The 1055450-nt window shown below is 41.6% G+C and overlaps 1 protein-coding gene and 2 long non-coding RNA genes across 21 annotated transcripts; all 3 read left to right on the forward strand.

The window, feature by feature from the left end:
- The first annotated feature begins 131681 nt into the window (after nucleotides 1-131681).
- ADGRL3 (adhesion G protein-coupled receptor L3) lies at nucleotides 131682-621094 on the forward strand. 19 transcript variants are annotated; one of them, XM_033059570.1, is made up of 28 exons: nucleotides 131682-132508; nucleotides 220306-220372; nucleotides 307172-307414; nucleotides 359190-359210; nucleotides 359956-360169; nucleotides 412698-412807; nucleotides 447147-447161; nucleotides 448938-449738; nucleotides 479126-479206; nucleotides 517050-517355; nucleotides 519038-519141; nucleotides 528036-528221; nucleotides 530898-530936; nucleotides 543199-543382; nucleotides 544200-544322; nucleotides 546425-546633; nucleotides 547314-547490; nucleotides 556268-556477; nucleotides 557005-557225; nucleotides 564000-564066; nucleotides 565465-565556; nucleotides 578307-578333; nucleotides 581708-581876; nucleotides 584588-584713; nucleotides 587344-587440; nucleotides 602863-602991; nucleotides 606419-606436; nucleotides 608504-611374. In XM_033059570.1, exons 3-28 carry the CDS (start codon nucleotides 307360-307362, stop codon nucleotides 609307-609309), a joined length of 4587 nt encoding a protein of 1528 aa, XP_032915461.1. In that variant the 5' UTR covers nucleotides 131682-132508; nucleotides 220306-220372; nucleotides 307172-307359; the 3' UTR covers nucleotides 609310-611374. The 19 variants fall into 19 exon arrangements, with proteins under 19 accessions (XP_032915461.1, XP_032915462.1, XP_032915473.1 ...); XM_033059571.1 differs by having other exon boundaries at nucleotides 547317-547490; XM_033059582.2 differs by having other exon boundaries at nucleotides 606419-606470; nucleotides 608504-608666.
- Nucleotides 621095-957911: 336817 nt separating this feature from the next.
- On the forward strand, nucleotides 957912-977425 carry LOC116997075. Its single transcript, XR_004418069.1, has 3 exons — nucleotides 957912-957995; nucleotides 959804-959981; nucleotides 977318-977425. It is a non-coding gene; the product is annotated as an uncharacterized LOC116997075 (long non-coding RNA).
- A 24383-nt stretch (nucleotides 977426-1001808) lies between these two features.
- Nucleotides 1001809-1015424, forward strand: LOC116997076. The gene is made up of 3 exons (XR_004418070.1): nucleotides 1001809-1002026; nucleotides 1014444-1014619; nucleotides 1015235-1015424. It is a non-coding gene; the product is annotated as an uncharacterized LOC116997076 (long non-coding RNA).
- Nucleotides 1015425-1055450: the final 40026 nt, after the last annotated feature.

Below are 1055450 nucleotides of genomic sequence, written 5' to 3' on the forward strand. Positions count from 1 at the left end.
ACACTACTTACAAAGAGGCTGTGTAATGAACGCATTTCCTGTGGTACCAAAATTAGGGTCACTCATTTGATAAGAAGGTCTGTTAAGGACTGTATGTCTCTGTATGATGACAGTTCAGTTCTGTGGGAAGCTAGAAAAGCACAAAACTGCTGCTAAGAGTAGCTCTGACAGGAATAGGTAAGTGTGGGTTGAAGCAATCATGATTCATGATTAACTTATGGGAGCTAATCAAAAATCCTGTGGGCAATCCCTGGCCCCCTACTGTCTTCAAAGCCTCTCACAGCAGTCTCTCAGTATGAAGAAGGGTATTACATAAAGATGGAGAATGATTTTTAAGGGACCTGAATGAGAATCTGATGGAATGGGCTCCTGTGCAACCCTGTGGCTGGCAGTACTGTCACCTTTTCCATGACATATGCCTGTGATGTTGGCTTGCTTGGTGAGCCTGCTTCAGCAGGTTAGGATACGCTTTCAGACACAAAGCCAGATCTGAATAAAAAATCAGAATTATTAGGACTCATCAAAAAAACCTTACCTTGGCACGCCTAAAAGCAGAGAGATGCTGGGTGTCCTGTCCTTGCCCTCCCACTTCCCTCCTCCCCTGCTGCAGTCAGATGCGTGTGAAGAGTAGATATGGTCAGACAGAGAGGCTCCATGTGGGCCACAGTGGGAGATGCTCTTGGACTGGGCAATATTAAGGTGATACAGCAGGAAACAGGAACTGCAGCTTTAATTTAATCATAACCCATATATTTTCCTTTGAAACATGAGAATCTGATAATACTCAGTGCTTGCTGAGCTTCCCAGTTTGGCCACAGAGCACACAAGGTTTATGTGAATCACTGTCAGAGGGCAAGTTTAAATTGTGATAAGTAGCCTATATGTAAAAGCAGTATTTCTGCATCAAGTAATAAGGCTATGTTTCCTGGGAAAGGAGTGGTTGAAATCCATCCCTTGTCACACACTATCACGAACAATAAATGTAATTTTAAATCCATTAAAATGCTGCCAAATACATTAAACAAAAATATACAGAGGATTTATTCAGCAGAAGATTTACAGATTTCCTTCGTAGTACATCATTATCGGAACTCTCAATTTGAAAATAAAAATTGTCAAGCCATCACTGAAACACAGTAAAAGCTGTGACAGAAATAGACAATAACTACTAAGTTTTTTTAAAAATAAAACTCTCAGCAAACCCACTCTACACACAATTATCACCTCTGTGGACTACCAAGGAAACAGTAAAGTACTGAAGGATATCAAAGAGAAGTCTGGTATCCAGCATAGTTAGCATCAGCACTTTCCAATTTTTAAGTGTACTATTGAAAAGCAGATTGTTGTGCATTTAATGATGGGATCCTGAAGAGCTAACCTCCAAAATAGATAAAATCTCAGCTAAAAGATGATCATTTGTCGTGACATTGCTGTGGTTTGGATCTGGACCCCTCACTGGGCTCCTGACCGGTCAGCCTCACACTTATTAGCTTCCTTGGTTAAGCTGAGACAAAGACAAGAAATAGTTTTGTCACGGTCTGCAGGTAATTATTAAACAGGAGATTTGTGATATATAGCTTTTGGTAAGCCTTTCCTACTTACAAGTTTACCAGGCTGATGTGTTTAGATTCCAGGAAGTCAGTCCTACACCTTGCTTTGATTTGAGAAAAACATAGTGCCATCTTTCCCTCCCACATCTTTTATGACCACTCCATGTGATTATTTCCTGGTAGACACAAGATTACACTGCAATATTGACACCCACAAGTAAATTCTAAGGCTATCACATCCTGATTGTCTAGTAATTTAAGCACATGGTTTTTCACCTCCCATATTTTGCAGATTCTCCAGATTTATAAATTGACCCTCAAAAGACATCAGACAGGCACTGAGCCCACAGAAGTGATTCTATATGTGGTTGATCTGAAACCCATCTATAATATCTATACTGTTCCATCATATTTCCTTAGTGCTGTTTCTTCATCATGCCTGTCCACTTTCTGAAGATAGAAGGAGCGTAGGATCATTCACTTTAACATAGCTCCTTCTTTGCACCACGTGAGCGCTCTTTCCCAAGAAGCCCACTTCCTGCCTTACTCACTAGCTTTAGATCCACTTGCAACAAAAGTATGCCTCACTTTCCTTCCCAGAAGATGGTCCCTTATCACATCTTTGCCATTTTAATTTTAACGTGCTACACCAGGCACCTGTTTATAAAGAAATTCTTGTGCTGGTCCCTTGCAGGAAGGTATGTGCTGTTAGCATCTCACTTCACAAGGCTTCTGCTTGGATGAAGGTCATTTAGTCCATTATTCTTCACGTTAATTACATGTCCACTCTTGATAAGATTTCACTGACCGCAGATGTAAAAGATAACAGAGAAAGTAGCCAATGTTCCATTCAAAATGAGTTTGCAGTTTCACACTTGGAAGCAAAGAGATCTGAATAGGTGGCTTATTAACAGATCAGGAGGAGTCTTAATGAACTCCTATGGCTGAGAGATGAAGCAAGACCATCCCAGATTAAAAGGAACACTTTATACAGAGAGAAAACTTAACCCTTTAAATGACTTAGCAGGGACCATGATTCTGTGCCTTTTGAAATCTTCGTGAAATCTGCAAGTCCTAAAATATCTCTGTGGGGTCCTCTTCTCAGGTTTGTACCCAAAAGTAGGAGGGACTGATTATCAGAATACATCCTAGCATAAGAACACTACTTTTACTTTATGGAGGGGTATGGGGGCAGTTTCACTGCAAAACTTCAGAGGAACTTGATACTTGCACATCATGGTACATCTTGAAGATCAACAGTGAAATAGAGACACCAATAGAGAGCTTTTCTAGTAAATGACTGACCAGAGTGAAAGAGAGGGAAGGGACTGGTGTTGGGTCAGAATCTCCTCAAGAAGGATTTGAATGTGAGGGTCTTCATCCTGGAATCTGATGAAGGGAATATTGAATTGTCTCCACTGAATCCAGTGTTGGGGATCTGCAGTTTTGAAGTCGGTGACTAAACCTGCATTGGCTTACACAAAACCTAGCAAAAAATTGGAGGGCTTGTGACATAAAATTGAATAGAATTACTGCAGTGTAACAAGTTCATTGTGGTTTAGATTAACACATTAGTTTAATGCATTTTAGATAGCATTTGCTGGTGGCAAAGGAGGCTGCTCCAGTCAGTTCCTGTAGCTCTGCTGATGTCATTAAGATGCAGTAATTCATTTGTCTATCATCATGTTAAGCTTTTCCCAGCTGCTGGTGCACCCTGGATTATGATCAGTTCTGTATCATTAGATGGCAAAAACTGACCTTCTGTTTGGTTGCACCTTTATTCAGCTTTGCAAAATGCTATTTGGTCACTTAACACCATGCCTTGTAATACTATCCTTAAACTGTGGTATTCTATAGAATGATTTGAGCTGATGCCCTGAATGTCCTTAATTGGTCTGATTTTTTATTCTTGCTGGATCTGTACTCCATCCATTTTCCTTTGTATTTCACACTGCTACACTTACAATATTATTATTTATTAACCCTATTTTACAGATGATGAAGAAGTGAACTTGATGAAGTGATATAATGAGTGAGACTATGAAGGACCCTGCAAACTCACTCCTGCCTTAAAAAGGAAAACTGCAGTAGGTATGGTAACAGAATCAGACGCTCTCAAGCACAAACACCACTTGTTTGTGGTATTACTCCCTTTTGCAAAGGAAAATCCCAAAAGCTTGAAGTAATTTTTGCAGTACAAACATAATTTGGCTTCATTTGCACGTTGTTGTCCTTTTGAAATCCTGGCAACCAGAGATAGGTGTCCTGGTTTGGCTATGGACATCTGGTCACCCTCAAATGGAGCCAGTAATGCTAATTAATTCTAGGAGTACACAATGCCTTGTTCTGTACTGTCATAATTCACTGAAGGCAGTGAAAGCTATACCCCTCCCTGTGAGGTTGCAAGCAAGCACGTGATTGGAATATTATTTTATCTGTATTCCATGTTCTTCATTAGCCCTCATTCACCCCAAAAGAAAGTTCAATTGCTCATACTTGGGAAAAACAGCAGGTTAATTTAACTTGCTGAATAGACTTTTAACCACTAGGAAAGCTTAATATTTTCTGAAAACACCACCAGTTTTTTTTATTGCATATTAACTGTCAAACTGCTTAAATAAACAACTACCTTGTCTTCACTTATCTTCCAAAATCTCACAACCAAAAAAAATCCAAGCCAGTACCTTTCAGTTCCAGTAAGGTTTAGCTGTTCAATAGCCTTTAGTGCCTTTGAAAATACCCTGTTTAATGGAAGAAATGTTGTAATATGAGGGGCTACAAATACTTCACATCTGCAGAAAAAGATAGTAATTTAAGAGTCCCGATTGCTTTACTTTAAGAATCTGGGGGCTAAGTGACATTTTCAGTACAAGTACCAATTATCTATGTATTCAGATTCTTCCATCACTGGATTTATCTCCATTCCAGATTGTTGCATAACATGCTTTTAAGAAAAAAATTCAGCCAGTGGAACCCAAAGCTGGATGGCAAGACATGGCTTAGTGAAAATATTATTTCAGTGACAAAAGTGATATACCAGATTTGGTGGGGTGGATGTGATGACAACAGAGGGTACTCAATAAAAACTTCTACAGACTTAATTCATATGCACACCAGATCATATCTTTAAAGCAAATTTACTGGCCTTCTACATTTTCCTGTTGGGTATTGCCAGATATTGCGATGGAAGCAGCAAGGGAAGGTTGAGTAATAACTCAACAGTAATTTCCCTAGTGCCTGTAAATAACAAACATTGTTAGCAAATGAGTGATGGAGGTCAATGGGCCATGGAGTCATTAGATGGTTTAATGATATGCTGCAGGTTATCTCAGGGCATGGTGCTCTAATGACATTCTCGGCCTTCCCTGCAGCAAATAACCTCTGCAACCCGAGATAAGCAGTTGCATTGCACAATACAGTGCAATATCAAATGAACCCAGCAAGAAAATTTCTCTTCTGTTTGACATTTAATGTGCAAGTATCCGTCAAAATCTGTCCTGGGAAGAGAGCTGTCCTACTTAAATCTGTTTTTGCTAACTGAGAAGCTATTAAAGGGCAGAACCCAAAAGTCCTCAGACCTGTGCCTTGCCTTATGGATAGAAGGGTAATAGTTGGAGAAGAATGCCTAGCAGGGAGCCTCTTGCCTTGCTTTCCTGGCTGTTGCTTGGTCTTTGCAAAGGCATAGCCCAGTGGGTAAAAGTATAAACAATAAGGTCTGGTTTGTACAGGAGTCAAACATAATAGCAGACCAAGTAATGTAGGTCTTTGAATTTATGAGAACTTCTGGGTCACTTGTCAATGGGGAGTTTAGACATACAATGGTAATTCAAGCTATCTTGATTTGACATCAGCATAAAAGGGTAAAGAAACTTCAGTGCTGCCCCAGGGCTTAAAGAAACCCAAAACTAGGTGCCAGGTAGTGAAATACTGATTTTTTCAGCCTGACTATACCATCAGTAGCACCATACTGTGTACACAGACATCACTTAGCTTAAATCAGCCGACCACTTTCAGCATTTTCTCTTTGTTACCCGTCCTGTGCCAGTACAGAGAAGTGGCTGTTCAGACCCTCAATTACTGAGAGTGGTATGAGACAAAACTACAGATGTTGAGACCATGTTAAACAAAGGCATGCATGACATTTTGTCAAAGAAAGGGTAGGGCATCACAGACTTGGAGTTTCCCAGAAGAGACATTATAAATGAAACAAAAAATATTCACCTGAGTTTTTCCATTATAAGGAGTTTAAGTGTAGACAGTATGTCTATAATTTAATTGATTTGAAGTTTAATAATTAATTATTTCATTTTAAAAAATGTTTATTAAGCATGAAAAAGTTTGTGATTTAAAAGAAAAAAAATGCAGCAGAAAAACTGTCTGACACCACAAGGGCAATGAGTAGTAGAGGCTGGAGAAGCACTTTGAGAGTTCCAGGAATCCCTTTCTCTTGCAAAGGCTACTTAGCAAGGTCATGAGTTGGGAGCCACTTTCTTGACTTGTTACTCTGTTATGACTTGCTAGTGTGTCAGCTTTTAATCTGGTGATCACTTAATGTATGATTGCACTGGTATGAGTTCCTGCCTATTATCTCTGCCTCACCACCCAAAAGTATTAGGTATATATAGCAAGGACACTTAATAAGCTGAAGTAGTTGTTACCACCCTATATTTACAACCTCTTAAGACAAGACTAGAATTGTAAACATGAATACGATTGTGTCAAAGTCTTAAAATGAAGAAGCAGTATTCTGATTATGAAATAGTCTTTGTTCAGAACATAAAGGTACTGTGAAATCTCCTGAGCTCAGATTACTGGGAGAGCCAAAGAGTGGCATTTTCTACAGCAGTACCCTCTGTTACCATCACAATGATGAACAATTATTTGAGAAATAATGGACAAAGTTGTAACACAGGTCATCAAGTTTTGATAAATCTTATGTTAGAACATTGCTGGGAACACCCATATACAATTTGCCTGACTTTCTGGGAGGAGGAATTGGGAAAGGAATGTGCACACACAACATTTTAAACTCACAGAGCTGGTGAGAGGACAAAACTTGAAGTGAAATTCATCATAAACTGTGGAGCAGATTTGTGCATTTAACAGGCTTCTAAATGGGCAGGACTTCCAAAGGGATCAATGGCTTCCCACTTAGAATAATTGAACCGCTCCCCTTTGGGAAGTGATTCCTTTCTCAAAGATCTCACTTGATACCTTTGATTGCAAGCCTTTGAAAATGTCTTGAATACAGAAGTAAAACTTAGCATGCTTTTTTTTTAATGGCACCACAAAGCCTTTGTAAGACTTTGGCTTCCTCAGTCACACTTCACTGACACCAATCAACATGTACAAAAGTTATCAGAGGACAACAGACAGAGGATATGGACTGACAGTACAATCACCCAAGTCTTGTTTTCACAGGCTGACAGGCTGCAGAGCTGAAGTCAGGCATCTGAAAGCTAAAAAGTCATATAACCTCCTTACAGGGCAAAACAAGGTCTTGAGAACTGTAGTTGACAAACATAACTAGCTTTTTCTACTCTGTTTCTTAGCTATTCTGACGTTTTAGAATGCAGCACCCAGGGGCACTCAATTCACCTCTGAAAATCAGAGACCTCCAAGCCACAAAGCACCTTTCCAGAGTCCATTTTCAAATGTACCACCAACTGGGGACATCATGAAAGTCCTGGGGTCTTGGGTCTTGAAGGATTAATCCAATTACTTGAAAAACATCTGGGAGCAGGTGAGAATGTCACTTCTAAAATAAAACATGCAACAAATTTGTGGTTATACACTGCCTATCTCTCACAAATGAGATTTCATTCTACTAAAACTAATGAGAGCTAGCAAAAACTTGGTGTCAACAAAACATTAAGGTACTGCAAGCAGGTTGCCAGCACATAACATAAGGGCTTAGGGCCAGATAGTCTGCAAGCATTAGACTACTTGCCATGGGAAGTGGAGCTTCCATGTCAGAATACGAGCAGGGAAGACACTTAGACACACCAATCAAAACACTTAGATCTCAGACCCAGGAGCAGCCTGCTGCTCCAAGACTGTCTTTGCACTGTGATATGCATAGACACCACCAAGCTCCCCTTCACCTCTCCTCTGATAGACCTTTACTCTGACCTGTTTTTCTGTACAGATAATATAAATCTTTCAGAGGCTTCCAGAGCCATGCCAGACCTCCACAGAGTGGAGGTGGCCCTGACAGTGCTGCTCATTTAACGCTCCTGAAAAGTCAGGGCAATCTACACCCACAGTATACCACAGCAGAAGATACTGATCCACATCCAGTGTACTCTACAGAAGAGTGCAAGTGGGTGTTTATTACTTTAAGAACCAGTGCACAGCCCTAATTGTGTGGAACAGTCTTAAATGAAGTTCAAACCCTAGTCTTCACCCAACTATCCAGCCCCAGGAATGAAAGGCAAAGAGAAGTTTGACAGGAGGGCTTGACAAAACCCACAAGTTTATCATTATCATGGTGCCTCCCTACAAAGTTGAAGGTTAGCATATCTACAGACCCCTGGTTTATTCCACTATATTACCTTGAAGTACAGTAGTTTCACGAATACAAGCCGCATGGAGTATAAGCCGCACTTCCGGTGTGTTGACAATGTTGCTGTCTTTGTCAATAAAAAAGCCGCACCCGAATATTAACCGCACTTTCGTTCATAGCGAGGATCCGTGCGCAGCTTTCACAAATTTGCCAATTAGTAACAGGATCGCAACATAGCGGGGTTTACTGGCTCGGGGCGGGGTCAGGCAGGCTCGGCCCGCTCATGGCTGCTGACAGGGCCAGGTGGCCCAGCTCGGCGCTACGGCTCGGCGGGGCCACTCGGGGCCGGCCGGGCGGTGCTGCTGCTGCCGCTGCCGCCAGGCTCGCTCGCCCCCCCCTCCCTTCTGCACCGCCGCCACCGCGTTTGCTTGCCCTGGCCGGCACTGCAGGGCCCCGCACCGCCGGGCTCCCCCACGCTGCTGGCCCCGGTTCTGCTGGGCTTCCCCGCACCGCCGGGCTCCCCTGCCCTGTTAGCCCCGGTTCTGCTGGGCTTCCCCGCACCGCCGGGCTCCCCTGCACTGTTAGCCCCGGTTCTGCTGGGCTCCCCTGCACTGCTAGCCCCGATTTTGCTGGGCTTCCCCGCGCAGCCAGGCAGCCCCGCACCGCCAGGCTTCCCGCTTCTGCCATGCTGCCCTGCGCAGCCGGGCTCCCCTGCACTGCTGGCCCCGGTTCTGCTGGGCTCCCCTGCACTGCTATCCCCAGTTCTGCTGGGCTCCTCCGCCCTGCTGACCCGGGCTCTGCCACCCGCCCCCCGCACTGCTGGCCCCGCCTCTGCCAGGCTTTCCCACCTCTGCCAGGCTTTCCCACCTCTGCCAGGCTTTCCCACCTCTGCCGGGGCTGGTTGGGCTCCAGCTTGGCTTGGGGCTGCCGTGGGCTCTCACTTCCATATTGGCAGCTTTTAGAATATTGTTAATGTCTTAGCCACCCCGGAGTACTAGCCGCACTTCCGGGTTTCCACCAAAATTTTGGTGAAAATGGTGCGGCTCGTATTTGTGAAATTACTGTACCTGTTTTTAAGTGCTAGAAGTTCCCTCTTGCCTCCCTCCCCTATCTTCCTATTAGCTAAGGATGAGGCACCAAGTGCAAGACTTGCTTCAGAAAGGCAGATTCACAGTGTGTGCTGTGGGATTTGGCACTTCCCAGGACACAAAGTGAAATCCATTGAAATAGCCACAGCTTAGTAAGAACAGAAACAAAAGGGTTTTGTTTCTGGATGATGATAGCTGTCACTGTGAATGGAAAGGAGGACAACTGAGTATTAATGACACACATACATGAGACAGTAAACAGCATAGTGACAACCATAGATGTTTCTTTTAGTTTGGATGGGATTGGCTACAATAATTTACTGACCTGAACTTACTCTTTTTTTTTTTTCTTTTTCTTTTTTTTTTTTTTTTAAACTTTCTTAGCTGCAGGGCTTAATTAACTGGGATTTTATTTGGGGCAGGGGGGAAGAGGGAGGTGGAGGAGGAATATGAGGAGTTGTCTTAAAAGGGAGTAATTCCCTTTAAAATCTGTGTTACTCTACAGCAATCACTCACATAATTATGTACCATACATTCCGGTGTAACTCAACCTTTGGTCTGCTCTACACGGGGGAAATTAACCAGCAGAGCTGTTCTGTAATAACTTCCATTATTGCTATTTTGGTATAATTTAACTATTCTGGAATAACTCCCCAGTGCAGACATTCAGCTCCAGAATAAAAGCAATTTTATTCCAGAATAATTACTCTGCTTCCAGGAGGGAATAATCATTCTAGAATAAAGTCACTTTTATTTCAGAATCAAATATGCAGGGAGTTACTTGGGCATAGCTCCCCAACAAAGTTATTGTGGCGCCGGTTAATTTTCTCATGTATGCAGAAATGTTAGTAGCCTTCTGCAAAGATGTGTCTTGTTACATTTATCTGTGTTTATATGCTAATCTACATAAAATTAAGCACTAAGATCAAGTGGAGAATGTGTTAAGCTATGTGTATTTTCTTTTTTACCTTGTCTCACACACAGACAGTTCAAGATTTTGTAATAAACACATATCTCATCTGAAGAAAAGAAAGAATGCTTGAATACTTTCCTCTGCATAAATTGTATGATATGTCAGCGCAATCTGAAGTTTATTTCCAACAGTTTGCAAAAATAGTCAAACAAAAAGCAAGTATACATGCACACACAAAACTATTTTGAATTTCAAAATTGACTTGGTAAACATGCAAAATGACTGCAAAGGCAACTTTAAAGCAATTTAATGGCACAGATCCTCCTGGAAGCTGTGCTAAGGCACATGGAGGATGGGGAGGTGATTTGAGACACCCAGCCAAGGGCAAGTCCTGCCTGACCAACCCCACAGCCTCTGTGATGGAGTGACTCCATCTGTGGACAAGGGAAGAACTATGGATGTCATCCCTCAGGACTTCTGTAAGGCCTTTGATACTCTTTTGCATGACACCCTCCTCTCTAAATTGCAGATATATATTTTTTTCATGTTTTGATGGATAAGGAACTGGATAGATGTTTGCATCTGAACAGCAGTCAACACCTCAGTGTGAAGAGGGAGATCAGTAATGAAGGCTGTCCTTCAGGGGTCTGTACTAGTCTCTGTATTGTTTCATATCTTAATATCTGTTTAATAACTTGATATCTGATTGTAGTTCTGACTACAAATGGTCAGCAGAAGTTTGGAGACACTTCCCTACCTGGCTAGCCAGAGACTTCCTCTGAACCACTTTGATGTCAAAAGAAATGTTCTCATCGCATCTCAGTCAGATCCTAACTTCGGGACAAGATGCAAATTAATAAGCATTTCATAAGAATTTTTCAGTTCCCCTAGTTTCAGTTATGGGAAACTGCACATAAAAGCAAAAAAACAAGCAACAATTTTACTTAACCTTTAACAATTTTTTGTTAATAAATTCAAAAATTAAATACAAAAAAAGAGAAAAACTATAGGACATCTCTTATGTATAAACAATGCTGTGTTGTTTCAATTCAGATCAGAAAGTGAAGTTGGTAAACTGGTATTTATTTGAGGTTAGGAATGTTCTTTCACAGTTATTCTGCTGTCTGTGAAAATCATCTATTTTGAGCAGGATCCTGACAGTTTCTGAGCTTCTTCTGTCAGGCATTCAGCACCTGTCAGAAGCAAACTCTTAGGTACTTCTTTTTAATACACAAATTTATATATACTCTATGTTAAGGGAGTTGACAGATAGACAGACTGGTATGTATTTTGAAGAAACAGCAAATTGTTCTTCCACAGTGTAGTTGTAGGCTGCTTTCATGGTCATTAAAGCCTATTTTAACTTTATCCAATAATTTTCTTCCATTTGTGTTGGAAAGTCTTAGACTGAAAATTATACCAATCATGCTGAAAACGCATAAAAAAATCTTCTACAAAGTCTGAGAAAGGATATTTGGGATTATTCTGGATTTATGGTAATAAATTTTGCCTGGATTTTAAGCATCTATTACTTCACATTTTAACTTCAGTTACTTCACATTTTCAGTACCATCACCTTGGGATGAAGTGGCTGTATTCAGAAAGCAGGGTTTATACTTAAATTAATTTAGATGTTGAATTGGATTAGTCTGGAATCTTTTGAAGGAGTTGCTAATGATTTCAGGGGCAAAATTTCCAGCTGTATTTATAATGCCCACCTTGTTTTTAAGTTTGTCAAGACACAGAGTACACTGCTGTCACGAGACAATCTGAGTTGATTTGAAGCACAATCAGCTCTTGGTCTCCACATCTAATCTAGGGCCTGTCTTCTGTACATCTGTCATTCTATAATTGAATCAAAGTCCGTCTCAAAATGTCCCACCTGGAAAACATGAGATATTAAGTTGATAAAAAAAACAACACTTTACAACATACAGAGGCTTCCTCTGGATAACCAGCAGAGTTACAGGAGTATGGAAAAATGTATGCATGTGAATATTTAAAACTATTTACATTCTAATCTATTTCATTCTGAATTGTTTTCATTTGACAGATGGTGGGAATTTTGCAAACACTGTTTGAACCAGCTCTTTCTGGATATACATTTTGGTGAGAGTAGACTTACAAAATGATCTTTATGACATTACTTTGCTCTCTCAGAAATAACTTTCTGAAAGTTAAAAATGGAAAGCTAACTTACCAATTTAAAAAAAAAAAAAAACCAAACCAAACATAACTAATAAAGCAATATGATGGGCACTCCCTTGTCCAACTGTATTTTCTGTTTTCCATAATGCAGCCTGACACTGGCACACTTGTTCTGGTTTTAGTTCCATCATTCAAAAATAATCCATTTCTTTCAACTTTTGATTATTTTCATTTTGCTTGGGAATTTTGCATGCCCAAGTGAGAATAGGGGGTTTTATCCCAGATTTAAGAGCCAGCTTGAAAAAATATCACTCTTACTGCAATTATTTTACTTTCAAGCTGAAGCAGCATTCTTCATAAACGATTATTTTTACAAAGCTGGGTATTAGTTTGCTATATCAGTGAGAAAAGGTAGCAAATATGCATGTATTGAGTATGTGCTCTTCACAAAGAGAAAATATAAATTTTTAGGGCAAAATTAGTGAATAATCTAAGGCCTGATAAGGGATTTAGGGCTCTTTTCTAGACATACGGTTGGTAACAGCCCACTCTGAACAGTGATCCTGCCATCTGCAAATGCAGTCCTGCACTCATACCTGCTAAAAAGCACAACAATTTCATATTCCCTCTCTTTCAGTAGCTTGCCTGAGATATTCCTGGGCATTTCCAAAGATAACAGAATTGCTGCATTTACAATGCACACTGATTGTGATCCTGGAGTTTAGTGAAGTGGTAGAGCAGACACACATATTCTCCCGGTGTTTTCTGGCTAGAAACATGTTCCTGTGTTTCATCCTTTCACGTTCAGTGCTTTGTGGAATATCTGATTTGCTGTGTGAGAGCACAACCTTTACAGGAAATCCCAGAAGTCAGATTTATGGATTATAATGCAATTACCATTTGACTGGCATTTCTACATGACCAGAGCCAAGCCAGAGCTCTGCTGATTTGGCAAGTTGATGGAATGCCAGCAATACCAGCCCACGTGCCTACATTTCTCCTTCCAAATGGCCAAAAATTTCAGCCAGAAGTAAAACCTGGCTATGTCATTTAGAAACATCTGAATGTTCCATATCTAAAATTCATGATTTTGTATTATTTAACAACTCTTCTTCTAAGTCACCATCATTCTTGAAAGCTTTGAGTCAAGTCATGAAAATATGTATGGTGAAGTAAGGAAAAAACAACTGGATTTTGAAAAAAAGGAGAAAAAAATTACTGACCTCCAGAGAGGAAAGATAAATCCAGCTCTATTCAGATTATGTAAGAGTGCTCCTTTTCATCTTTATCACACTAAGATCTCAAACTTAACTCACTCAGTTGTAGGTCACTGTCATATGTTCATAGTGCCTATGAATACATGTGGTTGAAGTCTGGGGGTAGTAGTATTTAACCAGCAAATAACTGCCTGATTTCTCTCAAAGTTTCCCCCAAACACCTGGCAAGGCATATGAGGTATACTGCTGGCTGATATGGAAGAGCTTATCCAAATGTTCTCTCCAAAAGAGGCAGCACCATCCTTGCTCCAATCTATACCTGCCTCTGAAAGCTCTCAGAAGCATAAAAGCACAATAGGAGTTTAAAAGGGGTCCTAAACTTAGGACAAATCATAATTTCTTCAACCTCACCTCCACAGCCCATTTGGATATGTTACAGGTTGAAGAATGGAAGAGACTGGTCTAGTTTGACTCTGCTCACTGTGGACATTTTTCCCTTATACTTTGGAAAGTATTTACAAGCAGGAAATTCAGCGGCTGGCTGGAGCTGCATTATCACAGCAGTGGGAAATTCAGTGGGTATCATCAGATTTCTGTGAACTAACGTCAGGCTTCCTGAACTGCTGCTTATTTGTGCCCTGTGGAAATGCAGACAATATTGCCATGGTATCTCTGAGGTAAATCACAGAACAAAACCTGCTGATGATTTCCTGTTTCATACACCCTATATGCCACCCTGTTGCCAGTGATTTCATAAAAGAGATGCCACAACCCATCCTGATCCACTGGACTCCTGATTTATACTTCTTTACAAGGCACCCTCTGTCACCATCTACCTGCCTTACCCTACTATGCATGCATGATTTCAATTTAAAAAAAGAAAAAAAGAAAAAGAAAAAGAAAAAGAAAAAGAAAAAGAAAAAGAAAAAGAAAAAGAAAAAGAAAAAGAAAAAGAAAAAGAAAAAGAAAAAGAAAAAGAAAAAGAAAAAGAAAAAGAAAAAGAAAAAATATGTTCCACTTTTAAAGGCACTCTGTATGTCTACATTTGCAGGCAGCTTGCCTCTTAAAAATTTGCACTTAAGCACACCTAAAAAAATGGGGACCTTACTGGGGAGAATATTAATTTTAGATATTCTGGTCTTATGTAGTTAAAACCTAGATGTCCCAGACTGTGGAAAAACCACCCCCCAAATTGTCCATTTCTCTATCTAGCAAAAGGACTTAACTTTTGCAGATTGTCACACATTCAATGCACCTGCCTTTGCTTCACATCCTGACTACCCTGGTGAAATTAAAATGCATATTTCCTTTCCTCTTGACGCCTCTCCCCCTGTGACAATTTGTCGTACTAGCTGAAGGAGCAGGCTGTGCAACAGAGAGTGACACAGAATAATGTGTCATGTCAAATATATTAAGCATTTTAAGGCATCACAGACCTGGAGGATTTCACATAAAAAGAAACAATTGTTTGAATCCTTAAAAAATGTTATAAAAACCACAGGGAATTTTATATTTATACCTGAGCTTTAATAGTGCCTGTGATTTCTGTTTAAGGTGGAGGTATGTGCAGAGTTATGCCTGTAATGCTAAGATTGCCATTGCCATCAGCTTTTTAACAGCACTGTTTTGAAATGCCAGACTTAACGTTGTGTGCTTTGGGGTATTATCACTATTTATTTCCCCATGGACATTGATGACAGCAGCAGGGTTGAGCCAAAAGGTGTCAGTTAGTTCTGGTGATCACCTCTACAAAGTGACAGTGAAGAAGGATTTTCTTTGCTTTAGCTTTGTAGGCTCCCTGATTCTGTTGTGATGCTGGATGGTTGCTGAACACACTCAGTGCTGGGGGCTGCTGTACAATGTGGCTTTCAAAAGCTCAACCACCTAGAGGCTTTTAACCCAAATTCACGTGGAAGCAGGAAGGTCAAAGGCCTTGTGGTGTGCTAGTAAGTTACATGGATAGGACAGAAACCTCCCACAATATCTTCCTCTTTCTTTTTGCCAGGAAATTTATTCCCAGAATCCACTAACAACAGCACCAGTTTTAATTAGAGTAACTAGGAGACAAAGCCACATTCTTACCCTTTACATTTCTTTTTGATTGGTTTTTATATTAGTGAATCTACTGCCCTGATGAAGACTCATTTTTATTGTGCGATGAAACCCCAAAGCTTGCCACAAAAACACTGCCTAATCATGAGAAAGAGAACCACCAGGAAGAAGGAGGTGAGGAGAAGCTCCAGTGAAGCTGCAGAAATCCAGTGGTTGTTTGGGTATAAAAGTTAATTGATGTTTGAGAGAAAAGAGGATTTGTTAAATTTAGCATTATTAAGGCAGTTCATCTGGAATTGTGTAACAGCCTAGCTGAGATGAGAAAGAACAATTCTGTTTATAATATGTGAGTCCCCAAATTTCCTGCACGACCAGAAAGAATACCAGCTTTGAGAGGTAAGTCTTTTACATTAAACCAAAGCCTTTATAAAAGTCCGGGGACTCTACATTTACACAAGACATTACTATAAAGAGGGAGAGTTTGCAGCACTCATAATTTATCATTAGTTTCTCAAGGACTTCTGAGGAGTCATACAGAAAATACTACTAGATGTCCTTGACTGAAGTTTAGAAGAAAAAAAATAAAGTGGTGTCAGCCTGCAGAAAAGAGATACATCAGTCTCAACATGTTGGAAACAAAGCTCAGTGCTCAGGGACTAGACTACCAGATCACAAATCACACGTGAAAGTAAAACTGAGAGGGCATGAGAAGCCTTAAAAATTCATACTGGACTAGAGTAAAGAGCATGAGAGATTTTTTTTTGCTTCCTGCATTGATCACAAAGAAAAGTAGCATCCAATCTTGAGACAGAGCTGAAAACACATCTTAAAAAAAGAAAAGGTTGTTGTTTCTGTCAAATATGGAAGAGGGTGAAAATATGATAAAATGTACTGTAGAAGGACAGGAATCCACATTAAAAAATCAGACAAAAGCTAAAATAATTGTAAATCTGAAAACAATAAAGATATGGTGATTTTCCAGTATATATGCAAATGCCAGAGGGAAAAGTCCTAAAATAAATATTTTCAGCATGAATAAAGTTTTGGAATGAGGAAAAAAGAGACAATGAAGAACACAGTAAGATTATGTGCATATAAGTGTGCTGAAGATAATATAGGATCCATGACCCAATATTGTCTGATGTGTGTATGTTTCATAAAGATCCTGCAATGTTCTCCCAGCAGCTGGAGTGAAACCTAAGTGTGAAGTCTTTCAGGTGCTTCTGCTGGAGATTTGGCTTCTTTGTACAAGCAGCACTCTGAAGAAGGGAAATACTTTAGGAAGAATGAGAAATGCCTTCAGTTTCCTCCAATACAGTGCTCAAGGGAGATGGAGAGCAAGGGTGCGTTTCCTCTAGCCCAGTCTCTGCTTGCTCAAAAATAAGTGTCCAGGTTGAAACAAAATGGATTCATCCACAGTCAGTCCTAGGGAAATACATAAATTAATCTCTGAAGAGAGGCACCTACCAAGCTGCCAACAAAGTCCTAGAGGACATTTCAGGTTGTGTTTATAATATGAAGATGAGATCATGAAGATGATGATCACAAAGATGAGCTGGGATCAATCTCATGAAGAGTTTTGAAGGTTCAAATCTCATATAGGTAGCCAAAGTATCAAAAGCATTGGCAGCGATTGCTGACCAGAGCAGTATGGTACTGAACCCCACAAGTTTCTTCAGATACACCCAAGTGATTATTGCATGAAAAATATTTCTGTACTAGTTTTTACTGTAAGAGGTAAGTGCAAAATAATGCCCCCACTAAGGGCTTGAAAGATTTTGATTTGAGCCAGTAGCTGTTAGATCTCCAACATGTTTTCTGTGCTCTAGAATAAGTGAAGCAACACATGAGGCTCCTTAGTTATCATGCACAATGAACAAGCAGAGCAAATTCAGCATTAAACGTGAGAAAGCTCAAACACACCAAGACTTGGCAGTGAATACTCTTGGCACAAATGAAATTTTAACTTGTCCCTTTGGAATATCATGCAATACCACTGTCATTTCAACAAGAGCACTTGAATACCTTTGGCCCAGATGAAACCAAATCACTTTGGTAAAGACACCATGGTTTATTTCCCTGTCTTCCACTGGCATCAGCAAAGAGAAATTATCTTGCATGGCTGCTCTAATTATGCATGCCCACACCATGAAACTTCCCTGTCTTTTAAGTAGTCTAGTTTAATTCATTGGAACATGTAAACTAATAATTTACTTGTAATGCCTTGAAAAATTCACCCTGTGCCCAGAGAATAAGTCTTGTCAGCTTGCAGTGGTTTCACTGTGGTTTTATAACCCCAGCACTTTGTTCTTTGTTAAGAACAGAACTCAGCTGCATGATGCCATGAGCAAGGGCCTCCGAAGTCTAGAGCAAAGTTTCTGTGCTTAGAATCCATTGCAATGTGCCCTCCCCAAGCTTAATATGAAAGAGTGTATTTTCTATAAGTCTTTTGCTGCTGCTACCTGTCCATGCCATGTCTTCATTTAATAGCTGTGGCTTCCACTAAGTTTATTTACTTGTACCTGAAGCTTTGAATGAAGGGCCGTTTACATTTAATTACTGTACAATGCAGCTTGAATAGTAAATGTATGTCTGCTAATTGGTAGCTCCTTCTCAATGAGGCTTTTTATCCATGCCTGTCCCCTCAGGTGCTCTGGGTAACTTCTTTATTAGGATTGCTGATTCAAAGAGAAAGGGTACAGGAAATTCAGATCTGGTACTGTGCAATGCAGCCCAGCAAATATGACCCACATCAGACTTCCAGGGAGGTGTGTTCAAAGGGGAATAAACAACTGTGCTGACGACAGAAGCACACGGATTGCACGTCTGAGGCTAGGCTGCCACTGCCTACCCATCCTTTACAAAAAAACTTTGTTTAAAATAGGTGTGAGTGAATTAATCAGGTCAACTGAAAACTGAAGGAGATAGTCATAAGTTCAGCACTCCAGAAGCATTCTCAAGGGAGTACTCTCCAACAGAAGAAACATCAGTGTGAACATCGCCACTAAGGTGAGAAACAATGAGACACTGTAAACAAAATTTTGGAATTTAGAAAAATTCTCAACCACAGATTGCAGTGTTCAATAAACACAACCATCATGGTTTTACCCAGGAAGCAACTGCTGTTTTCCACTCCTTCCTGGGATGGAGCCCTCTCAGACTTTTCTCTACTTCCTGGAGGTGTGGCCTGTGTACGCTGGGCTTTAGACTGTTCAGGAATAAACAATAATCTAACCAATAGTTTTGGAAGAGAGAAGATCAGCACTGCTTGGACAGCAGATAATTAATAATTTAGGGCCCATGCATATGGCCAAGTTTTTTCCCAAAGTGAAATGATCTTGCTGAAACAGAAATAAGCATTATGCATTGTTCAAATGGGAACTCAACATCTGAAGATAAAGTCTTTGCTGCAACAAGTCTGGGGAATTGTTTGGGTAGAAGCAGTGGCTACTGAGTGATGTTTCAGGAAATGATACAGCACCCAGAGACTTGGATGAAACTTTTCATATAAAGTGCTAAAGAGATGGGCTGTGCAGCAGCAGAAGCAGGCTATTTAGTATGCCTGTCGCTGCTACAGGACTCAAAATGTTTTCCCTTTGGGAAAACAAAAGCAAAAACAAACAAAAAATATGTTTCTGGACATGTCACACAGACAAGCAAGTGTACATGGGTTATTCTGAAGTTATGCACTGAATGCTTCATAGGAATACTTTAGGAAAATCAGAAGTTCAAATACAAACCTTACAACAATTTCCAGATGACTGAAGCTATTGTTTCATTTAGAAAGTCTATTATAAATTCCTTGTGTTATTCCAATAGATGTAAAATCAGCATTGTGCTATGCACTACATTAGAGATTATTCAAAGGCAATTGTCCAAAGTTATTTGGAGGATTGGCATAAATTGCCCTCTTAAAGAAAAGGGAAAAGCTTGCTCTTTGTGTCATAATATAAGAAGCAGCCTGGAAATTGCGTCCTTATAATGCGATCACAAGCTCCAAATATATACCATTGTATCCTTGAAGTTTTGGAATCTACTTCCTTTACTCTGGAAGTACATAGAGATTTATGTAGCATCCTTACTTGTACTGAGTACAACATGAAATATTTCTGGTTTGCTAGAGCAACTGATAAACAATACCAAGCTTCCATTTGTATATCAGGATTTTCAGCCTTCTATGCTCATGTACAGAAAATTATTACTGCATAAGGATTTAACCAGAAAACATTTTCAAGCAAAAGCCAGCATACATTCTTGCCAGAGATCAAGATTGGTCAGAAACACATTCACAGTTTATTTTACTATCCTTTCTAAACTTTCTGCAAGTCAGATGAATTGCCAGGCAGGTTTCTGTTGTTCTTTTTAAAAAAGCTGTTCTTCAAAAGCCCTCTTTTTGCTTTGTAGTTTCAGTGGAGATAAAACAACTGTGCACATCTGTGCTTTTCTAGTCACTGTATTTATTTGTTTTGTTCTTGCATTTCTTCCTTATTCTTTGCATATCTGCCTGAATTCTGATAAAAATTGCTGTGCTCAAACAAACTCTTCCTGTCTCCTTGTCTTTCTGTGTTTATCCTTTTCATATGACCTTGGCATATTTTCTTCTCTGTTGTCATTCCTAAATATTGTTTTCTCTTTCAGGTTCAAGTTTTTTGACTTCTTTGCCACCATCATCACTTTTATGATTCTTATTTTAAAGCCCATCATAAAAATCTTTGTTTTCTGTTTTATATCTCTGTCTTCCCTTTCCTTCTTGTAGCAACACTGACTGTTTTCTCAGGAAGCTGTTAGGTGTCATTTATTTTCCCTTTGTTTCCCCTACACTATAGCTTTAGATAACAGAGAATATGTAACAAAATATACATTGTTTTGGAACAACTACATACAATTGAATTAAAAATACAACACAAAAATGAGGGGAAATAGATTCTAGTGAACTACAAGACAAAGGGCAGATGCTGTTTGCTTGTTTTTATATTGGGCCTTACTGAGATCTAACTTTGGAGGTCTAGCCTTATAGACAGGAGGCTTTGCAGCATGCAGCCCTTAGATCTCAGCATTTTAGAGGTCCTGCTGTCACCTTTTCCTCCATCTACTCTGGTTTCCACCCTCTGGGTTCTGAGCTGCAGTTATCGCTCAGCCTTTCATTTTACACTGAATATGATAAGTAAAGGATTTCTGACATCAACAAAGCACAGTCACAATAAATAACAGGCATTGTCCATTTGGTCAGAAGACACCAGAAGTTTTTTAATTCATTCTTTCCAGTGGCAAACGCCTTACCATAATGCACAGTCATCCCCAGAACACATCCTTATCAGAAAGTTGAGTTCTAAGAGGACACCTTTTCTTTTGTTGCCAGTGATCATGACTGGATAAATGGAACAGAATTTTTCAGATGAGTATTCAGTATTTGCAAGGGTGTCTTTGATTGTTTTCTACCATGAATTTTTTTGGATACCAATCATCAGAAATGGTGACAAATGGATAGTCAGATTGGAAGGAGAAGGCATGTTACATGAGGTGGGATTTGCTTTGTTTTTGGTTTTTTTAATTGTTATTTTCAACAACCAGATGAACTTAAATTGGACCTAGAGCTCAAACTGTCACTTGCCCTCCATTAAGATCCTATTGTCCAAGTGGATCCACTGGAGAGGATAAAAAAAGGCAGTTGAACAGCACAACCCAAAGTCAGCATCATGTAAAACACTCTAAGTGCCAGTGCTTGAAGAGTAAACATTAAGCAAGATTTTTAAAAGAGCATTAATTCATTAATATTTTCTGTAGTCTAACTGAATACTTTCTAGTAATCAACAGATTAAACATTACATTTTATAAACTGCTTCACTTCCTGAATGAATCATTACATGAAATCATGCAAGCTAGTGCACTTCATAAGCTCTTAATCTCTCACTTTCATGGTATTATGCAGTGATTGTTTAATGTAAAAAAGAGAACATCCTTGTTTAGAAAGCCTGTACCCATTCCCCAACTGCTGTACATCACTCAGCATTAGCTATCCAGGATAACTGCCCAAGCCATTACAAGAGAAGATCTGTTTCCAGTTTCTTCTATCTGGTCAAAAGAGTTTTATAGGCTTTGCTGTATAAAGTGGGAAAAATAAAAAAAAGCAAACCCAAAAATAGGCTTTGCTGTATAAAGTGGGAAAAATAAAAAAAAAGCAAACCCAAAACAAAAAAAAAAAAAAAAAAAATTAATGGAAAATATCCTTTAATGTAGAGCAATACCTTTCTGAAAAGCAGACATCATGATGGGTATGTAACTTTGCTGGGCAACAAAAGTTTAATATTCATCTGCATCTCCTGCACTCTGTGGGATCCTGTACACACTTCACAGACATCTGATTCTCTCAAGTTTTAGGTATACTTCCCCATGTGAATCTCTGGGATGCTCACACAGATTTCCTCACCAGGTTTAGTTGTGACAAGGTAAGTGCCCTATTCCAACAAATCCATCTTCACTTTCCACGTATTGTTATCCCCTTCTGATTTAGTCCTCTCCAGAGTCCTAGGTTTCTTACTTTTTTTCCCCATGGTGATTGGAATTTCCTGGCACAGGAATTTCAATTGCTGTATTCTCCGTTGCCTTGAAGGCCTTAGTTGAGGGGTAAAAGCTCACTGTATACACTGGAAGACTCTTTTACTTCAGTTGAGCTGTACTGCTTTGTGCCAGCTGAGGACCTGACCTATCTTTAAGAAGTGTAAGTTGACAGGAGGCACTCTTTTAACAAAAAAATAATAAAATTGTTTGCTACCTTTCTGTACGCTGATAAGTTCTTTCATTTCTGCAACTGACACCTAAACATCCAAATTCAACACCCAGAGATAACATAGGCAGTGATACTAAAAGACTTTATGTACTCCAAGTAGTCCCCTGGCATAAATCTTTGAAGGCTCAGAGCCCTAACAAATACAACTGATGTACATGTATTGGTTCATAAATTCTGTTTATTACATCTTTGGCTGCCCTCTATTTGTTTTCCATACTCTCCTCTGCATGCTGAAAAAGATGTTCCCCTACAGCTTGTGCCTGCTCTGGTCCATTTTTTGCTGTAACAAACCAAAATACCAGAACAGGTTTAGTAGCAGTGATTTTTTGAGTTTTGTCTTTGCAGTGACAACAAACACATCCTAATGAATAGTCAAGTAAGCAGACATAAATAATTAACAGTTTTCTTATTATTTTTAGAACATGCTAATTCTGGCTGGATCCTGGCATATAGAACAAGGGAATGCTTTGTAAAATCCCCTGTTGTATTACAGAAATGTTACAGAAATGTTACAATTTTTTTTCTTCTTGCTCAACTTTCAGATTCTTATTCCTCTTGAAGAGCAAGACAACAAAGTCAACCTTTCTCACAGGAGAATTTTAACCAATGGTTCATTAGCCATTCAGCTTCAATTTAAAACTAAATTGCTTTCTAAAATATTTTTGTATATTTCTTGAATTTCCTGGATGAGTTTTTCCTTTAAAAGAAAGCAGAATTATTTAATTGCTTTCCAGGTTCTTGTAATTTATTTTTTTTTATATGATCTTACTTGCGATAGTAACTGGCAAGCAATCCCGTCTCAATAAATCAAAAAGTATAGCTGGGTGCCAAAAGAAAACTGACTTGCAATGAGTTTCTCCTATTGAAACCACATGATTTTAACTGATATTGACATGCAGTACATTATATCTTGGTCGAGAAAATTTAGTTAATATTGAATCACACACAACAAAAATGAAAAATAAAAAATTAGAGGTCCCAATGCTCTGGAGGTGACAATTTTTGTACCTTCATACATTGTAACAATTACCCAAAGGGATACATTTGAAGGCAGCGAGCAAGACACACGATATTTAGTAGTGCTGGACTCTGACCGCCTGTCGCGATTTTCTTTTCGAACCGCTGCGCATCGTTCATTCAGGAACGCTTTATAGACTTTGTTAAATAAGAGATGGTTGAATACATGACATCATCGGTGCTAACCCCAGCGGACAAAAGAGGCCCATTTACATGAGAAAGGTGGCTTTTCTGCGGCGGGAAGGGAGGGAGGGTCAGGGGTTCACCCTCTGTTCGCAGGCTGGGGACAGCGCTGGGCTCACCCTGCCCCGCAGCGCGGGGCTCGCATCAGCACAAAGCGCTGCTGACCACAAAAACACCATTATCCCCTAATCGCGCTTGTGCTGTCTGTGACTTTCGCGTGGCACTGGGAGCTCGTTTCATGTTCAATGGCTCTCTGAGAGAAGAACAAACCAGTCTGCCTCTCCTTTGTGCGGGTTTGTTCGGCGAGGGCAGCGGACCAAGAGCAGGGGAAGTTGTTTGGTGGCTGCTGCTGTCAGCAAGTCTCCCCCACACACTCACTGACTGCGTTTGACCTCTCTGGGGGGAAAACGCCACGCAGGTGCTGGGCAGGAATTAAAAGATGAGTCTTTGGACCACAAGAGTTCCTCAAAATGCCGCAAAGCCCCCAAATTAATCTCAATACGTTGTTTCCTGCAGCTCAAGAGGTCCCTAGTATGCATGACCACATTAACAGCCCCCATTCATTTTGACAATTAAAACATATCAGAAATCTAGCTTTCCTTGAGCATGCTGTTCATAATACAGAATTTTTGGCTCATACAACAGCTTTAGGGAAAAAAACCCCAAACACTAGAGTTTTGCTTTTGTTTTGAGAAAAGAGGTAATGGTCTGAGATTGCAGTGTTCTGGATGTCTGGACATATTTTTACATCACACAACACACTCTTAGTTTCAGGGAGAAAGTGGGAAGTGTGCTTTTCCTCATCATGACTTGTGAGACTATCAGGAAGAGGAGTGCTTTTGGAGATGCTCTGCAGGCTTAGGGAGTATTCCCTCATTATATTCCTTGATCGTGGAAGTAAGCAAAATGAACCACCCCACTCCCTTTCAGCAACATCAGTGTGATTGATTCAGTATTGCACAAGGTATACTAAAAGGACTCAGAGAAATTGCAAAGACGTTTTTCTATAGGCTTTTTCTAGAAAGTGAAATAGCTTATAGGAAGGACTATAGATCCTCATGAAATGATAGACAAATCTAGTGCTATTTCTTTAAACAGATGTTGAATGGACAGGACTCTTTTAAAGTTCAAATCAGGTGGCTCTGAACCATCAAAAGACTAATCTTTTTTTCCTGCTTACTCTCACATGCTGGAAATGTCTGTCTTATTTGCCAACAAAATGTCACAGACCTTACCTAACATTTTTAATAGATAGCTGACAGCAGAGTATCCCAGAAATTGCTGCATCAGTAAAGTACTCTGAAAGGGACACTGTAATCTTAAACCAACAAAGGCTGTGTCTAAATTAAGGCCCACAGTAACATTCCACTCTAGTGTCTCAATGAAATTACATCAGCAATTCCTCCCCATGCACAAAAATCCCAAATGTGCCACAAAATCCCCTTGCTTCACCACTGCACCTGAGGTGACCCTGCCACAACAAACCAGCACATGTTATGGTTGCTGGAATCATAAGCAGCAGACAGACTGTTTCACAGAGCAGGATATTTATATACCCAATGTGTTCGACAGGCTGCTCAAAAGAGCAGATGAGCACAGCATTCAAAAAACACTGGGTGTGTTTGTGTGATAAGCCTGTGTATGTAGCCAACTCAAAACACTGTTCTCTTGAACTCAGACAGTTTCCAGTATCAATTTATCTACTTATTTATTTATTTATTTTGGTGACTATTTGACATTCCTTCTTAAGCTTAGAAAATTAAACCTCCTGCTTCATCATTCAACTCCCTCCCTGCCATATGGTTGCTCTGATTCATCCCAGCCATCAGCTGGTACGGTGCACAGTTCAGGGATGTTTTAAGTTTTACCATATTTAAGGGCAGGAGGATTTATATGTTGCTCATCTTTTTGATATTCTGGACTTTGATGTGCCAACTAACAACACTCATCACTGTCTGAATTAATGATATTCTTTTTTCTTTCAGACAACCAGTCAAGCCAGGAGATGGGAAGGCAAAAAAGTATTTCAATTCCAATTCTCCTATGCCCAGCACTGTGAAACCTGTAAATGTAATGCAGTGTACTTTCTCTGTTGCAAATTTAGCCCAATTCCCTCACAGCAAGTGCAGATACATTAAGAAAAAAATAGACCACATTGTGTACAAGTGATTTAAGCTGCAACTGCTGGGCTTTGGTGTTATATTTATTCCCTGAAAGGTTTATCCAAGTGTGTTTGAAATGTAGAAAATTGATGACATTAGACAGCATTATACACTGGCCTGCTCTTTAAGTACCAACAAATCACTCAAGCAAATAGCTCTACAGAGGGAAACGCAGGCAGGAAAAGCATTTTTATGAAGGCACAAGACAGGACATTCCCACTATGGAGCCTATTCCCACACTTTCTCTATTCCTCAGAGACAAGAAGTCACTTGTCTTCCAAGCCTCTAATCTGAGAGCCCGGAACCAGTGCTGCCACCAAGGCCATCACCAATATCCTGAAATAAACAGTAACTAACGGATAGACCCACCTTTGTACCCACAGCTGCTTCAGATAAAGGTTGAGCACATCTGCCAGCCACAAAATACACAAAAAATCAAAAACCAGTTTACCCAACCCATTACAACAACATCAAGTCGACCATATTGGGCTTTTTCTCAGTCACTAAACAAACCACAGAGGAGAAAGAGTAAGATGGATCAGAATCGAACAAATAAGTGCAACCACTGGAAAAACAATGTATATTTTCACTCTATTTAAAAGCATAGGCCACAGGCAGCTTTATCCAGTTTAATGAATTGTTTTCATGTTCAGAAATGTTTGCAAAGGAAAGAGTGTAATTTCTGATGATTAAAATCTGTTTGAATGGTGTGACGGATAAACACTGTGTAACATTTACACAGTACGTTTTACACAGATTTGAGCATTTTAAAGATTGGTGCTTGGATTAGATGATCTTCAGAGGTCCTTCCAACCTTAACTATTTTGTGATCTTGTGACTTGCATGAGTTAAATTACATCTTTTATAATTGACTCTAAAAGAGTATTTCTAAGCCAGGCAAGATTTGAACCAGAAGGAGGTTTGCTTTTTGGTGTTTTTTTAATTACTGGTATGGTCAAAAAAGATAAGCTTTCAAGTATACAGGCTCTTCTTCAAGCTTGAAAGAAAAGCAAAGGTCTTTGGAGTTCATGGAGGCTGAGAACAACAACTTTGAATTTGTTAATCACTAGATCATTTGAGAGAAAATGCAGCAGATACCTCAAAAACACCTGCAACAAAACAGATGATAAGATATGTATCTCCTGTGAGAAAAGGAGAGAGGTTATTGATTATCAATTGAACTTGTGAGAATTAGCAGTCACAGGAACAAGAAGTGCTATGACATGTGCTATAAATGTAGTATTTCTCTAATCAATTCTTTATTTCCAACAGTATTATGAGTTTTAGTTTCCAGGTACTTATTTTGAAGCATTTCTCAGGTTTTCCTTGAAGATAAGAACCGAACTGGCAAAAATTAAGTAAAAGGTTTGTAAGAAATATTCTTTCTCAGATCTTTGAGTATGTCTGTTTTCTACCAACTATTCACTTATTCTGGTGTTGGTTGGTTGGTTGGTTGGTTGGTTGGTTGGTTGGTTGGTTGGTTGGTTGGTTGTTTACACACATGAAATTTCCTTGTGGATGTTCAATGTGCTTGCTAAAATATATTACACATGGGATATGTAAGCTCCAGGTCTTGTAATGATCCAGTGGAGGACAAGGCATTGTAAGGGTGGAGATGTGTGGGCAGTGCTTACACGTGATGATCATGTGTTATGAATCTGTTTATATGTATTTGTGCATCATAGTGCTGCTGTAGTGTTCAGTAAAGATCCACACTGGGGGCTGGAGGGCTGTTGAGGAGATGGAGACTTATATTGCATTTGTGATGGACTTCAGGGAAAGACTCCAGAAGATAAAGGTGTCAATTTATATAATCTGATGTACGCCATAAGTATAAGCAGCAGCATGATGGAATAGACATTTAAAATATCTTTTCAAGGTGTCTCATTGCAAAATTCTCTGCATGAGGCAGCTGTGCCTTCACTGTCAGATATGGAAAGTGAAGTTATGTGTGAAAATGAAAAGAAGTTGGCTGGTTTGGATTTCGGAGGATCACTCTCCATGTTGTACATACTCAGGGCAGCCTTGGAGGCTTCCATGATGTGTGGTGTTGGTATGTGAACAGGTAACACGTGTCAAAACTAGGCTGGTCCTGCTGAAGTTGGCTTAGTTTGTGTGGTTTATGAAGGAAGTCTTCTCTGTCCTGCAGGCAGGAGATGCACTACCTCCTTCAAGTTCCATCACCCTCTTCAATGTGGTCTTTATGGATCAAGACTTTATACATCTTTGTCTGTTGGTTTAATCACAATGTATGGACTGTGTTTTAAGCACTGCTAAGGGTGGTCTTCAGAAAGAGACACCGCATTTTTATGCTGGACATTTAAATGGCCATTCTTATCCTAAAGTAGTCATTCTAGCAGCCCCATGGGGATTTTGGCTGAGCTTGTCAAACAGGCTCCTTCTTTAGACTATGGAGGCATTTCCCTGCAGAGGCAGACCATGGCATTTTGTGTAAGGCAGGTGGGAAGAACCATTTGAAGATATCCATGGTACTCCCCTAGTTGCCTGTAGTTAATACAAAGAACCAATTTTCTTATCGAACATTTCCTTTCCAGCCAGCTTCTTCACAAAATAAATGAAATGTTGTTCCTTCACAGGTGAGATTTACAGGTGTCTTTTCCCAACCCATTGGCATGAAAATGTTTAATGGTGGTATTCCTACAAGCACCAAGGAATTTCACCAGAAAAGGCAATTCTTCAATAATTTCTGCTTTAAAAAAATAAACAAAAAAACCTCTCAACTCTCAAGGGTCCACCAGAAGGAGGACTGAGGGAAAAATTGACACCAAAAAAAATGCAGGAGTAAATTCCTTCAGCTCAGCAGTTCCTATAGTTCCAGAAGAGTGAATGTTTCCACCACAGATCTTGGATGAATTGGGCAATCCATCCACAAATATTTACTAAAGATGTGTGAGCTGGCACTGGTGTTTGGGAGTCAGTCTCTATCCAGATGGTCTTGCTTTAATCACTGGACCAGGGCTGTTGAATTTCTCTTAGTTTACAGCAGCTAGAGTCAAAATAGGACAATAAAAGTTTCCTGCTCATTTTTACATCTTGCAGCCTTGGCTCAACTATTCCTGTTTTAGCAGCTTCCCAGCCAAGGACTTCCTCTTCTCTTGGGACACAGTGAAAGGAATGGGCAGCTAAGCACAAGCAGCTCCATCACCACACTGTTATCCATGACAGATTATGGCAGTTTTATTCCTACAACATACTGGCACCACACGCTGTCTAGCTCTGCCCTGTTGTCCTGTCTGTACAATCTGACTGACTGAAGCATTGCTTCAGTCACTGCTGAAAGCAATGCCTGTTTTGGCCATCCAGGTTTTCTGCAGGTTCAGACAGTATGCCTAAACTACATGTTTTAGATTTGCTGGATAAAATAAGATATAAAACAGACTGTTTTGCTTTCAAGGGAAGGTGAGCTGAAGAAAGACATGTAACATTAGGAACTGCAAGGCTTCTGAAGGCTTAGGCTTAGGCAAAGTTACAGTTTATATCAATCCATTTCAGCAGATCATAATTTCTTTCCAATTACCATTTTTTTTTTTAAAAACCTGAGATGTTCTGAAGATAACAATGCCAAAAGTAACCTCATTCAACCTAATCTGCATCAAACGTTTCCTAAATACTGCTGGTCACAAAAAAATGTTGCCAGTTTGTCTCACTATCAGTGATCAAACTGCCAACATAGCAAGGCACTTTAGTTCATTAACAGTGAATATGATACTAATAAGTACCTCAGGCAATTAAGCCAAGCACTGCATTGTATTAGGGTACTTGGTGCACTTTGGACAGCCTGGTGAATATGTATGTATTTCATGCAGCCCATGCAGCAGTGCCAATGACCCCAGACTGAAAACCAGCTATATCTTTAGTGCTTCTTTTTTTTTTTTTTTTTTTTTACTACAAAATCCTGTCAGGTCTGTGCAAAAATCTGCTGAACACAAGCAAAAAAAGTAGGTGGGTGCTAATAAGACCAGCTTGAAAACTTGTTAATATAAAATCCCAGAAGTTTCTTATTAAGAATTTAGAAGTATTCTCAAAGCTAGCACCAGCTGCCAGTGCTGCTATGCCATAATTGTTAGATGCTATGGTAACAGACAATGTGAAAAAACACTGAGGTTTACAACACTTTACTTCATTTGACCATTACATTTACTTTAAGTACTTTAAATGTTGTAGATTAAAGCTCTGATGAATTCAAAATCTGAAAAAAGCTTAGCTAAAACATCCGTGTTTCACTCAGTTAATACAGAAATGAAGCATACACTGCCAGTGTGCATTATCTGTTAGTCACTCTCATCCCCTTTTCCTCTAACCCAAACTTTTTTATAGCTTCAAAGAAACCTCACTAGAAGTTTTGATAAGTGACTGTGAAAGAAGACATGATTTCAAGATTAAGTCAAACAGTTCACAGAGGACCTGAGAACTATCCTGTCACTCTTCTATTAGCAAAAAATAATAAATAAATTGGAAAAGTTAAAAAAAAAAACCAACTAAACAAAATTTCACACATTCTTCCCTAGGTACATCGTTAGTAACACTTGTGTGACAAGTAAGGATTGCACATGTCTCAGATGTTCTATATGAGGCAAATTACAGGTCAAATAATTATTGAACACCTCACCTTTAGTATCTGAAATTAACCCCATCATCCCTCTACCTCTGCTGTCTAAAGAAAGGCTCTGTTAATTCAGTGTTAACAAAACAAGAGGAACTAGGAGAGCTGGTATCCAAACTCAAACAGGACTGAATAAACCTATTAGCAAGCTACAATTTAAAATTAGATAAATGTGAAGTGATATGGAGTGCAAGAAAAAGCCTAATTATTTTTCACACACAGCTGGGATTTAAATTACCTAGAGATCTAAATTACCTAGAGTATTTCAGGAACAGATCTAGCACTTATCGTTGGCAGGCTGGCGTGCTGCTGAGATTTTCAGAACAAGAAAGTGATTGGGCAAAATTATAAAAATTGCAAGGATTGATAAAAGAAATATTGGAACAGACTAGAATTTTTATGATTTGGTGATACTTTTTTCCACCCTCAATACTGGGCACAGGGTAGTCTGTCTCAAATCCAAACTCCCGTGTGCCACAGATGGTAAAGTTTTGCATGGACAGCGGATAAGAGAGTGGAAGACAGATTAAATATTGAGAACAATAAAACAACCAGGGCTATTAATTAAAAAGGAAGAATATAAGAATGGTCACCCAAATACTGAATAGTTTAGGGGAAAGAGTTCTGGTACTCCTCCATAGCCAGTCCCAGCCCCGTAACACAATTACAAGAGACGAGTTGATTAAATTGACAGGCAGAAAATGTGAAATGAACAGAAGGGAAAGTGTTTTAAAGTAGCATGGAATTCAATGTCAGAGGGAAATTGTTGAGGAAAAGAATTTAACAGGATTTTAAGAGGGTTGAGTTATTTATATTGACAAGTAAAACTTTTATGCCTACATCAAGTTAAGTCAAGAGTGTAAGGGAATTTAACCCTTCAGACAGTAGGAAGGTGTGAGTAGGGGCTTGCAGAGAGGCATCAGGAGGCATGAAGCCAAGGGGAATTCTCCTTCCTTGGAACTTCAGAGATGGAAGAGTGCCTATTAGGGCAACCTTCACATTTACGGTATTTGGTGAGGAAAGGAGAGAAGAGGGCACACTGGCAATTGATTGTGTATATAAGATCCATGTGAGTTCTTCCTAAAAACCACCAAAACTCTAGCAATATTTAATACACATGCACCAAAATGCACAGGACATGGGGTGCTTGCTCTGCAGAAGCTGGACAACTGCTCACTGCAGTGCTATCCCTCCCTGTTCCTTCTCAAGGAATGATCATGTGTGCTCAGCTAAAGCACTACTATAGTGCTCTACTACACACTGTGAAGACTAGACACCTAGATGATCTTCTTTTTAAATGTTCTGCAGCTTTTTCAGATCACAAAACAGTGAGAAAATATAATGAAAGTATTGCACAGTGTCTCACATTCCCTTAATCCAAATGAAGCTACAATGAACAGATGTGCAACGTTATTACACAAATCATATGATTACTTATTTGAATGGACACTTTTAATAAGGAAGTATTCACAAGGAAGCAACATTATTGCCGCTAGAAAGTATGTGACTTATTGAATTGTCGGTGTTTGCATATTTTTTTAAACCAGCTGAAACTAAGTGCATTACCAAAGCTTAGAAATCCTACCAGGCAGTGTGGGACTGCACCATTAGCTTGCCTAAATACCTTAGTACTGTGTTGTTTTGGTTCTCAAGAGTTATTTAAATGTCTAATTCCCAGTGACACCGTTAGGATCAAAAGGTGCCAGGTGTCCTGTAGTGCAAGGATAATATTGTCAAGCCCAACAGGGAAGCTCACAGCATATCCCATCTTCCATATCAGATGCATCTCAAATTGTTGTTTGTATTTCTCATATTGCTGTGAACTTAGGTATGGATTTAACTCCTGGTGAAATCAGCAAGGCCTAAACTCAGACCTCAGGTTAAACACATACAAATGGATGCTAAATGAGATGAGAGTATTGAGTTAGGATGTTGGTGACATTACAGAGGGATAAAACCTAGGCAGTACCAACCAGCAGCTTTGTGGGTTTTCATTTGCGTTTCCAAATTGTTTGATGCACTGTCAAAATGTTCCTCTTAAGAGCTCTGGAGAAGCATATTTCCCTGCTTTTTCAAGAGATTGCTTTCATCAGTTCCTGCAGAGTTTCTCTAACTAAATCAGTGCCTCATTTTAATACATTTGACACAATAATGCTCTGCAGCTGCACACAGAAGGCACGGATAAACAGAGCAGTAAATTAACAGGCCTCTGAAAACTTCCCAGCTAAAATTCTTGTCAGATTTTCTCAGTTACCAAAAAAAAAATAAATTTAAAAAATCTCCAAAACCCTAATAAAACATCCAGCACTGCTTTATCTTGCATTTCAAATTCAGATAGAAACAGGTCTTGCTTTTTCATCCATTCTGACTTTCTGAAAGGCATTTCATTGATATTTAACTCCTTGATATACATTTAAAGGGAAAGTTAACAAGACTTGGAACATTTGTGAACGACAGGGAAACAGCCCTGGTATAATGCTTGTCTTTGCACCTACTTGCTGACTACTCAAAAAAAGAATTGCAGTATGTTAAACAATTAGAAACCACCTTCAGGTAAGACATGAGCCTGTGCCAAGGTCGAAGTTCTGACTCAGGTAATATCCTTGTATTTAAATATCTTCTTTTATATCACTTGAAGTATTATATTTATGGCCTCAACCCATCCACTGCCTTGGTTATGCTGTTAAATATTTCCCAAGCTACTTCCCAGTAAGGTCTGACTTCTAAGTCTGAAGTTCATCAGGGTGACAAGTGCTGTGGCAATCTGTAGTATCATAAGAACCTAATTTTTCTTAAATTTGGTTAAGAAATTGTGTGAGAAAACTTTTTTCCTATTTAAATAGCTTTTAAACTAAATGGAAACTTGCACTAATTATATTTTTAATCAAAGCCATCAGGTTTATGGCAAAAGACTCAAATACATCAGTTGCAACTGGCTGTGAAAGCAAAAATACATTGCTTTTGGTAGAGACTTTTGCAGAGGAAGAACATTACTTCCTAGCTATGTTCTAAATTTGCTCCTGATCTAATAAGGAAAGTACAAAAGAAATAAAAGTTTAGTTGTTGATTATGCACATGTGGTTGCCTCACTAGGAGGAGGAATAACCTGGGAGATGCATGTCAGATTCCTTTATGCACAAAGAAACTTTGCCACTCTTGCAGAAAGGCTGCAGCACTTAATGCAACGTGCTAAATGAAATTTTATGCCCAGAAGATTCAGCTAACTTCTGAGCAATATACTCTCAGCAATATTTAAAACTCACTCTGAAAGTCTGCAGCTGGCAGCTATTTTCCACTCACCAAATGTATTTCCCTTTTCCACATTTGAGGTAACTTTTTGCTTGCCTCTCTACTCTGGTAGGTTCACAGTATATGAAATCTCTCCTCCTTTCCTTTCCTGATTTTTTCCTCCTGCTCCTCCTCCAGTGTTAGAAAAACACCTGCAGCTACCCACTGACAACCTTCTCTGCCTTTCCTCTGGGGGATAACTCTTGCTTGACAGCCTTTTTTTCCCAGGTACTGCTTGAGTTCAGGAACCTGTGCAATGCACTGGAAAACAGATATAGGGCAATGTCTGTGACACTATAATATGGAGGAATCATGTTTTTACAGAGCCAGTGCTACTGTGGTTCTTGCTCCTTTAGGGTATGGTTTCATTCCTGTCTACATTGGTAATTTGTCTTCTGCTATAGAATAGAAGTTTATGAGGGCACAATGATAACAGTTCTCTATCCTTCCATGCATATAAAATCTCAATTTTCTTCCACTGTTCAGAGAGGAAAATGTGCGCCCCATGAGATTTGGGGATGAATGCTAACCAGTCCCTAAAATCCATAACTACCTGTCCTACCTGTCCTGGCAGAGTCACTTTATGCCTTTATTCTGCAAAAGCAGGTAAACAGGGATTTGGGATCTGCCAGATAAGAGTTCAAAAAGTGACACCCTAGCTTCTTTGCGTGAATATTAAACTTCTCATGAGACAATAGCGAAGAATGGGGATTCATCTTAATGTTCTTGCTCAAAGGCTCAACTGCAGACACTGTCCAGTAACCCAGCAACTGATGCATGTCAGAGATGCCAACACATTTCTGCCAAGCAGAATGCCCTGATGCATTCACTTGTTAATCAGGATATCCAAGCACTCCATGTATAGCCTGAGCATGTTTATACTCTTTAGGTTGAAAGATGTTAGGTGAATGTGCAAGATTTGTGATGACAGTAGCATTATGCCTTTAAAAATTCCTGTTTAAGTTTTCCATTTTCCAGGGAAATGGGTTCATGCAAATAAATGGGTTGTAAGGCTGGGATTTTCAGAAGCACTTAGCATTGGCCTGTATCAGCTCTCTGAATTCCAGAGGGAGTCTGCTCCTCACATCAGTGCCAGCAGATGCTCACAGCACTTTGAAAGACCCCACATACAGACACATTTATTCAAATTTATTGTGCAAAGTTAAACTGAAGGTGCACATAGCAGAAGCACAATTGGGACCAGCTTCTTTACAGAATATAGTCCTTGTCTGCAGAAATCAATTATCTTTAATAATAATTGTTAGTGCTACTGGAGTACCTAGATCCCTTTCTGACACAACATCCTACAGATTCTGCCTGAGCCATTATTAAAGATAAAGATATAACTCCTGGCTTCAGTGGCTCTGAAACTGGACCCAGAAAAAAGACAGTGCATGACTCCAAAACAGACAAAGCCTGCTGGAAACAAATCTGTCAAACTCAACACCTGCTGGCTCCTGTTCACTGAGCCAAGCTAAAGCAGGGCTCTGGTGCAACTACCTGAGGGAATGAATAAAGATGTAAGCACGTGGCAGTGTATCTATATGAATCTTTGGTCACTGTTTTTTTGTGCAGAAGTACAGAATTATTGCATGCTGTCGTCACAGGAATATGAGGAAACAACTCTGCACTCATCACAAGACATTACAAATAGTAGTCTGCATATTCCTAAGATGTCGTTGGCCACTTGTATTAGAATGCCTTTATTTCTTGATTAATTTTTCTTTTTATTTTATCTAAGAAAATTTTCTTCATTAGAGACCACATACAGACCATGCAGTATTTGAACATACAAAAGAAATTGGTCCGGCTCATTAGAAACTCATTCACTAAAAACACCACCTAAACAGTCTCAGAGCAAGAGAATACCTGTAAATTCTCCCCTATGTGCAGAGATGTTTAGTCTTTTCAAACCTTAGTATGAAAATTCTAATCTTTAACTACTTCTCCCTGTCCTCCTTCAATTAAAAAAAAAAAAAAAACCAATCTGAGTAAGATAGATGCTAAAATGGAAGTCTGAGTGTGTGTATAAAAGAAAAAGAAAGAAATACAAATCTGACCTTGGGGAATTCTCAGCAGAAAGGTTAGCTATGAAAATCCAAGCTTAGAGAAGCCAGTTTCTTGCTATATCCCCCATCTCCAGGAAAACACACTTGCAGTTTCATGTTCCACATTCTGGTGGAACAGTTGGACCTTTGGCCCAACTACAGAAATGTGTTTGAGCTCTCCTTTTGTCAAAGCAAGTTTGGAAATGTTCCCATTTTCACTTCCGTCCAGTAGCAGGGGATTGTCAAGAAGTGAGGGAATCTCAGAGATCCCCACAAGAGTCCCCAGTCAACACCTACAGGTGTCCCGGTCCAGCTGAATCACTGGTGCAGTTTTTGTCCTACATCCTTATTGCAGTTTCTATGTCCCACATGCTCGCCTCTTCCCAGCTGCCTGTGTGGCACATCCCACACCCCTGATGGAGCACAGCCAGAACAAGGTAACTGCAGCAGACACCGGCGCTGCTGCACTGCTATTTCCAGCCCTTACATTGTACCAATCAAGCTCTTCTTTGAGAGAAGCAGTCCTTATTAATTTGGTGACATGTGCACATAAAAGTTCTGGATTCCTAAACAACTCCCCCAGTGCCTCCCCCACAAGCTGAATAATAACCATCTGGTGGAGCAATTTTTAAAAAGTACAGAGATGCCAGAATTTTTTTGGCAAGGTTTTAATCAAATTGAAGAAGGCAAACCCACAAACAACAGACTCCTTCACTCCACAAGCCTGATCCATCCACAGACATTATCACTCCTGTGCTTTGGAGGAGTCTGGTGTCCTCTGGGGGAAAAAAACACCATAGTGTGTAATTGTTTTGTTAAAAATCATACTGGGGAGGAGAATAAATTCCCCAGATTCTTGTGTTTCTGGAATTTATCAGCTCCCTTTTCTTGATAATGAAAACGTCTCAATCTTTTGCATGCTTTGTGTCTGTGTGAAACTGTAATTGCCAAATACTCTCCAAGTTTTATTTCAGTTTTGATTTTCTGTAGTGCACTTGCTGTGCAAAGTTTTATCCAGTGAGTTTCTGGGTGAATATCAACTGTTCAGATTTGGAATTGGGATGTTTAACATGCAAAATCCTTCTTTGACAGAGTTTCTTTCACATGCCTATGAGAAAAAGCATCATTCTGATGCAGCTTGGACCCTGCTCTAGCAGTTGGGAAAGATGCAGTGACTCTACAGAATGTACACTGATATTAAGGCTTTACACTTTAAAAATGCCCTTTGAACAGCTCACATGTGGACTGTTCTGACGCCTTTCCCAGGTAGGGAATTTTATGTAGTCACAGTTGCAAAGATTTTCATATGCTACTAAAACAACTTTGAGAAAGAAAATTGTAGCATGCTTTGGAGTTTCTAAGCCCTCCAGAGCTGCTCCTACACTTACACAGGCAAGTGTCTGGGGTTTCCTTCTGCTGTAACTTGCTCTAGAGCTGGAATGGGAATGCTGTGTTCCTTTATCTGAATGACAGCACCCGTTTTCACTGTAACATCAGTGCCCTGAGGCTCCTGCCTGGAAACTGGCTCCACCCAAGAGCTGGAGGTGGGTTGTGCTCATGCAGAGGCAAAAGGGTTCCTCCACACCAGGAACAATTCTCCTCTAGTGTGGACTGGGGGTTGGAGCAGTCATCCATCTTCACTTAAACTCCTCTCTCTCCAGCCAATATTTACACTGCCTCTGCTGAATGATGCCATGCAGGCAGCTGGATGAAAGCAATGGCTAGTCTTTAGTAATTGGCAGCATTTCAACAAATACAACTGCTAGGAAAGATGTTGTGCTTGGCTGGAAGGTCAAGCCCCTGCTATCTCTTTTTCTTGATTATCAGATTGCCAGAGTTTGCATTTCTGGGATTTTAATCTCTTCCTTACTCAAGGGAAACGGTATTTCATTTAAGATAGAGGCCCTTCTTCAACACCTCTTCCACAGCAGGGTGTTGATTTCAATACCACATGTCAGAAATAATCAATCTGGTTTTATTTCAAGGTTAACTAGAGGAATTTTATTGCTTTTGAGTAGAGAATTAATGTTACAGAGCAGAAATAGCATATCCACTCAAAGCAGAAGTGCTTTGGCCTCTGGAGTTAATGGAGAGTCCTTAGCAATCTGTGACAGATATTGCTAATCTTTTGCCTAAAATTAAAAGAATGCAGAAATAATTTCACATCTAAATCAGCAAAAGGGGTGGGCCCCTTTTTCCTTTTTTGGGAGATGTTTGCTCTGAGTGACTCGATTCAAAACCTCTCTTAATATTTAATTTATATTAAAAAATTTGTGAGTAATTATGAAGTGTTTTCAGCAAGCCCAATGAGTTGGCTCCTGATCTTATTTCCCTCATAGAGTAGTTTAATAAAACTCTATTTGTACAGGCTGGAGCACAACTCTGATTTTGTACTCCTGCAGTTCAGTCTGAATCACTGCAAAATCCCATCCACCTTGTTCGTGCCTAGGTACAGTGGCTGCATTTGTGAGAGTGAAAGCAGAGAAACTTTTGTTTCAATGCTTTATCTGAAACCCAGACAGAAAAACCACCTGCAATTTGTATTTTGTAAGTGCCACTACTTCCCATTTCTGCCTCCACAATCACATCAGCACGGTGTCAGAAGGGAAGATTTTTTCCAGTAATGGGCCATCTGACAGACTTATCAGGAAACTCCAAGCACATCGTTAACATTTTCTACCAGAGAAGCCTTGACAGTGTCTGTGCTCATTCATCTTTTTCCTTCACCCCACACCCAATTCATCACACCAAATACTCATTCTACTGTGCTGCTAAGCTCCTGATGAAAAACAGGGACAGCCCAGGCTGCTTCAAGAAAATGTCTTGTTGAATGAAGAAAAGGATGCTTTGTTTGAGGAGCTAACAAGTGAGGGAACATTCCAGACACTCTGAAAGAAGTTACCAGTCCTTGGTTATGCAAGCTGAGAGCATCCCAGTGAAATCAAAAAAGATCATCCTTGTCATCTGTTGTTGACATGCCTGACAAAGTGATACCTATATTTTCACAAACATCTAATGTGACAGAGATTTTTGGAGAGAGATTTACTGGCACTGATCACAGAACAGGGTAGGAGACTTGTAATATTACAAATTTTCCTACTCCTTTCCCGTTATACAGCTGTACTTTCAATGTTAAGTGGAGCCAAGTGCTACTAAGGGAGCATCTGCCTTGCTAGATGTAACAGCCCCAAGTGGTTGATAGGCTTTTGCATTGTATTGTTCACACCTGTGTTTGCTTACTGTAAGTGATGAGGATAAAAACCTAGCAGATATTACAGTAATTTCACGACCATAAGGCGCACCGGACTATAAGGCGCACGCCCCGGGAGTCAGCAAAATTCGCAACGTTTTAGATCATATAAGGCGCACCGGACTATAAGGAGCACTTTTTTCTTTGCAGTGAGGATCCGTCCCCAGCTTCCCCCCGCGGTTGCTGGACGAGGCTCCGCCTCAACCCGGCAGCCATTGGCCCCCAGGCCCGCCTGTACCCGGCGGGGCTGGGCTATGCCTGCTGCTGCTCAGCCCCGCCTCCCCTGGGCCGGGGTATGCCCACCGCAGCTCTGTGCTGGCTCCCTGGGGCCGGGCTACGCCTGCCGGGGCGCTGTGGGCCACCGGGCCCGCCTGTACCCGGCAGGAGGGGCACCGCGGGCCCCCAGGCCCCACTCCACCCAGCAGCCGTGGCTCCACGGCCCTGCCTCCACCCGGTAGCCGCGGCCCTGCTGGCTCCCCCTGCGGCTCATGGCTCACACTTCTGGGTTGGCAAATTACCAAACTTTCGCCCATATATAAGGCACACCGGACTATAAGGCGCACTTCCGGGTTCAGGTGAAAATTTCAGTCAAAAGGGTGCGCCTTATAGTTGTGAAATTACTGTAAGTGTATAAGGTGAAGAGGGGGAGGGAGGGGGAAAGGTGTTTCTTTAGAAGATTTTTTTTTTTTTAATTACACTAATTTCACGATTATAAGCTGCACCATTTTGACTAAAATTTTGATCCCACCCCGGAAATGCAGCTTACACTCGGGAGTGGCTAATATATGGAAAAGGTACTGAAATTTCCAAACCCAGAAATGGAAGTCGAGGTGCCGAGCCAAGCACCTGCCAGTAAAACCCGGGACTGCGTGACTGTTACAAATTGGCTACTCTGTTGTGCGGTGGATGCAGGCAGGCTCCGTGCCGGCAGCGTGGGGGGAGAGGCGAGGGACTCCCACCTGCCAGCCTCGTGGCCCAGGGGAGAGGCGGGGGGCTCCGTGCCCGCCTCCCACCGGCGCCGTGGGAGCGGGAGGCTCTGTGCCTGCCTGCCGCCACAGGAGTGGGAGCGGGCGGGGTGGCTCTGTGCCACCGCAGCAGCGCCGAGCTGGGCCACCCGGCCCCGTTGGCAGCCCCGAGCAGGCCGAGCCCGCCTGGCCCCAAGCCGAGCCAGCAAACCCCGCGATCCCGTGATTCTATTACCAATTGGCAACTTTGTTGCATGTTGCTCGCTGCAAACGACAGTGTGGCTTATAATCAGGTTCGGCTTATATATGGACAAAGACAAAGGTTGCTGACACTCGGAGCTGCAGCTTATAATCAGGTTCAGCTTGTAATCGTGAAATTACTGTAAATATTTTTAGAGGAAGTGCTGAAGAACTAGATATACATGTGACAAAACATTTTGGGACTTGGTTCAAGTAATGTCTGACAATTATTTAAAAGATTCAGCTTAACTTTATAATTTATTTTTTTATTTAACTACTACTAGAAGTAGTAGTAGTAGTAGTAGTGGTCATAGTATTAATAGTATTTCAGTCTTTTGGTTTGTTCTTGTTCTGCTTTGGTTTGAAGTCAGTTGTAGCTTTTTCTTAGTCTAATACCAAACTAGACATTCTCAATGTAAGTAGTGCAGTCAAAATGCTTGTAGAGAAAGCAGAAAAACCCACTTTCCTTCCTGCAGTGATATCTTCCTCCTCTTCACAGCCAGTCATAGACTGAAAAGAACTTGTGTCCTAGAAAAGATGAAAGAATTTTATGTGTGCCATAATATTAATCATCCTTCCAATATTATAATGACATTTGGAGAAATTCCTGTAACCCTGGATAACTTCTAAATGAGTATGTTATTTTTCTTAATAAGAGTTTTCAAAAAACATCATTCAGCCATTATGAAAAAACTGAACACCTTTGTGTGCCATGAATTTTGTCTGCTGCAAATATGTTGAGTTTTATTGACTGATAGACTACATGATTGAAAAATGTAATTCTTTGCATAAGAAAACTTTAGGGTTCGGGGCCCCTATTTGGAGCTTGAGCTGTAGTGCTAATAAAAGAGAACTTTATGGAAGAATTTCCTCTTTGGCTTTATGGAATCAGCAGAGACCAAGGGCCCCAGCCTGTTATGGTGGCTGGCATAATTTCCATGACAAAACAAAAGTTTCAAGCACTCCCTCAGAAACTGGCTGAACCCCTGAGCTTAATTAACAAAGTAATTGATCTCTGGTTCACATCGAAGAACTGTGGTATGGTAGAGATGCAGCACGGTACAGATGACGTTTAAATCAGGTTTCCTAAATATGCACATTTAGTGTACTTAATTGACTGTAAAATAATTATTCTGTGCTGTATAATTATGTTGTGGCAGAGACCGAGGCTTCTAAACATCTCAAAGGCAAATGTTTACAGGCCCAGAATTAAGACATTATTCTCTCCTAAAATATACAGCAAAACAACAAGAGTGGTTTATCTCCACAATGAGGTCTTTGCATTAGACTTGAGGCTATATTTAAGATCCTCTTGTTGTTTTCTTCCTCTAATTTTCTACCCTTCCTCATGCTATTTTAGTTAAGCAATACAGATGTAAATAGACTTCAAACCATGGGTAGCAATGAGAATTAAAATCCCTATATGACATAAGTGGCTTCAGCTAGAGCAGAATAGCTAAATCTACTCAAGTGAGAATTTCAGGTGTCAAAGAAATAAGCATCTCCTTCAGTTGGGTGTTGAAGGTGGATGATGGGACAATATCTCTTTGAATGCTGATCTGTGAACAGACTAATCTTAAAGACAAAAATTTGTTTTCCTCCTTTTTGAGAATTTTAGCTTAACCCTGGCTGGGGGAGTATGTTGCAGCATGAGAGTGTTCTCCCCTGAGGGAATAAAATCAGCTGGGAGAACAGAGCACAGTTATATTTCAGAAAAAAAATAAAATTAAGTACCAACTAGAAATCTGACTTTCACAGCTCTCCCCCTCGTCTAGCACTGCTGTTTATTTTCAAAAGTATCCTCAACACAAAGCAGTATTTCTTCACAAAGGTTCATCAGGTCTTGTAGCCTCTACCTGAATGCTTAGGGAGAAGCACATTGTGTGGAACAGTCATATTTTCAACTTCCTTTCCAGAAACAACAGGCACTAAGTCTTTGCAGCTGGAAATCTTTCACTGCCTCCAACAGTGTTTCCCAGCAGTCACATTTATATGGACCACATCATTCTTACTCCTGAAAGTTTTTTGGTGTGATGTGCAAGAAAGACCCACCTTGTAACTAATGAACTTTGTGTTCTGCCCATCAGGAGACAGTAAATTTGTGGACTTAGGGCTGCCTCTGCTTATGATGGGTATAGAGGAACCTGCATGATATCATCACGTTAAGAGGCGAAAATCAGTGGATGGAGCAGTAGGAACTACAGATGAGGCTATGTTCTAGGTTAGCATTATTATGTTATGAACATAGAGCCTTGAGGCAGAGAAAGCATTTGCCCCTTTTCCAGGGAGCTAGATGTAGAAGTGTTGAAACTCTTTAAAACCACTTAGTAACAGAAAAATCTGGAACTCCCCTAACAACAAGTTGAGAGATCTGCAAAATTAGCGACCTTTCTGAATAGACAAGGATTGACATAGTAGAGAAAAAAACTGATTTATTATTTTGATTAATAATAAATCCTGTTGCCCTTTCAGGAGACATCTTTAGTTCCTAATATTTATCACATATCTTAGATAATAGAATACCCCAAATGTAGCCCATTAGCTTTAAACACTGGAGGACATCAGCAGAACAGGCTTTTGTATGTGTAGAAAAAAAAGGGAGACAGATTTGATAAATTATTGGTCATGGAGAATTTGAGCAGCCCATCTTCTCCATTCTCAAATGCAATAAATTTTTTAAGATCACAGTGTATGTCAAATGGAGTTCATAAAGTGGAAAATAACACTATTTACTTTTATCAAATAAAATAATGTCAAAATTTATGGCTTTGCATCTCAGAAATCTGTCTGAATACTACTGTTATTTTGTGTAACACTTTAGCAACCCAAGCTAATAGAGCTATAAACTAAGTTGTGCCAGCAGAAGTTCCTACTAAAATAAATTTTAAAATCTTAAATTCATAAACTGAAGGAATGCTCCAAGTTTTTGACTGCTACGTAAGGGGAAATGTAAGCTTATAATTTGCAAAGATGGGAATGCCATCTAAAGTCAGCTGAGAAACTTGACCTATGTCTTGACCATCATACACCTTGAAATAAGATGTAATTTTTTTAATCATCTCAACATGCAGATAACAGCATGTAAAGGTACTGAAAATGGTCATGATCCAGTTTTGCCAACATGGTATTTAATTGCACAGTGTCAGATGTATTTCTTTAATATTGATACAGAAATGACTAGAATAGTAACATGTATTGCATCCCTGTTTCAACTCTACTGAGAGAAATTGGGCCTATGAGTTCCAACTAAAATGGTTATTAATATTGTGATTATTTAGACAGTCATCTTGATCCACCACAAATCTGTGCTTTTTTCCATTCTCCCCAGTGTAAAGAGATCACAATTGCCTGTCTCGAATATTCTTAGGATTATGAATTCCCACTGTGGCCAAGTGTGTCAAGCAAAGATCACCTCAAATTATGGGACAGATGTGGTGGATATCTGAGACCACCAAAGCTGCCTCCCCTGCTCTCCCTCCTTTCCCCAAATATGCCCCCATGGATTCCTGGAACTCTTACTGTAAGTTTGGTCATCTGATGGGAGTGTGAGATAAGATAAAAAGTGGTACTATTGTCTGAGTGTTATCCCAGACCTAGGAGGAGGTAAACAAAGCTAGAGGAACACCAGTAATGTATACAGAGAATTCTCAAGGAAAGACATCTCAGCAACTGTGCTGAAATCAGCTAATTCCAGGAGAACACAACTCATTGAATAAGTACAAGAAACCCACAGACTCAAAAGAAGAAAAAGGCTGAGATTAACTAACATTAGAAGCAAGGGAATAATTTAAACAATAAGATAAGAGAATTGTGTAGCCAATGAGGATTAATTCCTCTGCTAATATAAAAATTGTGAAGTTTCCAATGACCTTGGGACCCACAACACCTCTGAGGTCTGGAAATGGACACATCTACTGCAGGTATGTTTTGGAATGAGGCTTGGATGCTCTTGTAGGAACTGTGAAATAACTCCCTTATAGTAGGGCCAATGTACAGTGGTGGCACTTACCTTCTGCATCTGTCCACAGATCCCCTTGCTGCTTTGATTGGAAGAATTCAGCTTGAATACAATACAGGTTCATCTAGTTAAAAATCTGATGTGTAGAATTAACACCTATGTCATTCTGATTTCCCTTGATAGATGCAGCAGCTTGGTAAAACATCAGTAGAAGTCTCAGTTAAAAATTTGTGCCCTATAACAGAAGGATAACTTAAAAATACAGTCATCCATACTTGTGAGGAGTTCAACTAAAAAGATAGTCAATGTTCTTTGATGTTTCTTCTATAAAGTAAAGCATTGAGCAGCTGGAAATCCTTAAAGGGCTAAATGGTACTTGGCTGGGCTTTTTCCTACCTGACTCTCTGTATCTCGCATTTCTTTCCTTAAGTCTATAGTCAGAGCATTTACCCATTAAGTGAGCAAAAAGCACCAGGCTGGGTTCTGTGACCTGCCCTTCCCTCCAGTAATGTAAATTGAACTGCTGCAAGCCCAGAAATGAAACACCACTTGGCCAAGAGGCAACAGAAGGGAGACAACGCAACTTGAATGAATGCAACAACTTTCAGAACAGAGCCTCCAGGAGCAATAGCTTCCCTTGATGTTAAACATGAACCAAAGCCAAGTTAGGAAACACGTTGGATTTTTTTTCCCTTCCTCTTAAAACAGTTTGGACTGAGGCCCACTTTCTTTTTCCGTGCTCTAGCTAGGAATTCTCAGTTAGCATTCCTGCTAGAGGAAATATAATACCTGTACTTCCTACTGCTGAAGAGTCTGGGCAGAGAGGAGCCACAAGCTCAACCCCCACATAAACACACAAATTCATCTTTACACTCCCTCTCTAATTTGAGTGGTAATCAGCGTGGGTAGTTACCATCTGATAATTATCTGGCACTGAGATGTTGTTAGCCAGATTTCTCCCATTTCAAGACGCTTTGTAGAGTTGCGTGATGACAGGAGAAGGATGAGAGCCAATCGTGAGCCCAGAGTGCACAACATTCCCTCTAAAAGGAGTCTGACACGTAGCGGCAACGCAACAGGGTGCGGAATCTCAAGTGTGAGCAAATGAGGCTGGGTCCAGAAAATATGGGCCTGTGTGATCAAACAGCTTACACATTACACCAAACAGATTGCTGCCATTAATATTTATACACGGAAACTTGAGATCTGTGACTCAAGCAAGGACAACAAGTTTATAATAAATCATTGCGCTGTTTATAGTTCTGCAAAAGAAAAGTAAATGAAATGTCTCCTTTCCACGCACTATCTTTGACAATAATTATACTAAAGAATTAACATCCTACAAGCCTTTGTAAACTAATGCCATGCAATAAGGACTCTTCTGTTTTATGTTGGGATTAAAATTCAGCTTTCTGTGGTAAACCTTCTCAGCAGCACTTGAGACTGAGACAGGGGAAGACTCAAAGCCTAATTTGTCAGACTATAATCATGAGAAGAAATTTAAGATGCAGAGAGTTGTTAGCTTGACCTGTCCATACACTGTCATAATGTGCTTCACGCCCTTGCTTCTGTTACTAACAGCAATGTTTAATATAATTTCTTCTTTCTCAAAACCAAAGCCATCCATGCTGAAATTAAAATGGTTTTTTGCCCTGTGAAAGTCCTGGCACAATACAGGAACAGAAAAATGTTGTCACAGGGATATATAACCCCTCTTGCTCAGCTGATGCTTGTCCTCATCCACACAGCTCACCAACACACCTAAGGAGCAAACATTTCTTTCTTTTTTGTAAGTCCAGGCTGTTCTCATCTGTATCTCACAAAATGTAAAACTGTATCTCTTCATCTTATTAGTATATTGCAGGAAATTATTTTTGCAATTATCAGATGTTTCAGATTCAGTCTGACATTTAATCAACTACAAACACAGCTTATTGCTTGATGTGTTCAAGTGCCATGAACATTATCCCTTAAATAGAACATGTTTTGTTTTATGGTTTAATTAGTTACTGCTAAAAGACATTATGTTATTGCATTCATGCCTGTCTACATTTTCTATTTGCTGTAATTGGCAGATAAAATACAGGTATAGAGTATTAGCAGGAATCAAGTTTATATAGTTTCATGCATTCTAAAAATTTGCAAATAAAAATGTTTTTCAGGATAACGAAAGGCTATATGAACAGAATAAATTTTTAGAAGAAATTATCAGGCTCTTGATGTTATCTTAGAGTACAAAGGTGGAGGCAAAACAAAGACCATTTTGGTGTTTTGATTTTTTTTTAAGTCTCTCAAGGCAGCTATTCAGAAGTACAATGTATTGGCACCCACTTCATTTCTCAAATTCCTATGAAGATGTGTGAAAGGGAGATACTCTGCTCGTGTTTCAATGATGGAACACAGTAGGTGGGATTCTCTGCAGTGTTTTTCTGGTTCTATCTAAATCTGCTCTAGCCAGCTTCAGGAGAGGGGTCAGGCTTCAATAATCTTGTCCATCAAAGTGGATGTATGTTTGCTGCTATTTCAGCAGTGTGTATAGCTGCAATTGCATGGTCACACTCACCAGGCATGGTAAAGCTGGGAATGCAAACACTGATCTTCTCTCCTTATGCTAGAGGAGAGAAAATTCCTCTTCCATTTCAATAGTTCCTACATGTTTTGGAACACTAATCTTAGAAAAATTAAGATTTTAGTTAAATAATTGATTGATCGTCTGTCATCTCATGTTTGCTCAGGTGTGCTTACAATGGGAAAAGACGAAACTGGTAAGCAGGCCTGAAGAAGCATGAACAATCGCAACCAGAAACCCATTCTTTGAAAAATTGGAATATCCCCAGAAATCATTTGTATTGTCATTAATAGAAAAAGGTCGAAAGTTTAAGGCGAGGAAGACTCGCCTTACTTCCTCCTTTTAGGACCCCTCCCCACAAAAACGACCCCAGACTTAATTCAAGAAGCCAACCATACATGCTTAATAGCCATTCAAGCTAATTACCATAGGAAGCAGGGGATGGGAGGGGCTGGTATTATGAATATGTAATTATTTAAACCTTTTGTCAATAAATAGACTCTGTGACCACCTGTAATTTCGCAGTGCGTATTAGGGGGCTACCCCACGCTGCTGCCCAGAGCTGAATAAACATTCCCTTTCTAACTTTAAATTGTTAGAGAGTCTTTTGTCCATACAGTTGAGTATCGGTACTAGACCAATACTCATATTTTGGTAAATCAGTTTAAATATAATTGCGGCTTAGCCCAGCTGGTCAAAGTGGAGCACAGGCTTGTTCTGCTTGGCTCTGTTGCCCTCTGTGCTGCAGCCACAGGGGAATCCGTGGTCTCTTTGCCATCCTTGCAGAAGGCAGGTTAAAATAAACTGGCTTTCAGTAAACTAAATTCATATAATGGTGACCCACATCTCCACTGGAAAATCTGGACATAATGAAACTCAGAGATAGAGGAAAACTAGTTCTGGATGGGCCTCTTTGAGAATTGCTATCCCTAGAAACTATTATAACCGGAAGAGCTTTCTGGAATACAACAGAATGGTGGATGCCTGAAATTTGCTGCAACTGCAGTGCATTAATAATGTTTAGGATATCAATTCAGCAAACATGCATTGAGACTTGAAGGATGTAGATGTATTCTTCATCACTAAAGTCTGAAAATACAGCTGGGCAAATTCTTTTCAGAAGATAAAATGCTCAAAAATGTGATTTCATGAATTTTTGGGCTGAAGTTGACAAAATGTTTTGAGGAAAAAATTGTAGGCTGTAACATCAAAGTACTTCAATGTTTTCTAAAGTAGAGTTTTCTACTTTTTACTTGGGAGTGCTGTTCATAATTCAAAATAGGAAAAAAAATCAACAGTCTGAAGCCCTAGGAGAACTCATTTACTTTAAAGCTTGCTAACATGTTATGAATACACTCCACTCTTTCCTTTTGGATTTTTTGGTTTAATAAAAGTTTGTTTTCTATCTGCCCAAACCAACACTTTCTTTTTGATTTTGTCACCACCACCACATTATTTCCCTCTCTGTTCTCGTTTTTCATTCATTTCCATGGTCTCCATGCTGCAGCCAGGACACAGTAGAGTTTCAAAGCCTATCAAGTCACATATGGAAGTCAAATATGCTAATGCTAACATTAACAACTTTAAGATATTTGCAGGTAGGATTAAAATGCAGCAATTTCTGACAGGGGAAAAAAAGGCTGATCAATCCCCACAGCCATGCTGAGACCATGAGCTTTCTTTAGGGGATTTTGCTCAGCAATACTTCCTTGCACAGGCAGGCTGGAGACAGTCCTTGCACTGATTTCCTCTCTGTCCCTTTCCTTCCCCAGCTTCCTCCCAGCTCATATCGCAGCTCATGTCTGGCTGCAGCAGCTGCCTTCTTCTAAGGCTACATTTGTCACTCTGCCCACCTGTTGGACTTGCTTCTGTAGCCACAACTGAGTTATTAATTAGAGTCATCTGGGGAGGCACAACTCATCACTGCTCCCTGTTCTGGGAATTCACTGGAGAATAACATCCGTAGCCAGACCTTCCAGAACATGCACGGTACTTGAACGGTACTCCTGGAACACATTTTTGTCTCCCACAGGCATGCTGCTGACCTTCAAAATCTAGATTATTTATCTCATTTCAGACTAGTTCTGCATGTCATCGATTTTGCTGTGTAGGAGAATTCTCTTTGACCTATCATTGTAGCTCTGAAGTAGGAAATACCTTTTTTCCCTTCCAAAAAGGAAAAAGTCAGATGGGAATGTTTGAGAGCCTAATGAAATAATTAAAACAATCTTTAAATAGATACATTTTACTACTCTGCAAACAGAAAAAGAGAATGAAAAGCAATGAAGAATACATTAATTGGAATATTCTAATTTGAAATATATTACTCTTGCAGATGTTGACAACCATATTGTAGACAAAATTAGCCAATTTATTATCCACATTATAATAATCAAGGATTACAAGGTTAAGGGTGGGAAATCCCTTACAATCTCTGTTGTGTTTCAGGGTATATTTGTTTCTATTTTTTAAATCTGAGAACTAAAATGTACTGAGCTCATTAAATCCTGCTAAATAAACTGTATATGGATAAAGGGGATGTGCTAGACAATAAGAAACCCTTGTATCTCTTTCCTGGGCTTTCAGGCCTTTCATACAACTCTCCTAATTTGTGTTTAATGAAAAAATCTGTGCAAGATCAATGTCCTGCATAGGAAACAATGCCATGGAAAGTACTTATGTTCCTGAAGCAAATGCATTTCTTTCTCCTATCATTGGCATATTTTTTTTTTCTGTAATGAATTAATACTTATGTTGTGTAATTTATTTAGCAGCACACCATAAATTCAAAGCTTTCATTGTCTGACATGACTCAAATTTACAGGAGCATCTATTAGACACCCAGCCATAGAAAGGGGTTTCAGTGAGGCAGATCTGGGGATCTTTGCAGAAGATCCTCAGAGGTTCTACCACAATTGTGACTGGAAATTCCTAAGCCCCAAATTGACCACACCTTCTCTACTTCACCACACAAGAAGTCTCTTGAGTCTCAACAGCCACATGGCCACAGCAGGCTTATTCTTTTATGCATCTTGTTTGGAAAACAACTTTATAAGCAAAATCTTACTTGTGCAGCTGTTCAGATACCAGGTATCTGAAACTCTGAATGTCACTGCAGGCAATGGCCCATGAATATATAGAGAACCCCTTTCTGCCTTCTTGCTTTCAATTTTCTTTGATACTATATAGAGTAAATTTCATCAATACCCTCAGAAAGTCCCAATAAAACATTTCCAGTCTAGTGTCATTCACACAACTTCACCAAAGGCTTCTTCTGCTGATTAACTAGTTTATCACTTAAACCAGTCATTTAATAGTCCACAAAAGTCTGTAATAAAATGCTCTTCTGGCAATTATTGTAATTAGGCATACCTGTCATTTTAAATCTGATTCTGCATGCATCTCTAGAGATTTAATAATTCAAGGTAGATCACCAAGTAGCTGGTTGAGTTAATTATTTGAATAATCTACAATTCAGACACCTAATATTATGCCTACATATTCCCATGTGTGCCTGCATTTTCTGCTCGCGTCTGCAGAAGTTTGGCAATGCTAAAGGGAAGCTTTGCTGTGGGTTGTAACAGTACAAGATAATGGCATTGTTAATCCATTGCTGCTGCGGATTCTTCTGTCCCCAGATGAAATGGGTTGGCATGAAGACTCATGTGGATCTGGGCAGTCAGACCAAGACACAAAATCAAGAGTTGAGACACTTAAGCTACATAAAGTTGAACAAATTAGTTTAATCTCTACTTGTCACTTCTAGAGCTGTGTGGTGGTTTGACCCTAGCTGGATGCCAGGTGCCCACCAAAGCTGCTCTTTCACTCTCTCTCTTCCAATAGATGGAGGAAGAAAAACTTTTTAAAAGCTCATGGGTCAGGAAAAGGGAGACCTGGGGGAAATCTTCTGACAGCTTCCCAGAGAACCTATCCCTGTAGCCCTGCCCTACCACTGCAAAAATCTTACCAAGCAAACCAATAAATAGTGAAAATTAAAGGAACCTGTGTCTTAGTTGCAAGTCCTAAGTATAAAACTAAGATCCCTTCACATTTCAAGCAAGAATTTTTCAGTCTAGTGGTAGAAACTGGAATTAAAATGTGCTCAGAAGTGTATGAGCAACTACCTAAAGCATTTGAAGGCGCTCAGCGAGACCATCATTATAACTCTTATTTAATGGTCTCAATTCTAATACTTCCTTTTAGGGAGGAGAACTGATGGTCTATACCAGTTAACCTAACAAACCACTTAGTCTGCTGAAGGAAGAAACAACCCAAATGCCCACAAAGTCTACTTTTTTTCTGAGAAAACATGGATGAGGGAATAGCACTTAGAGATGAAGGGCATGAAGGACACAGAGATTTTTGGATGTTACAAATCAGAAATATGCTGCCCTGGCAGACCTGGCACAGGCTCTGCTGTGACTCAACTACTGCTACAGTTGAGGAATGTCAAAAACACTGAAAGATATTGGTAGTCTCACTTGAAAACTTCAGTGTCCTTCCTCTTCCTCATTCTTCTTCCTCCTCTTACTTGTAGGAGATTCAGACCTGCCCTTCCTTCCAGGAAGGGATCATCGAGATCAGGAACAGGCAAGGCACCCCTGAACTGTAATGAGAAGCTTTGTGCAGAAGGTCCAAGATAGCAGTGAATTAATTCCTTGAAATAAAGGGGCAAAATAAGAATGCAAATCTATTCAAGAAATGAAAACAATGGCTCTCATGACCTCTATTGAGGACGAAGAAGACAGCTGACCTGTGATCTGTAAATTCTAGAGGTTGCTGCTTACCCTTAATCTTCTCTTTCTTTAAGAATTTCCAAAATAAGATATAAAAGAAGGCTGCAGCTTTCTCCCACATAATAAAGGTAGTAAAACATGATGTTCATAAAGGTCACCATGCCTTAGCAGAGAAGGAGGGATGGATTTCTATTACTGGATTTCTCCTCTTCTGTCTGCTTTTGTATGAATCACATACTGACGTAATTTGAACTTAGAGGACACTTGATATAAAGATAAAACATTTGTTTACCCCACTGTGCTTGCAGACTACACTAACAGAGGTACTGCTATTTACAGAGAGGTGGGTGATGCAATCCACCTCTGCAGATTCCAGGAAGTGCTCAGGAACTTTGAAGGGGTTGGGAGCATCATTAGACTCTCCCCTCCTTTGCATCTCTTGGGGTTGGGAGCAAAGAATATCTCTGCCACAGCCTGGTGTTCAGTTTTCCTCATCTGCACCAACAGGGAGGGGAAAGGCTAACCTGGGAAACTGCAGAGGGTTCATCCCATCCTCAGATCGTTTACATGTGTCCTTTGCAATGTGGCTAATCCTTGAGAAAGCAAGTGCCTGTAAGAACCCAGCCCTTCCTCACTACAGAGTAAAAAGACCGTCTTTTAAGTTACCATATGTGAAGCTGTATTTTTTAACAAGTGTCTAGCATACAATTTTTCCAAGTGGTGATGTGCAGCAGGTAGTTCATTAAGATGTATCTTCAACTAATTGAGTGTTTTTCACTTACAGTATCATTTGGCCAAAAGCCAAAGGAGAACTTACGAGGTAAGGTACATGTCATGTTCAGCACATCCCAAATCCTGCAATACACCCACAGAACTATGGATTAAAGAGGCTGATATGAGTTTGGGAGATGGCCTCAAACTGAATAGTGATTATCTGCATTTTCATTGCCCCCTGATGCACTCCTGAGGCTGCACTCACGTGGCTCCAATCAAAGGAAGTCTCTGCTAGTGTAAATTTATTTTGTGTTGATGGTAGTAGATAAGAATAATACACATAGCACCTTTGATTGAAACCATATGTTAAATATGGATCCTATTTTCATAAAAATGTACATCTCTAAGGAGAAATATGAACAGTGAAGATATTGTTTAGCACAAAAAAGACTGGAGAAATTATGGATGCCACCATATAAACGGTAGTTCAGGCAAGTTCACTGAGCCTGAAATGTTGCAGCAGTCTAAGTTTAACCCTTGACCCCAGGAAGGCGCATTCTTTATAGTTACTGTATATCCATGAAAAATTGAGTTTCTTTGGAAAGGGTGACTGGCTTCTTGTTGCGTCTTTATGTTTTCTTTCCCATAGAGAAAAGGAAATAAAGACTCCCATGTTAAAATTTTGAAATCAGCCAGGAAGGGTCTGGTCTGATCCTACCGAGGCAAATAGAATTCTTGCATCAGATTTCTGGAAAGGCTCAGAACTGCCTCTGCACTAGAGGGTTTAGAAAACACTGTCCTGCTGTTTGCAGTCATGCCCTTACAAAATAATTACCTATATTTTATGTTCTACAAGTTGTTTCACAGCCTTTGAAAATCATCAGGAATTTACCATTAGAAAAGCCTGAGTTTCATTTTCTGAAATGGGAAAGAAACCTTCTAAAATATAATACGTCTAAATTAATATTTCAAATTTCTATTTGTCTGAGTATTCAACTGATAGATGGTCAGGCTTACAAAGTCAAACATTTATTTGCATGTGTCTGCACAGCTAAATCCCATCAAGCCAGCTTTTCAGGGTCCTTGCTCAAAGAGCTCAAGGCTTTTTCCTGATTCCAGGAAAGGTGACTCTCAAACAGGGCCCAATGCATTTCTATTTTCCATAACTAAGGCCTTCAAATTGACAGCCTAATGTATTTGCAAACAAAGATTCCATCGTTCTTTCACAGCACTTGCTAAGGTAGCTCTAGTCCCTGTATAAGAACATAACGTTCAATAACATTCTTTACAGTATAAATTTTGAGGTATGGAAAAACTCGTGAAGTATAAAACCTGTTCCTTTGTTTCTGGTCAAGCACAAAATACCTTTTATGTATTCCCACTTTCTCTGTGTGTCAGGCTATTCTTTGCTTCCAGCTTTCCCTTCAAAATTATGCATGCAATTCCCAAATAATGTGGCAGAAAAGTGTTGGCTCAATGGGAATCAATGAGCAAGGAAAATATAGCAGTATCAATAGGAGCAAAAGGTCTGATGGGAAAAAATGATGGGTCTGTTTCTCAAAATGCCAAAAGGGAAATCAATGGCACAGTTAAAAGAACACTGAGGGACTAGTGCAGAGGAACTAGGCTAGTCTTTGACAACTTATTTTTTGCCATCTTGTTCCCCCCCACCCTCCAGAAAATAAACAACATGATCTATTTTAAGTGTCCTTTGGGCAACTAAATACTCCACTGTTCCCAAATGAGGGATGTGATCATCTGAAGCAGTTCTGTTGCTAAGAAACTTGCTAACATTAAAGCCAGGACAATGTATTAATCAGTCTCCTGCATTAGTTAAGGCAACCTCCCAGTGTCCTGTGCCTTCTGTGCTCTTGTGAATTGGCTGGAGGTTGAAGTTAATAAACTGATTCCATGCTCTGCAGTGTTTGCAAACAGCAAAGTAAACATTTCACTTTATCACAAGCTCCCAAAAACAGGGCTGGATGGGTCAGTGAAGAGAAGCTTTGGCTCCTTGCAATACGAAGTTCATGAAAGTGGACAGTATTGAAAAATACTCAATAGTTATTTCAGGGATCTTACATAAACAATCCTGCTTAACTTCAGTGTTCTTTGCTCATCTGTAGCTAGAGAGAGCTTCATGTAGTTCATTGAATCACCTATTTTTATAGAGAATGTAACTTTTTAAACCACAGTATTGAATTTCAGAAATACTGAAAATGCATATCATGGGCTGTATAAAAAGTTTACTGAAAGGTAATACAATTTCCCCATATAGCACTGATTACTGTGGCACAAGTTCAATGAGTTAAATGATGCATGCTTGAAGAAGTGGCAGCTGATTTTTCCAGAGAATAAGTAGGATAGTAGGCTTTTAAGACTGGAGAGTTCACTTGTGTAAGTCCATAACTGAAGAAAAGCACTGGGGGTTAGTAACCTGAACCCAGGACTGGTCACCAGGAGTGCTTGGTAAAGGTATATTTGCACAAATTTTACAATTTTTTCTCTTAGGTGGGGGTGGGAGATAATAAAGGCATTGTGAACAAAAAAGCATTGAGAGTAATGCATTTCAGTCCACATAGATTTGTCCAAGAGAACAGTGATGTTCTTGAATTGACTGAAATTTGGACCCATTTCCAATTATTTCCTGTTAGTAAGGTATTGTATTTCTCTGAGACTGATACACACTGACCTCTACTCCTGCCTCAACATATGGTGTCCTTTTTCCATAGAAACTAAATAGCAGCAGAATACCTTGTGATTGATCTCCTTTGAATGTTAACAAGCAAAGAACATGCCATTAATAAAATCCAAAGTATGAAAATCTATCTGTCATCAGTATGATGAATCTAGCCCATAATTCCACAAATCAAATCCCTCTGTGAAAGCAATGGCTGTTCACAGATCAATTTGTGGATTCAAAGTAAATCAAAAATGAACTGCCCAGAAGCTAAACATTGAGTCCATCTAATTTAAAAAAGATTCTGGTTGCTAGGTCAGATTATTCACACAGAGTTACTGTATGGCTTATTTATACCTATAGCTGCAGATTGGAGTCACCATTTTAAACACTCTTTCCAACCAAAAGTGGGTACTTGATAAAGCTGTGGAAATGAGCCATCACATAAGGAGTGAGCTGAATATAGACATTTGTTGTACTCCCAAGTGACGATGGCTGATTTTTTATTTTGTTTTTACAGATGAAGACATTGGAAATATTGACCGACTTGCTGGGTAATAAAGAGTCCTTTAACCTCTAAGCTGATCACAAATATTCAATCATATTTCACCCTTCTTCTGCTTTATTTATGTGTGAACATGAAGAATGAAATCCAGGAGATGCAAAGGTGGATCTTGTTTTCTGATGGTTTTTTCTATTCACCCCAGGAAGAATTTGGGTTCCCAGGCAGCTATATAGAGGCTGCCTAAATAGTGCAGGAAGAAAAGTATAAAACGGAAAGCAGAAGAAAGCCTTTACAACTTTGCTGAATTAGTTTTTGGAAACAGTGTCCTGGGTTTATTTCAGAAACTCTTTCATATAAAACATGGAATAATTTCCATGAGGACAGACAATACTTGCACCCTTGCCACCTGAGTGCTATGCCTGCTATGCCACCCTGTCTGTTTCCTCTCCTGCTACAGCCAGTCCCTGGGACATGAATTCCCTTCTTCTAGAGGGAAATTTTCAACAGCTCAGCCACTCCAGCTCAAATAGCCTCTTGCCAAGTGATTAGGGAAGTTTCCAAAGGGACAGCTCTCCTCCACTCTTTGCTGCATATCTTTGTTGACAGCTCTAACCTCTACACTGTTACAGAAATTATGAACTCAATGTCCAGCTTTTGAAGGAAAAAGACTGAGGTCAGTATCTTATCCTAAGCATGGGATAGTTTTCCTTCTTTCTACCTTTGCAGATGCACCTGATAAAAAAGTATTTTCCTGTCAATCCCCTCTCTAGAGTGTTCGGTATTACATGGTGTAAGCATTCCTTATCTATGCTGCATAGTCCCAGCCAAGCCATGGCTCTCCTTAGTGTGCTTGCAATAGCCAGGGCACCCTGTAGATCATCTCACATGGTTCCAGCTGAACTGTATCAAAATCCTGCCCACTCATTGTGGTGATTAACCCCAGGGTATTTGCCGAACTTCACAATGCCTCTGGCACTTTTGAGCATGAAGAGCCTTTGGCTGGGAGGAAAGAGCTGGCAGAAGGACAGGAAACAGCACTCTGCCTTCTCTATTTAATCCTCACCATATTTTGTTCACTTTTGTCTGCAGAAACCACTTAATTCAATATGGATACACAGCTAACAGCAATAAGGAATCAGACTCATATTTACAGAGCAGGCACCAGTAGAACTGAACACTTACATAACTCCATGAGGTTTTCACATCAGTCTGTGCTTGCCAGAAACAAAGAGCAGGATAATCTCCAAAATGGAAAGCCAGTGTCCAGTTCAACCATTAAAATCTGGCAGAAAAAGCAGAAAAGTTTGTACTGGTAAAAACCAGCTGCTAGAGAAAAGAGGAATAAGACAGAGGAAAGGAGAGCTGAGTCCTCAGAAGCAGCTTTTCATGTGTCCAGCAAAATAAAAAAAACATTCAGGAAAAGCTTTTTCTATCAATAGTAAACAACAAACACAGATGATCAGGGAAATGCAGGAATTGATAGAGAAAAGAAGTGGGTATGAAGACAATCACCTTGTAGATGCAACACTAACCTCGTGTCAGTCTGGGAATACAAGGTACAGCCTTAGCAAACCACCAGTGAAAATGAAGCCAGGCCTGCACAAGCTGTGAAGACAAACAAAATCTTCTGCAGTCATATAAAGCAGTAATCTTGCTGAGTGAGCACTGTAGGCTTTGAAAGACAGAGCAAGCATACAGAACCAGAAATCTCAGTGACTTCCTTACATCCATGCTCACCAGGGAGATGGGAGGAAGCTGAAATTATTCTGCTGCATGTAAGCAGGGGAGGAGAAAAATAACTAGCAAGGAAGGTACTGGAAGAATCAGAAAGTAATTAGACTAGTCAAAAAAAAACTCCAGATAGCTTCAGGATTTGACAAAATGGGACCTTTTCAATATTTTCATTTATGCTAGCTAGGGACTAGAGAGAAATTAATCAGACCTCCCCCGTTTTAACATGTTAACAAGGGAGGAACCATGAAAATACAGCCCTTTACAAAAAAATTCACAAGTGTTTACAAGGGAAATTATTAGCTGACTTTATTCTTTATTAACAAGATACAAATTAACTTTCCTTTTAGAAAGTTTTGTTAATAAGTAAATAATATCTCATCAAAATAAGCTTCAAAAGAAAAGACATTTTGTGTCCAAATTAAGTTCAGGTCCTTTTCCCTCAACTGTTTGGCTGCTGTTGTTTCAGAAACCTGGTCTTTAACAACCAACCCTCCTTTCAGCTGGAGACTGCAATGGAGTCACAAATCCACAATGAGAACACCAAATTGTTGCTACAAAAACAAAAGCCATGACGCAGATTCAATATCAGCAGTTTTCCAAGATTCAGAAGAGGGCAAGAAAATCTGTAGAAGTGCCAAATCTTACTTGAAATCATGTCCTTCATAAACAAGTATATGAAACAATGGAAGATAACACTGTCACTGTTAATTGAAGACACTTGGATATTTTAATCTTGAGGCCCCACTAAAATGCATTAACTGCCATGAAACATGACACAGCCCTGGTTTGTCTTTTTGTGGGAGAACATGAATACCATCAAACTTGTGCTTGAGTGCTACAACAGAAATGTGCTTTGCATATTGGATTTTAGGTAGATATTTTCTCTGACACACTGATGACATTTTTCTGCACTTACATGGCAATACGTGAGACTTTACCGTAAACTTTAGTTCCTGCCAACATATGGCTTTATATTAATATCACATATTTCACTTAAAATGCATCTATGAGGACCAATCAGAAAATATGAACCAAGCACGCCCTGATGGAAAATAAGGATAGACACAATCTTTATTTTTTTTTCAAAATATCTCACTTGCCTTTTAGTTAAACCACATTTTCACTAGGACTGACTTCTTTTTTGTTTGTTACTAGCAAAACTGCCTGTATGAATTAATGCAAAATAGAATTTGAACATCACAAATAACATGGCTCTGTGTTCTTTCAGTCACCAAAGATAGCAACTGACACTTTTCAATAAAGTTGTTTTTAACTGCCGCACAAAACCTTGTGGCTTAGTTCTGTCGTTCTGTGTGACTTCTTTCACCTAAGTGGGTTTATGTGATGTGCAAAAACAAATGTATAAATCCAAAAGAAGGAAAAAAGCACTTGGGCAGACGTGGAGCAGCAAGCATCACAATGTCTGCTCTGATGGACCACAGAATGGTCAGAAACAGGGTGATGTAGAGCTACATCCCACCAAAACAGCACTTTTACCCAGGAATTAAGACAGGTTGAGGAACTTTCCCTGCAAACTTTAAGGAATATTGGAGTGAAACAAATCTTTGTTTCATAGCAGATTGGTTGTGGAGCTGGAAAGACACTGTGAATGTTCACTTTTTCAATACTGATGCTCCTACCACTCCCAGGATATCCTTCAACCTCTTCATAACAATGGAAGAGTGTGTATAGATTTACCTTCAGAAAAACCTTGTTGCCATAAGTAGGTCCCTGAGAAAAATAGTTTATCAGCTCTTCTGCTCCTGTTTAAATATTTAAAGGTTTTTAGGTGTTTCAGTAAGATTGTAGTGAGCATGACTGATGATTTTCATAGGTATCTTAGCTGCTCTCCACACTGCAGTGGTATCTGTACTGCCAGATGCTAATGGCCACTTGGGTTGGAACTTATCCTTATCAGTAAATGGTCCAATCAAAGCAATAAGTTATTATCATTCTTGTTGCTGTTGTTATTACTATTATCATTACAATTATTGTGATGATTACCATCATCATCATGGTTATCATTATTATGCTTATCAAAAGAAACTGAGAAGCTGTTAAAAATGTTAGTCTAATTAACCTGAGGAAAATTTTATTTTCTGAAATTGTTGGAATTCTTTACCACTTTAAGTATGGGGTAAAACCCTCCCAATTTAAAGGCACATTTTGTAATTGTGCAAATATGGTGGCCAATTTGGCCAACCAGGCCATTGGTGAGTAGTCCAGGAATGTTTACCATTTAGCATCTTATTAATCTTATTAATCTTATTAAACATCTTATTAATGTTTAGCAATTTAGCATCTTATTACAGAAAAAAAATACTGAAAAATGCACACAGAGTGGAAAACTTTATTCCATGCACTATGACCACTACTCATCTTGCTTTTCTGAGAGTTTGGGGCTCTTTTTGTTTGTTTGTTTGGCTTTTTTGTGGTTTTTGTTTGTTTGTTTGTTTGTTGTTTTTTGTTTTGTTTTATTTTGTTTTAACCAGTAGCCCTCAAATCACAGAACCACAAAATCATTAGGTTTGGAAGGGACCTCTGGACACCATCCATTCCAACCCCCTTGCCAAGAAGGGATTAGCCTTAAAGCAGGTGACACAGGAATGCATCCAGGTGGGTTTTAAATGTCTCCAGAGAAAAAGACTCCATGACCTCCCTGGGCAGCCATTCCAGTGCTCTGCCATCCTCAATATAAAGCAATTCTTCCTCGTGTTGAGCCAGAACTTGTTGGGGTTTAGTTTTTGGCTACTGCTCCTTGTTCTGTCACTGGGCACCGCTGGAAAGAGTCTGGCATTATCCTCTTGGCACCCAACTTGAAGATATTTCAATGTATTGATGAGAAAATCTATTAATTGATGGTTTAGCTAGTACCTTAGATTTACTGACGTCAAGTCTTAATTCACTAAACCAAATGGTTGTTTACTAGTTTTGCAACATCCCTGGCTATATGCATAAAGTATATATTTTTTCCTCCCCCATGGCTACTTGAAGAGTAAGCAACTTGACAAGATTGGGAAAGCAGAAAATCTATCAGAAACTTGAGTCTGCCTAGTCAGAAGTGACAAAACAGCCATGCTCTCAGTCTTTTGAGAGTATTTCTCCATTACAGCTGTGCTGACAGGATCCCATAAGAGCAAGCGTCAGATCTATGGGAGATGCAAAATCAACCAATAGATATATGGAGAGAAAACAGCACATGGAAATGTGGTGAAACATTATAACTATTAAATAAAAGGCCTATGCAATCCATTTTAACATTTAATCTGCAGAAGGGTATTCAGCTGTACTAATTTCTCCCAAAGCTTTGCATTTAAGTGTATGTGTTTAACATTAAGTCAGACTTTCCAATGCCAAAAGCAAAAATTGACATGGTTTCCAGATGTAGATTTTAGTAGATCATGTCTCAGATAATTAAGGGCTGTCAGATCTGAGTGGGTTAGTAATTGAAGCTGTATAGTACACAATTTATTGTCAAACAATACCAGACCTTCAGTGAAAAGCAGAAATCACATCTCTCTAACACAGGCTTTTCATTCTGGGAATAAGCTTGAAGGTATGGATTGAAAACATCAGATTTTCCTTCCAAATGGAAAAGTTAAAACAAACAAAAAGCAGTTCCCTGGAACATTCTTTATATGTGCTGTGTTATTTGTCTCCCAACATTACCATGTTTGCTTCTTGTTTTATTCTGGAAAACATGTACAAATTACGCAGTTTCCCTAACCTACTCTATTTAGTCAGAGAGGCAGACCTGAACATCAACTGTTTGTATTCAGCTCACTGCTGCTCAAAATAGTTTATAGTTGAGAATAAACTGAACCATCAGAAATAGGATCTCAATCCTTTGAAATGTCAGCAGATCAAGTTCACTGCACAAGCAGGAGCTGAATTTTCAATCCAGAAGGCTGCATCATTGTCAAAAGCTCAAGATTATTTAGGTGAGCTGATTTACTAACATGGCAACTAACGAGATTTGTGCTCCAAAGTTTGATTTATACTTTGGATTCATCTTGTCAGACCGGTTGTAAATAATATCTGTTAAGAGCAACATTTTACATGGTCCATTTTCAGTTTGCTCAGATTGCTGAGAAGCCCACAGTAAGTCATCTCAAGCATCAGACTCAAACCCTGCTTTGTCCTGGGCTACCATGTAGGAAAGCTGAAAGAATACTTGCAAATGGAATGCTAGGGGCTGGCAAGAACCTGACCCAGTATCTTCAACGGCTAAACAGGTCTCCTCGTTCAGGATATCCCTGTTTTTATCTTCACTAGTTGGACAGGACCATGGAGGGAAAGAACCAGACCAGTGGCTGATCACTGTTAGCATTAATTCACTGAAACCAAGGGCAAGATGGTCCTTGACTACCATGAAGGTTTAGCAGGTCTTTGGTTTTAACCTAAGGGAGAGAATAAAATACACAAAGACTTCTCCCAGTCTGCCCCCCCCAAAAAACAAAAAAACAAAAAACAAGAAACAAGGGCGACTTGGGCAACTTTGACACATCAGTGCTGAAGATAAATCAGAGAGCAGAGAACACAGAAAAGCAAAAAAGGGCTCTCTTGCTTTCCAAATCCTGTCAGGCAGCTTCACAAAGTTTTTCTTTAACAGCATTCACACCTTTAATCTTTTATTGTTGACTAAATCTGAATATCACAATGAGAAAAAAAAAAGAGAACAAAGAAGTGTTGAATAATCTTTTCATTTTTTTCTTTTATATTCTAACTTTAAAAGTTGTTGGGAATATTAATGAATGAATAAAATAGAAACACATTTTAGAAAGAAGGCAGTGTGTTCGCACTAAGGTTTTGAAGTACAAGTTGCAGTTCAGGTACATTACATGAACTTCCAGTAATGATCTACAGACAGCTTCCCACAGGGAAATCAGTGCCACCTATAACAAAGCCAGTTGGCTACATACTGTTCTGTCTTCAACATGCTTGAAGTCCATCAGAGCACAAACAGAAAATGCAGCAAGGACAGACAAAATTCTGGAAAGAGCAGCATTTTGAAAGGCCGCATGTCTCACTCAGAACATGTCCCCTTTCCTTTCGGGTCCAGCGGACAACTGGGTAAAGCACAGGGAGTGTCTGTGCTGCATTTTCACACCTGCACTAGACTCAAGTTTCCATAAAGAGACGTCACATGTCTTTGGACTGGTGGCTTCATTTCAACAGTGGCAAGGACAGGTCATGTATGCAGCTGCTGGATGCTGCCAAGCTGCAGCAACCCATGACAGGAGGAGCTGTGTAACCTCTAAAGTCTGGCCCCATGTAATTAAAAGCAGAGCTGGGGCTCAGCTTCCCAACATCTGCTCTGCAGCAACCCCACACCCCAAAACAGCTTCCCTAGCAGAGCTCAAATCCTTAGCACAAAGGAGTCATTGAAAAGCAAACCATTTTAATCTGTGGCATAGAAAGAGTTTCTGTAGCCAAGCTGAAAACTCTTGCTCTTTAGTATTGATTGAATGGTCATTTGTTATAATGATGGCTAAAACAGTCAAGCAGATGCTACAAATATTACTGTTTTGATTTATAAATGTAGAAAACTTTGTCTGCTTACCACAGAAAAATGCAAAACTTCACATCCTCTGTTCTCCAAACACAGTTGTCCAAGTAAATTTTCTGGGGTATTTTTCCTTTTGCTTTACATGTTTTAATAACAGAATATTTCACAGACCAATTGCAAATTTGTTAAGGCTAATGATGTGGTGCTATGTGTCTACCTCAGATCTTCACCTCCAGTGCAAGGGAAGATAAACCAAGATAACTCAGCAGGCTTGCTAACTTACCATGTCAACAGGGAATGTTTATCCTGCACATGCAGGATCAGTTTTACCTCAAGAGGTTTGGCACAGAAGAGCTGATAAATTCACAGCATGCATTCAAAAGCTGCTTTCAGCAAAACATTTCCACTTTTATTCTGGCGATGCTCTGGCTGAAGAAATCTCCACAAAGTGAAAGAGGAGACTGGGCCAGGAAGTACAGATTAAAGAGAAATCATAGCTGAATTGTGCTTGATTTTTCAGCTGCATCAGATATCAAGGGCTTGCTCGTTGCACAGTGGAAGGAGGCAAATGAATATGGCGATAACATGGACAAGGTCTGGACAACAGTAACAAGGATGACTATAGCAAATAAAAGGGAGCAGTACAAATACAAGTAAGCAAATTAGCATATGGAAGGTAAAAGCACCATTTCATCATTCCACACCGACAAAATTACCCCAGAAAATTGAATGTAGAGCTCTAATTGATGCAATTGAGAGAGACAGTGAAGCTAATCTGAGTACTTAATGACTATGATGGGAGCATCACAATGTAATTGAAATGTACTTTTTTGTCACAATGTATCATCACACCACCTCTGTTCCTCTGGAACAAATACATTTATTTGAATAGAAGCACGTAGATCCCCAAATCTCTTTGTTTCATGACAAAACCTGCATGCCATCTCCCCTGTCAAGGAGCTGCAGTTTTGGATACCTGTGGTTGTAGCATAATGTTTATCTCGGGATCCATTTCATATCTGCGCCTCTGCACAGCCAAACTCATGAATTTAGATAGTTTGTTAACTTAACTGGTCCAGAGAGGGGGGCTATGGGGGCCTGTCCTGCAAGGGCATAATACTTCTTCCCCAATGCAGCCCCCTCTTGTATTAAAAAACTACCTTATTTGAGACATTTGACGCCAAACCTCCTCAGTGAAGAGGGAAACTGATTTTTCCTTTTGCATCATTTAAACACTTCATCTATCATTTTCATCATGTGTAAAATGAAAACAATACTAGTCTTCTTCCCAAAGGCATTATTAGACTCGGCTCACTAGTTTCCTCTAAGAGATTCCCCAGATTATAGTAGAAAAATTTGTTGCTGTTGCTGCTGTTGTTGTTGTTATTGTTATTATTATTATTATTATTATTATTATTATTGTTGTTGTTGTTGTTGTTGTTGTTGTTGTTTCTTCACCACTATCAAGACATTGCATGCAGTCATAAGACAGCAAAAAAGTAAGGACGAAACCATACACTTTTCTTTGGTATTTTTTACTTTTCATTGATATATGTTCTATAACTGGTCCTGTCTCTGTGTAACAACGTGCCTGCTGCTCCAGTTCTGTGACATGTTACATTAGTAATGAAGAGATGTGGTTGAAAATACCTTGTTTCTTGCCATATTTTTCAATGGAATTTCTCCCCTCTCTCTTATAACAACTTGCTAAAGATTGCTATTACTCCCCTTGGGGGAAATAAGAAAGAAAAAGCAAATCCTTCCCTTTTTCATTTTCTTTCTTTTTCTTTTTCTTTTTCTTTTTCTTTTTCTTTTTCTTTTTCTTTTTCTTTTTCTTTTTCTTTTTCTTTTTCTTTTTCTTTTTCTTTTTCTTTTTTTTCCTTTTTCTTTCCAAGAGAAATGGTAAGATTTTTCAAAGGATGTTAAGACATTCCTGAATAATTTCTGACAAAGTGCTTCTTTTACTATTAACTTGCCATTGAAAAAAAAAAAAATTCTCTAAAGAGGACTCTTAAACAGATAAATTGAAGAAGCAGACAAAAATGTTTAACCTGTTTTGCTGATGTGGTACTATTAAAATCAGCAACATGTGTTTTTAATGCAGTGTGCTATTATTAAACCCATACATGTATTGCAAGTAATTTCTGTTGATCAACGGTTGATAAGGTTTTGTATGTAAAATTAGGAGGAAAAGTAAAAGTTAAGGATGAGAACCTCCTCAAGATGTGTACTGCAGCCATTCCCAACTAAAAAACGATGTTGAAATAAGGGTTTCCAGCAGAATATGGGCATCAGTAAACAGAAACAACCTATTTCCATGGAAACAGCTCATCTAAAACGTGGACAAAGAAAGCATGTGAGTGCTTACCTGACTATCTGTCATCTTTAACATGAAGTTGGCAAGGTGATGTGTCCTCTCATGGAATCTGGCTGGCTCCCTGGAGAAGAATTGTGGTGCCCAGCTGAGGGCAAGCCATGGCACATGGTACGTTTGGGACAGTGGAGTGATATCTCTATCCCAGTATCCTAGGCCCATGGAGGGTGGGGAATTCAGCTGCTTTTGTAAAAGGTATGAAGCACTAGCAATATGGCTTTGTACTATCCCTGTGATTCAGGACAGGAAAACATGATTGAAATATGTACTAATCACTGCAAATCAGCTGGATGACTTGCCTTAACAATTTTATCCAATGAACAGAGAAAGATGCAAGTGTATTTATCACAGTTTAAATGCTACTGGCACCCGGAGTGAAGATCACCAGCGTGTTTGAATGAAACCTTTCTTATTAGCACTTATTTCCTCCTCAACTGGAACTTTTCTGCAGAGCTAGAGGAAACATAGAGCAAATATAATTCATATTGCAAATGTGAATACATGCTGTGTTAGAGGGGGAAGAATGCACTTCTCCCAGTGTTTAGACTAATCTTCAGTTTGTAAGAGGTTTTATAGGAAGTTTGCAAGAGCTGGTTGCCAGCAGAACCAGCTTGGCAAGGGAGGCAGGCCTAGCTGGGAAAGCCCTGTGGGGATCCTGGTGAAAATGAGCTCACATTTGGCCAAGTGAGCAGTCTTTGAGAACAGCATTTTGCATACATGTGGCAATGTTTCTGTTTTTTATTACCTAACAAAAGCATTCGGAGCGAATATGAGCTGCTCTCTGCATGCACAAGCAGCTAGCTGGCAGGCCGGCCGAGCATTCGCACCTTCTGAGGGCCGTACTGAGTGAACCATCGTCTTCCTTTATTCACTGCTTAATAAAACGCACACAAAGTGCTCCGCTTGGACTCCTGCAATGGTTGAGAACTCTGGCTAAGCAACTTTGGGGGAGCACTGTGATGATTTAGGGGCTGTTACAGGCCCAGAAATCTCAGAAGTCCCCGCTGTTTCTCTCCCGATCTGCTAAGTGCAGGCCTGCAGCCACCTCATAATAAGGCAGCAGGACGTGAGAATCTCCATCCTCTTTAAAAGCAGAAAATACCAGGAATGCCCAACATGTGGCCTCAAGACCACAAACTGCAGGATTTAAGAATGTACTCTGTCATTATTTAACTTCTTGTGGATTACTGAGATTGCCAGGTGTACAGGACATCAGCTTGCCGTAGCCTTTGTACTTAAAAGACTTTATTTCCCATTTCTGTGCCGGAGGTACTCGAACATGACTTAATTTTTGAGATTCATTGTGGATCACTATGCTCTTGATTATGTAATTTGTCAAGATGTACTACTTAAGGAAAAGCAGGTGCTCAGCACAGATACATCAGAGTTTAGCAGCCAGATTCCCAAGGCATGCACCTATTTTGCATCAGCTGAAGGCGGAAAACAAAACAAAACAAAACAAAACAAAAAACCTTCCATTTTTGGGTCTCGTTTGCAGTGTCCAAGCCAGTTTTTTGCAGCTGATTTGTTTTCAGTGTCCAAGCTGCAGATGAGGTCTGTGTGGGGAGAATAAGAAGAGAGGGATGCTTCCCATGGGAGGTGCTCTGGGAAAGAGGTTATTGTAGGTGCTGAATGCTCTGTGTGTGACCACTTTAGGCTGTTGGGATTTTATTGTTCCTCATGATGCTCTAAGCACCAACAACCTTGATTAGCTACATTTATGTTTTCAGTGCTGCATCCTTTTCTTGTAACAGCGAAGGCCAGAAAGACAAAGAAACGGATCCCATCTGCTTTCCAGCATGTGACAACACCTGGCCATGCTGGGGCTCAGAAAGGGATGGAGAATAGGTATATTTGGAGGTTATTTTCATAACTTACCCCAGGCTTTCACACACTGGCTGACCAAACAAGCTGCTTGTGCAAACAGGCTTTCACACATTTCCAAGAACTCTCCATATATGTGTAAGCATTATCTCCATTTGGCTAAGAGTGTAATTCTGCGGCACTCGGAGACTAAATGTGCAGTCCAAAGCATTAGTGGCCGTTATTACTATTTGTTTTCATATTGTATCACCTTCAATGAAAACCCATTCTTAAGTCAGTTCCGTAGTCACTGTACAGTTACAAAACTAAATGACAGCTCATGCACAAATGAGCTCAAAATCCAAGTAACAGCATGTTTTAACAATAAATGTATTCAGAACTTCTGTCTTTCCTAGTTAGCCAGGAAATGAGGCTTTTTTTGCCTCTGTCAAAGGCCTGGCAGGAGTCATCCTTCATTTGGATTCATCCATAACAAACAACTCCCCCTGACACTGACCACAGAGAGTACAGCAAAAGAAATGAACCTGGCTGCCACATTTAAAGTTACTTTGGGGTGCAGAGAAGCATCAGCCTGCCATGCTCAGCACTGCTGGGGATGGTTTTTCAAGCTCTAAACCTTGAGCTGTCACAGGCTTACCTCTGCTTTAACCTGTCCAGTCATGATGAGGATAGGGCAGGGAAAGGAAAAGAAAATAAATGTAGTGTCTGAAAAAAGCACTGTTTTTTTTCCAGAAAAAAAACCCCAGTAAAATTCTTAATGTTACTAGTTTATATTAGCACAGGCAGGATGATCTCTAAACATATGTGTGCATTGCGCCAAAAAGAGAGACAAAAAAGAAATCCTAGGTGGCCTTGAAATTACAGAGCGTGTGCTGCAGGAGCTTTTAAATTCCTGTGCAAAATACTTCACATCCTGAACAAAACCATATCTAAAAATAGGCTCATAAAAGATATGTGATGGCATTGCTCTGTGTGAGTTCATGTGCATTGAACAAACATGAGAATAACCAAGCAAACTGTAGGTTTCATGCAAGATGCTCACAGTCATTTACTTTTTGTGACTGATCCAAGTTCCACTCTTCTCCTGAAAGAGAAAACATTGATAGATCCCAGAGCAAAGGAATTGTTTCAAGATAGTAAATTGAATCCAACCATGAAAATAAGATGGAATACCTAATTTCCAAAGTTGTAGACACACCTAATTAGAGCTCTTAGCTGCAGACTCTAGAGATTCTAAATGAATGGGAATGACATATTACTAGAAGTAAAATAATACAAGCAGGAAGGCATGGCGTAATTTAGTTATAACAGATTATGTGAAGCTATGTAAAGATTATACCAACAGTTAAGTGATCTGAAACTCCACCAGTGCAACCAGAAATATTTAAGCACACTGCTGTCCTCCCAAGCACTGTAAAATGGCAGTGTTGCTGAATAATAGCACAACTTCCCATATGTAAACCAGCTGCTTTGCACAAATGTTTTAACGTGCTCATGATCAATACTTTGCTGTGGTATGACAAGCTTTCAGTGTCTGACAAATGAGAGCTGCAGACTTGCAATGCTACCAACCAGTGCAATGAAATATTTTCAGATCTTGAATGGGCTTTTGTTTAATTTATTGAGAGCACTGTAAATTGTGAGGAGCTGTCAACAGTAACACTCTACTTATGGATCTGATATGAGCTCTCTTGCAGCTGGCTTTGGTACAGGACTGAGACCTGGTTCTTGTGAATGCAAGCAGAGGCTGTTTATGACTTAAAGTGTACATAAAACACTGGGCAAAGGAGACAAAGAAAAAATTCATAACCTTTTGATATTTTGATAATTTCAGAGGACTGCTATAGGAGAGACACCTACAATGATTGCCTTGTGAGACCTCCATCCTACTTTCCCTCATCTGCTATACATGAAATAAAGGCAGTAAACAACTGCCAGGATGATCACAATAACGTTTCAAGGTGTAGATAACAATGCAAAGAAAGGCTAGCCTGAAGTCTGCCTGAAATAAATGTCCAACAAAAAAAATATGGGGTAGCCCCTGATTTCTTCTGAAAGACAACTAATGCTCATAGTGGATGATGTCACAGAAAGAAATTAAGAGGAAAAAAATTTGCAAAGAAGGAAGAGGAAAGTAAATAGATGTGGCCTTAGTCCGTCTTAGAGGGATGACCTAAATATCAAGTAAATTAAACTGTAGCTAAAGTCTAAAGGAGAAATTATGAACTGACCTATAATTAATAGACTAATATCTTTTAAAGGGAACAGACCAAATAATCATCTAGTGCTCTGAGGAGGACAGGATTCTGAGATTTTTGACATCCACCTTTTTTTAATAAAGACCTAAAGCTGACTATTTGAAAATGCTACATGAGAGAAAATGCTGAAAAGGCTTTTCTGAGCACAAGAAAATGGACAAAAAATAAGGAAGATAAAATAGTTGAAATTTTGTCTGCTTCACAAATATAGTTAAAAAATAAAGACAGTATTACAGAATGTAGCATGAAATGCTTTTCAAAATGAAAACATTTGGCTTTAACAACATTAAAATTATAAAATTTACAATTATAAGGAGTTTTTTCCCTCTCAGAGAACATGTGTGAAGTGAGCTTATTTGCACAGCATTTGGGGTTTTTGATAGTAAATTTTCCTATGAAGAAAGGTACTACTCATATTCTTCTAGGCTCACCTTTATCCCATGTAGGTCAGACTAACCAATTCTGCCCAGAGCTCACATTTTCCAGCTGTGCAAAGGCAGACTTTAAAAAAGAAATCTGGTCAGGTCAGAAGAGCATCAAGGGATGAAGAATTTATTGTATTTTCACCATTACACTGAAAGATAATGAACCAAATGCTTAAGAAGCAGTCCAGGAAACCAAATGGATCAAAAAAAGACTGACCAAAACAGGGAAAAATTGTATCCAACTCCTGCAGGCTTTTCAAGAAGAAAGTTGCTAACCAAAGGACAGTGAAGCACTAGACCAGGCTGCCCAGAAAAGAAAGGTTATGCCATGATGAGGCAAGGAATAGAGCCCTAGGATGGTGTAAAATTTCTGGTGAGTGTGAGTTTGTGGTTCATTGACTTTTACCCCCTCTGTTAAATAACCCACAGACAAAGTTGTGGAGGTGACTTTTGGATGTGACGGCTGTTGAATGCCCAGAGCAAGCTGATGCAGCAGGTGACAGGAAGCAGGGTCAAGAATTACACCATGGAAAGCCAGGTCATGTAAGGACCCATTTTGTAAACAGGATATCTCAGGAAGAGGTATTGCAGCAGCAAAGCTAAAAAAAGCTAACCTGTTTTACTTTGCACATAAACAAATGATACTGCACCTACATGGGACAGTAAGACAGGGTTTTTTTACTCCTAATTCTTTTTTATGAGATTACTGTTACATACCCAACAGTGCACCTCACCTGCACAGGATTTTCTGTAGATTTGGAAGACTATATCCCTTTTAAAAGCTTTTTTTTTGCATTCAGCCATTCTTCCAAGTTGCTTAATGCAAGAAGAGAGTAACCAAACCAACCAACCAACCAACCACCCCAAAAAAAAAGTGAAATGCAAAAATTGCATTTGCATAATGGAGAATTTAGAGCAGTGATCGTTGTCTCTGGTTTTGACCCATGCTATAATTAATTACAGTGTAAAATGTGTTCCAAAATAATTGCAATCAGGTTAGAAAATGTCAGTTGCTCACCTGTGCATTCCAAAGAAGTATCTGGGTTGCGTTTTTAAAGTTACATGAGAACAAACTCAGCTAGAAACTTTTGCAATTCAAAATATTTAGCTGAATGACAAGAAAACTAATCCTTGGTTTATTATTAGACACGATAAAAGATTTCTGAACATCCTAGATGTTCATATTTTTCTTTTGCTTTTTAATGCAGTGCTACACTGAAAAATGACTTTGTCAAAAAACATAGCTGAATCTTTTGAAAGTGGGAAGTGTTTGTTGAAACACAAAATGCCTCAAAGAGGTCTAATGTTTGGAGATGTGTGCTCTGCTCTTTTTCTTTTCCATTCTCTTTGAGGCTGGCATCAAGTCTGATGTCCAAAAAATTGAGGTGCTCAGAACCATTAGCTTCCCCTGAAACACCAAAGAAAGAGAAGTTGGCTCTGTCCTTGGTGCAAAACCATTTAAAACCAGAGGCTTATTTCAGACCTTGACATAAGTTTTGTTTCTCCCATTAACTCCAAAGCATGAACAAAGCAGTCTGAGAGTGCAGTGGATGCTTCTGGTGTATATACTACTGATTAAACACACTGCAAAACAGCCAAAGCACTTCTGATTTTCACCACGTAGGTTCCTGATCCTCTCCTGCCAACCAAGACACCAGAAGTCACACATGACCAGCAGATTTGTTGAACTCGTGGCTGGTACCTCAGTGGAGTTTTGCTGACAATGACATTAATTTCCTGAAGGCCAGACTTTAACCATGGGACCAGCTGCACCCATGCCTAGTGAGATGTGGGTGGCAATTGCCTCCCTTTCAAATTCTGGAAGTCAGATCAAGGAATTTAAAGGCAGGGTTGTGGAGGAAAGCACAGGGTATTCCTGATTTTATGTGGAGGAAACCAGCATCCTAGAACATGCCAGTGATTGCATTCACAAGGTAATTAGAGACAGTCTGTTAGACTTGTTGGAAATTCATTACTCATGTTGATGTGTGAAAAGGAACAAACAAATTATTCACTGGGACCAGACTGCTATCAAGGGAAGCAGCTGAGGGAAAGGAATCCTTTCACTTGTAAAGGGAGCACTCGTGATGCAGGATTACTAAGACACAGGAAACATAGTCCTCCAGAATGCTATTTTGACAGATCAAATTTTTGGAATGAAATCACATGCTAAGTGGCATGCTTAAGCAGATGCTGGGTGAAATCAAATTAGGGCTAGATTTCAATGATACTTTGAAATTATTTTAGTGGTTCTTATGGATTAGAAAATGTAATTTTACAGGACAATATTGCGCATAATCAAAATGCAGTCATAAAGAAAAAGGTCAGGATATTACTGAGAAATGGTCTTTTATTTTTGCAGTAGTTAGTGAAGAAGACTGAAAACAGTAAAACTAAGCATCTTTCCCAAAGCACGGGCTACTATGTTCCCTCAATTTGAAATCAGCAAAGTTAAGAGAATTTATTCAAACCACCAGGAGCTGTATACCTCTTCTCCTTCTGTGTATATTTCTGCTGATACAGCTGTGGAATTTTCATGCTACTATCTTAAATATTTTCCTGATTTCATTTTATTAGGGAGAAGAGAAATTGCATTTCATCACATTTTTTACTGAACAGTGAGATGATGAATGTATTTGTCTTCACTTTATTAATTTTGAATAATTAATGCCCCCCAAACTGGAAGTTTTCTCATGTTACAAATCCACTTTATAGGTGCTTCAGTCAGAGCAGCTCTGATTTGCAGGGACACAGCAGGAAGAACAGCAAAATATAGGATGGATCCTTGTTCAATCCCTTTTCTGTATTTGTGCTCATGTACCCTAAATTTCAGCTGGCATCTCACAGATCATATTTACACACTGAGGAGAAAAAGGCATATCCTCTCCTGAGGAAGTCCTAGGAATCAATCCATGATGGGAAAAATCCAGGCAGTGGTACATTCTATGGGGTTCAAACTGGCCTGAGAGAGACAGTCCATCTTCCACTGGCAGAAGGAATGGCTTTCACAGCTTGATAGTGAAAGAAAGGTCACAAACCAAAAATGCTGGTAAAAATGAATTCTGAACTTTCAGAAATTATTAATCTAGATGGGTTCTACTCAGTTCCCCCAAGTAGTAGCAAAACATCTCATTCAGTAATACAATATATTTCATTTTGATAATAGCTGAACTATATAATTCATTAGCAAAATTATATGCTGGATACATGTAATGAAGGAGGTGTGTAAATTCAATATTATCATGCATATTTTATTATGCCATGCAAGCTGAAACAAACAGAACTGGAAAAGTAGAAAGAAAATGCATTCACATTACTGAAATGAAACATTCATGCCTTTTCAAAAACAAACAAGAAAATAGAAATGGTTCATTTAAACATCTTCCTGTCAAAAAAAAAAAAAACCCAAAAAACCCTCCTAAAATTGACATCCTCCCCTGAAATGTTTTGATTTTAAAAACTGTTATTCTCTGCTGAGGAAAAAGTGTTCTGCTAAAAAATATCTGCCTGCTCTCATTGCCAGATACAAGCAATGGAGCATTGATTATACTGTCTTTGAAAATGGAGATCAGTCCTGATGGCAATGACATGTTCCCAGCTTCTCCTCTCCGATTTGGAGATGCAGGCTGAGATGGTAGTGATGTCCTTGTGAGAGGTGACTCTTAAAATGGTACATCTGGACTGGTCAGGCTGAATACCCAGCAGGTCCTTTGCAAATGACACAAGAAGGGATCTGTGCATAATGCAAAGGTAAATTAAAATGACTGCAGGTGTTAGCATTTTAACCACTCTGAAACTACCTGGTACTGGTGAGGAGAATCACATCCACTCCAAAATATATTGCTTCCAAGTTATGGAAAGGTCATTTTCTGTTTCCTGACTTGAAAGCACCTTGCACACTAAGAAAAAGTGATAAAGACATCTATGTTTTCATGTGATACTTGTTCCACCTGCTACACACCTGAAAATAATCTTCCCCAGCCTATACCAGCCTGAGTTCCACCTCCCCTTGGTTCATTAACGTCAGATGATAACTATATATTATCAAACATCCAGCCTGACTGTCTGAGAGAAAAAGTTGCTTTGCTCCTCCTGAGAGCTCTTCTCCCAAATTCACCCAGAGAAACAAATTCAACTGAATAAAAATAAGTAGGAGTGTATCTGACAGCTATTTGTAAGAGCTCCATAAATTCACTTATTTCCCATCACTTAGTGCACTTCAGGAACAGTAAAGATGAATGTGCTTTCCTCCCCATCTGAGGGGGCTTGCAGCTATAATTAAGAGGGTATTATTGCTGAAGTCTAATTACTTTCTTTAAAGTGTGCTGATAAAAGCAGATGAGGAATTGTTTTAAAGCTTGGTTCCACCATGGGTTCTTTTATCCATGCTGAAACCAGTCACCAAATAAATAAAATCTGAGAACAAATTTCACATGATTGCATTTTTACCACTCTTCCTAGCAAGAAATGTAATGAGAGGGAGGACCAGTTGGCAGAATTTTAGGTGGATTTTTTGTGCAATTGAAGTTTACATCTTGGTAATTTTGGTACATTTTTTTTCCTACTCAAAGAGCCTTTTCATTTCAGCAAGAGTGGTTAATTTCTTAACATCTGAGTTAATTTCTTGCTAATACTCATCGGATTACTGCTCTCTTTTTATTGTATACAGGTCTGATAAGACAGTGAGCAGTTTGGGATGAGAGCAGTGCCTCTCCTCACTGCCCTGTAGGAGATGAAGGCTCTACCCTCTAAGGTTTCCAGACACAATCAGAGTATCATTTCCAAAGCCATTTCCAAAGCAATTGCCATCCAGTTGGAGGGGATTCTGTGTGTTCGTTTGTCATTGTTCTCAGACAAGCCCACGGAGTGTACTGTAGTTTACCTAATTTTTTACCTTCTCTTTTTTTTCCTAATGAAATGTTTCTTTGACCTTTAAACACTAGTGAAAGCAGATGACAGTGGTGCACAAAATGCTTGTCTTAATTGTTTTGAGTGATGTGACTTCATTATGAAACTTCTTTCAGAAGCTTAATTACTCCCAGTGCTGCATTAACAGCAAGGGCAAGGTATCAGATGAGACAACGAAGGGAGCTCAGTGGTTTTGATCTTATTTTCTGAAATGGGACGATCTCATGCTCTCACCGTTTATTAATACAGATCATTTCCTCCCATTTCTCACAATTGAATTGAGTCGCTGTTTGCATGCTGATGTGGCAAATAAGTGGGGAGCTGCGTTCGTCACTGCCTGATAATGGATGAGAGCTGCTTGTTCAGAGACAGGCAGTTCCTCTGGAGGCCCCACGATTTGCCAGAATATATTACATTTTTCCAAGATTATTGCACAGCAGATGATTAATATTGCATGCTCAAATGGCCTTTTCAAGGACTGAGCAGGGAGTGCGGGGGGACTGAGGGAAAGCCTCAGAAGACTAATTTCCTATCTGTACATTGTGATAGAAATGCATAATTGCAAACAGTGCCTTGTAACTCACCAGTATAAAAGGGGAAAGCCACCGAGCAATGTGTAGCCAGAGGAAATATGTCTTCAGCTGACAAAATCAGCAGAGCCCTGTTGAAATCAATGTGGCTCCACTGGTTTGCATCAGTAAAGAATCTTGCCCAAAATGATTACGAGGGAGCTGCAGGGCACCTATGGTAATAGGTGAAGCAGTGGTTTTAGCAGGATGAAGAAATGTAGTCCTTAAATCAAGGACAGCTTCTGGTGTGGGCTCTGTAGGATTATGCAGCTGGAAGAAGAATGCCTAGAAAAGTTAGGTGGTATCTGCTCTGTGGTAACAAAGGAGTGTGCTGCATCTCAGTCTGAGTGGGAGGGTGAGGAAGACCTGCTAGCCCTTTGCTATGGGAGGTTTGTATGGACCGGATGAAGTGCTTCCAATGGTTTAGGGTGGCTATGAAATGTGTCAAAGACGTACATAAGACTACATTGGCTTTTGTAGTCAGCAAAGAGCTCTGCAAAGTCCCTAGCACATGGATCTAATACTAGTGGAAATGCTTTAACAGAGTTGAGTGGTATAAGTGAGAAAAGGTAGTATAAAGTATTTCTCAGCTCTTGCCTCTCTGATGTAGCTTGGGTCGTGTTTTGGCAGCATTGGAGAGCAAAGCCTTGTGTAAATGCCCTTCACATGACTTAACTGGGTTTGGGTGGATCTTGGGAGGGCTCTGTGATTTTTATGGTTAAAGCAGCATCAGTGTGGCTTCTAGCTTTCAGGCACAAAAGCTTGAACCAAATTCAGCTGCAAGCTTAAATAATGTGAGAAAATGTCTAAAATTATTCACCTTTCCCTTCTTTAGCCTTTGCAGGAGCACTTCTGGCAAGCTGCATGTGTCATGACTCAAAATCCTGGGAGCACATCCAAACTGGAAATGCTTCCCTCTCCTTTCACTCACGTGTCCTCCCAGCTGTGTTCACTGCAGGCAGCTTGTGCTATTCCTGACATGCCCAAGTTTGTGATGCCACCTTGTTTTGGCCACTGCTTTCTGTGTGTATTTGGCTCTTATTTCTTCCACTCCCTCACCATTCCAAGAGAGGTCCCCTTTAGGATGATACTGCCAATGTTTTCCTACCCGTCAGAGGGAGAAAGAGGGTCTGGGGGGGAGTTGTGCTGGGGGACTCCTGGGTCTGTTACAGGTGCAAAGGCTGTATACCATGTTTGCTATCCTGAAGAGATCAGCCAAAACACACACTTAATATATAGACTGGATGTACTTAGATTGTGTCCTTACCAATTTCCTCCCAGCCAGATAGGGTCTGATAGCATCTATTCAGCATCGTTTATGCTTCACCTATGATGCCGGCTCTGAGCTGAAAGTAAGGCCACAGAAAGCAGTTCAGCTCTCATACTTCTTGCTTCTGGATTCTCAGGGAAGGGTTGAAAAAAGTCTGAGTTCACTCTATGTGCAAGCCTATTCTTGCTGGAGCTTTAGTTTGTCCAATTGTGCACCAATTGTACACTAAGTGTATTTCTACATGGATCTGCCTAAATATGATTCATATCCCCTCCGGCTTCATCAAAGCATGTTGCCTAAAGCAAAAAAAGTTGCTCAAAATTTTTGTTAAAAAAACTTGTCAACCTCACTATGTTTGTGAGGAGACTTTCTGAGAGGGTTGGTTTTGGTTTACATTTTTTCCTTAACTAAAGATTCACTTTTTAGTCCTGTGGGTCCAATTCTGCCATAGAACTATTGGTCTGAAAATACAGTTTTTTATATTTGATGCTTAGATTAATAATTTGTTTATTGTCCCAGGAAGGATGCTGAAACTTGAAATACTACCAAAAAGACCTGAGAAGAAACCAATTGCAGCATGTCATGAGTGAAGAAATCTGTGTAGCCTGGGCCCTTTGGCTTCCTGATAGTGTTTTTCTATAGTTAAGTTTGAAGGGAATCTTTGTTACCCTTTTAAAAATCCCCACACATAAACTGATCACTCTGAGACTGTTGTGTTGCATCAGGGGTAGGATGGTAATCTGGGAGAAATGGTTTATTTCCTTGCCATTAATTATCTGGTAAATATTTAGTAACAGTGAACATTTTCAATAGCAGTTAGGTGGGTGAATGAGGGTAGAAAAGGTCATGGCCCAGGTGATTTATCTGCAGAAAATAATTCAGCTGCTTCATAAAACCACTTCTACATCTGGTCCTTTGATTGCCAAACTATTAATTCTTTCTAATGCATCAGATAAATTCTTATGTGAAGAAACAAAATAAAGAGCTGCTACAGTAGAGCAGAAGGCAGATAATTTAAACATGGAAAAGCTGCGATGTCATGGGAGATGTACATAAGCATCCCTTTGTTCCTTTGTCCTTTCCTGGCTGTGGGAACAAGCCAAGCCTTAATAGCAAATGTGTTAATTCAGTTCCTAAGTCAGCTATTTGAGAAGAGGTTTTGCACCGTTGTGTGGCTGACCCACAGGACAAATTCAAAGAGATATTACAATTAAGGGGGAGGGGGACCACAACACAATTTCCACGGTGGGTCTGTTCTACGCAGATCAATAAAGAGGCTTCATCAGTGTCAGCCCACTGGCAGTATGGCATCTGACCCATGCTACAAACTGCTTGTGAGCAGTGCACATTCCTTGATGCTGTATTTACATAGCTTAATGGAGTTTTAAAAGGTCAAAATCCAAGCAGTGTACACTTTGTAGCATTAACTACATAACACAATTGTGCTGCTGGAGTTTTTTATTTTTCTTTGTTTTTAACTGTGGGGTCTTCTGAGATGAGAACCATCCCTTTTAAAATTTATGAGTTGTAACGGGGACAACAGACCCTGCAACTGATCTGACAGGAATGCTTTTAAATCTCTGTCTTCCTTTGTTTGCAGAGGAGGTAGGTGTAAATGCAGTAAATGTTCATCATTCCAGTATTAATGAAGTTAAATAACACTTTTTTCAGAGCTACAGGACATCAGGGAAAGGAATAGTGCTGATGGATAATTAAAGAGTGAAGTTTGATTGTTGGTACCCTTAAGCAACCCCTATTTTATGTTGGTTATGTTGGTAGATGACCAAAACATTTTCTGACTTGTTTTGCACCACATCTTGGGCCCATAAGACCTTTACCAAGCCCCCAGGCTGTTTACCTCTGACAGGAAAGCCTCAAGCTGGTCAATCACCAGAGGACAGAGCCACACATATTGAGTTACAGTATAAAGGCATCAATTACTTTAAAGAGCAGGTGTGCAGTGTGCTGTGTTTACTCTGTCTGATCAGAGTGTCCTAGAGCTGAGTACACATTGTATGTTAAACCCCAACTATGGGATGTCTTGACCTGTACAAATGACCATGTCCAGCATGGAGGGCACTGCATACAGCAGAATCAAACTAAGCTCTGTCAAGACGTTTCTATCCACCTTTCCCTGGGCCTAAAATATTTGGTGTATGAGCTAGTAATGAATCAGCAGCTCACACAGATAAGACATTAGCTCATATTTGCTCTTGCCAATAATCATTAGCCCTGTAATTGATTTCCTTCAGTACAGTCTAGGCATAGACTAAGCTGTCAGCTCAGAGAAGTCTGCCATGAAGCTCCTACAGCAAGTCAGACAGACCCCTGAATTATCCCAGCAGGTCTGATAAGGAGATACAGTGATGGAGAGGACTTTCTGTGCCATTTATTCCTTTTCCAATCATCCTCTACCCTCATGGATTCCTGCCACACTCATAGCACAGCATTCATATAAGGTGCTGGTTTTCTCTGCTGAGTTATTTTCCAAGTAGAAATTAAAATCTGTGCATTTATTACCAGTTTCTTGTCACTTGTTGCTTGCTGTTAGAAAAACAATTATCTGAGGGATTTGAGTTGTTTATATCTGGTCTCTTAGGTCACTGACAAGTGAGGGTTCATTTCAGCTCTAGGGTTTTGATTGCGTTACTTTGGTAACTGGGAAAAAAAGGCTGCTTTGTCCTTCTTCAAGAAATAGAGGCTGGCTCCCCAATTCAGGCTTTTGACAAACTGTCCAGGATTTTTATGGAGGGTATCCTACAACCCTTGCAACTTTGTAATGGCTCTGATGCATAAAATATGTTCCTAAGTGCTTTTTCCTCAGGGAGAAACTGCTGGGAATAGTCAGGAGTATAAACTGGTTTTGCAAAAAGCCTCAAGTGATTGCATGAGCATAACTACCCTGCTAAATCTCACCATGCTCCTGCAGAGGTGTGTGGCTTCCCAGCAGAGCTCATTGTGTGTTTGCTGTGTCAGGGCTCAGCCACACGACCCAGATGATGCAGTTTATGAAGATAACTGTGAGCCAGCTCATGGTATGACCTCTGCTGTAGTTCCTTCCTCCTCTTCCCCTTTTTATCTCCTGTTGACAAGGTGATATATTTTTTGCCAAACGTGGCTAAATGGTGTTCAGTGAAACAGGCAGGTCATGCTTCCGCTGAAACAGCTATGCTGACTTTTCAACCAAGACTGGAAGGCACCTACTCCTGCTGGGTGCAGCTCTATTCTAATTCTTCCTTCCCCGAATCAGGATAAAACACTTCATATCAGTAAGACCACACAGGTGGTGCTAATGCCAAGAACCCTTCAATGCCTCTACTCTGCAAGCCACACCAGGGAACAGGAATGTCACTTCAAAAACATTTTCTTCTGCTGTCAAGCTGCTGGAGCTTCAAAGCAGTGTCTTGCTGCCTGTACTTTCATGCAGTTGGATGCCTGTGTTTTTAGAGTTTATACATCAATGTTTGTTTCAGGCAGTCTGCAATAGCTCATTCCACACAGGGCAAAACCCTTTAAAAAATATAAGACCTTTAGTTGCACTGGCTTAATTCTGTTAAAAACAATTCTTACGAGACAAGATAAGAGATCATTAGTTCTCCGGGTTCACGAGATGGCAGGAATTAAAAGAAGTTGCTCTGCTGCCCTGTGAACTAGTGTACACAGAGAACTAGAGAGGGGCAAGGGTAAGAAATGGGCTTTTCTGAGTTGTTCTCAGGGAAGAATTATTTTCTACATACAAAATAGAAAATATCTTTCTCTTGGTACTTCTGGAAATGACTAATGGAATGAATTAATGTAATGAAGGGCAAGAGAGAAGTGAAACACGTGTTCTCAAATCTCCTCTCAGCAACTTCTTGGAGACCATAAAATGCTGAAACTCCAGACCCTCTTAATGCCAACTTCAGCTTCAAAACCACTCCTGTTTTGACACCTAAAATGTCAGGTTCCTGCCATCATCTTGCTGTGTTTGTGCCCTGCCATTGTGTCTGGGAGAGATGGCACATTTCCTTCTGAAGGCTGCATTTAATCTGTTTTCTAAAGGTATGTTTTTTAGCCATTAACCTCTACTCTCTAATCAGAACTCTTCAGAAAGAGCCTTATTTTTTAATCAATGTTTTGCTCCAAGGACAGGAGGACTTTAAATTGTGAATTTATGCTGTTCCTAGATGTCTCCATGCCATCTCCCCTGAAACTAAAGTAGTGGGTCTGAGTCATCCTTGAAGTATTCCTGTTTTATGCTGAAATCAGTTGGATACACAGGATAAAAATGCAGTAATGCAGCAGTGAATCATCTCAGTGAAAACTTGGGTTTTGTAGCATCCCCTTCTGCAATGCTCCATGGAATACATGGCTGATTAAACTATGGGTGCTATTGCAGCCTCAAATTAGTTTTCAGAACTGCATGAGGGATAACTTCCTCCTGATTTTCTTGGGACAGCAAGGAAGCAGAAGAGAGTAAAGGTTCAATATTGTCCTTATTTATTTTTCATATTTTCCTTTTGATTCATTATCTGAGACACTGGATGTTTCCCTGAGAGCTATGATTCTTTGATGGGTCTATTCAATATTGTCATTGATTTGTTTAGGCTGAGAGATCTGAGCTTACAATATCTAATGTTGCAATGAAGTTCTCGCAGGCTCAGAGAATTTGTAAAATAGAAATCCCTCCTCCTGTTAAAGAAATTCTGCCTTCTTTGGAAGAAATGACAGGAACATCTTAATGGGTTTTTCTTTTTTCTTCTTTTTTTTTTTTTTTTTTTTTGTAAGTACCTTATTTTTATCAATGCCTATTGAAAACTGTGCAATGATTTCATCTTATGAATATTGTTTTTTCTGGTCTGCAGAGGTGAAGGGAATGATCAGGATCTATAACATTAACAGAAGGTATTAAAAACATGGAAGGTGGTAAGAAGGGCTCAGTGTAACTACTAGCATTATACAAAAATGAATAATGTGCAGCTTAATAGTTCTGACGTTGTTTTTATTTGCCTTATCTATGGAAGATACAGCAATTCTCAGCCTTGCCAGCTGCTCCTCTCATCTACCCCAACTCGCTGCTATTTGTCCTCTTGGCTTCAGTCTCCATCCCCAACCTTTCCCAAAATATCCTGACTTCCAGTAAAATGGGGGAAAGGAAAAAGGAGAAAAAAATACCAAAACCAGCCTAAAAAAGTCCCCAAAGTTTGGGGAAATATTAGAGTTACCTGTGCTCGCAACATTCAGAGACAGAAGCTGACTAAGGATCTTATGTACAAAGTGTGCTCACTCAAAGATACTCACGTGTCCAGTCCAGGAAGAACATTGATTTAAGTCTCTGCCTCTGAAGAACAAAGATGATGAAAAATTCAATGCAAAATGGTTGGCAAATGTAGCCAAATATCACTTGATGAATCACCAGTGTAATCCACCAGTATCACAAGCCTCTAGCAAAAGTGACAGCAGATAGTTTATCCCCAGTGGCACAAAAATTATGGATGTGGTATTCATAACATCTCTGACTAAGTAGTCTTGAGACCAGTCAATATGGAAAAAAATATGAGCAGTCCCTTGTTAAATCTCTGCACTAAATATTTATTTATTAGCCTGACAAAATGGATCACACAGTGTGCATAGATGGCACAGAGCATACTGTCCTTGCTGTTCAGCTTGAGGGAGACACACGAAGGTTACTTGGGTTAGCAGCCAGGTCAAGCAATCAGCCATGGAGCTGGGAACAACAACATTATGTGCTGTCAGACCAAATCTAACCTGCTAAAAATACAAGCAGGGCAGACTGTGATCTTGCCCACTAGTTCAGTGCCTCTATTGCTGCTGAGACACTACTGAAATGCTTTATCTCATTGAAAATTTGTTTTTTTCAAAAATATAAACAGAACCCAATCCTGTAGAGGATAACAAGTTCTAAAAGAAATCCAGTTATTATATTGGGAAATGTTAAGAAACCTTAGTTGCAATAGCACAGAGTGAAGATTTCTATGCCAAGCTGCAGATACCACCAGTGACAACAGTCAATGTGTTCCCTAAAATTTTATACCGTATTTTTTAGCAGAAAATGCACAAATATATTCCTTCTCTCTAAGTAACAGAAAGAAATTATTTTAAGGGTCAATATGATTTGAGGTTTTTTGGTTTTGTTTGTGGTTTATTTCCTTGAGGAGGCCTATTTGAATAATACTTATGATGGGGTTTTGTTTTAATGCATATATTAAACTCTTTAGACCTGAGAATACCTCTGAAGTCTTCAGTTTCAATTTGGCCATCTTCATGTCTGTGTTGAGGGAGGAACATAATTGTGAAAACAGGCTTTGCAAAACCTCTCAGTCTTGGTTTTTTGCCCAGTGATACACTAGAGGACTTGGCTATATGAATGTGTATGTTCTGGAACATCAGAGATGAAGAGAAATGGAAATCAGCACTGCATTTTTCCTTCCCTTCAAAACCACTGCCATAATGTGATCTCCATTTGCTGTCATGCCAGTCAGTGTGCGTAGGATGTGTCTAGCCTACTTCAGGTCTGAAGAAGGCGTCATACACAGGAGCTATCAAGGCTCAGCTCCTCGGATTTGCAGGGAATTGAATTTGATGGATCAGTAATCTCACCTGCTTTTGCAATCCCATTTGCTTTTGCCTCACTAGAAGCATCAATGAGCTAAAATGTCCCTGACCTGTCAACTGTGGAGTCACCTCTGTGGCTGGCATAGATGGACTAGATGGCATAGATGAAGGCTGCTGGGGTAGTTTTTTGGTGTTTTCTTCCTGTCTCACTAGAGTGTTTGGAAAATTTCCCACAGAACTATCCAACAGAAAACTGCTATTTTCATGTGGATTTATCCTTTGCATCCTGAGCCAATATTCACATATTTGTGTGTGGATGGTAGGGGATGTTGCTTTTAAGACAAGAAGAAAAAGCAGTGGATGGACAGACAGAGTTTTAAGATTTTTTTTTTCCCAATAGGAAAGAAATAATCTTTATTTTGGTTATATTTTCTTTGAAAAACACCTCACACTTTCTAAACTCAAAAAGTTCCTTTCTGTAATTTTTTGGCCTCCTTATACCTTAAGTTTACCAGCATACTGAAGGATAGAGACTTTCAAGTGTTTGAAAGCTGAGACTACTTTTCAGTGAAGTCACCAGGAGCTTCATGACTAATTTTAGTAGGGAGGGGGAAGGTGAGCATTCCTTGCCACCTGACAACAAGACAGGAAGCTGAATACCTCCACAATTGCTCATCTGCTGACAATTCAAGAGTATTTTGCTGTCTTTAAATAAATAACATAAAAGGTCGCCTCTAGACTTGCCTCTCAAAATGGGAGGAAAGTTGCAAAAAGTTTCCATGGCTGCTCTCCTTTTACTTTTTTCTTTTTTTGCTTGGAAAAACTATCCACTGCTTTCTTGTTTGTTCTCCATCCTGTGCCACTTCTGTCCTCATCCTTCACTCACATACCTGTGTATGAATAAAGGTCTTTGGTCCTTTGTGATCCAGCTCTTTAAACCACAGAAGTGCTGACTGGAAAGGACCTCTTGAGGTTACCCAGTCTAACCTCTCACTCACTTTCTCCTCAAACAACATTTGTCTAAGAACCTTAGAAGCATCAATCTTCTTTACCAAGTGACAGCATCTTATTAAATATCTAGGTTATCTGCAGCTTTGTCACCCTTGCTGTTGAAAGCTTATTCCTCTTCTTCATCTCCTCTACTTTCCTGTGGCTGTGGCAGGTTGCCAAACCTTTCAGCAGGACACTTCTACATTTTGTTTTTCCCTCTGTTCCTTTCTCCTCCCACTGAGTTGTCCAACTCCCTGTAAATTTGAAAGTCTTACTATCCCTTCTCTCCTTTTAAAGTTAATATGGCTCTGTTGGGCACACTTGGAAGAAGACAATAATCAGATACCACAGACAATGGAAGTGCTTTTGTTTGCAGTGCTGGATCACTCTACAATAAAAAATCATTATCCCCTGAGTCATTCGATATGTGTTGAGTAACATACACCAAGATAGCAACTGAAGTGCCCGATGACTATGGCCAGAAAAAGAGGGTGAGAAATATTGCCTGTTCTTTCTACCCATCTCAGATCACAGGACAGCCACACTATGAGTTTTTTCTGGCTTGAAATGCCTGCCTCTTCCCTCTGCTGAGGCAGACAGAGCCAGGGAGAACAGACTGCGGCATGTGGGAAGCAGAAGGGCATGGGAAAAATGCACTTGCTGCAGCTGCTGCTGAGTTATTGATGGTGGACAAGTGCTGTTGAAGCACATAGGACAGACATGGAGAAAGGTGGAAAGGGGAAAGGTGTGCTGAGAAGGAGAAAAAGCCCAAAGCAAAAGGAACTGTGGGGGTCTCCTCTGCCAGGGAGCTGTGGTGCTGCTGGGCTTCCAGGCAGAGCATGATGGCTAAGACAGCAGCAGAAACATTCATTAAAATGACTGTTTAAGCTTTTTGGACAATTAGTCCGATAATTACACCACTTATTTATTATAATAGCCTCCAGTTAATGGATGCTCTGCAAGGGAGTTAATGTCTCAAAATTATTTTAGAAGTACCCTGAATATGCCATATTTTTAAATAATAATGCAAAACGTCTCTGTAGGGTGTTTAAATAAGTTGTAGATTGCGGTGTCAGGGCACCCTGCTACCCAGACATGCTGACCACTGCTCCAAAGCCACATTTGCTCCTCAGAAAGTCGAACACTCATTAAGGAAAAATCTCTTGCTATGGGACTGCGAGCAGGACCCCAAAGCTGCCGTGTGCACTACCAGAGCAGGGATGCTCTGCCGCTCTGTAGCAAGCTCTGTACACTCATCAAGGCCCTGCTCTTGCTTTGATTCCATCAAAAGCAGGATAATACCCTGCCTGCCTCAGCCTTGGCTTCGTTTGTGCCCTGCCTCTTTGTCAGACAGAGATGGTGCCTTTGCCTACAGGCTGTGGCAGGCCTATTTATGATCTGCTCAGCACAGCCTGTCAGAGGCAGTTAAGATACCTCCACCTAAGCAAATGCTACTTGCTATTGCCTTGTTATAAAACAAAGGTCGTTTGAACTGAAAATACCTCTGTTCCTAACCAGAGTGGGGGAGAGTTCTGTCTAGCTGGCTGCTGAAGCAGCACGGGAGCCATGGCAGTGGGGAAGGGAGCAGAAGCTGGAAGCTAACACAGCTATTGCCAGAGCACAGATGATGTTGACTGAGTTTGCATGGATAAAACAGGCAGCCTCTCCAACCCTCGGTCTAGGTTTCAGCTGGCTGATCTAAGGCTCCATGTGGAGCAGCACAGCTGTGTGACCTTGTCTGATTTCACTAATTGCCATTAAGACATTATAAAGTCTATGAGCTAAATGGTATGTAAGATGAGAGAAAAAGATAGCAGGTCCAAGGATTCAAAGAGGAAATACAGCCTTGATAAAGGCATAAAACTCTAAGGAAAAAGCATGGAAGAAAATGGCAATTGGGTAATGTCAAGCATCAGCTTTCTCTTATGCAGCAACACAATCATTCCCCTACCCACCGTGCTGGAAGGGATGTAGCAGATTCCCTGTTGGGATGGTGAATGTGTCCCTAACAGGAGACACATTCACTCCATGCTGAACAGCCAGAAGCATGGCTACCTCAGGACTTGCTTCATCCCCCTACTCCAGTGCCCTGACTGCTCTGGTTTCATTTTGCAATCAAATTAAGCCCCATTTCCAGCTGCTGCTTCATGCTGACACAGCAGAGAGAAAGGAGTGGTCCAGTAGTGGTTGTTTAATGGCATACCACTCTTTTCAGATACCCACAGCCTCAGCATGGTGAATGTAAAATTCCTCTGCCCCAGGCAGGACTGGAACCTGGATCTGTGAATCCTCACTCCAACAGCTACAGAAGTACTCAACCCTTGCTTCCCAGACAACAAGTGATTTGCACTGATTTGCATGGAGTAAATCAGCTGTACACCAAAAGCTGCAATATTTAATACCTCCATTAACTGCCTTTACACCTTTACATCAAAGGGGCAGGATGGAGCCTACCTTTATGCATGCCTTGGTTTTGTGACACTGTGCTATATTTTTAAAGAAGGACAAGATGTTCTGTTCTGCAAAATAGCACCTACTGAACGATATGAACTAGCCAGGTACTTAAAATTATAATGGTGGCTAACTTCTAATGGACTGAAAACTGCGTAAACCTGGAAAATCCCATAAAATGAAGATAATTATGCCTTCTGTATCAGGCATTTTTTGAACGTGAACAGTGTGTGTTCAGGAAGAATGAAGATTCACTGAAGCTACAGGGGAAATAATGGCAACTAGTATTCATGGGGCTGTAACAAAATATTGTTTACAGATCTCCACTGGTTGTGAAATTATCTCTAGTGAAGAAACTGGATGTAGTCTAAAGCAAAGATTGAAGGAGCATAAAACATGTAATATCGTAGTTACAAGGCACATAAAATCTTATTGGATCTGTGATAAATATTTGTGCCTGAGCAATTTTACACTTTACAAACTGCTTTCCCTGGAGGGTGGCTAAAGAATACAAGGACACCCTATTTATCAGTTTCAAAATCAAGGGGCTACCACCCTATGATGAGGGCACAATATACCTGTTTTCAAAAGTGTCCAATTAATTTACTTTTGTATTGAAAATACTCTCTTTTATTATAAAAGCTGTTTTCAACAGATAGGGGAATCATCTCTTGGGCTGCATTAATAAAGGAAGAAGATGTCCCTAAAGTGATGCTGGTTTGGAATTGAAACCATATATTAAACTCCCCATGGAGGATGGAGTCCACAATGCAGAGTTAAATGGAACAACATCTGGATTTTTTCTGTGGGACTTGGAAGAGGCTGTGCTGTACATTTAAAAGGGTTTAGCAAAAAATGCAGGCATGTACTTTGTGAAATTTGTGGATGGGGAAGGAGGGCATTTGAAGATGAAGATAAGATTCCCTAAGTTGCAATGAAATGTTTTCTGTGATCTTGTATTTTACAATCCGTAAGGACCTCACATGGACAACTTTGTTTTTTCCTTTTGATTTGGCCTTTTATACATTTACACTGATAATTCCTTAGGCATTTTTCTGTTCTGTTTTGTTTCCTCATTGATTGTTCCTGGGTGTAGCCTTTTTCCCCTTGGGAAGAATTCATCAACTTTTTCCATGCATGGAAGGAATTTAAAATGCTAAAACTGAAATAAAACTTCTCTGTAGATTACTTTCTATTTCCCCACATCACTTTTTGTTCAAATCTCAAGGTTGCTCCTAGCTCAATTCTCTAAAGGAAGAGCTTACCTTAACCTTTTCTTAATAGCATCTTATTTGTCAACTTCCTTTTTAGTCACTAACCAGTGAGGAGGTTTATTTCTTGCTCTTGAAAACAAGTATTTCCATCATTCCTCACAGAGGTCAAATAGTCTCAGGATGTGGTTTGGTGCTCTCGTTGAGTCATCCGTGTGTTTTCTGAATAACTGATTTGGACAAAGCAGAAAAGGGTGCCAAGTCACCACAATTATACTGAGGAGAGCTAACACCTCTGAGTCTGGTGCAAATCTCTGTGCTGCTGAACAGCTGACTGACAGCATGTAAAAGATGATTTAAAATTGTGTCCACCATTGTGCAGATTTGGCATAGGGCTTGTGCTGTGTGATACAAGGAAATATTAGTAGTGCCTCTCTGAACAAAAGAAGCCTTTTATCTATCTTTTTGGGCAGCGGGGGGTAATATTTTAAGAAACTGTGGTATCTGCACTGTTTCATGCTGGATGGGGACTGAAACAGCAATATTAGAGGAAAGGTGCTTCTGTCTCAGAAGCAAAGTCTCAAGGTAATGATCAGCATCTAAATATCTACCAAAATGGGGGCAGTGGAAAGAGGAAGAGGCAGGCTGCCATGGATCACTTGCAGAGCAGTTCCATATAATGTATTTGTATATGCATGTACACTTGCTTGCACCCCTGGAGCTGTTTTGGGGGTTAGAGCAGAATATTTTTTATTAGGGAGTAAGTGCCACCACACATATATTCTGCCTCACATAATTCTGAAACTGGGCAATGCAGCAAGAGGATTTAAGTAACCCAGCCCTAACCAAATTGATCAAAAGCAGATGGCTTTGACTAGGTTGCTTTTCAGAGTCATGGGTGAGCACTGGGCAGTTTTACCCATCTGCTGCTGTTGGGTGATTTGGACAGTGAATGTGTTTGGAGAGCTAAATGCCAGGGTAGGAAGCTCAGTGCCACACAGCTGTAAATAACTTCACAGTATTCCATATGATTAAACATCTTTAACTGGTTGATCACTTCCCATTAGTTATCTGGCTAGGACTGAGATTAAATTAAGGTCTTACAACCTACTGGGACAGCTCTCATAACTACACAAGCTTACAAGCAATTTGGCTACCAGGCCACTCTAAGCAGCTCATGGAGGAAGAGAGTTAAAGTAAATTATCAGCCCTCTCACCCATTTAATTTCTGGAATGGTGACTTAGACAAACAAATGTGTCTGTAAGTAAAGCTGAAACTCTGGATTGAATGATCAGACCTGCAGCACATCAAATGTTTTTATTTTTGTGTGATGCATTATATCCCTGATATTTTTCATTTCTTTACCTGTATTGACACACCACTGGGGAAAGCCCTTGCCTCTAGCTGCTCCAGATGCACATTTAAATTAACAATTTTTCTGCTATCTTCATAATCAGAAAAAAAGGAGCCAGAAAGATAAACAGGAGATGTCTAATCACATCTAACAACAGTCATCACTCTATCTTTCCCGATCTCTAGTAGCCTGAGGAAACAGCAACTGCATTTTGCATCATGTCCTGAAAGTCATCACCACAAAGTGATGCAAAATGCTGGCAAGCCTATTCCCTGCAAGCAACCACAGTTCAGGCTGAAAGTCCCTGAAAAGTGTAAGGAAGCAGTTCTTTCCTGCATCCCAGTTATCAGAAGGCTGGTATCACCTCTCCAAGGTTTAACTTGTGCCTCTATTTGTGCTTTGTCACGAGTCTATATTTCTTGCAGAGAAAAGCATCAAAATCTGAATTCCCCATATTGCCATGTTTATTAATTCCATTCATTTTTTGTAAAGCAGGAAATATTAAAGTATAAGCTCAAAGAAAAATGTGATTTTTTCAGTTTGAATGTGTGCTTTTAGTTAAAATCAGGCTGCTAGACCCACCTTGCATCTGTACAAAATGCTCTCCTTAATGTATTTGATGCGGTGTTTTCTGTGCATTGTCTTCAGCAGGAGAAGGCTGTGTTTTTGCAGGGTGCAAAACCAGTTTGCTCTTTTGATTTGTAGTGGGGAGACAGATGTGTATCAATCCATTCTTCAGCTACTAAAGTCAGTATTCTGAACCAGCTGGGACAGTGATTAGTCAGGGCTAAATCCTGGGTCCATACCTGAGCTCCAGTGCAGTCAGTAAAGCAGTGCAGATTGCTGTTGAGTGGGGGGCTGATGCCTACTCCTTAAACTGTGCAAAACCTAAAGCTGGAATTTAGGAGGGAGGGGTTGGGTTTCTTGGTCTTGCATCCTTGCTCAACTCACATCTCTAAGGCATCACTGGGGACCAGTTCTGGCAGCTATTTGAATTCTTGGAGGGTGGGCTGCTTGCCATCCTCCCAGTATTTCCCAGTGTGGAAAGCAAGGAAAGTGTCTGACAAATATGGGTTGAAACAAGGATGCTATCTGACCAGCTGCTGGAGCAATGCTCTTGCTCACTGTGTGTGCAGCTCCAGCAAATATTGCCCTCCTGCGTGTTTGAGCACAGGAATTCTATAGCTCATGCACACCCTAGCCACCTTGTAGGCAGCCAAGAGGTCGCCCATGCGAGCATTCTTCATGATGTCTGGGCAAGCCAGAGTGAAGGCATGGGGTCCAAGAGGGGCACATTTGTTCAATCCACCAAGCTCTGATGTTGTGGAGCTGGCAAAAGCTGCTGCTCAGGAAGGCATTACTGAAGAGACAATATAACGTTGCCTTCCCCCAGGCTGACAGGCAAAATGCCCCTTAGGGTTGCATCTCCTTGCTGAGACTGTTACAGAGGCTCATCAGAATCATACAGCTAAACTAAAGTCTGGCTAAACTTTTATTGCTTCTTCTACTCATGCTCTTTCCTAAAGTTTTATTGAAGGGAAGGGCAAATAAAAAAAAATGTTAATGTACAGTAAACTATTGAATTGTGTCTGTTGCTATCATGATCCCATGTGTAGGTCATCATTCTGTTTTGTTAGCACTTTTCTGGGAAATTACTTTGATGAATTTAGCTTTGTGGGCACTGTTTTATAGACAATCTGATTGGACATCTTGTCCTGAGCATTTCTCTTTCCTGGACAGGAGAAAAGAGCAATATGGGAACACAGCAAGAAGACATGTTGGAAGCAAGGAATGGAGATTTCTTCGCTGTAGGATATGATAGATGTTTTCACCCATAATCATTAAGTAGAATATGGGCATTTTCCTTCGTGCCTTACAAAATAAAAGAGGGATGTTTTCATCCATGTTACCAGTAAGAATAAAGGAAGAGATGATCAGAGCCACCAACTTTTGAGAACACCTACAACAAGTATGCTGGGAAGACAGAAAACCTGTCACAAAGTTTCATGTAACAGAGACAAGCCATGCTTAATCAAAGCTGACACAAAATCAAGACTTTTCAAGGCATACCTGCAGTAAAAGATAAGTATTCAGACACTGTCAGTCTCTGCAAACATCTCCTGGTGCCACCAGGTTAAAAAAAAAAAGATCCTCATCAGTTATACATGATTTTCCTTTCATTGTATATGTCACCAAACCAGCCTTTTTCAAAACCTGGCTGCAGAAATTTCTGAGGTAGTGAACTACCCAGACCTTTGGTTCCACAATCTCATCTCCAGGGAAAAGCCACATGGAGGTGCAGCCTGGGAGAAACAAGCTCAAGAAGAGGTGAGATACCAAAGTACAATTTAATAAGACAGACAAAGTCAAATTTTTTCTTTCTTCTCTGAAAGGAAATCAGAATTTCTTAATATTAACCCCAATAGATTTCTACTGCACCACAAAAAAATTAACAAGAAAATAATGTGTCCATGGTTTAGAATTATTCACGATTATTTCATGATTATGAACTGCACCTGATTATAAGCTGCACTTTCGGGTGTCGGCAACGTTTCGTTCTTTGTCCATACATAAGCCACATCGGATTATAAGCCGCACTTTTGTTCACAGAGAGGATCTGTGCACAACAAAGTAACGAATTAGTAATGGAATCTCCTGATCGCGGGGTTTACTGACTTGGCTCGGGGCCAGCTGGGCGGCGCTGCCGCCACTGCAGCTGCTTGGCAGGGCCAGCCGCCAGGCTCGCTGCCTGCACCGCCGCCACCAGGCTCGCCCCAGCCCAGTGCTGCCCTGGGCTGCTGGCAGGAGCCCGCTCCCCCGCCGCACAACAGAATAACCAATTTGAAGCAATCATGTGATCATGTGTTTTACTGGCAGGTGCTCAATTCGCGAGCTCGGCTTGGCCCACGGCTCACACTTCCAGGTTGGCAAATTTCCCGAACTTTGTTTATATATTGGCCACTCTGGAGTGTAAGCCACACTTCCGGGTTGGGACCAACATTTTAGTCAAAAGAATGCGGCTTATAATCATGAAATTACTGTATTTTGAGGAGAAAGGCAGGCCTTGGTGTCCAGAGAGTAATCAGGGAACTCATCTAAAGACTGAAGACCGTAAATATAAGCAGTGGTAGGTTGTGGGGCAGAGGTAAAATAACCACTAAAAACCTTTATTCTTTTTGGTCAAACTGCTTCTGAAGACACATCCTGAGTGCCTTGGTGCTGCTCATTGCTAGCTTGAAATAAACCGATTGACAGCCACTTTTGGCATAATAAAGTACATGTATTGTTCAAAACGCTTATTTTAAAATACTCTATTTAATGATTTTTTCACATGCCACATGCTGGGTAATAACAGGAGAGGGCTCAATTGTTTTTAAAAACAAATAAATGGACAAAAAAAAAAATCCCTTTTGGCTATGAAAAGAGCAGTTTGTGAGACTGCCATAAATGCAACTATGTTTTAGCTCTGTGCTCCCAGACCACTTAGTGCTTTCTCCAAACTGATATGTAGCCAGTGCTGCTTCAGTCAAGATGTTTGTTGGACACCACATCTTTCCTTTAATGACATGGTGGGGACAGTGTCTTTAGTGGTTATTTCACATGTCTGTAGGCTTACTCAGTTTAAGCACATTCTCATTAGGGAATTCTTAAATTTTCCAAAGCTATGTGCAGAAGACAGACTTCTCGGCAATATAAAATAAGAAAATACTTTCTGTTTCTTTCTATTTCTTCTGCTGGTTCATTACTGTCTTGTTTTCCAAAGAAACTGTGTGTCTGCTATCTTCTCCTGCCTTGGGTCTCACATATAGGACTGTCCTGCTGGCAACAGGTTTTGGCAGCTGCTACCAAAGAAGAGTTCAAATCAGTTTTGCATTTTCCTTTGGGAAAAAAAAAATAGAGGAGTTATTTTCTTTTTTTTTTTTGTCCACAGTTAATTCTGCAGAATTGGATGGTACAATGAAGGTGTCCAAGTCCAGCTGAATATTGGTTGCCTGTACCTGAGAGTGATGACCCACCTCAGTCACTGGGCTCCTTGAACACCTTTTGGTTTTAATAACTCACTGACCAGGCTCTCAAAGTGATCTTGTTCTTTGAAAAAAGACTTGATAAGCTTTCAGCACAATAAAGTGAAAAAGCAAATGATGCTTTTGATACTTCTTTAGAGGCTTCACTTCCTTTCTGTCAAAGTATTTGTTTCTCAAAACAAATTTAAAGATAGTATAATGTGTAATTTGTGTGATTCACAAATTCACATTTTGTAATTATTTTGACAAAAGCCTGAGATGCTGGATATGTGGATGTGCTGAAGAGCATTAGGTTAGCTTCTTTCCTAATATTCAAATGTTAGGTCTCTCATGTGTTTCTTGGGAAAAGAAGCATTTTGGTGGGCATCCTTTGAGAAAACAGATCTCTTTCCTGTTTATGTGCTGGAATGGGAAAGTTGGTAATTTCTTTGTAGACACAGCCCAAATGACCTGTGATTCTGTCATGCAGTCTCTGCTGATGGCTTAATTTTAGACCCAGCATCTAAGACAGATTTAAAGTTTGTTCTTTTTTCTTTTTTTTTAATATCATTTACTGTAAATAGCTGCACAACACTTAACCCTTGAGTAACAATGACCAATGCATTTCTTCCTCCTTAGATATTTTACCATGCCTTTTTTTGCTACAAAGAAGTTGTTTGTGCCATTTTACTCCCCCGGGCCAGATGTCTATCTTTCTTCATGTTCTGAAAACAATATATGATCAAAGCAATTTCAGAAGTAATGCAGAAATTTATTACATACTTGCTTTTAAACAAAGATTTCTAAATGTGATTTAGAAATAGAACCTAGAATAAAGATTTCTAAACAGCAATGCCTCTGCTAATGTGAAGTATTGTTCCACGACTGCCTACCCAAGAGGAGATCTACAGACTGATAAACAAGTTCTAGTGTGGGCTAGATGTTCTTTCTGTCTTATCCACCTTTTTCTGCAGAGGAAATTGTGCTCTCAGGATGACACAACAATAGGTTGGGGAAATGTTATCTTCATTCCTATGGTAAGGAAAATCTCATAGTAGGAAGTAGGTATCAGTAATTTTTGCCACACAGCAGTTGGAAGCCATCATTGCAGGACTGCATTCTTTACTGGTCTTTAACTTGACCTAACACTATCTGTACATGGCTTTCTAAGCTGTGATGTAGTTATTAAACTACACTTCAAGTCCCACTCTTTGCTGTCTCCATTGATAAACTTGCACCTCTATCCCACACTGTATGAACAGGCTTGAACTTGTCTGTAGAATTGCAGCAAAATTCTGTAGGGTATTCCCTGGAGTCTCATAAGCTGGCTCTGTTTTAGCAGTGTATCTTTCAGATGAGAGTATGGGGTCTGTGATCCACAGCCTTGCCCTCAGCTGGCTTCTAGACTTCCCCCCACCCCCAGCAGAGAGCTTACTGAAGCCACAGGCTGTCAGGCTCAATTATTTGCACAGCATCTTAATAGGACTTGCAGTTTTCCTAAAAAAAAAAAAAACAACAACACACCACCAACAACAAAAAAAATGCCACTAGGGTCAATTGTCCTTTCTTTAAAATTGGTTTTATGGAATTCATCTCTCCCTGGGAGATTTGAGGCACTCCTGGAAGTACTGCATAATCAACTCATGTCTTCTCTGGGGACTACACTGCTATGAAATCAAATAATGTTGTAATCTCAATGTGAAAACCAACTTCAGTCAGCACCTTTGATCTCAAAGGTTTGAGAGTGTCACTGAAAGAATTACTTTGAGCTTGATAGTCTTCCAATCAAATTGCAGCAAGTATTGACTATGATCTCTCCCAAACCTGCAACCCAAGCAAGAAAGGGCCTGGGCAGGTCTTAATGAGAGGCTGCCAAAAAAAGACTCACATGACATGAGAGAGGTATTTTAGGAGCTATTGCTCTCCCCAAGGGCTTTCCATAGTTGTAGCACTGCAGTGTGGTTTAGTAAGTGCAGAGCTAAAGGGATTACTGGTTGCACTGCTGAATGTAACTATGGTCCAGATCCTTTGTGCCCTACAGCTGTCCTGTGGCCTTATTTAGAGGAGATAACTGGCAACTTTTCACTCAAAACAAGACTTTCTGTGTAAAATGGGCTTTCATTGGAAAGACATCATTCTTGTTTCCCTGTTTTTTTGGGAAGAGATCTTACAGAAAAACAAGATGGGGGGAAATGCACTTTTTTATTGCTTTGGTCAGTCTTTTCTGTTTTCAGTTTCATTTTTCATTGGTAACAAAGAAGGCTGTTTTCACTGGCATTTTTTAAGATGAAAAACATTCCTGTGAAAAATAATTGGTGTTTTTCAACTGCCTCCATATGAGAAAGCTATAAACTCTAATCCTGCAGCTGGGGCTATTAACCCATACTTCTGTACCCTAGCAAAGCTGTACTGAAATCAATGGAGCAAAGCACGATTGGCAGCAAGAATGGTTATAAGATCAGTGGCCAATTAGGCAAAAAAGACAGCTCAAGACTGTTATGATAGTGGGAGCTAAAGCATTATCTTCTTAGGTAACAGAGATAAATCACTGAAAACAAATCCACATGGCTTTATAGAAAGGCACCAAATAAGAGTTCTACAATATTGTAGTGGATCAGCTGGGGGAAAATGTCTTTTTCACAATGTTTTGCAGTAGTTTCTAAAATTATTATATCTAGAGAACAGAAATACACCATAGCTTTTTGTACTCAATATTGGGGTGAGGAAAATATTTGGTTTTCATCTCTACCAGTTTTACTGCATACAGTAATTGCATCTTGGTCTGTACCAAGGGACACATTCAGCCTGCCTTGCCAACTCACTTCCACTGAAGTTATGGGAAGTTTTATTTGATTATCATGCCAGATAGAGGAGAACATTTTCATGCAATGCCTGTGTTTCAGCCGCTTCCTTTTAAGTATTCCTTTGCAAGTGGTTAATGATAATGATAATTTGATAATTTCTTTATGATTATACTTTCCTGTAGGAAGAAAGGCTAGGAGGTCATGCAGTTTATCTGTGTTCTCTTTCTCTCCAAAATTTCTGGACCTTTTTGACCGCTCTTAAGCAAATCTGACAGGTGGCAGAATTTTAATTTCATACAGGGCTTGTGGAAGGAGGTAACTGGTCTCACTGGAAATGGCTTAATAAAGGTGATTTGGGGATGAGCTGACCCTTAGTCAGTCACCACAGGCACAGTCATGGCACAGGAGGGAGCCACCAAAAACAACCTGCATGTGTGAAAGCCTCTTGTGTTTTCTTGGTTACTAAAGCCAGAGTGCTCTCAGATGCAGAAGGATTAGACAAGGCTTTGGCAGCCTCATGACCACAGACATTACAGCAGATGCTGACAGGATGCAGGAAACCATTTTGCAGCGAGTTTTGGTGCTGTCTTGGGTTACAGTTGAAAGAGTGAATACTTTCCATGCACAGAGGAAAAAAAAAAAAAAAAGAGGAAAAAAAAGAGGTCAAGTTATGGAGCTTAGAAAGTGATCAGTAATTCATTAGTGGAGCTCTAAGTGTTATTAGCTCTGAAGAAGTCGTGATCTACCCACAGATAGTCTGCAAGTACAAAGAGATGAAATACACCAGATAATTTATCTGTTGTATGGGAATTGCTTTGTTCTAGGCATTATTTTTTGCTGTATAATTTCTTTCTCTATAATTTACTTTCCCTTTCATATTGTTTCTTTATTTTTAAGATCACTCTGTATTTGTCTTTTATTTCCTCATTTAATTATGTGCATAAAAAGAATAAAATACTGAAATGTTTAAACAACTCATTAAAACCTACTTGTAATCCTCTGTCTGGGACAAAAACTGCTGCTGTGTTCAATAGCCCAGAATACTGTAGCTTTATCAATCTTCTAAAAATCCTGTAAATCACTACCGTGGGCCGTCTCCAGTTTCTTGTAAATCAAGTAAATCGCAAACTGGATCTCTCAAGGAGATTGTCCAGGCACGTTTAACTGTCTGCACAGCTTCTGTCTTCATCCACTCCTGTGGTACAAAGCCTTTACTCCATAATCGCTACTACACACTCAGCCTGGAGTTCCACTGAATTATTGGAAGGTGAGAGTGAGGCTTTCAGAGACAGGATTTTCATGCTTATAAATTTTATTGGTGTCATCTTGTTCACAAGATATATGTAGGCCTCCTACAATATCTGTGACATCCATATCCTGCCTTATAATCACACTGTGCCACAGCCATCACAATGATTAAAGAGATTACTTTTTTTTCCCCTTGTGTGGCGAGATTAGGGAAGTTCAGTTAAATGGGAGAAGAGCGATGAAGGAGCGCAGTTCTATATCATGATCAGCTCCAGGGAGGGGCCTTTAGAAGAAGCCTCCCTGTGCCCCTGAGGACTCAAGGGAGGGAGAGTGGCCATCTGCCTCCCACACCCCTTCTGGGACAGCTTAGGACTGGGTCCTGATTTTGAAGAAGATTTTGTCCTGCAAAAAAGCCTGCAGCATGACTGCCAAACCCGCCAGACAGACTAGACACGGCCATGAGGTGACAAGGGACAAATCCGACGGTGGCTCTGGGAGGGGCAGGATGGGGAATGTGTCCAGGAGGGAGGCTCCAGGAATACCCACCTCTCTCCATCCCCCTGCACCCATCAGCCATCTCAGCCCCTCCCACCTCAGTGATACTCTCATTTTACTCTCGAGACCCACAGGATTTTTTCTGCTGCTCCTGTTTCTACCCACCCTCCTGCCCCTGCCCTGGTTCTCCTCTTCAGTGTGTCCTTTTCACTTTAGGCAGTGGTTTTAATTGCATCATTTGAGTCTCCACTGTGGTTGTAGTAGAGACAATAATAGCCTCTGTGTATATTCTGTCTATAATTATTAAAATAGGATCTGGGACTGACTCTGACTTTATAAAGAGAGCAGGGTGGATGTGAAGGGGCAGAGCTGCAGGGTCAGAACTGCATCTTATGGAAGTCCCAGTGGCCCCCAGTGAGCCCATGGTTCTTCTGTGTCCCTTCCTCTGAAAGTGAGTCTTGAATACATGGATTACTGTGAGTCTTTTGGTCTGCTGTCCCACAGTAACTATTTGTGAGGATAAGCTTTTGACTCAAAAATCACTCAGTTTAAGTTTTGTACACACCACAGCTTACAGACCCAAAATGAAACACTGCAATGTTTGTGGTTAAATCGGACTGGAAAATGAGGAAAGTATTTGTGATTGTCCCTGCCTAATTTCAAGATTACCAGGGCACTAAAGATGTCTTAAAGATCAGAGAGAAAATTCTGAATTGGAAATGTCAATTTGTCCTTAATGTGTCCTGGTTTTCCCAGGCACAGTATGTCTCCCATTAACATGTGGTTGATGGAACAGATGGACTGCAATGCTTGAGCAGGGACATGGGTTACAGGGAGGCTCTGAGACTTTGACTTCCACTTAAAACTGTTGGCATTGTTTTAGTGCTACCTCTTAGCTGTCTAGTTGTAAAGGGCACTGAGTCTTTGTAATAATGCCATGTCCTAAACTGCTGGACAAAGGGCACTCACTACCATGTGGTCTTAGCACTTTGGAAAACGCTGTAGCTCTCACAGAGACACAATGAGCCATCAACTGGTTTTATTGAAAGGTCGCAGCAGATGAGGATGTCTGAAATCACAATTCTCAATATTCCTGCCTCAGTTTTCTCTTCTGCAGACCTGGACTGGTAACAGCTTCCCATCTAGCAGGGATGCTGCAGAGAATAATTATAAAGATACGAGACAATTTCAAGCATTATTTTTATTTTAAGTAGCACTGTTTATATCATAAAAACCTGGGAAGAGTTTAAGTGGCTCCCTTAAAACGTAACATCTTGCATTCACTTTTAAGGTAGATCACCTTTATCATCTTACCCTTGTCCCTGGTGTTACCAGGAAGGTTACAGCTGTGCTTTTCAAAAGCAAATTTCAGAGATCTATTGTCAGCTACAGCTTGGAAAGGAATTTGACAGGGAAGAGAGGGACCCTTCTCCCCCATCCATCCTTTTTTTCCGAGTTTCCCAGCTAGTTTTTCTGCCTAAATTCTATTACATCCCCTGAAAAGAGAGAATAGGCTGTATTTTGCATACTTCTGCTAATGAGGATAGCAGAAATACTTAAAGCTACCCCCAGAGGCGTGGAAACAGAATCTGAGCAGCAGCTGTTCCTGGAGTCTCTCCCTTTCCTGCTAGTTGAGAACTCGAGAACAGTTTCCTTTACCCGTGTGTCTGCTGGTAGCGGGCAATTTTCTCTCTGCTCCCCAGAAATGTTCGGGCAAACTTCCCTTTGAATTTAAAGGAAGGTGTTTTAACGTGTGCTTTTAGGCTTGGCAGTGAGGCCAAGTTTGGACTCTGATGATTTCCAGAGGCTCGGAGGCATTGTCCAGCAGAGGGAGCAAAGGGAGCACTGTGGACACCAGGCTGGCAGAGGCTCGCAGAGAGGTTTCCCCAGCACAGGCAATCCTTAAGTGCTTCCCCCCAGTCCCACCAGTGGGTCAGCGTGGGTTTGTGTGCCACTGAGCCATGCACAAGCAATCCGCAGGAAGAAAACATAGCTAGGATAGCCAGGTCCTGCCAAGGAAGCCAGACAGGCAGAGCATCAGCTGCTGGTGTCCAGGGTTTTAAAATAGTTTCTCGATACTTGCTTCTTTAAATCCTATATAATAATTTATTTAAATAATATAAAACAATTCACATCTATTATTTCGACTAATTATCAGGCAATTAGTGTGTAGCAATTAATAATATGTAATTATTAATATAATAATGAATATAAATAGGATTTAGTCATAATTACCCTTTGACAAATTTGGGGGAGATTCCCATGGTTGGCATTCAATTTTCTCTCAATAGTAAGTATTGTGAAAGGCTTCTTGAGGAACTAGGACATGCTTAATTCTGCTGCTAAGGACCATTTCTACTCTCTGGTATTTAGCCCTGTGAACTGGCCCAGGGATGAGCTGTACCCAGGCCTCAGTGTGGCTTGGGAACGGGAAGCTTTTCTGCTTGGAGGTTGGGTTTCCTCACTCGAGGTGGGATTGGTGCTGATAGCTGGCACTGCTCAGGCTAAAATAGACAAGCCCAAAATGCAGCAGAAGGTAAAATCTCAGTGTTGGAAGACAACACGTCAATCTTCTGGTTACAATTAGTGCATACCTGCCTTTCACCATCTTAGTTATGACTGCCTCATTCCATGGAGTGCTTATTTTCTAATTAGTTTGTAAAAGGTTATAAAAGCCATTAGATGCATATTCAGAATATTACTTCATGTGTTTACTAAACAGGAACATTAAAGACAGGATCACATTTTCCTGTAGAGCAATCTGGCCACATCAATACAAATCCCCTTGTGCTACTGTAATACCAAATCCATTAGTGCTCTTGTATTTAGGTAAATGTCTGACTTCAACATGACATTTTTTTGCCTTTTTCTTTTTTTGAGAGTTGGCTAAATAAAGACCATACTTCTCCATAAAATATGTATGTCACAGTGAACTGAAAAACGATGCATCTTATTCAAAGACACAGAATGAGCCAAATATTTTTTGTTTCTGCATCATTTTCATGGCTTTAATTTTTTTTTAAATTTACCATAAAGAACATTCATGCCAAAAGTTTAGACTTTCATTTATTTGAAGCAGCAAGGAAGGAATATTTTTTAAGTTTCTCAAATTGCCCCTTTTTCTCTGAGTGACAGAAAAAGAGAAAAGGTTCAATTAAAAATCACACCCATAACAAATATAGAACATAAGTTTAAAACACAGCATTAGGTTAAAGTATCTTTGGCTCAGTTTCCAGGCAGCAAACTCTGCTCTGATTTGCTCCTCTCTAATTTCAGAGTGATCTGTTTGTTACTAATTTGTTTTATTTCAGTGTAAGTGTGTATACAAGGTGCAAGGCAGTGGACCAGAATAATTATAGAAGAGCATATGGGGAAGCTAGCCTATGCTTGTGTTTGTGTCCAACAACAATAATCGAGGAGCATTTCATATATGAGGCATGCTTATAAAGCAAGTTACACAGGCTGAATCAACTTTTGAAATCAATAGGAACAGAGCATAGAAAAAAATCCATGCTATTTCAATTCCAACAATTACCAGAGAGTTAACCAGACTCAGAAAAATGTTATCAGGATTGACACATTTCCAAAATGTATTCTGATTTTAGCTAAGCCTTATCTTCTGACAGAGAAATGTTTTGTTGGATATGTTCCAGCTTGTTCTTCATGTTATTAGGTTTTTAATTCTTGCTTTTTCTGATACAATGCTATTTTTTTGTGTGTGCTGCGGTAATTTGAATAGAAGCAGGAGTGTGCTATTCTTCTGGCAGTCATACTCCCTTCAGTGGCTCTCTTTTAAGTAACAAGACATCGCAGCAGAGAGAACTAAAAGGCTACACACAGGCACCTCAGGTGGCTCTGATGATTGAGTGGTGGCTAACAACGGGTAGCTTATTGTGATGGCTCGGCCGCCACCATCGCACCGAGGCTGAAAGCGAACACACGAGTGCGTTTAGAATTCCCTAAAGATGTATTCCCTTTGATCCGCAAGGGATCGCTTTGGCTCTTACAGAAGTATCTGGCAGACAACACCTTTGTTCCCATGAATGACAGTGGGGCTGCTTTTCCGTTTTCCTTCTCTCCCGACGCTTTTATTTGCAGCCCTTTCAAGCCTGAGTCGTCGCAAGTATGATATTGTGTGAGCACCCTTGACTCCTTCAGCTATGGCATTTTGCATGTTTAAAACCTCCACAGAGCTACCACCTAGCAAATAAACAGTTATTAATAACACTGTAAAATTGGGTTGTAAAACACCCCAATATCATGATAGTACAGTAATTTCATGACTATAACACCCTTTTGACTAAAATTTTGATCGCAACCTGGAAGTGCGCCTTATAATCCAGTGCGCCTTAGATACGGACAAAGTTCAGAAGTTTGCCAACCCGGAAGTGCGAGCTGCGAGCTGAGCCGTGAGGGGCGGTGGCTGCGGGGAGCGCCGAGCTGCGAGGAGGGGCAGCCCCGTGGGAGCACCGAGCTGTGGCCGTGCGGTGGTAGCCAAGAGCCCCAAGCCGCAGCCGCGCAGTGGGAGCCAGGAGCCGGGAGCCACAGCCGCGCGGCCGGGAGCCCCGAGCCGCAAGCCGTGCCAGCCAGTGCCGGGGGCGGGCGGGAGTGCCAGGGTCACGGCACGAGGAGGGTGCCTGGGGCTGCGTTTAAAGGCTACGCCAATCTGTGAAAAATGTTTGCAAATTGAGCACCTGCCAGTAAACCCCGTGATCGTGCAATTCTGTTACTAATTCTTTACTTTGTTGTGTGTGGATCCTCGCTGCAAAAAAAAAAGTGTGCCTTATATGCCGGAGCGCCTTATATATGGACAGTTCGGAAATTTGCCGACACCCGGAAGTGCGCCTTATAATCCGGTGCGCGTTATAGTCGTGAAATTGCTGTAATCAGAGCAGCAGCCATTAGCTCAGCCCCGGGTCTGAAGATGTGTGATGATCCTCTAGAAACTTCTCTTCATCCATGGCATATGCACAAAATATTATTATTCAGGGCACATCACATTACATGCACAGTGGAACCCTATCCTTATCATTCACAGGAGTTGGCCATTTCTCCTGTGCTGCATGTGTTTTGCTGCCCTGAGGTTCCAGTTGTGTCTGGTATACCACAGATGCAGCAGAGAAAAGCCAAATTTGCAACAGGGAGCTTTTTGCTACACTCAAAACACAAACTAGAGGCCTAATTAAGCGCCATCAGCTCCCCACTTCTTCCAGGAGATGTTGGGCCTTAAGCAGAAATAAGCAGTGTTGCATGGAGTCTAATGGCAGATATTTGCTACCTGCACAATTAGAAAACCCTTGGATCCTGAAAACAGCTTTGTGAAAATGCAGTTTCAAGCCTCATTTTTTTGCCATGCGACTGCTGAGTCCTTCCTACCATACTAACACATAGTACAAATATGTGTGCTGAAATAAACTGAAGGCCACAACTGAAAATAAAAGATATGGAGTTACTGAGTGATGAGAACTGCCTCTTGGAATGTACATACTAAGTATTGGAAGCAGCTTGAATCCTTAAAATTTAAAAAAAAAACCCAAACCAAAAAAACAACATCCAAAAAACCACCACCCACCCACACAGAACAAACCAGAAAACAAACAAGCAAACAAAAACCCTAAAAACATAAAAGAAGCAAATCATGTAGTTAGGTTTTGGCTGACACTGAGGTGTTTACACACAAATTCTTTGCACAAGGTTAGAAAAAAAATAAGGAAATTATAGGTAGGAGGAGGAAAAACAGTGCAGTCAAGGGGAAAAGGTGTAAAATCTCAGTTCCCTTATGGATTCCTTCTGGAATCATGGAAGCAAGCTGTCCTGGTGTATATCCTTTGTAGTGGCAGACGTACAGGAGAGCCAGGGAAGCGAGCACTGCCACAGCTCCTCTGTGCACTCATCTCTCCCAGGAAAAGCCTCTCAGTCCTGGTGCCCCACAAGGTAAACAGCCCCTGCAGCACTGCTGGGACCGAAGCTCACAGCTCCTCTCTCTGTGAGCTGATACAATTCTTCCTTGTTAAGCACAAAAACGTTCAAAGCCATGATTTCAAGCCTGACTGTGACCCCCTATGAAAACAGGTCAGGCAATTAACTCATCATGAAAAACATTCCTTTTTTCCCCCTCCCTCCCTTATCTCATTCTATATCTATTTTAACTTTATGGGGGGATTAGATACCAACACGCCTTGTGTTGATTCCTTGTGTCATGGACTCAATGAATCCTTCATTTTCCCCTTTTCCACTTCATCCAAGCTCCATAAAATGCTCAGGAAGCATTACTTTAACAGTGTGATGACAGTTTAATTAGATCAAGACTGCAGCAGAAGGGGGAGTATCAGGATTGAAGGCAGCTGTGGGTAAGAATCAGGATGTTTGCAGCTCAGCCTTCTTCCAGCCCACCTAAGAAAGGGCAGCTCAGGGGCAGCTGCTGATACTTACATCTGCTTTTCCCTCAGGTACTGTGTCCCATCCAAGGGCCAGTGGCTGATCTATAGGATTGGGTTACAGTGTCTGTTGGGTGTTTTAATTTGGTTTCCATTTCTGAAGCTTACAATACCAGGGTTTGTGCTCAATGTTATCTGAATGAGCAGTGAAGAATAATAATGCAGCTACATGGAAGGCACAATCCTGATGTCACTGAAATCCATGGTAAAATTCCCATTGACTGAAAGAAAGGCAAGCCTTCTTCCTCAGGAAAAAAAAGTAGGAAGCCTTAAATTAGGAGGGATCTAGAAGAAAGTTTATTCAGGTATGAACAAAGTGCCTTTCCCCACAAAGTCCATGGCTATTTGACTTGGAGTCTCAACCTTTCACGTGAGAGGCATGCACTGTAGATGTTTTACAGCTCTATAGAGCATGATGGAGACAAATGGACCTAGGTGCTATAAAGCAATATCAGGGAGTAAAGTTTAGGTACTTTGACTCCCACTTTTCCACACATCTCAGATTTTAATGTGTTTTTCAGCGTTGATTTTTGTACAAAGGTACACTAGTTTCAATATGCACACTCAGGATTCCCAGGTGGAAGACATTTTATTGACCTTTTGACGATATCTCTTTTACAAAGGCTACTTTAGAACTGGCAATCTACTTTAATAGAATATGCATTTGGCTATCCTATGTTCTATTCACTATTAGGTATCATTTGGTTAAATGCATTTATTTTGCAGTATTCTCCATTCTTTTGTATTTCTTTTCTAGCATTTTGATATATGCATAGATAAAGCTTTTCTAAAAGAGTTTGAATCTGATGAAAAATCACAGACATAATATCACCCTTTTTCTCATGTCACCTGCAACGCAAATCATCCTCATTGCTACGTACTATCTTCTAGAATAGATATTAGATCAAATCTTGCTATAACTCTTGCATTAGTGAGGAAATACAATACAGGCAAACTCTTTCTTACCTTTAGTATTTTCAGTCTTCTATATTTAGGTTTCCTTTTACCTTAGTGTCACGTGCCTGACCTTTAATGCAACAAATCTCAGTGCACCATCATCAAGCAGAGAAGTGTTATGCATCCTGTATTCCAGATGGACAACTAAGGCTTGCTTAAGGTCACACTGTGGAAGGACTTAACTCCAAGTCCTTCACACACCAGAGAACTACCTCCAGCAGCAGACCCATCTAACACTTCAATTTGCTGCTGTCCAGGCCCTGCCTGACACTTACACAGCCTGTGTCCAGGACATCATCTGGAAAATGCACAACTCAGTGCCTGGGGTCCCCCTACCCTCCCCACTAAACATACTAGCCACTTAGCCAGATAGCATAAAAAATTCAGATTATTATTTCTGGTGCAAGTTGGAGGTTTTTTTTCAACTGGGACCTGCTGGATTTTCATGTATTTATTAGGTTTATATGGCAATATTTTGGTAGCAGGGAATCTGCAGAGGTGGTTTCTGTGAGAAGATATCAGGAGCTGTCCCCATGACAGAAAATTCCAGATTCCTCCAAGAATGCTGACCAAAGCAGAGCTCATCAGTGGGCTTGGAGAAATTAATTTTGTCAGAATCTGTTGTGCCCCTCACAGTGATTGCTAAGTGGTCTCCCTGTCTTTAACTCAACCCACAAGATTTTTGTCCTATTTTGTCCCCTCTGTCTAACTGAGGAAGCTGAGTGATAGAGCAGCCTGGTGGACATCTGGCAGCCACCCAAGGTCAGCCCACCACAATATAATTATCATTGCAACCTACCTTGATGAGACCACTGACATTACTCCACAGAGGTTCTGTGGGTATCTGGGCCAACACATGTCCTCTTCTTTGCAAAGATGAAGTTAATTGAATTAACTCTTGTATGCCACATTAATGCTGCTAGAATTGAAAGGAGGATATGCCCTGTTGAGCTTGTGTGATTTGTGTCTCAATGTGGAGCTGGTTTGTGCCTTAATGCAGAGCACTTGTTTTTATGATATTTCCTAGTAAAAGAAGTAATTTTATCTTTAACAGCATCTAGTTTTAAAAATCCAATAAACAAGGCAGAAAGTAGAGAATTAAAGTATGTTACCTATATGAGTGCTCTGAAGACACTGAACATCAAGGAGTTTGCCTTTGTCACCTCTCTGCCACTGCAAGTCACCCAAATAAGGTTTACTGTAACTGAGCTAATGAGAAATCTGCAACTCTGAAAGAACAGCTTTCTATCTTTAGGCTTCAGCTATGCTTTTCTTTTGTCTGTGTAGCCTATTTATGGAATGCTGCTGCTGAACTTGAATGCAAACCAGAAGAGCGTTCCTGCCTAAATTGTCTATAAATACCTCCTGGAGGAGCTTAGGGGGTTTTACTCTCCGTATTTCTGTGAAGTCCTCACTGTGCTGCTTTGCTCAAGTATTTGTTTATTCCTCATTCAACATTCATTGTCTGTCTTCAAAAAGTGACCTCCTGAAATGTATACCCCATGTCTATGAGGCTGCTCTTTTTATATAACCCTGAGAACACTGAGGATGTACGGGCCTCCGTGGGACAGGAATATACAGAAATCTGTGCGTGAAAATTGCCATCATGGGTGCACCGAGGCGCAGATACACATACTGAATGTTCAGGAAACTAACAAAGAAAAGGATTCAGTGGAAATAATGCTATAATCTACCATTTTAGATTAGACTGTTTGCATGCCCCATATGCCCATGAGGCATCCAGAATAGGATGCAAATGATGACAGTAAAGAAAATGCAGAGCAAAAGTGTTAGAGGACAATTTGTACCTAGGAAAATTTTCTTCATTAATTAGGCACAGGCTCATGCCCTCAGGCAGAAAGCTTTAAAGTATTTTTCAAATCCTGTGGGTTTGTCTAGGTGAGGGGTTTTTTTTTGTTCGTTTATTTGGTTGGTTGGGTTTTTTTGTTTTTACTTTTTTTGTTTGCCATCCTCTGTAACCATCTCAGCCTCTTCTTGCTGAGGTATCATATGTCAAAAAGTTGTATAGGCTGGTCACTCAACAAACATGTAGTTTCTTTTAAGAGGTTTGACTTACCTGTTCTTCTGACACTGAATCCCTTTGGAGCTTGAGCTGGAGGTAGGAAGGAGTGCACTCCTCTATAAAATTAAGCACTTTGACTTCCTTTTGCATCCTTCCCTATGGCTCGAAGAAGAAAGGGACAAGGATAGAGTTCAAGACATCCTGCACAGTTCAATCCAGGCTGCACAGGGCATTATAATTGTTTTATAATTTTCTCTTCCTTGTGATTAGGTTTTATGACATTAGTCAACTTTCCTGTATGAAGAACTCCTTGTGATGGGATTGTGGCCATTTTTTGGGTTGCAGTCCTCACCAGCCTCCAGCAACCCTGAGGGTGTCACACCCCTTGGACACCCAGGACTTGAAGCACTGTCCTCATCATAGCTTAGCAGCCAAATTACAGAGAGCATTATCCCAGTCCTGGGACAAATCCCCAGATATTGGCTTTGGAAAATGCACATGAAAGTGCAAAATTATATTTACGCCTATGCAAATGTATGTGCTTTTCCAAGGGGCTTTGAAATAATTAAAAACAAACTCTAAATAGGCCAAAAGCAAAACAAATTTGCTTTTAAGTTTAAAAAAATAAGAGAAGGAAACTGCAGCCTACACAGAGCCTCATTTGACACTGGAAATATGAACATTGGCCACAATTTTGATAGCAGAAGGGTAGCATACTTAAATTTGCTTGGGTAACCAAACAGAAAATTTCTAAACTTCAGTAGAAAATTGCAAGTTAAATATATTGCATTTAAATTTAAATTGTCAGCTAGAAGCCTTATTCACACAATTCGCTGTTTTAATCTATTGTAAGTCAGTCAGTTGAAAAACATAGTTACCACATGTCTTTTCTGTAGGAATTTATGGCATTTTGAATTTGGGGTGAGGGATTTCACCTAAAAATGAGAAATACTTTGCAAAACAAAATTTGGAATTATTGGAGTGTACAAAAATTTGATATTTTGTTTTGGTAATATGTGATATGTGTATCAATTATCACTTTTACATTTGTTTAATGTTCCATAATATAAAATACTTTTCCAGAAAGGCTGCATTCCAGTGAAGGTGAAGCAAAATAGCATTTTGTCAAGCCAGGACGGTACTTGGATTTATGCAGCTTAAAGAAAACCCTGAATAATCAGAAATCAGACCCAAAAATGAAATGCTGGCTTTATAAAAAATGAATGGGCCATATGCAATCCAGAAAACAATTCACTCAGTTTTACAGGGACAAAAATGTTCACTTATAAAATTGTGCAAGAAGCTAAACAGGCTGACATCACCATCTCTTGGGTAATATTACACTACAGGTTTGTCTGGTTTGGTTTTTTTGTTGTTTTTGGTTGGATTGGTTGTTTTTTTATTCCTTATCCTATACAGCTCAAGTCCTGCAAGTACTAATGCTTTGTGAATACTCTTGTTGATGTGGCACTTGATTCTTTGAGGCTGTAAGTGGGTGGGGAAGGGTGAGTGTATGTGGTGTGCGATAGCCCCACTAATAAATCCAAATCAAAAGCCTAGAAGACTTTTGCACAATATTTAAGCAAAACACTGAGTCTTCTGGTTGACAGTTGACTGAAGCTTTTTTAGTCTTCCCATCATAATTGCCAATTTCTGGTAATGAAATAAACTATTGTATTTCTTCTTGTTTGTGTCTAGAACTCATTGTGTGTGAATTTTGGAGTAGGCTTCAGAACTGGAGGACAAAGAAAGCAGCAACAGTAAACAGACATGAAAGGCTGGGATAAAATTGGGGTACTCAAAATCGCATTGCTCCCTGTGATGACAGGATCCTAGCTGTTTAGCTGCTTTCTGTTGCCATTTAAATTAGCAGTAAAAGTCAGTTTGTCCTTTAGATTGGAGGAGCATGGCCAGTGCCCTCAGGCCCTAGCACAGGTCATGTATTGAAATGCTTAGACAGGCTCAGGTTGCCAGCTCAAGGCCAAGGAAATAAAATTCCTGTCTCAAAACACATCTCTCAGGCATTTTGTTGCTACAAACTTGTTTGTTTGTCTGAACTGCTTTGTGTCTAAGCAGGAGGGAGGACAAAACCTTTTGGCAAAGAGAAATGGAGAAATGTATGAGGGTGTGTGGAGAAATGTATCAGGAACATTTCTTTGAGTTTTCAGAGCAGGTAGAACCTCAAAGTCAGATGTGAACTGTAGTCTCACACATCTGTGCATTCTTCTTCCTCATGTCTTTTCCCCTTGGCCCAGGCTCACTTTTCAAAGAGTTAGGGCTGGTTCATTCAGCTGCTAAGGTTCTGTGCTGAAGTTGGCCAGAGTGTGCAGATATTAATCCAACTGCCTGGTTTCTGCAATTCAATATACAATTGAATGTGCATAATCTGAGCAGTACGATTGATTTAACATCAGTGTGGGAATTTTAGCTTTCAGTTTTCATGAATTATGTGTTTGAATTTTGAACTTTAATGCTGTACTAATGTAGACATTTGCATTTAATGACATATCAGTGAAGCTGAATAGGCCTGCCACCTCCTAAACCCTTAAAAGTTTCAGCTCTGTGAAAACCTCTTGCTGAAAATATGAACAACAGCTGGTAGATTGCCTGAATGAAATGCTCCAGTCTTGATCATGAAAAGAGAAGAAACACAGCATCAACAAGATCTCATGAATCTTTTGACATAGTTTTATGACCATTGTCTTACTATATCATGCCCCTTGTATCTAGAGGCTAATAAAACTTAAATAAAGCCAAATGATTTAATATTCATATTGAAACATAACTATGGAAAAATGTAGGACAGAATAACCAAAGAGATGAGATGAACATAATTTTTATCCCAGATTCTTTAAGTGTTTGTGATTTTTTTAATGTATCAACCAAATTATGTAGATAAATCTGAAGGAAGATGTCAGAAATATCCAAAGTGATCTTGCACTGACAAGAGCACCAAGAAGCACTTTTGCCAAGGTACTTTGGTAATCAGCTCCCAGTGACTTCAGCAGCAACAACAAAGTTAGTTGAGGATGTGGGAATAAATTCCTGGAATTGTCAGTATGGTCATATATTCTGACCTCTATGGAGGCATTGAAACAATGGAATAATTTATTGTTTCGTTCAGTGTGTTTTAAATCTGGCAATTCTTAATTTCAAGAGATTTAAAAATATTTAGCTGAAAGAAAAAAATAGTAATTTTAATAATATATAATCATGATTTGATACCTGATCACAATTGTTTTTGAAAAAGATTAGTTCATTGTGTTGTTAGGAATTCTGCTTGCCATTAATTTTTGGTCTAAACATTTCTGGCTTTATCTCAAACTGCTCTAGTCTTGTCTTTAAAAAGTCAATATCAACATTTTTTTTAAAAAGAATTAGTAGAATGTCCCATCTTTAAAACTGACCTTTTAAAAAAATAATTTTGTATTCAGCTAAAATTTAAAAACTCTTTTCCACATGAAAGTATCTTGCAAAGTTCAAAAATACATTGACTCTAGTTCTATGTTTTTGACAAGCTTTTATAGTAAGTTATCTTATTGCATGCATAAATTAGTTGCTTTTTAGCCTCATAACCACCTGGAACATGCAAGACTTTCACAACAGAGACAGAGATATAAATGAGTAATATGGAAAAAGAAAAATACAACTCTCAAAGGAATATCAAACCTTCCAGCTTGAAGGTTAAATACAGGCATTAAAAGGAATCCAATTAAATTGAAAACAAGGGTGTACTAAAATTGCCCAACTGTAATAAATTCATTATGTATGGATAAAGGAAAACATAATAATTCATAATAAATACATGTGGTTCTTAAGTACAATTGTTTCTAAAAGTAATTAGAGTAGATCATTCTTTGTTCTAGACCCACGTTCTTAGTAGTCTGATGGGTTTAGCAGTGCAGAAGCACTAGTACTGCTTGGGGAGATGGGAAATGTGCAAGAGCAATAATGTGCAATGGGAAAACAATCTCATATAAAATTTAAGTCTTCTGTATAAAAACCAGAAATAAAAGAAGGAATCGGATGATTTTCATTGTTAAACTTCAAAGACTATACCTTGGATTTCTGTGATTTTTTGCCTGGTTTAAATGATAATTCCAGTAATTTCACGATTATAAGCCACACCTGATTATGAGCCACACTTCCGGGTGTCGGCAACTTTTCGTTCTTTGTCCATACATAAGCCGCACCTGATTATAAGCCGCACATTACAATACAGAGTGTGATAAAAGGTATCTATTCTATCACCATATGTTGAGGGTGGGGGCAGTGATCCTTATCTCCGTGGGAGATATTCTGCTAATGGGCCATCCATTGAAACCAGGCAGGGCATTGTTCTTTATCTTTTCACAACCAATCCTTCCTCCAGCGAGTCATTTTCTGCTAATGGCCCATTGAGTCCCACTGTGTGACTGATAAAATTACTGCATCCCATTGGAAGTTGCTCCAGCCAGGGGGAAGAGTCCAACATTTCTTACCAAGATAAAAACAGAGGTTTTGGGACACTAAGGGAGCCCCTTTCTCCACTGGACTCCAGAGGAAAACCGGATTTCTCCACATCACCACTGGACCTCTGGAGGGAAACTGCACCTTGTACAGGAGCACTGCTCCAGCTGAATCACATCTGTCACTGCAGGAGGATGCAGCCACCATTGAATGGGACTGCTACCAACACCTTGCCTGACAGGGTGTCAGGTTGTACTCTGACTTTGTCAGGGTTTGGAGTTTGTTTCTTTGTAGTACTGTATTTCTATTTTCATTTCCCTAGAAAAGAACTGTTATTCCTAATTCTCATATCTTTGCCTGAAAGCCCCTTGATTTCAAAATTCTAATAATTTGGAGGGAGGAGGTTTACATTCTCCATTTCAAAGAGAAGGTCCTGCCTTTCTCAGCAGACACCTGTCCTCCAAACTAAAACAGCAACTTTTCATTCTTTGTCCATACATAAGCCGCACCTGATTATAAGCTGCACTTCGGGTTCGGACCAAAATTTTAGTCAAAATGGTGCGGCTTATAATCCTGAAATTACTGTAGTTGCTAGCTTTTAGCTCCCCTCTTGTATGAGCATGGATAACTGGAATTAGATTATCCAAAAATGCTATCTCCCTGTTTCAGCCTCTATACAACCAAATTTCAGCTTATTCCTGACAATTCCCCTCAACAGGAAGGAAAGGAAGAAGGAGTCCTTTTGTTCCAGATAAAGTCAGGCTCATGTTTGGGTTTCAGCTGCATAGTCCAAACTCCAGTAAGAGCCATGGTCAAGCATAAGATTCATAAGGCTGATAAGGCTCAGAGCTGCCTGTGGAAATGCATATGTTAATGTAAATTAATGTTTTTAAAGTACAAGACAAAGGACTGATTGAATGACCAGTGCCATGTTTCCTATCCTTGCTCCAGTTTCAAGAGCTATTTTTCTCTATGTTGGGAAGAATTTGGGTGCTGTTGGTTAAGAACAATACAGCATGAGAAAGCAAAAATCCAGGATAAACGGAAAAATAAACCAAATAAAAAGCCGAAATGGCAGTGAACTTGCAGACCAGGAGAGCTACTGACAATGACAGCAACCTGTAGATTTTTCACCAAAAGAATTCAGTTTGCTGGGAATAATGCATGAAGGATTTGTATGTAGGCAGTGTCAGAGGGCAGGCTTACACAGTGATTTGGATTGCATGAAGAAGCTGATTCATTAAGGTCCAATGCATTCTTAAGGAGAAAATCTAGAACGAGTGCCATTATTTAAAAGTACATTTCTCACTTACTGAGTCAAGATTCCCAGGAGCTGTGAAAGGCAATCATGCGGTTCTCAAGTGATTGGAAATGTCATTATAATGTAAAATGCAGAAAACTTAATCCCCATAACTTTTTCCACAGCTTTTTTCCTTCCTGGACAGATGTTCCTTGTCAGCCTCTTAAAAAATACATGGACCATAATACAGGCTCACCGTGGTCACTGTGAAGTGGTGTTAGTCTAAGTATTAGTTGAAGGAAAGAACAGGAACAGGAAAAGTTTCACTCTACATAAAATATGTGTCTTTTGGCCAGTTGAGCAGATAGGTATTGTAAAACCCAGGAAATTAGGCAAAACCCCCTATTCTTGTGTAGATGGTATAGATGTTAAAAAGCCACGTTTCACAGAATTTGAAATAAAGGGTTAAGACAGGCTGTGGGACACATGGGGCTCTGAATCCCAGTGGCAAGACCTCAAAAATCCTTTGATGTTCATTTTAAGGGACAGCCTGAAGAGCAAGGAAGATAACAGGCTTCAGGTATGTTGCAAAACATGTAGAATCATAGAATTATTTGAGTTGGAGGAGACCATAAAGAACATCTAGTTCCAATCTAGTTCCGCTGTATCCTTGAGATTTTAATCTGCTGCGCACAATCACTTTCCAAAGGTTGTCTCAAGAGTGGAGTTTGGCATGATGAAATGCATTGTTTTTGCTGTAGAACTGGTACTATGAAATTGTGCTTGTTTGTACTGGTCATCATATTTTTGAAAAATACTCAGAGTTGGATTTTCTCAATTCCCATTTAGGCCAGTTCAGCCTGCCTTCAGAAAGGAAAACAGGCCAAAAATTGGTGTCACATAGGTGCCCCCTTATAATTCTTACAAATCTGAGGTCATAGTGATAATCTTTCATTAATTTTTCCATTTAGCATTCTTATAGTCTACTACATGTCTGCCTGACCACTCCTATCAGGTAAATGCTTGCTTCATTTTGAAAATAGCAAATTAAATATGACTTGACCCCGAACTGGCCACATTGTTTTTCTTGCCAGGCCGATTTTATGACTCCCACCAAAATGCAAAGGAATAGGTCTGTACAATCAGGACTATGAATTACTAAATGCAACATGAATTTTCTCTCTGGTAAACGAAACATCATTACCATTGGTAGACTAAGTCAAATAAATTGCAATCCCTCTCATTCTTAGAGTGCAGGAATTGACATTACAGAAAACAACCGTACTTTAATCTCTTTCTTTTTGGAAAGCTCAGGAGCGGGAGGCATGGATAATTAATTTCCCTTACTGAGAAATTGTGGCTCCTTCTAAATGCTGTGCCACTTTTGGGCAAGTTCAGAGGAGTGGGAAAATTTACAGGATTACCTGAGGATAAGAATCTATTTGCACCAAGGAAAAGTGTTGTAATGCCTACAAGCAGAAGTTGTGCTGCATAAAACAAGCCAGAGAGTCTTAAAATCTCTGAGGCTGAACCAGAACTTGTCAAAGTCTCTGCTACCACCTATGCAATGGCTTCCCACACCGTGTGAAGCTCTGCTCTGTAATATCTGGGGTGTTCCAGCAACCATCAGCAAAATTAGAATCATCTAATTCCTGCCGGACTACATAATAAATTTGCATAGCATAGGATAGAATAAAAGTATATATAAATATAATATACAATAAAAATATAAATCCTGCAAGATATAATTCCTATACTAACCTAAGCTCTTCCCCTTGCCATCATGGCAAAGCTGATTTCTCCCATCCAGAATGAATCATCTCTGTTGCATGCCTGTGACAATAAGATCTCTCCAAAGGGGAAAGAAAAAAGAAAAAAAAAAACCAAAAGGAGTCCCTGGAAGAACAAAACAAGTTGAAACCTGAATTGCCAACTTAGGGTATGATCAGATAGTGATTTTTTGACTGCCATGGGAATGGAGCAAGAATTGGGACTACGTATACACCTCAACCTGAATAAACCATATAGATATGGAATGACACATTTTAAAAAGTGATTGATTGAAAAATGGTAAAACAAGTAGATATTATCCCAGATATTTTCACAAGGTAAATATACTTCTTTACAGTAGCCCCCCATGGAAATGTATTGTCTCAAGTTTGCTAATACAGGTATGTTTATGGATGCTTTTACAGTGTTTTGTTCCTTTAGGTGTGTTTATTTTGATGAAGTAATCTTTCATTGCCAGGCTTACTCTTGGCTTATTTTTCTATTTATTTATTTTTTAAAAGTTCTAGTCTTTGACTTAGAACAGTCTGAAGGTGCTTCCGTTCCTTCTCCCCCTAAATAATTTATCCACAGGAAACTGAAGCTTCACACAAGTCTACTCATGAGTCTGGGTAAATTCCATGAACAGAGACAACAAAATGCAGACGCAAAACTCAAGTGCAAGCTAAAGAACAAGCAGAAGATGGTTCAGTTCTCAGGAAAATCCAGTTGTTTTGTCCATCCACCATACATACAATTTGCCCACAGGCAACAGTGTAAGAGTTATATTGCAGAACTACAGCATGGAACAACCAGAATATAAGGAAATGGGTAATGGATCCTCTCGTCACTCCAGCATCTTCCCCACTGAAATATGGGTAGGGCAGGCACAAAGAGGTGCTTCATCAGGGGGCTCTCACAGATGCTGCAGGGGGCATTGCTACACCTGGTGTGGGGGGCTTGGCATTTGACGACTCTTAAAGTAGTTCTTGTCTTTGAGTGTGCCCCAGAGCTTTTGCACATGTGCATGAGTCACCAGCAGCCCCACTGTTCTGTGGCTCTGAGTCCCCATTCTAATGTCAAGTGCCATGAAAAAGGATTTCCTTTCTCTGTTTCAAAACTTGCCTTGGCTGGTTTCATATGATGCCTTCTAGTTCTCAGATTGGAAGAGACAGGAAACATCAATTCCTGCTCCTGCTGTCCATGCCTTCTGGTGACTTTATGGTCCAAAGGCACACCAGAAAAACAAAAATATGATCCTTGCTAGGATGCTTTTTGTTACTTGCAGCTACAGTATAAGATCTGTACATACAGAGCAGTTTATGGCAGCTGGGAAGGATTTTCATGGCTAAGGAGGATATGTGGTGATCCCAGCTGAACCGAAAGGCAATGGGTCTTGCACACCAATCATTTACATGCCCTCTTTTCCTCCCAGAATCAAAATGCACAAATTCACCCAAGCAGGATTTTAATTTCCCAGAATTATCTTCATGTGTGCATCTGATATAGCTAAATCCTTAGACTTTGCTGCTTTTCTAGCTGAGCAGGTGATTCAAGGGTTTTGACACAGCCATTCTCAGTTCGGGATTTAATGACTTACAGCAAGGAGCTGAAGCAAAATGCCACACTGCATAACTGATTTAAACTCAGCTCTGACAGTTTGCACAAGCCAAGGATCCATCCCCAAAGAAGGTGGTTGCTAAATTCATATTTTTCTAAGAGCAGTCACAAAGTATTTATAAGTTGTCCAAGAGCCTGAAAGCAAATGTGAGGGAGCCTCTCTTTTCCTGGACCTCTACCCCATGCCAGGGAAAGCAATTCTGCCTTAGCTTGCAAAAAGCTCAAAGAAAAAAAAATCACTGCTTTCAGTAAGTGGGAAGGTTGACTATCCCATGCTGTTGGGGGATGGATGGGAAGAGTTTGGCAGTTAAAAGACTATCAAAGAAACAAAATCACTTCACCTTTTTTTTTGTTTTTAATTAAACTTCATTATAGTTTAAATATATGGATAGCTCATAATACATGTATTTTAAACACAGTTTAGATTTTAACAAATAATTTAATATCTTGGAACAATAGCAAGATTAGTGCTCTGACAGTTTGAGCTGGGTATGGCAGTGAGGTTAAAACAAGCTTGTGTACATTAGCACGTGCCCCTTTCCACTTGCCTTTCCTAAGGCTCCTGTGTGGGTGACTGGTGACTGGAGTTGAACCCCTACAGAGGTAGGTGTTTGTTTTTTGTCATTTTTCCACCACTACAGCTGCTTTACCTGTTTTTTCTAAGTGTCAGGTTTGGACTCTATATTTAAGCAAGTAAGTTATCAATAGAAAAGAGGATTGTCTAGGCAAATTTTTCCCTAGTCATGAAAAAGTGGGTTTTTCGGATTTTCTGTTCCAACATGCCAACAAGTTTCTCAAAGCACAGCTGCCTTCCAGATTCTTCAAGTACACGATGAAACGCCAAGAATTTGGCATTCACCAACCAAAATCAGAAGAGGATGATGAGAAGTAAAACAAATTCCTCACAGGGGAAGTGGAGGAGCAGGCATTGATCTATTCTCTGGTGACAAGATCTGAGGGAATAACGCGGCAAAGGAGGTTTAGGTTGGATATTAGGAAAAGGTTCTTCATCCAGAGCATGGTTGGATACTGGAACAGGCACCCCAGGGAACTGATCACAACACCAAACCTGACTGAGTTCAAGAAATATTTGCACAAAATTCTCAGGCGTGACCCTTGGAGGTCGCTGTGCAGTGCCAGGAGCTGGACTTTGGTGATCCTCATAGGTCCCTTCCAATTTGGGCTATTCTATTATTCAATGATTCTGTGAAATGTTACAAACATCTTTCCCCCACCACTCTCTCCTGCAAGACAAAGAAGTTTCTGGCAGCTTCTCAGAGAAGCCGCTCCTGTACCCCTCTGCTATGGGAATTGTGCCCTGCAAACCCAACACAGCCTCACACCCAGCATTCCTGCAAACATTTACCCTTCAACAACAGCCCGCAGGCTGCCACTGTGTATTTGCAGTAGTCTACAAATACTTTTTGTTGTGAATAATGTAAAAATCATTGCCTATTGTGCTTCAGCTTCTTTAGCTCCTTCTGAAAATAGAACATGCACTGAAGTAGTGCAACATTGTGCTTCAAATCTGGGTTTTGTTTGGTTTTTAGGTTTGTTGTTGTTGGGGGGGGGGGAGGTTGTGTGTTTTGTTGGGGTTTTCTTTCCCCTGCTATTTTTCATCCCGTTTGAATGATCTGATGGTGAAACATCTGTCACTTTATAGCAACCTTTTTCACCAGCATTGCTGCTCTTAGGCACTTGAAATGAAATGTCTTTTTCTCAGCAGAAGGCTGGGTTGTGGTTACTGGCTGATGTACAGGAATTGTTCCACCTGCCTGTGAGAGACAGCTCTTTCTGTGCCATGACAGACCCACTGCCTAGGAGCTTGTGACTCCAAGGTGATAAAATAAAAATATTACATCAACCTGAAAGTGCAGGGCAAGTCCAAATGGGCTGAGTGCAATACAGTTCAAACTGAGATGTATTTTTCTCTGTGTGTATTGTATCAGTTTATATTATAGAGGTTTCGGCAAGTTTTTGCTTTTTATGGTAGGGCATGAATTTACTTAAAGGAACAGGAAGGAGAAAAAACGTTTTAAGGAAGAGTCCTGGGAACTAAGAAATGCATGTATTAATATTAGATACATACATATGAAAATCACTGGTTCTGGATGACCTCAAGGTATTATGGTGATTTGCCTCCCACCTTCGCACCCAAGCAATACAAAAGGGGAAAAAAAAAGCTAATGCTGTATTTTTTTCCTGAAGAATCCTTGAAAAATACATTTTGTTTGATAAACTAAAATAATCTTTCTAACAGGGACAAAACAGGTAATGACTGACTAGACAGTTTCTTTAAAAAAACATAATAAAATATCAATTTTCCAATGAGAGGTGTTTCAAGAAAAAAATTCGGCCCGATTTTCTACTATAGCAATTGCAATCAAAAACTGAGAAACAACCAGGGAGTGACCAATATATTAGTGAAAGGTGAATATGGGATTCATTTTCAGAAGGAAAACAAAAGTAAGAGATGGTTCTGCTTCACAGAAAAATCCTTAAAATAATGAAAGAGCCAGTGCCAACAGAGTTCTCTCTGGACACATAAAGGTAAAAGAAATGCAGCATCTCTGGCACATCTCATACAGAATAAATACAAATGGACATTATATATATATAAACAGAATCACATCAGAGAAAGTATTAGTCTAGATTGTATTAATGAACTTTGCCAACAACCCACACAGTAAAACATGTTTGCATTAAGCGTTTCTTGAATTTTTTCCAGTAGGAAACAAATCAGTAACAATCAGCCTGTTGATACGTATTTCACCCAGGAACATAAGACACAAATTTGTTAATAAATTATTCACCAGCTTTGCTCTCAAGTGTATTGAGAGCTGGCAAGATGTCCATGGCCCAGGGTAGTGCTAAATAACTGCACATAAAACACAGAGGCACTGTCAGGTAGCGTAACACAGAGATTACTGGCAGGTCTTGACTTAGCCAACATCCTCATTAATGATACTAAAGCGTAAGTAAACAGAAACATAATGAAATCTGTTGGTGGCTGGAAGGAACTGCATGCCACTGTCAAAGAAAGTGAAATATTACAGAAGGAGTGGAAAGCCTGGGTGTCAAATAAAAACTCACTACATCAAATGAATAAAAATATTCCTTTCATACTTGAGAAGAAGCACAGTCATGTCTCAGATTAATTTTCCATCCTTCACTCTGTTTTCCCCAGCTGATGAGCTGCTTCTTAGGGAGAGTGGCAGAGAGCAAAAGGTGATTTTTGGTGCTGCATGGTGAGTTGCATTTTTTGTGTTACAGAGAGGGAGCAGCTCTTCTGACATAACCTACAGCACTGGGGATTGGTTATACTACCAGTATTTTTTAAAATGCATAAAATTGTTACTCTAAATGTTTAGAGTTGAGGGGGGCTAATAATACCAAAGGTAATTTCATCAATCCATAAACTTGAAAATATCTATCTTAAGGTGGTAAATTAGCAAATGGGACCTTATTTGCTCTGGCTACCTCACAAACTGTACTGAGAAGGATGTTGTTGCTGAGGCCTCAAAGTGCTGTTTTGCCTGCTGTTTTCATTAGAAGCCATTCATGTTTTATTTAGATGGCTTCAATCAATGTGTATCTCTGTTTTATTTTTCAGTTAATCCCTGCCAGTGCAATCAGCCTTGTCTGCAAATTGTTCTACATTGTCTGTAAGTGAATGCCTTCCAGTACTGTAAATCTTGTGTAGTTAATCGTTCTTAGAGAATAGGGGACTATTTTTTGATAGTGGGACAATCATTTATGTGACAATTTGTTGTGTTTATTTTGAATACAAAATTCATATCACACTGTTGGTTTTGGCATTTCTACCTTTTGGTGCTTCACATGTCCTATTAGGGCTAGCATAGAGGGAAAAACACCTGCTCTGATTCTTTAAAAGTAGACTGGGGTCAAATGGGAATGGTGATCACTTTAGCTGGACAAAGTTACTCCAGTAAGGGAAGGTGCCTATATATGTTAGTAGTTGAAGACAGAACACAAGTTGTAGGAATTAATGGCTGTTCTTGATGTGGATGAAGCCCCTAAAAACTGTGTGTCAGGACCTGTGTTGTTCCCCATGTTTACAAGCAGTCTAAAAAAGGACCAACTGTTAAAATAAAAAGATCCCAATAAAACAAAATAGTTAGTCAAGGTAGTGAAAACAAGGGCTGACCAAAGATTTACCAAGTTATTTTTGAAGGTGGAGAGGCTAGGTAATAAAGTGGCAGGTGAAATCCACTGGAAACAGATTTAGAGTAATGCACCTTGGAAAAAGCAATCCAAGACTCAAGTGAACAACATGAGTTCTAAGCTGGCTGGAACTTTCAGGAGCAAGACCATGAAAACACCAGCTTAATCCTGGAAAACGCTGAGTAAAATCATAGGAGGTTTTACAAAGCAGATAGAGAACAGAAAATACTTTTAAACCCCAGAGCAACCACAAAGTCCATCCCCATTTTGAACACTGTGTGCTACTCTGGCTCCTGCAAACAAAATATGATGAAAAATTCAGAGGAGAATGACAAAGGTGACAAAAGCTCTGAGGCAGCTTCCTCTTGATAAATGAGCAAATGGTTTAAGACTCTTGCTATGGTCAGACTTGAGAGGAGATGGTAGTCAGAGTCACAGTGCTAGATGGAGGCAGACAGAGAAGAAACCCATGGGGTGGTGGGCTGCAGCTTCACCTGGCTTTACTAGGGCTGTTTTTATGGGTGTTCAACATCTAAATGGCCTCAAGTGAGAAACAGCATCAGATTGTGCAGCACAAGTCCAGGAAGCATTTCTAACTGTGAAAAAAATACCTTCCACATATAATTGAGAAAGTTCCTGAAATTAAAACAGATGAAAGAGTTCATGGGGAAAAATACCACAAATGCTTGTGCTGTTGTTGCAATGTGTGCTTAGTGGGACAGCTGGAGCACGTGTGTGGTGGCAGGGTGTGTGCATAAGCTGTTTATACCCTGAACATGAACCATATGCTGCCTTTAAATCTTCCCCAACTAAGCAGCCACATCTCCCTGATCAGACCTTATCTTTAAAACTATGACCGACTTCTGGGACTTTCTTCTGTGCTTGCTTCCTGCTTCTGTGAACCTGAACACGGCTCTTGGGAAGCATTGTGGATTGACAGCTTCAGCAACTACAAAAAATAAGACATGATAATCGCTGTCAGAGAAGGACTGGAAAGAGAAACTGAGAGCTTAATTACGGCTGCAAAGAAATGGGCTCTTTGTACAAGCAATGATAAAATGAAGATAGAGGGAAGGAAGTACAGAGCATAAGAATTGCAGTCAGCTTTTGGAGAATATTAGCAGTTCAGTTTATTATCACAACAATACAGCTAGCGATTTTTAAAAGGTGAAACCTAAAAGGCTGTCAAATTGGGCAAACCAGGTATTTTGCAAGAGCCACAAAATACAAGTGGCTTTGTCACAATCGGAAAGTAATAGGGGATTTGTTGCAATCTTAGTCCAAGAAATACTGATGCATAAAAATCCCCTTGAGACTCTTTTTTGGCTGCTAATGGCCATAAGGCATATGCTAGGAGATCCAGCACGGTGGCCTTACAAAGGAAGGGGACTGTATAATTGTGTACACTGCTTGTCCACTTTTAGAAAATACCAGACTGAGACTGCAGCATAATACAAACACATGACTAGCAATGACAGAAAGCATAATTATAATTATTTTAAAAATTATTGGGAAAACTAATATAAATATAATAGTAACAAATAAATTAAAATAAATATAAACCAAATATAAACCAATATTGTGCGTAGCACAAACATAAGCCATGCACCTTCCCAAAACCAAATATAAAACATGATAACAGCATCCAAAACTCATCGATAGCTGGACTTGAATTGGATCCCCTGAAAACCTAGCTGGTACGACAGAAAAACAGAGACAGCAGCAGTAACAGTGCCCTCTAGATATTGCTAACACATCTGTAGAAATACATACTCCTGATTAGCATTTATATACTACAGATAAAAACCTGGCTGGTTTTGATGAACATGGAGGTGTAGATGTCTGCCACACAATGAGATCCAGCTTGATGAAGTGGCTGGTCTCTCCTTGCCCAATATTCTTTGTACAGGAAAACTATGCATGAAGGTCAGCTAGGTATAGATATGGTCTGAAGAGGTGAAATGCAGGTTTCTGCCTTGGCCACTCCATACCCTTCAGCTTTTATGTGAAGGATCAGCTTTGCAGCCTGAATGGGCTATTTTGCTTCAGTCTCTGTTTAGCAAAGAGGCAAATGTGGATCCCCACTGGAAGGGCTATATCTTACTGCCCTTCCTGAATAAAACAACAGCTTTATTTCTTCAGGGATGACCCTTCTCTTTCAACACATGTGTTAAAGTAAATATGCTTGTATTCAGAGGTGTAAATGACACCCAGGAATTTGTAAGAGGAAGATGCTCAAGGTCAGCAAAAGAAAAGGCAGCAGTCTGCAGGTGTTTGGTCACAGAGCCAAGCAACAGAATCTCCACCTGTATGTCAGTCCTTGGAAGGACACCAAGGAGCATGCAACCCCACTGTCTTGAACCCTCCAATCTAGAGGACAGCCACATTAAAGAAAAAAAAATCACCTCAACTAGCTCATCAATAAGGTCAGCAGTCCTAACAGGAATCCTTAGTCCAAGACAGTAAATACAGAAGCACCTGAGTGTGGACAGCTAGTATTTAATAAAGCCAACAAGGCAATGAATGTAACTAATTAAAAGTAAATAAAAATATATAAACAAAAGACAAAAAACAGGGTGAACCCAAACAAAACCAAACAATAAACCCTATAAAATAAGGAAGAAACCAACCAAAATATCCGTCAACAAAAACCAAAACAACAAAAAATGCACACATCACAGTGCTGTCATATTTTGACTTGAAAGAGAGCAATGTGGGGCCAGTGATGTTACACTGCCCTTAGACTGATCACAAATTTCACAGGGAGAGATGATTCCTCCCTTCTTTGTACACAAAGGCTTCTCCAACATGTAAATGACAAGCAGTTTTATGGGCACTGTTAAAAAAGGCCATTCTATGTCAGTGCTCAAAAAAGCAGAAGGCAGGTAACTTATAGCCTGGATTTAAATTTATTATGGGCATCCTGGATTGACCACCACAAAGCAGGAATTTTGCTGTTTGCAGTATATTTGATGGTGTTCTCCACTGCCACATCCAGGCCATCTAGTGCCCAGAAAATGTCACAAACAAGCATGTGGCATCAGGTAAGCAACAGTGCAAAAAACAGCTGTACTGCAGTTTCCTCCTTGTGCAGATCATTTGAACAAGCTGAAACTGAGTAAGATGTATCTGAGAAAAAGGGTATACTAGATAACACAAGTAACTGGGAGCTCTCATATTCTAATAATGTTAATGGTATTTAGGGGCTTAGCTGTGCTCTGTGAAAGAGTCTGGTGATCCAGGACACATCAATTTGCCAGTCAATTTACAGGGCCCTGGCATTGGATACAAATCTCTGAAATATATTGAGGGTCACATCTGAAAAGCAATTCCAATGCTTGAACCTTATTCCCCACCTACTGCTCTAAGCATCTCTCCAGCATAATGATATTCATATTTTCCAAATCACTATGCTGCCCTCATCTTGGCTCACCGAGAAGCTGTTGTGTATACTAATTGGTGTGGTATGTCCTATACATTAGGGTGTCTGGCTTAATTTGGAAATCTTCTTAAAATTCATACTTGAATTATTGATTGTACAGCTTAGACAATGAAATGAGATGGGGTGGATTTTAGAGTTATGAATAATAAACTCCTGCTCAAAAAGCTACCAAGTGATGAGTTCATGTTTAAAGAGATGCCCCCATCACACATTTTACACATGCTAATATCAGGCTACCTACAGTCCTCGACATATGTTTGTTATTTTTCTTTATAGCCATGCAAAAGTAGGGATTAGTGTGTAGGGGATTTTAGAACACAATTCCCACTGGTCTCTGCTGAGATTATGCACCTGAAAACCTCTTTTGAAATCTGCTCCAGATATTGATTGCTGTCCGATTTCCATTTGGCTGAATAGGTGAGGTCCCTGACCCCCTTTTCTTGTGTGCTGGTTGGTAACATTTTATAGTCCATCCTGTTATCCTTCATGAAAGACATTAGGTACATCTTGCTCTCTCCTCTTTTTCTTTCAGAATTTGTCTCAGCAAGACCTTTCTTCTACAGCCCTAATAAGCACAAAACTAATTGGATACATCTGCAGCCATACTTAGGAACGTTCAAGACTACCTGGCACTGTCACCCTTTTTGCACTGTTATGGTATCGGTACCTTGGTAATGGACTACTCAGCATTTTACACAGCCCTCAGGTGGGAGTCCACTGGCCCTTTCTGCATTTCAGTCACCTTTTCCTGTTGGGTGTCTCTGCTGGTACATTTTGGTGTTTTGTTTGCTTTCTCTTCAGCTGCCAGGCACTGTGCTAACTATCTGAAGATTAGATTGCCCATTTGTCTTGGATCATTTTCCTGTGACTCAATCAGAGGAAGCATTAAAAGATTTATAAAATGAATGTGTGAAACAAGGATGTGCCAATCAACTGTACAGTAGGGGGTAAAAAAAGCCATTATTTCAGTGACTGCTGCTATGTGTTAAAAGAAAACTGAACTTAATAAAAAATCATTCTACTGATTTCTGAAACGGAGTCCAGGAGGCAAAAAGGTCATGTAGAAGACCAAAAAGATCAATTGCATGTCTCTGCACAACCACCCATTTCTTAAAGCTCTGATTTTCAGTATAATCCTTTTGTCTATGTTTTGACCCATTCTTATTTGATTTATGTTTTTTATTCATTAAATTGTATGCATGAGGTATCCGCTCAAGACTTAACCTTATGCATGTTTCACTGAAGGAATTTTCTGTTGTATTTGATACAAACCACTATACCTAAATTTATTATTTGAAATCTTCAAAATCAGTCTTTGTATTATTGATTTCTTTCTTTTTGAAACCTGATTTACCCCTAGCAATAGCATTTAGTTTTAAAAATAATTAGGATTGCTTTACCACTGCAGCATAACCTCAAGTAAGAAAGTTAATTTCCTATTCAGTTAAGAATTTTTCCATTAATACCATGAATACTAAATTTATACTATGGCAGTCAAAGTCCTCTGAGAATACCTTCAAAACACCAATTTCTCAGATGTGATAATTTCCTACTTTTGTTTCCCAAATGGCTTTAAATCCTCCCACAGTGTTGCAACAAGAGTGGTATTTTCCCTTGTTTTTTTTCTCTCTAATCCTGCTTGCCCAGAGATAGGTGTGATAAGTGTTTACAGATGATAACAGCATTACAGGATGGATGATTAATAGTACTGCAAAAGTACTGTGCCCAGCAGTCCCCAGGGCCAATACAACATTTCTCCCAGTGGCTCAAATTTCTCTTCAGCCCAGCAAGCAATGTGAACTGGAACCTTGCCTTCTGGACATCAGTATCATTCATCCTTCGTGGTAACACTGTGAGGAATGCTAGTGGTGATTTGCCACTCTTCCTCATGAGTGGGACATGTTGGTTTCTTGCAGTCCCCAAAGGCCCCATGATCCTGGCTGGTGGAGTTATGCTAAGTTGCAGCATGCAATGCATGTCTTCAAGTGCCCTATCGATGGACTAAGGTCAGTCCCTTTGTTTCATAAGGAGTATGGGCACCAAATATCTGTGTGTTGTTGGGTTGTCTGTTTCAAACAACATCTGATTCTCCTGAATACTGCAAGAGTAAATCAAACAAGCCTCCCAGAAATTACTGTCCACCTTTCTTCTCCTTCTCAACCAAGCCATTGCTTTTGCTGTTTATTGGGGCTTTTTCCCTGGTTTCCCTGAACTTTTCTGACTTTCACTAGCAGCTGCAACCAACAAACCCCTTTGCTTCCAAATTTTCTGTCAGTTCCAGGGAAACCTCTCTGATGGCACAGCTTATTTACTTTGCTATTTCTGCTTCCTGTTGTTTCAGCAATAACTGTGTGGAAGAGCATTTAATTGCTCTTCCCATTTAGCCTGGCTGAAGCATGCTCAGCACAACCATCTGCTTCAACATGACTTCTACATCAAAGTCCCACCCCTGCTCTACAACAGCCTAATTTATCCACACATAAAAAGAGCCTGTATTTGAAAATAGAATCAGAGCTAGCTCTGAGAATTCATGGGTACAAATTAATGGAAAAAAAAAAAAAAGCAACACAAGTCACAAGTTCTTTAAAGTGAAATTCCAGTGACAATTTTTATTTTCTCCCACATTACGTATGTACTATAACAACAAAGACAGGTCATGCTTTCCAAACAGTTGAAATAACTTGGAATTGTAGAGGAAGTCTGTATTGTTAGGTTTCGATTAAGCTAAATTATTAATGATTTTTTGTCTAATTGCCTTATTACTTTGACTACTTTGACAGAGAGATTCAAGTCAACAGTTCAGATAGCTTTTATGTATGGCCATTTTGCAATCCATGTCTAAGCTACCAGTCAACAAGTCACCACCAGTCTTCCACAGTAGGTTTGCACAGCCTTCCCAGTTGAACTAAATACTACATATTTCAGTGTAACACTCTATCTTGAGCATCTATGCCGGAAGTCTTTCCATGTCCCTACTGCCTCCGCTTCAGGAAGCACTGAAACAGCACTGACACCCCCTGAAAGAGTAGGAATACCAAAAGAAAATCAGGCATATTTATGTTTGTCATGGTTTACCTCAGCCATCAAAAAAGCTCCATGCAAAAGCTCACTCACTCCCCCATCAGTGAGATTGGTGAGAGAATTGGAACAGCAAAAGCTAGAAAACCCGTGGGTTGAGATAAAGACAGTTTAATAGGAAAAAGCAAAAGCAGCGCACTCAGGCAAAGCAAAACAAGGAATTAATTCAGTGCTTCCCAGGGGCTGGAACATGTTCAGCCATCTCCAAGCGAGCAGGGCCCCAACTGCACACTTAAGTTAAGAAAAACACCATCACTCCAAATGTCCCCATTTCCTCCTTCTTCTCCCCTCTTTATGCAGGGAGCATGATGCCACATGGTCTGGAATATCTCTTTGGTCAGTTTGGGTGACCTGGCCTGGCTGTGTCTCCTCAAACCTCCTGTGTATCCCCAGCCTCCCTGCCACTGTGGTAGTACAGCAGAAGAGGCCTTGGCTCTGTGCAAGCCCTGCTCAGCAATAACAAAAACATCTTTAGATTATCATCGCTGTGTTCAGCACAAATCCAAAACACAGCCCAATAATAGCCTCTATGCACAAAATTAACTCTACCCCAGCTGAAACCAGCCCACTGTTATGGAGAGACTGAGAACCCATCCTCTGCTGCACAAGGCATTGGACACAAACAGGGTGCAAGGAAATATGTTAGCTAAAAGTTAGGGACCAGACATCCCACGGCACTTTCTCTCCCTTAGGCTTTTTTGTTGGTGCTATGGTACTGCAAACCTACCATGGTTGGCCAGTGTGCTATGGCTTAAACTATCCCTTAAGTGGAAATCTTTTTTTTTGACAGCCCATGTTTTCAAAGTTAAATCATTATTAGTTGCATTTTTTATGTAATATGGGAGGGGGCCTTTTGTTATTTTTTGAGGTTATTCTTGCACCTAGAAAAACGGTATCAAAATGAAGATACATATTAGGAGGAAGAGACTGAAAAAGAGTAAATGTGAGCCTTGATACTGATTTCTGCTTTTTAATTACTCCTTATTTTGGAATTTTGCTTGAACCCATTGCAAGCAATCCCACTGAAGTTCGTGCCTAAAAATGAGTGTGGGAAAATTCAACATGAAAAACATGAGGTGCTTCCCTGGCAGGGAGGAATCTTATGGTGTTTTCCTAATCCAGGACTGCAGGGGAGATGGTAGGGGAGAAGGAAACACAGAAGGTGGAATCTGTCAAGGTCTAATTCAGTGTTACTATCTATCTATCTATCTATCTATCTATCTAGCTAGCTAGCTAGCTATCTGCTCAAATTGCTGGGATTTTATCATGAAAATGTGGGTTTATCAGAGATAAGCTGAGTTTTGCTAGATCTATAGCAGGAAGTCAGTGGTGTTTATTTGTATCACTTCACGGCATTTGTTTTTAAAAATTCATGTAGTTTTGTCATGACAATACTTCAGATTGGGAAAGAAAAGGTGAAAACCAAGCATATTACTTGATCATGAAGTAAAGAAAACATATGTTTTGTGTAGGACAACTGGTAACAGTCCTGGAAATGGAAATGTGTATCCATGAATTGGTCCAAATGACATGCACCTCTGAGAATAAGGTAATTCATTACAGAATGTAATGGCTCAGTGACAGTTCTTTATGGAAGTTAATGGAAATATGAGAGAAACAGAGAAATCAAATAGGACATATTTTCAGAAAAAGAAGAAAGAAAAAAAAGGAGAAAAGAATCATAAACACAGTCAATTACAATTCAGTAAACCCACTTTTAAACCATCGCAAAATAATGAAATTATCGTTAAAGCTCCACATCTACCTGAGCAATAATGGAATAATAAGCAACAAATGATGCAGACACCACGGTGCCAGGGTGGTATGTGCGACAAATCCTCCCGAAGTAAATTGATTGGGAACTCAAAATCCTGGGTGAGAAGATTCAAATAATACAACTTGAAACTGAGATTTTTTTTTTTTTTTTGGAAGAAAGTATTCTGGGAACCACTCTAAGGTTGCAATTTGGTTCTGTTACAGGTTTCCTGACGCAAAACACCACACTGAATTTCAAGGCCTAAAGGCTGTCTGCCTCCAAGTAAAAAATATCTGAATGCTGGGGTGATGGATATGGAAAAGAATAGGAGTAGATTATAGAGTCTTACAAAATGATAGAGCAGCACAACAAATCAATGCGCTTTGGGGTTGCTGGCGAAGGTAAGTTATATCCTCCGACTGCACAGAATAACTGCTCTTTATGTAATCACACCTGGGATATGTCATTAAATTGCAATACCTCATTACCCGTCCTCACACAACATGGAAGAGTTTCAGGGAATTCAGATCTGAAAAAGAAAAATGATCACACTCCTGGAAAGAGTGATACACAAGGACAGATTAAGTAGCTTAAATGTATAGCTTATCTAATCGATAATTAAGCAAGGGGAGGATAATGGCTTAAAAATATGTAAGAGAAGGATAATTATTTTGCATGATGCATGGTCCCAGTTCAGCACAGTGCTAAAACACATGTGCAGATCCATCAGCTCTGCAAAACACCAACGTACGTGATTTCAGTGGAGCTTGAGCACATACCTAAATTTAGGCATGCATTGAAGTACTTTGATTAATTTGGGCCATAATCACAAGTAATAGTATGAAATTAAGAAATGCAAAAATGTAGGCTGAACAGCAGGAAAATCTTCCAAATGCTGAGATATATGAGACTGGGGAGTAATCACTCAAGGGAATTGGTGGAAACCTTATCCCTGGACACATTTCAAGTTTTGCTGGACAAAGTACTGGGAAAATATCCTTTGGGGAATAATCTTGCTGTTGCCTCTGGAGAAAACTGCACAACCTACTGCAACTACTCTGTGTCTAAGTTTTTCTGGGCTGACTCACACCATTAAGCCCAAGACATGATTTTAAAAAGCACCAACAGCGCAACAGGCTGGTGGCATTCTGAAGCTCTTCCTTGCCTCCCCCTACAATTTATTGAGCTTTTTCCATCTTCATTATACGCAGTGCTATGAGACAGGGAAAAAAAAACCCACATCACCACACTTTTAGCTTAGTGGTTTTTTATCTTTTCTTTACTCACTGACTAAACTTTGATTTCATTCCCACCCCTGCATTAAAACAGAGCTTAAAGATATAGAGGAAATCTAATTTCAACTTGTAGGGCTTTGTTTCATTCCCAGAGCATATGTGGTGAATGGTGAATATCATCAGAGATGTAATTGTATCTTGAAGGATCTCATATCTCATATCTCTGAGCATCCTAGCAGAAGCAGTATTAAAGATTTGGTGATTTTGCTAGTTCGGTTTGGGGACTTTTGGGGGGTGGGGCTGTTTGTTTGGCAGGGTTTGTGGAGGACTTTTTGGTTGTTGTTTTGCTTGTTTGTTTTTTATTTTTCCCCTCTATGCAGACCCTGGAAGAAAGGTTGTTACAAAAAGGACTTTCCCAAAGATGGAGCAGTAGATTCTCCACGGGTTTTCTCCAATGAGGATAATAATTTTGGTGAACCAAATGCAAGGTCCAAAGCACAACAGCTTTTTAATTGCTTTGAAATCTATTTTTTCTTAAATCAAATGATTGTAGAAGACTGTGCATCACTCACTTAGACGTGTGGGGCTATTCTGCAGCCATGTAGGAGAGGTGTTCTCTAACATGACTTTGCAGAGATCTACTGGAAATGGAAATGTTTGAGACAGATCTGTTAAAAATGGTATATTTCCCTTCCCTGACCACAATCAATATTCGTCCTTTATTTTTGCAGAGTCAGTGAATGGGCCCTGATTTTATTATTGGGAAAACAGCACTTATATTTATTGGTACTAATTTTCCACAACACATCAATGCATCCAGAATAGCAGTTCTTAACCTTAAATACACATTTCTGTGCCTGTCTAACTAGCAACTCAGCTAGGAACATGTGTGAGCATCTTCCAGAGCTAACAAACAAGGTTATTTTAATTCCCTTATGCCCTTTAAAAGGATGGCCTTGCAAGGTCTCCATCATCAAGGATACTTAGGAGCTTGTTAAGGCAAAAGCTGAGCAGGATAATAAACTCAGTAGATCTTCCATTGGGTTGGACCAGGAGGCCTCATTTGGGCCCTTCCAGCTCTCTTGGCGACAGCTGGGAGTGCAGCAGCAACTCCCCAAGCAGTTCTGGTCACTGGGATAAAGTGTGGTGTGTTGCACGTGCCAGCACTCAGGCAACTAGAAAACTACAATTCTCTGCAATCTACTTTTTTGTTTTGTTGTTAAAAGAGTTTAGGTCCTTCCCTCAAAAACCAAAAGCAAACAATTTGGTTTGTGAGAGAAGTGTTTAGCATGTTTCAGCCAAGCACCATTATTTCCAGAGGTCCCATTGAAGCATTTCAGATTACAAAAGTTAATGCAAAGGCAGGCTTCTTGCCTTCTTTCCTGGAGGTTCCTGACTCTCAGGAGAGGAGGGGATTCATGTTTCCCACCTGCTGGGGGTGCCAGGGCAAGGATGGAGTGTCTTGCTCGCCCCAGCTGATGCTAGGCTGCCCAGAGCCCCATCTGTGTGCTGGGCATCCTTGACCAGGAGGTGGGGTCCGATGGGCTGCTTGGTTGTGGACAGCATGCTGAGAGGCCAATCGTGAGCTGGGGAATCTCGTGGGGAACGGTCTGTGCTGGAAACACAGGCTGCAGCTGGCTTCCTGGGAGGGCAGCAGTGGGCACAGCACCCAACCTGGGGTGAGGGAACCGCACAGGTGATGGATCGGTGCCGCAAAGGCAGGCTGCAATTGGCTGCTCGGATGGGGACAAAATTTCAAGCGGCCAATCGGGACGTGGGAGATCCAGTGTGGAGTGGGTCCGTGCCCTGTGTGGAGGCTGCGATTGGCAGAGTGTCCAGGCGGGCGGTGCGGGATCCCTTCGGGAGGGGGCTGCGGGACAGGTGCTGGCGGGCGGCTGCGGGGCAGTGCGGGCTCGGGGGCGGCGGTGCGGTGCGGTGCCGGCCGGCTGCTAGGTGGAGCCCGCGTCCGCGCAACCCAGATCCGGGCCCTCGGCGCTCCCCCGCCCCTCGGCTCGCCGCCCGCCCGGCTCCGTGCGGCCGCCGCCGGGCAGGGCAGCAGCGCCGCGCCGCCCGCCGCCGCCTCCTCCCCGGGCCCCGTTGCCCGCTCCTGGCCCGGCCCTGCGGGGGACGCGAGTGTCGCGGGTCGCGCTGCCGGGGCGCGCTGCCCGTGTGCGGAGCGTGTGCGCCGTGCCGAGCCGTGCCGAGCCGGCCATGCGGCCCCCCCCGCGCCCGCTGAGCACCGCGCGGGGCGCGCCCGCCCAGCCGCCCCCTCCGCGCCCGCGGAGCCGCCCCCTCCGCCCGCCCGCCCGCGCCGAGCCGCGCCGCGCCGGGGCTGGCGGTCTCCGCAGCGGGAGGAGGAGGAGGAAGAGGAGGAAGGATCCAGGGTGTCTGCGGAGCGCGGGGGGCTGAGGACCACCCGCCTCCCTCTGCGCGGGCGCCTTTGTGTCCCCCAGCCCCGGCGGAGCGAGGGGCCGCGGGCAGGGGAGCGGATGCGAAGAGCGGCTGGTGCTGGAGGGGAGAGAAAGGGGGATGGTGGAAGATTTCTCTCCTTTTTATTTTTTTTTTTTTTGGTGGTCTCTTCGGCAGCGGCTGTTCTTCCCCAGCAGCAGCGGCAGCGGCAGCGGCGGCAGCAGCGGCAGCAGCAGCACAGGCAATGACTCTGCCGCATCTGAATCGCCTGGCCGGTGGTGCCGGCTCCGGAGACATCACCTTGCTCTGAAGTTGCCCACCTGGAGGAGGTAAATCGGAGCGGGGCTTTCGTCCGGAGGGGTCGGCGACAGCGGGGAAGAGAAGAGAGCGATCGCCTCCCCCATCCCCACACACCCTCGTCCTCCGGGAGGAAAGCTTGTGTAGCAGAAGAACACGGCAGAAAAGGAAAGACTTTTACTTCTTTCTATTTTTTTCCCTTTTTTTTTTCCCTTTTTTTTTTTTTTTTAAATTTTTCCTTGCTTGAGTGACGTTCCGGTCTTCTCGTCCGCCCCCCTTTTCCTCTTGGCCGGGGGCTTTGGTACTGTGCAGCCAGGTCTGCTTCCTACTCCCACCCCTGGTTTTAATGGCTGGATTGTGGCAGCAGCTCCCTGCTGCAGGTTGTTGAGGATCTGATGGGGACCCGCATCTCGGGAGCCGGCGGTGACTAAAGGTAAGTAACCAGCGGATGGATGCTCAGCAGCCCTTGCCTGGCCCTCGGCTGCTCCCTTGCCCGCTTCCATCGGGCTGAAGGGTGCCGGCCGCCCTGGACGCGCGCTGCGATTGAATTATGCTATAATAAGGATAGTTTGTCTTCAGGGGGGCTGGATCTTCCAGGTAACGGGGGAGCATCTCTGGGTCTGCATGCTGGGAAACAGTGGAGACAAGGGGTGTGCATCATGTTTGGAAATGCCTCGCAGGCTCCAGCATCGCTGGGCTGTGGATAGCCAGGGTGGCAAAGCCAGTGAGGAGATGGAACGGACCTGGCAGATCTTGTTCTTGCTCTCTCTGGGTGTTTTTTCTGTGAAAGGCTCCACGTTTGGACCGGGGGGTTTGCTGGTGTTACACTGAGGAATTCGTGAGTTTCATTATGTTTCCTCAATCTCCCCCCTTCCCCCGTCTTCGTGCCCGCTCCTTCGTGGATCTGCGTTGCTGTTTAATCGCTGAAGGGTGCCTCGAGAGGCAATTGCTTTCTTGGATATCAGGGGGCATGAGTGGGGGGATGCTGCCGAATCGGGGGTGTGTGTTGGGGGCTGCCTATGGGAGGATGTGAGGGGGTGTTAGGGTAGGGGTCTGAATCCAGCAGCCCCGGGTTACAGGTATGCGCCGGGAGCTTCGCCTTCCCGTGCAGCCGGAGAGAAGCTTACGGTGTAGGCAGGGATGTGCAGAGCTGCTGGGAGCCTGCGTTTGCTGGGTTTTGTCAGTATAGGACTGGCGTTTGTTTTGGGTAGGGGCCGATATGTATAGCTGAAAGACGGAAATCGCATTTTTAATACCTCTTTCCTTTTCACCCTCTGTTTATTTGCTCCCTTAATTATTTATTTGTGTTCCCCTTGCAATCATCTTTTGACCGCGTAACTTGGAAGTACGGTTGTGAGGCTGATGGATCCTCCCTGCCATCAGCCAGAGAGCAGCCCTGTTTCCCAGTTTGAGGAGCCTTCCTCTCAGCTGGTGCTAATGAAGATGTAGCTACACTACCCCAGAGATGTGCCCTGGGTATTTGGGGGATTGCCTTCAAGGACTGAGTTTGATCAGTCGGACTTGTCCAGGGAAGTAACGCTGGCCTCCCATACATTTTGTTGGGTTTTTCCCCTCACCCTTTCCCCTGAAGACAGGCAGATGTATAGTTTTGCTTGAGGAAGGAAAGGAGCCTCTCTTTCTCTCCCTTTTGTGATAGGCGTGAGATTCTTCTCTGCGGTAGTTAAAACAACTCGTATTTTGGCCAACAGCAGTGTATTGTTTCTGCTTGTCAACTGTAGAGTTCATTATCGTTTTAGCCAAAACAACCCATGTCTGTTGTATTTACTTTCCTGTTTAGATGACTCCTTAGGAGTTATTGCCATTTCCACTCTACAGTTCTGGTTCCAGGCAGCCAGCTGCTTAGAGGGAGGCTGAGATGCAAAGGAAAGGGCAAAAATGCCATCTGTTTCTTGATATAAGGCAGAGAGGTAGTCCGCCGGCTGCAGTTTCTCTCTGCATTATAGCACTGATTATTCCAGAGTGTAGGAACAAAATTTTCAAAGCTGACCAAAAAGAAATCTTCCCTGGAGTTGAAAAGAAATAAATTCCATTTTCATTGTGGAATGCTGCCTCTTAAAGAGCGCAGCCAATGCTGCCTGCTTGGTATTGAGTAGTAGCATGTGCTTTGTAGAGCTCATTTATCATCATTTCCAGGGGTCTGCAATACGAACAGGCTTCTACTGTGCATTCATTAGGAAAAATTCTTCATGGAGTTTTTCATGGGAGTAAACCAGGTGTTACAGGTTAAAATGGGCTGCTGTCAAAGAGTCTGCAGTCGTCACTTTAGATCCATGCCAATGTTGGGTGACAAAGTTCAGGTTAGGGCTCCATGGTAATGCGATATTTTTTTTTTCTAAAGAGTAAACTGCTCTGAAAGAAGAGGAGTCAGTCCCCCTTGTTGTGGTCGAGGCTGCTCCTGTTCCTGCTCTTTAAGAGTACTTTAAGAGTACTTTTTCCTTATTTAGGGCTTGATTTACTATAAAGCGACTGTTGTCTTGTTACCTCCTAGCAAAAAAATAAAGTGGATACAAATCTCTGGTGTGTTTATTTCCAAAAGGACTGAAGTTTTTATAAAGCTAGTCTTGACCTGTGAGTTCCGTACAATTTCTGTTGTTGAATAAATATATATTTTCCCTTTTCTTCTTGGGATGGTTTAGGAGAAGGTACGTTTAGTTTTGCATTGAATTCCAGAGCAAGATAAATGACAATGTAGATTGATGATAGTGCAAACATTGAGTGCTGCTTTGTGGGGCAGTGAGATTTTAATGGTATTTATTGAGTTGAGCCTACCCAGTCCTCACGGAGATGCTTTTTTGTGACAAAAGTGGGAGCTGGTGTTTCAGTTTCTTGGTGACCTCCGGAGATGAAGTAGTTTATGTCTTAGCCTAGGATATTTGAATTTGTCCCTGAGCCCCGCTGGGTCCATCCCTCCACCCCCCTCCTTTGTTTACTTGGCTGTGCATCCCACAGGTTGGGATGCCATGGGGACCACGTCCTTCCTCCCAGTCGGGGGTGATGTGGCAGAGGTGCTCAACTTGCCTATCCGAGTGTTAATTGAAGAAAAGGCTTTTTTCCTCCTGAAACAGAAAGTAAATTGCTCTGTGCCTGCTGGTGCAAACACGAAGCCCATGCTCTTTGCTGGCTGGGAGGGAAGTGCAAGCAGGTTTGTAGGTGAAAATGCAGGCATGCACATCCAGCCAGCTGACTGATGAACTGGGTGTCTCAGCCCAGCGCGGCAGGGCTGTTAGAAAAATAAATAAATAAATATTTGGAGGCAGGTAGAGCGAATTATCAGCCAGGACTGAACAGGAATATGCGTGACCTTTTAGCTTTGGGCAGCACTCAGCTGGAGGGCCTGATGCTGCCGTCAGGGTTTTTCACATTCAGAGCATGAGTGGATGCATCATCAACACGTTTATTCATGCACACGGGGGAGGGAAGTCTTTGTCAATGGAGAAGTCCTAGGAATGGGTGATTTATTAATAATTTTAATTCTAATAGTGTTGGGACTGGTATAGATTGACTAGAAGCAATTTCATGCGTGACACAGTATAAAGGATGGGTTAAAGATTGATGGAAGAGATGGAATTCAGGGAGCAAGAATGGATCAGGGAAACAGGGAAAAGCTAAAGCATGGAGGATAAGCAAAAGGATTTCTATCCTTTAATTAAGTTCCTTTTTTTTTTTTTTTTTTCCCTGTTGTAATTAAGTTACTTGGTGGTTGTGGAAACAACCAAATGCTGCAATTGGAGTGATTTTAATAAAAATTTTTATTCCTTAGAGACATCATGAGAGGTTTGTAAGAACCACTCAAAAAAATTTTTGTTTTTTGGAGTAGTGATCATCTGAGAGATAGACATTAGAATGTTGATGGGTTGCTGAGGACAATATTGAAACATCAGGACAGCCCTGCAAAATAAAGAAGGTTTTGTCTGTGCCTTCTGATGGGCTGCTTATTGGGGTAGTATGTACTGGTGAGCAATGACATTATGGATAGATGTTTATAGGCACCCATTTCTTCCCTGCTGGTCCTTTTCTCATTCAATAGATGCCCTCCTGCTGGGATGGGAATATGAAAAATGTACCATGATGCCAAATTCTGAGTGTACATCCACACTTCAGTCTCTTCTATGTCTTTAGGCAGTGCTTTCAGCTGCAGGATGGAGAGCTAGAAATTGTCATTTGCAGGAGTTCAGTATGCACGGGTGTATTTGTAGGAATGTCCCAGTAAGGCAGTGTGACATGCTGGCCACTGACTGCCTCATCTCCTGGGGTCATGCCTGCCTTGAATTATGCCAAACGTTTGTAACGATCCACACGAGCACTTAATGTCAGGGTCTTTAATCCCTGCTTGGGATGCATGTGAATGTGTCCTGTTTCTGTAGGTGTTGAGATGCTACAGCATTCCCTGATCTCATCCTAGTGCCTACTGGCATTGGAAGCTCCCAGAGCAAGCTGATGAAGTAGAAAAAGAACTTTGCTTTAAAGCATCTACTTTTAATTCTTGCCTACTTTAATGGCAAGGAAACCACCTCCTCCTCAAATCTGTGATGTGATTCTATCTAGGACGTTATCTCATTGCCTGTTTTTGGCCTCCAGGTTTGCAGTGTAATGCTTGCTTTACGTTCCTCACTAGATAATCTCTACAGTGCAGTCTGAAATTCTTGGCTGCAAGCTAAGTGTTCATTTTCAAGACAACTTCTCTAAGGACACCTTGACACTACAGCTTTTACTTCAGCAGTCTTTCCAGAGAGCCTTCTGCTTTTGCCTGTAAGGCAGATGTTTTTACCAGTCATTGCACCAAGCATCTGTAACTATAGCAAGGTAGCTAGTCTTTTCAGGCAATGAAAACATAATTTTAGTAGTGTTCTGGACCACAATTTTACTTACTAAATGGTGCTCAGTGTGGGATTTTTTCAGCCTGCTATACACCTTGTTTTCCTCTGGCTGAGTCTTTTTTTCCTTCTTTTTTGAACTTTTCATCTCTACTTCTTCAGGCCCACTTCCATCTGAGGGAGGTACTGCTGCTTCTGTGATGGGAGCTCCCACTGTAGTCAATGGAGCACTTCTGTTGGCTTCCCTGTGACAGAAGAGGCTCGAGAATCTCACATGTGGTATCTTCTGAAAAGAAGCTTCAAAATCTCAGATGTAGTATCTTTCCAAAAACATTCCCCTGCTTCAGCATCAAGTTTCTAGTAACTGTTTTGTAATATCTTTGCCAGAGGTGGCATTTCAGGCCGAACAAAGCAATGAACACAGAGGAGGAGTAGAAATCTGTGTACACTTCTAAAATGTGTTCGTGAAAACACATTAAATTAAAATCCAAAGTCCAAAATTAAAATCAAGACACTTTTGTTACGGCTTGACAGCTTTCAGTTGCAAGGGTCATGAAGTAGACATCATTCTGAAGAAAGCAAAGAGGAGTTTGGCAACCGTCCCAGTTAGGCAGTATGAAGTTGTAGATTTCGTTTAAATGCCTAAGAGTAATAAACTTTGACAGAGCATCCATTGGTGCTCACTCTGCCAGGATTTTTGAAAATTATTTTTTTAAAGCATGTTAGTCAACACGTGAGTAATTACACAGGAATTATTTCAGAGGCCTGTAGCACAACTCCGATTCATTACAGTGGGTACCTGTCAGGGAACAGTTTTGAAATATTATGCACAGTGTTTTGAGTAGTTTGGATTATAGCTTTGCTACTATTAATTGTAAGAGCTTTACTGATTTGATTGCAGTTGCATTGATTTATATCAGGTAAAGTCATTGATTTTTGAACTTTGGAACGGAGCTATGCATTTCTGAAACTTAGAGCTAAGTGTCATAAATGCAAAGGACCCACAGGAGTGTTTTCTTCTAGCGATGCAGAGTTAAAATGAAGTGAAATAGGACTCTGTGCTTTTGTAGAAGTGGTGCTTAAAATTTAGCTATGAATTGCCCTACTGCAAAGTCCTGCTCAAAGGTGCCAGCATTGCACAGCACTGATCTCAGAGGAGGTCTGGTCTGAACCTGGCCCCTTTGGATAAGACTCATGGTGGTTTTATACCAATGGCAAGTAATTTGTTTGTAACAGTCACTGTGTACAATATGTATGTTTATATATATATGTACAATATATACGTTTTTATAGTAAGTCCCTTTCCCACTCCCCTGGAACCAAGAATCTACTTATAGAGGTGAGGCCACTGCATCAATGAACACTGTTTAAAGTTTGGGGAATAGGAACACTCTGACTAATGCAGTCTTAGAGCATCTGTTTATTATGTGCAGGCACATATATAGACATATAAATACCATGATTTGGGGAACAGACACAGTACTGATTTTTTTGTCAAACTTGGGGAAGTGAAAAAGAATTTTAGCTTTAGGTGGAATCTGAGAATTGCACCCATACCCAAAACATATCTACCCATATGTGTATGTCTGTGTGTGTGCATACATGGGTTTTGTTTGTGGAATGATGGTGCTGATGCATGGAGTTGTTTGTTTTATTTTTTTAATTGTCTTGCTGGAAAGACTCTCCTTACTTATTTTCTGGTTGTTTTTTGGTAGGCGCAGTAATGGGCAATAACTTATGCATGGGCCTGCAATTGTAAAATTTTAACTGAGTTACTTGGTTAGTAGTCCAACACCAAAATAGAAAACCACATTTTCAGAAGCGTTGAGCACATGTTTTATCAGAGTCAGTGCTGGTCTGTGCTTATTTGTTGTAGCAGGCTTTTTCTATTCCGAAGTTGCTGATCCCAAGCCTGCCTTAATGAGATTTTTTTTCATTGCCCTCACAGTGAGGAAGAGAAGCTTCACTGTGTTGCAGAAGTGCTGTTTGCAGTGTGCTTGGGGATTTTCCTTCAAGCAAGGAGTAAGGGGTGTGCTAGCTACAGGTATGCTGCCTAGGTTTGGGCAGGCTTAGGTTAGATGGAGATTTTAGCTCGGAAGAGCCCAGCACTGGGAGCTGCTGAGCTGTTACCTATTTGTTTTCAGTGATAAAGCTGGTGTGTTGTGTTGGAGGACACCAGGAGGCAAGGGAAGCCCTAAGAAGACGAGGCGCCCCTGTTCTGTTTGATGGGTGGGTCTGTGTTTAGCAGCCCTGCAGAGGCGCTGCCCTGCCTTGCTCTTCAGTGTCGAAAACCAAGCCTTGGCTGAAGCCCGTGAGAATAGGGGAGGGACCCAAGCCCAGTTTTTGATGTTCTGCATGGGTGGGTACCTTGAATACTCCAATGCATTCCAGTGACAGCTGACCCTGTAAGGAGATTTTCAATAGCTCTCCGGATTTTTTCTCTTTTTTTTCCCCTTCCTTCCCCCACCTCCTCAATTTTATTTTATTTTATTTTTGTTTTTTTTCTGTTCCAAAGACCCAAAGACTGCTGGAGGAAAGAAAAAAAAAAGCACCTCTTGTAGCTGTTTTTTTAATACATTTCACTGATGGAGACAGTTGAGAATTTCAGGGATCATGTTAGCTCCTTTTCTTGTGCTTTGCCTTTGCATGTGTTACTGACTGAAACGCTGTGATTTCAAAATGGTACAAATTCCCACCACTCACTTCAAAGGGCACAAGTTTTTGTTGTTTGGGTGTTTTTGTTTCAGCAAGATGTATGTTGCATTTTTTTTTTACCCATGTGTGCTCTGTAATACGAATCCTTACTTACCAATTTCGTTGCTGTGTTCTTTAGCATTTTTGGTTTGGATCTGTTTGCTTTTGCTTTTGTTTTTTTTTGTCTCCCTCCTTTTTTTTTTCCCCTGCATTTACAAAAGACTTTGGGATTCTATCCTGAATGCTTTTTTAATATGAAGTTTATCTGGAGGTACACAGTACTGGTCTGTAATCCTGTAGTTGATGGCTTATCCGGAGTATCCAGAGAACAGCCGTTCTTGTTTCCAGCACACCACAGATTAGTCTATATTGGACATTGTGTCTCAGCTAAAGCTTGTTGGAACTGTGTGTATAATCTAAAATGTCATTCCTTTGGATTTTGGATATTGCAATCACAGGCTGTAATAGTTTTAAAATTTGATGTATATATCCCGCTTCCTTCCGAGGGAAAATAAGATGTGACTACTGCACTTGCAATTCCCACAGCACAGACTTCTTCAAGAAAATGTCATTTTGGATTATCTTTAATGGATGCAGGTGTGTGGAATGTCTGTGTGTCTTTTTTTTTTTTTAAGAGGACAGTGATGTTACAATTGCTGCTTTATTTGGTACAACTCCAAAATGACATATACCTCCTTGAGTAAAATTCTTCCTGATAGGTATTTGAAATATAGCAATTATGCTGCACAGAGGGATAACTTGTGGCCTTCTGACAAGGGATCCACAATTACAATCGTAATGCACTTTATAGATCTCCTTAAGTAGGTCACCAATTTGCAATGAGTCTTTCTAAAATCTGTGCCAGGCCTTTTGGTTGCAGGAGTGGGGAGCCTTGTTCTGTACAACATGACTGATATTCAGAAGGAAGGTTGAAATCACAGAATCACAGGATGGATTAGGTTGGAAGTGACCACACTGGGTCATCTGATCTAACATCTCTACTGATGCAGGATCATCTTAGAGCACATTGCACAGGTTTGCACCCAGACTGTCCTTGAGTATCTCCAGTCAGGGAGAATCGCAGTCTTTCCTGGGCACTCTGTTCCACTGCTTGGTCACCTGCCCAGTAAAAAAAGTTGTTCCTCATGTTCATGTGGAGCTTCCAGTGCCTCAGTTTGTGCCTGTTGCCTCTTGTCCTTTTGCTTGTCACTGCTGAGAAGAGCCTGGGAACATCCTCTTGACACCTCCCTTCAGGTGCTCACAGACATTGGCAAGGTCCCCTCAGTCTTCTCTGCTCAAGGCTGAGCAGGCCCAGCTCTCTTAGCCTGTTTCTTGTATCTCAGTAAGAGAAACAGAATTGTGGAATCATGGAGTGGTTTGGGTTGGAAGGGGCCTTAAAGATCATCTCGTTCCAAACCCCTGCCAGGGGCAGGGATACCTCCCAGCTGGACCAGGCTGGTCAATGCCTCATCCAGCCTGGCCTTGAGCACTCATTGCCTGGGCATCCACAGCCTCTGGGCCATCTGTGCCTGTGCCCCACCACCCTCACAGTAAAGAATTTCTTCCCTGAATGCTCCAATCCCTTAATGCTCTAGGCTCCTCATCATCTTTGTCACCGTCCACTGGACTCGCTCCAGGAGCTCCGTGCCTCTCGTCCCGAGGAGCCCAGAACTGGACACAGCGTTCCAGGCGAGGCCTCACCAGGGCTGGGCAGAGGGGCAGGATCATCTCCCTGGACCTGCTGTCAGTGCTCTTCCCAATTCCCCCCAGGATCCCATGGGCCTGCTTGGCCTCAAGACATGGACAACTGGCTGGCTCATGGACAGCTTGTTGCCCACCAGGACCTCCACGTCCTTCTCCAATGGAGCCGCTTCCCAGCAGGTCAGGCCCAGCCTGTGCTGGTGTGTGGGGTTATTCCACCCCAGGTACATGGCCCTGTATTTGCCTTTGCTGGCTTTCAGATGATTTCAGCTGAAGGGCTGCACATCCCTCTGGGGAATCGGCCGCTCCTCCCAGCCTTGTGTCATCAGTGAACTCGCTGAGGAGGCATCTGCCCCTTTGTCCAAGTCACTGATTAACCAGCCCTGGTATTGAACCATGGGGGACAGCGCCAGTGACAGGCTCCAGATGAACCCTGTGCAGGGATTGCCACCCTCTGGGACCTGCTGTTCTGCCAGTTCCCAATCCACAGCACTGTCCTCTCATCCTTTCCATGCTTGCTGTGAGGATGTTGTGATAATGTCTGAAGCCTTGCTGAAGTCGAGGTAGGCAATATCCAGTGCAACAAGGGAATGATACCTATGTAAGTATCCTTGTTTTGGTGAGAAATGCAGGCACACATCACTGAACACATGAGGATATTCCCAACTGAGCAGCCCTGTGTTTGCAGTGGAGCTGAGACCTTGGGTGAAACTCAAGGTGTTTGAAACATGTAGAAAGATGTTTGCCAATACACCCAAACAGTTGTTTATGCCAGCCTAAACTAAGCTGCTGTTTTCCTGTTCAGGGGGAGAATCTGCACCTTGACAATGTCTGCAGGGGTGTTTTTGATAGGGAAAATGGGATATGGTGAGGAATATATCTCAGAGCTGCCTCACTGTTTGTCTTAAGATTTGGGAGCAGCAGATGGGGGATTGTCTTCTCCAATGCCTTTATGCTTGGTTGCTCCCTCATCCTGAGCAAGCACAGGGCAGCCCAGCATAACCTGTGAGCCAGGCTGCAGGGGTGAGGATGCCAGCTTTTGTTTGACCCTTTTCAAACTGCAGGCTTGAGCACAGCAAGGGTCCACGGTTATCCCAAGTTCACGTAAATTGGGGGCAAAGCCTATTTCAGCAGTCGTCATTGTGGTAAAGCTGATTACTTAAATGCATAAATAAGTAATTATTAATAAACGGAGTAACAGACAAGTTAGCGAAGAATACCATTTAAGTCTGGGCTGCAGTAAGAGAGATGTGTTTTGCAGTAGTAGTAATGTAATGCTGGATATTGAGCTGGTTCCTCTTACTACTACAATGAAATAAAGGGCAAAGTGTATTTTGGCCTAAGGGTGCCAAGTCCACTCCCAATTTCTAGCTCAAAATAGGTCTGTGCTGTATTGCAGTAGGAACTATAGTGAAACATCACGCAGATAATCACGTTTTGGTGGGTTTTTTTTCCATGTAAGTCAGTTTTCCTTTTGTACCATAGACATTTGTGTGGGTGGTTGCTTGTTGACCACAAAGATGTGGGTTTTATTTCTTTCATTTATGTGCTCTATTGAATCAGCAGAGTTATGCAGTTTTGTCTGTCGCACTTGGGTGGGATGCTGCAGTGATTTAATTGAAAATGAAAGAGAGATGTCTTCATTTTAGGGAAAACCGTGGCTAAGTGGTGAGAGTAAGCAGGTCTAGCCATTACCAGAAGCCCTAATTAGAAGAAATCCCATGTACGGTTGACCTTGACTATTGAGACAACCCTCAAAGAAGAAAGTGCGCTAAAAATTAGTATGCTGCCAGTGCTGCACTTTTATTATTTGACGTTATTAAGCAAACTCGGTGTGTATTTCTTTTTTGAAGCGTTTGATTAAATGTGTGATCTTATCTTGGTGAAATGGCCTGCTGGGCTGCAGACAGTGGTGTTCAGAAATGAAATTTGTTTAGAGCCTCTGAACAGACATTTATTCAATGAGACCTTTCTTGAATAATAGATGTGACAGTGAGACAGCTGTGCAACGTGTTATGGGGTTGGGCTTTTTATTTTTTTGGTATAGGGTTTTGTAATGTGATTGGGGGGAGAAGATAACACAAGAGCACAGGCGTGAGAATAGGATGTAGGGAAATTATCATACGTTGCAGAGTCAGGCCCTAGTTCTGCTGAGAATTATTTTCAGATCAAGATTTACACACTTCAGGACTTCCCTGTTGGCATATGGTTTGCCATATCAAGTGATACACACATATATATCTAGCTCTCTATCAATAATCTTACGCTTTAGCTAGAGCTTTTAGATGCCTAAATTTTGTAGAAGTGAAAAAAAACCTAAAAACAACCAAAACCCTCAAATCCAAATCCCCAAATGGGCATTTGACTCCTGTGGTCAGTGCTGTTGTAGCTGATGGTAGTTGACTCCTGTGATCAATGCTGATGCCCTTAAGCAGTCCTGTGTTTTATGATAGTTCCAAATCAGTGATACTAAAGAAGCTCCTTTCACCACAGGGTATTTATCCTCTTATAGGAGAAAATGTGAAATGTGGGTAAATATTCTTGTCTTAGTTGTTTTTGTCATCAGTGTGCTGGTTGTGGCTGGGCTACAGTTAATTTCTTCACAGTAATTGTTATGGGGCTGTGTTTGGGGTTTGTGCTGGAACCGGTGTCAGTAATTCAGGGGTATTTTGGTCACTGCTGAGCAGCTCTTGCACAGCATCCAGGCCTCTTCTGCTTCTCACCCCATCCCACCAGTGAGGAGGTTGTGGGTTCATGAGGAGCTGGGAGGGGAATACAGCCAGGACAGCTGATCCCAGCTGACCCAAGGGACATTTCATCCCATATGGCATCATGCTCAGCATTTAGAGCTGGGGGAAGGTGAAGGAAGTGGAAGACAATTGGAGTGGTGATTTTTGTCCTCCCAAGTAGCCTCTGTGTGCGATGGAGCCCTGCTTACCTGTGGTGTGGCAGAACACCTTGCTGCCCATGGGAAGTAGTGAATAAATTCCTTGTTTTGCTCTGCTTTCCTGCACAGCTTTTGCTTTACTTATTAAACTGCCCTTATCTCAACCCATGAGTGTTCTCACCTCTAGTGTGATTCTCTCCTCCATTCTGTTGTGGGAAGCAAGTGAGCAGCTGTGTGGGGCTTCATTGCCAGCTGGGGTTAAACCATGGCAATTAAAAGCATAGTGCTTTTCTGCTGGGCACAGCTACTGTGGAACCCTTCACCAGGGAAAAAAAATATTCCACAGGAGCTTCCAATTTTGGAATGTTATTGGACATACAGTTGTATATATCTTGTTTTTCCAACAAAACAGTTGACTTCATTGTAGTTTTCCATTCACAATTCACAGGGATAAAAATTCATTGAATGTGTGAACTGCACAGATTTTTCACTTGACACACAACTACATGACTTGCTTTTCCCAATATGAAGCTGAGGACATGAGACCTGGAAGTATATTATTTTAGACTTTCTTTTTCAGTAGTGGGCTGTGGTGATCTTTGAGGGCTAGATGTGTGAGTTTTCCGAGTGATCTAGCCTTCCCCTGCAAAAGAAGGGGGAATTCCACTTCTAAAGGAAAGGAGCCCCAGAGTGCCTCTGCTGCAAAACTGTGTTTTGATCATTCCCCATCCGCCCCACTGCTTCCCTGCATTGTACAGCAGCTGTCTTTACATCAGGTTAGATGGTGATTAAGTGATTCCTTAATGCTTAAGGAGGTAAACCCAAAACCTTTCCTTACAGGAGGAGCTGAGAGAAGATATGAGCTCTGTACCTTAATGATATCTTGAGGTGCCAGCTTAGTGTTTGATGCTCCAGTTTCTCACCTTCCCTGGGATTTGGTTAAGGGAATTGTTTTTCCTGGGAGCTGGACAGCTCTCAGGACTTTCTAATAACTTACAATTATGCATATTCTTTTCTCTCCTAGGGCACAGCTAACCCCACCAGCTCCCAGTGCAAACTTGTGAGGCTGGGTGTGAAGTACAGGAATTCATGTATCTGTGAGCCCTGCCATGATGTTTGCCTGAGCTTCAGGAAAAATTTCTCCTTGCAAAGTGGTTTGTGTGTATGGTACACTAAGGAGGAATATGACCTGTAAGCATGTAGCTGACCATCATATTTTAAGGGGCTCTTCCATACATCTGCAGCTGGATATGAGTTGTCTTTTTAGCAGAGACTGCAAGCCCAGAGTCATGTGTCAAACACCAGCAAACATGATCCTTTTTGAGCATCCTAGATGGTGTTCTCAGGGCTGGCTTGGTGGTGAGGGTGGTGAAACTGTCTGCCATGAAATCACCATCCTGGCATGGTGGTGGACAAAGAGGAAGGGTAAGGGCAAGGAGAGCCAGGTTTATAACCATTTTATTGGCTGTACAAGGATAACAGGTGTTCTTGGTTGTGGTTGGAACTCAGTGAGGTGCTCAGACAGGCCTTATTTCGTCTGGGTCCCTGCATGGAAGCTAGGTTATAATCCGGACTTTAAAAAAACCCAAACATTGAAAACTTGTCATTTATGGAGGTGGAATTTACATATGAAAGCACAACCTGCTGGAAAAGTAATGGTCCTAATATGTTCTCCTTAAGCTAGAAGTCAGACAGGAAAAGGAAGATGGAAAATTCACTGGACTGAATTCTACTTGACATCTGCTCTTCTATAGAACTAACTTGGTCCTTGTAACTCCATATATATCTACTCCTGAGCTGAGTCTGATAATTTATTTCTGAATTGGGAATGACATCTTGTTGTAATATTTAAAATTTTTTGTTCTTTTTTTTGTGGAAGTGCTGCAGAGCTATAGCTTTTCCCCTGATTTTGAACTTTGAGTGGGACTCAAAAATGAGCCAAAAAATCCACCACTGATAAATTTCTCAGGTGGCTATTTAAAAAAGGGAGGTGCCATTCTTTACTAGCATTTGGTTACTCCTAAAGCTAAGCTATTTTTAAAAATGAAAGTGGCTTGCCTCATGTCCTGGGTGTGGTGGTTGGGTTGGTGCACATTGTGAAAGCACCAGTGATGTCCCATCCTGAGAGATGCCGTGGCCCTTGGCCAAGGTGCATGGGAACAGGAGGTATTTTATAGTCCATTTTCCCTGTCTGGAAGTCACCTGTGCAGACCTTGAAGACTTTGAACAGTTGTGTGAACTTTGAGGCTGAAGGTCCCAGATGTGTCAGCACTCTCTGGCAAAAACTGATGCCGGGCAAATGCCATAAGGAAGGGAACGTTCCTCCAGGGAACCTCCTTTGCCAGATGTTACAAAACCCCTATGAGAAGGGGATAGTGCCCATGTTGGAGGCAGCACGAGGTGTCCAGCTGCAGTGCATACTAATTATTGCTCTTGGCAAAATTTCTTGCTTTCTACTCCTGTTGAATTTTTGCCTAATTTTGCCTAACACGGCTAATTTGTGTTAGGGAGTCAGGGACTAATGACAGCCATACAGTTAAACCCGTGTGTGTATATGCAATAATAAGGTTCAAAGGTTGCTGTGTAATTATGTTAAGTTTCCAGCCTCCTTGCTAATTTTCTGTTGATTGAGGGAGAAAGGAACATCCTTTTGTGTCCTGACAAGTTTCTTCCCTTCCAACAAAGCAGGGACTGATTCCTGGCTACTCCAGCTTTTTTCTAGCTGGATTCTGATTCCATTTTCTTTAGTTTCTCCACTTTCATTTCCAGACTCATTATATCAGGCATTAAGGGTATGTAAAGATGATCAATGTGTATCTACTGGTGCTGTTGTAACACAGAGCAATTATTTAAATTAATCAAGAGGACATCATTCATGAACAGGAGGGGATAAAATAATAGCAGGAGCAACACTTTGTTTAATGCAGGGCTGTGGTCTCGGTATCAAAATTTCAGCTGCTGGCAAGATACTTCATCATCTGGGAAGACCTGCTGGGAACCACAAATAAATCATGTTGTGAAATCTTGATGTAGCCTTGCAATGTTTGCCCTTTGGTGTTCAGCTCTAGGTGCTGGTGTCACATCATGGCAAAAATGGTATCAGCATGTGCGGATGGAGGAGGATGAGCAGACAACGTTGTGGCTGCCTCCATATCTGGGTGCTGTGAAGAGATTATGAAGGGATGGATGGGGCAATTTTTTTTTTTTCTCCTTCCCTTTTGAGTTTTCCCGCCACCTTGCTGATCGGTTCTCATCTTTTTTACATTTTAGGATATCAGACCAATGAAAAATGTTATTTCTGCTTTTTCTATTGGTATGATTTTGTTGTGCTTGTCTCTATGCTGTTCTTGTCAGGTAAACGTATGGTAAAGAAACAGTTTCTGTTTTTAAATTGAGAAGAAACTGTCTTTCCCTTATTAAATTGGCCAGTGCACTGAAATCTTCAGAGTGATATGGAAATGTCCCTTAGTTTGCATGCTTGGATGAGGGCCAGATGAGGTTTTCTTGTGTGGGCTTGCTTTGTTTGTTTTCCTCAAAAACTCTGTGTTGATTCAGGCCAGTTGCTGCTGATACAGTCTTTGGATATAGTGTTTGTAGCTAATTAAAAATAGCCTCTAATTGAGAGCTGAATGTTGTGGACTTGAATTTTCCTGCACATTAGTCATGTAAGAGGTTGCCTGGAAAAGTAAAGGGTGAATCAGCTTGAGGAGGCTTGCAAATATCTGTTTCATTCAGCGTGGAGACACATTTGAAAAGTAATCTAGTGGTGACTCAGTATTGCTAAAATACGGGGGAAATTAAAGTTTCTTTTAAAAGTACAATGTCTCGTCAGTTTATTTTACTGATACTTGATAACTTAGAGGGTATTATGCACCTTTAAGTATTGTATGTTTATTGTAATGTTATGATTAACAGGACTGTTGCCTGCAGGACCAGGCAGCAGAAGTATTGAGTTCAGTTGTACAAGTCTGACAGAGTGTAATCTCCTTGTGCTCCATGATTCGTCTGCTGAAATTCCTTCAGTCCCTGTGCTGACCTTTATCATTTTGTGTCCTTTCTCTTTGGACAGCTCTAAGTATGTCACTGATTAAAAATGATACTCAAACACTCCAGTGGGAAGTTGCATGTATACAGCAACTTCACCAAAATCATGATGTGCCAAAGCCTGTGAATTTTGGAGATACCTTAGGAATTTCTGCTCTTCCAGAAATAATACCTATTATACTCAGGATATAAAAGGAATAAAGATAAAAAGCTTTTTTTTCAAATTTTTTTTTTTCACTATTGCTTTATGTAGAAATAGTGGTTGGTGCTTGGATTTTGTGTATATTTTGCCTGTGTGTATTTTTATAATGATGTAGCTTAGCTTTTCCTTACAACTGACCTTGGCTCCAAATTTCTTGAGCTTCTGCTGGCTGCTTTTTGATGAGAATGGCACTCTTGCAACTTTGCCTTTTTCTCTTCCTGAACAAAATTATTTGAGCTGGTCAAGTCTCTAGAAAAACATCCCAGTGAGCAGCCTGCCTTGCTCTCGTGGTACCCATCCAGACACTGAGCTGGGCTGAGCTGCAGCTGGGGAGCGTCCACTGGGACGTGTTTGGTGGCTGGTCAGCTGGTCACTGCTGTAGGCAGTGAATAAGTTTGGTGTGGTTAACTGGCTCATTAGCAAGCTTTTATTGCAGTGCTGAAGTGTGGTGGACAGGAAGCGGGCATTGTTCCCGCTTGTTTGAATAGCTAATTGGTATTTTTATAATTTTATTCTTTTATTCTGCATCCCACTTTTGCCATGGGATTAGTGTGTCTGGCTTTTGTGGTCTTTTGATTTTGGGTGGTTTTTTTGGAGTGGGCTTTTGTGTGGGTTTGTTTGTTTGGGATTTTTCATTGTTTTTTGTGAAATTTTTGTGGGTTTTTTTTGTTTTTTAAAAGCAGAAAGATGAGGTAGGTTTTGTTTATCTCGAACAACTGAGTTGTCTGTATGCAAGCTAATCATTTAAACTGACCTTCTGTCTAATGGAAAGAGGCAGGCACTTTTGAGACATGATTCCTTTCGTTCTCATGTAGACCTTTAAAATATGTCAGATGAATCGCATCCTAAAAAGATTATTTCTCTTCACTGACTGTAAAGGGAGCCTAAGGTGCCAAACGTAGATAGAGACATTTACATTGCAGATACCTTAAGATGGAGGAGGTGAATCCCACCTGAGGAAATTACTCTCCTTGGCTTGCAGTGCATCTCCAATTCAAATGTGAATCCATGTGATAAGCTGGTACCTGGCAGAGCAAAGCTGATCCATCAGGAAGTGCATGGAGAGGAATTGAAATGGCCCCTGATCTTCACAGAGCTTGTGCCCAGGAGGAGCTCTCACTTCAGCTGATATAAAACATGTACAGTAATTTCACGACTATAAGGCGCACCCTTTTGACTAAAATTTTCCCTCGAACCCGGAAGTGCGCCTTATGGTCCGGTGCGCCTTATCTGATGTACAAAGCGGCGAAATTTGCCAAACCGGAAGTGTGAGCTGAGAGCCGTGGGGGGAGCCGGAAGTGCCACAGCAGCCGGCTGGGGGCGGGCCCGGAGGCCCGCGGCACTGCCCCTGCCGGGTGGAGGCGGGCCAGGGGGCCCGAGGCACCGCCCCTCTCCGGTCCAGGCAATCCCGGGGAGCCATGGCTGCCACGTGAATGCAGGCTAGGGGGTGCGCGGCATCCCCGCTCCTGGGTCCAGGCAGTACCGGGGAGCCATGGCTGCCGCGTGAAGGCGGGCTGGGGGGCCGCAGCACCCCCGCTCCTGGGTCCAGGCAGTCCCGGGGCCCCATGGCTGCCACGTGAATGTGGGCTAGGGGGGCCGCGGCGCCCCCCTTCCCGGGTGGAAGTAGTCCCGGGAGCCCACGGCTGCCGGATGAATGTGGGCTAGGGAGCCCGCGGCAGCCCCGCTCCTGGGTCCAGGCAGTGCCGGGGGCCCATGGCTGCCGGGTCCAGGGTGGCTCGGTGGCTCGCGGCACCGCCCCTACCGGGTGGAGGCGGGCCCGGGGGCCAATGGCTGCCGGGCTGAGGTGGGGCCTCCCTCGGCTAGCAATCACACGGGGTGAGCTGGAGGCGGGGCCTCGCTGCAAAAAAAAGTGCGCCTTATAGACCGGTGCGCCTTATCTGATCTACAAAGTTGTGAATTTTGCCGAATCCGGGGGGGTGCGCCTTATAGTCCGGTGCGCCTTATAGTCGTGAAATTACTGTACCTTAAATACCACAAAAATAATTGCAAGTGTGATTGCATACAAGTGATTCCTCCTGTTAGCTCCTGTGCAGTCCTGCATGTTATGAGTGGGACTCCCAGCATGGGCTTTTGTACCTCCGTGACTTTTTTCCTCAAGAACATGGAGTAACATGCAAACCTGAGCAATTACACCTCTGCTCTCAGTTTTTCTTTCAAGGACTGAAAACATAAAAGTCTGTGAAGATGGTGAAAAGGCAGATGCTGGGAGATGTGTCTGCTTTGACTCGTGTGGGGAGGCATCCCTTGGGTAGGTGCCCTGGAATGCTGAGCCAGTTGGTGGGAGAGGAGCTTCCCAGAATGCAGCCCTAAGCTCCTGGTTCCAGGCAAATTAATGATTTATATAACAAAGCTGTGTCCTATGAATAAGGTATACATAGATCCTGCTAGTCTCTTCAAGACTCAGGGAAAACAAAAAGGTTTTATTTTCCTACCCTCCTTTCTTGATTCCCTGAGAACTGCAGTTTGGACAGATGTTCCAGTGCAAGTTTTGACTGCTTCCTCTCCACCCCCAAATCAACCCTCTTCATTTTCCATCTGTTTCTGTGGCTGTATGGGCAACCAGACTGGGAAATGAAGCTCTAATTTTATAAATCTCTCTTGAATTTCTAATCTTGCTAGGCTGTTTTCACCTGGGATCAGCTTCCTGACTGGTTTACAGCTAATTTTTGTGTGGCTGCTTAGTAGTAGCAGAAGCTGTGGGATAGTGCAGAGCTGCTCAAAATGTGTATGATGTTTCCTCTACAGTGTTGGAGTCTCTATCAATCTTCCTTTTTCCTGTCTTAGGGGAGCTGAAGGTCACCCCCAGTGTGTTGGTTAAGTCTCCTGCCCTATGGAACGCTGAGCATTGCATCTGTGTGTATTACACAAGTATGTGGGAGTAGGGATGTGTACATATATACACATGCATCTGTACTTAATGCCTTCTTTGCCCCAGTCTTCAATATCAGGGCCAGTTATGCTCAGGATACCCATCTCCCAGAGTCAGAATTGGTGATGGGTAGATGAGTGAAGTCCCATAATCCATGAGGAAATGATTAGTGACCTGCTCTGCCAGTTAGGCACTCACAAGTCTGTGGGCCCTGGTGGGATCCTCTGTCAGGTGTTTGGGAGGTGAAACCTCTGTCAGAGGTTTGGGAGGATCCATTCTGCTGGATGATGATTTAGGGGATGCAGTGGCTGTGCTGGGTGGATGGTTGGACTTGATGATCTTAAAGGTCTCTTCCAGCTTTGATTCTGTGATTATCTAAATGTGTTTATGTGTTTGTGTATGCTTAGCAAGGTGTGTTCTGTTCTCTTTCTTCCTGCTGTTTTTAATATACTCCAGTGAAAACTAACAGAATCAAACCTCAACATCATGCAAATTAATTTTAAAATTTGTACAGAACTTTGGAGAAAGAGAGGTGTGAGAGCAAACTGCATCTTGCATCTCTAAGGCAGAGCTTTATATGCATGGCACATGCCTGAATCCATCAATATTGCAGATATGTAGCACTAAATTCACTCACCCTGTTTCTAATTACTTGGTGCTGGTTTCTTCTCCACACTGTTCTAATCTTTTAAGCAGGTGACCGAAGCCTTGAACACCCCTGACTTGTGAACTGGATAGAGATGGGGATTTTAGGATTGTACTGTAGCAATCTCCCAGTGGTGGCAAAGTTTTTTTGTATTTTTTTTAGCAACTGGTAAATTCCTGTAGTGCCACTGGATGATTTTGCCCTCCTTAGGGCAGATTTTACCTCTCCTAAGGGGAGATTTCTTTTCCTTTAGTCTTGATGGAAAATGGTGTATGTTGCTTTTTCTAATAGAGGAGAGCTGATCAAAGTATTTAAATACAGAATAACAACTAGTGATGGAGCATTTAAAACTTCTGTTGTTCTGAATAAGTTTTAATGAACAATGAAAACAGAGCAGATGTTGCTCGGTGTTTACTTCAGTGTAGCTTAAAAATAATTTGTGCTTTATGGTAATAATTGTCAGATCTAATTAAAAAATTGGAGGAAAGCAATATGGAGTTAGATCCAATGAATGATTTTGTATGACTCGTTAACTCGAAAAAAAAAAAAAGGGAGAATATTGCTTGAAAGTTTTAGCCACTGTAGCTGGAAATGAGCAATTCTTATTCAGGGGGTTGGGAATTTTCTGTTCAGAGTTACTTGGTAACCCTTGAACTCGGTGCTTTTGCCTCAAGTCATTGATTATAAAGTATTTTCATGCCTTCTATAGTGTTCTGAAAGTATGTGTGTGTTTCATGACACTTTTTATGTTGTGTTTGTGCTGTTTACAGCATAGTCCTGTTATTTTGCTCCAGTTGCTGGGGATTTATCAGTTCATCAAACACTGTGCTTACTTTCAAGTCAGCATTGTACCCTAACTCCACTGACCAAGTGAAGTGCTTTTGCACAGACCTCTTCCCAAAGTTTTCTTGAGGTCACAATGACACATGTGATCCATTTTGAATAAAATTAATTAACATTAAAAAAAAAAAGATTTGGAGCAGTTTGAAGGCTGTAGATCTGTAAGGCTCCTAAATGTGAGTTCAAAATCTGTTACTCTTCCAGGAAACACTTGCTGACAGAGCCAGGGTTGAAGAGATTTAAACATGATACTTAATTATATCTTAGTTGAATCTTATTTTCAGTGATTTTCCTAATATTTGCGAATTTGAACTCCGAACAAATCCTTTTACTGGAGAAAACTGTGTTTCTGGTTAGTGCTTGCCATACACTAGAGGCTCCGCTCAGTGCAACTTAGCATCTGCCTCTGTAAGAATTGATTGAGCCTGAATGGCATTGAGGTGTTGCATTATGAGCAGCCTTTCCTACTGAAGGACACACTTGAATAGACAAGTCCAAGCACCGACTCCTTTCTGAATACTGTTTTGTATTTCTGCAAATCTGCTCCTCTCTTGTTGTGAAAATCTCAAATACTATTTTAATGTAGGCTTGTGTTCCCACTGGTTTTACAGCAGCTGTGTTCATGAAGATGCTCAAGCTTCTGTAGTGTCATGTTAGGTGGGAGGTTTTTATTATTACATCTTTAAAGATTGTCTTTTGTTTGTTTGTTTTTTAAAGCATGTAAACTTGAAGCTCTATTAGTAAAAATGGTCCATGGGGATTGGTTGGCATAATGTATATGAAAGACAGTGTAGCAAAGAAGCAGCTTGTTTACAGAACAATGAAAAGTTACAGGAAGCACTTCAGTAACTGCATCTGCACTTCAATAGTTGTATCTTGGCAAGATACCAGTTTTGATTTCTATATCGGTAAACTAGTATTTAGATGGCTTTTCCTACAGGTGGCTTTTTTAAAGCTGAAATTCTGAGAATGTGCAGTGTCTAAGATTCTTTCTGCTTGAATGCCTTGAATATTTTTAATTTTTAGCTTTTATAGCCACAACTATTCTTGTGAATAGCGTTTAGCAGTGTTTGGGAATGGCATGTATGCTTGCTCTTTTCTTGCAGTAATTTATTTCTGTATTTTCACTTCTTTGTTTAAAAACAAATTCTTAAAAGGGGTATGATAATTACCAGTTATTAACCTTCATTTGCCATTAGTTGTGTTGAAAGCTGGCATCAAAAATGCTGTGAGTGTTAAGAAGTGTTTTAATTAGGTCATTAGATCCTATGTGATTTAGTGATAGCCCAGGGAGAAATGATAACAGGAAGAGGTGTAAACGGGCAGAGCCTTAATTCAACAAAGCATTTATACAGATGCACTAATAGGGCTTAAATCTTCCCTTTTAGCTGCGCATTGGCTTTGCTGGGTTTGAGCCTAAAACCAGATTTTCACCTCAGATGGGGAGGGCTCAGCATCTTGGCAGAAGTTGCTCAGTTTTGGCTCCGTGGGTACCATTTCTCTGTTAGTTGGATGTGGTGCCACACATTGGGAACATCTGCCTCAGAACTTCTCCTCTACTGTGGTTTCTTCTTTGGGAGTGTTTTTGATCTGTTGTGAAGAAAAAAAAAGGAAAAAAAAAAAAAAAACCCCAAAAAACAAGTATTAAATTATTAAGTTTACCTCAAACTGGAAAATGACATCTTGTTTCTCATTTGCCTTGAGCGTCAATGGATACTTTTCACTGTGGCAACATATATATATGTATTTGTATAAATATAATTTTCTGTGCTTGGATGTAAAAATGTTTCCTAAAGAGCCCATTGCCTGCCTGGATTTTTATGTCTTCCCAGTAAATGGCTTATAGAAGGATATACTGGGTTGATTTCAGAAGTAAAATAAATTTGAGATTTATTTAGGGGAATTTTTTTGGCCTGCTTTACTAAAAAGGGGAAAAATCCAACATAGTAATTTTGAAGAGATGTTTAGTAGTCACAAGCTGTCATATTCTCTGCAATTGGATTCTAACCTTTTTTTGCTTAGAGCACAATCAATAAGATTAATATTTTATCACATATTCCTTTGCTACCTTTAAAAAGTGATTTGCCAGGAGAGAAAGCTTATTTAATGGTTGCACAGGTCAGTGTCCTCTATGCCATGCCCTGGTAACTTTTGAACCTGCTGCTGAATTTGATTACCAGAGGAGGAGAGGTCTCAAATTTTTTTCTTTGAATTCTGTGTGGGTTGGTGCCTGGTTTTTCATAACCTCAGGTTTTGTTTGCTTTTTACAAGTGGAGGCTAGTGAGACCTGAACCTCAAATGATGTATTGAGACAGTGCTTATAACACCTTCAGAGGGGCTGCAGTCTATTTATACCATCTGCAGCCTGGCTTTAATTGATGGGGTTTTGTACCTTTTTAGGTGAACATAAATTATGTGAACACTTTACAGTCCAAAGTAATAAAAAATCTGAATTGTCACCATTTCTTCCTAATCGTATCACAAGGCAGATTCCCAAGTAAAGTATGCACATAAATTTTTAGCCCATTGAAATATGCATATATAATTTAATTTGCATACATTAAATTCTTAGTTTCATTAATGATTTAAGATTCTTTTGCAGTCGGAAGACTCTGTCACATTTTTTTCTTGATTGAATTGCCTATTCTATTCAAATAAGACTTGGTAATATTGCTTGTGCATTACAGAATGATATTGGTAACTTTGTTAGACCTTTTATCAACGTGATTAATTTATAGCTGGCTGCGGTATATTATTAGCTAAAGATACATTACACTGTAAGACTTCACCAGAGTGGAAATTTTAAAGTGCAGGTAAGATGGCAATTGTAGGGCATGTAGCTGAGAAGGTGAAAGAAGGGAGGAAACCTTGGCATCTTACATCAAAAGAGCATTTTTATATTAACATTGTTAAAAAAGCAGTAAACTTGATTTGTGGTTTCCTTATAAATACAAATATTAACTTGTATAAAAAATTCGAAGAGCTCTTTTTTTTTTTTTCTATTGAGCTCCAGCAACATAAATGCAGCCTATTTTAAATAAATTTTGAGCAGCAGCATGCTAAATGAGTGAAAAACCTTATTTTGCTGCTTTCCCAGTGCTGCCTTGGAAGTTGCTGTTGCTCATGGGCTTTTTCTTTTACTGGAATTATTTCTTTCTTTTAGAGGGTTGCAGGACTATTGCCCCACTAAGACATGGTAACTTCTGTTTGTTTTCTTTGAGGTGACTTCCCATTCCTCTTTACCAATAGGCATTCTTCTGGCACTTAGTAAACATGGCTTTCAAAAGATCGCTCTGTAGGAGACTGCTGTTGAGATGCCATTGGGTTGCACCTTCTCTTCATCTCTTCAAAACATCCATTTTCTTCTGATTTCCTCAGAAATTGGAGTAGTCTGTCAGGTTCTAATGTCCCCATAATCCTAACTCTCAGCAAAGCTACTTTGTGGAGCACCTGTACCACGGTTTCTAAGCACAAAAGAAACGAATCAAAGAAGCATCCAGCAAGCAGAGTCTGGAAAGCAGCAGCTCAGTTCGTGGAGAGAGTGAAGCTGCTGTGCAGGAGGGTTCTCCCAGGAGGAATTGATGGATATCCCTTAAAGAAAAAACAAGGACTGGGGACAAGATGTAAAGCAGCAGGTAGGAATGAGTGGGTTGAGGAGCCCTGTGTGTTAGGTTCAGGCATGTATAGACTTTTTTTGGTGGGAATTTATGATCTCAGTGTTTGTTTTATGGGGTGATGCCTCCTACTTTTTATCCTTTTTCCCTGCCTACTATGTGTGCTGAAATGGGAAGTAAATCTGGACTGTTCTGTCCAAGACATTGTTAATTAATATGTTAATGGGTTATAGTTGTCCATGACATCCCTGATCTTGTAGGTTCGTGTGTTAGCTGTAGAGGAGAGTGGTCCCATGAAGCTTAAGTGGGACTTCTTAGGTATTTGAATGTACACATGTAGATATTTGTGCTTGCCTTGGTTTGACAGTGGAATGTTGCTGTTGGCTGGTCTTGGGTTTCTGAGGTGCTCTAGGTTGCAGAGAAGGGAGGATTAAAGAGGTGTAAGAAAAAGTGGACAGTTACTGAGAACAGAGAAGTCACACAGTGCTTAAAGTTTTCCTTTTCATCGAACATTAGATATTCCCTAAGAATGTACTGACACTTGCTCTTGAGTACTCCCAGTTTGCACTTTGATATTAATTGAACCAAGGACTAAAATTCCTGCTTTGTTGATTGATTTTTTGAAAAAATTTTAAACTGATTAATGTTTTCATTTGAATAGCACTGCTGACTCTGCAGAAGATGTGATCTTTTAATTAGCAGATGTCAGGATTAGCATTAGTGTTGAGCTGTAATTAGCATTTGTACGCATAGTAAAAGACCCAGGCTCAGTTTGGCAGCAAGGAGAATGAAATTATAGGTAGTGGTGTAACTTGGCACTTGCCTGCATATCTGTAATAGGTTTTTTTGGAAAAGTGAAACCCACAAGTATCATGATCAAAGCATGAAGTCTAGCAGACTGTTCGCTGATAAAAAATGCATATAAATTATTGGTGTTGTTCCGTTAGCTAAATCATAAATTTTGTTGGCCTAACAGAATTTACCATATCTAATTGTCACACACTGATGCTCTTAAATTGAAGGCTGCAAAGTGCTAATAGTTTCTTGGCTAAACTGCTGCAGTAGTGTGCGTGGATGTGGACGTCTCTGGGAATGGTATTTGGAGTAGAAGAGACCTAACTGAAGGAGGTGCCATTTGGGGCTCTTAGAGTCCCACTTCAGCTTAATTTAACAAATGAAGGTGCATTGACTTTGTTTGCAGAAGTGAGGGTTTATGTGGAGGAGTTGTATGTGAATGTAGGAGGAAGCAGGACACAGTGTGTTTATCACAGGTCAGAAGGACCCAGGTACAGGAAGTAATGAAATCTGGATGTCTCCTAGGAACAAGATCTTTCCCTTCCTCCTGATGAAAAACAAGCATCACTCCAAGTTCATGGAAAGAGAACATCACTGGCTAATACAAGACTTAAAAGCTGGTTGCTGATTATTGTGGGAAAATTTATTCAGTAGCAATCTATGCAAAGGAAAAAATAATCCTTTTTAATCCTGCTAAGGTAATTGAAGACAATGGTGATTTCTGTGACCATTAGTCAAACAAGCAGACAAAACTCAGTAGTTCTGCTTTTTGGTACACCAAAGGAAACTAAAAGCTATCTAATTATAGGTATTACAGGAATGGAGGTAACACAAGTCAGTGGTACTTGGGGGAGAAAAGGAACCTTCTGTACAGCACGTCTGTGATAATGGTCATAGTGTTAGGATATAGAATGCGTTTGCAGTGCTCCCATGGCTGGGTAGGAGAGCAGGATTCTATTCCTGCCTTGTGTGTGTGCGTCATTCTTTCTGGTTTTGGTCTCCTTATTGCATCTAAACCCCAGTAAAATGCAGTTAATGATTCTGATGACCTTTGTCAAGGTGCTCTGAAATTCACCTCTGACAAGTGCTGTTTTAGGATGATGAGTTATATCTGGTGGCCACTTCCTTGTGGTTTTAAACTCTGTGGAGTTTAACAAGACAAAGACAAATGTTATGCAAGTTAAACTATGAAATGATGCTTTAAAAATTAAAATCTTTTGAGAGGAAACATAGAAATGAGCCGTATTAGTATTTGTTTTCTCTCCTACTTTACGTCTGAAATTTACAGGTAACAAAAAATTCAAATGCTTAAAGCAGATGACAGGCTGTTCTCCTCCTGCACTTCCACCAGGGAGAAGCAAGAAGGATTTTGCTGTCATCTTGCATAATAATAATGTTTATAAGCATAACCACCCCCTGTACAAAAAAACTCCTCTTACTTCCAAGCCCCTGCTTGGATCTCTGGAAACAGCCATGAATGATCCTAGGCACTTAGCATATGCTGGTTTGTGTAGGTTTGTATGGCTGCATTTGAACTATCCTCCAGTGCTTTATTTCTGAAAGGAAAAAGAAATGCCATCAAAAATGAATGTTTTTCAAGGAGTGGACTTTTGAGGAAAGAACCTGGTGCATATGTAGCAGGGTAAACCTGCAATGGACATTCCATAAATAAGCGTTAAGACCAGTGGTGTGTCTGATTTGTCAAATGAAGAGGTTGCATATCTCACCTTCCTGCTGAATAAATACAGCTCATAGTGGAGGCTAATACTATCATCATAATATAATTGAAATTTTATTATTCCAATGTTCAATTCAATAAAACTAACCACAGTAGTGGTGTTATCGATTTAAACTCAGTTAAAAGCAGTTCACATATTCAGTTCAAAATATTTCTGATGAATATCAGCCCTGGTAATATGATTTCCTTCATTCAGTAGCAGAAGTTTTTATCAACCTGAAAGATCAGATAAAATTTTAAGAAACAATTTGATTTTTGCACCATTGGCCTAACCAAACGGACTCCTTAACAGCGAGAGCTCCTAATTTTTTTTTGGTCTCTGCATTTTTGATACATCCTCAGTTTTAGTGTAATAAAAAAAAAAGATTATTTAATGGCACTTGTTCAGAGGAGGGTCCTTCTGTGCTGGAAGCAGCCACTGCTAGTTGTAGGCGTGATCATTTGTCATGTAAATGTATGGCTCCGACCTCTTCTGCACCAGAGGAGAGAGTCTGCAGTAATTACTTGGGTTTTTCCTAGTGTAATTAGTGAGTAATCTGCTGTGACATCTAAGTACAACATATGTAGTCAGCCTGTGAGTAAATATGTTGTTTAGTGAATTTTAAAGCCATGTCACCCTTTTTAAAGTGGCATTGCAGGAAAGCTCTTTGCAGACACTGGCTCTCAGGGCTATTTGTTCATGGATCTTTCTGCTGTTTCCAAAGAGGGGCAATGGAGCTGGGGAAGAGTTGGAGTACAAGTCTGAACAGGAGTGTCTGAGGGAGCTGGGGTTGTTCAATATGGACACAAGGAGGCTCAGGAGGAGAGCTTATCACTCTCTATGACAGGAGGGTGTAGCCTGGTGGGGTTCAGGTCTTTTCTCACAAGTGACAGGACAAGAGGAAATGGCCTCAAGTTGCAGCAGTGGCAGTTCAGATTGGATATTAGGGAAAAAAAATCTTCATCGAAAGGATTACCAAGCACTGAAATATGCAACCTTGAGAAGTAGTGAAGTCACCATCCCTGAAAGTATTTAAAAGATGTGTAGTTGTGTTTAGGAACATGGTTTTGTAGTGGACTTGGCAGTGCTGGGTTGTATTTGATCTCAGAGATCTTTTCCAACCTAAACAATTCTGTGGTTCTAAGAGGTCACTGAAACATAAAGATGCGAGAGCGCAGATGATTTCACGTGAGGGGAGATGAAAATATATAGGATTGGCATTTGCTTCTTGCTTGTGACAGGATCAATACTTCAGTCCTAAGGCCAGCAATGCCCTTCTTTTTCCTTCCTGCTCTCTTCTTCTGTTCTTTCCTGCTTTAAATCCACTTTTAAGAGGATCTCGCAGTGGTTAATGCTTTGAGAATTTAGATCTTGCAGTAAGTGTACGGGTTTGTTACTTGTCTCTGACTTTACAGTCAGAACACTATCAACTGTGTACTATCACTGTGTTTCCTACAGCAGTGAGAGAGTCTTAGAAAAAATCTCTAAGTTTCTTTCTTGCCCCCTTGCTTTTTAGAGCTGTGTTCAACTCTTTCCATTTTGTATGTAACTTTGCCAAGAAATATCAAGTTGTATACTCTCCTTTTGTTCGTGCTTGCCCAAACCGCAATACTTGTTCTGTCCTTACACACATCTCCCTGCTTTGTGGCAGGTGCTTTACAAAACCTCGTGTGGTAGGAGCAAGCCAGCTGTATGCAACCTGCTGAGCTGACCTCAGATCCTTGCTTTGTTTGAGAGACTGCTTTGTCACTCTGAACCTGAGGTGTAAGACACATTCTATGTTGCTTCTAAATGTGATGGCAAGGAAATCATTGATAGCTGAAAGCATGTGAAAAAACTTTGCTTTAGTTAGAGTCTTTGCATTTCACTAAACTTAACTTTTCCTGTTTGGCATGTTCATAGAGATGCAAACCAGTTCCTTCTATCAGCAGCACATTTAATTGATTTCAGATTGGGGAAAAAAATAAAGCTGGAACTTGCAGTGAGCGTTATTCCTGTTTGCAATGTCCTGAATACTTCGATTTGTTACACCACTCCAATGAAAAGGAAGGTTGTGTGTGTAAACAAATAATAGTATTCTTGGTAAGGCCAGAATTTCTAGTTTATTACATGGTATTAGAAATTGTTGCATTATTTTTTCACTCAAGAACTGTTAAAAAAACAACTAGGAAACTTTTGTGGCACCCATTGAAGCAAATTAAGCACACATTTGTGTTTAAATACATGTGCAGAGTCTTAGTGAAATACCTGGTTCCACAGGGAGTCTTTGAAGATGCATCACAAGCAAATGCCAAAACTGGCTCCAGCACCAATCCCAAGAGCATTTGCAGAGGCCAGCCCAGCTCCGTTGCCCAAAGGTGTCCCTTAGCTCAGTCCCTGAGACTTCAGTTCCAGCATGGGTACAAAATAGTGCTGAGACTGTCCCTTACCCAGGGAAACTTCTCGCCCTTGTAAGAAGTCCTTCTGTCCCTGGCATTCCTGCTTCCAGAGAGTTTGACCCCTTCTTGTAGTTGGACTTCCTGCCCTCTGTGCCAGGTCATTTCTCAGTCACAAATCACCACTGCTGAGTTGTCACAATTAGAATTTTACACGTGTGTCTTCTCCTCACTCCTCATTTGTAAGAAATTCAGGAACAATCAAATGGTTTCAAACAGCCTCTGGCAATGCTGCTGGTGGTACTTCACCCATGCAGCATCCTTCCAAAATCTCTTGCAGAGATTTAGATGAATTGAATGTATGTTCATGGCTGTGCTCAAATGTTGCACAGTTGCTGAATTTCATGGAGCTCCATCCAGTTGTCACAGTTCTGAGTTTTTAGGAGGATTTTTTGTTTTGAGTTTGAGATTTTAAAAAGTGGAGCTGATGTGCTTGTGAATCTTTTTACACAGTTGTGCAATGATCCTGCTTGGTAAAAGCATTAACAGCTGGGACTCATTGAAACAGTAACAGCACAAATCCAAATGGACCATTTGAGGTTGCGCTGAGGGGAAACACTGCTCCTGAAGTAACAGCACACCCTGAAACTTTGAGTTATTTCAGTGTCCCATCAATTTAGTCTTGTTTATTAATGTGGGTGTGTAGAAGTCTGTTTTCCTTGAGTGAATGAGGGTGGTGAAACTGTGCAATGTGCCAGGAGCAAAGATCTGGAGGAGTGGTACCATGGTCTTCTGTCCTCCTGCAAACCCAGGGATGAAACTGAAGCAGAAGTGAGCCCTGCAAAAAGAAGCCTGTGTAGTGGTGTGAGAACTGTTTGCTTGAGAGGTGATCAGTGTTATAGATAATACACAATCAGCATACAGAGGAATTAGTGTATCTGACCAGATGAGCTAAGGTTGGGCTCTCTGAGTGGATAAAAAGGTTGTACTTACATAAATTTCATGTGTATAGCTGTGCTGATTTGGCTGCTTTCACCTTCTGGGGCTCAGTTATTTTAGCAGGGGGCGAGGAGAAGCTCTGCTCGTGGCGTGGAAATTCATTACCTTGAGAAAATATCGCCACCCTAGCGGTGCTGGCTGGGTTATTTGAGGAGGAATGCTGACCTTTGCCGTGTTTCGTGCGCTGGGCCCTGGCAGGAGCAGTCAGCTGGAGGGGTGCTGCTGCTCTGCCCTGCCAGGCAAGGCTGGAGGGCTCTTATCTCCTTCCTTCCGCCTCAATAACAGCACTTGTCATCTCGCCGCACATGTGGATTTTACACAGCTCAGCGTGCTTTCCAGCAGACACCAACATATTAATTATAATGCTGTAAAAATTAATTGAAACACAGCATAATCTCTGTTAAGTAAGGTCACTGAAATTGTCTTAAAATAGACTGCTCAAGAAATAAGATGAAATCTCTCTACAGAGAAGCTTAGCAGATTTCCTGTGCCAGTCCTCTTGAGATGCTTCTTATTGCCTTTAAAGTGCATTCAGTATTTCTGTGTTTTCCCTGAGAGTCCCTGCCAGCTTTCCTATCCTCCTTACCTCTGTTAACCTGTTCATAGTGTTTTGGCCTCCTTTGCCCAGATTGTGGGGTAGGGACCAAGCACTGACAGGTGGTGTCTTTGAGAAGACATGGGCCTATGGAAGATGTGGATGGAGATGCAGTCTGGTGATTCTTTGCTTCCTATTACAGTTCTAATACCTGGGCTGATCCTGCAGAGCAGAGCTGGCACAAAACATTTGGTTGTTAGTGTGTACTCAGTGCCTTCAAAGTTGGTTCAGCAAAGTAGGTAGGAGGATGAAATTCTACCAGCTTCCCAATGGCCCAAGTCCAACTGGTTTATGGCTTTTAGGAATGGCAGCTGTCTCTCTTTTATCCCACTGGAAGCCAGCTAGTACTAAATGTGGTTAGATTTGGAAATAAAATGCATGTTTACTCTCGAGATTTTTCTTTTTTCATTGAATTGGCCATTGGAAATAGATGACCCATAACTTCAGTGTCACAGTGGGATGCCAACTAGAATTTTAGTTAGGGATGCTGCCAGTGATGTCAGTGCATCAAGAAATTCAGGCAGCCATGTGGTGTGATAAGCCTTTACATTCAGAGGCCTTGTAAATGGGAACTCTGACAGTTTGCAATTTCTGATGACATCTGATACATTTTATTTTATTTTAAGGTAAACTTCTGTCTGGAAAGGTAAAATTACCACCTGCAGTCAGAGAAGGATCTAACTGGACCAAACAAGCTTCCTGACACGTAACAGTGTGACCTTTTTCCAGCTCTGGTTTTCTCTTTTGGTTTTGTAAAGTCCTTTTCTCTGACTGCACATCAATGACCTCCAGAAATAGTAACCTTCAAGTGGAGAGAAAAAAAAAAAGAAAGAAAAGAAATGAGAGCTTTAGGTGAGCAAGATGAGAGCACATGTGGTGGAGCTGCTGTGTTGTCTGGATGCTGTGATGTGCTGAGCATTTCAGCCCTGTGCTCCAAAGACAAGTCCTTCTACAACTGCTTCTTTTTTTTTAAAGTCTTTCCTGTTGACAAAATCTCGGGGAGGAAATAGGTGTGTGTGAATCCAGCTGTCTTAAAGCTGGTAGAAAGAGGTTGCTTGGACATCACAACCAGGTGAGAAGAGAGGCTGTGGGGTTTTGGTGGGGAGAGGAGGGAGCTCAGAACAGAAGCAGCCTGCAGTGCCTTTCAAATATTTGTTTTGGTTTCAATAAAAATCGTGTGTTTTTGGAAGGAGCCTCCAGAGAGAGGATTGGAGCATTGTGTGTGAGTGTTTAATTCATTCATATGATAGAGCTTTGAGGGAAAAAAAATGGATGACACTTAATGATTTTCTGTGATTTTGAATGATATAAGTATAACTTTATGTAGTGTGAACTCGAGGCTGTCATGGTCTGTGAACTCATGCAGCAGTGGAGAAGGGAATATGTTGCAAACTGCAGCGATTAATTCTAGCAGTTTGTTTGTTAGGCTTTGTGGAGGCATGCCTTGCCATGTAGAAGTTGAAATAAGTCATTGCAGTGAAAATCTGAAAATCAGACAGCAACCTTCTCTTAGATTTGACTTCACACAAGGCATCTGAACTGCATTATAACCATATTTTTAAAATTTGTGGCTAAACTTTGCAAGAAAAGAGCAATCAGACTTCATGTTGTGATGACAAAGGGTGGATCCGATGTCAGAGTGATTAGAGGCTCAGGCTATCCCCAGCAATTGCCATACTGTAAATATTCAGTCCTCCTTACCCTGAAGCCAGCAGCCTATAACCCTTTTAGAGAAGAGATGCGATGAGGTTGTGAGCCAGCAGACCCATTTGGAAATGTATTCTTCCTGGACTGTTGGGTGTTACAGCACTAAAAATAAATTAAAAGGCACCATCACAGGATATTATTACTAGCTTATGATACAACTTAACTGCTGATAGACAGTCTATTATACCAATTCCTTCTGGCTGCTGACAGCTCACCAGGTGCTTGGAAATGTCAGCTCCTGCCCCAGGATATTTGGAGAGGTTATGGTTTAATTTTCAGGTTGTCCATGCTTTCTGTGGGTGGAGAGTAGCGTGGAGTTGGCCCCAGGAGTCATGCATGCAGCTTTTGTTTTTCAGTGTTGTTTAGCCTGTTACCTGAACAGTGCTCTTGCAGATCTCTTTGTTCTGTCAGACTTGTGGGTTTTGGTGTGTTTTCACCTCCTATGCTGGTAGTCACTCTTTTTTTGTTTGCTGTATTGAAACCATCTCAATTAGTTCATATTGCTGCCACTTTTTTTTTTTTTCCCTCTGCTTAAGAAGGGACCTACTCAGCCTTCCTGGTATGTTTGGTAACTGTATAATTAGAAATCTAAAAATAATGTACGGAAAGCAGCAGTTTCACAGGAGGTGTCCCAGTTTGGCAACACTGGGCTCTGAGTCACACTTGCTTCACTTGAGAGCTGGTTGAAGACAGCAGTGAGTATTGGGCACTGCCTTTCTGAGCAGCCAGGCTTTGCCAATGTGTGGTGCAGCACAGCTGAGGTCTGGCCATCCAGCCCAAGTACTGATAGTGCCAGAGTGTGGTGGGTGGAGATATATTGCACTCTCTGTTTATTTAGAATGTGTTATGATGCTGACCAAAACCCTGCCTAGTGCTCTGAGTATCTGGGTGCCAGGAGCAGTGATACAAGTAAGAGTGAATGTCCCCATCTTTGACAGCAGATCTCAGCTCTATCAGCAGGAATGCTTTTGTTCTTAAAGACAGTACTACAAGCAGTATCCAATTTTCTTTTAATTATTATTTTTTTGCTTCCTTCCATGCAGTGACAAAGCTATAATTTTTTCCTTCTCTCATGCTGGCTTTTATTATTTATTGGTAGCATGTTAATTCTCAGAATCTGAACTCCAGTTGGGACTCTATTAATGTTGATTCTTTACAGACCCACCATAAGAGAGGTGGTGTCTGGAATACTGAGGCAGCCTGTTTTATACCCTCTCTTTATACTTTGATTATGTGCTGTTCTGGGACAGAGTTTGAATGAAGGAAATTGCAAATTTCATACTATGCTGTTGCACCAGGTGAAAACTCTCTTGTTTCCAATTTATCATCATTTTTATCATGTGTCTTCCAGTGTACACTCTTTTTCATCAGCCCTATCACTTAGATTTGTGTGGTCCCAGGAGAATCTTAGCACATTGACTGCTTCACCTTGTACCTGTCTGGGAAACTTTTAACTGTGGATCTTGAAAATGATGGCATCCAAACATAAGCAGAATGACTCCCAAACTTCTTGTCTTTAGGCATTTATTACTTTGTGAATCACTCACCTGGTCTTTCTGGGGGCTGCTTTGTGACTTTCAAGCACTGAACACCTGAAATGCCATTGGGGTGCCAGGAAGTCAGGACTGACTGCACAGAAAGCTCACAGGGATTAACTTAGTTTTTTATTCCCTTCCTTCTCACTTTAATCTTCTTTTAGTAACCAAATTCAGTGAACTGCCGAGCTGCTTAAAGGTCTGCCTTGTTCTGATCAGTTTCTTTCAAACTTTATTTTGTCTCTTAGGTGAAATAGGGATTAAATTTACAGCATGGTTTGTGAGCCATGCTTAGTTCAAATTACAGTAAATCATTAAATGTGCTGCCATTGGCTTTAGAGGGGAAGCAAATGGAGCCCAGTACTGGCACCATTAAACTTCCAGGAAATGGTGAATACCAAAAATAAATAAAAATGCATGAGAAGCAGACTTTGGTTGAAAAATTCTAACCTCCATTGCAAGCGCTTTTTAGAACCTCTGAGACTGGTTTGCTGTCTTTGGAAGGAACATGACTTTATCTGGTCTTGGCTAAGCTTTAGGGAAGAAAAGGGGGGCTGCTGTGCTAAGTGCAGGTGCAGGGCTGGGCACTCTGGATCATGGCACACAGCCAAACACTGGCATCTCTAGTCCTGTGATGGTTTACCTTCAGTAAGTTGTAGAAGTTTGAATTTATTCTCATTGAGTTTAGAAAGAGGATATAATTATCTTGGGGATGGAGGAAAAGATGTGCATGTAGATTTGTTTATCTGGGTTGCTGTGGGTCATTTATTCATTGCTGGAGCACAGTGTGGCTCTTACACATATTTATTTACTTGCTAATGAAAAAGCTACAGAATTTGGGAGGAAGGTCTGGAAATACTGATTTGGTATCTGAATGCCTTCCATATTCATGCTGTTTGCAGGCAGATATTTCTTTATATCCTGTTTTAAAATTCTAATCTTCGATGCTGTAGATGAGCTGTGGGATGGTGGCTGACATTTCAGCTCATTTCTTATCATTTTAGTTTTAATCAGCAGCTAGTGCTCAACTTTTATATAAACACCAGTAAATCAACTTCACTAGTCTCATTGAGTGGTAATGAGGATTGTGATTTTATTATTTGTAGCATGAAATTTTGACATAGTAAACTAATTTCTCAAGAATTCTTATCAAGAGTTACACACAGGAACATTCACATGTATCCAGGGTCGTGTCTGCAATTGGCTGGAATCAAATACTTTTGCCACCCAGGTTATAGGTGAGGGACTGACCTCACAGAATTCAGTGAGATTTTTATGAGTGCAGTCTCTGGCCTCCGATGTCACCAAGCTCCTTAGAAGAGAGGAGAACTTCAAAAGGAGGACTGTGCTGTATCAGAGCTCTCATTAAATTACTAAACCTTGTCCTTCTTACCCTGTTTTCCAGATTGATTTTTAACTAATCTTTTAACAGCACACAAAATCTGCAGGCCACCTGCAAGAAGGGGGTCGATTGCCATTTAATAATATTTTCTCAACAGAGATACAAAAGAAATGCCCTGCAGAGTTAATCACAAATATCCATTGAGAATAAACATGCAAAATGTTACATCAACAGAGTTCCTACGTATGCAGCGCTCCAAGCTCTGCTGCTATTAATAATATGTTGAGAAGGCATGGGTGTGGAAAGGAATGAAGATGTTATATGCATATATATATTTATATGTACCCACCAACTGTATAACCTACATGCTAGACTTTACATAGCACTGTATCAGTTTCATCCTACTGCTGCCTGCAGGACTTCCCTGGACTTAATTACATGCTGGAAGATCTTTTCGGCGGCAAACGGTAGATACATTATTAAAAAGAAGAGCTTGGCAATGGCACAAGCTACATTCAGGAGTGCTAACTGTAAAATGCTGGATGATGACTTGTTTTTGTCAAGATTGTTTGCCACATGTGCACCCCAAACCGCCCTAGCTGCAGGTGGAAATTTAGTTAGGTTATCAGAGGGAGGATGGTTGTGTAGCCACCTGAAATTTATTTAGATAATAAACAGTTCCAGTACAGAAAATAATCCTTAAAAGCTGAGTCCTGGGGATTTCTTCTGAAGAGAACTTGCTTTTGCCCCTAGGAGCAAACCAATTTGCTTTAGAGTGCTGGTGAGCAAGCTGCCTGCTAAAGAGCAGTGCTGTGAATCACTGCAAAGAGTAGAACCCTGAAAAAAATTACATTTTTACAAATCAGAGCTGGGTTACTTGTGTTACATAGGTTACTTGTATTATTTGGGTTGCTTTTGGCACTACAGAGCTTCTTTGGCCCCATCCTCTCCCTCCCTATTTTATTTTCTATCAAACAAGACTCCTGCCTATGGAGGAGACAAAATTCACAGCAATGAAAGCACACCTCTTGGTTCACACATGGTCTACTGGGCTTTTTTTCCCCTTTACAGTTTTATAAGCAACCATGAAGGAGCTCAGCTCTAGGTGTATCCTATATAGAGCTCTGGGCATGTCTGCTTTACAGACAGGTGCAGCTCTGGCAGTCTCACGGGGCTGCAGCCAGTCCTAATTGATTTTTGGGTGCTTTTACTGCTGAGACGAATTACCTGTGTTCCACTCCTCTGATGGGAGGGAAAGTTTTGTGATTAGCAGCTTTTAATGCTATGCTGCACTGGAGTCAGCTCAGATCCCAGTGTGGGGCATTGGAGCTGGTGTTTGGCTTCCAGGCAGGAGAGGAGGACTATTGAAATCATCCTTCTGCCTGCCCTGCACTCCTGGCTGACCATGTTTTCCCCCCATTGTTCGGCATTCATCAAAGCATAGTGCTTGGGGAAGGGGTTTGCTGTGCTCTGCAGGAGCCTCTTGCAGCGCTCACTTCAACGGGGAGGAGCAGCAGTGTCCCACTCTGGCTCAGCATGGGAGGATGCTTGGGCTACATCTACCTGGGTGTGAGGGTGGACCTTTACTTGGCACCTTAGTGCCTGTACTTGATGCAGATTAAATATATATATATATATGTATATGACTTTATGCACTCATCTGTGTACTCCTATACTCATATGTACACATACATCTATACACACATATACTCAGAAGTACATATACCTTCCACTTCCTCAGCTTGGGGTGATAAAATAACTCTTTCCATCCCTGGGTATGTGCATTGCCTATATATGTTTGCAAAAGCAGCAAGAGCAGGACAGTTCTCTCTTCCAGAGACACAGTCCTTCCTGTAGGAACCCCAAATTTACCTATTTACTTTGCAGGTCTCAGGGTGCTGACTTAAGATGGTATCACTTTCTGGGCAATTTGAAATGCAAATATTAGTCAGAAATTTGTAGTGTATGCTTCTGGGCAGGAGACAGGATGCCAAAACCAACATTTATCCATTAAAATCAATCTTAATTACAACAGAGCTAAGTATTCTGATCTGACCACAAGATTAACTTTGAGTTTCCTTTTTTTAATTTTATTTATTTTTTGCCTGCTCATGTCTTTCTAATGAGCCACATTCATACTTACTTATTTAAAAAAAACAAAAAACTGATTTCTGATTTTTGTGGGGGGAAGGGATTTAGTTTTGCTCAAAGTGGAAATGCAGAAATCCTCCCTCCCTTCCTCCCTTCCTCTTGCTGCAGTTCTATCCTCTCCTTTCTTTTTGTTCAGAAATAATAGTTTTTTCAGAGCTCTCTGCCTGCTTTGAAAGGCTGTATGTACCAGCTTGACTAGATTCCTCGTGTAATCACCACAGATGTCATACACCACCTTTCTCCTCCCTGGGTCTGAGGCTATGGTGGTTTTAATGGGTTTAAAGACAACTTTGGCATTAATAACAGCAATATTCATTTATTTCTATTGCTTCTGACAGGTTATGCAGATGTCGCAGTTATTGTAACATTGTGCACTTCAGATGTACTTTGATAATTTTACAAGATGTGTTTTGCCTAATTATTTCATCCCTGTTTAATTCAGGTTGTCCTTGACGTCAGGGCAGCGCCAGGCACATGTGACATGGATTCCCAGGGAGGGATTTAAATTCCTGGACTTGCTGGGGCTTGCAGAAGTAGCTCCTTGCCTCAGACATCAACCAGCAGCATCTCTGCTGTCTGTGCCCTGGCCAGGTCAGGGGTCCTTGGCTTCTGCTCCACTTCAGCTCTTGCTGGCCTTGGTTGGGTGGTGGCTCTGGCTTTCCCTGGAAGCCACGGGTGACCCCAGGCAATGCTGCTCCAGCCCCCTCCCCACACTCCTGAGGTGAATCTTCAGCTTGTAATGCTGGAGGGTTTCCCTTGAAAGGGCTTGACAAAGGGAAAATATTGTTGACAGACTGAAAAAGTGGCTGTTCTTAGAGATATAATACATTAACTGCAGTCAACAGTTGGGCTGTGTTGCTTTTATTGCATTAGTTGGGTTTTTCTTATTCTAGCAAGCACAGTGGGGTTAAAATTAATGAAATTCCTCAATTTCAGTTTCCTTAAATTCCTGTGGCTTTGTTGTTGTTTTTATTTATTTATTTAGTGTTTATTGTTTGTGTTTTAAATTAGAGCAAAGGATTTATTTAAAATGGCTGCACAAAAAGCAAAGAGTAGAAAATGAAATTAAAATGTAATGGAGGCAGAAATTAACAAATTAATTTTAATGAAAGAAAAAAGTGGACTTCTCTTTTTTGTTGTTATTATTTTAAGAGCATCATCTTTTAAATGTTGCAAGTGGAAATAGGCAAAAAAATATTAAAAATCCCCCAACTCTCTCCTTTTTGCCATTGCTGCTGATGCACCCAGCTGTTCTCACAGCAAGTTTTTCTGCAGGAGTAAAGTCAGCGTGGAAAGTCTCAACATGGGGCACCGCTGTTTTTGTTGTTCCCCAGCACACCTCCTGCATACAAACAAGACTTGGAGCTCTGTGGTAATTTCAGGGCTGGGGAACAAAGTAATTGCAGCCAGGAAATTATTTTCTAATTGTAGTGAACTTGCAGAGGAGACATGATCTCCAAGGCAGCTCCTCCTATGAGCTTTCTGTAAACCCCCGTTCATGTGTTTGGCCACCTTTTGGGGTAGCATTGGTGCCACAGGGAGGAGGAGCCTTTCCAAAGCTCCATCCTGGCAAGGTTGTTTGACAAAAGAGCACAGAAAATCACTTAGGCTGCTCAGTCATGCTGATGTTGCCCTGAAAAAGAGGTTGGTGCATGCCTTTGATTCCAAGCAGTCAAATAATAATTACATGTGAGGGATTAAGTTTGGAAATTTAGGTGTTTTGCTCATTCTGCATCAAAACATTAACAAAGAGTTGAAGGAGATCCTAGGTTGGAACCCAGTGAATCTCTAACAAGGTTTTGGGGTAATTGGTGTCTTGATTACAAATGAAGTCTGTGCTCTGCTATCTGGTTGGTAGGCTGTGCTTCTTAAGTTGCTCTTGAGATGAAGGTGTTATGTGCAGAAACATTGTTCTACAAGGAAGGAAAATTGTCCCAATCATACTTACTGAGTTTGTTGCTTTTTTGGTCAACCTGAAGCACCATGTGTCTTTTTTAAAAGGCTGAAATTACTCAGAATAACTGGATTTGTAGTTTTGAAAGTCAGTTGTAAAGTAATTTTGTGATCATTTTGCTGACTGAGACAGCAGCATTTTATATTTCTGCTCCTTTTGTCCCTTAAGACCTTCATAAAATGAGATCTTCTACCTCATGAACCCGTCAAAATGACTGCATTCTAAAGTAAATATGAAGGCATCAGTGAACATAATTTTCTTTGAGTTCAGTCCTGGTCTAATGGCTTTGACAGAACATTCAGTTAATTTTGCTCTAGGCTTCTGCTGCAATCTATCCTAAGGAAATTACTGAGGATGATCAGATTTCTTTGTTTGTGAGAGGTGAATGCTGCTGAGTTGCCCGCTTGCTGGTGCGGCCACGAGCTGGGGTTGCCTTTCCAGAGAGTGTGCCCAGGAGCAGGGATGCACAGATGGAGAGTTCCTCCATGGGAGGGATACCTGGTGTCCTCCACCCAGGCTGGCACTGCAGGTGGCTTTAGTAGGGCATTGGCTCTCTAAATGTGCTTTCACTGGTCTGCAGTAGGGCCAACGCCTCAGAGACCTCCTCTAGTAGTTGTGGGGCTGATCCCTGCTTGCCCTGCCAAAAATGTACTCATCCTTCCTGTTCCCAGCTGACAGGCACAGCACGGTGCTTTCCCTGCATTTAAATGCCCCTGGGTGAAAGTCAGGCATTGACCATTAAGCCACTTGGGCTAGCCATTTTTACTGGCCCAGAGGCTCGCCTGTTGCATGGTGGAAAGTCATTGCATTCTGTACACCAGCAGTGCTTTGCATGGGCCAGCAGAGAAGCTGATGGGGAGCTCTTGGCTCAAAAATTTTGTACACCTCACAGTTAGGTGTTTTGGATATAAATGTTGGCAAATGGATGGCTTGTTTGCCATCTTGTAATTAATCCACAGGGCCTTGCCCTGAGTAGCATTTGTGTGTTCTTGGGTGGTGGTCCAGCTGTTTGAAGTTTACTGTTTCCTTCAGAAAAATGTCTTAAAACAGAGAAGAAATAGGGAGAAAGTCACTTGTCTTTGTAAAGGAAAAAATGGACCGAAAGTGTGTGCACACAAGAAGCAAGAAAAGTTGAATATCACAGAGTCACAGAATGGTTTGGTTTAAAGATCATTTAGTTCCACTTCCCTGCCATGGGCAGGGACACCTTCGAGGAGACCAGATTAATCAGAGCCCCATCCAGCCTTGAACACTTCCAGGGATGGGCATCTACCACTTCTCTGGGCAACCTGTGACAGTGCCTCACTACCCTCACAGTAAAGAATTTTTTCCTAATATCTAATCTTGAAGCCAGTCCAGTACCTACCCTTTTAAAAATCTGCTTCATGTAGTGGAAGGGAAGCAAGAAATAAAGCATTATCCCTTGCTAACTGGGAGTAAGGCTCTTTTCAAAAAATCCTGACTGAGGCAAATTCTCCTCCTCCTTTTTACTTTAACACAGCAAAACACACAGCCTTTTCTCTCTTCCCAAATTGGTCCTCCTGCATGAGCCCTGATCTCGTGGAGTACCGAGCATAAATACATAAAAATGTTCTGTGTTGGTAGTTTTGAAAACAGTGTGTTTAGAATCAAAAAGAATATTCTGAACAAATTGGTACAGGGACTGTGCTCTGAAACTACTGCACTCTTGCATTCTAAAAGCAGTAATTTTGGACTTCAAGTCTCAATTTGCTCTTAAAAGAAAAAGGCTGTTTAACCTTAAAAGGAATAAAATAGAGCACAAGTTTACTACCTAGCTTTTAATATCTTTGCAGAAGACATATGTTTTGCAATAATGCCAGTGTTTTTAAGTTTTGTTTTATCATAAAATAGGCTTTTTGAGTAAATTGTTTAATCAGAAATGTTGGCAGTAAAACACAGTTTTCATTTTCTCCAAAATAGCTTCGGTTGTTGTTTTTTTACACAGAATATTTATGGAAAATCTTCCTATTTTATGTTTTCTGGGGAGAGAAGTTTATATCTGGTTCAGTAAACTACTTCATGCTTTTGCTACTGATATCACTGCATTTTTAAATGTTAGACTTAAAAATCTGCAGTCATTCCTTGGAGGAGGCATCTTTCCCATTGCACTAAGCCGAAGGAGGACAGGCACAAATCCCGACTATGCCATTCCCAAGTTTACTCAAGGGTGATGCTCCTGGGTGCTGGTCTGAGCCAGCTGAGCTTTTCTGGGCTGTTGACTTTATTCATCTCCCTGCATATCCACAGGGCAAGCATTTAGCCAGGAATTCGTCCCATTTTAGAGACAGAAAAAGCCCTCCACCGCCTACCCCTTCCCCTCGGAATTTACTGCAGCAATCCGTGTTGGTTTGCATCACAATCGCCCAACCAGTTCTCCGGGAGCCCAGAGACTTTATCTCAGGAGTTACTGAGATATTAATTTGTTGCTGCAGCCCGTTGTTAGGCAGGGTTTGCAGACAGTCCTGAAAGTTGGGAAACACTCAGTAGACGCCCTATGCTGATTTCCAGCCCTCCCTGTAGAATCACAGACTGAGCCATTTAGGATGTGCTGCCCAGCCAGGTATTTAAATCCTCTTAGTCAAAGACAACATCCCCCAATTAAACACTACCTGTTGTGGTGAATTCTTGCATAGGTATCTTTCTTTTTCATCTCCAAAAACCCCCCAGCCTCTTCTGAAATCACTGTTTCCTTCTGTGAAAGAAGATGTTTCAGTGGGAGTACTTGCTGGTTTCTGTGTTGATGAGACCAAGTGAAGAAACCTCGGAATATGCCAGTGAAAAAATTAGCAGAAATTATGAATTTAGATATTTTGCTTAGTGTCTTAGTGAGCTTCTTAAAACTTTCTGCTGATTCAGTTTTGCACTTATGTTTGTCAAAATCAGTAATGCAAAGAAAAGCATTGCTAGAAAAAGAGAAAGTGTGGGTTTTTCCTTGATTTTTTTTATTATTTGTTATTATTATTTTTTCCGTCTCTCCTTTTTTTTTTCCTTTTTATCCATTACAGGATAGGAACTAAAATGACCTGTAATTCATGAAGTTTAAAAAATCTCCTTTAAATAACATGAAAGTTTAATTGTTCGTTGCCCTTGGGGAGTATTTTTCAAGGTCTGTGGCTAATTCTTGTTGATTTCAGGATGAAATAGGAGCCTAAACACCTTTTAAAATTCTTTCTGGTAGCACTTAGGGCACTTTATAAGCTAGTGGGATTTCTGTGCTTATATCAATGAAGGACTTAGGAAAATCATATTTAGCATTTTTAGAGGCAGACCCACCAGTGGAAGCTTTGGGAATTTGTTTTTCTAAGTTGCTTATGTGCTGCTGATAGTCTGAAATGTTTGCAGGTTTCCTATGTATGACTTAAAGTCCACTTCCTTTGGCCCAGGATCATTTTTCACTGCCTTTTCTGTTTCATAGTAGAAACCATGGAGGCCCTTCATGTTCCTGAAAGTAAGGCAATGCACCATAAACTGTGCTTCCCTGAAGTGATATAGAAATCTTAATTGCAAAGACTGAGGAGAAGAAAAGCATTCTTCAGTTAATACAGCATGTATTATCACTCTGTAGGCAAGCAGGCAGATCAATTCTTATCTGACTTTCAAAAAAAATTCACACTCAGAGGGATCCAAGGCTCTTCTGCAGGGCTGGTTGCATCCTACTTGCTGGAAGGGCTAAACCTGCCTCCAGCTTGGCTACTGCTCGCTGTCCATGTCGAGGTACATGTTTGTAAAACCTTGAATGGAGAAAAATCTTTGATTTCAGAAACTGTGATCTTGACATGCATTTTTTCCATCCCTTTTAAAAAATAGTTTTGGTTTGTGGTGTGTTTTTTTGTTTGGGTTTTGTTTGATTGGTTGGGTGGTTGGTTTTTTTTTTTTTTAATTTTTTGTTTGCACAAACCCATACATTTGGGGTAGGAGCAGCTGTAAATCTCATAGCAATGGGTTTTAGAGGGGTTTCCTTGGAGAAACGCTGGAGGAATTTTCAAAAGGCACGATGGAGCCTCATAGCAGGAATGTTTTCTGCCGAGGAGTTACATGGGGTGGGAATAACTCTTCCCTAAAACAATCCTCATCTATCCTTTGCTGTCTGCTTTCTGCCAGCTTCCATTGCTGTTGATGGGGTCCAGCCAGAAAAACCATTAAAGATAGGCTGGATGGGAGATGAGTCTTTTGAAAATCTGCCTTGATGTTAGAACAGTCAAAAAAATACGACTGAGTATGTGCTGTAAGTAAATAGCGGTACAGAGCATGACTACCATTTTCCATTTCCATTAATCTTCCATTGGAGTTCACTGGGCTAGCTTAAGCCTAGGTTTTTACTTGGAATCACAGCCTCAGTGTGGCAACAATTTTAAACTTGCTAGAAGGTTCTGAGTGCCTGTAAAAATATTTCTGAAGCATTGCTTTCCTGGGATAGAGGTGTATAGATGAGATACTGCCCTTGGCTTCATGTGGTGTATCCAGAGGGGGTCTGAAATTTCCTGATGGTTTGCGATTAAAAGTAATCTATAATAATAAATGCTGGAACAAGCTGAAATAAAAAGTTAAAAAAAATCAACCTAGGGAGCCTGTTTTGGTTCTAGGAGTATTTAAACAATCGTTAGACCTTAAATATTGGAATTAAGGGTTTGTTTTCTGAAAACTGCTGCCAGCTAGCATGCTTTGGGATGCTGTAGAAAAGCTGAGGGATTCACCTGCTAAATTTAGCTCTTCTCCACTCAAAAATCTTTTTTTTTGCTTCCTTCTGAAAGCATTTGTGAGCAGATTTTCCTACCTTAAAATACAGGGTGGTATAGAAGATGTAACATAACCCTCCTAAACAAACATACACACTTATCCCCCCTCTCACCAGCTTTATTTACAGAGATCCTCCAGACCTCTCCAAGCCCCTGCACGAGGTTTCTTCAAAGGGGAAAACTTTCAGAGACTTAAATACTCACTTTGAAACGGTTGTAAAGATTGCAGCTCTGGAGCAAAGCCTAGCTTTTGCAGGAGTCTGTTGGCCAGGTGTGAGAATCCATGGGCTGCTGGCCAGAATCAACCCCATACATCAGGTCTGCGGGCCAGTGTAAACCCAATAAAGCATCTTTGAGGTCTTGCAGCTTTGAAGTTTGGGGAAGGAGTCTTGCCAGCCCCAAAGAACGAGGCTCTGAAGTTGGAAGCAACCACAATTAGTTTAGGAAGGATTTGCTGGCTTGATGTTTCTCTGTGTGATGCTGCAAGCATCTCTGCAAAGAGGCTGTTTGCTGCTGCACTGGGAGTCCTGATTTCTCTCATAACTATTCCCAAGTCTCAAGCAGTTGTTTGATGAGCAATTTTTTATAGCACTTCTGGTTTATATTCCAGACTGTCTGGTGGTATCAATCTTGATTTTCTATGAAATAATCAATTGATAGTATAAATGTGTTTTTAAGTAGCAGAATGCTGTTGAGTTTAATGTGAAAATGAAGCCATATTGGCAGAGGCTAAATTACATGCTGGATTTAGAAAACAGAGCGGATGCTCTGTTCCATCACACTGGATGTTCCAGTGTGAATTGATCCCAGGCTGGTGTGAATTCCTGAGGGTGATTATTTAATTTATTGCTAAGGTGGGTGAAGAGTTCATGTCATCTGTTTTGCCCTGGGATCCAAGGATAATGTGTCCCTCAGGAACTGGCTTCTTTTTTTCCTACTGTAAAGCTCTCCATCTGAGCATGGACCCAAGATTTTTCCTGAACTGGGATAGGTTTGATTTTAGCTGAGTTCAGCGTCTTGTCTCTGAAAGTATCAGCCAGCTTTCTACAGCAGGGAGAATTCTGAACCAGTCTGTTAGTTTTGATGTACTAGTACCTTGCCTGTAGCAGCAAGAGCTTTACTGAGTGAGGTTGCTCTTGTCCTTTCCAAAGATTTTTCTGGTTGTCATTAGTCTGTCTGGGTGAATGCAGGAGTTTGTGGGCTTGGCAGATCCCCAGCTGTGCTTCCTGCTCCATTTGGAGACAGACATGCGTGGACCAAAGTGGCTTTTCATTTTTGCTCTTCAACTTTCGTGGCACTCTACTCCCCAAGTGCTGATACAGTAAATCTTTGCTTAGGTCTGTAGTTTTCTAAACTTAGGTGTGATGCATCATCAGGATGGTGCTAAAGTAATCTGTAAAAAGATGCTTGCTGTGCAGGTAAGCATTTCTTATTTGTCTTCACTATCAAATGAAGTGCAATATTTTCATACATTTTGTATTTATCCAGCTATCTTGGTGCATAAGTGATGCAATTCAACTTGTGCTTTTCCTTACTAAGAAGTAATACAGATCTTCGTTTTAAATACAGTCCTCTTTTGTGAGTAATTTGAGGATCAGTTGGTCCTGTTCTCGTTACTGTCTAGTTTACTGTAAAGAGATCTGGACATCTGAATTTTGGCATCTGTCAAGTTTGAAGCTGCTTCACTTTCACATAGTAGATGATGATGGTTCTGTCAGACAAACCCTGTTAAAACTTGTTCATTGCTCAAAATGGAAACATGAACAGCTGCTAGTTGCTTGTCTGTGTCTTGGCTAATTTTTAGAGATGGGTTTGTTCTCATTTAGTAGCAGTTGTATGATAGCTGTCAAAATGTCTGATTATTTATAATTTATAATAACAATTATTTATTAATTTTACTTCAGTGTTTAATTCATGTTTCTAAGTGGCCTGACTTTGCTCATGAAGTGTCAACTGAATAACTTGCAACTGATGAGGAAGTGCTATTACTCTGAAATAAAAATTGAGCATCTCTGGATATAGGAAGCATGTTTTATTGTCTGCTTGTACATTTTTACCCTCTTTGCTGTCACAGCTGATCACCTCACCAATTTTTGGCATGAAATTCTTCCTCTTCTGTTGTCTTAAAGGTGTGGAGGTGGGGCAAGGTGATACCTCGAGTCATGTAGGTGCCCTGGCTCGCATCCCATTTGGCTGTGCTCCTGAGCCATGGAAATTGTGTCTGTGGCTGTAACATTAGTGTGAGGTGGTGCTGGTGGTGGCGAGTGATACAAGAGCCCTCCATGATTTATAGAAAAATTACTTGGGCTGGGTGAGCAGAAATTGAGGTCTCATTCCCCTCCCAAGGCTTGGGGTATCATGAGAAAAAACATGAAGGTAAAAGAGTCTCTTGGTCTGCCCTTCCTCAAGGGCTAATAAAAGACTTAAAAATACTGCCACCTTCTTGTCAATGGCTCAGTCCCCTGGGTTTTCTAGGAAGCTTTTTGCAGGTGCCAGAAAGTGATGCTCATATCCCTGAGCCTCTCCCCTTCAAGACACCTAGTCATAGTTGTCTGTGTGTGAAAAAGTTCTTGGAGAATTTTATCCCCCAGTTAAATGTTCTACCTGGTGGATCTGATGATTTTTAATTTTTTTTTTTAAATTCCACCCATTTACTAATACTAAAAAAAAAAAGTGAGACGGGAGTTTCCTGGTAACATGATGGTTTTTTGTTTGTATTGCTCGTGAAAGTAAGTGAAAAGCCACTAAAACAGGACTCAAGTCTACTTGTAGGATGGAGGTCCTCTTTTGATATCTTCACACAGCCTTGTAGTAAAATAATTTTATGTTTTCCTTTAGATATTTTTGTTCCTACATGTGGACAAGATGAATAGGTCATTAATATTTCAGCAGCCCTCACAGTCTCTGAGAAAAAGAGCAAATTATGGAGATGTTGGAGGGAAACTCTATGATCTGCATCATGCTGAACTGTTGAGCAGAACCTCCCAGAAAAGCTTGTTGATAACCTCCTCCCTTTGCTGGGAAAACAGCTTTGCTCATATTTAGGGTATGTTCCACAAGCATAGGGAGGAGGTGAGGGGCAGAGAGAGCTTGTTCCCTGGGCCACTCATCTTAATAGCAGACTCATGGTGCTGTGTGGGTAAGCAATCTTGGTAAAGGAGGATCAAAGGAACAGGATTTTAAGGTCATTGTTACTGTACCAGCTCCAAGCAGCAGCCTTGGCACTGAACAAGGACTTCTGTTTTCAGGGCCACCTGGGAAATAACACTGTATTGTTTTCCCATCCTAGTGTGGCAGAGCTAGTGGGTACTGGTAGTGGCTTAAAGAAACCCTTTCCTGCTTTGGACATCAGAAGGGTTTGTGGAATTTCTCATTTTACTCGATTACTCCAGCCTGTGGTTTGAAAGGAGTTTGTATCTGTTGAACATAATTGTAATTCCCTAAATTTTAAGCTCGGATAACTAAGGCTGAGTTATAAAAGTCTGCTTTTTAATATCTTAAGCAGAAATAATTTGTATCTGCAGAGAAAATAGTCTAGAAATGCAGATATTTAGGTGAGATACAAGTGAAATAATGATTGTACTGTGCTGGGCGATTTATCTAAATGCTTTTTACCTTGGATCTGTGCATGAACTGACACCCCTATGGGCTCCAAGCTGACCTTTTTGGTGGGTGCTTGAGATGACATGCAGGGAAGGAATGTTCACTTGATCATTTTGAAGTTTTAGAGTCCCAACTGTGCATACCTGATAAGAATCTTGAAAATCTAAGAAGCACTAAGCAATGCATTTGTACTAGATGAGTGACTTTAAACATTCCCTTTTTAAGGCAAAATTATTTCCAGAATTTATCTTCTTGACCTGCTGTGTAACTACAACACATAGTTCTAAATATAACGTTTTTGTAAATGACCATTCCTGTTGCCAGTAATAGGTCTTATGCAGTGCATTGCCACGACACCTGACTTGCTAGAAGTGCAAGTTTTTATTAATGGGCAGATAAAGTTGCTGTTGCATTGCATCCTGTGGTCATTGCTTCCTAGAGTATAAATACACATAATAATGTTGTTTAACGTGACACATACTGTTTCACCATATTGACATTTCCATTCTAATGCACTATACCTGTCTGATGAGGCTACCTTTAATGTGCACCATGAGCATAAAAAGCATCATCAGAAAAGAAAAACAACCCACTTGAAGAAATGATAGCTCCTTTAGTATTGTATTACTTCTGGGAAAGTTTTATGTGTGAACAAATGTTGCAGTTTTTCAGAGCGTGCTCCAAACCTCAGAATGTGTTGTGCAACCAGGGTAATAAAATGGTGATTGGGCCATGGGAAAGGTGCTGTGTCTCCCAGAGGGAAAATTGCTCCTTCTTACTCATTTAGCCTATGGCTGTTCTGAAGGAGATGGAGTCACAGAGTACTGCAGTTGAATTATGCACAGCCCCCACTTAGATGACTCTCCATCTTTATTAAATTGAGTGGAATATCTTCTATGTGAAATATGGAGGGAAGAGAGGGAAAGTGTCTAGAGATGCCAGGGGAATAGAGTTAGAAAGGACCAGGGGGCTTGGGGAATAGGACTTCTAACACAAAGAAGTGCAGTAGAGTCTATTGTTTTCATCAGGGAGCAGAGCTCATTTTGTTGTTTTTATTTTGCTGTAAAATTTCAGAAGAGAGAGTGGAAAACCAGTGAGATTTTCCTTTTTTAGTATTCCTGAAGACTGCTGGGAGAGTTCAAATTTGCAACACAAAATTTAAGAGACTCCTATTGCATAAGGTAAAAATACCATCCTTAGATATGTTGGAGAAATAAAATCATATGCCAGGGTATTCCTTCATTCTGAGCATCTCTTTCCCTCTCTGCTTGTGCACTGCAGTACCAGGATCAACTGAAGCTTCATTTTGCCCAAATCTTTCACATCTTCCTATGGAGCTCCAACAAAATAAATTCATAAGTTTTTTGAGTTCTTTTTTTTTCCTTTTTTTTGTCCCCAGACAAGTGGTGCTTGTGCTTTGGCAAGAGTAAATAAGAAGTGACATGGTTGGCAGGAGCGACTCTGAATTGGCCCTTGTCTCCCATTGTGTCCTTTGCCAATTAAAGGTCATTCACAGGGCACAGCAGTGGGGACACAGGGGCTAAGCCTATTGTCCACACATTAATGTTCACTGAGATCAGAAGCAGCTGAAAAATTCGGGGGCTAAACCCAGTTTTTGTATGCTGGCAGGGTGATACTGGGAAAAGAGGCACATGAGCATTCCTGCCCAAGGATGCACAGCTGTCACCAGCACCCAACTCTGCTTGATTTTTTTTTCCCCAAGCTACTGCTGTCTCTGTTACCTTCCTCTGTGTCTTGGTGGTGGGATGCTCTTTGGGGCAGGCACTCCAGCTTCTCATTGGTGTCACTGTGCACATGGGATGTTGAAGGTGCTGACATGTAAGAGCAGACCCACTTCCCAAGAGCATGTGGCTCCGCTGCTTTCTTCCTATACAACATTTCTTTGGAGGAGGTCAGGCTTTGAAGGCAGTCATGGTTTGAAGGCTGTCACACACTTGTTGGATGACCTGTTATGGTCTCTGTTTTTTGATGTGGCAGAACCAAGTGGGGAGATTTTTTGCTCCAGCATGTTGAGATCTCTACTTTGTTGTGGTAGATGGCAAGAGCTTAAAAGGGTGGTGTGGAGCGAGTGATGCCCTGTGCAAAAAATCAGTAATAAACAGAGAATTTTGAGCTAGCAGGACCAGTTCTGTTTGGGGGCATCTTCTCCCATGTTTCAGTGGTTTATTTTCTGTCAGGTTCTTGTATTATCAGTATTTCTGGTGTGCTAATTGACCATTCTGGCAATTTTAAGAAGCAAATAGTAAAAACTTTTTTTCTCCACTGCCTTTTTGGAGGCTTAATACATTAAGAGAGCAGAAGTGAGCAGCTAAAATACAGTCACTGCCATGCCATATATCTTTGTCCATAAATTACCATTGGTGAAAGCAAAAGGCTAAAGTGGGGACAAGGAGGGATGATAGGTCTGGGACTGGATTTAGGAGTTTTCTTAAACAGAATGGAATTAGGTAGCAGGTTTCCCTTTGTGCAGGCAGGATGGGTTCACTCTGACTGTGGTGCTTCCATGGGTTAATGGCAGGCTCAGGTGTGATCGTTTGAATTTGTAGCTGTGACAGAAGTAATGGTGTAAATGTGCCAAGGCAGCAGGATTAATCACAGGTGTTAAACCGTATTTCAGGAGACGTCACTACTCAGCAAACATACATCTCCAGCCTCTTCAGGCCTGCATTGTTTTGTAGGGGCTTTATTTCATGTTGGGCATGACAATTTGATAGCAGATTTTCTTCACCTTATGTTCTCTAGGCAACTTCTCAATGTGGCTGTCATATCTTGGTATCTTTTTTACCTTGAATTACATGGTTTAATTTTTTTTTAAATTCTGGTGCTACTCCTGGAATTTGAATATTTAGTATTGGTTTTGCCATTCATTACAAGAAAACCTTTCAGCAATTATACTTAGCACCCAGTGTCAGGAAAGGTGCACTGAAGTCTTTAGAAAGATATGCTGAGGAATCCCTCTTGTTCTCTGAGTACTGCCCAGGGGACTGAGGGAGGCCAGGAACTGAAGATGCTCTTTAGCCTTTTAGGTTTCTGCTGCATTTTTATTATTGCCTAAGCAGTGTTTCCTTGGAGAGACAGGATGAGCTGATGAGGCACCTGTAAAAATTAATGTCAGGGCGACTTTTTCTTCCAGGTCTGAGTAGCATCCCAAGGTGAAAGCCTGGTTCCTTTGAAAGGATTGCCAAATTTGCATTGACTGGAGGCAGTCAGGGTAGCACAAGCAGGTTTTATTGCACTGCTTGCAGCTACAGCATTATAGCATTTGGCAAAGGAGACACCACAGGTACTATTGACTTTGGCTGCTGCAGTAGGAAGTGCATGGTTTAATAAAATGAATGCCTAAATGCAAGGAAAGATAACCAGTGTCATCATCCTGTGCAGGAGTCCTGGATGTTATCCCTGTGTGTGTCATGGCCAGGGTTTTGGCAGAGCTCATCCAGTGGGCTGTGGAGCCTGCAGGAGGTTAAACCCTTGTCCAGCCTCTCAGCTGATGGTCCCAAATGTGAGGAGAGAGCAGAGCTGGATCTGTCCCTCAGTGGGTGTTGGTCCCTCCTCCCCTTGCCCAGGAGTACCTTCCTTCTGATTTATGGTGCCAGCCTTTGGTTTCAGCATCAGCATTGCTCCTGTCTGCTGTCTTAATTTCTCATGCCTGACAACCTTCACGGGTGAGCTGGCTTTCCACTCCTTGATCCAGAACACTTCTCAGTTTATTGCTCACACAACAGAGTCTTTTAATTGAATTTATATTTGTTTGGATAGCACTTGTCAGTGTGGCATGAATCTTCATCAGGTTCAATTGTCTTTCACCGAGCTCACAGTAATCCCCACAGTAAGTGCTCCAAAACTGGAATGCTTGTTCCCCCTTGAGGGGAAAGGAAGCTGCTTTGGAGCACGGCTGTCTTTTTCCAATGCCCATCCCATGCTCTTGTGCCATACTGGGGACTATTAATAAGGTTATGATGCTTCATGGTTTTTTTTTTTTAATTCAAATTGAATATTTATTTAAGATAATTGTAACTGTGCTTATTTTTAATACTGGTGAAGAAGTACAGTCTTTTTAATACTGGTGAAAAGACATGCCAAGGTATCATGATGGAAACCCTGAGAGAAATGAGGTCAGATTCTTCCCCTTTGCACATTGGAGGACCAAAGTCTCCTGTGGAATAAGCAGCTCCCCTTTTGCAGAGTCTGGGTTGAAAGGCCCTAAGACCTTGAGAATTACTGACACAGGAAACAGGGTAACAGTACTGGAAAAGGGATAAAAGAAACAGCACCGTAGTAATTCAGTTAACAATATGTTCGACAGCATGCATTCATAACTCTTCCTACTTGGGGACACAATTTGCTTGCTGTATTATGCCAGTAGAGATAACCCCTAATTCCTTTCGTATCCTGTTTTTGAATCATTTTGTTAAACAAAGGCCTTTGAGTCCTCCTTTGTTGCTGAGAACAAATGATGAGATTTTGGGGACTGTAGCTACTTTTGTTATTCACAAATTCCAGAGCCTTTCAAAATTCTTCATCGTTCACATTCTGGGCTTCACCACACAATCATTCATTATGTCAGCAGCTGCCCGGGGAGTCTCACTTCAGCTCATTCAGCCAAATAATAAGCACTGGGACGACTGCTTCTGCATTAAAATAATAATAAAATAATAAATAGAGGTTCTTGCATGTGAAAGACGATGTGACTGTCTTCTGCTTTTTGACACATCCCTGTGTAGAAGTCAGTGATTGGTTTTGCCCAGCATCTGTTTTGGAATGAACCTGGCCATTCAGGAGCTTTTGTTTTTTGTTTGACCAGACACTTCAGTTCTACCCAATTGTTTGGTGCTTTTTAAATATATTTTGTTTCTCAGGTACCTCTTCTGTCTTCCATTCATTTGACAGGAGGATTTGGGATGATCACTTGCCATGCCTTTGCATATATGTATTAGCATATATGTGAATAGCTGTGGAGATAACACAGCCCAGCAAGCACAAAGTGGTTTTTCATGGTATGGAAGCAGGATTGCAAATGAGTGACCAGCACATTGAATGTGTATCTTTTAGTGCAACTGTTTTATTTTTTCAAGTGAGTGCATCCAAGAACCTAATAATAATATTAGTGTGAGGCTTCATTCTTTCTCTTTAGTTAGGATAAGGAATGTAATTTTCAGAGTGAGGCAGGATTATTTGTTCCATCTCCTGTGCAAACAGGGCTAGCTGGCTTCCAGTGCAGTATGCAAATATCAGCATCCCATCCTGCAAGGTATCCGTGCTGCAATCTGCCTGGTAGCAGGCTAATCCAGGATGGCTTTATCCAGATGTCGTTCTTTCCCAAAATCTGAAGTGATACACCCTGCCTGTGCCGTTGCCTCATTCATCTGAGTGAAATTTGCATGCTGATTCAGCTGAGCAAAGGGAAGCCGCCTTATGGCTTTTCAGGGATGTATAGCTTTCCATACATCAGACAGGCTGTGCATGACGTTGCCACCTTTTGCTGAACTCTTCCTGCCTACACAGATAAACACATGCAACTGAAACCCACTGTTGATTGTGTGGAAGCAGTTCTGTCTGTTTGAGGAAGTAATTTGGGTGTTTATGGGAGATGGGTAGAGAAAAAAACAAGCTAGTTCATTTTTATTCCTTTTTTTTTTTTTTTTTTTTCTTAAGTGAGCATGAGAACTCTATGGAAGTGGACAAATGTTCCCAAAGGCTGGTGTTAGCCACTTGTTAAGGCAGGGTCTGGAAAGGTTTGGTGAAGATTTTCTCTCTGAGCATGAATACCCTGTCTGGACACAGGTTTCTTGTCCTGTCCAGCTGGCCTCACTCCTTTTCCTACATACACTGGGCAACAAAATAATAGAAAGGGAGAAGAAAAGCATTTAAATTGTATTTGTAGCTGTTGTTCTTCTTGGTGAAGCATGCAGGGCTTGTATTTTCAAATGACATAATTTGTTTTCAAATCAGTCCAGCAACAGGAGCACCTTGTACCCTACCGTTTCCTTTGTGCCTTGGAGATGGGGGCATTGCTTTTCCAGCTTGAAGCTGACAGTCTCCACTGTTGCTCACCTCAGCTGTGGTGTGACCACTCCACATCTATGGTCAAGCACTTTTTTGTCTATTTTGTTTTATTTTTACCTCTTTCTATGTTGGTTTTTTTGTTTGTTTGTTGGGTTTTTTTTTATTTTTTGAGTAATGGGAAATGTCCTCAGCTGTTGCACCTTTGGTGAAGACTGTGTTTTCTCCTTGAAGAGCTGCTAGCTCAGGTGAACCCCCCTTGTAGCTGGGTATTCTGTGGCAACACAACTGGCAGTTATTTACATATTGCATGTTTTGTTGGCCTTTTTTTGGAGTTGGTGTTGATGTGATCTTCCTAACCTCTTGTGCAACTCTAAACCCAAACAACAGGCCTTGTGAGCCACATTCCTAACTTGATATGTAGCAAAGTGCCTTATCCTCCCTCTTTCCACACCCCTATGCCCCAGTTTGGCTCCCAGCCTTATTCCTGCTGTTTCTGCACCTCCCTGCTTCAGTCTCTGCAGAGGATGCTCAGCCTACGCCTTTGCATACCTGACACATCTCAAAAGGGCACTGTTCTCATGAATTTCAGGTGGCCTTCACCACAGCCTCCACGTCCAACAGCTTCAGCCTGATTATTTGTAAAGTAGCTCTTAGTGACTCCCTGTCTGCTCCATCTCTTACTCATTTCTCTGCCCAGTCTTAACTTTTAGAGTGTTTGTCTACTCTCCTCGGGTTCATACAGTGAGGTTGGAAAAGCCCCTTTTTTCCCCTGATGTTTGCCTGGAGGAGAGCTGGAGAGGTGGTGTGAGTGATGGTTCTTCTTGGGGGAAGTCAATGCTGGGCTTCACCAGTGGAGAGAGGCAAAGGGCTCTTCTAGCAGGTCTTTCAGGCAGCATTTGTGAACCTACATAAAAAATCCTCTCTTACCTTCCCCAGAATACCCAAGGCGCATTGTAAAGTGAGATGGGCTGCAGTCTTCATGGCCAAATTTAAATGTCTTGCACTAGAGCTAGATATGCTCAATAAAGAAAGACATTTAAAAAAAATAAAAATAGATTCTCATGGAGGTAGTTCCTTTGCAGAATTTAAGTGGCTGGAAAGCTGCCTGGGAGAAAAGAACCTGGGATACTGGGAGACAGCAGCTGAACATGAGCCAGCAGTACCCAGGTGGCCAAGAAGGCCAATGGTATCCTGGCCTGGATCAGCAATGGTGTGGCCAGCAGGAACAGGGCAGTCCTCCTCTTCTGAGCACTGGTGAGGCTGCACCTTGAGTGCTGTGCCCAGTTTTGGGTCCCTCACTAAAGAAAGTCACTGAAATGCTGAAGCATGTCCAGAGAAGGGCAGCAGAACTGGGAAAGGGTCTGGAGCATGAGTCTAATGAGGAGCAGCTGAGGGAGCTGGGAGTGTTTAGTCTGGAGGAGACCAAGGGGGATCTTATTGCTCTCTAAAATTACCTGAAAGGAGGTTGTATAAAGGTAGGGGTCTGTCTTTTCTCCCAGGTAACATGTGACAGGACAAGAGGAAATGACCAGAGGAGGTTTAGATTGCACATTAGGAAAATTTTGTTCTCTGCGAGGGTGGTCAGTAACCGGAGTGGGCTGCCCAGGGAAGCAGTGGAATCTACGTCTCTGTAAATTTGAAAACTGTGTCTGTGTGGCACTTAGGGACATGGTTTAGGGCTGACTGTGGTGGTTCTGGGTTAATGGTTGGACTCGATTTTAGAGAGCTTTTCCATCCTTAAGATTCTATGATTTCCCACTCCTTTTTTTTCTTTTCCTAGGTTACTATGAGCTTCCTAAAAAATTGAAGCGATGCCTGTCTGTTCCATAGCTTCCTAGACCTTTCCCAGCACCCTGGTGCAGTTTCAGAGCTCTGTCAGCAGAGTCTGCATGCTAAGGTGTGTTCTGTCTCCCTTTTCAAAGTCGGGAATGCAGCCTGGACATGAAGGGTGAGGTCTGATGCCCTTCATCTATTTTACTAAGTTGAGCTGCTGGGGCCCTCTTTGCAAAATTAAACAGAAGTCTGAGAACAAACATAATTGTGTCTTTATGCAATAGCTACACAAGTTATGCAGAGGCTGTGAGGACAAGCATCATTTCTGCTGGCCTGCCCTCTTGGCAAGCACTTTGCTTTTTGTACATGCTTTTGGACACTTCTGTCTGGGTCAAGATGAATCACTCCCTGAATTCCCCTGACTATATTTACTCAATCTCTGCTGACTATAAAAGGAGCCTGGTAAGTATTTAGGCTGCCATGGCTCCATTTTAGCCACCAGCCTTTGGACAGCTGAATCTTTTGTTTAAGACTCGTTAGCCTGGAAACTGCTGGGAAATGATGGTCTGAATGCCAGGAACCCCTGCAGCTGTGCCACCCCAGGAGGAGGAGAGGCAGGTAGGCATGGGGCTGCAGCCTCTCCCATCCCTCCAGCATTTAACTGGGCCCAGTGGGAAGCTCCTCCTCCCAAAATTTGGTTTCCCTTGGGCAAACCTACCTGTCCATCAGGGCTATGCCTGCCGGTCAGCTAAGTGGGATTCTCCATTCACCCTGTAAGGGTCCCTGCTGTGGCATTCTGAGCAGCTATTGGTCCTTGAGGGGGTCTGGGGCTACAAAGATGTATTGTGTAAGACTGGCAATGTATCAAATTGCAACAACTTTCCCATGAATTAAACTTACTATGAGTGTGGGAGCAAACAGTTTATCTTACAGTCTTGTTACTAGAATGGCTATGCCATAAGCATTCCAGAGATACACTCTTTAGAGATACATAAAGAAGACTGTGTAAAAATCCATGTCTATTTGGTTGCAGTGTGATGCAACAGCTAGGCTTTCAGTGCCAGCAGTCCATGAGCTGTTGGAGAAATGGTTGAACACGGGGCAGGGTGGCAAGGAGCTGTTGGTAGCACATTCTCTGGGCTTCCTGCACTCCAGCATCCCATTTGTCTGATGAAGGCAGCAGCTGTTGCTGCTGTACACAGATGTGCCAGAGTCCTCCAGGAAGGGAAGAGCTGCCACTCTGTCTTAGGAGCAGCTGCTCTTAAATGGTTATTTTCCTCTGTGATTTCCCCCAGCTCTGAATCTCACTGATATCTCCTCATATGCTGCATGCCTCTTCCAGCTCTCAGAGTATTTCTTGCATGTCAGGGAGGCATTTCTACTTTCTTCTTTTTGTGAAGAGGTAAGAGCTAAAGGCCTTGCTCTTACTTTTGGAATCCTCTCTCCAGTGTATCCAGATTAATTTGTCTGTGGTGTGCTGGTTGACCCATGAAACCTGGTATGCTCCTCTCTTCCCCTAAACAGCCCCTCCAAACTCAAACTCTGGTATCTCCAGATCTCCAGTATCTGATGCATTTTGATTATTTCAAGCTGTGAGTTTTCATGTTATTCAGGGAAAATTCCTTTCAGACTTGTATTTTGCTCTTTACTTGCCCAAATCAATACTTGTTTTCCCTGTTACCTGCCTTGTGTCTAGATAGCAGCAGAGTTAAAAAGTATCGGTTTGACTTTTTGACTTTTGCAATTTGTTCATATGAACTTTGATCCTTGTTTTGCTTTCCTGCATCTGCTTTTTACACTGGATTTATATGTGCCACGCCTGAGAAACTTTACCATAGTGTAGGTGTGGATTGAGCTTTCCCATATTTCTGCTTCTTCACTCTTAAGAAATCCTTTTTGTTAGCACAACTGGTGGTCTTTGCTGCCTTGTTTCATTCAGGAAGGAAAGGCACGCCTCTATTAGTGTCTTTGCTAATCCAGGCATCTCGGATATAATTTTCTTTTGACTGAGCACTATTTTGAGATCCCACCTCCTGTACCATGATCTAGAAACTGCCTGGCAGGAGTTGTGCTTTCAGGTGGCAACCCCCTAATTTTGTGGGGCCTGCACCTTTACTATGTTCACATTAAGTACCTGAGCTCACTCTTTTTTATCAGTGTTTTTACAGGTACTGGTCCTTGCTCCAGTATCCTTCACACATCCTTCTGCTGACCATAAGCTTATCTTTCCAGGTGAAAGTTTTTTCTTTTTTTTTTCAGATAGGAAGTAATTTTCTGGAGAAAAAGTCCTTATTTTTTAAATAAGATGTCTGGGGGAATGATAATTGATTCCAATTCTCTAAAATGTCATCATGGTCTTTTATTGTTGCAGATTCACCAAATACTTTAATGTGCATAATCATCTTTCAGTAATCAAAATGAGTCATTATTTGTGTTCATGTATTTTAAACACCAAAAAAAACCAAGTTTGCCTTTTTGCATCCTGTAACTCTGTTGGACTCCTGTGCAAGTTTGAGAGCCTGAAGAGATCAACCTTCTTATTTCACTGTCAACTGTTTGCATTCAAGCATTTGTTTATTTTTTTAAGCAAGGGTCAAAACTGAACTAAAACCTTGAGCAAACTTTTTTTCTTTGACCAGAGTGTATAAGCTTTGGCCATAAATCACCAGGAAGGCATTTTAGTTCAACTTTCTGTCTCAGTTTTCCTCAATGGAACACAATGATAGAGATTTTAGTTTTGTCAGTACTCTTGATTTGACCACATTCCTGCTGATTTGTTGATAGTCACCAGTGAGAATGTCCTCAGAATCAGTGCTGGATGACCCTTTGCTGAGACCTGGCTTCTTAGACTGCTCTTAACCTGTTGGTTTGAGTTGTTTCAAAAGCTGTGTGTGATCTCTGTGAGCTGCAGGTACCATGAAAAGATGCTATGTGTCTGGAAAAAAGCCTTTTCTGAAAATGGTCTATATGCATTTGACAAAATGAGAAAATAGCACTGTGGTGGTGGTCTTAAATCAGGCTAATGAGAGAGGAAGTAAAATTTAAACATCTAGATTTCAAAGGAGCAAACTCACCCCACTCTTGCAGTCCAGAGCACTTAACATCTTTCCATTTAACCTGCAGACCTGTGGGATCATATTTATTTAATCTGCTGACATCCAGGGAGAGATGAACTGACAGGGACTCTGTGATCTTAAGCTTTGCAATCAGTCCTGTCTCCTGCCCGAAAGAGATGCTGGAGGCACATCCCCTCTCCTGGTGGCTGCTTGGGTTGTGAGACTTTCTGGCATCTCTCACACCGAGGAGGAGCTGCCATGTTTTGCCATATCTGTGCCATCCCCTGCCTCTTGCTGCCATGTTTTGCCGTATCTGTGCCATCCCCTGCCTCTTGCTGCCATGTTTTGCCGTATCTGTGCCATCCTCTGCCTCTTGCCTGATGGTCTAGGTCTGATTTTTTCTCCCCCAGTCTCAGTGAAGTCAGTTTGATGCTAGTGGAAGGCTCAGTCAGAGCTTAGCAGCCCCTGGTTTATCATCCATAATACTTAGAATAATATGACAGCAAGGGCAAGGATGAGAGCACTGGAAGAGCTGCTCAATCCAAGTGTGCATCTGGGTCAGGATGTGACCCCCCCTGCGCACAGCAGTATGTAGGACACACACCCTGCCTGTCAATAACCAAACTGGTTTTGTGTCCTGACTTTAATAATATACTTCTCTGATGGGTGGTTGCTCCAAATGCTCCCTGTTGGTCTGCATTCCTAGTGAAGGCTATGTCTGGAATCACCCCCTACCCTTTCAAGCTACTGATGGTCCTTTTACTTCTGATTGCAGCATTAAGCTAGAGAGAAATAATTTTGCAAATCCTGTGCAACGCCACTAGCACGTCTTTAGTATTACCAGGCAAGGTGTATTTTTAGTTGTGATAAGCTTTCTAAATGCAGACAAAACAAGCAGCAAATTCTTCCTTTCAGCTATAACAGTATTTTTATTTGTGTGACTTTGTGCATGTCAGGAGAAATAGAATTTCCTTTTCTTTTGCTTACACCACTTAGTGCAGAAAAGATGGGAATACATAGTGCAGTTTAATGCAGATGTCAAAAACTACTATAGAGGAATAAAGTGGTCACAAAAGAACAATATACGAGGTCTTTGGAATAGGAGTGTGTTTGAAAGGAAACCGGCACAGGATAAATTCCTCAGTATAAATCCTTTCTAGGTTACTAAACTTGCAGTTTGTGGCTTTGTTTAGTATCAGATTGCCTTCATCTTATGGGCTCCTGCAACTGGAGTTTATCAGGATTGAGTGACATGAAAGTGTTTGCATATTCAAAAATTAGTCTTTTTGAGACTTCCCTGTGGGACTTTTAACTATGCTTAGTCTGCTTATCCATTCAAATCCACCGCTACAGTGTTTTAAAGTCATAACTGCATCTGAATTTCACCATGAAATAAAATATTGTAAGTGAGGACACATGTTAGCAATCAACACAAGGTCTTTCAAATGAGCCCTTGTCCTGCAGGATGGGAGGCTGTTTCCAGGGAAGCATTGACAGACCCTTGATCAGTTGAAGCCCGGGGCACTGAAATCCATCAGTAGGCACAGAGGTTAACGCAGAACAGGTTTTGGAGGTGCTCAGTGCTTCTCAGAGATGGACCAGATTGTTTCTGTGTCTCAGCCATAGCTGGCTGTGCTTCATCAGGCTAGCTGTAAATCACGTCATGGGGAAGGTGCAGAGGTAACAGCAAGAAGAAGAATCTGCTTGAATTGTGCGTGTGGAGCAATCACAGCTTTTTCGCAATCTCCATGTGCCCCCGAGTGCTGACATTTTGACTGGCAGTAAATTTTTCATGTAGAAACAGGGCTTCTGTTGGATTGTTTGTCTTATCTCAGTCCTTTATGTTTTCATGCAAGCTTTGGCCAGTCTGTAGGATCGCTGATTGAATTTCTTCAATTAACAGAGACTTTCATGTTACAGAAATGAAAACTCGAATTTTTAAAATTTATTGCCGGATAGCTAAAATGGCCAACTGTGGATGAACTTTTCAGAAGATAAGAAGCAATTGAAGTTGAGTGTCATGGTTGTGATTTTCCAGCAGACTGGAGATCTTGTGGGTCACACTTGTTAGATGTACAACTTTTTTTTTTAATATAAGATTTTATTTTTAAAGGGTAAGTGTACGGCATTTAAAAAAAAATTTCTGATTGCAAATGTTGTGCTCACTGAAAGTAGTTGTTTTTGAAGCAAGAAAGTAGATGACTAAAGATGCTTATTATAGTAAAGAGAGAAAAATCCAAATATTGGCTCCATTACAATACAAGGGAGAAACCCTGGAAAAAGTGCTACACCATAACACTAAATGCTGCAGCATGGAGGAGCTGAAAATAAAGGCGCAGGAATATCTTCAGTAAAAGCTGGTGTAGTTGGCTGAGGTTAAAAAAGTATGAACACATCCTCTGTTACTTGTGAGGGCAGAGGGCAGCTTGTAAAAATAGCAGGTAGATTTCTCATTTAATATTTTAATGAATTCTGTGATTTGTAAAGCCCTAGGCCATGTTTATATATATATATGCACACATATATTTATTGAATTGAAATTATTTTTTCTTCTAAGTGACTGTGAAATTCCTTAATTCATTTGGCATGCCTTGGCCACTACAACAGCAGAAGAATAAGAGAGACCTCTGATCCTGGTGTGTGCACATTATACTCTACTGTGTAGCAGCCTGCATTTCCTAGCAGTACTCTTATCTTCTTCTCCTTTAAAGCAATACAATTTAACTTTGCAGGCCCTGTCGTCCAGCAGTAATTTTCTGTCACTGCAGGATACCAATCCCGTGTTTGCAGCTCAGATGTATTTTAGCACTTCACCCTGTTAGAACACATCATTGTTTGAGGGCTTATGTAGATGAGGGATCTGTAAGCTGAGTCTCTTAAAACTGAACTCACTGTCTTGTTTCAAACATTCAGCACTATCTTTTACCATAGTTACTTCATTTTGGTCCTTGTCTTATATTTGCTTTTTGACAAACTGAAGAATAGGCAGAAGGAAAAATCACCCAAAACCACCCTCTGACATCTCCTTATTTTTAATTCCTGGTGTTAGTTCTGTCTTATAGGTAGGTTTGCATGGGATTATTTCATATAGCTTTCCCTAGATCATTGTTATATTTCTTTATCCATTCATGACCAAATTAGGTTTGATTTTATGTTTAATTTATTAAGACTAAGGGGAAAAAGGTTGTAGAAAACACAAAAAGGACTCCAGAACTGTTAAAGGTGGGAAAAAAAGAGTTTTGCAATTAGGAGGACTTAATTGGCTTAAAGAACATAAGAAGAAAACATGAAATGAGAGAGTGAAGAGAAAACAGTAGAATCTTACACAGAAAATTGAAATGCTCCATGTGCATAACCTACTGCTTTTTGTGTATGGATGTGGGAAGTCAACTCAGTAGAACTGCTGACTTTTGAAGGATTGGAATTTCACCTGCTCTAGCTGTGAGTTTCACTTGGTTTTTTATTTTCTGTGTTAGGCTTGAATATAGACTGGTGGAGAAGTTTGAAAACTTGTGCTTCCTTGCTGCACTGCAGCTTATTACAACACAGTGGTATTTGATGACTTTGTAAGCAATTTCGTGGTTGCTAAATTCACTTTTCCTGTGATTCAATGTGATTTTTAGATTACCCATTTTCAAATTTATCTTCCTTTTGAAAGGACACACTGTATTACTATTCTTTGAGCCCTGTGGAAATTGTAAAATAGGTTCCATAAATAATAGATGAGTAAAAAAAAAATCATTAAAAAAAGTTAAGAATTCCTGATCTCTACAAGATTAAGCTCTCTATCCTTGCACACTTGAAAAAAAGCCACCCTAAGATACAGTAACTTTTCAGTGCAAACAGAGTCCCACACTTGTTCCTAATTCTCAGTTTCTCCCTACAAAAAAACTCACTTTTTTTGTTCACCTCTAAACCTCCTGCTTCCAAACTGACTTGTCAAGTTCTACATGTGCCCAGACATTGCAGATTTTCCCACCCAGAAGGTGCCTGTGGAGATTTGGGAGCACCTGTGCAAGGCTCCACATTTGTTTTTGCCCCACTCCCTCTTTCCCTTGCCAGTGTCAATGGTGCTGAATCCCAGCATCCTCCTGTGTGCAACTAGGCACTGGGAGCTGGACAAGCAGAGAGAAAACTACTTTTGGTGCAGGTTTTCCCTAAGTGGAAGCTGTTTTCCTGAGGGCTGGTACTGTGTGTCCTAAAATGGGCCCTGACCTTTTCTTTGCTGCAGAGCTGGATCAAGCCTTGGTTCCTCTTTGAATGCTCTATAGAGCTGGTGATCCGGTAATGTACATGACAGGAGCGTAACTGGGAAAGGAATCCCTTCTCAAGCACCTTTTTCTTTCTTTGACTATTTTTAGGATATGTTGTATTTCCTTACCTCCTTGGTGTTTTTTTTTTTTTCTTCTCTCAAAGGTGTCAAGGGCCAGAGGCATACAGCAATGCTTGGCAGCATGGGGTTTTCAGGGAACAACATCACTAACTGTTCCCTGTTTGCAAAGGTGCTGGTGGTGTGGGGTCAGAGCTGAAAGTTGTGATTCCTGGCATAGGTGGAGATGGAAAACATTTTGCTGCTGGAGACTGAGGCACCTGCAGCAGGAAGGTCTGTCATTACCTGGCTCAGAGAATTTTGATTAGGAAAGAAGGGATCAAAGGAAGAGCTATATGAGCAAGTTGTCTTTTATTTTTTTAATGTGAAATCTCATTGACTGAAATAAATTTGGGGTGGAGAAACCAAATAGTAATTTTAATGGTGCAGCAAAATGTTAATGATGAAGTATAGTTCCTTGGGCTCTTTTTCACCATAGCCTGTGCCTTTAAAGCTGTGGACTTTAGGAGGCAGAGATTGTAGCATCTATCTGTTCAGGCTTTTATTTGACATGGTTGGGTAGGCTATTGAGTTCTTACTCCCTGCCTTTAGCTTAGCTGTGTACTATATGTTCTCCACAATACCTCAAGCTGAAAATTGATCTCTGGTCAATACTGTGTGATGATTCGAACCACTCCCGTAATCAGCACCGCTCGTTGAATGAAATTCGTCGTGGGAGGCCTGATTATTGTCTGCACCAAGACTAACCCTACTGAAAGGGCTATCAGGCTGTCTGAATTTGGACACTTTGGACAACTGCCATCAGGAGTTATCTGTGCTTCCAGAAAGGGCTAAATTGAGCAGAGATGAAGTGCTGGTGTTCATTGATTTCCTTTTTCTAAAAAAACCCAGCTTTTTTCCTTTTTGTCTTGCACTCCTTCTGACTAGGTAGAGCAGAGGCAGCTTTAGCTACATGTTCTAGGTGTTGAGATAGCATTGCTGCAGTGGTGATGCATCTTTTTTGACCCCATGTCAAATTGTCTACAGCACACATTTCAGGGAGCTTTTTAAGGAAAAACCTTTTGTCAAAATACTGTGTCATGTAAAACAGCCCCGTGGTCCTCTTGGCTATATGCTGTGGACAAAGTACAAAAAAAAATGCCACAGATGAGGCTGAGCACTTACCAGTTGTGTATCAGCCTCAATACAGAAGTTCTTGATCTACTGGAACAGCAAAGAGGAACTGCAGCCTTCAAGTAAGTGCCTGGTGAAAGGGATTCACCATGCCATTAGGTTATTTCTTGGTATTCTCTTGTTTTATATGATGAAGCTTTCTGGGACTGTATAAGCAGAAGGGACATACTATACCAGCACAATGAAGAGCTTAGTAGCAGGTAATAATATTTAGACACTTGATACTTGCCTAGATAATTCTTTTTGTTTCTCCAATGCTGGTGTTCAGCGGTACAGAAGGTACAGAAGGTGGGTCGGATTTTTTCTCCCCTTTCTAGTATAGAAAATTTCAGCAGTGCTGGTGTGACTGTTTCATTCTCCAGGAGCACATGCCACTGATCTTTATTAAAACTGTATTCAAATTAGCAATAACGAATTAAGTGCAAATACCATGACTGCCTTTACTTCACAGAATATTTTTAAATCTAGTGTGGATTAGGGTATGCCAGGCTTTAATCATGGAAAACCAAAGGGTGAAACTACACCACTGCACACTGTTGCCTGCCTACTCAAAGAGCTTTATGCAGTAACACTGCATGGCCCAGGCTTGCTAATAGCACAGTTTGTCTTCCCAGTGACAACTCCTCTGCCTCTGACATGAGGACCTGGACTGAAATCTTAATCTCACTGCAAAGCTCTCATTGATGGGTATGGACTTTGCTTCAGCTCTGTTTGATGGAGCGCTGTGGAAGCTTTAAAAGCATTCAGGCCAAAGTCTCTTCACCAGGGGCGCTGTGCCTGTTTGTCACCAGATAACCCTGTGTCTTTTAATAGAGTTAAAGCTTCGTGGGCAGGCTTTGCCCTTGTTTAATGCCATGGCATTGTTCCCATTGGCTTCAAAAGGAGGAGGCACTTAGACTGGGGCTCTCAAAGGCCCTTAGGACCCTAAGTCCCATTCATTTCCTGATTTCAGTGGGACTTAGAGTTCTAAATCCCTTTGTGAATCCAAGCCATAATGCTCTACTGTCTAGGCACAAGTATTAACAAGAGTTCTCTCTTTATCCTCTTAGCATGGTAAGCCTGGAAAGTGGAGCTCCGTGTTATCTTCCCTCTCCTCCTGAAATAGGCTGAGAATATGTGTAGCTGTTTAAATATGGAAGTTATCTTCTTCTTTGAGTCTGGGTTATCATCTCCTCCAGAACTATAAAAACAAACCTGTCTGGATGACCGAGCTCCTTTTTGAGCTGACACTCTGCAGGGTGGCTGTTGGGGTGAAGAGTGGGTAACATGAGTGAAGTATCATCATTGCTTTAACCCCTTTCTGTCCTTCTCTCAACTAGCTTGGTTCCTTGGGGTGTGCACGAAAATCATCTATGTGGCAAACCCTTTCCATACTGCTAACCTCAAAGAAAAGCCCTGTGCCGTAGTATCCACAAGCACTTGGTACATAGGATCTGTGGGGAAGCTAGGTACTCACTAGTAGGGCCATAAAAAGCAAACCTTCAGTAAGAAACCTTCATAGAGCCTCTCACAGCCACTCTTTCAATGCCAAATGAGTTTTTTGCTTCTGCTTGCTCATTTCTAAATCTATTGATAATGAACCTAGTGTTCAGCTGATGCAAATTGGCTTAGTGCCATCAAAATCAGGTCACTACCTACGTTGATTTAAGTTGTCTGAGGAGCTGATACAGGCTCTCTGGTTCTTCTGGTGTTAGAGCTTTCCCTCTGTAGCCATCTTCTTCCATTCAAGAGCAATGTGAGTCTAGAAATGATTTTGAGTAAAAGAAAAAGCTGTACAATCTGTTATGTCAAAAGTAAATAATGTATGGGCTTACAGAGGATCTAATGTTTAGCTGTTGGCATATATTCTTGATAGATTAGGAATCCTTATCCCATTAATGGGTCATCTCTTAGCCTCTGTGATAAATAGCTGGGATTGACAGAGAAGGAAAATTATGAGATATATTCTCTGTGCTATGATGACCCTAAGAAACAAGGAAAAATGCTTTCACCAAAGTGTGTAAAACACCCAGTTGATCTACAGTTAGTGCAGGGAGCTGCTACAGAGGTGCCACTCAAATCCTACTGTTTACAGTAAAGCATGTTTGTAGTAGGTAAGGCTATAACTTAACTGATTCTCAGTCTATTTTCAAGTCCCTGAAATATAAGGACTCACCATCTTCCACTGCTCCAGAGAGGAATGAGATATTATTAGTTGTGCAAGTTAATGGGAATAGAGAACATAGCATGCTCTTGCATTTAGGGACCAGGGGTAACAATGCTGCTAGGCTTAATTCTGCTCCTCCCCTAGTGAGCCATCCTGCTGAGCGAGGATGAGCTTTTCCAGGGAGCACTGCAATGTTGAGTTTTTCTCCTGTTGTGGATCATTGTGGTTTTAGTGGCTTGTGCCACAGTTTTCTCTGAAAATTGGGCCTTTCCTGCTTTTAGGTAATTTTGCTACAAATGAGTGAGTCCCAAGTGTAGCACAGAATTTTGTAACTGGAGAGATCTTGATTAGTGAGGTTGTCACAAGATTTTACATCCCTCAAGGGATGTGTGTGCCTCCACAGCTGGTATCTTCACTGTGTCTCGTATCAGTTGGGTCTGCAGATCCTGAGAGAGGTTCAGAGCCCAGCTCTGAAACAGTCAATTTTTCACAGGGTGTTCAGAGGGATTTTCCTGCTGAATTCCCAACTCATGGTAGCAAGAGAGTGGCATTCCAGGAGAATGCACGAAGAACCTAAGCACAGCATTTAGCAGTGCTGGCCCAGACATCAGAGTGGGGAGGGCTGGCCTTGCAGTGGATGCCAGACTGCAATTCAGGTGACCTGTGCTTGCACACCATTGATTTTTCATCTGACCTTGCACAAGGGGCATAACCTTTTCCTGCCCTGGTTGGTCATCTGCACCACAGGGACAGTGCCACTGCCTCTTTCATGGTCTTTGTCCTCAGACCTATTGAATATATATTGTTCAGGGCAGAAGGGGTTTACGTGTGTGCAGTACTTAGCGGGCTGGAGCTTAGGACTCCACTGGGATTTTTGGGTACTCTGGTAGTAGTGAAATAATGAATGATAGCTCGTGTGCTGCGTTCCTCCCACTTCATCACTATTGCCATCCTGACCCTTTCCTGCCTGTAAAGTTCCCATATTGGCTTTGAAATGGTCTCCCATGACTGTCAGTCTCTGCAACAATTGATGGGTGATGTGTAACTTGCTCCACCAATGGGCATTTTGCATTTTTACTTTATTACTGGCTGCAGGTACGTCGATTTGGGAACAGTCCCAGTCTGTAAACTCATTATTTACTGGAGCAGTGTTAAAAATTTAATGGAGTAGCAAAAATCCTGGAATGCCCTTGAGAAATTCGAGGTGTTATCCCACCATCAAGAGCCATTGTTGAAGCTTCCACAAACTTTGTTGCATCCTGGCTTGAACAGATACACTGGAACAAAATGTCAAAATGTTTACTTGAAGTTTGCAATTAGACTTGCTGGGGAATGGGGTTATAGAACATATTAGACAGAGTGGCTCTTAAATAATCATCTTAAAAGCAAATTCATCTGGTTCTCAGAACTGCTTTCTCTAAAATTGCCAGTTGCCATGACCAACAGGGCTCCAGTGACTCTCAGGAATGTATCATTTGTAAATGTGATTGGAGATTAATTAAACAGTTTCATCATCTAGTGGAATAGCTAGAATACATGCTTGATTTGTGGGAAGTTGGCAGTAAAAGGAATGTACATGTTTCCAGTGGCCAGAGGTGCTTCTGTGCCTTGTGGAGGCAGCATGTTGACCTTTCTTGCTAGTTTGGCAAATTCCTCAGCTCTTCATGACTTTGGTGAGGCAAGAGCAGGGCATGGCTGGGTATTGCCTGGGGTATCAAGGCCTTCCACTCAGGACAGGAAGACGGGTCATGGTCCCTTCCAAGAGAAAACCAAAAATTATATCCTTATCTTTTGTGGTTTCCCTGGGTGGCATTTTATCTGATAACAAGGGACTCAGAGATATCTATTTAATCCCAGGGTCTAAAGGAAGAAGCTTTTATTTTCTGAATTAGCATAAAAGGAAAAAAGTAATAAGATGCCTTCTGCATGTCATGTTTGACTTTCACTGGCAGCTTCTGCTTCTCCAACTGTTGGTTGCTAAAACGTGTGTTTGTTGTGGGTGGAAAGCAGGGTAGTAAACATGATCCTCTCCAAACATCAAGCAAATTTGGTGTCTCCCCCCACTCCCTATTTTGAATCACAAATTTTTCTTTAACCCCTTGTAAATAATTTGAAAATCCATGTTGTATGCCTGTGAAGGATAAGTGTAACCATAAGATCTTATGAGCTTAAGCTTAAAATCTTCATGTTTCATACTCTGAATGGTACTTTACCATATACCTTCCTTAATTTTATTTTTAAAGTAGATATTCTTATTCTGCCTTCTCCTGGAATTAACAATGTCTTTGTCATTAATGATCAAGGTAATTCCAATAAGAAAAAAAAATCACATGGATTTTTACAATGGTTTCAATTCATGCTTGCTTTCTTCTTTTCACCCTGCCCCGTGGAAATGATTATAAATGTACGAGAAAATGTATGGTTATGCAGGTCAGGTTATCCTTTAACAATGATTTTAATGTCTTGAATCTTACTCTAATTCCCATGTGTCAGAATTTCAGAGGCTCAAATTTACTGATCCTAATGTCACTTCATTTTCTGACCACGGGAAGCAGCTGTAGCCTTCAAAGGACAGGAGTGGAGAGGGGTCTGTAAGCACAGGAGAAATCAGCCAGGATGCTCTGTGCATGTTCAGTGTGCAGAGTGTGTGCTGTGACAGGCAAAGGCGCTGAATGTAGCTCCACACCAAAAACCAGCCATTCTTGGTGCATCCTTGCTGATACACTCCTCATTTTGGCTGTCCTGTTGTCCCTGGAGCACGAAGCACCTGCGTGTGGCCACGCGATGTGTTCTGTGCTGTGCCACCCTCAGCTGCTCCCTCACATTCCTGAATGCTGGCTGAAGCATTTCCTTGTGCCAGTGCCTCAAGGAGGCTTCTAGCAAGGTGCTGATCATTTCATGGTGTCCCTTCTTGGGCAAGCACATGAGGTAACCAGACCCCTTCCAGATCTGTTAGAAATCCTGTAGGAAAAAAGGTGGCATTTCCATCCTTGGTGGAAAATTGTGTGAGATCATCTGGTGTAGCAGATGAACATCGCTTTCCTGATCTCAGTTCTTACCTTAACTTCTTTTTATTAAGATCTGAATACAAAAAACAGCTTAGATGGTTATAAGATGTTACTGTGCAGTTTATTTCTCCTAACCTACTAGAGTGTATCCTTGCCCAAGGCAATACAACATGCTGTCGGATTGTCAGAGTAGAGTCGTACCAAACATGAAAGAGGAAGAAAAAAGAAAATCTCTTCATTTTTTCTGTCCTTAAATGTAGCAAGATGGCAAAGAAATCCAGTGTAAACCTTTAGGCAGTCTATGCCTTTATTGCAGCTCTTGAAAATAATCCAGTAAACAAGCAAACAAGCATAATTTGGAGTGAATGGTGAAATACTGTGTTTCTCTTTAGTCAGCTCTCTGCAGCCTTCAAAGATAGGTTAAGTATCTGGCAGAAGGAGGGTTTGTGTGTAGTCAAAGGGCTATGCTTTATCCTAAAAATGACCTGATTGCCTAATTATTATTTTTTCCCAACAAACTGTAGTTGTAAATATCACCTAAATATGGACGGGAAGGGTTGATATCTGTTTTTACATTGCCTGCTTTGTGTTTTCCCTCTCTGCTTCAAAGATTTGTTGTTTGTGGCTTTGTGTTTTCCTCCTACAAGCAAAGAAAAAACCCCAAACCAAATCATTTTGTCAGAGATAGGAAAATCTCAGGGTCAAATTGGAGACTTGGCAGTAGAATATCTAAAATATTTTCCAATTTAATTTTGTAGAATGGTACCTATCAATCAGCAATATATCCTTTTAAGAAAGCATTATGTTTCCTAGTCCTAAGATCATTGTGTGTCAGTTGTTCTGTATATACATACATACACACACATGTTTATATATATCTGTATGCATCTATATGTGTGTGTGTATACATATATATTCACTAGGAAATTTAAGTAAATTGGGGAAAGTAGTCGTGTCTCCTCTTCCCTGAAACTGTTCCCTCTCAGCAAGGTTAACCTGCTCTGTAGGAGGGTAAATCCTTTCTGAAACACTTCCTAACAGCCAAGTGTCCAAGTACTTGAAGAAAACCTGGAATCAGTGGTCTGTGGGCACCTCAACCCTGTCCCTTAGTAATTCCACATTGCTATGTAACTAAACATCCTGAACCCCATCCCACTGGTGTAAGAAGGGACAATGGATATATAGTGAGTCCCTTCACAGTATTTTGTATTCCCTTGGCTGTTGGCCTCATATTTTATTACCTGCAAAGTATTGAAGTGCTGAAGACGCAGTTGTTAACATAACTTTGACTCCTTTGTGCTGTTTGTTTCAAATGTGTCACTGTGCTCCAGAAGCAGTGATGAGTTTTTTTTCTCCTGACTATCGAAAAATATCTGTCTGTCTGTCTATCTGTGTATTTACTTGGGTGGCTGCGGATGGGGAAGTCAAGGTTGGAGAGCTCTGCCCACTGACTTCAGGTTTGAGGTCAGACTTGCCCTCATAGAGAGGATGTGTTGTACTCTGTTTATCTGAAGCATGAACTCCCCTGACTTCAGTCGTGGGTTTATATGTGATAAACTTTTGCAGTGTAAATCCTTGGTTCTTACTTGAGTTTTCCTTTATCTTTCTGGAAGTTCAACTCTTACTTCACCTTCTCAGATTTACTCCTGTTGGATGGGGGGTGCCCAAAAGAGAAGAGGATGCTGCTGGTGACTGGGAAGGCATATGGATGCTTTGAGCACCTTCTGCCTCAAGACAACTCAGGTCTTCACAGAAGACTCTTGGAAATGTGTACGTTAAGTAGAAAGGAGCAGTGGAGAGGGCCATTCAGGAGGAAGGAGAAAAGGCATCTGGCAGCATGAGAAATAGCCAGCATCATTCATATGGGAGCATCCAGTTCAGAAAAGCCAGAGTCATGAATCAATTCCCTTTGCTAGGGTCTGCAGCAGAGAAGTGGGTAGGTTTCCACTTAAGTAGTCCTGTGGACTTGGACTGTGATGATCCTTGTGGGTCCCATCCTACTCAGTGATGGTGTGATTCTTTGAAGTGCTGCTGAGTGCCCAGTGCCTCCCAGCACTTTCCTGCTCTCATCTCTCTGGGTGCTGCCAGCTCTGCCTGCTGGGCTCTGAATGCCTCCCAGCCCTGCCATATTCTGCTGAATGTGCTTTTTCCTTGCACAGCTGCGTTCATTTTCCTGCAGTGGAGTCCCTTGTGAGGCTCCCTGCCTCAGGAATTCGTTCATCAGCCTGCAGGATTCAAAAATAGCATCCAACCTTCTGCAGGGACTCCCTGGCTGGAGTAAACAGAGCAGCCCTGTGCTATGACTCCACACACTTCAGAGGCCAAGCATCTCCTCTGGGCAATTTGCTCTTATTTACCTGTGGAAAAGAAGTAAATGGCACTTGGGGTTCTTGATTTCTCCAAAGCATTAAGCTGCCATTGGCTGACTTCCACAGCTGAGGAAGGAAGGGAAGCCTGGCTGAGCAGTGCCTGCTGACCTTGCCATGGTGACTCTCCTGGGGAAGGAAGGCATCTTTGGTTCCAGATGCAGACTGGCTCCACACAGCTTGCTGGGGCTCTGTTGCTGCCTCCCAGTCGAGTTGAGAAGTTACGTGAGTCCAATTTCCCCGCAGAGGAGTGCAGTGCTGCTGCCTCCCTGTGCCAGTTCTTCCTCCCCAGGAAATGAAATGGCTAAAAGGCATAAAAAGTTTGTGTGGACTCTGGAAGCAAGCCTGTGTTTTGGGGTCCCATTGCTTTCTCTCTGTTATGCCTTGCTGGTATTTATGGGATTTTTTTCTTTGTGAAGGACCTGGAAAGTCTGTTCAGTCCTCCCTCTTAAATATGTGTTCCCAGTCTTGTCTCATTTCTAGACTAGGGCATAATGTAGCTATCAAAGCCCTCCCCTTGGGCTCACCATGCAGTGTAGCATATTTTTGGCCTTAAGCAAGGGAAACAGATGATAAGCTGAAGCTAGTTATCCTTGTGTTCAAAGTACCAGAGTGGGGCCAGCAATCCCTGCTGCTGTGGATATGGACCTTCTGTGGACACCTCACCTTCCATTATTCTGTGCCCTGTGCCAGCTGCTTCTTTCCAAGGCACTGCAACATCCTAGGAAGTTACTCTGCAGGGGGAATGATCAATGTAGAGTCCTGCCTCCACATGTCCTTGTGAAGCAAAGTGGTAAATGTCCATTTCTTGTAGTGGTGAGAGATGACATTTTTCTCCTCACTGCTTGTATGTACATAGTTTTTGGGTTTTCTTTAGTTTTGATAGCAGGAGGAATGCTGACTGATAGATACAGATCCCTATCCTAGAAATGGCTTTCATGCAAGGACTTCTACTCTTGATTGCAGAGGGTCCTGAGCAGCACTGCTTGGTGAGAATGCTTAGGTATGGTGCAGGTCAGAAGAGGAAATAGGAGAAAAAAGGAGCATTGCTATGTAATATCTGCAAATCAATTCTGTTTTCTCTTTTGAGGATTCAGCCAAGTTGCCTGCCTTCAGCTTCTGTTCCCAGCAAAATCTAGAAATGAAGCCACTGTGCTAGCCAGAAGGAACGTAGCTGTGGGAGGAGCACCAGGCATACCCAGCAGCATTGTTCCTTGTGCCTCACAACTGCCTCTTGATGTTTGGAGTTCCTGGAAAGCTGTCTGTGCTGCTACTCCTTGCTGAGTACTCCTTTACTTGCAGGATGCATGCAAAATCCTACTGTGGCAACTATAATGAGCACAGGGCATTACTTGGGAGGTTTCCTGTCTGCTGTCAAAAATGCCAAACCTCTTGGTTGTCCTCAAAGACCTGGAAGCCTTGAAGCACTTTCAGACTTCTGTTGAAGGAAATTCTGTGTAAGAAATATCACAAAGACAACTTCAGAGCAGTATGGCTCTGATTGCAGTACAAGGCTATCAGATGGTTTCTCTAACCTTTTGATTAATTTTACCCTTTCTCTGAAAACGGGGGCCTGTGCCTCGCCTGCCCTCTATCCAGTCACTAGTTCAAGTCCCACAGGAAATACCAGCAGCATTAGTGCTTTCAGAAAAGCAGGAGTGTCCTTTGGCTTGTCACAGTTCAAGGGAATGCAGTTGTCTTTTCTACGATATCAAGTGCTTGATTTTGTGATCCAACCTCCTATCTTAACCCTCTGGATTGGGAACCCGCTTGGACATAGGTTTATATGCTACAATATATGAAAGACAGACATTTGACAGACGTCAGAGACTGTGGTTCTCATGTTGCAGTGATGCTAAATTCTCTACCTTCCCTTTTAAAATGTAGCTTCTGTTTTACTCGTTCCTGATGATGTGAGATGTACCAACTTCTTTCTGGGTCATATCCCTTGGAGTAGTCAGAAATGTTCAAGACAATTACAATTATTTACTCTCCAAAGTGCTGTGATTAAAAGAGAAAGCTGACTTGTAAGCATCTTTGAGGATAAGTCCTCTGTTATTTGGGGAAAAAAAAGAGGAGCTGCTAAAATACTCCAAAAGATCTTTGTAAAATGTTTCATTTATTTGCCTCCCCCCCGCTTCTTCTCTATTTAGATGGATAGAATAGTATTTTATGAGCTATGTTAACTAAATCTTAGCTGAGATGTTACTCCAAGGTAGGGACTGCTATGAAACGGAGATGAACCACACCAGGATTTTATTGCAGAGTGTGCAGAGCTGCTGCTGATCTGGAGCACTTACAGCTTGCCAGTGCTTGGGTGGTGACTGTTGGCTCGCCAGGGTGCAGGACTCAAGTCAGGCTGAAGGATGGAGATACTCAGGAATTGGAGGGCTGCAGACCTGCTGAACAGGACCACAAATCATGCATTAACTTCCATTTGCACAGTGCTCTGAAGATGATAAATGCTACCTAAATGTTCACTTGAGCCTCAGTATGAATTAAATCCAATACAAACATGGTTTGGGTATTATTTTCAAAACATTGCAGCTGGACAAAGAGTTTTCCTAGTGGTTTTCTAGTCTTGTTTATTTAAATATTTATGAAAAGTATGGGGAAAAGATTTAATTGAGAAAGAAATCTTGCAGTATTCGACTGAAATATTTTCACAGCACCAGATCCTGCAGATTCCTTTGCTTTTGTGGCTACAGTAAAACGTGTATGATGATACTGAGAAGGACAGTCAGAGTTAAATGTAGCTCTCCCCTGACCCTTCAAATTTTGTAACAGAAGTTACCTCTTTGTGGAGCAGGACACAGGCTGACCAGCAGTGACTGCTGCACTCACTGTGGCTGGAGCAGTGAGCTGGAATCCTTTGGCTGGTGTTACACAGAAATCCAGAGCAGCTGAGCCATCAGTCCTTTCCAGCCTGGAAATGGGAGAAGCTGGGCTGGGATTCCAGGGAATGCTGCCCAAAGCTAGGCTTTAAAACACAGCCATGCAAATCTCAGATGTGCTAAAACCCCAGTGGCTCCTGTGGATGTTCAAAGCCGTCTTGGGAGTCTCAGCCACTTTATCCAGGTGACTGAAGGCTTTAGGACCAATTTTGGAAACCTCAGCTGGTATTTCTGGGATGATCAAGGCCTGATATACAAGGCCTTGCATGTAAGATCTTATATAAAGTCTTAGCAAGTGATAAAAATATATAAGGAAGTTTGTTGAGATTTTTTCCCCTCACTTCCCAGTAAACCTTGCTGGGTGAGACAGTCCCTCTCAGTTTAATGTCTTTGTGCTCTTCATCCTCCTACTGTGCTGTGCAGAATCTCAGCCTTTAACATTTTTCACCTTGTTGGATTCACTGTGTCTATTAGTACAGCGGATGAGTCATCCGGCATATTTAAGTGCAAACCTTGGGAGAAGATAACTCTAAAATTGCCTTTTCCAGTGGAATCTGATAAGCTGATTACATATGCAAAAAAGGATACGTATATCAGGCAAAGCCAATATATGACTTGGTAGCGAAGACCAGTCGGAAATACAAAATATATGTAACGATGAATTTAAACACTGTACTAAATCACAGCTGTGCTGTTTTATTAGACATTCCTTCCTCAACTATGAAAGCTTTAGCTATCATATAAATCTGTCTCTTAATAGTTAGCAGTTACAGTTCTTTATAATTTATTTATCGGATACTGCTCAGCAAAAATGCACCTTCCTGTCAGCTTCCTTTATATACTACATTTTGTTCAATGCTGCAAGCCAGAATTTTTTGCTATACTCTCTCTGCTGGTGCCACGTGAATGACTGAAGTACAGTCCAGAAGTTGTGAAGATAGGTCTTACAAGAAGTTCTTGGTGCTGCTGGCACTAAGCAAGGGCTTGAGATGAGCTTCTGCAAGCAACTTCTCACATTTATACTGAAGGACCATCCCCTCCTTAGGGTTTGCTTAGCACTGGGACCTCTTAGGGCAGTTGAGAATGAGCATGAAAAATGTACCTCAGCCATCAGGGGTTGCTGGTATCCCAGTTCAGACCAGTTGATACCATTTTTATCACCCTGGTGGGATGTGCTTTAGTGGAGTCTTGTTCCAGATGTAGGAATAGGTGTGAATGTCTCTGATAAGTGTTCAAGGAGATCCCAGCCTGCTAATAAATTGCAATTTGAGGATGTTGAACATGAGTTGTGATGCTGGTCGGGTGTGTGTGCAGACTGCCTTTCAGTGTGGTTCTCACCTTAGCTGTCTTGGTTCCCCCCAGCCATCTGGTGTGAAGCAGCCACTGACATCTGGGAGCTGCCATGGGTTTGTCCATCCTTCTTTTCTTTTAGGTCATTAGTGTCTCACCAGCACTTCCAGTCAATCTAGAGAGTGGTATTCAATCCTCTTCTACCAAGTGTTTTTTAATTTTTCTGCCCAGGGTATTTACTGGTAAATCTAATACTGGATGAAAGCATACTGCCTCTCAATATTCTCCTAACACTTTTTTTTGTTCTTCATACTGTTCAAACAATTCTAATGTTCTGTTGTCATTCACTTGATGTTTTTTCAACTACTATTCTTGCTCTGGGAAAATGTTTTGGATGCTGTGTCTCTGTTTATGCTTTCAATGAAGAAGCACCAGCAGGAATGGAATTTCTCTGTGAGGTTCAGCAGAGAGCAAATTCAGAAGACACATTTCTGTGTGGTGTTCAGCTGCTGAGGCTTTTTGACAAAATGACCTCTGTAATGGTTTGTACAAATAGAAGGGAAATTTAAAGCACTTCTTTGTTCTAATTACTGGAGGTCTGCCTTCTTAATTTTAGAAGTAAGATCTTCTCTTCCATGTTAAGGAAATTCTGAGTGGTACTCATCATATTAAGAGTTGATTATTCCTTTAATATATTTAAAAATAAACCAACTGTGAATAAAACTGTGGTAACCTTTGAGACTTCCATGTGCAGAATGCCCTTAAAAGATCACCAAGAAAAGTGCACTTTTTCTTAAAGGCTTTATTTATTTATATTTTTTAATTTCAGAAAGGATTAAAAATTTATGTGGCTTGTGGAAAACATATCAGCCAAAACCAACATGCTTAGAAGGTAGTCAGGTTTTTACTATTTGCTTCAGCTGAAGCAGTTTTCTAGAAGCAGAAAATGTCTGTAATGTGGGCTTGGAATGGGTAAAAAACTCCCACCTTGGTGCTTTTGTTATCAAGTGTCATCACACAGAAGTTTTGACTTGCTCGAAACCAGTGTCTCTGCCAGTTCCTGCAACAGGTTTTTTTCACAGCCATCCCATTCAGTATCGCTGTCATTTAAATAAGTAATTTAGCTCCTTAAAAAAGCATATGATTACCTGGAATACTTTCCTGCATTTTTAATTTGCTTTTACTCGTGTCAGACTACTGATGACATTGCAAAATGAAATGAATATTTGATTGCAGAGTTTATAGCAAATGCAGGTCTAATTGTTTAAGCCAGTCATGTTTACATATCTCGTGCCATCAAATTTCTTTTGGAAAAATACAGCAAGACCCCAGTCTAGCAAGGACCCTTAACCACATCCTTGGTTTTCATCCATACTAGTTTTATGGAGGCTGCTGGGACTTCTCAGTTATTTGAATCTGAGAAGGGGCTGGCTTGTTTTTCCCTGTGCAGGAGTAATGCTGAGGTTTACACCCTGTGTTAGGGGTGGTGTGGCAGCATGAGCTGGTGGGTCCTGGTATCTCAGAGCATGTGTAGAGTTAAGCTCATACTTAAACTGTGCAGCTGATTGCTTTGCTTAGTGAAATGCACCCATCAGCTGGATGAGCAGTGCTACTCAGAGCATCCATCTTGTCTGAGATTCAAGGAGAGGCCAGGAAAGCGGCGGCTTTGCTGTTTGGTCAGGCGTGGCAAACACAAGTGGCAGCTTGGCAGCAGTAGGACTCTTCTGTCACGGATATTTAAGCAAGTTATTAAAAAACTTACTCTTGTCCTTTCTGTGAAAAATTGTGGTGCGTAGTTGAGAGATGATTTGTTTATGCTGGCTAACTGCAAACAAATACTTTATCGTTTGTCTATTAAAAAAAATTAGGATGGAACCAAGCAAGGAAATTTAGAAAGTAAAAAAAAATAAAAATAGAAACAAGCTGTTGAAAAGCAGTGAAGTTCTCAAACATACAGAGAAAATGTGTGTGTTGGTGAAAGTTGGTTCTGTGCTACCCCCTGGAAAGTGAACAACGATTGAAATACATTTATCTGCTCAAAAGGGAAACCCAAAATTGATTTGATTATTAGTTACCCCTTCTGTATCACAGCATGAAACTCAAGGCATTTGTTCTGAATTTTTTGTGGGAACGGAGGATTACCGAAATTGCTTGCCTGGCATTTAGCAGGTAGCAGCACAGCCCCTGGTTTAATTGAGAGCTCTGTATGGTAGGGTGATGCTTCACCTGCGTGCCATGGGGTGACATATGTGAACACCAGGCCCGAGTGTCTAAACCTTCATTAAAACTGTGATGCAGGAGGACTCCTGAGGATTGTTAGGGGATTGAGGGTGTGGGGCAGATACTGTTGGAGGCACACCATTAAAGGTATGAGCACCCCACGCCACAAAAGTTTCCTGCACACCTAGAGCAGCTCTTATTCCGCTTTGGCTTGGGATGTATCTGACACTTGATCCTGGAGCTGCCAGGAGCCAGGATCTGTCTGCTTGTAATCTGTTCCACTTTCTGGTGCAAAGAAGAAAATACTTCTAATGTGAAATCCATTTTAAAACACACATTAAAAAAAAAAAAATAAAGCCCCTACAGCTGTTTGAAAGCTGTTCGGAAGTATGGCATATTAGAAATAGTCCCAGCTGAAATGGATTAGCAGGCAGAGTTCAAGTGAGGAGGTCAAATTTGTAAACTGAATGCAATTTATCTTGTGGCACTGCAGTTTATCACATGGTTGATGGAATAAAGAAATGCCACACACATGCACATATTCACACCTAATAATTTATGAAAACTGGAAAAGGTCTTAAAAGACATTAAAAGGCTTCTGATGACATCATGCTATCTGAGGTAATAAAACAAAGATGGTTTAAGTCAGTTCCAAAGCAACTGTAGCCAGAGATGTCTTTATATGCCAGTCTTTATGTATCTTTCATGTCTCAGGAAAAGGTGATTGAATCCTAATATTGCATAATAACTGTGTGAGGAGACACTGGTTAAGATTTTTCCTCTCATGGATTTCTTCATGCTACATTTAATTTATTTACTTTACATTTATAGAGATTCTTTAATGTCCAGATTAGCTGCATTTACAAGTCTTTAAAACTTGTGGGATGGTTTGCCCTGTAGAAAATCAAAACAAGACTTTCAAGGTGTGACTGTGTAGTTTCCTTGGAGCCCCTCTTTTTGGGAAAATCTTAATTTCTGCTTCACAAGGAGCAGGAGCCTTTCTTTCCTTCCTTTTTAAAATTTTCATCATGATCTGAAAGGTTTCTCATTGAATTTGTGTAGCAGATTCTTGGGTAGTTGATTTCATGAGGGTGACTGTACAGGACCCTCTGCTTTTCTGGTGTCTTCAGGTCCTGCTGGTGCAGAATTTCCAAGGCCCATGCTTTGCCAACGCTGCAGAGTTGGTGATCTTCACTGTTTTGTTCACATGTGATATTTTCCCTGACAGGATGCACAGCTCATGGAAGGAGCTTGCAGGTGAAAATCTGATCATCTTGGGACTTTTAGATTGGACTGTGTTGTCTTGAGACAATGCAGCCTGTTAATGATCTTTGGTCTTGGCTATGAGTATCATATAAGGTTGTGCCTGTGTGTTCATTGTGTTCTGATGTGGAAAGGTGTTCTGTCCTTCAGAAGAGGTTCACTAATGTCACCAAAACAGAAAAGGTGATGGGCCTCCTTTTGGAGGAGGACTGTGACTGCTAAGCCATTTGGAATTAAAAAAGGTCAGGATAATTCTGCATTTTAGTCACATTTAGTACTAAGTTTAATGATAAGGACATTTTTTCAAAGACACTTCAGGTGGTGTAAGCTCCAGGGAAAGATGTTAGTGTCACATTAATAATAATTATTTAGAAGTGTGACAAACTCATCTTGAGCAGCCTCTATTAGACGCAATTTCGGAATGAAATTCAAAGTAGAAGGTAATTTCTAGATGCAATTAAAAACTTGTCAGAGTGGAGAAGCAGCCACTTTCTGTCTCATTTTGATGGTAAGCACTGTAATGAAGTGGCTCAACCTGGCATTTTCCTGCCTGCAGCTTGATCATGGACAATCCTAGTGCAGTATCTGATGCAGCTGCATTTCTAATGCATTAAACTCTCAATGTTCTAAGAGGCAAAATACCCCAGACTTTTTTTCTATGATAATTTTCTTTTAAGGTCTTTTTTTTAAAGCAAGTCCCTGAAGCATCAGTACCCCTTATTCCAATTAGAATCATTTCAAGATGTGATCCCTGCGGAATACTATGGAGCTGGTATGTTTGCAGCTTTTCCTTATCCTCACATGCCAGATGCTAGAGGGATAGTAACTGGGGCATGCAGCCCTCCTTCCAGCATGCCTTTCCAGGCTGCATATTTCTGAACTCCTCTTTTGCTTTTGCCTGCTTATCTTTTATATTATTAAGGAATTTGATGTGTGCAGAAAAGCTTCAACCACAGCCTTGGGGCTTCTCTGGTTTTAGACCAAAGCCATCATGTTTTGCTGTTTATATATCCCCATTCACCACTTCCACTCCAATCTCCTTCTAGCCCAGACAGTCCCTGTAATTCGGCCATGGATGGACTTTTTAATTTTGATCATCTAGCCCGGAGGATGAATGGCCTTGTTCCCCAGTCCAGTTTTGCCACCTGCATATCTTAGAGCCGTATTTCAAGTTAACAAACTTTGGTGAATGGCATTAATGCAAGACTGTGATGGGCTTAAAATATCCATTGTATACTAGTGTCTGTGTTTTTATCTTGACACTTCTCACAAGCAGGACATTTAATAGACAATTTATGAGTATTTTGTCTTGATTTCTCACCAGACTGGCTTTTTCAAAGGAGCTGGTGGTGACTAAGCAGAGAGAGGTCATGTTAAATTGGAATTATTAAACTTGATGTCCCTCAAACCCTCAGCACCACTGACCATGCTTAGATCATGTCTTAGTTCACATATAGTGTGTGACCTGCAGTGGTACCCATATAGGACCATCCCTTTCTGGTGTATTTCCATGCTCTAGGATGCCCTTGGGCTGCAAATTGTGGCAGAGCTTCATGAGTGCCCTCTCAGTGTCAGCTGCGGCTGACAGCAATACAAAAATCAATTTAGCGTGGAAAAAAAGGAAACCAGTATGTCCTAAGTTTGGATGCTGGTGTCTGCTGAGATTTTTGATTTGTGTGTGTTGTTTTGGTAGATTGGAAGAGTTCTAAGTTTGTGCAGTGCTAGGCATTTTATGGCATATTTAAATGTCTATAACATAATTCGCTTTACCATCAGAAGGCATAAATGTCAGCCTATTGACACATTATAAAGACACAAATGGAATGTAGCCTGGCAGACTGGTGCTGGTTTTGAGGTTTAATAGTACATCTGTATCATTTATCCCAGCGGGAAATAACACAGGATGTTGCCTTGTAATTTTTTACTACTGTATAATAAAATGTAACCACAATAAATGGTGTCTAAGCAAGTAATGCAGCAGATTCTGGATGTTGTCCAGTGTGCCTTTACCACTTAGGTTAGTTTTACCCCACTACAAATTTAGGCAAGATGAGATTTAGACTGGAAACAAATGGAATGTTTATCTCTTTAATATGTTACATACATATCTATAGAGACCTTTCTGTGCATTCCAGCGCTTAATTGGATGGCGTTAACAGTGTATTCCTCTTTAAATCACTCCCATCCTAAGTTGAACTGTCCTTGAAAGGGTCTGTTCTGCGTTTCTGCACTTTAAGAATGTCTTTGCAGGTTGATTGCTTTCCCAAATGTCCTCTCTGTGATGCAGTGTTATGTGCAAGTGGACTTTTGATAAGAACTCCAGTGGTGACCTTTCATGGAAGTGTTATTGGACTCAAGCAAATTGAGAGGGGATTTTGTGTGTTTGTGTTGGCTGGATTTACCTTGTGGTACAAACCCTGCTCAATGTTAATGGGGCATCTCACACACTTTTCAGCATCCTGGAAGGTGCTGTGTCCTGCCTGGTGCCAGTCCTTTCCTACCTTCAGTGCCTGGGCTGCTGCACTGCTGCAGGCTGGGATTTTTTGTATTTTAATTAAAGCCATGAGAAGTCTGAGAAAGAAGTCAGCACCCAGCTAGGCACTTCTGCAGGGGCCTGATAATGCAGAAGGGCTCTCTGGTTGCTTTGTAACATCTGTCCTGTAATGTTCCAAGTGAAGAAAAATATGAAAACATTATTCTGTGCATATGAGAGTGCTGCACATTTGTAAAAAGACAATTAACATAGAAATGAGGGAAGCTTTTGATTCATCAAGTAGATTCAACAGACTGTGTCATTTCCTTGATTTTCATTTTAATTAGGATTAATCAGTTTTATCTCCTAAGGTCTTTGCAGAGAATTTACACGAAACAGAAGATTTTGGTCAGCAGTGTGCCAGTGTAATAGCCCCTACTTGAAGAAATCCAGCTGTGGCACGTATAACCAGGATTAGATTTGGCAGGGCTCCAGGCTCCCCTCTTCTCTCTCGTTAAATGCCTTGCTGTTGCAGGGAGCTCTCTGGATCTTCCAATACCAGATCCTGGGTTTCACATAGCTGCCTGGTTGCTTGCTTCAAAAACCACTTGGAACCAGTATGTTGCTTGGAAAAATATGTCTTTGGGATGCCAGCTTGAAATAATGGCTGCTCGCTGCTTCAAAGACAGGCTCAAAAAGTCTCACTTAACCCCAGCACCCATTGGTCCTGACAGCTGAGAGCTTGAGCCAGCTGAGACAAAATGAAGCTGACTTTTTTCTCCTCAATCTCAATATATTTAACAGAAGCATTCAGATACCTCAGAAGTGTAGAGTGAGGGAAAGGAGACAGCTAGTTCTGTAGGAAGGAGAGCAGCAAGTCAGTGGCCTCGTAGGGGAAGCAGCAAGGTTTGAGTGTGTGTTCTGCATCTTGCACAGAGGCAGCATGATTCCAACATGCCCTAGGTGAGTGTTGCTGTCTTGGTGTTGGGCTATGTTCTCTTTCTTCTTCTTCTTTATTATTTTTTTTTCATATTTTTAGAAGTCTCTTATCCCACCAAGAAAAAAAGGAATCTTTGAAAACAGTTATGAAAACAAATGAAATCTTTTTGGTTTAGTTATTAGACGTATTTCTGAGTGGATAAATTTTATCATGGAAATTAGAATAATTTGCAAACACGAGGAGAATTTTATTATGGTTGTTTTTCAGTACCTAAAATAAATATCTTGCTACAAAAACTTCCATATTACGTGCAAGTGAAAATTCACTTCCAGTTTATTTCTTTACTGGAGAAGACAGTTGTTCCAAAATACGTGAAATGTAAATGTTTTCCTATTAATTGTAGGAGAACAATAATTCATCTTTTTGGGTCCTACAGCAGTAAATATGAAGTGTAGGCTTTAAGCATCTTGTACACTCAACAGATTTGAAAGCCGTTGAGTGTATGAACAAGAAGAAAATGGAGACAGAAGGCAAAAAACGCTGAAGGGAAAATCCTACTGAAAGCTCACAAAGCATTTTCGAGCTTACAGAAATGACCTGCTCCGTTCCTGTTACACAGAAGTGTTAAAATGAGAGCAGGCGACCCCTTTCCCCCAAATCATTCATCTGTTATGTCTGCAATGTATTTAGACTGAATCCTTTCCCAGATGCTGCGGATCTGTCGGTTCCAGGGGAAATTAATGGGATTTTACCATTTGCTTTGAGGAAAAGAGGACTGGACTTTCTCCTGCTGTCTTTGGCAGGAAGGAGCAAGGAGCTTTCCTGTCTGCTCTCTTTAAATATTGCGTCTTTTTAAGCTTTTTTTTTTTTTTTTTTTTTTTCAGATAGCCTAATTTGTGTTACTGCAATATACCATGTTGGAAAATTACAGAGGTTAATGTACAGCACTATGATACACAACCATAATGGTAGACTCTAATGTTTTTTAAATGGTAAACCAAAGGCATTTGTAATACGAGTTGTAGTGAATTGCCTGCACTTCTTGCCAGAGATTAGTTTAGCATTGCTTTTAATATTTTATGCACTGAAGTTGTTTGCAAAGACTAAAAGCTTCACTCACTTTGCACACTTGTGCTTTGTTCTGTCCCTGTACAAAGCACAACAGAACCACTCTCTTGCTGATGAATTTTATGTGAAGAAGTTCTATCAAATGACAGTTATACTACATTGGATAGATTTTTCTAGTAATCAGTGAAGACTACATCAGATTTATGGTGTCATAACTGAGCCAGGTAGTTAGAAATCTAACCTTTTGTAATATCACAGGTCACATATTAATGTTTTAAATATCTAAACCACACATGAATGACGTAGGACATTTTTACTTTAAATGTTACTGTAGAGATTTGACAGTACATAATCCCATTAAAACAGAAGAGTGCAAGATGAAATGGTCCATTTGCAATTATAATTATGCATATTGAGATTGACCATTCTTTAAAAAATTGGAAGTGCAAGGTTGAGAAGGGTGCTTGAGCAATCACTCTTTGTTGAGAGCATTGATGGAAGAATAAAAAATTTGAGGGAGATTGATTTGTCAGTAATCTGCATGAAAAAGTATGGGAAGCATTTCTTTGAAATGTGTAGGGGAGGTAACCCTTTCACTGTCATGGTTAGCTTTGCTTGGAGACCCACCACAAAAAGACATGATCAAAACCAGAGCTGCAAGTAACACAGAACTACTTCACCTGCTCTTGACACGTGATAAATAGTTTTAGTTGATCAGCTTAGTACTGGAGAGTCAGCATGTCCTCATGAGTACTCCAGCGGAGGTGGGTTTTGTTCTAGCTCTGTCAGGGGCCTGCTTTTTGACCTTGAGCAAAAAATTTTTGTCTCCTTGCCTTTCTTTCTGCTATTTCTTGATTGCCTTGTCTTTGTGGAGGATGAGCTCTTCAGGAGAGAGATTTCTTTGCATTGTGTTCTGTGAACAATGAAGTCTGAGCCTCGCGAAAGCCTCTAGGGGCATCTCTAAAAGAAATTATAATTGTTAGCTTTAATCACTTTCATCAAAAGAGCTTGGTAATGGAGGGTGTCAGTGTGGAGGATTTGGAGAAATCTATAGGGTGCCTGTTAATTAAGTCACCGTGGGTGAAAGTTGCTGATTGGGTTTCCTTGGGCTGATGCAGAGATGCTGATGCCTGGGAGCAAGGCAGTGCTGCTCTATATGAGTTTTCGTCCCCAAAAACACGACTCTGACGCTGGGTGCTTACTCCTCTGCGTCTGCAGAGCCAGAAATGAGGTGCTTGGTACGTTTTAGCAAGCGAGGCTTTTTCAGAAGCCTCCTACTGGTTGCCTAGAACTTCATGTGCATTTTTGTGGGTCCCTCTGTTGTGAGCATTTGCAGCAGAAATTGGGCTGCTTGGCTTTTTGGAGCGAAGACAGATCCTTGAGGGTGAGCCATCCCATCTTGATGTATTCTCCTCCTAGCTTTTGCTGTTGCCAAATAAAGTGTTTATTGTTGCTCTTCTTATTAGCAGCTCCTGGTTTGTGATGGAGGTGCATGCCAGTTTTCAGATTAATTACCCTTCTTGTGGCATCTTGTGATGCAGAGCAATGTACCCTTGTCCTCTTTGGGTGGATGCATTACTCACCATAGCAGAAGATTTAGGAATATTTAGCCACATGAACACCAGCAGCCATGTTAGTAAAAGTAGGCTATATTGAAGTATCTCCATTATTCATTTAGCAGTAAACTTGTCAGGTAGAGCTCCAGAGTAATATGGGATGAAGCAAGGGAGAGAAGTGATTTTCCTCTCCTTATCATCCTGAGTGAGACCACTTTCCAAATTGTCCAGGCAGAGTATGACCAGAGGAGAACTGGGGAAGAAGCAGCAGATGCTTTCTGAGGAGCACTGTACGTTTGAGGGCAAGCAGATTAGTCAAGTGATGTGGAGAGCAGTAAAAGAGGATCAAAACAAGGTTTCCTTGCATAAAGGGCAGGAGTTCTGCTGCTCTGAGTATTAGTAGGAGTCAGAGATAAAGCAATGTCTCTTTCTTTAGTGTGTTTATTCTCTGTTTTAGGGCTAATGCCAAATCCCTGTAGTTCCTGCAACGTACCACTGCTAGTAAGTGTCAACTCTCTAACAAGTATTTTGCAAGATCTTTGCTCTTGCAGGAATCCCTGAATGGTTCCCTTCCTATTTTAATAAGAACAAGAATTCCCCAATCTGCATTTGAAATCTGCATAGAAATAACATATGGCAGAGGCCAACTCAAGGTTACACATTTGGCATTTGGGAAGGGAAGGCAAGAAAAAATTTACCAGTCAGTACACTCACATTATGATAAAATAAAGGTGAGCTGGGAGAAGAGTATGTGCTGAATCCTAAAATGACACAGAAGAGCCATAAACCACAGTATGTTGTGCTATCTCTAGTCCTTTATGCTTCAAGCAGAAGTAAAATGTGGGGTATCATAAATGTAACAAAGATCTTGTTTTAATTTTATTTTAAAAGCCGTTGCAAAGCAGTGGGGTAACAAACATTAACTTCTTCAAACCAGGCAAACTACAATTTCTTTGCTCTGTACTGCTCCCATCAAATCAGAATTATTCTCCAAAAGCTTCTTGGAAGTAGGTAAAGGTTTTGCTATAAAGCACAAGTAGAGCAGTCTAAACAAATGGCATTTTTCCTAGAAATAAAGTATATGGATGCCCTTATGAGGTGTTGCCTGGTCTGCTCTACACTTGTAAAAGTGGTTTTTCCTACTGAAACTGTATATATTTGGTCAAAATCCAAGGCTGAAAATGGGTATAGTCTGTACATCTAGGGACTTTTTCATTTGTACAGTGAGGAATAATAGCTGGCCTTACCCTGAGTTTGCCTGTAAATTTCTTAGATGATCCAAAGCCTGTTTATTGCTTACAGAGGCAATTTTGCTGACAGGCAAGCTGGAATAGTTCTCTTTTTCTTCCAGAGCATCCATACTTGCCTATTATAGAGAAATCACTCAAAAAGCAGCATGCATGCTGGACTTTCAAGCCTTGTTTTAAGTTTTAATTTACTTGTCTGACTTCCAAGGTTACTGAATGCAAGCAATTGCTTCTTCAGTACATAAATAAGATGAATTATGCGTTAGGGACCAGTGCCTCGGCCTCGTTCTTCTCATGCTCTCTGGGGAGGATCTACTGAGGAGTGCTTAGAGCTGGGGTGCAACTTCTTTTTTTTTTGCCACTGAAAATTAAAGTAAGACCATTCTGGATTAGCTCAGATGTGAAACCAGAGCCCCAGGAGCATTTTTTTTGCCTGAAACTTTCAAAGGTGTAGGGTGGTCCAGGGTATGGAACCATGGCAGCAGAGTGAAAGCTGTGCTACAGCCCTGGTTGGGAAAGGCTTGGAGACTCACTGCTGTTGCTGGAACAATTGGCCCCAGTTTAACACTGGATCCTTTTTTAATCAGCCTTTAAAGTTTTTTCATTTCAATACACTTCTTTCAAATAACATGACCTGTGTTCTCCCCTACAGGTTGTAGAAAATAAGCTGGGTTTTTACTTGACGTGGGAAGCAAAATTCAGGCAGGAAGACTCATTGCTGTTTCCCTTGCATGGGTTTTTAATTATATTTTCTAATTGTTTCACTGGGATGGGATGAGGTCCTGGGGTCGTGTGCCATCCAGCTTGACTCTGACAAGACTGATTCTCACTGAAGTTTCATCTGTAGCAATCCCAACTGTGAGGAGCAATTTTTCATGTGTAATTAATCTTGATAAAACCAACACTTCCGGGAGGCTGACCTGGATCCATCCATTTCATTGTTTTGTCAATTAATGTTCTATTTAGCATCTAACACTGTAATTAGGAAGAAAATACTGAAGATGTAAAGGGACAGAGAAATTTTAAGTTGTAGCTTCTGAGGAAAAGGAATTACTGTCATTGCAATCATAATTTATTTTAACTTCTTTTCAAACTAAATGTTTTTTATTCTGGTGCATTGACCTCTAAAAACCTCTGATAAATTGTCTGGTTTAGCAGTAGTGTCTCCAGATTACACTGGATCCTGTTGTGGGAAGAGGTACTCACGTACCTGCCTTTGTGTTTGGTATCTACTTGAATCTCTAAAGGTTTTTTTAATTATTGGCAGTGATACTGTCCTCTGATTTTTCCTCTTACAACTGTTTTATATGTGCTACTACTGTCTTCCCATGCAGAAATCTACTTCATAGATATTAAAAGTTCCTACTTTTAAAAAAACAGTTCTGTTGACCAAAATCAGTTGTTCATTGCTCTGTCTTCTGGTAAATGCATAGCAGAAAGTTCATGAGTGCCTGATAGATCCTCAGAGGCAAGTATAAATATTTTTTAATTGTTTTCTTTTTCTCTTTGTTTCCAGAAATGTTGAATACATTACTCTGCAAAAAATAGCGTGTGGATTTCTCACACCTGAAGAACAAGAGAAGGTAATTACTGGACCATTCAGTTGAGGCTCATTTGTTTGCTGTGCTAAAATATTTAGACCTGATCACCTTGCATGAGCCTCCAGCACTGTGTCTGCATATGGGTTTTGTGTATTTTCAGTTATGCAGGTGCAGTTGTTTCTTGAGAATATCCCTTTATGTAAAGGGAACAGGGGAACAAAAGCAGCAGAGCATGAAAATGCTGAAGCAAATGGTAGGGAAGAGCATACCGTGAATATTTTCAGTACATGTAGAAGTGAAAAGGGTAAAAGAGGGTAAAAAAAATATCAAGGCTTGTATGTGCCAATGGGAAAAGGGCTGCAGACTTCGCTGTGTTTGCAAGACTGCCTGGTGGAGCCTGGCAGCCTGCTGGGCAAGTGTCGGAGGAGGCTCAGTGATCATCAGCCCTACAGCAGCCTCCTCATGTTTCAGTGACCCAGTAGCTTGTGGGATGGTGCACCCTGCTCCAGAGGTTGTGAGCTCCTCTGCTGCCTTCAAGTCTACCTCTTGCAATCGAGTTTCTTGATCCTCCTGGGTCGTGACATTTTGTTGGTGCAACGCAGCTCGGCAGGGCTGTGGCTCAGTTGCTGGTGTTAAACAAAATGCTGTTCATCAAACTTTCATGAGACACTTTGCCAGGGGCTGCATCTTGAAAGAGTAGGCTCCAAAAAGCAGTGAGCAGAGCTGTGCTGCTCCATACTGCTGCCATCTCCTGTATTTTGTTCTACCTTCTTTACAAGGCTGAGAGGTGAGCACACCTACAGGACCTCGACTGGTTTTGCACTCTTTCCTCCCTGGAGGAAAAATTGGACAAGGCAGGCATGGCCATGTTGAACAACGGTGGTCCTGCTTCAGCTGGTGCATCCCTTCAGCTGTATGGATCCAGAAGAGGGACCAGGAACTCACCTCTGTCTTAAAGTCTGTGTCAGGCATGATTATTGCTGGGGTTAAGCTGAGCAACCTACATGAGCTAAGCCTTTCAGTAAGTTTTTGTAGTAATTAATATAAGGGCTTTGAAGTAAGAAAATGTGTCAGTAGATACTAGTATGAAGAACAAAATGAATATATAATGTGAAGGTCTTTAAATCTGAGTATAGCAAACCAAGCCTGATGAGACTTTAAAACATGGATATTTTAAAGAGAGAGACACGGCAGATGTTGCTGTGGTCAGGAAACTTTCTGTATGAACACATGACGTGTTTTTACGAGACACTTCTTTCATTGCTTGGTTTTGAAAAATGCATGTGAGTGACATCTTGTGTTCACTACATCTGCAGTGCCATACTGCTGATAATTAGCACGTGCATTTTAGAGGCAGTATGAGGCCGAGATGACAAACACAGACAATAGGGTGGAACAATTCTGCTTTCTCCATGTATCAGCATTATCATATTCTGAAAGTCCATCTTTCCACCCTACATGATGCCGTGGAGAGGCTACCTGGAACAGAAACTGGACAGAATTAAAGGAATACAGTAGGTATTTATTAAAAGGCTTCTAAAGGATGCACCTTGGGCTGTACAAGAGCCTGGCCAAGGCTACACCAAAGATGGACCCAAGGGGGATGACCGCTCACAGGTCTTCACACTTTTATAAGTTTTGATCCACTTAGTTATTGGGGTTAATTGCCCATTTACAGCTTCAGGTTATGAAGCCCCATCCTTCCAGATTGTTTCACTGTTGTTTACACTTTTAGGCCCAAAGCTGCAACAATGTCCTTGTTTCTCAGGCTGGAAAAGGACTGTTTTGGCTAACTAAGCTGTGAAGAGAACTTACTAACACTTCATATGAAGTTCAGAGTTACACACTTAAGGCAGTACAGAATCTGAAAAATATGAAAGCTAAACTTAAGGCATCATACAAATGGAAGTGTCATCTCAAGAAACGTGTTGAAAAACACTTCAAGGGCCTAAATTTGCAACTTGTGTGGAATCTTGTGTATTTTTCTTCTGATGGTCTCTGCATGCATCAATTTAATGCAAAATTATGACAGCAGAGAAAAAAAAGCAGACAGAAGAAGCTCTTGGAGCAAATAAATGCTTGGTCAAAGTGCATTAAACTTTTGGAGAATCACATTGTCCTGTATTTGGGGTCAAATCCTTCCATGTGCTAAGAAATGGAATTCATTTTGTTGAATACTTCCATTTGGATTTGTGGTGTCATTTAAAACTCTGTAATGCTTTCTGTCACCATCACCAGCTCATTTCTCTGCTGTGGGACTGTCCTGTTTGGGCACTTGATGTGTATGGGAAATATAGGATAGCTTTACTGGAGTCAGACAGTTCAATGCTCTAAGTCTTTTTATCCATGTCAAAAAGAAAGGTTGAAAAATGGGATTTCTTTAAAATAATGGTTTTCCCAAGGGGAATAATGGTGCAGATTACAGTATGCCATGAAGTGTTGGCAAAGAGGAAGACTGCCTTGCGGTTAGGTTTCACTGGTATTTCACTGCTTTTTTATAAGAAGGTGAAATATTACTCTAAGTTATCTGTGCAATTTAAAATTATGTCTACAAGTTCAGTTTTTGTTTATTTATGCTTTTGGGACAGTTTTGAAGAGATTTTTGAAAAAAAGCAGTATTTCTTTTTGCAACTAAGAGATTAAAAACATGCCCACATTCATCATGGCTACGTGCTTTCTGAGGCCTTGAATCACAGCTACCCGCACTATTGCAATATGGCTCAAACGTAGGAATTATTCCCACTGGGTTTCTTGAAAGCTATAGGTGTTGTTTTAAAGTTTCACATAAGCAATATTGTAAGTAGGTAAGGCTATATATGCAGCAAAAAAATGGCCACTCACGTTGTTATATTTGATCTCCTCTTCTGTGAGGTCAGGTAGTCGCATGCAATTTTTTTTCATCCCGTGAACAGGATCCCACAGAGTCATTTAACTCTGTCAGGTGTGTGAGCAGAACAACCACGAGCTCTTTTATTCCTCCAGACTGCAGCAGCGTCTTTTTATGTGGTGCTGCATGGCACTTGTTTGCAGTGGCTGGACTAGGGACCTGTTTCATTGCAGAAGACACAGTAGCTGCTCTGCGCATGAGCCAGCCCCTAGAAAAGGCTTTGCCCCATCTTCGTTAGGAGGCAGTGACCTTGATGAGGATGTTCACCTCCCTGCAATGGGGGCTGTTTGCAGATAGAGTGGATTTCAAGCTGTGCTGCTGTTAGCATCAGGGAACAGGGTCCAAAGCTGCAGGAATTGAGACTGTACTTTTATTTCCTGTGTGGACAGACTGAAGGAAGAAATCCCAAGGCTCAAGGGCATGAGAAGCACTCTCTTCTTTTGTTCTCGGTGTCTTTTTTTTTTTTTTTTAACTGGCTGGCCATGACATTAAGATTTCTAATTAATTTAGAAACCACAGGCAGTTGAAGAGAGTGAGCAATGTAATAACTGGGCCATGGGGCAGAGTAAAAGCACATCAATTATTCAGGCAGTCGCTGCTGCTTATTCCCTTCCCAAAGCTGGGCTGGCTGTCAGCGTGTGTCAGTGATGCTGCTAATGCCCTTCAGAATTTACATGCATAAATAGTGGCCTTTTAAAATCTGCATGAGGATAACTTCAGTATTTTCAACAATAGCTTCCAGCAGCATGCTCTGTCTAGCGGGCACCAGGGGCTCCAACCACTGTTTTGGGTGTCTTGTTCAAAACTGGGATTTTGGCAGGTGCATCCCCCAAAAGCCTCTGCTGTGGAGAAGTTGCTCCTCAAAGAGGTTGAGGGGCAGCCTGAGCCACACAAAGAAAGAAACAGTCCTACTTTAAAATGCAGGTGGTGTCTGAGAGTGATCTCTCTGGGCCAGCGAGTCCAGCATCTCTTACAATGCATCATCCCCTGCTTCTATTACTGTGATGTCTCCAAAGCACACTCTGTGAAGATGCCTTGGATGCCCCTGGGGCTGGACCCAGTACAGTTCCTCTACAGGTGGAGGAGCAGGAAGCATCCTTCTCCTCCTCACTGCTCTGGCTATTGCAGGTCCTGCACTTTGAATGAGCAGTTGGAAAGTCTGAAATAGAAGAAGCTTCTCTCACTGCCAAGAACTGTATTCACATGACTGGCCGTGACTGTCTTAAATGGGTGCACCTCATAGTTTCATGTTTGGAACGCCACAGGGAGCAGCAGTGATTCCTGCATTGAGCCAGTAAGAGGAGTGAAAACTGGGAGACATGTTGAATTTTTCTGCAATGGACTACAGGTGGATGACAAAGCCTTATTTTTCTGTCTGGTCGGCATGGTTATTCCTGCTGCTGGAAGCAGCCACCTTGATTTTAAAAAGTTAACTAATTTGTGAAGGCAATGAAATAAAATGAGCCTCACTAATTACGTGTTGTACTGGCAAAATGACCAGCTTGGGTTTGGAAAATGCTGGCTGTAATTAATGGTGAAAGGCTTTTTCTCTCATCTGTGTAGCCATTATGAATCACTTCTCCCCATGGAAACTTTTAAATCTGTCTCACTGGGGAGCCTGAGGAGGAACAGGTAAAATGGATTTGCCTTAATAGCTGCAGTTGTAACTTAAACACTTGAAATGATATTAAGCATCTCTCTCCATTAGCATTTCATGTTGATCCTGATGATATACCAGCCGAGGCTAAGACAGGATCAACGTTCATTAGATGGAAGAAACTAAACTCTGTAGACAAATGCTTTGGCTAAATGGGGCCTTCATTGCACTGAGAACAAGAATGCAATTAGCTGAAATGTTTGTTTACAAAATCTAATTCCTGGGGAGTATCTTCTCAGATTGCTGCTTACATCTCTTGGGCTGGTTTTGTTGCCAAGGCTTGCAGGTTGACGGATTTTGCAAGGCTTGGTTATAGTATGCATATAACAGATGTTTCATACTTTGCATGGTAAAGCTGAACCCAGGTGAAGAGCAGGGGCTAAGCTGCAGGTGTGCCAGAGTTTATTTGTGCATTCCTCACATTTATTTTACAGTTTGCGGTTAAGTGCAATTAATAATAATTATTAGATGTTCGAGATATTAAACAGTGTAAGCTGAAGAGAAGCTGGAAATTGTGCAGTGCTGAGTTCTGTTACTGCTGTCCTCCCGTCCCCCACCTGGAACTTAGCCCAGGGGAATCACCAATAGGTTCCAGCTGGGTGAGGATATATCTCTGCCAGGACAACTGCATGAAGAGCCTTGTCCTAGCTGGTTGACAAACACGAACACCCTCAGAAGGTGATTTTGCCCATCCACAATGCAAATTGTGCTCTGGAAATGCTGCTTCTGTTTGGGTTACAGAAATGGCCAATGGGAAACATAACTGCTGCTGTCCAGATATTAGAGCAGATTTTGTCACTGCCTAGTGTTTGCGGAGTGGGAAGGATCAGGCATTTTGAACCTGTGCTGATACCAACAAAACAACTTTGTACTGATTGTGAGTGTGCCATAGAACATTGCACTGTATGTTTGGATATGGTGTGGCAGTATTTGTTGGGGTTAGTTTTGTTGCTTTTTTTTTCAGTCCTTGTGGTGGCTTTGCTTTCCTTGCAGTTTTTTCTAGTGGCTGAAGAGTGTCTGCACTTATCCATGGATGTTACTGGGCAAGTAAGCATTTCCTGGACATATTTCCATCATGTATCTGGTGAAACAGTTACCAGAATAATACCTTTTCTTCCCCATTTGCTGAATGCAGGGTATTAATAAAATAGTCAGTGTAATCTGTTTTGAGATGGCTTAAATAGCCATGTTAAATGATGGGGAACAGACTAATGAAGGCCATCCTGTTGATAGATAAGGGCTACAATTTACCAAGCCTGCAGTAATTGAAGTAAAACAAAGTTGCTTTTGGCTGATGTGCAGAGTGCTAGGTGATGCACAGGTGTGTGTGTGTGTGTGTGTTGTACTGAACACAACAACAGAGCAAGGAGGTGAGCTCTGGAGATCTGTGGGAGTTCAGGATGGGATGGGACTGCTGCAGAGGCTCCTAAGTGGTTGCAAGAAGTAAAGTCTCAAAGTCTTTCAGATGTCTTAGATGTGACTTGATAATCAGCTCATTGCAGTGTTCTGGCTCCTGCTGCCTCCTCCCATGCTAAGGATGCTCTCCAGCAGTTCTTCTCCTTCAGGCAGTGAAAAGGGAATGGTAGGAGTCAGTGCTGGGGTTTGCTCCTTGAAAAGCACTGCTGAGGAGATCCCTTGGGAGTCTGTGCTAATACAGCATTTAAACCACTGCTTTTTCAGTGTCAGCACTGGAAATGACGAATGCTTCCCTTAATTTGAGAGAAGTGTGCCTGATATTACATGCTTATATATGCCTGAAAGTCTATTCTCAAGACAGTACATGGGCCTATCTCCTATGAAAGCTAATTGCACTATTAGGGGGAGATATCCTGCTAACTTAATAAGATACATTTATTTGTGTCTTAGAGGATATTTTTCTGAGGTGGAAGAAATCCTGAGTGATGCTAAATTTTATTTGAAGCGTATTGTTCTTCGCTGTCCCTTCCTCTCTCCCCATGTCAAAACTGTTCTGGAAATTGAAAATATTTTCTAAGTTCAAGGCACACCAATCTAATTGAAGGCAGGCAGCACTTATGAGAGCTGAAGGGGAATTCATCATGCAGATGACTTGAGGCTGATTTTTTTTCCTATGGAAGGAAAGAACTCAGAGGAAAGCAGGAATGCCAACAGGGCTGTATACATTAAAGGTACAGAAAACTCAGGTGAACAGAAAGAGCTATGGCCAAGGTGTCTCCCTTTGCCCCTGCTCTGATGTGACTTTAGCTCTACCACAGATGCTGTCAGGAATCTGGGGCAGATCAAGAGTTTTATTGCCTGGACCTGCTTTGGGGTGGAGGACAGGACTTGGGTCCTGGGTGACTGCATCTACCCCCTCCCCAAAAATTCCTTCCTCTTGGCATCCCACAATGCAGATCATCTTTGTCTTTTCTGCATTCCACAGGCAGTTAAAGTGTTAGGAGCTGGGCATTGATATTTTATACCAGCTTGATTTGAGCTTAAGTCTAACTTCGACAGAAGTTTAAAGAGCTCTCTCCCCTCCCTCTCACTCAAAGCACACTGGAGAGTCTAAATGCACTGTATTTGGCTTGGAGACATTCCCCTGTGGTTTATTGCTTTGCTTTTATTGATGGGCTGTGTTTGCTTTCACACAAACTGATTCATTTGGACACAATGATTTGTTTCGCAGAAGTTGTTTGCTTAGGGATGAAGGCTGAATTAAGGGGGTTTTATGGGGTAGAAACTTTTTATTTCCACAAACTTTCTCAGATCTCAGTTCCACTCCCTGCAAAGCTTGTACAGACTGAGATAAAGTGGCCCTTTGCCAAACTGGGAAGATGCAATGTGCCAAGTAGCTGTAGGGAGAGCAGGAGGATATGTTAAATTACAGAGAGCTCTTGAAAATTTTAGAATGTCCTGCAGGAGCAAAACGATGGACCTTGAAAAAAAAGGTAAGATGATCTGATTCTGCTTTTTAATTTCCAAAACTAAGAACAAAATTGGAACAATCAATCCAGTTTTATTAAAATATGAAGATATGCTAAGTACAGCATTAGATATGTATTTTTTCACTATAAATACACCCCCAAGGAATCATTCTATTTTTAAAATGAACTTGGTATTATGATAATGTAAAAGAAATCTATAATTTATAATTCCAGTTGGAGGTGAGGAAATTTAACATGTCAGTTTTTCTCTTCATTGCTCCAGCAGTCAAGACCAACAGGCCATTCCTTCACCTTTGCTGTCAATCATTTAGATGGAACAATTATGGATTTGGTTAAAATATATTTATATCAAAAGAGAAAATGCAGCAGAAGAAGATGCAACATTCTAATTTAAAAAAACCCTGAAAAACCCCTCATCAGTGAGAGTACATTTGGTCCTACATTGTATGAGCTTCATGGCCAAAACTCCTTAACTATTACTCTGGTCCTTCTGAAGGTGCTGTATGGACTGAATTGAGAAATGGATCTCCAGTCTCTGTGTGTTGGAAAAAGAGTTGGTGACAGTTGACAGTCACTTCCTGTATTCACTGCCTGGCAATTCTTTGGGAAAAAAAATAAAAAAAAAGGAGGTGAAAGATCTATATTGGTATTTAGGTCTTCATTGTGCAGATCCACTCATGTATGCTGGAAAAAAAAAAGTGTATTCTGGTTGGCTTGAGACCTTTATTAATTTTAAGCATTAGTTTTGGAGTTTTGAGCCTTAAGGTCTCCAGTGCAGTGCTTCTTTAGCACTCAATTTAGAGGGGACATAATTGCATTGACCTCTGGTCTGCCAATACTAAATATTCAGTGTGCTCCACAGTAATTCCACAGACCTGAAACTGGAAAATCAGATTCCTTATTGAGATGCATAAATAGAGTTGCAAGTCTTGTAATTTTGTATTAAAGCAGCAGCATTTCTTTGGGGTAAGTTTATTATTACAAAATATACATGGCCAGACTTAAATACAGTTAACCTAATATGATCAGACTGATTTGGAGCAGAGGTAGGTCAACACTAAGTGCTTTTGAAAATCTCATCCCAGCTCTCTAGAGATTAGGGCTGTGAGTGCAGAGCCTCAGCCTAAGTCATGCTGAAGAGGCAGAAGGAATGTTTCTCAATAGAGAGAGGCTTCATTTGGACAGCAGAAGCATGAAGCAGACTCGAGTAAGAAAGATCTGCAACAAGATGGAATAATATCCAGCTGTGCCCAAGGCACAAGGCTTGGAAGTTAACCCACATGGGTGCATCTGTGAGTCTCTGCTGCTGGCAAAGTGTGTATATGGGCAGCCTCCCTGTTTTTGGGTGGGTAGGGGCATCCTCTCCTCTCATGTTTTGGTTAGTACTGCTGCAAGAAGGGAGTACAGATGAAAAACCTGAGGCTACTGGCCCCAGTTTTCTCTTTGGTTTTACTTTTTTTAAAAAAAAACCCAAAACCCTACATTCTCACAAAACTAGTGTCCTTGGGATTTGTAGCACTTGCTGGAATCATGGAAACTTATTTTGGTGTAATATATTAATTTAAATGCCTAAAAGTTAACTGCACTTTTCGGCATTGAGTGAGTTGAGTCTTGCTGTTGCATGTGGGAAAAAGCTTGAGGGCTCTCCTCTTGCATCTCTGTGAATGGTGCATGGGACTGATTTAGAGAATGAGTCAAAAATACAAGGTGTACTGAGGCCATGGAAGGAATGTGTACACCCTTTGTGTGCATGACTTCCCACTGAAATAAGTGGAGTTGTGATTTTTTAAAGTGAGCCCGAGTTTGGCCCCTGGATCACGAGGGTATGATGAGAGGTTTGACCAGATCTAAGTCATGCAGTATCAGTCGATGAGATGACTCACTGTGATACCTCATCCTCAGATATTACTCATTGCTAGTGCTTCATTCTGCACATGTCCAGCTGCTGCAGGTGCTTCTCCCATCAGCTGTGGTGTCCTGACATCAGATGAGTGCAGTCTGCAGGTGCCTTGTCTCCTCTGTTTCTCTTTTTTCTTGGACCACATAGCTACAATTTTAAGAACAATTTCTGCTATTAAAAAAAATAATAACATAGCATAAGCAGTAAGTTTTAGCCTTTCAACTGCAACAACACAATGCCTTTTGTAAAAGCACGCAGCTGCTTTATGTATAACATGTGCGTGACTTAAACCTCAAGGGTTGCTTTCCATGATCAACCATTTTATACAGGAACACACTGAATAAGTGGGTCTAACCCTTTGAGAATGACTTCTGCATGTCCTTATTACATGGAGCTTGCAAAAGACTGGAAAGACATTTTGTCAGCATCAGTGTGTCCCTGGGCTAGGCCTGACACCAAATAAAAGAAAAACCTGCAAATGCTCAAGGCAGAGGATAGAAAGAAGCAGCAGGTTGAGTAAACAGATGGGGTGGGCCAACATTAAAAGCAGGATGGTTATGGTAAGTATAATGTGCAGAAGTCACAGTACATCAGCTGGCTAATCAGTGCTGAATGATTTGTAGGCATCTCAGCAGAGGTGAGTTTTAAGGAGTTTTGAAGGAGAGCCGTGTCATGGCTCTGCAGATTTGTACTCTTCTCCTGCAAGAAAGAGGGACTCTGTGAAAAGCATGAAGGTTATTACTTCACTGCTGCTTTTCTGCATATGTTCTTCTTTTTCTACATTATTTTTCTTTTTTTTTTTCAATTCTTTTTTTTCCTCCACATTTGCTACAGAGTCTCTCTAATGAGCCGGGGTGGTTGTTGGCCCAGATGCTGCACTGTAAATGCTATTTTTTAAACCAGCTGAGAATCTGGCCTGATATTTAGCAGTCACTTAGTACTTTCATCTTCAAAGTACTGTGCAAACATTAATTAATTCTGCTGGGGAGCATACAAGAAGGTGCTGCTGGAATAGTTATGCTAACTGCAGAGCCACAAGAGATGGCAAGGACAGTGTTGCTGGGCTTGGGAGGTCTGTGCTTACATACATAATTCAGCAGAGCACAGCACAACAGGTGCTTTCATGGTGGAAAAAATCCCTTTTAGGTACCTGGTTTTTCCATTGAGTGGATGCTTGGTGTTTTCAGTGGAGGAATGTTGCTGCTGCCTTGCTTGGGTAAATGGGCAGCCTGGGGTTTCTGTTTGCACATCTACCCCTGCAGGTGGTTTCAAGCCTGCAGAGACAGTAACTGGGCAGCCAGGCAGATGCTCTGTGGATGCTCAGTGCTGAGGCTTGGGGGCTGTGCAGAAGTCAGGGCTGCAGTTGCATGCTTTTCACCTGGAAAATGAATAAAACACTTGTAGCACATGCAGATTTGGAGGTGCACAGTGCTTTGCTCTACACTGGCAGCTCTTTGTGTGTGGAAAACCATTTTGCGTATGGGGATGTTGTTGTGAGCAGGAGTGAAGAAGCTCAGCAGAGCTGCAGAAGTGATTGTGGGAGAACCTGCCATCTTCTCTTCAGGGCAGCATCAGCAGCCTTTGGCATGGGCTGCAGTAACCTGTCCTGGAGAGGATGAGGAGTGCTCACCCATCCCCTGCCACTGGCTCTGCATGGGCAGGGCAGCAGCAGCAGCAGCAGCATTTAAAGCTGGCGCAATCACCAGCATCTCCCAGCTGCACACCTAACACACTCTGGCACAAGGCAAATAACACTGCCTGTGCCTTGAGACTTGCCTGGAGCACCAGGAGTGAAAACACAACTCCAGACACCGAATCCACTCAACCAGGCATTATATTAAAAGGAGCTTTTTAAAGATTGTGCCTACTGATGCCGAATTAATAGCAGAGAACCACATGAACCTTACATGACTTGATTCATGCTGGATTCAGTCCACAGGCATCTAGGTGTGAGAAGATGTGTAATTTTTTGGTGTGATGGGGGTAAGTCAGAGTGGGAACACTGGTGGAACAGAAGGGGAAGGCAGAGAGATGCTTGATGCCAGAAAATAATATGGCTGGAAAGATGTTTTCCTCATTGGATGTCTATTGGGGATTGGATGTGAATGTGGGCTTTGGTCTGAAAGCTGAAGGCAAGAGATGTCTTCATACAGGTCTTTGAGCAGAGGACAGATTCAGGTTGATAGGTGGGGAGCTAGGTTTTAATTTGGCTTTGCTGACCTTGCTCAGATGAGCAGGTGATGGTGAAGCTTTAAATTTCTCACACGACCCATTTAATAGCGCTTACTGCCATGGTGATTTTTGGAAGCTGTGGAAATATATTTAGAAAAAGTGTATTTCTTTTAGCCTTGCCAAAATGGGTAGATTAAATGTTCCTGATGGCAGGTTTACATTCTCTGAGATCCTACAGAGAGTTTTCTGAATTTATTGTTCATGTTGGTGAGTTAAGGAGCCAAGGAAAGAGAGATCACCATGACTGAGACACTTGCTTTTCCAGTGTGCACAGTCTGTGCATTTAAGATAGTAAAATTATATCTAGAACTGCGCAGTTTTAATTTCCCGCTCTTCCTAAGATTTCAATAGATTAACATGCTCAGAAATATTTCTTTTTAATCTCAAGATATTACCATGCCTAAGTTTGCATGAAAGGCAAGGCTGGATGTCTTGAGGCTTGAAAACTATAATCAAAGATGTTTATATGGATTTTTAGTGTTCCATCATATCTTACTGTCTTGGGAGTGGAAAAATAAACTTAATGAACCTAGATCAGACAGATTTGTGATGAAGTCCCAAAGAAGAGAGAGGGCTTGCAAGTAGCTGTGATTTTGCTGTGTGATTTTAATTTTATGGGCCCCTGTTGTTCAACGTTTTCTTCAGAGTAACTAAGAGTTGCATTAAATATTAAACAAACGGTGTGATGATTCATAAAGAGGGTCATGAGCTCCATATGTGAGTTAGAAATTTAATCTCCAGCTGGTTTCACTATAATCCATGTCATATGTCCAGGATCAGAGAACTCCAGTGTCTTCGAATAATTAGTTAGTGATCAAAACAGAAAAAAAAATCCATTGAAACAATTTTCTCTTAGAAAAAGCTGTTTCTTCAAAACAAAATTGCTTGTTAAAGCTTGTTAATTTTAATGGGGTTTTCTTTTGAGCAGAAGTAAGACAAAAATAATTTGGAAGATGCCAGAATGTCTTCTTGATAGTTGCAGAATTGATAATAGTTTTTTGTGTTCAATGTCTTGTATTTGGAGTTGCAACTCTTACTCTGTTTTAATAGGAAAAGAGGAAAGTTAGACTTTTTATTTTCATCAAATGTAACTTATTTTAATTAATCTAAAATAACTTTCTGTCTAGAATGCTGTTTCACCAGAAAGGAAAACTTGATTAGCTTTTTTCTGGTATGTGTATATAATTTTAATACTAGTTCAGGTGTGGAACAAAGAATTAAAATCTCCAAGTCTTTTATTTGGATTAGGAAATTAATTTTTTTCCCTGCTTCCCCCTGGAGCCCTGGAAAAATACCTGTCAGCCTTTCATTGCGGAGACAAATATGCTGAGGTTTTCCCTAGGCCTTGCTGAGATTGCATCCTCCTTTGCATGACAATTATGAAGGGATGCTGGGGAATACCAAATGAGTGAGGATACCAAACTTGCTCATCCTTCATAGGAGCCATGTGTGCACACAGGCACACAAGACCAGCGCACATCCACAGTTTCCCAAGAGGTTTTTCTATGCTCCAGGTTTCAGCCTGCACACAGAGTTTGTGTATTGCCTCAGTTGCATCTTCCCTTTGAGCTGCAAAAGGTGTTTTTGGGGGGCATTTGGAGGGGATTGTGTTGAATCTAGGGTTACTTCACGTGTGGTACTGCAGCTTGGCTCTAAGGAGTGTTGCTGCTGCATTTAGCTCAGCTCATGGAGTCAGTCACGGCACATGCTTGAATGTGAAAGCAGGCATATAGATGCACACAGAATTTGAGTTTTAATGCCTATAGTGTCTGTAGAGCTCTGAAAGCACAGCTAGGCTTGGTCTCCTAGGGAAGAGGGCTGTGTTTCTTTGTGTGTGGCTTGGGTCTTCCCTCTTTGTTCAGAAAGAAGTAGGGTGTGCTGTTTCCTTCCCTGTGCCAGGAGGGCAGGATCTGGAAGTTACAGGAGAGCTCATGGAATGGGGTCTGTGGAGTTTCTGGTCCAGTCTCCCATTCAGAGCAGGACAATTGTCTGCATGACACCAGTTTGATGGTGGCTTTGTACAACTGTTATTTTTAAACATCTCCAAGGCTGGAGGTAGTGCTACCTGCCAAAACCCAGGGAATTTAATGCTTATTTTTTAATCCTTCTCCTCTTTTACTGGGAGAAATGTGTAGGCACGAACAAATTTAAGGTAAGAAAAAATAAATTAGATTTAAAAAATAAAAAGATGGCATCTACTTAAATGTGTTAAAAGCATGCAACGGGGAAGCATGCATACGATTACGCAAGCAGGAGTTTGGTATCTAATTGTAAATTAGATAGACAGCTGCAGGGTATCAATAGACATATGGCAGGAATGTAAATAGTTTGCTCGCACTTTAGTGACATCCTGGAAAGCTGTGTGTAAACTTTCTGAAGTGAAGAGAGAAAATACGATTTCCTGGAAAAGAGGGTTTTCGAGAGAAATAATTGCTAATAAATAATCTGTGTCCCTCTGGAAGGCGAAAGTTTTATTTTGGCACTCGCTGAAAAAGCAGCCTCTAATCAGACTGCATTTTCCTGTTTGGCTGATGAGCACCAAGCAAGCCGAGGGAGGTGCCAGTTCCATTGTGTGGTTGGAGCCATCATAGATCAGAGCAGCTCCTCCGTGGTACCTGCCTGCTGATTTCAGCATGACCTCCTGGCAGATGCCTTGTGCCTGTCAGGATTTAGGGAAGATGACAAAGAGGAGGGTAAACAGTTGAGTGATTTGAGAGAGGGTGTCAGATTCCAGCATGTAAATCTGTATGTTGGTGGCCAACACTCCTAGGTCTTCCACCGAACAGGATGCAAGATTTGCCTGCATGCCAGCTGTAGGAGTTTCTGCTGCTTATAGCCACCTTTAAAATAATATCCTGCTGGAGTGGAATACTGTGAGGCACTAATTTTGGATTATTTTACAAGCCAGCAAAGCTATCTGAATGTTTAACGCTCTTTTGTTAATAGCTGGCCATCACATGTTTTGCTTTATATTAGGTGATACTATTGAGGCCATAAAAATTCCCAGTGTAATGATAGCTAAGGTTGATTCTCATATTATCTAAAAGATATAGCAAGAGTAAGCCTGGAATAGCTTGCTTGATTTCTGGATGAGTGTCTAGTGACTTCTTAAGTAATTCTTGTAAAGTTTGCAGTGGGCCAAACTCTGGTGCTTTTGAGGTCAACAGTAGCTACTCCAGTTTACTTTGTTGAGTTCGTGCATCTGCCTTGGGGATGGATTTCAGTCCCATAGCTTGTTAATTGTAATTTTAGTTAAAGGCCAGACTTATTTAGGAACGAACTTCAATATTTTTTTTAAATAAGTCAGTTTCTGAAGGATGCGAAAAAGCTTTTATGGAGTGGAAGCAGTAAAAGGAGAGCAAGGAAAATCAAAGAAATACGGACATCAGTAATGTTTCAAAAGTGCATTTCACAAGGGAGTCTTCCTTAACTATCCATCAAAGATGACATGACAGAAAATTTAGTTATTAATCAATGCTGCTATATCTCTGTTGGGTTCAAGAACGCTTTTTAGAAATGAAGATTAACATCTGGTTCAGTCTACAAAGAATTTTTAGAATTGTAAAACTTTAAGTAACCATAAATTACCTAAAGTGTGTGGAGGATTAATATGGAAAAAAAAAACAAAAAACCCCACTTCCAAGCATTGTTCCTTAAGAAGTGAGCTTAGCCTGTGTAGTCATAAGAGTTATGTCATTGGTATATCCTTACCAAATAATTGCAAACATATAGCACAAATCAGTCCCTAGAATCAGTGGACACACAAATACTCTATAGGGAGTTTTATTACAGCAGAGCTTGAGAATTGCAAAACCAATTTTCCACAGAAAAATTGCTTTCATATGATCTGAGTGCCGTGATTTGGTTTATTTGAAACACTGTAAGTCAAGCTGTTTGCTGGTGTTCTTAGCAGGCCTCCGTAATTATGCATTTTTTTACAAAGGTCTAATTTAGAATAGAAATTGTTCCCACTGTTTGTAAATAAGAAACTGGAATATTTCTTACGTATGTGTATGTGTGTGTGTTTAAGTGGATAATTTTCCACTCTTGATGTAGGAAGGCATAGCAACAGACATTGCTTTCCAAAAGTCACTCTGAAACATGAGGTGTGAGCTCCATTCTTCTCCTTCATTGCAGCACATTTCTGATTTGGTTTGCAGCAAGCAGAAGACCTCACAGTCAGCCCATGGCCATAATGCTATGGATATTCTCTTCCCATTACTGGACTTTGGTATTTCAGTACCTTCCCACTGCTTTGTCAAAGCACTTCTGTATTCACTTTGAAAATTATGTTCCTGTTAGCTGTGGTGGCATTTTGGCATTTTAGTGGCAGGTCACTGGCATTTTGGTGAGTCTGCAAGCTCAGTTCTGCTCCAGATGAGTCTAGAGAACAATATGATGAAGATCTTTTCACATCCATGTTGGAAATAATTTGCTATGAAGAGGTGCCTGGTAGCATTAGATGGCTTTCTGACTGTCAAAACCTTGGTGTATTTTAGTGCTGAGTACTGGCAGCTGGGCCAGGACTGTAAGTGGATAAAATGTCTTTTCTTCTTCTGGAAAGACTGGTCAGTATTTTTGTTGGTGAGTTTCTGTAGTAAGGCTAGGTTGAACTTCCTATAGGTAAAAGATGCCTGATGCTTTCTTTCAGCCTTACAAAGCCATGAATAACTTCTTTTCTAGTGTGTGGTTTTGCACTTACATGGCTAAATCGAGTGCAGTGGATGCTGAATCAGGCCCTCAAAGAATGCTTATGAGTGAATTCCTAAAATACTTTAACCTATTTTTCATTAGCAACAGATAGATAGAGAATTATTTCTTTGTATCCTCTGTGAGCTTCCCTGTAGTGGGACTTGCCTGTATTCCCAGTCTCTTGTTTTCCATCAGCATGGATGTTTGGGTCTTCTCATCTTCCATCCGTAGCTTCCTTCTCTTCAAATCTGTCTCCTCCTTGGTCCCAGGTGTAAGTAATGGCAACTCTGTGAAAAAATGAAGGTTCAGTTTGGGTAAATGTGTTGCTGATTATTCCTTGCCCCTTTTAAAGCCCTCTTAGGTGTTTTCTCGTGCTTCAGCAAATATGTGGTCATTGTAATCTTCTTCTGGCCTTCTTTCTCTGTCTTTCTAGTCGGAGTCCATTTCAGCCATGCCTGGGAGCACTGTGCCACCCCAGGGACCTGTAGACCCCATGTTCCAGTGGGAGAATTCACTGACCCCAGTAAGGAAGGTTCTCACTGGTGATGGGGTGAGATATCACTGGTGGGAGATGCCCATTTCTGCCTCAACTCCAGCCCTGTCCAGTTAGGGCTGCTCTAAGGCGTGTGAGCTGCACCTGTTTTCCAGTGGAAAGGTAGAAAGGGAAGAGGATTTGGCTGCTGCAGAAAATGTCAGGTTTTTTTCAGGGGAGAATGGGAAAAAGCAAAAAAGGAAGGGCACTTGTAGTGCAGATGATGCAGAAGAATCTAACAGTGCTAAAACCTGCAAGTTTGGTCACTCTCCCTGAGCTGGGTGGTCCTTCCCAACTGCTCCATGACTTTTCCACCTCTGGGTGCTTTCCAGCTGTGTGACTTCCACTGGTAGATGAGCAAAGAAGTTTTATCCAGGGAAAATGGACTAGAGGAGAAAATGGAATATTTCAATCCTTTCAGAAGGACTGTAGTGGACCAACTGGTGGAAAAGTTAGCTTTGACTTGTTTTCACTGTCTTTGAAATAATGTAGGTTTCCTGGGGGAGATTTTGGTTTTGTGTAATGCTTTGTCTTCTTGGAGTTCTGATGAAATGTCAAAATGTGTGGATCTTCTCCAACCTGCTTCGTTTTGCCCTTCTGTAAAAAAAACAAAGTAGGGAAAAAAGCAAAGTCAGAAGCTTCATCTTGCTTTTTTGAAGATGGGAAGCATAATTTCTAGTGAGATTTAAGGGTGTAAAACCTTTACATAAGAGTTTAGCATTCAGAAACTCCTGTTATTCTTGCTATCTTGCTATCAGAGTAATACACTAACCTGCTGAGAGAGAGGGGGAAAAAAATTAGAAAACATCTTCATCAACACCCCAATATGTAACTGCAGTGCCAGCTCCTGCTGGCTGGTTGTCTTGATTAACATTTTCTGGATTGGTATAACTGAAGTTTGCATTTAAATTGCATGCTTACTAATGTACATTTTTATTTTCCATTGTCTTGGCTTGACAGAGGCTTCACCCTCTGGGCTTGCTGTGTTTCACTCTCTGACATTTTGAGGGAAGCTCAAAAGTCTTTCCCATACTTGTTCTCCATTTTTAAATGAAAATATTACACCCTGAAGTTGAGCAGCTCAGTTTTCTTTAATGCAATATGCAGTTTGCACTCAGATCACTGGCTCCTGATATAATTTATACATGAATCATGAATTATGTTTGGATTCTCAGGAAGCAAAAATAAATTGGATAGAGCCACATCCAATTATGTAATGAATTCCTCACGGTAAAATTTACAGCAGGGATGTTTGCAAAGTGGAACACTGATAAAAAATTTCCAACAGATTTGCTGCAGTATCTCCTGATAAAAACAAACCTCTGTCCATTTTAGACATAGGAGAGCCATTTTGATTCACACAATGAAATATTTAAAGGTGGGATTATTTTTCATTGTAGCTTAAGTGCCAGTGCACAGAACAAGGAAGAAAAGAAATACTTGGTGCAGTCTCACCAAAGAAAAAGTTCTTTCCCAACATGTTGTAAAGAACCTGCTTCATAACTCTTTTTTATGTCTCTAAAAGCACTTTCTGTGCTGCATCTAACAGATTATAGTTTGAGGAGCTATTTCCTGACCCTCAGCTTGACTTTTTTTAAACTCACTGCTGAACCTTGCCTTCCTGGGCAAAATACACCTCATGAGCTTTTGTAAGGTGAGCAACAAACCAGTGGCACTGGGAGTAGCATTGGTAATTTCACCTCTGTTTGTGGCATTGATTTCTTTTAAAGGCTTTTTGTTTGTATTTCTTCCACATGTTTCCAACTGTGCCTTGACCTGTTGCTTTTGATTCATTTTTCACTCAATACTCAAGTAGCCCAGACTTGGGTCATGTTGTGAAAGTGTTTTCCTGAGAAGGACTTCTTCATTCTTTCCACTGAGATGTTCTTCTTTAAAATTCATGGCTTCTAGAGGCTGCATATCCATCTCAGCTGAATGGTGAAGAGGTGGATACATCCATCGTGTTTGTGTTAAACAACTCTCCTCTTGGTGCTGCAGCTTGAATTAGAAAATTTTCATGACAGTGACCAAAACTTCTACCATGTAGACATCAAGAGCTATTAAGAGCTATTATTTTTCGATTTGGCTTTCCTATTACAGCAAGTATTTGTGCTACTTTGCACCAAAAAACTCCCCTGCCTGTGTGGTAGGGAGCTGGCTTTTGTGTGGAAATCAGGATAGTCACAATCCAAGAGCTTTTAAAGTAGAATATCTTAGCAACTCCCAAGGCTTAATAACCATTTAATTGATAACTGTACCTATTGGATTGACTACATGAAGTGTTGAAGCACACCTTTACAAGGGAAGAAAGAGCCTGGGACCTGGGCTTCTCATTCCTGCAGGTTTTCAGGTGGCTTTAATTTTCTGAAAGTTTTAAGGGTACTGTCTTGGCCTGCTCTCAAACTGATGATGGGAGGTTTGCCATCATCTTCAACAGGCTGAGGATTTCCCTGAAGAGGATTAAAGGGGATGTGTTCCCTGATAGAGTTCAAGGTCAGAAAGAGAAAGAAAATGCCCTTTTTCTTACACAAAAGCAGCCTTAAACTCTAATTTCTGCTCCCCACATGGCTGTCTAGAAAGGTGGGGGAGACATGGCTGGGGCAGCCTCAGAGGGGCTTCCTAACCAGAGAGCGTGGTGTAAGCAGTCATTTGGCTGACCACAGTCTGTGGTTTGCCTCAAGGGCTGTTGTAGTGGGAGTGCTGCCAAACCAAAAGGCACGTCTTCTGATGGGCTCTTCCAATACCCAGATGGAATTATTCCATTCCCTTGGTGATGAGACAAGTCCAGTGTTTCCCCTCTGATCAGCAGGTTTGGCAGTGCTGTTGTTCAGTGTATACCCAGTGCTGATCCTACTGAGTTCTGCACCAAGTGCATTCCAGTTGTGCAGCTCAGAGCAGAGCTGGCAGCAGTTGGATGCTTGTACTCACAGCTCTGCTCCAGCTAGAAGCTTGGGGGAAAGTGTCCCAAGCGAATGCTTTTTCGGACATCAAAAGCCATAACAAAGTCAAGATGAACTATAAAGTTCCTGAGAGTTTATAGCTTTTCCTATAGTCTTAGCTAAGCAAAACTTGATTTTTTTTTTCCAAGTGCAAATTCAAGCTGAGACAATAATTAGCATCGTGTTTGTTTGTTTCTCACCTTGAAGGAAAAAAGGTCAAATATAGTCAGCCTGAGAACTATTTTGCCTTTCCCCCTTGAAGCATTTAATTAGATTTCTCATGTAATGTAAAAAAGAGATAGTAGAGAGCTTGCTGAAATGACTTATCCATTTAAGACTTCTTTTTTTTCCCTCTCTTTTTTCTTGCTGGCTTCATAGACCAATTTATAATTTTTCTGAAGAATTGACAGGTTTAAACACCTAAACCTTCTTGCAGAGAATAGGCAGGGTTGTTTTTTTTTCATTTTTAGAAGGGAGGGCCGTAAATCAACACAATGTACAAATAAAACTACTTCTGTATAAGGCAGTAAGAGGCACTTTAAAAGATGCCCAGAATGAATGTTCTACAACTTGTACCTCTTTCCTCCCCCCACCACCCCTCTGGAATACATATATAAATGCTAGATGCATAACTATTTGAAAACAGACTAATTATTTCTTGGGGTTTTTCCCAGTATTTTTTCACCTGTCCCTCCTGGTTTTATTTGACTTTTCTCTCTCTCTTTTTTTTTTTTTTTTTCATTTTTTTCTTTTCTTCTCTCCCTGAGAACAGGATTGCTAGATATCTGGAACTGTCCATATTAGGTTGTGAGTTTGGTTCAGTGGTTTTCGTGATGTGATGCAATTGCAGGGAGGAGAGAGGTTTTTTGGATTGCTGGGTTACAGATCAGGGTTGCTGTGTGTCACAACAGTTGAAAAACCCCGAAACACTCTTCTTTCCCCTTTTGTCATGTCCTGATTCATTGGACAGCTGGAAGGATGCTTCCCTTTTCTTTCCTGCAGTGCAATGTTGCCTCATGCCTGCAACAGGGACAGCCACTGATTTTCTTTAAAATCCCAATATAACTCCTTTCTATGCCCACCCACAGGACTGAGCAACCCTGTGGGTATTTTTTACCTATGCAGATACTCATTCACTATTGGAGGTGTGCATTAAAGTGCAGATAGATATAACCCCCCCAGAATAAGTCAAAACAGCAGACTGGATTTGCAGTATTACCTGTGTCATGGTATTAAAGCTGAAATTTTCCTGAAACTTCTTTCCCCTGTCTGCTGTCCCATCCATTTTATCTCCCAGAAAGCTGAACTTTGTAACCACTTCTAATCCAGGTCTTTTTGCTGTCATAACTTTAACTAGTAATGCAAAGCCCCAGAGGGGATTAGCCAACTTGAACATTTCAAATTTTAAACTTCAGTAAGTCTTGAGTTATAAGTAGGGAGAAAAAGCCTTTCTCAGTCAGTTTCAAATCAACTTACTATCTTCCCCACCATGCCTTCCTCTCCTGCTCCTACAGTAAAACTACATTTTTTTGGTGCAAGTAGAATGAAAACCATTAAAGGGAAAAACTGTGCTCATCCTTCCTCAGCATGGAGAGGTGGCAGAGCCTGGAAAATGCCAGAACACACAGATTTTTCAGTTTCTCCTATGTGGAGAAATGCATCTGTGAAATCCACCCCAAACCAACATTTTGCAGGCACTAATTGCACCTTACTTTTAGATTGGACACCTAAACCTGCTGACTATAAAGAGGGAAGAGTTACAAGTTTCAGGTTTTAAATAATGAATTTAATCATAGAAGTTAGATTAAATCATCTAGATTTAATATCTAGAAACCACTCTCCAAAGGGGATATCGTTTTGCAGGGTTATCAGGAGCTAACAGATCTCCCCATTTGTACCAAGATCTACTTGGTGGCAAGTCAGTAAAACAAACAAAAAAATTTTAATGTTTTCATTTTGATTTGAATACCTGTGTCACATCTGTGGATGCAGAAACATGTAGAACTGCTTGACTCTTTCCCAAAACCTTCCTCAAAAATGCAGCAGTTCCTGGTGTCAGAAATTAAGACACGTACCTCAGCAAATGCCCATAGGCTGGAGTTTGCAAAAATGAAGAGAGAAAGGCAGATTTACTGTCACACCTGGAAAGAAAAAAAAAAAAAAATGGAAAGTGGAGAAGACAATTATAGGATTACTGCAGTCAAAATAGTTGTATGGAGTGGTTTTTTTTTTTTGTTGAATTCTTTATGTTTTTTTCAGTGGTGGAAATAGATATGTTTCTGCACAGCACATTTGTATTCATACTGCTTAGACACACCATTAAAATAGCAATTCAAAAGTCAATATTATATTTAAATGTCAGACAGTTAAGATTTCAGTTATTTCTTAGCAGAAGGGCTCCAACTGAGAGCATACCAGCACACATAGTCTTGTAGGTGGAAATAGCCTGTAATGGACAATTATGAACCAAATAGGCAGAGCTATGTGGTGTCTATTTTATTTGTTTTTTTCAGAATTATTCCACATTTCAAAAACAACAAGAAGAAAACCCATTAATGGGTAACTGATTGCCATAAGCAATTGTGTGTTTGGTACATTAATTTGTTGGGATCTTGTAAAAGGTGACTGTTTGGCTGGTTGTGCTTTAATTTTCAATGAACTTCAGTGACTTACCAGGTTGATGATGAGGAAAAATCTGTCTGGACAGGGTAAAAAGTAGGTAGAGGAAGAGCTGGGTGATGAAGTCTCATTTGACTTGGTTGTGGAATAAAGCACATGTTCATTACAGCAGCCCCTCACCTGGCTTTGATCCAGGTTTGTTTCTATTGCATCTTGTTCCAAGTGAGGGAATTAGGGAGTCCCACTTGAGTAGGTGCAAATTATTTTAGTTGACAAGTCTCCGTTTCTTTAGGAGTTTTGCATATTCAGGATGCATTTTATTTATTCTAGAGGAAAACAGGGTGTCCAGCACTTTCTTGACTATATGTTAAAAAGGAGGGGGCAGGGGCAAGGAGGGTAAGGAACAGTCTTTAGCCATCCTTGGTTGTCAGTTCAAATTAAAATGTGGAAATTACAGTGCGAACAAAGAGCCAGATTCAAATGTGGCATATAGTTAGAGGCACAGCCATAATTCGCTTATGATATATTAAAAAACAGAAACACCTCAAGCTGAATTAGGTAGAGTTGATTGCCATTCCCTCCTGCATAAATGCCATTAGATGCCTAAAGTTACAAATTGCTTTAATAACTTTCACAACTGATTGGTAATCACCCTGCAGTTAATGAAATAGGGAAAACACCTCTCGCTAAATTCATTGTCTTCATTTCCTCCAGCATAATTTACAAGGTGTAGAGATAATTCTCAACAGATCCCAAGCTGGAAAGGTCATCTGTTAAGTTTTACTTAAAATCACATTTGTATCTTCCTCTTTCAGTGCACATAACTCTATATCCAAGCCAGCTTTTCCATGCCCTGTTGTCCAGTGCAGCTTTTTGCAATGCACTCCAGCATTTGGCTGCTTGTTGGTCCCAAGGAGATCTTTGCATCTCAGTGGAAGTGGTGCTGAAGGCAAGTTTGCCAGAGCTGTTCTTGCTGTGTGTCCGTCCAGGCAGTTGGGGAATCGCGCTGTAAAGCCCCACAGCAGCGCACTTAAAGCCTTATAAAACCATGTGAGCTGAAGAATTGCGGTTCAGGATAGACTGGTTTGATGCAGTTGAGGGTTTTTTGTGTCCTCCCAAAGTAGTAAGAGTTACAATAATTGGTCTCTGGAAAAGTCCCATAAAATTGTGTTGTCGTTTAAGGATAAAATTAGTGGCTGCCAGTTAATGATGCAGGAATTATATACATGGCACCGAGCTGAGTGCAACATTTTACCTCTTGCTAGATTTCAGAGACATTAATGTCCCTTAACAAACATCTGAAGGTAATTTCAAAAGGTGGGGGTGATTACAGAAAAGAGCACAGCGGTGTTTTATAGTTGAGATTGCCTATCTATTAGACAGCTCTGACAGAGCGTGTAATTAATTTTTTAAGTGTTTATATTAAAGAATAAATAACTAGTAATACATATGGCACATTATAAGTGTTTCAAGTGTGCTGTAGTTGGGCTAGATGTTAAGTTATGGCTTTGTTGTGGTTTTTAGCAGAATCAGCATAAGTAAAATTGGCCATTTAGGGTCAGGTTTTCTCAAGTGCATTTAGCACACACTTAAGAGCATAACTACAGTGGCCTTGTTCTGGAAAAGTCTTCACATCTAGGCTGTGTATCAGCAAAATTCAAGAGTGTGGTGGTGGTTTCTGCCATCCTTGCTGTCCTCAAAAATAAGTCAGCTGATTTCTCTAGCAGTCTCTGCTGACGGTATCTAAATGTGTTCTGTGTGCTTTTGAAACTTTGGTCCTTAGCTTTTTATATGATCTATAATTTTATATGCAGTGCATCTAAAGAAGAATATGTATGATTCATATACACATACAGGAACAACACAGAGGGATCATTTTAATATAAATCCCAGTGCTGTTTGTTATGTTCTGAAATATTGCATAGAATAATTCAAATATTTATAGATGGTAGTTCAGCTTGTGCTTTGCTTGCAGCATTTGCCTTTTTTCATGTCTCAGTTGAACTGTTCTTCCTTCCTTCCTTTGCAATGTAAACATTGCCCGTGCCCAGCACAGTCCTTCTGCTTCTTCCTCTGGAAACTCAAACATGATAAAGCACCCCTTGGATTCTGGGTCCCATTTTCTGCCCTGGTCACTGGAGCTGTGCCAAGGAGCAGAGCTCCATGTCATTGCCACGTGCTCCATAAGGAATGGAGGATTTTGCTCTGCTTTCTGTGGAGTGCTCCTTTTTGGGCTCCTAAGGCAGAGGAGTTTGTGTAATGGCTCCGTGTATATAGAGGAAGTTATGACTGTGCTAGATGTGAAGTGATGATTAGAAGGGTATTAACATCTGCATTTTCATGCTGACCACACACAGTGTCTTGGCTTGGCAGTCCCACCCTGGGGGGCTCCTTCTGAGCAGCTTCTTTGCACTGTTATAAAAAGGGGTTTTCTGCCTTACCAGGAAAGCCCCAAGGTGCCCCAAGAACCCCTTAGGTTTGAGATGTTCCTGGAAAGAAGGTTTAAAATAATTACCCTTACAGATTTGCATCTGTCATCAGCACTGGTGGATAATTAATCTGTATGTATGAAGTTGCATGTTTAGGAAGTTGCACATTTTGCATGTTTCTCCTCCTGCTCATGCTTTAATTCTTCACTGCCTGGCTGGGAGACAGAGAAGCAGTAAAGTCTCAACTTTGAGAAGTGTGATATAATATTAAAATGGTCTAGTTTCCATTGAACAGATGATGGTAAGAAGTTATTTTAATGGGTTTGTTGAGAATTGTGCTTTCAAAGACTCTTTAAATTATTGCAGATGGTGCTGCTGGGATATGTATGGGAAACAGCCATTTTAATTAGGAAGATACACTTGGAAATGAAAAATCATTTTTTAAATGCAATTTCCTTTGTGAGTGTTTTACTGACCACTTGAATTTATTTACCACACAGACCTAGTGATAAAATAGGTATTTATGGGTTGGTTTTTAATTAGAAATAATGGCTGGTAGAATTGAAGTGATTAATCATCTTATCCATATAGACTGTGGTAGCCCTAGTGAAAGACAGTTGTATTGACAGTTTAGAGAGTGATCTAATGGCATTTTGTCCTTAAACAACATCACCACCAATGCAGTCACCTTTTGGTGTGAAAGAGGAGAAAACAGGTTGTCCTACTTTAGTGAACATTTCATGGGGATGACTGAAGAAATACTTGACAAAGCTGGGGTTTTGGCCTTCTGGGTGTCACTGGCATCCAAATAAGAGTAATTAAAAGAGTAATCCAGTGATGTGGCTTTATTTTTGCATGCAAATGGTGCTTGGAGGGAGTGGACCAGGGATGACAAATTTATAGAGAGAGTGCTCATGACAGCAGGCTTGCTGCTGAAACATGCAAGTGAGTATTGTTTCAGGAAGGATCAGAGATTTTCAATCAGCCTTTTCTTTCTTGGTTGAGAAGCATGGGGACACAAATGACAAGAAACCCAACTTAACAGCTTTAATGGCCTCAGCAGAAAGAGGGTAAGAGTTTGGGGAGCGTAGCACAAGGAGAGTTTTGCATGTAATGCCAGTTAGCTTTATTGAGTCATACATTTCCTTTACCCTCTCTGCCCAAGGAGGTTTCTGCTCCGTATTTCAAAATGCAGTGTGTCAGAAACAAGAGCCAGCGTGGGGTGCGGTGTATATTTTAGCATGGAAGAAAAGACAGGCGGTGCATATAATTTTTTGGAAGTAATAAAGTGTCATGGAAAGTGCATGAAATGAATGTGTTTTTATGTACTCATTTTAGAAATCAAGTTAGGGATAATATTTGCCTTTTTGTTAAAGGGTCTTTGCAGAAGTCTGCATCCACATATGAGCTGTGTGACTGCTGCTACCTGTTTTTCACTCTGAAGTTATGCTAATTATCTTTGCCACAATCAAGGCACTTTCTCCCTTTTCAGTATCCATAGGAACCCTTTGGGGATGAAAAAGCCTGACATTTTGATTCCCAGCTTTTGTTTCCCTAATCAAAAATAAAGGTATAATGGACAAGAAGAAGCAATTTCATTTAGTCCTCTCATCACAGCAGGTTTTATTATTCGCCTGAATCTTGCTGCATTTTATTAAATTATACTTCTGTTTGAGTTTGCAGCATCGCTTTTCAAGGAGAGCCCACTGCAACCCATTTTGTAATAATATGTGTTTTCTTATAAGCTTAGTGTTTGCCAAGTGAGCTTGAAATTTCTCCCTGGTCTGCCTAATCTCTGAGTTTGGTGCAGAAACCAAATCACTGCCTTCCTTGTTTGCTGCCCCTGCCCCATCCTGCAGATTGGAGCCTGTCCTTGCTAATGTAGGCAAAACAGAGGAGGACTACATCACATTGCTGGCTGATTTTCTTAACAAAACAGGCTTTGCAAAAGCTGCTTAAATTCAATTTGCATTTGTAAAATAAAAACACAGCACAGTGTCGTCCGCTGGGAGATTTTTCATGCTATGCAGGTATATTTTCAGAAGTGGTAATCAAATATTCTGGTGCCGTACACACACGGTTTCTGGTTTAGCTGTGGTCCTTTTGTTTTGTTTGGGATGAAAGTGAATGACTGTTGTTGCTTTCCCATTGAAGAAATCCATTCACAGGACAACAGAAATGTAAGCTGCCTCTGAAATGCTGTTTATAGACTTGAAAACCGGTTGAAAGGCAGTTTTGTCATCTCTAAACCTTCACATGGTGCTTCATGTGTATGGCCAAAGCCCCTTCATCTCCGAGGGAGACCTGTGGTAGCTGATGCTGAGCCCAGGCAAGTGTGAGAGAGCTGCACCATCACTGGTGAGATGAAAAGACATTTGCTCTGTATTTGTCATTTTACTGCCTGCTCGTCAGAGCAGACCTGCTTTGTGAATAGCAAAGGTTCCAGGCATCAGGGGGAACATACAAAAACTGGTGGGATAATTCAGTAGACTTGAAAAAAAGTCTCTGGGTCCATATAAGGTACAACTTGATGCCTGTGATGCTGGTAAGGTATTATATATTAAAGTGTAAGTCATATTTATGCACTTACTTTTGTTCTACCTGATGTTGTCTGTGTCTGCCTGTAATATTTTCCTGCTGATTGTAGGTTGAGAATTTAATTTATCCTCACAGAAGCCTTCTCAGGAAGATGTTGCGAACACTTCTTTTCTGCAAAGGGGCTTCTCTTAAACAAGACATCTTGCATAGTCATTTGGACTAAGAGACCCCTCTTTTCCAAATGTGCAGGGTTTCTCCTCTCTTTCCCCACGGCACTCTGAACCCAGTGTGTAGGTGGTCACTGATTTGTGTGTGGGTGAAGGGCAGGTTTTGGTCTCTCCTAGCTGCTCCTGTAGCCACGCAGGAGTGAGTGGCCTCACAAGCCTTTTCTTTTCAAAGGTCTTTTAAAAAATCTGCGATCAAGGCTTAATTTATGCATTAGGCAGAGACCCTTTTTGATAGTTTACAGCCAGCATGTATGAAGTAAGTATGGCTTTCATTAAAGAGGAGACATGTATTTTAGCTCAGCTAAAATGGGGAAATGTGGGCCATAAAGACAATATTGTAATAGAGTCTCCCTTTTTAATACCAAACTGTGTGCTGCACTTCCGAAAAACCTGGAGTTCCGGGGGCTGAGCTGATCAGAGCTCAGCATGCTTTTTTTTCCCTTGCCTTATAACCCTTGTTAACTTTTCAACTTGTCAAGTACATGGTGGTTTATGAAATTTTAAAGCTAACAGTATGCTGCGTGGGGATGTCAGCGATACGCTAGACTTTTGAGTGCATCCTGAGATGAATAAATCATGAAGTCACAGAAAGTTGCAATTAAAGAAACTAAACCTTGATGCTTGAAATATTAGACCTGGGTTTGTGTGACTTTAAACAATAATCACAGCTGGAAGAAGTCCACACTTGAATTGCAGATCTGCAATAGGAAAAAGAAAAAAGGTGTCTGTGAAATATGTGTCTCTTACAGGGCATCAGACTGATATTTACTGACCTTAAGTGGAATTATTATTGAAGAAGTCAATTCCCTTCAGCTCAAACAGGTAGATATGATCCTACCTCAATGGAAATAGAAATTGCCTAGCCTGGTTTCCTCCTGGTCCTGCTTCTTTATAAATTAAGATAATCCTTCGTTTGATGTTCAGTCGGTGACCTTCCTGTATTTTGCAGAGTCTCTGTAAAGATGCTGCAGGTTATATTCATTTTTGCTAGAATCCACTATGGCTTTAGCTGCTACGCTGTGACTGTGGGTCAGGCAAGGGTTGCATTAACATTTCATCCCATCTCTAGCTCCCCAGTTGCCTTTGAGATATTTCTGATTTTCCACACTTGAGATGAGCAGCTGATGTGTCTCCTACTTGCACTGCTTCTTATTTTAGCTTTTCCCTTAAAAAAGAGTGGGGGGAAAAAAAAAGTCATTATGGCTGTGTGCTTCAAGAGGGTCTTCGTGGGAATCATGCATTGTCCGTCAGTAGGGACACCCGGTGAGTCACGTCTTGGACTCCACATCCATGAGTAATCTCTCTGACTTCAGCAGGATTACCCAGGTGTTTAAAATAAAACTGTGTTGTAGAGGTCTGTGGGATTATAGGACCAGAAAGATTGGTTGTGTGGCTAGTCACTGAGATTCTCTTTTATTTTCTCATTTTATGAGTTTGAAAAGTCAATAAAAAGTAATGCAAAACACATGCATGATTAAGGCAGGGGCTTTGCTGCTGCTGTGCCGGGAAGTTCACAGTTAGGGTTGCTGGAGGAACTCTCTCATGGTTTTTCTTCCTTACCATGTTTTCACTATAAAAATGCATATTATGTGTCCCCATATATGGTCTGATAGCACCCCAGTTAAGGCAATTTTTAACTAAAATCAAATCTGTTTGATCAGTCTGGTTCAGGTGGATGCACTGCTTGGCCTTGGTTTCGTGTGGTTTTGTTTTTCTCTCCTCAGTTGTTTCTTGGTATCACCCTTATTGCTGTGGTTTCCAAATAGCTTCCAGCGGTGCACATCTGTACACGCTCTTTCATCTGCTCCCCAGGGAAAGACGGCTGTGGAGTCGAGTGTTTTGGTTGAAAAGGTTTACATAACCATGCACATGCTTATGTGGGTAATGTATATGAATGTGCTCTGCTAGAAAAGGGAAGTAAGTGCAAAATAACCCTTACACCCCAGACCAAAGGTTTGCCCCCCCTGAGCAGCTGCCAACAAACCCCTGCCCTGTCAGTGAGCAAACCTGACCCAACTGCAAATTTACACCCCCCCACCACTCTGAGCTGGGTCATCCCTATGGCCATAAGGGCACTGAGGGCCTCTGCAGTAACAGCAAAGTATATAGAGCTTGACTGGAACATTAAAAAAAAAAAAAAATTTGCAGGCTGAAAAAGGTTAAAAATCACCGTGTGACCTGTGTGTATATAGAGTCCCAAATGTATTCATCCTGAAGTCCTCTCTCCTTCCGGGTTGTCCTATGTTTCTGACTGCCCTTGCGCTGCTGTGAATGTCCTGCCACCATCCCTCCCCTTCACAGGCTAACAGGGTCCATTTGTAAGAGTTTTTACGGGAAACATTAATATGGGGAAAAGGTAGTTGGAAACAAAACCACTAAGTATATGGATTTCATCTTAATTTCTGAAAATTGATTTTCGATTTTAGTTTCCCTCCTGTGAAACATTTTTGAAATTATAGGAGTATTAACCTGCTAGCAGAACTTATTTCAGTGAAAATGGTATTTTTCTCATAGCTGGAAGCTTATGCAACTACAGGATAATGTAGAACTCACACATGTATAGTTTTTGATTTAAAAAAGAAAAGCTGTGGAAACCTATTGTTAAGATTGGAGGATACTGGTGACATGAGATGTATGTACGTCTTAAATGGATGTCAGCTGGAAACAAAGAAGAAACTTTTGTTTTTATTGTTTCCAATCAACAGTGCAGTGGCAAACATAGAATCTGTGGTAGGAATGTAGGAATAGTTCTCTTTCACACACAGCACATGTAGGAGAGGGAGTGGAGGGCCGAGATTCACATCTCTTCTTCCATGGTGTTTTACTTCCATTGATAGTGTGCCTGAACTGGTTTCACTGAGATGTTCCTTAAAGTGGAATAATTTGAGTTTGCAGTCATTCTGTCCCTGTTTACCCCTCCTCTCCCTGGCTCTTCAGTAATTGCATCCTGGTTTGCATTAATTCGGCACGCTAATTGTTAGAGTTAGGAAATAAGAGGCTTGCCAAGATGCAGAAGAATTAAAGTGATTGCCCTTTTGTCTGCAGAAACAGTGGAAGCTAATAATTATTACTCTTATATTTTTGTTGTGAAAACTTCTCTCTCCCGCTCTCAGTTTCCCAGACCTGTGTTTTTCCTTTGACAAAAAGCGATCTGATTTGATGTACATAGGCAGTACTTCAGAATCCATCACTCACAGCCACAGCCTTCCCAGCCTACTGTATATTAATAAGCAGATGTGTCATCCTGGCAGACTGCTCAATAATAGATCTTTTTAAGAACTGCTTTTCCTCTCTGTAGTTCAGGTACTCCAGAACTAGAATTTAAGCACTGCTTTCATTTTATATAGAGATATCAGGAGATACTCAGCTTAATGTAGAGTTGTATATTTGCATTTGCAGAACATTTTGTCTTCCTTTATTCTCTTCGCAGACACAAGGCTTGGAATGCCAAATAGCTCATCAAGATATACAGTGTGCAGAGAGGAAATAATCTCAATGTCTAACTGTCTGTGGGTTTTTTTTCCTTTTTTTTTTTTTTCTCCTTTCCCTAAATTACTTCCTTACATTGCTTTCAACGGAGTCTGAGGAAGTACATAAAACCAGTTTTCCTCTCCCTGGGATGCTTGCTCCCTGAGGATGTGGGGATGTTGTCCTTACTGAGGCAGCACTTTGGTCTCCTGGACTCACTCCTGCAAACATCCCTGTGACTTTGCTTTGCTGTCCTGCAAGCTCCTTGTCAAGTTTCTTCTGTCCATGCTGGTCAGAACTCTGTAGATTTTGATGAAAGCCAGAAACCTCCCTGTTTTCTATTAATTTGGGCTCCTCCTGCCTTCTGTGGAAAATGAACAGGGCAGGAGGTGAGCCAGCTGGGAGAGAGCAAGGATATAAAACTGTCTTGGAGGAGAGCTGCTAGGAATGCCAACCAGCTCTCCTCAAGTTTTTCCCCGGGATTCTCAATGATTTTAAGGGAAATCAGGCTTTCTAGAACTCTTGCAAGACTGCTATATAGAGATAGCCAGGAGCAAATTGAAGTAACACATAAGGCATATGCTGACGACCACAAAGGTGCTGTAAAACAAACAGCAGGGCATGTTATTGTTATTATTCAAATATTATCCGGTTCCTGTAACATCTGGGAAGGCCAGATATGGATCAGAAGCAGATGTGCTCTGTGCTTTATGACTGCAGAGCAGAGGGACTCTGCCCCAGAGCCCCCTCGTTGTAAGGTGTCATAGATGGGGTGTAGGGAGGCTGTGGGCCAGGGATCTACATCAGTGATTACATGTCAGCCTCAGCATGCCGGAAAGCAGAGTCTGCTTAAAAACCCACCAAATAAATTCAAATGGGGATGCATGTATTGATTTTAGTGACACTCACAAGGCCGGGAGTGGTTTTTTTGACCCTCTAAAAACAGGTGTGGAGCCTGTCTTTGGCATTGCAGCAAGGGGAAGGGTTTAGGGAAAGACCAGGGAGAGTTTTCCAGCAATGAGTGTGTCTCTTCTCTGCATGCCGGTGTAAGAGAAGATGTGTTTGTTTGGTTTTCAAGTATACAAGTTCAGGGGAAAAGGTGCCCTGGCAGAGTTGAAGTACTTGGTAGCAGAAGAGGTGATGTTCAAATTGGAGGTAAGCCATGAAAAAAGCCTGGAGCTAAAAGCACAGCGTTTATTCTGGATGTGTGAAGCAGAGGTAACCACAAAAGAAAAACATGGAAGTGGGATGTGGTCAAAGCAGCAAGGTGCAGAAAGGATCTTCATGGCAGCATTTTGAAAGAAAACAAATGTGTCAGGATGATTTTCTGCAAGGCCACAGGAGAGGATTTTGCAGTAACCAAAACGTGAGTCCTTGGAAAGGAAGGGATAAAACATTCTGTGGAGCTGTGAACTCCACAACAACCCCCTTCTTGGGTACAGCAAGGAAAATGTGTGTGTGTAAAGCACAGCCTTAGGAATCCAGGTGCACCCTGGCTTTTGGTGAGCTTAAATAACCTGCTGGGACCATGCTTAAAGCAGAATTACAGCAGAGCGTAAGCAGGACCACAGTGAGGAGGCCAGCAGTGTCCCTGGGGAGTGGAAGGGAGAAGATAAAATGGGAGCAGGAAGAAGCAGGGAGGGGAAGAAAATGTCACCTTGGCTGCTTCTTGCATACTGATAAATGTCTTTGTAATAAAACCTTCCTGGAAGCAGGGAGAGCTGCACAGCCAGGCTTCCCAGCACAGAACAGCATCACTTGGAGCTCCAGGGAGCCTGGTTTTCTGAGTTGGGTTATGGCACTCAAGCTCATTTTAACATAAGACTTTGTGTGCAGTGTGTCATAGTTCCTGGTCTGTTTAATCCTGGTGTTTTTGTTTTCTGGTAAACACTAGCTTTTAATTTATTTGCTTCTACTGATTAGTTACCCATCCACTTTTAAGTTGTGTCCAACAGCTGAATTTTACCTGGCTTTCCCTGGCAGCAGTTTGATTGGCACCTCTTCTTCTGCCCAGTTGCCAATGTCCACAAATCATAAAAAAATCTGATTTATATTTCTGCCCTTCTTTCAAATATGATTGAAAAGAACCCCTGGATTCAGAGGCACAGGGGAGAGAGTGAAGGCAATTAAAAGAGACCCAAAAAAAAATGGTTGTGTTGCTCTCACTTCCTTAGGAAACATGCAAAAAACGATTGCACTCTAAAATGTGGGGTAGCTGAGAAAAAGTGCTTTTTACTTTAAACAAACTTCACTGTTGCTGTGGGGTGGGCTGGATTTTGTGGATTTTCTTTTGAGATGATTGTCCCCCCCCCCCCCCCCCCAAATTTGATTTAAATCTGGTGAAACTTCTGCTGAACCTTCAAGGCAATGAATTTGCTTATGCAGTCGTCATATTTGTAATTTGATGGATTTTAAAGCCAAAGGAGTGCTGCCTGCCTTCTGCAAGTCAAAGGAAGCTCGCTTGCAGTTGCAAGGGAGGAGTGCGGAGCACCTGGCTTGGTGCAGAGCTTTGGCGGTGGAAAGACTCCTTAAAAATTCCTAATTGATTCTAAAAATTAAGCCATTATGTAAATGTTTGTAATTCTGAGCTGCTCTGAGAAGCTTCATTAGTAGGAATACAAGAGCAGGAATTAATTTTATTTATGTATAATGAAGAGCGGGTGGGTCCGGAGGAAAGGCTGCAAAGAGGAGGACGGAAAAGGATGCTTGTTCCCTTTTACCAGCTCTGTTCATGAAGTGCCATTCCACAGGGATTAGCTTCCTATTTGTTTTTATTTTACAGGGGGGATATCTGTGAATATATGGCATGAGATTACACTTTTATTGTCTGCCATGAATCCCTCGTAAGGGTAGGACAATCTGGAAATGTGCAGCCAGTGTTGCATTATAGGGAAGCATTATGGGTCTCTGTCTCTACCAGTAATGACCAATTAATGATGACTGAGATAAGCAAATGACAAATCAGGGCTACTTAGACTTTAACTCATCATTTCCTGACCACCCATGGACAAAGAGGGCAATATTAGTATAGTTTTATTTAATGGGTATTTCAGATGAGTATGGGACTCACTTCACGGTCTGGCAGGGGTCTGCCTGGAAATTTTGCTTCCAGCCTGTGTGATACCTTTATGAAATCACATAACTGGAAGAAAATCCCAGATCTGTGTGGCTGGAAGAAGTTTGTTCAGTTGCAGCTGGAATAAGCTGGTAGGATTTTCATGAGGGCTTGGAATAAGCTTTGATGTTGATGCACTTCAGGTGAAATTTCGGGTTTACTACTTCTTGTGCCGAATTTGCTGTGCAAAATGAGCCACATTGCATCATGTATGCACTCTCACAGAGTGGAGTTCACCACTGTAAACCTCCAGAAGTTTTGCTGGGCCAACTCAGTGAGGAAAACAAAGAAATAGTCAAGGTGGTGACAAAAGAGGTGTACCCTCTTGTCTGCTGGACATCAGATTTTCAAACCAATAGTGAAATAAGAAATGCTTATTTAATTCAGTAATTAAGCTGAGAAACAGGAACTTAAAATCTTGGCTCCACTTGAAGGTGGGAGTACTTGATAATTTATGTGTTCCTAAGACATACATTGTACTCCCTACATTGAGTTTTATTGGTTTCACTGGGCACCTGGTCTTGTCTCAAAGCTGAATGTTTAATGACTGGTACTAATAAAAAATATTAACCAATCAGGATGGCAGAGAAGGCTTGGGATGAGCAAAGGAGGCAGAGAAATCTTAAAAGAGTGAAGACAGCTGTGTGGGATTGGGCAGGCAGTGCCATTGGCAATGAGGGCAGAAGGGTGGAGAGCTCCACATACGATGCCACCAAAACCAGTTGCCTTGTCCAGTAGTGAGACATGCCCCAACCAGCACTTGTGGGTGAGACCTTCGGCAGCAAAAACACAAGTGAGGGGGAATATGCAGCACCTCGGAATGCTTTTCTGGCTGCTGGGACTGGACTGTTGACAGCCCAGATACAGAAGTTGTACTACCAGGCATATTTCCTAACCTGCTGCTGTTTTACTTCTGTTGACAGCAATGGTTGCTGCCACTGGGAGCCTTCAGCATCCTCAAGCAGAATGTGTCCTTTGTTTTGGAAAAAAAAAAAAAAATCCTGCTTTTATTGCTTCATCCTGCAAAGCCTCACACAATCTGACAGTGTGATCCCTACAGGTTTTATATGGGCTCCCTTTGCCAGGGCTTAGAGGGAGAGTGGTGTTATTAATGAGCTCTTCTGTGTGCCTAGTGGGCAGAAGGGTAGGAAAGAATAGGGGAATTGCCCAGGCATCAAATGCAAATGCTTTGTAATAACAAAAAGGAACAGACAGGGGAGCCCTTGTAAATACATTTAGAAGAGGCTGCAGAGGTGATACAGATGCAGGTTTATCTGTGGCGTTGGGAGGGGAGGACAATTAGGTGTTTCCATGCATGCCCCTCACTGCTGCTTTCATTCCTGCATCCCGGGTCTCCAAGCACCACTCGAACCTGCACGTAGGTCCTCAAGAAAAGAAAGAAAGTGACAGTGACCAAGAAGTTGTTTTGCTTTGGTGCCAGCTTCAGGGAAACAGTGGGGAAATTTCACTACTCATCAGTGCTGAATTTGGGCTCCCAACCCTGCCTTGTTAGTCGGGATTGAGGCAGTATGGCTCTCAGCTGTGGCCTCAGCTGTGCCTGGGGAGGAGGTATTTAGATATTGTTCTCTTAGGTGGCTCATATGTTTGTAAGTGCTGGAGGGGATTCTGTTTTGTAATGGCTTGTTGGAGTGCTCCTGCTTGGTCACGTCGAGAGGAGGCTGCAGAAGGTGATGGTAGGTGAGTCAGGGGTTTAGTGGTTGATAATTCTTATCAGCAAAAAGAGGAATGGGCTTCTTCAGGGCTGGTTTTGTGAGGTCTTGGAGGCTTTCTCGACCAACAGAAGTGGGATTTAGGTCAAATTAAAATGATGTGTTTGCAGTAAGGCACTGAGTCCATGTCCACTGGCTGCATCTCTTGAGTGGTGTGCAGTGGTTCTCTCATCCTCTTCACTCCTTGATGCTGTTACTTCGTTTTCTTTTGCCTAAAACACAGGTAATGCCTTACACAGTGGCTTAATGTTTGTCTCAGGTCTTCAACCCAAAATGAGGCTGTGCTCAAACTTAAAATGCTTTTAAATGTGAGTTAATAGCTCTTAAAATGAGCGTTCCTGGTGGTGGCAACATTTCCCAGCCAGAAGCGAAAGATGAAGCCGGTGTTATTTGAAGCCTCATATTATTGCACTATGAAAGGGTTTATGGTGTTCTGGTTGCTCGGGGAAAAGCAGAGGCAGGACACAAATAGGCAGTGGGGAGCTCTGTGTGTCTCCGAAGCCCTGCCTTCATTATTATGCAGCGCAAGTGGCTGTTGGCACAAGAACAAATTCCACTGTAAATTATGTGTGATTTACATGAGAAGCTCATTAATTCTCTAACACCGGATTTAGATGGTTTCATTTGTAAAGGGTGTCATTTTAAACACCGCTCAAACATATTTCCTTCTATCTGCTGACTCAGAGTGTGTGCTGGGAGATGATAAACAATAAAGTGTGTATGTGTTGGTAAATACATGCACACAGACACACATTAGAAAATGGAATCAATTAGAAGGTATGCTTTGTGTTTAGCAGTGCTGCCTGTGATGCAGAGTTTCACTACCTATTTTATGATTTTGCCTGTGTATTGTGGACCTTTCAGGAATTTTTTGTTTTGCATTTATTGGTGCAGAGGTAAGCCTTTTGATTTTTAGTATTAAGCTTGTATCTTAATATTTTTTCTGTGCTACTGGGGCCCTTATTTTAAGGGCTTCCCTTTCCTGGACAAGCCTCTGCTCTGGCTTTGGGAGCAGCAAGACTCAGCATGAATGAACAGTATAGTTCTGTGGCATAAGCAATAAGTAGAGTGTCTTTTTTTTCTTTTTTGTGACGTGTTCCTGGATTTTCTCAGTTCTGCCATAACTCAGAAGTTTGGCAAAAATAATAGGAGTTTAAAAAAAAAAAAAATCCCTCAGTGGAATTACTTTTTTACTGGGAGCTCTGCCTCTTGTTCCAGGACAGACGGAGCTGATAGGCACACTAGAAGTGTCTGTGGTTGCAGCTCATATGTTGAGGCAATGTAGTCCATAGTTTCATTTAATGTTGCTTTTGCATTAAGCAGCATGACCCTTCTGCATTAGCTGAAAGAATTATGCGCTCATTTTCAGATTGCACTTATTGTTTTAATCCAGCATCTGGAGCTATGTGTTCTCTGATATAGGGCTGATGTCGAAATTTGGATGATGGTGTAAGTGTTTTATCATACATTCACGTGCTGTTCGGGTTTAAGTTGCAGTTTATAATTATTTTAAATGGGCAGTTGCTCCTTAGAAAATCTTAAGCTTGACGCAAACAATAAATGCAGGACAAGCTGCCAGACTCACCTTTGAAGTCTCTCTGGCCTAAGGAAACTGTTCCTTGACATCTCATTACTTTCCTTCTCTTATTAGAAACAAATGTGGATTTCCTACACGTAGATTAAATATGGCCTGAATTAAGAAAGCTGAGTTAGGCAGCAGCAAAAGAGGAGAAATTATGCCATGCTCTGCTGCGGTTTTGTTTATCAGGACGTAAGTCTGAATTTATTATTTTTTATGACTTGTAAGTTAGTGCAAGGAAAGAAAAAGGAGCAGTCATTTTTTTCCTACGACAATCAGTCTACTGTTTCATACGCATTTAAACAATTTTGCCACAGGGAAAAGAAAAACATGCCCGTCTTAAGTAACCTAAACATCCATGGTGGTTGTTTTTCTGCACGTAGCAAGGCTTTCCTTGCTCAGGGAGAATTTTTTTTCTGCTATGTGGAGAAAGTGATTTTGACTCACAAGGTATGGGGAAATGTAGGCAGGGCTTCAGTGGAGGAGGGAAATCCTGTAGCTCTTATGCTTGTGAATGGCACGTATCAGACCTTCCCTGACCTTTTTTTTTTTTTTGGGCCCCAAGCTGAAGTTTTATGTCATGACCTGTCTGCGCTGCTTGCTAGGAGTGGCTAAACATGTTTTTGAAAATAAGAATACTGACAATTTTTTTTTCTCCAGCAGAACTGCTTGCAATCAAGCTCCTTATCTAATTTATTAGAGGCAAAATTGGGTGGTGAAGAGAAGGACCAAACCAAGAAACATTGTGCTATTTTCATTTGTCTTCAACCACTTCTCACAGAAATAGCACAGGAGCATTTTGTTTAATGCTGCAAGAGTTGCAAAAGTGGTGACTGTGCTTTGCCCTTCTCCCCACACATACTCAGTATTGAACTGGAGATGCGTTGGGAAGGAGGTGGGATGAGATATACATGGTTATGGGTTACAGACAGAAATCCTATACCCAAAGCCAGCACATGGCAGAATGGGTCACTCTGCAGGTGCTGCCACCCTGCATAATCTGTATTTATATGCTACTGAGTGTAAAACCTGTGTTGGCTTGATGGGTTTTTTCTGTAGTGCTTTTCTTTTGAAAATCCAGTGCTTCTGCAGGCATAGGATAGGTTCTTCCTAGCTTGGTGTTGCTTTAACTTGGCTAGACTTTAGGTCTGGAAAAGCATGTTGAAACCCATGCCATGGGTATTTTTTCTGAAGGAACATGTTTAGGTCAGTTCTGTTTGAACTGTCCTGAAATATTTTACCCTCAGAGGGTATTTGTGTTTTCAGCCAGCTGTTCCCTTATAGACTGAGAAGGAGGCCTGTGCCTGGTATAAATCTGTGCGAGTAATATTGAAAAAAAAAACCAAAAAAACAACTGGGAAGAGTGCCAGATGACACCAGCTGTTAATGGCACTCATTAAACATCACGTTCTAACACAATGTTATTTTCCAGTGTAGACCAGCCCTCAATGAACTCTCCCTTTCCTTTCCCCAAAACCCATCATGCAATATACTACCTTTAGTGGAATATTTTAATCGTAAATTTTCATAAAAAGTTTTTTTGTAGTTTAAAATGTAAGCAGAACCCCTAGTGCTTATTTATTTATGAAGCTGAAGGTGAGAGCCTCTTGGTTGTAAAGAGTTTCCATCTTGAAAAATATACAGCTGTAGGTAGGCAAGATGGACAAAAGATGGGAGAAAACGATTATCTTTATTTGACAGGTCTACTGAAGCAGAAAGGGAAAATAAAGAATCCCTCGTTTTATAGATCTGCAAGTCTAAAGTGTAATCCCATTTGGAGAAACACAGAATACAGGAGTGAAACTTACCTTATTTCTCTAAGGGAAAACTCCAAGAACATTTTTTAGCTTATGTTCCTGGTACATAAGAGGCCAGGTCAAGTATTTCCAAAAATGAAGTGAAACATTCTGCCAGCAAACTAATCTGTTTGTGTATATATTCATACACACAGACATATATATAAATAAAATAAGAGAAGTTTAATCACATCTCTTCTATATGTGGATGTTTGGGTTTGGTTTCTGCGTGGTACTGTCCATACCAAGCATGTATGTAGGTCATTTTGTTTCCAATCAAAGCACTGAAGAAAATCGGTAGTTAATGCTATGCAAAGTGGAATGAAGCAAACATGTCACCTGTAATATGACAAGGTATTAACTTCTTAAGTCAGAAGAATTTAGCTGGACAAGCTGGAGTTTTAATCTGACTCCTGACTGCTGTGTCAAATAAATTTCAGCTAAGCGCGGCAAATGTTTATAATTAATTTCAGAGTGACTTAATTTTTGCACATTAAGCAAATTGGTATCTTGTTTTAGGCTCTGAAGCAGGGAGGCAACTCAGCGTGAGTCTGTGTGTGATTTATTTAACAAGAGACCAGCTTAGGGACTCTGAAGTTGTGCTTGAAGTTGAGCTGGTGCCCAGCATTCACACACTGTGGCATTATCTCTTAAATGACAGCTTCATGGTGAGGCAACCTCAGAAGTTCTACAATTCAGAAATTCACAGATGAAACTCAAAGTTTATGAGCCTGTCTCTTTTCGTTTTGTGGTGGTTTGGGGCTGGCATAACTCTGATGACATCAGGCACTTAAGGAGTGACAGTGCTGTAATAAAGACCTGGAGACTAATGGTGTTTGCAGTACCATTTCTCATCCAGTCTTTGTCTGCTGCTAAAAGCTCCCTGGTTGATTCTGCTCCCCCTTTTCACAGTTGAACACACATCACCTGACCAACAACAGTTTCTGCCTTTCGTGCCCAGGATCCCAAGCAGGGCCCAAACCTAGGTCAGCTCAGTTTCTGAGGTCAGACAAAATCTGGTTTGTGGCTGTGGGCAGGAGGCCTAACAGTGGTAATGTTAATTCACAAAATGAACGATGAGTTGTTTTAAAGGCCAGGGGGTGCAGCACAGGACAGAAACTGCTGTCCTTTCAGTGATACTGTGTACAGTTCGGTATAACTTGTTTATTGCCTTATCTTGATTCATCTTCATTGAACTGTGACCACTGGAGGCCACCTTCTTGCTGGACCCTCTCCTGCAGTTCCTGTCTGGTCCGCCCACACAGACCAGGTTAATGTTTTATTTCTGAGTTAATGTGTATCTTTAATATTGTTTCTCTTAGGGGCTTTCCCAGTGAATTATCCAGAACCTGTGTTTGTCTTTAAAGCCTGGTCCCCCTGAAGTTGAGAGTATGGTTTATGGAGGAGACATGCTCTTAAAATGCTATAAGTAGTGTTTCATCCCATCTCTTCCCTCCTCCCATGCTTTAAAATATTTAAGAATCCCTAAATAGGCATTTTTTAAATCAAAGCATTAAGAAACACAAGTGTGGTGCAGAATTATGAGCCAGATGTTGATCCTGGTAACTCAGGTATGCCATTCCCTCACACCCACTCAGCTTTCCTTGTGGCATTTCCCTAAAGAGAACCCTGGGGCTGGATGCAAGCTGGGATCAATCCCCAGCCTGTGGCATCTGTTTGCTGAGGGTTGGAGTTGCTTATTGAGCTGAAGTTGTGTGAACTGAGAAACGGAGACAACGTGATGTTGGGAGCGAGCCTGGATCTTAGGAACACATTGCTTAAGTGACCAGAAACTAAGCTGCTGTCTGTGTGCCAAACCAAAGTTAAAAACCATGTGGGTTTCAGAACTGTTTTTTTTTTTTTTTTTTAAAAAAAAAACCCCACTTGTTAAAGAATAAGCTGCATTCAGTGATTGATTGCTTGTTGCTCTTGCCCAGCTATTTGTACTCTCAGCTTTGACTTATGTCATACACCTGAGGCCTTGCATTATAGGGAGCATGGTATGCACAGCAGAGTGTGGAAAATTTGGCTAAAGTATTGATGTTTTGAAGTGCTGAATTGAGGGATATTTCTGGAGGAAGTAGTGCTGCTGTGCTTTGCTGGATCAGACTAAAAGATAGGAGGGATTTGCTCATAGCAGTTCTTCCCCCTGCCTTTTTTAAAGTTTGGCTTGGGACTCTGTCTGGGGTGCCTTTGAATGTTGCATTAAGAATTTAGGTCTCAGCTGCAGGTAGGTGCTGTTCCATGTCTGTAGCTTGTAGAGAAAAAAATAAGGAATTGAAGGAAAAAATGTTTTGAATTTTTTTTCGACCTGATAGGTGGTAGAGTGCAAAAGGGGAAGGCTTTCCGTGGGGAGCGGAGGAGGAAGATGCTGGGTGTGGAAGAGGGCTGTGCTTTTATATTTCCAAGATCCCAACTTACTTTCTATGAAAAGAGAGAGGATGGTGGGGGCAGGCATAATTCTGGGACATCTGGCCCCAGTGAAGCTCTTGGTGGTGATTAGGTCCATCTTGAGATCAGCCTTTCTAGCCAACACGTAATTACGGAGGTTTTGTTCCTACTTTGAATGGTTAACATATGACACGTCTATACATTGTTTTTCTTGCAGCTCGTTTTTCCCCTCTCGAGTGATTTGCAGGATTTACACACTTGGTTTGTGTTGATGGTGCCTCTCCTGACAGTTCTTTGTACGGAAAGGTTAAGGCAGCTCGTGGGCTCGTGAAGACAGGAGTATTATGCTTGAGCCTGGCGTTAGTCATGCTTAGCTGCTCGCATACTAATTTGGCACTAAATCATGGCTTATTTTTTTAACTAGATGCCACCATTTTAGGCAACTGCTTGTGCAACTTACAGTCAGGCTGATGAACCAGTGAAAAATGATGGCACTGCACAGCTTCTCTTTTCCACATATGCCCTTTCTCCAAATGTGGTAGGAGGACTGGAAAATACAGACAAGTGAACAGAAAATGCAAATTGGCTTCATATTGTTACTGGAGCAAGTGGCTTTCTATAGGAGGAAATCTGAAAAATGTAGAATATGCTACTAAAGTTTGCATGAGAAGTTCTGCGTCTCCTTACAAGAAGTGAAGGTAATACTCTCCTGGCAAAGGTGATTGTGAGGAGTTATGTTGCAGTTGGATTTCTCTTGATACTGAAACTGGATTTAAAAGGTAATAAACATTATAACACTTGTTTTCTCTTTTTGTCTTTGGAAGATGATCAGGCAGTGCAGAGGACAGCATCAGAACTAATGGAGGTTTTAGCTGTCTCTTGGGCTCAAGCCTTCTTCAGGGAGAAGGTTTTTCATCTTTGTAGGGAGATGGGATCATTGGATTTCTCATCTGCAGCTGTCTAGGTACTGTCTCATACCTAAGGGGAGTTGCTGGATTGTTTTTTCTTTGTATTATTTTGTCATGAGTGTGGTTATTGGTCTGAATTTGGTGGAGCTGAAATTCATTGACAGGGCAAACAGTGAGCAAACATTCAGGGCATCTCCTGGCCGACAGTTTGATGAAAGAAGTGGGCAGGACTGTGTTTATGAGCCATTACTCTTTAGCTATTTTCATGAGCATAATAAAAGGTTTCTTTGATTTTTCATATTTGCCTTTGCTGCTTGTTACGCCTAAGGAGCCCAATCAAGTATAAGAAAAAAATAATTGCTTATCAAAATCTGCTACTACAGCTGAGGAGTTAAACCGTGGACCTTGGTTGTCAATTTGCTGTGTGGTTTTCTTCAGTGTTTCTCTTTTTTTACCCTTTCCATAGCTCAGCCTTACATGTGCATGGCTAGGATACCCTTAGTCAGTTTATGGTATCCAGAACAACAATATGTTACTTACGAGGTGGGTTTTTTTGTTTTTTTTTTAAATAAGATTAGTTAAAGATATAAGTAGAGCAAATAACAGTCTCATTTATGACCATCTTGGGATATCCCCTCCCCTTCTCAGCTTTTCTGCAGTGACAGATGGAAGAAAATATCTTTCCAATTTTAAGAGTTAGTTACAACTGTGCACAAGGACGGGCACCACGTGGACCACAGTGGGAAGTAGTTTTGATTTCTTAAGTGTGCATCATGTTCCAGTCAGCTTCAGAAGAGACCCCCCTGATTGATATTTTTAATGAGCTAGGTGAGTGTGTTAAAACTACTTGCCTATCTGCCTACAAACCCTGAGGGTAGAGAGCTAAATCACTGTGAAGCATTAGAAGTGGAATAGGTTATCTAACTAGGTGCCTTTTCTCTGGTGTAAATGGTATTCATGCATCTGCCTATCACTTTTTTCTTTTTAATTTCTCTATTTTCTTATAAAGCAGCGTGAATGACTATGCTCCCATCAGCAGCCTTGATTAACTCTTGTCTAGCTGACAGCCTGAAAACAATATAGCAGGCACAATTTCCTTGAGGGTTTGAACCACTGAAAAAAATTCAGTCTCCTTTTTTTTTCTACCCTAAAGATATTCAAAGGGGAGCATATGTGGAAGAATAAGTGTTTGTGTGCATAGGGATATGTTTGTTGTATGGGCCAGTGAATGCTTGGGTTGACCTGGAACCTGAAGGAATACCTGTGAATAGGGTACTTTATAATGAAAATAAATAGAAAGCCTTTGGTAGCAGAACTTAATGGAATTAAGGAAAATATTGGATTCTGGGTGCTGTTTCAAAGTCGTTTTCATCAGAATGTAAGTGGCATAATCAATATGTAGCTCTTTGGCTGTTACCTCTTCAGATTTAGCTGAAATCACATTAAATGGAATAGATTTTATTTGTGGCTCGGGCAGTAGGGTTATATTTAACTGAACTCTCTGGAAGTCAGCTATTTGGGAGCTACCAGCTCTTCAGAAAGTGATGCTGTCTGTAGCTGTACCCAAACAGATCATGATATCATTCTTTTGTCATTACTGATGCGGGTTCTGCTTTATCAACACCAACTAAACACAAAAAGTTCTGGTGGTGTGTGTCCTGTTTGCTCTTCCTAATTTGCCCGTTGATTTCTTTCCTCATCTAGTCCCAGGTGAGCATTGTTATGCCTTTCCTATTCCAAGGCATCTTTACCAGAAACAAATCTCCTGCCATTGATTCGAAAACCTCTGCTGCAAACAAAATTGCGGGCCAGAGTTTTGGGAAGGTGAGGGTCTGGGCTAAGTTTGCAGCTGTGTGGTACATCTGTAACCATGAGAGGTGTCAGTAGGAACAGTCCTATTTACCACTCCTGAAAATGACCTGTATTGCTTTTAAGTTCAATATTCATACAGTCAATCTGCAATAAAATCTACAGGTAGGAGGACAACAATAATTATTTCTATTAACTACCAAAAAAATACTAATAGATTCTTTTGAAAAGCCTTGAAGCCAGTATTTCCAATTGCAAAACACTGTAAGAAATTATTTTTGTGTCTTGCAAAGAAACCACCATACCACACAAACAGAATCCAAATGAAAAACTGTCTTGTGTTCTGGAGATGCTGTCATGAGAAAGGCCTCCTATGTAGCATCTGTTCACACTTCCCACATATTGTGTAAATATATCCACTTCAAGTATTTAATCTTCCCAGAAGTTATGCTTGCCTTTCTTCTCCAAACAAGAAAGCTGGAATCCTCTCCCTCCTTACAAAACCCACCTGTAGCTTGGCAAACTACCAGATTAAGGTTGTTTGGGTTAGGTTTTTTTTTCTTTTTTTGATAATGCTCCAATTTTAAATTTTGCATAAAAGCTGTAAATGCTTCTGGAGTTATAACTGATCTCATTTGCCCCTTTCCCCCATTCCCTAGGAACATTCCTAATAAGTTACTCAGTCTCTCTTCTGAACAGGGAGATATTTCAGCCATAAATAAGGCAACACTTGAAATCGTAAATAATGTTTGGACAGCTTGTGCTGAGGGCTTTCCAAAGGGAAGGAATGATTTTGTCGTGGCAGTGTATCGTGGGGCTGTCTGGTGTCATGTTTGGAAGCTGATGGCTGTTCCTTGTGCAGAGTGCCTCCAAGTATCTGGCAGCTGGGTTGTGACTCCTGAAAAATTGGCTTGTGAGATAGCAAAGCAAATCGCACTGATGTGAAGAAGGTAGGGGGAGAGCTGAAGCCACCAAATAGTCACTGGTGCTAAGAAATTCCATGCTAAGGCTGAAACTGCAGCTTTATCTCATGACTTGGTGGGGAGAAAAAAAAAGGCAGGAACATATGTCAATGACAGATTGCCAACCTTAGCATTTAATTCCGGGCATTTTGTGGGTTTATAGGATTTGCTGACAAAAAGATGAGGGGGAAGGGTTGGATGGGATGTAATTTCCTGAGTGTTTTTCTTGAAGAGAAAAAAAAATCTCAACCCATCTTCTTTTATTTGAATATATTGGAAACAGCCTGAACAGTCGTAGTTTTTCATTAGAGTAAATACCTTTGAGTTATGACACTTTTTCTCCTTTAAAAGCAGTTTCCAAAGCATTGGAAAAGTATGCATAATTAAATGCTTTCCTTATTTGAACTTCATTGGGAGGCAGTCTCTCCCTTTCTTCGTTTGACACCTCTGTGCTGTGCAGACTCATGGTCTGTTGAAATGTGCGTGTTCACAAAGATGTGAAGAGCCCCAGTCTGCCTGTTCCACAAAGATGTATAATGAGCAATGTTTTGAACACTTCTGAGGAGCAAGACAGTGAGGATATTAAAAACTGTGCCCTGTATTGCACCAAGTGTTTATTTAACAGACACCGAGTAGCCACAGTGTACAAAAGTTCTGTGTGCTCTCTTGCTTTGGCTCTTTGTGGCTAAATCTCTATCTACCCATGAAATGTCCTTGATCTGAAAGCCTCTGACCTGCTTTTGGCATGGGCCCTTGACAGGGAACCATTTTAAGTCCTGCTGAACTTTTGGGAGTTTCATTTGGATACTCTGAATAAGATATATTGAGTGGACAAGCTGCAGGAAGTTATTAAAACTTTGCAGGAAAACCATGAAGCAATTGGAATATAAGTTATTTCTTTTTAATTTTTTCTACCATGTTTTTCCTCTCCAGACAAATTCCTGGAGGAAGGAGGTGGGGATTAGAGGGCTTTTTTTCCTTTGGAGGTATGACCTGCTTCTCTCTTGAACAAGAAATAGCTTGGGAAAAGGAGAATGCTGTGCTGATGAAGGGCTTGAAGCATTTTCAGAAAAGGCTTTTGGCTATTTTAAAGGTCTTTTAATATTCACAAAGACCCTGTTTAAGTGTTCATCAATCTGCTGCTGTTTTTCTCATTGAGCTGGAGAGCATGTAGACTACTTTCAGAGTTGGGTGCCAGTTTGCAAAGTGCTAGGTTGCAATTTTTTCCCTTTTTGTATCAGCGTCTGGGGAGAAGTCAAAGGCCTTATCTTTTGGCTGTGGATTCTCTCAGTATCTACTTCAGTGAACTTGAGGTTCCTTGGCACTACAGAAGGAATATATGTAATAGTTTTCCTTGCTTCTTTTTTTTTCTGTTGCTAATGTAAATTTTTGCAGATTGGAAAACCTCTACTCTGATTATGGTGAGGTCTTCCTAACCTGAGCAAATTTGCTACTGCAAGATGTATGTGGTTCTGGGTTGGTTGATGAACCTTGTAAACCCCATGGGTGACACTTCCTTTGGAAATTAAAATACACTTTGGATCTCTTTGTGTTCTGAGTTTTCAGAGCTGATGAACTGCTCTAACAAAATTATGTTCTCCTTGAGTTATTTGTTCATTTCAGGGTTCATGAAATCTAACAGGTGGACAGGCTGGTCGGCAGTACTTGCAAAGCTCATGAGCTTGTCTTTGCTGGTTGAGAGACTTGAAAGTCCCCAGCAAAGTGTGGATGTCCATAATGATCTTGACTGATCTGCCATGAAAGGCTTGGGGGAGTTAAAAAAATTCTCTGGTAAACCAAAAGATCATATAACCATGCACAGCATGTCATTTCTTGCAGTATTCTCTTAGGATCTTAACATGCTGAAATGCCATCCCTGTCAGGCTCAGGAGGGTTGCAAAGCCTGTGGGGATGGCAAGTGGTGTTTCTCATCCTGCTCTGGGGCTCTGTGCATTTATGTCCTTCTCAGCTCCATTTCATTTGGTTTTGCCAGCAAAGAGTTTTTTGTTCTCAGTAGTCTTCTGTACTGCAGATTGAGTGACTTAAACTTGGACTTTGACAAAATGCATCTCTCTGAGCAGGTAGAAACTCTGAATTAACAAAGTTGTCTCTTCTCTGTGTAACAAGTTTGAGCATCACATATGTCAGCACAGACCGTGCTGCTGGTTAATCCAGCTTCATGGCATACATATGAGTAGAGAAGAGAGAAATGTGTGGCTTAGTATTGTTTGTTGGACTTGAAGAAAGGCAGTGAGGAAATATTTGCTTGCTTAGTCCTGTGGCAAACCCATGATGAGAAGTTGAGAGCACTGTCCTACTTGGCCCATGTAGGCAGGGCAGTTTGTAGGGTGATTGTACCTGAGTGCAGTAAATATCAAAAGGGAAGCTCTCTTTCAGCCTTTTCTGAAGGGTGCTTGTTTTAAAGTCCTGTAGTTCTAAAGACCAGGACTACAATCCCTCTTCCCCTGCCTGAGGCAATGACAAGGTAGTATTTTAAATAGGTCTCCAATGCACAGGCTGGTGCTACCTGGACTGCCAGGACCCAGAGATTAAAGCATCTCCAAACTTGGTTCTCTTTCGGAATATAATGGTTCCTGTGTTCTTTCTGGAGAAACATCTGCCTGATTGTAATCTTTTGCCAAAGATTGTAATTAGCAAATGCCCCATTTTGACCATCAAGGACTGAGTCCAGCCCCTTGCAGTGGAATTCTTTCCCTAAGAGAGACTTACTGGGTTGTCTGGCTTATGTGCGTGCACACACACATATGGATGTGCATACCTTCTACACAGCAATTTGTTGTAAATTGCTGCCAGCTTTTGAACTTAGAGGGGAGGATGGAAAAAAGAAAACCAGAACAGCAGAGGGAAAAGCCCACCCTACCTTTCAAGTATCTCTGGTTCTCTTAACAAAACCTGCGTGCTTGCAGGGCCCATTTGGCATTAATGCAGCCTTGACTAATATTTTTGCAGCTGGATTGATGCTAATGATGACGGTTAGTTTTGGAAAGACCTCCATGCAGGACTCTGTGTTGCGTAATTTCAAGTCCCTAGATTGCTTGAGTGTGCATGTGGAGGCTATGGCTTAATTGCTCTCCCATCCTGGTGCACCGGGCTAGGCATCCACTGCAGGTGGTGTTTGAAGACAATGGAAGCCTGGGATGACTGTATGAATCAGGAGATAACAGATGCCTAAAAGTATCTTGTCGTTTCTCCTTGATGGTCTTGGGGCTGAAATGTGTGGTGTTCCCAGTTAAACAAAAAGATGAGAGCATGCCTACAAGTGTGAGGGAAGTCCAGGAGAGCTAGTAATTTTTATTTGGCAGCATTTAAAACTGATGGATAAAACCTAACCAACCTGCTGTAGTTATAAAGTGCTTCATGGCAGCAGAATTGGTGTGTTGGATACCCTGGGAAGCAGGACTGCAGTGGTCTGTGTCGTGGTTCGGTGCTCTTGAAGCCCAGGGCACCCAGGTGTATGTGGTAGGGCTGGAGCTGCACGAGGAAGATGAAGAGTGTAATAGTTCCTCCTGAATGCTGTTCATCTGCTTAGTGTGCAGCTGATAATTCAGCCTTGATCTAAGTGTTCATATTTAATCATAAAATTAATTTCTTGGTGAAACAGCAAACCAGGTATTTTCCTCTTGCTTTTTTTTTCTTCCTGTTGTTTCTCTGCAATGACACCAGCTCATACCAGGTCGTAGTAGTGTTTCTTTGTAGAAAGAAACAAGGAGATTGGGAAAGAAGAGCTGTTTGGCTTGTTCTCCATCTCTTGCATGTCCTGACTTTGGTTTTGTTGTATGTTACATAGAGGGTTGTGACTTCAAGTTTGCCCCTGAGCCCTGGAAGTGCTGTACATCCCACCTGAACTATCTGCCTTAAAGGTATTTCCTCTTATGGGTGTTCTGTCTGCCTTTATTTTAGGTTCTGTTTCCTTTAAACTCTTCTAGAGTTGAGGATTGCACAGATAATATTTCATGGAATTTTTTTTATTTGAGGGAATAATGTAAATGTATGCAAGCAGGATGTTATTGTGCAAGAACTGTGATGTGTTTGTGTAAGGTGGGAGGGCTTGATTTATAACACTGAATATTTAATGGGAATAAGTCTGAGTGTCTGAGATCTCTGCTTCTTTGTGTGAGTTGGCAGATAGAAGCGTGGCAGGTCAGGTTTTTTTTGTATGCACCTTGTGGATTTTCATATGCTGGTGTTTTACATCATTATGTCAATTTAGTGAGGCAAAAGGAAATGTTTTTATTTTGGGTTTTGAAATCATGGGGAAATTACTACCCTATTTGCCTGTCCCTGTGTTCTTCCCATTAGTTCCTGAAGGCAGCCCCAGCCCTTGTGCCTGCAGAGCAGTGTGCTCCACTGGAGTTCCAGCTCCGGGATATTGCTCGCTGGCAGCAGCAGTACACATGCAGGCTGGGGAGGTAGCTGGAGTAGCCAGTAGGATAAACTACAAAGTGGAAAATATTTTTAAAATGTAGAAGGTAGCTGTAAACTATGCATGGGAAGACTGATATTTATTATTCACTTTAAACCTAAAGCTGTGTCTGCAAAATCAACATGCTTCTGATGTACAAAAAATCCCCACTGTTCCCAAACCCAAGCAGGGAATGTGAGGGAACATTCAGGTGCCCAGCAGAGGGACTGCTCAGGCAGTGCCAGATTGGCTTTATTCATGCCCCATTCTTGATGCTGGCATCTAAGGGATGAAAGGCAAATGCATCTTTGAATTGTCATTTTGGGGGCAGGAAAATAATACCACAAAGGAAAACTTGGAAGTTTCTGGTTTATGAAAAATTAAATCAATGGTTTGTGGTTCTGTCCCCCCTGAATTGAATTCAAGACCAGGTAAACAAGTAAAATGTTGATAATGGCTAAGTTATTGCTTCTGAATGTAGAAAAGAATTATTATAGAAGCACAGTTAGTTATGAAAGACCACATGGTGATTGGTAAGCCTTTGGAACATTAGAGTAATGTACTCTATCTAAATAGATAGATGCTTTGCCTGGGCTAATTTTTCCAAGGATGAATTGATGACATACAATCAGGAGGTGTCAGAAGAGAAAGCATCCAGCCTTGAATGGCAAAACTCAATTGTTTTAGACACAATTGATAGTGGCCAGTATTGGACTTGCACTAATGGTTGCTGAAAGTGTTAGATTGGCTTTTTTTTTGTCAGATCTCAGATTTGGCCTGACAGCAGCAAGCATTTTCTATCAAAGCAGTGGTTTCTTCCCCCCTCTCCCCCCCGCCTCTGCTTCCCGGTTCTTTTTTAGTCATTTGACAATAATTTACTACTTTGCTTAGCTTTTTAGTCAGTTGTCTCCCACTCCGGAAAGCCAGGTTTCTTAAGTGCTTCTATGATGCCAAGTTAATTGCCCGAAAATAAGTGCTTGAAGATGTATCAAGTATTGTCTCATCAGCATTCAGCATCCCTGCCAGAGCATGGGAGGGGGAAGGAAGGCAAAGCCAGGAAGGTTTGAAGAAAAGAGATGGGGGGAACAAAGGAAAGTGCAGCTGTCCTGCAAATGGCCCTGAGCTGACCAGGCAGGAAAGGTCCCCCTGGATGTGCTGAATCCCTGCTGTACTTGCAGGTGGTCCAGTGAAATGTCATCAGTACTGCAGTGTGGATACAGGTGGGATTGATCTCCCCAGCCCCCAAATGAGAGGGAGGACTGTGCTTTTGGGTGGCCCCAGGCTTGACTCTTCCAAAGGCCAAGTTGAGGCATGCCCCTGTCTATTCGGTGTTACCACTGCCTCATTTTCTCTGCCTCGGCATAGAGCAGCAAGGGAGGAAAAATGGCATTCCTGGCTTGTCATTATGGTGAGGATGATTTCTAGATTAATGAGCAGTCTCAGAGGTATGCCTAAAATGCAAAGATACAAAAGAGTGTTGGTGCAAGTTAGAAGTATGGAGAGCAGAGGAGAAATCACAGCTGGTGCCTGTGAGTCCACTTTGCTGCTGGTATGTAATGCAGTTACCCCAAGACTGGATAAAGCACAGCACCTTTTCTTTTTTAATGGGTAGAATGGGGAGAAAAAGAAAAGGAAAAAAGATATAGCTACTGCAATGAACCAGGTTCATTTGAGGCAGGGCAGGAAGGATTTTATTGGATAAAGTACCAAGCAACCCCATTTAAGTTTGCAAGGGACTTTGAAGGAGCTGTGGGGATGAGGAGTGAAGACAAATGCCTGACCAACATGAGTGAGGGTCGACTGAAGTGCAAGTTTAGTGCTGCTGAAATCCCCAATGCCTCTACTGTGGGTAAGCCTGTGCCTCCCTGATAGAGCACAAAAATGTTGGGTTACCTGACTGCTCAGCCCTGCTTGTCACCTGGAGTTGTGTTCCCCAGATGTGGGGAGAGGAAGGGGACTGCGACCCTCTCCAGACTTGCCAGCATTGCCTGGGCTTTGCTTTATCCTCCTTTGCCAAATACAGCCAGAGCTGCTCCCTGGGATTTAACAAATCCTCTACTATTTCAGGGCTTGAGGGTATTGGCAGTGCTCTTGATCCCTCCTGCCCCATTCTTCCTCTGACTGCTTATGCTTGACCGCATTGGACTCTGCATCCCAAGAGATTTCTTGCAGTCCTCTCTTTCTGGGACACTCTGGGCGGATTTACTCTAATGGCACCCACATTTTTGCCAACCCACTTACCTGACCTCAGTGAGTTTCAATACCTTTCTGCTCTCCTTTAATCTGGGAGAGCAGCCCTGCTCTGGAGAGGGGACAGGCTTTTATTCTGGCTTGTGCGTCGTCAGCGGATTTGTTAACTAAGCTTTGTATGTAAAATGTTTAGTAAGTGTGATGTCAGCGCTTCAGAGAACTGCCTGACTTTCACATCCCCCTGGCAGGGCCTGCAGTCAGAAATACTTGTTCTTGCACTAGAAAATTTGATGGAGGTGTGTGAATATATGTGTAGTCTGTATTAGTCACACACATTATTTGCAAGCCTTTTCTATCTTTCAGGCCTCATCTTGAGATCAGAGATGTTGCAGTCCTTTACTTGATTAGGCAGGACTGAAAGTAAATGATTGCAGTTGAAAAGCACTCTGAAAATTGCTTAATATTGCTTTAATAAGGGCTCTCCATCTATATTTGTGCCTTTTGTCAGATGTGTAACCCTCGATTAATGCCTCGGTCTTTCTTTACCAGTCACCTATGAACGCTACCCCATTTGTCGCCTGTGCTTCTGAAGGACCTTTTGCTGCAGTGTCTGTGCAGCCCTTCCATATCTCATTCACCAAGCAGGTTGGGGCTGGCAATAACCAGGAAAGCAGTGTAATGAGCCAGAGAGAGCCCAGCATGCCTGGTGCGTAGATTCAGCTGCATCCTCGGTGATAAATTCTCATGTACACCTTGCTCGGTGCTCACACAGTAATGTCAGCTCAATAACAGCCCTTCAGGATGCCAAGGTGGATTTTACATGTATAATGAATGAGAATTTTATTGTTGTTTCTAGCAGCAAAGAAGTTTAGTGATAGTCCAGTCCTCAGCCTTGTGAGGAGCAGAAATGATGAAAGAAATGTTGTGGCATTCCTCAGCACACACTTGATCCATCAATCACCCAGACAAAGCATGCACTCCTAAACCATTAAAGTGTGACATCTTCTTCAGACTTTTGAGTTTACTGACTTTAAAGCAGCAAGTCAATTAGGAAACCAAACCTAGGCTGGAAGGAGAAGAAAAAACACTATTAAAATACTAACTTGACATGCTTAGGTTTGTTTGATAGGCTAACAGACTGCTAATATTTAATTTTAAAAACCTGGATGCTGTCCAAAGCAAACTTATGAATAGTATAAGTCATATTAAAGCAAACTTTCATTAAGCACCAGCTTTCTCATAATTAGTTTCAGCAGAATGATACAGTTTCAGAGAAACTATGGCATTTCTTTATTTAGGTAACAGAGCTTTCTGCTAAAGGTTATTTCCAGAGGGTTACTCATCCTGTGGTGTGATGAATTAAAGGGGGATGGAAAAATCCAGAAGAAAACCTGGGCCAGGAGTTGTGCTCAACTTCAAGGGGGCGGGGGAAGTGTGTTGGAGGGAGCTCTCTGTTGGAAATGCCATTCTTAGTTACCCACTCAAGGACTGGGCAGGAAGAAAAGTACAAAGAAGTGCAGCATGCAGTGGTTCTGAAATGAGGTTGTCTGTGTAAATGGCAGACCAAGGTAGTCAAATGAATGTACTGGAAATAAAGATTTGACTGATGTGTGAGATGCTTGCACCCTGTCCTGCTGCGTTGCTGTGACTGAAGTGGATCATGTGTGTCCCTGCCACTGAAAGTCAAAAAGTATTGTTCCCGGAGATTTTGGACTGGTGTAGGATTTATGCTTTTTCCTTTCCTTTCATTAACTCTATTAAGTTAATTGCTTATGAGGGAGGAACATGCATAAAAATATCCAAAGGGAGCTAAGAGCCCAAATTCTTTTGCTCAAGCTGTCCTTGATTCCTTAAATAGATATACACATGTGCAAAAATACAAAATGCATCCCAATATAATTAGATAGACATTATGATGTGTAATTAGTGACTCTTTTTATTACTATTATTATTGTAGAGCTTTTGTATTTTCACAGTAGTTCCAGTATTTGACCTAGTAAAACCTCTGCAATGATCAGGAGTAAGGGAGGATTTTTTATTTTTACTCTTTCGCATGTGTTTGTTTTCAATGTCCATGCCTTAGAAACCTTAATGTGCATGTGTGACAAGTGTTTATATTTCCTGGATGAGGGGGATGAGCTGTGGGAGATAAAGGCATCAGCAAGAAGTGCTGAAGGTGGCCCTCAACACAAGTCCTGCAGCTGCTCCTCAGAGGCATGGGAGTTCATGTTCTTGACAGCTTCCCCTCCAAGGTCTTCAGATTGGCTCTTAATTGGCAGGCTCATTAGCAGGCTCGCTAACAGGAGGGAGAATGAGCCAAATTTGTATTCTGTCAGCGCTTGCTGTGAGGAGTCAGTAATCAAACAGCTTTTTTACAATGTCCTTTTTGGTACCTACTTCTAATGGCTCAGGTTTGTAGGTCTGCTATAAACCCCAATAAATATAACAGCCATTAATAACTGATTGACCAAAGGGATTTATGTAATCATGGGATTACAGCTGCTAATTCCTTCCTGCAGTCATGTTTCTGCATTTCATTGATCGGGGAACTGGCTGTAACACTGATTTAAACTAATGGCATGACAATGTAAGGGTGGCTTTAATGCCACTTGGATGCCAGAAGGTTGCTTGGGTGGGGAGAGATGCTTAGGCTGGTCTTACAGAACTAGAAGAGGGAGGTGGGAAATGACTGTGTGTCATGGAGGGCAGTTCTTCCAGGAATTGCAGCCAACTCACTCAGTGGTCATCTTGGAGGAGGTGGCCATGTGAGGCTGGAGTAAGCTGCCTCCTGCTCCCAAGCTGTTCCCATGACTGTCCTGCATGTTTCCCCACTGTATGTCACAAGCTGACCACCTCATTAGGCTGTGTATCTGTGTCCTTCCCCTAACTGGTGTACAGTGGTGGGACTGACTAACACCAGCTACAGCTCTTCCATGTATTTGAGACTCATGTTCTTAAAACCCTCTCAAGTCTCTTCCAGAAATTACTGAGTGTTTCCTCCAAGGGCACATTTGAGTGTCTTTCCTAACTGTCGAGGTTTCTTGTCTGAAATTTGACCCAAATTTTTGCCTTGAAAACATTTTTTTTCCTACATGTTACTGAAATGAATGCAGGTGGCAGGAAGGTTTGGCTTGCTGAGCACAGGATGCTCCTGAAGTAGTGAGGCAGAAATACTTCAGGTTGAAGAGGTGCTGTGGATAGGGATAGCCTGATGGAGATAGGCATTGTAAGGCAGCTTTTACCGGGCTGGCTTGTTGCTATCTGCTAAAAAGCTGAAACTTGAGGTAAAGCAATGAAACCTGAACCTATGAAAATGTGTGTCAGCTCATCAGTGCTTTTAAGTAGGCTGTGGGAAGTGCCTCTAATGAACCATCTCTTTTCCATCTTAAAGTAAATGAAATTAAGCTGAATAGAAAGCATCAGATGGCAGTGGTAGACAGTCAGTGTTTGTAATGTGAAATGTGCTCTCGATTCCCAAGGCAGAGGATGCAGGTGGTGCCACGTGTGCGATGCCTTTGAACACCAAATGCGCCAGCTACATCTGAAAGGTATCAAACCCAAAATCTGAGCAGCGGTGAGCGGTTATCAACTCTGTCAGGCAAAATCCTCTGTGAAAAGTGGCTGCTGGTAAAAAAACAGACAATATGCAGAGATGAAATGCTTTTCATCTGTGTTTCTGAACTGGATGTTTCCCCCCAAGCTTAAATTATTTTCTGTCTTTTTTTTCCCCCTTTTTCTCTGTCTCAGAAAAGCAACACTGACAGCTGCATAGTTACTGAATATGAAGAAAACAAATAAAAAGTAGAAGTGAGCTTGCTAGGTTGATGCCCTTGCTCTCTTGTGTAGTGGAGCACAGAGGAGAGCTTTTTATAAAGGCTGTGGATGATTTTCTGCTGCACCCTTGCATCCGACAGCGGAAACAATTCTCAAGGGTAGCAGAAGTCTTTGCTGTCCTGCTCTGGGAACAATAGCCCTGTTGTGCTGTTTTGGTAGGCTTCAAGAAATGAGGCCTTTCTAAGAACAGGGATTTTTGGACAAGCTGTTGCCATTTCTACTTCCACCCTGTTCCTGGACAATTGTCTCTTCTCTATTTGGGGTTGGTGCATGGGTGGGCACAGCCATGGGAAAGCTGTCCTTCTGCCAAGGGAATCTCACTTTGTTTTCTTAACAGCTCCATGTGTTTCTGCCCTCCTAGAGCTTAGTTGATATAAAAACTAATACTACAACTTTGTGTGCCTAATAATTTTTTTTTTATTTGCCAGCAGCTCAGAACGGAGTGTTATGATTTAAATGTTGTATCTGGGCTCTCTTTCAGGGGACAGCATGAATGAGCAGCAGATGCTGGATTAATGTCTTGTCCTAATCTCCTTTTATTTGCAAATATCCAGTTTCTTGCAGATGGCTCTGAACAACAAAAAGCATACACAGCCTGCCTCTGGGGAAAATTAGGTTGTTTGTGGCCACTGCTGTCTGTGCTATAATCCCTGCTGGCAATTTCTTCTTTTGTCACCGGAGTGAGGGTTCAGTGGCACTTTGAAGGCACGGCGCAGTGAGGTGGTATTGGAAGCAGCATCCCTTTAGGTTCTGAAACAGAGAGGTGGAAAGAGAAAGAACTTTCTCTTTTTAGAAAGCAGGTGGTTGCATTTGTTTCTTCTCATCACCCTTTCATCAGTGTCACAGGAAGGGGCTCAGGACAACCAGCTAATGTGAGCTTCTCTCCTTGTAGCAGGAGATGTCTTCCTGTGGCCATGGGCTGATTCTGGAGCTAGTTTCAAGACATCTCCATCTCTGCTGTCCCTAAGTTTAGCTGATGTGCAGCAAGGCAGTGCTCATTTCTGAATTTACTCTCATCTTGTCAGAGTTTCTTTTGACAAAAGAGATCAAATTTGATGTGATGAATTAAGGGCAGGGCTGGGCAGTAACTGCTCTTATGAAAGGGGGAGGAAAAAGCTGCTTATCAGGAGATAATTAATCATGAAAATCAAATGATCAGATTAATCGTTGTGACCTGGCTGTGTATCAAATTACTGACAAGAGAAAAATGCAAGAACCTTCCATTAAAAAACAGGTGGCCCAGCAGAAGAAATGAGCCTGAGGTACAAGGTGGTAGTGTAAGATTTGTCACCACTAACTATACAGCAAGGAGATTGACATTTACAGTACAATGTCACATTTTTAGCCCAAAGTGGAATGCTTTTTGATGCTAAGAAGGCAGGAAATTGCAGAAGATAATTAGCTTCCAAAGATCTATCACTAAGGTACCTGAAGTAGCTTGCTGGATGCTTCCTAGGTAATCTAGGAACCACCCTGAGGTTTTTTATTTCTTCTTTTATTTAACATGAATTTTTGTGGGATTGTGTTGTGTGGGTTATAAAGATCTCTTCTCTTTTTATCTCTGGTGGTGCTGGCTGGGTTGCCAGCTCTGCCAGCAAGCCAGTCCCAGGGGCATTGTAGCTCTTGGACCAACACAGGAGGGTGAGCTCTGAGCAGAAAATGGCAGTGGCTGCAGACAGTTCAGGAGAGAATCTGATGTCTTTGCCTTCAGAGCTGATAAAGCCCCTCACACTTTTGGTTGGTGGCTGCATGCCTGTCAGGACTGGTAGCTCCATTAAAAGCAGTTAAAAATGAGGTTTCTCTATCACTTAAACACTTTTAAAGGTGGGGTTAGTTAGGAAGATTGATTCTGTATCAGTTTAAAGCATATTGAAAGTCTGTGAAGTACAAACATACTAGTACTGTGAATTGTAATTATAATTGTAGCGTGAGACCTACTTTTCATCAAGTCTATCATGGCAGCAATAGCAGTGAAGTTGTGGTGGAACAAGACTCCCTTGTCACGATTTCTGGCACTTGAGTCAGGCTGATTAAGCATCCTGCAGGTATGCAGACATGTGTTAGTTGCACCTCTGACAGAAATGTCTGTGCCTTGAGGCTCCTGCATTTTTGGAAGTATGGCGTTTGTCTTCTTTAAAGCCTAGAAATTGAAACAAGTTATGTGTGGAGTTTTTTTTTTTCACTTTGAAAGCTGACAAAATCACTCCAATATATAGGCGCTGTTCTAAATCCTCTGCCATCACTGGATACTCTGCCAGATCTGACTAGTAAATAAGACAGGTCTGACTGCAGACAAAAAGTTGTCTTTTAATATGATGCTTTCTTTTAATGTAGCCTTTGCTCCATTTTCCCCCATCTTATCTTTGTTGAATTTTTTTTTTCTGTAATTTAATTGAAATTTGCAGCAAAATTTTTTGGCTGCAATCTGTAAGAAAGAAACTCAGCCAGATGTGTTCTCACAGGTACTTTTCTGGCTAGAGGGTGTGTCTGAGTGTCCAGTGAGCATCTTTGTCTAGGCTGGGCGCTCTGGCTTTTAGGGCAGGAAGGCTGTTTGGTTAAATCTTAAAAAAAAAAATTAAAAATTGCTGTTTCCAGATGGCAAGTAAGACATGTCCAGGATTTGTGCTATGACATTTTGTTCTTTCTTAACTGCTTCCTTATGTTGCTGCTTTTTGATCCTCTCATCTTTTCGTGGCACACTGCTGCAGGTGGCTTGGCCCAGGTGTAGCATCTCAGACAGATGACTTAAGGATCCTCTTGAAATAAATGTTTTTTTGCAGTGTTGAACAGGCTGTACTTCTTAAAAGTGGGTTAAGTGAATTTGAAATATCTCCTACACTTACTGTGTCTCTGAATTCAGGATGTTGAAGGAGGATTTGCAGGTGAATGTCCTCTTTGGAAGGGGATTTATTGTTTTTTTGGTTTGTTTATGGGACATTTTGTAGATTTGGACAATGGTAGTGAATCCCCAGGGGAAAAAGAGCTGCAGTACAGTTTTGAACGGGCATCACTGTTTTGCTATTAGCTCCTGCTGGTTTGGAGTGCTGAGACACATCCCTAGGGAGGAAAAATATCACAAGCCATGTTGTGGCATGTTGTCTGAGCCGAAGAAAATAGTTGGGTTTTGGAAATCTGTGCATGCTCCTGCTGCAGGGTGGGGTCCAGTACCTCACAGATGTCCAGCTGATGGCCTTCATGAGGATTTTGGGTGGTTTGGGGAGCAGAGGAGACTTACCTTGTCCCCAAGCCAACTGGGGTGGTGGCAGAAGGGATTAGTCCCTAGATGAGCAGTAACAGTCTGCTGCAGGAGCAGTCATGGGCTGCAGCCAAATGACCACTGTTCCTTGAGCATCATTTCTGTTCCTTGCTGGCTGAGGAAGTGTATCTGGAAGGAATTGCTACAGACAAACTCTTGCCACTGTGGTGTAATCCCAGGGCTTTTCTGGCATTCCTGCTGGGGGGTGCATGCTCTTACTGACCAATGCTTAGTAAAAGTGCCTTTGCTCTGGTTTCTTGTAGGGTTTTGGGGTTTTGTTTTTTTTTTTTTTTCTCCCTTGGAGCAAACTGCCACTGTCTAATAATTCTGAGGCTGATACATCTGTAGTTTGGTACAACAGATCAAGGCAGTGCTGCCAGCTCTAAGAATAATGCTGTCTCCAAAGCACATGGAGGAGGATTAAATGGTTTTCCAGCAACCTGCTGCCATCTGTGCAAACCGTTTCCTAAAATACGCTGGTAAATGCCTGTGGGAAGAGCTGCGAGTCTGGTTGTGTTTGCAAACCAGTGGATTAGTCACACGTCCTGTCGGCAAGGTTAGCCAGCGTCAGAGCCTGGGGGAAAGGCAGCAGTCAGAGAGGGCAGGTACAGAGCCAGGTGTGCGGAGTAACAAAGATTCCTTGGAGGTGGGGGAGAAGGAGAGGTGGAAGTTTTGAATCCTTGCTCAGCAGAGGTGTCTCCCAGAGCATCGGTGTCATTAAGCAGATTGGCATTTTTGAGCTGGACAGTGATGGTGGTGTTATCAGATGATTTCTGAAGAGGTGAGAGGCTGCTCTTTCTGAAGATTAACTTTGAGCCAGATTCTGCAGCTTTTGCCTGCATTGAGCAGCTTGATTTTCTGATTCCTGTGGGTTTTGGGGAGAGCTATTGAGTGATAAACTCAGATCAGTTTGAATATTGGTGGAATAATCTAGTTTTATTACCCCAAGTGATATACTGAAACTCTGTAATTAAAAGGGAGAGAGGGATCTTCAAAGCTTCCTGCTTTTCATGTTGCTATCTCGCCTGAGAAATGTATCTTTCTGGGAGAAGCTTTCCCACTGAAGTGTGCCTCTCTGCAGAAGGAAAAACAAATACCGATTCTGACATAAACTCTGTTCTTCCTTCAGGCCTGTGAGATAGCAGCATAAAATGTGACATTTAACATCAGCCTTTTCTAAAGGCTTCTAGATAATTGTGAAGGATTCTTTTGTTCAGACCAGTCACTTTTCACAGATCCTCTGAAAAAACTCCGGAGGCGAATATCAAAAGCAGAAACTTTCCACTCTGATCTGGAAAGCATGGCATTAAGAGGTCTGTTTTTAGCATTTGTCTTACCTTAAAACTGATAAGGCTTTCGACATCTTGCTCTTGCTGGAAACTGGCGGGTTCATGACCATGAATTCAAAGCTGCTCTACTGATGCTAGTCATACTTGAAATGAGTCCATACTTGTGAAGAGCCCAGTCATGAAAATGATCCATTATTCTGATGACCTGTGCTTGCATGAGGGCAGGATTAGTCACTGCAGTTTATTTGGTGTCCTGCCATCAGCTGGTTTATGTGGAGATCAGGAGCTCTTTGAGGTTGAAGATTCTGGCTACTTGGTGTTATACCACCTAGGGCACTGGGGCCCAGAGCCAGGATTGAAATCTTCATTCAACTAGAATTATTCCAGGGTAAGCATTTTGGTTTGCAACCAGAAAACCCAAATATAAAAGTAAGTTCTTTCAGTCACAGTCAGCAAGGTCTCTCTTGATGGTCCCAAGTACTTTTCTGAAGGATCAGGAAGTCAGTTTGAGGCTTATAAGCAAACTAGAGCATACTCTTCTTTGGAAAAGTGGCATTAAACCAAATACAAGCTTTAGCATGTCAGGGAGGCTGGACAAGGACATGTCACAGATGAGTTACAGAGGCTCCCAAATCCCTGCTCCTTGCCTTGCCCCTCCCATTCTGTATAACTTGTCATCACCAAGCAGGGTAGGAATAAAGCTCTACTTTTGGTGGGATATGTCAAGAACTTCAATTGGATGTGAAGCTTTACTTATGGAGCTCGAACATGCTTGTGGATTTGGGATTTTGTGCCCTCTCTCTTCCCTTGGAGAGCTCTGATTTGCTGCTCTGAATGCTTTCTGTGAACATCAGGACTTAAGACTGTTCAAAATCATCCATTTACATCTGACTTCAACTTGAAGTTATAAAAACTCCACTGGCACTGTGAGAGAAAAAAAAAGCAGATTATCCCAAGTCACAACCATTCTTGGGGTGGTGCTGACACTTCCCTGAACTTTCCTTGGGGACTTGAGCCGAATTTCAGATTTGTGGTGAAACCTAAATGCAGGTCAGCACGATGCTGCCTCAGACATGGTAACAAAACCCCTTGCTTGTTATTTATAATCTTTTAATTTGTATTCTGGCCTGTCAGGCTCTCTGGGGACTGAAATAATGGTGACTGTAACTCAGCTCCCAACAATGGCCCATTTCCAGCAGGGTTGCTCTCTTCTGTAGCTATTGAGCCCACATTAAACAATCCTGTTGAACTGTCTTTCCCCCTTTCAGAGGGGCCTTACAACATGGCTCAAACACAGTTCTTTTAACAACCTGACCAGCACAAGCAGGAAGAAATTTGGTACAGTTGTACTTCTACCTGGAAAGTTCCCAAAGCTGAGGCTCTGGCAGCACTGACCTTCCTCTCTTGCTCTACATACCATTTTGCTGAAATCGATAGGCTCTTGGCACAGTGTGTGTTGTGAAGGGCTTAAAAATGGAACAGAGATATTGGAAAGTAATCTGAACAAGGAGCAAACTCAAAGCGAGATGTCTGTGGAGTAAGAGGAGCTGTAATCTAGTGGATTAGTTGATAGCCAGTGATTTCCTCTGTTGTCTGCCACCAGTCCCTTAACTTTTTCTGTGTTTCCACCTTCAAAACCATTGTGTTCCTTGGTGCCTTGTTTTAGAATATGCAATTAATGGGGAATTATTTTCCTGGCTTGGATTTGGCTATTACTGGCTTTTATAGCTGGGAGAGAGTAGGGTTTTTTTTTTTTTTGTTTTAGTCTCTAGCACATGACAATTTTTATTTTTCCAAGCTGCTTCTCTCTGGGTTTGTGTAGCCTGGCCTTTAGGCAGTCTGTAAGCATTGGTATTATTCCTACCCTTCTTTGTACGCAAGAATTTGTTGTTATAACTCTTACATATATTTGGACAGAACGCTGACAAGGAATCCTTTCCTTCTTCTCTCATTATTGTTAGGTTTAAAACGGTCCTTGTGCCAGGAGCATGTCTGAGGATGGGCAGTGCTGGGGTCCTGCTCCTCTGGCTCTTATCCCTGTCCTTCCTACACATAATCTTGTATTGTCTGGAGGTTTGTTGGTTGGCTCCTTGTTTGTTTTTTGGTTTTTTTTGTTTGTTTGGGGTTTTTTTGGTTGTTTTTTTCCCCCCTCATCTTTGGTGTTGGAACTTCAGTGCTGTAATGCAGGTGCTTTGTCCCCTGGTTGCCCAGAGCTACTTTTGCTGTGGTTACTTGAAGTAACCTTAATGTTACTTTTTAAGTTTTTTGTTTTTGTTTTGGTTTTGTATTTTATTTATTTTTTTCTTTTTACAAATAATAAAGTGGTATGGTTGTTATTTAGATCTGTGGGACTTTTTATGCTTGTGAAATGATAATATTTTTACAAAGCACTTTCGTTAGTAGCAATATATATAGACTGAAACTGACTGATGGTCAGATGAACAAGAGCTGTCTGCTGCTCTTTTAGGTAACTTAAACAAGCTAGGAAAGGGAACTGGTTTGAGATTTTGCATCACCCTTGCTGATTGCAGTTCTTGATTCAGAAATGTAAAGTGTGCTTTCTCACAAAGGCTGTACCTGCAGTTATTTGTCTCATTCATGGCCAGGTCACTGCGATAACCTGTGCTGGCACCCTGTGGTTTGTGGCACACATTTGCTGTTGTCCTGCAGGAGCAGGTTGGAAAAGATCTCACCAGGGAGCAATTGAGGTCCTGCTTACCATGGAATTAGGTGTGTGTACAGGCTCACCGAGGAATATGATGTTGTGTTTCAGAGCAGGGAATTTGGGACAGGTGAAATTCTAATGCTGGGTTTATGAGTGAGTTGCTGTCACAGGCAGCATTGCTCTTCTGCTTGCAGACCATTTCTGTTTTGGACTGATTTCCAGAGTTTTCCTTCAATCACAGTAGAAGCAATTTGGTCTCTGGAAATAGGGCTTTTTATGTTAAAAATTATTATTCTAATTAAGGAGACCTATGATGTCCAAGATCATGTTTTGTGTTTGCAGCTTAGTTCCTCATTTATTAATATCCATGAGTACTTCTCTGTTTTGGCTGAGTGCAGTTTGAATGAGACCATAGCACAGCACTTGAAAATGATGAAGGAATGTCTGCTAAGGCTAAATTCTTGTCTAAGGCAGTTTTGTGGTACTTGGGTGTACTGACTGTTTTGGCCTTAAGCACAGCTTCATGAGGTGGAGGGGGGAAAAAAAAGGCAACATTCTGGTAAGAGGAGGTATCTCCCCTTTCCACACTTGAAAAACCTAAAGGATAAAAAAATAATCCAGTCAGTCCTTTAGGGGTATGTGTGAGTATTTTTTCCTCCCTTAAAAAATATAAATCCCAATTTTTCAGGCAAAGGACAGTAATATTAGAGAGCAATGGTCTGCAAAACAAGCAAGTCAAATGCATTAGGGGATGGCAGCACTGTGGAAGAAAGCACAGAGAATCAAGATAACATAGGCAGCATTTGCCCTACTTCTATTTTTAATTTTTTTTTTATTTTGGCTCAGTGTCAAGCATGGAGGTTCCAGCTCTTGGAACCTGCCTTCTGATACTGCAAATTTTTTTGTGTTCTGTCCAATGTTCATGCTTCTTTGTGCACATGTTACAAGAAGGTGAGTGGAGGTATTGCAGCAAGCAAGAAAAGTACAGTAGTTTCACGATTATAAGCTGCACCATTTTGACAAAAATTTTGGTCTGAACCTGGAAGTGCAACTTGCAATCAGGTGTGGCTTATATACGGACAAAGAACAAAAAGTTACTGGTTTAGTTTGGAGGACAGGTGTCTGCTGAGAAAGACAGGAGCCTCTCTTTGAAATGGAGAATGTAAACCTCCTCCCTCCAAATTATTATAATTTTGAAGTCAAGGGGCTCTCAGGCAAAGATATGGGAATTGGAATAACAGCTCTTTACTAGGGAAATTAAAATAGAAATACAGCACTACAAAGAAACAAACTCCAAACCCTGACAAAGTCAGAGTACAACCTGACACCCCGTCAGGCAGGGTGTTGGTAGCAGTCCCATTCAATGGGGGCTGCATCCTCCTGCAGTGACAGATGTGATTCAGTTGAAGCAGTGCTCCTGCAGAAGGTGCAGTTTCCCTCTGGAGGTCCAGTGGTGATGTGGAGAAATCCGGTTTTCCTCTGGAGTCCAGTGGAGAAAGGGACTCCCTTAGTGTCCCAAAACCTCTGTTTTTATCTTGGTAAGAAATGTTGGGCTCTTCCCCCTGGCTGGAGCAACTTCCAATGGGATGCAGTAATTTTATCAGTCCCACAGTGGGACTCAATGGGCCATTAGCAGAAAATGACTCTCTGGAGGAAGGATGGGTTGTGAAAAGATAAAGAACAATGCCCTGCCTGGTTTCAATGGATGGCCCATTAGCAGAATATCTCCCACGGAGATAAGGATCACTGCCCTCACCCTCAACAGATGGTGATAGAATAGATACCTTTTATCACATTCTGTATTGTAACCCCATACAGTTGCCAACACCTGGACATGCAGCTTATAATCAGGTGTGGCTTATGAAATTACTGTAATTAAATCTGCCCTTGCATTTGTTACTGTGGTGTTTCTCCATTAAAGGCAGTCTGTGTTGGCTTCCTTTAAACCTATATTAAAGTAAGAGGAACTTAAAACAAGATGCAGGCTTGCATGCACGCTGTTTACTGTCGGTCAGCAAACCCCAGGGAGAGGTGTTTCATCATCTACTGGCTGGGAATTTAACACCAACACATGCCTCCCCTGCGGAGATAAAGCCCTTGTGAACAGTTACTTCATTATCATAGTCCCTGTTTTGCTCCCAAGTTCTTTCCTTCAGAGAATCACCTATTTAATGAACCGCTTGGAGGGCCTTGGGAGGATCAGGCATGTTTTGGGCAGTGTGGGCTGGCAGCCAGGAGGGGAGAACAGGGTGTGTGTGCCACCCTTTCCACCCTGAAGGGAGCTCCTGCAGGAGGTGAGCTGTTGTTCCCCACCTCTGTCAGGAGCAGCACTGGTGGCACCATGGGATGGCACCTTTTGGTTGCCTGCTCTTTCTGCCGCCTTGCAGGTGGATGAGATTTGCGTGCTGGGGAGAGTAAGCATGGCCTTTTACGCAGCAAAAAAAAAAAGAAAAATGTTTGTGTACCTGACTTGCATAGCAGGGGTGTCTGGCAGCTGACTGTTTTGGGTGATCTTTTGATGTGTATATTCAGAATGGCTGTGGAACTGTGAAGAAGGGACAGTGACTGACCTGAATTTTGTTAAAAAAGCCCAAATAAAACAGACAGGTGGGTGAGACTTCATCAGGTGTCGGAAGAAATAGATGATAGACTGGCAAATGTTTTTTTTATCTTTTAAACTGTACAACTCTTGTTCCCCTGAATGTGGTTTAAAATTGTTTTCCCCTTCCACTGTAAATTAGAAACTCTTCCAAGGAGGGGAGCAGTCATTTCGGCATTGCACTAAGTGCCAGGACACATTGGTACTTACATAAAGAATGACTGTTTCATCTTTTTTCCTTTTTGTGTGTGTGTCTACCTACCTGTCTGATGTATCTTTTTTTGGCATCCTCCTACCTGTCTGACTTAATGAAGGCTGTTTCTACAGAGACAGTCTTTTTGTTGCACTGTCTTCTACAGCCATGGACTGGGTAAAAGTTGATAACTCTTTAACAGCAGCTGGGGAAAAGTAGTGGGTGGATGTCCTGTGCTGAAGAGAAGCCTCTTTGCATAGAGTCAGGGGATCAGGTTGGAAAATACATATGGAATGGAGTTCAGCCATAAGCCTAGCACTTCCAAGTCCACCACTAAATCGTGTCCTGAAGAGCCACATCTACACATCTTTTTAAACACCTCAAGGAATGGTGGCTCCTTTACTTCCCTCGGCAGTCTATTCTAATGCTCAGTGAAGAAATTTTTTTCAAATATCCAGTCTAAAACTCCCCTGATGCAACTAGGCCATTTCCTGTCATCTATCATTCCTTACCTGGGAGGAGAGACCAACCCCCATCTGGCTACAACCTCCTTTCAGGGAGTTGTAGAGAGTAGCAAGGTCTCTCCTCAGCCTCCTTTTCCCTAGGCTAAACATTCCCTCAACTGCTCCTCATAGGAATTACCCTCCAGACCCTTCATCAGCTCTGTTGCCCTTCTCTGGACAGCACCTCAATGTCTTTCTTGCAGTGAGAGGCCCAGAACTGAACACAGGATTTGAGGAGTGGCCTCACCAGTGCCCAGTGCAGAGGAACAATCCCTGCCCTGCTCCTGCTGGCAGCACTATTGCTGACCCAGGCCAGGATGCCACTGGCCTTCTTGGTCACCTGGGCACAGCTGGCTCATGTTCAGCTGCTGTTGACCAGAATCTCACCGGTCCTTTCCCCCAGCCTCTAGTGCTACACTGGGCTGTTGAGACTCAAGTGCAGTACCTGGCACTTGCTCTTCATACAGCTGGCCTTGTCCCATCAATTCAGCTTGTCTAAATGGCAGCTATGTTGGTAGCCAATCTGAGGGAAATGCTACCAGCTCCCTCCCCCTTTGCCAACCTACTCTATCATTTGAGATTTCTGTTGTTACATTGTTGTGTTGAACCTGCCTTCCAGGAAAAAGGAATAGTTGACTTCTCCCTCCTACCATAGACCAAATGTCTGTGATTTCACTATTGAAGTCCATCCAGTGCTCAGGTGAAGCTGATTCCCTACAGCTTTGTGTTGGGTGAAGGTGACTTCATTTTTTCTTTCCTCCAAACATTGTGATAAGTTTTGGGCTTTGTGCCCATCTGAATTCTCACTTGAACTTCCACCTTTAGCTTGTGAGACTGCAGATTTATACTCCAATAGCTACTCCTTGACAGGGAGTGTTGCTTACAGGATGCAAACTCCAGAAGCAGATTTAATGTTGGAAAGGATTTTCTAAATTATTCTTACTTCCAAGAACCACGTGGGTATATAATGCTTTTCCTAGTCCACAGGAAATGAACTCCAGGTTGACCCAAAGGACCTCTCAATGGGAGCTTAGTCTCTGTGAAACATTGATGAAAAGTAAATAGTTTCTCTGAGTTTTTTGTTTTCTTATCATAGAATGCATATCCTAATCCCTGTTTTGAAAGAGGGAGTGTTTTTGTGGCGTGTCTTCAAGTGCTCCAAACTTCCCCTTTGTTTGAATGCAGAAAAAGAAGCTTCCCTTGATGTAGCAGCACTTTTTTGCTCTTACAGCTGTGCAGCACTGGAACATCCAGCTTGGTCTGGTTGTCTACCTGAGTGTGCAAATATGCACAGAGCCTGCATAGCTGCTGAGAGGGCCTTTAATTCATCTCTTTTTCAGCTGCTGTAATCTCTTAATTCTTCTGCTTTTGTAGTTTTGCCTGATGTTTGGTATTTCAGGTCAAGAACCTTGCCTTTTAATCAGGGCTGCAAATCACCTGGTACTTTTTGAGAACTGTGCAATAGGGATTTGCTGTCAACCACTCAAAGTTGTAAAAAAAGTTAAATTCTTACCAGAACAAAGGGTGATCACCTTATGATGAATAAACTCGCAGGCAGTTAACATAGTAACTAAATGTCTCCAGACATCTGTCCTCTCCCTTCTGCCAGCTCTCCATATGGCACAGAGTTTGTAGGCAGAGAGTAAAAAGGCAATCCCCCATGAAATGTGTTGCTGTATTTCATGAGACCATTCCCTACTCAGCCACTGCCATGATCCAGCCCTCAAACTGGCCCCTGTTCACACAGAATGTGGTGGTGCTTCATGAACAAAGCTCTGCAGGGCTTCAGAGTCCAGGAGGTACCTGCTGTCACAGCAGTGTCAAATGCTCTGCTAAAGATAAAACCAGTTCTGGGGGAGATTTTGCCACTCGTGGATGACAATTAGGGTCTTTTGGGTACACATGCTGGTTTTGACTGGGATAGAATTAATTTTCTTTGCAGTTGCTGGTATGGGTTTGTCCTGGAGACAGTGTGGATAATTCAGGGATATTTTTTGGTCGGTGCTGAGCGGCACTTGCACACAACACTGAGGCCTCTTCTGCCTCTCATCCCGCCCTGGCAATGATGAGGCTGAGGGGGGACACAGCCAGCACAGCTGACTCCAGTGATCCAAAGGATATTTCATCCCATATTGCTTCCTGCCCAGCATGTAGTGTTGGGGGAGAAGGAAGGGGAGACACTTTGAGAGTCAGAGTGTTTGTGTTCCCAGGTAACCATTGTGCATGATGGTGTCCTGCTTACCTGGGTATGGCTGAACAGGTGTCTACCCATGGGAAGCAGGGAATGAATTCCTTGTTTTGCTTTACTTATGTGCACAGCTTTTGTTTTGCCTGTTAAAGGGTCTTTATCTCAACCCGTGAGTTTTCTTACTTTTACTCTTCCAATTCTCTCCCCCTTTCCACTTGGGAAAAAGTGAATGAGGAGCTTGGTTGTTGCCTAGGATTAAACCATGACACTAGAAGACACCTGCCCTTATGCAGAGGGGGCACTGGGGATGTTTATTAAGGAATTTTCTTTGAAGCTTTTGAGTTTAGCCAGGTGTTCCAAAGACTGATGTGGAATGTACTGTGCCTTGAACCCACTGTCTCTTCATGAAGACTAAAGGTTTTGAAAGTTGGTTTTGCATTAGATAGCAGGAAGGATTTTTTTTTTTTTTTTTTAAATAGAACTAATTAAGAAAGAACATTGGTAGGTGCTGAGATGGAAATTGAGGGAGAAGAGATAAATAAAAGCTTGTTTGTTTATTTTTAGTTATTAACATAGAAGGTGTCTCTGATGTACTCTTGCTTGGATGGCTTGTGCATAATTTCCTTAGGGGATGATTGCAAAAAGAAGTTAGAATCCATTTGGATCCATGTTGCTGACTTGCTGTTGCAACAAACTTGAGAGTTCTTGTGTGTGTGACTTTCTTCTCTCATTTCCTTAGTTCCTGAGCAGCAAAGAGATTGCCAGATTGTCTGATAAATAGTTCCAGGAGAACCTGGTCAGAGGGATTTTGTGAGGATTAGGGACTGGGATATAAACATCTGCTGCTTTTGTGAATTGACTTCATCACCCTCTTGTGGCAGCAAGTTCCCTGACTTTGGTAGGACAGGGGAAATTTCTTCAAGATGTTTTGATTTACTGCTTTGTAACACTGCTGGGTGACCCTTGATCCCATCTGGAGGAACCCAGGCTACCCAAATCACTTTGCACACTGTGACTGATCCCCTTGCTCTAGGAGAGTTATCCAAGTGATGTGTTTCTGTCACATGCAGGATGTAGGGATGCAGGATATCTCTAACTGGTTTGGTTTTGGTGAGCCAAGTTTTGTAGAAGTGAGGAGGCTTCTCTTGTTACCATGGAACGTGTGTCCCCTTTTGAGATTTTAAAAGTGCTTGTTAAATTAATCCCAACTAGTACAAGGGGTGCTGAGGGAGACTTAGTGGGCAGCACTCTGTTTGTGGCCCTAAGCAATGTGTTGATTTTACACTGACTTCTACAATATGAAAAGAAAGGATTGAAATGTTGATAAGGAAATTAAAGCTCCTGGGGGATGAGGTGGAGGAAACACAAGGAAACACAGGATTTGAATTAGGGGCAAGAAAAGGGAAAAAAATGACTGCTGACCCAAACTTTCTGTAGGTCCAAGTGTCTGAAGTCCTTTCATACGTCTTTGAATAGGTCAGCAATATCATAGGTCAAAATCCAAAAGATTGCTTTATTCAGCTCTAAGGGGGAAGTATTTGAATCATGAGACTTTGAGCACAGGTCATTAGTGCAGAGAGGGGATAAAATAAATCGTGGGAGTCATTAACACAACAGTGATTAAAATATATCATAGTGGTGCCATAATTGGTACCTCGGCTGAGTGAGAAGTGAAGTACTCCAAGCTAGTTGTATTAAGTGTTCATTTCTGAGAGGCTGACAAAGATTTATGGCTTCTTTTCTGTAAGTCCCATTTAGTCTCTGTAGCACTACATCTTTTACTGATGCACATAAGAAACAGTTACTGTTAATGACTGGACCATTTCTCTGAAGGGTATGTTTAAAATCTGATTATTCTAGAGGAGAGAGGGAAGCATTGTAGACTTTGGGCCAGCTTTTGCTAAGGCTGTGTTGTTTTTAGAGTACAGTAATTTCACGACCATAAGGCGCACTGGACTATAAGGTGCAGCCCCCAGGAGGCGGCAAAATTCACAACTTTGTAGATCATATAAGGCACACTGGACTATAAGGCGCACTTTTTTTTTGCAGTGAGGCTCCGCCCCCAGCTCCCCCTGCGCGGTTTCTGGCTGAGGCACTGCCGGCTCCCCCCACGGCTCACACTTCCGGGGTGGCACATGTCGCAACTTTGTCTATCATATAAGGCACACCGGACTATAAGGCGCACTTCTGGGTTCTGGGGAAAATTTTAGTCAAAAGGGTGCGCCTTATAGTCATGAAATTACTGTACTTCTGTAGGTGCTGCTTGACTATTTAAATGCAGTCTGTCCTCTTCACTTGCAGAAGGACAGCAGCCATGTTCTCCCCACACTTTTTGGCCTGCTGGGGCATTTTGGGGCTCTGTGATGGCTTTGAGGCGTTTAGTCTTAGATGAAGAATCTTCTGCAAACCTTTATTCCTGTCTGCCTGGCCTAAAAGCTGTGTTAGCAATTTAATGGCCTCTTGGTCGAGGTAATGGGCCCTGGACTGGGGTCTGAAAGCAACATCAGGGAGCATCTGCTCTGCTGGGTCTGTGAGAGCCTCAGCATTGGGGTCACCCTGGGGGCTGAGCAGCAACGTGTGGGGGGAGCATGGCTCCTTGAGGGTCCTCAGAGCAAAGCCCTGGGGTCAGGAGTGGCTGCAGGGGTGAGGGACCCTGGTGGTGGAGGCTGTGGGGTTGGACCCACGCCACCTGGGGATGGTGTGCAACCCCAAAGAGAAGGTCCCGACTTCATGTTCCTGGACTTCTGGGGAAAAAAAAAAGTTAAAATGGAAAATTTATATGAAAAACCATATCTACGTAAAAGCTGTGTGTGTGCAACTTGCATATATTTTTTCAGAAGGAGCAGTGTGTTTTATCTGTCAGTACTTGCTGCTGCTGTGGTCTTTGAACTTGTAATCTTCCTAAACATCTCCTGACCCTCCAAGCTGTCTAGCTGGTATTTATTGTTTTACCGATGTGTTTATCCCCCAGTTTTTCTTCTAATCCTGCCCTGGTTTTCACCCTGAGACCAGGGGAGCAGTGGGGGGAGGGAGAGGAAGGCAAGTGTGTCCCCAGAAGCCTTTCACCTGTCTGGGGAGGAAGACAGGGACATATGAGTCTCCAGTGGCTGACAAGCTTATCCATCTCTGATGCACAATAAAGTAAGGCCAGGCATTAATTTTGCCTGGTTTTGTCCCCACTTAGTGGTGTGCTTTGTCTGCACTGCTGTGTGCTCAGCAGGAGCAGCTCCCTGTCAGACAGTGTCAGGTAGCCTTACTGAGTTGTCTGAGTTTGTCCTAGCTGAATCTTCACCCTGGTAATTAAAAAAAAAAGCAGAATAATTTGAAAAACACTTTTTTGTTCTTGTGTTTGGCAAACCTTTAATGCTACCTAGGATCCTTGTAATTGTCTGATTTTTGACTGCAGGTTTTTGGGGAGTATTAATTAGGATTTGCAGTCTCCAGTTTTACATTTTACAAAGTGATGGAAATGTTTCAGAAGGTGAAGGAGGAAGCATGGAAGTATAGCTGTACAGAATCGATAGGTTCACAGTGCTGCTCATTTGGTTAGTGGCTTCCCAATATTGCCCCTGAACAGTATTGATTTAATTTTCTCACTGTGGATACAGCATAGCTTTGCTGTACACCACAGAGACACGAGTTTCATGTTTTCATTTCATAGTGATTTTCATGCAGGCTGCCTTTGAAATTGCTGGCCTTACAGACAATTATTGGCTTTGTGAAGATGAGCTCTGGCTTTGCTGCTTGTTGCTGCAATTGTTTCTGTCCTGCCTCTGATAACCATGTGGTGGTGTTCCTGAGCATTCCTCTTTGTCCTTTTTCTTAATATAGGAAAACCTTTTCAGACACTCAATAGTTAAGAAGATAAAGGAATGGATTTTAAGGGTTGAAGCTTGCTCCATTTCACAAGAACTTTTCTGATTTAAATCACAGTGAGAAAATGTAGAGCGACTGAAGGGCTATGAGGACTGCTAAGTCCTGGTTTAGTCTTAAGTGCGGTCTGCAGGTATTCTCTGAAATTATGTATGTGACAATGATTTCATTGGGAAGAGTGAACCAGCCTGACTGACATTTTTCACTTAAACTGGATAAAACCCTGCTGCTGACTGGAAGATTAGTATTCAAAAATGAATCAAAGGTGCTGACTGTTTCTGCAAGGAAAGGTGGCATAATGCTGTGGGAGAGGGAGGCACAAGGAAGTCCTGTGGATCAAAAAGTGCTATGCTAACCATTTCAGGATTCACTCTTTTTTTCTATGTATTTTTTTCTTTTTTTGAAAGACAGCCTTGAGCTTTACTCCCAATTATTCCTGACACGAGCTTTGTAGCTATAGTGTTTGCTTGGCCAGTGGTGCCACACATGGTAGGGAAGACTCTGATGCTGCCTCTCTAGTACCAGTCATTTGTGGATGAGACTAGCAAGGCCCAGATTAGGTCAGAGAAAGATCAGTGAAAGAACACTCCAGTCTGGCACTTCACTTGTCTGAAAGCTAAATACTGGTGAATATATTTCAAGGCAGGTAGGAAAGTAAAGTATGTAGAGGGAGCTGAAATGCGAGAGTCTTACAGAGAAAAGTGCTTGAGTTAATTGTGTGGCACTGGAGTTTGGCAATGCTGCAACATGCTCCGCTCCTTGATTCTCTTCCCTGGTGCCTTTTTGCACGAGGAATGCTGAAACTGGTGGGGAAGACCAAAGAGGATGTTGCATTCATCCTTACTGCTGGTACCTGTGAGTTTGCCACCAGGCAGCAGCCCCACTGTTCTGGTGTAATTGTGGCTGACTTCTAATTCATTATAGAGAACTCTAGGGAGGCCTGTGTCCTCAGCTGTTCTCCACCTATTAGTTCCTCTCAGTCTTTCCTTATAGTAATGGAAGGCTTGAATTCATGGCAGTTCTTCTAAGGGAAAAGTCAGTGGGTTTGGGGCTGAGCCCTGTGGGGTGGAGGTGTCTAAAAGGTGGAGCATATGCAGGCTTGAAGTACATTTGGTAGCAAGGAGTAGTTGACCTAAAAATGTGTGTGGATTTTGCACTGGAGGAGGATGGGGAAGAAGGGGCTTGGCCTTTTGCTGAGGGAAGCACAGCAGAAAAGGTGAAGCCATCAGGGATGTGGAGAGCTTTCCAGCAGCATGGTGGTTCCTCCTGGTTCTCCTCTCAACTCATAGAAGGCTGCCCGGTGGTCTGACCATTTTATGCAACAGTGATCTGAGTCATCACACTGCACGTATCTTCTCCTCTGAGTAGAGGGGAAAATTGCTTTCAGTTATTGGCAATTTTGAGGAGGGGAAAAAAGATCCAGGGATACATTTTCTCCAGCAAATTGACTTTCTTAATCAAAATCATGTATCAGAGAATATTTCAACACAATTGAAATCTTCTGTTAAGAGCACCTTAGTTTCTTAAAATGAAGTGCCTTGGATTGAAACATTATCAGAAAAAGTAATTTCTAACTGGGAATTACTAATTTCTAATAAGAAAACCTAATTTTTGAAAAATGTTGAAATTGATGATTATTTTCAGGAAAATATAAAATTCAGAAAGTCATTTGGATCAGAAATGCTCAGGTAAGAACAAATCTCTATCTTTTGTCTTCTGAAGGGAGAACTTACACAATTTTAATTCTCAAGGAGGAGATAAGGGTGACTTTGTCATGATTTCTCTGATATATGCAGGTTGATTGAGAAGTCCTGACATACCCAGTCATGTAAGCTAGGGACCTGTGCTGCCTCAGAGTGAAATTCAGTTCTGCTGCTGAGTAACCCAGCAAGATTTCCTTGTCTCTGAGTTTATTAACTCCTCCTTCAGATGTTGGGACTTGCAAAGAACTCAGGCCTATAAAACCACCTGATTTTCTTGTGTTTGGAGTGGACTGTGTCAGTCTCAATATTGGAGTTTTTTAAAAACAAGGGCATTTGTAGAAGGGGGAGGAAACTCCTGGAAGTTTCCCCAACCTGATTAACATGAAAAGGCATTTTTGTTTCCTGCAGTCAGTGTAACTGTGGCACTCAACAAGACTCAACCTCTGACTAGCAGAGCTCTTTGCCAAACATTGCTTTTTCCCTCTAGCTGTGACTGAAGCTGTGACAAGGTGCTTGTTTGGGTCATCTGTCCCCCCGCTTCACTCTGCCAACCTGAGCCCCACATCAGCGGGTTTAATTCCTACTGTAGGAGGAAGAAATAATGCATGAACTCTGATAAATCTCTGATAGCAAGCTGTCCTGTTTGGTCTCGCCTGTTCTCTCACCCTAAGGCTATCTACAGCCTGAAATCTATTGGCATGCAGTGCTTTGGCTTTTTACGTGCAGATTCTGAAGCATTTGATGCTAAATTGTTCCTGGTGATCGCATCCAATTTAGGAGTGCTATTTCTGTTTTCTTCCATAATGAGACAGCCCTGGCTGGGACCTTGGTCTGTGGGCTTGTGTATGATGCACTGCTGAACTGTGCTGGCTGTGTTGGCACTGCCAGTGAGCTTTGGGCAAAGGCAGTGTTGGATTGTGTGGTCACAAGGGACACTGATGCCAGGGAGCAACCTACCCCTTCCTGCTCTCAGAAAACACACTCAAGTCTTCCCTCGTTATTTCTGTAACAGTATAGACAAAGCTCAAATGGAAAAATGTTATTTTGGGGGAAGTTAATTTCAGATATTGAGCTTTTTCCTGGATAGTAAGTTTGGATTAACAGAAAGCCTTGATCTTTCTCTCTTCTGAAATACAGATCTCTTTCAATTCAGGCACTGCCTCTTTGAGGTCCCTTTGCTTTGGAAATGAAACTGATGTAAATGCAAGGTAAGCAATGAATGAAAGGATCTTAATGTTAGATTTTTAGCCATCAGTTGGCTCTCTTACATTTGATAGATTTTCCCATCACAGGCAATCTGTGTTCTTGCTTGCTCAGATCCACACTGGTGCCAAGTGCTAAACAATGACACTATCTATCTTTCTGCACAATTTGCCAATTTTGGTTACTTTTGAAGCCCAGTGTTTCTGCTTTAGCCTTGTGAATCTCCCTTATAGGGAGAACAAAATGAACAGAAGAGTGATTTCTTTAGCAAAATATTTAGGGTTGATGTTGCTGTCATTTATCCCCTTGTTTTATAAGCTGCAGTGCTTAGTCCATTTACAGTAAAATAAGTCGAAGTAAAGATGTAGTAAAGAGTTGTTGTTTGTTGTTTACAGTGAATTGCCTTTCAGATAATCAAATGAAGTATTTTATTGCAGTTTCACTTCCAGCTATGACCTTAAATAACAAAGGTTTTACTTGCTGCTTACTAGGCTTAGGGTGGTGTTTCCAAAAGCTCTCTCTTGGCTGTACATCTTCCTTCAACAATCAGCAGGATTTTACCAGTGACCTCAGATGAGCTAGTGTTGGAGCAGCAGTGCTTCTGAGACCTCCTCCTGCAGAGGAGTGAGAAATGGGGTCTTTCTTCCACAGGGAACATTTCAGGAGTTACCAAAATTCTCCCTCTTTCTCCCAAATTCATGTTGCCTATCAAACATTAGCTACATTTTGGCATTTACAGAGTCCTCTGCAAAATATTGCAAGAGACAGGCCCATGCATCAGATTAATTATCCTACCTTCTAGTTGCCAGAGGTGCTTAATTTCTTCTTTGGAATTGAATGTGACTCCTGCAATTACATGTTTCTCTTCAACTGAGACATCTCAATTTTTGTCTAGGTGAAAGCAAGGCATTAAGAGCAAAATCAGAAGTGGACTTGCATACCACAAATAAAGGTGGTACTGCAAGTTTTACAGCTGTTATCCTCAGGTGTCTGGAAATGAGGTTATTTGCTGTTTCCTTATAAATAATGGAAGATGAATAATTAAGCTCATTGCAGAGTTCCTAGTGGTACAGCCAGTCTGGCTGTGTTAGATGGTATTTGATTTTGCCACATAGCTGTGACTGAGTTAAATGTTTGCAATCCTTTCTTGATTATTCTAAATTCAATGCATACTTCAAAATGTAAAATCGTATAGAAGTTTGTTGCTTCAGTTAGACAAATTATAAATGAGAGCATTGTTATTCAATGCAGTCCCTCTTGTCCTGCAGTAGTTTAGCTAAAAGAGAAGTTGCTTTCCCATGACTTCAGTGGGAGTCAGGTAGGACTGCGAAGTTTCCCCTCAAGCTTAACTGGGGGGAAAAGGTATTGAAGAATTTTTTGGGTTTAATTTGGGGTTTCCCCATTTTCATTCTTTACATGACACTGCATCATCTTCTGGGACTTCAGATAACCTTCTGTGGTAAAGCCTGCTTTCAGTGTTCTGGTACACCTCTCAGTGGTTGTTACTATATAATAGGTCATTAACAAATGTGTCTGAGGCTTACAGAGGCAGGCACATGTTATATTGGCAAATTTTGCAACAGGTGCATTTTCTCTTGAGGTGGCTGCTACTGATCCTCAGCTATGAGGCATGAAAAGAGGAGAGGATGAGTGTCTGGTAGTCCTTACTCAGCGCCCAAGACAATTCACTTAAAAAGCACGTTTGTCCTGATTGTCCTCACAATTAATTTCTGCTAGAAAGCACTCAAGGAATTAATTAATTTTAGCCTTTCACTCATCCAAGTATTTTGAAAACTTGATAGTACTCATTAAAAAAGCACACATACTTAACTGGAGTAAGATTTTCTTCTGCAAAACTTGGTTTTCTTTTGCAAAAAGCAAGTATTTGGCTTTTAAAAATACCTTTTGCAAGAGTTAAGGTGCTAGTTACTTTGGAGAAGAGCTGGTTACCACGTCCATTGTAATGATGCCAAGTTGGGATGTGAGAGTGGAGGCTTCAGCTGGAAGCTCCTGGTGAAATTCCATCCAGGTTTAAATTTCTGTTTAGTTAAGATCCCTCTTGTAGTTTCAGCTGGAAATATCTGGCCTTTGTTTCACTTCAGAAGGGAAGAGAGTGCGTGTGATCTGTATTATATAAATATTTTATCCATGCAGAGCTTCTCATATAAAATGTTTTCTTTGTAGTACCAAGAGAAGTGTTGACTCTCAGCTGTAGTGCAGTGGCCCTTTCAGATTTGAAGTCGCTGTTGTGTGTAGTGATGTGATCCTCCTCATTAGGAAGAAGATCAAAAAAAAGTTGCAGCCTTTCAGCTTGTGTTGGATGGGTATTTTCCTTAGGGATTGGACTGGGTGCAGTTCTGAAGGCCTGCTTCTGTAGGGGTTAAGGAGATGTTGAGTATTTGACTGGTTACCAAAGTCAGCTGGAAATGGTCCACTTATTGGCTGAAGCTGGATTTCAGAGTTGAAGGGCACACCTGAAAATCCCCAGCCCCTCTCTCTACAGCTTTGTTCTCTGCAAAAGAGTGTTTTCATGCCATTTTCTGTTGATTGGATAATATGAGGGAGGAAGGGGTAAGGAAGAAGAAAGCTATGTTTCACTGTGAGAAGGCCCAAGACCTTTTATACCAGGTATTGGGTGAGATAGTGACCTCTCTTAGTAGACTATAAGTAATAACAAAAGTATCTGTGCAGAAAATGAGTGCAATAATTAAATCTCTTTCTTTTTATTTTCCCCTCCAAAGATCAAAGAGGTTTGACTCTTGATTAATGCGCAACAGAATTCATTAACATGGTAAAATGTGGAAAAACAGGCTTTTGGTTATTACTACATGGACATTTGCTTTAGGGAACTATAAATACTTTTTGTTCAGTAATTTGGCCTATTGCTTTTGCTGTTGTTTCTGTGTATGCAAGTCACTCGAGAATACCACACCTAGAAATTTAGATGCAACCTTTATTCTTCTGTATGCTTTTTTTTTTTTTAATGATGCAGAATGCTGCTTCTGTGTTCCTTTCTTGCTTTCCCAGGCAGTGTATGCAGGGCTTTGCTTCGCTTGCCCGCTCTTTTTATACCACATCAAGTGCTGTTTATTTTTCTCCTAGCAACCTACTGGGCTGCTCTTTGTCTCTAGGTCTAAAAAGAAGATTTTTCTTCTTTTCTTTTCTTTTTTTTTTTTTTTTTTCCTTGTAGGTATGAATGTTTAAGGTTGACTGCTTGTGTTGAAAAATGTGACAAAATTTCTCCCCTCGTAATGCTCATTTTTGAGGTGGTCCCAAAAGAATAAATTTTAGCTAAGATTTTTTCCAACACAGCAAGGTCAGGAGTTTTTCATAGATTTTACTTCAACCCAGAGTCTTTTAATTTGCATAATTTGCTTGAATAATGTAGCCCTTCTAATATTTTCCAAGCCACTTACACTTAACTAATCACTTACACTTATCTTCAGCATAAACCTCATTGATTTTATTTCTCATTGAAAACATCAGTAGTAGCAAATACAATCCTATTGGCTCACAGTCTATTAGAAATAAAATTATATTAAATATCTTGTGGGGTGTGAAGAGGTTAAATCAAGGAGAGTCATCTGAGAAAGTCATCCTGGTGTGCAAAACATAAATCTGGTTTATATTTAAACTGTGTCACCCACCAGCTAAAAATAGCAATGATCATTAAAAGCCAATTTGCTGCTAAACATTAATAGACATTTATTACATCATAACAGATCTGAAAGACAATTAAACTTATCTTTTTCCTAGATAACTCTCATTTAATAATGTGTTACTCACCTGGCTTTTGCCATTAATCTCATTTACTAGCGGTTTTTGTTCCACTTCATGTTGTGCATGTGTGGATGGAGTTGTGTGTAAGGTGGTTTCTTGTTTTTACTCTTTCAAGAGCAGTACATTTTTAATAGGAAAAGCCATTATCCCTCCTTAGACTGCCTGTTGACTTCCTAATCAGCAAAAAAAGTGAAGGAAACTTATACTTTCTTAGAGCAAAACAAGTAATATCTGCTGCCATCCATTTGAGAGGAGAATACCGAGCAGGAGCGGGATAAAAAATGCACTGGATGAACATTTTACACATAGGAAATATCTCACAGCTTTTTTGCTGTTTTCATTGCAATTCCTCAATCAGGTGGTACCTTTTACCTGTTTTTATTGCTGCATACAGTCTCATTTGTGAGTGGTGACTGGAGCTGGAGCCAGTCAAAGGCTGAGGAAACCCTGTACTGCTTCCTATGAGAAATGCAGTCATGATCCTGGTATTTTTGGTTCATGTGTTGCTATCTGTCAGGTCTCTTGAAACAAGCCATCAAAGGAGGGGCAGGCTTTGTGCTTCAGCTCAGCAGTGCTCAATTCTCTGTAGCTCTGTTGATGTCTTTAACTGTGCTCTTTAACCTTCCTAGCCAAAGGACTGTGGGGCCAGCTGGGCTGTGAAGGAGAGTGCCCCAGGGTGGACACAAGTCAACCCTTTCCTTTTCTGAATTGCAGGGCTCAAAAAAAGTGGTCCGTTGTCATCTTTGTAAGTAAGAAACTTCTGTGACATAATGCTGCTTTTGGGGGAGCAAACAGCTGTTCCTGGCTGATGCACAGAAAGGAGGCCACTAACATTAGCTTTGGGCTGCCTCCTGATGGATTCAGACAAAAGAGAAATGGCTCCTCCCTGCATTCCCCTGCACACCTCAGCAAGAAATCCCATCCTTTTAGTGAAGGTAAATGTCACTAAACTCTTTATGTATATCTGTAGCTGCTGGTGAGTCTGGAGCAATGCAAGTTAAAGAGGTCCTTTCCTGCCAGGATGAGGGAAGGAAGGAAATTAAAGGTGTTATGAAGGAGACAGTGCAGGAAGGGAGAGATAGGAAGGGTGAATGAATATAGAAAAGTATTTTAAAGGCTGCATCCAGAGGCATTTAGGAGTAGTCCTTCTTGGGTCCCAATATCAGACTTTGCTTCCTCTGTTTGAACTCCCATGGAATTTTGTCACATCCTTTGGCTGATTTTCTCCTTGGAGGCTGTCACTTCCTCGTGTTAAAACAGGACCCGGTGCAGGATCTGTGTTGTCACAATTGCAGCTGTGGTAAGGCTCTTGAAGAAATGGGGCCAGGATGTGTGGGAGAGGTGATGCCTCAAAATATAAGCTGAGTTTATGGTAGCAAAGGGAAATTAAAGTTACTCTGACCCTGGTGATAAGCTTGTCTGCATTTTCAGTGCACGCACCACACATGTTTTATTTGTCACAGAAGAGTTGCCGAAGGCTCTGTGGAATGCAAATAAGCATTGCGAGAGTATTGTCAAACCCAGACTTTCAACATCCTGAATCATTCACAGGAAAGGAAAAAAGATTTGATTAAAAGTCATGTGAATTTCAAATCAAGTATGTTGAATTATGTTTATTTACCACTGGTTTACAAAGCCTCTGAGCTGTATTTGGGTCCTATTTTTAAGCTTCTCTCTGCAAGGAGAAATTTACTTGAAAAGAAAACTGAAATTTTTATTATTGCAAAGAGCTGCCACATCTTGAGTTTTGCAGTGAAATCATAACTGTTGGCAATACTGTGAAGAGAGCTTGCCTATGCATTATTTTCCCTCTATAAAGATGTGTTATCAACTAAAACATTTGAGGAAGATGGGTGTATTGTGTAAGTATAATAAATTTTTGAGAAAGATCTTAACGCCTCCCTGAAATTTTTCAGAACGTTGTTGCAATAATTGCAGTATACAGTGATGACAGGACTGTTCGAGGTGGTCAGAAGTTTATATTGCTGTGCAGCTTGTGTAAAGAGCTGCATAGCTTTTCCCAATACTTACAGGTTTGTTTTTTGGCTTTTTTTTCCCCCTGATGGGTTTGGAGTGGAAGGACTGACATGCTTCTTGCCAGCTGTGATCTGCTCTAGCAGGTGGTGCTTAACCAGTGAGAGTACCAAGTTTTTTGTAATCAGTTTTCAGAAAGCCCGTTGATCTCGGGTGGTAATGCAATACAAACATTTGCATATTTTACCACATCCTCACATGATACTCTGCACCTTTTGAAATTTTGCATGTGTTATCATATATTTGCACACATGCAGGGACCTTGTGAATGGTGTACTTTCCTCTTAAATCTGTGATGAAGTATATTGCCAAGGGTAACCAGCAGGCACTTAAAGGAAGTCTGGAACATTCAGTAGCTGTGATATTCAGATGTACAATTCAGTACATTCTTTCTAAGCTTCTAGACCTAACTTTTCTCTCTGTTCCTTTTCCCCATCCTTCCATGTGTAGTCACAAGATGTGTGAATGGCTTCACTATTAGTAGAATTATAGTTTTCTTCTGAAATTGCTTTGATTCTGGATTGAATGGAAAAGCCAAAAAGCGGCTGATAGCTCAAGTTCCCCTTTTGACCTCTGGAACAGCACAAAAGCCTCTATTTCACCTACACAGGGGAAAAAAACCCTCAAGAACTGCTATATTCAGCTGGTCTGTATTCGGGTGTGCTTTCATCAAAGGCTTGATTAATCTGAAATGAATTAACTCAGTTAACACTTGAGAGTTATTTTGCAGCAAATCCCGAAGAACATCTAAAGAGCTCTTTGTCACTTTGAATTATAGCCTAAACAGGTGGTTGATGAGCCTGGTTTGAGCTGAGAGTGGCTCCTTGCTGCCCTGGCTGCTCCCCTCAGGGAAGTGTAAGTAGCACTACAGTGATGCCAGAGAATCCAGGATAAATACAATCTTATTAAACCTTGTTGTCATTGTTGCGTGTTTTTGAGGTTTTCAAATTACTTTCCAGAATGCTGCATCGGCTATAAGGGAGGAAAATAACAAGCAGAATGGTCTTAGGTTCTCAAACAATATAGATGAAATGAATATTAATGTACAGGAATGGCAATTAAGTGCAATAGAGGTACAAGTGCTCATTTTAAATCTGTCTTAGAAAAAGTGACTTAGAAATACTGTGTCATTTTGCACTACTGGGTGAGAGAGTTGAAGCATTTTGTTCAGAGTTCACAGCCTCAGCAGCGGTGTGGGAGCAGAAGCAGGGTCTGCACTACAGAAAGAGGATGGAGGTGTGAGCAGTTTCAGCCATAAGCTGGTGAGTCCTGTCACCCTAAGAAGGCTCGCTGTCTCTCTCACAGAGGTTTCTCACATCTGGCAGACTTAAAACTTGAAATTAAGAGCTAAAAGCTGTGGACAACTCTCATTATTGTGAGAAACAAAAATGGTTTTTTTCTGAGCTCAGTGAGAACTCTGGCTTCATAAGTGTTTGTGGTATAGGATGAAAATTCTCCTGGGCTGAATGCAGACAGAGATAAAAGTTTACAGACAACTCCGTCTGTCTCAGAAACACGTTCCTGACTTCTTAGAAATGCACATGGAGAAATCTGTCCATCAGTCACCATGTAGCAGTAACTTCAGTGGGTGGCTGTGAGTGAAAGTGCATGTGGAAATGCCAGGAGTGCAGCCTGCTCCTGCCCTGCTCCCCCTGTGTTATGCAGCTGGTAATGCTTGCGTGACCTTTCACATGGCAGGTTCTGGTGCTGCCACCACAAAGTGACCGGGGAGCCACATCCTGAGTACCTGACAGTGAAAATGAATTGAAATAGGATGAAGGTGGAAAGAGACTGGAGGAGCAAAACCTTTCCTTTTTAGTAATGTTGCAAAAAATAAACAAAAAAGTGTTTTGCAATCAACTTACGGCCAAATGTATCGCAGAAATTTTTGTGTAACCGTTTGTAATGAAAGTGGAAATACAGCTCATTCTCTTACTTAAAGAAATTTTCTAACATTAAATTGCTGTTAATTTAATTTTGCAGAGATTGTATATTTTATTTTTTTCTTAGTGGGTTATTTCTCTTCCCTCTCTTAGCAAAATTCTGAATATGCTGCCTGAAATAAATTATCTCAAGTAACAGATGCTGAGAAGGGGGAATTACACCCATGGTTCCAGCTTGGACCATCAGGTTCAAGGAGTTTAATTACTTCTAAACTTTTCACCTCATAAATAGTGAATTTCATCAATATTTGTTTGAAACATCACACTTATTTCCTATTTATTGCATGACTTTTGCCAAAGGGGGAGAATAAGTGCTGGAGTATTTTCTATCAAGAAATATAAATCAATCCTTGTATCCTTGATTTGTTTAAGCTAGTTTTGCTATGCACATTTCCAGGGGTGGGGAGGAAATTGCTACAAGTGAAACTGGATAAGAAAACCCCAGTGTTTCTGTCTGGCTCTTGCTAATGGGTGTCTTTGTAAGATGCTCTCTCCCCTCTCCTGGCTGTCTAGAAAATGCTGGATACCTGAAGCAGCTTTTGCCATGGGAAGGGTACTGTACAGCTTTGTGCAGGTGCAAATGCTTGTGTTTGGAAGAAGGCAGTAATTAAATGGAGTTCTGACAGGTTTGGCTTGCGCTGCTCTGAATTCTGCCTTGAATTCAGCCTATCTGTTCGCTCACCACATGAACTGGTTTCCTTTTCATTTTCACCCTCCCTGTAGACTGCCGACAGATGAGCTCAGAAAATGCTCCATGTGCTGCTTGACATCAACTGCTGAAGAACAGACTTGGGTAGATGTTGAGTTTGTCAGTGTATCTATAATGCTCTTTTATGAGCAACGCCTTGATGAATACTTCACTGCTCATCTCTTACTACGAGGCCTTAGTTTTATTTATTTAGCTTTCTCCTATTCTCTCAGTAGCACTTTGAGCTGGATTTTTGGGAACTGCCAGCACGCAGTTCTGCTCTGGGTGATGCAGCAGATCAGACTGTGAAGGTGTCAGGGGCAGCCCTTTGGGCATTAAGGTCAGTAAGCAGAAAAACTTTCTCTTAAATCAATGCAGGCTGCATCATCTTTGTGGTTAAAGTCCAAACCCTTCAAGTGAAGCCCTTAAATTTTTCACTATGATAGTGTATCCCTTTCTTGCATCAATAAATGTAACACTATGCACCAAACAGCTCACAGACAGTGAGCTGTTTTCTCTAGTTTCTCTCTTTGGCTGTACTTTAGCTGGAGGTAATCCAACGATGAAGTGAATTTTATTTTGCAGGCCTCTTTCTGTGTTTTACAATGCTGCTTGTGGGGGTTGAGTGACCATTAAGAAAAAGGGTTGTTCCACTCATTTCCTATGTAGCTGTTTTCCTGCAGATATCCAGTTCACAAACACACTGTGATTATTTGATTACATGAAATACAAACCCACCCAGAATTTTTTGCAGCATTCCAATGTATTTGGTTAATGTGGTGGTGCCCTGTGTTGTTAAACACAGCTGGAATGTCTCCAGACACATTGTGTATTGGTCATACTTGTGTGGTGAGCTTAAGCTGAAGGAGTTGAAGGCTTTGCAGAAGCAAGTTTAAGGGTTTAAGGGCAAGGTGGTGCCAGCCAGGGTGTGCAGACACCACCTGACAGGCCATGACTCTGACATGTTCTCTTCTGGCAGGAAGGACAGTAGGGCAGAGAATATTTGGTCAGATTTACAACTGGAGTAAATGGGGCATAATGATGAGCTGTTGTCTCTTTTGCACAGGAGCTTTGTGACTCAATAATGTACTTTCCAGGAGGATAAAATGTTTATTTGTGGCTCTGGTGGTTCCAAGACATTAGTTCTCAAAAATTAGTGTTTGGACTTTGCAGAGGACATGTGAATGCTTTGCTCGATCAGCCTCAGCCCATGAGTTGATAGGAAAAAAAAAATCCTAGAATCCTATCATGCAGGAATGTATAGACAGATAAAAAAAAAAAAAAAGTTTAAAGGGCTCTGTAAGTATTTTGCTGACAATCATCCCTTCTCTGCGATAGAGAGCCTAATTAATTTGTGGCTTCTTCAGTTGTACCCAAAACCCTTTTACTGCACCATAATGCTATCTCTTCCTAACAGGCTTAGATTATTCAGAAGTGATTCAGTTAAAACAAATAAAAATTGTAAAACAAACCTTTACTCCTTCACTGTGCTTCCCTGAGCTTTTGCTTCAGGGAAGTGTACCTGTGCTTGGACAGCTTTCACCCATTTCTGTATGCCTTTTCAAATCTTGTAGCTCAAAAAGCTTCTCACTTTTGAAACTTTACAGAGGGTGCTATAGAAAAAGCATGCATAAGTAATAGCAGTGCTGTAGTTTGATGTGTACTGGTAGCCTACTAAAATATAAATGGAAAACTTGATCACTGTTTAGAATGTACAATTTAAAATATTTATGAGGCTCCTTCTGTTTGAAAAACAGACTTTGAATATTATCAATGACCATTTTGATTAGTCTCAGCTCAAGCAAAGTTTTAATATCAGGGATATCCATAAAGAAGCCACTTGACTGCAGATTGACCTTGGATTTTTTACTAACCCCACAGACAGAGATGAGAAAAAAACTATAGAAACTAAATGCTACATTTGAGTGAACAAATTGCAGGGACAGTCTGGGGAGGAGAGTCAAGTGAGAGAATAAAATCTTGGCAGTGCAAGATATATTTATTAAAAAAATGAAGCTTCTTTATAGACTCTGGTTCTGAACAATATGGGGCTTTATTTAGTTGATCAGTAAAGATAGGAAGCAAAACAAAGGGCACTTTGTCATGCCAGACTTTCAGAAATATACCCACATCACAATGGCATGCAGCACAGTTTTTTCATACAGCTTTTTGGCTCAGACTTGGTTTTGGGTAAGAACAAAAGTTGGCAAAAACAGCTTCTGTGCTCAGAGAAGAATAACTTCTGTTGATCGGGGGTTTTTGGAGAGATTTTTAATTGGACCAGTACTGTGAAGACTGCAGAGTCTAAGGAGTTCAAAACAGATATGTAAAGTACTTTTCAATTCCTCATATTTCCTCATCATTTCGAAGTCAGTGGGGAGCTAAGTTTCAAACTGCTGCCGTGGCTTAACTCTGTATAGTTGTTTTTTTCCTGCCAAGTTTGAGTCACCGTGGCCATCTAGCCCCTTCTGGAGAGATTAAAATGATGGAAAGCTGGAATAGGTTCTCCGGCTAAATGAGCGAATGTTTCTGTTCAAGCATGGATTCAGATTTCCCCGCGCTTTCCTGCGAGCGCGTGGGATGGACAAGACCATTATTTTTAATTCCACAATAAATAACTGCAGAGCTCGACTAGCAGTGAGTAGCTGGCAGTGACTAGAAAGTAGCTGGTTATAGGATAAGAGTGACTTTGGGCTCGGCTTAGGTTCAGAGCCTGGTCCAGATTCAGTGATTGAAAGCCATACAGGTCGCCTCAAACAAAGAGGCTTTTTGGCACATCATCAGTGGAAATGCTCCCGAACTATGTTACTAATCCCACTGCCTGGCCTGGTATCTTGCCGTTAGCATCCACATGGGAGGCATGACAGAAATGCAAAAGGGAGGGAAATGTCTTAGCTTTTTTGTTCAAAACTGCTGTCTGGGGCCCTCTTTTGAGAGAGGAAGCAGAGCACTGGTTATCCACCAACTGGTAACTGGTTCTCTGCACAAGTTTGAATTCCTATTTTATGTAGGAATGTGCATGCATCTGAAGGGCCAGTGAGTGGAGAAGACACATTTGCCTTTACAGCTGCTGGCAGCAAAGAAACACAGCAAGACTTGATTGAAAACACCTATCTTACTGTTTCACTAACTGCAGTTTTTTCTTCCTTTCTCATTTGTAGGTCTCAGACTCTGGATACTGGCTGTGGGATTTTTTTTATTATTATTTTTGGTTGTTTTTTTCCCCCCTTTTTGGATGTGAATTGAAGGCCAACAAGAGTTGAAGTGTTGGAAGCAAGTGCAGGAGGACGCTCACCTTTTTATTTGAACCCTTGTTTGCTGGGATATTTTCAAGCTCTCCTTCACAGTCATGTGGTCATCACAGCTGCTGTTCTTCACAATGCTCTTAACACCGTTTTCCCATGGTGAGTGAGAGATGGTGTAAATTTGCCTGTGGGAAGGGAAGGAGAAGAGAAAATAGCAAGGATTTTGTCTGTCTTTTCCTAATGGCGTGGGTTTTTTTACAGGATGTTGATGTCTCTCCTTGCTTGCACCTCAAGTCTTTGAAATTCCCAGGTTACATTATGACTTAACTACTGAAACAATGAACTCTGGTGACACTAAAGGTTTATTTTTCTGAATTTAGCTGCTACATTAGACAGACTTTTTTGGGGGAAGAATGGATTTATTACCAATCAAATCAGAATAGGGTAATGAGAAATAAAGGCAAATAAACCTCCCTTCTTCCTGAAGTAAACTTACTCCCAATTGTCTCTACCTCCTCTCCTGCAGCAGTACAGGGGCACAAGGAATGGGAGCTGTGTTCAGTTCATCCCATCTTGTTTCTACTGCTCCTTCCTCCTCAGAGGAAGGAACCCTGACATTGTTCCCCTGCTCCAGAGTGGGTTTCTCCCATGGGGTCCTGCCAGCAAACCTGCTCCAGCATGGGCTTCTCTCTCCACAGAGCCACAGCAGGGCTGGAGGGGCACACTGCTCAGCCTGCCAGGGCTGCAGGGAATTCTCAGCTATGGCATGTGGAGGACCTCCTGCCCCTCTTCCTTCACTGACCTTATCTCCAGAGCTGTTTGTCTCACAAAGCATCAGCTTTGTCCCCTTTCTTGGATGTGTTATTCCAGAGGCACTGCTACAGCCCCTGATGGACTCAGCCTTGGCCAGTGATGATCTGTCCTGGAGCCAGCTGGCATTGGCTCTGGCAGACAGAGGGAAAGCTTCAAGCAGCCTCTCACAGAAGCCACCCCTATAACCAACTCCCCCCTCCCCAAAACCTGGCTATGCAAACCCAGTACAGAGCTGTAGCAGAAAAATTTGAACTCTTTTATTAGCCAGGAAACTCTTTAAGTGAAATGTGACACATGTAATTCTTTGAAATAAGATTTTGAGGCCTGTTGGGTTCTTTTGATATGAGAAACCCAAGCATGTGCTCTGGAAATAAGCTGCCAGGTTTCACAAGTGCTGGAGGCTTCAGGAGCTCCTGTTAGCAGTGATGGTTACTAAATGCCCAGGGCAGAGCTTTGGAAAATCTGGCTGCCTGATTTTTCTGATGCTTAAATGGAAGGTGAACTCTGTCAAGGATCTCATTTTAATTAAAGGCCAGTGGAAGCATGTCTGTAAATTACATGTAGCCTGTGAGCCCCTACTTTTAAAATATTCATCAGGCTTTTTGAGATTTACCAACTGATCCTCTGTGCTAAGACACTGGAGCAAAATTTTACAGAAAAGATGATTAAAAAAAATTAATTGGCTGAGCACATCTATAGAGCACAACCTGTCTTCTTATGTAACACCTCTGGGGAAAAAGGCTATCTGTTCTATTGTTCTTAAAGCAAGACTCCTCCTCACTGACTTGAAAATTAGAATGAGTGTTTAAACTGAGTTGACCAATTAGGGTGCAATGAAAGAGCTATTCAGAAAGGTGCTCTCCAATTCTCTCCAGGGAAGTTAAATGCTAAATGTTTTGTAAATCTTTAAAATTAAGTAGCATTAACAGTGAAAGCAATTATTAGTTTAAACGTGCCTCTGGCAGTCTTGTTTAAGATTCTCTGTGCCACTGTAGCTGGAAAAGTCCTGCCTGATAGTCCCAGTAAATGAAAATGCCACAAGTGTCCTAGGAGCCCTATCATTCTACAGATGAGCAAATGCCAGAGGTGCAGGAACTACGCCTGGAAATTTTTTTACCTTTTCTACTGCTCTCCAGACTAAATGTACAGGATGTTTATTGTTGTGGTTGTGGCAGTAGGTCATGGTAAATTTGACCATCATGTATCTGCTCAACATCCATATTGTCTCATCAGTGGCTAGTGGAAGTGTGATAGCCATCTTGCAACAAGGGGGAGAGAGAGCACCCTTGCTCTGAGCCAGAGAACTTAGTTTGGTTTTCCTTGTCCTGATCTCTGAATGTCCAGGATGCAGCCTCCATCTCAGGGCTGTGATATGCTGTTTAAACACATGCCACAACCTCACCTTCCTTATAAAAATAACCTGGTTAAACTCTGCTTTTTATTTTTTTTAATATATTTTCCCTTTTAGTAATCCTTTTTCACTATATGCAGAAAGTATTCAGAATTTATGCTTAACGGGAATCAAGCATTAGAGTTCCTCTTTCATGATCTGGAATGACTCCTGTCCTGTAGTGATTGCTGGAGATGATATGAGCTGGTTTTTCAGATTGACCTTACTACATCTCATTCCCTTTTTGAGTTCCTCGACACAGCCTCTTCATCTGTAGTGGTAGCACATTACAGACAGGTTTCTTAGACCTGTGATCTCATAAATTGGAGAGTGGTGGTGGTAGTTTGAGGTTTTGGGATTTTTTTTGAGGGGACTTGGGGGTTTTTTGGGTTTTTTGTTTGGTTGGTTTTGTTTTTTGTTTTTTTTTTTTTTTTTTTATGGAGTCAAAGGGTGTATACTTCAGTGATCTGCAAAATGAAAAGTAATCTTCCAGAATACAGCCCTGGTACAATGTCATCTTGTTGATGAGCTGTAGAAATCATAAAAGGGGAAAAGGTCACGAGTCCGTGCATTTCCTCTGTGATGATGTTCATTTGCTGTATCTGAAATGCACAGGCTCAGCACTGTCTAGTTTTACTCAGACTGCTTTGAATCATAGCTCACCAAAAATTAAGCCATGTGAAATACTTGAGATAATAATAGATTTGTGTAGTGGCTGCTTTCTTGACTGTTACTCGACTTGAATGGAAAATATCTTAAAACTTATGGCACAACCTGGAGCAGCGTAGAATCCCCACAAAGGCTGTCCCCTCTCCTAAGCTACAGCAAAGCCTGTAAATCCATTTGTTGCCTAAAACTAAACCTGTTATTACAAAATCAGAGTGACACAAGATAGACTGAAATAATACCAAGGAATAAAAAAAAACAATGAAAGCAAAACCTTTTTCATCCTTTGCAAGCACTCTGCTAAGGGCACAGGACTTTTGTACCCCTGCCTTCTTTTTGCCCCTCTTTGGAAGCTTCTCCCAAAGCATCTGAAGGTCTGGACCCTGGGAAAGTGCTCCTTGGTTTGTATTTCACCCCCACGTACACCTGAGCAAACTGATCCTCTTTCCCTGTAGCAGGTGGATTTCTAGGAGGCGTTTTCTGGAATGAGCAGCTGTTCTCTTCCTCAGCCTTCCTCCCCTTGACCCCAAACAAAGCAGATTTCTCTTCACCCAGAAACACACGCTGTCAAAAGTTCACTTGAAATGAGATAGACGTGACAGGCAGCGGCTCAGTTTGCAAGCCTGGAGAGATGTACACCTGCTCTGTCACATTGCTGTCATGCTCATGTGTGGCTCAGAGCTGAGATTTAAGACTTCCAGATTGGTGGACAGAAATAATAATAGAAATAAAGAGATTCAGAGCTGCATGCTGTTAGGAGCAGGATAGGAAGGATACTGCAGTGATCACTGTGGGGTGAAATTCTGCATGTCTCCAAACAAGTAACTTATTTTAGACTCTGGAAGAGAGCTGAAGGCCTGTTGTCTGCAAAGATCTTTATCATCCCATCCGATTGGTTTATTGTTATTTATTTGCAAATTATTTTTAAAGGATTGTTCTGCATGTCTAATTATATATGATGGGCAACAAAGAATGAGTTAATTGTTGTTACTCTATTTCTTTTAATAATCTGAAAGGGAACAACTACTTATTTCTCCAATTAAGTAATAATCCAAATTGCCCACTTTCTATTGGAGTTTGTTACAAATGCAATAAAATCGACAGGTGTGGCTGTTTACCTGTTTTTTCTGCTGCTAAGCTCTTGCCTTGCACTTGGGACATGAGAGTGAGCTGTCAGCATCCTGGATCCTGCTTGGGCAAAGTTCTGGGGTTTGGTTCCTCCTGGTCTTTCAGCTGCTTGGGGTTGTTTTGTATATGTTTTGACTCTTAATGGGTTGCACAGTTCTCCCCTGATGATCCATGGGATGGGTCAGTCATTGCTGTGATTGCTTAAATTCCTCAATACTTTCCTTGCTATACAATGTGATTCTTGGGTTAGAAAACCACACACTTGGCCAAAACTAAGCAAAACTGAAATCAGAGCAAGTTTAAAACAATAATGTAACCAAAACTTGACTGAAATTACAGGACAAACAGTAGCTATCTGTGTCATGGTTTAAACCCAACTAGCAACTAAGCACCACACAGATGCTTGCTTACTTCCCTTCAGCCTCATATATGAAAGTGATTCTGTATTTTCACACTAAATCCAAAACACAGCTCTGTACCAACTTCTAAGAAAAAAATGGACTCTATCCCAGCCAAAACCAGGACAATCAGACATGGCAGCTAGGACAGGCTAGGCAAAAGTTATCTGATCCTAGGGAAAGTTGCAAGTGCAGCAAAGTTTCTTAAATAACTTTGGGGATTAGAGCTAAATTTAAGTTAAAATAGGTTGTAGTTCAGACAAAGACTGTAGAGTCCTGGAGCCTGGTATTGTCATGAAGCTTAAGGCCTAATACTGGTACTTGACAGCACCAAACTGGCAGGACTACAGATGCTGCTGGCCCAGTTCTAAACTTAAAAAAACTGGTTGCCTCCAAGAATTTATTTATGTAGTCTTGTGGCATAGCTGTAAAGTGACCTTCCTGCATTTAGGGACAGATGCCATTTTGTCTCTCCATATGAGAATTAGTTCGAGAGTGGCTGAACTAATTTATCATTTGCAGAGTAGGAAATGAAATTTGAAGTCCTTTCAAGTCATTGCAGCTGCAAGGAAGAGAGCCCTGTCTGCTGTCCTGTTCCTGCCCTCGGAGCTTCTGCTCCATCTTTGCATTGCTTCTGGGAGACAGCCGTGGCAAGGGCTTGTGAAAAGATGGCACTCCAAGGTCAGGCTGATCTCTCTAGGCATTAACAGGTCCAGATGCCGAGCTAGTTTCTGTGGGAACAGTGGAAATATTTATTACTGAACAGCACTGGTAGTTGCCTGGTGACAATGATTCCGTTAAAGCAAGCAGCATTATCTGTCTTGGGGGAATATATGATGCTAGCAGGCTGGTCTTTGGTGACAGAGTGCTGCTTAATGTGAGCTGAACATTTGCCTCACTACTATTTTAATACAGTGAAAATACTGTCACTGCTTAAAATACATACTGTGTTTCTTTTATACTTGTACGAGTGTTATGTTAGCTAGTGAATGGTGGATAATTGCCTTTTACTACAATACTCTTTATACAGTCACAATGAAATACAAGATACATGTTTTATTAGTTGTGAAATAGCTAAGTTGACTTCCAGGCTTCTGCCTAACTTCAGTCTTTTAAAGATTAATCATCCTTGAAATATTTATAATGTTTGCTATTCTTGGCAATTTGTATTACCTGCAGCCGTGCCACCTTTTCCATAGTGGAACAAGTGATCGAGGAAGGCTTTTCCTGATAAAAGTGGGTGGCTGTTCTCTGTATAAGCTACAAGGCTTTCATTAGCAGCATTGCACTAAAATTGAGAGTATTAAGTTCCCCATCTGATGACAGATCAATCTATAAGCTGATAGAGGGTGAAATTCAACCTTTTTAAGACTATCCACTATTTAATTCTTGTTTAAGCCCATTATGCAGTGCAGAGGTCTGTGTGTGAACCCACTTCTTTCACATCTAAATTTCACAGTAAATAAGGAGGGAGATTTTAAGTGGTTTTTTTCATAATGTGTGTTTTTTTTCTTCGATTTTTGGCAAGTGTGTCTGCTCATAGAATCTTCCTGCTATAGGGAGGAAGCAAGACCTTTTCTCCCAGAGTCTGTATCAGGGCTAGGGCTATTTAATGTCTTCATCAGTGTCACAGACAAAGAGATCAAGTGCATCCTCAGCAAGTTTTTTCTTGACACCAAGCTGTGTGATGTGTTGACATGCCTGAAGGATGGAATGCCATCCTGAGGGATCTGAACACAGCCAAGAGAAGGGGCCAGGGGAAGATTGTGATGTTCCACAAAGCCAAAGAAAGTCTTTTTATTGTGTGGGTGGTGAGGCACTGAACAGGTTGCCCAGAGAAGCTGTGGATATCCATCCCTAGAAGTGCTCAAGGTCAGGTTGGGTGAGGCTCTGAGTAACCTGGTCTGGTGGGAGGTGTCCCTGTCCATGGCAGGGGGGTTGGAACTGGATGATCTTTAGTGCCTTCCCATCCTAAACGTTCAATGGTTTTTAGCGTGTGTGGTGTACAGCAGCAGGGCATGGGGGTTTCTTTCTGGACTGCAGCAACAAAAAATGTCCTTGCTCTCACATCAGCAGGAGTGGGTAAGCTCTGTTACCTTTCATGCCTGCAATATCTGATGCTTCTGTCATTTGTAGCAATTTCTTGACAAGACTGATTTCTGTTCTCTAGTGACCAACTCTGAGCTCTGATTTTTTCAAGTGTTAGCCAAACCATAAGATGTGACAGCATGTGAATTACAGTGTAGTAATTCCCACCCAGCACATTCAGACACAAAGATGAAGGCCAAATGGCCTCTGTGCAGTCAACTGTGAATTATGGTGCCATAATTTAATTCCTATTATATTTTACTGTGATTGTAAAAATGTTTTTATTAGTGAACTTCGTAAAGAAAAGTCACTTTTTAAAAAACAGAATTGAAAAGTGCGGCGCTGAGCTTCTCACAAAGTGGTGTAAATAGCTTTATGCAATAAGGAGTTCTGTTAAATCCTGAAAAATTGTGTTTGTGTAGTTAATAACCCTAGGTAATGAATAGGTGTCATGGTGCAGACATCTGCTGTCTAAAACGCTGACCTAACTCCAAGTATTCATTTTGTATCAGCTGCCGGGCAGTTGCTAAGTAGGATGATTAGGTTTCTTTGTTTCTGACCTAGTCTTGATGTGATCTGGAAACCTTAGCTTGCAGCCAGTCCCTTGAGCCTTCCAATCTTCTCCCAGTTCAGGCTATACAAATAATGTCTGGTGCATTTGGGTTTGGTCTGAGCAAGGGCTGAGCAAATAGACAAGGATGTTTGGTGGCAGCAGTTTGGAGGAGCATCAGAAAGAGATCAGGCTGATGTGTTGTGGAAAAAAAAAAGCCAACCTGAAAACAGCTTGGGTGGTACTGGAGAGGAAAAACAAAAGGTCCATGACTGCCTTAAAAGTCTTTCTTAATTTTCCTATTCCTTTGTCTTCCTAAACACATTTATAATTTTTTTTTCTAAATTGAACAGAAAAGTCAAAGCTCATACAGTTAAGGGCGCTTAAAGGTTACCAGGCTAAAACCTTCTTCCCAATGAATTGTATTTAAAGAATTAAGAGCAGCCATGTGCTTGAAATGACAGGATCTCTAGGGTATTGCCTGGCTTTCTCCTGGGATTCAGGAGGATGTTGAAATTATCCAACCATGCTGATCCAGGTCTGTCTGTTTTGTAGAAGTTTCATGGCTAGCAAGTACTGTTAGGTAGTCCTATTCCTAACTAGTCCTTGTCATAGCTAAGCACAGAATAAAGCATGGGATTGCTGTTAAAAATGGGTACTTTCAAGGCAGTTACTCTCTAAATAAGTTTTGCTTGTGTTCTCAGCAATTTACAGCTCATCAGGATATTGATGGGGCCAAAGCTGTTTCACTTCTGATGGATATATGGGTATTAAGAATAGCATCTCAATGAAAAACCACAGTAGTTTTCCATGTAAGTGATGCAATTACTGTGGTTTGACATTAGATGCAAATGCTTGAGGAAAACAAACCAAAAAAGCAAACCAAAAAACCCCTAAACAAACAAAACAAAAAAAAGAAAAAAGCTTACCTGGCTTTTCCAATTAAACATGAGAATGATCTCTCTATACATCCTTTTGGAGTTAGTAGTCCTAAGGAACCAGGACTGAAACATGTTGTGTGTCACAGCTGACTAATGTGGGTACAGGCATCCCTCAGCCAATACCCACAGGTACCACGAAGCTGCAGGAATATTTTCACATCTGCAGCTTTCTACACATGAGAAGACACCTTGTCCTTGATCTTCCTTGGATATGCAAGATACTCCCAAAGGACTGTTGTTTGGGACAAACTGAGGTTGAATGAGGCTAGTGCAGTAAAAAAAGAGCAGTAGAAGTGAGCAGCTTCCCTTTCCTTATCCTCATGAATAGGGGAGATAACTGCCCACCCATTCCCTATTTGTTTTTACCTATTGCATCATTATCTTAATTTGGCTAATTGCTGATTCCTGTCTACTTTGTTAATGCTAAGCTTCCAGATAAAGCTCTTTTTCAGGAGAACAACAGGAGGCTGCCAGGGATTGGAGAGATCCTGACGTTCTGGGCTGATTAAAAGGGGTGTTTGGTGGGTGAGGCTGTGCATCCATTCTTCCAATGAATGGAGAAGTGCAGGACCAAAGGACATCTTTACGGACAAAGCAGCTGCATAATGCTAGGGCAGAGACATCCTTTCCAGCAGGTGGAAGCCATGGCCAGGTTCTGTAAGTGCAAAAGCTTACTGTGCCCATCCTTTCCATGCAGCTGGAACACCTCTTTTCTGGATGTGAAAATTTGTGAGATTGCCCACAAATGGGTTGTTGTGTCTCTTTTCTTTTTCTACTAGCTTCAGGTAAGTTTAAACCATTGGATAGGAAAAAAAAATCACTTCTGAGAGTTTTTTGGCCCTAGTTCTCTCATACATTTAAGCTGGGCATGTTGAAGTACTCTAGGCTAAAATGAGGAAATAATGATAGTGAGGGAATGAATTATGGCCACCTGCATTCTTGCACCTCCTCCTTAGTTGCTGCTGACCTGCTCCCATGGGATCTAGGCAGAACTGCTGTCTTCCTGTTTGGGAAAGCACCCTTTGCCCAGCAAAACCAGCAAGAAGCAGCTCTTTATTGCCAATGAAACTGCTGATTCCCCAGAAGATATCTCTAACATCCATTTTATCAGCTCCACTCATGTTAAATGAATCTTAGAGCCATCTGATGTTTATTACCCCATGGCATATTCACTGTTGTTCAGTTGTTTCCTTTATTGATCATGGGGTTTTTTTTGAATTGGATATGTTTGGTGATGTGGTTTTTTTATGTGAATTTGGAAGACATTTCCTGCTGCTCAGTGAGCATCTCATCTGGGAAAGATGCTGTGGTATGGGAAAAAAATTAAAAGCATGTCAGAGACTTCAGTAGATTTTTCTCACTTGGAATTTCCCTGATTTCATCAAACAGTTTTGTGCTGGGCAGCCTCCCTGGAATATCCCTCCCAGTGCCTGGCAGGATGATCCCTGTTCTGTCATGGTTCTTCTCCAAGCTGTGGGATATGCTATGGGTTTTTAGCCAACACCACACAGATGCTGCAATCTGCCCATTGTAGCAAGTGTGGGCTTGGGCTGGTGGGTTTTAGTTACAGTGCAGTACCGCATGCATCCCATAAACTCAAGGAATTACAATCACAGCACCATATACTTCTGTGTATTCCCTTGTGCTTTGCTATGTTGGGCTGCTTTCTGCAGTGCTTGGTAGTGGTGGGTGCCTTGTTACACATCCTGAGGTGTAAGTTTGTTTCCTGTAAGACTCACAGGTGCTAAAAATCCTTCTCAAGACAGTCTGTGACTTAGAATGGGCACAGGAAGAGGTGAGGACTAGAAATATGTAATTTTGTTACTGTCACTCCCTGCTATACCATAATCTGTGGAAACTGAGATGCCTGATGGGTTTTGGAAGCTCAGTCAAATTGTCACCTCTTCTTCAGTCTCCAGAATGTGGAGCCATAAATAAATATAGCATTTTAATACTGAGTTCATTTAATCACAGAATCTGAGTCACTTAGGTTGGAAGAGACCTTCAAGATCATTGAGTCCAACACATGCCCTAAATATTTCTGGGGTCTGATCCAAATCCCATGGCAAGTTGGTGATTCCATGTAAATGCACTCTGAATCTGGTTTGCTCAGCCCAGAGGGGTTACTTTGGGGAAAGCTGGAGTGTAACATGGAGGAGAAGGTATCCTGGGCTAATCTCTAAATCTTAGTGCTTGCAGTGAGCTCACTACATTGTGGGCTGCTCCTCTGTCCTAAGACTTACAACATTGTGTTTGGTACTTATTCTTTGGGTAGACCATTCCCCTTCAAGCTCTTCTAGGAACAATTAGAAGTTCATTAGTGCTGCTGATACAAAAGAGAATTTGTTTTAGTTTTTTTCCCCCTCTACAGCTGTTGTTGCTGAAGATCTGTCTCCAACTTTTAATTCGCAGTGTCTTGTTTCTATTACTGAAATGCTGGAGGCTGCAGAAAGGGCTGGTTTAGTATCAGGGGAGCAGATGACAAAAAGGAGACTGGCTTTGGTATGCCAGTCTCATGCAGCACTTCTCTCTGCAGTGGGATGGGGGGGGAGTTGAGCCTGTTGGCTTGTGAGCAAGGCAGTGTGGCTAGCTGTGCTGCTTGTGTCAGGCTGGAGTCCAGCTGGGAGCTTAGTGCCCTTCCAGCCGAGGGTGTGGATGAGCAAACCCATGTGGCAGTGTCTCTGCAGTCAAGGAAAAACCACGGTGCTCCACAAAGCCAGGGGCTGGTACTAACCCTGCCAACTGCTGCTTGCTGTGCATTTGTCCAGAGGCGTCTTCTTCCTCTAATGTGTCCTCTCCTCTGCTGGAGCAAGGCAGTCAGCAGGTGTTCCTGGGAAGAGGTATTCCTCCACTCTGAAAGACAGACTCCTGCCCAAGTCCTATTTGTCACCTCAAACTGTATTTTGCCAGCATCACTGCTCAGTTCTGTGTACATGTAATTGGTAGTATGTTTTCAAGGGAGAATGTTTACTAGTAAGAGTTGTTGGAAAATGTAGATCACCTGATTTTATTTTTATGTGTTTATATGCATATGAGAATGTATATGTGCTTTAAATGTAATTTTTGTGCTTTATACATAAATATACCCATAGAGAGCTGGTCTATCTAAACTTGGAATAATGCAAGGAGCGTTTGACATCCCTTCATGTCTTTGTGGTGACTTGAAATCCAACCTGTCATCACAATTGTAATCTTATAGGCATGTGCAATTAAAAATCTTACCATTAGGTATTGCTCTGGGGGAATTCTGAGGACTAAAAAAAAATCTAATAATGTTTAGTTGTTTTCCTTAATTTGATTGGGGGGGAAAAAATGGCCTCTTGGCCAAATGCCAAATACATAATGAATTCCTATCACCAGCAGACACCTTAGAGCTTGTGAGCCCTAGTCACGAAAATGCTTGGAAGTCATGTGTTACAGAATCAGACAACCATTAAAAAAAAAAAAAAATCAAAAAAACTCCAGCTTGCTTACCTTTATAAAAAAATGAGTCTGGGCCTAAATTTTGAGAGTTCTTACTTATAAGAAGCTGTTTTGGTGTGTCTTCAACAGTGCCGCCTCTCCAGACACAGAGCAGTTGTTGTGAAGCACTGCAAGCACGTCCTTGCTTCCTGACAGCTACAGTCCTTGTTTCAGGTTGCGTACCTGAATTCACAGGAGCCTAAGATTAAAGAGCTGGAAGACAATAAGATGGAGGAGATGAGGCACAAAATGGATGAACCTATAGTCTCTGTGCAGTGTCCTTGGGGATCTTAATTACAAACAGGATCGGGAATGCTGTTTAGTAGAAACCCAAATGGCTTAGACTGTTTGCTCTCCGCTGTGATTTGTGGCACTGGTGCCAGAATCTTCCTAGTGGGTCCCAGAAGCTTGGACTGCTCTATTTTGATATCTGGATTGATGTGGATTCCCACTTTGTCCTGTGCATTCTGCCCTGGTGCTGCTGGCTGTTCCCCCTTCACCTATATAATATATGAGCTCTTTTTGCCTTGCTCTCACTAGGATGTTGAATTGTGGTCTTTCTCCTCTAAACAGCCAGCAGTTCTTGCAAAGCATAGTAACTTAATTATTTAGGGCCTGCACTGATTAGCCTCACATCTTGAGGCTATGCAGACTCTCAGCTGTGGAACATCTGGTGACAGCCCTGCTTCTCAGAGCCCTAGCCCTTGCACAAATACAGTGCCTTTCTTTTTTGGATAGTAAATATATGACAGATGTGAAATTCTCCAGCTCTTGGGGGAGTGCTTACATGTTGAATTTCATTATCCTTTGTTGGCCAGTTGGCAAAATGCAATCAAGAATAGCTTTTGAGGAGAGCTGGTGTATCCAATATCGCTCTGGAACGCTATTATGGTGAGAAGCTTAGGGCACAGAAAAGTTGATACAAGAAGATGAGATCAGTCTCTCTAGCACTCACAAAAATGCAGCAAATTAAAAAGAATAAACTTGGAAGTCAAAGGTAGCTGTGGGGTATGAACCTCTCTGAGAGTTAGACTCACAACCAGGGGCCAAGTCCATTTTAATATGTTTCACTGCAGTGTATGATTTTTATTTTTGTTTTATTTATAATTTTTCTTTTTGGTAGTTTGCACTGGGATATGGCAATCTGAGTATCTTGTGGAAGTGGTAGCTGCAGAGCTGTCAAATGTGCCTTAGTTTTTATAGATCCCTTCATTGGTGGTTATGTAATAATAATGCTTACACCTCTAGAGCATTATGTGTGAGGCCAAATACGCATGTGAAATGATTAGTAACCAGATATACTACCTGGAAAGCAATAGAAATAGCAGCTAAAGCTGTGGCAAAGAGCTAAATAGAGATGAAAAAATAATGGTAATGAAAGGTATTTTTCCTGGGGAAGCCTGGGTGAATGTTTGTTCATAAAGCAGAAAACCTGACTTTGACAATATTAAAAAAAAAAAATCTATTTTGACACAGTTTGCTGTGATTCCTTTGGCAAGTCCTCATGGCTTCGTGCATGTGGTGCTTTCTCTTAGATGGGCTCCTTGTCTGAAGAGCAGAGATGCCACCCCTGGCAAAATGAAGTCCATAAATGCAGGGTCTTCAGTTCTTGAGCAGAGAGGTTGATTGAGCTCTGCTTTTATTGGATTGAAGGGCTGAGAGCAAAGTCTGAGAGAAAACCATGCCAAGAAACTGAGAAAGCTCTTTAGTTCCTGACAGTAAAATGATGCTATTGCATAGTTGAGAGAGTGATGGGATTTTCTTATTATAAAGATCCTGTAATAAGTTCATAACATTATTTTTCCTTCCCTCACCTTCATTTCCTTTCCTGCTTCCCAAACAAGGAGTGAAGAGCTCACCACCTCATCTTCCCACTTAAAATACCAACCCAACAGATCATTTTGTCTGGGGAAAATTGTCACTGTTCCTCAGAGACTGTCTCCAGGGTAACTTTGTTTGCAACATCCTCGAGGGGATGCTGCTCTTCAGATGTTCTTCTGGGAAACAAAGCTTTTGCCTCATGCCCTCAAATTCAGGCATTATAATCCTTTGAATGTATCTGAGCACTCACTTGAACCCTGCAGAATGACAGGACTGTCATGCCAAAGTAGGGCAGGACTGAATAGGTGTCAACAGGATGTCTTGCTAGCAAATGTAGCTACTTATGTATTGAAATAGATGCTCAGTGAAGCAAGATACTGGCTTGAACACAGAGGTATCTGGTTTAAAAGCACTCTTTGTTTCAAGAGCTGTGCTGTTCAGACCAGTTCCTCTCTTCGTATTGTTCCTTGCTGAGTATTAATTGATGGCCCGTTAACTAATTGACTCCCTTTCAAATAGAGAACTGTAGTAAATAATTTATTTCTTGACTTAAAAATTCTGTGATGGCTGGGCTTGTTGGTGTGGCACTTGCAATCTATCTGTTTAGCAGGAAGAAAGGGACATAAGAAAGGATCTTAACTCTTTTCCTGCAACTTCAGTGTGCATCATACATTACTGACATCAGGAAACTCTGCCTGGCATGCCTGTGTCCAGTGCAGAAAGACATAAGTCAACAAATTTATCAATCCCTGTGCTTGCAGAAAGCAGTTGAGATTTCTGTTGTGGTCTTTGAGTAAGTTACTAGTCAAATAATCTTTATCATTCTGAAAAGACACCTGGTTTCATGGGCAGAAGAAGTAAGTGAGACAGATTTATATTTTAGGTTCTTTCTTTCATTGTAAAAGGTAGTGTGGGGTGTCTCCAATGGCAGACTCTTCACTTTCATGAAACTTGGAGAAATTGAATTGTTTATGCTCTCTGTCATTTTTGCCAGATGGGATTCCAAATGGAACAACAGGCTAAAAGTGGTTTGGGGGATACTGAGCAGCAGACATGATCTACAAGATTGATCTACGTGATCTCATATTAGCTCCAATACTCTTGGAGAACAAAACAAACAAAAACCATCCCTTCTGGTACACAGTTGGTTTGTCACTGCCTGCTGCTTCCTTGTGTAGATGGCATCTGCTGGGCCAACTTTGCCTGCATTAGCAAGGAGGAGGACTCTAGGGGCCGCAGCCCTCTGTGACCTTGCATGGCAGAAGTCAGTAGTGAGGGAAATGTGGACTGTCCATGCAACCAGGCAAATTCTGCCTGGTTCTGTCTTGTACAGCCCTGTACTTGACATGTCCATCACAGCCTGAGCTGTGTTCGTCTTAGCTGCTGGTTGCATGTAATCTGTCACCAGCATCTGTGGCTGAGAGGAGCAGGGATGCTGTGGGAGCCTTTTCATAGAGGTGGGGGTCTCTGAGGCAAATGCTACGGCATCCTCACAATTATATAATAATAATGTTGAAATAAAGCCCTGTAGGGTGCTATTACAGATGGGGCTTCATTTTCACAAAGTTTCTAGATTCGACACCACTTTCCTTAATTTGCCACCTTTTTTCCAAACAGAATATCCAAATGGTCCTTAAATTACACTGTGAGTGAAGAGCTTTATAGTAACCACACAGAGTAACATGTTTAAATGAAAGCACAGTGTTGTTTCAGTCTGGGGTTTCAGATTTACCTTTCAAATGCTTTTAGTCTTTGTACTGCAAATTTGACAGATGCCTTTTATTGGTAGAAGACTTTTCATCTACCTGACCTAAAGGACACAGCGTTTATTTGCATTTAGGCAGGAGTTTGCAGCACAGTGAATTAGCAGTAAGCCGATACTTTAGTTCTTGTGTTTTCTTTGAGACTGCCTTTGTATTCTTTTGGATCATAACTTAAGTGCCTTAAATTTCACATGTGTAGAATGTATCAATGCTGATTTGCAATGCAGATCTGTGGTCTGCTGTGTACCTTCTGGATATGCTAGGTACTATTATTGTTTGTATCCTGTACTATTTTTTTTCTTCCACCTTTAATTCTGCTGCTAGTACAAGTTTAAATGTGCAAAGGCTATAATGAAAAAAAGGGAAATACTAGAATCCAAGTGTCCTTGGCATGGTGAATCTGACTAGATATCCCACAGTGCTGAGGTGCTCTAACTTTATCACAATTGTACTCTAAAGTGTTAAGAACCAGTGACAGCTTGCTGGATAATTGTGGAATATCTCACACAACATCTTGCCAGGCTGGGTAGTTTCTAGTACGTTTCATTTTTCATTTCATTTAATCTTCCTAGTGCCAATGTCTATTCTGATCAGTCAGGTTGCCTACTCTGTTTGCTTTGTCGTGGTGAATTTCAGAATTGTGGTTACAGCTACAGCGTCTCCCAAAGGTTACTTAGCTGCAGGAGGGAAACCAAGAATTGCCACAGCACTGCTGTAAGTCTACCCCTGGGGATGCTGCACAGCATCAGCAGGAATGGGCACTGCCCTGTCCAGTGGATGAGGATTGATTTCTGAACACATCAGGGGGTGCTTCATGTGGGATCCTTCTTGGTCACCAGGTGCTTTCTCCTGGGTCAGTCTCCAGGTAGTGGAGAAGGCAAAGAACAGCAACTGCAAAACTCTCATGCCTTGGCAATTTCTCTCCCTTTTCACCTGGCGTCAGAGGATTTATTTTTTCGTTGATTAATCCATTTATTTTCGAAATGGACTACCTACTTGTTCTGGCTGGGCTTGGATGATGATAAATTGAGGAGGCAGTCATTTTCAAAATAGCATTCTACTGGCGTCATTCCTTGCTCTAGGTGATACTTTTTGCCTGGTGAATTGAGTGGTGTCTAAATAGGAGCAACAGCTGGTCTCTGTGTGCATCACTAGAGATGGGAGAGGCATATGGTACAGGAGATACCCTTTCCCAAGGAACTGAGATAAAATTTGTTAAACCTGACCTTGTTCACAGCATCCTAGGGCTTGCTAAGGTCTCAGCTATTCCTTGCTCTTTTTCCACCTCTGGGGAGAATGTTCTTTGGGTATATCCAAGAAAATAATCCAGGAAAAATATTTAAGTAAATCCTTCTCTTGAAGGCTTTTATTAAGTATTTCCCTAGCTTTGGATCAGATAATTTAATAGTAAGCAGGGTTGCGGTCAGTAAAGTGTATGTTCACAGATCCCTGTTGAGATGCAAATAGTTACTGCAACTTGATGTTAGAGACACTATGAAAACACTGGAACCTTCCACCCAAGGAATAATACACTTAACTCATGATTTTAATTTTAAAAAAAAGGTAATTTAAAATCCCCTCTGTTTTAAGGTTTGACATTTTTCCTACTGCAGAGTGATTTTTGTCATCAGAGCCAGCTGTTCTCTGAGTTTTGGTGGAGACATTCAATATGTGCTTGTTAAGAAAAGTCTTTGTCATAGTGAGGGCTCCTGGAAACCTCTTACCTTTCATTTGCCCTCGGTGGATGGAAAAAAGCAAATGCACATGAAAATTGGAGCTTTAGTGTTTGATGGCCAGGCCAGATTTTGAGCAATATAAGAAGAAAATGTAATTTCAGTCATTTTGGGATGGGAGATCAATTTTCTACCTAAAATGGGACATTTCTAGCTAGAGGAAAACTGTTGAGTCAAACCAGCTCGAATAAAATTGTATTTAATTGTAGGTCCAAATGAAATGAATTTTTTTTTTTCCTTTTAGGATTTGTTTTTTTGGTTTTTTGTTTTATAAAATAATGTTTTAGCCTAATTTTCTTCTGGATTATTTCAAAGTAAGCTTGCAGAAGGTACTTAATGACTTCAGGACTGCTTTTGGGTGACTAGAGTATTTAAATGAAAAAAAACCCCAATAAATTACTGTGCTGGGCAGCAAAAAAAATCATCTCCTGCATCACTGAATTAAGAATCGAGTTATATCTTGAGATATTTTGTGGCTTGCCTTGTGATATGTAGTGGTTTTCTTAAAAGACCCATGATATAGAAATAAGTGATTACCTCAGACTGTCAACTTGTGTTTAAAGAAAAACAAAACCTGTACTACCCTCAAATTTAGTGCAGGGAACCTTTTGATGATGTGATTTAAAGTTAGTGCCTCTAAGACAAGTAAGAATTTTACTTTTATGACTACAAACGTGTGTTCTATGAAGTTCTCTCTGTTGTTTTTGGTTTCCTGTTTTGCTTCTTGTGAGGTTCACACTACTCATTAACTGAATAACAATGAGGGTTTCATGGGAAGGGTTGTGGTCCCTGGAGAGAGACTTCCTTGGAGGCACTGCCTGCATCTTTTTTAACCTGAGTTATGTTGAGTAATGATTTAGGCTATAAAGGACGAGTGAGGTTGATAACGAATGCGGTTAAGAGGTAGGAAAAATCTTCCTCACAGAGCTGGCTTGACTGGGCTGTTGTGTGCAAAATCCTTAAGCCTTCAGTCATTTTTCATGCTCCTTGTCTTTTCCTGCATTGCTGTCTTCTTATTCTTCTGTAAGCCCCTTTGCCTCTTGCTGGCTTCTCACTCTTGGTGTTCCTTGAAGAAACGTGGCAGAAACGTGGGTGAGGTCAAGAAGCTGAAATGACCAGGAAAAGTGATGAGCTTTGAAGGAGATTACAAGATTTTGAAAGACATTAAAATGACATGAAATTGCCTGCCTTAGGAGGGTGAGGCAAATGATTTCAAATTTAGGACTGTGCTGTTGTGGGCAGCACTCAAGGAATGCATTCAGATGATTTGACCTCATGGGGTAGTTTAGTAAACGAACACCTCCACCTGCTAATGTTTGATGCCATTTATTGTTGTCAGTGTATGGCAGGTTTTGGGGACCTAGAGCAAAAACAAGCAGAACATATGATTGTAGGGCAACTCATTCATCAGCTCTAGTTACACACTAGGAGACAATAAATAGGTTAAATAGATTATAACTGGGCAGTAGATAGGATCAAATATACCTGAGGAGCAGACAGTAATGTCTGTTTTGGGTTTGTTTTGTTTTGACTTTTTTTTTTTTTTTTACTTACTACACAGTTTAATTTTCAGTCTTGACTGCTTAGGCTGGTATGTGCAGGAGGACAGGTTTTACAAGCACAACAGCAAGCATGCAGACCCCTCATCTTCGTGGGTTTTGCATTTTATGAGGTGGTTTGCCCAGACTTCACTTCTGAATGTTCTTCTACGCCTACTGTGAGACAAACTTGGCCAGAGTGACTTAGCCAGAAGAATGGATGGGAGTGCAGGAGAAGATCCTGAAGGCTTTCATGGTCTGCAGGGTATGATCAATATTCTCCACTGTCCCTGGGCACCAAATGCATTCTTCCACGATACACCAGATGTAGCTTTGGGTGACTTGTACTGTCTTGTAAAGTGACAGCCCCTGGCATGTAAGCAGCACATGTAAGCTGTAGACTTAAGAGACAGAAAAAAAAATCAAATCTGAATAATAATATCCTTTTTCTTTTTAAACGTACTATTTCCCCCAAATTCTGTTGTACAGTTGGCTGTAAACTACATTTGTTTCAGCACGAATCTGGATGTAGAATTGTGTTGGTGTTATTAGCTTCCTCTGTCTTGAAATATCAGTATTTATTGTAGCTCAAAAACAGTGGGACAGTCAGATGCTATCAGAAGACTCATGGAAAAATGCAGGTTTTTAATGCTAACCAGCTTGTTGGACAAAATGTTATGGAAGCACCTTGTACATCAGCATCAAAGGAAAGATGTCAGAAAGGCAAAGAAGTGCACCCTGTGTGCATTTGTCAACATAGATGTCTCTAGAAGTCTATTATTAATTAGGAAAGTGTTCTACTACTAATTATGAAAATTAGCAGGAGACTGATTTCAGTTACTCTTGTTTGTTCTCATTAACACTTTAACATAATGTGCACTTTAGTCAAATAAAGAATGGAACCTTTTTGGTGCCTTTTGAGAGTGCCTCAAAAAGGACCTTGATTTATACTTTACTTTTTAGCCTAATTAAAACTGATGATTAAAACATGCAAGTCCCTTAAGATGACTGTGCCAAACTGATTTTTTTAATAAGCTGAATAATGTTTAATGTTCAGGGTAAAACTGTCTGAAAATAGAATTACAGCATCTCATTATGTTTTGTATTTAAACGTAAGTAATTAACATCAACGCCACCACTGATTGTGGTTATTATTGTGGAAGGTCATACACAGTTACTGAAATCACATATGAATGACTGCTCAGAAGCACACATGGCTTGCATCTCCTAATACCAAGTAACAGCGTGGCTGCCCTTGTCTCACTGTTTTCCCAGGACCCCATCAGGCCTATGTGCCTGCAGTTTTGGGGAGATGCAGTCACTGTGTGTGGAGAAGGGCCCAACTGAGCTTTACCTCTGTGGGGTCAGCTAGTGATGGGAACAGAGGAACTGTGACAGCAGACATCTGATGTGACATATTGTGATTTGAGTGACTGGACGTTGTGCTCTTCCAGGGTAATTGCCAGACTGAAGCCGCCCTTACACACTGATTTGGGTCTTGATGTATTCTTGATGAGAATTATTTTCCACCTCTCATTTTGGAAATTTCAAATTTGTTGCTGCTGTATGAAGATGCAGCATTGCTTATGTCAGTCTGCATTTATTGGTTTTGCTGCTCCCACATCAAGCACAGAGAGGTTTACCCTGCCTGAACCAGACTCACCTCCTCTTCTGCACACTCACTTGGGCTTTACTGTGTAACCAGAGTGCTCAGAAGAGCAGAGGACAGTCAGGAGAAGCTGAAATCAGATGAAGGGATCTGACTGTGTGCTGATCTTTGATCTCCGTGATGGCATTTTTTGCAGCATTTCTTGGGGCTGCACAGGAGGCTTACCAGATGTGTGGCACCCAGGGGGATGTGTGCTTAGGGAGGGCAGGAAGCAAACAGGCCATCATACACACTTTCCTCCTTGTTGGTGTCATGGCATGCTGCAGAAATCTGCAGAAATGAGCCCTTGGCAGTGTGTTCCCAGCCTGTGGCTTCTGTACAGGGTGAAAATGTATTTTAAAATGCTGCCCTTGCACTCCAGCTTTTTATGCACTGCTGTTGTATTATGTGAGATGAAGGGCTCTGTTTGGCTGTTAGACTTACAGTGCATAATTTGATTTTGCTTACTGATTTAGACAAGACAGATCACATGACTTTTGGATACAAAAAACCTTGCACACCTCAGTCCTTTGAGGTGCTATAAAGCATCCTTTGCCAGAAGCAGAGTAGTCTCATTGCTAGATTACTTTTATGGGAGCTCTGGGCAGCTGGAGTCTCACGGTCCTCCTCAAACTCTGAGGATTACAGCCATTATTCCAAATTTTCAAGGTATTGCTCTGGGTCGCATTATCTACATGTGATGAGGGAAGTGGATATAATTTGTGCTTGGGGAAGCAGAGACAAATATTAGCTCTGTTGCCATTTTATAAAAGCTGTTACAAACCATCACTTGCACGAAACATGAGCACACAGAGCCGTAATGTCAAAATGCGTGGTGGACTGTAGGAAGGCTGGGTGTCCGCAGCACCTCCCGTGATGTGACAGGGTCTGTATTTAACCTGATGAACAAGAACAGTGCTTTACCCTTGTCAAATTACGTTGAGAATTCACTAGGGGAATGAAACCTTAACCTTTCTTGCTGCATTGCATGGGGGTGTGTGAAGGATTTTAAATAATGAGTCCTGCTGAAAATAGTTCCCTTGTATAAACAGAATATAAATGCTCTGAGTGCATGGCTGGTCTAGTCTTTTAGGCTGCTTTTGCTTGTCTGCCTGCTCTGAGAACTGTCTTCAGCTCCGTATATTCTTTACTTGGAGAAATTGCTTGTTTTTTCATTCTTGAGCAGGAGGGATCAGATCCCCTCTATTTTGAGGACAGCAAAATTCTGTGCAGGGTCTTACATTGCCTTTGCCATGGCACTGTCCAAACATTTGGCAATGTTTCAGGGACTCGGTGGGAGTCAGATGCACACTTTGCTCAGGAAATGAACTGTGATGAGAGGAGCCCTTCCTCCTGTTTGATTGTACTAGACCTTCTCTAGATCTCAGGTGGATGGTGTGGCCAGGCTGTTCTGAGGAAGGCAAACCTCCACAACAGGCTGGTTGTGCCCAGTTAACTTAGAGGATACAGTCATTGGTTTGTCCTAAGCGCATTGCCTTACCTAGATGCTGGCAGGTCGTTGTTGCTGAAGCCCATGGGAGGATATCAGTTTGTATGTGGATGATCACATCTTAGTCTTTGTGCCTTTTTCAATTTGCTATCAGAACTGTAATCTCAGGGCTGGAGATACTTGGGTTTTACTCCAACCCTGTGTATGACCAGCAGTATGAGGAGCAGCCCCGCTTTGCTGTGCTCTGCCTGGGTGAGCTGTGCCCTGCAGCTGTTGATTGACAGCTGTTCTGAGACCTCGGTGTGACAATTGACACTACATTGAGTGGCACTGAACCTAAATGCCCAGAGGAGATGGGGAAAGATGATCTGGAGAGCAACTGGTCGCCTGGGTCGTGTCCCTTGGGCTTGGCTGGCAGCCCTCCAGCCAAGGGACTCTCTCTGATGAAGGGGGGGACCTGTCACCCTTTGGAGGGGACCTGTCACCCTTTGGGTTTGCCAGCAAAATTCCCTCTCTCTCCCTGGGACACAGCTCCTGCTGTCTTCTGTGTTGGCACACCTGCTAATGGGCTCTTTAAAGGTCTTGGGTCATTGTTTGAATTGCTGGTGCTGTTCTGTGAGGAGGATGGAGTAGGTGATACCACAAAACGAATGAAGGCACTAATGTGAGAGTGATTTTTTTTTTTTTAAGAGATGTAACCTGAATGTTTTCACACTTCACTGCCTTGAAAAATAGAAGATTTTAGCCTTCTGTGTTTAATAGTTTGCAATGAAATGTAGGCGTGGGTATCAAATGAAACAGAATTTCTAAATTTGAATTGTTTAAATTATTGTCCTTGAAACAAATTATGTTTTCACTCTGCTTTATATTTATAATAAAAATGTAATCCCTTGTACATTTATCTGAAAGTGTAATAGCCTTTTGTTTCTGCTACTCAAGATTTCCTTCAGGGGGAAAATAGGTGTTTATTCTGCAAAGGCTTTTGCAGTTGCTTACAGTTTAGTTACTCCTTTGTACAGCAAACCTTGGATTAGCTCAAAGCGCTTGGCTTCATTGTTTGGCACTTTGGGACATGGAGGCACTCTGAATAGGTCTAAGTAGGGGTTTGTATGCACGGTGAATGTTGGGAAGCCTGCATTCCTGGGAAGCAGCTTCCAAAACCTGCAGTTTATTTTAGCTTTGCAGTGCATCCACCCTGGCTGCTCCTCTCTTGACTGTCACAGGAATGGTGAGAGATAATGGAAGGAGAGTTAAAATGCATCTTTTTGGTACTCTCTGGCTCTGCTTCCTTAACATACTGTGTGGATCTTTTGTCTTTAATACCTGGGTCAGATCCCTGGAGGCAACTCATCAGTAGGTGGGCTCTGACCTCATCCTAAGGACCAGGGATACTGGACATTTGATGCTCTCCAAGAGTTGGAGAGGTGTTAGTTGTTGGGAGGTCTTGGATGGTGCAAGATGACCTGGGAGACAGAGAAGTTCAATTCTGAAAGTGCAGAAAATGCCTCCTATTCTAAAAATCTGCTGTGTACTTTGGACTACAATTAGTGCAGTGCTCATAACTGAAGAAGCAATTATTGCATGAGAGATTTTTCCTTTCCTGTTTTGAAGAAAGCTAATGATTTAATTTTCTTTTCACTCTTCCTATATATGGCAGATAAATAATTTAGTTGTTTTGCTTCCTTATTGGAGGAAGTACCTGCTTTAGAAAAAATTAGATGTGCTTTTACATTTAATTTTCCTAGTAAAAGGAATGTGAAAGGAATTTCACTGAGTCAATGAAAAATAGCTCTATTACAATAGCTACTAAAGGTGGATCTTAAAATTTATTTTTTAATGGAGTCATGAAAAGCATTGGCGATATTAACAGCGTGCTTAGGTCTCTTTCTCTCTTTTTTTTAATTAAAAATAAATCTTCTGGTTCCATTTATGTTAATGCACTTAGTAAATAATTTGGTAAAGAAAGAGCTGCAGGGATGAGGCTTGGAGTTAAGAACCAGAAGGGGAATGCAGTGGACTTGGGCTGTATTGTTTCCAAAAGACTTTTCTAAATGTTAGAAGCTCACGGTCCTTTAAGCAGATCTGCCCACTCAAGGTCACCACAAACCCTCTGTGCCAGGAGTTAAATGTGCCGTGGATGCACTGAGATTGTCTTGACATTTTGAGTGAGACACATGAGGATGCTCTCCACGTTCACAACAGTTGCTTCTTCTCATCAGTCTCTTAGCTGGCTTTCTCTTTCTTCCTGCATTTTGGTAGAGATTCTTATTTCCTCCTGCTTTATATGTCACTGAAACATTTCTTTCTTGTTACCTACTCCCCTCCTCTTTCCAGCTGCCTTTTGTGCAAAAACCCCTGGATAGTTTTCTTTTTTTCTCTCTACCTTTTCCGTCACTTTCTTTCCTTGTCTCCAGGGTGACCCCTTGCCCTCAAATGCTTGAACTGTGGCTCTTTTGTCTCAAGATATGTCAGGAATTAAGTTCTCTGGGACATTCATCTGTGTCACCTTTATTTGCTTGGGAAGGAGCAGGGGATGTTTATGGCAATGCAGCTGTAGTGATAGTAATGTGAAAAGAACAGCTCTGCCTTTGCTGAAACTTTGTCTTTTTTATAGTTTTGATGAAACAGCCAGGACTGGGGGGGGATGCTGAAGGTCATTAAAAAAAAACATGCAATGGTGTTCCTTGCATCCCTGCCTAACAAGATCTGATCCTATTGGCATTATATCATTGACAGGATGCTGGAGTGCCATACTAATGTCAAAAGCATTGAGATAAATGACAGCTCCATTAATTGGGTAGACATTTGGGCTCAACTTGGTAGCGTACCATATTTTATAGGTGTGCTTGGGGCAGGGGAAGGGGTAGCGTGCTGAAAACTTCCTGGGCTCGGGTATTTACTGCTGGCTATGTTAATGTGAGTGCCAGCACCGCTCTGTGTGTGGAGCTTGCACTGCTGGAGAGGGAGTTTAGGGATGCTGGGCACATCGCCTGGAAGGAGGCAGGCTCTCTGCATATATCAGGTTTTTTCAGCTGCAGTCCCTTAGCACAAGGGGGGCTGTACACAGGCAATACACGCTGCCTACTGATCAGGCACACAACTCCTGCCCGGGAGGGCGTTTTTAGGGAGCTACAACTAGATCCAGAAAAGTAATTAGGCACTTCATCTGACACTGAAATCTGTGGGAAGATAGGAAGTGAGATGTTAGAACTTGGGTAGTTTTGTGGATATCTATTTGTTGTTCAACGTAGCATAATATTTAAAAAATACTGTCTCTAAACTGTGCATTGGTTTGGGTTTTGCTGTGACACTTTGTTGTAGCACAGGTACATGCAGATATTTTCTTCAAGCTCAATAGTCAATCACTGACAGAGGTGGTGGCTTTGCCTCCAGAGGTAGCAAGGAAGAAAATGAATCCTTTGCATCCATTGCTCAGCTTTAAACAGACTGCAGAATCTGGTTGCTCAGGAATCTGTGAAACAGAAATGCTCTTTTTGATGGTTTACCTGCTCTGACATTACCTTTCTGGTGACAAAAATATTGCTATATTTATACCTCAAAAATTCCTCTTAGTAAATGATAACTAAGAAACTTGGTTATTTATCTTCTGTACTGGAGAAAACATGGCTTAGTAAATTTTTTTTGTACGTGGATAATTAGTTACACTTGTGCAGCTCAAGTAAATGCCATCAAATTGCACAGCAACAACTGTGCTTTATTTGGCCAAAGAGCTATTACTTACAATAACATGCAAAAAAGAAAAGGAAAAAAAAATATCCTGGGCTGGTTTTCACATTACAGGCTCATTTTGGGGGGGGGGGACTGGCAGTGAGGCATTGTTTTCTGTTCTCATTTTGTGAAAGAGCCCTGGAAACCTGTGGTCTTTGTGTATATATGCCATGCACATTTAATAAGCAAATTACAGAGACAATAAAATTGGAGCCCTGACATGCCTTTTCCTTCTCCTTACTTCATTTTTTTTAAACAAACAAACCCAAGCTGCTTGTCAGAGTTGAATCACACTTACAGGCTTCTGGTGCAGCCATTGCATGAAATTGGTTAAATAATTGAAATTGCAGCTGGCTCTGGAGACATGCAGGTTTTGGAGATAATGACATTAAGGGGACCTTTGTGGCTTATCTACCTTTCCTCAAGTGGCAGCCAGGATACACATTTTAACTAATATTTGTGCTTCAGGTAATTTTACATGCCGAGTGGGTCTTGATTAAAGTTTGAGATCCCTTTGCTTTTATTATTTCATGGTGCTGATTAGTTAACAGGTTGTTGTTAATAAAAACAGGAGTTATTGGTTGTTCTGCCCTATGCCAGCTGAGCAATCTGGACTTAGCCCCAGGTCAAGTGCAAAGCAGTGAGGGCATTGCAAAAGTATGAGGCAAAGCTTGCAGTAGTGGGTGATCTCATTTCCCAGATGAGATTGAAACTTTCTCCCTGCGGAAGGTGGGAGACTCTGCAGGGGAGTCGGCTCAAACTGAATGCTTTAGCACAGCTGGCATTGGAGATTCACAGTAGTCTCAGAGCTGGAGGGGATGTGGCTGAGCCAAAAGGGAGGTAACCAGCAGGAATATGAAGCCATGCATTTATTAACAACATCTTTAATGTGATGCTCATCACATGAGTAGTGCTGTCTGTATCTTCAAAACTGTCATAAAAGCAATAATGGCTGTGGGGGGAGTTTATCAGTGGTAACAATAATAACCCAGGACTCAAGTTTTCAAGGCGTGATTGGGTGCGCTGCAGTTGCCACTCTCAGGGTGCAACTCCCAAGTCACAGCCCACTGTGACCCCAAAGGTCACCTGCAGAAACTGGTCTTCAGGTACTCTCCATCAGCTCTACTTTTGCTCCCTTCCTGTTTTAAAAACAACAGAAGTTGTTACTGTGGCTGTCATAAATCCAGCTGTTGTGTGATGATCACCATGGCTCTGATAACTTGTGCTCCCCAAATTTCAGCCTTTTGAATGGTGATTTTTATGGTGGACCCTATCTCACAACTCTCCAACTACGCAAGGCCCCAAAATAATATTAAACTATTTGACATGGGGGGGAAAAAAAAACAAAAAACAAGAGAATAAAGTTCTGCAAGATCTCCTGGTAATGCTGTCTTTTCTCCATATGGTTCTGATAGAGAACAACCAGGTAGACGCTTGCATTTCAGATTTTCTCCAAGTCAGTGTTTGACAGGAGCTGGAAAGGAAGTTGGTTTTTTTTATTTTTTTTTTCAGATGTCTTGAACGTCAGGAACATGGGGTAAAAATGGCAGTGGTAATTTTAGCTCAGAGGAAAATGGTTTTGATGGTTTTGTAGCTGTAATGGCTTCACCTGAGACCAGATTTTTGTTTTGTTGCAGTTGTTGTCAGAGGTTACACTCACCAGAAACAGAAATTGGATTCTGTCTTTCCGTGCCTCAGCTGAGTTCTAAAATGTATGATTTGTGGCAAGATTTTGCCGTAGGCAGTTGGATTTTTTTTTTCCCTGATGTTCTCTAAAAAATTGAAATTTATGACAAACATGGCTGTTTTTCTTACACATCTCCTATTTTTCATCTTTAACATTCATTAGAGATGGTTTGTTCCATAAAATCCTAATCCTACAGGAACTCAGTAGAGTGTGGCTGTGTGCATCATGGTGACAGTGCAGATTCCCTATCTGCTAAGAAAAGCCAGAGGCTGTTTTAATCATGCCAAAATAATTTTGAGGGGAAAACAGAGGAAAATTTTCCCATCCTGACTGAAATGTTAGTGTCTCCAAAATAATCAGTGTATAATTTGGGAGTGGGGAAAAGGGCATGAGAATTCCTCAGTGAAAATACTGGATTTCCAGTATTTGGAAGCACTGTATTTTAATTTGAACTTTTTTCCAAAGTTGATAAAAAACCAAGCATCTGAAAATTAAAAAGCACTCAGGATTAGTTTAATCTCTTTATTTAAAAGATGCTTAAATCAGGCATTCTGACAATTCAAAGTTTTTGTTTTGCATGCATTTTTCTTTTTCCAAAAAGACTTCTCAGAATTTCCCTTCTTCTCATGAACAGATTTAGTTTTGACAGATTACCATTTTCTGATGAAAGAACAAGTTTTTTTTCAGAACATTCTCAGCCAGTGCTTCTGGGTGCTGTACATACCAAAGAACATCAACCTGACAAGCATAATTTCTTAATCCACCTGTGTGTCAAGTAAAGCATTAAAGCAGGTACATGTTATGCTAGAATAAAATTGTAGATTTTATAGTTTTTGGTATTACTAAGTAACAATGTGACTTAAACCACAGAGCTTTAGATTTAAACTAAATGTAAAGACAGGTAGGTTTTGTGCTTTTTTTGGACTGAGACAAATTATGCAATCTGGTTGAACAGTAGCACACTTTTTTTTTTTTTTGTTAGTGTGTTATGTGGCATGGAAGGCACATGCTTCATGCATAATTAACAAATTATTTTGTGGTGGAAGCATTTGTGCACATGGCAGGCCTTGGACCATGCACACTCATGCTGCTATTTTTTCCTGCCTTTTCCCCTCCCATCCAGAAAGAGCTAGAACACATCACAAAGATGACACCACTAGTTAGGTGGGTCTAGAGCTCTTGCAGGTGAGGATAGCAGGCACACATCCAGTTGCAGTAATCCATAGGTCTCTGGTTGGCTGCTGGAACCAGGGCTTAGCCGCTGCTATGTGAAAATACAATGGAAAGCTGATTTCTCCAGCCCTTGGTAACCGAGTCCTCTTCTGGTGGGCACTTCAAAGCCAGGCAGCAGTGGCTGTCCTAGGAAAAGTGGTGCTCCTGCAGCTGATGGTGCTTTCAGCTCCTGCTGGGCTCTCCAGCTGTTCAAGGTGGTCTCTGACAGCTGCCTGTGACTTCTTGTGAGCCTTGGGGTAGCCCTGTGTGCCACTGGGCCTGGGGAGCAGCAGCACACATACAGATGTTCACTTCTCACTTCAGCAGAAATGTGACAGGCTTTTATCACCATCTCTACATCTTTGAAATCTCACTGTAAAATGGCGAGCATGCAGAAACACAAAAAAACCCGAACAATTGTTTTTTGTGGGTTTTTTTTTTTTTTTAACACTTGTTACTTCTCTTTGCCTTGGCACACAATAACCCTGTTCTGTAAATTTGTACAGTTTTGTTCCACAAGATCCTGTGCACCCTTCCAAATCTTGCTGGACTCAGCAGTGCATCAGCAGTTCACTGGCCTGAAATATCTGTGGGAGAGCTGCTAAAGCTCTGGTTGGCTTCTTCTTGGAGACAGTTTTAGCCCCTGAGTCACTTTGTCCTCACCCTCACATAGCTTCTGGGTGCTTGTCCTGCAGACAAGCAGTGAGGTGTTCATGTAAACTTCATTGCCTGAATGGAGATATAGGCAGAAGTGCTCTGATAATTTGGGATGCCTGGACTAGGAAATGCAGTCCAAGACCAGGCTGGAAGGAGGTAGCATTTCTCTTGCTTTTTGTTTTTTCTTTCGTGATTTTTTAAATATCTGTATTTTCATTCCCTGCACTAAATTTCAGAGATGATATTTATTATTTTTTTTAGAAAGCACATATTTTTCAGTGCCCTAAAATACAATTGTATAGAAATTTCAAGCAGCCTGAAACCTAGAATTCCCATTTTCTTTCTGATAAGGTATAGGAAGAAAGAGTAATGAAATAACCAGTTATTTATTATTTTCAGCTGTATGCTGATGTACATCACTTGATTTCAGCAACTTCTGCTAAGCAAAGTGACTCTTCAGAGGTTTCTTTGGCTTACTTGTTTGTGAGTGAAAATAATTGTCTCAGAGATTTTCTTCCTCTGATGGCTCTGAATTGACTTTATTTGATTTTTTTTTTTTTAGCTACTTTCTGAAATTGTTATTGTGACTGTCTAGGCTGCCATTGTATTTCGTACAGGTCTTTATTTTCAATGTGTATATATATTTCTATAAATATTTGAAACACTTATAAAATGGCATTATACAGCTGTGCCACTTTGTAAGCATCTTTCCCTTCTTATGGTAGGCAAATCTTGCATGGCAGTGTAATGCAATATCTTGTTAGTTTTATGCAACCTACAGATTTGATTAAAATGTGGTGGGAAAGTGCCTGTAGTATGTATGAGGAAGTGAGAGCAAACCTGTCCTGAATCACTGTGTGGATCTCACATGAGGATTGCTGGGAGAAGCTGTAAAAGCTAAGTGATGTGTATTAATAGAACCGTGCTAAAGATCACGGGAAAGTGTTTTATTATATTCCAGAAATATTGTATCTCTTTTTATTTTTTTAATGGTAATTTGAAGTGGCAAGAAGAAAATGAAGTCTGGAAATTAATTTGACTGTTGCAGTGTAACTTTGCTGAGAGCTTACGGTAGGGCCCTTAGCACAATTAATTCTTCTTATGCAGTGACAGAGCTGCTTGACAGCTGCACCATCTGGCTGGGTGTGGGATAGATGGGATTTTATCAATATTTATCTTTTAATTAACCCCTACAGTGCTGGTCCACATACAAGAGGAAGGGGCTTAGAGGTGGTTGGTTACTGCAAGATTGGAAGCAGGTTGTGGACTGGGAAAGATATTTTGGTGACTGGGAAGCAGAGCAAGAGCCCTCTTTCATGGGGATTGGCTCTTCTTTTGTGGTGGGGTATTTTGAGATCTGAATACAAACTTTGGATTAATTGGGCATTGACCATTGCCCCCACCTGTGGGAACTGGAAGATGGTAGCTTAGCAAAGGGTAACATACAGAGCATACTGGATTCCTGTGTGTTGTCTAGTCTGGGCTGAGCTGAAGCTGCAGCTTATTCTGTGCTGATAGGGTTTCTCTCTTTTGTAATTATTCTTATCAAAGAGTTAGAAAGTTAATTATTAGTGAAGTCTCTTTTCCTTGACTTAAGGGGCAGTGACATGGTGGGATGCAGAAATAAATACAGGCCTGTACATAACATTATACAAGTCATGTTCCTGTTCCAGCAAGATTAGCTATGCCACAGCAGAGTCTCAGGATACCCTGAAACTGAGGTCTTCAGCCCGCCCCTGTTCCCAGTGATTCTGGGTGGATGACAGGCCAGGCTGTGCTCCTGTGATTGTACTTGGCTTTGGTGTGTTGGTATTGAAGAGCTGTTTGTTCTGGTTGAATCATGAGGTATTAGTGATAGCAGCAGATAATGTGTGTAGGGTTTCCATTGAATGTTTTCTTTAGTGATTTTTAGCTTTGGTTGGAGGATTGGCATGTGAGATGTGTTCTCTGCTGTCATTACTACCTCCCTTCAGGGCTGTCATTGAACTCATCAGGAGTTTTAACACTGAGTTCAGGGAAGGTGTGGTAGGCCTGTGGAATCTTTGCAAATCTATCTTTTAGGAAATAGCTTTACATGGATGTAATGATATCTTACTTAATAGAACAGTAAGGTGCAGGGGAGAAAACAACAGCACATGTATTTCTCCATTTTTTTTCCTGCAGAATAGATGGGTAAAAGGTCAGCTTGGGTTAATTAGCTCTAATTTTCCCTTCTTTCTCACAATTATTCATTTTTGTTCAGGAGATGATAGGAGACACCTTACTCTTTCTTCTGTTCCAAGCAGGGAGAACATCCCTAGGGAAATTATTACTGGGTCAGGCTGAAGACTTGCTGACCCAGTGTCTTGTCTCCTGCAGTAATTACCAACAGATGGGGTGAAGGGAAGAGTAGTATGAGAACAATGGCACATCTGTGATCTTCTGATGTAAAGACTTTCTAATCTGGAGATAACATCTGGACTGTCAGGTTAAAGCTACTGACAAACCTTGTGCTATGGGAATTTTTCTACTTCTTTTTCAATATCTGGCTTCTACACCATCCTGCTACACCGAGTTCCCAAAGACACCATAAGTTGTGTGCAAAAATACATCACAGTGCTCATTTTTGAACCTTGTACCTGCAAGTAATTTATTGACTTCCTTCATTTGTGGTGCTAGGAGGAGTACTGAATAATTATTTCCTATTACCTTCCTCATACTATTACCAATGCTAGGTATGTCAAACCTCTCTCTCACGTCTTTTCCAAGTTGAGCTTGCTGCTTAATAATGGGGCCATTTTTAATGGGACCATATGACCACTGATTAAATGCTTGGGCTCATTTCCATGATTCAGAAAGCCCCCTGAGATGGCAGATGGGTGGGAACAAGGTGCTTGCATCCTGCTGTAGCAGCAGTGAAGCAGCCAGAGGTGCTGACAGCATTGCCAAACTAGGGCTTGTAGGGAAGGTGCAGCAGCAAAGTATTGGGTTTTGGCTAAAGTTCCATGTTAGTCCTTGAACCAAAGGTCATGCTGATTCTTCTGACCTACTCCTTGTGGACCTGGCCCATAATCTCTTCAGCCCATGGTTTTACAGAGTGAGGACAGGAACACTGATCTGTCTTTCATTGCATAGCAGGCAGAACGACCTGAGATGTGCCCTAACACTGTGGGAACTAAGCCAGCATAAGTGTATAAAATAGCCTTGACTGGGGACTGCATTCATCCTCAGACTCTAGTTAAGATCCTTACAAAGCCCTATCAGCATACATGGTGGAAGTAAGTCAAGATAACAAGGTCAATAACCAGAGAAATTGAAAACACCGAACAACAACCACGCTCTGGCGTTTGTTTTGAGGGAACTAAAACAAGGCATAATCTGGAAAAACTGAAGCAGTCGGTATAGTTACAAATACGTATTTTCTAATCTCTTTTAGACCTTGCTTCTCTTCATCCTGTTAGTGTTGGTGATAAATGACAGCAGGATCATTGAACCTGAGTACTGCTATGAATGGAGTTGATGTAATTTGCCACTGTGTTTTTCTGAATTTTTTTTTTCTTTCTGTATAATTTCTTTTCCTCCTTGACTTGTCTACTTCCCTCTGCCTTACCTACCTGTCTCTTTTGGATTGAGAGCCACAGGAGCATCTTGGAGCAAATGTTGAAAGCCTGTACTGATCACTTAAGGAATTCTCAACAACTCTAAGAGGGAGGAAAAAGGTCTTTGGCCCCTTTCTGACTGGTGGTTGTAACTGCTTTGTTTTGAGACACACATGAGTATAACTCTGCTTCAGCATCCTGTGTTGCTGGGGTACCATTCAAAGGGGCTACCACCCCTGCAAAGTCCCTATGCCATGTGATGGGGGATGTGCTGCAGAGCAGGAGTGTTTGAGGGTCTGGTCTCTTCATCAGTGGCATTCCAGGTAAAGATTTGGGGGAAATGGATTTACTAACACAAAAGATACATTTGTTTTCTCCTCTGTCCCCTTCTTCATGCTTTGTGTTTCTTGTATCCCTTTTTCTCTTTGTTTCTCAAGAAATCTCCATAGCAACCTCCCTCTAGGAGGAGGAAAGGAGCCAGGCTAACAGGCAGACTGTGAAGATGGCCTGGGTGTGTGATGGAGCAGCAGCTTTACCTTTACTAATTCTGTTCCTGAAGTAACTGTTTGGTTTGGGCTGTTATCGAGAAAAAGAAGCATGAAGTGTGGTGGTGCCAGGGAGATCCAAAAGGGGCAAGAATTACATCCATGCAGGTTTGAAGAGACCTCTGGAATCTCTAGTCCAACTTCCTGCTCAAAGCAGAACTGTACATCAGGTGAGAGTGTGATAAAAAGAAGAAAAAGAACACCACTCTCACCAACCTAAACTGAAGAGCTGTATGCAAGATCTCAAAAGCACAAAAACCCTTTAATTTTGAACAAAATTCTCTTCCAGGAACAGGATGATAGAGAAAGGAGGATGTGAGTTTGTGCACAGATCAATGTGGGGGATAAAGATAAGAAAAGTACCATAAAATTTACTTCCCAGCTTTTGGGAGAACAGTTCCACTGGGGGTAGGACTGGGAAGCTGTTGCTGGAAACAGTGCCCAAGGCTGCCTGGGGTTTGGGAGTGACCTTGCCCAGGGCAGGGTTGCTCCTGTTGCCCAGAGTCAAAGTTTGTGACTCCTTTGGAGAGGTGACAATTTTGACTCCAGCACATAATTTCTGGGGACATTAAAGGCTCCCTAGCACTGAAGCCCCATGCATGCAGGTTAGCAGGAGGGAGGGTGGAGAGACAGCTGACTGCAACACCCAGTGAAGGGCTGATAACCTCATGCAGAAGGAGACCTGGGCTGTGGGAACCCAGAGTGCAGGATGTGGGGACCTACTTACCCTGTGTGTGTGGTGCTAGAGGAGGCTGCCAAACATTTCACTGCCGTATTTTACAGCTATGCTGTGAGTCAACAGCCTGTTCAGTTTGCTCTGGATTGCCAGGCCAGCTGCTGTATAATCCCAGCCATGCTGATAAGTGGAAAGTACAAGCCTAGAGGAATATGACCAAGCTTTGGTGAGATACAGTGCAATCATTCTGTGCCTTGCAGGCAAATGCAAGTGTGTTGTGATACCGAGCCCATGCAAATGGAGAGGTTTTTGCCTGGAGGTTCATGCAGCTGACACACAGCAATACCACTTGTGGCAGGGCATGGGTCTAATTCCAGGACAACCCTGGAGCAGGGGGGCAGAGCAGATATCTGGGCCCTGTCCAGTATTTGAATGCAATGTGAGAATGCAACTAAAGGATATGAGTGTCTACAGGGCAATGTAAGGATAAAAATAAAAAGAAACCTCTTGTCTCAGCCTTGTCTCTTGCTCCTTCCATCCATACAATGCCTGTGTGGCTTCTGAAGGATAAAGCACTGCTGGTGGAGAAATCATGATATCCCTTGGAACTGCCCCATCCTTGGTGTGTGGCTGAAAGCAGTAAGAAAGCCTTTCAGCAAACTGAGGAGTTGATCTAGTCCAAGGCCATTAAGGAGGATGCAGAAAAGGAGCTGTTATTGTTGCCAAGGAGAAAATACAGCCACTTAACTTGTGACAAAAACAACCATGTCTCTGGGTTATGCCAAACTGACCTGGATGAGTCCCTCAGCTTCCTGACTTCAGGAAGTATTGTGGTGTATCAGAATGTCCTCATGTGTATAGTGGAAGGACTTTCAGATGATGGCATTCATACAGCAGGAGCACAAAGATGCTGCTGAAAATGATCATGGGAAGGGCAAGACCAAGGTCTGTGCATTCCTTGAGGTGGGATGATGGAGAGTATGGGCAGGCTTACCCAACAGAGCCAAGTTCTCCATCACTGATAGCCTCCAGCGTCCTCATTTCCTGCCTACTGTCTCTCTGCTCTGGTACCCTTCCTGAAAAAATTAAGGGGGCGGAAAGGAAACAAAACCCAAAAGCCTGCCCAAGTTGTGGGATTCAACTAAGCTTTTTTGTTGGGCTGGAATGAAAGGTTTCCTGTAGGTTCTCTTTGTTTATTTATTTTGCATAGCTGTTTTAAATTGCATTTAAAGAAATATAAATAATACAAAAAAAAAATCTTTGTAAGGAATTTATTTTGTTTGGAAGATATTTCAATGGGACAGTGTTGGCTGTGTGTTTAAAAATGAGAAGGAGAGAATATTGTTTGAATGTTGCTTTCCATTCTGGTGTGCCTTACATATGGCTTTGTTCAGTGTGAATCTGGATAAATAACACATTTGATTAAAACAACTGCCACAAACTCTTGCCTGTGGCTTTGAAGTTCAGTAAAATTGCAGCACCTCTTTGTTTAATTTTACTAATAAATACAGTTTAATTTTAGAAACATGTTTGTTTTGTCATGTCCTTGCTTGGCACAAGAAACATAGAAATAAATCAAACTCTCAGTATTTACCAGCTTCACCACTCTTTGCATGCATGTGTTGAACAGGGATGGTGATGCAGTGAACATTCACACAAATGAGAATTGCTCTATAACCTAAGGGTCCTGGACAAAAGCCATGTTAGAGGGCGGTGAGGCAAGGATAATTTCCAGGACTGTCTCCATGTGCGACAGATTCATCAACAGGCATCAGTCAGAATAATTTTATATTTGATTGTGTTTTCTTGTTGCTACTGGTGAATAAGGACAGAAGCAGAAAAGGCTGCTCATAAAATGGCTCATGTCTGTCAGCTGAGGCTTTGGAAGCCGTTTCCTGTACTGCTCTAAAGGTGGGGCTTTTTCTACAAAATGTCCTGTCTCTAAAGAGTGCTACCCTAGTCTGGAAGCGCCTCTGCTGGGTGTTTTCTGACTCTGTCAGGCTTTGTGTCTGCTCGGACAGCTTCTTGCATAGCTCTGTGGCTGGTCTTCAAATTCATCACTGAGAGAGAGATATGCTTGGGTGGTGACAAGGCAGGGAAGACTGATGTGATGTTTTCCCCTCATGGATGTGTTGTGTTCAGGGATCTCTCAACACTGCTCAAGTTTTCCTGTCTCCCTTGGTGTCAGAGCAAAGACTAAGGCCGAGGTGGTTTCTAAGTTTGACTCATGTTGGGTGTCCCCTGCAAGGCATGTGCTAGAATCCCTGTGTGAGAAAGAAAGAGGAGGGGATGAGCACCTTGCCTTCAGGTAGGGAGCAGGACAGTGTGTGAAAAATCAGTTCAAAGTTGGTGTGACAAGGGTGCATTACAGGCAGGTTTTTAGGAGCTGATCTTCCACTTTTTGCATGGCTTATTTGTTTAATTCTAGTCAGCTCAGTGAATTAAACTTTTTCGCTTCACCTCACTTAACTTCTGTGTGCAGAGAGGCCGAAGCAATTGATATGACTTTTGCTTTTTGCAACTGTTATTTTCTCAGGCGTGTTTTTGATTACCGTTGTCTCTGTTGCAGTTGTTTGTTCTTCTGCAAAAAGGGTGCAAAGCACTCATACTCCGTATGTATTTTATTCCTTTGTTCTCACATACATCAGTTTGAAAACCAAAAAAAAGAGGAAATCGAGAGAAGCAAGGTTTCCTTCCTTGTAGACTGTTCTCCTCAAGGGATGGATTCTCATCCATCTCTTAAAAGATATTAAAACTAGAGAAGCAATGTGTTACTTTAGATTTTCCCTGGAAGTGACTTATTTAGACATTACAGGAGAGTTGTCATTGAGCAACTGAAAAAGCAGTGATGCTTGTGATACTGCATCTCTGCCATTTCTGTGCTTGGCTTTTGACAGAAAGCCTGGCTTGCCCAAGGTGTGATAATATTCTGGCAGGGCACACATGCGCTGTTGCACCTGTATGATGTAGATCTGCAAGCCAACAGTGTGGTGGTGTTTCACCAAAGAAACTATAACCCAAAATCATTTTTTCCTCCTAATTTCTGGCTGTAGCAGTAAACAATCACTTTGGATTTGATTTGTGTAACAATATTATGATGTGTCCATGTTACTACAGGCTTCTTCTGAAGCCTCACAGAGTAGCATTTGAGGTGTTTGTTATCTGCAGCCTGTGTATGGAGGCAGTGTGGGGGGGTGATTGGCGTGCTGTCTTCTCCCTGTCTGCTGGTATTAGTATTCATATCAAAGAAAGCTGTTTGGTTCCCTTTCTCCTGGGCAACTGCAGGAGTCAATCACTGCTCCCTGATGTGAATGGCAACAAAGAGAAACTGTTCATTGATTCACAGCAAAAGAGCCCAAGTGGGTGCTTTGATTTCAGAGAAACTCTGCCCTGCAAGGGATCTGCAAGGTTAGACTGCCAGTGTTTTTGCAGATTTTGTCCAAATTGTGACTCCCAAAGTGTTTTGGCAATAGAGTAAAAGACAAGCAGGCAGACCTCATGGATAATTTTGAATTAATAACTATGGCTTATATGTGCCAGTGTAAGACCTATGATTCCACTGTGAGAGTCAGACCATAATTAAATATCTAACTCTGTAGTGGGGCTATGCTGGTGGTAAATGGGGTATTGACTTTTGGCTCGTATTTTGACTAAAACTACAAACACAATGTAAGGACTTCAGCAAATTCCAATGCCTAAGGTGGTAATGTATTCTGTAAATCAATAATATATTAGTAATAAAAATGACCAAAGCATGCATCCATTAGGAATTCATAATAGAAATTTGTTTAGGTTATATAGTGTATGTATTGATTGCTGCTATTTAAAGATGAAGTATGTCTTTGAAGCAGAGAGCTTATATATGTAGCTGTCTACATTTTAAATTCATTTATTTTTAATATGAAGATGGACTTGATAACATGGGGAAATACGTATGAATAGAAGTCAGTATTTTATATTGCAAAACATTATGGGAATATAAGTGTGCTGAGAAGCCACAAGGAGATGTCTGATGTTTCTGAAACCTGAATCTTGGACTTCAGCAAAATAATAAGCAATATATGTGGCAGCCACTGTTTGCAGCTCCAGGCTTCCAGGTAGCTTAAGTTTTTCTTGGCTTTGTGCCTTAACATTGAATTGCTCACCTGTCCATTTTGTGGTAGAGTGTATAATGTAACCTGATGTGACACAGGAGTACTGTGTGTAGGTCCTGCTTTGCCTGAGTGGCAGGGACAGATCTGGGGTGCTGCCAGCAGAGCACAGACCTTGCTGCTCTGCAGTGCTGCTGGCTCTCTGCAGCTCCCACAGCTGGCACCAGGGGCTGCACTGCCAGGGGGGACTCACAGGACAGTGCCAGGGTTGGCAGCACCTGCAGCACCCTGACTGGGAAGTGGGATTTAAGGAACGATGCCCCTGACCCATTCCTGTAACATCACACCAGGCCCTTACGTGTCTCTGATGCTAATTTGATATTGTGGAGTGTATGCTAGCTAATAACACTGAGAGGCCAGTTAACATCCTTTACAGAATTGCACTGATATATTAGATAGCCATAGTAGAAGGCTAAATAAAATAAAATAAAAAAAACACTCAAGACAGACAAACCTATTAAACGCATAGTGCCATACCTACACTTTCATCCATCCTTCTAAACTTACTCTGGCTGATTAGTCCAGGTCCAGTGCATCTGCATTGCTACCTTCTGTAATGACGAAGGATGGAGAAAATGATTCACATGCCATAGCTGCAGCCTTTGTCTCACTGCAGCAAGTAAAAACTGTTTTAGATTACACAGATTATGGTTCATTATGAAAACAAAGCAAGCCTCTGACTGAAAATCCCATCTGTTGGTTTGCATTAAGCAATTCCCTTCCTCCTCCTTGCCATTTTTTATTTCTGGGCATTCAAAGAAACTGTCCTGAACCATTTTTTTTTCCTCTTTGCAACCTTTAAAAGCAGTATACAAACCTTCTCTTTGTGGATAAGCTTAGCAGCTCTGCATAAAACTGGATAAAAGCTTACTGGAGGTATTGGCCTGTTGGTTTGGGTGTTTTGTTTTGGGGTTTGTTGTTGTTGAATTTTTTTAGCCTGGGGTATCTCTTTTTTTTTTTTTTTTTTTTTAACTGTAAGTTAATAAATGCAGTGGGTTTAATGCAACTTTCTCCCAAATCTACATCGATTATTAAAATACAAAGAAACTGCTATGATGAACAAGCCAGACTACACATTAGAGATCTCACCCAGTAATTTGTGAATCATGCATTGGTGTGTTCCAGAAAAATACTCAGTCGTTGTTATGGGACTTCAGCTGATAAGGAACAAAACATATATATATATATATAAAAATACATATGTAAGTAAACTGTTCCATGGTAAATTGCTCACATGGTTAAAAATACTGACCTTATTTCTATCTCCACGTATCAGACCTCAGCTTCTAGATCTTGAATCTTGCTTGCCTTTTTCTACTAGATTAAAGAGAAATACCTTCCCTTGGTAGTTACTTGCAGACTAAAATAGTCTTTTAGACTACTTAAACAAACTAAGTAATTTTGGTGGCTCACTTATTAAACTGGCTTTCCAGGCTCTACTTGATTTTTTTTTTCCTTTATTTTTTAGGTTCTTTTGCAAACCTTTTCAAAGTTTCTGAAAAACCCTCTGAAGTGTAGGCAGCACAATGTGTACATATTCCAGGAATGGTCTCATTAACACCATATGCAGGGCAATTTCATCTTCCCACTTGTACTTATTATTCACCTCCTCATACTCGCAGAGATCGTGTTTGCCCTTTGAGCTGCTGCGTGTGGTTCCAGTTGTTATCAGTTATGGAAACAATCTTGTTTCAGAGTGACTGCTTGCAGGGCTGTGGTCTCACATAATGAGCACTTCTGGTGTTCTTACATGGACTTGTATTTGTCTGTGTTCAAGCGTGGTCTGCTCAGACAGTGTGTAGATCAATCTGCAAAACCAGCAAGGTCCGTGTCATTACCTGACATTTCATCCGTTCTTGCGCTGACTGCAGATTTGCCAAGCTCCGAGTTTATTTTCTCTCAGATCTCCGAGAGGTGTGTTGAATGATTTTGGACTGATGAGGTTCTTGCTGAACTTCCAGAAACGCTTCGGTTGAGATGGCACTTCCACATTTACACTATTTTGAGAACCAACAGCTAATGCATTTTTCCTGTGTGCAACTGGACTTATGTTCCGTTTTCAAGCCTTTTTGGTTGTTGTTGTTTTTTATTTTTTTAAAGCTTATTAGTAGCAATGTGCCAGTGCCTGAAATCAAACTAAAAAAAACAGCAAGGGGGTTCCTAGGAGAGTTGTGGGTTTCTTACAAACTGCCATTCTTCAAAAATACTGGGTCTTTTGTTGTTCCTATCTTTCCAAATATCTGCTGGAACAGAAAGCATCTCTATCACTGTGAATGATAAATAATTCTGTTTGTCTCTTTCTAAATACAGATTGGAGAGAGTTATTGAATATTTGTAGGGCAGTTAAGTTTGTGCTTGATAGCTTGTTGTCTTTGACCCACAAACCTTACTGGTTTAAAAATACTGATGCTTCTTTAAAGATTCTGCAAGTGTAATTTTTCTTAGTTTAATGGTCTTGAGTTATTTCATTTGTATTTTGAGCTTTTAGCGCTGCATGTTTGTGTTTCCAAACTGTAATTTGTACTTGCTAACTACACTGTCGCATTTTATTTTAAATTTTTTTTTTCCAAGTGAGAGTAGACTGTTGAACAAAAGAAGCCATTTCTCATAATTGCAGAGTTGAGGATTTTGTCATCTGGAAACAGACTTCGCAGTTTACTGTCTGCGTTTTAAATCTTAAATCTTCTTTTGTGTTTAATTTTGTGTTAAATATTTTAACCTTTGAGGGCCTGTCATGGGTAAAACCCTCAAATATTTGTGTTACCAGTCAACACTGTGATCTTTTTTTACTTACCAAATAAAACTGCTTTGTGTTTTTTTTTTCTTGTAGACATTTGTGTGGTTTTTGATGGTGATGGTTTTGTTTGGTTTTGGGGAGTCATTTTTTGTTTGTCTGTGGATTTGGTTTGGGGTTTTGTTTGTTTGGGGTTTTTTGTTGTTTTTTTATTTATTTTTTGTGGGTTTTTTGTGGTTTTTGTTTTTTTGGGTTTTTTGTTGTTGTTGTTTTTGTGTCTGTGATCAACACAGTACATCAAAAAGATTGGCTCAACAATAAACTTGCTCAGTTGACCTTTTGTATTTTGCCCAGATTGTTACCCTTTGAAAAACTGATTTTTTTTTTAAACCCTACACAGTTTGAGGAGCTTTATTACAGAGAAATGGGGTGCATTAGAACGACTGTAAGTAGAAAAATCTATTTTATTTTATGAAGGTTTTTCCTTGTGCTCCAAAAGTTCCCTTGTAGGGGCAGTGGCAGCAGAATTATTTCCTCAAATATGAAAAGGGAGCACAATATGATAGAAATATGTAACAATTTTATTCTTAGAAAATTCTAAATGTGAAGTATAAATAACTCTAGAAGAACAATGCTTGAAACAGGTACAAAAGGAAATGGATATTGTGGAGAGAAGAAAAAAGTGCTTGAAATGGATCCTTTGTTAGATAAAAGTCTGTTTCTATTTAGAAAGTGCACTTAAATGTACTGCAACATAATTGCATTAGAAGTTTAGTTAATAATCTCCCAAAAAGTTTGCTGGAAACATTTCCCTAATACTTTTCTAGTTTCTGGTTTTTTAACTTGAAAGAATCCTTCAAAACCCTTTAAGGGCAAGCAGCACAGGGGATTTACCAAGTGCCAAGCAAGTGCTTGGTTTTCTAAGAGCCCTTTCTGTGCCCTTCTGCCTGAGCATCCTCTGGTGTCACAGCAGTGCTGAGGCTTGAAAAGTCCTGCTCTCTCTGACACCTTATTTATAGGGGAAGGAGGAATGGACTCTTTCATCAGGTTATTTTGTCGAAAATATTTCTTTGCCTTTGGGCCCACTATCTGCCTCTGATTAGGCTGGGCAAATATATCCTGGTTTTTGCTGCCACAGAGATCTGCAAAAGATTTACTTCTTTCATCTACCTCTTGAAGGAGGACAATTTGAAACAAGTCTAGTGATTGTGTTAAAAAAAAAAAAAAGGATAAAAAAGAAAGAGTCTTCCATCCATCACAGTTGTTTGCAGTGGTTTTCTCCTGAAGCAACTTAGATAAATTTTTTTCAGCCATATTTTCATCGAACTGGTGAGCATTGTGCCCTCAAGTGCAGTATCTGCACCTCTTTGTTACTCATGCTGCATGACTATCTTTTTGTGTGCCACTGTAGCTCCTGTTCCTAATCTGCATGCATTTCTTCTTCTCTTTAAAGTGCCCTGTGGGGCACAGACCCTCATTTTGTTCAGTTGTGCACATGGGTGTCTGCAGAGGAGCCCTACAGTCTCCCATAGAACAAGTAATGGATCTTGATATCCAATCCATGCTGCAGGGACTTTCATAAAGCAAGGCTGCCTTTTAACCAGTATGAGGTTGTTTTTTTTGTTTTGATTGTTTTGTTTTGGTTGTGGTGTGGGTTTTTTTGGGTTTTTTTTTTGTTTGTTTGTTTTTTTGTTTTCCTCTTTTCCTGAGGACAATGTCTCTGTGACTACTCACACTTGTTATTGCTGCTTTTTAAAATGCTTTTTAGGCTATTATTAACTGCTTTGAGGGCTGGAGTGGAAAATGAATAGAAACTTGCTATTCTGGGTATCCTGGGACACCTCTACAGCTGGTAGGGTGTGGGAGGGCAGGATTCAGAGTGTTTTATTTCAGATAAAAATGTAGTAAGTGAGTTTGGCCACACTGTTGTGTCCTGGCTGCTCTGGATCTGCAGTGGCAGTCCAGGTGGTACCATGGGGCATCACTTCCCTTCTACAAAACCCAGAAGCTCTCAGCTTCACATGGCTTTTCTGGGAGCAGTTGATACATCCAGAGCATTTCTGGGAGCCTACAGCTGAACATTATTTCACATATTTTAAAAACTATTTTTTTTGTGACTCACCTTGAGATGGAGGCAGTATTGTGTGCATGTAAGTATAATATCAACACACACCCATATCTACTTATATCGTGTTTCTGGAGCAATATTTGCCCAGGTTATGTTAGGTGTGCTTATTAACAAAGCACAGTTCTTGTTCTGAGCAGGTGGGCACAATAAGAAACTTTATCACTCAAGGTTATAGTTGTGTTTCCTATAATGTGAACCATTTTCTGGAGGTAATTCATTAGTTTTATAGTTTTGCTATTTTCTGCTGAGGAGAAAGGGATACTACAGGCAAAAAAAAAGCGAATTCCTTGAAAATCTGCTTTTGTTTCAGGTGTATTTCCACCTGGAGCAAGTGTGCATGTTTCATTTTATTCCCCAAATTTAATTCTCCTACTGTTCTTTATTTTTAAGATTGAGGGGAAGTAAATAAAGTTGGCCACTGTTTAGATGAATGTAAATGCTTCTGAAAAGCTCTTTGAAGCTGCTAATAACTTCAAGGTGAAAATCTTGATATTTTGAGGTCAAAGGAGGAGGGGGAGTAAACGTCATAGAGTTTGGGGAGTCATGATTCAGAGGACTGAAAAGAACGGCTTGGCACAGCCTACTTGCATTTCTCGTTAGTGTATCAGCAAAAAAGGGTCTTGGATCTTGCCCTGCTGTTCCTGGCATGGAGTTCACACATGGCATGCTATGGAAAACCTCATCCAGCAGCTGGGCACTGGGTTATCATTGTGGATTACCCACAGGTAATCTACAGTAAGAAGCACCCATTGGTTTCTAAAAATCAGTGACCTTTAAGGTGTGTTCAGTAGAGGATCCCAAATGTATTTTTGCCATGTAGAAAACTATGCTTGCCATTTTGCCTGTTTCATATGTATCATGCTTTTCTAGAAGTTTAAGAAGTGCATATGCATAAAAAATATAAAGGAATGCAATTCTGGGAAGTCAGGATCTTAAGGTAGTCTCAGAATTTTTCATAAAACTTTCACAGTTACGGCCAGTGGAAAGAACAAATTCCCTGGTGCTATTTATGGCAGAGACTCAAAGGAGCTGTGATGGCTAAAACAAAAAGAAAAATCAGTTATTAACAATCTATGATTTAGCCATATTACTTCCTTAAGATGGCTAGTCTTTGAGGTCTGGGTAACTTCTTGTAAAATGAACACTAAAGGTGACATTTTTGGCCTTTGATGTAAAGCAATTGGTTTAAATGGTAAATATTTGGGGCGCCTGACTTTTCTGCAGATATTTGTGTGACAGGCTCTAATAATTTGGCAGAAATTCTCTTTTGCCTGCTTGTCTTTTTCTCTGGACAGTTCTCCACATTTCACATAGTTCTCCTTTCCAGGCTGTATGAACTTAAAAATAGATTTACTGCTCTGATAAACAAGTCTGTAAACAGCACAAAGTAATCTTCACTCTGCTGTTCATCATTTCTGTAATAATGCAGATATTTCTACAGGAGCTTTAATGTTCCCCTTCAGAGGCTTTTCAGGGCACTGTAAATCAAAATTAAACTTTAACTTTGTAGAGGTATTACTTGGTAGGAATCTATTATTTGCAGCTCTTCAGCAAAGCTCCAAATACATCCAACCTGTCTAATTTTCGACAGCCTTAAAATAATTGCTGAACCTGCTGAGTTCACTGGGTCTTACCTGGCTTTTCTTGTTTTTTTGGGGTCAGTTAGTTACTTTGGTGTGGTTTTATGTTTGGGGTTCCTTCTCTTCCCCCCATTTTTTTTTCTCCTATGATGAGAAGTCTAATTAGGGCTGTGTTTCATCTTCAGTGGCAGACTATCCCCAGCTTTTGAGAATGCATTTGTGTCTTGGTCTCCTCCAGTTATCCTCATCATGCTTCCTGTAGCCCAGGGCTGCCACCTCCCAGTTCACAGTGCTACAAGATGCAGAAGAACACTTGGGAAATATCCATCTAGGCCACTACTAAGTTCTACTGAAGCCCATTCCAATGGCAAACGTAAGCCAGCGCTGCTGGTAACAGGAAAGCTATTCTAGCTTTGTGTTATTTTAGAAAGGGTAGGAATTTAACTTAGTATTTTAAATGGAAACAAAAACAAACTGTAATTTTAAATGAACTTATGATATAATATGGAATCTGAAAACTATGAACAGATTATTTTTATTTAATGTTCTTAGGCTAAACCCTTGATGCTCATTTATCTGACTGCTTCCATGATTATACCTGTTATGGTGGTTTATAAAAGTTTTTATATGAGATTAAAAAATTAACCTTACTAATGGCTACAATTAAAACCTACACTGGAGTAATTTGAAATGGGACAAATTCTGTTATTACTCAAATCATACTCTCTTCACCACATTAATTTGTGCTGTATTAAATTTGAGATACCAAGGTTGTTCTGCAATGTCAAAGCTTCTCTTATTTTGAGGGGTTTTTTTTGAGGGGGTGCTTTTGCGACAGCTGAGTGCCTATTGTAACAATAATAACTTTGAGTTCGGTAAGAAATAAGTGGCATGTTTTTCCTTACTAAGGACTCCACTGAAATTGATGATGTATGGATTTGTAAAAAGAACTGGCCCCTGTGGCTCAGAACCTAATGCTTCCTTTATTGAGACTACAAATGTCTCAATGTTATGGACCAGGATATAAAAGTCAGATATTTTAATAATGTCACTGTTAGACTGGAGGGCAAATTTATCATAAGGGTTGATTATAGAAATTGAGCACCACAGTGCAGGGCTTTAAACTTTTTTTTTTTTGAACTTCAAACTTTTTCCCTGTCTGTGCACAGATTTCCTACACTTGAAAGGTAATTCACATAGAGGAAACATGTACATTTAAAGAACATTTGTATCTAACTATCTGATGTGCCATTCATTACAAATTAGATGATCCACTGCAAAGGAAAAGATACTTGGGAATAGCTTTTGTCCTGTGATGGGGCCTAAATATTAATGTACTTGCATTCAACATCCCCTTGGAGGCCACATTTTATTTGTCTGTTGTTCTCAACTTCTTGCTTCTGCTTTAATTAAATTCATTAAAGTGACATTTAGCTCAGGCTGGGACTGTGCTTCTGACCTCTGATTTGAAGGTAGGTTGTCATGTATTTTTGAAAAGCACTCTAAATTCAGCCTCCCTTCCTTCTAAAAATCTTTTGTTTTTTTCCTATGACCTGAGCTAACCTTTTCTGAGCTGATTCAACTCTATCAGCCCAGCAGAAACCCCCCCTTTCCTTTCTCCCCCCGCTGGTTTGGTTTCTTGGTGAATTATTGAGTTGACCTACTCCATGAAGGGGCACAGCAAGCACAGAACTTGATGCATATCCAGCAGCAGAGCCATGGCTGGAGATATGGGGGTTTGTCTTAGGGAGGAAGCCAGGATCCCTTTTCCTTTCAACAGCACTCTCCTGGCAGGTGGGCTTACCCTAGAGCACTGCCTCTTGAGCAGCTTGGAGAGTGGTGACCCTTGGTGATGCCTTGCTCCAGTGCAGAGATCAGCTTCAGAGGCATTCACCTGTCCATAAGGGGGAAGTAGGTGAGTGAAGCCTTGTTGAAAGGTAGGTTCTGAGAGTTTCCCATCACTCACCAATGAGGCAGCGGCCCATGAGTCCTAGGGAGACTGTAGAATGGAGAATCAGAAAGGAAGCACAGTATTTCTGCTGCACTGCTTCTTCCCACAGTCCTGATTTGAGTCTCCCTGGCTCAGTCTGTCCTTCACACAGTGGCTCAGTCACCTATCAACCTCCCCCATTCAGAGCTACTATCTTGATTCTGTGGGTTTGTTCTTTAATCACTTAATTTTCTTCTCTCCCAGGGCTTTGCAATGACCAATTTCCCTTATGAACGCTCCTCCCTCAGTGCAATTGCATCCACTTCACTGTTGTTCTCTTTTTCTGGTGATCTTCCACAACACACTTTGCCCACTGTCTCTGAGTTTCTTTTCTCTTCTCTAGGAAGCTACTGAGAGATTCTAAGAAAATCTACTGCTTCTTACTCATAAGGAAAGTTTCTCCGTTTGAGTGTAAGGGTTTGTGAATGTAAGGGGAGAGAATAAGGATATTTATTGGCTGAACGTGGCAAAGAGATGAGGAATGTTGGTGGTTTGAAGAGTGAGCAGTAGAATTACCCCAGGACGTAGCTGCTGGCACTTAATCCTCTGGCTGCTGTCCCTGGGCTTTTTAGGCATCCAGAGCGGGGTGGAAAGGGCCAGCTGTTTGTCCATCACTGTTTTGAGATCTTGGGTGCCTAGAAATGTGGAAGGAGATCTGACATGGAAATAAAAGGTGCTTTGAGGCTTGCTTCAGAGATGTTCAGTTTAAGACTTGGCTAGGTTTTGGAGTTTTTTGTGCCCCCGTTAGTATCCATAGTTGTGTCACCTTGGAAAATTCACTGATTGTGTTTGAATTTTGGCAATCCCTACAGAAAATCCTCTCTGTGTTTGCTACAACCTTCTGTGTATCCTTATAATTGTGGGGGAGGGCATCAGTTATAAACTTAAAGATGAAGATCTACTATTTTCACTCATGGAAGCTTGGAGCAAATCCCCAGCAGATGCCCCTTGTGTGTTGTAATGGAGATGGAGTAAGCAACTGATGGAACCATAAGGTAGTTGACCTCAACCGCCACATAAACAGCACGGGGAAGTATATGAGGATTTTCTGGTTTTTAAACTTTTCTTGGTTGCTTTGGCTGGGGTGTTGCCCAACCTTCTGCTTCTCTACTGTCTTTTTATTTTTGTGTGCTCCATCCCACCGTGTTAAAAGATGCTCTTTCAGTTTGTGAAGTCTGTTCATAGCTGCCTGTTTGGTCACCTTCACCGTGATCCCCCTTACCCAGCGAAGCAAAGTTGCAAATTGCTTTTGATATCATCTATAAAATAGAGCCCATCTTGGAGGATGTGGGTATTTGATTCATAGGGGGAAACCAAAGTTGAAACCACATGCTTCACTTTCTGAGGATACATCCAATTCTCTTCTTCCTTTCTGAGGCAGATTTTAGAGCACTTAATGGGGGAGATAAGATAATGTTCCCATTTTGATAGATGAGACAGCAATCAGCTGAGGCACACCGGGGAGAGCTGGGAGTGGGGACCAGGAATGTCCAGCCTTGTACTACTGATGGCTTCAGCTCTTCAGCCATTTCTTCCCTGGGGGAGCTGGATATGGATGCTGCAGGCATTTCCTGCAATGTCTTGGCACCAGCCTTTGTCTGTAGGATGCACCTTTAACCCCACTGCAGGCTGAGAGTAGAAGAAAGGCTTTTCCACCCTGTCCCTCTAGAAAAGACAAAGTTGTTTTGGTTTGGATTGATTTTTTTTTTTTTAATTGTCAGCGTCTGTAGAGAAACTGGGAGGAAAAAATGGTATTTCCATATTTGTATATTAATCATACGATTTCAGAGAACTTTGGACCAACCAAGCTATTTTAAGCTTGCCAGAACTTTGTTGATATTTGTGAAAATAGTGGGAAATGGGAGTATTGGATGCTTGAGAAATGTTTGCTGTCACCATCGTTAACTCAAGCTTTTGCTTGCTGCTAATATTGTTCTTGAGATCAGAGGCCAGACATAATTTGGATTAAGGAAAAGAGAGAGAAGAAATACTGAGCAACGTCTGCATGCTGCAAACAAATGCTCTAAGGAGACTTTATATCCTAATAGGGAAAAGTAGGGCCTGGTTTAGAAAAGCACTTCAGAATGTGGAGTGAGCCCTACAAAGCTCATTGACTGAAAGGGATTTCCATTCCTACCCACACCTTGAGAATAAGAGGAGGGGGAGATTTTTTATTATTACTTTATGATTTTTTTTCTCCACAGAACCAAGGTGAACTGTGGGAGTATTAAATACTGCAAAATTACAAACACAGAAGCATTCTTCCAAATTACTAGGAAACCTCTTCCCCCAGCATGCTCTGTTTGCACTTGGGAACAGTAAGTCAGATACTTAGCTGGGCAGACCAAATCATATACAGAGCTTGTGAAAATAATTATCTCTACAATTCCAGCTTTTGTTTCACGGCCTTTAAATATGCACTGAAATTTCACTCTGAAAATTCTGAGCCAGAACATGATTTTGCTGGGAAAATTGCATATAAAATCTAATTAAAAGCATCAACCCACACTTTTCTTTTAAAAGTACATCTACTACCATCATGCCTCTAAATGTAACAGAGCTCAACAAGTCTCTAGCAGCCAAGGAGACACGTAATTTAAAGGCTATTTCAGCATTTGATTAAGCACACAGTGATAACTACAAGCCCGTGCCCTGCAGGCATGACAAGAGGCAATTATGTTCTGAGGTCAAAAGCGAGGGGGAGAAAAAGCACAAGATTTTGATGACTTACTTAATTTTCCAGCTCCTGAAATTAGCAGAGACAAAGGAGTTCTAAATCGCCCAGATAAAATCCTGTCATTATCTGTTGCCTTTTCACCCTCTGCTCTCACTTTGCCCTGCAGAAGCTCAGGAGGATTATTTTCCACCAAATGGCTGCACTTAAAAAACTCGAATTGGCACACATTTAAACGTAAAAGAATTTGAAAAACACTCTCTTTAAGTTCTCTATTTAGATGGCTGTCTGCACATAGGATCCTGGAAAAAGACACCTGTTTTTCAAAGTAGTGAGCAGCCATCAGCTCCTCTTGACTTCAAGCCAACAATTAGGTCACTTATTTAGGAGATTAAATAAGGAGCTCAATGAGAGACTGCGAAGATAGGGAGCTGCTCAAAGAAGAGAGAAGTGTATTAATGAATTAATACAATCGTGCTGTGTATTTCACAGATAGGCTTTGATGTATCTTGTTTCACAGCAAAAAGCAAAACGTCTTTGCTCCTTACAGGAAAACCAGTAAAAATGATTAAGTAAGATTATCATATAGGGACACAACAACAAAAAATGTGTTTACAAGGAGATAAACAGCCAGGCTCTAATCTCCCTTTGCAGTATTTATTGCAGATACTGGAGAAGGAAAAAAAAGCCATGCAGAGCGAGTGATTTGGTGGACAATGGCAGGATGGAAAACGTGTGCCTATTGCTTTAGGAGAAAGCACGATAGGAGAGCATGCTGTATTACAGTATTCAGATGCTTCTAGTTTTTCCAGGGTGTTAAATTTTTTATGCTTTTTATCCAGAAAATAAATGTAAATGTTGACTGTGTGATACCACAGGGAGGTGTCTGTAAGTGAAAGCTGTCCTTCTTACAGCAAGCAGTCAAGTGGTTATGTGAAAGGCAAAAAGATGATTTCCAGGAACTTCAAAGCTGAATCTAGAAATGTTTGCATCTGTCCAGAGATTCTTTACTGGAGAGTAGGGCATGACCTGCTGTTTTGGGGAAGGGGTGTTTTGGGGGCATCTGTGAAACTGATATGCATGCAATTTTAGTAGATCAGTGCTGTAGAGTCTCATGTACAGGAGACAGAACCAGGATACCAGAAATGTGTTCTCATTTGACATAGAGAAATCTCTTTAATGGTTTTGTAACTTGCTGTTAGTAATTCTTAATGCCTTATTTCCAGCATAGCACAAGAGTTAAGGTTAGCTGCATTTGTACAGTATTGCTGTTTGACAAATACACCACGTTTGTACGAGTGAATTCTCAGGCATTTAATTTTTGTGATTTTAAGCAGGGTTTTTCTCAGCTGTCACAAGTTTAATGTCTTTCTTCGACATAGAACAATTACTGAAAAAACCCCTAAACCACAGGAATTAAGAGCAAAAATATACTTTCTGAATCATGTTGCTCAGAAGTTTTGTATTCTGTAGTGGGAATTGAAAAAAAGTAAAGTAGTACTAGCAACTCTCTTTGCCCTTTGTACAGCCTGTGTTAACCTTCCAGGGAAAAAGATCCAAATTGCCCAAAGACTGGGCCAAACCATAGCTCCAAGCAGCTAATACTGCCTGTAAACCTCATTTTGTCATTTTTTTGGCAGTTAACAGGAGTCATCTAAGCACATGGCAGGAGGAGGGAGGGCCCTTGGCCTCAGCATTCTGCCAAAAGCTGCTAGAAACCTTCTGCCTCCCATGTCACCAATCTGCTCAGGTTTAGCACAGAATAGGCTTGAGAGGAGAGCTCGCCACAGCTCTTCTCCAAAATCAGAATCCTGGCATCAGAAGTTTTTTGGTCAGCACTGGCCTTCTGCCACAGAGTCCAGTGTTTGACAGAGCAGGGCCTGCTGCAGGCTTCTGTGGACAGATCCCTGTAAGCAAACTTAATACCTCTTGAAGCTGTTTGTAGGGCAGGCTGAAATTGCTGGGCTCTGCTGACTCTGCCTTTCTGGCTGACTTATGTCTTCTATCAGATGTTGTCTCTAATATTGTCCCATCCTTCCTCCACTCACCTTGACCGATGGTATCAAGCCAAGGGTAAGAATGAGGCAATGTTCCTTAGAGGTCCATGCCTGTCCTGCTAATTTTCCTCCTCTTGTAACAGGAGAAGTTGGTGGCAGTGAGAATGTATTGCATTACACAAATGCATGGTGCAATATGAGCCCAGGGCAAAAGTGTTTCTCCAATCCCGGGGAAGGAGGACATCTCAAGTGATCCAAACCCTAAAGCTGTGCTAATTGTGCAAGCTATTATTCAAGAATAAGCAAATGCCTGTCTTGGGAGTTTGGCAATTTGTCCAGGGAGGGTCTGATATCAAAGCAATCCCTGCAGATGTACTGGAATCGGAATCTGAGAATCTGCCCAGTGATACATAAGTGAGACAGCTGACAATAATAGAAGGATTCATGGAAGTCAATGTGTCGGATTGCTGCCAGACAGACAGGGCAGCCTTGGTATGGTCAAAATGGTATTCTGAGAAATGTCAATATACTCTTATTTTCCATAAGCAAACTTGGTGTGTGTGTACTGTGGGGAAGTTTTACAGAACAAACCAGCAGAACATTGGATGGGATTTTTGGTTTAGGGGAAGGGTATTTTGGGGTTCTTATAATGGGGCCAGGAGGAAGGGGAGCTGTTGAAAGATGCCTGGTATCAGATGGGCCATGGATCTACTGGAGGCTTAAACCTCTGTCACCATCACATAGAGACAGGCTTGGGCTGAGTTTTGTGGTTGGAAGTGTACAGATGTAGCTGGGAGGGCCCATCATCCCTATACCTGGGAACCTTTTTGGTGTGGGTGAGTTTCCATTCTTGTGGAATAAAGGAGGGAAGGAGTTGGCTTTTATTTCAACTTGTGACTGGTGTACTAGCCTGGGAAACAAGTATTTGGTTCCTAGCATCACCATGGATTTCCCATGAGATTTTCTGGAAGCTGCAAAACCCTTCTGTGGCGGAGCTGAGAAAGACAATGTGTAGCTACTTCATGTGGATATTTGGGGATTAATATATTCACGTTCGTCAAGCTGTTTAAGATCTTTGGATCAAAGAAGCTGTAAAAATGGGAAATACAATTGCTTGTTGTCAAGTGACATTGTTTACTAATACTTTAGGGCTTTGTTTTCAAGGCATCTCAAAGTGTGTTTCTTTTTTTTCTTTTGCACACTGTAGCCTGGATTTCTTTTAAAACAGGTAAGATTTCTGAGAGCTCTTTAATTTCACAAGTATTTGCCAGCTATTTGACTGTCTAGGCAGATCCAATGCAAAGCTGAGTCTGAACTTAAATCATCTGGTGTCCCATAAATTGGCCATTCCATGGAAAGTATCACTGCAGGGCCCAAACTTTGGGATGTTTGCCAGAACCTGCAGGCTATCCCCTGGCATGCTGCAGGCTACAGCAAAAGCCTGCATTAGGCTCACTAGGATCACTTTTTCTGAGGGCTAAGAGAAGGACCAGGAGCAATACAGATGTTATTACATCTGCTGTAGGACAGGTGCAATCTTGCTGAGCAGGTGGGATGCCGGTGCTTGGATTGCTTGTTCTCATAAAATTTTCTTTGTTTGTTCAAGTACAATGCAGGACTGTAATTTTATATATGAAAACCAACTAGTTTTTCACCTGGTAAGTAGAAATAATAACAATGCCATGGTTACTATTTTCTTGTTTCAATGAGGGATTTCTAAAGCCCTATATGAAAGGGATCTATAGCTTGTTTTTAAAATGAGAAAATCGAGTCACTGAGTGGAGAAGTGATTTCTCTGGGCAGCCAACAAGCCAGTGACCGAACCCTGTTTCTGCAGATCTTATCTGAATGGTACCAAAACTGTCTCAGCGCAGCATACGGCTAAAAGCTGCTGCTGAACGTGATCCCGCTTTTAATTTTAGCCTCAGTGAGGAAAGTCAGTGTTGACTGTGTTTCTGTGTTAATCCTTGCAGCTTTCAGCCGTGCCCCAGTGCCCATGGCTGTGGTCCGAAGGGAGCTGTCCTGCGAGAGTTACCCCATCGAGCTGCGCTGCCCGGGAACAGATGTTATCATGATTGAAAGTGCCAACTACGGCAGGACTGATGATAAAATCTGTGACTCTGATCCTGCTCAGATGGAGAATATCCGCTGTTATCTGCCAGATGCCTATAAGATTATGACTCAAAGGTATAGTATTTAATATTCTTTGTTTACTGACTGTCGGTTTTTTAATCCAGAGTGTACACACCGGTTTGTGTGTGTGTTTGCATGAGAAAATGCAGGTGCTTAGTCTGGGTGTATGTGCACTGAATTACAGCTATCATTGCTAAACTGTGGGTTTCACCAAGTTGTTTTAGCATCACACAATATAAATAACATTTCCTGTAAGTACTGCTCATCAGTCATCTTGATTCCCACTGCGTCCCGGTTCTCCCTCTGAAATACCTAAATATCCAGGCTCTTAATGAATGTGGAAGTGAAATCTTTTTCAAAATGCATATTCACTAGTTTTTGTGCTGTGTTCAAACAAAGGCCAGTAATCTCCTTGAAACAATCAATATTTTGTGTTCAGAATAACAGTTACAGTTTTCAAAGCACAGAGTTGTCTGCATCCTTCCTTGTGTTGCCAGGCTTAGTTTTAGGCAGGATCTGAATTTCCAGTCAAGCACTGGTATTCTCATTGATGAATTGCTAAATTTCTGTATGATAACTGTAGCTGTTAAGTGTGGCTGCTGCATTTGGAAATGGTAACTGAGAATACAGTCAGACGTGTAGACAGGCTCCTGTCTGGCTTGCAGTTTATTCCAACCTAGAGGTGTCTTGGTTATGAAAAGCCTCTTAAATGTTGCTGATTTTTTAAGGATATTTTCTGGCACAAGCAGTGTTGTGGGAAGGATTCATAAGTCACAGCTCTCAATGTGTAATTGAATTCGGTAATACATTCCTAATACATGAATAATTATTTAGTGCATTTGACTGTTAATTAGTAATAGAGATTAGTATTTCAAGGTATTAATAATGTCATTGGCATAGGCAAAGTGTTGCTAATTGATGTCATGACAACAGTGTTTGGGTCCTAACAGTGACCTCATAGCTTAAAGCAGTACAGGATTTTAATGGAGTGTCTTGCTGTTGTTTGCTGTGAAATGCTTTGCACTAAAATGGACTGGTGTGAACAACATGAGTTTCAGCTGTGTTTCACATGCTAACTGCTATTTTTGACTTCGCTTGAGAAACTGCTCCATGTTGAATATTTAGGTCTCAAAATGTTGAGAAGTCTCGTGAGAAACGTTCCCTCTGCTGCATGTGGCACCTCTAAGACCATTCTTTAAGTTGGATTTCCTTGCCTAGCTGGTTGAAGTCTTGTTTATAGGGTTGTGCCAGCCGACATTTTTGAGAGAAGTGGGAGGGGTAACAACATGCCATCAGCCAGTCCCTTGGATTTGGTGTGGTTTTAGTGGAATTACTGTAATTCTCCTGTTCAGGTTGTTAGTGGCTTCAAGCAGAAACCCTTAATCCTCTGCATATTGGCAGAATAAAGCCATGTCATCTCCTTTGTGGCCCGTTACAGAGTACAAAGTATTAATATTTTTAGATATAGATGCATTAGTGTCCTCCAGACAGCAACTCCTGAGCCAAATGCAGAGCTCTGCAACCTTCTGGTCAGTACCTACATGTAGCAAGTCTGCAATAAACATTGGCCCTTGGGTCAGGGAGGGCATATGATCATCTTCTGTGCCCGTGGCGCTGCAGTGAAAACTTCTGGTGATTACTCACCTCCAGGTATCATCAGTGCAGGCTCAAATGGCTTAGCAGAGACTTAGCAGGGAAGCTCATCTCTGGGTCAAAGTATCTCTGTTCTTCCATTTGGGCAGAAAGTGGTGCTGGAGAAGATGGACACTGAAGGGAGGGAAAGGTGTGCAGTCCTGTTATTGGGCACTATTGAGTTTCTTGGAAATAAATACAGCCTGATGTAAAAAGACAGGTAAAAAAGGGGAAAATATTCTACTTTGCATTTTTGTCAGACTCATTTCTTTTTTTAAGTCTCCATTAATTCAAAGAGTTGAAACAATTTAAAAATAAAGCCATTAAAATGAAATATGTTCTTAAGATGCAAACCAGTCTGTCAGCTCACAGCTCTGAGTACACTTTGCAGCTGAGGCTCTGAAAAAAGTGGTTTTGTGACAGCATAGTAGTTGTGGCGCTATGGCATTTTCTTCTGAAAACCTCTACCTGCAAAATTAATCAATTTAGCAGTATTTGGGTGGGTTTGCAGATTAATGCAGTCTCTAACACAGTGAGCTTGTCTTTGCTAATGCTGCAGGGTGGGGGAGCAGCTACTGAGAACTGAAGATTGTCGTGACAGTGAAACCTACGTGGTAATTGAAGCTGTGCATGGAAAGAAAAGTGCTATGTGCAGTGTGTGCTTATTATGCATTGATTAATTATTGCATTCATAAATACACAGTCCCCTTGTAGGCTCTATAATAAGTTGTCTCACTACTGGCAGATTTTAATCAGCAACACTGCACAGCCAACTCGGACACGTTCCAGCGTGGCTGTGGGGAGGGAGAGAGGGAAAGATGGGAAGGAAAGTGTGTGTGAGACAGAGGTGGTGTTAGTGTGTGAGCTCAGGCTGTGAGTGAGCAGATTTATGGTAGAGATTAGTGATTGCTCCCCCAGCCCACCCCCACTGAAAAAAACCTGGAAAAAAATAACCAAAAACCAACAGCCTGAGCTGACATGTTCCTTTCTTCTGTATGCCTATATAAATTAATTTTTGCAGATGACTATGTAGGTTATTTTGAAAGGGAAAAGCATAAATCTTATGGTGTGTTTGTGGAGCCCCCTAAGCAGAGGGAACACAAGGAGTTCTTGCTGCAAGTATTGCCCTGAAACTCTGTACAATCTTGGGAGCATTGCTTGAAGTAAAAACATCTTGTAGGGAGCTATTTTATAGGACATTCAATCTCTGAGGCCTATTTTAGTTAGTGTTTTTTTTTTCTTTTTTTTTTTTTTTAATTTTACCTGCTCCTCCTTCAAACATCTGAGCAGCTGTTGTCCGTAACAGCTCAGAAAGTGTGCTTTATGAACTGAAGTTTTTCTGATGTGATTAGAAAAAAAATGTATTTTGTAGCATGTTTGCTTTGGAGAAGCATCTTTGGAAGGCCTGTAACAAGTAATTAAATTCTAACCATGCCCATTGTAAATTGTGTGCACTGTACCATGGGAGACTTTGCTATGTCCTCCCTTGAGCGAGTGTGCCACAAAATTAACATATCATCCATTCCAACAGCCAGGGTTCTCTGTGAACAATAGGGAAAAGTGGCCTCCTATTCTGACAAGAGTTGCCTTTGTTTTTATAGTGTTAACACAGTTTAGTATATCAAAAACACCCTAAAGAAAAAGGGGAAAGAAAATAACTTCTGGTGTGCTCTCTTGAATTTCCTGTTGATGCTTCCCACCAAGGAAGCATCCTGGGTTGAAAGCAAGGGAAAGAAGAAGAGGGCATCAGGCTTTTGCATGTATGTTCACAGAACTTAGTGCTGTCAATACCACCTTTGCATTTGACTTTGAAGTTTGGAACATTCTTTTCTGTAGACTTTAACCTCAAGTGTTAAAAAGGGCGAGGGGGAGAGGGAAGTCCAAGTAGGAAGAGTAGAAAGGAGCTGATGTGTAGGTACACATACACAGAGCACTTTTATTTTTTGCCCTTAAGGCAAGAGCAAGGCATTCCTTTTGCTTTTTGGATCCTCATCTACCCCAACCATCATCTGCTGCTCTTAATCTGGAGGAAGGAAAGGAGGGATGGAATAATGAGGCAAAATGACAAAACCAGCAGGCAGAGCAGAAGAGACGGGAGAAATGTTCACAGGTCTCAGCAGTTGTTCTCAGGATCAAAGCAAAATTCTTTCTGCCCTAGAAGATGTGGAAGGCTCTTGCTGGGGAGCTCTCATCTCTCTCAACAACACAGAGAGCCCAGTTTGCAAAGTAGGCAGTGTTTGCCTTTTGCCACAGCAGAGCCATGCAGAGCTCTTGTATGCTGTGCTTACCGCTTCTGGCTTGGGGATGAGGGCTGCTGAAAGCTGCTCAGCTATCTCCTCTCTCCTCCCCTGAAGGGAGGCACAGCTGGGAGGTACTAGAAGTCCTGCTGGGCCTGCAGTAGCTTAGCTGAGCTAATTTCCTTAAAGTTTGAGTCTGATCTGCATGGCTTGTCCCTGTGGTTTCAGTGTTGACATCACTGATGAAGACTGCAGGTCAAGACTTAAAGGGAAAAAAAATAGAAAAAGTGCAAGACTGCAGGAATGTAAGACTGTGGTCAACTGCTCTCAGATTTGCCTTTAGTTTCATCAGAGTGCCTAATCTTTTTATGTGAGAAGGGGCACTCACAATTCTCTTGGTGGTTGGAGGGATGGCAGCAGGCACTTTGCATAGCGTAGGGGAGAATAAATAAATTGAATGAAGCAGCTTGCATTACACTGCAAAGATTTTTCATCTCCTGAAGGGCTGTGTTTTGCTAATGTTTTTGGTTGATGACCTGAAAAATGCGGGAGTCTGAAATGAAGGCCATTATTATTGTAATAATATTGCATCTCATGGTGAGCTGTTATTGATGTTATCATCTCCTGCAATTTTCAAGACACTTCTCAAATGTCAGTGATCTGCGCTTGCATTGGGAAATAAAGAGGCAGGATTACCTGTATTTTACAGATAGGATCATTCATGTTGGTCATTCATAAAATGGCCACTGGTTTTGAACAGACTAGTCTTGGGATGTTCTTGTGGAGTCTCTTATATGTAGTGGCTTGTTGCAGTGAGGAGGGTGCAGAGGACAAGGAGAGCTGCAGACCTGGAGGCTCTGCACTGACAAGGCCATCAGCAGGACTGAAGGAGATGGCTTCAGCTGAACTGCAGTGCAGTTGTGTCAGCCTCTACAAAATTAATGACATATTTCTTAGAAAACAGTCCCCTGCTTAGATGCTGTCATCACCTCTGACTCAGATACTTAATGCCCTATTTGGTAGGAACCCCCCACCATCCTCCTCTGCATCCTGAGCACATTTTGCTAAGACTGCCAAGATACTACTCATTTTTCTAAATTTGTTACCACACAGATGGCTTGAGAAGTACATTTCTGAAGGACTGAGATACTGCAATGGGAAGCTAGGCTTTCTGGGAAGCCTCAGTCTGGCGCTTTGAGATCTCCACGTGAAAAGCATCAATACGGAAAAATACTAATGTTGCAGTTAAACAGTTTTGTAACCAATAGAAATCAGTGGGGAATACTGAAACTCACGTTCCCTGGACTCTGATTTTAAAGGTTAGAAAAGAAGCCTCACCACTTGGTTAAATTATCTATTTTCTCACCATGTGGAAAGATTTTAAAATGAAGGGAATTCTGTTAATCTCACCTGAGCCTTGACCCTGGGACAAGGACACACATGCTATATTACTAAGACAGGGAAAAAAATGAAAAATGACCAAACAACAGCAGTTAGTCCTAGTGGGGTTTTGTGGGCTGTTGAATCACTTTAAAATAGGTTGCTACTTCCCAGCCTACGCAGTCTTAATTTATCCTACCTCTTCCTTTCCTGAAAATGATGTCAGAGTAAATTCTTAAAGCGACAGTCCCTTGGAATTGCCCTGGTACCTTAGGAATCATGGTTTGCTAGCTCAGATATCTTAGATGATTGCAGCTGCCATGGTAACACATGAGGAGGAGGCAGTAGCTTCTGAAGGTAATTAGGTTCCAAACCATGGAAGGCTCCGTAGATCAAAAATAGTGCTTTAGGCCTCCCTGGGTATCAACTGGTAGCTGTGGCCAGCTATAAAACACCACACTTAAAATAAATAAATAAATAAATGGTTGTATTGTGCTGTGGCTGTTGGGTTTTGGTTGCTGTTAGCGTGTGACTGCAGAGCATTGCCATTTGGGAAAATCCAGACTTGAGCTGAGAAAGCAACATGCAACCAAGCAACCCCTGGTGCAAAGAGAAAGGTTTCCTTGATGTGGGCATGCTAGTGGAATTCATCTTTGCAGTTCTCTCTAAGTTTCAGTTTTTCCAGGTATTTTCTTATCTTTTGCTTTTCCTTCTCCCCTCACCCTGACCTTAACTGACAAAGAGAAGACACAGGATAATCTCATGGGGAAGTCATATCTTGAAGTAGCCTCAGACTCTCTGAACACATGATGTGCTGAAAACCATGCAGGAAAAATCCAGGTTTATTACTGCATCCATTACTTCACTAGTGTGAAAGTGGGCACCTCCAGCCTGTCAGAGGGAAGGATCTGGCCAGCCCTTGGCAGCCTTTCACATGGACCTTTTGCCAGTGGGAGAAGACCTATGTGAAACATATCCCTGTCATCTGTTTTTGTTCTGAGTGCTTGAGGCTTGTTGAGAGCAGCAGCTCAATTGTTAATGTGGGAGGAAGGGTAGAGCAAGGATGGATGTGTTGCTGGCAGCAGAGTCCTAAAACCACAAGAAGGACGCTCAGAGAAGATGCAGTTTTGGACTCTTGGGTGTTGTTCTCTGCTTTTGTGAAACAGGTTTTGTACCATGCAAATTATTCAAAGTGCCCAAAGAGCAAAGTTTAAAGCCAGGCATCTGCATGCTTCCTGTGGCACCTCCTGTCCATTACCTAAACAGCTGAATGATAAACATCAAAGATGCTTTTGCTCAGTGTTCCTGCATCTTCCATCTACCTGAATGTGGCAGTCATATGAGGCTGTTGCAGGCATTGCCCTTCAGATGCTTGGTCTTCTTGTCACAAGGCTTAAATCTAAGCAAAGCATTGCAAGATAGTTTGTAAGATAGTCTATAATTTGTTCAGGCTAAGTGGACTTATACTATCTTAAGATAACAAAGCAAAAATTCCTTTTGATTAGAAGGATGTGTGCACACTCCTTCTCTGGTTGGTTTTCTGGTTAGAAATAATGTCTGAAGGGCTGTGAGGTAAGATGGCTTTGAAGTAATGCATGTATATCACTTTCTTTTGCTTCTTTCTTCCTTCATGTACAAAAGAGCTCAGTTAGTCTGTGCCTGAGGTCGAAATTGGGTTTATACACAGGGGATTGTCTATTCTCTAGGACATTTCAAAGCTTTCATTCAGCACATTTTTGACTGCATCGTTTGTAGAATCTTTGGAGCTTGAACTCCATATTCCGTTCCAAGATGTGTAAAACCAGCACTGGCTTATACCACACCCTCTGTGTGTGTATGCCTGGGATTTCTGTGCCTCTCTGCAGGGCTGGAAGCACTCCCTGCAGACCTCCCTCACCTTTGCACGCTTGCCATTTGACATCCACAACGTGGCTCTGCATTTTGTGTGATCACTCTGCTGGTACCAAAGGCAAACAGGCAAAAGATGTCCACTAGACATAAACCATTTGTTTGCCAACATCAAAAATACGGACTGACACAGGCAGTGTTCCTGGCTGATCAGTCCTTAAGTTTAGGTGTGCATTTTGTTAGAAGGATAAACTGAAGTTTATTTCAACCTCTTTGGGAAATAGAGGTTGAAATAGAGGAAGGAATGACAGTTACTGGAAGCGGTGACCCAAGAACAGGTTTTGCTGCCCATTGTAATTCAGCAGAAGGATTTTATGTATCAGTAAGTGGAGTGCATAAGAAATGCCAGGCCACATTTGTGATGTAAAGAAAGGGCAGGATATGGAATTTGATTAGAGCCATCTTCTATGCATTATGTATAAGATAATACATTGGTGTCAGTTATATTGAGTAGAAGCCTTAATTCAGCTTGAGTCCTGCTGACATCGTAAACTGGGAGACAGGGAGTGGTTTATGGGCAGTAGTGGAGTCTCCAGACTGAATTATGGCCTCAGCATTCAGTCTGTTACTGAGAGTTGCAGTTGGTAGCAGGCAGTATATTACATGCTTTTACCCAGAGTAGGGCTGGTGACAAGGAAGGGAAAAACTTTATCACAGAGACACTGTGAGAAATGGAGGACTGAGTTATGGGCAAGACAACAACAGAGAACTATAAAACTAATGCAAGAGGAGAAGGGAGGATTTCTAGCTGGCCAGGAGGAAAGATGCCAGGATGGGAATAGAGTTTCCCCATGCAGTCACTACTTTGCCCCTTTGCCCAGTCCTTGCCTCCTTCAGGGCAGGGTGTGGCATCCCACAGTGGACAGGGACGATCTCTGCCACTCCCATGCCTTTTTTTGTTCTTGATCCTTCATAGTTAGACATGGCCTTTCACCCCAATGCCCAAGATTTTTAATATCCTTTCTAGATTTTCAACCATAATTGTAATTGTGTATTTTTGCTGTCTGTATAAGTAGTCAAATCCTTTCTGAGTCTCATTAAGCCCCTGGTTATGGTGATTTCTAGGAGTTCTAAGTCCAGCAGGATAGTAACTTACTGTGTCAAAAATTAATGTTAGGTCTTAATTTCATTGTCATCCTTCCTCACTGTGGAGACAGAGGCATCCAAGCTACCTTTGCCATTTCTGTTCCTTAGCTTGTATTCATTTGTCATATGGCTTCTAACCTTTCTGTTCTCCAAGGGAGAACGTGATCATCTTTCAAATATTTCTCCTTATGGGAGTTGGTATGGATTTTTGTTATGAGTGTGTGAAGGTTCTTCTTGTTCTCCCTGAATACCCTTCATTTTTAAGCAAACCCAAAAGGACAGAAGAGGGAGGGAAAAAAATGTGATAAATATGAGAGTTTGAGGTAATTTCTCTCTGTAAAGCCTGCTTCCACTCTTCCTTTTCCCAAGTGGCTTTGAAACACACAGAATGTCCCTTTTGACTCAAGAGTATTACACCCACACAAATACAATTGCGTCCTTCCCCAAAAGGCCTGCTCTGCTCCTGATAAATTATTAGTTGTCTTACTTGCTTGGAACAGATTGTTCCACTTAAATGATTACAGTGGTGCCAGCTAGTACTGATGGAGAGGAAATTCTGGTCCTTGATTCTAGCAAATGTGTGGAGTAAAATACCAGTGTCCATTAGGTTGGTGGGAGCAAGGTTAATTCTGGGAAAAGTACAATACTTGTTACAGGTTTTCAGGATCTTAGTCATACACAGTGGAGCACTGTAACCTTGCCACAGATGTTGGTGGGCTGGGAGTGTACTCAAGTTGGTATCTCAAGTGATTTTCCCATGGGTCATGGAAAATTTCACATGGAAATGCAGGTCAGTCATCATCATCACTGGTATTTCAGAGAGCAAAGAAGACATCTTTAAAAATACCCAAGCCTGCCAGCGTCAGAAGTGCATTTCAACACCCTTTTTAATTATTGGCAAGGTTACTGACAGCTCAAGACAGGCATCTAATAGCCAGGACACCTTAAAAAAAACCCAAACCCCTTAACGATGCATACACACAAAGAATATAGGTCACCTTCAGTGCAGTGGATTAGTCGGAGCTCTGGAAAATCAATTGTGTTTGATTAGCTGCACTTGTAGCTAGATGGAAAGAGTTAAAGCCAGGCACCAAACAATGCAGGGCAATGCCTGTTGTGGTGGGCTGCAATCCAGAGAGCACTTTGGTGCCTGAGTAGCCGTGCATGTGACAAGAGTGTCTGAAGCCAGCATGGAGGTAGAAGCCTTCCAGGAAATCTCTGCAGAGAGAGAGGTCTCTCCTCATTTTTGTGGCCTGGATGGCATCCAGGTGGTAAAAGCACCCAGTGATTCACCTCACCAAATCACTGGAAGTCAAGGGGACCTAAGGACAACTCACCCACCACCTACTTTGCTGCAAAGCACATGGGTTGGGGAGGCAAGCATCATAATCACTATTTCCCTGTGTCTGCTGATTTTGAGGGGGAAGTCTTCTATGCCCAGAGCTGACTGAAGGGAAACTAAAGTAGTAAACACTTGAAAATTATTCAAAACCCAAAAGTACTCCATAAAATAAAGGGAGGGAAAGAAGATGGAGGTTTTGTTGTATAGTGCTTAAAAGGCACTTTGTTGCATCAGCTAACAGATTCAATGCCAGCTTGACACAGTGTGCCCCAAAGATATTTTTTTTATCAGGAAACTTTGGTTTGGAGTAGAAACCTCCTATACATAAAAAGTATCCTTCAGAATGACCCGTGTATTTGTGCTAGTACTGACAATAGATGAAATAAATTCCTTTATTCCTTTCTCCATAGCTTAAATTTTAGTGGTCTAAAAACACTTAAAAGCACCCATTGCAGCTAGGAGCCTGACTCCCACTGAACTGGCAAGAGTCCTGAGGTCTCAATGTCCAGAAATTTCTTTTCAAAATGGAAGTTTACTCTTAAATTGCTCTAGTGCCTTTTAATATTTTGCTCAGGATCTAATTTGGATCTTAAGTATACCAATTTGGAAACAGCCTGCCTGACATCAAGCTATGAGTTTTTAAACTCGTATGGTTTAATAAGATTAACTTGCTGCAGTTCTGATACAGTCTTCAGTGAAAGCTTATTCAAATTAAGAATCAGTCAGAGGGGAAGTAGCCTCAAGCATAAAGTAGGAGTGAGGTGGTGCCAAAAATCAGGGCTCCAAGAGGCTTTGTTGTCTCAGCCTTCGCTGAGAGCAGAAACCTTAACTTCCAAATTAATGCACTAAGAGAGGATGGGGGAAAAAAAAGCATAATTAAGAGATTAAAACCCAATATTCCCTTCTTCAGCTGTCATCTTTGGAGATGTACACAAATATGCACCCATTGAAATGGATACATAGTTCAATTTTTTTTGGTTTTGAGATTCCAGAATATGTATTAAAATATGTGGGAACTCTCTTACACGTCTGCTTGAATTATGGAGAATAATTCACAAAGTACAGCAGAGCCACTAAAATGAATGAATAAATAAGTGAATTTGAAGAGTATACCTGCCAAATCTGTGTTTTGGGGCTCTTCTGCATAAAATAATTAATTCATGTATTTTAATCATGTTAGTTTCTTCCAGTGTTTCCTTGCATTCCAGCAGCAGAGCACCCCGCCATGAATTTAATTTCCTCAGTGTTGGTACGGGAAATCCTGATTGTGTAACCTCTTTTAACCCAAGGTTATATATTAATCCCCTTCCTCCCAGGGGGACACCCTTAAGTTTGGCAAATAGTGTGTGGTTTCCAAATGTGCACCATATTGATAACATGTATATGGAATCAGGACCCTTCTGGTTCTGATTTGAATTCTGAGCATGTTGAGCATTTTTTCTTCTTCCATGAAGAAGAAAACTCTCAGCAGAGCTTCCATGCATAATTCCATTCCCCTGTTTCAGCAGGAATAATGCAGCTGTGAAAGAGGAATGTGAAATCAAGAGTATATCACTTTTTGAATATCACAAATTTTATTAGGGGCCTTACAGGAAGGAGGAAATCTATAGGACAGATTGGTCACAGTCCAGTGTTGCTCAGCAAGAAGAGAAACAAAGCTGCAGTGCCTGTGGTGCTAATTTAAAGTTGTGTTTAGCATTGGCTACAGGAATGGCTGAAGGACTTAGCTGTGAGTATGAGGCCCTGAAGTAAACACTGGGTAATTTTGAAATCCCTGTGCTGTGAGAGGAGCCATCATCAATTGTTGGTGGTCCACAGGAGAGCTTAACTAGAACAAAATTCTACAAAAATGTATTGCCCACACAGGAAAATAATTGAGACACTGAGATTTGCAGAGTGTTTTTGTAAGGGTGATGAAAATGTGCCTGTCTTGTGTTCTGTGGCATTTAAAAATACACTGAAAATAAAGGTGGTGGCCTGCTGGAGTTGGTTGCCATGTGGCATAGTTTGGTGGTCTTTATCTCAGTAAAGCTATTGCAACAATGGTTAACTTGTAAAATAAAGAGTAGCCGGAACATTTTCTTTCTGGAGAAGTGTACAAAATCCAGTTTGGTTACATGAAGTATTTCTCTCTGCTTCCTTCCCTCTCCCAGATGGCTATTGGCAAAATAGACAGGATACAGTATGATGTTTTAAGTATATGCATTTCTTTAATGTGCAACACTTGGCATGTTTGTATATACATCTAGAGTGACTGCATATATGTAGAGGGGGATGTACATATGAGAAAGTACAGCAACATGTGCACAGAAAAATAGCAAATGACAGCCTTTTTTAGAGACAGCACAATTCTTGCCTTGCACATGCACAAAGACCTGATTTAATATCTAGAAGAAAGCAGAAGCAACACACAGTCTCTTCAGAGCTAATACCAGCAGCAACATCCACAAGACCCCAAAGGTATTGCAGCAGACTAGCAAATCTAAATTGTATTATGATGTAGATGTTGGTCATTTGGATTTCTTCAAAACTGCAAAGAAAGCAAGCAAGTTGTGCTGCCCTGGATATCTGTTAAGTCCATGTTTCTGTTCCATGCATAATGCTGAAAAATTGTGGTGTTAATACCCCACACAGATGTCATGACTTTCAGCTTGGCACCTCCAAGCTTTTACGACTGCTAATCAATGAACTCACACTGTGAGTGTATATCCCACTTTTGCCCACTGTGTGTAAGACCATAGTAGGCATTGGGGTCCAAGGGAGCTGGCTTCATAACATGCCCAAGAATTTAGCTTTTGACTTCCAGCTGCTTAAATTTTTTCCTTCTTTCCCAAGCTTTTAATTTCATTATCATGTAATTATCATCTCCTTATCTCATTATTAGGCAGCAGAGATGGTTGTAACTCTTGCTTTAATACTTTTCATCTTCTCCTGGCTTTACTTTCTGCTGGACTTTTTCTTTCTTCCTACATGCTTCTCAGTGTCCTTTTGCCTACAGGTAATCACTGTTTTCTCTGTGAAAACTATGATATTTTTGCTTATTTCTAAGTAATCCTTATGTCTTTTTTAAAAAAATGTGGTTACAGGGCTGCTTATTAGGCTGTGTGGAGGTGTAGGTCCTGTACTGCCCTGGACTGGAGTGTCCTGATTTGGAGGCGCTCAGGATCTGCTGTGTTCCAATCAGCCTTTGTTGGGGCTGCACCAGCAAGTGCCTCCCATGGGGATAGCACCCCCAGGGAGGGCAGTTCCCATTTGCAGTGTTTTCCTACTGCCAGCATTTTGTGGGGAAGCAGGTGGGTGGGCAGCAAGCCCTTTGCTTGTCCTCTTTGGGCGCTGAAGAGGCAATCTGTGTTTTGCTGGGATTTCTTTGATGTTGCAGTCAGCCGGTACAGAATTAAGGTAATATTTTCCAGTGCTTTTGTTCTGTGACTGTGTGCAGCCCCTTCAATCTTCCCAGCTCCTAATGAGGTGAGTCCCCTGACTCTTGCTGGTCTGTGCATGTGGCCGTGCCAGCGCTAGCAGATCAATCTGTGTTTGTATTCCCGGCCCTGAACTGTGCTCTGAGATGGCAGCATCCCTGAGTGGGGAGACTTCTGCTGCCATTTCAGCTCAGCTTTGGGTAAGTGATCATGCTTTGCTGAGGCTCTGAGTAACCTGAGATGGTGTGCAAGGCAACGTGAGCAGCAGAGCAGGGTGAAAAGTACAGGACTGCGTGCACAGGAAGCAGCCCCAGATTTGTTTGGAGCCTGGGTGTGATCAATGATGTTTCTAACAGTGTTTTGGAGCGCAAAGAACCTGATTCTGGAGGGTCTGGGGTAATGCAAAGCACTGCTGAGATTTAGTAGCTCAGTTCAACTGAGAACATTTCCTGAATCACGGTGGTCATCTTCGCAAGCAAATGTTAGCAGGATCCAGGCTATCACTTTTGCAAGTCCCCTGCTGCAGCTTTCAGGAGGCCACAGAAAGGGCAGAGAAGGAAGAGGAATGTGCTGGGATGGAGGGAAGATGAGGAGCGCTTTATACTGAAATCTTAATTCGAGGAATTGGCTTTCTCTGTCATGTAGTAAATTCATTAGTCATGTAGAGTGAGGAAGTTGATTTATGGCTATTAACTATATTGAATTGACAAAAGTAGCTTCTTGAAATTTAGTAGCCAAAATTAGGGACTCTCAGGCATTAACAGATTAGACTGCTTGAAACAATTTAATTATTTATCCTGTGCAAATGGGATAGGTTATTTCCAGAGTGATGCCGGTACTGCTTTAGACATATTTTAGTGTACTTGTGATTAAAGGTCTGTTTGTAAATCCTGATAATTGACTATTGGCACAGAGTGGTGGAGGAAAGGAAGGACCTTGGCTGAGACATAATAATTTTTAATTTTGGGGATTTAATGGGAAAAAAAAAAAAGAGAAAAGAGAAAAAAAAGATACCAGTCTGGTTTGAGCCGATACTCTCTTCTTCTGTCTTCTTCTGCTTCCCAGCATCTCTTCATACAGGAGTTAAAGAAACAAAAAGGGAGGCTATTAATAGCACAGTATGTCTGTGTTAAAATACAGTATTATTCATATATACTGCTATTTTTATTGCTGTACTAGGCAGCATCAGGTGAGGTCCTATCATGATAGCATCTGCATAGACATCATTCCCCACCTGGAGACCTTAAAATATCTGTGTACGTTTTTTTTTTTTTTGGTGAGTGATCATGGCATGCAGTCGTATCATCTCCAAAGGAAATGACTGTGCTGTAAGTGGCTCGTCCTTAAGTGCTATCCTACCCAGAAAGAGAAGGAAATAATTAAGATGACATGAATTATGTAGAACAGACTTGAATAAAGAGTGACAGAAGGGCTGGCTTTGACAGCTGGATGTTAAATGAAATTTGTTTCTGTTGTTATAGATGCATAGCCTGTTTTTAAATGTATAATTTATTTAGATTTATTTAAGGGGTAGAGGAAAGAAACAAGAAATCCCTGATGCGGAGAATTGAAATAATGAGTTGTTATACAAACATAAATAGTCATTACAAAATACTTTATTGGTCTATTTTTGCTGTATTTATAAGGGCATTTTAAGACTCCTTGAGTCTGCATTTTACATGCATGCAAATACATGCTACATTTTACCCAGCAATCCTTACTGCGTGCTTAATTGAGTTGATCGCAAAAAGACGTGAATACTCCTGACTGCTTCAGCTTGGCTCTGGGGAGAGAATGAATTTTTCATCTTTTCCAAAAGAGAGTTTATCCTGAATGGCTGTATCTCAGGCTGTGTTTTGTTACTCATATCTCTGAGAAGGCTGTAGGTGTGGGAAGGCTTTCAACTCTAAGCTACAGGAACTTAAGATGTGCAGTTGAAACATGTACAGAGAAGTACTTAATTGGGGGTGTGTAGGGGAAAAGGGCTGTTTCCCTCAAAAAAAGCTTTCAGATGGTTGGCTGGGGTAGAACTGATCCTTTGGTTAGGATGGTGTAATGCTTTCTTGCTGTGTCCAGCAACACTGCTGGCTAAGGATTTATAGAGGGAAATTATTTCTTCTGGATTTGTTAGACCGGGTCACATAGGAACTCATTTGCTATTTACTCATGACTTTTCCACTTATTCTATATGCAAATATATGCTATTACAATAATTTTTAATTTTTGTCAAGACCTATTTTTTCAAGATTCAAAGTCTTCAGCAGGCCATACTTATTATAGGGAGATTAAGCTGAAGGAGTGCTTAGGACTCACTAGTCCTGAAGCAGGCATTTACAGTAAAACTTGCTTTCAGAGGAAATTCTTGCCTCCTCATCTCTGATTATTGCTGTCCTGTTCCACCACATATAAAATTATGTATTTTTGTTTGTTTTGTGTTTTGTTTTGGTTTCTTTTTTGGGACCCTGGTATTGCCTTAGAGTTTTTGGGCACGCTTGGGGAAAGTAGCAGAGGAGGTTTCTTTTCTCCTAACCAACAGCCTTTCCAGCTCTGTGCATTTGCTTTTTGCTTTTCTCAGTGTGAACACCACCTGGGGTTTTTAAGATTTCTATATCTGCTAAGTGTAGAAAGTGATCTCTTTCTGCCTGTCCATGGCATTGCTTTTCCTGTAGGTTGTTTGGAATCAATTGATGCCACTGATCTTTCTACTTCTGCTGCTCCCATTTATTGTAGATATATTTGATGCTTTTGGTTGCTGCTGACAGCAGGATTCTCTGATAATCTGTATCTCTGGATGATTGCTTAATTGCCTCTATGACAGCCCCAGTAATATGGTCAGGAATTTGTCACTTTGGTCTTGAAAATCATACAATGTGCAGTTTGCTCACGGGTGTTTTATGGCACTCACGGAGAACTCAGAACTGAGTCTCTTTCTTTTCTACTTTTTGGATAGATTCCCAAAACTGCCTCTGAGATTGCTCTTGCATGGTGAAGTGGAGCTAGTCTGAAGTTTGGGAGGCACACAGGCAGCAGCTCTGGGGGACAGTTTTGACATGGCCAAAAGCTCTGATTCCCTCTCCCATGCGAACACACCATTTGGAGATTCAGCAGGAGGAGGGAGGGCAGCTTCCCACACCCTTCACTCCTCATCCCAGTTCCACCCAGAAACGTGCAATGTGTGGGTCAGTGAATAATTCTCATTCTTTGTTGCCCTAAAATGAAAACTAGAGACCTTTTCAGGTCAAGAATTAAGTTGCAGTAAGAGTAATTCATTGTAACAGAGTTGGGTACCTCAGTTGCTTGCACTGGGTGACAGAACAAATGAGAATTTCAGCAGGGCAGCAGGAGCAGAGTTGTATGGTCAAAGCCTCTGGCATTTCTTATGTTCCTACATTTTTTTCCTGTGTGCTTTTTCAGAAAGAACCTGAAGAAAACAGATTTTCTCTCAGTTGAGGTGTGCTGTAGCTGCTGTTTTCTGAAACAAGAAGAAATGCCATTCAAAAAGTCCTTTCTATGATTAAAAAGTTGATTACCTCTTTCTGTGTCTGGATCTATACCTTGCTTTAGAGGATTGATTGATGTGCGAATACAGTGTGAGAATTATTCTTTAATCATTGTTTTCCTGATTTTGTTATTCTTTGATGAAAACTGTTCTTTCAGCTTGTCAGGAGATAAATGCTACCTTGAGATCACAGCCCTGTGGGCAATTCCCACAGGACTCAAGGGAAGACTGGGTTTCTAGTCATAAAATGCAGAGATTTTGTTCCCCAGTGCCCTTTTTCCACAAGTCAGTGAGTTCATTTGGGAGAATCTTGGATCCTTCCTGTGCCAGAGATGATGACTTTGTACTAAGTGACCACAAAGTGGGGCATCAGTGGCATTGACAGCAGCTGCTCACGAGTGGCACAGTGCAAGGAGAACCTCTCCCTTCACTGGAGACCCTTGGCTGGGCCCAGTGGCTTAATTAAGGCAGCAGGAGAGTTTGGGCATCCTCATGGAAGGAAGGTTCCTGGGACCAAACTGGACAGGAAAACTGGGTGTGACAGGAATCTGCTGCATTTTATGTGAAACTGTAACTCATCCCTTTACTTTATCATTTCCAGACACAAGGCTTTTTCCCTTACGATATGGCAAGTATTGAATAAAGTGAGGACGGGGCAATTCCTCCTCTGCAAGCCATTTTAATGTGTGCTTTGGATCAATAGAAAGAATGAAATGCTTGTCAATGCAGAAATTCTGGGAAGAATGTATTGGGAGGACTGACACCATAGATACTAGATGAATAAATTGCCTTTTGGCTTCTGGAGACCCTGTGACTCAATGAACATAATAATAAAAAAAATGTACTACCAGGTTCCATTCAGATTACTAAGAATACCTTTAGTGTGCTAAATCAGTGTTTAGATCAGTGTTGCGAGCAGGGAGAAATCCCCTGGTTAGCTGTTTGAAACTATTACTGCCAATAACTGCTTTTTCTGCTCTATTTTCTGCTTAGATGTTGCTTGATGGGGAAATGGGTGCTATAGATTTATTTTAGCATTAATTTATATAGGAGAGGTTACTTGTGAACAGTAAAGAAAATTCTGTTTCTGAATAAATACTAGGAAATTGGATGTTTGTGGCATTCTTGTGTATTAAAATGCATTGTTACATCAATAGATGCCAAAGAAACATATTGGATAATCTGTGAAGTTGACATGATATCCTTTTTACTACTATTTAGAAGGTAATGGGGAAGAATGACAGTGTCTGTCTCAGTAGAGTCTTAATTGTTGTGATTTTTCTGCACATAAAGGCTTGCATCTGTGTTACATAGCTCTTTGGTCTGTCAAGTAACTTTTGCCTCTTAGAGAAATTTTGATTCAAAGAAGATACTGTAAGCACCTTTGAGAGAGAAAAAATGTGCATAAAAGCCTGATGAACAACTACATCATCTTGTACAGTGATGCATGGTTTGGTTTTGTTGTTTTGGAAGGTTTTTTTGGAGGTGAGGGAATTGCTGGAGGTGCTACCTTCTATGTTGTGTACTAGCAAACTGAATTCAGAGAATGATGAGAGACCCAAGGCGTGTAGCAGGCACAGCTTGGAAGCAAACAAGTTTGGTTATTACAAAAGTGGGGGATAGCAAGGATGGGAGGCTGAGAGAGATTTCTAGGAAAGTATTTTAGAAAGGAGCTTGGAGAGGTGATCTGGGGAAGTCTTGTGGGTGGAGGCAGAAGCGCTCACTGTTAAGGATGCAAACCTTGATGTGGATCCTCAGGCATCTAACTCAGTGATACTCTGTGTCCTCTGGGGCATGGAAGAAAATGGAGGCTGTCCCTTACTTCTATCACATCCCAAATTAGATTGTGCCCATGAGGGAGCGGTAATTTAATTAACTCAGAGAACCTCAGCATCGCCGAGACACTGGAGTGGCTTCGCAAGCATCCCCATGACTTCACTGTGCATTCGTTATCCCGGCCCGCTCTCCTGTCACGCCTCCCGCTTTCCAGTTGATAAGAGCCTCTGCCTTTCCATTTGGTCGATTAAATGCTGTAAATTCTGCAATGAGGGGCGAAGCATTAAATTTCTCAAGCGTGTCTGTGCATCTTATCGTGGAGCCGATTCCATGTTGCTAACAGTATTTGATTCATACTGAAGGAAAATTGATGACCTGAATCCTCCTCACATAAGAGCTTCATTGTTAACGTCTCTTGTTCTCAGCCACCTCCCCATTTTTTTTTATGCTTTCCCATTCAATTTATCAACCATGCTTTCAGTAATCAAAGGCTAGAAAATGGCTTTCATTCTCGAGCAGCATATTCTGTGTCATTTTATCAAGATGCGGAGCTCCTAATTCTCTGAAGAAAAGCTAAAGAAGTGGGAGCTGTAGCTTATCACTGTCTCCCATGTCACGTTAACAGAGGATTGCAGCCAAGGTGACAACAGAGCATTCCCAGTAAAAGAAAGCTCCCTCACATGCTCGAGGAGCCGTGGGTAAAATAACCTTTCTCATTGCATCAGTGTTCACTGCCACAACGCACAGCCTCAGCTCTGGCGCGTGGTAAACTGCTCGGGGAGCAGGCTTTGAAATACCTGACCTGGGAGATGCAGAAGGGCTGTGTGTGGATTTAAAAGAATAAGGAATATCTAGGGAGTTGTAGATGAAAGAAAATAGGCAATTAAAACTGGTCAGGCAGCATCAACACGAGTTCAAATAACTTGCTGCTTTACAGAGGGCAGAATCTCAGATGGATTTTGTAGCCTGAGTTTGTGGTCAGGCTGCTCTCACCATTACTACTTTCTATGTTTTGTTCATGCTTTTAAGATTAAGTCTACCTCTTTTCTATTGCATAATACACCTGGTATTAGTCCCCTGTTTATGGAGACTCAGAAATGGGTTAAGTGGATTTAGGAAAACGCAGGAGTAGTTAAGGATGCAGTTAGCTGTGGGATGGACCCACACATAATTTTACTGTGTGTTCAAGAAGTGTCTCTAAGGCTTTTTTGATGTTGTTCTGTCTTAAATGAGGCTGGTAGATGAATAACACAACTAAACCCAAACTTTTTTTGCTGTGTGCTTATAGTGATAAAACATGTGACTCTGGCGTTTTGAGGGATTTGGCAATTGCAGTTGGCACAACCTCCACTCTAGATGAAGAATGGTAGCATTGGTTTGAGTTCTATTTTGGCAACTGAAGAGAAGGTGGCATGTCATTTTCAAGAGTATCTTTGTTGTGAGATTTGATTATTTTGCCAGACCCTTTAAAGATGGGCTGGTTCACCTGACAGCTCTGAACAGGAGTTAAGCCCTTTGGAAAATCTGGCCCAGGAAATGCAACAGTCATTATTTATAACCTGGTGCTGGATATTTCAGATTTACACAAGCAATATGCACACAATTGCTGTTTATTGGGAAGAGGACTAGGGGTAAAAAAACATATAAACTTAATTGAAAGCATCTGTCTGCTGGTCACCATTTCAGTTTCAGTGCAACTGGCTAGTCCACCTGCTGTATGGCCACTGTAGTGCACAGTGGGGAAGGGTGAGATGGTAACTGATGTCAACACAGTAATGGTAGTAAAAGAAGTGGAAAGCAAGAAGGAGGAAAGAAAAAAAATGTTTTTCACCATCTAATTTAAATACCTTTGGTTATCCATTGCTTGCCTATTGTAACCTGGTAGCTTTCACTCTGTGGAAGGTGTTGTCTTTGTAATCCCAGTAACACTCAAGATCTGTCTCTCAAGTTGTTTCTCTCATCCTGGGCACAACACTGCAACCCTCCCAGAAAAGCAGGGGAAACTCCTTGTGGTAAATTGTCCATCACCCTATATGATTGACCCTATTTTCATCCTACTCTTTTTTTTTTTTTTTTTTTAATTCTTTTAAATGCACTGGGTAGTTCAGCCCCTAAAGAAGAACTCCTCTGACACTAGCAACTTCCCATCCATACAGACATTTCATCTGATAGGCAGTACAGTTGAATAGCTTGAAGATGTATGGCATAGGAATTATTGGGAAAGGGTCAGAAATTGCATTTAGTGCTTTGCCAGCTGAGATTTTTTTTTGCTTCAGTCCATTTGGGTTTGCTATGGTGATTTTGTAGCATTTGATTTACTTCTTGTTAGTGAGTTTTAGTTTAATCAAAAATTATTTTTGAAATATTTTTGAGATACCAATTGCATTCAAGCTGGGGGTCAGGGAAGCCTATGTATCTTGAATATTCTTCCAAATGACTCAATATGACAGCAGTCTTCAACCAGCAACTTTTTCATTTCTGTAATGTTTTAAATGAAAATAAACAGATATTGATACTCTTTCAGTTAGTGCTTTCACTCTGTTTTGTTTTCTGATGGTTACAACAGGCAGCATGTACATTCTGCATTCAAGTTTCTTTGTTTGTGTCAGTTTTTAGGTAGGTTTTTTTTAGATTTTAATCCCTACACACAGCTAATTTTTCTCTCACTGTTTTCAAGATATCAGAGCTAATTACCCAGAGGCATGGACATAATTGTGCTAGAACGCTGGAAAGAAAGGTGGTTTTGGTGTGCACTAGAGAGCACTTAAGATAGAATTGAAATAAATTCTCTCCTCCATTGTTGTCCCTGAACAACATCACCCCTATCATAGGTCTCTTACTTTGAAGTATTCTTGCAAACTTCAAGTCAGGACCCCAGTATGCCCCATTTTCTGTGTGTGTTTCCACGTGTTGTATATACATGTGTCTTTTCCTCTGACATAGGTCATCAAGCTCAGCTGTCAGGTATGTCTTGTTATGAGAGAGTCACTTATTGGAGCAATGCATTGTCTTCACTGAATTAATTTTCACTCCAACAGGGTTTTCAGTGAAAGTTTACAGACACTATAGTTTAGGCAGGCAGCCAACGCAGAAGGGATTTCTGTTTGTATTTCTTTATTTCAGTGCCAAAGGAGGATTAGCTTGTGCTGAAAGGGTTAGAGAGGTGAGCCAGAAATGCTTGACCTAGTCTTTACTAGACATTTGCTCATTATTTTCTTTTGAGCATTCTGAAAGGCCTTCTTCACACGTGTGGGCAAGAACAGGTTAAAAACCATGTAGACCTGCCAAAGCTTTACAAATCTCTTTACTAGCTTTATTAAACCAAGCTAAAAGAAAACCTCTGTATCTTTTTTTTCCTTTTATTCCCTTAACACCGCCCTCCATCCCTAGCCCTCCTCCCCCTTGCCCCATAGGATTTTGATTTTTCTTTCCAGCCCACACATCTGTAAGTGCCTGCTAGGTACAGGAGACACATTTTCATGGTTTGTTAGTTTGGCTTTCCAACCTTAGCTTGTCAGTGCCCCCGACTCTGCAAAGTGTTCAGGGCTTTGTTGGGTTGCTTGTGACGGTGTTTGGATGAGTGCTGCACATTTTCTGTAATATATCTGGTAATTTACTTGAATGTAACACAAGCTGGAAGATGGGAATGAGCTTTTGATCTCTGACATTGTGATATCAGCAGGGGAGAAAATAAAAAACACCTCAGAGTCAAGATGTATTAAATTAGTTGGGAAGTAAATTGACAGAGAGTTGGCAACAAATGCATGATCGCTAACCCTTTGAGTAAAGTGTGGGTATGTTCCAGCAGTGGAAAGTAGTTTGCCCTGAAGCTTTTGTCTAAGAAAACTGACTAATATTAGTAAGAGCAAAGGCTTAGCATCTCCATATCTGAGAATTTCTTGGGGACATCACAGCATTGTCATAAGAAAATGGAAATCCTTCATACAATAAGGAAGTTGTTGCATCTTATTTGGAATTCTTAACTATTTATTTAAGGCTCCATCCTTAAGTAATATCCTATCAGGTTTCTATTTGAGTAAAAATCTCTGTGTCCCTCTTTTTGTAAGTCAGTTTGTTTTCCTATTTCCCTGAGCTATGTAGCAAACGTAGTGTAGTTCATTTAACAAGCACAACATTGCAGCCTGCCAACACTGTCAAATGGACTGGCACGGGAGGCCTTTGAAATCTCCACAGTATTTTGATGATAACATATCAAGTATAATCATCAGTCTACACTGATCCTAAAAAATCCACCAGCCCTCAAACCCAAGTGAAAATGCAACGTGTTTCCATTATCACCTGTCAGTGTGCTGGGAATCCCCTGCTTCACCCTTGGGAGGAATGTGTGCACTCCTAAGATGGTAAATGCATCCTGTAGCATAAGTTACTAACCTAATTTCTGTACCCAGTGGCTTTTGGTGACGTTTCTGAAGTAGCTATTGAACAAGCATGCATTGAAATCCTTTTGAATCACTTCCTAGAAGTTCTTCCTAGAATCCCTTCCCAAAAGGCTGCTCTCAGGGCAGATCTGAGGCGTGGTCTAAATAACTTGTGTGCAGATTTCTTCTGCACAAAATCTGACAGCGTCTTTTTTGGGAGCAGTAGCGGGATGGTGAATCCTGAATACATTGCGACAAGGAAATGTGGAACAAAATGGTGTAACTTAAATTTAGCCAGGAAGCCAGAACACATCAAGGAGCAGCTCTGAGCTGAGGCAGATGTGCTGGGCACAGAGAGGGGAGCAAACAGGGATGGGAGGCAGAAGGAATACCAGCAGTTAAACCACTTAGTCAAGTTGTTGCTCCACAGAGGAGTGCATAGGATGTGTCCACGCTTTGTACACAGTTCACGTGTTTGGTTCCCCCTCAATCTGCATGTGTTTATGTTTTCTTCCCAGGGATTCCCCTCTATTTAATAAGATCAAACTCAATTATTGAACTACTGTGGACTTCCTTCCTTAAAACTCCATGTGCCCAGGATATCCCAATAGTCTGCCTGGAACACAAATACCTGTGTAATTTAAACAGGTGGCCATTTGCAGCGTAATTACTGCAGTCGTTACTGATAAATAACAGCCTCAGCTTGCAAACACCAAGAATATCTAATTTGTTTGCCTGCTTGCAGTGGATTGTCTTTTGTGCAGAATATAAATGATCCTGCAGTCAAAAGCCAGGAAAAAAGTAAGTTATTTCAATTCATCTGCTCTAGTTGTGGAAGCACTTGCAAACTGTTTGCAGGATCAGGGCTGTAGTTTACTTCTGTGAGGGCGCCTGGTCTGCACCAGCTTTAATGTTCTTCTAGTTTTGCAGAGAGGAGAGGAACCCTAGAGCAGCTTTCTGGAGCTTCCAGTTGGTGATTTTGTTTCCACCTTTATCAAACGGACCATTTTTTTCTCCATAATCTTTAGCTGATGAAGTTATGTAGTATTTGACAATTCCGATTTTTACAATAATATTTTTACACTGGCTATTTAAAAAAAAAGCTTGGATTTTAATGCAGAGGCTTTGTTTTTGTTTTTTTGGGTTTTTTTTATAACCCCCCTTTAAGGTATGACAGATATTGGGAAAAATGATTCCTAATTTTCAGTGATAATTAATTTGAGTTTCTTTATCATCTTAGTAGGTGTATGCTCTTATGTATAAGACACATCCAGGGATGGGGTATCCACAGCTTCTCTGAGCAAACTGTGCTAGTGCCTCAGCACTTTCACACTAAATATTTTTTCCTTATATCTAATCAAAATCGAATTATCTTCATCTTAAAGCCTTTCCCCCTTTTCCTATCCTTACATGCCATTGTAAAAAGTCCCTCTCCAGGTCTCTTGCAGCCCCCTTTAGGTACTGAAAGGTTGCTAGGTGGTCTCCCTGGAGCCTTCTCCAGGATGAACAGCCCCAATTCTCTCAGCCTGTTGAAAAGTTACATGAGAAAGTTGCTCAAGAAATGTAGTAAAAGACTTTGCCTGAATTTGTATACATCCTTTACACCATTAAAGTTTGTTATGTCATTGCTAATACAAATGTGCATTGGCATTGCCAACTTTCTGGATGACAAGTTGATGGAAGGAGAGAGGAATTTGGTTACAACTGCACTTTTTAAGTATGCCAGCCAAAAAAATGAGAGAGTTAATTCAGTTGAACATTAATATTTTTGGGTTGTGTGATAGCAAGTTTCTTCTCTTTGATCTTTGAAAACCTGTCTCCCAATAGATATTCTCTGATGCCTTCTGGGGAACTTGGACTTGTAAATCTTTTGTCTGCCTAGAAACATCTTAAAAAACTCATAAAGCAAAAATGCAACATAGCTTGGGATGAACATTCATGCTACACCTGTATATATAGATATATATCACAGAAAATAAGTCTTGAAGGAAGTTAAATCTAAAAACTTTTAGACAGTTAAATTGCAAGCATGTTTTGATACATTTGATATATTTCTCATACCAGTGTTAGTGAATAGTGTCTATTTTGAAACATTCCAACCATTTGGTGATGATGTTAATTGATGTTCATTAGAAAACTGCTTTATCTAGTTAGTTTGAGCTGCTGAACACTGAGGGCTTGTCAGTAGAGTTGGTAACCAGAGTTTGAGTGATTCCAATTGTCAATATATTGTGTAAGACAGCAGTGTGCAGATGCCTTTGTGGAGAGCTATACTTTGTTAAATATTTCATCTGTATTTTGTGTTTCTTGACTAAGCTCCCATTGGGCGAGAACTGCATATTAAAATACACCTTGTGCTTTGAGCCTGATCTCATTCTATTTCTTACTGCTCTGCTCACAGCTTCCAGTTTTCACTATCAGTCTGAGTCAAGAATACTAATGATCTGGCACTCATTGGACTTGGAAAGCTTTGTAGGTAGTTATACTGTTATTAAATCCAGCTCCTCAGGGTTTTTTCCATGTGAAGAGCATGATATTCTCCACTCCCTTTTGTGACAGTGATGCCACTGTCCTATTATAGCTCAGCTGTTTACCAGTGTTTCAGTGTCTTTTACATATTACTGGCCACACACTCGTTTTCAATATTTCACAGAGTAGATCCATGTTCTGTGTCTTTTGGATGAAGCCACTTTTGGTCATATCCAAGCAAGCTGCCGTTACAAGCTGCCAGAACTTGGACTCCTTTTTTGTTGGACATGTTTTGTAATGGCATAAGAATTTTGGCATGCTATGTTGTAGAGGCTGATGTCAGTCACTGCTGTCTAAACACACTAGATTTCCTATCAATTACACCACTAAATCTTTGACAGATTCTGCCAATCTTTGGGTAAATGCTTCCCAGTTCTTCATTTTGACAGCCAAAAGAGAAGAGGGAATTGAGAGCTACTTTGCAGAGAACATACAGTATAAGGAGCGTGTCAAAGTTTTTTTAGCTGACTTTTTGTACAGTTAAGAAATTTGTGGTAAGTTTTGGTTGTGGTGCACTCTCTTCAGATGCCTAGCATCAGAAATGTCCTAGTTTTGTGTTGTATTCTAATTTAATTTAATAATATAGCTGTTGTAACTGTTGTTTCTTTTTTTTTTTTTTTTTTTTTTTTTTTTTTAAGTGGATGGTGTATTGGTACCTCTGTCCAAGTCATCTTTGAAGCACTGTTTCTGAGAGTGCAGGGAGCTTCCTGCTTCATGTCCATGGCTGTCTGCTCATTTCTTTCCTGCTCAGAAAATAAACTGGATGCTCTGTTGAAGGGAGTTGCCTCACTGCCTGACCTTAAACCCAGCATTTGTGTAAATTACTGGATCCTTTGTGCCTGTACTGGGCAGTTTCACCTGTGTGTTTCTGTGTTATCTATGTGTTCATGTCTGTGTATTTTTAAAGTGTTTTTTGCAAAAGATGTCTGCATTTATATACATATGCCTATATGATAAGTAAAGTTATTCTTGAAACTAGGAACTTAGTTGTTAGCATATCCCTGTACGTATTGCTCAGAAAAATTAAAATTCTATTATTAGGAATGTGATTTTATACAGATGTGATCAACATTTGAACAACAGTGATTGAAACCTTTTTCCTCATTCAAATCATTAGTTGTCTACCTGTAGGTAGTCAGGAATGGTACTTTAATAAGCACAGGTAAACCAATTGAGGAAAGATGAAAAATAATTAGGGAATGTAAACCTGATTTATTTTACCAAGGCTATTCTTTATTAGTCCTTAAAATAAACTTATTTTAATTGGCCCACTGCAGGGTTGGCTGACCACTAAAGAGAGGAGTCAAAAGTCATTTAACATAGCAGTTGATTGTGGCTTTCAGTGCTGCTGTTACTTGCTTTTACATGCACACAACAGTTAAACATAGGCAAATTAATGGAACTGGCATTGTTCTGGAATGACATGGCTTCTTTTCTGGACTTGTCTAAACAGACGTTTTTTCACTTTTTGCATGAAAACTTAGACCTAATGAAGTGTGCCTTAATGTGGCCTTGTGGTTCAGGGTGTTCCTTTCCATTTTGCAGTCCCCTGAGACGTAGTGACCCGACTGCAGAAGGTACAGATAAAGGGCCGGCTTGTGAAAAATGAAAGGTTAAGACAGCCTTCATGCCTCTCTCCTAGCTATTTGCACCAGCCTTTGAGACCCCTCTCACTGTCATTTTGCTGAATATTCCCCTTTGGGGGTGTTGGGGAGCCCAGAATGGACAACCTGAACAAGCCCCTGCACCGATGTGGGGTCATCTCTCCAGGATATGCCATTAGGACTCCCAAGACCTTTTGCAGCTTAAATGCATGTTCTCTCCTGTAAATTAATAAACTGTTATTACTTTATTTTCAACAGCTGAATGGCTTTAACATTCCTTTTTGACAGAGATTTTCAGTGTCTCTACCTCCCATCCATACTTTCTTTTTAAAGACATGTTTTCTTTGGGTTTACTTCAGGTTGAGGAATTTGTATTGTGCGTGGCTATCGCTTAGTGAGGGAATTCTGTTTTAATCCCTTAACTGTCATTGAACAGGGAAGGAGTTTGTTCTTTCAAGTTTATGCAAGAAAGTGTTTAGTGGTGTTAAAAGAATATATTGTTTAAAATAACTGAGAAAAGCTGCTGTCTGTACTGCTCTTTCCACCTTTCCTCATCCATGATGGGCTTAGGAGAAGCCTTCACTCACTCTTTGACTACTGAGGTCTTCATTGTGTCTGCCTTGTGTGGGGGAAGAGAGAGAAAAAAAGGGAACAGGGATGTTGGCATCCTATTTGGGGCCTGGTTAATGGCTCATTTGGAGGTTGAGAATCCTGTGATGTACAAAGAGGTTAATTAATGATCTGCACTCATAGAGATGAAGCACTAAAATGGGATTTTCTGCTCTTGATTGTCTGGTTTTTTTGGGGGTTTTTTTTTGGTTTTTTTGGTTTTTTTGTTTTGTTTTAAATCATTAGAAGGATAGCACACATTTCCAGCAATTTTTTGATCATGATATTAATACAGTTTTAAAAAATATGTGAGAAAGCAGCCACAGTCAGTGGTTTAGCCATGCAGACATACATTCGTGACTACACTGAGCATCACCAAAAGCATGATTTGTGTTGGTAAATACAACAGAGTACAACACAGAGTACAACACAGAGTACAACAGTGCTTTTTCAAATCTAAGCTTTCAGCTTTTGAATCAGACTTAATGTAAACAGATTCTTCACATCTTTGGATATGTTTTGGGAAGAGAGGTTTTAACAAATTGGACTGAAAGCTGGGCCATGATTTCAGTGTTTATGGATACTAAAGGAAGCTGACTTTGAATGTGGTCTCAAAATGGAGTAAAGTCACTTAAAGGGCTGATACAGTCACCCCTGGTGATACAGCACCAAGCCAGCCATGTCTAGAAATGAGTTCTCATGCCCTGTGGGTTGCTGGTCAGCTGAGGAAAAAAAGGCTAAATGGAAATTACAATCCATCTGGAAAGGATTTGTTATCACCCAGGATGGACTGGAGTCAACAAGGGATTTTATTAATTCAATTAATAAAATCTTTTTCTCTTCCTGCTAACAAAAGAAATTAAAAAAAAAAAAAGCTAAGTGGCTGAAAAATAAGGTGTCAGTGATGGGATTAGAGAGGTTCCTGCAATTTTGCAGTCATTTGCTTTGAATTAACCATAATTTGAGTGTTCCTTGGGGCACTAATGCTTCCCCCCAGCCCTTAGTTTCAGACGATATTTGTAGGCTTTTTTTTCTCTAATCAGGCCTAGCCTGTGCCCCTAATTGTGACTATGTAGAGGCTACTTTTTGTAGGTTCTGTTTCTGGTAGTGTGTTTGGGTGTTTGCCTCCATATGCCCTTGCCAGCTGCTTCCCTGGAATTAGAGCTTTGCTCCTCCAGGGTCTGATCTGCCTCTCCTGCCTCCTGAACACCAATGGCTTGGATGTGGCTGGCTGTAGTCACATGAGCTTTCCAGCAGGGTAAGACCCACAAACTGCTGTTTTTAGGTACTCAGGGACTTGTGCTTTTATTTTAAACTAGCTACTTATCAGTAGGGCACACACCAAACTATCTGGGAGATGCATTAAGAAGTAGATTTTGGGTGAAAGCTTTATTTGTTTCATCTGTAATTAAGTGATTTGTTCCAAACTCATAAATCTCTCCTGACTCTTTCTTTTGCCACTAACTAACTCATCCTTCCAGCTTCATGACAGGCACTCTGCTCCCTGCTTGCTTTCTAGATCAGGTTTCCTTCATTGCTTCCTTTCTTCTTACACCTTGGGGTGGGTTGGATTTTTTTCTTTTTTTTCCAAAAAAAAAATGCTCCTTTTGTTTTTCCTAGCAGCCTCCATTTCCACGGGCATTTTGTGAAGAAACTGGGTTGTCTTTTCTCTTTGCCGAGCATCTTCCTGTCAAGTCAAAGCTCCTAATTTTTGTCTGGCTCCTGACCCTAGCACGATTTTGGCTGTGTTAGTTGCTTGTGGCTAAATTGGCCGGCTCTTCTTTCTCCTCGCAGTTCCTTTCCTTTATGCATCTCGCATGTCCCCCATCCATCACGGTGTGCCAGCCTCGGAGGCTGGCAGGAGCAGCTGGCACCTCCTGCTTCCCCCTGCAGCGGGGATCCCACTTTTGGCCCATTCCTTTATCCCTGCCGGAAGGACTCACGGCTCCTTTCTGTGTGCTTTGTGCTCTGCAGAGCTGGCACCCACCCTCCCTCACACACCTTGTTCAGCTGAGATGTCCCTGCCCTGCAGACTGCACCGGGCTGTGCTGAGGTGCTCTCCAGCTTCCCTGCTGCTCACTGCCTGCCACTTTTTGTTTGCTCCAGTTCTCCATTAAATTGCTGCTGCACCCTCACTTAATATGAATCTTGTTCTGGTTCAGATATTCTGGTTTAAATTTCAGGGGAGACCGCTGAATTTGGACTCCCCAAAAGAGGGAAGTGTTTCTCCTCTTCCATTTGGAGGAAGAGAGCGGTGGCAGTGTGGGTGGGAGCAGCAAGGTTAAAGTTGCCATGAAAATCCAGGCTAGGTCTGTGGGATCAAACACTGCAGTAACACTCCTGAAGATCTCTGCTGCCCCTCTGATCATCAGAAATATTTAACTCTCATGCTGCCAGTCCAGGGTTGTGGAAGAGCTTCATCCAGTCTTGGCATTGCCACTGCCTTCAACCCTTAGCCAAGCATGAGCTCTGCTGTGTGATACTATCCAAGCAGGGCTGAGGCTTAGGTGAGCTCTCGTGACTCTGTGTGCTCATTTTGAAATGGTTGTTTGGAGGTGAGTGAAGGAAAGATGTGTAGGCTGATGCAGGCAGTGAGACATAAATGTTTTAATTAGGAAGTTCTGTTTGGATCCTTGGTGATACGCTGCAAGTCCACCATGTCATAAGCCAGTGGTAATGTGCTCTTTTTCTCTTTTTGCCCTCTTATCCATGAATCACTGGAGTGAGTAGTGTCCAGATTTGTTTGCTTTTTACTCAAGGCCCACACCCTGTGCACGGCTGGTAGAGTCAGCCTGGACTCTGAAGCAGCCTGCCAGCACTATCAGTAGCTAATTAGAAATCTGCTCTTGTGGTCAGACTTTCTTTCAGCATGTTAATTAATTTTCCAAACCTCTGTTGTTTGGAGGAATGGGACCACCGTGGCAAGATAAGGAAGACCTGGCTTCCTTTCTAGCTCTGTTACACTTCTGGATTCCCATCCTCCTGCATGCCAATCAGGGCAGTGATAGCTGGAGTGGAGACGTGAGCCAGCCCTAGGAGAGCACCCTCCTGCCTTTCTCCTCTCCATTTGGTATTCTGTATGTGTCCCCCACCTTTATTCTGCATTCTCTTGCAATATCTAATTGATTCTTTATGAGACCTCTGTGCTCCATTTCTTTTCTGTGTAAAAATGTCAGTGCTGTTCAGCATTGTTGCTCTGTGGCAGGAGTCCTTGGGGTCAGGAGGCAGGTTCTGGGTTCATGTCCTCTCTCTCAGTGCCTAAACTCCCCCAGGGCAGTCGGTGACCCCTTTTTCTCACGCAACTGGGCTGCTCTGTGGGATTTTGGGGTGTGCACTTTGAGCCACAAGCTGGAGAAGGAAATGACGGTAGCTTCTAAATTCTGCAGCATGTCATGTTGTTTCTCTCCTTCCACCTGCAAAACAGAGATAGCCACTCTTAACCCATCTGTACCAGAGCAGTGTTGAGAGATTTAATTAGCTGCTGTCCACAGGGTTTTGAAAGGTGTAAGATATATCTGGAGTATTATTAAAGGTCTTACTAAGATTAGCCTGACTGAGTTCTGCTCTTTCCCATACAATTACTGGGCAGATTTACACAGTGTGTGTGCAGATATGATAGTTAGGAGTTTTTGCGTGCCTTTAGAAAAGTCATCCCATTAAAACAAAACATCACATCAAAGTGAATCAAGTCCTTTTGAAATAATCTTTCTTACTGTATGTGGTTTAGGACCAGCTGAACCATCTGAAAAGCCAAAGCAGGGAGCGAGAGAGGGAGAGGGGGAGAGAGAAAGACATTTATTTATGTGAAGTCTGTACCTCTGTTCAACTTTGTACAGCCAGAAACTGAAAGAAAGGCTTCCCTAGTGTGTCCAAGTTTCTGGTGAATGGCTCCTTTGGGTGCGGAAGTGAGTGCTGCGGATCCTTTCAGCCGAAAGGAACAGTTAATGAGTGTTTCTCTGTTCTGCGCTGCTGGAATGAGACACATCCCTCTTTCTAGGTCACTAAGTTAATCAAGTCAAGGATTTCTGTCCATTGTCCTTCTTATCAGTCACAGCTGCATTTGCATTAGGAAGCTTTCTGTTTCTTTAAGCCTCATTCATGTACTGATTAAATTCCTTCCCCAGTCTGCAGAAGCAAAAGTCTAATGTATTATATAGCCATCTCCTGACCCAAGTAAAAACAACATACAGTAGAATATGCTTAAAAGCAGAAGAAAGGAAAAAAAAAATCGCTGCTTTGATTTATCTGATCTGCAGTGATAAAACACAAGGGTAAAACAGGTGGAAGCTTATGTTTCTAATGTGTGATTTTTAACTTGATGCCTGCTAGCATCAATATCAGTGTGTACCTGAGCAAACAATCTAAGGTGGGAAGTGAAATTGCTCTTATTGAATGTTTGAATAAACACTGCTCTAGCATCTCCTAATGAATAGCAGTAGCTGTTGCAACGTGTTAGATAATAAATTGGTCCTGGCAGCGCATTTCCATTTCACAAGAATGACTGAAGGATAAACTTGAGACAAAAATGTAAAATGACTACCTTTGTAACTAAACAGTTGTAACCCTTAATTCTTAAAAAGTTGCAGTCTGTCTATACTTATGCTTTGGTTTCACCACCAATTCATAGTCTTGATGTTTGGAGGCATAGGCTAAAATGTCTGTCCTGTTGACTATGTATGCATTTTTGAGCAAATTAGTAAAGATTTCCTTGTCTTCTTGTGCCTGCTGCAGCCCTCCAATATCCCTAAAGGGCACCTCATTGATTTGGTTTTTTGGTCCCTCTGCATCTCCTGAGTTACTGGGAGATGTAGACTTTACTCTTCTGTACAAATCTTGCTATTAACACTGTAGGAAAAATGCCCTTGATAATTTTCTCACCTTTCCAGTGGCCATTTCTCCATTTTTCCAAACCTTCTTTGACAGTCTTGGGAAATACCTCTTGGGAAACAACACTTAGACTTTCATTTTGTTTGTAGTAACATCAGCTAGGGTTTTGTGCTCAGCAGTTCTGTTATACCCTTCCTCATAGATTTTTTCTGCAGGTTCCTTCACAAGGGGCCTTTCTTACACTGTAAATAATGCCCTGAAACTTGAACCCCTCTATCCTCCCTCATCCTAGTAAACATGTATGAGTTCAACTTCTTTATAGAGTAGGAAGGAGCTCCTTTGGCTCCACTGGTTGTTTTGTTATTTCCCTTCTCCTTCCACTGTCAGACAAATATTTAATTCCCCTCAGCCCTGTGGAATTCAAGTGCTGTGTCCTAATCACGGGGTTTCCCTCAAAAAGCAGCCAACCTCAGAAACAAATTGCTAATATTAAAAGGCATTACAATGCAGCTGGACCAACCTGAAATCATTTTTTCTCATGAGCTGCTGCCTGCAAAAGGCTTGGATTGTCTCTGGCTTTTTTCCTCCTAGGCTGCAGTTCAATCAGTGTTTTGTGTGTGTTTGTTTTTGGATTTTTAATGCCCACAAATCTTCTCAGCCAGAGTTCTGAAATTCTGTAAGTATCCAGAATTGAGGACCAAGGAGGGGCTCTGGCTGGCCAATGAGTTGGTGAAGATCAGTGGCTCTGTAGTAATTCTCAAAAACATGCAGACACACATTCTGAAGAACCATATAGCGATCTCACATCAATTTGAGATAGCCTGGAAGATGGTGGAAGAGGGCTACATCATTTGGCTTTTGCTGAGAACACTCTCTCTACTGTTACAGGAATTTCTGCCACTGCAGTGACAATGTAAAACAATTCTGAATCAACACAAGATCAAACATTTGTAAATTGTCCAGAAGACTGACTTTCTGCTGAAAGAAATGTTTGTTGAATCAGAATATTTTGCTTTTCAAAGCTATGTAATTAATTTTAATAAGAGCACATAAAACACATTTTAAACTGGAAAGTTTTTTCCTAAATGGCAGTGTGAATCAACATATTCCCACAGAGTGTTTTGATTCGAGTTCATCATTTTCCAAGGGAAAACAGTGCCTCAGAAATATTTGGCTGTGACAACTCTTTGTATTTAACTCCATTGATAAGAAACAATACAGTGGTTGTTCCTGTGGATGCATGTGTGTCTGAAGAAACATGGAGACTGGAACAGCTCAGCCTTTGGAGGTAATAGCTCTGCATTCATCAGGGATCAGCAATAGTTCCATGGGATCTTTATTTACTGAGTCCTGCTAAGGATCTGGCTCACTAAATATGCAAGATAAAAGTATCTCAAACCTCCAGCGTACGTAGGAGCTGATGACAGACGAGCTACAGATTATTTGAGTGCTTTAATTATTCTTATCGTTTGTCCACATTAACCTGTGGCTTCTGGAATTACAGTTTGATTAAATTTTTTTGATTAAACTGACGAGTTGACAAGACAAATGTTCCTTTCTGCCCTCTGAATGATGGTATGAAATTAGGAACCTTTCCCTTGTTCAGTTTTTTGTTCATGTTTTCTCTTCCACCCACAGCCAGGTGGATTTAGGATCACTCAGCAGGGACCTAAACATAAATTGGAGCAGAATCACTTATGCAAGAAAGTGTAGCAGATTATATGTAAAAGGGAAAGAATGGAGTTTCTTAGTATCTTGTGCACTGTATATATTTTTTTTAATTGGTGAAATAGTCTCAGACTTCCTAGTTTAATATTAACAAAAATAAAATTAAAAAGTCAGGCAGAGGCCTTGATGAATACAAGTGCTCAGTCTGTTCAGGCTGCATTTGAACAAAGTTGTCCAATTCCCTTTGTGTTGCTGTAATCAGGATTTGCCTGAAATGGAGGGAAATATGGGAAGGGGCAGGCAGTGTGAGAGAGGATTTGGAGTGGGTGGTCAGGGATACTCCAGCTTTGTGCCTTTGTAATTATGCTGTGAAGTAATGCAGAGGGATAGTCTCAGGAGCAGATGTTTAAGGATATATTGGTACCACAGGAATCTTAAATCTGAATAGGATTTTCCTGACATGAGGCAGAATCCTTTGAAAATGCCAGTGGACACAGATCTTCAGCCTGGTCTGCACTAGATGTTTTCTCAATGCAGTTGGCTAACAGCATAGAAAGAAGTTGTGCCATACCACCAGGACTCCCAGTTTCAGCACAGACCTGTCGGTAAATAATTTGTTTTGCCGGGGTAACTGGATTTACAGAGAGGATGAAGAAAGCTCTGCCAGCAGCAAGACCTCTACTACCAACCTCATTTACTTCATGAGGTTGTTATATAGGTTTAGTTTGAATAAGGCTATGCCAAAAAGAGGTTTTGATGAAGCAAGAATTGTTTTTATTAAACACAGATACTTCTAACAGGGACAGTTAAAGTGATTTGCTGGCTTTGCTCGCTGTGCAGACCTTGGACAGAGGCTGGCTCCTTCAAAGTCCTCACTCTCAGGTGGCACAAAGGTCCTGAGTGCTTCCCTGACTTCAGAACATCATTTTGAGCATCAAGGCTATTGCAGAGTCTGCAAGCTAGACAGCAAACTCATCAGGTCAGGGATGGTGTTTTAAAACCAAGGGGGAAGTTTGGTCCCCTGGTGGGATCACTGGACTGATTTACTAAAAATAATCATCCATGTTGGAAAAGGTTGTGTAATGAGAAATCTGATCAGATTTGATCAGTGCACAGCTATATTTAAATGGCATAGTGATGTCAGACCACCAGTTCAGCTGATCAAATGTGCCATGTGGCCCATTTTTTACTTTTTCCTCCTAAAATTTATAGATGAAGGTTCCCCAGCAGGAACAAAGAGCTTTCATTTTGCTCTGAGTGTTTGCCTGCTATTTCACTTGATGTAACAAGTTCCAGGTGAACAGGCAAAATGACTTTTACTCACATGTTTTCCTTTGGTGCAACCATGTTTTAGCACTTACATCATCACTAGAAAGTACTGACCATTTATCACCTCCAAGAAGAATGGGAATAAAAATCTAAAGCAGCCTATGACCCAGTTTCTTAGCACTGGGCATCCCAATACCCCTTAGCACAAAGGTGATCACAGGGGCAAAACCACAGGGGATTTGATTCACTTCATTGTTCCTGCACTGGGGGAATGCAATAACTGCTGAAATCAATATTGCTATTCCACTGTACAAACAGAGCCTTACCAGGATGAAATTCTGTCCTTTGAAACAAAGTGGACATGGATTTTTCTCACCTAGTCGGTAGTCCCCTTAATTTTACTCATGTGAGTAACTGTTCTTGGCAGGGGCATAATAGAGTCTGCGCTTGTGACCTGAAAAAATTATTATGCTTTTCCTGTAGAGCTATCTGCCTTCTCCTGCCCCCAATTTCCACTGGAAACTGCCTTGTTTGTCACAGGTCATCCCACATCACTTGGGCTCACCAGGGAAATGACAATAATTCAAGTGCCTGGGTATGGATGTCGAGCTTTTCTCTCCCTGTTGTTTTGTGGCATGACTGATGTTACTTGGCCTTGCTTGAAGGCAGTGGTTAAGAGGGCAGGATGAGCAAAGCAGTGATTGCACAAGATGTAAATATACTTGGGCTAGTTCACTGTTATACGATTCCACAAGTGGTGTAAGAGTGCTTCAAAGTGGAACAAAGGGAAAGTGGGGATGAAGGAGGAGCAGGGAAGGCAGAAGAGGGCAAGGTCAAAACACCAGTAGCTGCCCCTGGCAGTGTTTGGGAGCCTCATCAAAAGCAAAGGACTAAACTGATCTTGAAAATACTATCCCTAGATGCTGGGAATTGCTGCAGCAACACCAGGATGTTTGCATCCTTGTTGTCATTTCCATTATATTTCTGCTGATGAAGAGAAGACATCTACTGTCTCCTCTACAAATAGGAGTTATTCACATGCTGTACTGGAGCCTTGGGACTCTCTGAACTCTCTTTCCAAAGCCTTTACTGGCACTAAACCATCTCTGCAAATACATACAATCAAGAAGAGAAAAGGTTGAGGCTGGAAGAGGTTTGTTAGAGACACCAAGGAAAAAGGCTCAAGATGTGATTCCCAGATGTATTACAGAGTTGAGAGCAGGTATCACTGAAATTAATCCAAATTAGTAGTATGGTGTTCAAAGAGGAGAGAGGGCCAGGGGTTTGCTTTGGTAGTCCTCTAAAAGACAGTACTGTGGTGGTGTATCCATGCTCCAGCTGAGTTACAAATGACCCGTGTAAGCCCCAAGGGCCACTCCTCCGAGCTCCCCACGCACCAGCTGGGACAAATGCAGACTGCAGCTTGAGGGGAAGGAGAGGGTAGGAAAATGGTAACATCTTATAGTCAAAACCATCCTATGGTTGCCCTGGAGTGTTTTAGTCCACTTATTTTTTTTCTTTTTCTGTTCCATGCCTAGCATCACTTGGAATTAACTAAAGTTGTAGGTTTAAATTTGTGTAATTTACTCTTGCTTGGAGACATGCGTTGGTGTTTTAATATACCTTACTCAGTCTGATCATAAGTCAATTAGGAGCAGGTAGAAACTAAACTGATTCTGTTGCTCTTAACCAGGGTTTGCATCAGCTTAACTAAATTAGTTTAATTAAATCAAGCACTACTGCATTCCTCAGTGCTCAGAAACAGTGCCTGTGCTTGTGCATGTGTAACACCAAAGGTGCCCGTGTGCTGAATATGTATGACATACGTGTAAGCAAATTTCTGAATAACAACCTACATATCTGTCTGGACATTTATAGGTTGTCAGTTACTCTGATGTTGTGTCTAATGGGGAGATGAAAATCCCCCTATAAATTCAGCTCACTGCTTTGGCGGCTTTGCTGACAGACTAGTAAACAATTTCTATGCAGAGTGTGATTTTCTAGTTTAGGAATGGAGCCACTTAGATTAGAACTCAGTGTTTTAGTGAGAAATGTCTAAAACGTTTACATAACCTATTTACATATGAATACAAACATTACAGGCTTTATATTAACAGCCCTTGTTGTTGCTCATTACTATGCATAGAAAAAGACATCAGCATTTCTAGTAGCATCTACAAAATTATAAATATGTGATAGAGTAATTACTGATTTGGAAATCCAAATTATATTAAAATGATTGTAGCATCTGTGTCTCCAAAAACCTCTCCATTTGTCAATTCTAATCTTCTATTGCTTAGGCAATAAACATGAGTCTGATGCCTATTTACACAGTTTTGTATGAATCCCACCCTCCCCTTGAAACTTAAAAAAGAAAGTGGAAGGAGTGGTTTGATATCAAGGTACCTGAAATTGGTCCATAGCTGTTTCTTCCACCTTTTCTTTACCCCACACCCAAAAAAATATGAGAATTGATGACAGATGTTGCAGGTTTATCTGAAGCAACCAGGAGCTGCCAGAAAGATCATACTGAGCTGATTAGATTTTGCTCACACAGTAAAAACTGCCAAGGAAGTTCCTCTCAGACAACTAAGGGATCAGTTCAGGGCTGATCCTTTACTCATTTTACTGCAGCCCTAATGTGTCAAATGATTATGAAGGGTCTCCTTTAAGCCAGGGGAGCATTTGGTGTGCTGCATGGCATGAGTCAAGCCTTACTGTGGTGGCTGTGATGCCAAGTAGAAGCCAGGCAGAGGTTCTGATGCACAGAGCTTTACTTCCAGAAGAGACCCTGTAGATCTCAGCAGGTTTGGGCAGCAGATTTCCCAGGCCAGTAAATAGTTATAAAAGTTATAAATATATATAAAACGTTTTTCTGTGGCTCTTAAAAGACTTTTTAGGGAGGTCAGTGTCATGCTTCCAGTGCTGTGGAAAAGCAAAGATGTCCCCCATAAGGTCTCTATGCCTCACAACAGAAATCTCAGTAGAGGCTCCTTTGCCACTTCCTGTCTGGGCCTTTGGCCACTAGAAGACACCACCCAAGGGAATTTATTCATGGCTGATGACTGGTTCTTTGTAAGCGTGTCTCCTTCCAAGTTTTTCGCTCCTGGACCGAAATTCTGGCAGGGGGAGTCAATGGGAGTTGATTTGCTTGGAAATAATGTGCTCCCTAGGCAGAGCAGTTGCTGATGTTGTGGGTGCTCTGATAAGCTGGGCATAGATAGACATTGTCACGCTGACCTTTAAGAAGGTCTTTGGGAACTGGTCCATGTTTTTCCCCTTGCCTGATGATGGAGAGTGAATGCTTCATCTGAAGTGGTATGCTTTCCCTGGCACGCATGTCCCAGTTTTAGCTGAGCCATCCATGATTCCCCCTGTGGCTTTAATTACAGATCTGCCTTTAGTTGTCATCTGTCTTTACACCTTCTCCTTACACCACACAGGGACTTAAAGGCTTGTACATGCATAGTAACGGTTCCACGAGATGAAATGCTGCTGTATAAATAAAGCATTCATCACACCTGCAAGGGAGTTTTGAATAAAATCCCACATAGTTTTACTGCATGAGCAATGAAAGATCAGAAATGACAAATGGGTTGACAAATGGTGTGCAGTGCATAAATAGCATTATTTATTTGCTCAGTCATGGCGGAGTGAATGAGATGAGGCTCACTGGTGTTTTGAGAGTTGTCAGAGTGTTTGTAAAGGCAGAGGCTGCAGGACCAAACCCCAGCTCCTGGCTGTAGCAGGTGAGTAGCCATTAGGTGGGAAACCAAAGTGTCTTTTTTCTCAGGCTGCATGGTTGCAGGGAGTGACACATAGGATAAGACTGGTTGGGACAGAGGAAATTTCCTAGTAGTTTCCTACTGTAGGGTTTGTGTGTCAGTCTGCTCACACTGAACTTTCTCAGCCCTGTCCATATGTCTGCACTGGATAATTCAGTACAATGAGGGGCATTGGATAGTTATACATGAGACTTCAGAAAGCCTGGAGTAAGATAAAGTCTACCAAAAGCACAGATAAAGAAAAGCCTAATCTTCTCAACATTTGAAAGAAAATTCACTTTTGATAGATGCACTGAGGAAAAGAAGGAAGAATTTGGACGCCATCTGTGTCTTAACAAGCAATTCTTGTTTACTCTAAAATGTGGTCACTCACCTCTTATTTTACTGCAATCAGGGTAAGCAGTAATGAATATATGGAGAGTTCTGTTGACCCCAGAGGTGAGTTGAGATGTCCTCACCCCTGAGTGCATACTCTCCATCACTTGAGATCTGATCACCACTGCCCCTTGTTACAGGCTGCAATATGGGCTACCTAAATACTGCAGGATTTTAAGTTGCCATTCAGAAAAAGCAGAATCCCTTGCAAGGATAAAAGGTTTGGACTTCACCACCATAAGGGTTCTCTGCTACAGACTGGAACAAAGTGTTTACAGTCATCTGCGGAATGAAATCCAGTTCTTCCAGATCCACAGAATGGAATCTGTGGCAGTGAATTTCTTCAGAGAGCAGAGGCAAAGTAGCTGCAAGCATCATCACACCAGTGTGCTTGGCTCTAATGGTCCTGACAGCTTGCAGACTTCAGAGCTTCTTGTGATTTTAAAGTCTGGGAGGTGTCTTGGCATTATTAGCAGCCGCTTGCTGTGAGTTGCTGAGCTGGGACCCCAGTGTCATGTGGCTGGGGGAATTGCTGCTTGGTGCATGGCTGTCACCTCTGTACCCTTGCCTTTGTCTCCTGGAAAGAAAAGGGAGCTTTATAAATATAAATGTCAATAGGGCACATGTGGAATTGGATGTGTCAGAACATCCAGTAGCAACTTCAGGGTCACAGGCACCCAGCAGAGAGTTCAGTAGGGCCAAAAGCCAGTTGGCAAGTTACCCTTGGCTTGGAAACACAGCGTGAGTCGCTGTGTTCAGAAAGTCATTTTCTGGTCATGGTGCCAGTGCTGAAAAGCTGCTCGAGCCATGGCCTCTGCTCAGCAAGGGACACTTTTTGGGTTTTCTCCTTCACCAGGGAAAAATTTTCCCATTACCTCACCGAAGTTTGTGTGAGCATCCACAGTCAGTTCAGTGAAAGTCCAGAGAGTCTGGGCAGCTGATGAGTGTTTTTGTCTGGCTCTTTGCAGTTCAAGTGCTTGCTTTCATTACTTGTACAAAGCTGGGGACAGATTTTTCTCGTCAAAACTGGATCTTTTGGTAAGTCAGAGCAGAGGAGCTGTTTATGTGAGGACAGGAGGAGGGCAAGACAAGCATTTTAGGGAGAGAGCAGTTAGGATGTAGCATGTGGCTGATAATCCTGTAGAGAAGTTGGGCAGAGTTGCAGTCCATGAATGTGGGTCACATGTATGGCATGGTCCTTTTTACAAATCTTTTGCAATCTTTTAAAACCTTAATATTCCAGGTAGACTTTGGATGGATGGTTTGAGGAAGTCTTTCTGGTGGCATGAGCTGGTAAAACTCTTCATGTATTTTCTTAGTACAGCAGTACCTTTGATTGTGCACTCCTATTTACCCAACTCGGGCCATATTAATGGTATGTGGTTCCTCTAAATGACTGATCACCCTCTGAGTTTCCTCGGATGTGGATCCTAGTTGTCTGTGTGAGCAACTATAAGGCCAGCAGCATGTTTGGGTTTGTTTGTTGTTTCCAGGACCAGCTTGCTTTTTCACTTGTTGCAGTAAAGTGAATAGTTGATGCCTTCCTCCCGGCAGTGCTGAAGCACTCATGACGTGGTTGGGAATAGTCCATGTTGCTCAGGTGTCCAGTAGGTCTCCTAAAGGTAACAGGGCAGGTATCAGAGGCTGTGGTCCTCTCCACCCTGGTGACAGCTGGCAGAGAGAGCTATAGCATCCCAAGGAACATTAATGCATGAAAATATCCTCCATCTTCTTATCCTTCAAATGCAGGGAGGAGGAATGTGATAGTGGGAGCTATGCTCTCTTGGGAAACCCCAGTGACAAATCTGAGGGCTTTGCATGGCAGAAACAGTGCTTTTATTAAGTAACAGAAGCTTAATTAAGTTTCTCCTGAATGTAATAAAACAATACAGCTGAATGTAGATCAGTCTCAAGTAATTGTTTCACTGCTTTAGCAGCTGTTTAACTAATGCTCCAGTGTTAAATAGGAATGCTGATATTTTATTTCCTTTTTTTTTTTTGTTTCTGTTTTAGAAGGGGCTAAGTGGGCTCTTTCTCAGGGGGGCTGTGAGGTTAGCCTTGGCCCTTTGAACCTAATTAATCAATGGTGAGGCTCTTCCAGGGCTGGCTGTGGAATGCTCTTTAATTGCTCACTTGTGCAGTCATTTGTTTTGTTTAACCTGCGATGGATTAAACTCAGTCATACAGGTCCTTGCTTCTGTTGTAGAACAGCTCCAGCCATGCAGCAGCAGGCTCTCCACTTGATTCCCAACTAACCCCTTGGGGATGGAGCAGGGAGAGCTGGAGGGACATCACTCCCTGCTCCCCCTCTCCACACTGCCTGGACACCCTGGAACTTCTGTGGGTCCCCCCATCACTGCCTGTGAGTTTCCCAGGGTGTGCTCTGGGCAAAGGGAGGATCATTAGCTGTTAATATAACCCAAGAAATCTCCAGATATCTCCCTCGCTCCCTTTCATTAAATGTGAAACTTTAGAGACAGAAACTTTAATGATTTTCTGTGCGTGTGTGTGTGTAATCCTGTATGCTCTGCTGGGATCCCTCTGGCATCCCATGTCTCCGAACAGCTGTCAGGCAGCTCAGTTTCTTTTCCAAACTGCCAGTCTCCAAAAATATTTCCTTCTCTTCTCAAGTATGGAATTTCGCCCTTGAGTCAGAGAGTCTGAGCAAAGCAATGGCAGGTTTCAGTGACAAAGCTGCCCAAAACATTAGGGACAGAAATAAAATCTTTTAGAAGAGTTGGGGTGGTGACCAGGGCTGTGAATTTCCAGGCTACAGTGAGACCCTGCTTTCTCTTCCAACCCCAGTGAATTGTTTTGAGACATTGTGTTTCTTGTAATGCTTGCCATTAACATTCAAAAGAAAGCTAGATCATTTTAACATGTTTCAAAAAGGGATGTTAAAATTTATCTTCCTTTTTATTAGATCCACTGCAGCAAGGCACCCAGTGGCTTTAGAAATGTAAGTAATGAAAAGCAGAGAACAAATGTTAACTATAGAAATGATTTATGGAGACATCTGATGAATTTATCCTGCATCTTTACCCTTTCATCCATCTCCCTGGACTTCAGATAGTATGTCTGAGCAACATCAGTCACATATTTTAAAGCTGACTTGCCAGAGACATGCTCCATGCTCTGGAATGTGGATTTCCCAGTTTTTGCCCCACCTAAGGCTCCCATACAATCCTGTGCAGGCTTATTTATTTATTTTTTTTTTTCTCCTATAGAACTCTCTGGGTTGGATTACCAAAGTAGGCACTCTGTGACACAGCCTGCTACCTGAAAAATGCTTAATAGCTGTCAGCTTCATCTGCTCCCCATGAGAATTGAGGAGTCCCAGGCCATACTCGAACAACTGTGCCTTTTTGTAGCTCCTCTAGGAAGAACTGAGCTCTTTTGGAAGAATCCAGCCCTGGTGGGAGGCAGAGGCTTTCTGGAAAATTTGGCCTTTGAGTTTAGCTTCCTCAAAGGAAGCTGTCTTACGTGCAGGGAGTTTAATTCTTTAATTCTCAGGCGGGCTCTGAATTATGAAATAGTGGATCTCTCTACTAAAAAAGTATTTTCCACATCGTCACAAAGAAGACTTGAGGTTTTGCAGAAGCCCTGTTCCTACCAGCTGTTGTCTTGCAGATGTTCAGAGGCCCTTTTCCTATCAGACTTTTTCCTCAAATGAGTTTTTTTAGGTTTAAAAATCTCTGGTTTTTAAACATGTGTTTTAAAGTCAGATAAGGTATGTAATGAACAGGGTAGTGTCCCTGTCAGGATGGTGACCAGAGGGTGAGGAAGGAGAAGTGCTGGCATGTCTGGCTGATAAGAGAGAGGGGGATGCATGGATGGATGGATGGATGGATGGATATGCTGAAAACTGCCCTGGGGAAGGACAAGTGTGGAAGGAATGGAGGGGTGAGAGGGTAGAGGTGTGTGATCAGACTTTGCCCAGCCTAGTGCTGAGCACAGTGCAAGAAACACTCTCTTGGAACTGCTGGACATGTTTTTAAAAATGCTTCCTTCCATTCCTTCCTATGTTGCTGCATGCATCTACAGAATGTTCAGTGCTATGTTTATACATTTTGAACAACTTCACAACGGTGATTTCAATACATTTGATTTTTGGCTTTTTATTTTTTCCCCCTACCGTTTGGTTCTGAATGTGCTTTAGTTGGGCAATGTGGAGCTGGGAAGCGTATGAAGGTTTTGTGACATTGTGATTTCTCTGGAGCTTAGAATCAAAGTGCAGACTGCCTTTATTCAAGCTTTAGGCTGAAGATCAAAGAGGCAGCGTTGGTTGTGTTGGAACAAAATAAAAAAAGAAATCACTTTTGAATATTGAATAACATACTTAGTTCATTTCAGGGTTATTTTTTGAGAAAATTCATTTTGTTTCTCATCATTATTTGCCTTGCTTTAATGCCTGAGGCACAGAGAGGGCCAAGTCTTCTTTGCACGAGGTGCTGTACAAAATCAGGGACCATGAACAGATTCTGTATTCACAGCACACAATGTAGCAGGCTGTTGGAGGCTGTTTCTTTACTCACTAATATTACCTTTTTGTCTGAACTACTTTAGCCATGGTGCTAAAGTCACAACCTGTCACACGTTGATCCTGTGTTTCATTTAGTCAGGAAGCTTACTGTACCCTGCTGCCTCCTTCCCCCTCCAAGAGGCTGAGGGCCAGTTCCCACCTTAACTAAAATCTATGGACATTTTCTTAAAAATCACCTCAGTATCATGCTATTGGCAAGAGCAATGAAGAGAGATGTTGCTCTGGGTTATAGAAGCAGAACTGCCTGTGTGCCTTTGGTTCACACTTTAGTTCATGAGGGAGTTGCCCAGCTTTGACCTTCTGTGCTGTTTGGACGTGTTCATTTTTGTGTCATTCAGTTATTATGTCAAATTTGAGATGGAGTGCAGTACAAATTATTTTGGCCCCAAACCTTTCTTTAACCCTATTTGCAGAGGTGAAAGGCTAATACGTTAAACCTACCAGCCCATGCATACAGATTACTTCAGCCCCTTTAGAGACAATATTCTCTGATTTCAGTTTTATCTTTTGCAGGAACTGTTGAGTGGCTGGGATGAGGGCACTGGGTGGTGACAGTAAATGGCAGCAGTAACGTGACAATTAGCGGTGAAAGTAACACTGGATTTTCCTTTGAAAACAGGGTTTAATATTGATTTATATTTTTTTGGTTAATATATTTAATATATTTAAAATGTTTCTAAATGCTCATGTTCAAATTTTACTTTCAACCAGGGCTGCAGCACCTTGGTGTCAGGTAGAGCATCATTCCCTGTGCTGCAGGCTCAGTGGACAGGCAGGTAATGGTAGACTGAGGGTCTGAACACACTTCAGAGTTGTAGAGAAAATAACCCGTTTCAGCTTGCTCTGGCTGTCCCAGCTCTGGGTAGCTGCATTAAAGAAGAAAAAATGGGCTTTAACTCGCATTGACTTGTGTTAAAATGGCAATGAAGACAAAGTAATGTCAAAGTAATGTGGAGTGCCAGCTGAAATTCAGCCCAGATCTCCCTTAGCCTTTAATTTGACCTCCTAGCCCAAATTAAAAACCAGATTGTTTTCTGTTCACAGTTATTTTAACTACTGTTAAGTCTGGCTAAACTGATGAGCCTTTTATTGGTTGGTTTGTTTTAGGTATTTGCTCTCCTCTCCAGATACCCCGACAGTGTTTTGTAAAGTGGTTTTTTATTAGGCTGCTACAGAAGTTTATGGAGTTGGAAAAACTAGAGTACCTGTAAAAGGGCAGATGTAGTTTTTTAAAAGATGGGCTTTGCAGTCCTAAGGCCTGGCTGGTGTGGTGTTTATCCCTGAGGACCATCCAGTAATGTCAGCCTGCATTGCTAACCTGACCTTCTTGTGTCCTCATCTTCCTGCAGCTGGAGCAACACCGTGGCTGCTTGAGATGTGCTCAGAGCACATCTGTTTTCCATGCTGACCCAAACTTTTTTGTCCAAATACACCCAATGGCTTGGGCAGATTGTTGTTTTGTTGTTCTTGCTTTAAGGATGAGAGTGTCTTTCACCAGTCTGCCGTTCAGGTTTCCTGCAGCTGCAGGGGAGCTGCACCCTGACACATCAGCACAGGGCACGTGGCAGGCTCACCACATTCACTTCCTTTAGGGATTCTACCTCCTTGCTGTGCTGAGGAGATGGGCAAAAAAACATCCCAGGAAGCTGTAAAATGTAAGAGACCTTGCATGACAAAGCACAGAGGAAAAAAAAAAAAAAAAACAACAACTTTTACTTGGGGGAACTCTCATTTTGCGGTTGATGATGAATCACATCATCCCTTCTGGCAGGTCCTGCCCTAGACCTCAAATTACTGGCCTGGGGAGTCCCTGGCAGCTGAGCAGATACACCATGTCCAGGGGTGCCCCAAATTTTTATTGAAAACTCTTAAATCTTGTGAATTTGCTATTAAATGCCTCTCGTTAAATTTTAAGAGCCTTATCAATGAGACGAAACAGTGCAATTATTTTTTTGTTTGTTTGTTTTTAGCTGTGTAAAACTGGTATATAATTTATTTCCAGTACCTGTTTTCCTTCTTGCTCCCAGACTCTCCATAATATATAAAGGTAGTCCCTTTAGTGACCTTTGCAGCTCATATTTGGTTTGGCTCTGCAAGATTTTTCTGGTGCTTTGCTGGCTGGGCTTTTGGGGTGGTTTTGGAGGCTTGTTTTCCTTCAATTTTCCTTTGTTCAATATAAAATAATAACAAGGGGAATGAAATAGGTTGGAGCTATAGAAAGAGGACTCCTTTCCCATCAGACTGTGTAAGATTTTATAATAATCGTAGCAGTTTAAATGTATCTTGTTGGCATATCTGCACAAAGGCACTCGGTGAGGCTGCAATTAGAGTGCTCTGCCTCATCTTGTATTAGTTTGATCACATAAGAAGCAGCCTATCTGACAGCTCTAGCACCTGGATAATTAAAACCCGTCAATAAAACAACAAAATGCACTGTGTAGTGGGACTCGTCTGTGCTAGCATTAAACACCGCAGATAATTATATCGCAGCAGAGGTTGGAAAGCCAGCCTCTCAGTGCTCTGAAAGATCAATAAAAAGGCCCATTCATAATGAAAAAAATGCTAGAGAAACTGGATTTTCATCTCCCTGTCATTAGATGCTTTGCTTTTAAGGTTTTGCAGAGGCAGAAAAAGATTCTGTTGAGGAATTCTTTGTTTCTGGGAGCTAAACAGGTGGAGGATTTAGCTTTGCTTTTGTGCAGCACATTACTGAAAGCAAATGTGGTGAGCCCAAGTCTTGTCTCAGGGCTTACAGTTCTGTTCTCCACTCTCCATTGCCTCCCTTCTCTGCTTGTCTTTTTTTGTTTTTCCTTTCCCCCTTATTTCCATGTGAGCTCCACTTTTTTAGTGATATTTCTCTTTGCTTCCTATTTGCTTTCTCCAGGGCATTGTTATTATTATTATTTTTTTCTCTTGGCTCTTCCTAAAGGGCTGATTTGGAAATATCATATATTGACAGGGGAGAACACATTCCTAGCTGACTTATTTGCTGTGACAGCCTCTTTCTTAAAGCACTCATCCAGAGAGGAGATTTTTGTGTTCCAGGGAAGGAAAAGGATGTCTTGCAGCATTGCCATGAAGGATAATGAATTAAGTCTGTCTGTTACTGTAAAACCATTAGAAAAGCATAATAGACCTTGAGAAAGAGGTTTGGATATTGATGTCTTGGCTATATTAGCGTGCCTGGGCACAGGATGGCTGCCTTGTCTTTGCAGAAAAAAATGAAGTCCGTGCAAACTAGGTGTTTCAGCCGAGGGCAGAGAGAAAGAGTGTCTTGTTTTCTTGGCAGCCAGTGCTCATGAAGCACAGGCAGGTGGTTTGGTTGGCACACGTGGGCATTAAGGATCCCTTGTTGGAAGCTGCTGTAGGTGGAGAGTAGCACCAGGTATGAGCAGGGTGTGTTAGCAGAGCATGGGCTGGATATGGCAGCTCAGTACATGCTGTACAGATTTAAGCTCATGGATGTGAAGTTTTCTGATCTTCAGAGCATTTAACACCCTAGTTTGGACTCTTACAATCTGTGGATTCAGAGGAGAGCAGGTGGCTTGCCCATTTGCAGCTGTTTCCACTGTGCCATGTTCACAGGAGCTTCTGATGTTGCAGAAATTGTTGCTTCATTCCTGAAGGGCTTGTCTCTGGAGGATAAGGAGAAGGAGGGTGTGTGTTGGGATGAAATCAGTGTTTGAACCTCTAGGCTTGTTGTGGAGTTGTGCATGGATTCTGCTTGCTCTTCTCCCGATGTCCCTAGCAGGACAAGTGCCTGTCTCCATGGCTTAGGCACCCGTTTTTATTGTCTGGTCCCCTCCTAGATTGGGAGTTGGAGGACTTGCTGGTATTGCACCTGCGATGATTAATGCTGAAAGGCTTTTGTTTGGGATTGATCTTTTATTTTATGCTGCCTTTGCATTTTCATTCTGGCAGACATATTGCCCCAGACATGTCTAGCCTGATGTTGTTGACATCTCTCTGCTTTAAAAGTTTCTGGAAAGCCCAAAAATAAACTGCCAAACTATTATTTTATTTTCCTTTCTTTGTCTCTTGCTAAATATATTAACAATGTCAGCATTCAAAAAAAAAAAAAAAAAGAAAAAGATATCACAGCTGGAATAAGCAGCTGTTTATGTCTAAAGTGTTTCTGCTCTGCTATATCACAAGATGACCTTGTCACTTAAAAATCATACAAGTATTTCCAGGGAGAAGAAATGGAAGTTTGCTGGTGTTGTTTTTAGTTAAAGTCTGAACAGAGAGTTGTAAGCAGAGTTGAGCCCTGCAGCTGGTCCTGAGCTCAAACGTTTCCTTAAGTCCCACTGCTATAAATGCAAAACAAATGACATATGAAATACTATTCCTGTTTTACATTAAAACTCCTGAAAGTTGTTTTCCACTGGAACTGGGAGAAGTTCTGCAAAAATAATCCATGTTTTGTGATACAGTGTATTTTTTACACTGGATTCACACTTTGCTTCTAGTTAAATACTTTTCCACATATCCAGGTAGAAAGACAAAATGGGGGTCTTAACAAGTAGGAATAAATGCAGCTGTGAGGAATGCTTAGGGAACCCCCCCCGTTTTTCTTTCTTCTTTTTTTTGGTTTTTTTTTTGTTTGTTTGTTTGTTTGTTTTGTTTTTTGGTTTTTTTGGTTTTTTTAATCTTGCAACTGCAACAATTTACACTTTTCCCAGTAGGGTGATTTTTTTCCCTCTCCAAAACATAGATGTGAATAACATGAACCTATGTTTATGAGATGATGGATGCTTAAAGGCTGCCAAGTACCTTGGACTGACTTTTAGGAGGGTTTGGAGTATTCTCTTTTCCCGAACATAAAGGAACAGACAGGAATTGGTGTCTCAAGGTGGGCTGAAAATGCTGATCTTGGGTTTTGCTTGGGTTTCTGGTCTCTTGGTTGGCCTTGCTGAGCTGTGTGGACACTGTTGGTTCAGGGAAAGTGTCCACAAATCCCAGCAGCAATTATGGAGGTGGCCCAAGACATGGAGAGGGTCTTTGAGAAGCCGTGTCTTTACTCATGTGCCCACCTTGCACCTCAGGGCATAACAAGGAAAGGGGAATGATGGCAGATAGAAATAAGAGCTTTAAAATAAAACAAACCAACAAACACAAAAAGATGGCTATAAATTTCTTGTCAGATTTCATAATAAAAAACAATGGGGTGAACTAAAACCACTTGAGGGCCTGCTTCAATTCTCCTGTGTATCCATTTGCCTTTAAAATGCTGGACAAAATAATAAAATGGAAGTTGTTTTTTTATAATAGCATAAATTTGTCTATTTGGTCCCCTGAATTCCCAGAGTCCTCTCACAGTTCTCTTGTTTGCTTGGCCTCAGAACACATGGAGAATGGGAGGATAACCCAAGAGGCCAGGGGTAGCTTGGAGAAGTTGTAGCTTGGGGGCAATGATGGGGAAAGAAGAGTGGTTTTCTTTGAAGGAGTTGATGAAATAAGAGGTGCTTGGTTAAGGCAGCAATAAGAGATATAGACGGCTGTGAAAAAGGTGACTAGGTTTTGGGGTACAGTTATGCCAAAGCCAGCAATGCAAGCAGTTCCTGCACTATTGGAGAGGAATCCAGGGTGATGCAGAGCTGCTGGTCCTTCTGTATAGCTAAGGGCTAGGTGGTGTTTCTGTGACTGCCCAGCAGAAGAGACAGATTCATACTTACCAACTTCATACCAGCTGGTTCTCACTGCAAACTCTACCTCCAGTAGCTGGCAAAGATCTTCTTTCAAGAAAAGAGAGAAAAAGTAAAAGCAGAAAGAAGGGAGGGGGAGTGGACTAAGGTGGGCAGTGACAGACAGGACATGTCAGAAGAAAGACAAGAATAAAAAAAAAAAATAATTTAAAAAAATCCTTGCTGCATTTACTGGAAAGGTCAGTAACCAAGCGCTGAGCCTCACAACTTGCAGGAGTTTGGAGCAAATATTGCCAAGACCCAGGTGCCAAGAAAATCCCGAGATTCCATGTAAAATCCTGTGATCTACAAGGAAGAGCTCATGGCCTGGTGTGCTGGAAGTGGAGTATGGCATGAATACATTATGATTTTTCTCCCTGTCATTTTCAAGGCTACAGATTCATCATCTTTTACACATTTCCTTTCCTGTGTCACTTTTTGCATGTCACTTAGTGTCACCTGGGCCTTTAATCTGTCTAGAGAGAAATATGACAAAGCTGAAGGGACCAAGAAGCAGTTGTAAAAGGGATAAAATGCATGAACAAAAGCAGAGCAACCAGAGCCTTAATGATGAGTGTTTTTTTCCTCTTTCTCCCTTTAAAATTTCCACAGTCTGATGTCTGACAGTAATAGTTCATTGAACAGACATTAGGTTTGTTCCTATGGTTTCTAGTGTAAATTGCCATCATCCCTTAAGTGTGCTGGAATGAGAAACCTGTGTGTTTCAGCCTGGGATGATAAAAGGAAGCTCAAAATGCCGAGTGCCAAATGCAGTTTTGCTGCCTATAGGAAAGGAGTGTGAAAAAGAGAGGAGGTTGAGTTCTTCTGGTTTTCATGGTGTTGATTTGTTTGGTGGTTGTTTGGTTTTTTGTTTGGTTTTTTTTGGGGGGTGTTGTTTTTTTTTAATATGAAACCTTTTTTAGTTAATTTTGTGAGCTACTGACACCACGTTGTATTTGAGACCTTGAGAGTTTTTCATTTGGCTGTGTTTCCTCCCCAAGGTAGCACTGATAATTTGATCTCACCTTCTTTGAAAGTTCATGTGCTTGTTAGGCTTTGCCATCCTCCGTTCCAGGAATGTGGAGGGGAGTTTCAGGATGTCCTACAGTTGGGAGGGACAATCTTCTGCATTTCTGTGCATCCTGCATTCCCCATTCAACCCCTTGTATCATGAAGCTTTTTGTGTCTTTAGTGATATTGCACAGGGTAGCATGCATTTGAGGAGGTTAAAACTGTGGTGTTTACAGACAAGTCTCTAAGTTGTGTGTTTTCACTTCTGTTTTTGTGTCCAAGTTCTTGCATTAAAAAAAAAAAAAAAAAGGCCACAAGGAAATGCTTGACCATTCAAAGCAAATGCTTCCTGGCAAACAGAAAAAAACCACAACATAGATGAACACTAAATGTGTTTGCTCCTCCCCCCACCTCCCAATTCCTCATAATTCTGGATCTTTACTCATGGTTTTGAAAGGTACCTTTGATCCATTGCTGTTATTCTGTGTAATGTGGCCAGTGCTGTCCCTTCAGCCAGGAGGACTATTGATTAGACCAGTGAAATTGCTTTTTGAAAGGCACATTGAGCCCAGTAAAGGAATTTTGTTGAAAGTGAAATTTTGGATGATGTTCAAAGCCTCTCCTGGAAAACTGCCCACTTGCATGGACCAAGCTACGTGTCACAGCCCAGCATGGGTGAGGACAGTTATCTTTTTTGTTAAGAAAATTATTTTTCTGTCTATATAACAAAACTAGTCACTTGCTGTGATAGCTGTTGTCTTTCAGCTAGAAAACATGGGAGTGCCCCAGCCCACTGGATTATCTGGTATCCAGTAAAACAGCCTGATGAGCAAGCGTATCAGCTCTTATTATTCCTTCCATAAAATTAAAGAAACTGTGCAGCTTAAGGCAGTCGCTAATGACTCAATTTTAATTTATAGGCTCAAATAAAATCTGCATTAAGGCTGACAAACTGTAGCCTCAGGTAAACACAAAGCATTTCCACTGCAGACCCAAATGAATTCTGTGCTGGATGTCACAGCTTCTGTCAGAAGAGCAGGAGTCAGGGGTCCCATTTCACATCAGAGGAGGCACAATCCTAAAGAAAATAAAGGCAGTTCTCCAGCCCCTAGAAGGTCTCTTTCTGGCATGTAAAAGCAGAAAAATCAAATACTAATAATATTTCTCTCTTTTTCTTTAAAAAACAGAAGCAGACGATTTTTCTCTATAGAATAACTGTTTGATAAATATTTTTGCATCACCAATTGTACGTTAGAGATGCTTGTCCCATGAAATCAGAGGCAGATGTAAGTTTCTACACATGCACCCATGGACCTGTATATGCCTCAGGAAGAGCATCTTGCAGAACCCAACCTCAGTGTGTGTGCTCTTAAGCTGAAAAGAGCTCACTGCAACAGGCAGGGTCATTCCTTCTGTATATCTTCTTCATGAAGAACAAGCTTTTTAGAAAAAGTACCTCATGCTGGGCAGAATGATGGAATAAAACTTAGCCATTTGTGCCTAATGCAAGGGTGCTGGCTTGTGAACAATCAGACTGGGAAGTTTTCCTAACAGGCCTTGTATGAAAAGCATAATTTTGGTTTTTAGACAGCTTATTTGGTGATTTTATTTTTTTCTCCCACTCAAGTGTTGCTGTTTCTAGTCTTTGTTTTGGCTTAAGCAGTGTTATATAACTGGTTTTGTGGGAACACTTTATGAAAGCATTGCCAAACGTATTGTCATGTCTGGTATAATAAAACATGCAATGATTATTTTTTGCCACCATTGTTGGTTGAGTCTTTGCATGTTGTTCAGTGAGGATGCTGGTATTAAAGAAATATCTCCTGGAGGGGAAGGGTTGTGCCACCATGCCTCTTCTCTTTTGGTAATAAACTGATGAAGATGTTGGTGTTTGCCATCAGCCTGTGTACTCCCCAGCTGATGCTGAAGTCCTGGCTGCATCTTTTTTACACTGGAAGGACCACTCAGCTCCTTGCCCTGTCCTCCTGCCTCTCTGACTCTCTTCTCTGTTGCTTTCCAGGTGCAGTAATCGGACCCAGTGTGCGGTTGTTGCCGGCCCTGATGTGTTTCCAGACCCGTGCCCTGGGACCTACAAGTACCTGGAAGTGCAGTACGAGTGTGTCCCTTACAGTATGTATCTTGACATATTTGCACTTGTTTTTTTTCAGTAGAGATTTATTGTGGAGGTTGGGCCAGCCTTGAGCTTGTCTCTTGTTGCTGAAGGGCAAGTAAAGCAGGCCACGTGCATCATATGAGACTGAGCTGATAAGATATGAAAAATGGTTCTCTGTGTCAGGTTTGTGCTTAGGTTAAAAATATCCTAATAATGTCCCATGTTGTACAGCATAACAGTGACAAATCATCTTTTGGAAAACACTTGGGAAACACCATTAGAGAAGGCAGACCAGAGGAGTGAAGCACTATTGCTAGCTTACAGCTTCTCTTTAGAGGTTTATGCTTGATATCATGCAGCAGTGTGCTTTGACTGACCTATGTCCATGTAACTGGTGGCATTTGATAAGTGCCTTAAATGCAGTATTGTATCACCAAGGAGGTAGGAAACTATTGCTTTGGGTAATTTGATGTTTGATGGTAGAAAAATACTAATTTATAAGCTTCCAAAGTTATGAAGGCAAATTACAGGCAAGCCATTTAGACTGAAATGTTGAGGGTAGAAAGCCAGTCACCTAAGATCTCAGCAATATGTGCCAAGTGGGAAATGCAGAGTTACAAGAGGTTGTGTACCTCACAATTTGCTTTCTGTAGAAACCAGATTTGTTACATACAGTATGCCCTACTGCCAGAAAGGGCGTACCTGGAAAAGGAAATAGCAATGATAATATGAGAAGTGCACTTTTTATTAGCAGCTGTAGAGAGCCAAGTGGTGAATAACAGTGTCACTTCCAGGTTTACTGTTTGAGCAGGCCAAAGCTGCTTATAGCACACCTCTCAAAATAATAGAGCAGGTATGGGAATGTATGCTTTAACCCACGGTGGTGTATTGAGAGAGCAGCAGGAGGCATCAGTTTGCTGAAAGCCAGAGTCTGGCTCGAGGACTAAGACCATCTTTGTTGCCTCAAGCATGGGCTGCAGGAGAGCAGACGTGGCTGAGCAATGCCAGGCACCCTGTCCAGAGGGGAAGCAAGAGCTTACAGCCCCTGGGGTGGTCCCCATCCCTCACAGGCAGGAGGTGGCCACATGCCTGCTGCCACAGCCTGGAAAGACTGTGTGGTGTTTGGCTTCTGTGAAATTCCAAGACCACCTCTCTGAGTAAAGGGGGGACCTCTCTGTTGAAAGACTTGGATACTCTGCTGGCAGCAGTCTCAGCATGTCCATATTTGATTTTTCTAAACAAAACTGTGAAGCTTCTAAATGCAGCAATGGAATACTTTTTATGGGGTGAGCTATTAAACCCACGGAAAGATTGACATCAGGGCTTAGGGTCTGCCCTATCAAGCAGAATATACTCCAAATTATAGTTTGGAGTTATTCCACTCTAAATGAGGCTTTTCATTTCAGAAGCAACACTGTGCATGGAAGGGGTTAGGGAAGATTGGTTTCAACTTATCACAGCAGGTTGTATTTCCTTGTGATTTATGATTAGCATGAGAGTATGCTGTTCCCTCCAGAGACTGGGCTGGTAAAGCAATAGTCATTACCTGGTACCCCTCCACAGCCTTTGTTGCACATAAAACAAAGAGGAATAGTGGTGCCTTGTGAGAAAGGCAATATGTCAGTATTACACCCCGAGGTGTTAATTGGCCCTGTGTACAAGATGTAGAATAACTCTTGTGAGAGGTTACTCAGTAGCAAATGTACAGTAGGGATTGAGTATTTTTTAATGATCTGAATGTAGGGAGGAGAAGGATGACAACTGACACGCTGCCTTTGCAATTAAGGTAGGAGCTTTGATGGCTGTTTCCTCTGTTTCTTTATGAATCAAATATAGTGCCTCTGCAAATACAGTTGGGGGAAAGACAAAGGGTGAGCACATGATGAAATAGGAGCCAGTCTGAGCCTGTTGTTGTGTGTTACCTAGGAAATTTTGGGTCAAGTCTTCATGTGTTGTTATTCAGTGTAGCACCAGTGAAATGGGTTGTGTTTAGGCAAACTGTGTCCCTTCATGTGCTGACATGGAGTGGGAAACCTAAAGCTCCATTTTATTCTTCTCCTGCCTCAGTCTCTGCCTAGCTCTGTTACTGCCTCTATTTGTTACCTCAGAATGGTCAGATTAACTTTGTAGGTGTTCCCTGCCTGGGCCCCACGAGCATCCCATAAGTGAAAGCCATCCAAGTGATGAGGAAGGTGTCAGCTCTGGGCAAGTAGGTCAGCAAAGACATGGCTGGACCAAAGCCACACCTGGTGGGTGAAATCTGTTCCTCCTTTTATGCCCTGTTATTGTCAGAGGTCAGTTCTTGTCACTGAACCCACATGCCTCAGCCCCTGTGCAGCCAGCCTTTGGTGAGTGGTGGGGTCTGCCATATGGCCATCTCCTAAAGGAACACCTCAGTTTCATAATAAAGGAATTAATATTTCAGCAGGCAGTTGTACTTGTGTGCAGTTCCAGCTTGCCTTTGCCTGGTTGGATGGGTTACTCCTCACAGTTTCAAATTATTCTTTATGGACAGTGAGTGGGTTTACCCAGGTGTTGAGTGAGCAGCAGAAGGGAGGGAGTGTGGATCTCAAGAGGAGAGGGTTTGGGAGTCATCTTTAACAGATGTTGTTAGAACTGACCTTAGCCACTTGTGCTCAGTATAGTGCTAGTGTATATGCTCCCCCAAAGAAAAAACATGGAAGATTTAAAACTCCATTTGTTAGTCTGCTTCTCTTGAGATTTTATTACTTATTTATTAACTCTTCCACCACTAGCTCAAATGGTTTTCTAGAGGAAAGCATCCCCCTTTCCTCACAGATGAGGGAAATCCAAATGCCCTCCAACTTAAGTAGCTCATATATTGTAAAATGTCCTTTACATCACCTCACACACCACATTCCTCTGTGTTCACCAGAGGTACCCCTGACAAGGAGAGTTTTATGAGGCCACAGTTACTCTCAACATGTGGACCAGATGAGAGATGATTATGCAGATAGCCCAGTCCTCTCCTCATATTACTGATCCTGTAGTTGCTTTATCTGGTAGCAGCAGCCTTCTACTAGAACAGGCAGTCATTCCAGGACATCTGGGCTTCTAGATTGCTCTCTGACAATGAAAAGCAAGTGAAAAGTAGGTGATATCAGCAGGTAAAAAGATAGCAGACCTAATTTGTCAGGCTTCAGTGGTATCAGTTGTCCTATTTTTCTGGTAATAGAAAAAATCATCCAAATAATCTTGTTAAGGCATGTGGCATGTATTTCTCTAACACTTGCTTTAGGTACTGCCCCTTTTCTTCTGAAATACTTAAATTACTATTCCAATTTTCTTAAATTGAATTTGCTTTTAATAATTGCTTACCAAGAGAGATTTTCCATGGTTTTCAACTGAATATGTACTATTGCAAACCTGCAGTCTGCCATTGCCAGAGCTGTGGACATATTTCGTTGTGGAGAGGTGGCTGAAACTGCATTTAAGCTGTTTTGTGGTGTGAGTATGAGAAACCTGACATGGTGAGGGTCCCCTTGATCCAGTACCCTGTTGTTTCCTACTACATTCCTTCCCTCTCCCCTTCTCCCTTTACAGAGCAGAGTTAAATGGATAATGGGAACAGCAGTGGTGGAGGTGGTTTTGTAAAGCTAGGTCAACACTCTCATTGCAGAAACACTTCACTGTCATCTTCTGGTGCTTGTACAATCCTGTTGTCATGGTGCCAGTACATCTAGGAGTGTAATTTTTCTTATTTCACCTTTGTAATGTGCTAAGGGCCTTCCAATTTTACTCATGAGCCAGCACAGAATGCAGACGAGTGATTTATCTAAAGCTGTACATGAGACCAGTGGCCAGCAAGAGAGCCCAGTTTTGCAGAGCAGTGGTGTTGGGAGAGCTGCCCAGCTAGTGGTCACTGTAATCAGACAGATTTTCTGTCAAGAAGAGGACAAACCCAAACACACCCTTTGGTTTTGCTAATACTGCCTCTGTATGTGCATGACGCTTCACAGATCAAACCATCCATGTTTTAGTAGTTCTGCAGGTATTTCTGAGAAGGAGGAACAGAGTGAACAACCCAGTTGAGACTCCCTTTTCCTTCCCAAGCATGTATGGTCTGTGGGACATGGCAGTGGCACTACCCTTCATGGGTGGCACTCCAGATCAGAAGAGGGGGAAATTCCAGCATGCAAGCAGCAATCACCCACTGGCTTAAACTGAAATTTAGGGATTGTCTGCATTTATTTTTTATTTGGGTTTTGGAAATGGTATCAATTGAAAGCACTAGAGCTATTTTGGAATGCTTTCTTCTGTTCATTTCCCTGTAGAGACAATCTTACAGGCTCCAAGGATCCAGCACAAAGATCCACAAAAAGGATTTAGGTGTCTAAGTCAGATTTACCTTCAGTTTTTCCTGAGCTCCCAGTACCCTTAGGTTGTAGGTTTTGGAGGTCACAGAATAACTTGTGCACTGCTGTCTTTCAGAAACAGTCTGGTTTTTAAACAGGGAATTGGAAAATTTAAGCTATGGGATAGGGCAGAGTGGCACAAGGGTGGTGACTTGAGGACAAGCCCATTGCTGCACTGATGGAAAGGATGGCAGCAGCAGGAGGGTGCCTTGGGCATGGCATATCCTGCTGTGATGATAACCTGCCTCACAGCCAGGCCACAAGTCTTCCATCAGCTTTTCATATTGGGGAGATCTGTTCAAGGGGATGTTTCTTGCAAGGGAAAAATGTTCACAGCTTCCAGGGAAGGATGAATTGTTCCTTCTGTCCATTCTGGGTAAATGGGCTAATGTGGAGGCACCACACACCTCTGATGCTTACAGAGAATTTCCTTTTTTAATACCAACAAGAGGAAGGGGAAAAAAAAAAAACAACACATGAGCATATTTCATCCTTTCTTTTCTTAGGACTTTTTTTCTTTTTAAACATGGAACCTGAAATCACATTTCCCAGTTGCTGTAGTGATGGAAGAAAAGGTCATAGCCTTGCTAGAAATATTCCTTTTATTGCTGATAGAAGAGTAGATGGGCTCACATATCAATAAAAGTGAGGGATAGTAAGTGTGATGTGGGAACAGAATTCAATAAAGTTTTATTGTATCACAAGTGGACTGAAGTGCATTTAAAAACATTAAATGAAGGTGCACAATATCTGCTCTGCTGGACCTTAGGGCCAGTGAATAGACAGATAATTGAATAATGACATTTTTAAGAGAATGCAAGCACTAGAAAGCAAACCGATATTTTCCTTGCTCTAAGATTGCTGGTAGGAAGGGAAAGAGACAGGGGAAGATGGGACAGAATTGCAATCTGAAAACAGTTTAATGAGACCACTTTTCCCAAGAACACAGTTCTTAATTATTTCTGGAGTGCTCCAAGGCCATTATGTGGCCCCTAGGCTTTCCCTCTGTGTTTTCTTGCTGCTTTCTCCATCGGTTGAGAAGCAGTGTTTGCTCACTGAGAGCAGTGCTCTGTTTTGTTAAACAAATGGACTTGCGGCTTCTCTGCTTTGCTTTTGCCCTGGGTTTTTATGTTTGCTTTGTTTTTGTTTTCTCCCAAGAGAATTTGGTCCCTCAAGGCCCAGCAGGGAAAATGGCAAACGTTCCCAAGGGATTAAGCCTGACTGTTGGCATTTTGGCCAGTAATGAGCGAATTCCCTCCTGAAGCCAAGCCTCCTTTGTTTTATTTGTTAAATAGATTATTTTTGTGCATGGGCTGGGAAGAATAAGTAAAACAAAACAAACAAACATAAAAAACCCCACACCAAAAACCCAACAGCAGACCTAACTATTCATTATGATTATTTCTGAGCAAAGAATCTTTGTCTCCTGCTGACAAATTGCCTTTCTTCCAATGCATACAATTTCCTGGGCATTGCAGTTAAAAAAGCCTCTATTTTGTATTCACGCAAATTCCCAACTTTGTTTGCTATTTTTTTTTATTGTTGTTTTTCTTTTTTTTTTTTTTTTTTTGTATATTTGGTTTTTAATCCACAGAGGCAGAAATACTGTCTTTCTTCCCTTATCAATCTTATTTTACTGTGTGTTTGTGGGGAGAGTGCACCTACACGACAGCCCATTGGAAAGCACTCTTGAGTTAAAATAAACTGATATTATGGGCCTTTGCAAACCTGCAGGCTGACCTACCTGCATAGCTGTGTGCATAATGTTCATGAAGGAGAGGAAAGCTAAGATACAGGGAAATAAAGGTATTCAAAAACTTGAAGTAGCCTGATAGAAGGGGAAATGAACATTTTTGTAAGGCACAGTGAAATAAATGGCAACATGGTTAATTTTTGAATATGAGATGGGTTTGTCTTGAAATACGGTTAGGTGGTTTCCAGTGTGTCTGTAATGCATACTGGTTTGAAGGTCTGCTGTCAGCAGGAGCAGCATGGATTTTCTTGTGGGGAAAAGTTAGATCCATGCTAGGCAATCTCCATAGTAGGAATGCCATCACTACCTGCTGCATCTCTAAGTTCCAGCAAGCTTTTAAGACAAGTCCTTTCCCTGTCCTTTCCTCGAGGTAGTGGAACACTTCTTCCTGTTTTCCAGCCATACCAGTATAAGCCTTTGTGTGAAAAGTAATTTTTTTCTCTTGCAACCTTCTGAGTGTTTGGCTGATTACCTCCTGAACTAGCTCACCACTTCCTAATCCCAGGCTTGAAAGTATTGAAATGCCTCCATGCACTGATGCATTCTGTCTCTAAAGCATGTGTTGGTTCTGGAAATCTCCATGAACAACAGGTTTTTGGTCCCATGTGTCTTGGAGTTGCACAAGCTGTCTTTATCAAAAAAGTCACCACAGTGCTGTGCTCAACTCCATTAGGTCTGAGATGATGCAGTGTATGAGAGTTGGAGTGTTTTGCAGCCTGGACAAGCTGTGTACTTCTCAGATGATCAGGGGATACTTGATCGCACATTTGTTGATATTTTTATTATATTTTTAAGCTTGTACAACTGGGAGAAATTGTTCTGGGATTTATTTTTTAAGAATATAAAAAGGTTTCTGTGGTAGAGCACAAGAGGCAAAATTCAAATCTCTCCCCACCATCACTTCACTCTCAGAAAATTTGCAGTGTGGAGACCCAGACTTTAAAGAAGTGACAGAACTTAGTGTAGGTCTGTTATGTGTTTCTCACATAGGCTGTTTCTCTTGATATAGAGCCCTGTCAGTTCTCCTGAGGGCCTCTGTAATTGGTTTATTATGGAAGTTGAAGGTGGAAACCTGTGATGCATAGCAAGTTATTTTATGAAGATTATTAATATAAGGGGGTAACTTAATTCCTTGTGTGACTTCTATGCACTATTTATTCCCTTCCAATCCTGACCCATAGAAGCTGAAATTTTAGTAAGAAAGTGTATGGGTTTGGTTTGAGTCTACTCATCTAAACTAAAAGGGGCTTAAAATCTTTCAATCTGTTGCCTGACTGTCTTTGGCCTCTGAGTCTGAATCAAAGGTCATTAAATTGTAGGGAAACTTTATTTCAGTGTCAGCAAACTTTGGGTCAAACTCCTGGTAACCTGAGGCTGTCTGAATTCATTAGCTTTTTTCAAGAAACTCGTCTTTGTCAAACCATTTCTAGCATAGTAAATAAGTGATATTGTCTCAGTCAAAAAGGGAATTGTAGCCAATACTGCATAGAAAGAAGAATGAAAATATGGGATATTCTTCGATAAAGTAATAGGCTGCAGTCCTCCCACCTTGGCAACTGATGGTTCCACATTTAAATAGTGAGACATCTTTGTAGTATCTGAAATAGCTTTGTGCTACCTTGATAAAGATGCTGACAAAACATAGCAGCCTGACTCCTAAAAACGCTTTTCTGGAGCACCAGTGGGAAGAACCTCACTGGTTTTAGGTCATCTGTATCAAGCCATGTTTATCAATTCTTTCTGACATGATTCTTCTAGACATTTGCCACCAATCTGCTGTCTAAACATGACCCCACACATCCCCACTGTCTCTGAACAATTCTGTCACAGTTAAGGGAAATATATATTTCTTCCCGTCTTTAATAACCTATTGCTTAAACTGTGCTATTATGCCAAGCACCCTCTGGAGACATTGATATGGATTTCATATGTTTTCTCACAGATCTTCATGGAAATAATATTTCTATTTCCAGGTTTTATTCCTATTTTCCTTTAATTTCTCTTACAAGAAGTATTGCAAAGGTTTCTTTCATTGGTGCAAGCAGTCTAAGGAGATTAAGGCCATCCTTGCCAGGTGCTATTATAAATCCACAAAAGAAATGAAATACATTTATTGGGTTTTATTCCGGCCAATAGGGAGAACAGAATATGTGTATCCAGTGGCTAAATTGAGGATTGAAGTTCATTTCTTCTAGCACTTGAGGGAGGAGGAGGGAGGGGGAAATTTGAGTATATTAAGGCAAATCCCTTTAGTGTGTGAAATATGAAAACGCATCTTTCCAGATCTAAAAATACAACTTTGTTGAGTTTCTTTATATTAAAAGGGCTCCCAGGAAGAGAGCCAAATACATCTGAATGTATTACTTCTTTCCCTCATTTCCTCCACTTTTCTTCCTAACAACATTTCCAGTCAACTTTTAACAATATAGACCTGCATGAAGCCACAGTAGTTGTATGCACCTCAAGTTCTGGCAAAGGAGACAAACACAGACTGCATAGTATTTGATTTTTGTTAGCTTCTGTTTCCAAGAGGAGTAAAATGGGAAGAATTGTGGAAGACTAAAGCAAAGGGGCCTTCCCCAGGGTATCCTTTTGAAAAATAAGCAAAACACCAAACAAAATCCTGCAATTTATCTCTAGAGGTTTCTTATCTAAATATAGTTATGGCATATAATTTACCTGGCCTGATTGCCAGACTATGCAGAAATGCTCTTAAGGGTTTTTTGGGGTGTGTCTGCCTTTTTTTCTCTTGCTGTGGGGGGTGGGGTCGCAGGGTGAGGGGGTGGGGAGTGGAATGACGACCAATTCAGATTAGAAAAGATTTATTCCAGTTGATTTCACAGATGAATGTATTGCTGAGGGTCTAAACTAATCTTCTCCTCCAAAGTCCTTTTTCACTCTATGGGTAACTTAAAAATGTCTAATGTAGTTTTAAAATATGCTTTAATCTTATTTATCTTTAATTTCTCTGTTCCGCTCTACAAGCCCACATAAAAAGATTTACAGTGGGTATTTATCCTTTCCAATATCAGAAGCAAATTCCCTTCCAGATCTCAATTTTCACTGATAATCCTCAGAGATATATAATTTTAATTTACCTTGCAGATGACGTCTACCTGGTTTCTCTCTCTGCTTTTATGAAGGTATTATTCAGCTGCACCTCATTAACTCTGGTTTGTTGGTTTTTTGTTTTTTTTATTCTCCCTTCTCTCTTGTGTGTGTTGAACAGTGTCTGTGAGTGAAACTATTGTCTTGTCCTTTGCTGGAGTGCACATGCTGGTGCAGCAGGGGCTGGGGCTGGCATGTCACAATGTAATCCAGCTGAGTCCTTTCTTTTTATCCCAGGAGAGGCAGCGTCGGGGCCTTGTCCTTTTTTTTTTTTTTTTTTTTTTTTTGCCTTTCTTTAAAAATTAATAATCTCACATTTTTCCATTTCATCTCTTACAATGGCTTGCAGGACCACACAGATGCACACTCACGTACCTGAAAGCTTCCAAAACTTCAGATGTTCAGATCTGCAAAATAATGGTTCTACTAAACAGAACAGGAACTATTGTGCTCTTGGGATTTTGAAAATGAGTCTATTATATTTAGGTGCCCTAATGAAAGCTGAGCTTCCCTGGAAATCTACCTTTAATGTCTGTATAGGAAACACTCTGGCGTCATTCCACCTATGTTACTATTTAAAGCAGCAAATTGTGCATTTAAGTGCTATCCTGAATGCAGCCCTAAAAGATGGTTTCTGCAGCAAAACTGAAGGGCTGGAAGGAATGTCAAGTCCATGGAGTAAATGCAGACTTGAGTTTGAATATTTGACTTTAAGGAGAAGAAAAATCAGGAAACAATGTAGAGATGGTGTTGGAGATATTTTTTTATTAGCAAGACGTGGCTCAAAACATTGAAATTGTAAGATAAATGAGGTTTCATAGTCTAGCCTCGTGTGGGAGAGCAGAATGGAGTGGCTAGTGACTCTCTTTGGTATGAAATTACACTGTATCTCTACTGGTGGTCTTTTCCTTATCACAGGCTGAAATTAGTCCTGCTTCGATATAATCGCATTTGTATCCTGCTGCTGCTTTGGGTATTTACACTGCAGGTTTGGCAGTGCCTGGAGCAGGAGACTCTTTCAGTCAGTAACGAGTACAGAGCTGAAGGTATGGAGGCAGCAGCTACTCAAACATAGCAGGGAGAAGATGGTCCTGTCACACAGGCTGGGCCAGCTGGGATGCAGAGCAGGGCATGAGAGGCACAAGCTGTACAGCAGGGATGAACTCACCCCGTGGATGTTTGCACAAGGCTCGGTTGTACCCCTGGTTTCACTCAGGCCTTTCCCATTGGCACCACGGGGGCACTCCCAGCCAGGCACGTGCTTCAAGGTTTGATGGATGTCAGCTTGTGTGTTTGCATCTCATATATGGTGTATGCAGCTAACAGAAGCCTAATTTGGGGGGTCCTTTATGTGCTCAGGCTGGGGGTTTCAGAGAAGGAACAAATAGGCCTTTGTCCATTTAAAGACTTACTCAGAAGAGTGAGCATGTGCCATGTACATTTCCAATGAAGTCAATAATTAAATATGTTCCAGATGACTCTGCTGGGGGAGGATATTAGTAATTACCATAAAGTGACAAATCTACATTCTGTGGCTGGTACTTTGAAAACAGAAAGTCAGTGTTCCTAATAGAATCCATGAAAAATATGACCTGATTCAATTGTCACGTTTAAGTTAAAATAATATCTTAAGTTTTGGACTTTTTTTTCTGATTTTTTTTTTAACCAGTCTTAATAGAGGTATAGTAGTTGTCTTTCAGCACATGCTTTTGATGAGAGCCCACTGTAACACTTGGGAGTTTTCTTGTTGAGTTGGAAGGAATTCGGATGCAGAGAATGAAATTGGACAGTATTTAAATCAGTGCTGCCTTGCTTATTAAACAGCATGAGTCTGAGCCTTCCCATTTGGAAGAATTTTGTGGTGCAGTGATGATAATATGGAGAGATTGCCAAAAAAAGGAAAAGCATTTATTTCTCAAAGAGGACTGGTCCATTCTGCCTTCTTGTCTCAGAAATGAAATTAAGTGGCTAACAAAGTCTCAAACCAGTTCTAGAGCACACAAAAACAATCATTCACATTTTGCCTTGGTAAAAAGGATATTGTTATGCAGGGAGACAACAGGAAAGGCCAAATCTCAGAGTTGAAACTGGGCAGTGTTGGGGCAAATAACACAAAGCTTTTTAAGAAGTATTTTAGTAGCAAGAAGAGGTCTAAAGAAAACACTGGGAGTGATACTTGTGAAGGTGATCACCCCTCTAACAGAGATAAAGAAAAAGTGGAGGCATTCATTGTTATTTGTTTTTTGTTTCCTAAGTCTTTAATAATCCTGATAGGCCTTGGGCTGCCTGGTCCTTTCAGTTGGAGGCCCATAAATGTGTGGCAGCAGGGACTTTCTTGAAATTGTAAGGGACCAGCTGCATCAGCTGAATGTTGACAAGTCTACGGTCCCTGGTGGAATTCATCCCACAGTACTGATGGAACTAGCAGATGTTATGCAAGACCCCTCTTGATCATCCACCAAATATCTTTGGAGTCTGGGGAGGTCCCTGCTGACTTGAAGGTAGCCAATGTTATTCCCATTCATAAGAAGGACTGTTATTCTAACCTCAGTTCCTGGAAAAATTCTGAAGATCATAGTGGGGTACTATTGACAGGCACTTAAAGAATAATCCAGTTGTCAGGCACAGTAAGTTTGGGTTCACATAGGCAGATCCCTGTTTAAATAATTTGGTATTCTTCTATGACAAAGTCATTTGCCTAGTGGATCAAAGATCTGGATACAGGATGTGAATGCACTATTAGCAAGTTTGCTGAGAATCCCAGACTAGGAGTTACTTTTAATTCTCTTGAGAGATGAGAGGCATTGCAGAGGGAGCAATCAGACAATGATTAATGGGACAAAATGTAACAATAACAATTGCTGGATTCTTCACCTGGTTGTGGGGGGAGTGGCAGCCCTGCAGAAGGGGATCTGGGGATGATGGTTGACAGCAGCTCAGTGTGAGCCAGCAGAGAGTGCCCTGGCAGCCCAGAGGGCAATCCCCATCCTGGGTGCATCAAACACAGCATAATCAAACAAAAAGGGTGATTGTCCTGCTGTAGTAAACGTTGATGCAGCCTCCACCTTGGGTCCTGTGTGCAGTTCTGGACCCCACCATATAAAAAGGATGTTAAGGTGCTGTAATGCATCCGAGGGAGGATGCAAGCAAAAACAGTGAAGGGGATGGAAGACATCCTGTGAGGAGCAGCTGAGAACTTTGGATTTGTCAAGTTTGTAGAAAAAGAATTCAAGAAACAGCCTCGTTGTTCTCCCCTCAGATTCCTGAGGAAAGGATGTGTTAGAGGGAGGTACTGAACTCTACTCCTTGGGATCTAGCAATAGGACATATTGGAATGGTTCAAACTGTGCCTGAGGAAGCTTAGTATTAAAATTAGGAAGCATTTCTTTACTGAGATGGTCCAGAACTGGAGGAGGCTTCCTGGAGGGGTGTTTGATACCCCAAGCTAGTCAATCTTTGGGAAGCATTTATACAATGCCTTTAATATTATGCTTTGGTTTTTGGTCAGCCCTGAAGTGGTTGAACAGTTGGACTCTAGATGGTCATTCCGCCTGAAAATAAACCATTTTTGCCACGGGAAGATGCTGATGCTTCCCAGTGAAATGATAAATGGGATTTCCAGAGCCCGTGTGAGTGCCCGGAGACAGTTGGACATTGTTGGTGTAATATGTGGTAAGAAAGCTCAAACAAATTGCTTTGCAACACTTCTTCATCTGAACATCTACACTCATGTTGAAATGGGTTTTTGCAGTCAAACACAGCCCAAATCTTATCAATTATGAATGACTCCAACAGATGGTATATATTATTGTTTTTAAGAATAAGTGATATGTTTCAAACAAGAAACACATGCTACTCAGCAGCTTTAGCTGCCACTTCTGAGATGGGAACCAAATCCGTGACCTTGTCTTCCCCTCTACTTGTTGGATAACATCCTATTTTAATAACCAGAAAGTGAAGACCATGAAATATTGCATGATGGAAAACTGTGTGCAAACATCAAGTCCGGTGTAAAAGGATCCTGCTCTTTCTCAGCTTGCTGGGAGCTGCACCTGTCTGGGCAAGGGTGAAATTTGTGTTTGCAGCACAGCTATCGATCAACCTTTCCCAAGGGTCCTTGGGAATTTTTGCAAAACTTGAAGTTTCAAGAAGTTTGTGCAATGTTGCTGCAAGAAACTGACTGTAATCTGAGATCAAAGTATATCATGATGATGTTGATGAGTGCTCTGTCAGATACCTGGCTTTGCTGAAAATACTGTGTATTCCTTCAGGTTTTCCTTCAGTCCCCATTTGTTGCATTGCATTCTTTTAAAAACTGAAATAATTTCCATAAATATAGCAGGTGAAAGATTTTTGGGGCTAAAAGCCCAGCTCTTCAAGAGCAATCCAGATGAACTGTAGCAGTCCTCAGAAACTAGACCAAGAAGTCTTGGAAACTATATTCCCTTAAGATTGTGCCTGTTTTTGCTGTAGATATAAAATTCTATGTACCCGCCTTATCTGGAAACAAATAAACTGTGTAAGCACCTGCAGGATTGGTGCCTAATTTGGTGGAGAAAACTCCATTTAAAAATCTTCATTGCTCTTACAAAATTTGCTACAAAAACATTTGCTGTTTATGATGCAGAATACATCTAGATGAATTGCCAGAACAAATGAGCCAAAGGTATTTTGTGATAGTAGCCATTCAAAAATGGAATAACAATAATTTGTTTATTTTCTGATTTATAAAATTGCTACAGCATCTTGGCTGAAGCTGCGGGTAGAAAGCATGCATTTTCTTCCTCTGGTGTTTTAAAATTCTCGCTTAACATTCATAACACAGCAAAATACTCATTTCTGTGTCTTTAAAACCAATCATATTAGTTATTCCCCTGCTGAATTTAGTGCTTATTCAAATGCGCTCTCTGCTCTCCTTGAAAAGGAATTTTGGCTCAATTTCTTTAGTGCAAAGCCCTTCCTTAGTGCCTTGATAACACAGTGTTATCTTATTCTGTAATACTTCACCATACAAAGCAATCTCAAACTCAAGGAAGCATGCCAAGAGACACTGGGCAAAAAGCCCTTATGTAAAGTTTGAACTTCTTTCCCTTAACAGTGCAGCATTTGCACAGCCCTCTCTTCAGGCAAAGAAAATAAATAAATCAAAACAAAGCTCTGAAGTTAACCAAGAAGTTGTGGGGTTTTTTATTTTTTTTAAGCAGTACTCTTGATATTTGTTTTAATGGAAAGAAATCAACTTTATGTCACTTTTATCAGACTAAACTAGAGGAATTCTGCAGTGTTCTTTGCTGATAGTAGGACAAACTCCTTGTATTGTGCCCAGACCTGTATGTAAAAAGTTTCCAGTCTAAAAGCCTTTTTTTTTCATTTTTCCTGTAAGTAGAATTTGATGCCTTACAGATCCTATGTGGGAGTGTGGTGGCTTAAAGGATTTTTTTTTTTTTCGCTCTAAAACTCAGGATAAGAAAAGGCAGACTTAGGTACTGATGCTCCCTCAGTGGCATCCCCTGCTACCCAAATTGTGCTGCTTGAAGATGCACAAGAGATGCACTCTTCTCCTTCTTTGCTCCAACTTGTGATCACCCTCCTTGTGATCCTTTTGACCCAGCGTTGAGTTACTGCATTTAATGTGGCGTTGGATCTTTTTGCCATGCAGTTTGTGGGCTGCATAAATCTGAGCAAGATGACAGTCTCATTGGAACTCAGGATGCGTGGGAAGGAGCTCCAGGTACTCAAGGTTTACAGTCTTTCTCATGATATCACAGTCCATAGAAATTACAGTAGTTTCACGATTATAAACCGCACCATTTTGACTAAAATTCTGGTCTGAACCTGGAAGTGTGGCTTATAATCAGGTGCGGCTTATATATGGACAAAGAATGAAAAGTTGCTGTTTTAGTTTGCAGGACAGGTGTCTGCTGAGAAAGGCAGGAACTTCTCTTTGAAATGGAGAATGCAAACCCCCTCCCTCCAAATTATTATAATTTTGAAATCAAGCAGCTCTCAGGCAAAGATATGGGAATTAGGAATAACAGCTCTTTACTAGGGAAATTAAAATAGAAATACAGTACTGCAAAGAAACAAACTCCAAACCCTGACAAAGTCAGAGTACAACCTGACACCCCATCAGGCAGGGTGTTGGTAGCAGTCCCATTAAATGGTGGCTGTATCCTCCTGCAGTGGCAGATGTGATTCAGTTGGAGCAGTGCTCCTGCAGAAGGTGCAGTTTCCCTCCGGAGGTCCAGTGGTGATGTGGAGAATTCCGGTTTTCCTCTGGAGTCCAGTGGAAAAAGGGGCTAATCTTAGTGTCCCAAAACCTCTGTTTTATCTTGAAGAAATGTTGGGCTCTTCCCCCTGGCTGGAGCAACTTCCACTGGGATGCAGTAATTTTATCAGTCCCACAGTGGGACTCAATGGCCATTAGCAGAAAATGACTGGCTGGAGGAAGGATGGGTTGTGAAAAGATAAAGAACAATGCCCTGCCTGGTTTCAGTGGATGGCCCATTAGCAGAATATCTCCCACGGAGATAAGGATCACTGCCCTCGCCCTTACTGCAAGTGTATGGATACCATTAAGTAGTGTCAAGATGAGTGCCATTTCCAGAAAGATTATTTATCACTTTCCTTTCCCTCTGCCTGAATTCAGGGAGGTTTTATTGAAAATTCACCTCTCATCTCCCCTTTTATTCTTTCCACTTCATTTCTTGCATTCCTGCTTACTCTATCATAAATTGACCTGCACAGCTGTGACTGTAGCTTTACAAGCTTCAGCCTCCTAAACCTAAATGCTGTTCTTTGCAGGCGACCTCACCTTTCAGGAGCAGAGGCTTTCCTGGAACATGCAGGAGGATATTGGCTTGTAGAGCATTATGTTGGATTTACTGTTAATCAGTCAATCTTGAAATTTATTTAGTTTTTCATTTATTCACTTACTTAGTTAAATTTAATTTCATGCTTTTTTTTTTCTCATCACACCAGTAGAGAGTCCCAAAATGTGACCCCTCTCGGTAATGCAGAATTAGCCTAACTTAGTGCTCACATGTTTTTTGGGGGTTTTTTTTGGGTTTGTTTTTTGTTGTTGTTGGTTTTTTTTGGTGCTGCCAGTGGTGTGTTTGTCTTTGGTCAATCAATAGGGTCAAGAGGTGAGAGTTTGTCTGGTTTATGTCAGTGTTTTCCTGAAGTCAAATAGGTAGCCAATTAAATTTTCTGGTATTGAATGAGAAGAGAGTGGTAGTATCAGCTCTTCTACAAATGCATGTTAAACTAGATGATGCAAAAGTGGCTGAAGATGATTCACAGAAATAATTTGACCCAGTTATGTGTTTATTGCATTTAAAAGACAACTGGGGGCTTGGTTTCATTGCCAGCTGTGTGGTAGTTAATGATCAGTAAGAAAGCATCAAACTGAGAACAGCTTCTGTTTCTAAATACAGCCCACCACACTGAATTTCAGACATTCCCAGAATGAATTGTGTGTATGTGTAATGGATCTAAAAATATGGAGAAATATGCTTTTATTGGAGACCAACAGTATATATTCACTGCATAACTAACTTTCTAACAAAGAAAAATCATGTGCAGAATTGATGGACTTGCTTCTAAATGTACATAATTGCTCTGACCTACAACTATATGATTGCTGATTAACGCTGGCCATAAATGAATGTCCTAACACAATTCTGAAACCTATGTGATTAGCTGGAGAAGACAAAATTGTTACTTCCTCCTCAAGGCTGACATTTTTACTGCAACCATTAATTTTAAAAACATCAGGCAAGCTCTCTGCTTGAGTGGTCTGTCCAGTATAATTGTTTAAAAAATTCATTTGTGGAAACAATTGCACATATGATAAACATCAGTTTGAAAATTCAATTTACTGCATAAAGAATTTGGGGACATAGTTTTTTCATAAAACAAAATAAGTCAATTAGAGCCTTCTTTTCACAGCCTGCAGGTTTTCTTTCAAGCAAAATAGCAGTGATTGGGTTTGGTCTATGAAAGTGTAGGCATTAAAGCTCCAAAGACAACATGCTACAATAATGTTGACTCGAAGGTGCCTAAGAGAAAATGAATGTTTCAGCGTTTGTTATTTTTTTCCCTTTGATTTTAGGTTTTATTATGTGTGTGCCTTGTTAGTTCCATTTAAAGAAATGAAAAATGCAAATATCTCTTGCTCTAAAACATACTTTATTTGAAAAAAAAACCCCATAAATTCTTTCATGAATTAATCAGAATGTTGCAGCAGCCTGATGTCTCTCTTCACCCAGGGCTGCAGTGGAGACAGTTCTGTGGTGATGTGCGGCAGCTCTAAAGAAGCATTGCAAACTGGGTGATGCTGTGGACATCACACAGAGAAACCTCTGACTTCACTCACTCATCTTTCTAATTGAGAAAGGCCTGAATTTTGGACCTGTGGATGCTCCCATTGGGCCATTTGGGCAGGTTTTTAAAGTAGGGATGGAGCAGGAAACAGAATTTCAGCACTGCTAGTATCCATACTTTTAGCTTAAATCCAAACAAAATTTGATGTAGTTTCTCAGGGAGATACCCAGTCAGACTGCTCAGAGATGACGTTTTCTTAGCAGCCCAGTACCTAAAGGCAGAGATTTTCCAAAATCATGTCTGCCAGACCCCAACTGACTGGACTTAAAAATTGATACCAAGGGATTGCTGGAAATGCACATACTCTGTTGTGTGTCCCTGCAACATGCAATTGATCTAAAAGCTGGGAATGTTTGGTGCTGGGAGGCACACAGAAGGAGTTAAATGTTTTTAAAAACGTGGTCATGTCTCTGCAAGGCTTAGTCTGCAGGAGTTGATTAATGCAACCGTGTTTGATGCTTATCCTGCTAGAGGTGTTTTGCAGTGGACATTGCCTACTGCCTGCACTTTTCCTGGCTGCTCAGGCAACTGCCTAATTGCAAAAAGATGAGTGAGAAAAATAGCAAGCTTGGCATGTAAGCCTTGCAAGGGAGCTAATAGACTATTAAAAAAAAAAAAAAAATCTTCAGTTTAGGGTTCAGTTGTAATTATTTAGAATATTTTAACACACTTTCTCTTTTTATCCAGGAAAGGTAATCCTTGATCCTAATCCTCCCTGCAATAAATGGAACTCGTTGATACTGATGAATACTTGAAGGGATGTTGTAACTTGCCATCTATCATTGTAAGGAAAGGCAAGCTCTCCATGATTCTGCAGGTCACACTGACCAGCTACATGCAGATGTTTCACTTTGGGAGTGTTGCAGTATAAGGCAACACTGGGCAGAGGAGGGCAAGACCTGCAGGGTTGTTCAGCAGTCCTGTTTTCCTCTTGCTGATGACCTGACTCCCTTGTGTTGGATTTTGGAAGGAAACATTGTCTTGGCTTTACAGTGTGATGTTGGTGCTCCAAACTGCATTTTTATTAGCGGGATATGAGATCTCACTCTACATTCCTCTATCTGCTGGATATTACTTTTAGAAAAGCTAATAAATAGACTCCACATTATTTCTGTTTAGGTTAGTTTGGTCATGATATATCTCTTTTCCATCTATCTTCTCCTGCTCTCTTTAAAATGTCCAGTAGAGGACCTTCCCTGACATGAACTAATTTTTGTTTTGCATCTTTCCCATCTCCGATTCTAATCTTGGGCTTGTGGAAAGCTTCCTGTTCCTTCTTTGTTTGCCCTAAAACTGCAGGGCAATACCCTATGATGGTGCTATACATTATTTTAATTTTTGCTTATAGTTCCTGAGTGCATGTGGTGCTAGGAGATACTTTTTACTCTTAAAAAGTTTCATTTGTACATGTGTTTTCTTAAATGCACTTATGGAAGAAAAAAAATTTTAAAAAAAAGAGTTTCCAAGCACTTCAAAATTATTTTTGCTATATAAATACAATTTTCCCCTTTCCATTTTCCTTTGAAATATGCAGTGAAAACTGCTGAATGGCGATCCTCACATTTTCTGTGTGGATAGTGTTCTGTGCAAGAGACCTCATGTGTAACAGTGTTGAAAATCTAATCAGGAATGCTTCATGGAGCTGCAAAATCATTGCTGGATAAAACATTTTAACAGGGAAGCAAAGCTGTAATTTCCAGAGGAGGTTATGATTGCAAGCTCTGTGTTGACTGGGTGTGACCTGGATGAATGCTGATGGTCCAAGAGGAGGCTCAGTTATGCCCTAACCTGACGGCCTCTCTTTTCCATCTCATTTTTTCCTTTTGTGAAACATAGCTGGTTTGTGGCTAAAGGTTGGAAAACAAAGCAGAAATTGTGATTACAGTCAACAAGCTGAGCATTCTCCACGCTCGGGTCCCAGGCGAGATGATATTGTGTGCGGCAGTGCCATTTCCCACTATCGACTCGGTGAGCAGGAGCTCTCCCTGACCTGCTCTGTCAGCCCGTGTTGCACATAAAGCCCAAGTCCCCTTTAGATTTATTAACAAAGAAAGCAACAAAAACTGGCGTGCTGAGCCACTCCTGGGGCTCCTCCCCAAGGACTGCACTGCTGAGAGCTGGAGTCCTCTCTGCACACCAAGTACAGACAGGCGACAGCCAAGATGGGCTTTGCAGAGCTGCTTAACCCTTTCCTGGGAGAACTGCATCTCCCTGTCTCTGGGGAGAAGGGGGGACAGCAAGGAGGATGGGCAGGCAGTTTGATGTTTATTTTTATCTCAGTCCCCACAGCATGCTTACACTACATGACTTTGTATAATCTAATGGGTAGATTCCTGCTGTTGTAAGTAGGAAAATTCAGAGTGGATGGGTCTTGTGACTCTGAAGCCATTGTGTGCATGTCACATGCCTCACTGCATTAGGCTACCCTTGCAGTCGTGGTCAGGGAAAGCTGAGAACATGACAAAGAGCCTAACTGGCTGTGCCCCACTGGTGCCTGTCTATCTTGGCATTTATTTTTCTTAAGTACCTAAACATCTCATTTTGCTCTTCCCCACAGTGAGTGCCACCCCAATGTGGTCTCTCAGTGATCCTGAACTCTGGCTCTTGCTGTTGTGTTTTCCACTTTCTTGTGGTTCTGGTCTGTGTGTTTTTAAAGGTGGCATCTTTGAGATCCTTGGCCTCTGCAGGCATTTCTAGGAAAGGAAACATTAAGGCCTTTATTCAGAGCCACTGTGAGCTGGTGCAGCTCTGGTGCTGGGTATGAGGCATGTTTCCTTTCCCAGTATGGCATCCACCAGTCGTGTAACTCTACAGCAAGTGTGTACATGCAAATCCACTTCCAGTTTTGTTTTACCTTGCAACTTAACAGCCTTCTGCTGTGCAGACATCAGAAATGGGGGAGAAAGATCATCAGTAAGAACACCAAATGCCCTGGTGCTCCCTTGCCAGAGAAGCAGAGGATGGTGACAGCCGTGGACCATTTGTAGGGGGGCTGTGCCTCCAACCCCCTGCTGTTTCTCTGTATTTGGTGCCCATCAAGCAGCATCCCTGTTCCCATCCCCAGCTGCCTCAGACTTCATTGATAATGGTTCACTGGTGGTGACAATGCTGTGGAGATGAAGCTGTCACCTCCTTGGCTGTCCCTGCTCGTGGGATGGGCAGCACCAGCAGGTTCATGCACAGACAGCTGCCCTGACCACAGGGTGCTGTGGTGAGCAGCTTCTGAGCCCTTGCCAGCATCATGGGGGGCTGAAGTGTGACCAGAAGGCCAGGGGCTCTTAGGCCATGGTCTGTGCTCTAGACGTTCCTCTTGGGACCTGACTTGTGTAAAAGAGGAGCAGCTGTGTTGTGCACCAGCTTTAAAAAGATGGCTTTCCAAAGAGCAGCCTGCTGTGGCAGTTTAACCCTGGAAAGGCTGAGGCCAGGCACAGCTCTCAGAGGAAGAGAAATAGCTTTTGATGTTGCTTCCTCTGAGAGGCTCAGGGGAGCGATTCCTACACGCTTTTCTTCCTCCTACTGCTTATTAATTCAGGTGTAGAGTCAGACCCATGGGGAGCCTGTCACCAGGAAGGGCTCGGCCAGTTTGCAAGCCAACACCTGAAAGCAATGCTGTAAAGTAACAAACCTCAGTTCCTTAGAGCAGATGTCCCTGTGACCAGACATTCTTCAGCAGACTGCTGATGGCAGTCAGGCACGGCTGGGAAGATAGCTGAGAGTTCATGGACAAGACATCAGTGTTCAAAGCCTGCATCCTCTCTCCTGAGCAAATGTGATCCACAGGAGTTCACAACATGGAACCTGTGGGACTAGAGGGAAAGTAAAAAATCTTTCTTATACCATTTTACTGTCTGTCTAAAGGGAGGCCACCATGCTGTATTCTGCCAGCCATCCTTACAAAGACCTGGGCAAGGTGACCTTGCCACAGCACACTGGAAGGAGGCTGACAGCTGCATTTGCAGTGATCATCCCTTGAGGAAACATCCGTGCTTGCTCCTTGTGCTTGCAGGTTTTCACACTTGATTTTGGACTGCAGTTAAAGCACAGGAAACCAGTTTTGGGGCCATTTCCCAGCTCTGCCACAGCTTCCTTGGACACAGTAGGTAGTATTTTCCTGCCACTGTTCCCAAATGGAAATATTAATCAATCTTTAATTAGCCTTGACTATGTTGTTTGTTTAGCTTGCAAGCTATTGAGAGAACAGTCTTTTCTCACTTAGTAGTAGACTACTGCCTATTTCTGCTCTGGCCCTGGGATATTGCTACAGGATAAGTACCATCAAAAATAACAGGACATTTTCCTCATCTGATATCTTTGTCATTGTGGCAGTATCACCCACAGTGGAAATATCAGTGGCTTGTTGATCCACAATTTTGACTAAATTATGAATCCCAGCATGCAAAACAGGAACATTCACATAAGCAGTTTGGCAACATCTGTGTTGCTTTTTTTTTTTGGTTTTTTTTTTTAAATAGGATTAAGAGGAATGAAACACAAGGTATCTCCATGAAAAAGCCAGCTTTCTTCCCCAATGTTTTAGAAATTTTTTTACATTGCATCTAGTCTTTTCATTAGTTTTCTAACTTTAGGCAAGTATGAACAAAATGCTTTTTATTTCACAAGGCCTTTGCATAAGGGAATCAACATGACAAGTTGAGAATATGTATAAAGTTTTTAAATTAGCATATTTTTTTTTCCTGTAAATGAGTAAGTAATGAAGTGATTGTTTCATGCTTTTCTTTAGGAAAATGAGGCCTGTTCCTTTTGGCTGTTATTTTCCCTCTATATTTGGTTGTGATGCATTCAGAGATGACCAGAATTGTAAGCAGTGAGATAAGTTTTCTGAGACAGATTTACAGTTCTGATCCAAAAGGGCATGTGGCTTTGGATGGAAATAGTGAATGATTTTAAAACACCTATTTAGGTAGTGTTTTATGGTTTGGGGTTTTTGTTTGTATTTTTGTTTGTTCTTTTTTTGTAATTTACACTTAGTTTTCTTACCACCACCCCTGTCCTCCCCCCCAGAATAGAGAACAGAAAGGGATTTTAATGTGCTCTTGCTGTTCTTATTGTGGATGTTTTCTTCTGGATCCACTTGTGCGTCAGGAAGAAAAGACATGTTTAGCAAATGGAGGTTTATTGTGGGACATGCAGATCTCTGAAGAGCTCTGATGTACCAGACTTGTCATCTTAGTTTTTCATTGAACATATTTCTCCTGTCCTTGTGTTCACACACAGCTGTGCATATGTCAAACAGAGTTTCTCTTTGCTTAATTCACTACAAGTTGTGCCACAAGCACCTGGTCCAGTTTTACTCTGGCTTCATTGCATGACTATGAGCAAACTGGTAAAATCCCTGGTTTCTCCCCTTTTGTCATCCTGGAAACTTGAGTGATAATATTCCTAGAGAGTTTGTGAACTAAGAATTGCTGTAAGCTGGGCAGTGAATTAAACTTCTGTCCAGCTGTCCCAGGGCATTGCTCCTTGCTCTGTCAGAGTTTCAGGGTATTGGCTTTGTGTTGACTTCCTTATGTGTAAAGTGGAAACTACACTTGCTTGAGCATGGTTTAAAGGGAGAAGGTGTGTAACTACTCTTTGCATTGAACAGGGAGTCCAGAAGCCATCAGTTAAAGATGTATTTTTCAAACTGGCAGGTCCACTAAAAGATCCAGGGGCCAGCAAAGCTTCCTGCTTTGCTTGCATTTCTTGCCTGTTGGCCACGACAAGAACAGTGCTGTAGCCTTGCCCAGAAGGTTCCCCATGGCTTGAAAACACATGCAGCACCAGAGCTGTCCCATCCATCTTTCTTCTTTTCTCTGTTTCAGTGTGTGGCACCAGAAGAGACAGCACCAGCTGCCATGAGCTCCCAGCAACTCCCCCTGTAGCTTTCAGAGAAGGGCAGTCTCTCAAACAAAGTAACACATACACTTCTGTCTCTGTGTCTCAGGTCACATATGCAGTCTGCTGTTATCACAAACATCAGTGTTGAGCCAAGATATGGGCCACAATTTTTGTGAAACTGCTATTTGAGTACCTGCTTCTTTAAATCAGAGCTCTTTTTTAAAAAATGGGTTGGTCTTCTGCCAATTTAGACTAACATCTGTGGAGCTAAAGATGAGGTCTTCTACCTCAGAAAATCCAGGTAAAGCCATCATGGGGACTTTCTTCTTATTTCTCCTATTTTGTGCATTAGCTCAAAGAGAACATAGTAATGCACTGAAAGTTGTTTAAATTTTTATAGAAATACGCGTTTGTGAAAGATTGCACGTGAGCTCCTGGCAATGGGATAGGCTACCCAGAGCTCCTCACCCAGGGCTCTGCTCTTGCCCTCAGGATGTCAGGGAGATGCACAACATCCCAGGCTTTCACAAGCCTGCTGAGGCCACACAGTTGATTAAACCTCTGTTGGGTTGTGCCTGAGTGTGGTGTGAGTCTGTGATGTGCTGTTGCTGCCAGGAACACATGCATTATTGTCATGGTGTGTCCTCTGTCTGGGAGGTGAACATGGAAAAAGCAGTGGTGGCTGATAATTGAGACAGGTGTCGACAGATACCCTCTAGGTTGTGTTTTCCATACTGGTCTTAATGGTGATGCTGCTTAAGCTGTTTCACTTCAAATTTTAGCCCCTTTTCACCAGCCTTTCTGATTGTATGTCTGTATGGTCCAACTCTTCTTAAAAGCCCTTTCCTCCCACGCCCATAATTATTTAGGGATTTGGTGGGAAGCTGAATCTCCTCTCCCAGGAGATGCTGTAAGCTGTGCTTGTGCTGTTTGTGGGTTCGTGCCATGGCACAATCCCATCAGATCTGTTAGATGAGTCCTCCTGAATGCAGAAGAGAACAGGCTGCAGTGAAAGGAAAAGGCCAAGTCCTCTGCGTCACCATATCAGCATGGCCCCATTGATGCCCCTCTGGGAACCTCTGGCAATGTGATAATTTGATTTTTGAGGTTTTGCGTCATTTAAATTATCCAAAAGAGATTGCAAGAGAGAAAGGGCATGTTTATGTGCAGCAGGCAAAGCCTTGGCATCTGGCTCTGTCCCCGAGAGCTCTCAAGGATCTCTTTTAATGCTGTTTCCTATTTTCAAATTACTAAAAGCTGGACTGAAAACTGAACCTCTCCCTTAATTCTTTTCGTATTCTGAATCTAGCAAGATAAGTAAGTGTTGTTTTACATAAAGACTAAACCTTAGCAAAGTAGACAGATTTATTGAATTATCTCATACCAAAATGAGTGTATTTCATTGTCACTTCTTTTTTTTTTTTCATTTTGCAAGATTACTTTTACTTTTATTGTATCCATTGATGCCATGGGGAAATAGCTGCAATGGCTATGAAATAAAGAGGGCACCACACGTTGACCGCTCCAATAATGTGCACAGTAAATAATGTGCAAGGGCCTCAAGGATCCTAATTTTTGAATATATAATACATTAGAAGTTAAGCTGTTGCAAAAGCACACAAAAGACTTCCCTCAACCTTCATAAATTCTTACGCTTTAAATTAGAAATAAAGTAGTCTCTTTTTTTTGTGAAATGATAGGTCTTGGCAGTGCCTAATATTCAGTTCATTGCAAATAGTACAAAATTTCTACATATTCACTGCATATATTTTATTGCTGTAATTTGTGGTTCTCCCAAGCAGAATAATATTTTTACTTCACTGAATATACCTGTGGAAGTTAAAGGTCTCAGATGTATTCCTTTAAAGTGGCAGTTCATTCCAGCTACGTTCCTGGTTTATGTCAGTACTTTATTCATTAAAAATAAGCATAAAATATAATGTCATCCTTCTTAGTTCTGTGTTAGGGGGGACACCCTGGCATTCAGTGTTATCTCCTGCTCCCTGCCTCTCAAGGAGGTGGCCATGCCCATCTGTGTCACACTGCAAAGGCGTGCACACAATCCCTCCCATCCCCCTGCACATCTGGAGCATGAGCTGGGGGAAAGGCACAGGAGCCTTTCACAATTCATCAGCACATGATCTCCTCTGAAACATCTGCCTCTCAGCTGAGGCTTGGTTGACTCTGAGTACAGAGAGCTGAAGCAAAACAGAAGATGAAGTGAAGGCTCCCAAGCAGTTTCCTGCAATTCTTGCTTTAGCAGTCTGTAGATGAGATGTGTCATAATCATTTCTTATAGAGTGTTTTAGGAATGTGCCTCGAAGTGTGAGCTGTGCCAGTGTCTTTGCATTGCACATGTGAGCCTATGTGCGTGTGACACATGCTTGGGTTAATTATTTAAATCTTAAAAAGTTGGAAGCCACTCCTCTGCGTATGTGCACATATGTGCGCACACACACACACATACAGCACACTGGTGTTAATTACTTTAGCCTAAAAATGCTAAAAGGCACGCCTTGCTTCCTTTTTTCATCTTTTTTTTTAAATAACAGATGTTGCTAAAATTTACACCAGATTGTAAGATCTGTTCCAAAGGACCAGTCTTAAGTTTTAACATCTCCAATTCTTGCTCTTCACTTTCTCACCAAAGTGGTTGCAGTAAAATCCCACCTCTCCAGTTACTTTGTGGGTGTTTCACCAATTCATAGAGGAGAAAATAAACGTGTCACTTTGTTTGTCTTTGTGGAAATCCTTTTCTGATTTTGATGGGCATTTTACTACAGCATCCAGTTGGAGACACTTAAGAATAAGTACTATTGACAGAGGCAATTGATACAAAATCCTTCCTGACCGTTCTCTCAATAGCTGAAAAGAAGCGGTGTTTTACCTACCAAAGCGTTATTAAAGGAAACTCAGCCATAGCAGCTGCTGTCAGCAATATGCCTTGCAATCAAACGAGAAATATGGTAGATACTCCAAGACATGAGAGAACTGCCAAGGCTTATTGCAGAGCAAAGAGCTTTTCAATAAATGTTTTCTCTGAAGAGCATCAGATTTCACTCACTTCTCACAGCTCAGACATGCCTTGGCAATCATGATTAGCCTCATTTGGGCCTGTGGAATCTATTATTTTATAGCTAGTCTCATAGCTGGCAGAGTGACAAACAGTTTATTCCTCTTTGGAGAGAGATCGGACTGAAAGACACGGAGCTTAAACTCAGTGCTCCCCCACCTAAGATATTTTTCCTTTCCCACCTATTGCTTGAGGCAAGACATCTAATGTTTGCCTCGGTTCTGTCAGGCTTTTGACATCCCAGATTTTGCTCTTTCCTGGATGAGGACAAATCTTTCAGAGACTTCAAGATTTCTTTCATTTTAGTCAGGTAAGGAGGCAAAGAATATATTTTAAAAACTCATGCAAATAATAATTATTTCTAGTTAGCTATATTTGCCTAGCTATGCCTAGATATTCCCGTGCATATGAAATTCCAAAAGGAGGAACAAGTGGGGTGGTTATGCAGGTCTGTTTATCTGACCCAGTCAAAATGGCTGAACGAGCAAAGGGAGTCAGACCTAGACTCAGACTTGATTACAGGAGCTCTCTGGGATTTGTTTCTACCAGAGAAGGTTGTTTCCCAAACAGCTGTTTTGTTGTGGGTCTTTAACCATTCTGTCAGTTTGTCTCTCCATACCCTATCTCTGAACACTCCTGGGCTGAGCTGGCAGCACTGGGAATTAAATGTATGTTCCTCAAAAACCACACTTAGCAGCCCTGGAGCATCAAACCCTGCTGTGAGTTCACCTCTGTGTGCACAGAAGCCTTTCTTGATGGAGGGGAGCAGCATCTTGGTAGGTACTCAGTTTGACCCCAGACCCTTTTCAGAAGGGCACTATTAAATGAATGTTCTGGGGAAAAGCTCTGCTGCTTTTTTTTTTTTTTTCCCTTCACTTAAATTGTTTAGGCTTGGAGCTGTAAGTAATGCACAGATGCACAGTAATGCCTTTCTCCCATTTTATGAAGAAGCTTGGTTTAATTCATACCTGTGTTAGGGAGACTTGATCTCCACATCTTGTTTGTCCTTCACTGCAGGTCTGTGAAGCTGATGGGTGCTCAGCATCAGGCTCTTCATTGCCAGCAGGAGCCAGCCACAAAACAAGTGGTGCAGAGGGTCAGCCCTGCAGTGCTTACCTCCCTTTCTGGAGCTGTGCTTTCACTTCACTTTTTTTTTCTTTTGGTTGTTATGGGAGAATGATGTCCAGGTGGCTGATTCTGCTATAATTTAATGGCAGCTCACTCATCTGCTGTTGTGCTGGATACAATATGAGGCCAACTGCCAGGGAAAGTTTGGCTGAATGACCTGTAGCCTTAATTGAATTTTGCACAGTACTGGTACAGTCCTTCCCCCGCTCCCCATCCCCTTTCTTATGCTCACTCATCTTGCTGGGGTTTTTTTAATTGGCGAATTTTAAAGGGAAATTCTGGTGCACAACAAGTTGAGAGCAACTTTTCTATTTGTGAGGGTAGTGAGTGGTGGCCAGTGTTCTGACGAGCACTTGGAATCGCATGAACAACTTTTTGTTTCCCAAATTCAGGGATGAATTTGTTTTTCAGGTCACTTTATCTTTGAAATGGTGCTCTAAACATAAAATCTCATCTACAAAAGAGATTTATACACATTAAAAAATCAGGTATTTCTTCTGAAGATGAATTTTGAATATAACAATCCTGCTGCTTCTTTTCTTTCCACTGCAGTATATTTCAGGACTCATTATATCTTAAGTGAATTATCTTTACTGGAGAAAAAAAATATTTATCTCTTGGAATAATACATTTAGAAGTGCAGCACAATCACATTCAGTATCTGCTGAAGCTGATTAAATGTCTGCTTCTCCAGAGAAGCCAGTCACTGTGACTGCCACCTGGAATAATAATGAGAGGAAAGAGGCAAAAAAAGAATAGAAATTATTCACAGAATTTCAGGAAATCCAAATGTTTGCAAAACCGTTGAGAACCAGCTCACTGTTTGCTTCTCTTGCAGGGCCAGGCACACAGCATGGATCTGTTTAATCCCTAAACTCAGAATCCTCGAGTTTCATTTGCTTTCTGCAGGATAGATTTTTGATTCTCCCTTTACAAAATATTTAAAGGCTTTTTTTTTTTTTTTTTTTTGTGCTTTAGTACCTAAAATTAGGAAATGAGGTAATAACATTTAAGCTCCTAGAAAATTTGCCTCAAGGGGACAGTGCCATGGAAAAGCATTTGTTATTACTTGGGTTTTGTGGGAGAGTCCATGTGAGAGCTTGGGCCTCTGATGCCTGTCATATGTTATATGAATGTCTTAACAAAATGATGGCTTTCTCCCAAAATAGCCTGAAGTTTGATCTATAATACACAAGGCAATTTTGTAGGAAGCCATAACTTGTTTCATCTCACAGAAACCTCTAGTGGACAAGACTTAATGTATATTAGTGGTTTCCTGGGTCCTGATGACTTTAAGTTACAATGACAGGTGTTTTAACATTAATAATCCTTAGTTTTATTTTAGTGAACATCTATTAAATTTAGTTATTATGTATTAAAAAGCAGACTGAAAGCACTGACATTTTAAGGAAGCCCAAATTAATAGTTTGAAAGGTTTCACAAATTTATCAGATGAATGGAAATCTAAGGAGGAAAAAAAATCCACTTATAAGAAACGACAGCTTTGATTTCTGCAGATCTATAGATACCATATTTAAGGATCTAATTTAGGTTGTTGTTCATGAAAGCATAGATTATTGATGTTTCCAGTCTTTGTACTTTACAGCAGAATTAATTAGGAGGTGGTAATTTTGGGAATGTGTTACATGAAGCCATTGTAGCGCAAAATACTTGTAGAGCACCTTTGTTTACTGGTGCTTGGATAGTACATGAAAAATGTAATCTGGAAGTTAAGTGAGATTATTCCTCCCTTTTATTAAATAAAGGATTAACTCTTCATTTGCTGTGAAAAGAAAGCATGGGTCTTGTGCAATAAATCCAGATTTTTTTTTCCCAGCATTATAGGAGAGAGTCTGATGTGCACACATAGTTATATACAGCCAAGAAGAAGGAAGTACTCTGTTTACTGAGACCTTAAAATAATGTTACCAATTAAGTTACTCCCACCACTGTAATAGTTTAAACCTAAACACACTTTACAGCTTACCTTGTAGGATAATTTTTGTCGGGTGGAGAGCTCCATTGGAGAGGCTTGAGGTTGAATGTTCTTTCATAAGAGTAATTGTCAGCCACAGGAAAGATAATTCATGGTGATATACTTGATCAGAATAATTTCTTCATTCCTCTGGCTGGAGAATGAAAGTCTGAGTGCTTTACATTCAAGTGTCAGGTTGCTCTTTGACTGAAAATTCTGGTAATGTTAATGGGGTCTGTTCTCCATTTAAATGTGTTCTAGAAAACCCGTCATGTTGCAGAAAAAAAGAAAAATCAAAGTAAAGGAAGACTTGGCGACAAAAAAATGGAAAAATAGCAACAGTAGTATGTATTTGTAAAATAATCTCAGAAAACCTGATTCTTCCACTCCTTGTGCTTGCACCTGAGCCAAGATTCAAGAGGTTTTCCCCTGTGGCAAGTTCAAACTTTTTACATTAAAATCTTAGAAAATGAGTGTTTCACTGGGACTGACAGGACTGGAGTTTATTTGTGACGTGGGGAGAGCTTGGTGTGGAGGCTGGGGACAAAGGCTGGTCACTTCTGTAGAGAGGATGGTTGCAATGGAGGGAGTGAACCCAAAGACCATTGTATTGCTGTTTGGTTTCTTTCACCTAGAGGCAAAATATCATCTGGCTTTCTGCTGGCTACAGCTTGCTGCAGTGGATGTGGCTGTGTTCCCATTATTGAGGCATTTGGGGTCTGGTGACTGCCCACCTGTACTGCAATGGGACCCCAGGCTTTCCTAGAAGGAGTGGGTGGATGAGAGAAATGGTGCCATGTACTTTGTTTTGTGTCTGTGCTGCACAGAGTGAGCACTGAACTTGGCTGTGTGGTCTCTTCTGTCACTTTAATTATGTGTGGGGAGAAGAAAAAGCAGAGATTGGTACTTCTGCAGCGTGTTGAACTTCAGGTTGCCAGAACATGTCATATAAATGCCGAACCAGCTCTCTTAGCTTTTCTTCTGGTAAACCATATATGGCGGGTTGAGTGGGTTTGAAATGCAAATTAATGTTTTTTAAAAAGTATTTTCATATTTTAATGAGACTTTGAGCAACCTGGCATAGCAGAATGTGTCTGCCCATTGCTGGATGGTTGGAATTGGGTGATCTTGAAGATCCCTTCCAACCAAAACCATTTTGTGATTCTGTGATTTTCATTCCCTGGATTTTGGCATATTTATTTCAGATCTGCTGCTGCCACCCTGAATTTTGAATGTGTCTCTTGTTTTTTTTACTGAAATTCCAGGACTCAACCATGCCTTCAAACAAGAGCACCTTCACCTGCGAGCAGGCTCTACATGGGCATGCTTTGGGGTGCCTTGGTAGATTTGCAGCTTCTCAAACGTATCCCTGTTCAACCTAGGATCCACAGACGAGGCTGTGTGTTAGGGAGAAACACGTAAATTGCTTTCCAGCTTCACTGCCTATGCATATGGTCAAGTTGGTTGTGGGTACGAGATGCAGCAACCACATCTTGTGGGAAAAGCACTGTCAGCATGGCTGAGAGGCTGCAGCTTGTGCTGCTAAGGTCAGCCTCAAAAACCTGGGTTTTTTAGTCCTCCTGTTTTGTCATTAACTATGTGTTTAGCACTTAGTGTACTAATTATTAGTCTGAGTATATTAAATCAATCAGATCTGTGAAGGACAGGAGCATGGAGAAGATGTCACTTATTCCACTATTAAACATCTTGAGGAATGAAAAAAAAAAAAACCAACTGGCAATGTATAGGGCACAGATTTTTGCACAACTTTTGCTATTGCCTTTTAACATTCCCCTACTCACATTTTTTTCCCCAGGAGTTTTATGCTGCTGTTGTGTGGGTTTGAAGCAGGGCCAGAGAGACAGCTCTCTATATGGCTCTGCCACTGTGTGCTTGTGCCTTAAATAGTTGAGTGCAATTCAGTGTGGTGGTAAGAAAATGAGCAGTTAATGTTGTTCAAGTGTTAATTGTGCCAGAGTGTGTTTTCAGAGCCTCGACACAGCAACACTAAGAACATTTAATTAATGCTTTTGTGTGATTTCTCTGATCGGGTGGCAGGAGTCTGCTTGGGGACAGGCTGTAGTGGCTCAGGATTGCACATTGTTCTCAGTTTTCCTTCCAATCTGAAGAATCAGAGAAAAACAGTGTATGTGGAAAGTCTTGTTAGTAACTCCTCTCAGACATAGCAAGTGTTCCTTGATTTCCTTTGGGCCTCTGGCACTGTTGAAGTCAATGGCACTGGCAACCACTGCAGGGAATCAAGGTGAAACACTCTTTTTCTCCACCTATGCAGTGACAGAAGGAATGGAAGACCTCACTATAAGAGTAAAAGCTGTGTATGAATTTTTTTTTTTTTTTTCCCTTAGATCTGTGTAGGAAAGTAAGGGGCATGCTGTGCTGTCATCAGTACTTAAATTCTGTAGACTGGCACAGGCATTAGAGGGATGAAAAATTGTCTGTAACTGGGCAAAATTAAAAAAAAAATCTAGCACTACTTTTTGAAGACAATTTTGCTGTGGTATATTGTGTAACTGAAGGGGCAATCAGGCTGATTAGACCCTTTCTTTTAATATTGTTCAATGAGCTAAATCCAAGTTTCTCATGGAACCTGTCTGAAGAATATGGCGCCCCAATGTAAGCAGAGTAATTATTTAAATTCAAAAGCATTAAGTCTTAAATTAGCAGAGGGAAAATAGGTATTTGTGGTACATACAATGGAAGCACCGTTCAGAAGGTCACCAAAACACCTCCGTGTTTGGAATTATAAGAGAGCTGGATATGGCAGTGAGTGTTAATAACACATGTGAGCTATTCAGGATAAGGGTAATCAACACTTCAGGTCACACAGCTCAGCTGGTCACAAATATATTATCTCCTCTAGAAGCTTTTCTCTCCCTGCTTTACAATATCATGCTGTTGTTTGAATGCATTGCAAAACCTTTTGTGCATTTGGAAATGTAAATTACTACATTCTATGCTGCCAGAGGTACTGCATACCATCAGCCAGGGGAATCAGTGTGAAGCCATACATTTGGGGATCTGTCATGTTGCCTTCTTGCTTTTGCCAGGGACATTTAATGCTTTTCTGAGTACCTTACTTAACTGTGACCAGCCACAGCCCAGGATGGGGAGAACAAGTGATGTGTGGGTTTCTCCGATTGCTGAGTCTGGAGCCTTTTAATCTTGCTGGCTCCTTCCCTTGCAAAACCAGATTGCACTCAAACACATTGTCTCTGGTCCCTAGAGCCCTGACAGCCACATGTTGAAAACATTTGCCTTTAACCTTAGTCTGTTATGAGGTAGAAAGGCGCCTGAATCAAAGCCCAGGTAAAAAGGCTGTTGGAGTTTGGAAACACTCCTTATGGGAGCTGCAGCTGGCTCCAGCTGTATGTCTCTCTGGACAGGGATGTGTAGATCCACATGTCTAGCCAGAGCATTTGCAGCCCAACCCTGAAACTGTTCTTCCTCCAAGCCTGCAATTCCCCATCCAAATGAACAAGACTTTTGAATGCAAAGAGTTTTGCAATGCCAGCACCAGAGGACACTTGGCAAGTATCTCAGTCTGGAAAAGGCTGGAGTGAACTCTGGGCAGCAAAATGCATGCACACCTTTGCATTCCTGTCTCGCTTCTCCAAACAGAGATCTCTCAGCTGTCACAGCCATCCTGGCTTGCTGGCAAGTTCCCATTTCTCCCTCTGATGTTTCATGGGGCTTCTCTTTTCATACACCTTCAGGGTAGAGGACCCATGGAAGCAGCAAACCAGGGCTGGGCAGATGCTGTTGGGTCCCCACCATGCTGGAAGAAGTCAGGGCCTGTGCCACAACTGCAGGAGGCTTTTGGAGGAGAACCCCAAAACCTTCCTGCAGGAGGTTGTTAGGTATAGAAACTAGTACTGAGTATTTAGGGATTAATAAGTGTGCTTCATTTATTTATTCCACCTGAAAGGGACTTTGTCCAAAGGGATGCAGTCTCTTCAGCAGCATTATGATGCATGGTGAGTAATTCACATTAAAATATCCAGCAAGTTCTGGGGTTGGGCCTTTAATATAGTGCTCATATATTTTTGTCTCATTAATACTGTGAATCTTTGGGATCTTATTTATAAGTGCTACAATGTTTCCAGTGTTTTTTTTCCAACTCTTACTAAAGTGTGTTTCTCCAAGACAAAGGACAGGACTCTACGAACATCCACGGACATGCTTCATTTGACTCTCCAAAGTTTTCTTTTCACATCACAAGTTAATATTCTCCTGTTTTAGGTAGGGATCTCTGTTTTACAGGATTTTGGCAAAATATATGAAGATGTATATTATATAAAGTTTCTCCCTGGAATTTCTGTTCTATACATAAAGCTGTATCAGTCATATTTCACTTAATGGGTATTTCATTTTGCTCTATGAAACTAGTCCAAGGTTGCTGCTGACAAGGTAGAGTCCAGGGGGCTCTTTATGTCCCAGGTGTTGGGCTTTTTTTTTCCTTCTGCCAGATTTTTCTAAAGTTAAAATTTATCTGTATTTTGTTCAGCTTGACTGCATATTATCCAGTGTATATATCAGAGGAAAGGTTTATATATATTTATATATAAATGTTCACATACCAAAGTAAATTAATAAATCTTCCTTTTCTTATGAAAGAGGTAAAGAAAAGTACCTGGCCAATACAGTACCATTAATCTATTCTCTTTTCTCCTTTCTCTCTTTACCTCTCTCTCTACAATAGAAGTGGAACAAAAAGGTAATTAAATACCTTTCAAATTATATATATATATTACTTATGTATAGGCTAAGTTATTTAACAGTTTAACGTTTTAGTTGAAATACTTTGTCATTAATTCTCACTACCTTTTTGTTAAAGTTTATTTAGTATCTCTGCTGCTCAACTTCACCAGATAACTCATATTTGCTGAAAAGATTTTTTACCAGTGCCACCTTTTTTTTTTTTTTTTTTCCTTCCATTAAATTTCTATTCAAAGGCTTAGATATTTTTCCTGCCCAAAGAATTTGGAAGGTGTGCATACATATGTATGTGCATAAGTATATCTAATTATGGCATAAAAGCCTCTTGGAAATGGCACCCCTTTTTCAGCAACTCTGCGTGGTTACTTAGACTCCAATGGATCTATATAATTTTATACTGGTTATTAAATCTGATTTTCCTCCTGTCTTGCTCTCCAGACAACATTACCAATTTCTGCATTTACAAAAAGTAATCAATTACGCTCCGAGCAGGAAGTGTGCAAGTGGGATCCCATCTGCCAGAAGCGCGCGGTGGGATACTTCTTCATGCCTCCCTGCCGCCCATGCCATCGTCACCGTTCTGTGCCTCTCACGGAGATCAGCGTTCCAAATAACCAGACAATATTCTCCCCCCCGAAGCGTGTGCAGCACCTCCAGGCCAGGAGGGTGCTGACAGGGATGGCAAGGGCCAGATTTGCTCCGCAGCATCCCTCCTCTTGCCTTCCCATCCATGCATCCACCCATCCATCCATCCATCCAGCTGGCCCCTCGGTGGTGGTGTTCCAGTGGGGCCGAGGTTAGCTGGGCAGTGGCTGAGCCTCTTCCAGGTCCTGGGCGTGCCCTGACCCTGTGAGCCCCCCTGAAGTCTGAGCAGCAAAGCATCCCAGTTAGTCAAACTGCTCCTCTGTGCTCCTCTCATGTAACAATAGAAGGTGTATGTTTTTAAGTTTGAATTACTACTATATTTAACAGGACATTTTTTAACTGATTAAAATCTAGACATTGGGTTCCTCTCCAGCAAACTTTATTCTTTTCCTTCCTTCTTCCCTTTCTTCCTTTCTTCCTTGTCTTTTCCTTTCAGCATCCATATGTCATTCGTTTTTAATTGTGTGGACTGCATGTTTCATGTGTCCTGTAGCAGCTTGGAAAGTCTCATTTCTAGTTATATTCCAGATGGGTGTTCCCCCCCTCCCCCTTTGCTTTAAACGCTCTTCTGAGTTGCTAAGGGATTTGCCTCTGCTTTGCTATTGGTATCCTTTAAATATTTAATATCACTTGGGCTGTAAGGATGGGAATTTCTTTCTCTTATTTCCATTTCTAGGCCACTCTTCTGTGGGCTGTTCAAATAAATATGTGGATCAATTCCCTCGGAGTTTAGCCCTTCACCTAGTAGGTACAGATTCACTGCAGAATATAATTTGGAAATACAAACCCAGAAATCCTTTGGGGGCACATATTCATTTCAGAGTTTACAAAAGCGAGTGGTCCGAGTAAGTATACGCGTAAAAATAGATTTGAAAAGCAATAAGAGAATGAGCCACAGCTGATAGAAAAAGCAGGGGGGGAAGAAACCCAGTTTGGTGGAGCAGCTCTTGTTCCAGAGATGTGGTGGGCAGGAAGGATAGTCTCCAGCTACAAGGCACTGCACTTGGGTTTCCTCTCATCTCAAGTGTCCTCTGCTCCGGGACTAGAAGGTGTTGAGATGCTTGGGCCAGCCACCCCTGAACTGTCACTAACTTTTGTTTTCCTTTTAAATTCTTCTCCCCTGCGACAGTTTTTCTTTGCCCTGGACTGCTGAAAGGAGTTTACCAGAGCGAGCACTTATTCGAGTCTGACCACCAGTCGGGCGCCTGGTGCAAGGACCCTCTGCAGGCCTCGGACAAGATCTACTACATGCCCTGGACGCCGTACCGGACGGACACGCTGACGGAATACTCCTCCAAGGACGACTTCATCGCCGGGAGGCCCACCACCACCTACAAGCTCCCGCACCGCGTGGACGGCACGGGCTTCGTGGTGTACGATGGGGCTTTGTTCTTCAACAAGGAGCGCACCAGGAACATTGTCAAGTTTGACTTGCGGACGAGGATAAAGAGCGGGGAGGCGATCATAGCGAACGCCAACTACCACGACACCTCTCCCTACCGCTGGGGAGGCAAGTCCGACATCGACCTGGCCGTGGATGAGAATGGGCTCTGGGTAATCTATGCAACAGAACAAAACAATGGCAAAATAGTCATTAGCCAGTTGAACCCTTACACATTAAGGATTGAAGGGACATGGGATACTGCCTATGACAAGAGGTCAGCTTCTAATGCCTTCATGATCTGTGGGATTTTATACGTGGTGAAGTCTGTGTACGAAGACGATGACAATGAAGCCACAGGGAATAAAATAGACTACATATATAACACTGACCAAAGCAAGGATAGCATGGTGGATGTGCCCTTTCCAAACTCCTACCAGTACATTGCTGCTGTGGATTATAATCCCCGGGACAACCTCCTGTATGTATGGAACAACTATCACGTTGTGAAGTACTCCTTGGATTTTGGCCCGCTGGACAGCAGAGCAGGTAAGGGTTTAATACCAAACCAACTTTTTGGGTTTCTTTAATATTTTTTTTTTTTTGTAAAATTGAAGTACACTCCTGTCTTACTGATCTGGCTGAGTTTCTGCAAATAAAGCCCCACCACAGACCTATAATGGTTATTAAGACATTAATATGTGCAGATTTTTGTTTTTTCTTAGTTGAAATTAAGTGGACAAAGGAGTATCTACGCATAAGTAGCCTGAAACAATTTCCAAATGCCCGTGCTTTTATTCATAGGGGTAGCAGTCTTTTCTCCTGAATCAAATTTATTTCATACATCATCAGATCATTTTCCGTTCTGCAGGAGTTTTGACAAAACAAAGCATGGAAGATGTTGTTGCAAACAGCTGGAGGAAAACTGCCTTTCAGTTTAAATTACTTTGTTTCATTAAGCTGGGCGCATTTTATCTTTTTGGAGAAACTGAGACTAATTTAATATGTGATTATGCACCCACAAGTGTGTGTCTGCAGGAGGAGAATCAACAAAGTCCTCTAAATTTTTGCATTATTTTCTGTAAAGTTTATTTTTATTTTTAAAGAATTTAATGACTTACTGTGACTTACTATACTTTATCTTAAAGGATCATCTGGCCCCCAGAGATTTCCCAACTTTTCCACCTTTTTTCCTGTTAGAAATAGTGCTAGTAGTTACTTAGGTATATTCCCTTACCTTTATCAACTCCATCATCATTTTGCAAATATAAAGTTCCACTTTACTAGTAATATGACTTAGCCTTCTCTCTGTGGTCAAACTTGTATGATGTTGCAAGAATTTCCAAACAGGATCTACTCAGACATTTTAAATGGTTGTTACTGTACTGATGTAGTCATAGTCTCAGGTAGTTCTTGTGGCTGATTGTGTAAGAAAAAAGACTGTAGTAAGAAAAAAGGCAGAATTAATATAATTTGGACAGCTAAGTACTCAACTCGTAACATGGCTTTTCTGAAACATTTCTTTTTTTAAGTAAGGAACTTGAAAGTGGGTGAGTGGATTCAGGGCTTTAGATTGCAAAAGAAAAGTGAAAAGGTTTCTGATGAGATTTTCTTTTTCTGTGTGCAGCCATATAAAATGAAAATTGATCAAGAGATGCTGAAAGAAATTGTGGGTATGAAAATCTGGGGAGGGCTGGAATAAAAGTAGTAAACTGGCACTGAAATTGTGATTTTTTGACAAAAATGTAAGGAAAGGGAGAAGAAAATCTTGAAGAAGCAGATGAACAAGAACTGAGTGACTGTTAAGGAGTAGAGATATTTTCAATGATGTTGACCTCTGCAGCATCTCAGATGAGTAAAAAATGAAATAATACTTCTCATTCTCAAAACTTAATGACAGGCATGTACTTTGTGGGTGGTGGAGTGAAGCAGAGGAATTTGTGAGCTACTAGCTATCCCCAAGGAGTGGAAATCAATTGCATCCCTTCCATTTCACAGAGTTTCTCTCCTTTTTAGGGAATTATTTCCAGGTATTATAATGGACTCTTCGCTGACGCTTTTTCATGTGGTGACCATTGTCAGTAATAGCTTTAATACAAAAAACCAAAGAAAAAAAGCAGCTTAAATCAGTGAAAAACCTAAAAAACAGAAAAAAAAACTATCAAAAAGGGAAATTGTTCTCCCTTTTTTCACAGTGTAAGATGGTGAAATGGGAGTAGGAGAAAACAGTGCAGGGGGCTGAAAGTCTGTGAGGTGCAAGGATTTGATTTTTATCTTTGTGTCTGGTATTAAATCCCTTTGGTTTCACTCTGGTTTGGATGAGAATTTAGAATTCCCCAGTGCCCCAGATAGGAAGCTGAAATAGTTCTTAGCTTTGAGTGGTGGGCGTGAGAGAGTTAATCTGGTGTCAGGGAATCTGGTGAGCCTTCTCTGATATTCTGGGGTGCAAATTTTGTACCAAGCTTTGGAATATGGACAAAAGGCTGAATTTTACCTGCGGGTTTCTCCTCTGAAAATTATTGGGATTTCCTCTCTGGCAAAACTGCATAAGGATCCCATTACCTCACTATTTTACAAGTTTAGAGGACTTTTGAGAGGTCTGCTCTTACAGCAACTGAATTTTTTATGAGAAAACTTGAATGGGCCAAGACATTTCAAAGAGAAGGAAAAAAAAACTTCACTGGGGGAGTTTACTGCTCCATTACCCACATAGCCTGATTAGTGGGAACAATTTTTGATGAATCATTGAAACAGGAGCACTCATTTTGAATTGAACAGGTGAGTAAATAGTTGCTTGACATCAGGCTTTTTTGTAGAGTGGAGCCAGGAGACCAGGTCTGCATGATGCTTTCTCTTCCAAGTTCAGTGCAACCCATTTTCAGGTTAGCACCAAATTTCATGCTGCATTGCTTTACATGTAACACTAAATATCTGGCTGGCTTAAACCCAGCTCCTCCACCAAAGAGCAGGAACAGAAGCTGATACAACCCTGGGGAAGCAGTGAAAAAACAGGATATTTTTCTTATGTTTTTTTTTTAGATTTTTAATTTTTTTATGGAGTAGATTGTGGATATGTTTCTCTTCTCTTCAAAAATCACCAGTGTTTCTCTGTATTAAGAGCCATGTTGAATGCAGGCATTTTCCATGGTGCCACAATTTGAGTAGCAAAATTTGTAAACAGTATCAGCTTAATTAGAAAATAAAAGAAGGATTGTAAAATTGATGGGTTGAACATATGGGTTGTTAAAATACAATTAAGGGTGAGGTTTTAGAAGAGCTCTTAAAACCAAAAATTGATCATAACAAGAAAAGTGAAATATTTAACTACTTAAATAGCCAGTTACATATTTGAAATCACTTGCATCGTACATTTTAAGGATATCTAAAATAAAATACAGGTTCTAGGGATTGCAGTTTACCTAGAATCAAGCATTTTCAATCTTTTTCCAAACTGTCCAGAGAAACTGGGTGTTGGCAGGAGATGCTTGATTTATAGGAAAGGCAGGGCTCACATCCTCTTGCTTTTCACAGTGTCTAAGCATTTTCTGTGATTTTTAATTAAAGATATGTGCATGTAGGTTTGGAACATATTTAAGATCTTTTGTTGCCGAGCATCTCTCACCTACTATTTAAAAGAATAGGCTTTTTTACTCCTTGGAGAAAGTGAGTGTCAAATCCTGGAGTTTCTGTGCTCAGCTTCTGCAGCAGTTGAAGCTACCGGGGAAAACAAAATATTTTGAAGTGCTAAAAGCTGAGTTTAACTGATCCAGAAGCAATTCAGGGCTCTTGATAGAATTAAACCTAACCATTCGTTTTTTTCAGAAATGAGAAAAGCTGCATTTTAAGGTTTTACCCCACTCTTTTTTTTTTTTTTCCCTTTTGTCTGGGGTTGTTTTTAATTTATCCCAGAAGTGGTTTTGAAAGCAAACACTTTTAGTGCCTGCAAATCCCAAGAAATGTGTCATTAATGTCTGCCCTCAAGAAGTGAACTTGAAGATACCAAAAGCCTTTGAAGTGTATTTTCTTTGAGCTGTTTGTCCTTAAAATGAGCTTTTTGGAGGATGCTTCTTCATAAATGCTCTTGAGTTTTTGGGTTATTTCTTTGTAGTTGCTATTGAGTTTTTGAATTTGAAGTGTTAGTAAGGATAGATCTGCATCTCTTCCCATTCTTCAAGAAGTTAAACCCAGAACAGTATTCAGGTTATTTTTTAAATGTGTCCTACTAGACATATGCAGAGAAGGAAACAGAAGGCTGTAGTGACAGCATGAAAATTTTCTGCAGCCTAATCAGTTGATATTCACTAGAGTTACCGTTTTAATCATCACTCACTTATGATGCATTCTGTGCAAATAAACTCCAGAAAATATCAACAAACCTTCCTCTCCAAAAAGGTGAAGTGCTCCTGTCCTGCCTCCTGGCACTGTACTGCACACAAACACACATCTCCTGGTTCTGTGCCTCAGCACCTCCCTGAGCAGGCACAGCTCCTGCCTGCACCCCAGCCAGGGCTCCTGGGCATCACAGACCACAGGTTCTGGTTTTTAAATGTCCAAGGTGCCCCAGTGCTGGCAGCTCTTGCCAGGGCTCAGGATTTGCTGGCTGAGCGTTGGGGTGCTAGGTGGGGACTGGAGCCTGTCCCATGGTGGAGAAGTCCAGGGAAGCACCTGGACCAAGTTAAGGATCCCTTTGTGCATATTTTGGCCTTGGGTATCCCAGCAGCCATTCCCAGTGACATGGGAAAAGAAACACAGGCCTCTTATTTTCGAGAAGGTGTTTTAAATTATGTCCAGGAGACCCAAGCATTACCATATGGGCTGTTCCATGGATGTGTGAAGTTAATAAATAAAGATGCCCAGTGTAAGGAAGATGCTGATATGATATGTAGGACTTCCAATACAGCCTAAATGTGCCTAAGTGGTTTCCACACATTTCATATTAACACTGTGGACAGCCATTCTGGTGATACAGTATGTGATACAGATACAAATGTGATACAGAAATTACATGGAAATCTTTTAAGAACTTTAGAGGGTGCATGTCGAACTTTTATCTTCCACATTTTGTCAAGTATTGTGGGATGCTGTCTTGACATGTGATTGCAAGTATTTTATTCAGTCAGAATGTTTGGGGTTTTTTGTGCTTTTTCTTCCTGAAGCAGTTTCACAATGTAGATAAGGTGAACAGTCTGTCCTTATAATATGCTAATTAAGTGTGTGTCTTGGGTAAAAGATGTGGCAGTATGGTGATGAATAAGGACTTTAAACACATATGACACCTCGTTAAAATGTAATTTTCACATCATAAATCTGAGGCCTTTCCTTTGACAGCTGAGTAATGTGGGTAGTGGGCAGAGGAACCTGAACATCTCAAAGCTGTTATGTGCTCGCATGGAGCTGGGAGCTTCCTATACCAGACTTCCTTGGCCAGGAGCGCATCCATAGGGCTAGGGAAATCTTAAATCCCACTTGTGCACAGGTTGTGAGCTGCTATCACTTCAGAACTCGTTGTGATAAGCGACTTTGCTATCTCTGAATTGAATCCGGGCTGTGTTTTAAAAGGCCGGCTGAGCCTTCCTGATGAGCAGCTTCTCCTGGTGGACAAAGGCCATTTTTTAGGGAGCTGCTGAGTGTTTAATTGCTGCTTCTCCTGTGTTTTTGCTTTCCAGTTGCTTTCCTCCCACCTAGGAGCATCCTTGGCTCTCTGCTGTTCCTGCTCATTGCTTACAGTGACAGCTGCTGGTTGCACAGAGTTGCTGGAGGCTTTCAGAGAGATAAGCTCCTGCTTTCAGGAGCTTCTGCTAAACATGCAGAGTGACTGCAGCCCTGGCTTTTATCCACCAGTATTTGCCCACATATTCATGTTGCATTTACTCAATGAATATTTCAGTCCCTTTTTGCTATCTAAGACAAACAGGGGTGTCTAAGTTTGGAGGTGAAAAAAGCAGAACATCTTTTACAACAAAGCAGACCTTTCAGCCTACATTAGTTGGGCAGACAGTACCTTAAGCTCAAAGGGACAGGAGGACAGTATTGCAGTCATGCTCCATTTTGAGGCCTGGTCTGTCTCCTAGTTTTTATCCTGTTTTAAATTTGCCCTCTTTGTAAAGAAGTGTTTGAGTAAAAAATGATAAAAAGCCATCATGCCACTCTAGACTTCTGAAATTAGGGGTATCTACTTTGTTTGGAAAGCTGGATTTTGAGTTCTTTTGTCTACCTTCTCACCGAAAACCCTTAAAAAGTGCAATTATTTGTCAGCTTCAAAATTCTCCCATTGCAGAGCATGTCATAAATATTAATGCTGCTTGGTCAGCACAGCAGGAGGAACTTCAGTGTCTCTCCAGAACAAATAACTATGTGGTTACTCCTTTTTCCTTAATAAAACTACCATGGAACAGCAGATAACTTGACCAGAGTTGGAGCAGCCTTCCTCTTCCTCAGTTCACTGCTGCTGCTTTGAGACATCTATTTAAACCACCCATTTAAACAAATGGTACAGCAGACCTAACCCATCCATGAGCTAAACTGGGGTACCTTCTGTCATGCCTACATCCATGGGCTGGGGTCCTGTTCCCATGGGAGTGCTTGGGGACTGGGCTGGTGGGCAGCCAGGATGGTTGAAGAAGGGGAAGGGCAAGAAGAGACAAAATGATTAAACTCAAACTTCACTTTTAAGCTTCAAAACAAAAGCAGCCTGAGGCTTCGGTGCTTCATAATCCTGTCAAACACCGTGAGGGGGAAAGGACCTTGCCAAGAAGTGTCTGGAAAGCTGAGACAGCTGTTTCTGGCAGCAGGCATGGGATGCAGATAGGGGAGTGATTGCATAGGGAAAAAAAGCATTAACTGTCAGTGAAGGATAGTGGCTTTTCCTCTTCTGCAGCGAGCTCCTCAATGTGAGGAATTGGCCTGATTAATTGTTCTTTCATTGAGTTGGAGACCACTGAGTCACACTGACATCAACCATGGCTTATCAGTCCTGTGCAAGTACTTTGCACCAAACCCAGCTGTGAATGTGCCAGCACTTTGGGTTAGAGCTGTTTGCCAGCAGCAGGGACCAAGAGGTGAAATGTAGCAAATGTCCAAGGCTGCTTTTTGCAGGAGAAAGGGACTGCATTGTGTACTAGAGACAGCCTGTGAGTGTTGGATTTTTAAACATGATTTCAGTGATTAGTCCATCATTTATCCCTTGGCCAAGCAGATTTAGCTGGCTTGTGTGCAGTGATGGGATCTGCATGGGACTGGGGGTTTAGCCCAAGAAGACACTCCTGGATGTTCCATTTTTGAGCTGTTGCCTCTCAGCTCTTTTCCTCCCAGCCCAAACCAAGATGATAAGCTGCCAGGCTTTTTCTCAAGGTGTTATCCTCTCAATGTAGGTTATATTTGTGCACCTTGAAGCCCTGTGTGGTGCAAACACCTTGTGCTCCCTGTGGTCCTGCTGTGATCTGGCTGCAGAGCCACTAGCCTGGCTTGGGACATGGTTATCCTGGATTTGTTGTTTTACTACAGTGTTTTTGAAATGAGCAGCCTTTACCCCACTGAAAATACCTCCACCATGGGTCTGGATTGCTCTCCCCACTCGTCTGCCACTGATTGTGTTTGTTCTGGAAATGACTACTGTAATATTTTTAGCAACACTTATTAAGACTTGTCTCCTAAAGTCTAGTTCAATGTTGCTAATTAACTTCTTCAATGCCGCCAGCACTCTGCAGTGCTGCTATGGCAGGTTTTCTTTCTTTTGATTTTTTTAATTTTTTTCTTCTTAACTGAGGGAGTAGATATGGATCTCCTGCCATATTCTGCTTTAGAGTCAAAGCAAGCAGGGGAGGCATTGGATGCCCTTCTTCTGCCTTCACACTCAGGTTAAAGAAGAGTAAGAAGCTCTTTAGGAGTCAGCTACAAAATTACTTTAATGGGAAGCTTTAAAGAGCCTTCCCTTGACTTCAGGCAGTTCTGGTGATGTTCTTAGCAGGTCCCCATCCTTCAGATCCAGCAGCAAGTCAACTTGCCAGAGGTAAATCAGTGCTGATAAAAAGTACCCCAAGGCATGTATGAGGAATGGAAGGGTCAGCATTATCCTCATAAATCCAGCTGAAGTCTCTTGGTAGGGTTGGATTGCATGGATTACTGATAGGAGGGGAATTTAGGTTGAAGGGGCAAAAAAAATCTTGGTAACTAGTTCAAAGATCTCCACATTCAGGGAGAAATGGGACCAGCCATGAAGGGTTGTGAGATGCTCCTGAAAGGGGAACACAGATTCCAGAAAAAAAAGAAGTAGTAAGCACTTCAAAGCACTCCTTCTCAAAGTGCATTTTGTTATTAGCAACTGCATGAAATTAAGAGAGTTGAGTTGTGAAAAAACAGAATAGAAGTGTTGATTTCTTTCAGGTGAGTCCACCAGATTGCAAAAGTAAAGGTTGATAAAATGAAACTTTCTGGGACAAAATCCCAGAAGAGTTTGAGCTCAGCTTTTATTCAGATAAATTCTCTGAAGCTGGTGGGAGTTTGGGCTCGAGGCTTCAAGAGTGAGTCTGCAGTGGATTGCTGTTTGCCCTGGAAGGAATTGCATTTTGCCAGTGAGAGGCTTTTTGACCTCCTGATTTGTGTCTGTAGCATCCAAAGAGAATATATAAATCGTAAGCTGGAACAAAAGGTAAATATCCTTATGAATTTGAATTGTACTATCTGCCTTACATTTTTATGTTGAAAAGGTTATTTTTTGAGGTTGTGCTCCTGATTGGAGGCAAAGCAGACAATAAAGGCTCAGGTGAACAAGATGTGTCCAAGAAAACAATGTCATGATTGTTTGCTGTAACGGGATTTCTTCACTGTAAATAGGATTTTTGCTTGATTAAAATGTGCTGAGAGGAAACAGGACTTAAGGCAAGTTTCACTGAAATACAGGATTCAGTTTAAAAGACTGGCAGTGAAGAGGCTGCTTCATGTTACATAGCTCCTCGGGTCTGTTTTCACAAAGTACCACCTGCTTGAGACTCAGAAGGGAGGGGGAAAAAAAGCAAAGAAACTTCAGAGCTGAAAAGTATAGATGTTATACACTGGTCATGACAGAAGATGGGAAAATCAGCTGCCTTTCTACCAGTTTGAGCTGGCATACTGGGGTGCCATTCATGCTTCCCTCAAATAGCTGGAATAAATTAACACAACCACTGGAGAGATGAGGCATTAGGCAGCTCTGCAGTTCTTTTTCATCTGTTGATGTTTGGGACAGAGACAGGGGAAGGGCTGTCTAAGCTGCAGGCAGAGAGAAAAAGTAAAGGCAACATCAAGTATAGACATGCCAGCAGAGATGAAGTCCCTATCCCACTCCTAAGATCTTTCCAACCTACCATGTGAAGAAAAGCTTTTGTGAAACCCCATGTACTGGCCTTCAGTTGTTCCTCTGTGTTAAGTTATTCCCTCTATCCAAGGCACGCTTGGAGGATGCTGTGGCTCACGAAGGCTGATCAGCCTGGATTCATGTGATGCTTTGCACTCTTGTACTGCCAAATTAAGCAAATGCCTGGCGATGTTAATGGGAACACCGAGGCTACAGTAGGAGGGAAGTACTGAGGGAAAACTGCATAAAAAAAAGAAAAAAAAAAGAAAAATTTTTCCTTTTTTTTCCTTTCTTTTATTTTTCTTTTTTTAGAAGGAGGGATAATAAAATATATTTGCTTGATAGGAGCATATTGAGTACCTTGGTGGCATTAACAGCAGTGAATATTTCTGGCCTTCTCCTCTTAAGTGCTTGCTTTTCTCACTGGACAGTAACTGCCAAGTATTTTCTTGCTGCAATATTGAGTGTGTTAAAAGTTATTCACGAGAAATATCCTTGGAATGACTGGAACAGATTTTCACGATGAAAGCGTTGTGCTCTTCTCCATGGCAAGTATCATGCTGAGTGAAGGATGCCATCACCCAAAAAACCAAGCCAAGGTGAAGACTGCTCTGGCAAGTTTCTGGTTGATTTGTACAGTTCAAGGTGAGCATTCATCCAGCATTCTGTTGGGAGAGGTGCCTGTGGCTGGTGCCTTGCTTGTAAATGTAAGCTCTCTTTATGGGTAAATCAAGCCTCCTCCTGAGCTTGGTGGGGAGTAAACGAAGCTTTTGGGTAGCCTGAAACTGCATGGTCAGAACACAGTGTTGTGTAAAGCTGCTGTAATGTGATTTTTTCATATAAATGAGTTCAAATTGACTCTGGTATGAGGAGTAGAGCAGAGAATTAAATTAGATTAATAGATTTTTTAAGACCAGAAGGGACCATTAGCTCATTTTGTCTGACCTCTGTAATGCATTCCGTTGGATTTCATCTGCTTCCTCTTCTGCTGAGCCTAATGACTTGACTTTAACTGAAGTGTACCTTCCAGAAAGGCACCCAGACAATCAGTGCCTCACTTCACTGAGTGCTTTTCTTGGTTGGATATTCTCTCCCTCAGTTAATAGGTAAAATAACATTCGCACTATAAATGTTTTGATTGTGTCTATTTGCATCATACATAAAAGGTAAAAATGAGTTTCTCGAGTTTCTCTTTGGACCTTGCTCAGACAGTGCTCTGGAGGTTGCCTTCTGTGGGAATTATTGGTAGGTTTGATTTTTTATTTTTTATTTCTAAAGATCTTAGAAACTTGTTACTGCAGTGGGAAATTACTGAACAGACCAGGAAAGCAAATAATTCACTAGCAATGAGAAAATTGTTTTCTGGGCACTAAAATCAAGAAAGCCTTTACTTTCAGATGTGTACTTTATGATGAGTGCCTCTAAATGTGTGTGTAAACTCTGTTTTCTAAGTAAAAGAAATTGCCAGTCTGCAGAGCTTGCATACTGCTATCTTAATGCCACTTCCATTTTTATTTGAACCAGAGTGCTAGGGAGTGACATTTAAATCTTGGAGTTTGTCATCAAGTTCTAATTTTCTTCTTGATGAAAACATCTGTCCATGGGAAAGGGCAAAAGCTTGTTCCAGCAGTTTTTACATAAGGTACATTGAATGATTTTATTCCAAATGGGTGTTCTGATTGTTGGCTTGTCTTTTTTTCCCCTTTTTTCTCATATTATTTTTAAAGGAATATACTGGGTAGAAAAAAAAAGATTATGTTGATGATTCAAGGAAATGAACTGTAGAGGATACAAGAAGTAATTGGGTAATTAATTAATTGTGTTAAGAGTCTTGTTAACGCTAGTATTTTCATGGCAAAAATATACTGGCAAATTCTGCTGGAAAGAGGTTGTGATTTTCTTAATATGCAAGCATAAATTTCCTGCACTCATAAGTATCTTAATTCAAATTTAAATAAGTTTTTTCCTTCAAACACCATGGTTTGCAATACTTTGGATAGACTTCACCTTCAGGCATTTCTTTATGGTTAGTAACCCCCTGAGAGGGGCTTTATCAAGCTTGTGGCTTCATTAATTGAGCAGTGTGAGGGTAAGCATGTATCCCACTCTTTTCATTGGAGAGAGGAACCCTTAAAATGGGCAGGTATCAAGGAAGGGTAGGGAAGTCCTCTCTTCCCCTTTACCAGCAGAATTTGTGACCAAAGTGGTCCTGTGCATGTTTGGAAGTCATTGCCACAATGTTCTTGGCAGAGTAAACATCAGCTGTAACCAAAGAAAAATGACTGGAATTAGACAAAATTACTCCAAAATCTCTTTGGGGCTAGCTGGTATAAGGCAGTGCCAGTGGGAGTTTTGGGCTGTGGGTTTCCAGGCAAGCTGATTTGTGCATGGAACGTGGCAAGCATCACTTTGCTGAACCATGGCCCCTATGTGTTTCATTAAATCTGCTCCTTGTGATGTCTTCTAGGGTGGGGGGAAGTGATGTGAAAAGTTTCCTTCTACAGGTGGTTAACACTTAGCAGTGAGGAATGTCTTGTCTTCAGTGAGTAAAGCCAGAGCTGTAAAAGCAGGTCCTCTCCAGATGAAGCTCTTGTTACAGTGTCCTGGCTGTCTTCTTCCTATTCCAATTTGAGAGCTCATTTTAATATGCCAAAGGAATAATCATAAAAAATATGACATGCATCAGTGCATTTCTCTAATTAATCTTCCCTGGAAACCTTTGGACCCTTTTCTGACAGGTAATGTGTAAAGAAAGAGGGCATCAAGGGAAGAGGAGGGCTAAGGCAACCTTTCCACTTGGAATCCACAAAAAAACAAACTAATATTTTTGCCTGAAATTAAAAAGAAAGGAGAGGTGGTCAAGTTTTAGGAAATCCTTTAACTTGTGAGGCAGAGGCTCTGGCCAGTCACTAAAGGTGATATTTCCAATAGCTGGCATGACTGATTGAAGTGACATCTTTGAGGCATTTAATAAAAGTTTTTGTTTGTTTAGAAACCTGTGACAAAGTCCTTTGGATGTTTCCTGATATGGTGTCGATGTTATCTTGTCCCCTTAGTATCTCTGTAAACTTCAGTTGTTGATTATAGAAATCTGTCTTATCTGTGCTGGGCTTGTCACTCTCCTACTGCAAGAGATTGATTATTGATTTTTTAAAATTATTATTCTTTCTTATTATTGCATATTTAACAATAAAACTAAATAATGTTCTATTCCTAGCTGAGTCTCCAAGGAATGCAACTGTTTCTCATTATAAAGGGGGGGAAAGTAATTAAATTTTGATTATTTTTCCCTTTTGCCCAAATATCTTCACGCAGTGCAAATTAAATAAAATTATTTAACCATGACAAGCACTTCTGCCAATTAATCCCTGAGAAGTGAAGCTGGAAAATGTATGCCACACACAAGCAGGCAGTCACACATGGATGCCTAGAAAAAAGAAACCCAGAGGAGTCTAAGACAAGCATGAGTTAATCAGCCCGTGAATGGAAGTTTAAGCAATGGTGACGTCCCTACCAAAGCTGATATGAGCTCTTTTCAGCTTTTTTTCCCCCCTTTTTTTCCTCTTCCTGGTACTCTGAAGAATCTTTTTCCCTTCTGGCTTAATTGCTAGAGATTAATTGAAGTTCAAGAGCTCAGTATTTCTAGTAGCCTTTATACTGAAATTTAAGATGGGTAATTTAACTTTGAATTGATTTTTTTTTTCCCTCTTCAATTTGAGCTCTTAGTATGTGCATATTTTTATCTTGGCTACACTTGGGTTTTCTGCATTACAGGCAAGCTTACCAAGAGATATTCATTAGGCAAATGTGTTTATTAACAACATAAAAATTGTTGTACTGAATGCCTCAAAACTGGATCCCATTATTAAAAATGAAAATATTTTAGGCAATTCCAGAGCATTAATGAAAAAAAATTGTCTTGTCTAACTGGATTTTTATATACCTAGTTTAATTACCTTTTGAAAAACACTGGTGCTTTTTTGCTTGGACTTCAAGGTCAAGGTTAGCCCTCTTCCTGAATTTTTGCAGATTAAAAGCCCAACTTGAAGTCAGTGGCCATGGCCTCAGAAAGCAACTGTTCCCTAGAAAAACCTTGCGTCACTTTGATGGGGAGGTTCTCAGGCATCTAGAAAGCCTGTGAGGTGGCTGCTGACTTGGTAAGAGCCATGCCTGCATCTCTGAGAGGTTTATTTAGGTCTGTTTGCTCTTCATCTTCTTGTATCTGAAATCAAACATTGAGTGCAGACTTGTCTGAAACTATTGCTGCAGGGAGCACTATTGACAGTAGTGCTGTGCACACTTTAGATGTATAGATAGATAGATAGATACTTGTGTGTTGATGAGATGTGTTTGAAAAAATAGCATTTTCATGCTAAATATACATTTCTTCTCACTGAAGACAAGGACAGGGTTTTTTTTTTCCCCTTGGATGAAGCTGTCCCAAGCAATTCACATGTTCTGATAGATACAAACATTTGATAGGCTCCCCTGACTCAAGACATCAAGATATTATGCAGGCCTAATTAATTTGATTTTGCACATCACTCCAAATGCAATATAGGGAATTGATATATTTCTATCCCTTTATCTGTTTTCTGTCTGGTAGGATCCTCTTTTCTAGGCAAGACTACTTGGGCTTTGGCAGAGCAGTGAAGGTCCTTGGCTCTGTCAGACAGCATCAGCTGGCCAATACCAGGCTTAGCAGGAGAGGAAAAAAGCCTAGACCAGACCAAAGTGGGTCAGCAAGATTGTGAGGGAATGGAGAGGTTCCAGAATTAGGCAAAATTCCTGTAGTTTTTAGTGAAGCAAAGACTCAGTTCTAACTCTGACACAGACTGTCTGGATTTGTTAGGCAGTAGTTTGCAGCCTCTGATGTTTCCAAGTACAGACATGGCTTTGAAGAGGAAAGAGCATCAGCCTGATGGAAATTCAGATGGGTTTTTGCAGGCTGGAGAGGACTTGGCCAGGTGGCAAATAGGGTGGCAAATAGTTGGGGCATTGCTGCTCTCAGCCTCCTCCTTCTCTATTAAGGTTGAAGGTTTTTATCCCCCCCTGGGGAGTAGATGTAGAAAACTGTACATTTAAACATACGACATTTTAGTATTACCCAAGGAGGAAAAAATAAATAAATCAGTTCTATGGAAATGAAAGGTTTGATGCTTTTGAGTCAATATTGTTTGAAAGTCACAATCCTTTATAAATTTCAGTCTTTTCTTCCAGGTCATAATAAAAATAGGTCTTGCACATCATAATTTCTTTTGGTGAACCCAGTTTTCTGACCTGTTTTCTTTCTCTGTTACGGATTGACATTATGGCCCTTCAGACTTTCCAGAAGAATGTTGATTTGAGCCTTGTATCCTCGACTCATTGCATTTTTAGACAGAGCAGGGAAACTGTGAATTATCTACCTAGGGGGGATGTAACAAGGAATATTCCTTCCTTTTCTAGCTATCCCTATAGCTATATCATGTGTTTCATACTCTACCCTTTCCCATAGGTCATAACTTTCATCTGCAAGTGGGAAATTTTGGGAAGACTGGGCAGTGCTTGCTGAACTCACCAAGGAGTCTTAGGTTTGCTGACCACTGGGTAATAAGATGGATCACACATCCTGCATTTTGCCTTGGGAGAAAAAGGAGCAAGCGTGCCAAGCAAATTACTGGGTGATTTACTTATTTGCAGTTCTGGGAGGGAGTCTTTATCTTCATAAATCTCTTGTTAGGATACATTTTGTAACTGTGCCCAGTGGTGATATATTTGTGTATATAAAAATGAGCGCCTTAGCTGTGCATAGGGAGCAGACCTCTGTGCCTCACCCCGGCTGCGTTTGATACCCAGAGTTAACTAGGATTGCCCAGTGTTTATTTATCTGCTGAGATGAAGCTCTGTGTCTCATCTGTGTTGCTAGATGCACGGGCTGAGATTCAGCTCCTGGCTGGAATGGAGGGGCTGGCATTTAGCAGGGAGTGCATCGTGTGCCAGGTTTTCTGATGGTCGGGTGCATCGCGCTGAGAGCAAACCAGCAAAGGGAGCTGAAACACGCAGGAAAAGCAGGAAAATGTCATATGCCAGGAGTAGAGGGATGATAGAGAGGTGGCCAGTGGAGTTAACTGTCAGTATGGCCTTTTTTTGTGAGAGCTAAGCACAGAGGACTGGTTAAAAACCACCCTTGGTGCCTTTCCAGGGTATCTCTCTGAATACGAGACAGGAATGGATCCAGGCCCTGCATCTTCTTCAGCTGCGCTGAATTTCTGTCTGAATTTTCTGCCATTGTCAGAGCTTGCCTTTCCACTTCACATCGTGTGGTCCTCCTCCAACCACAGTCTCACCTGAGTGCTTGGATACTTGCTGTTGCCCACTCATCTAAGTCATCTTCAGGCAGTCACGATATTTTCTGATTTCATTGCACCCTGCTTTTCTCTGTGTGTGTTAGTGCTGCATTCACAGTGTTTTAAATTGAATTCTGGACCTTTGGTTCTGAAATTAGATGAGGACCAGAGCACAAAGGTTTTACTGATATCAAAGTTTGTCTACACAATCACTGTCAGCAGCCTATCCTTTGCTTAAACATACTGATCAGTTCTGATGTTTCCAATGCATTAATTTGTCTCTGACAATTTTCTTAGCTAAAATCTGAGCAGCAGGACTGCTGACCTAAAATGACCCTAAGTTCTTCATCTTGGAGACCTCCTATTCAATGGCATTTTGGTAGGTGATCATTGACCTGGGGAGATTATAACAGAATGGCTAAGTTCTCCTTTGTCATGTGCCCATTGAAAATGTAAGATGCATCAGTTCACTGAAAAGTATTATGTTCGTTCAGAAAATCTTCTGATCACAAATGGGCTAGACTTTATCAACAGGCTTGAAGACCCTTGCCAGCTTCTGGTGGGCAGAGGGTAGCACCAGGTATCTGCTTGGCTACCAGCTGCCCCTAGTAAGAGTCCACCAACACCCTGAGAGGGGAAGCCAACATAGAAGATGGCTGCTGCTGCTGGCCCATTGCCGTGCTGCAAATCCCTGTAAAGTGTCAGTTTTCGCCTCCCTGCACCATGGCTCCTTCCCAGCTGAATGCAGTTCACTACTATTTATATCACAGTCCTGTCTGAGGCTGGAGAGGGCTGGCTCCACAGCTCATGTGGAAAAGTGCAGCCCTGCTGAAGGCAGCAAAGTTGCAGCCATGTGCACCACCAGAGGAATTGGTCTGTGTCTTGTCATCTCTGCAGCCGCAGGGCATGCTGCTCCTTGCTTGCTTAATTGCCAGTTTAATCAAAACCTGACTCTCTGTTTCAAATATGATTTCTCCTGCTGAACACCTCAAGCTGTCTCAGCAGCTCTGTGTGTGTCCTGTGCACACCACAAGCAGCTAAAACGTATGGCTCTGGCTCAGGGTGCCCAGAATCCGAGCACACTGCAGCTGCCCAGGTGCTCTGCCTGTGCACTGATGTTCCCACGATTCCCAACTCATCACTAACCTCCTTGAGAGGTTATCCCAGCATGGCTGGTAGGACAGCGCACATGAGCACTCATCTGCTCTGGTGCCAAGTCCAACAGCCTGACTTGGTTACCATATCACCAGGAGTTTGGGCTTCTGGGACAGTGTTCTGCTTTCATTTTCTAAATGCCCTCCAGAATATACAAATTTTCACAAAGACAGCTCTAATGTATAACTTCAGGGCTGTCAGTGCTAGTGACTGCGTTGTTGAGCTCAGGGATGGATTATCCAGAGTTCCTGTGATCACAGGATTTTTCAGTTCTGTTGAAAAGTATGTAAGTCATCTTGCATTTTTAAGTGTAAAGAGAAGTTTTAAAGTATAGGTCCTGAAGACTTTGAGGCACAGCAAAGAAAAGCCTAAATCTTTAATATTTATTAGTTCTTGTGGGTTTTATTTTCCTTTGGTTTAAAAGTCCTAGGATGTAATTGCAGAATTTAGGGGTGCTGCTCCTGACTTGTACATGCTTGAGATTGAACATGAAATGTCTTCCCAGCACGGACTTTTGAGGAATGTCATTCCAAACACCTGAAAAATGAGGCTTTTTCACACGTGGTTTTTTTCTTAGCTGTCCTGGGTGCTCTAAGCTTGTTCCAGTCATTTGTAACCTTTGTAATCAGCTTGACTGCGGTACCTGGGGACAACCTGCAGCCCTGCTCATCCATCTTATAAAGCAGAAAGTGTAAGTATTTGCCCTCAATCCAGAGCACAGATACTTGGTTGCCTTCCACTTTTTCTTTCTTCTTTTGTTCCCACACCTTAATGAAAATCTTTCAGTGTTTTCTAAACCTCTGCTGATCCTGAGCAGAAAGGCACCTTTGTGTGAAATAACAGGCAACTTCCAATCTGGCTCGTCATCTTTATGAAACTAATTGGAGATTTTTTTGTCTGGGGCATCTTGCAAAGGAAAAGCTTTCAGAGGACTTTTCTCCCTAACCATGGGGATACAGGATTGGATGCCAAGGTCTCCAACCTGCTCTGAAGGTGTTCTTGTCCTTTTTGTGGATGCATCAGGGTATGGCTTCCTTCCCCTCCCTCCCCCCTCCAAGGATCTTTTTCCCACATTTTTTATTCCCCTCTGTCCGTCTTTGCTTCTGTTTGATTTGCCTGTAAATAGCAACAGTGGGATTGCTGAAATCCAGTAACTTGAGAAGGAAACCCCATCCCTAATTAGGACATCCCTGGAGGGAAAGCACAATGAAAGCTTGAACTCCTGCACAAAGAAGTCACCTGTGCCAAGGAGCTTTAGCACACTTTGAAATGACAGACTGGTGTAGGGAGCAGCTCAGCCACCTTCCTCAGTGCTGCTCCCCTCCATCCACAGGGGCTCTGGAAGGGAGATGAACTTTTGACTGAGGCTTGCCCAGTATTCAGCTGGCTTGCTTGAGGACTTAGGGCTAGATTTAGAAAGCTGAATTTATACTGAAGGTATCACTGCCATGGTGGGGTCACAAGTACTTCCTCACTGGAAATTTTCTGTCTTTATTTCTTCTATTTCTTTTCTTTAAGCAGATTATGCTGCATAATAATCCCTCTGCAGCAGGTGGGCTTGTTTGTAGTGCAAGTTACTGAAAGCAAAATATTCTTTTATCAGATGCTTGTGTACACACAATTCTTATTGTAGTGGTCACCGAGCCATTCAACCAATGTTACTTGAAACTATCATGTCAATCAGAGCTGGAATGGCTGATATTACTGAGACTGCATTCAATCCTAAAGTGCCAACCCAGAAACCATACCTCCCTCTGAGTGTCCCCAAAGCCACCAAATGCTATTAGATACAACCCCACAAAAGAAGGATTAAACAGGGTTGCTCTATCCTTTCTCTGATCCAGGTAAAAAAAGCAGGTATCCATCCTGGGCTCCTAAACAATGAGGTGGTGATTACTGGGGCTCAGCGTGAAGCTAATTCTGTAGAAGTTTGAATCCCACATGAGTCAGATACCTAATCAGAAATAGGGGTGTTCTTCTTGTTTAGGTGACAAGAGAGTGAAGAAAAAGCTTCATGTCCTTGGTAGAGGCCAGGTTGTCCAGATAATTGAAGCTTGAATTTGTCATTTCTTTAGTCAAGAGATCATTTAAGAAACCTAAATGCAAAGTTAAGGGTTAGCCTGTTAGAAGAGGTTTAGCTTGAAGTGGTGGTCAGGGCTAGTGTTTATGAATATGTAAATCTGCACATTCATTAAAGCAACTAAAGGGTTGTAGTCTAAAGGGAAGAAAATATTTCTCTTGCATTGAGATACTGGGTGATTGTGTTTCAGAGGTGATGGAATGCATGACTAAAGACAATTTGAATGTTGTCTGTTGTAAAGGAAAATACTCTGAACTAAATTTGTCTGTTAAGTTTATAGCAGCATATTTTACTGCAAAGAATAGGAGCCTGAAGCAGAACAAGCTGAAACAGTTTTCAGCTGGGCTGAAACACACAACCTCTTGGGTGTACTTTTCAGACTATGTGGTCTCATTTTCAGTCTGTATGCTTCCTGTAGTCTTTTGGGGGGTCTGACAGGCACATCAGAAGCGATGTAGTGTAACAGCCTCTTCCTCTGCATATATGCAGCTAGATCCTTGGGATCAGGAAATTTGGCAGTGCCTTGGGACCCTTGCCCCAGTGCTGGCAGACAGAGCAGTGCCCCAGCAGACCTGTCTGCTGCCCTTGCAGAGGGCAGACATCCAGCATGATTCATACAGGGTGAAGGAGGCTCAGGCAAGAATTAATTTGTATTATGCAAGGAGTACCAATCAGGATCGTATTGTTCTAGGCAGTGTGCAAACTTATAATCAAAACTGTCATCCAAAGGCCTACAGTAACATCATGGGAACTAAGATAAGAATAATCCTGAGATATGCTTGAAGGGCCTTAAGGAATGTAGGTCCCAAATACAGAATATCTGATGGTAAAAAATTATATTTGACCTTGTAGGAAACATCTGGTCTATAGATGTTTGCTGTGTGAACCTATGTTCTGTGCACAGTTATTCAGAAGTCTGTGAGCTGGTGCAGTTTCTCACCCATTGCAAACTTCTCATTCCCTGGCCATGAGGAAATAAGTAAGGGAAAGATGACAGCGTGAAGGGAACAGACAGTAAAATCTTCTATGTCATTCCTGACATTGTGAAACAATGAAAAGGGACACAAATGAAGCTTACAAAGTCCATAGTTGACTTCATCAGAAGTAAAATTCGTAGGCTACAGACTTCGAATCTCTTTGAATCTATTCTGCTTTACAGGTCTTAAAAAAAAAAAAAAAAAATTGGCCACATTGAGCATGGGTTTCCTCAAGTGGGTAAAGAAGAAAAATAAACATCACTTAATTCAAAAAACTGGCTATAGATCCCATAAGCTCAACAGCAGTCACCCAGTTATAAAATTGCGTTATATGCAAAGGTGAAAAGAGTGCAAAGACAACAAGCACCAAATTGTCTTTGCAAAGCACTTTTGGGCTGCTTGGCGTTGCTTCACTTTTGAGGACTGGAGATTTCTGGAGTTCCCAACCGAGGTGGTAGAAAAAGATGCTCTTTTACTGACTGTGACAGGAGCATGCTTAATCTTTGCTATAAAGTGGTAAGAGTGCTCCCAGGATTTGGCCATCAAAAATTGTATTCAGAATTGTCACTGATGCAGAAAGGTTACAGATATATTCACAGCTAGGGACAAGATTTAAAAACACTTTGATTTTATTTTCTTTGGGCTGAGGAAGGGGAAGATTATTCCTAATGATTATTAAAAAAAAAAAAAAACAAAAACAGTAAGGCTTTCTTCAGATGGCTGATCCAGCAGTTTGCCTGTTATTGGCATTGGAGATAAACTCAGGGCTATAAGCTCAGCTTGCTGTGCTGTTCATGCACCCAAACTGTATTGACTCTGTCCTCAGTGGCAGTCAGAAAGTCCATATGCAGTTACTCTATGTGAATTAGGCAAACTGTTGTGTTCAGATCCTGTATCTGTGTGCAATGGGGAGATGCAAGAGACTTCTGAGTCTTCCTCTTCCTGTCGGAGTTTTCTCCATCTTCTTCATCCAGCTGGGTTAATGATGAACAGTGCAGCAAAAGTAGACAATCTCCCCTCTTCTCCCCCCATTGAACTGAAAACATGGATTCTTTAGGAGGCTTTTGATTGAGAGAGAAAACATGAAAACAGAGAGGAAGTCTGTCAGAGTTGGATCAATTTGCCCAAACAGCTCAGTTTTTCAGCTGACAGCATTTTAGCACTCAGAGGGGAGTTGTCAAAATCTCTCTACAGGCAGTCATGTCCTTCATGCTGAGAAATACCTTATATTATCTTGAAAGATAAGAAAGAAGAAAAGAAAAAAGAAAATACAAGATGGCTTAGATTCCTGTTCTTTTAGGTCACAGAGAAAATACCCACTCTTGTTCCATTTCTTCATCAAATCATGTTGTGTTAATCTCATTTGCTGCTTGATCACTCTCTTTGAGATGGAATCTGTCCCCTCTTGCAGTGTCCTGCTGCACCACTGCTGAGGCTTGGCAGCAGGCAGGAATGCAGAGCCAGGCAGGCAGCACTGCCTGTCTCAGGGCTCCTGATGCAGATCAAAAGAAGTGATTAAATGCAGTTAGGGTGCGCTGACCCACTCGGAAAACAGATTACTCATCTCTTTGCACTTCCTTAATGAGAGCAGTTGATTAAAAATACCTGTAATGAAGGAGATGCTTTAATGCTTCACTGTCTGACAGCCCTTTCTGGGCTGCAGTCACAGCCAGGAATAGTCACAGAAACCCAGGGGAGAAAAGATTTAAGGTTTGCATGGTGTACTGGCCACATAGCAATGGAAGATGTAGCTGATTAAGCTGGATAGGAGGATGCAGGTTGAGAGGCAGGGAATCAGGCCTGTGATGGAATGGGGGCTCACAGCAGAAGCACAGGTAGTACCAGAGAGGTACAATGTGGGAATGGAGATCGTGCTACACATGCAGAGATATAAAGGTTGGAAAATAAAGACAAAATTGGAGAGGACATCTGCTATAGGCTATCACAAATGGAGGCAGGTGAGAGTGACAAATTCTTGGACCACATCACACAGTATCTGAAACCACGAGACACTTCAATTACTGTCTCCAGGCTGGTGACTCACAGATCTACCTGTCTGCTCTGGACGTGTCTCCTACCTCGTAATCCAGCATCTCAGCTGATTCCTCTGACAACTGCCCTGCATGCTTTGCCACTGAAATTTAAGCTCAGCATGGCAACAGCTACTGCCTGATTTCTTCTTCTCCCCCACTGCTCCCCTTTCTGCATGAACAAGAATGGCATAAGCAAGAGAATGGCAGGGCTGTGTCCCAAGCTCTGCCTGGGAGGAGTTGTGTGCTGTAACGCATTTGGCTTTCATTATACCCCCTGACCTGGAGTTGCTCTCTAAATTATGCTGGCAGGTGAATTTAAAGCTGTCTGAAAGGCAGTGGAGGAAGGTTGCAATTGGTGGGAGTCTCCCTGGGGCAAGGAGAGAGTCTGATGTGGGGGTGGAGGGGTCGTCCAGATACAATGCCACTACTGTTCCCAGGTGTGGCTGTATGTTACCTTAAACTGATAGCTGTCCCCATCCCACCCTGGCTCTTTTATTTTTGCCCTTTCCTATGCTTCAGATCTGGCGCTGCTGCCACAGCAGCCTGAATTGGTTCTGCCAGTGGAAAACCAGTAATTATTGTTTTCACTGGGGCATTTTCCATCAGACCAGCTCTATCTCGCTCTGTGCTTGCATTAATTCCCAGATCTGCTCCAAGAGAGGGGATGGAAATGCCTGGCCATGATGCAGGGGAGAGGACACTGCTCTGAAATGGCTCAGCTAGCATGAGGCTGCAATCTTTGTGAAGAGCTGCACCCAGCTCAAAGATATGGGGGAGAAAAGAAATAGTCAGCAATATTCCTTCCCCCACAAAGAAAGGGAAACTAAATCAAAATCTTTCAAGTTAATGAAATTTGTGACCAATATTTGTCATCTACTCCACGGCTCTGAGGACTGGATTGCTCCAAATCCCTCTGCCTCCTCTGCACCAAAATCCTTCTCTCCTCTCCCATGTTTTTCAGTACAGGTGACTGATAAATCATATTTCATAGCACAGCGAGCACATCTGGGAGGAGAGGAAAAATTCAACGTGTCGTGTTTCTTTAGCCTGCTGGCCAAGCCTTTGGGGAGACAAGCTCAAAAAATGTGCAGCCGTGGAGGTCAGGTTCCTGCTTTGGGCACTTGGGAAAGCCAGGCCTGGATGCAGCCTTCCTACATGTGCTGCCATATGGCAGGAGGGGAAGGCAGGGAAGACAGGAGATCTTTAACACAGTTTAATTATCATGGCACGTGTGAAACATTTCCCAGGTTTTTCAGTTGTTCTTTCTTCCCAGCCTGTATACCAGGCTCTTGTACCACTGTGTAGATTTTGGGATGTGCACTGCAGGATGCAGAGCATCACTGGAGCCAAGGTGCTGCTAAATCAAATGTTTTGAGTCCTTAGCAGAAGGATGAGGTTCATCTAAAAATACAAATTACAATGATCACACATCAAAATGAGGAGTCTTGATGTGACTTGAAGAAGCTCATTCACCTCTAACATCAGCTGGAACATGAGTTTCTGAGTCCTGAATAGTCCTTGGAAAATACACATCTGCCACTAGTGAAAAGTTTCCAGTTGTTTTGCCTGCTATAATACTCAATTTTTAACCCATTCCTTTGGCGTGATTTTCATCCTTATTTTCTCCTGCAGCTCATACCTAATCTTGGTCCTCTCAGGTAATGGCTGTCACATGAGGGACAGCTTGGCCATCAAAAGGGGTCATTTTGATTTCCTTCTTCTCATGGCTAGGGCTGTTGTGACAAATTAAAAGCAGGAATAGTACTACCTCAAAAAAGTCCAGGCCAAGCTCTGCTGACTCAGGTGCGCTGCCAGATGCTGCTTTTGGATTTGCATTTACTCTAAAACATGAAATGCATGTGTGACAGGGACTTAGCCAAACATATCCCAGTTTACCCCTTTCCTCACATTCCTCACTGAACTTCCTTCCTCGCATCCAAGGTCTCCTTTGCATTTGGCAGCTGCCTTGACCGAGCCTGAAGTTTGCTTTGGGAAATTCAGCTGTATCCCACTGAGGCTGCTGGTGTTGGTACCCTCTGTTTTCAGCAGGAAGACCTGACCAGGAGCCAGCTGTCCCTTCTGGAAGCCACACTGCAGGTACCCCACTTTTCCCCTGCTGCAGTGGCTTTGAGCTGGCAATAGTTCCCAGTATGAAATACAAGAGGCAAAATGGCAAGAGAGCAGAGATAATGTAGTCAGAGAGTTCCTCTTGGAAAAGAGGGTTTTCTTGCATTCAGAATCATCCACAGCTTCAAGGGAAGGACAGGGAAATGACCGTGGGAGCGAGGGAAGAAGAGGGAGCGTGTGAGTTGCTGCTACCCTAAGGAGTTAAAAGGGCACTGGGAGATGAAAGAGAGATGTACAGATGAAAGAGAGAGACTCCATAAAAGGCCATGAATAAATGAAGCAGTGGACAGAATCTGTGCTAACTCTGACATGTCTGAGGAAGAGAATGGCTTTATAAAAGCTTTATTTAAAAAGAAAGCTTTTAATGCAAAATGGGAAAGGGTGGGCAGTGAGGGAATGGTGTTTTGTAAATGAAAGGCAGAAAAGAAGGCTGCCGGGAGAAGTCTGAATATATGCAGAGTAATAGGTCTGAATTAAATTTGTTTAATGGCATGTCAAAAAAGTTTGTTAACAAGCCCACCAGCTTTTTAATTTCTTTTTTCATACGTTTTTTATATGTGCCTACATATTATGGGATTCAGAAAGACTCATAAGGGGAGCAAAAAGGACAAGAAAAAAATTAACTTGTTTTGAATATTAAAGAGGATGAGAGTGATGATCCTAGAAGCTGCACTCCAACAAAGTGAATGTAGTCTTTTGCTAGATAATAAATTGGATCTTTAAAAAAATCCTGTTAACATTTACAGAATTACATAAATGTGCCCAAAAAGTAATGTTATATTTTATAGATCAGATAATCACAGACAAACTGGACTGCTTTTATTTCTTTTTCCAGTTACATGGGAAAAAAAAAGGCACAGCATGTAAAGAATATTTTATCTGTAGAGATAGTAGTAAAATGGTCATTATGTTTTCCAAGACTTTTCCTCAGAATATTTTTTTTACATACCTAGTATATGTCCATCCTATTGTTATTAGGGAAAAAAAAAAAGTAAAAATATGTGAAGAACTGAAATCAAAGGCTCAGGAATGGATGTGTATTTCATGGGTATTAACAAATTGATGATCCAAGCAAATGGACTAACAGGTGAGGGATTAAATCCATGGAGGTGCCTGCATTCAGAACTGCAGACAAGAAAGGGTGTAGGAGAGGCACTACCTGGGAACACGGGTCATCAGAGATACCAGCACGAAATTAAATTAAATCCTCTGCGTGAAGTGCTGACTAGGTTGTCTAAAAAGGATCTTGGGAACTGGTGAACCTGTGGAAGACAAAAGAATGCTAAAAGAGGCTGGAAAATGGGTGGAAATCTGAGTAATCTGACATGACAGCAAAAAAATGTGTTGCAGTGATCGCCTCTGGATAAGACACCAAAGAAAGGGGACTCTCATCCCTTGAGAACAAAGAGTCTGAAGCATGTTTGTTTAAAAAAGTGTATCTCCTGGTGACTTCTCACTGCTGCTGCTGCTGGATCTGAGTCAGGCGCGGGGCAGAGCTGTAATTCAGGTGCATGGTTGTCATACCCACCTGGGCACTGAGCAAAGGAGCAGCAGGGAAAGGGAGAGCCATCCAGTCAGGTGGCTGTGGTTATCTTCATGGCATCATCAGGGCATTAGGAGACAAGTTTTTAAAAGCCTTATATTTAGCCTGGTAAAGGTTGGTAGTTTTTTTGTTTTGTTTTGTTTTTAGGGGTTTGAATCTTTTGGTCTTATGTTTTCTATTCAGGTTTTCTCTTTGGTAGTGCACTGGAACATCTCAGGTAGAACAGGAGCAGGGGCCAGGCAGAAAAGTTTCCCATGTGCACACATCATAATAGGCACTGTACTCTAGAAAAATCTAATGTCACCAGCACTGGAAATTTGGTCCAGGATCAGGAGGAAGGCCTGTCCTCTCAGGTGCTACAAACAGTGGGTATGCTTCCAAAAAGGATCAGGAGGAAGTGATTTGAATGGATACACAGATAAGAATTCTTTGTTGCTACTTTTCTTGGTTAGTCCGTTCATTTGCAGATTTTTTCTGTAATTTTATATCATTGCATCCATAGATGACTAAATCACTTAGGGGCAGATGTGGATGTTTATTTTCTGTCTATGAGCATCCAGATCCCTTTAAAAAAAAAAAAAAAAAAAACCAGTTAAAAATCCCTTAGGCCAAGCTATTGTGTTTCCTTCATTCTTCATAAAACATTATCTTTGTTTTTCTAAGTTATTGGCTTTTTAAAATGTGTCATGTCTTTCATGGGTCAGACCTGAAAATAATGCCAGTCAAGCACTTTTTCTAATTACCAAACATCTTTCTCATTTCCTCTACCTGAGGAAGGCATGTCACCAGATAGACTTCCAAGGTCATATTCATATTTTTCTCCCAAAATTGTTTCTACCAAACATGGAGGGGTTTTTTTCCACATTTTCACAGCACATGCAGGTGGCCTGGCTGCTATGAAAACTGCTGGTTTGTGGCTACCTGTGCCACACCTGCTGTTTGCCCTGTCTCACCTGAGATGGTGTTGACATTTAGGCAGTGTTGGCCAGACCTGCATCCCTGTGTTGTGATGCCAGAAAAGCAGTCAGGGATGTTCCACAGCTGTCTTCCAGCATTAGCCCTCACAGGGAGCCATGGGTGCAGGCATCTCCAGGCAAGAGGGATAAAGGAAATGGAACACAGCCTTAGCTGGTAGGTACAAAATTGGCAACTTCATCAAACATTACTTTGATGATTACACTTGATTGCTGTTTACTTTTTTACCTGGGAGCTGGCTGCAGAAAGAGCAGATGGTTATAGGCAGGGTGGGATTGGGAGAAGGCCATGCAAGCTGTTCTGATACGAGGAATGCTCAACTTCCCATCAGCAACAGAGACATCTTGACCTTTGGTATTTTGTCAGAAGTCTTTCTTTTTCCTGCGCTGTTGTCAGCTTAGACTTCATGTGCAGAGAAAATAGCTGAAGTATTTGAGAGAAAGGTGTGGAGTGTTTCTGCCTTTTATTTTTTTTTTTTTTTAAGGCTCTCACATCCATCTTTTAAAGTGCTTTTCTACAGTGGCTGGAACTGAAGAGAGGGAGATAGGAGTCTCTCATTCCTAGGGCTGGGGCTTGCAGTAAGCATCTGAAACTGCAAAACTCACCCCACAGGGACTGGGAATCTGCCTCGCTTGGAAAAGCTAATTCTCTCAGTCTTTGGGATCAACTTTAGCTGTACCAGTGATATCAGTCTCAAAATCTTTCATAGGTCCATTGGGTAAAATTTGTTTTTTAATTGAGTGAGTAGCAGCACTTTTAATGCCATTATAGCCAAGAAGACCATGTGCTTGTGTACCAGTCCCATTGCCAGGCCTTGCTTCGGACACCTCCCATTGCCTCCCCTCCCTCAATTTGTCTCAAAGGTCAGCAGTAGTAAAACCAAAGCAAAAATGTATAGGCAATAATAGTAGAACCAAAGCAAAAATGTGATTCTATTGATTAAAGAGATTTATAAGGAAACAGTAGAGATGCTTTGTTTCTCCAGTGTGAGCACTGATGAATCTGAAGAACAAGTGAGCTGGCATTCATGCCCAGAAAATGAATCACAACAATTGTTTGCATTGCTTTTTTTTTTTTTTTTTGGAGAAGGAATGTTAAAACCCAAAGTTTGATTTATTAGCATTGGAAGAAGTGTGCAGTCTAACAGAAGTATTTTTTTAGTAGTAGTAGTAGCAGTAGTAACAGAAGTTTGATTTTTTTTTTTGAAGTGCTGTGTTTAAAAGCTTTCTGCAACATGTTTCATTTATCACTAGAGCTTAATGCTATTGCTTCTTCAGTATAAAGCAAAAGCCTTAATAAAGCAATAACAAGCTTCCATAGTTATTACTGAATTGTAATGAATGTCTAAACAAACAGATGTTTTTTAGTCTTTCATATAATATGGATGTAACTTCTTTACTCCAGCCTAGCCCTTTAAGCTTTCAGAATCATTCTTTTTTTGGTTTGCTCCCAGGAAGACCAGGTGATTAAAACAAACCAACCAACCAAAAAAACAAAACAAAAAAAACAAAAAAAAAAACAAACAACAAAAAAAACCCACCCCTAAAAACAACAACAAAAGCTGTGTGTCAGCAGTGTGCCCAGAGCAAGTCCAGCAAAGGACCATAATGATGATAAAGGGATTGCAGCATCTCTTTGTGGGGATGGGCTGAAAAGCTGTGAGTATCCAGCCTGGACCAGATCATCCAAGGGATCTTACTGATGTGTATATGTATATGATGACAGGGAATAAAAAAGATGGAACCAGGCTGTTCTTACAGGCAGATAGTGGAAAAGCTTTTATATTTTTTTTTTCCTATGAGGGTGGCAAAGCACTGGTACAGATTGCCGAAAGAGATTGTGGAGTCTCCATCCTTAAAGATATTGCAAATCGGATTGGACACTTGCTATGGGCTCTGCTGCCCTTGAGCTGGGCTAGGTGATTTCCAGAGTTTCCTGCCAAGCTCAGCTATTTTACATTTCAGTCGTATCTTTGATGCAGCAAATGGGGAGACTGTTCTGTGGTTATAAGGGCACTGATCATCCTGCACATTGAGCAGCTTGGAGTGAGAGAAGACTGCCTGTTTCTGCTGCAGAACTGAGCAGCTATTAAATGATGACTTTTGCTCACTAATGACATCAAATGGGTTTTTAACATGTAAACGAGAAAAGGAAAGCAGAGTAACTTGTTATTTGCTATGGGTTTGCCTGGAGCAGATTTCCCATGTTAAAGCACTTAAAAGCAAATACAGAATTTATGATGTGTCAGTAGATTTTAAACCTGAATTACGTCCAGTTGTTGTAATGGCTAATAATGCAAATTATCTGAGTCATCCTCAGTGTAAAGCAGTAAATATAACCTGCACATTCAGACACACTTCTTTTTTTTTTTTTTTCTTTCTCCTCTCCCCTTTCTCATTAATATTTTATCTCTCTGAAGAGATGTTTTCAAGATATTATGTGCACCAGCATACTGTGCTTGTGGTATTCCTGGATGTCATTACAAAGAAGCCTGAAGAGTGTACTGCTGCTCCTCTGCCTGTGACGCTAGCTTGGAAATTGCTTGGAGCAACAACAGCAAGTGTCAACAGGGAGCTGTATTAATTATTTGGAATGTGTCTCTTAAGAGGAATCAACTGCTTTTATTGCAGAACGAATATTACTTGAAATGGGAAGGTTACTCTAACTGTTATCATAATCTATGTGTCATTAACTTTCCATGTTTAGAAGAAGAGATTAACAACCCTGTAAATTGGTACAGTAAATAGATGAATGATAAAAAACTGTTTTTATTATAAATAGAACTTTCTCAATATAGTTATCTCCAAATTGCTGGAGAAGGATTGCATCTTTAGCAACTGAGAAACTGCATGATGGTGTTGGGAGCCAAAAAATCTTTCACTCATGTGAAAGCAGTGCTGAGCTCTGAAAAATTATATGTGTGTCTCTTGCAGGTGGGACAAACAGGTGGGATTGTGCTTCATACTATGCTTCCTTCAAAAATGGCTGTGGCATAGAAATGCTTGTTTCCCTCTTCAAGTGAGGTTAACAGATTGGATGGGATTGTGTGAAATTGGGTTCTCTTCCATAGCATATATGTATTTATGCAGAGAGAGAGAGAGAGAACAGGTTTCAAGAGAATATGGTGTAAAGTAAATGCAGTAGTGGTAAAGCAGGTATAACTAAAGTTCACCAAAGTACCCGTGAAGTGAGAGAAGGAAAAAGTGAGAGATGGAAGTGGTTTCAGCTTGTCACCAGGTACCTCCACAAAATAGAAGTTCACTGTGAAAAACACGCAGAACAAAATACATGCAAACCTTTTTTTGATCCAAATGCTGTGTATTTGATTATAGTCCTGATAGATCTCTGTAGGAAACAACAGAACTAAACCACTTATTTGTCCACAGGGCAGGCTCACCATGGGCAGGTTTCCTACATTGCCCCACCGATCCACCTGGATTCGGATCTGGAGAGACCGCCAGCCAAGGGTGAGTCAGTGGGACAGTCTCCATTCACCTGCATTCCAAACCAGCCACAGGCCTGGGTGGATATCACTCACTTGATCACCGAGCCTCTGTGGCCAAGCTGTCACCTTCCATCTGGGGACACTCTGGGGAGAAAATTAATTCCTGCAGGAGAGACATACTTGAGATGACCGTGTCCCATGTGTCCCATTACATAGCTTTGAACATCCCATCACTTCACAGGGTGGTTTGCTCTCCCCACTAGTTTACTCCTGCAGGGACAGGTACACCTTAGCTCCTGCTCCTGCTCTTGCACCTTTCCTTCCTAATGGCAGTGCAAAGGGACAGGGAGCTGATGGCAGAATGCAAAAGGGCAGATTTCAGCTGCCCCTCAGGTGAGTAAAGGATACAGAACATAGAGCAGTTCAAGCCTGGATTCAGTCCACATTGCTGTTGCTTGAGTGGTTTTTTTCTAGATTTGGTGAGGAGATGTTCATTAGAGAAGATGACTCACATTCTAGGTGGGCTAATTGTCCTTGGGAGTGATGTTAGTAGCCAATTTATACAGAGTAAGTCCAGAATAGCCCTGCTAAGACAGGGCTTGCCTGTCTTGAATGGTGCAAATAAGGCAATATGAATGCAAGCCCTTGATTTCTCTGCCCCATAAGAAGGATCATTCCCTAGTGCTGAGCCCCCAGTGTTTGTCCCTGAGGCCTGGGGAAATAAGATTGCCCCCAAAGCAAGCATATGTGGTGGTGCAGACTTCCTACACCTCCCTTTGCTCCTTTTGGTTAGACTGGTCAATATTCAATATTGAGGTAAATATGTATTCTTCTTGGAATAGATAATAGCAGAGGAAAAGCATGCAAGAATGTGAAGGGATTTCTTGGTCAACTCTGCAAGTGTATATGAACATCAAACCCAGGGAATATTGTGGAAGAAGAGAAGGGGAGGAAGAGGACCGCCAAAGTGTAATAGCATGGAGATATTCTATACTTTAGGTTTGTAGTTTTTCACTCTTCAAAGGGTGCTACAGTGGCAGAAAGAGTACCAAATTGACCTATGTGGTGATTGTCACCATTCTGCCACAACCCTGTAAGGCTGTTGGTGTGTGTTTGTGCCTGCCCATGTTTCTCTAGCTGCTTTTAATTGAAAAATGTGAGGTGGAGCCATGTGCTGGGTGGTGTGAGGATGCGAGATTGACAGTCCTCTCTCCAAATCTGATCTTGCCATGAGTCAGGCTGGTTGTGTGCAATCTCCTGGCAGTCCACAACCTCCATTCAGCTTTAAGTGAACTACCCTGGGATTTGACATGTGCATTTGAGATCATCAGATTCTTCTAAGTCATTTGAAAACCTCCAGTTCTGTGGTAAAATTTACTACCTTGCTTTTATAGCAGAGCACTCTAGTGAGGCAGAGACAGTTATGACTTGCAGGACCTTCTTGCTCTAGTCTGTCATTGAGGTGATGAATCAGAGCTTACTTAGAATAGGTCAATGTAAATCCTTGCTTTGGCATCTAAACAGACTATGGAAGACTGAAGGATGCCAGAACAGCAGCAGGCAGAGAACCTGTGTCCTGCTTTCTCCAATCTGAAAGAGCTAAAGACTAACAAAACTTGAGTGATCTGCCCTTCATGAGGGCAGAGCTACCTCGGCAAGATAAATGGCAGTGCCACCAGGAGCAGGGCAAAGTGGGTCAGGCAGAACAGCTGCAGTGCTTGCAGAGAGGGTAAAATAGAGTTTATCCAACATGAACTGCTGCAGTGACAGCTTTCACCAGGGCCTCCACCCCCCTAGTTGAGAAATCTTAAAGAAGAAGCAGCTCATGGTGGAAGGACTGATATTACTGCTGCTGTGTGCTGGTAAAAGGACTTGAATGCTCTTGTGTAACTTAATAGGAGAGGGCCAGAGAGAAAGCCAGCTCTGGAGGCATCAATCTATTAGCTGGTGAGTAGGGTCTGTTAAAAACACAGTAATTGGTGCTGGCTCCTGGGGGAAGAGCAAGGCTTTCCTCTGGCCCTGGGATGTAGGACGTGTAGCTCTGCTGCCTCATTTCCAGCCGCAGCAACCAAAATCCATGAGAGTATTGTAATATTTTTCCCCCTAAGTGTATTAGGCTTATGATTCCATTTTGTTTGTCTACTTTTTCTCACACCTTAGAACATGCTTGGGTCATGTAGCAAGCTTCATCCCCTAACCATAAGAGCTGTTTTAAACAAAGGAGTCAAAACCACCTGTCCTTAAGCTTGTGTTCCTCCACATTTCCTGTAGCTGGATCTCTAAAACTAGAGCAGCATTATGACAGTCAGCATGAACCACTAATGCTTCTGGCTACTCCTTCGATGCTCTTCATTTCCCCTCCATGCTTCCCCTTGCACTAAGCTGAATACCAGATGCAGGCCAGTCTTGCACTTAGAATGGCAAAAAGAAGCAGCCACCATGCACTTTTAATTGTAATAAATGGAAATGGAACCTGGATGGTATGCTTTAAGGGAAGCATCTTTCCTTCCTGTATTATCAAAAAAAGATACAGCTTTAGTGCTCCTGTGGGTCTATGCAGTTGCAATTCTCAGCTGACAGATTTATTTGTAACTGCCTCTTCCTTCTCCTTTCTAAAAATTTTATCACTGGTGACATTTACACACATTGTTTATGCATGCAGGGGGTTTTTACCTGCCTTTCAGAGTCCTGACGCTGGTGGTGAATAGAGTATAAACTGCAGTAGTTTACTAGTACATTAGTGTCACTGTGCATTACAGGGTAATTACTCTGAGCCACTGCTCTGTGCAGCCACCCAGTAATGACACTGTACATCACTGAATAGAAATGAAGCCTTGAATCAGCATTTTTCATCAAGACACTCCTTAGTCCCCACCCGCTTTTTAATTTGAGGCTGTTGTAAAATTAGTTCCATGTATGCAGCGCTGTTAACTGCTGTTTTTACACCTCCTTTCAATCCAACAATTTGGATGTGACTACATGATTTTTATGCAAGTATTTACACCTTCTTTGTACAGAATAATTCGGGGCATAGCTCAGACCTTAGCTTGTGATATCATAGACTGGAGATTAAACCTGTGTTTAAAAATGGTTACTAACAATAGCAAGGAGTTTCATAGATGAGAGTGACACTGATACTCTGGCTTAGAAAGGGATTTTATATAGCTATCATATATAGCAATGAATTAAATTAAACATTTATACTCAAATTCTACCAGGTACTAAAACACAATCGAGAAGTAAATTAAGCACCCCAAATATGTGCACTAAAACTATTTATAAAGCTGTGTAGAAGCAGATTTTAACATATATGTGGAATCATATTAAACTTGAAATGTATGCCTAGCATTTAAAGCTAGGCAGCCTGAGAAACTCTCCTGCCCTGTTGAGCTGATGTTTTGCAAAGGTTTCCTTCTAAGCTGAAGTCCAGAGAGTAGTTATCTTGGAGATTGATATACTTAAGTCAGTACATTTCCTAAACATGAACTGATAAGCATAAGTATGTACTGGTCCCCAATTCTAGAAATAAATAGCAAATAAGGGAGGCACAGGAAATTCTTGCCCTTTTGTGCAGATTTCCCCAGCCAGGGAGGTTGTTATGGCACCATCTTAAGGCACTGTGGGAGGTTTTCCTGTAAACCTCATTTATCAGGTTCATATTCCATAAACACAGAATCTGGCCCTAGTCCTTAAACAGCATGTCAGGGAGCCAGAGGCTTTAATGGGTTTGCCCCTTTTCCATCTTAGTGGAAGATGTCCCTTTGTGCTTTCCTTCTCCAAAACCTGGATCCATTCTGCCATTTTTCCCCCCTTTGCATTTTCAGTCTCTGAGGAAGACCCTTTCCTGAGCAGCAGAAGCACAGTGAAATCTTACTACCAAAAATAGAGTAGGCTTTTTGTAAGTATGCATTCTGGGTCTTATTTATTTTTTTCCCTCCCAAAGGTCCCAAGAGGGTCGATGGCTTTGCAGATGATGTAGGAGGATCTGACAGCTGGGCTTACTGCACAGCCCCAGTCCTCCTTCCCAGGTCCAGAGCAAGGGGAGCGCAGGGCAGCAAGGCCCAGTGGCACTCCTTGCCTTGATTCAAGCTGACACATGGGGTCACATATCCCATGCTCACCAGGCCCTGAGACACCAGCTTGCCTGCCTTTCCCTCCCCAGGTCCAGCACTATGAGAGATGTGCTGTTCAGGACTCTGCTGTGAGCCAGCAGTGGCCAGGCACCTTCTGTTTCCAGGCTTTTTCATTTTCTGCTGGAGCTCCCTGGGGAAGGCATTCTCTCTGCTCAGGAGTCCTTTACAATGTCCCTCTGCTACTCTCAGCTTTTACTCATCCTGCTCCTCCTGAGTTAGCTGTATGTTTCCAGCTTCTTAAGGCAATATTATTTTCCTCACATCATTCAGATGGAAGAGTCTAGGGGAGAAACTAATTTGATGCCTTCAAGCCAAGAAAGGATGCTATCTGTGAATAGCTAATACGAATGCTATTTGGGGTCTGCTATACTCAGGACCCTCATTCCCTTCTCACTATGCAGTTCTGGGATGCAGTAGGGTGTCCTGCTCTTTCCTGGTCATGTACTTTGGTTTTGTTCAGCCTTTTTTCCAAGGATGACATCCCTCAGGGCTTCCCCTGAGCCCACTAGAGCATCCCCCTCACTCCAGCATGGAGTGTGAGTGCTCATTGCAGCAAGCCAGCACCATTCTGTTATCCCATGTGGATTTTAGGAAAGCAGTGTGTATGAGGCACGCAGGTAACTGGCATTGCACCAGATGGGTGGAGGGGAGGTGACTGTCACCACACCTGCACCATCAGTGGAAAGGTTTTGCAATGACTACAAGCCTCATGTGTACTGTGAATTTGCAGCTGCCTTGGTTCAAAGTCTGTTCTTGAATCTGTCTACAGAGGTTTGTTTGTTGTGTTCCTTTGCTGTTTGCTTTTCATTTGAGCTCTGTTTTTGGGGTTTTTTCCCTTGTGATAGGCAGCCTCATTTGAGGCTGGATATCCACCTTCAAACAGGTTGGCATTGCAATGGGATGGATTTTGGGCAGGCTGTAGGTGTGGATGCAGGAATCTATTGCCAGATATGGAGCTTGTTTGGGTCCTGAAAATAGTGGAGGGATGGATGAACTCTGATACAATGCTTTTCTCAGTTTTATGCAGAGCTCTCAGAAAATCTCCCATTATGGCTCAGGTCTGTACTGAAATGTCCACCTTTCTGGACTACACTGACATTCCTGGGGCAGGCAGCTGTTTTGAACGTGGGCTGTGCTCCATATTTATTCATTCCTCATTAGGTATCATGGGTGGGGCTAACAAGCATCACAACCAGAGCAGCCAGAGCTCCTGGAAATCTTGCAGCTAGCCTGTAGTCCTCCTGTTAGCCATCACTGAGGTCCTGCCTTGCATCCTGTAGCTCTCCACAGTCAGAAGGAGTTAATTGCATGCCGCTCACCATTCTGATTTTTACTGTGGTGCTGAACTGTTGCTCTGATTTCTCTGGAATGTGTGTTTTCACTGCAGAGGAGCACCTTGGGGCATTGCTGTTTATTTATAAGATAACAGCATTTGCTCTAGCTGAAAGCTGGAGCTAACAAAGTCTCTCAAGGAGGAGTGCTAACTCCTGTGTGCTGGTGGAAACTGTTCAAAGTATTTACACTTGGAAATATTTAAAGATTTTGGGGAAGGGGGGAAGAACAGTCTCAGTGATATTTAACACCTTTTCCATTATTTTTAGTTATCTGAAAAAAAAAAAATTAAAAGGACACTTTTTAAGAAGCTTTTTTTACCAGCTAACTTCTGCCTTGTAAAGGAGATTTGCTATGGAGATCAGCCTGAACTGTGATTTAAAGATGCCTTGAAATGTTACTCTTTGTAGGCCATTTGAAGCCACTGTATGACCTGATAAGCTCAGAATGGACATGGACATGCACCCAAGAGATTCTTTTGACAGTGGCTTTCATTTTCCGCTGCACTGAGTTTTGCCACTCGCCATCAGTGGTAGAAGTTTTCACCCACCTGACAGTGGCAACAGCTGGAAAGTAGAGTCAGCTGTGGTGGTGCACCCTCAAGCATCACTAATCTAAAGTGAATGTCCTATTACCAGCTTGAAAAAAAGCTGTTGAACCAGTTCAATGTGAAAAAAAGTGTAGTGCTGCATACAGCATCAGACCCTTCTCAAACTTTTTTTTTCCTTTTCTGCCAGACTAATTTTTGGCTACACTTCTCTTCCTGAAATATTTATAGGGCAAATAACTGCTTTAAATGAGCAGATGGGGGAGACATAAGACAAGCTGTTAAATTAATAAACATGTGTGGTGCTTTATCAGTAAGGGAGCCCATTTTGGCATTTCTTCTGGATGATTTGTATGGCCTATCACCATTGCACCTGGTGCAGGGACAAGAAATGGGCACTTAATAACCAAACAATGTGCAAACTCCTTCCATTATAACTTCATTATGTCAGATATAATCGTCTATAACTAGATGTCAAATACATAATTTATGTCCAGCTCCCCTGTGGAATAGTGGGCATATGAATGAATGGCCCCATTAATGGGAAGGAGCTTTTACTGTAACTTTTCCCCTCCTGGTACATGGTCCGTTTTGTCATCTGGTATTAATTCTGAATCATTTCAGGGCTGCAGAAAAATGCCTGGTATATTTATATTTGTGTAATGGGAGAAGATGCCAAATAAATCATATGAGAGATCAAATTTCAGGTTCACTGATTTCTTAAACCATATGCCTGTGTGACAGAGACTAGGATTGGCTGCAGTGCTTTGATTGAGAGGCATAACTAGCCTTTGTTTTACACACCCAGAGATGTTAAAAAGCTGCATAATGTGAGGTAGCACTTCCTGTGGGAGCCCTCTGCCACAAGGAGCTTAGCCCCTGGAAAGCCAGGATTTGCTGCTGGTATTCTTGGGTGTGTACTGTGTCATGTGGAGCATATCTAGAGAAAGGCTCCATGACACAACTGAAGTGTGTCATCATCACCTGGAAGGATGGAAGATATGAAAACCCTGTTTTTCTAGAGGATTCCTCTGGAAGCATGTGGCTGTGTTGGAGGTGGGACATAGGATCCCAAAAAATTCGAATTCAAAGGATCAGGTTGGCAAAATTGCCTTTCATACTTTTTTTTTTTGGTTAATGTTACAATATGTAACACTGTTATAATGTGTTGTAGTGTGGAATGATCAGGAGTCTGAAGCACCTCTCCTATGAAAGCAGGCTGGGAGTTGACATTGCTCAGCATGGAGAAGGGCTCCTGGAGCCTTCCAGCACCCTCAAGGGGCCTACAAGAAAGATGGGGGCAAACATTTTAGCAGGTCTTGTTGTAATAGGGTTAGGGTTAATGGCTTTAAACTGAAAGAGATACTAGAAACAAATTCTTAACTTGTGAGTGAAGCACTGGCACAGGTTGCCTAGAGAAGCTGTGAAGGTTCCATCCTTGGAAGAGTTCAAAGCCAATTTGGATGGAGCTCTGAGCAGCCTGGGATAGTGGAAGATATTCCTGCCCCTGCCAGCAGGGTTGGGACCAGATGGTCCTTAAGGTCCCTCCCAACCCAAACTATTCTATCTGCCTGTGATTTTCTTTTGCTGATATTTTTCACTATGTGTATGATGTATTCACAGAAAGCAAATCACCCTTACAAAAGAAATGTTAAAAATCTAAGAAATGTTCTAGTTAATGATAAATTAGGAACAGCAACTTCCTAAGACCTGGGCTATCCAGTAGTGTAGTCTGTAAAATGTAGAAATATAGTTTACTTCTACTTCTTGTAGAAGTTTATCAGCAGTACTGTAGAAAGGCAGGCAGACGATTTCCCATACAAGCAAATCATGTTAGGCTCAGATATACTATTCTTGACAGCACTGAGTGAAAGAGTTTTGTGTTTATTTGATGGCTCTTCAGCTGTGCAGTGGGATTTTCTGTAGGTAAGCAGGATTTTTGAAGCACTTGGCTCTTGGAATCTTCTTTGGCTGAATCAGATATTGTTGGAAATGAGAGATTTCCACCAGAGACAGCGATTTGATGCTTTATAAAATGTCTGGATTTTGAGCTTGTTTTGGCCCCTGAATTTCCTCAAAGTGGATTGTTGAATTTTGATTCTTTTCTTTGTGTCTTGTTTGTTGCAGGGAATCCTAGTGGTGTGATATAATCTGTTCAGGGGGAAAGTTATGCCTGTGAATTGTGTATCTCACTCTTAAAAACTGCTTTTGGAAATCCCAGCCTTAATAAATGCATACTAAATAGTGATTTCTGATTATGGAACACCATGCTAAGATTGTAACTTGGCTCTCTCATAAAAGTCCTCATATTTTATGACTTTCAGCCAAGTAAATTTGGCTTGAAAACCACAGTGTTTGCTGAGGACTGCTATCCTCTAGCTCCAAATGGTTTGTTGCTGCCTTCATATTGGCTTGGTGTCATTTGTTCTCCTTGAAAACTCACAAGAAGCAGTATTTGAAAGATCTTACTGCCTGTAAGAAGAGATACTAAGGTTGATTAGCTGTAATTATAAGGGTTAGAGGGCCAGCATGCATGAGGGTGCAGCAGCCATGGGGCTGTTGGCCAAGGAGCTTTCAGGGATGGAGAGAAACAGCTTGGGGCAAGAAGCAGACTTGCCCTTACCCTGCCAGGAGTGCTGGGGTTTTTGCAGATAGATAACAGGGAAAGGCTTATAGATTAATCATGCTAATTAGTAGCAATTCACTGCAGCTGATTTTTCTTTTTCAGAAAATTGCTTGGGCTTTCTTCATGAGAAAATGACCACAACTATGAATGCTCTCATGTCAGTCTCCCCTTTAGATTTTCTCCAAGTCCTGGCTTTGTGTTTACCTCATTATGAGCACTGCTTTCCACAGATGAGTGTGTGTGTGACTGTATTATGCCCACAAATTTACTAGTAGACATGCAGCAAAATAACACAGTTACTGAGTAAACAATTACATTTCATTTTCAGGAATAAAAGGGAATGTGTGCCCATAAATCTTCTTCTAAATGATCTGTGTTGGAGAGTAAAAAGAAGATGAGGTTTCTAAATTCATGAAGGCCCTTCGCAGTGGAATCCTGTGTGCCACTGAAGTGTAACAAGCTTATTTATATTTTATTGTGCTTCTAGATCAAGCTGTATTATTATGGGCTTCATTCCCCTGACACTATAGCTGTTGCTAAGGAAGAGGTACATTATGTTAATATTTTGTGACCATAACTATGCAGGGTGGGTTATGTACATTGAGGAAGTTGAGGTGGGGGGAGAAGTTAATGCGCCATCTTTCTTAGAGCCTCCTCAGATTGCTGCTCACATTTAGATGCAAAAAACTAAGCTTGAATTTGAGAATAATTCACACAGAAAATGGGAGAAAACCAAACAATTGAAACAATTTGTTCACTGAACTTTAAAATTGCTCAGCAGTTGGAATCTGGAACCAGTACTGCTAAGAGGGAATCTGGCAGAAGAAGCTGAATGCTTTTACCAAACACGTACAGTGAAGAATTTCACAGCTTCCTCACGCCTTAATGTGTTTGGATCATGTAAACAGAGCATTCATCCTTAATTCCCATTTCCTGACCATTTCCAGTGCTGGTGTCTATTATGTGAGTTTGATACTTTCTCATTCATTTAGCTTGATTCACTAAGAGCCTGCAGTGTGGCCAGCACTATACACAAAGTAAAATGGCAAATGATGCCTTAGCTCCAGTGTATGGAGTCAGAGAAAAGGCCAGAGTCCTGAGCAAGATACTGATGTCCATGCTGGTTATTTTAACAAATACACTCTACAGACTGTATTGATAAGCATTATGAAAATGTTTACACAACAAATAAAATAAACAAGGAAGGATCTTGGCATTTCTCCTAAAGGAACGTTCTGAACTGAGTTTCCCCTTTCAAAACTGTTTTCTCATTAATGCTGCTGCCAAGGCATGAAGCAAGCACAGAGGACGACTGGATGGGTAGGAGCTCGCCTCAGTTCTGCTGTGCCTTGCACCTGACTGATTCAGCCAGGACAGTGTCCTCACGAGCTATTCTCAAGGTTATCATGTTCATGGCATCTGACAATAGATAATATTTGCCTTGTACTACTTCTCACAATTTGAAACATTCAGTGCATCAGAGCTGGGTTTGCACCTGGATCAGGTGGGTGAGGTTTATCCCATGCTAATCTCATCTCCTAAATCCAGGGGTGCTGAGCAAGCAGATCCACCCAGTGAGATCAGTCCTGTTTGCCAGAGCTACAGCGAGCAGCAGTCCTCAAGGAGGGCTGGGAAACCCATCGGAGGCTTGTCAGCATCCTGACTCTTAGTGCTTTTTAACATCAGCTTCAGCCTCTGACCCTGCCATGATGAGCACAGCAACCTTTCCTCCCTTATCCTCTGCCTTCCCTCCTCACTGTCCTTTTTGCTCAAACCTTGTGCAGTTAAGGGTCTTGTGACCCTTAACAAGGCTTTAGGAAAGTGAGTATTGCCTTTTCCTAGCTAAGGCTGTAATAATTAATGTTAGACCTTGTTGCATGTACCTGATCATAAAAGCCTTCTGGGAGCTAAGGTCCCTAGCCTGGGAAGTGTCTCTTTCTTGGGAAGATTAAACATAGTCTGAGACACAAGAGCAGGATGGAGGGGTGAGAGGGAAAGGAGTACTCAGTCCTGAGAGTCAGTGTGTGCTTCATGCTGGGAGTGTGTTGTAAAGAAGAAAATGGAAGGACTAAAGAGAAACAGAGGGTGCAAAGAGGCAGCAGGATCTATGCAGAGAGGGTGGACATGGAGAAGTTGCTGGGCAAGCTGCATGGCTTAGAGTACAGGAAGGCAAGATGGGATGGAAAAAAAAGCAGGGGGGGTGTGGAATTTTAAGAAGGTTTTTATGTAATGTATAGAGAAATTTAAAATCCTGTAGCTTTAGACAATTGAGACTTTCACTGCCTCTAGCAACTATGCACAGACTAATCACATAACATTTATATTCCTGCTTTCCTACTCCAGGCGCCTATTTCTATCTGCTTGCTTCTTTCCAGCTTTTGCTCTGAGCTACTGCAATTTAATAGCAAAAATCCAGATATTTCCTTCATCATCATTAACTACTCCTACCCTGTCCTCCCAGCAGTAATATAGAGCTCAGCCTAAATGTCAAGAGCAGCTCAGTGTGCTCATCCATTTTTGGAATGTGTTGGAGTCTCCTCATCCTGGCCACCCAAATCTTCCTGTCTCTTCCAGATTTGTGTGACTGTGCCTGCTGGCTCCTGAGACCATGTGCTGGGATATTCAAAGTCCATGGTCTCCTCATAATAACCTATGGTTATAAAAAGTGTCCTCTTACAGCCTAAGGTTTGTGTTTATCTTCACAGGACATTGCTCCTCGCATTGTGTTTGGTTAAATAACCACTGCTTGGTGTAGATATTTTGCATGTAAGCTGACAGGGTTGACATTGTGAGTATTTTGCAATCATTTGTTTAATTAGCTGAAGCTCTCTGGGGAGAAGTATATGAAATGGTGTACTCCCAGATTCTAAATTAAATCTGTTTTGCTTTTTTTTAATGATTTTTTTTTAATGGAGGGCTTGTAATGGCAAAGCATTAAAAAAGGTACAAGTGAATGGAAAGCAAAAAAAATCCCCTGTGTTGATGGGCAGTGCCTCAGCAACAAAATCATGCAAATACAGAAAGGAAATTACATTGAGTAAAATGATCTATAAGAGGAAAAAATGGAATTAAGTCTGTGCAGCTGTCATGTCTTTCTTTTCTTGTTTTTTTTTTTTTTTTTTTTTTTTTTTAACCTGTAGTTCCTCTCTGTTTTCTTTTAGTGCAACGCTTAATTAAGCTTCTCCTTTGTTTGGAGGTTAATTCCTTTTCTAATCTCCAGCTATTTGTACAAAGGTGTTCATTACTGGAGCGAACAAAGGCTGGAGACAGGAGAGTGGCAAGTGTTGAGCCTCGTTCAGTGGGAAGAGATTTCTTTTTGCTCCCAGCAAAATCTCGAGGCCTCACTTTCAGATGCAGAGCTTCTGTGTCCATTCTCCTCTGCTTGCTGATTCCAGTGAAATGGTTCCTGGGGGGAGCTGGAGGTTCTGGTGCAGCACCAGGGCTTTGCTGTCTTGTCTGCTCACTTAATGCACTTAATTAGAGACCTTTGTGCTGAGGCAGACCTTCAGATTCTTACCTGACTTTCATATAATACCACTGTTTTCTTTTTGATGCTTACCTTCCCACTGAAATCACTAAAAAATTAAGATTCTAAACATTTAATGAGGTCCGATGGCATCTTCTTGAGTCCCCGTGGAGCAGTGAGTTCCTGCACAGGCAGTCACAGCCTGTCCTCAGTGCTCAGGACAGGCTCTCCTGCTTGCTGCCATCACAGTGCTCAGAGTACCTGAAGTCTCTGGTTTTGCTGTAGTGTTTGTAGAACATGCAGAGCACACATTAATCATAGAAAAGTGTTTATATTGCAAGAAACTGGGGGAGTGATGCTAAATTTTGCTGCTGAGCTGAAGTGCTGGGGAGCAGGCAACAGTGATGGAGTAGGGACCAGCCCACCACAGGGCTGTCAGTCTGTCTCTCTTGCTTGTTGTGCTTGCCCAGGAAAATGGAAGTGATCACAAGAGCAAGAGCTAAAACAGCTTTTAAAAGAATAAAGTCTGTGATTCCTAAAGGAATAACAGAATGCCCAATAGTTGAAGCAGGATCCCCCTTACTTGGATAGCCCTGTTAGGAGCAATGTGGCCAGCCCCATCTCCAGGCATTGCTCTGCCCACACAGTCCTACACCTTCCTGTGGATGGTTTTAATAAAGGGTTGCTCCTTCCAAACAGTGGGGAAACTTGGGCATGACCTAGGAGCCACTGCTTGCTGTTGGGAGAGCAGATTTTATTTTTTACGTTTCCTTGTGCTGGTTGTGTGATTAGTCATTTCATGCATTCACACATATATCTAGTTTCTGTAGAAAGTGATTTTTTAACTGTGGCACCCTCTAACCTTGTGGCTATTTATTTCATGTACTATTCTGAGTAATGGGAGATGGTCTTTTTGGATATGTACAACCTCTTGGTTTGAAGAAAAAGAGAAAAAAGGCAATTGCAGAGCTGGTCAATTGTTGCTGGCACAGTGTAGTTAATGTCCAAATATTTCCAAAATCAGCAGCTAATGACAGAAATACATGTCCTGTCCTTTTCATGCAGAAAATAAATGGGTTTATACTTTAAAATGCTTTTTGTTTGTTGTGCTATCTAGACACCATTGTTGATAATCTGCACACATGGGTAAAATATTTTGCACTTTTTGACAGTTTATTTTTTTTCCAGAAGAATTGTCAAGATGAGAAATGGCACAAATGGCTCAAGGAGTATTGACTTTTGCAATCAGTAGCTAGTAAAATTAACATCTTCCTTCTGTTCTCTTTGCGCAGACAATTACAAATTAGATCCAGAAAACATGTTCCCAGAGGCGTGGGTTTGGGTTTTAAGAGAACACTGGCATAGGAAGGAGGGAAAACATCTTAGCACAAAGCACTTTATCCCCATTTGTAGGTGGCTCAAAGCTACAAGCCTTAAAAAAAAAAAAATAACAAAATCTAATTGAAGAGGAAAAGAAGAAAAGTGTGGGTGGAAAAGCAACGCAGGACAAAACAAGGGGCTGTGTGAACAGCTTAATTAGTACAGACTGTATTCAGTTGTGCAAGAGGTGCTGGGAAAATACAGAGCATGGTATATGAGCAGTGAGGATGGAGGAACAGAGGTGCATGCTGAGCAGGGCAGGTTCTCCCATCCACCAAAATTGTGCCTTTGAGCATTTCCAAACACTGAGGTAAAAAAAGCAGGAGCAGAAGGGGCTTCTAGTGAAGAACCCAAGCTGCACTTACAGTCCTGGGGTTTTTTTTCCATAGCTAGATCCCATTGGGGATGTGGTGTTACTTCTAGAGTGTTTTCTTGACTCACATTTCCAGTTTAATCTCCAACATACTGTCCATGTACAGCCTCTTCCCGGAGGCACTGGCTGTCCCTGGAGCAGTGCAGCACAGGGAGAGAGTGCTCTGTCAGCACCTCAGAATTGTTAGTTGGATCTTTAGCAAACCCAGTTTCTGCCCCAAAATTCTCACACACAGACACTCACCCCACGTGCCCCAGAGGTCCCCAGTACATAAACCTGCATCTCTTGGACTTGGATGCCAAAGAAATGTAAGTAACGAACAACTTTTATTGACCGTAATTGCACTTGAATTAACTAGATGCCTGTGTAGCTGATGGCTCCTGCAGCCTGACATCCCTCCTGCAGCACTGGAAACCTCATTGCTTTGCCTCACAACACTTCCTATGCCAGAAAGCTTCAGAGGGCACAGCTCTCTTGGCATAACTCTAAAATAACTTGGCAAGTAAGCTCCGGAGGCTTAAACTCTTGTCCCAGCTGGGATACATAATGATCTAGCTACCTGCTTCTTTGATCTTCCCTTTGTTCCCTGATTTTCACAGAGCTATCATTTGTTCACACACAACCTCCCCCCACCCCAAAAAAAAAAGGGAGGGAGGCAGAAATAGACGGGGGAAAACAAAAAAAGGAGTAGGATTGGACACACTCCCTGCAGTCTGCAGGCAGGGCTGAGATGCAGCCTTGGCTCTGCTCTCTGTGTCCTCAGGGTGGTAGTGCAGCTACTGCTTCCCCATGCACTGCTTTGCCCGGCTGGCAGGGAGGAGGAAGCACATCCTAACATTTAATTTGCTGTTTAGAGGTTTGTTGTACCTACATCCCTGTATTTAAATGACATGGATGCATCTGCTGTGAGCTTTGTTTCCTTAAGCCCTGTCAGGGATGCTGCGATGAGTAGCAAAGGGGGCGGGTTTGATACCGTGCAAGATGAGAGGGTTTGGAGTTGGAGCGTCACTGTCAGATCAGCAAGGATTTAGCAAAAATTTCTTCTGCCACTCTATTGCAACCTCAGGGGGTGGCGCGGGACTTCTGTGGGCAGCTAAGTGGCTGAAGAATAAAGAAACAAATATATAGGCAACTTTTACTAGATCCAAAGATACTAAGATTTTTTTTTTTCTTTCTCTGTGTCCAATTAAAGACCAACACAGTTTATCAGAAATCTTTAAAGAAGTTGCTATTACTGCCTGGATAACTGAGAGTTTTTCATGGAGCACTTTTCAAAAGGCAAAGGTACTTCACACAGTTACAGCAACAGCCGCAAGCAAGAATGAACCGCGGCATAGTTATTGAGGCTGCATCCCTCAATGTTTCTTTTGTCCTTAAATTTCTTTTGTTGGGGTTTATTCACAATGCTGGTGTGCTGCTATTCTGAAAAGTGTGGTATTACAGGAAAAGATAATCGCGTGGTGGGATTTAAGCTGCTGCAGAAGGGAGTGTAGAGTACGTGATCCACTTAAAATGAAGAGCGTGGCTAAAAAGTCACAGAATTTTACAGTGCACAGACCATAATATACTGCAGGACATTCGTCTTCAGCAGGAGGGGTTCAAATCAGAGGAGCTCTACAGCCTTCATCTATGAACTCACTTTAGTGTTTGAGTTTTTCATTTGGCTTTCTACTCTATTTGATTGTGGCCATGTTTAAATAATGTCAGAACGGAAATTGGTTTTATTGGACTTAATTTTGTCCACAGCAAGATGTACATTGCCTTGAAATATGATGTAATTCCCAAACAGAATGAGATGGGCTTCTCTTCAAGTCAGGCCTCAGCTCTGGTGTCTTGGTTTTTAATACACCAGGCTGCAAAGTAGCAGGAAATGGTGGAAATTGCAAGGTGGAAGTGGGTTTAAATGGCAGTAATCTCTACCCTTGCTTCAGGCAGAGAGCTGTAAATTGCTGCTCTCTCTTGGCTCTTGCCCTAATGCAGGTTGTTGCTTGGCTTTTGTTTGATGGTATTTCACCTTTAAGTGGAAAAAGGTAAAAAAAAATTATTGGGAAAAGAAATTTATATAGCACTAGAGGGAAAAAAAAAGAAAAAAAAGGGCTGTCCAAACACCTCATAGTGCTGGATGTGACTATTTCTTAAATAGAAAAAACTTCTAAAGGTGAATGCACACAGATGGATATACTGGCTGTGAGTGAGGAATAGCTGCAGTCTTTGATTAAATGCAGTTGAGTGAAAAAAAAACAAAGAAACATGGTGCAAAATCTCCCAAAGCCCTGAAATTATTAATGGCTCATCCAGCAGCCACGTTCCAGGTTGGAGCCTCCAAGGCACCACACTGTTACCTTAGAAAACAACACAGGAATTTCAGTGGTGTGAAGTACTATTTAAAAAAAAAAAAAAAAAACACAATAAAAAAAATTGCTCACATTTTCAGGTTGCCATGGTTTTTGGAGACAGTGGTATTCACTGCACTCTAGATATTGAATATAGACATAGCTAATTTCACCTGGAAGAGTGGTGGGATCTTCTCTCCTTTTTAAAGGGAAGATTTTGTCTGTTTGTTCTTGACCTACAGTTTCTGTGGGGCTGCTTGTTTGTCTGTGGATTTTGTGTGTGTGCGTGCAGAAATGTCACCAGATAAGATCGATAGTGAGTCTGCTGGGCTCTGCTTAATAATGCTGAGGCTTAGCTGGCGTAGGTGCGCAGTAACTCAGTGCCCCTATCGAAGGTAAAGGGTGGCAAGCCAAGTTTTGGCTGAGAGTCACTGCTCTCTCAGCAGGCAGATTCAGCAGTTGGACCAATCTGAGAGTGATGCAAGCCCAGAGCCCGAGTTTTTGGCACAGGGGCTGAAACAGTACCAGTTGGTTCCCACAGAGGTCAGGGCAGATGATTCCCAATGCCTTTCTTGCTTTAGAAGTCTGCAAACCAGTGCAAGGAGTTTCTGTGTATATTTTATGAAGAGGGATAGTTTATTCAGCATACTCCAATGGCTTTGTGCTGGGCTGCATTATCCTCACTGGCTTGGTGGGAAATGACATTTCCCCTTTCCTCTTCCTAGCAGTACTTGGGATTTGGTGTGTATATTCAGCTTCAAAGGGATTTTGCATTTGCACATGGGAATATTTGTCTTGTCATAATAACCACGGCCTCAAAATTTGCTGCTAACTGAAAAAAGCAGATTGTCTCATAGCTGCACACATACTTTATGAAGATGTTTCTCTTGCCCTACACAGTGTGGGTTTTTTTTGTTAAAAAATTTATAACTGGAATCCAGGATAGGCTGTGCAAGTCAGAACATGGTTTGTTCACTCTGTGCTCAATCCCCCCTTGAGCCCAGTGCAGTTCATCACTAATCCAGCTGGATTTGAGCTGCAGGCTGTAATGTAGGAAGAGAAATGCACAGCAGGGTGCATGTCCTGCCAGGTGAGAAACGTGAAAGAGGCTGTTCCCAGAGCAGGATTGCAGCTGGGACTGATGCTCCTCCTGCGTTTCTCTAAATAGGTCCTGGTGGTCGCACACCACTTTAAATGTGAAGAATTTGAGGCAGAGGTGGAGAAGTAAATATGGTTTTCTGTAGAAAAAGCAAATATCCACACACATCCATACATATCCACACATGTTATCTGGAGACAGCAGTGGATAGCAAATAATTTCATTTTTTGTTCTTCTGAGTATTCCTTTTCTCTGTTAAAATGCACATTTTATTTTGCCTTTGACACCTGTGACCATTTGCTGTACCAGTGGAAATGGAGGGTAAAAATATCCCTATGATAATTTGGTAGTACTTTACACCAACTGTGCCATCACTTTGCACAGGCATAAAAATGACTAGATGAGGTACAGAAAATCAGTCTGGAAATCCATAAAAATTGTGGGTTTTTTGCATCTACTGATTTTCCATTGTCTGTATTCATTAACGGAGAGCAAAATGGATGAATTAGTGCTCAGTTCCAGGCAGCTGTTCATCTAACTTCCCCAGGCTGCACATGCTGAGGGTGTTTAGGATATTTTCACTTACAAAGAAATAAAAAAAAAAAAAATCACTAGCTTCTGTTATCTCTTCTGCTTTCTATGGAGCCTTCTGAGGCCAGGGAGCCCACTGCTGTGTTTTGTGCTTCCCTTAAGCTTGGCTCTGATGGTATGGCCATCTTCTAACAAAGATTTCATACCAAAGAGTGGCTTTTGCAGGAATCCTTCTACTTCTCTGAATGCTTCCCAGACCTCAGCACCAACCTCTGTTTTGAGGCTTACATTTCCCATTAAGAACAGCCTGGGAGGTACTGAGCTCTGCTTGCTATGTTGGTCCTGCTGGAATGCATAAAGGAATTGCTCTAGGTTGGCAACAGGGGATTTTTTGAACTTGGAAGAGCAGTGGGAAAGCTTTGAGCCTACTGTGGCAGCATAGTTAAAGGACTGTAACTTGCATGTGTCACTTACTGAGCAGTAGAAAGGCTTGATTTATGTTATGAGAAACCATTGTGCTGTCCTGCCTGTTTACGAGGATGGGGAAGGCTGTGGATTAGGCACGCTTTGGCAGGAGATCTGCAAATTCACAGCCCACAGGGAGAAGGGATTTGGAGCAGAGTTGGGGGTGTCCCACTGCTCCAGGCACAGCTGGAGAGAGAGGCCAAGAAACCAGGCAAAAGCCAACTTACAATCAAGGACCTGGTGCATGCTGGAAAAGAAGGGTGGAAGGAAGCTGTCTGGGATGTCAAAAGGAAGTACAGTAAATTCACGAATACAAGCCGCACTGAGTATAAGCCGCATCCCTGGGTGTTGGCAAATATTTCGGTTTTTGTCCATAGATAAGCCGCACACGAATATAAGCCGCTTTGTCGTTCGCAGCGAGGACCCACATGCAATTAGTAACAGAACCGCGGGAGGGCGGGGTTTACTGGCTGAGCTAAGGCTGTGCAGGCTCGGCCCGCTAGGGGCCGCTGACGGGGCCAGGTGCTCCAGCCCGGTGCTGCCGCTCGGGGCCGGCCGCCGCTGCCACTGGGCTCGGTCACCCCGGGTCGGCGCTGCCCCGCGGTGGCAGGCAGGGACGGAGCTTCCCCCGCTCCTACGGCAGCGGCGGCGGGCGGGGACGGAGCTTTCCCGCGCCCGTGGCGCCGGCGGCGGGCGCGGACAAAGCACCCCGCCTCCTCCCCGAGCCGCGGCAATGGCGGCGCGCACTTCCCGCCCCCCCCGGGCCGCGGCAATGGCGGCGCCCCCGTCGGCTCCCCGGGCCGCGGCAATGGCGGCGCCCCCCCCCCCCGTCGGCTCCCGGGGCCGCGGCAATGGCGGCGCGCACTTCCCGCCCCCCCCCGGGCCGCGGCAATGGCGGCGCGGGGCTCCCGCCGGCTCCCCGAGACGCAGCAATGGCAGTGCGCGCTTCCACCCGCCTCCCCGGGCCACAGCAATGGCTGCGTGGGGCTCCCGTCGGCTCCCGGAGCCGCGGCAATGGCAGCGCCCCCCCCCCCCCCCCCCGTCGGCTCCCCGGAGCCGCGGCAATGGCGGCGCCCCCCCCCCCCTCCTCCCCTGGGCTGCGGCAGAGGAGGGAAGAAGAGAGCTCTCCCGCCTCTCTCCCCGCCCCCCGTGCTGCCTGCAGGGAGCCAGGGCGACACGGTAACACTGTAACAATTGCGAAATGCCGGCTTTTAGTGGCCGGTGCTTGGCTCGGCACTCTGGCTGGCACGTCTGGGGTTGTAAATGTCAGAAAATTATTAATATATTAGCCGCACCCGACTATTAGCCGCACTTCCGGGTTTCCACCAAAATTTTTGTCAAATTGCTGCGGCTTGTATTCGTGAAATTACTGTATTAGCCCTGCTCCTATGGCCTGACACACCCTGAAGAGCAGAGAGACAAAAGCCCTGCTAAAAGAGCTGGGCATGGGAGCCCATCTTGGGCAGGATGCTGAGGAGAGGCAGCCAGGAGAGGGGCAGATGTTTGGACCTGCCCGGAAAACACCACTGAGTTATTTGGGATGCAGATGGCATGTCAGAGAGAAAGACTGCATAGGTAATTAATGTGGTGAGTGGCTTTCTTGGGATGGGCACTTCTTAAGCTGTTATTTTTCTCCCTTTTTGTGGCTCCGTGCTGCTGATCACAAGAGGAGAAGAGGGTTATTATAGATATTAGCTATTTAGACACTAGAGATAACTCACAATGCTGAAAACTGAACTTACCTCTGATTAAAATTTAATTGCTCCCAAGCTTCCACTAGTTACTTGCATTAAGTTTCACACCATTGGAAAGTGCTCATCAACCAGTGTTGGATTTAACAGGAATTTGGCAGATGTTAGTGAAGTGCTGGAGGAAGTCCAAACCACAAGATCTGTGGCATATCATATGTTTGAAAATTTGTTGGCAGCTGAAAGAATAATCCCAAAACTGGAAATAGCAAGAACTGGACATGGATCTTTTCTCATCAAACAGCCAAAAAGTTGGATCATCACCTCCAGCACCTGGAAGACAAGCATAGGTCATGAAGTGCTGTCTGCCAGGTGTCTCAATGAGGTGTAAAAACAGCAGATATTATATTATTGGCTTTTGGAGTGCTTTGTGTGAGGAACATTGGTATCACCATGGAAATCTTCATGAAAAAAGCCCAGTCTGTTCTGAGGCAATTTAGCAAATTAGCTGTGTTTTATAAAACTTACATTTTCATTGCAGATTTTCCTTCCTCTTGAGGACATATTCAGAAACAGGTTCCTTGTTCATTAAGAAACTAATTTATTTCTGTTACATATTTCCTTCCTATTGTTCTTTGTCTATAGCATTGTACCTTCAGCTCTGCTTAGATTTCTGTCACCAGGATGTGCTCCTGATGCAGAGAGGGGACAAACACAAGATTTGACAAAGCTTGATCTATTTTTCATCAGTATATAAAAGTATCAACTTGTCTGTGTGTAGTATTAGGAAAACCACAGCTACTACAGCACAATGAGATGGTAGAGGAACAAGATGCCTGTTGTAGCATGAATTAAAATTTAGAATGATGCAAGCCTTTTTCAAAGAAACTGGTTAGTTGTGTTTTAAAAGAAATATAACACACTTCATAATTTAGTGACTGTCATGTTTTAGTGCATGCAGGAGTCTTGACAGTGGTTGTGACAGGAACATGGAAAAAAATAAATCTCACCTTAAGCCTTTTTCAATTGAAACAATGTTTGGTGGTGTTTGTGTGAAAGATTAAGTCAGATTCAGTCCTTGTTGGGGCTGAGCTGATGGGGCACAGAGATAGACCAGGATCAGTCTTGTGCTATTGCAGCATTTGATCCCTAATACACTATTTCATTTGCTCTCTAGTGTACGGAAAAATGCATTTCCCATGCTCTTGTCCTCTGTAATGTGGCCTGGGGGTGACTGATCTCTGTAGGGTAAGCACTGCCTGGGAGAGATGCTGGATCCCTCTGTTGGTCCTGCCTCATCTTTTGGTGTCCATGTGGCTTTTTTGTTCCATCTCCTGGGGAGCTGAGCAAATGAGGATTTAAAAGTTTGTGTTGCTGGCTGTGAAATGAGTTAAACCCATGCTAGGTTCTTAAGTGTAAGTCTAGATATGAAAGACTGAACTGGGAACTATGTACTGCCAAACTCTGCACTACCAGATTATCAAGTTTAGCATGTGGTAGCCCATGGCCCTAAGTTAGGTGTTGTATTCTTGCTAATAGTTAATACAGTTTTTATTGTAAAAAGGCAAAGCAAAATGCTTCAGTGTCAGTCTCAGTTCAGATACAAAACCCATCAATGCTCCATTTCACATAGTATTTTTGTCAAAGATTTATAGAATACATCCTCTGTATTCAGAAATACATGGGTAGAAATTCTGTTTCCAGCAGTAAAACTTGTTCAAAAGCTGATAAGAAAGGAGATGATTTTTTTCTTTTTCTGAACACCAAAGACAGTCAGTTTGGAACTCGAACAGTGACGTGGGAGGCAGAAGGTACACGTAGGCTGGTGCAGGGCTCTCTGCCAGAGTGAGTGGGGAGAAATAGGGCAGCACAGGCTCTCTTTGGGTGTTTCAAAGCAAATCTGGAGCAGATGTTCCTTAGCCCTGAGACTCTGTTCTACCCATGAGCACTAATCTAACCTGACCGTAGTAAAGGCTATCCCTGCTTCTAATTCTGTCCAGCAAATGCAAAGAGACGTATACAGAGGTAGCAAGCCATGGGAGGGATTTAAGCCATCTTGAGCTATTTAAAATTTGATGGGCTAAACCATCCACGGCGCTCCTTCTGCCACCAAGGAAGAGGAGCACCCTCAGACAGAGATTAGAAGAAGCACCTTGCAAAATTGAGCATTCGTGTAGGTGTATGAAGAGGATATTTGTGGTTTACTGGAAATTACAGGTATTTGAGGTGTGGTGTAAATGCATCAGTCACTGCTTGCTGAGGTGCACTCAGGATTTCCCAGCCGGCTTGAGTGAATTGGGAGCTTTAATTTTTTAGGGCTCATCTTAGATCTGATCTCCCATGAGCAGTTTCGTTACTCTGGGCTCTTGAGTCAGTACTGAGCCTGTGATATGAGAAGATGAAACTTGATTTGAAAATAAGGCTGAGACCCCTAAATAACCCGATGCTCAAAAGGCCAGTGTTTGTTTAAGGCGGTGGGAGATACTGCTTTCTTAGTGTTTTTAAAAATCAGGTCACTTGCTCAGAGACTAGCATTGGGATCCTGTTTATTAAAGTCTTGACCTAAATGTCTTACCCACTGTGTTTGCATTGTTTTTTCCTTTGAGGAAAATAATGAAGTGCAAAAATTAAGAGAAAGGGAAGTCTGCAAAGTCCTGCCTGACCCACTCATAATGGGACTGTACTGAGCACAGACCATTCCCCTTGCATCCCCCCTGCTGTTTTGTTCTCAGTGGGACAGTGGTTTCCTAACAATTTTCTTTATTTGGTTAGGACCGTAACTCTTCTAAGGGACTAATTGCAAACAACAAAAGCAACTAAACTTGTATCTGCTTCACAAGCTCCTTCACTGACCCATGGAGCAGGAGCTCCACAGGGAGCCCACACTTGACTTTCTCTCCTGTGACACATCTCTGCCTCAACTTGTTGTTCTCAAGACAACCTTTGGGTAGCTGTCTCACTTTTCAAAGGTCAAATACTTTTTCAGCTCTCCATAGTTCTTTCTATCCTTGGCCTGCAAGCCTGGTAATAAAGTGAGCCTTTCTTTACCTGAGAGCTCTTGGAGGATTACTGCCAGGTGTGTGGTGACATTTTCTTCTCCAACACTTCATGCTACCTCCAACAGTGCAGGGCTGGAATAAATACCCAGCTGTTCCTGCTGCATCCTAAAGCTTCTGTGCATGAATGCAATAAGACTAATCATTATCTGTGTGTCTGACTGGCTGCCCAAATGATGGGTCATGTTGGCTAAATCATTACCTATCATCATTCATGCCATTTCCACATGCCAGCTGCAGATGGCCTAACCTCAGCCACCAAGGACAGTAAGGACTGAACACATATTTCACTGAGAAAACTGTAAATGCCCTGCAACAAGGAAGGTTTAATCAGGGCTTTGTTGTGCTTCCATCTTGCTGCATGGCATAGTGGCAAGGAGAGACAGGCAGTGGGGAGAATTTTGCTGACAAAGCTCTTATATTGTCAGCAATTAATTAGAAAGTTTTGTTCAATAAAATGTATTCTGGCCTAGGAAGGATGCCCTTGACTTCAAGTTGGGTTGTTAGAGAATGGTCTCATAATATACTTCTTTTTTTCTAGTATGCTTGCTTATCACTGGAAAAAACAGGTCTTTGCCTGCAGTTCTGATTAAGCACAGATAACTTGTAGAAGGTCAGTTCACAAATGTTTTTATGGGTTTCAATTTGTCTATATAAAAAAAACCAAACAAACAACTTTTGAAAGAATGCCAGTTATAATGAGGTAGTTGCTTTGTGTGCACATCTACTATCATGTCCTTTTTCATGTGCTGTTTGATCAGATGCAGCTAACTCTAATTGTAATTTGTTTTGTGGAGAAGGAAGAAGAGTGTATATACAAACACATCTACACAAACACAAGTCATTCATCTGGCAGTTCTGGGTGTGGGGAAATGCATGAAGTTTCCACCCTGCAATCAGACTTTAATACTTCCCTGCTAGCTGTGGTTCTCCAGAGGTGGAGAAAGCATCAGATGTCTAGTAAAGGAGATATCCAAAATTGTTTATCTTGAGAGATTCCTTCATTTTGGAGTTAAGGGAACAGAGACCTGAGAAGCAGGTGTGAGGCTGAGGAAAGCTCCATGTGAGGATGTGTTCCCTTTCTTTTTCTGGGAAAGGAAAGCAAATGGAAGACAATGGAGAAATAAAACTGGAAGGAGCAGCTCATTACCCAAAGGGCCAGATGTAGAAGTGGTTTGTAGGCAATGACAAGTGAGACAGGCAGGGGTTAGTTTTGGAGCTGACCCGGGCTGAGGAAAATAGCTAAAATTAAAGATTTAAGATCCCCTTTAGTGGAGGTGAGCCAGCACTGTGCCCAGAGAGCTGTAATGCAGGTTCCACATGAATGAGATTTTATTCGATGTGCAGGGAGAGAAATCTGGATAACAGAGAGATTGGGGGTTTTCTGAATGTTAGCCTGAATTTCCAGCAGGGATCCTATCACCTGCAAGGGCTTGGCCTCACCAGTGCAATGTTTCTGTTGGCTGATGAAGGAAATATAACACTGCATTCACCACTTGGAGGATCCCTGCAAAGAAATTGTCTCCAAAGGAAAAATACTCAGGAACACTGACTTAACTTGCACTGCTTTCATCCAGTCAGGCTGGTTTTAAGATTTAGATACTATCAAAAAGGAAAAAGCAACCTAGAAAGGCCCAACAGTTAATTGTAGGGAGAAGGAATTTTTAAGTCTGCTTGGTCCCTGCATCTGGCTTCTTTCTCATTTTACACCCTTTGCATCTGCTTTCCCTTTTTCCTCATTTCTGTCCCATCTCATCCAGCATACTCTCAGACTGGCCTGGGTCAATTCTGTCATGGTTTTGTTTTTCATTTAGGCCGACACCACAATGTGAACTTGCCTTAGCTTGACAGAAATGGACAGATAATATTCTGTTATATTGCTGGTGGAGTCCTGCACACCTCAGCTGCCAAACAGATCGTTAAATATCCCTGAACAATGTTTGCTTTGCGTGCAAGAGAGAAAAGAAATCTAATATCTGCTTTTAGATTCAGCCCCTTCCTTATGTGTTTTATTTGGTTTTCTTTGCACACACTTAAAATTTCCTTTCTCTTAGAACATACCCTGTGTTGCATAGTAAGATTTGAAATCCAGTGACTGCTTGTTCTTGTTTAAAAACTGGCTGGATCTAGAGCTGACTGTTCTTGTTTCTGCCCATTTCCCTCAGAAGTGGATAGTACCTCCTCTTGGAGCTAAACATCGTTATCCTCACATAAATCAGCAGCTGCTAGTGGATGAAAGCCATCTGTGACAAATAAGTGTCAGGTCAGGGTGCCCTGGTAGGTAGCAGTGTCTGTTGGCCTCTCTTGGAGATGCTCTTGAGTCTTCAGTGCAGGATGCACATTGCTGTTACTGAAGACAAAAGCTCAGCCAGGAAGCACGATTCACGTTGCTGTCCCTGGACATGAAATGATTCATGCTGCTAAAATAAAGTTGCATCTCCTTTGGTTACAGCTCACTGGAGTCTGTTTGATCAGGCATCTCGGTCTCTATGAGATTTCTGTGTGCTCTGCTCCGAACAAGGCTGCAGACAGCGAGGGTTTAACTGAATCAGTGATACTGTTTTAGCTCAAATATGATGTTTAATAAGGGAAAATAACAGCTTAATTTGGAAAGGCATCTTGTAGGCCAGGAGGACTGACCTTGTAGGAGTGACTGCTGCCAAGAGGATTAGGGAGTTGCATGTTGCGCTCAGAAATGCGCAGTGGACGTGCTGAGCTTGGCACAGAAGATGTGAAGAGTGGTCCCTCAAGCCCAATACCTTGTCTGAGCTTCAGGCTTTGCAGAAAGAGATTCCTCGTGGAATAACCTGAATCGAAAGAAGGGCTCGTTCTTTTGCATTAGCGAGTAATTTCCTCATACAAAAACACGGGAGGATCAAAGCGTCCCCCGTCCACCTCTTGTTTTACTGTAATCCTTGGCACATCTCAGCACTTCCCAGGAGTGTCTTGTGGACTGTGATGAATGATGTCCTCTGCAGGAGGAGAAGGAAATGAGGACATGAGGTTGACTGCTTGAGGTGGAGTTTTCCCCTGCCTCTCCCCACTGCGCTGTTCTTAGCATCTGTGCCGTAGTTCCAGATTTTCTGGTTATCCATGGAAAGGCTTAAGTCTTCCTCAGCACCAACTAAACACCTCAAGGACAGGCAAGCAAACACTTGAGATGCTTGCAGTTTCCTTTGTAGTTCAGAGATTTGCTGTAACAGACACTGAGCTTGTCAGGGGACAAAGTCAGAAGCTGCTGGCTGATGGATGGCACACTTTTCAGCCGAGGCTCAGGCATGGAGATGTTGATACAGTGAGGGAAATGACATTGCATCAACCTGTGGGCTCCTGCACCTCCAAAGACCACGTGAGGTCTTGGACAAATTGAATGGCTTTTGATGCTGCCTTTTATTGTCTGTAAACTGGCTGACTCAGATTCCTAAATCAAACCTCTTCCTCTTTCCTCAAGCAGAACCACATTTCTCTCTGCCTTGGAACAACCTATGTGACAGCTAAACATAGTGGATGAGCTGCTTGCCACTGCAGTGCCTACACTTGGAATTTGTATTTTGCTGAGCCATCTCCAGATTGAGCACCATGCCATTGAATGCCATGTCTCTGATCTGTGGTCAGCTAGGCTCCAACCTCTAAGGAAGAATAAGCAACAAAATGTGTCTAATATTTATTTGAAGTTTTAAGCATTTCTTGACTTACTTACTGCTGGCCATTAAAGTCTATCACAGGTGACCTTTTTCCTCTCTTTTCATCTTGAGCCTGACCACTACACTAGAAAGTCTGTTTTTCCCTTCAATTCCAAACGAATTCAGAGTTATGCTCTATTTTTTATTATTACTGGCATGACAGATCTCCTCTCATTATAAATTATTCTGTCTGCTCCAGCTGCTTGCTTTTTCTCATTTATATTTAAGATAATGGAAGAAGAGTTGCTTTTGATGACATAAGTGAGCTAGATTTTTGGTTGGTATTATTATAAAATGAGAGTTCTGACTGGATAATGTAAAATTTTAGGGCTCTTGAGTTTTTTAGTACCTGTGAAGCACTGCAATGACTAGAAAAACTAATATACCTCTTCCCTGCAAATTGATGAAACTTCTTGATGTATGCATGGAATGTGAAAGGCTCAGGGCTAATAACATTACAGGTCTCAACACATGTACTAAGTGGTCTGCTGTAAAAAATTTGCAAAACAAAAGTATTTGAACATACTTGATACTGAAGAGAGGTAAAACTAATAATCACTGTAGACTGGTGCATTTATTTTATGTTACCTGTGAGAGCTGTAAAATGAGGTTTAGGCAGTATGGTAGAAGCATATAGCAGCTCTTTAGCCATGCAGTATAGCTGTAGTTTTATTCTAGATTGAAAGTAAGAAAACATCTGTAAATATATATTCATATCTGCTGTATTTCAGAATTGGATACATGCTTCTTGATTGTTTTTTTTCCTCTCCTGTTTTTCTGTTATGCTTTGGAATCATGCTGTCCTATGGAGATGCATTCACATTTAGTTAAGTTTATATGTTTGTGTTTGTCTATAAAACAAATGTAGCTATTCAGCAATTATGTTTTTAAGACATGTGCATTGGACCAGATCAGATTTTCTTTGTCTGTTCTCTCTCTCCTCTTTTTCATATGTTGAATAGGTGTATATATTTTTTCTCCTTATGAGACATGATTCTTTTGCTCAAAGTATCAAACTTATGCTTGCAGTGGCGTCAGGTACTTCACTTTATGGATGATATATTATAAAAAGGCAAGATTACACAGCTTAAAAATCTTTAAAGGATACAATTTGCTTTTTTTCATTTCTGTGTCATCCCATTTGATTATTTTTTTTTCTACGAGTTCCCACCTTCCTGAGATTCTGCTATTGCTTGTGAGGATCTGCAATGCTTTTGTGGGTAGTCAGAGTGGATCAGGTGCAGTTTAGGCTCCCAGGCCAAGAGTACATTATGGAAAATCTCTAGTCTGGCACAGCAGCACCTGGACATTCTTCTGTGCATTTGGTGCCTCTGGTTTGGACCCCTGGGCATGCAAACTTTAGCACCTGACTGCATGTAAAGCCATATGTCAACCTGGGGAAGCAGGCATACAACTTTAACCTAAAATACTTGCTTTTCAGTATTCCTGTTCACTTTCTTCTAAGTTTTTTATGTCTTTTCTCTTTTGTGGGCCCAATTCTGAGTCTTAAAAGGTCAATGGGTATTTTCATTGGCTTCACACTAGAAAACATTCTCACCTTGCAGTGTGCTGGTCTGAGCTATCTGTTAACAAGAATCATCTGAAAGCTGACAGATGTAAAGCTACGAATCAATGTTGAAAGTGTTTCCTCCCTGGGACTATGTATTGTCAGCTTGTCATCAACCCCTCGGGTAAGAGTCTGAAACTTCATCTTGGCCAAAGCTGACTTCATGAGAGCTGGTAGCCCTTAATGATGCAGAGAAAATATTATTAGGTAAAACCTCCTTTTCTGAAGTTTTGGAGGCTGTTCCTTCCTACCACTCAGGTTTCTGCTGTGGCTTTTCAACTGAGACGACTGGCCATGGCAATGCCTCCAGCCCTGGAGCCTTCAGGGTGGAGATCTGAGATGCTGAGCATATGAATGAATATTCACCATTGCTACCAGCACCCCAGTGGCCTTTCCGAAATGAAAAATTAACCTCTGGGACATGAGTGAGAACTGCTTGCAGGCTTGATAGTGCACCATGCTGCCTGTGTCCAGTACTCAAGTCTGTTAGGAAAACTGGAGATCCCTGAAAGTGATACCCAGTTCATTTCACCTTAAAACACCCTGTGTATTGCACAGTTTGTTTATTTGTTATAAATCTGCTTTGCTGAAGTAAATGTGTTTTTCATAATATTAATGGTGTTCTCATTGTCAGAGCCCTCTGCAGAAGTCAGATATCTATCTATAAAACAAATTGAGATGCCAGTGCTGTAGTTAAGCATTGTTTAGGCAGATCCCTGAGCCTACATGAATACAGCTATTAGAACTGAGCTTTACAATATATTGACATTTCTACATAAGTAATAAAGGTTTAGAAAGGGAGCTGAGCAGCATTTTGTTTTTTCAGGGAAACTGCTTTATTTCTGAAAGTAGCAGAATATTGATATTCTTACAAGGGAGTTTTGTCAGCTTCCTACGATTGATTTACATGAAATATTCTTTTTTTTAGCATAGGCTTGTTTCTTCTCTCCCTCCTTTCCATCTGTGTCTCCAGGGGTAGAAGGTAAACCACTGGTAAGTTTGGGGCCATTGAGCTAACTGAGCTCCAAACCAAGATATGGCCAAGAGGCTGAACCTGTGCCTGCCCTCTGATTTTTAGGAGGGGTCTTGACAGCACGTCTATACCAAAGTGTACGAGGACGTGCTCGAAGGATGAGCAGTCTTTTTCACCATTTCTGTATTTCTGGTGGTTTTGGTGGTCAGTTCTCTCCACAATTCAGCCTGGTTTCCTCATAGGAACAAGTGTAAATGGAACAAAAAAGTAAAATAGAAGCCAGTGCTTCTGAGACTGAATGGAGCAAATGCCCTGTAGAGAGGGAGCACCTTTGGTGGCTTTGGAGAAGGAGTTTGGATTTTAAAACAGGTTTGAAATAATAGCTAGTGAGTAGCAAGAGGAGAAAATAGATGAGTTTGGTGAAAGAAAGACAAAAGGTGAGGTTTTGCTGGCAGGTTTGTAATTCCTGTTGCTCTAGACTATGGATGTAACATGTATTGTACAGACAGCAGAGCCTGCTGTAAGGTCTCCAGTTCATGTCTGGGAATGCAATATGATCTGCATGCTAATGAAGTCAGTCCTAATATTGGTTAGAGGAAGAAGGGTGTGAGCAGCTGTAACTCCCCCTTTGATCTTTGATGGTTTATTGCTTTCCTCTCTTTGATTTCAGCTGACCAGCCTACCCTCAGTGTCTTTACACTAAAACACTGGACATCAGGGCTGATTTGGAAGCCCAGTACATGAATGTGGGAGGCACATCAAATCTGAGCCTCAGAGAATTTGGGATCAAGGGATAGTGATGCAAAGGCAGGTGAATTGTAATGCAAAAAGCAGCCTTTGTGATTTCAGTCTGCCAAGCTGGACAGGAGGAAGTGGGACCAGGCAAATTTTCATCCCTCTCTCCCTGACACCCCTTGCACACACGTGTGCTGTGAGGCCAGGGAGCTGATTTCATGTAGTTCCAGTGGATTGTCTCCTTGGGCTCGATTGTACTGTGCCCTCTTCCTCAAGATAACAGCAGAACACAATCAGGTTTTAAACATTAATATGGAGATCACAGGAGTGTAGCTTGGAAGCACAGAATACTGAGAATTGAAAAGTCTAATCTGTCCTTTTTGAAAGCTGTCCAATTTCTTTTTTATTTACAGCATTTGAACCATTTCACAAATTGGAAAGCAACTAACCAGCCATTTCACAGGCAGATTATGATATGTTTAAGAAAGTCCAAGGCATTTATCTGAATGCAATTGGCCATCTTGCTGACTAACATCTAGATTGGAGATATTACACACACAGTTGAACAGAGACTATTTGAAGATGATGGTTTTCTCTTATTAAGTTGTGTTTGTAGCTTGCAACTGGAGAAATGTTTCGGATAGTGGTATGAGCTGACTGCTTGTGGCTCTGCAAAGGACTCGGCACATTGATTGGGTAGATGAGAAAATGCTGGGGCGTGAACAGTCACTTTGTGATTCCTGCGCTCGACTCCATTCTTTGCAAATGCAGAGGTGGAGAACTGCTGGAGAGAGACTGGCTCCATCTGGCACTGCCTCTGCACAGTGCACACAAGTTGTTCAGTTAAAGATGCACAAGTGCAGGCAAAAAGTGGGGAACACACTTTAGAGGAAGCTACATCTGTTGCCATACAGATGGAAAAAATTGGGTTTTTCTTTTACCAGCTACATGTCCTTGTTCTGCCAAAAAACTAAAATACATGTTTCAGCTTGTGTGGATAGAACATACATGGTTTAATTAATTTAAAGACAGAAAAACCCCAAAACCCCAAAAAGCTGGCAATCCCAACCTCCAGTAAATCTCTTAAAGCTGTAAGTGTGTAGTGCTCACATGTCTGCACTCTGATGTGGTCTGAATGAAAAACTGACAGCACCTGTTACAGAAATCAAAAGTGATTTCTCTAACAATGGGATACTGGGGAATTCCTTCTAGGCTTCTCTTTAATAGAGTTTGAAGGATTCAGGTTGGAAGACTGTGCATAAGATCTGCACCACTGGCTCTGATGGATGTGAATCATGCCAAGGGACAGTGATTGTTTAGGAGGTTAGAAGTTCACTCCATACATTCAGTAATAATACACAGCTGGTATGTCTTTAAAAAAAAAGATAGTATGCTTTTTTTCCCCTGTGTGAAACCACATGTGGATTAAAAAAAAAAAAAAAAACAGATTTTATACATTCAAATCCAGAAATTCAGAGTAACTACAACCACATCTGACAGTATTTTTGAGAACCAGAGTAAATTGAAGCTAGAGTGCCTAAAAATAGCCCTTGAACTGAACTCTAAAAACAATTAGATTTGTCCACATATAATAAATCCTGATCTACTGTCTATTAGATCATCTCTTCTGTAATCTTTTCCTATGGGCATAGTTCATCTGCATTTCTAAAAGCATTACAACATGATGTTGAAAGAAATGCTCGATTTTTTTGTGTTTTGTGCTCAGTGGTCCAGTCAAAATTCTGCATTCTGCATTCAGAATCAGTTGCCAAGTCTGGAACAAGCAATAGGGCATTAATACCCTCAATGGACGATTGCCAAAGGGTACAAGAAGTTCACAAAGGTGGATTTGGCAGAGGTCCTGGGCAGGAAACAAGATAAGACTTTAGGAACTGTCCTCTGATAGAAGAGTACCATGGTGAAAACAGCAGGTGATGCTCCTGGCATTGCTAGATATGAGCTGTAAAATAGCAGTTAAAATTCTGTCTGATATCTCTGAAGTTACATATTTTAAGCAGGATCCAGTAGTTTCTTGGAGAAGAATGGGTCAGAGAGGAAAAAAAACAGAAGAAAATAAAGAAGTATCTTCTTTTATTCAAATGACAGCTAAATTGGGGACCTGACATTAAGAGCTGTTTGGAGACAGAAAAAGTATTAAGTGCTGACACACACACACCCCCACATAAGTCCTACAGAAGCATAAAAGTTGATATTTCGCAAAAATGCAGTCAGGCTGCTGTTTGGGTTCTTATTTTTTAAGGCAAAACTTGAAAATTTGCAATAACAGTGAGAATGTTTTTGACAGAAAAACCTTTCTGTAGGAATCCAGCACATGGAATGAGCTGTTGATCAGTGTCAGAAATGCAGAGTTTTGAGTTGAAAGAGCTCTGGTAAGCTTTTTCCCTGTTGAAAATCAGTGCATTCAGTGGCCCTTTGAATGTATTAACTGTCTTGCTGAAAGTGGTGCTGCAGTGAAAAGGATGAGCTGGGGCAGTTTGAGTGAACTTGAGCCTGTTTTGCTGATTTTGACCTCTTTGGTTCTCATTCTTTGTTGTTTAATGTTAAATGCTGAGACTGAGACTCAGAGGAAAGTCCCAGTGTGTTAAGTGATTCCAGCTTGAGGTGCCTTGAAAGAGCTGAGTCTGCACCACGTCTTGGACCGCTGCTGTAGGTTTCCTCTTGGTACAGGAACTCAACATATGGCCCATTGCAGCATCTGCCCAAGCCCAGCAGAGCAGTCAGATGTGGGCAGAGCAGCCTGGGGCACAAAAAACTGATCCTCTGCTAGAAGAGGTAGGAAGAAAGAAAATCCAGTAAGTTTTTTTTCCCCATTTGTCAGCTGTCCACAAGGGAATGGATCTTCCTTCTCTCAGATGCTGCCTCCTCCTGTGCTTTGCCTCGTTCCTTGTGTTAGTTAAGAGGAGGAGCTGTGTATCATCCTTCATGTGCCTTTTTCAGGGCACAGGGCTGTGTGCAGTTGTGTTGTTGAAAATAGTGTGCCACACTGAGCACTGTGGGCCCACTGCATATGTAATCTTTCCATCAATGGATTTTGCAAGCCTTTTGTCAGTGTCAGTAAATAAAGCTCCGCAATCCCAACCACCCCAAAAGCAGTGTGTGAACTTATGTTCACACACAGGATTCTGGCTCAGCTTCCCAAAATAATGGCATGTGTGAGCAGAGGGGAGAACTGTTCAGATGTTTGATGTGAGGCCGACTTGGCCTTCGCCTGCAGTAAAAATAAATCATAGTTGCTCTCAAACACGTGGAAGGAGCTGTACATAATTTAGGGGCTAATCTCACCTTGTCGATTCCCTCGCCCACAGCTCTTGAGTGGCACCAGCATGTGGCTTTTGGTCTTCCAGCAGACATTTACCACAAGAAGGTTTTGCAGGGTGATGTCTAACATAGACTCAGTGTAACTTTGCAATCCAACAGTGTGTTAATTTGGTGCTATCTCTGTAGGTGCTTCTTTTCATCATCCTTTTCTGTCACCTCACATGGAAGTCTTTGAGAACAAAAACAAGAAAAAAAGGCAAAAGAAAGTAGGAATATATTTACTTTCAAATATTACTGTTTTTCTAGGGAGTTTCAGAAGATGTTCTGAAATGCATTTGAAAATGCCTGTAGAAAATTAATTCCCATGAGATGCATTTATGTGACAGGGAGGAGAAAAACAGCTGTGATATAATCCTCCAATTGTATTAGGTTTGTGGGGTTTTGTGCTGCTTCTTTCGAGGCTTACCTAAACCTTCTTATTTGCTATGTAAATACAACTTGCACCATCTTTCAGTAGAAGAAATGATAGAAGGGATGCTGTAAGCAAAGGATGTGGTTGCCAAATATGAAAAGGGCAAAACTAGAGGAAAGGGAGGGACCTGCAGGTTTTGTGCTTTTCGCAGCCTTCCTGCAGTGCTCCGTTTGCCTTCGTGCAGCTACAACATGTGTTAATAATTGTGCGTGGAGTCTGGCCGTGCTCAAGCGAACGCGGTGACGGCTGCTGTTGAGCTGCTGGATTAGTTGTACCTCGCTTGGTCCAGCCCTGCTTTAGGTGCAGCACAGGGAGCAGGCAGGGCCTCCTGGCTGCCAGCACCCATCCCATCTCCTTGAGCATCAGGCTCAGGAATGCAGAGCTCGCCAGAGAGTGAAGTCATCAGGGTTTGCTTGGACCTTGAGCAGGGAACTTGGAGTGCAGCCTCTCCTTCCAATTACGTGAGCAAGCGCTGGCTCGTAGCACGCAGCCTGCAGGCTGAACCTTTGGATTGTGACCCCAGGGGAACAGCTTGATGGATGTCTCCTGTCATCCTCACCTCGCCAGTGAGCCTCACCCAGGAAATCCTCTCTGCAATTTCTGCTCCAGGGGCACCTAGTTATCTTCGTTCATGGGACAGAAAGTGCATGATGTCTCTTACAAAGTATTATTGAGTACACCGGGTCATTGGCTGGAGACTTAGGTGCCAAAATTAAAAGAAAAAAAAGAGAGAAAAGGTAGCAAATAGCCTTTCTTGCAATCAAAGCTGCTTTTGTGATAGGAAAACACTAGGCAGAGTAATTTGGAAAAGCAGTCTCCTATGTCTGGGAGCACCAGGAAGAGGTGAGCAGAGCATCTAACCACATCGTGGTTATATGACATGTGGTGGATTTTCCTCATGGCAAATACAAAGTGCTGGTCACTTGTCATGTCACTACTTCAGGAAAGGGGAACAGAGAGAAATGGGGGAAAAGACAGTCCATTATTTATGTGAGATTTTTTCCCTATGAGCAAATCTCTACCATGATTTTTTTTCCACCAAGCAAAATTCTGCCTCCACAAGCCTGAGTTCTATGTGGAGGTTAGGAAATAAAAGAGAGAAGGAAAAAAACCTAAAAATTTCTATTTTCTACTTTCTTGCTAGTCAAATGTGCCCTGAGTAGAGAGAGGCTCCTCTGGGAGTTGCAATCGCTCTCTTGTGGACGCTGGAAATGTTTTGGGGTTTGTTTTTTTTATGACTGCAGCTCTAATTTGAATGATGACAAAACTTAATCTTCTGCTATTACTGCCAGCTCTCTACGTAGAGCAGGGAAGAAAAAAGTGAAGTATCGCTTTGGGGTGTTTCTGGGGAAGAAATGTTTCCACAGCCATAAATTGCTTTCTTGGAAGAACTGAAAATTCCTACCCCTGTGCTGTGCTTTGTGGAATCAAAGTCAGCAAAGTCTTGGATTTGAAAGTAAAAAAACTGAATCTTACCCAATAACTTTAAGGTCTTGATATGGCAATACATGGTAAAAACAAACAGTAAAAATAAAATAATTAACTTTATATATTTCTAGTTGTAGTAGTTATTATGTTTCTTAAAGATGCTTGTCTTGGAACAAAGCTTGTCTTGTGAAACATTATCTGAAGAATCCCTCTGTTGAAGCAGTGCTGCTTTCCCCCCAAGTTAAAAATTCACAGTTTATTGACAGCCTGAGTTAATCTGGAGGTTTGATCTCTCTTCTGTGCTGTAGGATTTAGGTGCTTTTGCACAGGTTGCAGTCTCTTCGTGGTTTTGCTTGGATTTGAGAATCATTTATATGTAAATGATCCTGATCCCCTGTTCTTTTCCTCCTTACCAATTAACTCGGTTTTTGAAGCACACAGTGGTGTGAGCAAAATTGGCAAGTGCTGCTTCCTGGTGCAAAACTGAGTGGTGTAAGCATGGTGATCATGATTGCTGGAGCTCATTACCAAATTGACTCTTTGAATAATCAAACCTTGGAAGTCAGTTCAGTGGTGTCCCATCCGTCTCACTCCGTTAGGCGACTTCGAGGCAGCTCTTTCATGTCACCTCACAACTTGTCCTGTGTAAATGGTGGATGTGTTTATTTTCAAAAGCAGCAAGAAAGCCCAGTGGAACAAGAAAAAAGTTGGAAGAACAAGCCCTCAAAGAGATTTTGACACTGGTGCCAGGGGCTTTATGAAAGATAAAACAGCTCATTTTTTTATGGCTAAAGGAAAATGCCATTAAATCCCTTGTGCCTAACTGCTACAGTAAACTTGCCAGAGTTGTTCCAAAAACAGCATGCCGTGGGATATTCAATGGTTTTCAGTGAAAACTAGGCTTAAAAATGCAGATCTCCTGCATGTGGATCAAGGGTAGCTCCAGGGTGCTCAATATATGTTTCTATACGCTCACACATGACTGTAAGAATTATTTTAAACAGGGTTTGCTAGCTTTGACTTTGAAACTGCATGCACTGTATCTACTCAGCTCCTTTGCACATGGCATAGGCAATTTTGCAGAAGGAAAATAACTTGTTATTGCAAGAGTAAATGGGAAAAATTTTACAGGTTGCTATCTACCAGGCTAATCTATACTATGAGGAAATAAAAAATACTTGTGGCAAGTCCTGCTGCAGTAAAAATGTAATGTTTGCTGCAGTACTCTACAAATTTTAGTCCTCCCTGTAACATGAGGGGGAAATCATTGCTTGGTGACCTAGTGCAGCTTTGAGCAGAAACTGGAAGAAATCTGTCAGGGTCTGCATGTTTTCACATTGTATTTTTCAGAGTTCATATAAACTTAGGGTTCTTGAGAGGGAGGTGGCAGGAGAAGGCTGGAAAATCTGATCACTGAGTGTTGGAGACCTGTTTTCAGATCAGTGTCCTGGTGCTCAGGTGAGTTAGTGTAGAAACTCCATTTCCTGTTGCTAAACATGGAGCAATAGTGACTGAAGGCTTTTTAGATGCTGGAAGAGGTGGGATGGTAGTGAGGTGTTAAGGCATGGGAATTAAAGTGAGAATGGATCAGACAAGCCTATTCATATTTCTTCCTTACCTGCATTTCACAGTCAGCCCCAGCGTTTTCTCAGGCAGGGATTGAGGGGGCAGTTGTGAATATCTGGCATTTAACTAGAGTAAAAGTCTTATGCTGAGAGAGGCTGGAGGGTGCTTTGAGGGAGGTGAATGAGATGGGAGAAGCAAGCTTTTTCCATGAGCTGTGTGTGACATGGCATGACAGGGGTGATGGGGGAGCAGCTGGGGGCAGCTTGCTTCAGTTTCCCCACCTGATACTTCAGGTAAACCATAGACAAATCTCTGTGAGGCTCCAGTCTGTGCAAGCACCTTGGTCTAAATAGGAGGTTAAATGAGGTAATTGTGAGGAGGGCATCCCTCAATATTCTCCACACACTCAGTACTTGGTGCAGCTATTGCAGGATGTACAGTGGGTTAATGCACTTCTAAAGCATGTTCCCCACCTCTTGCTGCTTGAATGCTCGTTGCAGGTTTTCAATGAATTAGCCCACTGAGCATTAAAGTCTTGAGGATCTGACTGGGCTGATGTGCACTTTTTACTTGTGTTTTGCCTGCAGATCAAGGGGCCAGGCATTGCTCTTGGGATGGAGCAGCAAAGCACAAACTTCAGAGAAAATTGATGGCTTGCTCCAGAGTGCAGCCTTGTGTTCATCCCTCTCTGCACTTTTGATTTTGGGAATGGATTTGTGGTTTGGTTGTTCTGGGCTTTTTTTATTACACCACAGAAAATGCTTTTTTGTCCAAACGAGCTGGGTCTTCAGCAACACTTAACAATTAAAAGCACTTCTGTGCTAGATGTTCCCTAAAAGATGGAAAATCAGATTTTTACATTAAAATGCCACGAAGAAAAATGGTGAGGGCATAAAGTGCTGCTTTATTTCCATCAGGTGCTAGTGCTTTTGGAAAATCAGTTGTGCTCCAGTGGTCATTACCCCCCTGTGTGCTTCTCTCACGGTTTGCTCCAGCTTCTCTCTGGAAGCCTTGCTTAATCGTAGCTCCAGTTGCACCCTGCAGGGCACTGGAGTCATCAGAGGGGACATCCTCAGGACCTAGGCTCGAGTCCTGTTCCCTTCCTCTTTCTAAAAGCTCTGCCTTTGTTTCAGGCGTATCCACATCGGGAGCTCTGGGCCCGGGGAGCACCACGGCCAGCACCACGCCGCGGGCAGCCACCAGCACCACCGGCCGCAGCACCACCACGTCGGCCTCGGGCAGGAGGAACAGGAGCACCAGCACGCCGTCCCCCATGGCTGATGTCCCCGACGAAATGACCACGCACCTGCCACCCGCCTCCTCCCAGCTGCCGCCCGCCGGCGCCGAGAGCTGCGACCCCATGGAAGCCCGCGACATCATGTGGTCCCGCACCCGGCAGGGCCAGGTGGCAAAGCAGCCCTGTCCCTTGGGCTCCATAGGTGAGTCAGGGGCTGGGGGGACACAGCAGGCTGTCTTCACTTCCTATGACACCTTGGCAGTGCGCACCCAGTACTAAAAAACCTGTACTTGATGTGCTGGAATAGCCTCTGCCTCCACAAGTTGTGTACGATGCGCCTTACCTGTTTTTGCCTGTCTTTGGCAAAAGCAAACTCTGGGCTCACTGATTGGTGTGGTGGTGGCTAATTCTTTTCTTGTTTTGCTAAGAGAGGTGACAGGGAAGGAAATCAACAAAACTTGTACTTTGAAGCTCCTGAACCAGTGTGAGTGATTTTTTAAACTGTAGCCAGCATCCACTGTGATCAGCTGGGAAAGTGGGGAGGGTGTAGGGGACAAAGCCAAATCTTTCAAAATGGTTTATTGCTTATTGGATTTTGCTCCTTTTCTTCTGCTCTTCCCGCAATTGTTTTCTTGAAAAATGTTGCTTTTGGAAATTTTCTGTTCAATTTGAAACATAATCGCGTTACAAATGGGTTTTGGCATATGGTTCAGCTTGCTGTGTTTTAACAAATGCAGTTTTCTATAAATAGTTATTTTTCATGCTAGTCTTGGTGTCCAGCCCCAAAAGCTCGCTTTCAAAGAAGAAATGTTAAAAGTGGAGGAAATTGCCCAAAAATGAGGGCTGAAGGGATCTGACTAGCAGAAGAGAGACTCTGCGTTAATTCTCCACTCCTGGAGAGCCATTCACACCTGTGTATATGAGAACTGACTCACTCTGGGATTTGGTGAGGACAGACTGATAAAATGCATATTAAAGTATGAGGAGCATGGAAAGTCATCAGGGGTGAGAATAGGTTAAGAACATTTTTGCTGTCTTTCCCAGCCCTACCTGGTAAAATTAATGCAAAAAGTATGATGTGATTCCCAGAGAGGGGAAAGGATATTCTGAACCAAAGCTGTAAAAAGGAAAAGAAGATGAAAAAGGAAAATGAAGGCTGGGTGCAGAGAGTCCTTTCCTAAGGACTGGATGAAAATAACTAAGGCAAAGATAATAGCCCAACTTATGGATAGGGGATAGCCAAAAGCTTTTCCCATCTCTGATTCCAGTGATTCATGAAACTTGTTAAGAGCTGTGATATATTACCCGTGATGCATTTCTCTGTATCTGAAAGGGTCTTAGGCATCTTGCTCTCTTTTCCAGCAGGGATTGGGCAGCTCTTTCCAAACAAAACTCTTCTCTAAAGTCCGTCTTGACAGATGGGGGCTGACAGTAAACTTCAGCATTTTATCTGGCATTTGTATTTTCAAACTTTTGTGTGTTTCCACCCAAATCTTGTAATGATGATTCAGAGCCATAAAATCTTCATAAAGCAGCGAGGAAGATGAGGCACAGGGTCTGATCCCAAATCACCAGTGGTAGGGCAGAGCACTCAAGGTGCTGGCTCAGTATTTGAGATCTACTTCTGATTTCTCAGTACCTGGCAGCTTTCCTGCAAGTCGTCTGTCTGTAATTGCTGTTTGCCAAATTGGAAATAACATCACAGGTCTTTTATGTCTTAGGGCCCTTAAAGGACCAAGTTGATGGGAGACTAGGGCACTGAGATGACTCAGAAGTGTCCTACTCAAGACCTGAGCACAAATAGGCTCCTAGAAGCCTTTGACATGGGGTGCTAGGGTGAAAATGCAGCCAGTCACACTGAACACAGCAGCTTTCCTATTGCAGGTGTTGCAACTTTCCGGTGTCTGGCGCCTGATGGTATCTGGGAACCCCAAGGACCTGATCTTAGCAACTGCTCTTCACCCTGGATCAACCACATCACTCAAAAGGTAAAACTCTTCCCATGTGTTGACCACTCTAAGTCTGCACCAGTGACCTTACTCAGCTCCCTGTTTTCTCCCACAAGGAGCCCAAAAGGATCAACAGTCACACGTAAGGCATGAGCTGTGCATAGTAGCCAGGAATTGCAAGGAGAAAGCAAGTATCTTATAGAAATTAAGGCAAAGAGGGTCAAGGAAGGCAAAAGAGAGGGACTGGAGAGTGGAATTAAACTTAGAGTGAATGACATTTCTTGTTTGTGGCAAGAAAAGGAAGAAGAGGGAGGAGGAGGTGGGTGGACATATGGAAAGTACTGAGTTGTTGAAAAAGGAAACACCCTTTCATGCATCCTCAAGGAATTTTTATGTCATGCAAGCACAGGATAAACCCCATATTTAAGAAATCTTTACCAAAGGGAGGCAGGCTCAATGTGAGATGTTTGGTTTGTGCCTCTGACTTTCTGTTTTTAACTTCCGCCCAAATTATAAAAGAACTGGTGGAATAGAAAACAATGCTGCAGTAATGCTTATCTTTTGACTCCTAAGTCCCTTGATGAATGTTTTCTAGCACTTCATCATTTATCAGTGTTAAAAGTGCATTAACATGTGACAATAGAAGTTCAAGACAAGCAGAGCTTATTTGGTAGCAATATGTTGAGTATTTTTGTTATTAATGCACAATGGTGCTTTCAGCTGATTTCATTACAAACAGAGACCAGATGTGTGTTTATGCCATGGAGTCTGTGGGCTGAATCTTTATTATAGCAATTTGTGGGGATTTATTCACTCCTTTAGCTAGAGTGAGCAGGTCTTGGTGTTGCGAGTGAGCTGTGCTGCTGCACAATAGTGACACAGAACTCCCAAAGAGCTTCTGCTCACTGGGCAGCAGGATGGGGTCACCCCACCACACACAAGACTTGGACATTCTCCTTTCTGCCCCCCATCTAAACTGAGACCTAATAATCTGTGAAATGCTAGCACTGCTCATCCCTACCTCGCCTCATCTGTGCTTATACCCTTCCCTCCACAAAGGAAAACATCAGTTGATGTGGGGCTGCTGTGATACGGCACAGCCACTACAAAGCCCGTGGTCCTTCTGTCCCTCTCCTGCCAAACACCCAGCGAGCTGATGAATACAGGCTGCCTTTGCTGGCATTAGCAGCTGTGTGCAGCTCTTGTTTTATGACCTATGTACTTACCCTGTAGGGGTTAATATTACTTACTCCAGCCATAATTCACCCAGGCAGCTGGGAGACCTCTTGCTGCTCGGTGAAGATGACTAGGCCATTAGCCATTAGCAGAGGGAAATAATAGCCTGCACTGATGAAATCTCCATCAAGGTTAGGCTTATTTTATTTGAAACCCTAGCTATCATTTGCGTAACAAATGAGCCCCATTTAATTTGTTATGTGCTTTCAAAGCAGGCTAAAATTGAACAGGCAAGTTTTCAGAAATGCCCAGCAGGTTACAACTGGGACTAGATTTAATTTTTTTTTTTTTTTTTCTGAAGGAATTTTGTTATGTTCAGCGTTGGGGAATCTGTGACACAACCCTGGATCTAAGCTTTTTGCCTGAGTGGGAATTCATTGGGATCTTGAGATATGTGACCCAACCTCAATGACAGCTGTTACAAGCTATCAAGTCTTTTCAGGAGTGACTTTTGAGGGGAAAGCTTTGCAAGGCTTGCCTAGGGATTTGTGTTGGGTTTGCAATCATTGAAACATTTGTATTGAAAAAGACCTCTAAGTTCATTGGATCCAACCATTCACCCAGCACTGCCACATCCACCACTAATCCATGTCCCTAAGTACCATGTCTACATGTCTTTTAAATCCCTCCAGGAATAGTGACTCAACCACTTCCCTGGGCAGTCTATTCCAATGCCTGACCCCGCTCTGTGAAGAAACTTTTCCTAATACCCAATATAAACCTTCCCTGGTGCAGCGCCAGATGTTTTCTTCTTATCCTATCATTTCTTACCAAGAAAAGAGACTGACACCCACCTTGGTGCAACCTCAGGTGGTTTCTTCTTGTACTACCATTTCTTACCAAGAAAAGAGACTGACACCCACCTTGCTACAACTCCTTTTAAGCAGGTGTAAAGAGGGATGGGGTCCCCCCAAACCTCCTTTTCTGAAGGCTAAACACCCTCAGCTGCCTGAGCAGGTCCTCAAAAGTCTTGTGCTCCACACCCTTCCCTGGTTCTGTTGCCCTTCTCTAGACATGTTCCAGCCCCTCAATGTCCTTCTTGTAGTGAGGGGCCCAGAACAGGACACAGCACTCAAGGTGTGGCCTCACCAGTGCCAAGTACAGAGGGACAATCACTGCCCTGACCCTGCTGGCCACACTATTGCTGACCCATGCCAGGATGCCATTGGCCTTGTTGGCCACCTTGGCACAGGTGGCTCACATTTTATGCTGGACAGCTTTCCAGTTACCCTTCCCCAGCCTGTAGTGGTACATGGGGTTGTTGTGACCCAAGGGCAAGGACCTGCACTTGGCGTTATTCAACCTCATACCATTGGTCTTGGCCCAATGATCCAGCCTGTCCAGATCCTGCACATGCCACGTGAAGGCACTTGAAATTATCTGCTCCATGATATTATATCACATTTTCAACTTCAAGTCCACTTGGACACCCCTAGTTAGCTAGGCCTGCTGAAAAAAGATTGGAAGTTGCTCATTAAACTCTTCTGCTGGTTGCCTCAGTACCTTTGGTGTATCTCGTCCATCCCCACAGACCTATGGATGTGTAAATGGTGTATCAGGTCACTGACCATTTTTTTTCTGGATTGTGGGGGTTTTCTTCTACTCTTCATCCCTGTCTTCCAGCTCAGGATGCTCGGTACCCTGAGGATGGCTGGTCTTTCTGGTAAAGACTGAGCCAAAGAAGGCATTAACTACCACCTCCACTGTTTCCTCATTCTTTGTCACTATATTTCCCCTATATACAATGGAGGTTCTCAGTAGCTCTCCTTTTGGTGTAAGTATATTTAGAGAAACATTTTTTATTGTCTTTCATGGCAGCAGACAGGTAAAGTTCTAGTTGAGCTTTAGCCCTGCTAATTTTCTCCCCATGTAACCTCACAACATGCTTGTTGTCCTCCTTAGTTACCTGCCCTTTTACCAGAGGCCATAAACTCTTTTTTCTTATTCCAGCCAAAGTTCTTTGTTCAGCCAGGTCAGTCTTACTCCCACCAGCTCATCTTTTGGCACATGTGTATGTGCTGCCTTTAAGATTCGGTAGGATCCTTACATTAAATTCACTTTTAAATTACTTATGAAATAACCAATAGACATTTGGTTTCCCTGCCTAATTAAGAGGCTTGAAAATCATCATTGCACTGAAAGATGGAGACTGATTCATCCATAAATCAAGGACTGGTTTCTAACATCCCTGCTGTGGATGGGATGCTTCCCAAAGCTTGCAGATTTGCTCCAGCATCTCTCTGAAGAAGAAAAAGGAGCCTTCCTCCTCTAAGTCAAGCCAGCTTCTCTTCTTGCTGCTGTGGGGACAGCTAGAGGGAGCAGTGAGCCAGCTGTGCTGGGAGGACAGGGCTGGTTACACCCTGCAGCTCAGCTCTCCTGCATCCCCAGCTCTCCTGGTCACTCAGCCCAAATGCATCTGCAGCACAGCTGACAAAATGGGTAAAAATACTTCTTTGTCAGCCAGGGCTCATACCTGCTCAGCATGTCTTCATTCCTAATCTGCTTTGTCTCCCAAAAATCTGTCATCTGCTGGATCCAAACTGCTCAGGAAGAACAGTGATGGGTCTCCTGGAGGGATTTCAGCCAAGCCAGAAAGGATGGTAGGGAAATGCTGTGCTTGCTTTCATATCTGTGTAGTGAAGTAAGAATGATTACTTACTTCTTCTCTTTCTCCTGCTGTGCTCAGACTGCAGATTGGGTGTTTGCCTGCTTGCATCATGGTATTAGGTTTTACAGCCGTTTCCTAGCTTCCATTAGAGTTATTGTGCTTGATGGAAGATCAGAACAAATGTTCTCCTCAGCAATTCATTGGCCTCCTGACATTTACTTTAACTTTATTGTTGGTGCCTACCATGCCCTCGTAACGGAGTGGGAGAATAAACTTGCCAGTGAGATTGAATTATGCACTGCTACCTGGGTTATTTCTAGAGTCAAGCAGTAAGAGGAAGCAAAAAGGTCAGCTTGGATACATTGCATCATCCTGATCATGAGGTCACTTGTTCAGTCTCAGCCTGTTTGCTTTCATCAGTGCCATCCTTAGTGCAGTGTGTGACTTGCCTGAAGACACCTCTTCCTTGCTGCAGCTTTCAGCTCTGGGTGCTGCCTGGCACTGCTGTGCTCAGCTTCAAGCCTTTGCAAGAGAGGAGGCCTCTTTTGTAGTGGAACAGAAAAATTTGTACCCTTTACAAGTGCACAAAAAGCCTCAAACTGTAAATCTAAAGCATGTGCTACCCGTGCCCTCCTGAGTAGCCTAGATCATGTAGTCCCAAAGAGCAGGTGAACCTTAGGATTCATTGCACCTTCCTGAGATCATGTAGAGCTGATTGGGTGTGTGTTACAGGGAGAGGGAGGTTTTGTGGAGGGCATCCCCACAACTGAGGGTGCAGTTGCAGTCCTGATTGGCAGCATGATGAAATCCTTCATCCAAGTTGCTTTTGGCAGTCTGTTTTCAGAGCACCATCATGAATTGGATGGAGCAGATGCCACAGAGGGTGTCTTATTAAAGGGTCATTAAATGCAGTTTAAGTTGGTTGAATACCATAATTTCAAAGCCACTTTTTTCAGTGTTCTCTAGGTCTGCTGTACTCTAATGGAGAGCATTGTCTCTTCTACTAGGCAGCTGGCAAAGGACAAGAGGACACAAGCTGTGCCAGGGGCTGTTTAGATTTTTGTATCAGGAGGCTGATTGGGCACTGGATTGGGCTATCCAGGGAGGTGGTGGAGTCACTACGTCTGGAGGTGTTTAAGGAAAGGCTGGATGTAGTGCTCAGTGCAATGGTCTAGCTGAAATTCTGGTGGTTGATCATAGGTTGAACTTGGTAATCTTAGAGGTTGTTTCCAACCTAAGCGATTAAAAAGAAAGAAAGGATGGTAGATATTCTCTGACTCTTTTCTGTGAATGTACACATGTATATTCAAATTGCTGTCAGGGAGGGAAGAATGCCATGAAGGCTTTGCAGTGCCAGAAGTTAGCCCACAGCCCCTCTTACAGCCTGGCTACCTGACTGCTGGCAGCTAATGGTGCCTGGTGAAACCTGTCAGATGTTTGTTCCTCCATAAACAGCATCAACTTCATGGTCTTTCCAGCTGACCAGTCCATCTGTACATTGCTGTTTTTAAAAATCCTAGTTCAGTCTTTCATGCCATCTTTTTATTTTTTATATCACTTTTCCTCTTCAGAAGGCTGCAGGAAAATACTTTTGCCTTTATGACTACTAGTGGTTTAGTTCATTTGCTCCCTTCTCAGCATATTTCTTATTTCTTCTGAATTTTCCTCCCTAAATACTTTTTTTTTCTTTTTTTTCCTTTTTTTTTTTTTTACAATTTCTCTCATTTTTGTTTTACTTTCCTCTTCTGCAGTTGGTTTTCTTCTGAGAAGGGTAGGGCTGAAACAGCAAGCACTGCTGCAGGAGGGTCTTTCTTCATCTTTCCAGACAAAGCTCCCTGTTTCTGTTTGTTGGCATATACGAAACAGGCAGGAGAATATGTCCTCTCCAAAAACTATTATTTCACAATATTTTCACTCATAAGAAGGTGCAGGATAGTGGCACAAACTTGGAAAATGGTAGCAGAGTGTTACACAGAGGGATTTCAGGTGCCAGTGATCATTTGTAAATCTGACCTGAATCCTGTCTTCCCAAATGGAAGAGGGGAGCAATTTTTTGGCAGACCTGTAAAACTGTGTTTTGTGTGTTGGCATTGTTGGCCAGAAACATGTTTTCACTCCATCAAATTAGCATTCTGAGACTGCTTTTCATCAGTTTGTGAAAGGTAAAAAAAGTAGGCCAAAAAGCCACAGAAACCAAAAATTTGGTTTCAAATTTGGTTTGAACAGAATATTTTCTTTTATCCTAGAATCGTATTGAATTTTTAAATTTAGTATTTTCATAATCAAGGTAGAAAATGTTAAAAACTAGTCTCATATCAGGGAGAGATATATTATTTTTAATTTCCTTTATTGTTCTCAAGTCTCCCAGTAGGAAGGTCAGCTAATTACACATTTTTCCCCTACTTCTTACTTGCCTCTCAATATCTGCTTGAGCCATGGAGAACCTCCAGGGGCTGTTCCTGTACTCCTATGTAACTATGTCAGTGTTTGGGTTCAAGAGTATTACATATTTTGGAAGAAACAACATAAAGAGCTCATCTTTCATGTGATGGTAATGAAGAGAAAGAAGTGGAGAAGTAATTTATAGAAAGGAAGTAAGTTAGCAATGCATCCTCTTGGGTAACAGTAAGCTTTGCTGAACATTATGTAGAATTAACAAAAAAAAAAATGGGTTCAGTCCTGTTCTTATAAGAGACCAGATACTTATCTTAGCCCTGGAATGTTCAGCCAGTATTTGGGACTCACAAGAGAAGTTGGGTTTGACAGCACCACATAGGAGACACTTCTGATTCAGTGGAAAAAGCTCAAAAGAATTGGGGAAATCAGCACTGATGTGTCACACAGCCAGAGTAGAAAGAGTGTCTCAGCACTGCTGTAGTGACTTATAGCTGCACATTCTGTGTGACCATGTGTAGGTGTGGAATTGTCAGTGCTAGGATGTAGCTTCATTACCTGCCAGCCAAAAAACATTTTCCCAGAAGAATGGCCCATCTGTGTTTTCAGGAAACCTGGGTGTGTGAGATAACTTTGGATAAATACTTCTATGTCCCAGGAGTTCACAGAGTCTGAGCTTTAGTCTGCCTTTTTCTTGGGTATTTCTTCCATTGCTGCCTATTTTATGTCTTGTTTATTGTTTATTTGGCCACAGTATAGTTCCTCAGATTTGCAGTTTTTAGGGTCAGTCCAAGAGAAAAGGAAAACAGTTAATTAGTGACCAGCCTGCATCACTTTTGAAGACAGATAGGAACAGCAGCAGCCTGCAGGGAAAGAAAACTCTTGTGTTTGCCTTTGTAGCAGCTGAACAATTTTCTCTGAGTCTGCCAGTTTGCATAGGTGTGTGGTCCAAGGGAAAATGTGAGCATCAAATACTGGGTTTTTTGGTTATTCTCTGATGTATCTGTAAAAAAAATACATTGAATTCCTGCAGTTTTCTGCAGAGCTTACACAAACACAATGTGTCATGATACATGCTAAGCTCCAGCAATGAGCTGCAGGAAAATGTTGAAATTGATTTCTTTATGTAAAGGGATTTAATGATATAAAGCCATTGTTTCAAGTTCTGAGAGCCAACAGCAAAGGTCAAAATTCAGCCTCTGTGCTGATGCATGGCTTCCTTCAGCTGCTTAGGAGAGCAGGCAGCTGTAAGAACAGGATCTGGTTTCTATGGCATTAGTCTTCTGTGTAACAAGAAAGAAATAATTTTTGAATATATCTTATCATTGCTCTAATGGGAAGAACAACACATTATCTCCTTTATTTATCTTCTCTGTATCATCATATGCGTTAATTCTCTGAGGACGAGCATATGAACATCTTGAGTTAGATTTCATTAAATCAGATTGGCTTTTGCTGTCAAATTGATGGAAGTAAGTTATTCATTTATAACTCGGCTAATTGATTTACAGAGAGGTAGAAGCTCAGCCTATAATCTTTCCCTAGAATCTTGCTTTTATAATAAGCACCAGAAAGTGAGGGAACAAGAGCAGTATCTGATTTCTAGCTTTGGTAGATAAGACAATTGAAAATTCATATGAAGAACACAGCAGAATTTGCCATTGAGCCTGACAGAGAAGTGGGAACTTCATTTATGTGTCAGCCTGTGTAATTTCTCCTTGTCCCAGGCATATTCCACATGGATTTGCATTCCAGATCACAGACTGGTAGATAATGAATAAATGACCAGCAACCTGCAGTGATATTTTTGTAGTGGGCTGCTCATGAAAAGGAGATGGGGCCAGCTACCCTGTCCCAAATCCCCATGGCACAGAACAGGAAAGGAGTACCAGAGAGAGAGAGCAAGAAAGGGGAAAAGCCACAGGGAAAAAGTGAGAGTTTCCTAAATAATTGCACAGTGAATTTCCCTGCAGGTTATTTGTGAGTTTTGTGACTCAGTTAGATGATACAAGTCTTTTAGTATAAGATTCAGCCAACCAACCTGCTGGCTTTTCCCTTCCCGTGGCCTCTGTCTGAGCCTTTTGCTCAGGAGTGAGGATGGTTTTACATGTGCTGAGAGTCACTGGCCTCATCATCAGCGGCTGTGTGACGAGTGATACTAAGTGATAAATTAGCACCTGATTATTAAATCAATAAGATGGAAATTGTTGACTTTTTGCTCTTTTTTTTTTTCTGAGTTATGTAATTTATTTTTACTCCTTTTACAAGGAACTCTCCTGTGAAGAAGCTTTAACAAAAATAATCTCTTCACTATCACATAAACTTCTGGAATCAGAAACTGCTTTCTCTTGATAGGAGAGGCTATTTACATGTTTGGTTTTTTTTCAAGTGGCACAGTAAACCAGTGGGACAAGTTAATTAAAACTGTCCTTAGCATGGAAATCCCATGGAAAACAGTGCCCAGTGAGAAGAAAAATCATTGAGGCCACCATGGTTGTCTGGAAAAACCATAACAGAAAACGATTCATGATCAAACCACGAAGACTCTTGTTGTAGTTGACTTATTGGGAAATGCTTCTATTCCTCCTTCCTCCTCCTTTTCTTCTTCTGGAGGGGAGTTGACTTGGTGGGGTTGGAAGGCGCCGGAGTGGCATCTCACTGGCAGCCAACCTTTCCGTGTGCATTGTGCCGGCAGATGCGGTCAGGGGAGATGGCAGCCAACATCGCGCGGGAGCTGGCGGAGCACACCAGGAACCACCTGTACGCCGGCGACATCGCCTACTCCGTGTCGGCCATGGTGCAGCTCGTCAACCTGCTGGACGTGCAGCTCCGCAACCTGACCCCCGGCGGCAAGGACAGCGCTGCACGCAGCTTGAACAAGGTGAGGGCGGCGCGCCGTGTCCGGAGAGCCTTTCCCTGAGCCCGGCAGCACTGTGGCTCCTGTGCCCGCGGTTTGGGAAGAATGAGTAGTCCTTTTGTCATTTCCAGAAGTAACAGGAATTGCTGCATTGCACTAAAGGTGCTAGGAGTGGGAGAAGGTATGAGCTGTGGGCTGTAAGAATGCGTTTAAAGCTGAAGGGTTCCTTAGTGAAAAGCCCTCTTCACTGAATCTCATGTAAACACACGGGATGGTACTTACCTGGGATTCTGACGGTGAGCTGTGTGGGCCTGGTTGTCAGGACAAAGAGCAGCTGGGCCCTGGTGGCTATGAGCACATGGTTATATTGTCCACCCAGTTAAAATAAGACACAGGATTTTGTTCTCAGCTGCATATCAGGCTCTGACAGTTCTGGCATTCATGTAAGCATGAACAGAACTTGGTCTCAAGACTATATGGGGACTAAGTGATCCCAGCTAAACCTGAAATTTCTCTGGTGTTTTATGAAGAGAAGTGCTTTTCAGAGAAGTAACACGGTCTTTTTTCTTGTAAGTTGTTACTGTAGACTGACGCTGTTTTAAATGCAAAGGGCTTTGGGATTGTTTGAGATTTCAGTCGCATGGGAGCTGAACTCCTGCATCTCATGTGCTTTGCATGTGCTGAGAATTGGATTTTCCTGATGCTTTTAATTAGTGCTGCTTCCAGCCATTTTATAACAATGTAGGTAATAAGTGTATTAACTGTTACATCATTATAACATTATTTGTTATAATCATACCATGGTTCTTTGTTGAAATGATGGTGATGTCTGACAATATTAGGTAAAGGCAGCAATTAATGTCACCTACTAACGGGTTTCATGGTTGTAGTCTGCTTGCTCTTCTGGATGTGTCGCAGCCATACCCAACTCTATCAATTCAGCTTTGCAAGCACATATTTTTCATCTTTGGTTTTACTTCTCCATACGATATTTGTTTCAATGACATGAAGTGGGGTTGTGTCATGGGGGCAGGAATGAGTTACTGAGGGGAGGAGAAGACTGGACAAGGCAGAGCTCCTGGGCTTATCTGTCACTCCTGGGGTCCCCACTGCAGGTTTCTTCCCCCTGCCATCAGCTTTGCACAAGCAACTCATACAAATCAATTGCATTCCACATTAAAATTCTGGACCACGTGAAGTCCTGCAAAACAGCGATGCGAGTCAGTGATCCAAATGACAGGCTCAGTAATTTACTTGCTCTCATTCCCCACTTAATTCTTTAGAAGAGCAACTGCTCTATGTTCATTTAAGAATGCATGAATTCAACTTGGAAGTAGTATTGGGCAAACAAAAGGCAGCAGAGTTACTGCTCCATTTTCCCCTTCACTGATCAAGAGTATTTAAGAAAAAAAAAGGAAAAAAGTAATTTGCAAAGAGTTTTGTTTAGTGCTGTTTAGTCAGAAAGGAGAAATAAAGTAAGCACTAGCCATTAAATATTCTTTTAATCATTAAAGGAAATGTGCTAGGGATCCAAAAGTAATCACCTGTGCTGTTTTGTACTGGTGGGTTTTTTTTTTACAAGCTGATGAACAATGAATTGAAATAAACTGGCATAATCAGAATTTTTAAAAGCCATCATCTTTCAGGAACCACTTTTCTGTCACTAAAAGCTTTATGCTTTCCACTGGATCAGGCTTAATTAAGGTGATAATTGTTCCATTTCAGACTGGGAAGACCCCCAAGTGGATAACTCTGTAATTTTCAGCAAGGCTTTCTTTGATCTCCATTTGTTTCTGTGAAGTCTTCGTACTGGCCAGATTTACCCAGAGGAAGATTTCTACTGTTACAAATTGATGAATCAGAAATTGAAATTAGGCATTGCATGATACCTGGGTGTATTTTGCTTATTTCAGAGCCTCAAAACTCTCGAGGACAAATTTGGCTCTCAGCTGTACTAATGGGATTGCACTGCTGTGGGTTGAGAGCACAACTTGCCCTGAATCTTTGTTGATACGCAATTTCCAACCAGGCACATCAGCAAAAACAAACCCAGCCAAGCCAGTGGCTCTGAGCGGCCTGGTTTTGTGAGCTTTTGTTGCAGAGATGCAGAGCTCCCCAATTCCAGCTCATTGCTGCAGACTGCCTGCCAAGCCCCAGGTCTGTCAGGATGGCTCCATACAGGTCCAGGCTGTGTCAAGATGCAGTCCTGCACAAGTCTTGCTCCCTGGGATTGGTCCTGCTCATCTGAAGCTTGGTTCTATTTCACTAAGTGGCATCAGCACTGTCTGACTGCAGAGCCCACGCTCCTCTTATGCAAATAACCATCACCCTCATCCTTTTCAGCCGTGTTTGACATGGAAATGTCATGTGTGATCTCCAAGCTGTAAGGAAAACATCATCTCTCGAGTATCTCTATTAGACCTCAGTGTCTTGTACCATTTAACAGCTGCTCTTGCAAAGTTGTCAGTCTGTGCTTCACTTCACTGAAAAAGGACTAACCCGCATTTCTGGAGCCAGTACTTCCAGTTTTCCACTGCTGCCTAACCCATGCTCACTCCTTTAGTTTGCTTGGTTTTTCAGGAGCTGTTTAAGAGAGAAATGAGGGGTTTTTCACAGGCATTTTCTTCATTTTTTTCCCTTGTTCTGTCACTAACTTGTTTTTTCTATTCCGTCTTTAATCTGCTCTCTTTATGGACTCAGCTTCAGAAAAGGGAGCGATCTTGCAGGGCCTATGTCCAGGTATTTCTTGTGTTTTTAGTACATATGTCCAGTTGTTTGACTGAATGACTGTGAAGTGGGTCTTGTCTCTGTGAATAATCTGATTATTACCACCTGTATGGCAGCAAGTTCTAAGGTTAAGGTTACAGGATAATAATATCATTTTTTTTACCTCACTGACCTGCCCAATTTCTCTCAAACTTGACAAAAATTTGGGACAAAATCCCTGAACCAGAAAGTGGTAAAAACATGAGAAATCTGACAAGATTCATCCAGCCATCTGAATGAGCAGGACAGTATGGAGATGTGCAAGTAAAGAATGCAAAACTGCTGCTCACAGAGCTGTCTCCAGACCAACTGGATTTTGCTTACAGCATGCTATTCATGTTTGCTGTCACCTGCATTTCCTTAGTTTTCCTTCTTCCCCTTTTACACTTTTAAATTTAAAAACAATTCAAAATGGCAACACTCAGCATGAGGGAGGAGGTAGGGTTGTAATGACATGTAGAGTATCTCACAGAGAGATGTCAAAAGGAGGAGAGTGCTGTAAACAATGCATAGGGTAATGAACATAACATCCCATGAAGTTCACTCAGGTCTGGCCTGACTTTCATAGGCTTACATTGTGTTTGATGTGAGCAAAGTCAAGCCCCAGCATGGTTATCTTATTAATCCTGTCACCTTGCCTTATAGCATTTGCTCCAGTGGTTTTTTTTAATATAAACCTGTTTGTATACTGTAGGTGAGTTAATGCTGCTTTAAGAAATGTGAATGTTTTGCCTTCTAATCTCTGTCTTGTGCTTGTGAATGTTGATACTGTTCTTATGGGTGGTTGATCATTATTTATATGTATATATGTAACATATATAAATGAACTCTATGTTTCTGGAGGGGGCTGTCTGTACCTGCATTTTCCTGCAAAATTCCACTTCCTACAGTTGGTACTGACTTTATTTTGTGAGCACATATTTCATTTAGCAAATGGGATCAGATGGTCTGGATTTCTAGGGCATTAGAAATAAAACACTACTCCTCTGTGCTGATAGGCTTTCTTCCCTTTGGAAAATGTCATGAGAGAAAGTCACCTTTTCCTTCCAAATACATTAATGGATAAAGACAAGTTATGGAGTTACCCATCCCTTGTCTGGGGTCCCAGAGAAAGCAACTAGCAGGCATTTGAAGGAATTTAGGAACGTTTGCAGTGTGGTGCTCACTCCCAAGCTAGCTACCTTGTTACTGCTACCACTGAAAAGGTGGTGAACCTGCTTTGGCTCTGGCTGCACAGTCCTTTGGGGACATTGGGTGCTGCCTGATCCATAGCTGTCTTTTCCACTGGCTGTACAGGCATTCTCCACAGAGTCCATGCACGCTCCTGGTCTAGTGTCTTTTTTCAAACTGTAGCTATTGGTGAGTTTAATATACCCTGCAGAAAGCTTGGCCTTGGTAGAATAAAGCCTGAATACTCTGCAAAAACTTCAGCTTACCCTTAATTTCAAGGACTCCTTTCCTTTCACTTGGAAAGGTTGCTTGCGTGTTTAAATATTAATCATGCACCTGCTTCTTCAGTAGATGAAAACTCATGAAAGCTCATTGCTTGAGCTGTTAAGTATGGATATGGACAAATCTGGTACATATATTGAAGAGGACAGCCCTGTAAAAGAGGGCTTGAAGAATGTATTAGATGACCTAATTGAACCTTTCCCACTATATGGAGGTAAAGTAATGTATCTCGACATATTTTCATACAGTATGCTTCCATTTGGAAAATTGTGTGGCTAAAGTCATCAAAAAATCTAGTGAGGGAGAGGTTGTGTGTAATAGCAGCTAGACATGACTGTAGACAGTCCTGTTAGAGGCTACTCATCCTTTACCAGGAAGTGAAATGTCTGGGCTGGCCAGAGGGAATTTAGCAGAGATTTTTCAACACATCTGAAGTGGTGACACCCTGGGGTTTGTAAAGCCAGTGGAACATGGGAGGTCACCAGGACATGTGGCATTGATGGCAGAGAAACAGAGCGTTCAGCTTTGCTGACATGATCTCCTCATGCTGATCCCGTTATTGTGAAGAGCATCCCTGGCTGACTTTGGCTCAGAGGGCTGGAAGTATACCTTCAGTTCTGTGCTCCCTAGACAAAGGAAGGTGCAGTATGAAATTTATGCGAGAGATGTCCAGGAGTTGTGAATATCAAAAGTGCTATTGAGGAAAGATTTTTTTTGGAAGGAGGAGGGTGACCTGAGAAGATAATAATTGCTAAAATCAGTCTTACTGTTTTCTTTGGGCAAACCAATTTCAGTAGCCATAACAGAACTCCTGTAGCAATTGGTATATAAAGTCCTCTTAAGCCCAAAATAAATTGCTAAAAATAAATATACAAAGTGGATGGAGAAATTTTGCAAATTATTCAAACATAAAACTGGGAATGCATTATCAGATTATCACCTCATCTCTTTGGGTACCTTTAAAACAAACATGGATTTAATTTGTTCACTTTCACAGTATTTGTTGAGTTTAAAGCTCAGGGATTTTATTTACTCAAGGTAGAGGTTACAAATGCTGCTTCTTTGGTTTCAAATGTGATAAATTATCTTTATTTGTCTCAAAAATCCAGCAAGAACCACCCCGGCAGGTGGCATGATGAATACATATTAGTATAATGACTGGACAGTTGCCAGAAGATTTCTCAGTCATGATGATATGAAACTGCTAAGTGGTTTTTAATTTGTGATACTAATTAATGGTCAGCTGAGACTGAGCTGTCCAAGGTGTATATAAAGGTGGCAGAGTGGCCTCAGCAAGGTGCTCCATTAGCAAAGAGGGTGGCCCTCTGGAGAGCAGAGATCTACATCTCCTGCCTACCTTTCTGGAGTTCTTGCACTCTGTTTTGGGAAAGGGATGGAAAAGTCATCATGTGGGAGAATGAGTCACAGTGGGTGACGCATTTGATTAGCATAGCTTGGTTTGGTGGCTGGTCTATGATGTAAGCTGGTATGGATTTTCTTTAATTTTTTCAGAATTTATGTTTGTTCATTTTCCAGAAGTTGTTGTCCTTAAACTGAAAGACTGGAGTTGTAGAAAACACAAATCACTTGCCCTTTGGGGATTGGGAAACTGAGTTTGGTGTCACAGATTTCTTCCATGCTCCTTAGCAGGTGTCATGTGCTCGATGTGTCTCAGCTCCCCAGCTTAAAAGGCCATGGATGCAATTCTCCTGTCCTCTAGGAACAGAGGTGGGGTGATAAAGGAAAGAAAAAGTCTAAGTATTCACATAATGCAATAAGTGAGGCTGTATTAAAACAGAACACTTAAACATGGAGAATTTTGCTGATTTAGTAGCTGGAAACACAGATTTTATTAAAAGTTCATACCACATCAGTGCTTGCAGTCTTTTTATCATGTATATGCATCTGACTGCAAAGTCTGAGCTCAGCTACTTGCTTCACTTGGATTTGTGGGCTGCAGCTCTGGGGCATCAGGAGGCCAATGAATTTCCCTGCAGTGCCAAACCAGACACCTCTTCCCATGTGAAATTGCATGCTGCATTGGGATGAGGATCTTGGAAGACAAAAAATTCATAGAGTTCCCATTCTTTCAGTTTGTTTTATAAAGTCAGCATGAGTGGTTTCAAAGCTGGAGGCTGGTCAATACAACAGATAGTGTGAATGGCTTTGGGGAAAGGGTGGAAGGAGGCAGCAGAGGGTCGCTTTTGCAGCATCTTCCTCATCTAAGGGAGTTTGCTGCTCTTGGTTCCTGCATCCTCTGAGCTGCCCTGTAAATCAGCTTGCCCTGTAAATCAGCTTTGCCCTGGCAAAGATTATGGAGGTGCCACCTACTACTTGGTAATTAAAAGAGCTTCTGGGTGCAGGTGTCATCAGAGCCACGCATGAAGAGTGGTGAGATGATGGCAGGCTGCTGGTCGTAGGCAGTGGCAAGTGGTTGCAGAGTTGTCCGTCTGATTCTCCTGGAAGTTTTCTGAACACTTGTTTGAAACATAGGCTGTTTGAATTGCTGCACTAAGCAAAAAATGAAACGCTTTCCTTAGAGGATTCAAGGCATTAAGTTTAGACCTGAGCAGACTTTTTTTTTCCTTTGCTAACCTAGTAGTTCTCATCAGATAAAAGGTGCATCTGGGACTTAGCCAGTACTATTTAAAGTGGATTAATTCTGTTTGTCCTACTTCTCTCTTGCTTGCATGATTGGTCCCAACTTCCATGAAGACTAAACGAAAGAAACTTGCAGCTCTGAGAGGGAGCACAAATTGAATTATGCCGTGTTTGCTTGTGTTCTTGTTGCCCCTGTGACAAAAAAGACTCTAACCTCCATTTATACAAAAAAGAGGCAAATTAATGAAGGTTTTCAAGTTCCTTGTTTGGTGACTTAATTGGCTGTATGACAAAGAGCTCTGCAATGTGTGTCAAACAACTCTGAGAGTTCTCTGATTATTTGTGCATTGCTTGACTCCTGATGCTATTCTGCACAGCCTGTCAGGCGAGGTATCGTTGTTAAAGTGGCTGGAATAAATTGGCTAGCAGTGAGCATACAATGCTGTGTATTAACTATAGCTACAGGGAGTACTTTCAGCTGCTTTTTCAAGAGATCGAGATGTTTGCCCATGAGCATCAAAGTGCCTAAAACTTTCATTTAATATAATTAAAAGGACATCTGAAAGAAGTGTGACTTGCAGTGAGGTTCTGTGGTTTGGTAGCCCTTTGTTAAAACTCTGTGAACTTAATATACTTCACAGCTTGAGAAACCTGCACTTGATTTGTGTCAGCAAGAGTGAAACTAGAAATCCTCACCCTGCATGTTTCTGCTGTGGTGAGCCCGTTGTTAGGGGAGAGGAGGATCAAAGCAGCAGCCTTGGGTTTGTGACCAGACTCCAAAATTCTTCACATAAATGTTAAAAAAGGAAGGTGACCCTATGTTCATCTACCTACAACTCATCAACGCCTATGGTTAGGTTCTCATGTGGCAAAACTGAGAAAAAACTAGTGGTTTCTGTGTTGTTCTGTGCTTACTCTCTGCTCAAGTGTGAGTCAGTCCTGGTATCTGGTGTCACTGGTAAAAAGTCTGGATATAAATTGCCATGGGGGCAGCAGGAGATGTCCCTTTGATTTGAACTGCTGGAGTAAAGGATGAGTCTCACAGACTCCCCAGGAGTTTCCTTGAAGGCTGTGGATATTCCATCAAAGAGGCATTTCTGATGTGTGGCCCATTTTCCTTTCTTGCTACAGCCTTGCTCACTTCCCCAGTGTAATTACTGTAGCAGTTGCTTGTATGGTTCCAAATCCCAAACAGTAGGGCAGCAAATACAGATGATTCATAAATGCAGCTCTCAGCTTATTCTGCAGGGAAGATCTCATTAGATGAAATAGATCGTATGTTATTTCCTTCTTCCCAATCAATTCCTTTTATTTCAGTCCTACGGATGCCTTCTGACCTTAAAATATTCTTCCTCGTATAGTAAGTAAAGCAAAACCATAACCTGTAATTTGTAACCTTGTTCTGTTTCTCATATTGCCTATTATTTTTTGCATGCTCCCATTAGGAGATTATTGGTAGTTCAAGGCCAAGATTGCAAACCTTGCATACCTAGTAAAAGACCATTAATTCCATAGTTAAGCATTTTGTAGATGGCCTAATTTTAATAAAGGTCAGTGCCTTTCTTCTCACTACAGTGAGTTCTCAGCACTGCTGGAATTCAGGCCATTTCTGAGTCAGTACAGTTCCTGTAGCCACAGCATAAACATTGGCTGTATAGTTGAAGAGAGATGGTTGCAAGCTCTCTCTTGGGAGCCTTGGCTCTCGATCTGTGGAGCAATTTTAGAAATTCCTGTGCATGGTCATGGGAAGTTCTCTTCTTGCCTGTGCCATGAGTTGTAGGCTTTGTCTCAGTTCACCAAAACTGATCCGGTCTTTGCCAGTCAGCACTCTGGTACCAGACGTAGGCTGGTGCTTCTGGCTTACTTTTGAAGGCAGAAGCAAACATTAGCAGTAGATATTCAAATGATTTATTTATTTTCAAGCACTCACTGTGGCTGAGTTCCTTTCAGTCTATATATGTTTTTCCATTCCATTGAATGGTACAACAGTTTTGTGATGACCGTGTTGCTTTTTAAAAAAAAAAATAGACAGTGGCTGGGCTTTCCTGTAAGAAATTGTCTCCATTGTGCTCTCTGATGCTTTGACCAGAGACAGATTTTGATTTTGAATTAAAAGAATAAATGGCAAGGGGAAAAAAAATCATCCAAGAGTGAAGTGCCTTGTCAGACAGATTTGAAGGCACTTTTCAGCCATGAAGTAGAATTTAATGCCATCATGTAGCCAAATGACATTTGCCTTGTTTAGGAAGCTGAAGAAATGACATGTGCATCTCTTTTTGTGCTGAGGCCCCACACAGCAGATGACTGTAGTAATTTGATTGATGACCCCTGTGTAGTGGGATTGAGGTGCTGTTCTAAAAAGACATGTCATTTCCTGAGCTGGTCTCCTTCAGTGCAATAACCTTTCCAGAAGTATTTGTGTTCTCACATCCATACTTTTATAATGGTCCTCTCTTCCTACTGTACCAGGTACATTCAGAGTTAATGGGAGTTTCTCTTGTACTGGTGCTTTTTCTGGCCAGAGGCAAGAATCAAACAACTTCCAGCAGAACTTGTCATCAATGGCATTGATTGTGCCTTTAACTCAATTAGTTTGGAGGCTTGCAAATATTGATAGCTTGAGGAACGGGTTTGTTTTAGCACTAGGTGTTTAATATGAATACAGAGCAAAACCAGGCATTCTTGAGCAAGGATGCAAGTAAGCTCTATCCAGGTACCACTGCTTTCCAGGGGAAAAAAGAGCATGACATTGGATCATTGTACTATATCAAAATTTCAGTGCATCTGCTCTCTGATGGGCTTTTCATTTGCACTGTGAAGTTTGGACCTGAAAGGGGTTTTGTGCTTTTTTTTTTTTCTCTGCTGATTTGCCATAAGACCTCCAGCTTTTAATAAAAAGTGGGCTAGTTAGATGTTTGTGTTTCCAAATAAAGAAAAGGCATTTGTTTGGGAGCAGTGTGGGGAGAGCTCAGGCCACAAGCACAGCCTGAGGCTGTGTCTGCTTGCACTCTGCAGGTTGAGCACTGCTGTTCTTAGGAAGGGTGAGCAAATCTCTGTGGATGAGTCTGTGCTGGCAAACACCTTTGGCACAGGGGTACCAAAGCACTGCTTGATTCAATGCTCCAGCCATGATTTTAAGCTAGCTATGCAAAGCCTCGTGGCTGTAGCTCCTTATATTTGAAAGTGCACTGCATGAGATATTCCTGTGAGATCAAGGAAGTGTTAGCAGTATGAGCCAGGGCTTTGGAGGTTATAAAATTCAGATGTTTTAATTAGAGATGCCATTGCAAAAGTGGTACCTTATTGCCCTGTGCCACTGTCCTCATTCTCCCAAAGCTGCTATGTGAGGTAGGTCCTTAATGTAAGTTTCATGCTAAATAAAGTGCACTGTGTATTCAGTCTCTTCCTAAGGAGATCCTCCTTTGTAAGGAAGAACAAACTGCATATTTGAAAATAACTCAAGGATTCAACCAATATTCCCTGTAAGACCTGCTAGTATTCACTTGCCATAAAGCATTCTTTTCTCCAGCTGTAGGTTTGTTGAGATTTTTGATCTTCCATCATCTGCTCAGCAAGAGGCCAAAATGAACAATAAGGGTTTAAAGAGATTCTAACTCTAGGAGAGCTGCTGGTTTTCTGAGGTTAGGGTGCTGTACTTACGCACCATAGAACATTGCAGTCTGGGGGCAATTTTGGAAATGAGCCAAGTACCTTTAACATCTCCTAGTGATTTTCAGTGTTGAGTCCCAGCTATAGAGAGATTTTATATTGCAAAATCTGTTTCTGTCGAAGAGTGGTGTCTTGGATGTTGGTATGGTGAGAGAAAAATAAATAGATATGGTATCACTGGGTATATACAGATTCAAACCTCCTTGGTTTAAACTGTGTGCCACATAGCCAGGTATTCTCACCAGACGTTTCTAGAGGGGGAGAATGAACAAGTAAAATTCAGTTTAATGAAATGTAGCAGCTGTCACAAAGGAAATCAATGGGATATGTACAACTGGCCTTTTAGTAATGCATAATTACTGTAAGGCTTCTAATTAGTTTCCTTTTTACAATGCATCTTTTAATACCAATTTGTAAGTGTCTAAGAAGGAAGGTTTACATTTTGTTTCTCTTTTGTAACCTTGGGATAGAACTAAGAAACCATGAGCACATGCCTTTATTTGGAAAAAACCTCCCTCTGCAATTTATTAACATTTATTTGCATTGAACATACAGTCTGTGGTTCTATATAACCACATGATGAAAGGCATCACCGTCATGGGATTTTTCTTTTGTGCTCAGCAGGGTCTTGCTCTTCTCTCAATGTCCAATTGTAGTCACTGCTGGGGACATGAAAGGTTCACTGTGTGTAATATTCTGTGACCCAGGATGGTTGCTCTTTACAGGCTGGTAATTAGAGGGTTTGGCTTTGCATGTGTGGATACCCTGACATCACAGAGACCATGAAGCTGTGCTGTGTATCTCAGCACAGAAAGTCTGCCTTCTTGGCTTCCTTCTGCCATGCCCTTCTTCCCTCATTTGATCTTAGCCTACAAACAAGTGAGCTGTGCTTTATCAAAGTTTTCTCTTGATCTAGTTTGAGTTACTTTTGTCCTTCTCCTGGTGCATCTGTGTTCTTGTGCTGTCTAGTCAGTCATTACGTCTAAGCAACACCAGCATTGATTTGGTACCATGCTGTTCATGGTGTTGAGGTATGTTTGGGCTCCAAGCCCCACATTTTTATTTTGCAAGAAGCTCAGCTGAGCATTTGGAAGAAGGAGTCGGCAAAGGAAGAAAAGAAAACCACAGGAGAGGTAGTTCTTTAGTTTAGGAAGCAAGGGCAGGGTTTCCAAGTGAGGCCATGCATCATTCTTTAGTAAATGTTTGGTTCTTTATGGATGAGTATAATCTCATGTGATTTGGAGCAATATGAGAATAATCCTCGGGGTAGTTTCTTCTACTTTCAGTGGAGAGAGAAACTGGAGAGTATCTGGGCTCTCATGTTAAATAATAGAATTGGGATGGGATGAAACTACATGAGAACTTTTCCTATCTCCCTCTGCAAGTCCGCGCCTTTGTCAGGATCCCCAGAGATCTCAGGTAAAACCTATCAAGCCATCAGCTCCCCAGCACACCTATCCCATGCCTTCTGCATTTTGAAGGCTCTTTCTCAGGGCAATCCCTCCTCCAGCTGATCACTGAGAGGCTTTCTTGGAGGTTTGGCACAGCTGTTTCCTCTGTGCTGGAGTTTCATCAGACCACAAAGTCATTTGACCAGATACCAAACCCACATAAATCACAAAGGCTCAGCTTAAATATAAAGACACAGGCCTATCCTTGCCATGTGTGCCTGCTTTCCCACAACTCCCCTGCCCAACTTTTCCCAGTTGGCATCTCTGTCTCGCTAGGCACTGTTGCTATAACAGCTGTTTTGTTTCATTTAAACACCTACCTCAGCTCCTGTCCAAAATGCAAACATTTCATTAGCACCTCATCTCCTTGGCTTCAGCCCACAGCACTCGGCCATAATGAAGTGCTGCACTCAGAAATATAATGTGGGGAGCACTTGATTAATGCACTGAGACAGGTGAGGGGAATGACCCTCTGGGAGAAGCTAGGGGCTAAATTAATCCTGGATGTAATGCCAACAAAGACAGTCTACCAGCTTTGTTCGGATACACGATAAGGACGTGACCCAAAGTCCTTGGAAATCTTCCTGGAGCTTTTGTGTTTGACCCCAGACCTGAAGTGATGTGAAGTGGCTGGTTTCAGGTTAGTCACTTCAGGAGGATGGATGCTCAGCACTGGGTGGGGAGTGCACATGGTGCAGGAAGCAGTACATCAGGTTTAACTGGTGTTCTCTCTCAAAACTGCATGCACACATATGTGCACATTTAAAACAAAAGAACAAATGCATTAGATAAAATATTTCTTCTGGGGGAAAGTCTTTGCAGCAGATGTTTCAGTGTAACACAAATATTTCAGCATCTGTTTCATGTTCTGATGAATAGACATTACCTTTCTATCTAGAGCCAGGAGCTGGATCTGCTGCAAAGACATTTTCCACCATTCATATATTGATAAAAGTATGCAGGATGTTGTTTTAGCAGAGAATTTAAGACACCGGTAGGAGCTGAGCTAAATGGAGGTAAGGCAAATTGTGTGATAACATTGAAAGGGTAGAAAAATCCTTATTTTTCTGCTTTCCAGGCGTAAAAGGTCTTTACAAGAAAGCACCATGTTGTGTAGAAGCTGCACTACAAAATAATCAAGCTTTTTTGGTCACTGAAAAAAAATACCAGCTATTTTTTTGCCTGTGAAGACATAAGCTACCAAATTATACTACAGAATTTTATTAAGAGCTGTAAAGATCAGGCCCCCAAATTCTAAAACACAGAAAAAATACCAGATTTAAATGCTATGGATTTTTCAGTTTCTTCTTGACTACTAATTTCAACTGGTTTGTTGTATACGCATAGCAAATGTGTTAAGATAATTTTTAGACTATTCAGGAAAATCAGTTTAAGAATCAGTTTAAAAAATTGCTTCATGGTTATCAAGTTCCACTTAAAACCAAATGAGTGAGGCATTCTGCTTATGGGATAGGAGAGGCTTGGCATAAGAACAAATGAGTTAATTGACCATGAATAAATGTAACTGTGAAAGTAGGAGCTTTGTGCTGTCAGAGCAGCCCAATTATGGTGCAGTCTCTCAGCAGGAAACTTGGTGGTGTGAGAAACCTTCCAAACTCAAGAAAGGTGTCTTTGCTGGGATTAAAAGCACCAGCAGTGGCAGTTCGAGCTGTCTTTGCTTCTCCTCGAACCTTGCTGTAATTTCAATGTTAGTTAAGATCACATGGATCTAGCAATAAATTCTAGTTCGATGTGATCACATCTCTCACTGCTCATTCGCACCTGACCATGACTGGTGAGTGAGTCAGGATGCTCTGTTCTCTCTGTACCACACATTGCCATTGGAACACTCCTCCTGAGGGCTCTGCTGGAGAATGGGCTATGCCACAGCTTCTTTCCATCCATGGCTTTAGCAGCAGTTTCAGGAGTAAATACTGAGGTATTCCCGTGACAGTGAGTCCATGGGGCATACTTTAGGCTTGGAAAATGTTGAAGTCCCATGGGACTGTCATCAGCTTGCAGAGCAGAGGTGTGGGTTTGATGCCTATGTGCTCAGTATACAGAAAATTATTATGAAAAGCAATTTCATCTTTAAGGGGAGGTTGGTTTCTGCAGCTAGCATATAGCTGGCAGTGGAGGTGTTTCTCTGCCTGGTGACTAGACCCTAACCAGCTGAAGAAAGCATGATCAAAGTAGCTTATTTTTTATCCTTTTCCTCAGCACAATCAGTTCTATCAACTGGTACAGCTGATCTCATTTTAAAATGTTAGCTGAAAAGTGGTTGAGTCAGCTGTGGTTAGTAACGAAGCGGAGGGTTTAGGTTGGGTAAATTCTACTGCAGTAATTTTGCAGTACATGAGACCAGCAGAGTTTCCTGTGATCCTATGTGTGCATCCAGATTAACCTGTGGGAAGTTATCCGTGGGAGAGCTCTTTGTGCGTGGCAGCCCAGTGCAGAAGGTGCACTGTAGGAGGGACTGAAGCAGTTTCCGCAGGGCTGACTCCTTCCTGAGTGCAGTGATTTGAAATGTAGTGTCTTATCTAAATCTCTATGGGCACCTGCTGCTGCTCTGGGTGAAGTGGTGTAACTCAGCTATCTCTGTGTCTTCATGGCTGCCTGCCAGAGGTTATGTGGTGGGAAATGTTCTAGGGAGTGTAGCCTTTGCAGATACTAAATACCTTCCTTAAGTGTCCCAGCCCTACTCTTGAGTCCTGATGGGTTTTTCCTGCATGTTTCCTTAACCATCATCTTCCTCCTACCCTTCCTTCCCCACCTGCCCTAGTTCCTTCTTTTTCCAAGCCCAGAGGTGGTGATTATGGAAGCTGAAAATCACCATTTCCAGACTGCATTTATAATAAAATCAGTATCTCCTCCCTGTCCCATCTGATGGTATAAAAGTTTTCCTGCTCCACTGCAGGCTGCCCTAATGGGTGGGGGAAGGAGATGCTGTCATCCCCCTGTAAACTGACATGTGTGAAGGATGGGACTAAGCATGTGTCAGAGGTCTCTGGTGCTTTAGGTTCGCTGGAGCCTTTTCTCACTCCATCCCCTGTTCCTTGCAGGCCATGGTGGAGACGGTGAACAACCTGCTGCAGCCCCAGGCGCTGAACGCGTGGAGGGACCTGAACGCGAGCGAGCAGCAGCGCGCGGCCACCAAGCTGCTGGACACGGTGGAGGACAGCGCCTTCGTGCTGGCTGACAACCTGCTCAAGACAGACATCGTCCGGGAGAACACCGACAACATCCGTAAGGGGCAGATCCCGTCGGTGCCGAGAGCAGCCAGTGGAAGGGTGAAGGCTGCCAAGCCCGGCTTTGGTCTTGGTGTCCCTAGATTAACTGGAGAGTGATTGGTTAGATCGGTCTTGGACCTTTGTCTGAAGGACTTCAAAGTCTTTCCTAAAGAGCCTAAAGGAATAAGGCAGCTCTCTACCCCTGAAATCCCATGGAAGACGAGCACCTGACCTGCCTTTATTACTCCCAGCTTTGAGGGTATAATCTGGGCTAGAGCAATGAGAGCGCTGCTTCACAGGGGGATTGCTCAGCATCAGGCAGTTGTGTTTCATTTCATACAAATTTGTGTCTTTATTCAGCTGATTGTTGATTTTAATTAAAAAACAAGCATGATGGAAAGCACCAGCACTCCCACTGTGCATATGTAAAATGAGAACAACTCTTCTTTCTATTTCCATGAATACAGATCCTGGGCACTGATAACATTTACAGAAAGTACCAATCGCCAGTGGCAAAGAACTAGTATTCTCAGATTTTCATTTTAACCGTTGTCCTTAATATCCTGAGGTTCTTGTTTACAAGAACTGGTTGTCTTTTGTCTTCCACAGAGAGTAGAATTTATTTGCACTTTTTTTAAAATTAAATTTAAAACTTCTTCAGGGCAAAGATTTAAAAAGAAACAGGAGCCCAACCACATTCTAGCATGCAGCATTGTAAGTTGATTCCCCTCCTCTCAGCTGGTCTGGAACACTATTTTCTAGCTTGGAAATACTGTGTTGGAGATTATTTCAGCAGAGATTTTTTTCTTAGTGTCTGTCTCTCTTGCACACAGAGCTGGAAGTTGCGAGACTGAGCACAGATGGGAATCTGGAAGATCTGAAGTTTCCCCAGAACATGGGCCATGGGAGCGCCATTCAGCTGTCAGCAAATACCTTGAAGCAAAATGGTCGAAATGGTAGGTCTGGCACCTCAGGTCATGCCAGCCTCATCAGGCAGTCATGTCTTAGGCATTGTTTTGTGTTTAACCATTATAAGTAAAGTATTAATTGCTATGTCAATATTTTAATTAACGGGTGGCATCATTTGCTCATGCCCTTGACTGCAAGCTACGTTGGCTGGCTGGGAATGTATTATATTGCTAAGTGATTCACAGCCTTCAAAAGTATTTTATGATGGTAAAAATGCATCAGATCCTTAAATTATGGGGCTTCTGGGGCACAGTGCTGAATCCAGAGGAGTGCTTTTAAGTGCTGAGTTTTGCGGTAGGAGGCTTCAGATGGGATAAGAGGCTCATTTTAGTAAACTGCTTCACAGCAGGGCACCATACAAATATCTGAAAAAGTAGAGAGAAGAAACAATGGTAGCAAATACTGCTAATGAGCCAACATGGCAGAAAAGGTTGATTAACTGTTATGAGTCTAAATCTTTAGTGCCTTAATCTTGGATTATGTTGTATGTGAATGGTCTTCATCCTTCCAAGGCATTTATTTCCAGATCAGGAGTTTGAGCAGACACATTTGTTGATCTCTACAACCTCACTGTAGACCAACTTTAAACTCATAGGTTTATACTGGTGGGCCCAAATGCTCCTATTTCTGAGTTCCTTTAAAATTTAATCAGGATACAACACTCATATAGGGGCTTTGGTCACTGCAGGAAAAACACAGAGTCCTAGAATGGCTTAGTTTGGAAGAGACCTTTAAGATCATCTGGTTCCAACCCCCTTACCTTGAGCAGGAACACTTTCTACTAAAGTTTCTCAAGCGCCATCCAACCTGGCCTTAAACACTTCCAGAGATAGGGCATCCCCAGCTTTTCTGGGCAATCTGTGCCAGTGCTTCACCCTCCTCTGTGTAAAGAATAAAGAACATGGAGTCATAGGGCAGCATTACAACCAGACCAGGTGTGTTAAAATTTCCAAAAATTTTAGACAAAATTTGGTCTGGCGGTTCAGAAAGTCTTGCTTTTGGCTTGCTTGCAGATAGGATTTGAGGAGAAGTATTTCTTTTAGAGACAGTTTAAAACTCAAGATGTGTAGCAAAACTCCAGCAGAGCTGGATTTTAACTCTGCTGTCTATTGGCAGCGGTGAAAGGGAAGTTTTGTATTTCTAAACACAGTATCACTGGAGTTCTGTTTAAAGCAGAACCCCATCAATTTGCACCAGCTTGACACATGCCCAGAGGTCATCAAAGAGCTACAAATAAAAGTATTATAAAAGGATTTAAGTTGGGAAGAACCTTTGGAGTAATCAGTGCCTCACCTGCATCAGATTCACAGTGTGATTCATATAGAAACAAAAACATACCTCTTCACAACTAATACATATAAAAGTGAACTAATCACATTCCATAAGTATTTATAGACTGTGAAATAATGTGCAAAACAGAAGGCAAACTGGATGGTTTCAGTTAAAAACAGTTGCTGGTAGACTCGGCTTTCTGCAGGCTCTCTAATAGTGTTTTTCTGATTATCTGATTGCCAAATGAAGAGAATAAATGTATTTTTTAAATAAAATTTCTGAAATTTTGTTTAACCAATTGTGTGATTGGAATTGTGTTGAAAAGATTCTGAGGTTTTTTCCCAGAATTGTCCCTACACTTTTCTGAGATAGTCTTAATTTATTACAAGACTAAACTATAGTTTTATACTGCATCTGTGCAACATTTCAGCTTGAAACATGTTTCCCAGGTATATCCAGGAGAATAAAGTGATGTCAGGTGGGAAATGGACCACCTGGCCTCTTTTTTTCTGAAGCCAGTTACACCTACTGATGCCAAAAATAAGCCCACCTTCCCTGTCTGTCTTCTGCTCATATGTTTGCTTATAAAAGTTTCTTTTGGAAGAAGCAGCTCTGCCCTTCTTATCCAAGGACTGCTTGTTGCACCTCTTGGTGCTCCCTGGAATTGGCAAGAGGTGGGTTTTCAGATGCCACATCCTGGTCCTTTCACATTTTCTCAGAGAAGTTCTGAAGTACGAGGAAAAAAATTGCAATCTAAAAAATAAAAAGCTACCTCAGTGATTCGACCTGCCTATCTAACCTCTTACCTCTCTTCTAGGTGAGATCAGGGTGGCTTTTGTGCTGTACAACAACCTGGGCACCTATCTCTCCACGGAGAATGCCAGCATGAAGTTGGGAACAGAAGCGATGTCAACCAATCACTCAGTCATTGTCAACTCCCCTGTCATCACGGCAGCAATAAATAAAGAGTTCAGCAATAAGGTTTACCTGGCTGATCCTGTGGTGTTTACTGTCAAGCACATAAAGGTGTGTGAGTTCAGAAAGCACTTCTCTTTTTCTTTTTTTTTGCAGTTTCTGAAATGAAATGATGCAAAAGTTGGCTGCTGTGATGCCCCCAGCAATCCTTGATTAGATTTTGAATTATACTTTTGTTCCTTTGCACTTTGTGTTATTTATGGAGAAGATCTCTTTTATACTGTATTAATAGAAGTAAAGAAAGTCTCCTTTGAGCTGATACCCATTGCTTAGTTGCTGACACGCATCATTCTGTAATTAAATACTACCAATAAATTAGAATAGACCATAATATTATTTTATCATGGTGGCAGGGGACGTTAGAGGAAAGTGGAATTACAGTGGAAGAGGACAGCTAGTCCTCCTATTAGCCAAGCTCAGTCATTGCAAAAGTTGATTGCTTAAAGCAATTAATTTCTCTGCTCTGCAATGCAAATGAAGCAGTCTGGTTTTGAAGAGCTGGATTTAGTCAATGTCTGAAATTAATCAAGAACAAAGAACTAAGTTTGCATTAGCAAAGAGTGCAGCAACAATCTAACTTTCCCTGTATTGGCAAGCAATACTTGATGTATAAACCACAGCTGATTATTTATCTAAAATTAAAGGGTGAGAGTTACAAAGAGCCTCAATAGCATTTAGAAATCTCTGAGAACCTGTCATTGTTACTGCATTTATTAATTTCTTCTCTGCAGCAGTCAGAAGAAAATTTTAACCCAAACTGTTCCTTCTGGAGCTACACGAAGCGTACAATGACAGGGTATTGGTCCACCCAGGGCTGTCGTCTCCTGACAACTAACAAGACACACACCACGTGCTCCTGCAACCACCTCACCAACTTTGCAGTCCTGATGGCACATGTGGAAGTTAAGGTAGGCATTGCAGATTGCCAGGCTGCCAATGCACTGGGCAGGAAAAGTGGTCAGTGTGTGGCACCATTTTGTTACCACTAATGGAGCTGAGCAGGGAAGTTTCTGTGTGACAGTAACTGTGAAAGTAGAACCAGCTGGTGTAAGTCTTCCTTCTGCTCTGTGGTGAAACAGGAAATAGTCATACCAATGCAAAGCCTGTCTTAGGCTCCTAGCATGGGCAGGTCTGAGCTGGGGATGGCGAGTGAGCAGGTTTAGCTGTTGCCATTCCTCTGCTAACTGGTGCAGAACGTCTGGCTGGGTTCTTTCTCCTTGTGCCACCAGGGAATAGCGAGCTGAGGGGACAGAAGTGTGCAGTCTGCCTTGTGGGGTGCAGGTTGGATGCCCTGGTGGCAGCAACTGCAGATACACTGCCACATGTGTTGGTGTGAGGTGTGTGTGTGGAGCCAACAGTGTTTTCCTTCTTCCAGCTAGGGGGAAAAATACGTTGTCTGCATCTCACTGTGGGACAGAGAGATGCAGAGTGTGACACATGAGAGAGAATATCATCCAATACCATCCTGTATAGACTGGGCATCCACTTGAGGCCAATGCACGACCAGCTGGTTCCCTTGCCTGCATTTTTGTCCATGGTGTAAATCTGACTTTCCACATGACTAACCCCACTGGAGCTAAAGAAGTTAATACTGAAAGTAGATGTTTCTCACATTAACAGTGGTTTTGGGAGCAAAGCACATATTTGGGATTTTACTCAAGAACAGGAGGATGGTTGAGATGGTCCTCCATTTCCTAATCTGCCTTGGCTGTCTTTGGTTGAGAGCAGTCTAAACTGCTGGAGAAAGAAGAGAAGGCCCTGATGCCCAAAAGATTTTGGCCTATTCAGAGCACATATTTACAGGTTAATGACATTCTGCAGTCCAGGTCTGGTTTTGCCAATTTCCTACAACTGCTTGAATTTTCATAAGAAATGTTTGTTTGGCTCATTGTCACCCACCTGGAATTAACAGATATGCCTGAGTATCTGAAGTCAGAGGCTGCAGCTGGCAAATGCAGATCGTGATCCACTCCACTGGTGTGAGTGGGGGTGATCCCTGCTGCTTGGTGCAGACACAGCCCGGTGCTCAACAAGCATCTTCTCAAGCTGGAAATAGGTCAGCCATGTCTGCACTTCCCATCCAAACCTCAAGACAAGTAGAGCTGCTGTTATCTCATCTTGCAGGAAAAGTATCTAATACCCTTCCTCGCCCGTGTTCATCCAGCAGATTGGAAAGAGCTGCAGCTGGAAGCTTCTTGAGTACCAAACCAGTGTGCTATTAGCTAGTGGTGTTCCTGGGTGTTAACAAGTGCCCTCAAGACTTTCTGGTCATGTTTTATCATTTGGCTGCAGCCAAAGTACCACTGCTGTAAGAGCCAAATTGGCTACACTTTGCTGACATTGATACAACCGGACAGCTTCCTGGCATGTCCACTTCAGTGATCATCCTGGCCAGAGGGCAAAGGCAGGGCAGGGTTTCCTCCCACATTAACACAGATACATATTTCAGATATAAATATGCAAACATTTGCAACTCGTCCCACCAGCTGCTTGTCACCTTGCTCTTCCTGATGGCACTGTCTCACTCCATGGTGGACCCGACCATGTGGCTCTTGGCATATAAGGTGGCTTGTATGACATTCCTTATGCTATTGTGATGAGTTGATTTTAAAGTTTTGGCAGCACAATACCTGCTGGTTTGGAAAAGTGGAGGTTTAACAGCAAATTGAGGTTGTTGTCATTCATTGATTCATGCTCACTGTTCATAGATATGCTTTTGAGCCATTTTTTTATCCTGTGGCTGGTTCAAAAAGGCATTCCTCAGTCATTCCAAGTGTTCTTGGAGGTGGAATGATCCTTGGGGAAATGATATTGTGTGCTTCTGCAAGACCTCTTGGACCAGTGTTCTGGCAATGACCAGGACCTCTAAAAAGGACTGTTGTACACACAACAATTAATAATATTCTGGGAGTTTTACAAGAGAAACTGTTTTCTCCTGTGATTGAGATCTGTAGTTTCCTGACTTCATTGTTTGAATTTTTGGATCCATAGGGAGCATCCTTTGTTGTAAGGAGTATCCACAGCACCCTGCCTAATGAGACTGGGTGTCATGGGGAGCAGACATCGTAGTCCTGTTCCTTAATCAAAAACCAGCAGCAGTTTGACAAGTGTCACATCTGCTGGTGAATGATCTCCCTGCCTGGTAACATGGCACCAGGGCGTGTTCTCCAGGGGGGATCTCAGTGACTGCTCTGTGAGTTCTGGACTACAGTTTAATTATTAGCAGAGTGTGTGTGGCAAGGTGGAGCTGGAAGGTAGTACTGCTGAGGAGAGGTGATTGATGGCCATCTGGATCTCCAGCATGAAAAAGCAATATGTCTTTGTCCAGAAGGACAGAAAATGCCACCAGCTGACCATGGCAACAGGGATTTATTGGTGTGCTTGAAGAGTAGAATTTGCTGGGATCAATTCTGGTCTGACTAGGACAGTAGTACCTGATTAAGAGGAGAATTTAATTTGAAGATGTTTTCTGCCTGTTAAAATAAGTTGGGCTCAGAGTTTGTTATTTACCCACTGAGGTAAAATAACAGTGCCCAAGCCCAAGAGTTTGCCATGCACACAAGAAGGATGCATAACTGCTGGGAGGAGCAGTGGGCCCTCACCTACAGGTCCCACTCCAGCCACTGTCTATAAAAATGTGATGGCTCCCATGCTGTGGAACAAAGCCCATTGTTAAATAAGCCATCCTACCTATGTAATTGCTGTAGAATTATTCAAAATTTACAAGTTGTTTTTCATAAGCTTGTGCTTTGCATCACACTAATTATAGCAGATGCATCTTAAATGTATCATGGGAAAATTATGCAGCCAGAAAACAAGTTCAGAGCTGGTGGGAAAATGCAATTAAAAAAAACACCCATACCAGAATAAGCAAAGGTACCCCCCAGGTAGATAAATGTTGCTTATCAGTATGTAGTGAGTGCCAGATCTTACGCTTCTTTTTTAAATACAGATAGAAAGGAGGAAACAAAGAAAGGTGTTTTGACTGTTTCAATTCATAGGACAGTTTCAGGTGTTTTTCTTTACCACAAACATGTTACACTGTGCTAATTATTTGGGGAGTGGAAGCATAAGGCAAGCTAAGGAGAGAAAGGAATAAAAATATAGGAAGTCTAAGCGGAATGTAGAGGTCCATTGCCTAAAGCAGTACAGGAGCAAGCTGGAGTTATTGCAGGCTGATCCTGTGTCCTAAATTTCATATGCAAGTCATAATAGCTCACACTGGCTCTATGAAACTTTCCAGAAACTCACATTTCTGGCAGCTTGGCTGGGTGGATGGCTACGCTGAGTTTGGCACAACTGCTGTAGCTCATTTCTTGGATTGGAGATGCCACGTGAGTAATCAGAGCTGCCTAAATCCAGTGATCATGGGACAGCAGGATGAAGGATGCAATTATTGTTCCTTAGACTCACCTCCTCTCCACGACCAAACCTCACCTCAGCTGCCTCTCAGTTGCAATGGGCTTGGTGAGCCCAGTGGCAATAGTGGGCTCTTGCCACATGCTGTATGTGCAGTAGTGTCTGTGACGCATGGTGAGGTGAGGTCTGTACCTATTTCTCTGTGTACACCTGCCCCCATACAGCTTTGTTCTGCCTATGGGGGTTTGTAGGACTTAAAATAGCTGCTGCTTCTGGCAGTTGCTGGAAGGCCATTGCATATTTGGAGAGAAGTTTGTGGGAGAGAGTTCTGCTGGGAGGCCTTTATTTTGCTGAGAAAGGCAGAAGAGGAGGAAGCTCATCTGTGTTGCCCATGCAGAATATGAAGGCAGCTTTGTGGACTAAGGCAAGGAGAGAAAAGGTGACTAAACCACCTTGTAGGAATGCTCAGGGATGTCAGTCATTTTGTGAATGGCTAAAGTCAGAAGACAGTAATGTTGCACAGGGGCTTCAGGTGGGAATTTTGCTTCTTTGTTCCTGGGTTAGGACCTGATGATGCCAATGATGGCATCACCTTTGCAGAGCTCAGAGGGGATGCATACCAGGTCCATGGGTGCTGTATTCACTGTGGAGAACAGCTACCTACCTCCCTTGGTGCATCCTTAGGGAAGATGGAGAGGATGGATGCTAAAGCAAAGGGATCCCCCAGCTTGTATTCCTCTTGGCCACAGAAAGGAAAAAGCTCCCTTAAAGCCTCTCATGCCTTCATAGCCACAGCAGGTGATGCCTTTTGCCAGCTCAGATGCACTTCAGGAATCCTTGGAGTTTCCTCTCAGTCCATGTACCCCAGCTGGTGCTTTTGGCACACCTACAAAACCATCTGCCTCTTCAGTAGCCCTTTGCACATAGCCACAAAGCATTACAGCCAGGTCATAGCAGTAAATCCTCTCACACCACTAGAGATGGGGGTAAAAAGGGCAGAGGGACCCTGCACGGCCCCAAAGAGCTACAAATCCAAGAAGCAGCATCAGCAATGCACAGAAGTTCAAACCTGTCCCACTTGGGTCCCTGCCCAGTCCAGCACTCTGCCAGCTCCCACCAGGCATCGAGTGGTCATATTTGAGCTAGTTGATGACATTCTGTTTTTATTTACTGCTTGCTTATTCTTCCACCCCCAAAGATATTACTTCTTCCATTCCTGGAGGGACAGATTAGGCAAAGGAATGTGTCCTTTGCTGCTGGCAGCTTGGTTTGGCTGCTGTTTTCTTCTACTGATGTTTTTAATAAGGGAGGAAATGGCTGTTCATCTCAGGGAGAGCCACTCTGTCATACACTGACATTCCCTGGGATTTGTTTTTATTAGCTCAGCCCTGGTGTACAGGCACTGCCAGAGCTGCTCATTGATTTTCCCAGCCTGAATAGTGTTGGGGCTGCCTGCTCACCCTGCTGTGGTTGCTACCAGTGCTCCTCCTGCACAAATCCGCATCAGCACTCCCCTCTTACTGCTCTGGAACAAAACCAGGTCTTTATTCCAAAGCCAGAGACATCTCCTTTTGCTGGGCTTTGGGCTGGGTTCATACCTAAATCATAAATGTAAAATGTACTTAGTATAGAAACCCTGTCACTGAAGTGTGTTGTTTTATTTTTTTCAATTACTCAGTAAGTTGTTCCTGTGCTGAAAATAATCTGTGTGTCACCTTATCCTGTGAAGCGAGTGTAGCTTAGTGGTAACAAACCTCAGTGTCTTGCATGCTGTGCCGTTAGCACCAGTCTGGAGAGCCATGGTGCATTGGGAAAGGAGTTTTTGGTTGATGCTGTCAGGAAATTGTTTCTTAGACTGGTATCTGGTATTTCTCGTGGGTTGTTCTGGTTGTGCAAGTATTTGGGGAGATTATTGAGAAGCAAGAGGTGACTGTTGCCAATACACTGGTGGTCTCAGATGTATGTTGCATGCTTTAGAGACCCTAGGGCTTTCATTGTGCTGGAAAGATCTCTGTAGGGATCTTCTGGGAATGGCAGATCCCAGAGGGTCATGATCAGTGGCACAGAGTCCAGTTGGACCTGAGCAGGGAGGTCACACCAGACAACTCCACTGGTGGTCCTTTCCAACCTTCACCATGCTGTGATTCAGTGGTCAGCAGGCACATCAAAGCTGTTTTTATCCTCAGTCAAGGAGTTTTGAGCGGTGCTGGACAGGGTAAAGAGAAGATTTTCTCTTCTTGCAGTTTTCTATGGTTAAGAGACCAGGCTTGAAGGCTGAGACCTGCATACAAAATCCTGGTGTGCCCTGTATCATATTTAACCCTGGAACTCCATGTACCAACTGTGTAACCAGGTTATGCTGCTCCTTGTTTGTCACACAGCGATCGGGTGATAGCAAGGAAAAGCTTATGGCACTGGGACAGGTTACCACTATTGTTCCTTTCCCCATATTATTCTGATTGCTGTAACAGTGCAGTAATTTACAAGTTTCAGTCTCCAGCAAAAGGCAAGTTGCTTTTTGTTGTACTTGCTGGTGTACAAGCTCTGGATGTGTCTGCCCTGAGGGAGCAGTTGGTACTGCCATGGGAAGGAATGCCAGTGCTGATCAATTCTTCCCTGATCCATTGGCTCTGAAGTAGCACCTGAAATTTGGTACCCCAAACAGGCTGGAGTGTACCCAGCCTTTAAAATTCAGCTCACTTCTTCTCTTGGACTTTACTAGAAAAGCTACAAATTCATATTTTTTTTCCCCTGGGGTGTTTTTAAATTGCTCTTGTTCCCAGTTTATTGTTATTATCCCTTTCTGTTTGTTCTTCTGTGAGTTTGTTGAGTTTGAGGAGGGAGTTTGTAATTATATGGAGAAGTTGTTTTAATGGTTGTTTCGTAGCACTCCAGGGACAAGTGTTCTGTACATAAAATCAGTATTATCTTTACGATTAATATTAAAAAGAAAAGCAGTAAGAATGATGATAATAATAATAACAATAACAATAATAATAATACAGCAATGAAGCATGTATATTGCTAAGTGTGGTGAGCTTCTTGGGCAAGCAGCCCTTCCCTGAAGAAGACAAAGAACCTAGATGGTAGGATCCCTCTCCAAGAGCAAAACCACCTGTAATTCCTGCATCACATCTTAAATTCAGCAGAGTTGTGGTATTGTGATAAGAGGTGCAGGAGCTGGGACCTGTGAGACTTACCTTAGCTAGGGGGAGAAACCCTTGGAGAATCTTCCCTGCACCATGCTAAATTTGCGTTTGGGTGGATGACTCTGGCCACATCTGGGTGGGGTGTGTGCATCTGACCAAAGTCTGCCTGGTTTCTTTCTCCCTGCATTAGCTGCCTTGTCCTGTTGCCCAACCCAAGAGCTCTTGGTCCATTCAGCCTGGCAGGCCAGTCTAATCAGATGAGGGCTTGTTCAGGGAGACGTTCTCCTGCCATTCCCCTGCAGACTCAGACAAAAGAAAGAATGATTTGCAAGGTGCAAGGTTTGCATTAACATTTTTCCGCAGCGTTAAGAGGGATGGATGAGCTGGAATGACACTGAGATAAAGCAATGTGCAGCTGCCAGGGAAATGATGTGCTTCATCTTGTCAGGTTTCTGGGTGCTGCTGGATGAGCTGGCTGGAGTAGGCATTTCTGTCATGAGCCACAGAAAGCACACAGTGATTTCTTGTCTTCCTGTTGGACTTGTGACCTCTAGCTCCTTAGGCATTGGAAATAGTCAGAAAGAGATGCAAGGAGGTTTGGGCAAAGGAGCCCTCCATCTCTCCACTTCCAAGTCTTCCTGGAGACAAAACTTCCAGCATGGGAGGGATGGAGCAGAGAATCACTCCTCATCTTTCATTATCATTTGATGCCTATCATTCATGCTGGTAAAGCCAAAGAGCTGGGAGATTTGAGATGTTTCTGGCGGGTGCCAACATAGCAGAGTGTATATTGGGAAAGGCCTGACATTTGATGAGGCTTTATCATTGGCAAGCAGGCAAAGAAAATGGGTAAATTAATCACCTTTTCTCTCCATCTGTCATAAGCCTTTATCCCATGGAGAGAAAAATGTTTCCACTTTGCCCTGGCTTTTTAAAGTGTGACACTGTTGTATTAGCCAGCCTACATAATGCCCAAGTCATGGAAATTCCAGAAATGGTGGAGAATGTGATTGTCATTTATAACACAACCACAAAGCTTCGAGCTGCTCTGGTCTTTGTGAAATGCCCCCAGAGATTTCCAGCCAGTCTTTTCCCAGCTCATTGACTCTTAACCACTTACACCCAAGCAGTCATCTCATGACTCACATGTATTTCTTGTGTTTTATTTACATTTTGCTAAGTAATGATATCTATAATTTCACTGCATCTGGTGGAAGCTTGGAGGTTCCAGGCAAGTTTTACAGCCTGAATAAGGAAGAAGGTGGTGGGGATACTCTCACCAAGAGGGTTTCATCACATGCCTCCTCTTTCTGTGAGGGCCATGCAATGCAAGCTCAGGAGCAATGCAGCAGTGTTTTGTCAGCAGAGCCATTGCTCACCTATCCTGCTGCTCACAAAACTTTGTTGCCTGTCTTTGCACTGGTTTCGTTTGCACAGCTTTGAAGTACATCCATGCTAAGAGTTCATCACAGGGAATCAGTCAGTTTCCAGGCTGTCTTAAAATCACTGTTCTGTTACAGTTTAAAAGCAAATTCATGTTAAAAAGTCTTTTTTTTTCTGAGTAATGTTTTTGGGATCAATCTGACTTCCCAGGAGTTCTGAAATATAACTCCAGGGTTTCAAAAAGAAAAAGCAAACTTCTTTTCTCCTTCCCTTGTGGAAAAAGAAACAAAAAAATTAAGTGATCTCTTTCTTTCTAAAGCCTCCAAGCTCATACGTCTCTGAACATTTAAAGAGAGTCTTTTTTTCACTGTTGGCAAATGGTTGTAATAGACTTGCAGTTGTTGGACATGATGTTGTTAGCATGAAATGCTTTTTTGCACTTGAATCACTCTGTTCAATGGTTCTTTATAACGTGTGTCCAGGCACTCCTTTGCCACGCTTGTGCGAGATTGAACCGCATGCAAAACCAGCCCTGAAATCTCAGTATTTTGTCAACAGCACTGTGTTTCTGCAAAGGTTTGGGGTCTGAGTCTGTTCAGGGTACCTACAGCTTGCAATACACTTTGGAGTCTGTGTTTCAGGTTGCATCTTTCTTGCTGCGGGGTTCAAGTTTAGGTCCATTTAATCTTTTTGGTACTGGTGCCTTGTGGCACAGACAACCTTACTCTGTGTCTGGGATGCATTAGAAGTCATGCATCATGCAGCTGATGAGATTTTTTTTGTTTTACTTTCAGCACAGTGATGCAGTCCATGACCTGCTCCTGGACTTCATCACGTGGGTTGGCATCCTGCTTTCACTGGTCTGCCTCCTGATCTGCATCTTCACCTTCTGCTTCTTCCGTGGGCTGCAGAGCGACCGCAACACGATTCACAAGAACTTGTGCATCAGCCTCTTCGTGGCAGAGCTCCTCTTCCTCATCGGCATCAACCGGACTGACCAGCCGGTAAGAGGCAAAGCCCTTTCTGCTTCTGTCACCGGCTCTTGTCTCAGTGCATCTGCAGTGCCTGACCAGGGGAAACATTCCAGCAGTGTCTTCATTCCATGCATGAGTCCTCACAGGGCTGGGCCTCCAGCTGATAACTGAAAAGTCTGAAACTCTCAGTTTCCAAAATTCCAACACTGGGACTCACATACTGACGCCTATTGTGATTTCAGGGGCTGTGTGTGTGTTGCTTGTCAATAATGTGTGTGCATGTGTAATAAGCAGGTTGTAAAAAGGAGCTTATACCATGTACATCTTCATTGCTTCATTTGCCTGGCTGTGTACGTGGCTACCTCTGTATCTTCTAATATCATAACAATTATATGCAATATAAAACAATTCACACATCTTTTCCAAGTGAAAAAAAGTTCTTCCTTTGGAGAGGGAGGAACAACCTCATTTTTATTAAGCCTCCAACTACTCCTTACTGTTGCATTAATTAGTCATGGTACAAACACCTCCCTTTGCTCTTTTCAATCCTCACACAGATCGCCTGTGCCGTCTTTGCTGCCCTCCTGCACTTCTTCTTCCTGGCAGCTTTCACCTGGATGTTCCTGGAGGGGGTGCAGCTCTACATCATGCTGGTGGAGGTTTTTGAGAGCGAGCACTCCCGGAGGAAGTATTTCTATTTGGTGGGGTACGGCATGCCTGCGCTGATCGTGGCCGTGTCGGCAGCAGTGGACTACCGGAGCTACGGCACAGACAAAGTGTGAGTGACCCTGGCACTGCTTGGACCTGCTCAGGAGAGATGGGAGTGGGGGCAGCAAATGCATGTGAGGAGCCCAGAGGGTTTGTTCAAGGCATGATTTGCCTTATCTCCGTGTTTCTTGCAGGACAAATTCCCCACTAGGAGTTGATTTGCAAAGGTATTTTCTAGGGAAGTCAGTTGAGGAAAATTTTGTCACATCATTGCATAAAATCAGCAGAGGTGACTGTCCCAAGTCTCAGTTTGGTACTATATCAGCAAGATCCTCCTTCTCCAAAGAGTATTTCTTATTTAGATGAAGATACTGCTTTCTTCCTCTTTTTTTTAAAACTGTTCTGTCAAATCAACAGAGCCTGCAGGCAAAATAGGTGGTGACTGTGGAGTGCATTAGGCTCTTTGCAAATCAGAACAGCTATATCATTTGTCATTAAAAAAATTCTTGAGTGTTTTCAACATTGCTGAAGCTGATACGGAAGCACAAGTTAGATTTTCATGCAACACCATCTAATGGAAAACAAGGGGAAGATTGAACCTTTCATTCTCTTTGCTATCTTAGTTACAGTAGGATCAACAATGTGTTTTTATTGACCTTTTTGTTTTTTCTTCCCTTGTCAGTCTGCCTTTCCAGTCTCACTTTAACTGAGTTAAGGGCTCATTATGAAGGTATATATAGCAGTGAGCCAGTGATGGTTCTGAAGCTCTTTTTTAGCATAGATTGGGTCAGGCCGTGGTTGCATTTGATCTTCTGTTAGGTTTAACTGCAGATTTTTTTTGTCTGAAACCTTTTTAGTATATATGAACCTTTATTACTTGAAAAAGCAGATCTGTAGAGCAGTGGAGCTGTTCATGATCCATTACCATGCCAGCAGGCAGGCTTGGATCCCAGATGGATATTTGTGTTATGTTCCTCCCATGAGTAGGAGAGCAGGGACCTGAATTTGTATAAATGTCACGCTTTGTGGAAAGGAAAGGAAATGGCCCACACAGATAAGGGTAGGAGGGTGTAAGTTTTAAAGGATCTCTACCAATTTATCCAAAGTAGTTTGACTGATTTTTACAGACCTAGAGGGCAAAGAATAAGTAACACAACAGCTGATTGCCATTTTTGAAGAAGATTTTCCATCATTTGCCACCTGCTTTTTGCCCCAACAAGCTCTTCTATTCACTCCCCCTCTTGAGCATTATATAAGCACCTATTGAATCAGGTATGGGAACAGTTTGCCTTGTCCCTTTAGACAGTTTTATTCTTAACTGTAGTGTCTCTATGGAGAACACAGCTTCTCACAGTGGCCTGCATCGGGCACTCAAACATATTCCAGCTGTCTGGAAAGCCTGCATATCTGCCATTGCTGGAGCACTGTCCTAACCTGTCCGGTTTGCAGTGTAGTATTTTGTGGCTACTTTACACACTGTTCACCCTTTGGCTTTTGCAAACATTCCTTGGATGCCCAAATGTTTCCATGGCATGGAAGGTACAGGCAGAAAGTTTGGCTGAAATTCACTGAAGGCGAAACATTCACTATCTTGGCATTTGAAGAGGCAGCAGTCCTGTGTGTGTGCCAATAAAATATGTCTCCCTCCCCACAGCACAAAGTGGTATTTTTAATGATTAAACATGTATATATAATATTTTGCAAATAAATATTTACAGAGATTTGCAAATCTAAAATATTTATTTATAATTTTTAATTCCAGAATGCACGATTTTATCACGTTCTCGTAGAGGAAAATAAAAACCATACAATATGTTTTGTATAACTATCATGCTCCATCTGGTTGATGGATGATGATGTATTTTTCAGTATAATGTTATTAGAAGGGTAGAACTGATTAGAATTTGTAGTGAACTATATGCCAGGCATACATAATTTGATTGCAAGAAGTTACTTGGTTTTGCCAGGTTTTGTAAAACATCCCCTGGAATATATTACTTGCCTCCCTCCATTATTTACTGCATTTGTTTAAGCAGGACTTATGGAGCTGTTAGTGTTATTTGTTTTTTGCCTGGCATTTGGTGCCACCATTCATATATCTCAGAATGATTTGCTTAAACACGCAGTGTAGGGTTTTCTTGATTTCATTTTCCTTTCTAAATCCCTCCTGTAACACATGCCCAGATTACACAGCCAGGAACAGGCAGTTGTTCCTCCCTCTGTTACTTTACTCATCACTTGGTGCTTGTGATTTTCTGAAGTGTCCTGTGTCCTAGTATTCATATTGGCATTTTAGAGTAGCTGCTCCATAAAGATACTCTTATACACTTAATTATTGCAAGGATAGGGATTGATCCTTTTCCTTTTTTTTTTTTTTTTGTTTGTTTTAGAACAGTTCAAAACCCTTCTATTAGGAAATTAATTTGCTTTTATGACTAAGCAGCAGCATAATTATTCCCTTAAAAGATCATCCCATTCAGGCTAGCTCAACTGTTTTTGGTTCTTTCCCCCAGATTAATCAGGAATGTTGCGTCTCACCTTGTTCTGACTGTAACCTCTAAAGATGAAAAGCAGGAAACCCCACTGCAGACAATGTGGTTCCCACACATTGTCAAAGAGATTCTGGCAATGCTCTCATGAACTTCCAAGTGACCATTTCTTACAGGCTGTATCTTCAGCTACTGGGTCTTAAATGGCCACAGCTCAAGTTTTGCTGCAAAAGAAGAAGATACTGGGATTGTACTTTAAAAAAATTAAAAGATACATAATTTGCCTTATCCTGTGTCTTAACCAAATCCATCCATCTCCTTGATAGATACGATGTGAAAGGTCATGGTGGGCAATGCTGCAAAATTCAAAGAAAATATTGTAGAGAATAGTATTTGCACTTGTAGTTAGTGTTTGAAAATAATTTGCATCTAAAAATCAGTAAAAGCTCAATTATGGCTTTAGCAGCCTATGAGAGGACTCATGCTAGAAGCAGGCCACCCCAAATCAGCAGCAAGAAGCTATTCTATATTTCCATATTTTCCTGGGTTTCTTATCAAAGCCTCTTACAAATTGCAGCGCAAAGCAGCTATGCTTTAAGTGGTTCAATATATTTTAGAAAACGCACTTGTAGGTATATTCATCCAGTTGTGATCAAATCCATCATGGCAGGGATGTCTCTTTTGTTTCTCCCCCCTTCTTCCCCCCTTTTGGAATGCTATAAAGCAGGGTATACATGGTAAGCAATCCAGCTGTCAGAAAGCAGAATGAAAGCCCTGTGTATGTACACAGCCTCCGAGTCCATCAGCCAGGCGCCGACATTTCATGCATGTAAATGCTGCTCAGAAAATAGCTTCTAACAATGTGGTCTGTCTTGGGTGGCTCCACTGAACTTGTTTTATTTGCAGTGCTGCTGCCAGTATTTGGAGGAGGAAGCGTGAGCTGTGTGGATGCTGAACTCCATTAAGCAGAACCTATATTGCACCCTTGAAAGGCATGTCTGGTGCATACATATCCCATTACTGCACCCTGACAAGGAGGCTATAGAGCCACATGAAACAGACTGCTGAGCTCCCATGAACAACATGATATGTTTAGGGCTCTTCAAATTTTATGGTCCAATGGCAGCTAATGATTGTTTATTGGTTATATTTAATGCACACCAGGGATAGTTTAGTATTTGACTTCTCTTCATGCAGAAAATAGAGTAAACTCTTTGTAGTCTTTATTACTTGGGCAAAGCTTTAGGTGAATATTGTGAGTTGCCACTGTGGAAAAGGAGGAAATTAAAAAAGCAAAGGAGAGCAGCGCCACGGAGCTTGTCATGAGAACTGAATGCATTGGGGTGACTCCTAGAAGAAGCCAGTGGGGTTTTGAGCAGTATTCCCTACATACACACATTTCCTGATGATCCTTTGCCTCGCACTGAGCCCTGAAGGAGCTCGTTTGCTTAGTGGCAGCACAGCCTAAACTTGCAGTGTGGCAAGTCCGTGCTCACAGCGCAGCTGTGCGTGGAGGGTCACAAGTAACTCGGCAGCCCAAGATTAGCAACTCTGGGAAGTGAGTTGCCTGATTGCTTCCTTGTTTTTGAGGAGCTCATTTATGCAGCTCATTGTGCGTGTGGGTTTTTGTCTTCTAAGGCAAGAAAAGCTCAGTGTGGTTCTTGTCTGATTAGCAATTTACAGCTCCACAACGCAATTGGCGGGATGCCTGTGTTTTGATGTTCTGGTCTTAATTTGCATTTTTAATGAGGTATGACTTAAACAGGTTCAAAGTTTCATCTCTTCCTGATGACCACCAAAAACCCTGGCTTTTTTTTTTAAGACCCCCCCAAGGCTGAGTATTATACAGTTTCATAGAAAAGTAAATTTTCAATTCAAACAAATAAAAAAAGGCATTGCATTCTTTGAAGTGTGCAGAGAAGCCTAAAAAAAGTCTTTTTTGTTTTTCACAAGCTGTGCTCCAGCTTAGGTGAAGCCATCTCTCCTAGGGCTCCTTTTGCTCCATGCCTAGCCCCCACTTATCCTGGTGGCAAGACCTGGTTCCTCTGCTCTTTCTCTTCCACAGCATCCATCTCTTGTCACTCAGTTGTTTTCTACAGCTGAAGAGACAGATATTTTAAGGAAGTGGAGTGGAAAATTTCATTCTTTTTGCTGTCTGGAAAAGGAACCAGTTGCTTTTCTCTTCTTTGCTGAGCCTGGCACAGCTTTTTTGCTCATTCTGTATTTCAGCTTTCCCTGGTTTTCCCCACCTCCCAATCTATATGAATTCAAAACCAGCTGCACCAGATGTTACTGTAGGGTGGTCACCATGTTTCAAGAAGTAAAGAGAGGGTTTATGCATTTCCTCTCCCCCAGACTTTCCAAGAGCCAGGTCACTCTTTATGCTGAAGGAAAACCAAGCTGATGACCACTAAAATACAAGGTTCCCAACTCCTGAGCAGCAAGGACTGGGGGTTGTTTTGAATGTTAAACTGTCAAAAAAAAGTTGAAAATATTTTCATTAAAAAAAAATAAAACCCCCACAACCCTCTGAGTCCTCTCCCACACACCAGCACTCATTATCAGTAGAAAAAAGTGATGGGGCTGCGTATTCTGCGATTTATATGCAGCAGCTGAGGCATAAACACCAGTTACTCATTTTTCCTGAGGGGGATGGGGTAGGTATAAAGTCTGAAACGCCGTGTAAATATGTGAGCTGCTGCTATGCGGACATCGTTGCGTGCGAATGGGGGGGCACTTTTACAGGGACTTCATTATCCTTGAAACCTCTATTCCTTTGTCAAATCTAGTTGCAATTGGGCGACATTTCAGATGTTATTATGGGTGATACACAGATGTCATGATCACATAAACCTTTTCCTATAGGGAATCAGACTCGAGTAGTTTCGAGTCACTCATGTTGTTCCATTACCAGCTGCATCTAAATCACCTTGAACTTCAGCAGCCACGGAGGAAACAAGGTTTCCCAGCAATCAGTCTGGAAGCCTCTGTTTGCTTCTCCCATTAAGATTTTGATGCTATCACATGAAGATTCTGAATGAGCAGCTGCAGAGGCAGTTCAGGAATGACAGTCATGGAAGTGACAGTATTTTAATTTGTTACAAATAGCGTTATGAGTGTGTGTATATTTATCAATACATCTCCAACACTGATGAGACCTGAAATTTATATGGTCAGGGAGGGAAGTGAGAAGTTTTCTCTGCATATTTGAATTTATTCATATCTTGCCTTCTCCCAGTCACAGAGGTTCAGGGCACGTTTTATTCTCTCGTCAGGCATCTCCTGCTGATCATCTCCCATGGGGCTGCTGGCACAGACCTTTCTGCCTGTTGCAAAGTCCATTGGAAGGGAAAAAGCATTAGGCACTTACACTAGAGCTGTCATTTGTGAGAACTGTTATCTCCACCACCATGATAAATTCATATATACAGTTCCTGTCACTTGCCTAATCATGAAATTCCATCGGATGTTTAGTATAAGAGTGGTTTTATGCTTTCTCAGTCCTTTGTGTATAAGCGGAACTGTGATTTGCAGCATTGCAAAGATGTCAAGATATTATTATTTTAAACATCATGTGAAACTTTCTTGGAATTTACATTCATCTGCCTTGTAACGAGTCACTTCCATTTTATCTTCCTGTCGCCTGGAATGAACTAGGAATGGAAATGTAATTTCCCAGGGGCCTTAAAAAATGTGGGGAGTATTAAATGCGGTTGAAATTAAGCGATTAATAATTTAGTTTTAGGCCATGAATCAACTTCTTGTGATAGCGCAGACCATATGCAACCCTGGAAACATTAGTGGAAACAAAACACTCGGGAGGTTCAGAGAAATAAAACACTTTAAAGGGGAGGTTTCTGAACCTAATTAAACCCCAGCCTTCTGTTATCCAATTCATACTTCCTATTTGCTCCAAAGTTTCTCTGATGTACTTGCTGGAGAAATGTCATCTCGCTTGACAGCTGACAGACAGCTTGCATTGCATCAGAGCTGGAGAGCAAAGAGGAGCAAAGAGGAGCACAAAGCAAAGAAGAAGCTCTGTGGATGTTCATCAGACCCCTTCCCTAAAAAACCCACGGTGTAAGGAATTTTTCCGACAGATGCAGAAAGCCTTAGCAAATAGGCCTTGTGCCATTTTCTCCCTGCTTCCTCCAGAGGTAATTATCTGACTCCATCAATAGCGCTGTCAGAAATTGGGCACATAATTCAGCATTTAAATGAACAAGCAATGTAATATTTCCTGTCTCCCACCGGCGTGTTTTGCAGCTCACATTCTTCTCTGTCACTCGCTCACTCTTGATGTATGTCCTGGGTGCAGTCCTTGAATGCCTTCTTTCCCCTGTGTTTCATTACAGATGTTGGCTCCGACTTGACACCTACTTCATTTGGAGCTTTATAGGACCAGCGACCTTGATAATTATGGTAAGAACTCCTAATTAACTACTCCATCTCTCAGGTCAAGAAATAAAACTTTTGCTGTCCCTTTTCTCTTTATCTTTAATTTACACAGATTAATTTGAGGAAGGCATGTTCTTCTTTGACCCCACCTGGCATAGCAATTAGACCCTCATTATGTGAGGCTCTTGGCATTGCAAAATACTTGATCAAAATGGACCAGGGAGCTTCAGAGCAAGCACTTGCAGAGTTTAGTTTCTACCACTGGACATTTAGAAGTGCCAAACTACTTCGATGCCACTCACTGCTCACAACCATTTTGAATTCCAGAGTGAAGTTTTGCATTGCTAATGCAAAAACAAAACAAAACAAAACAAAAAAAATCAAAAAACCAAGCAAAAAAAACCAAAACCACAAACTGGAAAAGAAGTTTGAGGGTTTTTCCTAACCAACAGAAGTTGAAACTCATGTGACTTCATGTTTAGCACATTGCCGGTATATCAGCTAACACAGCAACAAGGTAGAGAACCCAACTTTAGGGACAGCTGGAGTTTTCTTATACTTTAATCGCTACAATCTGGCTTAAATAAACCAACCTTTGTTTTGACTAGACTACAGTTTGGCTAGCACAGAAAACCAGGCCCTCTCACCTCAATGCAGACATTGTCTCTGCTTCTTCTGCTTCTCCTGCAACTTGGGAGCCATTTCAGCAACCTTCCACATCAGGAAAGGGGCCATGCCACCAACTACAACTCTTGGGGGTTTTTTTCTCTTAAGCAATTCATTCATAAAAAGATCTCTTCCCTTTTTGATTATGTCCCAAGTCCTAGACTGGGATTTTGGGAAACTCCTTTCCAGGAATCGGCCGCCTTGTGAACACTGAGGCATGGAAACACCATACCATATTTTACAGAACACATCAAACCATTTTTTCTTTTTGTTTTTCAACTTTGCATTGTGCTAAGCATCAGCTGTGATTTCCCTGCCCATCTGCCCCATTACAATGTGTTTCGAAGGTGTATTCACAGAAAAAGATGCTTTTATGCTTCATTACAATGGGGGTGCTAAGTAAGATGCTTGGACTGACTTTTCACAACTGTACACCTCTCAGACACAGAAAAGCCCTTACAGCAAGTATTTTTAATTTTCCATAATGCTGTTTGAAGCACTACAGTTGAGGCTAGAGCCAGCCTTGTATCAACAGTGCCACAGCTCTGGTAAGGCTGTGGCATCACCAGTCCTGTAATCTACAGGCGAGGTCACCTTATAAAATGCTTAGAAATTTTCTGTGATTCTGTCATTATTAAGCTGGACTGTGAGCTAATTTCCTACAGTAACCCATCTGTTATAGAGAAGGAGCTGACTTTCTCCCCATCATGTGCTGTGTCACATAATCCTTTTTTTTTTCTTCCCCCTCCATTGCAGCTTAACGTCATCTTCCTTGGGATTGCTCTATATAAAATGTTTCATCATACTGCCATACTGAAACCTGAATCTGGATGTCTTGACAATATCAAGTAAGTGGTTTTTCTCTGCCTGTTTCTGTCTTTTGCTGTTTATTCCCTCATTCCTCTGAGGAGCAAAACAGGGGAACCAGCTCTGCCAGCAGCAGTGCTATCCAGGGATAGTACCTTGAGCTGTGGCACTGCAGAGTGGTTTCTAAAAAGATACCAAGTGGCTGATGATGAAGCACTGTACTGGGATTTGGCTACCATTGTTGGCATTTTCCATTCAATTTTTGCAAAGCTACATTTTCTGTCCTTGAAGCAGGTAACCTTCTAGTCGATGTAAAGGAAATCGTGCCCAATAATTACCAGCTAATTATTGCAGTCTCTACAGGGAAGGTGTTGAAACTGTTGATTATTACTACTTCTGTGTGCTCTGAGGGCGGCTGCCTTACTTGTTTTCTGTTTGTTTTGGCCCCTGACAGATTCCATGACCCAAATTCTCCCCCAGAGTCTGATTGCTTTCAGCAAAGTTATCAAGGATTTGCCTGGAGGTGCCCACATCAGCGGGTGGATGTGTTTGCCAGCCAAAGCATGTTTTGTCCTTGTACTGGGTTAACATCTGAGCCTGGGCATCTTACTGTCTAGCAAGCTGCTTCATTATATTGATAGAGTATTAGTCTCTGTCAGTGCCTGTTTATTCAACTACCTCTGGCTTTAATTACTCTCCTCAAAAACACAAGCGAGATTTCAGGTGCAGCGCATTTTAAGATTGGGAGCCTGCTAATTAATAAAACCATCTAATGAGCTTCAGGAGGAGGAAATTGTTGGGAGTCAGCGCTTTACTGCTCACCCAGGAAAGGAGCGCGTGGTGCAGCTTGGTTTCAAGTGGGTTCTGCTCTCTCTTTCGTGATAGGAAAGGGAGAAGAGGCGCAAGGGGAGCTTGTTAGAGGATGTGTGAATTGCACAGTTGCAAGGCAGCTCTCAGCAAGGCTGTTGTTCTTACTGCTGAGCCACTCTTGTGGGTACAGCTTTCATTTAAACCAGGTCAGGGCCCCCCTTTTTCGGCAGGCAAGGCTCACAGTGCCATTGGTGTGCCACGACTTGGTGTGGTCCTTTGGGTGAAGTTTTAGTTTCTGAGGTGCAGCTCCTCCCTCGAGGATTGGGAGGAAAGGGAACTGGAGTCTGCACCAATGCAGGAGACCCCAGTGAGCTCAGAAACCCCCAGAGCCCTTATTTGCCCAGGTTGTGGGGAGTCTGCTCTGCAGGGAGCCTCAATTTCTCCTGACATCCCTCTGCTATAAAATTAAATTAGAGGAGAAATCCCTCCTGGATGTTCAGGATTGATCCTAGAAAGATAGTCTGTCATTTGGTCTTGGATGAGGCATTAAAGGCATGGTACATTTAATAACATTTATTAATATGGCTACTTGTCATGCATTAGTGCTAAGGCACTGCTCGCTGAGAACAGTCTCTTTAAGATTACCCACACAAAATCATCTTACAGTATGACATTTAAATTAAAAATTGGGAAGAAAAAACAACAAAACCCTTGCAATTAAAGCAGAAATAAGAAATGCCTACTGAATAATCTTCTTGAGCTAATCTCTAGTATCTTTGTTTAAAATGCCAGGAATTTATACAACCAGTTGCATCAATTATAATGTCATTGTAAAATATTTTATAGGTTCTTTGGCAGATGAGTGTTTATTCCTGATTTGACTTCATTAAAACGTTTTGAAAACACAGGCAATTAAAATACTTTTAAATATGTTGCTGATACTCTTCCAAATGTGTTGCTTCATTACAAATTGCTTTTTATGCTTGAGAAAATAAGAGCAACATAACATAAACTCGGGAAGACCCCAGGCTCACCCTAGGAAGTTTATCAAACCAAGCATTTCAGAACAGACTTGATTGTAATTTCTGAATACCTAAGCAGGACATCATTAAGTCTCTAAATTCAAGACATGTGTTGTCTCAGTGTTGGATGTGCTTGAGTTAGGAGGAAGTGCAGATTTGTAACAGAGAGGGGAATTCACCTTGGAGGGAGGTTTCCTAGGGAAGCAAGGGGCTTGCAATCTCTAGAAAATTTTTCATGAAGATTATAGTTGTCTTCTATATTCAATCATAGTCTTGTTGCAAGTAAGAGAATGGTCTTCCTGCACAGTCATTGGCTCTAAATCAGTTGCAAAATGTGGATGTGTTACAGCATCTCTGGAATAAAAAGCCACAGAACATCTTGTTTCACAGGGGACCACAAAGATCCTTTCTGGGCTTCCCTCCTTGGGTCTACAGGGTTAGTAAAAAGGCACCCAGGTCCCAGAGTCTTGTGTCTTGTTGTATCAGTTTATATTTAATGAAACAAACCAAACCAAAGGCCTGCATTGGAGGGCCCCTTGCTGCCATCTGCATGTGACAGCTTTACAGCACATGGAGAGCTGAATGAGAGTTTGTTCTCCCAGCTCATTTCCTAGCATTACCCTGTGTTCGGCTGTGCTGAAGCTCTCGCAACATAAATCCTGAGCCTGTTTAACAACAGCAAAATACTTGATTCCCTATGGCAACGTAAAAATAAAGGCCATAAAATATTTTAATAGGCTGTTAATAAGCGCCCCTGCAATCTGGTCCTTGCCTATGTCACTTTAAAGGTTAGAAATACATTATGAAGTATAGAAAATAGAGAGCCAAATAACTCCACTTAAATTAATGAACTTGATAAGGGATCAGGTGTCACCTGGGATACCTTTAATTACTGCACCAACAGAAAAGCCATTCAAAGGGCAGTGCCTGAACCAGATGTTATGTGGCTGATAGATTTGTAGGCACTGTGCAAAGTTGTAAAAATAAACTTCCCTAACCTTCAGGAACAGTCCCTGGATTATTGTGCCAGCATGGGAGATTGTGACATTCCTGTGGTGGGGCACTGGTTACCCAGAGGTTGCCCAGCAAGAGATTTGATGAGTACAGAGCAGGTTTTATTTTTGTCCTTGTAAACTTTTCTGGCTTAGCCCAGCCCTTTAAAGAGGTAATTAGGGTAACCACATATGTGGGTCCTTCCCCCTGTGCCAGTGGCATCCTCCCTATATGGCAGGTTGGTACTGAGCTGATTCAGTGGGTTGTGCCCAATTCATGCTCTAGTCCTGCTTTTGAGGCTTGTAGCCAGGAAAAGATATGAATCTGTGTGTGTGGGATGTGTTGTTCAGAGCTGCAAGAGTTTCTGTGCCTGCCATTGATGCCAAGAAGACATTGGCTTCCTTTCATAACAGGTACCATCCCCAAAAGTAGCATGCTTTTACCTAGGCACTTATAAAAGAGTTCTGCTTGGTGTCTTCCTTCAGTATATTTACACAGAAATTTTAAGGATACAAAAAAAATAAAATTTAAGGAGTGGGGATCTTTTCTGGCCTTTAAAGTTCTCTTTAGTATGAAGTGACACAGACAAGAATGTCCAAACAGCTGCCTCTGGTGTGGTGTGTGTAGCTTCTCACTGTGCCTCCCCAAACACAGGCTAGATGGAGATTTTCCTTCCCAGCCTTTTACAATGGCTTTTTCTGGGTGCTTGAAGTCCACTGTGGCCATTGCTCTTTCATCTGCGTGTGGCTTGTTGGCAAACCCAGGTGAGCAGAGATGGACAGGGAGGAGCATTGTTTAGTGCTCAGCAGCTCCGCGCACATCATTCGTACCTCGCTCCTGGCCCATCTGAGGCTAAAAGTGGGATGCAAAGGGTGCTCAAAAAGGCTCTTGAGCACAAAATAATTTGCTGTCAACAAATGTACCCAGGAAGGCGTTGTTTTGGAAGATTGATTCCCCCAGCCCTTAAGAGCTTGCAGGGAAGGCACATCTTCCAAGCCAGGGACTACGTAAGCTTTTTGGATGGCGAAAGCCTGCTGTGCTGCTTGCACCTGTAGCCTATGGGGTGGAGACTGTAGGCATATCAGCACAGTATTGATGCACTCTTGCTAGCAGATGGCTCCTCATGAGGATGTGTTACCAGCTGGAATTCTTTAGAGCAGCTGTGAGGCTGTTTTACCGGAGGTTGCTGCTGTGTGGAGTGATTTCTGGAGCCGAGCAGCTCAGAGTCTCTCCTCTGTGCTTTTCCATTGTGCCAGGAAGATGTTAGATGTGCAAAATGCCTCAGACTGTCGCAGACAAGACTACCCTGAATCTTTTTCATATTCAGATTCCTGTAGGAAGCCTTATGTGACAATGGAAAATACATTACATGTGAATAGTCCAGCACGGTTCCATCCATCCATCAACTCCTTTCCAGGTGGTCAGCAGTGTACTGTGGCAGCTTGCACTCCAGGTTTCCATCCAGCCCATGCCAGATGCTGCAGCACAACAAGCCATCCACGTTTCCAGATGCTTAACCACCGTTCCCTCTGCAAAACAGGGTTTCAGACGAGGCCCCTCCTCAAGTGCCTTTGCATTGTGTGGCAGCGCAGTTTTTGCTTGTTCTACAGCCGTTTAAATATTGCTCATTCAAATCATCGTGGATATAGTGAAAGAAAGAAGAGCTGCACTGATGGTAATCCAGATGTGCTCTTGAGGATATCTCGTGAAGTCTGAGCTCTTGTCTTTGCTGCAAGCTCTCAGTTGTACACTCTGTGAGGCTCATTAGTTAACAACGTGGAAAACTGCTGGAAAATTGGGAGGGGAGAGCAGTTTAGCTAACAAAAGGCACATCCTACAAGCAGATGAAGAGGGTTCATCATGGGGGCCAGCAGCTGCTGCACCTGAAGTTGCAGTGGACTTTTCCAAATGGCTGGAGGGGAGAGGATCTCTCAGCAGCCACCAGAAGCCATCATTCTCTCTTCCTTACAGACAAAACATTTCCTTTGAAGTTCCCATCCCTTCTCTCCCTGGTGCTGCCTGGCTGTGGTTGAGTCTGTTAGTGTTTCCCCAGACCAGACTTCCTGACATTCTTCTGTGCTGTAGTATGTGGCAACAAGATTTTATTTTGTTTACTTTGGAAGAGCAACACATCAGCTGTAGCTGCCAAGCACAGTTGCCGACCCACAAGAAAGAAGGCAAGAGGCAAAGGGCTTTGCCAGTTTGTTTCCCTTTTTGTCCAGTTTTATTGTGTTATTGTTTTAGTCAGTGTATAGCTTGGGTTGTGCCATAGGCCACCTGGATGCTCTTTAGAAAGTGCAACATGTGGGGACCCCTTCAAAGAGTGTGAGGCTGTAGTCCTGGCTTTGTTGGGAAAACTCATCTAGTGCAGTAGAAACTCACCTGAAGGTCATTCTGGAAACTTGATTTTCTTTCCTTCAGAGAGGGAGGCCTGGGATCTTAGCTGGGAGCACCTTTTGTTGCTAAAGACGCACTGTTAATTAGGGACCTTGAGATAGTTGAATCCTGGCATTAGTCACTGTGGTTCTGCTGCAGTTTTCTTCCTCTTGTGGAAACCTGCTCCCATCCCATCTTCCACAATGGCATTGTGACTGGATTCACAAGAACACATGCTGAAATCCCATTAATGGGGATGAAGCAGAAATGTCCAGCATTGCAGCCTTCAGAAATCAATCCTCAAATGACCACAATGAGCCTTCCTCAGCTTGCTGGCTGCCATGGAAATTTCCAATGGTCCACAGCTAAAGGCACAGAGCCCTAATGTGATGACTAAACAAAAATGTATGTGTTCTCTCAAGTTTCTGAGTGGAAACAAAACTCACACCGTACTCCTCTATTTTGGGTTGTTTTTTTTTTTTTCCATAGAAGTCTCTTGCTCAAAGGCTTGCAAGAAATAAATCTAAGAATGCACAACTTAACAGCCAAAAGTAGGAGCCAAATGTAAAGATTTAACCTTGATTATTGCTATATAAAACCTTGCAAAGCCCAGTCTGGGCTGTTTCAGGGTGTCTGGGCCAGGTTGTGGGAGGTGAAGGATGGGGAGCACCAGGCACAGAACTGAGAAGCCCCTTTGGAAGAAATGCCTCTTTTAAAGCCGTTGCCATAGCTCGCTCTCCCCATATGTTGTATGGGTGTAAGTGATTATCTGCTCATTTTCGTGCTTCAACATATGTATTTTATTTAAAGAGACATGACTAATCCCAGCCCCCAGATTAGCTTGTTGTTTCAGTCCTGTGGGTTTGCTTAAGTCATAAAAAAATCCTGAGTTAGGTAGAAAATTGAAAACAAAGGTTAAATAAAACTTCCAAAAATCATCTGCAGAAATGTTTAAATTAAATCCTTGATTCAACACAGTGGTATTGTGCTGGCAGGAGCAGAGGTTTACCAGTCTAGTTTTATTTACTCAGCTGATTGAAATGCAGAAGAAAGTAAACATCCTGGGTTTGGTGCAGTGGGGAATGAGTTAGACTTCTCAAAATGCATGATTTTTTTTTTTCTCCTTTGATATGAAGAGCTTACATTAGCAGTGGAGAAGAATAATTTGTAGCAGGTATGCTTTTACTGATGGAAGATTAATTTGTGCTTTGTTCTAGCCATTTTAGAAACAAAACAAAATAGGAGACAATAAGGATTATTCCAGCCTTTTCTATGGAGATTTAAGATTCTCTTTTGGTTTCCAGATCTTCGTTCTTTAATCATAAAATGTTACAGCTGGGAAGTAGTTTGTGATAACAAAGGGTCTGGAGCTGAATATTGCACTGGGCTCACCTAGGGGACTGGACTTGCAGGACAGCAGCACTTTAATCCTTCATTACCTCTGGGTTTGTGGAGGACACAGTACAGTGATGGCAGCTTGCCCAGCCCAGTGTCTAGGTGCAAAAGGTCCATTCCTTTATCTTCAGAGTTCTCAGATCTGTGGAGTAAGGGCTGGAATCTGGCAACATGAGCACTCCCTATTAGGAGCAGTGGGCGTAGAGAGGAAGTTTTCATGCGCCCGTTTCCTGACTAGACATTACCTGTAACTAAAATAAAACAACAGTGCCTGTACAGAGTGAGCTGTCTTTAAAGATTTTAATACAACCCTACTAACAAGATAGAAATATTAACTGAATGGGCTGTTCTGGAAGAGGGCATGAAAAAATCTCTCCTTCCCACCCGGCTGTGCTACATGCAGCATTTTTGGGCTCCTCTGACTTTTGGGGACAGCAGGCTCAGAGCACAGCAGCTCCAGAGATGGCTTCTGGAAAGGAATCATCCATGGATTCCTGTTCCAAGAGAGATAATCTGATCCTAGGGAACCAAAAGGGCTCCTGAGTCAGTGTTTGGGTCTGTATAAACTTGGATGAGAAGTAAGGGTGTTTAAACAGTGCTTGGGACTGCAGACAGCATATTCTCTGTCACCAGAAATCTTAACAGGAGTGTTCTGTTCTGATAACCAAATGATCAGGGCACTTTGAAAAATGAGGAATAGCTTTTTCCTCCTTCAGAAAGCCTGCCCCTCCACAAAGTTTAAATATTAGCAGTGGAGTACTGAGCTGGGCATTAGAAACATCTTCCTTCATTTTCATTGTCCCAGAGCTCAGGCCATGATCTCTGTGTTTCATATGGCCTTTAGAGAGAGGACCGTGTCTTCACAGCCTGATGGCCATAGAGTCATAGATTTATAGTATATCTTGAGAATCATTGAAGCCCAGCTCCTGGTTCTACACAGGAGAACACTCAAAAGGCTTTTTCCAAAGGCTTCTTGAGCTCTGTCAGGGTTGGTCCTGTGACTGCTTCCCTTGGGGAGCCTGTTCCAGTGCCTGACACCTCTCTGGGTGAAGAACCTTTTTCTGATATCCAATCCAAACTTCCCCGACACAATTTCTGGCTGTTCTTATTCCCTTGGGTCCTGTCACTGTCACCACAGAGAAGAGATCAGTGCCTATCCCTCCTCTTCCCCTCAAGAGGAAGCTGCAACTGCAGTTGTGAGGTCTCCCCTCAGCCTCCTCTTTACAAGGCTGAACAAGCCAAGAGTTCTCTCGGGTCTCCCTGGATCCTGTGTGAGAAGGCATCATGCTTTTTGTCCCCTGGTTAGCTCAATGCTGCTCCTGTATAGCCTTCATCTGCATCTCTGCATGAGCAAACTTGAACAGGCAGCCTAAAGAAAACTCAGAAAAACACTTGGAGTTGGCACAAAGTGAGCTACGTACAAGCTTCCTACCAAGGAAAGGTATGGCACGTTAATGTTTTGCCCGAGGGTTGAGTTTATGAGCACCTCAGAGACAGAAGCCCTGCCAGTGCTGGAAAAACATCTGAGAGTGCACTTTTGTCTGTGTGCCTTTTTCCCACAGAGATGTTGATGGCAGCATCTGATTTCATTTGTTGCAATCTGCTGCTGTTTGAGTTTTTCACAGGAGGGTTTGGTTGATATCTGATTGTTTTGGTTTGGGGTTTTGGTTGTTTACCTATGTTTTTGTGATGGTTGTGTTAATGTTGAATGGTGATTGTAAAGCACTAATCTTCCCACTGACAGGTGTCATCCTTTCTGAATCTAAAAAAAAAAATAAAAATCAATCAGCGGTTATTGATTTGAGAGAGGCTCCTGGAAGATATTAAATACCTACAGTCTTTCTGTGAACTCATAAATCATGATTATTGTTTTAAAAGGCCATACATTTTAAGCACTTTGTCAGCAAGCCCTGCTGGTGCTATTTGGATAATACAAATGTGTCTAAAGGCTTTGCTGAATCCATATAGTGTGGAAACAATTAGATATGTGGTTACACATCAGTGTGGCTTGAATAATTGTGCCATGCCTTTGCAGAGTTAGGAGGAAGGAAATAAACAGGGTAAGCAGTTCTGAGGGTAATTAATTACTTATGGAAAATGAGATGAACTTAACAGAATGGCTCTTTCCAATTGCAATAATTAAGGACAAGTCTGAGAAAGCAGGACATGACTTCCCTGGGTGAGTTGAGTGGAAAGGGATGATGCTCTGCCTTTGGCAGAAAAGTCCAGCCACTGGTTTCCCCAGATCATAGGCTTAGGCATCACATTAGGCCAAGGAAGGGTAAGCCTCGTTTATCTGAATAATATTTGCAGATCTACTGGTGGGAATCAAAAGTGGCTGTGGCTTTCAATGTATATAAAATTACCCTTATGCCAGGTGGTAAAGCCCCAGCCTTTACAGGTCTCCAGATCATGTAAAGTCAGGAGTTTCTCCTGCAGATGAAACTGTGGCAGGCTCACTGACCCCCGAGATGGTTACGGATGGCTCGAGGGGACTGGCCACCTACTGTCAGAGCAGGAGCCAGAAGATGAGACTGGTAAATGATGGCCTGGAAGGCTGTGTGATGAACACCAGCAGCCTAAGGAAGGAGATTAGGAAACCATTTGGCTACATGCCATCCAGGTGGTAACTTTGTCACGAAATGCGAAGGCAAAATCCTTTAAGCACTCTTTTATTGCTTGCTATTGATTTTTCTCACCATGAAGATGCTCCTTCACTAATTAACGATGAACCCGTTTGCTTTATGAGGGGAGTGCTGGACTTTCCAGCTCCTTCAATAAATCAATCTTTTCTAATCCTTGAAATTAAAAAAAAAAAAAAAAGAAAAAGAAAGCAAAACATCCCTGCTACTTCAGCAGGCAGTGGGGAGACACAATAGCACACTTTATTTTGTATTTCTCTCTTGTTTGCCTGCAGGAAACATCTGCCTCTCTGCTTTATTTGCACCATGTTAGAATTAATTCCATGGGTCTTTCTGAATGCTTTTGAGGGGGCACATCATCCATCTGTTTTTATTTGGGTTTCATCACCCCTAACAGCTACTAAAGGTCACTTTGGTGTTTTTCCTTGCTATTCAAACAGTTATTTTGGGGCCCAAGGCATCAGTCCGTGTGCTTACTGAGCCTTTTCCTGCTATCATAGAGATGGGGAAATACTTGAAATTGTCAAAAGAGTGATAAATCCAAGTCAAGTAAAGTTAAACCGTAAAGAGTTGCATAAAATTATAATATGTAAAGTCAATTAGTTATGTAGGGTTTTATTAAAGGCCTAGGTTTACTCTAAATGTGGCTCAAAACTACATTTTGTTAAACTAAATTCTTTAAAAATCAGCTCTTTTCAAAGTACAAGAAGACCAGCCATTATTCTTTTTAAATGAGCGCTGAATAGCTGCTTTTTGATAACAGACTTCCTCTGTTCAGCAGCATTTTAGAACCAACCCTCATGTGAAGGTAAATTCTTGACTTACTTTTCCTGCTGCAAAAAAAGTGAGATTTAACATTTCACAGTATTGCTAATGTAGGTACATGCAAGGCATTTGCTTCCAGGTTGTCTGTAACTGTTTTGGGCTGTCCATGTGTATCCCAGCAATTTGGCCTCCTTGTGACAAAATGGTATTTCTTGGGGTTTTAAAAGGATAGGCAGTGTAAAAGGGGTTCCTGAGCTTAGGATGAATTTGTTTGGAAATTCCTTAAGCATCTAAATGAGGATATAAGTAGCGAATTTTAGCAACTTTTTTTAAAAAGTATTGGTCTGGAAATACCACAGGAATATAGAAAGTAATGTGAACAATCCTTTCTCATCGCTGAAGGAGAAGGTACTCTGGGAAATTGAAAGACATCTAACTTAAATAAGATTTTGAAAGAGTTTTACATGATGTGTAATTAACCTTAAGAAGTCTTTGCCCCAAGGTAAAGTCAGGGCTTTTTTAAGATTAGAAAATGAATTAGGTATTTATACAGATTGGTAGACCATCCGCTATCCATCATCTGGGCTGCAAAGAAACACAAGGGAGGTGAGGTAAGACTTCACAGGTTCAATGAATAATGCAGCCACTAAAGATCAGCTTTTTACCTGCAGGTATTTGAAAATGAAGCCTCCACCTGAGCCATCATTCAGGTTTCCTGTGCAGTCAGTAGAGAAATGCATTTCTTCAGGGAATGTCAAAGCCCAGCCTACCTTAGATACCTGTTCTTTTAAGGGATAAATTCCTCTTTGGGGGTGCCAGTCTGGCATTAACTGTGGGGGGAGCAGAGTCACATAATTTAAATGCAATGGGCTATATCCCTTACTGCCAGGTATTGGATGAATTTAACCAATTCATCCAATTTATTAAATTAAATTAAATTTAGCCAAATCTGGAGATAGCACTTTAGATGCAGCATCTCAGGCTGTGCTAGGCTAGATTTTCCAACAATTTCTGCTTCAGCTATTGCTTGCTTTTACTACTAGTGAACATAATCTCAGTTTTCCAGTCAACACCTCCATTTTTCTGGGAACTGAGGCCCTTCCAAGTCTTTTTTCTTGTCTAAGTGATGGGTTTTATGTATTGCAGATAATGACACAGTATTATTGCAGCACTGATAGGCTTCACAAACTTCACCAGGGGTAAAAAAACCCCTAAACATTCTGAAGTAATTTTTGCAGAAATTGTTGCTAACACAAGAATTAAGCTTCTTACAACACTTGAGTTGGTAAAATGAAAAGGATTGTATTTCATGAGGGATATAAGAGACTAAATTCTGTGGCCTCTGTGTGTAGAGAATTAAGCTGGGAGTTAGGAATCTTTGAAAATCTCACTTCTTTAGGCACCTGTTTGCTTTGGGCAGTGGGTCTTAGACACATCCAGGTTGGAAATAGGGTAAAAACTGTGCTATAAGGTCTTTTTGTTGGTTTTCTCCTGAGCTGCTTTGAAGTTTTAGCCTCAAGCTCAAAGGGAATCCGAGTTTACAGTTCTGCATTTTGTCTGTACACAGATGAATTGGAACCTTCAGCTGCCTTGAAGAAATGCTATTATGGTTTGCTGAAAAAGTTTGTGAGGATCTGGATAGTAACAGCCACACTAAAAAAAAATTCTAATTCTGTACTTCTATAATCTAGTACTACTTGCTTTTTAATATAAAGTCTTTACTATAAATCCTGCGTGCTTGTGAACACAGTAACAGAAATCCAGGCCCTGCTCCTGCCCACGTTGCTGGGCTGACAGCTCCAGATTGTCTCATATCTTCATTTCATTTTATTGCATTGTAGGGGAGCTGAGGGCTGCCAGTATTGACCAAAGGAGGTCCCAGCAGGATGGACTGGCCCTGGCTGTGTTGACAGGGGTAATGAGATGAACATATTGAGCCATCCTCCATCTCTGGCACCCATGGGGGATTCTGTGAGGGATGGCAGGCTCTAAAGCTCATGTCAGTGGGGAGAGGAGGGCTGGCACTTGTTGCACACCACAGCCACACAGGCAGGGTTAGGCACACAGCCTGTCCCAGAAGGGCAGGGAGACTCCCCCAGGAAAATGGCTGTGACTGATCTTGTGCCCCACAGCATCAGGAGCTGAGTGATCCAGTTTGGTTTCTTCAGCACTGCAGTGAGCTGCTTTTCACCCCTGCCTTTCTTTGCCCTTCCTCATGAAATGATAGTAAATAGGTCCATGCCTTGTCAGCCAGGGATCTAGAAGATCCTGATGCCTTTACTTCAAGAATGCTGCATAATGTGGTGACTTGGAAGTTCCACTTTGGAACAGTAGTAAATGGCAATGAAGATACTCCTGTGGCCCACTCCAGCCCCACAGGCAGAGTGCTGGAGGCATGGTGAAGTTTGGTCACTCAAACCCATGAAAGCCACCTGTGGTGGCTGTCCTGGGGTTTCCAAACTTGTCTTCTCCATGGACAGACGTGACATTTCAAAGATATTTCAAAGTCCATTGACAGCTGTGGGATGGTAGCCAGGAGGGGAAGCTGGAGCACACAGCTAGCATTGCCTGCTTCTGTGCATTAAGCCAGCATTCCCAGTTGTGTTTCAATTCCCTGGGGCAGCAAGCCAGGCTGGCTGGTGTGTTCCAGGCACACCTGATGCCAGTCCACCTTTGGTTTGGTAATGGCTGGTGGGAGAAGGGAGGGGAACTAGCTGTAAACTCTATTCTCTATGTCATTAAATTTCTAATGTTGGTGTTCTTGTCTTTATGTCTATGCATTCTTTAGCTATGAGGATAACAGACCCTTCATCAAGTAAGAATGACCTGAATGGCTGATAAATTTCATTTATCAGTGTGGTCTCATGAACCAGCTGTCAGATCAATATTGAAAAATCATTAAAGCTTCTGTCATTCGCTTTTGAGGCAGAAGAGCAAACTGTGCAGGAAAATGGTCAGGCATACAGCTAAGGTGCAGAGTAAATGTGCTGCATGTGTATTGCCAACCCATTGTCACTTTATTTGCTTTATATTCTTTAATTGGATGTTACTTGAATTCAAGGTGAAAGTTCCCAAGTTAATCCTGTGTAGTACAGACTTGTTTTACCAACTGCAGCCTCTGGTCCACTGTGCTCTGTCACTGGGATTGCTTTATGGTAATATAAATATAGAAGTGAATTTTCAAAAAGGTGCATGGCTGCTATTCCCCATCATTCCCTTTCAAGTTAATGGGAGTAGTGCAAGCAATCTGTGTGCATTGGTGCATTGGAGACTCCTTACTCATTGGAGTACCTCCTAATTGTCCCTAATTGTAAATCCACTGATTTTCAAATGCACCAAAAAATTAATATTTTTGTTTCTTTATTGCAATAAAATTCCACTACAGGAAAGAAAAGCCATGGAAATGCAGCAGCAAGTCTGTACAAAGAGAAAAATAAAAACTTCAAGCTATAACAAAAAAATAAAAACCAAATCTGTGAAGAAAGCCAAAAATGCCTCAAAATTACATACCTTAGGGCATCCATGCTCTTTCTCCTGCAACCAAAAAAACTAATGTGCAGTAGCACAAAATAGAAGCAGCTCAGTTTTGCAGTAGACTTTCAGTTTGTTCTTCTGGTGAAGAGTCCTTTGTGTTTGTCCTTTCAGCAGCATTCCCATGTTCTCTTTCATCGCTTGGTTCTGGTTTGTTCTGTGGATGCGGGATGGAGCTATTCATAGTGATCTCCACATCCTTTTTATTGCTAGGTCTTGTTTTCTGAGGCACAACACTGGTAATGCGTGCAGTTTGCACTGTTGGGGTCTTCTAACCCACAGATTCCTCTCCATCACTGAAGGTAGCATATCTTCACTAAATAACTGTTTAACTCCTGCACACCTCTGCAGCCAAAGGCTCTTTAAACAGATTCAAGAATGGGCTGTGCTTCAGAGCAGAATACTTTCCTAATATCCAGGAAATAATTGTTAAAAGACTCTGGAAGTGCAGGAAGCTTTTATCTGGGAATGAGAAAAGAGGAAAGAGGAAAAAAAAAAACCAAAAAGGAGGGGGAGTTTCCGCTTAATTTGTTCTCTTTTTTTTGGTGAAAAAAGAAAATTTTTTGTATTTTATTAATTGGTATGCAACTAGGACAATAGCATGCTCTCACTGATGGTGGAATCTTGGGGAGAAAAATATCCCAAGAGACTAAAGCTGTAAACTTTATCTAGTGGCTACCTTTCTGAAGGATTGTGAGAGTGTATTTTCAATTTGCATCACGCTAAATATTTATTAGTGGGATTGACTGGAAAAGCTTGAAAGGAGCTGTTCTGGTCTGCTAGGTACATAACAGTGATTTTTAAAGAACTGTCTTAATAAGCAGTTACCTTAGGGAGCCCTTCTGGTCATGTGATTAAATAATACATATTTTATAAACTTCAGTGGAAGACTGAATGCTGCGTTTTCATTCTAATACCTGAAAAAAAAAAAAAAACAAAAACAAACAACAAAAGACTTGAATACAACACTGATATGCTTTTGTTTGTTACAAGCCCTGCTGAAAGGAAAAGGATTCACGGCTGTAGCTGCCATGGTATCTCTATAGCAGAGATTGTCTGACCTCTGCAGGACTGCTTTGTCCCCCCAAGTTGCTGCTGCTTCATCTTTCTCCCCCTTGCCCCATGCACTGTGTAGGAGATGGAAGCCCAAACATGCCCAAACCCAGGCCACATTCCCACAAGGCTGAAGGGGCTTGGAAGCATAGGCAGTCTTTGTCCCTGCGAGCCCTTCTGCAGCACCTCAGGGGGCCTTGGGGCAGACAAGGAAGCAGAGGTGCTGGCTCACTGCAGTCTTGTCTGATTTGGGATCTAGAAGGGCTAAACAATGAGGAAGGGGTGCAAAGATTGGATATAAATGCGTTCATTTTTATGATGTTACATCTACTGATAACGGGATGGCGGAAGAAAACCAAAGTCTTCAGGTAAAGGGCAACCAGATATTGAAGATGCTCCTTGCTTCCCAGCTAGAAGTTGACTCCCTGCCCCGTGCAGCAGCAGTTCCTTTAAAGTTGTAGGTAATACATCATGTGAAAACTAAGCTAGGAGCAGGACAAATTCCTATGCTGCTTCTCACACTTCATCTCTTGTCCTGGTATTTGAAGATCAGTCTTTGAGAAGGTAGGATGGAGATAACTAAATGTTATTTAGTAGAGTAACATGGAATACTCCTCCTACCATTCCAGCTTTCCTGAAAACACCCAAAAAACCTAACATGCAGCAGTCATCCCATGTCCCCAGCTCTGTTGTCCAGGCAGAAATTCAGTGGGAGAAAGCAGGCAAAAACTTCCTGCTCCCCCCCCTCTTAGTTGGAACAACATTTGGGACCAAACAGTGGCTACACCTCTACTCCCACTGCCCTCCTGAGGTGGAGCAAGTGATAATCTTAGTTTTGCAGGCCATGTGAAGAAGAACTGCCCCTCCTTTTCTGTGGGCAGCAGCGTGGCAGCAGCTGCCGCGTTAGTGAACGCAGTGTGTGAGTGCCTGTACGAGTGTACACACTTCCCCTCATCGCAGGGTGGAAGAAGTGTGAAGCAGCACTGCAAAGAACATCCTTGTGTGGAGTGGATCTGGCAGGCAGGGAAGGCTTGCCCACCTGCCTGTAGCTGTTTATCTGGCTTACAGGCATATGGGAGACTAGCTAAAATGCAGCAATACATGTGTCTGGGTGTTAAGTGTAAATAAAGAAGCTTATCCAGCTGGCACTCCTGTGAAACCAGTGGACACTAAAACAAGTGACAATCAGAGTTGTCATTTCATTTGGTTTATTTTCTTTTCCTCCATTTGCAGAAATAACATCTACATTGCAGAAATAACATCTACATGTCATTTACATGCACACTGCTTTTACATATTTAAAAAAGAAAAAAGACATTGTGGTTACAAATGTGCTTTGGTTATGATAAATTTCTGTGCTCATAACACTTCCATTTCCTTGTATTTCCTCAAGCTTGAAGATTTGTAAACTGCATTCAGCTTGAAGACAAAAGCTCCCTATGATTTATTTTGATATGCTATTTTTCTTTTTGCTAAAACCAGGGGCAAAATCTTCCTGCCTGTAGACACATGCCTTCTTTTGTGTAGATGAAAAACCAATCCCATTCTTTTTTTCTTTTTTCTTTTTTTTTTGTTTTGTTTTGTTTTGTTTTGTTTCTCTAACAGGTCCTGGGTTATAGGTGCAATAGCCCTACTCTGCCTATTAGGACTGACCTGGGCATTCGGACTCATGTATATTAATGAAAGCACAGTCATCATGGCGTATCTCTTCACCATATTCAATTCTCTGCAGGGAATGTTTATATTCATTTTCCATTGTGTCCTCCAGAAAAAGGTAAGACAACGGTTCCCAGCAGCAAGAGAGGTGGTAACGAGGTGTTTTGTTGCCTAACAACCACAGCTTAGCATCCTCTGTATGCCCTGAATTAGTATCACACAGATCTATCTCTGTGCACCCAGTAAGGGTGGTATTGAGACTGGAAACCAGCAGGATGCTGGGGAATGAGGTTCTAACATGTGGCAGTGGCATTTCAGCTGCCAGGGCCCTGGCAGATGTGTCAGAGGCAAGGGAAAAGACAGCTGTCAGTTTGCAGGGCCCTGTAACAGGGCTTTGCCTGCTGTCAGCCAGATTCTCCTTCCTTGTATGCCAGTGTGAGAGGGAAGAGAATCCATGAGCATCCCCAAAGGGCTCACGTGGCTGAGTGCTCACAGCAAAGTAGAGCTTTACATCCTCGTTTGCAGTCCCTGCAGGAAATTGCCCCTTTTGTGGCAGCATATGTGGGTTGATGGGATGTAACAGGGGCTGCTTCCCCTGCTTTTCTAAGAACTGAAGGACCTGTGCTCTGCAGCGGCTCATTAGCTTTCGTATTGCTTGGGTCTGATACAGTGTTTTGGAAATCTTCCTCAAAGCAAGCACAGCAAGTGCTTCTTGGTGGAAACTGAAGTATGCCCCAATTAACATTTGCAAGATAAACTCTGGTGGGGGAACCCCAACAGAATAAAAATTCTGTGTTAGATCAAATTTGAAGCCTCTGACAATCAGTAATAAGTATTTTTAAGAACCTTTTTGTTCTCTACTTAAATTCAGTCAAACAGAGCTCTCAATTCTGTGCATGTCTGCTGATAATTTGCTATGTACATCTTAGTGTCAAAGGGCAGTTTACTGAACTAGTATAAACACAGGAAAGAGTGTGGATGCACTGGTCCCAGTTTCTCAGGGTAACCAGTATCTTTTGGTAAAATGGCTTATTGAGTAAAGTCAGGTCAGTGTTGAGATCTGTCCTCCATCTGAGAGCCACAGGCTTGCTCCTCTGTTAGTAACATTTTCCTATTACAGGCAGGGGAGATCTGACCCATGAAAACATAATCAAAATTCATCATAAAAAGTGAGCTCTGCAAGTGATGCCTCTGGAAGGATCTGCAGAGCTGTGTGTAAATGTCATTTTTGAAACCAAAGGAGTACTTCTGGAGTTAAGAGTTTTGTCGTTGCATCTCAGATTTGTCCATCTTAAGAAGCTTAAAAGCTTTGTCTAGATGCAACTTCCTGCTGATGGTGCCAGACCTTTTAGCAAGAGACTTTCCAGGCAAGATGATAGTAAGAGTGTAGGAAGCATCACCGTTGCTTATTAAATGTGCAGGTGCCTCTCTGTCAGTAGTTTGAATTTCTGACTGGTACAGCCTCCCACCTCCAGTGCCCCCCACAAAGGGTCAGTCCCTAACCCAGCATCCCTGTACTGCTCCACAGCCTCCCCAGCTCCTAGGGTTCTCAATCAGCATGACAGAACCATTCTCTTTTCTGTCTTAAGCCAATTTACACTCTTAAACCATCACTGATGACTGTGGAATTGTTCCTGATTTACGGCTGCACAGAGGGAAGGAGAATGCAGCTGCTACCTTGCTGTGGGGTGGATGCATCTCTCTGACCTGAGAGCTGAGGGAGGTATTATTTAAAAGGAGAAAAAAAATTCTTTCCTTTCCTATCTATCATGGCCTAGAAAATCAGCAAAATGCTGCAGAGAGGCAAGCAGTGGGTGGCTAATTAAAGCAATTGAATTATTTTCTCTCAGCAAAGGATTGATTAGGCACTCGAGCATATTGGGCACTTGTGGTATGTGTTTGTCTCAAGCGCTCAAGGAAGAGCCTAATGAAAAAGCTGTAATTTGCTATTTAAACAGTTGTTTCACAGAGTTGTGAAATGCTCATGGAGAGTTTGGCAAAATGTTACAGCTAACTGTGTACTTCAAGGAATTTCAACTGGTGTTTTGGACATGCATGATGGTTTGGGGCTTTTTTTGTATCAATGGGTAACATGACACTCTTTTGGCTCTTTAGTACAGTCTGCTCACCTTCAGACCCATCTGGTTTCTGGGTATCGCTGCCCATAAAAAGTCTCACCTAAAGCTTGGTGGAGGGTTAGATCCTGTCCTGGCACAAGTCAGTGTAGTTCCTCTGAAGCAAAGGAGGTGGCACGGGTTAGACTGCAATGCCCATTTAAAGCATGACTGGCTTGCACAGTGCTGTGGAAAAGCAGGCTCCAGCCATCCCTGAGCATTGGGATTATAACCTCTAATGCTGCTGGTTCTACAGTTTCCTCAAATTTCAATTTGACTTCAAGAAACATTTTTTTATAAAAAATCAATAGCTTTCATATGTTTCTCTTGGAATTCTTTTTTTTAGTCCCCTGCCAGAAGCAATAACTTTTAGTACCTTGATGAGCCAATATGCTAGTTTATATCAAATCTACAACGATATTAATTTTCAGTCATAAATAGTGTACCTGCACTTTCTGCCATGCTTTGATGTGCCTCAGAGGATGCTGTAACTGGCTGGTGCCAGCAAGCAGCTTTACTGCATGGGAGCAGTCTTTTGTGACATCCTAAGCCTTGAGCTCAGCTGCAAGGGGTCCTAGACTGCTTTCCCACACACTGCAGCAGATCCTGTTTTAATGAAACACTGAGGAAGAACCAGGGGCTGTGTTGAAAATCAGAAGGTGCTGGGCTGGAGGAGGAGCTGCCTGCTAACCACCACTGCTCTTTCCTTGGCTAGGTACGTAAAGAGTATGGAAAATGCCTGCGCACACATTGCTGTAGTGGGAAAAGTACAGAGAGTTCTATCGGCTCAGGAAAAACCTCGGGGTCAAGGACACCTGGAAGATATTCCACAGGCTCACAGGTAACCCCCCACACTTCTTGTTTGTGTCCCAATGCTGTGCCAAGACCCTTCTCAGCCATTCTGGGAGGAAAGCTCCTCTTGGCACCAAAGGAGCTGCCTTAGGCTTCTCCCCAGTGCACCCGCAGAGATTTCCCTCCCTTCCACACCTGAACTCAACCCGGTGGCTTCCCCTAAATTGTGATGTGACAGCAATTAAATGCCTTTCCAAAAATCTTCTAAATAATTTGTTGGGAATGAAACATCCAAATTTGCCTTCCAGAGGCAGGTGGGTGGTTATCACCTGGAGGTGTCCTGCCTGCTCTCCATGGGAAGAAGGAAGTGGGAGCATTTTGTCATCTGTGCTACATTCCCCTACATCCTTTAATCATGAGATGAAGGTTGTTACTATTAACTATTAACATGTACAAGAATGATGCTATAAGCACCAAGTGTTCTTCTTGTACAAAAAATGAAAGGCTACAAGAGTCTGGTAGCAGACCTCCCAGTGAAAGAGCTCACTTTCTGACATTCAGTGGTTTGGTCTGTTCCGTGCCTCACACAATTTGTCTTAGCTTATAAACCTCTTAGGGCAAGCCAGTGGGTTCTGACTATCTCACTGAGCTACTAGATTTGTTGTTGCCTTTGGTCACCTGAAAATCCAGCTTTTGAAACTAACTTGTGTGTAGAGATGCAGATTTATGAATGAAGAGTTCATATAAAATGAAGAAGCTTATTTCTTAATCAATAGAAACCAAACACAAATTTATTCAGTATTAGTAATGGAAGTAATTATACATGACAGTTCCACTATTAAATTATAAAAGACATGCAGCGAGTAACAGCTTATAACTTTCCAGGAAAACCCAATTTGCAATTTATGTCTTGGAGCAAATCATTATTTATTTGCAGTGGTTTCCAAGATGTCATCCAAAAGCTCTGCTTTGGTCTTTTCATAGGTCTGGTAGCTGTGCAGAGCAAATAAAAGCAATAGAATACAGAACCTCTCTCCAGTAGGCCATCAAATCACAGTAATGTCCAAAACTCACAATATCCAGCAGCATTTGGGTGGCTGATTTGAAAGCCTCTGGCGTTACAGAACTTAGCTGCTGTACTGCTGCTCTCCTTTCCAGGAAGAGTTGACTTTAGTGGTCCCCCCCTCTCACCAGTCCCAGCACAAAAGAACAAGCCCTCTTGCAGGTGAACTGAGTCTTCTGGTAGAAGTCCCTTTGTGGTAGGTGAGGTTTGAGGCACCAGGGAAGATTATTTTGCCTGCAGAAGTGTGTCCTTGGAAGGATGGAAGTTCCTAAGGCCCACTGTAGCCAGGAGAAATCTCATAGAGGTGGTGGAGAGTAGATGGAGATCAGTCTGAGGTGTTGAAAACATGGTTTTCTGGTTCCTAACTTTAAATAGAGAAGACCATGAGGAGGAAAGCTTCTAATATCCCTTTATTCTCTGAGAAGCACATAGAAAACAGAATAATTAGTCTACAATGGATCATGTCAGAGAAATACAATAAATTAAATGTCCAGGTTAAAAATAATTACTGTAAAAGGGCATGGGCCTCATGTCACATGGTACTTGCATTTATAGAGGGCTAATGCATGATTAGGAGATGCTGTTATTCCATGGTTAATGGGTAAGCTAGGACTTTTCAGCCTGGGACTATATGATTAAACCTTGGTAGATCTCTCTTGGCTAAAATCTCACTGTGAAAACCACTGGATTTTTAGCACTTAAGAAAAATGTGGTCTGTCACAGTGGGAAAAAGGCTTCCTAGTCCCCCAGATCACCTAGCATCACTTCCACACAGCCAGGGAAAACATCCATCAGAGTCCCAGATGTGAGGTGAGGGAGAGTTTCCCTGGGGCACCTGGGTTCTCCAGTCATCTTCATGCAGGGATTGGGATTGAACTGCTCACAAGATGCATTTTGGCTGATTTTTAGATATTTTGCAAGGTCTGGTTGGGGAGGAGTGAGACAGTGATGTAAATGCCACAGAGGCAGATACTTCACAGCATATTTGAGGAACAAAACAGAAGGCCAACATATTCAGGACCCTTTTGCCAGTAGCAGAAGCTATACCACAGATGGCAAAACCATCACAGATTTTTCAGTATGGGAACAGAAGTCATTCATTTGTGGGGAATTTTTTTGCCCCCCTAAAATCCCCAAGATGGAAAATATCTGTAGAAAACTTCTGTTCATTCAGGGACACCAAGATACAAATCAAGTCTTCTGTTACACTTCATAAAAAATAAGAAACAAGTCATCTGAGTATGAGAAGCACATGTGCTTCTGTGTGTGGGTTATTTTTCCATTATTTGGTGCTATATTGGTAAACCTGTAGCTGGCATGGGGTCTGGGTTTCTCTCATGCATGTTTTTGGGGTTTTTTTTTTATTTATTAAGATGTAAGCAATTCAATTATACACTTTTTCTTTGAGCTAGGCGTTTGTGTTACAAAGTGAGTCTGGCAAAGTCTGACATGCATGAGGCAGGTTACAACAAAACAGCAACTGCTTGCTTACAGCTGGCTAGAAGCAAGTCTCATCCTGAGCTAGACATGCCAGTAGCCATCTTTAGTGAGGCAGAAAGAAACCTCTCTACAGCTGCTAAAAATTCATTGCCTGCTGTGCTTCAATCCCTTTTCAGAGCCGGATTCGTAGGATGTGGAATGACACAGTTCGAAAGCAGTCCGAGTCTTCCTTTATTACTGGAGATATAAACAGTTCAGCTTCACTCAACAGAGGTAATTATAAACTGTTTTTCATATCTCTAACTCTTCTGTTGGCTTTAAGGAGTCTGAAATGTGTTGCCTCTTTGCCCCCTGCCTTTTCCTCCTCACCCCAAACATCACTGGACCCTGTTCTACCAGCCAAGAAATGTTACAGTGATAAATGGAAGGAGGTTTTATGGTAGTTGTTGCCTTCTTTTTCTTCTCTTTATTTCTATACGTAGTTTTCAAGAATTGTAATTTCTGGAAGGAAGTTAGGAAAAGTGAAAGAGAGAAATGAAATTAAGTTGAAATCTCCCCTTTTCCTCAGGAAGCTGCTAGTATCAGAAGGTGCTGATGTGTCAGGCCTCATTGCTGACAGTAAAAATGGGCCATTACAGCACTGTACAGCCTGTGTTAAGCATCACAGGAGTCCTGATTGTCCTGCATATGTAACAATACTGTCATCTTTACAGAAGCAAAAGTGAACAGCAGAACATAGACGTAAGGAAAAACTGTGCTTGGAACGAAATTGTCTGTGTTGGTGTTAATGTACCTAGTTTAAAGAACTGACTGATGTGAACTTTATAGACATCTGTGAAGGAAAGGCTATCAGAAATGTATATGCCAAACAAAATGTGGTGTCTGGCACAAGAAGAAATATGAACAGCTTTTTTAAACCAAGTGTTTTTCAGGGAGTTGTGGTAACAGAATAGCAGAAAAAGAGCCTCAGAGATTGTTTCCTTTCTCTTCCAATACAGCTACTTTATGAACTAACCTTGAGCAACCAGATGCCAAACTCTGTTTTGTGTTATCTGTCCTGTTGATGCTGAAACTAAGAGAGTGTAGAATTGGGATTACTGGGCCTAGCTGTTCCCTTATTATATGAAAATCAAACATATTTCCAGTCCTGATGGTTGGTCTGCAAAGCTCAACGGAGAATTGAGTCGGGGCTTTGGTTCTGGTTCATTCTCTATTCTCACAGAATTTCCACTGATTTTAGGGTGAGTTTTGCCTGAGGACAGGCTTGAAGGATTTTGACTGTGCTGAGTAATATCGACTGCTGAGTGCTGGGGGAACTAGTGGTATATGATTCTGTTCCCTGAACATTACATACACTGCCCAAATCAGTGCAAAGGGGGAAGGCAGTGTAACATGGAGCTGTATTGCTCTTCAATTCACCAGTCTTTTTTGTGCTAGGATATTTTCCCTTTGCACTGAAGATTCATTAATAAAGTTGACTCTAAGATTCCATTACTGCAAATGCCTGATTTATCCACATACATTGCCCTCACAAGTCTCTCTGTCTCTGCATTAAAGACTTCTCTGGGTCTAACGTAGAAGGGAACTGGTTGTCACACAAAGGTTCCAGCAAGAGCCACTGGTTCCCTCAACCATCTCACTGCTCCATCTCAGTGGCAAACCAAAATGTGTCATGCATGAAATGTTTGCTCCTTTAGTTAGCACAGAAGTTGAACTTGCTCTCTGATGCAGCTGAGGTTACCAAGGGATGTTTTAGCAAACAGGATCTTCTGGGCTTGTTAGCAAAAGGAAGGTCTCTCCTTTTTCAGTTGTGCATTTTTTTTCTGAGCAAATAGGGAAGTATGACTGTCAGCTGGGACAAGTGAAGAGGTTTCAAGTGGACAGTCTTCATCCCAGTGTGGTGAGAGCCTATTACTAGATGTGCCTGTTATTTAAAGGTCACTTGGGAAATGAACTGCCAGGGGCAGCACCTTCAAAGCAGGTTTCATCCAGCTATTTTCCTGGTGTAACACTGGATGAGGTGAATCACCTGAAGGGCCTGAATTTCTACTGACTACAGAAGCAGCCTGATAAATGTCTTAGAAATGAAGCCTTTTAGGTGGAACACTGAAGTGACTTGAGTAAGTTTTACAATTCTGCAGTCACCCTCCCTCTTTTTCACACAGGCAGGCACAATATTTGTTGTTGTTGTTGTTGGGTTTTGGTTTGGGTTTTTTTCCTGGTAAACAGAAGTATTTGCAAAGTGGAGGTTAAAAATATTTCAGTAGGAGATGGCATGTCCAAAGCAGCAGGTGGCCAGTTCCATATGGAAATGCAACTGACATCAACAGTAATCACAGCTGCACGGGACTCCAGGTATTTCTCCCTTTATCCTGTTTATTTCAGCTGAAAAGCAGCATTCGTGATCTTAGGGCTTTCCACAGAGAAAACTCTCCAGAGAACTGCAGCCCAAACAGAGCAGTGGGGAAATGTGTTTTTCCACAGTTCTTGTCTTACTCTTAATATTTGCATATACATTCATCTTTAAAGGAGCTGTTTCTTTAATGTTTTATTTACAAGCATGCTGTTAAGGCTCAGAGGATTCAAATGTGAGCCTTGAGCTGTATGGTCAGTAGCTTTCCCTGCCTGAGGCTGATACAACAGGATCCCATTCCTGTTCAAAACTTCCACTCTAGCCCTCCCAGCCTAGACACCTTTTGCACAAAATTATCTGTATTATCCCACGTTCCATGTGTGCTGGAGTTTTCCCCAGAGCTTCAGAGGGCACTCTGTGTTCTAAAACAGGAAGAAAATGATCCTTTGTTCCCAGAATTGTCCTAGCATCCAGGTCTTGGAGCTTAACTCCACTTCTCCATGTCCTGGGCTTTCATGTTTCTGCTGGAGGAGCAGAAAGCAGTGAGACATCCTCTAACTGGGTACTATCTCACTGAAACCTGCTTTTTCCCTGATACCACCCATCACATTCACAGCCTCCTGTCACACGGTAACATCCCAGGCAAGACTGTTCTAGCTATCCATATTTCCTGTATGATGACTGGCATTTCTGTAAGACATCTCATCCCTTCTTCCTTCATGAGCTTCCTGGGCATCAGTCTGGAATATGGTGTCTGTGTAGTGCATCCCTCTTTAGACTCACAGCTTTGTCATTTTCTGATTTAGCAGATAACACACTGCTTATGGCTCTTTTTAGCTTCACATTCTCTTTTATCTTCCACTCCTCCCTCTCCCTGCCAAAGTAGTTGACCACAATGTTACTTTTCTTATTCTCATTTATCACACCAGGAATTTCAGGCATAACGCCAAACTTGCTTGATGGAATGTGTTCTGTAATGAAAACTTTACTCTGTCATAAGGCCTACAAGACTATTTCAGATATTTCCTGAAGGTAGTATCTAATTATTGATTAATAAAAAGTATGTCTGGCTTTGTTTTCCCTTGCTGCTCATTATGGCTTAGTAGTGATGTGGATTTGGGATTGTTATACCACTGAAATCAGGACGAAGGGAAGAGAAACTGGCTGTGGATTTCCTTTTTTATTGTCAAATGAAGAACATGCCTGTCCACCCGTGATCATGGTCTCAGTTTCAGGATCCAGGGGGATTCCTGCTCCTTGCACTTCCATTCTGCAGCTCTGTCCAAATTTTCGCACCCTGGGTCTGGCTGCATACTTCTGCCATGTATTTCACATCTAGCCTGTGCTCCACATTTATTTTCTTAGTGCTGAAAACTTCAGAGGTGTAAAAGCTGAACCAAGCTGATTACCTCATAAGTAGGAAAAGAAGTTTCCCTTTGCCTGCAGGGTGTTTGGAGTGTGATCTTAATGCAGGCACTTGGATGCAGTGCTGAAAAAGTAGTACTAAAGGAATGCACATGGGATGGACTGTGTGCTGGAGTTTAGTGCTTTGAAGGCTGAAAAGTGGAATGCATGAAGGAAAAGCAGCAGAGCTTGCCTGAGCTTTGGGTACATCTAGTTGGCCACCTCAGGATTTTGAAGGATGGGTCTGTTTGCACCTTTGGAGTGTTAATGTCAAAAAGCTCTGGTATAGCTCAGCCAGCCTTGCAAATAAGCAGTCATAGCACGAAATAGCAATGTGACTGACGCCAGCCTATTTTTATCCATGTCTTAGGTGAGAGGCAATACAGTAATTACTGTCTCTCTTTGGATATGAGACAACTGGGAGAGAAAAAAAAAAATCATGAACTATGTGGTACTTTGTTACCCTTCAGGTTTTCAAGCTGGGGGAAGGGAGGTAGTGGTATGATGTGTGTGATTTTTTTTTTCAAAGGAAAACTGGAAGTTACCTGTTAAAGAAAGGACTGTTCCTTTCAGAGCAGCAGAGACAAAGGACTGGTACAAGGCAGTGCTTTATTAAAGGAAAATGCATAGATGGAGTTGTGTATATCAATTCCAGTTAGCACATAGTAGTTTTTCCGTCTTCAAGGAAATAATTGGGCTAAGGGTGAAGCCACCAAACTTCACAGAGAATAGAAACTGCTCCAGAAGTGTGTTGTGAGTTAGGTCAAGTGCTGTTCTCCTGCTGTAATGCTCTGACTCTTAGCTTATAAACTAGACAGCAAATTTAATAGTTTATCCCAATAGCAGTCCTGCTATAGTAACAGGAGAATGTACGTACACCTTTTGGCTATATATTTATATATATATATGCTTTATGTCCATCCACCCCCAAGGTGCTGCTCGCCATCCCCACCACCCTCATGCATGGACTCCTGGAGGGGCTTCTTGGTGGTCTGCATTGCTGCTCCACTTATCTGAAAAAAAAGGAACAGCAGGGAGCTGTAAGAGCAGAGCTGTTCCATGAGGGAGAACACCTGGGAGCTGAGAGGGAGTCAAGCACAATCCAAACCCTCAGTAGTGGTTCATTGTGCCACAGGGGATTAAGCCAGGAGGCAGAGCCCTGGACAAATTTAGGGGATGAACCTGGTTTCAGGGTCCAGCCCAGACCACCAGGAGATACTGGCAGAGAAAGGGCTGGAAACACAGCTGGAGCCCAGGGAGATGCAGTCAGGAGACAGACACAAAGCAAGGACTGGCTGCCCAGAGCCAAGCAGGGCTGTGGCTTCCTGGTGGCTCACAAGGACCTCAAAAGCTATTGCAGATTGGAGCCCAGGACCCCTGGCAGCTCTCAGTGAAGGTTGATAAATCTTAAATAGAAATTCATCCATGTGTCCCTAAGGGTCCATTCAGGAGGGAGCAGGCAAACCCCATCAGAGTCATCACAAAGCCCTCAGATCCCCAGTACTGGCACAACAGATATTATCCCTGACTAGGAAAGCCATGTTCATTCCCTGTTTGCTCCTATTCAAATTGGAAGTGGAAATGAGGGCATTATTTGTCCCTCCCCCTTGCTTTTTCTTCCCAAATGCATAAGTGCCATTGCACGCTTCCTCTTCTGGGTAGTGTTCCAGAATAAATACTTGGTTTCCCTTTGCTTTATTATTTCTCCTCTGTGTTTTTATATCAACCACAAAGACTTAATCTGAAACACACACAGGAAAAAGGGAAATTATTGCTACTGTTTTCAGAGGTAATCAGTTTAATGTCAAATTCATGTGGATTTCTTCATAATGAACAGAACAAATTGAGCTCAAATTCAAACAGTGGGAATCTGAGTCAGAGAGGAAAATTAAAATGAAGAACATTAATATCCTGATTTCTAACCCAACCGAGACCTGATTGTTTCCTAAATGAAATCTCCCATCAAATTCCTTCCACCCACCCAAAAATATAATTAAGCTGTGATTTCCAGGCTGAAATAGTATCTGCACTGTGAATTCAGCAGGGACAACTGTGTGTTGCAGAATTATTTTCAGGTGGACATATTTTCCTGCATTTTTCAGAAGCAGTTATTTAGAAAACACCAGTAGAGGGTTAATTCTTCCTTTGGTAGGAGACTGTCACTCCGGAAGACAGGAGGTACAGGTTAGCACTGAGACAGTGCAATGAGTCAGGTTTTGGTCACCAAATCTGCCCTTTCTGCTGAGAGATGAGGGCTGCTGGATGTCTCAGTGCTGCAAGATCAAGAAGTTTGAGTTTAGCTGTCTGCAGGGGTAGTGGGTGCCAAGGTGTGACCATAACTGGCCAATACAGCAGTGAAAACCGGATGGAATTTGGTGTGGTAAAAAGCACAGGCAAGCAGAGGAGGAGGGAAAAAGGTAAAAAAAAACCCAAAAAAACCTGAAAGGAGCAGAACTGGATTCCCCAGGGATCTCAAACCCCATCCCTGCTACACTTCACAGTGCAGTTGCTGCTCATTATAACCCATTTGCCAATGCTGACCCTTTGCTGCCTAGATAAAGCAGAGAGAAGGTGGAAATAGGGACAGTGCAAGTGCTACTGCTGTCATGCATCAGCCTTTCTCAAGATGCTTGTTTACTCCTTGATGGATTAATGTGACCGGCCTGACAGAGAGATTTCTGCTAAATTTATGTTGCGTATAAAACAAATAGCAAGCAGCCAAGTTCTAGGAGAGCCTGTGCTCATCTTGATAGGATATTCAGAGGACGCCGCTAAATGATTTATCACAGTCTGTCTACACACTTCTTACCTACTCTGAGTAACACCTATGGCTTTTCTTGTGGCTTGATGATTTTAGAGAATAAATACTTCCACTGTTTTCTTTCCACTTGTTGTATTTTTACAGTTGGCAGCAAACAGTGCCCCAGTTTCTCCTGTTTAGTCAGTCAGCTTTCATGTCGTGTCTTTCAGAGAGATAATTTTAGGCTGTGGGGACTTACTCATTTTAAATTAGTGAATTGTGACTATACGAACATGCACATTTGCAGCAGTGTTAATGATCCTTTTTTTCCCATTATTTCTTGTTCCTGTTGTGGTTCTGGGGTAAGCATGTTCAGTGCAGAGGACTCACAGGATGTCCACGGTGCCTGCAGTTGTTCTCCTTGTTCATGAATACATCTGTATATGCCACCAAAATAGTCATAGATGTAAAAATACACATTATTCTTGGTTTCTGAGCACTTAACAGCTCAAAGACAGTTGGACTAAAGAAAAGTGTCAGTCTTCTGCAGACACTTTGGTCTTGTGAGTACCATCACTGCACAGCTGGGTATGTGGTGTGGAGCAGGATCTTTGTGTGTTTAAAACTGAGCACCCCCTGGAGATGCTTTACAAGATTTGAGCTCTGTTTTCACTCAGGGTTTCATGGATGTAAATGCAGAGGAATTATTGAAGCTGAACCTGGGATGGCCCTTAGCAGGGACAGCAGCCTCAGTGACCATTTAGAGATTATCATCTATCAGTGTGCAAATCTCACTTCTTCATTGTCGAAAACACTGCACTCTCCCCCCAAACCTGTCCCTTTGTGCAGAGTGCTGAGAGGTGCCAGTGCCTAAGTTGTCTGTGCTAACCATTGCTGAGTTGGCAGGGGCAAGGTGCTGCATGACCCTGAGGGATGCAGCAGTCCTTGCCCTTCACATTGCAAAGCCCTTAGCCCTAGGAAATTTATTCTGTGTTTCAAGGGCTCCCTCAGTCCTGGAGCCTGGACTCCGGTTTAGCCACAAACAGCAGCAGCAGTGCCAGTCTCTTCCCCCTCTGGAATATGATTAGATGTTCAGTTTCTATTATTTTTAACTCAAGGCTGCTACGTGAGAAGAGGATTTCTGGAAGTGCTTAAGTGTCCACTGGTTGGTGGAGATCCAGGGGTAAGAAGCAGGGTAGAATCCCTGGCAGCACTTCTCTGCTAATCCAGAGGCAGCCTGTAGTGTTTTCTAGCATCTCATCCAGCCACAGCTGCTCGAATGCTGCAGCTCCTGCTCTTCTCTGGGCAGATTGGTGTTCAAGGGTGCTCACTGTCCCAGCACTCTGGGTGCTTGTATTAGTGCTCACAACTCCAGAGAAGGCCTGCAAAAGAAATAGCATAGTCAATTTATATCAGGACTTCAAAACTTACATTTTACCCACTGCAGGAGGCTGTTCTTTACCACCACTGGCATTTTCCTAATGAAGCTCTTTGGTTTCATCCCCCTGCCCTTCTGCTTCTTCTGTTCCCGCTTGTAACTCTTACAGACACACTTACCCTCCCCTGACCCCATGGATACCCCTTCCTAGGCCCATTACCCAGATGGAGGGTGTATTTGGAGGGAGTAATCCACATGCCATTGCACCAGTTCTGTCACAAGGGATTGCTGTTTGTAAGCCAAAAAATCTCTGCAACCCTGTTAAGCAGCTGTTGGTTTGGCTAAATGTCAGCAAGTGGCCTCAAAATGACCCATCCTGATAATCACATATGAAGTAAAGAGAAGTTCCAGGTAGGTGACAGCAGAGGAATATTTTCTCTATGTAAGGGAAAATCATCAGCCTTTTGGACTAGCAAATGGCTTCTGGTGGATTTTGTCTTTTTTTTCCCCCCCCTTTTTCAATCAGCTGTACATTTTATGCTAGAAAAATTATGATTTTCTGCATCAAGGATCAAAACTTAGGGAATATAACTCTTATTTCTGCCTATGTGCAAAATTAATCCCATTGTTGATATTCTCCTGGTTTATTTTGCCTCTCTGCTGCCTGGGACTGAGTTAGCTGAGATTTGTTGCAGTGATTTCAGTGAGTGACATGACATTCTTCCTTTGGGAGATATTATGAGCTGGCTTTGATTTTAGGATTGACAGCCATATAATTGGAAGTTCAGTCATTAGGTGGATCAGCTTTAAAGAGGAAAAGTAAGGGCAAGGCAATTTCTGAAATCAGAGCAGGCTTTGGGGAGTATTAGATCTGGCAGAGTATTGCTGCAGAGCAGTCTTAATGCAATGACTGTGAAGGAGGAAGGAAGGAAGAAAGCATAGCTGCTTTTACAGATTTCTGGAAGCATGGTCCAATTTTCACCACAGGTGGGGCTCTCTGCACATCTTGGGTAAGGCCTCAGGTACAGAGGAACAATTAGAGATAATGCATGTTTGTATAGTCAAGATGCAATGTGGTATAAACACTTGCAAGGGGTAGTGATGGCATAAAGAAATGCTCCATCCTGGGACAGTGTTTCTGCTCCAGGCTGTGGAAAAGTAATTAGTCAGTGAGTAAATACCTACAAATCGATGTGGACTAGCTGTGTGTTTTGCACATGACCTGCAGATTATAGTCCAGCAGAGATTTGTTTTCTGAAATCATTGCTGAAGAAAGGAAGGAGGAAAAAGGGGACAAAGAAATACTTTCACTCCCATGTCTCTGCATAAAAACACGGGATGTTTCATGTGGCAGAAGATGGCCCAGAGCTTAACAACCTCATTTGCTGAAACTCCATTTCACTGCAGTCAGTATTAATAGCTTCACAATGAATAGATTAGATGCTGCAAGTGACAACAAACCTATTTGAGAGAAATTTAATAGGGAAGTTTATTGAAGTTTATTAACTGAATCCTGTTGGCTATTATAAGAACAGAGCTCAATAAATCTAAGTGTCAGAGCATTCGTTGAAAGGAACTTGGAAAAATGCTGAAAATACCTGTTGTCCTCCAGCAAATACGTGTGATTTTGCTTGTCATAATTGCATTTATTGTTAGAACAAATTGTGAACACATGGAAGACCAGGATTCATTAAATACTTGAAAGCTCTACCTCTATAAAAGGACTGTCGAATGCTGGTAAGGAAAGTCTCAAAGAAAACTAGATCTTTGACTCCTACAAACCTACTTTTGTTTCCCTGGGAGCAAAATGGAATAAGTTAATACTGAGCAAAGTATAAAACCAGCCAGAATTTACAAACTGCAATCAGTGCAGAGAGGCTATTCCAGTGGCATTCAAGTCTGAGCTATGTATACACTTAGGGTAAGGCAGGTGTCTTATGGGGTTGTTTCAGTGGGCACTTAGAGGAAGACTCTGCTCCTGCCACATCATTTGTGTCCAAGCTAAACCATGTTCCCCGATAGATCAGGAACTGTTCTACCTTCAGAGAATGGTCCATGTTCTTCCTGGCTGCCACTTGTCCCTGCAGGGTAGTCTGAAGTCAAGGATGTGACCTGCAAGAAGTGGAGGGACCTGGCTCAGGGTGGATGTGAACCACACAGTAAGTTGGGTGCTTCAGGAATCAGGCAGGAGTACAGCACTGTGCCCTTACCTTGCAGAGAGGGAGCTGCATTTCTGGCAAAATAGGAAGGAAACAGGATTGAGATTGACTGAAAACAAACACAAAAAAAGCCCAAGAAAATCTACATTTTGGAATTGCTGGGTCAGAGGCAATGAAATATTTTGTTATGACTCAGATGTATTTTTTCTAAACTATTTCTGTTTCTACTCTAATAAAAAGTTGAAATAATATGAAAAAGTCATAGTTAGCTTTTGTACCAGCCATTCTTCTGAAGCAAAAAGTGAAAACGTTTAATTTGGAAAATACTGATTCTGTATGGACATTTTTTGAGCATTGAAATAGTTCAGCAATTAAATTTGTAAGCTGGTCCATTCTCCTTTCTCAGCAAAACTGCTCTTCTGTCACATCTTCTGGGCAGTGGGGGAATCTTTTCAATCCCCTGCTAAAGTGCACATACCAAAAATATTTTGGTGTGCAATTGAAAAGACCCAAAGTCAAAGAAGATACATGCAGACACAGGATCCCAGTTAAAGCAGTGCTGCTCAAACCTCTTCAGCCAGGCACAGCCATGGTGAGTGACAGTATTATTCAGAAAATCTGGAGGAGCAGTTGAATCCATTTCCCTTCAGCTGGGTAGACCATGCAGATGATTCAAAGTAACCTGTGTGGCTTTGTCAGCCAGCTGCCCACAAGAAATTCTTTTGAATTTTATTCCTGAGTGATGCAGTCTAGAGTCTGGCAACATGTGCTTGTCATCATAATTTTCATCCTTTGCTTTCAGTGAGTGAATAAACCATACTTGTGTTTAACAAGGGGCAGTTTTCCCATACAGTCATTACACAAATCTCTTCCAAAAAATTATCTCTATATTCAATGTTGTCCTGCATCAGGGACATCAATATCTACCTTAGAAAGGAAAGAAAAAGGTTCCATTTGGTTGCATACTGTCATTAAAATAATGCCTACTTTCATAGCCACAGGAAGCAGCTGAGTGTAGCTATCTGAATCCTCTGTGTCTAGTAACAGTGATGTTAAAAATTGTGGGATTTTCATCTTCTTTGCCCTGGTTGGTTTTCCTAACAGTTTTTCTCAGTTTGCAAGTCAAAAGTGCAATCCTCCAGATCTCCCCCTGCATCCTGAGCATAGGCCATGGCTTCTCCTGGCCTTTTAAATCCAGTCTGGCTGGATCTGTGATGCTTGAATCATGAGGATCACCGATGCTGTGAGAGGGACAGGAGCATCTGTGTGTTATCCAGCAAATACTTGCCTTCTGAAAGACCATAATTTCTTTCTCCTTGTGATCACAGCCTGCAAATCCTTCTCTTGAGGGAATCTAGCGTCAGGAAGCCTTGAACTGGGCACTGGCTTTTCCAGAAACCTAAATTTGAATGTAATTTTGGATATTAGAGCTGACCTGGTAGCTGTGTTTTGCTCTGAACTTTGGTTGAATACCAGTGGAAACAAGGAGCCTTGGTGCAGTAGTTGTACCAGTGGGGTTATAAGGAATATTTTTGTAGAGGTGTAAGTTCTGCTGTTAAATGTTTGTTGGCTGTGATGATATCATCATGCTGTGTAAGGTGAACCTGTGGCTTTGAACCCATCATTTTTCCAACCCCAAATTTAGGCTCCTACATGTACACAGCATGATAGGAGTTTGGAAACAGAATACATTTGCTTTCAGTAGTGTGCCTTTTACTAGCAGAACTGAAGGTGATTCAGCACAGCTGGCTACAAGGCAGTTCTCCTAACTAAATAAGAAATGGTGGCTGTGTGATGGGCTTAGGTGGTCCAGCAGATGGCAAAGGAGGGATTTGTATAGGGGCTGCTATTGCTGGAATGTAGGAAAGCAAGGATGACACAGGGCTGTGGGGTTTGCTGGGTGAGATCTATATTGCACCACAGATGCTGAGAGCTGAGGATCCAGCAGTAAGTGAATAAATAAAAGTAAGTGGTGATAACTGCTGCCTGCTGAGGATATTGGGCACATGGCCAGCTCCAAGCCAGAGAGCTGCTGAGGGTCCCATCCCAAGAGTGCTCTGACAGGGAGGAGATTCCAAGTGGCTAACAGGCACTTGCAGCCCTGATCTTTCTGGTTTTTGGGCCCCTGGACATGCAGTGACCTTTGTAATTGCAGCCCCAGGGATGCACACCCACACACAGGACTGCAGAACAAACCTTTTTGATGTTCCCCATGGTGTTTTGGGAGAGCATGCTGCTATGATCCCATGCTTACTTTGCTGGGGTTTTGTTGGCTTTCTGTTACCAAGGCCATTTTAATGCAAATGAGGTCATAGCTCCATAGTCTACCTGCTCCTTCTGCTCCTGCCTCATCTGCAGACCTAACCCGCTCTTCCTAATAGTCCTGTTGGTTGCTATAGCAATGATAAAGTGGTATGAAAAAGCCAAGATGATACTTAAATGTATGGCTGGTATTACATTTTTCTTTCTTTCTCCTAACAAAGAGAAACCAAATAATGAGGGGTTTGGGGGTTTTTTGTTGTTATTGTTGTTTCAGGGGGTTTTTTGGTGTAAGACTCTTTCATCAAAAGCTTTAAGTGTGGGCTTTTTGGACCCTGGATGCAATCCTCTCACAGCACCCTTTTAGGATGGGAATTTTGCAACTTAAGAGCAGTTAGTAAGAAACTAGAGCCCAAATTTATGAATACAGGGTACATATCATTTTGTATTTAAAATGCCAAAGTTTCATTTATTGTGTTGTGCAGAGAGTATGACGTTCACCGTCATGTGAACCTGCTGCAGAGTGCTTAGGGCTCAGTTGGATCACTGGATGTATTGAAAGATATCTGAACATGTTAGCAGAGGGTTTGTTTTGGATTTGCACCAGGAAACTTAGTCAGCACTGCCATTGAAGGTGGCATTTTGAACAGTAAACTTAAAAATCCTGATGAAATCAAGGGAGAGGAAAGCAGAAGATGGAATTTTTTTTGCTCAGTTGCTGCATACAAGAATGGGTGGCTGTAGTACCAAGCCCTGTCTTTTACACACCCAAGAGTGAAAATTACTTACTTATTCTGTATTTTCAACTTTTTTGCCATGTTTATAGTCAGAATCATGGATCTGTATTCAACGTTGGCTGGAAGAGCCATATTTGTGTGAATTCAGCTCATTCCAGAGCCCACCATGCTGGCAAATATAGGCAAGCAAAACCTACATTTAAGTGCTTGCACAGGTTGATACCTTCTTTCTTGTCACATTCTGAGAGCATCCCTCATGCAAAACAGCTTCTCCTGCCCAGCCATGGTGGAATCAGCTTGTTCCTGACTGCTGGGGCTCACTAGACAAGATCAGGCCATGGATATGTTATTGAGTGAGATGCTCTTTCTGGCAGCTGGCATTTAAAGATGCCTCAAGCTAAAGTTCTCAAAAGCCCACCATGGGTGTATTTTTCATATCAATTCTCATAGGGACTGAGTTGGAGGTTGGGTTAAATCTCAAATAGGAGAATTATATCACTTCTGAGTTTATGGCTGGCATTAACTCTGGACACTCTCATTACTAGTATAAAAGTGAGCCCCTTTTTGAATTTTTTATGGTCTGGCTTGATTAAAAGTGGGATGAAAGCAGAAACAATTTTAATCGCCTTAGTGCTCACTAGAATAAAACTAGCACAAGAGAAATGGTTCCTACAATCCCTCATCCCAGATATGTGTGAGATTGAGAGAAAACACATTACCAGAAAGAAAGAATTGCCTCATTTACCTATTAGTTAAATTCAAGGTTACTTAGTTAAGCGTTCATATAATGTTTTCTTACAGGAGACAGCTTTGTTTCCTTATTTTCAAACACAGCAGCTCATCTTGCTTTCCATCAGCATAGACAAAAATATCAGGTGAGAGAAAACAAGTCTTTTTTTTCCAGCTGCATGTGTTGAGGAGCCTCCCTGGCATGCAGCCCCCATACAGCGCTGCCTTCTACTCTGTCCTGTGCTCAAAAGACCGAATAAGTGATCCGCTAATGCCATGATGCCTGGGGCTGGGAAGTGCTGGGGGATGATGGGGAGAGGCAGGAAACAGCCTGCTCTCTCCTCTACCTGCAAAGACATGGGGAAATGCCATCCCAGGCCTGCACACAAGCATGGCAGGAGGCAGCCTCCTCCTAGCCTGAGCTTTGGCCAGCTTTTGCCTTTCTGTAAATAATTAGTAGGTGTGAACTTTTAGAGAACCGCCTGCTAAGGGGATTTGTACTAGCCAGAGGTTTATGTATCGTCAGAGACTCCATCCAGAGATCATACCCAGTGCCTACACACCTTGCAAAGACAACCTTCACCCTGGCACGGGGCCACCTCCACACCTAAAAGAGGCAGATGAGGTCTCCATGCCTCAGACACTGGTAAAAGCATTCCTGAAAGGGTCGCAGGTTTTGAGGTTTGGCTTTTCAGTTCCTTCTTTGGGTAGAGGCTGTCGGATGTTGGTGACATCAACAGCCCTCTGACAGTCCTGTCCTAACTAGCTCTAGTTGTCCCACCTTTGATTTACTTTCCTGGTGGAAAGGTTTTGTCTTTACAGTTCAGTCCTGGAGGTTAAAAACCATGGTCATCCTTCCTGCTCTAGAGCTCAGTAGGAATGGCCCTGAAGGGCAAGTTTTTTTATCTGGTCACGTCTCTGGAGATTGGAAGAGGTTCAGAGCAAGGGTTTAAGGGGTTTTCATCCTGTAGATCAGCTAAAAGGTGGGGGAAGACTTTGCTTCCTGGGTTGATGCCTGCAATAGGAATTGAGGTAGGTCTTGGCAGCCACCTGCCAAGCCATGATAATCCCAAAAAGCACAGGTCCAGAGGCTGCTGCGTCTCCAAGGGATAAACCAAAGACCAAAGGACAACTGCTGGCTGAGTGCTTGGAAACAGCAGCAAAGAGGTGGGGGAGTGGGGAAACGAGGTGTTTGTGGGGCACACAGGGAGCCTTGAGACAGGCACTTTGTGGCCACTCTCATTCCTGATAGAAATGCCTGATGGAGCTGTAGTGCTCTCACCTGCCAGGATGGATTCAGGTGGTTCTGGATGTTCTCGATGGTGGTACCAGAGAAGCAGCTGAAGTGAAACTTGCTGTCTTAGATATGAGAAACAGCTGCTGTCTGAGAAATGCTGAGAGCCTTTGGAGAGGCTGCATTCTCCATCCTTTCTATTTAATTCTGCTTTTTGGTTATAGATGTGTTGCAAAAGACCGGTAAAAGAGATCCTAGCACATAGTGGGAGTTGAATGTGCTGTTGTCTGTTAGTCATTATATATATTTTTTTAATTTTTTTTTTTAATTCATTTGGCACTTTCTGGAGAGTTTTTCCCCCTACATTGTGTAGGCTGCCATCTTCCTTTCTTTCTTTGTAGCAAGCATGTGGGCGCAGCCTTGCTTACACTCTGAGCAACTGGGAAACCACCATAAATGTAGCTTATCCGCTTTCTGATACATTTTCTTTTGCGTTGGTTTGGATTTGTGCATCGTCAGTAACATCTGTTCTGCTTTAGTGGCATACAGTTTTCCGAGTCTAATTAGCTGGCTGCTTGTAATCAGGACTATTTCAACTGTTGTCATTCTGAATGTTCTTTTTCCCTTTTTTTTAATACCACATTTGCCTGATTGACCTTTTTTGTTGTTTTTTTTCTCTGTCTTTCTATCGGGCTGCTCCAGGAGCCATGGCTAATCATCTTATAACCAATGCTCTGCTTCGTCCTCATGGCACTAACAACCCTTATAATACATTGCTCGGGGAATCGGCGGTCTATAACAACCCTTCTGTCAGCATGTACAACGCACAAGGTGTGCTGGAGTTTCTCTCTAATTTTTCTAGTGAGAATTCCATTTTCTGTGGCTTATTTTGGCCCATTTCTTTATTTTTTCTTCCTTTTTCTTTTTCTCTCCCCACATACACACACACTTTTTTTTTCTTTTTTTTAACTGGGCACAAAAAAATATCTCCTCCCCTTCCTTTCATTTCAATGCATCTTTCCATCTTCCAGATGCTATTTTTCCATGAGTGATCCAATTCACTTTGAAAGACTCTTGTCAGTTTTACTCAAAGCATTCACAGAGTTTTGATTTTGATTTTTTTTTTTTAATTCAGTCTCCTTGCTTTTGTATTGTTTTGGACTTGTGTATGTGTGTGTGTGTGTTTTGTCAGACACATCCATTCCTCTCTGTTGTCAGCGCATTTTCCTGTTAAACCATTCATTTCAGAAACAGGAACACCACTGAAGGTAAGTGAAGCTAAACTGGCCTTTGCCATCAAAGCTGCTCTCATTTGAAATGGCCTGGAGAAACATGGTCAGCAGTGCACTGGTTTGCACAGGGAGTAAAATGCAAAATAAAACAAAACTGCCCTTGATCTCTAAGAAAAATGACAGTTGAAGCAAGAAGTGTAGGCCAACTCCAAAGAGCAGAGCTGAGATAAGAAATGTTTTGCCGTTTGCATTTACACATTTTATCTGTGCTACTAGGGGAAAAAATAATTGAGAAAAGGTGTAGTGAATCTAGATAATCTTTGATATCCTCCTTTTGGCAACAGAAAAGAGACAGGCAGAGTCAGTTGTACCTAATGGAGGTTTCTGCTATGGAAATCACTCTCTTGTCACCTACATGTTTGTCTCTGCTCTGGCTTCTGTGGGAAGGGACAATGTCTGTAAGCTGATGTCCTGGTGCTTCCATGAGGGAGAGTCAGATGTATTTAAGTAAGGCCTGAGAAGGAGATGGGGAGTGTGGATCTCTGACAGCTCCTGTCTCTTGGCAGCTCCATCCTGCTCTGCCCCTTCCATGGGTTTCTGTTTGATCCTTTTTTTTTTCTGGTCTTACTTGTAAGGTGGCTGAATCACTGCAGAGTCGCACTGCATTCCAGTGCAAGTGTGCCAGCACTCTGTCAGCTCTCCACTCTCAATGAAGACACCACTTCCCAGTAAAGGATATCCAAGAGAGGGAAAATAATGATGGTTATAATGCAAACAGGAAAGCCCCCTTTATACTCTATGGCACCATGTTGTTTATGACAGAAATAGATTGTGAACTGTATCAGTAGGGTATTTGCATTCAAAGCACAAGGAAAGCACACCTGTTTGACCTTTTTGCTGTTTATTAATTTCCTAATCTATGCCAACTTTGTGCGATAAATTTACTTTCAAGAATGCTTTTTTAAAAAGGGGCTACTGTTAAACATGAAATGTTCTGAATTTTAAGAATTTCAGTGTACTGCAAATGTTGAAATGAGCTTTGATGTTCTGACTAGTTTCTTGCACGATAATCTTGCAAGTTGTGGGAATCTTTTAAATCAAATGGCAGTAGGTAATGCTGGGTCAGTATTTGCCTTAAGGAGTCCTGATGTTCTGGGCTGGGTGCTTCAACTGAATCCAGGCAATTTGGGCAGAAATGTGTGTTACATGTATTTTAATAATTTTGTGTTCTTCAAATTTTTAGAATCTGATACAGTTACCTGGGCTAACAGAATGTTACTCTACAAAAAGCAGCGTAATTTCTTTGCAAGTGCTATTCTGTTCAACACAGATAAATAACAGAGAAACCTATCCAGGCTTCCTCCATGGGAGGTGAAGAGAGAGAATGGGACCAGCCTAGTCCCATTTAAGCTCCTGGAGCTTTGCCATTGACTTCAGAGGGATCAGAATCCAACCTAGTCTTTTTAGGAGGCTGCAAGTTAATTAATGACTATAGAACTGGTATAGCTATTGATTTTCAAACTGGTGAGGTCCCTGGACAATTCACAAACCGTGAATATTAGGAGATCTCATGGCAGAAATGAAAGGTAGCTAAACCAACCAGGCCTAGTGATCTTGGTGGCCCTTTGGGGTTTACGGATGGTGCACCAGCAGGAATGCTAAAGCGAGGAGAGTGCATTGTAAAAGTAGATGCTGTCATCATCTCTGGGTGTGCCTTGGCTGTGGTTGGCATGCAGTGAGGCATTGTTAGCTTACACCATCCAACTAACTCATTCCAACTCATCACTAAGGCTGTGATTTTTTTTTTGCACCTTCATGTACCACTGCTGGTTCTGGCTGTGGATGGGACAGGACACACTAAGGAACAAGGGAATGATCTGGTACATCCATTTCTTTTCCCCTCCCCAGTTACATTTTTTAAAATACCGTCTCTGCTTAAGCCAAAACTGCCACATCTGTGGTAGACAGTCACTGGGGCAGGAAAATTACCTTTGGAAAGAGGTGGGGAATCAGACCCTAAAAGGCCAAAATCCCATGTGGCATAAGCAATTCCTGAATAGGACACAGAGTGTAGAGGAAGGAGGAGGTGGTAGGTGAGGGGCTGAGTGCTCACTGTTATTGGAAGTTGAGGAATATACATGGACTCAGTCTCTCCAAAGCAGGAAAACATCCCAACACCTTTTGTCAGAACTCATTTTGAGAGAAGGTGTTCATAAGTGCTAACAACCATTAACAAGCTCTACTTAAAATCCAAAGTGCCACACACCACTGAAGAGTGGGAAGCTGAGCGTTATCACTGCCTCTTCATCTTATTCTCTGACTTTTCTTGTTTTAAACCTTCCTTAATAGTTTCATTTAGCAATGCCATTATTCAAACTATTATTCCTCTTTTTTTGTTGCTGTTCCTTTTTTTGCCAAGTCCATATAGTTTGCCATATGTTTGGTTAAAGTAAAAATCAGACTTACCAAAGTTTGTAAAATGCCAGCAGCCCCATGATGAGCAAAGTCATACTCTTACAAAGCACTGTTGCAAAAGATGGACGGCAAAACATTTTAAGCAAGGAAACAGATTTCAGTTTCAACTGCCAGGGGTTATTATACCTAACAGTAAGTAAAGCTATTAATTTTAAGTCTTTGGAAATGACAATGACAGTGCCTGTCTTTTCAAGCATGACTGTGACCAGCTTTAGACTTTACTTAAATTTCCTGGCATTATTTCTTCATTTGTGTTGCACGCTGAACATTTTATAATGGCATTGGAAAACAGTTTAAATGTGATAATTTTTTTAATAAAAATGTAGACTATTGAATATTGTGCGTAAAATATTTTTTTTCTGTCTAAAATGTCAATATTTTTAACCTGAAATAAACCTTGTAACAAATTCATGTATTCTGGGCAGTGGAAATTATTTCCGTTAACTCTCTTTTCTGCATATCATCAATTTGCTTTTTACTCATGTTTCTCCTACTGTCGCTGTAAGCTTACTTGTTGTTTTTTCTTTCCTTTTCTTCATGCTGTCGTTTAGAGCCCTACAGAGAGACAAGTATGGGAGTAAAGCTAAACATTGCATATCAAATGTAATTTTTTTTAGTTCACTTTTATTGCATCACATATAGATGATGTAGCTAATAAAGGAAATTATTCTCACAGTTTTGAAATCAAAGACTATGAATAGACATATGTATATATATGTGTATGCGTGTGTATGTATGTATGTATATATATATGTAGGTGTACATATATATATATAGATGAGATTAGATGGTGCTTTCTTTGTTTATTTCTCATTTTTGTGGTATCGTTTACCCAGCATAGTTTCTCTTTTAGTTGTGTATGCTTTTTTTTTTTTACTTCATGTTTTTATTTGCAAGGTCATGGCATTTTTATACGGCGCGTTTCATTGCAGCCCCCACTCTGTTCTCACCTGCAATGCCTCCCATTTTATTTCTGCACCAAACCCCAGATCTATGCATTGGCAGCAGGAGCACAGTGCTCAGTGCCTCAATGCATGCGTTACTCAACGTAACCATCAAACAGATGCTGTTGTACCTGTCACCCATTACATACAGCCCTCCCCCAAAAATGCTCACTTTTCATTTCTCCCCAAGCATCGTGACTCGGTTGGAGAGCTTTCACCGTGAAAATCAACGGCTTTGCTCTATGTCTGTGATGGCTAGTTGGTTTTTTGGCATAGCTCCCTCATTTGCTGGGGAACCCAGGATACGGCAGCAACCTCTAAGCTTCAGAAACCTAAAAGGTGACCGACACATTTGGGGCATTTCACTTAAAAGCAAGAAGAAGCCTTCAGTAGCACTTTCCAACCCTTGACACACAGCAACTACTCCATCGCAGATATAGACTGAATCCTGTATTTTCAGAAGGTACACATGCCATGTACAAGCATGGTATGAGCAACTGTTCATCTGAAATTGTCAGTTTAATGGCTTCTCTGATCCACTGTGCCTTACTGGGAGTTGCTTGCCGGTTTTTGGCAATGCCTGAAGCCCTTAGCTGAGAGATTGATAAATTATTTCATGCATCCCCACGCCTGCTCTCCTTCCAAGGAGACCAGTGATCCCAAAAAAGAAAACGTGGTGGCTTAACTGCTGGGCCTGATTTTTCTTCTCCCTTGCCCACTAATGCTGGCATTGCTCTCAAAGCACTTCCCTGCCATCTCCTGTAGTGCTTTGGGAAAGAGCTGAGCTCCAGCCTTACATTGTCAGCACTGAGGCACCTGTGGAGATGCAATAGGCAGTTAGAGCAGGGACACCCCAAGACCCTGCTGCTCCTCTCAGGTTCCCATCAACCCACCATATAATGGCAGTGATGGTACTTGCTGTACCTTCCGTTGAATCCACTGCTTTAACTTTGCAGGTGGAATAGGAGCTATTTTTAAAGGCTGCACAAGACCCCAGAACAGCTGCTTCCAACATCAATTGTATTAGAAAACCCCCATCTGGCCAGTGTGTAGTAAATAATTTTGATTGTGCCCTTAAGCCAGAAGAGGTAGGGCATTTAGCCTTGTTCCAGAAAATCTTGGGCCAGGAAGCACTTTGTGCTTCGCCCTCACTACTCCCTGAATCCTGCCATTCAGTCCTTATGTCTTTATTTATCCTGACAGCCTGCCCAGTGAAAGGGGAGAGCAGACTTTTTTCCTCTAGGAAGGATACACTCCAAAATGAAGTTTTGGTAGTGATTAGCCTGGGCTGCAAATACTTCTCCCTCAGCTGAGAAGAGTTGCCCTCTTCTTCCAAATCTCCTAGAGCCAAGGCAGTTGGGACCAGCCCAGAGTCATTAATTTTTCAGCTCCCCCAAGAATACATAGAGTGCAAAAACTGTAGGAGAATGCTGGCCATGGGAGGTTATCCCTCCGGCTGGATGTTGCCATATCAAGTCACACACTTGACAGTGCTTTCCATTTTTTTTTTGGTGGGAAGCCCTTGACCACCAGCTGGTTAGACGGAGCTGCGCCCTCCCATTTTGGCTGCGATGCTCTCCTTGCTGCCCAACCCCAGCAGCCGCGGCAGCCTAGGAAAGGGGTTTGAGTGTGCACATCCTGCATGAGTGTCCTGTTTGTACAAGTCACCCTCTCTTGTGTAATGTTTTTCAGAGGGGCTTCTGAACAATGCCAGGGATACAAGTGTCACGGATACTCTACCACTGAATGGTAATCACGGCAACAGCTACAGCATCGCCAGCGGCGAGTACCTCAGCAACTGCGTGCAAATCCTTGACCGCGGGTACAACCACACAGAGAACGCCCTCGAGAAAAAGATCCTGAAGGAACTCACCTCCAACTACATCCCTTCCTACCTGAACAACCATGAGCGCTCCAGCGAGCAGAGCCGCAACTTGATGAACAAACTCGTCAACAGCGTGGGCGGCGGGAGTGAGGACGATGCCATCGTGCTGGATGATGCCACCTCCTTCACCCATGAGGAGAGCCTGGGCCTGGAGCTCATCCACGAGGAGTCGGACGCCCCACTGCTGCCTCCCCGCGTGTACTCGGCAGACAACCACCAGCCCCACCTCTACGGTCGGCGCCGCATCCCGCAAGACAACAGCGAGAGCTTTTTCCCTTTGCTGACCAACGAGCACACGGACGACCTGCAGTCGCCCAACAGGGATTCTCTCTACACCAGTATGCCCGCGCTGGCTGGCATGCCCATGACGGAAAGCGTCACCGCCAGCACCCAGACCGATCCTCCACCAGCGAAAAGCGGCGGTGGCGATGCCGACGATGTTTACTACAAAAGCATGCCCAATCTTGGCTCCAGGAACCACGTCCATCAGCTACACACTTACTACCAGCTAGGTCGAGGCAGCAGCGACGGTTTTATAGTCCCGCCAAACAAAGAGGGAACCTCCCCGGACGGCAATGCAAAAGGACCCGCTCACTTGGTCACTAGTCTATAGAAGATTCAGCAAAAATTAAGCAAAGACACAACTAAAAGCCTCTCCATAATGCTCGGTTTACTGTTCTGAGTTAATCCAAACAGTGGTAATATTGTGTGTACTCCTAAATCTTCATGCTGTTCAAAAGGAAATTCTCAGACTTTTTTTACTGGAATTTTTAGGCCAGCCCGGAGAGGACAGTAACTGCTGTGCCCCCCTTATCTTCCCATCCTTCTTCCCTCCAGACAGACTTCATTATGTTAATGAAAGAGATAGATAACGGCACACTTCGTGGCCTTCTCAAGTTATGCCGTGTTTGTTTAAACAATCCTTGATGCTGTGTTGCTCTTAATACCGAGGACCTGATTTAAGAGGGAAAAAAAATAATAAAAGGCCAAAAATGTGCATTTGAAACTAGTAGCGATGACGCATCTAGGTGGGAGCGCTGCGTAAAACAAGCTAGCAAAACTCTTTCTTACCAATCCAGATCACATCATGGGTTATGGTCACTCACAACTTGGTTTCACTGCAGCGCCCTTTGCTGCGGGAGCAAACAAAACGTAAACAAATTTAATGAGACGGAAGGGAATCCTAGAATCCTGTGCTAAAGGCATATTTTACATTTTGCTGTATTAACGGATGATAAAAACTAATGGCAGAAAAAGAGAAGCGAACAATTTCTATGTAATGTACAGATACTAGCATTGCACATATAGTCTGCTTTCTGTTCCTCCAGAACTTGCGTCCCTGTTAATGTAGTGGAAAAAAAAATAAGAACTTTTTTCTGTTGTGCTGGTCTTGTAAGTTTGTCTACCAGTAGGAGCAAGGTTTTTCATAACTCTTTCCTTTTTTTTAATTTTTTTTTTAATTTTGTTTTGCCTCTTCCACTGCTCCTTCCCTCTGTCCCCTTCCCATCCCAGTAAAAAAACTTACTGGGCAAAAAAAAAAACCACCCAAACATCACTTTCTAAGGACCATTTTTAGTAACATCATCACCATTTCTTTTCAGCCAAGGCAGTCTTTTAATTTCCTCGCTGTATAACCTTTTTCAGCCGGCATGTTGCCAGCAGACCTTTTGGCAGACTAGAGCAGGGCAAACTTCCTCATTGTCAGTGCACAACCGATTGTGATGATAATCCTGTGAAGCATCTCTGGTGAGCAGCCCCTCAGCAATCCAGGGACCCAGAGGGGCTTTTGTAGTCGTAGTGGGGGTTCTACAGGAGATGGCCATTTCCCTGGAGGAGCAAAGGGCCTTCTCGGCTCAGTCTGGTCCCCGGTTTAGGCACTTGTACTGCAGTGGTTAAGAAGAACATAGATTGACACGTAGTGAGCTAAAAAGTACTTTGCGGTGATTTTTAATTTAAAAAAAAAAAAAAAAGTCCTCTCTTCATTATTTTTCCTAACAGGAAATTTATTTATTTGACCGGGTTTTTAAGTAACATAGGCTTTCTGGAGGTAAATTAGCAGCACGGAGTATGAATTCTTCTTCTTTTTCTCTTTTTTTTTTTTTTTTTTTTTTAATTTATGATCCATTTTGTACGGTCTCAACAGTTGAATGACCTCATTACTAATATTTGTTGTAAAAGTGAAGCTTGTTTGCCAACCAATAAACAACTGATCACGATTTAGAAGATACTGTATGTATGTACTGTACAATTAATCTCTCTTTTTTTGTCGTTGTTGTTCCTCTCTCCATTAATGTCTTCAGTATGAGTCTCCACTCCTTTACGGCATGGGTGAGCAATGCTGAAGAAAGGAGGACTAAGATGAGGAATTTAAGCACAAAGGTTATGCAGCTGTGGCTGACTAGAAATATCAGGCTGATGGTACTTGTTTAGGGGCAAGAACAACACTGGTTGACATTTGTTGCAGGTGATTCTAGGTCTGTTTTGTGCCTACTGTATAAAGTAGCCAACGACACGCGGATGATTTGAGTATAGTGTTTCACGTGTCGTATCTTTTAATCGTTGTAATTTTTTTCTTTTCTTAATTTTCTTTTCTTTTTTTTTTTTAATTTGGGTTTTCTGAGATTAAAAACTGCTGGTAGCATGTCAAAGAGTAAAACAAGTCCCCATTAGGCCTTCTTGGTCGTTGTTTGCTGTCTCTTTATTTTCTTACTCCAGGCATATGCCAAGCACCCTCACCATCCTTGGCCACATTGTCCTTCCCTCCCCACGTCTGCCAATGGATCACTGGCACTTCACTGCTCTCCCCCAGCCTCCCCCTTCAAATCCCTTGAGTGCAATCAGGAATACAGAAGGCCACAGAACAGACTGGAAAGGTTTACAGGGAAAATAACCACCTCTGGATATGATTGATAATGAATTTTCAGTGATTTTTCACAAAGCCCTCCCATTGCCTGGGCTTAGGGTCTTGGTGCTGCCTCCATCTAAACTATGCCTATCCAAGTCCTATGATGCTGGGTAAAAGCCAAAAGACGGAGCAGGTGGGTGAGGTTAAACAAGATATTCCCAGTGCTGGAGGATAAATGCAGCAGCAGTAGATCGGTGGAGCAGTTCCACTCCACCCCAGGGTTGTCCTCATGTTGGGGCAGTGCTGCTTGGTGCTTCTCAGCAGAGTCTTCTTGGGCAAGAGAACCAGGGGTGGTGGTATTTGGTGGTATTAGGTGGTATTAGGTGGTATTCATGGCCTACAAGAGTTGGTTCGAGTCCTTCCTGCAGCCACTTTGGACAAAACACCTTGGGGAAGAAACTCCATGTGAGACCAAGCACTGATCACAGCAGTGCCTCTTGCAGGTCTACGTTTTGGCAGGGGAGCATTTCCTATTGGAATATTGGGGAATCACCTGTTTTCAGAGCAGAGCAGCCACTGGCCAGCCAGGTTGTGCTCTTGCTCTGGATGCTGTGTTTCACTTTATTTTCCATACTAGCAGTGATGGAAGTGGATAGTGCATGGTGGATCCACTCTTGCAGGTATAGCAGGTGATCCACACCCTTGTGGTCACAGCAATCCACATAATAGCCCAAGAGAGGCTGCTGGGGCTTTAAATAACTGAGGTACCTCTTATTTTGGGGAAAGTAAAAACTCTTTTACTGTATTAGACTCAAAAAAAGCTTTTCAGGGGTGTGGTGGAATCAAGGTCAGGCAGAGGGTGAGATATACCCTAGCAACTATCATCATGGTAAAGTGGGAGGCAGGTGATCAACACGGCGTTTCAGTGTTTCTGAAACTCTGCAAGAACAAACCAGTGGTGGTTTGCTATGGGATGGTTTAGTCCTACTGAATAATCTTTTAACTCCTTTTACTACAAATGATCATTCTTCCCCAGATCTTTCATGTATTTCAGGTTTATCAGGCTGTTTTTCCCCTCCATCCCTCTTCTTTGCTAGCCTACCCATGCCTATTAGCACTCTGATTGCAAAAAAAATGTTTATTTTCAAGCTGATTATTTCTGTCCCCAGGCTGTTCTGACATCATAGGATTCACTGTTGGTGCTTCTTATGGCTTAGGAAACAGCTGAATCACAAAATAGAGGGAAAATACATATTAATAATTTTATTAAGCCAAAAATGGTTTAAGACTGTAGTATAGTGGGGGTGTTTTATGAAGGGGAGCAGGATGCAGATTATTTTTGGAATTTTCTTCCCCTTGAGAACAGATTTTGTTGTGTCAGGTAGTTGATTATGGGCATGGTGAAGGTCAGTGCTTGTTGATAAGTAGCTCACTATATACAATTCTTACGTGACTGGCAACAGTGTCTTCTGTGCAGACTGCAGCATGTGAAAATCAACTCACTGTTAAGTCCTCAGTGCCTACAATGCTCCTGGAGTATGAGGGTGAGCTGCAAAACTTCTAAGGCATTTCTTAATGCTGAGCCAAGGCAAGAATGTGAGGAAAAAATCATGATGAAAAATGCAGTAGTGATTATGGTGTTAAATCCATGCTCATGCTTGGGGCACATAACTGTGTAGGCTGGGTTGAAGGGGATAATTAGCCCTGTACTTGAGAGATCTTTTCTAGAGCTCCATTTAACAAAACAAAACAAAACAAAGAAAACCAAACCAGATTTGCATTATAGGGAGAAGATCAAAGCTTCATCATTCAACTACAACAAACATCCTACTTTTAGCTGAAAACAGACAAAATAGAGGCAAACAGGTAGTGCTTGATCTGATGAGAACATCAATTGATGGACAGACCATTTTCTGAAACACAGGGCCACCTTGGGGAAGCATGAGTTGCCTGACATGTTTGGAGTGAGGATTGTTCATGTTGATCCATTGATTGAGTTGCCCCTTGAGAAAGGCTTTCTTGTAGGTGGGAAGAGGGGGATGGAGAAGTGCAAGGCTCCATGCTTTGCATTTTCCTGAAAATCATCTTAGGATGCTTTAAAAGTTGTGAATATCCTTTTTCACTCACTCCTTATTTGTACAGGACTGGGTTGTTTTTCCTGTGTAATTCCCTTGCAGACCATTGCATAAAGAGCTGACACATCAGCTTACTGCTTAAGGACACTTTGACTACAGCAGGCAATTCCAACCCATTTTCTGCAAGAGCCAGAAGAGACTGTAAGGTCTCCCTGAAACATGATGGAGAAATACAATGCCAAGAAAGACCATGTAGGCTGGAGGGTTCCTGGGAATGGGGGGTATCCAGTTTTGGAGGCACTATGAAGGCAAAATTGCTTACCATGTCCTGTTCATTTCTGCCTGTTGATTGGTTTTAATTCCTTGACATCTGTAGTTGTTTACCAATCTTTTTCCTTCCTCCCTTGCCCCAGGTAATAAGCAGTGAGATACCTCAGAGTGCCAGGGCAAACAGTGGTGATGGGAGGAGGCACTGAGCTCCTGGGGATCCTTCTGTGTCTGGGTGTGTGTCCTTATTGCCTGCATCCCCTTTCCCTGATCAGCTGGCCACTCAGTCACACCCCCATGTGCCCTTGATCTCACTAGGTTATGAAGAATGTAATACCCTGCAGAATTGCCTAGTCAACAGGGATAGAAAGATAGCTCATCTTATTAAAAACCTGTCTGAGGAAAGCCTAAGAGCACAGGCTTGGTCATCTGTCACACCCTGATCTCCTCCTTAGCTTTAGAAAGAAAAGTACTTTATTTTTAGCTATCTGCTGCATTCAGCTACACTCTATGCAAATTTTATTTAATGAATATTTTAGGGTTTAAATAGTCTGGGCTCATGCACATTATATAAATGTCATGTTGTTGCAGGCTCTCTGGTAATGGTGTGGAGGACATCCTGCAGTGTAAAGCTGACACCAGATAAAATCTGTGATCAGTGCTCCCAGGAAGGCAGCCCTGGGCTGTTCAGTGGCTGTCCTGGGTGGGGCATTAGCAGTGCAGTCCTGGAGGCAGCAGCACTCCCCTTTCTGGCCTGAGGGGCATTTCCTTCAGCACAGGTAGCTGGCTTAGGGCCAGTTTTGCTCCTCCAAAGGCTTTGGCAAGCCCTGGGAACACATGGATCATACACCAGATCATTTATCATCCCAGTTCAGAAGAGACAGTCTGTTTAAAGCTGAAATATTGAGACTAGCCAGGATAGCTTGGAAATCTTCCTTTTTTTCACATCAAAATAGCTTTTTACAGGTGCTTACTGTTTATTGTATTTGGTGTGCCAGACAGATGGTGATAGTCTTCTTCAGGAAAATGCCAAGAACAAAAAAAAAATCATCCTAAGTGTTTTCTGTCTTTTAATTTCTTTACCCTCCACTTATTTTCTTTTCTTATATCTCTGCTCCTTAAATACACTACACATGTAAAAACCCAAGCTAAAAACCTCAATAAATAAACAAAAAATATTGGTACACAGAGCAATTAGTATGTGTTGGAAGCAAATGCTTGGTATTTTAGCAGTGCTGCTTAAAACCCCAAACAGCAACTTTGAAGACACAAACATAGCTGCTGCACAACCTCCTCAGCTGGTGTGATGGCAATATTTGTACAGATGATCAAATATCTCAGACTGCCTCTTACAATGGACCGCATCTTGTGCTACAGCTTTGGAAAAGTTATTTCCAGCAGAAGGGTGCTTGGTGGGTAAATTACAGCAATAATAAAACTGTTTTCAGCCTGTCTTCTCCCACTTCTCTTGGAGGTGTCTCAGGCAGAGCTAAATTTTGGCCCCTATGCCAGAAAACCTCACTCCAGACATGAGCCCTGCAGCCTTTGTGTTCCACCAGCAGCAAAGGCTTTGCCTTTCGGTGGGCACAAGTCTGTGGTAATTCTGTAGTAATATCCACTGAAAAATGGCTTTGGAGGATGAATGTTGAAAAACAAGAGGTCAACAAACTGGGTGGAGGATGTATGGGTCTTCCCCTTGGGAAGCAGAAGCCCTGTGTGGGCACCCCCAGCTCTGCCCCAAGCACCTCTGAGGACTTGGTTGCACAAAAGCTGCAAAGGGGGTGTGAGAAAATGGTCTTTGGGTGGGGGGAAATTAAAAGGAAAAGCCCTTAATTTCTGGCAAGGCTTCGTCCTCTGGCTGAAATATGTCAAGAAGAGTTTCTCAGGTGCTTTCTGTAGGCAGCTGGAGAGAAGTTCGAGGTCATGGGGAATTAGAACTGTGTGTGATGGGAGGCATATTTGAGGCAAGCTAAAGCTTTGCTGTGGCTATCAGGTGCCTGCGCTGGCCAGCCCCTGGTTTCCTCACCAAAAAAAAAAAAAAAAATAAAAAGTTTTAATGGTTTGCCTCAAAGCAGCCTTTTGGTTTGGGTTTGGGTTTGGTGTTTTTTTGACGGGGTCCCTTGCTGATAAATAGGAGGGTTTTTTTGAGTCCAAGCACCTCAGCTCTGCCCTTTGGTCACCTTCCCCTCTCCCACTTCTTGCTTGCTTATTCAAACTTAGAGATAAAAGGCCTCATTGCTTAGGCTGCTCTTGGTATCAACCAAGAAGAGTGCTACATATTAAATAGGTGGGATTTTTTATTTTCTTTATTCTTTATACACTGTGCACCCAGGCATTTTGCACTGCTGGCAGTTTGTACTGCAATGCAAAGCAGCCCACTGAGCTAACAGCAGTGGAAATAAAAGGAGAAGATGCATCCCACTACTTAGGAAAAAAAGAAGAGAGATGAGCAGCAAGGAAAGGATGAAAGTTCCTCCTCCTCAGAAAAACCCCAAAAGATCAGCCAAAATGGCCAAGCTGGGAGATGCCCGAAAAGTTGCCAGTTCTGCCCCCACCACTTTCCCTTTGATGCCATAGAGAGCAGTTTTGGAAGGGTGAGAAACAGAGTGAAATTATTTATGCTTAGAAAATGGCTCCAGAATAACTCTTGATTCTTCTTGAATATGATTAGCCTATCTTAAGATGTGCCTGAAATATTATTTATGAAAAAGCCTGTATGTGGTCACCCCAAAGTGCGTGTGGCTGTGTCCTCCTGACGTGAGCTTGCGAAAGGAGGCGCTTTCCTCCCTTGGGCTGCAGTGATTATAAAGGCAGCTGTAAAGCAGAGCACTCAGGATGTAAAGTGCCCTTCAGATAATGTCTGATATCAAAACAAATCTGTTTACTCTGCAGTCATTTATACTGAATATTTATTATTAAGGGGTGGGGAGAGACACAACAGAAAAACACAGTTTGCTCAAACAAGCCCTGTTGATACAAACTGGTGGCTGCAGCTCAGTGATGTGCTAAACACAGAGGAGCAGAGAGGCATCTCAGTGGCACTCTTCTTCTGCAGAGCAGTGGGCAGCAGTGTCTGAGGCTGCTGTACAACAAACTACTGGCAAAGCCAGGCAAAACTGAATTAAAAACTGTAGCACCAAATTCAGCAGAAAGGGTGGGAGGAGATTCCCCATGGGAATCCATAAATATATTCACCTTCCCTGAGCAAGCCTTTCTTTTCAAGGCAAGTCCAGGAATCTTCTACTTTGTTTGGGGATGGAAATGATCTTGAAAATAGCTGCTGGTGATTGCAGGTTCCTGTAAATGGGTTAATTGTACTACTTAATTAGTGATTTGGGTTTTTTGGGGGGGTTTGTTTGGTTTTTTCCTGTTTTTATTTAGAGTTACGATTAAAAACACGAAGGAGACAATCTTTTTGTGTTTGTTTTTATTAAATTTTATTTGTAGTATAGAGAGTTTTGTAACACTTTTAGCTACTAGATAAAAGCAAGTAAAATGGAGTTAAATTTAGTTAGTTATAAGGTTTATTAAAGCTAAACAGTTTAATAAAGAATTAACACATTTATATTTTTGATCTAATAACTAAACACTTAGTGTAACTTACACATAGTGTAACTGTTTAACTAAAAAATACTACTTGAAATCATGAAGAAGAAGGAAGAACAAGACAGAGACAATATTTAAAAATTTCTATTTTGTCCCATACTTATTATTACATTCTAAAAAACCCAAATTGAAAACTCCTCACTAAGTGAAATCACACACTTCTATTTGAACTATACATTTGTGATTTTAATTCCATCACTTAAATTTGGAAGCCTTCTCCAAGGCCTCAAGTCACAAGCAGTGTTCCCTTGGGGGTTAGTGTCAGAAAGCACAGGAGGTTTACAACTCCCAGGATTCTGGGTTTCCAACAGGTCCTGCTCCAGGAATTGACCCGCTCTCCCCTTGTTTTCACAGAAGGTGGAAGGACGCCCAAGCAGGAGCCGGTGTTCAGGCGAGTCACCATGGAGGACAGTGTCATCTAGCGCCTGGGGACCCCTGAGCCTGCCCCGGCCTCAGCTCCTCTGTGCCTCAGCTCACCCGTCCCTCACTTGGGATCGCGCCAGGACAGGCTGGAGAAGCTGGCCTCGACCAAACTCTCAGCAAACCCTCGCATCCCCAGGAGAGAACAGCCTGGCTGAGATTCCCACTGCCCTGGGAAGCGCCCTCGCCTCGCTCGTCTCTTTTTATAAGATGAGCAGAACGGGTGAAAATTGTCTTTTGTAATAAGAAATTAGTTTCACCTGCTCCGAACACTGACTTTGCAACTTAAAAACGGCTGAGTGTGCTTAATCCACCATCCTGAGCCTCTCTCCACGCTCGCAAGCTGGGCTGTATAAAGGGGAACCTGCCGGATCCAGGTTGCTGTTGTAAATACAGACCTGTCAGTGCAAAGAGCCAACAAGGGAAGGACCAGAGGGACAGAGAAGTAGTCCTTACACCAGAAGAAGCTGAACGTGCCAGCAGAGTGCTGTCAAGTGAAGCTGTTGCTTGTAAATAGGGACCAGCGCATGTGTCCAGCAGCAGCTCCACTTGGCCAAAGCTTCTCGGGGGAAAGCTGCTCAGATTTTATTGTCTTGTGTAAATAGAAGTATTTTTTTGAGGAAAAAAAAAAAAAAAGAGCCTTAGTATCTTGAAGATAGCGTCTCTCAATCAGCTCAGCTGGGGATGGATATATGGGAACCCACAGGATCTGCCTGCTGGAGGCTGGCACAGGCTCTCGCAGCCGGGCTGTGCCATCACCCTGGGTGCAGCAGGCACCTCCTGAAGGAGGATGGACCTGTCCAGCAGAGGACTCGGCAGACATTCCTCCCCAGTCCCTGTAAACAGGGTGAACTCACTGGTCCCATGGTCTCCGCTGGTGTAAATACTCAGCTACAGCCCACAGAGGACTTGGACTGCTTGGTGCAGTTGTGGGAAGGGGGAGGGTGGGATGGGCAGAAATCATCAGAGGGATGCAAACCCCATCAGCGTGGTGATCCCCAGGCTTTTGGCATTAGTTAAAAAAAAAAGAAAAAGAAAAAGGAGGAAAAAAAAAAAAAAAGAAAAAACCAAACCCTGAAGGCTTATTGATGGTGTTGGGCCACGTGTTGGGCTGGGTAAATGGAGGCATGCCTAGACATGTTGTGTGTTCATGTCAGCCAGTGCCTGTCTGTGCAGTTGTGTGTCTGTGCGAACGCGTGTGCAAGGCTGTGTCTGGTGTGGGGAGCTGCCAGCCAGGGCAGTCCCCGTGTCTGTGTAGCTGTGTCCATGGGAGAGGAGAGACAATGGATGTGTGTGTTGTACTGCCCTTTATACGCCCATACACGTTTGAGGAGTCACAAGTAACGCTGCTAGGTCCAGCTTCAGTAGCATGAGTGCAGGGTAGTACCCACATCTCTCCAGGGAATGAGGCTTGGCAGGCAGGGGGATGGTGTTGGCTGAGTGAGAGCTGGTACCTCTCTGCTCTGCACTGAGCTGTCACCCACTGTCCCCTGCTGTGGCACAGCAGTGCTCATCTGCAAACACTGCCAGCAGAACAGGGCTGCACTCCAGCCTGGGTGCTGGCAGGATGGAACCTCCTGGAGGTCAGACAGGAGCTTTGGGGTTTCCTTTTCATCACTCACCACCCAAAGCTCACTTATGCCTTATTTACTCTGAGTCCAAGTGTTCGGATTCACACAGTGCAGGGAAATTAGGAAAAGAGAATGAAATTAGAAACTGAAAGCAGAAAAAAGCCCATACATGAGAAGCAAAGATATTTTTTAAAATTACCCCCAGTAATTTTCTCTGGACATAGAAGTCTCCCTTCAGCTTAGCATTTTGCAGGAAAGCAGTGCCAAGGTGAAGTGTCTTCCCCATGAAGAAGCCAGATAACATGAAACAACTGTTGCACTAATTAGCACAGCACTGGGGCCAAAATCCCTTTATCTTTGGAAGGAATGGGCAGTGGGCAATCAACAGAAATTGAAAGCTGCCTCAAATTCCTGAGGGATGTGGGCATCTAGAGTGGTAATTTGCTTGCAGTGGTCCAAGGTGAGCTGCAGGGATAGTCTTTTCCACTTGAATACTTGAATACCTCCTGTCATCCAGCTGTGTGTGTTACCATTAAAACCTAACAACTGCCAGTGCCAAGTGATTTATATATTTATCAGGCCATTTATTTATGTATCAAACCAGTGCACAGGAGGCACTGTGCTTTCATCTGCCACATGTGGACACCTCTTCCTTTGCCCACTTCTCCAGCTTTGTATAGTGTCCCCAGGCAAGGTGACCATCATCTTAGGGAGGCTGTGGCTTCCTCCCCAGCGAAGGCTGTTAGCCTTTTTTCCAGGGAGAAAAATAGTGGAAGAAATGAGCAACATACCCTGACTTTGTGCTGGAAATGTGCTGAAAGTCAGCAAGTGTATTAAGCAAAATAAATAACTCCAAAATGTTTGAAAGTTCATGATCTTTCACAGACATGAGGGGACCATTCTTACAGTTTCTAGGGCCCCAAAGGACAATGCTAAATCCTGAACCCAAGGCTTCCTGACCCTGGGGAGGTTTGAGGTGCAGCATGGGAAAACATAGGGGCAGCAGTTACGGGAAAGAAGATATTCCCTGCTTTTACTAGATTGCAGGAAAGCAGAACTCCCCTGTGTTGAGTGGTGGATTGTTTTTTCATTGGAGTGCTCGCTATTAGTTCCTCTCCCCAGACAATCCCATACCTTAAACCCTTGCCTTTATGTCTAGAAGAGTTATTCTTGGAGGCATTGACAACAACCTCCAGTGTTTCTCTCTCTCTCTCCAACCCTGAAGAGGCTGACACCCCACAACTGACAGTTGTAAAGATGAGCCAGACCAACCCCAAGTCCTAATAAAAATGATGAATCCCACCCACTGCATCCATATCGATGGCACACAGGTCACACGTGGAGATGAGCAGTGAGAAGAGGGAGGCAGATAATCACTGAAAATCGTGTGTGGGAGGTGCTGTTACCAAACCCACCCGGCAGAGTTTTGATTTAATCCAGCCCTGAGTCAATACTGATTGACATTTCACTTGCTTTCCATATCGTAACTGGACTTCCTTACTCCTCAGGCATGGAATGAATCTTAATACATTGTAATTACTGTACTCCTGGTGGTGAACCGGTATGAAAAGCTATCACAGAAAGCATTAATAAAATGTACATTATGAAAAAGAACTCGGCATTGTCTGAAATTAATAATGCACCAGATTTTTCTCATCCACGCCTGCTCATTACAGGCCTGCCCTTGAGTTTTCTATTAAAATGACTTATTCAAACTACTTGTATAGCTGTGTTCAGCGTGAAGTTATCTGCTGTAGGTTTGCATCCCAGTTAGATGTACCGCATGAGGACTTATTAATCTGTTATATCTTTCAGGCATTGATTTTGATGACATTTATATAACGCTGGTGTGACTAAAATGAACTGATTGATTCACGCGTATGGATTAGTTTGCCTAAGACTTTGAGGCTAGGTAGCTTTATCATGCACTGTAACGCCAGAATTCATCACTGTATTATTTACGAGAGACTGAACTGGCTGCATCTCAACAACTGAAGAGATCTTCACTGTTTTATTTATGTATAAATGTTTACTTAATCAGCCGCCAATTTTGTTTAGCGGAATTTGTTCGCAAACGGAAATTGTAAACGATAACGTGGTTGCTATTTTAAAATTTATAGGCTTTCATCTATAGCAAAATCCAAGATTTCCAAAGTGTCTTTGTCTACTGGCAATCAACGAGCTCTCTTGTATATGCTTTCTGGTAATTGCAATTAGCTGCTGCAATATTTCACATAAAAAACAATGCAACCCTAATACAGGAGATCTGAGTGGTAGTGTGTCAAAGTCAACATAAATATTCCAATGCTTACAAACCTTGCTGGAGGTTTAACAAAGCAACAAGGAACTACCAGCCTGTGCAAAGGCAGGGGCTCCTGGACATGTGTGGTGATTTCTGCTGCCTTATCCTACAGGAAAATCCCAGTTCCAGGTAAATTGTGTCTCAATCACATGGGCCATATCCCCTGACGCAGCTTGAGGAAAGTCCGGTCAAAGGGGGCAAGGAAAACATCTGCTCACTGTGCACTGTGGCTGGGCTACAATGAGTGTTTGAGGGTATAACATTCCAAGGAGGCTCAATCCCAGGTTCCCAGTCAATGGCACATGTTTTCTTTGGACCACGCTGCTTCTCCCAGGGACCAAGGGATATGGAGATATAAAGGATTTATTAAATGAAAGCGAAGACTTTCCTGTTAGGAGCCATTTAGAAATATTTTTAGTGCAAAGGCACTGAAGAAGTGACATGTTAGAGACCCATAAAATAATAAGTAGTGTCCAGAGAAGGTGAATTGAGTGCTGCAGTTCACCATAGGTAATACAGCAAGTGGCACTATGTGGGGCAATGAAGAGGTGAAGTCTTAAATGTAGTTATAAGTAATGTTTCATTACCCATCATGGGATTAACCCACAGACTCCCTGACCCAATACACCAGTAAGGTGATGTGCAATGAGCTTTAGCAAGATATTAGGCTGTTACACAGTTTAAAGAAAAAAAGGGGAGGGGAAAAAAAAAGTAAAAACAAGAAAAGCCTGTCACCTACAATCTCTTGTTTCAGGGTCAGAAGGAATTGCTGGCTCCCTGAGGAACTGCAGAAACACCCCTGCTGAGTCTTCAGCCATACTTCACACTTGTGATTTTTTCTTTCCCCTCAACCATATTTTATTAAAATAAAAAATTACCATAGTATTAGGTAGGCCTGGAAAACTACTTGCCAGCTGGCAGTACAAGAAGGGGAGTTAACTTTGCATGTCAGCACTCTGGGCTGTACCTTCAAGAGCATGGGATCACAGGAGAGTGGTGCTGAGGAGTTACTGTGCCCCACAACCATTGAGCCCCTCACTGCAAAACTGGTGTCAGCAAATAGTCCCTCTCCTTGTTTCTTTTTGACTCCCTGAGATACAAAAAGGCTGCAATTACATCACTCCCAAGCTTCCCCTTTTACAGGCCAAACCAACCAAATTCTCTCATCTACAGGCTTGTTCGTTATTCTTTTAGGGCAATTAGGAGAAGCACCTGACAATGGCTAGGGGGAAAAATAAAAAAAAGTAAACTCAAGTATGTTGTATGAGGGCTAGGAGCTGCTTTGATCAGCTGTGTGCCCACCTGGTCCTCAACTGGAAAAGTAACAGCAGCACCTGTGGATGTCGCTTAGAGGCCCTTAATAAGCTCAAGGGGGTGTGCTGAGTAGGGTTTCTTTCATGTGGGCCAAAGTGATGAGGCTGATACTGTTTGCAGCAATTTTATAACTCCTGGCTGAACTGGAAATTAAACTTTAGGAAGAATGTTTCAGAAGTGGCTGAAGAGTGATGTCTCTGTTGGACCCCTTGGTAAGACACCCCATATGCTAAGTGTTTCTGTTGATGTGCAAGTATGGCAGTTTCACTTGTGTCTCAGCAATTAAATTTTATTTCCTGTCTTATACCCTGTTTATCCATGCTAATAGCTCTCCTAGATCTTCTTGGATAACACCTGCTGTGTAGGAAGGTATAAAATTGTAGGAAGGACTGAATATTTGTCACCGTAATGTCATCAAAATGGTCTCAACTAAAAGGTGTTGCTGCAGGAGTCTGATTTTTTTTCTCAAGCTTCCCTCCATGCATGTGAGCTTTTAGTCATGTTTCAAAATCAAATGAAGACATGCCTTTATTTTCTTTTTTTTTTTTTTTTAATCTGTAAAGCTAAAAATGAAGCTGTTACGTACTTGTTTCAATCTGCTTGGATGCACTTGCCAGCATCTGCTGCTGTGGGAAGCTGAAGTCACTGCTGGTGAGGCTAAATTAAAGCTCCCCAGTCTGTGTGTTGAGGGGGCACAAGCCAACATCTGCAAGGTGGCTTTGGAGTAAGGGCAGCTGACCCTCAAGCTAATGCACCCTGCTTAGAGCTTTGCTGTCTTGAGGATGCAGCAGCTGCTCAAAAATGAGACTTAGACACTCCAGTTTTCTTTGTAATGTCCTTTATTTACCCTTACATCTATATTATTGTATGGTGTGCTCCTAAGCCACTCCTGTGAGGACCAGTGGCTGTGGCTGCTCTTGCACCACTGCTGAATATTAAGCAGCTTCCTAAAAGCAGTGAGGCTGTTATGGCTGGACAACTTCTGCATGTGCAGGCTGCACACATATCCAGCAAAGAAATCAAAGGCATGATATCACTAGTATTTCTTATCTAAAATTAAATATCTGTCTTAAGTCCCCAGACATACGGAGACTTTGTATTAGAAACATATACTGAGAGTTCAAACTCTGAGTCATCTCATATATATTTCACTCAAGCCAAGGGAATAACAGTGAGAATAGACCTGCAAAAGAGCAATTCTCTATTCTAGCAAGACGAGGGAGAAAAAAAATACTTGGGGAAATACTAATGTGTTCACAAGCGAAAAAATCTTGCCAATGAAATTGTCTCTAACATTCTGTACCTTAGCAGTAAAGCCATGATTTGCTGTGGAAAATGCAGCAGAGAATAAGTGGGTCAACTTGTGCTCATTAATGGCAGAGACAGAATTAAGTGGCATTTACAACAAGTCCACTCAGAGGAAAGTGAAAATTATTTATTCTGAAGGCATCAAATGTTTGTTGTCACAATTGGATGTCAAGAGCAAGTCACAGTGCTTTGGGGTGCTGTTGTCCAGGCAAGGTTAAGCCAAGCTCTGGATGTGCTGGAGACAAGGGCTGCATCTCTGCTGCTGCACCTCTGCTGCTGCACCTCTCTGCATTGCAGGACATGCTGGCTGGCCACTGCTGTGCCCTTTCCAGCACTTGCCACAAGTGTTCCTGCCCAGTCATCAGGGGTGAAGTGGGACACATGATGCTGGAAATGACTTGGCCCCCTCTGTGCTAAGAGGTAATTTGTGCCAGGCTTTGTGTCAGCAGCTGCACTTGGGTGTGGTGAATATCCATGGATCAGGAGCACTTTTAATATCCCTCTACTTTTTGTCTCCTTATTATCCCTGTAATGGGCCCTATGTAGTACCCAGTCCTGTGGTTCATCTTCCCTCACTCATCTCAGGCTGTGCTGCTGATTTTCTTCCCACCTGGGTGGGCTCATATATGTGAGTACACCTGAGCTCCTAAACAGTTTTCTCCAAGGTAGATAAGGATGTTCCCTACTCTACAAAAAGGGATTGTCTTCTCCTGTGAGCATTCCAGTCATGAAGGAGCTGTGTGCTGAGTTCTCTTGGATTCTGGTGATGCTGCCCATAGAGGAAGGCATGGGGCATGAGGAAGCACAGAGGCATTTCTGGAGTCACAGTGGAAAAAACCCCACACTAGGCTGTTCTCCAGCTTTTACTGGATTATAGCCCAGACCTGAGACCCAACAGATGCACTGTCAGGTATGAAGTATTGGCCCAAGATTCGTGTTGGCTCTGTAATGGGAACCAATTCCCCTCTCTAATGCACAGTTGTTGCATTGCATAAAAATCATTATTACACATTGTGAAATCTAATTACATTATTGCACACTGTGTATACACTCTAATAAAGGCAGTGGAAGCAATAACGCTGCTAGTAATACACCATTCCGCTGAAATTGCTATTGCTGTCAATTTTACATTCATTTTTTCTTGATTTACCCTGAAGAGCAAGGCTTTCAGCCTCTTGCTTTGGCAGGTGGATGAAGTGTCAAGACCTTACAAGGGCTGCAGAACCCCAGGGCTCCTACTGCAGTAGGGAGCATGTGAGGGGACTACCATGTCCCAACTCTGATACCCAGTGCTGAGACCAGTCCCTCCTGAGGGTTACAATGCTGTCCTGAGATGGGTCCAAAGCCAGATGGGCTGAATTTCCCTTTAAAGTGCCCCTTCTTCCCACTGACTGTAGATCCTTGGGCTCTTAGATGTCTGAAACCAGGTCAGCTCAAATGCCTCCACCATTCTGTTGTTCTGGTGTGCATGAGGAAGAGGAGGAGAGATGGTCTTTTGTCATAACTCAGAGATATATATTTGTCAGCATTGAGCTGACAGGCATTTAGCTCTCAAAGAGTATTCTCAGTTCTCTGCTTCCCCACCAGTTAACTTCTCATTGTGAAGCTTGTGTGATGAATATGAACTGCTAGTGCCAGCCTGCTGGTTTCTTGCACTCTGCTCTCCTTGCAAGCTGTCACACAAGCTCTTTTTAGCAGTGGAAGAGATGAAGGGGGGCTCCTTAAGCACCTCAGCATCTTCAAGGAGGTAGGTGCAGCGTTACCAGCCATTGCAATACTGTTTGCAACGTGCCCTGAATCCATCAGCTGAAGAAATCACATTGGGAGCTAGGAGAGAGCTGTAGGGCTTGGGATGATCTTCTGAAGATCCCTTCTTTTCAAGTGTGGCAAATGAACCCAGGGTTCACCCTCTGAAAAAAAGAAAGGAAAAAGAAAGATGTTAAACCACAGATTGAGGAAACGTATGACTTTGTATTTCCTTTCCTAGAGAGTGTCAGACACTGAAAACTGCTCACAACCTCTTCAGAAGAAGAGAGCTTGAGCCTGCAGTCTTTCAATGTGTCTTTACTTCTAAATGAAGTGGGATACCAGAAGCTGGTCCCCAAACAACAGCTAAGCATTTAGAGAAGAAAAAGCCTGGTACTCCTTGAGTCTCCTGTAATGCCTTTTTGCTGGCCAAAGGCTGCTCAGGGTCCTGTGCTGGAAGCCAAGCACAGCTGGGTCATCACTTTTCCTAATGTGCCAAGGTTGGCTCCTGGCATGGGGTGGGCACAATTTTGGCTTTTTTGCAGTGTGAGCCTGTTTTACATTGGGTAGCACAGCACTCCAGGAACCCATAGGATCCCCTTTCCTACTCTGGCATGCAAAGCATCAGATGTACCGTGTTTCCCCATCCAAGGAGGAGTGTCCATCCATGTTTGCCACTGAATCATCTTGCAAAACAGGTGATTCATTTCGTGTGCCTACAGACTGCCTGAAAGTGGCCCATGTATTAGCTTATGCCCGTCTGTCTTTTCCCCAAGAAAATCTGCATGGAGACACATAAGTCTGTGGAGCACCTGTGGATCAAAACGTATAATTTCCCTCATAATGCTCTGAACTGTAGAGGACCTCCCTCTCTTTAATACTGCAAACTGTGTCTTACAGATGTGTTGGAAAAATATTCTTTGCGTTAGCCAGCAGGGTATGAAATGCATTCTGGCTATAGATATTACTTTTCTAGTTTTCCTGTGCTTCCAGAGGCTCTGCATGGAAAAAGCTTTAAGGGAGCAGAGGCAAGCAGAGGGAAGGTGCTGAGATGAAGGAAATTATGGGGGACTACCAAGGGAGAGGAAAGCATTTATCTCTACTCTAGGTATCCCACCAGTTATCAGACTGCATCAGGTAGAAGATGTGTGCAGGTGAGCTTTAATTTAGTTTCAGCTGCTGAATAGTATTTTTTTTAATTGCCATGAGCTTGTAATAAGTTAATTAAAAATCTCAGTAAAGTATTCAGCAGTCCTCCACTGGGAAGGTATGCCTGAACTTAGCTGTGTCCTCTTGGCCCCCTGAATTCTTGTTCTGCATTTGCATTTAACTTTAAGGATGCCACCACTCCTTTTCTGTCTCGTGCCAGTCTCAGAAATCACAGATCTCTGTCTCTGGCAAGCTGTCTGGCAATCCTTCCTTCGGGAGGTGGTTTTTTTCTTCCTTCTCTTGGACAAAAGTCTGGAGAAAAGACAAGTGCCAAAAGCTATATATGTAAAATCCAGGAGAACTTGGGAGGCAATGAGGAGGGCAGTGAGAGATGAGAAATAGGAGGAAAACACCATAAGCAACCCTGTCTGCCTTTCCTGTGGGGTAAGAAGGTCAAGCTTCCTCAGCACACAGCTGAGTGCTAGTTAGAACTGTCAAGTTCGTATCGAACCTACTACCTGATTTTTCCCTGTAGTAAATTACTGTGGAAGCCAACAGTATTTCTGCCTTTATTGCAGAATCATGGCTATCAGATACAGAAGAGACAAGAGGGTTTGCTTGATAAAGGCCTCTCCCTTGATGCAGTGATTTATGAGCAGTACCAGCTCTCTGAGCCCTGCTGCAGCAGATATTGCAGGGAGGAGTCTGGTCTCAGTCTCCCCTGGCCTGAAACAGAGGTGTCAATATTGTTGTGGACAAGCAGGGGCTTCCTGAGCCAGTGTAACTTCATAAATCATCTGTGCTGTGTTGCAGTGGCCAACAGATCAAGCACAGAGGATGTTAAACCCCTGGAGACTGGGAATGGTCAGGAGACCTGGGATCACAGCTTTGGCATATGACTGGTGTACAGTGGTAATATTTTACTGACAGCTGCCTTTATTTTTCTTTCTTTTTTGAGCACTTGTTGCTTAATCTTGCTCCACACAAATGGGTAATAATGCACCATTAGTGGAGAAGAACTGCCTTGCTAATGAGCCAGTCTGAAAGATTTGTACAGACCATAACCTTGCCATGTGCCTTGTGCCCTTTCCCTCCTTCACCACCACATCCTTTAGTGGTTGTAACCTTTTTCATATTAGCCTTTTTTTGGTTTGGTTTGGTTTGGGGGTTTTTTTGGGTTTTTTGGGGTTTTTTTTACACATAATTCAAATTATTCTCTCATCCTGCAGGTACACTTCAACACTCATAAAAAACTTGATATCTTGCCAGTCCCAAAATTCAATGGCATCTTCACTAGGGTTCTGATGCTAGGGAGTAGTGACACACTATACTTTGAAAAATATTCTAGGTGCCAAGGAATGCTGCAGTGTGGCATGAGTGGCAGTCCCCCTCTGTTTATATCTGTCACAATGTTTGGAGGAAAACAAGAAAAATCTGGGCCCCAGGTAGAAACCTGAACCTGTTGAGGCATTAATGAAATCACACTGTTTGGAGACTTGCAGATGCTGTTCTGTTGGGAGCATGCTGAGGCTGCCATTAAATCCCCTTGGATAAGACTCAGTAAACATCTGGTAGCTTTTTTTAAAAAATAAAAACTGTAATTGTTCTAGGCCTTGTTGTCTGCCCACGCTGGTAGTGTGCCTGCGAGGTCTAATTAGTTGACAAGTGACAAAAGAGGCCACTGTGGTGAAGGGGAGGCTGGGTGCCAGGATTGTTAGAGAGGTTGGGCAAGAGCCATGAGAGCCAGCAGGTGATGGATGCAGTAAAGGTGTATTATCCCCTGCTTTGTTACAGATGCAGGGACGTGAGGAAACGAGGCAAATTGATAAGCCAAAGGCTCAGCGTTTTGCTATTCATCTTGTGTAAAATTGGACCTGCAGTTGTCTGTGAGTAGGGTGGTTGGTCCTGTAATAGCTGGTCAGTGCTAAAAGAGCCCTGACCTTCAGGCTCTACTGAGTACCTTTCAGTGCTTGTGGAATTAAGATGGAGGGGGCTTCCACTTGAGTCCAGCATGAGCAAGATTAGTAAAAACTGACGTACACTGATGTAGCTGTATTCCTGTTTGCTATCAGTGATAAAATCCCCACTCACTGTCAGCAAAAGCTGAATTCATTCAAGGCAGAAGAGAGTTCCATCTGCTCTTAGGAGTCTGGGACAGGACCATTAGTTGGGCACTGCAAAATCTGACTACCTGCTTTGCTTGTGCCTTCACCTTGAATTGCTGCTAATTCCTAAATTGATACATTTATCATATTTATTATTAGCAATATATTTATGTGGATAAAATATATTTAAGATGTTGCCTTTCAGGCAAAGAGATCTGGGTGCTTCAGAAAGCTTTCCAGATCTGGGTGGAGTGTTTCAGCTGGTGTCTAGCTCCTTCTCAGTGTGAGGACCACACTCTGGCTGCCTGCACCAGACCTGGGCTTGGCAGTGCAGGGATGCCCAGCATGCGTGAAGCTGTGGGCTCAGGTGCCACATGAAATTACTTTTGAGTCTGCCAGTCCCAGTGTTTGGGCTTTTTCAGTATTGCACCTATGGCTGGGCTTGTTCCTTGGCTGGGAACCTATGGAACTGGAAAAGTATTTTTAAGTGTTTAAGCACTGCTTAGCACATTACTGTAGTTTTGTTTTGAGGAATTAGATCCTCTTCATTTGCCTTGGCTCCTCTCAAACAGCTCCCGTTGAAGGAGTAACAAGATGAGTCATGGGGACAGAGTGGTGGTGGGTTATGAGAATATCTCTTGGTCTGTGTTTGCCAGCACTCATGCTGAGACTGTAATACTTTTTCCAGGTGTTCTGGTAGATTTGGGGGTCTCACAGCTGCTAGTGTCATACCTACACCAACATCTGGCCCATCACTGCTAAACTGGCCAGACCATGCAGCTGCGAGTGGATTTGGTTTGTGCTGAGGTCACCGTGCATCACAATTGCCAGGGGGAAGAAGTGGATGCATGTGAACAGTCATGGATAAAATTGTGTAAAGGAGATCACCAGAAGTGGAAATGAGATCACCAAAAAAACTGCCAGAAAAATTCAAAGTCATTAGCTACGTTTGTTCCCTCACACAGTCAGTAGTTCCCATCCACCTCTCTGTTGCTCGTAGGGAGGATGAGCCAAGGACAGTAAGGAAAACCCCACCAGGACACCCACCCTGGACATTCCACTACCTCCCTGTCCTCCTGTAAATCAGGAATAACCTAACCCCACTAAAATAAAAAAGAATTCTCCAGGGTAGAATTCTGTAAATTAAAAAAGGAAAGGTTTCACACTCATTTTCACAAAATTAAAATTTTTGGGTTTAGATGGCTGCTAACCTTAAAACTGTGTTCAGTATTAAAAGATAAAATCAAATGTATAATATCTATCATAAATATTGATATATATTACATATAATATGTAAAGATACCTATCAGATATATTTATATATATGGAGACTTCCAAGTTCATGTTATGGCAGCCAATGAAGTGCCCTGGCTTGGTTTTGGTCTGATAAATGGGTGCAAAAGAAGTGATTGAATCTCCACACCTGGAAACCCCATGTGTTACTTCAGATCTTGGCTGAGTTTATCCACTCTGAAATGGCATTTAGTGAAGCTCCCTCTGTGTAAGATATTGCAGTGAAATTTTAGGGCAGACAGAGCAGAACAGGAGAGTGGGAGTTGGATGGAAGCAGGTAAAACACATTAAAATCTTTTAAAAGAAAGGCTTTGTTCTTTGAGAACAACAACAGTAATCCATGCTTCCCAGCTGCCTTTAATGCTTCAGTCTCTTTATTCCTTTGGAAGCAGGGGAAATCCAAAACCGAAGCAAGGCAACAGCACTACACTCCTTTTGTTCTTGCAACACAACGCAATTCAAGGGCAGAACATTTCAGTTTTTATTTTAAGATCACAGGTAAATGAGTTGCCATCATCTTTACATTCCTGGCATGATCTGCTTCTCAAATGAAAATTCGGGATAATGATTATTATTTATAAACAACAAGGATGACAAAGGCAAAGTAGGAAATGCTCTGTAAATGCAGATAAAATTATCCTGGCACCACCTGCACATTTGTACATGTATATGTGTACATAAAAATAGGAAAGCCTACTGAGTTAATGAATAGAAATGAGACTGGCAAGAAGTGTTTTTCCCCGAGCCGTTGCATATTCCACAATTCTGTCACAAAAATGTCTTTCCTCCCACCTCTGACATTCTATTGTTGCTTTTCAACCAAAACAAAGTGAAAGGAGATGAAAAGATTGAAGAGGAAATGGTAAGTTATTTTCAAAGGTAATTTCTGTTAGGTTTTTTTTTAAATCGTGTGCTGGCATGGTGACAAAAGTTACCAGTGTGTGCTCAGAATGATGTTTGGCGATTTGTTCTGCCTTTTTTTTTCCCTTTTGGTTAAATAACAGCAATGTTTGCAATACAAAAATGTGCCTTTTTCAATTTCAGGAGCTCACAGACTAAAAAGCAAAGAAAAATAGAAGAAAGAATAAGAAGTCCACTTTGGATGTCCCAGCTGGGACAGAATGTCCCACCTCCTTGCACAGCCTTTCATTCCTCAGAAACAAGGATGAGCAGCAAAGGGATGGATAATGTTGGTACAGGCATGAGATGAGCAACCCCAAAACTGATGTTCAGCCTAGTGCTGCTGGTGAGTGCGTGTGGGATGCTCAGCTAAACCGTGATCAATGCAGGATTAATCCCTGCAACAGTGCTTTCTGTGTATTTTCAGTGATTTTTCTGTATTTTCTGTGTATTTTCTAGGTGCAAACAGCACCTAGAAGAGCAAGCTGCTCGCACACACATCATTAGCAAGCACACTGTTTAATTTCCTTTTGTTTCAGTGCATATTTTATAAGATTATTTTATTTTGGAAAAGTTTGCCCTAAGAGGTGCTTTTTGTTTTCACACATGTTGCAGCTGCAAATGCAGACAGAGCTGTGCTGCAGAAGAAATGTGCTCTCAATTTTATTTTTTTTTCATTTTTATATAGGAGGAAGCACTTTTTCCCAGCTTTTTAATCTTTTACAGCACCTCTTCTGAGCAAATGCTTGCTTACCAAGAACTAGCACAGCCTGATACATAGACAATTGTGACACAGAGAAGTACATTTATCCTTTCTTCTGCTTTTGTGGATGGCTTTGCAAAGGAGACATATGCTCCTTCTTGGACTTGAGGTTTTTAAGTCCAAATAGAGGTGTTGGTTGCCTGCCCCAAAGCCTAAAATCCCAGAGAAATCAAAAGAATGGAAGAGCATCCTTGAAGTGAGATGTGCTAGGGCAATTTCCTTAACAGCAACTGCAGGTTCCAGGTTTTCTCAGCTATAAACATCTGTCAGTTCAACCCTGGGAACCTCACAGCTTTACCCATCGTGAAGTCTCCCCCTGGAAAGCCGTTGTCTTCTGTACTGAGATGGAAGATGCAGGAGACAAAGATGCTGATCTGGGAAGTCGATGCAACCCCACCCCAAACCTTTTAGCACTTGCTCCTGACAGAGGAGCTGCACTCACACGGACTGAGCCCTGAGCCATGAGGGTCTCTCTAACTCCACCACCAGGCTCCAAACCTGGCTCTTGCCCTTCAGAGGCTCACTGGCAGCAAGCACATCCCCTCCCTGGTGTACATTCCGGCCCCTGGTTTCTAGATGCAGTGCTGAAGTATCCAAGCAGGAAATGCTCTTGTGGGATAGCACACCAGCAAGCACATCAGTACAGCTGGGATCACCCCAAAATCACCCACACTGGTGGAAATGGGCCTTGCAGGTTTGGAGCTGAGCTGTGAGAAAGGCTTGCTTTAAACACCAAATGGTGAACCATTTGAATCTGAAATCAAATGGACGTCTCTTGTGAGGGTGGGGACAAGCCCACCTTTATAATGGGAAGCCACCTCATTTTCTGTGGGATTAGATCATGGGAACCCTTCCTTCTCTCAGCTTTTCTCAAAGAGATACAGCACATTCAATTAACAGCTTCTGTCCATCTGACTTTTACACATGCTCATGCCTTAAAGAAAGTATAACAGCATTTTATAACAATACCTAATGGAGATTAGGCCTAGAAAAGAACTCAGTGTAATCCTGTTATATAAAAGCGAGAATATTTTGCAGGCTATAAATCAAATGCTTCCCACAATAGAAAGCTCCTTCATTACCTTTTAAGCCAGATAAAGGCTCCAAAAAAGCTTAACTATAAGGTATGTGTTGTGATAAGTAATACACAAATCAAAATTTTAATTGCTAGTAGGCTTCCCATTTGCTCACAGTCATGCAACCTTTTTCTTCCGCAACAGAACATGTGCAAAGCCCTTAGAAACTCCACGCATTAAAATTGCAATTATGGAAACAATTTCTAATCGATATCTGCTTATTAGGGTAACCTGCATGTATGGGATATTTTATAGCAATTATAATCCTGACAGTTCTTTCTGGGAGCAAAATTCGAGTCTTGACTTTTCCCTTTCAGGTTTCAGTCCCCGCAGTGCCATCTACTGCTGAGATACGTTTGAATGCTGAATCTATTATTTCTTTGGGGGAGAACTTTCAGGGACTATTATCTGCAGGTGGAACACAGGCTCACAGGGAAAAAATAAATGGTTGTAAAAGCCCAGCAATCTCTGACTAAAATCTCTCTACAACCATACACGGTTGTGACCAAAAGGACAAAAAAAAAAAAAAAATCCCTAACTCCTCATTCACTCATGACAATTCATTACTCAGCCAGTGGGAATTGTCTCAGCTCCAGTGAAAACCATGGAGTAATACCAGCTGCTATCAGCTGAACTTCTGGCTCAGAACTGTTAAGAAAAAGGTATGCAGATTTGCTTATTTGTTTTGGAAGCAAGGACACATTACTTCTGCCAACCAAACCTAGAGCCTTGCTTATTTCTGAGTGATGAGAAGTCACTTCACTCTTCTAAGAATAATTATTAAGTAATATGGGTAGTGAAGGACAGCTGAGGTAGGTATCTTGGATTCTCTAGTTTAAGTTCAAAGTATGTCAAAGTTCTGACGTGACTTTACCAAACACTGCTAGCAAGGGAAGAGATGTCTAAGATAGGCTTTATCCCAAAAATAAGGAAAAAATACCAGAAAACTGGTTTAAAAAAACAATCAGATCATTTTTTTCAGGTTAAAATATATCTTCCTCAGGTGGTACCTTGGAGGTGTTTGTGACTTACTCTTTTCTCATTACACATCTCCTTCCCATAAAAATAGCCTGTGGACTGGACTACCTCCCCCAGGAAGCCTGTTTTCAAGCCAGAAAGGACATCTGGCTCTGCTCTGCTCTGCCAAGGAGTTTCAGCTATGGGGGGAAAGGCTACAAAACTCTGCACTGTACCTGAGACTGAGGGCTCCTTCCAGCAGGGCATTTATTACAGGGAGTGAAAAGGAACAACCATTGCTTGGCTGAGAGTGTCAGTTTTGCAAACTATTTCACTGTTAAAATAAACTTTGAAAAGGCACCACTTTGGAATTTATTTATGTATTCACTGAGGTGAAGAGAGGTGTTTCTCCAGAGTTCTCTTTGCAGTGTGCTGCAGGTGAGGTGAAGTCCCATCCTAGCTGGCAAATGCTCCTTGTTTAGGAGGGAGGAGCTGAGGTGTATTGAGCAATAAGATGGCTGTAAGAACAAGACCATGACCCAAAACAAGGTCACTTGAAAGGCTGGAGAAACGGAGATTTGGGGGAAGAGGTCCAGCTGGGAGGTGACAGCAAATGCTGAGGAGTGGTCAGTGTTTGGATGGGCTGAGGAAAGAACAAACTGAGAAGAGAGCAAACATAACTGTGGAAGCAGTGAGTGGAGAACACACTGTAAAATGAAGGCTGGAGAGGGGATGCTGTGGGTCAAAGTGATGGGGCAAAAAACAAAGCAGGAGCAGGGATCCCATCTGTCCTATAGGATCAACTTTTGGTGACATATATACTGGGCTTTCTGCAAATCTCTATGAATAATTCAGCATAACCATGTATTTCTTCCCACCCACCTTAGCAAGTGTCCTCCATCACAAGTCAGAAACAATTTTACGAAGGGTAGCTAATGGTCATTTGTCTTTTTGAATTACTTTGGTGTCAGTATGACTTTTAAAATTTATTTATATTGTAGCTGGGAAGAGAAGGATGAGGTGGAAAAGGAGACATTGATGGTTCTCAACATCACTGGAAGCACCCATCTTAGGAGCCTGGGACAACACTGAGTGCATTGACCATCTTCAGAGATGTTCACCTCCTAGCAAGGACCACAAAGCCTGGAAGGGTGAGTCTGCTGTTTTACACAACTCAGAGCAACTTCCCATCTGCTGGGGAAATTCACTGATGCTACAGAATGATGCCCCCCCACAGAAACTGGTGATGTGCAGCTCAAAGATGCTTTTTCTTGACATTCTAAACATCATCTAGACTGCTCATCTTTCTAGCCAAACTAGTCCTTCTCCTTGCGTTTCTCAAATGAGACCCTGAGTTTGCCAAATGAAAGGAGAAAGAAAAAGGACTGATGAGGGAACTCTTTTCTGGACTTCTTACAAGAGTGAAACACCAAGTGAAAAAGTAAAATTTAAAGCAGAATTTGCCACTGTCCTACCAAATCTGTTCATGGCTAAATATTTCAACCCAGAATAGCTCCAGCTGCTCACTTGCCTGTGAGAGAACTTGAATTTCAAAATACCCCCTTGATACACCCTGTGCCTCTGCTGGGAGCCCAGCTCGAGTCTGAGGGATTAAATCTGGATGTTATTAAATTCTGCTGATCAGTGACAGAAATGCCTTCAGAAAGCACTGTGAGCGGTTGCTTAACATTGTTTTTTTGCGGTGGTAGAGAGGCAAATGTCTCTTGCACTGGCTAGAAAAAGTAGTTTGTCTAATTCCTAGAAGCATTATATTGTAGAAATACAGCTCAGAGTCATACTTTACAGGCTGGCTGCCAAAACTTCAGCAGAAAGAGAAGAGCTTCAAATAATTAGCTAGACAGTGCCTAGCAGGTATCACTTTGGAACTCTTTGGTGATGATAATCCTCAAAGATTGCAGAAAGGTGATTTGACCAGAGAAAACAGGTCCACTACTCACATATTCCTTCATGAGCAACCACTCTCCTTGCTTATGCATCAGTTCTGATAGGAAGCAGCTTGACAAAAACATCTGCAATTTGATCTAAAAAGAAAGAATAAATTGCTCTTTTAAGTTGGCAGAAGAAAAAAAGAAAAGAATCCCCCCTACCCCCAAACAAATCAATACAATGTCTTGAATTGGGAAAGGATGCTGTGTAATTGGAATACAGATCCTGCATGAAACCCTGATTCTAATCTGAGGTATTTAATGCTTTCTGCCACAATAAAAGAAGAGAATTAATGGACTCAGTGGGAAATCTAGATGGTATTTAGCTCTGAATCAGACTATTATTTTACACTTGGCATTGATAGGAGTCAAAATGAGGCCACAAGCCCAAGACTTTCTCAGCAACTTGTGAGTGCCAATTCCTGTTATATTCCCATGATCCCTGCTTGGAGGCTTCCCTTTCTCCAGATCTCAATCACAGCAGCAGCAAACTGAAGTAATAAATAATGAAGCCACTTCAGGCTAAATGTGGGTAAAAAATGCATGCATTTTCTCTCTTTTAAATGTGTGCCTATTGCACATACATGTATCTGACAGATTATAAAATATATTGTAAAAAGGCAGATATTTATTGCAGAGAATTTGTTCTGTGAATACATGCTTCCTCTATAAAGAAGGGAATTTTTTTCTCACACTCTGACCTTTATATCATGCATGTATACTTGGGATGAATTAAATAGGGAGAGGACCTCACAAATTTTTGCACTTTCTAGTGACAAAAAGAATGATAGATTTTTGCAATCTTTTTTCTCCCCAGTATTAAAAGAGCATGTAAGAAATGGGGCAGAGGAAGGAATGTCATGAATAAAACAAAAACACAAGAAGCTCTCCAAATCCATCCTAGAATCTGTTTCCAAGGACAGGATTTATTTGGAAGGCATCTTTGCAGTGGTCCTCAGGATTTCTTGGATGAATCAGAAGGGTTGTAGTGCCCTTTCCAAGCTCACAGTTGTGCTGAGTGCAAACCACACAATACTGTGTGTAGAAGCCATTATTTATAAACATAGATGTCTGATGAGCCTTCAGGATACCTTCAGAAGCGGATGTGTAAGGTTATGAATATCTTGCTCCAAGCCAAATGGCAAGCAGGGAGCAGAAATGAGGCTGGGATTCGAGAGCTCCCAGTTCCCATGCCTTTCTTACAAATCCTGTCACACAAAGATGAGGTGTGAGAGCAACAGCACAACAAGAAAAATGCTGCTGATGATCACCAGGTGCTGTGTACTCATTCTGATGGTATTCTGGATGCTTCCCTTCAAGCAATCTGGCTTTCCTCTGGTCTGAAATACCTAAGGGTTGGCCTCAGGTGTTTGGAAACCAAGAGGTACAGCAAATCATCAGCAATGCACTTGCCAGATCCCACAGAGCAAGGATCCGTGGCTCAGTAGGGAAGAGGAGGGGCAGTGAGGCACCCTCCAGCAAAACCAGATGATGGACAGTAGGAAAACAAGGAGGAACCCCACTCCTGCAGGTCCTGTCAAAGAAAGGGCTGTGGGCTGCACTGGGGAGCAGAGAACCATATGAGCAGCTCGTTGGCTTGGGGCTCAATGGCCAGTTTCACTGCAAGCATATTTTCCCCTTCTACTTAGAAACAGATGTCTAGAAAGACAGATGAGAAAATCTGTTTGAGAAAGACTTAAGAGGGTTTCTCTGTCCTTCCCCAGAGCAAATGCTCATAACAGGAGATTGCATTGTGATATTGCTGGAGCCACAGAAACATTTTCAGGCGAGGGAAACTCCATCTGAGAGCCGAGAGGAAGGGCTCAGCTGCAGGGCTCAGGTAACTCACGGCTGACTGGCTCCTTTCAGAGCTGCAGTGTTTTATTTCACAAGCCAGTCATGCTCTGCAGAGGCCTGAGCCTAGCTTGACAGAAGAACAGTGGTTTTGTCCTCCCTATCTTTTCTACAGAATGACCTTTGCAATCTGATGGGCTCCAGTGTTTGATAATCTCAGATTTGCTGGTAGTGGATATCATGTATTGGCAATCCCCAAACCGTGCAGCCACATTTTAAAAATAATTGTGCTGGAGGGAAGATAGGCTATTGTCTCCAGCTACAGGCTTTAACAGAGCCTGTGTATCAGAGGACGATGATCCAAGCCAATTTAACCTAATTGACCCACCTAAGCCTTCTTTCTTATCTAAAAACTCATTCTTTGCCAGTCAAGCTCATGATACCTGTGCCTTGAAAAGTGTGATTTTTAATGACTTATTATCTACAGCGTTCCCCATCCAGATAAATAAATGCAGGTATCCATCTCTAGATGGATGATTGATTTAGTTACAGTGGTCATGTTCAGTCATTTAGGGAGACGCTGCCTGCTAGAGCCAGCAAAATGAAGATGAGATGGAGGAGAGTGAGCATAGGGTTTCCTTTCACAGAGGAAGCAATTTCAACTACAGAAAATACAGTGTTGCCTATTTAATACTCCATGGAGTATGAAAAGGCCTTTCAGAAATAATTATTCTCTCTGTGTAGTGTTGTAACAAGGAAAAATTTAGTTGCTGCAAAATTTACCTGTAAGTTTTGATGGCTCATTTGGCATTAGCTTTTGGAAGTGGAGAAGGAAGGAGCATGCCTTGCTGATCAGCTTAGGGCTGGGGGGCCTGGGAGCTTGCTGCCAACAAATCTTGCTGGTTACATCAGGAAAAAGGCCTCCAGCACCAGCACAGCTCTTTGCTTTTGTTGTCTTGTGTCCTGCAGTCCAGTGAGAGTGTTCAGACAAGAGAGGAAGTGGGAACACAACTCCTGTGGCATGATGAGGAATACCACATAGCTCAGGAGGAGAGGGAATTGGAGAGTGATGCAGGGAGCAGGGAGATTAATCCATCTAAAGGGCACACAGTGGTTTGGCCGGATACCTGATGTGAATGCAGAAGAACAGATCTGCTTTTTGCTTCTGAGTGGGAATACAAATGAGAAAATCAACTCTGACCACTTCCCCCTCTTAAAGACAGAAGCAGGACCCAGTGTGCTGCTCCACCAAAGAGCAGGGCAGACCCAGCACAGCAACAAAGCTTGCTGGGAGCCTTCGGAAGTCTACTCATTGGACATTTTTTTGCTAGTTTTTTGTTGTGGAGGTTTGCTCTGCTCGCTCCCTGGGCTCTGCTGGCAGTGGGCAGCTGTTTTGTATCACTGACCCCAGCTGGCTGGAGCAAACATCTGCCTTCCATCCAGACACAGCTGCTCCTGGGGCCAGGACTGCATCAGGAGAAGGCTTGCCCTCAGTTAAACCTTATGTTGCTGCATTTAGGGGGAGGAGTGGAAAAGGAGCATTAGCTGTATTTAGTCCATGTATTCCCTGCTCTTGTTTGAAGCCTCCCTGTGGAGGGGTCTCCATTGTGCTGCTGATGGGAGAGGGCACCTTAGGAGATGGGCAGGGATCTGTCCCCTGTGTCCCTCCCTAAGCACGTGCAGGGACAACAGCTCCCTTCCTTGGGACTGATGGCTCAAGGGCTTGTGTTGGTCATGCTGTTCACAGTAACACGGAGGATCATGTGTGCACACACTCACCTACATGCACACACATGTCATACACCTACAGAAGAACATGCAGGCTCCCTTCTGCCAGCTTTTGGCTAGCATCCTGAGGGGCTGTGTCAGGTGGCACTTTCTATTGTTGGCTTGGGAGCCACAACCTTTAGTGTTCCTGTCTGATTTCAACACCTGCCCTAAGTCAGGCAAGCCATTCACATTGGGGTCAGTCAGGGAGATAATTTGGGACCACTGCCTGCAGTATTTAGCAGGACTCAGCTGTGACTTGCAATAAAAGGCATCTCCTTGTCCCATCTAATTCCCCTCAAAACACACTATTTCTGCAAAACATGGAAGAATTCGACTCCACAGGGAGCAAAGAAGAAGGGCCTGGCAGGACTCATACCTTTGTAGCATGCCCTTGGCATTTTTTTCTTTTTATTATTCATATTCCATGTATAATTTCTCTAGCTGCTGTTGCTCATCCTTACATGCTCTCTGAGTCTGGGGGAAATGGGCAAGAACTCTCCGGCCATTAGCAAAAAAACAGAAGTAATGATTGCATTACATGGAAACAGTATCATTTTGACAGGAGGAGCCAAACATATTGTCCTAGATGCCGGTCTGTAGCAAGGAATTTGCTTTGGGACTATGGCAGGACCCAGCCACCACCACAGCAAATGTGGTCTCCTAGACCTCAGCCACTATTTTTCTGCTCCAGCCTGAAACTTTGGCTTCTGCAGCATCTCCTGCCATATTTAGGCTTTAAAATAAAATATCCAAGCTGTACCAAGCTTGTGCACCACGTGTAGAAAATTATCAGGGCAGTGTGGCATTAATAAACCCTAATTCCCTATTCCAGTTCCAGCTGGGTCTCCACCTGCAGTGTCCACCCCTATCACCCACTAAAGTCCTGGCCCTAGCCATGGCTGAGGGTTCTGGGGAATAACTTATGGAGCAAGATGAGTTTGTGGGAGTACATGCTTGTCTCCTTCAGGAATTATGCAGGTTGAGTGAGCCTTTAATTGCAATGAGGGGAGCTCAAGAGCAGCTGCATTTCCTCTTGCTTCTGGTGCTGTGAGAGAGTGCAAGTCAATGCTGAGCCTTTGGTCTGCTGCCTGCAAAGCCAGCAGAGATTGAGGTAGGAGCTTCTTTGTCCTGGGTTTGTAGGGAGCAGTTGTTCTGTTTATGAGCGTGATGTGTTGTGGTGTTTGTGACCCAAGAATCATTTACAAGTGGTTGCTCCTTCTCTGGGATGCCTGTTGGGGAGAAATCTGAGCCCTTTGGGGAAGCTGAAGCCTGCAATGCCATCTCAAGGGAGGACAAGATGATTTTTTGCCAGGAAGAGTCAGAGATGGGAGGAATTAACTGTGTTGGGCAGTGGTTTGAGATTAGGTGCTGTGATGAGAGACTAGGTTAGGAGGTAGAGCAAGGTGTTGCTGCCTAAATGATGGCATTTGACTTTTTGTTCCTGTAAGGAATAGTCCAACTGAATCAGATTCCAGCTGTGCCCATCCCATGCTTGTCTCACTGACTATCCCCACTTCAGGACGCTTCAAAGGGGCATGCAGTCAGCAGCTGGTGTCAGTCAAGTTAGTTAATCCTACCCTATTGGAAAGGAAGGGGGTGGAAATATGTTTGACAGTGAATGAAACAGAGCAACTTCTGCAGGAGATTGTCCCAGACCAGATTCAGCAGAGAGGGAAACATAGAGAGGCATCCCAGAAATCAAAGTGCATGCAGCAGAATAAATGCTACTGAGTGTGTCAGGAGAGATGTCATGTTTTAAAAGTGTGCAGTGAACTAATGCAGATTTTTCCCTGCATATGCAAGTATTTATTTCACTCCAAAAATAGAAAAGGTGGCATTCTCTTTTTTCATGGTGCAGCCCACCTACAGAATTCAATATTGTAATATTAGAGAAAAGCCATTAGTATGGTCTTTAATAAAATACTTGGACCTGACAGCTAGGTTATTGACTATTATAAAGCTGTTAGATTTAATATGAATCTCCTTGGCAAACCCTGGTATTCATCACATTTTCATGAGTAGGGAGAGTTTGTAGATATTGCCAGATGTGGTCTCAGAGTGGAGAGCAACTCAGATAAAAATTGCAAAAGCTGCTAAATGATGCATGGGCTGAAATCCCACTTCCAATCAGACTCAGAGCATGCTGTGAAAAGATTTAGTGAGTTACCTCCCAGCAGTCTGAAAGTCTTCTGAACACTTTACCCAGTAGCCTTGGGAGAGAGTGAAGTGGGCAGAAAGTGGTTAATCTGACCTTTATATTAATTTTATCATAGAGATTACTTTAAATCCTGAAGCAGAAGGTTATATAACCCTGTTAGTATTTGTTGTTGCAGCTTTGAAGTGCAGCACAAGTGTCTGATCCCTTATTTTGTTTTGACTTTTTTAGCATCTTACTCTAGGCAACATCCTAACTCTTTTCGCTCTATGACATGCTGCTCTTTTTAGCGCTGCCTTCAAGTTTACAATTTCTCAATAATATCTTGTGCAATTTTGAAAATAAAAACCTCCCTTCTACCTTCCCTGGCACACAGTTTGATCAGTCCTAATTGATCTCCCAGAGAGGCGAGAGAAGGGCTGCTGTGAACTTCCCAGTCTTCTCTTCTGTAACTCCACAGCTTCTATCTTCAGTCCTTAAATTTATTTTGAAGTCATGCCCAGAGATGTTCCTGGTGAAAGTCTTAGTGTTGTCCCTCTAGGTACTGTACAAATGCAAATAATAACCCCCATGTCTTTGGGAACAGGAGCTGTGAGGTTCCTAAACAGAAGGGGCAGGTTTTCAGAGAAGGGCTTTGCTAAAACTGATCCAGCTGCTGCCTATGGGAGACTCTTGCAATCACAAAGCAAAGATGCGTCATCTGATTTCTCTGTGCTGGGATCCACTTTCTTTGTATAGTTTGGGGCTTTTTTAAGGTAAGATAAGATGCTATTGTACAACCTCCCTGCTGAGCATCCTGTTGTCCAGGCTTGTGCTGTTTTGCCTTTGCCAGTTGGCTCCTGCACTCCCGGTGTGAGCTGTGAATGCTCTTGTGGCCTCTTCACAGGCATCTGAATCAAATCAAAGGGTTACTTGAGCATTGAGGGAATGAACACATTTGGCACGAGAGATGACAAATAAATGGTGACTAAAACAGACAAGGAATTTTTTGGTAAATTGAAGGCATTGGCTGAAAAACTTTGGTAACAAAGTTTTTGGAGGTAAAGCTACTGTCTGACAAATATCACTGTCCTAAAGAAAGTGCCTAAATATGCTGTGTGGACAACATTAGGACAACTTGAAAGAGTTAACATCTAATCAGAGATTTGGTTTCCTTGATTGACAGACAATTTTCAAAAAGAGTGTGGTTTGTCAAGAAGTCATTCCCTTCTTCTTCCAGAAATCTCTCTTTGAAACCAGGGCAGGCAATTTCCTGCCTGTGATGGCATTCAAGACATGAGATACCCTTGTGTTTGACAGCAAAGGACACTGGTTTCATTTGAGCTTTTTCCTTTATCACTGACAACAATAAAATTGTCAAGTGTGTGATTTGAAACATCAAATTCAGTATGAACTTTTGTGTAAGCAAGGGACATTGGACATAATAACTTTTTTCTCCCATCTGTACTGATATATGGGACATCCAAATTGATAAATGGTAAAGATTGGCTGATGTATGTGTATGGTAGCTTATCTATGAACTATCAACAGACCAGCAAGGTTATAATGAAGTCATCTTTTGAATTTAATAATAAATTTCCCTTTCTCAGCATTGGTCCGAGGTAATGAAGTGATGCTTCTTAGCAGTGAAGACGAAGAAAGATTTTGTAGCTGAAGAAGTGCCCATTTTGATTGCAGGTATGGAAACAGTGCCTGTCAAATCATGGCAGTACTATTTTATTTTTATAGAGAAGCTGGATGCATTTGTACCTGACCCAAAACACCAAAGCTATCTCTTTTCATTTGGACCATATCAATCATGTTAAACAATGGATGATTCTGAGTATTTTAGTTCTTGAGTGCCTAAACAGTAAGATTTGAAAGTCACCTGCATTTTAGATTTGCTATCTTCAAGTCTGTGTGTTATGTAGAGACAAATGAGATCTTTATACATCCTTTCAGGTACTGGCCTTGAGCTTCTCTTTGTTGGAGTGTAAGTGCTACAAGGTGGGGCTGAGCTGGTTCATGGAGAGGAGAGCAGACTTTGCCTTGTGAGCCATGACTTCAGTGTGAAATGTCAAACAACTAATCTTTGTGTGATGTGTATCACTGTATTGTAGCTCTGGCCAGGGGAACTGTAAATATTAGTTTTTAGCCCTGCAGCTGAGTGCTTAGAAGGTTTCAGCTTGTCATGGGTATTACATACTTTTCAAAGTTTGTGGGCTTTTTGTTTTTTTAAAAATAAATTGGCATTACCATGAAACTGCATCTCAATAACTTTAAAAGTGAGCCTTTATAGTGGGAATTATCTCAAAACTACAAGTATAGGTCTGTAGACTGAGAGCAGCCAAGTCCTTAAGCCAATTTTGCTTGTCAGGAGCAGGGACAGAGCAAAAGGTTAACAGGGATCAGAGCTTACATCAGCTATGTAGAAGCTCAGAGGAAAGCTAAATGGGCACGCGTATAAATGTGATAAACTCCCAGCAATGCATAGTTTATGATAGAAGTCACTCTCCACACCTGGGCTTTTGCCCCTCCCCAGGCACAATACCCTGCATTTTCCCTTTACCACTGGGGTTAAGTGCAGCTGTGGGCTTGGCTGGTTGTAGGGTTGGATCTTGCTGATGGTAACATGGTGTATTGCTGCAACCCAGGTGCATTCAACATTGGGCCTACACCCAAAATTTGACCAAAAAAGAATATTTGTGGCACTGTGCTGTGCTGATCAAAAACCTGTGGGGTCCCACTGAGGTGATCCAGAGGCATCACTCATTTTTATGTTCGTAGACAATGACCCCCAGGCCAGAACAGTGTATTGGTTTTAACTCCCAGATCTCTTTCCACTCTTAAATTACTACTACCTGCAGCCCCCAAAGAGCAAAAATACACGATGGCACAACTTCTTGCTAAGAGCAATTTAGCTTTTGGTGCTGAGTGGCACTGTTACCAGCTGAGTTATGGGGAAAAGCCTGAGTCTAACAGGGTATTTATTTTACTTAGCAAAAATTATCCAACAGTAAAAGCATAGTTGCTGCCATTAGAAATATGACTGTTTGAATAAAAGTTATGGCAATAGTAAGATTCAGCTATGGTATGTTAATTTGAATGTGCAGTAAATCTGTCGGGATTGCAAGTCAATTTAAGAGCTAAAATATAATTGTTGTAAAACACCGAACTGCAATTTATATGTATTTTTCCCAACTGCTTGTGGGCTAGCAATATTTCAGTTCTATAATCACAATTTGAACCTTTTTAAAAGGTTTTTTTTATACAAGTCAGCAGAAGTGGTATTTTATTACTTTTCTTTTTCTAAAGTTCTTTGAATGCAATACACTTTTGGGGAGGAAAATGGTTTGGGGATAAAAATCAGCAGAGACTACTTTACCCGTGCTCCTCTTCTGAAAGACAGATATGTCTGAGTGTGCAATGAATAATTTGTCAATCAGTTTGCAGCTCAGTGAAAACAACTGTCAAAGTGGGCTTTTGTTACTTAGATTTCAAATGCCATTTGACCCTGCAGATATGCTTTCTGCAATGATGTTCTGTGATACCAGGTAGATATGTTTTTAGAATAAAAACCCATTAGTGACCTAATATCCTTTTTTAAAAAATCACCTTGCTTGCATAATTGAGTAGGAAAAGAAAATCCTGTAAGTTGCTTTCATTTTGATTAAAAAGGTAAATTAATGCTCTGACAGCTTTCAGTCTCAGCCATCTTCAGGAATGGTGTTTCATAGCTGTTGCCTTTCCTCTTGGTTAGTCAGGATCTGCTGCCCATCTCCTCAGATGAGCTGTGTTTGTGGCTGAGGAAGAGAGGACATGAGCCAGGGTACCTGCATCATGCTTTGAGGATTTGGTTAATATTAGTTATGTGATGAACCTCCTCCTCTCATTTGAGAGCAAGTAACACATCTGAAGAATGGTGTGTGAGCAGAAACTCCAAGGGATGGTGGAGAAGAGGCTTTAGAACCAGCCCAGTCTTCAGCAGGCAAAAGGCTTAGTGCCTTCTGGGGTGCATTCCCATTAAACTCATCCTCACCTGGGTTTTCAATATCAATGTGTTTTTATATTGCCTGAAACCCTCAAAGGAAAAAAAAATAAACAAACAAATGAGTTACATGGTGTCTTTTAAGTCCTGAATGTCAGTGTATATATTTTAATTAATTAGGGAGGTTTGCTGAGCTTTTAGAACAAAAACATCAGCTTTGGACAAAGAGACTGAAAAAAATTGATATTGTCTGTTCACAGGCAAGACTTTTGGGAGAGAAGTCCCCAGGAGCCAAATGCCCCGTTTATAGGAGATAAACCATGAAGCAAGGTTTGGGGGGACTGATGGCTGTGAGTCCTGATGGATTAGTGATGAGATGTGAGGCCTTGGGATCTCAAGTGGTCTCTGCCCACTCTTGGGCTGTGCCAGGCTCCTGAGAGGTGTTATTGCAGAGGGTGTGGTGGTGTGCTGAGCTCAGACCCACAAAAACTCCTCTGGAGATAACCTGGGAGCTGCCTGAGGAGAGAGAATGCAGCCTGCTCATTTATCCTTATTAGGAATTACTTTTCAAAAGCTTGTAAAGGTTCACTGCTCCAGAGGAAAGTTATGTCTGCTGATTGAGGAGAGGAAGGGAAACAAGAGAACAAGTTGGGCTAATGCAGCCTTTTGAGTTTTACAGTCAGATGAGCTTGAGAGATTAAAAGGAAAGAGAAAAGGATGGTGCATATGCTTCAGAAAAAGATAAATCCTCCTTTGTACTCATTACTTTGCTGTGGTTTTGCATTTTACTCCCTTCATTTTAGAGGTTTTTAAAGCATTAACAGAAAGGGGACTTGACAAATCTTTGGCAGATATGAGATGAGCCTGAATTAGTGTAGTGAGACCCATCTGCATAACCTGGGCTGCTGTGAATTTCAGAGCTAACACACTTTATATTAGTATGGTGTAATGGTCAGATTACACAAAAACTGAGGACAAGGGATAATTTTTTAAATTTTCTTGTTACTTACATTGAAGCATGGCATTCCCTGCCATGGGGCCAGGTGCTGCTGTCACTGAGGTGCACATCTTGCATTTAAATGGCTCTCCATCAGCATCTCTGGGCAGGGGTTGCAGAGAATGCCTGGCCCCAGAGCATTCACAATCCACTTCAGGAAAAGGGAAGAAGAGGCAGCAAATGGGGAGCAGAGTCCCAGTAAAAGTCACTACTGGCCCCATATCCAAATGAGGGAGTTTTGTGAATCCCAAGCAGGGATAATTGTCATCATGCCTTTAATATCACACTGGTCCTTCCCCGGGCATGGAATTCCCCTTGTTGCAAGTCTAGCACCCTAAAACTAGAAATTCTCTCTCTGCAGACACACAGGAGGCCCTGGCAGGGTACCAGGGCGTGCCAAGGTCATGCCCTGCACATTCCCTGTTCCTGCAGGAAGGGCAGGTGCCTGCAAGGACTTGGGCCACATTACATGGCTGTAATTCAGCACCTGAGCTGGTGCTTGCTGACAACTGCCTCTCTGACTGCATGTGTTTTTCAAAGTCAAGAAATTGCAGCATATAATGGGAGAAAAAGGCCTTTCAGATGCTGTTTGTGGTCTTTGGGTTTCAAAATCAAGACATCATCCATCTGTCAGCAAACACAGCACACAAAACTTGCAGGAGAATCCTCTCCAGTTGCTATTTCCCTGTAACAAGACAAAACAAGAAAGAAGAAAAGGCATTTTATTGTGAAGTCTCTCAGGCTTGCAAATGCACTCTGCCATCTCTACGCTTTCTTTTGTGTACATTGTGCTTGGCTTGGCAGGAACCTGCTCTGTTATCCTTCCCCATCCCTCCTGCTCCAAAGGAAAGCTGCAAACCCTGTTAAGAGTGAAGTGCAAGGGATGCAGAGCTTTGGACAGGGGAAGGAAAACAAGCTGAGAGAGGCTGCAGGCATAAATACTCATATTGCATAGGTTAAGAGGGAGATGGAGAGGGCCCAAGAACAGGATTTAAGGGAAAGGAAAAACCCTCCCAGGGCAGAGGGGGATGTGTAGTGATACCATGAGACAGTCCCAGCAGGTAGCTACTGTTGAGAGAGACTTTGGGTTGTGTGGAGCTGCGGAGAATGTTGGGATGATCTGCTGGTTGGACACTGAGGGCTTCAACAAGAGGCTGGCCAGATGCCTCTTCCCTCGAGCTCTCTGGAAAAACACATGACAGCCACTGCCCTTTCTTGCCATTTCCCCCCATTTTTTATCTACTTTTACATCAGGTGGCACGCTGTTTTCCATCTCATGGCTGCTCAGGCATTGGCAGGGCTGGAGGTCATGGAAGCAGAGCATGCCCAGCGCTGGGGCCAGCTCTGCTGTCCCTGTCCCATTGTGCAGGAGCAAGGCATCAAAAACCCCTGTTCCTGCCTGTTTGGCTGGACAGGGCTGAAGTAATTTCTCTCTAAATATAACTCTGCACACATGGTGGAGCCGAGCTCTGCTGGCATAGCAAAGCACAAGGAGAGGGGAGGCCAGATGGCTAATTCATGCTGAAAGGCAGCATGAGGCAGAAGAGAAGACAGGCAATAACTTGGCACAGTTATGGGTTTCTTGGATGCTTTTGGGAGGGTATTTTACTTTTCTGTGCCACTTAACCTTGGCTTGTCAACCTTTTTTTCAAATGGTGATACCTATTTGTCAGGGACTGAACCTCCCAAAAGGGGATAATCATGGCACACAGACTTTAGGCTTGTAATATATGAGATATTTAATAAGAAAAGGGAAGCAGGTGCATCCTTGTGGAAATCCAAATCATCCATTTCTGTGACTACAGCAAGCCTTGGCAGGTAAGTGTGGTGGTGACTTCACTCGTTTGTACCAAACTTGTGTGCTGTAGGATCTCCTTGCCATACATGAGGTTAGACTTTCCTAAAATCAGCTGGGGAGCATGATATCACTTTTATGTTCATTTTAGGAGGACAGACAGCACCTGATGCAGCAAATAGTCACTTGAGTTGGAGCTAATCTCTGTGGATTTGTAGGTTTTCTGGGGGAAAGGTTGTTTGGTTCTGTGAGCATAGACTAGTAAGTAGGCAGTTAATGACTTTAGGCTTAGTGCCATTTTTGACTGAGTTGTAAATAAACGTTTTCTTTCTTGTGGAGCTACAGGACTGACATACAGGTATTTCCCAGAACAGATGCTGATACAGATTTCCTGCTCCTAAACAGAGTAAGTGGGTGAACAGGATCTCCATTTGCTTAAGACTCAAAAATGATTTTATATGTGACTTTATTCTGACCTTACTCAAGTCCTCCTTTTTTGTACCCACTCTGCCTGGAGGCAAATTTCCAGAGTCCCTTCAGTCTGCCTGCCAGAATGGCTTTCTGTCCCCTGGTCCTCAAGCCAGGGACTCTCTGTGTCCAAATGTGCAAGTTATCCATCCTGCCTATGGATGCAGCTTCATTTCTAGAGCTGAAACTCTGAGGGATTGCAGCCTAGTACTGTAGCTCTAATTGCTCATTCCTTGCACAGGAAGCTTGAGTGCTGATCTCTCCATGATTCTTAGATGTGTAGGAATGGGGGACAAGGGAGTTGGAAGGATGCAGTGACTCCTCACTGGATGCTCTTATGTTGGAAGGCGGGGAAGATAGCACTCAGACAAATTTCTGTCTCAACACCTAATATTTGCCTGGGCTGTTGTGGTTTTTGGGGCAGAGTTCTCCCATCTACTTTGGCCCATCTTGGCTTTGCAGCTGCTGCAAGAAAAAGTTAAGGACCACCTATCTCCTGCTCAGACTGCACTTAGGAAAGTACACTGTATTGTGGCTCAGTGTATGTGTGATTCATATCTGCCAAGAGTGGAGAAATTGATGCCATGCTGTGCCAAGGCTTCAGGTGACACAATTACAGGTCATGAATTATGTGCAAACATTGCAAATTATCCCCTTCTTTCTTTGCAGCACAGAACATACAAGCCAGTTGACGAAAGTGGCAGTGTGATGATAAAAGCCTGAAACCAAAGCATGACAAAAGGTATGCCTAAAATCTCTGCTAATAATCCCTGACATGCTGAAGCTGGGATTTCTCGTAGGCTGGGGAAAATGAATGCAGTTAGTTATTGGCTACTTGCTGAACACCCACAGACACCATAAGTGGGATGTCAAAGTAACTTCAGCTTCAAGGCTGCAAGGTTTGCCAGGTTGCTGCTGAGCCACAGCAGATGGGATGAATTCCCCCAAATTTGGGACAGATTAAAAGATATAGAACTTCAAGGCTTTCTAAGCATCTAAACAGAAGCTGACACAATGATCTGGAAACTTGATTTAGTAACAGCAGGGAAGGTGTAGAGAAAAGTGCCACAAACCCAAAGCTTACAGCACTCAGCCCAGTGTTACGGGGATTAAATCTGTAACACGATCATGTTGAGGTGTTTGAGCCATGCCTGATTAAATTCTTGTGGCCCCTCAGATCCTTCCCCATGCATTTGGCATGGTAACAGGGATGGTCCTGCACAGGTCCACATCTGGCTCACACAAATGCAGTGTTGGAAGAAGGCAGCATGGCAATGAGTGTGTTTACTTCTTTTCAGCGAATTAAGGAATGCATGAGGGCAGAATCAGGGAGATTCTGCAATGAAGCCTTAGAAAAACCCAAAGTCAAACAGGGACAGGACTGGCACAGAGGTAGTTGTATAGATCTGTTCTGTGCTGTGAGGGAAGGCAGAAAACCTGTCTTCAGGTTCTGTGGTGTAGGGAGAAATGTTGCTGGCTTACCAGGTGATTGTGTGAAACACTGCCTTTCTGCAGGAAAATGAGGCCTTTGAGTAGTTCCTGAGCTAGCTGCCATGGCATTTAGAGTACATTCAAGCAGAGTCCAGAAGTACATTTTTCTGGCTTGTCTAGCTGTTGAAACCAGTTTTTCTGATGATCTCTGGGCATCTTGGACCTGCCCCTCCATGCCCTCCTCACAGCAGTGGAAAGTCAATTATATCATGAAGTATCTCTGCCATTCTCCTTGGAGTCTAAAAGGAATATAAAAGATGTCAAAATCTCCTCTGAAGCTTGCATTCCCCTGCCACCAGGCACACAAATATTAGTGGGGTTTTAGACTCCTAGATTCCGGAAAGATTGAAACCTTGCTTCCCAGTGCAAAAGATTGACTTGGTTATTTGAAGAGAATCAGGCTGCCAACCTTTTGCAATCTCTGCAGAAGGAAATAGCTTCAGTATTGCTTGCTTTATTCGTCTGCCATGCTGAGTTAGGAATGGCTGAGCACGGGGCTTGCAAAACAGGATCCAGGCTGCGCTCACACATCCTGCTCCAGCTGCAGCTTTATGGATGAAGCCATTCACTCCCCCATCCTGGGCTCCCTCCCCTCTCTTCACCTCTTGCTGCCAGGCATTCATTCTTTTCACGCAGCCAAGGCAACCGCAAACCACGGTGTAATTGCACCCAGCCAGGCTTAGTGAAACATACGGATCAAGACAAACCTGTTTACCTGGTCAGTCCCTGATATCCCAGCCCTAAAATGGTTTGGGGGATGACGATTTGAGACTGCTGGAAAAAGCAAAGGAGCTCAAGGCCAAGCTGCCTGTGGGGTTACCAACATCAGTCAGGTCTGGGCAGGAGCAGAGCCTCCCTTCAGCCTGAGCTGCCAAAGAGGAGTTTGAATGGGACCCACGGTGGAGTCCAGCAGCTCGGCATGGGGAGGGCACAGGAGGGCTGTGATCCCTGGGATGTGCACGATGTGGGTTAGAATGCCATCACCTCGCTGAGCAGGGCACATCTGGCACGGGTGGCAGCTCTGCAGGCTGCAATTACAGTGTACGGCACACGGGTCACTGTGCTGGCTGCTGAGCTGCTGGAGCTGCTGGAGCCTGGACTACGGTGTCATTCATGGTGTTAATGATGCACATTCTTTGCAGAGAACGAAGAAGCCTTTTGTCCTTTCTTCTTTGTTTCAGGATGGTTTTGCTTTACATCTGTCAAATATTATTATTTTGTCTCCAGTTTGTATTAATTTTTGCAAATTGCTCCCCGCAGTGAGAGTTTGTACAAAGGTTTTGAGCTGTATCTTCTAAGTCTGCCTTAATGTCAGTGTTTATCTTTTGAAGCTAATAATTAAAAGGGAAAAAATACTGTCTCTGGATTTCTGTCGTGATGCCAGTTGAGTCCACTTTCTCTTTTTGGTAGCTATCAGATCTGACTTGCACCCACAACAGACTGTGTTTGGGGGGGAAAAGTGTCACTGCTTTTATTTCATGTCTGTCCTGACAAGAATAGTAATGAGAGCAGCAAAGCACTTGCATCCCCAGTTAGCCTGCTACAAAACAGGCAGGCTGAGTCCTCGATGTACTGTCAATTCTGTGTGTTGTGTAGGCAATTAACATTGATGCTGAATTAATTAATGATGAGGAAACATCAAAGGCTTGGGGTGCTTCAGTTCAGATGAGCACCAGAAGCTCAGATTGTTATCAGATTGTTTAGGAGTTGCTGAGGGGATCTTATAACCAGTGTTTTGCTGCATGCCAGAAAAAGGCTGGGGCTTCCACCCTGTATGTCATGTGCTCAGACCTCTAAAATGTTCTGGGAGACATTTTTATGGAGACTGAAAATTTCTCTTTTATCTTTTGTGACCTGTTTTGTAAATATCTCATTAAAAGTCTTACAATCATTCTGTTTTAGAGATACACTGCATGGGTCTTACAATAGGTTATTAGTCTCATCTTGTGCATTTTTAAGACAATGAATGAATTCTTATAAGCATGGTCTCTGGAACAGGCATAAATAAAGGAGAGGGGGTTGGCAGTGAGGATACAAGTAGAATTTGCCATCTAATGCAGCATTTAGATTCCCCTGTTTCTGGAGACAAAATTAGTCCATGTATTTTCTGGAACTATAATTACTGAGCTTGCCTTGTTGGATGGATCAGAAAAACCCACTGGATTAAGTTCATGTAACAGGGTGGTTTAAGTTTGTATGACAAGGTTTTGGTAGCAAAGTGGCTACAGGGGTGGCTCCTCTAGAAGCTGCTAGTAGTTTCCCCTACATTGAAACTAAATTTAAGGTTCCTTTCAATTCAAACCATTCTGCCAATTTTTGATATGTACAGCAGTGTTTTTCATCCCATCCTACAGCCATAAATATCTCTTTTTCATATAGAGCAATGCAAGTCAGTGTGTTAATGACTGAACTGTCAGCTGTAGGAAGGCATGAAAAACAGAACTGAGCAGCATGAGAGTCATTGAAAGGAAATCCCACCCCAGTGTGTGGAGTGTGGCATAGAAGAGCTGCTGGTGGGCCAAGAAGCAGAATTTCTTCCTGCATTTTTTTCTGTCCTCAGAATATAATTAGGTGTGTGATCCCACATGTGCACCTGAAAAAGTTTCTTACTGACAAGAATAGCAAAGTTTTAAAATTAAAAAAATATGAACCAAAGGGAATGAAAGTAGTCAATGTTTTATTATCCAAAGAGAACTTTGATGTAGAAAAGTTGCACACAACTCAAACCATCAATTAAATTCACCTCATCTGTAGCCTGCTTGATTTCAAAGGTCTTTGACAAGACTTGTTCAAAGAAAGTTTTAAAAGTTCTTGTATTGTAGTTAGTATTTAAAAAACCATGACTTTTTTTATGACTACACATACCCCATGCCTCTTCCTAAGGTAGCAAACCAAACATCTGTTTTTTAGGCTCAATGATGCTTGGATCATGATCAAAGGGAAAGGTTGCCAATTAACCCCCATGATTTCCCCACCATGTGTGTTTGATGCCATATTTTTTCCATCTGATTTATTTCATCTGAGGTTGATATTAAATCCCTTACCAAATTCAGATTAGCCATGGCTTTCCCATTGCTCTGACAACACATCAAAGCTCCAGAGGACCTAGAAGATTGAATTAGCCACTGTTTGAGTCTTCACTGAGCTGCTCTTAGAGACATGTATCTGTGTAAGGAACAAAGGGAATAAGTGATATCTCTGCTCTGAAACTTTCAGAAAAGTTAAGTGGTTATAAGCTAAATTTAAACAAGAAGTGCTATGCAGAGTGAGCTCTATACAACAAAATGGGCTTGTATTCCTTAAAGAAAAATTGCTAGAAAATAAGCAGCAATGAAGATCTTGAATAAATTGGAATAATTTTAGTACATATTTCATAAAAAATGGGATGCATTGTGTTACTAAAGGAAATATGTTTGCTATTTGCATTAAAATAACTCTAGAAATGGAGGGAAGAGCAGCGAGGCGCTGTAAAAACCACACTGTACAGTCACTGCTTATTGCAATCATTAGTTACCTTCTCAGGGCTAAGGGACAAACACTAAGTCTGTCTCTGAGAGCTAGGATACTGCAGGAGCATGCAGCACTGAGGAAACCTGAAGGTGATGCTTGGGAGAAAGAGGGTAAGGGTTTGTTTAGAAAGGGGAAGAAAAAGAGAGAGGAAAAAAAGAAAGAAAGTGAATTTAGCCTTTAGGGCTCAAAGTTAAAAGATTTGTGTACAAGACTGGCTTGACTTCATTCTCCAGGTAGGAGAGCTGTGCCTCATCCCCAAAGGTGAGAGTTACTTATTTTTAGGAGGCTGCACATGTCCCTCACACCTCAGTGAGCAGTTTAATCAGAGTCAAATGAGCTGGACTTGGTGCAATGCCATTGTGCCATTGCCATCACAGCAGTGGCAATGACCAGGAGGTCGGGCAGGGCTTGGCTGTCACTCTCTGAGGCAACTCCCTGCACGTCCTCTGTGCAGGCACAGGTAGTGTCAGATGCCATGGTGTCTGTATAATTGCATCTAGTCTGTTTTGTGGGAGAAGGTGCAAAATCCTGGGCCTAGCAGTTGAAATCAGGATTCTGTTCCAAGGGTTGTTCAGAAGTCAAGGAAGACCAGCACAAATCTTTGGACTTGTGCCATGTAGTTTTTAGTTTCTCCTTCAAACACATCTGCCACTTCCTGGTGAGCCAATTTGAAATGTTTCATTTGGGAGACTGTGGGGAGTCACTTCAGAGATGAAGCTCAGGCTCAAAATAAGAAGAAAATAGTAAAGGAGGGAGCTGTGGTTTGCTGAAAGGACTGGTCAAGATGTGGGGGTGAGGAAATCCTTTGGGACCTCAAGTAGGAGCTATGAAAGATGGGAAGAAATATCTGTAGCAGCAGTGTGGATTCTATTGACTGTTCCTTACAAAGGGAATTGAGTAAAATAGTAAAGCATGATACAGTGCACGGGAAGGGCATTTCTTGAAAAGAAAAAAAATTCCTTGTTTGAAAAGAAAAAAAAAAATCCTTGTTTAAAAAGAAAGAAGAAGGTCAGAAGAGAATAATGTGAAATTCAGAATCAAATGTGGTCCCTCTCACACAATGGTCTGATGGAGGAAGACTCTCCACTGTAAGAAGCAGTGATTGTGCTGGGTAATAGTTATGCTGCTTAAGGAGGTGACTGAGGTCAGAGTTTGGACCCATGTTTTGTTCTCAGGCTTTGTCTTGCAGATGTGCTGTGTGGCCAGGTATGAAGGCTGCTGCGAAGAGGCAGAAGATGAGCTGCTCTGTGTGGGACAGGAGGGACAGTTTTATATGGCAACAAGGAAATAATTCCTGGCAGCTGGCTAGTACTGCCCTGAACTAAAGCCATCTACAGGGGCCTTGGAATATGAATCCTGACGTCTTGCTTCACTCAGGTATGTTTAAGTGAGTGTGTAAAGATAAGTATGTAAATTAAGCCATTTGTTTTCAGTGTGTAATGAACTAAGAATGTTTATTATCTACAGCCTTTGAAGTCTTGGCATATACTTACATAGTTGCTGTTAAAATTAGGTGGGTGGGTGGGTGGGTGGAAGGGCAAATGCTGAAATAGGAGAATATTGCTTTTCAGCAGCTGATTGGCATTATGGGCCAGCAATGGCCAATATTATGCCAGGACTTAGTTAAAAAAAATTTCAAAACACTCACAACTACACAACTTCAAAAACAGACTTATTGTATCCATCAGCATCCAAAATATGACTCTGATGTAAGAATGTTCTGCAAAGATGCACAGGAATTTATGTACTCACATCTCTAGCACTTGGAGTTTAGTTTTTCCCAAATGTGCCTACTCAATGCCAGAAAGACTGTTTTGGTTCCTTTCCTTTGAAAAAATATTTAAACAAAAAGCTTTTTCTCTGTACTGAGATCACGTACAGCTGTACAGATGGTTTTGGTTTTGTTGTAGCACACTCTTACCTACATCATTATCTTCCTTTCTAAAATCTTCCTTCCTTTCCCCTGCTTTATATATATTAGCTCTTGGGTAACATGACTCTCCATTTTTTCTCTTAATAGTAAGTGTCTCCAGGCAGTTTACCTTTGGACAAACCAACATTCATAGGCAAATCATAACGTTTTTTTCCAGAGAAGTGTTGGAAATCTTGTGCTGTTTAATGGTGAAATGGGCTTTTTTTTTTTCCTACATTTTTTTTTTGGGCCAAAGCAATTTTTTCTTTACAGTGGAGTGCTAAAATGAGCCAGTATAATCTGCTTTCAAAACATAGGGCAGAAAACACTCTACAATTCCTGTCAGTGAACCTGGCAAAGCTTCTTTACCTAAAACATAATTTCCATGAAGATCAATAGTCCTGATTGTATGAATTCAAAAGGAGAAATGTCACAGTGTTTTCCGGCATGTCTGTTGCTTACTGGTTCTTACCATTAGAAATCTTGTACATCAATCTTAGTTTATGTCCTCCAGCTTTGATTTTAAACATGAGTGTTCTTAATGCTTTGTCTTTGCAATAACAAAAAAAGAATCTGGTTGCTCAAATGGCATTTGCAGTCTTTCAACAAAGAGAGGCCATCCAGAGCAGCTGAAAAGCAACACTGAAGTGGTGACTGAGGTATGAACTCCAGTTATTCCTGCTTCCCCCAAGTTTTCACATAGGCTGGAGAGAACAGAAATCATGGGAAGACTTTCAAAAGCAGAAGTGATGAGAGTTTTAAGTAGCTTTTGGTTATTCCCTTTGCCATTTTCAACCCTGGGTCTGAGCAGGCAGAAAGGGGAGGGTACATGAGGAAAATGGGTGGGAGAGGCACAAAAATAAGATTGAGCACTCAAAAAGTGTTGGAATTGGCCCTCATAGCTAGACTATTTTCCCATGGTGCATGTCTGAAGTCGATAGTAGAGTTGGTTACAGAAATACAGATACTTAGAGCTCAATTTTCAAAATCAGGTTTTTAATTCAGCAATTAAACACCTGCACACTGATTATTCAGAAAGCCTGTCAGCACTTACCTCTTACAGTGGGTGTCAAGTGCCAATTTTAGGTCTAAGTGCAGATGTAGGTGCATGAACAGAGGGTTTCAAGATTGGAAACCAGGCTCTTAACAACAACAGGTTCATCTGCCTGCGACTCCTCTGCACTGAGCAGTAAAATCAGCTGAGCTTAAAGGGGGAGAAGGCTGAGAATAAGGAGCACAATCCAGCTAATAGCTGCTGTTATGAAACTGTCAGAAGATGACTTGCTGCCTGACAAGGAGAGTACTGTTCTGCAGAACAGGGCAGCTGGCTCTTCAGCTCTACATTTACATTTCCTTGCTTTGCTTCCTTTTAGTTTCTGCACTTCTTTTCCAGTGCCTTGCCCTGCAGACTGAGCATGTAATTTATTTAATATATTTAATGGAGTACAGCACCTTCTGAACCCAGAGAGACTGGCTGTTTGACATCCTTCTCCCATGGGGCAGAGGTAGTGTGCTAAGGGGCACCAATGTACCCTACCTGCCACAGGAGAGAACAAAAGTGTTGGAGTCTGAAGAAACAGAAGAAAAGTGTGTAATGAAAGGCAGGATGCAAAATGAGACATTGAAGGCAGCAGGGCAAACACAGCTCCTGTCATCAGGTTTCTCCCTGATCTGGGGACAGATGGCCTATCATTCCTACCTTGAGCTTCAAGATCCCCTGGGAGCTGTGATCAAGTATTTTCTTTAAATCCAGGCTAACACATTGGTAGTGTGAGCCACATATATCACAGATTTGAGGTATGGATTTCTGCTTTGTTCAAAGCAAACCCAGAAAGAAAGGCAGCCTTGTCAGCCTTGTGTAATATCTGCTGGGATATTTCTTGTGTGAAGGAAATATCAGGTTCAGGTTGTGAAAGAGGGAGCTCCATTTCTGCACATACCCAGCCAGAAGCTGACTGAGAAAAAGCAGCAATATTTCCAGTGTGTAAGGCTCAGGGTAGGGACAAAATGCCATGAATATATTTGTGCAGGACTTTCTAGAGGAGACAAAAGAAAACCCACCAAATGAAAGAGCTCAAGTTGGTATAAAGGCCCTTGCAGATTCAGTAAATGGCGGTAGAACCTTGCCTTATAAAGTTTAACTCTTTGAAGATAAAAACCCCTTCTCCACCAAAGCAGGACTCCTCATTGAGATGTGCACCCAAAAAGGCAAATTTACTGTGGTCTTGAAGGGGGTAGAGGAAGAGCTCTGTCAGTGCATTCTCAAAAATAAAAGTGACGAGATCCCAGCCTCTTGCTGCCTGTGGGTAGGAGAAAGACAGCAAGAGCTCTTGTTCTTCCCACTATCAAAAGAAGTGATGCTTCCTCCCAGAGAAGTGTAGCAGGTTGAAGTGGCATTTTAGAAAGCGGTCTGAGTTAGCCCCGGCCTCAGGAGAGCTGTTTCAGTGGTGCTGTGTTATGAAGACAGGAATGTGGTGAGGAAAATGCTGCTTGGGTGCCAAGGGCAGCTGCAGCTCCTGCAGCATGGGGGCTGCACCTCTCCTAAGGATGGCAAAGGTGAAGGGTCCTGTAGGGTTAAGATTTAGAGCTTAGATAATAGCTGATATTCATCAGTCTACTATCAACACTTATCAAAGTAATATCTAACCAATCTAGACAGCGCCAGCAGAACTTGGTTTTGTTTGCTCCTTTTCTCCTGCATTGTGGGGTAAATTAAACAGGAGGACCTTTCTTCCTTTGGTGTTCATTTGTTTGCTGTTTCCTACCCCCTTGTCTGTTCCTTGCCTCTACTGTGAGTCTTGGCACTACCTGCTTGGAAGAAGAGTGTGAGAAATGGACAACAGCTGCTCAGAGCTGCTGGGGCCTCAAATCCTTTTCTCAGCAAATAAATGGGGAGCAACCACACCCAGCTGGATTGGTGGAAAGAGGTAAATTATTATTCTGAGTACCTTAGAAATGTCAAATGATGTTATCAATAGTACAGCCCCAATGTGCCTGATGCTCCTGTGTATCTGGTGTGGGAACAGTGCCTCTATTCAGAGAAAGCAAGAAAGCATCACAGAGGGGATGAATTATCTTACAATGAATCACTGCAGGATTAGAACATTTGTTTCTATTTACACTTGGGTCTCCTTTCTCCAAATTGCATAATTTATTCTAGAAAAAAAGCACCACCTCCCTGTCTTGTGTCATGCTGGTATTGCTGAACCTTGTGTAGATGCCCTCTCATTTGAGGTTGTTGGTGCAACAAAGCTTTACTGATTTAGTTGCTGGGAATTAAAAAAAAAAAAAAAAAAGCCCCCAGTTATTAGACTGCTTGTTAAATCCCACCATGGCTAAATAACATCTGGCTTTCTATAAATACAGCAAGCCCATCATTAACAGTGGGACTATTCACTATTTACAGAGCTGCATTTGAAAAGAAGCAAAATGCAAAGTATTTGCTGAAAACTGCACAGCATCTGTCTGCAATAGCCTTTTGATAAACCCTGTCTTACATTCCAGTCATCTTCATATTCCAGTATTTGGATATCTCGTGTATGACTAGCTGTCTTTTTTCCCAGAGTCACAGACATGTTACTGCTACAAGCAACATGAGGTTTTCTGAAGTGCACTGCAACTTCTTGTGTTCAGAATAACAACCTTGGATCTCTGCTTCTACTTAGGTATGTGTTCATCAGAACCAATCAGCCTTTTATCCTTCTAGCCCTTTGCTAGATCAGACAATAGAAACACAAATTGTGAGTTATATTAGGGATTTCTTAGAAACATCTTAGTTGTGATCACACTGCAAATGCCAGCCTCACAGCTCTGTGTTGAGGAAGCCAGAGGAAGTGTGCAGAAGTAAAGACCTCCATCCACTGAGGCTGAACATCTTTATAATCCCAGGACCTCTGATGCACAGTTAATCCACTGACACTGCAGTCCCTCCAGGATCAGGCTGCACAGACAGATCATTGAAAATAGGTATAAAGCCAGACTACTTTGCACATGCTGAAAGTTATGAAGCCTGGTTTCTACTGCCTTTTTCCTGGGCAGATATGCTGATGCTTAATAAAACTCATTAGACATTTCCCCAGGTCTGAGAAGAGAGGAATTTTTCCCTACCTACAGCCCAACTCTGTCACACACGTGTAGGAGCTAAGTGTATGTGAGAGATCCATCTGTTGTGTGTGGCTAAAAATTGCCAGAGAGGTTAAAAAGTGACCCTTGGGTGGACAGGCAAGGGTATGCACTGTGAGATCCCCTGATGATTCCTTTCAGGGAAAAATCAGACTGAAAGGGATGTTTGCAGTCAGTGTAGAAGTGCCTGGCACCGAGGCACTGGCTCTGTGTGGTGAATCCACACTGGTTTTTCTCTCAGTGGGGCTGCTGCATTAATGATATTTCCCAGCAGGATGCTCCAAGGAGGTGACACAGGAGGGCTGGAGCAATCATTTTTTGCTGTGAGAAAGGCCTGATAGCTGGCAAGGTTCTCAGCTGCTTTTGCAGAGGTACATTCACCCACGTCAGGTTGTGCAGGCTCCAGCACATGCTGTAATTACGTTCAGAAAAATCTGTTTCCTTTTCATTGTGAATAGACACAGGCACGGATTCTTGCACCTTTTCCTGCCCGCTTCATGTTGCTCCTACCAGTCTGACCTCCTCTGCTATAGTATTGGTGGCAGGAGTCTCCTGGGGAAGAAGCCTTTCTGAAGTGAAATGAGTAGTTTTGTAATGCATCAGAAAATGGATGGGATTGAGCTCTGCTGCGCCCATTTTGAGTTTGAATTTTAATTTTTTGGTATTACACTGCCATCCATGGCTTCTGAATGTCTTCCGTATGATAATAATTAGCAATTCTAATTAGTAATTTTATGGAGTCTCTTACAGGACTGTGCTGTAGGGCCATAGTTTTCAGTCTCACAATGGTAGTGCAAGGCACAAAATACCTCTTTTGTGGAAGCTGCTGGTGATGCATTTTCTGATGTTATGGACTGGACATTTGGGGGAACTGGAAAGAATATGATGATGAAGTGTTTCCTGGATGGCACTGTGGCAGCATTCCCAGTCTATCCACATATGCACACCAATATATATAGCCTGAACATTTTTTAGGCTTTTAGGAAAAAGATGCTTAGGAAAATCTCCTCAGAGAAATACAAACAAACAAAAATTCTAAAGGAAAAATAACATAGGTTATAGCCATTCACAAAACCTGCACAACAGAACTCCTGAGTGCAGAACATACATGGTGTGAGAGCTATAGGAACATCCCATACATTGCTTTTTGCCTGAGACACCTAGTGCAGTGGTGCAAAGAGAGTAAATACATCCTCCTGCTTTGTGTCAGCCCAACAAAAAAAAAAAAAATGGAACCACTCTGAGTGACCGTGGCCAGAGATAGGGTGACTTATTTTTTAACCTGTGCCTACCCTTGGCTGTATGATGGATCATGAACCTGCTGAGAGCTGTGGTGGAAAGTGCCACCACAACCCAAAATCCTGTACGCTGTGCTCTCCTCTAGCACTGTGTTCAAGAAGGCAAATTTGTCTTGGGGGGTGTTGTGGGGAGCTGAACACTTTGAAACCCAGCTCAGTAACACCTAGTGCTATAGAATATGCCCTATTTAAATATTGTCAGTAAACCAAGGAAAGCTGTCAGAAATTGATGTAACTTTTGATGTTCAAAACAGTAATGGCAGAGGTTATTGCAGTTTTATGCAATATGTAAGGAAAAGATATTTTAAATTAAACAGGAAATTGGCATATAGTGATAACAAACAGTAAGTGAAGATGTTTGTGATGAGATACCTTCAGCCCATGGGACTGTGTACATGCAACATGTGAGCAAAATTTCTTGTTGAAATATTCATGTCATGTGCCTAGCCCAGAGAGTAAGAGACATGAAATCACCAAATTATAAAAGAGGCAAGGAAGAACACTCTGGACTTGAGATCTACTCTGCCATTATCTTCAAGTAAGGGAAGAATATAAGCACAAGAGGAGTATTTAGGGCTCTAGGAGACTCCCACACCCCATCCATAGTCTGATCTTCAACCTAACAGAGCTTGTGGAGACCTTGGTGTGGAGTACATTTCTGGTTCTTAGAAACCATTGAAGAATTTAAATAGCTTGGGTCCCACCTAAAGAGAAAGATAGCCTGAGGGTGAGATGTAAAAGTGCACAGAGAGCCAAAGCCAGAGCCCCAGGGCCATCACCTCCACCAGTAAAAGCACAGTGTTAAAATCAAAGGTGCAAGCGCTCCTCTCCATGGGCCAACACTTAATGCCAGACAGAGTGAGCTCCCTAAAGCACCTGCCTGCAATATCCCCTGAAACCACAGCTGTGTTATTCCTTTCACAGAGATTGGTGGGACATTCTCAGCCCCAGCTCATTTAAATCTTTGGCTGAGGTATTAACACAGAGCAGGAGAGGGATGAAATAAAGTGTGCAGGGCACAGAAATGCACACTGGGTCTCCTGCTGACTCCTAAGGTGAAATCCCAGTGCTAACGAGTTTACTGTGGCCAGTTGGAGAGTAAAAGTTGCACATGGTTGCAGGGCAAGACAAAACCTTCCCTCTTGTTTTCTAAGAGTTTTCTCCCCTCCATAAAGGTTGCTACTACTGTGTCACCCTGCAAAGAGACTTAGCCACTCCATAGGGATGTGCATCTGCAAGCCCTTCTGGCTACATAATTATCTACATATAACTAATCTGGGATAAAACTGACTCAAGGATGGACATTTTCCAACTTAATAAATTTCTTTAAGGCAGGGAAGCCCAAAAACATAACCAATATAGTAATATATTGCAGGAAACACTTTTCAGTTTTAATTTAAAATATTTTACTGCTGGCATAAGCTTTAAAGTGTATTTTATCTGGTCTTTCTATGATATACACTTTTAATTAGTCATAATCAATGGAAAATGGGAGAAGTGTGCATCCCCACGTGAACTGAGTGTTGCATCCCTGACCTATGACAGCCTTAGAGAGCAGATGACAGTGGATGGTAAATGCAGGCCTTGTAATATGAATTAGAAAGTTAACTGGTAAGTAATTATTACTGCTAATAAAATGAACTCTGAAACTGGTGCTTTACTGTGTTAATAAATTTTTGAGTAGCTTTTCTCTGTAAATATTATAGCCTTACCATGTTGAGATGTTTTCCAGCCATAAACAAGGAGGCTGAATATGACAGTGATCCCACCTAGAAGGAGGAGGGTTCTGTTCGCCACAATGAATTCCCCTATTAAAGCCCATCTCCAGTGCTTCCTTACTCACATAAACACTTGCTGCCATGCCAAGTTGGTACTAAACTGGTAGGACTGAACCACATTAATGGTGTGTGAGCTTAAACTGCCAGAGAAAATACTTCATTTAAATTCAGGAGCCCTTGGACCTGGCCAAAACAGTGGGAGCCATCTAATAGTACTCCACCCCATGGGCCTTCAGGCTCCCCACAGGATTGATGCATAAGTTCAAGGCACCTCTAAGAGCAATTGGTGTACAGCCAGAGGTATGGTGTGTATCCACAGGGGCACAGTTTGGGCTTGGACACAGATGGCTTTGGGTGGTAACACCACCAAACTGTGTTATCCACAGTGTTACTATCACTGGCCCATTTAAGTCCCTCTTTCCTTGTTTGCTGACGTGTTCTTTATCTGCACTAGCATTCACAGGTCTTCTATCCATAGCAGTTTTCATACAATGGACAGATTCATTTTGGGCCAAGTACTGAGAAAAATGCTTGAAGCAGCATGAGAAGGTATTTATATTTTTTTTTCCTGAAGATCTGTGCCTCATGAAAAACCCCTGGTCCTCCTTCAAAAAACCAGGATGTTGGTAAGATATACTCTAGCTTAAACCACAAGCCTCTGGAGTGTGTGAGTATGTATTTAAAACAGATTTTTGGAGGAAAATGAGCCATTATTCCATTTTCAATTCTTGTTACGTCTGCAAAGAAAAAATGGGGTACCTGTGTTATGCAGAAACAAGGGATGGAGGGCAAGGACTGAAATTGGGTCTGAAGGCACCTGTCCAACACCATGGAACAAGACACAGCAGAGGCACACGGAAAATTCCACAGCGGGGGCAGAAGGGAGGAAAAGAGACTTGAAGGAAACTCATTGAAAAAAAATATACCCTCTCCCATTTTCTTTTTCTATTTTTCTTAAACCTAAATCTACCTGGCGTAGCATTAAGCACTATTCCAAATGAGCGTTGTTATAAATAGGTCTCTGCAATGCAGCCTTCACATACGACTGTGTCAGCCTGCCGACAGCAAAGTGTGTCTCCATTTATAACCTCACTTTCTTACCTTGGTTCATCACCTTAATTTGCCACTGTTACCTGGGAGCTGACAGCTTCCAATTACATTTGCAATTCTGACAGGAAGCATCAGGGTCCAGGTTTTACAGGCTTGGTCTATTCTTTCCTGAACAAGTGTTCTCCCTGATGTCCACTCAACAGCTTGTTTCTGAGATTGTCATTTTTTTCACAGAGGTGTTTTGAACTGCAGTGAAGTGTAACCTGTGTGGATCCAATGTAGCTCTCACTAGAAATGTTATACACCCTTACTGAAGATTCCAGGTGCTACTTTGAAAGTTTTCTGCATTCATACAAATAAAATGACCTTTAAATTTGGATCAAAGTTTTCTTTAGAGATTTCTGCAGGTATAAGCTGCAGAATTGCTCATTTAAAGTGGCTCAGTGAGTAACACACTGATGTGAAGACAGATTTGGAAAGAAGTCATGGAGAAATCAAGGCTGGTGGTGAGTGAGGTAAATTGGAGGAGTGCATGGGAGCTGCTGCTGCTCAGGAGGCAAGTACAAAGCTTGGCCTGCCCTTCTTCCCCTTGTCATTTCCTTTGATGTCCAGACACTGCAGGACTTGAGACCAGGAAGGCAGATCTTCCAGCTCCCTGTTCCCCAATTCAGTGTTTCTGCCCTTTTAACCAGCTTCTGAATATGAATAAGTGAAGAGAAATGTCATTGACAGAGAGTGATTCCCCAAAGGGGCTGAGCACTGTAGTCTCTATGGAAGCTGGTGAAGCATCTTGGAAGTGCTCTGGAGAGAAAAAAAGATGCCTCTGGGGAGAACATTTGTGGGACATCAAAGGTGATATGTGTGGCTGAAGGTGGATCTCAGACCTGATCCTCAGCTTTGCTGTTGTCTGATCACTGTGTTGCCCTTTATGGCTCCAGGACATCAACCAAGTAGGTAGGTCCAAAGTAAGAACTGCTGCATCTGAATGATTGATTTTTTTATTTTTCAAAGAGTTAAAGGAGAGACCAAGGGACTCTTAGATGCTGGCAAGGAACATGTCAAACAAGCAGTATGAAATTCATAGCCAGCTCAACAGAAATCCTGCTGGTAGTGGAGATGAGAGAGACAGACCCAATTTTCCTTTCAAATATGTGACAGTGAGCAGAAATGAAGTCTCTTCTATGTTACTTCTCCTCTCAGCTTCTGATGATGCCCGCTGACAACAGATGCCACAGTTAGAAGGACACAGTCCAGAAGGGAAGCTGGTGCATCTGCCACCTCCTGGTTTGTGTCTTTTGTTCAAGCTGCAGCCATCCCTCCTCTTTGTGTTTAGTGGCCCCTAACAGAGCACTGCCTCTCTACTCTGTGCAGGCAAGAGACAAAAGCAGCTCTGAAATAAATGCCTTCTCCTCACAGAAGGGCTATTTGGAAGTGATGCTCTCATCCTGAAGTGAATGGAGAATCCTTGAGTGGGGAGAAGTTGCACTGGCCATGTCAGGGACATCCTGGAGCTGCTGCTGAATCTTGCTTTAGTACCTTCATTTTCCCTCATAGTAGCAGGTTTGAAAAGTAACATCACCTTACATCCTTGTGTCAGAGGCCTTCACCCATTTTTAGTACTTCTTTACAAGATTAAATAGAATCTTTTGGGGTACTTACACAGGGACAAAGCACAGGAAAATGTATAGCTTTCAATCCTGCTGGGATCTGAAAGTAAATAAGATCTGCTTTTTAATCACAGGATCATATTTAAAACACAGTATAAAGGGCAATTCTTTCCTCTTTCCAAAGAAATTAATTTTGTGGTGTAAGAAATTGAGAAGGAAGCAGGAAGGGACTGGTGAAACTGTGGGCCAGAAGTCATATGCTCCAAGCAGCTCCCTAGTGTAGTTTATACAGTTTGATTAAAATTAGTTTGGTTTATTGTTACACTAGTTATCATAGAGGATTGCTCCCAGCTCTGAGAGCCCATCCTTCTGGGTGCAGGAGGAGCTCCAGAAGCATTTCTCCAGTGCCATGAGCAGAGTGGTCAGTCATTCCCAAGTGAGAGGGCCAAGGCAGCAGTCACAGCGTAACTGCAGGATGGATTTCAGCATGGGCAGGGTGAGGTAAGCATGCCACAGGCCCATTGCCCTGAAATGTCATGGGCACATGCTAGAAAGGACCCAAGACACTGTTTTTCAATGTGCAGGAAAGATTAGTCTGGTCTGACTTGTATCCAATATGAAATGAAAGAAGAGAAGTTAAGGTGCCCTCCTTGGGGCTCTGGATCCCTAGGAGAGAAGGAATGGCTCTGCAGAGGGTGGGACCAGCCCACCTCTGTGTGCAATTCCTGAGAAGAGCATTTTCCTCCATGGTGATGCTGGGGCTGTTGCAGGCTGCTCCACACACACATCTGCTGTTTCCCATCTAAATATCACGCAGCATGGGTGAATAACAAGCAGACACACCTGTGCCTGCATTTCAGTTGATCATTTTCCTAATTATATGACATTTTTTCGTGGGTCAAAACATCCTAAAACAACCACTTAGTGGAAAGCTGGTTAGAGGTGTGTCGCTGACTCACTAATAAAATTGCTGTGCACTTAGTACCTGTCAGAAGAGCCCAAAGCACCTACTGGATTTTGAGCTTGATTTTCTTTTCCCTTACACCAGTGCAAATCAGAAATTACCCTTATCAGTCATTGCCCATGTTTAGGCATACACATAAAGGCTAAGAGGAGGAGGAAAGTCCTTAAAGATGGATGGGGAGATTAATTGTATGTGAAATGCCCTAGACAACTTGGGTCACCCTATTTGCAGTTGCACAGTGCCACAGGCTGCAAAAAACATGGAATAATGAGTGTACATCCTGGGGCATTGCTGCCCAGTACTTGAATCTGACTACACCTATGAGCTGGAAAAGAGTTTACCAGCTTGGTGACAGGATAAGGGACACAACACAAGGAAAAAGCAAAACAGTTTGAAAGAAAAATGCCTTAAAACAATGTCTGTATTATTTAGAGAGATGAGGTACTGAGCCTTTCTCTCTGAATTTCTTGGAAGCTGCAAAATGCAACCAAATGTGCAGGACTGGGAGAGGTAAAACACCACAAGTGTGTGTGAAAGAGCAGTTTCCTGAGGCACCTTTTGTCTTGCCAACACACAATGAATTGCAGTCCTTTCCAAGAGAGGCAGTGGGGGAGAGAGTGCAAACAGGGGGGAGGAACAGACATCTTGCAGAAGGGATTTGCTATCTACTTTGGAGGTGGGGACACAGTTCTGGGAAGCTTTTGTCATGATTTCTACATGTGCTTCCATCCATGGTGCCAAGCATCCCATTGTGCCAAGGTGTTTGTGTTGTCTTAAAGCCCTTTGTGAATCATGTCTGTGCTGTGAAGGTTTTATGTTTTGAAGAGCCAAGAGATCTAATGAGAACTTTTCCTGTCTCTGGCATAGTGCAATTATTTATTGGAAGAGAAGCAGTCAGGTATGAAATGAATGAATTTCATAAGCAACTTCTTTTTAACATGTTCTTTCAGTTCTTTTTCCCTTGAGACTTCCCACCATCCTGTGCCTGCTTTCCCCACTTGATCTGTTGTGAGAGGATTGATTTCCAAAGGAAAAAAATACCATTTTGAAAGACTTTTCTGAAATCATAACTGACTGGCAGGGAGACAATTTAATAGGGGGAGATGAAACTGGGACACTGGAGATAAGAAGTTAATAGGGGATTTAGTCATATACACAAAACAGCACTAGACAGGTGGATGTAAAACAGTTTTTTGATTTCCTGCAGAGCTTGCTGTAGTGAACAACACATTCTCTGAACATCAGCAAGGATACTTCTGTGACCACCTCAAATGGAAGTGTCCAATGTTTTGTGGGTCATAGATAGCTGGAGCTGGAGAGAAATGGCACTTGTATATTCATGCCACACAATTGTAGAGAACCCCACCATGTTGAAGCCCACAAGATCAGTGTCAGAGGAAGATAAAAGATATAAAACGTGTAATTATTTCACAGCAGAATTCTAGAATTGTTACCCTGCTGTCTTCTTTTTAAAGTACTGCTGGAAATAAACTTTTAGATGATGTTTTTTGAGGGCACCATCAGTTTTATTGCAAGGGTCTGCAAGCACAACAGTAAGTATACTTAAAGCACAGTGTTGAACGTTCTAAACAACAGCAGTAAGGAAGCAAAATATCTGCAGAATTAAAAAGTGAAATGGAGCACCTCTAAATCCCTTGTGTTTGCACAGAAAAAAAAAATCTAGAATTTCCCTAGTCTGCAGAGATTTATTATTCTCCTGAATGGCTTGGAAATGGCAGGAACTATTCCAGGGTATCCCAGAACTCCCATGGTCCCAGACAATTGCTCCAGGAGTGCAACATCATTAAAACACAGCAGTGCACTCTTTGTAGGCTCATTGCTACAAGCAGTAGAGCGAAGTGGGGGTGTTGGCTATGGGCTGAAGGACCCATAATATGGCTTTTAGGACACAAGGCAAACCCAGAACTGCAGGATATAAAAAAAAAAAGTAGAGCAAGTGGGGAGATAGACCTTAAAATCTGTACATTAGTAGGAATTACAGCCTGTCAGTAGATGACTCTTTAATGTCCAAATTCACCCACTTATTTAGGTGTCTAACTCCCATCAATTTAAAAATACTTGATGGCCTACCCTTTTATCTCTTTTTTTGAATTTAGTCTTTTTTTGCATGAATTTCTCACCTGCGCAAGGAAGGAGTAATAGCTTTCCTTTACTTTACAGGGTGATGTGAGGAGAACTATCAAAAGCTGTCAGGCTTGGTTAGGGCACTGGAAAGGACAGAGCAAGCTCACTGCACATCAACAAGTATGTGAGCTATCAAGCTGGCTTTAGGGCAGAGCTGTAAGTATCTAATCTGTGTGCAAGATGAGGAAAATAATTTGGATCGAGTTACTGTTCATCTGCTGTTCACAGCTTAACCCAAATATTAGAGTATGAACTCAAATGTGAGGTAGATGCTGTTAATTTTAATTTTTTTTCCCTTGGAGGTTACTATTTCTCCTATGGTTTCTCCTCACAGAACTGACCTTACTGGCTCAGTGCCATAACATGCCACTTTACAGGTACCATCAAAATGTAAAACTCATGAAAGTGTGTGTTGCAGCTGGTTTTCACCTCTGGCAGCCAAATCAAGCACAAAATCAGTGCAGACTTGCCCCATGTGGGTCACTGGCATCCTTCTACAGGTGTCACCACCAATCTAATTAGAAAAACTTTCCAGTCTTCCTTTGCCTTCCTCATGGCCGTATAGAGAAGAGGCACCAGCAGAAGCCTTCAGCTGTTAGGAGCACTGCTTTGGCAGCTCCAGTGATTTTCAACACCCATTGATTAGAGCTCCCCTTCTGCTGAGGCCAGGCACATCCCTGTTTCTTCACACTGCACCCAGGCCTGGGCTCTACAACAGCCCCCAGAGACCCCGGGTGAGTCAGTGCTCAACACAGTGAACATGGGAGAGACTATGATGGAGTTTTCCTACTTTGCAATACATTTTTGCAGGTATGTTCTTTTTTTTTGGGAATTAGAGGTTAGTGGAAGTTTTTTGTTTTTTTTTTTTTTTTTTTGAGCACTTTCACAGGTTCTGGGTGTTTCTGTTTTTTTTTTCGAAGCGTGATACATTGGCCTCTGTTAAGGTTGTTTTATTGGCATCACTGGACCTTTGAATCAGGTTTGACAAATTCCCTGTGATTCAAAACCAAGTTGCACTGGGATAGGGAATAAGATTATATTTAGTACTCTAGGCTTTGCATCTCTTTCTCAACTAGTTTTATTTCATTGACCTCTGCACAGCTGCTCTTGATGCCTTCCCCTGTAGAAAGAGAATTACTCTTTCCCTTGAGCTTTGCAATGCCTAAGAGATTCAGAAGCTAACTGGAAATTTTCAATATCAATTACACCTTTACTGCTGAAATACAGCTGCCTGTGAATAGTCATGGGTTTTTTTACTGCTAATAGGAAAAGAATCTCTCACAGTTGTTAATTAACACTGCTCCAGATTTATCATTATTTCAACAGGATAGCCTTGGGATGCTTTTAACCCCTTGCTCTTCTGGAAGCAGTTTAAATTACTTAGTCATATTCAAGAGCATAGGATGAATTGTTGACTGGGATGTTTCAAAGGATGGGACTGCTGGTGGAGGTGGCTGCCCTGATGCCACTGAAATGCAGTAGGATTTTGGTGTGGCTCGTCCCAAGATTGTGGTATGGCTCTTCCCTGAGGTCAGACTCTGATTATTGCAGTAATGGGCAGCAATTACCAGGCTCACAGTAAGTTGCAGAGGTCTATCATCAGAGAGTCCAGATTGCCCAGAGCAAGAATGAATTGCATTTCTTGACCCATTAGTGATCTCTAATTTTATGCGAAGTATTGCTGCTTAATTCACTTATTGAGGTTAATATTGAAAAGCTTTGCTTACGTTGGATGCTCTTCCTCTTATCATTTGCAATTAACAGTGGTGCAGCAGGGAGAAATGAAAGATCAATGAAGCCTCTCTTATCTTTTAGTATCCACCTTGTGAGGTGCATTTCTATTCTCTTAGAAAGCAACAGTGTTGGGTTCATTCTGAAGATGGATTTTTTGAGACTGCCTGGCAACTTTCCACCATTTGTATGTCAGACTTGATCCCTAATTCCTGCCTCTGTCAAAGGTTAATAGAGGGCTGTTATGTGTGTAATCATGCCTCACTGAGGAAAGGGGTCAAATAGGTTTATAGGGATGAATCTCTATTGATTGCCAGGAGTATTTAAAATAATTGGACTCAAGCAATCAGATTAGCCAATTATGACTATGAGATAGGTCTATATGGAGTAATGTATATGCTTGGTATAGACTGCAACTGATCCAGCTTCATTTGTCTTAACATGCTGAATTTTCCCTCATTTCCTTATTAAAGCTGAGACTAATTAGAGTAAGTTTTAGGCATCAGTAGATAAAATTGACTAGAAATTAATAAAATAATATTTATCTCTAGAGAATACATGGGAAGTGGGCCTTCACTTATAAATGAGGGAATAAACTGGGTGTTAAAAGCATTAATGAGGCCAGCCAATTTCAAAGAGAATGCAGGTGTCTCAGACATACCCGCAGAACATGCATCATTCTCCTGTCCTTGTAAATATTTGCCAAAGGGTGAAAGAAAACCCAAAAAACCACAAACAAAACAAACCACAGGAATTATGAACCTAAGTCAGAGGAGCACAGTGCAAAAATAGCTTTACCACTTGAAGGGTGGAGAACTGCACTCTCATCCACCAGAGGCACCCTTTAAAAACTTACCTCCCCTTAAGTATTCCCACATGTCTCTGCAGTCTTTAGGAATCTACAAGTGTAGACAGGAGGTAGGAAGACCCAAAGCTTAGGGGTCCTGCTAGCCAGGGGGCTGCTTTTACACTGTAGGAAGGAAACTCAAATATATGATTCCAAAATATTGGCGTCAAAGACCGATAATTCAGACAACCCAAAATGTGTTATTTTTGAAACCTTGCCCAGGAGGACCAACATGCTGTTTTAAACATGAGCTATTCATGAATTCAAATTTCAATATAAAACTGTGCTGTTGCTGCTGGGAGACATTCAGGGTTACAGTGCTGGGGAAGCAAGCAAAACCCTCTTGCTCTGCCTTCACAAGCAACATAGAAAGTCATCTTTCTAAGGCTTTCAGGCAAGCAGTCGAGTAATTAACAAATCTTTTCCTTTTTTAATTGTCCCTAAGGATTTCAAGTTCCCTCTACTTTACAGATTACACAGGGAAACATTTACATTTGTACCCTTCTGATAAGCTGCAGCAACTGCTGTGTGATGCAAAATGAATGCACACCCGTGCCATAACCCAAGACATCACAAACTGGAAAATCTTCTCAGTTAGTTAAACTGAGGAAAAGATAAGGTAAACTTTGAGGCATCTGGAAAAATGTTTTAATCCAAATCAAAAGTCCAGTGACCTTTGTCCTGTCTTGAAAAGTGGAAGAATGGTCCTAAAGTGTGAAGCAATAGGTCCACCTGACCCACTGTCCCAATTTAAAAGGAAATGGGAGAAGATGAAGAACCAGACTTGAACACAATGGTGTCTTCCCAGCTAGTACTCTGGGAGTTAAGACCAGAAGCCAGTTCTTCAGGTTAAATAGCCATAATTTGATGGTAGTTGGTACTATATAAAAAAAGCTGTGTTGTTGTCATGGGTATATCAAGGATCTGCTTTCATTACTGAGTAAAGTTTACCTTAAAAAAAAAAAAATATATATATATATCTAGGAAAAGCTCACAAACCTGGCTGAGAGCCAGGCTCCAAGTTCATTGCTATCAAAATAAAGACACTGTGAAGCAAAGTGGACTTTTGAGTCAGGAAAGGGGAAGAACAAGCTTGCCGTTGTATTTTTAAATTGGCGTTACCATGATCAGTCCCTCTAGTATAATTTGGAGGTGAAGAGTTCACTTTTTCCTGCCATCCCAGCACTTTTTTCACACTCCAGACCCGCAGAGTTAATTGTAGCATGCCATCCTTTCAAATGCATGGCTCATCAAAGGCAACTGTGGCAACCACAGGCTGCCAGCACGGGTGGGATGTTCAGTGTCAGGTACTGAAAAGGTTAAGGCTGTTGACACTTTAACGTTATTAATTAGGTTCTAAAAACCTCGTAGGTCATCATGCTGGAAAGCATCGGTGGAAAGTTTCTGTATCTATTATCATGGTTATTTCAGGATTCAGAAAGTTGTTTTTGCAGGCAGAAACACTTTCTTTAAGGGAAAGTTTTCATGCTGCAATAACTGGAATATCTGTGAAAAGATCTCAACAATGTCCAGAATTTCTACAAGCACAGCTCCAATTATCATCAGCCCCATGCTTGCCCACAGAAACAATTGTAAAAGACGCAATGGAATAGGGAAAGATCACACTTCAAAACATTTGATTCTCTCTCCTTTCTGTGGCTTGCAAAATGTTCCACCAACATTTGCAAACTACCCTCTTCACATAGTAGAGTTTTAAGTGCTGTTTTGACAGGTGGATGAATAAATTAGAGAGGGATGAAAGGATCTTTCCATTCTATGGCAGATCCTCCTCATTCCTTTTCAGCCCTGCTGGCCATGTGTTGCTGGGAAGAGCTGGAAATCTCCACTGGTAATTTTTCAGTGAAAGCAGTTGTCTTGCCCAAGATCTCAAGATTTTTGTCGGGGAAACAACTGAGGTAATACCTGCAGGGGCAATTGGAAATTGATTTTCAAATCATCCACAAGCAGGGGCTTGCCAGCCCTGGTTAAGTTGGCTTTTTGCAACTCTGGGTTTCAGGGTGGCAGGTTCGCCCCAGTGCTCTGTCACAGTCCTTGTGTTGTCTTTGGAGCTAATGAGGGAGAGAGACTGGAGAGTTACAGGGCTCAGGTCCACCAGGTCAGCCACTGGCACCTTGCAGTGCCCTTCTCAGCCTGCAGTGCCTGTGCACAAAGGCAGCCCTGGGGGAGAAGATGAGCTGAGCACAAACTGGCTCCTGGAGGACCCCCACTGCAAAGCCTGGCACAGTACCTGGGGCTGTGCTGAAGGGGACACCTGGCTGCTCACCAGGTGAGCTGAAGCTTTGCTGCAGTGCTCTGGTTCTCTCTGTTTGTGCAGAGATGCCTCTGGCAAGCTCCTATGGCTTGGGTTGGCAAGGCTGTAAGTGTTTTTTTTGATTAAGCAAGACCCCTCCACTCCTTTCACAGAGTGGCTCATCAGGGAGGCATGGGGCTAAATGGCCATTGAACTGAGTAGGACCATGACACATTCTCCTATGATTTGTGTTAAGACAGTGATGATTTAAAACCATGCCATGGCCACTTGTTTTATTCCTTCAGGGCTGGTCAAAGGTATATTCTCCAGGAACCAATTTTCCTAGGAAAAGCTACTTTTGCCCAAGGACAATCTCAGCTGATGTTACGATGTCACACATTTGAGGGGAATTTTAAGCAAAAAGAATATGGAAAGCAGGGGAAGAAAGGGAACTTCATGAATTTTTAAGAAAAAACCAAAAGATCTCTCTTCTTTTTCTCTCTGAAAAAAAGAAGGTTTGAAAAATAAAAATAAAAAAAAAATTGAAATTTATTCTGAAAGCTATCCCATCAAAAGGCCTGGGTTCCTCTGAAACGCCCACAGTGCTTTAGTATGGGCGTGTGTTACCCCTCATCCCTAGTGCTAGTGCTTGTAGCACCCATTGTAGGGCAGGACCTCTTCCTGCCCAAGTGCTGCTTAAAAACAGAATAAAAGGATAATATCTGCTGCAAGGAGTTTGAATCCCACACTCTTATTCCTAATCTTTCTTGGTATTTTGAGTCCTGTGACAGATTTTGTGACACGGGTGCTGTCAGCTTGCTGCAGTTGAGAGGTCTCTGCAGCAGGCAGGCTTTCCTTCACAATGCTGTATTAATTGCTATTATGTTTTGCTTTCTGGTTGTGGCATGTCAGTAATCTGCTACTTACAAATGTCTGCTCCCTAGGGAGAAAATAAATCACATGTATTTTTTGGAACCAATCCTGCTTCAATACTTAGGAAATGCGTTTGGTAATAATATTGGCTGTAATCCTCCTGAGAGAAATTAATTATAAACATGTAGCAAGGCAATCAGGAAGCTGCTCTTGCTGTGACATTGAGCAAAGAACACCAAAGCAAGCAGAAATGTTGGATTGAATTAAAACTGAAGTGTGTCGTGTTCCCATGGGTCAGATGGGACACAACTCTGTGCTTAGGAGCTCCTGGTGCAGGGAGAGGGGACCTGGTTTGGACAAAATAAGGAATTGTAGCATGATGTTGTTAGAACATGAGTGCTGATCCATAGGCAGAGAGTGCTGCTGGTAAGGTGTGGATGCTGGGCTAGAGTTAGGATGTGTGCCTGAATACCTGTGCCTGCTCATATGGAAAAACTCTTGTGTTAGTAAGTAAGAGCAAAACACCTCAAGGGTTAAAACTGTGTCATAATCAATACTGTTATTGCACTGCCTCTTGTGCATGGCTGCCTCCTTGCCCTCACATTCCCATTCATCCCTGGAACCTCACAGATCTCCATCCATTCCTACCATCTTCTCTTTGCCTCTCTCCTCAAGCTTTCCCCACCCAGGTAGTTGAAGAGTTGAGTTTTGTTTTGCCTCTTTGGCCTCCTTCACTCAGCATTTCCCAGCACATTAATACCAATTCATTCACCAATAAAACACAAATGATGTGGTTTTCTTGAGGCAATTTCACATGAGGGCAAAGGAAAAAAAAAATCTGCTTTTATCCCCGTTTCTTAATTTTGTTTGGGTTTTTTAATTAGCAGCAGGACCTGTTCAGGTGCCTGAAATATAAGAAGTGTGTCCATATATATTGGATTAATGGGCTAAGCATGAGAGAGGTTGTTAAAAGTACAGGAGAAATGCAGCTTATCCCATGACACATATTCACCCTACCCCCACCCTACCCCCAGCCACCCAAGCCCAAGGTATAGATCTCAGTGTAAAACTGTTTAACTTATCACAGGGACACTTTATAGCCTGAGAAAATGAGAGATACAAGAGTCGTTTGAAAGTATAGGGGGGGAAATCAAAGCAGCAGCTCTGATTTGTTTTGTTCACCCTGGAAAACCCCTGCTGCCCAGTGGGGCAAGGCTGGGGGGATGGCAGCTCCAGAAGGCTTTGGCTCTACTCCTACATAGCTGCAAATATTTTCTGAGCTCACCAAACCTCTTTGAAATGGCTGTAATGTTCACCTTCAGGTAGTTACTGCAATTGGCCTAAGTTGCTTTCTGCAACATATAAGCCCTCAAAAACTTCCAATTCTGTTTTTATCCGTGACCAGGTCATTTATATAGATGCTGTCCAGCCATCTTTGCCCTCAGTCTTTATACAGGTTTTCTTTGTCTCCTTTCTCTTTCACCTCTGGGCAATTGCATCTGTTATTTTAAAATAACTTTTTTGAGATCTGAAGCATTTAGGGGAGAAAAGAAACAGTTCAAAGAGAAGCAAAGAATACCAAAATCAAGATACTGCCACTGTCTTTGAAGAAATGACAACATTGCCATTTTTTCTCTTTACTTCTGAGAGATTGAAACTGAAAGCACTGATGATGCAAAGACTTGCCTGCATTTAACTTTCTTAAGTAGTCACATCAACATAACTTGGATTGCTTCCACTCAGTGTATTTGTGTTGCTTTTAAATAGATCATTGTCCTTTAGAAAAATTATCCTATCTTGCATAGTTCAGTTTTCCAGCTATCTCTTTAGGAGGTCCCATTTTTCCTTTGAAATACATTGTGAAATGAAAATTCAAGGCTGAAATCCTTCAAGAAATGTAACTTGCTATGGTTGAATGGCTGGCTTCTAATAAGGTGACTCCTTTCACATCTGAGGTCACTAACTTGGTAACATGTGCCATCCCTGATCTCCAGAGAGTGCCTAAAGACACTCATGACTAGCACTCCTCAGAGGCTGGAAGAGAACCCCAAGATCTGTGTTAAGGGCACAAGAATATAAAATTTGACACCAGTGTTGCAAGGTGCTAGACTTCACCTTCTAGATCAGTGAAGTCCGTGGATTACCAGGTCTCTTTGAAGGTCTGACACTGCTCTTTTCTATTTAAAAAGACCTGGATACAAAGAAATCCCCTACATGGCTGCACCCTGCTTTGCTTTGGCTCCAAGTAATAGCAAAGACCTGAAGGCCACCAGGCAGGCTGGGCTGACCGGCATCTGGCACACAAATGGGGAGGCAACGCTGCCAGAACGGAGAGCCAGAACATGCCAGGATGCTGGTGGGTTCATTATTATTAGTTTTGTATCCCCATGAGCCTGCTTCCATGAATACTTGATAAAGCCCGAGAAGGTCACTACAGCTTGTTTACTCTCCATATGGCACTTCTGCATGTCCCTGCTCTGTGTGGGTGTGCATGGCATTTTTATCCTTTAGCCCATGGCACTCATCCAGATCCCCCTTTTTTCCTTACCTATTTAATTCATGGGCAGGGAAATAAAAGGACAAGCTCTTTATTATTCATCACAGGTGAAAAGCTGTATGTACTCTGAGCAAACCTGAGGGGAAGCTTTCCTGTGTTTTGTGTTTGTGTGTGTATCCGTCATTGTGGAAGCCAATTATCCAGGGATGGGTCTCTGAACACCCTGGACAGACTGTTTACACTTCAGTGGGTTTTGCCAGTTTAGGCACATGAGTTGAGTTAGGCTGGCAAGCCCCTCAGGGGGAAGTAAGCTTATTCAGCAGGGAGTCACTAGCCAGTACAGATTAAAGAGGTTGCCTGGATGGAGTGTGTTAAGCTTGCAAAGAGAGTTTTGCAGGGATAATTGCCTCTGTGTTTGCTTTTGGCTGGAAAAAACTGGCTGTGCTCAAGTTTCCTATTTCTCTGTGCCATGCAAACCAAGCTGAGATAGCTTTACTGGAGTGTGCATGAGGTGAAACAGCTCTGGGCTGTGGTCTGGGGAGGACAAAAGCTGGGGACTTGGGACATGGCAGCTCACAGAGGTCACTGGTCTTGGTGCAAAGTGGGCAGAAAGAGCCATGACCAAGGGTGAGGTGAAGCAGTTCTTGTCCCTGTGAGATGGATTTGTGTTGCCAGTGTGACTGATGGGATAGCACAGCTCCTCCTCTGACAGCACTTGTGGGTTTGACAGGCTTAAGAGGAAGGGCCCTGGGCTGCCCTTTATACACATTAAGTAATTTCCATTACTGATAAGAAAAAAGTGGTTTGGTATTCCTAACATAAGTGAGGAAACTGAGATAGTGTGATGATTCACACCAGAAAAATGAGTCACTCTTCTGTTGTTAAAAATTCCCTGTCTTTTGATGCAGCTGCAACACAAACTTAATGGAAACCATTTCAGTATTTCCTTGTCCTATCGGACATGAGCATCTTGAAGACCTCTGGAATACAAAGTCTTGCCACATATCACATGTTCCCTGGTTCCTCCTGATGCCAGCTTTGTTCTTTGTCTCCCTTTGGTTACCTGCACAGAGTAATGAAGGCAAAAAGTGTTTTTTGATGTCTTGGGAAATGTGATCCAGAGTTGATCATGTGGCTGATGCTTACCTAGGCTGGCTGGTAAATCTGTGTTAAAAATTAGGAAGAGTACTTTAGCTTAGAGGGGAGAGCAGGTGCGAGCTTTCCTCTTTAAACCAGATGTAACCACATCTGCAGTTCTTCTAAAAGTTTTGGCACATGGTTTCTAGAGAAACATGGTGCTTGGCACACTGCAGTGGGCATGCAAGAAATGTCATTGCAACCAATATCCACTACTGCCATGAAAAACACTGGGAGATAGAGAGATGAGAGAAACCATTTTGTGATTACAGCTGGTTTTCTCTCCCCTTAATCAGGTGTGTAAGGCAGAAGACACTGGGTATGGAGTCTTAATAAAATGTGATAGTTTTAATAAATTTAAACATGCTCAGTAGATTTCCCATAAGGGAATTACTCACAAGGAATAAAGATGATTAATGTGAGAATTTAGCTGGACAAAACAGATGGTGCAGCAAAGTGTTTCATGTGTTTCAAAACTGCTCTTATTTGGTGATAATGAAGAGACTGCAGTCTCCTTGTGTGTTAACTCTCCACGGATTCTGCAGCATCTTTTTGATCCCTGTTCTCTCCCTTACTCTCTCTCACCAGGGAGAGTGCTGTCCCCAGTCCATGCTAGTGACTGTATAACCAGACAAATAAAACAAGATAGTGTGTAGTTTTTAATGATTGCAATGCAGAAAATGTGACTTGCCTGGTTTTACCACTGGGCCAAAATCCCTACCAAGCTGCCTTTCTCCTAAAAACTCATTGGTAGAGGCATGTGCTGTCAGAGTTTTTTCCAGTTAGAGTCTCACACATGGGACTTCAGTCACCCTGGCCTGGCAGGACATCAGTGATGCAGGAGCAGGGATGGGGACCAGCATCTCTGTGATAAGTCTGTGTAAGATCTATCCCCCTGTTGCAAGGGGAGGATGGGAACAGCAGCTGCTCTGTAAAATCAAGCTTCCCTGGATGCCTGAGATGGTCTTTGTCCTTTATCCCTTGTATTAAGCCCTCTGTTCCTGGAGTCAATGCAAGTCTTGTTATCGCTTTCCAACTGATCTGGCTTGTGCCTGTTCCTGCTGTCAAAAGAAGTGCAGTGATGGCCCCTCGGGCCAGCCCCCAGATTCCCTGCCAACCCCTGCAATTGATTCCTCGCTCTGCCCAGCCCTGGCATGGAGGTTGGTGTTGCCCTGTGCACTAGGACAGGCCAAAGTGATCCCACCACTCCCTTCTCCTGCCACAGGGAATCCTGATTATCCTGTCGCATAACTGTCTAAAGTGGAGCAAAGCTGGAGGGAAAAGGCAGCACCAGCAGGATCTCTCCTGCTTCCCAAAAAACACAGCACCAAGAGAAGAGCTCTGCTGTGGGGCTAAAGAGGGAACTCGAAGGGAGGAGTCCCCCCAGTGGATTTGGCTGGTCAAAATGACCTTTGGGTCTCCACATCTTTGACCTGACACGATCTAGATGGTACAAATAAGTGTTCATTGATTTTTATGTATGTGAGGTGCTCAGATGTGCTTGGCACACCCTGGTCTCTGGGCAGGGAGTGAAGAATTTTGCCAGGGGTTTCAATGGGAATCAAGAGAGCAGCAAGAAGTAAGTGCTTTTGAAAAATCCTACCCTTGGTTTACTTTTTAATGCTGACAGAGAAAAGATGTACTTCCTGTGTCAGCTGGAGTTTTGTAAAAGATGAGAGGTGATACCAAGATCAGATCTTGGGTTTTAAAAAGACTTGGAGTTGTTTTCTTTCTTTCCACACAGTCACTCATTGCTGGTTGTCCACACTGGAGAGCAGTGAATTAATTTTTTCTTCAAAGTTCATGCTTTAATACTGAACTAAATAAAAAACCAATTAAGTACCAGATGACTGTGACAAGGCTAGTTTTTTATTTTTTTTCTGACCAATATTTGAACACTATAAAAAATTGTTTGAGAAAAGAATTATTCAATTCCAAAGTGTCCTCGTTTCTAGTATTTAATTAAGTGATGTTCTAAATGATAGCACATCTTTACAGCAGAATAGGGCAAGGGAAAAAGCTTTCTTCCACTCACTGCCATGAATACCTTGCTAATTAGAAGAACAGTACTTTTATGCAGTAAGTATTATCTTGTTTTGTAGAAACTCTTCCTTTTCTTGTGTCTGGTGAGGGGAGAAAGAAATATTTGCATAAACAGACAGGAATTTGGAGAATTTATTTTGATTCAAGAGGTTTTGGTCCACCCTCAGTCCAGATGCTTTTTATCTGAATATTTCATCATAGGCACTGGGGTTTCCTAATGTAGTGATGTCCAAATGTTGTTGCTGTGGGTGGTTTCTTTGGGTTGTTTTTAGTTTGTTTGTTTGCTTGCTTTTTTAAAGATTTATTGGATGGTAGTAGCACCAAGGAGAGCTGGGAAAGGGAGCTCACTTGTGACGGATTGCAAGTAACAGGATCACCTCTTAGACCTAAAATTGAACCTAGAGGCAATTCAGGCAGTTGCTGGAAAACCTGACAGAGGCTCATGTACCTGCTGTTTGGTTTAATCACTTGTGCAAAACTCCCCAGCGTTGTAATGGAATTTTGTGTGACTTGATGACATTAATGAATTACTCTTGCCTGCAGCTGTTAGTCAGCAAGAGGACACTCAGCCTCACGTCACCCCCTTACGTGCTCTTGATATCTTTTCCACAGATACTGCATGTTTCCTTTAATCAGCAAGACAATTTCCTCTAAATGTCACTTGGTCAAATGACATTCCTCGTGGTGAAGAGCCAGGGAGGGCTGAGGTTGCCTGTGCAGGCAGGGAGGCAAAGGGGAGTGGGGATGCTTTCCCCAGCTCCCCTCCTGTAGGGAGGGAAGAGTGCACAGGACTGAGAACCCTCAGCAGCTGCTGGTTAAAAGAAGAGAGGAGAGTTTTGGCCAGGTTTGAGGGGCTGGTGAAGGTGACAGCAATGCTGCATTTCTTGTGACACACTGCACAAACGTGCCCATCTGAGCTTTCTGCAGAGGTTTTGCAGCCAGGTCGCATCTAGCCAGGTTCATCTTCTCTTGGGGTTTCTTGCTAGCAGGGAAAAATGTAAACTTTTGTATCCCCATCTCAAGACTGGATTTAAAATGACTGGCAGAGGGAGGGAAAGACAATAGTCTTGTTGCCTTGATTTTCAGGGAGGGCTGATTGTCTCAGATGTTCTTAGGTCGTGATTGCTACCTTTTTTCCCCCCAGATATATTTGTCAAGGTCATCCAGATTATTGTCAGACTGAAGTCTAAATAAATAGTGATAATAAAAGGGATTATGCAGACAACAATCATTCTTCACTCATAGTTCATGAAAACTTTCTTCTCCATGGTATAAGATTATTTTTGATTTATTTTTTTAAGTGCTAAGCAGATGCTCCACTGTAATGAGAGGAAACAGAAGTGGAAAACACAGAGGCTCATACTTAAACAAATGAACAGATGCAAGGAGTGGAAAACAGCAAGGTAAACAAATGAGTACTTTGAGTAAACAACCTAAAACAAATAGGAAAAAACCCACAAACAATCAGCCTGCACCAGTCTGGAGCTGGTATTAATCAGCTCCCCAAGCTTTTCACAGATTTTTTTTTTTTTTTTTTTTTTTAATGGAAGTTGAAAATTAACTTTTCTAGCAATTTTGCAGTGTACCTTTGTGTGGAAATTCCTGACACTGCCCCAATGCTGGTGCTTATCTCAGAGTCCAGACAAGGTTGCTGTAATGCTCACTGCTGCCTTCTCACCCCCCCTGAAGTAAATGGAGAGCTGGAGAAGGCAGGAGACAGGCTCAAGTGTAACCCAGATTCTGTAGGGGAGTCAGAATAGGCACTCAGCCTCTTTTGGGTGCTCTGCTGGCTCCTCCAAAATTGCAGCTTGGCTGCTGAGGTCCTGGACATGGAAACCCTCTGTAAACGATTTCACCTTTCATCCTAGGAGACACACACAATATACTTGTTACAGACCACAGTAAATAGCTGCCATACCTGTACAGTTTTCCTGGTGTCTATCAGATATAGGGACACATGGTATACTCTGCACAGATGCTGACATTGGTATCAGTGCTTCTGCTGGGGTGGGCAGAGGAGCAGGAGACAGAAATGCCACTTCAAACTGGACAGAAAAGTCTAGATGAAATCCATCTCTTGATAGATGTCAAAAGCCCTTCTCAGTCCAAAACACCAAGCTTGGGAGTTTTCTGTTTCCAGGGACTGACACTGGAAATTTGGATGTGACAGCCTTTCTCTCTACTCCCTACATCAGCGGATGAAAATTGCTTTTTCTGTGTCTCCAGCCTCTGCTTGGTCTTTCCTTTTGTCTCTGCTCAAATGTGCATCTGCACAGAAAGGAGCTAGACCCAAGGCTTTTTTGGATCTGCTTTTCTGCAGAGCCTGGCTAACAGACTCTGCTCTGTTCTCCTCTATTAAAGGGCTTTGCATAACACACAGACAGCATTTAGGGAAAACAGGACCCAGGCACAGCTGCTGGTGCGTCTGAAAAGGGGATCAGTGCCGAGCATCATGCTACCAACTCCACTGTTTTCTTCCTCACTGCTGAGGGAAGTTGCTGCTGCCTGGAATCTTTCTGTGCAAAACTGGGGGCCAGCAGCCCAGTCTGGCACTGGTGTGACCTTGTCCTCTGCCTTGATGGTAGCTGTGGTAGTGGCAAGCAGAGACAATGGTGAGCTCCAGTCCACACCATGGCAGGAGACCAGCTCTTGCTTTACTCAGGGATGCACAGCTATTTCTGCTAGAAAATCCTTCAGTAAAGAGCCCATGTTGTAAGTAGATGATGAATTTCACTCCCTGACATTTCTGTGATAAGGAAAAGATGGGCAGCACCTGATTTCTGAAAAACATTTAGACATTTTTGCAAGTGCTTACATAATTTTAACCCAGTGTCTCATTACCTGCTTTTGAACAAGGTTATTATTCATTCTTTATAAGATCTCCTCCTCTCTCCCTGTCATCATTTATCCTTCTTAATTAACAAATGGCATCAATTAAAATGTCAAATGCACTCTGCACAGAACATGCCAAAGCCACACTCCGTTGTATGTTGAAATGAGAACATCCCCTTGTGGCTCTTCAGAGACAAGGATAGGAAATTTTGTCTGAAATGCAATTTCTTGCAAGCCCTGCCTGTAAGGAAGGATGGCACTTGTCTTGCACAGAGGAGCAGACCTGACAGCCACAAACCTCTCTTCTGAAAATCTGCTCTTTAATTAAGATGGTTGGCTACTTGGAGTGGGAAAAAGCTTATTGCTTAGCACTTATCTTAAATTATTTCAGCCAACTGGCCCCAGGGCCGGTCAGTGCTGAATATCTGGGCTCCCAGGAGAGTCATCAGGAGCTGAGGAGGAGAGAGGAGCATCACCAGAGCGTGATGCAAATCCCTGGTTTACATACCTATTTTAGGATGGGATGAATCACCCTCTCCTGTGGTGAGGCAGGTAGCTCTGAGGGAAATGAAGCCTGCCTGAGCCCTGAATCTCTCCTGAGCACAGGGTACCCCAGTGTCTAGCTGGTTAATTTTTTGAAATTAGCCGAGCTGTTCCACAGTTTTAGTGTGGCATGAGGGCAGGCTGACTCTTCATCGAGGGATTCATCAGAATGCTTAATCAAAATGTATTACAGTAAAGGGCATTTAGAGGGCATGACCATAATTTTCTAGGAACAAATACTACTTATCCACTAGGGCCTAATGGTACAAACCCTTCACTGTGAGTGCTCTGCTTATTTCAGGTCCATTGTATCAGGGAAACTCTAATTTCTGCTCATGCAGATGGAGCAGAAATGCAATTTGTACAGCCCAGAGCAGGCAGGTAATGTTCTTTCCTTGAGCATTAGTTCATGATGTGACTCTAAGAGAGCCCCCTACTCCCACTTACCTGCTCTCCCAGGCAGCCTGCAGAAAAGCATTACCTGCTTGGCAGGGACCTGTTGGCTCCCATTCAGCCTTTGAATCACTGTTTTTACCTAAGAGCTGAGGTCAGGGGCTCAAACCCTGTTGTACTGGAGGCTATAAAAATGCACGGTAAAAAAAGGAGTTTGGAGAGGATTTTGGAAATAACAATACTGTGCAAAACTGGTAAAACAATTGATGCTGGTTCAAATACACACATATGTAAACCAGTGCAGGCTTCCAGGTGCCAGTCACAGCAACATCTTCTCCTTTGCTAAGATTTCTGTGTTATCTATGCCTGCTGCCATTGTACTGTGGTGCCAGCACTCACAAATCCTGCAGGAAGGCCCTCTCTGCCTGCTCCAAACTACAGCAGGTCCCAAAGCAGAGTGCAGTTTTCCATGTCCTGGCCAGTGCAATAAGACCAGAAGGAAACCCTTCCCTGTTAAAACACAAACTGGCAGATTAAATGGCTCTTGCTCCTCCCAACCAAAGGGCAGGCAGAACTGCAGGGCAGCATTCAGCCTTTATTACTGACTTATCAGAGGGAATCTAAAGCTCAATAATTACATTTTTAAAAAACCCTAAGTGCAATTCATGGGATGTGCACACACCTCAAGGGACTCCTGTGGCAGTAAGCCAAGGTCAGAGAGGCGTTCTCCAGAGAAATGCTGATGTTTTATCTCCATTCAAATTTGGTAATGGCAATGAGTGTGCCTGGTGGGCTGCTGTTCCTGCCTTTCTCTGCCAGACCTTGGTCTGCATCTTTTGCTCAGTGAAGCTTGACTCAGGTGAGGCACAAATAATGCAATTCAATTCACACATAGGACAAATAAGGCAGTGTTTGTGTTTGCTGGCAGAAAATAATTCTGATGGACAACTCCCACGTCTGTTTACTTCTTAAGCTATGCACACACTCAACCCATTTCCAGTAGGTGAAAGCCTAGGATTTAGGAAATATCCTTGGTTTGTTTGGTTAATTAATTTGATAAAAGCTTTGTTCAAGAAGGCATCTCCACTCAGCAAAATGCCAAAGTTTACACTTAAATTCAAACAAATGCAGAAATCCTGGTGAAAATAAAAGGATTTGTTAGGTGTGTAATGGTAGCTTTGTGCTTAAATATTTGGCTAACTAGAGTGGTAGCAAACAGATGCTTGTGTGACTTTCCTGAATGGAAAACTGAGAGGGTACTGCAGTAGGAAAATATCCCAAATCTGGGTTGATAAGCTGTCTGGAGCACTGGGTGGGTGCAGCTGTTTGTCTGTGAATGGCTTCTGGTCTGTGTTAGGGAGGGACTGATATGCTGCAGATGACAATTTGCCAGTTGGGGTGACTCAAAGCCTTTATTTTCTGCAGGATGTGAAAAACACATTGGAAACAACAGCATGGGGTAAAAAAACCTTCAAAACTTTACACATGTAGTTGTGGGCTCTAAAGTAACTGCTGCCAGTAAGAAAAGAGGTTTTAGAGCTTCAACATCTGCTTGGTCCTCGTTAGCAGTTATGCTAAAAATTATTAGGAAAAGTGAATAGAAAATCCCCCCAGGCTGCTGTTTAAATACATGGTGTTTTTACATCTTGAGTGCAGCATGAAATTTGTTTGTCTTGCTCAAAAATGATATAGCAGATCTGGGCAACCTCCAAAGCAAGGCAAGAAGGATTATCAATGGTATGGAACAGCTTTCTCTAAGGGATGATTAAACTAAACTTTTCAGAGAGGAGGATCCTCTAACAGAAAAAGGCACAAAAATGTCCTGAACCACCTAGGAAAGATCTCTTTCAGTTAGCAAATTAAGCCCTTGTTGTCACAGAAAGGGAGTCTTATGATCTTACCCAAAGATTTAGGAATCCATCTATTAAAACTAGTTAGCATTTTCCTAACCTACTCTTCTGGTTGGAAATCTGTTATTGACAAACGTGAAACATTTCTAAATTGCCAGTCCTAATTTATTCATGACTGAGGTGAATGTATTTGCTCTTGTACCAGGCTTAACCCTCAGCCTGAGAGGCTTTTCTTTCTCCTCTGGTGTTTATTGCCCTCATATATTTTGTAAAATTGCAGAAAAACAACATTTCAGGGAAACATTCATGGTTAAGTAGTCCTTACCCTCACTTCAAAGCCAACCCTGCCATCCTGATAAAATTCCTGATTGATATTTGTGCAACCCATTTATGAAGACATGGAGCAAAGAAAACATCCACACTGTACTTGGCAGGTGCATGCTGGTGTTTTGCTTCTCCACCTTTGCATTCAGGAACAGAAAATGTGCTGCTTCATTTTTAACTTCAAAGGGGAGAATTAAAAGAGAATGTGGAAGAATGAAAAAGCTTACTCTCTAGCCATCTAGGAAACCAGACAGGAATAAATACATAAAAGGAACAGTCAAAGGGGTCAAATTCTTGGATTATAGCATAAATGCTTTAAGTAGAAGCTCAGAGTAACTGTGTGTTACCCATGAGGAAAAAAAAATTAAAGGGATTATAGTCAAACAGTGCAGTAAAAAAAACTGCCAAGGAAAGCCAGAAATGGTGTTTCAACACTCATGTACATACACAAAAAGACAGGCCCAAATTCTGGAAAGTTAAATGCTAAACCCTAAGGAGAAGAGCCTTGGGGGGAAAAAAAAGGGGGGAGAGGGGGTGGGTGTGGAGCTGAGCCTGCTAAATGCACTTTCCACCTCCCACATACATCAGAAAAAGGGATGTTGCTGTCAGTACTGTAGGGATAATAAATGATTGAGGCACAGTCAGAGACACCCAGAGAGGATCAGACTATGTAATAAAAAGGAATTAAAAAAATTCATTTTGAGTAAAGTGAGGAAGATTTTTCATATTGCAACATCTCTTTCTGGGGTGCTTTTCTGACAATCTAATTCAAATTACTGATATAAAAGGTTTCCAAATAAATTAGCAGGAAGAATAATAACCAATTGCAAAAGCTGACTAATATTCACACAAGAGGTGTCAAGAAATGTAAGTATGAAAGTGTTGACCTACCAGCTCTTTTCTTTTCATGTTCTCTTCAGATAGCTCTTGGTACCACAGGGATGGAAAGTAGTAAATATAACAAGTATTTTTGAAGTATTATCTTGGAGCATCTGGTGCAAACTGTAATTAAGAATGGAATGACTAGTTGGATAAATTGATCCAGTAAGGAAAAAACAACTATGCAGTTTTTATAAGAAGTAACCATTACCATACAAATCTATTGAAGCTGTCTGCAATGTGTGTATTAATAACAAGAATACAATCAATACAAAGTACCATATTTTTAAAATCTTTTGACAGAGATTCTCTAACCTGTCCTTTAAAGATATCAGGGGATGAGAGAAAAGATTAGTTAATTTGTATATCTTGTTCCTATGCATTAATTGTAGTTCATTTATTATTTTTTTTATTTTTATTATTTTCATTTTTTTCTCTCTTAAAAGATAAGGAATGAAGTGAAGAGTTAATGGCAGTCTATACAATGCTCCTAGGATCTGGTATGTTCAGCATAGTCATTGGTGATTGCAAAAGGAGTGATTAGGAAGCAATAAAATTTCCTGGTATTTTCATGCTAGTCCAGAAACGCAAATCTAAACTTGCCATTGAAATGTTGAAGACATTAAGTGACCAGCTGACAAAACAGCATAAAGAATTCAGTGTCAATAAATGCCAAGTAGTACAATGGGGAATGGTGCTAAGTATGTGTACATAATAGGGGGCTTAGGTGAAATATTTTCCAGAAAAAAGAGGTTGAAATTGTGGTGAATTCAATGGAAACAACAGCCAAAACTTTTTTTTTTTTTTCCCAACCTCCTTTCTCCCATTGAAAGAAATGGTATAATTATCTTTGTAAGAAGGCTGTAGATCCTGCTAGGTCTCAAGCTCCTTCCTCCAGTATCCCCCCTGTTATAAGAGTGCAGACCCATGGCATTGTAGTGCCTTTATGTCTAGGACAACTTTGCATTTTCCTGATTCAAAATGCTGAGCTCTTCAATTCAGTTAACTACCACATCTTTTTTTCCCCTGGTTTATCAAAATTTACCAGTCCAGATCTGGAAAAAGAAAACTGTAGATGTCAAAGTGAAACCCGCCATCTGGGCAGTGGAAGTAATTAACTGCAGGGAGAGATTGCCCAAAGGTGACAGCAAACCATCCTTCCCATCAGCTTTGAGTGAGATTGAATTCCTCTGCTCTGAGGTCAGCGTTGGTTCAGAAGCAGGACTTTGGGCTTGGCACTGGCTGAACTCCAGTGCTCCACAGTCCCCGCCTCAGCTCTCCCAACGCCTCTTTCCTCACCACCACCTCTACTGTACATGCATTTCTCCCCCAATAAAACGCTGCTCGAACCGTATTGCATTTACTAATTAGGATAGCAGTTACTAATTAAGTTTAAATTCCAATGTACCAATCAAATTTTATTTCCTAATTGTGCTACATTATCACTAATTAGAATAGCAGTTTTTACTTAATGGATTATATTTAAATTAAGATGTCTCCATCCAATGTTTTTTCCTACTTACATTTTAACTAATTGGTACTGCAATTATTTAGTTACGTTGAAATTGAAATTATATCTGGCTGGTAGGGAATCATATGATAGTTTGCTTACGTCTGTATGATACTAGTAGGAATGATTAAGATATAGTCCAGTTAATTAGTTCTGGAATCAAAATAATTTCCTAAGTGTTTGAATAAGAAGTGAGTGTATGGTAGTCCCTTGCCACAGCCTTAAGGAGGAGCTTATTATGGGCTCAGTAAAAATCTAACATGGTTATGGGTACTAATCAGCTCAGATTCTATCTGCAAATGTTTGGGCTCAGCTTCAGGAGTGTATTTAAACATATAGCAATATTTAGGCATTCCTTACTAGTCGTCCCACATTTCTGAATCAAAGTCTTTTGATTCCTACTTGTCAATACTTTACTGATTCTGAGGTTGATTTAAGGTTGGAAGGGACCACTGGAGATCATCTGGTCCAACCTCCCTGCTCAAGCAGATTTCCGTAGAGCATTGTGCTCTGGATTGTGTCCAGATTGTTCTTGAATATCTCCAGTGAGGGGGACTCCAGAACCTCTCTGGGCAGCCTGCTCCAATGCTCTGTAGCCCACTCTTGTTCAGGTGAAACCAGTGTTTTTGAGGTGGCTAAGAGGAAAAAGGGCTTTGAAGTGCTACTGACCATGCTGTACCCTATTCTGTAACACCATCCAAATAGATGTTGGTAATGCTGCACACACACAAGGCCTATGCCAAGTGCTGACAATTAGCAAAGTAGTAAACAGCAGCCTTAAATCACAGATGTGTGTCACAGCCCAGGACAGAGCTAGCAAGAGTACAGAGAGGGAATCATCACTGGCTAAAGGAGCTGTGATTCTTCTCTGCTGATTGTGACCTTAAAGCAGCATGTGGGGACTGCATTTCCCATTGCAGCAAATGCCATGACCTGGGTGTTTCAGCGGCACAGCCCTTCGGAGGCGCACGGTGTGCAAGCTGCAGGCCACGCTGTCCTTCCCGAGTGCCAGCTGACCCCTGCTGCCAGCAACACCTCAGCTCAACAAGAGCAAGGGACTGTTCTTGTGGGCAGAGCACATGGGCATGAAGAGCTACAGCCTTGGAAAACCTCTGCGTATTTTTCTTTTAGTGCCATTAGAGATGTAAAGAGGAATGGGGCGGCATTCTTATGGAAACTCTGCCTTCTGTTTTTGTGATCCAACATGTAAATTTTGACTGCTTGAAAGCAGCCAGGCAGTTTTGTAACAGCATTATCACAGAAGAAAATATCAGGGAAGTCTAGAATGACTTACTACCAATTTCAGAGTGGCAATATTATTAAAAGCAGGTGAGGATGGGTTTAATGACTCAAATGATCTATAACAGGTTAACAACCTTCCTCATAATAGGTGTTGTTAAAGACAAACCATCTTGATAAAATAAATATGTGAGGTAAAATGAGGGTTAAATTAGAAGGAGAGGTTACAGTAAAAGGTCCCATTAAAAATATCATTAAATGCAAAGTTTTGTATCCCTGAGGTTTTAAAAATATTTCAGCAGTATCAGAGTTCACCTCACTTCCCCACCCTAAGAGAAGGTAAATTTAAAAAAAGACTCATATTCAGCAATACCTTCCTCTTCCCCACAACCTGTGCTTTCTGGGCTTTACAGAAGGAGGCTGGAACTCCAGAGAAATCCATTAAGAGAAATCCAGTCCTTTCAAAAAACCTGCACCATGTAAGGATAAATGCAGAAGAAAAGATATTAGAAAGTCAGATTGTCCTCATATTAAAAAAGATGGAGTTTTGAAAGTCCTGTAACAGCCAATGTCATCAAAAGCTCCTGGTGTATTGAAAAAGAACAGAAAATGTCAATGGAAAACTACTTAATAGAGGCAGAAGGATCAGTTTGAGAGGTAGGAGATGATAAGCCAAGCTAGCAATGTATGTTTGAGAGCCTGATTGTGTCCTTCATTGTAATGCAGCTATAGACATGAAGGCAGATGCTGTATGATTATTCTTTAACAGTGAACTATGAGGGGATTTTATCCATTTTCTTTCTAATTTACTCTGACTTTGTAAAACCGTGGTACTCCAAGCTCTGCTTCAGCATGCTAAGGACTCCTGTCTGTACAACGTGAACAAATGATGAAAGACCTGGGCTGTATTTTTCCATCTGTGTGACTTATTTTAAGGCAGAATGTGGAGTCTTTTTCCTGACAAACTTGGATGACTTTTAGAGTGTAGCTGCTTTTGACTGAAATGGGGAACCCAGCTGAGAGTCATGGCCAGGCAAATTTCTCAGAGTTGGGTCAGCTCCGAATGGAAACTACAGATCTGCCACTGGGTGAACGCCCAAGGGATGCAAGCAAGCGTCTGTGGGCTGCTCATACTTAATATAGTACACACCCCATCCTCAAAATATCTGCATTTCACCCTCTGGCTTAAGTAACAGAAACAGGGGGACACCTTGGGTTAGATACACAACTGGTAGAATTGCATGGCGATAATCCTGATTTGCTGCAGTGGCACCTGTGCTGTACCAAAGAAATGATTTCATGGTCTGCAATTCAATAACCACACTTGATGCTTACAGGAGGTACCCTCAGCCTATCCATATAGGGACCAGTAGGAATGTTTCTGATTGAGTTAGCTGCTGTGAGAATATGATGTCATGCCACATCATGACTTTTTTGAGCTATGTATTGCTTTTAGTGATGTTTCCACATATTTCTGTTTTCTTAAACTCCTGGGGTTTAGCACACCAGCTTTGGATGGAAAAAAAAGAAGCAGTTTCAGACCCTTGCCCTTTGAGTTGCAGTCATCCAAAGAGAAAAATTGTCCTGATTCAGACTAAAGAATAGAAAGAAGACTTAGATGAGTGCTGTAGCCATAAGGCTGCATGCAGGAAAAGCTTAAATTTCATTTAGTATGAAGGTGAGGGAACCCAAAACTACGGGATTCCATTTTTACAAAAATTACCCAGTGGGGTCTGGTCATGCTCCACACTATGGCTCAAGACCTTCAGACCTACCATGAAATGTGTACAAGCTTTCTGTCTGGTCAGGTTTATATTCAAAGCTTTATCTAAATCTAGTGTACAATAGTGCTCATGCTTTCTTATATAAAAGCATGGAAGGTACAACTGAGCATAAATGGTATGAAATCAGTAGGGAAGCATTACTGTTAGAGGCTCTAATTGCAAAATCAGACTACTTCAATGTACTATTTTTGTTCTCAGTAATTTAAAAGGTTTAAAAAATATACAAAGCACCGTGTGTATGTATAACTATGATAACATGACAAACTAGTTTGCAAAACTGAGGAGCTGTGTTTGAGTTTACACCAAGTTTTATTTAACTGTAATTCTGGTGGAGAAATATCTTCTGATCCTTCTATGAAATTCTTCCAGCATGGCCCTCACCCCACACAGATGGGAATTCATTTGCTAAAAGGACAGTTGGCAGCAAAGACCATCCTTTGTGGGCTATGTCTCTTCAGGAGACATTATTATGGCAAACACTCCCCCTGTGCTGAGACATTTAAACAATCTTCCCGGCAATGTTAAAAATGTAAGGTGTGCATGATTATGAAATATAACTATACAATGACTTTCATATTTAAAAAGCAGCAGAATGTTTTCCAGCTGTGGCCAGTAAAGTGTCAGAGTATGATATTACTCTCAGCATTCACTTCTGAAGGCAAAACTATTCCTGCTTCCCTCACTCCCTCTCTGAAGTGTTCTCCTCCACACCTGATGGTCTCTGTTGTTTGAGGCAAGTCTTCATCATTCATAACTTCTGAAACGGAGAAATCCAGACCCAGAAGGCAGTCCAGCACTAGTGAAAATTCTCCCATTTCTGTCACAGGGACAACACGTCCATAGGTATGATCCAGATAAAAATCTCCTGCAATCCAGATAAAAATCTCCTGCAATCCAGATAAAAATCTCCAGGGCAGTTTTGCTGAAGATAAGAGAAATATTTCTCACAGGAATGCAACAAATACCTGCCAACTTTCTGACAGAGCAGAAGCTCATAAAGCAAGTATAACTCACAAAAGCAGAGGCATATATAAGCATCAGAATGAGAGGTGAGAATTAAAAGCAGCTTTTGTACATATGGGAGTGAAAAACAGCTGAATAAAACAAACTCAACGTTAATGCCAGCATGGTTTTCTGCCTAACAAAATGCAAAGCCATATGTGTGGAGCAAAAGAAAATGGCTGCACTGATTTCCAGAGCTGGAAGAAAAGCCAAAAGGAAAAGGAAAGGAAGGTGAGCTGGGAGCAGCAACTACTGGATGCTGCCAGGATCTCTGCGACCATAAAGAATGCGGTAAGATGTGGGACAAGAATGAGAGTGCATTGTGATGGGTAACAGAGTAACAGCAAGACGATTCTGTGGATTGAAATTCAACCAGTGGCACAGCCTAGTCACAGGAGGGTCAATAATTTTGCTGTCATGGATAACAGATGTTCTGTCTGAAGGGGCCAGGAAGCCATCTGCTTATGTCCTGATCTACAAAGCTCCACAGCTTCAGAGAGCAAAGAACCTGGGAGCCTAAAATGTTGCCTCTCTTGTCCACTAAAAGTCTGACAAAACTTCCCCTGGCAAGAGCAATTTCTCTGGGCTGCTCAATCCACTACTTGGTTGTAGCTGCATTTCTGTAGATCTGTCTTTATTCTTATTTTCTGCTGCTGAAGGCTTGCTTTTCCTCATACCCGTTTTTTCCATGTTATTTTGGACTCAGTTATATTGTATTCTCCATTGTTTCCCTTTACCAAGAGTTTGTGTTTGCCTTGCTCCTTGCTTGATGATCTCTGAAGGTTCCTGACCATTCCTGACCACTGGACAACCTCATGCCATCCTGATTGCTCAGACTTCTTGCCTCAGCTGCACCTTGGTCATGTTATTGAATTCTCTTCTGGGTTAGAAGGTCCACACTGAGCTGCAATCTCTCCATCTACCCTCGTGATTCTTATCACATAATTCCAGAATCCATATCAACTTAAATGGGTCAAAAAAAGAGAGTAGAGAAAGGAGAGGTACCTGCAGTAGTTAGAAATTAGATGAAAGGCCCACAAGATCCAGGAAGTTGCATCCCATCTTCTTTTTAGTTGTCAGTTCTGGCAAGTAGTTTGTGTAACTAAGTCTCAGCAGCCAAAAAAAAAGAGCATCTTTTTTTTTGTGTCATCCAGTGCTTGTTAATGTAATACGTGTGCCTTGAGTGTTAGGATTATTTATTATTAAACTAAGGGAAACATTGTGTGAGTCTGTCAGACTTTCAGGAATAGCTTGCACTCTTGCACATGCCTTTCCCTTCTATACAGTTTGGCACCTTTGAGCTCGCTGTTTTTCTCTGTGCTTAGTCTAAACTGAGAACCTTAAAGAGATGCAGCAACAGTCACAGGGGACAAGGGAAAGCAGGTATTTATAGCACTGAGCAGTTAAGCTTTCAGGATGGTTATGAGCATGTTTAGTGGTAAGCAGTGCCCTAATTCTGTAAGTGCTTAAGGATGTCCTGCACTTGACACTTTAGGCAAGGGCTGCTCTTGGCCCAGTGTCCCCCACGCCACCAGGGCTGTCCTTCAAGGACAGATATGTGGGCTGCAAGTCTGGGCTTGAGCATCCCTGCATGTACCTCGAGACCATCCAAGACCATCTGGTGCCTCAGCACAGCTGGCAGCTTCACGTGGTGTCAGGATGGCAAGCCCCTAGGGAGGAGAGCACCTTCTCCATCTGGATAGACAGGATGGGCTGCAGAGTGCAGAAGGGCTTGCCTGAAGGCGTCTGTTGTGGGGATGTTTGCAGATATGAGACTTGTCTGAAAGGTGCAGGGCTGCTTCGTGCTGCTAAAAAGAAAGAATCTATGGAGACTGTGTAGCAAGTGCTTGTTAATTCTGTCAGGTTAGTTGGGTTCTAGCCATCAGGGATTTTTCCTATTTTTTCTTCTTATTTCCCCTTTCTCCTTCCAGCACAAATTTGTCTTTTTTTTTTCATGAGAAATGTTTTTGTAGGATACTCCACGCAATGTGCTCTGAAGGGGAGTTAGTGTTCAACTGATCCTGTTAGCACTATGAAGAAATGCTGATCCTGACAGACACTTTGATGTGCTAAACTAAATCCCAGCGGGCACAGGTACCAAGAGGAGCCCTGCAAAACATGACAAACAGGTTGTCATACTTGGCCAGATTTTTTTTTTATTGTAATACATCAATATTTGATTAGCATCAAGTATTTCCTCTGATCTCACTCTTGCCTTATGAGACTGAAAACAAAGGTAGGTTGGGATCTGTCGAAGTTCACCAGGCTAGTTTCAATCTCTTTTTGAACTCAAGGATATAAAGCCCTGTAGCACCAGTGTGAGTAAACACTTTTTTTACAGTCTGCTGCTTATAGGTACCAGAACAATGTAGGACTTGGAGCTGTGTTTTACCAGAGGGCATCTGTTGTGGCTTAATTTCACAGTGCCAAGAAGGTTGGGTTGATAAAATATTTGAGAGAAGTGCCAAATCAGCATGTGGAAGAACTTTTAACAGCATAGTAGAGTGAAAGTTGGTTTTGCCTTTTAACGCTCATTAGCTCTACATTTGTCACACTTTTTAGTCCATGCTAAAATCTACAGATGTTCATCACTACATGGGTTATCTGTAGCAAAGTTTCATACTTGCTATGTGAAGATATCATGGGCCTGTGATCCATTCCACAATGGTCTCATCTCTAAGATGGATCTTCTAGAAGTGTAGGTTTAAAGGAACAGATCCCAGGCACATCCTGGGACTTTTATTTCCAGCTTTTAGGCTTTGTCAGATGTGGATCTACAACTGTTGCACTTTGAAAGAGAAAATTCAATCAACAAAGTTTCTAAAAGCATTTCTTCCCTGTATAGGATGTTGTTGCAGAGGGTTTTCTTTCTGACTAGCAGCTTTCTGTTGCCTTCTTGCTGCAAAAAGAACTACAAAGTTATTTTCTGCGTCTTCAAACATTTTTTTAAAATTTCTTCCAGTTACTTTAGTGTCTTCTGGACTCTTCCTGGCTGCCCAGGACTCAGAGTGCCAATACATCTTTGCCCTGTGGTAGCAACCCCTCACTCATGATGAACAGCCCTTTTCAGAGGGAAGGAGAGGCTCAGAAAACAGCAATTGCACATCAGTGAAAGTGCATGTCCCTCTCTGCTTCCCCACATAATACTTGGGAAGATTTAAGGTAATGAAAATTATTTAACCCATGTTGTCCACTGCAGACCGACTCATAGGGAGCAACAGGTTTAATTGCCTTAGCTACTGTTTGTTTTTCCATCAGTTATCCAGGAGAGATTGTCTGCTCAAGAATAGTAGTTGTCATATATATGTGACAGTATTTCAGTCTAACTTCTGCCTTAAAACTAATGTTTCAAATATCCAATCCACAGACAAACCACAGTTTTGTGGTTTGTTATAAGCTCTGTGTTGCCTGTTTTCTTCCCTCTTGACAGACACAATTTTTTGAGTTAAAGACATAAATAAATCCCACGTACTCACACAATGATTCAGCCACAAATATGCATGGTTTCAGAAATGTTCACAGACTTCTTATTTCTTCTATGTGCTGCTGAACAACTTACCTTTGCATTAATAAACTCTGGACACTAATAAACTCTGGACACAGAGTTTTGGAATTAAATTCAGAGATTTACTCCAGAAAATATTAGCCTATTCTCACTTTTTTTTGTTGTTGGTTTTTTTTTTTGTTTTCTCTCTCTCTCTGTCAAGTCCTAACCACAGCTCCTCAAGATGAAGCAGGCTATTTTAAAATAATTAAAAGTTTCTGCTTTAGCATGGCTTCCATTGACACCACATCTGCTTGAGCGTGGTAGGAAGCAGCTTCAAGCCAATTAAAAGGAGATGGGTGCATTGTACAGCTCCCTTCTCTCTTAGTGAACTTTTGACCAAGAGGGCACTGTATTGATGAATTTCATTTCTTCCTAATCTGCTTGTACTCTGCTTGATAGCTTGGGGCTTTGCTCTCTTCTGTTTCAGTATGCTGACCCTGCTCTTGAGAAAGCTGTGGGTTCAAGGCAAAGATTTCAAGTTATTACAAGATGTGGAGCACACAGATCTCTACTTGGCAGTCTGCAAGATGTTGCCTGAAAGTTGAGAAAGGTCCTCACCCCCGACAAGATGCAGTGAGGCATTATTTCACAGCTTTTAAGGCAGGAACAAAGTTTCACTCAGCACTACATAGACAAATAGACTAAGTCCTTCAGGGTGAATATGTGAAAGGGACAAACTAAGTGCACCTGGGGCTGTGTTAGTGAAAGACACAAGCTGTATGAGGCTTTTAAGAGCTGTTCTTCAGGCAGGTCAGGCAAGCCTGAGGTCTGTCCCCTGTGGGTAACTCTACACATAGGACAGCTAAAGGACGTTTCTGTACGACTCTCTTTCTGGGATGGCACTGTAGGTATTTGTGCAGAGGTCTTCAGTTGCAATTTTGCCAGCCTTTCTGCCTGTTCTGTAAGGCTTGTCTTGAGCAGTCTAGTGAAGCAGCCAAGGGTGCAGTGTTGCAGGATCCACACTCCAGCCTGCTCACTATTATGCTACCCAGGCAAAATGGGTTTGCTTTTCGGCCTTGAGCACTGGTCAACTAAGAGTGTTGGTCTCAAATAGCTGTTCCTTGAATAACCAGGAGAGGTTTTTTACTCGTTTATGCTAATACTTGAGTGTTAAATGTTAACTGAGAGGCACAACAGCAGAATAGGGCCACAGATCACTTCTTGTGAGCAGAGGATGATGCTGAGAGGAAAGCAGTTCACATATCCTTCAGGAGAAAAGCAGAGCAACAAAAAAAATGATCTTCTTAAATATAACTACAAGGAAATACCTGACACCTACATCTTAATATTGGAAAAGTCCTTTGCTGTTCAGAGACCGTACATTCAGGATCTAAGTGACAGGTGGAAGTAACATTCTGAAACTAGTACACCATGAATTTCCATTTCCTTAGGAATTTAATATTTATAAAGTGGCTTAGCTTTGAATTGCTATGACAGTATCACAGCATTAAGAGACTTGCCTGTCCTGATAATATAAATGTAACTGCTTTCCCCAAGAGCATTTTTGACTAGTCCCTGCTCCAGACTATTTTATTTTTTCTTCAGTTACGACACTTTCCACACATACAGAATGTGTCTTTGTGGCATGGAAAAAAGTAACCATGACCTTTATCAAATAAAAAATATTCATTGCCTCTGCAACAAAGACTAAGTGTAGATGAAGTAGAGAGACTTGTATTTACTCAATATCTTGAAGACAAATACTGACCAAATCTTTTTATCACCAGTACACCACTCCAAGTTAATTGGAAAGACAGAATGACATCACAAAATCTCATCAAAGGGATTTAGAGATGTCAGTCTCAGTTCCTAAACTTACAGTGAATCTGGCATCTAATTTTTTTACCTAGTCTTTTGGACTTTCAGGATAATAGAAAAGAAATAATGGAATGGATAGGATAATTTAGGAAGAAATTGTGTTTGAAACCACATTATCAAATAAATCACCCTCTGTGGGAGAAAACAATAGAGTGGGACCTTGACTTTACCGCTTGGATAAAGATAAGTATTCAGACAGAGACAACTAAAGCTTAGGAAGATAATAGCTTGTCCACTGGGGTAATGTTGCCAATTAATGTAAATAGCAGCATATAGATCTCCTCAGTATTGCCATTGGGCATGCTGGGAATATTATTAACACCTGTGTGGCCATCTGTTAGTAAGGAATTGCAGGGGCAAAAGGCAATAAGAAGAAAGGATCAGCTTCTCATTGGAGATCAAGGGTTTCCTCTTAATTTAGCAGTATTTTTGCAGGTCTGAAAGGGAGCAAGAGTGTCTGCATTTATTTATTCTGTGACTCCTTCACAAACACACCACATTTTGAAACCCAAGATCAGAAGAGATATTTTTCCAAGAGGAAAGCATCATTTATGCTCCTTACAACCCATGGCTTGAATGGTTTGTTAATGTTTCTACTTCTTCCTTCTAAGTCCATTAGTGGTTCAGAGGACACCTGTCTAACTCTCACCTGGACAACCCCATAGAAGATAAAAAATGGATAATGTCCTGGAGGCTGTGATTTGTGAAAAAATTGCCATTATCTGTTTGAAACTAGAGGAAAAAAACCTTCCATAATATTGTTCATTATAGGCAAAGGAAGATTGTTCCCAGAGCTAGTTATTAGGACTGATTATAAAAATATTGTGGGTTTTTTTAGCAAAATTATTTTTTTCCCTCTGTGGAAAACAGTGTATTAGAATGTTCTAGTGGGAAACAGAAATATTGTGTCTTAAATCCACAAAGAAATTAATTTATAAACTTCTCTTTTACTTTACAGAAACTGCAACTCTGGGTTAAACAGGAAAGATCAGATACACCAATTACCTGGCTTGATCTCTGTAGCCACTCCTGACTCCTGAGCAGGGAGGGAGGTCAGTGGCATCATGAACATCCTGACCATGGTGCATCATAAAAACTACCCTAGAGCTTTTTCTGCAGAAAAGAATGTGAACCCACAGTATTTGAATCATAGAGTGTCAAAACCAGAACAAAAATCATTGCCAAATGCACCTTTTCTGGTTTGATTAAAACCTCTGTTTTTCATGACTGGTTCCTCCATGGAGGGAAAAAAAAGGGGGAGCTAGGTGCTGTTTGTGATCAATAATACCTAGTTTAGTTCCTCAAGTGATATACACAGGTGATTTTGCATTTACTGTTATCTGATTGAAGTAGAAATACCAGGAAAAGACTTACAGAATACACCTTGTATCAATACAGTAGCAGCTGCAGCAGCATTGCAAAAGCAGAGGAGAATTTTAGAGTCCTGCCAATAAAGTCTTTTCATCTCAAGTCTGAGCTTAGAGAACCTTCTGACTTGTACAACAATCTTTTCAAAAGTCATCTCTGAAACAACATTCATGATTAATGTATTCTGGAAGAATTTTTGTTACTCCTGGTTCCAGTCCACTCCTAAATCAAGGTTAGCAACTGAAAAGTGCTCCAGCTAAGAAATTTTAAACGGTCTTAATAGTCTTATGAAAACAAACAAACACCAATTAAAAAAAGAGCAGGGCTATAAGAGCATAAATTCCAGGTAATAAAGGTAAGTGCATGGCCTGGCTGACAGACTGATGGAGGAAGATGTTTCTGTCCTGCTCCGTGAGCTGCTGGGGGCTCTGACGCAAGTGAGGAGTTTGCAGAAGTGGCAGTGAGTGTCTGTTTGTTCCATGGCCTCAGCTTTCCACTACATGAGCTAGTGATGGGCAGATTTGCCCAACCACCAGCAAAAGGCAAGGTCTGCCAAAACAGCACTGGAGAGCTCTTATTGATGTATGTCCTTTTTACCAAGACTTACAAAGAAATGAATTTTGCAGGGTGCTGGCCACAAGTATGACAAGATTGAGCTTGTCCCCTCATACCACTAATGAGAGCACACCAATCAACACTGGCTAATTGGCTCCTCAGCCCACTGCTTCAGGTAAGGCTCTCCTCCATCCTCCTGCTGTTACTCTCTTCTAAATTTCATTTCTGGCCTCTGGTTTGTGAACAAGGATTGCATCATTGCATCATAACAGCAGTTAATTAAGAATGAAAACCCCTTCAAATCGATTACAACAAATCAAATTACTCTTAGGACAAAAATGCAGCAATGACTATTGCAGTGAAATATATGAAAAAGCTGTCTTGATGCCTCAGTATTTATAGTGGCCAGCAGCCACTGCAAATTCCCCAGTATAACAGGAAACAAACAGCATGTGTGAAATGATCTCATCTCGTCAGGGTGCTGATTTTATGAGCACTTCTGCTGGTGCTTATCTTCAGACATGTAGATAGATCTACATGTGATCTGAGCATAACAGGTTTTGGAGACAGCAGGAAGAGAAGAGCCCTGAATAAATGCAGAGGGGAAAAAAAAAAGGCAAAAAACCAAAACAGTATGAAAAAAGTAAAGGAAAGAGGAAAGTGTTGGGGGGGAAAAGGAGTTAAAGGCCAAAAAGATCTCTTTGTTTAGTGGGTTTTGTTTAGATTTTGTTTCATTTTTCTTTCCCCTTGTGAGATGAACTGTGCCCTAGTAGCATCGTTTTTGCAAGCAAACTGTTCTCACACATGTGGTCTGACAATGAGAGATCCCAGCAAGGCTTGTGGTGTGAGAGCAAGGGGCAAGCTCAGGCCTGAGACAGAAATGAACATTTTGGACAGCCAAGATTTTTATGGAGGCTGCACAGCAGAGAGGTGATAGAGAAGGCAGGAATGCACCACTGCTTTAAGCCACAGGCACTAATAATAAGACATAGGAGGTAGCATGAGGCTTTTAGAGTTAGGTGTGTGCTGAAAGCAATGCATGGTGTGAGGTATGGCTGGTAGAGATGCCCACTGTTCAGGTGCCTTGTAGCATTTCATTCACATAGAAGTACAACCACCAGGAGGTAAATTAAAAGAAAATATTTATCCTATTTTACAGATCTTTGAGGGTGAAAAATTCCAGCAATGATCCATTTTCAAGTTCACCTGATTGCTGACTTCCCAAGGAAGAAGAGGCAAAGAAAGAGGAGAGATGAGCAGGCTCCTTTCAAGAGACAGGTGAGTTTGGGCAAAGGTAGGACTACAGGGAAAAAGGAGTAAAAGAAAGAAAACACTCTTGCAAAGGGACTGGGGGGCTACTGGGATGGCAGGGATGGCTGTGAGGTGCTGATGCAGAGACAGTGGGATTTATACCTGCAGATAGGATACCTGGATGAGAAATGGTCATGTTACCACAGGGAATTTCTGAAGCTTTTTACCAGGAGTGTGTTCTTAACAGCACTGAAAATACAGCTGGAAGGAGCAGATGACAGCCAGCATAAATCATCAGAGGGTTGCTAATTAACAACAGCGAGGGACACAGCCCAGTTTCTCAGCTGTTGTAAGGTGCTGTGCTTTTTCTAGCAAGGGGGTTAAGATGCAGTGATGAATTGACACCATTTTAAAAGTTTCCTTGTTTTTCTTCATATGTCTGTTGGGATAGGCTGGTCTGACTAATTCTTTGAAAAAGAAAATGGATTTGGAGAGCTCTGCCTATGTTGGGGGAGAATAATCTTTCCCTAATGAGAAATACACTGAAAAAGATTTTATTTTAAATTTTTTTTTAAAATCTGTGTGTTGAGGATATGTGGCTGCTATGACACTTCTTTCTATGTCTGACTCCCCCCTCTCTTGTCCTTCCCAAAAACATATTTCTAAACTGATTGGACTCATACACATGTAAATGAGGTGGCAGACGTGTTAGGGTACTGGTTCCCTGGGATCTGGGATCCAAGCAGGGGCAGGAAAACAGAGCTGAACTTTCTTTGGAGCATGTGCTTTGCTAGATACCAAAGAATTAAGTCATAAGGTTGCTGCTGCCTCTGCTTCCCAGACAGGAGCAGAAAAAGTTCCACTTTTCTTAGGGAAAAAAATTAGAGTTATAATGAGGATGCTGGAAAAGTTGTGGGCTGTCTTCTCCAGAGTTACTTCCCATGGCTGAGGGAGGGTGAGAAAGGATGCTTGACTTTCTTTGAACAGCAATGCCTAGGAGCCTCAGAAAAAGCTTTCATTTAATTTTCTGTTTATACATCAGATGGCTGCAGGCGTCATAAGACTTTGAGCATCCTTTAAGGAAAGGTGTTTATTTGGGACAGGATTTTTTATAAAGTTGCTGGTTTGTTTGGGAGATAGGGAGGAGCAGTGTCCAGAGGATCAGAGATGCTGGGGATTTTAAAGAACAACTGGACCGAATGCCAGCAATGCTCACAAGTGCAGCTCCTAAATGCACATAAATGTTTGTGGAAGAACTTCAGACTAATAAACACAAAGTGCTTGTTTGTTTCTTTTTTTTTATAAACAAAGAACACTAAAGGCAAATTAACATGATTGGAGAAAATAAGGAGATGAACTCGAACAGCTTGCTGCAGTAAATGGATTTTGTCAGCTTTAATGTATGTGCCAGTGACACTTCAGGTATAAATGAGGACTTGAGAAGCTCTTAAATCTGGAGATGGAAGCTGATGAAACGTGATATTCTTCCTGTATTTAAATTAGGCTAAGCAACTACTAGAGGATCACTTAAAACCTATCTGATCCACCATTTCCATGTCTTAATAGTCATTAATTTCTCCAGCTATTTTGAAGGAATTTATTGCTATTGTCCTGTTAAGTGCCTTCACTGAATTAATTTTTGGGTCAGCATTGTTAACTTTGGATAAAGGTAAAAATCAAGATCTCTGTGTGAAGATAAACGATGACCATATTTTGCAAACAACAAATCAATTGAGAAAAACTTCACATGCAGTGTAAACATTTCAAAGTAATTTGGTAGTAACTCTTTTTGATAAAACAAACAAACAGGCATCAAGTATTGTGTTGTAAGCGTGTTACCTCTATATGATGTCTTTATGAAGAACTGAAGATTTTCCAGGGCTGCTCTGTTAAGTTAGTTCAGCTTGGGCTCCACTGATTGTTATTTTATATATGGATTGTTTGTTTATACACTGATTATTTTTCACAGATATTTTCTTTGTGTTCATAACTCTATTCATTTCTCTGAGGAGAAGCAGGAAGTGGGTAAATATCTGCTACAACCTAAATGATAGCATTTGTTTGGTTTGTTGGTACAGAGTAAAAGCCTGAAGTTTTTCAGCATGCAGTGAATAGATCAATGTGTACTTACAAGCAGAAAGAGCCTCCCTGGTTATCCAGGCTCATTCCTGCAGGCTGCAAGTTGTGAGTGATTCAGCTACCTGTCCTTCTGGTAGAACTTATTTTCCCCCTCCTGCAATTAAGTCAGGGCAGGGGACTGTTTGAAAGCACGATGCTTTTTCACTGCTTTGTGGAGACAAATGGCTGTTGGCTGACAGAGTGTGCTTGGGTTGCTGCAGGTGCTGCACACAGTCTGCCCTGTTTAACGCCTCTCCCACCTGGACACCACTGTCCCTTCCACCCTGCTTCAGCCAGAGCAATGTGGTCACCAAAGGGTGGCTACTCACACTGTACTTAGCTGCATTATTGCCCCAGTGGGGAGAAGGAGGGTAGGGGAAGGGCTCTAAGCTCTCCAGACAGCAGAACTGCTGCCAAGAACTGATGTGCTAATAGATCCAGGAGCCATGGCCATGCTCACCCTTCTTTTGAGGCAAACAACAGTGCACACCCAACACAAAGGAATTGCTCATATAAGTGTACATAACTCTGCCAGCCAAGAGGATGAAGAGAAACTTTCTCTCTGAGATCCTTACCTAGGAGCAGGATTTGTCTAAAGCATTGGCTACCCCTCCAGAGAAGCATGTCTCTTGCTCAGCTGAATAAAACACAGGAATAATTCCTATGCAGTGCTTGGGCCATTGTTAAGAGCTGAAGCACTTTTTATGAGGCCTTTTATTCTGGATTTAGAAACTACAAACTCTTTGGCTTTGAATGTCCATGTCTTAGAGGGAATTGCTTCCCCCCCACCCATTATCTCTCAGATCCCTGAATATTACGGTCTTCCAGGAGAACTGGTTGAAATTTTAAGTCCCTGAACATAAAGGATGGGATAGTTCTGCTGCTTGGCACAGGCTGTGGATTGCCTAATTTATGCTTCATGCTCCCTAGGGAAGTGGCAGCAGGTATCCTTTGCCTGTGTGACAGAGGTGGGAAAGATGAGATGCTCTTAGTCCTGAAGAATCCAAACAGGGAGCCAAAGATAAATGAGGATTTTCACTTTGTAGTCTCTGTACACACTCTCCCAATGCTGTAGAAAGAGTTTAAAGCAGTTCTAGGTGAACTGGGCTTGTGGAGAGTCAACATTTAATTCTGAGCCCAGCACAGGGTACGTGAACCACGTTTTTTGCTCTGTAACTATTTCCAATTTTTAAAGCCATTCACCCCTCTTAGTCTATTTATTAAAATTATTAGTTTAGGCCTCCTCTCTTACAGACTGGTCCTAGAACAGGTCTTTTATTTGCAGTTGCCTAACTTAACAAACAAATTACCTGTCCCTGCTCTTTGCAATGATAACCTAACAGCAAGGACAGCATTTGCCATAAACCATTTCCGTGCTGGCTGCCTTCAATAAGACTTTCATCAGATTAAAGGATGAAATGAGGTTTTGCTCTGTCAGCAGGAGGAGTTAAAAGAAACTGGCTTGTAAACAATGAACAGTTAGGCTGTGAATTAACTTCCAAGGAGAGGACAAACTCCTTCAGAAGATAACCAGGCAGAAATTAATTTTAGGCAAATGGATAAGAATTCTCACAACCATGTCCAAGTCTACCAGAACGCTCAATTTCCCTTGTCCATTTTGCAGCTGAAGTTTGTAGTTCTCTTCCAGCAAAATTCCAACATGTCAAGTCCCTGCTCAGTACAAGCACATGGATTTTATGGCCTTCACAGTATCACCATTGCTTTTTTTTTTTCTGTTTTAAGAGTAGAGGAAAAAGGAAAATTGTGAAGAAGGGGGCTAATTAGAGAAAATGGGCTTAATTTGGAAGCCACAGGTACCTCTTTTATAAGCTTTTGTTGAGCTTGTGCCCACAGTAAATTTATACAAGCTTTAGAGAGATGGTAAATCTCTGTTTGCTATGGCCTGTTTTAAATGGGGAGCTTTCAGCACTACTTTGCTCATAGCTAAGGACACAGATGAGGTAATAAAACCAACAAGTCCTGGGAAATACCCACTCAGCTGTGAGAAACATTTCCTTGAATCCCTTGTTTTTTTGGATCCATATAAAACAGCTTTTATTGTTTCAATAAGATGCATGGTAGCTACATCACTGTGGGTTTAACAAGGGCTGTTGTGAGCTTTGGTTCCTCAGCTCTCTGCTGCCTTCTGTCTTGCCAGTCAGGCATTTCAGGCCTCCTTTGAAAAGAATGCCATTTGTTATCACAATTTCATCTTGCAGGTCCTGGCCTGCCTAATTGTGGAAGGTTTCATTGCAGGAATTGAATGCTGATCGAACTGAACCGCCCCAGCTGAATGAAGCGTGACCTGTGTACACCTCTCCATTGAGCAGCAGTCACTTAGGTGAATTACTATTAAAACAGTAAAAATCCAAGCAGTGCAATCACATTCACAAACTCTAGCTGTATTTGATGGAGGGACCTAATTAGACATCCAGAGTGCAGTGTTGTGGCTTGCACAGTGCTGAGGCTGAGCGGGAGCAAACTCTGACCAGCCCACTGTTCAATAGGGCCAATTGACATTCAATGTGATGGGTGTGTGGGTTCCTCTGTGGCACAAGCTAACCAAAGAGGGCTGCCAGGAGCAAGTCAAATTGTGATGCCCCACTGCTGCTTGGTAGCAGCAGCATGTGTGCTTTTACCCCAGTTAGGGACAGGAATAATGTGAAATGACCTGAAACCTCAAGCCAAGGCTACACCTTTGTCACTGCCCCGTCCAAACTACGAAGCAGGATCTGGAGAAGTGAGAAATACCTGTCACTTGCAGGAGCTTCAGCTGCTTGGTGAATGGCCCTGCATGTTTTTGCCTAGATCTCATTGCTTAGGAAAAAGGCCTGCTAATAGTCTTAGCTGATACCAGTCATAGCCTAGCAGCTCTGGAATTAACATTTTGAGAGCCTCAGTTAGGTCTCTGGTGTCACCCTAATGACTAACACATTAGCAACTCTGAAAATCCATGTGCAAAGCAATTACCTGCCTAAAGAGCACTGTGAAAATCTAGTGACATGTGTCTTGTGTTAGTATCCAAGAGCTGAGACACAATTAGTGAATGTTTAGTCTCTTGTCATCTCTATACCACCACCCTAAAAGTGGAGTAAATTACACCTGCTGGCTAAGACTGCATGGATTGATTGAAAAGGGTAAGAGGTCTCTGTGTGGTTTGTATTAAATTTGTTATGCCTCTTAGCAAGCGTGCTAGGGCTGTATGAGAAGCAATCTTGGCACAGGATGGGGATGACCAATGGCACTTCACTGTCTTTTGCCACTGAAGAACTGGAAAGTTGTTTCTGTAGAGCAAAAAACCACAAACCCCAAATCAAAATTCATATCCCTGCTAAATACTAAAATCCCCCTCATCCGTAGGATGGCAGTAGTACCAGCTCCCAGGTAAATCTGAATGCTGAACAAAAGCTCTGCCACTGAACTTCAGCCCTCCACTGATATGAAGGACTGAATTTTCTTTATGAACAACCAGGATGGCTATGCTTCCCTGAGACAGGGGAGGTGGTAGTCTTCCCCTTCCAAAAAAAAAAAAAAAAAGAGGTTTTAGCATGGCACTGATTCTATTAAAATATTTGGCTCTTTAAAAAAAAGTTTACTGGTCAGGCTTGAGCCTAAAAGCAGATGTGGTAGATATAAATGAAATAGAAATAGTAAAGAGCTCAACAGTGACAGATGGGCTGAGCCAGGCTCTGCAGGCAAGTAAAAAATATAATCAGATTGAAAAGTTGAAAGAATTAAGACTTTTTAGATATGCAGAAAAAACTGGAGTCAATCAATATGTTTATTTCTTTTTTAAAATAAAAATTCAGTTAAGATTTCCAGACCTTTAGATAAAAAATAGAAGCTTTTTGTTTTGTTTTTGTTTATTTGTTTTTGGTTTTTTGTTGTCTTTTAAAATAAAACCTCTTCATCTGAGCACAGCATTAGTAGCTATTGTAATTAAAAAAAAACATTTGAGGAAATGTTTGTAAGGTCTTAGCAGACTCAAGGAAAGATTGATTTGGGGAAATGACAAATGGCCATTAATCCAGGAAACTCTGGCCCTTTAATGAAATGGCTTAAAGAGCAGCACAGGAAAAGATGATCAAAGGCAGATCCTTTCTTAGTAACTACAAATGTGGAGCAGAGATAAGAAGAGTGAACAAGTGTCTGATTGCCTTTTACAATGAGATTATTACTCTGTGTGATCATTAGATATGAATGAGGTCTTTTAATCACTGTAGCTAGGTCTGGTCATTGCCCATCGGCCAAGTTCTAACAGAGGTGTGGTGTAATTTATTTAATATTAATAAAGATATTCCCTCCCTCACCAAATAACTCACTATCTGTTTTGACTTGCGGACCTTGCAGAGCAGTGGGATGGTGCTGTCTGCCAGCTTTTGGCCATTGCTTTTGGCTAGTGAATGAATAATGACACCTTTACCAATTTGAAATTTCTGCAGAGCAGCAATTTGCAATTTCCTTATTAAGGAAATCCTCTGTGCACAGCTCATCCTTTATCCCTCACTTCATTGCTGTGTATTTGCTATAAGACACTCTGTGAAGTCTTGAATTTTACCATCATAAGCTGCTGTCCACAGTCGGGCTCTGTCACACTGGTAACTACTGGTGTATCAGGGACTACTGGATTTCTAGGTGCTATGGGGTCCTGCCCCAGCCTCACCTTTCCACTTTGCAGCTGCCCAGATTTTCCTTACAACTGGCTACTCCACCATCTCTTTGCAGCATCCTGTGTCAGTGAGTATTTCTGTATCTGGACACTTCTGATGCATATGAGAATGTGTCTTGTGCAGCCCTCTTGGGACTCTGATGGATGCCAGACATCCTGATTACTAATCTTTTATCCAACTGCTATTCAAATTCATTCTCAAATGCCTCATTACATCATTTGCACAGCCACACTAATTAAACATGATACTTCTCATGGTTTCCAAGCATCAGTTCAGCATGTTCCACTTCACTGCAAAACCTCTCTCTCATAATGCCAGTCTCACTGCTGCCATCCCTGCAGCTACCTTCAGTATTTCCTGCACTTTCCCATCTGACTGAGCACCAAACTTGTTGAATCTACCTCTGTCCTGTAGTGCAAGTGAGAGAGATAATGGACATTGTCTCTGCATTACTGGCATTTGACATTTTGTGATAACAGCTCCCTCTATCAGCTACCAGAAGGCACTGAATAATAATACTGGGATAAGAGCCATCTCCTCTAAAAACCTGCAAAATTATCCTAATAAAATCAGTAATGAGATCTAGTTTTAAAATAACACACATCCATCTCCTGCATACAGATAAAACACAGGCCTCCATTGACATCCAGGGGATGCCAAATTCATTCTACTCTGTGGCTTGAAGATTGACCTTAAAGCATTATCTCTTGCTTTTCCTAGGATAGTGCTCCTCATCTTTAAATTCTTTTGGAGCACCTGAGCAGAAAGTTAATACATTATGAAAGAAATGCAATATGTAAGCGTTCAGTTGATTTAAGTTAAGAATATAGAAATTATTGCATTCTGGATACTATTAATTAAAATGATTACTGAGAGCAGTGGTTTCCAAAGAGGAATTTCCAATTTGAATGGAAAAATCAAATATGTTGGTGAAGTGCTTTTTTATCACAAAAATTAATAGCAACTCCCTTGGTTTAGCTGACAATTCACCTTTACCTCCAAAGATAATTGTGTTATTTTGCATGGGTGTACAGAGATAGTTACACTGCTAAGCACAAAGTTGCCATACAGGTTTGCTAAGTGCTCACTATATAAAATAGCATGTATGCTAGAACCCTCTTTCTCTTGTGCCATAGGTCAATTACTTTTCCCTCCAGATGAGAGTGGAAGTTAATTATTGTGAGAACGGCCAACTTGATCTCACAGACTGTAGTCACAATGCAGCATGTGGAGGCAAATTTTCCATTATGGCTGCATTTTTCTCCCTGAAGTTAAAATCATTCAGTCTTAAAAGATAAGTATTAATTATTCACACACCACTCACCCCCCACCCCCCACACTATTGATGATGTTTTAACACATCATCTCTGATTAATGTACACTTAAGTAGAACTGGCAAACGCATGTAGGTGTGAGGCAAATTTTTGGTGTTAAAATCTATAATCTACCCAAAATATTAGCCCTCGCATAACATAGGCTGCCTTAGGATTGGACTTCAGTCTCTGGGTGGCTATTATTGAAACCATTCAGGGAAGCTGGAGATATAAATCCCTCAGAGAGTTTTGGAAGCCCCAAAGAATTTCAAAAGTGTGAGGCTGAGCTCAGACCCGGCACAGGGCTTTATGCTGTTCATCCACCCGTGGAGCAACTCAAGTTTGGATTCAATGAGATGGCTCTGTTGTATATTGACATCAGGAACTGAGACAGGGAGGGCTTAACCTGGGAGTTGGTGTGCATTAACCCACAGGGTGTCACACTGATTGATGCAGCAGCGCCGTGCGCCGAGCCCACAGAAAACACTTCAATGCAGCCTCTGTAACAAGAGGGCAGGAGAAAACACTGATGTTGTGCTCTCTGCAAACTGCAGTGTTCAAAGTGACAAAGGCAATGGTACATGTGTTTCTAATCCTGAGTTTCTGTTGTGGTCATTTTTGTGTGTATTATTGGGACAGCTTGAAGGAAAAAAGAGGGTGATGTATGTGACTGTCATCTGCTGCTAGGATGCCATTTTTATCCTCCCTTTCATCTTATGGTTATTCTCACTTTTCTTTCTTCCACATGGTTTACCTGCTCTTTTCACAATCTGCAATTTAGGCCTAGCCCAGGCATCAAGAATAATTTTAATTCTAGTTCTTGATCAAGAATTTTAGTCCAATTTTATTTGCTCTCAGCAACTGATATTTTTTTTAGTAGCATTTAGTGTTAAAACTAGACTTACTCATATTTCCTAATAAACTGGAAATAAAAGTTTCTTCTGTTTCCTTGTAAAACCCCTAAGAGGTGTAGCTTGAATCTCTGCAAAATACATGAAATGAGAAAACAGTTAATCTCCAGATGCAGCAGCCAACATAGTGTGAAATTCAACTCCTTGATGGCAACAATATAATTCTATAATATTACCACTCTTTGTACAGATAAGCTTTTTAGCTATAATTCTGTTCCAGTTATACCAAAATCATGATTTAACTTTTCTTAATGGAATAGCCAATTTTTCAATTGAACAATTGAGTGTTGAGTGTAATACTGCTGCTTGGTTTTGAGCAGCAGAGTCTGTGGATCACAGATCAAATTTCCTTTTCCTGAAGAAGCACTGCTAATGCGTAACTGCAGGAAGAAATTCACCGCATGAGGAGTAGCAACAATGAAATGACTAAACAACATGAAACAAAATTAGCCAAATGAACTTAATCTGTTAAAAGTGGAAGGTGGGAGTAAACCACCTCTCCTCTGAGTTTCTGAGCATGTCTGAACCTTCCCCATGGAGCTGTGAGCAGAAGTGGGTGGGGATGGACATGGAGGCTGGGAAACTGCTTTTACAGGTGTGCTCCGTTCCCAAAGGCCACAGCTCATCCTGTTGTAATGCCTGGAAGATATCCCCAAACCAGCAGTATTTCCTCTTTGAATGCAGAATTAAGTCTTTCAATAATGGAAAAAGGAAATTAATTTCAGGTCATTTCAACTCAAAAACACACAAGGGGAGCCCTGAAGGATTTGGTTACTTCTAGCAGAGCTCTTTTGCCTAGAGTTATCCAGATAACAAGGCTCATCAGATCTTCCAACGAAATTCTTATTTGTGGATGTGTAAGGTGTGAGAAGCAAAACTGATGAAAGCTTATTTCCTATGATTTTTTCACCTCCCCTCAGGCTGCCCGGAATTATAAATAAGTTACACTAGGTTCCTTCCAGACCTCTCAAGTGTTAGGATTCAGCAAGGGCATTGCCCCTGCAGATTGCTTTCACCTAAACTCGATGGTGATCAGCTGGTGATCGCAACAATGTTTGAGATTCAGCAAGGGCACTGCCCCTGCACATTGCTTTCCCCTGAACTTGATGGTGATCACCTGGGGGTGTCAAAGGCAGAAGAAAACCCGGAACAGCTCTCAGCTGAGAGGTCAGTACTGATGAGAGCAGAGGTCTCAGAAAGTAAGAGCTCCTCAGTCTCCGGAATGTGTAGCTCTGCTTCCTAACCAGCTTTGTGTTTCCTGTGGACTTCCAGAGGATTGGACTAATCTTTGCTCCCTGTCTGGCACCACCAGGTAAGGTGAAATGTGGGTATAGATTTATATTTGATGCAAAGGAGGACATGTCTGAATTGACTCAATAAATCTGAATCTAGCATATGAATCAAGCTTGCTCTAAAAGACAGGTATCAGTGCTCTTAGCTGTTAGTTTTAATTGCTGATAGTAACACTTTGGATTTTAATAGAACTGCTGTATTCTGCAGTGTCATTTTTTAGGTCTCTACTAAATTCTTGTTCTTTGGTCTCTTTGGCCTCTGCAAATGAGTTGAGGATCTCGAATTAATGTATGCTTGCCACAGTGCAATTGTAGCTGCATGCTCTTGCAAAGAGCTCCTGAAAGTTTGCTTTTACTTGGAGTTCCTTAGTATTACCTGCTCTGTTGTTTGCTGTTAGAGTGACTGTTTCTGCCTTCAAGGCAGCTTCTTGCTGCAGCTGGAAATTGGAAAAGATAAGAGACAGGGTTTGTGTTTGTTTTCCGTTGTCCCTAGACCTCTGCCTTCTCCAAAGTTATTCTTCATGTCCTTGCTTATTTTTCACTGCATTTTGACCTCCCTATCAGCTTGCTTGAAAGCTGTAGGTATTGTGCATCCGTTTATCCAGAGTTTCTCCCTGACCTCATTAAAAGAGATTTTCTCCCTGCAGGGGATCACCACCTGCAGGGGTGGGGGGAGGAGTGAATCTGTAGTTCAGCCCAACCTACACACCAAAAAAAACTAGACAATCAGAAAAATAATTTCGAGGAGTGCAATGGATTTGAGATGGCTTCACCCCACCTTGTTCTTCCTGGTGATCAGGGATGCCTGTTGTCATGCCAGCTGGCATATTACAGCGATCAGCAGTGGGAATCATGTTGGAACTGTGACTGAACTGTGCATTGCAGTTGCAGTAATTTAGTAAGTGTAACATACATTTGTATTACACTTTCAGTACATTTTCTGTTACTCCACTAAATCAGAAATCCCATGTGGCACCAACTATATTCAAACAAGTACATTTGAAATGAAATATTTCAACTGCCTATGTGTGGAGTATCTAAAAGAACCTAGTCTGACAGAAAAAAAGGGGGTGGGAGGAGGCAAGATCAAGATTTAACCTTAGCAATGAATTCACATTGACCTTGTTCTGGAATGGTCTTGATCTCCAGTGGTAATGGATCAATACAAAAATTTAGTCTCTAAATCCATATAACATGAGGTACAGTAGGCTTCTCTTTCTCAGTATTGGGGACAAGCTAAAAGAATCCCATATCACATGTGAAAAATGCCTAGTTATCTTAATGGGGAAAGCTAAGCAGGGCTGCACTTGGGGTGAGAGCAAGAGGCTTGCACAGACAAGACTGGGAATGCACGTACCTCAAGGTTAAAGATGGAGCACTCCTTGAAGGGCAGACATACAGTGTTAATTTAAGTGCTCAAAGTGATTTTGCATAAGCGGGAGGGCGAAGGGACACCAAGTTCTTACTTTGTCATTGGGTAATACAATATACTAGCTGGAAACCTACTAGAAACTTATAATTAAAGGTCTCTGCAGAGTATAGGAAGGTTCTGCTGTGCTTCCTGCATAATTCTCAGTGAAAGGAGAGGAAAAATTCCTTTGAAAGTACAGAAGGCAGTGAATCTGTCCTCTCTGTGTGAGAGGGCTCCAGCAGAGCTGCTGAGGTCTGATGTCACTGAAGGAGTATAATACTTGAAGTACAGCATGATCAAATAAAATATGCAGAAACCAAGCACAGCCTTAGGCTCATTTCCTTTTAAGCAAACAAAAAACTGTAAGGCTATGGCAAGGGAACACAACACAGGGAAGCAAGCAAACCTTTCATTCAGGAATTTGAGGTACCCTGAAGTCACTTCTGTGACTACAACAGGACATGGATATTATTTGGCATGAGTTATGGACCACGCTCTGTGGTGGCCTCTGTTTCTGAAAGGGCAGAACATGGTAGCCAGACCTGTCTGCTCAGGCCCTGCTCTTTCAGATTGGTTGGTGTGAGTGGATCCTGTAAAGAATCTCTGTTGCATCTGTTAGGGCTGTTTGCAGATGTGTTTTTGCTGTGTGCCTACGTTCATCTATTCTGGAGAAAGAAGGATAAGTAAAGCTCATTTGCTGAGCTCATTTTTGAGCTCAGATGGAAGCACCTGCAACCTTTGGGAGGGAACTGTGTGATCCCTTGCCTTCTTCCTGTGCTTCCCCTTCCCATGTGCTTGCCATCGGTAAATGCAGAAGGTACGGTTGGGTGGCTTGTGGTAGTGATTGAAAAGTGCACCTTCACCAGATGCAGATTGATCTGTTTTGATCTGCTCCCCCACCACACTTCCCAAGTTTGTGGTTTAAAATAATTCTGTCTTACAGTTCCTGTGCTCTGATAAGCCTTGTCCACTAGTCTTTCTGGACCAGAGTCTTGTCTTTGATCTTTGACAGAAACTGGATAGATGAATTAACATATCAAAACAAATAAGCTTATTTTTTTACCTTTCCCCCAAGTCAGCTAACCTGGAGCTTTCCCAGGAGCAGAAGCTCCTCCATTTATTATATCTTTTTATGCTGATCAAGGTTTTCCATCTTTGTGTAATAGCACAGAGCTGGGAATAGAAGATTGTTCCTACCAGTTTCTGTTTGATCTTCTCTTCACCACACTGCATTGAAAGATTTTCCCCACCCCTGCAGTTGGCTACAGTATAAAATCACTTGCTGCTAACAGTGCTCTGTTGCTCTTTCTCAATTTTTCTGCAAGGTTTTTTGGGTTTTTTTGGTTGTTTTTTTTTTTTGGCACTCAACAAGGGATAGAGTTTGTTCAGGCTGCGAAGTTGTTGGCCTAGGAAAGTAGAGGAAAGACTTTATCACATAAAGACACAGAGGTTAAGGAATTTTTTCCCAGTCTTTTCATTTAGTTTGTCTCTACCCAGTATAAGGTAAAGGACAAAATATAATGTCACAATGTTCTGATATAGAAGGTTTTGTTTTGTTTTTGCTTTTTTTTTTTTAAATTCCTTCAGCATAGCAATAGGAATTAGAGAAGACTGAGGAAAAAAGAGGGCAAGTTGCTGGGAACTGTCACAGTCCCCTGTTATAGTTGCTGACTTTCTGGATTTTATGATGTCTCAGTAGTTGGACGTCAGCTCAGTATTCCATCTTCTTAAGGCAGGTGTTTCAGTGAGGCTCTGAACTTTCATATTAAAAACAAGGCAGCCCTCCCAAATCCACATTTCCCAACGTGCTGGCTGTGTAAGAAGTGGTAAAACATGTTTTCCTGGTACCAAAGACTTCAAAACTGCTGGGCATTTTTAAATCACATGCTGCTGATCCTCTTTCTCCAAGTGAAATAATAGCACTTCCCACTTTGTAGACAATGGGAATCTTATCACTGCTGTGTTAAAAGCAGAGTAATTCCAAAGCTGAGCTGAGCTGTTTTGAAAATCCTTCCTTGAGTTCCCAAGCTTTAATCTCCTGGTCCTGCAAGTAAAGCCTGTGCATTCCTTCAGCCCCTCTTTGGCTTTAAAGAAGTGCACCTTCTTAGTAAGCTTGTGTCTCCAATGTGAAGTGATATGGGGATGAGTGAGAGGAGTTTACATGGATTTGGAAGTCACCCTTTAGTTTTTTTCACTCTATTGTCACAGGAATAACAACCTTTGCTTTGTGTAGTAAAAAATTACCAGTGTGTGCTAGCTCAGCTTTACAGAGGAGGATGTGACATGGTTTATCTGGAAGGATGACAAGGTAAGAAAAATAATCATGGTGACTTGAAAACCCAAAAGCACAATTTTGTGCATGGTGCCATTTCTGATTTGCATTTCACTGTGTACCAATGGCAGGAAAAAAGACATTATTAGTGCCATAAAGCATGGACTTTCAATCCCCTTGAGGAACACAGCAACCCTTCTAGAGTTGTAGTTGACATGGTGATATTTAAAAACAGCAATATAGGATCTTGGAAGCCATGGTAACTCTTACTGTGCAGAGACACTAAAATGTAAAGCACCCTGTGGTGAGATAATGCAAAAGGTGTGTGTTGGCATTGGAGCTGCCCTGCTGGGAAACACTTATGATGTGAAAGTTGTCAGGGGCAGATAGTGTTTGCTGTCTCTGTGCTCTCATGAGAATTGCCTGTATTGTCCAGTGCTGCCCTTCTGCAAAGCTGCAGTTACAGGGGTCCCTCTATTGACCCCCCTTCCTTACAGGGGTCTTGTGAAGGCAGGTGGTCTGCCAGGCAGTGCATCAGGGCCCAGAATGTGCAGTCCTGTGCTCTATGTCGAGCTCCTCTAGAGGCTTGCAGTGTTGTGTGGCTTTCTGCTCTCTGCTTGGGTCAGAGTTGTATCTTGACTCCACTGAAATGTGGAGAGGCTTGCAGCAGGGATTCTGCCTGAGAATACCGTGTGAAAATTTACTGGGGCCCTGATCTTGCTCAGAGCTTCTAGATTGCTAAAGCAATATAAAGGTTAGCAAGAATAATGCATTTACAGACAGCCTAGCAAAGCTATTCCCACAAAGAGTCCTAGAAAGGCTGTCTCTGAGGTGTATTTGACTGGCTCCACATACCTCTGCCTAATGCAGAGCTGGACTTTCACACTGGTTTCTGGCAGGCTTGAGCAATCAGTAAATCACATCAGGTCCTTAATACCATGACTGCCAGATGTCCTCCTGCAGCCAGAGGGAAAACTGCACTCTGAATTGTGCTGTTTCCCACCTTGGGAAAGGTAGCGTTTATTTTTCCTGCAGTATTCAAATGAAGCTAAGTGCCATTAGTGTATTTTTTGTAACTTTTTTTTGGCAGCAGGTGATGGTGTATGGATAAATGCAGTTATTCCAGATGTTAAGACATACCAGTCTGAAGCTATAATGACAATACCAAAAATGTCAATATATTTCCAAGTTTAGAGAGAAGTGATAGCTTAGTATTACTTCATGTTTTTTTTTTCTTTTTCTGTTTGCTTGTTTTTTAGACATATCAAAAAATGATTCAGCTGTTCCCAACAATCTTGAGTGACCCTCTAAAATTTTTCCAAACACAGAACAGTGGTTAACTTCATCCTGGTGGTCCAGTGGCTGAAGAGACCCATTCTGCTAACCTTATAGAGAACTTTATGCCTTCATCAGTCTCTTAATGTTTTACTGTGCAGGTAATTGTATTTGTGTGCTGTTGTCATGGTTGCACAGGTATGGACTTTCCCATTCTGGAAGACAGAGATGAACTCTAACAGCATGTCACTGAGCAGGTAAAATCACACAGGGACACATGCCTGTTGAAGCAGCAGGATTCTATTCTTCCTCTTATCTTATCTCCAGCCCCTCCTCCTCCACTGAGGAGGTTTAATCTGTGTGTCACATTCCCTGTGAGGAGCTCCTAAGCTCTTTACCACTAACCTAAGGGTTGATACTGGTAAGAGCACTATCACAGAGATAAACAGAAGGGCACAGAGCTTCTGACAGTCCACCTTGCATCTCCCAGCTGCATTCCAGTATAAATCTGCGTGGATTTCAAGGGTTGGTTTTTTTCTTCCCCTCCTTGCACCATTTCTTACCAATTTCCTTTTCCTCTGCAATGTTTATGTCCGTGAATCTCTGGCCCTTGGATTGTCTTTCCTCTTCTGCTTCCCAGGGATCTTTACTGATTTCTTTCCACCTTTGTGTTCATGTCTGCATTTACAGAAGAGGTCAGGTCAGGAAGCACAGGCTGTGTCAGAAGAAGGGAAAGGATTAGAGGAACTGTGAATGTCCTAGGCCAAAGTTAGACCTCCAGAGCTGTAGATACCAATTCTCTCCTCCTGATCCTGGATAGGCTTGAGCAACAGCTGGAGGTGAGCGAACTAGCAGACTCCTCTGTCACCGTTTGTCATTGTGTAATGAGGCACTTGTGTGACAGGGCTGCCAATGATTTCTCTGTCTTGTTTTGGCTCTTTGTAACAAAATAAGTATGATCAATGAGTGTGTGTTACAGTTAAAGCAGCTACTGAAGATGCACCAGCAAGATGCCCACAGCCAAGGTACAAATTATTCCAGTGAGCTGGATATGTGTTTTGGTGACTAAGGAGGCTGGTCTGGTGTGACCAGCCAGCAAGGCACTTACTGCTGTCTGAGACAACAAACTGGTTCTGCACTGGACGTGGAGGAGAAAGAGGTGGTGATTTAGAGCAAGTGCTGAAAACCTTCCTGGTTTCCCTCAGAAGTTCATACTTGCTAATGTGCCAAAACCTCCTTTGCTGCTATTGTGTCCCTGTTGGATCCTTCAAGACAGCACAAAGATGTTGGCATTTGCTGCCAAGGTATCTCTGTTGTGTAAACACATTCCTAATGTTTCTCAGGATGTGTGGCTTTTGGAGCTTGGTTTTCTTTGGGTTAGTAAAGCAAGTAAGGGGAGTAGCTGTGTCCTCTGCCACATTGAGAGGAATGGAAGGAGACAGAAAGCAATTAGTCAAGTCAGAATGTGTGCAGAGCATTTTTATTATTGTTATTTATTTTATGGTCACGCGAGGAGTGCCGCACTTCAGAGGAGACAAAGCGAGCCTTTGGCACAGCTCGTGTAAATCACCACGGCTCCATGACACCTCTGGATTTACACCAGCCTGCTTTTGCTACATCCTGGCCCTTGGTTTCAGCCTCCAAAAATTGCCTTGTGCATTTTAAATGTGAAAAATTGGGACAGCAGGCATGATGAACAAGAGAGGGGATGGGGAGGAAGCAACCCAGCTTGATGCCTGATGTGAGATGCTGGGTGCAGGGGTAGAGCATGACCTTCTCTCCTCTCTGATTTTTCATCTGAAAAGCTTTCGTAAACCTTTTCATACTATTCTGACTAATAGTTATGTTGGAGAAGGAAATGTACTTAGGAGGCAGGACATGTTATAAATCCTTGAGGTAAAAATAGCTAAAACAGCTAAATTCCTGTTTGCATTAAAATATGTTGGTTAGTCTGCTTCTCTGGCTGTTTAGCTAGAAGAAGTATTTTTATTTCTTTTAAACATGTTGATGAGTATCCCCTTGTGCTGCTTTACACACATGGAAACTGCTGCAATGCCTGGAGGTTCAATGTGAGTAATTAACCCATTGATTTAGGTGATTTAGAGCCTTTTTTTTTTGGTGGTTGTGGTTTTCCCCATCCATATCTCAATGCTCAAGATTTCCCAGGGTAGGAAGTGCAGCTGTGAAAAATCACGGAGGTGCCTGTAGAGAGTTGGTGAGAAGTTGTGTAAAAAGTATGTTTTTAGGGCGGCTGTGTGCCAAGATTTATTTATTGATTTATTCTGTTTTGAGGGGATGGGAATGAGGCTTACTGACTCCTTTCACTTTGGAAAACTCCCCCAGGCCCCCGTGGCTGCTGTGCTCTGTGCACCTATCACCTGGCTGAGCGGGCCACCAGCTGCCACTGCTCCTGCAGAGGCACAGATTGAGGGTGCTCCCTCCTCAGAAGAGGGGCAGGCACCACATGGGCTTGCCCTGTTCCCTCCAAGCAGGAGCCTCTGGAGTTGTTGCAGGAAAACCAAGGAAGAATGGGGTTTTGTGGGCTGGCTGAAACCAGGGTGCTGACATGGTGGTGATTGGGTTCCTGATCCTTGCAAAAGCCAAAGCAGTCAGTGCTATCAAAATGTGTAGGATAATAAGACAAGGTAGCGTACAAAATTTAATCCCTATTAAATTCCATGGATTTTAAATTAGGTTAACCTTCTATAATTAGCAAAATAAGGCTTTTAATAATCATCCCCAGGGAAAAAGGGACTTCTAAAAAAAAACCAAAAAAACCACAACAACCCAACAATAAAAAACAATCTTAATTTTGTTCCATCTATTCTGTGCTAACTTCTTAGGCACGTTTTACTCCTGTCTCTTCCAAGCAGCCCAGGTGAGGTGCCCTGCTCTGCCATCAGGCAGTGCTCTCTGCAAAATGTCCCTCTGACATCAGCAGCATTGCTGTAATTCACCTTGAGGCTGCTTATCAGTGTGTTCACTGCCAAAACTACTCTGGCAAGCTTTCTAACTAACCTTTTTAACCAATCTTTTTAACAAGCTGTGATGTCTGTATTTTCCACTCTAGCTGTTAACACAACATTGTAGTTTTTCATTTCAGCTCGATTACTGTAACTCGTGCGTTTGGCTGTATCTGTATTCTTGCAGTCTCAATACTGACAGTGACTTCACTCCAGTTACAGTGAAGCTAAGCCTGCTGAGGCTTCAAACCTAAAAATGTCCTGCTTGCGTTTTTACAAAGCAAAAGTTGTAACTTTTCCATGCCTAATCTGGAGTTTAATGCAAAATTGTTTCTTTTATACAGCTCTTTACAAACTCTCACAGAATTCCAGATTTCTCCTAAAGAAAAGCCTAAGTCACTCATTGATCTAAATGGATAAATTTTTATTCTTGCATTTTTTGTAAAGCAGGAAGTGCAGCCTTTTTACCTATCAAAACCTGGAAAAAGTATTAGGTGAAATATTGTTTCAGTCAGTGGAAGTAAAGGGAAAATTGGGCACTTTACCAAAACCAAAAAGAAAATACTTCTCAGAGGAGAAATGTTTTGGAAAGAAATATCAAAATACAGTAATTTCATGATTATAAGCTGCACCATTTTGACTAAAATTTTGGTCCGAACCCAAAGTGCGGCTTATAATCAGGTGCGGCTTATATATGGACAAAGAACGAAAAGTTGCTGTTTTAGTTTGGAGAGCAGGTGTCTGCTTCCCTCCAAATTATTATAATTTTGAAATCAAGGGGCTTTCAGGCAAAGATATGGGAATTAGGAATAACAGTTCTTTTCTAGGGAAATTAAAATAGAAATACAGTACTACAAAGAAACAAACCCCAAGCCCTGACAAAGTCAGAGTACAACCTGACACCCCGTCAGGCAGGGTGTTGGTAGCAGTCCCATTGAATGGTGGCTGCATCCTCCTGCAGTGACAGATGTGATTCAGTTGGAGCAGTGCTCCTGCAGAAGGTGCAGTTTCCCTCTGGAGGTCCAGTGGTGATGTGGAGAAATCCGGTTTTCCTCTGAAGTCCAGTGGAGAAAGGGGCTCCCTTAGTGTCCCAAAACCTCTGTTTTTATCTTGGTAAGAAATGTTGGGCTCTTCCCCCTGGCTGGAGCAACTTCCAATGGGATGCAGTAATTTTATCAGTCCCACAGTGGGACTCAATGGGGCATTAGCAGAAAATGACTCGCTGGAGGAAGGATGGGTTGTGAAAAGATAAAGAACAAATGCCCTGCCTGGTTTCAATGGATGGCCCATTAGCAGAATATCTGCCGTGGAGATAAGGATCACTGCCCCCACCCTCAACAGATGGTGATAGAATAGATACCTTTTATCACACCCTGTATTACAACCCAAGACAGTTGCTGACACTCGGAAGTGCGGTTTATAATCAGGTGTGGCCTATAATCGTGAAATTACTGTAATTTGAAAGTGATTTGTTTGAACACTTCCATTTCTACTTTTACCTGGACATACCTGTTAGCTAAATTTAATTTGAGTTTTCAGGTATTCCTAGATAAACCAGAACAATATTTTAGACTTCTTTTTCATGGTAGTTGATTTTATATTCACATGAAGACTGTTGTCTAGGAACTATTAGCATAATAGAGCTGAGGTATGACCTCTAGAAATTACCTCTGGAGCTGAAATTTGCTGTGCATTTGAGCCACCTGCATCACCAAAAGAAAGTAAGTCCCTCCCTAGTCCTGGCTTTTTCCCCAACCTCTTTATGGTATTTCTGTCCCAGCATGTGCTGTGTTTGGGGGTGTGTGAGGAGTTGGGTATTGATGCAATGGACAGACCCTTTCTTGTGGCATTAGAGAATTACAAAAGTTTGGAAAGGACCTTGGAAGATCATCTGGTCCATCCCTGTGTGGGAAGGGGAGCCTAGATGAGACTATCTAGCATGCTGTCCAATTGCACCTTGAAGACCTCCAGTGCTGGACACACTACCACATCCTTGGGGAGTTTGTTCCAGTGACTGGCTGATGGTTTCACTGTAAGAAATGTCTTGCATCAAGATGGAACCTCTCTTGATGCAACCTCTGCCTGTTGCCCCTTGTTTTGTCCCTGTGACCCTTGTGCTGAATCTTTCCCTGTTATGTGCATCTTCGCAGGAACGCTGTGCTTATCCCCATGTGCTTATCCCCACGTGCTTCAGGCAGTGAGGTGCTGGAAAGGCAGGACACCTCAGTGCTTTGCCAGGCAGAGAGAACCTTGATAAGTGTTGCAGGCAGATTTTGTGGTGAGCCTCATGGAGTTTGGATGAAGCTGTAGGAAGGCTAGAAAAAATAGAATAGCTCAGGGAGAAGCAGAGCTAATGAACCCTAATTTCCTATGTGTTTGTATTTTGAGGAGCAATTCCATGTAGGTTTGCTGGGGCTTGGTTAGAGGGAGCCTTCATGCTACAGTCTTTTCCCAGCCAGGGTCTTAAACAGTATTTTCACTTGCTCTCCTGCTAATTCCTGCGAAAAACATGAATGTTTCTGAGGGTGCTTCCTCCCTGCCAAAGGCAAGGGAAATTGGCTAATGAGCTCAGAGGCAGCAGAGGGAGGCAAAAAGGCACATACAGAGCATTTAACTGGTTTGGAAGCCAAACCACAAACTTAATCCTTGGAGAGCACAGTCATGTGGCATGGAGCTGAATTGCCAGCGGGTGAGGGGGTTATTACCCTAGCATGCATGGGGATGCTCAGTGGGTGGGAAACTCCTAAACTTCAGCTTTGATTGGAAGTTAAATCAGTTATTAGAAAGAGGCTGCTATTCTGAAACTGCTTTGCTTCATCTTGCGTCCCATATGTATGACTAAGGGGCCTTGCCAGTCGAGAGGAAAACAAGAGTTGGGCTCTCAGATAGTGAAAGCTCCCTGAAACTGTCAGAGCACCAGGGCCCTGATGCCAGCAGGGCTTCCAAACTGATTTAAAATGAAATAGTGAGGAGGGAGAGGAGGAGGCATAAATATTTTTCCCTTGTTAACTTATTTTCCCCTTTTGTGTGTGAGCTAACGCAATGGGAAGTGATGCAGCTAAAATAAGAGGGTTTGTTGGGAGCTGCATGCTGTGCTGTGAGTTATGGCTGGAAATCTCTCCCTGACCAGTCCATTCCTTTCCTGCATTGTATCACCCTGTGCTCCCAGCAGTGCCCAAGGCAGAAGGCCTCTGGGCAGTGTAATGAATGTGGTGGGGTGACAAATGCAAATCTGGCCAGTGCACAGAGCGAGGGCCAAGATGTGGAGCTGCTTTGGCCACCGTGAATGTGGTTCAGCTCCTGAGCCCATAAAAGTGAGGCATGTCACCAGCCCTGGGGGAAGGAATAGCAAAAGGGCAGACCTCCAGCAAGACAGCTCATGGGAGATGCTCCTTCCTTCAGGAAGCAAGAGGGCTGCTCTGGATATGTGCATTTCTGAATAAGGTTTCCCTTCTTTCTTCTCCTTTTTCCACATATTTGAGAGCCTCTGCTGCATCCTTACCTGGTCTGCAGCATGTTACCAAAACCACTGTGATGCAGTTCTAGCTGTGAAGTGCCTCATGCTTTTTCCCATGGTGCACATCTCCTGCAGAGACTTCTGCCTGGCCTGCATGTTCCAAATGAATCCCTCATTTTGATGCATCTTCCATCTGCTTAAGTGTTGGCCATAAATAACAACATATTACAAAATTGCCTTCTTGTCAACACACAGATTGTTTATGTGTCATTTCCTCTATCCTTTGTGTTGCTGCAGCTTCCTAGGGAAGGAGGATTTTATTGGTATAGCAACATTTGGGAATGGGACCAAATCCTATGGAGTATGAAATAAATATAGTCAGTTTTTGGTACTACATTTTTGTTTATTTTTTTATGAGACATCTTCTTTCCTTGACGGCTTTGTATCTCACCATGTGGCATCCACTAGCTTTGCCATATCATCTGTTGTTTAGGGTCTTATATTTCCAGAGTATGTTTGCAAGCTGAGTGGAGAACTGTGAACCACAGTCCCACGGTATTTTTGACTGAAAGCTAATCTGGAATTTCCAGTTAATGTAAGCTAATCTTGAATCACCACAGCCTCATTTTAAAAAAAACTGAAAGCCTCAAATTGAAAGAAGAGCTCTATCAAATTTAAAATGCAGTTGGGGAATTGGTCAAGGGTCATATTAAGAAAGAAACAGAAGTTTCTGTTTTCTATGATCTCCAAATAGACTATAAGTAAGTGTCCTTGACTTAAGTATTGCATTTCTTGGGCCAGTAAATTGTTGAAGCCCTTCCATTCAGAGGGCAGTGAACTTGTGTGAATGCTCCCTTCCCCAGTGGCTGCCTGGGTCAGACTTTTTGGGACAAGGTGATATCCGCATGGTTCCCAATGCGGAATTTTACAAGAGCTCACAGTTTTCATGTAGAGCCCTGTTGGAAGGTTGCTATGTCATTTGAAATGTTGTTACTAGAGCTGTTAAAGGCCTTTATTGTCTCAGTGATAAGTGTCCTTGTCCCAGTGGGATTTACTGTAGGTGAAGTGGATGCATAGTGTGCCCAGACTTGGACCATTGGGGTGGTGAAAATGGAGAGTTGGTGTCTGTCTGTCCCTTGTGGCCCTGGGCCTGCTGTCCACAGCTGTCCTAGATGCTGGATATGCCACTCCACATTTGTTTCATAAAAGCAAGCTTCTTGAATTCTTGCTTATTGAGGATAATTATGTATGTGCTGTATGTATAGCTCATCCTTGCACGCAAATGCATTTCTGAGCAGAGCTACTTCAAGATGGAAATGCTTGTCTTTCTGTCTTGCTTTTGGATGAGGATACTTTTGTTCCATTCCCCAGAGGAGTGGGGTCTGGCTAAATATGCCAGGCATATGCTTTTGAGGGAAAAGACCTCATCTAAGCAATGAATACTTCTGGCTCTAGACCACTCAGTTGGACCTGGAGAGTTTTGGTGATGATTCAAGAATAAAAGCTCTGCCTGACAAGGCCTGTTGCCGTTTCTGTGTAGAAATAAGTCAAGTCTGAGACATGCTGCTAGCCTTCTTACGACATATGTGACAAAATTCCCAGAATGTGCTGCTCTAACTTTTCCAGAGGGATAGAATTTGGACTGCTTGTTTGCCTTAAGGTTTATTAGATCCTTTGGAGAACTGACAGCATGGATAGCTTTTCTTAAAAATTTGTTTCCTTTAATCTTCACTGAGCTTTCTTGGCTTTACTGGTGCTGTGTTTTACAATTAACACTGGTGGGTTTTGTGATGTAGAGATCAGTGGCTTAACTCTATTTTGTTCAGATCTGCAGTAAGCCTGCCAGAAAATCCCCCTCTTCGTTTCCCTTACCCAGAGCTTGCTTATACAAATGTATACAGAAACTTACCTTTTCTTGCATGCATGAATTAGTCCCTTAAAAAGAGTTGACACTCATCTTCCTTGGAGAGAAAGCTAGAAGGCTTCAGGCTACTGAGAAGAGGGACGGTCACCACAGGGTCTGCAGAGCACAGGGAGGAAATGCAGAATTTGACCTCCGCTGTGACAGGTGGAACACATTGTAGGGACCCCAAGGCTCATGTAGAATTTGCAGAGAGCCTTGGAGGTTGGGTTGAAACCCCTGGAGGCATGCAGTGAAAGCAAAGCAAGCAGGGGGATTATTTATGATCTGCTTCACTTCAGGTTTTTTTCATTATTGTTTTTTTATTCCTTCAAATGAGAAAGTTGGCTAGTCCTGCCCGTTTCCAATGAAAATTTGTCTTCTGAGATTTAAAGAGCTCTTCAAATAGCTAAAGATGTTGTTTTTTTGGGCCATTTGTGGCTAAAAGCAGAACAAAAACTTCTGGCTGCATCGTGTTTGTAAGATGAAATGGCTCTGTTTTATTCTTAGTATAAATATATCTTTTTCTTATGGAAGTAGATTTCATAACTGATCTTCTGCTGACCAGAAAATAAATGGCGTTAATCATAAGAGGCAAAACTCTGATGTACAAATTTCTTTTATAACAATAGTGAAAATGCTGTCATTTTAAATAGGGTGGACATTCCCCAGAAATTATTATTTTGTTGCCTGCTTAATATTACATCAAGATTCTAGAGGGATATATTACAATTTCAAGGTAATTTCCTCCACTTTAATGGTAGTGATGATTATCAGAATATCAAGATATCTGAAATAATTTTCCTTTTAAAGAAATGAGAAAACTCATCCACTACATTCCAGGTTTGTAATGGATAACATGGGAATTTGTTTACATTTCTGGAAGAAAATATTAAGAAAAAGCATTCCAACAGAAAAGGACAGGGGATTAGACTTTCTGCTTAGTCTCTGTGGCTGTTCTTTAATTGCCACTCGGGCAGAGACATTGATCAGGAGTGACATGGGCAAAAACTGAGGTGGAAGTTTGCCCTGTAACTTTTAGGGGTCCCTTCCATCCCTCTGGGTGCTTGATAGTTGCATGCACTATGGACTTATCTTCTTGACAACTGTTACTTCTCATTGGATATGTGTGATTTTTGTCTTTCTATATAGAGAATTAGCTATATGTTTAATAAACTGAGGACCTATTTAAGAAGGAAAAGAAATGGAAAAGTGGATAAATTCCCAAATCAAATGCTAATTAATTATAAACATATCTTGTTCTGCATGGGTTTATGTTGATCTTTTGTCCTTTTCTATGTACATTTTCTGTGTGTGGGGTTTTAGCTGAATGATAGAGCTTTAGTGTTTTTCCTGTGGAATACCTGTCTCAACCTGAGCAGTGCTTGTAGGACTGGTCGCAGCTTACTGTTGGATATTCTTCATGGTCAAAATCAAAATGTACATTTTTGTACTTCACACTGTAGCTTACTCTAAAAGCAAGGCATCTTTGTTTTCCAAAAAATGCTTCCAGTGTTGCTTCCTGCAGTAATGGTGAATAATTGGTTAAGTGAATTATCAGTGAGTGCACCTCACTGCTATTATCTTCATCATGCACCAGAGATACAATCGGAGAGACAAACAAGCTAAAATCAGTAAAAATGTAAATTTATTATTTCAATTCTGTTTGATTGTGCAAATTCTTATTCTCTGCTGTGGTGTCAAACAGCAGTCTCTAGGCAACGCAGAAGTTTGAGTTATCTGCTGCTTTTGGACAAGGTGGTTCAACCTGAGTATTAAGAAAATCAGGTTCACACTGTTAAAGCTCGTGCAAAACTCTATGGTTGCCAAACATTATAAAAAATGTAGTGTCCCAAGTCATGGCCTTCATGCTCTTTTTTCATGCCACCAAGGTCCTACTGGACAAAAATGAAAGAGCCATGACATAGATGCCACTGTGTTTTATTTTCCTCACAGTACTGAAAAGCAGCTCTGGGAAAAGGGTGGTACCACCAATGTGTGCTATTTCTTGGGTTCATAGCCAGCCTGTTAAAGCAAAGTCACAGTCTGAAGCAAAACATGGGACATACAATTGTGCTGCTCTTTTTTAATACTAAAATTACTAATATTGGACTTGCTAACAATTCTCTGCCCAGAGTTCACTGCGTGGGTTTTTTTCATTGTTAGCTACCTTCCCTTAAGTGTTTGTTGCTGTAGGAAACAATGGTGTTAGCACAGAGCCTTGTCCTCATGTGTAACTCATGAAAGGGGGCCCTTTCTGATGTAAGACTGCAGGTTCTCTTACTACTGTGACTAGGTTCTGCTCAGCTGTCTTGTTGAGCAGAGCTTTTCTCCCTTGCTTCATTTCCTGTGTTTTTTTTAATTGAGATTTCCTTGTATTTTTGTGGGTGGTCAGGGTTTGGCCCTTCCACTGCTGCAGTTAGCGTTCCTGCATGATAATGAAAAACAACTTAATAAAACTTTGACTGCCTTGGGATGGAGGCAGAGAGGCTGTTCTGAGGTCCATTTTGAGCATGTTTTATGTACAGTTATGAAACCTAGGCTGCTAAGAAGAGTGGAGCCATCCCCAGTGTAGCAGACAATGATCTTGACTCAGTAATTTCTGTAAATTCAGACATTTTCGCCTGGTTTTCTTTTTAGTGTTTTAAAATTGTTTCTCTCTTGGAGAAATGTGTACAAATGGGCCATCTCTTTCAGACTTGTGCACAGAGACAGCTCTGAACATGACACAGATCATGCTGTTTCACTGTGTAAAAATGCATAGCATCCATCGACCAGGATATTCAATAAAGCTATTGCTTCATGGGAGTCTATTTAGACCTTTGCAGTCCATTGCTATGCTGCTCATGAGTTACTGGCTGAACCTCATGATTGCCAGCAGGTTCTCTGCTGTGTCTTGCTGTCTCCCCACTAAGGGAAGTTGTATTTCTGTGATACAGCAGTGAGGATGCTTCATGAGCGGCGCTTTTCACCTGTGGGGCAGGCTGCTGTACAAGAGAAGTCTCGAGTGCTTGGTCCCCTCGTACAGAAACCTGAATTGTGGGGCTGGGAAATGCTTAGTACAAGGTCTTTCCTGCTTTGGCAAAGCTCGAGCTTTAACTCAACTTTAACTCAACTCTAACATGAAGCTGCTTGCCAGACAATGAATCTGTGGAGTATTTTCCATGGAGTTCCTGACTTTGGCACACAAAGCACAAGAAAGTTCCCTGCTATCTTAATATCTAGCAAGCAAGGAACTTTGTAGTTTTATTGCTGCTTTCTCTTACCATTCCGTACTGGATTGAAAGTTGCATCTTCTAGGAGTGCTGCTTTGTCATTGATCTCACAAGCGAAGCTGAGGGTAGAGGACCTGAAGCCAAGACTGGGTGCACTGAGAACAAAGTGAACGGGAACAGAAGCAGATTTCTCTGTGTTGGGGATTGGGGGAGGTTTAGAAATTTTTCCTATTATTATGTTAAGCTGGCCGGGGCGGCTCCCCTTTAGCTGTGAAGTGCTCAAGACAAAGAGATAGCTGGGCTGGCTCGATGGCTCAGTTGTGGAGGGGGTTTGAGGGGTGGGGGTGGATGGTGGAGTGCTGCTTTGTCCTTCGGCGGGTGGGGGGACACTCGCGGTTCGCCGGCCCAAACTCGGGGAGGGAGGTTGCTTTTCTCCGTGGTGGGACCAGGCCCTGCACTCCGACTGCTAAAGCTTCCTGCTTCCTCTGAACAACTGAGAACTGGGATGCCCACGGTGAGCAGAGTGTTTTCCTCACCCTTCTCCCACCTGGGATGCCGGTGCCGCCTCGCTCCCCTGCTCCTGCAGCAGCCGCGACTGACAGGCTGCCCTGCCCTGCTCCATCGGGACTGTGCGGACAAGGAGGGGCATCTGTCACTGGGAAAAGGGACTGAGACTGAGTTTCGTTCTGTTCTGTCACTGATTGTTTGGGGTTTTTTTTCATAGCTGATGTTGGTTTTTTGTCTTGTAGATCTATCAGTAAAAAACTGTTATTCCAAACCCATACCTTTTACCTGAGAGTTCCTGAATTTCCAAATTATAGTAAACTGGGAGGGAGGGAATTTTTCACTATCCATTTTTTGGGGAAAAAAAAACCAAACAAAACTCTCACCTCTTTCTTTTCCTGGCAATACTGTCCCTTTAAACCGGACACTCTGTTACATTAATTTCCAGATAGCCAGGCAATTAGCTTCAGGACTTCAGAAAACTCTTGCTGTTGTCTTCTGACATGTCAGAAGTGGCTCCACAAGAGCCATTACCATTGGAGTGTTTGATAGAAGCGCGATCTTCACTTATGGGCTGCTGATGCGTAGAATATGAAAGATGAATTTTCTGCTCAGACACTCCTCAGCTTATTGTAGTAGAAAATTGTGCTCAGTGCTGCATTGTTTCTTTTCCTGAAATTCTATGTTATATTCCTAATGCTTGAATTAGGGTTACAAATTTCTAGAGTTAGGCGATGACAGCATAACCTTGGAATTATTTTAAGACAGCGTGGCAGGTAATAGAGGCCCCAAATTTACATTTGGTAATAAAAAATGGCTTCTATAAAATTTAATATGGACATAGAAATATTATTATGACTTTACAAATCATTGCAATGGAAAGGCTCCCGTGCAAGGTTTTCTGTCCAAAGGCAGCACTTGACTGTGGTGGTTTCCTCACTTAGGTTAAATGTGCAATTTTAGTTTTCAGTCTTACAGAGTGATGGTAACAGAAGGAAGTGGTAGCAAAATTAAATTTGATTTTTATTGTTGGCTTAATTTCAATAATCTAGGAAGTTATTAATAATTACAGCTACTTGAATAGTTTATAAGATGCATCTGTTTTTTTCACATTATTTATTTGATCATTTCCCCTGATTATTGCTGTTTTGTAATTACAGTGGTGCCTAGAGGATCAAATTAAGTTGAGGGTCTCTTACTCTGTCTGCTAAGATGGAGTTCTTTCCTAAAGAAGATGCAAGCTAAGTTTCTGTGATAAAGAGGGAAGAAAGAAGATAAAACAGTTTTCTCAGGGTTATAGCAAAGTCTCTGGCAAAGCTGAGTTGTCATCTTTTTGGAATCCTTAATGCCAAAATGACAGACTGGAGGTTTTCCTTTAATACCCAATATGGTGGTATTTAATAGAACTGAGATGTCTAGAAGGAGAAATAAAATCCATTTTGTGCCAATGTGAATGAATCCATAAAGGCTTGGATTTGAGGGCTATTTTAACAGTTTTTCCTGAAGCACTTGTCTGTCACAGCTTGACCCCAGGGCATGGACCAGAGGTCTCTGACTCTATCACATGAGGTGGTTCTTAGGCTGAACTCAACAAAATTCAGTATACATTTCAGATTCATCTGCATGCCTTCCATTGCCCTGACAAGAAAAACTGTTGAAACTGTCTAATTACATTTCTGTGGTTTTATATTGCTTACTGTAATTTGTTATCTTGATTTAACTTATGTACAGTGTTTGCCATTGTAGCTGAAGTTTGAGAATTCAATAAATTATGAGATTGACTTATTCCCATTAAAAAAGTAATTTTGAAATAAGATTGCTCCTCTGTCTCTCATGCTATAATTGAAGACTGAAACATAATGAGAGCAAACGATTGTTCTTCTGTGGATTTCAACAAGCCATTAAAAACACGGGAAAAAAAACCCTTTGAAAACCACAAACTCTCTCTGTTTTAGTTTAATAGCAAATTCAGAAATATAGCTGCTCACTGAAATTGAGACAAGGGACCTTGGTTGTGTTTAAGACCAAAGAAACAGAATTGCATTGAAATGCTTTATGAATAAGGTAATTTGCTTGAAGATGTACAGTGTTGTATTGTTCTCTGCCTTTTAGCATTGCAAACCTTTTCCAGTTGACTTAGACCAACAGAGATCCTTTGTGCTTGCAGTTAGATTTTGGTGTAAGCCAGTGAACAGAAGAGATCAGTCCCAGAGCATAATTCAACCTCTGTGTCTTAGAAGGCCATGAAAGGACTGAACTTTGGTGTAGCTTTTCTTTCTCCATTAGACCACCTTAGAGTAGAACGTTAATCCTCAGAACATGGATGCTTAAGTCTGAAATGTCTTATATTTGAATTTTAGGAAAACAAGGAATAATTTTTGGGGAAATAAATATTGCATATCTAGGTTTTTAATTTTTTTTTCTGGAAATTGCATGGAATCACAAAAGAAATTGTTCAGGGTTGAATCTCAATGACCAGGTACTCATTTCTTCCTATCTGAGAGAGGACATATTTGTGGGGTTTTTTTGGTGCACATTTGTTTGAAAACTTCTTGAAAACCTGCCAGCAGCAAAGATTCCAAACACCACAGAATAATCTGCTTCCCTGTTTCTGTGGTCTCTGGGCCCTTGAAGTTCCCGTTGCGATTAGGAAGATGGTCTTGAAACTAAAAAGCTAACTTGTGCTTTTTTTAATGTGCACTTGTGCCAAGTTTTGTAATTTGTGGGAGAACCACCACTATGCTGTAAGGGATTCCTGGAAGTGTTTTGCTATTGCAAAGAGATTTTACTGTATGTACCAAGACAGAAGACTGTCTCGTTTTTCATTATGTCAGTGATTGGAGGATTGAAATTCAGGTGTATGGTGTGGTGTGTGTATGTGTGGTGTTTCATTTTGTTGTGTCTTAAATGAATTATTTTGACATTTGCACGTTCCTTGGCACGTGATCCAGGTTTCTTTGCTGCCTGTGGACAGATATTTGGATATGGAAGCATCAGTACTCTTAAGGGGAATAGTTGCCTTATTTTAGGCAGTAGAGGAGACTCACATGCCTGTGTCCAGAATGGTATTATGGACCTGTGATTAGTAGGAATGCAAGAGATGCCTTGGATCCTTTGAAATATTTAATGCTAGAGCTGTGCCACAGTAAGAATCAGTTTCCTGCTGCAGGTCCTGGAATCTGATCATCAGTTCCTACAACAAAACCACTCCAGTGAGCCTAAACCTTTGTGGCACCTGGGTTCTATCCCATTAGGTTCCATTGATTTGTCAGTCACACCTTTTCAGTCTGCTTAGCTGGACAGGTATTCACTCCATCACCCAGAGGGAAAGTGGCTGGCTGGGGATATGGTAATGAGTGATGTAATTACCGAGGTCACCAGGCAGCCTGGCTCTGTATCGGGACACGTGTGACTTCTTGATTATTCCCAGGTTTCCAATGTTTTAGGTCTGTTTATTTTCAGTAAAACATTATTGGTGCATGAAATTACTGCTAAGATCTCCAGAGGTTCCAGAGGAGAATGTTAATATTGTTAGGATCTCACACTTAGAAAAGGAAGCTGGCAAAAGGTGCACAAAGGTAGGGAGGCAGGGTCTAATTATAAGCCCAATTAAAGTATCTGAAGGAATACAAAGTGTACTCTAAGAGGTAACACAGACAAAACAGAAAACAAATCCATCTCTGCACTGTGATTTCTGTGACAGAAACCAGATTGTGCTCTGGTTTTACAAGAGCATGGAGATTCCTTAACAAGAATACCTGGGAAAAGAGAAGGATATAAAGTAAACCCATTATAGAAGGTTTTTTGTGTAGTAATCAGACGGGTTGTGGTGGAATTGTATGCACACAGCAGCAGGAGAAAGGCTGCTTTCTAGGCCCCCAGACTTCCCCCCAGCTCCCCTCCCAAGGCCAGCAGGGCTTTCCTGTGCTTGCTCTTTCTTAGCAGAGATAATTATATATGTGTAGGACCCTGAACGCTGGCTCAGCCACTGGAGCTGAGTGATGCAACTGAAGACCAGAGTTAACAGCATTGAGGGTGTCAGACATGTTTTAAGTGGATTAAACAGAGTGGAAGCTGTCTGTTTATACATCTCAGCAGGTCAGGCTGAAGCTTAACAAAATGTTTAATGCATGTGCTTAAATCCATTCCTCTACCGCGGAGCAATGGTAGTCCATGTGTAACATTCAGGGTGTTGAGGCTTCAGTGGAGGTGCTGTGCTGACTGACTTCCAGGCCCTAGGCTCACATGCTGGTTTTGGATATACATTTTGCTTTCTCCTTGCATAACTTCTTGCCATTTACCATGCTGGTTTAGCTGAAGTGCTGGCATCAGCCAAAATATCAGGATGTTCCCTGAGACTGAAGTTTGCTGCCTCTGTCAGTTTGTAGATACAGGTGGGTGTTTCAGAGCAGAACCCAAGTAGTAACTGAATCCCTTTCTGCTTGGAGAAGTTCTTCAGCTAAGAAGTGGCCTGAAGCTAGATCCAGGGATTTGTTCTACTTATTGCTGCGGATGTCATAGAGGATCACTTATTCACAAGAATAATTGTGTTTTCTTGACTTTTCAGCAGGGTTACTTTTTAAACATTTATTTTGGTATTAGTGTTAAAGGCATTGCATTCATCTGTGTTTTCATTCATCCAAATGCATGGTATTATTATTTATTTATTTATTTAGCTACCCTTCCAGCTATGTAGTGGAAGAGATTTCTGGACTAGAATGGAAGTTTTTTACCTTGCTCTCAGTGAGATGAATTTTTTTCCCCAAAGCTTTTATTTGTTGTTCTTGTCCCTGTAGAATATTCCACAGAAGAAAATAAATTGTGAAGCACAAATTGTCTGCATAAAAAGTAAGATTGCATAGTGGATAGGTAAATTTCTCTAAGGGAGAGGAAAGAAAGAAAAGGACAAAGGAGGGTTGGAGTGTAGAAAAAAGATGGAGGAATTTCCTCAAGAAATGAAGATAGTAAGTCAGGCTGTTCTCCTGGGTGAGCACTCTATAACCATCTCTTACCTTCTAGAATTGCCAGCTGCATTTGGGAAGTGGCATGTTTCACTTAAGGGTCTCCTTGTCTTGGTGAATATGCAATTTTTCAGGAGTGTCCTGACATCCTTTGGTCCTCTCCAGAAGGGAGCTGCACATTCAGGTGCTCTGAGATCCACGTGGAGAGTTGGTAATCTGACATGTTTCATGAGCTCCTTTCAAACACCCCTTTGGTGAGGTACAGTCAGCACAGTCACATACCAAGCTGTGACTGGTGGCAAACTGGAATGGAAAGGCCAAGCACTGATGCTGTTTGTAGGATTCTGTGAGACATTTGATGGAGAAGCTGAAGGAGAGCCCTGCTGCAGGGTAATGGGACAAAGCATGGTTTACCAAAGACTTTGACAGAATCTCTAATCCTGGGTATTTTTTTAATCCCTACTAGATGTTTTTCCACAAGATGTCCTCATTCAAGTGTATTTTAATTTAGGAGAACACTTTTCCAAAGGTCAGGTACAGTAATTGTTCAGGTATTTCATGTCTTTGTTTACATTTCTATAGGCACTTAAGTAAATGGTTTCAGGGATTTCCAAACAGAAGAAAGACATGGAGACAAGAGGATTTGTGCTGAATGAAGTCCAGACTGAAAACCACTGAAGCACAGTTCTCCACAATAATAGTTGTGGGTACCTGGCACCATCAAGTGTTTGTGTCAACCATATTGTCTCAGTTTTTCAGCTGCTAAAGAAAGTATGGATTTTTCAAGAGTTTGCAAATCAATAGTCAAGAGACATTTCCATTCAGAGACTCCAATAAAATAGCCTAACATCTACATTGTGTGCAAACTGACGACCTTGGCATAAAGCCTATAACATAATAAACTTTGAAATAGGTGGGAGGAAAGTGATTCAGGAATTGCAAACTATTTGGAAATTATATGAGAGTGCATCTGTATATTTCAAGAAAAATCAAAAGCATCATGATAACTATTTAGCATTTGTAACAGCTCAATATAAAAACAGAATCAGAGGTAATTTCTTGATTTAGCAGATCCTTTTTTTTTCAGAAGCAAAAAAACCTGCAAAAAATTGTTGGTATCTGGTTTGTATTTTTAACTGTGAAATCATCACAGCAGGACTAGGCTAAGCTTGACACCTTTCTCTTTTCAGTCCTTCATGTGCTGAGCTCTTGCAGCAGTTGTTGCTGGTAGGGTACCCAGAGCTGTAGGCTTTGATACAGGAAATGTGCATCCTCCAAATGTTTCTGGAAGTGGAAATAGCCATGCAGTGCTCCTGGCAGCAGTCAAAAAATAGCATCTTTGGCTCCTGTTGAACAAGAACATCACACAGTGCTTTCTGAAAAATAAACCTTGCTATTTCTGACCTCCTGTTTTAATGTGACCAACCTGATCACGCCACTGGTGCTTTTCTCAGTGCATTTCTTTGATTTGGAACCAAAGTGAGGCATCCAACTGTGATGTTTGCTTTGATGGAGCCACTGAATAGAGCAACAGGCAACTAGTTAATAGTGCTGTCCCTAAAGTAGGGTTCTTTCACCCCAGTGTTCAAGTGCCAATCCACAAAAAGAGTTGGGATATTTGATTTAATTACCATTCTGTAGAATAGGGTACCAGACATCTAATGCTGCCAGCACCTCTTCGAGGAAGCAGGCAGTCTTTTATCCAAAAAGGGAATAAAGAATGAATAATACAGGAAGAGGTGTCTGGTTGCTCACAGTTATACAACAAAATTCTTTCTGCATGTGTGGTGGTCTTGGTCTGGTTCATTGTGTTATCATTTGCATACATAAATTTCCCTGGTGTTTTTTAACATTACAGTAATCTGGGGTAACTTGAGGTTATATTTTCATCCTATCAGCTAACACCAAGTTATTATTTAATCATATAGTCAATTACAGTTTCTGCTTGAGTCTATTTGAACAAATAATTGTCAGTGAAATAAGGATTTATAATATTCTGTTCCTGGGGACTCTTCACTCTTCCAGTGCTGTGGTACACTGTTGTCATGGTTTCAAAACCAACCCAGAGTTACTGTGAACTTCTTTGTGGATTTTTAACCTTAACTGCCATAAAGTTCTGCCTTTTGAGACTCATGGACATATCCACAGAACGTTCCTTAAAAGTCATACCCTGTGTTTGAAAAAGAACACAATAAACATACAGTTTTTGATTTTGTGATAGATTTTGGTACATCAATATAGTTTTGAGGGGTCCTGCAGCTGTCTATGTCACCACCAGAACAATGTAAGGTCCATGGCTCATCTCTCCAAGTGAATATAAAGTTTCCATCTTGAAAGTTGTGTGCTGTCATGGCCAAGGGCAAGGGTGCTCACTGAGTGAAGTACCTGTGTAAAGATGATATAATGGGCAAAATAGACAGCAGATAGCCTTTTATCATTCCTTCCCCTTTAACATGCATTTGATTGCTTCAGTTGCCCAATGTTTTAGCTGGATATGACTTCCTCTACAGTACTTCAGAAGGACTCACTCTTTCATTGACTCATTGAGTCTCACCAAGACATTCAGAAAAACATCCACCCATTTGATCTGAATTGCCAGGCAAAACTTGGAGATATTTTGTTGTTTTTATTTTCAGTCATGCTCTTCACCTTTTTGCTAGACTGGGGCCTTCAGAGGGTATGTAAACCTAATTAAACCACAGAACCTTTGATACTTCTTGGACATGTGTTCCCACATTAATTTCTTCATGTAACTTCTTGAGAAGGATCTCATAATTTCAGCAGTTCTGAGAATGTGTTCATTTGGATTTCCTCACCATTCTTCTGTTTTTGGGTTTTTTTTTGTCTGTGTGTTTAGTTTTTAAATTGTTTGTTTTTACATTTTGTTATTTCTGCCAGTAGATGATTCTTCTTTCATTAACACATTCCAACAAAATTGCATTGTTATTGTAACCTTGCCGTTGTTCCAGGGGCAATATATTTTTCCTAATGTGTTACCAATCAGAGTAGAGCTGTTTCCAATTCATAAGGAAGCACAGTACAGCACAGCTGCACCTTTCTTCCCATTATGGGATTCTTGGATTTGAAAGCAAAAATTGTTTTTCTTTGTTGTCTAATGGGATAAAAAAAGAGAGTACCTTTTAAGCCCAAAACAAGTAAAATAAGCATCTGTTTCTGGAACTTAGGCTATCAAGGTGTAAGGAATTGTGTGGTGGGGTATGTGTGTGTATATATATTCATAGCTATTTGGTTTATGGCTCTTCGCTTCTGTGCCAGTCCATATTCCTGAGAATGAGGCTTCTTTCCTGGTGAAATAGGAGTATTTAATTCAGACTGATGCTCCCCAGGCAGTCCATACTGCATGGCAGCATTTATCAAGGGCTCCAACTCTTTACATGCTTCCGGTCTAATGGGGTATTGATTTACACTGACTGGTTGTGCTCCTGGCTTGAGCTCTGCTTGGAGTTCATGTTCCCTGCTTTGCCTGGTTTCTCTGAAGCCCATCCCCCAGAGGGATTACCACATTCAGTACTGGATCTGGGATGTCAATCTCGGGTTCATCCTAGGTCTGGTCCATAACTAAACAGATTTAAGCCTTCTGTGCTGTTTCCTGTGCAAGGTATAACTTGTACAGACTTTTAAAAGACAAAGTTGTTTGAGCATTTAACTTGCATCCTGACAATGGAAAGGACGTTCTGGCATGTATTATTTGCATGTACACTCAAGAGGCAGTTTAATATCTCAGTTGTACATTTTGTAGGTTACCAGAATGGCTGCAAGGTTCTTTTTCCCATTGCTTCAACCATCAGTATTGTGACACTACTTACAGGCCCTTACTGCTCATTATTATTGAATGTGAGGCTCTGCTGTCTATTAAAAGCTCTGTTACTTTGTTCCCCAGCTTTATTGGAAGTACAGGATCTGCTGGGTATGCATTGATACTTTCCCCCAGTCTCCTTCACTCATCAAAATCCTCCCGTATCGTAATGTTAACATTCTCTAATTGACCCTTACTGCCTACAAAGAGCTCATTGATTTAGGCTCAAGGTGGGGGAGGCCTTTTGGACCCCAGATCCTCTGCCTATCATTTTGCATTCTTTGATACCAGCCTCTTCCCTTCTGCAGTAAAAAGGTGTTCAATGAAGTCTGCATATCCCCCCTCTATTAGGGTCATTAGTCAGCACAATATTTTCTAGAAGTTGATACATTCCTTCTGGATTTTCTGTATTCTCTGAGTGCAAACAGACAGAGCAAACCAGCAAGTCTGAAGTACTAAATGGGACATTCACAAAATGCTGACAGACCCTCAGCCCTACTGATTGTTTTAGAGGTATCTTTGTCACTGGCTGAGTGTGCCTTCGAATCCAACCGGCAACAGGACTAAAATTTTAATTTCCATAGCTCAGTGTCAGTCTCTTGCCTCACCCAGAAGGTTGGCCTTCATTCTAAGGGGCAAAAGATGGGTTTCCAACGCAATGGAACTGGAAAGAAAGGCAAGTCTTTCTTTGGCCCTTGCCCAGTTCTTGAGATCAAATGCTGAGCATTCCAATACCAGGAGTGGGAATGCCAGGCTTGTTTTGTTTCTTCACTCTCATCTCTTCAGTTTTTTGACATGGTATGCTTTATGACATGTATTCTTTGGGGGTGTATACTGCTCAATCCATGCATCAGGCGTGAGTTATTAGAATCTAACCATATAACTTCAATAGCCGTGGAAGTTTCTCAGCATGAAATTTTAATGTTTTGTTACTCCAGTGTGTTGGAGTTTTTTTTTTCCGGGGTGGGGTGGGTTTTTTTTCAGATCCTGTCCAAACTTGGGTAAGGAGGCTTCAAATGTATTTTCTATAGTAAATATACTGATGTAGTGATGTCTTTCTTCTCCTGGCACGGAGATGAAGGGGATAATTTGTTATCAAGAGCTCTGTGTGCCATGTAACTTAGGAGCAATCAGTGATTAGGAATGATGGGTTACAAATGCCTCTGATTGAGGACTTGTTGATGTTCAAGATTGCACTCCCACAGGTAGGAAGTACCCCTCCTTCCCCTGGGTCTCTCACCTACACATACCTCAGTGTTCCTTCTCTGAGAACTGGAAAATGCTGCTTCTTTCTGTTATCACACTTCTGGAAACTTAGAGCTTGAAGAAAACATGCTAAACAAGGGCTGAAATATCTTGGATACTGATGCACCTTGCTGTGTGCTATGCTCCTACCTTGGAGACTGCCACATGTATTGACTAGCAGTAATAAAATCCCTTCTGTTAGAAGTCTTATGGTAAAAATGATTGACAGACTGGAACTGTTTTGATCTAAATACAGTAATTTCACGACTATAAGGTGCCCCCTTTTGACTAAAATTTCCCCCCAAACCCGGAAGTGCGCATTATAGTCCGGTGCGCCTTATCTGATGTACAAAGTTTGGAAATTTGCGAACCTAGAAGTGCAAGCTGCAAGCCGAGCCGGGAACCGCAGGAGCTGCGACCGTGCGGGGGGAGTCGGGAACTGCGGGAGCCACGGCCGCCGGGTGGGGGAAACCGGGAACCGGCGCGGCCGCTGGCCAGGGAGAAGCGGGGGGAAGCGGCACGGCTGCGGGGAAGCGCCAAGAAGCGCCATGGGAAAGCGCCCCGGGAAAGTGCCGAGAAGCAGCGAAAAAGCGCTGCAGGAAAACACTGAAAAGCGACGAAAAAGCGCCCCGGGAAAGCACCGAAAAGCGGTGATAAAGCGCCGTGGGAAAGCGCTAAAAAGCACCGCAAAAAAGTGCCCCAGGAAAGCACGGAAAAGCGGTGAAAAAGCGCTCCGGGAAAGCACTGAAAAGCAGCAAAAAAGCACTGCGGGAAAGCACGGAAAAGCGGCGAAAAAGCGCCACAGAAAAGCGGTGAAAAAGCGCCATGGGAAAGTGGCGAAAAGGGGTGAAAAAGCGCCACAGGAAAGCACTGAGAAGCGGTGTTGCTGCCGGCCGAGGGGAAGCCGGGACACAGCACAGCCGCGTGGTGGGGGCCGGAAGCCGTGAGCCGTGCCAACCGGCGCCAGGGGCGAGTGGGAGTGCTGGGGCCCGCTGCACAGGGAGGGTGCCTGGGGCTGCGTTTAAAGGCTTTGAATCTTTGAAAAATGTTTGCAAATTGAGCACCTGCCAGTAATTTGTTACTTTGTTGCGCGCCGCGTGGCTCCTCGCTGCAAAAAAATAATGTGCCTTATAGTCCGGTGTGCCTTATATGATCTACAAAGTTGCGAAAGTTGCTGACTCCTGGGGTGTGCACCTTATAATCCGGTGCGCCTTATGGTCGTGAAATTACTGTAATTCAAGCATGTTGTGATGAAGCAGTGCTGAAATGTCTTAATTCTTCCAGATTATCATGTCCTGTCAGTAGCAATGACCTGAGACTGTGTGCCTTATGGTCGTGAAATTACTGTAATTCAAGCATGTTGTGATGAAGCAGTGCTGAAATGTCTTAATTCTTCCAGATTATCGTGTCCTGTCAGTAGCAATGACCTGAGACTGCTGGTAGTGGATAGATGAAGATATGCTTGCATTTTGGAGTCCTGTGTTAGCTGCAATTATCACTGTTGGTGATTATAACCCTGTGGTAAGGCCTCAGGAAATCTTCTGTAGGATTTGTTGTGATGATAATTATCTTTTCCCTGCATAAGTTTCTCTTCTGCTTGGCAATGGTTTTGGACAGTGAATTTTTGTATTTGAAATACTTTCCATTTAGTCCTAATTTAGCTAAAACCAAACCACAGCTGGAGTGATCTAAGAACTTATTCTTAGCTAGATGCTTTTCAGTGGTGTAAAGGCTGTAAAATTAACCGGACTCTTGTTCCATTATCTGCTGATCTGACACAGCATTGAAAACACCAACTTGCCTCCTTTTAGATCCCGCAGTGGAATGACCCACATGAACATGGATCTGCATGCAATCCATCTGACCCTGGGATGTCCTCCAGGGTGCTTAGGCATCGCCTCACTCAAAGTGTGAACATATAAATGGATTAGAAACAGAAGAAGAGCCATGGGGGCTCATGTGTCTAGTCCTTCAGTCCCTCTCTAGCCTTTCTAGCAGTGCTACTCATTACCAAGTTATATACTGTGGAGCCCATATGTTGAACTTGATCATCATTTGCTCATCTCACATGGCTAATCCACACAGAAACCATCTTCCATCTGCTTGGGGTAGTGTGAGCAGGCTGAAGTCTACAGTAAACTTTCCTAAAGTGCTGGATATTAAGGCTGTGCTCCCTGTTTTGTTCCTCTGGACAGATCAGATGGATCCTCCACCTGAGTGGCCCCTGCTGTATTAATGATGGGGTCCTACCTTTTTGGTCCTTTGAGACAAATTAGCCTTTAAATGCTCTGCATTATAATTATGAGAAGTCAAAGTGCATTTTAGAGTTTCTTACTTATCTTTTTTATTATATCAGTGGTAGCTAGGAGGCCAGATTAAAATTCTGATTTTAATGATGAGCTGCTTAACTTTTGACATTAACAATCTTCAGTTAAAAACAGGAAATGTGTCCAAATCCGCTCTACAGCTAACACCTCAAATTTAAGCCTCAATTTACCTTTCCCTTTTGAGGAGTTTGCACAACACCTGCAGTCTGATTTTTCTAGTGCCATCAGTATAAATCAAGCCTCGTAAATCAAGCTGTAACTGCAAGCCTTTTATCTGTGAATTTTATTTGCAGTGAAAATAGGAGGCTTCAGGAGGTGAAACTGCTGTCATATGAGCTATGTACACCTGCCTGGAGCAGCACACAGACCATCCTGGTCAAGAGAGAGCCTTGTTCTTGGAACTGATCTACAAATAGATTTCCAGGCTAGGAACCTTCCACGTACTGTTGGCATATACTTGAGCTGCACTGAAGATGGAATGGTACTCATGGCCTTTCCTTGGGATATTAGCATTTGCCCTTGCTTTGGCACAGATTTCTTATGGATTGCAGGTGCTTACTTGGGCTTTGTGTGGGAAATTGCCAGTGGGTGATGTGTGAGTAGCCAAGGAGTGAAGAACTATATTAATTATCTTGCAGAAAAGCTGCAGATGTGAGAACCTCTGCTTTTGTGTTTCACATGGGTTTTTAAATCTACCAATCTCTGCTTTTATGTACCAGTCTTTTAAATGTACCAGTCATGCTATTAAGTTTCCATATTTTCTCAATCCTAACATGTGGACAAGTTCTTTTTCTAGTGTCATTTGCTCCATATGAAAAAGGGATAGCAGTTCTCAGTTGTTTCACAGAAGTGTCACAAGGACAGAGGCTTGAAAAGCTGTCACTTGTGGGGATGGAATGTTGTCTCTTGCCCGGTACAACAAATGAGAGTGGGCTTGATGGGGGCGTTGCTCAGCCTCTCAGAATCCAGGGCCACAATGTGCTGTACAGTTGGGCTTCAGCTTTCTGTAGTGCTTCTGCTGTTGAGGTGGGAAAGGTCATGAGTGGGAAAAGGTCATCTTCTAGTGTCTAACAGCTCCTGCTGCCAGAGCATCCTGCTTTTTGAGCTGCAGAAAAACTCAGAGCATTGTGGGTCCCCGCTCTGAGACAGCTCCAGTTGCTAAATTGTGAGTGGAGTAATTCAGGTTTGGACAGTAATTGGGGTAGGGTTATTTTCCAGGATTGTTCACTTAGCTCTAAAGGGTGACAGGATAGAGCCTTTCAGATTACTGAACCTAGTTTGTCACTGAAAACTGATAACATTTCATTCAAATACTTGGATTATATGGCTTGTGTCTAAATGAAGAATGTGTATATTTCTGATATTTTGAAAAATCTCATTGTTTTTAAAAACCTAGACCAAATGACTAATGCATTCTTCAAAGTAAGGAGTAACTCCTGTGCATGATTTTTCAACACTTGACACCTTCCCAGCCAATTTACTTGTTCTCAGCAGAATAAATGGAAGTAGCTTCTCTCTAGCATGACTGCTGGCTATTTCACACAGCTACCTTGATGCTCTCTAAATGGAGCCCACAGAGAAATCATTGCAACAATAGAGGAAGGGATTGAAATTGCAGGGAGCTAATTAGTTTGCAAACATGAAGGTTGTGAAGCCTTATTTTGATCTCAGACAGGTAAGTGAACTGGGTTTAGGGAAATAATTTAGTTATTAGTGAACATATTTTTCCTGACACTTCCTTGCATGCATTCTGTGGACACATAAATGTAAGAAATGACCAGGTAAACTTGTCTTCTAGCTCTGAATCTTGTCTGACAAGTATTAAGGAGTAGTCAGCTATGGGTGATTTTGAAGGAATTGTTACAGCACTCCTTGCTAAACATTGCATTTAAGTGCAGCCAAACCATCAAAATTTGCCATGCTTTTTCTAAGTCTCCTTGGATAGAAAAGCTCTTGTTTTGTTTTTGGCCTTTCCAAACTGATGAGTGGTAGGAAATAATTACCTGAAGCCACGGAGAACTTCACTTAAAGGGATTCAGACATTTGTTTTCTGTTTAGACAGAGGTGATCCCTTGGAATCTCAAAACTGTTAGGGATATGAGTGAGACAACTATCCCTTTGTTGTATTTGCATACACACTAGAGCTTACAAGGTGATGCCACTGCAGGAAATGCAGTTGTTAATATTTTGAAATGTGTTAATAGGAGTGTGTTGTATCAGGTGTGAGAGGTAGCTGTAGTTATTCTGCTGTACTTGAAAAAAGTGTGAATATGGTTGTATTACTGATTTAGGTCTTCCTGAGAGTATGGAGATTCATCTTCAGAGTCCCATGGTGATTCCTCATCGTTTTTACCAAGAATTATAAGCTACAAATGTTACCTTTAAGAAGAGAAAACTGCTTGTTCAATCAAAAAAAATTCTCCTCCTGTGCATAAAGAACTCACAAGAGAAGGGCAACGAACAATGAAAAATTAATCTCTCTTTGAGGTTAAGCCAAGAAGTAATTAATCTAATTGGAAGCAATAGAGATCTCAGCTTGATATTAGGAAAAAACTTCTTCACCTTAAGCACTGAAAGCATGTTGCCCTCATGCTCTGGCAGAAGAGATGAGTGCACTGCACACAAAGAGGGACAGAGCCCACTCTATATTGTCATGTTTCTAGGCTGGACATATCCTGCGCTTCTCTGTTTGATTTGGCATAATAAGTGAAGACTTCTGATCCTCATGGCTTTGTTTTGCTAGGACAGAACAGTGCACTGAGATCCTTACAGGACTTGCATGAAATTGTACTGCATGACACAGTCAGACTTCTCTCCTCTTGATAATTTGGTGTCTCATCATCCTTTCTGCAGAGCATTCTCAGTCATCCCTAGGGAAGGAAGATTGCCTTCTTTTCTAGAAAGGTGAATTAGATGCATGGGAGAGTTTTGAAAATAGGCAAAAACTCCTTATTGTATTCACCTATGCTAAAAAATGTAAGCAAGTGTATTAAGCACTTGTACTGTTTGTAGGAGGTGGGAGCAGTGACTTGTTGAGCTCCCTTCACACCCTGTGATTCCCCTTATGGATGAGATGTGAGTCGGATGAGATGTGAGTTGGAGTGCTGCACATCCTGTTTGGAATGTAGGTGATCCCACTAGTCACTTGTACGGTGTTCATCAAAATGTTCCTATCTCAGAAAATGCAGCACTTCACTGCAGCCTGTAGTCTGGCTGATAGATGTGTGAAACTGCACACTCCATAGTTCTGGATAAATGGAGTGCTTGCTTCAAAGACAAAGTGCAGGGCTCGTGAACTTGTGCCTGTACAGTGTAAATAGTGTTCAGTTTCTAGTCTCTGTGAGACACCAGTTCAAAATTTTGCTGTGGTGTCAGTGGATGAATGAGGAGTACCTTAAGGGTTCCTGCATTCTGGAGTTAAAATGCTCATGTGGAGAAAAAAGAGCATTTCACACATCCACTTTAATTTCGATAGATTGGGGAAAAAAAAAAAGGCAGTCATACCTTATATGTTTTTCTCAGGTATGGGTTGAAGCAGCTAACATTTATATCCTGTGCTGGGGACCTAGGTTCCAGAGAAGTCGACTGCAAATAACAATAGTTTACTGATAAAGTGATGACAAATACGTAACTTAGATTATATCCATGCTCTGATTTATCTTCCTGGTTCAAACTCACCCTATCTGTGCTTATCCATTGCTTGAATTCAGTTCTGCTATGTGAAGAAAAGGCACATTTGTACTGTTGAGTCCATGTGTACACTGCCTTGTTTGTGCAGAGGCAGCTCTGGAACAAGATTCAGTGTGAGATTCCATGTGCAAGTGGTTTCAAAGGAGATTTTTCAAAATGCTTCTTCTTTTCTTTTAAAAATGCAAACCTGCTTTTGCTTTCTTTCAGGAATTCACTCCCAACCCTTTCCTCATTTCTTATCCAAAAACCTTGACCAAGATGCTTTTGTCCCAAAATGATAAGCTCAAGGTCCTTTACACTAGTTATGTACGGGAAGGGTTGGTGGAGATAAAAACGTCCATGATCACTAGGAATTGTGCAGTGTGTTCCACAACCAAAGACTATTTCTTTTCCACCAGGGTACCATTTTGTTCTTCAATAAATGATATAATTACAGAAGAACCACAGGAGAAAGGGATGATGTGTGTGTGCACCTGCATGATTCTGGTCTCTTGATCAAGGAAGGTGGAGTCCAGAACAGGAACAAGGAGGCTTCCAAGGAAAGAATGTCCTCATTTTAGGGAACTAGAAAAAGTGGCTTTCTTATCTACAATATTGTGATATGGAGACAAAAAGATATAAATACCAGGACTTAAATGTTGGAGAAAGAAATTAACCACTCAAGTTAGCACCTGGTAGTGGAAGAAAAGCCCATAAATGCCTAAAAATTTATCTTAGACTGGAAACTGGTAAAAATTTTGATATAGCAGAAGGTAGGGAGTGAGCTTCTAAAACAACTTCCCAGTGAGTATGTGTGCGCAAAGGGGACAACAGGCTTGCTAAACCACTTCTAAATGGACCTAAATCACTTAATGCCACTGTGTTTGCAGTGGCAGAAGTGTGGATTTGATGAGCCAGCTGAGAAGGTCAATGCAAACACTGTTCTACCTCCACTGTTCTACGCTAACATATAAACACAAACTGATTTAATTATTAGATTTCTTCAGGAGGCAGGAACATCTTAAGTGCATTTTGCAGCCCCATGCTGTGGTTTAGGGTCTGGCACCGCTGAGGTTTTGCTACAATTAACATAAATCATGCAGTGTGTGGATGCTACCTGGCCGTCATGGCTGTGAACTAGTCTGTCCTGTGCTGAGGCTGTTTCCTTTTAACAAGAATTGCCACTGTCCAGTTTATAAACCTGCTGTTGAACTGGGAATTGGGATGGCTTCTTGAGCAGACTAACATCCCGGAGACTAAACAGCAGCTACTAGCAGTATATGTCTCTTCTCATGAGCACAAAATCCACTACAAAAAAAAGACCAAGTGATTTCTGATGCTTTTTTAATGAACTGTCTCAGAGGGACAGTGAGAGAAAAAGTGTTTGTTCCTAAGTAACATGGCAAAAAACGACCATAGAAAGCTCTGGATTTCCTCTGTTCTTGCTTCATAGTTTGTAATACCAGTAGGATTGCACTCTGAAACTTTCTAGCTAATACTACAGCCTCTCAAACACCAACATTGAATCTGGAAGCAGGCTCATTGCAAACACTCAGAGAGCAAAGAGGATAAACACAAGAAAATTGTTTCAGTATTTTGACAGTCAAATCTGAGAACTTTCACACACTGACTCTTGACAGTTCAAGATGTCAGAATATTGGAAGTGAAGGGTAGTGACAGGTGGAAGAAAACTAAATAGAAACCCAACCCCCACAGCAAAATAATAATTAAAGGTGGATCATAGAAGAAAGATGTGATTTTTCCAAGGTGCTGATGCAAGAATACAAGATTTTGTGTGGTCATGGTGCTCATGGGGCTTCATTAGGGCTTTTATGACTGTTGCTATTAACAAGCCAATGGTGTGTCCACTAAAACACAACATCAGCTGTTGAGTGTCAACATGGGAGCTATAAAAGCATAATGCTAATTTCTCCACATCTGCCTTTTCTTCTTTGTGTATATTCCCTAATTGCAATCTCTGGTTTTGGGTGGGTTTTTGGAGTGATGACCTTGAGTTAGATTAGGGTCGACTTGTTCATAAGATTGACAAAGTGTATTAAAGTTTGACAAGTTGCAGCTCCTAAAAACTTCAATGGTAACACCATCAAATGAACTATTAGAGCGGTAATAATCCTCAGGAGCTTTTTTGTCTTTCATGCCAGTCTATATATATATTTATTTTGTTCCCCAGAGGACATTTACATGACTGTTCCTCGGTGCCTCATTTATATAAAAGAAAATTATCTTTTCTTATTGAACAGTGTTCTGGTTACCTTCCTCATATCAGTGTGTGATCCCTATTTGTTTTCATATCTCTGTGGTCATCTCTTAAATCATACATACGTGCATAGTGCTGCTTTGTGTTTTTGTGTTGTTTTGGTTCTCTGGTAGAATATAAATGGGATGTTCAACTTGGGGCTGTACCTATGTGTTCTTGTATTTTTTACCTTGCTGTCCATGGAATTGAATCCAGTCCAGCAACAAAGCTCTTGGTGGATGCTGTGTTGACTTCCTCAGTACCTGCTTAGGTCTGTGTGACCTCCTGACACAGGGAAAGAGTGGAACTGAGTTGTTGAGAGGCTTAATGGTGTACTTTGGTCCTTATGCCCACTCAGTTTCAGTCAGCAAGGTGTCTTTGTATTCTCCTCTTCTGAACTGTTTTAGTTTGGAGAACAGGTGTCTGCTAAGAAAGGCAGGAGCCTCTCTTTGAAATTGAGAATATAAACCCCCTCCCTCCAAATTATTAGAATTTTGAAATTAAGGGGCTTTCAGGCAAAAATATGGGAATTAGGAATAATAGTTCTTTACTAGGGAAATTAAAATAGAAATACAGTACTACAAAGAAACAAACTCCAAGCCCTGACGAAGTCAGAGTACAACCTGACACCCCATCAGGCAGGGTGTTGGTAGCAGTCCCATTCCATGGTGGCTGCATTCTGTTGCAGTGACAGATGTGGTTCAGTTGGAGCAGTGCTCCTGGAGAAGGTGCAGTTTCCCTCTAAAGGTCCAGTGGTGATGTGGAGAAATCCGGTTTCCCTCTGGAGTCCAGTGGAGAAAGGGAGTCCCTTAGTGTCCCCAAACCTCTGTTTCTATCTTGGTAAGAAATGTTGAGCTCTTCCCCCTGGCTGGAGCAACTTCCAATGGGATGCAGTAATTTTATCAGTCACACAGTGGGACTCAATGGCCATTAGCAGAAAATGGCTCTCTGGGGGAAGGCTGGGTTGTGAAAAGATAAAGAACAATGCCCTGCCTGGTTTCAATGGATGGCCCATTAGCAGAATATCTCCCACAGAAATAAGGATCACTGCCCCCACCCTCAACAGATGGTGATAGAACAGATACCTTTTATCACACCCTGTATTATAACCCAGGACATGAACATTCTTGGTACATTGGTAGAAAAAAGAACTTTACTAAACTAAACTTAGTATACTAATACTGGTATACTAAACTATACTAAATGCAACCTTTAGATGGCTTTGAACAGGAAAGGACTAAAGATATCCTCTTGAGCTTTCTAACAGATTTTTGCATGTGTGACTTTTGTATGCATTTTGCCCAAGGCTAACATTGAAGGCTGAATCTCTATCATTTGTGAACCATTTGTGGTTCTCAAATGTGCATGCATGCACATGTGAATACAGATGTACAAACTCTTGTTTGTCAGCTTCTCTGCTCTTTAAACTTGGCATGACACAGGCTTACACTTGAATTCAGGAAGACTTCCTTCATGGAAAGGTTGCTAAGCATTGGAACAGGCTGCCTGGGGAGGTGGTGGAGGTGTTCAAGAAATGGTTTGATGTAGCACTCAGTGCAGTGGTCTGGTGACAGGGTGGTGGTGATCAGTCACAGGTTGAACTGGATGGTCTTGGAGGTCTTTTCCAGCTAAAAGCTTTGTGACTCTGTGACTTGGCAGGCTCTAGGTTTGGGCCTGGCTGCAGGCAGTGGTGTTTACTCAGAGCTGCTGATGGCACTATGTGAAATTGTGGGTCAGTTGAGGAAAATTGCTGAAGGTCAGATTACAGTAAAGGTTGCAGAATTGCTGCTGCCACTGCAGCTATTTCTTTTCCTTTTTGGATTGTCAGGTGTTTACTCTTGCAGAGTCAAAAAGGGAACACTAAACACCTCCAGAAAGTACCTTAGCCTGGATGCTGGATCAGACCATGCACATGCAATAGGAAGGATTTCTAACTGAATTGTTTATCCTGCCGCCAAATCCAGGTTTCTTCTTTAAAGCAGTCTTCTTCTGGGTGCTTTGCATGAAGGAAGAAATTAAACATCAGCACAGTAGTACTTTTTCCTGTTAAATTTTACAGAATGTGGAGCTCTGTGTAGAAAAACAAATTTTTTTTTCTCTTGGTGATGTAAAGCTGTTATTTAAAGTGAGCTCTGTGTAAAGCTCAGTAGTGCTTATATGACAGTCCTCTTTGTAATAAGATTTCCTCTTCTGCTTCTCACTGTGTGGGAAGAGGGCTCTGTGTGCCATTCTGATCATTAAATAAAGGTTGTGAATGTACTAAGAATGTTGCTGCTATTATAAGCAGTGACAAAACTAGGCATCAAGTGTGATGTCAAAAGTTTCAATTAGTCATGCTGGTGAGTTGCTTTCTGGAAGATACTGTTTAATGTCCTCTGTGGAAGTGATCTTGGACCATTTCTTTATAGGTGGGTGACTCATGCTCAACGTGAAGTGCGGTTGCATCGTGGGCTTGTATTTCAGGGCTTGGAAACTGAGACAAATAAAGCAAGTTTAAATGACTGGTATTCCTGCTTGTACGTGCAAGGCCTTCAACCCACAAATCACCTTGGAAACCACAGCACCTCGGGCCCACCAGCCAGCAAGGATGCAACAGCACAGCGAGTAGTCTGGAGATTGATGGGGAGGCTTCCAATGCTCCAGAGCTGGGGAAGTCTAGCTCTAGGGAACAGACCTCTTATGGTGGCAGAACAAGACCTTCTTGTTGTGCATTGATAACACAGTACTGTGGTTTTTCAGTCTTCTGAATCTAGTCTAAGTTCTGGTCGTTTTTAAGGTTTTGCAGGATAGTTCTGAACTACTGGACCAACCTCCTCCTCCTTCCCTCTGAGGCTCCTTTTGTCATGGTAACTAGTGGTACATGATATTTATGTTACTTTTCTCTGTCGCTGGGCAACTAGACAGGGATGACGATTCCTGGAGTGTGGGAAGGGACATAGTGTTACCATCATCTAGCCATAAGTGAGATAAATACCATGTTGCTAATGTGTGCAAAGCATCAGTAAGGCTCTTCTGTGTGATTGAAACTAAATTATGTGTTGGGGCAAGCACCCTAACTTCTTGAGGTTATGCTGAAATGTTATGTACTGCTGCTTCAGAGAACTGCAGTGGAAGGCAGCTCTATTTGTTGCCTTGGGTTATGTGTTGTGTTTTGTTACCAGATAGAAAAGCCCTTGGGAGGCAGCAGGGAGTAGCAGCTGCTGCTCAGAGGAGAACAGAGGGATCCCTTGTTCAGCTATTATTCCTGGCATGGCTGAGAGAGGGCAAGGAGAGAATTCTGCAGGGTTTGGGAGGTGACAAAGAGGAAGAGGAGGAAACCTTCACACCTAGTAGATGCTGTTACTGTTGTCCTAGTGGTTGGGAACTTCTGCCCAACCTCCTACTAGAGTAGTTCCTGGGAAATATCTGTGCCTGGTGTTTTAGCCAGGGGGACCATAAAGCATTGTGCTCACCCTGGAGTTATTTGGAGGGAAGGAGGCTGTGGTATGAGTCTCCACATGTGGTACTGTTAGCTGCAGAAGCCTATTGAGTGGATAAAAACATAAGGTGAGGTCAGCAGGAAGGTAGTGGGACCTACAGTGCCTGCTATAGGAAGGAAACCTGTGGGTGGGTAAAGGCCTAATTGTGTAAATGATCATCTGAGAATGGTAGAGAATAATCCCAAAGACTTGGAGGGGGCATTGTCATGGAATATTGCCTGCACATTGCTGAGTCCTGTTATTTACATGGTGCAACAATTACAGTAATTTCACGATTACAAGCCACACGGACTATAAGCCGAATCTCCGGGTGTCGGCAACATTTCGTTCTTTGTCCATACACAAGCCGCACCTGATTATAAGCCGCTCTGTCGTTCGCAGTGAGGATCCACATGCAACAAAGTTGCCAATTAGTAACAGAATCGTGGGATCGTGGGGTTTACTGGCTCGGCTCGGGCCGTGTGGGCTCGGCCGGCTCGGGGCTGCTGATGAGGCTGGGTGGCCGAACTGGGCGGGGCCAATCAGGCCCGGCCGCCGCTGCCACCGGGCTCACTCGCCCCGGCCCGACGCTGCCCCGCGGTGGCTGGCAGGGACGGAGCCTGGCTGCTCCTGCGGCGGTGGTGGCAGGAGGGGATGGAGCCTGGCTGCTCCTGCGGCGGTGGCAGCAGGTGGGGACAGGAGTCCCCCGCTTCCCCCCCGGGCTGCAGGGATGGCAGCACGGAGCCCCCGCCTCCCTCCCCTGCCCCGCACAGCCGGCACGGAACCCGCCTGCATCTGCCGCGCAACACAGTAACCAATTTGTAACAATCGCGCAATCCGGGGTTTTACTGACAGGTGCTTGGCTCAGCACCTCGGCTGCACTTCTGGGGTTGGAAATTTCAGAAAATTTTTCACATATTAACCACTCCTGAGTGTAAGTTGCGTTTCTGGGATGGGAGCAAAATTTTAGTCAAAATGGTGTGGCTTATAATCGTGAAATTACTGTACTTGGGGATCCTAAGATGCATTAGCTGAAATTATGTCAAATATTTATATGATTCTGTAATGCTGGTCCCTTCACTAAGGTTAGACTTTTTTTTTTTTAATCCTTCTTTTTTTTTTTTTTTTTGTTTTTTTTGTTTCTATGTAGACAGCTAAAATGAGATCCCGTTGGTTAGTTATACTGCAGTGGTCTTCAGCTGGCTCCTACTCCACCTCATCTAGTTCATCCATTTATAGTTATAGTGAAGGAGTCCTGTGGTTTTTATTTCAGCAAAAATTAAGCAATCTTGTTTTGAAATATAGCTGGGAAATACTACCTTAAATATGTGGCTAAGTCCTTAGAATAGATTAAGAGTCTGATGATTCTAATAATAATTAGTGAGATAGTGCATTTTCTGCTTGGTAACTGACTGGAAGGCAACAAGATTACTTTCAGTGTTTAGCTTCAAATATTAGTTTTCTCTTCCTTAAATTGCATTAGTTATATCTAATTATAGGTACAGTTTGTGGTAATCAATTTGAAGCATAACGATGTGAGTTGCCTCTCTCTATAAAGAATATATTTTGACTTGGAACATTAGAGGTATTTTGAATGCTGTGTGATTTTCATTTATGATTTGATTATGCAGGTAATTGAAATGTGACAGACTCTGATAACATTTTGTTGGAACAAATTGGTGAATTCAACTTTTTTCTCAGATATTTTTTTTTTGCCTTCATAAAGGCAAAAGAAGTGAGTTTTCAGCTGCTTGACGTACTCATGAGGAACTTAATATTTTTGCACTGGGTCTTTTCTTTTTACTGTGATGCCTATTGGGAAAAAAAACAAACAGCAAACAAACAAACAAAAAAAACCCCAAAAAACAACAACAAAAAAAGAGCTTCAAACCAATCTCAATTTTCCCTGGCTAATAAATCCAGCAACATTGCTGTTGCTGCCCAATGACAGTAAACCAGAATTAAGTGCATTTAGCAACTTAGCTGTAGATTGTAATGAACTTATGGCAGCTCAAAACTGTGGCATTGCAATTATGATGTGGTAGTATTCACAAAAATGATATGTAGTAATACTTAGCTGTGATGAATTGTAAACCTCTGCAGGCACCTAAAGACTCCAGAGTGGTACAATATTTGGCAAACATCTATAAATGCTGCTTCAGCTTTTTCTGATGAAACAGAATGGCCAAGCTTATGTGAAATGTCAGTTAAAAGAATTCCTTTTTAATTCCATCTTAAAATATGTCTGGGGACTGATTGGGCCACTGCACACAAGTCAGCCCACAAAGCCTTTATTGAGAAATAAACTATTCAAAATAATTCAAATGCTTGGTATGCAGAAGAGACTGCAAACAATTAGATTGTACCTAGCCAAAATTTTGCCTTGAGTAACCTAATTTTAGATTCCAGTCATGTCAATGTACACACCTAGATTTACTTATGTGTACATTAACTGCAACAGGTTGTTACTTAACCATGAACTAAAGTGTGTGCATCAATCCACTCAGCATTGGGCCTTAAATATGTTGTGATAAATTGATTTGTTGGAGTGAGTAAAAACAAACAGAACCAGGCTAACCAGAAACCGTTGTTTCCCTTTGGTGGAGAATCTGAGAAAGGCTAGAGAAGAAGAGTAAAATGAAAGCTGTTCTTTACCTGCTGATAAGAAAAACTTGACTCTGAAACTTCCTACAGAATACAAATATCCAATATATTAATTCAGGAGTACTACTCCTATTATTATGGGTAGCATTAAAGTGTTTCACTGGAAAAGTGTCTGAAATTAAATTTACACCATGTATTTGTAGATTTGTGCAGGGATGTGTGAATATGCACTCTACAAGCACAAGTGCCATACCATAGGTAATATTACAGATACTCTTCCAATACTATTATTTGCAATTTTTTTTTTCTTCCTTCTGTTATTTGTAGATTGCTAGCATTTCTCCATGGGAGATGTGGATCCCCATGTGTAGTAGATTTAAGCTCTCTGAAAACAAATCTGCTCTTCCTGGTGGTTTTTGGAATTGCCACAGATTTGCAGAGAGTCATAAAGTTGGTAGCAGCTTTGAATTACACGCGAACGTTTTGCTAGGTGCTTCATTCTTTTCAATTTACTACTAGCAGTGTTTTAAACCAGGAAAACAGTCCAGATAATATTTTTGGGAGCGTGTGTGTGTGTTGTTCTGTGCAAGGAGGCTTAGTGTGATGAAGTTGCAGAACGAGGTAGAAAGGCTGCCTTCAGCTACCTGTTGGAAGAGACGAACTGTGGGCTGTTCCTTATGGTCAGTGGTGTCTCAGGAACTCGAGACAACCACCTGTGTATGTTTTAGAGTCTCTGTGTCCCAGCCTGAGCACAGGAGAAAAAGTCAGGAGTCTTCTTCTGTGGTTTCCAGAGGTGGGTTATTTTATCTAATCTAAAAGTTCTTTCCCTGACCAGCCAAGGTCTGCTCAGCAGGTCAGTCCCATGCACACTGCCCGCCTTCAGGGCAGTATTATCTTTTTATACTATAAACTACATGAACATTATTTACAATTATCTTCCAATACCTATCACTTATACTGTACAGTCTGGTTCTGCTCTAAACCAATCTAAAAGTGCCAACATCACCTAGAAGATGGATGCTAGGAAGGAGAAAGAAGGACAGAACACACCCAAATTCCTCCATCTTGATCCCAGACCCCTATTCTAAAAAATCTTTAAAATCTACTTTTTCACCTTGTGATAAACTAACTTATATTCTACTTATTTTTTGTAGCTTGTAACTCTTCATGCAAAGGTGGTAATTTTTCCCAGGGCCTAAAATCAAAGGCACAGGGGTCTTGGGCTCTGTGTCAAGGCTTCTGAGCCCCCTGCCAGGGTCTCAAGCCATCCAGGGCAGCCACAGGGATGTCCTGGGTTCCCACAGTTCCTGAGGTTCTGTGTATGCTGGCTGAGTCTCACCACCCCTGCAGCAGAAGTTTGCCAGGCTCCTTCCATAAAGTGTCCTTCCAGTGCCACCTCTTGGTAGGCTCAAACGCTGCGGAGTTAATTCCACAGTGAGTGAGGAGGTCAGCACACCCCTGGCTCAGAAACAGCCTGTGTGCCCTGAGCTGCCTGCTGTGCAAGAACTAACCTCGGCTGGTACCAGGGCTCCACATTTATTAGTTTAAAATGCTGCTGGTCCCATAAAAACAAGTGGTTGGCTGATGTACTGCTGCTGGGTTTAAGGCATGTTGCTACAAAGCTTTGCATGCATTTGGATTTAGCCCAGTAAATAAAAAGCTCTAAAGTAACATTTTCCAGCAGGTTTTTGTCAATTCAGTGTGTCTCATTGCCTGGATTATGGTGCTGAGTGCTCAGCAGCTTTTACAGCTGATGTGAAAGGCATAGTGCTTTTGGTGCATCAGGGGTTGCATAACCTTATGTGCTCTGAGGAGTAAAATCAAGCCGAGTGTCCTTTCTGGACTTCCTTATTCCTGCTTCTCCCAAGATATCTGTAGTACTTCAGGTTTTAGGGAGGAACATTTTCTGGTGGATAATGGCAGTGCACATTCAGCTTCCTGAAACAGTATCCAAGAAGGAAAGGGCAAAATGATGTGGGTACCTAGCACCAGCACTCTAGATATTTTAGTTTAATTCATTCTGCCTCAATTTTATCCCTTTCTCCTTTCTTAGGCTGTTGTCTGGGATTTTCTGTTAATTTCCATAGCAGCATAACTGGTAAATCTGCGGATGAACACTGTGTGCCCCCTAGCCCTTTCATGTGTGGGGCATGCTTTGGCACAGCAGAGCCTCTCCTGTCAATGTTGATCTTTGGTCTGTTTGTTAACATCTCTTCTTTAATGGAGATGGTATTGGTGGTTATAGTGCTATAATCAATAGCTCCCTCACCCTGTACTTTGCTATAGATTGTACTTAAAAGTGCTGAGAAAAGCCAGAGATGAAGGAAAGAGCTTTGGAGAACACTCCATCTAGGTGCTCATCTAATCTAATAATATAGACTGAACAGAAGAAAAACTGAAAAGTGCTATTCAAATATCAAGCAATGCCAAAGAAAGCATTCTGCAAAAGTGTTTGGCAAGGATAATTAGGAAAGAAAACCACTTGTAACTGTACATAATCAAATGCGAAAGGGAGCACTTCTATCAGCATAGAAGGTGAAAAGATTAATTTTTCTTTCAAGTTTACTCCTAATGAAGTTGTGGATTCCTGACTGGCAACTGAGCCCAGAAGTCCTGCTGCAAATCTCTTACTCATTTTAACAGCAGGTACTTAATGTTTAATTGCTTCAGTATTTTCAGTTGTTCTCCCTCCATATGTTTTGAAAGCTCTTCATGATGATTTTTGTATTCTGGTGTACAGAATTTTTGTATTCTTGGTGCCACTGGCAGGGAGGATCCACTGGCAGGGCATGGGTCTCTAGGTACATAGAAAAATACTTTTCTCTGTAGTTTATCTTAAAGATGTTTGTTGTTCCTCTTGAAAATCAAGATTATGCTGTTTGACTTTCTCAGCTGACTGTCCCTATTAAAAAAGAAAAACCACTAAGCTTTGGGTAAATGTTACTAGGCCAGAAAGAAAAGTTGAAACATTTGAGGCTCTAGGCTTATCAACAGGACATTCACAGGGGGCACAAGAGACTGCACTACTTGGAATGTGGTGTTTTTATAGAATTGAATTCTTCTTGGGATCAAAATGGAGTTAATTTCATTGTGTGTGGGTCAGTGAGGTGCAGTGAGAGTTTCTTGCATCTCTCTGCATTATGGTTTTGTTTGAGTAGTCCAAAATTTGGAGTTTTGTTGGCTTGCTTTATGGGTGAAGCAAGTTATGTGTTTTTCACAGTAAAACAGTGGGCAGCAAGCCAATCTTCCTCAACTGTTGTTGAAGCATGCCTGCTTTATATTACTGCACTATATAGTAGCTTTACAGTCATCCTGCATTTATTCCTCCTAATTTTAGATATTCTGAATAGAGTGGAGCGTTTCTGAAGTACCCAAACCTGAGTAGTAGGTGTTTGTAACAAGGCTTGAACTCTGAGTGCAGCCCCTTCGATGTTGGATGTAAGTCTTGGTCCAGCTGAAGCTGATGCAATTGCCTTCTATCTTATTCCTTGAAACCAGCTGTTCCAGCCCTTTTGCTGTGTCCAGAGTGTCAGCACATGCCTCTATTTAGAGTAGTTAATGCTCTACTGTTAGGAATTGCCTGCATTAAAACAACCAAAGGAGGGACTAAAATCAGACTTTTATTCTGCTGACACATTCAGATTTCTGGGAGAATTGATTTTATCCAGAGACATTTCCAATTAGGGTTTGAGGAGAATATTTTTGTGTCTAAGTTCCATCTGTTTTTCCTTGTGTACAAGGCCTGCATCTTTGACATGGCCAGCTGCCTGTGCCCATTGTGAAATCAACCTGATAAGTTTAGAGTCCTTGATGTCCTTCTTTGTAATTACATGTTGTTGTCTGAAACACAGCACAGCTGATCTTGGTCAGATGTGGTGATTTGTCCCAGAGCATATTTTACAGGCAAGTGATTACAATACAAGTACTGTATTGCAACTTGAAATTGATAATAATACTAAAAATCATCAATGTGTAGCAATAACTTGGATATATGGAAACCTGCCTGAATAGCTTTTATAATTTTGTCATGTATGTGTTTACTCTTTATACATTTTTTCCTTCTAAGCCACAGAAGTTTTAATAGGATATGGGCATCCCACAAGGGTTTATTCATCACAGGCATACTTACTTTCCTGGAGATGGTCTTCAAATGTTCTTTTCTCTTAGTTTGATTAGTGGATGGGAGGAGAAGGGTGCATGGAGGGGGTTAGAAGCATCTCTGCCTTGCAGAGATGCACCCCAGGCTTGTGGCACAGGGAAAGACTACTGTGGAAGAGCTGAGTTGCATGAAATGGGACATGGTTTAGTGTTAGATTGCAAGTAAAATTAAGTCATTAGGTTTGATTGTGATATTCTGATGCATTGGAAAATTGGCAATGGCACTGTAACAAGACTGACTGAACTAAAGTGTTGTTCTTGATGCGAGGTGATACTTTACTGTGAAAGCACATGAAAAAAAAACATTATTAATGCAAGTGGTACACTGATTTTAGATGCAGTCAAAGCAGGAGGGAGTTTTAACAACTTTCAGGATAAGTGAAGCACTACAGAGGTCATTTTTGCCCTGTGTACACTCCAGGCTCACATTGAGGCATGTTGAAGAGCAGCTGGAAAAAAGAGCTGTAATACAGGCAAAGACATGCTCCTTTCTTCCTTGCCCTAGGAATTGACCCATCAGTTTTCTGCTATGGTGACACCAGATGGTCCCAGCTGATACTTCAGGAGCCAGGGAGCACCTTCAGCCACCAAGGGTCAAACTGACCTCTCCCAGTATTGGTCACATCATCTAAGCCAACAGCCAGGACTCTTTCTATGGCTGATGGAGTCCTTAGTGCAAAACCATCCCAAGTGGATGAACTTAGCTGGCTTTTGGTGGCACCTCCTTGGTTCCTAATAGGAAGCTTGCAAATGTCCCAGACAGGATAGTTCTCTCTGACAGCAGCCAGGTGATATCCTCTGTCTGGAGGGGATGTGTATCAAAATGAGTTGTTGGCTCCAACAGTTGCTGGGAAGAGGTGAGGAAAAGTAGAGAGTGAATTAAATAACAGATAATTGAATAATGCATTTGCTTAACTTCATAAGAATTTGATCACTCTCTCCTTTTTCATTTACATGTTATCTGAGAATTGAGCACTATTTACAGCTTTATTCCACGCTGACTTATTTCATCTGCTCATTATTCCAAATAAGAACTTTTTTTGTAAGTCTCTATCACAGGTGAAGAAATCTAAATAAATTAAGCACATCTGCAAACAGAACTGCTGCTGTATTTCTTATGAACAAATAGACAAATGTTAGGAAAAATACTCTCAGCTCTCTGCTGTGTCAATGTGTCAAATCTCATCAGGATTAACTTCAACCCCTCTGGGTATCTGCATATCTTTCTTCACAAACATTTATGATTTCCTGGCACTGGTTACCCTGTCCTTACCAACAGAGAGACTTTATGCTGAGATGAGTTACACAGATTGGGCAGAAACATTAGCACAGCAATTTTAAATGATTGATATGTGCAGAGCCTTGTCTGCAAAGCTAGTTAGCTTGCTACTTTTGACAAGGCAATTTAACAATAGAAAATTGTTGATAGTGATCAAAACAGATTGCCGTGTGGAGATGGTGGGTTTTTCAAATGGAATCTAAGCTTTGTAAACCTCCTAGTTCTGCCAAAAGCTATTTACCTTAAGTTACCCAAGTTCTTAAAATACTTAAATGCTTTTGAAGTATTGCCTCTAAAAAGGGGCTCCAGAGAATCACAAAACCTAGATTTCATTTTATTGTCATAAGGTAAAATTCTAAAAATTGCCCAAGTAGGAATAGGATTTGTGCATTCATATATCTTTGAAGTCTGGCTCTAGAACTTCAAAGGCACACTGTGGAAGTGAACTCCAAAGATACAGAGGTGTGCTTTGGTATTTCATCTCCAGATTTACTATTTAAATTAATGGATTTGCTGTACAAATAGAACGTTGTGGCGTCTTCTAGGCTGACAGTTTCCTTCTGAAGATCACTGTGTGTTTCCTATGTTAGTCCTGAGCTGCATGCAGCCTCTGGCTGGCTTGTGCCACTGAGGTGTGTGACAGTGGAGCTCTTCACCTGAGGTGCATTTCCTTCTGCCAGCCCCCAGTTGCTCCTTGCAGCTTTCTGTACTTGTGTCACTCCTTGTGTCACTGTGGGGCTCACACACCCCAGCCAGGCTTAGGCTGCTTGTTGAGCTTGATGCTGAATGAGAGGTCTAGAGGGATAAAAGGCAGGGACAGAGGCAGAAGCACTTGGAAGGACCTGCCCAGGAAGATGGTTTCATCACCTTTTTTCTTCCTTATTTTAGTTTAACCAGGGATATGAAGGTCATGTCCATTGGCCTGGGTGGTGCTTCTTTGGATTAGCTCCAGCTTCTGTCATCTGCTGTGGGAATTATGTAATGGCACTAGAACAGCATGAAAAGGGGATAGCAGCCTGGTACTTGGCACTTCTACATTTTTATCAGCGCTGTTGAGCTTCTGTCAACAAATGACTACACTTTTATCATTGTTGTTCAGCTTCAGGTCACTCCCATGATCTCATCTTGTATGAAAAAGAAAAACCAAATTAGTTTCTCAAAAAAATTGAATTGATGAAATCCAGTTTATGACAGTAGTCTGGCTTCTGTAGAGCAGCAGCTCTCTTATCGGGATCACAGCCTGAGGAGCTCCACAGATCCTTTGTTTTTATGGTAATCAGTTCCTTTCATCCTAGAATCCTAAATGTTGTTGGAGGATATTTAATATTCTAGCCATTCCATGTATCAAACCAACATTTGGGCTGTATCTAAGATGGAAAACAAAATTACATGTTTTTTCCTCATCCTGTCTTTACGCATGGTGGTGAAAGGATTTCCTTGAGCCCAACAACTGTGAGGAAAGGTGAAGTTATATCTTGGCAGCCACAGGAAAACCTAAATTTGTTAGCTGTGGTAGAGATGCTGCAGAACAAATAAGGAGAGCAGCAGATTCTGAAATTCACTTTATGATTGATGAAGAGATGGGTGGTGCTGGAGGAATTTTCCAAAGCATCCAGAATTGAATGTGAAGCACTTGCCATAAATTACTCTGGAAAGCCCCATTTGCAAAGTGATTTTTAAAAACAGGCTGGATATAGAAGAGGAGCTGTGAATGTCAAGAATGATCTCTTGCTCAAAGCAAGATTGTCTCATGCAATAGGGTGCAATCTATGTACCTGTCTTTTACAGACCTGATTATGAGGGTACTGATACCTTCTTTTTTTACTTTTTTTTTTTTTTTAATTCACCTTAAAAGTGTCTTTAAAATCATAGCCTTCCTTGCCCACATAGCAAGATAAGAGACAATATGCCATAGATTATTTTGCTAGGTGAGAAGAAAAAGCAAGATGTTCAGAAGACATATTATTTAATTTTTAAAAAAGGTAGTTAAATATATAAATCTTTCCTCATAAATTCTCCCTGAGTGGTCCTATTTGGAAGTTTATCACATCACAGTACTTCAGTTTCACAATTCATTTTTTTCTACTTTATGTCTTTAAGTTGAAGATTGATGCCTGATTAAAACATTTTTCCCACACCAGAGAAATTTCCAATTAAAAAAAAAAATCCTTAGCAAAAAGGAACATGTCAAGTAAGAAAAATCACAGCTACCTGCTCTGTGGGTTTCCTACCAGATACTGACACCTGAGCTCTTTGTAGACTACAAGAATAATTACAGTGCATTTGCATAGGCTGGTGCTGAGTTCCTGCAAAGGAAATCCAGGAAAGGATTAGCATGCTTATTCTTGCATATCATACAGTGGATTGTTGAACTAATTGTCTCCTCTTCACCCCAACTATGTCCGCCACCTCTCAATTTTATTGTTGTATAATGTTTCTAGCTTGAAAATTCTAGATAGAAACTGACTATTGGAATTTGTGGAGGGAACCAAGCAGAAACAAAATCACTTTCCTAAGTAAATATTGGCTCTGACTGACTTTTTGTAAGTGCTCTGTCAGAGTGGGACTTGAGTATATCACAATCTAAACAATATTTTCAGCTGGTTGAGGCCAGTCACGATTCTCCAGCTAGCATGAAACACCAACCTACAGTTTGGGTTTTTTTTGGCTAAAATGACATCTAGAAACACTAGCTGACTACTAGTACCAGAGTACTCCGTTCTGTACACAAGGAAAGCACTTTTATCACAGGACCTAGAGGAAGAAGACCCTTGTCCTACCTACTGCATCTTCTGCCATTTCATTTCATAGGTTCTTTTTCACTGTGAAGAAGGGATGTTCTGCCATTGGTGAAGGGAAAGGATTTCCCTGCGAAGGGAAAACCAAGGAAAGCTGTAACTGTTTGCAGGTTTATGAAAGGCTGCTGCACTGATAGGACAAGCAGTGATAAGGCTGAACTTCAGAAAGGATGATTTAGATAAGATGTGTTAGGTGAAGCACCGTGACAATAACACTGGTAAGAGCTTGTGCTGCCTGAGTATGATGCAGAGTCTCAAGGAGCAGAGATGCTGTAGGAAAAACCTGAGCATGCTTTTGCAGAGGATGAAGATGCCTCTAGGCATTCTTCTAAGGTGCTTTCCTCTACAGTGTCTCTGCCTTTCTGTGCCTTCAAGGAGATGATGCCCTCTCAGAATTATTGATTTATTACTGGACAGAGCACTAATGGGTGCATACAAGGAACTGTGGTTTTTTTCCAGTTTTAATGCTAGCCTGATTCATGACTTCATGGTGCTGCTGATCAGGGAGACAGCAAGAACCTTCCCATGTGTCTTTGTTACAGGGACAGGACACTGTATAATCCCTCAAATGTTAGAAATGCCCCTGTCTTTTTATGGTAATCACTCCTTTCAGTAAACACTGTATGTACTGTATTTCAGAAGAAAAAAAAGGTTTTAATTTTTTATTTCAGTTTTTAGTTTTGTTTCTGTTATTGTACTGTCTACTGTATTGCTTTTATTTGTTGCAATTTATTTCTGGATACTAAAACTGCCTTGTTACTTTGCTTAAGAGGCAACACTAAATAAATAAATGAATAAATTATTTTGCCAGCTTTGGTGTGAATTACACCCCTTTCACTGTAAAGTTATGCTTTGCAGAAGTTATTTTTGATCCTGCAGATTGAAGGGGTTTTGAGATTATGGACTAGCCTTTTGGAAATTCTCATAGCTGCTCTCGCTTAGAACAAGGGAGAAGAGCTCCCCCATCGAGAACAAAGGGAGCTGTGAGGTGCTGAGCAGTTTTGGAACTTCATCTATACAGCTTTAGACTGTGCATTTTGTTAAGGATTCTCTCTGAAGGTTACAGCAGAAAGCCTTGGTTTCAGCAGGCAATAACACCAGGGGATTTGAATTGATGCTTATTTTTCCTCAGTCGGGCAAACTAGGGCATACTGGAAAGTATGACTCCAAGAATCCAGGACCTGAAGAACAATTTTGTTTCCAGCCTGAAAAATTACCACTGCTGCTTAGTACAGGCCTGCTGCATTCACACATACATATTTTTAAGCCCCAGTCTTCCACATATTTATACTTCTCCCTCAGTATTTGTGCTCTGACATGACAAGGTCTTTGCCTGCTTTTTTTACCAGTGAACCCTACCATCAGTTCTTGGTCTCTCTCATTTCAGGACTCTTTCTTTACAGAAACTCTTGGGGCTGACTTTTCAGATATACTGATCTCTTCACTCTGCTGTCCCACCAATAAAGTCTTGTGCTAAGGCAGTAAATGCTTTTCAACACTTACTTTCCTGTGAGAAAGTTGAATGGGCATGGTTTAAAAGCAGATATCTGCATTTCTTTGTTGCCTGTTAATGTCACAGTATCAAAGTGCTTCAGCACAGACTCTCATATCTCTGAAAAGCAGAAGAGTATTTCTATATCTAGTTTGCAGAAAAGATGTAGTACAGACATGGTATTGCATGACATTTTACTTAAGAAGCAGAAATAAGTAATATCAATATGGTCTATATTAAACAACTTATAATGAAAGTGTAAATCTAAGATTGTTGGGTAGAGGCTTGGATGAGTTAGTCCTTGGCTCTGCCTGTATGACATTTTCATCAAACAGAGCTAAAATCCATACTGATAAAATCTACAGATGACATTAAGGCTAAAGGAATAGCAAATAAAAAATAAGTGGAAATCATAGCAGTCTGCCTGCAGCTTTTCCCAAATCTGCAAACATTGTGCGTTCCAGCAGGATCTTGTGAAAAGGCGCAGAATGCTGCCTGTACATGCAAGGGTGGGGGCTCTGTCCTAGGACATCAGGTCTCCAGAAAGTAGCTAGGGACTCTGATGATTGATGAGTGGGATATTGAATGATGGATGCCCTACAGTGCTTGTGAGTCAAGATACTTACATGAATTTCAAGTGTAGAAAGATCCCTTGTACCATAGGGGTGCAAGGTTTATATTGCTGTTAGGACCACTGCTGGAATGCATCTTTGATTTTCATGTTGATAGCTAAAGAATCAGTGAGAAAATTGAGGAGAGTTGTGAGGAAGATAACTGAGGCCCTGAAAACCAAGCTATTATTTAAAAGCGCACTTGATTGTGAATTATATTTCCTCAATGAAAACCTGGATCAATCTGATCACAGTCTAGCAATGTGTCTTTGAATGTTTGGGAAATACAGTAACAGGTGTCCAGCCTTCAAGCGAAGGAACAACAACATACAGTAATGAAAAGTTGAAAGCACTGCTTCATTTTGAATGATCAAGATAATTAATGACTGAAATATTCAAGCCTAATTACAGATTCACTCTACACTGAAGATGAAATAAGGAAGCTTAGCTAGTGTGTGTCGTACCAGAGTTGAAATTGGAAGGTAGAATTGGTTCTAGACAGCTGTAACACGTAAGTCCTGGGGACAGCCCCAAGTATAGGGGTGCTTGATTTTATTTTCCTTCCTTTTTTTTTTTTTCTTTTTTTTAACCTCCTGGATGTAAAATGCAATATGCTATTTCCAGCCCTACAAAACTGAACCTATCTCAGTGCCCTCAGGACTAGAAGCTGCAGTGGTCTGCCATATCTGCTTCTTAAGAAAACAGGATAACAGCTAGAAATATGGGGAACTCCAGTAGAGGCATTCCCTTTTTGCAAATTTACCTGTATACTAGATTTAGGTGATTGCTATGTGAGTAGCTCAGTACCATCCTCTGTCCTAACAATTTCTCAAAATTCATTCAAACCCAAAGAGTAAAATATCATCTCTAATGCTTATTTCATTACATCTAGGACTGAAGCCATCAATTTCAATAAAATATATCCAGAAGGGCACTGTGTCATTTTCCTGAGCATTGCAGGAGATATATTAAAATGTATATGCTAATTGAATGTGGGGAAGCAGGATTTGAAGGTTATGAGCTCTCTCTTGCTTTTCCTAGCTATTCAGTATTTCCTTTATTTTCATGTCAGTTCCCTGCCAACTTCTTTTCTGTATGAAGTAATCATATTCACCATTAGATTGTAGGATAGCAATAATAATAATAATAAAGGACTTGCTGAATATTTTGAACAGCATGGTTTATATCCATGCTCAAAAAAATTCTTTGAATATGACCATGATCTCATTTCCTTCCTGTTCTTTCACCATCACACATGCACTGAAGTGAGGGACAGTCATTGCCAAGTTCTGAATCGCATGAGATCCAAGGGGTATTTTCACTTCTTTCATCAGCCAGGCTGAAGTGTTCATTGCAGCCACAGTAAGGTCCAATAATGTGCACATTGATGAGAAAACTGCAGAGCAAACAGAAGTACGGCAGCTCTTTGTGTTTGAGATTCAGCAGGCACACAAAGCTGAAAGCGTCTCTTCTGCTTTGACATTATCTACAGGTTCAATCTACAATATGCTGATTCTATCATAATACAGAAAATTGGTTAATTCCCTCTGGAAATTTACAATAAAAATAATTCTCCCCTTGAACTGCTCTTGCTTCTTCCTTTGATTGGATGATGCTATCGCCTTCATTCTTAAGTGGGGGACAAAGACAGCATTTATATAGACAAGTATGTACATTTATATAAAATCTGCATGCTTTATGCACATACTTTACACTTTCTCTAAAAATATTGGCAAGTGAAGATAATTAATCAAACTTATTTCCAAGTCACTAGGACCTTTGCAAAAGTTATATCACTTGCAGTTGTTATCAAATCACTGTTAATTTTTTTTCCTTCCCACAACTTGGCTGCTTCTTCTCTTTTGAGTGTTGTCCTCATCCAGAATGTCCAATTCAGCACTGGAATTACAGGTCACCACATCAATTGATAGAGAGATTTTATTATCCCTATAGGAGCCATTTTGCAAGTGGAATGGATGCATGTTATTCATTCACATAGGGAAGACAGGAAAGCTTAACAACAACAACAAACTAATTTGAGGTTTGCACACTTCTGGAGAACACACACTAGCCAGAAGCTCAGAATACAGCAGCCATTGTTTTGGCAGGGAATGTAATTAAGCACCAGCACAACTTAACTGTAACGAGGATGAAGCCTTTAAATGTTATAAAATAGCTGCTGAGGATCTGACAAATGCCATAAGCTTGTCTGGCACTTAGGAGGTGGGGACCATTATTGGTGGAATATAAAAAAGATCAGATGGAGATAGTGATCACCTTCTTCTGTCTTCCTAACCTCAGATATTCTGCATTTCCTGAATTTTATGTGTTTATAGGTAATGTGCACTTGAAAGTCATGTGGCTCTCCTGTCAGTGCATGGTGACACAAGCCACACTTAAGGGGATGAAATTCCTATTTTCCACGTGTGCTACTGTGAAGCTTTAAGGCATCTTTGTGTTCTCCTGTATTTTATCATGGGTGAAATTCACATCTGATAAAAGGAGTTCTCAAAGCAATGTCAGCTGTTTTCCTTCTGACATAAGTTAGCACACACTGAGTCTTTGACTCTGAGTGAGCATAGATGGGTAGAAAAAGGCCCTCTGGGAGGTGATCCAGCAGGGCTGCCTTGCCAAGTGTGTGTTTTCCCAAAAAACATTCTCAAAAATGACAGGCTGGCTGTGTGGTGTGTAGGAAACGCACACCTTGATAACAACCAGTTACAAGAATTGTAGAATAATAGTAGACTGGTGGTGATCTTATATTTTTGGTCAATTAATAGTTCTCTTCTATTAGTGCTGCCTGTGCTAGAAAACACAGACAACAGAGAAGCAAAATTTTGTAATATACCTCTGCAGATTTTGAGACATGTTGGCAAATACTGAAATACCATACGCATGCTGGTTCTTAAACTTGGAAGGCTTTGTGAGAAACTCCCTGCAGTAGAGAGTTTCTCACTAAGAAGTGTGATTTCTGCTTCCTATTGAGATTTATTGACTTGCTTAGTTTCCCATAAAACATAGAAAGAAGGAATCCACTGTGTAAAATATTTTTTTCCTTTTTTCTCTTTTTAAAATTTATTTATTTGCAAGAAGCCATTTTATGAGCAATTAGGGTTTTTTATTTGCCCTAGAGCAATATTTTGTTTCTGATTTGGCATATCTTTATTAGGCTAAATAAAAAGGTTCTGCTTAATTTCCAGAAGACTAAAGAAAAATAACTTGTCTGCCAAAGACATATCATGTTCATAGCCAGGCACTTGAGCTTGATATTGGTTCAAGTTCAGCAAAAGTGCAGGGAGGAAGGGCTGGCTCTGGCCAGAGAATTGCCACAACCTTTGCACTGCCTTCCTTGCTTATTCTAGGTTTTGGAAAAATCATGCTACTGACCTGTGACAAAGCCAGGATGGAGTGGAAGCAAACTAGATCTGTTTTTGAGGGGAAGAAGAGAGCAGCTATAGCCTCTACAAACAATTTTTGGGTTTCTGATACCAGAAGCAGGAATAGCTGGCCTGGGCTTCCATTTTGTCCTGCTCCCATAAGAGCTGACCACTCTCCTCCTGGGGCTGGCACAGGCATGGCTTAAACCACTTCATGGTCTCCTGAGAAACCGTGTGATGTGGCTGCAGGAAAACCAGATTAAATATGAAAATGCTCATTCCCCAGGGAAAGGGAAGCAAGACTGAGAATCTGGATGGTTTTTAGGGCTTTTCTCCTAGATCTTCTGCTTATGAATGCAATAGTCTAGTATTTCTACTTCCTCAAAAGAGGAGGGATATGTTCTGAGCTGGCTAGGGAGCTAAGCTGAGAGAAATAAAATGAAGGAAAGAGTTTAGAAATACATTAGTTGCTGGCATAATCAGGATTTTTTTTTTTTCCATTTAAAAATTATCTCAATAGAAAAGAGCATTTAGAAGCAGTTAAAAAATAATAATCTAAGCAAGATTTAGTTTAGCATTGAACTACTTATATATACAAATCAAAAATATTCTTTTGATCTGTCACAAATATTAAAAACTAATTCTTTGAGAATTATTTTCCTTTTATATTTTTAATGAAGCAACTAAGCAACCCCTTATTCATAGGGAAAACAATTTGTAAATGCTGTGTAATACTTTTGCCTGTAAAGTGGCTTACCATTATGTTATAACATATTCTAGAGAGCTTGCTATAAGCCACATGAGTTTATGATGAACAGGTGAGTAAAAGATTTCCTCTTTTTTAACTCTTTCTGTAACTTAATAGAGGAATAGTGAGCTGGAGCATTTCCTGCTGTAAGAACACTCCCTAAATAATCTCATCCTTAATTCTACATTACATAAGAATGATGCACTTTCAGTTTTGCATTAGAATATTAACACACATCCTGATTTCAGCATTGATAGAGTTTTCTTTTTAGAACAAGACCTTACAAAAACAAGACTACTTTCTAGAACCTAACAACATTGCATATCTATTAGTTAGAAAGCTCCACCAACTCAAAATTAGACAGGCTAGAATAGGATATGTGAAGTTCTGTTCATGTATGCCTTTTGAAATGGATATGTATTACATCACTCTCATAAAACAAAAAAAGGCAGTATCATAATGGTCTTGTTACAAGTACTTTAAAAGTCCCAGAGCATGGAAGAAATTATTCACTTATTTTGAGCTACTACTTTCTGTTATGGCAGAGAAAAGGGGATAAAGGTGAACTGTAGATTCCTGATGTATGATCTTCACTGCAAAATATCATAGTAACCTCTTGCTTGTTCAATAGCTGAAAATTTTGATCTTACTGAGACGTTGTACATCTTGTTTTCAGCAGCTGTAAAAACTTTCTGTTGTCCCTCCTGATGCAACAGTCTCTTGATCCTTTAATTAACCCAGATATGTCTAATAAGCAAGAGATCACAACTTTTACAAATCAGTCCAAAATAACACATACTGGAGAATAGATTGTGTTACTTTGACTACTTTATATTGAGTTTCTTAGGGCAGAAAGCATTGAAAAGCAAAATAGGAAGAATTAAGAATTTTATTAATGATAGGGAATGAATTAATGAATTTTATTAATGATAGGGAAAACAGTTCAGATGACATTAAAATGCTACAGGAGAGAGGGATGGTTTTGCTGATGGTTGGCAGTGGCATCTCAGCAACAAGTAGCCAACATTTCTGTTGGCTCACAAAACAAGGGAAAGCGAAAAATGTAAAAATAAAGAGATGAAAAAATCCCATATGTCTGTGTGATCCTGATGAACCTTGAAGACACAGTTTTGGTAATCTGGTGCCAGTGCTGGCAGCAATAATTCAATAGGAACCTCTTAGTGATTAAATATCCTTTTTAACATCAGTAATAATTACTGTGTACACTTAAGCAATAAACTAATTCCTGACTCCAATCCCTTATAATTAAGGTTAATGAATTAAGTTGTCTTTAGTATCAGATAGGCCTAAACATTTATAAAACTACAAGGAGAAGAGATAAAACAGGAATCTTTTGCAAGGGTCATGTAAAAATAATGTGACATGCTCTTTCTTTAAAACAGAAATATCTGAAATTGAACAAAATGTGTATTTATAAAATTTAAAAAAATGTCAACAGAATGGTTTAGATGCATTTTGGCCAGTTGTTTCCCTCCATCCCCTGGTTATAGATACTTGTTGAAAATGTTCAGAATTCTAACAAATATTTTGATTATCTATTCCTACTCTCTTTTGAGCTCACTTTCCCATGTTATTTCTGAAACTATTGGAATGAGAAAGTATTTGGATAATTCACGTAGTTGCTAGTGAGCTGGATTTCCAAAGCTCTCAGTAATGGCTTAATTCTATTTGCCATTCACCATGAGAAGAAGCAGCATTAGGGTCAGCAGAAAATGCCAAGGTAAGGACTGGAAGATTATTCCTTCTCATTCAATTTTGCAGACTTGTTAAAAATAATAATTAACACATTTTGAAAATATTCTATGGAGAATCTCATAGCAAAAAAAAAAAAAAAGTTACATTACTCCAAGTTATTTCTTCTCAACATTCCAAGAATTCATTGCTACAAAGAGGCATTTCATTTGATCCTGACAGGTTCCTATGTGTGTGTAGTACAAGCAGTAGCTGAAAGTGGTTGAGGGATGAAGATTCATTCCTCATTCCAGTAGATACATTTTGTTCTGTTAGTACCTGTTGTAAGTGGGAAGAAATGCAGTGAGTCTATGGTTCTGCCTCTATGCCTTTGCTAGGTGATCTCAGTGCAGAGTGGTTTGGAATCTCATCCTGGTCTGGAATGTATGGTCTTTGGCTCTGTTGCTCCTGCAAATGTGAAAAATGCATTGGGGCTTGTATCAAAATCTCAGCTGGGATAAACTGATGTCTGTGAACTTTGGTACAAATGGGTATAGCCCCATAGAAGAATGACAAGTCTGAAAATACCTGGATCCTCTGCAGGTTTCATGTGCCTACATGCACAGTTTAATGGCTGTTTAGTGTCTTTAAAATGTCTGATATTTGCTAGTATTGCCTTTACTGAAAATTCCTTTAGATGGCACTTGGGCTGCCTTAAAAAAAAAAAAAATCTGACTCAAGTCCCTTAAGCAATCCCTGTTAAATGAAAATGTTCAGCCATTTCAATCTCAATGGGAGATTTCTGTCTGAGACAGAATTTAATGTGGTGCTCATTCACATCTGTAGGAATATGTTCAAAAAATCAGAATGACCCAATGTACTAAAATGAAGCACATAAATCATATTATGGCATTAATCAGATTGCTATATGCAGTTGCCAGCCTCTGCTTAATTTGACTGGAATATATAAAAACATAATGCATCAAGTAAAAGGTATTTTTAAATGGGCTGAAAGTAGCATATACTCCATTACCATTTCTTTTTTTTATTACCATTTCTATTTTTTTATTAATGATCAAATGGAAAAAGCTCATTTGTAGTGTTGATAACTTGAAAACTTGGCAGTCATGTTTTTGTGTTCTTCAAGAAATAAAAAATGTGAGAGAGTACATGTGCCTCAGGAATGGCACAGGTTTGTGTCCATACATAAGAGTGTGTTCATATTCACATAATTTACATAATCCCATGTAAGGGCTTTTTTACAAATGGGGCAATGGAAAATGTCTTGAGTGACACTTCTCTGGATATGCCACGTATTTTCAATAAATTATGTTAAGGTCCAGTGAATCAAGTGCTTTATAAGGAAAAGTGCCTCTGATTTTTCCATCCTTGACGCATAGGGGATTGAATGTTTCTTTTTCATGACTCAGACAGAAAGCCACTGAGTTGCAACTGGCTGTATGATTTTAAAGGTCTTTTAATAAGGCTTTCCCTTTTTCCATTCTACATAACACTTTCTCCCATCAAGATTTGACTGCTTTTTCACCATTCTCATCAGAATTCCTCTTTTATTATTAAAGAGTGTTTTCAAATGGAATCAACTCATTGTGACTTTTAGCTCTTTCTGAGTCTGACATTCATAATGAAAATCCAAAAGTGTCAGTGTCACTACCATGCTGGAAATTGATATAATGCATGCTAATGAAGACTTCAAAGGAGGAACTGTTTTTATTATTTTAACTTAAAAATGACAGAAATGTTTTCTTGAGTCAAGCCTAAAAAGCACATTTGAGGTAGATCAGTTCTAGGAAGAAGTAGAAAGAGATAATAATTTGTGAAGTGAGCAAATCTGCTTCTTGCTTGCTTTCTTCCTGAACTCTGGCAAATTTAGGTACATTTGTGAATTGCTTGCATGGGTTGATTGAAAGTCTCTGCATTGGTTGCACATATCTCTTTCTGTCTTCATATTTTGTGGAAATAGGATTGAAAGTGACAACCTTATAAACACGCTCACAAGCATTGAGTGAAAAGTAAAATTTAACTACTAAGTTTAGGTGACAATTGTAATAGCATCTCTGTGGGAAGAAAGATAAAGTTAGTTACATATACACTTTGGTCTCTGCCTCAGATTTGCTGATGTGATTTTTGAAGAGATGAAGTCAAATTGAGGTTTTTTTATTTTCCTGAAATCCGTGTAGTCATTGCCCTTGTTTGAGATAGCATTTCCTTTTACTGCAGCTCATTGCTGCCAATGCTTTTGATATACCTACTTCAGAGGCATGTTCCTGATCCTTCTACATCTCTACTTCAAGCCATTTGCTTGTGTGATCTGCAAATTTTTAGTGGCCTGATGAATGGGTGTTAGTATGGAATGGAAAGAAAAGACACGTAAGGGCCACATTTGAACTTTTCACTTCGCCTCAGGCTTCAGCAGCATCCTTTCAAAAGGCTGCTTCTGAAACAAGATGGGCAACTGTGTGCAAGCCAGTAAATGGTTTTCCTATTTTATAGGGAAGTCACCCCTCATTCTGGTTCAGCTGAAGCTGTACTTTCAGAGCAGTAGGGGCAGGTTTGGCTCAGATTTCTGACCCTGCTGTCCTTGCCCATCTGATCTGTGCAGCTTTCTCCCTCTGCTGCATCTGCTAAGCACTATCTTGCTCTATCTTGTCTCTGAGATATTTCTCAGCCGTGTCAGTGGGCTTATGACTAAAACCTGAGTCTTTATCTTTGAATTACAGGGTTTTCACCATAGAGCTAATTGCTGCATGCATTTTTCAGTGACAAAAGGTTAAGAGTTTATATTCTGTGTATACTTTTCCTTCTTGTGTTCTGTAGCTTGCTCCATATTGTATTTGCCAGACTGTTGGGCTTCCACTGTTTTGCTGTATTTTTCTACTCCAAGGTGCTCATTTAGAATGAGTTTTCTTCTCAATACTCTTGCATGCCATTTGCAAGAGCTGTGCAGAGGAGGTGATAGACTCCAGTTCCAGCCACAGCTGAGCTTCTCAGTCTTGAATTTCAGGACTGAAAACCAGCCTTGCATTGCTGATAAATTTATAGTTCTATTTCAGCAGCTGCAACTTTGAACTTTTGAACATTTTAATATGTTGCATATTTAAGAACCCTCATCCAGCCTCTAGAAAGGGGAAAATGTAGGAAACAAAAGTATAAACCTTTGTGGTGACTTTCAGGGCTAAACAGAAGTTCAGTCTTGGAAATTGCTTTTCTTTTCCTCTGTGGAGCTAGACCAGGCTACATTTCCCTCCTGTGCTGTACAGCACTCTCTGCTTGTCAGGGGTACAGGTAGCTTTCAGCTTGTCATTTGCTTGATGTTTCTAGTGCTGCAATAAGCTTTCATATGTGTGCATTCTTGCCAAGTATGTGTCCCCTCGTCTGGCTCTATTCCTTCTAGTTTTTAAGATTTGTGCCACATTAAAAACATCGGTGGAATTATCTGCTGGGAGATGATGCTCTGAGCTGAAAAAGTGAATGATAAGTAATGGGGGAAGTGGGAAGTAATGTATAAATGCAGAAGTTTTATGCTCTGAAAATTACTGTAGCATCCAAGTCCCTAGATGAGTAAAAACAATGCGCCAACGTTTCATCACAGACTCCTATCAAAACTTCAAATAGAATTTTTATATCCATACACTATCATGAAGTATTTATAATTATTGTGCCAGGAAATCTAGCTGGTGATTCTCAGAAATCAAAGGATGAAAAATAAAAGATACATAAATGAATAAATAATTACTGACTCTCTCTGTGCATTCTCTAAACCTTGAGTGTCAAAGTTTTTCTGTAACAGGGGAAGACTGACATTTTCAATTGCACTCCCTAGGAGAGAAATACAAAATGTGCCAGTGGAGGAGGGAAGGCTTCAGTGTGCAGAGCTCCTAGCAAAATCAGTAGGAATGCTGGCTCTACAGCTTAATGTCCATACCCTGTCAGTTAAGGGTAGGTATCTTTTTCCAGATATTTATGCACTTGGTAAATAGGCAACAGTTGGTACTTAAATACTCTCAGGATGTGGCCCTTGTACAAGTGAATTGTGATGTTTTTTCTGCAGCACATAAGCATTGTGGTATGCACAGAACACTGCTGCATCGGGATTTCCTTCATTCTGATTGAGGGCCAGCACTTTCCTCATTAGGATCATAGAGTCTTAGAAATGTTTGTATTGGAAGGAACCTTGAAGATCATCTAGTTCATGGGCAGGGACAGCTCTCATTAGACCAGGTTGTTTAGAGCTGTATCCCAGCTGGTCTTGAACACTTCCAACACAATTTCTCTAGGCAACTTGTTCCAGTGCCCCACCACCCTCACAGTAAAGAATTTCTTCCTAATATCTAATCTAAACCTACTGTCATTTGTTTGAAGCCATTACATCTCTTCCTGTCACTGCATGCTCTTGTGAAGTAGGGGAAGACAAAAATGTTTTTTGGAAATCATTGAGTCACTGAACTTGTAATACAATCAGGATGAAAAGATGGAAGGAGTTGGAGGCTTCTAGCTGAGTGGCTGGGCTGATGCTCCTGCCTTGGGATTTCACATGGGGAGCAAGCCAAGGTGTAGGGAGAACAGGTGGTGGAAAGCAACAAAATCTTCTTGACTCCCAAGGCAGTGAGGGAGATGGAAACTACTCATTTTTCCTGCTGATGGAGCATGAGAAAGGCATGATTGATTTCTGCTCAAGTTCTACCTGGAGCTCAGTAGAACCTGTGTGATGGCAATTACTGTGTGCTGAACCCAAGGTAAAGCATCATGCTGGGATACCCTGTGTCCCTACCTGGATGCCAGCCTGGCTGGGGCAGGGTGCAGGTGGAAATTGTACCCTTTCTGCACAGAGAGAGCTTTCTTTTTGTGAAGTGCCATGAAGGTATTGTGCAGCTGAGGGAGCATAGACCTGGTGCATCTTTGCTGCCTCCAGCTACTCAGCTGAGATAGAGGTAGCTAAATGCACTGGCATGGCTAGTTGGAAATGCCAAATAACACAGAACTGACTTTTCCCCCCCCCCCCCCAATAGTATTTTAACAGTTACTGTGCCTTACTTGTCATGTTATCAAAAGAAGTTCAGTTTGTGGAAATTAAAAGTTATCCCAAAATAGCAGACTGGGAACGAGAGAAAGAAAGAAAACAGAAGCACACCAAGATCCTGGCCATGACTTGTTATCTAGATCCAGAAAGTGGATTTACCCTACTAGATCTTAGTTTTACGGGAAAAGATTCTGTATTTTTAAGGTCTAGCATGGCAGCCTTGCATCTTAGCTTACCCATTTTTTCAGCTCTTGCTTGTATTCAGTTGTTCTACTCCCACTGCAAAGCTGAATCAATCTTTGTGTCACAGTTAAATACTGGATGATTTAGTGTGCCATCAAAAACTGCATAAACTGCCTATTAGAAATGTATTAAACATTCAGTAGGAAATTGACTGTTCACATATCTCCTTGCAGTAACAATACCCAAATAATACAGCAGTCATTACCCAAATTATCTAAACTTGGTTAATTGTACAACAATGTGATCATGGTTTTGTGACTGATGATTTTGATTAATAGAGTGCAAGAATAAAGTATGACAGCTACATGTGAAAAGATGAGGCTCTGTTTCCATGAGTAAATGACAGGGAAATATTTGCAGTGGTGTTCCTTAATCCCCACCAGGATCTAGACTTTAGACCTGTGACCTTTCCTACAGTAGGTAGAGCTCTGTTCTAGTAATCACAATTCCAGCAGCAATGAAACAAATTCAGTGCACTTCATGTTAATAGCATGAATTTACTTTGCCAGATGAATGCCAGGGAGAGAAATAATTTTTCAGATATGTTAAATTTTTGAACAGACCTGGAAGATACCTTGAATCCCAAGATGATAATGTGTCCTGACAGTGGTAAACTTTACTGATGGACTAGGCTCATTGGTTTATTATTATTCACCCATAGAAGCAGAAAAATCCCACATATTAATCTGTATGCTACTCTCATTTTGTTATGAAATTCTGGATAGGAAGTCAGGTCTAATGGTTTCAAAATCTGATGCAGTTTATCAGGGTGCTTAAAAATGTCTGACACCATTTTGAAATAGATACTGCCTTTCATATGGTTAAAATACTTGAAAGAATATGTACTTATCATCTCGAATGAGGAGATCAGTCCAAAGAGATGATGGGGCAAAAAAAGCCTGTTGATTGAAAGATACCATGAGGATACTCTTCACCATCACTCAGACATTGGACGAGGTTGTGGATATGACGGCCAGAATTAACTGCTCTCATCATATCTGGCATTTGTGGGAAATTATGTGGAGCGCTGCCATGACTCATAGCTTCCATCTAAGCCTCATTACTTCCATCATTACTCCTCCAAAAGTCTGTCTGCATTTTCAGAGTATTTCTGTATTTCAAAATGAAAGCACAGAACAGCTGGAAAAGAAAAGGAGTTGTTTGGAACAGGAAGCATGCCTTGAGTTAAAGGAAATGCAGAGAATATTTGGAAGAATTTCTAACATTATAAGGGAATTAAATATTTGCCCTGAATTGCCAGTGTGTCTGTGTAGAAAGGGAATAATTATAAGGAGTGATGGTCCTCTCTCACCCAGACTGATTTATGGTTTCACATTCTCTAAGCAGGGAGCTGACTGATTTTTTTCCAATATGTTTCAAGGGGTACATTTCCTTGTCCTGTCTTCCCCAGGGTTTAATATTATGCCTTGGCCTGCAGATTTTTCTGAAGTGGAAGGGTTAGTCCTTCTCATATGAGAGCTGCAGGTTCTGAAGGAAATAAATCTTGTCTATGGTTGGGCCCCAGACCCAGAAGATATCAGGGCCTAGCGACAGGTTTCCCTGTCCCTATTTGGGTCTATATCCAAATTTTATTTTCAAGTCATGAGAATGAAAGGGAAAACAACGTGTGCCCATAAGAAATGTATTGGAAATGGGTGCACATCAGGTTTCCTGCTAATGCTGGCCATCTCATTGGGATGCAAGGATGTTTTTTTTACAAGATTTCTGTCATAGTCCTACACTGTAGGCAAAAGACTTGAAATGTCTCCTTCTTTTCCTGTCTCTGTACTGCTCAGGCTTTTGCACCATCAGAGGAATGAAAGTGTTTAACTTTTAAACATGTTGTTGAAATATTAAACAAAGTTTTTTCCCGCTGATTGTTAATGCCATATCAAAGCAGGTTTGAAAGGGCTTCATAATCTCTTACATAATGCTGTCATGCTGTTCGTGTCACTGATGCTATTTCATCCTGATAGCTGCCACCAGTAGGAGGCTCAGAAATGTGATTGTAACCATTCTCAAATGCATCTTAAATAAATTTCACAGATTGCTCTTGGGGAGAGGTGCTTTCCTATGCTGCAGTTTTTTAGGTGGAAACCAAATAGAATGCTCCATTACCTCAGTATCTTTGTCTGTGAAATGCAACACAGATAATCTTCCTCTTCCTCCCAAAAGGTGGGTTTATGCTTAAAACAGTTGCCTTTTGCTGGAGTAGGGTTAAGAGCTAGAACACAAACTCTTCCCATGCATTGACTTCTTTCATACAGATGGTTCAAGGGTTGAATCCCCTGTGGTATCTTCCATTGCTCCTAACTCTGGTGCAAGATAATCCCCTTGTACCCAGAGAGGAGTCTGTGAATGAAATCAAAAAGTGTCTCCTGTCCCCCTCCCTGCAATCTCTGGTAGTTGATGAAGGGATTGATTCATGTGGGACTAGGAGATCCTGCTTCATCTGAGTTAGATCAATAACTTGAGTTATGTCTTTCCACTTGAGTGGAAAGTGTGTCTGGATAAAGGAAATCTGTACTTCTTTGGGAAAAAGAGAGAATTCTTCAGAAAGAATCCAACTTAACCTGCTATGGACTACAATACATACTGAAATAGAAAATATCATTTTCCAGTTAGGAAAATTACTTGGTTATGGGCATGAGAATTTTTAAAAGATTATTTCCTTCAAACCTCAGTGTAAGAAAGTTACTGAAGCATGTAATGATGTCTTTTGGAGCAGGCACATTCTTGACTGTTTCTCTGAGACAGAATGCTTTCTTTGAGTTGGCCTTCAGGTAAATATATATTTTGGCATGTTAATTTCTACCTGGAGCCTTCAGGAACAAACAGATGGTGGCAGTCCCCATTTGGAGAATGGTACAGAATAGTGTGTGTTAGGTGAGGGAAGGGAAAGAAAGAGGGAAAAGCAACATAATAGGGACCCTGCCTTCTTCCCATTTCCAATTTGATAGAGTATTTTAAATCCAAAGGAGAATATAAACCCTGAGATACTTGTGGTTTAATAAAAAAAATTACAATTGCTGTGTCACAAGACAGGGTCAACTTCTTTGAGAAAATGCTGTCACACTTCTTGAAAATCAGACCTGTTGTTTCCATAATCAAAATTTGTAACTTTGTACAGTCTGTTTTGAAGCAGCAGTTGTCATCTGGAAAGAGAAAAGTTCCACTTTGGGATACCCTAGGAAATTTTGAACTAAGAGAAAAATAAAAAATTCCCTGTTCTGAAGGTAGAACTGACAGAAGGAAATTCAGAGGAAATGCATGAATGCAGTCACAGCCAGGGGAGAACTGAGAGGCTGAGAATATGTGTGTACACCTGGACTAATCAGGAAAGTCTCCCTGGGATCACAATAGAGACATTTCCATCGGAATCCAGAGCTTTGGCAAACGGTCTACTTTTTTGCATCTCCATTGATACTTACTAGATTTGGCAGATTGTTTTGATTTAGTGGCTCAATGTACCAGGTGTCGCATGGAGTATGGAATAAGTAGTCAACTAAGTGTTAAATCTAATCTGCTGTCCACTTAATTCAGTAGGAGAATTCCGTTCTGAATTTGCAATCCATGTATTTCTTAAGAACAACAAAAAACCCCAGGATCTTTGAAAAGACCACTAAACACTGCACAGATTACCTGTCACTATACTTCAGAGTGTGATATTTACAATTATTTTTCCATCTTGCTTTTTCTTTTTGCGGAGGAAATTCACAGCAGTGTATTGTTTATTCAGAGTTGGGGTGGGGTTTCCAGCTCCAGCAGGGTAGTGCCTCACTGTTAGCCCACTGCTGATCACCAAGGACCAATGCCAGTCTCACAATTGGCTGCTTTCTGCACACACGCTGGGAAAGCACAAAAAGTTCTCTGGCTCATTCCAGCTATGCTTTTAAATCTGTCTGGAAAAGATTCTTCCCCTTCAGCAGTCCTGGTGATTAATTAGCCAGCACAAGCCTCTGCAATAGCTCAATCACACTGAACAAGTGGTGTCACATTCCCTTCCTAAATGTGATTATTGAAAATGTCCATGACATAGCAGCAGGTTCCTTCAGTGAGATCTTTAACTGCTGCAGAGATTACAGAACATTTGCTGCTTTCATTTACTACCAGGCACCAGAACATCTCAAACAATTTCAGCTGTAAAGTCAGGCAATGCATGTAGAGTTTTTGGATGTATTGGAAACTTATCTGCACTATTAAAAATTGAACAGTTACAGAATCAAACTGGACTTACAAGATAGGTAATTTGGAGATTAAGTTTTATGATTGATACTTCATTTTGAAAATGTGATTTTATTGCTTGCTCGCCTGCTGCTGCTTGCTTGCAAACACTGAGCTCTTCTCATGCAGAAAAATTGTTTGTCACCATTTGTACCGGGCAGATATTCTCTGAAGCTATTCCCCATAGGTTCCCCCACTTTTTGGCACAGCTGACCCCTGCCTCCCTTCTTCCAAATGCTCATTTCTAGGGAAGACAGGCACCCTGTTCAAAAATCCCTGAAACCAGAAAGCTGGGGTTAACTACAGAGCAATACAGTTACACGATTAGCTCAAAATACTGTCACTGGTATTTGTGCCTGAATTCTGAACTGGATGCCATGTCCTCCTCATTGTAATTTCAGCATGTCTCAGCAGGATCATCCTGACATCAGGTTTTACAAAAGAAGCTGTCTTAAACCCTTAAAGCCTTTATCGTGGTGCTTGTTGAAAGATAAAGAGGGAGGCCATACTAGAGAAACAAGAGACTGAGGAAGTGTTAAAAACTAAGGGAAAAATTACACTGGGACCAAAGCAGGGAGAGAACTGGGGCCCTGTGCATGCTAACCCAAAATTCTCCTGAGTAAACTGCATTGCAAAAAATGCAGCTCTGAGCTGAGGATTAAAGGACAAAGCAAGAACAAAAAGTGTTTGCTTTTCTGTTATATTTAAAATCTTCCTAGATGTAACTGTTTCTTACTAATACATTTCCCTATGGAACACAGTACAGGTTTTTTTATACTGTGGTGTGTTGCAAAGATGCTGTTTTAGAATCTTTTCAGGCTTTTCTGACTTTTATTTTTCTTTTTGTAGGCTTTATAGAAAGTTTCAGATAAATTTCCTGGTAATGCTGTTTCTGTTCTGGAATCTACCTGCTCAGGTGTCACTTTAATTAAATCTATTTACATCCTGATCCACAAAAGTCCTGTGTTGATAGCTATTAAAACTGGAGATAGGGTCTGAGCTGCCTAGCAAAGGAACCAGTAGGAGATTAGCCTGTGTGAGTGCAGCTCCAGACTGGAATGCATAATTCAAGTGAAGATAAGGGGCAAAAAATGAAAGGCAGATAAATCCAGTTTCAGTTCACAGGCAGTGCTCCTGCTTCAGATGCCTCTAGGAGGGAATTTGTTGGTTAATCAAGAAAGGTGCATAGCAAGACTTCTCTCAGAAACTCCTATGAGCTTAGTAATATGACATCTTGCCCAGACACAGTGAGGACAGTCATCTCTGGAATGTTCCTCTTTGGCAACCCCAGGCCTCCAGGATTTGGTTGCTGCTCAGACTGTGTGCGTTTCCCCTCACAAGGTATTTAGGGAAAAAGAAGAGCTTGTATGTCATGTAGGTATTACCATTAGAATAACAAGGTCACTGGGACAAGACACTGCTACAGGAGGGGAATATGCAGTCATTCCTGCTCTGCAGAGGTTTGGCAAGCATGGTGTGCTGGTATAGAGATCAATACCTGAGAGTTACAGTCCCCTTTTACACTGAGTTGCTCTCTAACCTCCAGGATGACATCTTCCTTGCCCCCTTCGCCCTCCAACCTTGCATGCGCACATGCGGATTTGTTCCTGTTGCTAGGTGTGGAGTAGATATTTTCCTTTCAGCTGTCTGGTTTACACATCTAAGATGTTTTTAGAGTAAAGACTGAGGAACGAGAACTTGTTTGGAAGAAAGGAACTGAGCTTTTAGGCTGTACATATCTCTTTGCATTGACACTAGAAAGGCTCACCAACAGGAACCTCCGCCAGCTATCTCAACTCTGTGTGTGTCTGGGGCTCCCTGGCAAGGTGTCATGCAAATGATACAAAGTGATGTTTTCAAAAGCATGGGCAAACCTGGTCTCAGGAGTCAGGTGTGTTGTTAAAGGTAGCAGAGATTTTATTAGTGTACCTGGTAGTACTAGACAGCTAAAGAAGTTACCTTTCAGATGACTCTTTGTATCTTGAGTGATTTCAATCATCCTTACAGAAATTGGGTTATTAGGATTTGTCTTCTAAAATCCTTTGTTTCAGAAGACATTTATTCTTGTAAGAGTAAACTTAAAGGCATTGTGGTACTTAATTTCCTCCTTCTTTTGTAAATGCTGCCAGTAAACCCTTGGCCTCAGTTTCCACAGCTGAAAAAAACTATGATATACTAATGCCTACCTTCTTCCTGTGAGTACTTCGCTCTGACGTGGCTAATTCATTCCCATGTTTAAAGCACAGTGGGTTGCAAAATTATGATTATTAAAGCCAGCTATTAGAGAGTGTTGTCTCCTTTGAGAATATTGATTTAATCACACGTCTCTCTGTATTTTAAGTCTGAAGTGATATGATGTGGAAAGATCAATTTATTCTATGTCTGTATCTAGTGAATAATTTTGGAGTCTTCTCTGTTCTTTCTGTAATGAATAAAAATAAATTGGCTTAGTCAGAAAACACAAGCGAGCATGCTTGACAAAGGAAGTCCACCAGGCCATGCTGCATCTGGTTCTAACTTCATTTTCTTTTTTCAGATGTATTTTTTCCTTCTCTCGCCCCACTTTCCCCATCTCTGTTCTAGTCAGAGATGCAAGCAGAGTAGATGCATTGCACTCTGTTGTGTTGCCCTTGTACCATGTCTCTCCAGAGGAGCTGGGCAGCTGTGGGGGGACTTGCCCTGCCTTCTCTCCAAATGAGGGTTTGCTCATGACCAGGTTATTGTCTTCCTCTCTGTCCTTGTGCTGTTTATTTCTATGGAAAGAAACAATATACTACTGTTTCCATAGCTACATATGGATTAAATCTTTCATGTCACTGTTTTTGAGACTGTGTCCAAAAAGGAAAGAGATTTATAATAGAAAGGCATTTATCTACTTGAGTGCTCCCTTGTCTCTGGTAGTAAAAGCTCCAGCTGCAGTGAACCTAGTCCCCATGAGAGTCTGGCTTGTCCTTCTGGGACAAACATTACCAAATTCATATGTATGGCCTTGTTAGAAGGGATGTAAAACTGGTATCACTAGGGGCTGACCTTTTCCTACAAAGCCACTTCAAAACTCTCTCAGATTGCAGACAAATGTTCTTCTTTGTTGTTACTGGCCAGGCTGCCCTCCCTGTGTTTTATGGCTTAGGTTGAAAGTAGTTGTAGAAAAGAAATTACCCTGCTTCTCTTGAGCTGTTTGAGTTTTTGGGTTTTTTTTCCAGGATTTTTGGTGTCCCTGGGTGAAGGGCAAGCAGCTTTGAGAGATGGCAGCAGCCCTTTGTAGAATTGATACAGCAAGGGCACAAATTCTCAGCCCTGCCTGTGTGTGTGCATGGAACTGGAGCTCATGTGAGCATCTTGTTTTCTGTGAGGGAGAAGGCTGTGTTCAACTCAGGCTTAAACAGAGTTTATAAAGAAATAGAAATCCACCAAATATCTCTAATTTCCAACTCCAGCCCCTAACATTTCCTCAGCTGTCAACACTGTTTTGGCCAGCTTTCCTAACAGCAGTTTTGATCTAGCCTTAAAGAGAAGATTTGAAGGATTGAAGCGCTCCTTTGGGGAATGAAAAATATTTTCAGGTCCAGTGAAAGCTGATTTGCTTTTATTAGATTCACTTCTCTGTTGTAATAAACTAGGGCATAATGTTGTGAAATGCATGTTACAGTATTACCACCAATAATGTCAACACTATTAATATAATGTCTGTAATTCACTGCATCATGCCTCATTATTTCATCTCTATAGATTCTTCTTGTTGTGAGTATAATAATTTTTATGTTGTATTAAATTAACTCTCTAAGAGGTCCAGAACTCTTAATATTCCCCAAAAATAGAAGGTACTAAGATAGGCAGTGCCTCAAAGGTGTTGCATTTTTATTGCAAAGTGAAAGACTAATATGAGAAAAATCTTCCCTTCAAAGTATTTCCTTGAGATCACAATGGCTCCTGCATCTGCTACTTTACGCAGATTCTTTTAGGCAGGATACTGTAATTATGTCATTGCCAAAGTAGAAGTTTCTTTGTAAGAAACTTCCTTGTAAAATAATCTCACTGATTATCTGAAATCCTTTTTTATTTCTGTAGTCTGCTGGGTTTGTGTTAGCAAACTTGCTTTATGTACATGCAAGGATGTGACACGAAAGATAGTTTTGGCTCTATTTTTTGACACAGAGATGATTGCTTTTTGTTATTTTTATATTGTACGACTATGTCCAACCCTTATTTAATACTAATTTCTGATATCAAGCTGCTGAAGTGCATAGAGTATTTTGGGAATATGTTACAGTTGCTGTAAGGATTGTGCTTTAGGACACTGCAGACTGCATTAGGGATATAAAGCAGGTACTTGGGAAGCTTTGGAATTTGCTAGTCTGGTTTTAGCTCATGCTGTTACTGTGGCACCTTTCTGAAAAAATTAATGTAGTCCATGTCTCAGAGTTTCTGACCTACAGAATTCTTTAATTTGAGGGTGAAGTTAAGGATGAAGTCCAGAAAAAATGGTACTGTTTTTTGCTATTTTTTAAATTTGAACTATATTTGTGTATTTGTGGTGGTGTTTGTCTTTACCACTACCAAGGTGATGCAACTGGTGAGATGTTTTAGTTTTATTACAGGTCAGGCCTACAGTTTTGAAAGTCATCTTCATTCTGGTTAAAATTCTTCAAAAGAACATGCATTTTCAACCTTCCTCCCACACTCATTTGGACTACTCCCAACTGTTTTTCAGGAAACTTTCATGGACCAAATTATACAGAATTATATATACTGGAATTAAATATATTGTGAAAATAAAAACATATTGTATACCCTATTGAAAAATGGCCATCTTGTAATATTGCATCTTAAAGTGAAGATGGAGTTTCAACAGGACATGGTTTCCTAAGAGCTAGAGATGTCTTTGGTCTTTGTCTTGTTTTTAGACTTGAAACATATTCTCTTTAATACATATGAGTGCAAAACCTATGAGCTTGTAAGATTTGAAGATTATGATAAAATGAAATGGAAAATGCACAATCCCTTAAAATATGTGGAAGATTACCCAAAAGTCTGTGCTTAATAGTAGATTTCTGTGCATTACATGTACTTCTCCTCAAGTGCACTCTTTCTTTTAAAGACATAAAAGTCACTGTGGAAACCTACTGCAAGAGCTTTTGAACCATCAGCAATGTATAAAAGTCTGTTCTGAAAAGGACTAGTGACAAATGAGGTGAATTAATTTCTGAGAACGGCACAGCAGAGCTGGAAAGTAGGAAAGAGCAACAATTAGTGTCTGTAATAAGAGCCTTTGGGTTCAAAGAGGTCAGTGGGTCTATTTCTCTTCTACAGAAACTAGTAGCTGAAGTTTCATTTACCAACTTCATTTCATAATGAAACTTCCTGCAGGGTCCTTAACAAGAGCAAAACTTGTGGAGGAAAGAGATTTAGTATTCAACTGGCTAAAATTACTTTTTCTCTGCAGCCAGGAAGAAATTTTTATTTACTGCTCATTATTGTTTATGCATGCTACACCTCTATATGTAAAACAAGCAATCAATGTTTTTTTAGCCTTTTTCATCACTGAATGTTTGCAGGAGAAAGAGTTTCATTTATTTCACTTAAACAAATAGAGTTACTCTGGAATCCATCCTGAATACCTGAAATTCATTTTTAATAGAAAACAGGACTGATCTTAAAAAATAAATAGCAAGGTAACGAGAGCAGTTGTCAGTTAACTTCATCACTCCTTCCCTTAGCTGAGCTTTTTCCTGTTTCAATTTGATTGCAACTGAGGCAAGAACCAGAAATGCTAATGACTGCCTGCGTATTGGGAATACGGCAAGTAGTCCTCATTTGCAGGCACCAGTTACTCATGAAGGAAATGCCACGACACAAGGGATTTTTTCCTTCTTTCATTTATGGTTTGATTCTGTCATCATTATTTGATAGTCATAGGCGTAGCAGGATGCTGCTCAGGCTTTAAAAAGAAAGGGAAGTCAGCCTGAAGCAAATCGCCTTGCGCACTGGGGAAGTTCAGAACCGACTCCTCACCAGGCTTGCTTTCCCTTTTGGATGTGACTGGAGAACAAAGCTTCCCTCACAGGAAAAACTAAATGTTTTGAGACTTCCTTTCAGCATGTGTGAGGATGAAAGCAAATCCCTAGACTCTGCTTGTTCCCTCCCCTCACCAGCCATGCTGTTCCTACATCCCTCCACTGCCTCTTTGCATCAATCATTGTCTTTTCCCTTTGCTTTCAAGCATGTTAATGTGCCTCTCATGCCACCCTATGAAACATCCCCTACATCCCATCTGCTTCCATCACTGTTGCCTCTTCCCTTGTTCCTGCCTCCCTCTGTGTTTCATCTCCTGTAGCAAACTGTGCCATGGCATACTTCCCTAGCTGTTCACTTCCATGAGTGGATTGCCTCTGTCCTCTATGTGCTATGTGGGCTCCCTGCCCAGCTCCAAGCAAGTCCATCTTGGCTGTTCTTTGCATCCTGATCCTACATTGCCTGAAGCTCTAGGATAAAAGGCTGTGTTTCACAGCTTGCTTCCTGGGAGATTCTTCCTCAAAGGATGGAGTCTCTGTTCATCAGAGATGAGGTTCACATGTCAGAGTGCAGATTCAATACCTCCACCTTTCTTCCCTGCTACACAGATCCAAGGATTAAGAAATGTGCCTAAAAGTCTTCACCTTTCCCCCCCACTGTAAGTTTTGTCTCTCTTCTGCAATTGTCTCAGAAACAAGCAAGGAATGGAGGACCTTAAATACATCTAATGAGACTTTTATGGATTCATTTTCCAGTTGCAAAGGGAAAGTGACACAGGCTATAGGTGCCATGCTGCACCCCTCCTGTTCTGCTGTCAGTGGTGTGGCTTTTGGTGTTTTGTACTGAAGGTCTGTACATAGACTGCTGGGAAGGCTTTGGTTTGCTTTGGTGCTGTCAGGTGTTCTGTGACATGTTTATGGGGTTCTCAAGCACTTGTTCCATGGTGAACAGTGTTTTCAACAGAATTGCACGGATGAGTCAATGAAATTGTTCACTCCTCAGCCCTCAGACTGGCAAATAATGATTTCTACTTGTACTGCTGGTGCTGTTTGGACATGAATCTTCAATATTGTGTGGGAAAATAATGCACTAGGAAGAGCCAGCTGAGGAGCTGTGTGGAGTCTTTTCCTCTATGTGCTGTAGATGTTCCTTCAAAATTTTGATCCACTTCGGAGTTCAGGTCAGCATCCAAAACGTCCTGGTCTTTTTCTGTTCTCGTTTTCCCCAGTGTCTCTTCATCAGGAGGCACTTGAGTTTTCTCTTTGAGTTGTCCTTGAAGACTCTGCCATCTCGTGGTGGTCTTCTCTGGTGACTCTTCCTTTACTGGGAGTTGTCCTTTGGGTGGGATGGATCCAAACTGTGTTGTATGTGAATTCCCCATGCAGATGGTAAGACATAACAAGCTGGAATTCGGAGAAATTTTGCATTCTCTCCACATTTTAGTTCAGAAACTGAACTGTGGGAAGTGAAATAATGTTCCTGTCCCTGCATGGTGAGAACTGATTGGGAAAGTGGCCACAACTGCCTCCTTTCAGCTCTAAGCTTTAGTTTCTAATGCTGTTTCTCTCCCTCTCCCTCCTTTTTAACAGCTCTACTTTTTTTTTCTTTTTTTTTTCTTTTTTTTCCCATAAAGAGGGAAATACTTTCTGCAGTGTTGCAGAAATATATCTGAAATTTAAAGAAAACCCAAAACCAGCTTTTCATGCCCAATATTCTTGGCACTATGACATCATAACCCCTGTGTGTCCTGTCACTAAAACAAATGTATGAAACAGTTCCACTTCTCCTCTTTAATTGGAACTAGCTTGTTTCAAGGAGCTGAAGAGGCAGACTACTCACAAAGGTTAGTGTGGAGAAATACATCATTGTCTTGCAGGATGTTCTAAGTGGGTCTCTTGAGTATCAAGGTCAGAGTTTATTTAGCAGCAAGTTCTACTAGTATGAATCATCAATAGTGTTCCTTACACAATTTATCAATGCCTGGCAATTATACTTTATTCTCTACGGAAATTCTACACTTTTTCTCAGGAAATAGTGCATATTTTTAACTCTTCATTGTCCTTTTCAAGTACAACTGTCAGTTTCTTTGACACAGAAGAATGAAGGTGATATAGCACAACATACTTTTGAGCAGGTTTTAGCTCAAAAGTCAGTTCTGCATCAAAACTTCTAAAAAAGAACTGATTCAGACAGAATTAATTTTCAGAAAATTCTGTTTTCCCTGATTTTCTGTGCTTTAAAAAAACCATCAAATTGGGGCAATAAAATAATATTTTAATATTATATATGTGTATATATATATATGTATTTAATTTCTAATGGGGAAAACCACCTTCATTCAGACTGGGAAAGAAATTTTTTTGGTGGCTTAACCCATGCTTCAGTGAAATTTGTGAACTAGGTATTTCTGAAAATTCAGGATGTTTTTTATCAGTTTGGTGAATGAATTCAGAAGCATGAACTGCTAGACTAAATATGGGTGGATTCTCAAGGCTCTAATGGCTCTGAAATTCCAGCTGCTGGCACCTGTTGTCTCTAGAAATGAGCTGAAACACTTGAACTGGGGATGGATCCTGTAAGTGCCAAACATGGGTAATAAATCATGAACTCCAGCTCACTGAGTTGCCAAGACATATTACCACAGTTAAAGGAATACTGAAGCAAAGAAGGTAGTAATAATCTAGGCAGAATTTTGCAAAAGTGTAATTGGATCTTGAACTGCAGGTCACTATCTCTGTCTAAATAAAAAAACAATAAAAAAAGGCATATCCAAACAAACACCTAAGCACCCACTGCCAAAAAAATCCCCAAACAAAATGAAAAAAACAAATAACTCAAATAAAAACACTCCACACCCATGCCTTTTTCTTTTTGGGAAAAGCTCAGATTCCCACAGAACTGAATTCCAGGAGCTTGTTCTACAGCAAAAATACTAAAGCTTACAAGACTCCCCATGTTTCTGTGGAGTGCCTTCCCCAAGGTGTTCCTTGAACTGCAGTTTCCCCAAGTTATTTGTGGAGATAAGGAATGCTGCAGGTTAATTGTGTCTGAATGCAAGGAGGCTCTCAGCCCCAGGGAGCAGGTGTAGCTGAGATTGCCAATGAAGCAAACGCAGGTATGAGCTGACACATAAGGGGCACCGCTACAGATCCTCCTTCCTTCCTATCCTTTGTGTGAGATTCAAAAGTGATGCTGGCTGAAGCAGATGTTGTGATGTGGGGGCACAGCACTCAGCCTTTTCTTTCAGCATGTAGCTGAATGCAGAGTTGAGACGAGAGCAAAATGTTCTGCCCTGCAATTAAGTAGGTTCTTTGTGTTCAGTAGTAGCAGGGGGCTATGCTGCCTTCTGATCTTTGCTTTATTATTTGGGATTCAGAGTAGTGTTGATAAACTTTGCTATTAAGTGCATTGAGTCAGCCAGAGCTGCACTGGGTTACAGGGTGAGAAACCCACTTCCATATTTGTATTCTGCCAGGAGAGGTTTGGATAAGATTTTATGAAAAAAGAAAAAAAAAGGTGCTAGATGAATGTTTAGGCACTAGAATAAATTGCCCAGGGAACTGGTGGAGTCACTGTCTCTGGAAGTGTTCAGGAGTTCCCTGGATGTGGCACTCAGGGATATGTTTTAGGGGTGATTGTGATGGTTCTAGGTTGATGGCTTGACTAGATGATCTTGAGATTCTCTTCCAACCTTGTTCATTCTAAGATTCTGCATGAGCTGTGCAGATTAAGTAGGGCTCTGCTGAGAAGTGCATAGGTTGGGGAAAGAAGATTAATGGGGTCTGTGACTGTACTTTTCTAGTTACCCAGTAGGGAGATTTGTTTCTGCTATAAGCCATCAGGAAATAATAACCTCACTGGAGCTAAAAGAAAGGGGGAGAGAGCTGAGATTCAGGAGTCCTGGGATCTACATATCTCTTTAATGTAGTCATGTCTCAGAGGAGAGTGTCTGCCCATGAATTTTGGTCAAAATTGGCTCATTCCAGCTTGGAAGACGTGTACTTGAGCTGATTTGTGAACTGCACTTCGACACACACTTTCTTTTTTGTACCCACTTGATTGAACAATGAAATATTTCATCAGAAGTAAAATCAAGCTGGTACAACTGAGCGTGTGTTGGCAGATGCTGGACACACCTTCTCTGTGCACAAGCTGCGAAGCAGAAATAAGGAGTTAGATTTGACAGACCTATCACCAAGTCTGGAGGCAGAACAACCATGTCAGCATAGCACTAAACCTGGAGGCAGAGTTTATGTTCTTTGGCTCCATGCCATGCTTTTAAGGCAGTATCGAGCCAGCTATTGAGTTAGCATCTCCTCAGGGACTGTGTTGTGCAACTGAACGTGTGCAAGATGAGAGTTTAGTGGTGTGTGGGGTTGTTTTGTGGCTTTTTGGGTGGTTTTGCTGCTGCTTCTGGTTTGTGTGTGTTTGTTTGTTTTTAAAATGTATTGTGGTTGGCAAAGCAGGAGGAGGAGGTTTTTTGGTGCTCTTGGCTTCAGAGCTTGCTATGGACCTTGTTCTCTTCACCAGTACAGGCCATTTTGTCCAGGCTATGAGAGGACTAAGTTGCACTGAATTTTGTGGGAATGCATTATGAGAAACCTGGAGCAATGCTTAAACTTTCATACAGACCACACTCATAAGAAAAAGCTTTTAAGAGGAGGAGGGAAGAGCTGCAGTCTTTGAGGTGGTCACAAGGAGTTTAACATAGAAATAATAAACTTGGTTCTTCTAGAATGCTCCAGATCTATGTGTAACAGCCCAGTCTCCAAGGCAGAAGTTGATATTTCATATAGTGAATGTTCCATCCCAGATTATCCTGCAAGCCTTGGGTACACAAAGCACAGCAGGGTTTACTAGGATACCACACAGTTTGACAAGCATTCATGAATTACAAGAAGGCACACTCTGTTCTCAGGCTCCCTGCCCATGCCCTTTTTCTTTTCCCATGAAAAATTACTACTAGAAGGGAAACAATGTGAAAAGTTGGTGGAAAGTGTCCTTTTTATTTTATTTGCTTATGAGTTATTGAGCCTGCTGGTTGCCTTTCACAGAGTTTATTAAAGCTGATTCTGATTTCATCAGAGCCCATGATACCAAAGGATTGTGGTCTTGGTTTTGGTTTACTTTTACAGAGTGCTCCTAGAAAATACATAAAATGGTCAGATGTGTTGAAGTACTGCATGTTGCTTAAACAGTATATAAAACAAGTAGCAACAGCACTGCTGGGCAAGTAGCAATGCAAAATGGTGGTGGATCAAGTGAACAAGGAGCAGTGGAACAGAAGAGAGGAAATCCTCCTTAATATCTTCTTATTGGTCCTGTTTTCTGCCAGACAGCTAATAACTGCTTGAATGTGTTCCCACTGCTTGCAAATCTTCCTCTCGTGACTCAGTTGTGGCATCATAAAAGTTCAGTGAACTCTGAGTTATCATAATTCCCACAGTGTGAAGAAATTACTTGGGAATTGCAGTGAAAGGTCACCTTAAATGCAATTCATGGGCATCTGGAACACCTGGTCTACTTCTTTTGCACAAAATGTTATTTCTCCAAGATTCTCTGAGGATAAGCTGTTCCCCTTACAGTTTTCATAGAGATGATGGCTGTGGTACATCCTTGGAATGTGCATCATGGTAAATCTCTGAGGCAGAAGTTCCACCCTCTTCCTCTGCTAAATCTCTGAGTTTGCTCACCTTGTTCTTTTCTACTCTCATTTCCCTCTTTAACCAAGCAAATTTATAGACCTAGACGTTACTTTTCTCCTTCAGTATTGTTTTGTGAAGTGCTGATAGCACAGAATCCTTAATCTGTCTGGGGACACTGTGGGACAGAATTTTATGTTCATAGTGCCCTTGGTTTGGGGTAGAACTCATCTTCACAGGATGTCATTTGTCTTCTAGGTATCTTAAGTGGAAGGGTGGAAGCTGGAGGTTGCTTATTTGAGAGGTTCTTGCAGATTGCTTAAATAATTCAAGCCTGCAAACCTGATAATCATAGGACCATATAACTGATTAAGTTGAAAATTACCTCTAAGACCATCAAGTCCAACCATTAACCTAGAACTGCTCAGTCCACCACTAAGTGGTGTCCCTAAGTCTACACAGATTTTTAAATACCTCAATGGTGAATCAACTGCTTCCCTGGGCAGCCTGTTCCAGTGCTTGATGACTCTTTCAGTGAAGAAAAGTTTCCCAATATGCAATTGAAACCTGCCTGTGAGCAAGTTGAGGTCCTTTCCTCTTGTCCTGTCCCTGTTACTTGGGAGAAGTGACCCATCCCCACTTCCCTACACCCTCCTCTCAGGAAGTTGTAGGGAGTGATAAGGTCACTCCTGAGCCTCCTTTTCTCCAGGATAAATAACCCCAGCTCCCTCAGATGCTTCTCTTAAACCTTGTGCTCCAGACCCTCCCCCAGCTCTGTTGCCCTTCTCTGGACGTGCTCCAGCACCTCAGTGTCCTTCTTGCAGTGAGAGCCCCAGAACTGAGCACATGGTTTGAGGTGTGACCTCACCAGTGCCCAGTACAAGGGACAATCACTGGTCCTGCTGGCCACACCACTGCTGATACTGGCCAGGATTACATTGGCCTTCTTGGCCACCTGGGCACACACTGGCCCATGTTTAGTGACTGTCAAAAAGCACCTGCAGGTCCTTTTTTTCTTGGCAGCTTTCCAGCCACATGGCCCAGCCTTTAGCATGGAATGAAATTGTGACCCAAGTGGAGGATCCAGCAGCTGACCCTGTTGAACCTTGTACAGCTGGCCTTGTCTCACTGATCCAGTCTATCCAGGTCCCTCTTCAGAGTCTTCCTGCCCTCTGGCAGATCTGTGTCTCTGAAACCTCTCTCAGGTTTTATTTAATATGGGCTGAGAACTTATTTAGAGTAGTAGGGGACAGACTGTGATTGTGTGCTTTTCTATACCTTACAACCTGGAGCAAGAAAATATTACATTATAATGAGATCAATCAACTTCTTTACTCACTGTGTGTAAATAGAGTGCAGTGTCTTTGTAATGGTACCTTTACAAAAATACTTTTAAAATACTTGTTTTAGGAAACTGGAGAAAGAAAAAAGGCCAATTTTGTTATTTGCCTGCTTCTTTTATGTGACATGCTGGTGTTAGTGACTTTAATTTCCAAGAGGCACACGTTTTACAACTTCTCAAAGTTATGCTGACACTCCAGGGGACACACATAGGAGACTGTGACTCTGGCATTATGGGAGAAAGGAGTAGCCTGAGTGTCAGAACTTTTGGGTGAATTGTCCAGATGAAGCCTACATGGCTTTTCAAATATATAGTCTAAAAATCATCTGACTTTGCCATGAGTTTTCCTGATGAATTCAGACATCTTACTGTTTCCAGGCACTGAATTCTACACTATAACTCTACAATCTCTGAGCAGATCAGTAATTTTAGCTTTGACATCTGCAGAATACCATGTTTTGGTTTAGTGGTGAGGCATTCTATTTGAAAAATCATTTTTCTGGGAAACTAAATTTGTGAGGTATTGGAATCTTTTATTAGAATTTTTAAACAAAATAGTTTGACAAAAATGCAAATGTTGTCAGATTAATCATTTGGATTCAGTCATTTGTTATCTCTGCTCTCAGTTACTTTGCTGTTGTTATTTTCTTTTCTTATTGCAAATAATCAGAAGGGAAAAATCTGGAAGAAATAGTCTTGCTTGTATCATATTCCAACACCAGAAATTTCCCTCTCTTTCTGTCTCTCTCTTCTTTCTGAATAATTTTCAAAGAAGTGCTTTATACATTTTTAACAGGTCTAGTAATGGAATCCTCCCTGTCTCCTGTGTTTTTGTTATCTGAAAAGCAGGGCACAGCAGGCTGTGACTGCGCTGTGTGCCTGTCCTCTGGGTGCAGGCACACAGGACCAAAGCCCTTTACAATGCATTTAGCCAGAAATATTTTATCTGCAGCTGTTTATCTGTTGTGTTTCCTTCTTGGCTGCTTTCTAGCAGGCCTAGGATGACGCTGTGAATCCAAAGAATTAACTCTGTGTCATCACACTACAAACATTTCAAGTGACTCCCTCCCACGGAGCATATGGACTGGTCCCACATCTTTAGTTCTGTGTGCTGTTCTAGAACAGCAATTCCTCATAATTATAAATACATAATTAAAGGACCTGACTACTGTTGAGAAGGGACCCTGTCTTAGAGCAAGTACAATTTAAATCAGTCTCTCCTCCTCAATTCCTCTTATTACCTCATCTGTTCAGTAACTGGAGTAAACATGGAGGTTTTGAAGGGGATGCAGAGTTCTACTATTCTGTGGGATACCAGAAATGTCTGAGCTTTAAATAGAAACTTTTCTGGTCAGTCAGTGAAGAGTGCTTTACCTCCATGCAGTTTGTTTTGTCTGAAGTGAAAGGTCCTCTGGAAAGTCATTTTTCCTGTTGTCTTTCAAGACCCTGAAGACTTGCCTTTCTGTAATGATTCTTGGGAGAGGATTTCTTCTGTGCTCGAGCTTTACATGTCCTTGGCACCTGTATGCTGCAACCATGGCAAATCCTACTTCTCATGGAACTATGCTAGGGATAGCTGCTGTAACTTGGATATTTTCAATCTGAATTCCAGACAGCTGGCAATAGCCAAACATTAAATATCATGGTTTCTCTAAAGATACAGCTTAAATACTTAGTGCAAATAAATTGCTCTCAAGATACCAAAGATATAAGTTAAGGCAGAGGATGTTATTGTCATGTGCTAAGCTAGTGATATTTTGCAATTTGCTGTGTTGATTCCTTCAAGATTCTGCAGTGATTTTGCTCATCCTTATCAATGATTGGTATCAGAGTCTCCTGTTATGCAAAATAAATCAGTAATATCTCTCCCTTCCAGGGAAAATGTGCAACAGTTTATTGCCTTGTAGAAGGAAAAATAAATTAACAATGCTGACTGTAACTGGAGTGGAACACGAGGGAAATCAGTTTGCCATGAAAACATCTGTAAAGGAATTATCTTGCTGAGAATCAGGTATCAGAGCTGCTGCTTTAGTGTGGCCAGCTTAGATGAAAAGCTGAATTGCTGAGCAGCATTTCTCATACTGTGAAGTAATATAGCATATTTCTAATGCAAACACATGAGCTCAGGGCCAACTTTATGGTACCTAGAGTCCAGATTCTTGGATGCTTGCCTAAGCAGAGCTGAGCCAACCACATGCAGCAAAACTCCAGGCCCTGTGGTTATTAGGAAGAAGAGTTAGAGGAAGGAAGGTTGTACTTGAGGATTGGAGGAACTGCCTGCCTTTTAGGAGAAACACAAAAGAAAATAGGTTACCATGCAACAGGCAAAAAGGGCAAATGTTGGACTTGTTGGAACAAGTCCTTTTAGGCTGTGGGAATAAATCTGGAGCCTCCGTATGGGACTTGTGTTCCCAGTGGCTCTGGTGGGGCAGTGCCCCGTGCTGAGAATCTCATGTGAGTGACCTGTGCTCCTGCTGAACACCACCTGCAGCTCATCTGGCTGCGAAAGAGAAGCAAGGCATGGGGGTAGGGGATGAGGATGAGCTGTAGTGCTGGTCAGATTTCTCCATTGCTATGGAAACAGGTATTGCACTGGCTAACCCATTGCACCAAGTAGGTGTGGGTAGACCTCTGACCTCTCTTCGTTTTACTTTTTCAAGCTACTGGAGGAACAGGAGAGAACAAAATGTGTACAGGAGGAGGTAATCAATTTTGCTCAGGGCTCAGACCAGAACGAAAGGAGGTGAGTTTACTTGCAGGAATTGGCTGATTATTTTGAGCATGCTACAGACACATATATGAAGTATCATTAAAGTGCAAAGGCTCCCCCACTCCATCCCCTTCCTGGAAAGATTTGCATATTACCATCACCTGGAAAAGAGGTGGGAGTAGACACCCTGTTTATCTTATGCATGCTCAAAAAGTCCCAGGGTGCTCTAAATTCAAATTGAAATTACTTGCAAGATTTCTCTGTCACGTGAATCCTGGTTCATTTCTAGAATTATTTCCGTATTTCCATCTGACAAAGTCTGTGATATTACAAGGATTTTAGTGATTCTTGATCCGTTTTAATTCTATGTCACATTCTACTTAAAATTTTTATGTAGCATATTGGGAGAAATCTTCTGGCTTGTGAGATTTGGATGGGAAGGAGGGGGAGTCTGGACTAATTCCTACACTGCACCATGCTAAACCTGGTAAGTCTTGTGGAGATGCCTGAGAAGAACAGGGTTTGATACCTGGCCTGATGATTCTATGCCTCTGTGAAACTCTTTGTATATTATAAATATAGAATATTTATAATATACAAATAATTACTTTGTATATTTATAATATATATAAAGTTGTATATTGTGTGTGCATAAACATACAAAATGCAGTATACTATCTTTCCCTAGACTATCTTTTTCCTATGATGTGGCTTTGCAGAGTAACTCAACCCAAACTCTTGGACTTAATAGGTAGAGGTGGGACTTTACATAAGGTCTTTGATGGGAAATTATCTTTTAAATTCTCTCTGAACTCATCAGTTGTTAAAATAATTTTAACTAGTCATTAAGTGCTTCATTAGAGTGTTTTCTTCTTAAGCTGCTTTAGTTAGATTAAAACTGAATTGTGCCCATTTCTTATTACTAATTTTTACCTTCTTTTTTCCTAAATGGACTTTGGCTCATGTATTTTTGAGGTTTAATATCAGTTCAGCTGAACGCTCTTGAGTTTCTGAATTAATTCAGTCATTTTGTCTTAATGACCATGAAGAGTTTTGTTAAGCTGGAGTGCCATTAAACTCAAGCGCTGTAGTGTTTAGAGCTAGTGATGACTGGGGGAAAGCTTGCAGGTAGAAAATAAGATTGGAAGTTGGACAGAACGCATGAGGGGTTCATTTGCTGTGAATTCAGCAATAAACACCTGGAGAATATGTGGTCCAAAGGGATGCCAGATCAGTAGTTTGCTGAAGGAGAGTGTGCTAATTCTTCCAGGATAGATTTTGATCCGGAGCTCAGCTCTGCATTTTCTTCCTGAAGTCTGATGAATACTTTATCATCTGTTGCAAATAAAAATATTATATGTTGGGAATATGTTTTATATAGCTACTCTTTAACTAAAGAAAGCTCAGATGGCCTTGGCATACTTGACACACTCTCTTCCTATTGATGCTGGGGGAAAAAAGCCAGACAGATTCTTTTGTTGTCATATCTGCACCCATTTAAAAAGAAACTGAATTGAATAGAAGGGGGCTATTGTTTCCAGGACAAACTACATTTTGTCTTAGGACAACCTAAAATTAAATTACTTTTTTATCTTTAAAAATTAAATGAAAGGAGGTTTGAAATAAAAATCACTAGTGAAATCACATAATGAAAATGCTAGTTACAGCCCTCAAATTATTCTGAATTTTTTTTCATCTTTTGTTCAAACACATTTCTAAACATTTTGACATGACCCAATTGATATTTTCACAATGAAAGAAACCCACCAGATTTAACGTATTTACCTAATTCTGGTTTAATTACTCGAGCTCAAGTTGTGCTCTGTGGATTATAGGAACTGATGAGAAAATTCCCAGGTTGAACTATATTTGTGACTGGTAGGGACCACTCCAAGGAGACTAGGCAACGTGAAAGCTGCTGATTTATCCAAATGAACAGTTTTGCATGTGCTTGCCAAGGCAAGGTTTTCAGGTTGGCTTTGTGCTTGCTTTGTGCTCACTGAAATTGTTGGGATTAGCAGCCCTGGTAGGCTGCTGATGAGCACAGTGAGAAGCCCATTTACACCAGCTCTCAAAGCAGAATGGCTTCTTCCCGATGCTGACACGTATGTGTAGGGTAGGTGGATGGTGCTGTGGAGAAGATAGGATGTTCTTAATTTAAGCTACTGAGCTTCACTAAAAATCTTAGTGACACCAGAACAGTTTTTAATCTTCTCATGAGTTAGCAGTGTGAGGTAAAATGAAGAGTTTGCCTTCATTGAAATGTGAAAATTGTGGCTTTACTTACCTTCTGTAAATAAACTGTTGTAGTAGAAAATAAACTGTCCCAGGCTGAGGGTGTTTAGAGGACCTGTTGGGTTTCTGTTGTTTGGTGTATTGTTGGTTTTGTTAGCTTTTTCCATGTGTGTGTTTGCTTTTACAGTGGAAGGATGGCTCTTGCCCTTTATGCTAAAAACACATCAGTGATTTTAAGGGGTTATGTACTCTCCTAGTAGTCTCAGTTTTTAGGTTTTCTATCTGACACCCCACTCCATGTCAGAGAGCTTTTGTGGCTAATGCATCTCAGTATAAGTTGTTTCTCCTTTGAATATCTGCTGTGAATGCTCACTGAACAGATAGATATGTTTGCCTTCATAGAACTTTTAGTTCGGGCCAAGTTAAAATCTAAAGGAAATGTGTGTGTATCAATGAAATGCAAAGGGGACAAAGTCAGTGTAAATGGTGTTCATAGTGACAAAAGTGAAGAAAAGAAATGCCTACTTCACTTCAAGATCACCTTTGAAAGGTGTTTGTGGTAAGCCTTTGGCTCTCCGTGTACCCACTTGGCAAACTTGGAGCTCATCCCAGGCTATGCAGGGCAGGAAGCTTGCCCCTACTGCATGCTCTGTATTCTCTCTTCAGTAAAGATGCTTGGCTAGAGCAGGAAAATATGCTCAGAGGGGGTTGTTCAATTTCTCATCTTCGTTCTAGATTATTGATTCTTTCACAGCATACACTTTTGACTTCTCCCTCCCTTCTCTTTTACTACATTTTTCTCTCCCTGGAAGGGTGACCTGGTTGCCCTGATGCACAAGCATCCAAGACAGGACTGAACTGCACAAAGGTGTTTGCCTGCTCTGTTCCACTTGTAAGGCCATGTGTGTGAAGTCTTTCCCTACCCTAAACTTAGAGATTCTCATCAAAGTAATTAAACCACTTCCTTTGGTATAATGTTTGTGGTAGGTGAGGATCATTCATGGCTTCTGTTTCTGACCAGACCCTATGACAGCTCTTAGGCTGGAATGGGGAGGATTTGTGGGAGGGAGGAACTAACTCAAAATTTGAGGCTACTGCTGTAGTCCACCAATCAATCTGCATGAGGGGCCTGTTCATACTACCACTGTCAAATTTTTTAACTAATTAATTGCTCATAGACTAGGCTGGTAGAGAGGTGGAACTTTCTGAGCTGTTGTTATTTAGCACATTCTCCTTGAGAGCTTTAAAACTATGTGTAGCATCCCCCTTCTTCCTTCTTGACTGACATGTACATCTTAATAAAATGCAGGTAGAGAGCTACTCCAGCAAAGATTGCCCATGCTTAACAAGCTACTGTGCACTTAACAGGTAGACTTCAGCTTTCTTTGAGACCTTTGAAGTAGAACAAGGGTTGCTATAAGTTGGACAGCTCTACATCACTGCAGCATGTTAGTACAGCGTGAACACTCTATATCTTGCATTAGAATAGATTCTAAACTTATATAAAACTGGCAGTAACTAGGTATCTTCATGTACTCTGAAAGTGAAACTAGGGCTCCAGCAAATGTTCCACTACCTGTAAAAGATACCCAGCCCTATGGTTTTGGGCTGTTGAGTGACAGTGCCACTCACTGGACAGAACAGTATAGGAGATCTTTGCCATAAAGGCCCCAGAAGCTGTGCACTTTATAGTCCGCTAAAACCTCGTGGGAATGGGGGAATATCTAGCAAGAAACAATATGAAAAAGCTAGAGTGGCTTGAATTAGCAGTGGTGTTCTGCAATTCCAGCAGATTCTCTGACATACCTGACTGGAAATGGTGGCAGAAAGCTGGTTGGCTTTGGTCTCAGGTGGAATTGTCTTCAGCTTTTCCAAACATGAAGATATCCTGACAGGCTCTCCAGACTACCAACACCACCTCTTGACAGGTCTTTTCCTTACACTCCATGCAACTCTCCTCTTTCCTTGTTTTCTGTCAACATCTATGGGCACAGCAATCTAGAAAAGTTTTCCATTTACTACAGGCTGGTTAAGAGTGTTTGGAATGCTCTGCCCCTTTCCTGTCATTCTCTGATGTGTTTTAAGTGAATCTGTAGATATCTGTATTCTCTTGGATCTCAAACCAGAGGCCAGAGGGATTAATTGCCCTGGATCGTATTTGAGAATATGCCAAGCTGTGGGCAGCTGCTATTAGATGTAGGTGAAGATGTTTTACAGTGAGTTTTGGGGGCAGGTGCTTTTTCTGTTATTTTTCAATGCCTGTTAGTAATAGTTGCTACCTTTAATTTATAAGTGCGATAGGAAAAGCCAAAAAAAATCATTGCAGTGCTTGAAATGTAAAGGGTCAAATAAGGCATAATCAGTCAATATTGCTTTTTTTTGCTTTATTTTTTCTTAGAGCTGTTTGAGAGGAAGAGTGCTTTTGAAGCCTTTGTTCAAATTAAAAATTGATAAAGAGCACAAAACGGGTGAGATGGGCAAACACTGCAGGAATTCTTGTTCTTGAAGTATGGTCATGTTTCCTTGAAAGGAATTAGAAATGAATGCCTCTTGAGGGGCTAAGATAACAACAGCAAAATAAACAAATTTGTTTTCTGCACCTGGTGTTGGCTGTAACTGGTAGCTTCAGCACTGGAGAAATGGGCAGAACTTGTTGTCCATCATCCAAAGATCAGACTAGCTTCTGCTGGGATGTTTAAAATTTTGCTCTTCACTGTACTTTCAGCAACTGCCTTATAGAAGTGTTGTAAAAGATTCCACCTGGTTTGGGGAGGCCATGTCCTTACTGTGGAGCAGCGTGAGCAGTACGAAACATCTTCTTTTCTTCCAGTTCTTTCACTGTCCCCCTTCATTTCATCTCTTTCTTTGCCTTGTAATGGGATCAGACTCCCAGTGAGACATCTGTAACAGAAAGAGAGGAAAAGCATGAGAGTTAAGGTCTAAGAGATCGAATGGTGGTCTTTCTCCTTTCTCCTCAACTTTTTTTCTTCTTGCCATCCTGCTTGAATTTTCCTTCTGACCTTCACCAAATGAAGTATTCTGGAAAGAGGAGGTTTTTTTGGTTGTCGGTACACCAGTTAAGTGTAAGTCTGGCAATGCTTCTGTATCCTTTGACTTGAAAAACTGTGCTGTTCTCATTCAGTAGCTGTGCTCTGACATCATCTGAAAGTGCATGTAGACAGCTTTTTGTTTCAGCTAATTGAGCATTTTTATTTTTAGTTACTGATTTATTAAAATGGGGTGTCACGGAGTCTTACCTCTCGGACGCTTCAGAATGTAGGCATTTCCCTGATAACATCTGTACATTTCCTCTGCATGCTATTATTACATAAATAGCAAATACTGCTATTTAGCAATGAGCAGTATATCCAACTGTTAGCATCATGAGCATGTAAGCTAGTGAGTGTTTCAAAAATGAAAAAAAAACCCCTGCAACCAGTTTTGGATAATGATTTTGCCATGGAGGAAGCTAGTAAGAGAGACAAAATTCCTCAAGATGTTGCAGCAGCTGGCGAGGTCTCCATGGTTACATTGGAAAGAGATCAGGGAAACCACCAAGAGGAGTTCATTGCTTGACAATAAAATACCAGAGAGGAATACTCCTTGGTGCATCTGAAGATTATCTTAAAGAGAAGCTTTAATTAAATAAGAGAGAAAAGAAGATACAAGGTTTGTTTAGGGGAAAAATGTTTAAAATTGAATGCAGCCAGTGACAAAGATGTGTCTGGGACACCTTTAATCACAGGTTGTGGCTGCAATATTTATGTGAGCTGTTGTCTGTCTCTGCTTATTTCATGTATTCATGTGGCCTGACAAGATCAGGGAAATAATCTTGTCTGAATGCAAGCAAATTGTCACAAAAAGAGTAGCTATTCAGATAAGATTGTTCTGCCACACATCGTGGGACGTGAAACGTCCCCTGCTTCATGCTCATGGATGGGAAGGTTCTGTGAGATTTCAAGACATTGCACTTCTCAAAAAAATTATATTCTGTCTTAAGAATGCTAAGTTTCAGAACGGTAATTTCTTAATAAGAAAGGATAGCATACTACAACTGGTTTTAGGTGGGATGTAGATCAAAATCTGCATATAAGATTTTCTTTGTAAGAGTGCTGAGAACAGAAGGAAAGTGACCCCTTTTAAAAGGCATTGTGATTTTTATCACCATTATAGCCAATATACAGTATAGTGTAGTGAATTACCTCTTTTATTTTGTAATACTAAAACGTAAAAGTAATTTTGAGCATCACCTGATTGAGTCTGAATTTCAAGTAAAGCTTTGTGCATATGCCTATGCATTCATATTAAATACCTGTGTTTTTCAGCCCTGCTGCTGAGTTTCAAGGTCTAAGTCACAATCTGGTGCCTCATGAGAAGAATACTAAAAGATATTTTCCCCAAGGAGATATAAGCACCTTTGAAGACAGTCTCACAGTTTGAGCAGTCTGTGATATCTTTAGTTAAATAGAAAATATTGATTTGCCAAAAATATTAGTTTGTTTCATTAGCTTATCTACTTTGGCTAAGTGTTTGAGGGATAAATGCTTCTGAAATTTAGAGGTGTCAAAATTTAGCCAGATGTTGAATGTCAGACCCTAGGATAGACTGACTTGGGGTTAGGGAGACCCAAACTCTGAACCAGCCCAACCAAGAGACAGAGTAGGATGTACCCATCCTGCAAGTGTTCCTACAGATTTGGGCAGCTGGTTATTTTAAATATCAGTTTTTTGGCATCTCTTGTCAGAGTTGATTCATCTTGGACAAATGCAAATTGCTGGTTTATGGGTCCTGTCTGTGTATTTAGTGCTGGAGCACTCAGCTGGGAGATGAGAGCCTGGCAGCCCCCTCCCCATCATGGGAAGAGGCCTCAGCCACTTGGCCCCACCTCTCACACAGCTGCCAGAGATATGGCCTGGGAGCAAGCTGGAAAAGCTCTTAGTTAAGCACATGGAATGCTTTTTGTTGCCACTCTTGTGCCTAGCTCTTTCTGGGGAGTTGAGGTGGTTGGGGAGGTGGCAATGGGCTCTCCCTCAGCAGTGTCTCTGCAGTGTTGCTCAGCCTGCTGCCTGCAGAACACTTTCCAGATCACTAGATTTCCACTCGAAGGCAGTGACACCCTTTTGCTAGAGATAAGCAGGTACAGGCTTAAGCAGAGAAGAATCAAATACCATCCTGGTAGTTAATTAAAAATAAATTATGTTTTGCTTTTGTCAGTGTTTCACCTTTAGAAAAACACTTAGCCTTTAACCAGGTCACTGTTTCTGACTTTTATAGCAAATGAACCATTCCTGTGTTGTCTGAGAGATTGAATACATGACCAGCTCAGTTGTTTCTGTCAACTCAGTCAAAAAAACCCAGACCCTCCACTGATGTGTTCCATTCTTCTGATCAAATTCCATGTTCCTGGTTTGTGGAAAAGGCAGCCATCAGTGCACTGAGCTTTCCTTGAGTGCTACAGGTGCCACACTCATTGTTTTCATGTCCCTGCCAAAGGGAATGGCAGGGGAGGGGAAGGCATTGAAATGGGAAGAGAGGGTGTTCTTGTTTTCACCTCCTTCCTAGCCTGCCATATCCTCCAACCTCTGTGACCATTCAGAGCCTGAAAATCATCCCAGGAATCCCTGGACTATAGGGAATGACTCAGACTTTGGATTCGGTGGCATGAGAGGGAAAATAATCTGAATAATTCTTTGTGAAATGAATTAATTTTTGACTAAATCTACTTGTTCATCTTCAAAGGTCTTGGGGCTGAGCTGGCCTAAATATAAAACACTGTGGCACTGTGGTGCTCTGTTACCAACTGAGGCTTTTCTCACAGCAGTTAAGGGACTTCCGTTTGCTTCTATGAATTCTTCACTCACCACTGGTACATACGGAGCAGCAAGGACTGAAGCTAATTATTTGTCTGATTGTTTACTGTCTAGAGATGCAGTGATAAACATTCATCTATCACTAAGCATTTTCTGATCTCATCAATAGTCATGAAAGGTGTATTTAAAACCACAACCTTAATATTAATGTTTACAATCTGGACTTAAACTGGTCTTAGTAGTTTTGCAGTGCCTGGGCAGTTTACAGAAAAATCTGGTTTAGCTATATCCTGATTTTATTGTTCTGAAGGCACCTAAATACTATTGTCTTTCCCATTCTACTTATCCAGGGCTCTTAATGAAACACTTTAAGGCAATGTAAGTATTCCCCACGGTGTGCTCAATCCACCAAATGCTGCTGACAAATTTGCTCCCTCGGGTTTTGCTGCCTGTCCATTGCCTACCTAACAGATTACACATAGGGCAGGCCCTTTCCATCTCCAAGCTGATGACTTAGCTCACAGAACTCCTCACCCAGAACTGGGGATTAGAGGCAGTATCACAGAGAAGACTACAAGAGATAACTAAACACTAATTTTTACTTTCTGACTTTCTCTTCAGAGCCTCATTCTGAAAATCATTAAAGTGAAATGAAACCTCATATTTATTCTTTCCATGACTCTGAGGGAATAATAAAAATTCATACAGAAAATTATTAGTCCCCTGCAATATTGGGAATGTCTCAGCTGAATGCCAGTCCAAACTTGCTTTCTTTCCTCTGTATAGTAGTATCTGAGTCTGCTTGCCAAGATTGCTCAAGCATTTTCATTTAACAACTCCCCTGCTACTTCAGAGTTCTTAACATCGGCGGGTAGTTCTGACCTCTTTTGCTCTCTTTCTGCTGTGTGCTGTAGTTTTCTGAGGCCTTACTTGTATGTGTGGAAAGGTCACAATTTTGTTGTGTGATGCTGGCGAGGATGGCCCTTGCTGCTGGTGTGGGCCTCCCTGGACTCAGTAATGCATCTTATATTGATGACAGTTCTACTGACATTCCTGTTCCCATTTCTGCTGTCCTGGGTTAATGCCAGGTCCAGAAACAGAAGTGCTGGAACCCTCTGAATGATGTGATGTGGCTGTGACTATTACTGGTTCTCATAACAACTCTTCCCTCCAGAGATCTTCGGGGCAGATCCATTAGCTCTTCACTGCAGGAGAAGTGGAACTTTCCATACTGCCTGTGTGTGTCTGACCATGCTGATCATGAGATTTTCTCTGGAGCTGAAGCAGCCTTTGGATTCGTTTTGGAGAGGGCTGATTCTCTTTTTCATTTGGCACCAGTGTCAAGGGCAGTGGCTGATCCCAAAAGGACTGGCTACTTAATGATCCTGCTCCTCTTGCAGTCAAAGACCACCTTGGAGCTGTGCTCTGACATGGATTCAGTGACATTTAGGATACTTGCATCTTGTGGAAACCAAAGATCCCTTTTTTCCTTCTCACTCTGCAAGTTTGCAGTCAAGTGAGAACTGCAGTTGTTCTCGTAGCAGAATTTCTGTTCAGAAAAAAACCCCCAGTCCATTTCTGAATTAAAATGTCCCATCCCTAGAGGGTCATCTTCTGCACTGGTGGAAGTTACTGTGAGTGTTCTTTATGGGGTGTTCAATACAGAGCAGATGCATTCTACCATCAGTATTGAGTATATATGTGCTGGGTAAAGGAAACATTAAACACACAGAGCTCAGTCTCACCATCCTTATGCACAAAAACCTGAGGGGTTTACAAAAGGGAAAAAGGGGATAAGCCTCCTAATGTGGGATCTGGAAATGTGACAGACTACACTACAGATTGTCCTTCAGTCATATCTTCTGGGTTTTAATAATTCAAGTGGCTTACTTATGTTTTGAACAAACCAGTAAATCCTCTGTTTGCTTTTTTTTTTTTTTTAAGTCTGAAGTTATCAATCACCATCTGTCTTCTTTTGTTTTGTGCTGAAAGTCACTAATGTGGTAATTACACCTAAGCAGGACAAACTAAACTAAGTTGGAAAGGCTTAACTGTCTAGATCCTAACTGGCAGTAGGGGTTTATGGAACACTGGCTCATTGAATGACATTTTGCAAATGTTTGTTTTGATATTCCCAATTAGAATTAGCATATTATTGGCAGTCAACCCTGTGTAACATTTGGAGCATGATTGCATAACTTCCCTTTGGTGTTTTGTTGTGCATCAGGTATAGGAGTTCTGTCAGGAGAAGCAGCAGCCAGCATGTAATGTCTGCTTTTCATTAGCTCAACCTGTTAATTTCTCTAGGTGTTATTTCTTTTTCTGATGTTATGTAGACAAGTCCATCTGCCACAGGTGTAAAGCCAACCTGTAGTACTACCAGTAGTAGTACTGGGTTGCTGAGCTGATGGGCAAGGAGTTTGTTTCAGCAAGTAATACAGTTCAGTGCTGTTTTAATGGTTCTCATGGCTCTGATTTCAAAATGCTGTCCTGCTTTACCAAAGCAGATCTAAGATTTGAGGAACCAACACATAAATAAATAAATAAATATACCTTTGAGCAGCTAATATTATCTCAATTCTCTTTTCATATCAGCCTTCAACCGAGCATTACGTATCATGGACAATACAGCCAAGTCACCCTTTTCATAGCACTCCAAGCTAATATTTACTTTCTCTTTCATTTCTCATTAAAAACACGGATTAGACAAGTCTCTTGCTACTTGTCTACATATTGACTGACATAATTTCTTTCAACAATAAGTTAATTTCATAGTCTGGTATTCAGGAAAAGGGTATTTTTGGAAATAATCAGATCTTGGTTTTTGATGTTTAAAAAGTAGACTGAATAACAGGGAGGAAGGTTAAATGAAGTGTAAGAGGGACAGAAATTTCTGAGGAACATGAAGGTGCTCTAAGCAGAGCCATATTTGAGTGTCCACTGTAGGCTCTGTATACATGTGTAGCTGGAACATGGAACTTCTCCCAGCAGAGTTCTCCACAGCCAGTCTTATCCTACAGAACAGGAGCACTGTTGTGCTGGGAGAAGCTGAAGAGATAGAGCAGATGAAGTGCTTAGCTTCCAGTTCTAGACTGTGTCCTCTAAATCCTCTTTTCATCAACAGTCCAGTCTCTTCAGTGCTGGATTTTCTGTTCTCTACGTGAACTTTACATGTGAAAAGAAATTACGTTACAATAAATGCAGCTTAAGAACTTTTGTCATTAATATTGCAGGCATGTGGATGGCCGCACAGTGAACCTTACTGCTGACTCTTGAGTGTTCCAGGGTGATGTACAAGGGTGTCCTATTAGCCTTTGCTGCTGATTTATATATTTTATTGATGCTGATATTAAAATGTGTTTATGTAGAACAAGAAAACCATGCACTGTGCCATTCAGAATAGACTTTTTTTCTCGCCTGCTTGTTGAATTCATTATTTGGGGTGGCAGTGGATTAAGCCCCAAGCCACAGTGGAAATAGGCAGAGCAAGAAGAATTAGAAAAGCAATGCTTTCCAGACCTGGCCTGAGTGAACCGCTCCAATTATAGCTCGGTAATGAGTTTATTAAAAAAGACGGATGAAAGCAGTAAGTGGTGAGATGGCAATTGTTTTTCATAACTGACCTTAGCTAAGTGTAATTTGAATAGACATACATAATGTTAACTTGGAGGTTTTAATTTTGGTTAGGATAATCACAGTTTGAGCACTCTGTGCTCTCCTAATTCAAGATACTAATACATTCCATATTTTCTTAAGGGCCTTGGACATAAAGTTTAGCTAACAGATGTGCAACAGATTGAGTTGGGAACAATCTAAAGGTGGTCAAAGGAGCTGCTTTGATTGTAATTTATAATAGGCATATAGTTTCAAATTTTAAAATGTATAAGTCTGTGTGACTTCTAATGCTTTTGATTCACAGGCAGTTACCACCAGCTCCCATTAATGGAAAATGATGATTTACATAATGCTAATATCTAGTCATTATTTAAATCCTTAATTATGTGTGCAGCCATGTGGTGCAGTAAAATAATAAAAGGATAAAAAATGCAGGAAGTAATGGTTCTTTCAAGCAACTGGGAAGTCAGGTGGCCATTACATTAAAAAGAAAGCAGATAAAAATCATATTTGTACCACCTTTTGGTGTTTTTTTACAAAATGGAGGACTTCTGTTAATATTGTCTTAATATTTGGGTCGTATAGCAATATAGCTTCAAAACTCAATTTTATTTCTCTTATTTGAAATGAACAATTTTTCAATCCCATATGAAAATTGGTTGTTTCTCAGAAAATCAAATCTTAACTTGTTCTTCCCCTGATAACACTGCCTACTTGGGGAGTTCAAAAGTTCATTTCTAGATTTTCCTTGCCTATAGTACTTCTTTGTTGCTTCTGATTTCTGAATGAATGTCACAGGGTACTCACTGCTGGTCTGTTGTAACCTTTTCCACAAGGTTTATATAAGACTGATCCCATAAAGACAAACTCACAATTGATTGATTTGCTATTTTCCTGTTAACTGATTCTTCATTAATACAAATCTATGTGGTACTAAATTTTAATCTCAGTTCATATCAATGCTAAATTTTCATACCCGCTGGAGCTTGAAAACTGAATTGTGTTTAACCTACATATGATTTTTGATAGCAGGGTTCAACTAACCATTGTTGGTTTGTTGGGGGTGGTTTGGGCTTTTCTCTTTTGTGTTGGTTAGTTGATTGGTTTTGGGTTTTTCTAGGGTGATGGGTCAGGTGAAAAGCAAGAATATTTCTGTGAATGAATGCTGGAATATTGATCTTGCATTAGATTAATACAGGGATGCCGTTCCAGGATAAGACCTGGGAGATAGGACATGAGATTGGAGGGTAAAAAAGGCAATGCAAGAGATGGCTTAAGAGTTGCTCACCAATTTTCAACACTTCCATTTTACTCCAAAACGTAATAATGGACAAGTCTGTGCTTGTCATATATTAGCAATCAAAGTCTGTCCTCAGACACCAAGCTACACTTGCAATTAAGTAGATTACTAATTTCCAGGTTGTTAATGATACATGGAAGGGGTCTGCAATTGCTGCTGCCTTTTAAATTCAAGGGTCTGATATGTCACTGATGTCAAATGCATAATTGCTGTTGGTACTCCTGACATGGGGTCATTGCCTTCTTACCCTGCTGCCCAGCTGAGAAAGATTGGTCAGTGCCATTTTGCATATTGTTCAGGCAGCTATTTCTACTGGGCTTGTCCAGACCAGTAGATGCTTCTGGGTGTTTCCTTTCAGTTTTGGGGGAAGGGGAGGGAGGCCTGTGGCATCCTTTTTGTACCAGAGTCTTTTGTGCAGGCTCTCTCCAGGACTCCTCGCTGGGCACTGAAATAGCGCATGAGAATGATCTAGCAAACAGTTTCTCTGGCAGCTCTCCCTGAGGATGTGCCTGTGCGTGGTTTAGCAGGCACATCAGATGTACTCATGGTTTCCAGTAACCTCAGTGTGTCTGGAGTAGGTTTCAGCAGAGAGGGATGGGTCACTTGAGTTTGACTTGTGTGCCCCATTACAGTAGGCTGCAATGAGCATCCTGAGGACAGTCTTTCTTTGGATCAGGGAGAGAAAGCAAGATGCAGTATTTGGGCCCATTTTTTGGCTGCTTCTGGCCTCCTCCATTGCAAACAGAGCCTTACTAATTCCTAGCAGCTACAGAGTCACAGCAATTGGAGCAGGATTTTCCACAGACCCTGCAGAGACATCTCGAGAAATCTGTCCACTCTGACAGCTTGATAGGTCTGTGCTTTTGGTGGGGCTTCATTAATAACTCCTGACCTGACCCTAAAGCTGGGTAAAGTACAGTATAAAGGACATATGCATTGGGTCTGCAATGCTTCTGCGTGACAGATAATGCAGATGCACTGCAGTTGAGAGGTTGTTGAATGCTGCAGCAGAGCAGCAAATATTTCAGTCATTGATCTTTTTGTGCCACAATTGCTATGTATTACATATTTTTGCAGCCCTCCCAGAGCCAGCTGGAGAAATAGATGCTATAGGCAACTTCTGTTGGTTTGATCACACCTCGATAGGAAATTGAAAATGCCAGACAACTCTCAGTAGAAAACGGTCTCAGAGACTCTAAACTTGCCTGTTACAAATGGAGCTTTGCAGTGAGAAAGGGAACAAAGTCTATGCCACTGCAATAATGCTCTGAAACTATCCTCTGTAAGGTGAAAAAGCAACCTGAGGCATTATTAGAGAGCGCTGCTTACAAATGGCTTGGCTGCAGCAAATTTCCAGTGTACTTTGACATAACCCTCAGCTTTATTGTGGTTGCACTGGCCGCAAGAAACCTTGACAGCAGATTTGATGACTGATATTTCTGTTTTATTCAGACATTTTATTTTATGCTTGCTCCAATCATCCGTTGAGGAATGGATTAAAATTCAAGCACCATAGGATTGCTTGGACAGAAATAGGAGTTCAATAAATGTCATCTTTCATGGCACAAAATTGACTGTTTATAGGGCTAGGCCTTTGATTCAACCCTTTATTGAACCTTGGTTTATGCTGATTGAAACCTTTGCTGAGAACTTAGTATAGAGAACATATGTAATGGCCAAAGCTTTCTGATTGCCCAGGGCTATTTATAGAAGTCTCTGTCCTATTTTGAAAAGAGATCTCTGCACCAAGCACTCTGAAGTCCTGATGTCCTTCATGGAGCCTTGAGCTGCCTTGTGTCACAGAAACAGCCTCTTAATATGTTTAGGTGCTGAAGGCAAAACTTCACAGTAATTCAGAGATCAGAGCCCAAAAACGTCATTACAAAAAGCTACTGGCTGAATGCAAGCACCAAAGATGATGCCTCTTTAAGCATCGAATTTTTTTCCCCTAAAGACTTGAGGGAAGTATAGCTGTGACTCTCATGTCCAGCACTGACTCAGTTCAAAAAACTGTCCTTGCTTCACACTTAGTCCTCTTAGATCCTTCCTGGCTTCCCTTAGGGTTTCATGTGCACAGCACTTGCTAGGCTCCTGGGAGACATAGTCAGTCCTTGAGATTTAATTCCCTGAGTTTGGCTCTCTGAAAAATGCTTTGGTGAACAAACAATTCTGTCTCAAGTTTCTTCACATTCTGGGAAGAAAGTTATAATCTCAACCCTCAAAATATTTCTCCCATTGTATTTTATATTGTAGTGAGGAGCCCATCTCACACGTCCTGACAGATCCCAGTTGATTTGTCCCAGCTTCCCTGCAAATTTTTGCATTATTTCTTGCCCTGTATTCCCTCTGCCACGGTGAACTTTTAGAGGTTGAGCCAGAGGATTCTCAGCTTTGCCTTGGGGCATCTTGTCTCTTTCCACTGCAGCATAAGATGATTTTAAAGGTCATTTCACCAAGATGCTGTGGCCTGCATTCTCCTCCAGGCATAAAGATAAGGCATAAACAGTGAAGTCCATTTGCAATGCATTTAGAGGTTGTAGGGCTCTTTATCTTGTGAATGAGGGAAAAAGATACTAACACTTCTGGCTGTGGATGTCAAAGAGAGGCTTCCTTTTCATAAGAAGATATGGCCTTCCACAGAGTTAAGCCCTGAAGAGGAACTTACCATTTGAATTTAATTTTCTCACAGCCATTTACTGCAGCAGTGGAGAAAATGAGGAGGGATTGTCTAATGGAATCCTTCCCAAAGTCTCAGTTCCTGAGTTGTGGAAAAGAAAAATACATTGAACCTCCATCATATACTGAGGTTAGCCTAAGAATATAAGTCTTTCCACGAATATCTTGATCCTCTATTTTCCCCCTGAGCTCTGAGGCTGATGCTTTTGAGCTATATAGACCCTGCTGCTTAAGTCCTCTGTGCCTGTGTGGTAAATATGACGTCGATGCCTTGAGGTAGCCGGGCTGCAGCAGTGCATTATCTCTCACCAAGGTGTCCCTGGAGGATTGGGCAGTGAGCTGAGGCTTATCTCATCCAGTGCTGCATACTTAACTGTATGCTTTAGCTAGCAGCAGGAGCACTTCTGCATTGCTCTGCTCATCCTTCCATTAACAGAGAGAAATCTGAACTGCTTCTTCTGTCCTGTTTGTTTCTGGCCATTTCAGAGGGTGATTCAGCATGTTTCTGCTTTTTATCCACACTGATTCTCATTTAAGTGGTTTTAACTAAGCACCTGAAGTTTTATGGGATGAGCCCAGGTCCCAGCGTGCTCACTTTTCAGGTAGGCTCTACACAAGTTGCTTGCACAGTGATGACCCTCTGCACACCATCCTGCAGAGCCCCGTCCCCCTCCCAACTCCTAGACACACTGTTGTTACTCAGGCTTATATTCCTGGCTGAATACATGTTCTACTGAACAGTGCTCCTTTTACCTGTTGGCACAGGGATCATCCAAAATTGCCTAAAAAACATTTGGCATCCTAATGATCAAAATTTTTAATATTATTGCTGCTTCCAAAGACAAGCTGCTGTTAGATCAGTCGCTGAGATCTCACACAGTGTTCACAGAATAGCACAGACAGGGCAGCCAACAAGAATAACAGAATTGCATGTGTGAATATTCCATTCCACTGGCAAATTTGTAGCTCCCACCAGGATTAGAGCCTTTTATCAAATCACCAAGAAGGGAAACATATTGCTTGTAGTAGGGAAGCAGAAGTAGGAACCTAAAGCCCTGAGAAGAATTTCAGGCAGTTTTTTTTGCAAATCCTTATTTTTGCAAATATCTTTAGCAAGTGAAATGAGGCTACCTCCACAAGCTCCTCTTACTCTTCTGGCTGGAATCTGGGCAGCAGAGGCAGTGGGATTCACTGTTGGGTACTTTCAGATGCTACTAACTCCATTTTCTGCAGAATATCATCAATGAACTCATCTTCCACTGATTCCTGCTTGTTCATTGTTTACTACTTTCTCAAACAGAAGAGAGCTCAGCTCTTGACACCAGGCTACAGAATTGCACAGATGCCAGATCCTATGTAATACAGTTCATTATTCAATTGTGCCTTGCCCCTTGATATCAGAAAACGTTTTGTGAAGGAGACAGTAACATCACTGCTTGTTAAATTGCTCCCTTCTAAGAGAGGCTGAGACTTTGTAAAGCAATGTTGGATTTTTATGCCATTACATGTAACAACAAGGGGATCCAGGGAGCTTTCCTGTTATGCTAAGTGTAGGAAAAGCATCCTTGTTCCTTCCCCTGATCTGCTGCCGCTCCCAGCCAGCAGGGGAACCTGTGTGCCCGAAACTGTGTTTGCCTGTAGTACTTCAGTGGGGGAAATGGCACTATTCATCAGCACTTTTATGGTTCCTTAAATATTTCATTATAATCTTGTTCATCCAGCTACTTGCAAACAGAATCCAACAATTAGGAAAAGTGTGTGTTCTAGAAAGTCTGGTCCTGATGTGAAAACTAGAGCTATGCAATAGGCAGGCACTCGTTTAAGAAACAGAGCATAGTTTTTCCTATGTCACAGCTTCTGATAAATACTTGAAACAGGACTCCCAATAATTAGTCTGAACACAAATATGAAGATATGCTACATTTGAAACAAATAGAATAGGGCTTAAAAACCAAACATATTAAAATCTGGAGGAAGTAGATCCTTGAATGTAAACTATTCACATTATTCAAAGCTGTGTCTAAAAAAGTGTCAAGAGCTTCTGTGCTAGCTAACAAAACACAGTGACTAAACATTGGAAAACGTGGATGGGTGTACTTGTGGGGTGAGAAATGCACTGCAGTGGAGAACATTGGAAGGATAAAGTCAAGCCACACACTACAATGCAAGGTTCTTCACCAATTACAACTACCTAAAGATAAACCCTGTTCAATTTCCCTAATAACAGATTTCTTTTAAGTTCTCATTTAAGTATTTAAATATGTACCATGAAAATCGCAAAAAAATGGAGAAGATGCAGGAAACAACCACAAAAAATTTTAAAAAGGGGGCTGAATTCTAGAGAAAACTTCTGGTGGTGAGAGTTTTAAAGAACTCTCTCCAGCTCACAAAAATGTGTTTGAGGTAACCTGATTTCCGTCAAAGGAGCTTTATGGGAGGAAGAAACTAGGCACTAAGTGGACTCTTTAATCTTACATAATTGATTTCAGTAATGTCTACATCATATCTTCCCAGCACTATAAGGTAGTAGAATTAAAACTGACTGGAAAATTTCTGATGAGACAGTTTTGAATTGACACCTGGAAGGTACTGGCTTTGAAAATTCTTTTGATGAGAAGTCTCTCAAGCTCCAAAGAGTGTTTCAAGCCCGAACTAATGAGTCTTCTGGAGTGCCAAAAGAAGTAAGGTAATTGTACAGGGTATGGAAAGGAAAGTTACATGCTGCCGTAGCACATAATTCATAATTTTCCTACTGCCTTATGAAAGGGAATGTGTCATCAGCTAAGCTACCTGCAGGTCTGGGAAATACTTCTTGACCCTTTTCTTTTACTCTTTTATTTTCTCCTCCCTTTTTTCTATATTGACCTCCCCCCCCCATCATTAACACCTTCTCACAAAAACAACTTTTCTCAAAACAAAAAAGACCCTTTCAAAAATATCCATGCTGTCCAGATACAGGACAGAAGATACCTAAATTCAAGAGGGTCACAGGATAGGGAGACTATTTCCTGTAGGGAAAATGCCAAGGTAGCACTTCATGCTGGTTGTTGCATGGTTTACGTTGGAGCAGATGGATTTTCACTGCTTATGAAACAGGCTGTGAGGCCCCTAAGGCAGATGCAGTAATGTGAAGTCATGCTCATACAGTGAATTTGGTTACAACACCAGTTGCATTCCTCATGGAACAGCATTCTGTAGAGAAAAACTTCCTGTTCAGGTGGCTTCATCAGCAGTTTATTTATGCTCCAATGTTTCAGCAAACATCTTGCTTTTGACACATTCTGAATAAGGCATTTTTCTTGTAAATAAAATATTGATTGATCTAACAATAACGGCTTGAGTCTATATTGTATAGCAGCTCTAATAGAAAAAAGAATGTCTGTGAAAACAAAAATAAATAAAAATTACATGGTATTTATATGAAAAGATAGGTGTGACATTCTGTGAACAGCACAGACCATCCTTGCAAGAAGACTGGCAGCAAAACTAGTTATTTAATGTGAAACAGTGCATGCAAAAAAGGACAGATTTGGATCTAAATATCAACTTAATGTCTTATTTCAGGAGAGTTTTGAGCAATAAGGCTTGTCATCTGTAAGCTAACAGCTATCATGGGATGATAATTTTTGATGAGAATTTATGAATTATGAATGTTCCCTTTGACATCATGAGTTAGAACCCATTAATCCTGTTTCTTCCTACAGTAAACAAGGAATGTTTCTTTCTCAGCTGAACTGATGTATTGTAGCTTACTTCTTCCTGTGCAAAGGCTTTATAAAAGGAAATTTTGTTTGCTTGTGAGGGCACCCCAAAATAAAGGAGCTCTCTGCTATGCTTATAGCTTTGTTCTCCAAACCTTTTGCATCAAAACACAGTGACTATCTAGGTTTTGTTCACTCTACCCTGGTGAAGCCAAAGTAGCTGTGAAGGGTCCAGTTGTGTTTAATCGGCCAAGTAGGGATGAGAGCTCAGGATCAGTCTGGGCTAAGCACACACAGACTCACTCTCAATTCCCAATTGGTTTTGCAGTGTGTTGGAGAACTTCCAGTTCACACAGCTTTGCTGCTAGCAGGGAGGAGTTGTCACTTCCTGCAGGTCTATGTTTGGCCCAGCTGCAGTCAGTCATGGAGCTTATCACACTCTGAAGGATAAAAGAGTAGGATAAGGATTTCAGCAGAGCTGCAGTATTATGGTGATATATAACAATTGGTCTTGTTCAAGCAATGTCTGCTGGAATTTTTCAAGGAACCTAAGGGGATTAAATGCCTGACAGCCATCAGAGAGCAGTTACAATAGGATACCTGTGATCAAGAATTTTCCAGAAGTTTTTGTTTGCAATTTGCCTTTCCATTAAGCATGACACACTTGACTTTCTCATTGTAGATCATCCCGAGACTTTATTGTCCAGAGTGCTGATTTTGGATTGCTCAGTCCAAGACAGATGTGTTGGCACTGCAAATAAAAAGAAGCAGTGTTTCATCTCCAAAACAGGCACTGTCATTGCTGAGAGGAGCATCACAGGGGGCTTTGTTTGACAGCAGAGGGACCAGAACTCCTTACAGTCAGTCTGCTTCTTACCAAAATATACTGGGAAAAACTTGCCCCCAGCTGCAGCCAGTTGGGTCAACAATTAAAAATTCAGGTTCCTTGTTTGGTTGTGACACTTATGTGAAGCCTTCACCATCAAGGAGAATGAAGCTGTATTTTATCTTGCACTTCCTACATCCTATTGTCCTGGTACTGTTCAGCTTGTATGCGGCAACCTGGTGGATTGAAATGTTCAGTTTTCTGTTTGCAAAAGGAATTATATGGGAAAAATGCTTCTGTTGATAGCATCTGTAAACTTTAGTGCTTTAAAACTCCTCTTCTGAATGTTGTGAGTTTGTGAAATGTTTATGTTTCAGGAAATGGGTTGGCCTAATTTGTAAATGTTGCCTTGTATCCAGGATATATGGTCTGGGGTCCCAGCACCTCTTTCAATGGAGTGTTAATCAGGAATTCCACTGCCTTGTTCAGGCTGGCTTTACCACAGAAATGTGCTTCCTTTTTAGTGCCACTTTGAAGCATTCACTTGCAATTGCACTGGCTAAGGTGTGTATGAGGAACTGAGTTTAAGACAGTGTAAATGGGTTTAGCTCCACTGCTTGGCTAAGTTTGTGCCTTCTTACCTTAAGAAAGAATCCAGTTCCTGGATTGTAGCAAAACTGTGGAATACTTTTTTTCTTATTTCCCATTTGTTTTCACTGTGAAGCAGTATTGGAAAATAGTCTGAAATTAATACTTTTTCATCATCACAAGTTCTGCATTTTGAACATGCATTAAAATAAACCTACTGTGAGATCACACACCAGTTTAAAGAGAGCTTTGCAAATTACCAAAACCTCTGGGGAGCTTTTTTTTTCTAATTGAACTCCATTTTTACTTACCCATCACAACAAGAAAGGGCTATACCACAAAGAGGATGAATACCTGGGATTCAGTGATTTCGTCATGGTGGAATCACCCCTAGCATTTTTCCTTCCTTGATTAAGATTTTTTGCTTTTCTGTAGACATGTCAAAAGAATTTAGAGTGAATTTCTCTTGGGATTGTTTAATTGCTTTTTTTTTTGTTTTTTTCCTTGGGTGCATATCTAAAAAACATGGCAGTACATTTTCTTTACATTTTAGCAATGCCCAGTTGCCTGCAGCCCTTTCTTTTTATTCCTGCCTTGCTGTGGAAAGTGGCTGGTTTGGTTTTGGTTGCTTGTAAATGTCCTTACTTCTGAATGTCCAAATGAATCTCCTATCAAAGCTGACATCTTGTCTTTAAAGCAGTAGTCTTTGGAATTTCAGCATTATTATGGAAGTTAAAAAAAGGAAAAAAGTTCTACTGAAACTATTTCAAAGAATTTTGAAAAACAGTGCAGTGAGGATCTTTGTGCTTCTCTAGCAGTTTGCTTTCATCTTCTGTATCAGCCTCATTTCCTGAGCTGACGATAATTGATTACAGTCTCCATTTCTTAAATAGCCTTAAGAAAATGTACTGGCATCCCTGTGCCTCATTACAGGATTCACATCAAGGCCTGGGTGACCTTGTCAGTTTTGTCTGTGTTACAGAGACACTCTCAACCGTCAGGGAGATGAAAGCTGCACAATAGAGAAGGATGATTCCTGGAGGGAATGCTTCCAGGAGATGTTTCAGCATCTCTGAATAGGAGTGGCATCTGGGAAGGTCTGGAGATGTGCTTGTGGCTAGTGCATCTGTCTATATGATTTTGGACAGGAGATCCAGGGCAATGTGTGCCACTGGGTGCCTTGGTGTAGATCCAATGTCTGTCTGGGCTGATTTCTTTCCATGGGAGCTCAGGATGTCTCTAAAGTGTGTATTCTATGCTGCATTGCTCAATAAACCAGGAGATATTTTACCATTTTATCAGCCTTTTACACTAAATAGATTTGAAAGTGATTCTGAAGTACTGCTGCAGTGGTCAGGGTGTAGGACAGAGGATTGCATTTCATTTGCATTTCAAACCTTGCTTGGAAAGGGAGGTGGAAGGAGCCAGTACAAATCTAAAGCCATCAGGCACCTGGTATGTGGTGTAAAATCTCATCTCTGGAAACAAGACCTAGAGATTTACACAGGCCTGGGAATAGCAGCACAGAGGTATTTTGCAAAGCATAGGTACTGTTCATACTGTCAGCAAGGCAGACTCTTGGAAGGAAATCTCGAGTGGGATGGTGCCACAATGAAATGTACAATGTGGCTGTTACTCTAGAAGGATATTTAGAAGTCTCTGCTTCAAAATAATATCGGGACCATATCTGTGTTAGTGCTCTAGAGTGCTCAGGTTCTCGGGTGATGAGGAGCATGTGACTAGAAAAGCTAAATAGTGCTTTAAAGCTCAGATCACAAAGGTCTTGCAGCATTAGAGATTGTTATGCATCCTGAGTGATAATGTCTTAAAGAGAGATCAGATGTTTAACCCTCTTCTCAGTTATCTATATTTATATTCCTGATTGGAACAGGATAAATGTTAAGAACAAAGACAGGTGACAATGCCCATATTGCAGTGAGGCATTACTGAAATACTTAGATATAGTCAATGTAGCTTTTACAAGAGAAAATTGGTTTTGCTCTTATATGTCATGGTTTCCTGCTTTCTCTTGTGGGACATCTTTTCTTTGCCTCACCTTTTGTAACCTCTGAAAGCATCACAGCCCTAAGATGCAGAGAGTCCTCTGTCCCCACTGTCCCAAGCTGACCTGCCTATGTCCAGGGCTGTACATTCCTGAGTGGCATGGTTCCTTGGGCTGGGGCATTGTTGTGGAATGCATGGTGTGCAGCTGGAGTGCAAGCTGCAGGTTGTCCTGAGGATGGCAGGAAGTGACAGGAGCCCATGGCAGGGGGCATGACCTGCCACTGACCCATTTAGCAAAGAAAAAGGAAACCTGTCAGAGCGGTGTGTGAGGAGTGCAGGGAGTCGAGCAGGGCAGCCATCGGGTCACTGGAGCCTCCCATGGTGAAGGGGCCTGGGTCTCAGTAGTGACAGGCTCTGGTGATGGGAAGGTGGCTGCCAGAGTGGATCCTGAATGCTCAGACAGGAAGGATCCCTTAACAGGCAGGTTGTGGTTTAACAGCTGTGGAAACAGTTTTAGGTTGTGAGAAAATGGCTCTGAAATGACTACAGTGTAGATATGGCTCCTTGATTTGGCACTGCTCTGCTTCCAATAACTTGTGTTCAGAATTCACAGCTTTTTAAAAACAAAAGCAGCTCGAGTTTTCAAAGGTTAATAACCACTTAATACATTCATGGCTTTCCATCCAGTCCTGCTTTCTCTCCTTCTCTGTCACCATTTTCAAACACAAAAGTGAATTGACGAATTATATTCTAGTTTTGCATGGTGAGAGAAAGGGAAATCAACAGTTAGACATTTAGGGCTAGTGGATGCTGCCTGTATGTATCTTATTTCTTTGCTGGTAGACAGTTATCTTTATTCCACGAGACTGCCCTCCAGCTGTGAGGCACAATCCAAGCAGGGACAATGGAGAATGATTCTTTATGGCATGTTAGCTGTTTGTTTCCTTTCTGGTAACATGCTGTTTTCTGTGAAGAATTCTGTATTCATTCAGACCTGGTTTTAACACTACACCAAAGCTGCATGGTCTCAAGGCTCCTTTCTTCATAAAACATCTTTGCAACTATTTTGATTGTTGACAATTACACATTGTATATTTGAAATACATCTAACCATTCAGAGTGGCAGCATGGCTGAGGGACAGCTTGAGGAACTCTGAACAGTCTTTTTGTGTGATCTGAAGGTTTTGGAATACACTGTGAAGCTTTATGAATAAAGCATTTGAATATAATAAGAGTTTTAGTGTAGATTTACTTATGTTATAGCTTTTCTGATTTCCAGGTGCTGATGATAGCTCAAGGCATAAAGCCAGGCTTATAAAAGTACTTGCTTGGCATTTCAGAGATTCAGTGAGACCTGGATGGAAGGGTCTAAGGATCAGTCAGCTTAGTGACAGTAGGAGGACTTGGACATGGATACATCCATGGCTGTGATCTACAAGAAACTGCAAATATTTTGAATGTGGTCTTTAATGTATGTATCAAAGTTTTCTTAAAGCATTCTGTCACAAACTGAATATCTAAATGTTTGATCTGCCCTGGGACTGTGCCATAGCAGTAGCTGAATATCAGTGTTTCTGTGTTTTTAATGAACATCCTGCCATACTTGCCTATAGATAAGTGGGGGGGGGGGGGGGGAAAGGGGCACTTGGGGTGGACAGATTTAGCAATTCAAAGTGCTCAGCCTCTTGTTATTTGTATGGGACATTGGGTTGCTATAGATGTTATTTTGGTTTCTTTATCCATGGAAGTACTTTTTCTGTCTCTCTCAAATGTTGTTTTGTGTCCTTATAAAACATGAAGGTAGCAGATAACTAATGACACAGGAGGAATGTGTCAAAGGTAGAAGGTGAAGTGAATTGGCTAAAAACTTGTTAATGAGGAGATAACGGTATTCTGGGAAAGGCTGGAGAAAAAATGGGAAATCAAAGCTTCTTTCGCATTATGTAGTAACTTGTAAGCATTATGGAATTTCTTTTGCAAAGGGTTATTATAGACTTTCCAACCCAAGACTTATAAATATGGCACAGTGACTTCCTAACTTAGAGTAGTTTAGACTTATCACAACATGAGCAGACAAGAAATGGGATTACTCTGAGCAAGGAAAATGTACCTTCAATACTGGAATTCTAAAATCTTTTCTTATGTACTTAAAACATGACTGAGATATTTGAAGCATGGGAAGTAAAACACATTTTTTCTCTCTTAGAAATGTATATTGTTTAGGAAGTAGAATGATTTATTTTCAATGGCATGTTAATTTTTTAGCTGAAACAATGGATTCAAACATCACTGTGCAGAATCACTTTGGGTGCAGCAGAACCCTTGCACTGCCACATGCCTCCCTCATCAGGAGTTGTCCATAGGTCTTAAAGAGAATGAAATGTGACCAAGGCCCTACCTTCCAGACTGCAAGTTAAAGCTTGTTTGAAGCACCAGTGGTTTCCAAGGGATTTGATTTTAAGCTTATGCTTTTTGTTGGTGTTTTTCGCTTAAGTTCAGGCATTTGAGGCAAAGCAATAACTCTTTAACTTTTAAAAATGTTTTCAATTAAGAAAAAAAATCTGATTTTAGCTGCTAGGGGGAAAAAAAAGTAAAAGAAGCAAAAAATGAAAACCCACTAGGCTGGGATCATTTTAATGCCAAGCTTGATCAGTTTTTTCCCTCCTGTGCTTTCATTAAGTACACAAGGCCCCTTTTCTAACTAAATAATTGTCTAGTGAAGGAGGGGCTGTTCTGCAATGAAAAGTATGCAAAACCTTTACTGTGTAACATGCCTATCATGTAGCCATTGTTAGGTACACAGTAGAAAATTGTTAGGTTTATTTAAGATCTGCATTTAAAGCGTCATTGTAATAACTAGGGAAGAGGAGACCAGGCTGAGTTATCATAACTTTGTGGCAGGGGTGCTCTACCATTGCAGAAGAATTAAGTAATCTTAGTCCCACTCATGTATTGCTGGTAGATGAAGAATGTTATTAGGTCCTGTCATTCATTCAGAAGTGCTTCTGTAATGAGTTCTTTAACAAAGGTTGCAGAAGTGGTTAAAGGAAAATGAAAGGACTCTTTGTTCCACTTAGGAAATTACAGACAGTTATTTTTGTGATGCTTGTGAAACAATATTACTGTAATAGAACAAAAAATGGATTTCAGACCAGAGGTTTAATTAAAAAACCAAACAAACAAGCAAACCCAAATAAAAAGGAGATGAACTGCAAGGATAGCAATTTTTTTAAGTCTTCAGCTTCTAAAGGGAATCTCCTTCTTGATGCAAGATAACAGCTGTGTAGATGTTGGCCCTGTAGTGGTAGGCAATGGGCAATCTCTGCCCATTCTGTTTTGGTTTTTTTTTTCCACAATGAGCCTAAAGACACCGCAGCAGCAAGGTAGCTATCAAAAGATTATGAGGTGGGTTAATCTCTCACTGTGGCTTATGAGCAGCATGACATTCTCTGACAGGTATCAGCCTTTCTCCCAAACACCCTGTGATGGCAAGGGCAAACAATGACAAGGGAGATGGCAGTAACTGAAAACATGTCTTGGAAGCATTTGTTTGAGCTGTAGACCCTCTGTATGCAGAATGACACTGACATTTCAATGTCTCCAGCCCATTTATTGTAACTGGGCAGGCACTGTTACACTGGTGATTTGGACTGTTTTGGGAACTGCTCAGCTGTCAGGTTGCTTGAGTGAAAGTTGCTATGCAGAGCGGCAGGGCACATCTGCACTTGTAATGTACAGGTATTACACTTGTCTTGCTGTCCCTGGCCATTATGCCTCCCACCCTGCGGTTGCTGTGCTGCTGCAGAGAAGCTGAAGCTCTTGTGAAATTACCTGAAAAGCTTAGATTTTACCATTTAGTGCATGAAGGCAGATGGGCACTGATTTGATTAATCATAACTGTTGGCACAACAGAGGGAAGGGATGCTGTTCAGAGGGACCTGACCTCAAGAAGTGGGTCCACAAGAACACCAAGAAGTTCAACAGCGCTGCACCTGGGTTGGAGCAATCCCAGATGTGAGTACAGACTGGGAGAAGGAGTAATGGATATAGATATGTACTGCCTCAGGATGAATTCCAGTGGAAACCAAGTTAATTCATTACTGCATGTTTTGAAAGTGCTGTCTAAATATGAAAGTTCAGTGGCTGGACACCAGAGATAAATACATGTAGAAGTTTTACATGCAAAGATTCTTAACTGTTGGAAAAACTTACCTTAGGAACATGATTAGTTTGCTGTCACCTATATGATTTGACCAGGATGAGGGATGTTTTGAAAAGCATGTTGTTGTCTAGCAACAAAAATGAAGGATTAGTGAGTCAGCCCTAGTGTTTAAGAGACCAAATGAAGTGGCCATAAATGTATTTTCTGTGCTTGCTTTGCTTATCTCCCTTAAAAATGTGATTCTTTGGCTGGAGATTGAACTGAAAGACATGAAGGGAAGCCTTTCCAAAGGACAAAATACCAGGAGGTTTGCTTTGCTCAAAAGGTCTGTGTGCTCCCAAATGTGAGATGTTCCCAGCAGATGTGACACCCTTCCAGAAGCTGGCAGGCAAAACGGGCCAGGTGATCCTGCCAGGGCTGGGCTGTTCTGGTTGTGCTTGGATAGGCTTCCCTTCATCCAAGAGCTTTTCTCCTGCAGGCTTTGTGATGTGCTGCTGCTCTCCCTGTGGGGAAAAGCTTACAGTGACAGTGCTGTCTCCTCCCCTAGCCCAAGGCTTTTGCTTTGGTGGCAGCAAATTGAACCAGGGAAAGCCTTCAGAAAAGAACCGCTTGGCAGACCTGTATTGGAGAGAGGCTGCCTGTGCTCAAAGGGGAGCTGCAGGACAAATGCAGATCTGTAACCCCTCCTGTTGGCTGGCTCAGAGACTGCTGACAGCCTCCTGTTCTCTTCCAGAGGGATCTTTCCTGCCCGCTGCCCTGCTCCCTGTTGTGACCCTCCCTGAGCTCAGCTGGCAGGCTCTGAGATGTGGCTGCTGATGCAGGGCATTGTAGGAACCTCACTGGCAGCAGCTCAAAAGCAGCATTTCTCTGCAGCAGACAACCTCAGATGTCTCTTCTTACATCAACTGTGGCTTTCCAAGGTTTTATTCTTTGAAGGAAATGTTGAAAAAAACAACCAGCACTCAGTAAAATTACTGCTCTCTTTTTCGATAAGCCAAATGGGCATAAATTAGAGACAATGTGTGCCCCACATTTCAGAGAGCTTCCTGAGCCTGCCCTGTGAGACAGGACTGTGCTTTTCATCTGGCATTTGGGAGGGCAGGAGGAGGGTAACACAGGCTTTTCTAGGCAGTGATTTGGCCCTATCAAGTAGACCCATATTTAGCAATTTGTTCTATGAAGTATAACAACGCTGTCTGCAGCACTTCAGAGCTCCTAGATGATGTTTGGACTGTGCAATCAGAATGTGATTAGGTGGTTTACAGTTCAGAAGCGCTCTGACAGCTGCAATTTTGTGGCTGCAGTGGCAGCAGCAAAGGTACTTCTCAGCAACACCTTTTCTGACAGTGTCATCTTGCAATTAGTATTTGAACTTTGGCTAAAGGCCTCACAGGAAGAATTTGTGTGGCTGTGAGCCTTGGTAGTCTGTCAGGGACTGTGGGTGTGGGTCAGACCTGCATCTCTACAGTGGCTCCTTACCTGCTGTACCACTGGGCACCTGAGTCCTCTTTCCTTGGTACTCTCTTTATGAACCAAAATATGGTTTCCTTGGCCTGAGAGCAGGATAAGTACAGCCTTGTCACACCCCCTGTGCTGAAAACACTGGCAGATTCCTGATAAAACCACAGTAATTCTTGCTTGGAAGATAATGTGGTCACTTTTGTCTGGCTATCAGCAGCATCAAGGGCGATGTAATATCACTGTCAGCTTTCTTCATCTAATGCTGTAAAATAATATCCTCAAAAATTTAACCTTGTAACATTAAAAAGCAAGTATGTGATTTCCATTCAGGGACTCAGGGGACACCTGATTAAATCCTATTATCATTTTCTCGTGATAATCATTTTTACTGTAGCTGGATGGTGGTGCTGACTCTCGAGGCTTCAAAAATTATTTTCATTGGAATTTAAGTACAGCCTTTGAAAAGGCATTTTGGGAGACAGACTTCTGACCAAAGTTTCCATTTTGGAATGAAGGTCCAGTTTTACCCTGTGTATTTTGTATTCTTGCTTTGGGAATTTTTTTATCAGGTGGTGGTCAGAATGGACCCCCCTGAGGCTTTTCAGGGTGCTGTATGCCAAACATTTGGCTTTTTTGGAAACTTCATTTAGCTTCAGACACACATTTAATTAAAAATGTTCTTTTCCTTCTGATGATTGCCATAAATTAAATAGAAATGTGTGGTTTAAAGCCAAATCTTACTGTAACATGACAAAAAAGACTTCAGAGAAGATCATTCGACAATTGTACACAATGTACTCAGTCCCAGTTGTCTTCATGGAAGAAACCTCTTAAACCAGTTAGACTCTATGTACATGATGGCTCTAATTCACAGCAATAACTGGGTTGTTTCATTGCACAGACTGTGGAAAAATGGAGTCAGTGTTCAGTGGTATTATTCCACCAACGCAAAACTACTGAAGATGTAAAGCAAGCAAAGCATGATTTAAAGGAAAGCCATTTATTAACACTCCACAAGTTTCTGTTAAGAAAAAGATAAGAACATTCCCTTACATTTGCCACAGTTTAAAAGTATTACAGTTGCATTTGATAATAAGAGCCCATTTATAAATATTTTATTGTGGTTCAATAATTGATAAAGTGATTTACAGCCACCTTGGCATTACATTAATGCTTGCAAAGTACATTATGCTAACCATATTAGCTGAAAATATGTTTTGTAATTGTAGTGGTTTGTTGGTGCATCATCTGTTAAGCTTTTATTGCCAAAGCCTTTTAATTGTTTCTTTGGTTTGTTATTTGAAATTACTAGCTGTTTATCTGAAGAGTGCCTGACCTTTCTGCCTTTTTTCATTAGTGTGTGTGTGATAAAAGTGCTCCTAATAAATGCAAAGTAGCAGGTTTTTACAACCTTTCTGTGGTCCGGCATCACAGGGTTGGTTCTGCATGAACACACCTTGCTTTCCCATCTTTAGAAATATCTAACTCAAAAAAGCCCAGTAAATTCAGAAACTGCTCAATCTAAGCCTTTTGCTTTCCAAGATTAAAAGTCCCCCCAAAATGAGTACCACAGACTGATTTCTTCTTGTCATGGGCTTGTTGTTGTGCCAGGAAGATGATACGTGCAGCCTAAGAGCTGACTGCTGAAAACCCTCCAGGATCTCCCCAGAGAGGATTTACCTACTCCAGCAGAGACTTCTCTGTTATAAAGCTGTGGATAGGCCAGCAGAATTTTTGACACGGGAGAAGCCATTGTAAGCAACATGCAGAACCCTGTGTAAAGGCAGTAATTTATTTTTATTTCACTTAAGAAACTCATTTTGTCCAAAAGCTGATAGGTGACATTTTTTAAAAAATTAAAGACAAACTGGGATTTTGTGGGGCTAACTATGTTGTGTGCTGGTAAGAGAAAATAGTAAACAAATTAGGCTTTTGAAAGAGGGAAAGAACTTCTACAACAGGTATCATCATCTGTCTGTTCAAAGTTGGGAGGATACCATCCTATATGTCCATCCAAAAAATTTCCTTGCATATTGTTCTGACTTGCCTGGCATCAGCTGCTGCCAGAGGTTGGGCATGGGACTCAGTGCTCATGGTTTAACCATTTCCTAATATTTTTATCAAACCTTTGAGACAGTTTGCTACAATAATATTCTATCTTTTGTACTTTTACCTCTGTGTGCAGAGCCACAAAGTCAATGACTGATGCATCTGAACAACTCATTGAGAAGGTGAATCTTTGTGGTCACCATTGGTTTAAGCCTTAAAATAACAGGTATACACACTCACAGGGCTGGCTGCTATAGAGAAGATATTTTCAGTAGTAATAATTCAGTGCAATATAATTATCTAATTCATCATTATCGTGTTCAATCTGAACATGTTTTTGCAAAGTCAATCTAAAACTATAGCAATTGCTTTTTTCTTCATTATACACAGTTTGATTCTTCTTAATCAAACTTAGTCAACATATTGATGGGAAAAAGAAACAGCACCATCACACAATTCACTGTTTTTATTTTTAGGGGTAAAACACTGGCTGGAGAAGTGAGTTTTGTGTGGGCTGGATAGCTGTGTTTGGGACCAGTCTGCACACTGAGAATAATTAAGCAGTCAGCATTTTCAGACTTGGCTTTTGTGGCTTTCCAGAAGATTGGCTGGGAGCTCTTGAGTGCTGAGCTTGTTTGAAGAGATGATCCTTTGTAAAGTTTTGTCTGGTCTAATTTTAGGTGTGCCAATCAGGAAATTTGTTTCTTGTTTGCTTAGTTTTCAACTGATATTAAGTCTACATTTTCACTACTCAGTTTCTGTAGTGAAAGCTTCCACATTACTCTTTGGCTATGTGGTTTCATACCTTCGAAAGAGTGCTATGGATCATCATCCCTCTCCTCCTTCTGTATGTTTTGTGTGCACTTTTTCAGGTGGAAGTGCTCAGCTCTACAAACACCTTATTTGGTGACTGACTTATTTGGTGGCTGGTAATTCTTGGGGCTCTTTGGAGAGCTCCTTCAGCTTGCCTATTTTTTTGGGAAATGCTTTGTTTCCTATCCATGCTTGAGTGAACTCACTTTTGATTCTTACAGAGGTAGTTTGAATCAAATAAAGGGAGGTGAACATTCTGTGTACTGAGATGTCATCAGGCTCATCTTAATGCCCTCCCCAGCCACACTTCTCAATCCAAAACATGATGGAGTCTTGACATGACTGTATGCAAACAATTCTAGGAACTCCTCCTCTGTATATGAGGTACTTGGAATATGATGTGAAGCTTGAAGTTGCTGATTTTGTAAGATCAGTAAGGTTGCTTCTTATGTCCTAAAGCTTTCATTAAAATGCCTGTCATTTCACATGTTGGTTTGAGAAATGTGTTCCTCATGGTCCCTGCTAAGGAACCTTGTTTTTTATCAATAATCTTAGACTTGACAGGGACCTAAAAGGGTATTGTGTCTATTCTGTACTGCCCAGCATTAACCTCTGCAGAGTTAGCCCAAGAGAGCTCTGAGCAGCTGGGAGCTTTCTGTGCCACAGAATGTCTGAGGAGGCAGGGGAAATGAGCTTTTGGAAGAGACTTCTAAAAATGAAGGGTAAAAACTAAACTTAAACCCCCCAACAAAGCAACTGAGAATTGTCTTAATTGGTTTCTTAAATTATATGAAAACACCTTCTGAGGCAGTGTGAGACGCCATCCTCAGTTTCCACTAGAGGTTGTCTGGAACACTCAGCCTAGAAACCTAAGGAAGGAAATCGTTTATCCTAAAATGCTCAGAAGTGCTGGAGCACACCAGGACTCAGCCTGCAGGAAATCTGGAAATCATAACAGTCATGTCTTCTGCCAAAACAAAATGTGCCCCTGGCACTGTACTGAGGTTTCAGCTTCTTGTAACTTGAAAAATTAATATGATTCAGCCTTATGATAATCCAAGGTTCCAGAGAAGCATGTGACATATGTAACAGAGCTTGTGTTACCTGAATAGGTTTTGTTATCCAGAAAGGGGCAGTTCTCCCAGATCTGTGTTATATTTGTCAGCTGTGAGTAGATGTTTCTGGGACCTAGGATGTGTTGTGATGATGATCACCTGCCTTAAGGAACCTGGGTCACACCAACAATTAACACTAAAGACTGAAGTTTGTTCTAGAACTCTGGGTGTAATATTTTTGGATTAAAATTATCAGCATATTTAAAAATAGGGAGGTGAAGGAAAGCAGAAGGCTGCTAAGGGTGCAAAAATGACATTACATTATCATAGCACAGAAGTATTCAGTTTACAAACCTGGATCTCTGAAGTTGTAAATGAACATCTGGTGCTAATTGCAGTGATCTAAAGTAGGTGACTGTGATTTTTGGGAAGAAGAGATTAGCAAGGCCCTGCAGTAGTGATATTGATGCTTGAAAGGGATAATTTTAGATGTGTTCCTCCTTGCATGCAGACTTTTGGTGTCTATTAACTTTTAAATATACCAGCTTACTTGCACACTATGCCTGCTCTCTTACTATAGACATGGCTTTGGTGTTTAAAATCAGTGTTCATGGGACTATTGATTTTTGAGTCCCTTTTTTTGTTTTGTTTTGTTAGGTTCCCCCCCACCATTGGCCAGCCTGAGAAACCATAATGATAATAATTCCAAATTTCTGAAAGCTGAGTTCCCCTTGTAGGTAAATTATATCAATTGCATCTATCCATCTAAAGTATGTTCAAATGTTATAAAAAATACTTCCTTTTTAAGACCCCTATGTTTTGATTCCACTTATCACTTTAGCTAATATCTCAGGTTTAATAATCATGTATATTTTTTTATGCTCATAAACTGCTCTCTTCTGCAGAACAGTTAATTTTATGCTTTCAGCAGATAAGGTAAAAAACACAGCTCGCTGGTGAAAACTGACATTTGTCTGTCATAAGAATCCCAGCCCATACTTCCCCCAAAAGTTTCTCTTTTAATTTAACCTTACTCATTATATGATTTCTAATGCTGCTGTTTGAAAATATTAGTAGAAATGAGCCAGACTTCAAAAGACTTCAAAACTCTCTCTTCTTTGGAGAATTCTGACCGATTTACAAGGGGTTTGTATTACTTGTGAATTATATGATTTATAGAATTCCATTCATACCTGAGAGTCTGAATAGAGCAGTTAAACCAAAGAGGAAAAGGAAGGAGATTGAGTTTTTGGTATTATCATTGGTAAGACTAATTACCTTGAAGAAGAGGCTAAGGGACCATTGATTTTAAACAAAACAGACATGTGTTGGGGTGCTTCTACACCCTCATATTATTCAAGCAATATTTGTGTCCTTTTAAAATAACACAGGGGGCACTGATTTGATTTCTCTGTTGCTGTGGAGACCACAAATGTATGTGTCTCAGAAATTTTCACTTCATTCCTGTTTTTAAGGTCGTGTGACATCCCCTCAAAGTGACAGTCTCAGAAAGGGCGGCTGCACCCTTACAAGAATAAAATCCTGTGAGCAGGGAACAGGGCTGATGGCATATGGAGAAGCAAGCAACATCTTCTCCATTGGGAGATCAGAAGTAACACCTGACAAGGACACCTAATGAAAGATGAAGTGGGAGAATTGACCTTTTCCATCTACCCAGTTGCACTGAAGTTACTTTATGAAGAAACACTGATGAGTTTGGTTCATTCAGGGCATTGGGTGACTGCAGGAATCCCAAATGGAACCTGCCTTGTTGGTAGATGGGATTTGCATTAAGTCAGTGCTCAGCAGCTCATGGCCTTCAGAGTATTTCTGATTTAGCTGGCATGAAGAAGAGAAATTCAAAGAATTTGAGAACATGTGAAGGAGATTTTGAGAAACATGATTTTAGGTAGTAGATTTGAAAAGGAATCTATGAGACAGCATTCTCTGACATGCTGCCTGTGTCATGTGCAGGGACAGATGGAGCTGGGGCATCTCAGGTCATGGCTCAAAGGAAAATAGTATGGGGGAAGGATATCATATCCATTAGAAAACTAGGAAAAACTGGAATGGATAGAGGCCATATGGGGAGAGAGAACCAATGCAGAGCCAACCAGGCAGTGCTTGAAATGGAAATTTGAAAAAAAAAAACAAAACTAAGAGAATTTTAAAACCAAAGGTAAGAAAAAGCTTGTTGAGGGGAGAAACATCTTTTCAAGGAGAAGTTAAGAAAGTGTAATTCTGGACAAAACTAGGACACAAGTTGGTAAGAATAAGCAAAAGAATAACAAAAAGTTTGAAAAGATGAAGTCTCAATTTATCAGGACATGGAGACACAACCAACAGGACCTCAAATATGTGTGGCCTTCCTGAGAAGACTAGGAAGTATCTGTTATAATTAAAGAAACTTATATAACAGCTATTTTAGAAAGTTGGGGGAATATTTTAAGAAATGGGCCACTGCTATCTTTAGATATAAGGTCTAAAGAAATGATAGAGCAGGTAATTCTTTGGAAGTAAAGTTGCATGTTAAGGGAAGCTTGCAGTGAAGGAAGTGAGCTATCAAGAAGTGTCTTTATGGATTAAATTTCTCCTGAAAAAGGAAAGAAATCCCTGCAAAGCCATTGTGCTATCTAGTCAGAGTATCTGTGAAAATACATGGATTGAAGAGCATGTGGGGGAAGGAAGGCCACGATAATGGGAACCTACATGGAATACTTGGGAAATGGTAGCAAGACAGCATTTTTAATCTTGGCTAATAAGTATGGGAAGCAACTGCTCTGCTGAGTGTTAAGGGAGAAAAATTCTCAATATAGCCTCAAGTAAAGCACAGATTCTACTTCAAATTATGAAACTTCCAGTATTTGGAGGCAGAATTATTCAGTGGCCATTTTTCCACAGAAACTCCCCACACACACACACATGAACTAACACAGGGAAAAGTAAATCACCAATCTAGTATTTAGCTTTTAAATAGAAAGGAGATAGCTCAGTAAAAAGGAGTTTTCAGATTATGTCTGAAAACAGATGCTTTGTCTAGGTAGGGGACTGAGGAATAGCACCAAATATAAAGCTATGAAGCTTTGCACTGCTTGTTTTTTTGTACTGTAAAGGAGATGTGTGACAAAAATGCCTTTTAGCAGGCACTATGTCTAAATATATGACAAAAATACAGTCTTCGTCCTGAAATATTGATGGTTTGAGGGGAGAGTACTAGGGAAAGAAGAATATTTTTAAATAAAATAGTTTTTTAATGAAATGAGCACACGGACTTGGTGAAACTGGAGCTTGCACAGGGTTCAGTTAAGGTAGAATAGATCTATCACAGAAAATATATTCTTTAAAAATAGCAGAGTTGCTATCCATAGTGAAGCTTTTCACCTTTGCTTTCTGAAGTATGAGTTCCAGAAAACTTTGTTAAATTGTGTATACATTATACATTTTTCCTGTATGAGAAAGGTCATGTTCAGAAGTGGTTGTTATGCTGCACTTGCTGTCTCATGATATAGTTCATAATGCTCTATTTGGCATGAAACAAACCTGATAAATTGTCTCTTGCAAGGAAAGGACAAATGACTTGAGGAAAAGGAAGCCATAAAAAGAAAGGGACCAACTCTGATTTTGCAGATGTTAGTTCTGTCTGTGCTGGTTGGGATGACACTGCTATTCTGATCAGGTCTGTCCATTTGTGATTCCACACAGCTGCCTTTTAGCTAAATAACCCAGATGCATAGTTCTGAGCTAAAGCTATGATGCTCATTATAGCAGTTTGGAGTTCTTCCATCTGACTACTTTCTCAAACAAAAAGTATTTGGTATGGTTAAGTATCTTGTTTTTCAAGGGATTTGTGTGGGCATCCTTATTGCAGTCCTGAAAGTAATTCATATATCCACTGAAGTGGATGTTGCTGTGCAGGTGACTCACCCTCTTGTTTTCTTCTGCAAATCCACCCCCTAGAGTGCTGCCAGGTGAGAAAGGGTCACGGTTCCTCAAAGAACCTGTGCTGTCTGTGAGGATGGAGGCTTCATGGTCTGAACCTACAGTCAGACACAGACTGTGCTTTCAACTGAAATGATTTGTGTTTGGCTTTTAGGTTTGCTTCTCTGTGTGTGTATGTTTGCCAGAGGTCAACTTGCCTCTGAAAAAGTGTTTCTAAAATGAAATTAAAGAGTTTAATGTGGAGGAAAGGTCAAGAATTTCTTTTTGGGCTGTGCTGAGGCAAAGTAACTCATAGAAATAGGCTGAAAGAGAATTAAAGAAAATGTCAAGTAAGATTTCCTAACAATGAGGTTCATTAGTCTCTCCAGGGAATGATAGGAACCTGTGTTAAATCCTTTCAGCCAAAAATGAGAAAGATATTCAGTCAGTCCTGATTTTATATCATTTGGCCCCATTTGCTGGAGTTAATTCAGTTTGTAAAGAAAAAGCCTCCTGCCTACTCTTCATACCAAGGACTTTTTGGGGGTTGAAATTGTGCAGCAGTAGATAATAGAAAATAATGCTTGCCTATCTCTGTGGGGTGGCATCTGTATTCTGTCCCTGGTCATCATTTGAAAATATAATATATCTTTCCCACATGGAGGAACAGAACCCCTTGGAGGCAGTAAAACAGATAAATAAGAGTAAGAGTACACAGAGGCATTTAGCATTGAAGGTTACAGATTTACAGATTGTGCAAACACAGTTAACAGGTGTACAAAGTATAAGATACTAAATATTTTTGGCATTGCCAGGCTACCTGAATGTGGCACTGTACCTTCCACAGGTCTCTGAAGCAGCAGTGTTCACCCCATTGGCCAAATCTTAAGTCTTGTGGTCAACTGGGGAACAGATTTTTGAGGGTGTGCAGCAAAAAAACGAAGCCAAAATGCAAACAGTATGGCCAGTAGTATTTTTTTTTAATTCAGTAATGTGTGACTTGCATGTAAATTCTTCATTTGAAATCCAAACAGCAACATCATGCACTTGTGCTCATTTTTAAGATATTTTTCCCTCCTTATATCTCTAATGTCCTTGTGTTGAAAGGTGAGTTTTACACTAAACACATGAAGGCAGCATAGGAATTATAGTAAATCCAGTAAGAAAGTAACCATGGCTTCATCCAGAGTTCATTTGTCAGAATTGATATATGGAATAATCACACAGAACAGTATTCCCTTGAGACCTCCAGATAATAATGGTTGAACTGTGCTTGATCACTCATGGATCTGTCAAGAGAAGGGGAAAAAGAAGTAAAGGAAGTGGTTTCTTGGGAATAAGGCAGTTTCCTGTTGTGTTTGCATAGAGGGTGTTTAAATAGGTGAATGGGGAACATCACAGAATGGGTAAATACTGATAGCATTCAATAGTCTTATTTGGCTCAGACATGGAGTGGATGTAAATTGCCACTACTCTCTTAAGTCAGTAAAAACAAGCTACTTATGTTTATGGAGAGATTAATCCAAAACGTGCATCCAGACTCTAGATGGGTTTTGTGAGAGGCAGGAAAGGAGTACTGGAGACCACTCTGTTTCTGTATGGCTTTTCCACTTCTGCACGCCTTACAAAAGGATTCTGCCTTTGTTTTAGGCTTCTCCTTAGTGTATGGCATGGCCTGGCTCCCAGATGATTGAAAGAAACACTACAAATTCTGTTCCAAAGTGCCAAACGGGGGGTTACATATCCATAATAATTAAGCTTTCACCCCTCAACAAAATAAAGTAATTAACATCTTGTTATAAAAGAGCTTTAGCAGCTGAGGATTTTACCCAGCTGTGATTTTTCTGAACATGATGAAGCTGGAGTAGGCAATTAATACACTTTGCATGTAAGGGAATGACCCTTAAACAATAACTGTTACCAGACTTCTGAGAAATCTCTTAATAAAAGTAACACCCCTATACAATGATGCAGTGATTGAATTGTTTCTCCAGGCATGATTTTGTGTAAGGAAAAAATAACAACTGAAAGCCCAGTGTTTTTTTTTAGTATATCTCTCAATGGGAAAAAAAAAATCATCCATGAAGAAAATACATTTGGCTTGTAATTGTAGTTCTTAATTCAGTGAAAGACTTATTTTAAGAGCAAGTAAAGAATCATTATCTTTACATAATCACACTTGATGTTACATGAAGCTCCTGAGTTTTCCCTATGTCACTTATTTTCTTCTCATCACCAAGCGAGGAAGAATGCCAAGGCTGGAAATCTGGGCACCGTACTTGGGTGATGTGACCACTTTGGCATTGCAAGTGAAGCACTGAATCACAAAATGGTTTGGGTTGGAAGGGACCTTAAAGATTATCTAGTTCCAGCTCCTCTGCTGTGGGCAGGGACACCTTTCACTAAACCAGATTGCTCATAGCCCCATCCAACCCAGCCTTGAATGCATCCAGGGATGGGGAATCCACAACTTTCCTGGGCAACCTGTTCCTTTGCTTCATCATCCTCACAATCAAAATTTATTATCTAATCTAAAATCATGGTCTCAGTTTGAAGCCATTCCCTGTTCTCCTGATACCATCTTTCTTGTAGGTTCCCTTCAGGTACTGAAAGACTGCAAAGAGGTCATCCTGAAGCCTTCTCTTTTCTAAGCTGAACAATCCCAACTGTCTCAAGCTTTCCTTATAATTTTGGTGGCCTGCCCTGGACTCTCTCCAACAGGTCTATATTCTTTCTTTGCCGGGGAGCCCAAAGCTTGGATGCACCTTTTTGTGTCTCTCAGCAGGCTAAGCCTGGAAGTTTCTAAATTTTTTTTTAATTATTTTTTTTTTTTTTTTTTTTAGGGAGGAGGTTCTATACAATTGAAGTGATCTATATGTCTGTTCTGGGCATGATTCAGAGCATTTCTTAAATTTCTCATTAGTTTTTCTGGGTTTCTCAGTATATGGGAAATATTGCATCCTTTATATTAATGTGAATAGCACTACTATTGCTGAAAATTTGATTCTGAAATACCCATGTGTCATCTAACTAAATTACAGCATATGTTTATTAGCTTACCAGTATTTATGCCCTATGTCCTTCAAAATGTTTCCTGTATTCCAGTACTACTCATTTGCATACTAATATATTCCAATCCTGCACTCCTTCAAAAGGCCTGGGTGATTATTGCATCATCTGGTGATTCTTCCCTAACTTTGATACCAAATGTTTTGAGAGCACATGCCTAAGTATTTCAGCCACTGGGACATGCAAGATTTGTGTTTTTTACATGGTGAGGAAGTTGTCCTCAGTGGGAATGCAGGAATGAATAGGGAAGAGAACTATGGTCATTGAGCATAAGCTGCTGATTTTTAGCTGAGGTTTTATTTACTTAGTGGTTTGGCTATCTCAGGGCTTTGACTGACAGAACTAATGTCTAGATGTTTGAACTATATTCTCCAAAATAAATTTTGGTTTCTGTATGTGCATATTTCAGATGCACTATTTCCACTCAAGGCAGGATCTTGATAAACTAAATGTAACTACGGTGTAGTTTTTCATCTGGAAAAATCGAAATATCTGCTTCTGCATCCACGGGGTTTTTTGTTCCCATTGCACTGGTTTCATATGTGATTGACAGTGGATTGCTTTCACCATCTTTTTCAGGCAGATGCATTGGTTTGAATTTATCAAGTCATAGTTAAGAGCTGACTGTCTCAAATTAGCCTTCCTCATCTGAAGGACTACAGATTGAAACTCATGCTTCCATTTCCTAACTGGCCTGATGGTGTTAGCAAAAAGTGGAACAATTACCACAGAAGAGATGGGAAACAGCAATATCAGACATATTTAATGGACAGTTTGCAACTTTATTTACAGTACAGAAGTTGTGTAAAATGACTGGTTAATAGCAGGATTTTGCTAGGAAGACCTTAAGTAATGGATATTAAGAATTAGCAGCACTTTTGAACAGTAGAACTGCAATAAAATAGGCAGCAGGAAGGTCAGGGGGTCAGGCCTAATGATAGAGTGAATAGTTGTACTGAAATGTTGCATATGACAGTAAGCACAGTACTTATAACTAGGAAATGCCAAATATGATGATATTAAATCAGGTGGCTATTCAAAGAAGGCATAGTAAACAGAATATATCTGTGTGATATCTTCTCCCTGACTGATTGTGTTCCACCAGAACAATTCAGTTTCAACTTGAGAAACTCAAAAGGCTCCTGCAGTTCAAAGGTTAAATATTTAACAGCACAAACTGAGGCTGTGGTCACAAGTGGAAAACCCTTTGTAATAATGAGGGGTGCTGTACTTCTCGATTGTATCAGTGTGGGGACAGAACTATGTTAAAAATAGGGGTTTAACATGTTTTTATGGTTTGATTTTTGAGTGGATTCACTTACACAATCCAGTGAAACTTTCTTGTTTAAGCTGTGCTTTTCACATGCAGAAAATGTTATAGAACAAGAGTCTGGCCCCTTGCACTGCTGACTCTTTGGGTCTCTCTTCTCACATGCATGCTGTCCCTCCTGTTCCCAGTCCCTTCAACATTCCTTCTACCATTGTGCACATATGAATGTCTGAACCAGCGTTCTAAACTCCCCCAGCTGAAAGTCTGGCTATTGAAGAGTTTTAATTCACTTGCTGATGCTGTGTTTTCCCTAGGGCATGATGTATCTCTGCAGTGGTTTCTTGGCCTTTCTCCCATGGCTGTGGTGAATAGGTTGTTTCCTTTGCAGCAACCTTTTGTGTATTTAGCAACTTCTCAGCAGTGTCCTAGATGTGTATATCCTTGCAGTCTTTCCTTACCTGTTTCATACCCAATTTTTATTGTCCTCCTCAGGCCTTCTCCTGCTGTGTCCATATCCTTTCTAAACTGTGCCGAGTGTTTTTGCTGTGGCCTTGCTGCTTCTGAGGTCAGGAACTTTCCACCTATTCGGGTACTCTCTCTTTACATCCTTTTCTGTTTCTGTATTTTGATGTATTTAGAGCTAGTTGGGAGTCACCTTGTATTACTGATAAGATTTTCTTTAGAATTTTTCAGGATTTCAGAAGAGTACTTGGTATTCTGTTGCCTAGGTTGTCACTCATAGAACAGGATAATGCAGGAATAGGAAAGGCCTTCCTGGGAGTCTTCTTGATAGTCTGACAGTTTGGGTGGAAAATGACACTGCAGGACTTAGAGCAGTTTTCTGTAGAGAAACCTGGACTCTGAAATCTTGTTTTTTGAGCATTTCAGGAGTGTCTAAACATTCCTCTAAGGCTTGAAAATTTTCCTATATTTTAATTCCTTGTGTCCTTGAAAAACACCCCATCTTATTAGCCGTTTTCTCATATTGTGCTTAAATTTACCTTGAAAGGTCATTTGAAGTTATACCTGAAAATGGAATCCACTTTCCTGAATAATTTGTGTGTCTTGTCAGGTTATATAAAGGTAGCTTTGCCATTAGTGCCAGGGCTGATCCAACATGCAATACTTCAACAAAAAAGGAGATGAATATTGGATGCAAACTTCTTTACTGAATTGTCTTGAAATTCCTATAATACACCTTATTGCAACCAATAGAGTAAATCATCAATCTGCTTAAATCTTCAGTGACGGATGTGCTTGTAAATAACCAAGTTTAAGAATTAGCCATTATGTGTCAGCAAGTGCTCTTTCTTGTGCCTGGTTTGGTCAGTTTGTAAGGCAGTGCACAGAAAACAACAGGTTTTGGTGACATTAGATGCCAAAGAGTTAAAGTCCCTGAAGGGACAGCAGACCTCACAGAGAACAGGATTCAGAATTCAGTCTTTATATTCTCCCCCAATATGTTGATATGAGTTTAAAGAGTATTTATATTCTCTAAACCTAAAAATTACTAGGAGAAAATTAGTAACTGAAGGTCAAATGCTTTACCTGAAAAATGCATTTTTTTTCCCAGTGTGCTAAGATACTGTTCACAATTTCATCTATAAAGCAGAAAAACAGAAATCATTATGCAAAGACTTATCCTGGCTGGGAAGAAGCTGAAATTTGAAATACTCTGTCTTTTTATACAAGAATATTCTGCTTCAGAAACACTATGGAGAGCCCTGGTGCTTTAAGCCCATGAAGCTCTTGCAGAAAATTGCAGCTCTGTCCTAATTTGGAGAATTCAGTATCCCTACCTGAGGCACATGGAAACTATATCTGCTGGGGATGGGACTATTGATTTGTTTCTCTGGAGCTCTGCAGTATTCTCCTTGTCACTCAGACACTCCACACTGATGAAACCTGCAAGTAACAAAAGGAATGTTTTATGGAAAATGCTTATTTTTCATTGTGATGGGAAACCCCTGGTTTTTTAAATTTTTTTTGGTGTGTGTGTAATTGTCTTTATTCAAGTAACATTTAAGTGATCCTCTATTGTGCACTTTGCTGGTTTTTTTTTTTCAATGTCTATTTATTTCTGTAAGCTTGTTCAGGAGAGCTAAATATTTAGAGAAAAAAATAGCATTGTACTGCTTCTACATAGTTCTTCCAGAATAATCTATGAGGGTGAATAGAGTCTTTTTCTGAAGTACAAAGGAAAGACTGTGAATTTAGTATTGATATCCTGGGAGAGATAAGAAAAAACAGCGCTTTTAATGGGCTGCCTAATTTCACAAATTACCTTTCATATTAGTGACTGACTTGAAATGAAGAAACATTAATTATATGAAACTAAAAATCATGTATAATTTCAAAGTAGAGGAGTCTCTGTGGAATGTTAGGTCTTGGAAATGTTTCTTACATGAACCCCTAAAAATGTTGAATGTTGTTCATAAAACAATTTAATAATGAATCCTCCATATAAGTTCTCCAAACACCAGGGAGGACAGTAACTTGCTTCAATAACAGAAAATAAGGGGATTTATATAGTTCACATTGGTCAGGAAAACTGTGCTGTTTGGTTCTGTTTCCACATGCACCTGTGTTAAGGAGGGAAGCCTTAACACTGTTTCCATGCTCTGGCAGAAACAGTCTTTTTCAGCTTTCCCCCCTTAATGTGAATTTTTCTGGATATGAAAAGCTCAGACATTTTTAATTTTTTTTAAATGCACATTTTTATTAAAAATTCCCTCTCTTCAACCATAGTAGAAAAATGCAGTGATATTTTAGAGTATAATTTTGTGATAAAATCTGCTTTTGGGAAAAAAAAAAGAGAAGGAAAAGGTTTCAAAAGGTTTTGAAATGTTGAACTAATAGTGTAAAATTCCCTGGTATTGCCATCACAGATGAGAAAGAAGGAAGTTTCATCCATTTAATTAGGTTTCTGAAAAAGGGGAAGGGTCTGAATGTAGTTCCTATCTTCATAATCTCCTTAAAGGGTTTAATTTAGGAGCCTGGCACATTTGAGACAGGATAATTTGGAAGTGTAGGAATAAGGAGTAGTAGAGGAAAGCCCCTCAAATATCTTCATGGGAGACCATAGTGTTCCTCTGTGTAAAACAAGGCAGGCCCAGCTGATCCTTCCCTTGCCACTGTCATCCACTGTCTGAATAAACACTGTGTAAAGTACAGTCAAAAAAAAGCATCTCTTCAGAGGGGACTTCAGAAGCACCACAAGTCCCTGCCAGAGCTCCTGACCTTTCCAGGATACACAGACAGGAATGCAGTTTCTTCCAGTTCCCAATAAACTTCTGGGATTTGAGGTCTATCTCCATCACCCACTACAAAATAAAAGGTGCTGGTTTTACTCCTTTCTAAAGCTGCAGCAGTAGTTGTTGAGTGCCTGTGACTCAGGCTCTACTTTTCCACCAAATCTATGTATTTCTTTTTACCTGGAATGACACTATTTAGCTTTTCACATCTGTGTTGCCTAATTGTGGTTATTTTATGGACCTAACAAAGTGGTAGAAACCACAGGGCTTTGAAGACTGATGTTTAAACAGTCAGGGAAAAGCTGCAGATTTTCTTTTCATTAATCATGCTGGGCTTGACCTGTGCCTGGCTTATCGTGTAGGAACTTGAGGCTTTTCAGGTACACTGAGCACACTTTGGGCTGACTCTACAAGAGGCAGGTATCTGCCATCTGCCTTTGCAGCTAAGGAGTCACAACACGCTGACTACAGAAGGATGTGTATTAACCTCCTCCAGCACCCTCATTTCCCTAAAGTATAGCATGTGTTTAATTTTAATAAGGGCATGTGCAGTTTCATTGCTGTATTTATTTGAATATTAGATTTTTAAGCATTCTGAGATGTTAAGCATGCATCAGTTCATCCTGTTGTAAAGACCCTTTGTGCAAGGTTCTGATCTCTGTTGCTTGGCTCCCAAATCTACCTTGGCTTGTGGTACCATGGTGAACTTTTTGAGTATTACCACTTTTTGGTTTTCTTCCTTTCTCTGCGGCAGATTTCTTCCAAAACTAAACATTCACCACGTGCATTGATGTGTATGGGAACCCATTGTCACACAGGACACAGCTCTCACTCTGTGAGCTTTCCATCCACGTTTGCTCATGCTGCTCTGGTTGAGCTGCTTTGGTTCTTATTTAAACATGGTATACTCGTGGCTGTGATTGTTCCCAGGCTTTGCAACTTGTTAGCTTCTCTGTCACTTGGGCAGAGAACTTATCTTCTGTGCATCCAAGAACCTCATGGATTGCCAGTGTCCCTCCAGCAGATTTCCAGGTGGCTGAAGTACCCCAGGAGGAGCAGGGCTGGTGAACATGAGGCTGCTCCTGTCTGTCTATAGAGGATTCATCTGCTCAGTCTTCCTGAGTGGGTGGCCTGTAGCAGCTCCTCACTATAATGTCACCTGTCCCTGCCCTCCTTTTGTCCTGACCCACAAGGTTGGCTCCCAATCCATCCCCAGGTGGAATCCATGCACTTCAGCTGGTCATTGACACAGAGGACAACACACCTTCCTTGTGTACTCTGCCTGTCCTTCCCAAAAAGCCCATGAACTTTTATTCCAACACTCCAGTCATAGGAGCCATCCCACCATGTCTCCATGAGACCACAGTCCTGCACGTGCTCACCCATCTCTAATCCCTCATGTTTATTCCCCATGCTTAATGCATTTGCATAGAGGCATTTAAGCTGGGGCTTGGATGAGGCTGATTTACTGGCTGGAGCTGCTGAAATTCCTTTGTGCTGTGCTTCCTGCTGACCTGCAATCCATCTCCACACCCTGGGCATCCTTCACTGTCACAAACATCACACTTGCAGGAGTGGGATGGATTGAAGTTCATCTTCCTCAGCAGCTGTAGTTTTAAAACCCTCCTCACCAGTTGGGCAAGCCTATGAACAAAGATGCTCTTTCCCTACTCTTGCAGATGGGGACCTCAAGCCAGGTTTCTCCACATGAGTCCTATGGCTGAGCCCCTGGCTGTGGCATCTGCCCCACACCCATCTGTTACTTGCTGGATTTGACTGGCCCTTTCAAACCCCTTCCCTCTCACTGGGAGGATTGATAAAAAAGCCCCACCTGCAATGCAGAGTCCCTCACCACTACTCTGTAATCCTCCAGTTTCTTGGTGACCTCCCTGGTATGAGCCCCAGTAAGCTCTCCAGAGGGCTCTGGGTCTGCAAATGGGTGCTGGTGGACCTCTCACAGAGTACTTGTCATATATTATACATTTCATTCACATATAATATACAAGACCTTTTCCAGTAGATTATACAAACAGGCAGTGTACAAACTATTGCTCTAGTCCTCTCCCCTGGATATGATTTGATGGAAGCATCACTGATTTGGGAACTAAAAGCCCCGGGGTCACTCTTCTGCCACTGGCTGGAGCTCTTACCTTTAGCAAAGCAGCTCTTCCTTCTATCACCAGGTTTGTTTGGCTGGTCAACTTTCTGGAAGAGGGCTGTTCTCTCACTTAAGTGAATAACTTCTGTAAGGCTTGTCTCTCTTTTTTTCTACACCTGTGCTTTTTTTTTTCTAGTATTGACTTTACAACCCTCTCAATTTGCAGGTCTTTGGAATTTTTCCAGTGCAGGTGTGGACTCCAGTTGAGTAAATTTCAGCTTTCTGATAATGGGCTTTCTTTTCTTCATTACCTCTGCTGCCATAATTAAGTGGTTTTGCTTGGTAGAAATAAAAATCCCCAAAATGTTTGCTTAGTTCACAGCACTAGCAATGCTGGATTCAGGCTGTTCCTTTATGTGCAGTGCTGAGAATTATCTTAGGAGTGCATGAAAACAGAAAATGTATTTCACTTCCAGTGACAATATGATCTTCCCCTTTCAGACTGAAAAAATGCTTTCTCAGAGAGACTGATGAAGATTTTGGTTATTTTTATTTCTTCCTGTAAAGACTGCTGCAGGAGATGCATGCCATTAGGTGTAAAACATTTTGCAAACACTTCTAATACTTTCCAAAATTTTTTGCTAGTGATGTTAACAGAGCAGAGCACAGGAAGGGAATTCACGTGTGGCTGTGTCTGACTGCTGCTACTTATTCCCACATTCAGGTGTGCTTAGTTTGGGGACAGTACTTCTTGCTGCTGTCCCAGCTGGATGGGAGCTGGAGAAAACATGGCAGTGCGTTGAACTTCTCCACATGTTAGAGCTGATTCAGCCCTTTAAGTGTTCCTTGAAGCTTCTGTCAGCCTGAGCTCATTAGAGGATCAGCTGGGCATTTCCATGTCAGAAGTCTACTGACGTCTGCCCTTAGGAAAGATTTGTTACGCTCAGTTTCACCAGCTTTGTGTTAAAAATATTTTATAATTTTTGTGGATTGTGATCTGTTTTGTTGGGCATCTCAGGTTAATCTAGGGTGGTGGGTGGGTGGTATAATTTGGATTTATATGAAAAAGATGTCTTGAGGACTCTTCTGAGTGAAGTGGCAATGCCAATGTTTGCAGTAACTCAGGCGCTCCTTCTTGCTTTGACACAGCCAAGCTACCTGAGCATTCCCTCTGTGGTCACTGGCCAGATCCAAGCTCCATAGTGCAGGTACATTTCTCTTCTCCTGGGTATGCTTTTACTTTTCACTCAGCCCTTCAGTGTCTGGACAATCATAATTCTGTGCTTATTTCTGCTGAGAATCAAAGTCTTTTCTTGCTGACATAGTGCCTTTTAGGTTATAATTTTATTTGGGGAAAAATCAAAATGAAAGAATTTGTTTTGGGGTAGTTTGAAAAGAGTGTATTTCTGGGCCTGAACTGTTGTGGTGGCATTGAGCTGTAGTACTCAAAGCTCCCGCTGTTTCCTAAAGCCTGGCTTATTTGTACACTGAAGACCTCAGTGCTTGCCACAGCGGCAAACGTTGCCTGTGGTGCTCTCAGAAGTCCTAGAGAACAGAAATTAGCTGTAATAGCACCTTGTACAGCAAAGGCAGTGTCACAATAGGACCTTTTCAAGATTGCATTAAGAAGCTTAAAGTTGCACTGTTTAGATTGTGAGTGCTTAATTCAAAGGCATGATAATGTGTCATTTCCTTAGCTTTGTCTATTATGATTATTTTTAGCACTATAAAATACAAAAATTCTACAGGCTGGAATTGAATGAATGCTAGGTGAATAAAGATGTTGCTGAATTTCTGTAAGACTCAACCAAGTATGTTACTTCACAGGATCTTTTTTTTCCTGTGACATCAATTGAAACTTCTTATCTTCAGAACTGTAACCACAAAATTATGAGGTCCAGTTCTACAACCTTGCTACTCAGTCAGAAAGTTGTTCAAATCTGATTTGCTTATTTATTTTCAAAAGAAACAAATGTGTGTAATAAAGTGTTTCCAACTTTCAGAAACAATGGAACAGATTTTCTTTTCTCTGAAGCCCCATTCCCAAGAAAAACAAAACAACCTGGGGTGGACACCTAGCACAGGAAATTGCTGGCCAACCAGTTAATTTGGCAATGCTGTAAGTAACTGAAAACAAAGTCTTTCCATGAGATATGTCAGGCCACTGTAAACATTGGTGTAACTGCCAGTTCCTTCTATATTATCCAGCATTCTGCTCATGCTGTTCTGACCTTTTTTTATTAATGAACCCAGGTTTTTCCCTTTCCCACTGGCAATGACTTTGATTTTGGTGTCTGAGAGTAGAAGGTACTTTGAAAAGCATTCACGTGCCCCTGACAAGCATCCCCACCAAAAAACCCCAAATGTAAGGCTAAATCATAATGTAAACAGAACCAGTTGGTACCATGCTGTTTTGCTCTTGTTCAGATGTGACAAGCATATGGAAATCATTATATAACCACAGACCACTGCCAAAATGTGTGGATAAAAGCCTCACTCCGATTTCACAAACAGAGCAAATGCTTTCCCATGTCTTTGCAGGTGGAGATGTAGGGCTCGGAGTGGAGCAAACGTTTTCAAAACCAATTGTTCAGCTGTACTTCCAATTCCTTTCAGAATGAGCAATAAGAAGAAATACCTTTTTTCCCATGAATGCTGTTTTCTCCTAATGAAACTGTTTACCAGATTAGTGTTCCATTAATATTTTAATACTGCTTTATCATTTCATGCTCTTTTAAAGGGAATTGCATTTTTATGGGTAATAAGAATATTTTAACTTATGTTCTGAAGACATTTTTCATATTCTTAAGAAGGGTTTGGGGATTTTTCCTCTTCCTGCCTGTGTTGGAAGAAGATGTGACATTCAGAGACTTGTTCTCCCTAGGTGGAGAAAACAACTAATTGAGGGTGGTTGAGGGGATCTAATTCCTTTTCCTGCTCACAAACCTTTTCCCTTTTCTTATAATTTGTTTTCCCTCATTGGTGGCATGGACTGGATTGAGTTTTGTTACCTGCTTTGAGTACTGCTAAGAAGAAACAATATGCAAGAGTTTGCTGCATCTTCCTTTGAAGTATTTTTCCCTTTTTACATTATCAGATATAACTAGATTTGATTTAGCACAGAGCTTCATTTATGCCTTGAATAATGTTCTTCATTGTTGAAATTCATATTTGGAGATTACTTCAACACTTCCAGATGAAGATAAAGAGTTTTCCCCAGCCTACATTGGCAGCTTGGGTTATTTAACAGTCACTTAATCAGATAATGCAGATATAAACCCAGAGACTGAGATAGGAAGCACACGAAGTAAATGCACTCTTTTCAATTTATCTAATCTCTTGTACAAAGTACTGGTGGTGCTGCTCTGAGAGTGGGTGTACTTGGCAGACTCTTCTGCTGAGTCTATGTTGAATGACATATTTGCTGGCACAGTAAGCAGTGGTGCCATTATCCTTCTGATGATACTGCACAGACACTGCCTCAGAGGTCTCACAGTGTTACTGTGCATCCGGTATTTTTGGTGCACGTTCTCATGGGAAGCTGCTATGGCAGAGATCCAGTGGCCTTCTTTTGGGAGATGTTTGCTGTCAGAAGCCTGGGCAGAGGTTTAGAGATGCTGATTCCTTAGTCAGAGCAGAAGGATAGGTGGCACACATACAGACTTCAGCAAACTGCATTGTTGTGTTTAGGAGTAAAGAGGGCTGGTCCTGATAAGCTTCTGTGGCCCAGGGTCAGAGAGACTGGAAACTTTTAGCACCCAGCAGAGAGGAGAATATGGAGAGAGAATGTGGCTGTGGGATGGTTGTGATGGGCTCAGAGATTAAGGGTAGCAGTATCCAGGATTAGGGAAGGGAGGCTTTCATTTTGGCGCAGAGAAGACTGAGGGTAAAAGAATTAAGCTCTGTTAGCTGATTGAAGGTGCAGAGAAGATCAATGCTGCTATCATGTTTTAGCTAATATTTTGCATTTAAAAGACTCCTGAGCACAGACTGAGGTTTTTATAGTGCTGGTAGGAAAGCCTGGCCTTTGAGTCTGCTCTAACTTCTGACTGGGTTTAAACAGATGGTCTTTGTATTCCCAAGATGTTCTGTACTCTGAGATACAGCTTCATGCAGAGCCTATATACAGCCTATGCTCTTCTTCCCAGGAATAATGTTTTGAGGTGCTGCTATTCCTCTGCTTCTCATGTTCAACCTTCTTTTGCAAGATATGTTTCATAATGTGAATATTCCCATCAGCAGAGAGAACCCACTTGCTTGTGAAGGCTTTAATATATCTGTAGGAATAGACAGGAATTAGCAGAAATAGTTACACTTGCAGTTGCCTACTGAGATCAGTATTAAGGGGATGAACATATTTTTCCCCAAGGGGTTTGAAATAACACCTCTTTTCAAAGGCAGCTGGTTTACTTGGATCCACCACTTGCTTTGGATCAGATTGCTGAGATTTCCAAAGCAATGAACTTGATAGCTGTTTTGGGCCGGGGGCTTTTTATTTATTCAAAGGATCATTCTCACAGGGTCTCCCATCCACCAAGGGGGATCACTCAGCATGACTGTGTTTCTGCCACTGCCCTTGATTCCTGGTCTCCTGTGTGTTGTCACCATGAGTAAACCCTGTGGATAGATGTGCTTTGGGGAGCCTGGACCCAGCATTTGGCTGAGGCTTCTGCGCCATGCAGGACTCCTCTTCCATGAGCCTGTCACCAGCTTTTCTCCATCAAGCCATGCTTCCTTCACTGGCACAGGTAGAGATTTTTAAACTCAAGACATATTACAAGGAAACAACACTGCTGGGTAAGAAAAGTGTTAGGCAGGTTAGGCAGCATGGATTTGAGAAACAAATCCAACCTTATCCCAGACAGGGAATCCTTTTGAGCAACTACCAAGCTTTTTTCACCTTTGGTATATATTTTGAATTCCAGCAGCAAAAACTCTTTTGCTAAAGTGTAGAGAAAATTTTGTTTGCATTGTGTTGGCTGTAGATTCTACTCTTTCATGCCACCAAAGTAGAAACTTTATCAATGAGTAGGGTTTAGGAAGCTATTTATTGCCTTCAGCAAGCTTATAAGCTCCTCTGAGCAATGTGGTGACAAGCAGTGGCAGCTAGAAATCCCCAGCCATGAATCATCTGAAGATTTCCTCTCCACTGCAGGCAGCATCTGCTCCAAATTTGAGGAAATTTGAGGTGGAATACCTGGAAGAAGGGTGTCTTGGGATTCATCAGCAATCTTCTTAGTTTTTTCTTCACATGTCATTCTGTGGAATATGCACGTCTTTGCCAGTAACCAGATTAATTTAAGAAAATAACCAAGCAAACAAAAAATAGGAAGGAGAAGAAAGTGGATCTCTCATCCTTAGGCTACAGGAACTGTTTGGCAGGAAGAGTGTGACATTAAAAGCCTGAAGTGAGAACAGATTTTGGTGATGTCCTCAGGTGTGAGGGTAATTGAGAATGGCTGTGTATGATGTGCACAGTGGTCTCACACAGCTCTTCCCTTTGCAAGCTCTGTGCCATGGGAGCAGTCTGTGCTCATGGGAATAATCCCTTTGCTGCAGCAGAGTTTATCCTGCCAGCAGGAGTGGCTGCCGGCCTGGCTCAGGCCCTTCTCTCGGTGTGTTTGCCCTTAGCTCTGCTCAGGAGTGCAGGCAGCTCAGCGATGGGTTAGGGAGCTCCACACTCACCCTTGCTGCCCCAGACTGCTGTGGCCTGGGCTTTGCAGGACAGCAGGGCTGGAGAAATACACATAAAAACCTTTTTCCCTTTCCTGGAGAGCAAACCAGCAGAAGTACAGTAATTTCACGAATACAAGCCGCACTGTTTTGACCAAAATTTTGCTCCCATACCGGAAATGCGGCTAATATTCAGGTGCAGCCAATATGTGAATAATTTTCTGACATTTTCAACCCTGGGAGTGCAAACCAAGTCAGTGCAAACTGCAAAGTCGAGCTCCTGTCAGTAAAACCCTGCATTTACGCGGTTGTTACAAATTGATACTCTGTTGCGCAGCGGGTGGAGCTGCTCTGTGCAGGCAGCACAGGGGGTGGGGAAGGCAGGGCAGCTCTCTCCTGCTGGCCCTGCGGCTTGGAGGAGGCAGGGGCTCTCTCCTGCTTGGCCCCGCGGCTCGGGGGAAGCAGGCGCTCTCTCCTGTTTGGCCCCGCGGCTCGGGGGGCTCCCGTCCCCGCGTGCCGCCGCCACAGGAGCAGGCAGGCTCCATCCCTGGCTCCCATCGCTGCCGCGGGTGCCAGAGGGCTCTGTGCCCCCCCTGCCGCCACGGGGCAGCGCCGAGCTGGGGTGACTGAGCCCAGCGGTGGCGGTGGCCGGCCCCGAGCATCCCCGCTGAGCGGCAGCGCCGAGCTGGGCCGCCCAGCCCTGTCGGCAGCCCCGAGCCCTCATGGCCCGAGCCGAGCCAGTAAACCCCGCCCTGCCGCGGTTCTGTTACTATTTGCCAACTTTGTTGCACGCGGGTCCTCGCTGTGAACACAGAGCGGCTTATACTCGGGTGCGGCTTATTTATGGACAAAAAAAAATGTTTGCCAACAACCGGCGATGCAGCTTATACTCAGTGCGGCTTGTATTCGTGAATTTACTGTAGATAAAAACAGGAGACAGTGTCCTCTTCCTGCTGCCCTAAAAAACAAGAGGGGGACAGCAAGGAAAGGCACCTGCAGGAGCATGGTGAGGTGAGCAGGCTGCTTTAAGCTGCAGTGGTCACTTCCTTCACCCATTAGGAAATACGGATGACCCTAGGGAAAAGGGCTAAGGAAGGGAAAGCTCTTGCACAAACACTAGCTGCAATCCTTCGTGCTACTTACAAGAGGGGCTCAAAAACATTAATATGTAGTGATGCTGAACTACACTAATATTTAATTGAGAAGAGGGGAAGATTTTTTTTTCCCCAGTTTCATGGGCTTTGAGCTATTCTTTCTGTGTCTGTTGGAGAGAGACATTGTCTTTGTGTTGGACAAAGGACAGAGCTGAAAGTGAATCTTGCAGAAGAGATCCTTTGTCAATGAGAGTTTAGGGTTTTTGTGGAAAAGGTATTTCAAGTGTTTTGCCTGGAAGATTGAAATCAGTCCTGCAGCTAACAGTTATTTTTACAGAGCCCCTTGTTTAGCGTTCACAGAATTGAGCTTTTTGTATGCTAGACATCTCTAACAGTGTTTTAGCCTCCAGTGGCATTTTTCTTGGAAATTCTTTCTTTGAATAATAAAACAAAACAGAATTGTCATTGTTGCCTTCACACTGTGTGCAGCAATGCCTTGATTTCAGGCATTTGATGTCATTTCAAAGAGAATTGTTATGCATAAGGCTGATTTCTGAGTGATAAATAACATACACAACTAGTTGAAAATACAGATGACCACCTAATTAGCTGGCAAGGGATGATGAATGCTTGCCTTGTTAGTATATTTTATTTCAGCTGATGTATTTATCAAAATAAGTACAAATTCACATAATTCTGTAAAATCAGCTCGTATTTCTCCACAAACCTACTATAAGCACCCACCAATATGTTTTAAATTAAGAGCCATGAAGTACATGCTGCATCATACAGTGCTTGAGAAATTAAATCACAGTGTTTTCATGCAAAGGCCCCATATCTGAGAAGAAGAAACATCAGTAATGGGGGTAGAAATGAGTGATTAAATGAGGTCTAAGACAGAGAACCACTTAAGAAGGGCCCCATTTTGTGCTGTCCTTACAGGGGTATCATGCATTCCTGCTATGAGGGGGCAGGCAGAGGAATAATATGTTCTCTCTGTCTGAACAGCACTTGTTGGAGTGTGAACAGCTTTTCAATAAGCCCCTGCTGGTAAGAGTGCTCCAGAGTAAGGCTGGCAGTAGGAAGGTTTCCTACTGCATTACCTTTTAGGTTTTTATACCCTACATCTTTGCTGGGTGGAAGCAAGTAGTTTGAATTGTGATAGCTGACTTAGGTTTGAGGCATCTCCCTGACACACAAACACAGCTGAGCTAGGTTTGTGAAGCAAGAACATGGCATCCCACATGTCCTGTCCTAAGTGTGCATGAGCAGACAAGTTTTTTGTGACCCACTAGACCAGTGTTCTTTGAGGCAGCATGTGTGGGTTTCTGCAAAATGAGGCAGTGAACCCACCTAGGTAACATGTGCATTGAGTCAGGTATGAAGAAGGATGTGTGGAATTAATAAGTTTGTTTTACAATGTGGTCTTTTTCTGATGCCATTGTCCTGAAAGATTGTTTCAGTCTCTATCTCATCTTGAAGAACAAAGGTGATAGATCAAAGCTGCATAAGTTAAATCAAAACCAATGATTATGTGCTTTTCCAATAAAGGTTTTTTGGGTGAGTTATGGTGGTGAGAATTAAAGAAGTAGCTGCAGCTTATGCTTCAGGAGCCCTAGGATGTAAGGGTCTCTACTTCTACATAAAAAGAATGTAAATGATCCCAATTCTGTGTTACTTATATCTGCAAGCCTGCCACTAAAACCAGGAGAGTTGTAGATGCTGTCACTGAAATCAAGACCGCTCACTGGGACCATTAAGTCTAAGCAGCCAAATTTGAAACATTCTATAGCTGTGGTCAAAAATATGACAGTAACTCTGAGCTGTTGCCTTTATTAATTGTATGACAGCTTTAGGATTATTGTAGCACAAGTAGAAGAGAACTAGGCCCAAGAGACCTAATTAATGAACTGCTCTGTTGCTTGGCAAAAATAAATGAATTACACCTATGTAAGGATAAATATAGCAGTTTGCCATGTGATGATCCAGAAAAGTAGCCCTGCTGTTAATTAAGAAGTATAAAATGTAAGGACTTGTTAGGCTAAAATTCACGCAGTCTGAGTGTAAGGATTGTTGTAGTTCTAAATGTTTTTATTAGAAATGTGCAAAGTTAGGTTATTGTAGTGTCACTGTAGGACAGTACAGTGCTGCCACAGCAGTAACCACACTGTGGTTAGCTCCTAAGAGGGATGATGTGGTTCCAAGGTATGGACAGTATATGAGCTGGACTAAATCATAAAAATGGCAAGGTAAAAGGAAAACCTGCTGGCACATATCCCCCAGCACAGGCTTTGACTTGGGGCACAGAAGAGGTGAAACCCATGGTTGTGCTGAGTAGGGCTCAATGGGGTGAAGGCAGGAGCAGAGCCCTTCTGGGGCTCACCTCATTTCTCTAGAGTCCTGCAGCACTTTAAAGCCCCTCTGTGTTACAGGGGCTCCTGCTCTGGGTAAATTTTGCCCTGTTTTCTCACATTTTCTTTTTTTGCCTTTCAGATTATTTGCTTGTCTCTTGCTCCTTCTCCAGTTTCTCACAAGTGTTCTTGGCCAATGTAGTGTGTTTTCATATCGTGTTTTGAATCACAGCAGGGCAAGAGGTGGTTGACATTTTGTTTATTCCAGTGCTATTTTGTTACCCTTTTTTGTTGTTTGAGCCTCTTTTACAACCAACAAAATTTACTGCCTCCTCCATGTTGCTATTTTCCTCTTTATTGAATTCCCTTCTCCACCCCATTCCTTCCCCTGTGGCTCTCCATTTTCCATTGTCTTAGTTCTTTATTTCCCCCCTAAGATCCTGAAACAGCTCTTGGAAGATGAAGCATTCAATCTTATTTTCCATCTCCAGCTAGTGCTTTATTAATAACCCATATTTATTTAGCATCCAGAGTGTGCCAAACACACACATACATGCACACAAAGCCAGTCACCAGTGTTTGCTGTCAGGATAATGTCTTCCCGGAGGCTTACCTCCCTCTGCCAAGCCTAGCTAAATGCCTCTTTGTGGAAAGGAAAGAAAAGGCTGCTCATGTTGAATGATGTTTATGCTCCAGCATCTTTCTGAAGAAAAATGAGCATTGGTCAGAAATGCTCGTGGGCCTTGCTATTGCTGCGGCAGAGCGTGCTGGCTGGGAGGATCTGCAAGATGAGAGATGAGTTAGAGCTGGCTGCAGAGATGTCATCTCAGCATTCAGGGCTGTGGGCAGAGGCAGCAAAATGTCTCAGTGTGTTTCATGGACCTCCCAGTTGCCTTAGGAAATGCCTGAGAGCTTGGCTCCACTAGGATAGGGAAGCTTCTGGGCTGCAGCTGGCAGTGAGGGCAGAACACAATTTTCCCCAGACTGCTGCCCAGATCTGCACAAAGATCCAGTGCATGGAGAAGCTGGGTGACTGCAGTCAGCTCAGACTGCAGCAGACCATGGAGAAATGCCACAAACCTCACTTATATGGCAACATTTGTGGATGGCTAAAGATCCCAGGAAGGAATTCTGCACTCTGTTGGTGCAGAATTATGAGCAGCAGCTGTAGCAGTGATGACTTCAGACCTCTTTCTTGGGCTTTTGCTCACACCTAGAGTGTTGGGGTCAAAATTTGCAACACCTGACTATGCCAATTTTCTGTCCCTGTTATTAAGAAAACTAGGCTGGGATGTGCTCCCTAGGCATAAAACTAAAGCTGAGGGGCATGGCTTAATTCACAGTTTGCTATATCTTCATCTCTCACCATATTGGACAGCCTCATCAAATCCACCAACAGGTCCTGATAATGCCCTACTTGTGTCCTGAAACTATCTGTCACAATTCTAACTGGCCTGGCCAAACCCGTGCCCAAAGCATTCCAATAGCTGCACTTGTTTGGATGTTTCTGTGTCTGTGCTAGGGCTCTCTTTGTTTCCTTTGGTGGCACAGATACTGATGCTGAGTCCTGGCTTCCAGAGCCGAGACTGTGCCAAATCCTGAAGTGTAGCACTCCCCAGTAGACCTTAGGAGGCTGGAGTGGAGCTTCACAGAGCAAAACCAACCTGACAGGGCATGCTAGCCGTGCCTGTGAACAGCACGATGGCCATGTAATCCTCAGGGTGCTCCCCACCAGTGAAAAGAACCCCTTTAGAAAGGAGTGCAAGCTGTGAAAGAGATCTTTGCAAAATGTGTTAAAGGGGTGTCAGGAAGTTGGCTCAATCTGTTACCATGGAATCATTCAGGTTGGAAAAGACCCTTTAGGTCCCTGAGTCCAACTATAAACCTCACAGTGCCAAGTCCATCACTAAACCATGCCCCCCCAAGTGTCACATCAACATGTCTTTTAAATACCTCCAGGGATGGTGACTCTGAAGAAATTTTTCCTAATAGCTAAATTAAATTTTCCATGGTGCAACTTGAGGCCATTTCTTCTCATCCTGCTACTTACTAACTGGGAGACGAGACCAACACCCCTTTATAGGGCTTGCATGTTACATGGATCAGAGAAGTTGCTGCCTGAGTGTGTATGGAACTGCAATATAAGAGGAACTAATCTCATGTGAGATTTAAATGTCTTCCACTAATCCAACTAGGCTTCAACAGGCTTTAAATGGCAGGCTGCAAAGCTGTTTGGTTTGTGAAGTTGAATCAGGTTATTTTCCAAATGTCAGTGAATGCTTGTTCTGAGCCGTCAGTTACTGTTGAGAAATTGGGAAATTGTTGAGAAATTTCAGTCTCACCAAAGACTTGACTTTCTCATTGCCTTTCTTCCCTCTGATATTTTGAGTGAGACCAGAGTAATGGAGTTTTACTTGTTTATTGTTTTGATTGTAAGTAATTTTCAGAGGGAGACCAAAAAATTAGAGCAGGAGGGAAATCAATGCTTGATTTGCAGTGAGAAGTACAAGGGAGGCTTCTTCTAAACAGCCCTGATGATCCAAAGATCAGGCTGGTCCTATTTTTAAATTAGACCTGTATTTCAGCAGGAATGAACATGAACAGTTTCACTCCATTTGTTACAAAATCCACTAGACCTCTGACTCAGGTAGGTTTAAATTCTTTGTCAGGGACCTAGAAACCCAGAGCTGCTGCTGCCTTTCTTGTGGAAACTTATTTTCTCTTGCAAGTACATTCGGTGCCCCCAGAGAGCAATAAGGGTCAAAACAGCAGAGAATAACAAATGAATAAATAAGATACATGAACTGAATATACGTGTTGTGAGCAAGGCACACTTGTGCTGGAGCAGTAGGACTTCCAGACAGAGAGAGCAGTCTTTGCTCTGAATTCAAAGATAAGCATGGCCCTTTGTTGAATTGTGCTTGAGTCAGTGATGAAACTGAATGGAAAAGCAAGAAGTTAGGTTGGATGAAACTAGCTCTTTCTTAAACCATGGCACACAGCAAAGGGTTTGTCACAGCAATGATACATGCATTTTTCATATGTTTCTGTCTGATATACAGTGAGTTCCAAGAAATGATTCACCTTTTTCCTGATTCTTTGGCAGTGGAAGGTTCATCGTAACAGCCTGCTTGGACACCATTCTGTTTCAGAGATGGGACTTTATTTTCCTAATAATCATCATCATATGATAACCCCAGTGGAAGGAGAGACACAGTATAGAACTGTGGGGTAGCATTTGTACTACCAAATGCCTAAAATGCTTTTATCCATCCACAATGAGCTTTCAAGTTCTGGAGCTGTTTATAAATAGATGAGCCCCACAGCCTTAGCCACTGTCCCACTGAGTTAAGAGCAAAGACTTGCACTGACTTCAGGGAAGAGCAATATGCATCCAGTGTGTGCAGAACAACCCTATTGTGAGATTCAGGATTATCCAGAGCCTAAACTGGGGTCTCTTCACTGAAACAGAAATGCTGACTTATTGTATGCATGTTTGGCAGCTCCAGACCTGCGACTCATTAGCTGTGCTTAGGGCACATAACATTTGCACTCGGTGTCCTTCAAGCCTTCAACTTTTAAAGAACTGATTTTTAATGAACAGTGCTGTTGTGTATATGGTTTATGAGAAAAAATATGTTAGTGTGGGTATAACATGTTAATTTTCTGTAGCAGATTTAAATCTCTTTTGTACTGGGAAACATTGTGATGCCATGACTCCAAGGAAATGCAGACACAGTGCAGTAAAAACAGTTCACTTAAATTCTGCATTGTTTTTTCTGGTTTTGTCTCTGTATGATGTGTTCTTACAGAAGGAAATCATTAGAAAGTCAATGCAGAACTTTGAAATGAGTCAAATTGCCAAATTTCCAGGTTAGAAAGTTCTATACAAACCTTACTGGAGTTACTGACTGAGGTTTTGGAGGATAGTTTCATTACTATGATACTTGAATCTAAATTAGCTGTTTCTCTAATGAAGCTGGTATGACCTGCCAGTTTCTATTGTGTTGAGTCTCTCCCCTCAGACTGCGTTGTTCTTCTGTCTTCTGAGTTCCTGAAACAGGTTTCTATGTTAAGTATCTCCAGTAGATACTTAATTGAGATTACTCAGGGTGGGTTTTTTTTTGTTTTTTTTTTTTAAATTATTGTAGTTAGCTCTTTCTGTTTTTCTTGTCAGTCACTTGTATAATTTTACTGAGGTGACCTTGGTAAGATTTCCAGCTGTGGAACAGCAATTAAAAAAGTAACAATAACTTCCAGAGTTATTTAAATTCACAGTGTTCCTCTTTTGGCTTGCAGAGAGTCTGCATAAGATTGGTGTTAGGAATGTGAAATGTTTTGTGAAACACAAAATAATCCTGAGTTTTAGCCAGTGGGACATTTCCGATTTTCTGGGGATGAACCTGGAACTCATCAGAGATTTAGAAGTGTTTCATTTCTTGTGACAAATCCTCACAAATTAAGCACTGAAGAATGGCAGAAACCATCAGGAAATGTATTTGTGATGTCAATAATTTACCACATGTATAGAATGATGATATCACCTTTTTGTGTTTGTTTGTTTGTTGAGAAGGAAGCTATTTTTATTTCTTCTTCACAAAAATATCTAAAGATGGAAACAAGTGATCCTCGATTTTGCTGCAAACAATTAAAAAGTGGGTCCCTTTAAGGAAAGTTTTGGAGATCTTGCAACTCCAACTTTTCAGTAACTGGAATAGCTGCATTTAGCATCAGAATCTGATCTTCATGGTTGTTATATCTTGTTGTGTAAGTGATCTGATGAGGACCTAGGTTCCCATCCTAATTCTTAAATGTCAAATCCCTTTATGGGATCCATGCAGCTATGATTCTTAGACTGTTTTAACCTGAAATTCTTTATGTTGTTTGCTTTATTTTTCTGGTAGTATTTGGGTTGGATGGGTTTTTTTCTGGTTTTGGGGTTTTTTGGGGGATTTTTTTGCGGGATTTTTTTGCTTTTTTGCTTTTTGTTGTTTGCTTTTTAATTTTTTTTTTAACAAGCACACATTTTATTAGATATGTTTAATTTTGAAGACAATTCAAACAGTACAACAGCCAACAATGAAGGGAAATATGAGATAATTACAATTGACCATCCAAGGTTGATTGAACGCACAGCAGTTGGATTTTTTCTCAGCAAACTGTAATCAATCAAATTATGAACAAATTTACAGTCTGGTTAAAAGAACATTTAAGCTGTTCTGATCTAATTAATGTTTGCTATTTCTTTATGCTGAGATTTGGTCTATTTTGCATCAATTCAGTTTCTGGTCCATTACCAGCTTTTCCCAGACAGAGGAGAAAACAGTGTCATGCTGAGCTGGCGGAGCTGTGATTGGGGCTAGTTGAAAGCTTTGCCAGCTGCAATTGCACTGTGGAGAGGAAACAGAAAAATTCTGTCAAGGCACAGGTCTGCCACTATCCAGGGAGAGACTAGAGGTTCATGTTGGAGAAATCCCAGTTGGTAAAGGGAGCAAGTCTGAGGAGTGAGGATGTTCAGCAACAGCAGGATTTATGGAAGGATAAGAAAAGACTCTTCATGGGGAAAACATCTCAAATCAAGGTGTAGGGGTTTTTTGTTTTGCTTTCTTCTTTTGCAATATCATTTCTTGGTTCAGTGAGTGAAATTCTGTTACTCAGAGTGGCAGATCTTATGAGTTCCTGATCTCCATTGACTTAAAATACAAAGATGTGTTTGGTCTCTCAGCTTTCTAAGCAGACTGCTGCTACGTTAATTTCCATAGGAGAGGTGTTAGCATCGCCTAATGCTCTTAGGGTGAGGAATGCCCCATCACTCTTAACATCTTCTCCCTTGCCCAAAGAGAGAAAAGCTCCAGTGCTTTACTCTTCTCTGTGGGAATTGGTAATAGAGTCCATTCAATGCTTTTAAATTGCTTTAAAAAGCAATCAGGAAGTACTAGAACAATTTTCTTCTTTGTCTTCCCGCATTTAAAACCACTTAGAGGCAGCCTTGGAGCTATAGCTTGATGATTTATCCCAGAGCTTTCCCTAAATTAAGAGAAATTAGAATTAGAGAGAAGGTTGGTATGGCCTGGTAGAGACTGGTCATTCAGAGAATGAGAGTGATTGAGATAATGAACCCTTCGTGTGGTATAAATTCAGCACAAATAACATTTTGCCCCTTTTATGGAATTTTTGCTGCTTTTGTTTCTCATCTCTGGCCAGAACTCAAACCAGAAAAAGGACTGTGAAGGTGAATAAAGCTGATGAAACCAATTTTTCCTAGTTTTGTGAAAATGATAAGCTCAGGTTGCATTTAATTGGCAGTTTGGACCAAGTTTCTTTAGAACCTATTTAGTTCTTCCTAATTAGTGTGTAGTCCTTGGCTGAGTAGATTATCATTGAGGAAGAGCTGTACTTGCTGATTTCTTTTGAGGTGGTGTGATGGTACAACTGATACTTTTTCACTTCACCAAATGGCTTTTTGGGAGGAAGAGGGAGTGTTTGATCTCGTAGCAAAGGTGGTGTGCTTGTTTCCTATGTGTTCCGATAAATAAAACATGGTGTATCAATGAGGCAGGAAAAGGAAAGTCCCTTCTATGAGATCATTTAGGAAGCAAGAGTCAGAAGTAGGAAAAGTCTTGAAAAACAACTGCACTAAGATTAAATCTGCAAATATAGATACCTCTCTCAACTGCAGAATACGTTCCTTTCCAAAACTTTTGTGATGAATGTCTCTATGCAGAGTAGGACTATTCACGTTTTGGACTCCAGAAGGTGTGATTTACAAAACAGACTGCCTTAATTTTGGCAAAACTTCCCCTCCTTTTATGTATCATGAAAAGAAAAAAACCCGCAAACACCTGTTTATAGAAACCTTGCTGTTTGTCAGACTGTCCTGGGCATCTCTGCAACCCCATCCTGTTTGCCCACCTGCACAAGAAGTAGATTGCTGGAATATGATGGGTTTGTTTATCAGCCAGAAATTGCAAAAGCAAGTTTTTGTGTTTGATTAGTGGTGTGCACTTGAACATGAGGCAGAAAAAAATGATAAATTTTAAAGTGTGTGTTTGGAATTTGTTATAGTTTTTACCTGGAAACTCTCTGTTAATATATTCTGTGAGTAAATTTTTGTTTGGGGGGCTCTAGTACAGTGATGAAAATGCAGAACCGCCTGGAAAAAATCTACCCTTTCAAGTTGAGAAAAGGTGCCTTTGAACAACTTAGCTTTGAGACACTGGGCAGTGGATTCAATTATTATGGTCTTCATTGTAGGGAGAAATATCTGAGACACATGGAGAGTGAAATCTATTGCAGAGATGGAATTTTGAATCTTCTACTTCAGTGAAAGAGTTTGTTTCCAGAGTCTTGAGTCTGTTTATTATGAATACCTGGGTGTAGTTCTGCTAAAACCTCCTTAACAGTACATGTATCTTTACTTCTTCTCCATGAACTAAGTATACAAATTGCCAAAATTTTGGGTTTTCCTGAAATTATGATTAAAATATGGTATCTACTAAAATAAGGAAATCATGGACCTTTCCCTTACAGGCACAGACGTTTGTTAGTTTGTTAGCTATTTTTTGTCTTTAAGGTTTTTGACAGCTCACTTTTCCTTTAACTAGCAAATCTTTCTACTTTCTTTCAGCTGTATGGCCAGCAAATAGAAGAGCTTTCCTGAGTAACTTTGCTTTTCTTTTCTGGTATTAGCTGATGAAAACTCAACTGTGTTTCGTTTTATTGTATTTTTACACCACTGTGGCTCTGTACAGTAAGAATTTCGTTTTTCTCATTGTAGGAGTGAGCTTTCTTTCTTTCGGCTTATATCTCAATTCTGATGACACTGTCTTAAAACCTCTTCTACTTACTTATGTCCTCTGTTTTCTCAGTGTAAGCAAAGAGAGTTGTTTGTTTCCATGTTATGAATCTGGCAGATATTCAGAGGTAGTTCTTTGGTTTTTTCTTTGTTTTGTTGGGGTTTTTTTAGCTTATATAGTGTCTAGTTATAAACAGCTGAAAAACCCAAGCCCAGGAAAGCATGGCATACATGGCTTGTTAATGCTTCCTTGCTTCCTGGTTAGTTTACTGTTATTTTACTTCTGTTGACGGAAGGCAAGAGATTTCATCCTCATGCTCCTTTTCATGACAGTGTGATCATGTTCCACTGCTCTTGTTTATGGTTCTGTACCTCAGTTTTCCATTATGAGTGAAGGAGACATGATTTGGAAGTCAATGCAGCATAATAGTACCTAAGAAAAAAATGCTTAATTCCTTAATTGATCCCAAATCTCCAGCATGACCCCTTGGCAAAACAATTACGCTTTTTCTACTTTTAGGAAGCATCTTGCATAGAGATTTTGCAAATTTGTGATCCCCACCTCAGCATATTTATTTGGACTCAGTGATCTTATAGGTCTTTTCCAACCTAAATGATTCTATGTCCTTAAAATGTACCCTTGGCGTCATGCAATGCTTGCACAAGTATTAGCAAACCATAGAAGCAAAAGCAATCCAAATGTAGATAAGGCCTTTACTACTTACATTTCAGTTTCTTCAGTGCAAATTAAAACATGTAAAATTTATAACAAATTCATGCATTTTCTGTTTTATATATCTTCTGCTCACCACTTCTGAATACAGAAAACTGGAGTAGTTAAACTTTTGGTGCGTTGCCATAAATTTTGCTTCTGCTTACAATGACAGATTTTTTGTTGGTTGTTGTTATCATCGCTGACATTTCTTTTTTTCAGTCTTCTGTGCATCCTCTGGTGTTACTGCATTAGTACTGCTTAGGGTGTGCTGAAGCAGGAATTCCCACTGCATGGAAAATCTGTTTGATTTCAAGGACAAATTTCCTTAGCAGAAGGAAAAATAGCCTTTGAGAACAGACCTGAAATGGTATCTAGAGAAAATTAAAGATGTTCATTGCCTTTTTTTCCCCAAGGATTTGTAGAGCTGTTCAGAGCAGCCTGCCAGGGAGCAGAGCAGCCTAGAGAGACTGATCCTTGTGGTTTCCCAAGAGCACACTGAGATGCACTGAGCATCCTCCCACTAAATCTTCTTCCAACAACAGGGGAAGCCTGATTTAGTTCTTTAAATATGGAAGATCTTGCAATATCTGGCTCAGTCTTTTTGGAGGAGTCTGTCAAGCTGCTGTCAAGCAGGGAGCAGACTGTGAGTTTTGAGGATAATGCCATACTGAGTATTTTTTGTAGTGCATGGCCATATGAAAGCATGCACTGTAAGTTCTGAAGGTTCTTAGATTTGGAACCCTGTCTCATGCGCAGTCAGAGAAAGGAGGGGTGATTCTTTCTTAACCACAGAGAGTACCATTGCCTTTACATTTTACTCATTGGTCCCCTGCAACTTCTGGGATTTCAGAGGCTGATGTTTGGACTCTGACACTATCTTCATCTAAACTGTAACTGCAAAAATACAGTAGGAGTTTGAAGAATATCTTCTGTTCATCAAGTGCACTGTTTGCAGTGTACATCATAGAAGAGTGAGACAGAGTCTTTTCGGGCATTTTTTTCCATCTCCCCATTTTTTTAAAGGGTTGGGCCTCTGGTTAAATAAGTTTGATTTCATCTGTAGAAGGAAAGATTGAAGACATGAAAAGCCCCAACCAAAATGGGTACTGTGTGACAGTTTCATCCTCCTAGCCTATTGCTTTGTGATGTGACTGCCTTTAATAACAGTCCTTCAGAGACTCATAACCCTTTGTGTGATCTGCTGTGATTATCCTGCATGGCACCTGTGCACGGTGTTAATTAAGACCTGAAAAGACAGTGCCCCAAAGCTGGAAAATTCTCTTTGACGAAAGGTAATGCCACAAAAACCAGCAAACCCCCACGTGCAGCGATTAGAAAGTTCTTCCAGAGTTGGTTTATGACTTTTTTTCCCCAAGAGCAGGGAGGAATATGGCATCTTAAAGATAAACTTACAGGTTCAATTGCCTGCTTAGATGTACAATCATGCATTTTTGTCCACTTGAATTAAATGTGCCTAAGGGACTGGGTTTATTTTCTGCATCCGTTAAAGCACACGATAGAAATAAACAGCATGGTCCCAAATATAGCCTGCTAGCTATTAATCTACTAAGTACCCTATTAGTACCTGTCACTTTGGATTAGCTGAGAGTTTTTTATGTTCATCATGTATTTAAGTATACTGACTTTTGGATGGATTAAATCTCTCTTATTCAACTAATTCCCCAAAAGCATCCATCTGGAGAACTTTATGCCTTAGAAGTCTATTTCTCAGCTGTAAGTCCAATAAGATGGCTTTATCATCCCAGAGAGTCACTCAGGATGAGGTAATGGGAATAATAATTGGTTTATTCAGTTTCAAGTTTTTCCTGCTAGAAACCAGCTCATACTAAATCAAAGACAGATATTTCATTTCTGTCAAGCATTTAAATTGTTCAGTGATTGATTAAATGTCAGGCAACCTAATAATTAGTGTATCTGAGAATCATTTAGAATGTAAACTCCCTGGGTGGGGATTTTTCTTCTTCCTTTTTTCTATATAATCACCATTTCAAGTCTCACAGTGCATGATTTGAACTCCTTAACTGCTGTCATAAAAGAAATAATAATGTCTGCACAACTCCCCAAACTAATACCATATTCTCTAGTGATAATGCAATCACTACATCTCTGAGACACATCAGTGTGCTATTTTGGAATGGAGCTTAAAAGGGACAACTTGGAGGTTTATGTCATCATTTTTTCTATCCCTTTAGTCTGTTGTGCACATGAAATACTTCTTGCCAAGGTTCTGTTTAAGGTCATAGATTAAGCCATGTTACCTTCACCAAGATATTTTAGTGATCAAAGTCATTGTTTTAACTGAGAGGAATGGAGTGTAGATAGCAGACATAAAATTAGTACATGGCTAAAAACTGTAGACTCTATCGCACTGTCAAACAATTTTCTGCTCCCAGTGAAAACTGAAACAACAAACCTGCAGGTTCACTCCCCGCTTTTGTACAAACAACAGAAGCAAAGCAGACTGTGCAAGCAAGGACAAGACAGCTGCTGTGCCATGCAGCAATCTGCAAAAGGAAAATGGGGAATCTTGTTTGTTTAGCTCCTGGTCACTCTGCTGTGTCTGAAGCTGCTGGAATGGATTTTGATAGCGTTTCTGCTAGTGGTCTCAGTGAGAAAGATCCACCAATCAATTTTCTTTGATCAAAGAGCCATTTCATGACGTTTTCTCACAAAAAGGTCTGTAATTCTGGGGAGCCAGAATCTCCACAGAAAAATGAAGTTTTACTGCAAAGTGTTGATTTCTAAAGTTTGAAGTGTCTGGGGTTGGGGGGGTGGGGGGGGTCACTGAAATGTTGGTGAATCAAAAGCAATTCATTGAGGATTTGGGACCTTTGACAAAGAATACTTTTCTGGACAATAATCAATACCAGGAAGAATTTGTGAACACCTTCCTCCCTGTCCAATATTATTTTAGTTGCTCAATAGAAATTCTGGTGTTTGTTTTGTGATTGGAATTAGAGGGAACTGGAAAATCCATTTTACTAATCAATTTCAAGTTCCTAGGGAGCTTCTGCTTCACTCAAAATTTCTCAAGTTTTAGACTTTGAGTCAATGAGATTGGAACAGTACTTTGTGGGAAATAGTTACCAGAGAATCAGCAGCCATGATTTTTGACCAGTTGAAGTTATACTAGCAGATGCCATGGTGGGATGAGAGACTTGCCCTCGACATGGTGCTGGGTCTGTGTTCTACTCTGATGTGCTGAAGTCTGAAAACAGTCTCTGTTGGCACTTTGCAGACCCTGTATAATCCAGCAAAGCAAGGTTCCTTCACTGTGAGTCCTCTGACCAGCAATAAACCCCATGCTTCTGACAAACTAATATGATTGCATTCTCCAAATTAGTTGTAACACCTAATCTAATTTAATTAAGGGATTAAATTTTGTCAGTAACTTGAAGGCTTAGGAAACTGAATAATAATAATTTTTAAAAACTTGGCATTTTTGGATTTCCTCCACAATATCCCCATGGATTGTTTTGTTGCTACTTATGTTTGCTACGTCTGCATCAATGGCATGCGTTGGGTTGCAAGCTTGAGGGTGTTCAGAATTCCTGTGTATCAAACAGGCTTTTCTCTCCTACCTGATATATACAATTTTCTATCATTTACCCATTCTAGTCAAGATAGTGTGTAAACATGCAAATGCTGCATTTTGGGGATAACTTGATACATGTGCTTTCTTGACCTCCAGCAAAATAAGTTTTCAGCCAATCTGAAAGCTAATTGTAGCCTGTAAAACATGACAAAGGCAGTGTATTCCTCCCTAGGCTGCCTAAATTTCTGCCATGTTTCTGGCATTTTTGTTGGGGTAGTACATGGTTTCTTAGTTGCTTAGCACAAATGCTCAATTTACTATTTAGTTTTTACAGGGAAAAATAATGTATTAGAACAGACCATCTTTTCTTAGATTTGTGCACCACATGCTTTTTGTATCCTGTCACTGCTTATATCCCATTGTTCTTTCTGGGGGCTGTTTTTACAGGTTACTTCCAAATTGTAAACTTGTGGTAGAGACCAAGGCTGGGTTTTCAAAATTACAGTAATTTCATGGTTATAAGCCGCACCTGATTGTAAACCACACACCCGGGTGTCGGCAATGTTTCGTTCTTTGTACATATATAAGCCACAGCGGATTGTAAGCTGCACTTTCGTTCGCAGCAAAGTAACCAATTTGTAACAATCACACGATCGCGGGTTTTACTGGCAGGTGCTCAATTCGCGAGCTCACCTGGGCCTGCGGCTCACACTTCCGGGTTGGCAAATTTCAGAACTTTGTTCATATATTGGCCACTCCTGAGTGTAAGCCGCACTTCCAGGTTGGGACCAAAATTTTAGTCAAAATGGTGCGGCTTATAATTGTGAAATCAAAGACAAAAGCAGCCCAGTGAATGATGAAGTGGATCAGAGATCCAGGATGTGTTTTTATCTAATGCTTTCTTTCCTCTATAGTTTACAGGCTGCATGCATACTGCTCTACTCTCTAATGTATTTATGAAATGTCCAGTACCAAAGATAAACTACGTAGAAGACTTTGGAATGGGACAATTCATCTTGTGGTTTCAGATCCTCCAATCTGAATGCACAAATATCTAGGCTCACATCTGGTATAAGCTTTAGATTCTATTTCAAGATCAGTCCTGAATATGCATCAGGAGTGATGGCCAGTGAGGGGTATAAGTGCTTTAAAAGTCTGCCTGGCATGTGGAATGGATTTCACAACCATAAGCAAAGCTCTTGAGTTGCCTGAAGAAAATCAACTTCTTGTATGTTTTTTTGTTATTTATATGATGTTCTGGTGCACGAGCTATTATCTTGGGATGCTAAACCTAATCCTGTGCCTCCCTATATGGTCTGGGACCACTCTGAGAGTCTGCTATAGCACAGCTTCACCTGCCAGGTAAAGGGTTTGGGCAGAAGAGTTAGGCAGCAACCAACCTGAGGCATCTCCTGGACTAGGCCTCAGTCAAGTAGTTAATTTTATTTTAAACTAAGGTACAGAATTAGGTAGTTGTGCTGGGTCCTTTTTCATGGTGCCAAAGTTCCTTCTTTGATGTAGTTCCAGGCAAGGTCTCAAATCTTCTGCTTCTCATATGTTGTGATCAAGCTATAATCTGTCATGGATCGCACCCTCACTGTTTATACTTTTATGGTCTGCTCCAGAAGAGAATTTAATGAAGTTGGATTATTTAATTTTCTTTAGGCACCTTTCTTCTACTCAGATCCAACTCTGTAGAAACCTGCAGAAATATTTTAAAGAGTTGTCTATGTCTGGTTGCTCAAGGAAGGGCAGAAGGGATGTTCCCAGCACACGTGTCAGCACAATTCATTTCTCCCCATCAATCAGTTATATAATCTGGATATAACCCAATTAATCTTCCCTGATCAGGCACTTCCTATGCTGTTTTTCCATTAACTCTCTAAAAGGTTATTATCTATCTGATCCTTTGTTCAGTCCCAAAACAGCTTGAAAAAGAGATTTCATGTGTTTCTTGTCTGAGTTGCCATGGCTTTTGGTTGTTTCAGAGCTTACAGAGATTTCCACAGAGGACAAATGGACTTAACTGGACTACTGGCATCAGTGCGATAATTTGTTTGTTTGAAGGATTCATTTACAAATGCTTCAGGGACTGCCCTGGAAGCTGTTCTAATCAAAACAAGATTGACAGGCATGAGCAACTTGTGGCAAATTTGAATGTAAGAACCTGAGATAGTCTCTTTGTACATCAGTTGTGGTTATGATGCTTTCTGCCACACAGCTTGAGGTATTTTTATGTCTTAATTCTGCCAGCATTGTGTGTTTAAATTTCAGCAGGGCAAATGGATTATGATTTCTGCAAGTATACAGAGAGGAATATCCAGACTTGAGAGTAAAGGGATTTGATTGCTGAGAGATGTCTCTATCCAAATTAGGGTACAAATGAGAACATATGCCAAAGTCAGTAGTACAGATTTTATTTAACAGTAAAATGTGTGAGAGAGAAATAGAAAGAAATAGAAAACAGGATGGGGACAGAGAAAGAGAGACACAGAGGGACAGAGATAAAGCAGAAGGTATTTATCACCCATAGATCATGGGGCACATGCTGGTCCTTCTTCACCCTGGGCTTCTCAGTGGTGGGGGTCGCAAGGTCACTAAGAACATTTTACTATTTATACCTTTTTGCAAACAAAGGAGTTAATGATGCACAGTTCTCTTATTTTATCGGTTAAATCATTCTCTTGTTTCTAATGCCAAACAGTCCCATGCTCAGTCTTTCTCTTGAGTTGCTGGGTTCCTTTGAGTTGGTGGGTTGCGAGCAATCTTCTGCTGTTGGAGCAGCAGGGTAGCCTCAGTTTTTGTTTTGTGGATATGTTGAGTATTCATATGAGGGTTTGTTTGTTTGTTTGTTTGTTTCTTGGTTGCAAAGTGGTTGTGCTGGGTTAAAACTGTAGTGGAAAGTATGAAAAGTTTAACAGGAAGGAGAGAAATAGGTGCTACCATTTCAAGTTCACCCACTGCATGCGTATTAACACAATATAGGTAAGCAACACTGAGTCAGGCCAATACTATGACAATAAAATATATTTCAGCTTGTGCTCCTTTTAGTCTGGTCATTGGAAAGCTCCAAGCCTATTTTTCTGCCTTGTTAATAAAAACCACACTGTACCAATATGTAGCAGCAGGAACAACAACTTCATTCCAGCAAGGCCTGATCTTTCCTTGCAGCAAAAGCAATGAATTTGCTATCAGAACTGCAAATATTTGATAGCTGTAATAGCTACACTGAAGGAATTGACTACAGTAATAATGCTTTGTTCTTTCTCCTCAGTTCTTCTAAAGCAAAAGAAAATGAGAATACTAGGCACTACAGACAGACACCCCACTTTCCCCTCACTCCAAAATGAAAAAAAGAAAAAAAAAAAGAAAAGAGGAGAAAAAATTCTAGGACAAACAGATACAGAAAAGATTATTTGTTAGGGAACTCTGGCAAACACCAAAGGAGAATGGTGAAAGCCAGTTGAAAGTTTGTTGATATATTATGCTAAAAAATGTAGCACAGAAAAGCAGGAAGGCAGCAAAACCTTTCCTGTCTTGAGACTAACTTGTCTTAGGTCAGCCAGAGAGGGATTACACCAGGCACTTTGTACCAGAGTGATGGAGCTTACTCTTGTCCCACAGCCTGCCCAGGCAGCAGTGTCGTCTGTCTGGAGTAGCTGGAGGAGTTTTATACAAGGCACCTCTCAATCTAGCTGTAGATACATATTTGTGAAAATCCAGCCCAAATTAAATCAAAGCCTTTGTCATAAGGTAAAAATATCTTTCAAAATCTGGAACATCCAGGTACTTGTTGGCTGCTTCCTGCAGACATGGAAGGGAAAGTATCTTTCCTTTCATTCAAATACATTCACTAATTAACTGCCAAACCAGACCATAAGAACAGAGTCAGACCATGATAAGGGAAAACAAAATCATTAACTGTTTTCTCTGGTGCTCCAGATCCTGGAGTGTCATTTTAATAACTAACAACTGAAGTCCCCTTTAGTTGTGAGATTTCATACAATTTTGAAGACTTTTTGTTGTGGTTTAACCCTAGTTGGCAACCAAAGTCCACACATCTGCTTGCACACTGCCTCCTGCTCCAGTGGGCTGAGGGAGAGGATCAGAAGAGCAAAAGTGAGCAAACCTGTGGCTTGAGATAAAGGCAGTTTAATAGGTACAGCAAAAGCTTCACACACAAAGCAAGGAATTCATTCACCTCTTCCCCTGGGCAGGGAGGTGTTCAGCCATCTCCAGGAGAGTACAGTTCCATCACTTGTAACAGTTATGTGGGAAGGAAAACACCATCCCTCCAAATGTCCTTTCCTCTTTCCATCACTTTATGTGCTGAGCATGATGCCATATGGGATGAAATGTCCCTTGGGTCAGCTGGGATCAGCTGTCCTGGCTGTATTCCCCTCCCAGCTCCTCATGAACCCACAACCTCCTCACTGGTGGGATGGGGTGAGAAGCAGAAGAGGCCTGGATGCTGTGCAAGAGCTGCTCAGCAGTGACCAAAATACCCCTGAATTACTGACACTGGTTCCAGCACAAACCCCAAACACAGCCCCATAACAATTACTGTGAAGAAATTAACTGTAGCCCAGCCACAACCAGACTCCATTTCCATTAGATTATTTAGAAAAAAACTAGCAAGTCCATTTTAATGTTGTGTTAAGAAAAATTGGAATACAACATAGTAGCTCAGGTACATAGGAACCAATTGCTGAGTTCAGAGATTTTGACTTCAGTTAGGTACTGAGTTGATTTACTTTTCCCTTGGTCACACAAACCTAACAAACCTAAGAAACCTGTGGAAGTTGTAGCACAGGAAAAAACATAGCAGTAAATTGCCATAAAATTTTTACTGGTATTGTGTTCAATTTTATGTTTAACACAATATTCTGCTGTATGGTCTGGTCCTGACTGGAGTTTTGGGGTACTAACTCAATCCTAATGTGTGATAATAGCAATACATGCCTTTCTGAGGCAGCAGTGGCATTTTAATTTTCCAAGAGGAGATCAAATAACAGTCTAAAGGAACAGGTGCATTTTGTTTCTTAAATATATTTTCCAACAGAAGATGGAGTTTTACTGTCATTGTATATATGTAAACCTAATGTTTGTTTTAAAGTTTTGGGGTTTTTTTTGAGATTTCTAAGAAAGGCAATGAATTATTGTTCCAAATGTTAATAAGTTATTCTTGTGAAGTGCAAGACATTTCAACTTCAGTAAACAAAGTCATAACAATGAATTTAAGCATTTTTTTGTTTACTCTAAAACAATGATTGCAGTTCAGACTGTTTTGAATGAACAGAAGTATTACTCTAAATGTTGCACAGAAAACTTTCTTCTTCATGAACTTCTTTTTCTCCTATCCTTCTTTAAGTATATTAAAAAGAAACCTTTTAAATACCTAACTTTATTTTAACTGGAAATCTTTTGATGAGTAACAATTTCCATTGCAATAAACAGATGCATCTCTGAATCAATGTTGGACAGAAGCATGCCCACCTTCAAAGCTGTAAACATCCAAGAAGTCCATCCCAGAAGAACATATTTTTTTCAGGCAGGCACATAGCAAGATCTTCATTGTTGTTTTAAAATCAAATGCCCATTATTTTCTTTTACTTTAGCTTATTTGTGTGTTGAAAGGCAGCAAGTAGCATCTCAGTCTGCAGAGAATTAAAACCATACAGTCATTAATGATGTTTTAAGCTCCCAAATCAAAAAGTTTAGTTCTAAGTAGAACAAGTACTAGGCAAATAGCAAAACACAAATGTTTAGCATACAGAACCATGTAGAAAATGAGCCTTTCCATTTAGACTTGTCATCATCAATGCTCCTGTAAGCAATAGAGATACTCCTATCTAATCTTCCAAGATCTATATTTGTCACATGCATATTGCTGGTAGTACTTTGATAATTTTGTGCTCTGTATGCTTATTCACATTACTGGTCTCTCTAGTGCTCACATGCTTCCCATTTTAATATAGACTTCTGGGAAAGTCATGGTTCAATTACCAAGACTGCATCTGGTAACCTCAAAATGCCAGGCATGAAGACTACACAGAACTCATTAAATGTTTGCATGGCTGAAAGAGTATGAACCAAACACATTTTGCAAAGAGAATTAGAGAATTGTTTTGTTTTTTCCCCATTAAGGTTCTTAGGAACAATTTATTATCTTCCAAGAATCCTCCCTGATAGAGGGCAGGGGGAAAAATATAATAGCTCAGAAGTTACTGTATTTTACTTCACTCTGACAATCTTGTGTGTGAGGTTCTTCCCAGAGTACCATTTTCCTATTCTGCATTCACTGCTCTCCCTTAAAAGTTGGTTCTGAAATTCAAAGTGACTTCAAGAGGACTCAGTGCATCAATGCTGGCCACTTTCAAAACTTCCCTGTCACACCACTGCATGACATTGAACTACCTCAATGTGTCTCCCATTGCTTTGAGTCAAAAATATACATGTAGAGAGTGACCTGGCTCAAAAAGGGCCATGGAAAAGCCTAACAGCATCACAGACAATAAGGAATCAACATGGAGCTCCAAAAACAAGGACTCCAGTGTGATTCTTTCGTAGCTGAATTGGGCTACTTGGCTTTCGTTACCAATCATACTCCCATTTCTGGTGGCATCCTTCTGTCACTGTGTGGTGCTAGCAGGAAGGGAATTCCTCACTGTCCATACCACCCAGGAACTCTTGCCACTGGGACTGTGCCTTTTTCTTTGCTCCTCTGGACCAGAGAGGAAAAGGACAGGATCTGAAAATGCTACTATCTCCTGTCAATCTTTGGTATATAGATAGGTGGGGTGAAAAAATTAATGGGGCAAGGGGGGTTGTTTCTTTGTTTATTTGGCCTTTTTGTGTGTGTGTGCATCACATCCATACCTGTTTTCTTTTTCTGGGGTGGCATTCTCAAAGGCTTAAAGTGACATTTGGGCTTATATTCACCTTGAAAGCCACTGGGAGCTGACTGAGCTTATATTTTCTGCAGCTGTCTGTGAAAAAGGCAGCTTTTATTATTTTGTCTTAATTAAATGTGCTAAGTGTGATGCATTAGGTAAAGCCTGTTCCTCATTCACATTTCCCATCAGTGCTCTGCATCAGTGACAGTTTTATCTGTGCTAGGGGAAGGGGAAGTTGAGGAACAGCAGTGCAGGGAGTTCCTGTGTCCTGAAGCCCAGGGCAAGAGCTGTGGCAGCACAGGCTGCCCACCTGCATGGCACCAACCCAGGGCACAGCTTGCTGAGGTGTGCATGCAGCACAGCTCAGGCAACAAATTGGAGCAGATGTCCTGGCATGCAGATCAGTGAGATCCAGACTCTGGGTGAGTCAAGAGAGAATATTTGATCCCAGTGACTCTGGGGATTTGAATGCAGCCTTCTGGCACCTGACACTGGTGTCCTCTACATGCTCAGGCTGTGCAGGGTGCAAAGAGGTTCCCATATGTGCAAAATTACAGAAAACTTGTGCAGGCCCCAAAGTCTTCTGCTCTGACTGCTACCAGAGAGGCTCAATACTGAGAGCTTTTTGCCTCCTCTGCCTTCAGTTCACGCTTGTTTGTCTTAAGATTTTTCGGCCACTGATGTGACCAGAATTAGCTGCAGGGTAGAAAAACCCTAAAAATTCATATTTGATAAACTGCAGTTTTCTTATGATGTGGAGTATCTTACAGTGCAATGAAATATCTCCCTTATTGGTCTACTAGTCATTAAATAATTCCTCCAACTCAGTTTATGTCTTTCTGTTGCCAACTTTGAGGCTTATACTGCTTTCTCGGTTAAATCATCGGCTCCTAATGATCCAACTGAATTTTTATGTCCAGCCTATCCCCCAGGAGACTTTTATATACACTGCAATGATACTGGTTTGCCTGGGCTCTGGCAGTTAAGTGTTCTAGCACCTTCTTTTACAGCCTTTGATACATTTCTGAGAAAGCAAGTGCTTATACTATTTATGAGAAATCAGAATGGCAGTTGTGCTAAGACTGCAAACACAAAGCACATGCTGAGCTCTATTCAGCTGCTCCAAGCTTTGCCTGAAATGAATATTCGCCTGTCTGACCAGTTGTTTTGTCATTGCTTTTGCTGCCTTAGTGATGCTGTTTTTGCAACCAGTGTGAGTGAAGGCACTGGAATTTGGCACTGGAGAGGTGTCTTGGCATGAGGGAGCCTGGAGGGTTTCTGACCACGTACCTTCATCTCTCAGGCTCTTTGGGGTGGCTCACATAACCTACCTGTTATACTTGATGCAGCATTAAGTAAACTAAAACGACCAAATGAGTATTTTAGGCAGTTTAATTTTTGAAAATCATGGCAATTCTGGACTATCAGAAACAGAAATGCAAACATAAATGGGAAAAAAAATCCCCACATGATTTAAATATTTTCAGAACAAGAAGATTGTGGTGCTTGGTTTCAAAATATTTTGATTCCAGCTTAAAGTTTCATTTGCTTAGTTTTTAATTTTAAAAGTAAACGTAAGTTTGTGATGAAGCACTATATTTTCTTACTTTTTCCTTAACTCTTCAGGAGAAATATTTTTAGTGCAAAACGAATGGGCTTTTTTTAGGATCAGCATCTTTCTGCACATGCTTGCACATACCAACATTTTCAGAGGTTTCCAGTCCAGTTATTCAACCAAAAAAAATCAATTACTAGCTGAGCCCTTGCTAGGAGCCAAACTAGTTGAGCTGAGGGCAGCTTTCATAACTTTGCTGGTTTCTTTCTCTTCTTGCTCACATTCTGGCTTCCACCTTGGGGCCAGGTACCTGTTGTGAGAGGCACTGCTGGGTATCTCCTCTTTCTGGCAGGGAGACCATCCTTCTGCATCTGCTGAATTGCTTATCAGGCTTTCTCCTCCCCATTGTTCCCTCTGACATATAACTCTGGGCTTGGGCATTCATCTCTCCTGCATGGAGCATTCAAGGATAAGACACCTGCATGCCCTACATGTAAAGTGCCACTGCAGCTGTTTTAGGGCAGGTCACCCAAGCAGATCTTGCCTGTCTGCCTGTGGAGGGCTGGATAGCAAAATGTTGTGAACAGAGGTCCAGCTGAGCTCTGGTGGGCTGGATGCCCCTGTGCTGCAAAAATCCCAATGGCATTTTTCACTGCTGTGACAGTCCCTGCCAGCCTGGGGCATAGGCTGGCTTTTTTTCTTTCTGTTTTTCACTTTTACACCAAGACTCAAACTCCTGAATTCAGCTGGAAACATTTTTCCTGCCATCCAGGGCTATAAACCTGTACACTGGAGTCCAAAACAGAGAGATAATGTTATGCCTCTTTTTGATTTCAGACATCTCTCTTTCATTGGTGGGGGGAGCACAGATGGATGGGACAGGGACATATTATGCTAAGAGATTTTAATTTTTAATTACATTGACATAGCTTGCTTCTTCTAAATGTTTGTGCCTTCAGAGCATTGAGATCATTGCATGGGGCAAATCTCTCTTTTGGAGTTGAAGTCCTATGCAGGAATGCAATCCAGTGTGCCCATAATTTTGAATGTACTGGGGTGTTACAGAATAAGACATTAACTGAGAAAGATGGCAGAGTTTGAGGGAGACATGTTTTGTTTCAGGACAGGATTGTGCATGCTGTGTCCGTGCAAACCAGTAGTAATTGGGGTTCTCTGCAGGCAGCAGGATTGAAATTTCTGTGAATAACTGAAATTTCTTTTTAAAACTCATTATTTTCCCTTTCCCTGTGCTATAGTTTGCTGTCTTCATTTAGTTGGTAGAGTTCCTTGGTGTTTTGAGAAATGCTGTGTAAATAATAAGCTAACGATTCCTATTCATCAATTCCTGTTCATGCTGTTTGAGACCATTAGGCGGACACTGAGCCCCCTCCTACCCGTGTCAAATTGCTGTGTGATTTCTAAATAATGATTTTGTGTCATATAACTTAGGTAAACCGAAACTCCTGGACTGAAAACATAATACTAATACTTTGTATTTGGTATTGTAAACATATGTAATAAAAGGCTGCCTTATGTAGTGCTGGTTCTCTCATCCTGGATCTGCAGATTTTAGATGATTTGCAGTCACCATGTTACAAGATCTAGGAAGAGATTTGTACAGCATCAGTGTCATGCTAGTTCCCATTAGAATCAAAGGGAGTTTTTCTGCTGGCTGCAATTAAAGCAGCTAGACAGCACTGAACCACAGGGTTAGAGACACATCCTTCCAATTACAGGTACCTCAATCAAACCCCTTCGTACTCCTGTTTGTTTACTCACTGAATGGATACCACACGGGGCTGTGTGGAATCCCCCCCACCAGGGCAAACAACCAAGCAAGTCAAGTTGATCATCTTCTATCAGTCTATGCTGTGACATAGCAGTTTCCTGTTTATTATCGTGGTTTGGGATTTGAAGTTACGCCATTGCAAAATACCCTTTTAAATATACCACAACAGTTCATTAAGTTGAAACCCTAAGTCATAACTTAATAACTCTAATCCAGAACCTTTCAGAGGAATCTACTCTGAGGCTTGCAGCTGTATTTCCCCATCTGGTCTGGAGTAAGATTTCAATCTGAGTATGTGCAGTAGGCTTCATTCCTGTGATTATTCAGATACTTGCAGGTAAATATTCAGGCTTAGTGAGGAGAGAAGAATTTTCCACACAGGGAAAAACTTGAAAAATAGTGTTTAAGCTCTCTTTAAACCTTAAATTGTGGGCCCAGAAGGAGCATTTCTATGAAAAAGAGGCGAAATTTTAGTTTGAAAATGCTTTAAGATGACTTCATGCAGTTTCATGCAGGAAGCTGTAGGTGACAAACAAGGTCTATTCCCTTCTGAAAATTAGAGGCACACCATTTCCAAAAGCACTGGTAAGCATTTTGTTGTTACTGTGAGATCCAGCCCTTAGTACCTGGCCAGCTGTACTGTCCAGGGGGTGGGGGGACATGGTGACACTGACTGGTTTCTCCAGCTCAGACTAAAGGTTGTAAAGCAGACTGGATTGGTTGCAAAAATAAATACATGTTTCTTGGGGCAAGCCATGATGCCTTTCCAGCTGCTGACCCCATGGCAGTGTGTGTCTCTGTGCCTGTACCACACAAGACCATCCTTGCTCAAATAATCCATTCAGAGCACAAGCAGACATGGGCCTGCCTGCTCCCTGCCTTCCAGCAAACCTGGAGAAATGCTGGAAACACAGCAGGGCCACAGGCTGCTGGGAAATCAGAGGGTGACAGCTCTGTCCAAGGGTGCAGGCAGGATGAGGGAAGGCAATTCTCCCTTCTGAAAGGCAGCAGGTCCCCGAGCCCCACTTAGGAGTGGATATCTTCCCAAAGACATGAGGCTGGACCGGCTGTTTGACTCCCTGCTCCCTCAGCAGCATTTGAATTTGCTTGCCACTTAGAACCAAAGTTAGCTGAAGGGCAGGGATTGGAAAATGAAATATTCCTGGAACATAACTGAGAGCTCGTGATGTGGTGGAGGAGAATGACTTCCAAATTGATGTCTCCACAGTGGAAAGGAGGGCAGCAGGAGCCCAGCTACTTTAATTAGGCACTGGAGGATGTGGATGGGAGCACGCTGCAGGAAAGCAGGCTGGGAAGTTCACAGAATACTTGTTATTAGGCGGGCAGCCTGCAGGGGCTCAGGGCTTGCTGCTGAAGTTTGTTTATAATGCAGCACATTCTTCCACTCTGCTGTAAAGGAAGACTGGATGGGGCTTAGAAATTAAATTTAACTCTTTGCTGATTCCAGTTAAACCTTAAAACACACAGCAAAGCTGAGTCTCTGTTTTTCTCCCAGCCTTGCCTGCTTGCAGCTTTTCCCTGTCGCTGACCTGAGAGCTCTTTCCTGTGAGTGTTGTGGGTCACACACACTCCTGTGAATGTGATTGGATTTGTCAAGCTGTCTTGTCAGAACAAAAGAGCTACTTATGGTCAGGAACTTTATGATCTCCAACCTGATGGGGAGCGATAGGGCAGCAAAATCTCCCTATAGGTAAAATATCCTGCTTCCATGAGGTTTTTAGAGCTACTTATTTTATTTTTATTTGAATATAAATATAAAAAGGATTTGAATGTGTAGAGGCTAATCAATCATGCAGGCTTCTGTGATCCTTTTGGGTGAAACAAAATTAATTTTAATCTCTCAGTGTTTGTACGAGAGGGAGCAGTAGTATTTATTTGGCAGGCGTGTGGGCACGCTCTCTCTGAAGCACGCAGTAAAACAAAGCATAACAAATCTGTATTTACAAATCTGAGGAAGCCTGCACTGCAGTCAACATATTAAAGTTCTTTCAGCAGCTTGAGAGATGATTTGCATTGAGTGCCTTAGCCCAGGTTTATTGAGACAGAGGAAGGTGTTGACACAATATGTGTTTGAAACATTGCTTACATTTTCTCACATGAAACTTCAGCTGTTTCTTCGAAGTTTGCCACATGCTGAGATGAAGCAAGAAATACTAAAAAAAAATTCCTTGTCAGATGCTTTGCTAGATGAGAGAAAAGATAAGAAACAAGTACAAAAATGCAGAAGAATTACTTCCACCCATTAAAATATTGAGTTTGCAGTCTCTTATTCACAAATTTAGGCAGAGGGAGAAGATCAATATCAGAACTCTGCTAGCAGCATTAGTTGTTTTATGCTTGATAGAAATCAGGAGCTGGACTTCAAAGTGCTCTTTATTTGGTGAAGGTTATACTGTTTAAGGGTTGGAGAATGCTACTTAGCAGAAAGTGGTAATTGGAAAGCAGAAGTAAATGCCACTGCTCCAGCAGCATGGAAAGGTGTAAAACACCATTGCCATGTGCATCAGGCTGCAAAATGAGGAAACCCATCTGGGAAATAATGGTTCAGAAAATCACTGTGTTAAGGGATAATAGAAGGGCTGCTCCACCCTCTGAGGAGGGTCAGTGGGGAGATAGGTGAAAGGAGGAAAGCAGCTTAAAGATCCCGTGCATTGCCTTTGCAGGCAGGAGGAAATGGGAAGAAAGCACACATTCCCCTTGGCTAGGGGACAGCTTTTCCTCCTTCTTAGCTGCTTTTTTCCCCCTGAAATCTTTTAATGTAATCCCTGAATAGAGGTTGGCTCTTTTCCATAAGATGTGCATCAGCTCCTGTAGAGCTGAGGGTTTGGTAAAGGCACAGAAGGTCTCTGTTACTCACTGGGCCATATGTGATGTGCACATTCTTTCAAACTATCACAGTTTCAGGTGAAGAAGCCTAGGAAAACACTCCACAGATGAAGAAATAATGCAGATTGTGGCTCCTGCTAATTTTAACTAGTACTGATGGCTTCCTGAGACTTGTAAATTCTGACAACTGTAATTTTTTTTCCAGCAGAGGAATGTCCACCTAAACCATGATTCAGTTTCTTACAGGAAAGATGAGACTGACATATACCAGGACTAAAGGAAGACAGCAGTGGTGTTTTGTCCCTTCCAGACCTCAAGACAGATCCTAAATAGACAGTTTGAAGAGTTAAAATGAAGTTGGCTGGAGAGCTGGTGGTGAGGGGATTCTCTAGTCTGGGAAAGCAGGTAGAAGGGATGTCAGCAAGAGAGCTGCTTGTCTGGCACTATTGGCTCCCTGTTGCGCTAATCTCCAAGAGACAGGGCTGTAAAGCAGGCTGGATAAGGCTCCCCACAGCTCCTGTTGTCCAACAAATCAGCCCTAATGGAGCACAAGGACAGAAAGTTGTCTCAGGAGTAGAGGCCTGCTCCTGGAGAGAAGAAAAAGATTTAGAGACAGGTGCACAGCTTGAGAAGTTGTTGGCTTTTTGCCATCCTTCTATACACTTGCTGATGAAGCTAGAACAAAGTGAATGAAATTAAATCTCATTAGGGTTGGTCCTGCTGCTTTTAACTAACCCAGTAGTTATGTCTGGGTTTTTTTAATTTTGGCTTTGTTTTGGGGTTTTATTTGTGTGTTTGTGGGTTTTTTTTTGTTTTGGGGGGGGGTGCCTTTTTTTTTCTTTTTTCTTTTCTTTTTTTGTGTTTGGTTGGGTTTTATCTCTGAAGTGTACCAGCCCCACCAAAGGAGGCTCAGAAAGCCACCTGGCCTTCAAGGCTGTGTTCAGATGCTGGTCCCTAAATGAGCCCTTTCTATCAAGAACAGTGCCAGCTGTTGTAAGGGGACTGACTCTTTTCTCCACACTCAGCACCAGAACATGTGGTAAGTGACAGCAGAGCTGATGGGAGCATGCTGTTCTTGCTGCTAATCAGAGGAGCTTTGCTTTTGATTTGTACCTCTCCTGTATTAATCAGAAGAAACATGATATGGAAAAATATTTATGTGGCTGTTTTACATCCTTATGCTCATTCTCCACTATTCATAAGGTCTCTGAATTGCATAAAAAAGTAAGTAGTGCTTATATTTTCTCCAAGGGAAAAACAAGATTGTCCTGTTGTGATTGAGGTTTTCCAAGTCTAGCTAGATTTTTATGGGGAAGGAAAGACAGGCAAGTTTAGTGACTTTTGAGAGCTCTTCCTTCCAGGCAGCCTTTTGAACAAGGTCTTTGTATTCATCAGAGTTCACAAGACTTATCTTGCTCTTTAGATCCTTCAGCTTTTCAAGGGCCCTGCAAGAAAAGCTGTGTGAAAGCCTTGTGTGGCTTAATTTGTTTTATTTTGGTCTAAATTTATATCATTGCAGGTTTTGATGTCACTTTAACTCTGGTCCCATCTCTTGCTGTGAGTGCAATGGAAATGTTTCCTTGGTGGAAGTCTTTTCTTTTTAGTGTTTTGGCTACACAGGTGACAAAATAGACACAAAACATGATATTTTCCTTAAAGTCAGACCCAGCTCTACCTCATTTGGGCTTGAGTGACTTAAAAAGGGATTATTCACAGGTTTCCCTTGTTCCAATGTCATTCACAGCTGTGGTGGTTCCTTCTGATCACTGCCTTTTTACCAAGGTCCATTTTATTTCCTTTTGCATTGCACAGCATTCCATCAGCTTTAAATGCATTATTGTGGGTGGCAGCTGGGCCTGATTCAGTTCTAGGGGGATGTAAATACACCTCAATAGTTCTACAGTATTAAAACTGTGTTAATGTTTTTCACAAATAGTCAATAGGAAGATAAAGTTTATTTGTCACAGTGCAAAGATACCTGTACAAGCTCAGGAATGTTCTTCTGCAAGAGTCTTCTGTCCACCTGCCCTAATTCAGTGTTCATGTTCTCCTGTATTGAAGTCACCTAAGAGCCATGGCAGCAGGTGTGGCATCTATTCTAGGCTGGGTATCTTCCATGTCCAGCAGAGATTACTGCACCTTACAGGCCCATCTCCAGACAGATTCTGGGCAGAAGGCTTGCAAGATGGGTCAGTTTACATTCTGACAGCAGTAGTAGGAAGGATGGGATCCATCTCCCCGAGTATTTGGTTTACTAGCTGTCTAGGTGTAGACAAATGAGTTTAGGTACAGGAATAGACCCTTCTTTAAAATTAAAGAAAATAAATAAAAAAGGAATTCCACTTAGTGAAAGAGGTTGAGGTTGTTTTGTGACTTGCCATTGTAGACCTCAATACAAATATTCAGTTTGCCTGAGGACTGTGTAGGATTTATTTGACTTTCAAAGAAAACTTTCTGTAGAATATGAGAATATGCAGGCTTTCATGTTTGCTTTTTGAGGGTTTTTCTCCTCATTGAGTCAGTCAGAGGTAAATGAGTTGTCCTGATGCACCAGGAAACAACCTCTGAGAGGAACACAAGTCTTAAAATACAGATGCTCTCCCTGTACAGAAAGAGAAATATAATCTAGAACTAATCACTAAAACAAGAGCCAGTTGTGCTTGTGAATCTGCAGCCCAGGCTGAGGGGGGCAGTGCAAAGCAGTGGATAGTATTTGCTAGAGTGGGGGCAGTGGGAATGTAAGAGAGTCAGGAACACAAAAATGTGGGACCAGAAACTTGGATCAGCCCTAGGGCTGTGTGCAGAATTCCCTGTTTATGGTAGATCCCAGTAGAGCTTCCCAGTTCAGGAATTGAGTAAAGGGGCACTCCATGAGTCCAAGGGGCAGAAGCTGCCTCCTTTCTCCTGTATGCTGTTACTGTGGGGAGAGTTTTGCTGGTAAATTTTAGCCCTCAGTGTGATGTCCATGGTGTCTCCTCTCCAGCTGCACTCACAGCTCCTGTGCTTGCAGGTCCTACACCTCAAGGAGATGCTCCATAAATTGTGCCTGGGCTGCCTCCTGGCACTGTTACCCTTTCCCTGGTGTAGGGCTGAAGAGCAGATGCCAGCTCTTTGGAGAGCAGACAGCTAGATGGTAAATTCAGCCAACAGCCCCGACAAAACTGTAGAACAGCATAATTATAATAAAGTTTTAAAATATTCCTGTATCACTTGGATGATTTTTTTCATTTTCCACTCTGAGAATAACCTCTGATCTCCCATGGAAATGCATCTAGCATTTAAATGGAATCTACATGTTTCCCTTGGACATTCAATTTTGACTAGAGCTTTAAAAAAAAAAAAAAAAAAGAAAAAACCAGACAAAAGACACTTATTCTGTTATAATGCTTCTGTTTCAGTGGTGTCTTTTAATTATGCTAGCCGGCTGTGTAAACTTAATTGCATTAGAGGCTACTAATTATCTGATTAGGAAATGTTTGGCTGTAATAGCTTATTTTAATGAATTTATGATGGATGCATGTGATTTTTAGTTGTTTAGCTGTTACCTCAAATTCCATAAACTGAATTCAGCAGTCTTTTTTTTTTTTCAGCTTTTAATTTTAAATCTAATACATGAAACATTGACACATTTTTGTGATCTGGAATGGTTGCATGTTTTTCTGTTTGTGCCTTCCTATAAGTGATCACATCTCTGTTGTCATTCTTTTGCTGTGGTGGGTTTTGTGTGGCTTTTTCTCCTTTATTTTTTGTTCCCTCCTTTCTCTTCACCACATTTGTTTCTACTGAGTGGCATGGGAGATTTTATTTAGAAGCTGAATTGTATTTAAGTTGTCTCAAAAAGGAGCTATTCTGCTTCTATGAAGTATCTGAGGTAGCACAGGGATTGTCAGAAATTGCATGGGAAAAAAAAAGATAATGTAGAGATACTGTCTTCTGGCTAATGAATTTCAGAGGATTTGGTCCTTTAGATCATCTGCAGGCCTGGATTGTTTGGCTGAATGAGGGCTGTCACATCCATCCTAGGGGTCATGGCCAAGTGATACCATTGGAATGAGAAGCAGAGATGTGAGCCTGACTAATCTCATTTCACCAGCTGCTTAATGCTCATTCTTGGGAGATGCACTGAATTATAAATCTGTAGGTAGAGTTGTGGCCAGGAACACTTCTGAACAACTGTCCAAGCTAAAACAAGGCATTTGTTCACTTGGCTTCAATTGATTTTCAAGGAGTGATGTCTTAAAACATTCCTTGCCCTTTTGAGCACTTTCTGAATGTCAGGAGGATTTTGGAGTCATTGCAGAAATGATGATAAAGAAGATGAGATGAAATGGAAGAAATTTGAGGTGTTTCAAACTCCCCTATTCATTTAACCTTTCTGAAGTGGCCTATGAGCCACCCATATGTTTTTGAAGCTATAGAAAATATAAAAATACTTTGACATAGGTTTTATTTAAGATAACTTTCAATCTTGATTTTCCAGTTCTGGTAATGCTGAACAAAATACACACTCTCAAAGTGAAATATAATTGCTTCACATGGAAGAGTTGGTTTAAAACCCAACTGTCCTGCTCAGATACAGCAGCAAACTAATGACAGCAACTGGAAATTCATCTTCCTGCTGAGAGAAATCTCGGGAGAGTGGCTGTTATTTATGTACTTGACCCTAACCTGATGTTTGGGTACCTGAGGAAGGCTGACATCTGGATCTGTTTGCAGCAAAATTTCCATTGGAGCTTCCCCATTGTGGTTTAGTCTTGCTCCTTTGCCCAACTCTTGCTTTGAGCCCTGCCTTCCTTTACTGTGTGCTTCCTCTTGGGTGCATCCAATGTGGGTTTTGGAATGCTCCCAAGGAAGAGCAGGCAGTCCTGCTTCCTAGGCAGGTGGAGAGGGCACAGATTCTATTGAATGACACCCATGTCATCCCCTCTGTTCCCTCCCCCACCCTCATCTTCCCTTCTCAACAATAGTGCCCAGCACAGATAGACTCAAGTCCTCATTTTGGGTTTATCCCAAAATTAACCATTTCATTTACTTGTCCCCTGCAGTATAGAACTCTCAGGAGTTTGCTGATGACTAAATGAAACCACAGACCCCTTCAGTCTGCTTCAAGAGTGAAGTGGGAGCCTCTTGCTCCTCCTCACAGCACTAGCCCATGTAGGCTCACAGCAGCAGCCAGCAGGAAGGTTCTTCTGTGCCACAGCTGGGAACCTGTGGTTCTGGGAGCTTGGAGGGGTGTTGTTTGGGACTGAGTGAAATGCTGTGACATCAGTGTGCAGGATCTCTGTTGAGCCCTGCCTGGCTTCCTTTGGTTCTGACTTAAGGATTTTTTTTCTTGGCTTTTGCTCTTGAAGTCAAACAGTGTTGAGAAGGGATTTAACAGTTAATGGGCAATTTTTAAAAGTGTCAGAGCTGCATATCCTGATGCTAGGGAAAAGGTGTGCAAGATTTATCTCCTCCTTAGCCTAGGACAGAAACACAGGCCTACAGACAGGCTCTAGTGATGAAGGATTAGGGCAGCTATGAAAGGCATCACTGTGACAGATGTGTCAGGCTGGGTTTTGTCTTCAGCAGAAGGATCTCCAGACTCCTGCTGAGGTTCCCTGAGCACATGTGATGATCCCAGGCCTGGAGAGGGCTGGTACAGCCTTGGCAGTCCATGGAAGGACACCAGTGCCTGCTCTAGCCTGGCTGCAGGAGAGGATTTGCTGCATGAGCAGGGAAAGCTGCAGATTCCAAGAACCAGAGGAGGGGAGAAGGAGGAGAAAGCCAAGAGGAGGACATACACAGCTAGAAAGAAAGGGTTAAGGTACCAGCTACTGTTCAGTCTTCTGTCACTCTTTGAAAGGCTAGTAGAGAGCAATTAGGAGCTGGAAAGCAAACTTCTGTCCTGCTCCAGTCTCAGGTTTTTCTGCCAGGTGCTGCAAATAAAGGCAGCCACTGCTGCTTCATATTTAATTGCTGTTTGGCAAATAAGCCTTTGGCTTTTTTTCTTTTTCCTTATTGCCCCCTCCAGAGTCTGCAGGTGGAAAAGCCAGAAGAAATAGCTTTGGGAACTCCTAAAATGACAGCCCTGCAGGGTTGGTGATAAGAATTAATCTCAGGCATATTTCTTTTTCTTCTGCTGCCTTTGGAGAGAGAGAGGAAATAAGGGGAAAGGTGTGTGGAGATACTCTGAGACAGTCTTCTGCTTTATTTTTTTTTTAGGACAGATGTGGCTATTAGCTGTCTGGTGAGAGAAAGAATATAAATGGAGAGGGAATGAATTACAGTGTAGTTATTTATTTCAGGGGAGAAAAGAAAAAAAATTATGGACTTTTGTGGTTTGTGCTTGAATATTTTTCAAGGGACTGGTGCAATCTATTGTGCTAGATTATGCAGACTTTAAAAGAATGTTTTTCTAATCAAAACATCTAATCTTTCTTCAATGCTTTACCAAGATTGCACAACATAAGCACATGGCAACTAAATATAGGCCCTTGCCATGCTGAAGGTAGTCAGTAAGGTTTAATTGGCTGAAATGTATTTGTATGGCTGTGTTGAATATTATTTCCATCTTCAGAGATGCAGTTATTATAGCTATTCCCCTCTCCAGTATCTGATAGCATTAATGACAAGATTAATTTTCTCTTTTCTTTCCTAACAAAAAAGAAATTGATGTAATAAAAAGTAAATTAGTATAGGCTACTAAATGGGAGTAGCCAGCTATAAATAACCAAAACATTTTCTCTTAATTACAGTTTTGATGCTTGCCTTGAAATTTTCTGGTTTTCTTTCTAACATATAAAAAATCTGACAGTGACAGGTTGGGAAAGAACCTTAGGAGGACTGCTGTTACTTTTCATTAATTTAATACATGATTTTTTCAGTGTAAGAGTTTCAGAGTTTAAAGATTCAGGAACTTCAGTTCCATGGAGCCTGTGATATCTCACCTCCCACGCTGATGCACTGTAGGTGTGAAACTTGTCTAAAAGGTGTTTGTGAAAGGATAGCAGTGGCCAGTGCAACGATGGTTAGTTTGGGAAGAAAAAAAACTATCCACAGATGTTAAAAATATGATTAATCATGTAGAAGTAGATTGGAAATTTGCACGCTATGAAAATCACAGATCTAATTTGTTCCCAGAGGATATATTTAAGTACAGCTCCATTGACTTTAATAGAGTTACTTGACACTTCAGAGTAGTGTCAGCAAGAGGACAATCGAACCAAATTTCCTCAGAATAAGCAAGTGCAGGGGAATTTCAATCAGCATTCTCTTTAGATTTTGGTTACGAAATGGATGCCGCACATACTCATCTCAAACATAACTTTTAAACTTAATTGTATTTCTTTTTGACTTTGTGATGAAGGGCAATGAAAAAGAAAGATGTTTTGCGTTGAAATTGGTAAAATACAAGGTTTGCATACTTCTCTACTGGCTGTAACTTGATGCACAGTCCTTTGGGATGGGGTGTGGTTGGCACAACCAGAAACACAACGCAGCAGTGCAGACCCCAAACTTACAACCTTGTGTTGGTAGCTGGTATGCACCTCAGGACAGAAGTTACAGGGGAATTTGTGATCTTGCTCATGAGTGCAGGACACTTCCTGGCATCCACCTTCCATAAAATCACCCTGACCCTTCTGTGGCTTCCCCCTCAGTGGTGCTGCTGGCTACAGCCACAGTGCACTGCCCTGGGCTGCTCTCACTGTCACCCAGGCACGTTGTCTGATGGCAGCTATCTGTTCTGCTGCTGCTTACAGCGTGGAGATTCTTTGATTTTTTTTATGCTTCCCTTCAAATTTGATATTAAATAGGTGCTTGTTATCATCTCATAGGACCACAGAATGGCTAGAGATGGAAGGGACCTTAAAGATGGTGTAGCTCCAACCCTCCTGCCGTGGGCAAGGACACCTGCCGCTAGAGCAGGTTGCATAAAACCCCCTCCAACCCCAACCAGTTTGAGTGCTGCTGTTGCTGAGGCTGAGACACTTGCTTGAGATGGCTCCAGGCACATGGGAGAGGAGGGGGATGCCAGCCTTCCCACTCTGTGTAGCTGTTTGGTGTCATGTAGGGATGAATGCTGCCACGTGAGCATGGAAGATAACGTGTTTTCTGTGCGAACTGAACACAACAATTAGGGAGCTGGAGGAGGTCGAGCATAATGACTATAAATCCTGGATTGTGAGCAAAATCTCCCTAGCCCTAGACATTTACACAGCTGGAGCTCTATCTGCTCTAGCTCTGTTGGCATTGATCCTGATGTGGGAGAGGAGGAGGAGGGTCAGTGTGATTATTGGTCTTTTGTGCCTCAGTCAATGTAAATTTTTGCCTTGCTGAAAAGTTTTGATAAATGTGAATCTTCTTTTAACTCCTCTTGAGATAAATGCTTCTATTGAGCCTGGCTTTTTTTTTTCTGTGCAACATCCAACTCAATGCTGCACTTTGAAACACCTTGAAGCACAGTATAGTAAACAAGGAACAGTTTTGTGCATATAAGACAAAAGACAAGTCTTTGCTGAAGTTGCAGACAGCCTCAACCTTATTTTAGTTAATTCTGGGTATGAACCAAGATGTCAGTTCATGACTTTGTAGATTTGATTTATTTTTTAAAAGATCCTTGTAGAGGTTTTAGTATGTAAAATTTCTATTTGATGAGTTAAAAAGTATTTTCTTAGATCTAACTGATTTGTTTCAGAAAACAACCTAAAAAACCTTAAACCAGCTGCACAACTGAGGTAAAATTCATAATTTAATTTCTTTCCACTTGAAGGTGGGGTGAAATGATGTTTTCAAGTCCTTTCAAAAAAGATCTCAAACCTGAAATCATGTAAGAAAACAGAGCACTTGTAGCATGTGAGGCTTACATACATGACCATTAGTTTAGCAACACAAAGGGAACTTCTTTTAAAAGGTCTTAAAAGGAAATAGGATTCTGTGTTCTTTTTTTCACAATAGTAAAAAAAATTCCAGTGGTTTTCCAAAGGGTTTGTGCTGGGATCAGTGCTGATACTTGTTCATATTCATCTATTCATTCTCAATATATTCATAAATGAAATGGAAAAGGGGAGAACTGTTATTAAGGATATGATTTAGTGCTATCAATAAACATTATTCACAACAGTAAAGATGAAGGCTGACTGAAATTTATGGAAGGACCTTATGAGACTCAGTGGCTGGGCAGTAGATGGGCAGATCAAATTAAACATAGATAAATGCTAAGTGATGCATGGAGGGGAAACAATCATAGTTTCACATATTATATGACGGTTTCTGGACTGGCCATTAAGTTCCTGGGAGGCAGATCTGAGCTCATGGCAGAGCTTCCTGAACACATCAGCTCAGAAGCCAAAAAGCCCAGCAGTATTGGCATTAGGCATTATTAAAAGTAGGACAGAAAGGAAAACAAAGTCATGGTACTGTACGAAGCTGTGGCTTGCATTTTGAAAGTTCTATGTGGTTCTGGTCCCTTCCCCTCAAAAAGAACATGATGCAACTTGGAAAAGTTTCAGAGAATGGTCAGGGCCTGATGGGGTATTGTTGGGAGTATGGGGGGGAACAACACTGACTGGTATGAGAAAGATGACAGAACCTCTGGTCCAGGTTCTAGACACAAATAGTTTTCATGTGAGGTGTAATCATGCCTTAGAAGCCTTTGTAAAAGGATGCCATGAATATTAAAAATACCATGGTTTCTCTGGAAGACAGGATGAATTCATGCAGGAGACAAGTGTTTCCCCAGAGTCCTGGGGAGTTTTCTCAATGGGGGGAAGTTCCAAATATGACTGAGCCATTCTTACCCTTTTACCTTGGCACCTGCTTTTGGTAGTGGTCGGTGTGAGGATACTGGCTCAGACAGACCTTTGGCCTGACCCAGTGTATTATGTTTATCTCTGAAGAGATGGGCTACACAGTGTCTCTGATACTTGCAAACAAATTCTTATAAATTCTTGCTGCTCCAGAAATTGAGGGCAAGAAATAGAATATTATCAACCTGCTCTCTAAATTGGAGAGATTTGATATGTATACTATTTAGTGGATACCATATCCTGGGTTACATCAGCAGTGTGCTAGCAGGGTGAGGAAGGGGATGCTGCTCCTTTATCCCACCTGGAGTACTGCATCTGACTCTGGGATACTCAGTACAAGGAAGATGTGACCTTTTAGAGCACGGCCACAAAACTGGTCAGAGGGCTGGAGCCCCTCTGCTCTGCAGACAGGCTGGGAGTTGAGTTTTTTGGCCTGGGGAAGGGAAGGCTCTGGGGACACCTCATAGCAGCCTTCCAATACCTAAAGGGGGCTTGTAAGAAAAATGGAGACAAACTTTTTGGTAGGGCCTTTTGCAATAAGGCATGGGGTAATATTGTAGGCTAGAAGAAGGTAGATTTAGATTATATATAAGGAAATAATATTTTATGATGTGTGTGATAAAACACAGGAATGGGTTGCTCAGATAGATTACCACATCCCTGGAATCATTCAAGGTTGGGCTGGATAGGTCTCTGAAGAAACTGATCTGGTTGAAGAGGCTCCTGCTTACTGTGGGTGGGTTTGATTAGGTGACCTTTAAAAGTCTTTTTCCAACCAAAAACATTTCATAATTTTATGAAAAAAATAAAAATCCGTCTTTTTGGTATCTCCATGGTCCTTCTCAAAAGATAATTGAATTGTTTCAAGGTTTCTAGAAAAATTTGAGCTCTGCTATGCTGATATAACAGATAGATAAACTGGCCAAGAGCTCTCCTAGCCAACAGCACACAGACTGGTGCAGGAGCCCACAGTGCTCTTCTTGCTCGTTTGGGATACTCTGGATGTTTCTCCAGGACTATCTTCTCTCTGCCACAACAGGCATGTGTTTGATCCCCTCCTTGTGCAGGGGACCTTGGTAATATTTATGTCACACTGGGAAGCTGAAATAAAGTTAAAACACAGGTAAAAATCCTGTGGGAAATCATTCTGCAGGTGCACAGCTCTTACACATCTTTATATGTCTGTGGGTGTTTTCTCCCTGGACCTTCAGTCCCAAACACTCCTCATGTGGGGATGCAGCATTGCTAGCAACTGGCATTCTTTGAAATCCATCTATGTTTTGCCCTTGTGCTTTTGGAAAAAAAATCCCATCTACCTCTGACCTTTTGCTTTTGAAAATAATCAGTAAATCACCGCAGTGTTTTAGCCTCCCTTTGAAGGTCATGTTTAATTGTGTATATCATTTGTACGTGGCTGTGATCTTGCTATCCCTGAATCTGTGGAAGTCCCTGAAAGGACCTGAATAGTTATTTTACATGTTGATGCAGAGGAAAAAAAATGTCCAGGGATACTTCTTATCTCCTCTGGCAGTGACTGTAGGAAGCCAGGAGGTAGTAGGGAGGACAAAGGACAGCCTTATATTTTTAATGAGATTTAGCACAAATGGTAGAGAATTGTCAGATTTTAATTTATAGTACTTTTAAATTAAAATCTTTAACATCAGAATCATGATGTTCACTCAGAGAATCTTATGGGAAAATCTAAAATGAAATTCTGTCTTTGATTTCTTTTTGTTTATGACAAAGCATCTAAAATGCCAGAGTCTGGGTAAAATATTTCCTCCTGCTGTTGAGGTTGGCTTTATCTGGGTAATAGGTCAAAGCAAAGGCCTTCAGGGGGAGCTTGAAATGTATTTTAGATCTGGAATGCACAGCAAAGATCCTCCTTTAGCTCTGTTGTCTCTGTATACTTTGATGCCATTATGACAACCTTCCTATCTGATTTTGTCTATGATTACATCAAAATTGCCCTCCTGGTAAAGTGCACTATAAACTTTAATTGAATTCTGCTAAGTTTTCCACACTCTTACAGGCAGGAGGAGACTGTAATGGATTTTTGTGTGCAATGTAGTTATTTCTATTTTCTGAATGCATTTGAAAAGTTGGCAGATGTTAAGAGAAAGGACAGAATGACAGAAGCTGCCCACATTGTGGACTCCTATTAAGACACTTGCATATAAATCATATTCTCAAATATGGTGCCTTTAGACATGACATTTGAGAAAGTTCAAGTACCTTCTGGCCCTGCCAAAACCCATGTAACACTATAAAACAATAAGAAAATGTGTGAGCACTGCCAGAAACCTCTATCCCTGTGGATCTTCCCTGGTTCAAAAACCCATATGTAATCTGGACAACAGAAAATGCCACAAGCTACAAAAGAGGAAAAACCAAATAAAAAAATATTTGCTGTTCTGAGCAACCACACGTTTTGCAAGGTGTTTAACCTTGAGTGTGCAAGCAATGAAGGAAAACTGGCAGGTTTTTGTGAAACCAAGAGGGAGTGTTTCTGTCTGGCAGTAAAGCCAAGGGTCGAGAATTGATATTAGGTATCCCAAATCTCCCTTCCTGGGAGATTGCAATGGCTTCAGTGGCTTCCAGGAAAATCACCACGAAGGAAAGAAGAGACCACACTCCAAAATGGGAGTACCTGAACCAAAGGCCACAGGCTGCTGGTCACCCACATGATGCTCAGAGAATCTTGTGGGTCGCTTTGTAGGGATTGCTGAAAACTGAAGGCTTTGTGTTTGGAAGAATATCTTTTTGAGGAGTAACAAATGTCAGAAGATTGTTGGAAGAAGCACCCTGCAGGCATCAAGAAAGCAGTGAAGAAAGCTTCATCTGAGGAAAGAAGTCTCTGCAACTGCAGTACTGAGTCACAGACAGAGTAGGACTGCTGAACTTCCCCTGGCTTCCTTCAAAACTGAGGAGCAGTTTGGCTGCTACACTAACCCCTGGAAAAGTGCAATGTTTGAAGTTTAAGTGGTTACCAAAGATAAGGCAAATGTTGATTTCTTGCTTAAACTGGTAAACTGGAATTGAGTATCTGCCTATTGCAAGTAGACTTTTAACTCTTGATAAGGAGACAAGATTTTCTTACATATAAAGCAACAATTCTTCATGGTCAAATTCTTTGCTGAAAATAGTCTTGTTTTTATTTACGATGTAGAATTGTAATAGGGTTTTTCAGGTAATGCTCATCTTCAGCAACCTCTGCTCTGCTCAGGGATCTCATTTTACAATGCACCTATTCCACTCATCAACAACACACAGGCAGTTCAGAGTGTTCCTGTTTTGATTTTTTAAAACATCATATGTCAGTCATTATCAATGTGTGCTGTTTGTTCATATATTTTTTTTTTTAAGCAGACAGAAAGAAGGTAAACCAACTGTAGGAAGGATTTTCCTCTCCTTTGATTCTGAAATTCTCTTTTGATTCCTAAAACACAGCTTCTTAAGCTGCTAGGACTTTGTTCTGCTTATAGTCAGTTGAGTAACAGTACAGCTGATTCCAGAAACCTCTCCAGTCTGCAGTTTCTCATTTAATAATGCAGAATAAACAGTCACTGATTTACATAATTTATGTTTCCCTTGTTTCCAGTGCTGTTTCCTGATTACATTAACAAAATCATGCTTTTACTTTCTCACCTTTGAAGTTCTTACTTTGAAAGCTGAGGATATCTGCTTTATTAATTCAGCATAGGTGACATTAGGAATGGGCCATGGCCCATAGTGCACCGATTACAGGCAGATAAAACAGATTCTCATTAAATGAATATATAATCAGTTTATTAAGGTAGGGTCTGTAGTCTGCAAGGAAACAGGGCACCCTAGTGAAAATTGCTTTGTTTATTTAGGAAAAAAGCAAACCTAGTCTTGGAGAAAAAAAAATCAACTAATAGCTAATCAACTGAAGAAGACAAAAAACAGAAAAGGAAATGGATGGGGGGAGATCACATATCTGCCATTAGTGAAGTTCTGATAATAGCTGAGACCTGCTCAGTGCAATGCACCTTTTCCAGACCAATCTTTCCTTTCATTTCCTTCTTTGTTAAATCCAAGGTTTACCTAATGTTTTTATGTCATTTCAGTTCCCCATATTGCAAAACTGGCTTCAAACTGGGGCTAAGAGAAGGTTTAAGGTGGCATTTGATTTTATTTTTAACCTAAGTTTTATTTCCTCTTGTTTTGCTTGTTGACATTGTGGACTTTGTTCTAGGCTCTGTTTGGGTCCTACAAAACAGCTGATTGATGTCACCAGGAACTTGATCTTACCTGCTCTGTATCTCACATAGTGCTCCTCAGAGTGGCTCTGCTCTGGTGTGACTTGCTAGATGTTACTACCTGTCTCTTTCCCAGAGTCCTCTGGGAGCTAAAAGGTTAAATTTAACCTTTCTCCTTTAAAAGTTATGTATTTTCAATTTACTTATGCACCTTTGAGAACAATGCCCCAACAAATTATGGACTGCCTTTTGAGTCTGGAAACCACTTCTGTTTTCATTTGGTGATTAATTTCCCTTAAAATGAGGAGCTACATATCCCATTTGGGTACGACAATGTCCACACTGAGGATTAAAGTCTCTGCCTAAAGACATTTGAAGTGTGAGTTGATGAAATGTAACTGATAGAGCCAAGTGGAGCAACTGAGTATGTGTTGAAGATAGTCGAATCTTGATTCTGACAGGACATGAATGTAGTTGAGCACAGTGATAACATGGTTTGCCTTTTCAAATCTGCAGTATTAAGGAAGGTTAAATATGCTACAAAAACACTAGACAGATGTCCTGCAAGTTGCTTAATAAAAGCTGAGCTCAGCTATCCATATTTAATATTCAGAATGGACAAGCTTGCAACAGAGAAGACAAATGTTTTCTCTGCAGTCATCTCTACTTTTATCCTCACACCATGTGTTAGAGGCAATCCTCATGAATCTTAAAGGATGTGCAGATTATTTTGTCCTGTTTAGCTGTCTTGGAGGTACTATGAACTTAGATTCTCCTGGATGTACAAGCCTGGCTAGCAGTTACTTATGGTACACACCCATTGGAAGTGGACACTGATACAGAGAAGAGAATTTGCTGCTTCAGCTGGAAATGAGCAAAGCTGTACGTTTTTGCCTTCTCTATTCCACCTATAAAGGTAGAGAGGACATATTACCCAGTGGAAAGGCAGGCAAAAGTTGGAAGTCCTAGTACCACTATATTTTGATATGTCTACCTTGGACCATGTTCTGTCCTGCTGTTTGGAAATATTTGAGCTCATTTTTTGTCTTCGCAGATGTAGATGCTGAAACAGTTGCTTGTGTGTTGTACTGCAGAGGGAGATTCATACCTCTTGGTTTAATGCAACGTTTAATTTTCTTGTGCACAAATTCATTGACTGTGTAGGAAGCTCAGGGAGTCCAAATTTCTAAATATGCTGGTTTAGGTGTGGAATGTTTGGCAGTGTTCATAGTGTGTCCCCCTTCCTTCTGGCATAGAATAATCTGTTAGTGGGAGGCTCAGGTGAAGAGAGCCTCCATAACCTATGCAGTGCTGAAGTGCCCTTAAATTTATGTTCAGGTGTTCTGAACAGTCATGTGCCTCTCTTTGTATTCTGTACATTTCTTCCCAAGTCCTATACATTAACATTCTACAATGCTGTATTAAGCAATAGATCTACTATTTCCCACTCATAGCTTATCCTTGAGCAGAATTTTACATACTGAGTATGTATGTAACATTTCTAAAATATGTATTTCTATTTTTTGTTCTTTCTAGAAGAACAGAATGGATAAGGGTTTCTAGAAGGACTGCAGTCAGTCTCCAGCCAGCCAGAGTTCCCTTGTTTGAGGTTTGCCCAAATAAACCAGTCATCTCAATGGCATTTTGATAGTTTAGGTTCCATGCAGAGGATGGTGTTTATGGGTAGTGAATCAGCAGGAATCAAGAAATTAAAACTTTCAGCCTAGTGGAAGCTTCACTGCACTTCATCTGTCTCATTAACCAGTAAAATAGCTGTGCTACCAATGCTCCAAACATAGCATTGCATCTCTTCTTGTAGCTGAGAGAATGCCTTTTCCTGTACCATTTGTAGATTCCCTTGTCAGGTTAAATTTGCTTTACCAACTTGCTCTTTCCACTGTGAACTTGCCATGGTGCTAATTTCCATCAGCTGTATTAATAAGCTTGTTTTCCTTAAAGAAACAAACAAGCAAAAAACAACCAGAGAGAAGTTCACACACCCCTAACTTGGGCACAGTCTGTGTTTTCTAGCATAGGAATGGTCAGTCTTGAGTTTTCTTCAGTGGGGAAATTTAAAAAGGTGTCTGAGACTGAAGGGTAAGCTCAAACTGTCTTTTGTTGAAAGGTCTGTGTCATAACATTGATTTGCTTGGCTCCTAGATTTCCTAGGCCCTAAGAAATTCAGTTGTGAAAAGGATATAAAACAGGCATAAAAATATATGTGTTTTTCTTCTAGTTTTCTGTTTGATGACATGTAGTATGTAAGCAGTATGTAAGAGAGTATGTAAGCATTTTGATGCCAAATTCACAAAAAGAAAATACCTGAATTTGTGTCATTTAAAGGGTGGAGCAGGTGTTTTTGTCACATGTACGCTCAGCTCTTGAGGCTTAAAAAAAAAGGAATACTGTAAAAATTATGTAGATTAAAAACAACTTAGTGACAAATAGGAAAAAAGTTATTGTGAAATATAGATCTGTCTTACAGAGTTGCAGACTGTGTTTCATACTTTGGTTTCAGTAAGATTTCCAAATAAAGTTAAGACTGAAGAAAATTCTGACAGTAGAAATACAGTTTGTTGGACTCTGCTGATTTCTGTCTATCCTGTGGCTGTATATGGCTTTTGATGTATTTTCAGCTTTGAATTGGTTTCTCCATTCTTACTACCACATACCACAGAGTATAAACCTGGATGAACAGAGTTAAGAAGCAGTATTAGGAACAAAGGCTCTCTGGCTAGTATCATGCTAGAAACTGAAAAATTGCAGTAATTTGAGTCTTAAAAAAAACCCAGAAAACAAAAAACAAGCTAAGGATAATGTTTTACCACAGAGAATATATGATTTCTTTTAAAGCTCATTAATTAGCCTTTGTGGTAACATCTTTAAGGCTTTGTTTGCAACATGGAGGCTACAAATTAGGTTACATAAAAATTAAACTCCCTCCCCTTGCCATGATTCTCATATATCATACGGACAATCTTACCCAGGCTCCCATGGGACTCTTGTCTCAACATAAATGCTGAAAATTTGTGATTTTTAAAAGAAACAACTGGAGAAATTTATGGGGCTAATAAATGCACCTCTGACTCAGGAAGCCTGAATCCTGTGAGACTGAGAGTACATTCTGGGAAAGGTGACTTGGGAAGAGCGTGAGCCATAGCCAAGCTAACCTTGAGGGGAAGCAGTGCATCCAGAAGTGACTAGAGCAGTGTGGTGTTAGTGCTCTCCAGCTGGCCTCCAATAGGTCTTGCTGTTTGGGAACCTGTTGTCTCTCTCCCTTGGCTCTGAGATGCCAAACAAATCTAAACTCACTTGTCTTTCCTGTTTTACTTTCCATGCTCAGTCCTTGAGTCTTGCATTCTGCAGAAAGTGTTTCCTTCTTCTCTGGGTAGCTCAGAGTAGTTCTTGTGCTCACAGAAGCATTTCCATTTTGATTATTTGGGAGCTTTTATGTCTGCTGCAGAACAGATATTAAACCATTTCTTATCCAGGAGAATGGATTGATGGCCAGACAGAGAAAGTGGGATAGCCCAAGGTTTATGTAAACACTGCAGCAATTCCCATCACCACACCAGCTCAGTGACAAAGTTTTACACAAACATGTTACCAAGGAAGGAAGCCAGCCAGCATTAGCAGGCTTGTCTGCAGTTTGGAGATGCAGGTTTAGCTTCACACTCAGCCTGTGCTCTCATGTGAATGTGAGCAAGTCAGCCTGCTTGTGTTGTAATTCTTTCATCAGCAATATGGGGATATGAGCATCAGTTCTGCAAGGAAAAAGCAAAGACCACAAGGCACCCCAGTACAGTGCTAATAAATTTGTAAGTACCACAGGCAGTAACAGGTAATGCTACAAGGCTCTTCTGTTTCTACAATGAAGAGTGAACTGTCTGCTTCTGTCTCAGTGTGCCTCTGTGTGCTCAATACCTGCAGGGATGGAATTCTTTATTGAAATGACAGTAATTTCACTCAGTAGGTTTGGATCAAAGATTGTCAGTTGAGTAGAGTGATGATAAATTAATAGTTTTAGCCAGGTGTACTGTTACACCAGCTAGGAGGTTCCACTAACAAGCCCCAAATTATTTGGTTTAGGGCAGCTTGTAGCAATAAAAAAAATAGGATTTTTTTGGTGTCTTGAATAAATGTGAACTCAGACTCTGGTTTCAGAAGATGCCTCACTAATTTTACTCCTTTTTATTTTGGGGACTTTTTATTCCTCAAAGATAGTTTTATATTTGGCATCTTTCCTGAAAAAACTATGCTGCCACACTACAAATACGTCCACATGCTCTACTTTTAAATAGAGCTTTTTAGGCAGCTGCTGCTCTTGCTGGTGTTTGCAGTGGAGCACAGATGCCCAAGCCCTGCTGTGGCTGATGAAATAATGCAGGCACAGCCTGAGCCTGCCCTGCCCTTCAGTTATCATCTCAGCAGCCACAGTAACTTTCCTGCATTAGCCCACAGGGACTCTGTGTAGTAGGAGGGTATAATTCTTTGATCTATGCTGCTTTTTCCTTAGAACCTCTGAATCCTACGCCTTGTTAAACGCTCCTCATCTTGGAATGTTAAGGCTGTATTCTGTGTTGTGGTTTCAAAGTCAGAGATTCACAGAAATTAGGTCTGGAAGAAATGGTAAAGAGTTCCTCTAATCTTTGCACTGATGCAGTGCAGGGCCAGCTAAATCTATTATCCTTCACAGCAGAAAAAGAATAGGGGAGCTTTATTGGAAAGTATAGACATAGATCTTGAGATCTGTAATTGCAAACTTTATCATGCTCCTGTATTCTTGGAGCACTGCAGCCACAGCAGCACTATTGTGATGTTATTTGTGGCAGATGACTCTGAAGACCCCTTAGGTCTGAAGATGCCCAAAGCAATCTGTTCTGTTGCTTATCCAGAACACTCAGTGGAGCTCAGCTCCTGGGGATATCGTACCTGCTGCTGCAACACTGACCTTTGCCAGCAGATATGTGCAGCTCATTTTGTGCTATTAAGGAAGGAAGATGATACATTTTGGGTACCTCTCACATTTACAGACACTGAGTAATACTTATAGCAGTAAGCATAGACAGATATTTAATACAAGGAGAGAAAACATCACTGTGAATCATTGAGGGCATTGCTGGTTTGAGTTAATCCTGCTCTCTTTGTCAAGTGGGAGTTTGGGTTTGTGTGCGTGACTGTTGTATGCAGAAGAGTCACGGACTTCACAAATATGGCATTTTTTCCCAAAGCCTGGGTGCAGAGTTTTAATTTTGCCAGAGGTCACCTTTTGTTTCTAACAACTTCTATTTCCAGAACTGTTCCAGAAGTGGGCTTATCTTTGATGAAATGTTTTGTCAATGTTGTGCTTGTAGAGATGGCTCTGATGATGTAGGTCACAGCCATCCCCTCTGTTTTGCTATTCCACAGATTAATACAGTGTTCTGCACACAGAATGTGCAGGGGCTGTGTATATCACCCTAATAGACACTGTTTGCAGAAGTTATAATTCACAAAGGCAGTCACAGCAATGAATTAAGTGCTCTTGGCATTTGGGAAAGAAAGCCCATTTGAAATCCAGCTGCTTGCCAGCTGTGGATATTCATAGTAATTATTACATTGCTTGCTTTTTTCACTCCATCTTTTCATTTTAAAAGTGTAATGAATGATTTTATGGCCATCTTAAAAGTCTATTTATAATCCATTCATTTTGTGATGAACATGTGTATCCGATTCTCGACCTCTGTTTAATACTCTACAAAGTAGTGTTGCTTAGTTTAAAGTTTCTTGGCACACATGTGAGACAATCACATTTCTTAACAGCTTGAGTGACCTTAACTTTCACTCCTGTTCTACTAGGGTGTGAGTTTTAATCAGTATTTAATATATAACTAGGATTTTTTTTTTTCTCCTCTACATTTTAGTCATCCCTACTTTTCATTTCTCTTGGCTAGCAATATCTGGGGACTGACTGGGGATGCTTGGAGACACGGCAATATGGACAGAATTTTGTTCACTCATTCTTTTAGGTACCCACTGCAGTTTTTGATGCCTGTGTGCACAAAATAAGGCATCTGATGGCCATATGGTCATGACACTCTTGTTTTAAACCTGCTTACTCTGGCAGCTGCAGTTGCAGTGACTGCTCGACTGCAGCACCTCATTTTTCATCTTCTATTCTCATCTGTCCTGCTGTGAGCACTTTTGCTCACAGTGACTTAGCCCAGAGCTGATGATGGAAGAAGCTTCAGTCATTGCCATGCAGCAGCAGAGGTTAAATATCTTAGGTGGACGAGGAATGAGGTTTAGATTCTTGGCACATGGTTGTGGCAGTGGGCATTAAAATTTTGGGTATTTTTGGTCTTATGCTCATGTATTGGCTGTGATCACCCTTCTTAGCTGCCCTGTCACAGCTTCACACTCAGAAACTGGGAGATTTGGACATGAGACCTTGTTGTTCTAAGATTATCCTATTCTTGATGGGCTGTATCTGTATTTATCATCCCATCCTCTTCTAAGCTGGCTCTGCTGTCCTCTAATTTTCATAAAAATTATTAATCTGTCAAGCCCCTCTGGATAAAAAAGTGAAAATTCATTCCAAAAGCACCAATCCAGAGATGCCTCTGTCCTGTGGGCTGGCATCCTCAATACAGAGCCCATGGTCTATTACTGGGTACTGCATTTCCTGACCTACAGGGCAGCACTGTGTGGGCAGGGTGAGGAATGTGGTGGAGCAGGAGCTGGATTTTTTTCTGTGAATCCCTCTTTGGAGGGGCATGCCTGATGTTGCTGCCTCTATCAGCCTGCCAACCTGGGTGTCTCTAAGGAGGACTAGAGCAATCCCCCTCCAGGCACAGCTGAACTGCAATATTTTGGAGCTGGCCCTTGCTCCAATAAAAACAAACTGTAGGCTGTGGGTCCCGGCCAGTGGAAGATCATGCCTGAGAACACTGGCTCTGATTTTTATAAGCTCCTTTTTCATGATTCCCTACCTGAGGAAAAAGAGAATTGCATGCATACACAAGCAGTAATTGAAGGGGACAAGAGAAAAATGAAGCTAAATGATTTATGACAGGGAGAGTTTGAGGTAAAGGAAAGGGATCTTAATCAGGAAGCCAGAAACATACCTATGCCTTGTGTGACGGCACTCTTTTTCTGAGGACAGGGGGTAAGATTGAAAGCTGACCTGACAACCTGGGCCTTTCTACACACTGCAAGATCTAGAGAAATATGGCATATATCCATTTTTTCCCTCTTGGGAATTTTTTTTTTCTTTTACTGTTGTGATATATTTCCATTTACTGTTGTATTATATTCCGTAGAGAAAGTTTCAAACTTTCCAAAACATTATTATAGTTAACTGTACTCAACAGATTCACTTTATTTATTAGGAAGAGGAGAAATGGCCTGCTAAAGGTAGTTCTAGGGATAAGAAGCTAAGAAAGTAAAAGAGAATTAATTGCATAAGACTTCGCAAAGAACTAATGGATTGAAAATAGAATTGTAAACGCTGGTGTGTGTGTGTGTGTGTGTGAATACTACTAATACAAATAACAGCTGCTTGAGTTCCTACATGGCTGGAGTCACTGGCTTCGTGGAGAGTTACTTGCAGAGTTCCTTATCACTCCTTCTGAAGTTTTTTTCAGTCCTTCTGTGTCCATGATGAGATTGGACCCCATCTTGCACAGGCTTATGCCACTTCATCATGGTGATAAGCATGGGAGCTGCTGGCTTTCAGCTGGTTAAAATGCAGAAACAAACGTTGGTTTATTATATCATTTAATTAATTTTTACTCTTTTTATATTGTCTTTCCAAACCACACGTTACCCCTTCTCCAAAACTGGTTCCCAGTATGAGTGGTATTTGTTTTCTTGAACTGAGATTGTTTAACTTCATTTAAAATCCTGTTAGAAAAACTTGGAAGTGATTTTTTTCCTTACTTATACTGTATTTTCTAAAGGGTTTCTAATGCTCACTTTTTCAAAGCTGTTACCTGATTTTATGGATTTCCAAAATAGGGACACACAGACTTGATTTTTTTTTTTTTTCAGACAATTCTGTGTCTTGGGGGCTAGTTAATGTAGCAAAAAATTCCATTTCCTCCAGACAGACAGCTAAATACTTTCATCCAGATTTCATTTATCTGTGACATTTTTGTCCAAAGCTTCTGTCCCGTACTTAAAAATCTGATCATAGGATCTAGAAATATTATTGTTTTGCAGTACTTTTGCACCTTGGAAAGTTCTGCTCATAACTGTTGTAAAATGACCATACCAGTTAGGAATATGGTTTTACTTTCTGATATGTAAAACACACCATGAAATTAACAACCAGACACAGTAGAGAAGTTCTTTTCATTACTTAAATGTGCTTAATTGGAGTTACAGCAAATTTAGATGGCATACTAGCAGCACTATATAAATTAGGTATGGGTTCCCATGAATAATACAGCCATTATCCAATTCGCCTTCTTCCTAATTTCATTCTCCTTCTTAAAAGAAGTTAACATTTTTGTCACCTACTTAATACAAATTATATTTTACTCTTAAAAAGGAAATAATAGATGAATAAATGGTGCAAACTGTAAGACAACAATTAGAAAGTCACTAGGAGCAGCAGCGAAAGTCTTTTTGACTTTTGTGGTAAAATATGTAAAATATGCCTTGAACTTGACTGTGGTTTCGGCATAACAAGAAACTGTAATGTGCCATGACCTGCTGCATTTAGCAGACAATGGCAAGATTAAGAATCAGCAATAAAACCTTTTTGTTGATCTTTCTGTTCACTTCTGCTCTGTGATTGAACTAGAGACACCTGAACATAGCCCCTCATATGGGGCATGGGATAAATCCTTTCCAAAGCAGTGACACAGCTCCCATACCTACATTTACCAAATCATTCCTCTCTGTCCATTGATGGAGAACAGGTGGTGGGCTGATCTCTGTCAGTAACTTGGAGAGAAAGGAGAATGCCCTTAAGGTCAGCTAAAATTTTCTCAGCTGGATGCAAGTGAGGTGGTTTCATAAGTGCTGCTCAATCAGCAGCAGCAGATGGGAAGCCCAGGCTGCCAGTTTAGCTGATGGGGTGACTTTCACATGCAAAGACCACTGAACTAAACACACTTCTAGCAGCTGTTTGCTTAGACAGTGTTTTTAATAGATCATCCAGTATGCCTGAGCAGAGTGGCACTCATTTTCAATGAAAGAAAAAGCCCCCATTTTTCAGACTTTAGAAAACCCATGAAGATGTTCCATTTCCTCTTATCCTTCATCGAAAGAATTGAAACAATTCTTATGAAAAAGGAGATTTTCCCTTAAAAGCTTTAATTTCTTAAAAAATGCTTTTTGAAAAAGAGGTGTCTGGAACAACTGGGCAATTTAACTTTTAATTTGTGCTTAATCTTTTATCCAGCTTCTCAAGAAGCAGGGGAAGATTTTTAGGACCCAAATGAGAATTAGGTTTGCAAAGCTTCTCATCTTTCACTGTAACTTGAATGTTTCTGTCTTTGAACCTTTTAAATATCCTCTCATAACAAAGATGCTGAGTAAGCATGTTCTTTCAGCTTGATTGAGGGCCAGATTTAAGGGTCAGAGTTATTTTTTAATGGCTGTTTTAGCATTTTTGGTACTTTCCACTCTCATAGTTATTCAGAAGTGTGCATGAAATGGAAATGGCTTTGAATATTTATCTTGCTTCCCTTTCTATTACTTGCCATGCTTTTTATAGGCTTAATTTTTCCTTCAGTATTTATGATACATTCTGCCTAACCTCAATTCTGAGTAGCAGTTGTAACTGAGACTTAATGAAGTTTTTTGATGGTGAATATAGATGCATTCAAATAAAACATTTTATTGTAACATATTCCAAAACTAGCCAGTGGTATTAATTGCAGTGTTATAGATTCAAACAGCAAGGTGAATTTTTAGTTTGTACAGCCTCATGGTAATAGCTAAGTAAATCACTGATGGAATAGAAACTAATAAAGTACCTGAATTCTCACCTCATGGCTGATTTGGCAAAAATTTTACACTTTTCTTTCCTGTGTTCAGTTGAACTTATTTATAGATATTCTTTCTGGTATAAACTCAAAATTGTTCACAAATATTTTTAATGAATATTTCTAAGCATTTCCCTGGTCTGTGAGTTTTTCTAAGCATTTGATTGCAAGTAATTGGCAATCAAAATGCAAGCTGTGCTGATTCATTTTTATTAGGCACATCACTTACAGCAAGGTATTGTTTCTCTCCCCAGGTGGAGGTTCCAGTTCAGGAAAATATTAAAGCAGGGAACTCAAAGGGACTTCATAAAATCCTTACAGGTATGTTCCTCAACACTTTATTGAGTCCAGAGTATAATGAGAGTAGTTCTTTAAAGCAAGTTTCTGCTATGCATAGTTAGTGTCTATGAGTTTAAAATACACTTTCTGTCTCTGTTTCTCTGATATTAAATTAAAACTTGCTGCTTCCATAATATCCTTGCCAGCAAACTCACTTGCCAGAAGTATCTACAGAGAGGGAGTAGAAAATGAATGTGAATGCAACCACAGCAAATGCTGGTGAGTTAATAGTCAGGGGAGCAGGAGCTGCAATTCCAGTCTAATTATGGTCTAAACAATGAATGTCATCCATGAAACAAAAGGATTTAAAACAGTGACCTTTTTATGTACATTATCCACTCACCCAAATATTAATTGCTTCTGATATCTCTTAGGGGTTTTTTTTCCCCCTATATCTGTAGCCATGCAAGACAAACAGATGTTTATAGTTTCAGGTTCCTGTCCTTCCCATCAGAACAAGGAATTTTAAAAAACAGTAGGATTGAATCAATTGTACACACACATATTGACAGATATGACCATCTTCCTTCCATGCTGCCTGGTTTTGTCATGTAATTTAAGGAATGTAATCCAGAGCACTGACAATGACATTTATCATGTAACAGTTTGAAAGACAGTTTGTCATACAGAGGGGCTCAGACCTCATTAAAATCTCATTCCCAGCCAGCTTCTGGTGATAGAGGACTTGATACAGGTAAGGAAAGTTCACTGTAGGGTCAGAGCCTGAGGCTGGGGATGAAATTTCTTTTGACATCTGCCAGGGGATAAATCTTCTGTGTAAGGTGTTGTGATAAGACAAGGGCATGAGGTAGACCTTTTCTTCTGGACAGCAGAGGGTAGGATCTGCCCTCTAGGATCTGCTGATTTTAGATTTCTACCCAGTGGAATGGCAGCTTAGGCTATTTCCAAATGATCGTGACTGTGACTTGCCTCACTCCCTTAAAGCGATTTCATTTAGGATGCTTCTAAAATTACTCTAATTTCAAGAATTGCTTGTGCACATGTGGATTCAGTATGCTTTAATATAACTGATAAGTGTGTTTGACTATATAAGTAATTTAATCTTATTTTGGACTATGTTCTCAGTTATGACCTGTCTGATTTTTTGCTATGTCTGTTTATTTTGTGTATAGTGTGTGAAACATACATATTTTCATAACAACTGGAGATGAATTTGCAGGAGTGTGAAGTTTCACTTGCAGAGTTTGAAATTGTAATCAGCAAACTGTTCTTTAATTTAAACAAAGCAAGGGTATCAAACACAAATATTAACCATTCTATCTTTCAGTGAATACTTTAATGTAATAACAAAATATTTGGAAGTAAATCACCAAAGCTATAAAACTCGTATATGCATTTCCCATGCTGATCATAAACACAATTTGTTTACTAAGTCTTGCTTACCTGGCAGAAAGCAGAGGGTAAAGAGTTTCTCTTTGTCATTTGCCATGTATAACCTGTATACTGTACATACCATGTATGTCTGTGTGGGCTTCATAAAAACAAACACATCAAGCATATCAAAATACCAGGTTTACTTTTCAGTCAGTGTGACCTGGTAGAGGTATGAGAGTGGATTTTGATTCATAATATAAAAAACTCCAGACATACCTTCTTCAGTGCAAAGCATTGTGGTTTGGAGCACAAATAGTTGTCACTAGCAAAACATACCTAAATGGAGATGGATGTGAATCAGTACAAGGACTTTACAGCTCTGCAAGAACATGAAGGAGGAAAAGCCAGTGAGAATGCCAGTGCTTTTGCTAGGATTGGGAGGCAGTGGTCTGGGCTCTCGGTTCTGCTATTGATCTGCTGCACACAGACACATCAATTTCATTTTGTTGAATCAGCCAGAGCATCTCAGGATCACAATGAGGCAGTAAGCTCAGCTGGTCCTGTGGGTGCCTTCTGAAATGGTAATTGAGGAAAGTAACCTTTGCTGCAATGTGGGATAGGTGAAAATTGTTCTGTGCTTTCACACTCTTTTTTTCTGCTTTTTTCTCCTGTGAAACAGACCCCTAATTTTGAATAGGAGTGGAAAAAAGACCATTGGCTCTTCCTGGATAGGTATGCTTTCCTGTATTCCTGTGTCCTGACCGTGGTCACACCTGGCTATGTATCATGGCAGAGTAACCAGATCTTTATTCCAAAGCCAGAAAATTCTGTATGGCTCAGGGGTGGTGCATGGGGGTTGCCAGCCTGCTGCAAGCCTACCTCCCCAACTTTCCATCTCCATCTGTTTAGAACACTCAGTGAGGCTGTGCACTTAAAACTGTGATGTGTTTAAAGAGTAGTCATTTGTATTAAGAAAATTAACTTTTAAAGAGCTTTTTTCAGGTGAGGAGGGGAGCAGGGTGTGGAGGAGAGTTGGAGAGAGGAAGTGTATGAAGTTACCTGGGAAAATTCACTTAAAATGTTAGTGGTATTTCGTATGTACTGGGGCAAGACTTGTCCTGGAAATTGCAGGGATTTAAGGAGCACAGTGTCTTTTGGATGTCCACTCCTTTAAGCATGGTTTTAAGGGTTATTGTACATAAGTCAAGCAGTCTATAGTTTTTGTTCGCTAATGGCTTGTGTTTTAGGGATTGTTAATCCTTCCTGTGGATTTCACATGTAGAAGGGCACAGATCCCCCAAAATGGTGTCTTTTGGGATGTCAGTAGGTGTCATGTCACAGTAGTCCAGAGCTCAGTATGGGCTAATTTCTCCTGGAAGCATTACAGACTGAATTTGCTGGCCTTTGTTGATTGTTTCTTATCACAGTACAAAGCTGACCCAGGAGTTCATGGCATGATTACATGTACTAAACAATCCAACAGCATCATACACTCAGTAACTCTAGAAAGTGGTTGTTCAGCAGCAGCAAATGAAAATGGTCAGCTGGTGACTCAGCTCCGCCACACGCACACACACATTGTCATTGCATTAATTGCCATTATCTCTGAAAACCTGTCAACCTTCCCAGAAAATGGCTCTTGCAGAGGGCTTGGAGGGCCATGAAATTCAGCCTGGTTTAGAGAGCTTTTCTGTCTCACCTCTCTTGGTTCAGCAACAGAAGGGCTTTCAGGGCATTTGCAAGCCATGAAAGGGCAAAGGTTGTAATTCTGAGGCACGAAAGGGTAATGAGTGGCTCAGACAACCAGTAGAGGAGGAGGAGAGAGATCACATTTTCCAGAGATACAGAAGCTGTAAAGCAGTAGGAAATCAGTGTGAGACCTTTTGCCCCTTCACACCATGCCCTGCTGCCTCAAGCCTCTTCCTTAGCCACAAAGGAGCTGGCCCACAGCTAACACTCTGCAGAGGTCACCCCTCCACACCACTCAGCCCTTTCACTCTTTGACATTCAAACTGGTATTTAGGTGAAGTTGACTTTAGCCTGTGAAACATGCACAAATAACCTCAATTAGTGCATTAACCTGGCTGAGCAGGTGGTAAAAGGCTCCGTGCAAGGCTGAATGCCTCCAGAAGAGACTGGCTTGACTATGCCTCACCAGCTGGGAAGATTAATGACCAAACCAAATAAGAGTAAGGCTTTCTCTAGATTAGGTTATAATTATGCTGCATGCATCTTGGTGCCTCAGGGTGCTGTAGAGTTGGCATTAGAGAAATTTGTGTCAATATGTGACCAGTAAACAGCATAGTCCCCATGTAACCTCCTATTGAGAAGATTTTTAAACTGTGCATGGCCATTATTAGGAGAAAACTCTCAAACATAGTAAGTGCCCAAATCTACATTCTTAGTCACCCACACTGGCTGTTATCAGAGGTGGGATTCTGAGCAGGATGTTTGGTCTAAATCTCTGTAGTTGCTCCATGATTTAAGCAGTTTTTGATCCATCTACAGCTTGGTGCTTTGTAGCTTAAACCCATCAGGGCAGAATTCTCTAATGTACCTAACTTCTCAGCCATTGGATTGGCTTTAGGCTGACTGGTGAGGGGTGAGCCAACTCATTTAAAGTAAATCACCCTAGAACTGTCTTCCCTGATCTCCAAAGTGCATATCTTCTTGCCATTGTAGCAGGATCTTCATGTGAAAATGAAAACACAGAATTTCATCTGAAGCTTTAGTTCTCCCAGAGTACTTTAAAGCAGACACAATTTTACATTCACAACACAAAAACCTGATCCATTCTGTATTTCACTTGAGCATGTCATTTATTTTCAATCTCCCTCTGAGTAGAGAAAGGTGCTATGATAATAAATGAAAACATAAATTCCCTTGAATTGCTATTCTTTTGCTTTTTATATTGCTGCTGAGATTTTTGCTGGCCTTGGTTTCTCTTCCTGACTGCTTCTGAGTCTATTAAGTGACATTTCTTAATGGTTCCAGTTGGTGTTTAGAAGAGGAGAAAATCTTCTCTCAAATCCAAGGGGTTGATGAGACTCTAAATCAGAATATTTTCAAGACCAGATCCAATATGTTATATCTGGCCAGAGCCAGTAAGAGAAAAGGATTCTCTGCACAGCTAGTTACTTGGCATTCTTGCCCACACCTGCCAGGCATAAAGATCTGCTTACCATAATTGGAAACAGGAACTGGAATTTTTTTTAAACTTTAATTTTTTTTTAACTTTATTGCCATTTGTCTTGCTGGATTTCTTCTTCATGGAGACAATGGATACTTAAACACTGATGGGGACAAAGTGACTGATTCAATAGCTTGTGGACAATCAGCAGGACTGCTTTCAGCTGCATTTGTAGTGCTGTGTGTTTTTCTTCTTTGTCTTTCATATCCCAAGAAGTTGCTTTGGCTATTCTGGAAAAGCATGTTTAGCTTGCATATTGCTTCAGAATTTTTCCATGAAAATTCTTCATATCCTCTTGTTTGTGCAACAGAACCAAATGTCAGAGCCTAAGTGTTTGTAATGAAATACAATTTTTGTTTTCCACACAGACCTGCCTGTGACACATAAATGCTGGCAGCATGAAGCAACTGTTGTGACACAGCTTGTCAGGAAAGTAAATCTGGGCTTTGGGCTTTCACCACTTTGGGCTCCTGGTGACAGGTGTCCAAGTGGCTGCTGCCTGACTGGTCTGCTCGTGTCCATGAAACCTCACACCACTAACTCACAGCAAAGAGCCCTGACACCCAGTGAGTACTGTAACAAGGCTACCACAGAGTGAAGGCTTTTCAGATATGATCAGATGCTGCTACATCTCTTCTTGATTTTCTCTGCTGTTCCAGTGAGCAGGGCTTTATTCTGGACAAGGGATCTGGACAAGGGAAATGGTGTGCTGCTGTCACAGCTTTTAGGACTATGAGCAGCAAGAGCCAGCCTTAAATACTCAGCTCTTCCAGTGGGCATTGTGCAGTGGAGAATTTCCTTTTAAATGTCCTTTAAAGCAGTGACACAGCCCTGTTTACGTGTAGGTACTGAATGAAGGTAGTATATCAGTAGCTTGACTACTGACAAAGAAGTGCCTTTAATAGCTGCCAGCAATTATATGTTGCTGTAACCCACAGTGTGACAAGCATGGGAGGTAAACAGGTTTGTGCCAGTGCTCATAAGAGGGAAATAATGATTTTATCCAGTGAGTGTTTGGATTGGTGTGTTTGTTGGTTTTGGTTTTTCTTTTTGTTTGTTGTTTTTTGTTTTTTTTTTTTTTTTTAGGCTGTGTTAAGATTCCTCAATTAAATTTGTAGATAAATGACTGCCTCTTGCTGTTTGAGCTGCATGGAGGGGCTCAAGTGGCCATGGGTCATCCTTACCCTGCAAAGCTGAGATCTTAGAAGTCTTTAGACCAAAAAGTCATTCTGAATTAAGGGATGGACCTGTATGCTCTTCATTTCTTAGCTGAAATTTCTGAAATATTTCTACTGGTGAAAGCTACTTTTCATGTAAGTGGGTAGCCCCTTGAGGGATAGCTCGCTTTTGTAAATTCTGCTTATAAATTTTAATTAATCTTTATTTCAATAGATACTGATTTCTACTAGGTCAACATATACTTAGTGAACAGTGAGAGCCTCTATACAGTCTGCTGCTTTGTGCAGTACTTTTGATTAGGCACGTAATTTCAATTACTGTCGATCTGGCTTTATCAAAAAGCTCTTTAAAGTCTTTATCTCTTTTTTTTTTTTTTTCTGCTTACAGATGCCAGCAGAAGTAGCAATGGCATTTTCATACTTGCAGCTACAGAAAAGCACAACTATTTAAAAGAAAATAGGAAAAGAGCAATATGTACACCAAGGCCAGATTTAAGACAGGAAGGTACCTACATGTCCTCTAGCCATGTAAATCCTTCTCAGTGCCTGAATCAAACTTTCTTTTAAAAAGCCCTGGACTACTTAAGGCCAGATTTTCAGCAGAATTCATAAGAAAGGGTTGAGGGACTGTGAACTTTGGTCATTTCAGCATTAGAAGTTTCAAGACAGAGATATCCAGCCAGTGTGATTTTTCAGAGGATTTTCATATTATATGGGACTAAGGCATTTTTCAAAATTCTGCTGCTGTCTGTATCTGCATCTTTAAGCCCTTAAATACTTCCATAAATCCAGACGTAACATTTTTGGGCTGTATCCGAATGTGAGACTTCTTCATTAAAATTTTCCTGGTGAAACTAAATAAATGTCCTACTTCTCAGAGGTCAGCAGGAGTTAGTCAGAACTTCTGAAGGTCGGGCTATGATTAGGAAATTTCTTAATTCTCTGAGGTTTGTTAGGTAAGGTTTGTTACTTAGTTTGACTGCAATTAAACTTGCTTACTTTGAGGTGCTGCTGTTTACAGCATTTCATTGCAGCTGAGTAAGTTAACCAATGACTGCTGCAACCCTACTGCTAAAAAAATGGTTTCTCGGTTGTGTTGTTTTCCCCTTTTTGTCTTTTCTCGTCTTTGGTGTTCTGAAATAATTCTGTCAGAACAAAGAAGTGTGCAAGGGCACGCTGCTGTGGGGAGAGAGGACAAAGATGGGGAGGGGATTTTGGTAGTCAGTAATTTGGACAGTTTGTGCTGTCTAGCTTCACACTTGGGTTCAGTTTACACAGTCTCAGTATGAGATTTAGCCCTGCCCAGGTGACTGAGGGTAGGGAGGTGCAACAGGGCCCGAATCCCACATTCATGAGGGAGAGGGTATGGAGTGTGCCCATGTGTTCAGGACTCTATTCTCTGCCCACTTTCTACTTTGAAAACATCAGCTGGGGTGACCACAAGACTGGGAGGCATTTATGTATTATGGTGATAAAGGGTCATGAGATTCTGGGATGTGTTAAACTGCTGCAGAAAAAAAAGTGACTTCTCTTCTTCCTGATAATGCAAGCGGTGATTAGCCCCAGGGGATCATACCATTCTCTGATAGCAGCATTCAAGCTCCTTCCTCTGCTCTGAGGACATTTAATTTCAGGGATATAAGGATAGCAATAAAAGCTTTCTCCACACCTTCTTCCCAAAGCAATTCCCCAGTTCATAGCTGTCTGTCCAAAGCTACGTCAGTAATATTCCCGTATTCAGCCCAATAAAAATTTTGTCAAGAAAGCATAAAGTTTCTGTCAGATCTTTTCCATTAAAAATCACTTTTATGGCAGCAGGCTGTAACAAGCACACAGCTATGGAGTGAAAGTGTGAAATGATGAGAAATTTGGACAGTGTTATCATCCAATGGGGAATCAGTGGCAGGCCACTTAGAATGTCTCCAGTGTATGGAGCGTGACAACCAGAATATTTTTCACAACAGATTATAATGTAAGAAATTTATTGCAGATCTCAGAGGGGAATAACCCACACCACTGATTCTAATCTTTCCCCCCAGATATATTACTTAGATAATGTGAAGTCATAACTCCTTGTAAATTATTTATGATCCTGTCCCACCTTAGATTAAAAAATATTTCTGCTGGATACTTGCAGGGTTAATATCTGTAGCCCTGTGTTTGATTTGCTGAGAGGCACAGTTATTTCTGTAGTCAATGGGAGGTGTACAGCATTTTCTGTGTCTGGTAGCTACACAGCTAGGTGTGATGTGATCAGAAACAGGACATGCAACAGTGACCAGAACAAGAAGATCCAAACATAGAAAGCCCAAACGCTGTAGCCCAGGCAGAAGACAGTCATTCAGTGAAAAGATTTGCATCATGATCACTATCTGACATGAATCTGATTCATAGCATACCTCTGTTTAATCTTTGATATGATGGATCATAACACCAAGAGCATCGTGACATGAACTGAACTTGGCATTCATCAGATTAATTCCTCATTTTTCATTGAGGAATCTGGAATGTTGATAATTTGCAGCATATTTGTAGCAGAAAGCAATGTCTGCATGACAGACAATATAAGTCAACTACCAGTTCTGTGCGTGCTAATGCATTCAGGAAACAGCAACCTATTCAAAAAGTGACTTAAGAATATAAGTATTCTGAGATAGTGGCTTCCACTGTGAATGAAGAGGCTTACCACAAATAATGGGTGAGTCAGTTTAAGAATAAGGACTACATTCTGATCTGCACCAGACTTTAAGCTGTTGTAGACTTAAAAAAAAAAAGTGCTGGAAAAGGAGAAGATTTTTAGAATTCTAAAAATTAAAAGTTTTTGAGCAGTGCAGAATTAATCATGGAAGACTTACTTGACCTTGCACTTCAAGGTTAAACAAATGACTTGGGATAAAAAGGAGGATTTTTGCAGAATATAAATTTAGCCAAACTTGTCTAAAGCAGTATTTCTTCACTTTCCTCTGAGTATCTTGTGACTAGTCATTATCAGACACAAGATGGTGGACTTGAGGGCACACTGCTCTTACCTAATCTGTTGTTTCTTCTGTAAACTACTTTCAAACAGCTTTGTACCTTATTTATTAATCATGAGTTGTAAGAAGGAGACCAGAATGACAGGGCAAGATGAACACCCCCTGCTTCAACATTCTCTTCTATGATTCTTCTTTCTTCCTCATCACAAGAAAATACCTGCAAAAGTCCATCCCTTTCATTTTCAGAGAGGCTTTCTGGGTGTCCTGACTTGGCAGCTCAACTTGATGAGTACAGTAATTTCACAAGTATACGGCGCGCTGGACTATAAGGCACACTTTTTATTTGCAACGAGGATCTGCGCGCAACAAAGTAACGAATTAGTAATGGAATCACAGGATCGTGGGTTTTACTGGCTCAGCTCAGGGCCGTACGGGCTTGGCTCGGCGCTGCCCCACTGCCGGGAGTGGGTGGCCGCCGGTCGGTGCTGCAGCCGCCGGGCAGGGTCGGCTCAGCTCCGGGCTGCTGCGGGCTCGCACTTCGGGGTTGGCAAATTTCCAAACTTTGTCCATGTATAAGGCACTCTGGGGTATAAGGTGCACTTCCAGGCTCGGACCAAAATTTTAGTCAAAAGGGTGCACCTTATATGCATGAAATTACTGTACTTTATGCCAGCAGTGGTGTAGGGTATCAGTACTGTGGGGCTGAGTGGTGGTTGCAAGGCTTCTTGCTACTTCTGAGAAAGGAAGCAACGCCAGGAAAATCATGTCAGTGACATAATAAAAATAATAATAAATCAAAGCTTTCATTGCTAGCAAGCTTTTGCTTCTGTGGTAACTCATAAGCTATCATACTCTTTGCTTGGAAACTCTTTCTGTGTGTGCTTTAAAATCCTTTGTTGTGGTACAGAAGAAGAAAATAATTATCCTTTTCTTTTATTGGAAAGAATGGACAGTCTATCCCAGAAGAAGTTAAAATTAATGTAGTCTGTATCCCTAAAGGCATCTGGATCCCTCAGGGAAGAAGAGAGGAGAGGGGGTTGCAGAACTCACAGCACAGAGGGGTGTATTTAAGAAACCTCCACCTAGACATTTTCCAAATCATAATTTAATCACAGACATATGTCCAGCAGGGCCAGGTGGAGGGGCAGGACAAGAAATCAGTCACTAAGGTAGAGAGAAGTTGTTCTGAGATAAACATAGTAGATGTTAGGATATGGCTATTACTTTATCACTGATGTTCCTTGCAAGTGTCTAGATGAGTTGAGTGGAACAAGGTATTTCTCTTGGCTTGGCTGGAATTATAAAAGAGTGCATCCACAAGGATACAGCACTTGAAAACACTTCCTGAAATCAGGTCAGGGAATGAGAGGAGACAAAAAAAGTGTCTAAAACTTGGTGCTTGCTTAAAGCTGCTTGCCAAAAACCTTAGACCAGAACTAACATTGAAGTCATGTTGTGGGACATAAGCAACCATCCATCTGTGCTTTTTCTCAGTCAGGTCAGTGCACTTCATGCTCAAAGTGGGGTTGAGGCTTCAAACTAGGAAGAAATTTTTTATGCCCTCTTCCAAAGGAGGGTTTTAACAAAAAAGTTAGCATTTACTACAGTATGTGTTGTTAGATTTTTACATCCTGATCTGTTGATGATTTCATCACTTGAACTTCTTGATGTATTGATTTGATTTTACTCATGACCTTAATGTGATTGTCAGAGTGTTCTGTCTTTAATTACCTCAGTAAAATTGTAGTATATTAGTTCAGTGGAGTGCTAATTTAAGTGCCTCTTTGCTTGCTCAACCTCTTCTGGAAAACTCATTTTAAAAAGTCAACATAACAGGTTTCATCTGTCAAATTTTTCAGCATGGACATTGCATTCAGTGGATACAAATAACCTTCAGCAAAGAAGATTGCAAGTCAGTGGTTTCTGAGACAAACTTCGTATCCAAGTCTTTTGGCCTTACTTACTAGAGAAAGGGCATATCTGTGCCAGAAACTGTGTGGTGGGGTAAGGAATAAGTACTTGGTTAGGGAGATTTAGCAAACAGAACATTTTCAGAACTGCCCATGTGGGGTAACTTATATGGATTTAGGGCCAGTGTCCTGCAGCCAGTGAAGGCAGGGAATAGAAACATTTCCGTGAATAATTTCAAAGATTTCATAAAACAAACCCTAGTCCATTGTGCTCCTACAAGTAACTTAAAGGGGATATCCCTCCTATATCTTACTTCCATTGTGGGTAAAATAACAGGGGAGAGTTTATGGCAGACATTGCCTGGAGTCCTGGTGAATTTTTCCTTCTCACCCCATTAGATTTACCTCTTTTTTGAGATGCCCCTTCCCACAGGTGTGTGTGAGGGGAGAGTGAGCAGGCAGCTTCATGGTACTTTACTTTATTGCCAGCTGGTGTTAAACCACTGCAAGCCCCAGATTGCTTCTGCTGAAGCTGCTTGGGTAAAGCTGCACTGCTGCTGCCTGAGCTGGATGTGCCAGCTGTGGGTGGCAGAACAGCCCCTCTCAGCTTGGTGCTACGTGCAAAACAGAGAGAAGGTGGGGAAAGAGGATGCTGCTTGGCAGTGGAGGGCCAAAGACAATGCTCCTGAGATGATAAAGGTACCTTTATCCCAATTATACCTTAAGGGTGGCTAAGGGGTTCCCAAAACCAGTCAGCTTCACCAACAAGGTCCATCTTCTCAGTAGCAGCAGTGTGCTGCACCCAGGCCCTGTTAATCACTCTGACACTGCCCAGGGGTCTGTACAAATTACTCTGCTTTTTAGCATGTGTGTCCTTACAGCCAAACGGTCCCAAAGAACTTTTGGGAGGGGCGTTGTGAAGCCATGAAAAGCCACTTGGTTGACTGCACAAATCCACAAATAAAAGTGCATAGCCATGTATCTTCTCTGCAGTTGTATAAAGCCTGCTGATATCAGCTGTTTCAAATGGGTGTGGGATGAGAGGCATCATTGCTCTTTCACAAATGGACACTAAGGTCACTCAAAATCAATAGCAAATAAGAGGTGAAAAGCAACTCTTAGAGAAAATAAGGTTGAAACTGCTCCAGAATTTGAGGTTTGATCAACCACTTCTGTCCAGCTTGCACAGCTGCAGAAGCAATTGTAAAAACACCAGGAGTTTGTGCTCTCTTGTGTTTACAAAGCCCCTGCCCTCATGTACCTCAAAGACAAAGCCACATAGTTACACAGGAGAAAGAAATAACTAATCCAGAAATGGGCACTGAAATCCAAAGTTCTTATTTGGACACCAGAAGCAGTTCTCTTTGCATTTTCCAGCTCTTTGTATTTTTAACAGCAGTGGGGGTCACTGCAGTCTTTCATAGTGATATTCCATTAATATTTGTCTTTTTCTGTAAACTCAAGCACTTGTGTGCTTTCTTATGGGCATCTGCAGATGTTTTAAATACTTTTTTTAAACGAGCTCACATATATATTGTGTATTATGTATAAAAATGTCTGAATTTTTGGCTTATCACTTTTTATGGTCATGCTTATGGAAAAATACAGGTGAAAAAATAGCTTTTTACTAAAATGCCTGCAGAGATGCATATTTCTATGCAAGTTTTCTAACTCTTTTAAAAAACTTATTTTGGATTGCTTGGTATTGGTGAGGAGCTTTTCTGCATTATGGCTCCTAAAAGTAGACACAGTACTAAAACTAGTTCAGAGCAAGGATGAAGGATAAGGTTTTGCACCACAGAGACTTGCCTCCTTTTTCTGTCTTAGACATTTGCCTTTTCACAACAATTTTGCTGTTGACATGCTCAGCTTGTGATCTAATCTGTGCTCATTAGAGGGCATTTTACACATGCACAGAAGGCAGACTGAGGGAGGGGAAGAGCCTTTGCCAGTACTTAGACTTTGAAGTTACTTCCCCAAAGTGGAACTCATGTACAGCAGTCACTCTCCAGGCCAGATTTTGAATCTGTCACTCCAACCATAAATCATATATTCACAGGAGTGGAAAATTCGAATAGGCACCTGCTGTCTAATGGAAAAAGTTTTTCATTCCCGCTCTAAACAGCATTGTTTGTAGCTTTTTGCTGGCTTGGATTGAACAAATTCAAGCTCTATTATAGCTTCAGCATAATTTCAGTTACTCTGAGTGGGTTAGATTTTTATTAAACTTCATTTGAATGCCTATGCATTTTTTATGCTATATTAAGTATACCATTTAATGGATTTTGATTGGTAATGCAGCCTGAAGCTTCATTACTTGAAAACTTTATAGCTACCAGAAGTGTTTTCAGTCACTGATGAAGGAAAAACACCTTTCTGGTTGGGGGCTGGCTTTTTCCAAACTGAGAAATCAATAAATTGTCTCATCCTTTTATGACAGACCTGGAATTTCAGTTCTGTGTTCCCTGAGTTGTATTCTGTGAATAATTTTCCTTAAAGGAGAATTTAGCTGTCATAATTGATGGGATGCAGCATGCAGTCTGTTACTGGGCATCTCAAATTGGGAAGGACATCAAAGTGAGGCTATTTATTGGGATAACCAAAAAAAAGAAAAAAAGCATGAGCATGTGGAAATTGTCACCCCTTCTTGCCTCTGGGTGTCTGGTTTATATTTATTGCAGTGGAGGCACTCATGGTATCCTATTTCCCAAGAGCCTTCTTTCATTCTTTCTTTTTAATTTTTTTTTTTCTTCTGTCCATACTTAACACAAAAGTAAAGCATGATACTGTAGTAGAACAGAATCAAAGTGAAGGAGGATCCTTTGCTACTTTCTAATCCAAAGGAGAAAGGTGTTGCAAGCAAACAAGTGAGATGTCTGTTGTTCTGTGACACAGGAATGCTGTTTTGAGAGGAAATTCTGTGTGAAGGCATCCAGTGGTGCCCATAGCCAAGGCTGCCTCTTGAGAGGGAAGAAGTGGTCTCAATTAGGATGATGTCAGCAATAATATAATAATACTGCAGGTACAATGTCCCTGTGAATTAAAATTGCCATGAAGTTGTCCTTCAACAGCGTGCTGAGTGTCTGAGAAAAGCCTTGGTAGAACTGACAATTATATTGAAGAGAATGTCTGTTCAAAAGGATCAGCTGTTTTGCTCTGAATCTGTGTGACAGAACTGAAATCTTATTGTAGATTGTGCTTGGTCCAGTAAGAAAGTGCCTTGCCAAGATGTTGCAGTGCTGCTGTGTGTGGCCTGGGTTCTTACAAAAGAGAGATGGAGGTTCAGGGTGTGCTGGTGTTGAGTGCTGGCCATGTGTAACTCAAAACCTACAGCACCTAGCTTTGCTCTTAGAAGCAAGACCTTCAGAACCGTTTTGTCTCTAGGAGAGAGTTATTCTGCAAGTTGCCATCTTCTCCTTTGAATAGTAATAGTGCAACTTCTTCCTCAAGTCCAACCTGCTCATTCTTCTCTGTCTTCAAGACAAAATGGTCCTGCATCAGCTGTGTGCTGCAGATGAATGTGTGAGGCGGGGGTTGGCTGGTTTGCAGGGAATTATCCTCCTGTCTGTATCTAGGAGTGGGTTGCAGAGGGGCAGGGTAGATCAACCAGCAAAGATTAGGACAGTACAGAGAGGAGCTGAACTTCACTTGTGTGTGGAGGAAAAGGTCTAGGGATGGAGCTAAGTGTCTTCTGTCAACAAAGTGCTGCCTCTTCCACAGAGCAGACAGAAAGAGCTGCAGGCTCTGTATTTACTGCAGAAATTGTGCAGAATACTGCAGAATTGGCTCAGAAGTGTGTGAAGGTCTTTAACTGAATGCCATCTTCTGGCACAAGGGGTCTTTATTGTCTTCTTGCTTAACATGAGAAATGAGTTCTGCAGCTCACACTGAATCGCTTCCAGGTGAGCCCTGAATGCAAGGTGTCAACCTAGTTTTAACTCTGGACAAAACTTTTATTCTTTTTCCACCTTTTTGTATGCCTTTGGAAATCCCCTTCTGCTCTCCTTGGCAGAGCTCATGGACTAGAACCACCTCTTGTACCTGGCTGGGCTGCATGGACAGAACAGGTCACTGCATATTGTTGAGTGACCCTGTCTGAGTGGTGTGGTGTCCCACAGAAGGGCGAGACACATGTTCAGCTAGCTTCTGACAGAAGCATTGCATGTCCTGCCACTCTTCCACATGTCCTCAGATGTCAGCAGGCTCCCTTGGGTCTTTATCAACTCAGGGAGAGAAGCGGGGAAATAATTTGCAGCTCTAAAGGGGGACTGCTATTGTCATTTATTTAATTTAATAAACATATTGAATGCAATAGGAGCCATATCAGTGTAATCATCACCAGGAGGCCTCTCATTCTATTTTTCATGCAGAGTAGACTTTTGCCATCAAAAGACAGCAGGACCAAAGCCTGAGTAGGAGTCAAGTAGATCTTCTAGGACTTGGGAAAAACCAGGCATAATTGGGAAATTTGTCGCCCAGTGTTACAGTACAAAGACACTGAATCTATTTTGTTCAGGAGAGAAAAGGATGCAACTTGCATTTTTTGTGGAGGGTGGAACTGTGACCTTTTTAGCTACTTGCATCAACAGATGAAAACTGAAGTCCTCTGACAGAGCTCTCTAAGGAAAATTTGTCCTGCTGCTTCTCTTCATTAGGAGAAAGTGGGTTTTCTGCCTTGAAAAAATGTTTAACATTTAAAAGATTATATGAAAAAAATCCATTTTCCAGTAAAATAAAATGACAGCTTTGCAAAGTTATTCACTGAGAATGAGGCACTAGAGTAGACTGGGGTACCCATTCCTATGAGGGAAGCCCCAGGCTCAAACCATTGCTAGAACAAGGAACTCCAACTCAAGTTAGGAAAGACGTCCACATCAGAAAATTATTCTCCAGTGAAGTCTTCTTCCCTCATGAGCTCAGTGTCCATCTTCTCCACAGGAATCCTGTGAGAACCATATTGACAGTAGCTCTTTTCACAGAAGAATTTGTCATCTTTGTGCAGGGGAAGTGTATTTCCTAGAAGATTTCCATCTGTCTTGAGTACACACTTTGTTTAAACATCCAAAATATTGAAATAAGAAGCTGTTCACAGAATAATCACCCTATCGTAAAACACACCCTGCTAAGAACATGATTTCTGTTTCCATTTAACGTGAGGCAGTGTTCCTCATTATTCTCTGCACACTGAGCTTCATCTAAATCAAATTGAACTGAAAAGGACAATAGTGCTATTGATTTCTAGTACTAAAAATAATGCATAATAACCTCTCTGTACTGGCAAATCTGTTCAGTGAATGAAATTTCTATCACAGAAGATGTATCATTATTCATCAATTTTATTATCCTTGCCAAGCAGGCTGGAATCTTCATTCAAGTCATTTCTATGGAGCTTGACTTGAGCAAGAAGTGACAACACCATCTACACTTTTTGGTCACCCATGCATACCCAGGAGCTGTTCAAACATCTTTATTCCTGTGAGGAGAGCATGGAGGTGCCTTCCTGCTGATTGTATTTCTAAGAGGAGTGGAAAAGCTGCAGTTTAGCTGAAAACAAGATGAGGAGAGATGTCACGTGCATGTGTTTGAATTTTTTGAATCTGAGCGCAACAGCGCCAGGAGCAAAGATTCCTGAATTAGAAAAGATATAACAAGAAGATTAAAAGCACAGCTAATTTGTTAAAAGCTATCATCTAGGCTATAAGCTTTTCTCTTCTGTTTTTAAATACTGTTTATAATGAGTGCTGCAAAGGAAACCCTGCAGTACAGGGTGCCAAGAGTCATGTTTTGGGACAGGGAGTTGCAGCTGTCTTGGAGATTCAGCTGGCATGAAGTGCCTTGGGTTCACAGATGGCATCTCCCTCCTCTGCAGTGTGCTATAACATGGCTCAATTCGTGGGTGCATGCTGGAGATTATTATTTTTAGATGATAACTGCCTAGTATTGGAGGGGCCATTAGCAGTCTTGGAGCCAATAAGGGAACTCTGGCATCAGCAATGTGAAAATTGCTGCAGCTTGGCATCCAGGAAAAATACTGGTCAGCTTGGGTCAGGCTCTTCAGAGACAACCACCAGCAAGTATTGAGAGCAACAGCAAGGGTTTTGGGACTTGGGTTTTTCTGTTAATTAAAATCCCAAAGAAAAAAACCACCAAAATCAATTGCAAAGCCTGTGCTTTGTAACAGTTTCACCACTTGCAGCTGAAGTCCAAAACTGCTCTCCTCTTTCTGGTTTTGATTTGTTGGTGTTTGTATCTGCTCTTCCAGGGACTGGCTGGAACCTACTACAGAAGGGCAAAAGTGCTGAGTGGAGCATGTTTCACTGGCTTCTTAGTCTGGCTGCTAATGGGAATACTGACATTCTTTCAAGAAAGCTCACTCACGTGGCCATCTCAATTTACCTTGAAAGTTCAGGCTGACTGCATGGTTCAAGGAAAGGGGGTTTAACTGTCTCCAGCCTTCAGATTTACTTCAGTCAGACTGGTGAGGAAGTTTACACAAGGTTGAAGGTCAATTACTTTGTGTGTAGGTGTTGGAAAATTCAGGGGGGAAAAATAGTTCTTTTTGTGTGAGGTGCCCAAGGACTTTACTGTAAACCTTGTATTTCTGCTCCCCACCTCTTAGATCATGGAGATGATTATCGGAACACAGCTGACTTTTCTGACATAAACCCCACTCATTTCTGTTCCAGTCTTCTTCTCAGGCCCTCCTATTTCGTCCTACTCAGGGGGAAAGAGCATGTGAGTAAAGAAGAATGGCAAAAACTGGTAAAACCCAAAATTTTCACGATGTAGCTTAGCTGGTGATGATTATGGGTCTGAGGACCAAAAGCTTCTGCCATTTTTCAAGGCCTTTTGAAGAAGGGAACCTCTGTAGGGCAGTGTTGCAAAAGGAAGGGAGCTCTTGGGCAGGTTGCAAAACTTGAGCTCAATGGATGGTCCAAGCAATGCACAAGCATTTTAGAAGCTTTTGCTCTTGAGTAAGAGATTTCCTCAGCTGACCTTGTGGCATGGGCTAACTCTGCAATGAGCTGACAGCTTGCTTTCCAGGACCCACATGACACCTGAGGTGGAAACGCGCTTCCCACAGCAAGGCTATTAATAAATCTGCTTTTGTGAGCTCTTGGCCACAGTCTGAGGCCATATTCTTCTAATAACCCTAAAATATGTTTTGTTTTCATCTACTTGTGGATATTAGGTTGAACCTTTCCTACTGTCAAGGATTTCTGAAACCTTAATTGCTTTTCCAGCTTAATTGCCCCTGGAATGAGCTCAGGAATTAGCTTTTTGCTAATGGGGAAATATTTGAGCTGTTAAGACTCTAAACTATTATTTTTAGACCTAAATTAAGGTGGGGAAATGAGATGCAGATAACAATCAAGGTTTCAGTGTTATTACACTCAAATGCACTAGGACTTACAAGATTAAATACAGCCTAAAATGAGTCCAAGAGCCTGTTCAAAATGAGTAGTCTTGAGATGAAACATTCTCTCAACTACATGCCATCGTGATGTTACTTGTTTTAATGTAAAGGTTTTGTTCACAGGCTTCATTCCAATAATTTCACTGGGTTTATGTGCAAGAGGAGTTGGCTTTATTGGAATGATATGGGAAACTTTTAGGATTTATATTTTTTTTCTCTCAAAGAAAAAAATTGAGAAATTGAGTAATGACCTAATGGGTTTTAGCAGATGCTTTGCCAGCATGTGGAGAATTCATGTGGTATTGCTTGTCACTGGGGGACCTTAACCATTTTGGAGCACTTACAGCCCTCAGAAGCAGTACATTAATACCTTGCAGTACTTCTGAGGCGTATGCAAAATACAGGTTTCAGCAGATATGATTCAATGCAAGTTTGTGAGAGTAAAAACTGGAATGTAGCAAATTAGCAGTTTTATTTTACACCCAAGTCACTGCTCAAAGATGGAAAATTAAGCTATAAAAACACCGCATGTGATAAAAACTGTTATTTTTATTCCTAGAAAGAAACTTTCATAGAATGGTTGTTGGTGTTGGAATTCTCACCATTTACTGGTTTGTTTAAAGAACTCTTCTATGTGATGGCCCCTCTGACAAGGCAAACCTCAAAACAAATTCAAACAGATTCATCAGTCAAAAAAATCTTGCATTTAATCATTCTACTTATGTAGATAACTCAAACAGGTTTTTACCAGTATTTTTTAATTTGTGGGGCCTACATAAAGTAGTATTTGAGACCCTGTAGAAATGTAACGTCTGGTTCTTTCATTAAAGACTGTCAAAATGTGTAAGTGCAACAGGACCTAAATAAGATCTCATTTTGGAAAAAAATAATTTGAACCTGAATTGAAACATTTGTTGTATGTTTTGGTGAAACAAATGGAAAATTCTGCATGAATCTACTCTAGATCTTCTCTTGCTATTTTTCCCCTCTTGACACTGTCTTTATGATATGAACAAGGCTGTTCCCTGCTGGAGACCTTTTCTGTGAGAAGATACATAAACATTTGGCTCAGAGGCAGGAGAGTTAACTGGACCTTCCTGGAGCCCTGCTCTTTTTTTGTGAAGAGGATGGGGAGGAAGTGAAGGGCTGGGTACTGAGTGGTTCCTGTATCCAAGAACTGCCAGCACAGAGCAGAACATAATAAAAAGGGGGAAGGCACACTCCCGGTGTGATGTATAACCGTGCTCGAGCATGCCTTGCCTTTCCTGGAAAGACAAATATCCCATCAATCTGATCCTGCTGTGGAGCAGAAATTGTGCCAGCCAACATGTGGAGGCTTTTCCAGGCCTAGCACTGGAAAGGTTTGTGTCATGGCCACCATGGGAATGTGCTTTGGTCCAGCTGATCCTTCTCCAGGAATTTGCCCCTTTTAAGCAGATGGAGCTTTCCTGAGTTTACAATGACAGCTGTCTGGCCAAATTGGGCCTTTCAGCAACCTCTCCCCCTGCCTTCCATGGTTCCTGACCACACACAAGTTCACTCCCCTGAGTGCTGGGTGTCTCCTTCTGCCTCTTGTGCTGTTATTGTGCTCCCAAGTGAATTCCGTGCTATGCAAAGCTGGCACGAACTGCATCAGGCTCCATAATGAGATGCTGGTTGTACTGCCAGTGCACCACTTCCATCTCTAAAGGATAAGTAGCATCATTTATGGGAAGTCTTGAGAGCTAAAGCAGATCTGGCTGTGACAGGGGCAATCAGATTTATATAATTTTCTGACAGACAGTTAAGCTTAAAGCCGCACAAACCGGAAATATACTGTCAAAGAAAGTTAATGCTTTAGAAGCCCAAGGTTTTATGAGGCAAGGCACAGACCTCTCCTCTTACAAAGATGCTGCTTTCTCCTGTCTTTTCAGAAGCCCCACGCTGCCATGAGACAAGACCCCACCCTCCCATAAATCTATTTTGGATTCGAAGAGATTCATAATAATCTAATACATTTAATAATCTAATCTAACAGATTCATAAATCTATTTGATAGCTATTAAAGTTAATAGAAATAAGAGCATTTTAATGAGGGATGTGTTTGGACTAGACTCTACCATGACTTAGACTTTAGTGTTTGTGTGACAAGAGGTAGCAGCAATTCTCCTTGGTTAGAGCTGGAACAATAAGTGCATTTTAAACTTGCTAATGCAGGGGAGATTACATGAAATTAGTTAAAAGCTGAGACTGGGTCATGATTTTCCACCCAGCACAATGCCCCAAAGGTATCCTGAACCATTAAGGCTGTCTTATACTGTTTCAGTAGAATAATTTATCAGTTCCCTAAGTTTTGGCACAGTGTCTCAAACCTGACATTTAGCTAGGGCATATAGGTAGGAAGGACATGCAAAAGGCAGGAAGGACATGGAGGCTGAAAATTTATAACACACGATTCTTGCACCCCTGACTTGTTTATGCTTTGGTGGGAGGGTATGTTTCAAGTCACAACATGTGATGGTGGAATACTTGGGTCAAAGAGAGGGCTGGTGAAAACTGTGGCAGCAAAGTCAGGTTTGTGCTGTGGAAACCTGTGGGAACTTGTTCTGCTTTATGTGTCACGTAACCCTGCACTGTGTCTGGGGGGTCTGACTGCGCCCCAAAAACACACACAGTACCCATGATGTGGACAGGAGGCTGCAGAGCTTCGGGGGCCTAAACTATAATGTTTTAGTGTTTTGACTTTAGGTAAGTGATGATTCGACACAGCCACCTTGTGCAGTGTGTTTTGATGAGATCCTACAAGCCCAAAGAACCTGGAGATACCAAACATCCTTAATTCACTTGAGGGGCCAGCTATTTTTTTTTTTCTTTCTTTTTTCTCCTGGGAGCTTATAGCTAAAAGAGAGTTTCTGAGGGTGATGTGAATTTGTCATTCAAGTATTACTGCACACTCAAAGCCAGCAGGCTTTTGCAGGGTTCTTGATATCTCATTGTCGCAAGTTCAAGAGGCTTTTATACTTTTCCTCCTATTTGAGTGTGGTCTAGGGTGAGGACAAAAGAATGAGGAGTACAGCCTCTGTCCAGGTGAAGAGCACAAATTATTATGTTTTTATTTAAAAACTAAAAAAAGCAAATCTGTTCTTTTGAGTAGCACAGCTTGTGCTGCAACTTTTGTAATTCTGCAGAAAATTGTACTACTTTAGGATCTTTTTGCTGGAGGCAGGCATTAAATTTAATTCTCCCTCTTCTTATTGTTGCAAAATAACTGTACCTGCTTATTGTACAGTCAAGTAACTCTTTTTAACCAGAGATGATGGTTGCAAACTCTTGTTTAAAGATGACAGATATTTTTCCCCCTGCAAAGACAATCTGCTGCTTTTTAAATGAAGTACTTTTGAAAACTGAATGTATCCTTCCTACTTTAACATCTCTTTCATTTACATACTGCACTGAAGAAAAAACCAAGTAGGTAGAAAACCAAGAAAAAAAAAACAAGTAGGTAAAAGAAAGAGATGACAAAAGAAGACAGAACTAGATAATCAAAAACACTTCAAAATATTTTTCTGTCTTCAGCTATTCCTCATGCTTCACCTCTATTTATCCATCCAAAAGGAACTGTCAGGATCTCAGAATTTTGGAGATTTTTCCATTTGAGTTGGGTGCCTTCATGCACTGTCACAGATGCCTTCATGCCCTTAGCGCCTCATGCTGAGGAAGTGGTGCTAAACAGGTTCCTGTGTCAGAAAAGGTGGTTCCCAGGGTTGGGAGATCCTTCCAGCATACTGTTTAGGGGAAGCAGCCAAAAATACCAAATCCAAATCCCCAAGCAGATCACAGGAGGAAGATGAACAAATGCAAAAAAGTCAGAAGAAATTTCAGGAATTCTACACTACGGCATAATTATGGGTCTCATTAAAATTCTCTTCCTTTTATTATCTTTGCATTTAGTACAGTTGGGGTTTTGTTTGATGTTATGGTGATTTATGAGGACTTGTGAAATGACAGAGAAGGCAGAATTCTGGTGAAAGGAGTGATAAATGATTGCCCTGTATGGAATCCACAAGACTTGAGGACAGAAAGCTGCAGTTTTGTGAGACTATATCAGCTTATATCAGTGGAAACTTATTTATTTGACCCAAGGGGAACATAAGGAGTTTTTGGTCAGACCTTTTTATCTGTAAATTTTCTGTTTACTGTTGATTTTGTTATATATATATCTGTTTATAATATGCTTGCTTAGGTTTATTTTATGGGTACTTTAATGACTGCATTAGATTTTGGATCTTAAACTGCTTCACAAACATTTCATAATTTTCTCTCCATCTCACATTTTCATTAGGCATTTTTACTTCTATAGTCTTCACTGTAGGAAATCATGAAGTTGAAATATAGAACCTTCATAGCTGTAAGAGATGGACCTGAGTGTTGGGAAGCTAGTGGACTCTCTCTTTGGATCTGTCTTGATCATAACAATGGCAAGCCTGCGCTCTTGGTCTTACTGTCCAGAAATTCCAGTCTCCCAAAGTCTGAATCCAGATGCTGATGATGTAGGCTGGTGTTTTCCTAAATCTGAGCATCACCCTCTAGTAGTGGAAACTCTTCAATTACTATTTGATGAGATTCCCCATGTGGACCTGGCATGAGTGTATTTAATACTTCCTATTTGTAATTACCAATGTTCTGCAACATGTTAAAAATAGTCCAGAGGCCTTGGCCCTGTGTGCCCTACAGTATGTTAAACCTTGCTTAGGCTTACTGCAACACTGTAATCACAGATCTTCTTGCCTAAGGGAATCTTCTCACGTTTCTTAATTTAATTAAACATTTCCCATTAAGTTTAATTAAATGTTAAGATGGAGAATTCCTCCTTAACCCTACAATAATAAGGCTTTACAAACCAAAGTATAGTTTTCACAGATTTTATTCTGAGACTTCATCTTGTTTTATACAGTGAATAGTTTAACACTGATTTTAACATTCTGGGGTTTTGTGAAGTCTGTTTCTATTTCTCTCCCTCCAGCTCATTGGAAGCAAATGAGACAGGTCACCAAAGGCCCTAATAATTAGAAATGAGGTGAGGACCACGCCTACACCATCTCTCCTTGTCTGGTAGTTGTAAACTCCCATCAGTGCAATGCCCACCTAAGAATCCTGACAAGTAATCACTTTTCTGGAATTTTCCAGATTTTCCATTAGAGTGTAGCAAGTTCATGTCCCAAATTTTGGTGGTGACAGCACTGGGCTATCAGGCTGTCTGTTGGAAAGTTTAGGTACCATGTAATGTACAATAATTTCACGAATACAAGCCGCACGGACTATAAGATGCATCTCTGGGTGTTGGCAAACGTTTTGTTCTTTGTCCCTAAATAAGCCACACCTGAGTATAAGCCGCTCTGTCGTTCACAGCGAGGACCCGCGTGCCAAATAGTAACAGAACCGCGGCAGGGCGGGGTTTACTGGCTCAACTAAGGCTGTGCAGGCTCGGCCCACTCGGGGCTGCCGACGGGGCCAGGGGGCCCAGCCCGGCGCTGCCGCTCGGTGGGGCTGCTCAGGGCCGGCCACTGCTGCCACTGGGCTCAGTCACCCCGGCCCAGCGCTGCCCTGTGGTGGCAGGCAGGCACAGAGCGCCCCCCGCTCCCGCGGTGGCGGGTGGGGATGGAGCCTGCCTGCTCCTGCCGCGGCGGGCGGGGACAGGAGCCCACTGCTTACCTCACGGGCCGCGGGGATGGCGGCACGGGGCCCCCCCCGTCTCTCCCCCGGGCTGCGGCGGAGGAGGGAAGGAGAGAGCTCTCCCGCCTCTCTCTTCGCCCCCCGTGCTGCCTGCAGGGATCTAGGCTCCACCCGTGGCGCAACAGAGTAACAATTTGTAACAATCGCGAAATGCCGGCTTTTACTGGCAAGTTGCTCGACTTGGCACCTCGGTTTCCACTTCTGGGGTTGTAAATGTCAGAAAATTATTCACATATTAGCCGCTCCTGAGTATTAGCCGCATTTCCGGTGTGGGAACAAAATTTTAGTCAAAATGGTGCGGCTTGTATTCATGAAATGACTGTAAATAGTTGTGCAGGTTAGCTGTGCTTATCTTTATTAAAATTCTGAAGTGTCATGTGAAAGCTTTGTTGCTGCCTGGAAAGAGTACTGTTGTTATTTCACCAGGAATGGAGATACTTCCATATCTCTACTCAGTGGGGTTATACTTTTTTCCTATTTTTATGTCAGGGTGACTGAAATTGCTCCTTGATGCTTTGGACAAAAATTATTTCATATTGCTCTTCAAAGTTTTGCATCTCTTTGGGTTTTTCTCTGTATGTGTGTATGTATTACTAACACTTTGCTATTTAAAGAAAAAAAAAAAGAAAGAAAAGTGACACAAGAACTGTAGCCATACACCAGCATGCTGGAGGAATTTCGGCTTTAAGGCTGTTTTTTTAGGCTCCCAGCTGACTTGTGATAGCACAATGTGAAATTGTAGAATGAGCAGAGTCCCATCAACACCACAGCTGCTCAGATTGCTTGCTTTTTAGCTTCCACACTGGCATTCACAAATATGAAAGGGAAGAAACTTACATTTCTGTCTGATATGCAGAACATTTTATGGAGTAAAAATTTACCGTAACTATTTTAGTCAAATACATTATTCTGTCATGACCTGGATATAAACATAGTAATTTTGCCTTTTATATAAACAGTTTTCACATTTAAAAAAAGGTTTATTTTAAAGTACTTCCATGCACAGAAAAACCTGCTGTAAAAGCTCCTGGCTGTGTTTATTTCAGTAGAATTTACTACAAATTGCATTTATAGAGCAATGAGGCTTGGAGCCATCCCACCTTGCTTTCTCCCCAGGTCTGCTGCTCACAGCAGGAAGCAGAGTATTCAGATGCCACTTGAAAGCCAGTTGACCCTGTGGAGATGCTGTTTCTTCTCCACGGTCTGCTGGGTGTATAATGCCTGGACTACTATTTTAGGCACTATATTTCAGTGGAAAAATAGCTCATTGTCCCTGCAGCATCATTTAAGCCTGGCAAATTTGTAGGTGGGAAATACCAGACCAAGTCCTTTACATTGAAAAGTTGTATTAGCTCATCCATTTTCACAGGCCACATCACAGCAGCAGGTTTCCTTTACAAAAGGTGTGCTCTGAAAGGTACTGTTCAGTGCCACGCTCACATATAGCTTCAGGATCAGATCAGGCCTCTCTGGGGATCCACTGCTCTGAGCACGGTGTTCCCGTCTCTTAGGGACTGATCATGGTTCCTAAACCGATGTCTTCCTGAATCACATCAGCAAAGTCTGTAGCTCCCAAAGAGATGCTTGGAAATCCCTCTATATTGGACATAAATATTTTTTAAAAAAGGAAAAAAGGTAAGAAAGAAGGACTTTACTTTGTTCTTTTCTCAGCACCTTTAAAATTTGGGGTGTTTTTTGTTTGATATTTGTTTTTGTGTTGATTTTTTTTTTCATTGTTGTTTGGGGTTTTTTGTGAAGCAAGTTTCCTAATTTTACCACCTAACCTGTAATTTTAGAATACATAGAGTCAGCAGCACAGGGATGGATAGAAAAGTACAAAAGATTCATGTTATTCTAGGAAAGACTGTGAAGTTCATTCCCAGGGAGTTGTGCCAATCAGAGAATACTGATAAAAAGTCAATTTTTCATAAGGAAATGAGCAGCTGTGTCTGAATACATGAGGTGAGCCAGTTGAATAAGAAGATCCTGATTATGTGTGACTATTTTTCAGGGCAAATCCTCATTTAAGGTTCTTGCATGGGTCATTCCTGCCTTAAGCTCCTGTGCTTTGAAAGGATAAACACTGGGTCATGCCAGTTGGTGTTTTAGCTTAAGAAGAACTGGTAATGAGAAATGTAACTGCTGCATTGAGTTACACATTAATAGTCTTCTGGTTGAAAATTAAGAAGACAACTATTTTATAAGTTAAATAGTGTAAGGCTCCTAGTAAGTATTATTAGTTTTTGAGAACTTATATTTTGTTTTAAAAATTAGAAAATCATTACTCAGAGTTCTGTTTCCTTCTAAAGAGCTCCAGACCAGAGCTATCAGGGGTTAAGGGGTTTGGCAGAGATGTGCAACATGCTGACTGGGCAGAAACATCCTTCACATGCTTGGTTCAGCAGCAAGGCTGAAAACACTGAAAAACACTTAGAGATGAAGTCTGCAACCAGTTGCATTGCCTGGGCTGCTTCCCTCACAAAGACAAGTTATATTATTATTGCTAATTTTCAAGAGGGTGCTAGCAGCCATAATTTCCCCATCTGTATAAGCAGAGAGTCAGATCTGTGTCTGAAAGAGCAGTCAGTACTTTCCCAGAAAGGACTCACAGACTGGTTGAAAATTGAGAAAGTGCTTTGTTAAATATTTCAGAGCAGCTGAGCCTTAGACTGCTGTGGCCTCAGTTTTCCTCTCTGCTATTTTCTAAAGTTATTTTTCAGATGGGTTTTTTTGGAGGGGGTTGGGTTTTTATTTGTTTGGGGGGAGTGGTGTCTGATTTTGGGTTTGGACTTTTTTTATTTGCAATTTCAAACTCGTGACACAGAATTTGTCTGAGAAGAGATCTTTGCAAGCTGTTTGAAAATTGGAATCACAAATTTATAGGGACAATAATTGAAGTGTTTTCTTGAAAGTTGTGAAATCAAATTAGCAACTCAATTGGCTTATGATTTTCAAGGGGGGAAAAAGAAAGGGCACTCCTATTTTTGTCTGTGATCACTGCCTTGAAGATAAATGACTTTGCTCCTTGCTGTAGGCCAGTGTACATAGCTTTAGCCACTACAGAATATTTTTTTTTGTTGTAATTGATTTTTTTATGAGGAATTTTCAGAACCATTTCAAACCCAAATATTTTCCCTCTACCCTTTTATTTCTCACTTGCTCCCTGGCTGATTTGGCTGTCAGTGTAGTGCACTGACAAATAAATCATTGTCAGGGCTCTGTTCCCCAGTGCACAAGAGTCAGGAGTCCCAAACTAACCCTGCAGTCATGCAAAGGTCCTTACTTCACAGCTTTATCAAGGCTTGCTGACTTTGCAGCATCCCACAGAGAAGGGAAGCTCATGACATGGAAAATGGTGTCTTCTGTACTCGGTAAAAATAGACTGGAAACAAAGGTGCCTCACAAATACAGCATTTAACAGGGGCAGAGAGATCCTTTTGCAGGGCATGTGAGCTGATGGGCTGAGCACTGCAGAATGAGCTGGGTGGCCAAAATGTGAGGATGTGCTCTGTGACCTTGAGCAAGCAGATTCCTGTAATCTTAGCTCAGTTTCCATTCTTGTTTCATGACAGAGTTGCTGCTGCTTGGAGTAAAGAGCAGGCCCTTGGTATTAGACTTTCCTACCTGTGTGCTTTTAATCATGCAGATTATGCTAGTAAGCCATACTGAAAAAAACCCCATTTTTTTTTCTGACAGCTTTGGGGCCAATTTTGTCTCTCAGTGTTTACCACTGTATGGCATCTCATAACTCCAGTGATATTTTTGAGTGTTTTGCTAGAACCTCAGAGGATGCTAGTTTATTGCTAAATATTTTGCCTTCACCCCTTTTCACAAACATTGAAATTTCAGACCTGGCACCCTGTAGAGCACCCTGCTTTAAAATACAGACACATTTGGGGAAACTAGATGAAAACCAGAAAAGCTTAAATTTCAGCTTTAACTGATCATGTTAAATTCCCACATACAGAAAATGGAATGTGGGAATTTTCTGTGATGCTGTTTGAGCTTAAGCATGCTAGTGCAGACTTTATGGGGTCTGGGGGTTCCTGTGTGCTGCAATATTTTAATGTTTTTAACTTCTTGCTGTACTGCAGACATTTGTAGCGAGCAGAAGGCATCAGATGTAGGATAGTGATCTTTTGAACTGCTGCTAAAGCAAAATGTGCTAAAATGTAGAGTGAAAGGTGATGCCACAATCAGCCTTAGAAATTTCACTTCATTCGTTTTTTTCAAGGATAAGAAACAGATGAAAGAAAATCTTTTTTTTTCTTTCTTTCTAGTGACTTTCCTCACTGAGAAAAATAGTAAATTCACCTTTCAAGATGAATTAGAAATCAGTCCTAGGCACTTGCTCAAGAAGGACCAAAGAACAAACAAACAAACATTTGAAGTGTGAAAAAGTATGCTAATATGGCCAAGTTTGAAGAAAGGTAATCTAAATTAAGCAAGAGGGAATAGAGAGACAGCAAAGATGTGAAAAGACAAGGAGCCTTCAGAGAGTCCCTCTAACAGATACTGTGTTTACTTTGTTAAAAATGGAGAAAGCAATCTTTGCCTACATGTTATCAGTAAATGAGAGTTTTAATAATAAATTATCTATTTGATTGCTATTTTTTTCCCTTTGCAAGGAGAGAGGCTCTAAAAAGAAAATAAGTATTTCTGCAACTAAAATGTTTCACTAGTGGACAGCAAATAGAAACAAGTCTGGGTTATTATTGTCTTTAATTTATGGGGTTTTGGATTTCTGTGGAGTTTTTTGGGTTTTTTTAAATGGATAGGGAGAATTGTTGTCTAATGATAGAGTAGTGTGAATTTGGCATCATTGTCACAGCTACTGTGGCATTAGCAGATCCGGGAGCACTGTGAGTTGGAATAAAACTACAATCTTCTAATCCAAGTAAATTGCTGGGTCGAAATCAGTGTGGGGTCACAACTGACCAAAAAGTTGAGTGTGATCAGCAAAAAGGGAGCCACTGACATATGACACGATGATCTGTGTGTGTGTTGTGTGACTACAGCAAGTGCTCCAAGAGGCAGATGGGCAGTGGGTGGCTGCACTTTGCCTTTCAGTGCCCTTCTCCTGATCATCTGCTCTTGGGAATGTAAGACTGCCTTGGCTCCCTTTCTGCCTGTTACCCAGCTCTCTCTCTGAGGATAGTACACACATATTCCTCAGAAGGAGAGCACTCATGCAACCTGTGAAGCTGTGGAAAGAATTGGAGTGGTAGAAGGACTGGAAGATAGTAGCACTTGTGTCAAATTAGTGAAAGAAAAATGCTGCAACTTCGAAACAGAATTAGAAGCACAAATCCCATTTTGCTGGTAGTGCTGCTTCTGTCCTAAATTTTGGAAGTTTTGCCTGGAGGAGTGTAATTACATGCCTGAAAAGAGGTCTTAGGTGTCTGACCTTAGGTCCTGTAATTTACATTTTGTGCTTATGGCCACCTGAGAAAGGAAGAATATGCTATGGGATGCATTTATTTTTAGGATGACCATTTCTGCCTTTTTGCCATCTTCTGATTCTCATTCTGTTCCAGTGTTGAGCATGAGTCCCTTGCTTCCCTGTAGGGAGAGATAGATGAGCAGACATGTAAATGAACCTTCTGTAACTCTTGCACAGGATTTCATAGTCTGTCACAGAGGAGCAATCGTCTGTCACATTAATATGGTTCTTATTACAGTATTTATGTCAAACCCCCTGTCTTTCATCATTTTCATTAGCATGAAAAGTAAGGTTTTAACAACTATGGTAATAGGCAATAATGTAGCATTAGAACATAAATCTAGTGATGATACAGATACCCATGAAGTGACAAGGATAAGTTATAATGTGCTTCCAGAACTTATTTTGGGGACAGATTTGTGTAGGTGACTTAATTTTTAGGAAGTATTCACTATAATTATCAGAACTAACAGGGACACTTGGCAAAGGGGAAAAAGAAATCCTTGGGTTGCAATTAAGTTGAAGACAAGAAGTAGCAGCAGCAGTCACAAATTACCAACTTTCTGATGGTGCTTGGCACACGTTCCTTTCCTGCTTCTGACCGACATGTGACAAAACCTCACAGTTACAGGAGGGTTCACTGCCAGAATCTCTGCCTTTGGTACAGGAAGGACATTTTATATGCAGTGTGTATTCACAGGCACAAGTGGGATAGACTGAAGTGAACCAGATCATTGAGTTAAATAATTTAAATGTTAGAATATGCTTTATTCACAGTCAGAACTGTGAAGTACTTTGCAAAGATAGTGGAGCCCCTCCTGAGCAGGGGAGAAATTGCTCAGTCATGAGAATTTACCTAAAGAGCTGAGGTAAAGGCAACTATTATTTGAAAGAATAGGGCCATTCAGTGGACCTGCATCAGACTGAGAAAACACAGAAAGGAACATTTTCCCCATACAGTTAGGAAAGGAAAAGTACTTTAGTTATCCAAACTAGCACTTGAACACACTGTTACAGTTAATTTGAGATGTAATGGGGTGTTTAATGGCTTCCAGTGGTCAGGAAGTTGGTTTTAGAAAGATTGTGGGTGAGAAAACTTACCCATCCAAAGCATCCTAGTGATTTACAGCATTTGTAGGCTGCACAGTGCATCGTGGTGCTGAGAAGCCCCAGGCTGGCATCGTCTGCTCTGCTGCCAGAGCTGAATGCACAGCTGAGGTCTCTTGGCAGGGCTCTATAGATCTGGAGAGCCCTGAGACCCTCAACATGTGAAGATGTATTCACAGGCTCAGATCTTGAGGACTGTACACAACCCTGCGCTGCTTCCCACAGGAATAATCCATCTGCTTTGGGCATGGTGCTGCTTTTCACCCTGTAGCTCTGTCTTCTGTGACTGAGCTCTGGGATGAGACACCTCATACTGGTTCCTATCAAGTCAGATCACATGCCACCACATGCAGCCAACTTGTCCATGATCAGGTAATGCTTCTCCATGACACTCTAGTCCTAGTTTTTGGATCCATCTAGTATAGGTGGTGATGGGATTTTGCTTTTACTGCTGACCTAATGCTTTCAGGAGGCTGAAATGTGACTTCCCACACTGTGGTTGGGAACAGGCTCCATCACTCTTTTCGGGATCACTTAGATTTTCCTGGTCCTGATTTCCACATATTAAATGTGTTGTGCTGCCTTGGAAGGAGGGGAAGCAGAGAGGACTGATCTCTTCTCTCTGGTGACCAGTGACAGGACCTGAGGGAATGGCCTGAAGTTGTGTCAGGGGAGGTTTAGTTTGGATACTAGGAGAAGATTCTTCACCCAGAGGGTGGCTGAGCACTGGAACAGGCTCCCCAGGGAATTGGTCACAGCACCAGCCTGTTACAGTTCAACAAGTACTTGGATAATGCCCCAGGACACATGGTGAGATTTTTAGGGCTGATCTGTGCAGGGCCAGGAGTTTGACTTAGATGATCCTGGTGGGTCCCTTTTAACTTAAAATATTCTGATCCCTTGGGTAAGAAGATGGCAGCATGAGTTCCGTGCATGAAGATGGTGATTCTACATCATACTGAGATATGAATTTGCCACATTTGAACTTGGGCACTCTCTTTCTATGTGCAAATCCCTGCATCAGCATGACTATTTGACCAGTGGGTTCAACAGCTGTCCTGGGAGTTTAGGCTCCTTCTCAGTGCACTGAACTGCTTAAGCAGACCTCTGGTTAGTGACAAGGTGCATTTGTCAACTGCAGCTCTTTTTTCCTGCTCATGAGTTAATCAGTCTTTGTCACTTGTGTAACTGAGCTGGCTGTTACTGCTGTTGATTTGTGATACAGAACTTTTTTGTCTGGTAGAGATCAGAGCAGTTTGCAGATGAAGGTGAGTGCTCTCATCCCCATTTAACTGATGGGAAAACAGCAATGAAAACCAATTTTTGAGAAGCAGCAGAGCTGAGAGTTAGCCATTGGGAATAAAATCTTGTCTCTTACATCCCTGTGGATGCCTCATAAATTTCAAGTGAGCCTAATGTGGAGTTTAAGATATGTTTTGATATATATCCTTTTGACAGACAAATCATAGCCTATCTTTGTGTTTCCAGATAGGCTGAGCCTGATTCTTTCTAAAATGAGATTTCCAGAGAATATTCATGTTCACAAAGCCAAACTCCATCTTAGGATTTTGCAATATCTGTACGTTTAAGCACATACTCTTGCCTGATAGTTTGTTCACTACAACATTCACAGAAATAGTTGGCATCCTGGAATTGGATACAGTCAAAGTAAATTCATGTGGAGTAGACAAATAATTGCCTGTGCAGTGGTTACCATCAATTTATCTAATTTTCAAAATCTAAGTTCATGTCCATGTGAGTAATGAACTGCCTTTGTTATCTCTGCCATCTCTTTGTTTCAGTGTAGTAGATGAGGAGCATTATCCAGGGTATCAGCTGGTGCCAGCTGTTTGTGCCCAGGGAGAAGCTGGCTCGCAGCATGTCTGTCCACTTGGAAGGACACAGGGAGCAAAGGGAATGGCTGCATTATGTGACCAGAAAGGTGAAGAAGATGGCTGGTTACATTGTCAAGCTTCCAAAATATTGTTGCACAGGCAGCAGGTTCTGCAAAGTCCATTCCAAAAGGACCAGGCAGTTTGGCACTACTGTGATAGGCTGAAATTAAGCACCTTTGGCTTTTCAAAGGGATGGTTCAGCCCCTCTTCTCTAATTATGCTGGACCTTCCAGAACTGTGACTGAAGCTAGAAAATCTTTCCTTGCATCCATCAACTCCTTCCCATTCCATATTAATGCTTGGCAGAATGACAGTCACCTTTGGGCAGTGTATGCCTGCACATTCAGGTGTGTGCTCTGCTGGGATTTATACTTCAATTCCCCTGACACATCTGCAGGGTGACATCTGCATGCTGTGAAAGACAAGCAGGAATAAATGCTGCAGGGTTTTTTATAAAAGTGTTAGTGCCTCTACACTTGCACAGTAGCGTGGCCTGATTATGCAGGAGCTCTGAGGCTTATCCCAAGATGATGATTTTTACATCAAAAGTAGATTAATGGAAGTCGACAGCCTTGTGTCCATCCAAAAGCAGTATGAAATGATAATAAGTATAGAATTTCTAGTCAGTAGGGTCTCATGTCACATACTCAGACTAGATAAATGATGAATATGTAATGAAATTACATAGAATTGAGACAGATGGCTTTAGCTTTTGATAAATGCATATATCTTCACAATCAGATAATAATGCCAATGTGTGGAAGATCAATTGGGATATAACAACTTTGAAAAAGAAAGTAATTTCTCTGCTTTCACTTTAAGATGCGCATTTAAATAAGAATCAAGCTTAATTTAATTATAATCTTTTTCATCATGAAATTAAACAAGAAGAAGAAAAGAAGCCAACGGGAAAAAATACAGGGACATTTTCATCTTATATTGCTTTGAATTGTAGTTATTTATCCTAGTGCGTATAATGAAATACCATTGCCAAAAAAAAAGACAATTATTTTCTCTCCAATAAACATTAAGATAGATTGATGGTCACCGCTTTAAAAAGGATTAAATGAAATTCTTGACACCTTTTCAGGAAGATGTCAATTTGTTCCTAAGAACTCCAGTTATGAGGAAGCTTATAATACAGTCCACTTGTTATTGATAGGCATGTTTAATATTTTACTGACTATTTAAGGTGCAAAGTCCTTGAGATAAATCAACTTCTCATCCTCTCTCTGGATTTTACTATTTCACTAGAGATACATCTTTCAGAGAATTGACATGATTGACTAGGGGCATAGAGTAAAAAATTTCATTTGAAATAATGTCATTACCAAAAAGGAAGGAATTTTGAGAACAAAATAATTATGAAGCTCATTAAATTCACAGTTTCTGCATATTGCAGATTAGTGAAAGAGTAATGGCAGTAACTCAACACATAATTTTGGATGGTGGTTGTGTATTATCTGAATTACTGTCACTTTCTTTGAATTTAAAGTCCTTGCTTGTGTAGATAAACAAATATATCTGTCCCTCATTTGCATGGGATTTAGGATATTTTCAGGTGAAGAGAAGGTAACTTTCGGTTTTCCGCAGTCCATCAGCCAAACTTTGAGTGGTAGTTATAATGAAAGAACACCAGTGAGGTCTGAGGTGTTAGGTGCTGTGTGAACACACACCAAGGGTATTACAGGTAAGGGGAGTTTGTAATCTCTCGTCTCCAGATGATATTTCTTGAGCTGGAAGGGAGGAAATGGGTAAAGCAGTGCTGGGTGGGAGTACCTGGGAGTCCCTGTGCTCCATGGCGGTCCTCAGCATTCCCGTAGGAAAAGCTTCAGGTGAGATGTTACCTTGTGTGGCTGGGGAGATTTGGAATCAGCAGCTGGCACAAGAGAAGGGAAATACAGTTTAGGCTGCAGTCAGCACATAAAATGCCTTGGTATCTTCAGAAGATGACTCATGAGTTCGTGCAGTGGCATTGCGTGAGGAGTGTGCGCCATTTACTCTGCCCTGAGGAACAGAAAAAGGCTCAGAGCAGTGGGCTTGGAGGCTTTTGGTGCAACCATTGGAAAAAAAACAACAGTGCAAGATCCCTTTTTCTTTTAGTACCATCTGTGCTAAAGAAACAGGTGTTTCCTCAACTCTGTGCATTTTTCCAGAGCCTCCCAAATGTTATTTCAGCAGTCTTTACAGGAAGTACTGCCAGGTGCTGGCTCGCACTGGAAGTGGGGCAAAAGCCCTGCCCATCTCAAGCTTGAGGGCACTGATGTTCCCAGAGGGAAACCCTTCTTGGAATAGTAAGAATTTCTACCTCACAGGCTGCTGGCAGCTGAGCCATCACAAGAGGAGACATGTTTCTCTTTCCACAGCTAGCCACTTCCTCAGTGCTTCCAAAAATTGCATACAGCTGTCTCAAGCCAAGTCACCTAAAGCTGGAGGCTCCCTAATAGCTCTCTCTAAGCAGAAACTCTTTCCATGTACCTTTCAAGTGGAAGGATCACTGACTGTCTAAAGCATTTTTACTGGTATCAGTATTTGCCTTCAGCCTGCATTTACATGGAGTCGTGAAGAATCTGGGATAAGATCTTAAAAGAGCCTATCATTTTGTGATATTGCCTCAAGAGAATTTTTTTTTCTGTGAATCATAACTGTGATAGTTTATTGATCAGATTAAGCCAATTTTCAAAAGAGAAGATAATGCCATACATTTTACTTAAGGTGTTTGTGCAGCTGCTAAACAACTGAACCTCAATGAGCAAACTCCTTGGTTCTCAAAGGTATCAAATCTTTCATTTTCTATTGATATTTTTTAGAAGCAAAACAGTGTTTTCCATTACGGCAAGTCCTCAGCTGCCTTATAAATTAGCAAAGATGGAGAATTCCTGGTCTATGCCCCAGGAGCAGCCTGCCATCCACTTGTATATGGCCTATAACAATTTAGTTTTCTAAGCTGTAGCTGATCTACACAATCAGGGGCATTAAAATGTGTTTGGCCAAAGGTGTTAGAAGGCTCTTGTTAAGGAGAAGATTTGCCATCTCTGTAGTATAGCAAAAAGGAGAAATATAACGGGAAGTCCTTATTTCTGCACTTCCACTAGAGAATAGATGGTAAGCATGAAGACAATTTTCTCTTCTGACTGTGGATTATGGGACTTATCAAATACAGGCAATCCTATAAGTGGAATTCCCAATAAACAGATCTTACAATTTATGTCGGTGTAGTGAGAGAAATCTGCAGGAATCCACAGAAGGTGTTAAAGCACATTGACTATTAAAATCCTCAAAACAACAAAGGAACATGTACAGTAATTTCACGAATACAAGCCGCACCAATTTGACCAAAATTTTGGTGGAAACCCGGAAGTGCGGCTAATATTCCGGGGCGGCTAATCTATTAACAAAATTCTAAAAGCTGCCAACACGGAAGTGAGAGCCCGCGGCAGCCCCAAGCCAAGCTGGAGCCCGGCCGGCCCCGGCAGAGGTGGGAAAGCCTGGCAGAGGCGGGGCCAGCAGTGTGGGGGGCGGGCGGCAGAGCCTGAGCCAGCAGGGCGGGGGAGCCCGGGAGAACTGGGGCTAGCAGTGCAGGGGAGCATGGCAGAAGCAGGAAGGCCGGCGGGTGGGGCTGCCTGGCAGCGGGGGAAGCCCAGCATAATCGGGGCCAGCAGCGTGGGGGAGCCCGGCGGTGCGGGGGCCTGCAGTGCCGGCCAGGGCGAGGAAACGCGGCGGCGGTGCAGACGGGAGGGGGCGGCCGGCAAGCCTGGTGGCGGCGGCGGCAGCCCTGCCGGCGGGGCGAGCGAAAGCGGCGCTCGCGAAAGCGCCGCTCGGCGAGCGAAAGCGCCACCGCTCGCGAAAGCGCCGCGAGCGAAAGCGCCGCTCGCGAAAGCGCCGCCGCGAGCGAAAGCGCCGCGGGGCGGGCGCGGCACGGGGCGGGTGCGGCGCTCGCGAGGCGCGGCGCGGGGCGAGCGAAAGCGGCAGCGGGGCGAGCGAAAGCGGCAGCGGGGCGGGCGGCGAGCCCGGCGGCGGCAGCCCTGCCAGCCGGGCGAGCGAACACGGCAGCGGGGCGGTGCTGACGGGAGAGGGGGACCAGCGAGCCCGGCGGCGGCGGCAGCACCACCCGGCCAGCCCCGCCGAGCCGTGGCGCTGAGCTGGGCCACCCGGCCCCGTCGGCAACCATGAGCGGGCCGAGCCTGCCTGGCCCCGCCCCGAGCCAGTAAAGCCCGCTATGCCGCGATCCTGTTACTAATTGGCCAATTTGTGAAAGCTGCGCACGGATTCTCGCGACGAACGAAAGTGCGGCTAATATTCGGGGTGCGGCTTATCTATTGACAAAGACAGCAACATTGTCGAGGCACCGGGGGTGCGGCTTATAATCCGTGCGGCTTGTATTCGTGAAACTACTGTATACTTGGCTCATTTGAAAGTTCGGGAGAAGAGGAAAGAACAGAATTCATCCAGATCTTGAAAAGTTAGACAAAATGAGTTCAGGACAACCATCAATGTGATGGTAGGTGTCTTTTCAGGGCTTTGCTTGGATACTACAAACATCTGTTAGAAAAGGCTAAAACATGTAAATACTCATTAGCAAAAGGCAGACTATTGCCATTCTCTGGTTTTATCCCTACTTTCTAATAGATGCATGGATCTCTGCAAGTAAATACTGGAGTTAGTGAACCTGCATGGTATGAGAGTTTCCTGCATCTCTCTCTGAAGCAGAAAATGCAGTGTGTTCTCCTTTCCTCCATCCCCCTTATTCCTCCCCTCCACATTAGCTCTGGCTTTAAAGCTGTTTAACTAAAACTCAAATAAAGGCATATGTCAGAATTGGAAAGATAATTATAAGGCCAAAACCCCTCACACACCACTGGATTCTTTCGCTCCTGATGTGGATTCTGGATTTGTCTGTGAAAGCAAAGAAAAAGCTTTCTTTGGTGCATTATCATTAAAACAGTTAGAATCTCCAAATCCTGTACAGTCAAGACAACAGCAGGATTATGTCTGAATCATAAGAATGAGCAATGTGTTCTGCTTAATTACAGAAGTTACAGAGGGAAAGGATTTATTCACTGCCCCATCCTTCACCCCTCTTAGTGTAGGATTGTTCTCTCTATAGTGCTTCTTAAATCTTATTCTTTGCAGTGTTACATGCACCACGTGATGGATCATCCACAGCTTAACTGGAGGTCTTGAAGCAGTTCTTAACAGATTAAAAGGTGTAGTTGAGCCTGCTAGCTGCTAGCAGATCGTGTTCTCAATGTGGACTTTGGGAAATTGCCAAGATGTGCTCATCTGGGGCTATCAAGCTGGAGAAAACAAAGGTATCTCAGCTCACTGTCAATATGTTTTCCCTGGAAGTTAGTTTTTACACTGGTTGTCTCAATCTCATCAGAGAGCTTTTCCTCATTATTTCTTTTTGAGAGTTCAAAAATAGTTCCCCACATCACTCATGTTCATGGCCTCTGGTTTCACAATCTCTCCCAACTGTTTTGTTAATGTGGACTTTATCTGTAAAATGGTGCTTATCTTTGATCACACTTCAGTTGGTAGGAAATTTCCTGCTAAAATCCTGTATTTTTATAAAGCCCATTGCAGGAAGATTTGGAATTACTGCAACAAATCCCACCAAACCAAAAACCGATCTTGATTTTTCTTTCTCTGTTTCTTCCTTAACTCCCTCCCCACCCCCAACTGAAATCTTTCTTATTTAAACTTCTGGGGTTTTATGGGCAGTATTGGGTGTCTACTTTTATTCTGAATAACAGGCTGAAGTTTTTTTTACACATGGGAAGACTTTCTTTCAGTCTTTCTCTAATAGCCTGAACAAATTTGTGGCAGTAGAATACCTTCTCCCAGGTGTCACATTCTTGCTCTGTCTCATTCTAGATGTGTCACTCAGAAGCACATGAGAAATTAAGGCCAATACTTTGGTCTCCAAACCCACTGTTATTTTTCTATCTAGGGTCTTGCTATTGTCTTGCTATTGTCTAAGGTCTTTCACAATTGTTTCTTTCAAGTTTTTATTTTTACTAAAGATAGAAGTGTTAATTTTCCCCAAATCCCGAAGTTCCTCCACGTGTTTCTGACAAAGGTGTTTTAGTGACTTCCCTACACCCAAGAAGTCGGAAAAACTGTCAATCTATGGAAGTACTTTTCTTGCCACCCTTTAGGGTTTCCAATTTTCTGAAATTACAAGCTATTTCAGTTTTTGTCTACTCCAGATTGAAGGAAACTCCTAATTTGAAGAAAGCAAACCCAATTCCTCTCCCTAAAGCCACCAACCCCAGCATGAGTAGAAAAAGTCTACATACTTAATATATCCTGATAAAAAATAATTGAGATTTTCTGAATATCTACCAGTCCAACTCAGATTTCGATCTGGTGTCTCTCCATTCTCTCCCTGTAAAGATGAGTTTATTATATTTCTGTTCCCTGACATTTAGAGTGTCCCTGATATTCACACTGAATACTGTCTGTAAACTGTTATTAAGAAGATGCTTATTTTACTTTAAAGTTTCTCTGAATGTAGGAATAGAAATGCTTGCAATTTTGATTCTTAAACCAAGCTTCTTAGAGACTGAAGACTAAACAGCAGAGGGTAGAAGTACTGAAATTCACTTCCAGCTGATGTACTGAAAGAAGAGCTTTTTGAAGTTCCATTGCTGTTTTTGAAACAAACATAGCTTTTTAATAAACACAAAGGGCCCTTGATGCTCTGGTTCATGCTGCTCATCTCTGCTTCCATCTCTTGGGCATGCCATTTCTTGGCTAAGCCAATCATTGGCTCTACAATCTAGCTGAGCTGTAAAATGAAGATCTATCTAGTTTAAGATTAGTTCTGTGAGGTGTGTGCTTTGTCTAACCCTGTGTGCCCTCTGTGGGCTGAAACAAGAGAAAGACTTCCAGAAGGAAGTTGACCCTAAGCTAGGATTGGATGAGATGCCTGTGTCTCCAGTCCCTACTGAAGGAACCTAGACTAATTTATACAAGAACAGAATCTCCCTCAGTCATTCTGCCCTGTGTTACAGCTTCTGAATTGACCCCCAGGAATTCTGTGTGCTCAGTCGTGTACTTGTGGCACCCTGGAATAATTTGACAAGTATTGTGATGAAAACAAGAAACCCAAAGAGACAACCAAAGAGAAATATGTTGCTTTTCTAGATCTGTTAGGTAAAATAAGTGCTGCTTTGTTTACTCTGAGAGGTTGAACAGATACCTAGCTTAGGGTATCTCTTTATGGTATTACCTTAAGCTGTCTAGGAAGGGAGAAGATTTAATCATTCCTCTAGGTTATAATTTCACTTCCCAGTAGAAAAAAAATCATGGGACAATTCTTTATGACAGTATTTGCTATGACAAGGAGTGTCTTTAAAATGATTAGAGAGCCATTAGCTACAGTGATCAGTCAGTGAGAAGAAGGAGAAGTTAACTTTATCAGTAGCCTGAAGAATAATTCTATAGTTTCACTCTGCCAAAGTGAAAGAAAATAAAAGGCTAGTGTAACAAATCCATGGGAGAAGTTGGGATCAAAAAGAGTCCATCTTTTCTCTAAACTGGATTAGCCAGAGGCAAAATGCTTTCCTCAGTCACTGAGTGCCAGAGCTTTTTTTTTTTTTTTTTTTTATTGTTCAGAAAGCTTAGAAAGTGGCTAAAGAGAAATTTTCTGCTTCAAAGTATTCAGATATTGGTCCCTGCAGGCACTCTCAAGGGATTATAGTATTGTTTAGAAACTCAATGATTGCAGGATTTGGAAACCTGAACTGCAGGACTGCACTCGTACTAGAAAATAGTTATTTTTATTGGCAAAGTAGCAGCAGTAGTAGCTCTTGGGCCAAGTTTCTCTGACCTTGTAAGAATTTCAAGGCACCTCTATAGAACTAATATCTTGGGCTATAGGCAGCATCAGGGCTAAGAAGTTCATAGGACTTCATTCTCTTGCTGCAGCAAAGTGGTTTTTCCACTGAACACCTCACTAGTTTGATGCTACTCACTTGCTTTTGTTTTAGTGGAAACTTCTACCACAACGGCTGAGCCAGGGCAGGACATATTCCCTGAGCTGTGAGGTGCAGATTCTGTGTCAAGGCTAAATCACTGAGACCTTCCTTGACTTTTGTTTGATTACAGTAATTTCACGATTATAATCCGCACCATTTTGACTAAAATTTTGGTCCGAACCCAAAGTGCGGCTTATAATCAGGTGTGGCTTATATACAGACAAAGAACAAAAAGTTGCTGTTTTAATTTGGAGGACAGGTGTCTGCTGAGAAAGGCAAGAACTTCTCTTTGAAATGGAGAATGTAAACCCCCTCCCTCCAAGTTATTATAATTTTGAAATCAAGGGGCTTTCAGGCAAAGATTTGGGAATTAGGAATAACAGTTCTTTTCTAGGGAAATTACAATAGAAATACAGTACTACAAAGAAACAAACTCCAAACCCTGACAAAGTCAGAGTACAACCTGACATCCCACCAGGCAGGGTGTTGGTAGCAGTCCCATTAAATGGTGGCTGCATCCTCCTGCAGTGACAGATGTGATTCAGTTGGAGCAGTGGTCCTGTAGAAGGTGCAGTTTCCCTCTGGAGTTTCAGTGGTGATGTGGAAAGGTCTGGCTTTCCTCTGGAGTCCAGTGGAGAAAGGGGCTACCTTAGTGTCCCAAAACCTCTGTTTTTATCTTGGTAAGAAATGTTGGGCTCTTCCCCCTGGCTGGAGCAACTCCCAACGGGATGCAGTAATTTTATCAGTCCCACAGTGGGACTCAATGGGCCATTAGCAGACAATGACTGGCTGGAGGAAGGATGGGTTGTGAAAAGATAAAGAACAATGCCCTGCCTGGTTTCAATAGATGGCCCATTAGCAGATTATCTGCCATGGAGATAAGGATCACTGCCCCCCCCCTCAACATACGGTGATAGAATAGATACCTTTTATCACACTCTGTATTGTAACATGCGGCTTATAATCAGGTGTGGCTTATATATGGACAAAGAACGAAAAAGTTGCCAACACCCGGAAGTGTGGCTTATACTCAGGTGCGGCTTATAATCTTGAAATTACTGTAATTTTCTCTGGAGCTCTTATTGGAGTCCTGTAGGAAGAACATGTATTAGAAGGGAAGTGCACATGCTCTGGTTTGGTATCCTCTTGAAGGGAATTCCTTTGCCAATGCTACCTTTGGTTCACCTAATCTCATAATCATCACATGGGAAGCTATTTCTAAAATAGAGTTTTGATAGAAGCATAAATCATTCCTCAGCCAGCTGATGCTTTGTTAAACCACCAGCTGCACTGTGTCTTGCAGGTATCAATAAGGTGTACAGAGACTGAAGACTGAGCTAGAGAAGTGTTTTTAATAAGTTTATTCAGTTAATATTAAAACTACAGCTTTAAAATAACCTGTTTATTGTGTCGTAACACTCAGCAAAGCCCACATTCCATTCTGGTAATCTGTCACATGTTTTTATGGTTCCTGTCACTTGCTTGCAAGCTTGGAGACTGAAAAATAGGGCATCAAATGGATTAGATGAGGCTGTGTTTCCTGAGAAATGCCCCTGCCTTCTGTCTGCTTTCAAGTGTGGGCTCTTCCCCTAGTTTATGAATGGTAGCTGCTTGTATACACAGTAAGAGTGAGCATTCTCAGTGATTTGAATTGATCCAGTGGTACTGCAGAGCTTTAGTCCCACTGCAAGTAAAATGCAAGCACTATGGTCATTTTGAGTAGGAGACATTAATCCAAACTGGTGACTATTCACAGCTTAATTTCCCCGATTATTCCAGTCTGACCAAAGGAGATACTGACAACTTTTGGAAGCTCAGTCTAACTTGGGTAACTTAAAACAATGTTTGTTTTGTTTAGTAGTTTTCTTCTTTCTAGTTAAAAGCCCGGAAAATAATGATCCCCTTTCAGCCTGGCAGAAAAACATCTGCTTTATTTATCAAAACTCACAATAGACAGTCTTGGGTCTTAAGTGAAAAATACAAGTTTTTTAAATCTTAGATTGGATTTAGCAAAGAAAGAACAACAACTCTGTTCCTTAAAACAAGAAAAAAAATGCACAAACTGCCATGAAATTTCACATGGTATGTGACAGGTCTGCAGTTTCTGAAATGGGAATTTTACACTTCTGGAAAGCCATGATCCCATAGTGACAGCCTCCCCATCATGAAGTATTCTTGTCTTGTCAAAGAAGCTTTGAAAGGAACAAATGCTATTTCATCAGTATCTCTAGAAGCTCTGTGTTAGTTGTGTTTTGTGTATGCTTTAAATAACACAGAGAAAGTGTGTTACATGATGGCCTAGCAATTAGAGGGCACAGTTGGCTGTCATCTTTGTAACACTGCCCTGCTGGTGTCTGTCGAGCAGCCAAAAGTTTTCTGTGCTGCTGAGCACAGAATTTCCCCGCAGGCAAAATCCCATTCGGACAGGACAGAGAGTTTGTTCCAAGTTGTGCTGTCCCTTTTTTTTAGGCATCTTCCAAAAATTAGGCCAGAAGAGATATTCCAGCATCTTGCAGATGGTGCATGCATTTATTCTGAACGGCAGGCGGCCAGTTAGCTGCCATTCAGCAATCTATGCTGTGGTGACATGGATTTTTGCCACATGTAGATTTTTTCTGGTGTTTTGCTTATTTCAAGGAAAAAAAAAAAAACAAAAAAACCAACTAGTTTAAGGGGAGAGGGGAAGCAAACTCCACACTGCTGCTGTTATGAAATCTGAAGTATAGGCAGTCAGTATGAAGCCTTAATCTCTCTTACATGGTGATATTTTGGTCCTATAGCTGGTTGAGAAGCTGAGTCTCAAGTAACTGTTACCTGCTGCCTTAAAATGTTCATGCAGATTGATTCTATAAGGGGTGATTTCCATTCAGAATGCCTTCCTTTTCTCATCTAGATTCAAATGAGACATAAAACTGCAGTCTTATTTCCTTTGTAAAGAAAAAAACAACCCAAAACACAACCTCTGTTATTGGATAAATTGTGTATTAAGATCCTATTTATTATTTGATGGTTTTGTATACAGTTACTGTATGCCACTGATTATCTGTGCTGATATTTTCTGGTATTTGTTTTTCTTGTGTGTAGAGCTCACTAGAGAAGGTCTGCTTTCCCTGCCTTGGGTAACAAAGGATTTCAGTGACTATTGTTAGGCTGTCTCTCTTTTTCTCTACTCCCTATTAATATTCATCCCTTTTCAGGTAGTGGTGTACTGTCTATACAGCTGTAATCATTGTGCACAAGAAATAACCTGAAAATGCTGAAATGGAATCCTAGCCTTAGGGAAGCCCTTGAGTACCATTTTTAAGGGCCTTAATTAGAACCTAATTTTGAGCTTTTTCTCCTTTCAGAGACCAGGTACAGGGGATGAGCTGAATCCAGATCCCCTGGAATATGACATTTGCCAAATTTTCCTGTTGAAGCAACAGGAGTAATAGGTGTTGGCTTTTCTAAGCCAGCAAGGTGGGACTTCGCTTAGTGTTAATCTGAGGTCACTAATCTGCTTCTTGCATGTAAAAATACCTGTGAGTGTCACTGACAGACTACAGCTGCATGACCTGGGGAGGTATGAATGGAGCATCAGAGCTGCTGAGTCTACTCACTACCTTACCTCAAGTGATGAAAGGTTTCCCATTCCTAATGCTATCCCCATCTCCATTTCAAAACCCCATGAATTTCAGACTTCTCTGCACCTCCCAGTGTTGAATTTCAATCATTAAGGAACTTGTACCTTTATGTAGGTGATTCAGTCCTTCTCTGTCACTTCTTTTCTGACATTTGAAATTGGATTTTGCAGAGGTACCACTTTCCTATAACTGATAAGAAAATTTTGTTTCTGGCAAGATGGATTTTGTGTCTTGCTCCTCTCCTCTTTCCCTTTATCTGCCTGTTTTTGCATTGTTCTTGCAGTTCTTTGTCTTCATTTTTGACTTCTTTCTCCCACCCACTTTTCTTGCTCTTACTTTTTCTCTACTTTCTCCTCTCTTCTTTATGTGTCTTTTCACACTTCTTTTGAAGACATTTCTGATGCTCTGCTCCATTGCCTGAATCCCTCAGCATGGAGATGATGTGGTGGCTGTAAAGATAGCAGAAAAGAAAATCCAGCTCACTCTTTGCAGCTTTTGCCTGTGGGTCACAGACAGTTCTGGGCCTTTTTTCTAATCCAGAAGCATGTTGGTTCCATTGGCTTTTTCAGTAAGAAGGCATTAAAAAAAAAAAAAAAAAAAGTGTTCCGTTGATACCAGCACACGTGGTTTAAGAGACCTTGGTTCCAGCTGTGGTCACCTGATTTTCATTATTCTGGTCATGATTTCTTGTTAGAGTTTCACATTCTATAAATTATTAAAGGATAGTTGAAGGCCAAAAAACTCTAGGCCATACAAATCATAGTTTGGGAATTCATGTGAAACAAGGGCACCATGGAGTAATAATAAATTATTCACTGGGCTACCTGCTACTCTGAAGTCTTTAGCTCTTTTATTTTCCAAAGGAAATATGTTTTTGATTGTGCCTTCTCTTCCCGAAGTGTAGAAGAAGCAAATACCAGATTAGAGAGTAGAGAGTTCCCTTCCCCTATTCCCTGTGCATAGGCAGGTGTTTCTTAGGAAGGATCAGATAAGGATTAGCCCAAGCTCAGGGGAACCCATAATCTTTTCTCTGTCCTATGTGAGTCTAGGGGACTTATTCTTTTCCAGTAGGAATAGGAGTGTGTAGGAAGGGGATTTCTACTGAGAGGGAAAGAAGAGAGAGCTGGAGGCTAAAACCCTTGCAGTCATCACAGTCAAAGAAGGGGCCAGAACAGTAGCTCAGATCATGAGGCTGGGCAGGGCAGAGAGTAGTGAAGAAACAGAGCTCAAGAAGAAAAGAGGAGGGAGAGAAAGTGTCTGAGAATGGGGATGCCTGAGCAGACCCAGCAGTGGATCAATCAAGACTCATTATAAGGGAAAATGGAGATAGACAATTAAGTAAGGGCTGGGTCAGAGCACTGGAAGTGGAAATAAGTTGCTGTGGCATAAGGGGTAGAAAAGAATTGTGCCTGGGAAGGGCTGGAAATGGAAACTGCATGCAGGGACTGCTTGGCAATGCTTCAGGCTCTGTGTCAGTGTGACTTGGTGTGATTTTCTATCCTATGCACTTCAGGGCTTAGGGGATGGGCTAAGGGAGAAGGAGAAAGGCAGCCTGCTGAGATCTTGAAGCCCTTCCCACCATGGGCTGTGTTGCTGGCCAAGCATCCTTGGCAGCCTGCCACTGTCAGATGAGCTTGTTAGGATCACACCAGCACCTTTCAGAGCTGAAAGAGATCCGAGCAGTGTGGCTCTTTTGTTTGGTAGGAATCTTACAGGAAAAACCATGAGCAGCAATACTGAAAAGCAACACCCTGTTACCTTCCTCTTTAATATAATCTTTTCCTATGTATGTGTGCTTCACTGTGACTCTCAAAGGATAATTCATTAAAAAACTTTCTCAGGAAATGTAGCCACATGAAGTGACTTACAATCTCACTGCTGTCACTGTACCTTTCATTGAGAATGGAAGACTTTTATCGAGTCTTTAATTTACCTCAAAGTTTTATTCCATCATTGCTCTATTTTCAATTCCATTTTTATCATAACAGGACTTTCTTTTATTTACATTGGTGAAACCTTGAATTCATAAACTGTCAGAGTGATTTTAATGTAGAATAAGGCTTTATCACTGCATATAAATATATTTAGCCTGAGATTCATTCAGAGCAATCTTTTGTGGTTTCAGAATGAACATAACGCTTTTTATGTGTACATAGCACTAGATTTAAAATGAGATTTATGACATTCGTTGCCATTGTATAGAGAATGAGGGGAAAAGGGGGAATATTTTCCCAGTGTTTAAGGCTGCACCACTTTGAAATAATAAACCATTCTCTCCTGCTTCAAAGTAATTTTATAGTTATGTTTAAAGAACACTGAGGGTTTGTCTACTGCATTTGTAATTTTTACCCTCAGCCAGAAAAAGGATCTTTGAAAAATGTTTTTTGCTCATTATTGTTTGTAATAAAATACAGTCAGTGGACCATGACCAGCATCAAAGCCTCAACATGTGTTCTGTGCTACACATTGCAAGGGATAGTTCATGGTACAGTTGGATACTCCAGGCAGAAAATGTTTTCTCATTCTTCTTCCCTGCTTTGCAAGCAAGATCATGTCACAACAGACTTTCAGCCTCCTATTTCAGTGTCTCTTTACCAAGTGAGAAGACAGGAGCTGAGGAAGCTTAGCCAAGGGCACAAAGAAAGTTTACAGCAGAGCCAGGAATGAGACCCAGATTCCTACAAGGTCCAGCAAGCACATCCACTTGGCTAAAGCTTCCTTGAGGATCTTGTCTGCTGCTGGAATTTTCTTTGGGTTGTCCAGGTTTATTGGCAAACTTATTTAGTCCTCTCCTTGAGCAGATAAGGTGCCATCAGCACTTTCTCTTGAAAAGTTTGGAGAAGGTGTGTGTGGCACTATTAGCTCTGCAGGAAACGTTTTGATCGATTTATCAATTGTGCCGTAAAATGAACTGTGCAACTGTTGTATTTTTATTAGACACACATGGATTTTAACACAAGATGTGCTCAATATCACTTTTACCAGGAGTGAGGGGTGCCTTTCAAGACAGAGCAGCTCTCAGTTATGGATATCCTGTCTTCTTTTTGGTTTTCTTGTCACGAAAAAATATATGGTAACTAAGGGCTTACATGAAATTGTTAGTGGCTGAGACTTTCTGACCTGCATGGAAGTGCAGAAAGAGCTGAGAGAACAGTGGCTAACTTAGCAAACCTATTCTTTCAAGCTGCTTTGGTGCCTGTAAGGAAAAGATGATTTCTGGTGGAATGCAACACTGCTAGGATGACACTGTGGGTAGGAAGAGGTGGTTCTAACCAAAAGAGGTGGAAGTTGCTGGTCACATCCATTTTCCCCATATGAAACATTGACAGTATTCCTCCTGTTATGTCCATCTCTTTGAGGATCTGTACCCTGTCTGAAGATCTGCAAAGGGGAACAGAAGGAAGAAAGCATTAGATGAGTAGGCTTAAAGTGAATGTGTTGTCCATGGAAAATGCCTGTCAGTGCATGCATTGGAGAATATGGGAAGCACACATCTGTCATTTTCACACAGAATCCAAAGGTGCAGGCTGCATCCTCTGTATGTGTTACATGCACACAAGTGGATGTTTGGTGATTGTACATCTTCCTGAGCCAGTGCTCCCTGTGCAAGCTGCATGTGCCTGATGGAGTTGGTGGTTTCCATGTGTGCCCTGTGTTCTTGAACACACATTTTCTATAGGCAATACCTGATCTTTTTCATTTTTATGGAGGCTATGGAAGGCTATTACTGAGCTTTTCTGGGTCAGCCCTCATCATGATAAATATCAGTGATGTTCCTCCAAAGTCAATGTACTGGCACTGATTTAAGGTTTGACCTCTTCTTACCTATATTCTTTTGTGAATGTGTTTCTGTCACTAATGTACTCCACTAAGTGCCTGGTAGATATATTGGAATAGCTTACCAATGGACTTATTTCATGGTTGCTTTTAGAAAATGCATTTCTCAGACTATTTTTGATTATCTTTGTTCTCTCCTTTCAAGCAGATTGGGCTTTTGATGTGTTAGTAATCGTGTATTATTCCTTCAAGGTAATGTTTGGAATCTCCTTTCACTGCTAAGGCAAGCTTCAGCTCTATGCTTTGCAACTCTTTCTCTCTTTCTTTCTTCTCTCTTCTTTCTTTCTTCTCTCTTCTTTCTTTCTTTCTTTCTTTCTTTCTTTCTTTCTTTCTTTCTTTCTTTCTTTCTTTCTTTCTTTCTTTCTTTCTTTCTTTCTTTCTTTCTTTCTTTCTTTCTTTCTTTCTTTCTTTCTTTCTTTCTTTCTTTCTTTCTTTCTTTCTTTCTTTCTTTCTTTCTTTCTTTCTTTCTTTCTTTCTTTCTTTTTCTTTCTTCTCTCTTTCTCTCTTTCTTTTTCTCTTCCTCTCCTCCCTTCCTTCCTCGCTTCCTTCCTTCCTCCCTCCCTCCCTTCCTGACTTTTTTGGGGGGCTTTTTGTTTGGTTGGTTTTTGTGTCCGTGTGTGTTTCCTTCCTCTGCAGGAGCTTTGTTCTGGCAGATAATGGAATTGAGCCACAATCCCTTAAGTGCACGTATTTACTCAGTGCCTATTGCAACTGACTGTATTTCATAGTATTATAAAGAAATTTTATTCTGCCTGGGTAAAACAAGCCACTAATTGAATTTGTACTAAAATATTTATTTGCCTACTCATCCTATCCAACACTAGCAGATGGCTGATAGGCTTAAAACTCTGAAAGGGATGTGTAACATTATAAAAAAATAAATCTGGATGGCTTTTGATTCAGTCTTGATACAAAGTGGAAGATTTCTCCCTATTGTCTAGTTTGAATTTAAGGTGTAATTGTGACAAACCTCAGTGACTACAGAAACACTGAAAATGTCTTCCTCTGTATTTCTTACTTAATTTTTCCTTTTTACTTGTATGCTGAAGTTCATTGGGAGTCTTATGGTAATTTCATCAGATCACTCGAATTTCAGCAAATTTCAGCCAGAGTTGCTTTTCTTGCAGCATTTTTCAGGTTTGGTTTAGCACAGCTGTGACTTTAGCAATAGGCCACCTGGACAGTTTCGTGACTCTTGAGCTCATGTAGGCAGTATATTTCCATGGATTTTTTGCTTTAATAACTAAAAACACAAGTGTGAGAATGGTTTGCACAGAAGTAGGGCCAGTTGCTTCCTTAAAGCAGATTTAGAAATGTTTTTTTTTATTATGGAAAACACTAAAGGTATGTGCAAGGAGGACAGATGCACATCTCAGTTTATGCCCCAGCAGACCATCTGGAGCACATTCAGAGGACAGAAAAACCTGAAAGCAAGGTCCCCTTGCAGATGCTGAGGGAGGGAATTTAACAGGCAGAGTATGTTGTGAATGACCCATCCCTTGGATATTTTCCCAGCTTCTGGCAGTCTCTGGTGAAGGGACTGCCTAGATCAGGGGTTACAACCAGGCCAATGTGTTTACTAGTACCTAATCAACCTGGACTCCAGAAATTTGGCTGATCCATTTTTTAATTTGTTTTTCAGCTTTTGTAATATCCTATTTTGCTGCATGCAAGGAGTACTTCTTGTTTCTTTTGGACCTGCTGCATTGTCATTTTCCTGGATGCCTCCATCTCACTGACAGGAAAAGCAGCAAACAAAAGCAGTTTCATACTTGTTGTTCTTACAGACCTCTGCTAAAATACCCCTCTGCCATCTTCCCTTCAAGCTCAACTGTCTGTATCTGTAGTCTCTTCTAAAATCAGGCAGTCTTGATTATTTTTGCTATCCCTCTTTTCTAGTCTAGTGTCCTTCTTTAGATGGGCTGGTGACAAGCCTTGATGCTGTTGGACCAGGAACAGAGATGGAGAGGTAATGAGAGTGCTACAAGTGAGCACATCCCTAAATATTTTTCCACAGTTGTAGCTCAGATATCAGCCATAATCATCCCTGTTTTAAAAATAAATCCTTCCCCTGGCTGCTTGCAGATCTGATAGTTCATCTCGAGAGATTTACAGTGATGTGATTTTCTTTCACCCTAAGTAAAGAAATCTCAGATGTACAAAATGAAAGATTCTGAACTGCCTTTAATTTCCCCATACTCAGAATAAGAGCCCCACTGCCCAAAAAAACAAAAAAATCATTAAATACTTGAGTCACTTATTAGGGACAGTTTTTTTTTCTCTGCCATATCTTGATTTAAATTGAGTGTGTCATTTGGCATTAAGCAAAATGTGAGTTGTATCTTGAAAGGCAGCATAACTCATAAATAGTGTAGCCATAAGCCAGCTGATGGCTTACTTATAACCAGGCAAATCTAATATCCTGCTTTGCTGTAGGGTATGTGATTTTCTGTATATGCTCCACACTACTGTAATTATTTGTTGTAGAGGATGGTGAATTTGCCACTTGCCATGAGCTCATTTCTTGTCTTAATGCAGCTAATATAGATGAATATATTTTTAAGGATTCTTTGAAATGTCAGTCATATTTTAACATTTTTCTGAATATAATCTTCCAATGGCAGAGAGAATCTGTGAAAAAATAACTACAGTCTAAATATTTATTGAATTAGACTATCACTGAGTCTATATTAAAGATCCATGTGAAGCTTCAAATTTTTTGGCCAGTATCAGAAAGATATACAACTAGATATGAAATTTCTTGCAAAGTAAACCACCTCATAACAAATAGCTTTATTAGAATTTGCTCAGAAAGATTTAAAGGTAAATGCCAGGAAAATTTATCATGTAACCATATTCTGGCTTCTTTGTCAAGTGAGGAGACAAAAAGTATTTCAGAAGCAGTTGCAAGGATTAATATGAAAATTACGTCACATCCATGTGAATATATTTAAACCGAGTATGAAATGCTTTCCCCATCAAGAAATGAAAAATTACCTTTCAGTTGTTTGACAGACATCTAAACATTAGATATTGTAGGAATAATTATATGAAATAAAAATAATAGTAATAGTATAGTTTTTAATACTTCTGAATAAAAAAATTGGCAAATATATTCCTGGGCCTTTCATAAGTATAAGCATATGCTGACATCAGAAAATACCTGTTTAGTTGATTACTACCAGGACAGGTTTTATAAATGCCTTCAGGAATAAATCACCAAAGCCATTTATTCGTCTTCAAAGAAGCAGAAGGAAATAATTGACAACAAAATAGAAAGGTGCACTTTAGAGAGTGATATAAAGTAAGTTGCTTTTAGATGGCTTTGCCATTAAAATGCCTTGGTAGCTTCAAGGTTCTGATCTAAAGTACCACTAATTTTTTTTTTTTTGAAACATATTTTAAAAAGAAAAGTGTTTGCAATTAAATGTAGAGTCACGTGCAATGCACACACACAGATACAAATCTCTGTCTTTCAGAGAATACTTTGCTTACAGCTTTGCTTTTGGATGAGCCACAGTCCTTTATGTCAATAGAATCACGTAAAAGGGCCTTCCAGGTATGTGTGAATCACTGCATGCCTCCACCCTTAATGAGATATAAGAGCTACTAGTCAGTGACAGCTATCAGTGGTGGGAAAAGTGCTCCTGTATGCTTGTCTTGGGCTGTAGAATGTATTCTACAACCAAAAAGCATGTATTCTGTAACCAAAATATTCTATCACCATCTGTTAAAACCAGGTGGGGCAGTGTTCTTTATCTTTTCCATGAGCCATCCTTCCTCCAGGGAGTTATCTTCTGTTAATGAGCCATTGAGTCCCACTATGTGACTGATAAAATTACTTCATCCCATTGGAACATGCTCTAGCCAGGGGCAGGAGCCAAGCCTTTCCTACCGAGATAAAAACTGAGATTTAGAACACCAAAGCAGCTGTTTTTCCACTGGATTTCAGAGAGAGGAAAACCAGACCTTTCCACATCATCACTGGACCTTCAGAGGAAAACTGCACCTTGTACAGGAGCACTGCTCCAACTGAATCACATCTGTCACTCCAGGAGGATGCAGCCACCATTGAATGGGACCGCTACCAACGCCCTGCCTGACAACTTGTCAGGTTGTATTCTGACTCAGTGGTTTGTTGTTTTGTATTCCTGTATTTTTATTTTTATTTTCCTAGTAAAGAACTGTTATTCCTATCCCCATATCTTTGTCCAAGAGCTCCTTTATTTCAAAATTATAGTAATTTGGAGGGAGGCGGTTTACATTTCCCATTTCAAGAGAGGGTCCTGCCTTCCTTAGCAGACACCTGTATTTCAAACCAAGACAATGCTCCATTTCTGTGCTAGAGAGCAAAAACCAGAAAAGTCTGGGGCTGGGATTTAGCACTCACCCACTGTAAGTTTCTCCTTTCACTTGTCCTCTTTATGAGGAAGCAGCTACAAATAAAACAAGAGGCTATTCTACCTGTGAATGGCCATTCTTCATGTAGAGCATCCTTGCTCCTTGATTAATAGCACATTTCCCTGTGATATATAACCATGCCTGCGTTTGGGTGGCATCAGAATAGCAAGAAAAGGGAGTCAGGTTTATTAAGAGGGAAGCTGTACAGCTGCTTATTTGGTTTTGCTCAGAGTCCCATAACCACTATCAGCATAAGAAGCAAGATTTGTCCAAAACAGAAAGGGCCAGGTGAAGGTTCAGCATGGGCTGGGATGAAGCACACTGCTTTTCTAGCCCCAGTCTAAGCCTGTGTCTGGCTTCCAGTCACCAGCACTCCAGCACTGCCCTGTTTGAGCCTTGCTGCCACACTCTGGGCATTGTGTCTTGTCTGGTGGGACTTGTCCCTCGTCCTTCTGCTTGGAACAGGAAGTATTTTTAATTGGAAAGTAATGGATTATAAAAGAGAGCATGGCAAAGAAGGATAAAAAACAGTGGAAAGTAAAGGAAAGAGATTTTGCTTTACAAAGAAGTAATTTGATCCCGTTTTTGCCAAGGTTCATGGCAGAAGGGCAGTAGCTGTGTTTGATCCCTCTCAAACTGCCTGATGATGGCTTGGCTTGTGGAGGAGGCACACACATTTTTTGTGAAAGTCTGATCATTCTTCCATCTCTTTACTTTCCCTGTTAGTGTGATTACCTAGACCACGTTTTAAGGCTGATAAAATGACATAAGCAGTCACCTTTATGCAGTTGTACTCCCTGCCTTCCTAAAGGTATTGCAGCAAGCCAGACAAGGCTGACGGTACCAACTGCAGCTGGAAATGTCACCTGTGTTGCTCTGCAGCCAGTTTTCAGTGGACATTGATATCAGCAATTGCATATGGACATGAGTGATAGGTGCCATGGCACCTTTAACCTTTAATTTGGAGTTAGCTGTGTCCCCTCCAGCTCTCCAGCATTTAGCATACTTTCAGATGTGGCTTTAACAGGGCATTGATTCTCCTCTACTGGAAGCTCAAACTGGCATGTAAAAAAAAAGAGAAATTTTACCAAGTGCTTGGGTGATCTGAGTCTCTGTGCAGCCTCCACTGCTGCAGGGTCCCTGACTGCATGGTGCCACTTGCTTGATTCCTTGCTTTGAAGAGGTCCGGCTTCCTGGGAGAAGAAAATTTGACATCCAGCTTTGACTAGGAGACTGAGATTGTATTTAAATGCAGTGATGTGCCTAGTAACATTCATAAGTGAATAGACACTTTTGAAATGTGCTCTATTGTACCTGTCCTGACCCTTCTAGACATCTGGCCTTATATTCATTCTCCCATGGGATCATATCCTCTGTGAGGCATGTCTTATTGTGTGCCTAAGCTCATTGTACAGGCAGTGGATTGGGGTTTAAGAATGCTCTGAGGATACCACACAAAGGACTATCTCTGACATTTCCTTGCTACAGAAAGCAGGTTCTGAATTTATCATTGGTATCCTCATTATCTGTAGAAAAGAAACAAAAAGCTTGGGAAAACGTGTGGAGCGTTCCTGTGCTTTATTATCCACTGGCAGGCTCAAAGCATTGGAGTGGCCCTACTGTGGTATTAGGTTTGGTGTGTCACCCACTGGCACTGGGGGGCCACAGCTTTCCAGACATTTTGCAGGTATAGAATTAGGTGCTTGGGTGGGAGTTTCAGACTTGGAAAATTTTGAACTAATAATTTTGGGAGCAGCTTTAGTTATGGTGTATTTTAATCAGAAGAAACTGAGCTGCTTATAATTTTCTGGGCAGAGTTAAGTGCAAGTAAGTCTGGAACAAAAGAGGATTTTTTTGTTTGTCATTGCTTGGCTCAGTCACACTGGGAAATTATTTGGTACTCCAGAGCTAAAGGCAATCCAGTAACCACTCTGACCTGTGTTTATTCCTGTTTGAACATTACTCAGAACCTCAAAATTATCTTAGCATCAAATAAGTCTTTTTCATCTGTGAATGCATTGTACAAAAGGAGTTTGTTTATACACAATTTTGGGCTTTTTTTCCTGATCTTTACATTTTAGTCTACTCTATTTATATTAATTTTCTTAAGAAGATATTCAAAATCTGCAAAGGAACAAAGAAGGACACATGCCAAAAGTTTGCCTTCAACACTTTTCTTTTTAGTTGGTGTTAATTTTTGAGCCATTATTCAAGCAGCTGTCCAGGTCAAGAGAGTTCAAGCATGCTTCTTCTGTGCCACTTGCACTCCAAGACTGCAGCGAAGGAAGGGAAGTCTGCAAATTATTAAGCATTTGGCAGTGCCTTCTAGTTGTATTAGGTTATAACTGCATCAGTTGCATGATTAAGAGGAAGTGACAGGTAAGCAAAATGAGAACAAAAGTCTCATGCTGTTAAAAGCAAATGTTACCATGTCATACACACTGCACACATACACCAGTGCTCTCTCTGAAAATAATTACAAGAGGAGGAAAATAGGAGAGAGGGAACTTCTGTGTGTTTGGGGGTGTGTTCTCATGTGTGTTTGCAGTTTGTGTTTAGCTCAAGTGTATGTGTCTGTTTCCATGTGTGGAAACCAATGCACCCATGGAATTGTGGCACAGGTTGTAACAGTGTGCTGGAGATGGAGCACAGTGGTGCCTTTGTGCAGCTCACTGGTCTGTTTGCTGGCTTGAAGGGTTCTGTACAGGTTTTATTATTTTTTTCCCTAATTAATTGATTTCTGGAAAAGCAATCATCAGATTTTTAAGGATTTTGCTTCTCAGGTTACTTACAAACCCTGAATGAATCCAATTAAAATAGGAGTATTGTGACATATTATTACTTTTATAGCTTTTTTTTTTTAATTGATTACTCTTTATGTGTGTTGTAATATTTTAGAATGACATTTTTCAAATTACAAGTTCTACAACAAAATGAGGGTGTTTGTGAAAACACAGTGATTGTGACCTTTAGTTTGGTAGATGATGGTCTGTAACATATACATGGGGATGGAAATGCCTCTAGTTGGCATCTAAGAACCAAAGCATTTTCTGGTTATGTTCACAATTGGGAGTGACTCCAAGAGGCAGAAGCATGGCAACCAGTTTTGGGGTGTGTGAAAGAAGGTGAGATTGTGTAAGGCCCTGACCAAAGTAAGTCTCTTGGCTGGGGAGAACAGAGGGCTGCTCATCTGCTGTTTCAGAATTAATCCTGCCAAGCCTACAGGCTGCTTTCAAAATATCCTCCCTTGTCTGATAACTAGGGAGCAGATATTTCTCAGAGACATGACAGAGTCATACAGAGGCAGGAGATGTGAGGTTCCTTGGAGACCCCACCTTTACATTGCCAGTTGAGATCTGAGCTAAGTGTGCAACAGGACAAACTGGTGCTCTTGGTTTCCTGCTTGTGCTCTTTATTCCATATATTGGTATTTTAACTAGCTGGGAGAAGATGAGGAGGGCTGTCATACTGCCACACCCTGAGCAGGGGTATGACACCTGAAATTCTTGGGTATCACTTGTGGATTTGTCTATTCCCTGTTATTCTCATGGCAGTCTGTATTCCAGCCATCCAGCTGTGTTTATCAATGTCAGTGGGGTCCCCCATTCTAAGATTCTGGGCTGGGAGGAGAGATCAGTTTACACTTTTATAATATCAGACTTATGCACACATATACACCAGATATGAATGGAAGTGAAAATGTGAAAAAGCAGAGATTGCACGTTGAGTATTGAGAAGTGAAACAGTGTTCAGGTGATAACATCACCTGAGTGACATTAATTCCCCTGTCTGTTCCTAACCACTGCTGTCATATAATATTAATGGTTGCATTCACAGAGAAAGGAAGAGCAGGCTTTAATACTGGGGATTCATATGAGATGCTCTCTGAAATCCTAAAGATAAGGGAAATTTTGCATTCTTTAAAAGACCAAGTTAAGTACATTGAGAACATATGTAGACTAGCTTGAGCCTCTCTTGTCGAATTTCACAGATATAAAATGAAAATGTCACTCAACCTCTGCGTTACCATTTATGGAGGTTAAATCTATGTATATCATTCAATCATAAGTGAAGGAGGTTCCTTGCAGCAGCAACAGCACTCAGAAGTTTCATGCTGCTGCTACATAGGGCATTTTCATTTCTTGATATTTATAGTAATGAAACCAAAAAAGACAGAGACAACACCCCTAATTTTGCGTGCTGAATGTGTGTGAAAACACATGAGAAAGAGCTGTTTCTTTCCTTTCACTTCCAAAAAATTATCTTCTTAAAAATGTTCTTTTTGAGTTTTCTAATGATATGGCCAAAAAACCAAGACTGATGAAAATGCAAGTGGCCAAGGAGAAAAATCTTCACTAATTTCTTTTCCCTGAAAAGAGATTATGTATAGCTAGTACTGCATACCTGCTTACAGATCATTTAAAACTCATGTGAGTGCCTGATGTTGAGGCACAAAAGCTGGACAGCCAGGCTGTCATGGATCTGTTTCTTGTTGCAGTTGAAATTGGTAGCTGAGCTTCTCTTTATTTCTGCACAGGTGTCTGACTCTGCAACTTCATATCTTGGTATGTTGTATTGATTAACATTGTACAAGAGATGTGTACCTTTCTTTTCTAGCAAGCATACCTGTACAAGTCAAATATTAATGCCTAGGGTATTCTGTAAATAGCATTCATAATTCTGCTCTGAAGTAACTTTCTGTGAAGCTATTTTCCACTCTGTTTCTTAGAAAAAAACAAATATATAACAGAACTCCAAGACTCCTTTCCAATATTTCATTGCTGGCTTTCAAACGTCATCATGGGAGCAATGAGACAAGAAAAGAGTCTTTTCTTCCTTCAAGGTCTGCACTGAGCAGTGTAAAGCCACGCACAATGGATTTGGAAGAAGCTTTATATATTATGACAAGTGAGTGTATCTCCAGGGTGCTCTGCTGTTGTGGAATGTAGTTCTAAGCCACATCAGCTATTAAGTCGCTGAATGTGGTAAAATTTCTAAGGTTCTTGGAAATGAAAAGCAGATGAAAAGACCCCCATGACTCAGTCCTTATGAATGCAATGAAGTAAGATTATCAGCCTAAATTGTCCCTACTAATCAACAATGTAAGCTTGCAGTGATAGCCTCTGTAAATCTGCAGAGTGTTGGGACTGTGCTGCGTGGAAGGAGTCAGCTGACAGCTTCAGGGTTGTGTTCTCAATATGAGCCTCAGAATGTTCCAGCTGAAAAAAAGAAAAGAAAGCATGTATACTCATTGCTCCTCAGGAGGTGTTCATGTGATTAGAAAATGCGTGATTATAAAACTGCTTCTACAGCGAGGGAGAGTTACTGGGTTTGGAGGTGGTTTTTTTCACTTTTTTTCATCCTCTCCTCTCTTACAGTTTCTCTTTTCTTATTAAACCCTGAAATTCAGTCTTTCAAAATTTGTCATGCCAACCAAAGCAGGGGATGGCTCTGTGGCTATACTATTTCTGTCATGCTGAAAATGATTTAGTGTTGACATGCCTGCACTGATGTACACCCATACATTTATTCATACCTTGCTTTTCAACACTGAATAAAGAATAGTCTGATAAATATGCTTAAAATGAGAAGAAGAGCTGTCTTCTCATTGATAATCAGAGGCCAGTTATGCTGTTGGTACTTTAACTATAATACCTGGCATCCAAGGGATAATAAATACTTTCTTTAATCTTTTTTTAATTTTCTGTCAGTGTGTGTGCGCTTGTCTGGATACTTTTCATACCTGTGATCTACTTCTTAGATTATGTCTTTAACTTCTCAAGTTGTATTTTGTTAATCAGCTTTCACAGGAAAGGGACAGATTTCATAACACAAAAAAAAAAAAAAAAAAAAAAAAAAGGATTGCCAAGTTAATTAAAGTTGAGAAAAAAGAAAAAAGAGAACATGCAATAGCCTGACTAGAAACAGAAAGTGTAGAGAAGAACCACTATCAAATATGAGAAGATCTTATTAAAAAATGCACTGCATGAATCAAAGTGGTTCATCATTAAAGCATTCCTATGGAATTTTTTTATATAGACAGTTTGCTTAATAAATAAATAAATAAATATATTTTCTACTGGGGAAATCTTCATTATAATTAATTTTACTCCATGTCCATTTCATGTGCCTTCCAAGAAGAGTAATTCCTGTCCTGTCAAAGTTTACTGCTGGTTTTGGGTAGTCTTACAGAGAAGTGAAAGAATAAAAAAAAAACAACTGAGTATTTTGCAGTTAATAACAGCAGAAAATGGCAGACTGCTACACTCAGTGCCTGGACCTTAATCTTGGTAGAGAGGGAATACTTGGAGAACTGAACCTACAAAAATTTCAAGGTCATATGGGCTTATGGATATACTGAAGGGTCTATACGAGGAGCTGCAGAAAGAGAGGGTCTGAAAAGCAGAGGTGCAGACTGGGGATAACTCCCAGTGTGTCTCATGTCACATTGCTGCAAGACACAATCTCCAGCAGGAAAATGCCCTGCAGATGCCATAACTTGCTTCAGCACATGACATCCAATTTTGCAAAGTCTGCTGACAGGCACAGAATTAACTTGGTCTGCTGCTGTAGGCATGCCTGGGAGCTGCTTACCAGTTCCAGCAGCATGTCAAGATATTTGCCCCATCTTTTAAGAAAGAAAAATAGCCGTCAGCACTGGCATTTGAAAGAGCACCAATAAATTCAGGTAGAAGCTGAGAGTCATTTCAGTAGTTTCCCTTGTGTCTGAAGTTAAATGTTATGCTAGGCTTTTCTGTTAAACTCAAGTCTCTGAGGAAATACATAAGATTTTTCATGACATTCATTAAGGTCCTATTTAAATTAATACAAAGCCAACAGAGTTAATTAGGGGAAATGACTGGGTATGTTTTTGTTGTGTGTAAAATTCTATAGGTGGAATGTAGTTCTTAAAGGATGTAATGCGACTGAGAAGTCCTTTGAAGATTTTTTTTTTGTTTTCAGTTTTACAGGACTGTTCTGTAGAAGGTTGCACTAAGGACATAGGTGCTTTGTAGAAGATTCCATCCTTGGGTAACTATTCCTGTAAGTGCAATTACTTTTTTTCTCTATATCATTCCTATATAATTTGCTCTTATGAGCTGATTTATTTTGCTTTTTGAAAGTCAAGCCTCTTATCCTAAGGAATAGCGCAAAGTAATCCAAGAGAAGACCTCATAAACCTTTTTTCCTCCACCTGAATGAATCCTGATTAGGAACCTGTGCAGTGATGTTATCCTGATTGGTGGGAAATTGGTGAAGGAAACAACCAATTTTCAATCAACATAATTGGTTGCTCATGAGGTTTGAAATCTCAAGAAAAAGCATTGCATCTTCTGCAGCTGTGTTAAAAGATTTTTCTGGACTAGCAAATAAATTGTTGATAAGAATTCCACATTTGCAAAAATATTTACATTTATAAGTAGTTTGTACAAAAGTCACAACAGGTATTTTTAAAATCATTGATGCTGTAGTCTTTTCCATCATTATTGAAGAAGTCCAAATTCTATAAAAGACATTAAAAAAAAAACAAGTTCAACCCAACAAAGAAGCTGCTTGATTGATTTCTATGGGTTCTGAGTACATTTTTATTTGTTTGATTATTCAGTCCTGTAATACAAATCCATATATGACTGGTACCCAAAACCTCAGCCCAGCTTCATCTGAGTTTTAAGAAATGCTCTTTAAATGACACCTGCATTACGCAGTCCCACATATGGCTGGCAGTGGTGATGAGCTGCAGCAGAAGAGCAAATGCAAAAGGAAAAGCGTTCCCATGGCTTCTAATCTCTGTGGCAATACAGTCTGGTCTTGAGCTGGCTATAAATCCATCTAAGTCCAAAAAGTCAAAATGTCTGTGCCAGTTGACCCAGGTGAGAACTTTGGCCCAACTTTGCAATTCATCATGCATTTTGTATGCATGGCCTGATGTTTTTCCACTTTCATCTGGCATAAATAAATTAAGAAATAATGTGTTTCCTGTACAAAGCCACTGTAACTCTTAACTGGTTTTTGATGTGTTTTAAAGGTCATTGAGGAACATTACTAACCAGGTCAGGCTTAAGTATTTTTTGCTTAACATTTGCTGCGACTTAAAGGTATCCCAAAGCCACTGTTTTGAAGAAGGTGGCTGCTTCACTGCAATAAAGCTGGGCAGCACAGCTGAGCTTGTGGTGCCACATCTGGCAGAGACAAGGACACACAATAGTGGCACAGATTTGCTACTTCCCTGCTCTGCAATTAGTGGGCATCTCCCAGAGGAAAATAAAGCTAGATATAATGGCTGTATGCACTTATCCTCTGCATTCTTCCACCTCAAATTCTTCTCCCTTAAATCAGAAAAGATGTGGAATGGCCGTGGTGTAACAGGACATAAAACATTTTTGCTTGCTGTGCTTCCCAAGCACTTCCCTTATCACCTTGAGCTGTCCATTCAAGTGTAAAAAGAAGTTTCACTACCCACCTTCTAAAATTATAGTTCTATCTATTAAAAGAAAGCAGCTCAAAATCCTTTTGAGAGGATAAATAGCACAGAATGCTTTGATTCATATCTGTGAGCTGGAAATTTCACACATCAAGTAAAACACCATGAATACATCATTATTTTGACAGCTTTGTGAAAAAGGAGGCAAGAGGATCTCATTGCATGGATTTAATTTCTGAAGTTTCACAGCTTTGTGTTTTGCAAAAGAATTGAATCCTTCCAGCAGAGCAGAGCAGGTGGTAAACTGAAGGGCAAAGGGGAAATACTGTCAAATCTCATACTTGGTGTGCAAGCCCCCACCAAGGGCTTCCGAGGCAGCTCCAGTGTCTCTCACCTTCTCAAAATAACGTTTTTTGTCTTTCTTTTCCAGGCTTGGCACTTCTCCAGCTGCAAGGGGGTCACAGAAGAGAGTAAGTCAAATTGCCAGAACTGAGTTTCCCACTGCCAGAGGTGAAAGGAGAGAGCTTCACTTTCCCCACCAGAGGATAGCTGGATGTCCACCACCACTATGCCACCCAACAAAAGGAATTTGGTGGGCTGGTCTTCAGGTAAGATGTAAAACTTTAAGTGCTTGGGGACAAATGCTGTGTTTGTTTAGCATGCAGCTGAATTGAAGTGAAAAGTGTAATGAATAAGGAGTAATATCCCAGCTGCAATGAAGGACTATTTATGTTGAGGTGGGTAAAGAGAGACTCAAAAAATGGGTCCTTTGTTTCTCTGAGCATTAGTAGCCTTCCATGTTCTCATTTCTCTGTGCCTGTTTGCAAAGCTTGCCTACTCAAATATTTATGCACCATGTTTGTGGAAGGCCATTTTAAAGTATTGAGGACATTGAACTGTTTTTATTCCCTTTGAGTCATGGATTTGGACCACTCTTTCTAATGAAATGAGAGATGTATTTGTAGAAAACAAAGGAGGTTTCCCTCTCGTCTGCCATGACTCCAGACCTGAGCCTTTACAAAAATTAAAGGTACATGCATGTAATTGGTTAGGATTTTTAACATAACCTTCTTCTTCCTCTTTTGTTCCCAGTTGCTGTAATTACCTGTTCTCACTGATCCAATGCAGTTTAGGATGGTAGGAAGCATGTACTTTCTTCTGGAATAGAAACCTAACTTTTTAAAGCTTTGGCATTGACATAAAAACACCTGGTATGTTAGTGGTGGTATTTCAATACTTTTTCTCCCATGGCCAGGAGAACACAGAAATTGCAAGAATAATGAAAAACCATAATTAAAGCTAAAAGCAAACTGAGAGTCTGTCAAAGCTCTCCAGTAAAGTTCAGATTTTTATGGACTTGTTATTTTGTACAAATCCATTTTCTTCTTTCCTGTCACATCTCCAAACCTTTCTGTAAGGAATCACTGTCTCTTTTTTTCCCCCTAATTTAAATTCTGCTCTATCTGTTTGGAATATTAGGTATGCCTTAGCAGTAAAATTATTTTAATGATGTGGCTGAGTGCTCGTATATATTCAGGCAAGCAAACATAAAATGGTCATTCTTTATATTAAGGGTCTATCTATAGTTTAGGAAAGGTAATAAATGATAGATTGCAAGCATAGGAGGTTCAAGTAGTGGATGGTGAGTATTACAGAGGTTATTAGCTCATCAGCTGAAGGTGCCATAGATGGCTGCAGGCCAAACTTGGAAGCAACCTGCAAAATGGCTGGACTCTGTAACAACTGATTTACTATATACTAACATGCACATTAACTCTTTATCAACTCTTTATGAAATATGTGTGTTTGGCACCCAAGTGACAAGTAGGACTGTAAAAAGAGACGTAAAATTTCCTTATGAATGGCAGTATACTGGCTCTTATTTAGTTTAAATGTGCAATAGGATTTGTAAGGGCTCCTATGTCACCTGAGATTCAGGTCTTGTTTTCAGAAGTGGCACTATGCAGTCACTGCTTCATTTCCAGTCAGGATTAGTCCTCTAAATCTCCTGAATTGTGTTGAATATGTTGCTGTCTGTTTCATTTACTGTTAACCAAATGACCATTTTAAGCCCACAGCTTTTCCTGCAATGTTTGTGTGTGTGTCTGCTTTACCAGAAGCAGCAATGGGTGTAGTGGGGGAGCTGCAGGGGTGGCAAGGACCCCACTTGTCTCTGATTCCAGTACCTTTCCATAATGACCATCCTCTTCCTACACTCCAAGATAAGAGTAATGCTAATAACTGCATGATCTCCCATGCCTTTGCTTGTGAAACAGAGGAGGCTTAGGGTGACCATGGAAGGATTTGGGGTTTCTCATCCTGCAACCAACTGCTGCAATTAGCAATACTCTGGAATTCTGGAAGAATTGCCAGAACTGAGGCAGGTAGGGATCTTCCAGTGCCCAAGCAGAACCAGATGTGTCACAGCCACTCCTCAGAACTGTCTGGGAGCTGTTCTGAAGTGGGGGAAAGAGACTGCTTCTTCATCTTGTTGTAAAGTCCAGTGCTCTAGCACTAACAAATTGGGTTTTTTGGGGTTTTTTTGGGGACGGGGGGGTGGGGGGGGGGGGGGTTGAGGGGTTTCTTTTGTGAAATGTAGGGGGTTTTTTTTGTAACTTAAGCCTGTTATTTTTATCTTTTCTTCCCTGGAAGTGGAGAATAGATTGCCTCCTTCCTTTTTCCTGCAACCTTTTATGTAAATGATTACCACTGTTATATCTCCTCTTCGTTTTCTGCTTACTTGTAATGGTTGTCCTTGTTTCATGGCTCCATTTGTTCCAATCAGAAGGAAAAGTTCCTTACATAAAGTGGCTCTGGATCAGACCCTTTGCTAGATAAAACTCTGTATTGAAAACATCATTTTAATAGATCAGATGTTACGTATTGGGATGGCGAGCATGTGCTATTTAAAATTGTGCTTAACAGGCAACAATCTCATTTGGAATGAAGAAGGGTTATGTCCAGGCTGCTTACAATCATTATTTCTCCTTAGCTCCACAGCCCTATTTTTTCTATCTGTTCTACCACTGATTATGATTCCTTACTAAACACTGTAATTTTTAAAAATTATCATAACCTAAGCTTCTATTGACCAGGGACAGGAAAGCCAACATAAGAATGCAGAAGGCTACAGTGTTAAGACTTGTGGGTTTTGTTTACTAATAGAGTTGTTTCTCATTAGGTGTTTCCAATAATGGTTCTAGAAAGCATTGATTATTTTTATGCCTTCCCTTCAGTTAACATATTCAGTTAGCCAGAGAATAAGAAAACAAAGATATGGAATGGTTGAAATGTTCCTGGGTAGCTTTACAGATTTTTTTTTTGTCTAGGGTTTTCTCTTCTGCTTCATGTAGGCTTAGATTTTTAGGGGCAAAAATCTGAATAAATGTAAAACCAGTTCACTTGCTTATTTTCTTCTGCATTTTTTTTTTTTTTAATAAGACAGAGAAATAGGCAACCATCTTGAAGAAAAAGACAGGGCTGGAAATTTTGTGGCAAAAAGTTTAAGGATCCCTGATGAACAGTCACCTTTCTCTTAACATGGCTGTGTAGGAGAGACAGGGTGCAAAGGGCTCTTTTACCTTTTCAGTCTGTGAGCAGTAGGGTCTTTGTGGTCTCTGGAGCTGGAGAAGATGTGATAAGATACTGCTACAAGGAAGGATTCAAACCCTCATAGCTAAAATTCAAGAGTCACAAGATCAGTTTTCCTTTTTGTGCAAATGGTCTTTGTTTTTGTAGAGATATCAGTAACCTATATACTATTTTGAGTGAGCACATATATAGCTCTTTTCTGAACAGAACTTTTCCCTTTATTCCCAATGTGTAAAAAGCAAATTTTTCTTAGTCCTGGAGAGTTCAGGAGAAGATGAGGCTGAACAAGTTTATAGAACAAGATGGGCATGGTTGCCTCTTGCAAAGGCACTCAATAACAAAAATTCTGAATACTGGAGTAAAAGTTATAAAGAGTGGTTATTTAGGTTATGGACCACAGTCTTTATGTGACAAGACCTGCTGAGAATAGAATAATATTTCCAGAAGTAGGCTCAAGTTGCCTTGGGATAAGAAGATAGTGGAGAGTTTTTCTAATTTCCTTCTGTCTGGAGCTAGTGTTTTGCCTCTGGGCTTCTAGAAATTCTCATAAGCATAGATCCTTGAGAAGAAGCTCTTTATTATACGGGTTGCCAAGCTGTGTCTATGAAGCAGGACCTCTTCAGAGCACCTTATGAACACAGGGTTTGATAGATATTTTAGCACTGTCTCTGACTTTCTCCCTGCTGAGTCATTCAGGAGGCGAATGGTTTGATTTCTGTCTGTAGCCAAGGTGGGTTGCACAAAATCTGTGATGCATAAATGATATTAGAAAAGCAGAGAAGATTCTGCATATGAATTGTTAGCCCGGTGACAAGTATTTTGCTGAGACTTCTCATTTCTCTGCGTTCATCAACATTAAAATGTAGTAAAGTAATTCAGCAAGAACTGCTTTAAGTTCAGGATCATGCAGATGCCTGACTCATGGCTAATTATGAGTGCCCACTGGGAACATTTATAAAGATACCTGATGCTGTTGAGCCTCTACAGTCCACTAGGACATCAGCACAGTGCTGGATGTATTGAATCCAATTTAATTTTATGTAACTTAGACTGAGATTTCTCTCACTTCACTGGATATGATTACAGTTTATCAGAGGTTTAAAATACTAAACAGGGCTAAAAACATTAGGCTTGTCTTTTATACCTGGCTTGTCTCTACAGTGATCTAGCAGAGGAATATATGCATATTAATTGCAGTGGGAATTAGTCCTGGTTTATGCTAAAAAACTCAGAGATGGGGAAGCATTTGGGAGTTATTAGCTTAAGTTTGCCTTGTACATCCACTTCACTCCAGCCAGATTGAACATGAAATGATTTGGCATGTGTTCTTGATCCTCTGTCATTGATGAATGCCACTTAGTGACATATTTGCATGATATTTTGAGCAGGATAAATGGATGCTTGAGTCTTTTTTGGAGGCTTTGACTTTGGATTTTTTCCAGAAATGTAGTCTTGCTGTTGTTGTAAGCTCACATTGTGAATGCTGTTTCCCACATAGTATGGCACAAAGTCCTGGTGTTATTTATGCAGGTTGCCCTTTGCTGTGGCCTGCAACTTCTCTCTGCCTGCTATGCAAGCACTGAGAGAAGAGGGGATGTGAAACCTCCCACACTACCCCTCTTTTCATGGGTTTCTGAGTAGGGTGTGAGAAACGTGCGAAGTGAGATCTTTAAAGATGCACAGTCACATGTGAGGAGAGCAAAATTGCCCCTTCTTCAACATGGAAGCTGTTAAATATATGTAGCTGGAGGGAGTCCTGCTGTGTCTCCTCCATGCTCACCCAAGCACCAAGCAGCATCTGTCCCTAAAACTAACTGATCCCTATCTGACTGTTTATGACTCTTGTGCCACACTCATTATTTATTTAATGAAACATCCCACTGAAGCAGAAGAGCCATTCATAAGCCCCTGACAACAAACAATCATGAAAATTGCCTTTGAATTTCCCTAATTTGCTTGTAAGAGTCAGAACAATGGAAGAGAATAATTGCAGTTATTAAAAGAAATTGCTGCAGGCAAAATATAACCCATTTTAAAACTCAAATCCAGAAAAAGAGAAAGGGGTGCAAATAGTAAAGCCCACCCAGTAAGATGCCTCACGTTTCCTACCTCCTCTTGCCTGTGTAATGAGAAACTTCACCTTGCTGTTTTATTTAGCACTGTTATTTAGGAGGAGAATCAGAGCATTTAGTATCAGCACAGTCAAGCTGTGTGTGGCAGGGCCTTGTCTGGCACAGCCACTGAAGAGCTGCTTTCTTCCAATCTGCATCATGCTAATGCAAAAACATCCCCCTCTGGAAAATGAGTGTATTGGGAGCCAGTAGGAGGAAAACTCACTCTAACATCAACTACTCCATGGAGAGGACTTTAACTCCTCCCTGGGCATGAAGTAGAATGCTTGTGAAACTAAGAGGCTTTTCCAAACACACCTGGCTTTTGGCATCACATCACCCCTAACATGATTTGTTTTCTTTAGACGTTTAGAGACAGATTTTAAAGAATTTGGATTCCTAAAGGTGTGTCTGTAGAGCTCTGGGGATTCCTATGGGTGCAGACCCAGCTGACTTGGCACATGGAAAGAGGTGGTGAACTGGTGTGTGCCCTTGGCCACACAGAAAATCTCTTAGCAATGGCAGAAACAAACAGGGTTTTGACTTCTGTGTGCATGAGTTTCCTGTGCAAGTAAGAGTCGAGCTCCTCCACCAGTTAAACACTGCAGCACTAAGCAAAGTGATGCTTAAGTACTTGCAAAACTTGTCCCTCAGAGACCAGATGCATTGTAAGGGGGACCTGTGCTTCATACAAACTCCTTTTGTCCTGGACAGTTCAATAGAGCTTTGTCCAGTACAGCTGAGCACGGGGGTAACTCTCATCTCTGAGTATAAATGAAATGTGTTTGGCTCTCCCACTTTTGTATAAGAAGATAAAAGAACAAAGGATCACCGCAATTCAAGGGCATGAACTCTCATTTTCTCTGCAGTCCACCTAAATAAAAGAGAATTTCTTGCTGGCCTGTGATATTCCCTTCTGCAAGTCAAAGCCTTTTTAGTTCCTACTGCAAGTAATGGCAGTTTACTCACAATTTTTCAGCTGCATGTGATATCCAAAATTGGCTGCCTTGTTGTAATGAAAAGCAGCCTGCCAACACGGAGGTCCTTCCAAAGAAGCCTGGCTATTGTCAGAGAAGAGAAAGCAACTGTGGTAATACTCCTGCATCGCTGTTTCACTTCATGCTTCACCACAGGAGCAGAGCAAGGCAGGGGAGACCACTGACAAGTGTTTACAGAACATGGCTCTTTGACAAAAATGATTGTCAGGCAGTGACTATAATAAAACGTTAGCAGGAGATAGTAGGTTTTCTTGGGTTTTTGTGCCCAGGCAGCTGGCAGTCTTAATTGCTCTGAAGAAATAGAAACAGAATTTCATTTTCTTCTCTTGTTATTTGGGGATGTAAATCATCCAGCATTTTAACTTCATGACTCCCTGCCTAATTTTTCCTTATCAAAGTAAAGGTGGGTGTGACTTCATTTTTGTTGCCTTGCTGTAAACATTGAGCAAATCCACTAAATATCTCTAGTTTGCATTGATTCAAAGTGAGGAAAATTTAAACTATATCCAACATCCAGTATTTGCAGTTATTTTTCCAGGTAAGCCCAAAATCTTAAATACAGTCAGTTTGATCAGTGTTATTCAAGAGAAGCTGACAATCTGTATTCACAGCAATTGAATGCTCTTGGGCACATGGTGTGGTTCTTGGGGCTGTTCTGTGCAGGGCCAGGAGTTGGATGATCCTTGTGAGTCCCTTCCAACTCAGAATATTCTTTGTTTCTATTATTTCACACAGATTTTTAAATCCAAACAGAGTCCTCCATAAACACTAGGGAATATTAATACAAGTCTATGGCAATCTGAGGCTGATTTAGGATACTGTATTATTCCTAGTTCTTATTTCAGTTTGCTGAACTATTTTGTTGGCTTAAAATATTTTCACTGTGTTTTGGTCTCATGAGTGGTTTTTATGGTATTTAATTTCCTTAAATATCTTGGCACAGATGATTTGACACAGCAAGTAGGCTCAACAAATCACCAAGAAAATGTTTCCTCTTTTCTGGATAATTCCTGTAGTTGTGCAGATAGAAAGATAACGAAGAAGGCAGAGCAACTGTATTTTAGTCTGTAATTTCTACCCCCTCTCCTTTGTACTCTGGAATGTATTTCTATAGTTACTGGACAAAACCATGTTAAAAGTGAGCAGAACTAAATAATGGAAGAATATTGTTGGAGGCAAAGATTCTTCTGTAATCCTTTCCATTTCTATGAGAACCTTAGCTGATTTACTTGCCAAGTGAAGGCAGACTTTCTGTTCTCTCACCTTCTTTTTAATTTGAAAAGACAGCTTCACTGTGGGGCCAGGAAGGCACGTGGGAAAGCCAGACTGTAGACTCACACCTTGTTTGCAGTGCCTTTGCTGAATGCACTAGCTGGGTGATCCAGAGATGTTATTTGGAGTTTCAAGCCACAGTTAGATTTGCTATGAAGCTGTTCAGTGAATCTCTCTCTGCAGAGTGTGAATTTTCCTGTGCATGTAAAGTGAGAGGTGCTAAAGGGTGGTGGCTGCTAAAATTCGCTTCATATTGTACAGGGGGAGAAGACAAAGCTGTGGAAGCTCAAACACAAGAGTGGGACTTTTTAGTTTTAGGAAGAGCAGTTCACACTGTGTGTGATTGTTATTAAAACAAAGAGTGGCAGTTTGAAGTGTGCAAGGGAATAGTTCCTATAAATCATAGGACGTACAGGGTACAAATCAGGCAAAATATTTCCCAGTAACATTGTTGAATTTAGGGACTGCTTTGGGAAACAAGAACAAGCTTTGGACACCTTGGAAATTCCTATCTCATCTTTCATAGAAGTGGTTGTTTTATAAAAGCATCCTACAAATATTTTATAGCAAATAAAAGCAGTTATAAACCAGCCCTCTGTGTCTCCCCATACTAATGGATTCACCAGACTCTCTTCAAAATTGCAGCCTAATGCATGTTACTGCTTCCACTGCACCTCAGCCACTAGAAGTTACAGCTCTTGACCTTTAAATGTTAGAAATAATAAAATTCATTATTAACAAGTAGTCAATTAAAAAATAAATGCCCCTCTGGTAAAACCAAAAAGTAATGTTTTGAAATACTGCCACCTTCTGTTCACTCTGGGATGGAGAACTGAGTTGTTAGGAACTCGACCAAAAATTTTTATCAACTGTAATAATTCTGTTCCTGATTTTATAATGTTAGAGCCGTGTTGCACCATTTGATTTGCAAGGCCAGATTCCATTGAGACTGCATCTGTGAGACACATATACAGTGATGTAAAGAGATGAGGAAAATGCACTGTGATTTACAAGTGATGGGAGAGACAGCAGCACACTTGTTTGAAGTGAAGAAAGGCACCTAAGCGTATTATGTGTGAATTTAAGGATTTACAAGCACAGATGCTTTAAGTTACGTAAGCATTAAATGCACTACAGAATTGCAGCTAAAATGTTGGTATGACCTGAACCTGGTGTAAGTCTCAGAGAAGCTGACTTCTCAGCTCTTCTGTAACACTTGTCTCTGACATCAATGTCTCCATGAAGGGTTATTTTTTTTTTGCCATTTTACTTTGTTACTATTCAGATGGTACTCATCTGCATACCACCTTTGTGTATATTTTAATTATCCAGATGGTGTTTTATGTGTCCAGTCCCATGTCATTACTATATTACTTAAACTTGGCAGTGATGCATAGAAATAACTTTCCCCAAGCTGGCTTTTTTCTTGTAAAGTTCATCCAATTTCAGCTATCCAAATGTCCTTTGTGCTGTAGCAATATATATTGTGTACCTAAATGGCTTGCATGTAATTTTGAATTCCCTCAATAGGGAAAGCTAGTTTGACAAAGAAAATGTTTAAAAGAAGCAAAAATTGACATAAAAACTAAGATAGTGTGACTTTAAAATTATAATGTCAATCTCTCCAAATTTAGATTCAATTCATTTGAATTCACCCAGGTTTTTTGTTGGGGTCAAGTGGGGTGGGAATGTCTGTGTCACATTCCCACCTGTGAGATTGCAGTGGACCAGGGTGATGCCAAGGTTCTGACTGCACTACATCTTCCCAAAAGGGTGCAAATAAGATGTGTTTATATTGTAGGCACAGTGGTTTATGCCCCAGTAGAATGGATATTTTGAGATGGTGACTGGGAAAGAGAATCCCTCCTTGAAGTGTTATTTGGGATGGTAACAGGACAGCAGCAAAGGGAGACTCATTTTGAAGTCACAGCACTGCTATCTTGTGAATCCATCCCATATTATAACTCCGCCTTGGTAATATTTTACCTTATTGGCTGAATTCAACCTAATTTTAGAGAGGAAGAGTCTTGACTGTGCTGAGTTTCTCCATACTTTCTGAAAATATTAGGGCAGGTAGAGGATTCAAACCTGACCAGTGCCCACTGAAGAGAAAGACCAAAATTTGAGCTCAACTCTGACTGTACACCAGGGGATCCACATACTAGCGAGAAGTGCTTAATGAAAGAACTGTCAAAAACTCTTCTGCCTGTGTAATTACTTATATGTTGGCTTTGATAACTCTAAAACAGGTAAAATGGCTGGGTTAGGCAAAGCAGCTGAATTCTGCAGCAGGATTTGTTCTGCAGTCTGCTGATGGCAGGTGAATGTCAAACTGTTATGCACAGAGGGGAGTGCCCTGGAGATGCAGCCCCTTATGACCCTCTATATGCCTTCTTTGTAATTAAAAACTGAATATAAGAACGGTTTTCTCATGAGAAAGGTGGGTAGTCTTGACTTATGAACACTTAATGAAGCAAATGAAGCTGTGCTGTCATCCCAGTATGTGTATTTTCCTTCCTGGCTTCTAAATATGCTTTTTCTTGTTTCAGTTTAGTGCAGAACCATCTCTTCTGCTGAACAATAGAAACTTCATCTCTTCAGTCTCAAACAAGGGACTATCCCATAGCAGAGTGTTAGAGCTTCTTCGCAGAATCTGCTAAACGCAAATGACAAGCCACACAGCAAGATTTGATAGCAATCTGCAAGTGTTTTTAAAACAGATCTTCACCATATGTACAGTGTACCACTTCTGCTGTTGTATACTGAGCTCAGGAGAAAGCCAGTAACATAATTGCCTTCAGCAAAATTGTCAAACAAGGAAACCTTCTAAAATACATAGAAGGGGGAACGGAATGAAAGCCCTGGTAGGAAGAGGCTAAGAGAAGAAAAACTGGCAGGGAACATTAACATATATTTTTAACTAGTCTTTTCACAGAGAGGAGAATGACCCAGAGACTTGACTGCTGTAGCTCTTTTCTTTTCAGTAAAATATTTTGTGTGTGCTGCTGTGTAGAAAAGAAATGCTTATTTCCCCTGTGTTATTTTATGTTTCAGTTTGGACAAGCAAGAGGAAGCTTTATTTAGCCTGTTGAGTCCAAGCCCACAGTAATAGAGCACATAAAACTTTCAAGAAGTGAAAGGCATGCTGAACTCACATTTCAGATAGTTTTCAGGATAACTCCTTGGCTGTTATATCCATATGTCATAATAGACATAAATTATTAGAAATTATTTGCTACAGTGTGCAATCATATTAGCTCCCAGGGACCTTTTAGACTGGATTTATGAAGAGAGATGTTTCCTGAATGTTTTTCCTACAGAAACTACAGATTCCAGGAAAAATAATTTTTATGAAATAAGGACTCTGGATTTAAATTGCTGACTGATACCTAAGGGGCAGTGAGTGCATCTCCAGGGGCAATTAGGGATAACTGTCTGCAAGGATAGTTACATCTTGCAGCAATGCCTGCTGGAAGTGGGAGTATTTTTTTTTTTTTTTCTTTATGGCATATGCAGATGTTGCTGAGTAGCAGCCACTTTGGTTCCCTTTCTGCAGAAGAATTGTGGAAAAATGGCTCAGGAGTGAGAAGAGCTTTAAAATCTTCCATCTGGGTGAGCTGAAAGCTGTGAATCAAAATTGCCTTTGGGTGAGGAAAGGTGATGGTCTTTTGGGCCTTGCTGGTTTAATGAAAACCTGCAAAATTTAAACAAATACCAGTTACTGTGGTAGTTGTGTGCATCAGAGCTCTGTGGTTGTTTCCAGCTTTTATTTAGTCGTGGAAAGTGCACTTCATCCCATTTTTCACTTCAGCCATTGTCTGCTTGTGTTGTAAGGTAGCACAATAGGCACATTAGGCAGCTCACAGATCATATGGAATAGAAAACTTTTCTTCATTAGATGTAGGTTGCTTGCTCTGAGCACTGAAGATTTACTGTCCCTTTTCCTCCCTTTTCAAGCTGTCCTTGCTGTTTAAGGAAAAGTCTTGCATGAATCCATAAATGTTGTGTTTTAACCAGATACTAAGTTCTCCCCTGCCCCAGATGGGCTCAGGTGAACAGTTCTGAACCCCAGATCTCAAGACCGTGGGCAGCCTGAATCTCAGGTAGCTCTGTAAAATAAGAGAGTGCAAGACACCAATGGGCAGGGATTTAGCCCTTTGTCTAGTTTGTGTTACCGCAGCCAGTGCAGATAAAATTGTAGCAGTCGGGCTCTTCCTAAGACTGTGCTGTGCACTACCAGTGTGATAATCACAGTAACCTGGTCCTGAGTGGTGGGAGAAGGAGTCTGAGAGGAAAAGCTTTTAGTACAGGGATTCCTGAATAGAGGAGTTCCACAATTAACAATAATGGCCAGCACAGGTGACATTCCTTTGTAGTTAATAGTTGCTGGTGTGAAAGGCCCTGAGGCAGAGCCTCAAGCTGCTAAGCTAGCAAGTGAATTGCCAGACTATTTGACCTGCAGTTCATTCCTAATATATGTGGTGTTGCTAGGAAAAACCCAAGCAAAATGTTCATAGGTACTGCTTCTTGGGTTGTGTGGGAATGCCAGAAATTTAGTACTTGGGATTGAAGCAGTTTTCTCATTTTGGCAGGAGGCTATTCACCAAGTCTTTAGGAAGATGCAGAACTGTAACCATCACTTGCATCTTCTAGGGGAGAAGCAAATAAAGTCTTATGCACCTGAGAAAGGGTAAAATATTGTGGTCAAATTCTGCAGTAGGAAGATTATGGAGTTTTTCACCCTTAGGGCCATGAAAATTGACCCATGATAAGTAGTTTGAAAAAGCAGTGGTAATAAAAGAGGTGATGGCACCTGGGCCATCCTCTTTTGTACTGTCTCAATTTCTGGAGATTTCTTCTCCAACTTTTGTAACAAAAATGGATAGAAAAAGGTAGATGGTTCTGTATGATTCTGCAGGCAAGAGAAAAGGGGCTAGTGACCAAGTGTTGTGGTTTTGATTTACCAAAATATGAGTATTGGTCCTCTGTGCTGCCGGCAGGAGCCTGCCGTGGGGGCTCCGTCCCGCCGGCACTGCGGTGCGGGGGAAGGTGGGGGCTCCTGCTGGCACCACAGGGGGAGCGGAGCTCACGAATTGAGCACCTGCCAGTAAAACCCACGATCACGTGATTGTTACCAATTGGTTACTTTGTTGCACGTGGCTCCTTGCTGCGAATGAAAGTGTGGTTTATAATCTGGTGCGGCTTATATATGGACAAAGAACGAAACGTTGCTGACACCCAGAAGTGCGGCTTACAATCAGTTAGTTTCTTCTAACTTTTAACTAGAACCCTGATTTCTTTAAGATTAGTGTTTCAGTTTGACACTGGCCAAATGCCAGGCATCCACAAAAGTCGCATACTTACAGAGTAAGGCTGCTGGAAAAACTTTGGGGTTTTCTGCACTGCACAGCCATTCTGGGAAGGAAGAGGTGTTAAAATGAATTTTTAGGAAGTTTTTAACTGTGCTGCTTTTAGGAGGAAGAAACCAAACATCACAAAACCAATGAAAAGAAAAGCCGAGTGCAGTTGCTTTTTTGCTGCAGTTGCAAGTGCTATTTGTGTTAGTAATGTTTGGCCTCATCACAAAACCGTGCTGTCATCATCTCTTGCATTCTCTCACTTCACCTGTGTGGCTTTTACTGTGTCTCTATTCAGAGTTCTGTATCTTAGAGAAACCTCAGCTATAAACCTCTCTAGATGGAATCTCATGTGCTTTACAGTTGACATATCAGTTTGTTTCTATGGAGTGAATATTAAAATTAATGTAAAAGACTAAACCCCAAAGACTAAATTAAAATAACAAAAGAGATATTACTTGCTGAAAGGAAATAAATGGACAAGATTAAACCATAGACCATGAATTAGATTTTCCATGGAGCTCAGCTTCTATTAAGCAATTGTATAAACAGAGGCACTGAAGGGCTTAACCTCTCCCTGCTCCCATGCTTTTCTGTGGGAGCAACTGGCACAGATAGTTTCTAGATCTGACCATTTTGTGCCTTTTTATTTGTACTTGATTTATGCATTTTAGCTGACCATGATGAGATGCAGACAGTGGCAACAAGCACAGGTGGTGCTGTGTGTGACAAGAGCTTTGTTGACATGAGTGATTAGTAGGTCCCCTCTAAACACCAGTGTTGACAGTGAAATGGATCCATCAGCATTGGTGCAGGCTTATCTTGAATGCTCCTATCCCTGGTGCTAGTCCTGAAAGTTTTAGCAAGGGCTATAGTCCCCTTGAAAAGCATATTTGATTGTTTTCCTGAAAATGAACATACAGTTTCTCTTCCAGCATCTTTCAGCTGAGATCCTTGATGGTTTCCAGTATGATCAGTATTCTGCTAATGCACTGCAGATAAAGTTATGCTTCATTCATTGTTTTTGCAAGAGCAAAACAATGCCCTAGTTCTGCTGAGGACTGTGACTTAATTCCCAGGTGTTACAACTCTGTTTCCTCCTGCTTGGGGGAATGACTAGGAACAATTCTCTCTCCTGCTCCTCACAAAACAACAGTGACAGCTGTGGGGCTGTTTGGGTAGGTATGATCAGTTCCTGGTGCCATGAGAGGGGAAGTGTGCTGGCATGGATCAGGTGGGCTTTACCTGGCAGGCAGAAGATTGAAGAGCTCAGATTCTTGGATGATTTGAACTGGATGAAGGTAATGTATAGGAAAGTACAAGTCCCTTGTTCCCTGTTTGCATGGCAGTAACTGTTAATTTCAGCTAGTGGCTTGGGAAGCAAAGAAAACATGTTTTATTAGGTAGTTTATATTAGATAGGCACAAAGAAGGAGATGAACATCTGTAATCATGCAGAACTGAGAAATGCAAGTGCTGGGCAGCCTATACATCCCTAGTTTCTCTATTCTGCCTGCTACCCGAGGTGTATTTGTGGTTGCTCTGCTGCAAATGGGTGCAAAGGTAAATGGGGAATAATATCCTATAACCCCCCTTATCTCACTCACAAAAAGCTAATATCAGCAATAAATCAACCCCAAGTCATCTCATGCAGTGGGTAATTTTGTGCTCCCTAAAGAACTAAAGCGCCATCTAAGTCTGAGGCTGAGCTCTAAGGAAATAGGTATTTAAACACATGGATAAATAAGTACCTTACCCTGTAGTATAAGCATCAGCAGTGACCAAGTACCTGAGCTCTGCTTGGCCCGGGGGGAATCTTTTTGCTTGTTTGATAAATTTTCCAGAGATGTCTCTGATACAAGAAGCTGGTGCTAGGTCTCTTATGCTAGAGAGAGCACTTCTGCTCCTACAGTGCTGAATCTCTGGTTCCAGTTACTTGAGCAGTTTGGCTGGTGTCTCCTGTGTTTGAACCATAATAATCAGCATTGCAGAAAAAATTAAAAATACTATTCCTGTGCAACTACTGTAGACCATAACATTTTCTGACAGTGACTTCACCCAGTCATACACTTAGTGTGCACCCAGAAAGCCAAATTTTCAAAATTTTCATATTTTCCATTAAGGCTGTTGGACAGCAATGAGTTTGATTCCAGGTAGGCACATTATATCAAGCTTACCTTATTTTAGATTGTGGTGGGAAAGGCACTCTGTGAAGATGCAGCTTACTAAATTATCTCTGTGAATCTGTAGGTGGTAACTTTGAGCGTGCTGCCTGCCTGACCCAGTTGTTAATATAGCCAGTTAAAGGCTGATATGTTCAGAGGAAGAGCTAATCTGTCTCATTTAGCAGGCAATGTGTCAGAGCTTGTATGTGATATATCTGACATGGTGAGTGGCATGTCTGACTCGGCAGTGGAATAACATTACTCATTCTGGAATATATCTTCTTCAATAGAGAATATAAACACAAGCAACATTTATATTTTTTCATTAGCAGATGATCGAGCACATACCAGAATGAATCAATCCTCTTTAGTATGCAGAAGGGTTTTTTTTCCCTCTGTACATCCTTCCCCTCACAGGACCATTATTTTACATATCAGTTACTGGGATGTATTCAAAGCCTAAGGGAAAGCACTGACTTCCAAGAGCTTTGGATCTTTAAGCCAGCCCAACCATTCAGCAGGCAACATCAAACATGGGTAAAATCTGCTGTGTGTCTTCCTGCTCTGTGGTCCCATGAGATGTCCCAAAGAGAACATTTCTCTCTTTTCCTTGCCAGAAAGCTGTGCTGTATTTACTTTTGAATAAGATGAGCTGAGAAATTCATGGCCTTGAAGCTGATACAATCACAGTTGTGCTTCTTCGACTGTCTGGTGTGGTGTTGTTTTGTCTTTTTGGTGTTGTTTGGTTTTGGTTTTTTTAATGCCTTAGTGCTGGATAAAACAAAAATGTATGTGACCAGCAAAAGCTGCCTGAAGACTTTTTGGGCTCTGAGCACAGGAAAGGTTCTCAGCTTGTAAAAGAAGTAATAATTGTACCTTTCTGAACACTGCATAACTGTGACTTAGTCTTTTACCCATTCAGGGATCAGCACACACTTTTTTGGCAGCCCATGCTCTACAGGATCACGTATTTTTTCTCCAAAGGGTGAGACATTTGGCAGCATTTGGAAGGCTGGCAGTGCATTGCTGGAGGCTGGCTGGTGCTCAGTACCTTGGTGGGGAGTGGTGGTGGTGTCAGCATCTCCAGGGCTGCGCTGGAGACCCAGGAATAACAAGAATATTGAAATGTAGCTCAGAAGGGAAGCGGGGCTGCCTCCTAAGTTGAGCTGGCATTCCTAAAGGAGCCATAGGAGAGTGAATGCTTATCTGTTGAGTTAGCAGAATGCCTAATGGGAAGGGGAGCCGATCATCTGATTAGCATTGGCACGTTATCCTTCAGCAGCAGATTGCCTCAGGCGGTGGGCACAGAGCTGCTCATCCCGCACAGCTTTCACATTGCTCTGCTCCGTTTAGCTTATGCTTTGATTTGCTTCACTTATTTCTCATTTGGTGGAAGATAGAATCAATAAATCTTGAATATAAGTTGCACAACAGAGGGCTGCACTATTTTTATTCTTTGTGCTGCACACCTGTCTGCCTGTGCTATTAGCATGTTTGCTCTTCATGTTGTTTTCAATATAAATAGGAGCACTATCAACTGCTCCTGTTTGGTATTTCTATTTTTTAAGAGGTAAGTCCCCACTGTGGAAATCTCCAGCTGTGTGTGCTATTGATGTAGCCACACAAGCAGCACCACAAGCCCTGGGCCTGCTGGTCAAAGTGCTGAGGGTGGCAGAGTCATTAGTACAAAACCTAAAATCCCAAACACTGGTTTATATTACTGTGCCCCAAGCTCCCTTCTTCTTTTGTGATAAAATTAATATGTTTTTTTCTGATGACCACACAAAAACAATAAAAGTTGGAAAAAACCCTGAAATGCTGCCTGAAAGAGCAGCTTGCCTTTTTCCTTGTTTGCAAAGTCTTCATTGCAGCAGCTAAAGAAGTGCATGCAAACATTCCCAAATTAAAGATACCTGTTCTTTATTAGATGAAACTAGGAATGGGAAACTCACGTTCACCTTTATGGAGTGTCCTAATCTAAAATCCACACTGTGGTGAGCAAATAGCACAAGTGAGATAATGCTGTTGTGGGCCTTTTCTCTAAGGTTCTGTTCCTGAGTATCTGAAGCAAATCAGAGCACGTCCTCACAGGGGAAAACATGTCTCAGGAAGAGTAATGCACAGGCTGTTTATCTACCTGTCTTGCACTGCTCACTGTGGGATGGGGATGATTTGTGGTACTGTTGATTCTCCAGCATTTACGGAAGTGATAGCAGAGAGCCCTCTTGAGTTCAAAACCTTCCTAAAATTTGGGCATAACATAATTTGAAAGTGATGTCTGGAGGTCTCTGATCTGACCCTTTGCTCAAAGTAAGTTGTGTAATGCAGGTTTCTTGAGTCTTGTCCAGGTGAGTTTTGAGTTTCTCCAAGAAGTAAAATCCCACAGCTGCTATGGATGCTTGTGCTAATGTTTGATCATGCCTAACTCAGGATAACTCTTTTGTGTTGCAGGATCAGAAGCAGAGGGGGAAAAATAATAGTTATCGGATATTGCAGTTCTCTGGCTGCTCTGCTGTGTGTGCTGAAATGGTCCAAGTTTCTTCAGGACCAAAGACAAATATCTGTGCTTGTATCTTCAATGAGATTAGAAGTTAAATACAGCTTCCCATACTCAGCCTGGTAGGTATTCAAATAAAATACGCTCCAGTTTTTAAAATAGTTGCAAAAGAATTTTATGGGAGCAGAGCACCCAGGGGAAGCTTGCTGTGTCCTTGTAACTCCCCTAACTACTGTTGTTTGCATGTTTGTTCCAAGTTTTATTAGACAAGAGGAAAAAATTACACGAAAGTAGCATTTGGGTACATTTGACAGCTCAGTGAAGTAGGAACTTACCAACATGTGTTATGCAAAGACAGTGACTAGCAATAAAAAAAAAAAAGCACTGTTTATTTTATAGTATGGGCAAGCAAACTCTGGATTGTGTCATCTAAAGGTAGGATTCAAAGAAATGATGCTGCTGTTTTCAAATAATTTATTAATTGGGATAATGTGTGTCTTTTAATGCTTCTGTATGACCCTTTCATTAAAATAGTCAGAGTAAATCTATGTGCAGCATGAGCCCCTCCTCTCCCCCTGCCCCAATAATAATCAACTTAAACCACAATTTTTAAGAGATTAGTGATGTGGATTGCCTGTCTTGAGAAATTGCAGATGTGTCCATATAAGTTGAAATGTTGACTTCTATAACTTTGATTTCCTTTTATATCGGCAAATCTTTTAAATGGGAAAAGATTTATTTCTTTTAATCAACCAGATATTGTAGTTCAGTTACAACTGTTGCCTGCAGAGGTGAGCTGTAGTACTACAGACATTTGTCATGTGAGAATTTGCTACAGCACAGAATCACTGCTGAAAACATTCATGCCCACATCTTTAAACACTGATTTGAGACAAGCTTACCATAATTAATTTGCATGTGGAAAACCACCTCTCTGCCAAGACAAAAAGATGATGATTTTGAGTTGCCACAATTCTGTTATAAAAAGTATTTTTCCAGAAACCTGTTGATGCCTTGTGATGCCTCTTCCAAAGTCGATGTCTTCGCAGTGCATATTCAGTGTATGCCCCTTTTGTGGTTTCCACACTATAGCTGCAATAACTGACAGCTGAAAACATCATTGCAAGTCTGTCAAATGTGCTGTCTGCATAACTGGTGATAATCTAACTATTCTTCAGCTTCACATCTCAAACTGCTGGGAGCTGAAACTTCAGTGCTTGTTATTGGCAACTGTAGGTGGAATTGAGTAATGTGGTCTGAGTGTCAGAGGCCTGTGGTGCTGACAGGAATATTAACCATAAATCAAACACAGCACAATGGTGGTGCCGGGCTAGAGCGAAAGGCAGGATCTTGCAGCCAGTGCTTGCTTGTGGGAATAATTCCATTGGCCAGCAGATGCAAGGATTGCTGGGCTGGAGCTCCAGCAACGATGTGTTTAACTTCAAACCATGAAGGAATGATAGAGATGGAACCAGTGACAAGTGAGATGCTGCGTGCTCTGCTGAGTGTTCCCGGTTGCCTTGCAGCCCTGTCACGCTGCAGAGGCTGGTGAAGGGGATATCTCATCCCTGGTTAGGCAGTGACATTCCTGCTCCTATCTGGCTTCTGTTGTAAGCACTTTTCAGTGATGGCTGGGCTTGCACTTGCTGCATTTCAGTGAAGCTTGCAGGGCTGATGTTGGAAATGTCCTTGATTTGGAGCCAGCTTGTGACATTGCTTCTTGCAGCGAATAGCTCCCAGCTTGCAGAAAGGACCCTGCTGCCTGCATTTTGGCTGCTCCTAGCACCCACAGGGATCTGAGCTGGGGAAGGGGCTTGCTCCAGCCTCTGTGTTAGCAAATGAACCAAAACACAGGGAACTGTTGGTGGGAGACTGCATGGATGTGTCTGGGTGCCTCATGCAGTCAGCTTGCTTGACTGCTAACACTATCTCATGGCTTTTGGTCCTTCTGAATGTCACCATCACACATCCTGTTGCCTTTAGTGACTATTCCAGCAGGCTGCTCTGATGCCAAGCTTGGCCAACTCTCTTCATGATGACATGCTTGATTATTACAAGTTTTAGGTATTCTTTAAGGTCTGTGCATTTGGCTTATTCTCTGTGTTAAACAGAGATGAGGCAAAAACAAATGGCATTGAATTTTGGGGTGGAAATCTACCCTAATCTGATGCTCGCTAACTCTACCTGGAAACCCCTTGGGGAAGGGCACTGCAAATTTTTTTGCAATTATGTGGAGTTTCTCAGCAGGGAGTCAGCTAACAATATCCAGTGCAACCCAGCAAGCAAGAAATACAAAGCCAGGAGCTAAGCAAAATAGAGAGATTTCATTATAAATTAGTGTTGGAAATTAGACCCAGGCTGTGAAATAACCACAATTAAAATTCAGAGAGCAAAGAAGAAAAAGCTTACCTAGTGACCTCTGCTTGCTGCACAGGGTTAGAAAAGAAGCTGTGCTACTTTAGTATTCTAGCATAATTTGCACATTACTGAAATTGTTAGGAAATTAAAGGAAAACCCAGGGACTGAATCTTAACTGATGAAGGTAGCCTACAGGAAAGACAGGGAGGGACTTTTTACAAGAGCATGTGGTAACTGGACAAAGGGGAATGGATTCAAACTAAAAGAGAATTGGTTTGTATTGGGTAGTGGAAAGAAATTATTTGCTGTGAGAATGCTGAGGCACAGGAACAGGTTGCCCAGGGAGGTTGTGGATGGGGATCCCTGGAGATGTCCAAGGCCAGGTTGCACAACTCTGAGCACCCTGGTCTAGTGGAAGGTGTCCCTGTTCATGGCAGGGGGTTGGAACCAGATGACCTTTAAGGTCCCTTCCAACCCATCCATTCCCTGTTTTTTATGAAAAAGAGCATAACCTAGCTGATATCAAGGCAGAACAATTTGATCTTACAAGAGCTAAATATGTGCCTCTAAATCAAGGGCTTCCCCTCTCACTAAGCCATTGTAGATGGAGAAAGCAAAGCAGCTTTTTTCTGGCAAGTCTTTGCACTGATTCTAAATGATATGCCTCTATTGAATGGACATGAGCTGTTTAGGCATAAAGAAAATTATCTAAAAGTTAACCCCAAAGGGAGAGAAATTGGTCCATAACAACTCAGATCGATACAAAGGGGTTTTTTGGGGTAATTCTTTGGTTTTTTAATTTCCTTCAAGAAATTGATTTTACAGTATGACACCAAATTATTCCTAGTTCAGGTTTGTTATGAACATTAAAAGCCTAAAATGCCTAACCACCACCATCAAAAAATAATAGCAGGAATCTAACACAGGAGCTCCCTGGAAACAAATTCAAAGGCAGCCAAATAAAACGAGATTAAAATATACAAAATACTGCAATTTAAAAGAAAATCACTGAATTATTGAAACTCCGTAGAGGAGATGTCATAGCAGTACTTCTTATCAGCCTGATTTAAAAAACAGGCTGTGCTTCCCCCCCCACCTCCTTTGATGTCAGGAAGTATTGTAAACTTTAAATGATGTATGTAGTTCAATCAGATTGATCTGGAAGGTTCAAAGATATTGTAATTTTTTGAGCATTTATGCTTCATCCTATGTGGTGGAAAGTCTGTTGCACAGTGTAACCCTTTTAATGCTTTGTTGTAGGACTGGAAACAGAAAACACTTTTCTGCAGAGTGTCAAAACAAGCGGCCTCTGTAAAACAGCTCTGTGCTGACCTTTGCTGTTCTGGGGTCCATATCAGATGCAATCAATTGAGAAAGTGTCTCACCCACTTGGGGAGTGCTTTGCTCTCCCCAGTTGCTTATTTTGCTATAAATTTCCATATAGTCTTTGCAAGCTGCCTGATCATTGCAACATCAGCTGGCAGATTTGAGCTCAAGGGCAGCTCCTGGATCCCTTGCTCTCCGAGACAAATGACATTCTCACTGCCCAAGAGGTGCACGGGGCTTGTGGTGGCAATTTTGGTGAGGGGATGCAGTTTGTGCTGCCAGAGGGGCTCTGTCAGTGTTGGCTTCTGAAAGGAGAAGCTTGTTTTAACAACTCCTGCCATTGGTAGTGAGTAGTGGTTTCAGGCTGTGGTGGGGCAAGTCTGAAATTACTTTTATGTTAGGCATGCTAGAGTTTGGAGCCTCTGCCTTAAAAATTCCTCATAGGTAAACGAGATAGAAAAAATACCATTAATTCCTTTTTACAGAAGGAAAATGGAGTTTCAGACCAAAGGAGTACTTGAAAGGCTCAGTGAAGTAGATAGAATGGCAGCATTAAGGCGTGGCAGGTTTTAACAAGTAGCTTAGCATTCTATGCCTTTGCAAAGCACTCAGCACTGCCAAGAAGAGGTCCAGAACTCTGCCTCCAGTATAGGCAAAGTTGAATTCAGAATCTGTTGTAAAGAGTTTAACTCCTAAAGACTTCCCTCTTCATTATTTGTAATTTTTTTTAGGTAGAATCTATTTAGATCTTTTTATTTCGCCAAAAGTGCCGTACACAAAGAACAAGGCATTGTAACTCTCCGTCTTTTTATGTAAACTTAAATTTTACTCAAAAGACTGCAGAATGGGCTTTGCTTGCTCAAGGCCTGTGGTAGGGGACAAACCCAACTGGCATAATTGAAGCTACACCTATTTACACCAGCTGAAATATGTGACCCCTGATCTTTGATTACTCTGGCAGAAGAGAGTGCTACGAGGCAGGGATTTTTCAGTGATCCTTTATCTACTTGATTTGTCTGGCCAGCTACAAGGTACAGAGGCTGTAAACAAGGGAAAATCGAGATGGCAAACCGATCAATTACAGAATATTGAAAAGATCAACGAAATGGCAGCAATACTGCTAAAGCCAATATGGAAAAGCCCTTCTTGTCCAATAACCTCATTCTTGTGACAAAGATTATAACAAGATGGAAAATGGCACAACATGAATGCATTCTGGTGGCGATGATTGCTGTGAGAATTGGGACTGGTTTGTACTTCACCCACTCTGTCTCTCTTTCCTAGATGCTGTAGCCCCGGCAGCTTGGGCAGAAGGTGTTATATTTATTATGTCCCTGTCGCTTTTTATCTCTTGAAGTGAAACCCGACAATAAATTCTCTCTCCAGCTTCCACTCTTTCAAACAAGCAGGGAAACATGACTGCATTACCTTCTCTTAATCTCCTAATTAACCCAGTAGAACATATCGGTTTCTTCTCTGCCTGATAAGGTGTGTGCCATGGGTCTCTAAGGTGGCTGCTGCCAGCACATTTTCTGCCTCATCTTGTACAAGGGGCTGCCCTTTGCTTTTGGAGAGGGGCTTGGTTTCATTTCCACTATATAGCAGGTTCAAGGCATTAAAAGAGGCAAGATCTGGAGACTGCACAGAGAGCTTGAGAGATGGCAAGGTATCTGTCTGGAAAGAGTAACACTTACCTCATCTGTACAGGGTCTGTTAGATGGCTAAAGGCCATAGTTAAAAAATACATATAAATGAAAGACATTTCAGCACATTGCAGGGTTTCTGCATTCAGCTTGAGAAATCCTTTTTCTTTTTTTTTTTTTCTGTATTGAAAAAACTTCTTTGAGCCATTGAAAATGCTCTTTATATCCCAGAGGTTGTTAGCAGTAGGAGGTGTGGAGGGAGAATCCAGCTTTGGCAGTCACGGGATCAAACTTGCCAGGTCAGATCTATATTATTTTTGATACGCTGATGAATGTTGAGGTCATCTGGGTAAGATCAGAGCAGGTAACTAACAATAAAGAGGTGACAGCTTCTTACAGCTGCTTTTGAATAGAACTTGTGGTGCAGCTCCTCTCTGAAGTTTAATGCTCCAGCATAAACCACTGCTGCTGTGGTGGCAGTTTCACCTGAAAGAGAGATTTAAAGTTTGCCATCACCAACTCCCTGCTGCCATCTCCCATATGACTGTGTGTGCAAGTGGCACAAAACATGAACTCAGTTAAGCAATGATGTAACTTTCATCTTCTTCTAATAGACTTTACTTGTGCTTATCTCCAGTGTAAATGATCCATTCTGGCAAGGCTGACCAGCGGACACAAGTCCTGGTAGGGTCACAGTGAAGGCTTCTTTCTCTTGCTTGCTGTGCCAAGTTATGTTACACCTAGTGAAGTCAAGCCTGCTTTATTTCAGCCATCACTGCCATCCACATGATGCTGCTGCCTGTAAGTGGGAAAGTCCAAAAGCAGTGGAATAGGAGTGTCAACAGCAGTCTGGATCAACTCCATCTTCTCTGAGCTGGCAGCACTGGTTCCTCGTTCAGGGCAGGGCTGTGAGATCCAGGTAAAGCCACAACCCACTAGAGCCTACCCTAGCTTCTGAGCTCCTTGCTGTCTTCAATCCCTGCTCGCTGCTCAGCTCCAGCATGCTGGAGTGGGAAGGAAATGTTCTCAGCCTGGGACTGTAGCCTGTGCTCCTGGCCTGGGGGGACTTACAGTAATTTCACGATTTATAAGCTGCACCTGATTATAAGCCGCACGTCCGGGTGTTCTTTGTCCATATATAAACCGCACCGGATTGTAAGCCACACTTCCGTTCACCGTGAGGATCCGCGTGCAACTTTCACAAAGTTGCCAATTAGTGACAGAATCGTGGGGTCGTGCGGTTTACTGGCTCGGCTCGGGGCTGGGCAGGCTTGGCTAGGCGTTGCTGCGGGTTCGCACTTCCAGGTTGGCAAATTTCTGAAGTTTGTTCATATATTGGCTGCTCCAGAGTATAAGCCGCACTTCCAGGTTCGGACCAAAATTTTAGTCAAAATGGTGCAGCTTCTAATCGTACCTGCTGCTGACTCAGGATCGAGCAGATAAGCCAAAAGTGGATCCACACATTGACAAAGATAGAGTATACTCTAACCTATTAGTGTCACAAGGTCTAAAGCATAAGCAACAGTTTCAACACAAAATTCTAATTCCCTTTTGTTTTGCTTTCTGTTCAGCTTAGCTGAATTCCTTCATAACCCTTAGCAAAACAAGGGTCAGGAACTTGGAGTGATAGGTGCTCCTTAGTCTTCATCTATGCCCAGAAAGCTGCAGAGGGCTCTTGCCACAAAGCTAGGGAAAATAGGGGAGACAAAATAGGGGAGACAAATAGAAAATAGGGGAGACAAAAATTACTGTCCTGGTGATGGAGAAATACTTCCTTCTGTATGACATTATGTTTTCCTTCAGTATTACCCATATCAGGCTGGTCTGTCCCACTCACTGTCTCCCTCATTCATTTGCAGAAGAGTAGTTCAAAAGTCACAGCTGCTGTTTGAGACTCCATCTATCCCTTTGCTATTCTGCCAATAGGCCAAGACAACAGCTTGTTAGTATTTAAATGAGCATATCCATATTTTTGCATGAAATTCACAGTCATTTAAGCCTCGTGTCTGGTCACTGAAATGATGATCTCTCTAATTCGTGCTTTGCTTTTAAGCCTAACTAGAGTGTAACACTATTAAGCGGTCATTGCCTCTCAAAGGAGGGATAATTCTGAGCCTAATCTGCCATTTCTGTGCACTTTTTTCCCCGATGTTGCTGCTATAGTATGAAGTGCAGGAGATTCTGCATCATTTACATGAAAATGAGGACTATCAGGAGGAAATTAGGAGAGGGAGGGGTGGAGTAGAGTATGCCATATTCTCATGTTTCCTTGAGAAAAATTGCAGAACTTGGGGAACAGTCTGTCTGTCAGAACCTGTCTTGCTAGAAATGCATTATGCACTACCCAACTCCCTTATAAATGTAGACTTTGTTACTCCCTTGTAAATGCTGTCCATTGTAAATGTAGACTGTGGCTTCAGCTGACCCAACATAACCTGGTGCTGCTGACTCCCAATTTACCAGCTAAAAATTATAGTCATAGTCCTTTTTGGCTCTAACCTGTCTGTGTTCAGATGGCACAGGGCTTTTGCATCTCCCTCTAGGGCAGGCAAACAGGCTGAAGCCTGTGGTCACTCTGCTGGCAGGCAATGGGGACTCCAGGTCCTCAGGGCTGTGCAGCTCTGGGAATCCAAAAGGTGTGTGTGATTCTGGGATTTTGCTTTTTTTTCCCTTTCATTTTTTTAGAGGAGAGAGGAGGTTGTTTGCCACTCTTGTTTGCATTAGAGCTTGCAGGTGCTTTATGCCAACTAACAATATGTGTGCCATAAAAATGCCAGCTGATGTGCAAGCCAAAGTGCCGTAGCTATCATTGATTTGTATTTTTGGAACTGATTTGAATCCAAGGTTTTCATATTTTGGACAAACCCACACTGTCCTAGATCCACACAGACAGGTCCTTCCCCCATTCTGCTAAGTGACTGACTCTTTCCCCAAACCCACTCTGTCTTGATCTCCTCAGAGGTAACTCAACTGTGGCTTCAGGGCAGAAAATGACAGTCCAAAATGAGCCGAAGAAAACTCTCCAGATTATATCTCCTCCTCTCGATTACCTTAAAAAAATTAAACTTCTGTTTAGTCTGAAGGGCTTCTGTTGCTCTCAAGCCATATCTCCTAATAGGTTTCTTAGAGAAGTATTTTTCTCTATGCAAGTAATTTAAGCCTTCCGTGCCCTCTGGCTATTTTTTAATTAAAAGGAAAATAAAAAAATTCTTGGCCCAAGTAGGGGGCTTAGGCTGTTGATTGACTACAGCAAGGAATTTTGTAGGAATTTTGAATTCTGCCACATATGAAGTCAGCCCTATAAGCATAACCCTGACCTGAGGCTGGGATTTTTAAAATTAGATCCTTAATAAGAAGGGGAAAAAATAAATTTGGCTTTGAATAAGCATAATGCAATTTCCCTTCACACAAATTGCTTCTTTATTATAGCACAGATATTCCCATTTTTCAGTCTAAATACTTAAGTCATATGTAACTTCATTTTGCTGGACTAAGCTCAGCCCTACCTAAGAGGGAATCCATTATTACAGTAGTTTAATTCATAGGCGCTCATCGTTTCTGCTGCCACAACCCACCAAACTCCTGTGGCCACCAACTCCCCTCCTCTCCCTGTGGCTGAGCCAGGACTGTCTCTGTAATAGAGTCACAGAATGATTTGGTTTGCAAAGGACCCAAAAAGTCATCTAGTTCCAGCCTCCCTGCAATGAGCAGGGACATCTTCAACAAGCTCTTTTTGTTCAGAGTCCCATCCTACCTGACCTTGGATGTGTCCAGCAATGGGACATCCACCATCTCTCTGGACAATTTGTGCCGGTCTTTCACCACCCTCATTGTAAAAAAATTCATATCTAACCTAAACTTACCCTTCCTCAGTTTGAATCCATTCCCCACTGTCCTGTCACTGCATGCCCTCACAAAAAGTCCTCTCCATCTTTTTTGTAGGCTCCCTTCAGGTACTGGAAGGCCATAATTAGGTCACCCCAAAGCCTTCTTCTCTCCATGCTGAACAATCCCAATTCTCTCAGTCTGTCTTCATAGGAGAGATGCTCTATCACTCTGATCATCTTGATGTCTCTCCTCTGGACTCTCTCCAATGGATCCCTGTCCTTCCTGTGCTGGGACCCCAGAGCTACTGTAGCCCTGCAGGTGGGGTCTCACCTGAGCAGGGCAGAGGGGCAGAATTCCCTCCCTTCCCTGCTGTCCACGCTGCTCTGGATGCAGCCCAGGACACGATTAGTTTTCTGGGCTGTGAGTGTCCATTGCGAAATCGTGTCCAGCCTCTCATCCAGCAGCACTCCCAAGTCCTGCTGGGCAGGGTTGCTCTGGATCTGTTCATCCCCCAGCCTGTGTTGATATTTGCAATTTCCCCAACCCAGCTGCAAGACCTTGAATATGGCTTTGTTAAACCTCACGACACACTCATGGATCCACTTCTTGGGCTTGTCCAAGTCCTTTTGGATGGCATTCCATCCTTCAGCTGTGTCAACTGCACCACTCAGCTCAATGCTGTCTGCAAACTGAATGAGGATGCACTTGATCTCACTATGTCATTGATGAAGGTCCTGAATAGCACCAGTTCCAATACAGACTCCTGAGGGACACTACTTATCATGGATGTACATTGGGTGGTTGACTTCTGCCCTCTGGATGCCACCATCTGACCAATTCCTTATCCATCTAATAGTCCACCCAACAAATCCGTTTCTCTCTGGTTTACAGAGAAGAATGTGGTGGGGGAACCATGTCAAAGCCTCACTGAAGTCCATATAAATGATATCAGTAGCTCTCAGTCTTCCCTGATGGAGTCACTCCCTCACAGAAGGCCGCTACTTTGGTCTGGCAGGACTCGTCCTTGCTGAAGCCATCCTGGCTGCCTTGAGCTACCTCAGTGTCCTCCATGTGCTATAGTAGCAATCATCTGGACCTGTGACCGTGCCATACAGTTGGATTTTTCAAGATGGTTGAATAATTCTGCTTTGACTTTCCAGAATATTAGGGGTTTTTTTCAGACAGGAGAGAAACTGAGGATGAAGGATATAGCCTAATTTTGCCTGATTTGCCATCAAAAGCAAATCTATTTCCTTGCTGAACCAAATCCAAGAGATCTGGTGCATGCAGTACCTCACAGCACACTTTCCCTGCTGTGCTATGCCTTCACCACAGCAATGGATAGAAGGGCCCAGAGTTAGGAAGTCTGTGACCAGAGGATTCCTGTACATACAGCTTCTCTTGGTGGTTTCCATGGGCATGGGGAGCATCCTTGGTTCAACATTTCTGGTCTCTTCATTTCAGAGAAAGAGGGTCAGGGTTCTGCCCTCTTCTAACAAAATGCTCTCATTAGGCTTACTAGGGAAATTAGGGCAAATTAAAAGGGTGGCAGAAAGCAGGAAAGTACAGTTGGGTTGTGTGGCTTCACCTCCCTATCCCTGCTGGTGGCATATGGACACAGAGGTGTCACACCCCAGACTGGTGGCTGTGGGCAGGAGGCTGATGGCAGTACAGGGCTTGGTTAGTGCAGCAGAGCATGTCCAGTGGGCAGGGCGACTTTAGGTGAATTAACCCTAGTCAGGAAATAGTTAATGGCAGAGCTGCCCCCAACATGGTATTTGAGCGCTGATTTCTCAGAATGGGCTGCCCTTACGTCAGTGGCTGGAGTAGAAAAAGGTCAGAGATCAACATTGTTTCACCTGTCTGCTTCCCATATCTTCCATATCTTGGTTAAGGCTGATTTTCGTAGCTGCAAACAGCCTAAGTTGTCCAAAGCAACTCAGCAGCTGGTGAAGATAAAGCCAGAACTGTCAGGAAATGCAGAACAGAGGTATCTTTGCAGGTTGAAATGAAGGATGGGAGAGCCACATTTGGATTTAAAAAAAAAAATTAACCTTGAACCTCTCTCCAAAGTCTGATTTAAATATGAATCTCATTTAAATAAAAAAAGGCAAAAGGTATAATTCACTAAGCTTTTTTATGCAGTGTCTGCAGTTCCTGGTTTGGGGAAGCGATGAGCTAAAGACAGCCAGAGTGCGAGAGAATGGTGCTGACTGCAAACATCACCTGCACAGGGGGCAGAAGCAGAGAGGTCATTGACTTTTCCCCTGGGTTTGTGCCTTGTCCCCTGCCTGGTGTGCTGGATTGATCATCAGGTGGATTATTATCCCCTTGAAAGTGCTGACACACATAATTCTTTGCAGCAGCACCAGAGACAGGCTCCTTCTGTACAAGGTTAGATGAACTCATGTCTGTTTAATATTTTGTGAGGTTTTGGTGAGCAATAATATTCCCTGTTAAGCCCTGATTTAGGTGGAGCATGCCAGGATGAAGCTGCTTTTTACAAGGGAGTGTTTCTTGGTGGATACTGTCTCACACAAGAAGTAGATGATGTGGTGATGGAGGACTGAGGAGAAATGGCACACGGTTCAGCCTGAATAGATGGCCAAGCAAAGAAAAATGCAGTAAACTGCTTACAAGTCAGGTGGGAGCAGATAAATGAATCCAACTTCAAGGCAGGAACATACAAACTAGACCTTTACATCTTTATCAGTCCATTTTTCTGATGTTTGAAATAATCTTTTTCCACTACGTATTCCACTCACAATTTTCAAATAACTAGAGAAGGGGTAAGAGAGGAATTAGTTTTGCAATGAGCTCTGAACACATCTAGATGATGCTAGTAAACATGAGTTGATGAACCCCCATGTCTGGTTTTGTACTCCTGAAGTTGTACATCCCCCTTCTTCCATGCTGGCAACCTTCTCTGAAGTACTTTTTCAGTGATTATCCCTTGGAGAGAGGTCCAAGGGATAATCCCTAATCTGTGAGATGGACAGATCAACTGGGATGCTTTGCCAGCAGGGTAGAGTGGGATTTCAGGGAGGAGAAGGAATTAATTTTATTTTGAAGCACTGCAGCAGCAAAGCCTGAGAGAGGTTTTCCATTTGTGGTGTTTGGTTTGGGTGATTTTTCTTCTAGTGGAAAATTGTGCTTTTTTCCTATTTAATCAAAATCCCAGTTTGCCTTATCGGTTTTGATGGAAAATTTTCACATAGGTCTTTGTTGTAAGACACCAACACGACAGAATTATCCCTTTATCTCAGCAGATGTGCTTTCCAGAAGGGGAACATCTCAGATGATGAAAAACACAGCAGCTTTGCTGCCTCGGCTCTATCAGACAGGTTTTTTTCATGATAGAGAATTTGTCAAAACAGATTCTTGTCATTAAAACTGAAATGCTTTGTGGACAGGAGTTGGATTTGCTCAAGTTTTTACTGCTAATTTTTTGCTGCATAGTTATGTGCAGTGAGTCATTGTGCCTTCTGTAGTGACAGTATGTGTAGGGCTATGGGATCAAGTCTCTGCTTTGTCCTTTACTTGAACTAGCCTGTGCTGAATGATTCAGATGTAGCCAAGTCATGACATGAAAGTCTCCTGTTTCTGAGGCTGTCAGAGGTATTGCACTGTTTGCATCTCACATCTGGAATTAGAAAGTAGTGTTTGACCTAGAAAGGAAAGTTTTGACCTGAGTCCAATTAAGCAGAAACCTTTGTGAGACTGGTTCTTTTCTGAGGACTACAGAAGAGACCCCCAAATGCCTCTATAATTCTGCCACCAACCACAGTAGGAAAGCCTTGCTTCTTGTCAAAACCAGAACCCTTCAAAAAAATCATAAAAATATAAAAGCAAGATTAGTAGTTTTCATTTCTTTTGAGTAACTATGGCTATTTTACCCAATTTTCATTCAGGAAGGGACACATCTTCAGGATGTGTCTGTAAATGCATCAGCTTGCAGGCTCTGGGAAATGCCTGCCTGCTGTGTGTCCTTGCAATCCTCATCATTCACTTGGTACTGGGAGCAGTAGCAGCTCCCAGGTCAGCAACAGATGCATTTTGCATCATGTTTGTTTCTCACCTGTTGTCATCTGGAGAACCCCATGGGTGCCCCAGATGGAAAATGTATATGCAGCAATGGCTCTTCAGTAAGGATTTCTGGGTATTTAGATTACAACCAGCAAGGACAAACTACTTGTGAGCAGTGGTGCAGCCTTTTGCAGTGGGATATAATATACTGGTAAAAATCAGCTTCCTGGGAGCCAGTGGAAGCACATTTTCTTTGCTACTTCCCCCCCCACATTCTTCTAGCTCTGCTCTCTGCTGATGAACAACTGCCTATGCAAAGGAGATTGAAAAGGGGATTTACTTTGATTAGACCAAAGCCTTTCCTAGTATTTTCAGTCAAAAGTATGGCAGCTTTAATAAGCAGGAAAAGAAGATAAATACAAGTCACAGACTGACAAGAAACTCAATTGGAAGAGAGTAGAAAGTTCTGTTGGAAGCCATGCTCTAAGTTCTGTCTCTTTCTAGCAGCCTCTGATAATCTGCTCAGTCCGAAGAAGGTAACTTTCGGCAAATCTCTGACAAATACGAAGTGAAGGATTTCCAAGGGATAAAATTAAAGCTTTAATTGCTGGGATAGATTTGAATTTATATTCCACCCAGTCAAGGCTAGGAGAATTTCCCATCAGATTTTCTCTTTCTGTGACCTATTGGTTCATAGCCTTCAATGATCTCCTGTCAATCCTGAATCAAAAAGAAGAGAGGTTGTGAGCTGATCTTTTTTTTGTACAAGAGAATAAAGCAAATTTTATAGGTCATAAATAGGTAGGGAAAGAGCCAAGCACAGTTTTCCCTATGGAAGCTGTTAATTCATCACTTATGTAGGAATACCACTTACTCCTATAACCTTATTACCCTGCTAGAATTCAAAGTAAAAGAAGAAAATGTGTGCAAGAGTCATGACAAACCCTGACTTCATATTACTCACTATGTCCTTCCTCAGCAGCATAATGAAATATTGATAATTATTAATATATAATTAATTATTAACAATGATAATCTGTAGATGAAAAACTGAATATGACCCAACAATGTGCACTCACAGCCTAAAAAGCACCTGCATTCTGAGCTGCATTAAAAGCAGTGTGGCCAGCAGGTTGAGGGAGGTGGTTCTGCCCTTCTACTTCACTCTGGTGAGACCCCACCTGCAGTGCTGCATCCAGCTCTGGGGTTCCCAAGCCTAAGAATGACATGGACCTGTTAGAACAGGTCCAGAGGAGGGCCACAAAAATTATCAGGGGGCTGGAGCACCTCCCCTGTGAGGTCAGGCTGAGAGTTGGGGTTGTTTAGCCTAGAGAAGGCGCTGGGAAGACCCCATAGCAGTGTTATAGTACTTAAAGGAGGTCTGCAGGAAAGCTGGGGATGGCCAGAGCACAGTGGATGAGGGATAATGTTTTTAAACTCAAAGAAGGGAGGTTTAGATTGGATATGAGGAATAAATTCTTTACTGTAAGGGTGGTGAGACAATGGAACAGGTTGCCCAGAGAAGCTGGGCAAGGACATGGTGGATGGGGCTCTGAGCACCCTGGTCACTGGAAGGTGTCCCTGCCCATGGCAGGGGAGTTGGAACTGGATGATCTTTAAGGTCCTTTACAATCCAACCATGCTATAAGAATTCTTGTCATTTGTTTGGACCAGCAGCTCCAACAAAGCCCTGCTGGCTGCTCAAGGCATTGAAATTTCAGATGGAAGAAGTAGAGAAGGGATGTTTGGAAAGAGCATCTGCGAGGCAAAGGTTTGACTTTCATAAGGGCGAATGCAAGGTCAGTGTTTTACCTGGAGCCAGCCACTGGCAGAGCCTAGAGCAGTGATCAGTCCAGACTTTGTTTTGTCTAACAGGATGAAAACCAGAGTTTGATGTTCAGATGTGATTCAGATAAAAGGTTGCGAAGACATAATTTAGCTGGAATTTTAAGAAGGAATAGTTATTCCTCATAACAAAAAGTTACATACATGCGATTTTAACATAATCACAATGTATGTGCTAATAAGTGATAGTAAGAGCATGAATTACCCAGAATTTATATTTTTATCTGTGATCCTTATTTATTATTGTGGAATGCATGAAGTTTTGTTATGATATAAAAGAGAGTGCCTTTTGGTACCTTTTCCCAAAAATGACATTTTGCTTGCTATTCACCTTATCCCTCCTCTGCTGGTCTGTATGTTTTTGTATGTCTGCTGTACATCAGGTGCTGGATGTAAAGGGATGCATCCTTTCTGGGAACTGCCATACTCCATGTAATGTGGAGATAACAGCTAGGGACAGAGGGAAACTTATGAAAGTCTCCCAAAAATATACTGGAGCTTCACAGATGTATTCCCTGTTGGATGTACTTTTGAGGATAATAGGGCCAAGAGGGAGTTGACCCATGCTGGAGAAGACTGGTGTCAAGGCTTTTTGTGATGGTACTACAGGAAAGTCTGGTCTACTTCTAATATGATATTTATAGGATTTATATTCCTAACCCTGGAAATCTATGTGCTGTTTTATCTTTCTGATGTGTCTCCCTCAGGTTGGATTGTGTATTCCACAGACAGCTTTTCTCCTGAGCTAAACCCCCAAAGTATTTAATCTTGAGACAAGATTTCTGGTTCATTTTCAGTAAGGCTTAGTGCAGAACTCTGCTGTTGAATGACATTTCATTTTCTGTAACAGCAATAACTGAGAGGGAAAACCATTGCATAGGGACTAGAATTTGGTGAAATTATGTCTGCATCTGACCAAGGTATGGCAAAAGACCATTTGTTTAACAACATAATAAAAGTTGCATGTGCCTTTTTTCTTCCAAGTAAAGGAAGAGACACTGTGGTGTGTCTGAGGACTTGCGCTCCCTCCTCTTTGAAATCTGGTGAGATGTAAGCATACTTACTTGGTTTTCCAGCCACAGGTGTCTTCTCTGACCATTTCGCATCCTTGAATGCTCACAAGAGTGGTGCCATTTTGTGATCACAATACTGTGGTTACAGCCTGAAAATACAGTAGTTTTTGATTCTGTAAGAGAACAAAATTAAAGAACAAAATTATGCTGATGTATCCAGCAGCTGTGAAAGCAGCTTCCATATTGTACTTTAGGAAAACCTAGTGAGCTTGAAATTTAGTCAGGTTTTTAAGAAAAATGGTAAGACCAGACACTACTTATTTTTTATCATTGTTTAAAGACAGGTTTTTTGCAAATTGCTAGTCCACTCCCCCATGATAGGTAGATAGATAGGTGGAAAGAAAATCATTGTGGGGAAAAAATGTTCTGCCACAGTAATATATAATTATGTGACAAAAAATATATCAGCCTGTGCTGCAGGCAAGACATCATGTCTCATTAGTGTTTGGTGGACTTGATCACAAATAGCATGTTTCAAAACTGTCAACTCCCTCTAATTCTTTTTCTATACTTATAGTCACAGTCATGTTCAAAATTAGAAGATTCCTGGAAATGCACTTCATCTGGCCAGCCTTTTTCCTAATCATTTGCTTGTGTAATTAAAGGAAAATGTCTTTCTGCAGCTGCACTTTGAGGGACTAAAAGCAGACAGGCTGTTCTCAGTAAGGGAGCAGTCATTTTTTACCCAGTTAAAGATACCAAAGTGTCCTGTGGGCTGTGTGTTATGACAACTGGCTTAATGCAGCTTCCAAAGACCACTGCTCCCCATGCCAGGTACTCCTGAGATGCACAGGCTAGAAAGCCAAGAGATCCCATTGGAGATCCAATATTTTCATCCACTGGTTGAAACTGAACGCAACAAAGCCATTAACAACAGCAGACTCACTCAGAGCTGTGGATCTGTGCCTTGATGCTGATACACAGCAGGACATACATGAAAAAGTGAGCAACCTGCAGCTGAGGGTGCCATCTCACTTTTTCCAGCAGTACTGCTGAAATAGATGCAAGTTTCCATTGTTCAGTCCCTGCCTGAGTTCCCATCTGTTAAGGCAGTAGAGAGAAAAGAGATATTTTTTTCTTGATATCTGCAGGTATTTTGAGATAGAATTGGTTTTAATCCCATAATTTTTAGTACAGCCAATACATGTTGATTGATTTCTCATTGTTTCTATTTTCTTGAAAGACCACTGAATTTTGACATGCCATATTCTCAGAGACAGACAATAATAAAGCATACTACTTTGACCTTTTCAGTTGCCTGCACTTTAATTCACTGGCTATTCTCATTCCCTTCTGTTTATGGCCCCTCAATATAACTGACAAGGAGAAAATAGACCAGACAGCTAGTCAAGATGCAGATTATTTAAAAGGGTAAAGACTGGCTTTATCATTCTCTTTAAAATTTACAGTGTTTTGTTGTCCTATAGGTCATTAAAGTCATGATAACACATTTTTAGCTATAGCAATACAAAGAGGCACAAGTTCAACTTCATTTGTAGTGGCTTATGGGTCAGCATCCCATGACAGTAGTGGGAGTGTAATCTGGATTAAGTTTTGCAGGAATCAACAGATTTTTCTCTGAGTTTTGTAAAAGTCTATGTGATTTGTTTGAAAGTGGCTGTGTGGGCGCTCACCTGACCACTGCTCTGACTCTGATAGTGCTAGCTAGTAGAAAATCAGGGGGAAAATAATCCCGTTACAGCTTTTCCCTGTACCAGTCTGATTCACAGCAGCTAGCCCTGCTACAGGCTATGGCAGATTTCCTCCACCGCATGGACATGAAGATAGTGACTCGTCTGACTAATGCAGAGAGCAGAAAAGGGGCAACAAGCATGGCTGTGATCCTTCTCCCTGCACTTGTGAAATACAAGCCACAGTCAAAATTGCATCATGAAATACTCACTGTGTTTGGTTTTTATCAGTGCCCCACAAAAATTCTGATCATCTTTCAGTTTGGTGAAAGCCTAGAGGGAATTTTCACAGTGAGAATGTCAAAAGGAGGCCAAAATGCTCTGTGGAAAGACTTATTTGTGCAGGGATGTCTGAGAGTGGGATTTAGCAACAGCAGAGCCTAGATTTTTGTGTATAGTAGGATACTTTCAGTTTTCTGGTACTTCTGAAAAGCTCTAAATTGGAATCTATACAATAAAAAGAACAGGAGTAATTAAAAGGTAAAAATGGAGGGGGGAAGCAGCAGCTTTGGTTACTTGGTTTGTTTCATTTGCTTTTCATCCAATCATTATGATTTCAGGCTTACTGTTATGATGGGCTTTGGGGTTTTTTAATATCTCTGTAGGGTTGCAATAAAATATAGAACCAGGAGAATGAGGAAGGGTAGCCAAAGCTTGATTACATTCTGCTGCTCACTGCCTAGATTTGTACATTGTTAAAGCAGAAGGGACTGGGATGATCTCCTAAACTGGGCAGAATGAATTAAATTTTACCCACTGAGTCCTGCTCCAAGTCAAACAATGTGGGGCTGGACTAGCTCAAAGTTCTTAGCGTATGTATAGAGTCTTGATTTTGAACTCTTAAAGATTTACAAAATTCTAGAAATCTTTACAATTTAAGGAGACAGAGACCACCATCTTCTGGATATTCTCAGAGAAGATCCTCCAAGACCTCTGGATAAACTGCTGATCATAAATTCAGATTAATGAAAAAGCAAATGGAAACACAGATCTCTTTTTTATTATTACTCTCATTATTCTGAGTTCAAATAACAGAGGTAGGAATAACGCGTCTGATAAGCTGAAGAATCTTAGAAGAACTAGAAATGCTCTTTCTGCTTGGATAAATTAAGGCAATGGTGAAGTACTGACCTTCATCTTAAATTTTAGAAGGCAGACAAGAAACCAAGAGGAAATCCTATCTCACATGAGTCTGTAGAGCCTGGCATCACTTGACTGTGCTCCCAGGGTGGTATGGCTCAGGGATCACTGTCTGGCAGTGCTGACTGCACAGACATTGCTTCTCTCAGAGAAAATCAATGGGATTCACTGTGGAGTGAAGCGTTACCAGCCAGGTAAAAATGTCAGAAAGAAAGGATGCAGTTATTTGGCAGGGCTGGCTGAAAATTTTCCATCCTAGTGCTTTTCTACTGAAAACTGTGGGTTTTATGAAAGCCTTTGTTCTCCTCCAGCCAAAGCCATTGTGCAGAGCTTCAATGTGTTGTTTTCATTTGGGCTTTGAAAAATTCTGATTTTGTTTGGGGCAAGACAAAATGAAGGTCTGAGCTAAAAGTCAAAACTCAGCAAAAAACTTGGACAAATGCAAGCATAAGGCATATTTGTACAGAAAGAGATAAATCTGGCTTCCAATTATGTTTGTTTAACTTTTTTATCAGTTGGTTCTAACCTTCTTAAAATATATCAGTGTTTTGTGTGTATTATCTAAAGAACTGTGCCAAAAAAAAAAAAAAAAAGATAATTCAGACTGTGAGTTGGCTTTGAAACTTTTGATTCCAGAGAAAGAGGGAGCTCAGACTATGGTTTTACAGGTATAGCCATTTGCCCCAGTTTTCTCCAGTGACATAAATTAGCTCAGCTCTTTTGCAGTCATGGGATTAAACTCCTAGCTGATATGAATCAAAGCACCCCTATTGCTGATAGCCAAATTTATGTCTGGAATAAAAAGACACAGCTCTCTTCATGAAGTCAGGTGGACCACATCTGCGGGGGTGTAAACTTCAATTCATGAAGTTACCTGATGCACATCAGTGGCAGATTTGACCTATTTGAGATTTTATTGAACAGTCTGACTCATTTCTGGGTTGTCAGCAGCGAGTTCAGCAACTGAGAAGTTATGAGCAGGGTAGCTTGGTCAGACATCGTTAAAATTAATCCTTGGAGGTGTTTACTTTGTTAATGCTGTTCTACATAGAAGAGCTGAAAAGAGATGAGATTGGAACAGTATTTGCTGATTATGCAAATTATAGTCTAAATAGTATAAGGATACAGGAAATTACCTTATATCTATACAGTATCTGATGGCAATTTTTAATTTTCTATTCTATTTTTTTCTCTTGGATGACTTTTACTGTTGCACCAAGTGTTCCACAGACACTGTCATGTGTGAGGCATTGAGGGAGAAAAAGTCTCAAGTCTGACTTTGGGCTCTGATGCACAGATACAGCTCAGAAGGGGGAAGATGGTTTGTTCCACTGTGATTTCTGCTTTGTGCCCAAGCAGTTGCCTTCTGGTGTTTCACAGGCTATTTTCAGAATGTGGACATACATCCCTTAAAAACTATTCTGAGACTTTGCATCGACAAGTTTCTTCATAGACATGAATCCTTAGTGAAGATCAAAGAAATATTGGGAGAGGAGAAATTATTTTCTCACCTCAGCTCCTCACTCCCTCATTGTCCTGTTCAAAGAGGATTTCATAATTCTTACTGCATAACATGTCCAGAGAACTCCTCTGAAGAGATTTCTCAAGAGATAGTGCTGTATCATCCAAGTGGGCAGGCTTATATTCCCTTAAGACCTTTAACAGGATACATTTAGGAGAGAGTTTTAATTCTCTGCTGAGTCCTTCCACCCTCCCCAGCGCACACAGACCCTTCTGTATTTCAGCCACTGCTGGTTCTGAGGAAACAGAATAAGGTTATATCTTAACTACCTGTAGCAAATAACAGCAGATGCCACAGTAGCAGCAAGAGGCAGTCATGGCATGTCAGCAAGATTTTTTTCAAGCCCTTGCACCCTCCCCTGTTGGGGAGGTATGGGTTTATAGCTGTCAGAAACTGAGCAGCAAAACCCAGGGTCAGAAAGCCCACTAAGAGCCTGAAGGACTGATGCTGGGTGTTGATGTTGAGTGCTTTTTTGTCTGAGCTTATGTTACTGACCACACAGGGGTCATGTTTGGTGTGTTTAGAAAGCTAGCATTTAACTTCCCATCAAATTGGTGCAAATTCATTTAATAATTTAATTTTCTCACTCTCAAAAACTTTTGAACAAGGTTTTTCAGCCCTTGTAATCCAGTATCAAGCTAAACTTATACCTTTGTGGTCTTTGCTTTTAAGAATTAATTTAGGTATTTGCCTTATATGTTGTCTTGACTAAGCAATGCAAGGAAATACAACAATAGAAGATCCCTTGTCAGAAACTGGCTCCTATTTTCATTGGCAGAGCTTGGAGAAGGTAACTTTCTGGGAAGGATGGGGTTGTCTGTTGGAGGTATCCTTTTGGAATTCTAAGCCTGTGATTGTCATATATTTAAAAAAAAATGGAAATAATTAAAATGCAAGATGGTGAATTTTATAGAAGTGCAACTACTGCTTAGAATATTTCTTGGCTGTTGACAGCTTTCTGCTATCTCCATTAAATTTCCTGCAAACCTCTCCCAAATGACTCTTGTACAATATACTCATGAAGAAAAACCCCTGCTCTGCAGACATCTATTCTTCCAAAATTATTTCTGCTTTTCTGATTTCTTCTATGAGTAAGTGTGTTTATTGAGGTACATTTCTGGAAAGACTTGGGCTTACCCCTGCTTGCAGAAGGATGGTGTATCCCATCCCTTGTGCAGTGGCTCTCAAACTGGGCTGTGCATTTTCTGTGTTGGCAGACTTTTATCCTCTGAATTCCTTGAAGAATTTCTTTGGAGATAGTTACTTGCTAAGATATACCAGTGCTGCTTGGTTTCAATTTGGTGCACGCTTTTAATGTTCCAGATAACTTGGATTTAAGAATAAAATCACATATTAAGGGTGTAGTTTTTCAAATGGGAACAAAATTAAAGATGTACTTAATGAAGACTCTGCTTGGCTGCTTCTACCTCTTCTTTGGTTAAATTGAAATCTCTATTAATACAAGATGCAGCTTTAGTACCCACAAAAAATGCAATGCTATTGCTGCTTTTGAGGTGTTTGGTTGGTGGTTTGTTTTTTTTTTTAACTTTCCTAATTACATGGCTTCATAAACTGAGATTATAAGAAAGAAAGCTAACTATCAAGACTTGTAATAAAATTCAAAGTGTTGGTCAACTACATAATCCATGTTGTTTTTCTATAATCTCTTGCTGTAAAGTCACCAAGGCAGATAAGTAGGGTGATGAGATAAAGTGTATGTTCTGCTATATTAATATAGCTTGAGATGAAGCTTTTCTGATTCATGAGAATTTTTTTAGTGTAAATCCAAAATAAATTTATTTTACTGGCAAAGTTCAAAAAATAATAATAAAAAATTACTTCTTTCCACTCAGCTGACATCAGTAGTTGTGTTTGCCTCACCTAGAATGCTATACGATATTCCAAATTTATTGTGACTGTAAACAACAATTCTGCTTGCTTTATAGCTTTCCTGGGCTCCAACAGTAAAACACAATATCTCTATCTGGTTGGAATTATATGTTATAACAGTTTTATGGTGGGGGGAGTAAAGCTCTGATAAAGATAAAATAGAGTTTTGCTTTTTTGTGTGACCTTGTCATTTGAAAAAACATTGCACTCTAACGAGATATAATTTAAAAGACTTCTGGGAGCAAATTGAGTTTACTGAGATATTTCTGAGAGTAATTACTTACTGTGAGTTGTCAGTGCACTCTGTTACAGTTCCTTTCCTAGCAAATGTAGATATCTGGGACTGTGTAGAATGGATTAAAGCTCCTACCATTAATGTTTGATGGGAGACAGTAGTGAAAAAGATGGATGCTTATATAACTGACATTTCCAGCATTTATGGCCATAGACTGAAATGCCAGGCGCATAATTTCAAGCAAAATGGCAGACCCAACTCAATAATATTTAATGATGTAGTAGACCTTGGCTGGGAGAATAGCTAACGGAAGTCATTGCACTGCATTTATCGAATTGTTAAAATGAGTTGAATAATAATTGTGTTTTGCAGGAGTTTTGTTTTAGAAATTTATTTCTGTGATCTGGTACTCCAAAAATAAATTATTTCTTGTTCCAGTCAACACAAAATGCAGAAAAATATTCCCAACTAGCTAACTTGATGGCTAGATTTTTACACTGACTTTGTCCTGTGTTTACAGCCTTGAAATATATTCAATAGCTCAGACACGGTTTGGAAGATTGGGTGAGATTGATTGGACAAGCTAGTGAAAGACAAAATTGCCTTCCAGAAGAATCTCCTTTTAATGTCCAACTCTTTACAAAGTTGGGCCTTTTTGTCTATCATCACACATCTAGGAATGTTCAGATTCAGATTCTGTGGAGTGTTTTACAGTACAGAGATGCTTGTGTGCCAGGACTATGATATCATTGATGACATCAGCAAACAGAAAATTAACTTCTGTACCATTCTGCTAATACTTTTGCCTTGAATAAGCAGAAGGGATTGAACTGATGGAGAATCTAAATTGGTAGAGGTGGGGGGGGCGTCTTTTTTTGTGGCTGCAGAATCTCCCATGGCTCTTTCCCAGGCAGTGCTTCTCCCTGCAGAGGGTACAGAACAAAGGTGGACTTGAGGAAGAAGTGTGCATGACCTACCATGTCCAGCCAGAGCCTAAGGACTGTCCAGGCCTTCTAGAAGTTTACAAATTAAAAATGGACAATATATGCATTAAGGTTCAACAACAACAACAACAGAAAAAACTCCTCAAATTCTTACCTTTTGAAAGAGAATTTTTAAAGCATTTTGTCTTAGAAAATCCAAATATCTCAATTTGAGTATCCTTAGTATTCTACTTTTTAAAAAAGGGAAAAATTGTGATTGGGCTTCAGCATAGGCTTTATTTTTCTTTTTGTGGGCTGTCACCTTAAAGAACCATTTTAATTCTGCTCACCATTGACCAAGCTTTCCCCCCCAGCTTTTTTTCACATAAATTTGTCAAAGCTGCATTACTGTCAGTGGGCCATGACATAGCTCTTAGCAGTACTTAGTAAGTTTTTGTGTTCTGTCAGAAGTAAAACTGAGCCAGGAAATAGCCACCCTCTACATCCGAGAAGTGTAGACCAGGTTAACACAAAACTTATGGAGACTTGAGCTTAACTGCAGAATGTCTTAAAACAATTCAAGCGTGGGAGGAATGGAAAGGCTGTTGTTAATAGATCTCATAGGTAGGGTTGCTATAAACTCCCAAGAAATTGAGTGGTGGAAAGTTTCCAAATATTAGAGAAGTTTTAGGGGGCATTTCAAGAGCAATGATTAAGTACTTATTTTTAGCCTTGCTTGTTTGGTACTGAAAGAATCTGTTTGACAATCTGAGCAGTTTCCTGAGCTGGTAAAATTCTTGGGGTAGAGTAAATGGCAGTCATAAGTATAAATTCCTATAAATGGCAAAATTTCCTCTCACTTCAACAGGAATAGGACATTCCTGCAGTATGAATTTCTGAAAATGTAAACTAAACTTCTCTTGTTTCAGAACTGCCTAAAAAAACCCCAAAGGAGTTGAAAATTCCCCCCTGGAGAGTGTCAGCAGGCACCCAGAATACATCTCCAGGGTCACTTAATTCCCTGGATCCTACCCAACTGCTATTGAAGTTAATTGAAAAAACTCCCATTGCCTTTAAGAGGTTTTGGATCCGACTCAAACGGCTCAGTGGCAGCAGATTACAAGAAGGAGCCCCACTGTGCAATTCCAGCCATCTGCCTATGGGTAAGCATTTATTGATACAAATGTATTTGCTTGGGCTATGTCATGAGGCACTTCAGTCCCAATCAGGCAGTATTTCAGAATGAAGGAGATCTCCCCCTCTCATCCGAGGTCATTTGTTATCAGACACCCGTTCTGAGCTGCTGAGCTATAAAGTAGCAATAAAAGTTTACCCACAGCAATGTCACAAGCTCTTTCTCTGTTCTGTGTATGTAAAAAGATCAGCTAGTGCTGGGTTAAGCTGGTGCTCAGATTCCTGTGTGTCTGCTTGCATTAGACAGGAAAAGATCTTGTCGTTTCCATCTCAAACCCATGCTCAGTGATACTGTTCTCATCATCAGTCTTTTACTATATCATCTCTAGGTTTGGATAAGAGAACTGGTGGGGAAAACAGCTGAATGTATTATATAAGGATTTTCTTCATTAGCCCACACAACTGTGTTGCCCTTTTCATCTAAAACTGGTGAAGAAGGAGCGTGGTGTGTGTGGAAAGCACATTTGGAGGATGGTTGTCTCCAGGAGAATTGCAGCATACCAGAGAATCGAATGAGTTTTGATGTAAAGCACAGCCAGAGACTGTGTAAATTGCCCCAGCTGATTAGGAAACAGGGAAGCTGTTAACATCCTGGAAGGGTGTGTGTAACAAAATTGCTCAATGGCGTGGCTTTGGAGGAGAGCAAGTGACCGGCCTCGCCGCGTGCCAGGCCTCAGCAGGGTCCTGTACACACCTCAATCATCAATTACCCAATGCTGGGACAACCCACTAACAAATTAATTATTGTCTGCAGCTCCAGGCCATAGGTGGCTCCTCTGGGCCGTGTTACACAGAAAATCAAATCAGCCAGAGTGTGGTCTGGAAGGGACTGTGCCCAGCCTCTGTCCCAGTGTGGAGGCACTACTCGAGCTCATGCTGAAAATGTCACAAAACCTAACTCTGTCAGACACTGTGCTCATGAGGAAGAGACACTCTCCAGCCAGAAAACCCATGGCACAAGTTGAAAAAGACAGGCTGCAATATATTTTGTAGGCTTGGGGCAGCTGTGTGCTACCAAAGATGTAGCAGAAGGCACTTCTGGTTATGAAAGTCTTTTTTTTCCCAGGACGACAAGTATGAGAGCAACATAAATTTTACACCATGACAAAAATCAGAGCAGGAAGCTCAAAATGGAGTCTAGCCCAAACTTACAGAGTCTCCCAAGACTCTTTTATTTTATTTCAGTCAGTTTAGTTAAGCCCTTGGGCTCTTTTCCAACCAAGTGTTTGTCTGCCTCTAGACATGAGTATCTACTACTAATCTAATTTCTGTCCTAGGCTAGATTGTGTCCTTGATAAGACTTTCCAATATGGATAATACAGAGCTTTTTTTTGTCTGTGGGTTTTTGCTTGTATTCTTTAGAAAATGTTCAACATCCCTGGTTTCATTCAAGGAACCTTTTAATAAATATGCCTATAAGCAAGAAAGAAATTTCTCCTCTGGCTCTGAAAAATGGCTGTGACCAAGAAGCCAGTGACATGGTAGTTTCAGTTTTACTCTGGACTGCAGTTGCCATACAGTACCAGGGCTCATGGTATCTTATAATGATTTGGGTTGGAAGGGACCTCAAATATCATACAGTTCCAAGCCCCCTGCCATAGGCATGGATGCCAACCCTCAGGGCCTCATCCAATCTGGCCTTGAACACTTCTAGGGATGGGGCATTCAAAGCTTTCTCTGGACAACCTGTGCCAGTGCCTCACCACACTCTAAGTAAAGAATTTCATCTGAACAGCTAAACAGAATATCTCTTCCTTTAATTAAAAACCATTCCCATTTTCTTATCATTTTCTGTCCATGTAAAAAAGTTGCTTTCTCTCTTGTTATAAGACCCCTTTAGGAACTGGAAGGGTGCTTTAAGGTTTCTCCAGAGCCTTATCTTCTCCAAGCTGAACAATACCATTTCTGTCATCTTGTTTCATAGGAGAGGTTCTCTAGCCCTCTGATTTTCTCGATGGCCTCCTCTGGGCTTGCTTCACTATATTCCTGTCTTTCTTGTGCTGGAGACCCCCAGACATGGTTGCAGTACTTCAAGTCTGGTCTTACAATAGTGGAGCAGGACAGCAGAATCACCTCCCTTAACCTGCTGGCACTGGCTCTTCTGATGCAACCCAGGATGCTGCTGTTTCTGGGCCACAAGTGCACACATGTCAGTTTTCATCCACCAAAACCCCAAGTCCTATGCAGAGCTGCTCTCAATGAATTCTCACATTCTGTACTGTCTGGGATTGTCCTGACCCAGGTGCAGCACTTTGCACTCACACATGTTGAACCTCATTCACTTCTCATGTGTCCACATCTCAAGATTGTCCAAGTCCCTCTGGCTGGCACCTGTTCCTTCTGTTGTGTGAACTGTACTTCTCAGCTTTGTGTCATCTGCAAATTTGCTAAGGTTGTACTTAATCTCACTGTCTGTGTCACTGATAAAGGTGTTAGCACCTGTACAACGACAGAGTGCTGTGGGACACCACTTGTCACCAGCCTCCACCTGGATATCAAGCTGTTGGCCACAGCTCTCTGGTTTTGTCCATCTGGCCAATTCCACACCCACTGGATAGCTCCCCCTTCAAACCCATGACTCTCCGATATGGAGATAAGGGTATCATGTGGGACCATGTCAAAGTCCTTATGAAATTTGGCTAGATGACATCAGAGTCTTAACCCTGCTAATGAGCTCATCTGCATTGATGAGCACCAGGTTTCTCCTCTGGTTTGTTTGTCCAGAACCTGGAAAAGGAATTTGTTCTTAATGCCCTCTAGAAGTCTCCTGGACTGCTCCCAGCCAGCTGTATTGCTCTCCAAACAGGTGTCTGGGTAGTTGCTCCTTGGTATCTGTATCAGACAGGCACCTGCACATCCCAAAATCTCATGGTAGTCTCCATGTGTGGCATGTAGCAGGTTGCTTTGTAGGGAAATCTACTAAACTGCAGAAAACTAAGAGTTAATGTGCAGGCCAGCAAATCTGAGTTGCTGACTAAATTTCCCTTCAAGATAATAAATTGGAGGAGCTTTCCCGTTGTAGTAAAATGCCCAGTTAATCTGAGAGCCAAACAGATGGGAAGTTTTGAGAAGGTAGGAGAGAAAAGGAGATAATAGAAGCTGCAGTTCCATACACAAGATCTGGTCTGAAATAACAGCTATAAATGGAAATTATTTGCAGGATATTGCCCATATGCTTCCCAAACCTGTGTCCAGGCCGCAGTGTTTTCAATTACTTCCCCAAATGCTGTCAGATCTTTTGTAGCGCTAAATCTGAAGGGGGTTTTGAATGTGAAGCCGGGCCAGCAGCAAGATTAATTTCCTTATTAAAAGCTGATGATTTCTCACAAAGTTGTGCAGCAGCACCAGACCAGGACAGCTGCTGATCTCTCCATGGCCAGGCTGCAGGAGCAGGTTTCCTGTCCTTTCATAGCTGGAATCTCATACCAGCCCACAGCAGCCTTGCCAGGAACATTGGCAGTGTACACACACCTGCTCTCCTGGTGAAGGAAGAAACATCAAATTCTCACCTTCAGAGCCTTGTCCTGGTCGCCTCGTTCCAGTTATGTCTCCTTCCTGTGGCTCAAGCAACTCCATACTCCCTACTCCATTCTCATCAGCCAGCTGGTTACAAGATACCAAGGTTTTAGGGTGATTCTTTGGATTTAGCTTGACTAACTGCTTTGACAGATGCTTTTGGACCTCTTGGCATTAAGGACATAAACCCCTATCCTCATAACCAATTTCTGGCATGTCAGGATTTGTTTGTATTCCTTAAAGTCTCTTGAATCTCGTTTTTTCACCCCTGTCTTTACTTGTAGGTTTTTTTGCCCTTTTGTATACATGCTTCCCAGTGCTGGAAGCAAAGAAAAATGGCTGCTTTTGTGTGGACCCCCCTGAAACACTGTGGGTATACAGGAACATGAAAGCAGCTTGAGAAGAATATGGCTTTCTCACATTGAGGAAAATCGAGGATGTGGCAGACCCATTTTTTGCCCTCTGTTCTGCTGAAATCCCTGTATAATATTCATTCTTCTGTTTCTTACCTGTGAAGGGGGGGCAATGTCATTTACATCACCATTCTGGGCAGTTGCATAGTAAAAAAAATCAAATTCAGTGTAAAAGAAAAAAACAAAACAAAGTGGAGGATATTGGGGGGTAAAAACAATCCTAACAACTCATTCAGCAATGGTTCACCAGCTTTCTTCTAGTCCTTCAAATGGAAGATGTTTGGGTTAAAAACAGAACATGATGCCTCAACATTGGTTTAATGATCAGTAGCAATACTGAAAGCAGATGTAAGGTCAGAAACTATTATGAAGGAGTAGACAACAAGGTGGAAGTCATTATTACTGCACTATAAATTCCTAATTCCCACCTCTTGAACACTGTATTTCTGGCAGCCTTACATTTGAGTAGCATTACTGGAAAAAATTCCAAAGTATGCTTTAGGAGAGGGATATCTATACACATCAAGGTCAATCAAAGTATGGAAGACCCTCAGCATTGGGAATGATCAAGCAATTTAGGATTTTTCAAGTTGGAAAAGCAATCACTTGAGGACTGTGAGTTTTTGGCATAAAACAACTGTTTTATCATTCTTTCAGTACCTCAGGTGTTAGAGTGAAGAAAAACTATCACATGAAGACTTAAAGAAATTCAAGAAGGTATTTTTTTACAAACCATATAGTTCAGTCATGGAAACTCTTGATGTCTAATGTTTTAACCACTGAAAGTTTACAAATATTCCAAAAAAAACCAAAAAAAAAACCAAACAAAAAAAACCCAAAGCCCTATTCAAACCCCAAAACAATCTACTGGAAAAATTCACAGTAGAGTTGGGAAAAGCTAACTGTTCAAAGGCGACATTTCTTCATCTGAGGTCTCCTGAGTTTCAGTGCTTTGTGCAGGGAAGGAGTGTTATTCCTGTCTGTATCTCCTATCTGTTGAATTTCATGTGAACCCTTTATTTTATCCTTACTCAGATCCATAAAACAACTTTTTCTTCTCCCTTTCAACATCATGGAGAGATGGTTAAACTGGTCTTTTCCCTGTGTGAAAATCTGTGTGTGTAGTCTCACAGAGAAAGACCATGACCTCCTGTTTGCAGGGTAGATGGCAAACTCTTTGCTTTGTGAAGAGCCTTCTCTCTTGAAACCTTGTCCTACAGTTCATAACATGTGAAACTGATCTTGTCTGAAGGAGTTGTTGTGGTTTTTTTTTTTTTTTCCTGAGGTTCTTGCACCTTTGAAAGAAAAGTTAAGGAAAAGACAAGAGATTACAAAACACTTATTTCTCACAATGTGATTCACCAGGAAACAGGAAGGCAAGAAATCAAAGTAAAATAGTGATTTCTGGAGAAGAGGCTGAGGAGATGAGGCAGAAAAGAAGCCTCCTGTTCTTGCAGAGAGGCTGGAATGGTTTGCTTGTTTAATGATCTTATTATAAGCTGAAAAGGTGAGCTGTGAAGTTAGAAGTAACAATTGCTCAAGGACTCTTTGCAAGCTAAACAAACCATCTCATGGAACTTGGCACCAAATTGAGGCTCTTTGGGACCAAGGGAATTACAGATCACTCACTGGCACTAGTGGCCAGTCTCCACCAAGTAGATTATTGCTTTATTCCCTCCTCTCTCTCAGACGAATTTTTGCCTAGTGCTTCCTAGTCCAAATGTGATATAATCAGATTTTTCAGGCTAAACCATCACAGCTCCCTCAGCTGCTTCTCATAACACTTGTGCCCCAGACCCTTCACCCTTCCTTGGACAAATTCCAGCTCCCTGCAACACTATTTGCCCCTAATGTTTTAGGGTCCAGAAAGATACTTCTGTGGGTCTTCTGGGATTTCTGAAGAAGTTGCACCACTATCTGCTCCTTACCTTTCCTTTCTCTCTCATCCTTTCAGGAGGGATGAAAGGACGTCCTCACAGTCATAGCATCTCCCAAATCTATAAAAGATTTCGATCTGCTTTAGTGCTAAGGATGATTTAAATGAATCTGTGTTACTCTGAACTAAAACAAATTGGGAGTGCTTGCATGAGCCACCAGGTATGTCAGCTGTGATGTGTCATAGCCAGTAAGCAAGGTGAGATCTTACACTGCACTGGTGAGGTCTGCCAGAGAACATTTGCTCAGCCTTTTCTCCCATATACCTGTGCCACAGTTGGATGGCAGATCTCTCAGCTGATGCTGGAAGATGCTTCAGCCTTCACAGCTTTAACACCATACACTCAGCCATGCATCTCCAGTGACAGTCTTTGTGGGAGCCTTTAGCTAAGTCTTTTTGAACCTGCTTGTGCTCCATCTATGGGAAAATTCACATTTGTCCTACATATTTGTCCTACTTCCTATTTGGAAACATTCTCTGGAGAGAAACAGTCAGGGAGCTGCCTAGCAGCATGGCAAGCTTTGAAAAATGCCATCCTGTGCAGTAGCTCAAAGAAAGGGAGCTGACAAACCACAAACCTGGAATTTGTTAATGATTCTAAAGGCGTCCTAAAAGCCACGGAAGTTCGGAGCTGGGTTCTTCCAAAGTGAGAGTGCTGGCACCATGGTCCAGCCATGAGGTACCAGAGCTGTCCTGAATTTTTTTTCCCCTGGAGAACTAGAAGTGTAACAGCATAGAGCTTGGTCCAGGCTAGTTCTCCCTTCTTCACTTCAGAGCAGTGTGGAAGGCTGAACTTCTGTTAATCTCCTTTTCAAAACTTCCAATTTCAGGGAGCAGCAGCAGGTGACAGGCAAGGCAGTGCTAGCAGGTGGCTTCTTGGCTGTAGAAGCAAAACTGGATTTTGCTGCTCCCTAGAAGAGGGGTGATAGCAGGACTGGCCTACAGCAGGCATTTTTCTCTGCAAGAACTCAAAGCCCTGCCATGTACAATTGTTTGAGGAGAGCTGACTCATGCCTGTATGCTATGCTCAAGCTAAAGGCAGAAGAGATCCCTTCTGTAGCTTCCCTCAGTATTTTCTCACATTAAAAACCCAAACACACAGGGATTACTGTGTCATTTGAAGTCATCTACTGCAATTAAATGTTAAAGAAAAGCTGAAGTTTAGTGATGAGAGCAGAATATTGGAATTGAGGTTCCAGATGTTTTCCTTAAGTTCCTGGGGTTCAGTTACTGCTCAGAGCTAAGAGAAGGCTTGCACAACCTGTCCAGACTGTCAGACATGCATATTATTTCTTCAGGCATTATATACTCAGTGTCTGTGATATTTATCCTCTCTTTCCAGCACTGCAGCTTTCTTATTTTTTTATATGCAATTATCTTTGTACCTCCCTAAGTTATAGTTCATATTGTTTAAAAAGTGATTGAGACAGGGACGATAAGCAGCCGAGTATTATTCTCTACAATATTCAGCTTTCAGAAGCCATACACCCACAAACACCCACCAAGCTGTCTCCATCCTCCTCTGTGAAAGAAAGAAATTGCTGCTGAGAAATGATGAGAAGAGATGCTTGCAAAGAGATGAGGCTGAGTAAAATGCAGCAGGACATGGGAGAGTGCTCATGGCTTCTCATTAGTGGAGGAATCTGTACGGCACATCACAGCATACACAGGCTCATGTGACAGCTCCTGCACCTCCAGGCTGTAATACAGTCAAGCTGGGAGGACACAAAAGCAAGAAATTTTGCTTTATTCTCCTAATATTTTTTTCAGCAGGTTTTAACTTACAGAGTCTCTCACAATTTACTGACAACTGCTTTCAAAGATGAAATTTTAAGTGAAATCAGATTGCTTTGTGAGAGAGGGTTTTGTGGCTACATTTTCGTGTCAGCATTTTAAAAATACGAAGCCAAAAAGCATTTAGTTCTAAGTTATCTATTTTAATGTAAAAAAAAAAAAAAAAAGAAAAAACCACCCACTAACAAACCTGGCCCTGGTCTCTATTTTCTACAGAAAGCAGTAAGTATTTAGTTTGATCTAGTTTTGTGGTTTGTTTCTGTTTGATTTTTTTTTCTTGGGTTTCAGCAGTGATTTATTCAGTTACAGGAAAGTATAAAGCTGCTGTTATTTACAGAAAAGTGAAACAAATGTTTGTAGTAGAATCATAGGTTTTTGTTTTCCTAAATGTGTCCAGTAAACACCATGAAGCATTGATACATACATCAAAGAAAGAAAATTTTACAGGCTCTTACACACTGTATGGAACAGATGCTAAATGGGCTTGTAAATGATTTTGCACAGTATATATTTGACCTTAGAAAATGCATAAATAAAAATGCAATTAAAAAAACCACCTAGGAAGAATAAAGTGCTTACATCTTGTCTGCTCTGTTACCATGGTCCTTTACCAGAAAAACTCGTGTGTTTATCAGAGATTACAATTTCCAATAACATCCTTGGTAAAAAGGACCAGTATACTATTCTTTTAAAGAGTTGTTATTTTCCCAGTGAAGTCCATGGGGATAACACCTTTGCATGGAATGTAAACCAGTAATTAGCTACTCTTATGTCTGCATAAGCTGTGTATCACAGCTGCTGATATGAGAGAAATATAGGCTGAAGTGAACTGTACTATCTTTCTCTTAAAATTGGTAAGATTTGCCTCAAGGGGTAGATTTCTCCCTGTATTGCATGTTTTGAAAAGTGGAACTTCTGTACCTCAACTGTGTATAACAGATCTTTCTGTATTTTTAAACATTAATCTATAAATAACCTCTCTAATGCTATTTCCCCACAAAGTACAGGTGTTGCCAAATATAAACGTGCAAAAGTCTTGGTGTAATAAGAAATTTTGCCAAAATCAGGCTCTCGGTTTTGGTTTGTTGTATTTCACTTGATTGTAGGTATCCATTCTGTGAAACAGTTTTGAAAGGTCTCAGCCCACTGAAGTCAAGGAATTAGTTGCCACCGAGTTTATTCTGACAGGTAAAGGATACCCCCGTGGTCCAAAGGGCTTCAGCCTGGAAATTACTACTCAATCAGACTCTTGCCTGGAGAAATGCACTAATCAAAAAGTACTTGGATCTCTGTCTCACTAATGCCTCTCTCTGAGTACCAAGTCAGAGACCACTACTGATTTTTGCCATTAAAACTTGCCTCAGATCAGGAGGTGACAGCTCTGCTGTCAGAGAGCCAAGAAACATTGATGCCATACACATTCATCTTCCTACAAATGGAAGAAATTACAGTGGAGTCATGTTTTCCCATTTATATTTTGGTATCAAGGTTTACAAAGCACACCAGAGAGTAAATGTGATGTATCAGAGTTACAGAGTTGAAGGTTAGTCAAGGCTAGTGAGACATGACTTGGGTGGGAACAAAGGAACAAGCACATTCCCAAGCAGAAAAAGAACCCCAGCATCATGCTTTGTAAACAGATTGCCAGTGGCCTTTGAGTGTGTGAGTCTCAGGGACCATTAAATGGGATTCCAGGCTCAAATAATTAAAAAAAATAGAAGAAGAAAAGCAATCCCTTATGATTTTTTCATGCTGTAACTCAAATATTTTCCTCCTTGCTGTTTTATATTATAATTTGAAGCATGATACTGTAATCTGGTTTCTAATACCTTTCTGCAAGAAAAAAAACAAACAACCAAACCAGAACTAAATAAGTGACCTAAACCAAAAATCTCCATTAGCCCCCCCCAAAAATGTCTCCCAAAAAAAGTATTTCACTTTGTTTTCTCTTGAGGCCACTGTTTAGACTGGACCAGATTCTGTGCCCTGGATTTTAACACAGAAATATTCTGCCATTCTTTTTGATAGTTTTGGATCAGGCTCCCAGATGAAGACTTTCACATTGTTTTCACTGCTGGAATTCAAGCATTACACATTCAGAAACCACTGAGCTATTAGCTGTGAGACTGGGAACCCTGATCTATGGCTGCACAGTTGTGGGGATAATTTAGCCAGCTGAGGTCTATGTCTGAGAAAAGAAAGGGAATTGAAAATTTGGCAGGGGACCTGAAGATCTGGAAAATGTGGGGGTGGGAAATGCTCAAAGAAATACAGTAATTTCACGAATACAAGCCGCACCAATTTGACTAAGATTTTGCTCCTAAACCGGAAATGCGGCTAATAATCAGGAGCGGCTAATACAACCTCAGAAGTGCCTGCCAGAGTGCTGAGCCGAGCAGCTGCAAAGTCGGCATTTTGCGATTGTTACAAATCGCTACTTTGTTGCACCGCGGGTGGAGCCTGGCTCCGTGTAGGCAGAACGGGGGGCGGGGAGAGAGGCGGGAGAGCTCTCTTTCCTCCTCTGCCACAGCCCAGGGGAGAGACGGGGGGGGGGGGGGGCCCGGTGCCGCCATTGCTGCAGCTCGGGGAGGAGAGGGGGGACCCGGGCCGGCCCTACCGCGGCCGGGGGAGGTGGGGGGGGGACCCGGGCCGCCCCTACCGCGGCCCGGGGAGGAGAGGGGGGACCCGGGCCGCCCCTACCGCGGCCCGGGGAGGAGAGGGGGGACCCGGGCCGCCCCTACCGCGGCCCGGGGAGGAGAGGGGGGACCCGGGCCGCCCCTACCGCGGCCCGGGGAGGAGAGGGGGGACCCGGGCCGCCCCTACCGCGGCCCGGGGAGGGGGGGGAAGCCGGCGCCGCCATTGCTGCGGCCCGGGGAGGGGGGGGGGGAAGCCGGCGCCGCCATTGCTGCGGCCCGGGGAGCGGGGGGGGAAGCCGGCGCCGCCATTGCTGCGGCTCGGGGAGGGGGGGGAAGCGCGCGCCGCCATTGCTGTGGCCCGGGGAGCCGACGGGAGCCCCGCGCAGCCATTGCCGCGGCTCGGGGAGCCGACGGGGTGCTTTGTCCCCGCCCGCCGCCGCCGCGGCAGGAGCGGGGAAACTCCGTCCCTGCCCGCCGCCGGCGCCACGGGCGCGGGAAAGCTCCGTCCCCGCCCGCCGCCGCTGCCGTAGGAGCAGGGGAAGCTCCGTCCCTGCCTGCCACCGCGGGGCAGCGCCGACCCGGGGTGACCGAGCCCAGTGGCAGCGGCGGCCGGCCCCGAGCTGCAGCACCGTGCTGGACCACCTGGCCCCGTCAGCGGCCCCTAGCGGGCCGAGCCTGCACAGCCTTAGCTCAGCCAGTAAACCCCGCCCTCCCGCGGTTCTGTTAATAATTGCACGCGGGTCCTCGCTGCGAACGACAGAGCGGCTTATATTCGTGTGCGGCTTATCTATGGACAAAAACCAAAATATTTGCCAACACCCAGAGATGCGGCTTATAGTCAGTGCGGCTTGTATTCGTGAATTTACTGTAAATATTCAGATATTTTCAATCTCAATTCTCCCTGACACATATGTTTTGCCAAAGCCTGTGTTGAACTGTGTTGTTTTGAATAAGATTTTTGAAATATTTGAAGAGAAGAAAATTTCAAGGATATTTTCAAATGTGTAAGCATTTCAAAAGGAAAAATTTAGATGTTTCATCACAGATTGTACGACAGATTCAGAGCAAGCAGTCTGGTTCAGGGTAAGGATTTGTGACATGCTTGCTGATACTGTGAGATCTGCAGTTGTGGTTTTAAAAAAAGCCTTTTCTTGGCCTGTCTGGAAAGAGAAACACTATGATTTCTTGTCACTAGTCATAGGAACATTTTATTTTGTGCACAGTGTCATGTCTGTTAATGATATAGACACAGAGCTCTCAGTGGGCTCATTCTTCCCAAAATATTTCTTTTACTTCTACACACTTAGATTTAGACACGAGCATCCTAAAATCTTACCAAATTTGTAAGTAATATATTATTAGGTAACAATTAAGGCTGGGCACTTTCCTGCCATAAGTGATAGGAACCATACACTGGTGCAGCTGTAGTCTCACTGTGTCCCAAATTGGTATGTGGCCAGTCATAGAAGCCCATTTTCCAGTCCCAATTAAAGCACAAAAAACCATAAAAAATGAAGCTTCTGTTAATGCATGTATTCCCCTCAGGCGTGAGATATGAATGTGTTTGCGGAGTGTGGGTGTAAGGATATCTCTTCTGCAAACAAGCAATTTTGTTAATTTTTTTGTTATTTGCTTAATTACATTTTTGCCTTAATCTTCAGTTCTGAAAATCACCCGTGAATGTGAACAGTAAGTACATCAAGGTCTTGTCATTGCTCAAGTTTTAGAGTTTTTTTAGTTTTTTGACAGAAACAGCTAGAACATAAAGTATTAAATTAATACTTGAAAGTATTTGATAACTTTCCAGTGCACTGCTATGATGTTGCACCTGCTACAAACAAACAAAGATAAGAAATGTGGTTTTAATGGCAGAATAGGTGCACAAAATTGAAGAATTAATTTTTATTGCACTTACTAGTTCTGGAGGTGTCCTGGTTTCAGCTGGGATAAAATTAACCTCTTCTCAGGAGCTGTTGCAGTGCTGTGCTTTAGATTTGGAATGAAAATGGTATTGAGGCTATGGGGTTTTTGCTGAGTCGTGTTTATCCTAAGTCAAGGATTTTTTTTTTCCCTTGTCTTGTGCTCTGCCAGTGAGGAGGTTTGAAAAAGAAATTAGTAAAGAACATGTCCAGGGCAGGTGACTTAAACTGACCACAAGGATATTCCAGACCACAGAATGTCATGCCAAGTACTTAAACTGAGGGAGTTACCTGGAAGTGTGGCTGATATGGGTTTGGGAAGGGGGATCTGTCATCAGTCAATGGATGGTAAGAAATTGTGTTGTGCATCATATAGGTGTTTTTTTTTCCTTTGCATTATCATTATTTACCCTCATTATTGCATTTTACTTTGTTTTCAGCCATTAAACTGTTCTTAAAAGTTTTAGAAGTTTTGATCCTCCTTCCCATTCCATCAGAGTGGGGGTGAAGGAAAGGAAGGCTGAGCCAGCAGCTGTGTGGTGTTTTATCTCCAGTGGGCTTAAAACTACTGCAGGGGTTATTCCTTGAGGGTGACAATCATTTTTAGCTGAAGTATTTGGACTAGATTAGTTTATTCACAGGGTATTCTGCTAAGGAAACTTAATGAGTTTAGGCCTAACATCTGCCTTAGGCTTTGGCCCTTGAGTTAATTTGCCCCTCACTCTTGGCTGTGCCCCAGTATTGACACCTGGGGGAAGCCTCTCAGCCACAGAGGCCCAAGTGAACAACACTGCTGGCATGAGTTTCAATTTGCCTGGTTCCATACTGGTACTAAACTATCCCCTATTGAAATGATTATGATTTTAGCAAATTATTCAGCATGCTGAAAGGTTACCCAATGTAGCTACTTATTAGTCACTTCTAAAATCATTAACAAGCTATTTATGACACCTTCATGTGCAGGTACAAAGCCTTCTGGAGGATTCCTTCGATTTAATTTCTCTAGCTTAAAGCCGAATGGAGAGAACAAAGGCAGAGCTCACAGTCATTAATTAAGAGGATGAAGGAAGGCAGAGGGGATGCTGACAGGAGGTGACAGGCTCATTGAAAAGAAAAAGCTACATCCTGAGAATGGGGAGATATTCTAGACAATTCTTTGAGGCTTGCTGGAGTGCAAAACTAATCCGTGAGTATCTCACTACCTCTTTTTGTTAAAAACCGCTTTGTCCTTAACTATTTACTTAATACTGCACAAAAGCAGCTTATAACTTCACATCTGAAATAATACCAAGTACAAATTCTGTTTTTCTTTGCCAAAGGACTTTGGTAGGACATGTAGTCCCTTGATTACTAAATGCTTCACAAGTAGCTGTCAAAGAAGCCAGGCTGGGAATAGGATTTCCCTGCTCCTACATGCATGCTGTCTGAGGTTGACATACCACATGTGTCAAAATCTCAGTAAATCTTGCTGTCCAGGTGGCCTGGGTGTCCTGGCCAAGTCCTCTAGCAGAGAGATTTCACTGGAACCACGTTGGCAAGGAGAGGGCTTTGCTTTGTGGGACAAAGATGGGCTTTTCTGTCATTGCCCAGGGGCCTCTGGCATCAAGGGCAGTGAGATAGGAAATTTTGGGGTATTAGCAAAACCAGGCATTGCATTTTAAACAATCTCCAATCCCCTAAAAAATAAAGGGAGAGTCACTGATAATCACTTTGGCATAAACTGATTGTCAGCTTTTCTGCTGCCCTGCCCTGCTCTTTGTGTTCTCTGTGCTTGCACAGCCTTTTCATTTCCTGGTTTTCCATCCTTCTTTTTGCTTCTCCCTTACTCCCCCATGTTTTTAAATATTAAGATGCTGGGCTTTGTGCAGCTGTGATACCCACCAAAATAATTTTCCCATCTGTAGTCAAGGGAGCAATTCCCATCTCTGGACTCTCATTTCTTCAGGGAATCACCAAGGACTCTGCAGTCACAGTGCAAATGCATATTCTTCAATTTCATTCCTCCCTCGCTGTCTTTGCTGCCCCATACCTGTGGCTGTGATGAGTTTGGTGTCAACACTGACAGAAAATGCTTGAAGGACCCAGTTCCTGCTTGGGAGGCTGAAAATACCAGCACCCCAAAACCAGGGGTACTGCATGGGCTTGGATGGGCTTGCAGAGACCCTGTGTGCTGTGGCTGCCCCACATCCCAGCGTGGGGGCTCTGTGGCCAGCACCAGCGTGCACAGGTGAGTGCACTGTCACTGCAGCAGTGGGGACCCTTGCTGTGTGCTGGCCAGCCCATGGCACAGCAGGCTCCGTTCCCAGCTGGGGCTTGGACTCCTCAGGTGCGACTTCATTACGGTAATAACCATAGGATTGACTTGGTTGTTCTTGGTAAATTCCTGTAACGTTTTTAATTGGCTCATGATCAGGGGGAGAAAGCAGTGAACTGTTGAAGTAGTAAAGCTTAAGCACTGCTGAAGTGCTGTTTTGTGGCTCTTGAGTTGAATGGCAGCCCTAGATGAAGAGGAAGGCTCATTTGTAGAGCTGCCTCTTCCTTTGCCAGTTTCTAAAAATTTTTATTAACAGAACAACTGTTTCATTAGCGCACTGATTAGCTGCGAATTTCTCTGCTGTCTGAGATGTGTGAAGGACAAGCTCTTAACACAAAAGGAGCAATCAAGGGGAAGCAACTTGTTGCAGCGTGCAGAGCTGACTACTAAATGGTCTTACTCCCTCCTATTGTATTTGCTCATGGGGAGAGGTCCTGGTGCTCACTATACAGTGGACAGGAGATGGCAAATTGCACAAGCAGCTGAGCAAGGACCTAGAGAGCTCTGTGAAAAACACCTGCTTCTGAGCTGTAACTTGTTAGTACTCAGAAACCTGGGAGTTCTGAGCTTTCTGTGCTTTCTGATGCTGATCCCAAGGAAAACTCTGCTTTTGACCTGGGGCCCTGGAGAAGGCTTCCAGATTTTGGTGATGGAGTTAGAATCACTGGTGTGTAGTTGGAATAGAAGTGTGTGATTTCACATGGTGAAGGGTTTTGAATTTGAAGGATTTAGAATATAGTTGTGGGAACCCAAGACATCTCTCTGGCTTCCCTGGATGATTCAAGACCCAAGCAGGGGGATCAAGAGCCTTGGCACAGTGTCCAAAGCCCCTGTGCCTTGGATTTCTCTCCCTGGGAAAAATTACCACCCTTACATGAAGAATTACAAGTCACAAAAAATAAGTAGAGTGTAAGTTAGATTATTATAAGTTGAAAAAGTAGGTTTTTTAAGATTGTTTATAATAAGGGTCTGGGGTCAAGGTGGAGAAATTTGGGCATGTTCTGTCCTTCCTCCTACTTCCTAGTATCCATCTTTTAGGTGATGTTGGCACTTTTAGATTGGTTTAGAGTAGAACCAGACTGTACAATATAAGTGATAATATAAGACTATACTTTGGTAGGACATGTAGTCCCTTGATTACTAAATGCTTCACAAGTAGCTGTCAAAGAAGCCAGGCTGGGAATAGGATTTCCCTGCTCCTACATGCATGCTGTCTGAGGTTGACATACCACATGTGTCAAAGTCTCAGTAAATCTTGCTGTCCAGGTGGCCTGGGTGTCCTGGCCAAGTCCTCTAGCAGAGAGATTTCACTGGAACCACGCTGGCAAGGAGAGGGCTTTGCTTTGTGGGACAAAGATGGGCTTTTCTGTCATTGCCCAGGGACCTCTGGCATCAAGGGCAGTGAGATAGGAAATTTTGGGGTATTAGCAAAACCAGGCATTGCATTTTAAACAATCCCCAGTCCCCTTTTTGATTAGATAAATAAACCACCTCTGTAAACCACAGAAGAAGTCTCCCAACTCTTTCTCCGGTGCTCGGGCTGGAACACAGAGACTCTAAAACATACACAGGTGGTCGGCTCAGGTTCAACAGAGACACCACTGACCACATATAGTGATAGATATTGTACAAAAGAGAGAGTTTTGGGTTTGTCTCTGTCTTCTTTTTCCTTCTTCTTCATGATTTCAAGTAGTAGTTTCTCGTTAAATAGTGCTGCACTGCAAGTCACAGGAGTTTGGTTATTAAGTCAAAAGTATAAATAATACAGGTGCTAATTCTCTATTGGACTGTTTAACTTTAAAAGACCTTGTAACTAGCTAGGTTCAGGCTTCCATTTTACTTGCTTTTAGCTGGTAGCTAAAAGTGTTACAAAACTCTCTGTACTTGAAATAAGATTTAATAAAAAACCAAATCTGAACATAAGGAAATTCATCTCCTTCGTGTTTTTAATTTTGTTTCAATGCAAACGTTTTCTTGCAGCTTTTGAGAAATCCAAAAGACATTTTCAATTTTTTTTTCTTGCAATAGCATTGGATGCCTAATTTTCATGCCATGAAACTTCCTTTTAAAAAGTACTTTGATTTTTTCCTCAGGAAAATCAAATTTGAAAAGTTATTAATTTCAAATTAGTTTAATTTTTATTTTTTAAAACTGAAATCAGACAAAAAATTTATTCAGAGGCTATATATGAATAACATCCTCTTAAATGACACCACTTGTTTCTGGTACAGAATGAAGGTCAGATTCTCCATCCACCTATGTCTGGTGGTGTCTTGGCATCAAATTCAATGTTCTTCCTGCTCAATATCTGTAATTTTCATTATCTATCCAATCTTTTCTTTAATACAATAACTGACTTTTCTGGTGTGTGATTAATGTCCTTTAACAGGTACAGATATCAACTGACATGTATGGGCTGGAGGTATTACATGAATTATGCAGGCAGCTGGAGGAAGCTGACATTTAAATACAATTCCCTTTATAAAATTGATCTCTCGTTTTTCCCCCTAATCACTCATTTATACTCTACCTTTTTTTTTTTAACTCTGATCCTTCTTTTCTAATTAACTCTTTCATCCTCGACTGAGAGCTTTTGCACCCTGGCTAGAAGAGATCTGCTGAGAAAGCCTCTCTCATGTCATCATCAGGAACAGCTCCAGTTTGTTTCAACTTACAAGGAATGGTACATTTTGTAGGCCACAATTTTAGAAGAAATCATAAATATGGAAAGAAAATTCAAGGAAATTTTAACTGCCAGTTTACAGAGTCCTCAGCTTTTGAGCTGTGCAAAGTACAGGTATATATTACACTTCACCCTGTCTCAGAGAGCTTGCAGTTTTATGGGAAAAAGAGGTGGGGGTTGACAGGATTTTTGCTCCCAGCTGAAGCAGTTGTTTGTATCCAGTGCCAATTAGAAGTTCCTTGCTTTTAAACTGCTGATCCTAGTACCCTCCAAATTAATTAATCTCTGCACTGGGAGTAGAAGGGCTGTAGTTGGTGGGATAAACCCAAAGTGATCTGTATACTGGCCTTTTCATTATGTTTTAGTTACAAGGTAACCAGCTAATTATTCTTCTTCATATGTGTAATTAAACTGTAATACAACCAAAGATTTTCCTGCAGGATTTATAACAATTGCAGAGTAAATATACTCAGCTATTAGCAGCATATCTCTTAGTTTGTCAAAAAGGTAATATATACAATGTTGTTACTACCTTCAGCAGATAAATATATAAATATATATATATCACTGTCAATTAAGTGATGAAAAACAAAACTTTACAATGGAACAAGTTTGTAGTAAGGTAAATCTAACTGGAAAATATGATTGTGTATCTATTAATAGCCATAACTAAGCTTTACTTTCAGCAGATATAAATTCTGCCATATCTCTAGTGACTGCTCTGGAGTGTGGGTGTAAAGTAATAAGCTCCTTTGCACTAAGTGATAATCACTATGAGGTCCTGCCCTAAATTGCCTCTCAGCACTAGCAGATTATGAAATGTTTAATAAATGCATATAATGGGAGGAGAACTAGACCCCGGGGTTTAAATGAGACATGCTTATAGCAAAGGAATAGCTATGTTATGTTTAAAGCAGATTAAAATACATCTTAATGATTTCATTCTTCTTGCAGCCTTCTCTGTGCAAAGTTGTCTGTAAGTAGGGTGTGCTCTGCAAACCTTTGGGTGTACAGAAGTAACCTGGTGGTCTTAATGCTGTGCCACCTTCTCTACAGGTAACTTCCCATTTTCCCTTTTCCAGAGTCTGTTGTTCTTCCACCTTCTTCTATTTTTGCAGGCATGGGAAGAGGTGAGGATCTGTTCTTGCACTGGCATTTCAACTCTCTTATTTCTTGACTCTGAATAGGAAATATTGACTACTGATCTCATGCCTTTTTTTTGTTAGAGAAAGCAAAATTGTGGCCATTTGTGAGGCTCTTATCTACCATGATAATGGAGGTTGTAGCACTCCAAGTAACCAAAAGATGAGGGGACACATCTGTAGGAAAGTTTCTTGTATCATATGGAAGCTCTGATTAGAAGTTTTGGATGAAGGAATGCATTTCACCCTAATGGTATTCTGACCCTGCTAATACTAGTGATGGATTCTTTTAAAATAATAATTTATAATTTTATAATATTTTATACTAATTATTTTATAATATAGTTATTTAATAACCCTACACAAGATAACTGGATATAATTAAAATGGGCAGACTTCTCAAGTAAGTCAAGATTCTGTTTCCAAAGGGTAAATCTGGCTGAGTAATCATTGCTGTTGAGTGCTCTTAGAAACGAAAATTTGGAAAACTCTCCTTTCTGAAGTTTGAGGGACACACCTGCACGTGTTTTCCTGGGACTCCCATTTCCCTTTTGCTCTGCAGACCTGCTTTGGCTATTCCCAGCTCAGTTTCATCTAGTTTGTATCCTCATTGTAGTGACATGCTTCTTTTCTGCCTAGCATGTATGTCACATACAAATTATCAAATTATGGTGCTTCAGCAAGGTCTGGGTTTGTAGAGAAATCAGGATGTCTGTGCGTGTTTGAGCATGGGAATGTGCCAATGCATTTTACATTTATGTGTAAGAGATGGAAAAATAATTGCAGCTTGTTAATGAAATGCTTTTTTAAGAGTGTTTTAACTTTTTTAAGTTCAGACTTTTAAAAGTGCCCAAGGTGTTAGGTGGCTGGCTAAGTTTTAGTTACCTAATGTGTACTTACTCTGTGCTTTGATATGGGATTCCTTTACAAAAATTCTGTGTGGAGAGCAAAAAGGAAACAGCCAAAATCATAAGTCAGTGCTGAGCTACCAGTCCATTTATTATGGTTAATTTTTAACATTGACATGTGATATGCCATTTGGAGATGCCCTAGGTTCTCATGAAAATAATAGTGCTTAACTTTAGTTTGCTTGAGAATAATAATGCCAGTGTTGGATGCATGTTTTCCTTTCTCCCTCTAGAGAAGTGCTGGACGATCGTCAGATGCCGGTATCTGTCAGTAAGCCCCTTCCTTTTGAAAACCATACAGTTTCCAATGGTTTCTTTCACTGACATGGCATAAATGTGATTAAATATATTATACTTAAGTTACAGAATCCCTGAGCTTTTAATCATGGTAAACCTGAGAAGTTAAACATCTCCTATGGCTTTCAGAGCTTTATTCCATCCAGAAGAAACCATCTGCCTTCCACAAAATATCACTCTGTTTCCTTGATCTCTTCAAATTAATCCTACTGTGATTAACTTCAATCCAATTAAAAAGAACATGTAGGCAGCTGCACAGGTCTGATTACATGTGGACATGATAGTAGGGCTCCTCACGGGGGAACCAGATGAAGGGCCAATATGTTGTGCTAGACGAGGCTGGTAGCAACACTTCAAACTCTGGTACCCTGGTATGACGTGCAGTATATAACAGTACCATACTTGCAAGCTATAAAACTCCTTCCAGTCAAGGAATTTAGGGGTTTTCATGTGAGCATACATCATTACACATCCCTATAAAGATGCTATGAGACTGAACGTTTATGTCTACAGCAAGATTTTGAAATAGGGCTTTATTGAGTGCAGAGGACTAAGGCATGATGGAGGGGACAGGAATTCACTTCATTTCCATGAGCTTGTGGCAAATAGTGTCTTCCTTGTTTATTCTTATTCAAAATGCCAAAACCAGAGGTATGCAGGGGCCTAATGTTTGCTGGAGCTTTTTTTGTTTTCACAGAAAAACATGCAGAGAAGGGGCAGAATTTTAGTACAAGTTCAGAGAAATGATCCTGCACCTCCAGACTCAGGCCCCCATACCCGTGATTCTCACGAGCTGCCTCAGGGTCTTGCTGCAGAAAATGAGGCATGCAGTTTGCCACAAAAATCTGTGTGAAGCCTGCATGTTCTTCTGCACTGCACTTCGCAGCCTTGTTCCACATCACGGAGGAATTACCATCAGCTTGTGCGGATAATTTAATGAGAAGCACTTCAAAAACGTTTATTGTTATGAATCATATTGCCATGAATAGCCCTGCAGTTGGTGGTGGGCCAGACTTGTAAATGGCTCAGTGCCCAGTGCATCTGCTTTCAGATACCTAAGTGGGGAGTTTTGGTGGCTGGGATTTGATTGTTCCCAGGTGGAACTGCTGGAGACTATCCTGCCTTGAAAAAGAAGCAAAAGCAAGCCTAATTTTGGAATTTTTTTAGCATATGTAAAGACAAAGGGAGAGAAATCTTCATCCTTGGCTTGATCTTTGGAGGACCTGGCCATGATGTAAACAAAGCCACACTAGAACCACAATTATAAGACAATAGGAAGAGCAGAGCACTTATGAGTAATGAATGCAGCATTACAAATTAAGGCTGAAAGCTTTTATGATTGAATTGGTAGCACTGGATAGTGAATGCTTTACTGTGATTAGAATAGAGTTGGTTTTGGGTTTTTTATTAGGGCTGTTTGTGTATATATATACATAGCTTGTCATTAGTGGTTAGACACTGATTTGCAGCAGCACAGAATTATCCCATTGAATGTCACTGCAGCTCCTATTCTTTTTCAACATCTCTCTTTCCTTCACTTCCTCTCTCTTTTTAACTAAAAAATAAAAAAAAAAAAATTAAATAAAAAAAAATAAAAAAAGAAGCCAGAGAAGACCATTACCACACTGATTTATGTAAATACAGCCTTAATTCAGGCTGGTGTTCCAGCAGTCCCATAAAAATGATTCAGTGCCACGATGTTTGTATCTTTAATAGCTTCTGGGATGGACGGAATCCTTGTCCTAGTAAGACCACCTCTGAAAGACTGGAAACGTGCAGATTTTTCATCTGGGTTGCACTGAGTATTAGAATGATGAATCAGTGACTGCTGAAGCATCTAATTCAATTAAAGCTCTGCACCAAAGAAGTGTGGTTGTCAACATTAACAACCAGGTAAAGATCCTGTTGACCTGAGTATTTAAGATGATCTTCAGAGATTTTGAAAACAGATGGCAAATATCCATCTACTACTGATCCAGCCTTCTGCCCGGAAGAAAATACAGAGCTAACTAGTTGCTATCCGATTAAATCTGGAGATTATCAAGGAATCTAGGATGTGCTGTTTATAAGGCTACACAGTTTTGTCTTTTCCACTAAACTTGTATGTAGTTATCTTGCCTGTGTCATAATTGTCATTCTCTGGGTGACTTTGTGTACAAACAGGATATGCATAAGTGAAAAATATAAAGCATTCCTTATAGGTTAATGCACCTAATAGAACTAGTCAGTCTGAATAGTTAACAGTTAATAGTTAATAGTCATTAACCCATTTACTACTCCAATTAAACATCCAAAGTCTTTACTGGTCAAGCTGTAGGATGGGGACATCTTCCACTGGTCCTTGGACCAGGGTTGTTTCTTAACGTTGTAGAGTTTCCATTCCCTGAGTCTTGTGTTGCCACCGCCATCTTATCCTGTCAGTACTTTTCATGTTCACACTCTGTACTGCTTATTCTCCCCAACTCAAAAATTGCACCCTGTGCTTTCACTTTTCTGACCTTGCATGGCCTTTTGTTCTCATGGACTTTCTCACCATAACATTTGGCCCAGTAAAACACACCTGAAGCAAAACAAGAGAAGGTGCTGAAATACAGCCTTTCCATTAATATTTCCCTCATCTTTTCAAACTTTCCTCAAGCATTGACTGTACCTTGAATAAAATAGTTTCTGGATAGTCTTCTGAGAAAAAAAATGGGTGGTTGGTCTTCAGTTCCCTCTTCCTCAGAATTTGCAAGTCCTCTGCCTGGACACTGGGCAGAGGGAGCTCTGCCTCCCTTGGTTTCCAGTATAATTGCGCTGCCTTGTATATACTGTTAGCCCAGTTACTGTTATCTCTTAATAAGGCATAATAATAATTTTTCTCTGTGGAAATCAGCCTTTCACTCCACCACCAGTGTCTTTACAGGGATATATTTCAGCATATATGAGAAAGTTCATACATAAAGGTTTAAATAGCCAGGTTTCCTAAAGCACTAAACAGTAATATCAGCAGAGGTCTCTTACAGTGACTTAAAACTGCTGTCGAAACAATGTGGATCTTTTTTTTCCCCTGCACAGACAATAAAGTGAAGGAGGACCTTTAACCTCGCACAGGGACTTTGCCAAATAGGTTCAAGAGGTGTTTTGCCATTTTCCAGAGCTATCTTGCAAGCCTCATGGATGAAACTATTCCATCACTTATCTGGCAGAACTGGTTTGAATATCTAAGTTACTAGGAGTTACCAACAAGTAGGTAATTCCCAGTGGTGTTCTTTTCAAAGGCTGAATGATCCCATGCAAAGACAGATGAAATGAAGCCAAAGTGAGTATTTGTTAGCTAAGGAAAGCATTCTTTTTTGTTGCTGTCAATCACGTGCACAGAAAGAGAGATTCAATCATAGTGATGACATTGGACATTCAGCTCAGCTTGATTTTTTAATTTTATAAACAGTAGGAGGCTCAAGAGGAAACAATGAGGAAAAGCAGAGCTATAGAATCAGAAAATAGACTCAACTTTAGATTTCTATGTCATTTAAATCAAAATTATAGTTATTTACTTAGTCCAGAGAGCCTGAATTTTCACTGTTTTCCAATTTGAGCAGCTGTGACAGCAGACTCCATGAAAAAATCCTGCTTCAAATTTAATTGATAAATTCATGTCCTTTGTTGGTTCCCCCCCCTCCTTGTTATTCTGCTACGACAAATGTGATGCCACATCGTTTTTTGAGTTAGAAACAACACAGACTGCAAAATAACCTTTGCAGTTAGCAAGATAAAGGATGTGCCATTAGTAACCCCATAGCTCCAGATTCCCATCCTGCTCAGCCTCACAGATCAGCATTGCAGAGATATAACCTTTACTTGGATCCTGGTTCCTGCCTGCCTCCTGCAGGAGCTGTGTGGACACCTAAGGTTCTGCCTTTCTTGCTGAAGGATAACTTTTAAAGACAATGACTATAATAGTAATAATTATTTCTAACTGGATATTTCAATGTCAGAAGCAATAACTGGCTTTTTTTCTCTATTTTAAAAACTCCCTACAAAAAGGTAGTATTTCCTATACTGAGAAAGTACCACCCTATTTATCAAATGTTGAAAACCATAGATTTATTCCAATTACTATTGATTTGTTCAAAATTCGAAAAAGAAAAGCAGTAAAAACTTTGCTTGATCAAAAACCTTGGGCATCTCAGGACTTTTGGGCATTAGGATGTAATATTTTTGTCCAAGCAAGTTAAGCACAACTTCCACTAATTCAGATTCCTCAGGATCTCCATGCTTGGTGTTTTCTGTGGACTATCTTGAGGCTTTCATAGCCTTTTCTGGCAGAACACACAGGATTTGAAATCTTAATTGTTTATGCTTAAATCACACCTTTTAAAATCTTATCCAGTGGACTTGTCTGTATTCAAAAATGTTTTTTAAAGAGCTAAATTAAAATCCCATTGAAAATGTTAAAATATGAATAAAGAAGTCTTCTTCATGTCATGGCTGTGTGCAAGTGTCCTTGTTGGCAGGGCTTGATCAGTGTACAGGATCTTCTGCTTATTGTTGAGCACCCTCTCCTGGCTCTCTGCTATTTGCACAGAAGTTATATCATGGACTGAGTGCTCTGGAATAAACTGCAGTGCCCAGATGAGTTTAGGAGATGTCTGCTCAAATAATATGAGTTGCTGATCTCCTTAAAGCATACCTGGTTTTTAACAACGCAGCTGATATGCAGCCAAGAAATCCTTCTAGTGGTGAAATTCCTCAGTAAGGATTTTTCCTTGCCTCTAACACTGCTTCTAATTGATCCCAGAAAAGTACTTGCAGACTAGAGAATACAATGCATAAGGCACAATCTGATAAGGGCATGATGCCCAGCTGGTAAAAATGTTGTTTACTGGGTGACTAAGCCTACACACCTCTCAATGGATGTTCTCTTTCTGTAATACCTCAAGCAGTCTAAGGCTTAATCTAGGCATGAATTGGTGTGTCAAAAAGCAAGAGTTTTTTTCTGGGATTCTAGCAATAAACAGCAGCTAGAATGAAAACAGGAGGTGAAGCTGCAGGGTTACCACTCAGTTAAGAGTTACAACATGAGAAATCATCATCTGATTTTTGGATCTCGTGATAAAATTGAGCACACTGCAAGAGCAGTATGGACTGACTGCTTTCCATGGCTAAGGCAGTCCAAAATTGAGTAAGTCACAGCAGAAAGGGCAGAAATCTTTACTCTTTTTTGCTCTCCACAGCCATGGAGCCAGACAGCATCACTGCTAAATTTAGCAGTTCCCATGCACCTCATCTGGATCCATCCAGGAGCTTCAGGTGTCCAATGAAGGCACCTACTTATATAGGTCTTGGTCATTGTCCTCTTCATAGTTTGTAGGGGTTCAGGGAGATGGAATTCTTAATTGTGGCCCTTTATAGATTTGTGGGGGGCTCTGCTGTTGTTAACAGCCCATGTGCCTGCTGGCTTCAGAGAGGTATTTGCCCTTGGGACATACTGTACTTTGAGGAAATCACCACTGCACGGAGACCAAGAGCCAGGCTCCTCCTAAACCTAAAGGTGCTAACAAGACATTCAAAACAGCATCACAGTCAGTTCCCTGAGTGCTGACAATTTTAAACATGAAATTTAAGTCCTTCCAGGCTGGTTTACACTTGCAACATCATCCAAAATCTCTGTGATATTTGCTCTAATTATCATGTTAAATAAAACATTGATTTAGCAAGGAGTTTCCAACATCAGTCCTTCTCATCTGACTCTCAGGCACCACACTTGCCCAGCTTGAGGAATTCTCAGCGGAAAAGGATAGCTCTGAGCACTGGGAACATTGTCACTGAGCGTACACCAAAGAGTAGGATGCCAATTTCCAGTATTTGAGGATTATACTCCAACATTTTTTTTTGCACTGCACTCTGTGGCTTTATATTCCTACACAGCAAGTATGACCCTGGCTTTTATGGAGGAAAGGCATCATTTCTCCTAGATGCTATCATGGGACTGTTTGGTGTAAGTCAAGATATCCTGTTTAGCTCTTTGATTTCAGCCTTCAAACCAGCTTTCATTTTGGATTTCCCTCAATTAGAAGGTACTTTTAATTTTTCTGCTGTTTAATTGGAATATGTGAATACAGAAGCAGGTAGAAACAAAGAGAATACAGAAGTATTTTCAGGTCATTGCAAAATGAGAGCAGTGGTGTTACTGAATTTGAGTGGATGCAATCAGGGGCTGTTTCAATTTGTGTGTGACTTTGATACAGGCAAAGACACCAAAGTCTTATGGTTTTTAAGTTAAGAAGCTCAAAGAATAAATTGACTGCAGCTGAGATCTGAAGCAAAATACTTTGTTTATTTCCTTTGTATGTGTTAGAATACACCTTTTTAACTGCAAGAGAAACTTCCTAATTTGTAATAATGAGATTAACTGCAAGAGAAAGAGTAGCACAAAAGAGACTCCATATCATGAAGTGTTCTTATTTATTTATTCCACAATGGAAACAATCATCCCAGCTTTCTTTTGTCTGATTCCTAAATCACTCAGATGGAGTTTCATCAGGAAGGAATTAATGCAAGTAGTTCCATTGAGTTGCAGAGGATCGTGTTCAGCAAACAATCCATGTTTCTTTCCAGCTTGAGTAAGCAAAGAATTGATAATACGTGGCCTCATTGTAGCCGTGTCTGGGCTAGACAATGCTTATTACTATTGATTAACATTTTTGCCAAGTAATAGAAGCAAGGAGAGAGCAAGGAGTTGGAAAAAGACACTAAGATGGAAGGCATTGGGGTTGAAGGCCAAAGTGGGAGCAGGCTGCTTGCCCAGCTGCAGGGATGATGTTTTCCATCACAGGACTGCACCTATCCCTTCCATGGGCAGAGACCAGCTGCAGGGTGAGAAAATCCCATTATACTTTCCCTTGCAAGACCCTGGTGTGGAGCAAGGTTTTCCCAGCTCACTGGGCATTGGCACACCAGCCCCTGGTCGGGAGGAACTTGGCAGCCTTCCACTTGGCAGAGCAGAGCCAAACTGCAGCAGCCCTGCATCTCCAAGTAAGTGAATTTGCTCGGCTAATTGCTCGCAAGTGCTCCCTCCGAGCACCTGTAAATTGTTAAGTTTAATAGGGTGGCAGCTGTTGCCGGCTGCCTGGGTTCTTGCTGCCTTGGAAGTAGTTGGGAGATGAGAGCAGCAACTTGTGGCGTGATTATCCTTTTCTCCATTTCCCCTCAATTTTATTGTCATTTTCTTCTCTCTTAAGAGTGCTTAAAAGCATTTTTTGCTCCTTATAATACCCACAGGAGCTGTTGGGAAGTGCACTTTTTTGCGTTTAAGGTTTTAAAACCTAAAATCTCTGACTTTAAGAGGTTTGGAGAGTGTTTTAGTTGGAAGACTGCTGCTGTGCAGACACCTGCAAAACATTGAACTTAAGCTGGCACAGCTGGAAGGAGGGATGGCTCAGAATGATGGGTTGGTTACACTATTGTGCTTCAGTGCCCTCTGTCTCCTGTAGGAATGAGTCTGGTGCTGAGTGGAAAGCAGATGCCTGAATATTTGGCTGGATCTGGACTTTGGTTTTGAACACTTGCTAGCTGTAGTGGGACAGTTACTTTTCTGATTCTAGCATCCTAGTAGGAGGGAAATAGAGTCACTAGTAGTAAATGAGAGAGGTTCTTTTAGTTGTGCAAGGTGTGGGAAGAATGCAACACATCAATCCACGGGATTTACTGGGCTGGAGTGACCCTCAATCTGCAGAGGGTAGAGGGAGCTGAAGCTCTTAATGCAGGTACCTCCATCAATTGTTGAAGTGTGCTGGAGGAAATGATCCTTGTGGTCCATTACAGATAACCAGGAAGGACTGGCAGGAGATGCTCTGAGGTGTAGCTGGGCTTATCAGAACCCCTTTGCCACTCCTGATGTAGGTAAGGATTTTTGCCTCTGCAGTTATAATGACTGCGTGCAGGAAACTCAGGTAAGAATTGGGATCCATTGGGCTTTCTAGTCTTGCTATTTTTGCAGGACAGCCATGTGTGTGTGCCTGGAGTGCTCTAGCAAGCTCTGCCTTCACATGTAGGTTTGTGCCTCCCTGTCCCTTCCATTCTAGGTTGCAAGACATGCCATCCCAGGCACATGGCAGCTGAATCTGGGCGCATGACCTACACAAATAAATGAATGTCGAGGTTTATGGGAAGATCCCCTGGTATAGGAGCATTGCCCATACTGTTACCTTTGAAAAATCAACACTTGTGTTAATGCACTCCTGGTGAGAAAGAAACTCCTGACACTGAGCAGTCAGACCAAGGCAGGGAGGATTCTCCCCTCCCAGGAATAACCAGGTAGAGAAGGAAGATACTCTGTCTGCTGTCACAGCGATGCCATGGCACAGGAAAATCCTCAGGGAGCAGAGGGCAGGGGATGGCCACACACAAGGACCTGACTTTGGAACATGGTGGGTAGGATGCTGTGCTGGCAGGGTGTGGGGAGCCTGGGCCCTGCTTCCCAGCACCATCAGCATATGAAACAAAGATCTGTTGCCCTAGTCTGACCCAAAATTAGATGGCAAACTAAGGAAATATCCAGACTAGTGAACTGTTGAAAGCCTGTCCATGGTTTTGGAAATTAGTTCCCCCTCTTCTGTTTATTCTTACACATGCTGAGTGGCCAGGGTCTCTCTTTTCCTAAACACAGATTGCCTTTCCTTGGCTTTAAAAGGAGAGTAAGTTTAACTGGTGTGATAATAAAAGGACAAAGACTGTCATGATTAATAGTCACATGAAATCATGTGTGAAGAACATTCAGTTATAGCTATCCTCAGGAGAGAAAAGTTTCCCAAATATCTTAACAGAAAGAAGGAAATATGTCTATGGTTCTGTGTGATCAGTCACTTTGCACACAGACAAAGGCTAAGAAATATTGCTGCCCACACAGAGCATTGGGGGGGGTGGGTGGGGGGGAAAGTAGTGCAAGGGTGAAAAAAAAAAAAGGTTTGTGAAACGTTTACAGAAAAGTTTGGCTTTTGCTAAAATTTGGAGCAGTGCTCCACTGGGAGCTCTTCTAGCCCAGGGGCTGCTTCTGTTTAAAGTCATTAATAGCCAGCTCAATTTCTACCAGTGTGATTGGCTGAGCCAATATAGTCCTATTAATGTGACTGAGCTTGAAGATAGAGAGGAAATATAAAAACCTCTTCAAGTTGCTGGTACCTTCTGGGATCTCAGGCATACAGAGGTTTTGAGAAATCCTGACAAATTCATACTTGGGGGGAAAATTTGCTAAGTGGTTCACAGGGGCTTAGCTGCATCTTAATGCGTAGTGACCAGGCAAAATACTGCTGAATGTTTTCAGCATAAACCCTCTGATGTCTGATTCTTGTTTTTAGGGGAGGGATGTTATCTCCAGGAATAACCTAACCTTTTATCTGGACTTACAGAGCTTGCTGATATTCTGTCTAATTTTTATAGTGTAAATAAAATTGTTTTGGATGTTTATCACCCCGATCAGCACCAGTTGTAAGTTATATAGCCCAGATAATAGTAGTGAGATCTATTGAAATGCTACTGGGCTATAATTCAGGAGTAGCTGCCCTAGCCTGCTTCCCTCTCCTGAATTTCGTTGAGTGTTTAGGAGCACCTGTCCATTGACTAAGCTCTTTCCTCACCCTAAAAAAAAGCATGTGAATTAATAGAGCAGGAAAATGAAAAATTACCCTTCCAGTTTTTGAATCATTGCAAGGTTCACTGCCTGGGTTTTGCTGCTCCCTGGAGCGAAGTGAGGGTTTGAATTGCTGTCTCTGGTTTCTACCTGGAATTCTGCCTGGAATTCTGCCCTAGTCAAACTCTACAGTGATGTTCATGTCCATTTCCACAAAGTCTTTCAAAGTACCAGTTTGAAAGCAATTTGTATCTACCATTTATCCAGGTGCCTTTATGCTTGACTATGAAACAGCATAGTTCCTGCCCTAACCACTGCGCTCCATGCCTAAAATTCCTGACAAGGAGTGGGCTCAGGTATAGACACATAAACTACTGAGAGAGAGATAATACTGGGAGGGTTATGACACAGCTACTTCAACATGGGCTACTTTGCCAAGGGTGCCCTGAAATGATGTATGTGCAAGGAAGGAATGCACCAGGATGGTAAACAGCTCAAGTAGAGATGACAGAGCTTTTATACTGCATGTAAAAGGAATGAGATGTAGAAGGTTCAGCTGTGAACTAAACTCCAGAGAGGACAATGCTTTGCTGGTAGAAGAGAGCGATAGAGTTTGCTCATGTATGTGTGTGTGTTTTAATTAGCAAAGTGTGCAACAATTTGCCTTAATGCGAAACATGTACCTTGATCAGCAAATTATCTGCTTGCACATTAAATTATGCACTGTGATCTCTGAGGTGTATTAAATATTGAAATCAGAAATTTTATCATTAATGGAAAGCTAATGAGCAACAACGATATTATGTGCCTCGATTGACTTTTGTCAGAAGCAACCCATTGTAGTTGGAAGGTGACTTTTCTGAGTCTCTGGTGGTAATATGCCAATTATTTCAGTTATCAATGACCCTGGAGGCTCCAAGTGCCTACCATGGACATTTTACCTCAGACTGTGTACAGAGCAGGGTTTCTCAGTATATAGATAAAAGCCATTTTGAACAGACCAGGGGAAAGAGAGACCAGTTTTTACCATGCAGATTTATAGCTAAAGGCATTCTACCAGCTTCTGTGTTTTAGCTTCTTTCATCCAATGAGGTGGCTTTTAGGATGTGCAGTTTCTGTGGACATTGGGTAGTAAAAGCACAAGGTGATGCCTTCACCTACATTTAACATATAAGTGCCTAAATTAGAATAAATACATATGCAATGTGTAAAGTGCCTGAGGATGACTCTAAGTAACTCTGTCTCTGAAATGTTTATTATTGGGATTATTGAGCCATCAGAAATCCCAGTCAGGATCAAGGTCCCATTATAGCAGACTGCCTCTCCTGTCCCTGCTCTGCAGTTTAAACAGGTCTAGGAAAGTGGTGTGACTTTTTCAAGGACACTTAACTTGTCAATGACAGACTAGGAGCTAAACTGGGATCCTCTGCTGTTTGGTTTACATTGAGGTACAGGTATTGGATCACACATCATACATATCTATGTCCAAGTTAGCTTTTACCTAGCAGTATGAGCTTCATTTATGGCAAAGAGTGTCAGGGTGGGCTTGTTGGAGCCCATGTCACTGGTGTGCCTATCCAGACAGTCCTTTCAAAGTATCTCAGCATATCCACATCATCCCTGTTTGCACCATGAAGTCTCACACAAATGAAGCTGAAGTCTTTACAAGATGCTCTCACCAATGAACTAACCTGCTTTTTTCAGCTCAAGTGGATAAGCTGAAGCCAGATTTGGATATACAACTCCAATTACCCACGACATGGCAGATGCCACAGGCTCACTGCTGAATGGACAGCAAATCCCAGTTCCTGGTCTCTGTTCCTCAGCTGCTCTGCTGGTTGTGCAGCCATATCTTTCTCCCTCCACTGCTTGGATCCATGCAGCAGGAGTGGGGCTAAGAAGGTGGTGGCACTGGAAAGGTGGTGGCACTGGAAAGGTGGTGGCACTAGGAAGGCGGTGGCACTAGGAAGGTGATATCACTGTTCATCCCATTGTGGCAAGCAGTGCCAGGAGCCTGCCCAGCAGGTGTGTGCCTGTTGGTGAAGCTGGATGTTGGTTTGCCTGGCAGGCTGACCCTGCCTACAAACACAGAGCTGGATGAGGCTATTTGTAGGGCTTAGAGATGTCTTGCTTTTACATCCCTCTCAATAGCTCCACATTATTAGACTCCGTTGACTTTTATGAAGGTCCTAAATTGCTACAGAAAACAGTGCTGTTTTCTGCTGGCTTAACTATTGCATTCCTTCAGGCTTGTTTTTCAGTGCTACACTTTACTGCCTGTTAAGTTAACTGGATTTTTATCTCCTCTGCCTCTGAATGTCTTCTGCAAAAGTCCAAAGTAAGCCAGAGCTTGCCCAGAGGAATATTCCAGGAGAGAAAAGGAAGAATTCAGGAACAATAATAATGTAACCCTGGCAAATCCTATTGCAAAATAATACTACAAAAACGTTTAGGCATGAAAGAGTTATTCTTCCCCACAGATATCTACTTAGAGTACAAAAGGAAAAGCTCCCAAGGGGCTTGCTCTCTAAGAAGAGATTGCAAGTCTAGTTTATCCTCTGTAGATGCAAGTGTACCTTACTGATAACTTTGAGATGTGCGTTAATGGGGATGGTATTTTCTCTCATTCATTACTCCTCATTCCTTTGCCCCAAAATATTGGAGGAAAATGGATTATGTATACTCCCTTGGGTGTGATAAAACCCTTTAACTGTGTTGAGGCAGCAATCTGCCCCTTCTTTCTCTCAGTCCCCAAACAGCCCGTGTTAGATGTGGGGACAGAGCAGAGATGCACAAAAGCAATTATCCTGGCAGCCCCAAGCTGCAAGGGTTAGCAGTGAGCAAAGATTACAGTAATTTCACGAATACAAGCCGCACTGACTATAAGCCGCATCTCCAGGTATTGGCAAACATTTTGTTCTTTGTCCATACACAAACCACACCCGAGTATAAGCCGTTCTGTCGATCGCAGGGAGGACCCGGGTGCAACAAAGTTGCCAAATAGTAACAGAATCGCGGGATGGTGGGGTTTACTGGCTCGGCTCGGGCTGTGCAGGCTCAGGGCTGCTAACAGGGCCAGGTGGCCCAGCTCGGTGCTGCCACTCAGTGGGGCCACTTGGGGCCGGCCGCCGCTGCCGCTGGGCTCGCTCACCCCGGCCCGGCGCTGCCCGTGGTGGCAGTGGGGCATGGAGCCCGCCAGCACCCGCGGTGGTGGTGGGAGGCGGGGATGGAGCCCGCTGGCACCCATGGCGGAGGCAGGCGGGGACAGGAGCCCCCGCCTCTCCCCGGGCTGCGGGGTCAGCAGGAGGGAGTCCCCTGTCTCTCCCCCGGGCTAGGCTGCCTGAAGGAGGGAGCTACCACACCTCCCCCCCCATCCCCCGTGCTGCTGGCACGGAGCCGGCTCCACCCGCCACGAAACAGAGTAACATATTTGTAACAATAGCGTAAATGCCGGGTTTTATTGGCAGGTGCTCGACTCGGCACCCCGGTCTGTACTTCCGGGGTTGGAAATGTCAGAAAATTATTCACATATTAGCCGCTCCTGAGTGTAAGCCGCATTTCCAGGGTGGAAGCAAAATTTTAGTCAAAACGGTGCGGCTTGTAATCGTGAAATTACTGTATTCTCCACACCCTGTCTTCTGGAGGATAGGGCTGAAATGCAAAAGGGGCATTTGATGTCCTATCCTAGTGGTTTATCCTTCACAGTTCAAAGATACTGGGCTGTGTTCCTCCCTTGTTGGCTATAGTTTGCCGAAAAGCTTTGCTAACTTTACCCTGAAATATGTTCCCACAGACTGTTTATGCTGTTCTAAGCCAATTAAATAAAAGCACTGCTAAGATGTTTGTGTTTCCTTGTTCAGCAGCCACTGGGCTCTTTATGCCCAGCACAAGCAAGGGCTGCTTTGGGAGGGGATTTACTGTGCCCACACAGAGCTGATCCCACCAGAGCCCAGCCCAAGGCACAGAAGAGACACAGAGCACCCTTTACAAGGCTTGCTGAATGAGAAACAGAGGTTTTGAGAGAGACTTCTATATAGATTGTGAGGGTCTTCTGACAATTTGAATAGTTTGGGGTAGTGAGTGTTTAATGAAGGTCTCCCAACACTGCTATAATAGCCAAAGTTTGCTATGGTGAAACTAAGACTAATGGAGAGTGTTTGCACCACTTGTAGGGCTAAATGTGGCAGCAGGTTTTCATTTTCTTTTATCAAAGTTACTTGTGAGCTAACATTGAGGGCTGATCCGAGCTGCAGGCAGCTTGCAGGGAAGTGGAAATATCTCCTGTTTGCTCTTCAGTGTGTCTTTGGTCATCGCCTGGGTGATTTATGTGAGGAGGAATAAAAGATAGGTTCTGGTAGTGAAACTTAGGGAGCAGCCAGAAGTACTACTGATGCTCTTGTTTTATTTTACAGGAATGTGAAGGATTCATTACTTCACAGAGAAAATAATATATTTTTCCCACTGAACAAGTAATAAATGATGAGGAGGAAGAAAGATCTTTAAATATCAGTGGGGTCTGTTCATGGTCATACTGCATCACATGGAAGAAAAGACAAAAAAATCGGTGTAGGAGTTTCAAGAACATTCAAGTAAACAAAAACTTGACGCAGGGATACTACCAAGGATAGTCCAAAACCAAGGCTAGACGTTGAATTAATGTTCCTGGAGATGTAGAGGGGCTGTCATGATATTTTATTCCTTTCTGCTTCTGATAGAAGAACAAGAATTCTTCTCGAAGGACAGGGCAATTTCTGTTGCCAAGCGCATTGTCCTGAGTAGCAGGTGTGAGACCTAAATCCTAAAATTTCTTCTTTGGTTTCGTATGTTTGATAGCTTCTAATCCCTTAACAGTGGCTTGCTTTATGTGTTTCAGTTTTTAATTGCATCTCTCTGAATTAGTTACTAAAATGATTAAAAAAGACAACTGAATGCATCTGTTACTCATGAACATTAGGGTTCACTGAACAGATACTTTGAGTCTTTCAAAGAAACTGCAATACTTTTTGGCTGAGAGGGTATGGTTTCAGTTCAAATAGTTAAAGAGGAAGAGGAGGAGGACAAATGTCTGAGTGAAGATACTGTTGTAATCTTGTGCATAGATGGCTTTCACGAGCTCAGTTTAAAGGGCTAGGAAAGTGCCTTTCCCCTGTGGAAAGAGACTATAAATGCATTTAAGTAAGTTAAAATATTAATTCAGCAGATGTGTGCCTTGAGATACCAAACCACTTTCTGGAAAGGAGCAATCAATAGCTGATAATATGAGAAATGGTTATTTTCAAATATTCAAGAGCTATTCAAGAGCCAGATGTGCACTACTTTAGCAATACCCTGGCAGATCAGGTTGACTTTTTAACTCAGTGTGGATGGTAACAGATGGTGTCCAGTTAAGCTGAGTGGCCCATTTCCATCCTGCTGTCTCCAACTTGATAATTGTGATAATTAGATACCTTCTAACTTTAAATGTCCTCAGACTTATCTCATCATGTATTTCCTGTCATTCAGCCCACTCCTGGATGGAGTATTCTGCAGCTTAAATGCTGAAGAAATTTTACTCCTATCACATCTTGAAACTGTTAATAAAAAATATTATTGTGAGACTTTTCTACTTATTCCAGAAGTCCCATTGCAAAGACGTCTTCTTTCTTCAGTGAAACAAAGAGCAGTGATTGGTGGCAGGCAGAGCATTCAGGTGACTGACCTGTGTTTAAACCACTGTGTGAAGCTCTGTGATTATGGGAATGGAATGAAAGCCCAGGATACTTCAGGAAATAAATGCTGCTTTCTCTCTGTACAGCAATTAATTCACCAGCTACCTGGGAGAGGACATTCTGCCCTTGGACATCCTGCCATATGGAGGACATCAAGCTGGCCAGACTCCAGCTAGGGCAAAAATTTTTACTTTGAGATCTGTTTTCTGAAGCACCTTGTAAGATGCCCCTGATACTGAGGCTTGCAAGGCAATTTGGTGCCTTGAAAATTGTGCTGATCGGTCATACTATGTGTGTAGCAACAATCTGAGGGTGGGGGATGCCCCTGTCTTGTTTCTTCATTGAACTTAGAGGGAGCCTAAGCAGATACCTGAGGCTCAGCATCTGATTTTTAGATAAGAGAACATAGATAATTTTGAAAACTCAGCTGCATGTCCACTTGCACCACTGAGAAGTTGACCGTGGGTGGACTGCTTCCTGCAGCTCAGGAGGGCTGTGAAGACCTGAGCACACTCTCCCCAGGTGTCAGCTCAATCTCTTCACCTCTTGGAATTGAGTAAGGCCTTTCCTAGATGGTTTTTTACACTAAAAATTTAAACTCTTCTAAATTGCAGAGGAAAGAGAAGAATAGCCAGCACCCACCAACCTGAATCCCATCCCAAGAATGTAGATGGCATCTTACATGTTTTTAGTACTGTGGTTCAGCTTTTTCTAGCTTCTCCATACCCTGGGGACACTGTTGCCACGTGCCCTTTGCAGAGCAGGCTGACCCTGGTCCTGTGCCAGGCTGCATGAGTGCAGCTCAGCCTTCCTGTCAGATTCCATTGTCATTCAATGGCAAACTGATGCTGCCATGCCCAGTGAGGTAGAACAGAAAATTCCTCTTCCTTACACTGGTAAGAAGCACGGCACGTGTATGTTTTGTACTGTATTGCAACTGCAAAGGGAGAGTTGAAATGACCAATGGAGCTTCTCTTGGTGCTACTGATGATTTCTCTGTCCTTGAAGTTTAGGATTCCTTCCTTGAAGCTTTTCAGTAAGAGCTTTGGCAGACTTGACGCAGTGGCATTAATTTAGTCTTCACAGAGGAGCACAGAACACGCTTTAGATATGTGCAGAAAACACTAGCTGGAGCTGCCCCTGCTCTAAGTCTCTAATAATTGTACCTTGGGAGAAAAGAAAACTATTAAAAACCTATGCTCCTGAATCCTTTCCCTGCCTCTGTCCTATGATATGAACGTATTACTGAAACTCACAGAGATGGTGAGCTGCAAATTCCCTGACCAGGGCATTCAGTTTGGATGGCTCTGCTTCCCCCTGAGTTGTTCATGCAGCTGCCACAGGCAAGGATATGTGGAGTGAGCAGCCCATAGTATGGCATTTCTGGGATATTCTGCAGCCAATTATAAGACTGATGGAAGAAAATACTTTTTTTTTCTTTTTGTAGGCCACAAAATACAGAGAAATAAATATTCAGGTTCTGTAGCTGCAAGTAAACTCAAGGGCAAGGTGAAATGTAAAAATTTCAGTGACTTTTTGGTTGACCTGTGATGGCCTTTTCAGCCTTCAGCATATAAGAGTCATTGGGCTTCTGGTCAGAGTATTGGGTTGTGCTTAGAGCTCACGTTATTTCTTCCCTGAGGCAAGATATTGTGCTTTGTGGTTATTCTACTGTAAAGGTCAAGCTGCTGAGGCATTAAATGCATCCCTCCTCTTCCTGTATTGGCTGTTTTCTCTTTTAGGTTTGCTTCCACATTTGGGGTTTGTGCCTTCCCTGGGTAGTTACAATGAGTCTACTTCATAAGCAAGTTAAACACCTAATGTACTCTCATTCTGTCTATTTTCTTCCTCTGGTTTCACCAACTGTTTCCAATCTTGCACATTGATATCCCCAGGAAGGCAGTCTTTGTAGGAAAATAAATTAAATTGAGTGGCAATGCTTGACACCAAGTTTATGGACAATTGGTGATTAAGTTACCTCTGAGAAGCATTTGACTCCCAAAGAGAGGCACAATATATCGCAAATATGCTCTAGCCTTCTTCAAGGATTTTTCGTGTAGGGGGAGAGTTATGGGATCAAGATTAATGCCTTATGATTGGCTAAAAGTTTGTCTTTCAAAGAACAGGATCTCAGCAGAAGGATAATATGGCTGGAAGTAAAATTATTGTGCTGTTTTAGGGGTGTTGGAGTGGTGGTGGTGGTGGTGGTTTGTTCAGGTTTTTTTTTTGGTTAGGGGCATGATGGATGCAAAACTTTAATTTATTTAGGCATTTAATGTCCCATTGGGAGATGATGCTATTGGGATCTTGGAGTAAATTTGGGACCAGCCAGCACAGCTGAGATGTGCTGTGAGGAACTGGCAGCCAGGATATGGTCATTGACCATGTATGCCCAGCAAGTCTCTGTGAGGCTGGCTTCATTTTCTGTAACATTCAAAATGAATCAGGAAATGAGGATTTTATTAAGGGGTTTGTGTGTTTTCCTCCATTCTCTGAAATTAATATGAGGGATGTAATCCTTGTCTTTTCCTACAGTCTGGCCAGGGTAAAAGGAAAATGATTAGGCTACTTTCAGTCCACATTTTCTGACTTTTAAAAACAGAATCATGTGTATGGTGCTGAGCTTCCAACCTGAAATCTTATGATTAGACATAGCAAGATTGCTTGTAGTTCCATTTGCTATTCAAAAGTTTTCAGTTTCAAGACTGAATAGCTGAATTTCTTTAGCCTTGAGTTCTGATTCTGCAAACAGTTCTTATCAAAAGGGGTTTTTGTGCAGGTCAGGAACTTGATTTGCTTTTCTGTCTTTTAGTATAACCCTGAAAGCTGCCTTGATGATTATGGCCTTCTGATACAGCAAAGTGCAGCAAGTGAACTTTTCTTTTTTATGTTGGTTGTTGCTTTGGATTTTAGTTTGGCTCATTTCCTAGAAGCTAGTAGCTCAAATTGGTTTGGGAATTGCTAAAAGACTGCCTTAGTTCTCTAAGCATCAAAATCTCAGTCCAACAAAACTCTTATGTGTAGGTTTAACTTTAGACATGGTTTTTAGACTCCATCATGCAAAATGGACTTTTGGGAACACCTGAGGATTTTATGCAACTCCAGCCACATTTAGGGCCAGTAGTACCCCTGTAAATGGTGTGTTTAGTAAGCCAGGCAGTGCTCCTTTCCCTGAAGATGTGAAGTGGGACACCTAGGAAGTGTGTTGTTCTAACAGGATTTCTCCAGTATTTAGGATTGAAGGGTGCTTTTGTCCCTAAGTGTGCTGTTTGTTGGCAGTGTGGCTAATGCAGCTGTCTCCGGCTCACCAGTATACAAATGAGAGAACCTTGGAAGTGCTTTATGCTCACTCAACAGCTCTGAGACAAGACAGAAAGAAAGAAAGAAGTGAAACATGCTGTTGCTTTGTGCACAGATTAAAAAGGTGCTGTGGACTTTTCTACCTAGTATGGGACATGGCAGTCTGAAAAAGAAGAAATAAAAGTAGTTTGGGACTTGTTTTCATTTCAGCTGGTATTTTTAACTGAATGAGTGATAGCAGGTCTTATATTCCTGCAGAACTCCTTGAGATGAGAGACTTGGAAACATGTTCCTTTTGCTTTGCTTAATAAAACTCAGGTCACAGCATCTCTCAGAGCCCCAGTTTCTCCCAAAATCAAGGAGAGACAATATCATTTATTCCATTAATGTGGCCTTTTGTGTTGGACTTATCCCCATGACAGGAATTAATCATGTGGCAGTCTTTCTGTAGGTAATAGAGACAGAAGAATCTCCAGAGAGCCAATGAGCCCAGCTGAGATCTGAATTGCTCTCTGGAGTTTCATCTCTGTCAAGTGGCTAAAGGAGACATTTAAGCAAAGGCACATCCCTTTTAGGTGCCTTGATTAAATGCCTGCAGGACAGGGGAGTGAAACAAGATCTCCTCAGCTACAGATGGTACTGAATTTGCATGGCCTGAAGTATTTTCACTGGCTGTGCTGGAATTTTGCAAGTGTAATACACCAAAGTCCCTTTTCTTGGAGGCACAAAGAGATAGCACTGTCCACATGATTAATCTCTCCTAGTAGCCTGTGGTTTCTGGAAGCTTATGCTAAAATTGTCATAAGGAAGAAATTTTTTTCTATTAACATGCAAGCAGCATTGCATTTCCAAGTGCTAGGTGTCATCTGAGGTCATTAAACTGCTCTTGTGCTAGAAATTTTGGGAAATTAGTGACTGACCTCATGCAAAACCAGAACTGGGATATTGGAAATCATAATTTGCAATCAAGCAGTGCCCTGAGAACTGCAGCTAATTAAAAGGTGTTTTTATTGGAGAGGGTTTGTTATTGTTGTTTTAGCTTTTTGTTTAAAGAGTCTGAAGTCTATTTCTTTCGGTAAGGCTTGCATAAGCACTTTCTAACCATTATAATGTCATTATATATGGGATTCATTACATTAGAAACATTAGGGGAGATTAAAAAGGATCTATTGGAGGCATTGGCTGAAAAAGAGAGGATAAAGACTAGTTGCAGTTGAGCTTTTATTACGTGACTTGAAACAAATGTTGAAATATTGTATTTAAGCTAAATGTGTTTGTTGGAGGTAGCATTAAGAGGGAAAGCAAACCAGCAAAAGCCACTCTCACCACTAAAGAAAAAAATCACAATGCCTGGGAACAGTGTGTTAATTAGCAAACTAATTTCCTTGTACTCTAAGTGCATTACAAGTTTTAAATGCCTTTCCAATGGATGGTATCAATTGCATTTTGCTTCTTGAATGTAATTGTTTCCATGGCAATGCCGAGTTCGGCTGTACACGGATTATGTCTGTAAATCCTTCCAGTCATTTATGGGAAGTCTGTATTAATTTGGCAGCTGACCTGTATTCAGGTTATATTTTCCTTTTGCTGCAGTTGTTTTACAACCAAATGAACAAAAAGAAAAGTCACTGGAAAAGGGCCAAATCCTCAGTCCATCCCATTTGGCTTCCTTTCACTGATTTTCGTGGGTCTGCATTACATCTGTCTCTGCCCTGTTCTTATTAATATCTTTTTTATATGTGCAGGAAAAAGGGCCACAAATGTCATCTCCCTGCTAACAGGCCATTGTTCAGGTCACTTTTAATTTGCTGCCTGTGAGATGCTATCAGGTAACCTCTTACTCCTCAGGGAGAGCAGGTACTGCCAGGGCACTGCTGTAGAGCTGCTGGCCAGGTCTGGGCAGCTGGAAAGGATCAAGAGGGGACCATTGCCTTCACAGGGCAGCAGACACTGCTTTCAGGGAGACCTCAGCATCCTGTTATTGTGAGAAAAGTCATACAGGAAAACACACCAACAACTTCTGGTCTCTTCTAGGTTAAAGCAGCAGCACATCTTTTCTCTGCCAGCTGTGCCTTATCTCCTTGACTTTTACACAAGGTGCTGTAAATACACCTTGCTCAGAATCCCTTTACCTTTGACTATGTAAATTAGAATCTTTGGGGTTTTTTCATTCTAGTACCTGGAAAAATAGTCTGTGTTCAATAATTCTCTCAAAGCTTGCTTAACTATACTCAGTGTAAAGAAAAATGAGAGGCAGCATTGTCTAAGGCCATTACTCTGGTCCTTCTAACTCAACTAGCCAGGTTTTGTGAGCTCTTGTGATACCTGGGAAGTGTTAATGGACTGACAGGCAGTAAAGAGTTGTTGGGAAAATGGAATTTTGGTTCAGCAGTCAACAGGGTTGTTTAGTTTCTTTGGAAGAATGGAGAGAAAATGCTTGTAAGCACAGGCAGGCGCTGGCACTATTTTTGACTACTTACACATAGAAAAAAGTGTGGAGAAATGCAGTAATTTCACGACTATAAGGTGCACCGGACTATAAGGCGCACTTTTTTTTCAGCGAGGATCTGTGCTCAACAAAGTAACGAATTAGTAACGGAATCGCGCGATTACGGGGTTTACTGGCTCGGCTTGGGGCCGGGTGGCTCTGGCTTGGAGCTGCTGCCGGGGCCGGGTGGGCTCGGCTCTGGGCTGCTGCAGGCTCGCACTTCCGGGTTGGCAAATTTCCGAACTTTATCCATATATAAGGCGCACCCGACTATAAGGCGCACTTCTGGGTACAGACCAAAATTTTAGTCAAAAGAGAGCGCCTTATACTCATGAAATTACTGTAAGTTCCTACATTTTCCTATTCATTGCACAGACATTTCCTTCCACTCCTTCATCCCCTTCAGTGTGTCTTGCTGGGCTGACTCCCTGGATTTCACTCTGATTCCTGTGCACAGCCCTGTCATGCACAGCCACCCTCATGTGTACTGTACATACACACACACCTGCACACACATTCTGTACACACCTGGCAGGGATTTCATGTTGAGGCTATTTTTCTGAACTTTGGGGCTATTCAGAGATTTATCTCTAAGTGTGACTTGAAGCCTGTTGAGGTACTGAAGAAGTAACACATTTTCTTCACTGAATGGGATGCTAACCATATCATCCATGGGATGCACTGCACCCATGCACTCACGAGGCTAGAGGAACCAAATACCTTACAGAGTCCCTTACTGATCAGCTTGGTGAACCCCACTGTCTAAGAACCTAGTTTCTTTCAAAAAATTGTGGGTGTTCTGTTCCCAGCAGGAGGTTTCAGGCTCTGTGTCTGAGAAATTTGAGATTTAGGAGAAACAAAGATAACATATTTAGAATTTCAGGAAGAGAAGTTTTTGAGAGATTGAAGTTAAACTTGTAAACGTAACATGGAAAATTTCAAGCTCCTGATAGAGATGACCTGAGGTATTAATGTATGAGAGACTGTGATGATGAACTGGAAGCATCTATTCTAAATCCCTTTGAGTTTTAATCTGGGGCAGATGAGAATGTGGGGAAAAAAAGAAGATTTAAAAATAGCTATGTGCCTTTTACTGTCAATTCACTCTGCAGGAAATCTGAACAATATTCAGGAAATAGTATAACTCCCAGAAAAATGTGTTGTTTCTAAGCAAAGCCAGTTTGGTCTTATCCATGCCGAGGAGCAAATGGGATTGACAAGCATGTAAAAGAATTGAGACAGAAAGTGTGAAACTGTGTTTGAAAGCAGAGAAAAGCTTAGAGACAATGTTAGTTTCGGTGTGATTGAGAAAGGGGAAGGGGGGAGAGGGTGGAGAAGGGTGTTCCTTGAAGGAATTGGGTCTGCATTTGGCAAAACCAGTGAGCACCTGAAAAAGACTAAAAAATTTCAGGTGAAAAGCTACTTTTGTAATAACAAAAAACCAAAAACAAATAGCAACAAATAAACAAAAAAACAAATAGCAAGAATAGTTGCTGCACATCATTAAACAGAGCATGTGATGCCCACTTTGCATCACTTCCATGAGTGAGTGCATGAGGACAGGGAGCCTGAGCAGAGCAGTGGGAACAAAGTCCCATAGGCCAAACACAACCAACCCTCATGAAATAACTTAATAGTTGAATTCCTCACTGTCTTGAGACAGGAAGCAACTCAACTGAGAGCTAAAAGTTTCATTTCCAAAACTGCCTTGCATGGCAGTAGTAGCTTGTCCATGCAAAAGCCTTTCATTGCAATAGCACCACTTATGAATCTGGGCTTTCCTCCTGGGTTTGGATGGGCTTCTTTTTTTGTTTGTTTCTTTTTAAAAGCTAGAACAAATTTGCATGTTTGTTTTGTGTAGTATGGGGGGATTTCTGTCAGTCTGACAAAAACTGTGCATACTTTTTAGGATTTTGTGATTTCTAGGAAAGGAAAAGCTATCCCTTATGAAGCTGTCCCCTATTCCCTCATCAAAAGGGAAGGGATTTGGTGTTCAGGTAACCTTCAGACCCCTAAATACCACTCAATAAAAATCCATAGATAGAAATGGAAAAAATAGGGGGTTTTTTTGTAAGAAGTGAATAATGTTATGCCTTTCAAAGAGCTCTGCTGCTCTGAAGAGTATCCGAGTGGTCACACAAATCTGTGCCTGCAGAGCTGGTCATGCCTGAGCTATAGCCAGCGCTGCAGCATCTGCTCAGGCCCAAACACCTCTGAGATTTGGTTTCTAGGGCTGAAAGCTTAATCTTCAAGGATATGACTGTCTGTATTCTGTCATCCTCAAGGCTAAAAGAACCCACCTGTTGCTTTGGGCACCTGCCTAGCTCCCTCTGAGAAATGACACCCCCAAAACTTGCCCTTTGCTTCCTACTGGGCATCTTTTTCTGTTCAGGATTCTCAGGTAATAGTGGGAAATATGAAAAACCTTGGCACAGAAGAAAGGGTTTGCACGCAGAGCGGCTGCTTTTGTGAACAGGATGAGCTCATGCAAAACTCTGTCTTGTGAGCATGTAACTTACTGCTCACAAATATTTGGTGGTGAATTTAGGCATGTCATCACTTTCTTTGGCTAAAATAAAAATGGAGAAAGTTTTGTTATTTTTCAACTTGGTTATTCTCTTGATTTGAGTGTGCTCAGCCATCTGTTGAGGGCACAAAAAGACAGAAGCAAGTAATTAAGCAGACCAGTTGCACTCAAATAACAAATAATTGAGATTAAGTGTTTAGTGACAGTTAATAGTCTGAAAGTAATTTCTCATAGGCAGCAAGTGCTTGTGAAAAAAATTAGATACTTATGAGGGAAAGGGTGGCTTCTGAATAAAAGGCAAATGAGAAATAAGGTATCAAATCTGGAAAATGAATTTTTGGGATTTTTCTCACCTTTCTGTGATGGTCTGAAAGTCTCACTAGACCTGGAGGCACTCTTGAGTATTCAGCATAGATCTGTTCACTTATTAAATGAGTTGCTCTTGCTTTTTAGATGTTGTCCTTTCCCAGTGCTCCTGGAAGGAGCACACAACCCAGGATTATTCGAGACATACTATGTCAAAAAGTAAAGTCAGGGGAAAAGTGCTGCTTACAGAGTGAATTCCCAGCTCTGTTAAAATCCAAGGCAATTTTGCTTTTGTTCAGTATTTTCTGAAAAAGAGTCCATTTAGGATGCTACATCCCCCAGAAACTTACATTAAATGTAAAAAATTATAGGGTAGGTTGAGTGCTAAACCTTAAGTTTAGAAACAAGCAAAAAGGGCAGCAGATAGCCAATACTTCTGTGCCTTCCCAAAAGCCTTTTTTTCCCAACAGTGTGTGTTTTATTGAAACTGGCATAAAGCACAACCTTGAATGGGCTTTTTACACGAAGTATTTGGAATAAAAGGATATCTAGGGGTTTGGGGTTTTTTAATAGTCCTTTTTGATAAAGAAAACCATTGTGTCATCCAGTTTTTTCAGAGTGGATGTTAAATATTACTGTGGGTCTCTGCATAGCAGCACCATTGTGGCTTTGTCCAGAATGTCCCAGTAGCACTGGCTGTGACTTCTTAAATGCTTTTTTAGCAAATTTACCCATCCTTAGGTTCAGAGCTGCTGGTAATGTCCTCCATGGGTGGATGGACACGGTGACAGTTTGTGAAGGGAAAAGGAAAGGAAAGGGAAAGGGAAAGGCACTCCTTACTCATGCTGTTGTCAAATTCTCCAAGAGGGAGAATTCCCCCTACCCTGGTTTGGAGTAAACTGGTCTAGCAGTTCTTCTAGAGCTACATGATTTTGCAGTATATCAGACATTATCAGCTGGGCAAAATGACTTATCAGCATTATAGTGGTTGTACTTGGACAGGTATTCAAGCTGAAAGATCAATTTACATTTTCTGAAAGGAAGGAACATGCAGTAGATTAGTTTTCAAATGGTTTTTAGTACAAGAAATGAACCTACTTACATCAGTGATTTCTAGGGTTACATTTGTTTTTGCCGTGCTTTTTTCCCTCCCCTTCTAAATGCAATTCGTATTTGCTAAGGACTCTGGGCATTCTATTAGAATAAGGAAGACTTGGAGAGCAATTTTTAAAAAATAGATATCCAAATCACTATCATAATCCTTCTGGCTCTTTGAAAATGAATACTAGAGTGCTTCAGAGAGATGTTTATTGGAAAGATTAGTTTTATCATGAAACTGTTACTTCGGCACATGGTTTGAGATTGGCCATTACCTTAGAAAATTTGCAGATGAAAACACAAGGAGAGTTGCCAGTGAAAAAGACCTAATGGCTGAGAGAATCCTTTCCTTGTGCACTTTTTTACCCCCTATAGTTACATATTGGCTTCACTTGGGATAAATAAACAATCTGTTGAAAAAGTCAAGGGTGGAAAAAATAAGCTAAAGCTCAACTGTAAATTTTTTATATCATCTTTTTGTGGGGGAAGGTAATTTTTCTTATTTATTAATACTGCCAGGTAAATGTTGAAAAAACTCTAAATATTTATGAAAGAATGATTTTTAAATATAAACTCTCTTTAAATCTAGCTATAAATGTTTACATGGGAGCCTGGAAAAGAGCTCTTAGCTTTTGACTGAGTATATGAACAGTATGCAATGATCCTTTTAAAGGGAAGCTCTACATGCAAAAGGCAAAGACAACTCCTGTGAATATTGTTAATGCATTCACAGCCTTAACAGAACTGCTTTGTTACAGGTAGCCCCTTGCGAAAGAGCCCATCACCTAAAATCAGCAGCTGTCTGCCAATTGGATGCTCTAAATGGGTGATCACCCTGTTTGCTTTCTTGCAGCATCACTCCACCACCTGCCTAGTTTAGTTCTAGAAGGACACCAGCATGAACCCATCTTTCTTTACCTAAAGGAGTAAGGTAGAGAACTGGGTTCCTCTTACTGAGGCTCTGAATTTATAGTCCTTCCACATATATGGAAAATTCTGATGCCCATAGGGATGGACCTTGAAAAAAACTACATGAATGGGTATGTACTTGTTTCCATTACTGATACGGAGACACATGTTTTGGAAGAAGACTTCTAATGCTTTTGTCTTTCATTGTATTTGTTCATTTACTCTTGTTCCATTCCAATTTGATTTTGGACAATGTAGGGATTTTCTTGAGTAAACCCAAAAAACTCTCTCAGGAATCTGTTCTCCTGCTTTAAGAAAAAAAAAAAAAAAAAAAAAAAAAAAAAGGAAAAGAAAAAGAAAAACAACAAAGGAAGTTAAAGGAAAGTGGGTTTTGAAGTTCAGAGTTACACAGTTAATTTCTGTGTCAGCATAGTGAGTTTTGTGATGAGAGGATATTACTGAAATTTCAGCAGAGAGGGATGAAGGGAGAATGCCAGTGTCCCTTTAAATGTCTCACACAGGTTGTATGAAATCAGGATTATATAAGTCTCAGGATGCCAAGGTTTTATTTATAAAAATAAATTCTTCTAGAAATTATTCCAAGCTGGTGTCATGTTTGAGTGCAAATGGCTCCATTAACAGTTAGTAGTGGTTGTACATATGTCCATCCATCTGCCTTATGACTTTGTATCTGAGGAAAGGGCTGTGAATTAGTTGCTTATGTAAAAGCCTGCTTTTAATGTGTGTAAAGAAAAGGATTGCAGGCAGTGATGATACACTTGGCTAAAAGCACTCATTGCTGTAGACACACTTGTCCCTGGGCAAGATGAATCAGAGTTAAGACCAGGCCACCAAATGGATATAACAGAATTATGGAGTGTTCTCTTTCATTTTTTTTCTTCAGTCAATCCTACAATTTTCATATGGAACTAGATCACCTTTCAAATAGGCAAAGGAGCTCTTTCCTTTGAGTGGGTTGGCCTGTTTGTCTTGCACAAGGCACTGAAATATTCTCACTGGAGTGGGTAAAATGCTGCAAAATGGCTTTTGCATATTCCCACTGCAGTTCTGTTGCAGCTCCTTGTGCCTAAACCAGAGGCTACCTTTTTATTTGCCACAGGTAAAAATTTTGCATTTGGCAGTGAGTCAAGCGTGAGATGATACAGATTCAAATCTTGTGGTACTTTGTGCCAAGTCTCTGCAAGAGCCTAGAATTTATAATATTAAACTACATTGCAACTGTAGGAATAGAAGTACTTTCCTTGATAAGGAGGGGTTGCTGTCATGGGAACATGTTGTTTATTCATTTCTTACAATTTCTCTGTGGAGAAAATTTCAGTCTTCCAGTCAGAGAGGAGAGATATGTAAGACAGATGCAACTTGGATGTAACACATTGTGAGTAGCAAATGACTGCTTTGAAAATGTCTCAAATTCTGCATTGTGTGAAAAATCTTCCTTATAGCCATCTGACAAGCATGCATGGAATTGGGCTTGAAAGTATACTCTGATTTCCAATGGTAACTGAGAGAAAGGAGATAAATTTATAGCTAATGTTATTTTCTGTTCATAATGCTGACTAGTGTTCCAGCAGCCTGAGAGGGCGCAGACATCAGCCAGTTTGCTGTGTGTGGTGGTTTATTTCCACAAAGTTTTTGTACCTACATCTCTGATTCAGCTTTGATTCCGCAGTCCTCTTCAGGAGAATATCCGATCTGGAGAAAAAAAAAAATTAGCTACTGGACAGTCATTATTAATCAACATAAACCATGTTTTCTTCCCAAGATTTCCCCTCATGCTCCATGATTTTTGGAAACATGAAACTCTCTTTCAGCAATGTCTATTGATTTGGTTATAAACTGATTTTGCAGCAGTGCAGAAGACAAACAACTCTGTGGAAAATGCTCTTGCCAGTGGTTATCTTGCCTGCATCCTTCCCTGCCTGCCATGGCCTTTGTCTTCATTTCCCTAATCCAAATGGAGTTTGCCATCATCTCCTATACCCAGCATTGCCAGACAGCAAACTTCTTTTGTTGTTTATAAAATCCCTTCTTCTCTAGTTGTATCTCTCCAGCTGGCTGGCTAATCCAGCTGTTTGTAAGCTTCTCCATAAAGTGGAATTTATCTTGCTTTAGGAAACAAAATGGACAAATCCTCTCTTTTTGCAGGAATACAGGTTGCTAACCTCTGTATTCATGGCAGCTTCATGCAACTCTGTCCAACCAGGAAGATGGTTCCCTGCTGTTAATAATCTTTTATGTGGTGTGTGGTCTTCCTTTTGAAAAAATCGGAAAACAAAACAAAAAAATCCCAAAAGTTAACCCAATTATCTGATATTTCCCCCTCATTCTTTCTTAATTGCTACTCCTAATCTATTGCATCTCTCTTGTAAAAAAGGAAGAAAATTTAATGTGATGGAATGGACTTTGCTAAACACAATGTTAAATGTAGAATAGGTACTAAGGTCTTCCAGTGAAAGTCTGAAGCTCTCCTGATTGTTTTCCTGACTCTGGTCACAAAAAGATGTCTGCTACTTGTAACACCACAGAACTCCCCTCCATCAAATAAATTCAAAATCGATTATATGAATTCAAGCCAAATATGATGCAACAGGCAAGCAGCAGATAAAATGTGGAATGAGCATGCAGGATTGCCAACTGTGGCACTTAAATATCACAAATATGTTCACCTCTCCACTTACTCCATCCCCATGGTGAAATATTTGCTTGGAATTCTTTCAGAAAAGGTGCTCTCCTCCCAAACCTAAATTGTATTGTTTTTTTCATTTCACATACCAGAAATCGGAACTAGTTAAAGCTCTTCCAATTGCAGCTGGGATGCTTCATATTGTCATTGATTTTTGTAAAGAAGGTCTGTGGCTGTTCTGTGCTTCCCATGACTGACCACAGCATCTCCCGGCCATCGAGGAAAGCCTTGACAGAAAATAGAGGGAGCTGGCCTGGGGCCACAACTTTGCTAAGTGACAGAGTTAAAGGATCCATGGTGACCCCACAGGCCACTTAAATAGTGAAATTTGTGCAGGCCTTGCCCTACCTGGGTAGCTGTGAAAGCCCCAAAGCATGTCTGCAGGTGAGCCTGGGGCAGAAGTGGGTTTCAGTGAACTGCAAAGCCAGAACTAAACTTGTGGGCTTTCCTTCCTGAGAAGAACTTCCCAATTCCCAGTGTGGTATCTATTTTTGGGTTGGTTTCTGCTCTTCTTGGTGACTTTCCAAGCAGCAGCTTTGAAAGCTTCTCTCCTACTTTTCAGACAAGGTTTTTAAAAGTAGTTTACAGATTAGGAATAAAACAAAACACAAAAACAGTCCAAAGCCAAAATGATTGTATTCTGCTCAGCACTAGTTGATAATAATAAAGATAATGATAATAATGGTAATGATAATGATAATAATGATAATAATAACAACAATAGCGGTAATTTCAAGTGAATTTATGTGCATATTCATCCATGTAACCTGGAATCTATTTCATGGCAACACTTCTGGTAATATTTCAGAACTTGCATCTTTAGAAAGAAAAAACAAATTAATTTATTTAAATGTTCAGAAGTACAATTGTAACAGGCTTTCTGCAGTATTTGTCCCTAATGAGAACAAACTGTCATTGTCATTGTTTCCAGGCAACTACCAAGGAATACTTAACCTTACATGGGGGTCTCGAAAACCACACATTATGCCAGGTAAAGCATGTCTTTGAAAAAGAAACTAGCTCAAGAGATCACATAGGAACATTTTATTTAATCTCATTTTTAATTAGTTCCTTTTTCTTACTTTCAGGGCAATTATTTTCCTGTCAAAGACTTGCTTTCCTTAACTAGGAAAATCAAATTAAACATGATTTGCACATTCTATTTTTAATATTTAACAAGCCTAGAAGTACTTTGGGCTGTAGTGGTTACTGTGGGGCCATTTGGAAAGATTTTGACAGCTTGAGAGCATTCCCTCTTGATGAAAATGGGAAGAGCCAGTAAGAGAAGTATGATGGGCAGTTTTAGAGGCTTCCACTGAGACTGGAACCTCATTATGCATCAAGCATACTGCAAATGCCCATCTCTCTTAACACACTACAGCCTGAATAAAGAAGAAATTAATGGAGAAATGAGGGTTCAGTAACAAGTGGCACAATGTGCAACAGGGGACTCTCCACCCAAGTCCCAAGCAGCACCTCATGAATTGGGGAAGGTGGCAAAAATTAATCTGGTCTGGCAGTGACCAAAACTGCTTTTCACTTATAGAGTGAAAAAACATATATATGGCACTGAAATTTATTGTGCTTCACACCTGGCAGCACCTTAAACCAATTTTTGTGCTTATATTAGACTTTGATCACCACCATGTTTTTTTATCCATGCTTCTAAACAGTGCTTGATGACTAAATGGGCAAATAACTAGAATCTTTCTTTGGCAAATCACTAAAGTTTACATTTTCTCATCACAGCACTGTTCACTCGGAAAGCTTTTATTACTTGGTGTAAAGAACAGATTTAGCTATAAAATAGAATGCAATGAACATTACAACCACAGTCCAAGGAGTCCAAGGTCCAGTGTGTTTTCTTACCCAGTTCCCTCAGCCTCCAGGGAATGTAGAGGAAAACTGGATAAAGGTTCATGAGAAAATATCCTTATTGATAGTCATGGATGAGTTATAATCACTGATGTGCTTTTTTAGCAAGAGAAAGATTTCTAATGGAATCGAGTTCACCAAATCTAAAGCCAAAGCAGCACTGCTCTCAGGACCTGTGTGGAGATGGACTTTATTGTCTTATCTTTGCCAATACACAGATGAAATTCTTCTTTTTTTCCAGCAAAAGAAAGTCACGTAAGGCCTGCACAACATAGCCTAAATTGAGAAAGAGATTTGTCACTTTTTTGACAATAATTCACATAGGCTCCAAGACAAATGTACTTCTGAGCAGCGACTCCATGAACAATAAAGCAAACACTCTCGACTACCTACCAGCCCATCCATCTTTTTAAATCATGTCAGCAGGCTTCAAATTGTTCATTAAGCTTTACTGTTTCATGGAGAAGGAAATAATTTGTGGTGAAATACTTGAACTTTGCAACTGTTTATTGCTCGGTCTTGATTTCTTGCACATTGCTGCTTCATCATTTACCTATCATTTGTTTTGGATGACATGGTTTATCCTCTCTTCAAAACTCTGGGTTGCATAGGTAAATTTGTGAACTGCACTGCTTAGGCCTTCTGATTGCAAAAGCATCCACCTACTGTTTGTGAAAGCTGCAATAGTGCTGTGTGTGTGATTTTGTTGTAGGCAAGGTGAGAGTTCTTTCCTCTATCAAGAAAAAGCAGGTTTATGAAGCCTGATGTGAAGATTGCTGGCTTTTGTTTCAACTGGAAGACCAATGAACAGGCTTTCTGGAAAGTTAGAAGGTACAGGCAGCATAGCAGATGGGTACAAAGTGGTTGAAGTGGTAAGTAAAGCAAACTTTGTGCCATAAATGACATCTTATGGTATAAGGACTACTCAGATAAGGGTCATTTCTGTGTCATGAGGAGAGAGAGGTGACTGCATCTGTGCTAAGTCTGCTGTAATTTCTGTTGTTATTGCTGTTATAAATGGGTGTCCTAATTAGAACTGAGAGAATTTATGGGCAGATATGAAAATGTGGTTACTATAGTTACCAGGTGCTCCAGCTCAGTCAGGAAATGTGGCTAATGTAATGATAGCCCAAGGGTAAACACATGAGGTAAATGATGAAAAAGCCCCCCTGCTTCAGGAGAAAATATTTTTCTTCACACTTTTTTTGGTGGCTTATTTGCCAAACTAACATCTACCGCTACAATTCCTTTTCTGTCCTTCCCTTTCTTGCAATGGACTAGTTTAGGTTAGACTACGAGGAGTTTTGGGAAAAAGAAAGTGCAGAGTGAAGTAGCATTTAGAGGAAGGATAAAGATCTATTTGCCTGTCAAAGCTCTCTACTAAAATTCCTCCCAATTCCTCTGTACATACACTGGACAGAAAAGTGAAATATGTGTATTTTCACAAGTTCAGAAAGAAAACTTTTTTGTGTTTGTAATTTTTTTTTGTTTTTGACCCTAGTTCCAGTAGTGACTCGATCTCATGGCAGCCTGTGGACAGGGAAGGAGGAGAAAGGCAGGGAGGCATTGACAGGGAGAATCCTATGAGAGAAGTGGCATCTCAGAGGACCAAACCCCACAGGAGTGATTGGAGTGGGCTCTTGTTTGGTGCTGCCTATAGCCAGGTTGTTCCATTTGTTACAAGAAAAGGAAGAATAGTGAAGTCAGACTAATTTCTGCAGCAATTTCTCTGGAGTCAACAAGATGTCACTACTGATTGTTTTGACATAGATTTTTCGGTCCTGAGTAATTACCTGTCCTTTTAGAAAAAGAAGGCACATGAGGAGACAGAAAATCAGAACAGCTGTTGCTAAGGGAGCTGATCCCCACCACCTTCAACAGTGCTGACCATGAGTTGTTCTCTGGTTTTGGAGGAGCAAAAAGCCTGAAGGCTCTGTATCCTACTCAAACAGAGATAAAATGCAACTATATTTATCAGTATCCAGCATGTTGCCTGATGTTATTGGTTGAGGGAGACTAAAAAAATTATTGCTCCATGATTCATTAGCTCTTTGTGACCTACACAAAAGCAGAGCCACAGCTGCAGCAATGAGGAAGTCAGTGTAAAGACTGTCATCATCCATACAAGTTCCAGATCCTTTCTAGGGATTGCTGCAGGCTGATGAACATGCATTTTGAAGCTGGAGAATATCACCTGTCCAGTTTAGTCTCAGATATCTTGCTGAAGTGCCTTAACCAGGACCTCAGTCTTGAGCCCTAGAGAGAGACAGAAGCTCCAGAGCAGCTGGTTTCCTGCATCCTGGCATTCAGCCTCTCCCTCAGCAAAAAAAAATGCAAAAAAGGCTTTGAGTGTGATTGCCTCAGATAGGGTCTTAGTCACAGTCATTGCTGTCTTGATGAACTTGACCATCCTGGATGGTTTAAATTACTTTGGATGATGGATTTTATCCATTAGCATGAAGGTGATATACCAGCTCTGTCACTAGCCTTCCCACAGGAGGATTTAAATGTGCTGAGGTGCAGTATCTGGGCTTCAGCATTAGTGGTGCTTTATAAAATGAGGCAAAGTGCACATGAAAACACATCCAGTTAGTGTCTCCTTTCTACCCAGAGCTTTTTGGAGTGCTGTGCCAGTACAAAATACAGTTGAATTGGATTCTCAGTGGAAGTAACCAGGCAGAAATGATACATGGACATATGTAGGCACATATGAGATTCTGCTTTGCTGCAGGCCACAGGCATTGCTGTGGCTGCAAAGGGCTCATCTGCTATAACCTCCTGTGCAGAGGAGGATACTCAGCTCTTCCTCTTGGAAGGTGGTCCTTCACTGAGTGTTCTGGGGAATGAGTGGAAACCTCATGGCTTTTGTTATCATCTGGCTGCTGTTCCCTCTTGTCTGCTGCTTGCAGTGAGGTGCAGGTTGCCCATGGCAGCTTGTCCTTCCTGCATTAGGCTTACAGCTTTGTCCAAACAAAAGAAATAGAAAATACTTAGGAAAAAAAGACTTTCCAAATGGCTAGGAAAGGAGGGAGGGAGCAATTTGCATAAGCACTAGCGATGAGAATGAGGTTGCTTATACTTTTCTTGGGATAGAAAAATACCAGTGAAATTAAAAAGCTTTTAAAAATGCCTGCTGTTTTAGTATTACTTAGACTACCTCTCTGCTCTAGCATAGCATATTTCCCTCTCTTTGGCTTTAGCAGTTGAAGAAAGCTTCAGTGCCCTGGGAGTTTGAGTTTGTCAGCGTGGCATGTCTGGCTGTGCAGTCATAGCCTGCATGGGACACAAAGGGACAGACACCATTAATCCA

The sequence above is a fragment of the Catharus ustulatus genome, chromosome 5 (genome assembly GCF_009819885.2).
Source record: "Catharus ustulatus isolate bCatUst1 chromosome 5, bCatUst1.pri.v2, whole genome shotgun sequence".
NCBI classification, from domain to species: Eukaryota; Metazoa; Chordata; class Aves; order Passeriformes; family Turdidae; genus Catharus; species Catharus ustulatus.

Excerpts from the sequence above, each read along its gene's own strand:
- ADGRL3 (XM_033059570.1), top strand. The coding sequence starts at position 307,360 with ATGTGGTCATCACAGCTGCTGTTCTTCACAATGCTCTTAACACCGTTT. Across the intron at positions 530,937-543,198 it reads CTTGCAGGGCCTATGTCCAG|GCCATGGTGGAGACGGTGAA; the intron begins GTATTTCTTGTG and ends TGTTCCTTGCAG. Across the intron at positions 557,226-563,999 it reads AGCTACGGCACAGACAAAGT|ATGTTGGCTCCGACTTGACA; the intron begins GTGAGTGACCCT and ends GTTTCATTACAG.